Genomic DNA, 1153433 nt, shown 5'->3' with positions numbered 1-1153433 from the left:
GGGCTGTGCATGGGGGCCCCTGCATGGTCCATGCCCAGTGCATGGGCAGTGCAGGGGGCCCCCGAGGCACTCATTCTGCCAGCCTTTCCCTGGCGGGGTAAACCGCAGCGCTGCCCTGTCGGATATGAGACTACGCCATCGCTAGGCTGCTTGGTGGCGGAAGCCTGGCTGTGACGGAGTTACAAAAGTGGTGGTTCTGCCATGTTCATTATATGCCCAGACCGCCATGTTCGTAATAAGGGCCTAAATTTGGTGTAATTCTGTCCAGTGGTTTCGGCGCTATCGCTGTTCAAATCCCTATAGAAAAATGAATGGGGAACACTTGTTTTGGGAACCTATGCTCCCACCCCACCCCCCTTTTTCTCGGCCCTCGCCTGACAGATCACCCCAAATCTTTCCAGACATCAACTGAAGTGACGTGCGTTGTTTTTTGGAAATTTTTGTGAAGATTCATGAAATGGCACCAAAGCTATTAGCAAAACAAACAAAAATTCTATAGAAACTAGGTCCTAACTATAACTACCTATTGCCTGTCTCCACTAGGTAATATATATATATATATATGTGTGTGTGTGTGTGTGTGTATAGACATCTTAGTCCAGCTATATTTTTGGCAATTACTTGGATAATGAAAAGTGACTAACAGTATCCTATATATCTACGTCTCCAGGTCATATTACACTAATGATTCGTGCATGATGTAATGCTTAATCCTTATGTTCAGCAATATTCTTGTGTTTATGTTCTCATCAGTATTCTCATTAGAATTATTTAAATTGTTTTTTTTATGTTTGTGGTTGTATGACCTGTTGTTATTTCCTAGGAGACAGTTTCTCAATCCTTGTTTGGGGCGTTAATGAGTAGGAAGTTGGCTTGTATACGTTACTTATGAAATGCATATGTCCATAATATACAAATGATTATTGACATCTGTTAATTCATACTATCTAAATCCCACAAGGACACATGATCAATTCCAGAGGTCTCTACTCCTACACGTAGAGGTTTTGCCATATTGCATAACCCTTACTCTGCACAGACAGGAGAGGGGAATTGCTAAAAGCGTGTGTTGGACCTGGCCCTTTTTGCATGGGTATCCCCAAACCGTTGCCTGCTTCCTCCTATTTTGTCCTACCTTTTTTTGTTGGCTTTAGGACTCTGGGCACTTTACCACTGCTAACCAGTGCTAAAGTCCATATGCTCTGTTTCTAAATTGTGTTGGTGATTGGTTTGTCCATGATTGACATATTTCATTTACTAATAAGTCCCTAATATAGTGCCTGGGCCTGTTAATCAAATGCTACTAGTGGGCTTACAGCACTGATTGTGCCACCCACATGAGAAGCCTTGCAAACATGTCTCAGGGTTCCCATTGCAGTGTGTGTGTGAAGTTTTAAACTGCCATTTTGACCTGGCAAGTGCACCCACTTGTCAGGCCCAAACCTTCCCTTTTCATACATGTAAGTAACCCCTAGGACATGTACTGGTGTGTTTTACATGTCTGATAGTAAACTACTGCAAATTTAGTTTTCACAATTAAAAGGCTTGTCTCTCCCATAGGGTAACATGGGGATTGCTTTGAAATATCTTTTAAGTCTAACTTCCCATTGGGAGCAGATAGATATTTGGAGTTTGGGGTATCTGAGCTCACAATTTAAAAATACATCTTTTTGTGATTTTTTTTTTGATCTGTGACTTTGAAAATGCCACTTTTCGAAAGTAGGCATTTTCTTGCTTAACCATTCTGTACCTCTAGCCGTCTGCTGAATGCATGTCTGGGTCAGAGTGACAGTTGGGCTATTTGTACATTCATTCTAGACAGTCACAAAGGGAGCTGAGGTTTGCCCTGCATATGCTGTTGGATCTTCCTGAGCTAGAGTGGTGGGAGGAACTGAACCTTGCACCTGAATAGGGCTGTGATTGTCCTCAAACAAAGCAGTCTCCAACCCCCTGGATTATGCCTGGGGCCAGGGCAGGGAAAGGCAGGGTCTTGTGCACTACAATGACTTCTCTCTGAAACTCAACCTACTTCAAAGGCAGAAATGGATATAAGTACTGGACCTCTGACCCCACATAGAACACTTCTGGACTGAGGACACTCTGCCAGGAAGAAAACTGGATGCTGTAGGAGGGACTGCCACTCTGCCTGTCGCTTTGCTATGCTGGCCTGCTGTATGCCGCTTCTGTCTTGGGAGTGAAGGGGCTGCACTTTGCTTTCTGCTTTCCAAGGTTCTCCAAGGGCTTGAACTGAGCTTGCTCCTGTTAAGAAGTCTCAGGGCCATCAAAGACTTCACCTGCCAGCACCTGGGCGCTCTTGCTGAGAGCCCTGATTTGCCAAGTGGTGCCAAATCCAGTTCCTGGGCCTTTGGAAGTGAGCTCTGGTTCACCCAAAAAGAAACTAAGCACATTGACTATAGAGTGACTTCGGAACCAGCACTGCTGTCTGACTCTGCACCGCCACCTGCACTGGAGCCACGGTCTCTGCTGAGTGCAATAGCTACGACCTGCCATACAGGCCCTATGCTGCTGCCGCACCTCAGAAGTCTTGTCACAGCCTGAATCCTGAGAGCCATGTCCGAAGGGCCGGGACACCCAACTCCATCACAGCACCAGTGGTGAGATTGCGACAGCGCAAAGTTGACGCCTTGCATCTTGACCTGCTAGATTCATCGACCCTGTCTTGTTGTAAGGAACCAACGCTTCGCCACCAACTTCGCATGCCCTCCCCTGCAACGGTAAGGAACCAACGTCTCACCTCCCCTGTCTAGCAGTAAGGAACCAACGCCTCATCTCCCCGGTAAGGAACCACTGCTGCACCAGCACCAACGACACCTCACCTCCCCGACTCTGTGCAACATCTTTGTTTCCTCATCGTTTTCCAAGGTACTGTACCCAGGGTCTGTGCGACTCTGTGATCGTCTCGCACTCCCTCACAAGTGGTGTCAGACTGTTGGAAACGACTGCGTCAGGACACTGTGATAGTCCTAGTTGGAGCTATTGTGTTCCTAAGCGCTATACTAGATTTAATCTTTGAAAATTCATATCTTCGCTTGTGTATGTTGGGTTTTTGTTGTTTATGACTTGTTTTACTCAGATAAGTATTGTCTATTGTTCTAAACGGGTGTGGAGTACATTTGTGGTGTTTTGACTGTGTTACTATGTTTGTACCAATACTTTACACATTGTCACTGAGATAACCCTGACTGCTTGTGCCAAGCTACCAAGGGGTGAACAGGGGTTATCCTAGGTGTGTGACTTTCTTACCATCACTATAGTGAGGGTCCCTACTTAGACAGGGTGCAAACCACTACCAACTAGAGACCCCATTTCTATCAGCATGTAATTAGAATCTAGTTATAATTTCCTTCATTTATGTTTCAGGTACTGAGTATGGAAACCACTAACGAATAGCAGACGTCCCTCAAGAATTTGCCATCTACTTAAGCAGTGTTGTTTCTCTACCCGTTCCCCTCTTCCCTGGTGGACGGGAGTGGCTTTGACTGTAGTTGGGCCCTATTGTGTTTTTAGTAAGTTGGGACCTGTCCTCGCTTCGTCCACTCTCTCCTGCAGAAATCCACATGAGAGCCTAACAATCTCAAAGTCATTATTTTTCATGGCATCCCAGAAGTCAGGGATGGAGCAGGCTTACCATATCCAATGGTTGGAGGCAGTGGAGCCTCTCCCGGGCCCAGGTAATATGTTTCTTCTCCTGCCTAGGTGATCTCGGGTAGCTGAGGCACTCATGGTCTATCAACCTCTCCCATACAGGTGCCATCAGTGAGTTTGGCTGCGTCAGTTATTTGAGGAGCACATCACTCCCTCATGACAAACGCACCTGTAGGTGTTTGTACTAGGAGGTAAGTTCTCTACACCTTGCAGCGAGGCATCTCCTAAGATCTTCCCAGACATAGGGGGTCATTCTGACCCTGGCGGCCGGTGGCCGCCAGGGCCACCGACCACGGGAGCACCGCCAACAGGCTGGCGGTGCTCCCACGAGCATTCTGACCGCGGCGGTTCAGCCGCGGTCAGAAGCGGCAAGTCGCTGCTCGGGGGAATCCTTCATGGCGGCGGAGCGCGCTCCGCAGCCATGAGGATTCTGACCCCCCCTACCGCCATCCTGTTCATGGCGGGAAAGCTGCCATGAACAGGATGGCGGTAGGGGGGGTCGCGGGGCCCCGTAAGAGGGCCCCGCAAAGTATTTCAGTGTCTGCCTTGCAGACACTGAAATACGCGACGGGTGCCACTGCACCCGTCGCACCTTCCCACTCCGCCGGCTCGATTACGAGCCGGCATCCTCGTGGGAAGGGAGTTTTTCCCTGGGCTGGCGGTCTTTTGGAGACCGCCCGCCAGCCCAGGGAAAAACTCATAACACCCTCCGCGGTCTTCTGACCGCGGAGCGGTATAATGGGGGCGGAATTCTGCCGCCCGCCAGAATCAGAATCACCCCCATAGTCCCACTCCATACCAAGGGAGGCAACCATGCCACCTTTAGACTTCTGTATCTTGTTGATGTCTCCTGGTCTGGTGCATAGGACATCCTTGGTTCTTGAGTCTTAGAGAAGGAACTAAATACTGGCTAGAATCTTACAGTGCGAACAAAGTACTGGCTAGAGAGACCAGTACTTATCTTCCCCTTTATGATTAGTCTTGCATCCTTTGAATTTCTGGGTGCTTTATTATTTTGGTCTCATCATGCTGGCATTGAGAGGGAACTTCATGATGTTGAATTATGGTATACCATGTCTAAAAAGAAATCTTTCATGAGTGATCTAACTGCTAAGTTGACCAAGTTGCTGAATTTCTTGGCATGCATGCAGTAGCGAGTAGGATGGCAAGGTGAGAGCCTTGAATGCTCTCTAGCTTGTTTATTGAGGAGACCCTAGATGGGTCATACAGTTGATGCTATTAAAAATAAATATAGTGAATGGGTTTACTACACAGATAAGATGTACATTCTACGAAGAGTTGTATTCTTCTACATCTTCTGAGTTAAAGCCAAATACTCCAAATTGTTAAATCCAAATATATGTCTTTAGGACTCCACGTTAACCTGCCTAGATGAAACCAACAGGGAACTTAGAGTGGAATCAATTTGATATTGTTATGGTTGCTTATAGAGCGCAATAAATCATCCTCCAGCGGGTCTCTCACCTCTTTTACAGCCTTACAGGACCTGGGCAAGGATTTTTGAAAGATTAAATTGGAAATTGGAATAAGCAGAGATTGAAAAGCCATATTTTGAGGGATATTTGAACCACTTGAAGTCCAAAAATGAATGTAAACTTAATAGCAGCTGATTCCAATGCTGGGGGGACAGATGTGAGAACGTGCGGCCCCCATACTTCATGGTGCGAATGTGCCGAAGATGTACCAGGAGTTTCCTACTAGATCTAAGACTGTGAGTGTGGGCATACAGCTGCAATTTGCCCTGTAGACAGAGTCCCGCTTCCATGTAGGGATTTATGCACCAGACAAAGGAGCTTAACGAGCAAGCATTTTTTAATGGGCGGCCAATAAAGGGTTCGAAGAGTGGGTTCTAAAGGAGTTTGAGGTGGCAGATTGCAGATCAAGCGTGCCGCCGTATTTTGTACCACCTGAAGTTTGGATAAATGGCCTTCATTCTTGGCTACCATTGAGGCTTTGTCATAATCCAACCTACTAACTATGAGGGCCTGGATAAGGGACTTCCTAGACTGGAGAGGTAGCCACTAGAATGCTTTCCTAAGGAGGTGCATGATTAAGAAGCAAGATCCCGCAATGGTATTTACGTGTCCCCTCATGGAAAGATTTTCATCTACAATGATACGCGGGTTTCTCAGGGCAATTTTCGGAGTAGGGGCAGAATTGCATTCTGGTGCAATGGCAGGTCACTTCTGTCTGCAGCCCGGGGACCGTGGCGCTCTGGAAAAGTATGTTGTTATGAGAGTATTCTATGGGTTGCTCTCCCACTTTCTATGGCAGGACGTGTTGTTGCCGTCATGAAGATGTTAGTGCTATCCAAACTTCTGTATCTGTTTTGAAGTATCCTCCATACTTTGGCGCATGATTTCTTCAAGTCTTTGAGAACACTTATTTTAAAATTGACTTGTGGTAATAAACAAACGTGTATTATCTGGAAGAAGCTGATGTCCTTTAGGAGGGGAGGCTTTTTCTTCCCTAATTGTATATTTTACTTTCATGCTGTTCAGGCCCACTTCGCCTTGTCCTCTAAATAAGATACTGTTGTCACCTAAGCCAACAACTTCTGTTCATATAGACTTGGTCGCATGTGCGAGCTGGGTGTGTAAACAATAGCTTAGCATAGCAGACGCTGCTCCACTATAATCATCACAGTGCTTTCCATTAGATAACCCGCAAGTCCCATCACACCAGAACCCAAGCTTCACTCACAGCTATCCAGGCTGGGTCTAATGTGAATGTCTTCCCAGAGGGTAGTCTTTTAAAGTTAACACAGTCGAAGGGCAGAGCAAACATCCTCAGACAATGTTCTATACTTCCTCCTTTGGCATAAGATCTAGACCAGTTATACCTTCTTCACTATGGAGCCCGACTCTCACACCTGACCCCTGTCTCACATCCTCAACATTTAGTTTCAGGTGTACACTGTACCACGCTTAATGCTAACATGGAGGGACTGGAGAGAACAAGGAGACACGTATCATGACTTACATTTTACTCTGACCAGGAAAGGTAGGTTTGCACCCAAACCAGAGACGTCAATGAAGAATAAGCATAGATTGCTCCATTTCAGATTTCTTGATAGCACATATTACACCCAGCTAGGATGGATATCTATTGAGTTGTAGGTATGAGAGGTGTCAACATCTGATGCAGACTTCATGCATCTGTACAGGGGAATCTTCAGTAACTCTACCTAATGACTGAAGGTCACTTTAGCCCCTTCTCTTTTTTAGCCTTTTGGGCTCCATCTGTGACATCCCTTTCTCGCGCTAAAGGTTTGTGGCTGTCACTCTACTAATGGCCAAGCCAAGGGGGGGCTATAAGAAGGGGCGAGAGGCCGCCCGCATTTGCGCTGTATTGATCCAGTGACTTGGCTTGTAGTAATGAGATGTCTGGTTCCGATGGCTCATTACTCCACTCCCAGTCTCCTTTAGACTCATGGGACACAGGGAGGCCTCTTTACACATACCTGTCTTGGAATGACGCTTGGGCAAGGACCAAACGCCTCCAGCTGAGCTTCCGCCCCTCCTGCCCGTGAGGTGTTTGTTGTTTGATGGCTGTCCTGGGGATTTCAATCAGTAATCTTAAATTCTGCTCACTGGGGCGTCGTTTCAATGGTCCTGCCAGGGCCCAATACATAATTGTTGATAGCTGGGCTGTGAAGTCATTCGAATATCTGTGATTGTTAGTGTCCGTTATTGCTATCTTTTGTGCAAAAACTATGGGCCACGTTCACGCTCTATACAACTGCATTAATACATAGATGAACACAAATGTAAAACAAAAGTAACAGACTGTGGAGGCACACAGAGGCATCACTGGCATCCCCCACAGGCCTGTTTCATCTCCTTGTAGAGCTGCCACATAGAAGGAAAGTCAGAAGCCCCCAAGTTTTAGATATACACAATATTCATGTTCCTATGGTATTTTCACTAAGCCACTGTACTCAGGGTGAACACAAGTCTTATCCTTTTCCTAAAAATAAACCAGTGACTGGGCATTACTTTTATTGTGTGTTATCATTGTGCTTCCTCACTCCTTCTTGAAGGTCACAGCCCAAAAAGGAGGATGTTGGTGCGTCATTGATCGATGCTGAGCAGTCCCACTAGCAACAATCATTACAGTGAGATGAAGATTGCCATCAGTGGCTTTCTAAGAATATAGATTCTGCTCCACTTTATTACAGACCAAGCTACATGTGCAGTCAGAACATAAATGCATGTATATAGTGCTTACAATTGGTGAGCAATCTGTTTTCCAAGATCTCACAATTTCAGTAGACAATAGAATTGCGGCTTGTGAACAAACCCTGTGCGCATGTGGAAAATATGGAATTAAAACTTAGGCACTAGGTCTTGGTATATCTACTTCACCCTAATGAGGCCAGTATGTAGCAGAGGTCTACCATATGCATGCTTAGTTAAGTTACTACTTCACCTCCTAGGTGACTGCATGACATAGCAAATACATTGATTTCGCTTTTCGGGATCTAACTTTTTTAACAAAACATACACTGAGCTGGTGTGCAGAACTATCAGACCCCATTCGGAAGGCCACGGTTCATTTGCCAATGGTGCCCTGGATCTGTCCTACTGTAGTTCTGCAAACTGGGCCAAGCGTACCGTTGCCTCTCTAGACTCTCAGGATAGATAGGGTGAGCAGTCAAAGGCTTCTCAGGCAGTCAGTGTGGAGGGCAAGCACTTAGACCTCATTGGTCAACAAACAGACACAGTATAGAATTGTCCAACCCAGCGCTTATCTTTAGTTAAATGAAAGTACATAAAAAAAATAGTATATATTCTAAAGATGGTTCAGTTAGAGGGTTTCAACCTCACCATTGAGCGCTAACGAAGCATGTCATCCTCTATGGTACCCTCTCTTCCCTCTGCGAAGTCCCCAATGTCCATGATATTTAGGAATTTTATAGGTATTGATTAGGCACAGGTGTAACTCACTATTGAATTGATTGCCCCAATGGATAGTTTGTAACTCATTACATTAGTTTTCATGCCCCCGCAGAGTACGTACTGGAAAAGATTCTAGGAGCAGGTTTCAACTTTGGGCAACTTGGGCAACAGTCTCTTAGTTCATGTTGTGACTTGCGTTACCTGTTCTACAAAACTATAGATGGATGACAGTAATTCTAGCGGTCAGCGACATTACACCCTCAGGCGGCAGCCTCACTCCTCCCATGGCCATCGATGTTGCATGACAGGTCTGCACCGTGGGCACTTGCCTTTGCCAGTTGCAGCCTCGTGGCCGGGCAAGTGGGTACTCATTGGAAGTTGCAGCTTCCAGGTCAGTGCAGATGGTTTTTCTCTTCGTCAGCTGCAGCCTCTCGGACAATGTACAAAGGTGCTCAGTTGTGCCCTCAGGCCAAAGCAGAGAGAGGCTTGCAGGTTAACACCATGGGCAGGAAGCATCAATACCAGCCTTTCGGGGCCTGCTGTGAAAATACTAGAGAGCATGATGACATTTTGAAGATTAACTTATTGAAGAAACTAACATGAACTGCACAAGGAGATAGGAAACTCCTCAGAACTCTAGTGGACACAGGCTTTGCTCTCTGAAGCCAGTTGGCTACATCTGGACATGCCACATGGCAGAAACACGCTTGGCATCTCCTCCTGGGCTATGCACAATCCTACCATCTCTGAAAATGCATGCAGGCAGGCTTCTAATCACTAGGCTGACCCTGAGCATCTCCAGGAAGTTTCAGACTTTAGGTGATGTCCGCTCAGCACCTGGAGACTGGCCGTCATGCAGACACCAGCCCTAGTCAGACAGCAGTCCAGTGAGTACTCACTCCCCTCATCAAGAAGAACTGGAACAAAGTGGGGCGGTCTAGGGCCTACTTTAAACGCATTTCCAGTTAGGAGATGTGGATCACTGAGGTTCTGGAAACAGTCTGAGGTGGCTCCTTTTTAAATGTCATTTTCTGTAGTACAGATACAGCCTTTCTGCAAGATGATGGCTCTCACCGCAGGTATAGTGGTGCTGGCTCCAAGCACAAGTTTCCATAAGAAGGCCATGATGAATAGTGAGATCTCTGCATCTGGATGTGATCAGTCCAAACCAGTAATCCGGGACAGACAAAAAGGCAGGCCCAGCATAGAAGCTTCCTGACCTTTAACAACAGAAGCTACTGACAGGCTTCTCACCCCTACTGTCTACCAAATGGCATTGGTCAGGAAAAACTAAGTGGTAGCCCTTTGCTTACAAGGACCTTATTGAATTTCTAAAGGTAGTCGTGTCTCCAATCTCCATCAACTCGCTGCCTGAGTCTTCAACCTCTAACCACAGGAATGCAGTCAATACACTTCCACTGTCTGGGAAAGTTGTGTTTTATGCCATGATACAACAGGAGCTATTAAAACTAGATTCATCTGTTCCCATTACTCAAACTCCTACCATTCACAGTTTTACTACCACACATGTTACACATCTGCCACACATACAGGCACTCAGCGTACACACAGAATGCCAACTTTAAGGTCTTTGTAGTAACACTAGAGTAGAACTTTATACAAGCAGGATCAGTAGACCTTGCTCCCTCTTGATACTGAAGAAAGGTCTGGTCAAGGCTACCACAGCTGCTTCATGTGATCAAACAAGGGTATGAATAATAGTTCCATGCTGGCTATGAGGGCACACTTGCAACACCCCTCCGGGTAATACAACAGGCTCTGGACTTTGTGTTACTGTGGAAAGGCATATAGGCCTCAGCGCACAAGCTAGATTAGTGTGAATGTTTGGCCAAAAAAAGAAGTCAGGATACTGGTTTCTCGTGCGGTCAGACTCTCAGGGGAATGGCCCCATATATCATACAGGAAACATGCCTGTTAGAAAAGATGGATCTCCCAGATTAGACTACCCGGAGCTTTAGTCCACCATTGGAAAATTCCCATTGTTGCATTAGCTGAACAGGCAGGAAAGTCCATCTGCACTACCATGTTGCATTCCAGCTTTGTGCTCGATAGGCCTTGTAGTGAGATAGATCACCTTAACAACTACAGATTTTCAACCTTGTCATCAACTACTTACAAGGTTTGTGATTGGTGTGCACCACAAGGTTGATACAAACAAGTAAGGCTGGAACCGCCTTAAGGCCCACACTATCGCAAAGCATTCATTTATTTTCCTTTTTGAATTGCTAAAATTATCATTATTCTCCAGGTAGGAATACTGCAATGACAGAGAGGCAAAGAATCATGGCAGAGGCATTCCTGAACCCAAAAAGGCATATCCCTAAACCAGTACTAACCACCTGGTGTAAAGAATGGAATCTTCACCCCGGCACTAAGCACCAGTTCAATCAAGAAATAGCCACTGGTAGGGTCCAAGATATTCAAGAAGCAAACAGCATCCTGCGAATCCACCAGCTCATCATCTAAGCAAATCAGGTGTAGTCCCCTTCCACACCCCCATGACGTCTGATGATGTCAGCACGCGATCGCCTACTGACCTCATCAGAGATTGCCTCCCATTGCGCTGGAATCATGCTTCCAGAGCAACCAGGAAGAGAAATGCTAAGCATTTCTCTTCCGCTAGGGAGGAAGGGGCAGGCAGAGACATCAAAAGAAAGGAAAGGCTTTTTCTTTCCTTTGATGTCATTCTGAGCATTTCTGCAGTCCGATCGTAAAGTGATCGGGCTGCGGAAATGTCCACTGGACAACAGGGATTTTTTTGTTTTGTTATTGGCATGAAAGGGGAGCGACTCCTTGGGCAAGGGTCGCTCCCCTGGGGGGCATTTTTTCTAAGACCATTTCTGCCCCCCCTGGGGGCAGATCGGCCTATATTGATTAGGACGATGGGGCAGAAGCCACTAGACACCAGGGATTATTTTTTCGTGTTTATTTTGTTTTCTTAGGGGAGCGACCCATTAGTCAAGGGTCGCTCCCCAGGGGGAAATAATTTTATTAGGCCTTTTCTGTCCCTCCCCCGGGTGCAGACTGGCCTATACAGATCAAGCTGATCTGGCCCCAGGGGAGTAGAAGCCACTAGACACCACAGATTTTTTTTCCTAATGAAAATGGCATAAGGGGAGCGACCCCTTTGGCAAGGGCCGTTCACCAGGGGGGAAATTTGTTTATTAGGCCTTTTCTGCCTCCCCTGGGGGGCAGATCGGCCTATATTGATTCTGCCGATCTGCCCCCGGGGGGGGGCGGGGAAGCCACTAGACACCAGAGCTTTCTTTTTTTCATATTTGTTTTGTTTTATAAGGGGAGCTACCCCTTAGGCAAGGGTCGCTCCCCAGGAGGAATCATTTTATTAGGCCTTTTCTGCCCCCCCTGGGGGCAGATCAGCCTATATTGATTAGGCCGATCTGGCCCCAGGGCGGGGAGGGGGCAGAAACCACTAGACACCAGGGATTTGTTTTTTAGGTCAGTTTCGCACAAGGGGAGCGACCCCTTAGGCAAGGGTCACTCCCCTTGGGGGCAAGTGGGGCAGAAACCACTAGGCACCAGGGATCTTTTTTTTTACAGATGGGGAGCGAACCATTAGGCAAGGGTTGTTCCCCTGGGGGGGCAAATTTATTTTAGGCCATTTTGATCGGCCTACTTTTGTAAGGCTCATATGCCCCCCAGGGGGGCAGAAACCCCACCAGACACCAGGGAAGAATTTTCTTTAAAAAAAAGAGGGTGGGGGTATGGCCATACCCCCACCCTAAATAAATAGGGACAAAGTTCTTCTGCCCACTGGTGGGCATATGGGGCAATTACCCCCAATCCACTCCTGGGGCTGGGGGGAGAAAGCCTACTAGATGCAAGGCAATTAAAAAAAAATTCTGGAGTGGTGGCTACCAACCAGTATGGGCATGGTTATGCCCCCACCCCAACTGAAGGGGCTAACAGTCTCTCAGCTCTCCCCCGCACACAAAAACCTCTTATCCCACGGCAAGCAAGAGGACATTTGATTATTTTGGGTTTTGGTTTTCCATTTGGGCCATGAGAGCTTGCCTAACTCTCAAAATCGCTCCACTTGGAATGGTGAGGGATGCACTTTTTGGACATCTACAAGACCTAGACACATCTGAAAACTAAACATCTGGGTGAGTCCAGGGTGGTGTGCTTCACATGCACCCCACACCATTTTCTTACCCACAATACCCTGCAAACCTCCAACTTTGCTGGAAATCACACATTTTTCCCACATTTTTGTGATGGAACCTTCCGGAATCTGCAGGAATCCACAAAATTCCTACCACCCAGCATTGTCGCATCTATACAGATAAAAATTCTGCCCCACTTGTCAGTCTAAAAAGATTTTTTTTCAAACTGCCCTTTTGGACCCGCTTGGATTCCCCCTCATTTTCAACCTGTGTTTGGCTATTCTCTGTCACAGGCACTTGGCCCTCCTACACAAGTGAGGCATCATTTTTACTGAGAGACTGAGTGGAACGTTGGGTGGTAGGATTTTTGTGCCGATGCGGTGATCCCACACAGAAATCTGGGACGAATGTGATTTTTTTTTTAGGGAAATTTGAGGTTTGATGAGGATTCTGGGTAAGAAAACACTGGGAGATCCACGCAAGTCATATTTCCCTGGTCTCTCTCTGGTGTCTAGTTTTCAGAAATGTTTGGGTTTGGTAGGTTTCCCTATGTGGCTGCTGAGCCCAGGGCCAAAAACGCAAGTGCCCCAGCAAAAATATGTAGTTTTGTATTTGATAACTTTGATGTGTCCACATAGTGTTTTGGGGCATTTACTTTTGCAGGCACTAGACCTATCCACACAAGTGAGGTATCATTTTTATCAGGAGACTTGAAGAAATGCTGGGTGGAAGGAAATTTGTGGCTCGTCTCAGATTACAGAACTTTCTGTCACCGAAATGTGAGGAAAAAGTGTTTTTTGGCCAAACGTTTGAGGTTTGCAAAGGATTCTGGGTAACAGAGAGAGAGAGACCCACAAGTCACCCCATCTTGTATTCCCCTAGGTGTCTAGTTTTAAAAAATGCACAGGTTTTGTGGGTTTCCCTAGGTGCCGGCTGAGCTAGAGGCCAAAATCCACAGCTAGGCACTTTGCAAAAAACACGTCAGATTTCAATGTAAAAATGTGATGTTTCCATGTTGCGTTTCCTGCTGCGGGCATTAGGCCTACCCACGCAAGTGAGGTACCATTTTTATCTGAAGACTTGGGGTAAACACAGAATAGAAGAACTAGTGTTATTGCCCCTTTTCTTTCTCTACATTTTTGCCTTCCAAATGTAAGACCGTGTGTAAAAAAGACGTCTATTTGAGAAATGCACTGTAATTCACATGCTAGTATGTGGACCTCGGAATTCAGAGATGTGCAAATAACCACTGCTTTTCAACACCTTATCTTGTGCCCATTTTGGAAATACAAAGGTTTCCTTAATACCTATTTTTCATTCTTTAGATTTCCGCAAATTAATTGCTGTAAACCCGGTATAGAATGAAAACCCATTGCAAGGTGCAGCTCATTTATTGGATCTGGGTACCTAGGGTTATTGATGAACCCACAAGCCATATATATATCCCTGCAACCAGAAGAGTCCAGCAGACGTAACGGTATATTGCTTTAAAAATCCCGACATTGCAGGAAAAAGTTACAGAGTGAAATGTAGAGAGAAATTACTGTTTTTTTCACGTCAATTTCATTTTTTTTGTATTTTAGCTGTTATTTTCTGTAGGAAAACCTTGTAGGATCTACACAAATGACCCCTTGCTAAATTCAGAATTTTGTCTACTTTTCTGAAATGTTTAGCTCTCCGGGATCCAGCATTGGTTTCACACCCATTTCTGTCACTAACTGGAAGGAGGCTAAAAGCACAAAAAATATAAAAAATGGGGTATGTTTCAGTACAATGCCAAAATTGTGTTGAAAATGTGGTTTCGGTTCCTGAAAGCTCGGAAGATGGTGATTTTAGCACCGCCACCCCTTTGTTGATGCCATTTTCAGGGAAAGAACCACAGGCCTTCTTCTGCAGCCCTTTTTTCCCATTTTGTTTTTAAATGAAGATTTCGCTGTATTTTGGCTAATTTCTTGGTCTCCTTCAGGGCAACCCACAAACTCTGGGTAACTCTAGAATCCCTAGGCTGTTGGAAAAAAAGGACGCAAATTTGGTGTGGGTAGCTTATGTGGACAAAAAGTTATGAGGGCCTAAGCTCGAACTGCCCCAAATAGCCAAAAAAAGACTCGCCACAGAAGGGGAAAAGGCCTGGCAGCGAAGGGGTTAATGGTAGCCTTGAAGTCAGCAGGGTTGGAAGGTCTCAGAGAGACCATGGAATACACATTTGGGGACACATCTGAGATGTGTCTCCAGATTTGCCCCTGTGCTCCCTCCCTGGGTTCCTCTCACTGTACCATCCACAGAGCCTATCACAGATTTTTCCCTATTTTCTAGATTAACTGCCCCTGAAGAAGACCTAAAAATATCTCCATGTGCTGGGAGCCCTCCACCCCATCTCAAAACACAGATGTTTAATCAGATCCAAGGACAGGATGACAGGCTCTACCTCCCCTATCCTTATAGCTGCCATTGTAATACACATGTAGTGTTGTGTTCATGCTGAATTTATTGTTCTGTTCAAGACAATTAAAACTGGCACTAGCACAGTGTACATTTCTTGCAGCCAATTGTCAGACCCTAGTCAGACGATGTTTGGGATGGGGAAAGGGGAAGCACATATTACAACTGTGGTTTTAGAAGATTTGTTACCTTTGCAAAGACTTGTAGCACTTTTTCCCTCCTCTCCATCTTATGATGGGTGCACCAACCTCTTGCCACTTTGTTATGTTAGTTCTGATGTGGCTTCTGTTTTAAATTCCATTTCCTTGCACCCTGCTGCAGTACCTGACCCAGTATCTTTATTTGGTGTTCCCTGAAGTATGGAGGTAGGAATCTCAGCAGTACCAAGTATTGTGGATACAATATTGAAGGGCAAAATATTGAAGGGTTACGATGGAGTTTTGTTTGATTTGTCTTGTTTGGTGGCATGTATAAAAGCTTGACACAGATACTTCAGGGAGAGGGTCCTGGTGTTAGAATGAAATAGACAAAAAGAGGCTCGAACAGGAGCCTTTAGGTAATCCCCTCAAAGTGAGAGGAGGAGAAAAGGTCAGCTCAAATGTTATTGGTGAAGATAAAAGTTTGGAGATCTGTTCTAAAGTATCTCAAATTTTATATTCCTAACTCCACACATATATATGTTGAAGATGCATAGATCTTCAAGGTGCATAAATGTTGAGTTAAGGATAGTAAACTTATACTTCCTCTATATGCACTTACCCTTCGATATTTTGTACCTCGATGTTCTGTCCATGGTATTAGTGTATCTTGATATACTGTAGTACAATCCTTAGTTGCGTTTATCATTATGTTAGGTCTTATTTAAGTTAGGAATATATTTTCCTTAGGCCATTTAATCTGCCTGGTTATGGGAGCAATTTATGGTGTCTTCAGACAACAGCTGCAGGCATGGCAGCCTATATGCTGCTCAGTCCCGTGTAGTGTCTATGATAAAGGCATGCCTAAAGCAGCCCTTCTGCACCCATCCTATAACACAAAGTACCACCATGCTAGAGAAAAATACATGTTGTACTCTAGCCAATCACTTTAAGCATTGTTTTCTCCTTCGATCATGCTAAGTGAAGCCACTCTCAGGCCCTGCGCCATGGGAATGTATTCTATTAAGGGGGTTATTACAACTTTGGAGGAGGTGTTAATCCGTCCCAAATGTGACGGATATACCACCAGCCGTATTACGAGTTCCATAGGATATAATGGACTCGTAATACGGCTGGTGGTATATCCGTCACTTTACCGTCACTTTTGGGACGGATTAACACCTCCTCCAAAGTTGTAATAACCCCCTATATTCCTTTAAGGCCAGTAAAATGTGTTGCAATGCCCAGTATGGCTTCACATGAATCTTCAGTTCCGCCGATGGCTGCCAGCTCGATACATTTTCTCTCAATGGTGAAGGATGAACAGCTATACATAGCCGTACGCTTTTAAGTGTTACAAAAACATGGTGGAAGGCTGATTGCATAATCGTGATTTAGGATGTTATTTAGAGATAGTTCGATAAACCGATAGTCTGTCTGCTTTATTTAGAGTCATGTTTCCGCCAGTGGTGCTTCAGCTGGCCTCACTGGCGGGAACATTAGACCAATGGCCCGATGGACTTCAGGCTGTCAATTGTATTTTGTAAGTTTGCTCCGCTTTAGCGCCAAAAAATTATGCAAATGCTGTGCTAAAAATGTATAAATAAGGGTCTCAGTCCCTTAAAATGTCCACCTCTTAGGGCAGATGTTCTGACATATTTTTGGAAAATTCGGGCCCTCCTAAACAGAAAACACACCCTGGGAGAAAACCTTGGGGTGTCAGAGCTAATTGTTTTTTTTGTTTTTTTCCAAAAGCAAACTTTTCCCGTTGGGAGTATTTTTTTGAAGATCAAAAACGTCTCCTGAGAGGCTGCATGAAACATGGCATTCTGAGGATCCACCATAATAGCACTTCATCTTAAGGCTCAGAAACCTCTGCAGCCTGGTGGAGAACTTCAAATGTGGTAGCATGTAGTCTGCCTGGGCAGCGGAGTACACACCTCCACTGTCCTGGTGGAATTGAGACCGCCAAACTCTAAATAGCCCTTGATTCCACATACTTAGTCAAGGCTGAATGGGTAAGAAAATCAGACTTATTTTTGCAGCATCCATTATCTCCCATGTTAGCATTTTAGAGGAACAGCATCTGCCATTTTCTTGTTAAAGTTGTACAGTGAATTGAGATTGGAAATCTGTTTGTTCTAATGATCTCCAGATATTTCCTTAGAGTTTTGGCACAAATCTCACCATTGCGCCTCCTCTTTGGACTAAAGTTAGAGCTGCTGTTCCGATTCTGTGGTCTAACACTTAATACTTGGTGAGCCTTTGGTTGCACAGACATGGGTAGCAGAATGAGAACAAAGCCAATGGAACTTCTACTCACTTTTGGAAAGTGCCGTCTCAGGTATACCTGTCGGGCAGTAAACATTCTGTGGGCATGTTTCTTAAAGCAATTAATAACATCTTTGTTTTGTCCCTAGATGAGATAGCCCCGGTACTGGTAATAGCTATTTGGTTGAAGCCTAAAATCAATAGCTCCAAATGGTGCACCTCTTACTGAAAAAGAAAGAAGTGCTCTATGTAAATTAGACCCATGTGAAGGAAAAACTATTATGATCATGGGAAACTCCTATATCATCAAAGGCTTGGGAAATATACTCACCTGGTCACGTGTACTAATGACTTTATTCTCTTAGGATCACTGTAGCTACAGTTCATCCAGTGTACCTTTAAAATGTGTCTAAACAGTAGTGGAGCAAAGATGAACCTTCTTCTGAATTAGAAGAGCACCTTTTCTTATTTTCATTATAAAGTAGACTTGATTAGGAACAATATTACAGCAGAATACATGACCCTACCTTCTAAGGTTACAGTAACATCTATTCAATTGCCCCTTTTCCAGTTTTGGATTTTCTTCAATCTTTGTTTCAGCTTGAAATGAGAGTTATTATTTTGAAAAAGACATCTTTAAATGCTGATTACTAGCAAAAGGGTGACTAATGTATCTTCACTGTCTGGCAAACGTTTTAGAGAAAGCAAAAAAAATATGTTTGTGATTTCTTTAGTGCTTAGCTGCCTACTTTGGTCTTTAATACTATATAAAAACAATAGTGATTTTTCTGAACTGTTGCAAATTGTGAACTGTTGCGGCATCAGTGCTCTGAATATTTAGCTTCACTACGACAGCCTACGGCACAGTCGCAGCTCCTCCGTTTGGGTGGAGGAGTGTTGGCCTCCTGCCAGCAGCGGGAGCTGCAAAACCTTTTAAAGAAAACGATAATAAACTATCCACAGGCGTGACGTGCTCTGGGAGGAGTCCCCGCCCCTTCCGCGGCCCTCGAGGTGCTACTGCTACAACAATCATTTTCTCTTGCAATGGCTCTCAGATTGTCACACTGGGAGGAACATGCTGGCTTAGGTGGCATCTTTCCTTTAGTAAAACACCGCCCTACTGGGCATCACAGCTAATAGTAATCAATGATTGGACATTTGGAGACCAAGATGATGGCCTAAAGCACACCTCCTTACAGGCCGGGGTCCTGGAAGAAATTTTGCATGGCGTATCAACACCCAAGTGGATACTGGAACCCACCCAAGCTCCAATGACTTGCTGGTGCAATGCCCATGGCTATAAATAGCATTACCTATGAAACACCTCTATGGTGTGGATCCTGGCTATCCCAGGTCTCTAGATTGCAGGGATTTGGGACATCATCAGTATCTCCAAAATAGGAGACGTGTGGCCCAGTGACCAGATGACTTCATCGAAGAATAAACTGCAGAATTTTAATTACACAAAACTCAATTCTTTCATTACCTGCACCTCTGGCATGCCCTAACACATCACACCCCACTCTTATAACTGGTACAAGAATTTAATCCTTTTGAACCCAATATCACAATGGAAGGACTGGGGTAAAAGGAAATCTCCTGCATATACTGGTCATCGGTATTCAATGCCCCAGACTTCTACACACAACTCAGGACCCACTGGCACCAGGACCTTGGCACACTGACAGATGAAGAATGGCAAGAGTAAAATTGTTGGCTATGAACTCACTCCAAATCCCAATCATGCCATATTGGGGTTTGAAGAGTTTGAGGTGGACAGAGTGTGCCTTAAGGACTTTATTGCTATAGGTTTGTTTATGACAAAATGGGACATTGTACCATACTGGATCACGCCTAACAACCCAATGATCACAGAATGGACAAAGGAAATGCATGCATGTGCAGCAGCTGAAAAATCAGTCTATGTAGCTTGTGGATGTCCACGAAGGTATTACACAATTTGGAATGTGTGGTGGGATCACACTGACTAAAGACACAGGCCCTCATTCCAACCCTGGCGGTCATAGACCGCCAAGGTGGCTGATGACGGAAGCACCGCCAACAGGCTGGCGGTGCTTCAATCATCATTCCGACCGTGGCGGTACAGCCGCGGTCGCCCAGCCGGGTCCGGCGGTTTCCTGCCGGATTAACCCCGGCTGGGAGAATCCTCCATGGCGGCGCTGCAAGCAGTGCCCCCATGGGGATTCTGACTCCCTTCCTGCCAGCCTGTTTCTGGTGGTTTTCACCGCCAGGAACAGGATGACGGGAACGGGTGTCCTGGGGCCCCTGGGGGCCCCTGCACTGCCCATGCCAGTGGCATGGGCAGTGCAGGGGCCCCCTAACAGGGCCCCATGAAGGTGAAAAGCGCGACAGGTGCAACTGCACCCGTCGCACACCTGCAACACCGCCGGCTCCATTCGGAGCCGGCTTCAGTGTTGCAGGCCTCTTTCCCGCTGGGCCGGCGGGCGCTATATTGGCTAGCGCCCGCCGGCCCAGCGGGAAAGTCAGAATGGCCCCAGCGGTCTTTTGACCACGGACGGCCAAGTGGCGGTTCCCTCCAGGCGGGCGGCGACCGCCGCCCCCCTGGTTTGGAATGACCCCCACAATCTTCTACTGTGAACTTTCTTACCTTACCAATATATACTGCTTACTGCAAAATGTCATGGTGTGTTGACTTGTATGTGGGTGATATCTGCTTACCAGATTTCTGTTGTATAACCAAATAAAAAGATTTCTAAAAAATAAAGAGTTCCATGAGGAATGCCACACGAATCTGGGCTCTCCACCTGCTATTCAAATATTTACTTGGCGCTGCCAGTTCATCTAACGAAAGGACTGACCATCACCCTGTTCAGATATGACGCTAATGGGCCTAGATGATCTATGGTCATCAGTGCATCACTTAGCCTTAGAGATTACACAGTGGTAGATGAATTTCAACTGCCTCAGACTAACTCCTAAGTCTCGAAAATCCTTGGCAAAGACAAGGTTGACCTTTGGGGTTACTTTCCGTTACCTCGCAGTTTGAGCCCGTTTTTATCATTTAGGATGACTTAGGAGAATTTGAGCGGTCTTAAATGCAACATTTAAGATTATGGTAATCAATGCCTTGGTCCACTCTCGACTCAACTTCTGCAATTTGATTTACACTGCAGGTAGGATTTTCTTTGGCCTCAAGATATTCAAGCAAGGTGCTGCTCATAATCAAATCTTTGCACGCCTCCCGGTCTGGAGAGAATTTGGTATTAAGCTGCAAGTTTTGTTCCCCTGATTTTTACTTGAACGCCCCCATCGTTTTGGTAAATACATCTCATTACTACTCTTCAACAGTCAATCTCCGTTCTAACACTATGGCGCTATTTGGCATTCTATGTTTACGGCTGTTTAGATGTGGTGAAACAGGTCAGTCTTAGCAAGGGCTCTAGATTGTGGAACTCTCTCCTACTTCAACTTCAAAATGAAGGAAATCTCACGTTTTTTTCCAGATGACCTTCAAAACATGACTGTCACACCCTTTGTGGGACGGCAAGTTACAAGTCAGGCATAGGGGCTACTAGCTATGGAAGTTGGGATCTTTTGCATTTTGTGTCCCATGGTCCATCCTACTACGGCTCTGCAAACTGAGTCAAGTACAGCCCATGCATACTTGACTGTCAAAGTAGCAAGGGAGAGCAAATGCTTCTGGGCAGAAATCAGCACAGGTGCAAGTTCACAAATTGTCTGGTGCCGGCAGTTACCAAGTTTGGTATCCCATAGGTAATTTCAGTTCTGATCTTGAAAATGCATTCCATTTTTTTAATCCTTCTAACATGCAGATGTATATTTTGAGTTCAAGACAGCCTCTGAGTCTTTCATTAAAAGCCTTGTGTTCAGTGCTTAATTTGTGCTTGCTGTTTCCGGTGCTGAGCACCAGCACTTATTTCTGAGGGCCAGCGCTTATTTTTCTGTCTCAAGCATTTACTGTGAGAAAAAGACACATATGGGAAAGACGGAGGAAGAGAAAAACGAAAAAGCGTCAGAAAGGGGAAAATCAGAAAGCTGTAAGAATGAGCTGAAGGGGCAGGGAGTGGCTGTAAATGGATTGAAGAGGCCCGAGATGGCTTCAGAATGACGCTGCCTCAGTATTCTGTGTTCGCACTTTTAATTGCAGCAGCCGCGGGTTTAAAGGGAGAGCTTTGAGCACTGGCACCTTTTTATTTACAAATTAAGCACTGCTTGTGTTACCTGTTTGCAAGATGAAATGTGGCACAATCCACGCCTCAGCCAGCAGGTGAGGGATCGTGGGCAGCGGCCTGCCTCTCAGATCTCACCAGCACTGCAGCCTCGATTGCTTGTCTTTGACAGTTAAGGCCGCCTGGCAGGTGGAGGTCATCTAAGATGACAGATACTTTTGGGCCTCGCTGGACTTGTAGTACATTGGTCAGTGGGAGAACAGGTCCCTCTGTTCATGTGACAATTATACTAGACAGCGCACAGTTGCTCATGGGCTGTCAATTCTTCATACAGTGCATCACACGAACCACAGAAGAATGCCGGTTCACCACTTGCAACTCGGGTCGATGCCTTTCTCCTTCTGGACAGTCTCTTCTTCTGCATGGCCAGGCAACTCCTTCCCTCTCTGAAGGCAGGCTGGCTTCAAGGCGCTAGGCAAACTCACAGATCTCCAGCAAGTTATGTAGACTTCAGGTGATGTCCCCTCTCCTCTGGGAGATTGGCTGTCAGACAAATACCCGCCCAGGATCACAGCAGCTGCTCGAGTACTCTACATGGTATACCCTTCCTTGGTCAACAAGAATTTGGAACTTGAACAAAGCGCGGTGATTTGCGTCCCACCATTAATACTGATTTTCCAGTTAAGTGAAGTTGATCCATCTCTAAAGTTGAGTTAACTGTTTGGGGTGTTTCCTTTTCAGTTTTCATTTCTGGCTTTATCAGCAGGTAGTGACAATGCTGGATCCACACTGGTGTATACAAACCACGAACACCACAAGCTGTGAAGATGCTACACCAGGCTGTCTTCCTTAAGTAGCACTGATGGAAAAACAAAAGAGCTGGCCCTGCCTAGAGACATCCCCACTCCTAAAAACTGAAGTGCATATCTGGGTGGGTAAAGATTTACTATTCCTAACCCCACATCTATCTACCTTGAAGATAAATGTACTATTTAGGTACATATACGTGGAGTTGAGTATAGAAAATCTGGACTTGCTTACCTGTCTATTTAAAAAAAAATATTGCTGTTGATATTTAGTACGCTCAATATTCTGCCTTCGATATTTAGTATGCACTCAAGATAAATGCATGCAATTCATCAGGTTACAGTCCAATCTACCTTAAACTACCACTGATAAACCCCTAGAAACAACAAATTACTAGGCACAAAGAGATCTGTAAACATTCTCTTCATGACATTGAAGTTTTGTTAAACTACTGCAGCTATCTAGCACGGATTGGCAAAGAGAACAAATTGCCCACTCCCAGATCTCAGACGCCATCCAGACGTAGTTTAGATTTCATATATTTAAGTGAAACAGGTCATCGAGGCCACTCAATCATTCACAAGTGTACAGCTGCTCCTAGACTACTCGATCAAGTGCCTAGTCTGAGAGGTGGTGGGTAGTGGACATTTGCAGAAATTCCATTCAAATCAAAATCTTGCAAGAGGAAAATTATAAGACATTCCAATGTCTGGGAGTAGAAATCAAGATGACAAATACAACTAAACCAAAATACACTATATCACCTGCGTGGAGATAATCATGTATTCATAGAACAACTATTAGAACTGCCAAATGGGAGTCCAGTGATTAATTTGTCGCTCAAGTGAGTGCTTTTCTAAGCAACAATGAACTGGCACCGCTCTGTATGATGCCATGTCATGTCAATGGGTCTATCTTGGACATTCTTATGGAAAAAATTGAATTCTGAGGATAGGCCCCCCGTAGTCATCTACTCTCTTTCTCCCTCATTTAATTGAAAGTACTTTGTACTTACTTTGTAAAGAACAAAAGGCACAAACAATGATCAGAGACTCCAAAATATCAATATCTCCACCCTGGCTACAAATGTATTGAAAGTACAATGACACCATGACATATAATTTGGTGAAACTAGCTTCTTGGAAATTAAAAAGACATAAAGCAAATAAATTGGCAACATAGTTCTTTAAAGAGCTGCTTGAAGACGAGATGAAGCTCAGACTGGTGGAACGTACATATAGCAGCAAGTCATCAACCAGGAAAGTGTCCACTTGTCAAAATGAGAGATAAAAGTAAAATAATATAATATTACAGACACAAAGATCCCCCTTAAACCAGGCGAGTAACTGCCCTAAAAATATTTTTGATGTTATAAAACATCCTACAAAACTACTTCCAACGCTAGATGTAATAAATTCCAAAGAAAGGTGTGACTGATTCTCCGCATTCTTTAAGAAACAGATTCCAAAGATTAAAGTCTGTATGCCCACACCAACTGACAAAATGTCCAACACTCCAGCAAAAAAAGAAAACAACAAATTGGTCTGGAGCAGCTTCAGTAAAATTATCAAAGGTCAACCCATTAAAACTATAAGAAACATTATATCATCATCTTGCTTCCCTGACCCATTGCCAGCCACTTTATGAAAAGAGATCAGACCACCCCCTGGCCCTTCTCTGATCTACTGCTCATTGTTTCGGTGTGAGATTACCAGGTCTCTCAAAATAAACCAGCTTATCTCGCTCTTAAAAAAGGAAAAGAGGATATTTTTTTGAAGACTTAAAAAATGTACATTCTGTAGCCAACCTCCCATTCCTACCTAAAATTCTAGACTCTCCATTTAAGTATTTTATTAAACATTGGGGTTTATTTGGCTCATCTACAGTTCAGATTTAGAGTTGGATGTGTCACAGAAACAACTATCTCCTAATTTGTTACTGATGTTGTTCGCATTTTGGATACTGGTGGCTTGTATCTACTCATCCTCTGTGGCTTATCAGCTGAGCTTGGCACAGTGAACCCCCAACGCCCTACTTAGCACATTTAAGGGAGGAATGAGTATGAACGGTACAGTACTGAGCCGGCTATCATGCTGTTTGGACCACACTTGTCAGTCACTCCAAAAGAATTCCTTCTTATCTCCTCAATGCAAAGCTCGATCACAGTCCATCATGGTTGGACCCAATGTACTGGACTTCAAACCCTACAACACTGAATGGATATCCCTAGGTTTCACAGTCAGTGTGAATTAGAGACTTCGCTCACATATAAAAACCGCATCAAGGATACGCTCATTTCTAACTAAAACGTCCTTAAGAAGTCAAACCTTCATTCCAGAGTGAGACTTAATAAGAAGTAGTACAAACATAGGTAATGTTGAAAATGCTCTTTGGAGTGAAATGCTTCACCCATTGCTCTCAAATGTGTTCCTAATGAAGCACAATCTACATTTAAACTTTGACACAAAAACTAACCACTTTTCGGGGTTGATCCTCTGTACTAAGCTCAGAATTCATGCTCCTGGAACCACCCGATTTAAAAAAAAAAAAAAAGCAACATATTCCAGTCTTTCTCAGAAAGTGAACCGAGAATTGTAAACCCACAATACGAACTAGCCCCTCTCTCGAGATAATCAAAGAAGGAACTAAAACGTGTACTGCTCCAACCCTACACCAAAGGATGACTTTGTACATTCCCCAGCCCAATAGTCCTTATTTCATACCACCTAATCTCGATCCAAATGTATTGTGATCTTCTATGCTTTACTTCCGTGTATAATCTGTTCTAAATATTATTTCAACTCTTTATCTCCTGCTGTGGATAATTATTTGGAACCTTTATGCCTAGGAACTGTTTACCAGATGGGTAGTTACAAGTTAAGATTTGGGTGTTATTTTCCTCCTGTGTAGCCATTCGATGCCCTGGGGTCTGGTGTGTGCTATAAATAACTACAAATAAATAAAAGGTCCTGATCTCAAAATGTTAGTTTAGGGAGCGCTGTGACACCCTTTGGAGTTGCTGGAGTCATGTAACATTGAGGTTAGGGTTAATGTAGCAACTCTAGAGGTGGTAAGAACTATGCTATATTATACCCTTGAGCTTCTATTTCTATCTTAAGCTCTTTTCCAAGTACACTAGAGACCTTTCCACCTGCAGCCTCCTCTTTTGGGATAACCTGACACTTTACAGTTTTCTCAAAAGGCTCTGAAAACTCACTTATTTTAGGTCCCTTCAGTTTTCAAAACATGTTTTAAGAGGCCTTTATAGAAGGATTATTATGGGTGCAATCACATGACTGAAGGAACGGGTTCACCATTTCAAAGTAATGTTAGTTTTCGTCCTGGATTTTTGTAATTTGTGGTGACAGGAGAGGCAGGTTTGGTTGTGAGATGCCCCAACATCTCAATAAACAGTAGCTGTCTTTACTTTAATGTTACGTTTTTCGGTCAAAGCCTACCAGTCAGCGCAGCTGTCTGGCTTGCTAACAACATCTTGAGGACATTCTAAAAGCTTCCCTGAGAATGTATTGCGCCCACTCCTTACCATGCACTTTGTGTTTTGTAACTCACATTTGCTAGCTTGCTATTTGCTGACTTTGTTTCTGGCTATCCGGCTTGAGGTTGTCCCTACCTTGGAGCATAGCTTATTTACTGGATTCTTTCACAGTGCTCGCTGTCTGTAAATAGGCCTTTAAATCGTGTTCTTATCTTGTCACTTTTGCTGTGCATTCATTCAAAGACAGAGGCCAAATGTCAGGCTCTGTCTTTCGAGGTAGCTTGGTGTTTACTTTTCTTTTTCTGTTCGAGAGAATTTATGTGAAAATGTTGCTGTGAAAGATAAGGCTTTTTTCTAGCACAGAACAAAATGTAAATGTCTGTAAATAAACTACAGATATTTCAGAATATATCAGAATTAGGAAAGCACAAATGAAGCACATTTTTTGTAATTCTGAGGTGTGGTGAATACAAATATTTCAAAACGATCAAAACAAACCAATACACTTGATTATGACATTTCCACACATTATTGTTTGTGTGCTGTACACGTTTATTAGTAAAACTGTATGTCTCTACAAATGTAAGCCATTTCAGTTGGAAATGTGTTGTCTGTAATGGCAGCATGCCACCACATCATGCACACTATGCCACTCCAGTCTACACCACTCCACTCTACAGCACTGTACTCCACTCTATGCCTATGCTCTACAACATGTCATTCCACCCTACAGCACACCACTCCACTGTACGCCACTCCACTCTACACCACTCTACAACATGCCACTCCAATCTTTGACAACCACTCCCCTCTATGGCATGCCCCTCCACTCTACCCCTCCACTCGAAGGCACACCACTCTTCGACATGCCACTCCACTCTATGCCACTTCACTCCATTCTGTACCACTCGACAACATGGCCCTCCACTCTATGCCCTCCGACTCTATGCCCCTCCACTCTACACATCACCGCTCTACACCACTCCACTCTACTACACTCTATGAAACTTTTCTCCACTCTACTCCATTCCACTCTAAGACACTTTACTCCACTTTGCCACTCCACTCTACAAACCTCTATTCCACTCTGTGACACTCTACAACACTCTACGCAACTCCTGCTATGCCACTCCATGCTACATTACTCCACTCTACACTATGACGCACTACTCCACTCTACTCAGCTATGCCACTCCACTCTACAACACTCTTGTCCACTCTGTGCCACTCCATTCTACTCCACAGCTCTCCAGTCTACAACATTCCCCTATACCACACTCCTATCCACCTTATGCCACTCCACTCTGACACTCTACTCCACTCTATGCCCACTTCTCTCTATGACAGTCTATTCCACTGTACTCCACTCTACTCATCTCCCTCCATGCCACTTTACTCCACTCTACACCACACCACTCTTCTCCACTCTATGACACTCTAATCCACTCTACAAAACTTTGTGTGACTCCACTGTACTCCACTCTACAGCCCTCCACTCTGTGCCTCCCCACTCTAGGACCCTCTACACCCTCCACGACACTCTATATGACTCCAGTCTACACCACTCCACACTATGACACTCTATGCCACTCCACTCTATGCCACTCTATTTGACTCTGCACTAATGTACTCCACTCTGCGCCCCTCCACTACACTCTAGTCCACTTCATGCCACTCTACGCCACTCCACTCTATGGGACCCTGTATCACTCCACGACACTGCCCGCTCCATGATTCTCTACTCCACTCCTCTCTACTTTACTCAACTGTAGTCCACTGTGCTGCATTCCACCCCACTCTGACAATCTACTGCACTCTACGCTACACCACTCTACTCCACTGTACGCAACTCCTTCTATGCCACGGCACATCACTTTACTCTACTGTGAGCCACTCTAGTTCAGTCTATAACACTCTACTCCACTCTATGACATTCTAAAACACTCTGCCCACTCTATGACACTGTTTTCCACTCTACACCACTTCACTGTATGACACTCTATGCCCCTCCACTTTATGCCCTTCCACTGTACTCCACTCTACTCTTCCATGACACTCCACAACATTCTACACCATTTCACTCTGTGACACACCCATGACACTCCACGCCACTCCAGGACACTCTGATCCACTCCACTCTACTATACTGTACGTCACTCTGCGACACTCCACAATACTCTACACCATCCACGCCACTCCATTCTATGCCACTCCATTCTACCATGCTCCGTTCCACTCAATGCCACTCTTCTCTACGCCATTACCTCTTAGCCATGCTGAACAGCAGCCACGCTAGCATGGCTAGCTAAATCACATTGGCAAAACTAATAGCTGTTGCATAGACGAGGCCTATTGGCTTTGCCAGTGCTTGTTTGTGCTTTCTTCATACCCTCCATTGTCTTCCGGACTCATTTGCCTCTGTCGATATTACTTGATTCAGTGTCAGGCAGGGGCACACGATCTGTAATTCAGGTACGCTTCAGTAAACTGGATTCAAGAATGAGTTTTTCTCCAGTCCATCGCTGATATTGTGAAAGGGATTAAAGTCCGCAAAGGTAACAATAGTTACCTGCCAGAGGCCACTTAACACACAGTAATAATATGGGTATGGAAAGCGTTATAATAATGCCAATACAATAGAGTACACCAGTAATTACAGTCTGATTCAACGTACCAGAGCACTACTGTCACACAATACCGCCCGAAGCACATACTGCCACCCACCAGTGCTTTGTGATGTGCCCCGGTCTGTTATGGTTCTTTCAGGTTATCATCAGGCATGGTGGGGGAGACTGGGTGATCCTTTTAGGAATATGAAGGTTTTTGAACTGTTTTCTTTGTATTCTACAGAGTCTTCCTCACGGTGACACCTCCATCTCAGGGAGAAACCAGGAGGTCCCGGCTACAGACCAGCAGGACACGGACAGGTACGGATGGGTGCTTACAAGCGATGAAACAGAAAACGTATGAGATTTGCTACAGGTGCCAAGGTAACCTTTGCACAGGTAGGCTGAGATGGGGTACCTTGTCTCTCTACTAGTAAAACTCCGATGAGTCTTTAGGCCTACCTTGACACAAATGTAAATACAGTGCCACGTGTGCACAAACTGAACACTTGACAAGTGTGGTACTGATGCAGTACACATGATGCATTGCTGGTGCTACCCAAATTCAGACTTCCTGGATCCAGGAGGCGTCGCAGGACCATTTCACAATTGTGGTCAATGTTACAGATTTCACATACTTACGCATGGCCAATTGGCCACTCTATTTCCTCCCAAGAGTCTGTGAGGAAGAAACTCACACACTGCCACTCGCTAAGTAGACTTTGGATCTGCGAAAGCTTTCACCTAGTGAACTCACAAATACACCCCTGCTCTAATGAGTACCCCCAAACACTAATTGAATCTCACCCTCCTACATTTCTGGTAAATAGTTTTTAATGTGTACCAAGGTTTACTCAAGGCCTGCCTAGATATAATAAAGCAACTGGTCTCATTTCCATTAACACTTAATATTGTCACAGAATGGCTGAAAGAAAAACTTTGGCTGCAGCTCCAAATCTTACAAAATGCTGACCAAGGTTGTCTATGGCTTCATATGCTTTCAAATGTACCACTGCCACTATATCTACTCCAGAACCTTCATTCTACCCAACCCCTTATGCAGAACAGCACAATGCTTCTAGTAATACTTGGGGCCCCTGGATCTAATCTCAATTTGGGATTTTTTCAGAATGCTTGTCAATTTGAGCAAAGCATTATTACTCCATGTGGATAAAGCTGCAAACAAAACTGGACAGTTTGCAGTCACTTACAGCCCCAGTTGCATGTCCTTGACCATTCCTTCTGCATGTTATTTGTTATGTTGTCTAATTACTGATATTGCTAGAGATCTATAGCATCCCATAACAAAATGTGTGTCTATGAATTTTCTCGAGGTTTTGTTATCATTTACTTGTACAAGTGCTCAGTAGATTTCTACTTCTGCCTAGTCCCACAGACCGGAGTACCTTATGGCCTTGACAAATGTCATACCTACCAGGCACTGGGTTTAAAGACTGGCCTTTATTCACCTTTTGCTCTGTCCTCCTGCTGCCCACAGCATGGCATCATTGAGTGTGTCTCCTTACTTATGAACAAGTCTCACTTTCCATAGAAAACACATTTTTTTCGCTTTGCTGATAATTTTAGCATACTTTGGAGAATTTGCAGACAATGTAGAACATTGAATCGAGCTAGGTTTTGGTATGTCAGATTTCATGCAGATCCATCCAGGGTGAGAAAAGTTAATGAGTTGGTCAAAAAAACTGCATTTTTGTATTTTATCTCCCAGAAAAGCTTTGCTCCTTGGTGCAGCAAAAATTGCTCAAATAATACCACCAAACTAGGACTTTTTACTCAGTCTAGCACTGTTTTGTCATAAATGTGGGCTGTAGATTTTAAGATATTTGTGTTACAAAAAGGTGTTGGCGGACCTGGGAGGGTTAATGTTATGTTCTTGTCACAGCTGCAAAAGTGTTTTTGATTTGCTTATGACATAAATACTATTTTACAAATCTGCACAAAAGTTGTCAGCTCCTTATCCTCTTTTTGCTATTTTTTGAATGTCACACTTAGGAGTCAAGAGAAGGGAGTCAACAATTATTATTTTTCTAATAACTTTGACACTGTTTGTCAAATATACATGAACTTTTGTTGACAGATATAAAAGAGAATCTTCAATTTTTGCACTTTCCTAGATTCACATGCTTGAATCGTCCCTGTTGTTGATCTGGGAGACCTATGGTACTCATGGAGACCGATGTTAAACACAGGCAACTAATTTTGATGCATTCATATATGTTGGCTATTCAAATCATTTTAAATTAATCCAAAGCTCATGCAATTAGCATTTAGCACACATTTCACCATTCCCCACCCACGTCGCCAGTTTCAGATTTCTACCGCACATCGTATGTGCAGGGAGTCCCTTTGAGCTTTGCTCAGTTGGTCAGATAAGTAGAAATGTTACTGCTTTTTTCCTGAACTTCTAAGAGGAAATTAATTCTCTTTTTATCTCCAAATGGTTTAATCTTTTAAAAAAGGTATTTTTAGACCATGTGGAACATGGCAGGGAAAGACTACATCCAGAAGCCCCCCACAAGGACTGCATATATTGCATATAACCTGACACTAATCCAAATAACTGTAAAATATGCCATACTTTTTGCACAAAAATCCTTACAGATCCCGAGGGTAGACTTTTATGAAGGCTCCAGAGAACCAAATCAGGAGAAACCCATACCTCAGAGGATGAGTATGAATGTGCCTAAAAATCATCAGTTAAAAAACATCCTTCCCCTGAGCACTCTTCAAAACATATATTTAAATCAAAATCTTCAACTTATGATCAACCTCTAAGAAAAGCCACAAAAAATCGGGGAGACACAGTGAGGTATATCCCGTTTCTGTGGTACTGACAGAAAAAAAAATCCATCCTAAATCTGTCAACAAACTATCTTCAGAGCCATCTACTCCAAAGAGACCCACTGAAGGGTCGCTTCTAAATCCAAGACAATTTCTTCATTGTTGATGAGACCAGCATCATCATTCCCCTTTCAAAAGTTGTCGTTGATGAAACCGCAGTCAAACAAAAAATCTTCATTGTCATTGACAACACCATTGGCAAAGCTGCCGTCGCCAGCAACACCACTTATGTTGAAGATTCCATCGACAAAGACTACTGACGATGACTACGACATTGACAACAGTGATAAGACACCATTGACAGCAACACTGTTGACAATACAATCAACAACTCTGATGACTGTTGTTTCGACTATGTGCATTTCAACACTATCGACCACGATGGAACCGGCAACGATAGTCCAAACACCAGGATCACTCTTACCTCAGTGCCACTCATGCCAGAACAGACCTCACGTAGCAAGGCATCTCCATGCTCACCGCACAGATTTGTGGATACTGAAAGTTCCAATGATGAGGATAAAGATGACGATTATGGACCATTTGGCTCTGCATATAGCCCAACACAGCTAGAAGTTCAATATTAAGGCCCAGATGAGGACAAATATAATCAAACTGAAGAACTGCGTATGGCAGAACTCTCTCATTCACAGGGTCCAGACAACAGAAGATCTTACCAGTAAAGATGATCAGTAATGACCCCTGGCAATATGATTATGACCAATGTACACAGGTTTCACAAACATCACAGGAAGTTATGATACAAGTTCCTACACCTCATCCTTATGGACTACTATAAACTATTTCCTCAGTCTTCACCTCGGTCAAGACCTCACGTGAATCCTTCAACTCCACACAGCCCCATGTGTTCTCCTTCAAGGCTGTCACCATCAATGCCTTTCATATAAATTTCACCTTTGGTGGCCCACTCTGATTCATCAGTTAGAGTTGACAATATAACTCTTATACAGATGATGACTAGGACGATAAATGCAGCCAGTTTTTCCTCATTCCACTGGCCCAGAATGGGGTGAGAATCAAGCTGATGATCCAGGAATATTAGTCCCTGAGCAGCAGATTCACCACCAGATTATCAGGGATTTTCACACTCTCATTGAGAGAGCCTCAAAAAGATTCACCTTCACAATATCAACAAAACACGACTGCTTCTTCTATGACTTTAAAGTGCCTTCAAGAAAATAAACTAAAACAATTCCAATCATTGATCACATTTGGTATGAAGGTTTAAAGTGTATGAAGAATCCAGCCACAGTGGCTGTGGAAATGTATAGGCTGCACAAAAATCTAAAGCACCCATCATCACCCCAGCTTTTCTCCTTGGTCACCTCTAGCAGATTCAGTGGTGATACAAGCAGCCCAACAACGATCAAGGAATCCAGGATCTGCCTGCTCTGCCCCACCCAACAGAGAAGGAAAAAGGCTCAATAACAGTGGCAAACATTTTTCAGCTACGGCGGCCACCCGGGTCCAGGCAACTAACACACTGGCAATTCTTGCAAGAAATGACCACCTGATGTAGTAAGACATTGGGCCAAACCTACTACCTGATGATAAAAAAAGCCAAACCGAGAGCAATTTTGTCAGAAGGAGAAAAAACTTCCTCAGCTATGATAGTTACTACAATGGATATTGCTTTAACTGATTTCAATTTGCTGGTGCTTCAGTATTATGTAGGCGGCAAATATGGCTTCTTTCTACCTCTTTTAGACCTGAAGTACAAAGTAGAATAGACATGCCTTATTATGGGCAATCACTTTTTGGTTGGGATGTCAATGAAGTCCTCCAATCAATTAAAATTGAAATGGACACAGCACAATCCTTGAGAATACTTCAACAGAGACAGTCACAGCTCTTTCATCAAGGCTAGATGCAACAATATAGACTGTCATCACTGCCAAGCAGGCCCCTCGAAAAAGATCTACAAACCAATCTTGAGGAAATGAGCATTCAAAAAGACAAGGACATCGTAGAAGCCACGGTCACAATAAATCCTGGAATACTTGTGGGAGGAAGAATCTCAGGGTTTATATTTTTACAGACAATGGATGGCTAAAATATCCATCCGCTGGGTATTGGACCATACATACTTTGGACACATGCTAGAGCTGAAATTCCATCAAGAGGCCTCCACCAACATCTTCACCTGTTACAAGCATAGAGTCATCTAATGTTGAAAAAAGGTGTAATAGAGGAAGTCCCCAATTACCAGAGAAATGTAGGAATCTATCCTAGCTTTTTCCTTAAAAAAACAATCTAAGAATGGAGATCAATTTTGGATTTACAAAATCTGAACAAGTTTCTCAAAAAATAATAATTTCACATGGTCACTTTGCAAGAAGCCCTTCAACTGCTTCAACAAAATTACATGACATCCCTAGATTTGCAGGATGCATATTTTCACAAATAAATTAATCGATTTACTGCAAGTACCTCTGATTCAAATTGGCTGGTCAGCAGGTTAGTTAAAGGTGTTGGACTCAAGTGAGCCCCGAGAATAATCACAAAGTGCATGGTGCCTGTACCAGATCAGCTAAGTAAACAAGGCCATCACATTTTTCCATACCTAGACGAATGGTTAGTCAAAAGAAATGCATACAATGAACTCGACAAGAGACTGCTTCTGGCTATTTAACGAATTAGAGTTCACCTTAAATTAAAGAAAAGCTTGCCTAACTTCTTTAAAAAAGATACAGTTTTCTAGGAGCAGTTTTATATATAGTGCACACAAGACCGCTACGTCAACAGAAAGAGTAGATTGTTTAACTGCAGTGCATTAGATGGCTAGGCATTACAAAAGAAGAAAACAAGTCACCATCAGAAACCTTAAGGTCCTTTTAGAGATGATATCATCCTTCATCCCTTTGATCCCTCATTGCCACCTTCACGTGAGGCCCTTTCAAGATTGGGCAATCTCACAAAAGTGAGACGACAGATGAAGCAAGCTTTGCCATAGTGGACTCAACATGAAAGTGTGTATGGCCTCGTCCTTTCTGCAAGAAAATCCTCAGTTTATTAAGACCACAGACACTTCCTTAGAAGGCTGGGGGGGGGGTCACACTTGCAGGAATTAGCAATCAGCAATAAATGGTCTCTGAAGGAGAGACAACTGCTTATGAACATACTAGAGTTGAAGGCAGTGGACCAGGGAGCCTTTCTTCCAAGGATAAATAATTCCTCTGTATTGATTTGAATAGACAATACTACAAGTATGTTTTATATCAACAAGCAAGGGGGGATCATGTTCCTGACAGCTCTCCATGGAAGCATAGAAAATGTGAGACTGGGTTATTCAAAACTGTATCCAAAAGAAAGCAGAACTTGTACCAGGAATAACTAACTCCCGGGCTAATAGGCTCTGCAGAACTCTTCAAGAGTTGCAGCAACAAATCAATAAAAGGTTTTCCTGCCGGGGCAAACCAAGTCTAGACCTATTTACAACCAACATGAACTGCAAATCACAATATTACTCCAGTAGGTACAACCTTCTTGGATCACGTGGGAATGTCTTCTCAGTCAGTCAGGAACTTATGCGTATGCCTTTCCAACCCTTCCATTGATTCTGAGGGTCTTGGCAAAGATGAGAGAACAGTGTAGTCTCATTCTAATAACTCATTAGTACCCTAAGCAATATTGGTATCAAAGTTATTTTTCCTCTCAGAACAAACCAGAATTCTCTTGAAACTATTGCAGAACCAACTTACACAATAACACGGCCAAGTACTTCACCTGAACCCAAGTGTCAGGGAGCGACGGCAGGGACGTATGATTCTAGGGGTACTATTTAGCAAGTTGACAGGACATGGTAAATACCAGGCTACTTAAAGTATAACTACAGTGGACAGGCAATGGCTGTAAGCAGGGACAAGGAGGAAAACAAGAACAAGGTTTGATCAAAATAAGTGACGTACTGGTATATGACAAGAGGGTTGTTAGTCGCTTAGGGAAAACCCTTTGGATTGACACCAGCAGGCTGCTCTTAAAAATAGTCATACAGCAACGTCATACTTTGGCTCTACTGGTATAGAGACTGTTATACTCAGTGCAAGATGGATAGAGACTGACTACAACACTGAGATAGATAAGACTCCAAAGAACCTGGGTGCAACAACTGAAGTTTTTCCACAACATTATCAGAAATGACACCAAGCCAGAGGTCACACTATAAAGGGAAGAAGAACTGCAGCAGAGAGTTGACTGAATCTGGAGTGGAACAGAAAACCAGAGTGGAAAGACTAACCAGAATACAGGACAAACAAGACAGCAAGGGAACAGGGAGAAATCAAGAAAAGGAATTATGAACAGGGCTTCAGAAATCAAGAACAATATTCCTGAGTCTAGGAGCAGGCTGTACCCAACAGGCACTGGGACAAGTAATGCCCAGTTGATATAGGGAAACTGGAATTAGGAATCTGAACATGAATTCAAGAATGCACCCAACAGGCACTGAAACACGTAATGCCCTGTGGATACAAGAAATAACACAGGAATTTAGGACAGGGTCAGAACAGTAAATCAGAACAAGGAAGCAAAGGGAACCGCTGACAACTCAAGGAATACATGGTCAGACGTCCAGCAGGGAAAACACAAAATTCAAGACACACGGATTGAAAAGATGAGACTGTGAAGCAAGGAAAACACATAAAACAATGTTACACAGGGCATCAACAGGAAGGCAGGACACTGGAAAAAGCAGTAGCAGGAAACAGGACTCATCTCATGATTTCAAAAGTTCATTAGTGCATGCAGCTGGAGAGGAAAGCAGTAACAGCAGTTGAGGCACAAATTCTGAATGGAAATGCCAGTCTTAAAACCCTACTCGCAACTCGTAGGCACACAAGGTGATTAGAACTCAGAACAGGTGTGAGCTAGCTGCAGCACCATGCAGGTGTGAGAAGTTAAAGTCCTTCTTCCAGCTCTCTGAAGGATTGCAATGAAATTCCAGGAAGCAAACAGAGGGCAGAATTAAACTACGGAGTGGAATATGTATTGGATCTTGTTTAGAAACATGGCAGAAATTCATGCAAGGGAGCACATGAGCATGCTGGAAGTGGTAACAGAGTTTAAAGTACAATATGACTTGGCAAAAGCTCCTCTTCAGCTTTCAGACTTGAGTAAAGCATACAAATATTATCATTCATTATGAGTTGATACATTAACCCTGGAAGAGATTCTGCAGCGGATCTGACTTCCAAGAGAATTTGTAACGCCTGTGAATGAACAGCACAGTTTCCTAACTAGTGTTAGTGATGGAAACAGGCTCACAGAAGGACTTAACATAGTGCCACCTGATGGCACGAGATAAGGATCAGGACACCAAGCTCTATGAGTTTGACAGCTTTGCTCCTAACTTAATGAATTTCACCTAGATATACCAGAAGATTGCAAGAGGGTATTATCTAATACTAGAGCTCCGCCAACCAACAAAATTATAGCGCCAAATGGGAACAACTCTGTTCATGGTGCACTGATCATAGTTTACACCCAATATCATCTTTGCCACACCAAATATTACCGTACGTGTTTCACTTGTCTCAGTCTGGGCCGAGTCTTGCATCTATCAGGGTCCATCCAGCGTCCATTTCTCACTACAGAAGAACATTCAATCGACCATCAGTATGGTCTGTTAGAATAATTAAAGAATTTCTTAAAAGCCTTTTTAGACTTTTCCCACCATTAAGTACTCCACGGCCCAGTGGCATTTCAATATACTCTTAGCCCAACTAATGAAGACTCCTTTTGAACCAGTCTACACATCAGAACGATAATTTCTTTCTTGGAAAATGGCTCTTTTATTAGTGTTTACTTCAGTCAGGAGAGATAGCGAAAGGCAGACCTTTACAATTAAGGAGCCTTTTCTCTAGTTAAAAGATGAAAAAGTGAAGAACAGATCCTCATTTTATACCTAAGGTGGCCACTGAGTTCCCTTTGAACGGTTCAATGAAATGAAAAATGATTTCCAAAATCCAACCAATTCAGTAAAAAGAGCACTTCATACCTTGGATGTTAAAAGGTGTCTAAAGTTCTATATTGACATAACTAAATCTTTCCGACTATTTGATCAGTTATTAGTGTCCTATGAATATCTCCGAAGAGGACAGTCGCAGTTAAACAAGAGATAGTTTGCTGCATATCTGCAACCTTAATATATTGCCATAATTAAGCAGGATATCCGCTCCAAGGAAATGTCAAAGCACAGTCCACAAGAATAGTGTCTACCTCTACAGCCTTATTCGCTGGAGTTCCATTAGTGAGCATTTGCAGAAGAGTCACACCGAAGAACAGACACACCTTTACTCATCAGTATTGTCTAGACTTGACAGATAACAGGGATACAGCGGTCGGACAAGTGCTGCTTCATCTCTTTCGTTAAGATGAGCCCCTTTTTCTCCCTTGTTTTTGTTCCACTATGCACTATTATCTGTTTAAGATATCAATAACTGCATACTACTCAAAGTCAAGCATATGAATCTATGAAAGATCCAAAACTGGAGAAAGAAATGTTCCTACCTGTAAATGTAGTTCTCCAGTATAGGTATCTTTCAGAGTCACATGTCCTAACGTCAGGTTCACCTATGTTACATTAAATCTGCAAACACTTGTGCTACAAAATGTTAGCGTGGTGACCTGGGTGGGTAAGGATGAAGTGTGTGCTGTATGCTAATTGCAGGAGCTTTGGATCATTTTAAAACGAGAATAGTAGGCTACTTCTGTGACTGTGTCAAAGTTTTAAGGCTTTATTTCACAATGTACTGCTCTCTATGTGCACCGTGGGACACCCAGCTTGATGACGGAGATGATTCAAGCATGTGAATCTATGAAAGATACAGATACTGGAGAACTAACGTTACATTTAAATAACATTTTCTTTAGGTCAAGTGGAAGCATCTCAAGTTTGAAGGAAGTTGTGGTTAAAGGAATGTTTACTTGCTAATAGCACTTGCTCTGTCAAAGTGACATTTTACAAACTGTTATTACTTCAAAGAGCATTGTGGTTGGTGGATAGGCTACAAAGAGGTGCAATCCCATGTGTACCACAGAAATTATTCTTCATAAAACAGTTCCAGTATATAGTGCTGTATGGAGGGCCACCATACACTACGCATGGAAGCACAAGTCTTCCAATACAACAAAATAATATCCTCCTGAGCAACCGCAATCATAATAATCCATATGGTCTGTAAGACCTTTACTTGTGATCTTCACATAATTTGTTTATTGTAGCTCTGATGAAGTCGTCAACAAAATTGCCACTGCGACGAAACACGCATTGGCTACATGACCTCTTTGAACATGCTAACTACATGACATGTTTGAATACTTTGGAAATTGTGAATATCACGAATTAAAGTCTTAAAGACCACATAGACTAATATAATTGCGGTTGCTCAGGAGGATATCATTTTGTTACTACTTCAATCCCACTGTTGGCTTCTCAAGTTTAGTATAGGTCTGTCATTGAGGAGGAAAGTTAGGGGAGAGGAGGTAAAGTGGTAAACTTCTGATAACACTGATGTTGTTTGATGTATTTGCATGGCATTTGGTAAACAGTTACCAAGGTAAGCCTGATGATGGCATCTATCTTCAGATTCCTCTTGATCCTTCTGGGCCAAAGTTAAAAAGGAGTTTAAAAAAAGCATTAACTTGTTAATAAATTTGTTACCATATGATGAATCTGCATGACATTTGGCAGACAACTATCACATGAATCTTAAGTTTCATGCAGATCTGCCAGTATAGGGTGGGGGGGGTTAAACGGGAGGGTTTTAAATGCTTTGATTTGCCAACAAGTTAGTGCCACTAGGAAAACCTGCATGAAATGTAGCATATAGTTACCAAGTTAATCCCATTTCAAGCATGTGAAGGTTCGCAGATCTATCTAGGGGAGATTAAAGGCTGGTCATAAAAGCTTGATTTGCTTTAACTTTGGCATTGTTTGAGAAATATGCATTAGAATTGTCAGTCAGTTAAGCTTAGTGTTAAAGTCTCACGTTTAGTGCAAATCAATCACCATGTTAAGCCCGGTGCTAGAATCATCTAATGTTTAGTGCACATAAAATTAGGAGCAAGAGAGATCCATACCTGTAATGCTGTTTGACAGATTGGTGTGACATTTGAGATGCCAAAACTGTTTAGCCCTGCAGACTATAGTTCAGGCTTCATGCAGATTTTCTAAACTGTGCCAAAGTTATTAGCAGATTAATGTTTAACCCCAGCTCTTTAACTTTGTAGTGGGCTAGGCCCTGTGTCTCTAGGCAGCATTACATGGCCAAAGGTGATGCACAGCTGGTTTGTGTGGAACGGAGCTTGGGAAAGTGGATGACTGTAGGTTAGAACCTGGGGCCATAGGCCACTGCTTATGGCTGAAGACCGGTGTGGGTGAGGTGGAGGGGGTCTGCTGTACATGGCCAAAGGCCACCTTTAAATGTTTTGGGTGGAAATTGACCAACTACGGGTCTGACTATAAGCTAGGTCCTGCATCCAAATGGGTCAAAGGTCGAGTGCAAGTAGTTTTAGTGGGGCGGTTTTGGGCACCAGGCCTAGAACTGGACAGGTCCCATGCAACAGGTCGTGTGCACCTGATTGTGATTTGAGTTGACTAGCAGAAGGGTGTATGGCCTGGCTCAACACCAGGCCATCCACCAAACCCTGTTGCATCTAGCAAAAGGCTATGCATAACTAGTTTGGGTGAGATGGCATTGGGTTCCGTATATCATTTAAAAAGATTACCGAAAAACAATTAAAGGACAGTTATGGTAATGTAATTGCAAGGCAACAACAGTTGTTAAAAAACATAGAAGTGAAATTTGCCAGTTATCATCAGCACAAACATCATTCAGCCCTAATGCACTGCACATGACCTGATACAGGATGTCACAGATTATGTCATAAATGGCCTAATGAATGGCATTAGCAAAATCACACATTATGTTAACACTAGCATCATCGATTACATCCCTATGGATGGCTAAGACAGTGCAATACCATACCAAGAGAAACTGAGCAACAAAAGGCAGCCTCCCTGGGCACTGCACGTTTCATTTCCGCTAACTCTACGCTAAAGGTAAAACATTCATTGAACAAGAAATCATTATAGCTGACATTGATTAAAAATGGGAAGTGCGTTTTCCAGCTTCCAGAAAGAAATGCAGATGTAATTCTATTTTGGCCATGTTGAATGAGGCCTGTCTACACACTAGGTGTGGGTGCGGGGCCTGGTTGACGGCTGTACCCCGCTCTCAACTCCCTCAGTGTACAGCTGAAAGCCATGTGCATTAGTGATGTCCATATGTATTCTCAGTGCAAGCTCTGCATTCATTCCCTACTGTGTCCGACCATGCATGGGTTATGTCCACACAGAGGCTGGATGGAGGGATGGTTGTTTTAGGTGCAGTGACTGGAAATAAAATGATTTTGTTTACCTTTTATGAATAGAACATTGAATAAACAATGGACAAAGCTGTGCAGGGTGGTCTAGAGCTCTCATTACAATGACAAAACCCATGTTTCCTTGGGACCTGTGAAATATTTTCTATATTTCATAGAGCTTGTGTGATAGAATATCAAGAACAACATTGTGATGCCAGAATATTATGTCGCAATATTGTCTACAAAAATATCCAGTTTACATACTTGGGCCTCATTACGAGGCTGGCCTTCTTGAGACTGCCAGCCTCACGGTGGCGGTCGGACTGCCGCACTCCAGGCAGTCCGACCACCACATAACGACCCTGGCGGTCGGGTCGCTAGAGGACCGCTGACTCCGCCAGGAACATTGTTTCCGACGGGCTGACAGCATTTGGACTCATGGTCAGCTACGGTGGCGCTGAATTCAGCACTGCCACGCTGATCACGAGTCTCCTTTTCACCAGTCTTTTCATGGAGGTTTAACCGTCATGAAAAGACTGGCGGAAAGGAAGTGCTGGGGGCCACATGACATGCTTATGGGCAGTACAGAAGTCCCCTTGCCCAGCACCCTCAGAATGAGCACTATCTGCTTTGTCTGCAGTGCGCTTTCCGAGGGGGCTGTTGTGCTATGGTATTGGACGAGACCAATTCCGTTCCACTGTTCCTGCTGGCCATCCCAGTGGGAACATCATAGTACGACTGGGAGGGAGGCTGCCGGATTGATGGCGGTCTCATCTCCGCGAGTTTGGCGGTCAGCTTGTCCGACTGTCAAACTCCTAAAGAGGCCCTTTGTATGTAAATTAGCAAAATATTGAGTGAAAAATAGAGTGGAGTAGAATATTGTCATAACAGGTAAGTGTATCAAATTATTCATACTGTATTCATTTCTTTAAAATGTGATTACACAAAATACTTATATAATTAAGAACTTAATTTGTAATGTAAGCTAAATATATATATATATGTACATATATATATATATATAAACACACATATATTTCTTTAAAAAGTACAAAAAATATTTAAGCGTTACAAACCATATTTAGATCTTAACAATTACTTTACAATTAACAAACAAAACCATATAAAATATTTATTAGAAGAAATTAAAATGTGCATAAACATTTTCTTTTAATAAATAATATAAACATTAAATAAAAAAATAATTAATATACAACAACAATCCAACATAAATAGCACTTGTATGATTGGTGGACTTTAAAGGGGTCAGATTTAACCAAAATAAGGAAATTGTAGGACTTTAGAGGGCTTAAATTTATTATCCCTACTCCAGAGTAAGCAAAACGATTTAGATTGGTTAAGATTTACCATTACCAGTCCAATGTAAGCACCAGTAGGGAAAGTGCTGGACTTTGAACAGGTTAGATTTACTATTCCCACTGTAATCTAGGCAACAGTAGGGAAAGTGCTGGACTTTGAACGGGTTAGATTTACTATTCCCACTGCAATCTAGGCAACAGTAGGGAAAGTGTTGGACTTTGGAGGGGTTAAATTTGCTATTCTAACTCAAAATGTAACCATAAAGTAAGGAACATATCTACAACTTTGGAAAGGTTAGATTTACTATTATCCTTCCAGTTTAAGCAAAAGAAGGGAAAGTGTTGGACAGCAGGGGGGGTTAGATTTAATATTCCCTTATCAATCTAGGCAACAGTACGGAAATTGTTGGACTTTGGAGGGGTTACATTTACTATTCAAACTAAAATTGTACACAACAGTGGGGAAAATGTTGCACTTTGGAGTGGTTAGCTGTACTATCCTCACTTCAATCAGAGCAAACAGTAGGGAAAGTGGTAGACCTATGTAAGCAAAATGATAGAAAGTGTTGTACTTTGGAGGGGTTTGAGTTACTATTAACACTCCATTGTAAGCACAATTAGGGAAAGTGTTGACATTTGGAGGAGATGGATATACCATTCCAATTCTTAATAATTAAAAAAAAGAAATTACATGTCTAACAACATAAAAACATTAAAGCATATTTAAAAAAAAGAAATGTTTACATTCTAAATATATATAATTAAATGTAATAGAAAATAACAATGTTTAATAGTCCAAAATAATTGAACAAATATAAAACAAAATAAATACATTTAAAAGAAACACACTCCTTACTACCCCAAAAAAACACCAACAAATAAATAATAAATGCATTATAAATAAAACATTAGTAACATTAAAATAGTAATTAAATTAAACAAGTACAATTAAAACAAATAATAAGTACATTATTCAATTATTCATTTAAAAAAAGTTAATTATTAAATACATTTATCAATTAATTACCAATTAATTAAAACACAGCAAATAATTGACATTATAAATAAGCAATTAAATAGTTTACGTAACTAATTATCAATTATATTTTAATCACATGCTAAGAGAAATTGGCCTGTGTTGGTTTGTTAGGGCGGATCCCAGTTAGCAAGAAACAAAAAGAAAAGTAAATTATGTAGGAAGTTCCAATTGTTGGGGCTCACTTTAACCAAGAGACGTCTGGCTATATGTTGGTTGCCGCCTGGCTCCCACTATACTGGAGTGCAGGAGAGACATGATTGAATGGGTGAATGCTGAAGTGTGCCATATGCGTAAGATGTGCAGGGACACAAAGGTGGGACTCGACTTACAGACTTGGGCAGCTGTGCTGACTGATTTGCTTGACCCTCCAGCTACAGATCGGATGCGTGAGGAAGATTCAACTAATGTGAGTGCTGTTAGAAGTACGACGGGCGCTATCGATATGCTTTCAGGAAAGACTGGCCCTACCACAGTCACCACTGCCACGCCAGTATACACCCCTGAGATGTATACACCATGAATACATAAGTGTTGTGAGGGGGGTCGTGGGAGAGTTCACTGAGACCTACACTTGTTGAATTTATATGAATCAGTTGCCCTATAGGTACTGCCACACGTAATATACCAAAATACTGTCTGCTACTGTTATATTGCAAAATGCCAATAAAAACCTATATTTAAAAAAATAGCTTTTAATCAATATAAGGATTAATTACGAATAAAAACAATAGTTAATATTTTCAGTAAGTTTCCACCCAAATCCCTACAAACTCAACAACCCACCACTAAATTACATATTAGTAATTAAACTTAATGTAAATTGCACTTAAAAAACCACAAAATACACTTAATTAAAATTACAACAAATTAAATAATTAACATATTTTATTACCAACTAAATATTTAATGTAAAAATATAAAGTACATTAGAAAATAATGTATAATTTAAATAACCACACATGATTGCCCTATAAACTCAGATGCCCAATACTAAATTAGTAAACAACTGTAGAAACCTTAAATTTCACATTAAAAATAACAAAATACACTTACATAATTAAAATAACAATTAATTAAATAGAATTTAAAGAATTACTAAACAAATATTTAATTAACATAAAAATTCATATAACATAAAAAGCAATACCTAACAGTTTAAATAACTTTCCATCCTAGTCCCCTACATACCTAACAACCTGGTACTAAATTATAAATTACTAACTAACCTTTTTAAACAAATATTAAATCTTACAGACTACACTAAAAATAAATTAAACAATATTGTAATACTAACACCTAAAATAATACAATGACTAATATATCTAAATTAATTAAATTAAACTGATATTTAATACTATATTAAAGTAAATATTATATGCAACAATATTTTTTAAAAAGATTATATACTTACAAATTATATTATTACCTTTTATACTCTGTCCCTTTATATTTTTGACTCAATGGCATTTTTGAAATGGTATTGCAGCACAATATTTTTTGAAGTGACATTTTGGTCATTCACCTTTACTGAAATCCATGAAATATTTTCTCTGGTTCATATGTTTAACTCACAGTTTAGAGGAGTTTGATGTGATAGTCTTTCATCGCCTAAGGCAACAAATCAACTAAGCAATTTTAGCTTGCTACAGTAGGAATATGGAGATGCTACCTGAAGAAAAAACATCTGAGGCAAAAGCCATTTTGCATGAAGATGAAAGAACTTCCTCTGTAGTTATTGATGCCTCAATGGACACTGCCACAACCGGTTGAAGGCAATTGGCTGGTGCTGCGGTATTAAGAAGGCAAGGGTGATTAAAACCAACATTATTACAGAGTGCAAAGTAGAACTGTAAGCATGCTTTATGATGACAACTCTGCTATAATTGCTTGAAGTGCTTTATAAGCATGCTTGCCAAACACAGACACAGAAAAGCACGATTTTTAGGATCTCTACAACAGTGATGAAACCAGCCCTTTCAAGGAGCTAAAGGCAGATGTCAGCTCACTTCCAGAAGTGGATATGGGTACTAACCAGATCAGGCTAATCAACAGCCCTGCTACCAACAGTGCAACCAACAGTATAGACCACCACCAGCCTTTCCCCCAAGAGAACCTCCTCACTGAAGACCCAGACATCAGGGTGAAAGTGAAGAAGCTTCCAGATGTTAGTGACAGGTGTTTGGTGACCACCACATCATGTATCTGATCTCCTGCTGGTGGAAAAATCTCTTCTTATATCATCTACTGGAAAATGCTAACCAACCAATGGGTCCTTGATCTCATAAATCTGGAGCACACATTGGAATTCACAAAACACCTCCCCTCCTTTGTTACTATCCAAGAAACCACATCAACATATGTGGCTATTGAAAGCAAAAATATCCATAAGGATAAAGACAGGGGCCATAGAACCTGCATCCAAATCCAAATTGCAGCAAATTGCTTCTCTTTAATAAAGAACAAATCAGCTGGGTGGAGACCAATATTAGATCTCTGCGTATTGAACACATTTCATACAAAGCAATCATTTTCCATGCTGCAACCTATAACAGCACACACACTGGTTCAGGTGTATTGCTTGAAGTCAACAGTGAAAAGAGATGCTGAGGTTGGGCAAGCAGTTCTGCATCATCTTTTCACTGAGGTGAGCCCTCTTCTGTTCATGTATTTGTGCTATCTTTTGTGACAGCTTGCTGTTCTGATTCAAGCATGTAAATCTATGAAAGAGCCGGTTCTGGAGCAGAAAAATCCTGTAGCCGTTACAGAATGGCTGATCTTATGCCCACCCTAGACCTACAGGATGCTTACTTCCGTAACTCTGTCAAACCATAGCTCTCAGAACGTTCTCAGATTCAAAATGCCAGACCACCAATATCAATTCAAAGTACTTGCATTCAGCATCAAATCAGCCTCACGAATCTTCACAAAGTGTATGGTTGCAGTTGCAGCTTCCTTCAGGAAACTGGGACATCAAGTTTTTCCCTTCCTCAATGACTGATTAGTGAAAGGAAAAATCTTTCAAGGTGACAAAGAACTTCATGAAGGCCACCCTGAATGTTTTTGAGGAATACCCTGCTGAGGGTTCTGGAGGTGCTGCAAATCTTTGGGCAGTTAACATGCATGCCCAACAATTGGGGGAAATCTAGAATATTTCCACTGTCCTCATGGACACCCCGGAGCGTGTGGCACGGAATAGATGACCCTCCTGGAGCCACCCGCCTTGGAGATCAGGACCTGAAGATGTGTGACACGGAAAATGGGTTGCAGGGGTCATCTGACATTGGAGTTGCAGTTGTGGGACTCAAGAAAGCTAGTGTCAGGCTACCATCTCTGGGATAGAATTTAGGTCCCCAAGGTGGGTGACCTACGAGAGGAAACGGAGTTGTTGATGTTTGCAGGATTGCAGAGTCAATATGACATGATGGGGGGGCCAGTTCTTGCACTATCTGCAGGTCCAATCCATTCTCAACCGTTGAATCCTCGGCACTCAGGACTTTGAGGATGAGAGGCCCCTGGAGTATCGGGCTCCACACACACTTCATATCCCAGTTGCATTACACACTCTTGTGCAATTGTCAGGCCCCATTGCAGAAGCTGAGGGAGACGTGGGAGCGAGACTTGTTAAGGATTGGAAATGATGAGTGGGGGACAGCCTGCAGGTACCCGGGAGACGTTGCCATCAGGGCCAAATTCTGGCTTATACAACTGAAATTGTTGCAGCAAGTACATTTCACAAGTACAAGACTCCACGCCATGGTTCATAGTGGCACCGATCATTATCTGAGGGGATGTGGCCAAAGGTGGACGTTAATTCACACACCATGGAACCGCCCGAAAGAAAGCATTTTGAACAGGGGTGCAATGGATGTCTTCTGGGATGCGGGGGGAGGCTCTAGAGCTCACCCTGGCTGACCCTGCTGTGTAACACAGCACTGGCGGTGGCACGATGGGATATGATACGATATTGGGGGAGCACTCAGATCCTGACTTTGAGAGACTGATTATCCAATATGGAATGGTGCAAACAGGCAGCAGAACCGATAAACTGAGCTAGAGGATGCAAATGGAAACTTCCTAATATATGGGACCCATGTTTGAAAGGTGGGGGGATGGGTGAAGGTGAGGGCTCCTATAACAGAAATTTCAGAAGGAGTGGAAACTGGTGGCCTCATACAACCTGGGGGTGGGGTAGGCCCCCAGGGTTCTGGCTTCGGAGGCCTAGGGACCCATGATGAGACTTGCAGTTCCACAGAGCATTGCTTCATTAATATTAAACTGCCACTTGCTATATCCTGTAGATTGGTACGCTGCAGCGACCGGGGGGTTGGTTACTTAATTTTACGTTGCATATGTTTAATGTTTGTGGAACAGCAAAATAAATAAAAAATAATTTAAAAAAGAATCCAGGACTATGGCCTAGCGCTCAACAAGGACAAATCAGTATTAATGCCCAGCAAGGAAATCCAATTCCTGGAGCAATCACTGATACAGACATTGGCAGAGCTTTTTCATCTAAAGAGAGAACAACCGTTGTAACACAACAATTTCAGAAAGAAAACAAAATCACCTTGAAAACATAAAAGTCTCTTTTGGGAATTCTGTTGCCCTGCATTCATTTAGTCCCAAAATGCAGCCTGTATATGCCTCCATTCCAGTAGGAGTTGGACAAACAGTGATTACAAATTTAGTAGTCATTCAATTACTTCATCACCCCATTACACAGGATAAAACAAACAGTGCCATAGTAGTTCCAACACAAAATCACCACAGTTGGATTGACCTTCCTTCAGCAAAGGTGCAGATTTGTCATGAAAGCAGATCTATTCCTGGACTGTTGGAGGGACACATATTCAAGATCTGGCAATGAGTAAGCATGTGGTCAGCGAACAAAACCCACTTCGATATCAACATTCTGGAGATAAGAGCCATTGCCCTGAGTCTGCAATATTCAAAGAATAAAAGGAAGCTACGTGTTGATCCACCCAGAAAATACAACATAATTGTATTTTCCGAAGAATGCAATGGGGACATCTATCTCTCCTCTAACCAAAGAAGACCCAAGGAAATTGAATTGGGCCATCAAACTTGGCATTTAATTGACAATTGAAAATGTTCAGAGAGTTGAAAACGCATGAGCAGGTGCACTAAGCAGAACATACAATGAATGCCACAAGTGCGAACTACATCAGATCCAGTTCAACTATACCTTCAAGCCCTGGAGGAACTGAATTTGAACCTGTTTGCTGTTACTATGCCAGCAGGCATGCGGTACCGGGATCGTAGGGGAATACATTTTCATTAGCTTGACCAGGGAACTTTTCTTCCGGTAAAAATAAAGAAGGAACCAAGCTGGAAAGCACTAATAGCCATGTGATTGCCAAGACATTATTGGTTCATAGAGCTTCTTCTCCTAGTAAAGCAATCATGCATACTGTTGCTGCCACTTTATGGATCATCTTTCTTGCAAAAATATCCAAATACTACATCCAATCCCAGTACCTCTAGGCTTATTATTATCCTAAATACAATGAGTTTCAGCACTTAGATATTCCAGATGACTGTAGACAATTTTCTAGTTAAATCTAGAGCAAATCTCCTCGACCTCATATCAGATCCTTCTGTTAACCTTTCAGGTGTTACTCATGCATCATTGAGAGATATCCCATGGTACAGAAGGACACAAAATCAATCTTCTCTCTTGTCAACTAGAAGAGTAAAATAATTCCTTAAAAGACTCTTTAGAGTTTTCCCACTGGTTAAACAACCACCAATACCTTGGAAGCTTATTACAGTGATTTCTCATCTTATGAAATGGTCATTTGAACCAGTACATAAAGTGGATATAACATTTATATCATGGAAACTTGCTTTTATTAGTCATAATCTCTGCTAGAAGAGTAAGTGAAAATAAAGCCTTTCAGTGAGAGAACCTTACCTTCAATTCTGTGAGACAGATTCATTTTAAGGCCTAATCTTTGCTTAATACCCAAAGTACCATTGGATGTTTATTTAAATGAGCCTATAATCCTTAAAAAAAAATTCAAGACTGCAACACTGCAGTAGAAAGGGTGGTTCATACCCTAGATGCTAGATGATGTCTAAAATGTTATATAGGCAGACCAAACAGATGCAGAAAATATGATCAACTACGTATGGCTTACAGTGCCCCTAAAAGAGGACAATCTCTAGCAAAACAAACTAGCTTGCTAAGTGTCTGCTCCCATTATAAACTGGTGCAATAAGGCTGGTCACACTTTACTAGCAAGAGTTTCAGCGTAGTCAACCAGAAGTCCATTAGCATCAACGGCTTTGCTTGCTGTGGTTATCATTAGCAGACATTTTCCATGCAGTAGCCAGTAACAACACATACATTTGTTCAGCTTCATTGCTTGAAGTCAACAGCGAAAAGAGATGCTGAGGTTGGGCAAGCAGTTCTATGTCTTCTTTTCCGTGAGGTGAGCCCTCTTTAAAGGGCTTCCTCACCTTCCACTCATATATTGGTACTATCTTTTGTGACAGCTTGCTGTTCTGATTCAAGCATGTAAATCTATGAAAGATCCAATTCTGGAGAATAAAAATGTTACCAACCTGTAATTATAGTTTGCACATTTGGTATCTGTCATAGTTTCACATGCAACCCACTCACCGCCCCTTCAAAGGCTCGGCTAATGCTATTATTACTTCACACTAGTGCTAAACAAAATCTGAAGGATGGTGGCCTTTCAGGGTACGATCTTCAGTCTGAGTGTCTCAGAGTGGTTGAAGTTTGGTTCTTTTCAAATGAAGGAACTAGGTTTCAAACCTGTCTTTATTTCAGCCTTAAGATTACAATTACATGGAACTTGCTTTTTTGATGTTGCAGTGGGATTCCCACATGAACACAGGGATGATACAAGCACTTGAATATATGAAAGATACCAATGCTGCAGATCTACAGTTACAGATAAGTCATATTTTGTTTAATTTCCAGGAGTAAAACATGCTTAGTCACTGAAACAAACCTTTTTTGAGAATAAGCATTTTACCTCAACCATGGTTTCGGTCTGACTTACTCCTTACATGGGTAAATCAACCTAAACCAAGATTAAAACAACAAGTACACATAGAAAATGCTTTATGACTCAGGACTGGATACTGCAGCATAATTCAAGTCTGAAACAAGAGTAGAGTACATTTACTCATTGAAAACTCTTTGTCAAATGAAGTTTGTTAGAAATCGGGTGTCTAGTTGACAGAGTTTTGCACTCTGTCCAGGTAGGGACCATAGTCCTAGTCAGGGCAAGTAAGATACGCACTAAAAGTTTACCTGTGTTCACCTTTGGTAGCTTGGCACAGGACTAAACTAAAGAGGAAATGTGTAAAGTATTTTTGCACACACACAGTAACACAATGAAAACACCACAAAAGGACTCCACACCAGAACAATAGCTAATATTTATCTGAATCAATCAAGACCAAAACGACAAAAGTCGGACATTCACAAGCCAAGTTCTGAACTCTCAAAGCTTAAATCAAAATTCAGTGCTTAGAAGACAATAGCTCCAACCGGGGTTATCTGGTCGCGCTGCACCAGGACAAATCTAAAAGTGCAGTCCGACTGAGATGCAGTGCAGGCCAGGTACACGAGTCGCGCAGACCTGCTGACTGTACCTTTATGACGTCGATGCTTGGGGGCGATGAGTTGATCCAGACGAGCGTTGCAGGCAAAGCGTAATTTCCTGCTCAGGCAACGTGATTTATGTGTCAGTGTCCAGAAGCGATGAGTACTGGTTCTGATGCATCGGCGAAACCGGGGCTGCATTGTAAGTCTGGGTTGTTGCATCGAGCAGTTGGCCAGCGGTGTCTGGGGCTTCAGTGCAGGTAGCAGCAAAGCAGCGTTTCTGCAGCAGGATGCACCGGTTCCAAATGTTGTTGCGTCAGTTCTTGTGTTGTAGCACCACACTCAACTCCAAGGGCCCAGGATTGGATTTGACGCCACTTGGCAGAGGAAGACCCAACAGCAGAGGAGCCAGTTTTGCTGGTATCAAGATGCAGGTGAAGGGTTTCATAGCCCTGCGACTTCCGAAACAGGAAGCACGCTCAGTCAGGCCCTTGGAGAAACTTTAGATTGCAGGATGTAGAGAGTTAGATCCAGTCCTCTCACTCCCAGGCAAGAAGTAGGAGGCAGCAGGCCAACACAGCAGAGCAAACAGCAAAGTGGCATCCCCTCCTGACAGCACAGTGTCCTTCTTCTTGGTAAAATGTACTCAGTCTAGTGTTCCAAGTATCTGTCAATGATCAATCAATACTTGTAAAGCGCAACTACTCACCTGTTATGGTCTCAAGGCACTGGGGGGAAAGTGTAGCGTTCACCTATGGTTGTTAAAAAAGTCATGTCTTCAGTTCCTTCATGAAGCTGAGGAGGGAGGTGGTTTGTCTGACGTGAAGAGGAAGGGCGTTCCAGGTGGTGGCTGCGAGGTAAGAAGAGGAGCGTCCTCCTGTTCTGGTTTGTGGCGTATAAGGTGTCAGAGGCCCAGCACTTATACCCAAAATGGCCTTTGATGTTGAGGTGACTTCAAAAGAACTCTTTGAAGTGCACAAGGATCCCTTTCAACCCAGCCCTGGCTCCAGACTACCAGTGGGGGGTAATCGGCCCTTTGCGTGAGGGCAGGACACAATCTATTCAGATGTAAGTGCGAACTGCCTCTCCCTTCCTAGAATGACTATCAGCATGCAGATGAATGCAGATGTATCTCCTTTCACACCCCCTTCCTGTTTGTGGCTGTCTGGAGAGAATGCACAAATGTAGCTGTCACTTAAACCCGTACGTGGATTCAGAGACAGGCTCAGGCACAGTATGGTTAAAGTAAGAAACTGCCAACTTTCTAAAAGTGGCATTTTCAGACCTGCAATTTAAAAAACAACTTTGCCAAAAGATGTATTTTTAAATTGTGAGTCCAGAGACACCAAACTCCATTTTTCTCTCTTTTCCCAAATTGAATTTACACTTCATAGATGTTTCAAGTAAACCCCAATGTTAGCCTATGGGAGAGTCACACCTTGTAATTGCAAAAAACGTACTCAAACGTTTTTCACTATCTGGACATGTTCAAATTGAAAAGGACATGTCCAACCTTTTAAATACACTGCACCCTGCCCTTGGGGATAACTAGGGCCTACCTTTGGGGTGACTTACATGTTATAAAAAGAAAGTTCTGGGCCTGGCAAATGGGTACCCTTGCCAAGTCGAAGTTACAGTTAAAACTGCACTCACAGGCTCTGCAATGGCAGGCTTAAGACATGTTTGAAAGGATACTGTAGTGGGTGGCACGACCAGTGCTGAAGGCCCACTAGTAGCATTTGACTTGCAGGCCCTGGGCACACATAGGACACTCTACTAGGGACATACCAGTAATTCAAATATGCCAGTCGTAGAGACGCCAATGTTACCATGTTTTAGACACTGAGCACATGCACTTTAGCACTGGATAGAAGTGGAAAAGTGCCAAGAGTCCAACAGCCAAAAAAAACAAGGTCAGTAAAAGAGGAGAAGGAATGCAAAAAGTTTGGAGATGACCCTGCGGAAAGGGCTATTTCCCACAGGGCTTAAGTGTTATACCTACTGCTGGAGGAGAGTGAGAGACAAAATGCCCTTTCATTTGAAAATCGGTCTCACAGGAGGCCGGATCATTCTGCCCTTTCACAAGGAGTTTCCTTGAGTGCCAAATTGAGGATTACCCAGTAGGTTCCCTAACAAATAAAGTTTGCAAAAACCATTACAAAGAGAACATTGAGAAAGCCAAAAGGTTAGTGACCTATGCCTGACCTATTGGTTTTGCCAGTTCTTGTACACATGGCTGTTTCATAAACAGTGAGATTAGTGGCAGTCACTTGCTTAATTGTCCACTCTGATGGGATTACCAGGAGTCCCTGCCTGTATGTTGACCTGCTATTGCATTAAGTAGTTAGTTTGGGAGGATTGTTACTGATCTCACATGAGATTATAATTAGGTAATCGCCTCCTGCTGAGTGCTGCTCATCCAGCCTTGGGAGCCGTAGGGTCTGGAGGTGCTTATTGTCAGGTAAATACGTATTTGTGGCAGACAGAACCCAATGTAAATGATTTAGTTCATTCAATGTATAAAATGTTCGGTACATGCAACTTTACTATGCTATAACATACAACTCAGGGCATTAAAACCATCACAGTGGCAAAACAATAGTTTATTAGCACGAGGACTCTGAACACCTACCTGTGCCATAACAGTGTCACAGATGTTCCAGAAACTAAGGGCTTTGGGCTAGATGTATCTACAACTGGTCGCAAAATACTGGTCACAATTTGCAAAAGTATTTTTGCGACGAGCCTGGTAATTTGCAAAGCAACCTACGTGCTTATAGGTCGTTTTACTTAGTACGTTGCAATGCGACCTACCTCTTGAATATTATTGAGGGAGGTTGCAATTTATGACACACTATGATTCGCTGCCATCACAGGGATGGTTGCCTGCTGGGGTTTGGAGACCACCATGTCAGTGACTTCTTGAAATAAAGCGATCATTTTTCAATGCAGCCCGTTTCCCTTAAAGGAAAACGGGATGCGTTTGTCTAAAAAAAAGATTTTTTTAAATGATTCATTTTCATTTTTTAAGAGTAACGAACCACCTCCTGCTCTTAAAAGTATTTTTAAACATTTTCAAAGGAGAATGGGTCCCAAGAGGACCTCTTCCCATTTATGAATGGGTTAACTTTCAGTTGGTAGTAAAGTATGATTGTTTTGCGACTGCATTTCGGTTGCAAAACATTAGTATGTACCACTACGATTTGGTATTTGGAAGGGATGCCCTATACACGCCACTTCCAAATACGGAGTCGTTATTAGTTCGCAAATCCAAATTGCAATTCTGTAATGTATTACTAATTAACAAGTTGGGCTTGATACATTAGAAAAAAGCCTTTTTGCGTTCACAAACGGCCTGATCCTGCAAATCAGGCTTGTTATGACTGTAAAAAAACACTTCATACAGCTAGCCCTTAATTCCGACATGGATGCAAAAATTTGGCACAAACAGTTTTTCCACCCAGTTTTCGCTTTATGCCTATTTCAAAATGAATACAAGCCCTTCCCCATCCACCCCGACCACCCCACCCCCCCCCTGTGATGTCAGCGCACATCGCGCACTAACAATCACAGAGGGCCGCTGCCCATCGCGATCGAAAGAGAAATGCAAAGCATTTCTCTTTCGATTACGTGGGGGAGGCCCAGAGAGGCTTCAAAGGGAAGGAAAGGAATTTCCTTCCCTTTGAAGTCTCTCTGAGCGTTTCAAAAGCCGGTTTGCAAAGCAATCTGGCTTTTGAAATGCCCACTAGACACCAGGGATTTTGTTAGTTTTTTTAAATTGTCATAAGGGAGCGACCCGGGGGGGGCATTTTTTTGGAAGGCCTTTTCTGCCCCCCCGGGGGCAGAAACCTCTAGGCACCAGGGATCTTTTTTTCTTTTTTTTTTTTTGGGAGGTGGGGAGCGACCGCTTAGGCAAGGGTCGCTCCCCTGGGGGGAAAATTTATTTTAGGCCATTTCTGCCCCCCTGGGGGCAGATCAGCCTATTTTGATTAGGCTGACCTGCCCCCAAGGGGGGCAGAAACCACTAGGCTGCGGGGATTTTTTTGTTTTTTTTTGTTTTACAGATTGGGAGGGTCGCTCTCCTGGGGGGCAAATTGTATTTAGACCATTTCTGCCCCCCTTGGGGGCAGATCGGCCGATTTTAGGTCAATCTGCCCCCAAGGGGGCAGAAACCACTAGGCACCAGGGATTTTTTTTTGCGCCAATGTCACGCAGGGGGAGCGACCCCGTAGGCAAGGGTCGCTCTCAGGGGGGGTTGGGGGGGCAAATTTATTTTAGGCCATTTCTGCCCCCCCTGGGGCAGATCGGCCTATTGTTATTAGGCCGATCTGTCCCCAAGGGGGGCAGAACCCTCTAGGCACCAGGGCAATTTTTTTTTTGTGTGTTTTTTTTTGTTTGTTTGTTTTTTTAGAGATGGGGAGCGACCCATTAGGCAAGGGTCGCTTCCCTGGGGGGCAAAATTATTTTAGGCCATTTCTGCCCCCCCGGGCCGGCTGAGCTAAAGGCCAAAATCCACAGGAGGCACTTTGCAAAAAACACCTCAGTTTTCTGTGAAAAAATGTGATGTGTCCACGTTGTGTTTTGGGCCATTTCCTTTCGTGGGCGCTAGCCCTACCCAGACAAGTGAGGTACCATTTTTATCAGGGAGACTTGGGGGAACGCTGGGTGGAAGGAAATTTGTGGCTCCTCTCAGATTCCAGAACTTTGGGTCACCGAAATGAGTGGAAAACGTGTTTTTTTTACCAATTTTGAGGTTTGCAAAGGATTCTGGGTAACAGAACCTGGTCAGAGCCCCACAAGTCACCCCATCTTGGATTTCCCTAGGTCTCTAGGTTTAAAAAATGCACAGGTTTGGTAGGTTTCCCTAGGTGCCGGCTGAGCTAGAGGCCAAAATCTACAGGTAGGCACTTTGCAAAAAACACCTCTGTTTTCTGTCAAAAAATGTGATGTGTCCACGTTGTGTTTTGGGGCATTTCCTGTCGCGGGCGCTAGGCCCACCCACACAAGTGAGGTATCATTTTTATCGGGAGACTTGGGGGAACATAGAATAGCAAAACAAGTGTTATTGCCCCTTGTCTTTCTCTACATTTTTTCCTTCCAAATACAAGAGTGTGTAAAAAAGACGTCTATTTGAGAAATGCCCTGTAATTCACATGCTAGTATAATCACCCCGGAATTCAGAGATGTGCAAATAACCACTGCTCCTCAACACATTATCTTGTGCCCATTTTGGAAATACAAAGGTTTTCTTGATAGCTATTTTTCACTCTTTATATTTCAGCAAATGAATTGCTGTATACCCGGTATAGAATGAAAACCCACTGCAGGGTGCAGCTCATTTATTGGCTCTGGGTACCTAAGGTTCTTGATGAACCTACAAGCCCTATATATCCCCACAACCAGAAGAGTCCAGCAGACGTAACGGTATATTGCTTTAAAAAATCTGACATTGCAGGAAAGAGTTACAGAGTAAAAGGTAGAGAAATATTGCTGTTTATTTCACCTCAATTTCAATATTTTTCTTTTTCAGTTGTTCAGGAAACCCTTGTAGGATCTACACAAATTACCCCTTGCTGAATTCAGAATTTTGTCTACTTTTCAGAAATGTTTAGGTTTCTGGGATCCAGCATTGGTTTCACGCCCATTTCTGTCACTGACTGGAAGGAGGCTGAAAGCACAAAAAATCGTAAAAATGGGTTATGTCCCAGTAAAATGCCAAATTTGTGTTGAAAAATTGGGTTTTCTGATTCAAGTCTGCCTGTTCCTGAAAGCTGGGAAGCTGGTGATTTTAGCACCGCAAACCCTTTGTTGATGCCATTTTCAGGGGAAAAACTACAAGCCTTCTTCTGCAGCCACTTTTTCCCATTTTTTTAAAAAAAACTAAATTTTCACTGTATTTTGGCAAATTTCTTGGCCTCCTTCAGGGGAACCCACAAAGTCTTGGTACCACTAGAATCCCTAGGATGTTGGAAAAAAAGGACGCAAATTTGGCTTGGCTAGTTTATGTGGACAAAAAGTTATGAGGGCTTAAGCACGAACTGCCCCAAATAGCCAAAAAAAGGCCTGGCACAGGAGGGGGAAAAGGCCTGGCAGCGAAGTGGTTAAGGAAAATGGGCTGCATTTAAAAAACAAAAAGATTGCTTTATTGAAAAGCATTCACAGACATGGTGGTCTGCTGAGCCTAGCAGGCCACCATCCCTGTGATTGTAGCCATTTGCAATGGCTCTCAAATTGCGATCTACCTCATGAATATTGATGAGGTAGGTCCATTTGCGAGCCCTTGCAAATCACAGTATGAAACTCCTGGAGTTTCATACATTCCAAGATTACTTAATTGCGATTCGCAAAAAAACGCAATTAGGTAATCGCTATTGGATAAAATTATACATCTGGCCCTTAGACGGCAAAACTTAGCCACAAGCCCAACAGCTATAAAATGGCATAGACCAACACTGGAGACCAGCCACCGCAAGGGGGCATGAAGAAACCGACCTGCCAGAAGGGAAATGGCAAGAAAACAGCAAGGTCTGCTACTGAAGGCAGGGGCCATGCTACCAGAAGAGCAGGCTGCTGCAGACTCCAACAGGATACACAAGAGCAATTCAATCAGAGAGAACCCCGACACCCAGAGCCCAGGACTGAAGGATGCTGCATTAAACTCTGCTACTATGTAGTCCTATTTCTCACGGATTAGTCATTGCGGGGCTACGTATGGGTCCCCTCGACGGCCTGTGTGAGCTTTACGAAGCCACAAGCAGGGGGTTGCAGCTGACCATGCTCATCATCGGGAAATAATTCAGTGACAGCTGTTTTAGTGTAAAAGGTCATTTATTAGGACAGGATTGCATAAGCAACATAACCATTAACTTTCAAACGTAGCCGTAACTTTAATAACGCCTTCCCATTAACATCTCCTCGCTCATCCTTCTCCTTCAAACCCTTATCTCGTTTCCATTCCCCTACGCACTCCCCTTTTCCTTTCATGCCCCATTGGGTTCGTGCGTACCCCCACTCAGAGCCTTCACCTGCTTGTTTATTCCCTGGAAGGGTGGCCAAGCCCGCATCTGACTCACCACCCTCCCCCATCTACTGCTCGCTCACCCCTGCAACCTGCCCTAACTGACAACTTCCCTCCCCCCCTTGCTATTCGACTCTAACTTCCGCCCTTCCAATCGCCGGGTGGGTGGGAAGCCAAATTAAAACGCGCAATGGGAGCGCGGAAAGAGGCCGGTCCCTCCACCCTCAACCCCTTTTATTCCCTCCCCCTAGACCCGCCCCCACTTACCTTTTCCCCAATCCCTGTCCCTCGCCGTCACTTCCTTCCCGAAATGACCCGTGGGAAGACTAGAGCGTTGCTCTTGCTTCCCGCGGGCCCCCCCATCGGGAAATAATTCAGTGACAGCTGTTTTAGTGTAAAAGGTCATTTATTAGGACAGGATTGCATAAGTAACATAACCATTAACTTTCAAACGTAACCGTAACTTTAATAATAACGCCCTCCCATTAACATCTCCTCGCTCATCCTTCTCCTTCAAACCCTTATCTCGTTTCCATTCCCCTACGCACTCCCCTTTTCCTTTCATGCCCCATTTGGTTCGTGCGTACCCCCACTCAGAGCCTTCATCTGCTTGTTTATTCCCTGGAAGGGTGGCCAAGCCTGCATCTGACTCACCACCCTCCCCCATCTACTGCCAACCAGCACAAACCCATTTGGCGTTTTGCTGCCCCACCCCCCCAAAGGCCACGCTACTGCGACCAGTACTTCTCATTTCTTGTTTGTAATCCACAAATTTTCTCCCCACAAATCCTCCACCAGCAGTCTCAGATCTGTCAGATATTATGCGTTTCCCAGTGTGGACAGGTGAACACCATCGTTTCTGAACAGTGCAACCTCCTGCTCTGTAATGTTCTTGTGTTTCAGTATTTTTATCCCTTGCGCCCAGCAAAAACCCTTATCCCTTCGAGCCCGCTCCATGGCTCCATACTTAACTGCCCCTCTCCACACTCTACGTGGAACAAATTCTCTCCACACCAAGTATGTACCATGCAGTTTTTGCTTGAGAATCTCCAAATTCCTCTGCATGTGTTGCAGTAGCGTTAGTTCAGACAATTTCACAAGACCATTCTCTCCCAAATGTATGATTAACAAATCCGCAACATCCCCAGTTCAATAAGTTAGCAGTGATGAAAGGAAGCAGGTTACCCCACCGCCTTCTGCTCTTTTCCCACCATAGCACCTCGTGCCGCCTGCTGGATAGTCCCAGGGCCCGACCATATATCTGTTTTCTCCACGAACTTCGCTGCCCAGTGGACAAATGAATGGCCGACCAGCCATGTAACCATCTTGCCCTGCGATGGACCAAACGCATCTCCTGCAATGGAAAAATAACTGTAACCTGTTTTTTTTTTTACATAACAACCCCCCCCTTCTAAAACCCCCTCCAACTGTATCGCCCCACCTTTCAGGGTCTTAACTTAACGTTCACAACACCTTGATCGCTAGCGGACTTTCGCCCTGATCTTTGCCCAGTCCCCACCCAAATGTGCCGCGGCCGTAGCTGCCCCAATCCTAAACGAATGTGTGCCGAAAAACCATGACACGGCGGCCCACACGTCCCAACGCCATCCTTAACACTTGTAAGAGCTGAAAACTAGTGAGCTTGGACCTTGATCTGTGCACAAAAAACCCTGGCTTCTTTATTTGACATCCGTGAGGATTGACTAAAAGCTCCAAAAACATCCACCATGCATAAGCGGAAAAAGTGCTAGCTCGTATTCGTCTGCGCAACATACCGGCAGTTCGTGTAACAACTCAAAATCAATGGGTTCCCTGGCCGTTGTACCCCCCACCGCTCTGGTTCTGCCCCAACCTTTTAACATTCTTCCCAACAGATCCTTTCTTGCTGGGTCGTGATCAAAAACAATTGCCATAAAAAGATCCACCTGCCAGTTTACCCCCAATAGTGGCCGCTGATAAACCTCTCTGAATCATGCACAGTACAAAAACTCAACACCTGATGCTCTAGCTGTTTGTCACTCTGCCCCCCAAAATTTCCTGTAACCGCTCAAAAACTGAAAAAACCCAACCAGACCAGCCGGTAACTTCGCCGAGTGGAGTCCGCTAAAGACATCTCCACCCACCCCTGATCATCATACCCCCCATTCCCAATTGTCTACCGGGACCGCTGTCTTGGTCTGTTCTGCTCTGGTGCCAGGTTGCGGAAACGCTGCTACTGTGAACGGGACAGGGAAACAGCAATCTCGTTGAAAACTCCTGGTATATGGACAGCTTTAAAGATCACAATTCAGAGATAAGCACTGCAACATGAATCGGCGCAACCAGCGCAAAAACCTTCACATCCCTCGCTTTCTGTCTGTTCCTAACTCCACGACAGCCATGTTGTTGGTTCTGAAGAAGACTGTCCTATTTGCTAACTCATGTCCCCATACTGCCATGGCCACCAGAAAGGGAAAATAATTTCCAGAAAAGCAATGCTCCTCCTTAGTTGTCACCAAAATGCTGGCCACGCCTCCGCGCACCATCTGCCATCCCAGAAAATCCCAAAAACCATGCGCTCCTGCCACATCTGAAAATATCTGCACCTGCCATACTGTCTCTTCTTCCCAGAACCACATGGATACCCCATTGAATTGTTTCAGAAATGTTTCCCACACCTTAACATCTTCTCCGAGTCCCCTTGACACTCTTATTCTGTGGTGTGGCAAAACTGCGCCTGACATGGACAACCCTAGTCACCTGCAAAACGTCTTCCCCCTTTAACTGCCCTACAAGCAAAGTTAAGGTACCCCAACAGCTTCTGGGCTGTCTCGAATCGATTTTTCGTGCCTCCTATCACCGTGACCAAGAAAACCAGCATCTCCGTTACTGTCTGTGCCGGTAATCTGGCCGTCATTATACTGGAGTCTTAACTCCATACCCAGAAAGGTGAGAACCGATGAGGGGCCTTCGGTCTTTTCAGGTGCCAACGGCACTCCCATCTGCTGTGCCATGTCCTGAAAATCTTCCAGAGCCGTCCGGCACTCCCCCGAACCCTTCCTTCCTTCCTACAAAGGAAGTCATCGAAATAATGGGTCACCGCATAATGCCCACTACTCTTGACAAAGACCCACTGCATGAAGGTGCTAAAAGCTTTGAAACAAGCGCATGAAATCGCGCAACCCATGGGCAGGACCCTGTCCACATAGATTGCCCCTTCAAACTGCATCCCCAGCAAATCAAAAATCCCTTGGGTGTATCAGCAATAACCTGAAAGCTGATTGTATATCGCATTTTTCCAGTTCTGCCCCATGGCCGCACGCCCTGACCAATTTTACATCATCATCCACATATGCATACACCAGTCTGGTGTCTTCCGCTGCCATGAAATCGTTAACAGATGTGCCCTCCGGCCATGAGAGGTGATGTATCAACCTGATTTCACCCGGGGCCTTCTTCGGCACGACTCCCAGTGGGGATATCATCAAAATCTGACTTGGCCACTCATAAAAACGGGCCCGCAATTCTGCCCAATGACAGTTCCTTGTCCAGCTTTTTCCTTACCACCTGTGGTAATTCCTTTGCAGACCGCAAGTTGTCTGCCCAGTGTCTCACCCGTGGGCTTGGTAACTGACCCTGAAACCTTCTTGAAATCCTTCTGCTAACTCAAAGCAGCTGCCCAATCCGTGTATATACGCAGCCCTGGTAAGATAAAGACTAACCTAACTGGCGTAGGCCCCCTTTGGAGCAGTAGCGCCCTGTGTCCCTCTGCCTTTTGCCGCCCTCCGTTGTTCGGAGGGACTGGAGAGTGAAAACATTGTGTAACCTGGTGACGGCCCCCGCACTTGGAGCATTCATGTTTAAATTTACAAGGATGTCTGGAGCGGAAACCCTTGTTGAAATTCCAGCACGCTCCTGTTGTGTTAAATGTTGTTCTTTGTCCCGCCCCTCCCCCCCCCCGGGGCGGGACGTGCCTGACACGGCTTATATACCACTGGTAACCCAGTGGCCGTATGTGTCGCTGCTGCGGATTGTGATGATGCCATCCACTGCATCCATAATTCTGGGTCTACATCCCCCCCATGGCTTATCTGGGTTAATGCTCACTCGAGCTCTGAAAAAACCTCATCGTAACTCAGCCGGCAAAAACCCCCAACATGCATCTGTGCTTTCTTAATGATGTCCACGTATTTAAATAGCGCTATAGCCTATGTCAGGGTATTTCTCGCAATAAATGCTTGCAAAATTAAAAACGCTGACGTCCATATTAATTGGCACCCTCAGCCTACGGGCCAACTCCCACTCCTCTTCCTTAGACCCTCCTTTGGCTTGTATGTCCTTATGTAACAGTTTAAAAAACGTCTACATACTCTGGTCTCCATATTCTGGTCTTTGCTTTCTCCACTACGTGTGAGCACAATGGCATAGCCAGACCCATATAGGGTAGCCTCATCTTGTGTTCTCCCCCTTCCTTCTCTTCTGTGCCTGACTTCTCTCCTGCTGTCTTGTCCCCGCCCTCGCCCTCAGTTGTAGCTCTGGCTCGCAGCAGTGTGTCAACTGTCGAAACTTCCCCTACCCTAACGGACTTGTACGTTGAAATGACATTCCCTTTTTCGCCGTCCCCCAAGCCAACCACCATTGCCCTTTACCTCTTCCATGTGTAGCCACAGGCCGCGAAACCTTCCGGGCCCCTCGGCCCCGTGCTTGGTCCTGCCTTCTTTCATGTGGACCCATGCTGTTGTCCCGCTCCTGAAAAATGGAGAGAGGGGTTGCGCCGCTCCTGCGTCCTCTTCCCCTCCCCCTTATGCTGTGTACCTCTGTTTCCCAGATCTCCCCCTCTTCCCATTCTTCCAGAAACCTCTTCATAGACAAGTTCCCAGCACTTCCTATTCGCACACATCCATCCGTTTTTCAAACACTCCCACTCATCATCATGTATTTATTAGACATGTCATCTTGACCCACATGGCGTCCGCCATTCTGTGTTGTCCCCGATCCTGCGGAGTAGAGAAGGCCGCCGGAGGCCCCTCTAGCGCTTCTGACCAACGTGCCGAGGCCGTATTGCGCCCCGTTGGTATTGCCTTCTTTCTACCAACCTCTTGCGTTGGCATTGACCTTCCGCGCGCCGCATGGCCATATGCGCCACTGGCTTCCCATCGCGCTGCCTAAACCACTATCCTCCCCGACTTCCTGTCCCCTTCCGCTCGGGACCCATACCCAGCTGCCCCTTCCGCTGTCTTGCGGCATGGTTCCTACGTTGCCTGTACTGTCCACTGGCCTCTCCGGCTGCCGGCCATATGGCACGGACATGTCCGGGGCGGGGGTCCCTCTTAAACTTGCCTGCCTGTGCCCCCTTGCTGCGGCCCACCAAGGGAGTGTTGAGAAGGGATACGTGGGCCCTGCGTAACATGACGCCTCCCCGGGTCTTGACGTGGGGCCTGGCCAGAGGGGAGGGGGCCTGTTAGCGCGTTAATTTTTTCTTGCGTAATAGCCTCCCTGTACAAAATTGTATCTATTTATTTTAATAATTTTAATATTTTTTTTTTGGGGGGGGGGGGCAGTTTTGTATTGGCCCTAACTCGCTTAATTGGGCCCTAAAGGCCTGTGGCGAGGGCCCCACACCGTAATGTGTGATCTCCCCCACCTATTTAATTATAATTAACCAGCCTATGCCTAAAACTTAATGCTCTAATTTAACTTTCCATTATCTTATTACTAATATTATTATTATTATTTTTTTAGCCCCACGCGGTCGGAGCCAGTACAATCTGGACCGCCGCTGAATGTCTTGAACATGTTGGGCCCCACGAAAAAAAGGAAGGGGGGCCTGCTGTCGGGCCCCCAGGGGGCCGCGGTGGCTCAAAACAGCCACCTGTTACCGCGGCGGAGCCGCGAGTGCAGGCCGGCCGGCTAGCAAACACGTGTCTTGTTCCTGAAAGGAGGGGAGAGGGGAGCGGCCGCTCGAAAGGAGCGTATGGCCGCCCCCAGTAATTGTGAAGGGGGCAGCGCGGACTGAAAGCGTGCCCCGGCCCCCTAGTATTAAAAACCAAAGGCAGAAGCCCGTATACCCCTTCCCTGCCCTAAACCCCAGCCTACCTGCACCACAAAAACTCCCACCGTGAAAGATCCCCAGGGACCGGCCAACTCCAAATTAAAACACGCGATGGGAGCACGGAAAGAGGCCGGTCCCTCCACCCCCAACCCCTTTTATTCCCTCCCCCTAGACCCACCTCCACTTACCTTTTCCCCAATCCCTGTCCCTCGCCGTCACTTCCTTCCCGAAATGACCCGCGGGAAGACTAGAGCGTTGCTATTGCTTCCCGCGGGCCCCTCCATTCTTCACGTCAGCGAAGGAGAAGCCTTTTTGAGTCCCTTATGATTGAGACCTCTTGGTTGGCCATAAGGTTCCCTGGGACTGTGACGGCATGGCCTCATATTGTCCCCTGCGGCTTACGGAAGGTGGGTTCCCCTGCCAGGGGTCCTAACAAATCCATTAGGCACTTAAATAGTCATCTAAAGAGGCTGCTTAATACGGTCATGCTGAAGTCAGTTCCCCGTGGTTATCTTAGACATCAGGTCCAGTTCTAGCTGGTGGGCCAGGCCCACCCTCACATGACCTTTGGCCGCGCCCATTTAAGCAGAAGTCACAAAGAAAACACCTGATAAGTGCTTCTGAGTCGATGGTCGAACAATTGTGATGTTTTTTTCACTTTGTTTACTTTAATTGTCTAGAACACATTTTAAAGTGCACTGTTTTAATAATTACTGTTATAGTTATGTACTGATAAAGTAGAAAATACATGCTTTACATTATTTTCCCTAATTTTCTACTGGCTGAGAAATTAAAACACTGATCACGCCGGTAAAAAAACAGCAGTCTGGTGGCAACTCTGACTTGTGTCCGAGGTGAGCTGCAATGGGGCGATGAGTGTTGGGACAGAGGGGGCAGGGGTTTACCTGCCAGTGATGCAGCAGGTGCAGTGGCACCAGGGCACAGGGCTGGGTGTGGCCTGCTGCTCCTCAGTTGTGGCTGCTTCTCTGTGGGGGCGCACAGTAATATACTGTAGGGTGGGGCATGCATTATACAGTTCAGATAGTGGCAGCGCGTGCCTCATTAGATGAACATCCAGGAATGAATCATAAATGTCTTACCTAAGAATTGATGTGGTATTACAGTGCCTACCGGAGTATATGCATCTGTTCACTGCCAGATGCTGTGGAAAAGTAAATAACTCTGTTATCTTAAGTGAGAAAGCCTGAATGTATTCTCACCAAGGTGACAGACTTTCTGATGTGAACATTTCATATTCTGATATTTTCTTACAGTACAGTGCATATTCCTAGGTTATAGTTGGGGCCAATATGATGGTTGTTCCATATAATTATGGTTTTGCCACATAACCCATCATCTACTGCATAATCTGCAGATTTAAGAGATTTAAGAAAAAAAATGTTTCTAGCTCAAACTGATCAAAAGTACTGCAACATGTAATGCAACGCAGTTGAAGGCCGTTTGCACGAGTTGACTGGTCACCTTTCTTTTGCTTATTGCTATACTGGGATGATAAACTTGGTAAACGTGTATTAATGAGGTGCAACCTATACTCAGACAGTGTTTGCAAGTGTACAAAACTAACAAAATGTTGAAGTAATACTATCACAAAATGTACTGCATTACACTGTACAATGTTCCTGTTCTTGCTGCAAAACTTTATCAACACTGCCGCATAATTTGGTGCTCCTCTGCCATATAATTTCAGTACTCCTGTTTATATTGATCTTATCCTTTGGCTAATCACATCTACTAGCACCGGCACTGATCACAATTCAATTCATTAAAGGGGTACCAAGAGTTATGCCATGTGACATGATATAGGTACAATATGCTCATTATCCAAACTTACCTCAGAACTAAATAATTCATTCAACAGGTATATTTTAAAATTGATATCGCTAACGTTTTGCCACTAACAAAATATGATTTTGAGATACCTGGATAGTCTCTGCATACATCAAAGGATATACTTTATACAGCTATAATAAAACCAAAGATGTACAATTTTTAAGGCAAAATTTTATATGTACTATTTAATCATGTTTCTAAATTGCGTTTGTTGACTTTTTACTATTCGCTGCATTGCACTGTGTTTGCTAAGGCTCACTGTTACAGCGAGAGGTCGCACAGCTGATCCACAGAAGCTGCAGAGCATGAGGTCCTTCAACCTCCCGGGCCCAAAGCTGCATCACACGCACACTCAGAAAATACATGCTGCCTGCTTGCCTCAAATAACTTATTGTGTCATTTTATCAATATCATTTTGCACACTCATCCAGTGTTTAATGAACGCAAAACACACCACAGACAGGCACCTACCACATGCATAAATAACATTTTACACACAACACATAAGCACATTCACACCAGGCCCAAAAGAATGCTGCACACAGGAAAGCCCACACAAGAATGGCCATTCCACGCACACATGCAAAAAAACACCACAAGCACGCACATACACTCAAACTGCACATGTGCATATTTTTTATCCCACATACAAGAGATACACAAGCACAGACTTTCATAATTTAAAAGAAAGGGCCTTAAAAACTGAGAAGGCCCACAAGTGCTCGGTGCTTCTCTCCCCTTAGCTGAATCTGCTGTGAATACTCACACACACCCACACACCCCCACCAAGTATCTTCAGGGTTTGGAAGGATGAGCTGACTTAGGCTGCCGTGTCGAGTTTGCAGTCAATGGTGATCCTGAGGTCCTGAGCTCCCCTCAAGGAGCAACACGGGTGCAGATGTTGCCACCATTTCTCAACTGGTGAATGATTATGCTGAAGCTTTCCCAGTACTTCATGAAATGTATGATGGCAATTGGGCACACATTGGCCCACCTGAACACACCCTTGGCACATCCAGATAATAATTCCTAGAACCAGGCTTGTTAGGCATGCTGAATATTTCCACATGCATTTATCCTCGTTGGGTAATGAGTTATTCTTTGAGTCCCTGCTGACTTTTGCGGAGAAGCACTTTTCCACAATGGAGTAATTCTGCCTTGTGGTTAATGGTGAGGAATGCTTCGATGGGCAGTTAAGCATCTGGGCCAGTGACTGGGTAGAGTCGTAGATAGTCACAAAGCAGGTAGACACCTTGGCTTCAGGCATCAAAAGTCAGGCAAATTCTGGATTGATTTGGCTTTAAAGCATACCTCAAGCAATAATAGTAGCACTGCAGTGTTCAGGGTGTGGCTGGTGGGAGTGCTACAGCCACTGGCCCTAGCCCTTCGTGTGTACCTATAGCACTGCCCTGGGGATGTTCGGTGCTGGTGCTAGCACCACAGGACTAAGCTGTGGCTCGACTGCCCCTGCCCTCTCCTAAAAGGTGCCAGTGGGGATCCCTCTTTTGGCTTGGGTCTAGCAAGGTTGGTTAGAGGGTCAGCTCACACTATGGGGGTCATTACGACCCTTGCGGCTGGCGGTAAGTTGGCGGTAACACCGCCAACAGGCTGGCGGTGTTCCGCCAGCAATTATGACCGTGGCGCAATTGCCACGGCCATATTGCCGGTCCCTCCAATATACCGCCAGGATTCCGCCTGGCGGTCATAATCCCCAGGGCAGCGGTGCAAGCACCGCTGCCCTGGGGATTATGAGTCCCCGACCGCCAGCCTGTCCGTGGCGGTAAACACCGCCATTGGAAGGCTGCCAGTAAGGGGACTTGGGTTGCCCCTGGGGGCCCCTGCACTGCCCATGCACTTGGCATGGGCAGTGCAGGGGCCCCCAGGCATAGCCCCGTCGCGCATTTCACTGCCCGAATTTCGGGCAGTGAAATGCGCGACGGGTGCTACTGCACCCGCTGCACATCAGCATTGCCGCCGGCTCGATTACGAGCCGGCTGCAATGTTGATGTGACATTTCTGCTGGGCCAGCGGACGGTAACACTGTTAATAATAATAGGGAGACAGGAATACCGCCGGCAATGGCGGTATTCTCTCTCCCGCGGCCTCGGCGGTCTTTTTCCAAGACCGCCGAGTTCGTAATGACCCCCTATGTCCCGAGCTCCTGTGGTATGAGAGCAGGTGAGTTCGTCCTGTGAGACATCTAGGTGCCTAAGTCAATTTCTAATGCTATAAGGGCCAGCTAGGTAGAATACAACGTTTTAGCTTGTTTTTTTCTACTTGTTTTTCTTGTTTAATAAATACAGCCTGAGAAATGGCCATTCTCAAACACAACATTTGAAGAGTCTCAGGCTGTTTTTTCCCATGTAGGCTAAAAAGATGTGAAGTATTGATTTTACAAGTAAGCCATCCACTTGCGACCCCCCCCTCACCAAGGTATATATGGTCCCTCACCTGTGCAAATGCCAATCAAGCCTACCTCATTTCACCAGATTCAAGCCACTCTTCTGCTGATGTAGCACGGCATCACTCCAAGTCTTCACATTCCATTTCTTAGCATCTGTAAAGGTAAAATCTACCTTTTGTAGGGAACCTTCTGTGCTGTAGTGCCTTCCTCCTAGTCACCTTGTTAGAAAATGCAGGCCTCTCGCAACACCTTGTCACATCTCATGTTCTTAGTGTGCAACTTTATTCAAGGGCAACCACCTCTCACTCTCAAAGTCTAACCACCCCACACTTCTGAAGACAGCTCAGTTCCCTCACCTCCACCAGTTGCATATAAATGCAGTGCCCAGGTAAGCATTCAAGAAATTTAATGAACTAATGTAAAGTTGCCCCTTGTTCTAAAGAATCACTCACAGTCAATAAATCTAGCTTTCTGATTGTGAAAAAAAAATCTGTTTTGAGGATAACAAGTCTCTACATCTGATGCTACAATAACATTTTACCATGTTACTGATGGGCTGATATATTCATTTATGATGTCTTTGGAATTACCATAGATAGAAAACATACACATTCACTATATTCAGGTCCACTGGGATTATGTGATTGGGCGACCGCTGCATTTTTTGCACAATTGTAGAATTGCCGCATTTGACACATAATCCATCATCTGCTGCATAACCTGCAGATTTTAACAACAAAAAAATTTTCTAGCTCAAGCAGTTCAAATGTTACTAAACACACAGTGATGTGTGTTGCCACACAATGGAAGGCACTTTGCAAAGGTTGATTAGTCATCTTTCTGTTACTTATTTCTATATTTTGGTGTTAAACTGGGACTAATGAGGTGTAACCAATGCCCAAACAGTGTTGACAAGTGCAAAAAAAATAGAAAATAATAAAGTAATAGCACCAAATGTACCACATTGTGCCACATAATTAGTCTTTTCTTGCCACATATTTTACTCAACCCGGCTGCATAATTTGGCCTTACCCTGCTGCATAATTCTAATGACCCTGAGTACAATAAGTCTCCTCATAAGGGGGAAAACATAAAGGATCTGAGGATCCACTTTTGCAGACCTACATTATGTAGTTAATCAGAAAGGCAGTTCTCAGCAAGGGAGATGTATTGTTAATGGGACTGTAAATTCCCTTCTTCGACTATATTATAAATCAGCTCGGGCTGCACACCTGTGTAACAGCTCCAAGCAAGCTTGCCACTTACAATGCTGTCCCCAACATATCACCTGCTACTTTCCAGAACATTATTCGAATCCAGCAAATATACAGTGTTGTCCCAGTCCAGGCCCACCTAATTACATAGTAGTGTGCCAAGATCAAATAGCAATGGGGCAGTATTTCACAATGCAGACCCAGTACAGTGGTGTAACAAAGGCCCCTGCAGCCCCGCAACGCAAGGGCCCCCCGAGCTCCAGGTGGCCCCTTAGCACAGTCCTCATGCTTGAGAGCTCCTGAGTGATTTTAGAGTGGGTTCCGCAATGCACTTTGCAGGGGGGCCTCCTCAAGTTTTGTTACGCCACTGACCCAGTATGACACAGCACAGGCCCGGTATAGTGTCACATAGCACTGGTGCAATAGCCCAGCTTCACAGAGCATACCCCCCTGGCCCAACATTCCACCGTGCTGGCTCATTATCAGATAATGCTGGCTTACAGCAATACTGCGCATGACTTACATTAATTACACATGGATGATGAATATGCATAGTTCTGCATCTAGGATTCTCACTGACAGTAATAAACACAGAATATTCCCATGCATCCGCTGGGATCCCAGAACACTTTGGGCCTGATTTAGATCCTGACGGAGGGATTACTCCGTCAGAAGCGTGACAGATATCCTGTCCGCCATATTACGATCTCCATAGGCTATTATGGGATAGCAATACAGCAGATGGGATATCCGTCATGTTTGTAACGGAGCAATTCCCCCCGCCAGGATCTCAATCATATCCTTCATCTCCAAATCTTGAGAAAGACATTTTCAGTTGGAGGTAACACCTCAGTTCTCATATTGTAGAGTTACCTCCAATAAGGCAGGGCAGGCCTGCTTTCTGACTGAGATTTGTTGTCTTATAAAAGTATTGAACAATGTAAAAATACCTCATTGCAGCACCTGACTACAAGACAACCATGAGTTTAAATAGAAACATTTCCTTTGAGTACCAGCAGAGACAGAAAATTAAGTCAAAATAAACAGGCTGTCAAGTCAAGAGTTCACTGAGTTCGAGAAAAAATACAGTGTTACTGGGAGGAGCCGGAAGCTTCCCTTCCCAGCATGCACTGTGCTGGCAGTTTGCCTCACAGCATCAAATCTTTTTTCAAGCTTATGCTCAGAGGATGTCAGGAACACCCTCTGGGTTACTTTACCCAGTTTATTCTTTAGATTTTCAGTCTCAAAGTTACAATTTCATATCTCATTCGACATATTTGAGATTTTATGATATTTTTCACAATTTTTCAACCAAGGATGCCTTCACTCTTTAGGAAGTGCCCTGCCTGTGGGTGAAAAAAGGCCTCTTCAGTCCCACATTCAGTGTGTGTTGCCTGCCTGCCTCTCACTCTGTTAGGTAGTGTGAATTCTGTCAAAAATGTCATAAGAGAGCCTTGAAATATTGAGAGAGCAGCCGCTTGAGAGACAAACTTGAGAACCTACGCCAGGAGGATATAAGAAAAAGCAAAGAAAAAAGGACAGAGAAAGGGCTTCTTCTGAAACAAGAACCTCTCACTCTAAAGACACCCATAGAGGAAGATTCAGGGAAAGAAAACATAAAAAAAGCCATTATCATCATCCTGCTCACTCTCATCATTCTAGACGCCGGCCGACATAGAGGTAGCTGTCGGCACCGACTTGCTTACCGCTGTGGAGCACGACAAAAGCACCCCCGCCACGACTCCTCCAGTACCACTAATTTTACCTTCGCACTCCTTACCTGTTCTGGTGCCACAGTCATCAAAGGCACAATTGTTGACGGTGGAGCATTTGACGCAGCACCATTCGATGTTGAGAAGATCAGTTTCCAGGATGTCGATGTCAAGATTGCCGTTGAGACACTCAACATCGGGAAGATCGATGTTGAGCCAATCAGATATGTTTATTTTATCATTTTTTGACTCTCTCCAACTAGATAATGACAGAGAGACTAGACCAACCTCGATATTCCTCAGGATGATTTTGTTCTGGAACACCGTCCTCCACTCGATTTGCCTCCAAGACCTATTTTACATATTAATACGGTAACTCATCTTGTAGCTCCAGAACCAAGGCTTACACCAATAGGTTTTCCTCCTACGGAAGACCATCTGCAATTTTCTACCCCAAGACATTCAACACCAAGAAGACGTAAAAGACGAAGAGCTCCTTCTCAGTCTCTGTCTCCATTTAGACGTTTTTCCTTTGATTCCTACTTCCCCTACACTCCCTTTTCTCTGGCAGAGTCAACCTCAAGAACATCTCCAATAGATGCTGTTTTGACTTTTCAGGATGTTTTGGTCAGAGGTGCTAACATACAATTACAGATGCTACAGATCTCAGTTTCTGTTATTGTGGAAGCACTACAACCAAGGGCTTTGCCAGGACCTACTTTACCCTTGGTCTTGGGGTTTGTGGAGCTTGCGTAAGAAAAATGTATTTCTCCATTTACCATTAAAGTGGCAACTCCTCTGCTTTATAAGAAATACAAAGCTGCAGAACAAGACCCTGTATACCTAAGACAAGACCCCAAGCCTGATGCCTTCATTGTTCCTGCAGTTAGGAAGAAACACCCTTCGGCTCCAAAGACTTCAGGCCCTCCTAAAAAAGCAAGCAAATGATTAGTTGCAGTGGGGAGAAAAATGTGTAACTTTGCAGCGATTACTTTTAAAAACTCGAATGCGTCTGCACTATTGGCCAGATAGGATCGGGCCTTATGGGAGTCATTGACTGCGTTTGTAGAAGATCTACCAAAAGACAGGAGTCAGGATTTCATGGAAATCATACAAGAAGGTCAAGCTGTTCCAAACCAATCCATCAGTGCAGCCATAGATGAGGCAGACTTGGAAGTTACTGAATTCTATAACAGAATATCTCTCCATAGATTATCATGGCTCAGACTTACTTCTCTTAAACTAGACACAACAAAAATTATGAACCTGTCTTTCACTGGTGCTGTTCTTTTTGGTCTGATGAGGAACTACGAAGAATGAAAAAGGAAGCAGAAATGCTAGTAGCAGTGGGCTTGTGTAGGAAGCTGCCTCTTTATATGGTATATAAAAATGAGATATATCGTGCAAAGAGTCCAGGGGTTCCCTTACTAGTGGACAGGGCAATCCTGAGATGCTCTTTTTAGGGGGGGTAGTGTGGTGGAGCAGCCTTAGGCTTATCAGAGAGGAGTGTTAGACCTCTGCAAATACACACATCGTCAAAAAATGAGGCACACAACTCAAGAAGGAGATCCACATCAATTTACAAAAATAACAAGTATCTTTACATATGTTTAGGCACCAGAATCAATACGATCAGGTAAGTACGTTTTGCAAGAAAAATCTTCAGTTTTGAAAAGCAATTTTTGGAAGCTGCAATGTTATCCTATGACGGAGAAACAAATAGGGCAAACAGATACAGTACAGCGACTTACGGGACCAATCTCCTGGACTTGATGTAAGTACTGGGCAAGGGTCAGGACCACACCAACAGGTCACACCAGGTGGCAGTGGGGCGACCGGGTGCAGAGGTATAGTACAGCTTCGGGCGCCCAATGTTAGTCAATGGGGGATCAGTCTGGTAGAAAAGAGGCTCCAGGCTCAGACAGGGAGTCCAGTCAAAGAGAACCAACAGATGGGTTCAAGTCTTGAGATGCTCGGGAAGGAGGAACAACAATGGTCCTCTTCTCAACGGGCCGAGGGCGATGGGTGCAGAGGTGTACTGAGGCGCCAGGTTTTCTCCCCACTCTAATCTTATAGAGACATCTAACCCCTAGATTCCTTACCTTTGAATTTCACAGGCGTCAAATTGGATCCGGAAGTTTTTTTGTGAGCTGTACCCTTGCGAGCCAATAGGTTGAATCGATCGGCTCCGTGTGGCATCGTCCATGCCAGAAGTGATGTCACGGTCACCTATATCGCTGCTACCTCCGCATGCTGATCTCAGTTCTTTTCTTTACGCGCCAGTTGACTCTGATCCAGAGAAAAGTTACCTGCCTGTCATTTTTTGACAGGCTTTTTTTGACATTTTGTCGAATTTGTTTTTTCAGGAATTTTCCTCTTGGTGATGTTGAGGATGTCTTTGAGGGACCATGTGGGGCCTGTTAATGCGCCATGTTTGGTTACAGACCAACACCTCATGTGTGTGTAGTGTCTCGAGTGTGACCGTGACTCCAAGTCGTGCTCGGACTACAGGGCCATGGCACCAAAGTCTTTCAGGGAGTGGTCCCTGAAGCTGCTAGCGGCCTGGCAGGCAAAGCCCCACCGCATGACTCATAGGAGGTCCCGATCGAGGGAAACGTTGCAGGACCGCTCCAGGAGCCCCAAGTCCTCTTCTACCTATACCAGGCCCTGAGGACATTTGGGAAAGAGGCATAAGGAAGTCCAAGTGTTCTTCGACATCTCCTCGTCCGTCAGCCAACGCGATGACAGAACATCGGCGATCAAGGCACAGTTCTGTGGAGCCATCACCAGGTTCGAATTCACTCCTCCCTGCTTTTCCGGGAGCTGGAGCAACCCCTGCTCAGATAAAAGATTTTTATGAGGCAATGTGCCGTGTATTTAAGCGGGCCGACCCCTCTGGCGTGCCTTCAGGCCCCGTGGTGTCAGATGGGACTCCATCAGATTCCCTACGGTAGCTTTGGCCTCTGCTCCATTGGGCCCCCGTGAATCCAATCTCAGATCCGGACTGCACCCGTCGTGCTACCATGACCTTCCAAGACGCTAGTCCCAACACCTATACTCCCAGTGCCGCCAGACCCATTTGGATCCCTGAATTTGACACAGACCTGAAAGAGAGTCAACTGACTCTGATTCTGGTGCCGATAGCACCCACGTGTTTTAGATCGGGCCTGAAGTCTACTCCGAAGGGCTAGGCATTGGTGAAGAATGGAAGGGGTTGCTGAACCCTTTAGTGTACCAGCTAGAAGGACAAAGCATGGCCTGGTGTGAGGAACTGGGTTATGCCAGAGGACTGGCTACATCTCCACGTGCTGGCATGCTTTCTTTCTCTACTGTGGCTATGGAGGAAGGCGCAACAAATGAGATGGTGGTGAAGAGCGTGGCTGGGGTCCTGGATCTTGAACTGCCCTTGTGGCTGTCAAGATGAATATCTTGATTGAAGTGCTACAACCGGGAGCTTCCTCTTCCGAACCCTTACTCCCTTTTGATGAAGCACTAACTGATGTCCTGCTGGGAACCTGGTTCAAGCCCAGCACAGGAGCTCCTGTGAACAGGACAGTTGCTCACCATCATCGCCCTGCCCCAGGGGACCCATCTTTCCTCACGCAAAACCCCAACCCGGAAAGCTTGTTGGTACAAACTTCCACTTCCCATGGCGCATGCCTTGCTGCACCCCCGGACAGAGAATCCAAAAGGCTGGATAGCTTAGAAAAGAAAATGTTTTCTTCCACCAGCCTTGCGATGCAGTCGGTGAACACCGCAAGCTTATTGGGCCACTATTCCCACACTTTGTGGGACATGGTTGCGCAAGTGCTGCCACAGGTCCCGGAGGAGGCCTGGGCCGTCCTCTCCCAAGCTGTCAAAGACACAAGAGATGCAGCAAAGTTCACCATCAGGTGTGGTTTAGACGCGTTCAACTTGCTTGAAGAGCTGTTTCCTCGATAGTGGCTCTTCGATGCTACGCCTGGCTGAGAACATCTGGCTTTTCAGGGGATGACCAGACTTCCCTTATGGCTTCCCTTGTGCCCATGACCTTTGATGCCAATTGTCTCTTTGAAGACAAGGCAGACTCAGCGCTAGAGCATTTTCAGGACTCACGGGCAACAGCCAAATCCTTGGGCCTCTCAGATGCCCTGCGTCACTCCCAGTCTGCCTTTTGCCCTTTTCGTGGCTTATGAAGGGGCTTTCAACTGTGCCAGCCTTAATCCAGCCACCATCTCTCTCAAGCTACCCAGCATCTGCGTAGACGAGGGCACGGTTCATACGGACCCTCTGGGTCAGGTAGCTAGAGGTCTGCTACAACCACTGCCCCCCCCCCTCCAGCTACAGCCCCTAAGCCATCCTAATTGTGCCCTAAAAGATTATTGGCAAGCAGTTGGTGGCAGAACCAGATATCCTCTCCACCACTGGCAGTCCATAACATTGAACAAACAGGTGGGTCTTACAGATTATTCGGAGGGGCTGCTCCCTCCCCTTCCAATTCTCCCCTCCTCATATACCTCCTTCTCACGAACGGCTGATGGAGGATCATTTGTCCTTGCTCTGTGAGGAAATCATGGCTCTCTTTGCCAAGGGGGTTACAGAAAGGGTTACAATGTCAGAAGTAAGCCATGGTTGTTATTCCGGCTCCTTTCTGATACCCAAAAAGAACAAAGGTCTTCAGCCTATCTCAGATCTGCGAACCCTCAATATCTTCTTCAAGAAGGAGAACTTCAAGATAATCTCTTTGGCTCAGGTCTTGTCTGCCCTGGACCCAGGAGACTGGATGGTAACATTGGACTTACAGGACGCTTACTTTCATATCTCTATTCTGCCTGCCCCACAGGACACTACCTGAGGTTTACAGTTGACCATGAGCACTTTCAGTTCACTGTGCTTCACTTTTGCCCTCACCAGTGCCCGTAGATCAGGGGTGCCAGTCTTCCCCTATCTCGACAACTGGCTGTTGAAGGCAGGCTCGCCCCAGGCTGTCTTCTCCCACCTCCAGACTACAGCAAGCCTCCTGCATCACTGGAGTTCACTATAAACATGCTGAAGTTACACCTGACTCCCTCTCAGACACACCCTTTCATCTGAGCTGTTTTGGACGCAGTGCAGTTTTGGGCGTATCCTCACGAGCAGCGAGTCCAGGATATTCAGGCGATGATACAGATTTTTCAGCCTCTATCCTGGATTTCGATGAGATTGACTCTGAGGCTGCATAGAGTCCCAGTCCTGGACATCTGCTAGACAGCAACAGGGGCGTCTCTGCACTCGTTTCACAAACACTGCTGTCTGGACAGTCAGGTCTGCAGGCATGGATATTTCAGCTGTTCGGTCCTGCAGGACTTCTTAATTTAGAATTTGTCCACAGACCACCGCTTGGGATGGTATTGCTTGGGTATCTATTTAAAGGGAAGGGATCTGCAGTTAAATTTCTCTATCAGATGAATAAGTTACTTACCTTTGGTAACGCATTATCTGGTAGAGACAATATCTAGCTGCAGATTCCTTACTGACCCATCCATCTTCCCCACTCTGTCGACAGATTTCTAGGGCTGGGTATATACCTTTCAGGGCCCTAATTTGGACACACCAGTCTCAGTACACTTCATGGATCCGTGCTACTGGTGTGGAAAGTCTTGAAAAGTAACTTGTGTCAGTGTGGCACCTATATAGGTGACGCCCAATGTCATTTTCAGGACTGACTATGCCACGCGGAGCTGATCAACGCCACCTACTGACACGTAGGGGCACTGTTCACAAAAAACTTCCAGATCCAGTCTGACGCCTGCGAAATTCAAAAGTAAGGAATCTGCAACTAGATTTTGTCTCTACCAAATGATGCGTTACCGAAGGCAAGTAACTTATTCCTCTATGCCACTCTACTCTACACCACTCTACTCTAAGCCACTTCACTCCGCACAAATCCACTCTAAGCTACTCCACTCTACACACTCAACTATATGTCACTCTATGCCACTCTACTGTACGCCACTCCACTCTATGCCACTGTACTCCATGCCACTGTACTCCACCCCACTCTATGCCACTCTGCTCTATGCCATTCTACTTTACACCACTCTACTTTATGCCACTGAATACCAATGTAACCTGCGCTACTCCACACCACTCCACTCCATTTTACTCCACAGTCTACACCACCCCACTGTACGACACTCCACACCACTCTATGCCACTATACTCTACGCTTCTCTACACCACTCTACTCTAAGCCACTTCACTCCGCACAAATCCACTCTAAGCTACTCCACTCTACACACTCAACTATATGTCACTCTATGCCACTCTACTGTACGCCACTCCACTCTATGCCACTGTACTCCATGCCACTGTACTCCACCCCACTCTATGCCACTCTGCTGTATGCCATTCTACTTTACACCACTCTACTTTATGCCACTGAATACCAATGTAACCTGCGCTACTCCACACCACTCCACTCCATTTTACTCCACAGTCTACACCACCCCACTGTACGACACTCCACACCACTCTATGCCACTATACTCTACGCTTCTCTACATCACTCTACTCTGCATCATCCCACACCACTCCACTCTATGCCACTTTGCTCTAAGCTACTCCAGTCTATGCCCCTCTAGTCTGCACCATTCTACTCTACTCTACAATATGCCACTTTATACATGCCGCTCTACTCCTCTATGCCACGCTACTGTACGGTACTGTACTGTATGACACTCCACTGTGTGTCACTCCACTGTACACCACTCTACACTACCCTATGCCACTTCACTTTGTGCCACTTCTCCCTACACCATCTACTCAGGGCCACTCCCCTCCACGCCACGCTACTCTAGGTCACCACTCCGTGCACTCTATGCCACTCCACTCTACGCCATGCTGCTGTACAACATGACTAAAAGACATTGGCAAAGCCAGTAGCTCTCTCACATAGGTGAGACCTTTTGGCTTTGCCAATGCTGTTTTTGTTTGTTTTTCTAAGTGGAAGTTGACTAGCATGTCCAAAAAGGAAGCTTACTAAATGTAATTCCACAGGTGTTAAGGTGATGTCTGAAAATAGTGGTGACAAAAAAATGTAAACAAAACCTGTCCAGTTTTGGCCATTGACATCAAATTAGATATATTTGCATTTTTGAATCAATGCAAAGATGTCACCTAGTTGGTTCTTGAGCAGCATAAATACATCAGTTAGTTGGTAACAATGGAGAAGTCATCGAAAATGTGCAGATGACTCATCTGCCAACCTCTTTTAAACCCTCGCGGGATAGCAGATCTCAGATAGGAGAGGAGCCACCGGCTCTGCCACTGGGATCTCCCCGGCAGGGCTGGCGTTGGGCCACAGAGAGCATTGTAGCGCTTTGAGGACTCAACAGTCGATGTTCCCCACGGGCTGACAGAAAACTCCGAGCGCATCAGCCATAGTTTACCTCTCACAATCACAACCCCCTGCACAGAGCTGAAGAACGTCAGGGTGGGGCCCGGGTGCAAATGTTGAAATTCAAACCCACTGTAACTCATCCTCGTGTTCACAAATATTGTGCTAAAACCCACGGCGCTCTGAACTTGGAGAAAAGCAACTGAGTGCTCTTTGAAAACTACTGCATTCATTAAATACATGAGTCGGCAGTCAGTCAAATCCTAGTTGATCCATGGGCTGCCATAGACCCCCTTCCAGTTGGTGCAGGTGTTATTTTATCCTCGTCGCCAGATGCATTAAATTTGTATCCCCGTACTTCATACTAAAAATCCACTGGCAGCCTCAAATCGGAAGCCGGGCTAGCCCAAAGAGAGACATAAAATAGAAAGCATGAGTGAATGCAAATAGTAATAAACACACATTTACATAAGTCCAGCCAACCAACTTGGGTGCCTTCGGGATACAGAGTGCGCTTTAACGGAGGAGACCCCCATATGTCTGCCTTGTTTAATCCATAGGTTTTTGTGAAAAGTCAGATTACCCGTGCAAGAGTCCAGCAGGAGGCGCTCCCTCTGCGTCTTTATTTCTGTATCGGTGAGTGTACTCAGGTGGTCTCTTGTACCCATTGGCTAACACCCCCTTATTCCACGAGGCGCTAGAAAAATTCAAATGATCCACTAGGGGGTGCTCTGAGACAAGTCAGTGGGGATAGTATGACACTTTAAGCTTGACATGGACCAGAAGGCCTGATGAATTTTGAAACACCGCGAGAACTGCGCAGCATTGGGCTATATAGTGCCCACAGAACCTAGATGCTGCCAGTTACCACACCTGTTCTTTATTCAACCATTGGTCCAGCAAGCAGATCTCTGGACGTGGCAGAGTCGGGCACTTCAAGAGGGCACCCGGCTGGGTCTGGAAGTCCACAAGACGGTGGGCCGGCTTTCGCCTGCTACGTTTAACGTTTACTGCAGCATATTGCGCGTTAGGGGCAGCACCTTAAACGGTCTCTAAATGGCAGTCAATGTAAGTCCAGCACATTCCGTATGGCGCATCCTTAACAGTTCAAGCCTCTGGTCTTGCAAGCGTCCAGCCTTTCTCTTAGGTTAAATTACGTTGGATGCATATTTAAAAATAAAAAAGCACACAAGCATTTGAAGCACATACAATACAACAACATGGTTGTCTGATAACAATGCAACTGGGCAGCAGGCATGATTGGAAGGGGCCGCTTTCAATGGCCCTCCTTGCTCCAAAGCTGGTAAACATTAGATAGCAAGTCAATGAATTCCACAACACGCCGTGTTTTCACACCGTCAGCCAAACTCCAGTTCACAAACACAAATAAACTTCCCTGGTGTATACTGGTTTTCCACCTCCCTTGAGAGCAGATGGGCCTAAACATATGGCAGATATATTCCCAGGCGGGGGGGGGGGGGGGGGGGGGGGGGGGCAGAAAATGGCCAAAATATTAATGTAATAATAATAATAATAATATTAATATTAATGGGGAGCGAACCTTGCCCAAGGGACCACTCCCCGACATATACATAAATTAATCCTTGGTGTCTAGTGGTCTTAAAATATGGCTGATCTGCCCCCAGTAGGGGCAGAAAATGGCCAAAAAAAGTGTCCCAATAAAGAGGAGTGACCTTTGCCCAAGGGACCCCTCACCACAAGAAAAGAAAATCTCTGTCACTAGTGGTATCATTCCTGCTGCGCAATTACGTCCCCCCCTGTGACCCCCCAGCAGGAATGCATTACAGAGAGACACCAGGGTTAAGGAAAAACTCTATCCTTTTCCCCGGTACCTCTCTGCCCTCCCCAATCCCTCCCTAGATAAACAACGTACTTGTTTCCTTCTACGCAGTGGAAGCAAATGGGTTCCAGCGCTTCCCCGTGTCTTTTGATGACGCCGGCACGTGGCATGTGTGCTGAGAACATCAGATTGCCAAGGAGGGGTCGGAGTGGTAACAGATGTGTTTCTGCTGCCACCCCAATAATCACTTCCCATTCCACCCCTGCCCCCCCACCCCAATCCCCCCAGTGACGTCTGATGACGTCAGCGCGCAATCGCATGCTAACCTCTTCAGAGGTCGCTCCATCACGATCCGAGGAGAAACTAGAAACGGATTAGTTTCTCCTCGGTTCAGGGGCAGGGGAGGTCAGGGAGGCATGAAAAGTAAAGGAACAGCTTTATTCCTGCAGCCCAATTGCATAGCAAGCCGACTAGACACCAGGGATTTTTTTGTTTTTGTTTACATTGATAAGGGGAGCGATCCCTTAGGCTAGGGTCACTCCCCAGTGGGGACATTTTTTTATTAGTCCTGGGCAGCTCGGCCTAGTTTAATTAGGCCAATCTGCCCCAGAGGGGGACAGAAGCCACTAGACACCAGAGATACTTTAAAAAAAAACTTTTTTACACGTGGGGAGCAACCCCTTAGGCAAGAGTCGCTCCACTGGGAGGGGGGGGGCAAATTGTTTTAGGCCTTTTCTGCCCCCCCTTGAGGGCAGTTCGGCCTATTTTAATTAGACCGATCTGCCCCAAAGGGTGGCACAAACCACTAGGCACCAGGGATTTTTTGTTGTTGTTTTGTACAGTTGGGAAGCGACCCGTGAGGCAAGGGTCGTTTTAGGCCATTTTGGCCTATTTTTATTAGGACAATCTGCAGTAGACACCAGGGATATTTTTTGCGCCAATTTCACGCAAGGGGAACGACCCCTTAGTCAAGGGTCGCTCCCCTGTGATTAGCTTATTTTAATTAGAAACCACTAGGCACCAGGGATTTTTTTTTTTTTTTTTTACAGATGGAGAGCGACCCCTTAGGCAAGGGTCACTCCCCTAGCGGACAAATTCATTTTAGGCCATTTCTGCCCCCCTCGGGGCAGATCAGCCTATTTCTATTAGGGTGATCTGCCCCCAGGGGGGGCAGAAACCACTTAGGCACCAGGGATCGGTGTGTGTGTTTTGTTTGGGTGGGCAGCCCCTTGGGAAAGGGTCGCTCCCCATGGGGGGACATTATTGTTGGCCATTTCTGCCCCCTTTGGGGGCAGATCGGCCTATTTTTGTAAGGCCGTTCTGCGCTAAAGGGGGGGGGGGGCAGAAAGCCCAGCAGAGACCAGGGAAGAATTTTTTTCAAAAAAAGAGGGTGGGGATATGGCCATACACCCACCCCAAATAAATGGGGACAAAGTTGTTTGCCAGCCGGTGGACAGATGAGGCAATTACCCCCAATCCACTCCCCGGGGGCGGGGGCGCAGAATGCCTACTAGATGCCAGGGAATTATTTTAAAAAAAGTGGGGTGGTGGTTACCAACCAGTATGGCCTGGTTATGCCCCCACCACAACTGAAGGGGGTAACAGTCTTTCAGCTCTCACCTCGCAAACTAAAAGATATTTTCCCAACGGCAAGCCAGAGGGCATTTGATTATTTTGTGTTTTGAATTTACATTTCAGCCATGAGATCTTGTCTAACTCTCAAAATCGTCCCTCTTGGAATGGTGAGGGTTGCTCTTGTTGGACTTGGGGATGCTGCCATGTAGAATAAGGTACGAGACCTAGACACATATGAAAACTAAACATCTGGAGAGTTCAGGGTGGTGTGCTACACATGCACCCGCACCATTTTCTTACCCACAATGCCCTGCAAACCAACTTTGCATGAAATCACACATTTTCCCCACATTTTTGTGATGGAACCTTCCGGAATCTGCAGGAATCCACAAAATTCCTCCCACCTAGCATTGTTGCATCCATGCGGACAAAACATTCTGCCCCACTTGTCAACCTAAAAACAATTTTTTTTTTAACTGCCCTTTTGGACCCTCTTTGGTTCCCCCTCAATTTCGACATGTTTTTTGCTCTTCCCTGTCACAGGCACTTGGCCCACCCACACAAGTGAGGTATAATTTTTTACTGGGAGACTGAGGGGAACGTTGGGTGGTAGGAAATTTGTGCCAGTGCAGTGATCCCACACAGAAATGTAGGGAAAATGGGATTTTTTAGCTACATTTGAGGTTTGCTGAGGAATCTGGGTAAGAAAAAACTGGGGGATCCACACAAGTCACACCTCCCTGGACTCCCTCAGGTGTCTAGTTTTCAGAAATGTCTGGGTTTGGTAGGTTTCCCTAGATGGCTGTTGAGCCCAGGACCAAAAAGGAAGGTGCCCTTCCCCCGCAAAAACAGGTAGTTTGTATTTGATCATTTTGATGTGTCCACGTTGTGTTTTGGGGCATTTCCTGTCGCAGGCACTAGGCCTACCCACACAAGTGAGGTACCATTTTTATCGAGAGATGTGGGGAACGCTGAGTAGAAGGAACTCAGATTTCAGAACTGTCTATCACAGAAATGTGAGGAAAAAGTGTTTTTTTGCCAAATGTTGAGGTTTGCTAAGGATTCTGGGTAACAGAACCTGGTAAGAGTGCCACAAGCTACCCCATCCTGGGTTCCCCTAGGTGTCTAGTTTTCAGAAATGTCCAGGTTTGCTGGTTTTCCTAGGTGCTGGATGAGCTAGAGGCCAAAATCCAAAGCTAGGCACTTTACAAAAAACAGGTCAGTTTTCTTTGGGAAAATGTAATGTGTCCATGTTGTGTTTTGGGGCATTTCCTGTGGCGGGCACTAGGCCTACCCACACAAGTGAGGTACCATTTTTATCGGGAGACTTGGGGGAACGCTGGGTGGAAGGAAATTTGTGGCTCCTCTCAGATTCCAGAACTTTCTATCACCGAAATGTGAGGAAAAAGTTTTTTTTTGGCCAAATTGTGAGGTTTGCAAAGAATTCTGGGTAACAGGACCTGGTGAGGACGCCACAAGTTACCCCATCCTGGGTTCCCCTCGGTGTCTAGTTTAAAAAAATGCACAGGTTTCGTAGGTTTTCCTAGGTGCCGGCTGAGCTAAAGACCAAATTCCACAGCTAGGCACTTTCCAAAAAACACGTCAGTTGTCAATGTAAAAATCTGATGTGTCCATGTTGCGTTTTGGGGCGTGTCCTGTCGTGGGCGCTAGGCCTACCAACATAAGTGAGGTACCATTTTTATCGGGAGACTGGGGGAATACTGAGTGGAAGGAAATTTGTGGCTCCTTTCAGATTCCAGAACTTTCTATCACCTAAATGTGAGGAAAAAGTGTTTTTTGCCAAATTGTGAGATCTGCAAAGGATTCTGAGTAACATAACCTAGTGAGAGCCCCACAAGTCACCCCATTCCGGGTTCCCTTAAGTGTCTAGTATTCAAAAATGCTAGAGGTCAAAATCCACAGCTAGGCACTTTGCAAAAAACAGGTCAGTTTTCTTTGGGAAAATGTGATGTTTCCAGGTTGCGTTTTGGGGCATTTCCTGTTGCGGGCACTAGACCTACCCACACAAGTGAGGTACCATTTTATTTGGGAGATGTGGGGGAGTGCTGGGTGGAAGGAAATTTGGGGCTCCTCTCAGATTCCAGAACTTTCTATCATCGAAATGTGATGAAAAGGTGTTTGTTTGCCAAATTTTGAGGTTTGCAAAGGATTCCGTGTAACAGAACCTGGTGAGAGTCCCACAAGTCACCCCATCCTGGATTCCCCTAGGTGTCTAGTTTTAAAAAATGCACAGGTTTGGTAGGCTTCCCTACCTGAGCTAGAGGCCAAAATCCACAGCAAGGCACTTTCCAAAAAACACGTCATATTTCAATGTAAAAATGTGATGTGTCCATGTTGTGTTTCCTGTCGCAGGCATTAGGCCTACCCACGCAAGTGTGGTACCATTTTTATGGGGAGACTTGGGGAACACATAATAGAATAACAAGTGTTTCCTTGTCTTTCTCTACATTTTTTCCTTCCAAATGTAAGACAGTGTGTAAAAAAACACGAATATATAAGAAATGCCCTGTAATTCACATGCTAGTATGGCGACCTCCAGAATTCAGAGATGTGCAAATAACCACTGCTTCTCAACACCTTATCTTGTGCTCATTTTGGAAATACAAAGGTTTCCTTGATACCTATTTTTCACTCTTTATATTTCACCATGTGAATTGCTGTATATCCGGTATACAATGAAAACCAATTGCAAGGTTCAGCTCATTTATTGGCTCTGAGTACCTAGGGTTCTTGATGAACCTACAAGCCCTGTAATGTTTAACTGTCCAGGATCCAGCATTGGTTTCACACAGATTCCTGTCACTAACTGGAAGGAGGCTGAAAGCACAAAAATTAGTAAAAATGGGGTATGTCCCAGTAAAATGCCAAAATTATGTTGAAAAATGTGGTTTTCTGATTCAAGTCTGCCTGTTCTTGAAGGCGGCTGGGAAGCTGGTGATTTTAGCACCCAAAACCCTTTGTTGATGCCATTTTCAGGGAAAAAAACCACAAGCTTTCTTCTGCAGCACTTTTTTCCCGTTTAAAAAACAAAACAAAATTGTAGCTGTATTTTGGCTAATTTCTTGGTCTCCTCCGGGGGAACCCACAAACTCTGGGTACCTATAGATTCCCTAGGATGTAGGAAAAAAAGTACGCAAATTTGGCGTGGGTAGCTTATGTGGACAAAAAGTTATGAGGGCCTAAGCACGAACTGCCCCAAATAGCCAAAAAAAGGATAGCACAGGAGGGAAAAAGGCCTGGTAGCGAAGGGGTTAAGGTTGTATTTCTTGCATCAAAGCACACAGGTTGAGGTTGCCATGTTTAAAATGTTTGCTTCTGTGGTATTTCCATACATTTAAACAAGTACAAACTACAGTTTATTTTGACGCAAAAAACGTCTGTTTAAGATTAATTGGGTCACTGTGTTCAGGTGACTGTGTGCCAGCTCTGGGGCACAAGTATTTTGTTTATTTCTTTTTTGTTCATGGTGCACTTTTGGGTCACATGATACTAATTAACCTGAGGGCAGAGGCACTTGTTGCAAGTTCACGTTAGAAGATGCATGGTGAGGCTACGCGATGGGGGTCAGATTCTACTGACCTAAGTGCTTCCAGGGTGATTTGTTGTTTTAAAATGGTTTCAGCAGCTACTTCAACTGGCTGGTTCTAAAGGAATGGCACCCCGGTTCTTTCTGGCCCTTAGATGATTTCACTTTTCATGGTGCACATGTTGTAAGTCTACAGTTTATTTTGACGCGCACAAGAGTATAATTTATGCAAAAAAGTCTGTGTAAGATTAGTTGGTTCACCGTGTTGCGGTACATGATTGTGTCATGGTTCTGTTGGCGGCTTCATTCGCCGGCTCCAGGGCACAAGTATTTCGTCTCTTTTTAGGGTCGAGCCTGCGTTGCATGAGCTCGCGCATGCGTATCGCAGCAAGATGCTTTAGTATTTAGAAAAGGGCTCGGAGCCCTGTCAACTTCACATCAGTGTTTTTTATTGGTTCATGGGCTTGCCTAATAAAATCTGCTTGCTTTCATTAGTCGAAGGCACGCATACGTCATGCCTTTTCCGGTTGCTAGCCCTCCTCGAGCACAGGGACCAAGTACAAAAAACATGCGAGGCTCGCTGTTTTCCATCGGGCTCGTGGACTTCTTTTTCTCTAATTTACGAGCGCGATCTCGCTTGGCAGAAGTCGAGCGCTTTACATAGTTAATTTAACTTTTTCGGGTTGTGTACATAAATGCACTTTTGCCCGATAGGTGAATAGTCGGGTTAGGAGTTTACAACCTGATCAGCTCTAACATGAGCAAACGCGAGACCCGTTGCATTGTAAATGCTTGTTTGTTCATGGTGCAATTTTGGGTCACGTGGTCACATCTCATCTTAACCAGTAGATCTCATCACCTTCCCATCTTATCTAACCTCCAGCTCCTTTTTGAAAACCTTGACTCGAACAATGCTAAAATTCAAAAGAAACTTTATTTAGCGCTCTCTACTGCCAGGAGGAAGATTGACCTGCTGCCCTCTCTGTTTATGGCTTGTTTGCCTTTGTCATTTATCTGTGACCTTTCACGCACTTTTCTCTCTTCTTCTCAGTCTTCTCTTGCCCTTCCCCATCTTTTTACATCTTAATAGTCCCCTTGATGGTGGCCGTGTCACGGGGACACAATGAATCCTTTCATAAGCCATTATTTTCGATGCAACAGAGATGCTGAAGCAGTAATTTCCTGTACTGTTTCCAAGGCGGTCATTTACCTGGGTTGTGAAATTACCTTGTTGTTGTAAGTCATCCCCAGTGGAGTGAATAATAACATGGGACATCTGTGTTACTGCACCGTTGTCAGAATGCAATTTCCAACTGCTGCACCTTGTTGAAGGGGGCTTTTCAATCTTGAGCCTTGCCAAGACAGCCTCAAAATCACCTACGGTAATTTAACACGTGATAATGCTGCATAGAAAATACCCCCATTCTCCAAATGAGGACAGCACCCCGTGGTTCTACTCGTCTCTTTTAGTGGTACTTTTAGCACAGGCTTTAGACATTCTTTTAACCACATTGTAATGTGGCTCTTCAGTTATGGACCTGAAATAAACTACAACTCCCAGAAATTAAGAGTCTGCTAAATGATGGCCTGGTACAGGAACCAGTGCCTTTTAGTGTTAAATCATCTGGCATCGCTGGCACAGCACACATCTTAATGAAGGATGTGCATCTGAGCTAGACATAGCAGGCAAGTGATGGAGTGGGACAAACTAAACCAGAGTACCACCCAATGGGCCATTTGCAGCAGTGCCCGCAACAACAGCTACCTAGTGGACGTTAAGCCAACATGCATGCACCATCCCAGTAAATTCCCCAGCATAAGGCACTTTTACTGCAATCTCCATATATCAAGTTGGTGCCACCAGATAAGATGGCTCCCTTGGCCTCTGGAGAGGAGAAATGCCAGGGATTTGTGGGACTATTTCTTCATAATTTGAGATGTAGTACTGTTTTAGCAAGTGGCGAAAAGCAGATTTTGGTACCACAGACCTAACACTTTTATTAGGCTTCAACCATTATAGACCAGGGTATGTGAAAGGCTCATCCCTGACGTGCGGAAACACGCCAAGCTTTCAGTAAATCTGTAGGCTGGATGTTGTCGATCCCAGCAAACATTCATTCCTCCTCAAGAACAGATTATTTAGTCCTGAGCCCCCCTCTAAATCCGCCCACCTGCGAAACACTGAGTTGTACTTCACTTTCTTGGTGTTATTTCCTGCAACCTGTCTGGCTGTTTAAAAAAATGAGGCACACTTGCTTTACCTAGTAATTGTTAATAACTAATCTGTACCATATAATCACTTAAGTAATTCTATGGGCGTGTAATACATAATCTGCTTTTTAAATCAAACCTATTAGGCATTCATTGGAAAATACTGAGTGTTGTATAATGGTGAGGATGACAGGACTGGGGGCATTGTGACATCATAAATAGGGCCTCTGGAATTATGCAGCAGTAGAGGACCAAGGTACCAACCATGGTTGAAAGAATGATGATGTAAGAAAAGGCAAATTATGCAGCATAATGCAGCTTAATCTGTAGCAGTATTGTTTCACTATTTTGTCATTTTAACATCAACTAGTATTATCTGGGCAAGTTACACCTTTTTAGTACCAGTTTAACACCTGAAAACAGCAATTATCAACAGAAATAAAGGATCTGTTAACCTTGGCAAAGGTGCACGTGGCATTCTTTTTATGGCTTCTTTATCCCTAGCTGCTGTCTTTAGCACCCTTTAGTAACTTACACCCACAACGGTACTACTTGATGCCACTCCACTCCATTCTATGCCACTCCAGTCTCCGCCCTTCTATGCCACTCCAGTCTCCGCCCTTCTATGCCACTCCAGTCTCCGCTCCTCTATGCCACTCCAGTCTCCGCTCCTCTATGCCAGTCCGCTGTACACCACTCTCCTCTACTCCACTCCACACAATGGCACTCTACATCACTCCACACTACTCTGCACCGCTCTATGCTACTCTACTCTGTGCTACTGCATTCCACTCTTCTTCACTCTACTCTATGACATTCCATGCCACTGTATGCCACTCCACTCTACCCCACTATTCTCTACGCCACTCCACGCACTCTACTCCATTGCACTATATGCCATTCTACTCTATGCCACTGCGCTATATCACTCTACTCCGCCTCACTCCACTCTAATTCACACTACTTCACTCTACTCTATGCCCCTTCACCCAATGCCACTCTACGCACGATGTGCCACTCTACACCACTCCACTCTAATCCACCTCACTCTACTCTACATCACTCTATGCACTTGACCCTACTTTGTGGCACCCTACTCTATGCCACTACACTGTAAGCCACTCCATTCTATAGCACTCCACTGTATGCCGCTCCACTCTAGTCCACTTTCATCTATGCCACTTTACTGTATGTCACACCACTAACAACATGGCTAAAAGACATTGGCAAAGCCTCATAGGCAAAACTGATCAGCTTTGCCAATGCTTGTCATAATATATCTTCTTTCTTTGGGAAGGCCTGCAGAGTCACTAAGAGAGAAATATATTATGCCAGCTATAGGAGTGGGCTACAATGGCCCATTTCTTCATCTTGTATTTAAAAAGGGGGCCAGGAGAGTTATATATTCATATAATTTCATTATGTTTTCGTAAAACATCATAAATGTCTTTTACAAACCCTTTTTAGATAGAGTATAGAGATGAAGTAAAGCAGGATAGTGTAGCCCCATAGGCTGTCATTATATGAGTTAAAAAGGGAGACTGTGCCTTTAAGATTCCAGAGACCACCAGTATCCCATCATGCTTAGCAGGTGGGAATTGCTTCAGTTCTTTTTGAGGGGATGTTTGTATGTATGTTTTGCTCATATTTACCTCTGCCCTTTCCACCAGGGTGGAAGGAGGGTTGCTTATGACTTCAATGGAGATTCCCCCATGAGAGAACTGGAGTTACAGGTAAGAAACTGTCTCATCTCTCGTAGGGAATCCCCATTGATAGCCATAAGTACTGAATAGAGTAGCAAGCCCATCCCTATTAAGAGCAGCGGAGAAGACGGAGGAATGAGTAAGATAGCCATTAAGCAGATTTCTGAGTAAAGCTTGTCCTACTTGAGCATGCATCTGCTCTAGCATCCAAGTCCAGGGAGTTGTACTTGGTGAATGTGTGAACAGATCTCCATGTGGCCGCCTTGCAAATATCTGCTTTAGAGAAATTCCTCATTAAAGCCGTAATAGCCGCTTTACCCCTAGTGGAGTGAGCTTTTGGTCTACCTGTTAGTGTCTTGTTAACTTTTTGATAGCAAACAGGATACAGGAAAATATCCATGAGTACAGAAAGCATATGTATAGTCAGGTTTCTTTGGCTTCAACAGTCTCCATGGCTTTATCAGAGACTTGTTTTGAGTGATGCCCCTTAATATGCATCTGTCCCTCTTGTGTTATAAGTCTGCCTTGCCTGATCTGTCAAGAATGGGGTCGATCAACATGTTCCAATCCCCTACCATGAAGACCGTAGTCCTACCAAAGGAAATTAGGAGAAATGCCAGCTTACTTAGGAAAGCTGATTTGCCCCGACTGATGCGTAGACTAATCCCACAATGTGCGTATATCATGTGGTTTGAATTTCACAAAATACCTCTTTCATCTGACCATGTGTTCAATATCCGAACAGAGAGTGTTTTATATATGAATATTGCCACTCCACCTTTCCTATGACCCAATGGTGATTCTTTGGCGAGTGTCATCCCCAGGGTAGTACAGGTGTGGATTACTTTTTCCACCCATTCACTTTTCAGTTTTGCTCCTTCTTCAGATATTACATGAGTATCCTGCAATAATGCTGTGTGAGCGCATCTAGATCCCAAAAAAGTAAGGACTTTTTACTTTTTTATATAATGAATCACTCTGTTGACATTTAATGGGGAACTGATAACAATTTCTTGGGTATATTGATCATGGTACCAGGCAATCACCCTATGTCATTCTAGCTGGGGCCTGTCGAAGAACTAGGTATAGTACGCATGATTCCATTAAATCACGACCCAGGAGATTCCTGGTTCTCATGTTTGATGTTGAGTTCTTGTGCATTTTGTTTGTATTATATGTGGTCTAAATTGCAGGTACCTCAGGGGAGTTTCTTCATGTGCTGTAGAGAGGGGCCACAAAATGCACTATATGTTAATGAGTTCTCCCCTCGAATCCCTCTCCCGTTCTTCCAAGAATGGTGTGTATAAAATAGGAAGGCTGGTTCTTGGACTAGTTATAGTAATCTAACATGACAAACTTAACTCAATAAACTCTGAACCCGAGGTGGGCGACGTTTGAATGTGAAGTTGCAGTTCCTAGACTAGGTTGTGAAAAGAAAATGGTCCAGCATAAACCTAAAATGGATGCAAACAAAATGGAATTAAAGACAACTTTGGGCAAAGCAACATTAGTATTCCTTTTTTACTCCCTTGATAGGGTCAATTCTGCCCTTTTATCAAGTAGAATATAAACAACTGCTTAATAACTCCCTACCACTTTGTCTAATCGTGATAGAATTGGGGAATTGATTGTCAAATATCACAACACAATCTTTGTGCAAGGGATCTGAAGCTTTTGTGGGGACGCACAATTCTAAGAAGTTGAGTATCTTCTACTTGTGATCAAGTGAGAACTCCACCTCCCTCCATCCTGTGGCCTTCTTGCCGGTTTCTACCTTCATGTTTTTTCCCTTGCCTCATCCCTGTCCCATTCACCTTGCCCTTCCTTGCAGACATGCTGAATTTAGTTCAAGGTTACAGGAGAACATCCCCCCTTTCCTACTGTCCAAGCTGTTTCAAGCTTTGATTGGTGATCGGGATTTATCTTGAGGTGCGGAGGGTTTCCATTGTCTCAGTCTTTTCCCTCTGACTATCATTGCCTGACTTTCTCCCCGTAAGTCTCTCTTCCTGGTCTTCACTGTGGTTTTTATTTGTACCACCATTGTTGTGATCTTGTATATAACCTCTCACTGTGGAGGTGTCCATGTCCTTTCCCTCTCTGGAATCAAGGAACTTTTCTAAGTCCTCTGGTTCATCATATTCTGTTGTCCCTCCATCTACTGTTGTTATCTGGGTGGATTCCAGTAAGTCACATTTAAATTCTCTTTCCCATAAACGTGGTCTGAGTGCTAAGAATCTTCTTCTCCTAGCGTTAGTGTTGTAAGAATAATTTGCTGTGAAGTACATTTGATCATTTCCATGCTACGCGCTATGTTTCTGTGTTGAATTAATTATTTGCCACACCTGTTGAGGACACAACCAACCAACCAGTATCTGGTGTGGTCAGTTTGTTTCCTAGTCTCAGTGCGATTTCATCCTGTGTGCTCTCTGGAACTCCGGGAATGTAGTGTCAAATGTTTTCTGCAGAAATGTTGGGATGAACTTGCTTAAAAAGTACATTATGAGGGTCATTACGACCCTTGCGGTAATATGGCGGGAAGTACTGCCAACAGGATGAAGCCAACCCGCCAATGTACCACTCCGACCACCACGGCGGGAACAGACGCTGGGCTGGAGATATCCATCTCCAGCCCGGTGGCCGTCACTGCACCGCCTGCGGGGATGTGACCCTGCCTACCGCCATTGTTTTCGTGGCTTCCTTACCGGCACGAACACCATGGCGGTAGGCACTATCAGTGACAGGGAATCCCTTCCCTGTCACTGATAGGGGTCTCCGCCTCCTCCATTTACCCCCCTCACCCTCCTGCTTCTCCAAAGCCCCCCCACCCTCCTTACATTCACTCCCCCTTCCCACACACACACATTCACACACCTTGTTTCCACAAACATCCACGCATGCATACATCCACTCACACACACCAGCACACACTTCCAAAAATACACGCAGTCACAAAACACAACATACACGCACTCACACCTCGATGCATGCACACTCGCATCCAACACGCAACACACACCCGCATCCACGCACACACAAACATACACATACACCCCCACAACACCCCCCATCCCCCTCCCCTGTAGGAGACCCGACTTACCTGCGTCCAGGGGATCCTCTGGCAGGAGACGGGACGGGGCGCTGCTGCCACCAGCAGCGTCCAGCAGCAGAACACCGCCAGGCCGTATTATGGGTCATAATACGGCTGGCGGCGGTCTACTAGCATGGCGCTGCTGGTGGCGGAAATCCAGCTGTGGTCATAATACAGCAGACGGCTGGTAGCCGCGGCGACGGTCTTTTGGCAGCCGTCGCCGCGGCGGTAGGTGGTTTTTACCGCCATTGTCGAAATGAGGGCCTATGTCTTCTTTTTCAGCTTGTTCCGGGACCCCTGAAATAAGCATGTTGTCTCTGCGGCTTTTGTCCTCTAAGTCGATAGTCTTCTTGTGTAGCTTCCACATTTCTGGTCCCCATTCTGTTAGACTGTCAACTCTGTGTTCCAGGTCAGAAAGTCTGGTTTCTGCCACACTCATCTGTTTATGAAATGAAGTAACTTCAACCCTGAGTAATTATACCTCTGCCGTTGTGGTTGCTACTGCTAACTTTGATGACTGTATGGAGATCCTTATGTCTGCTAGCTCCTTCATGAGTACACTCAGTGCTGCATCTGATACTGTAGAGGTATCTGACAATTGGCATCTGAAGCCTTCTCCTTCGGTTTGTTAGGAACTGTGTCAGAAAACAGTAGTTGTTTAGACTGTTTTTCTTTGACATGTGTGGAAGGAGTAGCAGTGGTGCTGCCTGCTATGATTTTGTGCTTTGTAACATGGGGCTGCTCAGTTGTTTAATCTTAGAGATGAGAGAATGCTCACCGCTGCCGTCCGGCACCACCCAAGGGCACTGCTGCAGCCCTGGCCATGTCGCAGAGCCCATGGGGGTGGACGGGGGTGGCGAGTTCCGCTTGTAACTGCAGGAGCAGGCATTCTCTTGTTTTGCGGGCTCTGCTCTGGGCTGCTGGTCAGCAAAGCTGGCGGTATTTGCTTTGAAGTTGCATCTGTGAAGTTTTTTTGTTGTTGTCTGTAAGTGACCCCGGCTCCATCCGTCACCTCTGTTGAGATTGTATTCCTTTGGATACTGCTGTACGTAGCCAAGGCCTACGTTCACTCCAGGAGCTTCAAGGGTCTACCACAATGCTCACTGGGGTCAAGCCCACCTCCCACATAGCAGTATTTCAGTTCAGCAGTTTACATTGAAAACAAATAGAAAACATAGTTTACCACATCTTCCTGGTAGGACGTCGAGCAAACGCTGCCTTTCTTCTGTATCATATATTTAGAACAAAGTTAAAAAGGGCAATCTGAGGAAAAGATGAGCAGAACTTAGATGACTCCTTGTTGTCTGATACTAAGTGGTACAGACGGTGACAGCTGGAGCCTTTGAGGTGGATTGTAACTCTGGGCCCCTCCTCCTGATTGGCTGGACTGCAGGTCATAAAAAGAGGTGCTTTGGCTACTTGTGACCTTTGAATGTTGTCCATGTGTTTTCAATGTTAATTGAAATATTAAAATACTGCTATGCTAACATTTACAACTGAGGGTTCCTGACCTGATGTTGGGGAATAATTCAAGCATGTGAATCTATGGTAGATACCAGTGCTGGAGAACTGTGGGTACAGCCAAGTAATGCTTTCTTAGCCTATGTAGAGATTAAAATACAGTTTTGGAGAATGCATGTAGCTTGAGGGTACATGACAGGTCACTATCACAAGGAGCACCCAACTTGGGTACTATTTCCATCATTCCATACATCCCTCTTCCATTTACCTTGGCACGGTGGAAATAATGTCTAAGTTAGGTATGCATTTCTCCAAAACTGCATTTCACCGCTATGTATGCTAAGAAACAATTTCATTTTCATCACCATGAAAGCAGAACCAGTGAAAGGTCATGTGATAAGGAGTGGGGGTTTCCAGATTAACCATGTGGAGGTGCAGCTATCTATCATCCAAGTACAAGTGATCACCTATCTTGTGGGGTCTAGAATGCCAGCAAGAGAGACATGTAATGTTGAGTAACACTGGTGACAAGTCAGAACTCTAGCGAGTGCTTCTCTTGAAGTTGTCAAAGGCAGCTGAGTTGTCCACTAGGTTCAGTATGCAGGGTTGGTCCTGTTAGCATGAGTTAAGTACCTTTTCCCTGTTGGTTAAGAGCATGGTGTTCACACCTCGCAGTGGTCAGACCGTTCACTTGAAGTTACTCAAGAGATTGCGTTGCATTCAGGCGAAAGAACAATTGATTGTTGACAAGGTAGGCCTTAACATTGGCCTGTAGTTGAAAAAGTTGTCATGGCCCGCAATGAGTTTCTTTAGTATTGTGATGATAACTGTGTGTTAATGTCCAAGAGGTATATCTTCACAAAAGAGGGAGAAATTAACAAACTAGTCATGATCGTTGTTAGAACCTTGCGGCCCATGTGGATGGCTTTGGCATTTCAGGTGTTCCAATAAGGAGGGAGATGGTTTCTTAAAGAGATCATTTTATTGCTAATGTTGTTTTCAGAGACTGTGATACCTCGCAGATTAGAGAGTTGTAGGACGGTGTGGGCAGGCATTGGCTGGACTCCTCAGCATTTGTAATGGCAGTGGTGATGTGAGCATTCACGATACCAGTTTTGTTGATGAAGAATCACAGGAAATGATCACCTAGCTCATTGGAGGCGATAGCATACTGAGTGATGATCTGGGAGACACCATCGAAAAGATGTGGAATAGCTTTCTGGTCAAGGCTGATGATTCATCACTGCAAGATAGACCCATGCCAGCCTGTTTTTTACTGACTTCTGCTAATGCTTCTGTATTTCTCTGTCCTTACAGTGTCCAAAGGTGCTCTAAGTATCTAAATATTTTAAATCTGTACTAAGTTATCTTGCCTGCATTTCAAATGAGAAAGACCTCCACGTGCTAGAAACATAGCCTTTTCAAAATCCTGTGCTAGTACTTCCTGCTTTAATGATACATGTTGGTTGAGTAATGCCACCGCCTTGTGTGGTATTTATTTCTGTATTGCTCCCTACTGTACACCGTCACCTTACCTTGTGTTAGAATGTGATGACATCACATAGAATGGAGAGGATGAAATGTTGAGAAGAGAGATAAAGCAGGAGGCAGCGGAAGTGGTAGGGTGGGATCTCCTTTTTTCTAAGAATAAATCTACGTGTTTCTCACTTCTTGATTTATGGTGATTATTGCAAAGCTCCTGCTTTTAAACTGGCAACAATGATGGGATGAGGGAGATCCCAACAGCATGTCTTATTTGAGATTTGCCCGTCAATATCCTGGCGAGAGTGACGCAACACATATATTACGGATAGCTGTGGGATGTGACTTTGTTTAATTCTGCTGCAACCATCTAGTCAGCACAGGGCAGATATCTGCTTGCTAAAAGTTTTATTTGGGCTGATCAGTTTGAGGGGGCTGCGACCGCAGCTTTGACACACAACGGGAGGTCACAATAGTCGTGCAGCGAGAGGCCAAGGTAGGAGGCAGTGACAGGCACATAGCTGCAAGCTGTGATTGCAACTTGGAACCCAACTGGAGGCTACAGGCATTGTGCGGCAGGAGAATCTATGGGATGTGCTTCTGCACACACTCTAACACGGGGACGCTGTAGCAAGGAGTCGGCTTACATGAGGTGTCAGCAGTCAAAGTTAATTTTTGCCTGCAGTTCGTAGCTTTCACCTCGTGTGCTGTCCGCTAACGCATCTGTCATTGCTGTGTGCTCCTATCTAATGAATGCTTCCTGTTGGGCATGCGCATTCATGTCAATTCTTTGTACAGGGTCTTTTCTTCATTCATTCATCGGATTAGATGAAAGACCCTCAATCAATCAGTCAATCAGTAATTTCTGAAGTGATGCTAATCACCCGTAGTGTCTCACTGAGCTGTCTGCGGGTGTGCTGCTCAATCGAAAAGCCAGCTCTTGAGGTCCTTCCTGAACTGCTTCAGTGATGCGGTCTGCCTGAGTTTGAGAGGTAGGTGTTCCATGTTCGGGCTGCGAGGTAGGAGAAGGATCTTCCTCCTACTGTGCTTTTTCAGATCTTGGGAATGGCTGCGAGGGAGAGCTAGGAAGAACGGAGTTGTCTGTTGGGTACGTAGAGGTTGAGATGGTGGTTGAGGTATGCCGGCCCTATGTTGTGTAGTGCCTTGTAGGTGTAGATCAGAAGTTTGTATGTCATGCGCTTGTTGACTGGGAGCCAGTGTAGGTCTCTGAGAAAGGAGGAGATGTGGCTGTCGGAGATGTCCAGGATGAGCCTGGCTGCTGCATTCTGGATTCTGTGTAACTTTTATTGCAGTTTCTTGTTGATGTCGGCATAGAGTGTGTTTTCGTACTCCAGTTTGCTAGTGACGAGTGCTTGGGTGACTGTCTTCCTCATGTCGGAGGGGATCCATTTGAAGATCTTTTGAAGGAGTCTGAGGGTGTGGAAACATGACTGTTGTTCCTGGTCAGATTAGAAAAAGGATCCTAACACTGCTTTATATTACCTGTTGACTAGAAGCATTATATTTTTATTTGTCTGCTGATTTGTGTTTTTTCCTGTAGTGATCTGGGCATGGTTTTAGACTAATTCTCCTAGATGTTTTGTGGTGTATGTTTGTTGTGTAGAAGACATTTAACCATTTTTTTACACAAAGGAGTTTGGACACATTATCATGTGTCAGTGACAATCTCATCGTGTAGTGCTGGTTACTATAAAACTGTTTAGGTATTTGTGTGGCAGCATTTTTTATATCAATGCAAAATATAACTCCTCTACATTTTTTTCTTGACAAGTCCTGGGTTGCCACCCAGAAGGTGGCATAAATGGAAGATGGTATTCAAGAGATATGCTAGAGTTTGTGGCACATCTATTAGTGCAGAAAGAAAAACGGCTCTTTCACTACAGTTTTTGGGTTCCGAGGGACAAGAGGTTTTCAATCACCTTCCAGAAGTTTCAGATAGTGATTCTATAAACTTAAATGAGTGTGAAACATGCATAGGAAAATTGGATAACCACCATTTGCCGAAAGAAGCACAATTCTGGAGAGGTATAATTTCAGAAGAAGAATTCAGAATGAAGGGGTGGAAAATTACGTTACTGATCTAGGACGGCTTGCATCTTCTTGTAAATGATGTAGTCAAAAAGTGTTATAGGTGTGATAGAATTGGACATTTTGCACATGACGAGATTGGTCCTGCTCCAAAGGCTACATGAAAGTCTTGTAAAAAAAGGGGGCTTTTTGCATCTGCATGCAAGATGAGAAAACCTAACCAGAAAGTCAGAAAAATGGATGTAAGTGATGGAGTCGGTCAGGACAAAGATTATATTGATTTCAAATCTGGGCAGATTGTACTACAGATTGGGAATTAAGCCCTGTTAAACTTCATATTGATAGAAGGTGAAAAAACAAAAGTCCTTTTTGACTCAGGAGAGAGAGTTGTGATTAACTCTAGCATGTTTTTAAAAGAAAAACATAAGAGAAAGATAATGTTATTGAAACCAGATATCAAGCCCTAGGCGTATGCTGGGGAACCGATTACACTATGTGGATATTTTTTTGGTTTGATTGAGTATGAAAAATGTTACATATTTGGGAAGGTGTATGTTACCAAGATTTAGTGATAGCAATATAAGATTGTCCCACCAGAGAGACTTGGGTGATGTTAGACCCCAAGTTAGTTGAAGGAAATCATAGGGTGAGATAGGGGTTCCAGCACAATCTAAGAGGAAGTTCCTAGAGGAATTGAAAATGGAATTTCCTCTGGTTTTTAGGAACAGTCTGGATGTATGGAACATTACAGACACACAATATGTTTGGTTCCAGGGACTAAACCCATCTGCAGTAAAGTAAGGAATGTTCCCATAGCCATAAGAGAAGAAATGTGCACTTAACTAGAGAAATTGAAGGCTCATGGAATCATTGAGGAGGTTCAGGGAACTGAATGGCTGGCACCAGCTGCTGCAGCTAGGAAGACAAATGGGAGTTAGAGGTTGTGCATGGATTTAAGGCATTTAAATAAGAACATGATCATAGACAGATATCCACTTCCTAACATTTTGGAGTTGCTGACGTTGCTGGGTGGAGCAAATGTATTCAGCACTATTGACCTCATCTTTGCATACCGTCAGATCAGGTTGGAGGAGACATCTAAAGATCTAAAGGCATTCATAACGCCTTTTAGAACATTTAGATATGCCAGATTACCTTTTGGGTCTTCCAACGAGCCATGGAAAAGGTGTTGGATGGTGCAGAAGGGGTAAGCATTTACTAAGATATTCTGGAGTATGATTAAGATATTGATGAACACAATGTCAGAGGGAAGCATGTGTTAGGGAAATTGCATGTTTTTAATCTCCCCATCAAACTGGAAAAATGGAAAAATGTAAATTTTGGACAGCTGCCACAGCCTATTTGGGACATACCATCACTGGTAATGGGATGGTTCCCAAGGCAGAATTGTCAGTGCAATCCAGAGCATGGTTTCGCCTGCCACTAAAGAGGATTTTATGCATTTTTTGGCATGGCTGAATATTATAAAAAGTTTATTCAGAAGTTCGCTGAGATGGATGCCAGTATGAGGTATATACTTAAAAAGGGGTTGAATTTGTTTGAAGTATTGCATCTCAAAGAGAGTTTGTGGAATTAAAGCACATATTGTGTCAGACACCCTAATTAAAGAACTTTGATCCCATGAAAAAAATCTATCATTAGAACAAATGCCAGCTTAAAAGGTTTGGGAACTGTACTGCAGCAGGGTGGCCATGGTGTAGAGGGCACTGTTATGTTCATCTCCCGTAGTTTCAAAGGGGCAAAGACAAGGTATTTGATTATATCTTACCGGGCTGTAAGAATTTTTTTTTAAACTATGGGGTGGTGTTTTTGAATTAACCGATCATAAGCCCCTGTGTGAAATATTAAAAAAGAAAGGCATAGATAGAGTGTCTGGCAGGATCACAAAGTGGGTGGTAGCCTTACAGGAATACATTTTTTAGGTGAATTATATTCCGGGAGTAGAGAACAAAGCAGCTGATACATTGTCCAGGTTGGTACCTAAACAAGAAAGTGAGAAACAGGAAGAAGCAGAATTTGGTGATGAGACTAAATTTGTTTGTGAAGTGGGGAATTAAATCATCTGAGAGATAGTATGAAGAACTAAGATCAGATGAGGAGTTGTGCGGAGTGATGGGTTTGATATGTTCTGTTTGGAAGAACAAAGACCAAAATAGTGCTGGTTGCAAGAACTTTTGGTGGGTCAAAGATGAGCTGATTACGAGTCTGTTGTTCAAGGGAATAAGATTATTCCCTCCAAGAAGAGTTAGGGAAGAATTAATTAATCTAGGTAACAGTTGTCATCAAGGAATATCCAAGACAAAAGAGAGGCTGCGTTCCTCGTATTGGTGGCCAGGCACGGGTCTTCAAGTCAAGAGGTTGATAAGGGAATGCATGCAGTGTGCAGTGAGTGAAAAGGCAATGAAACCCAGGATACAGCCTATAGTGATTAGTAATTGCCCTACAGTTCATTGGAAGGATACTGTGTTGTACATTTTGGGGCCCATTCATGTTGATGGTCAGGAAATGTATGTTGTAGCAGTGATAGACAAGCACTGTAGATAGCCGGGGTAATGCTTCACCAGGGGCATAGAAACATGACACAATAAAGTTCTTGAAGGAGCTCATAGGAAGGGAGGGGCTCCCAGAGATGCTACTCACTGATATCGGGTACAACTTGTCTCTAGAGATAGAACAATTCCTACGTGAGTGTGGTATAAGCATAAAAAAGTGCCCTTTATCATCCCGAAACTAATGGGATGGTGGAGAGGTTTAAACGAGTCTTAAAAGAAACAATATTATTGTCCAAAGACAATGGCTTAAACTGGAGAGAGGAGGTGAACAAAAGAGTTAAGGTATATAGAGTAACGCCGCACACCTTCACTGGCAGATCTCCATTTGAGTTATCCTAACACGATCCTAACACGATTGTAGAATCAACGTGGGTGAATGAATATGAATTTAAATTGGGTAAAAACTCCACTTCAGATGATTGGAGATTGAAAGAAGATAGGAAGATAAGTGACAGAAAATAACAATTAGGGTGTTGGTAAAGAGACCAGTGTGCATGGAAGGCAGAGGTAGATTTTCAAAACCTTTCACGGTCATAAACGTTTTCACAAATGCAGTTAAAATGGAGGATCATTGCATATGGAACCTAAATAGAATTGTTGTATATAAGGGGAAAGCGGTGGAATTTGGTGAGGGAAGTGACGGGGAAGTTGCAAAGAATGACCTCAAGAAAGTCAAGCAGAATGGTGCGAACCCCTAGGTACTTAGGTGATTATATAATGTGAATTACAATTTTGCTGATTTATCTCATGTGAATTACAGTGTTGCTGTTTTAGCTATGACAGTGTCATTTTTGTAAAGAATATGTATATATCGGAGTCTTTATTTATTGTATGAGTTACCCTATTTTATTGGTTAAGTTTCATATTGTTATAAGAGTAGAGATGTGTTGTTAGTGGTGGCCGCCATATATATCAAGGGGGTGGCGGGGATGGGGGCAGGGAGGACAATAAAATAAAAAATAAATATAAAAAAACGTACCTATCCGCCGCCGGCTGCCTTGCTCCTCTCTTGATGATGTTGGTGTCCCAGCAGTCCCTGGGACACAGCACAGGCCCTCCCATGCAATCCTGGTGCTGCTCTCATGCTATACCTAGCATAAGAGCTGTGTCAGGATTGGTCTGAGCAGCTTGGTCTGCCACTCAGACAGTGCACTGGAGTCTGTGCTGTGTCTCCAACCCGGCTTAAAATAGCCGGCCAAACTAACATGCGCACTTAGGTGCCTCCACTCCTCCCCCCCAATGTCAATGGCCCAGCCCCACCCCTCCCTACACATGCTGGCTCAGAGCCAGCAGCTGAAAAATAAAATGATAATGAAATATTGTTTTATTTTTCAGCTGCTGGCTCTGAGCCAGTGGGGCAACGCTCCTTTGCCATTGCGGAGGAATTGCCCCTGTCTGTGATATTGGTTCACCTTAACTTGTGTCATAATGTGATAAGATCATATAGCATGGGTGGGAGGGACTGTTGAGAAGAGAGCGAAAACTGGAGGCTCTAAGAATAAATCTAAGCGTTTCTCACTTAATGATCTATAGCGATTATTATACACCTCCCACTTTTACAATTTGTCTTTCAGTGAATGGAAAAGAGCATCCTGGAAGCAGTGGAGGACGGAGGTGCGAGGCCAGCTCCGCTCATTGCGGCATTGGATCCACATGTTGGAGAAGACCCTTCCTGCCCTTGACGAAGAGCGTTCCCCTTTGGAGGTAGGCGCATGAACTGAGACTAGAGGGATGCTTTGCGCAGAGTGGCCAGAGATGTTGGAGTATTCATACAATTGATTTTAAGGCAGCTAGTTCTCGTTGTGTATGTGGACTGCTGCATCCTTCTGCTCAGGTCAACGTAATCAGAGTATTTGAACTTGTAGGTTTTTTTATTGTGTTTAATGTTTTGAATCTGCCCTTGAGCGATAATCCTCGAGTGATAATCAGAAGCTCTACAAGACACCACTCTGCTGACAACCCCTCCAGTTATATATATTCCTCTATCTGAACTCACTTGACTCCTATGCTCATGATAACACACTCATAGTATCTGAACTTGAATGTTTTAATGCTTTTAAACTTCCAGAAAACAGATGAATTTGCTGTTTTACTTGAGAAATTGTTGTTGATCACTGTATTGAACAGTAGCCCTCAAATGTCATTACCACCAAAGGGTCAGGAGTGATAGTTATCCAGCTGTGTTAAGAAACCATGGGTAAATGTAAAGCCACAGAGGGAACAATGGGTCAACAAAATGCGTAAGCATGTGGCCTCTAATTACACATTGGCTGATATAGACTCGCTAATAAAGGAGATTGAGTCTCCTAACCAAGGGAATACTGTGGTTGCGCACACATGGAAGAAGGGTAAACAAAAAATTAATCCCTTCTTCAATCCAAAAGATAAACCTATTGGAACAGGTGCATCTAGCTCAATGGACTCAACAGTTTCACAAGGACCTGATAAAATGGCTAAATATGGTACAAGGCAGGGTTCATGTTCTGTTGATATCCCACTTAGCCCAGAGATTGTGATTGTACCAAATATCACTTGCTTCAATAGATATCCAGCCCTCTCAGATATTAGTGATACAGCCAATAGGGCAATCAAGAGACTCTTGAAGAATGAGTCTCCCCACCCACGAGTAATATTTTAAATGGGGCTTCAGGTGATTCAATGCTAATGGTACCAGTTAGCATGTTGAGGGAGAACTTAAGTGATATTAGGAAACTACTGTCAGCCTTGACAATTTACCTTCAGACCTGTCTAAAAACATGTAGTCTTGATGTTTTCTCCTAAGATCCGCCATATCAGGTGCCAACTGAAGAAGTACAAAAGTTAGAGCCGCTAAAATCTATTCCAGCTTTTAATAACAGCAATGACCCATCCAACCCAGGCCCAAGAGCTAATGCAATCAGGAGAGCAGCAACAGTGATGGGCACATATAATGAACTAATTAACAGGAAAAGCATGGATGGATCTAGAATTAGTGTGAATCCTAAATCCTATTCGCAATTTTCAGCCGTTTCTAAGGTCCTTATGGGAGTGGGAGTGGGAGTATTAAAGGGCAGAGTATTAAAGGGCAGAAAGTGTATTGCAGAAAGTGTATTGCAGACTGACCAGTCGTGCACATCTACATTTCTTCCAGGCAGCAGAAATTGTATTTAACACTGGTACCCAAGTTACCAAAAAGGAAAGTTAGACGTCTGGGAATCCCTAAAAAATAGTCATTCACCTTTTTTCCTGTGAATCGTTGCCTGATTGTCCATTTCAGGGATTCCCCTGTGTGAAACTGTCATTTCCACTGTTTTAGTGTGCCAGTGACATAAAAGAATGATCTATTTGGATGATGGGTACCTGTGCCTGTTTGTACAATACTGAAGCCCTTATCTCATCACTACCAAGTTTGACTTATAACTTGATGGCTTACAAATCAAAAGTTTTTACTCAAGGTTCTTGCTTTTCCTAAATAGTCAGAGGAGGGGGTCACAAGCGTTCATTTGCATGCTGGCCATTTTCAGTGTTCTCACTTGCTTCCCTTCACCTGATCATGCCGGAGTGGTTGGTGCTTTCAGTGAGCCCAGGTCTTTGTCTTTAGTTTGTCACCAGATATCGACTTCATTCACTGAACAAACTCCATTCATTGTAAACTCATGGAGCATGGTCTGGGCCAGTAGATCGTGGGGTTTGGTTGTGCTGATGGTAGTTGTGTTTGGTTGAAGTTGAGCACGCCTTGGTGGGTAGGGATCCAGATATAGATGGGAGATTGACAACTTTCGAGTCAATGGGCATGTGCCAATGTTAAGATTTTAGTTAGTGTTGGTGGTCATGTGCACTTTGGAGTATATAAACATCCACCTATCAAGCAAGGGTCAGTGATTCTATATGGTGCTTGAATACCAAATGCTCAAGGATAGAGACCTTGTGGCCTCTGGGACAGTCACAACCTTCATCTTCTGATGTACCTGTCCCCTGTGGTCGCTCGAGGTCTACTGGTGTTAAATGGACACCCTGGTAATTAGGATGTGGTCTCACTTGCATACAACAAACTTCAGAGGGGTCTAGACATCAGACCTGGTGGAAACTTCAGGAGTGTACATGGTCATTGTGTCCTGCAGTTCACACTAATACTTGCAGGTGTTTGAACTCTTCGTAAAGGTGAACACCAAGTGGTGAAATCGAGATTTCAGGTAATTAGCTTTGCCCTTACTTCCCCCTCTAAAAAAAGCAGGGGAGAATGCTTGTTCTCACACCAGACCTTTCTGTTTTACCAGTCAGTTGGAGGGCGGCGAGTGGAGCCTGAACACTGGGAATGACAAGACGCGCCACAAACAATAACTGACAGGAAAAGGATAAGGATGGTAAACATCTTGTGAGTGCACATCCTCACCTCTCAAGATTCAATTAACGCTCCATACTCCACCCAGTACCCTCATGTTCTCAATAGTGCAGTTTATGTGCTTGCGTGCAAGCTTTTGGGCATACACACGGTCAATTTGACCAGATCATGTTCGATTACTCGCACACACAAATGGATTTGTGTATACATGTATACACAAATACAAATATTCATTATAACACACACTTGAAACTCAAACATTATATGCAAGTACTCGTGTTTTATTCTAGGGCTTTACTGGATTATGGTGCGCACACCATAATTGTTTTTCTAGCATTATAGCCTGCTGCCGAGGGATACAGTGGTTGTTAAAGACCCTTTTTTGTGAGGTGTAGTCCTAAGCCACAGGTGAGGGACTGTAACAAGGCAGAGAGCCTTTTACAGCGGGCGTAGCCTGAAGCAGAAGGGCTATTATACTGTTAAAGATTTCGAGCCATGGAGGGAAGAATGTTCTAAAATAGAGAAAAAGACACGCAGAAGCAAGCATTGGTGTGAAGTGGGAGGGATCCGAGGGGGGCGATGTGCCCATGCTCCTGGAACGGTTAATGCCGACAGTTGAAATGCTTAAGTGTGAAGCAGGGAGTCTCCTGTGCTGAGAAACCAGAAAGCAGCAGACAGCCATACAAGCCTGCTTGCCAGGGTGCCTGCTGCCTGGAAGAAATGTAGATGTGCACGACTGGTCAGTCTGCAAACGTAAAGGGTATGCTGGCTTTAATTGATGGTATCACTTGAAGCTTCCTGATGGCACAGATTTATTATTTTTGAGTGGTATTGTAAGGGAGTTACCAGCTGAGCTATGAAGTGTGTACTTTTTTCTTTTTTAAACTGTTATAAATTGAACTATGTATGGTCTGGGTATTACTAAATCTATATTTTGGACGCACTTATTTATCTTAAACTTGTTTGCACATTTTATAGCGGCTTATCTTATGCTATGTATAATGCAAGTATAAAATATTGACTTACATATATATTCACAGTGCTTTCTATTTTGACTTTTACCTTGTTGCGCTAAACATACACAAGTCACTATTCCACTGCTCCAACCATGACTCCTTTCTGTGGCTCTCTGGTTACAGACACAGGCCTCTGCAGTGCATTAGCACTCTTTACACCTCACCACGTTTAAGGGAAGAAACCGCAGCAACAACTCTAGCTCGCTTGCTTCAGAAGGCGGTATCTCTGTTGCCGGGGTCGGACTGGGAATCTAAAGCAGCCCTGGCAATTTTGTCAGAGCAGCCCCCAGGTCGGGATGTTACAAAACCGACCCCCAGTAACAAAACCTGCTCCCACTGCAGAAAAACCAGCCCCTACCCTTCCAGCCTACTGGGAAAACGCCCGATGCCTGCTGCGGCCAATCCAGCACTTCTGCTGCACTGTCTACCCCTCCACTTCCTTCACTAAAGGGGGAGACGTTTCTGTCCCCGTGGACCCACGTAATTTGACATTCAGTAGTCAAGATCCAAGGAATGCTTCCTGAGTGGACCTATAATGGTAGTGAAAGCCAGCAAAGGGAGAATTCCGATTAGCTGTCCAGCTCCCAAAAGCCAATAGTGGGTGCTGACACTATTATGTACAATTCAAGGCATCTGGTCAGTGGCAAACTGCATGGAATGTTCAGATTGGAGCAGCCAATCCGAAGTCTTAGAATGGTCACTCTTACTACTGCAGCATCCCCCAGGCTGAGCTCAGTAAGATTGTGAGGCAGGCAATGACAGTAGGCATTGTAGTGTCGGGCCTTATGCCATGAGGGCCGACAGGCGGAGTGCAGGTAAATACTCACAGAGACACTTAAAACATTTCTAGCTATCATATAAACTTTTTTAGGTTCTATTAAGGACATGGAGGGGAGGATTATGCTTCCCTTTCTTTACTGATGTAACATACAGCAGCCAATCACATCATGAAAAACTTTAAACTACATATCCCATGAGCATAAGCCCCCTTATTTGTCCTGCCACATAGCGTCTCAGCTGTATATATGCCTCTGACACTATCGTCCTTCCTCTTTCTTTGCCAATAATAATCAAATCTAATCAGAACAAAAGTCCAAACTCTCTGGAACACCAAAATGTCCCCCTGTAAGATGAACTGCATCGCTGAAGACAGAATTACTTGGAACCATAACCAAGCACTTCACTCTTCAATCCTGACAGATTCATGTAGCTTTGCTGTCAGAAGCTAATATAACAGAAAACTGTAATTATATCAACAAAACCACCAACGTCATATCAACAGGGTGGGTAAATAATCACAACATAATATCATAGGTATTGACTTGACTACAAACAAAAGTCAAACCATATGAGTTACATATGACTTTGCGTGGGTGAGATAATCCTCGCCTCTGTGTCCTTAATAGAATCTAAAATTCATGATGCGATAGCTAGAAAAATGTTTATTCTATGGCAGGACCGGAGACTTTGGAATATGCTAGTTTAAAGTTGCTCCATAACTCTTGTTGCTACATCTACAATTGGTTTATGATAAAACACTTTAAAGGTAGAATCAGAAGACCAATCCGCCGCAGCCATAATCTCTTCCAGAGAATAGGTCTTGGATGCCATAGCTCCCTGCACAGAAGGGGCACCAAACAGCCTGACATCTATACCAGCTTCCCCAAGCAACAATTTAACCCAACAGGTTTCTGTAAAGAAATAAACAATTGGTCTGCTGCATCTCTTCGATGCTCACAAGTACAATCCTCATATGCTTTCTGTAGGAGGCTGGACTGGCTTGTAGTGAGTACCAAGGGGTACTTACACCTTGCACCAGGCCCAGGTATCCCTTATTAGTGTATAGGGGTGTCTAGCAGCTTAGGCTGATAGAAAAGGTAGCTTAGCAGAGCAGCTTAGGCTGAACTAGGAGACGAGTGAAGCTCCTACAGTACCACTAGTGTCATATGCACAATATCATAAGAAAACACAATACACAGATATACTAAAAATAAAGGTACTTTATTTTTATGACAATATGCCAAAGTATCTCAGTGAGTACCCTCAGTATGAGGATAGCAAATATACACAAGATATATGTACACAATACCAAAAATATGCAGTATAGTAATAGAAAACAGTGCAAACAATGTATAGTTACAATAGGATGCAATGGGGACACATAGGGATAGGGGCAACAGAAACCATATACTCCAAAAGTGGAATGCGAACCACGAATGGACCCCAAACCTATGTGACCTTGTAGAGGGTCGCTGGGACTGAAAGAAAACAGTGAGGGTTAGAAAAATAGCCCACCCCAAGACCCTGAAAAGTGAGTGCAAAGTGCACTAAAGTTCCCCAAAGAGCACAGAAGTCGTGATAGGGGAATTCTGCAGGAAAGACCAAAACCAGCAATGCAACAACAATGGATTTCCAGATGAGGGTACCTGTGGAACAAGGGGACCAAGTCCAAAAGTCACGATCAAGTCGAGAGTGGGCAGATGCCCAGGAAATGCCAGCTGTGGGTGCAAAGAAGCTGCTACTGGACAGTAGAAGCTGAGGATTCTGCAAGAACGACAAGGGCTAGAAACTTCCCCTTTGGAGGATAGATGTCCCACATCGTGAAGAGTCGTGCAGAAGTGTTTTCCCGCAGAAAGACCTCAAACAAGCCTTGCTAGCTGCAAAGCTTGCGGTTAGGGTTTTTGGGTGCTGCTGTGGCCCAGGAGGGACCAGGATGTCGCCAAGTGTGTCAGGGGACAGAGGGGGCGCCCAGCAAGACAAGGAGCCCTCTCAGAAGCAGGCAGCACCCGCAGGAGTGCCAGAATAGGCACTACAAAGTGGAGTGAAACGGTGCTCACCCGAAGTTGCACAAGAGAGTCCCACGCCGCCGGAGGACAACTCAGGAGGTCGTGCAATGCAGGTTAGAGTGCCGTGGACCCAGGCTTGGCTGTGCACAAAGTAAATCTTCGTGGAGTGCACAGGAGCCGGAGTAGCTGCAAAACACGCAGTTCCCAGCAATGCAGTCTGGCGTGGGGAGGCAAGGACTTACCTCCACCAAACTCGGACTGAAGAGTCACTGGATTGTGGGAGTCACTTGGACAGAGTTGCTGAGTTCAAGGGACTTCGCTCGTCGTGCTGAGAGGAGACCCAGAGGACCGGTGATGCAGTTCTTTGGTGCCTGCGGTTGCAGGGGGAAGATTCCGTCGACCCACGGGAGATTTCTTCGGAGCTTCTAGTGCAGAGAGGAGGCAGACTACCCCCACTGCATGCACCACCAGGAAAACAGTTGAGAAGGCGGCTGGCTCAGCGTTACAGTGTCGCAGTAGTCATCGTTGCTACTTTGTTGCAGTTTTGCAGGCTTCCAGCGCGGTCAGCAGTCAATTCCTTGGCAGAAGGTGAAGAGAGAGATGCAGAGGAACTCTGATGAGCTCTTGCATTCGTTATCTAAGGAATTCCCCAAAGCAGAGACCCTAAATAGCCAGAAAAGAGGGTTTGGCTACTTAGGAGAGAGGATAGGCTAGCAACACCTGAAGGAGCCTATCAGAAGGAGTCTCTGACGTCACCTGCTGGCCCTGGCCACTCAGAGCAGTCCAGTGTGCCAGCAGCACCTCTGTTTCCAAGATGGCAGAGGTCTGGAGCACACTGGAGGAGCTCTGGGCACCTCCCAGGGGAGGTGCAGGTCAGGGGAGTGGTCACTCCCCTTTCCTTTGTCCAGTTTCGCACCAGAGCAGGGCTGAGGGATCCCTGAACCGGTGTAGACTGGCTTATGCAGAGATGGGCACCATTTGTGCCCATCAAAGCATTTCCAGAGGCTGGGGGAGGCTACTCCTCCCCAGCCCTGACACCTTTTTCCAAAGGGACAGGGTGTAACACCCTCTCTCTGAGGAAGTCCTTTGTTCTGCCTTCCTGGGCCAAGCCTGGCTGGACCCCAGGAGGGCAGAAACCTGTCTGAGGGGTTGGCAGCAGCAGCAGCTGCAGTGAAACCCCGGGAAAGGCAGTTTGGCAGTACCCGGGTCTGTGCTAGAGACCCGTGGGATCATGGGATTGTGCCAACAATGCCAGGATGGCATAGAGGGGGCAATTCCATGATCATAGGCATGTTACATGGCCATATTCGGAGTTACCATTGTGAAGCTACACATAGGTAGTGACCTATGTGTAGTGCACGCGTGTAATGGTGTCCCCGCACTCAAAGTCCGGGGAATTGGCCCTGAACAATGTGGGGGCACCTTGGCTAGTGCCAGGGTGCCCACACACTAAGTAACTTAGCACCCAACCTTTACCAGGTAAAGGTTAGACATATAGGTGACTTATAAGTTACTTAAGTGCAGTGTAAAATGGCTGTGAAATAACGTGGACGTTATTTCACTCAGGCTGCAGTGGCAGGCCTGTGTAAGAATTGTCAGAGCTCCCTATGGGTGGCAAAAGAAATGCTGCAGCCCATAGGGATCTCCTGGAACCCCAATACCCTGGGTACCTCAGTACCATATACTAGGGAATTATAAGGGTGTTCCAGTATGCCAATGTAAATTGGTAAAATTGGTCACTAGCCTGTTAGTGACAATTTGGAAAGAAATGAGAGAGCATAACCACTGAGGTTCTGATTAGCAGAGCCTCAGTGAGACAGTTAGTCATAACACAGGTAACACATACAGGGCACACTTATGAGCACTGGGGCCCTGGCTGGCAGGGTCCCAGTGACACATACAACTAAAACAACATATATACAGTGAAATATGGGGGTAACATGCCAGGCAAGATGGTACTTTCCTACACAACCCCCCCCCCCCCCCCAACGAAGGACAATAAGACTAGCCATGACCTGATGAGTCTTCATTGTTTAAGTGGAAATATCTGGAGAGTCCATCTGCATTGGAGTGGGTACTCCCAGGTCTATGTTCCACTGTATAATCCATTCCCTGTAGGGATATGGACCACCTCAATAATTTAGGGTTTTCACCTTTCATTTGTTTAAGCCAAAGTAGAGGTTTGTGGTCTGTCTGAACAATGAAGTGAGTGCCAAACAGGTATGGCCTCAACTTCTTCAGTGCCCAGACCACAGCAAAGGCCTCCCTCTCTATGGCAGACCAACGCTTTTCTCTAGGGGTCGACCTCCTGCTGATAAACGCAACAGGTTGATCCTGGCCCTCAGAATTAAGTTGTGATAAGACTGCCCCTACCCCTAATTCAGATGCATCAGTTTGGACAATGAATTTTTTGGAGTAACAGGGGCTTTTCAGGACAGGTGCAAAGCACATGGCCTGCTTCAGCTCCTCAAAAGCTTTCTGACAGCTAGCTGTCCACAATACCTTTTTAGGCATTTTCTTTGAGGTGAGGTCATTAAGAGGGGCTGCAATGGAGCCATAGTTCTTTATGAACCTCCTGTAATACCCAGTGAGGCCTAAGAAGGCTCTCACCTGGGTCTGAGTTGTAGGGGGAACCCAATCTATAATAGTTTGGATTTCCCCCTGAAGTGGTGCAATCTGTTCTCCACCTACCAGGTGTCCCAGATAAACCACCTTCCCCTGCCCTATCTGGCACTTTGAACCCTTGATAGTGAGGCCTGCCTTTTGCAGGGCCTCCAAAACTTTCCATAGGTGGACCAGTTGATCATCCCAGTTGGAGCTAAAGATAGCTATATCATCTAGATATGCTGCACTAAAAGCTTCCAGCCCTTGCAGGACTGTATTCACCAACCTCTGAAAAGTGGCAGGTGCATTTTTCAATCCAAAAGGCATTACTGTGAATTGGTAATGGCCTCCAATGGTTGAAAATGCAGTTTTTGCTTTTGCATCTTCTGATAATTTGATCTGCCAATACCCTGCAGTCAAATCAAAAGTGCTTAGATACTTGGCAGATGCCAGTGTATCTATTAGCTCATCTGCCCTGGGTATAGGGTGAGCATCAGTTTTGGTTACCTGGTTGAGACCTCTGTAGTCGACACAAAACCGCATTTCCTTCTTTCCATCTTTGGAATGAGGTTTTGGTACAAGTACCACAGGAGAGGCCCATGGACTTTCAGAGTGCTCAACCACTCCCAGTTCAAGCATTTTCTGTACTTCTTGCTTTATGCAGTCTCTGACATGGTCAGGCTGCCTATAGATCTTACTTTTGACAGGCAAGCTGTCTCCAGTATCTATAGTGTGCTCACACCAAGAAGTGGTGCCTGGCACAGTAGAGAAGAGTTCAGAAAACTGACCCAGGAGATTTATGCAGTGGTCTTTCTGCTCAGCAGTAAGACAATCTGCCAAAACTACACCTTCCACTAGAGCATCTTGTTCTGTGGAAGAGAAGAGATCAGGGAGAGGGTCACTCTCTTCTTCCTGTCCCTCATCTGTTGCCATGAGCAGGGTGAGATCAGCCCTGTCATAGTAGGGTTTCAGGCGATTGACATGGAGCACCCTAAGGGGACTCCTGGCAGTGCCTAAGTCAACTAAGTAGGTGACTTCACCCTTCTTCTCAACAATTATGTGGGGTCCACTCCATTTATCTTGGAGTGCTCTTGGGGCCACAGGCTCCAAGACCCACACTTTCTGCCCTGGTTGGTACTGAACCAAAACAGCCTTCTGGTCATGCCATTGCTTTTGGAGCTCTTGGCTGGCCTGAAGGTTTTTACTGGCCTTTTTCATGTACTCAGCCATCCTTGATCTGAGGCCAAGTACATAGTCCACTATGTCTTGCTTTGGAGCTTTTAAAGGTTGTTCCCAACCATCCTTAACAAGTGTTAGAGGACCTCTCACAGGGTGTCCAAACAGGAGTTCAAAGGGGCTGAAGCCCACTCCTTTTTGGGGTACCTCCCTGTAAGCAAAAAGGAGGCAAGGTAACAGGATATCCCATCTCCTGCGGAGTTTTTCAGGGAGTCCCATAATCATGCCTTTGAGAGTTTTGTTAAATCTCTCCACCAGTCCATTTGTTTGTGGATGATAGGGTGTGGTGAACTTGTATGTAACACCACACTCCTTCCACATGGCCTTTAAGTAAGCAGACATGAAATTGCTTCCCCTGTCTGATACCACCACTTTTGGGAAGCCCACCCTGGAAAAGATTCCCAGGAGGGCCTTTGCCACTGCAGGAGCTGTAGTGGTCCTTAGAGGAATTGCTTCAGGATATCTGGTGACATGGTCCACTACCACCAAGATAAACCTATTGCCTGAAGCAGTAGGAGGGTCAAGGGGGCCAACTATGTCAACCCCTACCCTTTCAAAGGGAACCCCAACCACAGGCAGTGGGATAAGGGGTGCCTTTGGAGTGCCACCTGTCTTGCCACTGGCTTGACAGGTTTCACAGGACTTACAAAATTCCTTTATGTCCTCTGACATTCTAGGCCAATGAAACAAGGGGACAAGCCTGTCCCAAGTTTTCATTTGCCCCAAATGTCCAGCTAAGGGAATGTTGTGGGCTAGAGTTAGGAGGAACTTTCTGTACTCCTGAGGAATCACCAATCTCCTGGCAGTTCCAGGTTTTGGATCCCTTGCCTCAGTGTACAAGAGGTTGTCCTCCCAGTAAACTCTGTGAGAGTCACTGACATCCCCATTTGCTTGTTTGACAGCTTGCTGCCTTAGACCCTCTAGTGTGGGACAGGTATGCTGTGCCACACTCAGCTCCTCCCTGGCAGGCCCCCCTTCACCCAAAAGCTCAGCAGTGTCTGCTTCCAGCTCCTCTGGTGTAGGTTCTGCACAGGGTGGAAATTCTTCTTCCTCAGAAGTAGAATCCACTGTAGAGGGAGGGATAGTAGGTAGTGATTTACTTCTACTAGCCCTAGCTTTAGGGAGCACTTGGTCCATTCTTCCAGGATCCAAGTCACCTTGTCCTTTTTGCTTTTTGGCCTGAGCCCTGGTTAAAGCAAAAATATGCCCTGGAATGCCCAGCATTGCTGCATGGGCCTCCAACTCCACATCTGACCAAGCTGATGTCCCTAAATCATTCCCTAGTAGACAGTCTACAGGTAAATCTGAGGCAACCACAACTTTCTTTGGACCAGTAACCCCTCCCCCAGTTGAGATTTACAACAGCCATGGGGTGGCTAAGTGTGTTGTTATGAGCATCGGTTACTTGGTAGTGGTGACCAAGTAGGTGTTGTTCATGGTGGACCAGTTTCTCTATTACCATTGTAACACTGGCACCTGTGTCCCTGTAGGCCTGACCCTCAACACCATTTATTAGGTGTAGTTGCTTGTACTTATCCATGTTAAGGGGACAAGCAACTAAGGTGGCTAAATCAATAGCCCCCTCAGAGACTAACACAGCCTCTGTGGTCTCCCTAACAAGACCAACCCCAACTAAGTTACCAAAAGTGAGCCCAGCTACTCCCTTGGATTGGCTATTAGTAGGTTTGCTTCCACCACCACTGCTATTACTAGGGGCACTAGGTGTAGCAGCAGGGGTTGTAGTAGTAGAAGGCGTGGTGCTTTTCTTTGGACAACTGGGATCTGTTGTCCAATGGTCTTTTATTTTACATAAATAGCACCATGGTTTCTTTTCTTTGTTTTGATTTGAAGAGGATTTGGGCCCACCACCCCCACCAGAGTGTTTTTGTGGGCCTGATGAAGACTCATTTTTAGATTTGTCCCCACCCTTGTCAGAAGACTTACCATCCTTCTTCTTGCCATCTTTGTCACCCCCTGTATGAACTTTTCTGTTCACCCTTGTTCTGACTCATTTGCCTGCCTTCTTTCCCAATTCTTGGGGAGAGGTCAGATCAGAGTCCACCAGGTACTGGTGCAACAAATCAGACACACAATTATTAAGAATATGCTCTCTCAGGATTAAGTTATACAGGCTTTCATAATCAGTAACTTTACTGCCATGTAACCACCCCTCCAAGGCCTTCACTGAATGGTCAGCAAAGTCTACCCAGTCTTGTGAAGACTCCTTTTTGGTTTCTCTGAACTTCATCCTGTACTGTTCAGTGGTTAAGCCATAACCATCCAGGAGTGCATTCTTAAGAACTTTGAAATCATTGGCATCACTTTCTTTTACAGTAAGGAGCCTATCCCTACCCTTTCCACTAAATGATAGCCATAGGATAGCAGCCCACTGCCTTTGAGGGACATCCTGTACAACACAGGCCCTCTCAAGTGCAGCAAACCACTTGTTAATGTCATCCCTCTCCTTATAAGGGGGAACTATCTTATGCAGATTCCTAGAATCATGCTCTCTTGAAGGATGACTATTGGCAATACTGCTGCTGCCACCATGGGTTTCTAACCCAATTTTCTGTCTTTCTCTTTCTATTTCTAAGGACTGTCTATCTAAATCCAGCTGTTGCTTCTTGAGCTTCAGTCTGGATTGTTCCACTCTCAATCTATTGAGCTCCCTTTCTAACACTCTGTGTAGGAAGTTGGCTCTGTATGTGCTATTTCAAAGTAAGGAATAGCATGCACAGAGTCCAAGGGTTCCCCTTAGAGGTAAAATAGTGGTAAAAATAGATAATACTAATGCTCTATTTTGTGGTAGTGTGGTCGAGCAGTAGGCTTATCCAAGGAGTAGTGTTAAGCATTTGTTGTACATACACATAGACAATAAATGAGGTACACACACTCAGAGACAAATCCAGCCAATAGGTTTTTATATAGAAAAATATCTTTTCTTAGTTTATTTTAAGAACCACAGGTTCAAATTCTACATGTAATATCTCATTCGAAAGGTATTGCAGGTAAGTACTTTAGGAACTTCAAATCATCAAAATTGCATGTATACTTTTCAAGTTATTCACAAATAGCTGTTTTAAAAGTGGACACTTAGTGCAATTTTCACAGTTCCTAGGGGAGGTAAGTATTTGTTAGGTTAACCAGGTAAGTAAGGCACTTACAGGGCTTAGTTCTTGGTCCAAGGTAGCCCACCGTTGGGGGTTCAGAGCAACCCCAAAGTCACCACACCAGCAGCTCAGGGCCGGTCAGGTGCAGAGTTCAAAGTGGTGCCCAAAACACATAGGCTAGAATGGAGAGAAGGGGGTGCCCCGGTTCCGGTCTGCTTGCAGGTAAGTACCCGCGTCTTCGGAGGGCAGACCAGGGGGGTTTTGTAGGGCACCGGGGGGGACACAAGTCCACACAGAAATTTCACCCTCAGCAGCGCGGGGGCGGCCGGGTGCAGTGTAGAAACAAGCGTCGGGTTTGTAATGTTAGTCTATGAGAGATCTCGGGATCTCTTCAGCGCTGCAGGCAGGCAAGGGGGGGATTCCTCGGGGAAACCTCCACTTGGGCAAGGGAGAGGGACTCCTGGGGGTCACTTCTCCAGTGAAAGTCCGGTCCTTCAGGTCCTGGGGGCTGCGGGTGCAGGGTCTCTCCCAGGCGTCGGGACTTTAGGTTCAAAGAGTCGCGGTCAGGGGAAGCCTCGGGATTCCCTCTGCAGGCGGCGCTGTGGGGGCTCAGGGGGGACAGGTTTTGGTACTCACAGTATCAGAGTAGTCCTGGGGTCCCTCCTGAGGTGTTGGATCGCCACCAGCCGAGTCGGGGTCGCCGGGTGCAGTGTTGCAAGTCTCACGCTTCTTGCGGGGAGCTTGCAGGGTTCTTTAAAGCTGCTGGAAACAAAGTTGCAGCTTTTCTTGGAGCAGGTCCGCTGTCCTCGGGAGTTTCTTGTCTTTTCGAAGCAGGGGCAGTCCTCAGAGGATGTCGAGGTCGCTGGTCCCTTCGGAAGGCGTCGCTGGAGCAGGATCTTTGGAAGGCAGGAGACAGGCCGGTGAGTTTCTGGAGCCAAGGCAGTTGTCGTCTTCTGGTCTTCCGCTGCAGGGGTTTTCAGCTGGGCAGTCCTTCTTCTTGTTGCAGGAATCTAATTTTCTAGGGTTCAGGGTAGCCCTTAAATACTAAATTTAAGGGCGTGTTTAGGTCTGGGGGGTTAGTAGCCAATGGCTACTAGCCCTGAGGGTGGGTACACCCTCTTTGTGCCTCCTCCCAAGGGGAGGGGGTCACAATCCTAACCCTATTGGGGGAATCCTCCATCTGCAAGATGGAGGATTTCTAAAAGTTAGAGTCACCTCAGCTCAGGACACCTTAGGGGCTGTCCTGACTGGCCAGTGACTCCTCCTTGTTATTCTCATTATTTTCTCCGGCCTTGCCGCCAAAAGTGGGGGCCGGGCCGGAGGGGGCGGGCAACTCCACTAGCTGGAGTGTCCTGCTGGGTTGGCACAAAGGAGGTGAGCCTTTGAGGCTCACCGCCAGGTGTGACAATTCCTGCCTGGGAGAGGTGTTAGCATCTCCACCCAGTGCAGGCTTTGTTACTGGCCTCAGAGTGACAAAGGCATTCTCCCCATGGGGCCAGCAACATGTCTCGGTTTGTGGCAGGCTGCTAAAACTAGTCAGCCTACACAGATAGTCGGTTAGGTTTCAGGGGGCACCTCTAAGGTGCCCTCTGTGGTGTGTTTTACAATAAAATGTACACTGGCATCAGTGTGCATTTATTGTGCTGAGAAGTTTGATACCAAACTTCCCAGCTTTCAGTGTAGCCATTATGGTGCTGTGGAGTTCGTGTTTGACAGACTCCCAGACCATATACTCTTATGGCTACCCTGCACTTACAATGTCTAAGGTTTTGTTTAGACACTGTAGGGGTACCATGCTCATGCACTGGTACCCTCACCTATGGTATAGTGCACCCTGCCTTAGGGCTGTAAGGCCTGCTAGAGGGGTGTCTTACCTATACTGCATAGGCAGTGAGAGGCTGGCATGGCACCCTGAGGGGAGTGCCATGTCGACTTACTCATTTTGTTCTCACTAGCACACACAGGCTTGTAAGCAGTGTGTCTGTGCTGAGTGAGGGGTCTCTAGGGTGGCATAAGACATGCTGCAGCCCTTAGAGACCTTCCTTGGCATCAGGGCCCTTGGTACTAGAAGTACCAGTTACAAGGGACTTATCTGAATGCCAGGGTGTGCCAATTGTGGATACAATGGTACATTTTAGGTGAAGGAACACTGGTGCTGGGGCCTGGTTAGCAGGGTCCCAGCACACTTCTCAGTCAAGTCAGCATCAGTATCAGGCAAAAAGTGGGGGGTAACTGCAACAGGGAGCCATTTCTTTACACAAGCCCCCCCCAGCCCACAGGCCAGGAGACTCAGCCCAAGCTGGGAGAGTCTTCCTAGTCTGTCAGGCGAGGAAGAGTAGGAGAAATAGGCTGGTTAGTTGCAGGGCCTACTCTGCCTTACATCCTTCTGTTCAGGTCATTCCCTTTGGGGAACTGACCTACTTCCACAGTGATAGGACCTAGTCTGAATTGCCTCTTGTCTGCCTCTTCAATGTCTCCACCCATTCTTTCTATTTTGGTCTTAGAGGTATCCACCTCTGCTAACCTTATCTTGGCCAGGGTTACCCCTAGCTTACCCAGAGAGGTTACCCAGAGCTGGAGTAACCCCACCATGACCAATAGGGTCAGGGGGCCTAACTTGCTATTTGGCATGGGGTCAGACCACCATGCTAAGGATAGTGCAGCCATAAAGGCTAACACCCAGCAGAGGCCACTGACAGCTGTCAGTGCCCAGAACCACACCTTTAGCTCTTCACCTAAAAGGGAAGGGGCTAAGTTACAGGCTTCTTTGGGTTCAGGTTGCCTGTCTGCTGTATTAGAGTGGGGGGTTACCACATCTTGTAGTAAACACCCTTCTTCCACTCTTTCTTCTGTTAGCTGAGGAGCCACCCACTCAGGTTTAACAGTTGCCTGACTAGCCAGGACTTCTTGTGGGTCAGGTTGGACTTTATCAGGGCCATTTTTGGAGTTCTCCCCTACTGGAGCAGAATCTCCTTGGCTTGCTGTAACCTTGGCTAAAGGTTGTCCACCCTTCCTACTCTGTTTTCTTTTCTTCTTCTTCTGGGGCCTGTTTGCATTTACTGCAGAGGCAGGACTTCCAGAATCCTTGGGAGAGGACTGGCACTGGACCAGTTCCTCTCTTGGGCTCTGACTAACCTCTGGGTAGTCATTTCCAAGGAGACAATCAAGGGGGAGGTCTGTACTGACTACTACCCTTCTCCAGCTAAGAGTGCCACCCACTTCTATGGGCACTAAAGCCACAGGCCTCTTAGTGACCCTGTCTAGGCTAACTCTTACCCTGGCAGTCTCACCTGGGATGTACTGGTTCGAGAGCACCAGCCTGTCATGCACAATAGTGTGACTGGCACAAGTGTCTCTCAGGGCAGTGGTTGGGATTCCATTCACCAGTAGGTGGTGGAAGTGTCTACTTCCCTCTGGAATCTCCAACTCACCTGTTGGGCCCTGTTTCCAGTTGAAGGCTATGAAGACCTCCTCATCTGAGGAGTCATCTCCCATGGCTACACTGGTTACCCCTGGAATTTTGTTCTGGGGTTTGTTTTTGGGACAAGAAGTGTCCTTGGTGTGGTGCCCAGACTGTTTACAGTTGTGGCACCATGCCTTAGTGGCATCCCAGTGCTTACCCTGGTACCCACCTTTGTTTTGGGTTGTGTCTTGGGGCCCACCCACCTGTTCTGGTTTTTGGGGGCCTACAGAGGACTCTTTTTCTTTGTTTCTAGTGTCACCCACTTTCTCCTGGGGAGTTTTTGTAACCCCTTTCTTTTGGTCACCCCCAGTGGAAGTTTTGGTTACCCTAGTCTTGACCCAGTGGTCTGCCTTCTTTCCCAATTCTTGGGGAGAAATTGGACCTAGGTCTACCAGATACTGATGCAACTTTTCATTGAAGCAGTTACTTAAAATGTGTTCTTTCATAAACAAATTATAAAGCCCAACATAGTCACACACTTCATTTCCAGTTAACCAACCATCTAGTGTTTTTACTGAGTAGTCTACAAAATCAACCCAGGTCTGGCTCGAGGATTTTTGAGCCCCCCTGAATCTAATTCTATACTCCTCAGTGGAGAATCCAAAGCCCTCAATCAGGGTACCCTTCATGAGGTCATAAGATTCTGCATCTTTTCCAGAGAGTGTGAGGAGTCTATCCCTACACTTTCCAGTGAACATTTCCCAAAGGAGAGCACCCCAGTGAGATCTGTTTACTTTTCTGGTTACACAAGCCCTCTCAAAAGCTGTGAACCATTTGGTGATGTCATCACCATCTTCATATTTTGTTACAATCCCTTTGGGGATTTTTAGGATGTCAGGAGAATCTCTGACCCTATTTAAGTTGCTGCCACCATCGATGGGACCTAGGCCCATCTCTTTTCTTTCCCTTTCTATGGCTAGGAGCTGCTTTTCCAAAGCCAATCTTTTGACCATCCTGGCTAACAGGGGGTCATCTTCACTGGAGTTATCCTCAGTGATTTCAGAGGTGTTGGTCTCTCCTGTGAGGGAACCAGCATCTCTGACTATTATTTTTGGAGTCAGGGTTTGAGGGACCCTGTTCTCCCTAGATAGGACTGGTAGGGGGGAATTTTCCTCCAAGTCACTATCCTCTTCCTCTGAGTTGCCACCCTCAGAGGGGTTGGCCTTTTCAAACTCTGCCAAAAGCTCCTGGAGCTGTATTTTGGTAGGTTTGGGGCCCATTGTTATTTTCTTTATTTTACAGAGTGACCTTAGCTCCCTCATCTTAAGATGGAGGTAAGGTGTGGTGTCGAGTTCCACCACAGTCACATCTGTGCTAGACATTTTGCTTCTAAAAGTTGGAATACTTTTTAAGAATCTACAACTGGTTCTAGAATCTAATTCAAACTTTTACAAACTTTTAAACTCTAAAAGAAATGCTAAACAGGATCTAACACAAGGCCCTAGCAGGTCTTTTAAGAATTTAGAAAACTTTTCAAATTGCAAAAATCAATTTCTAATGACAATTTTGGAATTTGTCGTGTGATCAGGTATTGGCTGAGTAGTCCAGCAAATGCAAAGTCTTGTACCCCACCGCTGATCCACCAATGTAGGAAGTTGGCTCTGTATGTGCTATTTCAAAGTAAGGAATAGCATGCACAGAGTCCAAGGGTTCCCCTTAGAGGTAAAATAGTGGTAAAAATAGATAATACTAATGCTCTATTTTGTGGTAGTGTGGTCGAGCAGTAGGCTTATCCAAGGAGTAGTGTTAAGCATTTGTTGTACATACACATAGACAATAAATGAGGTACACACACTCAGAGACAAATCCAGCCAATAGGTTTTTATATAGAAAAATATCTTTTCTTAGTTTATTTTAAGAACCACAGGTTCAAATTCTACATGTAATATCTCATTCGAAAGGTATTGCAGGTAAGTACTTTATGAACTTCAAATCATCAAAATTGCATGTATACTTTTCAAGTTATTCACAAATAGCTGTTTTAAAAGTGGACACAGTGCAATTTTCACAGTTCCTAGGGGAGGTAAGTATTTGTTAGGTTAACCAGGTAAGTAAGGCACTTACAGGGCTTAGTTCTTGGTCCAAGGTAGCCCACCGTTGGGGGTTCAGAGCAACCCCAAAGTCACCACACCAGCAGCTCAGGGCCGGTCAGGTGCAGAGTTCAAAGTGGTGCCCAAAACACATAGGCTAGAATGGAGAGAAGGGGGTGCCCCGGTTCCGGTCTGCTTGCAGGTAAGTACCCGCGTCTTCGGAGGGCAGACCAGGGGGGTTTTGTAGGGCACCGGGGGGGACACAAGTCCACACAGAAATTTCACCCTCAGCAGCGCGGGGGCGGCCGGGTGCAGTGTAGAAACAAGCGTCGGGTTTGTAATGTTAGTCTATGAGAGATCTCGGGATCTCTTCAGCGCTGCAGGCAGGCAAGGGGGGGATTCCTCGGGGAAACCTCCACTTGGGCAAGGGAGAGGGACTCCTGGGGGTCACTTCTCCAGTGAAAGTCCGGTCCTTCAGGTCCTGGGGGCTGCGGGTGCAGGGTCTCTCCCAGGCGTCGGGACTTTAGGTTCAAAGAGTCGCGGTCAGGGGAAGCCTCGGGATTCCCTCTGCAGGCGGCGCTGTGGGGGCTCAGGGGGGACAGGTTTTGGTACTCACAGTATCAGAGTAGTCCTGGGGTCCCTCCTGAGGTGTTGGATCGCCACCAGCCGAGTCGGGGTCGCCGGGTGCAGTGTTGCAAGTCTCACGCTTCTTGCGGGGAGCTTGCAGGGTTCTTTAAAGCTGCTGGAAACAAAGTTGCAGCTTTTCTTGGAGCAGGTCCGCTGTCCTCGGGAGTTTCTTGTCTTTTCGAAGCAGGGGCAGTCCTCAGAGGATGTCGAGGTCGCTGGTCCCTTCGGAAGGCGTCGCTGGAGCAGGATCTTTGGAAGGCAGGAGACAGGCCGGTGAGTTTCTGGAGCCAAGGCAGTTGTCGTCTTCTGGTCTTCCGCTGCAGGGGTTTTCAGCTGGGCAGTCCTTCTTCTTGTTGCAGGAATCTAATTTTCTAGGGTTCAGGGTAGCCCTTAAATACTAAATTTAAGGGCGTGTTTAGGTCTGGGGGGTTAGTAGCCAATGGCTACTAGCCCTGAGGGTGGGTACACCCTCTTTGTGCCTCCTCCCAAGGGGAGGGGGTCACAATCCTAACCCTATTGGGGGAATCCTCCATCTGCAAGATGGAGGATTTCTAAAAGTTAGAGTCACCTCAGCTCAGGACACCTTAGGGGCTGTCCTGACTGGCCAGTGACTCCTCCTTGTTATTCTCATTATTTTCTCCGGCCTTGCCGCCAAAAGTGGGGGGCCGGGCCGGAGGGGGCGGGCAACTCCACTAGCTGGAGTGTCCTGCTGGGTTGGCACAAAGGAGGTGAGCCTTTGAGGCTCACCGCCAGGTGTGACAATTCCTGCCTGGGAGAGGTGTTAGCATCTCCACCCAGTGCAGGCTTTGTTACTGGCCTCAGAGTGACAAAGGCACTCTCCCCATGGGGCCAGCAACATGTCTCGGTTTGTGGCAGGCTGCTAAAACTAGTCAGCCTACACAGATAGTCGGTTAGGTTTCAGGGGGCACCTCTAAGGTGCCCTCTGTGGTGTGTTTTACAATAAAATGTACACTGGCATCAGTGTGCATTTATTGTGCTGAGAAGTTTGATACCAAACTTCCCAGCTTTCAGTGTAGCCATTATGGTGCTGTGGAGTTCGTGTTTGACAGACTCCCAGACCATATACTCTTATGGCTACCCTGCACTTACAATGTCTAAGGTTTTGTTTAGACACTGTAGGGGTACCATGCTCATGCACTGGTACCCTCACCTATGGTATAGTGCACCCTGCCTTAGGGCTGTAAGGCCTGCTAGAGGGGTGTCTTACCTATACTGCATAGGCAGTGAGAGGCTGGCATGGCACCCTGAGGGGAGTGCCATGTCGACTTACTCATTTTGTTCTCACTAGCACACACAGGCTTGTAAGCAGTGTGTCTGTGCTGAGTGAGGGGTCTCTAGGGTGGCATAAGACATGCTGCAGCCCTTAGAGACCTTCCTTGGCATCAGGGCCCTTGGTACTAGAAGTACCAGTTACAAGGGACTTATCTGAATGCCAGGGTGTGCCAATTGTGGATACAATGGTACATTTTAGGTGAAGGAACACTGGTGCTGGGGCCTGGTTAGCAGGGTCCCAGCACACTTCTCAGTCAAGTCAGCATCAGTATCAGGCAAAAAGTGGGGGGTAACTGCAACAGGGAGCCATTTCTTTACACTCTGTCATCAGGGTGGGTGGGTGGGACATGCCTTCAAACAGAAGTATGGTGAGAATGAACAGAAGGAGACCTGTCCCTAACAGATGGCACTCTAACAGCCTGGCTAACAGAAACAGCACTTCTACTGTGATGAGAAGGAATACTCTTACTGTGATGTGAGGCAACACTATTACTGTGATGTGACTCTACATCAGTACCAGCTATGCTAGGTGGTCTGCTAATGGGCAGGCTAGGAAGTTTCCATTCTAAATCTTTTGCTAGGGGTGCCCCAGGGTCAGATTGGGAACCATCAGCTAATTTCTCAACAGAAGTGCCAACTCTGGTCTTATCTTGTTCAATGAGCATATTAACCAACAGTTCTCTACAGGGATTCTTCCCTACCCCTAAACCTCTTTCAATGCAGAGACTCCTTGCTCCTTTCCAGCTAAGGTGATCATAAGCAAGTTTGGACAGATCAACAGTTTGGCCTGTGCCAGACATTTTAGAAAGTGTTTAAGGGATAGAAAAAGTGAGAAAAAAGTTTTTCAGAACTTTTTGAAAAGACAGAAAAAAACTTTTAAAACTTTTTAAGAACTTTTTAGAAAGTTTAGAGGTACTTTTCAGCACTTAGAAAAGAAGTGAGAGAAGAAAAGCAAAACTTTTTGGTTAGGTGTACATACACTGAACTTGTTTTGTATATTTTTCTCTTATGAAAAGTACAATGACAAAAGTGGTAAGTAGTTGCAAAGTACTTATCCCACCGCTGCACAACCAATGTAGGAGGCTGGACTGGCTTGTAGTGAGTACCAAGGGGTACTTACACCTTGCACCAGGCCCAGGTATCCCTTATTAGTGTATAGGGGTGTCTAGCAGCTTAGGCTGATAGAAAAGGTAGCTTAGCAGAGCAGCTTAGGCTGAACTAGGAGACAAGTGAAGCTCATACAGAACCACTAGTGTCATATGCACAATATCATAAGAAAACACAATACACAGATATACTAAAAATAAAGGTACTTTATTTTTATGACAATATGCCAAAGTATCTCAGTGAGTACCCTCAGTATGAGGATAGCAAATATACACAAGATATATGTACACAATACCAAAAATATTCAGTATAGTAATAGAAAACAGTGCAAACAATGTATAGTTACAATAGGATGCAATGGGGACACATAGGGATAGGGGCAACACAAACCATATACTCCAAAAGTGGAATGCGAACCACGAATGGACCCCAAACCTATGTGACCTTGTAGAGGGTCGCTGGGACTGTAAGAAAACAGTGAGGGTTAGAAAAATAGCCCAACCCAAGACCCTGAAAAGTGAGTGCAAAGTGCACTAAAGTTCCCCAAAGAGCACAGAAGTCGTGATAGGAGAATTCTGCAGGAAAGACCAAAACCAGCAATGCAACAACAATGGATTTCCAGACGAGGGTACCTGTGGAACAAGGGGACCAAGTCCAAAAGTCACGATCAAGTCGAGAGTGGGCAGATGCCCAGGAAATGCCAGCTGTGGGTGCAAAGAAGCTGCTACTGGACAGTAGAAGCTGAGGATTCTGCAAGAACGACAAGGGCTAGAAACTTCCCCTTTGGAGGATAGATGTCCCACATTGTGAAGAGTCGTGCAGAAGTGTTTTCCCGCAGAAAGACCGCAATCAAGCCTTGCTAGCTGCAAAGCTCTCGGTTAGGGTTTTTGGGTGCTGCTGTGGCCCAGGAGGGACCAGGATGTCGCCAATTGCGTCAGGGGACAGAGGGGGCGCCCAGCAAGACAAGGAGCCCTCTCAGAAGCAGGCAGCACCCGCAGAAGTGCCGGAACAGGCACTACAAAGTGGAGTGAAACAGTACTCACCCGAAGTTGCACAAGAGAGTCCCACACCGCCGGAGGACAACTCAGGAGGTCGTGCAATGCAGGTTAGAGTGCCATGGACCCAGGCTTGGCTGTGCACAAAGTAAATCTTCGTGGAGTGCACAGGAGCCGGAGTAGCTGCAAAACACGCGGTTCCCAGCAATGCAGTCTGGCGTGGGGAGGCAAGGACTTACCTCCACCAAACTCGGACTGAAGAGTCACTGGACTGTGGGAGTCACTTGGACAGAGTTGCTGAGTTCAAGTGACCTCGCTCGTCGTGCTGAGAGGAGACCCAGAGGACCGGTGATGCAGTTCTTTGGTGCCTGCGGTTGCAGGGGGAAGATTCCGTCGACTCACGGGAGATTTCTTTGGAGCTTCTAGTGCAGAGAGGAGGCAGACTACCCCCACAGCATGCACCACCAGGAAAACAGTCGAGAAGGCGGCTGGATCAGCGTTACAGTGTCGCAGTAGTCGTCGTTGCTACTTTGTTGCAGTTTTGCAGGCTTCCAGCGCGGTCAGCAGTCGATTCCTTGGCAGAAGGTGAAGATGAGCTCTAGCATTCGTTATCTAAGGAATTCCCCAAAGCAGAGACCCTAAATAGCCAGAAAAGAGGGATTGGCTACTTAGGAGAGAGGATAGGCTAGCAACACCTGAAGGAGCCTATCAGAAGGAGTCTCTGACGTCACCTGCTGGCCCTGGCCACTCAGAGCAGTCCAGTGTGCCAGCAGCACCTCTGTTTTCAAGATGGCAGATGTCTGGAGCACACTGGAGGAGCTCTGGGCACCTCCCAGGGGAGGTGCAGGTCAGGGGAGTGGTCACTCCCCTTTCCTTTGTCCAGTTTCGCGCCAGAGCAGGGCTGAGGGATCCCTGAACCGGTGTAGACTGGCTTATGCAGAGATGGGCACCATCTGTGCCCATCAAAGCATTTCCAGAGGCTGGGGGAGGCTACTCCTCCCCAGCCCTGACACCTTTTTCCAAAGGGAGAGGGTGTAACACCCTCTCTCTGAGGAAGTCCTTTGTTCTGCCTTCCTGGGCCAAGCCTGGCTGGACCCCAGGAGGGCAGAAACCTGTCTGAGGGGTTGGCAGCAGCAGCAGCTGCAGTGAAACCCGGGGAAAGGCAGTTTGGCAGTACCCGGGTCTGTGCTAGAGACCCGTGGGATCATGGGATTGTGCCAACAATGCCAGGATGGCATAGAGGGGGCAATTCTACGATCATAGACATGTTACATGGCCATATTCGGAGTTACCATTGTGAAGCTACACATAGGTAGTGACCTATGTGTAGTGCACGCGTGTAATGGTGTCCCCGCACTCGCAAAGTCCGGGGAATTGGCCCTGAACAATGTGGGGGCACCTTGGCTAGTGCCAGGGTTCCCACACACTAAGTAACTTAGCACCCAACCTTTACCAGGTAAAGGTTAGACATATAGGTGACTTATAAGTTACTTAAGTGCAGTGTAAAATGGCTGTGAAATAACGTGGACGTTAGTTCACTCAGGCTGCAGTGGCAGGCCTGTGTAAGAATTGTCAGAGCTCCCTATGGGTGGCAAAAGAAATGCTGCAGCCCATAGGGATCCCCTGGAACCCCAATACCCTGGGTACCTCAGTACCATATACTAGGGAATTATAAGGGTGTTCCAGTATGCCAATGTAAATTGGTAAAATTGGTCACTAGCCTGTTAGTGACAATTTGGAAAGAAATGAGAGAGCATAACCACTGAGGTTCTGATTAGCAGAGCCTCAGTGAGACAGTTAGTCATAACACAGGTAACACATACAGGGCACACTTATGAGCACTGGGGCCCTGGCTGGCAGGGTCCCAGTGACACATACAACTAAAACAACATATATACAGTGAAATATGGGGGTAACATGCCAGGCAAGATGGTACTTTCCTACACTTTCAAACACTTAACTACACACAATTTCTGATTATGAGGAAACGCAGGATAAAAAACACAACATGAGTCAGTCTTTGTATGCTTGGAAATAGTGGAAGATACCCCTGAGGGTGTGAATACTCTACCTGCAATATCTAGTTGTTATAAATGGGGTCTCTGTTTGGGAATCAGTTTGCACTCTGTCAAAGCAGGGACCCTCACTCTAGTCAGGGCAATGGAGATACACACTTAAGATAACCCCTGCTCACCACCGTGGTAGCTTGGCACAAGCAGTCGGGCCTATCTCAAAGGCAATGTGTAAAGTATTTATACCAACACACACAGTAATACAGTGAAAACACTACAAAATGGACACCACACCAGTTTAGAAAAATAGCCAACGTTTATCTAAATCAAACAAGACCAAAAGGACAAAAATCCATCATACTTCATAGAGAACAATGGAAACGTTGATTTTAAAGTACCTGGTTAGCGTAAAAAATAAAGCCACACGAGTGAGCGCGTGTCGGAAAAGTCACAGATGCATCGATTCCTTACTCGCAAGTGCGGCCGTGCGTCGTTTCTTCTCCGGTCAGGTAGGCGATGCGTCGTTTTTCTCTCCCACAACAGAGCGATGCGTCCTTTTCTGGATGAGCACCTCGGACTTGGGCAGGTTCACGTTGATGCCCAGCGAAGCTGTGTGCGAAATCCGGGCACAGGATGACGAGGAACCGCACTGCATGGAGTTCACATTGTTTTCAGCAGCAGCAAGCAGTTGTTGCCTCATTTCTCCAGCCTTTATGCAGGTGATGCGTCGATTTCCCAGCCATGATGCAGGGGATGCGTCAAAATTTTCCCTGCACAGCTCCTGTGCGTTGATTTCAGTCTTGGTTCCACCAGCTTCACCTCTCAAGGGCCCAGGGACTGGAGAGGGCACCACTTGGCAGGGTCACAGGCAAAGGGGCAGTACTCCTCCTCCAGCTCTTCTCCTTGGCAAACGTTCCTATTTGGTCCAGAAGTAATCTAAAAATCTGGGGTTTTGGGTCCACTGCTTATACCCCCTTGTGCCTTTGAAAGGAAAGTCTCTGGTGTTCACAAGATCCTGCTTTGCCATGGCCTGGCTCCAGACTCACACCAGGGGGTTGGAGATTGCATTGTTTGATGGCAGGTACAGCCCTTTCAGGTGTGTCAACTCCTCCCTCCACTCTAGCTCGGATGGCCCATCAGAATATGCAGGCTGCACCCCAGCTCCTTTTGTGTCACTGTCTAGTAGAGATTCAAAAATCCCCCAGCTGTCAGTCTGACCCAGACAGGGAATACACAAGCAGGCAGAGTCACAGAATGGTTTAAGCAAGAAAATGTCCACTTTCTAAAAGTGGCATTTTCAAACTGACAATTTAACCAAAAAAAACTTTACCAAAAGATGTATTTTTAAATTGTGAGTTCAGAGACCCCAAACTCCACATCTCTATCTGCTCTGAAAGGGAAACCGCAATTAAAAGTTATTTAAAGGTAGCCCCCATGTTAACGTATGAGAGAGATAGCCTTTGCAACAGTGAAGCCCACATTGGGCAGTATTTCACTCTCAGGACATGTACAGTACATGTCCTACCTTTAACATACACTGCACCCTGCCATGGGGCTTAGGGGTGCCTTACATGTATGAAAAGGGAAGGCTTGGGCCTAGCAAGTGGGTACATTTGCCAGGTCAAATTGACAATTTCAAACTGCACACAAAGACACTGCAGTGGCAGGTGTGAGCCATGTTTAGAGTGCTGGCTACTCATGTGGGTGGCTCAATCAGTGCTGCAGGCCCACTAGTAGCATTTGATTTACAGGCCCTGGGCACCTCTAGTGCACTTTACTAGGGAATTACTAGTAAATCAAATATGCCCATCATGGAAAAGCCAATTGCACATACAATTTACACAGAGAGCACTTACACTTTAGCAATGGCCGGCAGTGATAAAGTGCCCAGTGTACCAAAACCAGCAAACACAAAGGGGGTCATTATGACCCTGGCGAAAGGCTGAGAAGCGGCGGTAAGACCGCCAACAGGCTGGCGGTCTTTTTTTTTGTATTATGGCCATGGCGGCTACCGCCATGGTCATCCGCCGGTTTTCCGTTCCACCCTCCGGGCTGGAGACCTGGGTCTCCAGCCCGGCGGCCGTCACTATACCGCCGGCGGTATTTTGACCTGGCTTACCGCCGTGGATTTCCTGCGGTTTGAACCGCCATGAAATCCATGGCAGTAAGCACTATCAGTGCCAGGGAATTCCTTCCCTGGCACTGATAGGGGTCTCCCCCACCCCCACCCCCAACTCCCTCCCCTACACCCCCCTCCCCACCCTGACCCCCAACATCACATTGCCCATACTCACACGACACGCACGCAGGCACCACCTACACACTTACACGCACACACGCCGACATACATGCCTACATCCACACACACAGTCAGACACGCACACCCACATACAAACATACACGCACACATCCATACAGACATACCCACAGACATACACGCACTCATTCCCAAAACACGCAACACCCCTGCAAGCATACACGCACTCACACCCCCCTCTACATACACAGACGCACACCCCCATGCACCCACACAACACCCCCACCCCCCTCCCCTCACGGACGATCGACTTACCTGTTCCGTCGATCCGCCGGGAGGGGACGGGAGCCATGGGGGCTGCTCCGCCGACACCACACCGCCAACAGAACACCGCCACGGCGAATCACAGGACGTGATTCGCTGGGCGGTGTTCTGTTGGTTTGGCAGTGGAGGTGGAGCAACCTCCTCTTCCCTGCCTCCCGCCAGTATGGCTGTTGGCGGCTCTCTGTCCGTAAAAGGACGGAGAGCTGGCAACGGTCATAATAGACCGAGCGGCAAACCGCCACCACTGGCGGTCTTCCGCATGGCGGTCCCTCAGCGGTCTTGGAAATAGACCGCCGAGGCTGTAATGACCACCAAAGTCTAACACATAGTCAAAACATAGGAAGCAGAGGCAAAAAAGACAGGGGAGACCACTCCAAGGATGCCAGGTCTAACACTAGTGCTGTTACGTCCGAGACCCGGCTACAGGATATCAAACATAAAAGGAATGTTAATTTTGCAGATAATTGTTTGCAAGAAAGATCTTCGTTAGAAGGACAATTCCTAAGAAATGTTAGTACCACATTGACATCCCATAACACTGAATATTTGGGTTGAGGAGAACGTACCATTGTAACGCCCTTCAAAAGTCTACAGACTATGGGATGTTCCCCTGCAGGCTCACCATCAACATGAGGATGTCCCGCCAAGATGGCTGATCTAAAGTTATTCATTGTCCTGTAAGCTAAGCCTTGACTGGCTAGTTCCGATAGAAAGTTCACAATCACCTGAATTCCAGCCCCCACGGGAACCACACCCTGTTCACTGCACAAACTGATTCAGGGTTGCCAAGCTGATATAGTTTCATTTGTAAGTAGAGGGATCCCAAGACTGTGAGAGGAAGAACATTGTCTCTTTTGATTCTCTAGACATTTGACACCACAATCTCCCGGAAGCCTCCATGCCATGAGAGACAGAAGGCCCTGTTGAATCAGCGGATGCGGCAGACCTGACGGGTCTGGTAGTGAGGTCGGAAAAAGTCAAATAGGGGCCCGAAGGTCGCACGACAATGTCACTGCCTCCGGAAACCAAGGCTGGGCTTCCAACAGGGAGTTACCAGCACTACCTCCACTTTCTGTCATCAGATCTGTACCGAAACTCTTTGGACCATGCAAAATGGGGGAAACGCATAAAGGTTCCCCGATGACCTTGACTGTAGAAACGCAGGGGGTCTGGCCTGCAGCTGAAGAAAATCAGGAGTTGAGCGTTCAGTCTCGAAGCAAAAAGATCTATCTGGCATGGGCCCCATCGGTGATTTATGGCTTGAAATATCCCGGGGTGCAGTTTCCAATTGCTGGAATCGGGAAGAAATTGCAAGTTCCAGTCCCCCCTCACATTGGACATGCCCAGAATGTATTCCGCCATTACCACAATCTGGCGTTCCAGGCAGTAGTGCCAAAAGTCCTTGGCAATCTCAGCCACAAGTTCAGACTTCGTACCCCCTAGGTGATTTATGTAATGGACAGGCAAAATGTTGTCCATTTTCAGGAGGATGCAACATTTAGCTGTGAGAGGGGATTGAGACCTGATCGCAAATGCTCCCCCTAGCAATTCTAGACAATTGATGTAGTACTGGAGTTCCTCCGGTGACCATCTGCCTCCAGTTTCCACCAGACCGCAACGTGCCCCTCTAGTCCCAATGGCTAGCATCCGATTCTATGATCACTTCCAGTTGTGATGCAAAAATGGCTTTGCCGTTCCATACATCCATGTGATCCAACCACCAGGAAATCTCCGTCCTGGCTTCCTCTGAAAGCATTATCTGCTCCAACTATGCTAACCCCCTTCGAAGATGTAAAATCTTCAGGTGTTAAAGAGCCCGATAGTGGAGGGGTCCCAGAAATATGGCCTGGATTGACGATGCTAGTAGGCCCACTGGGCGAGCCAAAATCTTCAGTGATATAGTGGGAGAGACATGGGCTCTCCTCAACTTTTTCTTGATGGAATTCCGTTTGGGGAATGGCAATTTTAGCTGAGCATTGATTGAGTCTACCTGAAAACCTAAGAACACGATGGTCTGGGAGGGACACATACTTGACTTTTTGTGATTGATAGCAAAACCTAGATCCTGAAGCAATTGGATTGCCCAAGAGAGATGACCACATCTGTGCTCTGCCCTAAGATCAGAATATTGTCCAGGTAAAGAATCATTCTTACCCTTCTTTCACTGAGGTATTCAACGACTGGACGAAGCAACTTAGTGAAACACCAAGGGGCCGAGGAAGGACCAAAGGAAAGGGCTGTGAATACGTAATATATCTGGCCCCATTGATACTGGAGAAACCATTGATGGGGAGGGAAAATCGGAATTGACAGGCATCCTTGAGGTTGAGGCGCCCCATCCAGTCTCCTTCTTGTAAAAGATCTCTGAGCAAATGGATACCCTCTATCTTGAAATGGTGGTATATTATCCAAGAATTGAAATATTTCAGATTTAATGTAGGAGGCTGGACTGGCTTGTAGTGAGTACCAAGGGGTACTTGCACCTTGCACCAGGCCCAGTTATCCCTTATTAGTGTATAGGGTGTCTAGCAGCATAGGCTGATAGATAATGGTAGCTTAGCAGAGCAGCTTAGGCTGAACTAGGAGACGAGTGAAGCTCCTACAGTACCACTAGTGTCATATGCACAATATCATAAGAAAACACCATACACAGATATACTAAAAATAAAGGTACTTTATTTTTATGACAATATGCCAAAAGTATCTCAGTGAGTACCCTCAGTATGAGGATAGCAAATATACACAAGATATATGTACACAATACCAAAATATGCAGTAATAGTATTAGAAAACAGTGCAAACAATGTATAGTTACAATAGGATGCAATGGAGACACATAGGGATAGGGGCAACACAAACCATATACTCCAAAAGTGGAATGCGAACCACGAATGGACCCCAAACCTATGTGACCTTGTAGAGGGTCGCTGGGACTATTAGAAAATAGTAAGGGTTAGAAAAATAGCCCACCCCAAGACCCTGAAAAGTGAGTGCAAAGTGCACTAAAGTTCCCCAAAGGACATAGAAGTTGTGATAGGGGAATTCTGCAGGAAAGACACAAACCAGCAATGCAACAACGATGGATTTCCAGTTGTGGGTACCTGTGGAACAAGGGGACCAAGTCCAAAAGTCACAAGCAAGTCGAGATGGGCAGATGCCCAGGAAATGCCAGCTGTGGGTGCAAAGAAGCTGCTACTGGACAGTAGAAGCTTAGGTTTCTGCAGGAACGACAAGGGCTAGAGACTTCCCCTTTGGAGAACGGATCCCTCACGCCGTGGAGAGTCGTGCAGAAGTGTTTTCCCTCCGAAAGACTGCCAACAAGCCTTGCTAGCTGCAAATCGTGCGGTTAGTGTTTTTGGATGCTGCTGTGGCCCCGGAGGGACCAGGATGTCGCCAATTGCGTCAGGGGACAGAGGGGGCGTCGAGCAAGACAAGGAGCCCTCTCAGCAGCAGGCAGCACCCGCAGAAGTGCCAGAAACAGGCACTACAAGGATGCGTGAAACGGTGCTCACCCGAAGTCGCACAAAGGAGTCCCACGTCGCCGGAGGACAACTTAGGAGGTCGTGCAATGCAGGTTAGAGTGCCGTGGATCCAGGCTGGATTGTGCACAAAGGATTTCCGCGGGAAGTGCACGGAGGCCGGAGTAGCTGCAAAAGTCGCGGTTCCCAGCAATGCAGTCTGGCGTGGGGAGGCAAGGACTTACCTCCACCAAACTTGGATTGAAGAGTCACTGGACTGTGGGAGTCACTTGGACAGAGTTGCTGGATTCAAGGGACCTCGCTCGTCGTGCTGAGAGGAGACCCAAGGTACCGGTGATGCAGTTCTTTGGTGCCTGCGGTTGCAGGGGGACGATTCCGTCGACCCACGGGAGATTTCTTCGGAGCTTCTAGTGCAGAGAGGAGGCAGACTACCCCCACAGCATGCACCACCAGGAAAACAGTCGAGAAGGCGGCAGGATCAGCGTTACAGAGTTGCAGTAGTCGTCTTCGCTACTATGTTGCAGTTTTGCAGGCTTCCAGCGCGGTCAGCAGTCGATTCCTTGGCAGAAGGTGAAGAGAGAGATGCAGAGGAACTCGGATGAGCTCTTGCATTCGTTATCTAAGGAATCCCAAGACACCCTAAATAGCCAGAAAAGAGGGTTTGGCTACCTAGGAGAGAGGATAGGCTAGCAACACCTGAAGGAGCCTATCAGAAGGAGTCTCTGACGTCACCTGATGGCACTGGCCACTCAGAGCAGTCCAGTGTGCCAGCAGCACCTCTGTTTCCAAGATGGCAGAGGTCTGTAGCACACTGGAGGAGCTCTGGGCACCTCCCAGGGGAGGTACAGGTCAGGGGAGTGGTCACTCCCCTTCCCTTTGTCCAGTTTCGCGCCAGAGCAGGGCTAAGGGGTCCCTGAACCGGTGTAGACTGGCTTATGCAGAAATGGGCACCATGTGTGCCCATGAAAGCATTTCCAGAGGCTGGGGGAGGCTACTCCTCCCCTGCCTTCACACCATTTTCCAAAGGGAGAGGGTGTAACACCCTCTCTCAGAGGAAGTCCTTTGTTCTGCCATCCTGGGCCAGGCCTGGCTGGACCCCAGGAGGGCAGAAGCCTGTCTGAGGGGTTGGCAGCAGCAGCAGCTGCAGTGAAACCCCGGGAAAGGCAGTTTGGCAGTACCAGGGTCTGTGCTACAGACCACTGGGATCATGGGATTGTGCCAACTATGCCATGATGGTATAGAGGGGGCAATTCCATGATCATAGACATGTTACATGGCCATATTCGGAGTTACCATTGTGAAGCTACATATAGGTAGTGACCTATTTGTAGTGCACGCGTGTGATGGTGTCCCCGCACTCACAAAGTCCGGGGAATTGGCCCTGAACAATGTGGGGGCACCTTGGCTAGTGCCAGGGTGCCCACATATAGGTGACTTATAAGTTACTTAAGTGCAGTGTAAAATGGCTGTGAAATAACGTGGACGTTATTTCACTCAGGCTGCAGTAGCAGGCCTGTGTAAGAATTGTCAGAGCTCCCTATAGGTGGCAAAAGAAATGCTGCAGCCCATAGGGATCTCCTGGAACCCCAATACCCTGGGTACCTCAGTGCCATATACTAGGGAATTATAAGGGTGTTCCAGTAAGCAAATGTAAATTGGTGAAATTGGTCACTAGCCTGTTAGTGACAATTTGTACAGAGAGAGCATAACCACTGAGGTTCTGGTTAGCAGAGCCTCAGTGAGACAGTTAGGCACCACACAGGGAACACATACATATAGGCCACAAACTTATGAGCACTGGGGTCCTGACTAGCAGGGTCCCAGTGACACATAACAAACATACTGAAAACATAGGGTTTTCACTATGAGCACTGGGCCCTGGCTAGCAGGATCCCAGTGAGACAGTGAAAACTCCCTGACATACACTCACAAACAGGCCAAAAGTGGGGGTAACAAGGCTAGAAAGAGGCTACTTTCTCACACAACCCCGCCCCCCAAACGAAGGACAATAAGGCTAACCTTGGCCAGTTGAGACTTTATTGTCTAAGTGGTGATAAGTAGAGAGTAGCTCTGCAATAGACTGGTTACTCCCTTTATCATCCACTATATGGTTACTTCCCTGTGGGGATGTAAACCACCCTGTTTGAAGTTTTTTAGCTAAGCAACAATGTGAAGATGTATTTTCAGAGTTTCTATCAGTAAGTTTTAGTTTAGAGCAGTGGGAATTGTCCACTGAACCTATTTGTAGTGATGGAAATGCCAGACAGCGATGCTGTCTCAGAAAAGCCATAGCTGGGCAAAAACTTTGTCCATATGGCTGGAAGAGAGAACAGGGATGCTGTTTCTCTTGAGTTGGAGCAGGGCAGGGATGCTGTCCTATGAGCTCCACACTAGGGCAGGGATGCTGTCCTAAGTGTTGTGAGGCAGTGCAGGGTTTCTGCACTAAAGTTTCTCTGGGAGGGTTGGAGGGATGCTCCATGTTAACTAAAATGGTGCTCTTTTTCTCACCAATGTTAGTTATCCTACAGAGAGGTACTTCTACCTCAGGGAGTCCAGCTTTGCCAGCTGATGATTCCCTTGGAACAAGTGCCACCCCAGGAGAGGTTTCTCCCACCACAGGAATGGTATCCTGAATGGTAGGGTGGTTAGGGGATACTGTGATACCCTTTTTACCTGTTGATGGAGAGGGATCCTGAGTTTTCAGGCCTTCTCTCCTTTGCTTTTTCATTTCAGTAGAAATGAGAGGGAACAATTCCTCAGGGATGCCCAGCATGGCTGCATGGGCATAAAACTCTACATCAGCCCAACCTGAGGCCTCTAGGTCATTACCTAAGAGACAGTCTACAGGTAAGCTAGGTGATACCACCACCTGCTTAGGGCCAGTAACTCCACCCCAAGTAAACTGAATTATAGCTAAGGGAAGAAACTTAGTGGAGTTATGGACATCAATAATCTTATTCTGTTGTCCAATGATGTGTTGATCAGGGTGCACTAGGTTTTCAGTCACCAAAGTGATACTGGCACCTGTGTCCCTGTAGGCTAAGGCCTCAACACCATTTATTGAAACTGTCTGCCTGTACTTATCCATTGTAAGGGGACAAGCAGCCAGTGTGGCAAGGCCAATGCCACTAAGTGTGACAGAAACTGTCTTGGGAGTGACTACCCCAGTTTCTACTATGGACCCATAAGTGAACCCAACTACACCTTTAACTTGACTGTTGCCAGCAGTCCCACCACTAGTACCACTACTGCTAGGGGCACTAGAGCTTGATGTATTAGTGGTGGTAGGCTCAGGGGGTTTACCTGGACAGGACTTATCCCCTGGCCTATGGCCTCTATTTTTACACACAAAGCACCAAGGCTTTTTAAATTGTGTAGGTTGAGAAGAAGAGGAAGAATTTGTTGTATCCCCACCCCCTGAAGAGTGTTTAAGATTTGAAGTGGGATCTTTGGTTTTACCCTTATCCCCATGCTTATCTTGAGATTTTTCACCATCTTTCTTCTTATTGTTCTCTTTGTCACCCCCTGTATGAACCTTTCTGTTCACCCTTGTTCTGACCCATTTGTCTGCCTTCTTTCCCAATTCTTGGGGAGAGGTCAGATCAGAGTCCACCAAGTACTGGTGCAACAAATCAGACACACAATTATTAAGAATATGCTCTCTCAGGATCAAGTTATACAGGCTGTCATAATCAGTAACTTTACTGCCATGTAACCACCCCTCCAAGGCCTTCACTGAATGGTCAATGAAATCAACCCAGTCTTGTGAAGACTCCTTTTTGGTCTCTCTGAACATTATCCTGTATTGTTCAGTGGTTAAGCCATAACCATCCAGGAGTGCATTCTTAAGAACTTTGTAATCATTGGCTTCACTTTCTTTCACAGTAAGGAGCCTATCCCTACCTTTTCCACTAAATGATAGCCATAGGATAGCAGCCCACTGCCTTTGAGGGACATCCTGTACAGCACAGGCCCTCTCAAGTGCAGCAAACCACTTGTTAATGTCATCCCCCTCCTTATAAGGGGGAACTATCTTGTGCAGATTCCTGGAATCATGCTCCTTTGCAGGATGACTATGGGGAATACTGCTGCTGCCACCATGGGTTTATAAACCCAACTTCTGTCTCTCCTTTTCTACTTCTAAGGTCTGTCTATCCAAATCCAGCTGTTGCTTCTTGAGCTTCAGTCTGGTTTGTTCCACTCTCAATCTATTGAGCTCCCTTTCTAACAATCTGTCATCAGGGTGGGTGGGAGGGACATGCCTTGAAACAGAAGTATGATGAGAATGGACAGAAGGAGACCTGTCCCTTACAGAAGGCACCCTAACAGCTTGGTTAACAGAAACATCACTTCTACTGTGGTGAGAATGAATGCTCTTGCTATGATGTGAGACAACACTATCTGTATGGTGTGACTCAACCTCAGTACCAACTATGCTAGACTGTCTAGTAATGGGAAGGCTATGAAGTTTCTTTCCTGAATCTTTTCCTAGGGGGTCCCTGGATCAGATTGGGAACCATTAGCTACTTTTTCAACAGATGGGGCCCTTTTGGCCTTATCTTGTTCTCTAAGCATGTTAAGCAATAATTCCAAGGAAGGATTCTTCCCTACACTCAAACCTCTTTCTATACAGAGACTCCTTGCTCCTTTCCAGCTAAGGTGGTCATATGCAAGTTTGGACAGATCAACATTTTGGCCTGTGCCAGACATTTTTAGAAAGAGTTTAAGTGATAGAAAAAGAGAAAAAAGTTTTCAGAACTTTTGGAAGGACAGAAAAAAACTTTTAAAACTTTTAAGAACTTTTTAGATAGTTTAGAGGTACTTTTCAGCACTTTTAGAAAAGAGGTGAGAAAAGAAATGCAAAACTTTTTGGTTAGGTGTACATACACTGAACTTGTTTTCTATATTTTTCTCTTATGAAAAGTACAATGACAAAAGTGGTAAGTAGTCTCAAAGCACTTATCCCACCGCTGCACAACCAATGTAGGAGGCTGGACTGGCTTGTAGTGAGTACCAAGGGGTACTTGCACCTTGCACCAGGCCCAGGTATCCCTTATTAGTGTATAGGGTGTCTAGCAGCATAGGCTGATAGATAATGGTAGCTTAGCAGAGCAGCTTAGGCTGAACTAGGAGACGAGTGAAGCACCTACAGTACCACTAGTGTCATATGCACAATATCATAAGAAAACACAATACACAGATATACTACAAATAAAGGTACTTTATTTTTATGACAATATGCCAAAAGTATCTCAGTGAGTACCCTCAGTATGAGGATAGCAAATATACACAAGATATATGTACACAATACCAAAATATGCAGTAATAGTATTAGAAAACAGTGCAAACAATGTATAGTTACAATAGGATGCAATGGAGACACATAGGGATAGGGGCAACACAAACCATATACTCCAAAAGTGGAATGCGAACCACGAATGGACCCCAAACCTATGTGACCTTGTAGAGGGTCGCTGGGACTATTAGAAAATAGTAAGGGTTCGAAAAATAGCCCACCCCAAGACCCTGAAAAGTGAGTGCAAAGTGCACTAAAGTTCCCCAAAGGACATAGAAGTCGTGATAGGGGAATTCTGCAGGAAAGACACAAACCAGCAATGCAACAACGATGGATTTCCAGTCGTGGGTACCTGTGGAACAATGGGACCAAGTCCAAAAGTCACAAGCAAGTCGGAGATGGGCAGATGCCCAGGAAATGCCAGCTGTGGGTGCAAAGAAGCTGCTACTGGACAGTAGAAGCTTAGGTTTCTGCAGGAACGACAAGGGCTAGAGACTTCCCCTTTGGAGGACGGATCCCTCACGCCGTGGAGAGTCGTGCAAAAGTGTTTTCCCGCCAAAAGACCACCAACAAGCCTTGCTAGCTGCAAATCGTGCGGTTAGTGTTTTTGGATGCTGCTGTGGCCCAGGAGGGACCAGGATGTCGCCAATTGCGTCAGGGGCAGAGGGGGCGTCGAGCAAGACAAGGAGCCCTCTCAGCAGCAGGCAGCACCCGCAGAAGTGCCAGAAACAGGCACTACGAGGATGAGTGAAACAGTGCTCACCCGAAGTCGCACAAAGGAGTCCCACGTCGCCGGAGGACAACTTAGGAGGTCGTGCAATGCAGGTTAGAGTGCCGTGGACCCAGGCTGGACTGTGCACAAAGGATTTCCACCGGAAGTGCACGGAGGCCGGAGTAGCTGCAAAAGTCGCGGTTCCCAGCAATGCAGTCTGGCGTGGGGAGGCAAGGACTTACCTCCACCAAACTTGGACTGAAGAGTCACTGGACTGTGGGAGTCACTTGGACAGAGTTGCTGGATTCAAGGGACCTCGCTCGTCGTGCTGAGAGGAGACCCAAGGTACCGGTGATGCAGTTCTTTGGTGCCTGCGGTTGCAGGGGGACGATTCCGTCGACCCACGGGAGATTTCTTCGGAGCTTCTAGTGCAGAGAGGAGGCAGACTACCCCCACAGCATGCACCACCAGGAGAACAGTCGAGAAGGCGCCAGGATCAGCGTTACAGAGTTGCAGTAGTCGTCTTCGCTACTATGTTGCAGTTTTGCAGGCTTCCAGCGCGGTCAGCAGTCGATTCCTTGGCAGAAGGTGAAGAGAGAGATGCAGAGGAACTCAGATGAGCTCTTGCATTCGTTATCTAAGGAATCCCAAGAGACAGAGACCCTAAATAGCCAGAAAAGAGGGTTTGGCTACCTAGGAGAGAGGATAGGCTAGCAACGCCTGAAGGAGCCTATCAGAAGGAGTCTCTGACGTCACCTGATGGCACTGGCCACTCAGGGCAGTCCAGTGTGCCAGCAGCACCTCTGTTTCCAAGATGGCAGAGGTCTGGAGCACACTGGAGGAGCTCTGGGCACCTCCCAGGGGAGGTACAGGTCAGGGGAGTGGTCACTCCCCTTCCCTTTGTCCAGTTTCACACCAGAGCAGGGCTAAGGGGTCCCTGAACTGGTGTAGACTGGCTTATGCAGAAATGGGCACCATGTGTGCCCATGAAAGCATTTCCAGAGGCTGGGGGAGGCTACTCCTCCCCTGCCTTCACACCATTTTCCAAAGGGAGAGGGTGTAACACCCTCTCTCAGAGGAAGTCCTTTGTTCTGCCATCCTGGGCCAGGCCTGGCTGGACCCCAGGAGGGCAGAAGCCTGTCTGAGGGGTTGGCAGCAGCAGCAGCTGCAGTGAAACCCCGGGAAAGGCAGTTTGGCAGTACCAGGGTCTGTGCTACAGACCACTGGGATCATGGGATTGTGCCAACTATGCCAGGATGGTATAGAGGGGGCAATTCCATGATCATAGACATGTTACATGGCCATATTCGGAGTTACCATTGTGAAGCTACATATAGGTAGTGACCTATATGTAGTGCACGCGTGTGATGGTGTCCCCGCACTCACAAAGTCCGGGGAATTGGCCCTGAACAATGTGGGGGCTCCTTGGCTAGTGCCAGGGTGCCCACACACTAAGTAACTTAGCACCCAACCTTTACCAGGTAAAGGTTAGACATATAGGTGACTTATAAGTTACTTAAGTGCAGTGTAAAATGGCTGTGAAATAACGTGGACGTTATTTCACTCAGGCTGCAGTGGCAGGCCTGTGTAAGAATTGTCAGAGCTCCCTATAGGTGGCAAAAGACATGCTGCAGCCCATAGGGATCTCCTGGAACCCCAATACCCTGGGTACCTCAGTACCATATACTAGGGAATTATAAGGGTGTTCCAGTAAGCCAATGTAAATTGGTGAAATTGGTCACTAGCCTGTTAGTGACAATTTGTACAGAGAGAGCATAACCACTGAGGTTCTGGTTAGCAGAGCCTCAGTGAGACAGTTAGGCACCACACAGGGAACACATACATATAGGCCACAAACTTATGAGCACTGGGGTCCTGACTAGCAGGGTCCCAGTGACACATAACAAACATACTGAAAACATGGGGTTTTCACTATGAGCACTGGGCCCTGGCTAGCAGGATCCCAGTGAGACAGTGAAAACTCCCTGACATACACTCACAAACAGGCCAAAAGTGGGGGTAACAAGGCTAGAAAGAGGCTACTTTCTCACATTTAATATGAGGCAAGATCCCCCGCCTTTCTTGTTTACAGAGAATACTGTGCTGAGAAAACTCTGGGGATGGAGAAAAGTCTCTACTATGGCCCCTTTTCGAATCAGAGCATTAACTTCTTTGGTTATGAACTTGCTCTCTGTCAGGGGAAAAAAGGAGAGGAGTTGGAGGAATTGCTGTATCGGGGAGGAGTAAATCTCTAGGTGAAAACCCTGTGTTGTCTGCAATACCCAAGGGTCTTGTGTAACGGTAGCCCATTTGTCTACAAAATGCTGATTCCAAAATGACATCTGATTCGGGAATGAGTTTTACCTGCAAAAGTGGCATCCACTGTGTTGGGTCTACCGCGATATCCGCCTCTGTGGTATTGTTGAAAACCTTCTTGATTGACGTTTCGGGCTTGTCTAGGGCTGAAAAGATGGCTACGTATTTGCCAAGATCCTTGACAAACTTGTCACCCAATAATAGACCATTAGCCAATGGTCCTGCTTCCTTGGGTGCTAGGTCTGCAAGTTTAGGGTAAATTCTCACGAGGAAGGGTTTCCGAGCATATACATAGCTCTCTGAGCCCATTCCAAGATTTCCTCAGGATCTAAATGGGAATGATTATCCTTCGCTTGAACTGCAAGCTCAAGGATTTTAATCAGGGGACCAGATAGGTCTAAGAGTTTGTCCTGACATCAGTGCCAGGCTCGGATGAGAACTTTCTTAGGATCTTTAGCGAACCGGGTCTAGCTCTGACATTTCTGCCACTTTACCTAGGAGTGATGGTTGAGGACACTCCGATAGTAGGGTATTACGACCATCGTGCTATAAGCTTTTGCATAGTTTATTTTCAACATAATGTGCTACTTCTGCACAAGGAACCCACTCAGTAGATCGTGGATGGATGATATTTTTGGGTTCAAATAGCAAATTGCTCCCAACCAGTTCTGATACCTTAGTAGAGGAGGGATGAGTTTTGTGTTTCTTTTTCTGAGGAGTTTGGGAATCGTCTTGTGACTTTTCAGAGTCTGTGGCATGATCTGAGATGTCATATGATGTATCTTGTGAATGAGGGGTGGACAGAATCCCCAAAGGGCCTTGGAGGTTAGATCCCTCATACTCGTGGTCTCGGAGCAAAGAGGCAGCCATTTGCGCCACAATATCGGCTGAAGAGGAACCCCCTGCTGAGGATCTCGGGTGTGAGTCGGATTCATGGAATGGGAGTTGAGGAGGTAAATTAGTTTGGTGAGAGCCTCCCATTAGTTGTCTGTTGCCACATCTCACCAGAGGCTGCGTAAATGGTTGAGGGTCTTTATTAATGCCCAGTTCACCAAATCCTGCACACTGTACCCCAGTGCTTCCACCAGGAACTATTCCATTTGGTGTTCATCCTGATTGCCGTGTAGATCCAACTGGGGATCCTCCTCATCAACATAGAACGCCATGGTAATATCTTGTATGAGGAGAGGAAGAGGTTCGGGGGGGAGGGGCCCCAAGAAGGTAATTTAACATGAGTTTGGTAAATATGCTGAGCAACACAGAACGTATATTGTAAAGCAGTTTTTCAAATGTGGAGGGAGTCCCTGCTTACTTCCCTAGGCAGAGACTTATTTAGTTTATTTTGCCCCGTCGAGTATTCGGGGGGACCGATACTGAGCCGGTGTAGCAGGGCACGCATTTCTGACCTTCAAAATGGAAAGAGGACAACGTCCTCTAAGGAAGGTAAAGACCTCCCGGTCCTGCTCCCTCTCTGTCAGTTATTTTTAGCAGGAAAGCACTATAAATGCACATATAACAGTATGCTGCGGCGTGTGGGCCCGTGCAAGCTGATTGTAACGTGCTAGTCAAAACAAAAAAATAGATAGGTTGAATGAAAGAGTTGTGACACTTATCTCGGGCTGCAGCAGCAAAGAAAGAGGAAGGACGCTAGGGTCAGAAGCATATATACAGTGGAGGCGCTATGTGATTGGACAAATATAGGGGCTTATGCTCATGGGATATGTAGTTTAAAGTTTTTTATAATGTGATTGGCTGCTATATTTTACTTTTACTTTCAATTCTATTAATATATTATTGATAACAGCAAGTTCAAAGTTCAAACACATTAAACTACAACTCCCATTATGCCCAAAAAATCATGACAACAAGTAACCAATCCCAAGTCCATAACAGTGTATATATAAATAACTGGCGGGCGCAGTCCTTCCTCTTCTTCACTGAAGAAAGTTAAGGAACTCGCGACTTCAATCTCCTTTTGAATCACCTCCTACAAGACAAGGAAGAAATTAGACCTAGCAAGAGACCAAACTCAAAGAAATAAAACTCCAAAGAGAGCTAACAAGTATTACTTAAAATATATACATAAGTAAATATATATCTCAGAAGTATAGCCATAACAAAGCATAAGAAATGCTTCCAATATTTAATCAACACCAAGAAAAAATACCAGGCACATGCCAAGAGGACTCCTACATCACCAAACCGGCAGTTCAATCCCGGGTGGGTAATACTAAAAAATAGTATATGGGTGGGATAATCCTCGCCTCCGTGTCCTTAATAGAATTGAAAGTTTCCTTCACGATAGCTAGGAAATTTTTCATTCTATAGCAGGACCGGAGGCGAGGATTATGCAGGTTCAAAGCTTACTTACCACCAACGAGGCGGCCTCATGGAGTGGTTTAAAATAAAACTTCTTGAAAACCGACTCCGAAGACCAATCAGCCGAACTCATAATATCCTCCAATCGCCCACCGACCAAAATGGCCTTGGAAGCCATGGCCCCTCTAGTAGAGTGAGCCCCAAAACATCCAATGTCAATGCCAGATTCTGACATAATCCAACGAACCCACCTAGCAATGGTAGGCGAAGACACTGCCTTAAACGGTTTCTTGACAGCAATCAAAAGCTGCCTCTCCCCAGGAGGTCTAACCTCCTCCGTGACCACTTCATATGTCTGAAGACATCTCACCACGCATAACCTAGGATGAGAATAAAAATTGGGGTAAGATACAAACCTGGTACCTGTTTTCGTCCGTCGAGAAACAGTGAAAGTAACCCCGGTTGGGGTGAAGACCCTGGCGGACACATCCAAAGCCCGCACATCGGAAACACGCTTGTAAGAGACCAGGCACAAGAGCATCGCCAACTTTGCGGAAAGCTGTTTCCTGGATAAGAGACAATTATCCGGTCAAGCAGATAAAAAATGAAGAACTTGGTTCACGTCCCATAACCCCGAATAACGAGGCTCGGGAGGACGAGACAAATGAACCCCTTTCAAGAGTTTACTCACCCAGGTGTGCTCCCCCAGTAGAACATCACTGATAGTACTATGGCCCGCCGAAATCCGCAAACTAAAAGAATTAATAGTACAATAGGACAGACCAGAAGAAAAAAGTTCAGCCAAAAAATTGACTATAAATTCAATGGGGGCCCCCACGGGATCCACAGCCCTCTCCATACACCAACTGGCCCATCTGTTCCAAGCCGATCTATATCGCTTGATGGTACCTGGGGCCCATGCCTGTCTAATAAGGGCTGTAGCTTCCAGTGAAAGGCAGATGTTTTCCCAACGTCCCCTGAAATCCTCCATGCCATGAGATCGAGTTGACCCTGAAGCACCAGAGGATGATGGCGACCCTGAGGGTCCTGGAGGACTCCCGGAACACAGGGGAGTCTGATAGGAGCCATCCAACACAGCTCCAGGAGAGTGGGGAACCACGGCTGAGCCTTCCAGATCGGAGATATCAGTACCAGGGATGCTCGCTGGCGACGCACCTGGGCCACCACTCTGGGGATCAACAGGAACGGAGGGAACGCATAGCCCTGATCGTTCGACCAATCCTGGAAGAAGGCATCCACTGCTCTCGCCCCCGGATCGGGTTTCCAACTGAAGTAAGTCAGAAGTTGAGCATTCCATCGGGATGCAAACAAATCCACTGCACAAGGACCCCAACGGTCCATCAGGGATCGAAATATCTCCGGATCCAGACGACAATCGCTGGAATCCTTGAGGTACCAGGAATTCCAATCCGCCACCTGATTTTGAGTTTCCGGGAGATATTCCGCTGTGACTGAAATCTGCCTCTGAAGACTATAATTCCAGAAATCCTTCGCCAAGTCCGCTAGAACCTTGGAGCGAGTGCCCCCCAGTCTGTTGATATACTGGACAGCTCATATATTGTCCATCCGAAGAAGGACACAACAGGAAACCCTGTCTCAAGTAAAAGATCGGATCACAAATGACCCCGCCAGAAGCTCCAAGCAATTGATGTGGAGGTTCAACTCCTCCAAGGTCCACGGACCTCCCATGGAAATCTGACCACATCTGGCTCCCCAGTCCAATCTGCTGGCATCCGACTCGATCACCAGGTCAGGGAGAGAGCCGAAATGGCCTTGCCATTCCATGCCTCCATGTGGTCCAACCACCACTGCATCTCCAGACGAGCCTCCGAAGAGAGCTCTACCGAGGCTGAATAAGAATGCCCTTTCGGGAGATGAGAAGCCTTCAGCCGCTGCAGGGCCCTGTAATGAAGAGGACCCGGGAATATAGCCTGGATCGACGACGACAGGAATCCCACAATCCTGGCGATCTGCCGGAGGGAAGTCCTGTCCCTGCGGAGCACCCTGGTGATCTCCTTCTTTATCTTGGAGATGTTGTGCCCCGGATGGTGCAATGTTGCTGACGTTGTGTCCACCACAAACCCCAGAAACGTTGTGGATTGGGATGGGCACAGAGATGACTTCTCCAAATTGATCACGAAGCCCAGGTCTTGTAGTAATGCAATAGTCATGTTCGTGTAAGACAGTAGTTGTGCTTTGGACTGGTCCATCAGAAGGATGTTGTAAGGAAATGCCTCCTTGGCATGGTTGCCCCCTGACTTTTTGCCTTTGCTGATGCTATGTTTACAATTGAAAGTGTGCTGAGGCCTGCTAACCAGGCCCCAGCACCAGTGTTCTTTCCCTAACCTGTACTTTTGTATCCACAATTGGCAGACCCTGGCATCCAGATAAGTCCCTTGTAACTGGTACTTCTAGTACCAAGGGCCCTGATGCCAAGGAAGGTCTCTAAGGGCTGCAGCATGTCTTATGCCACCCTGGAGACCTCTCACTCAGCACAGACACACTGCTTGCCAGCTTGTGTGTGCTAGTGAGGACAAAACGAGTAAGTCGACATGGCACTCCCCTCAGGGTGCCATGCCAGCCTCTCACTGCCTATGCAGTATAGGTAAGACACCCCTCTAGCAGGCCTTACAGCCCTAAGGCAGGGTGCACTATACCATAGGTGAGGGTACCAGTGCATGAGCATGGTACCCCTACAGTGTCTAAACAAAACCTTAGACATTGTAAGTGCAGGGTAGCCATAAGAGTATATGGTCTGGGAGTTTGTCAAACACGAACTCCACAGCACCATAATGGCTACACTGAAAACTGGGAAGTTTGGTATCAAACTTCTCAGCACAATAAATGCACACTGATGCCAGTGTACATTTTATTGCAAAATACACCCCAGAGGGCACCTTAGAGGTGCCCCCTGAAACTTAACCGACTGTCTGTGTAGGCTGACTAGTTCCAGCAGCCTGCCACACCAGAGACATGTTGCTGGCCCCATGGGGAGAGTGCCTTTGTCACTCTGAGTCCAGTAACAAAGCCTGCACTGGGTGGAGATGCTAACACCTCCCCCAGGCAGGAGCTGTGACACCTGGCGGTGAGCCTCAAAGGCTCACCCCTTTGTCACAGCCCAGCAGGGCACTCCAGCTTAGTGGAGTTGCCCGCCCCCTCCGGCCACGGCCCCCACTTTTGGCGGCAAGGCTGGAGGGAACAAAGAAAGCAACAAGGAGGAGTCACTGGCCAGTCAGGACAGCCACTAAGGTGTCCTGAGCTGAGGTGACTCTGACTTTTAGAAATCCTCCATCTTGCAGATGGAGGATTCCCCCAATAGGGTTAGGATTGTGACCCCCTCCCCTTGGGAGGAGGCACAAAGAGGGTGTACCCACCCTCAGGGCTAGTAGCCATTGGCTACTAACCCCCCAGACCTAAACACGCCCTTAAATTTAGTATTTAAGGGCTACCCTGAACCCTAGAAAATTAGATTCCTGCAACTACAAGAAGAAGGACTGCCTAGCTGAAAAACCCCTGCAGAGGAAGACCAGAAGACGACAACTGCCTTGGCTCCAGAAACTCACCGGCCTGTCTCCTGCCTTCCAAAGATCATGCTCCAGCGACGCCTTCCAAAGGGACCAGCGACCTCGACATCCTCTGAGGACTGCCCCTGCTTCGAAAAGACAAGAAACTCCCGAGGACAGCGGACCTGCTCCAAGAAAGGCTGCAACTTTGTTTCCAGCAACCTTGAAAGAACCCTGCAAGCTCCCCGCAAGAAGCGTGAGACTTGCAACACTGCACCCGGCGACCCCGACTCGGCTGGTGGAGATCCAACACCTCAGGAGGGACCCCAGGACTACTCTGATACTGTGAGTACCAAAACCTGTCCCCCCTGAGCTCCCACAGCGCCGCCTGCAGAGGGAATCCCGAGGCTTCCCCTGACCGCGACTCTTTGAATCCTAAGTCCCGACGCCTGGGAGAGACCCTGCACCCGCAGCCCCCAGGACCTGAAGGACCGGACTTTCACTGGAGAAGTGACCCCCAGGAGTCCCTCTCCCTTGCCCAAGTGGAGGTTTCCCCGAGGAACCCCCCCCTTGCCTGCCTGCAGCGCTGAAGAGATCCCGAGATCTCTCATAGACTAACATTGCGAACCCGACGCTTGTTTCTACACTGCACCCGGCCGCCCCCGCGCTGCTGAGGGTGAAATTTCTGTGTGGGCTTGTGTCCCCCCCGGTGCCCTACAAAACCCCCCTGGTCTGCCCTCCGAAGACGCGGGTACTTACCTGCAAGCAGACCGGAACCGGGGCACCCCCTTCTCTCCATTCTAGCCTATGTGTTTTGGGCACCACTTTGAACTCTGCACCTGACCGGCCCTGAGCTGCTGGTGTGGTGACATTGGGGTTGCTCTGAACCCCCAACGGTGGGCTACCTTGGACCAAGAACTGAACCCTGTAAGTGTCTTACTTACCTGGTAAAACTAACAAAAACTTACCTCCCCCAGGAACTGTGAAAATTGCACTAAGTGTCCACTTTTAAAACAGCTATTTGTCAATAACTTGAAAAGTATACATGCAATTTTTATGATTTAAAGTTCCTAAAGTACTTACCTGCAATACCTTTCGGATGAGATATTACATGTAGAATTTGAACCTGTGGTTCTTAAAATAAACTAAGAAAAGATATTTTTCTATAACAAAACCTATTGGCTGGATTTGTCTCTGAGTGTGTGTACCTCATTTATTGTCTATGTGTATGTACAAACAAATGCTTTACACTTCTCCTTGGATAAGCCTACTGCTCGACCACACTACCACAAAATAGAGCATTAGTATTATCTATTTTTACCACTATTTTACCTCTAAGGGGAACCCTTGGACTCTGTCATTGCTATTCCTTACTTTGAAATAGCACATACAGAGCCAACTTCCTACATTGGTGGATCAGCGGTGGGGTACAAGACTTTGCATTTGCTGGACTACTCAGCCAATACCTGATCACACGACAAATTCCAAAATTGTCATTAGAAATTGATTTTTGCAATTTGAAAAGTTTTCTAAATTCTTAAAAGACCTGCTAGGGCCTTGTGTTAGATCCTGTTTAGCATTTCTTTTAGAGTTTAAAAGTTTGTAAAAGTTTGAATTAGATTCTAGAACCAGTTGTAGATTCTTAAAAAGTATTCCAACTTTTAGAAGCAAAATGTCTAGCACAGATGTGACTGTGGTGGAACTCGACACCACACCTTACCTCCATCTTAAGATGAGGGAGCTAAGGTCACTCTGTAAAATAAAGAAAATAACAATGGTCCCCAAACCTACCAAAATACAGCTCCAGGAGCTTTTGGCAGAGTTTGAAAAGGCCAACCCCTCTGAGGGTGGCAACTCAGAGGAAGAGGATAGTGACTTGGAGGAAAATTCCCCCCTACCAGTCCTATCTAGGGAGAACAGGGTCCCTCAAACCCTGACTCCAAAAATAATAGTCAGAGATGCTGGTTCCCTCACAGGAGAGACCAACACCTCTGAAATCAGAGGATAACTCCAGTGAAGAGGACATCCAGTTAGCCAGGATGGCCAAAAGATTGGCTTTGGAAAGACAGATCCTAGCCATAGAGAGGGAAAGACAAGAGATGGGCCTAGGACCCATCAATGGTGGCAGCAACATAAATAGGGTCAGAGATTCTCCTGACATGTTGAAAATCCCTAAAGGGATTGTAACTAAATATGAAGATGGTGATGACATCACCAAATGGTTCACAGCTTTTGAGAGGGCTTGTGTAACCAGAAAAGTGAACAGATCTCACTGGGGTGCTCTCCTTTGGGAAATGTTCACAGGAAAGTGTAGGGATAGACTCCTCACACTCTCTGGACAAGATGCAGAATCTTATGACCTCATGAAGGGTACCCTGATTGAGGGCTTTGGATTCTCCACTGAGGAGTATAGGATTAGATTCAGGGGGGCTCAAAAATCCTCGAGCCAGACCTGGGTTGACTTTGTAGACTACTCAGTGAAAACACTAGATGGTTGGATTCAAGGCAGTGGTGTAAGTAATTATGATGGGCTGTACAATTTATTTGTGAAAGAACACCTGTTAAGTAATTGTTTCAATGATAAACTGCATCAGCATCTGGTAGACCTAGGACCAATTTCTCCCCAAGAATTGGGAAAGAAGGCGGACCATTGGGTCAAGACAAGGGTGTCCAAGACTTCAACAGGGGGTGACCAAAAGAAAGGGGTCACAAAGACTCCCCAGGGGAAGGGTGATGAGACAACCAAAACTAAAACTAGTAAAGAGTCTTCTACAGGCCCCCAAAAACCTGCACAGGAGGGTGGGCCCAGAGCCTCTTCACAAAACAATGGGTACAAGGGTAAAAACTTTGATCCCAAAAAGGCCTGGTGTCATAGCTGTAAACAGCATGGACACCAAACTGGAGACAAGGCCTGTCCCAAGAAAGGTTCCACTCCAAACTCCCATCCAGGTAACACTGGTATGGCTAGTCTCCAAGTGGGATCAACAGTGTGCCCAGAGCAAATCAGGGTCCACACTGAAGCTACTCTAGTTTCTGAGGGTGGGGTGGATTTAGCCACACTAGCTGTCTGGCCGCCTAACATGCAAAAATACAGACAGCAACTCTTAATTAATGGGACTAGAATAGAGGGCCTGAGGGATACAGGTGCCAGTGTCACCATGGTGACAGAGAAACTGGTTTCCCCTGGCCAATACCTGACTGGAAAAACTTACACAGTCACCAACGCTGACAATCAGAGAAAAGTACATCCCATGGCAATGGTTACTTTAGAATGGGGAGGGGTCAATGGCCTGAAACAGGTGGTGGTCTCCTCAAATATCCCAGTGGACTGTCTGCTTGGAAATGACCTGGAGTCCTCAGCATGGGCTGAGGTAGAACTAAAAACCCATGCAGCAATGCTGGGTATCCCTGAACTGGTGTGTGTGAAAACAAGAGCACAATGCAAGGCACAGGGTGAACAAGTAGAGCTGGAGTCTGGAAGAATGGCCCAGCCTACCAAGAGGAAAGGAAAGTCAGTTGGGAAACCAACTGCAACACAGCAAAAGAAAGGGAACCTCTCTTCTCAGGAAGAAGTTCTGCCATCTGAGGGAACTGAGCCTTTGGAGCTTGAACCTTATCAGGTTGAGCTCTTAGGCCCAGGGGGACCCTCAAGGGAGGAGCTGTGTAAGGGACAAGAAACCTGTCCCTCTCTTGAAGGCCTTAGGCAGCAAGCTGCTGAAGAGTCCAAGGGCAAGAAAAATGGAACACATAGGGTCTATTGGGAAGATGGACTCCTGTACACTGAGGCCAGAGACCCCAAACCTGGTGCCACTAGGAGAGTGGTAGTGCCTCAGATGTTCAGAGAGTTCATCCTAACATTGGCCCATGACATTCCCCTTGCTGGACATTTGGGACAAACCAAGACGTGGGAGAGGCTAGTCAACCACTTCTACTGGCCCAATATGTCCAACATGGTTAAGGAGTTTTGCCTCTCCTGCCCCACCTGTCAAGCCAGTGGTAAGACAGGTGGGCATCCAAAGGCCCCCCTCATTCCACTTCCAGTGGTGGGGGTTCCCTTTGAAAGAGTGGGTGTGGACATAGTTGGTCCACTAGAACCTCCCACAGCCTCAGGAAATATGTATATCCTGGTAGTAGTGGATCATGCTACCAGATATCCTGAAGCTATTCCCCTTAGGTCGACTACTGCCCCTGCAGTAGCCAAGGCCCTCATTGGTATCTTTACCAGAGTGGGTTTTCCTAAGGAGGTGGTGTCTGACAGAGGTACCAACTTCATGTCAGCATACCTGAAACATATGTGGAATGAGTGTGGAGTGACTTATAAATTCACTACACCTTACCATCCACAAACTAATGGCTTGGTTGAGAGATTCAACAAGACATTAAAGGGCATGATCATGGGGCTCCCAGAAAAACTCAAAAGGAGATGGGATGTCCTCTTGCCATGTCTGCTTTTCGCTTACAGAGAGGTGCCACAGAAGGGAGTAGGATTCTCACCCTTTGAACTTCTGTTTGGTCATCCTGTAAGGGGACCACTTGCTCTTGTTAAAGAAGGCTGGGAGAGACCTCTTCATGAGCCTAAACAAGACATAGTGGACTATGTACTTGGCCTTCACTCTAGAATGGCAGAGTACATGGAAAAGGCAACCAAAAACCTTGAGGCCAGCCAACAGCTCCAGAAGTTTTGGTATGACCAAAAGGCTGCACTGGTTGAGTTCCAACCAGGGCAGAAAGTCTGGGTTCTGGAGCCTGTGGCTCCCAGGGCACTCCAGGACAAATGGAGTGGCCCTTACCCAGTGCTAGAAAGGAAGAGTCAGGTCACCTACCCGGTGGACCTGGGCACAAGCAGGAGCCCCAAGAGGGTGATCCATGTGAACCGCCTTAAGCTCTTCCATGACAGGGCTGATGTGAATCTGTTGATGGTAACAGATGAGGATCAGGAGGCAGAGAGTGAACCTCTCCCTGATCTTCTGTCATCAGACCCAAAAGATGGCACAGTAGATGGAGTGATCTACTCAGACACCCTCTCTGGCCAACAGCAAGCTGATTGTAGGAGAGTCCTACAACAGTTTCCTGAACTCTTCTCCTTAACCCCTGGTCAGACACACCTGTGTACCCATGATGTGGACACAGGAGACAGCATGCTTGTCAAAAACAAAATCTTTAGACAGTCTGACCATGTTAAGGAAAGCATCAAGGTGGAAGTCCACAAGATGCTGGAATTGGGAGTAATTGAGCGCTCTGACAGCCCCTGGGCTAGCCCAGTGGTCTTAGTCCCCAAACCTCACACCAAAGATGGAAAGAAAGAGATGAGGTTTTGTGTGGACTACAGAGGGCTCAATTCTGTCACCAAGACAGATGCTCATCCAATTCCAAGAGCTGATGAGCTCATAGATAAATTAGGTGCTGCCAAATTCTTAAGTACCTTTGACTTGACAGCAGGGTACTGGCAAATAAAAATGGCACCTGGAGCAAAAGAGAAAACAGCATTCTCCACACCTGATGGGCATTATCAGTTTACTGTTATGCCCTTTGGTTTAAAGAATGCCCCTGCCACCTTCCAAAGGTTGGTGAATCAAGTCCTTGCTGGCTTGGAGTCCTTTAGCACAGCTTATCTTGATGATATTGCTGTCTTTAGCTCCACCTGGCAGGATCACCTGGTCCACCTGAAGAAGGTTTTGAAGGCTCTGCAATCTGCAGGCCTCTCTATCAAGGCATCCAAATGCCAGATAGGGCAGGGAACTGTGGTTTACTTGGGCCACCTTGTAGGTGGAGGCCAAGTTCAGCCACTCCAACCCAAGATCCAGACTATTCTGGACTGGGTAGCTCCAAAAACCCAGACTCAAGTCAGGGCATTCCTTGGCTTGACTGGGTATTACAGGAGGTTTGTGAAGGGATATGGATCCATTGTGACAGCCCTCACTGAACTCACCTCCAAGAAAATGCCCAAGAAAGTGAACTGGACTGTGGAATGCCAACAGGCCTTTGACACCCTGAAACAAGCAATGTGCTCAGCACCAGTTCTAAAAGCTCCAGATTATTCTAAGCAGTTCATTGTGCAGACTGATGCCTCTGAACACGGGATAGGGGCAGTTTTGTCCCAAACAAATGATGATGGCCTTGACCAGCCTGTTGCTTTCATTAGCAGGAGGTTATTCCCCAGGGAGCAGCGTTGGAGTGCCATTGAGAGGGAGGCCTTTGCTGTGGTTTGGTCCCTGAAGAAGCTGAGACCATACCTCTTTGGGACTCACTTCCTAGTTCAAACTGACCACAGACCTCTCAAATGGCTGATGCAAATGAAAGGTGAAAATCCTAAACTGTTGAGGTGGTCCATCTCCCTACAGGGAATGGACTTTATAGTGGAACACAGACCTGGCACTGCCCATGCCAATGCAGATGGCCTTTCCAGGTTCTTCCACTTAGAAAATGAAGACTCTCTTGGGAAAGGTTAGTCTCATCCTCTTTCGTTTGGGGGGGGTTGTGTAAGGAAATGCCTCCTTGGCATGGTTGCCCCCTGACTTTTTGCCTTTGCTGATGCTATGTTTACAATTGAAAGTGTGCTGAGGCCTGCTAACCAGGCCCCAGCACCAGTGTTCTTTCCCTAACCTGTACTTTTGTATCCACAATTGGCAGACCCTGGCATCCAGATAAGTCCCTTGTAACTGGTACTTCTAGTACCAAGGGCCCTGATGCCAAGGAAGGTCTCTAAGGGCTGCAGCATGTCTTATGCCACCCTGGAGACCTCTCACTCAGCACAGACACACTGCTTGCCAGCTTGTGTGTGCTAGTGAGGACAAAACGAGTAAGTCGACATGGCACTCCCCTCAGGGTGCCATGCCAGCCTCTCACTGCCTATGCAGTATAGGTAAGACACCCCTCTAGCAGGCCTTACAGCCCTAAGGCAGGGTGCACTATACCATAGGTGAGGGTACCAGTGCATGAGCATGGTACCCCTACAGTGTCTAAACAAAACCTTAGACATTGTAAGTGCAGGGTAGCCATAAGAGTATATGGTCTGGGAGTTTGTCAAACACGAACTCCACAGCACCATAATGGCTACACTGAAAACTGGGAAGTTTGGTATCAAACTTCTCAGCACAATAAATGCACACTGATGCCAGTGTACATGTTATTGCAAAATACACCCCAGAGGGCACCTTAGAGGTGCCCCCTGAAACTTAACCGACTGTCTGTGTAGGCTGACTAGTTCCAGCAGCCTGCCACACCAGAGACATGTTGCTGGCCCCATGGGGAGAGTGCCTTTGTCACTCTGAGGCCAGTAACAAAGCCTGCACTGGGTGGAGATGCTAACACCTCCCCCAGGCAGGAGCTGTGACACCTGGCGGTGAGCCTCAAAGGCTCACCCCTTTGTCACAGCCCAGCAGGGCACTCCAGCTTAGTGGAGTTGCCCGCCCCCTCCGGCCACGGCCCCCACTTTTGGCGGCAAGGCTGGAGGGAACAAAGAAAGCAACAAGGAGGAGTCACTGGCCAGTCAGGACAGCCCCTAAGGTGTCCTGAGCTGAGGTGACTCTGACTTTTAGAAATCCTCCATCTTGCAGATGGAGGATTCCCCCAATAGGGTTAGGATTGTGACCCCCTCCCCTTGGGAGGAGGCACAAAGAGGGTGTACCCACCCTCAGGGCTAGTAGCCATTGGCTACTAACCCCCCAGACCTAAACACGCCCTTAAATTTAGTATTTAAGGGCTACCCTGAACCCTAGAAAATTAGATTCCTGCAACTACAAGAAGAAGGACTGCCTAGCTGAAAAACCCCTGCAGCGGAAGACCAGAAGACGACAACTGCCTTGGCTCCAGAAACTCACCGGCCTGTCTCCTGCCTTCCAAAGATCCTGCTCCAGCGACGCCTTCCAAAGGGACCAGCGACCTCGACATCCTCTGAGGATTGCCCCTGCTTCGAAAAGACAAGAAACTCCAGAGGACAGCGGACCTGCTCCAAGAAAGGCTGCAACTTTGTTTCCAGCAACCTTGAAAGAACCCTGCAAGCTCCCCGCAAGAAGCGTGAGACTTGCAACACTGCACCCGGCGACCCCGACTCGGCTGGTGGAGATCCAACACCTCAGGAGGGACCCCAGGACTACTCTGATACTGTGAGTACCAAAACCTGTCCCCCCTGAGCCCCCACAGCGCCGCCTGCAGAGGGAATCCCGAGGCTTCCCCTGACCGCGACTCTTTGAATCCTAAGTCCCGACGCCTGGGAGAGACCCTGCACCCGCAGCCCCCAGGACCTGAAGGACCGGACTTTCACTGGAGAAGTGACCCCCAGGAGTCCCTCTCCCTTGCCCAAGTGGAGGTTTCCCCGAGGAACCCCCCCCTTGCCTGCCTGCAGCGCTGAAGAGATCCCGAGATCTCTCATAGACTAACATTGCGAACCCGACGCTTGTTTCTACACTGCACCAGGCCGCCCCCGCGCTGCTGAGGGTGAAATTTCTGTGTGGGCTTGTGTCCCCCCCGGTGCCCTACAAAACCCCCCTGGTCTGCCCTCCGAAGACGCGGGTACTTACCTGCAAGCAGACCGGAACCGGGGCACCCCCTTCTCTCCATTCTAGCCTATGTGTTTTGGGCACCACTTTGAACTCTGCACCTGACCGGCCCTGAGCTGCTGGTGTGGTGACTTTGGGGTTGCTCTGAACCCCCAACGGTGGGCTACCTTGGACCAAGAACTGAACCCTGTAAGTTTCTTACTTACCTGGTAAAACTAACAAAAACTTACCTCCCCCAGGAACTGTGAAAATTGCACTGTGTCCACTTTTAAAACAGCTATTTGTCAATAACTTGAAAAGTATACATGCAATTTTTATGATTTAAAGTTCCTAAAGTACTTACCTGCAATACCTTTCGGATGAGATATTACATGTAGAATTTGAACCTGTGGTTCTTAAAATAAACTAAGAAAAGATATTTTTCTATAACAAAACCTATTGGCTGGATTTGTCTCTGAGTGTGTGTACCTCATTTATTGTCTATGTGTATGTACAAACAAATGCTTAACACTACTCCTTGGATAAGCCTACTGCTCGACCACACTACCACAAAATAGAGCATTAGTATTATCTATTTTTACCACTATTTTACCTCTAAGGGGAACCCTTGGACTCTGTGCATGCTATTCCTTACTTTGAAATAGCACATACAGAGCCAACTTCCTACAGATGTCGTCCAAGTAAATAATCAGTCTTGCGCCCTGAGTCCGCAAGAACTCGATCACCGGTCTCAGCCGTTTCGTGAAGCACAAAGGTGCTGACGAAAGACCGAAGGGAAGACACGTGAACTCGAAGACCTGACCCCGCCATTGAAACTGCAGAAACCTGCGGTGAGGGAGGTAAATGGGGACCGTAAGATACGCGTCCTTGAGATCCAAACGTATCAACCAATCCCCTTGACATAAAAGGTCCCTGAGAAGATGGATACCCTCCATCTTGAAATGACGATAAGCCTCCCATTCGTTGAACGCCCTGAGATTTATCACTGGGCGAAACCCTTTGTCTTACTTCTCGACCAGAACAATATTGCTCAGAAACCCCCTCGGATGAAGAGAGGGCTGAGCAATGGCTCCCTTGCCCAGAAGAAGGCAGACTTCCGCATCGATCAGCAGTGAATCCTGTACGCTGAATCGAATGGGAGGAGGACGAACCGGTTGAAGAGGTGTCCCAAAGAACTCTATGCGAAAACCTGTGACCGCCTGTAGAACCCAAGGGTTGGACGTAAGCCGGGCCCAATTGTTTGCGAAGAGCGCAATCCTGCCTCCCAGCTCTAGAGGGGAAGAAAGAGAGGTGCTCACCTGTACTTCCTCCTTGGGAACTGGAATTTCCCCGTTGGAAACGCGAGGAGCGTCCTCGGCCGGAACCCTTGTTGGGGAAAAAGGTCCCCTGACGGCCATCACTCCAGCTGTTGTTGCGCCTGCCCTGGATCCTGGAGGGGCCTGACTGTTGAGAGCGGCCGGAGGAGCGACCCCTTTCTCTTCCGGCCCCGCCAAAAACCTTCCCGGGAAAAATCTTGCGCATCGAGGATTGCGCCTTATCCAAAGCGGAGAAAGTAGAGACGAATCGTCCAAGCTCCTTCACAAAGTGGTTCCCGAAGAGATTGCCCTGGGCTATTGCGCCAGCCTCCGATGTTGCCAGCTCCCCCAACTTAGGATCGATTTTTATCAGGAGAGAGCGGTGTCTCTCCGTGGAAATGGCACAATTGGCGTTGCCTAATAGACAAACTGCCCTTTGCGCCCATCCGGCTACTAGATCTGCCTGCAAGGGTTCCCCTGTGGTCTTGGCTGCATCCGCCAATTCAATAATCTTCGTTAGGGGGCCCAACACATCCAAGACTTTGTCTTGGCATGACCACCAAGAACGATCTATCCCCTTTTTGGGATCGCGTATGTACTTCGAAAAGAAAGTACATAATTTTGGGTCTAACACAGGTGTCACAGCCACCTTGTCCCCCAGCGTCGGCCGAGGACACTCCGCTCGTAAGCGGGCCCGGACCCCTTGCTCCAAGGGGTGTCGGATAGTTTTAGCCACATAAGCCGACACTTTAGAACTGGGGACCCATTCAGAGGACCGAGGATGATAAATGTCCTCAGGGTCGAACATATCAGAATTGTCACCTTCTTCCTCTACACTAGAGGACGCAGATGGTCGCCAAGGCCTCCCCACAATGCGACCCTCATCCGATGAGCCCTCATCAACGGAGTCACCCCCCCCCCGAATAGGGTGATCCCACGAAGGGATCTAGTGCCAGAGCAGCAGCGCTGCCATGCTCTCCGGGTGGGCCATCCTCCTCGCAGGGTACAGGGTCTAGCGTTCGCGCACTCTTGGCAAAGGCCTCCCGCAACCGGGCGAAACCCTCCAGGTGCCCCACGTCACACTTCGTAGAGGAAGAAGGAACTTTAGATGTACTGGCCCTAGGGTCCGAATCCCCCAAAACGCTCGCTGACTGGGACACCTTCTGCATAAGCCTGTCCACCCTATCCTGCAGAGGCGCTAAGGCTTTCGCCACCGCTTGCCACACAAGTTTGTCCATCCCCTCATGAACGTTACTCTGAGGTGGCCAAATCTCCTCCGACCCCAATGATGGGGCGTAGGCGTGATCCAAAAAGGAATCCACTGAGGGGGAAGAACAATTCATCGCACACGACGAAACCAACACAGCGCCAAAAAATATGGGAAGGACCCAGAGGAACCAGCAGCAAATCGCCACTTACCCCACCAAGGGGCGTCAATAAGAGGGGTGAGAGCACAATAAATAACACCCAACCTAAATACAATGGGTAGCCCCCTTGCCGTGCTCCAAGAAAAAAAACTTGTGACACCACCAAGGAAAATGCGTGCACAAAAAGCAGAATAGAGAGGTCCCCAAAGGGAAATCTGAATGGAGGCTGGCCTGCTCTTACCGCTATGCGTTGTTGTCAAGGGTTGGGGGCCAAAGCGGCAAGCAACCCTGAGGGCGGGTGCTCGCCAGGCCCAGAAAGCGATCGGGGAATCAGCGCACGAAGCGCTGCCTTCCCTAGATCAGGAGCGCGATGAACGCCCCTGGCGGTGACAGGCCGTCACCGCACCACGCGCTCGGGCAAAAAAGCCTGCTGCGCAAGATGACAGACCGGGAATGCGAGGAATGCAGCTACCGCGCACCCGGCACGCACACGACCAAGCGCTGCAAACAAACAAGGCTAAACCAGCAAATCTGTCAGCAAAAAACGCTAAGCACAAGGCAAATCCCCGAACCCCCAAAAGCGAGAAGGAGCGAGGACTTAACTGACGGGCAGCAGTGAAGAAAGAGAGGAAGGACTGCGCCCGCCAGTTATTTATATATACACTGTTATGGACTTGGGATTGGTTACTCATTGTCATGATTTTGTTGGCATCATGGGAGTTGTAGTTTAATGTGTTTGAACTTTGAACTTGCTGTTATCAATAAAGTGAAGAAAGAACTGCATAATCCTCGCCTCTGGTCCTGCTATAGAATTCTTAGCTTACATGCAGGCGCGCGAATAAGGACCCCAGCCATGCCCATGCCCTTTTATTCGTCAGCGCGCCGTGCGCAGGATTCAAACAAAACCCGCGTGCATGCAGGCGGCAACAACTAGACTGCCCCACATGTGTTCCATGAAATCCGGGGTGCTTGGTACGCTCCCTCGCCGCCATAATTGAGGAGTGGGTGATTCCAATGGTTAACAACCCGGCTTAATTCATTTTTACTCCATGTATTTGCAGCACGGGCAGCATCTGAATATAGGGAGAAATGGGCATCATTTGCATCGGATTCTGACAGGCGTAAATATTTGCATGAATTTGTGCGCAGAACAGGTAATTTCACATAGCACAATTTATATCTAAACCTCTCGTGCACTTCCCCACCTCCAAATAAATAGAGCTCTCATGCGCTGGGAGGCGTGCAGAGGATGCCATGGGGTCAACTTGCCACCCAGGCAGCCCTCAGCTAGTTTGCCCCGTCTTCACATATGGAAAGTGTGTGTCTATTTAGGGCACTTGTTGCTTTCGAGAAGTGCTGCGGCTATTGTGAGGGCTGGGGGTGCGCTCAGCTGCGCAGAGAGCCTCTCCCCCACACAGAATGCCCAGCCCCTCCCCGCCAGGCCTTTTGTGGTGAGAGGGGGAAGCTGGGAACCAAAAGGCTTGGAGTTTCACTCTGTATACATGAGAGCACAGCCTGAATGGGGATTGGGGATTGCAGACGGCGGAGAGGGCCATTGTAGAATGGTGTGGAGGGGGAGGAGGGAGAGAGGTGAGGGGAGGGGTTGGCAGTAAAAAGAGACAGCACCAGGAACAAATCACAAAAAAAGCAGAAATAAGAGACAGCACCAGGAACAAATCACAAAAAACAGAATTAAGAGACAGCACCAGGAGCAAATCACAAAAAAGCAGAAATACGAGACAGCACCAGGAACAAATCACAAAAAGCAGAAATACGAGACAGCACCAGGAACAAATCACAAAAAAAGCAGAAATACGAGACAGCACCAGGAACAAATCACACAAAAAACAGAAATAAGAGAAATCACCAGGAACAAAGCACACAGAAAATAAAGAGTATTAGGCGAGTATGGACTCATTGAAAAATAATAACAGCGAGAGATTAAAATTAAAAGTAGCAGGACATAAGCTGTAATATGAATTAAAAAATAAGAGTTAAGGAACAGGGGCATAAAGAAAAAGCTTGAAAAAAACAAGAACATAAATAGAAAAAGACGAAATGCATCAATAATTAAGATAGACAAAAAGACACAGAGGAGGGAAAACACTCTATAGAAAATATAGGGAGAGAATGTTATGTAACAACCAGAGCTGCCGACTTTGGAGCTGGGGAAACAGGTTCGAGTCTCGGCGTCGGCTCAGCAGCCTGTGATTCTTGGCAAATCCCTTCATTTTCCCCGTGCCTACCAAAAAGGAATGTGTCCTTGTGTAATGCAGCTGGTGCTCATGGAAGAGGTGTGATGTCCAAACCCCTATACTGAGTGCATCACAGCCAGTGCCGTTGGCACCAAGCCGGCCAGTGTCAGGACACGTCCCACAGGGGCAGCTATACTGTTAAACTGTAAGGTTATGCACTTGGAATTTGTATAGGACACATTCTAGCATGGTTGTGTACTTAGAGCGTTTGGCCTTGGCACGCCTTTCCACAGGGTTCATTGTACACCGAAGGCTGCACCGGGTTGTGATTATGTGTTAGGGTATGGTGTGCAGGCCCTGTTCTTGGTTAGGTGACCATGCCTTATTCATTATACTGCTGGTGTATGATTGAGGCTCGCGCGCTTTGCCAGTTGCACATGCATATTCTAGGCTGATAGCTCTGCGCATTGTTGCTTTCTGTGCGCTATTTATTGTTCCTTTCTGTGTGCTATTTATTAATGACGTGTACTGTTGAGTACCGCGACCGCTGACCTCATTGTTTATCTTGGCCCTAGAAGGTTGGGGTTTCTGTATAGGCGTTACTGTTGGTTGTTTGCATATCATGGTGGGAATAGTTGTTGCAGGCGCGGTGACAGCCTACCACTTGGCACATTTTTGCTATGTGGAATTTATATTTTGTCTAGTGTGTTTTGCTAGACATTCGTGCTTCTTGTTTCACAGAGGTCAGTGCTGTTGTTAGGCACGTCTAAATGGCTGTGTGGCACAACTGGAGAAGGTTGGTTTCAGCGTAAGACTTCAGTTCAGTGTATTCTGGCGGATACTAGCGGTGGCTTCTCGTTGTCAGTTGTGCAGTCGTGAGCACAGTCTTAGCCAACTAAATAGCATAAGTGGGCTCTGAAGGGTGCATGGAAGGTGTTCTGTCTTATGGCATCCTTTGGTAGTGTGTGTTTGCTGGCATCAGGGCAGTAAGATTCATTGCTGTTTCATGACATACATGTGGGTTTCTTGCATGTTCATAGGCATCTACGCACCCCAAACATAGCAGGGCGGCAAGCAGAGCACTTTATATAAGACTGTAAAGCATGACCGAACCAGGGAGTCCAGTAAAGCTACACTGCTGCCCTGTGGCTTTGATTTCATGCTCAATACCAGCACTGGCACTAAAAGTGATCGGGCATACTAGGGTCTTTGGGGTACAATGTAGTCAAATCTGGAACTACTGTGCTGCTGCTCAATCCTGAATGTCTACTTCATATGTGGCATATTCAAACAAAGATGCATACCCCAACTGCAGGACAACTGCAAACAAAATAAGAGCTCTGATTGAAGGTCAGGCAAGCTACCCAGCTGCCGCACCAAGTCTTCTCTACCTAAGGACCACGGATACTGGCGAATCTGCCATCTTCAAGCTACTCGACATACCTGGAAAGTGGTGCATGGAGAACCACGCCATCCTTCTTCATGGTCCGCTGCCTTACTTGGTAGTCATCTTTGAGACCGCCTGAAATTGGCAAGATCCTTCTTTTATCAAAAGGATCCATCAGAGTCTCATTGGAGAATTTAGAATGAAGAATGTCTCCAAACCCTGCAGGGTCCTCAGGCGTCTTCATCATCCCCATTTCTTCTTCGTTAGACCCAAAATAACAACCAGCCACTTGTGCAGAAGACACCAGGTCCACTCAACAGTCGAGAAGGGACCAGCATGCCCCAACAACCAGTCCAGATCTTGGTGATGCAATCTGGTGGTTGTGCTGCTGAGCCTGAATCAGGAGAGAATCACTCTAACCCTGGTTCCCCTCTTGACCGAATTATGCGACTTTGAGCATATTACTTAATCTCACTCTACCCCTCATCCGTAATCCTCCCCAAAAAAGCAGAACTTTGACATAAATAATTGCTGATATAAAGACTAAATAAAAATACAGCTGGGCAGGCAATCCAAGCCCACACTGTGAAATATTAATGCCTGCCCCAGTTGCATCCTCTGATCAAGTGTAGTTCAACTCCTTTAGGGTACTTTGGATGGCAGGTGCTATGCCAGGTAGGTTTTTGGGGTGCCAGAACAGTTGCTCAGGGTGATTGAAGTTGCTTTTATACCCCCTAACATTACACATTTTACATGATTGAACTTACCCCTGCCTCTCCAGTGGTGGATGACAGCTGTGTTCGTCAGCTCTATTGCTAGTACCATTAGGGCTGAATCCTCCTCCCCTGGCAGCCTAGGTAAGTTTGTCTGCTCAGACCGTGAGACCAGGCTGCTCAGTCGGTGGGGGTGGGAGCCAGGCTGTGGATTGGTCAGGAGGATTGCTCCTTCGCAGCTTTATGCTTCAGTAACCCTCGTCATTTGATTCTACTATGTTCGACTGCAGTTTCACCAGAGGTCTGATGAACATCTAGAGCACAGACATTTTTATTGAAGACAAAAGTAAGGAACTACTGACTCCATGCTGTTGGCATCGTATCTGTTGGGTTTACAGCATTTGCTATGAAGCAAGCTGCAAACAATAATAAGGGGTTTAATGTTAATGTTTTTATTGTATATTATAAACAAGCATTTGCAATGCAATGGGTCTCGCATTTGCTCGAGCTAGATCATTTAGCATTGTAAACTCCTAACCGGACTTTTCTTGCCACATAAATTGAAATTGAAAAGTAAAAGAGCTTCACATAACTAACTGGACTTTTCTTGCATTATAAACTGAAAAGTAAAAGTTTCACATAAGCGAGCTGATGGCTGCCATCAGGGCAAAGCAGACACACAAAGGGAAATAAAAGTTTGCTCGTAGTGAAACCTATCGGCAAAAATGCAATTATCCATGTAACCGACAAAAGTGCAATTATCTACGTAACCAGTAAAAGTGCAATTAACTATGTAACAGGGTCGATGTCATGCAAAGCGCTCGACTTCTGCCAAGCGAGATCACGCTGCGAAAAAAGAGAAAAAGTAGTCCACAAACCGGATGGAAAACAGCGAGCCTCGTATGTTTTCAGTACTTGGTCTCTGCGCTCAAGGAGGGCTAAACCCCAGAGAGGGCATGACGTATGCGTGCCTTCCACTAACGAAACCAAGCAGATTTTAAAAGGCAAGCCCATGAACCAATGAAAGAGAGTGATGTGGCATGGGCCTGGTTTGAAGCCCAAAGGGGGCTTTGTGCTCACCCCTAAAAAGAGCATTCTGGAAGCCAAAGATGACCTTTCCAGAATTCACTATAATGCATTGGAATAGATTTTTAGATGAGTGGGAATCTGTCATTTAGTATTTGTCAGAGTACTCCACCACAAACATGGTGGAGTACATTGTGCCACCTGCTTGTATTGTATTCATTGAGCCCTTGGTCTAAGTACCTCAGACCGGGCCTGGCATCCTGTTTTTTCCCCTGTTCGGGAATGACAGGAAAAGACTGGTGCCTGAACAAAGAAACCTCCCAGAGTGCGAGGGCCATTCGTTTTTTGTTTTTCAAAAGCAAACTCCTGCTTTGGGAGTTTGCTTTTGAAAAACAAAAGTTTTCTGGGCAGCTGCGTGATACATGGCAGCCACTCAGGAAACTTACAGGGCCTCGAGAGGCGTCGCCATGGCAGCGGCTCATCTTAAGATACAGGAATCTCCGCTAGGGAGGAGATCTCTAAGTGGGGCTGGCTGTAAACCACCAGTACGTGCCTTTGCAAAACGCTAAATAACCCATGTAGTCTTCAGATTACTTTTTACCACTATGCAAATCTATTAAATATTCAGACTAGCAGATATAAACATTGTTTAATAATAAATAATCAAATTCTGGTACCCACAGCCTTTTTACGTGTTTGCTTGCAGCAACGGAAGCTAAAATAAAACCTCCGATTGCCTAGTTAAAAACATTTTTCTAGAGTAATTCAAAGTGCACTTATTTGACTAATATATGAAAGGATAACGTTTTTTGCTTCTTTCTGGAGTTTCCAGCAGCACAAACAAGAACTATTAATTTACACATGCAATGCACATTCAGTCTGATGCATCTGAAAGAGATAAGCTGAAGTTGTTTTGTTCAGAAGCATGTCTCAGGTTCTTTATTAGACGTGATTGCTCGCAGAAAAGTGCTGACACATATCCTTTCCTGGCTATAATCATCCCTGGTTAGCACTCACCAGATGGGAGCCAATCAAAGCCTAGAGAGCTGGTATTATCCATCTGTCTGGCTTACAATCTCTATTAGTGTCCTTGGTTTGTAAGTGTCTGTGAACACCAGGAATGTTATGTTGCTTCCCATGGCCCCTAATTCTTCTCTTTCCTAGGCTAGAGGTAAGGGGCACAAAGAAGGCTGGCCTCCCGGGGTCACCAGAGGTCAACCAAAGGAAAAAGGCTCAGCTCATGCAGACAGAGTGTGGGGAAAAACAAGAAAATCAAAGATAGAGTGAGGGTCGTGTGACTGCAAAGTTCAATCTTTATCAGCCATTGCAAACAAACTCTAATAGCCTCCCAGGACTGTCCACGACTATGCCAGAGCCTAAATACACAGGCAGAACCAGGATTTCTCTGAATGACTTGGTTACTTACCCAGTAAGCTTCATTGCCTACCTTGTCCGTCTTCCTCGCCAGTCTTTACAAATTGAGCGTATACCAAAGCAAAACAGAACCAAAGGAAATTGATGACTGAGCCACAAATCTGCAATTTCAGGTGATTTATTCACTCAAAATACAACAATCACTCATATATCATGCTCCTGCTGACAGAATAGTGGACCCAAAAGAAGTCGAAAACTAATCCGTTGTTCTTACATTGTAGGACCATAATTATACTTTTTTAGCGCCGCATTTGCATAATTTTTTGATGCAAAAGCTGCGCAAATTGACCAAATACAATTGTATTTTGTAAGTTTGCGCCGATTTTGCGTTAAAAAAAAAACCAACGCAAATGCGGCGCTAAAAAAGTATAAATATGGGTCATAATGTCAAATAAAGGTGTGGGGACTAGACCATGTTGCAGCTGCACATATGGCCTTCAAATAGGCCCAAGAAGAAGGGATTCCCCTCGTGCACCACCAGTCTTCTCAGATGAAAACTACACAGCAATCTAGAAGCTAGGGAATAGAATCCAACATTGAAGGACCTCTAATGGCTTTATTAGTGTCCCAATAGCTCCACGGTGCGAATACTGATAAGCACAAAGAAACCGATCTCCAGTGCTTGAAATGGAAAAATTAAAGTGCAGGTACTCTGTACCAGAGTACCTGCTTGTTTCTGGGAAGTGCCGGTACTCTCCAATTAAAAGTATTACGTTTTTCTTGAGATGTGCCGGTACTCTCCCTCTCAAAATAAAAAAGTGCCGGTACTCAGTACCGGACAGTACCGGCCCATTTAAAGCACTGCCGATCTCTCAGAAATTAAAAAAAGGTACCACCCTCAAATGTAGCTGGGAGAGAATTTCTGGACAGACACAATTTTGAAAAATTACCGCAAAGACGCTTGCAAACCTTCAATGTGCTGGATTTTCTGGAAGTTTGAATAAGGGGTGCAATATCAGATCAGCAACCTAATGACTTCAAGCTCCTCCTCTCAATTTCCAAACCCCCAAGAAAAAGTTGACGTGAGGTCTCTGGCAGAGTTAGAAATCAGAGAGGAGACTGAACCAAGAAGAAGATCTAGGCTAGCTGGGTTGTCAGATGTAGAAAAAAGGGAAACTATGATTCCCCCCCCGCCCCCCCCCCCCCGCCCAAGGTGGAACTACTAGCAGGACCTCAGTATTTTCCCTCTGAATTTTAGCCAGAATTCTGCATATCAGGGAGAAGAGGGAAAGGCATATAAAAGACCCCAGAACCAAGGAAAACGAATTGCATCCCCCCCCAGGATTCCTGACAAGTAGCCCTGTAAACATATCTCAGGCCTGCCACTGTAGATTCTGTGTCTGCAGTTCCACTGACACCCGACTTAGCATTCAAAACCTCTTGCAAAGCCTAAAATTCCCCTTTTCTTGCATACAAGTCACCCCTAAGGTAGGCCCTGGGCAGCCCATAGGGCAGGGTGCCATGTAAGTAAAAGGCAGGACATGTGCTTGTTTGTTTTACATGTTTGGAAATGTAAAACTCCCAAAGTCATTTTTCATTACTGTGCGGCCTGCCCCTCTCATAGGCCAGTATTGGGAGTACCTTAAAATACCTTTAAGCTGTAATTCCTGATCTGAGAGGGGTAGCGGCTCCATGTTTAGTACCATTGGAATGGTCAAGATAAATCCTCTTTACTGGTAAAGTCGGTTTTATCATAACTATGTTTGAGATGCTGCTTTTGGAAAGTGGGCATTTCTTTGGCCTCAATGTCCTGCGTGTCCACAGCCCATCTCCAGTACACACCCGGCTTGGTCTCAGTGACAGCTACACTTCTACATGCCCTTCAGACACCAACAACATAGGATACTCAGCTGCATCTGCATTCATCTGCATACTGATGGGTCTTCCTGGGGAGGAGGTTGGGAAGGGCTCCCACTTCCATCTCAAAGGGTAGTGGCCGGGGCCCTCACAAAGGACCTTTGCTCTTCATAGAAACCTTTTGGAGTCACCCCCCACACCAGAGGCACTTTTTAGTATAAGTACTGGGCCTCTGACACACTAAAAGCAGTACACTGCTGGACTCAAGGAACCCATGCTGGAGTAAAGACTGCTGTGTGCCAGGATAGCCTCTCTGCCAGATTTGACTGTTCCCATGAACTGCTGCTCTGCCCTGTTGTGCTGCTTGCTGATCTTTTCCCTGCACCCCAAGGACTAGAAACAACTTCCAGAGTGTCTCCAAGGGCTTGCTGCCTTGCCCCTGTTCTTCCCCGAGGTCTCAAGGACAAAAAAAGACCTTATCAGTCCGTAGGATCACCATCCGGACTTGACGCTGCTGGGAGACAAAGAGCAGTGCTCCTCCCTGTGATCCCTGCCAGTGTGAGCCGTGCTTGGGCCATGTCTGCAGTGCTGACGTGAGACACCACTGGTGTTGTGGGGGCTGCATCTCACTGATTTGACTCAGACCGACATGCTGAGCGCGCACTGCTGGGGCTATTCCCCAGGGCTGAGGGACTGCCTGACTGGACCGACACTGTTGCACCACCTGCCTACTTCAGAGGGAGCCGTGCTTCGCCGCGACTTTGTCTGGCAGCGCGGGTTCTGGGTGCGAAGCTGCTGACAAACCAGACTCGAGTCTCCTGCTCTGCTTGCACTCAGGAAGCCGTGCAGCAGCTTGGCTCAGCCCGAGTGGGCGAAGTCACCGCTGTAGAATTTGTGTAGGAGTGCATCGGCGCTTATTCTATTGCAGAGCAGCCGAACACTGAAACCTGCCCGCACTCCTAATTTTCTGTCAGATATTAAATCATCGGGGCACATTACCTTACACTGTGTAACGGGGAACTCAGCCAAGATGATTTCTCCAATTGCTACGACACAGTTGACATTCATTGTATCTATCGGGAAGTCATTACCATGAAATCTTTGACGCAACCCGTAAAGTTTCAAAGCACTGCTTTTGCATCAATTACTAAAACTATCACATCTCTTGAATTATTGATTGGATTTTTGTCTTTCTGGTCTCGATTTACACAGATAAACAACATCTATTGTTCTATGCCTTTGTGGAGTCTTTTTGTGGTGTGTTCACTGTGGTTACTGTGTGTGTGTTGCACAAGTACTTTACTCATTGCCTTCTAAGTTAACCCTGCCTTCTCTGTGCCAAGCCACAAGAGGGTGAGCACAAGTTAATTTAGGTTGTGTATCTGACTTACCCTGGCTAGGATTGTGGTCCTTACCTGGACAGGGTGCATACCTCTGCTAACTAGAGACCTAATTTCTAACACCAACAATAAAGGTACTCATCATATCAAATGTCCACAATACCACCAAGATTATGCGCCACTTCAGCAACAGTCAGATTCATAAAGGCAGCTGCAGCAAATCCTGCCTAAGACATCCACAGACACGTAGACCCAAACCAAAAGGTCAGGACACTAGATGCCACTGACAATCTCCAGGTGCTGGATAACAGGGAAGGTTGAATCCGTATCTCAGGCCCTGTAGCAAGGAGAATATCTGCTTCTGTGGCAACTGGGAGGCACAGTCACACCCTGGAGTTTATTCAGCATCCTATGACAACCCCTCCTCTCAAAACAAAATAGAAGCATCTGCATTTGTTGAAGACAAAAATGTGATCCATGCTAATGAAAAGGCGATTGAAATAGTCACAAAATAATATTGAAATGCTGGGTTGTACTCCATATATTTCCTGGTAAAAAAGAATCCCACAAAAGAGTGGGGAACCATCCTGGATTTACCCCAATTCAGTCCTTACTTGTGGAAACCAGTGTTCAGGGTGGACACAGCTGCAGAAGGTTCTACCCCTTCTGATGAGAAACAAATGCATGGCATCCTTGGATGCTAAGGATGCATATTTCTACATACCAGTCCAGGAGAAGCATTGCAAATTTCTTTGATTCGAAGTGGCTGGTTGCCATTATCAGTTTCAAGTAATTCTCTTTGGCCTACGATGCACCCCAAGAATTTTCACCACATTTATGGTTTCAGTTGCCAGCCACCTTCAAAGATTAGGCCATCAGCTATATCTTTATCTGGACGACTGGATAATCGAAGGTTCATCTATACCATCTACCAACAACTCAATAAACTCCTGTACAGATCTGTTCAGGTCCTTAGGTCTTCTAGTAAACAAAAACAAGTTGCTCTTGACATCATCAAGAAAAATTCACTTTCTGCGAGCTGTAATAAATACCAGGACCGTGTAAGCACATCCTTCACAAGAGAGGCGAACAATACTCTCAGCATTGGCAAAGCAGACACTGAATCAATGAGCGACATTAGTAGGTCTCCTAAAAAGACTACTAGGAATGACAACCTCTTATATAGTGCTAATATCATTCTGCAGTCTGCCTATAAGACATATAAAGGAAGAATTAGACAACTAACGAACACAGATATCGGGGTCCTTCGAAGACAAAGTAATGATGACATGAAAGATGAAGAAAGCTGTTCCCTGGAGGACAATGTGAGATAACTTGGGATCACGTCTAACGTTCCTTCCACCAACAAGTCACCTAGTCATCACCATGGATGCCTCAGTGGAGGTCTGGGAAACTGTTGAGACGGTACTTCTGCATGGCTCTAGAAAGCGTGCATCCCTGCCCTATGTTGATCTCCTGGCAAGTCACTTGAAAGTATTATAGGTTTTTTAATCTCTACCTCAGAGAACATGTCTATCCTGCATGTCCACTGAGGGTCTTCCTGCTCTATATGGATTGAAACCCTAGAGTGTGGTTCTGAGGTCTAGGGGCATGTATAGTGCACTCCTCTTTTACAGAGAGTGGCTACTGCCCTCTCTGCCCAGGGTGTGGTAGACTGACAGTGGTGGCAGCAATAATCCATACTCAATGGTACCTGTACCCCTTATCCTGAAGGAAGGGTAGCCTACCAGCTCCCTCCTGTTATAGTCTGTGTCGTCTACCTTACCTGGGTTCTTTTTGCCTTTCTATATGGGATGTCTGTACTAGAGCCAGTGAGTTCATTGGGTGAGTCACTGTGTTTAATGTGAGCCGAGCTTGTATCTGTTCTGCTGGTCATTCTAGATACCTGTGTCCCTCTTTATTCATTGTAGAAGCTTGGTGAGGTAGGCTCTAGCTCTTACCAGTGTTTAGCTAAGACTCCCTCTGCTGGGACGACCTCTTCTCTTTCTGCTGGGTGATGGTCAGGGCCTCTTGGTCTGGAGTTCATTAAAATTTCTCTCTGGGTGGTAAGCCAAACAGATACCAAGTGACTAGGGAGCACTCCTCACACAGACTGACCACACAGTAAACGTGCATGAAATATGCCCCATGATTGGAAGGGCATCCAGGATGCAAAAGTTGCAGACCTGATTGTATTAGCCTGTCACTCATGCAATGATAGCAGTCTGGCGTCATCAGCCAGTTGGTTGTTCAAGGTTGTACTCCTTTTCTGAAAAGGCACACACGAGGAGTCGTTGAGGAAGCTGAATTTCAGGAGTTGAGTCCAGGATTTGGATTGCTATTCTCCTTTCAGGATTTGATTTTGAGAAGGTTAAAGGAATTTTCCTATTTGATGGAAAGAGGTGAGTTTTTACTCATGCAGCATCCCAGCAGACCACAAGCTATCTGAGACCTGTGGAGGTTGTTCGTGCTTTGGAACACAAAGAGGCTTCAGACGGCTGCTGAAGATAAGGAAACTTGTTTCACATAAACATCCAGGGAGATGGGGGAAGCTCCATGTTGTCAATGAAGGTGAGACTGCTTAGTTCCTGTTAATATGTGGGGGCTACAACAGCAGCACACATGGTCTTCATGTGAGATTGAATAAAATACTATGCTCAAGGACTCTGTGTCAGCCCACCCTCATACCCACAGATGAGACAAAAGAGGTGAGGGGCTGTACCACAGAGCCCACTGGTCACAATCTAGATTTCTGATAGCACGGCACACACAGAGACGGGGCTACCTGTTAGAGCAGGACAAGAAAGGACAACGGAGAAGGCTATACAAGTCCTGGAGCAAGGACCAAGGGTTCTAATGTTAAGTTCTTCAACAGGGCACTCCACCCTCAGCTACACATGGTAACTGGAAGAACCCACAAGCTCCTACAGCACAGGGGCCATGTGTAGCCCCCACATATTGACCAGGCCCAAGTCTTCAATTCAGTTAGTAAAGCTGTGGGCTATTTTAATGTACTGAGCTCCCTGAAGCAGGGGCTTGGAGCACAGCTATAATGTCCACATAGTAGCATCGGGCCACCATACATCTTATTTAGTTGCAATGACAGTGAGGTAAAGCGCGACGACTGGTCTTCTTGGGTGCGTCTATGCTACCCAATAGTATCTCTTGGCCATTCAGCTGATGAGCCACCAATACATACCTCCCCTTTTTATCAACCTGGGTAAGAGTGGCAGAAAAAGACCCCCCGGTCTGATCTGTATAGAAGCCCCTCTAGCAAATGAGGCATACCCTATTGCAAGTACTTGTCCCCTCTCAATGTTGTAGTCTGATGGCCTTTATTTTAGTAAGATGGGTGTCCGGAATGAATGCTGTGTGTGCCCGCCTCCTCTTCAAGTATTCACTGACCTTATGTCATTTAGCTGCCGAACCCAACCTCTTACATTCCCTGTAATAAAAAAAATGGTATTACTCAGTGATGATATAGTGTTTGGTTAAGGTAAGCAGATCATTTTTTTTTCTGAAGGGCCTCTCCTAAGAGTAGTATGATGTCACTCTCAGGGATATATACAAATGTGTATCCTTTCTCCCAGCTCTGCTGCACAATAATAGCACATCTAAACGCTCGTGAACAAACATTGTATACCAACACTAGAACCCAGCTCTCACATCCCAAAGAGGAGTGTCAACGGCTTGCTGCACAACTGATTAACATTGACTGACATCTATGATTTATCACATATTATATGTAATCAAGGATATCTAGAGGAGACGTATTGTCACCCTGCCCCATATTAAGTTTCTATTATTGATCCAGGCATCTTCTCAACGCCACGTTAATGATCATCAGTGCCATTGATGCCTGTGGCCAGCATGAGAGCAAGGAGAATGTGTCTCTTGGATGGTTCTGTCTGCTGAGGTGACCTCCGTGGAGGTCTTCAGTCAGATCAGTCTTGTACATGGCTTCATGCCAGCCAGGAGTTGACTCCTCTCTCCTCTGGGCTGTTCATCTTCCTTTCTTCCAGTTGGTCCGAGCAGCATTGTTTTTCCAAAATCTTAGGCTTCGTTCCAGCCTTTATTGAGGATATCCACCAGCAAAGATTCTACCCCCATGAAATATCTTTGATATCACACCTTTATGGAGTCAATTTGAAGTCCCGAAGAAGTATGAGTCGCCGGCACAGGAGTGCTACTATTTATCCCACTTTGTGGGGCACAGGTGGAAAGCCTGAAACAAAAATGTAGCTTGAATTTTTCTCTAATCACAAGGAAGTGCATGTTGGACCTTTCATTAACTTGACAGGCTTATCCAGGCATTGATTGGTTTATTGATGCCAGGCTGGTCGAGCCATTGATCAACACAGGAACTGAGGCGGGGAGGGTGGCCCCTCTGCTCTCCGGACACCTGTTAAAATGAAGGAAAGGATAAGGATTACCCCTACGTCACTTGTCCTCGTCCCAGTCATTACAAAGCAATGTATTGCTACCTCACAACAGAGCAAAAAACAGGAGGATCTGTACCTGCCAGCCCACGCACTCACCTGGATGCCATAAAGGAGGCTGGCACTCCAGGCTCCTCCCCTTTATTGTTCCTGTCAACTGCAGCGAGGACACTGAGGTCCCTGTTGGGCTTGGGCAGGGTTGGGGCATTGGTTCTTCCGTAGACGGGTATGGGGAGCACGCACCTCCTTCGCTGGACCACCTACCCGTTGAAGGATTGAATTTGTCTCCTGCTCATGGAGGGATGGCCAGTTGCCCATTCCGCCCCCCTCCTACTCTCTGATGGTGGGGGGATGTTGCCATCATTTGCTCCTTCGTTGGCTGCTCGGAGAGAGCGAGACCGGCTGGCCTTTCCACAGATGACAAGTGAAAGCCTGCAGGGAAAACACAATTTTGTTCAGGTATATGCTTTCATGTTATGGTGATTGGTCAGATCTGCACAGGGGAGGGTCAGTAGGCAACATTACCACCAGGAGTACAGGTAAAAGGCATGTACCACCTGCACCATCTCAGCATTTCCTCAAATGAGAAGGTGTGACAAACCTCACCATGGGTGGAGGTACGCTGTGGGTGTGTCTGCTTTCAGGAGAACTAGGGCTATGCTGGCCAGAACCTCTTGAGTCCATTGTTGGCAAAATCTTGAAACAGGTCAGAAAAATGCATCAGGCAGGGAGACATACTCTTAACAAAGCCATAGACGTTACTGCTGTCCTAATCATACAGAATTTGTTTCAAAAGCAATAGTGTGATGAATATATACTTATGTAATCGGGTGTGAAAATACATTCTGCACGTGGTTAAACAAAAATCTTCTACGCTATCAACCCCATTCCCCTCTGGAGACCCAGCTTTTGCACAAACACCAAATCGCAGATACGAGCCTGCCCACGAGAATGGAAAGTGTTATGGGTGAAGTAGTTGTTGATCGCTTCCCTACAAACCGCATAACATAACTTAACCTCAACCAATCATTTATAACGCGTGCTGATAACTGAGGGGAGTGCATGCAAAACATGTGCCAATCACACTCATGGAATGCTTACTTTTCAGGTCAAGCGCGCAGCCCACCACACGCCCATCACTATCACTCATTCATGGGCTTGCCTTTCAAAAATCCTTTGTTATCATTGGTAAATGCTTTACGTATGTCCCTCCTTGGGGCGGTTTTGTTACCACCTTGTAGACTGACCCTGTTACATGGATAATTGCAATATTGCCAATATGTTTGCCTGCGATTAAACTTATTTTTTCTTTTGTGTCTCTCCTTCACGCTCATGCTCATGGCGGCCGTGGCGCTTTGAAACGGCTCGCTGATGTCAACTGTTTTACTTTTCATTTTCAATTTAATTGGCAAGAAAAGTCCAGTTAGGAATTTACAACGCTAATAGCTCTAACTAGAGCAAATGCGAGACCCGTTGATTTGCAAATGCTTGTTTGTATGGCTTCTACTGGGGAATGTTTTATGATTTTTTTGTTCCTGAAACCACCGAGGCTCCTTTTTGTCTCAGTAGCGCACTTTATCCACCTGTTGTATTATGTTCCTGTGGGAAGCCCCCAGTCTTCAGTTAAGCCAAAGAAAAGGCTGTGGCCTGTGAAGAAGCCCAAGGGGGGTCTGGGGTGGCTGTGAGGAGGAGGAGGAGGGGTGTTGTTGAATGGAGAGATAGAGAAGCACAATTTTATAGCTTTGACCTGAAACAAACCCCCAAAAGTGTTCCTGGAAGCACCCCTCGAGCTGAAAGGGAGCCCCTTCGTTCCCCAGACCAGCTGACAAATCAGAAAAGACTCCCCTCTCCCCCTCCATTCACTCTCACAGAGAGACGCACCTCAAAGAACCCGCCATTTCATTTTATTTCGAAAGGATGGCATAATGGTGGCGAAGGCGTGGGGGCCTTTTGTGCACTCCCTCTGTGCCTCTGCTTTGTGGGGCGAATTAGCATAGTGCTGGGCATTTGTTTGTGTATACGAGGGCGCGCCAGACCCAGATGAGGACCCCCTCGATTTACACATTTATTTTACAATCTCCAGGCTGGCGAGGCATTTCAGTCCTGGCTTTGGAGGTCCGTGCTCAAGGCGGGGACTGCAAAGGGAGAACCTTCAAAGGAGAATCCCTGTAAACGGGAATTACTTCAAAACAATAGCATCTGTAGCGGCTGCTGCCTTCGTAGCACTGTACAAAAACGTGTTTTCTCTATCCGGCGCGTTGGCGCATGTTTTATCCACCATAGAGAGATAAAAATGACTGTCAGCTCTGGGGGGATGTTACCCTTCCCATCACAGGTTGCCGCAGAGGTCTGTGGGGCGCCCATTGGCACCTGCAATCATAGAACATACTTCTCGAAGTGTAGCGCGGGACGGGTCACCAGACGGGCAGGGGTGTTTGCTCCCACTGATGTCTGCTGGTGGAGGCCCCCCAGCATCAGTGGAGTGCGGAAGGCGGGGCGGGGACAGGCAGTACCTGGCGCAACGGTGCCTTGTAATCATATTAATGTATACCAAGGAACAGGTCTTCTATTTTTCGATTATTTGGTACCTTTGACGTAACCCACCTGTCACGCTCTTTTACACAAAAACACAAACTACAAGATAAATTACCACATTTACGACTTTAATGGTGCAGATATAAGGTTGACTTTACACTTATGTGACATTTTGGGAAAATAAAACTAGATAAGGGTTGCGGGCGGATGGACGGCGCTTTGTTAAAGATGCACCTCGCCAGCGGGTGGTTTCGGATGTGTAACAACAAGTTGTGTGCTTGTCACGTTAGCGTGCGGGGTGCACCGGGGTGTGATCGGAGGTCTCGGGAGCAGAAGCCATCACTTTCTGGTGGGCTTTAGTACAACATCGAGGCATCGCCACCGCCTCCTCGTCATTGCACTTCGAGGCATCAGACCTCAAATACAATAAAAAGGTGCGGAAGGAAAGATGGCTCGTGACCTTGTATCAGAGCAGCCTGGGCCTCGTGACGCCCGAGCTGCCCGTGACCTGGGGTCCGGCTGGACTGTGCTCCCGTGGGAGACCCCCTGCCCCCTGCCTGACCGTACGTTGCAGGTGAGGGGAGCGGTCCAGGATGAGGCCGAGAAGCCTTCACCGAGAGGTTCCTGCGGGCAGCTTTGAAATGCCAGGTCCTTGCTCTAAAGATGTGCCCCCTGCAGCTCCGCTCGCCTGCTCTATTTCGGCCTCGGAGGTACTCGGGCATCATAATTCACCTGCTCAACAAGAGGTTTTAGCCAGCCTCCCCCTTACAGTAATTTGTGGTGCTAGCCTTGCGTGCTTTTCTGCCCCCTCCTTGCATTATAACGTTTTCTTTTACGCGATGCATGGTTTATCTTTAGCTTACGTTTGCCATGTAATGGAGTTATTGGAACTGGCAAGTGTCTCACTCGAGGTGTAGTGTTGTGTGCAGGTAAGCTGTTACTTCTCCTGCGGAGAGGGAGTCTCCCTTACGTTGGATAAGTAATGCTTCGATCAGGGACACTGATTTTTAGTCCAGGCTATTCCTTTAGGAAGAGTGCATTCTGGTAGATGTAGTCACATCATCAAACTAATTGGTGTAAAGAACAAACGTGTAATGTTTGCAGTAAAAGAAAACCCTGAACTATGTTTTCCATGATGACATCGAGTCAGCTTGTAAACTTTGAGTGGGTCTTGCTACTTTCTCACCCACCTGTGTAAATATTCAGTAGTGAGTGATTTAGTCCACATAGCTCTGGAGGTACCTGATTCCATGTCTCACAATCTCATACAGGAAAGTGTTTCCCTTTGGGCACTTTTAGTTTTTTTTATATATATACATATATATCCCCCTCTGGGTAACTATAACTCGCACCTTCGCCATGCACAGCTAAGTACTCCACATAATATATCACTAATGCAAACTTGTATGGTGTCTTTGATATCTCTGCAGCATTTGCAATAAAATTATTGATAAGAAAAGTGTACATGGCAAGGACGCGAGTTATAGTTACCCTAGGAGGCAAGTTATAGTTACTTGAAAAACTCTGCTGAATTTCAATGGTATTGTATGAATAAATTCAGAACCTAAATATAACCTTCCAGTAACCTTTGTTTTCTTCAGTGTGTGTGTGTGTATATATATATATATATATATATATGTGTGTGTGTGTGTATATATATGTGTGTGTGTGTATATATAATATAAAATCATGGAATTGATGAGTTACTCATTCAGGTAACTGAAGAAACTTCACTTGAGAGCACCAAGACTAGTGTTCAGCCAGAATTCAGCAGCCAAACTCTCTTCAACCTCCCTCTGCAATCTCGTTTATGTCCTCACCTGAAGGCACTCCATTAGCTTCTAATTAAAAAAAGGATCCTATTCAAATCTTTAGTCCTTTTCCACAAAGCATTGCCTACCACAGGAACAGGCTATCTTAGGGAGAGGATTGAAGATTATGTCCCTTCCAGAAATCTTCAGCCCACTTACAGTCAGTTGGCCAGACATCCCAAAATCCACCAAGCAAGAATTGGTGGCAGGTCCTTCTCCTATCTAGGGCCAGTTGACTGGAATAAACATCCTTTGGAGTTACGCACCACAACTGAGCTATTGAGCTTTAAGAAAAAATTAAAATCATGGCTTTTCCAACAAAAGTAATCTGACGGTCCTTGCTATGTAGTTAGTCTTGAAGGCAGCACCAGGATATTCTTTGGAATATCTGTGCGCTCTGTAAATCCCACATCATCTCCATCATCATTTGGTGATGTGTTTAGTTTGGTGATTTGTGTGGCACAATCGTACATAATACACAGCCATCCTGGTCACATATACCGGAATTATTTTTTTTCCCAGGGAATTGGGAAACAATTGCACCTATTTTATGGGGAGTTGTGGTTGATGTTGTTCTGAATCATATTTCTAAATTGTAGGAATTTTCAGAATCTTTAGTCTCTTGTATGAGGGTTGTCATATGAATGGATTACATGACACCCTGTTTCCATTAATTTACCATATCAGTGCATTCTGGTACTTGTATTTTTTTTCCAGATTCAATTGACCCCTCACCCACTGGGCAATCACACAAGAAAATTGTATATAAAAAGGAAATCTTGGGCTGGAAAAGTTCTCTCTGAAGTCAAGTTATACATCTTTATTTGAAGTAATTCCTCTTTGTTTCACACAGAAAAGATATGTCCCAGGACTTTTGAGTTTCCGCAGTCTGTAAATGAGTACCTTATCCAGAGTGGTGTTTTTTGTGCATTTTGGTACTTATAGAGATGGATTTCTAATGGAATAAACAGGACTACCTTTCAATGCAGTAACAATCCAAACACCAGCTACCTTTCCTATTATTGCTTGACTGCATGTTTCCCATTGACCCCATAGAGTTCTCAGCTGCCTTTTAGACTAGGTGTGCACTATAAGTACCGCATACATACATGAACCTGGGACAGAAGCGCTATGCATACATGCAACTGAGAAATATTTTAGTTACTTATTGTCCTTTTTGATCTGCATTACATCTAAGGCATTAATTTTACCATTTAGTGGATTCTGATAATTGTAGCATTGTCACTTTAATTAGACTAGGCTTACTTCTTAAAATGATTTGTAAAATGAGGCTCCTTATTAAAATGATTTGTAAAAGGAGAAACCTTGGACTTCGCACCGTTTCCATTCAGACACAAGGTCATTCCTCTTTGAAAAACAACCTTTTTTTCTTAAAAATCTCATACCTTTCTCTTTCCCTAAGGCTTTTTGCATTGTAAATTGTTTTGCTGAGTCTCAACTTTTAGGCTGACTTATGGTATTTTCCAGCCAAAGACTTGTAAATTAACCTGCAAGCTATTTACTAAAGCTTTAGTGCTCCTGCTGCAACAAACTGTTGCTAATAAAATCCCTTCTTAATGACCAACCGGTAGTGTGCTTTAGGAGCTCTGCTTGTCTAAGAGTAACTGGGGCTAGCTGTGTACTGCCATAGCTATAAAAAGGTCATTTCACATGTGACAATCAATCAATCAGAAAATTGTAAAGTGCACTACTCACCCACGAGGGTCTCAAGGCGCTGAGGAGGGGTGAGAGGGAGGAGATGCTGCTACTGCTCGAACAGCCAGGTCTTGAGAAGTTTCCTGAAGGTAAGGAGGTCTTTGGTCTGGCCCAGGTGGGTAGGAAGAGTGTTCCACGTTTTGGCAGCGAGGTGCGAGAATGATCTACTGCCGGTTGTAGCTCTGCGGATGCGTGGGACGGTTGCAAAGGGGGAGGTCGGCGGAGCGGAGATGCCGGGTCAGGGTGTAGAAGGAGAGCCATCTGTTAAGTTATTCTGGTCCGGTATTGTGCAGTGTTAGGTGAGTGAGGGTGAGGAGTTTGAAGGTGATTCTCTTGTTGACTGGGAGCCAGTGCAGGTTTCTCAGGTGGTCTGTGATGTGGTGGGGGATGTCCAGGGTGAGGCTTGCAGAGGCATTCTGGATGCATTGAAGTCTCTTCTGGAGTTTGGCTGTGGTTCCTGCGTAGAGGGCATTGCTGTAGTCCAGTTTGCTGCTCACGAGGGCTTGGGTGACTGTTCTTCTGGTTTCGGTGGGTATCTATTTGTTGATCTTTCAGAGCATGTGGAGAGTGTTGAAGCAGGAGGAGGAGATGGCATTGACTTGCTGGGTCATGGATAATGGGGAGTCCAAGATGAATCCTAGGTTGCGTGCGTGGTCAGTGGGAGTCGGAGTGGCTCCGAGAGTGGCAGGCCACCAGGAGTCACCCCATGCAGAGGGGGTGAAGCCAAAGATGAGGACTTCCGTCTTGTCGTAATTGAGTTTGAGACCCTCAGCCAGTCCTTGATTTTTAATTTTAATATATATATATTTTTTTATAACCAACAGTACTTCTCATTGTGGGACTTGTATTGTAGCTTTTGACATTGAAACCTATGGGCTCAAAACACCCAGCATGTACAATTCTGTTGACATAAACAGCAGGGCTTCACATGAAATTCTCACACGGGGCATTGAAAAGCAGGACTTTGTGAAGGTGTCACATGTGATATCTGGCAACCCAGTAGTGCTGGATTGCATTTTATGATTTTTTTAAAATTAGTTTTTGTTTAGCATTAATAGCACTTTGCCTCTTTAGTGAAATTGCAGTTGATGCTTCTGGTCAGTTACTAGTAATCTTCATTACTTCAAGTCAGTGTCTTCCTCGCCACAGTCTCTATGTGAGCAACAGCCCTTGTTAACAGAACAATCGAAGCTAGAAACTCCAGCAGTCTAGTTTCCCATCCCCTCAAGATGGCCGACGTCCTCTGTCTAACCAATGACATAAAAAGGAAGTTGCCCCTTGAACATGGATGTCAGTTCACCAAAATGCCAAGGGTAGTACTTTTACTTTCGCTTTCGCTTTCGCTCAGTACATTTATGCATACACACACTCACACGTACACACACTGTCTTGCATAAAAACGATTTAATCCGCAAGCATGCACACAACATCAATTTTAAAAGCGTTTTTTTTTACTTGCCTCGGGTGCCAGGGATGGTCATATTCTAGCTAATTGTACTCCATTTTAATGCACTAATAGTGAATGATATAATATTATTGTAGAGTAATTTATTATTCACTATTGGTGTAATAAAATACAATAATGACAGAAAACAAATAAGTGGAGCCTCAACCAGCGTCCATAAAGACAAGTTGTCCCTGTGTTCCTGGGACTGATTTTACCACCTTTAATGCCAGCAGTCACAAAGACAGTGCCAGGGGTTGCAATGGGCAAGCCAGGGGTCACTGCTGCGACCCCTAAATGACGTCCATGCTCTTGAAACTTCCTGTATTAACAAGCCTCAAACCAAGTTTGAAGTCAAACCCCGATTGGGTTGAGAGGGATGGCAAACCCTGACAGTAGCGCGGAAGCCCTGGACCCCTAGCATTGAAGAATACCAGTACTTACCCATCATATTACCTCCTCCTCAGTCTTCCTCTCCACAGTCGCTACTATGTGAGCTGATACCAAAGCCTGGATCAGCTTCATAACCTTATACAAAAATACCTCAAAATCATACAGTGCAGTTATAAACATCAATATTTAATTAGCATTATACTTGTTCAGAAAACTTACAATTAACGTTATTTTACAGGATAGGTTTCTGAAACTGCACCTAAAACTGAAACTGCAAAAGCTATAGATGTGTTGCGTCCCAGCTATAATCTGTTATGGTCCATAAATGCAAGAGGAGAGGCCCAGGCAGCAGCATAACAACAAATAATCTGAATTGATGCACTCTTGAAAGATGCCCAAAAGGCAGCCGTAACCCTTGTCAATCTTCCTGAAATTGCCCACTCATCTCTCTACCATGGGCATCATAAACTAGCAGAATAGCCTACTTGATCCACCCGCTCGAATGAGAGTTTGACAATTTTAAACCATTCCCATAGGACCAAGTGTCACAAACAGGTTCTTGACAAATAAATGAGAAGGGTTCTCTTAACATCTAGAAATGCATTAGGGATTCCTCTGCGTGACTGAGGACCTGGTGCTAACACTGAGAGAATCTCCTACTTGGAACAATGAAATCGAGAAGGGAACTTGGTTAAAAACGCCAGGTTGAACCTCAACACCACTATGCCTGGAAAAAAACATTAAGAAGGGCCCCCTTACTGTCCTAGCTGAGGTACTTGTCTCCAGAAACACCCCCTTAAGGGTCAGAAACTTGAATTTGAAGGCCAATTCATCCTATGGTTCAAAAGGAGGACATTAGGGAGCCCTTAAGACCAACCGAAGATCTCAAGAAGGAAAAGAAGAATTAAACATTGTTCTCTTGACAAATAAACATATCATAAGTCTAGACACAGATGGCTCTAGATTCTGCAACTGAGGGTCTCTGAATGCTCTCACTGCCACCCGTTGGACTCTTAGAATCAAGGTAGCTAAACCTAAGAGAATGCCACCTCTTCGGAAGTCCAAGACCCTCACAGAATCAACTGAACTAGAAGACAAACCTCTATCCCCACACCACTTCTCTAATGTTCTTTAATGTTGAGAATAGGCCTTTGGAGTAGCTGGACGTTTGAATGTTGAGTCATCTCTAACATTCCAGATGAACAACTTTTAGACAGATTTATCTTCTCGAGCTAAGTCTGAAGAGCATTTGTCTCTGCATGTTTAGTGGAAGGGGGCAGCCTACTAGAGGTTGAGGGCCTATCAGAATTACCTAATTAGACTGAATTGCTAACTGTAGCAAGAGGTATACACGTCTCCTCTCCTGATGCTATCAGAAAGATAAGAGCCCTGTCCTCCCTGATCTTCTGGAGTGCATTCAGAGTCACTGGAATGGGAGGAAATGCATAAAGTAGTTCTATTGGCCATGTGAATGACATTGCATCTATTCGCCACATTTCCTGACCAGGAATAATTCTGCAGAAACAGGTGTGGAGGACATTCTATCTTGAGGCGTAGAGATTGATCTTCAACTACCCAAACTACCTCTGCAGCTAAAGGAATATTTCTTTAATAACAGACAATGAACTCATTGGGGGAAACACCCTGCTCAAACTCTACTGCCCAGTTCTCCTTCCCCTAGAAGTGAATTGCTCATAAAGGACTTCAGATAAGGCCCCGCCAATGTACAAAACTTTGAGCTAATAGGCTGAAACTTTACCACTTAACTCCTCTGATGGTTTACACATCCTATCACCACCCTGTTGTCGGTCCTGTTCTGTGGATGACAATTAGGAAGCAAACGGTGTCATGGCAAGCTGGACTGCTGTGAGCTCTCGCCATCTGGAGGAATTGGCAGACTGTAGAATTGTCCATTTTATTTGGACAGGGGAACTGTTAGAAATGGAGTCTCTAGTTGGATGTCGGTTTGCACCCTGTCCAAGTAGGGACCCTCACGCTAGTCAGGATAAGGAAGGTACCTGTTCAGATAACCCCTGCTCACCCCCTTGGTAGCTTGGCGCAAGCAGTCAGGCTTATCTCAAAAGCAATGTGTAAAGCATTTGCACATAACACACAGGAATAAGTGAAAACACTACAAAAGGACACCACACCAGTTTTAGAAAAATAGCCATTATTTATCTGTGTAAAACAAGACCAAAACGATAAAAATCGAACATACAGTGCTAAAGATATGAATTTTGTAAGATTTATCTTAAAAGTACAGTTCTTTGAAGTCGATAGCTCCACCTGGGGCTATCACAGCGTCGTGATCAACAAAACCAACCGTTCAGGCTGGCCGCGGCGTCGCGGACCACATATGGTGTCGGGAAGACCCAAAACAGTACCTCGCGGTGAGCTCCGGAGAGTGCGACGTTGGTGCAGGAGTCGTCGGTCCCTTGAAGTCACACGTGTGCGGATCGAACTCTGGGTTGATGAAGTCAGGAGCACTGGCGTGGATGGCGTTGGGGCTGCGGTGTGAAGTGTAACGATGCGACGTGCAGTGCCCACAGGTAACGGTACAGGCAGCGGCTCAGTGACAGCGTCCAGCGGTGTCGGTGAGACCAGGGCTGCGGTGTGAATCGGGGCGGTGCAATGTGCCGTGTCCACAGGTCACGGTGCAGGCAGCCTCGTCGTTGTGGAAGCGCTGCCGTCGGTAGGTCCAAGCCACCGGTGTGGGACGGTGCTTTGTGACCCTCATGAGCAGTGTTCATAGGCCACGGTGATGACACTGGAGTCGATGGTGCTGGCGGCGGTGGTCCGGGGGTGCGGTGTGGGATGGGACGGTGCTTTGTGTTCCTCACGAGCTGTGTCGACCGGCCACGGTGCAGGCAGCGGCACTGGTGTCAGTAAGAGCGACGTCGTCGGGGAGGCCCAGGCTTCGATGTGAGCAGGCGATGCCAGAGTGCGGGGCCCACAGGTCGCAGTGCGAGCAGCGGATCGGTGAAGTCTTCTAATGACAGCATCGGCGAGACTAGGGTTGCGGTGCAAAGCGGAGCAATGCGACTCCGTGCGGTGTCGGCAGGTCACGGTGCGGCCAGCGGCTTAGTTGGCGGAGTCGCAGTGGTTTCTCCTCTTGAACAACACAAAACACACCGTTTCCAGTGCTGCAGGTCGAGGAAATTGAAGTCTTTGGTGTCCCTGAGACTTCCAACAGGAGGCAAGCTCTACTCCAAGCCCTTGGGGAACTTTCTCAAACAGGACACACAGCAAAACACCCTTTGCACTCTTTTCAGGCAGAAGCAGCAACTGCAGGCCAGTTCAGCAAAGCAACACAGCAAAGGGAAAGTACTCACCCTTCAGCTCTTCTCCTGGGCAGAGGTTCCTCTTGATTCCAGAAAGATTCAACAAGTTGGGGTTTTGGGTCTTCTTATACCCTGTTCTGCCTTTGAAGTTGGCGCACTTCAAAGCAAAGTCTCAAGTGTTTGCAAGATCCTTCCTTGGCCAGGCCCCAGACACTCACCAGGGGGTTGGAGACTCATTGTGTGAGGGCAGGCACAGTCCTTTCAGGTGTGAACGGCCACTCCTCCCTCCCCTCTGGCTCAGATGGCTCATCAGGATATGCAGGCTACACCCTGCCCCCTTTTGTGTCACTGTCTAGAGAAGAGGTGTGAATAGCCCAACTGACCCAGATGGGGAATGCACAAACAGGCAGAGTCACAGAATGGTTTAAGCAAGAAAATGCCTACTTTCTAAAAGTGGCATTTTCAAACAGACCATTTAAGAAACAACTTCAATAAAAGATGTATTTTTACGTTGTGAGTTCAGAGACCATAAACTCCATATTTTTATCTGCTCTCGAGGAGAATCTGCGCTTTAAGGATATTTAAAGGCAGCCCTCATGTTAACCTATGAGAGGGATTGACCTTGCACAATGAAAACCGAATTTGGCAGTATTTCACTGTTAGGACATATAAAACACACTAGAGTATGTCCTGTCTTAAACATACACTGCACCCTGCCCCTGGGGCTACCTAGGGCCTACCTTAGGGGTGCCTGACATGTAGTAAAAGGGAAGGTTTAGGCCTGGCAAGTGGGTACACTTGCAAAGTCAAATTGGCAGTTTGAAACTGCACACACAGACATTGCAGTGGCAGGTCTGAGCCATGGTTACAGCACTACTAATGTGGCTGGCACAACCAGTGCTGCAGGCCCACTAGTAGCATTTGATTTACAGGCCCTTGGCACCTATAGTGCACTTTACTAGGGACATACCAGTAAATCAAATATGCCAATCATGGATAAACCAATCAACAGTTCAATTTCTATAGGGAGCGCTTGCACTTTAGCACTGATTAGCAGTGTTAAAGTACACAGAGACAATAAACCAGCAAAAACAGACCTGACAAATTAGGAGGAAGAAGGCAAAAAGATTGGGGAAAACCCTGCAAAAAGGGCAATTTCCAACAGGAGCTGTCTAGAGTGGCCCACACTTTAGCGTGCTGGCATCTGTGGAGACAATCCTTGTTGGAGCTAAATGAAAGGGATGACCTTTGACTAAGCCCAAACACCAGCCCAGCAGTTCCTTCACCTGATAGTTGACTGGCACCCTCTGACAGTTGACTGATACCCTCTGCTTGAAGTCCCATGAACGAGGAAACCAGTGTTCCAGCAAATGTTTTAATAATGGATACAAGTGACGATGTTCCCAAGGAAGGACCGTGGAAGTTGATGCAATGAGAGCTTGTGGTTTTAACCATTCTCACTGGTGGAGTCTTGTGTGTCAGTGTGTTCAGAATCTCAGCTGTCAGTTCCTGGCTTCTCACCAGGGGTAGGAACACATCTCCTACATTAGTTCTGAAATGGGCTCAAAAGAAGTGTAAGTCCTGCATGGGTGTCAGACAAACATTTGAGGGTTAGGCAAACTCTGTCCTCTTGGACCAACTTGCACACCTCTTGGACGTGATAAAGAGCTTTGGGAAGAAGAGAAAAAGAAATGAAGCAGTCCTCTACATAAGGGAATACTTGAATACATCTACTGTGAATGACTCACACTAATGGTGGCAGCATTTTAGTAAGCATATTATGTGAAGAGGAAAGGACAAAGGGCCAGATGTAGGAAAAATCTGGATTGTGACTCGCAAATTGCAAGTCAGACCGACTCGCAATATGCGAGTCGCAATCCAGAATGTAGGACGGTGTCCTTGACACCATCTGCGACTCGCAAGGGGGTCGCAAAGGCCCACCTCATTAATATTAATGAGGTGGGTCGCAGTTAGCGACCCCCTTGCGAGTGGAGGCACTCACAGGGATGGTGGCCTGCTGTAGAAAGCAGACCACCATGTCTGTGACTGCTTTTAAATAAAGCAATTATTTTTTGTTGTAATGCAGGCGTTTTCCTTAAACGAAAAAATTAAACGTTTCCGTTCATTTTTTCATGCCGTTCACAAAGGGGAAGGGGTCCCCTGGGGACCCCTTCCCTTTTGCGAATGGGTTACCACCAGTGTGACACTGGTGGTAACTGTGTTTGCTTTGCGACCTCATTTGCAGTCACAAAACAATACAGCATCGCGCTGCGACTCGCTATTAGGAAGGGGAACACCCCTTCCGAATTGCGACTCGCAGTCCCGTTTTGTGAGTTGGTAACCAGGTTACCGACTCGCAAAACGGGGATTGGGCATCGTGATGTGCTTTTTGCAATGTCGCAACGTGCAAAAAGGATTGTACATCTGGCCCAAAGGGTAGTACCTGAAACTGGTAATGTTGGTCCTATATATAGAAATATCCGCTAGGTGGGATGCATATGTTCATTGAGATAAGCATTTTACAAGTTCAGTGGTGCTAGGAAATCTTCCTTATTGATTAATGGAAGGGCTTCTTGGAGAGGCATCATTCTGAATTTCACATGCGATATGTACGCTTCTTTATAGTTGCGACCATGTGTAAACACATACGTCCATATCATCCAGCAAATATAAAAATGCTCAAAAGTGGGGGGCATAGCCTGGCTGCAGTGAAGATGGCTGGCATCTGCTGAAGGTCCTGCTAGCCCTGGCGCCCCAAAGTATGTACTAAGGCCTGTTGGGCAGCCTCAGTGGCGGAAACCAGGCGGCCTTGTTCCAGGAGGGCCCACGGAAAATGTTGGTCCTCTGCACCAGTGGCTGCCAGAGCCCTAGGGCTCCTGCCGCGACCCGCCTAGCAACAGCACCTGTGGGAGGGACAGGCCTCGGCTACAAGTACTCAGCTGTGGTTGCTGAGGACACAGCTATTTGAGGGGCGGAGCCTAGCTGAACGCAGACTGCTGGCATCTAGCGCCCCTCGTGACCACGCCCAACAGAGACAAACCTTGGCCATGGCCTTGAATGCTTAGCTGCAGCTGCTGAGAACATTGTTCTGAAGCCCAGCACAGGCGGCATGCCAGGGGTTGCACTTCACCCCACAAGAGTTCTTCTTTCCACCGCAACACTGGGGTGAGCTCCAGTGCACCCCTGCCAATATAATGCCGGTGGCGGACTCATTTGAGCACTGCAGTGCCCGTGAGCCTCGTCCTTAGTGTCAGAGCTCTGCACCCCCTTCAGACCTCAGGCCTTGACAAAGTCCTCCAAACGCTGGGGTGCCCCCCCAATGTCCTGTAACCAGGGTTCGGGGCTTAGTCCATAACCTCGGATCCCTCCTCCACCCCTACAGACTGCGGTTTGAACACAGCGCCTATGTAGGGCACGCTCCTGCTGGCCTAACTTCCTCCATTTGCCCCGCATTGGATCTCAAGGACAGTGGACAAGGAACTGGTTCTCTCCCCTCCCCAACCCCCCCCCACAAACTTTAATGTGTAAACTGATCTTTTGGAGAGCTGATCCCTGACATGTACCAGCCACACCTTGCCGGGAGTATCCGAGGTGACTGCATCTGGGGCTTTGAACCTCTGATCATCGGTTGGCCTGCTTTGCACCTCTTCAACTTGACTTGGGCATTGATGTGCCGTTATGCACAGCTGACTGGATTGTTCTTAGGGGAGGGTGGAACTTGCGGAATTTGACTGCAGAATTCTGCAGTGTCGCATAAAAACTCAGCGGAGTGCCACCAACTTGCAACAATAACTATGTTGCACTACTTATGCTGTGATTTAGCGCCAGTAGCGTGTTCCCTGCTAAAAATGTAGGGCGAACAGCACCACAGTGTGCGACATAAGGCACAATTACTCAAGTTAATTTTGCTGCAGCTTTAGTAGATTTTCCACTTGAGCGGCAGCCTTCTGACCACAAACGGTTGTGACTGCCTGCGCTAGAAAACTCTTACCTGATGTCCTGATAGCAACCACAAATCATACTAGGGGACACCAAATCTTGCTTGCGCTCGCCAACTTACTGTTCTGGAGCCTCGCTTGAGGAAAAAATTCTGCCATGCGGTGATTGGCAGAATTTGACTGTAAGTTTGCATTACAAGAGTAATGCAAAGTTTAGAATATTCTGCCCACCCCTAGTCGTTAGCCCATACCCTCCTGGGCGCTACCATGTCAGCTGTTCATTGATCCCTGCTGCAGGGCCCTTCATCTGCTGCTGCCGCCTTTGCCTTCCCGTGTGACATCACAACCGTGCCGGTCTCTGAATACTTGGAAATAATCTTGCACTGTCCAGGGATGTTCAAGGCCCAGTAACTGTTCTCGGAAGCAGTGGGTGGCAAACTGACCCCACACCACGACAACATGGCTAAAATCACACTGGGAACCCTAATGAGGGAACCGGCAGTGATGATAAACTACAATGAACTCGGTCAAAGAAGACACAAGGTTGACGCCTACTGAACTCAAAACAGTAAGGGCAGATCTGACTACATTACAAACTCAGCTAGAGACACTTTACTGGGTGACTGCCTATTGCCACTGGAAAAGGAGCTGGATGTGTGGCAGGAATTGTGGCATCTACAGTGGAAGCTGGTGGATGTGGAGGATTGCAGCCACTGCAACAATCTACACTTCCTAGGGATACCAGAGGGTCTAGAGGCAGAGAACTTTCTGGTGTCCTTTTTCCTCAACTTAATGTCCTGACATTTTCTCCTCCTTTGGAAGTTCAGAGGGTCCCCAGGATCTGCTCACAACTGCCAGACCTAGTACTACACAACTGCCCATAATTGTCTGTCTGCTTCATTGTCTGCCTATTTATTTATAAGGACTGAAAGATACACATTGCTGCCGACTTCTTGCAGAGTTCCTAGTATTGTGATCGCCCCTTCTGAAGCTGGATATTACGTATGGCCTCTTAGAGCCTGCTACAATGCTGATTCTGATCAGCGATACTCGCAGGGAATTCATGGTGTTGGATGAACTCGAACAACTCTGGACCACCTTATACTAAGGAGATGGACATGTTGAGCTTCACACTACTGTTGCGATGCGTTGGCCAGGGGCATGGATGGTGAGGGTGACACAGGGGAACAGGAGTTGTCTGGGACAGAAAGTTGTGGACTGGCGTTTAGTTCTCTGATGATGGGAAGAGAAGGGCAGCAAAGGTTCTTCCACCAATGCTGGTAGAGACCGAGATAAATCATGCGCCTATGGGCGGTTTACTCCAGGGAGGAGCTGTAGGTGGACTGGATACTGTGGCCTACCTTTCACCGTTGTTGTGGGTAAAACCTAACTGGTTACGTTGTGGAAGGGACACAGGGATAGGTGACTGGGACTGTGAACTCTTTACTAAACTCTTCATGGAGGATATCCCAACCTCCACCTTAACTGTGCCCCTTCTCCCCTGAATCTTTTCCTTACTTTCAAGTGGGTGTAGAGGGAGTTCTTATGTTATTTGGGATACTTATGTTAATATTTGTACCCGGCTAGTGGGTGCTTGGGGGGACTCAGTTGGAAAGGAACTCGCTTGTTTAAAGTTGGGCAAAGGAAGATGGACAGACCGAGGTAGCTCTGGGACTGTGACTGAAGTACTCTTGTCTAGCATTGGCCTCAGTTTCATGTATTTGTTTGTGTTTTTCTATTCCTCGCTTCTTTTTTTGTCTTTTTTTCGCAGCGGTTGGTGCACGTTTTCTTTGACAGTCCAGACACATGCTCACTGATAGCATTCTGACAATGTTTAGACTGGACTTAACCCTCCCCCTGGCCTCCTTCAGTCTCCTATTGCTTTTGGACCAGTGGTTCTCTCACATACCCGGCCATCCCCTTTTCCCACCACCTTTGTTGCCCTGCCACTGACTCCGCTCTGGTTGTGGTGGTCCTCTTGTTGGAGGTCAGATGGCTCATTTCAGGCTCAGGACACTGTGACTGCTGTCGTTTAATGTGAACGGACTTACTCATTTTGTTAAAACCAGAAGGTTCTGGCATTAATGGCCATTAAATCTCCTGACATTGCGCTTGTACAGGAGACACACCTATCCCAATTGAAATCGGGCAAACTGATGCAGGACTGGGTTGGGGAGGAGCAATATGAATTCGCAAAACTCAGGACCATGCGTACCAAGATGGTGGTGGGACCGATATATGCACCAAATACCAACAGTGCCAACTTCCTGTATACTCTCTCCCGACTGTTTGTGGAATTCAGACACTCCCGACTGGTGGTGGGTGGGGACTGGAACCTGGCCTTAGATCCGAACATAGACCAAAGTCTATGATAAAGCAAATGTGAGAGACCGTGCACTCGTGATGAATGTAATCTCTGACTATGACCTCCCAGATCCCTGGCGACTTGCACAGCCTCGAGACAGGGAATACACTTTCATGTCCGACATACACGGTTCAAGGAATGACTATTTTGTTGTGTACCATCCCACTCTGACGGTCCTGTAGGATTGCACTATCCGGGAAGGAAGAATTGCACAACTGTATTGGATTTAGGGCCAGATGTAGCAAGCAGTTTTGCCCATTCTGTGTCTATGGGAAAATGTGTTCGTACATATGGCCCTTAGCTCTTGCACATATTGCCACAGTTGCGAAGCAATGGCGCCTCATTGTTTCCTTTTACAAACAACCTCTGGAAAAACAGAGGCTAGTAAACCACCCGTGCAGGTATCGACTTAAGAACGAGAGAACAGTATGGTACGCTCAAACACTTTGGGCAGCAGGAAAATCTGTCCTGCAGGGCCATTTGATTTGATGCACGACTCCGCAATCCATAAACTGCAATGTTCCGATCGACAACAGTATCTAGAGCAGACATTGCAAACTTTAACTGCCCAATATATGCAACACCCTTCCCACCCCCTTCTCCTCCAGCTGGAAAGGGCAAAGATGGACTTGAACACGCTCTTTACATCTAAGGCGAAGTATGCCCTCTTGTGACTGAGAATGCGGCTTTAAGAGTAAGCAGGGAAGGTGGACAGGCTTCTTCCTGCACAGTTTCACCAGCTGCAGGCCGACCTGGCCATACAAGCGAAAGGAATGCGTAAAATAGGCTCCTTACACACCCAATTTAAGGTAGCGGAAGCTTTCGCCCAGTATCTGAGCACCTTATATAGAGCAGAGGCGCATCCTGATCTATGGGACTGAATGCATTTATGGCCAACGTCAATCTTCTAACCTTGTCACAGATAGGCAGACAACAGCTTGATGGGGACATAACAGAGGAAGAGATTGTGACAGCTAATTTGGAAATGCCATGTAACAGAACCCCGGAAGACAATGGTTTTCCTACTGAGTTTTACAAGCAAAATGCACAATTGGTGGCCCCACTCTTATGTCGAGTCTTCAAGGAGGCTGATGAATGTGGTAGCTTCCCCGTGAATTACAATTCAGCCATTGTCTGCCTCATACTGAAAGCAAACAAGAACCCCACTGATTGTGCTAGCTATATCGCTCCTCATCACGGATATGAAAATTCAGACGAAGGTGCTCACGACCCGGCTTAAAAGGTTTTGCCTAGTCTGACACATCATTCGCAGGTGGGATTTGTTGTGGGACGGTCCTTATGCACACGTTAACACATGTACTGTGGCAAGTGCGCGCTGATAGGGATGAGAAGATGCTGCTCTCGCTCGACGCCGAAAGGAGTTTGATAGCGTGGAATGGGGACATATTTTTCCATATGCTGGAGAGAGCTGGACCAGGACCAGTTTTCATGTCTAAAATTTGTTGAATACACTTGAACCTCTCCGGTTAAATAAACTGTGGGGGATTGAGGTCCTCAACATTCACTATACACAGGAGGACCCAACAGGGCTGCTCGCTGTCCCTACTTGTCTTCCTCCTAGCCCTGGAACCTTTTGCAGCACCCATTAGACAGTGTGATAAGAGTACAGGGTATAGTGACACCAGCAGGGGAAACAAAGATCCTATTATGTGCGGATGATATCCTCCTTAAGCTTTCGGACCTGGATAATTCTGTCCTTGGGCTGATGTCCCTTATTTCCCCCCCCCGCCCCCCCCCCCTCCGTTTTGTCCATTTTCTTGGGGTACAGGATCAGCCGAGTTAAGAGTGATGCTCTTTCCATCACAACCCACCAGCCCAAATGGGCCCAATTAGATGGTAGATTAGGATCCGGGGGGCATGGCCATGATCAGTGACCTATATAAAGAGGGTGTGTTCAAGTCCTTTCAGGTCCTTTGTGCAGGAGTTTCCTTCCTTGAATCACAGATCTGGAAATATAGACAGCTCCAACACTGTTTAAGAGCCACACTTAAACTCGAGCAGACGTCACTGTATTTTTATTTGCATTTGTATTTGAAGTATTTATAAAGTGCACCGTCACCCACTAAGGGATATCACGGTGCTGGACCAAAATGGCAACTCCTCATGCTCCATACCAACTAAAGGGGAAATACCCAGGTCTTGAAGTGTTTCTGAAATACGAGGAGATAATCTGTGAGACAAATTTCCTAAGGCAGAGAATTCCAGTGGAGTGCCACTAGATGATTAAAAGAGTGATTGTCTATTATGGCTTTCTTAATTCGTCTGCTGCAAATCCAGACTTGACAGGAGGAACAAAGTGCTCTTATAGGTTTGTAAAAAGCCACTCTGACACGCAATATTGTTTTGTTAGACTTTTTATCCTTGGCGTGGTCTCCCTTAACCTTTTGCCTATGTTCCCCTGGTTGTTGATGTGTGCTGGACTCTGATTTTGCTGTTTTTGTTACTCTGGGCACTTTACCACTGATAACCAATGCTAAAGTGCAAGTGCTCCTTTACAAAATGTGTATGTGATTGGTTTATCCATGATTGCCAAATTTGATTTATTAGTAAGTCCCTAGTAAAGGGCACTGGAGGTGCCCAGGGCCTGTAAATCAAATGCTACTAGTGGGCCTGCAGCACTGGTTGTGCCAGCCATATGAGTAGCCCTGTAAACATGGCTCAGACCTGCCACTGCTGTGTCTGTGAATGCAGTTTTAACTGTAACTTTGACTTGACAAGCGTCCCCACTAGCCAGGCCTAAACCTTCCCTTTTCTTACATGTCAGTCACCCCTAAGGTAGGCCCTAGGTAGCCCCAAGAGCAGGGTGCAGTGTATGGTTAAGGTAGGACATATAGTAATGTGGTTTATATGTCCTGACAGAGATCTATTGCTAAATTTGTTTTGCACTGTTGCAAGGCCTGTCCCTCTCATAGGTTAACATGGGGGCTACCTTTAAATCTGATTAAAGTGTAGATTCCCTTTGGGAGCGGATGGACATGTGGAGTTTGGGGTCTCTGAGCTCACAATTTAAAAATACATATTTTTGTAAAGTTGATTTTGAGATTGTGTGTTTGAAAATGCCACTTTTAGAAAGTGGGCATTTTCTTGCCTATACCATTTTTGTGACTCTGCCTGTTTGTGGATTCCCTGTCTGGGTCAGTTTGACAGTTGGGCTGGTTGCACCTCACACTAGACAGTGACACAAAGGGAGCTGGGGTGTAGCCTGCATTTCCTGATGAGCCATCTGTGCCAGGAGCGAGGGGAGGAGTGGTCACTCGCACCTGAAAGGGCTGTGCCTGCCCTCACACAATGCAGTCTAGTAATTGTATTTTGTAAGTTTGCGCCGCTTTTGCGTCAAAAAGCGGCGCTAATGCAGCGCTAAAAAAGTATAAATATGGGCCTAAGTGCGAAACTTTTACTCCTGGGTGGAGCCAAAGCTCACCCCTTATGTACATTAGTGATATGAGGGGTGTGTGTAGGGTGTTACACCCTCTTAATATATATATTTTCTGGAAAATAGTTGAGTATAGCTGCTTTCAGTTGGGTATGGTGAGGTGTCTGTCGGATTTTATTAGAACTTTTACATGCACACAGTCAAAAACGCAGACACGCTCTCCCTCTCTATTGAAAGTCTTAAAAAATGATGGTTATTTTACAAAATATTGTGTTTTCTTTCCCTTAGTACCCCTACCAATCCGCATTCGTTTCCCTTTCCACTGCCCCTTTAGCCCCTGTCATGTTCTTTGCTTGTTGTATAATGTATGGTGACATTATGGGGGTTATTACAACTTTGGAGGAGGTGTTAATCCGTCCCAAAAGTGACGGTAAAGTGACGGATTTACCACCAGCCGTATTACGAGTCCATTATATCCTATGGACCTCGTAATACGGCTGGTGGTATATCCGTCACATTTGGGACGGATTAACACCTCCTCCAAAGTTGTAATAACCCCCTATATGCCATGTGATGGTTGGAAAATGTGAAGCTCACATCCCCCGATTTTATTGGTCGAGCTACGTCCTTTGTAATGTTAGGTCAGGCAAACAGGCGATCTGTGAAGCTAGACCTAAAATCCCTGTATGTAAACTGCTGGTGGCTACAAAGCCAAGGCGCCTCAGCCCCTCCATGGCTGTCTTCCATTTTCAATGTAGTGACTGGTCACTTCTCCTCGTGGTCGCTCGAATATAGGCAATGGAAAAAAAATCCCGAAGTTGTTGAAGTAGTTTCTTGGGCTCCTCTTAAGGAATGCAGATACCCCCGTACGGTGCATCCGTTCCCGGGGGGGTTGGGGCTGCGCGCTGTTCGCTCTTTCCTCGTGGAAATCTTAACACTTTCTTCAGTTAACCACTGTTTTACTTGTTTCTCTCAGTTTGTGCCTCAACGCTTGGAAAACCCGTTCCATTTTTTGGGGGGGTTGAGGGGGGTGAATTCGAATGTGAGGGAGTTTTTCTGTTAGTTCGCTTTAAAAAAAAAGAAGAAAGAAAAACAAAGGATATAGGCATACATTTATTTTTTAAACATAAAAGCACGGCATATATTGTCCCATGAGAAGAGACAGTCGTAGAATGAAAGAAGAAGAATAAAATATTTTGTCTGGCGACTGCTGCCTCTAAAGCAAAAAAAAGATGTGCCCAGTGCAAGAAGTTTGCGGTATTCCCCGATGCTGTCTCGAGTGTGTGAGGTCGAGCACAGAACTGTAAAATTGCCACTATACTGTGTAACCTCTGATGCATGGCGCGCCGTTGGGCATCATTCCTCGGGGGCAGTTTGACTCATAGACATCTTCACCAACTTCCCATTCCCGCTCTTCTGACGAGGAGGCCCCTGTTGGCTGGGAAATGGTCCTCTCATTCTACCAACTACCGAGCAAGCACTTCCAGTCCGCACTGCCCCCTCCCCCTCCGTTGTCCCGTCACCACCACAGGATACTTCGGAAAGCCCACCGAGTTTCCTCGGCAACGCGTTGTCTCCGGCGAGCCAGGGGTTAAGCTGGAGAGGCTTATTGTATTACTGGGGGTCTGCGGCGTGGGTCCTCCCTGTCCTCCTGTCGTGCGGGAGTTTGGACAGGGGGGCGAGCGAGAAAGAGGCATGAAAGCCCCGAAGCATCCCAAGGCCGAGGGGTACCACGGGCCCGCATCCTGCACCTGTCTCCAGGGCAACCGGGACTTCTTGCGGGAGCGCTAAACTTGGTGCCTTTTGAGCCCACTGCCCGGGGGCGGCAGAGGACGGCTCCAAAACTGGTCTGGAGTTAGAAGCTCACGCCAGGCCCTTCCTTCCGTCCAGAACTCCATTCCTACACAGCATGGACCCGCAGCCCCCACTGAATATCAACCAGGACGAACAAACAGGACCTGGCCTTTTCCAGGGACTCCCCACCTGTCTCTGTAAGTAGAAAATCCGATTTGTGACAGGCCAGCGGCTTCCGAGCCCAGCGGAAGGGATTTGACGCCGACGAGGCCGTTGTGATGACCCCCTGAAGTTTCTGCTGCGGTTTCATTTTTGTAGCAGCGCGGATGGCTTGAACCTTTTTTGCTCTTTTTGTTTCAAACTTGTGGTTCGGAGTCTTTGAGGAGTCGTGGAGTTGGCAAGCGCGCCTTGCGTTTTCATCCGGACGCGCGCTTTTCAGCAGCCGTTCAACTACTGGTCACCGAGGTGGGCGCACTGACCGGGCCTGCCCTGGACTCATCTACTGGTCACCGAGGTGCGCACTGACCGGGCCTGCCCTGGACTCATCTACTGGCCACCTAGGTGGGCGCACTGACCGGGCCTGCCCTGGACTCATCTACTGGCCACCTAGGTGGGCACTGACCGGGCCTGCCCTGGACTCATCTACTGGCCACCTAGGTGGGCGCACTGACCGGGCCTGCCCTGGACTCATCTACTGGCCACCTAGGTGGGCGCACTGACCGGGCCTGCCCTGGACTCATCTACTGGCCACCGAGGTGCGCACTGACCGGGCCTGCCCTGGACTCATCTACTGGTCACCGAGGTGCGCACTGACCGGGCCTGCCCTGGACTCATCTACTGGCCACCTAGGTGGGCACTGACCGGGCCTGCCCTGGACTCATCTACTGGCCACCTAGGTGGGCGCACTGACCGGGCCTGCCCTGGACTCATCTACTGGCCACCTAGGTGGGCGCACTGACCGGGCCTGCCCTGGACTCATCTACTGGCCACCGAGGTGGGCGCACTGACCGGGCCTGCCCTGGACTCATCTACTGGCCACCTAGGTGGGCGCACTGACCGGGCCTGCCCTGGACTCATCTACTGGCCACCGAGGTGCGCACTGACCGGGCCTGCCCTGGACTCATCGGGGGTCTTGGTGGTAGGTGGCCCCCCGCGGATTCATCGTGCCTTGGAGTCTCGAGACTGCAGTTGGGAGTGTTGGCTTCTCCGCTGGGATGGTATATTGAAAATATAGTTGCATTTATAGTGCGTTTCTATAGTCTTCAACTGACCACCAGATGCGAATTTGGGAGCGAGATGCAGGCTCGATGCAGCCCGGATAAATCCAAGGACGCACGCGGTCCAACCAACGCCCTGAGCAGGTGGAGCGCATGCAGTCGCCGGGGTCTGTGCACTGAGTTTGCTTGTAATGGCTTACATTGCGCACAGGTGTGATGCTCGTTTCTTAGGTGGTCTGATGGGCCCTTTATGGGCTCCTCTAGTTTTTGATGAGGGGGATGTTATGGCGCTGGTTGCGCTTGGTCATACTAATGTGGGAGGAAATGAGGAACGCCTGGTGTGAAACAGTTTGTGGACTGCATAGACGGAGATGGCGTTGGTATGTCGATATGTATTCGTTCTGTTAGAATCTCTAGCAGAAAAGGTGCACAGAGCTTGCAGCAAACACTGAGTGGTGAATGAACAGTGGATAGTGAAAGAGATTGGTATCTCACAGCCTCGTGCAAGAGGTTTACGTGGTCTATGGGTTGTTCATTGTGGTGGGGTGGTGTATACGGTTGCACGGTTTGGAATAAGAAACCGACTAGAAGGTTATTAGCTATGTGGTGGTGGTGCATGTCAGACTGTTGTCTGTGATGGGATTTTGCCTGTGATGACTTTGCCAGGGTTATGTCTTGGGCGTGCACTGAGCTGGAAGAGTGTCGGTGAGATTGCCATCCGTGCTGTGATATTGCATATGAAGATGTCGACTGTGCTTGAACGATGGCTTTAAGGTTGCTGGTTTTGCTTCGATGGTTGTGAGGTAGTTGTGAAGGTGGATTTGAGCTAGGTGAGCTGTGCTGACGTAGGTTGTTGCGTGCATCCTTTGGATGGTACTTGTGAGGCTCTTGACTTTGCTGAGGTGGGGGTGGTGCCTGTAAGGCTTGCACCTGTCCTGGCATATTAAGTTGTTGGCTGTGTGTTAGGGGTGTTTCTGACATTGTAACTGAGCCGTGGTGGTTGCTAAGTTATTTCAGATGGTTTCTCTTAGGTGCCTGGTTTTCCTTTAATCGTCTCCGTGAATTTCGTATTTAAACTGAGAAAATGCCTCAAGGTTGTTGGCTGTGTAAATAAATGGCGCCCTTGTCTTTGCGACCATGCTGACTTATTGCTTCTGATGTTGTTGAATATGCTGGAATGGTGTCCATGAACTTGCTTGTTGCACCAGCATGGTGTCTGTAACTTTGGAGGATTTGTCAAGATTATGCCTGTGAGACTGTTGGCTTTGCTATACTTGTGTTTAGTTGGCTGTGCTGGGAAGGTGTTTGTGAGGTTCTTGGCTGTGCTCGGACTGTGAGATTTGAGGATTTTTTGTTTGCGAGCAGGTGATTAGACCAGTGATAGTTTTCAGATGTAACCATTGAGGTGTTTGCTTTGTAAGTGCTTGCGAGGTTGTTAGTCTTGTGTGAGCTACAGTGAAAATATGACTGAGGTTGGTAGTTATGCTGCAGTGGTGTCTGAAGTTGTTGGCTGTCCTGGGTATCGTATGTTTATGTTTAAGCATGTTAGGTTTTTAAGTATGGCTGAGGTTGGTAGTTGTGTTGCAGTGGTGTTTATGAAGTTGTTGGCTGTCCTGGGTATCGTATGTTTATGTTTAAGCATGTTAGGTTTTTAAGTATGGCTGAGGTTGGTAGTTGTGTTGCAGTGGTGTCTGAAGTTGTTGGCTGTCCTGGGTATCGTATGTTTATGTTTAAGCATGTTAGGTTTTTAAGTATGGCTGAGGTTGGTAGTTGTGTTGCAGTGGTGTTTAGGAAGTTGTTGGCTGCCCTGGGCAGTGCATGTTAGGTTTTGGTTTGTACTGACGAATACATATGAGATAACTGACGAATGGCCCATACCATGCTTGATATTTACAACTTGTCCTGGCTTTTTACAGTGTTGTGCACTCTAGGACTTTAGTTTTATATTTTTCATTCAAATTGGGTTTATAAGTCTCAGCAGGTAAAAGAGTGTTCTTTAAACATCAGGACTGGCTGAGGGTGTCACACATGGCATTGGGTCACTTAGCAGCTACACTTGTGTGAAGTTTTCGTTGTGATGATATGGTGCTTTTGAAGATGCTCCTGGTTGTGTTAGAATGGTGCTGCTGTTGTTGATTTTGCTTTGATTCTTTTTGTGAGGTTGCTATGTTTTCCTTGATTGTGCTAATTGGATTATTGACCTGTGACTGTTCTTGGCTTTTCCGGGACTGTGCCTGTCAGGCTGGTGGTTGTGCTGACACTGTGCCCGCAAAATTGCTGGTTTTGCTTTGATCATGGCTTTTAGGTGATTGGTTATGCAGGTGTGGTGCCAATAAGGAGATTGACTCTGCTTGGATGATGCATGTGAGGTGGTTGACTGTGCTGGGTTGTCACCTGTGGGATTGTTGGATGTGCTAGGGTGACACATTTAAGATTGTTTAGTATGCCAACATGGTGTCTGCAAAACTTTGCGTGAACTGATGCCTTTAGAAGTTTTGACAAAGTTGAAATCCTGGTTTTGATTCCTTAGTCACGCTGGTCATGGAATGGTGTAGCAATATATTTGGGGCGATGATAGGCTGCATGTGAATCCTTTGGTCATGCGAGGTGGATACCTGTAAGTTGCTGACACTGCAAAGATGCTATGAAATTGTTGACTAAGTATTGGGTGTTTTTTTCGTTCTTTTTGTTTGATATACCTGCTGTGATTAGGTGGCAACAAGGATGGCCTGTCTATGCTGTGATGAGCCGGTGAGATTATTTACTGTGCTGGGATGTTGAGTTTAGTTTCACTTTGATGGTGTTGCTGAGGTATTCTTGTGTTGTACAGTTGTAAGCTGTGACTGGTATTTTTTGGTAGTTGTTGAATGTGCTAAATTGTGCCTTTAAAATGTTTAACTGTGCTATGGTATTGCATGACAAATTGTCAGCCAGAGTTTAATCATGCCTGCGGGTTGTTTTGGTGCATTGGTGCCTATGCAGTTTTCAGGCTTATTTTGTGCTTGTTAGGGAATTGTTTGATTGAATGATGTCTATGATGTTGTAAGGAGATAGTGTTTTGTTGCTTGTTCTAGAACAGTGTATTGAGAGTCGTCGGCTATCCTGGGATTATGTGTCGGATCCCAGTGCTTCCAGTAAGAATGCCTGTTCGGTTGTTGCTACCAGTGTTGTGCCAGTCCCTGTAAGGGTTTTGACAGTGCTAGGGTGATGCTTGTGAGGTTATTGATTCTGCTTGGATAACTCAAGGTTGTTTGTTCTCATCAAATCGTTCCTCTGTGGTTGTTGCTTGTGCTGGGACGACACATATGAGGAGAATTTGTTTTGTACTTGGTACTTTGTACCTGTAAATTTGTACCAGTAAATATCCAATCACCTTTATTTTGCTCAGTCTTGCATTTCAACTGCTTACAAGGGCTGATACTTTTTTTTGGTCAAATAGAGCTATCGTTGAACAAATAGATGTTGTGTTTCGAGCACAGTAAGGGACCCACGGTTAGATTCCCGGTCTCCCTGATCCAAAATCAGCAGTCTTGATACAAGATAACCTCTCTTGTTTGGCAATGGAAAGTTTGTGACCATTAGATTTTCTAGAATTGATTGTGCCACTAACGTTGTTGATTTGTGCTGAAACAGTGCATATCATGATTCCTTGAAGGGATGCTGTCTGGGATTTTCAAGGAATGCTCTGAATTCTGCCTGGGAAGTTGCATGCAACGCCCAGGGCTTTTGACGCTGAGGTTGTATGCAGCCTTGAGGTTTAATGTGAGTTATCAGGATGGTAACTTCGAGGTTGTATGCAGTTTATTAGGATGGTGAGCTTGTAATTCATCTACTTGGATGGTGCACTTGGGTTTGTTCGCTGTAGTGATATTAGCTTTTTGTGCACGAAATTGGCAGCTGTGCTACAAGTAGGCCAAATCCCCAGCACTATAAAGGCTTTGGCCAACAGTTTTACAGTACAGCAGTATGGATCTGTGAACGAGAATTGTCTGCATCTAAGGCCAAGTTTATATCCATGTATATAAGTTGCTCAAACTTGTATATATGCTTCATTAATGCAAAACATTTATTGATTGGGTAAGAGCTTGCATGAAATGCTGTAAGATGTAAACTCAGCTTGTATTACTGACTGTGGTTCAGTGTTCATAATTTGCAAAATCCAAACATTTGAGGCTACTTATAATCTCCTCAGAATGGTTCTTAATTATTAGCAAATACATGCAGAAACCTGAAAGCAAGATTGGCGATTGCTTGCTTTCAAAATAAACTGTGTACAAAAATTTGCAGCTTGAAAAAATATTTTGCTGATCTATTAGAACAACTTTGGATACCGTTTCTTTAAGGCATCATTTAGTGAAGCATGTTTGACACATGCCAATAATAAAATAAAAAAGGTTGGTAATGGAGAATAATTTCTATTTGTACTTTGGTGATTGGTGTAGGTGTATTTGCTCTCTTGCCCTGGGTGGTCGGATTATGGATATTTCCTGTTTGTCCACACAAAGCTGCTCCTGCCGTGGACACTTATTTGTGCTTTGATGTTACGATTGCGTGTGCTTTGTGTTTGCTCTTGGCTCTAGCAATGTGCGCATTTACTGTTATCTGTACCATGTTATTTATCCCCCGCCATCAAGGTAGCTACTAGCTGCTTGTGCCTTGCCGATGACACACTTTGCTGTTAATGCCTGTGGTATGTCATTTGTGCCTAAATGCTAGTGATGTGCCCGTTCATGTATGACTGTGCCCTCGTTATGTGCACCATAATAAATCCCAAATAAATGTATGCACGTGTTGACTACACATGGGAGGAATGGCTGTGTACATTTAGTAATGATACCTGGTGCTTGGAATGTGTGCATTTACAGTCTGTGGGGCAGTGCGTGCTATTGCTTTTTATGCATGGATGCTGGGTGTGTGTGGACATGCCCTTCAGTGTTTATTCCTGTTTGTCCCTTGGTGTTAGCAGTGGGTGCATCTAATCTGTGGCCTAGGGCTAGGGATGTGTGCATTTACAGTCTGTAGGGCAGTGCGTGCTATTGCTTTTTATGCATGGATGCTGGGTGTGTGTGGACATGCCCTTCAGTGTTTATTCCTGTTTGTCCCTTATGCCCTTCAGTGTTTATTCCTGTTTGTCCCTCGGTGTTAGCAGTGGGTGCATCTAATCTGTGGCCTAGGGCTAGGGATGTGTGCATTTACAGTCTGTAGGGCAGTGCGTGCTATTGCTTTTTATGCATGGATGCTGGGTGTGTGTGGACATGCCCTTCAGTGTTTATTCCTGTTTGTCCCTCGGTGTTAGCAGTGGGTGCATCTAATCTGTGGCCTAGGGCTAGGGATGTGTGCATTTACAGTCTGTGGGGCAGTGCGTGCTATTGCTTTTTATGCATGGGAGCTGGGTGTGTGTGGACATGCCCTTCAGTGTTTATTCCTGTTTGTCCCTTATGCCCTTCAGTGTTTATTCCTGTTTGTCCCTCGGTGTTAGCAGTGGGTGCATCTAATCTGTGGCCTAGGGCTAGGGATGTGTGCATTTACAGTCTGTAGGGCAGTGCGTGCTATTGCTTTTTATGCATGGATGCTGGGTGTGTGTGGACATGCCCTTCAGTGTTTATTCCTGTTTGTCCCTTATGCCCTTCAGTGTTTATTCCTGTTTGTCCCTCGGTGTTAGCAGTGGGTGCATCTAATCTGTGGCCTAGGGATGTGTGCATTTACAGTCTGTAGGGCAGTGCGTGCTATTGCTTTTTATGCATGGATGCTGGGTGTGTGTGGACATGCCCTTCAGTGTTTATTCCTGTTTGTCCCTCGGTGTTAGCAGTGGGTGCATCTAATCTGTGGCCTAGGGCTAGGGATGTGTGCATTTACAGTCTGTGGGGCAGTGCGTGCTATTGCTTTTTATGCATGGGAGCTGGGTGTGTGTGGACATGCCCTTCAGTGTTTATTCCTGTTTGTCCCTTATGCCCTTCAGTGTTTATTCCTGTTTGTCCCTCGGTGTTAGCAGTGGGTGCATCTAATCTGTGGCCTAGGGCTAGGGATGTGTGCATTTACAGTCTGTGGGGCAGTGCGTGCTATTGCTTTTTATGCATGGGAGCTGGGTGTGTGTGGACATGCCCTTCAGTGTTTAGTTTCTGTTTGTCCCTTGGTGTTAGCAGTAGGTGCATCTAATCTGTGCCCTAGGGCTAGGGATGTGTGCATTACTGCTTGGGTCCCAGAGCTAGTGCCTACGCGTAACTTTAGGCCTGGGTTCTAATATTGTGTACGTTTGCAGGTTGAATCTGGGCATTTATAATGCCTGCATTTGTGAATTGTGCGTAGTAAAGAAACAATGGAATTTGTCATTAATACCTGATCCCCAGTGTGGACTTTTGCTGGTTTTGCTTAAATAATAGCAACGTATCCCTTTATTTTGCCTTTGTTTTTCTCCAATGTTACTGTGTTCTTGAAATTTTCAAATCAGACGTGTGCCTGGTTGCAAGGAATGCATGCATCCTGAGTGCTGGTGGTGTGTACCTCTGTTATGTGTGCCTGCTTGCAAGGAATGCATGCATCCTGAGTGCTGGTGGTGTGTACCTCTGTTATGTGTGCCTGGTTGCAAGGAATGCATGCATCCTGAGTGCTGGCGGTGTGTACCTCTGTTATGTGTGCGTGGTTGCAAGGAATGCATGCATCCTGAGTGCTGGCGGTGTGTACCTCTGTTATGTGTGCCTGGTCGCAAGGAATGCATGCATCCTGAGTGCTAATGGTGTGTACCTCTGTTATTTGTGCCTGGTCGCAAGGAATGCATGCATCCTGAGTGCTATTTGTGCCTGGTCGCAAGGAATGCATGCATCCTGAGTGCTGGTGGTGTGTGCCTCTGTTATGTGTGCCTGGTCGCAAGGAATGCATGCATCCTGAGTGCTGGTGGTGTGTGCCTCTGTTATGTGTGCCTGGTCGCAAGGAATGCATGCATCCTAGTGCTGGTGGTGTGTGCCTCTGTTATGTGTGCCTGGTCGCAAGGAATGCATGCATCCTGAGTGCTGGTGGTGTGTGCCTCTGTTATGTGTGCCTGTTCGCAAGGAATGCATGCATCCTGAGTGCTGGTGGTGTGTGCCTCTGTTATGTGTGCCTGTTCGCAAGGAATGCATGCATCCTGAATGCTGGTGGTGTGTGCCTCTGTTATTTGTGCCTGTTCGCAAGGAATGCATGCATCCTGAGTGCTGGTGGTGTGTGCCTCTGTTATTTGTGCCTGTTCGCAAGGAATGCATGCATCCTGAGTGCTGGTGGTGTGTGCCTCTGTTATGTGTGCCTGTTCGCAAGGAATGCATGCATCCTGAGTGCTGGTGGTGTGTGCCTCTGTTATGTGTGCCTGTTCGCAAGGAATGCATGCATCCTGAGTGCTGGTGGTGTGTACCTCTGTTATTTGTGCCTGTTCGCAAGGAATGCATACCTCTGTTATTTGTGCCTGCTTGCAAGGAGTGATGCAAGTTTCTGTTTACAGCTATGTTGTAGGATAATGTGCAGTAGCCGCTTGTGCCTGGTTGCGAGTAGCATTGCACTTCTCTTTCTGCTTGGGTTCCATCCTTACACTAGACACGAGCACACATATGGTTGGTTGCAAGAATGTCTGAGGGTGCCAAAGGGTTGAGAGTGCGCACCAATGCTATTTGTGCCTGGTGTGAAAGAAAGCTTGATATACTTATGTCTTAGTACTAGAGTGTCCTTGGATATTTGTGACTGAGTGTTAGGATTATGTTAATTCGGGATTTGTGTATGAGTGTTCATTTCTATTTGTGCTGGTGTTAGCTTTACTACTTGCATAATGTTGGTAAGCAGATGTATGTTTGCTTTCTGTGCCTGGTTGTAATTGCAGCCACATCTATATATATGTGCTTGGGTGCTAGGAATATCTGCCTGTGCCAGAATATCTAATTGCAATGACACTATTTGTGTCTGTGTGCAGCCGTGGCCGCTTGACATTGCAGCTTCGCGCTAGCAGGACGTTTGCACCTGAATACCGACAATGAGTGCTATTTTCATATGTGCCTTGGGGTTGGGAATGCGTGTTTAACTATGTCTTTGTATTAGTGTGTTCTGTATTTATTCATTCTTGGGTGCTAGGAATCTCTATGTTTGCAAAGTTTGCCGCAAGTATTGCACAACATTGGCTGCTTATGCACATGCACGTGATTTGAGCATATTTGCTGTATGTGTTTGGTTGCTAGATTTGGCATTTGCTGTGGTAGCCAGGATACGTCCTAAAATTGAACCAATACAGTGCCCGTCTGGTCACCTGCCTGGGAATTTGTCGATTCACAAATGTGCCCATGCATCATCTTCCTACGCTGCCTTCCCTGCCCAATGCCCTAGCAGTTTTGCACTTCCAGGATTCGAAGCACCTGATCGAGGTTGAGTGTAGGACGTGCCCATCGTTTCTGTCTGCACTGAATAGTCAGTATTGGACTTGGCCCTTTCTGCAGGGTCATCCCAGACATTTTGCCTTCACTCTTCTGTTTTCTGAACCCGCTTTTGTTGGCTTCTAGGATTCTGCACACTTAAGCACTGGTTAGCAGTGCTAAAAAGTGTTTGTTTCTGTCTCTCTTTTAAACATGGTAACACTGGCTTAAACCCCACTGCTATATATATTTACCTGTGAGTCCCTAGTAAAGTGATACTCCATGTACCCAGGGCTTGCAAATTAAATGCTATGAGTGGAACTGGAGCACTTATTGTGCCACCCATGTAGGTAGCCCTTTTAAGCATGTCTCAGGCCTGACATTGCAGTTTGTGTGTTGTTTCAAACTCGACAAAGGAAGCCTTTTGCCGGGCCTAAACCTTCCTTTTTAATACATGTAAGTCACCCATAAGGTAGGGCCTAACCAGCCCAGAGTATAGGACACATTGTATTTAAAAGTTGGACATGTACTTGTAAGTTTTACTTGTCTTGGTACTGAAAAACCCCAAAATTAGTTTTTCACTATTCTGAGGCCTACCTTTTCCATAGGATAACAATGGGTTTCCTTATTACATTTGATAAGTAGTAACTTTCATTTGGAAGCAGATCGGAATTTCAAGTTTGGAGTCTAAAGAATTGCACTTTAAAGCTCTCTTTAATGGTAAAGTCAGATTTTAAGTCACAGTTCTGGACATGCCACCTCTAGAAAGCTGGCATTCTCTCGTCCCAGCCAATGGGTGTATACTGGGTCACATGACTAGGTGACGCTGGCAGTTGGAATTTGGGTATTAATCCCAAACAGTGAGACAAAGGGCAATAAGTGTTGGCAGGATGGCCCATTTGATAAAGTGGAGGAGCTGTCACCACACTTGCACATTGAATGAATAAATAGTTTGACTCAATTATTTAAAATTGTTACAATAAGTACATGTCATACAATAAAACATTACATTTGTAGATTACAGTTTGTAAAATTTCTTAATTATGGAAACACAATATTACTGATACTAATAATCTTCTGCGGTTTATTAAATTAATGAAAGTTGTCGGTTCATTGATTATAGTTTTAAAATGTTGCCATTCTGTTATTGTGGAACTGTGTGAGACTCTTTAGTCTTCATTTTATTGCTTACAATGTTTATAAATTTACCAAATCATGCATGTTCCGTGGTGGTGTTCATGATAAAACAAAATAATAATGCCCTTTTGCAAGTAGTAATGGCATTATTTAAAAGCATTGCCCTAAGAAAATCATAGCGTGCATACATACATACTCGGCAGCAGCAAAGCATATGTGCCATTGTTTCTTTTGCGTTGTTCCAAAACCTACAGCCTGCTCTGTACTGATTGATTGGGAGGACCATAACCCTTGCTCCCATGATTTGGGTTATGCAATGTCTGCTCAGTGTATTTTTCCAAATATGGCTTTATCCAGTCTTTCTCATATGATTTGCAAATTGATTCAAATCAGCCCAAGCCCCTGGTTTGTAATTTCATTAGGTCTGCTTCCCTGGATATGCTGCACAGTTGCTTTTTTAATATTGTTTTCAGTAACACACGAGTAGTACAAAGACAGGAATATGAAAAAAGGTTCAAGTACTTCATAGCTACAGATAAGTAATTTGACCAAGGATTGTTCTTTTGTTTAAATATTGCTTGGATTACCATCTTAAGTGTGTCTGATTGTGCATTTATGGTGTGGTGGTAATATTTAGTAAAACCCCATCTCAAAAGGCTGCATTCTAGACATATCTGTGCTTGAGCAATGTGTTGAAGTACGCCAAAGATATGTCTGAATTTTATCTATAGGGTGTGAGAGTTTTGAAGGAAATTTCAGGTGGCCGTAAGCAACCACTGGAATAAGCTTAGCTTTTATTACTCTAAGTATTTCTTCAGCCGTTGGAGTATATAGCTGTGAATTTAGTTTACAAAGGGCAAATGTTAGATTGCCAGATTTGTCCTCCATATGTTCCCTTTGGATAATCGGTGTTCCAGTTCCTGAAAGCCATACGCACATATCCAGTTTTAAGGTGCCCTAGATTCTAATACTGAGTTGGCTTAGTCTTTTATTTTCCAAATATCAACACCCTGGTTTTACCTATATTCACTTATAGTTTATTATCTTGGTTGTATTTATGTAATTTATCCAGGGTACATTGCAGTCCTATTGTGATTTGATCAAAAATAACAGAGTCATCTGTGTACTGAATAAGTTGAATAATATGTGTTTCTAATCTCGGGTGTAAACTGTTCAATTTTGATAAAACACTTCCCATATCGGTTGTTCAGAGGTTGAATAAAATTGGGGCCAGGACACAGCCCTGTTTCAGGCCTTAAATAATATGAGTTGTTTTGGATACTGTAACACCTACCCTTAAGTTAACATGATCCCATTTGTCCAAGTACAAAGAAAGTATTGCTTTTAATGGAACTTGTGAGATACCCCAACTGGTCAGCTTTGTCCATAGTTGGTCATGATCCACCAAAGACAGTGGAGTAATCCACAAAGCAGACAAACAGAGGTGGTCCAGAGTGCAGCATGGAGTAGAGGATCATATATGATAGTGCTTCAATATTATGTTGATGTAACAAAGTGCTATCTACGTCTCGTTGATGAAGAGATGCCTTTATTGTAAGCTACGTCTTACACCCAAGCCACCTTCATTCCGCTCCTCCGTCTCTCCCACTCAACCATTTTCACATTTGAACAATAACATCCCATCCCACTGTACAGGTTCTAGGAGTAGAAAACTCTACAAAGGAGAGTTCTAACACTAAAAGCAGGATCAGGATGCTACACATCTCCCTCCTAACAGTGACTAAACTATGCAACCCTAGAATTTATAAATGTATCCATTACTGCATTTAACTTGAAGATTGACATCTAACTGAGCATTGACGAATGTACAAGTGCTACAATTCAAATTACATCATTGCATTGGTATTTACCTAACATCAACATAAACCCAATTTAGTATGTTGAAGTATTTGAATGTACATTGGTACCTCACATTGAATATACAATTTATTCATCACGATAACTGTTGACCTCTTAAACGTAATCACTCAAATATCCAGGATTGATTCGGCACCTCTCACTTCTCCTGGTACATCCACCATTCTGATTGGTACCCACAACTTCACCTGTTTTAATTCTTGCAAAGCATGGTACTATATTGAGGTTCCACACTCTATGCTCTTCCGTTTTTGATTGCGTTACTAAACACTTTAATTACTTTCATGGGAGGTAAAAACTTGGAGCTTAAGGTAGCAGACCCTTTGGGAGAATACCTTATTCTCACCATGTCACCAACCTATACCTTCATCTTCTTGACAGCTTTTCCCACAACAAATATCTTTAGCTGCAAGCATCTTTTTCAATTCAACCTCATTGTTCTCTTTTTCTTCCTCTTCACACCACTTGTGGTTCTGGTGTACCTCCAGGAGGGATACACCAATGTACATGCCTTCCTTTTACAAAGCAATTTAAAAGGGGTTTTCCCTGTCATTGTGTGTGGGGTAACTCCTTAATTTTTAATCTTATTGAAAATCTCATTCTTCCAACTCAACTTGTTAGCCATTGCCCTATTGATAGTTTCTTTCAAGACGTGGTTGAACCTTTCTATCATTCCCTTTGCCTCTGGGCGGTACAGGCTGTTCTCCTCTGTGTAATGCCTTTGTCATCATGAAACTTCTCCATGTCTTTAGACAGAAATTGAACCCCATTGTCTGATAACAGAGTGGAGGGAAGGCCTCCTTGCCAAAAATCCGTTCCAGAAACTCAGTGACATCGCTAGTCTCTATAGAGTTGGTGATTTCCACCTCAGACCACCTTGAATACATATCAATCAACACAATAATGTACTTATCACTGGTGGCCTGCCTAATGGGACCTAAATCTATGGCAGCTTTCTCCCATGGTTCTTTAAGGAGTTTTCTTAGGACCATGGGTTGTACTCTTGACATGAACGCTTTATCACGCTTTGCACATTCAATGCACTCCCTTACAGTCCTTTCGATTTGAATGTCCATCCCTGGTCACCATTGCTTCTGTCTTAACCTTTCTTTCGTTTCTGAGAAACCCGGATGACTGTCATGGGCAAAATCAACTACATATCCTCTCACACTATTTTTTTTAAATTTGTTTTTATTGTTATCAACTACTTGCTGTTTTTACAAGTGTAATTCTTCTTACAGTAACGTATTGTCGTGATTATACATTTCTGCTAATTATACCATTTCCGGGCTTTGCGGTCCATGCAGTACGTTACGCATTTGGTTAGCCTTTACCATGCATTTACTTAACTTATCAACAGTTATTTCTTCGCCCAATTGAAACTTTATAATGGCATTCACATTTTCATTATCCTACGTTACTGTTGTATTCTGTGACCTGTTAACAGACTTAACTCAACTTCAAACTGTATATGAACTTTTAGGCCTATGTGGGAGGAACTGTTTAATTGCTGAATTACTAAAAAGGGAGATAGCTTGCCCGGGTATTGCTTGTCGTGTTTTATTGCCCTGCGTTCCGTCATTACCCTCCCTTATCCTTTTTATTATACAATCCCGCTCTCCCCCTCACACTCATACCGCATCCGGATCAAACTGATTCTTAGTAGTCATTCAGTCTTAGTTACAGTGAACTTCCCCTATGTTGGGATCTTCTGACCGTGTCCATTAGCTCATCCCACTCCCTCAGGCTCCATCGGACTCTTTGTTAAGTCTTCCCAGTTAGACACTAGGTTTTCCCACTCCGCCGCGATTGGGGTCTGAAGGACCCCCCTCGCCTCCTCAGCCCTAAGGACCTGAAGCTCTGCCCTGGACCACCTTGTGACATCGTTCCTCCATTCTGTTAGTGATGAGTGGGTTGGGGACTTCCATCCCTTCGTGATCAGTCTTTTAAATAGAGCCAGAGACAGGTCAAGGAAACGATTCCCAACCTTGCCCCACCTAATCCCGGTTCGAAGACCCAGTAGGCACAAATCGGGGGTTGGCCGGAGCTCCAAGCCGAATAACTTCGTGAGGGTAGCCATCATCTCGAACCAACCCACCTGGATTCTCGGGCATACCCACATCATGTGGTCAAAGTCAGCTTCCCCGCCCTCACATCTGGGGCATACCTTGGGAGCCCCCCCATATATGCGGTGCAACCGATGTGGGGTGAGGTAAGTTCTGTGTAAGTAATTGTATTGAATATATCTGAGCCTCGTGTTGCGTGAGATCGTTCTAGGATAAGCTAGAGCCCTGGCCCATTCCGACTCGGACAGGTCTCGCCCGGCTGTCTTCTCCCATTTTTCTCTTAGGGAGTGCAGGGGGTCCACAGCTGACTCTATTTGGGCACGGTATATTTTTGTGATCATGTGAGGTTCCTCTCCTGCCGTCAACAAGAGGTGCAGCACCCCATGGATTGTGGGTTCTGCATTAATTGTACTCCAGTGCTCTTTTAGGGTGTGCATCAGCTTCCTGAAGAATAGGAATTGACCTTGCGGTACACCTCCTACTACTAAGTCATCGAAGCTCTTCAGCAACCCCTCCTTGAATAGTTCCCCCACTGCCCCCAGCCCAGCTCCCACCCATGGCCCCAAGCCTAGCCCCCCTCGCTCACGCCCCCGTAGTTCTAGGGCGACTACCTCCAGTGGTAAAGCGGGAGAGTATGGCGGCCCGACCCCGGTCCTTTTCACGCTACGCTTCCAGCATTTCAACGCCACGTTACACATTATGCTGTCACCTATGAGGGCGACCTTCCTACCCGCCATATTTGCCGCTATACGAGCTGTGTCTGTTGTTCCTTGCGCTGTTGCCAGGTCTAGCTGTCCCCTGCCCGCCATCCAGCCGGCCACCCATTGGAGCTGAGATGCCAAATAATACGCCTCGAAGTCAGGGGCACCCAGTCCCCCCAGACGCGCCGGTCTACAGACGGTTGTTAGCGCCGTTCTCCTGCGACCCACATCCCATATCAACTCTCTAATCAGTGCATTTAACTCTCGGAACCATGTAGGAGGGACCTGCACTGGCAGGTTCGCAAAGTAATAGAGTAGGCGTGGCAGCATGACCATTTTGGAGAGCGCCACTCTGGCCATTATTGATAGTTTCAATGACCTCCAGAACTCCACCGAGGTGCGCAGGGATCTAAGTGTCCTGCCGAGATTGCCGTCCCTAAGATCGCTCAGTTCGTGAAATATTTGTATGCCCAAATATTTAAAAGTCCGCGGGGCCCAGTTTACGTCCGCAGGGCACGAGTCCGGACGAGCGCAGCCTGCCAGAACAGGGAATACAAATGTTTTTCTCCTGTTAAGTCTGAGTCCAGATAAACTCCCGAATTCCTCCAGAATCCCCAGCGCCCACCCGACACCTCCCGCCCCGTCCCTCAGGTAAAGGAGTATATCGTCGGCATATAGAGAAACGATATGCTCAGCCGGACCCCAGATAATTCCCTTGCCCACTCCTTCTCGCCGCAACTGTGCCGCCAGGGGCTCAATTGCCAGGGCAAACAACATCGGTGATAGGGGGCAGCCCTGCCTAGTTCCGCGGTATATTGGGTATGCACTGGAGATCGACTTTCCGGTCTTAACTCTAGCCAGGGGGGAAGCGTACAGTAGGTCCACCCACTTCACCCATTCCTCCCCTAGTCCCATTTTGAGCATCACCTTCCTTAAGTAATCCCACCTGATTGAGTCGAAGGCCTTCTCGAAGTCCACCGCCAACAAAACCCCAGCTGGCGGTCTCAAAGCCCTGGGCATATGCAGCACCGAGAAAACCCGTCTTAAATTCAACGAGGTGCTTCGGGCAGGAATAAAGCCATTCTGATCAGTATGCACTAGCTTGGTCATATGGGGCAGCAATCGAGCAGCCATGATCTTGCTAAGAATTTTGAAATCACTGTTTAGCATTGATAAAGGCCTAAACTCCGTCACCCGTGCTTCCCTGTCTTTAGTTTTGGGGAGAGGGACCACCACAGCCTCCCGCAACGTTTGTGGCAGTTCACCCTGTCGCCGTGCCTCCGCGTACATCTCAGTCAGTTGGGGAGCCAGCAGTGACCTATATTTTTTGTAAAAGTCCATGGGGAGCCCGTCTGTTCCCGGAGTCTTCCCTGGCGCTAGCTGTGCTATGGCTTTGTTTACTTCCTCCACTGACACTGGGCCCCCCAGGGCCTCTTTATCCACTGCGTTCAGAGTTGGTAGCGGGATTTGCTGTAGGTACTCGTCGAAGGACTCTGTCCGCAGATCACTGGGTTGCCCGTACAACTGCATATAATATTCCCTGAATGCATTGTTTATTTGGGCCGGGCTGAGCTTGCGTGAACCCTCCCCATCTAGTACACATGTGATAGGCTCACCCTGCCCCCCGGAGCGGACCAACCACGCCAACATTCTCCCCGATCTACCCTCCTCCGCCTGCAGGGATGCTGTGTACTTTTGTCTATCATGGCATCTAAGCTGCTCTTCAATGCGGGAGTGTTCCCTGCGGGCTCGACTGTAATCCTCCTTCTCCTGTGCAGTTCTCCCCTGTCCCAACTCCCCTTCGTGTATGTCTTTCTCCAGAGCATTTAGCTCCCTTTCAAGTGTACGTCTAACCCCCGACGACTGCCCCAAGCAAAAGCCCCTCGTCACCACCTTAAGTGCCTCCCATTCCAGGGCCCTAGTGGGGGTGGACCCGTTGTTTGTCTCGATGTATTCTGTCAAATGACAGCGTAAGGCTTCTCTGTACGACTGGTCCTCAAGTGTTGAGGGGGACATCCTCCAAGACGGTATGGGGGGTCTGTCCTCCGGCACCCTCATCGTTATTAACAAGGGATTGTGGTCAGACAAGGTGCGGGCCAAGTATTCCGAGCGTGTCATGTTAATTAACAGGCCTGCAGTGCATACTACTCTATCGATTCTTGTATGTACCTGGTGAAGACCCGAGTAATAAGAATAATCTCTGTCAGTTGGGTGATGCACTCGCCAGACATCCGATAGCCCCCACCCGTCCAACCACTCCCCTACCCTTTTGGCTGTTTTTATTGCCGCAGCCCCCTGTATAGGAGGGGTAGACCTGTCCAGTTCAGTGTCTAGCACCGCATTAAAATCCCCACCTACTAATAGCTCTCCGGTGCATTGGCGTGTAAGGTGACTCGATAACCCTGACATGAAGGCTACCTGGTCTTGGTTAGGGGCATAGATGCAACTCAAGACTATCGGTACACCATGCAGCCTCCCCTCCAGTATCACAAATCTACCCTCCTTGTCAATATTGGAAGAGATCGTCGTGAAGGGGACCCCCGCCCTGATCCATACCAATACACCTCTAGCGTAGGCAGAGTATTCCGTTGCGAATACCTGCCCCCTCCACCTACGTCTCAACTTCTCTCCCTCTCCAGGCGCCAGGTGAGTTTCCTGCAATAGAGCCACCTGTACACCCCTTCTCTTTAGATAGGAGAGTATCTTGTGCCTTTTAGCCGGAGTGCCCATCCCTCTAACATTCCAGGTCATGAGATTGTAATCTGCCATTGCCCATTTTCGGTTTGGTGGCTCTGTCCCGGCCCTCCCAAGCCTCGGAGCCTCCTCTCCCTTTATCTATAACTTTGTCACATTCCAATTCCAATTCCCACATTGCCTTATTAACTTTTAACTGTATGACCCAACTCCCAGTCCCCAGAGCGCCTCCGGACTTGTAGGTCGCCCAGCAAATTGTGCAACAGTGCAACTTGTTCAGTCTCTGATTAGCAGTACCCGCCATTATTGTCAAACGGCAGAGTACTGGTCTGGGGGGGTGGCCTTGCCCGGAGGGGCCGGTCGATCCCAATACGCGCCCTGTCTCCAGGGCCTTCCGTGCGTCCAGGCTAGCCAAGTTCGTCAGCTGTTTGCGGGGTTACTTTCGGGGCTCGGGTTGAATGATCCGCTTCACCTGCAGATGAAACCATCGTGTCGTCAGACTCGTTCCCGGATTCTTCCTGGGGTGACGCCTCTCCGCTCATGCGTGCCGCTGCCTCCAATGCCTCCTTCCTTCCTTTCTCTTTCTGTGTTTGGGTAGGTACCATACGTCTGCGGTTTCTGGGCTTCCTTCCCTTCAGCGCTCGGCGCGCCCCGTTCCCAAGCGCGACCCTTCCTGTGGACCCTCCTGCCCGGGAGCTGTGTGACTCTAGCCATTCCCAGGCTTCCTCAGGTGACTGAAGGAACGATGTCTTCCCTTCCAGAATCACTCTCAATCTGGCTGGGTAGAGTAGCGAATATTGGATTCCCTCCTCCCTTAGGGCTCTCTTGACTGCCAGAAACGAAGCTCGCTTGTTTTGTACCTCCAGAGTGTAATCCGGGAATAATGTCACCTCCCCGTTTCTGACTTTAAAAGGGCCCGATTCCCTGGCCCTCTGCAGGAGGGTGTCCCTGTCACTATAATGTAACAGTTTAGCTATCACGGCCCGGGGGGGCCCGCCCGGGGCCAGCGGCCTCGCCGGTACCCGATGCACCCGCTCCAACGTGTAGAAGGGGGTCAGGCGCCCCGGAGCCACCGTCTCACCGAACCACTTCTCCAAAAATTCAACCATGTTCATACCCTCGGTCCCCTCCGGGAGACCCACCACACGTACGTTATTCCTTCTGTTCCTCCCCTCTGCGTCTTCAACTCTCCTTTCGAGGCGCGTCACTCTGTCAACCAGGGAGGACACTTCAGCTGTCAGGTTTTCCTGCTTCGGTGCTATGTCCGCCAGGGCAGTTTCTGTTTCTTTGACTCTATCTACCAATTTGTGGTGTTCCGCTCTCAGCAAGCTCACCTCAACCGCAACCTGGCTGATCTCTCGCTGCAGCGTTGTTTTGGTGTCCTCTATCGCTCCAAGAATTTTATCTAGCGTGTCCTGGACCTTGACCTGTGTGTGGTCCTGCGCGCCCGACTCTTCGCACTCGGCCTGAGCCTTGGACTCCATATTTCTGGCCTTGGGGCGAGCCTTGGAGGGCATCAGCGCGGCCGCAGGCCCCGCCCCAGGGACCCCTGACAGCAGCCTCGGCGGTGTTTGTCTATCTTCTCCAAGACGTCACTCCCTCCCCTCCATGAGCCGCTGCCTTGCCCCAGGCTTTTCCTCAGCCGGGTCCCCGTACCCTTCAGGGTCCACTGTTTCTGAGTCTCTCCGTTGGGTGCTCTGCGCCTTTGCTCCCCTATTGCAGTCCAGACAAATGGGTCCCCCCGTCCCAGGGATCAGATCAGCCCCCCAGGGGCCCCACGTTGGTGCGGGTCCAGATCGTTCTTTTTCAACTTTTGCCCCAAACAGCCTACCAGTCCCACGCAGGCTCGTCAATGTCCACAGCAGTCCTCAAGGGACCGATTTTACTGCACGTTACGCCGCCATAGGGAATGTCAGGGCCCCGGGTTCCGTCTCCGTTCCAGTGACCTCTCCATGTGTTCCCTTATCACTCCGGCCTTTCGCTGCACTGGTCCCCTCTTACAGCCTCCCGATAACTCTTCGCCGCTGGGCGCTCTTCGGCTGCACCGTCGCGATGGAGGAGAACTCCTCCGTTGTCCCCTGGGGTCCAATGACCAGACGCTTGATCACAGCCCCGGCCTGCAGCCCTACCCGGGTCTCAATCACCGCCTCGAGCAGGTCTCCGAGTCCACCCGTGGCCGCTCGCCTCCCGGGGCGCTGCCCCGCCGCACCCGTTCCGGTGCGGGAGCTCATGGGCTCTCAGGCCCCTCCAGCACCTGTGCCGCTATGAGGAGGGGACTCCATACTATCCCCCCTCGCGCCTCGCATTGCCCGCTCCTACCGCAGGATGGTGCCGCCGTCTTCCGCTGGAGCCGCCCGCTTCTGGGCACGCCGGCCGGTCAGCTCCGCCACCCGACACCCTCAAGGGCCGCTGTAGGGGCCGCAGTCTCTCGCCCGGGTCGGCGCCCGTCTGCTCCCGGGGCCGCCCGCGTTCAGCCACTCCGTCCTGCAACGCCCCGACTGGGCGCGACTTCTCCCGCGGGCACGGCCGCCCCCTGCTCTCTCACCGTCTGATAAGGCCACGCCCAGGGCCCCGCACCTTCACGTCCCGTCGCCTCCTTCCCTCTCCGGCGGGCCCGGCCACAGCCCAGCGCGAGGCCGCGGATGCAGTCGTGCGCCCAGGCCTCTCGTCCCCCGAGCCGTCCAGGAGGCCGATTTCGGCACCGGGCTCACTTCGCCGTCACCAGAGGGGCACTCTCTCGCCTAGCCCCCTCCTGTGAGTCTACCCCTCAGTCCGGACTTCGGTCGGCCCGGCAGAGGCGCTTTTTCGCTCAATTATTCACCGGCCCCTCCGGAGCTCGGAATTTAGGCGTGCGCCATCTCCGAGACCTTGGCCACGCCCCCAACATATCCTCTCACACTACTAAGGGAATCAAGTACGAGATGAGAAAGGGTTAGTATCCCAGAGGTGCCAGCATTGATAAGTGGGTCAATTTTGGATTACTTGGATATCCTCAATAATGGGGAACCCCTTACCCATTAGGGCATTAGTTAAGAAAGGGTTAGAGGATACATTGAGTGACAAGTTGTATTGTTGATTAAACAATATATGTAGATTGATGCAATCAATTCTTAGAGTTGAAAGATACTTTTTATTATATGAATCAACAGGATGCTCCAGGTTGAGAGCAAAAACTAGTGAACGGTAAGCAGCCAACACGTGTTTCCCTCCCTTGAGGTGTGCAGGCCTGGGGCCACCTTCCACAAGACCACAGTTGACCTTCCATGAACGGATGCCCATTTAGGACTGCATGTGACTCTCCCAAACCTTGTTTTTGGCTTCCTGGTACCCATGCCTTCCTGATTAGCATTAGCATTAGCATTAGCCCAGGACCGTTATATACCTAACCCCTGTCCTACAAGGCTTGTTTACTGCACTGACACCCTATAAAGTCATAGCCTTGTCGCCTTGATAATGCCATTTGTCAGATGCTATAGGTCTGATCTGTAGTTATGACAATTTCAGTTGGCCTGACTTATTTATTGTGAAAATCATTTGTTTAATTAAATAGTCCTGTAAAGGTGGATTGTTAGGGCACTGTAGTAAAGCCTTTACACAAGTATTTTGTTACATGGAATCTCACAGAGTACAAATGCATGATTTTAGGCAAAGTTTGAGGTTTCAGGGCATTGTGTGTATAAGATTGTCAGGGTATCCAAGCAAAGCACTCCACCCAGGATACACCCGAGAGTCTAGTTTTAAAAATGTCTGGATTTAGAAGGTTTCCTGGGGGTGGCCAGCGAGCCCGGGCTAAGTACCGTAGCTATCACCAAAACAGGTAATTTTTGACAGGAAATGCTGCTGTCTCTGTCACATTTTTGGGCTTTTTGTGTAGTGGGAGCTAGGCCCAGCTGTACAAGAGGGCTAGTGTTCTTAACAGGAGACGGGTGGGAACACAGAATAGTATAATGTTTGTTATAATAAATGGCGATTCCTGGTTTTCAAATGCAAGCAGGTGTGCAGTAATTATCACATTTTGCAATTTGCCCCCTGAATTACATGATAGTATGGGTTACCCCAAATTTAGAGGTGTACGAATACCCACAGTTTCTTGACTTTGTATCATGTGCACATGTAAAAAAGACATTGGTTTCCTTCATACCCATTTTCCTTCAAGTACATTTTCCCATATAAATTTCTGCATGGTCAGCACAAAATGAAAACTAATTATAGCCTGCAATTCAGTTGTTTGCTGTGGATATTGCATGTTTTTGGACAACCAACAACCACTACATATAACTCTGAGACCAGAAGGTTCTGACATTAGTAACTGTATGGTACTTTTGCTATTTTTCCGCATTTGTTATTATTTTTATTTCATTTATTACCATGAGCCATCTACACAAACCACATCTTGCTGAATTTAAAGTTTTGTCTAGTTTATGCATAGCTTTCTGGGTTCACCCATAGATTTCACACGTTTCCACCACACACTCCACATAAGTTACAACTCTAATTGTTCCTGAAAGCTGAGAAGATGTTACAGTTTTGTTTTTGTATAGCCTACAACTCACGCTGGAGGGTACCTGGCACTGAAGCAGGAGCTGTAAAGGCCAAGCCAGGGACCGGGCCGGGGCTAGGTGACGAGCCCGGTCTTCAGTTTCTTGTGGAATTCAAGAACTGAGGAGGCAGCTGGGATGTGCAGGAGCAGGTCAGTCCAGGCTTAGGAGCAGGGTAGGAGAAGGCAACAATGCCGGCGGTGTTTCTGCGTATGCAGGGTTGGAGGGGGTGGATGGGTGTGAGTTTCAGTCTGGCTGAGCTGAGGTGTCTGGTAGGTTTGTGGAAGTTTATGCAGCTTCTGAGGTACTGCGAGCCAATGTTGTGTAAGGCTTTGTATGTATGCGTGAGGAGTTTAAAGAGTTTTTGTTGGTAGATTGCGAGCCATTGGAGCTCTTTGAGGTGTTGTTAATGTGAGTGTGTGGTGAGAGGTTAAGGTGAACCTGGCAGCTGAGTTTTGTATGGGATGAAGTCTTCTAGTTAGTTCAAGGTTGATTCTGGCATAGAGTGTGTTACTGTAGTTCAGTTTTCTGGTGATGAGGGTTTGGGTGACGGCTCTGCAACTGTTGGTGGAAAACCATTTAAAGAGATTCTTGTGTTTGTGGAAGCAGGAGATGGGGACTGCGTTCCCTTGGCTGGTCATGGAGAATTTGTTGCCGATTACTATTCCAAAGTCTTTGCATAGGTTAATGGGAGGGGGTGGATCTGAGTTCAGCAGGCCAGTGGATTGAGCCCCAGAGCGTGATGTGTTTGCCGAAGATTGCTACTTCTGTCTTGTGTGCGCTGAGCTTGAGGCTTTTGTTTTTCACCCACCTGGCGACTTCGGTCATGTAGGCTGTGAAATTTGTCTGAGTGTTTGGTATCTTGTTGGAGACCGAGAGCATGAGCTGTGTGTTACCATTGTAGAGTATGATGTTGAGTCCATAGGCGCTAATGATTCTGGTGAGTGGGGTCATGTAAATGATGAATAGGTTGGGACTGAGTGAGGATCCTTGTGGAACTCTGCAGATGAGGTTGACGTTGTCAGAGGTGAAGAGGGGGGTGACCAATTGGGTGCGACCAGTCAGGAAGAGAAACATCCAGCAAAGTGCGAGTCTTTGGATGCTGGCTTTGTGCACAGTTTTTGGACAAGTATAGGGTGGGAGACGATGTCCAGTAGGATGAGAACTGAGGTGTCCCCTCTGTCAATGATCATCTGGATGTCATCCTTGGCAGCAATGAGTGTGGTCTCTGTACTGTGAGTTTGGTTAGAATGGTGTCAAAGAGGTGGTTGCCATTAAAGTGGGTTTCTAGCGTGTATCATCTTTTCCATTACTTTGCAGGGCAGCATGGAGTTAGCCAGTATAGTTGGCTAGCGTCTTTGTGTCTGCTAGGTAGGATAGCAGGGAGCTAGGCCAGTAGTTCTTTGGGTCTGCTGGGGGTTTCTAGAGGAAGGAGAGTAGTGTGGTGGGTTTCTAGGCATCCGTGTAGGTGACTGTGATGATTGAGTTATTCAGGATCGAGTTGAGTGCTGTGCTGATTGGGTGCAATTCTTTGAAGATGTTATAGAGGCAGAGGTCAAAGGGTGCTCCGGAACGTATGGACTGCATGGTTGTTGATATTTCTTGAGTGGTGATGGTGGGCCAAGTCGCAAGAGTGGTCTATTGGTGTTGTTTGTGAAAAAAAGGAGGCCTGCGAGGGTGGGAGAGTCTGGGTAGGGCTATTATAGTTGATGCTAGTGGTCATGTTGCTGAAGAATAAGGACAGCCGGGTGCAGAAGTCCTGAACGGGGGTTGCGCTGGTGAAGCTTGTTGCTGGAGAGGTGAATTTTTTCACTATGGCAGAGATTTCCTTGGTGCTGTTGGTCCTCCTTTCGATGCAGTCAGTGAGCGAGGAGCATTTAGTGGCTCTGATTTGCTAATGGGAGTGTCTGTTGGCAATGATCCTAGCACCGCAAGCCTTTTATTGATGTTATTTTTCAGAAAAGCACACGATTTTTTTTGCATACATTTGTTTTCCAATTTGTAAGAAAAAGCTAAATGTTGCTTTATTTTGGCTATTTTCTCATTCCCTTCAGGGGAATCCATTAACCCTGGGGACCTTCAGAATCCCCAAGATGTGGTGTAAAAAAAGACACATTTGGCCTGGACACCTTTTGTGTAAAAAACATTATTAAGGCCTAAGTGCAGAGCGCCCCATACACTAAAAATTGACTCAGCACTGAGAGTGGAAAAGCCCCTGCAGCTGCGGAGATAAAGCCAATAGGCCTTTAAGCATGGATCAGTATTATGCTGTTTAAATCCTGTAAACAATTATTTTGTTACATGGAATTTCACACCTCACTGTAAAGGGTTTGTTGCTAGTTACCCTTGTGACAACCCTGAGGGTAGAAGCTTTGCATTGTGATAATCCTTGTTAGGCCCTTTTAGGAGGATTAGTGTGTTTTTTGCCATGTGTAATTTGTCATAATTGTAGTTTTATGACTGTTGCCTTGTAGGAAAGAACTTACTCCATAAAGTAGGCCTGATTTGCCTATTTTGACAAGCCAATAACAAAGGCTATTGGTCATTTTTGGTTAAAGTTATGTCCAGGAACACTGGAATTATGTAGCACGGGAGCACTAAATTATGTGGCAGTGTTGACTAAATTATGCAGTACGAAAAGGAAAACTACGCAGCACCTTTTTTTATAGTATTACTTCATTATTTAGTAATCTTTACACGTGGTAATATTGTCTGGGCAAATGTTTCACCTCATTAGCACCAGTTTAACAACCTCATACATAAATATGTAATTGAAAGATTACCAGTTAACCTTTGTAAAGGACCCTCCACTGTGCACGCACACACACACACACGTGGCCACATTTTTAGTAACTTTTAATTCGTTTTAGCTGGTAACAATTTTTTTGTTAAACTCTATAGATTATACATCAGATGATAGGTTATGTGGCAAATGCATCACATCCAGAATTATGCTTAAAACGCCGCAGAATCTCACAATCACAAGGGGTGGGGGCTGGGGGGACACTCCTCCGCCCTAGCAGAGAAGCCGCCACTGGGTTACCGTAGGGGCAAAAGGCCCGAATTAAGTTTTGGGAAAAGCGAGTATTAAAGCCGATATGCCATTAACGATGGAATGATACAGCAGGAGTGAAAGCCTTGGAGACTATTGTAGTAAGCAGCGATTTTTGGTTGCCTTCCACCCATAACGCATACTATAGGTGGAAAACGTTATGATGATCCTTCGTTATGGCCTTTTAGAAGGGGTTAAATATTTTTTGCAAACTTCCATTTTGTATACCTTATGGTTTCTTTGTGGGAAAACGCAGGCTAAATACAGTGGAACTGAGTATGCCTTATGTTGATGAGCCGCTGATAAATTATGTTGGCCTAATTAGCTCATTGGAAACATTTTTTCACATTCCATACATCTGACCTGCTTATTAGGAAGCGTTGCAACAAAGACAGTAGGCCTGACTTTTTTTAATTATGAAAAAGCATATGTGAAAATCAATAGGCCTTTAAGGGGTGATTGTTATACTGTAGTAAAGTCATTACACATGCAATTTGTTGCGTGTAATTTCACAGATTATCATGCGAAGTTAGGGTTTTGCTTTTGGTTACTCCCCTCTCAACTCCTACCTGTAGACTATATCCACTGTGTACATTCTTGTTAGGCCCTCTGAGGAGTTGTGTATTGTTTTGCCCACTGCAGTTTTTAACATATTTGTAATTGTATGCATGTATGTCTAGCGGTTGCTTTGTTGCAAAGCTTATGCACAATAATAGCACGCCAGTGTTGGTTATGCTGACAATCCAATATTAACGGCTGCAGGCTTGATTGTTTAATTGGAAAACATTATGTCACATGTCTTATGCCTGGTCTTTTTATTACAAAAAACTATGACAATGGCAGTAGGGTTCGCTTAGTTATAATGAAAAATGTTTGTTAAAGGCAATAAGCCTTTCAGGATGGATTTTTATTAGATTAGGCCTGGATGAAATTTAAATTCACACAATTTTGGGAATTTCATGTTTCGCTTGTTATGTGAAATTCTCAAAATTAAATACCAGTAATTTAAAACTAGTGGTAGGCCTCTGACAATGCCAGGCGGTACAAGAAACCTCTATTCCTTGCATTCTTCAACACCCAGAACAAGGAATTCTCGTTTCGCCTCTATTCCCCCTTTTCCAAGTCTGAGGCAGGCGGATATGTAAATGCCGATATTGCCTGCCGCTTTGCATCCACTTATCGCATATGGGAAGATAAATCTATCTCCCACCTCCTAATTCTCACCCAGCCTCCTTCTAGCAACCAGGTATTGTTTTCTATGAAATGACTCCAAGATCACCTTTGTAGGGTGTAATATCTCCCTTTGATGGGTCTACCAGGACCTCTGCTTGACGACTGATTAGCATCTGAACAATCACATGAAGTTGTTTAACAGTACTAAACCGAAGGTTGTACCCGGCATCGCCCAATGAGACCGTTATGTAGAAAGTCAATAAGTAAATTAATTAAGTCATGAATAATCATGACCCTATCAGACAGGTATTATACCAGTAATCCTCTGTCACATATACCATATCAATACTCAAGCCCCATCTGAAACCTCTCATACCAGTAGTCAGGCCCACCCCATCATTACATCATATTAGATATCAAGCCCACACGAAGCAGTTATACAAGTTATCATGACCGCAGACCAGTAATTACCTCTATCACATTTACCATAAAAATATCCAGGAGCCCATTAGGAAGTTTTTACTCTAGTTGTCATCGCCATCAGACACACACTGTACCTGTAACGATGCCCACCCATGCAAGATACGATCGTCACAACACGATTGCCACGTTAGATATGGAATAAAATACATCATCCTGCCAGACATACTGCAAGGCACAAGGAGTTCCAGGACCAAATAGAGGAAGGAGGCCGCAGGCTGAGCACCTTTATAAGATTATGGAAGTCTGAGGTGCAATGTGACTTGCAGGATCCTCATCACATAGGCTAGGCAGTACTTTATTCTGGTCACACCATCACCTTTCCCACCACCCCCTTAAATCTTTGGTGTGTAGCTCTTTCATGTGAACGAGAGAGTGTGTTTGCACACATAACAATAAAGATAGAATCTCTAGTGCAACATTAAACACACCAAAAAGAATCGGTTTAATACAAGTCAGTTTTCGTTGGAATAAGATGCAGTAGAGAGTGTGTCGAAACATGCAGGAAGATCCTAACTTTTCTGAAATTACCCGAGGAGTGCAAAAAAACATAAGCAGGTTGCTATAAATATCTACTAGAAAAACAGAAGAAAGAACGAAGAAAAGCAAGGTTTTGCTTTGCTCCTTAACCCCTCGCTTTAATTGTGCTCCTTGAACTGACCGGTCTTCCGGCTCGGCTGCTGGCTCTATTACTTTCGAGCAGCCACATCATTTCTTTATAACAGGCGTATGGATGTGCCACAGGCGCCTTCTATAAAGAAATTAGAGACCATTTTTTATACAGGGATTGCAACTATTGTTAAGCACAGGTTCCCATTTTCCTTCTTGCAAATAAATGTACACAGATGCCCAGTCGTGTTTCTTCGGGCTTTTATGTCATTAGGTTCAATTAGCAGAGAACTGTCAAGCTTAATTGCATTTCAGTTTTAGTTGCTTGTTATTTGTTTTGTGGTATGAGACAGCACAAACAAACCCAGAGACATCAGCGGGCTGGGCAAAGTAATAGGTACAAACAAGAAGGGTGGCAGTAAACTGACAATTTACCACTGGTTAATGTTTAAAAATGGTCACCGATTTTAGGGCCTGATTCTAATGTTGGCGGGCGGCGGGAGCCGCCCGCCAAGCTACCGCCGCTGAATGACCGCACCGCGGTCAAAAGACCGTGGCGGCCATTTAGACATTTCCTCTGGGCCGGCGGGCGCTCTCTAAAAGAGCACCCGCCGGCCCAGAGGAAATGCCCCTGCAACGAGGACGCCGGCTCAGAATTGAGCCGGCGTAGTTGCAGGGGTGCGACGGGTGCAGTTTGCACCCGTCGCGTATTTCAGTGTCTGCTTAGCAGACACTGAAATACTTTTCGGGGCCCTCTTACGGGGGGCCGTGCCCATGCCATTGGCATGGGCACGGCAGGGGCCCCCAGGGGCCCCGCGGCACCCCCTACCGCCATCCTGTTCCTGACGGGCGAACCGCCAGGAACAGGATGGCGGTAGGGGGTGTCAGAATCCCCCATGGCGGCGCAGCAAGCTGCGCCGCCATGGGGGATTCTAAGGGCAGCGGTAAACCGGCGGGAGACCGCCGGTTTGCCTCTTCTGACCGCGGCCGAAGCGCCGCGGTCAGAATGCCCTGCGGGGCACCGCCGGCCTGTCGGCGGTGCTCCCGCCGACCCTGGCCCCGGCGGTCTTAGACCGCCGGGGTCAGAATGACCCCCTTAGTCACTAAATACACAAGACATTGCCAAAATGACATAAAGTGATGGACTGAGGCTCTGTGGGATGTGTGAGATCTTTTCATAGTTTCTGAGACTGAATCCTGAGAGAATGTCTAATCTGAAATGCAGTGGTTCTAGATATGAGTCTGTGTAGCGTGAGATGGCAAACTCCAGAAGTATGAGGTGAGAAACAGTGACACTGCAAAAAAAATCAAAATAATCGAATACCATTATTTCTGAAATTGAAAGGTGAAAACCGGAAACAGCTGACATTAGAGTTAGTTGTAATTTGCAATACAGTTATCTTTGAGAGGGAGTGTACCTGGACAAGAAAGTGACATAGGTGCAGTTACGTTTTACAGTATTTAGTTGTACTTCTCCTCCCTTTCCATTCCACCTTGTTTTCATTCTGCCATGTGCTTTTTTCTTCCCCTTCATTTCATCTTCCCATCTCTGCCCCAGTGTGTCTTTACACCCCCACCTTCCTATACATGTTTTGCCTGTCTCCTCATTCATTTATTATCTGCACCCATATTTATCTCTACGCAAACCTTCACTTTGCCCTGAAAGAGTGATCCTGTAAGTCCACCTTGCTGATCACCTCTCTATACTCTCTGCCCTATATGAAACCTTTTAAGCTTTCCAGTTCGTGTGATGGTGATGTCTGTTCTATTTTGCTAGTTTCTGATAGAGACTTCTGTCCACAGGTTCTTTACCTTAAAATATCCTCAGGTGTCAGACTGGATCCAGAAGATGTTTTGAGCCCCCTGTGTGCCAGTAGGTAGCGTCGTTCGGCTCGGCAGGATCCACGCTGGAAGTGACATCCGCTGTACCTAGATAGATTCCACCCAAGTGTGCTGACATCAGTTCTTTCCTTTCCTCACCAGTTAGCACTGGTCCAGTCTGAGCTACCATGATGTCATTTTTTGACTAGCTTTTTTGCCAACATTTGTCAACTCTATATGAGAGATTTCTCTCCTGTTATGAGGATGTCACCTAAGAAACTGGCTGGTTTCAATTCATGTGGCACCTTTCACAGACAGATGTCGGTGACAGACCCCCAATTTGGTGTGTTTGTGGTGCTTGGCGTGTGACCATAACTCCAAAGCTTGAGCACTGCTGTGCCATGCTTCAGAAGGTGCTGAAGGAGTGATCTCTCAAGCTCCTTGAAACCTGATGATGAATGACCAAGCAACGCTCAAGATCCTGGGCTGGGGAAGGTCCTGCAATCGTTTGTGGAGCCTGGTCGTCAGGTAAATCAGATAAGTCCCACAAACACAAAATTTCCAAAAAGTCTAAGAGGTCTTTGATTTCCCCTCGCCTGGTAATGAAGTCTGATCAGCTGCGAAGCATTGGCATTCCAGGCCTCGCGTTTCGGCAGAGACTGAGTCCGTTTCTGTTCAGCTCTTCCCTGACTTTTCTGGGAGCAATCACTGCTCAGCTTAAAGACTTTTATGAGGCCATGCACCTCATACTGCAGTCTCGCCCCTCTGGAGTGCCTTCGGGTCCTACGGGTTCCGGAGGGGCACCCACTTAATTCCCACCGGTGGGTTCACCCTCACTGCCATTCGGGCCCCATGGCTCCCTTGCTGGATCCAGCACGAAGCTGTCATTGGAACCTTCCACACCACCCTCTCCAGTGCAGACACCCCAAGGTGGCACCATCCCGACTCCAAAACTGAGCCACAAGGGTGACCTCCAACACCAGTTCTGGCTCCTACTGGGACCATGCACTCCGGAGCGAAGCTGGTGCCTTTTACTCTGGACAGGCCTGGAGAGGGAGAGGAATGGGATTGGGAGGGGCCTGAGGACCCTTATGGTTACCAGCATCCCTTAGATGAGGAAGCCAACTGGTATGAGGAACTGGCAGATGCTAGTGGGAAGGACACTTCGCCTGACACTGGCTTGGTCCCTCCTCCTACTGTGGCTAAAGAGGAGGGAGTATTTTATGTTATGGTGGTGCATAGGGTGGCTGAGGTCTTGGACCTTCAGCTGTCCTCAGTCGCAGTCGAGACAATTGTCTTGACAGAAATGCTTCCGCTGAGAGTCGCCCCCTCCGAACTCTTAATCCCATTTAATGAAGCTGTTACTGACGTCCTACTCTGGGCCTGGTCCAAGCCCTGCACAGTGGCTTCTCTGCAAAGGATGATTGCCCGCCGCCATCGCCTTGCTCCTGGGGACCCCAGTTTCCTTACCAAGCACCCCACTCTGGAGAGCTTGGTGGTCCAAGCCTCCACTTATAGGATCAACCCAGGCATGTTTCCTCTCACTTCACCACATAGGGAATCCAAGAGGTTGGATACCTTTGTAAAGATAACATTCACTTCTGATAGCCTTGCTCTTCGGTCGCTGAACACCATGTACCTTGTGGGACGATATTCCTATATATTCTGGGATACGGTTGTGGAAGTGCTGCCCATGGTCTCGGGGGATGCCGGAGCCATACTCTCCTAAGCTATTGCTGAAGGGAGAGAGACGCAGCAAAGTTCATCATACAATGTGGACCTGGCCTGACTGACTCCCTCTGTAGAGTTCCTTCATTGTTGGTGGCCTTGCTGCACCACGCCTTGTGGAGAACAACAGTTTTTTCAGGGGATGTCTAAGCCTCTCTTATGGACATGCCCTTTGATTGTACTAGTTTTTTTGGAGAGAAGGCTAACTCAGTGCTGAAGCGCGTTAAGGACAACAGCGCAGTGCCAGGTCCTTGGGTTTGTCTATGGCCCCTCGCCCTCCCCAGTCTGCCTTCTGCCCTTGTTGTGGCCTTGAAAGGGTCTACAACCGAGTCCATACCCTCCCAGCCACCATGAACAACAGGCGTCCCAGCCGTTTCCTGGCAGAGTACGCAGATCCCTTAAATCATGTGGGTTAGGTAGCCATGGGTCGGGTCAGTCCACCCCCATCCCCACCCTGCAGCTGCAGTCTCCAAACTCTTTTAGTTTGCCCTTCGACCATCACTGGCATCCAGTGGAAGGCAGGATATGCCATCCACTGCACCACTGGCAGTTAGTAACATCAGACGCTTGGGGTTTGCAAATATTCTAAAGGGGCTACTCCCCTGGTTGTGACTACTCCTCCACCCATGCCACCCACTTACGACTGGCTGATTGTCCTTGCTCCATTAGGAAGTGCTGGCCCTCTTGGCCAAAGGAGCCATTGAGAGAGTTCCGGCATCAGAAGTAGCTTGTGGTTGCTGTTCCTGCTACTTTCTTGTGCCCAATAAGGACTGAGGCCTTTGTCCTATCCTAGACCTGCACCTTCTCAATCTCTTCCTGAAAAAGGAGAAATTTAAGATGCTCATGCTCGCACAAGTTCTGTCTGCTCTGGACTCTGGAGACTGGATGGTAGCATTGGAATTGCAGGGTGCATATTTCCATATCCTGGTCCTGCCTGCCCAAAGATGTTGCCTACAGTTCATGGTGGGCCAAGGGCACTTTGCTTACCATGCTCCCCTTCAGCTTTGCCAGCCCCCCTCGGGTGTTCACAGACATAATGGTGGAGGTTGTAGCTAATCTGTGGAGGTTGAAGGTTTCAATCTTCCCTTACCACGACCATCGGCTGTTGAAGTTGGATTCTCCCCAGGTAGTCGTCTCCCACCTCCAGGTTATGGGGAACCTTCTGCACTCGTTGGGATTCACTGTCAACATGCGGAAGTCATGCCTGCCTCCATCTCAGACTCTTCCTTTCATCAGAGCTATTCTGGACTCAGTACAGCTTTGGGCCTATCCTTCCGAGTGGTGAGTCCAGGATATTCAGGCTTTGATACCGATGTTTCAACCTATATCCTGAATTTCTTTGACAATGCCCCTGAGGCTGTTGGGCCTTATGGCCTCCTGCATCCTACATCCTGCTTGTGACTCACTTCCAATGGCATATCCAGGCTCTGCCATGGGACCTGAAGTCTCAGTAGGCACAGCATCAGGATAATCTCTCTAACATGGTCTGGATCTCAGAGGGAACTGCAAAAGATCTGTAGTGGTGGCTGATGAACTGCGGTTGGATCAATGGCAGAACACTCTCCCTTCCCCCAACCAGAGTTGACTGCTGTGACAGATGCGTCACTTCCAGGATGGGGTGGCCATCTGGGAGAGCTAGAGATCAGAGGGCTCTGGTCTCTGGCGGACTCCGAGCTCCAAAGCAACCTGTTGGAGCTTCAGTTGATTTGTTTGGCATTGAATTCCTTTCTTCCCCCAGTCAGGGGAGGTCTGGTGCAGGTGTTCATGGATAACACCACTGCCATGTGGTCCTGCAACAAACAGGGGGGGATGGAGTCGTGGACCCTTTGTCAAGAGGCTTTACGTCTTTGGACATGGCTGGAACACCAAGGCATTTCCTTGGTGGTTCAACACCTGGTGGGCTCTCTGAACACCAGGGAGGACAAACTCATCTGAGATGTCTAGCGGATCACAAATAGCATCTCCACTTGGAGGTGGTGCAAGGACTCTGTCAGGAGTAGAGAGCACCTTTGTTAGATCTGTTCACCACCACCGGGAACAGGCAATGACAGCAGTTTTGTGCACTGCGTTCGGAGCTCTGGCCTCCTGTACGCCTTCCTGCCCATACCATTCGTGCCCAGAGTTCTCAAGAACATCGGAAACAACGAGTAATTCTTGTGGCTCTGGATTGGACACAGCGGGGGTTATTACGAACCTGGCGGTCTCATGACTGCCAGGTTCAATGATGGCGGTCGGACCGTCGCCAATTTGACGGTCTGACTGCCATATTTTAACTGTGGAGGTCGGACCACAGTGGGACTGCCAGGATCAGCAGTTTGGCAGTTGCGACAGACCTTATCTGCGAGGGCAGCGCTGCCTTGGCGCTTACGACCTCGTTCTCTGGCAGCGATTTCATGGCAATAACACCGCCTTGAAAAGGCTGGCGGAGAATGGGTGCACTTGGGCTGGGCAGTGCAGGGGTCCCCCCGGCCTGCTTTGCAGATAGTGAACATTGCGAGGGTGCTGGTGCACCCTGCATCTTACAGCATTGCCGCCGGGACAATGCTATAAGGTGTTTCCCGCTAGGCCAGCGGGTGGAAACTCAGGTTTCCGCCCGCTGACCTAGAGGGAAACTCTTAGTGGGCCCGGCGAGGAGGTAGCCACTATGGCGGCAACCTCCCCATCTGAAGTTCGGCGGACTGGCAATACCATCCGCCAAATTCATAATGAGGCCCAGAGAGTCTGGTATCCTGCGCTGTTGCCCCTTCGAGAGGATCTTCTGTCGCAGCACACGGAAGGGTTCAGCACCCAAACATGTGCATCTGTCACGTCATGCATGGAGATAGAGTGGCGACAGTTGACAGCTTTCGACTTTTCTCCGATGTCCGTGATGTTATTCTGGCAGCCAGGCATGCCTCCACCAAATCGGTATATGCCTGCCATTGGGATACGTTTTTGACATGGTGGGATTCCCACAACATCGACCCACTTTCTGCACCTCTATCCAAGGTTCTTTTACTTGCTCTTTCATTGGCCGAGGAAGGCCCTGCTCTGGGCACAGTTAATGGCTATCTTTCGACCATTTTGGCTTTTTTTGTGGTTGCCGGACCAACCTTCTTCATTTGTTACCTGTTTTTTATTAGGTTCTTAAATGCTTGCAGCACATTTCCACTCCAATTCCAGGCCATTATTCATGCCTCAGTGGGATCTGAATCTTGTTCTCACGTTCTTGACGTGTGCACCCCTTGAGCCTCTGCACAATTGCCCTCTTAGGCTCCTGATCATCAAAACTGTCTTTCTAGTGGCCATAAGATCAGCCAGGAGAGTTACAGGCACTCTCGGTGCTCCACCTCATCCCTCAAAAGAAGAGGAGAGACTCCCCCATTTGGACCAAAAAAGAGTGTTATTAATCTAAGTAGACGTACAAAAGACTTCCAGGTGGACGATCAACTCTTTGTGGGGTATGTTGGCACTAAAAAGGGGAAAGCTGTGCAGAAATGGACCATCTCAAGATGGATAGTGCTCTGTGTCAAAATCTGCTTCCCATTGGCCAAGAAGCCATTCCAGCAGAGCTGAGGAAGGGATCACAACTTTACCTGTGGAGTCCTTGTACTGGATATCTGTCAGGCAACAACGTGGGCCTCTCTGCACAAGTTTACCAAACAGTACTGTCTGGACAGTCTGGTCAACGCAACAGGTATTTCCTCAGTAGCTCCTTATCCAGTAGAGACTCTATCTAGCTGCATATTCTAACTGACCCTTCTATCTTCCCTACTCTGCGAATCGATTCTGGCATAAGGGACACCCTTTTCCGAGCCTTAGTTTTTTCATACCAGTGGTCAGTTATCATGGCTCCGTGCTCTCGGTGTGGAAAGTCGCGAAAGTAACTGATGTCAGTGTGCCGGGGTGGCACCTATATAATGACCACGCATGTCCCTTCCAGCGGGGCCAACCCAGAATGGAATGACTCCACCAAGTAGCGCGTAAGGATACTGATCAAAAAATCTTCCAGATCCAGTCTGACTCATGGAAATATTATAAGGTAAGAAATTTACAGCTAGATAGTCTGTACCAGATAAGGCATTATCGAAGACAAGTAACTTGTTCAACGGGCATTGACACAATGGTAGTAATAGAAAAGTTTGGCGACAAATAGGAAATCTACCACATTTGGTGGGTGCGTTGGTTGGGTCAGTTATACCAACATATTGGGCACATATTTTGTGAGGGTCTTTAGCAGTTGATAAGTTAAAACAATGTTAACATTGTGCCTTGGTTGGTCAGGTAAGAATGTTAAATGATGCATTGAGCTGTGAATTATACAACTGAATACTGTACTAGGAAGGTTCTGTTGTACTTTATCATTTGTAAAGTAGTCCCTTACAATGTCCTAGGATGCTACCCAGTTTCTTAAGCATGAGCGACCGAGCATATGGTTCATATCGTGATCTATGTTTGAAGTATTTTATTTTCATTTGTGAGACCCATAGTTGTGCTACTGGCTTGCTCCACTTAAGCATAGAGGGGTAAAAGAAATATAGGGTAGAGATAGAGTTGTATTTCCATATGTTCTTAACCACATTATTTTTATGTTGACTTTGGAGAGAGCCGTCAGTGTGATAGTACTTCGTTTGTAACTGTGGGTTTAATCATAGTCTATGGAAGGCTGTGTCAAACTGGCATTATTCTTACATATGTCTGCAGAATGTACAGGAGGAGAAGTGTTGTCATTAAGATTACTAGACACTATTTTCATATGCACCAACATGGAATGTTTGAGTGAGTTATGTTGCCACTTTTTGGGGTGGCTAGGGGTCATGCAGATGCCATGGGTAAGTGCACACTACATATTATGTCATTGCTGTGGGTGAGCATGTTGGGTGCCTGATTTATAGGTTTTTCATTTACACTAGGAGGAATGGCTGGTTTGAGGGGCTATTCTAGAACTTGTGACGTCATTTGTTGGAAACAAAATGCCAGCATGCTTGAAGAGTTGGGGAAATTGGGAGTTGAGTGGCAGAGATATGCAGTTGTAAAGTATGTAAGTGAGTAAATCACAATGAAGATATGCACAATACTTTTTCTAAATAACTGATTATCAAATGTTATGTTGTCTTTTCTATAACTCCCCCAACTTCAGATAGTGAGGACTTTGTTTGCCGGACAGAGACTGAGGTAAAATATACCAAAATGTGCCTGTTTCGTTTTGAGGCTTAGGTTTTGTCTTACCTGAATTTAGAGATATTTCATTGAGACTTGGTTTCTTGTTGGAGTAATTTGCAGAATTTTGAACTCTCGACACAAAGGAACCTTGCTTACTACCATGTGTTTCCTGATCACTGGTCAGTGCTTTTTGTAGGTGTGTCACAGTTTTCTGCACATTGTATGACCACTGAAACCTTTTTTTGTCACATCATGTAAGTTTTATTGATCTGAATGCATTGGACAATTCTTGTGGTTGCAAAGTGAACTTTGGACAGTTGATGACTAATATAGTTTTCTACAGATTTAGCCTTTTAATTTTATCTCCTGTGATAATTTGGGATATCACAGTGTAGATTTGTAAAAGTTTGTCATTTTGGGAGACGGCCAGAGATGGGATTACTAACTGTTATTTGGTATATTACTGATAGTGATATGTTTTCTATGTTGTTCTAGAATCTAAGAAGTTGGTTTTATAGGTGCCCTAGCACTAAAGACTCAGGGCCTCATTTGAACCTCAACGGTCTTTAAGCAAGATCGCCGAGGTACCGCCGCGCTGAAGACCGCCAGTGCAGGTGGTTTTCCGCACAGCGTATCATGACTGCTGGCAGCCCCCGCCTTTTTTCGGATGGAGACCCGCCAGCAGCCATACTGGCGGTCGGCGGGGAAGTGGAGGATGCTCCACTGTCATGTCAACAGAGCACCGCCCACCGAATCACATCCCATGATTCGGTGTGGCGGTGTTCTGGTGACAGGGAGCTGGCGGCGGAGCAGCCCCCATGGATCCCGTTCCCCCCGGAGGATCACCGGACCAGGTAAAGTGGTCGTCCGTTAGGGGGGTGGGGGGGTGGGGAGGTGTTGTTTGTTGTTTGCGTGCATGGGGGTGTGAGTGTGTAGAGGGGTTGTGTGAGTGCGTGTATGCATGCAGGGGTGTATTGCATGTTTGGAAAATGTGTGAATGTCTGTCTGTGTGTATGTGTGCGTGTATGTGTAGTTGTAGTGTAAGTGTGCGTGTAGGGGGGGTGTGTGTGTCAATGTTAGGGGGGTGGGGAGGGGGGCCCTACCACCTTTGGGGGGCGGTAGGGGGGTTGTGGGTTTGGGGGAGGACTCTGGGGAGGTGGAGAGGGGTGGGGGAGACCTCTATCAGTGCCAGGGAACAAATTCCCTGGCACTGATAGTGCCTACCGCCATGGATTTCGTGGCGGCACAGGACACCACGAAATCCATGGCGGTATGCGGGGTCGTGATGCTGCCGGCGGTGTAGTAACGGCCGCCGGGCTGGAGACTGAAGTCTCCAGCCCAGCGGTCTTTACCACTCTGGCAGTCAGAGTGGAGAAGTGGCGGTTTTGCATGGCGGTCACCGCCATGCTTGTAATTCAATTTTTTTTACCGCCGGCTTGTTTGTGGTATTACCGCCACTTCTCCACTGACCGCCAGGGTTGTAATGAGGGCCTCCGTGTCCTAGAGACAGAAAACCAGTTGGACTGCACCTGTTTCACAACTTACTGAGCAGTATTTGAGTGAGAAGGGTTTCTGGTAGCGATCAATCCCAGGAGATGTTACAGGAATAGTGGAACCCCAAACCCTAATTTATTAATAAAACAACATTCTCAAGAACAATACAAAAATGAGGAATAGATTTTAAATACTTATTTTAAAATTAAAACCTTAATCTTGTCCACACAATATGAATTGTAATCACATTATAGACCAATAAAATGGCAGAGGCAACATCTACTAAAGGTGTAAACAAAACGAAGTCTAGCTTAATTGCAGGTGTACATTTATAGCAATTCTACCCCACTTTAGTACTTCTAAACACTAATCTAGTTCTAGCACAGCAGAGAATAAAAACCTATTTTGAGTTTCAGAGATGATTCACACCTGCATGCCTGTTTGAACAATAGGGCTTTATGTTCAGTAAAATAGCAAAGCCTGCAATTCTTGTCGTACGAGACTTGTTGCACTGATAGGTTCAGTGAGGCAAGGCAAAGTGCTTCCCTTCTCGGTAGTCTTCAGTTAAGATCATTGATATGATTCTCAACTGCCTGTCTTGTCGTCTGGTGTGAATGTCTCCTCAAACCCCTCACTCTTTGCGTTTAGATATTATGACATTATTTCGCAGTTGTTGAAACTCTCAGAATAAAGAATAAACAGAGAGTCGTTTGGGGCCCTTTCACTTATTTTCACTCTAAGGGACTGTGCTTCTTTTGAACAACAAAAAACATGACAGTAGTTATTAACCTTCTCGAAACGCTTCAGAAATCAATCGTCACAAAACAGTGTAAAACAGAACAGTCAGCACTTAGATTAAATACTTTGAGTATATTCCATTGCCATTATAGTAGCTCTTGCTATAGCCAAAACCGAGTGAATTTGGGGGAAGGTTTGTTTTGGGCAAAGTAGTCTGTTTTAGAACAAAAATGTTGCTAATGATTTAATTGATGTGACCATTAATGTTTACAAGTTCATAAAATACGGTAGGAAGTGACCTTCTTTAAGATTTTCTGCCTTAGCTGCTTTTGCTGAAGAACTGTGTATTTTAACCCTGCGAAACAGTAGTAAAGCGCCTGTGTGCCTCCTTTCCACGTGATGAAATTGATAAATCCCTAATTGGCATGCTTAACTTACCTATAAGTCCCTAGTATATGGTATGATGTGTACCCAGAGTCTATAGGTTAAATGTCACTAATGGAATGCAGAACTCATTATACCATATACTAAGATGACAGTGTAAAACATTGCTTCAGGTCTACCATTATAGCCTGATTAAAGCAAAGTTTAAGCCGCAAATAGACCTGTCAAAATAAACCTTTTTGACAGGTCAACACCTTCCTTTTAAATATTAATAATTCACCCCAATACAAGCCTAGCCTGGTGTTTAATTGTAGGATATGTAGAAATATAATGTTAAACATGTCCTTGCAGTGAAAAATCCCCCAAAACTATTTTCAAGGAAGGTTGTTCTATAGAAAAACAATGGGATGCAATTTTAAATTTAACAACTCTAGCTCCTGTTAGGAAACACCTAAAACAAATCTTGTTCTTGGACTCTTTGTTATATTTATTAAAAGTCCAATTCACTGGTATAGCCAGAATGTTAATATATATTTAGAAAATGCCGTTTTTTTAAAGTTACTTTTTCCCTACCTAGAGCTTTGGAGACTATTATGGATTAGCCTCCCGCTGTAGCCTCTACGCTCTGAGTGTTTATTCTGGGATGAGGTGTGAAACTGCTCCTAGAGCAAGAGACAAAGGCTTGGGTGTAGGGCGGTGTTTCTATTCTTGTGACATGGTGCCATTTGAGCAGTGCCCAGAAATGTATTATCTTCAAAGGGGGCTCCCCTGACACAGGACAAATGCCATATGAGACCTGCACAGGCCTCTTCTTTGCTCCCTCTGCAAACCACGTTTCAATCACAGTGGGGAGGGGCTTCTCCCAGAATAGGTGAGAGTGACCACTGAGGAGGGATATCTCATTTCCTTGGCCTCAAGTTTGGGGTGGGCACACAGATTCTGAACAAGGGGAGAAGGGTTTCACCCCTTAGAATTTAAGGAGAGAGGGGCACTGTGGAATTATTATTTATAGGGCACACAGGAAATGCTGCAAAAGGGGGGAGGATTACCCCAGGAAATGTTTACCCTGTTGATTAGGGAGGTGCCAGGAGTCACCCACACACCCAAGCCTTACCCAGAACACTTTTGGAACCGTGGAAAATCAGAAGAGAAATGAACTTGATATCTGAAACCTGAGAAGAGCCCTAAAGCACTAGACCTGCTTTCCCTCTTGTACGTAGGACAAAAAATTATAGAGACTGCAAGTGATAAGGCTGACATCCTGTTCCCGCTACAGGGACACAACGAGTTACAAGAGGCCTTTCCTGGAACTGGCCCTGGACACTGCTGGTGGCTTCAGCTGGAGTGAGCCTTGATCTGCAAGTGCTGTTTGTGAAGCCCTGCTGTGTCAAAGTGTAGGAAGCTGGCTCTCTATATAGTGCACTAAAATGAAGTACACTGTGCAGAGAGTCCAGTGGATCCCTAATTGGTATTGCAGAGGCAAAAGTAGATAGGACCAATGCTCTATTAGTGGTACTGTGGGCGAGCAGTTAGGGTTATCAGAGTGTAGTGCTAAGCATTTGTTGTACTCACAGAGGCAATAAATGAGACACACGCTGAAAGAATAAATCAGAGACCAATTTAGAAAAATAACATACTTTTTTAGATATGTTTCCAACCCAAGAACTTCGTAGTCCCGTAAGTAGATTTACAAGCATAAACACTTTGCAGTTTCAGAAGTCAACACTTACTGGATTTGTTCAGTTCAGCAATGTTAACCTATGGGAGGAAAACAAAAATGCAGTTTTGCAGGTAAGTACACAACTTACAAACCCAGTCTTCGCGGTTTTAGGTCAACACCAGGCAGGGTTCAAATCAGTACCAAGAGTTCACCCACAGTGGTGGCTCTGTGCAGAGGTCAAATTCGGAGTCAGGTGTGCAATGCTAACCAATGGAGCCCAGGAGTGAATGAAGATATGCTGCTCACGGGTGAATAAAGCGGTGTCAGGGGTTAATCTCCTGGGGTTGAGGTAAGCACGGGGCCACAAGGCAGCACCACACTTACCCCCTCAGCGGGCTGGGTGCAGAGTGCCAACACAGCGTTGGGCACCCAATGCGAATCATTGGGGGGGATCAGTTTTGGAAAAAGGCTGCAGGCTCAGGCCAGGAGGCTGAACGAAGAAAACCCACAACTGCCCAGGTAAGTTCTGATGCTAGGGGACCTAGGAACATCAACAGTCTGGCTACCAAAGGCCCGGGTGCCCCGGGTGCATGGGTGTCCTTTGGCGTCGGGAACAGCTTACTGGGCAGGTTGCGGTCAGGGGGAGTCTTCAGTTTGAGGCTGCAGGCTTTGAGGCAGAGTCTGGCAAGGGTCAGCCCTCTGTGGACTCCGACTCAGAATCACTGGGGAACCTTCACAGGACTGGTGGGCCACTTGGACTCGGGCCGTGGGCGTCGAGTACAGAGGTGGTTCCAGAGGCCGTTTTGTAGTTTCTCAGGGCAGAGTTCCTTTTCTTTTAAAATTGGTTTCTTCTTGAAAAGGTCTGCTGTTCTCAGAAGATATTGCTCTTTGTCGAAGGCAGGCAGTCCTCCAAAAGCTTTGGACGTTGCTGGGCTGCAGAACAGGTCGTCTTTTGGCACAGGATCGTCGAGGGCTGCAGGCAGGCTGCTAGCACTAGGGCCAAGTCAATTGGTGTCTGCTGTCTTCTCTGCTGGTGTGACTCTGTAGTGTCTGGCTCTTCTTAGGTTGTCAGGAATCTGAGTTCTAGAGTTCAGGGTGCCACCTAAATACTGAATTTAGGGGCATTACAGGGAGTGCCAGGTGTTAGCCAATTGGCTACTCACCTTTAGGGTGACTGCTCCCGTTTTATGACCACTTCTGTTGGGAAGTGGGCATAAGTCTAACCCTAGTGGCCTGAATTACTGCCAAACAAGATGGAGGAATTTAAAATGTAGAGTCCGCTTCATCTAATCCACCTTAGGGGTGGGGCTGACATGAAATAGGTACATCTCCTATTCTGCCTTATTGTCTCACCAGTCCTGCCACCAAAAGTGGGGTCAGAAACTTGGGGTTGGCCTTCCATATCATTTGGAGAGGCCTGGGTCACATTACAAAGGTGGCAAGGCCTTTGAAGCTTCTCGTCCTGAATGTCCACCCTGCCTGGACCAGGTCTTAGCACACCCGCCCAGAGCAGGCCTTTGTTGTGAGCTCTCAAGAGCATTGGCTTTCACCTCAGGGGACCAGAACTCTGTCTAAGGTGGCTGGAGGTTCTTAGGTTTTCAGGGAACATTTCTACGGTGCCCTTTGTGTGCAGTTTTTAATAAATCCATCACTGGGGTCAGTCAGGGTTTTTTATTCTGAGATGTTTGATACCAAACATTCCAGGATGTAGAGAAGCTATCGTGTTGCCGAGGAATTCATAATGACCAGTGTCCAGCACACGTATTTAAAATGGCTTTCCTGGACACTTACTATGTCTGAGAATCGACAAAGACGTAGCAGGAGCATATCTGCTCATGCAGATATGCCCTCACATGTAAAATAATGCAGTTTGCATTAGCGCTGTAAGGTCTGCTAGAGGGGTGAATTTAATATATTGCATGCAATATTTAGGGGACATGGCACACAGGTTGTGTGCCATGTTGTGTTTTCATTTTAGTTCTGCACAAAGACATGCAGCCTGCAAAAGCAGCACTGTGTGCACTTAGGGAGAGGGTCCATGAGGGTGGCACAATTTGTGCTGCTGCCCTCAGGGGCCTTCCTTTAGTACTGCACACACTAGGTACCAGGGGTACCATTTACTAGGGACTTACAGTGACATCCAAAGGTTTTGCCAATTGTACAAAATGACTGCAGTTTGAGGGAGAAATATCTGGCACTGGGGACCTGGTTAGCAGGACTCAGTGCACTAACAGTCAAAATCACACCAGAAACCAGGCAAAAAGTGGGAGTGGCTGCGTCAAAAGAGGCACTTTCCTACACAAAGCATACATCTTAAGAAACCTGGGTCTGAGAAATATTTGTCTCCAAAGCCTCCCCAGGAGGATCAAGACAATTCTGCCATGCTGAACTGATGATGGTGCATAGCTGCTGGGCTGAAAATTCCAGTTTCCCTGGCTAGAAGAATTTCCATATCAGCAAATCCTACTCAGTGGTACCACTTGGACAAGTTATCTGACCTCTTGGAGCCCTCTTTGGGCTCCAAGAGGTCAGATAGCTGCCTGGCTGCCACCCCTCCCCCGGACGATTTTAAACTTCTATTTCAGAGACTAAGGCCCTCATTCTGACCTTGGCGGGCGGCGGAGGCCGCCTGCCAAAGTCCCGCCGTCAGGTTACCGTTCCGCGGTCGAAAGACCGCGGCGGTAATTCTGACTTTCCCGCTGGGCTGGCGGGCGGTCGCCTTCAGGCCGCCCGCCAGCCCAGCGGGAAAGAGGCTTCCACGATGAAGCCGGCTCGGAATCGAGCCGGCGGAGTGGAAGCTGTGCGACGGGTGCAGTTGCACCCGTCGCGTATTTCACTGTCTGCGCAGCAGACAGTGAAATACATTTAGGGGCCCTCTTACGGGGGCCCCTGCAATGCCCATGCCAGTGGCATGGGCACTGCAGGGGCCCCCAGGGGCCCCGCGACCCCCCCTACTGCCATCCGGATCCCGGCGGTCGGACCGCCGGGATCTGGATGGCGGTAGGGGGGGTCGGAATCCCCTCGGCGGCGCAGCAAGCTGCGCCGCCTTGGAGGATTCAATGGGGCGGCGGTACACTGGCGGGAGCCCGCCAGTGTTGCCGGTCCGACCGCGGCTTTACCGCCGCGGTCGGAATCCCCATTGGAGCACCGCCGGCCTGTCGGCGGTGCTCCCGCGGTCCTCCGCCCTGGCGGTCTTTGACCGCCAGGGTCAGAATGACCGCCTAAGTCTGAAGGTAAAACTTTTAACCTAATTTCTGTAGGTGACCATTGATCTATTATGGTCGGCCTCAAATAGCTCATTAGTCACAGTCTACCACAATGGTTGTCCACAGTAGGCTCAACATTTTTTGGCTGTATTTTTATTTAAAACGTTTAAAAAAATCCTGACTGGATTATTAATATTTTGGTGCCATTTTATTTATTAACATTTGCTCTATTTTTCTAATTTGGTTTTGGATATTTCTGGTGTTGCATTTTGGTTTTATTATCATTGTTGCTGGAGTACTGCATAGGTAGCTTGCACATTGCCAGCCTGTGTGTTCTGTGCCATAGCTATCAGGGGTTTGAGCTCAGGGTAACTTTGTGAGTTTAGTGACTCACCTGAGTACGGATTGTGATTATTACTTGAGGTTGGTGGTTATCCCCCATCTCCAACTCCGACGTTTTACAAAGACATAAATATCTTGGAAACCTTAACAAATATTGATATGCACATTTTTATAATTGTAGTTCTTTGACGACTTCTTAAATGTGTGGGGGGACTATGGAGTAACTGGACATGTGAAATGTATGCAAGCATAAATAATATCTCCCATCCAGTTTTTTACATAATTCATATTTTGTACATTTTTCACATAATGGATGTGTCTGGAAGAAAGATTTGCAGAATGACTGAGAGAAACGTATGTATATCTGTTGTTCAAAAATCGAGGCTGGCAGGTGACTTTAGGAAGAGTTTGGGTTTCACAGTTGCTGCGACCTCAAGCCGCTTCATGGGGGAAGAGGTGTTTGGGATTGGCCAAGTGATGGGAGAAAAGAGTCACAGTGTGTGGGAGAAATCCCAGAGCTTCTGTTTGTTGTGTGTTTGTGAATGTGGTGATTGCTGTGTGGCTGTGGTTTGCAGTGTCATTGAGTATTTCAGTGGAGAGCGAGTCTTTGCTGCCAATGTTGGGCTTCAGTAGATGATGAGAATTATGATTATGGAATGAGTGAATGAGGTGGTTCTTGGTTTTGGTGTGGCCTTGTTGGTGGCATGTAGTGTCCAATATTGAAGGTGAAATATTTAAGCAGCTTGTCCCAACATCCTACATTCCAGGTGCAATTTGTACAGCCTTTTCCTACAGTAATTGCTTTCTCTTCACATCTCTTTGCCCCTTTATGTTTTGTATTAGACATTTTATTAAACAGTGAGGAAAAAGTTACGTGTTCAAGTACATTGACATTTCGGCCTGCAAGACAAGCAGGTACACGAGTCTGATAGCTCTAACAATGATGGTGACAATGACAGTTTATCCCTTACTCTTCCATCATTGACATCTAATGAAGATCAGGGTGGAGTCACCAGTGTCCCTATGTTTTCATAAATGTCCTTGGAGATCCTGTCAGGGGCGCAGCTTGGTCAGTAAGATTGGGGCCTCAGATTTTCCGACAACCAGGCTGGAATATAATGTTTAAATACATTATTCGGAAAGCAGGGTGCATGGGAGGGGTCTGGGGGTAGTGAAAATGGAGAGGAGTGTGGATTCGTAGAAGTACCAAAGGAGAAAACACAATATTTTGTGAATAACCAATATTTTTAAGGACTTTCAAAACAGAGACGCATAATGTGTTTGTGTGTTTGTCTGTGTCTATGCAAAAATTCCTGGTGAAACCCAAGACACCTTACCATACCCTACTGAATGCATCTGTACCCAAATATTTATCAGAAAATTCATTTATTGGGGGTGCAACACCCCAAACACCCCCTGAAGCTATGCCCCTTGATCTTTTATTTTACATGAGCATCTTTTCATTGGTGTCATCTATAATCCATTCTCCCCAGCCATCTCTCCCTACCTCGCCAGGATGCTGTTTTCTGTTCGCAGTACTCTGTCCCTCCTTTCTCATACTTGACCCAGTACTAATACTCCTGTTATGAATAGTTCCTCAAAGATGTTTAGCAGCACCATTGCTGGTTCCAGTGCTATCTCCCAACACAAAACCCTCGCCAACACTCCCTCTATTCCTCTGTAGAATTGGTTCACCTCGGGGCAGACCCAGAACGTGCGCAGTAATGTCTGCTCAGCTGTAAACATTTTGATATTCATGTTATAGTTGTGAGCACAACTTTGTTTTATTAGAAGTAAAGTGTCTTTGATAGCCAAATCCCTGGGGCATAGAACCATCTCCACGTTGATTGTTGCCCAAATTGCCGAGGCCTAGCTCCCATTGCCTTCTTAATCTACCTAATGTCTGGAATGATACTGGAGAGTGTTCTATGCTGCCTGAAGGCGCTACATCACCTGGATCTGTAAGTGAGTTGTGAGCTGATATTACCTCTTCTTGGGATGTTCGATTGCCCATTATAGCGCGTTGTGGCTTCAGGTGTTTACTGAATTCCAGCCATGTAGTTTGTATTCTTGAATGCTGCATGCTGCCAGAAGACATCCCTCATTTGGAGATTCCTGTTGTTCCATTTTCTAAAGCCATTTTCAGTGACGTCACTTTTTCAGCACTCTTTATGTCACCAACAGTTTTCTCTGTTGGGTTATTTCCGTAAAGGTGTAATGGCCGTGGCTTTTACGCAGACCTTCTTACTGCCTTTGTCACCCCTGGCTTTTTTCTTGCAGCAGTCTCCCATTCTGTATCATGGGAATACATGAGCTGTCCGTGTATTTGTTCCTCCTCCCCCTACTCCGTATCTGTAAAAAAACAAAACTAAAACATAAACCCAGGCATTACTTGCAGGATGGATGGTTGGACTGTTAAGTTAATTAGATTTGTTATGGTCGCTGTGGGGATAGATTTATTAGGTGGAGCATAGCAGCGCGCAAGCCCTGCTTTTCCGACGTGTTGGTATGTATCTGGGCTTTTAACAAAGCCCACCGCAGGCCCATCACTACCACTGTTGGTGGGCGTGCCCTTCAAAAATCCTTTGTTGACATTGGCAAATGCTTTATGTTTGTCCCTCCTGGGGCGGTTTTGTTACCGCCTTGGCCCTTGCCCCTGTTACATGGATAATTTCACTTTTGCCCATACGTTTGACTGCGAGCGAACTTCTTTTTCCCTTTGTCTCTTCTTTGCGCTCACAGCGGTGGCGCTTTGAAGCGGCTCGCTTATGTCAACTGTTGTACTTTTCATTTTCAGTTTATGTGGCATGAAAAGTCCGTTTAGGAGTTTACAACGCTAATAGCTCTAACTCGAGCAAACGCGAGACCCGTTGCATTGCAAATGCTTGTTGCACTGCCTGAAAGCAGAATAGTGCTTAGTTGGGTTGGTGATAGTGAGACTGGGGTGTAACATGTGTGTGACTTTTCATTCGTCTGTGGGCGTGAATGACCAGCAAAGTAGTTTGCTTTACTGAACAAGTATGAGAGTCTCTGTTTGGTAACTTGATATCTGAATAGATGTGTGTGTGTGTGTGTGTCATTTATATATAGACCCACACACACACGTTTCTCTCTCTCTCTGATTCGAGTTTTATCTTGCGATATGTGAGGCTTGCTCACGGAGACCGTATGTTAATGGTTAACAATGCTTCAGTTGGTGATGATGAATTGACACAACTGACTTATTTATGTAATTTTTATTGGTGATAATATAGAGCATGTTCATTGTGCGTACCTTTATTTACCTTTTTTTACATAGAGATCGGTCCATGGCCTGGCCTAGTTCTTTATTGGTGAGCTTTAAGTGATAGTTTACCTTCCCTTACCTGGACTGATGACTTTTGAGAATCTTTTTACCTTGATGGCTGGAAAAGCTGCATTTCTGGATCTCATATTAAACCGTTGAGTGTGAGTAGTTGGTGGGGTTAATGTGCCAGCAGTCATTGTTACTGTGACGGTCTTTGCAAGGCTGAAGGGTCACAATTGTTGGTATCAACATGAATTGGGTGCACTGGTTTCCATCTTACCTTGATGAGCATTTCATAAGTTGTAGTCTTTGCGGGTACATTTGTGTGTATGGGCACTGCCTGCGTGGTTTGAGTTTTAGGCTCGTGAGATCCTAATAATTGTAATTTTGATGGCGTAATGCATTGTTCTGACTACTTGTCCCTTCACGTGGGTTGTGACGTGGGATGCTGTGAGTGTCTCCGTTGGGTGGTAGCCGGACGTGCCCACCCTTTGTCATTTCTCGGTGGTTGTACTTCTGCCAGCAGGCCGCGCTCCTGTTAGCGTGACATCTGTGCACAGATGGCGTCTCCTTCACAAGTTGTGCGTGGACACGTGTTAAGCTAATGGTGCAGTTCGTGCACAAAGAAGACACCGGCCGGAACCAGCTGTCAGTCTGCGCTGCGCATTCACGGCCCTCATTTTGCCCACTTGTCACGCGGCGTTAATGAGGGAATTAATCGTAATAATGCGATCGCACGCGCCGGGGCATCCCGACCAGACGGGGACTCATCCGATAAAGCGCCCCACTTATCGTGTATTGTCAGATCGGATGAGCAGGTTATATTGTGACTCGTGTGTGTTGTAAATAAATGTGTTGGATGTGAGTATTTATCAGATCCCTGCAATGCAGATTGTGTACTTATGCACACATTAGACAGATGCAATAGAGATGCTGTTCTTGCAGCATAGTGCTTTATGCATCAGACTCGGCGCTCGACGCCCTTCGTGTCATTGTTAGAGGTCAGACCGAGGCCACGGAGAGCCGTCCCTCGGCCTGCAGCATCCCTGCGGGGACAGAGGCCCTTGCACGGTGAGGTGGTCGGCAGTGATGGGGCCACTGGAGGGCTCCGTGGTTGGCACACGTGGCTCTGCGGCGGTCCCTCTCCGGCCAGCCGTGGGCACCCGCGGACCGAGTCCAGCCGCGGGGGCGTTTACTTGCCCTCCGGTGCGGGGGCAGCCACTGCCCCCAGGATGCAATGCTCGGCTCCTGCACCTGGGAAGCAGCGCTTTACACGGATATGCACGAGTGCAGGCGCTCACTCTGTACTGCCTGCTGGCCCCGAGAAGCGCCGGGACCCCCCAATGAAATGTACTCCAGCAGCGCTTAGAAGTGCGGGCACTCGCCCTTTCAGACTGAAGAAGTGCAGGTCCTCGGTTCCCAGAGTACCTGCCCATCTAAAGCTGCTGTTAAGTGCACCTCGCCACGAGCAGATACATGTGTAATGTGTTGTTTTTCAACTGCTGGAGGGCAAATGTTTTTTGTTTTTTTAAATAGGTGTTTTATGCAAAATCCATTTAGGAACTGGAAAACGATCCAGTTCTTTCATTCTAAAAATGCATAATGCCCAAAGCATGTGAATAGAAATGTAAAAGCAGCCCCCCTAAGAAGCCCACCGAGCCTTGTCTGCAAGCCTGTAGCACTGGAGGGTGTGAGCCTGCGCGTGACCCCGAGACCCCGTTACTTTGGGACTCTCTCCGGCCAGTGCTCTGATCTCCCCCCGCTCCTGCTGCCGAGGCTCCCCGAGATGCAGTCTCGGGGAGCAGCGTTGCAGGGCCCCCCTCGCTGTGAGATGCTGTGGCTTTCGGCCACTGCCTGGTTTCAACGCTGCGTCCTACCAGGGGTTGCTGGGGCTGAACGGATGGGCCCCACCCTCGGTGTAAACATACACCCGAGAGAGCCCCCCAAGAGCCTTTTATTTCCTCCTGCAGGGGTGGATCTCGCTTCTGCTGGTGCGGGGTCTTTGTAGGACTGGCTGTGCACGGCCACAGCGTGGTGCCCCCCCCGTGACTTCCCCACACGGTTTGGGCGTTTCCCCGCAAAGTTCATCCCAACCTCTGACGCAGTGCGGGGCCAAGCGGAAACTATTCCATATCTGATGGGGCTCCCATGAGCTGAGCCCCTTGGAAGACCGTTTCACAGACCCCTCGCCGCCCCTCCGAGGCTTTGCGTGGGTGATGGTGGAGGGTCCTGGTGTGCAGGTCGTGCTACTGGGATACTTCTATACCTCGCAGCTTTGTGGAGTCGCTTACCAGTTTGAGGGATGTGAGCTCCTGCTCGAGCTTTAAGAACCCAACAAGTCAGACAACATCACGTATGACCGGGCCTGGGGCACTGAACCGATCCCACCCACCATCAGGTAGGATCTGTTCGCGTCACTCGGCCAAAAACAACCCGTGATCCCTGGACTGTTTATACTGTGCGATACTGGAGGCCGTCAGATCCGGATTGAATGGGCAGGGTCTCTGGTGAGGCCTGGTATGGGGTTAGTACTTTTCAAACTGGATCCATTTGATCCCGTTAGAGACACCCCCTGTAGCCAAATCCCTTCTCCTTTGAGCAGCTTGTATGTGGGGCCCCAAATGAGTCCCTTATCTCTCCATAACCCCCCTTCATATACATTCATCTGTTTTAAAGCGCTTCTAAGGCTGGCTTTACTAATCCACTCAGCTATCCACATAAAATATAGTTGTGTCCTTTGCAGCAGGCACATTAACCCTCTGCGCTACTGTCTGGCGAGTCAAAGCTGCCGCTGAACAACAAACATCCGAGATCCCTAGCAGGACCATTAATCACAAGAGGTATCTTCACATTTTAATTGTTTCCTGAAGGCTGGACGCACAAATAACTTTTTCAGAAGGTGCTTTTGAATCACACATTTCGTAACTTATTGCTAAACACAGCGTCCCCCAATCCAGGTCAGCGCCTGGTGCGGCTGCACCGCTCGCACCGCTCTAACGCCGGCCGTGATCTCAAGTCACCTCTGGTGGAATACCACGTTTAAAACTAATCTTTTCTAGAATATTTAAAGCACGTCTGTGTCAGAACGGTGTTTTATGAGGCTAAAAACATGCCCGTTCCAGCTCTTCATTGTAGGTTTACAGGCGGCTGTGGAAGTCAGTGGACATTTATAATCCCTTTCTCAGTCCTCCGCGCTCAGACACCCCTGCAAGTGCGGGCTGTGATACTCTGTACTATCTTGGGTGGGTCCTGCCTGGCTGAGCCCCTCCTCTCATAGGCAGAGCGCTCAGATTCTCGTGTTTGGAAGGGCTGTGGCCATGGAGACCTGCCTCCAGTAGGGCCGCGCATCTGGTGTTCCAGTGAAGTATCTATTAAAGGGCCCGCCAGACGCGACCATTCCAGTGTAGCTGCCCCACTGGGCCTGAATACTGCCCCCTCCCTCCAACCAGAGCCCCCCTCCGAGCTGCCGTGAGAATAAAAGCGGCTCTCGAGAGAACCCTTAAACTTGAAAATACTGGAGCTTTCTCACTAATCAGAAAGGAACTGATCAGGAGGAGATTTCACGTGTATTGCCCCTTTGCTAATACACCAGCACAAACTACACTCTACAGGGAGTGGGGTGCTGCCGTGCATAGTGGGGCGCTGCAGTGCACGTCTACAGTGGTGCATTATTATCCAATGCATAAGGGCCTCCTTTGTTGAGACCAGCACAAATTACACTCTACAGGGTGTGGGGCACTGCAGTGCACAGTGGGGTGCTGCAGTGCACAGTGGGGTGCTGCAGTGCACGTCTACAGTTGTGCATTATTATCCACTGGAGAAAGGGCACGGGGTGCATCCTTCGTTGGGACCAGCACTAATGACACTCTTCGCGTGGTGGGGTGCTGCAGTGCATAGTGGGGTGCTGCAGTGCACGTTGAGGGTTGTGCATGATTACCCACTGGAGAAAGGGCACCGGGTGCACCCTTTGTTGAGGCCAGCACTAATTGCACTCTTCGCGTGGTAGGGGGGCTGCAGTGCATAGTGGGGCGCTGCAGTGCACGTTGAGGGTTGTGCATGATTACCCATTGCAGAAAGGGCACGGGGTGCACCCTTTGTTGAGGCCAGCACTAATTGCACTCTTCGCGTGGCGGGGTGCTGCAGTGCATAGTGGGGTGCTGCGGTGCATAGTGGGGTGCTGCGGTGCACGCGTATGCTTGTGCAGGGTGCCGCCTCAGCACCTCTCAGCTGGGCTTTGGGCATGCGCAGATGGCAGGACACCTGGCGCGAGGCTGGTTTGGGGGCGGCAGGATAGAAGATGCCAAGTACAGATGTGCGCTTTAATGTTTGGAGTCTCCCAGTGAATGCAGCTGTACTGTACAGACCAATGCCCGTCAATTAAATACCGAGTTTCATGTCGGGAGTCTCCCCACGCACTTCCCTGTGCCCAGCGGCACTTCCCGCTCTTTCGTAGGCATTAAACTTTTTTTTTTACTTCTTTCCTTGCAAAATGGTGGGAAAAGACCCCGCCCCTAAACATCTCGTTTCCTGTGCCCCACACCATGCCCCACTGCACCCACATATGTATAACACTCCCATACCCGTGGGACATCATATGTCCTGAAATAGTCTAATAATTGTGTTTATTTTCTTTGCCCTCTCAACAAACAACAAAGGGTGCATTATTTCTTCTTCATTATTTCCCTTTTTAACCCAGTTCCCGGTATCAGAAGCGGAGATTCCTGGCTGGAGTCTGGGACCACAAGGAGAGATGTGGGACCCGAGGCGCGCTCGACCACCGGGAGATCTCCACGACCCTCTCTTGGGTAATCCGACAGGGTGCCAGCCTTCGTCCCGGGCACTGGGGGCTGGCTCCTGGGCACGCTTCGCCACGACCTGCCACTCCAGCTAATCCGGGCTGGAATGATGCCCGCGGCCGCTGGTGCCCAACTGCATCACTTCCAAAACCTGTCCCGCCGGAGTGCGAGCAGATGCGGGGAACAAAAGAGCCAGCTCGGGTGGCACTGGAGTGGAAAATCACCCAGACAGCAGCGCACCCCCCCCAGTTACCCTCTCAGCACAGAGTTAACCCTGCCATGTCCGCCCAGCCCCGTGCTCTCGACGGAGACTTCACTGAGAACCAAGGCCTGCGCGGGGCTCGTCTCGGGTCTCATGCCCCTAGGATCGATGCCAGCATCGCTCGAGGAAAACGGATATGTTTTTGCAGAAGTGCTGCGCACACACTGATAAAAAGCCACTTGTCAGGTCTTCTGTGGGCATTTCCTGACCCCGCTGGGAGGCAGTCCGAGACCCCCGCTGTACCTTGCCTCGTTGGCGCTCTCCCCTCGTTTGTCTACCAGACTGTGGGTGGTAGAGTTCAAAGTGGTGTTTACATTGGTTACAGAGTAAGACCTGCCAGTGCTGAATGTTTAATCGGAAATATCTACAGAACGACACACCTGAACCCAAAATGTACACCAGTACCAGATGCACACCAGTACCAGATGCACACCAGCACAGAAGCACCGTGAGGCCCGTACTCCAGGCAGGGCGAGCTGGGCCCGCGCCCAGGGCGCCGTTCAACAGGGAGGTTCATGGAGCCGTCTGCAGACAACATCCCCCCTTAATTAAAATGATTCAAACTAATCTGCTTTTAATCATATTTACTTGTCGCAGATGCCGTATTACACCTGCTTAACCCTCCCCCTCAAGTCTCATCTTCAGCCCCTCCCCACACAACACCACCGCCATTCACTCCCCCAGCAACTAGTGGGGTCGAGCAAAGCTATGAGTGAATCTTCTGAGTACCTGTTTGATCTTGAGAAGTGCTGGTGCTCTCCCATTAAATGTATTGCACCAGTGCTGAGAAGTGCAGGTGCTCTACACATTAAATGTATTGCATCAGTGCTGAGAAGTGCAGGCACTCTCCCATTAAATGTATTGCATCAGTGCTGAGAAGTGCAGGCGCTCTCCCATTAAATGTATTGCATCAGTGCTGAGAAGTGCTGGTACTCTCCCATTAAATGTATTGCACCAGTGCTGAGAAGTGCAGGTACTCTCCCATTAAATGTATTGCACCAGTGCTTAGAAGTGCAGGTACTCTCCCATTAAATGTATTGCACCAGTGCTGAGAAGTGCCGGTACTCTACCATTAAATGTATTGCACCAGTGCTGAGAAGTGCAGGTACTCTACCCATTAAATGTATTGCACCAGTGCTTAGAAGTGCCAGCGCTCTACCCATTAAATGTACTGAAGCAGTGCTGAGAAGTGCTGGTACTCTCCCATTAAATGTATTGCACCAGTGCTGAGAAGTGCAGGTACTCTCCCATTAAATGTATTGCATCAGTGCTGAGAAGTGCAGGTGCTCTACCCAATAAATGTATAGCATCAGTGCTGAGAAGTGCAATTGCTCTCCCATTAAATGTATTGCATCAGTGTCGAGAAGTGCAGGCAGCCTTCCATTAAATGTATTGCACCAGTGCTGAGAAGTACAGGTACTCTACCCATTAAATGTATTGCATCAGTGCTGAAAAGTGCCGGTACTCTCCCATCATTAAATGTATTGCACCAGTGCAGTGAAGTGCAGGTACTCTATCCATTAAATGTATTGCACCAGTGCTGAGAAGTGCAGGTTCTCTACCCATTAAATGTATTGCAGCATTGCTGAGAAGTGCCGGTACTCTCCCATTAAATGTATTGCATCAGTGCTGAGAAGTGCAGGTGCTCTACGCATTAAATGTATTGCACCAGTGCTGAGAAGTGCAGGTACTCTACCCATTAAATGTATTGCATCAGTGCTGAGAAGTGCAGGTGCTCTACGCATTAAATGTATTGCATCAGTGCTTAGAAGTGCAGGTGCTCTACCCAATAAATGTATTGCATCAGTGCTGAGAAGTGCAGGCACTCTCCCATTAAATGTATTGCACCAGTGCTGAGAAATGCCGGTACACTCATTAAATGGATTGCAACAGTGCTGAGAAGTGCAGGCAGCCTTCCATTAAATATATTGCATCAGTGCTGAGAAGTGCCGGTACTCTCCCATTAAATGTATTGCACCAGTGCTGAGAAGTTCAGGTGCTCTACCCAATAAATGTATTGCATCAGTGCTGAGAAGTGCCAGCGCTCTACCCATTAAATGTATTGCACCAGTGCTGAGAAGTGCCGGTACTTTCCCATTAAATGTATTGCATAAGTGCTGAGAAGTGCAGGCAGCCTTCCATTAAATGTATTGCACCAGTGCTGAGAAGTACAGGTACTCTACCCATTAAATGTATTGCATCAGTGCTGAGAAGTGCCGGTACTCTCCCATTAAATGTATTGCACCAGTGCTGAGAAGTGCAGGTACTCTATCCATTAAATGTATTGCACCAGTGCTGAGAAGTGCAGGTTCTCTACCCATTAAATGTATTGCAGCATTGCTGAGAAGTGCTGGTACTCTCCCATTAAATGTATTGCATCAGTGCTGAGAAGTGCAGGTGCTTTACGCATTAAATGTATTGCACCAGTGCTAGGAAGTGCAGGTACTTTACCCATTAAATGTATTGCATCAGTGCTGAGAAGTGCAGGTGCTCTACGCATTAAATGTATTGCATCAGTGCTTAGAAGTGCAGGTGCTCTACCCAATAAATGTATTGCATCAGTGCTGAGAAGTGCAGGGACTCTCCCATTAAATGTATTGCATCAGTGCTGAGAAGTGCCGGTACTCTCCCATTAAATGTATTGCACCAGTGCTGAGCAGTGCCGGTGCTCTCCCATTAAATGTATTGCACCAGTGCTGAGAAGTGCACTTACTCTCCCATTAAATGTATTGCATCAGTGCTGAGAAGTGCAGGTGCTCTACCCAATAAATGTATTGCATCAGTGCTGAGAAGTGCAGGCACTCTCCCATTAAATGTACTGCATCAGTGCTGAGAAGTGCTGGTACTCTCCCATTAAATGTATTGCACCAGTGCTGAGCAGTGCTGGTGCTCTCCCATTAAATGTATTGCATCAGTGGTTAGAAGTGCCGGTACTCTCCCATTAAATGTATTGCATCAGTGGTTAGAAGTGCCGGTACTCTCCCATTAAATGTATTGCAGCATTGCTGAGAAGTGCAGGTACTCTCCCATTAAATGTATTGCACCAGTGCTGAGAAGTGCCGGTACTCTACCCATTAAATATATTGCACCAGTACTGAGAAGTGCCGGTACTCTACCCATTAAATGAATTGCATCAGTGCTGAGAAGTGCAGGCAGCCTTCCATTAAATGTATTGCACCAGAGCTGAGAAGTGCCGGTACTCTACCCATTAAATGTATTGCAACAGTGCTGAGAAGTGCCGGTACTCTACCCATTAAATGTATTGCATCAGTGCTGAGAAGTGCATGCGCTCTACCCATTAAATGTATTGCATCAGTGCTGAGAAGTGCAGGTACTCTACCCATTAAATGTATTGCAGCATTGCTGAGAAGTGCAGGTACTCTCCCATTAAATGTATTGCACCAGTGCTGAGAAGTGCCGGTACTCTACCCATTAAATGTATTGCATCAGTGCTGAGAAGTGCAAGTACTCTACCCATTAAATGTATTGCACCAGTGCTGAGAAGTGCAGGTACTCTCCCATTAAATGTATTGCACCAGTGCTTAGAAGTGCTGGTACTCTCCCATTAAATGTTTTGCAGCAGTGCTGAGAAGTGCAGGTGCTCTACCCATTAAATGTATTGCAGCAGTGCTGAGAAGTGCAGGTTCTCTCCCATTAAATGTATTGCAGCATTGCTGAGAAGTGCAGGTACTCTCCCATTAAATGTATTGCATCAGTGCTGAGAAGTGCAGGTGCTCTACGCATTAAATGTATTGCACCAGTGCTGAGAAGTGCAGGTACTCTACCCATTAAATGTATTGCATCAGTGCTTAGAAGTACAGGTGCTCTACCCAATAAATGTATTGCATCAGTGCTGAGAAGTGCAGGCACTCTCCCATTAAATGTATTGCACCAGTGCTGAGAAGTACAGGTACTCTACCCATTAAATGTATTGCATCAGTGCTGAGAAGTGCCGGTACTCTCCCATTAAATGTATTGCACCAGTGCTGAGAAGTGCAGGTACTCTACCCATTAAATGTATTGCACCAGTTCTGAGAAGTACAAGTTCTCTACCCATTAAATGTATTGCAGCATTGCTGAGAAGTGCTGGTACTCTCCCATTAAATGTATTGCATCAGTGCTGAGAAGTGCAGGTGCTCTACGCATTAAATGTATTGCACCAGTGCTGAGAAGTGCAGGTACTCTACCCATTAAATGTATTCCATCAGTGCTGAGAAGTGCAGGTGCTCTATGCATTAAGTGTATTGCATCAGTGCTTAGAAGTGCAGGTGCTCTACCCAATAAATGTATTGCATCAGTGCTGAGAAGTGCAGGCACTCTCCCATTAAATGTATTGCATCAGTGCTGAGAAGTGCCGGTACTCTCCCATTAAATGTATTGCATCAGTGCTGAGCAGTGCCGGTGCTCTCCCATTAAATGTAGTGCACCAGTGCTGAGAAGTGCAGGTACTCTCCCATTAAATGTATTGCATCAGTGCTGAGAAGTTCAGGTGCTCTACCCAATAAATGTATTGCATCAGTGCTGAGAAGTGCCGGCGCTCTACCCATTAAATGTATTGCACCAGTGCTGAGAAGTGCTGGTACTCTACCCATTAAATGTATTGCATCAGTGCTGAGAAGTGCAGGCAGCCTTCCATTAAATGTATTGCATCAGTGCTGAGAAGTGCAGGTACTCTCCCATTAAATGTATTACATCAGTGCTTAGAAGTGCAGGTACTCTACCCATTGAATGTATTGCATCAGTGGTGAGAAGTGCATGCGCTCTACCCATTAAATGTATTGCATCAGTGCTGAGAAGTGCAGGTACTCTACCCATTAAATGTATTGCAGCATTGCTGAGAAGTGCAGGTACTCTCCCATTAAATGTATTGCACCAGTGCTGAGAAGTGCCGGTACTCTACCCATTAAATGTATTACATCAGTGCTGAGAAGTGCAGGTACTCTACCCATTAAATGTCTTGCACCAGTGCTGAGAAGTGCAGGTACTCTCCCATTAAATGTATTGCACCAGTGCTTAGAAGTGCCGGTACTCTCCCATTAAATGTTTTGCAGCAGTGCTGAGAAGTGCAGGTGCTCTACCTATTAAATGTATTGCAGCATTGCTGAGAAGTGCTGGTACTCTCCCATTAAATGTATTGCAGCATTGCTGAGAAGTGCCAGTACACTCCCATTGAATGTATTGCACCAGTGCTTAGAAGTGCCGGTACTCTCCGTTCCAAATAAAAGTGCAGGTGCGCAGTACCGGACAGTACCTGCCCATTTACAGCACTGTGTCTGCCTCATTTTATTCACCAGCTGTTGTGAGGGTGCCAAATTTATTACCGCCCAGGGCGCTACCGGAGAAAGGGCTATCTCTGACTCTGGGAGCAGAAAAGTCAGTCAGACCGAGCGGTATCTTTGGCGTGTGCTGCCATTTAGCACTGGTTAGAAGCCCAAAGGGTCATTTACTCAGTTTACGTCGCAGGGCGTTTGTAAAGACTTTGTATAACTGACTCTCTCTCCAACGGTAGCGCAGACCAGCAGCCAATGCGGAAGCATAGTTTGGGGCCTTGATACGTTTCAAACTTTAAACATGCATTGCAGGCAGGCCCCCTGGAATTATTCGGCAGAGAAGGGCCAAATTATGCGGCAGGGTTGAGTAAATTATGAAGCAGAAAAGGCAAATTATGCAGCGCAATGCGGCACATTTTGTAACCGTATTACTTCATTATTTTGCATTTTTTACACTTGTTAACACCTCCTGGGCATTGCGTGCGCCTTATTAGCGGCGGTTTAACAGCCAGATACAGCCACGAGCAGCAGAAAGGTGACCAATCAGCCTTTGCAAAGAGCAAACAAGTTGCTGCATTTTCAGTAACTTTTGAACCGATTGAGCCAGAAACAATTTTTTTTTTAATCTGCAGAATATGTAGCAGATCATGGATTGTGTGGCAGTGCAGCAAATATATAATTATTATGTGGAAAACGCCGCAGCTGCACTACCGCAGAATTCCACTGGCCCTGATTACAGATCACTGTCCCATCTGTTTAGTTTTAGGTCTGGCCTTAAAGCCATCTTTAGTGGTCTCATCCGATTTATTTTTACAGAAAAAAAATCATAAATAAAAAAAACTTGGGTCAGTAGTCTTCTCCATTGGTCTGTTCAGATGGCATCTAAAAGGTTGCTCCCGCCCACTGTAGAATAGGGCATGGGCCATTGATCCATTGGACCCTCTCACTGTGAGTGACTGCGTTTTGCTTCTGCACCTGCACTTCAGTGGCCGGGTTTGTGACCGAACGTCTCCTTTCATTTGTTGTGCTGTTTTTATTTACTAACTCCCGACAATTACCGGCCCATCAATTCCGATCGCTTACCCTTGTGACCCAAATAACGAGCGGCAGGTATCTCTTTAATACGCAGTACCAATGTGAATAGATTTGCACAGGAATAAGCAATAGCGCACAATTGTTCATTTGCCTTGGAAATTATACGGTGTTCCATGTTCGAGTCGCTCCAAAGAGGAGAATATCCACGCTTGGTCCTCTGGTGCCCTTTACAGGCCGTCGCCAGCTGCTGTTCGCGTTACTTCCGCCCTCTCCACAGTGTCCGGGGGCTGGCGGGCTGCAGCTGACCCTTCATACAAATAATGACAGCAGATGCCTCTGATAGCAGCAGCTACACTGCAGGGGTCAGTCTTCTGCCTTTCAAACTGTTAGCCTCGCATGTTCCAATCCCATTCAATTGATTTGCTGTTTTATATTACGGAAAAACACTTACAATTGAAAACATTTAGTAACTTTGAAGGATTTATGCTCTGCTTTAGGAGCCCCTTTGAAACCAAAAATATATATATATAGTTTGCAGAACCCACAACTGTAGAGAACATCAAGACACCTCCCGCAACTTCGCACAGCCCTGCCTTCGTTTGATTGCTCCTTCTAAAGTGCAGACATTTGTCCGAGTTGGTGTTTGCCCTGCAGACAGCCAGTGCTTAATTTGAACCGGTGGTTTCTGGTGCAGACCACCTGCACTTGTTTTTCTCCTTCAAGCATTTACTGCGAGCAAAAGACACATATGGGAAAGACGGAGGAAAAGAAAAACGAAAAAGCGTCACAATGGGAGAAAGCTGCAAGAGTGAGCTGAAGGGGAAGAGAGTGGCTGTAAATGGATTGAAGAGGCCCGGGATGGCTTCAGGATTACACTGCTAAGTATTCCATGTTTGCACATTTAATTGCAGCAGCCGCGTGTTTCAGAGAAGCGCTTTGGGCACCGGCAAGTTTTTATTTACAAATTAAGCACTGCAGACAGCACAGCTCGAACCACTAAGCAGTGGTTTCCTCTCGTTTTCGGAGACATGTTGTCTGCACCACTTATTCATTTCAAAAATTCCAAATGACATTTATGCACTGTAGAAAGTACACTTGCATAAACTAAGCACACAGCTGTGTCATACGTGACCACAGAGGTTCAAGATATAGTCCCTGGCAGTGGTGTCTGTGAACAACCTAAAACTAAACTAAAGCGATGCCTGTTTCTACATTGCTAATATTGGCTGTAGATTGGCTGTTGGTTCGATTATTTCATTGGGCGTGTTGCAGAAGGCTCTTGACATAAACTAAATGGTGACTACGTCTTTGGAACTTGTGCTGTGCTAAGCAACCCAAGGAATGGCTTTTGAAACAGCCTTTGCAAATAGTGGATGTATTTGATAGTGAATTCTAGATGCAGAGTCCTTACCTTAGAATATTCCCCAGGCGTCAGACTGGATCTGGAACCCTTTATGCACTTGTGCACTGGTAGGTGGCGTAGTTCAGCAGCTCTGGAAAGAGCTACCCCCACTCTAATGACTGACCCTTTTTAAAACTTTTTATCAAGATTTTGTCAAGAGTCTGTCTCCTGGTGTGTTAATATGTCTGCCACGAAGGGCGATTTCAAACCGCGTGGTGCCGGTCACTGATACTTGTTAATAACAGACCTATATTTGGTTTGCCTCTGATGTTTGGAACGTCATCACAACGCCAAGACCTGCATCGACTGCCTGGTCATGCACCCCAGGGCCTTAAGAGAGCCGTCCCTCAAGCTCCTTGCTGCAACAATCAAGATGTTGGTTGAGAAGAAGATTCTGAGATACATCGCACCTCCTGGTGCTCCTCATCACAGTCGAAGTCATCAGGGTAATCAGATAATCGGATAAGTCCCACAGGTGTAATAAGAGCAAGAAATCCAAGAGATCTTTGACTTCACCACATGCGTCGAATACATCTGACGATACGACGGAGCATCTGTATTCGAGGCCTAGATCTATGGTGGGGCTTGCGCCTGACCATCTCTGTGCTTCCCAGAGTTTCTGGGAGTCCGAGCGAATCCCATACAGTTACAAGAATTCTATGAGGCCATGCACCTCTTATTTGGGTGCCCCCCTCTACTCTAGAGTGCCTTCGAGCGCCACTGGTTCGGGATTGGCCCATATTGATCTTCCTCTGGCGGGTCTGCCCCCGGCACCAGTCAGGTGCCTTGAATCCATTGATAAATCCGGAGCGGTGCAGTTCGAGTCGCCTCAATCTTCCTTGGCACTTGCTGCTATGCCGGCGGTGCCATTCCCATCGTCCTTCCCGACTCTGACATGGAGCCGGATGGGCATCTTCCAACACCGGCACTGACGACCCCTAAAGTCAGAACCATTGCCTTATTCTTTTTATAGGCTTGGTTTTGGGGAGCGGCGAATGGGAGGGGACTGAGGACCCTTGTGATTTACCAGTACCTTGTAGAAGACGCTGAGGACAACTGGCATTGCATTGCCAGTGATTTGGACATCTCCACAGACATTGGCTTGGTCTCTCCCTCTAACCCCCCCAAAGTGGCTACGGAGGAGGGTGCCTAATTTGCTATGGAGGGCGGCAAAGGTCTTGGACCTTCAGTTACCCTTGGTGGTAGTCAAGACAAACTTCTAGCTGCAAGTGCCTCAGCCAGGAGTTACCCAATCTGATCCTTTTCTCCCTTTTAATGAAGCACTTACAGATGTCCTTCTTGGGTCCTGATCCAGCACTCTACCCCGGACAGCCTGGTAGTCCAGGCTTCCATGTGCTTAGAAAACCATGGTGTGTCACCTTCCACTCCACAGACAGGGAATCCAAGAGGCTGGACACCTATAGTAAGAGGGGTTTCTCTTCTGCCAGCATACCATTGTGGTCAGTGAACTGCATACCCTTTGGGCTGATATATCCACACAATCTGGGGTTCGGCTGCGCAAGTGCTGCCAGTGGTCTCAGAGGAGGCCCGAGTCTTACTGTCTGAGGTGATTGCAGATGGCAGCGATGCAGCAAGGTTTACCATCCCATGTGGGCTGGACATGACATGGGTAGAGTGATTTAATCATTGGTGGCATTGAGACACCACGCCTGGCTGAGAACCATTGGTTTTTCAGGGGGATGTCCAGGCTTCTCTCATGGGCATGCCCTTTGATGGCACTTGTCTCTCCAAAGACAAGGCAGACTCAGGGCTGGAGCGCTTCAAGGACAATAGGGCTACGGCCAGGTCCTTGGGCCTTCCCATGGCCCCTCATCAATCTCAGTCCACCTTTCGTGGCCACAAGAAGGGCTTCCAACCACGTCTTTACCCACCCAGCCACCGCTGCCAACAGGCGTCCCAACCTTTTCGTGGCCGAGGATGCCTTCCCCACAGACCACAGATGGGGGGCTTCCAGCCAAAGATCGAGCCAATCCTCCGCCTCCGGCAGCCGCAGCCTCCAAACCCCTTTAGCCTGCCCTTTCAACACCATGGGCACACAGTGGGAGGAAGGATACACCACCTGCACCACTGGCAGTCAGTAACATCCAATTGATAGGTTTTGCAAATTGTCCAAAAGTGCTACTCCCTCCCTTTTCTGGACACTCCCCACCCATGCCACCGACTTACGACAAGATGACAGAGGACCATTTTTCTTTGCATCATCAGGAAGTGTCAGCTGTCTTTGAGCCATAGAGAGGGTGCCGGCAGCAGCAAGTAGGACATGGTTGATATTCCCACTACTTTCTTGTGCCCAAAACGGATGGGGGCCACATACCCTACCTGCAGTTTACGGTTGGCCAAGAGCATTTTCAGTGCAATGTTCTCCCATTTGGTTTTACCAGTGCCCCTCAGATGTTCACCATAGTGATGGTGGTGTTTGCAGCACATCTGCTGAGGTCAGGGGTTCCAGTCTTACCCTACCTCGACAATTGGCTGTTGAAGACAAGCTCACCCCAGGCAGCTGTTTCCCTCTTCCAGACTATGGCAAACCTGCACTCTCTGGGTTTCACTATCAATGTGCTGAAGTCACACCCGGCTCCGCCTCAGACGCTCTCTTTTAGCACAGCTGTTCTGGACAGAGTGCAGTTTTGGGCCTATCCTCCCAAAGGACAAGTCCAATATATTGAGGCTGTGATACGGATGTTTCAGCCTCTATCCTGGATTTTAGTGAGAATGACTTTTAGCTTGTTGGGCTTCATGGCCTCCTCCATCCAGCTGGTGACTCATACCCATTGGCATATGCAGGCTCTGCAGTGGGCCCTGAAGATCCAATGGGCACAGCATCAGAGAACCTCGCTGACATGGCCAAGATTTCGGACTGTGTTGCAAAAGACATGTAGTGGTGGCTAATAAACCGAGATTAATTCAGCTGCGGAATCCTCTCCCTTCCTCAACCAGAGCAGACTGTATTTACTGATGTGTCACTTCTCCGTTAGGGTGGCCACATGCGAGAGGTGGAGATCAGAGGTCCCTGGTCTTTGGTGGAATCTGGGCTCCATATCAGTCTTCTGGAACTTCAGATGATGTGACTAGAATTGAGGGCCTTCCTTCCTTTGTTAAAGAAAAAGCTGGTGCAGGTGTTCACAAACAACACCACTGCCATGTGGTACTGCAACAAACAGGACAGTAAGGGGTTGTCCATCCTTTGTCAAGAGGCGCTGCCTCTGGACTTGGCTGGAAGACCATGGCATATCCTTAGTGGTTCAACACCTGACAGGTGCTCTAAAAGTCAGAGCAGACTAACTCAGCCTTCGATGCCTAGCAAAATACAAATGACTTCTCCATCCGGAGGTGGCACAAGGCATCTTTCAAGAGTAGGAAGAGTCTTGGTCAGGTCTGTTCTCCATCGCATGGAGCATGCAATGTCAAGAGTTTTACTTGCTGGAGTTTCTAAGACAGCTTTCACTTTTGTCTCAAGTGGAGTTCATGTACACCTTTTTGCCGGTACCACTCCTGCCCAGAAGTCTCAAGAAGATCAGGAACGACCATGACCAAATCATTCTTGTGGCTCCAGATTGTTCACGGAGTGTTTGGTACACTGAAGTCCGGAACATGACTTCGGTCCTCCAATCAGGCTACCTCTTCATACGGATCTCATGTCACAGCAACAGGGCAGCTCCTGAACCTGTGACCACTCCACCTTCATGCATGGAGATTGAGCGGTGACAGTTGACAGCTTTTGACCTTCCACCTGAAGTCTGCAATGGTATTCTGGCAGCCAGACTTACATCCAAGACGGTATACGCCTGCTGTTGGGACAAGTTTGTGGCATGGTGAACAGAGAACAACGTTGATCCCTTATCTGCTCCTCTTTCACAAGTTCTTTTGTTTATTCTTTATTTGGCCCTGCAGGGCTCTGCTTTGGGCACCATCAAATGTCACCTCTCTGCCATCTCTGCTTTTTGCAGTTGCCAGACCAGCCATCCCTGTTCAAGTCCCCTATTGTAAAGAGGATTTTGAAAGGCACATTTCCTCCAATACTATTTGTTCAGTGGGACATCAACCTGGTTCTGACATTTCTAATGCACGCTCCCTTTTAGCCTCTACACAAGTGCCCACTCAAGATTCCTCACCGTTAAGACACTATTCCTTGTGGCAATATGTAGGAAAGTACCATCTTGCCTGGCATGTTACCCCCATATTTCACTGTATATATGTTGTTTTAGTTGTATGTGTCACTGGGACCCTGCCAGCCAGGGCCCCAGTGCTCATAAGTGTGCCCTGTATGTGTTCCCTGTGTGATGACTAACTGTCTCACTGAGGCTCTGCTAATCAGAACCTCATTGGTTATGCTCTCTCATTTCTTTCCAAATTGTCACTAACAGGCTAGTGACCAATTTTACCAATTTACATTGGCTTACTGGAACACCCTTATAATTCCCTAGTATATGGTACTGAGGTACCCAGGGTATTGGGGTTCCAGGAGATCCCTATGGGCTGCAGCATTTCTTTTGCCACCCATAGGGAGCTCTGACAATTCTTACACAGGCCTGCCACTGCAGCCTGAGTGAAATAACGTCCACGTTATTTCACAGCCATTTTACACTGCACTTAAGTAACTTATAAGTCACCTATATGTCTAACCTTTACCTGGTAAAGGTTGGGTGCTAAGTTACTTAGTGTGTGGGCACCCTGGCACTAGCCAAGGTGCCCCCACATTGTTCAGGGCAAATTCCTAGGACTTTGTGAGTGCGGGGACACCATTACACGCGTGCGCTTCACAATGGTAACTCCGAACATGGCCATGTAACATGTCTAAGATCATGGAATTGCCCCCCCAATGCCATCCTGGTATTGGGGAGACAATCCCATGATTCCTCAGGTCTCTAGCACAGACCCGGGTACTGCCAAACTGCCTTTTCTGGGGTTTCACTGCAGCTGCTGCTGCTGCCAACCCCTCAGACAGGTTTCTGCCCTCCTGGGGTCCAGCCAGGCTTGGCCCAGGAAGGCAGAACAAAGGACTTCCTCAGAGAGAGGGTGTTACACCCTCTCCCTTTGGAAAAAGGTGTTAGGGCTGGGGAGGAGTAGCCTCCCCCAGCCTCTGGAAATGCTTTCATGGGCACAGATGGTGCCCATTTCTGCATAAGCCAGTCTACACCGGTTCAGGGATCCCCCAGCCCTGCTCTGGCGCGAAGCTGGACAAAGGAAAGGGGAGTGACCACTCCCCTGACCTGCACCTCCCCTGGGAGGTGCCCAGAGCTCCTCCAGTGTGCTCCAGACCTCTGCCATCTTGGAAACAGAGGTGCTGCTGGCACACTGGACTGCTCTGAGTGGCCAGGGCCAGCAGGTGACGTCAGAGACTCCTTCTGATAGGCTCCTCCAGGTATTGCTAGCCTATCCTCTCTCCTAGGTAGCCAAACCTCCTTTTCTGGCTATTTAGGGTCTCTGCTTTGGGGAATTCTTTAGATAACGAATGCAAGAGCTCATCAGAGTTCCTCTGCATCTCTCTCTTCACCTTCTGCCAAGGAATCGACTGCTGACCGCGCTGGAAGCCTGCAAAACTGCAACAAAGTAGCAAAGACGACTACTGCGACCTTGTAACGCTGATCCTGCTGCCTTCTCGACTGTTTTCCTGGTGGTGCATGCTGTGGGGGTAGTCTGTCTCCTCTCTGCACTAGAAGCTCCGAAGAAATCTCCCTTGGGTCGACGGAATCGTCCCCCTGCAACCGCAGGCACCAAAGAACTGCATCACCGGTACCCTGGGTCTCCTCTCAGCACGACGAGCGTGGTCCCTTGAACTCAGCAACTCTGTCCAAGTGACTCCCACAGTGCAGTGTCTCTTCAGTCCAAGTTTGGTGGAGGTAAGTCCTTGCCTCCCCACGCTAGACTGCATTGCTGGGAACAGCGTGTTTTGCAGCTGCTCCGGCTCCTGTGCACTCTTCCAGGATTTCCTTTGTGCACAGCCAAGCCTGGGTCCCCGGCACTCTAACCTGCAGTCCACGACCTCCTGAGTTGTCCTCCGGCGTCGTGGGACCTTCCTTTGTGACTTCGGGTGAGCTCCAGTTCACTCCACTTTGTAGTGCCTGTTCCGGCACTTCTGCGGGTGCTGCTTGCCTCTGAGTGGGCTCTTTGTCTTGCTGGACGCCCCCTCTGTCTCCTCACGCAATTCCTGGGCATCTGCCCACTCCTGACTTGATCGTAACTTTTGGACTTGGTCCCCTTGTTCCACAGGTACTCTCGTCTGGAAATCCATCGTTGTTGCATTGCTGGTGTTGGTCTTTCTTGCAGAATTCCCCTATCACGACTTCTGTGCTCTCTGGGGAACTTAGGTGCACTTTGCACCCACTTTTCAGGGTCTTGGGGTGGGCTATTTTTCTAACCCTCACTGTTTTCTTACAGTCCCAGCGACCCTCTACAAGCTCACATAGGTTTGGGGTCCATTCGTGGGTCGCATTCCACTTCTAGATTATATGGTTTGTGTTGCCCCTATCCCTATGTGCTCCCATTGCATTCCATTGTGACTATACATTGTTTGCACTGTTTTCTATTGCTATTACTGCATATTTTGGTATTGTGTACATATATCTTGTGTATATTTGCTATCCTCATACTGAGGGTACTCACTGAGATACTTTTGGCATATTGTCATAAAAATAAAGTACCTTTATTTTTAGTATATCTGTGTATTGTGTTTTCTTGTGATATTGTGCATATGACACTAGTGGTACTGTAGGAGCTTCACTCGTCTCCTAGTTCAGCCTAAGCTGCTCTGCTAAGCTACCTTCTCTATCAGCCTAAGCTGCTAGACACCCCTCTACACTAATAAGGGATACCTGGGCCTGGTGCAAGGTGTAAGTACCCCTTGGTACCCACTACAAGCCAGGCCAGCCTCCTCAACAATAACATTCCCCAGGAGGGTCAGTGAATTGCAGGCACTGTCGGCTAGCCCTCCATATGTCTTGCTATATCCAGACAAGCTGCTCCTTTGGACTCAAGCATCCTTCTTACCGAAGGTGGTAACTCCATTCCATGTAGGCCAACCCATCACTCTGCGTGCCTTTCATGCCCCACCACACTCACGCCCTAAGGTAACTATAACTCGCGTCCCTGCCATGTACAGTTTTTTGTCTTCATTAATTTGACTGCTAATGCTTCATTTATATTTTTAAACACAATATAGCAGTTGTCATGAGTGCTGTAAAATCTGGGGTAATTAGCAGTGCGTGGGGAGGGCACCAGTTATAGTTACTTGAAATAACTCTATAACTACTCAATTTCTCTGGTTTTGTGCAAGTAAATTTATAACTTAACCTAATTGTTCTGTTAATTTCTATATATTTTTTTTACTTTGATTTCCCAACTATAACCTTCCTGTAACCTTTGGTTTGTTCGGTGAATTTTTATGTTTGAGTGTAAAATAATTTGAATTACTTTACGTTAATACACACCACCGCTGCACATGTCCTTGGGTCGTATGGGGTAGGAGTTGGCCTTGGGCCTGGCCTGTGGCAAGGCCCTGCAGCCAACCCCTATAACCACCCATCCCCATACCACACACGGTCTTTGGGCCTTGTGCGGTGGGGGTTGGCCGCAGGGCCTGGCCTGCGGCCATTCCCTGTGGCCAACCCCACTAACCACCCAATCCCACTCTGCACACTGCCTTTGATCATGTGCGGAGGGAGTTGGCAGCAGGGCCTGTCTGTCTGGGTGTGAGAATAGGTCTGGGTGGGTGTCTCTATGTGCAAGAGAGGGTCTCTGGGGTTGTTGGAGTGGTTGTAAGAGGGAGCACTTTCTACTAGTTACTTAGTAAGTTCTATCTCATTGGGTGAATGGCCAGTGTGGGGGAGGGGTGCCCGCGCGGCACCCCTCCCCCAGACAGTTTCCGCCCGGGGCCCATTACAGTTCAATGGGGAGGCCCCCTCCCCAGTCCAATCCTGTCCCTGGGGACCATATACCTAAGGGCCTGACCTCAGCCCCCCCCCCCAGGTTAATTTTGGCCTAGAGACCCCATCTCCTAGCCTTAACATTTTTTGGGGGGCGGTGTGGGGGATGGAGGCTACGCGTCCCTTCTCCCCAGGCTGATCCTGGCTCTGGGGACCCCCATCTTCCGGGGCCCGACCTTAGCAGTGTTTTTTTTTTTTTGTGAGGAGTGGTGCCACGGAACCCCCTTCCATGGCCAATCTCAGGCCCGGGAACCCCATTCCCTAGGGCCCGGCCATGTCATGTGGGTGCCCCCCCAGGGTACCCAGTCACCGCCATTGGGGATCACTGGGGGAGCCTGATGCCTCGGCAGTCCCAACAGGCTCCCCCCTCCTGCAGGAGCTGGCATTGCTGTCACAGACAGGGAGCTGCTAACCATGCTGCTCCTTTTCTGTGAGAGCAATAGTTTCCTCTTTTTCCCTTACAGCATCTCTGCTGGCAGGGAAGCCTCCGCTTCCAGCAAGTGAGAGCTGTTTGACAACTCTCACTTGCTAGAACCGGAGTGTTTGCTCTGACTGCGTGGGAACTGTCAAAGCTCCTGCCAAGTCAGAACAAACAGCTGTGACCCGAGGGTGGGCACCCTGGGACATAGCAGGAGCCGGCCCGGAGGGATGGGGGGGCTATCCTCAGGGCCATCTATGGCTCCTCGAGGGTGGCTGCTCTGTCCCCCTCCAATGTTGTATTTGTCCCAGGGAGGTAGTGGTCTCCAGGGCTCTGCAACAGACCCCCCTTCATTCTTTTATTTTAGCTTCGGGTGGATGGCAGCCCCCAGAGCTGTGGGGGGCACGGCCCCTGTACGTAATCCAGTATTTGCCCCCAGGAGGTGGCAGTCCCCATGGATGCGGGGGGGAGAGGAACTGCGTGACCCCCGAATGTAATTCAATTTTTGCCCTGGGCAGGTGGAGGTTCCCGGGGCTGTGGTGGGGAGCTGCACAGCCCCCCTGCATGTGATTGTATTTGCCCTGAGGAGGTGGCTGTTCCCAGGGCTGGGGAGGGAGGGAGCACGTCCCTCTGCATATAATAAAAACAGCCCTTGGGAGGTGGCGGTCCCTGGGGCACAGGAGGGTCCTCAGGACCCCCCGTTATAATTTAACTATTTTGCCTTGGGGAGGTGGTGGTCCCTGAGGTGCAGTGTGGTGCACGGCCCCCTGCATTCTATTAAGGTAAAGTCCAGGGGAGGTGGCCTGTGGGCTTTAGTAAAACAAGCACGGGAGACTGTGCTATTTTTAAAAACAAATGTTGCCATGAATTTGCAATGTTGTGAATTTGCAACAATTCTTTTTTTTTAAAGTGCTTTTTTGCCCTGGCAAGGGTCCTCTGGGACCCCAGCACAAAGGCACAGGGATCAGGGTGTCCCTACCCAGACCCCTTTAATTTTTTTTTTGTTGTCACTTTTTTTTTAGGGACTTGGCTTAAGCTGAGTGCCAAGATGGCTGCAAACACTTCCTGGTTGAAATGTTGGCAGCCAATCAGAGCTCTGAGGATCCCTTCACGAGCTCCTATTATTCGTGCAGTCATCGGTGAGGATCTGCAGCTCTAGATATACACATTTGGATTTCCTTTAATTTCTCTTAAACTTCTGAATGTATTTACACAAAATACCAAAAAGCATAATCTGTGTACCGAAAGCTTCCTTTCTGCCAAATTTGGTGTAATTCAGTCCAGCGGTTTGGGCTGTGGTTGTGTTCAGAACTCTTCTGGGAATTAACATTGGAAACCCTTGCTTTTTTCACCCCCTCCCCTTTTTCTTGGCCCCCTGCTTGACGGATCTCCCTGAAAGTTTCAGTGTGCAGCTAGAATCCTGGCACAATAATTTTTGGGGAAAATTTTGTGAAGATTCTTCACACGGCGCCAAAGATATAGGCAAGTCAAACACTTTTTCTATGGAAACATGTTTCTAACTGTAACTATCTACTGGCGACCGCCGGTAGCTTTTATTTATATATATATATAATTTTCTGTATAAATGAAGGGCACTGCTAATGATGAACTAATCACTATACTTTGTGTAAACTATATGATGAATTATTAATTAGCAGTAAAACTTAACGGGATATGTGGAACTAGCATATTATTTTCATTAAACAATTTTGAAACTAACTGTGGGTCAATATTATTGCTGTTTTAGTCTCAATAAACATAGAGATGACTAGAAAGGGGGCATTGTTTCAGACAGTTTGTTGATGAGCTGCTGGCATCTTGTGAGAGCACTTATTGCATACCGTTGTTACCATGGTTGCACTTTAGTAGTGCCCTCTGCACTTGGGCATCTGAACTCTCCAGAACAGTCATTGTTTGGTCTAGCCTAGTCTTAGCTGTGTCATCAGCCTTTTGTAATAAAAAAAAGTCATAAGTAAACAGTACATAGAGGGGCTCTGATTCAGCCCCTTTCATCCACTGATCTGTTCAAATGTCATTCTCAGCTTGCTTCTGCCCACCACAGCAGGGGCCAGCGTCAGTCCACCTCAACCACTGGTTGTATTACATTCTGAGTGGTGGCATTTTGCTGTGCACATTTCAGTGCGAGTCCGGAAGTGTGAGTACGAGAAGGAAAGTACTTTATCCTATTGTCATTTGAGTTTAATAAGAGCTGCCCGGACGAAACCTCCCCGGAAGGCTCTTCTAAATAATGATTTCTGCACGTTGAGCCACCAAAAACATATTTTCCCGCCACCATCCTTCAGTAGATGGTTCTATTAGTGTGGGCACTTCTGTGATGGGCAACTTTCTTTTCTTCGGTGTTATTAAGTAAAAAAGGCAAATTTTTGCAAGCTTCTGTCATACACAAAATGGGAACATGCAGGTTTGAATAGTGCCCGCTTTCCTCACACAGAACGAAGCAATAGTTGAGTCTTCTTTTGCAGACCTGCAGCAGCGTTGCAGACCTCACTCATAGAGAGAACAAGCAGACAGACTGATGTAGCGCTCTCTTCACTGACACACAGCACACAACGCAGCCACGCTACACAGGCAGCGCCTGACCACCAGAGCCCAGCAGCCGTGGACAGCGCTCCCAGGACTGTGCCGTGAAGTGCACGTGGGGTTAGCTGTCGCGTTGTAGTCCTATTTTATTAAAGGCATTTACCTGTCGAGAGATTACCTTTAAGCATAGGGGTGTGGTCAGAAACCTCTTCGCTTTTATTGAAGCAATTGAACGACTGTCACTTTATACATCTCTGCTTTGCCCTGGTTTGGGCTAGTTGAGGCTATTAATGCGTTTGCATCGGATATTAAGCATCCCCGTGACAGTATTTAGTACTTTAGTATTTAGTACTGCACGGCGCGTTCAGTGCTACAGATCCGTTTCGGTAGTGCTGTCAGAAGCTGTGCAGCCCCCTCCTTGTGCTGTAATCGAGATTGTATTTTGTATTATGTAACACACTAGTGCAGGCATTGTTTGCGTGAAATATAAGCGTGCTTGTGAATGTATTGTGGAGTTAAAATCTAAATCCTGTAACGGCCGAGCATCTGCAGACTGCATCCGAGCAGGCCAGTGTTAGCGAATTAAAGCCACACCTACCCCGGATGACAGCTACAGCCAAATACCAGTGTCCAGGGAGAGGCCACGACATTCTGAGCCAGCACATAGGTTTAGTTGCTGCTGCTACTAGGCGAGCATACGCTGTTAAGCATCTAGTCAAAAACTAGTCTCTCTCTTGGAGAAGTCAGCAACATTCTCTTTTTCTTGTGCAGCTTATGATTCTCAGTTAGTGACTATTAAGGCTGGTACCACTAACGTGCCCAAGAATAAGGAGTTGGTGGTGGAGATGCTGAAAATAAGATGTGTTTCTATTATCCACTCTAACAGAGGTCAGTTAATCAACCTCTGGGTATGAAAGCAGAAGTTGGCCCCACCAGACCTGTAGCTAGTGTCTGAAGCTCACACCAGATTATAACAAACATTGGCAATGCTAACTAGCCTGGCCTTCATTGAAGAGCTATTGGCCTTGATCTGCCTGTTTCTTTTCCTTTGCATAAAGCTCAGGTTTTCCACCAAGGGCCTTTTTCAGGGGACAGCAGATGGGGATCTAACAGGGTCAGGGGACAGGACTGTTGTTGGGGGCAGAGGACGGAGAGCAGAGAGATACTACCCACAGGAGGACACATGGGGAAAATCCATCGGAGACATGAACATTACACTTGGTAGGATCACAACCACTACGTGTACCTCCACGCTGCACCCCGGAGATCACTTTGTTTACTGCTGTCTTGGCCCAAAGTGAACGTGCCATCCTGTCCAAAGGCCTAGTTATTATTCCCACTACAATACCCAACACATCCAACATCAAGATGGAACCCCATCAATTCTTCAGAAAAGTCAGCCTTGGATATTATTTTGATAAAATTACTTAATGAACTAAGAATGATACCAGAACTCTTCGATCAGTTAGCTTTTATTTCACCAGCACATTGGATGTCTCATAAAATCTATGCCTTTGAACAAGTCGTTCTCAGAGTTACCACAGTGCTTGATTAAAAAAATTAAATTAAATACAAATTCATATCTAGCCGCAACCTGAGCAAGTTTGAGAGTCTGACTGAACTCAAGAAATATAATAAGATTGTAATCAAACTAGCAGACAAGGCTGATGTTACAGTGGTTCAGGATGTGGAAGACCACAAAGGGGAGTTTGTCATGATTAAGTGTAATGGGTCACTATACCAAAGTGAGAGGGGATCCCATTCAGAAACTCTGTTACTTGAGTGTAGAACTGACCAACAAAGGGCTTGTTGATGGCTAGTTGTGTGATCATGACTTTGAATAATTTAATAATAAGCATCTTAGAATACCAAAGACACACAAGAGGTTAGACGAGTCACCCGGCCCTCCCTTTGTGTCTGGATGCAGATCCATCCTGGAACCTCTGTAAATGCATTGACATATTCATTAAGCCATTTGTGCACAAGACTCATGCCTATATTCGTGCCACCAAGGATGTAATTAAGCAAGTAGAGGATTATCCTCTTACACCCATGAAACAGTTATTAGTCGCCATGGATGTATTGTCTCCACACCAACATTCCCCAACAATTTAAATGCCATCTGGGAAGTTCTAGATGCCAGAGATCAACCCACAATGGTGCCACCTGATTTTCCAGTGGAATTACTAGATATTGCTCTGATATTTATTTTCATGGTGCGTCCTATTTTCAGGCCAAGGGGGTTGCGATGCCACGAATCTGACAACTGTTTTTATGTACAAATATGAACTTGAACATACATATGAAGAGCCCAAGCTTTTTATATGTAACTTCTCCATTTGGAAAATATAGATGACGTCTTTATCGTATGGACAGGTGACAAGACTAGGCTTGATCTCTTTCAAGAATGGCTCTTTGGCAGATCCACTGACATTCAATTCACCACATCTTCTAGCAACAATGACATTAATTTTTTGTACATTACCATTAAAGTTTCAGAGGGTAAATTATACACCGCACTATTCAGGAAACCTACATAACACAACACATTTCTGAGGTAATCTAGCCCTCATCCCAGGGGCCTTCGGGCATTTTACCCATTGGGCAATTCCTTAGAATCAGGCAGAATTGTGCCTGGAGGATAGATTATTTCTTAGAATGTAATACACTGAATTCAAAGTTTCTTGATCGTGGATACCCAGAGGAACTCTTGAAAAGGGCCGGACAGTGAGCTTGGTATTGCCTAAGAGGGAGTCTTTTGGAACCCAAACATGGTAGCAGTACTAAAGATGCTAGACTGATACATTACAACTCAACGCTTTTGTAGCAATGAGATCGAAAAAAGTAATGAATAAACAAACACTGGAATTTGATCCAATATAAAGATTACACCCCCGATAAACCTTTGTTTGTGTTCAAACGAGGAAAAATGTACAAGATCATGTCCTAAGATACCTGTTACCATCAGCAGTCCATTGTCTTGCGTGCACCCTGGAAGGTACCATATATGCAGGGACATCATAAATGTGAGAGATGCAAGGCCTGTGACGTGGCCCTGGAGATCAACGTTTTTCTAATCATACATTACAGCCGAGAGGACTGGCAGTTAACCTCCCAGGAATTCAGATAACCACAAAAAGAAGAAAACTGCTAACATATCCAGAAAATCAGAATAAAATTTACTTTGGTGTCGTGGGAAGCCTTTCCTGTTTAAGGAAGAAGGTCCTCACCCACACGATGGGTGGCATGTTTCATCATCGGCCTAAAGATGCAGTTTAATGACTCCCCTATTGGTAGAATAAAAATGACTGGGCAGATAATTCTTCCATGAGGCCAACTTGTTTCTGGTCGTATTGACCCTCCAAGGAGTTGTCGGTGGCATTTGTGAGAGCTCGAGTCGCCCTCTCTTCTTTCATGATGTGCAAAAACTACTACCCACACCTGTTGAGATTTTGTAAGGTGTCAGGCACCCACCTCAGTATTTCCACCTGTAGGCTGGTGTAATTACCCTATTTTTACTTCATCCTCGAAATTGGAGAAAATGCAGCTCGGACCTGCTTATTGGTGTCACGACTGCGGCATACTTGTGTCTTCCAGCTATTGAGGCAAACCAATTATTCCCAACTGATTTTTGTTCTGCCATTAAGGGATTTATTAAACAGCATGTTTCCACCTAGTAAGTAGTTTTATTCTTTTCCAATTCACTGCTATCCCCCTCTGCACACCCTCCCAGACCAGAGGAGTGGCATAGCTTACCCTTTACGTACTACTCCCTCCAAGTTCCCCTAGACTTTGAAGAGAAGTAGCTTGAATCTACTCCTTCTCAGAGATGCCAAGAGGGGCCCGATGCTGAAGCATGCCACCCATTGGGTGGGTGAGGGTCTACGTCCTTGAACAGGAGGGGTTTCCCATTAAATTGTTGTGCTAATTTTCTGCATATGTTGACAGCTTCATCTTATTGTGATCAAAGATTTTCAACTTGGAAAAAAAACAAATTTACCCTGAGAGATTGCACGAATTGTAATATTCGTACTGATGTCCTTTATATCATCAGATGTCCTTGTAACCCGGCCTATGTGGGTCAAACCAGGCAACATTTTAAAGCCAGGGTCCTACAACACTGTAGTTGCATAGATGCAAAATCAAGTGACCCCCACTGGTGAAACATTTTTCCAGTGTCAGACATACGGCTGGTGAGTTAAGGTGGTTTGTATTGGAAAAGACTGTAAAAAAATCCCTGGTGTGGTGACATCACTGTGATATTGAATCTGAGAGAATGTAAATGACTATAGACTGCCCAATAGATACCATCCATCCATTGCACTGAGCACCATCTCACTGGACATCATCACTGCCTCTCTGGTGACTCTACCTCTGCTGCTATTCCCGCTCGCTGGACGCCATCCCTTACTACCAGGGACACATCCCGCACTTGCTGCTATCCCACCCACTGGATATATCATCCCTGCCTCGCCATTCACCCCTTCCAGCCACGCTTGTATCCCTCCCACCGGATACCAACCGTTCCTAACCCCTTCCTGCCATGCTGCTACCTCCTCCTCCTGGATACCACCCCTTCCTCTCAGTGACCTTCCAGCCATGCTGCTATCTCCTCCTCCTGGATACCACCCCTTCCTCTCAGTGACCTTCCAGCCATGCTGCTATCTCCTCCTCCTTGATACCACCCCTTCCTCTCAGTGACCTTCCAGCCATGCTGCTATCTCCTCCTCCTGGATACCACCCCTTCCTCTCAGTGACCTTCCAGCCATGCTGCTATCTCCTCCTCCTGGATACCACCCCTTCCTCTCAGTGACCTTCCAGCCATGCTGCTATCTCCTCCTCCTTGATACCACCCCTTCCTCTCAGTGACCTTCCAGCCATGCTGCTATCTCCTCCTCCTGGATACCACCCCTTCCTCTCAGTGACCTTCCAGCCATGCTGCTATCTCCTCCTCCTGGATACCACCCCTTCCTCTCAGTGACCTTCCAGCCATGCTGCTATCTCCTCCTCCTTGATACCACCCCTTCCTCTCAGTGACCTTCCAGCCATGCTGCTGTCCTTTAACTGGATACCATCCCTCGCTCGCCTGTGACCCCTTCCATCGCTACTGCTATCCCTCCCATTTGATACCATCCGCCCTCACCAAAGACATCTTCCAGCTCTGCTGCTATCCACCCTCACGAGTGACCCCTTCCAGCCCTCCTGTAATCCTTCCTGCTGAATATGATCCCTCCCTCGCCTTGACCCCATGAAACCGCGCTGCTGTCCGTCCCACTGGATACCACCCCATTAGGGACCATCCCGCCTTGACCCCTTCCAGCCATGCTGATGTATCATCTCTCCCTTGCCCACAAGCCCTTCTACTGGATACCAACCCTCCCTTGCCAGTGACCCTCTTCCAGACTTGATGATGTTTGACTCTTCAAACAGCATTCTCTCTATAAGCTCCTCCAAGCCTACTACCATACCATATCTCCAATATAATATGGTGCCCTTTATCCAAAATTCCTTCCAGCCTTTAGGTTTCTTTCCTAGCCACAGACCATTTTCACCTTTGCTGATGCCACGACTTTCTGCGTGCTACTGCAGGTCCTAGCAGAGGTTCTCTTGTAGGGTGGTCCCGTTTCTCTACCTCTTGAATAACACTCAAGCACTTGGCGTAAATTGCTGCTGGTGCGAGCGCTGTATTCCATCCCCTGTTGAAGCCAATTTCAGGTGGAATCAAATCCATAGCTGCCAATTGCATGTAGGTAAATGTGTACCTGTGCTTTTTTATTTTAATGTACAATTCTGGTTTCTACCAAGATAAGGTACCTGGGCGGTAGGTGACCTGGCCACCGCTTGACATACAAAGCTTTAGGGATGGCTTCCTTGAGGATAGTATGTGTCTCCTAACATTTCTGCACCTGCCATGAAGAAAGCCCATGGTGCACCCTCCGTGAGAGTGTCAGCGCTATACTGCACCCCACGTCCTGCCTAGGTGCTCGTAGTATTTTATTACAAAGGCAACCCACTGAGCTAGAGACCTCTGATCCCGTGCAGTGAACAGGCTCCAGATTTGTTGAACCGCTTCTGAAACTTTGTGCCCCCCAGACCCTTATTCTAGAGCATCGGAGGGCTAGAGCCTCATGCAACCTTGTTGTAAAGATGAGGGAGCAGATGACAAACAATTTTGCATTTGGCTGAATAGGTATTTTATAATTTGATTAACAAAATTGACTGTAAAACTGAATATGTGCGCTGTTTGAGAGATCGTAGGTGACCTGCAGAGAGGTGCTTGTTCATTTCATTAAATACGCATCGCAGGATATTCCAAAGTATAACTGTAGTTTAACTGTGTGTACACACTCGCTGCTTTGGAAGACCAGGGAGATTGGGTGAAGTTCCAGGGCTCACACTTTTTGGTGAAGTTCGAAAGCGAAAATGACAACATTTGTGCACTATTGGGCCAACAAACACGTCTAGGAGTTCTACAGGCTTTGAGAGAAGCGCACAGACTCTGCAACGGTAGTCACATCATCCCATGAAATTAGACAAATCCCCTTAAAATGCCTCAGCAAACCGGATTTTAGATAAGTGGGCTCGGGTTGGTGTAGGGCCCAATTCTGCTCTGTTAGCCACATACACAGCCACATCCTTAGGCCTTGATGTAGCAAACATCAGGCTCCTTGGAGCAGTGGAGGGTTCTATAGGGAACATCTGTGTTTTAGCAGGAGCATCTCGAACTTGAAGCTTATGTGTAGAATGGTTCGTGACTGATGGCATCAGGGAGTAAAATGTGTAACAGGAGCAGTACCACACAGCTGCATATAGATATCTGCATTCATCCTTGCATTACACGCAGGGACAGCATCGGCAGCATGAAGGGAGAGTGATTAATGAAGAAGCAAATAATTGTGGTCTAATGTCGATGAAAGGTTTAGGAACCAGGTTCCTAGCTTAAAGATCAACAACTTGGCTGACAGACCACTCTGAAATGATGCTTAAGATATAATGGACAAGAGTTGTCATATGAGAAATTTACTGTTTATGGAGTGGTGCAGGGACACTTTTTCCATACGTTTCCTATGTGTTTGCGTCCATACTTAGGTGATGGGACGATTGTGATGCGGATTAGTACCCATATGGTTGATTTTATAATTTCACTCTGCTTAATTTGAGCCAGTGGTTGCAGGTGAGTCTCATCTGCACTCACCTTTGGAGATCATGACTTATTTTTCATCTTCATAATTTTATCTAGAACAAGAAAGTGAATGGCAGAAGAAGGAACACGAGAGGGAAGAAAAGTTGGGAAATCTGTGAAAAAGGGAGAAAACAGGGATGAAAAGGACCTACAAGAATCAGGAGCAGGCAGTGTATGGTGGTGGATGGGAGAGGCTTCAGTGAAATCAAAACTAAACAGTGTGAAGCGTTGTAGGCTTCTGCTAATACGTTTAGTGTGGAGGCTAGAGAGATTAGGGGAAATCTGTGCAGAGCATTAAAGGACCACCAGGGGCACCTTACCCATCACTGTTGCAGTGCTAGCCGGAGAGATGGAAGGAGGTCAATGGCTAACTGGTCCTTATCAAAGCTGAGAAGTCTCTATTTCTAACTTCAGCAAATGCCATTGTTTGTAGAGCGCTGAGCATATAACTTGCCGTCTTGGTCTCCGTCTAGGATGGTGGGACTCAGGGTCGCATTTCTGGGGACGTCAGCACAAGGTGCCTTATAAAAGGCTTCATTGACTTCATAATCAAGGTTGTAACTTGCAGATTTCTCCAGGACTTGGCTTTTCACTTGCTAAATTCGGCATTGCCGCTAGACTGCATTATCCAGGGTGAGGTTGACAGATATGCTCAGTTCTGGTGTGTGAGATTGAGTCTCCCTTCATGTGGCTTCCCACGTTCTGGAAACCGCATTCTTGGTCTTTTCTTCTTTCTGTCCCTTTCTTTCAGTACGTGATCCTTTCAGTAAGTGATCCTTTGGGTTTATTAGTGGTGTTTAAGTTGCACTTTTCCTTGTGCAACATACTGATCAGTTACTTGACTTTTGATGCCAGACAGAAGTTTCAGGGTGCATTACTGAAAGCAGCTTATACTCAGCTACACCGCCTTGCCATTTTTATGTTTGTTCACATTTTCTTTTGGGTTTTCGTCTCTGTTAACATAAGTAACTCCTGGTTTATTTTAGGTTGGGAATTTGAGAAGCTGATGTTTGCACGTGGTCTCTGCCGTTCTTTTTTGTAGAGCTTTCTTCTCTGGCCTTAAGCTGCTCTGCGCTCTACCTTTTCTCACTCGCAATGGGTAACTCCATCAGCAGACCCAGCTGCCTGGGGGACAAGAGCCGAAAGTCTGAGGAGTTCTTGAAGGATTGCTACCGTAAGAAGGACCTGATCATTGACTCCGGGATCCAAATTGGGAAAAATAATTCAGAACCAAAGAATGCTCCACCTGATAAATCGCCAAATCCAGTGGTGATCGAAAATGGGTGGAACGTGACCCCGGGGTCGGTAAAAAGTCAACAACCATGCCCCCTTCCTAAACAGAACAACACTGAGCTGGAGCTCCGGAATGGGACTGTCAAGCTAAAGCCAGACCCTGCAATTGCCACATTGACCCCAAAAAGAGGCTCCCTCCAGAGGCATTCTGGGAGCAGCTGGTCTTGGAAGCCCTTTGCCACAAGGGAGGTGACCGAGGTCACAGAGGTTACTGAAACTGTTGTTACAGAAATCGTTGAGGTGACAGAATACCCATCCGGGGACAAAGGAGGAGAGCCCATCATCACCCGGACCGTGAAGGTGCTGACGGAGTGCGCCGGGGAGCTCTCTGAGGTTAATACCTTCTCCATGTACATTCCCTAGTGTGCTGAGTGGTGGCGCTGTAGTAATTCTGGCGACAGTGTGAGATGGTGCTCGATTGGGATGGTGGTGATGTAAGAAGTTGAGATTGGTTTTAGAAGCAAGGGATGCGATTGTGGGAAGGGGCAATTTCCAGGGAAATGGTCTTCCTTTAACATTATGACAAAAATTGGAGCTGGAGATCCAACATCCATTGTAAGTGATCATAATACAATTTTCTTTTAGTAGCAGTCTTCTGTGTTCCTGAGGTTGGTAATCTGAAAAGCAAAGAGTACTTTAAAGTGGTATGTGTCTTTTTTATAAACCAGTTTACCAGGCTCTACACATGACTCCACTTGTTGGATTGATTTCCAATCGGGAGACGTATGCATTTTATTGCTTTAGGTTCTATTGGCCTGGGCATTGTAGTTGAATTGGAGGTGCTTGTTTTAAAAATTAGTACTGAAGAAAGCACTCCCAGAATCCTTTAAAGCAGTACACAGATTTTTGACATCTCATCAACTGGTAACTTGCAAGAAATGCCCAAACAGAAAGGTAACATATTGCAGCAAATATTTGGCTGATCAGAGGCATGCAGAATTATTTTGCCCTTTGTTCCTATCATGGTACAAGACACAAAGGTAAGATGCTTGATATGTTTTTTTAGTAGTCTATAAGACTTGCACTTTGTGATTCGCATTACCCATGAATCCACCCCCATCTGGTGGGTTTTGTGAACATCTGGGTTGCACAGGACCAGTAAATATTCCTATCTCTAGCAAAGCACAGATCCACTCAGACGATCAAAGGCCAAGAGTGGCCGGAACCTCATTCACTATAGAAGAGAGATTCTGTAATCAGCCTGGATCAGGGTACTTCCCAGGGCCAGCATTTCATCATAAATGTCTTGGGATCCCAAATATGTAATTTTTTGTGATATCATCTGATGAAAGACTTTGAATCTCTTTTCTTCAACAGATCCAGAAAAGCAGGGATCAGCAGACAGAAGAGTATTGTCTGGACCAATGGAACCACTTCAACAAGCAGGTGATTACTGAAAGCGCTTCAGATGATAACATCTGGAACACTCTTGACAGGCGCGCAGAGTGGCCCGCTCTTGGCAATTGGGAGGTGCGCAGAGTGACCCACTGTTGGCAGGTGGGAGGCACGCAAACTGGTGCACCTTTGGCAGGTGCACAGAATGAAAGACACGGGGTAAGACCATACATAGATTCACTCATACGAGGAGCACAGAATGACATGCAGCGGGGTGGGGCACAGAACAATGGCACAGTTGGGAGTGAGGCCTAGAGTAACATATATGAGAGAAGTGCATAGAATGGCACTCATGGATAAGGAGCTGAAACCTATACCTTAAAGGTTCCAGAGTGCCGGAAAAAGTCTGCTGAGCATTGATTTCCTCATAGAGCATACACTTTGAAAAACGTTAACTTGTGGAAGAAGTCCTCAACTTCGTGTTGGAGGACAGAAACATGTGGCAATAATATCAAGGGTGGAGAACCGCTTATAATTGGTAGCAGTAGGGGCACCATGCTCATGGCTTTGTTTTATTGTGGAGAGTGCACCTTGAAATAGACGTAACCATATAGGAACGCGGTAATCAGGAGTAGTGAAAGTACGTATCCAGAGAAAAGGATGGCAATGCTGATGGACTTTGAAAGCAGGTGGTATTGAGTTGGCTTGCCATAGGCAGATACAATTGGTTTTTACCAAAGTTCTCCAGCATTGTATCTTTGATAGATTCACATATTTGAATCCTTCCTTATCTCAGGCTGGGAATCTCCAATTAATTTACAATTGCAATAAACAGTGTTAAAATGGCTATGGGCCCAACAGATGTTTGTTCAGTAGTACATCCTCCTCACTTGAAACAATTAAAACATCATCCAGTGAAGTGCTAAGCTCTCTTCTCCCCCTAGTGGCTACCACAGCTCAGAGTTCCACCTCACGCCATGTTTGAGGGAGTCTCTGAGAAGAGTTCTACTCTTTACTATCTCAAGCCTTACTTTGACTGGATTTCCATTTCTAGTTCATCTTCCTTGGGCTTCAGCTAGCCCCAGCTTCAGCTCCAGCCAGCCCTAGCTTCAGATCCAACCAACCATGAGTTGTATCTAGGCTTTTTATGTTTTAACTGGTCAGGGAATATCACCAGCTCTTACCATGGCAGAGAAAGAGAAGCTCAGACCGTGGCTAAAATATGTATACAGATGATCTCACAGTCAGTGATTTTATTCTCTTTGTCTCCAACAAACCACCTCACTGTGACATCTGCAAACATTCCTTTCTAAGGGCCATATGTACGAACACATTTTCCCATTGACACAGAATGGGAAAAAACCTTTGCTACATCTGGCCCTTAATCTTTAAAGGACAGGCCGAGGAGGCTGACCTTAACTTCATGAGAAAAGAATTTGTCCTACTCTGCAGATGATTCAGTGTAATATGCTCCTCCAAGCACTTCTATGAAAGCAGCCCAAAAACTAAACCATGCGGGCTTCCCTCAGCTAGAGTTCTGAACTGAGGTGCCCGCATCCACCTCTACGAAGGAAATAAACAGTCTTTACCAGAGAAGATGTTTACAAGTCAGTCGATCGTCCTGCACACAAAATGACCCAAAAATCCAACTGCTACTTAGTCAACACTCCCACCTAAACTGCCCCCAACAAGTGCCATACTGTTGACAAAGAAGAAACACACATTGTTGACGTCACCCAGTTGCATGCATTGTTAGAATGCTGGGAAGTTCGACCTCCCATGTTATTAGGCGAATAGCCTAATGTCAAAGAAAAAGAGAATGAAACCTGGCCCTAACCTTGATCCTATTTAGAAGACAGAGTTTAAAACTCATGACTTGCACCTGCCACAGTACAGACGGTGATGCTGCAACGGGAAATGAAGCACCTGGCGCCTAATGTTGCACCAGTGTGTTTAACCAGCGGTGGTAAACAGGACTCAATCATAACCAGGGCCACTGCAAATGTACACTGTTTTTACCAGTAGCAAAGCAAGGGCATTCAAAGTAGCATATCAGACCTATCTCCTTTCCCCTCGACCGAGGGGCTGGCATATTGACTGCTTGAGCTAAGGTCACTTCATGGTGGCAACATCCATAAAAGCAGCAAACGCATTGGTCATCCTTAGCCAATACAACCACTGGATGTGGCACAACATCCCGTCCTTGATAGGCTTGATTCCTGAAGATGGAAAGTAGGGGGACAAATTCATCGTACAGAATGCAGCAGCACGTCTGCTGCTGAACATCCCCAGATGCTCATCTTCGGACCCAGCTCTTTCCAAACTTCACTGCTCCCAATTAGCAAGAGAGTATCCTTTACTCTCTACAACAAAGGCCCTTGCTACTTCATGTCTTGATTAAACCTTACCAATCTAGTAGGTCCCTCAGATTTGGGCTCAAGGCAGTCCCAAGGGTTAAAAGAGCATATATGGGCGGTCGCTCTTGTAGTCTCTTGGCTTCCAAACTCTGGAATACTCTTCTGATAGATCTGAGGCAAGTACGCTCAGAACTGATTTTTCCGAAAAAAACTAAGACCTGGCTTTCTAGACAAATGAATTAGCTCTTCTCTGTTTGGACTCTGGTGGTGGTTCTCCTAGCGCAGGGACAGTCTGATGGAGTAACCAGGGGCTCTGTAAATCTCCTTATTTATTATTGTCAAGGAAGGGATCTGCAGTGCTGGATCTCAGTTGCTGCCGCCATCAAGCGACAAGGTTCACTCAGGTCTACTTCTTTCTACCCAGAGCTACGACATGCTCTTTGGGAACCTCACAATACATACATGCTTCTTCTTTTTCCTTTCGTGGTTGCAGACATTCACAGGCCTTCTCCGTGCTGCCACTAACCCGACCCTGTTTCCACCTTAAACCTCGATTCAGTAAATATTTATACTTCTCACTTGTGCTATGAAATCTGCACCAGGGAGGCAACTAGGGGGAGTAAGAGTGGAGAACTCAAATGAGGTGGATGTGCTACTAAACACACTACTGCTGGTCTTTGTAATGCAAGACACTGTCAGCCAGTGTTTATCGCTGATGCTCGTGTGGGTCTACAGAGCGGTGGGGTCTGTAATGGAGAGCATGCAACTTTGTATCGGATGTAACTAACTTTATATAGGCTAAGTGGGTGCCCTGGGAAGGGTACGTACTTGTAGTGTCCATTGTTGAATGGCATTGGTAAGTTATCCAGTAGCCAGAGCAGCAGTGCAATGCATTCGATAAAGAATTGTTTAACAACCTATGACAGGCATGCTGCAGTGCCTCACTAGTGATGTCTTCCATGACAGAGACTGTATGCTACAGACTTTGCACTGTGACATGGACCAGCTATCCTTGACAGTATTTGGGCTAATATTGAATTAATAATGGTTGTATTGAACTTGAATTGTAAGTGTTTGATCAATAAAGGCACACCAATGCGTATCCCAGCTACACACAAAACAGTATCAATAAATATGGAAGCAACAGTTTCCTAGATGCACAAAAAATGCAGAACAGAAAAGAAATTATCTAGAATAGATTGAGATTATTTAACATATTAAGCACCTTCAGTTTATATTCAAACCAGTGGAAAGAAGTTGCATGTGATAGATGGAAAGGTGGTACCTTTTGCTCCTGCTCCATTAAGTATCCTTCATCCAAGCTTGGAGCATCCCTACCTGGGGCTGCTCAGTTTTGGATCCGAAGCACAGTGAAACACCTGGCAATCTTTGGGAAATCAACACACTCTTTCCTTTGCTTAAGGCATTACCTGAAGGGCTATCAGATTAGGTGTAGGCCTCTAAGAAAGGTTGGGTCTCTTACAGGATGCCACCCTAAAGCCACAAGATGACCTGAGACCCAATATAATGTGTATCGTATACTTTATACAGACTATAGTTTGCCAGTGTTATACTGAGACATATTTTACTACTCCAGTGAATAGGACACCAATCCGAAAGGAAAGTCCTTGAACTAACAAGTGCGAACAGAAATGCTCGATAAGGGGGGCGTTTTTCAAATAATGTAATAACAAGGCGCTGAGATAATGACGAAAGCAACTTGTGAGTCAAAGCTCACGAAAGAATTCAAACTAACTCGTACACGCATACTGGATTGGTATGTATCCAAGTACTTAGGCCACACAATGCCATGTGATCACTGGAAAGCAACATTTCCAATTTAGTTGAATTTAACCACTGTCAGTGTCCTTCTAGCAGTGATGGAAGTCATCATTCTTCTAAAACTGCCAGGGGACCATCTTCAACCTTCTAATCTGGCACGGCACACTATTCATGTGGTCAATCGGTGAAGTCACCCATCAGTACACCTCTTTCCAGCTTAGGGTACTATTTAAACAGCATTGCTTATTGCGATATTAAGTCACCGATGGTATCAATACCAATGGCATCAAAATCCCTGGTCCCTGTCTGTCCTCTGGTCTGTTGTAGGAGACTGGTGATTTAATAAGTTGTGATCTAGGTTCACTTTACCCACCATCCAGTCGGATTCAATAATAATGATGCGCATTCTCAATCAACACTTGAAAAGTTGTTCTACTTCAAATAGCCTTAAATAAGGGATCGGTCACTTTGTGTAGTTTATGAATAAATCTGGGTTCACCAACTCGTCGAAAATTATCAGACAGTGTCCATTTTAAATTGGGTTGAGTTATGCTGCGCCTATGTCATGGAATGTCTTAGCTTCTTCATTTCTGTCACTCTAGGAATTATCTGGTTTGGTGTATGTGTTGAGGACCAGTTTCAAGATATATTTGCGTTGTTTCAGGTGGCCCAGCGGGCGATCAGCATGCCAGAGGGCACGCGGCCTGCAGAAGACATTCAGGAAACGCTCGAGGGCCTACTAAGCTGGCTGTCGGATATGGAGGAGTTAGTGGCCAATCAGAAACCACCGTCTTCAGAAATGAAAGTGGCGAAGGCCCAACTCCAGGAGCAGAAGGTAAGTAGTTATTTCTGAATAATGAGTGTTACAAAGTTTTACCCTGTTCCTGTGTATTGACAAAGAGTACTGAGTACAAGTGGAAAGCGATTGTAAGGCAGCGTGAGTGCTATATAATAATAAATGAAAGTGATATTCATTGCTTGTGTTACACCTGGAAACACTGTTGAGCAAATAGAAAAATTACTTTCAGAGTCCTAAGGAATGGAGGTTTGACAATTTAGGGGTTAAAATATAGCAAACCCATAGCACAGCAATTAAGTATGACCCAGGGTGTTTCTTTTCTGGATAAAGTGAGATCTTAGGTCTGTAAGCCATTTTACAAACTTCACCTCAAAATTAAGGTGCAGAGACCTCTATTGAGATGAACAGATCTGCTTGACCATGGACGGATTTCCTAACAAAACCTGTATTACATGGTTTGTCTGGAGAAAGTTGATTCTGGGTAGGCATTCTAAGGCGTCTGATTAGTTTGTGCTGGGCCATCAGCCTAGATAGTTGGGAGCACAACCTGCAAGGCTACTTTCTTGACAGGGCTTTCAACTCGACTGTCTGCTAGAGTATGAGTTGTGTGTTGTTGGCAAAAGAGAGGATGTTGATGTCATGTGTGTGGATTATGTTGGCCATAAGGATCATGTATGCTTTGAAGAGGGTGGGGCTGAGGGACTATCCATGAGGCAATGACAGAGGAGTTTTTGGGCTTCCAAGGAGTAAGGTGGCTCCTTGTATGCCAATCTCATGAAGGCGTCTGATGAGCATGGGGTATGAGACCGTGTAGAATACTGCAGAGAGCTCCAGGAGGATAAGGGTTGTCGTAGCTCCTCTGTCTAGGATCATACAGATGTCATCTGTGGCAGGGATAAGTGCTGTTTCTGTACTGTGGTTGGGCCTGAAGCCAGAGAGTGTGGCATTGAGGAGCTCATAGTTGCTGAGGTGGTTGGTGAGGTGTTGGTTTATGAGCTTTTCTAAGATCTTGGCTGGATATGGTAGGAGGGAGATAGGTCTGAAGATGGGGAGTGTAGCTGGGTCAGCGGATAGTTTCTTAAGCAGGGGAGGGATGGCTTGGTTCCAGGTATCTGGGAAAGTGTTGGAGTCAATGAAGGCATTGAGGATAATGTCTTAGTGCCTCGCTGATCGATCGGAGTCCTTTGGTGAAGGCGTGGTGGGGCAGAGGTAAGATGGGGCGCTTGAGTGGATAGAATTCATGTTGGTTCATGACAGTGACAGCAGGCCACATGGTCAGGGTTCGTTCTTCAGCCGCAGTGGGAAGTGGGAGTTGTGGAAGTGTTGGGGTCCGGTTCAGGGGTGAAGGTGCTGTATGTAGGTGATTTTGTTACAGAAGAATTCTGAGTGTTTGTTGTAGATGTCTTGTGAGGGGCCGATGTTGCTGGAGGTGGCTAGAAGCATGGTGAAATATATGATGATGGCAAAAATGTCCTTTCTGCTGTTTGTGCTGGATTAATGCAGTGTGGGAGAGCTGTGTGGCTTGTTTTCTGGATCTGTTGGTGGTAGCGTTTTAGGGCGGATTTGGAGATTTTTTTTTTTCTGCAGTATCTTGTCCCTTTCTTCTCTTGCGCTCCAGTGACTATCCGTCAGCCCTCTGTGTGCCAACGGGCATGTAATTGGACTCTTGCCATTGAGCTGGCTTTAAGGGAAGCCAGAGCATCTGAGCATGCGGTGATCCAGCTATTGAAATTCTTGATGGCTTTTGGCAAACTGCTGGTGTGCTTGGGCCAAGCCCATTCTTCTGTGATGTTTTCTAGCTGCGGTGGGCAGGTCCAGAGGTGGTAGTTTTGTGGTGGTGCGGGATGGGAATGCTGAAACCGACGAGGGCATGGTTTCTCCAGGTAATTTGTGATTAACTGTGATGTTGCTGGGGAAGGTAAAGGTAGGGTCCAATTTGTGCCCAGCGTTGTGAGTGGGTCTGGTAATGTGCTGTGTAAGGCTGAGGTGTCTGAGGTGTTCTAGGAGGGCTGTAGAGGTTGGATTGGTGTGGTCTTCTAGGCAAAAGTTCAGGTCTCCTCAGAGTCTGAAGGTGCTGGAGTTGATGATGAAGGGTGCGATGAATTTTATGAGGTCGTTGGTGAAGTTGGTACAGGCACCTGTTGGTCTGTAGTGAGGGTTCCGCACAAGGAGAAGTTGTCTGTGATGCTTAACTTGAACGCGAGTTGTTCCATATAACTGGTGAGAGTGTCGTGGAGGCGGTGCAGCTGATGATGTCTTTGAATATGATGATGGTGACTCTGCATCTGATTTTGTGCTAACAGTCTTGCCTACCAATCGTTTAGCCAGCGGAGATGGCCGTAGTGAAGTCTGGTACCGAGGGAGCGTTCAGCCATGTCTCCGTAAGAAAAAGCAGGTCCTTAGCGATGCTCATGCAACAGGACCCATGTCTCCGTGACATGTTTGGCACAGAAGTGGGTGTTGGGAAGTTTACATACAAGTGTGGGGGGCTCTGTAGGTGGTGGTTGGTCTGTGTGAGTGGGTGGGTGCTGGGTGATGTTGGTGCAGGAGTGGTGGGCACTGGGTGTGGGAGCGTGCAAGAGAACTTGCCAGGGGTGCAGGTGAAGGCTCCCTCTGTGTTGTGTGGTACAGCATCAGAGTGATGGGCCGTGTTTAGAGCGCAGAGGAAGGTACTCTTTTGAGGGTGATGGCAGGTACAAATGTATTTTTGATGGTTACATTTATTCTCCAGTACTGGGGCATCTTTCATAGATTCACATGCGTGAATCATTCCCCGTCGTAGTAGCTCTGAGGTAATCATTGGGAGACAGATCTTCCAGTAATATGAATCCAAGGTCATCTTTATTTTCCAGAGCACATTGTGAATAGAAGTTTAAAAGGCTTACCCACCCATATATTAAAATAAAGAGTGTCAGTCGGGAAGGATGCTACGTGTTGTTTCTGCTCAGATTCCATCTTTGAAATCTCAGAAAAGCTAAAAGGGATTTGGGTTCTGTCGATCTCTAGAACTGAAGCTTCAATCATTTTTTAACATATAGACTTATCTTCTTGGTCACCTCCTTCCTTAGGTCCATGGCTGTCATTTTGTAATTGTAAGATTGTTTTTCTTGTAATGCACAATGATCTGGGAGATTGATCAGGGTTAGGGATATACACAGAATCCGCAAAGCTTACAACACAACATCTTCAGTCATCAAAGGATCTGGAGATGTGGTGACCTCTGTGCAGAATACCCCTGATCTTCTGATCCTCAAAGATTTTAGCATCTCACCTGCTGTCCCTAATACTTGAAATCATTTAATTTTATTGTTGAGTATATTGACAAGACTGCAGTTTTCTCTGCTATACCTCAGTGCTGTACGTCAGATTTCCAATAGCCCTTCTCGTCAGCCTGACCTGAATCTACCCACAGTGGTGACAAAGATTTAGAAACTATGGAGTCATCATCTAGCAGCAAATGTTTGCCTTTGTGTCTTGAGCAGAACATTTTTAGAGTCTTTAGAAGTCAGTCACTTCCCAGGTGTTAGGAGCCAGCACCATGTGCCCACTTTGCCTCTGCTGCAAGTAACTTCTCTGCCTCACCTTCTGTCCCTGAAAGCTGCTGCATAGACTTTTAGAGGAACGAAAGCCCAAAGTTGAACGTGTCCTGCTGGGCAAGCGGCCATCTGCAGATACGGACATCCCAGGCGATGAAACAGGCGTGAGCACAGAGATGGCCAGACTCCAGGAAAGATGGGCTGCTTTGATCCGAGCTGCAGAAGCAAGGTAAGGATGGCTAGTGGCTCCCAGAATGCAAATAGTGCCTGGGTTCTGTCTTTTGCAATCAGCGTGCAGAACTGATTTCCTGCTTCTGTTTTTTTAATTTGGTTTTTCGATCCCCATCGTGCACGAGGAACTCCAACCCTACTGTGAAAAACATGGACTTAAATGTTGTGCTTGTGCCAGCGCCAAGATTGAAGTGTTTTTTGTGAATTCACAGATCCAGAAGGGGTTTAAGCAGTTTTCCCACTCAATCACATTTCTATGTGTCTCATTCCTACTTTTTCAGGTTTAGGGCCAGATGTGCGAATTCTTTTTATTTCGGTTGTAAACGGCTCGATTCACAGACCGCAAACGGCCGAACTTGCACACTGCAAAGAGGCCTTTTACTATGTACAAACCATAAACTGTGATTTGGTAACACATTACCGAATCACAACTTGGATTTGCGACCAAAGTCCAAATCGGTATTTGGAATGTGAGTGTTTAGGGTGTCCTTTCCAAAATCAGATTGATATGTATTAATGTTATGAGACAAAAATTCGGTCACAAAATATTAATACTTTACCAACTCCTCAAAGGATAGTGGTAAGGGATTTTCAAACGGTTATGGGTCCACTTCCTTCTCTGAAAAAATGTTGATAATATATATATATTTTTTTGTTAAACTCTGCACTAAAAAAATGTTTTATTTGATAGTAATCACAGACATGGTGGTCTGTTGACCTCCACAAACCACCATCCATGTAATGGCTGCAATTCCTAGTGGGTCGCCATTTGCAACGTACCACATTAACATTCATGAGATAAGTCGAATTGTGACCCACTAAGAATCGGTATTTTGCAAACCTACCTATTAGTACTTAGGTTGGTTCTCAAAATAGCGCTCTGGTCGTGAAATACTGGTCACAATTTGAGACCAGTATTTTGTTACCACTGCTATATATCTCTGGCCCTTATGCACAAAGGAATGAATAGACATTTGTAGAGTGTTCATTCTAAAGGCCTTCAAATGCATCAAATATTGAAAACCTGGTGAATAAGGAGAGATTTGTCTTAGAGCAGGTGAATATTTCGCAATTATCAGAACTTGCAAACACGGTCAAATTGATAGATTATTTCAGAACTGTTTTCAGACCAGTTAATACTAATACTAATATTAGTGATAATAGCTTTTTCTTCAGTGCTTCAAATACACTGTAAATTTTACACTTGCTTTAATGGTATTCAGTTCAAGAACTTTGAAAGGATTGAGGTCTGAGTTAGTTTTGCTGGGATTCAAATCCACCACCTGCAGATCACAGCAACTGTTAGCAGCGAGTGTTTAACTCACTAAGCATCCTGTGGGTTATATAACGAGTAATTAGTACTTATGTGATGCCTCCTGTAATGTATCTTTAATTTCCCAGGGATGAGGGCAGAAGGTTATGTACAACTAGGTATGTCTATCCCATAGGAAGTTATTGTCATCATATGCTAGATTGCTAAAATAATCAATGTTTTCTTTCTGAGGAAGTACCCAAGTGGCTTACAAGGTATGATTTACTCCACCTCCTCAAAAACCGTCACTGCCCATTTACAATCAAAGAAACTTCCATCCACTCGCTACCATTCCTTTTCTAATTACAATCTTTAAAAAGGGGGCCACTCTGCAACTACAAGCCTCCTGAGGAGCCTGCCTGGTTTTAGGGCGAATCGAGGAAGGCAAATAGAATATTTAGATGCTGGAAAATCTCCATCCTGAACATACTTTATTTCGAACGACCAGCCCTCCTCCTGGTACTGGATCTTTCGGTGATCTTTAACACTCCTGACCATCCTATACTTATTCCCAGGTGGGTGGAAGTAGACAGAGTGTCAGGATCAGCTGAGAGTTGGGTTAATTTCTACTTGAAGGACTGACTGCTGCCTCAGTTCACAGCAGATCAACCCGTGACAGCCCCAGAAGCAACAGCACATGCTGCAACGAACAGTTCTCCCGGTCTCCTTTTTAACATTTATGTTAAGGTGCTGCGTGAATTTTTTTTGAACCACTTGACCTTTAATAACTAGGCTCTTGATAACCAAGTGGTTTTTAAGGTAACCTGGGATTTGAAAATTGACAAACCATGCAGATTTTTTTTTAACTAAATACAGAGGGGGATAGGCTGAAATTACCTCAGCCAGAACGAATACAAATCGTGCTTTTGCTCATTAGATTAGGTGCCACCTTGAATTGAACAAGATCAAATATGTTTACCAAAAGATCAATGTGCAGAACAGCTATTTGCCCAATAACTACAGTAAAAGCTTCAGGAGTCCTTTTTGATTAGAGGTTGAGCACGAATTTCTTCAACATATCTGCAGTTACTAAGGATTTAGGGCCAGATGTAGCAAAGGTTTTTCCCCATTCTATGTCTATGGGAAAAAGTGTTCGTACATATGGCCCTTAGAGTCTACTTTCTTGCTTAACATTTCTTCTGTTGCTAGACCAGTAGTTGGCACTATATTAAAGCACTGCAGTGCTCGTAGTGGAGACCGTCAAAATACATATAGGCAGGCTGCAGATCTTGCAAAATGATGCTTCTGGGATAGCAGTTACTATTCAATGGAGCTCAGATCAGACATTTGTGTTGAACAAGATGCAGTTAGTCAGTTCAGGAAACAGTACATTACAACACTTTAACTTTGGATCAAAATTTTGTGAGTGATAAGACAGAAGCAGCTACAAATTTATAAGTTTGGAATACTTGTTCTTAAAATCCATCCATAAGACCCTACGAGAGATGAAGATAAGTGAAAAAGGATTACAGAGAAGGAACGGTGTTTCTAAATCTGGCTAAATAGCTGAGGAACTACCAAGACTTAATCCTTTTTAGAAAGGTGCTACAATCCCTCTGCTGCTTCCCTATCCTCAGCTATTTTCGTGTGATTAATGTGCATACATGACTTAGGGGCTCATTATAACCCTGGCGGCCGGCGGTACACTGGCGCTAACACCGCCAACAGGCTGACGGTGTTCTGCCAGTGTATTATGACCCTGGCGCATTAGCCACGGCCATACCGCCGGCCCCTCCACTTGACCGCCAGGCTTCCGCCAGGCGGTCATAATCCCCAACCGCCAGCCTGTCTATGGCGGTAAACACCGCCATGGAGAGGCTGGTAGTAAGGGGGACTCGGAATGCCCCTGGGGGTCCCCTGCACTGCCCATGCACTTAGTATGGGCAGTGCAGGGGCCCCAAGGCACAGCCCCATCGCGCATTTCACTGCCCGAATTTCGGGCAGTGAAATGCGACCGGTGCTGCTGCACCCGCTGCACATCAACATTGCCGCCGGATCTATTATGAGCCGGCTGCAATGTTGATGTGACTTTTCTGCTGGGCCAGTGGACGGAAATGCTGTTTCCGTCCGCTGGCCCAGCGGAAAAGTCATAATAGGGAACCACCAGTACCGCCAGCATTGGCGGTATAGTGGCGACCGCGGCTTCGGCGGTCTTTTTAAAAGACCGCTGAAGTCGTAATGAGGGCCATAGTGTCATTAATCTAAAACAAAAACACTTGCTTTGATTCTTGACTTTCCTGTGATAGCATTGTTGATCACTTAGTGCTTACTCTGGGGTGGTTTATGTTTGATGCAGATACAGTATGATACAGTGATCATCCACCTGCTGCCTGTAGAAGGACCCCTGATCCATGCTGGTTCCCTACCTATCTAGATAGGCAACACTTAACCTCGCCCTAGCATCCCTCCCTCTTTCATGTTGGGGGTGAGACTCGTGCTACATCAGAGAGCCGGCCCTGGTGTAGTGCAGGCATGCCTCAAGCAAAGACGCGGGTCTTGTGGTTTCTTCCCTCTGCAGTACAAGTACCAGTCTCTTCTACTGAAGTAGAGTCTTTGTCACAAATATTTTCATTGCCTGCTCCTGTAAACTTACCGAAGAGCCAGGCCCTCCCCCAGTAAGTTCATTAGGCTTACATCTTTGGTTATGTTACCTTCAGGTCAGTTCTTTCATCATGCTTGACGTCTTACTCTTGTAGATGGCTTGTTTTATAGGCTCCTATATGTGTCTTTCCATGCATATTAGTCCTCACTCATATTACCTTAACTCTTTGGCTGCAGTATTGAAATATCTGATTTATCCCTGTTGCCCTTCTTCTCAATTTTTTTTTTCTGTTGGTCTACAGAAAGCTAGGTTCTCCAGAATTGGTTTGTTCATTGATTCACATGTTTGAATCATTCCCTGTTGTCAATCTGAAAGTCTTGAGGTAAATCCAGAAATCAGTGCTATACTAAACCTAGCCTGCATAGGCCTCAAAACATTCACTTTATTATCCTATTCACGTAATTTGAAAAGAACTAAACTTCAACCAGACTACTGCACCTTGATTACCTCTCCCCTCGAACGCCGTCAGACCCCAGATTTTCTACTGCAAGTCATGGGAAGGGAGTCTCCCTGAACTTTGCTCAGTTCACTTCATGAAAACCTGAAAATCTTCAACTTGTTTTATTTCTCAACCAAGTTTGATTGCTTCAGAACATGTTTTAACATAATCTATCCTGAAGTCTGACAGAACATCAAGTCACTTTACAATGGTCCCTTCTGGCCTCCTGGTACTTATTGGAAGTTGAGGCTGCTTTCTGAGGATCCACCCAAGGATTGTATTGACTGCCTACATCCCTCTCCCAGAGCAAAGGACTGCAAGATCTGCCAAACCTTTTCCTCAAAGACGTGAAGGACAGAAGGGGTAGACTGTTGGCTTGACTTCAGAAGATTGAGGCAAGGAAACCCCTGCTTCAGGGGACGAGAGTGGAGGTACCTCAGCGATAGTTAAAAAGGCTCATAAAAGCAAAGAGAGTGCTCAGAAGGCCATTCACCAAAACATCGCTCTGGATCAACATCGGACTTTCTTACCAAGTCTCAAAAAATCTTCGGCAAAAGAGTTGACAAAAGTTCCGTTACCGGCGCACAGGGGTGCTGTTCACAAAAAACTTCTGGATCCAGCCTGACGTCTGGGGTTTATTTTGAGGTAAGGAATCGGTGGCTAGAAGTCCCTATCAGATCAGGTTTTGTGAAGTATTTGTTATCTAATCTTTCAACCCCACCCCTCACTCATCCATAACATGTTGGCGTGGAAACATTTAAGTTTTGCACCTGTGTTTTTTCCACCAGCTGGATCAATACCTTTTCACCTAGGCATTTTATCACACTAAGGAAGCATAAAGTGTACGCATCATAGCAAGGCTGTGGATACGTTTAATACGTATGTTCACTTGTATCCTCTGGGTGATATTAATTGACTCCCGCTTAGTACAAACAAAGATCATTGCCCTCCTATGGTTGTTGTGAATAGTATTCTCAGGTATGAAAACCCACTGGTTTCATCAGGTGTAGCCCCTGTTTCAAGTGTTTCATCTTCCCTGATAATGTCCCACGCTACTATAGTTTCATTGATTGTAGCAGGAACTCTGAATAAACCAAAGTCGACATATACCGTTCTGTCAGGAAACCTGGGCATCGGATACTTTTCACATTAATAGTTTCATGTCATTGATTACCCCATCTATCCCCTTCCACTGTGGGTAGAATGAAGGGAGGTCTTGCAACCTTAGTCTCAACTTCATATCCAGCAAAGGACTTAAAGACATTCCTCTTATCAGTTTATTCGGCTAACTTTTAGCAATTGCCCTCATTTATTAATTATATATTTTTATAATAATACATTTGATTCCACTCACTTTGAGGTAGCATTAGCCTTGGCGAAAGACCTGGATTTTTTTTGTAAATCATGGAATAAAGGATTTCTGTTTAATATGGGCCAGTGATTTTAACGCAAGAGGATGCCCTTAGCCTGCTGAGAAGGTATGTGGGGCAGTGAATGCACATGGAGAGGGTCAGGCTAATTTTCAACATAACCATTACCGTGATGCCTTTCATATTTTGTTGGCCAGGCATAATTTAGAAATGGTTGTTCTGTGTCAAAATTGTACTCTAAATCCACTACTGACCTTTATAGAGAGGGACACCACAAGTTCAATCAATCATATAATAACTTCACTTAACCCCTGCATAACAATTGCAAAGGTGGATGTAACGCTTAAAGGTGTAAGTGGTCCTAACCATCCAGATGCATATATGCCCGAGTACACTACGATTAAGTGCAGTAAGACAGAATAGGTTCAGAATAAAATGGGCAGGAGTAGACCCCACAACCTTAACAGCTTCCACAGTAAAAACTTGTAAGACCTGTAAGCAGGATATCTTGCCCTATCTGCATCAGGTAATAGACTATGGCTAATAAAGCAAGCTCATGAAAACATCTTGAGAACAATTGATTCTCTTCTGACTAAAACAGCACAAGGTAAAAACTGACTGCAAAAGGGTTGATTTGATAAATCCTGCACTACTGCTTGCAGAAGCGTAAATGTAGCCCTATACAGGAAATCATTGGATAGTGGTCAAGTTTAACAACGTAGGCTTAGATAGAAACTTGCTTCAGTGACTAGGAAGAAACTACTACAGAATGTGGATTGTGGATTGTTCCAATCTAAATCAAGCAGTGAAAACAATGTCATAATCTTTTTTGGAAAACTATAAATGAGCCTTTCCTTGGTGACAATTTGGCACCTACAGTTGATTGTGTGGGTTCTCCTCAGGATCGGATTAACCATTTTACATTGATATTTAATCCCTGAAAAGATCAAGGTTGCTCTGTGTATGAAGTTACACCAGCTGAATGGGAAAAGTTACCTTCACTCTAAATGAGGTAACACTGACAATAGCTAAAAGCTGTAAAGGGAAGGCTGTGAGCTCCAGTGGTGTCCCAGTAGACGTAAACAAAAACTCAATAAATCTTTGTGCTTCGGTCTTTATAGTGATTTTAAATGTGGCCAGGATAGGTCTTTTTTCCCCTCTACCTGGTTTGTTGGTTTACTTTAAACTAAGAGGAAACGATGCCAAAGAATGCAGCACTCTTAGTCTGAGTAATTAATGTATTAAAGCACTTCCCAGATATCAAATAATGCACACGAAAATATGAACATATGCATTTAACTTGACTGCAGTGAAACGCGTGTAAATGCCAAAATACTCACAGCAGTTAAAAAATGATAGACAGAAAATGTGCAATGCATCAACAAATAATATATGCAGTTAAAATAGGAAGATTGTAGCAATCTTTCTTGCCCTTCGGTTATGAAATAAAAGGGCTGGCTGTACTCAGTCTGCCTCAAACACGCAAAGTAACGGGCCCTGCCCCAATGCGCATTCCAGAGACAGAGGAGCTGTACTTTCCTTAATGAAAACATTCCCAGACTGAGGCTCTCTTATCAGTCTACCGTCCACATTCCCCATGTTGTGTTCCAACATGGTGTAACCCTGTGCTGGTGAGAAATGTGCAAACACGTTCTGTGTGTGTGGAAAAACCCTGCACCGCCACTATGACGGCATCTGAAGCTAAGCACAAAATGGAGTCAGTGGTCTAGATGGAGTCGGTGGTCAAATACACATAGCATTACACCTGGTTGGAAGCAATAATCAGACTAATCTTCAAAAATTGAAATCAGAGTGACCCTGCCTGCTGTTGACCCATAAGTCTCCTGGATTCATCATCCAAATTCATGGGCAGAGTTTTTCTAGATAGGCCTTACATGCTGGGGAGTAGGAAATGTTATCGTAGCCACCTGCCAGTATGGATTCAGAAGGGGTTTGGGTACTATAGTGCAATCTCTGAATTTGAACCTTCTTGTAGGGAAATACACTAGGGCAAAATAAGGTCATTTCTTTCTCAGTTTCATGGACCTGAGTAGCTCAATAGTCCTGGTCAACCCTAGCAAACTGTGGCAAACCTTGACACTATTAGGTGCATCAGAATAAATAGTTACACTGTTAGCTGGGTGTATGCAAACTGTGAGGATGCTCTACGGAACAAGGTGGGGCAATGACATCACCCTTTCAGGTAAAGAGAGGCAGCAGGCAGGGTTGCATTTTAGCTTCCTTCCTCTTTTCTCTTGATATCAATGTGGTACAGGTTCCCCTAGAGTAGGATCTAGGGCTCTCCCAATACTTTTATACCCAGATGTATTATTGTCACAGACAGCAAAGGAGTGACAGATCCTTATTAACACCTTTACAACCTACATGGAAGAAAGGAACCTAAACATCGATCTGAAGTGAAGCTTGACTATATGTGGGAAGGGAAAACCAGAAACTTGCTACTATTATATCAAGGATGCCGAAATAACGTATCATTGTTTTGAGATTTAGGCATTCATTTTACATCCTCCAATATTTGGGATAAGCAAAAACAAAAAAAAACAGACTGACATGATACGAACAATAGAGGGAGTTTTTAAATTTGCCAATAAATTAGCAACTTAACCCCATAAAAGAAATGCTTATCTCTAATAGTAAATGTCTCGCTGGAGGGGTCACATACGGAGTGGTCTTATGTTTTTTTTTTTGCAAGAATGTTAAGATCCAAAAAGCAGGAAAATGAATTTCTCAGACAAATCTGCTGTTCCCCAGTCAATCCCCACTGTATTCATCCACAAGAAATTAGGGATAACCCATATTGAGGACTCTTTGTATATAAAGCCTGTTCTTCTCGGGTACGCTGTCTGGACCAAGCCAGGGACCTTTTTTTACCAGGACCATGTTAAAAGACTGCCTTGCCCTTGATTGTTCTTTTAAACTCCCTTGGCTAAGTAATATTATAGATGTCTGGGATTGCCGCAACTCGTACAAATACCAGAATTGATAAACCATAATTCAAAAAATGAATTAAGGGTTTTACGCTCCGAATTCAGGGAATGTGAAAGATCATCAATAGAGATGCACAAAGAAATCAGACAAATATTAGCAATACACCAGATAGAGGAACTAAAACAGTATGTCCTAAATGTAACAAATAGCATCATAGATGTATCCTAATAGGTTTTTCGTTTAGGTAAAGTCCATCATATGTTGTCATTTGCTGGAATGGGGCGTTGGGAGAACGAAAGGTGCTCGAGCCCTTGAGACGGGAAGTCTGTACAATCAACACTTGACTTGGTTTCATTTTCCAAATGTTATTTGACTATGATGTCGGAATGACGGTCGCAAGTAAGTGTGGGTACTAGGACCACACACACATACCTGCCACCGATTGGGAGGAGTGGGACTGGCCACCGTACACCACTTCCAGTCACGGGGAAGGAATTTATACTGTACTGGACATGCGGAGAGGAAGGACGTCCCTGCATGCACAGGGGACCAAGAAAAGAAATAAAGCAAGTGTGTGCTCCCAACCTTACCGGTCTGTGTGTCCTCCTTTGGGTCTGGGATCGGGAGGACATGACAACTGACGACGGAAAGAACGATGGGTGTCTTGTTACAAGCGATCAAAACAATAATGGAACAACAGAGGTGGAGACATTTGACCCCCAGTAGTCAAGTGGGCGAAGGGGTTAGGAAAGGGGAAATACCAGTGGTCAAGCAGGTGCAGGAGGAGCTGTCAGAAATGAGGCAAGAGGTACTGCTCCGCGGCACCAGAATAATAATACAGATGACACTTCAACAGCAGAATGTCAGCCTTGTAAATGACTCTCACCGAAGCATGGAGGCAACAAAAAAATGCTGAGTGAGAAAGTATGCTTCCCAGTACTTGACCGTACCGTAGAAGACATGGTGATGAACTGCCATCTCTGTCAGATCAGAGGAAGACCACCCAAGCCAGAGCAACTACACATGTCCGACCTCCCTGAGGTGGTAAGGACAATGCTGGCCGCAGACTTCTGTGGGCCTATGGACACTGGCAGATACCTACCGGACGTCATTGACAAATACTCCTGTTTTCACATAGTGCGTCAGGTGTCATCAACATCAGCCACCCTACCGATTCAAGACAACGTCTTTGCGACTTGGGGTGCTCTGTGGACATTAAAGACAGACAATGGACCCCCATTATCAGGTGAAGGATTTAGAAAATTCATGGCATATTTAGGAGGACATCATAAACATGGTCAAGTGTCGGACAGAGGGCTTAAAGCAAAGACAATGGAGGACCAACGGAAATGACTCCACCCACCGGGGAGGGCCCGCTCTGGGCCAAAGACGCAAGAGAAGAAAGGGGCCTTGAAAAGGAGAGATTACTCCCAATGAGAGCAAGCAGGAAGCCCAAAAGACTGATTGAAGAACTATGGTGACGAAATGGTTGACTATGATACCTCCATCGCTCTCTCTCGGTTTCTCTCTCTCTCGGTTTCTCTGTCTCTATGTACATACATATTGGTAGCATTTTGGAGAACATACCGGGTGTCAAAATAAAGACAAACCTGGGGAATGTGTATATTTTGTCAACAAAAGGAGAGATGTCTGCATGATGGGTGCAAGTAAGTGTGGGCACTAGGACCACACACGCACTGCCCACCAACTGAGAGGAGGACATTGGCTACCAGACACCACTTCCGGTCAGGGGGAAGGAATTTACAGTGTACTGAACACACAGAGAGGAAGGACATCCCTTCATGCACGGGGATCAAGAAAAGGGATAAAGCAAGAGCGTGCTCCCACCCTTACCGCTCTCTCTGTGTCCTCCTTTGGCCTGGGATCGGGAGGACACAACATAAATGAGAAGGACTTCTAAGACCAATATTTGTAAAGATCAATTTTATTAACTATAAACCAGCTTTTTTATAGTTGTGTAAATTGCATGTTCTATTAGTCTGCAATGCTGTAGCTTCTTTTATATTACATGCTGTGCAAGAAAATACATGTTTAATGTATTTGCAAAATCTGATTCCTCAATCTCAGGGAAATTGATTTTTTTTCCATTTTATACTTATCTGATGTATTTGTTGTTTGTACTTTTATGGTTTACTTATGTGTAACAGAATAAATAATAATTAATGATACTGTAGACATCCCACAAGATCACCATTATTACATAAAAGGGCATTTCAGTGCATTTGCTGCCTGAACATACGTAGCCACTAACCGTGTCACCTCTGCCACCAAATCAGTTACTAAAAATTGAGGACTCTGAAGATAAAGGGCCCGTTTGGCCCTGCGTCTAGCCCAACAGACCTTAATGTTAAATATGAAGAAAATGAAGAGGAGTATGGTGAATACACATTTCCATCCCAGGCTAGCACAGCTAACAGGTCCCAAAGTAAGGGTGATTGAATACTTTGAGGAACATAAACCTTATGAACAAGAGATGCAAGACCAAGAGGAAATGACGTAAATCCTGAAAGGGTTAGTTAAAGTTTTATTGTTCATGTTGGCTGATTATTATAAACGCTCCCCAGAGCCGTAAAAACAAAATCGCCAAAGCAGCCATCCTTGCCACCCTACTCACCAGTTAGCGTTCATGTTCACCTATTCCTCATACAAACAGCCAAGTAATCAATCAAGGCATGCCTCCGGCCTTTTAAAAAACCTAGGCTTACTCTCCACAGAGACAAATCTTCCCTCCAACCATGCAGAACAATAAGGTTTCTTGGAGCCATTTTGAATAATACAGAAAACAAAACTTACCTAATGCCGGCAGGGTGTACAAAAATAATATATATCACCAGCAGGTTGTCAAAAAGACTTTTGCTAAGTGTATAACAAATTACTTAAATTGTTTACCACAGAGTTGGAGCCATTGTTTCTTGTAATGCCATATTAGTGCCTAGGTTGAATTTTGGAGTTTGATTAGCCTTTTATCCTCTACATTTCCTCTAAATTTGCAGTTGTTCTCTATTTTCTCCAAACACCTGCACTTGACCCTGCTAATCCTAATTTCCATCCTATCCGCCTTCCCCTTTATTTGTCAGACTGCTGATGCTGCAAAGTGGGCAACGATCCCTTTCACTGTCCTCCTGTTGACGACGGACCCATTGATGATTAGCTTGTCTACAGTGGGCAATAGAACTGGAAAACCACCACTTCCATCCACAGTCTTGCCAGGTCCACAAGCAAAATACAGTTTCAGCTACCTGCTAAGGTCCAGCTTCCAAGCCAGTAGAAGAGTGGCATCCAAGCGATTCTTTTACTACACCTTGGAGTCAAAAGTCAAAGAGGAAGAATTAGGTTGTTCATGCATTATAATCTAGACCTTCAACAGTAGCCTCATTATCCTAACTATCCATGATGGAAGGCAAATGGGCGTAAGATTGGGCACATTTTGCCCCTTATTGTAGAGACTATGAAAGATACCAAGACCCACCAATGGTGCAGGGCCCCCTGGATGCACTGAAAACTCTCCAACATATGATGGCAGAATATTCTGCTTGTTTTCTGATTGAGTCATCTTCTCAGCCTTCCACCAGCCTCAGTTAGCCCAGCAAAACATTCTACCTCTGCTACTGGAAACGGCACTGGCCTAGTTGGAGCCTCAGCAACCAGGCAGACAATATCACCAGTACCTATGATGCCTAGGCCTCAACATCAGAGGTTGGCAGCAGATCTGCCACCAAGAAGAATTGAGTGGGATGCATTAGATTATTATCAGTATTCTGATACCTTTAAAGATGAGGAACTTCGGGAAGCTTCTAGACCTCTTGGAAGAGAGTACAGTGATTACATAGCTCCAGTAAAAAATCTGCCCACACCTCCAATAGTACACTCACCACTGGATTACATTGCTAGATTCCATGTTCTTACAGAAAGAGCTTCCAAGTGATTCAAGCCTCCTGTAATGAATAAGGAAACAGACTGTTTCCCATATTGTTTTAGGGAAACAACCACAAAATCCATTAAACGCTTTACCACTCATAGATCATTTCTGGCAAGAAGGATATAGTCTTGGCAATGGCAGCCGTGGTAATCCCAAGTAATCCCAAGACTACATACAAAGTACACGGCACCGGACAACACCTTAGCTTTCCTCATTGGGGATCACAAAGCAGACTTGATGGTAATGCAGGACACCCAGTGGAAGTGAAAACATCCAGGTACTTCCTGTACTCTGCCTCGTGTCAGGGAACTGTGAAAAGTAGACACCTTTAAGTGTGTATCTTCAGTGGCAGCCACATTGATCAGAGCAGTTAACACCATGGCTATCTTAGAAAGGTACAATCACAAGATGTGATCTGATATAGAAAAAAGAAACAACTAATAAGGGTGGAGATGTATAAGGCCCTGCGCCAGCTCAAACCCACTGCATTGGTAACCCAACCCACAGATACATTGCAAAACTCTAATTGTCCCGTGGGGAGCAGAAAAAAAAACTCTTCACATTGGTTTATATTACAGTTTAGCACATTCATAATTCAACATTTTTCTTTATTCAAATTGTTTTTTTAATAGAAGAAAGTGATTCTGCAGCACAATACTGGGAATTTGCATTTTACCAAAATACTCTTGCACAGTGAAAAAATAATTTAAATCTCACTAAGAACAAAATTATAACATAGAAAAATCAAAATCATTAGAGTCCCATGGATAATTATTGCATGGCAATTAAAAACACAGCCATATTACATATAGATGTTAAAGTTCATTGAAGACCCCATGAATAGTTCTTGAAGGACAATGGCAACCAGAGCCAACGCATGTTTCATGATGGTCTGATATAGAACCTGATATTGATCTCTTGCAGGAAGACAAAAAGCAGGAACCTAAGTCAGTTTTTAATGAGAGGAGGAACAATCTGCAGCTACCATTGACTCGTCAATTGATACGGCAAACCTTGGGATGAGCTAGCTCCAGGTACAGCTGGATTGTGCAGATGTGCCTGGCTTTGAATGACTTTCTTTAGACCTGAAGTCCAAAGCTGCATTTTGGATACACCTTTCTACGGAGAAGCATACTTTTGAAAACACATTGACGAAGCCCTCCATAGCATTACGACTGACCCAGATACTGCATGATCCCTTGGAGACTTCCAACAGCAATGGTCACAGCTCTTTTGAAGTGCTAGAAAACATACGTATCATATAGGATGCCCGAACTACCTATACTCAGCATATTTAGACCCTCTCAATCATAATGCTTGCAATATTATGATGAGCTGCCACAACAGAAACCTGAGAGAACACTAAAAGCGACAGCCTACAGAAAACCACAGACCACATGTACAGGAGGAAGGCAGTCAATATTATGAGATGCGATGTTAAAAAGAAATCCTTTTGTAGAGTTGTGTGAGGAAAAAACTGAGTAGAGCTCAGAGGAGACTCCATGGCACGATGTGCGGTATAAAATCTGACGGACTGGAGCTTCTCTCAGGAGGGTTCTACAGGGTGGTGTCACCTGATTGGCTGACTGTTAAGTTTAGTCCTTTTTGATTAACGACTATGATAGAGTACTAAACTAAAAAGCCCAGGACCCCTATGTTTATGTCTAGGTTGACACTACTTTTTAAGGGTACAGAGGACTCCCATCTCGACGACGGGGAATGATTCAAACATGAATGTGTGAAAGTTCCAATACTAGAGTAACTGAGGTTTTAGCCATATCGCTGACAAAATGAGTAGTAAATTCTTCAGGTGGGGTCTTACCGGCCACCTCCTCACATTGCACAATACAAAAGTAAATTACATGAGACAATTTGTTTCCTAACTGTTTGGCCTTTAGTATAACCAGAAGGACATCCAATTTAAACTCAGTAGAGATGGTTTCACCCTCGTAATAATGGAGTACTTAAACCATGTCATGAATGCTGGGAGGGCCAGGAGGACTGAAGAAAATCCAATAAGAGTGAACACTGTTGCAAACAAAATCACTGACCCCTAGTGCACAAAGAATTCAGAAGTGTGAGGCAGTCTATTTTGCCCAAAGTTGCTGAAAAATCCAATAGCAAAACAGACAAACAATTGTTGTGGTATACCTAAGAAAAGGTTACTTGCCTGTAACTAAAGTCCCCCAGCGTTGGTACCTTCCACAGAGGAGTACTCCATTATGACGAGGGTTGCTGATTGTCTACTGATCTTTCAAAAACTTCTCAAAGATTTTCTCTGTATATTGGTATTCTGTGTTTTTGGTGTCCTAAGCTGGCATCTTAATATGTCAGAAACACCTACAAAAGGGTTCTTCAGACCCTGTGTGCGGGAAAAAAAAGAGACTCCACATAGATGACCTTCACAAGGATTGCATTTACTGCCTCTATCTTGATCATAAACCTATGGAATGCAAGGTATGTTGCATTATTATTTAACTGATAAGGCTAGATCTTGTTCCTGTTTTGGACAACCCAGTCATTTAAAAACATAAATCCTCTTCTCTTGCTTCAACGATCTTCAGGGAGGAGCGAGGAAAGATTGAAATCAGCTTCCTGGGACTGTACTTCAGGAGATAAGTAGGTCAGCCTGCAGTCTTAAAGGTACAGAATAAAATGTTCAGACTGAATCAGCCTAAAGGCTCTCTTTTCCCATCTGTCCATTTATCTTTTTATTTCTAATTTTAAAGCCAGTTTTGGTAGGGTTTTAAAACCTTACAGCTAATTCATAAATATTCATATTAGTAATGCACTATTGTGCTTTAGTCCAACAAAGGAATATACTAATGTATTAATACACTGCTGCGGCTCTTCTGGAATTTGCGGGGGGGGGGGAATGTGTTGCCCCACTGGCTCAGAGCCAGCAGCTGAAAAATAAAACAATATTTTATTATTGTTTCATTTTTCAGCTCCTGGCTGAGCCATCGTGTGCAGGGAGGGACGGGGCTGGCAATGGGAGGGGTTGGAGGAGTGGAGTGCACTTAAGTGCGCATGTCAGTTTGGCCAGCCATCTTATGCCGGCCAAACAGACATGCACACTTAGGTTTCTCCAGCCCAGCTGTATTTGACAGCCGGGGTCAAGGAGCATGACAGACTCCCTGTGCCTGAGTGAGCGGTAAACCAGCCTCCTCAGGCCAATCCCTGTGCTGCCCTCATGCTTGGTAATAGCACGAGAGCAGCACGGGAATTGCACAGGGAGTCTCTGAAGCTATCCCATGGACTTCTGGGACCAGGAAGGAGAGGAATGTGAGGCGGCCGGCAGCACCAGGTAAGTGTTTTCTATTTATTATTAAAAGTCCCCCACACCCATCCTGTATGTTTCCCCCGCACACTCATCCCGCACCCTCTCTACCTGCCCCACTACTTTTAAATTGTGTCTGCCACCACTGTTAATACAGGCATAGTTAACTAGTTACAGTTTAAAAACCCTTTTCTCCGGCAAAAGTTTTCTGAGTGCATGAATGCAGCAAACTTAGGACGAAGGACCTGGATAATATTTTTTTTTCTTTGCTCAAAAGTGAATTAAAATTAGCATTGGCAAATGAAGAAATGCAATAAATCCGTAACCAATATGGAAATTGGAAAGTTCAGCTAAAATATTGTCTAGAGTGATATTAGCATGATCTTGAAGAATTTCTTTTATTTGTGTACCAACTAAATCTGTTGGACTTTTAAAAGCAGCATTCAACTATAACTCTTTCATCTCTGGCACTGTAAATACATTTTGGCTGTTATCAATCCTCCAGCAATCCAATATGCATTAACCCCCTAACCTCGCTCCAAATGTCCCTGTTCCCTCTTGACTTAAAATGTGGGTCTCCTGTTCTGTCCAAAAACCTGTCTATTACCAAGTTTTAGTTCACTCCTACCACCCAAGTAATGTTATGGCAATCCGAAGTTTGACAATTTCAGATAAAACTTTGTTCAAACTTGTGAAGAAAGGCCTTGTGGCTTAAGATCGCAGGCATAAACATTTTATTATCTGAGTATTCACCTTTATAATAATCCCTTCTCTTTCATTCCACAGTTCAGTGACTTATACTGTCACAGCTTTCTCTAAGAGGAATATAAGAACCATAACTTCAGAAGACTTCTCTTTGTCCTCCACATATTGTTGTTCCTTTAGTATGAAGCCATTGGCATTTATAGAAATAATCTACAGCTCTCCTGTGAGCAGAGCTGGTAGTATGCTATGTGATGGCCACATTAACAGATGGTCCTGTATGGAGCACTGGATATGTAAAGTTGGTACCTCGCGCATACAGTTTGCATAGATCCCACTCTTCCTGCATGTCCGTATATCTTGCACCATCGACGTTACATTGCATGTGTGTCCCAATTTCCTAGCTTTCTCCTCCTGCCTTATGGTCTTCGATGCCCAACCTCATCAACTGAGGCTTCTCCCTTGTAGCTCATCAATGCCCATTGCCTACAGGCACCACCCCTTCATCTTTATCACCCCAACAATTCCACCTCCCAGTCCTACTTCCTTTACCTCGCATCTTATCTTTCTGTGTACCCTGCCTTACCCAATTCTTGCACCCATTAACCCACGGTTTTTGTTAGAGTACGTTGACGTTAGGTTCCTATTTAGTTCCTAGAGGAACAGGTGTTATATGAAACCTGTGAATGATTTTATGCTACTTTGTGTATTTGTAAAGCACACAACTCACCCGTATTCTTGTGCTGACCTCACCGATTTCCATTTTCAAGCCGGTTACCTGCAATTTGTCCGTTTCCCTTTACCCTCATCTGTCCGATCAGTGTATCCATTGCTACAGGCACAAAGGAATCTTTTTGATCAATCAGTTCAGCAAATTATCTTGTCTTTCAGGATTATCATCCTTGCTGACTCCAGTAGCCACATCTAGTATCTGATTTCTGCAGAATCACTTTTGCTGAACTACAAATTTTGCAAGCCTTGTCTCCTTGGTTTTCAGTTTTTTATCTTCTCTAATATGTCCATAGGATGAAAATAGTTTTAATTAATTGCATAACTGTTTGTGAATTCGGTTTTTGTTCAGAAAATGTCTCATAAACTGATTGAGAAACCTGCATCTTAAATTTCACATTATCAGGAAAAACAGTCATTGTTCACCCCATTAGTCTGGGCCGTAGTTCTTCTTGGGTTGTGGTGTTTGTTTACATTGCCCCTACATGTTCACACATTTTTTCCACACTGATTTCATATATATTGTAGGTATTTATTAGCATCCCATGGGCAAACCGATTTCACGTTAGCCCTGTAATGATGCCTGTGCATGCAGGAATCCCTGAGAGTGGAGCAAAGACCTGTACTTCTTCCATTTAAAGAGGTATTTAACATTTGCCTGAACCAGTGATTTTACCTGTCAGTTCATCTAGTCTATTTTGGATTGCTTGATCCATAAACCCTTCTTCACAGATAAATCTCAGTGTAAAATAGATCAGCAACACTGTATGACCTCTAATTTTTAACATCAAGAAAACAAGGTTAAACAATCTGAGAGATAACATCACAACAGTTGTCAATTCTTGTGCCTGATTCACTCTCTACAACATAGAAGAACTGATATAATAAATACATTGTGAAAATTGAATGAAAAGGGGCTAAAAACAATCAATGAAATGTAAGAATAGTCACAGAGCTAGTATCAATATACACAAAAAGTAGTAAAGCAACTACTTATATATCTTTGACCGTATGATCCTTAGGCGCAGCCAACTGGAATTAATTCTACCTGCGGCGCAAGCATTTCAAGAACATATGGATGCCTTCCAGGACTGGCTGACTGCCACGGAGAGACGTCTTCCTGAGCTGTGGAAAGCTAATGGCTGTGTGATTGAAATCCAGGAAGCCCATCATCATATCCAGGTAGTGTTAAATTTCTAATGTATGCACTACACGGCTGTCCATATAGCCAGCTCGATTGACCGCTAAAAACCTTAATTAGGTGAGACTTTGCTACTTCCTCAAATGTCCACGTATTTTCTTTCTGCCAATTACTAACTCTTGCTGTCAATTTCTTTGTTGATATTAAATACTCCTATGTCAATATTCTGTCTGTTACCCATCCATACCCTATGTGTCAATGCACCTATCCAATATACATTCTCTGCCTTTGTTACTCATTTACATCTTTGAGTTTCATGATGTTCTGTTTCATGTTTCAATGTACGATCTATGTGATTTGTCTAATATATATATATATATATATGAACAGTGTACACTATACATATATTGTCTGTCTGCCTCTTTCATCTGATTCCTTAAGTTTGTTGCTAATCTTGCTGGCCTCCAATCTTTAGGCAGCCCCCAGTCTGCTACCAAATTAAGGCCAGGCTCAGCATCCAGTTAAACTGAAAATGTCTGACCACATATAAAGAGACTATCTGCTCCGCTAAGGAGGACCTTCCTGCTGCCAAGATACATATGACTTTGAATCAACAGAAAGAACTCCTTAAAACTTAGCCCTAATTCCAAGTCAACACATGTACTTGTGCAATCATAATAGGAAATTTTGTGAAAACGTACGCAACCTTTTTTTGTACAGAAAATACAAATTATGACAGACGGAATTGCAGTTTGGGTCCTAGCAAATGACAAGTATTCTGAAACTTCCTCTAACGATACTGCATCTGTGTATAACATGATGTCCATCTGCAGGTCCAGGACCCCAAAATTCTGGAATGCCGAAAACCACAGCTTCAGTTTCAGAGCTGAATTATTTCCATACTGAACTCTTCAGATATTAATTTATCTGATAAACTGTTGACAAGAGCTTTCCGTAGAGTAATACCCAACAGGTGTTCTTCACTCTAGTTTCTCTCCCTGTACCTTTTGTTGGACTCTGTCCTTTTAACACTCTTTAGTGACAAGACTTCGCTCTTTCTCCCTTTACAAAACATGTGAAAAAATAAATGTCCACTGGTGCATCTTATCTATGTGTGCTCATGCTGCCAACTTTGATTACTTTCTAGCATCATTTTCTTATTAGGTGTCCATTTCTGTCTAGGAAGCTGTTCCCTGCACGTATACCCATTTTTTAAGAGAAGGTCTCTTACCACACATTCTTTCTCCTCTCTTAGGTATTGGGCGAGGACATTCGGTCAAAGCAGACAGAGATGGAGGGAGTTTTAGAAAATGGAAATAAATTGTTGGAGTTGATAGAAGGTAATCGGAGGCTGTTCCCTATAAGATTTAGCAGCACAGCATGTCTAGTAGAATTTGCCATTCCAAGACACAGGTGATCCCAAGCAAAGCTGAGGGTCCGAACTGTAGTCAGAAGAGTGAATCTGGCATACGGTGCGATCAGCTACTGATTGGGATGTGGTTGAGCATCTTTACAGAGTACTGCCATCCAGTTTTTCTTTTTCCAAGTTGTTTTTTATTGATCTTTGTATAAGTTTCAAAGTAATGATGAAGTGCATCAACAATATTTGACCTCAGCCAGGGTCATAAGCGATGGGAACTTACAATTACATTTTATTTGTCTATGTAAAAGAGCTGATCCATATTCTAACATGACCTATGATCTATGGTTACCTTCAGTTTCACTTGGTGGAAATACATTGGAAAACCTATGTTTGTGCTTCTTGTTTTTCGAAAGTCTGAAGGAGGCTAGCCAGTCAAGGGCTTTCCTTTTCTTGCACTAAAAATGGGTCAAGATTTCAGTGATGATGCCATTGCCTAGTCTTATATGACCTAATGAGCTTATATAGAGGTATTTGGGAGTAGTGTAGTCAATGTCTTTGAGGATTTTTGTTAGAAATGGGGCCTCTAGTTGGCAGAGGTATACACCCTTATCCAAATAGGGACCACAATCCTAGTCAGGGTAAGTCACAACACAATCCAAATTATCCTGTGCCCACCCTCTAGTAGCTTGGCACTGAGTAGTCAGGCTTAACTTGGAAGGCAATTTGTAAAGTATTTGTGCAATAAATCATACAGTAAACACCACAAAAATAAACCACACAGGTTTAGCAAAATAGATAATATTTACCTGAGTATAGTAAGGTCAAAACGACAAAGATCCAATAAGCACAAGTTGAAATATTACTTTTAAAAGGTTTAAAAGAGTCTCAATCCTTAGAAATCAATAGTTGTTTCTTTGTAACACACAGTACCTGGGATGCATAAAAAATACGGATGCACAGGGACCACAGAGGAGCCAATAGATGGAAAAATAATGTGTTGCATCTACTTTTCTGGCACTGCAAAGACAATGCGTCATTTCTTTCCATGCTGCAAGGGGTTGCATAGTTTTTCTGGCGAGCAGTCTTGGTTTCTCACTGCGATGCGGTGACATTTTGACGCCCAGGGATGATGCGTTGAAAATCCTTGACACACTGGTAGAAGGAGCAGCCACTGCGTCATTCCGGTAGGCAATGCGTTGAATATTCTGTTGCAAGGCAGGTGCTGCGTCTAATTTCCAGTCCCTTAGTCAGTGCTGTGTCGTTCTGGTCAGCAGTGTGGCGATTTCTCAGCTGCGATGCAGGCTTTGCGTCGATTTCTACAGCCTTTGCGTCAATTTTCAAAGCACGAGGATTCTCTTGAAGAGGTGAAGTCTTTTTTGGCCCTGAGTCTTCAGAAACAGGAGGCAAGCTCAATCCAAGCCCTTGAAGAGCACTTCAGAAAGAAGGCAGAGTCCTTCCAGCAGAGTCAGAGGCCAGCAGGACAACAAGCAGGGCAGCCATCCTTCTCAGCAAAGCAGTCCAAATGAGTTCTTTGGGCAGCCAGGCAGTTCCTCTGACAGAGTGCAGGTGTAGGTCCAGAAGTGTCTCATTTGGTGGGGTCAGAGCCCAGTTTATATACCCAAAAATGCCTTTGAAGTCAGGGAAGCTTCAAAGAGTGGTTTTGAAGTGCACAAGTTCCCCTTTCAGCCTAGTCTTGTCTGCCAGGATCCCCGTGGGGGGGGGGGGGGTTATCAGTCTTTTGTGTGAGGGCAGGCTACTGGCATTTGAAATGTAAGTATGAGTCTCTCCACCCTTCCTGCCCAGGAAGGCCCATTCAGTATGCAGATGAATGCAGATGTGGCTAAGTATCCTGTGTTTGTGGTTGTCTGGGTGGAATGCACAAGGGGAGCTGTCAACCAGCACAGGCCAGACTTGGATGATTGAAGACAGGCTGTAAGGCACAGATGGCAGTAAGTGCAGAGAAATGCCCACTTTCTAAAAGTGGCATTTCTCACATAGTAATATTAAATCCAACTTCATTAGTAAGCAGGATTTTCTATTACCATTCTGGCAATAACAAACAAGACATGGCTACTACTTCCAGATCAGAATCTACCACTCAAGAGTGTATGAGGGCAGTTCTAATGCTATTCTATGAGAGGAGCAGGCCTCACAGTAGTGGAAACTAATTTATGTGTTTTTCACTACCAGGACATGTAAAACACATAAGGAATCATCCTGCCTTTTACCTACATAGCGCCCTGCCCTATGGGTTACCTAGGGCCTACCTTAGGGGTGACTTATATGTGGAAAAAGGGGAGTTTAAGGCTTGGCAAGTAGCCTTGAGTGCAGTGTGTTGCAGTGAAACTGCACGCACAGGTCTTGCAATGGCAGGCCTGAGACATGGTTAAGGGGCTACTTATGCGGGTGGCATAATCAGTGCTGCAGGCCCATGAGTACCATTTAATTTACAGGCCCTGGGCACATTTAGTGCACTTTAATAGGGACTTACAGGTAAATTAAATATGTCAATTGGGTATGAACCAAAGTTACCATGTTTAGGGGAGAGAGCATATGCACTTTAGCACTGGACAGCAGTGGTAAAGTGTGCAGAGTCCTAAAACCAGAAGAAACAGTGTTAGAAAAATGAAGGGAGGCAAGCAAAAAGCTGAGGTATGACCACCCTAATGCTGTCAGGCCTAACAATTTTCATTTGTCTGTTCAGGTTTTTGTCTGAACTGGGGGCACACTTGTACATCAGCATCTCATTGTATGGTCTATTTCCAGAGATCGTAATTAGGGTGTTGTGCCCTACGTACACATCCTTAGTCAGGTTAGGCCAGAAAATGGGATGGTTACCCATGATATGAAATCCCCTGTTCAGAGGAAAGAGGAGGGCATCAGGGCATTTGCCGTCAGGGCATTTGCCGTCAGTGCATTTGCCGTCAGTGCATTTGCCGTCAAGACACTTGCCGTCAAGACACTTGCCATTGAGACGTTCAACATCAAGACATTCTACAGCTCTCTCCATCACACTGGGAGAGGAGCCTGAATCTCCAGAGAAGCCTATGCCATCTAAAAGCCCAAGCATGGTCATTCCTGCTGAGGATCATTTACAGGGTCTCCTTCAGCCTTTAGAATTATGGCTGCTCTGTATGCTCCAGATCCTGGAGGGCTTACATGTACAGCGCCTTCATCTCGGCAAGATCTAACATTACCTTTGAATCCGGTGCACCCATCAACAGCACATCCTGTGACCCCTGATAGACGTAAAAGGAAAAGATATTCAACTTATCCAAGCCCATCCTTTCAGGACAGACATGTCACATACACTGACATCTTTTCCCGCTTCTCCTTTTAGAGCTCCAGTTTAAGCAACTTTCAAGGCTGTTGTGGCCCCATCACACCACACAGGGTTATTTATCTTTACATTCCTCAAATGGGGCAGACTCTCTGAGGTCCAAGTGCCTACAGACCTCAGATCACATTATATTGACAATCCTAACATTTGAGAGGGCAACTCCAATATCAAAATATCTTTTCAAGTTTAGTCATCAGTTCATGGATAAAACAGATGGTCAGGAATCACTCCACACACAGTTCATGCAGAATAGAATGTTCTAACCCAGAACTTTTTTCCTCCGACTTCTTTATTCAAATATCTTCCAATTGTTCCCATACTGTGGCTGTAGTTTCCATACAAATGGCCCAGACAATGTGTTTCATCCCTGTTCTGGGACTTCATCAGGGCAATAATTATAGTTCCAATTTCAATGGCAAAATGAGACTCCAAACATTCCTATGGTGTCCATTCATATCTAAACTTGTCTGATGAGGACAAAGACAGAAAACTGGGGTTTCTTTCTCTGTCCTCCTCAGATGAGCTTAAATATGAATGGACACTATAGGAATGTTTGGAGTCTTGTCTTACATCTCCAGTTGATGATGTGTTAACCTTTCAAGATGTACTTATAAGAGGAGCTGCTAAATTAAACATCCAAATAGAAGTTCCTCTCACAACAGATTTTATAATTATGGAAACCTCACTACCAAGAGCTTCTCTGAAACCAGTACTTCTGCTAGTTCCCAGTTTCACTGAACTGGCAGAAGAAAAATGTATAAGTCCACCTACTTTAAAATCAGCACCACCAAGACCTCTCAAGAAGTATAAACCTGCAGAAGAAGGCTCAAGTTTTCTGAAACAATACTCTAATCTATATTCTGTAATTCTGTCTACTATCAGGAAAAAACATCCTTCATCTCTAGAATCTTTGACTGCTCCTGAAAACAGTAAAAGGATGGGTGCCATGGGACGACAAATCTGTGGATTTTCTGCCAAAGCTTTAAAGCCGGCCAGTGATTCTAAATTACTAGGAAGATGTGACAAAGAGTTATGGGAGTCTTTACAGAGTTTTGCTAATGATTTACCTAAGGGACAAAAAGAACAAGACTTGTAGAGGTTTTAAATGAAGGTCATCTGGTCTTGAAACAGATAACAGGCACGGCTGCTGATGCTGCAGACCTGGCAGCAACAAATTACTGTCATGGTATGTCTCTCAGATGGTCTTCCTGGCTTCATCTTACAACCTGAATAACAGATGCCCAGCAAACAAAATTAAATCTTTACAGAATCTGCTCCTTTTGGTCTTTGTGGATGATGAAATGGAAAGGATGAAAAAGGAGTCAGACCCTTAAAACAGTTGACCTAGAAGAGAAAAAGTGATTTTATAGGTCTCGGTTTCATCATAAGGATACCAGACTGTATCCAAGACAAAGACAAAGGGGGTTATTACAACTTTGGAGGAGGTGTTAATCCGTCCCAAAAGTGATGGTAAAGTGACGGATATACCACCAGCCGTATTACGAGTCAATTATATCCTATGGACCTCGTAATACGGCTGGTGGTATATCCGTCACATTTGGGACGGATTAACACCTCCTCCAAAGTTGTAATAACCCCCAAATGGTTTTATCCCCTCAATGCGATCATTACTTATAGCAACATAATTCGCAACAACAACATCAAATTTCAAGACAACTGTATCGAGGCAGACGTCAATAACCTCAACAACCATAAGGAGACACAAATCACTCAAAATCTCGTTCACAGCAGAATAAGCAATGTGATCACATTTCTGCTGGCCGCCATTCCAGTGGGAGGGAGTGTAACAAAACCCGTGGAGGAGTGGAGAAGAATCACAAGGTACAAATGGGTCTTCCAGAGAATACAGACCGGTTACAATTCAAATATTCCCAATCTTTAATTCCTAAGGGCACCACAACATGATCTATCTTAACTAAAAAAGGAGGTGTCAACACTTCTCCAAAAACAAGCACTAGCATCAGTTCCCCATCACAAAGTGGATTGGTATCTACTCAAGATATTTGTTGGTCCTCAAGATGGCCCACTGCTAGAATTTTAGCCAATTTTAGATCTATGAAAGGCTAAAAGATATATCAAACATCCGAAATTTGGGATGTTGGCACTACAACAAATTTATCCCCAACTCGTGAAGGGAGACTGAATGTGACTCTGTGGACTTAAAAGACTCTTATTTTCATATTCCGATTGCTTTAAACCACAGAAGGTTTATCAGACTTCTGGTTGGAACATCACATTAGCAGTACAAGGTTCTTTCTTTTGGTTGCAGATCCGGCCCAAGACATTTTTCGAAATGTCTGGCGGTAGTAGCAGCTTATCTTCACAGGAGAAGAATTTGCTCCTATCCATACTTAGGCGACTGGCTTATAAACGCTTGGTGAGCAACCCAAGCTGAAAAATATTTCAGCTACACTGTTGAATTGTTAAATTGCTTGAGATTGCAAGGAAATCAGGAGAGAGCAACCACAGCACCAGTCCAAGTGCTATCCTACCTATGATAATCTCTAACTGCAATAACAGAAAACGTGTATCCAGAGAAAAGTTATATTCCATTTCTCCAAAATATCTCCAGCTTGTCAGAAATCCAGTAGTAAGGAGAGAGACTTCACTCCTGGGTTCCATGGCATTGTGCATTTTTCTGGTTACTAATGCTCTTCTCTACATGAGACTTCTACAACAATGTCTAGAGGATCAATGTAAAGAACAACATGGAAACTGTGAAGACAGAATACTTTTGAATCAACAAGCTCAACATTCCTTCCATTGTTGGATAAACAAATCGAATCTTCTGAAAGGAATTCGGTTCCTTCCACATCTTCAGTCACAGATCATTATGACAGATGTGTCTCCATTAGGGTGTGGAGCTGATTTAGAACTAACAGTTCAAGAGCAATGGTCGCCTCAACAACATCTCTATCACATCAGTGTTCTCGAGCTCAAAGCAGTCCACCTAGCTCACAGGACTTTCCAATCATCTCTAGTTTCAAACAAAAGTTTAGTACAAACGGACAATACCACAACAATGTATTCCTCGAACAAGTAGGGAGAAGCAAGTTCAAGGACATTGTCTTTAGAAACTCAAACGATTGGCATTGGCTACTGGTGAGAAACCTGTCACTTCACGTAGTTCACCTGCCAGGTTTACAAAATCAGCAAGCAGATTCCCTCAGCAGACTGTTCCACGATAACCATGAATGGGAACTCAATGACAAAGTTTTGAAACCCTTTTTTTATAGATTGGGGGTTTCCAGAAATAAATCTGTTCGCAAACAAACAAAATGACAAAATTACAGATCCTGAATATGAGGTCCCAAATCGTTGGGAATTGCCCATTTGATGAACTGGTCGAACAGATTTCTTTGTGCTTTCTCACCAATACTGGTGATCCCAACACTCATCATCAAGTTCAAATGATCCCCTTCAACCATGGTACTCGTAGCCCCCAGAGTGGCAGAGACAGTAGTGGTATCCAGAGCTACTTCACCTCATAGGGAACTGACATGCAGGAAGAACTTCCTGTCGAGGATGGGAGGCAAAATTATCCATCCCAATGTATGGTCCTTGAATGTGACTGCATGGCTTCTGAGATCATACAATATGGGCATTTGAATTTACTTACAGACTGCATGATGATTCTAAAAGAAGCTAAAAGACCATCTACCAGAAACTTGTATGCCTCTAAATGGTGGAGGTTCGAACTTTGGTGTCTTGAGAAATCATGATCCTTTTGCAAACTGTCATTCTTTCATACTTGCTACATTTGGCAAATGCAAAACTGCAGTTTTCCTCAATAAAGGTGCATCTGGCTTATATAACAGCATGCAGAAAATAACCAAATCAAGTTTTTCTTTAGGATACCTGTCATCAAGGATTTTTGGAAGGATTTAAGAAGGTGTACCCTCCAATCAAAAGTTATGCTCCCTTGTGGGTGTTGAATTTCGTTCATTTCAAAATTATGGCTCTATCTTTTGAGCCAATTTGTAAATCCACATTGCAGCTTCTTTTCTGGAAAGTTGCCTTTTTAGTAGCAATTACTTCCGCTAGGAGTGTCATGAATTACAAGCCTTGTCATCCACTGAACCCTACTTGATTTCCCATCACAACATGGTAGTCTTAAGAACACATCCTTCTTTTCTTCCTAAAGGTGTCTCAGAATTCCATGTAAATCAGACAATTTCTCTTCCTGCTTCTCCAGTGGAGAGATCTCTTCACTATTTAGATTTAGAAAGAGTGTTTAAGCATTATTTAGATAGAACTAAACCTATGAGCAAAACAGTATATCTTTTTTATTAATTATGGTCCTTTATGTGACAGGTCCAGCTTCCTCCAAACAGACGTAGTTTGTTGTGTTGTATCCTGCATTGCCCATTTCTACCAATTAGCAAACAATTCTTTGCCTGGTAAACCAAAACCACATTCTATTATCAGAAAGGTGACATCCACCGCCTGGATTATGATTGTTCAATTTGCCGAAATATGGCAATAAGTTAGCAAATTAGAAATCGTTTCATAATTCACTAGACATTATTTTCTAGATGAAGATTCTCAAACTGATACTCTTGTAGGTCAAGCAACTCTACAACATTTATTTAAATAACCATTTAGATTACTTAATTGTATATGGTTCTTTTCCTACATTGACAGGGTCTAAGTTGGCAAATGTTTGCTACTCTATTCTACGTTCATGACTATCAGTGAGAATCCTACGATGCTGAAGAAAATGTTACTTACATCTAATCTTGGTTCTGCGTCACAGGTATTCTCACTGAAGTCATCAACAACCCTCCCTGACTGTGAGTGTGACACAATGATATACAATAATAATATATGGCCTCTAATGAGATGTTTTAGGCTCCTATTAAAAAAGAACAGAGCCTCTGAGGGAAACTGCCAGTATATAGAGCGCATGCTGGGTAGTAGAAACTGCAGGAGCTCTTAAAGCTACTGTATATATTGTATATTTACTATGGCAGTGCTCTCTACACCGGAGTGTCCCCCCAATAACTTAAAATTCCAGACTCTACAGAACATCGCAGCCAGACTCATCCTCAACCTCCCCAGGAGCTCAGGCATCACCCACACCTCAGGAACCTCCACTGCCTCCTCGTCCAGAAGAGATGCCAATTCAAAATCCTCACACTCGTATACAAGGCTCTCCACCACTACCTAGGGCCGTCCCTCATCAACCATCGACTGAGCTTCTATATACATATATGTGTGTGTGTGTGTGTGTATATATATATATATATATATATATATATGTGTGTGTGTGTATACATATATATATGATATAGAACCAAGATTATACGCAAGTGACATTTTTTGACTGCTGTTGTCACATGCACCTGTGTGACAGCACCACGTTTGGGAAGTTGAGTCGGGTTGGTAGAAGTGGCAAAGCTCTAATATTGCATGGGGATGTTCTGTGATTAGAATAACATTTGTAGCAAGATTAGATGAAACAAACAATGTGATGTTTGCCTAAGAAGGAGTTTGTTGGATGGTGAATCCGAGCTGTTGTGAATTTTATAAAGAGAGGGAGAGGTGGGTATACTCTCCTAGTCCCCACCAGAAGTTCAGTGGTAGGCAAGGGTGGTACTGAGAATTGTCATTGCCAAGATAAGGTTAATTGCATTGGGTGAGAATATTAAGTAGAGTTATGTGTTGCAATCCTACTAATTAGTTGAGAGTTGGACTATTTTAAAGTCTATGGAAAGCATCTTTTAGGATGCAGCATCTCTGATTATGTGTCACATTGTTGCCATGATTGTTTTTGTAAATAAATTTCAGTTCACAAAGATGTTTGTGGTGGAGATTGCACGTGAGGCAGCTTTGAGAGTGACATTCAGCTTTCAGTGCCCTTTGATTTGTTCAGAGGGTGACCTGAGAGGTCATTGTGAAGGTTTTGACTCATGGGGGTTGTGTTCGGGATACAGCACAGGAGGATGGTGTTGATGGCACCCTATTTAGTAGAGAAATCCGTGTCCGCAGCAACGTCCTGTATTCTGGATGAGGGTGTTAGGGATGATCTTCTTGTCTATTATTCGATAAGCCTGAAGATAGTAGGTAGTTAGTATTCCATTAGGCCTGCTAAGGCCTAGTAAGCATGTTGTCTGGTGCGAAATAAAAACCGATAAGAGAGGATGTTGATGGGACTGGGCAGATGCGTGTGGTATCAAAATGTTTGAGTGGGTAGGCAAAATGGGAACTGTATGGCAGTGGAGATACTTGGGTTAGCGGACACTCTGGTATCCTCCAGAAGTGTCTATTTTTCTGTGTAGCGTTTAGTTAAACACCACCTGAAAAAGTAGCTACAATATTTGTAACTGTGGTTTTCTGTCTATTTATTGGAGCCCATTGTAAGAGGGTATATTTCCCTGAATGTTTTTATGTCATCCACACTCGAATTCAAAAGTTTCACCATAACTTTAGGTAGACAAATTAAAAATGTTTAAGGAAGTTTTACTTCACAATTATGGGAGACTGTCATTCTTAAAATGTTTAAGACATCAAGCAATACTTATGGGATTGGTTTGCTTTTTCCACATCCAGAAGATAGTTTATAAGGAAGCATTTATTCCAGTAAAGGAAGATTTGATTACTTTCAAGTAAATAAAATGGGTAGACATGACATTTACTGTAGCCTACAAATACAGTTACATTTGCTTAGTTGAAACACTTGGAACGTTAATACTTTGCAACTTGTGATTCAGGAGATGAAGCTCAGCTCACTCAGGAGAAGATGGACTCCATGCGAGTGAGGTACCTAATTATCATCCAGAGCAGCGGCGACATCCTTCACAGACTGGAGCAGACACTAGAGGCCTCATCCCAGGTGGACCCCAGCCAGGAAGACCTGAGCATCTGGTTAGGGCGCATAGAGAAGGAGTTGGCCTCCATGAGCAGCCATGAGAGTGGCAAAGTGAACGCACTGAGTACCGCTGACTACGACAAGGTAGGTATAAGCCATGCTCAATCAATCAGGGCAGTGACATGGAAGAATGCCAGAGGGTGACTAAAGGATTCAAAGCAATAAGGGGTCACTGCATCTCCTCCCCTGGTTTTCCAGGTTTTGATTATGGTTGTGCATCTGCTTTACTTTGCCTAGTTTAACTCCACCCATCCCCTCACCCCAACACGCAACCACCCATCCTCACATTTACTGTGTGGTAAAGGATTGCCTGGAGCATCATAGGCAGAGCGAACATTAGAGAAAGGAGAACACAACCATGCCAATGGCAAGGTCCTGGTCAACATAGTGGCCTGATTTGGAGGTGGGTGGCAAGAAAAAATGCAACATAAAATCAGCAATAAAGAAGTTTACACTGTGAAAGCAGACTACACTGATTTTAGAGGTATCGAATTAGGCAGAAAATGGCCTTGAAAACTGCAATTTTTACGTCCATTTCTGCCAATGATTTCTGGCAAAAATATGATGGATAGTAAGCTTAATTGAAAGAGGAACATCCACCAACTAACGGGTGGAGTTTGCACTAAATGTTCGCTTTGCAAAAGCATGGCATAAATGTAACACAATGGACTGAAACAATGAAAAAAGTTCTTCTCATGCTGCACATGCAAATAAACACACATTTTACATTTAGTGCAGAAGGATGCGTGCCATAGTTTTGTATTGTCATTTTCATCATGCCACAGATTACATACAAGTACTTCCATCAGAGAAAAGTCATCACAGTTCATTATGGAGAAGGGATACATAGTCATTTGGTGACTAGAGACTGCATACCAATTCTTAGTAGCATATTACAGTTTTTTTTAATGTATGAGAGAAAAGTCTGGGTACCGAATTTTCCCATTGGTGAAAATTGAGCATGCTGATTATCACAACCTCCCCAGACTGGCTGACCTGATTAAATTAATGGATTTTCTGCTGCTGGTCAGACAGAGCTGAAATTTCCCATAGCTACAGAAACATAATTTCTCCATGTCCACCTGTAAATCATGTCCTACAAGTTTTAGAGTTGGTGCCCTAATTAATCACTTTGAAGCCCAAAGTAGGATGATAATGCTGGTTTCTTTCCTTCAGTTTGAGCAGGTTGTGAAAGCTGAACTCGCTCATTTGTCCTGGATTGGAAAACAACTGGATGAACTTGGACACATTAAACTAGATATCAAGAATATCAGGTCACAGCTTGCAGATCACAAGGTATGTAAACAAGCGAACACAATATTGGTCAATGTTGAAAGTACTGATAGCTGAGCGAAGATCCCACGCATACACAGAACCAGATCAGGTAGGACAAACGGTGTCTTACATTGCTCATTAAGCTTGGAATGACCTCCCTCTCCACCTCAGAGCCTCATCGTCTCTTCTTGAATTCCGCAAGAAGCTGAAGGACCTGACTTTCCAATTAACCAACATACCACAGGTAGGGCCAGACACATACACCTACTCAGTGCCAGTATATACTCACTAGTCCTAGTGCGCTTTACAAATACACATAACATACCTTTAGCCCTGTTCTCTGTAGACAGTGACATGTAGATAGATAAAACCCATGACATCAAAGTCTGAATTGCTGTCCTTGTGACATCCAATCAGACAGCAATTCTAGATGACTTTCTTAAGGTCTAGATTTCAAAATTTGTCGTGTAATTTTGGAATTTTTCTATTGTTTGTCCAAATAATCACCATCCTCTCCAGAAACAGTCATAGTTGTACTCTGTTCATAGTTCTTCTCTTGATTACTTTACCTTCCTTCATGAAAAAACGTCTGAAGTAATTGTATTTGTGTATTTATGTGTGTATATATAATAATCACTTAAAAAAACCAAAGGTTACAGGGACATTATATTTAGATCTACATTTCACACGGGCAAAACCATAGAAATTCAGCACTTATAGTTACCAGAGCTAACTATACCTTGCGCCCCCGTAATGCACTGCTTATGACCTCACATATTACATCACTCATGACATGATCAGTTTCATCACTAGTGACATCACTGATGACATCTCAAATTACATCACTGATGACATCATCCACAGAACCACTCTCACATCCACTCATACCCCATACAAAGTCTTGTACAACCACACACACACAAACTACTCACCTACTCATTCACAGACACATAAAACTACTGACACACACCACTCACTCACACAGTGAAATGTGAGCCTAACTAGAACGTCCCTTTAACCTATGGTTTTTAAAAGTGAATTTCTAAGTTTTTTTTAATTCTATTTCCTAACTATAACATCCCTGTAACCTTTGTTTTTTTCATCGAATTTATATGGTATTCTTAATGTAAAGTAATTTGAATGACTATACGTTAATCTAACCATTGCAGCGCACGGCCTTCTACCGGCCTCCGCTCAGTCCCTGCGGCCAATCGTGCTTACCATCCAACCCCCACGCTGCGCATATCGGTTGGCCGTGTTGCGCCAGGAGTTGGCTGCAGCGCCTGTCTCTCTGGGTGTGAGAATAGGTAGGTGTGAGAGGATGTTTCTGGGTGTCAGAGTGGATGTAAGAGGGTCTATGTGGGTGTGAGAGTGGGTGTGAGAGGGAGTAAGTGATACCTCATTGGGTGAATGGGCAGTGTGGGTGAGCTGGGCCCGTGAGCACCCCTCTCCGGGCCAGTCTCTGCTCCGGAGACCCCGTCCCCTGGCCCATCCTTCATTAAATGGAGGAGGCGGAGCCATGCGACCCCTGCCTGCAGAAGGGGGGGCATCTTTGCAGACAGGGCAACAGAGGAAACCTCTGCTCGCAGCAAGTGAGAGCTGCTTTTGAGTGGAGTGTTTGCTCTGACTTGGCAGGAGCTGTCAGCTCCTGCCAATTCAGAGCAAGCAGCTATGTCTCATGGGTGGGCCCCCCGGACATAGCAGGAGCCGGACCTGGGGCATTGCGGTCCCCAGGGCCATCCATGGGTCCTTGAGGGGGGATGCCAATGATGTATTTGCCCTAGGGAGGTGGTGGTCCTCGAGGCCGGGCCTCTGCACTGAACCCCCTTCATTCTTTTATTTTTCCCTTGGGGTGGTGGCGGTCTCCAGGGCTGCGGGGGCCCCACAGGACCCCTCTCTATTTCAGTTAAACCATTTTAACCCAGGAAGGTGGTGGTTCCTGGGGCTTCAGTATGCCTATGAGGTGGGCTCCGTGTGCCCCCTTTTTTATTTTTAACATGCTCCCCTGGACCTGGCCCACCCAGGGGCTTTATAAAAACAAGCATGGGAGACTTTTTTTTGCTGCCGATTCACGCCCCTGTCACGAATTCACAGCTTTTTTTTTTTTTTGTAATGCTTTTTTGCCCTGGGGGGGGGGGGGCCTATAAGAACCCAGCACAATAGCTAAGGGGGTCAGGGTGTCCCTACCCTGCCCCTTTTCTTATTTTTTTAATCTTTTTTTTTTGTGACTTGGCTGAAGCAGAGTCCCAAGATGGCTGCCCACACTTCCTGATTGAAGTGTTGGCAGTCAATCAGATCTTAGCACGAGATAGGGAGGACTCGCGAAGCCTACACGCCTCTATATATCTATATTTCTTTTTCTTTCAATATCTTAAAAACTATTGACCCCTCTTTTTTACGGCCCCCACTGGACGGATAACCCCAAATCTTCCCATGTACAAGATTTTCGGGAACACTTTTTTTGGAAAAATTCGTGAAGATTCATCAAGCAGCGCCAAAGATGTAGGCAAGTCAAAAAACACTTTTCATATGGAAATATGGTCCTAACTTTAACTATCTACTGTTGACCGCCAGAAGGTATTATTATATATAATGTTATAGTTAAGTGAAGGTATAACTTTGTCTAAAACTCGCCTTTGTCTAAAACCTACTTCTCTAACCTTTGTTTTATACGGCTGTTTTCTAAAACAAAAACAGATCTTTTTTATCAGACCTAACTATAATGTTACTTTAACATTTGTTTAGTTCAGTTATTTTTCATGGGTTGTTTTTAAACGTAAAGTAATATTTTATTACCATGTGTCAGATAAACCGTGCCCAGCAGCTGGTTGGCAACAGGCCAGGCCATGTGGCCAAACGCACCCCCGGAGGCAGCCAACCGCACTAGCAGGCAGTCAACCCCCTGCTCTCAGCCAACCCCACTAGTAGGCAGTCAACCCCCCGCAGGCAGCCAACCTCACTCTGCTCACGGCCTTTCGTCACACTCAACGTGGGGTTGGCCGCAGAGCCTGGCTTGCATTTAGGCCCTATGTCTAACTCCCCACAGGCATCCAACCCCAGCTCCACACAGCCCTGCACTGCCTCGGGAAATGGGGTCCCTCAAGCCCTAAATGGCCTCCTCCCCTATTTAATATAAAATGGGAGGCTAGGAGTCTCACAGGATTAAAATGTTGATTTTTAGTTTTGGCCGGGGGAGGGACACTTTGGGTCCCCACTGTCAGGGTCTAGGACGGCAGGGTATCTCTTATAATAGTTTTTGTTTAACTTCAGGACAGGGGACTAAGTCCACGCGTCCTGTAATGGCTGCATGCAATATTTTTCTCATGTTGCTGGCAGCCAGTCACAGCACTCGATCCCACTGGAGCGTGTACCCAATGGGAGCGGAGTGGTCCAGGGGAAAAATGCTCCTTGGGCCAATCAAAACACTTCATTTTTTAAAACTGGGTTTCGAGCCCAGCCGTCCAAATATACAAATATTTTTTAACCTTAATTACTCCAAACCTCCGAGTACACCTAATCACAAAAAGCAAGCTTTCTGGACCAAGATCTAGCTTCCTGCAAAATTTGGTGTAATTCTGTTTAGCAGTTTTGCTATGGAAGTTTACGGAAAAGGCATGAGGGGTTTGCATTTTTGGGCCCCCCTTTTCTTCTCTGCCCCTGATTGACAGATCACCCCAAAACTTTCCAGGAAGGAGCTGAGGTGGATGAACATCTTGTTTTTTAAAGTTTTTAGAAGATTCATCAAACGGGAACCCTTGCTACCCTTTACTGAAGCTATAACAAATTCCTTTCTTGCTGTATGGGGAAAGCCCACCTCTTCTCATGCCGTCAGTGCGGTGGTGGCCAGATGGTATGGGCTGGCACCTAATGACTTCTTCCTTCTTATGAATGCACTTGTTGCTAGAAATCCTTGTCACTCTACCTTTCTACTCCGAAGAACTCTCCTGAGGGACTTTTTCCACTACACTCTCAGACCGTGAGTCTAAGAAAATGTAGCAGTTTGCCAAGATATTTTGAGCTCGAAGCATGGCTGTAACGTCCATTACCGTGACATGTTATACATAATACAATTAGTGATTCCGAGATTGCCAGAACACCTCCAACCCTACTTCACAGAGCTAGTGAAAGATGTGCATACCACTTCGAAACAAGTAATTCAGCCAGGTCTCGACACTGCGTTCTCCGAAGCACGAGCCATGGGCACATTTATGTATCTTCTTCGCTACTCTTGGCTAAGGAACTCAGGATTTTTTTATGACATGCAATCAACTTTGATGGATCTCCCATTTGATGGTCACATCTCTTTGGAATGAAGGCAGACTCTGCTCTCTCAAGGAAAGCAAGGCCACGTGTCTTGCCATGCAGACGCAAGAGTGTGACTATAAGCAGTACCGAAAATAGTGAGGATTTTCAAGACGTTTCTCCTTTGAAGGCAGACAGCAAGCTCAGAGCTTCCAACAGCAATGGTAAACCACCCCACTGTACAAACAGTAGAGGGGACATGGGAAAGGTAAATGCTATCCTTTGCCTCATCGTCCTCTCTGTTCCTCCTCCCTCTCAGCCACTGCAGCAAATCAACCCTAGCTCCCTCCTTTCAGAACACTGGGCTCTTGTTGGGGGGGACAGGTACCCTCTTTTCCATAGGCATAGGGGGACTTAACCTCAAACCAGTGAGTCTTGCAGATTGTTGAAAGGGATTATGTCCTACTGTTCCAGCAGGCGCCTCCACCCATTCCTTCATGGCTCGCACCTCCTCAGTACACCACCTTCCTGTCCTTCAGCAGGAGGTTGAGATTTTACCACATAAAGGGGCAATGAAATTGGTGCCAGTCAAGAGCAAGGCCAGCGGAAGTATTCTTGGTACTTCCTGGTTCTGAATTAGGACAGCCATCTTTGTCTGATCTTAGGCCTCGGGATTCATGACTGATTCCTGCAAAAAGAGTGGTTAAGAATGCTGTGCCTGGCACAGCTATTGCTCGCACTTGAAGCGGAATACTGGATGGTGTCTGCAGTGCACCTATTTTCACACACCAATTCTGCAGTTGCCCAGGAGGTATATAAGTATATAAGTTTGTGGAAGGCAACCTGCTGCAAGGAAGGCTTTTCCAGCCGCTGCAGCAGTGACAATGGTGATATCGGATGCTTACACCCTAAGGTGGGTAGCTCATCTGTAGGACCTGGAGATCAGAGGCCACTGACCTCCAGAAGAGGAGATATTGCATATCAGTCTTCTGTAGCAGTAGGCAATTTTATTTGCACTCAAGGCCTTCCCACAATCCCTTTTTGGCCAGTCTGTCCAGATCTTGATTGACAACACAACCTCAATGTGGTATAACAACAATTGGGGGAGTTTAGGGTTGCATTTTCTCTTTTGAGAAGCACTACTGCTCTGGTCTTTGGTGCAAGAGTACCAAATCTGTCTGGCAGTTGTCCTGTATGTTCGAACAGACTGTCTCAGTTGGCCTCACCTTGCAGACCACAAGTGGATATTTCGTCCAGAGGTGATCTAATACATATTCAATCTTTGGGCCACATGTCAGGTGGACTTTTTCCCCTACTTATAGCAATGCTTAGTGTTCTGGTGGATATTTCTTCCTGCAGATCCCTTACCTGTAGAACAATCCCCAGGTGTCAGACTGGATCTGGAAGCCAAGTCGCCAGTGGGAGGTGCTGGACTCAGTTGACACGTAAATGACACTATGCGGCGTCCCTAAAGTGTCTCCCCCAGCACATCAATGTCCTTCCCTTTTTTTTCTGTGCCTTTGACATGGATCCAGAGCTCCAATCCACGAGTCCATAATGTGCCTGTCCCAGCACATTGATGTCAGTTCCTTCTTTCTGCACCTTCTGAGCTTTGATCTCTGAGTTTTCCTCATATAAAATTAAAAAACTCAGTACCAAGATCTCCTCCAAAGAAATCGTGTTTTAAACCTGCAGGGATTGTGAGCGACAGGTGTCCATCACAGACCCCCATTTGATTTGTTTGTGGCGGTTGTGTTGCGACCACAACACAAAATCTTTTACTTCCTACCTCAGTCTGAACCCCAAGGCCATCAAAGAGCGGGAGTCCCAACTCTTTATGGCTAGGACAACCATTGGCGCCGGAAACGTTCTCAATGCCACTCCTGTTTTCCTCCCTCTTCGTCCATGAAGCGCAGGAGGCACTATAACACTTCGAAAAAGCTCTCCAAATGAAAGTTACCCAGACGATATTCGACTCACCCAGGACATTCATCCTCGGAGCCAGAGTTAGTCTAAATCATGGCTGAGAATACTCCGTGCGGCCCTGCTCCTCCACTAAGATTGGCTCCGGGAAGACCTCCACTGCACCCGGAACCTTCGATGCTGGCTTCCTTGCCTGAGCCTTCGACAATGCAATTCCCTGAATTCCCAATGCCGTGCTCAGATCCAGCGGCATTCCTCAATGCCATGTGCAGCATGTTCGCAAAGGTGTAGATGCTGTACAAAGCCCCCTCTGGCTTGAGAGCTCCTGAAGTTCCTGCTGTTTCAACCAGCAGCATTTGGCGCCGCACCTTCAGATCCGGCAACTTTGCTGCCCTGCTTTGACCCACCTCTTCATTTCTCGATGCCACAACTTTCTCCATGGCTAGCGCTGCTACCTCGCCACCCCCTCCACGGGCTACGAATGCTCAGTCACCGGTGCCGCAGACTGACGTTGCACCCCTGCTTAAATTCTGTGGAAAGGCACGGAGGCTACTGGAAGAAGAGGCTTACCAAGCATGCCTCTGTGAAATCCTGGTACAGACTCGCACCTGGTGAAAGGTCTACTCTATGGGCAGCAAGGACAGGACCCCCTGCAAGATTTCAGGGCCTGTCATCAGCTAGTGGCCTGGATATTTCACCTGAATTAGCCATGAAGTTCCCTGCTTGGACCACCAACACCTGAAGTGTCTCTTCATAGAATCATGTTAAAGGCTGAAGGTGCCTTGAATTTACAATTGCCATCAACAGAAACGAAAACCAATGTCCTCACAGAGGTCTTATTGCCCTCCTTTGCCACGTTGAAACCCCTATTGCCTTTTAAATGAGGTATTGCTGGCCCCTGTCTTGGCAGCTTTGGAGAAGCCGTTATCTATGCTGGCAGTCGACAGGTGCGTGGCCTAATGCTACTGCTCAGCAGTAGACAACCGCCATTCCCTTCTATGCATCCCTTCCCAGAGAGCCTGGTTATACAGACGCCCTTCTCAAGTACGGAGTTAGATGGAGCCTTCTCTACTGTGCGATTGGACAGCCTTTGGATGCCTTTAAAGTCGTTAAACGCCGACTACATTCTTGCCCGGTATACTCTTGGGTTGTAGGATATGGCCCAAATGATTCTGCTGCACGTCTCTCGAGACGTGAAAATCAATGGAACTTAAGCTTCCACTGCCAGCCAAGGACTTTCAGTCCTTTTGCAGCTTTGGGGGAGGTTCTTCCTTTCATTCCAGACGATATCAACTGTTACAGAAGCAACAAAACCCCCTCGTTCACCAGTACGGGTGTTCCAGAGGACGGGGCCTGAATCCACCTTCCAACCCTCCTTCTTTTCCTCCTCGTATTCTTCCCCCATGCCTCAAGGAAAGGCAGCCTAGGTCGTCGCTACATTTTTACACAGCCTGTGGGAGGGCATGTGCCGTTTTCTCCTGGCCTGGAAGACCATTACTTTGGACCAGTGAGTGCTTCAAATTATAGAAAAGGACTACACCCTTCCCTTCCTTTAGGTTCTGCCTTTCAACCCCTCTTACTGCCCTCATCGCCCCCAGATCATTTGGCCCATTTTGCAGCAGGAAGTGGTAGCTCTCCTTCTGAAAGGAGCAATGGAGTTAGTGCCAGACAAGGAAATAGGCCAAGGTTGCTGCGCTTGCTACTTCCTGGTGCGGAAGAAGGATGATGGCCTGCATCCCATTCTAGATCTCAGGAGCCTGAACCTCTTTCTCTAAAGAAGAAGTTCAAGCTGCTGATCCTAGTTAAAATTCTACTGGTGTTGGAGCTTTGAGACTGAATAGTGTCAGGGGACTTACAGGATGTGAACTTCCACAACCCTATCCTGTACTTGTGAGTTGTGATGGGCTTTACGCACTACTAGTTTTGGCTTGACATAGGCGCCTCGAGTATTCACCAAGGTGACGACAGTGGGGACAGCGCATCTCAGACAAGTTGTGCCAATGTTTCTGTACGACTGGCTTCTCAGAGCCAACTTGCCAGAGATGGTGTTGCACCACCTGCGGTTGACAACATCTTTGTTCGACTGGGGCTTTTCAACCAGCAAGCCCAAATCTAGTCTGCTACCTTCCCAGTGACTCCAGTTCGTAGGCTTGATACTGGACACTACCTTTCTTCGTGCCTTCCCTCCTCTACAGAGCATCTCAGACATCCAGGATCTTTCCAGTCAGGTTGCTGTCCTGAGAATCTTGTGATTCTCAGGTCTGCTGGCTTCATGCATCCTCCTAATCATACACACGCGTTGGCACATGGGGGCCCTGAAGTGGTGCCTCCGCAGGCAGTGGCTACAGTACGGGGGAGACCTGCTGGATTACATGGTGAACTCCCCTGGCGCTATGGCGGATGTGGCGAGGTGGGGAACACAGCGATCCTGACATACGGGATGGCCTCTACTCCCCCCCCCCCCCCCCCCCCTCTGGCAGTGATGAGGGAAGTGAGGGATATTTCCACCCTGGGGAGGGGAGCTTATCAGGAGGGTCTGGAGAAAGGGGCCTCCGGAGAGCAGGTTCTTCATACCAGCCAGCTAGAATTGTGGGCAATCTGACTGGCCCTCAAGGCCTTCCTTCCCTCCATTGTAGGTCAGTCTATGTAGACGGATAACGTGACTGCAGCGTGGAATGTGAACAAGTACGGGAAGTAGGGTCTTACCTCCTTTGTGTGGAGGCTTTGAGACTGTGGTCTTGGGCACACAGTCAAGGGTTCTGGCTCCGCACCAAGCATCTAGTGGGGGTCTTTAAACAACAGAACAGACAGCCTGAGCTGGCATTATCTTCCTGATCACAAGTGGTGTCTTCTACTGGAGGTAGTCCAGGACAACTTCGCCCAGAGGGGTACTCCTAAGGTGGACTAAATCGCCTCCTCGGAAAATGCTTAGTACCAGCAATTCTGCACCCTCCAATATGTGCTGAGGGGAGCCTCGGGTGATGCGTTTAGGTTGAAGTGGCACTTTCAGCTACATTGCATCATCCTTCCCATACCCCTGGAGATTAAGCGGAGACAACTGAGTTCCTATTAGTTGCCACCAGAGATGGTAGATGGTATATTGTCTGTGTGTCACCCCCTCCACTAAGTTGGCATACTCCTGCAGATGGAGCAACTTTGTTGGTTGGTGTGTGGACAACAATGTGGATCCTTTGCAGGCCAAACTCTCCCAAGTGCAGCAGTTCACACTTTCCCTAGCTCCAAAGGGATATGCAGTTGACACTGTGAAGGGTTATTTAGTCGGGTTGTCTGCCTTCCTCTGTCTGTCGGATCAGCATCCCTGTTTACCTCACCTATTTTCTTGCTTTTTCTTAACTGCCTGAATAACCTTTTTCCTCCCACTCCATTTGTAGTTCACCAGTGGGACTTAAATTTGTTTATGTTCTTGGTAGGGACTCCATTTGAGCCCCTACACAGTTGTACCCTTTGTATGTTGACTCTTAAAACAGTGTTTTTGGTTGCCATTGTTGTGTAGCCATTTTAGGTATAGCTCCATGCACGTTATTTAGGCACACTAGGCCTGCCGCTGTGCACTTTAACTTAGATATATTTTATGCAGCTTTGTTTATTATTTTAACAATAGCCACATTTGCGGTCTTGTTTTATTTCTCTCTATCTAGCTGTTCTTCGCCTAGGCCAGCACTGCGTTCTTAAACAAGACATTTCTTTCACTCTGTGCTTCTCTCAAGGCTGCAGTAAGATAGGTTGCCGGTAAACGTGGTAACGCTTTGTCTCTGGTATTCATAGAAACATACACATCCTTACGTAGGGACATTTTCTCAGAACATCAGCTGTTTTATTATAAAAACACTTCTCTGTCCCATACACGTTAGAGGGACATTCCAGCCAGATGACCACGACCATATGCTGATTGCTGAACGCTTCGCTACAGCTGCTTATGCAGACTTCAGGCCTTTTGCTCAGGTATGAGGGATGATGTCTTCCCAGGGGAACCTGAAGGGCAGAACTAGAGCTTAACATGCTGTGCTCTAACATAGCCTAGGTAGGAATTATTTTAATGACTCGAGTGACAATATGGTAGCGTTATTTTCATGCTTTACTCTCCTCATCACAATTTTAATCCTGTCATGCTTCATCGTCCTGGTTATTGCAGTAGATGCTTTATTACTTAAGATGCAGTTTCTTCATTAAAACCTTATTGAAACATATTCTGCCTCTGACTGTCCTTGCATATGTGAGACTAATGTAACTGAGAGAAATGGATGCAATCTGAGTGACCACGATTTCCCTGAGGAGTCAATTGTGTCATGCGCTCGGCTGCCTAATCATCCCTACTTTTAGGTGGAGATGAGGCACTGCTAGTTAGCCAGAACAAAACCCGTATTAGGCCGACCGGTGTCACCTATAGTGGGTTAGACTCAGTCCCCCACACCGCAGGTGATTCTGCCGCTCAAATCCAGAACTCTCATTAGAATAATGACAGCCTACGTGACACCATCACCACAGTTAGATGGGTCGGTGAGTTGAAGGCCCTGATCTGTAATCCCCCATTCACTACCTTCTTCCTAGACAAGTTGGTGTTGCAACCAGGGCTGCTTTCCTTCCCAAGGTGATCACTCCTTTTCAATACAGCTACATCGGTTGGATCCTAAGCAAGCAGTTAATTACTTCCTGGACTACACCAAGGAATATTGCATGGATGACTAGCTCTTTGTGGGCTAACGTGGAGCCAAGCAGGAGAAGGCATTTGAGAAGAGGACTCTATCCCGTTGACTTATTCTATGCATTAAAACCTGATAAACCCTCGCCAAGAAGGAGCTGCCTGAAGCAATCAGGGCTAAATCCACCACTTCCTCATTTTCTCAGGGTGTCCCAGTTGTAGAAATGTGTGAGGTCGAGATGTGGGCTTCCTTGCGCACCTTTGCAATGCAGTACTGCCTTACTGCAGCGGTGTGTAGGGTTGGGCACTGCTCTAGGTCATTGTTGCTTGGATTTCCTCGTCTGAATCATACATCAACCCTCTTCCTTGGCAGGATATTGCTGTGCAATATGTTCTACAGATGAGAAATCTCCAAGTAGAAGTAACTTTTTTTCTGGTGGATACTCTACCTGCTGATTCCTCACCAACCCGCCCACCTCCTTATTTTGACGGATGAATCATACGGAAAATTATTAAGATTGCAGTACCAATATATTTACAATATGTAATCTCTCATGATTTTTCGCTCCCTCTTGCTCCCCGGAGACATCTTTGAAGTTTTCCAGATCCAGTCTGATACCTGGGGATTGTTCCACAGCTGAGGAATCTGAAGGCAGATTGAGTATCCACCAGAAAGATAGTTACCGCAAGTAAGCAACGTTTTCTTCTGTGTCCTCCAGTATCTCTTTCCCCCATACCCTCGATTTCTCAGGTGCTGAGGAAGATTGTCCTCATCTTAATAGACCTGGACTTGCCACAAAGGTTGTGGAATGCCGACCTGATGCATCTTTCCTTGTGGCTTTGCAGGGTAAACCTTCTCTGTCAATCACGGGTGCTGGTATTTCACCCCAACTGCTAGAGCCACTACCTTCATGCCTGGAGATTGAGGGGGGAAACTTCAATGCTTTTCCTCTACTTCCTGAAGTGGTGGATGTTATCCATAGTGCCTGCAGACACTCCACCAAGTGTATATTCCGGAAAGGGGATAAATTTGCCAAATGGTGAACGGACAACTCTGTAGACCGCTTTAATGCCCACTTGTCGGACATATATCTCGCTTCATCCTGTTAGCTCAACAGGGGTGCGCAGTTGGTATGGTAAAGGGCTACATATCCACCTTGTCAACCTTTCTCTGTCTCCCATACCAGCCTCCTCTCTTCAGATTTCCAATAGTTATGAGGTTTCTGAAGGGTCTCACCAACATGTTTCCACCTTCTCCTTTCATAGTGCTGCAGTGAGATTTTAATCTTGTTCCTAAATTTTTAATGTGGTCCCTGTTTGAATCCTTCTGCAGTTGCCGCTCGCAACTCCTTACTTTTAAAACTGTTTTTATCGTAGCCAGTACATTGGCAAACTGTCTCACTAAGTTACAGACGCTGAGTATCAAGCCCCCACTTCACAACCCTCTTCTCCAACGAGCTGTTCTTAGAACCAAGGTGTCTTTCCTGGTCAGGTTTGTTACGTCCTTTCCTATGGAACAGTCCAACACCTTACTTGCATTGTTTCCTCGTGCGCGTCCCACTAGAGAGGAAGAGAAGCTTCATAGGCTTGATCCCAAGAGAACAGTTCTTTTTTACACTGACCATTCCAAGGGCGTCCAACTTGACGATCAGCTTTTCATATGCCAAGCTGGCAAGATGAATGTTAAAGCCATTCAGAAGAGGACACTGTTGAGGTGGATAATTTTATGCATTAATATATTTCATGCCTTGCCTCACAAAGAACCCCTGGACAGCATCAGAGTTCACTGTACCAGAGCGAAGTCCTCTACTTCAGTGTATGCAAGGGGAGTCCCTATTGCACACATCTGCAAAGAGGCCACTTGGGCTTCCATCCACCCCTTCTGCATTACTGTTTCAATTCAGAAATGTGGATGTGGAGGGAAGGTCACTTCTCATGCTCTGTCCTTCAGGACTTATTAGTTTATCCAGCCTTAAAAACCCACTACTTGGTTACTCTATTCAAAAGGTGACTAAACTGCTGGTACACATATTCATCAGAAGAACAAGTTGCTTTCCTTCGGTAGCAATCATCCTGGTGGATACTCTATCTACCTGCAGATTCCTTAGTGATTCCCCACTTCTCCCTGTTTGAAGGCTGACTTACTAAGTTAGTTACCATAAACCAACTCTTAAAAACTTCACATAACGCAGAGTTTTCGGTCAAGAGGTTGACAGGTATACATTTTCCAATGAAAGACACCTTCTGCCAGGCCCAATGAACAACCCTCAATAGATCAGTAAAATACACTACATACACATTCCTGAGATGGGCACAATGGCATAAAACCTTAGAGGCATGCTTACAACACCAGTGTGAGATAAATGACCTCCGAGTGGGACACCCCTACATTATCCAACAATTTGTAATGCCTCAAAATATTCAACGAATTTCACGAAATAATATCCACATCTTATAAACATCCTCGCTACATAGAATTTATTTATAGCACTGTATTATAGCTATTTAACTTGGGCAAATGCCCAGATATCCTATGGCGGATAATCTATTGTCAACACAAACAGGATTTCTCTTTCAGCCACACCTACTTTCAAGCATACCTCTGCAACCCACATCAGGTGGTCTCAGCCTTTACCTTGTTTAACATGAAGTAATACTTGCAACCCAAACTTTACTGATTGTAAACATTGTACTATATAGCTTTCAACACACACAATCACATGTGCATCCAAAGCTTATGCTATTTCCATGCTGTTGACCCACACATATATACTCTGTACCTCTGTTCCGTATATGACTGTGGTGTTATCAGTGATGTCATCAATGATGTCATTTAGCATATCATGCGTTATGTAATATGTAAGGTCATAAGCAGTGCATGGTGTGGTCGCAAGTTATAGTAAAGAAAGGAAAGTGCAACGTAGGACCATGAACATTTTTGATGATGGGGTTTTATGTTTACAAAGTATAATTTTTTTTTACTCACTGGGAAGGATTCATTGGTAGATGCTTGTATCAAGGATTACGCTTTTTAGATGTGTTGATTATTACTCAGTGTTTATACCACCACTGGAAGAAAGATTTTAACCTGTGTTAACCTTCCATATAAATTTCTTTAAAGAAGCTAAATATCCTGCAGATGAAATCAGCACTGGGAATTACAGGAAATAATTCAAAATTAAGGCCTCTCTTCTGAGAAAAACCACTTGCAAACATTCAATAAGAAGGCTTATCTATGTAAAAAAAAAAAATGTAACACAATGCCGGTCGCCACTGTGTATGTATGGTTAGGTCAGAGTTTCCATTGGAAGAGCGGTTTTTGTTTTGCTAATAACTTTGGCACCTTTTGAAGAATCTTCACAACTTTCCAAAAAAAAGTTCATCCATCACAGTTACTTTCTAGAAAGTTATGGTGATCTGTCAAGCGTTGAGAAAAAGGAGGGAGTCCCAAAACAACTTTTCCCATGAAGTTTCCGATAGAAATTTTGGAAAGGAATACAGAAACGATTTGGCAGGAAGCTAGATCTTTACTCCTGCGGTACTACAAATTAAAGAAATAAAGCATTCACCTATCGGTCCTTTATGTTCTGCAGGACCAAGTAATCTGATTATCTTGTCAACATGAAATGTTGTGACTGCCATTACAGGATGCAGTGACTCTGTCCCCTTGTCAAAAGTAAAAAAATAAAATAAAAATCACTCGTAAGAGTGGAGGCTAGAGGTACTCTGACCCACTAGCACTTCTGAGGGGCCCAGAGGGACACCCCAATGGCCAATATGTAAAAAAAGAAAATCTCTCATCACAACCCCAGTGAGGCACTGAGGGACTCCTGAGAGAGATTGGTACCACAAGGCTAATGCAAGCTGTGCAAACTGAAGCTTTCATGGTCTTCTGGTACCGGGGGGCTGATGCTTGGTGGTACCACAAGAGTACCATGGTACCCAAAAATCTTTTTTGGAAAAAAACATGAGATGTAGGGTAAAGATGTGTGGGAGTTGGCTGCCTGCGAGGGCTTGGGTGCAGGGCCTGGCCGCAGGCTAGAACATGCACCCAACACCATGCACGGCCAAAATCCATGTGTGGTGGAGGGGAAAGAAGCAGGGTTGGCTAAACGCGGCGTGTTGGTGGAAGGGTCTGACTATAGGCCAGGCCCTGCGACTGGCGCTGGGTAGCTGCCAAACAGGTGGTGGGGGCAAGACTAATTATATTAGCCAATGGAATGCTGTTTTCCTGTCTTTCCTAGGTGCTGTGGTACCAGTTTGTAGGTACTGTGGCACACATAAAAATGCAGAGACTCCATCAAAACATGCAAGACATGTTTGTTAATTAGGGCATGCGAGTTAACCTCTGGGTTTAAAGTTTAAATAAAACTCCTTCTTCATAGTGAACATAACTTTTTTTTTTTTTTTAAACAATTGTGGGACCCAGAATAGGAGGTACAACCCATGTGACTTTCCTACAGGACCCTCTCATTGTTTCTGTGTTGTCCATGGGAGTTCTGCGGTACCTGTAGAAGGTCCAAAAAACATGAAGGCAGCCAATTGGTTGACCACTCAGGAGACACTTCTAAGAAAAGCCCATGCCATTAAGAAACAACCTCAAATGATTTTGTTAACCACCAGTGCTGGGTTGTTGTTAAACAGGGACTTTTAGCAGTAGAAGCAATCCAAAGCCATCAGGGCCTCAGACTGATTGGGAGACCAGCAAATAAAAAGTGCATCAGCCGCCACGCCTGCGCAAGGTTCACTATCGGGAGATGTTGGTATGGTGCGCCTGAGCACTTCCAAAGAACCATAAGAAGCTAAGCCAGCAAAGGAATTACTGGTGTGGCAGTTTTTTGACATTCCAGCTGGTAAAAATAAAATGAATGTACAGGAGGTTACGTGCACTTTAGGCCTGAAGTTACTCCACAGAGATGACACTATGTTCTATAGATGGAGTCATGTAATGCCCAGTGCCCAAATTACTGCTATGCATGGGTGAAGGCTGGGCGAGGCAGAAGGTTCTGGGGTTTGGGAGCAGGGCCTGGCCATAAGCGAAGCCCTGCAGCCATCCTCCCACTGAAAACCCCCGAATGCTGTTTGTGGTGGAGGGGTGACTGTCCGTGCCAGATCGGATGCAGGGACTAGCCCTGTGCCCAACCCCCTGCCATGTATGGCCAAACACTGCACTAAGTAGACGAGTTGTATGATTGATTAAAAACCCCAGAAATTCACTGAAAAAAGAAGGTTAAAGTGAAGTTACAGTTGAGTGTTGTACTAGTGTAATAACTAATGTCTAAAAACCAGAAAAACACTGAAATTAACTAGTTGTAGTTTGGTGACATAATTGTAACTTGTACCCCCACCATGCACTGCTTATGACCTCACATATTACATCACTCATGGCGGTCAGCACTGGGTCGTTTTATTTAGGACCATGGGCCAGATGTATCAAGCGATATTGCATTTGCAAACGGTGCGAATCGCAAAATTCGGCCGTTTGCGAATGCAAAAATGCCTTTCAGAATGTGTGAAAGGCATCTGCAGTGCAATTTTAAGGAATCGCTAAAATAGCGATTCCTTAAAATTGCGACCCCATTTAGAGAATCGATTCTCTAAATAGGAAATCGCAAATAAGGAATCCTTATTTGCGATTTCTTAAGCACATGTATCAAGCATTTCCTAAATGCGAAATGGCATTTAGGAAATGCAATTACCACCAACAAACGTTTGGTGGTAACCATGTGCAAATTTAAAAAATGCATTTTAAATGCATTTTTAAAGTTGACATGTAGCGCACACATGCCCCTAAGATGTGTGTGCTTCACATGTCCGTAAAAATATTTTTGGGGTGCAGCAGAGGGGGCCTTAGGCCCCCAGCACCCTGGGATTTGCATTTCCTAAATTGCGAATTCCTAACTGAAATTCGCAATTTTGGAAATGCAAAACCATTCGCAGCAGGCCCATAGGTGCAAATGGAGTTGTATTCTCTATTTGCGATTCGGTAATAGCATTTGCGAATTTTAAGAAATCGCTATTACCGAATCGCAAAAATCATACATACCATTTTGCATTTCTTAAATAGCGATTTCTTAAAATTCCCTATTTAAGAAATGCAATTTGGTTTTTTGATACATCTGGCCCATTATTTCTATAGGAAATGGATATTTTGGTTTGCTAATAACTTTGGCGCCATTTGACAAATCGTCATTAAACTTTTTTTAAATTCTTTTTTGTTTTTTTTTAGAAAAGTCTTGCCCACCTAAGGTCCTTCCTGAAAAGCTTTGGCGTGATACTTCAAGCTGGGGTCCAAAGGAAAAAAAAAAGTGTGTGTGTGTTGTGTGTGTGTGTGGGGGGGGGGGGTTCCAAACTCATTTTCCCCATTCATTTTTCCATAGGCACCAGCCAAAATGGCTGAACTGAATTACATCACATTTGGCAGAAAGCTAGATCTTGATCCAGAAAGTGTGCTTTTAGGTATTTGTTATAATTCCGTTCATGGTTCAAACAATATAGATATTTCATGCCATAGAAGACCTACGGAGCCTGCAGATCTAGTAATATGATCTGATTGGCTGTCACCACATCAACAAAGATGTGATGGCAGCCATTTTAGGACTTGTGTACTTAGTCCCCTGTCCTGGAAATATTTACAGCAAATTTGCGGTGGACCCACAAATCTGCAGTAAAGTTAAGGGGAAAAAAACAAACAAAACCCTGCGGTGAGCCGGGGGTTGGGGTGTGGGTTGCTGGTTGCATAGTATTTATAAACCCCTCAACTGCTTGAACTTTCCCTGCATAAAGCGGAGCCCTTTTTTGGCTATTTGGGGGCAAAACAGATCAAACCAAGATCAAGATGAGACCTTGTAAGGAGACTCCCATTAACCTTGGTTTGATTTGTTCCTGTGACAGGCACTAGGCCCAGTCACACAAGTGGTGCAGCATTTTATCGGCATAAGTGTGGCAGCGCTGGGTGGTAGTAATTTTGTGGATTCTGGTCGTTTCCATCACAGAAATGTAAGGAGAATGCATGATTTCAGACAACGTTTGAGGTTTGCAGGGCACTATGGCTAAGAACATTGTGTGGGATCCATGTGAAGCACACCACCCTGGACTCCCCGCGATGTCTAGTTTTCAGATCTGTCTGGGTCTGGTAGGTGTTTCTAGGTGGCAGCCTACTCAAGCCCAAAAAGTGCATGCATTCACTATTGTAAGAGGGACGATATTGGGAGTTAGCCACACTCTCCTGGCCCACATGTAAAAAGAAAAACCCAAAGAATCAAATGTGCTCTCACTTGCCATTGAGATTGGATGCCTTAGTCGGCAGGGGAGCAGAAAGACTGTTGAGGCTTTAGGAGTGAGGGTGGGGCCTGGTGTTAGGATGGGCCAGACCCACCCCATTATTTCATGAAAATATACATATGTTCCTTCCATACAGTTGCCTTTCTGCCCCCCCAGAAGCAAATTGGGAAAACACCTCCTGTCTGTCCCTGGGTGCAGGGCGCAGATTAGTTTTCCCCCTTTGGGGTGGGGCCAGGGCCAGTGCCAGAAAGCAGCACCTGCACCACTTTATTTTTCCCCAAAGGCAAAGTCCTTGGTGTCAGATGGATTTTCTACCCCACGGTGTCAAGTTTAAGGCAACCATCCCCTTCACCAGTAATCGCCCCAAAAGGTTGGGAGGGGGGATTGTATGCTTTGGGGATGGGGGCATGGCCATACCCATAATGGGCAGCCACCCCTATTAATAAAAACAAAAAAAAACTTCCCCCTGTATCCAGTGGACTTTCTAACTCTCCCTGGGCAAGCGAGTTTGGAGGTAATCACCCCCGTCTTTCCCTGGGGGCGGCAGGGGGCATGGAGCGACAGAAAGACTGATGCTACATTTAGTTGGGGTGGAGACATGGCCATGCCCATGGTGGGTAACCCCCACCCCTATTTTTAAAAAAACAAAAAACTTTCCCCATCTGCACCCGCGAAGGGGGGGGGGGTCACAAAGACTGAAATATACAAAGGTGCTTGGGGGAGCACATGCCCTTGCCTAAAGGGGCACTCCCCTATCCCTGGTGTCTAGTGGGTGGATCCCAGCTTGGGGATCGACCCATTGTATGGCCGAGTTGACCCCCATTCCCTGGGGCAAGGTCCTGTATAGTGCCCCAGAGACCCTAACTCCCAGGACACCGTTGTTTCCCTGTGTTCTTGCAGGCAGGACGACAAAGAATTACTCCCACCCAGCGGAGGCCTAAAGAAAAACTACTCCCACTAGCTGGGAGAAATGCTGGCCTCTACCGCACCAGGGATAGGAAGTCAGCAGGGCTATGGGGGCCCTAGGGATCCTCCTGTGGCTCCCAATGTAAGAAATTATGTAGAGTTCCTGAGAGGGGCACCCCAGTTAAAAAAATTAAAAAAATTGAAACAAATGTGTTGCTGGCTTCTGCATGGCCCATGGGGCTGCAAGCAGGGAGCAGGACGAGCCGTGGTGGCCTGGGGCTCCTCCCCCTAGCCCTCCAACAAAAATTAAAGATGTGGGTGTCTCTGGTGAGCATTGGAACACCCAGTAAATAAATAAAAGAATGATAAATTAGCGGCAGGAGCCCCATAATGCCCTGCAAGGGCTTTTTACTGTTTTTACTGTTACTGTTACTGTTAACCAAAACCACTGACATTCACCATTTATATTTATCTCAAGGAACTATATCTTGTGCCCTAAAGTAACAATAACTCACCCCACACCATGCACTGCTAATTACCTCACATATTACATCACTCATGACATGTTCTATGACATCATTGATAACATCACTGCAACATTTGAAAGTGCATCATTTAGGACAACACTTTGTGTGGTGGGGGCGTGAGTTATAGTTACTTTAGGGCACAAGTTATAGTTCCAGAAGTAACTATAACGGGTGAGTTTTAGTGAGTTTTGTTCATGTAACACAGTATGTTTTAACAGACATTTTCATCTAACTCTAAGCTGTGATGTCAAGGTGTACTGTGAGGCAGAACATTGCGATGTATAGATAATCACGATGTGATTATCACAATGTAATCTACAATGATGTAATTACACGTGATGAAACAACCAACATTTGTCAGTGGAATGGATAATGGTGGGTACAGTGGCATGGTCAGAGGTGCTCAGAGAGCAATTTGTGTGGAATGAGTGTTTTACACATTTGAATCACAAGTCAGTAGCCAATTAAGTGTGTGGATGATGAATGAGTGGTTAACAAGGAACTGAGCAAATGTGAAAGTCTGGTGGCTTGGTTGAGACTAAAGTCACATAATGATGACTGGTTTAGGGTTTGGTACATTTTCCAGCACGCTGTTAAGATCATCTATTAAGAAACTGATGTTTCCTGGTGGAACCTAAATGGCCGCTTCCTGAACTTCAACTGGGATTATGACTGTAGTAAATGATATCCAAAATTAAGGGAGGACATTTGAAATTGGGGACCCTTCTTCATGCTGGCTTATCCTCAGACTTGCTTTATTCATTTGGAATTTGGCATTGGAGCTTATGGAACACACCCGAGTAAAGGAGCATCAGGGTGCTGGCGCTAAAATCAGGCCATAGGAAAAGATTGGACATCATTTGCATAATTAATGGGAAGCATTGTTTGCTGTTGTAAAGTTATTTTGGAGGGAATTATGGATCACATGGAATTAGGTGTATCTATAGCAATCTTTAAAACAGCTACTTTGATATCCTCTCTGCTGCCCTGGTCAGGTTATGAACATGTTGTGTGACCTTTTAAGTCAGCAGTGTACAGTTAATGAATACAACACCTAAAAACTATACTGCAAGTTGCTGTTCCTAGACATGTGAACTTTCAAAAGATGGAGTATGGTGAAGTTTTTGCCTGAGCTGTTGGCCTGTATTTTTTCCAGCTTCTGGCTGTGGAGATCCTTCAGCACCAAAGTATCATTGACCGACTTCTGGGACTGTCCAAGACACTGCTAGTTTACTGTCCACCAACCATTCAGCAAAGCCTAGAGGTAAGCAACTCCTCAAGCTACCACACACATTGGTCCGACTGTAGGGGGTCAGTGATGTTCAAACAATGATTTTTGGTTGTTTGCCAAACTAAGTGTTACCTCCCTGTCTCTCCATGCTGTCATTCTGTTTATCTATTTTACACCTGCCAAGCACTCTGAAGTAACCAAAGGATAACATTGAGCACTATACCAAATGTCAGGATAAATAAATCAATGCTTGTGAGCCGTTTTACAATTAGTGGCAGTTTTGTAATTGATTGTTTTGCTTATGCCCAGTCTTTCTAAAATCAATTGCTCCCACATAGAAGGTAATTGCCAACAGAGAAAGAAGCTGTTCCACCGAAAAGAGGATCACTGCATTAATTATGTTAAATGAACTTAGCCACTTTCAAACATTGCTACAACTACACCTAACCTTTGGAGCTGAAGTTTTGCTAGCAAGGCATCACTCAGAATCTTTCCTATGAAGAAACTAAAATGTCTTTCAGAGAAATAATGCCTTTAAATTTCAAATGGTTTGCCTAGTACCATCTTCAGCAACTGTGTACTTGATCAGCACAGTGTACTTGATTGGGATGTGTTTGTTTTGACTAGATTAAAAGCACTTTTGACATGTTTAATTAAACTTGACTAACTGCATGTCTACCAAATATTACTTCAAGGTGTATGGATCTTTGTACATTGCACGCCCTTCATTTTAAAGAAGAGGCTATATTAGGGCTGCTATATCCTCATCTTTCAAGCTTACTTTCTCCATCCAGCCACAAGCCCTTTACAAGAACTTTATAGAAGATTGGCCCTCTGCAAAAACATCATACCCACCCATTTCAAAGCTCATCACAGTGTCACAGATGCATATTGATAAGCCACTGAGGTCCATTGGCTATGGGTTTATCTGAGAGAGGCTGGGAAGGACCTAAAAAGTGATTTCCCAGCCCCCAGCACCTAAGGGTAAATTTAGATGCACACATCCTGTATTGCTCCGTTCGGGTTCAAGATTTACAACTGCTATGCACCAGTAAGTCATTTTTAGCAAGGTTCAAGTGAATACCTTTTAAGCCATTGTATTGCTGCTTCATTTATACTTAAACCACACAGAGAGTCTTCCCTTCAGTGGTTCCCAAACTTTTTTGACCCGTGGCTCCCTTAACCTACTGGCAGTGGTCGCTGTTCCCCGTTATGTTATTTATTTTGGTAGGTGGGTCAGGATTACAATAGTAGATGTAATGCTATCCTATCCACTGTAGAGCGTCTTGCAATGTCAACAACTGATTGGAAAGATACAGGGTTATCAAAGTGAACTCTTGCTGCATTTTGATGTAGTGCTCTTTTTTTCTTTAAGGAGGTGTGACTTTAGGTTGTTCCTGAGCAGGGTTGTGAGGCCCTGATAAATACAGGAATGTTGTTTCAGATCCTGGGTTCACTGATAGAGGTCTCCCATCTAGCTTTTTACTTTTTGCACTTTATTTCCTCCAGTCTGATGGTAACATATTGGGCCTCAAAACTACATAGCAGAGTACTGTGCAAAGTCAGTATAAAGATTTCCAAAAAAAAGTACACAATTTTATGTTGCAAGCAAATTTCTTCTTCAGGCAGGCCCATTCGAATCCCTAAAAAAGGTGTGTTCGCTCCAAAATAGTTTGGGCCAAGCCACAGAAGAAATGTGTGTGAATCTGAGTCACTACCAGGGTTGCTGACCTACCTGAAGGGCATGTAGGGGGGCAGAGGTAGGGTCACTACTAAGTTCTCCTTCACAGAGTTGAGTAAACAACAAACTCCTTACTTTCTCTACACACTACCATTCATTTTCCTCCCATGCCCAGTTACTGAACGATAAAAATGTTTACACTTGCATGTCAGGAGACACTGTATATAGTAGAGCTTTTTTCAGTTTCGTGGCTGGCATAGCTGTGACTGGAGTTGCTTTGTCTTTTATCGAGGTTAAGCATCCCTATAAAGTAAGAAAAGGTGAACCCTGAATGGACAATAAGATAAGGACTCATCCTGCCTTGCTTTCTTATTGTCAGTTTAAATAAAAATGAAAATGTCAATTTGTTTGAGAGAATCGCTCTCACAATCAATCATTCAGGTGTTCTAGAAAAAGTTTTATGAGGTTATGAATGGGACAATAGAAGTTTGTACCATACATTTGTTTTGTATTTATCTTTTGCAGTTTGTCATGCCCAAAGTAAGCTGATTACGCCAAATAAATACTTTATTGGTAATTATTGGTGCAAGGACAGGAAATGAGAGATCATCCTCAAGAGAGGGCCAAAGTGAGAGAGGGGGAAAAAAGGGAAAACATTTTTAAATCTACATTCATTCCTAGAAAGTATCCTGTAAAAGACCAGGCACGGCTAGCCCAGGCCAGAAAGTGATGACACTGTCTTTATACGGCTAGCAGGCAGTTCATTGATTGCCTTATAGGAGAAGAAATGCAGCGTCAGCCTCTGAGCACCTTTCAAGAGGGCTGTCTAAGCCCTGCGCCCAGCTTCCATCCCCACATTTCTCACACATCCAATGCTGCAGCAGTTGAGGCTTCCATCTCTCTGCTGAAACGCAGGTCAGAGCAGGAACCGCTGCTGCAGGCTGGAGGGACTAGTAACATTCACTTCTGCACTCTTCAAGAATAATGCACTGCTGCCATCTAGTGGAAAACATTAGCGGTTTTTATGCTCATACTGAAAACCTCAAATTTGTCTAGATGGTAAACATCGATTATTTCTTCAATTCGAAATTGAAACCCCTTGGTGCACGGCGCCCCTGGCTCCTTTTGACGGCGCACTGGGGCGCCCCGGCGCACAGATTGGGAACCACTGCAAGAGTAACCAGAAGCCTACATTAGAGGAATCATATTAGATTTCACGTCAGCAATAAAAAAGAAAAGGCTAGGCAGGAGAAATTGAAGCTACAATTAAAATTCCTGATGGGAGCTATCAATAGGGAGGCAAATGTGACATTTTGAGAGACAGAGGTTGGTTGATTATTAACCTCTATTATGTGATGCCATGTTTATGCAGTGTCCCCCTACCAGTGTAGCAACAAAGAAGTGAATTTCTCCCAGTATTCTGGTAACCTGGTTAAAGGTAAGCCATGTGGTGCCGCCTGAGAAAGCCATCTTCATGATAGACGTGTAGTGTGAACATTTAAAATATGCTAATGTGTCTAATAATTAATGAAGCAAACAGAGCATGTTCTTTAAATCCATAAATTGGTATTCAATTATTTCAACATTGCAGGTTTTTCACTGATAGTCATGAACATGGAATAGTCTCTTACAAATACACACACACACACACACACACACACACACACACACACACACACACACAGAAGGTATATACACATCAATGTTGAAAAATCCTGTGACAGCTCCATAAGTCCTTGGCAGGCCAGTTTTAACTGCATTTTGTTGTAGAAAGTCATAGTAGTGAAGTAACGAAGACGAGTAGAGAAGTAAGTACTTTATTTAAATGAAGAAGTCAGAAGAGAACCTCATCAAGTGTCTCCAGTCTCACCACCAGGGTAGGCTGGCAGACCTCAACATTCTAAATCAACTCCAGTGGAATGTTCCAAGTCAGCAATACAAAGGTGGAGGGAAGCTAAATGTAAGTCACAACACATCTCCCTCCCCAGGAAAGAAGAAAATAATGTATACGCAACTTCATCTCCTGATATACGAAAATTCAAGCAAACCTTGCTAATATACATAACCATAGCTTAAGTACAATTTGCAATGATTATGCAGTGTTTACATAATAAATACATAACAGATAAAGAGGAAATAGGACAGATTCATTTGTAATCTTTCCACCAATTAGGTGGGTTCGTGACCCTGTTGCTTTTTCTAATGTTTGATATGTTAGGGTTATTCGGATCTTGATTTTGTTGTGTGGTAGCTCTCTTGTCGCTTTGCTGGTGCCCTGAAACCTCTGCCTACTATCACCACACTACTGCCCCCGCTGAGAATCTTGCTGGGCAAAATGTAACAATAGCCTGGTTGCCAGCAGATGAACAGGAATAGAATCAAGGTGATGGGCACATACCAGTCAGGCGAAGAGCAGTGAATCTCCAAGGAGGAATGGAGATGATGAGAACAATATCTACAGGGGTGGAGACACTGCTGTCCCCCGCGCAGCATCCCATCCTCGTTGCCAATTTGAAGTAACGAAGTCCACTAGAGAGGGAAGTACTTTCTTTAAATAAAGAAGTCATAAGAGAACCTCAAACAAGTGTCTCCAGTCAGACCACGCAAGCTGGGCAGACCTCAATATTCTAAATCAACTCCAGTGGAATGTTCCAAGTCAGCAAAACAAAGGTGGAGGGAAGGTTCAGGTAAGTCACAACAAGTAGTTTAACTATAATTGTGACCCTTATTGCAGCATTTAATGTGGGAAATGCCGTACAATAAAACACTGACCTAAAATGTGCTGTAGCTGCAAAGAAAGCAAATGAAGGGAAAGTTGCCTGTCCTTTTCAAAATGCACCCGCTACATTCAGCATGCAGTGTAGCTTTGAGTCCCAGCAGCCTCCATTACCCAGCATGCACTCTACTGGCTGTTTGCCTCACAGGCTCAATTCCTTTTTGCTGGTTCAGGCTGACTGGATCTCAGAACACTTCAGAAGTGTTTTACCTCTATTTCGTGAGGATTTTTCTTCAGGAATTAATTATTAACAACTTACTTTGATATTTTTTAAGGTTTAAAGACCTTCCCTGTAATTTGTTTTCATGGTGCCTTCATTGTTTGTGAACTGTCCCAAATGTGGGAGAAAGAAAGCTTTTTCAGAGCCTCCTGATGTGTGCATGTAGTCTTCCCACATTGTGGGAGAGTGTCATCAATGTTAAAATATGTCAAACCGAGCTCTGAAAGACAAGAAAGACATTCGCCTTGGACTACAATTGGGAAACCTCAGAGCTGAAGACGAAAAGAAAAAGCAGAGGAAAAAGGACAATGTCTATTTGGCTGCCAAAGGCTCCTGCCATGAAAAGGATACCCTTAGGGTTAGATCCAGGGAGAAAAAACATCAGAGTCATCACTTTTGCCGTTCCAGACACTCTCACACCTCAGGAGAGCTTTGGTCGATGTCGAAACCATTGTCACTGGCGTGCTTGCTGTTAAGAGACTCTATTGCTCCGGCCGTATCCACTCCGGCGCCTTAGGTGCAAACCATTAAGACATGGATTTCATTGATGTTGGCACCCTCTACTAGGACACCAGCTCTATCAGCAGCGATAGTAACAACGCAGACATCGCATCATCGCTCTTCAGTAGCACAACCTCTACAGCAACACTCAGTATCCATGCATTCTGCAGCTCCATCGTCCACATGGAGAAATCATAGCCAAGAATATTTATGATGTCAGAATCCACCATACTCTCAACCTCTAGAAGGTCAACATCGAGAGAGTTGTTCCCCAGGCACTCTTCAGGGCCAATCCATACCCTTTATTCTGTTTGTTGTGATACTAAGGTACAATTGGATCCTGTTCTACTTCCAAAACTGCGGAGGATCTTTTGCAAGTGCCTTTAAGAGCGTTCACACCGCTCTCTCTACCTGACACTCTGGTTCCATGTCAGCCCATCATCCTACTGGCTTCGTCCACACCACAAAGTGAAACTCCGCAGGATGTTCCAGTTTCTCCATCGCCTCATATATCCAGTGGCGTAGCGTGGGTTGTCAGCACCCGGGGCAAGGCAAGTAATTTGCGCCCCCTAACCCGGGGCAAGGCAAGTAATTTGCGCCCCCTAACCCGTGGATTTAGTCTCTTCCAGGATGTTGCGCCCGGTGCGGCCGGCCCCCCCTGCACCCCCCACGCTACGCCACTGCATATATCACATGCACTTGTAAATATTCGAGATCAACAAAAAAGTTAAATAACGCCCTCAGCTTCCCAGAGTACTTCTAGAGATCACTCTACGGATACATCCTACTCACCAACCTCACTTTCAGGATCTCCTGGTAGAACATCATCAGTTGTGACTCACTCACTTTTCAGGATGTATTAGTGGGAGGTGCAGCAAAATTAAACATACAGACTGCAGTACCACAGATTTCCGTTGCAGTAATTATAGAGATGTTGCAACCCTGAGAAAATATTACTATTGGTCCCACATTTCTCAGAACCTGTAGAAGAAAAATTCTTAACACCAGCTTCTTTTAAATTGGCAAACCACATTCCTAAGGAGGTGCAAACCTGCTCAACAGGGTTCTCTCTATCGCTGACAAAAAAGAAAGCCAGATTCTGTGATTGTTCCTGTAGTCAGGAAGACACATCAGTCTGCACAAGAAATGTTGGTCCGGGCAGAGAGAGAAAAAGTAAAAGGATAATAGATGCTCTGGGTAGCAAAGTCTGTGGATCTGCAGTTGTTACATAGCAAATAATTCTGCTTTTCTGGGCGGATATGATAGAACCTTTATGTGAATCACTACGTCTTTGCTGATGATCTTCCAAAGGATAGATAACAAGATTTTTAGAAATTCTAAACGAGGGACAAATGGTGTCTAAAGAGATCATCAGTGCTGCCGTATGCACTGCAGATTTAGCAGCAACAACATATTTGTATAGTATTGCATTAAGCAGCCACCCCCAAGAATATACTGATTTTGCGATTTGCAAATAATTTCTGAACTCAGCACTTTTGTCCTGCAATTTTTACAAAAGTGCCCACAAAAATGAAAAAATAAACTATTATTTAAAAAAAAAAAAAGTAGGTGAATCCTCATTTCATTGGATTTCATTGGATCAGCGGTACTGCAAATTTTGCTATTTTATCTGCAAAATTTGCCATCCTAGACTGTAAAATCTTTGGGGGGTCTGATTAATGCGTTCTTTTTCTCTTCATCTCACACCTCTTAAAATAGATACTCAATTAAAGATTATGAATTTACCTCTATGAGGACCTGCTCTCTTTGATCCTCACGCTGACAAAGAGATGGTATGGGTGAAGAAGGTGTCTGAAACGTTAAAAACAGTGGGTCTTGAAGAAAATAAATCGTTTTACCATTCTCAGTATAGGCGCAGAGACTCTAGACAGAATCAAAGACAGAGAGTTCTATCCTCTCATTGTTCATATTATCCTCAGCATTAGGGACAACAGGTACAACCCCAACAGATGCAGTATACACAAAGGTCTATTTGTGGCAGACATCAACAACTACAGCAAGCTCACTGACATTCCATTACAGAAAAGTCAAGACCCCAAAACAATAATAGCAGGCAATGAACACAACACTCCATGTCTCTTTTCGCCTCTCTGGTGTTAGGGGGTCTAAGAAAACACCTGGAAGCGTGGAAAAGAAATGCCACTGACAAATGAGTCTTACAGATGATTTGGAAAGGCTGCAACATCCAATTTCAGTCTCTGCCTCCCACTATTCCACCAAAAAAACCCTCAGTGTCAACTACTTTACCTTCAGGTGGGAATACCATATTTGCTCCAAAAATAAGCAATTGAACTGGTTCCTTTCTCACAGAGATGGAAACATATTTATTCAAGGTATGCTCTGGTCCCCAAGAAAGGCCAGAAGAAAGACTTTAGACCCATCCTCACTTTGAGACAAGTCAACAAATCCATCAAACAAGAAAAACTCTGAATGCTTCTCTGAATCAGATTCATCCACCTCTACTGAATTGAGACTCGGTATGCTCCGTAGATCTCCGGGATGCTTACTTTCACACCCCAGTAGTAATAAACACACAAAATGTCTCTGTTTCCTTTTTGGAAAAACCTATTACCAATAGAAAGTACTGCCATTTGGACTCGCAGTTCTACCACAAACTTTCCCCACGTGCATGGCAGAAGTTGAAGCTTTCCTAAGCAGAGACAAGGTTTTCGTCTACCCATACTTAGACAATAAGTTGATAAAGACTGACACTGCAAATCAAGTACAAAGATGTTTTAACTTCACTGTTGAACTCCACAACATTACCAGTACAAATGATAAATTATCTAGGAGCAACTCTAAATACCGTCAAGTCAGAAGTGTTTCCATCGGAGCCCAGAGTGTGTACTATTTCTCAGAAATGTGACAAATTATGAAACAACACAAATCCACCAGTAAGGAAAATAGCTTTTCTGCTGGGATCAGTGTCCTTGTTCATCTTTCTAGTCGTCCTTGCTCGACTCAACATGAGGCCACTACAGCAATGCTTGAAAGACCAGTAATCTCAACACCAAGGGGATTAGCAGGACAAAGTGATCTTAACACTACAAGCTTATCAATCACCTCTGTGGTGGCTCAATAAACAAGACCGGCTCATTTCATCAAGCTTTGTGTACTCAGGCCACTGTGACTGACACCTCTCTCACTGGATGAGGAGCTCAACTGAACAATCCAACATTCAAGGGCAGTGGCCTTCCAAACACCAGCTATACCACATCAACATCCTCAAACTAAAAGCAGTGCACTTAGCTCTCAGGGTGTCGAGTAGACTACTAGTACAAACAGACAATACCACCACCATATGGTGTTTAAACAAACAGAGAAGAAGAAGATCAAAGACTCTATCATTAGAAGCGCGGACGTTTTGCTGTTGACTCATAGCCAGATATGTGTTGTCAACGGTAAGTTGCCGAGCGTGAGCAAGAAAATTCTTACTCGAGACCATCTCTGGCGAAATTTCTCAACGCGAGCAGTCACAGATGGTTGCGACCACTCGCGTTGAGAGACCTTCCGTTTGCGTTGAGGTAGCTGCGGCTAGAGTAGAAAATCAACTCGAGAAAAGATGCAGTGCCCTCTTGCGCTGCGCAGGGAGCCATTTGCGCTGATGTTTCAACGTGGGGACAAACATCTGGCGCTAAAAATCAGTGCGAACAGCGCGACCTAATGCACTCTGCCGCTTGCAGAACTCCGCATAGCACGGCAGAGTTTTTTTTGCACTTCACGGGGCTCAACTCCGTGAACTCCGCCCAGCCTAGTTTCCATGAAGACCAGAGTGGGAACTCAACAACACTGCCTTCCACTTTATCTTCAAAGAATGGAGTTATCTGGAAATGGACGTATTTGCCGCTGCGCAAAATGCCAATACTACTGATTCAGAAGCTCGGATCCCCATAGAAAGGCCAATAAATTATTGTGTACTTTTCCTCCAATACCTCTTATTTCATTAGTGATCATCAAACTCAAACAACCGTGCTTGACCACAATCCTGATGGCTCCGAAGTGGCTACGACAAATACGGTATGCAGAGCTACTTCATCTATCGCTCCAACCTCACAGGAGGTTGCCATGTAATCACAACCTTTTTTGCAGGCAAAATCTTCCATCCCAAGGTACAATCTTTGAATTTGTCAGCATGGCTTCTAAGGTCATACTGTATGGACATTTAGATTTACCGGAGAACTGTATGCGGATATTGAAAGAAGCTAAGAGACCATTCGCAGGAGTTCTTATGGTTTCAAATTGAAGAGATTTGTAATTTGGTGTCTTGCTAAGAATTACAATCCACTCTCATGTTCTTCCTTATTGACTACAATTAATAAACTCTAAGCTTGTAATTTCGTAAAGGCCCAAACCAAAGGTGTTTCTTGTTTATCCCAGTCATCAAAGACTTCCTGGAAGGACTAAAGAAGATTCATTCACCAACCAAAAGGCCTGCTTCTTCATGGGAGCTAAATCTGGTTCTTTCCAAACTTATGGCTCCTCCTTTTGAGCTTCTTCATAAAGACACATTGCAGCATCTCTTGTGGAAAGTTGCCTTTTCAGTTCAATTACATCCACTAGAAGGGTTAGTGACTTGCAGGCCTTATCTTCCACCGAACCTTATTTGACGTTCCCTCACAATGGTTACCTTAGAGCACGAGTTATAGTTACTTGATGTAACTATAACTGGTGAATTTATATGTTTTTGTCTGTTCAAAATGTGAGCCTAAGTATAACGGCCCTGTAACCTTTGGTTTTTTAAAGTGAATTTTTATGGTTTTTTTTATGTTTAGTAATTTTCATTACTATACGTTAATCCAACCACCGCCGCACACTGCCTCTGGCCAGGCCCTGAGGCCAACCCCCTGTAAGCACCCAACCTTGCACCGTGTACGACATTTACCCGTGCGCAGTGGAGGTTGCCCGCAAGACCTGGCCTGCAGCCAAACCCTGCGGCCAACCCCATGCTGTGCACAGCCCTTTGGCCGTGCGCAGCGGGAGTTGTCCACGGCCTCTTTGGTTGTGAGAATAGGTGTGAGAGGGTGTGTCTGGGAGTGCTGGGGGTGAGAGTGTCTGTCAGGGTGTGGGAGTGCATACATCAGTGTTTTAGTGGGTGCATCAGTGTGGGTGCGTGAGGGTGTCAGTGGGTCTGTGAATTGAGAGTCTGAGTGGGTCTGTGAGTGGGTGCGTAACTATCTGAGTGGGTGTGTGAGGGTCTGAATGGGGGTGTGAGTGGGTGCACGAAGGTCAATGGGTCTGTGAGAGGGTGCGTGAGTGTCTGATGAAGTCTGTGAGTGGGTACATAAGTGTCACGAGTGTGTGTGTAAGTGGGAGACAGATTGGAATCATGATGTATTGTGATGGCCAACAAAAATGTTCCCTTAGCAAAATCGCCGGGAGGGAACTCAGCACACAAAGGAGGGACATTTCACATAAGGCACCAATAAAAATGAAGCATTTAAAACAAGCACAATAAAGAATAAATAGCAAGAGTGGGCGTGGTTAAAAGCCCACAGAGAGATTACAACAGTCCAGAGCACTTGCGCGTTCCACCCTAAACAGGATTTAATGTATCAGCAACGCTGGCAGACTTTTGCTTTGGGGAATTCCATGCAAGGTGGTGGGGAGGGGCAGAGTAAGAAAGGCAGGTTCGGTCAGGATGGCGGTATCAGACACTGAGCCCAGAATTTTTCTAGAACCATGACCCTGCTCTGGCTGTCCCACTGGCTGTGCCAGCCACTTCCTCAGCGCTCAGCACTGACAGGCACCGCCAAGCTGCAGTCAGTGCTTAATGCTTAATATGTGTCGGTGTTTGCCTGTGCTTGGTGCCGGCATTTAGTTTAAGAAAGTCTACCAGGTAGTGGCGCTGTTGCCTATTTTGAAGCAGAACGAATCCACAAAATGTTAAATATACTTAAAAAATATAATAATAAAACCAGCAGGCCAAGCCATCCTTACAGATGAACGTGGCCTGTAATCGTCCAGTAATACCTTGGGCCCTAGGACTTTAAAAAAAAAATTAAGCACTGGCTGCGCTCACGGGGTTCCAGGCTTGGAAATGGGCGAAGGCCTGTTTTAAAGGGGTGGGCTCCAGAGCCCAGGTGCACCAGAGTGCGTGTGCTAAGTGCCAGGGGAATGTAATTATGTAAGTGTCTGTTTGCACTGTGCCTGCGAAGGCTGTAATAACTTGAGAGCTCCAATGAAAATGACTTGTGTGTCAGAAGATCCGGCGATGCCATTTCTGCTGCGGTTTAAATGCTATATAATATATATATCCTGACCTCCTTCTCCTCCAGCAAAGTACTATGCTGATGTCAAAGAACATCACGTTAATCTTCATAACACTAAATTTATATAGAGCACACACACAACTCAGTTTATCGACTTTGTAGGGATTAAGGACTGACTCAGCTCTGTCGATTATATGGTTTAAAAATACACCTTCTACAGCAGCCGATCAGCCCGCAAGCTATCTTGCCTGTTCACGTTATGTAAGCTTCTTTGCAACTGTAGACACTTGGGAAGCATAATTCCTGGAAACAAAGGGGGAAGCCAGTCTCTTCCCCCCTCCCGCCCTCACACCTCCTCGCCGGCTCTGCAGATGTGCTGTGCACTGCAATGCAAGCATTGCCCATCTCAGCCTGCTGCAAAATGGCGTCCCACAGAGGACAGGCTAGTGCTGAGGACCACTGTGGGTAACCAGCTAAAATGGCCGCACTAGTAGGGAACGGGCTTTCCTCCCCTTTGACAAAAAAACCCGAATGAGCATCTGCAGAATATCCTACCCTACCATCGCCCCCTGTGATTTACCTGCACAAACGGTCGTGAGAAAGGTGGATTAAATTGATCACAGGACGAAAGATGGGTTAAATATTTTTTTTTGTTCCGTGGTATTCTGCGCAATTTGCCCATGCCTAGTGTAATGTGGGGCCCTAGGCCCTCATGCTTGTAAGGAACGTGACGCAGACACGGTGGTAGGGTGGTACTAGACTGGCCTCAGGCACGTGCGCCCGGCCCCTTTTATTAGCAGGGTCACCTGGCTGGTGACGCCTGTGTTGGGTGGGTGTGTGTTACATCTGTAAGACCAGCCCTCAGCAGAGTGGCTCGCAGAAACACTAGAACGAGTCCAGCTGGACTCTACATCCCTCTCAAACTTTATTGAGGAACCAAACAAAAGTCCAACCTGTAAAAGAAACAATAACAAAGCACCACAATCAGTCTCTCGGCCTCGAAAAGGCAGACTGCAGAATTGCAGTGGACATGGTGCAGCTGGGAGCACCCGGACACCTCCGCACGAGTCCATAATTTAACCAGGTACAGCTGGGCACGAACACGGTGTGGATGAAGTCCAGATACTTCAGTTGCTTGTCCACGACCTCACAGTTCACTGGATATAGTCGATCCGGTCCTGCCTGGGCTCATGTGGTCAAAGTCTATTTACAGTTTCTGATGCGGGTGCATCTGGAGCAGTGGGGAGTCCACTGTATACAGTTCTGGACGGCATTCGGACTCTGGAGATTGTCTACCTCCTAAGACTGCAGATGACGTGACGGCCTGGGGCGCCTGGAAGTCCAGCGGCAGAGCAGCAGCAGTCTTCCCTCTCGTGCCAGACCTCCATCAAGCAGGAGTCTCCTCGAGGCCCTTTCACGGGCTTCCACGGAACTGTGTGGGCTGTGCTTGCCTATCTCAGGCCCAGCAAAGACGTCTCAGAGGAACAGCCTACAGGACCACATCCTAGTCTCGCATGGAGCCACAAGGGTTGTTGATGCAGCGTCTGCTTGCTCGAGCCATCCGGATTCAGGTGCTCTGGCCATAGTGCAAAGTCTTCAGGTGACCAGTCTCTTGATATGAGACCTCCGTGCTTCCGGATGCCTGACGTGGAGCTGTCTCAGATGCATTCTCTCTCAGCGATATACCGCTCTCACAGGAATTTGTTGGAGGCCCTTGTCCCTGGATTGCGGCGGGTCTGCGTGGGCTGTGCGGGCCAACATCGGCCACGCCAAAGGAGTCTCTCTGAACTCCCAACAGGGCCACGTCCTAGTCTTGTGCAACCCCAAGGGTGGATGGTCCAAATGATCTGGTCTGCTCTCACCGGCAGGTGTCTGGTTCACAGAGCTCATGGCAAGTGTTCAGATGATAAGTTTCTACGTTGCCAGACATGCCTTGTCAGCGTCGGTTCTTGTTGCTGACTGTCTCCACTCAGGTGGTGCTGTGCTCCTCCTTCGATGATTGGGCGATGCACCTCATCATGATGATGTTTTTTCATCCATCTGCAGATCAAACAGGTGGCGGCGGCTTCATCAGCGGAAGGACCACTTGATGGACTTAGTGGCCACGGCGGTTCTTGTGTGGCCTGTGCAGTCGGCGTCAGGGATGCCATCACAGCCAAGCAGCCGGTGACAGGTCGGTCGTACTGGGAAGCGTGGGGGACCACCCGCATCGCTGTCTTCAGTGACGTCTGCTCACCCCGGTGACTGTCTTGTACTGATGGGTACCTCCTCATCTGCTCGCACGAGTCCTCAGTTGTGTCACTCTACTTCCTTCCACTTTCACACCTGCGATGGAGTTGATCTGTGGTGTGACCGGTCTGTCACACTCCTGTCCTCATTTCTTGTTGGCATTGTGCCACACTCTCTTCTCCCTGGTGTGGCGTCGTGCCACAGGTCACATGTTGCGGCACATGGACCTATCACTGCACCTTCGCTGGTGCATCTTCCTCGGTCGTCCTCGATGTGGCGTTGTGCCACAGGTCGCATGCTGCTTCACATGGACCTATCACTGCACCTCCTCTGGTGCATCTTGCTCGGTCGCAGCCTCTCACTGGCTGAGTCCTGCGGGTAGGACATGATCTGCTCTTCAGGCAGACCTATCCCGGTCTGGTCCGTTCCCGGATCCTCTTGGTGGACCTCTCTCTGGCAGGAGGGTCCCCGCTCTCTTCCTCCTTCTCTTCACTCGAGGGCGCCATTCTTGCGCCTCGCGGCTGCGCTGTTGTGGCGCTCACTCCTGCCATCTGCTCTGGCAGGGTCGGTCAGTTCAGATGACCTGCTCACTGATGGGCCAACAGTGGCCATCTTCCGTCGCTGCGCGGCCAGCTGACATGGCCTCTTGTCCCGTGCGTTACGTCACGCTCTCGGGTACTCTCTCCATCTTCACGGACTTTACCCATGTCGTCACATTCTCTGACGCAGCTCTCTGTGCTCGCTGCGCATGTGTCAGTCTCTTTTTTTTTTTTCTGGCCGTCCTGTGGCAACGCCTGGCATGTCCCTTTCTTGTCCTGCGGTGATGTCCATCACTGCTGGGGCATGTGGCGTTCTCTCGTCGGTGGCGGCGGACGGCCGCCAGAGGCTGCGCAGACCATGCGCGCTCTCTTCGTACCTCACGTGGCACTTGCGTTCGTTTCTCACTGTTGCAGCTTGGCTGGGACAACTGCAGTTTTCTCCTTCCCTTTTGCAGCGTCGCCCGCGTCGCTTCCTTCTTCTTCGTCGTTTCCGTCTTCTGCGCCGTTTCTGTCCACAGGCGCACTTTTGGTTTGGAGCAGTCACTTTCTGAAGGTGCTGCTGTAAACTTGCCTTCATCCAAGCTTGTTTTCCCTTTAAAACAGAAATAGGGTGCAATACCAACTCTGGCCACTGGATGCCAGTAGTGCACTTTTTTTTCTAGCTTCAAGACAGTCTTTCCTGTTACCAGCCTCGTTTATTTCAGCAGATGCCGGTGAGGAGGGCATGCTGCCGGGAGGACTCCTCATGCTGGTGGGGGCTGCAGGTAAGTTCACTTTTTATTTATCTTTTCTCTTCTCACCCTTTTCTCTTCTTTTTTTTTCTTCTGTCCACTTTTTTTCTTCTAAAACTGCACAGCCTCGTTTGAAGAGGCGTGCAGATGGCACGAATTTTAGTGAGGGGGTTGGGGGCTCCGGGTACTGTTTTTTTTTCCTTTACTGTAGGTGCGTGGCTCGCAGAAACACTAGAACGAGTCCAGCTGGACTCTACACCTAGTATAGAAGAAAAAAAGGCTCACAGACCAAGAACTCTGCGATTAGGGCAGTCCGTGCAGTTCCCTCTAGACCTGGTTTTGCCAGGAAGAACCACTCAGTGTATGCACCACAAAATGCACCTATTTCTCAAGTTCTCCTGTGGAGCAAAACATGGATGTTTTTGTGACGCAATTTTCCTTCACATGCAAATAAAAAAAAATCCTAACTGGACTTTTCTTGCCACACAAACTGAAAATTAAAAGTAAAACAGTTGACATAAGCAAGCCGATTCAAAGCACCATAGCTGCCATGAGCATGAGCGCGAAGGAGAGACACAAAAGGAAAAAGAAGTTCGCTCACAGTCAAAGTTATCGACAAAAGTGCAATTATCCATGTAACAGTGTCAGTCCCCTAGGTGGTAAAAAAACTGCCCCAAGGAGGGACAAACGTAAAACATTTACCAATGATAAAGGATTCTTGAAAGGCAAACCCATGAACGAGTGATAGTGATGGGCGTGCAGTGGGTGGGGTTAAAAGCCCAGATACATACCAACACATCGGAAGGGCAGCGCTTGCGCGCTGCTATGCTCAACCTAATAAGGAGGGAACCTAGTCAGGCTTGACTTGAACCCTCATCGCTCAGTGTGAAGGTCTGTGATTTTACACTGAGCTATTCTATTTTTTTTTTTTTTTAATTTCCATTTCTTTTTTTTAAATTTCTTTTTTTAGCCCTTTATGGGCTATCTCGCTTATGGGCCCCCCAAGGCCTCCCCTACGGTCCCAACATGTTTTTTAAAATTAATTATTTATTTTACACAATGCCCTCAAAGGGCATCTGGAACCGTGGAGGAAGCCTCCAGGCCTCACCTGCAGTCCCACATCTTCAGCAACCAAGAAGCAGCTTTAAGCAGGAGCTCTGTGGTTCCTGATGCAAACCTTTCATCTTTGTTCCCTGCACGCATACCTGCATGCAGGGAACAGTGATGAAAGCTCCACTTTCTGACAGCGGGACCTGCTTGACAGGTCACACTGTCAGAAATGGAGTGTTTGCTGTGGCTTGGCTGCAACTTCAAAGCTGCAGCTAAGCCACAGCAAACAGCTATGTCCCGGGGGTCGGCACCCGGGACATACCAGGAGCTGGCCCTGGGGGGTGGCGATCCCCAGAGCCATCAGTGGCTCCTCGAGGGGGCCCGGGGCTTGAGGATCTAAAACGGACCCCCCTTTACATTATTTAGTATTTGCCCTGGGGAGGTGGTGATCCCTTGGGGCTGCGTGGGGGCCCAAGCACCTCTGCACTCAATTTGTAAAAATCCCCTGTGGGATGGTGGTTCTCAGGGCGTGGAGGGCAGCACGCCCCCTCACACCTATTTAATTAATCGCCCCAGGGAGGTGTGATCCCCGGGGCTGTGGGGGAATCCATAGGACCTCCCCCACATATTAGAAGCATTTTGCCCTGGGGAGGTGGTGGTCCCCACATAATTTAAATAAAGCCCCTGGGAGGTGGTGGTCCCCGGGCACCCCCAGTTAGAAATTAACATTGCCCCCGGGACTTGGCCCACCAGGGGGCTTGAAAACAAGAAGCGTTTTTTAATTTTTGCCGGATACGCAGATTCTCCATGAATCTCGGCGAAAATCTTTTTTTTTTTAAATGCTCTTCAGCCCTCCCCCTGCACATGAATCATTAGCCCTGGGGAGTTGGCAGTCCCCAGGGCAGCGGGAGGGGGCCACTACCTCATGTTACTCTCCGCAGTATCCCCTCCCCTCCCATCAGCCCGCATTTTTAAACAAATGCCCCAGGGACTTGGCCCAACCGGCAGTGGCTTTATAAAAACGAAGAGTGGATCCACCGCAACTCTGTCCGTATTTTTTTTTAAAAAAAGGCTATTTTAGCCCTGACCCCACCACCAGAGCTAAGGGGTCAGGGTGTTTGTACCCTGGCCCCTTTTCTTTATTTTTAACTTTTTTTGTGGGACTCAGCTGAAGCAGAGTCCCAACATGGCTGACAACACTTCCTTGCTGAACTGTTTCTCTAAAACTACTGAACGGATGTACACCAAATAACAAAAACTGTACTTTTTGGACCAAGAGCTACCTTTTTGCCAAATTTGGTGTAATTCCGTGCAGTGGTTTTGGTGCTATTGGTGTTCAATTTTTCCAATGGGAATTAACATGGAAACGCTCTAAATTTCACCCCCCTTTATCTCGGTCCCCGCTTCACAGATCACCCTGAAACTTTCAAGACTGTAGCTCATGTGTCTGTCAAATTGTTTGGGAAATTTTTATGAAGATTCGTCAAGCGGCGGCAATGATATAGGCAAGCAAAAAACAGCTTTTTCTATAGAAACTAGATCCTAACTATGACTACCTAGTGACGACCCGCCACTAGGTAATATATATTTATTGACTGAAAAAAACAAAGGCTACAGGGATGTTATAGTTGGGTTCTGAATTTATACGCACAAAACTATAGAAATTCCGCTGTTAGGTATTCAAGTAATTAGAACTCGTGCCCTAAGGTAGCTATAACTCGCGGACCCACCATGCTCAGTATTCTCTTCAATAATTTGATTACAAATGTTGCAGTGATAATATCAATGATGCCATAGAAGATTTAATTAATGATGTAATAATATGTGGGGTAAGTAGCTGTGCATGGTGAGGGCTTTAAAATAGTTAACGCCCTGAGGAATGGGGTCCCCTGGGCCTAATGAGGCTCGAGGAGAGGTGGGTAGGTGGCTTTATGTGTTGTAATATTGTGTTCAGTGATGTCATCAGTGTTGTTGTTTGAGATGCCATCATAAATTATGTCATTGAACATGTCATGAGTGATGTAATATCATAAGCAGTGCATGGTGTGCCTCAAGTTATGTATTAGCTCTGCTTACTCTAACTGGTGAATTTCTGTGTTTTTAGTTCAAAATGTTAATGTTATCACAGACATATTGACCTCACTATAACTTTACTTTAACCTTTGTTTTTTTCAGTAGCTTATGAGCTGCTCGTTGGAGAAGACTGGTCTAGTGGGTTAATCAGCTCTGCAAACTTCATTAAATTAATAAATGCAAGCAGATTAACTACTTTTCCTTATGTTCATTGGTATATAGTTCCATTTGTTTTACAGCATTGACAGTTACGAAGCAGGGATATGCTTACCACTCTATTCTACGTTCATGACTATCAGTGAGAACCCTGCAATGCAGAAGGAAAATATATTTGTAATTTTAATTGTGCATCGTAGGTATTCTCACTGAAGTCACGAACCATCCTCCTTCCTCCCCTGCTGACAGTGCAATTCATTTATTTATATATAGATAATTCCTTTCCAATGTCAAACACCTGTAACTAAAGATAACTGAGCCTGTGTGGCACACTGCCAGCACAGTGCATGCCGACTCACTGAAGACGCCAGCTGACTTAAAGTTGCATTGTGTGCTGAGTGCAGCTGATGCGTTTTGAACCCAATCAGCACGTTTCCCTTCATTGTTGTCTCTGCAGCAGGGTTTTAGGTCAGCGTTTTTACACTAGCATTTTTTCTAATTAAGTGCTGCAATATGTTACTGTAGCTTTCTACAGAAATAAATGTAGTTAAAGCTGGCCTGTCATTGACTTTTGGTAGTGATGCCAAACTGTTGACGATTGAAGTCGCTACCTCCAACGTCAGAAAAATAGATATATGAACACACAGGCCCTCAGGGCTCTTCGGTTTTCATTGATTCAGTGAGAATACCTATGATGCAGAACTAGAATAACAAGTAAGTGACATTTTCTTTTCCATTTCCCTCTGTTGTTAACCACTGGCTTCTGTTAATTGTTAATAATTGCCTTCTGTAACAATGCATCAGCTTGTGTCTGATCATAGCCACAAGCCCCAGGTTTGAATGCAGTGGAGGGTCAGTGGCAAAAACCTTAACTGAAGTTGATCACTAGTCCAGCAATTAGCAGTTCCCAAATTGCTTTGTATTTTAGCAAAATAACATTTGAGATATCCTTTGAAGGTTTCAATCAAAATATTCCAATACCTTTGCCATAGGAAATACGGTGCAGCTCTGCAGGCATAATTAAATAAAGCTCCATGAACTGTGTCAAGATTTGGCAGAACGTCCGAAAAGTCTCTGTAACTACAACTTGGCTGATGCAAAATATGCACATGTAGCTAACAGTTGTGACAGGGCCTTGCTCTGTTATCTTGTGTCTACACTGCCTTGCAAAAAATGGCAACATTGGCCTTTCCCAAAAGGCCCAATTAATGCATATTCTTTGCATAAACAGATAACTTCCATTTCTTTCCCAGCCAGCCCTAGAGTCCCTGGCAGAGGAGGCTCCGCACATCCATATGAAGAGCTCGTCCACCGCCATGCAGCTGGAGCACGTGCAGTCACTGCTCGCACAGTTCTCCGAGACTCACAGCGAGTTGGCTCCCTGGCTGGAGGAAGCCAGGCTAGAGATTGGTCACTTGTCTCCAAACTCCTTCACTCACGAGTCCTTCAAAGAGCAGCAAGAACTCCTGCAGGTAACCATGACAACTCCGATGTAAACTGGAGAACCAGTGATGTATGCTTTACAAAGGGTATTCACAGGTAGCACTTTAAAACAAGCCTTTCTTCATCTTTAAGACTCTTGTGAGGAATGAGGGATTGTGAGATATTGGAAAGGGTATATTCAGTCATGATATGCTGTGATGTGATGGCTCCAGGCACGTATAGATTCTATGATATTAATAATGGGTACACTGCGCTAGATAAATAATGTACAGTGTAAAGATCTGATGCTGGTACAATGCCATAACTGACACTGTATAAGTAATTGATATTCTGCATCATAGGATCTGCATTCATAGTCACAAATGCTAGGATAATTACAGAGTACTTGCATAGACCCGAGAGCGCTTTACATAGATGTTTTGTTCACTTAATCATAAACACATGGTGTCAGCTGCCATATAAAGAGCAGCAGCCTTTAAGAGTCTATTGGAGGAAACATTTTTCCTGAATAAAGTCTGTTCGACACCAGATAACCTTGCTGCATCGTAAGTGTAAAAATGGGTGAAAGTATATAATAAGATGGAAAAATGTGGCTCGACAAACCTACACTGAAAACTGAGAAAAAGTGTCCTGTCCCTTTAAGATTTCCATGGCTTCCCCTACCCATGATGCACTCTCCTGGCAATTGCCTGAAACAGTCAGTGTTTTCCCAGTTCCTGTGAGTATGGTCTTGGAGCACATGTGGTAAAAATCTATTTTTTCATCAGCTATTTTTAAAACTCCTCAGATTAAACACATTAATGCAACGTCTTCTAAATCTAGTATTGAGTGGAATTAGTTTGTGTCTTCTGTTTGACAGATTGTGTTCATTCAGTTGCCTTCTGTCTTTGAGAAGTGACCGTCCTATGGAAGGGAAGAGGCTTAGACCCCCCACTGTGTTTGCATGGTATGCCTCCTAGCCTCACCCTTCATTAAAGAATGTCCTTTGTCGAAAAATGACCTCCAAAAGGACACTGCTAGACCAGGAAGGCTTAAGACTGAGGAATGCTAGAAGACCAGAGAGCTGAGGAAGAGGAAACAAAAGTGACTTGGAAAAAACATCCTCCCATGGATCCTCTGAGAAGAAGACAGCACCTGAAAAGTACTTTCTGAGGGGAAGATCCAAAGAAAGGAGGCCAACATGTAAAGATAGTCACTTCTCCTGTCAAAACTAACACTGTTGAGAGCATTGGCCCAACCTGCTTTCCATCAAAGGCTTGCTTGACAACACTTTGGTGACAGAGAGAGCATGCTTCAGTGGCGAAACACCTGTCATCTGAGGAGTGTTGGAGAGATCAAAGACATACAATTCTTCAATGTCCACCAAGTCTCCATCACCATAGATGTCGAAAACGAAACTCCATCACCATTGATGAAGAAACAAAAAGCCTAATGGAGAAATTTAAATCTCCTTGGAGGTTAAGAAAATCAACTTTGAAAATGTAACCTACTCTGTTGACTATGATGGATTTAACAGTGACATCATCAGTAGTTGTGGTTGCCTGGATGAGATTGTGACATTTTCCAAGGTTACCACTGCCTCAACAGACTATTACTCCTAGGAACGCAACCCAAGACCCTCCACTGCATCGTTTTTTCCAGCACGAAGAAGAGGAGAATTGCTAAGGTATGTGCTTCAAGTCCCATCATTCCGCATCTGTTATCATTGACTCCATTATGACCCATAATTCCATTTGTGGATCCTTTATCACACCTTTCCATGAGGTCTTGACCAGAGTAACTCCCCAAAACCAACTTTATCGGTCATTTTAGAGACTTTTACTTTCAAGGGCAGCTCCCAAACCACATTTTCTCCTAGTGCCAGAACAACTCATCATTGCAGAGGAGAACGTCCTTGTGCAGCTACAAGTAAGGCAGTGACACCTTGCCTACTGTAAAAATGCGGAGCTCCTCCACAGGATCCTGACTTTAAAACTGATCTTAAACCAAACTCTGTAATAGTGACATCATTAAGATGCAAGCCTGCTTCAGTGTCAGAGACCACTGCTCCTCTTGAGCGAAAACAATTGTTTGAATTCAACAGGGAGAAAGGTAGGTGAGGTGGTTTCTAGGCTGAACAGTTTATCCTGCCTTCAGATGCCAGACATACTGCTTTCTTGGGGAGATAGCAATGTTAGATCTTGGATGGCATGGGATCTTTCATTGACCTGCCAAACATTGTCACCAGGACTTTGTAAAAATGTTGAACGGAAGCTTGCCGATATCCAACCCGGTTATAAGTGCTTCAGGTAATACAATGGTGTTAGCTGTTACAGAACACTGCCAGGGGTCTTCATACCTTAGGTCTTCTTGGGTTTGTTTAACTACCTTACAACCAGAATCCCAATTAAAGATTATAATTATGCCATTTTAGGGTCTTCATTACTAGATCACCAAACCAACTCAGAAATGATTAAAATGAAACTTAGGCATATATTGTAAATATGATAGGATTGGAACAGAAGAAAACTTTTTTAAACACCAGTGTAAGTCTAGAGACAGCAGGTGCTTTTAATGAAGGGTGAAGAACCTCTCTCTGGCCCTGTGAACCCCAACAGTTGTGAGCCAGAGATATCTGGATCAAAGCAGGCACTCTAAGTCCGAAATAACAACAACGCTTTTTTCCTAGAGATACTCCTCTGGAATCAGTGACAATCTAGTAACTTCCCTGTACCAGTTTCTCACTCCAATGCGGGAAGCAGTGTATTTGTATCTGGAAGAGTAGACTTCAGTGACAAGAGGAAAATGGGTGCAAATATTGTATCCCATAAATACTCCAAAATGAACATTGAAGCAGATTTGTATTAGGAGGATCCAAACATCTGTTTTACAAAACATGTGACATAGCTGGTATCATCTTGACAGAAAGGCTAGTATACCTTGATTCAAAAGAAGGGTTCAGAGTGAGATTACAGACTGATTTTTAGACATGTGGTTAAAAAACAAGTTCATCAAGAGAACAATAATACAGGATGCTTGCCCTGCATTATATTATCCTGTAACAAAGGATGTGCAGAGTAAATCTTCAAAATGTGTACTCTAGCATATCCGTAGCGGCACATCTCAAAATATTCCTCAGCAGTTTTAAGAAACAAATGCTATCAATGCAAGGTCCTGCCATTTGTTCTGAAATAGGCTCCGTCATGTTCTGCAAATGTTCTCCATTGGTAGCAGTGCTCCCAATGAAGGGATTCTGTCCCTACTTGGATGACTTGCTGCAGAAAGGGCAGAATCAGTTGTTATGAGTTGGTGCTTCACTGTCAGTTTCCCATCTGCTCAACAAGTAGTGCCTTCAGATGAACCTATAAAAATAAAGTTCAACACTGGTCCAAAGTCTAACTTGCCAAGGTGCAACAATAGACACCATAACAGGAAAAGTGCATACTTCGAAAGAGAGTCTATCTATCGGAGACAAACGCCATCTCTGGAAAACCATTAATTCCACAATCAGACAGCTCTTCCTTCTAGATTGTTTAGTATCTCCCAGTCAGGGCAAATGGTTCTGCACCCCAATCTCTGAGACCACCACCAGCATGCTTATAGATTGAGCCGAACAGCTAAGTTTATAGCTGCCACTTGAGGTGGTTGACATAATCTCATCAGCACTTTGCCCGGCCACCACGTCTGCTTACTTCGTGAGATGAATCACGTTTGTTTCATTGTGCACAGACAAGAATGTAGACCCCTTGCATGCCAAACTGTCTCAGGCTCTGAAATATGTGCTTTCTATTGCTCAGAGGGGTTGCACAATTGGCACGGTGAAGAGGCAGTTTGCTGCTTTGTGTGCATTCCTCGTTCTGCTGGACCAGTTGTCGCTTAATAAGACCCCTGTTATGTGCTTCCTAAAAGGATTGACAAATGTGTTCTCCAACCCCTCAAGTGGTTCCACAGTGAAACTTGAATTAGGATCTCTTCTTTCTGATAGGAATTCTGTTTGAGCCCTTTCATAGTGTCCATTGAGAGTGTTAACTTTCAAAACTCCGTTTTAGTTGCTTTCACTTCTGCAAGATGCGTGAGTGAGCTGCAGGCCCTTAGCTGCTGTTTTCTCTTCACCTATTTCTATCTTGATAAACTGATGTTGCGAACCAGGGCTGCCTTCCATCTTAAGGTGGTGACCCCTTTCCACTGCTGTCAATCCATCACTCTTTCAACCTTTTCTCCTGACCCCGTCCCCCAAATCCTAGTAAAGAGGAGGTGCAGTTGGATCCTAGGTGGATGGTTAATTACTACCTGAACCACACCAAGGACTTTTGACTGGATTACAAGCTCTTTGTTGGATAGTGTGGTTCTAAAAAAAGTAAGAGACTCTTTCACGATGGATCATTCTCTGGTAAGCCTTAGTCAAAAAAGAGCCTCCAGAAGGGATCAGGGCCCATTCCACTAGGGGCAAGTCTACCACTTCTGTCCTTACCATTGGGGTGCCATGCAGAAGTCTGTAAGGCGGCAACGTAAACTTCCTTGCACCCCTTGACCAAGCACTATTGCCTGGACTCTGAGGTGCGCACGAATTGCCATTTTGCGAGATCTTTTTACAGGACTTCCATGTTTAGGAACCTTGGGAACCTGTTCTTAACAGCGATACTCATCTCAGAGGAGATGAATCAGCAGGCTGACTTTGTCAGCCATCATTATGAGGAAAATCATGAGAGGGTCCCGGACAGTAAAGCCATAAGATATCTTCAGAGTGGGGAACACAATCATCAGTCCTCTTTGCAACAACCATAAACAGAAAATGCTGAGACTTCACACCCAGGTTACTTGAAACAGGATCACTGGGCAACACCCTGTTTTATGCCTCTTATAGTCGTTGATAGTGAAACTGCCAAGATCTCCAGCAAGAATTATCTTAATAGCCCACACTAAAAGCCACAGAGGTGGTAGCCGGAACTTCTTCACATGTCCATCAGGTCACATGGACTCCCATGGAAACCAAATCTCTTGTCCAGCCTTCAAGGAATAATTCAACACCCAAGCTTGACATCATTTAATTTCACAGCATGGCTCCTGACGTTAGACTGTATGGCTGTCCAAATCTTCCACCAGCATGTGTGAAGATTTTAAAGGAAACTAATTGCCGGCCCACTTCAGAATCGGACTTTGTCTGTACAGCCATGTAACATATTCTATGCTATTAGGGTGGTTCTGATATCTATATTAAAAAATTGGGTCCTGATTTCATATTAATCAAACTACTACACGACCTGGTTTATAACCTAAACCTTCCACTGCAGAGGACCACCATTGTCTTTCATTAGACATCAGAAGAGTCCTTCATTTCTTGATAACATTTTTTAAAAAGGCATAAGAAAGACTAATCCAACTGTCTGTAAATGAGGTGCATATTAGGCACAGTCTAGCAACATCTAAACAGTCTGTTGATAAATGGATAGTAGCTTTAAACACCTCATGGTGCCAATTGACTAACAACCCCCTTCCGGGGAAACCTTAAGCTCCCTTCACCATAGGAAATGTGAGTACAACAACACGGCTTTGAAATGGACCATTTCCTGGCATCTGCAAAGCAGCAAAATGGAAATCAGTCCATACATTCACAAGACACTATGAATCTAGATTCCAACACACAAGTTTAAACGTGGGTAGGCCAGCAAACGCTGCAAAACCTATGCAGGTAGGAAATACCTTTATCACTTACAGTAATCAATGACACATGTTTTTTCCTTTTTCTGCTGCCCAGGAGTTTTCCAAGACCTTAAATACCATGCTACACTATTCTAGCTTTTCACTCTCAATTACAATTATGTGAAGTAGAAGTTCAGCATTGTAGGAATCTTCATTGAAGTCCTAAATCAACCCACCTGCCTCCCCAGCTGGCTAGAGTTGGGCACTGGAAAAAAGAAGTAGCCTTGTGAGGCAACTGTGAGTACAGTGCATCATTGGTGGCGGAACTCCTGGAATTCTGAAGTGATAGGGTAGGGTACTTGGTCTCAGCTTTCAATGTAAGTCTACTGGGCTGCATTTTTTCCTTCTTATTCTTTCGTAGATTCTCATGCTTGATTAATCAACTTCAACATGCCGGTAAGAGTTCTTACTCTAACGCGGGAAAATTCAAGCATGTGAATTAGCTATAGAAAACACAAATGGGAGGGGCCAAAAGGGTTTAAAGATGAGCTTTAACCTGTAGAAACAAGACACACAAGCTTCACCTCCCTCAGAGTCAATGCCATTGTTAGTCACACTTTCATTCAGCGTCTTGTACAAACCAAGTGTGATGCACAGATGACTGTTCCACAGAGGTAAAAACACAAAAGGCTCAGAGGGGAAACTTGAAATACCACATGTGCATCATTACACAATAACTAAAACAAAACACAAAAAGATTCCCAAGGTCTGTAAAGTCCATCCACTTTGATGGCTTCAGAAATGTTTTGTCTCTGTGCCTGTACACAACAATACTTGTTTAGGGTGCAGACCCTCACCCATCCTCACATGACGTGCTTAATCATAGGGTCCATCCTCACACCCTCAGTGCACATTTCTGATGTGGGCTACAACTCCCTCCCAAACAAGGAGGGTAGAGCTACTTAATTGTTTTTATGTGTAATAATGGGTGTGGTTGAGGCGTGCACAGTGCAGAATTGTGAGTGTGATGCAATAAAACTACCGCTAGGTATGCCTGATGGGTAGATTAAAACTAAGAAGGGAGTGAGTACCTTCAACCCAGTTGTCAAAAAGGGTTTAACTGGTTTTGCCCATCAAGCTACTCTATCAGGAAGTTCTGAGCATGTTTCAGGACCAATCATTCTGGTAGTCACTTTGCTATATTAAAAAATAAAAGTGGGATATAATACCAAAACTTGTATGTATTTTTGTACAAATGACAAAGACCCTCATTTTATGGTGATGGTCCACCGTCGCAGTCACCTGTAAAAACGTTGGAGACCAGAGAGAAAGAAACTTTGTACATTGTATTGCAAACCGGTTAGCATGTCTCGTTCATTAAGTATGATAGGTGAACCAACAGTGAATTCCTGGTAACTATGAAATCAATTGTGTGTCAGAATCACACATAGTGTGATCATTACAAAAACTCATGTAGGTGAAACTATTTAATTAGTGAGATAAAAGCTATGCCCACTCGCAAAAGACAAGTGCAAGGCCTCAATGCTACCCTTTGCTGACAACCCATAGCAGGGCTAAATATGTCCATAGAGTATAGAAAGTGAAGAAAGACTCAGGGTGATTATTAAAACATGGTCACAAATCATAATCAAAAAGACCAGTTTAAAAATATTAGCAATCAAAAGTATTAGATAGCATTGATAGATAAAATTATTGTTGAATTTACAAAATCTCCTCATACATGGTTATAGAAAAATGATAGGAAAGTTTGGTATCTTGCAATCCTTAGTAGTCACTTGTGTATAACAGATAACCCTCGAGGTTAAAACAATTTAGAAAGAAACAGCTAAAAAAAACAACTCTCATATGTAGAATCAACTGCTGGGATAATAAGGCAGAAGCTGCTTACCTCCCATAGTCTGTTATTCACCAAAGTATGGTCATCAGGGTGAGGAGACAGTGTGTCAAAGCACTGGGTATGATTTTATAATTTGAACATGCAAGATCAGGCGCGCACAGATTACAAATCTAATGGGTTCCTGGGAAATATAGTCCTAGCCACAGACTCTGCTAAATAATTTGTACTATTAATTCCTCTGAATGTGTAAGTTAAACAGACAAATTAACATATAACTATATATTTATATTTTGAAGTGAAGTAGATAACGTGAATGACATATACCCTGCACTGCAGGAAAATAGCATTCCTGCAAATTCAACGGATAAAAAATAAATGATATGCTAGTTCGTAAGAAGAATCTATCAGGCGTATAGTTTAAATAAGCAAACAAGGTTACTTTTATGACTATATGTTCTTACTTTGTACTGATAAATGCGTCCTGGAAATTGTCCTAAACTCAAATGCACTCTTGGGTCATAGGGAATTGTAGTCCCTAAGGTGTCCTATGAATTGTAGTCCCTATTATGTCCTGTAATATAGTCATGTTAAAGGTAAACGTAAATTTGTAATTCCTAAGAAAAGTCTATCAGGCCTGCGTATTGAACAAGTAAATTAAAAATGTATATGCCAATATGTTCTTATTTGTATACTAAGCATTGCAATAAAGGATCATGGGTGTTGAACTCCTTACTGTGTCATATGATACTGAGTTTGAGAGTACATCCCAAAGAAAAACATTTTAATACCTTGATGACCCATGTTGAAAACAAACTATCTAAGCTGTCAACAGAGGAAAAACTCTGTGGTCCAATACACCATCAGTTATCCCATGGGATATTAAATCAGGTAGACTATGGGACGATGGAGACAACAAGCCACAGTTCTGACAAAATTACTCAGCTCATGCCAAACTTGGCCACAGGATATCGTTATTTAATCCTGATTAAGGCGTTTGTAATCTGAAGATCTATCTCTGCTCCTTTGCTTCTTTTTGAAAATTAAGTTCTCCAGATTCCTCATCTGGGCTGAGTGATAGTTTGGTTGCATCACACTCAATATTCTGCACTCTGCACACCTCAACCGTTACTCATGTAGGGATCCTGTTTTACTTAAAAAAAATCTCAAGGGCTCAACCCCCCTCTTTTTCCCTTTGTTTGGGAAGGAGTTGTAGCCCACACTAGAAATTTCAATTGATGGTCTAAGGAGGCGCCCTATGATTAAGCTTGCCACTTATGGGTGGGTGAGGGTCTTTGTCCTATACAGGAATGTTTAAACGCACAGAGACAAGCCGTTTCTTAGGACAACAAAGAGCGTAGGCTTTACAGACCTCTTTGCATTTCTTTGTATTTTGGTTTGGTTCCCTGAAAGGGACATAGGCTGCGACCTAATTTTTAAACAAGAAACCATTCAATATTTGCTCACTCCCCCCAACTAATGACCTGGGGTGAATTTAAGGCATGAACCCATTACCTGCATGAATATACCTCCCTCGGTGTGCAGCCAAGACAATCATATGGCCAGTATACAGATGAAAAAATGATTTATTTGTTGGTGCTATTGGTTCTAATGGTGTGTCATCTTCATGTTGATCTTCTTGCTCCACTTGTTTGTACGTCTGATGCCGGTATGTGTACCTTTGGGATACTGCTAGCCAAATGTTTTTTTTAATTTACTTACCTGCTGTGCCCTACTTACCTGTCACTTATACAATCTTACTACTTGTACCTAAACAGCAACTCCGAGAGTCCATCGCTGAGCACAAGCCACTGGTGACCAAGCTACAGCGTGTCTCATTGAAGCTGGTCGACCTTAGCCCCATAGATGGAATCCACTTCCAGGACATGAGCAGAGCATCTGAAGAGGAGTATGGTAGGATCCGTGAAGAGGTGCGCCTCGCAGCCTGTATCCTGGAAGAAGCTGTTCCACGATACAGCCAGGTATGTGTGGGCCATGTCCAGGTGGATGTCAAAAATATGGATCTCAACTGCCCTGATCTTACAGCACCTGATTTATCCAAGTCTACTCTTCTGCATGTAACATGAATGCCTTGAGTGTAGGAGATTAGCAAGTTAACTCGTGCAGTATTCTGAAATTTAAATACGACTAACTTTTACACTAACATGCTCACTCTTACCAGGGAAAAATAGACTTGCAGGGTAAGTCACAGGCATGTTAGTAGCAAACCCAGGGAACCAGATACCCAGCTCTAGTGACTTAACTAAAATGCCAGTGGCTCTCTCTTGTAAAACATAATCCACTGCACATTGTGAGCAACACTGGCATTGATGGTAAGATTTAATCTGAGGCTATAACACTCAACCCTCATGATTTACACAAGCCCATCTAAGGCTAACAGCCCAGCTCTTGTGATGTACATGAAACTCAATCTGAGGTTACAACACACAAGCCTCCATCAAAGCATAACTCCCCAACCAAAGAATGCACATGCAATTCTATTTGAGACCACAACACAACCCTCGTGTTGTGAATAGAACGTATCATGCTTCAACACCCACACTCATAATACAAATAAGGCTCCATCTGATACTTCACTTAAACCTCATGATGTACCCAAGACTCCATCTGCAGCTAATGCACCTTTCACTGTGAGGCTACAAGACTGCAAAACATGATATACAATACACCCCATCCCAGGAGATAACAAGGATCCTGAGGTGTGTATACATAACTGAAGCTGAAGGTACAGTCCTATGATGTACTTTGCACTCTGTCCAAGGCTACCACGTCAAAAACCAGCCATGAACAATATACTGCATTTGAGCCTACATCACCCATCCCTTAAGCACAGAACTATTAACCGAATCAGTCCTTGATGAGTTAACTGGCATAATTGTAAACTCTTGTGTACAATGCTAATGGTTAGAATCCATCTAAAGCACTAATGGTAACTTATAATAGTTGTTGCTTCTTGTATAGGTTTATGTAGCCTTGAACTGAATTTCTAAAATATAATGCTGCTCCCTTTTTTTCTCTCACTTCCTTATGTCTCACTCAGTGAAATCCCCTTCTAATGGCTTCATTATTGTTGTTATGTTCTGTTGATTTGTATAGAGCACTAATCTTCCAAGAGGTTATCCAGGCGCTTGGGCAGCTGTTAGTGTGTGGTCCCCAAAGTGCTTAAGTGAAGAGCCAGGTCTTCTTCTTGCAGAACTCAAGAAGTGAGGAGCAGGCTCTGGTGTGTGGAGGGAGGATGTTCCATGTCTTATGTGCGATATAGGAGGATGAGCGGCCTCCAGCTTTGCTTTTGCCGATGCGGGGAATGTGTGCGAGTGAGAGCGAGCCATATTGTAGGTGTCTGATGGTTGGTGAAAGTGTATGCGGCTGTTCAGGTATTCTGGTCCTGTGTTGTTTAGGATTTGCACATGTGTTTGAAAAGTTTGAATTGCCTGCACTTGTGACTGAGGAGCCAGTGAAGCTTCCTGAGGTGCGGTATGAAGTGGGTGTGGCCTGGGAGGTACATTACGGGTCTTGTGGCTGTTATAGATGGTCTAGAGCCTGTGTAGGAGTTGCTTGGACATTCTAGCATAGAAAGTGTTATTGTAGTCTAGATTACTGGTGATGAGTTCTTGCGTGACAGTCTGTCTGGTGTTTTGAGGCAACCATTTGAAGATCTTTCGAAGCATTCATAGGGTATGGAGGTGCATACTGGATTGACATCAGCCATCATGTTGAGCTTGTTATCTAGGATGATCCCTAGATTTCTTGCATGTTCTGTTGGTCCTAGCTCCGAATGCCACCAGGTGGAGTCCCATGGGTTGGTCTTGTTGCTGAAGACCAGTACTTCATCTTGTTGGAGTTGAGTTTCATGCAGTTGGTTTGCATCTGGTTCTGGTGGCGGTTGTCATGTCCGTCAAGGAGAGGATGAGTTGGGTGTCATCGACATAGAAGATGACTCTGATGTGTTGTGATCGGATGATGTTGGCAAGTGGTGTCATGTACATGTTGAAAAGGGTGGGGCGTAGGATAGATCCCTGTGGGACTCCGCATATCATTTTCTTGGTCTCTGGTGTGAAGGATGGCAATCTAGCTCTTTGGGTTCTGCCCATGAGAAAGTAAGAGATCCATTTGAAAGTGGATCCTTGAATGCCAATCTTGTGAAGACTTCTGATGAGGGTGTTATGGGAGACAGTGTTGAAGACCGCAAGAAGGTTGAGCAGGATGAGGGCTGCTGTTTCTCCTCGGTCCAGGATGATTCAAGTGTTGTTGGTGGCCTGAAGGATTTCTTTTTCAGCTTTGTGGTTCTTTCTGAGTCCTGATTGAGTGTTGTCTAGAAGATGGTGAAGTTCAAAGTGGGTTGTGAGTTGTTTGCAGAGAGAGAGAAATGTTCGGAAGTTGCTCAGTTGATTCGGGTTGGCTGTGGGCTTCTTTGAGGAGAGCTTTAATTTCTACATGTTTCCATTCATCCCGAGAACGTGGCAGACATGATGGAGGTGTTGGTGATGTGGGTTAGGGTGGTGCTGATTGGTGATGTTTGCTCTCACCCATTAATGAACTATCTGTCTCACCGAGTGACACTTGTTTTTCCCTAATCTCACTCACCTAGCTCACTGAGAGGATGGATCTTCTGGCAGAGTGCTTTGAACGGCTGCAGGACAGGCTCCAGAATCCTCCCTCCATCCGGGGTGAATCGGTACGCATCCGTGAACAGATCAAGGATAATGCCCTGCTTTTAGGGGAGCTAGAGAAGTTGCAGCCATCACTGGAGGCCATCCACAAGCAGGCAGCAGAACTCCTTACCAGTACTTGGGCATCAGGTGCTGATTCTACTGCTAAAGGTAATAAACAGGTAGATACACCATGAGGAACTCTGATAGTCCGGTTAGTAATGACACACCTTTTTTCCTGACTGCTGAGATAATTTCCTCATCAAGGCAGCTTCCTTGTTACAGAGTCATATACATAATGACCAATGTCTTCTCTTGGTGTGATAGCTAGCAGGATTTATAACCAATGGTGTGAAAAGAAGAAATGATGAAAGAGAAATGTAATGCAAATCGGTTGCCTGTGTGTTGAGTTACCAAGCCAGGTGTCTTTTCTACAGGAACTAACCCCAGTACTTACACCAATTCTTGTTGCAAAATGTCACTTCAGCAGGGCACGAAGGACATTGAAAGGGGAAATGTTCATACTCGCCCTAAACTAAGATGATGCAATTTAGAATCTTCTTCTCAACAGCCTTTTCTGGGACGAAAAGTACGATCTACATCTGGGGACTGAGGTAGATGAAGACTGCCAGGCACCGATCTTTTATCTGCTTGCTGCTATCGTATGAGGCATTAACATCTTCTGAGTGCTCAGGAGTTATCTTTGCAAGCGCTTCTGTTGGTTGCTTCAGTTCAACATTTATTGTTTCTCCTTTCTTCTCTTGAATTGGATCTTACTTAGATTCACATGCATTAATCATCTTCTTTGTTAAGCTGAAGGTCCCATGGTAACCTCTCAATGGCAGTACTATGTTAATGTAATTCTAGATCCAAAACAAATTGTTTAGTAGCCTAGTCACATAATTTAAAAAGAACCAAACTTCAACTGATTAGAGATAATAAGCTTCATGGCCACATCCTGACAGAGATCATCAACCTTCCGATTTCTCATGTCCTGTGTGAAGGGAGTCCTCTGAGTTTTGCGCTTTATTTCACTGATAAGTAGTTTTATCTCCCAACCTAAATCTTTGATATTCAATGAAGAATTATTTATATTTATATGGGATTAACATCTAAGGCCAAATATTGGCTAAACTTAGACTTTGTGGGACTTTTAGCAAGCAAAGGCTACCCTTTAAAGACTCTGAAGAGTGTATGTATTGTCTATACCCTAACCATAAAGCTAAAGAATGCAGAATATGTTGCACCTTCTCAACTAAGACCTAGATAAGGAAGACTTCTACTTTGGTGCCAGAAGGTCAGATCTGAAGAAGCTCCATGTTTTGAAGAAAATTGTGATGTCCCATGAAAGAAGCCTAAAACAGTAAAAAAAAAAAAGGTACATTCACAGGAGAGAGAGTATGAGACTTCAAAGCAAAATATCTCCACATAAGGGTCAGAGGAAGGTGGGACCAAGGTCTTTTTTGAGTAGATTGTTCACATTGTAAAGCCAGACCTAAACCAGCTTCTGAACCACTGACGCTGAAAGAAAAAACTTCTCAGGTTTTCGCTAAAGACTCGTTAACGACGAGACAGTCATCGTCCGGCCCATCAATGACAACACATTCAATGAACTCGACACCTTCAATTAAGGCGTTGTCAAAGGTGTCATCATCATTGACGAAAAACAGTCAAAAACAACAGGGGTATTGTCATTCACTACAAAGACGACCGCTATCTCCTCGTTGACAACAGTATCTTCTGCTGCACTGTCTAAGTTCGAATATTTTCTTGCATACAATTGGCATTACCACCATCGTCAAAGTCACTGACAAATCTACAAAGCCTTAACCACTGTAGATGATTCCACTGTGAATACCACCATCACCAACCTCATCTTCAACTATTCCACCGCTGGCAGCACCACCGACTTGTCTCCAAAGCTGCAGATTAAACCCAAAATTCTCCTTATGCCTGGCACTGCAGCTCCTGCTTCCAGAACAGGAACTGATCTGCTCCCAGAACAGATATTCACTAGCAAGGTGTCACCAAACCTGGCACAACATCCACTTGAGTCTGAAGAATCAGAAGAGGGCGTTATGTTTGGGTCAAATTATAGCCCTACCCAACCTGATGTGAAATATCAGGACCTAGGTAATGAGTTATGGTGATCGTCATTCTCAATATCTGTACGAGACACAATCAGGAACCACTGCATCTAGAGTTAATTATCAAACTTTTCAGAAAAATTAGGAGCAGGTATCCCATTGAGGCCTAAACCTTTGGACAGTGGCACACAAGTTTCAGCTCAACCTATGACCCAGGTCCCATTACATCTGGTCAAAGACTTAAGATTTATGTTATCTGAGCACTACTCATATTTCCCTGAACATAGATCACCGGTTCAAGGAAAATAATCTCCTCCCTCAGCTTTGCCTCCACCATCTATGTTGGCTCGAACCCAACAGACCACTCCAAAGACACTGCCAGGGTACCACTTAGACTGCCTACTCGAGTTAATTTACCAGCAGCGTCACATGCCACACCCAAGTCAATAGGGCAATTATGATGTATATACAGATGATAGACATCATAGCCTCTTGAGCAGAATGGGCAATTACATTATTTCTGTGGAAGTGGATACAGCACCAACTCCATCGGATTCTCCCGACCCCCTTTCAACAGCCTTATAGAGAGGACTTCTGAAAGATGCTACTTTCCCTTAGCAGTCAAAGAAACTGATCGATTTTTGCATGATTTCAAACAGCCAACTCTGGAAGAAAGTCAGAGCAATTTTGATAATAGACCACATATGGCCCAAGTTCTCAAAACCATGAAAAATCCAGGAACAGTAACCGCTGTACTTCCAAGGCTGGATTTAAAAAAAGAAATGCTCCTGATGACAATGTGATTCGTCTTATCGCTTTGCAATGACACCTGTTCTGCTCCCCCTGACAGGGGAGGGAGAAGATGAGATAATATTGGATAAAGATCCTCCGAAATGTCAGCCACCACTGTAAAAGCATCCAGTGCCTTAACAGTTTTATCTCACTGCGATAGGCAAGTGTAGTCTGATATTGCAGTTCCATAGATGTGCTACCTGAAGATAAGAGACGAGTTAAGGCCATTTTGCATGAAGGTGAAAGAACTTCTGCTGTGATTATTGATACCTTTTTGGACATCCCCACTATTGCCTTTAGGCAGTTGGATGGTGCAGCAGTGTTAAGGTGACAAGGATGACTTAATGCAGCTTCATTTCGATGGGAAATACAGAGCTGCAGTTTTGACATGCTTTGTGATGACAACTAACTTTTTGGCAAACATGTGGATAATGTGCTCCTTGTAATAAAGACAGATAACGAGACAGCAAGATGTCTAAGATGGCTACAGCAGAGAAGAACACAGCCCTTTTGTGGAGGTAGGGTCAGGAACCAATTCTTGTTCACGGGTGGCTGTAAGTAAAAGCCCTGTCAGCCACATCAATAATCGGATTGCTAACCGTACACCTAACAGTATAGACGACAACCTCCAATGTCTTTACAAAGACGGCCTCTGCACCGAAGACTCAGACATTAGGGTAAACACCAAGACTTATCCAGATGTCCTGTGCCCACCTCATCATTTTTCCTTTCTCATGTAGGCGGAAAGAACTCCTTTTATGTACCAGCTGGAAAAAATAACAACAGACAAATGGGTTCTAGATCTCCTAAATCTGAGGCGCACCTAGGAAATCAAACAAAACCCTCCACCTTCTTTTTCATCGAAAAAACAACATCAACATCTTTGGCATTGTTTCCCAAACTGTAAGCCCTGATTCCTGGTGGGTTTCCAAAGAGCAATACATAAAGATTCCTTTACATTTTGTATTTATCTGGTCACATTTGCTGTGCTTCAAAGGCGATGGAGCGGGTGTCATATGGCAACCAAAGCCAGCACCCCCTACAGGTGACTTGAAAGATTTAAAGTTTTCGGATACATGAGGCCTGGGTTGATCAACGGGTGAGTAATCTGCAAATAGATAGATTATCCATCAGAAAGATTGTTACTTACAGGTAAGTAACTTTTTCCTACCTGATGCTTTCTTCCATAACACAGATTCGAAGTGGAAGGCCATCAATATCATTGTAAAATTCTCCCATTTGGCTAAAATCTGCTCCAAGAATCTTCAAAAAGTGTAAGGCTCGAGTTGCAGCACACCTCAGAAAACAAGGGCATCAGGTATTTCCCTCCCTCGACGACTGGTTAGCTAAGGCAAAATCATTCAACGGGACAAAAACCTCTGTGGAGTCGACTTTGTCTGAAATTAGGTGTGACACTCAACAAATACAAATTAAGTCTAACTCCTTCCAAAAAAATTAAATTTCTAGGAACAATCTCAGCTAGAGATTTAAGCAAGTCCCATCCAAAGAAAGAGTCACACGGATGACCGAGCTCAAACAACAAATACAGAAAGTAAACAAAATCACCATCAGAGTGCACATGTCTCTTTTTATCATTGCTGTCATCCTGTCATTGATTTAATCCCAGATTGCTGCCTCCAAATGTGTTTGTTCCAGGAGAAGGTAGACAATCAATGAGTTCAAATTTGGGGTTCGTTCAAAAAAAATTGTAAACCTGATACCAAGGGTAAAAGAAGCTCTGCAACAGAGGTCTTGGCACAAAAACACCACCGTCAAATTAACTTTACTTCAACAAAGTTCTGACTTTATGACAACATATGCAGCCCTGGACTAAAGGGGATGACATTTACAGGATCTGGCTGTGAGTGGGATTTGGTCAGTGGAAGAACCTAATTATTAGTGGAAGAATGCAATCTCCTTATCAACATTCTGGAATTAAAAGCCATTGCAATTGGTATGCAGTCTTTCCTCCCAAGGCTAAGAGGAAGTTCCATTTTGATCTGCACGGGCACACATCAGTTTATTGCCTGAACAAGCAAGGCGGGACGCTGTGTTTTCCCCTATCAGAAAAATGCCAAGAGGTATGTGACTGGACCATCAAACCCATGTTCAAATAACTGCTGAACATGTCCCAGGGGTACAGAGTGCATGGGCGCAAACACCCTAAGCAGGACGTACAAGGAATGCCACAAGTGAGAACTACATGAGATACAATTGAACAAAATCCTTGAACACTAGGGAAGACCAAACATTGGGCCTGATTCCGACCTTGGCGGGGGTATTACTCCGTCACAAATGTGATGGATATCCCGTCCGCTGTATTACAAGTTCCATAGGATATAATGGAACTTGTAATACGGCGGGCAGGATATCCGTCACATTTGGGACAGAGTAATCCCCTCTGCCAAGGTCGTAATTAGGCCCATAGACTTGTTTGAGATGGATTGGATCAGGAAATGCCATTAGTATCCTCTACTGGTATCATGAGAGAATGCATTTTCGATAGCCCGGTCAGGGACTTTCACTTATGCGTTTCCCTTCTTCACTAATCACAAGGTTACTGCACAAGATAAAGGAGGAGCTGTGCCAAATGTTTCTGAAGCCCTGTGGTGTCCAAGACAATATTGGCTCACAGAGCATGTTCTATCAGAACAACCATGTATACAGTTACCACTGCTTCAGAAGCTTCTTTCCCACTACTACGGGGAAGTTCTTCATGGGGACTCAACATGTCTACTATATTCAGCATGGCTCCTCGACACAATGAATTTCCTCCATTCCATATCAACTCTCACCGAACTTTCCACACTTGTCTTGAGCAGGTCTTTCTCATTCATCAGAGTCCATTTGACAACTGTCTTCTGATACATTGGGGCGCAAAATCATCCTTCTCTCTGGCCACCAGAAGTATAAAGGAGCTCCTTAAATGATTCTTCAGAGCTTCCACACTGATCGAACAACCAATGATTCCTTGGCAAATTAATACAGTACTTTCTCAATTTATGAAAAGTCTGTTTGAACCCAAACATAAAGAGGACATAACATTTCTGTTATGTAAACTTGCACTTCTAGTAGCAATAACTTCTTCAAGAAGAGAAAGCTAAATTCAGGCTTTTACAGTGAAGGGACCTTACCTGCAATTCTGTGACGATCTGGTCATTTTAAGGGCTAATCCCCACTTTTATACCTAAAGACAAAAGGATATTCACTTGAATGAACCTATAATCCTTTAAACTTTCTTTAAAACCCCTAACACAACAGTAGAAAGGGCATTTCATCCTTTAGATGTTAAACAATTTCTAAAATGTTATATTGATAGAACAAATAAATTCAGAAAGTCTGATCACTTGCCCATAGCCTATGGAACACCTAGAAAAGGGCAAGTGCTACCAAAACATTCGTTTTCTGGGTATCTGCTGCTCTTACGTACTGTCACAGTAAGGCTGGTTATCGTTTACAAGCAGGAATCTCTGAACACTCAACTTGAAGTGTCAACTTCAACAGCTCTCTTTGCTGGAATATCAATAATGGGCATTTGATGTGCAGCAACTTTGAAGAACACGCACACATTCACTCAGCATTATTGCCTATAGTCGACAGTGCAATGAGCGACTGCAGCTGGACAGGCAGTCCTGCGCCATCTGTTTCAATAAGATGAGCCTCTTTAAATATATATGTTTTAATATATTAAGATTATAAATATAGATATATTTAGAGTACAGAAGGCAAAATGTGTTATTGCTTGCTATACTCATTCTAGCATGTGGCGCTATGAAAGATCCAATCCTGGAGAAAATAAAAGTTACTCGCCTGTAAATCTGGTTCTCTATAATTGGTATCTTTTATAGATTCACATGTGTCTCTGTTCGAAATGGGGCCTCTAGTTGGCAGCCTGGAAGCAGCGGCTCTCACTGTAGTCAGGTTAAGGGAGTCATATACCTAGGATAACCTGTGCTCATCCCCTTGGTAGCTTGGCTCAGGCAGTCAGGCTTATCTCAGAGGCAATGTATAAAGTATTTGTACATGCAGATTAACACAGTGAAAACACCACAAATGTCCTCCAAACCTGTCTAGAAAAATAGCCAATATTTATTTGTGTAAAACAAGACCAAAAAGACAACAATCCAACATACACAAGTAAAGATATCACCTTAAATGAGTCTTAGTCCATAGCAATCAATAGCTGTATCCTTTTAACACAGTACCTGGGATGGGTCATAAACATAGATGATGCGGGCCGCATGGGAAGTGAGGAGCCAGAAAAGCAAAGCAATGCGTCTGTCGTGGGGGGGGGTGATACATCAGTACCTTACTGGTAGGGGAGGTGATGCGTTGATTCTCTCCTCGCAGGAAAGGTGATGTCAGTGCCTTACTGGCAGAGGAGGTGATGTGTCGATTCTCTCCTCGCAGGAGAGACGATGCGTCTATTTCCGGTCACGCAGCCTTGGTTCCTTACTGCAGTGGGGGTAGATGAGAAAGTGACGCCTAGGGATGATGTGTGGAAAATCTAGGTGCGCTGTGATGACGGAGCTGCGGTGGAATAAGCGCTGCATTGATCCAACAGGTGATGCATCGATTCTTTCACTGCAAGACAAGCGTTGCGTCGATTTTCAGCTGTGGTGCGTTGATGTGTGGATATTTTCTTCAGGACACCAGTTTCCATTTCCAAGGGCCCCAGGACTGGATTTGGCACCACTTGGCAAGTCAGAACTCTCAGCAGAAAAGCCCAGACACTGGTAGATGAAGTCTTTGATGTCCTGGAGACTTCTTAACAGGAGGCAAGCTTAGTTCAAGCTCTTGGATAACCTTGGAAATCAGGATGTAGAAAGCAAAGTTCAGCCCTTTCACTCCCAGGACAGAATCAGCAAGCAGCAGGCCAGCCGAGCAAAGCAACAGTCAGTGACAGTCCCCCCTACAGCATCCAGCTCTTCTTCCCAGCAGAATGTCCTCAGAACAACAAAGTTATGGTCTCAGAAGTCCAGTACTTCGACTCATTTCTGGCTTTTGATGAAGGCAAACTTCAAAGATAATTCTTTGTAGTGCACAAGATCCTGGCCCCAGACACACACACTCCAGAGGGTTGGAGACAGTTTTGGGTGAGGACAGGCAAAGCCCTATTCAAGTCCAAGTGTCAGCTCCTCCCACCACTCTAGCTCAGGAAGACCCATCAGCCTGGTAATGGGCCATCAGGATATGCAGGGCACACCTCAGCTCCCTTTGTGTGACTGTCTAGAGTGAATGCACAAGCAGCCCAACTTTCATCCTGACCCAGACGTGTATTCAGCAGATAGGCAGAGGCACAGAATGGTTAAGCAGGAAAATGCCCACTTTCTAAAAGTGCCATTTTCAAACTTACAATTAAAAACCAACTCCACCAAAAGATGTACTTTTAAACTGTGTGTTCAGAGACCCCAAACTACATTTATTTATCGGCTCCCAATGGGAAATTACACTTAAAAGATATTTCAAAGCAATCCCCATGTTATTCTATGGGAGAGATAGGCCTTGCAATATTGAAAACTGTATTTAGCAGTATTTCACTATAAGGATGTGTAAAACGCACCAGTACATTTCCTACCTTTTAAATACACTGCACCCTGCCCATGTGGCTGCCTTGGGCCTACTTTAGGGGTGACTTATATGTAGTAAAAGGGAAGGTTTGGGCTTGGCAAGTGGGTACACTTGCCAGGTCTAACTTGTAGTTTAAAACTGCACATACAGAAACTGCAGTCTCGGGTCTGAGACATGTATTCTTGGCTACTTGTGTGGGCGGTACAATCAGTGCTACAGGCCCGCTAGTAGCATTGGATTTACAGGCCCTGGGCACTCATAGTGCACTTTAATAGGGAATTACTAGTAAATCAGATATGCCAATCATGGAGAAACCAATCACCAATACCATTTACACAGAGAGCACTTGCACTTTAGCACTGGTCAGCAGTGGTAAAGTGCCCAGAGTCCTAAAACCAGCAAAAACGAAATGGCAGCACACAGTCAAAACAGGAGGTCAGAAGCAAAAAGTTTAGGGATAACCTTGCAAAAAGGGGCCATTTTCAACAGTCCCCTTATGAGGCTCACCTGATATTAATTTTAATTCTCACTAGTAACAAAATCTGAAGGAGGATTGTCTCCCAGGGTATGGCCATGAGGCTGATTATCTCTGATTAGTTGAAGTTTGGATCTGATGATGTGATAAAGCTACCTTACGGTGTGTGTTTTCTACCTAGAATTACATTAACATAGTGCTGTATTTGGGAAGACACCATGGCAAGGCAAGGGTGATTCAAGCAGGTGAACCTATGAAGGATGCTGATTCTGCAGAACTACAATCAAAAGTCACTCTTAGCGACACTCAACAGGTCGTGCTGGAAATAGTCTTAGTTGGGCTATTGTAGTGTCATACCAAAATGGATGTGATCTATTTTTTCCAAAAAACAATGTTAAGAAAAATTAATTGGGGAACCAAAAATGCTAGATATTTGAATCCAGTTCAGCAGATGAGTTCCATGTTAAAATGTAAACTTCAGTATCGTAGACTTAAAAACTAAGCATCCAGCAATGTAGATTGTAGCTACAAAGACCATATTAATTAAATATATAATTACAAATATTTCGACCTGTTAAAATGTTCTAAATGCAGTGTCACCAATTCTAGTACTGGGTTAAGTCTCTCTTCAAATTCCTTTCTCACCATGATTGGTAGAAAGTGCCTAATGATGCGATTAGATGCATTTCAATATTGTTTTATATAGATATATTGGTATATTCTTTACTTTTACAGTTTTTGTAGTCCCCGTATTTGTATTTTTGATTCTGCACTGTAGGAATCTTCATTAAAGTAATAAATTACTAATTATGCACTACGTGAGGAGAATCCAAGAGAGAGAGACAGAGAGAGAGAAAAGAGAGAGAATATATGTGTGTGTGTGTGTGTGTATATATAGGTATATGCATACATGTATGTGTATATATATATATGTGTGTGTGTATGTATGCTATAGTTACTTGACACCAGTTATAGTTAACCGTAGCAACTATAACTCATGCTCCCACCATGTACAGTGTTGTCATCAACAATGTTATTTCAGATGTCATCAGTAATGTTATCAATTATGCCATAGAACATGTCATATGGGAGGTCATAAGCAGTGCATGGCGAGGGTGAGAGTTATAGTTACTTCAGTTAATAATAACTGCTGATTTTTTTTTTTTTTTTTTTAAGTTTAAAACATTATGTTTTAACTGACATTTTCACCTAACTATAACTTAACTTTAACCTTTGTGTTGTTTTCAGTGAATAGCTATGGTTTCTAAAGTAAAGTAACAATAAAAAGAAATGTAATTTTAGGTAAGGCAGATCTCCGTGCTTTGTAAAAGGATTGGAACACCAGAATATAAAAGTCTGTTCTATTGGTTTTAACAAGGAGTCAGCACATCAACCTATATAAAGCAGACCTATTGGCTTTATCAAAAATCACAATTTATCAGTAATCCTATTGCAAAGTACTACTCATAAATACACACATGGTAATGCATAATAATAATTGTCTCAAAAATATTTAAAGTAAAGCATTTTTATTCCAATCAAGCATAAATGTGTGCACATTTTTCTTTAACATTCTTCAGGACACTCTATGCAACTATAGAACCGAACACAAGGTGTCCCTGCACTCCACCTGAAGACCATACATCTTCACCCTGGAGTACTTTTTTTTTTATAAAAAAAGAGCTCTCTTGAGGTTATGCATTCAATGAGCCAGGAGACTTACATTTTTTGTTTTCAACTTTCCTGGGAGGCTGCTGTACAAGCACTCACAACTCTTTTTTAATAGTAGTGCCCCTGCCCCTTCTTCAGGGCACCACAGCAAATGGAATGTATAAAGCCCATCCAGAGAATTATGGGCCACTCCCAGGAGGAAGCAGTGAATATGTGATGGCCTACTTGTAGAAGAAAATCACTACCAATACAGAGTGCTGCCTTACAAGCCAGCTTCTCGCACCTTCTCAATCTGTGGCGTTGATAGTGGCTCACCTCAGTAGGAAAGGTATCTTCATTTATCTTTACTTAGATGATTGGCTGCTAAACACCAGTACCCTACTAAAGATAACACAAGGCCTCAAGGCAATTTGCAGTCCACTACAAAAATGAGGTCTTCAAATCAGTTGTCAGACATCAATCCTCTCTCCAGTACAGAGACTGTCCTACCTAGGGGTTACAGTAAACACCATAAGAGTGTGGGTCATCTCCTTGGGAAAAATGTCATTTTCTAGTGAAAGCCAACAATCTGGCAGCCAGACAAATATGTTCACTTCTTGGTGCTATGACATTGTCCCAAAAGCATGCCTACAAATGAGTCCCATGCAGAGGTGTCCGGAGAATCATTAGTGTAAAAAGCTGCACAATGGGAAGACCATCTGATTATGTTTGCTGCATCTATTCGGTCTCTAACATGGAGGTGCAATAGTCAGAACCTTCTTCAAAGGGGCCCTTTCCGGACAGAATCTCCACTACTAACAATAGTAGAGGATGCATCTCTGTCAGGGTGGGGGAATTACTTGAATCATCTATTGGTTCAATGCAGTGGTCAGAGAAAAAAATATGACGTAAATCTATTTTAGCTGAGTGTTGTTTTTTTTCCCTAAAAGCATTCCTTTTGTCTCTTCTCAAGATTTTAATAATGATACAGAGAGGCTGCATCACCTCAGCCGCCAATATGCAGTATATCAGCAAGCAAGGGGGCACCAGCCCTCGCCCATCCTCCAAGGAAGCTCAGTTGATCTGGCACTGGGCCCTAACCGCAATTCACATCCCAGGTGCAATGAACCAACAAGAAGACTTTCTTGGTCACCATTATGAGGAAAACTACAAATGGGTCCCAGACAAAAAAGTTTTAGAAAATCTGTTCAGACATTTAGACCTTTTTGCAACTGCACAAAACTGAAAATGCAGAGAATACATATCCAGGAGACCCGATCAGGGATAGAGGGGCAGTGCTTTTTTGACAACTTGATCATAAGATTTTCTTTATGCATACCCAGAAGTAGTACTGTTGATTCCATCTGTGATGCTGAAAATGAGAAAGTCTACAGAAAAGACCATTCTAATCGCACCAGCCTGGGCATGACAATAGTAGTATCTGGAACTGTTGCAAATGTTCTGAAAACCAAACAGGAGGCTGCCAACCAAACCCAATCTACTAAAAAGACCTAAGGGACAAGTCCAACATCCAAACATAACTTTGCTGAGCAGGGCGCTGAGATCAAAAGGTCAGGACTTTTAAATGCTCCCACTGCCTGCAGGAAGATTTTACAAGAGGGTAAAACCCCTTCGACAAGAACTTCTTCCATGAAATGGAAACATTTCTGTTCATGGTGCTAAAAAAATGGTTGCAATCCTATTGCTTGTCTTAAGGAAGTTAAACTCCCTTAGCTCCTACTTGTGGCACAGTATAAGCTTCAGTTTTCATCCTTTAAAGTATACCTGGCACATGTGGCAGCTGTCATTGTTCATAGCAGACCCCAGATCAAATTTCCTTTTGAAGGTTACAGTACTTGGTGACTTCTTGGACAGGCGCAAAGTATATCCACCGGTCTGTAGACAATCTCTTCCATGGTATCTGAATCTAGTTCTACTGCTATAATTAGTGGGCCCTCCATTTTAACCTATTGGCAAGGCTACTTTGATGGACCTTTCATGGAAAGCAAACTTCAGAGTAACCATCAGTTCAGCTTAAAGAGTGAGTGAGATGCAGGCTCTGTTCACCAGTGTATTGATGAGAACTCATTCTTTTCTCCCAAAGATAATGACTGAGTTGCTGATCGATCGGATCATTATTACCAACGTTCCTCTCATCCTTCAACATCTGCTGCTGTTCAGTCCCTTTCCTCATTAGACATACAAGAGTACTTTGTACCTTGACAAAACTAAAACCTTTACAAAATTGGCTCTTCATGAACTATGGGCATTTTAAACAGGGTTCAGCAACTTCTAAACAGTCTATTTGTGATGGATTCTTGCTTGCTTCACTATCTGCTATCATTTAGCAAACAAACCTCTTCCAGGAAGACCTAAAGCTCACCCCATATGGCTAAGACAGCTATGACAACATGGCTAAGAAAAGTTCCAGTTTCTAACATTTGTGAAGCTGCAATTTGGAACTCTGTGCATATGTTTACCAGACACTATTTCCTAGATGCAGACACTCAGGCAGATGCTAGTGTGGGTCAAGAAATACTTCAACACTTGTTCAAGTGATCTATAATCCCTCAGGCAGTATGCATTTTTTTATTATTATTCTTTTCATAGTCTTCCTTCTGGCCAACAGCCTCTTTCTATGATTTCATTTTGATTGCTACCATAGTCAAGCGTTTATGACCACCAATTCAGTAAAGATCCTGCGATACAAAAGAAAAGATTGGTTACTTGTAGTCCTGGTTCAGCATCATAGGAATTTTAATTTATATCATAAATCACCCGTCCATCTCCCCGGCTTGATAGTTTGGCATTGGGAAATTAGTATTACACATTTGCTTCATTAAAAAAAAGAACTGGCTCTGGATGGCAGCTGCCAGTACAGTGCATGATGGGTAGATCCTGGTATCTTAAAGAGACAGGATGTGTCAGTTTTCAATGTAGGCCTATCTTACTACATATTTTCCTTCCTGGTATTCACTCTCAGATCTTTTGCAACAATGCTGTTGCAATGCAGACATGGAATGATGATTTCTTCAATTCTAAAAATTACATTCAGCAAACCAATCTAATGTGATAGGCCCACAAAGGGTGCGGTTCATCATATGGACATACGGTGACTGGCAGCTGATTTGCATTCATGAGGGGAATAGCCACGCACGCAGTGTGGAATTATTCAAGTGTTGATGACTTCAATGAAGATTCCTGTGATGCAGACCCAGGATCACCGGTAAATAACCTTTTATTCTAGTCTTACGTAGTCTGTTACTGTGATTCGTAGTCTTGGTTTTTGCAATCTATATTTTTGTGGTCCACAATTTTGAGTTTCTGATGTTTTGATTGCCTCTTGTTGTAGTCTATGTCTTAGTGGTTATTTTTGAGTCTCTGTTTTTGTAATTTGTATTTCCCTAGAACATATTTTTGATGATTTTGAGTCAGTTTTTCACGCTTCCTTTTTTCTAGAGGTTATTTCTGTAGTTCATGTTTTTACTTTAGTCCCATATCCTCTCTACTGTATATCACTACTCGAAGAGAAGGCTCAATATGGTGGTTTGTTGATAAAATATATCAGACACTTATTCGGTACATAGAGGCACAAGGCAAGGCTGCCCTTTATCCCCCTTACTATTTGTCTTAGCCATAGAACCACTGGCACAGTTATTAAGACAAGAGGGCGAAACATGGGGCATTGAAATAGATCATGCACAACACGTAGTTTCATTATACGCAGACGAAATTATATTATATATTAAAGATCTGAACCAAAACCCTAACAAAGCAGCGTATATATTTGAAGAATTCATGCCCCTGTCTGGACTGGCCATAAACTATAACAAATCCATAGCTTTCTCATTCTATGAGCCACATAGAGACAGCACGTTACCATTTGGAGATCACCAACTACAAGTTGCAACGGACACTTTCCGATATCTTGGGATTCAAATATATCGCACTCCAGAAGACCTCCTGGAAGGTAACCTGAAAAGAGCCCTCTCCTCACTTAAAACACAGATCCAATTCTGGATTACTTTGCCAATATCAATTGCGGGAAGGTTGGCACTAGCCAAAATGGTGGCACTACCCTGCCTACTATACTACTTCACCAACCTACCAGTGAAAGTTCCAGAATCATATTTTAAACTACTCAACTCTATGTTGCTGGAACTTATATGGGGGAAAGGACGACGCAGAATAAGCCTGGCCAAATTACAGTTGCCGGTAGAGCAGGGAGGGATGAACGCACCATACTTTAAGGCTTACTGCATAGCGGGGCAACTCCAGTGGCTGGCGTGCTGGCTTAGCAGCCGAAACCTACAAGAAATAAACTACAATCAACAGATGCTAGACAGGGGTAATCTGCACTCCTTGTTATGCCCCGGAACCCTGATTCAGGGACACAACCCTCTCTTGTTGAAAATAGCACTTCAATATTGGCAACTGGCACTTCGATACACCTCTGGCACGATCCCCTATTCTCCCAATATCCCACTGTTGGGATTGGCAGTAACCATAGGTAATCTAACCCCTGCACAACTACAACAATGGGCACAGGAAGGCGTAGAGTCCATAGGTGCTCTGTTTAAAGACCAACGTTTACTAACACACACTGACTACATCCATGAACACAACCTATCAACCTCACTTTTCCTCCTGCATGCTAGTATTATACATTACGTCACTAAATACTGGGCCCCGAATAACACAGAACCACCTACACACGCACTGGTACACTCCATATACACTATAGGCCAAGGGACACATATGGCCAAATGGCTGTATAAAGGACTGAAAACTCACCTATCTAAACCTCTGACGGAATTAAAAATCAAATGGGAAACAGACGTAGGAAGAGAGATATCAGAAGAGGAGTGGACTAACATACTAAACTACCCAAGCCAAATATCCTGTAATACAAGATTTAAATTCATTCAATATGCTATACTCCACAGAGCATATCTTACCCCACACAGACTACATACCTTATACCCAGAACTGCCCTCAACGTGCCTTAGATGCAGAGAGGAGGAAGCGGGGCTCACACACACATGCTCTGGAACTGCCATGCCATCTCTGAATACTGGGAAAATATAACCAACTCCCTAAATACACTAGCAGGGAAGATAATATACTGTAAAATGGAGACATGTATACTGGGAATGCTCCCACGTCCCCAAAAAAAGAAAGTTCTCTCTAGATGGATAAACGTAGCACTCCTATTGGCTAAACACCTACTGACTAGGAGATGGAAAGCCACGACAGCACCCACGGTGAGCCAATGGAGGGCGGAGGTAATAGAATGGGGTAAAGCAGAAGGAGTTGCCTTTAGAAGAGAAGAAAATGCCGGACGGAGGAAATACCCAATAGCCCAGGAATGGGATGAATTAGTAGGAAAATTCACATCGTTGGATAAAGATGAACATGACGAGGATGCATCCCAATGATACCCATAAGATAATAATCACTAAGTACATAATAAAATCGACGAAACGCTCCCACCCCCTCAGAAATTTTCTCTCACATATATCAATAATGTATAATAATTGATAACAGTCAAGAATGCAGCGATAGAAAATGTATCCTCAACACCAAGATGTCAGATTAATGGTCAATAGTTGGTAGTTAAGAATAATGTTCGATGTCAAGAACACAAGGTGACATAATAACTTGAAAACGCCAACGCGATAATGCACGTAGTCCACCATATATGACATACTGAACGAGACAGTTTAAGGACAAAAGACTCTATGTAAAGACACACAGAATGTAATAGCATAAAAATTGGTGAAAAATACACATGTTAAACCATATATGCCTTATGTGCTCTCCATTGTTTCTTATGTTTATGAAAACAATAAAATATGTTTAAAAAAAAAAAAAATGGTGGTTTGTTGATTACATGTAAACTAAAGTTAGCTTTGGACTCGGGTGGGTGATTGAAATCTAATTTCAACCTTAGTCTTTCTATTTTAGCTCTATAAACTCTAAATCCATCTTTAAAACACACACTTGTTGACAAACATATTGAAACCCACTAAAGAAGGATGCAAAGAGAGACAATTACTGGCATTGTGTCACAGGGTGTAAATGTTCTAAATCAGTGAAGTCTTCCCTCACACTTTATAAGAACCTTTTTATTCCTTTGGCGATTGAGCTCCATAGTTCCCGATGCAGCTATTTTGTGGAACCTTGAATCTTAAATAATAACTTATACCCCTGAAATTACCAGTATTAAAAACATTATCCTCATTTTCAGGGGTCCAGGATCGGACACAGCAGCTGCAAGATCAGTGGACTAAGCTACACAATCAGGCCAATGAGAGAGAGTGCTTGTTGAAAAGCCTACTGACCTTAGCTGACCGATTCTGGCATGGTCTGGCTGACCTCACCGTCACACTGAGCGACACTCAACAGATCGTGCTGGAAATGGAGGAGCCCGGACCAGATACTGACTCTATCCGTTCAAGGTTGAGCACCATGCAGGTAGGGAGAACATTGGCAATGCACTGAATACTCAGGATGTCACAATGCCATCTGCCTAGGTCAGGATAAGACTTCGAAAATGCATACTTCAAATCAAAGTAGTATGGCTTAAACATCTAAAGATAAGTCACACTAAAGCATTCCCACCAACATTGTTATTCGAGAAGTAGCCATCTCACTTAACCTCATGTGCTGTGCCATGGACAAAAACAAGTGCCCAGAGATATTACAGAATGGCCCTTTGATAATTTCAGACTTGGTTTTGATTTTCTGAATGATTCCCTTTTGTTTGAGCTCAAGTTTGTTATTTGGATTCCAGAATTCCTATTTGTTGATAACCTCCTGTTTGTTAATGGACTCCAGTATGCTTATTATTTTAATGTTTCCAGTAGAGTTTTATTACTTAGTGTGACATTGTTCACTAGATGGCCCATTTGAGAACTTTATAAATGATGCTTCTTCATCTACATTTACAGTTCCTTTGTATTACCACTTTGTCTCAGTTCATGCCCGTTCTCTCAATAAACATGAGATAGCCACCAGTAGCTCCTGCTGAGCATCATACAGTTCGTCTACACTGCATGAGGGGCCGCCCTAGCTCTTTCCTATTCAGTGAAATACTTATACTGTCCTTTTTTCTGTATCTCCTGTAAGGTCCTCCGGGAAGAAATAGATGCTCTTCAGCATGACCTGGACACACTGGGACTTCTTGGAGTGGAGCTGATATCCTTGTGTGGGGACATGGACAAGCCCGATGTGACCAAGAGCATGGATGATGTGAGTATGAAGTGGCAACTGTAGCCTCCGGTGGGCTGGAGGCTTAGTGAATGAGTCCATGTACTCTGACACTTTGTCTAAAGGGCTGGGCTTCATTAAATTAGCTACCTACCTATACCATTCTAAGAAATATAGCAGTTGTAATTTTGATTTATCCAATCGTAGGACAATTTAGAGTAAACAGCATCAAGTAAAAGGAAAAGGCCATGCCTGGAAACCTGAAGCCAGGTGGTATTTTAGACAAGAGCGATGGGAAAAGACAGGATGATTGAGATGGAGTGAAGCTGGTTGAAAGTGCCTGAAAATAGTGGACAAAAAGTATCAGAGGGATGTGTTTAGGGATTCTGATTGTGGATTAGAGGTCAGGCGTAAGATAGAAAGAGAAATTGGTTTAAGTCAAGACACAAAGAAAGAGAAATTGGTGAAGTCTTTTAGAGTATAAGAGGCTGGGGTGAAAATTAGGATGAGGGGTCAGCATCAGATGGTAGAGTTGCATGAAGGCTGAAGAGAGGTCACAGAAGAAGCTGGATGAAAGACTGGAGAACTGGGTACAATAGTGGGTGTTGGACAGAAGAGGAGAGTAAGATACGCAGAGGACAAACCCTCAGAGGGAAACCAAGGGATGTGTGTATAGTGATGATATCAGCTGTCTGCATTTACCCACTCTCTTTGTTCTTAGCTCTACTCGATTTGGAGCAGTTTGAACAAGTTATGGATAGAGAGGTCGGGCAGGCTAGAGGAACAGCTTAACGACACCCTGGGCTACCAGGAGGCCATGCAGGTGGGTAATGCATGACATGTTTACTTCATTGTGTGCTCTCCATAAGTGTGCCCGTTCATTGACTCGTGCTATTTTTATGTTTTGAAGTAGCAGGATCATAAAGTGTACGGCCAGGGGCACCCAGGGTTTTCTTGGCTGAAAACAATGCACATTATGAGGTGTATATTTCTAAAGAGGCGGGGGGAAGCACAACCCCTCCTGCCGTCAGGCTATGCTCCTTCCATACGCCTGCCATTCAACAGCTCGTCAGTGTGCCTCTCCACATCTTAGGAGATGTCTCTTTTGCACAGTGCTCCCTTTGTACATGAACCTTTTCTTAAAGGTGAAGAGGGATGTCCTATCATCTGGTCCTATCATGTGCTAAACTTGAGCATCATAAATACAATCCATAATTCTGTGCCCACTAGTTTGTCTGTGACTCTTGTTTACCATGCCATTGAAAACTGCTTGCTGAAATTCTTCTCATTTCCAGGTGAGTTGTAACAAGGTAAGCAGCAGCCATTTTCATTTGTATCTCCTGGTGAATTGATTGCATCACTAAGGGTGTCCTCAAGGTATGAACAGTTAGTTGGGAGCTTACAATCCAAGGTACCATGTACATGATCTTATACTGAAGTCTATACCAGTGAGAACATCTCTGAATGGCCTTCGAATTCTTCTCGGCATCTGCCTCAAAGAAAGCGTACATTCACACCCATGACATAAATGGTGACCACTGGATAATGCCACTGGAGAAGGGTGGTGTAGGAAACTGGATTTCTATGCAGTGCACCAATGTATGGGGCACTATGCAGATAGTCCAAGCGACCCTTTATTGGTTTACAGGGTTACAAATGGGCGAGCAGTTGGACTTTTCATAGGGTAGTGCTAAGCATTTGTTGTACTCACAGAGGCAATAGATGAGACACACACTCAAGAAGAAACTCAAGACTAGTTGTTTAGAAAAAAGGTTACTTTATAACCTGTTTCAACAGCAGAATACTATTACCAAAATAAATACGGATGCACTTTGCAGAAAACAAGCAAAATGTGTGAAGTGTCTTTTAAGTTGTATTGCAATCCTACGGAGAAAAGCACATATATTGCATATGAGTACTCAACCGTGACTTACAGGGCCAATCTTCAGGTGTTAAGGTAAGAATGGGGCACTGTTCAAGGCAGCACCAACAGGTCACCTCAGGGAGCGCTGGAGCATCTGGGTGGAGAGGTGCTTTACAATGTTGAGTTGCCCATTGGTTTCAGTGGACAATGGTTCTAGGGAAAAGGAGCTGAAGGTGAGGCCGGGGGGGGCAATCCGACTGAACCAACAGGGGGACTCAGGTCTTGCAAAGCTCATGAACATACAGACACCTTTGGTCCTCTTCTCCTCAGTTCGGGATGGCTAGATGTAGAGGTGTCCTGAGGCGTTGAGTCTCTCTCACCGGAGACCATAGAGGTACAAAGTGGCACAAAGAGGCTGCAGGCGGCGTTGGAGAGTCTATAGTTGAGACACTCAAGGTGGACTCCTGTTCTCGAGGGTTTGGGGACCAAACTGGCAGCATTGGCCCACTTTGACTCAGGCAAGGGGGCCTTGGTGCGGTGGTTCTTTGCAGTGTTGGGTTTATGGAAGTCTGGAGGCCTAAGGTTTCTTCTTGGGTGCCTGCAGGGTGCAGGGAAGTAGCTCCGCTACTCCTCTGGAGATCCTAGTGCTTCTTGAAATGCAGGTATTCCACCCAGGCTTCTGGATGCAGGGCAGCTGAGGGTCAAATCATCTATGGCGCATTTGTCGAGGACTGCAGGCAGGCTGACAGGGCTGGGGCCAAGCCAGTAGCTGCTCCTCTGTTCTTGCTTCCTACAGCTCTTTGGTGTCTTCCATCTTTTTAACTCCAGAGAACCTGTCTTCTTGTGTCCAAGAGCTACATAAACACTCAATTGAGGGTGTTTAGGGATGTGTAGTGTGGTAGCCAATGGGCTACCTGCCCCAACTAAAAACAAGATGGTGGAACTCTTCAAGTGTCCATTTCTGGTAGCCCACCTTAGGGGTGTGGTTAGCCCAGAAGTTCTAAATGCGTACTGACTAATTTTCCCACCTGTCCTGGTGGCACATGGGACTCAGGGCACAGAGGCTACACCCAGGTCTGGGGAAGCCTAGGTTTGCATACCAAAGGCGGTGGGCTGTTGAAACCCCTGGCCTTGATATGCAGATCTGCTAGCCATCCTGCTGGAGTCCGTACCAACACTCCTCTCCAGAGAAGACTTTGTTCCTGACCTCTGAGAGTGCAGGCTCTCACCTCCAGTGGTTCAGAAACCTGTCTGTGGTGGCAGACTGGTTGAGGCCAGTCAGCCAACACACTCTAAGACTAGTTGGGTTCAGGGGCACCTCTTAGGTGCCCTCTGGATGCATGTCCTAATAAATCCAAGATTGGCATCAGCCCTGGATATATTAAGACGAGGTGTTTGATACCAAATGTCATAGATTTCAGTGAGGCCATTATGTGACTGGGTCATACGTGATAACGGGTGTTCAGGACATAGTTTAAGATGGCTTGCCTGTTCACTTGCAATGCTCAACAAAGGGGCTGGGCATCACAGAGTCATAGCTGCTTGTGCAGGTAGGACAACGCATTATATATAATGCACCCTGCCTTAGGGCTCCAAGACCTGCTGTAGGGGGAACTTGCATATACTTAGATCCAGTGATAGTGACATGGCACACAATGTGTGTGCCATGTTGTGTTTTTGCTTGGCTTGCACCAGGACATGCAGACTACAATGGCAGCTGTGTGCATCTTGTTTTTAGGGGGGTCCTTTAGTGTGGCACAATACATGCTGCTTCCCTTAGGGACCCTCTTCTCTTCCCATTCCCTAGGTACCAGGGGTACCACTTACTAGGAACTTACACATGTAGAGGAATGTGCCAATTGTACACATTGTTACCTGATTATAGGTAAAGTCCACTGCCACTGGAGACCTGTTTAGTAGGGATCCAGTGCACCTCAGTCAAAAATACCTCAGTACCCTTGGCAAAAAGTGGTGGGTGGCCATGTCAAAAAGGGCAATTTCCTACAAGTGGATAGTCTGTTTCATCATCCATGGTACTGCCACCAGAGAGCGGTTGTTGTCTTGAGAAAAGGAGCCATCCCACATATAAAAAATGTCCTCAACCCCTCGAGCGACAAGTCAGGGGATTAGCTGAGGCATTAGAAACTCACCCTTTGCCCTCCTTCGATGCTCTGCCACCAGACGGGGCTTGCCTGACCTCCAGACATTGGCCCTCATTACGAGCCAGGCGATCTTAAGACTGGCAGACTTGCGGTGGCGGTTGAACCGCTTCAGTCATGGCGGTCCGAGCGCCACATTATGACTGTGGCAGAGCCTCTGCGGTCCGACCGCTGACACTGCCAAGTTGTCGACAGCCTGGCAGACTCAGCGGTTGTAATCCGCCAGGGTAGCGCTGTATGCAACGCTGCCCTGGGAATTATGACTCCCAAATCTGCCAGCCTTTTCATGGTGCTTGGAGCGCCATGGAAAGGCTGGTGGAATGGGGGCATCGGGGGCCCCCATGGACATCCTTGCTGCGCTTTCCACTGTCCGAATTATGGGCAGTGGACAGCACAGCGGGTGCTGCTGTACCTGCCACACTGCCGCTGGCTCAATTATGAGCCGGAGTCAATGTTAAGGTCCTGTTTCCCACTGGCCCAGTGGGAAACTTGTAATAGGGCCGGTGGTATTCTGGCTGCACTGGCAGTCAGATGTTGGTACGAGTTTGGCGGGCGGCCTCCACCACCTGCCAAACTTGTAATGAGGGCCATTGTGTATAAACAACTTCTACTCCCTGGCAGAATAAGTCCTGGATATTTTCTCATCCAACCTTCTGGAAAGCAGCTGCCAAATATAGACTGGCTGTTCTGATGGCCATACGGAATAAAGTTAACCTCCCGGACAAGAGGTTCTGGTCACCAGAGGAATGAGTGCCCCCTGTTCCACCTTTCAGAAAACTTTCTGCCTGTGGCTCGTGTTTCCTGTGTATATTTAGAGGGTAGATATTTTAGGGACTCAGATGTCATTTGCCGCTTCTTTGAGTCCAGTTGGTAAGGAATCACAATGTAAGCCAAGAACACCTGATTGCCTCTAACCTGCTTATCTCCTGGGAATGGGGTTTCTAGAGGAATGGTATGGGCAGATGGGCCAGGCAAATAGTGAGCACTGACTCCTCAGCATGATACTGACCTTCGTAATGAGTACCCTTATGATGCCTTCTTTTAGGAGCTCTTGGTGAAGTTTCAAAGTAGGTCACCTATTATGCCCATTATGGAATTCATGGAGCAGTGGGTTCTGTCAGCCTGGTGTACTGTCCTCTCTGTTTTCCCACCACCAGTATCCATAGTACCGCCCTAGTAGATCACACCAACACTGTACATTATCCTAGTACTTCAGCCTTGTGCAGCCAACACTAGTCCATCACACTAATCCTGTGCAGTACTCTAGTTCTACACACCTGCCTTATGCTCCCACTAGCCCATCACACTGACTCTGTGCCATGCTTGTGTTCTCCACACCTCCTTTGTGCAACTCCTAGAGAGCCACACCTGCCTCTGCGGGCCACCTTCTGTTGAGTCCCCTCCGGAAGATATTGGTCCCTTCTATAACCTTTTGGAGAAAGCTGCCACACGTTTTGAATAACAAATGCCCACAGTCCAGCACGATTGTTTCTTGTATGACTTTAAAGAATCTCACAGAAAAGTCATCGGAGCTATCCCGATAATAGACCATGTGTGGAATCAGGATTTGAAAATAACTCGTAACACTGCTACAGTACCGGGGGTCAAGCCTAAGGCGGATAAAAACTACAAAGCTACGGATGACGCTCCTGCTTGCCTATCAGGTCATCCAAAGCCAGATTCTGTTATTTCCCAAGCGGCACAGAGACGCTCCAGGAACCCTTCTGCACCTCTAACCGCACCTCCGGATAAAGAAGGAAGATGCCTTGATAACATCGGGAAAAGATTCTCCTCAATGTCTGCCATTGTGGTGCGCGCCGCAAATTCCGTAGTGCTCCTTGGCAGGTACGATAGGCAACTATGGTCGGACATCAGTCACTCTCTAGACGAGCTTCCAGAAACTAACAATTCAGAAGCTAGAAAAATTCTTCTGGAAGGACAGCGCTCTTCTTCAGAGATGACAGACTGTGCGCTAGACATTGCCGCTATGGGTTTTAGGCTTTTGGCTGGATCAGCAGTGTTAAGGCATCAAGGATGGCTTAAAGCCACTAACGTTTGGCTCAAAGTCCAAACGAAGATTCTGGACCGTCCTTATGATGGGGAATCCTTTTTCTGCAAACATGTCATCAATGCCCTCCAAACAATTAAAGCAGACACTGATACTGCCAAATCGCTAAGCACTCTACAATATAAGAAAGCACCCTGTTGAGGCGCCAGAGGCCAGTCTTCCTTTCGTGGAGGATACCAATAATACAGGTACTTAGCTTATTCCCATATCTTTCCATCTACCAGACCTCAATATCACCAAAGACAACCGCCTGCAGCGGCATATAGTAGGCCTCCTCACAGAGGAAAGTCTGGGAGACAAGTCAAAGTTCCCTCCCGCAGGCAATGACAACCTCCAGATGCCGGCTACCTCTCCTTCTTCACCTCTGAAACACCACCTTCATCGTTGGCGTCAGATAACAAACGACAAGTGAGTCCTAGGCACAATACGATTTGGTCACCGTCTAGAATTTATACTTATGCCCTTTTGGACACCTTCCTCTCAAGTACATCAAAAACATCTCAATTTACTCAATCTAGAAACTGAGATGATGTTAACCAAAAGAGCAATAGAAATTGTACACTATTCCCAAAAGGGGAAGGGTTTGTATTCTCGCTTCTTCCTAATCAAGAAAAAATCTCGTCTGTGGAGACCCATCCTAGATTTAAGAGAGCTAAACAAGTACCTGAAAAAGCAGACCTTCCGCATGGTGACATTGAAAGACATCTTACAGCCTCTCAACAGAGCGGACTATATGGCTTCCCTAGACCTGCAAGACGCCTACTTCCACACACCCATCCACCCAAAACACAGGAAGTTCCCCGGATTTTTACCAAGTCTCTAGCACCTGTTGGAGCATATCTAAGGCGCAAGTGACATCAAATTTTTCCATACTTAGATGACTGGTTGGTAAAGGCATCCGACATCCAGTCATTACGTAGACCTCTCAAAACGACCTTACTCCTTTTCAAACAATTGGGCCTCACTCTTAACCAAGAAAAGTCCCAGCTCCAGCCATCCACAAAGATCATCTTCCTGGGCACCATACTAGAGACAGTCCAAACTAAAGCTTATCCAAAAGTGGACAGACAACACATGCTAGTCAAGCTAGCGAAAACAATTCAACAAAGAAAGTTTCTTTCAGTTTGACATTACAGATCATTTTGCATAAATCTTCTTCCCCACTGTTGCCTTCATATGCGTTCACTCCAGAAGGAGCTAGACACACAATGGAAACAGATACAAGGCTCCTCCGAGGGCACAATACAGATAACCCTACGTATGACAGCTTCTCTCAATTGGTGAACAGTATCCGAGAACATTTCCAGAGGCCTAGGCTTCTTAACCCAGATCCCTCAGCTAACTATTGCAACAGACACATCAATTGTGGGATGGGGTGCATGTCTGCAGGACCTTCAAGTAAGCGGCAAATGGCACCCCTCTCACACCACTCTTCATATCAACCTCCTCGAACTGAGAGCAGTGTATCTGTCATTGCAAGCCTTCCTTCCAAGAATCCAAGGCTCTTCAGTGCTTGTCCGAACGGAGAATACGACGACCATGCACTACATCAACAAACAAGGTGGGACTCGGTCACATCTACTATCCAAAGAAGCACAGACCATTTGGAGCTGGTGCATTCGACACTCACCGCACATAAAGGCTTAGCATCTTCCAGGATTGCAGAACATCACGGCGGATTCACTGAGCAGGCTTAACACATCATCTCACAAATGGGAATTGAACCAGGAAACGCTGGACAGAATATTCCCCCAGTGGGGAAAACCAAATCTGTACTTGTTTGTGACATCCCAGAATGCCTAATGCCGGTTTTATGCAAGTTGGTATCACCAGCTAGGGCCATGGGTAGATGCCTTTTCGATAGCATGGTCAGGGATTTATGCTTACGCTTTTCCTCCTATTCCTCTCTTACCACGAGTGATCAGCAAGATCAAATCGGAACCCTGCCAAATAATCCTAATTGCTCCAGCCTGGCCACGTCATCCTTGGTACACAGAGCTACTACGGCTGCCTTCGTGTCCACCCATCAGGATAACACTGATTCCGGAGTTGCTAACCATCAACCAAGGTCAGGTGAGACACCCGCATCCCAGATCTCTCAATTTATCCACATGGCTCCTGAATTCAATGAGTTCGGCCACTTAAACATTCCTAACGACTGTAAGGACATCCTTGCTACGTCGCGTGCAGATAGTACAAGTAAAACATACCAATTAAAGTGGAAACGCTTCTGTCTGTGGTGTGTCTCCAACAGCATACACCCCCTTTCTTCCACTCCTGAGGAAGTCTTACCTTACCTACTTCATCTAGCAGGCTCAGGCCTTGCTGATGCGTCCATCAAGGTTCACTTAGCAGCCATTTCTAGCTACAGAAGAATATCTGGTGAACCATCCCTCTGGTCTCACAGGCTTCTAAAACAATTCTTGAAAGATCTTTTTCGGTCTTTTCCTCCAGTTAAAGCCCCTCCTCCAGCTTGGCAACTTAATGCAGTCTTGGGCCAGCTGACGAAAGAACCATTCAAGCCCATCCATAAAAAGGACACAGCTCTAACATCTGCTCGCAGAGTCAGCGAAATACAAGCATTTACAATCCAAGAGCCTTTTCTACAGTTCAGAGGGGATAGAGTTATTTTACGTAACATTCCTAAATTTATCCCCAAAGTACCATCGGACTTTCATATTAATGAACCAGTGCTACTGAAGTTTTTCCTCCCACAACCTCAGATTGGAGCAGAAAGATCTCTCCATTCTCTTGACTTGAAAAGATGCCTAAAATTCTTCTTAGACAGAACAAAGTCAATCAGGAAATCAAACCAGCTCTTCATAGCCTTTAGTGCACCCAGCAGAGGGCATCCAGTTACTGAACAGACTATTTCCAGGTGGATTTCGAACAAGATAGCCTTTTGCCATGAAAAGGCTGGTCGACCTTTGGACACTAGAGTACGTGCACATTCCACTAGAGCGGTTTCCACCTCTTGTGCATTGTTCTCGTGCGTATCCCTTCCAGACATCTGCCGAGCTGCAACGTGGAAGACGACACATCCTTTCACAAAGCACTATTGCTTAGATGCTGAAACGCTCGGAGATGCAGTTGTAGGCCAAGCAGTCCTTAGACATTTGTTCCAATGAAGGTGAGCCATTTCTTTATTCCTGCCATCCGCTCCTACTGTTTCATACCACATTTTCTGTATAATAATAAATTTTCTTTTATACTATAAACAACATGCATGAATTTAACTAAATGCTAATACAATCTTATATATGGTAGAAAGTTGGTATTACAAATACAGAAAATGTGTTAGTCACTGCTTGCTATTCTTATTCAAGCATGTGAATCTATGAAAGTTCCAATACTGGAGTAAGAAATAAGTTACTTACCTGTAACTGTAGTTCTCCAGTATTGGAAACTTTCATAGATTCACATGCGGCCCACCCACCTCCCCCGGGGAGCTCACCTTCTTTTTCTCAGTGTTTTTTTTATTTTTATATTACAGCACTTATGCTCGGAAATCTGAGGGAAGGCAGCTCCTTTCAGGAGGGTTCTAGAGGGTGGTGCAACCTGATTGGTTGAATTTTGAGTTTGGGTCTTTTTTACTAAATGACTGATATGTTACTAAGCTAAAGGTCTAATGCATGTAATGTATGGTATACATTTAAGCATTTTCTGATTGGTTGAATTTTGAGTTCGGGTCTTTTTTTACTAAATGACTATGATATGTTACTAAGCTAGAGGCCTAATGCATGTAATGTATGTATACATTTAAGCATACCTTTTATATTACACGGGGGACTCCCATCTCGACCACGGGGAAGTATTCAAGCATGTGAATCTATGAAAGTTTCCAATACTGGAGAACTACAGTTAAAGGTAAGTAACTTATTTCTTATCAATCAATCAGACATCAATGAACTCGTTAAAGCCCAGATGCTCAAGTGGTGAAGTTTAATTAACAAATCCAGGTCACAGCATTCTGAAAGTACTGGAGCTGCCTGTGTAATTAATAATAGAAGAAGCCTGTGTCTATGAATTTTAAAAACATTTAATGGCTATACAAGCGTATTAAACTGAACATTTTGGGAGAAGTTATTTTGTTTCATATACGTGCTCTGCACAGACAATTGCGTGTAATTCACAGATAGTGATGTAAAAGCATTTTCAGTAAATATTCACAGGTCCATTTGGGATATATATAGCTACACTCCCGCCCACCCGCCAGGAATTGTATGAGGATTGAGGCACTGACACGCTTTTCAAAAGTTAAACAAACCTTTGTTTAGAAAATTGTTAGTGGCAGCCAACCTTATAAAACACCAACTTTTCATGGCAGGGATAACAACATAACGTGAAATGGCTTTGAGTTCAGGGACTGAAAGGAACCCGCATGTCATCATCTGCAGAAACGAAACTTATGAGACCGCAGATGATTTAAAACTTGAAGTTAGTTTTTTGAAAACAGAAGGGAACAATCAATCCGTTTGAAACTTATTTTACCTCCGATTCTTTTTTTTTTTATACCATGGCATAGCATCTCCGAGTGCTGCCTTTCGCTTTCAGCTGCAGGTGAGGTCTGGGAGGAACTTACAAACTTGGAATAAATTTGTCTCTACCACTCCCTCATGCGCAATGCCGTTACTGGCGCTGTGCATGTACAGGGGAAGGGATGGCGACCAAAGGCCAATCGCTGCTACTACCATACCGCATCTCTAAGCCAATCCAGACGCTGCTCATGCTGTTACAGCAGCGCCTGGATTGGCTGGGGCAGACAACCTCCCCAGTCCTTACTGAGACCGGGGCTGCAGCCTAAAGTCTCAGCCCCGGCTTTAGTTTACGCAGGGGTAGAGACCGTGAGTGACCTCCAGTGCGCATGCCGGGTTGGCCAAAGAGAGGCAGCAGTTCAACCCGGCATGCGCACTTGGGCCCCAGGTGCTCTGGCTACTAACTCTCTCTGACAGTGTCTTTCTAATGTTTAGCCCCACCCCCTCAGCAGAGCATTTAACACTTAAACACACTTTTAAGACAATTATAAAACCACGAAGCCCATTCCATCAGTATGGCGCAAGGGTACCAGGAATTGTCCAAAATGACTCACTTGTATGAGTGGAATAGCATTCAAGCAGTGGCACTGGGTGGTGCCAGCCAAGGAGGATACTCCAAAAATTACCTTGGACACAGCATTTTATGTATTAAAAAGGTATTGTATTCATTTCTCTAATCATCTCACCCACGACTATATATATATATATATATATATAATTGAAAATTCCCCATCCTGGTACTCAGGATCAACAGTTGTGGGATTTTACATGCAGAAATTGGATTTACGAATACAGACATTCTGATCATATTATTTTATTTCATGTATTTGCCAATTTAGGTTTATGATCAGGTTGTGAGCAGTCGGGAAAGGCCGCACCTGGGAAAGGAGAATCTCAGAAACTCATTGACATTTGAAGATATTCACAAGAGTTTTCTGTCCTGGAAATGCTTTCAAAATCTCGGACAATGGCATTTTGATCAGCGGGGGAGGGAAAGGGGTTTCTGCCCAGGGAATAATCTTCCGAATGGAGGAACAAAAAAACAAAACGAAATGGCTGCTGTACATTTTCATCACAAATCTGTATGTGCAATTTACCACCTGTAGAAATTCTGCATTCAGAAACATTATGCAAGAGCACAACAGTCGTGGCTTTTGAAGAGTAGTGCTGAGACTCTTTTAGAATTCAACAGCGTTTAAAACGTTCTCCCAATATAGGAGTTATGTTATAAAAGCAATCAAAGACTATGGGGGTTATTCCAACTTTGGAGGAGGTGGTAATCCGTCCCAAATGTGACGGATTTACCACCAGCCGTATTACGAGTTCCATAGGATATAACGGACTCGTAATACGGCTGGTGGTATATCCGTCACTTTACTGTCACTTTTGGGACGGATTACCACTTCCTCCAAAGTTGTAATAACCCCCTTTGTCTCGGATCTCTTGCCCAGTGTCTCCTATTAGGCCCAGTCTATGTTAAATTGGCCTTTTCATTTCTCCAGGCCATTGCGTTGGAGTACTAGGCAGAACTTTGCAACCACTTCCCTCATTGACGTCATTAAACAAAAAGTAACTACTTGTTTTTTAAATTGTTACTGTCCCATTTAAAAGAGATAATCGCTCAAGTTCTTGCTTTGATTTTACCCCAGAAATAAGCACTGTTCTTACCACAAGCTGGTCATACCAGAACACCTCTTTTTAGAGAATTTTCTAGACCAATGCTTGTCAGGCCTTTCAGAACCACGAGACAGTTTTTAGAACAACAAACTGTCTCAACTCACCTAACTTTAATGGACATGAGACGGGCGATCTTTTAATGTAACTAAAGCATCATGGGGTAGTGCACTGTCGTTTACAGACAGCACATTTCCATTGAAATATCCGCTAAAGTTGTACAGACACACTTTTATTGAATCAACTATATCGCACACCAAAGATAATGTGTGGAAACTGGGTTTCAGTGAAAACTTAGCATTTGTGCATCACCAAGTAAATTGTCTTGATTTGTTTTGATCCTTTTGATATCTTTGTTTCCATCACACTTTAGAACTACAAAAAAGTGCTTCATGTTTGTTATCCTAATAGCTGAATGTGTGCAGTTCGCATTGTACACGTATTTACATTTTGTTGTGTTACTAAAGGATACAGCCTTTCCTTTCACTCTCGCTGTACCCCAGAAAGATTATCCCACCATTCACTTTACTTTTCTTTGCTGGTTACAAGGTGAGAGGAGTTTCTAAACACCAATCTTTGTGTCAAAAAAATACAGGAATTCGTCAGAAGACATTGTATGACATTGACCTTTGTTTTTGAAAAGAAGCAAATTAAATAAAGAATTTAAAAGCGTCGTTATTTGATGCTTTGGCTTTTGGGACCCACCAAAAATTAACTAGCGATCCACCAGTGGGTGGCGACCTGAGTTTGTGAAACACTGGCCTAGACTAGTTGAAAAGGAAGCTGAGACTCCCCTCTTCCACCACTTGATGGCGCATTTGTTCCAAACTATCCAGGACAGTTTGTAAATTGTTCCGCCGCGCGAATTTAACCCGGGGTATTTGATTTATTTTGAGAATTTATTAACGTGCGATTACCTCTGCAGAGGCCTGCTGCTTTGCTGGAGCTAGAAGAGACACAGCAACTTTACTAGGAGACGGAAAATGTAAAACTTGAACAAAGAAGACACAAGCTACGTTTTTAACGCTTTTTAGAACAGCGGATCGGGCGGAATTTTCAAAAACCTCCTGCTTGGCGTTTTATTACGGGCGAGCACAAAGCGCTCAGTCCCATGCTGTAATCTCTCTTTGGGCTTCAAACCACGCCCATGCCACGTCAGTCACTTTCATTGGTTCGCGGGCTTGCCTTTTAAAATCCACTTGCGAAAGGCATGCATACGTCATGCCTTTTGCGGTGTTTAGCCCACCTACACAGCACCGGTAAAGTACCAAAAACATAGGAGGCTCGATGTTTTCAGCATGGAGTTCGGACTACTTTATTGGTTTATTTTCCACGCACTGCGATAGCGCTGGATTTTACATAGCGCAATCGCGCTGCAGTTTTTTTTTGCTTTACAATGCTAACAGCTCTAACTCGAACAAATGCGAGACCCGTTGCATTGAAAATGCTTGTTCATGGTGGACCCTCTCACAAGCACAGAGGAGCACATCTTACTGACCCTCTATCAACAGACCTCGTATCTAAAGAACACAGACCTTCAGCTAATACCTGCAGGGCTACCGCAAGAGATACAAGATGTTATATACTTTTTTTTTTTTTTTTTTGCATACAGCAATTCACTCCACAGTCACAGAGCGCTTTGTAGCCTAAAGAGCGTAGATTACATCACTGAATTTGTAGAATGAAAATAGCATGCAGGAGAGCTCTTCCAAAGACTAACATACAAGGTGACACAGAGTAACCGGTACTAGAGGTGGTGTGCCTCTGCACTGTAAGGTCCACAAGATGGAGGAGGGCCATGTTAATGTTTTCATACGTGTGTAGGTATCATGAGTGGCGGCTTACCTTCTGGCTCTCAGGTCAGATGGGAAGGTATGGCAGGCTGACGTATACTTCACAGCTTTTGTTTGTCTTCACTGGATTAAAGTGTTTTAGGCTTGTATTAAAGTCTTAGAGTAAGCCAACAAGGTGGTTGGATATGCTTTGGAAGCAAATTCCAAATCCTGGAAATATTTCCTAAATAATACCCCACCATGATCAAGATTTTGCAGGTTGGACATGAGACCACGTAAGCGTCTGCCACGTTTCTATCCACCAAAAGCAATGGGAAGTCAAATATCCTAGTGTGCCCAAATGTGTGGCCTTATGTCATGCAGGCGGTTTCATTGGTGCCGCGGGTAACGACTGATGGTGATTCTGGGCCTGAAAAAGGTAGCTAGTGGAGGACTGCTTTGAGGAGAGCTAGTTGAGAGTTAGAGACTAACAAATTCCTTATTCAAGTCAAGAGGTAACTGTCTGTTAGACTAAGCACTTTACAACCAATGTGGGGGTGGGGGGGATATGTTTGCTGTTTACTGGGATTCTGGGACGGTAAATGGTGCTTCTGTCTCTGAATTTGATATTGGTGGCTTAGTTGAGTTTGGAGTCCTGTTGAGTTTAGAGTCCAGATTTACTTTTTTAAATTGTATTTTATTGAAGTTTTCAGCTTATGAATGAAGCGCATTTATATATTCATAACCTACAGGTTCTCTCACTGATGGGTCTCCTTCTTCCCATATGCTGAAAATGCAAACTATTTTATTGATATTAACTCAGTGTGCAAAATAAGAGTTTTGTAACTATGTCTATAATATAAACGATAAAACAACCTTAAACAGTTCAGTCTATTTTTTACCTTATTTCTGCCTTCGTGTGCATGCAGTGGGCTGGTATTCCGAATAATATGTCAGTGAATGGCTGATAAAATCATTCCTGGTTGTTAACCGGGAAGGGGAAGGAGGCCCTCCCCGATGAAAAGTCCCGTAATGTGTCAGAGTGTGTCTGGCATAGGCATCTGTGTCAGTGGATTCAGATGAACTGACCATCCATTGGTCACCATATGTTTCTCATGCTGCCCACGGCGCTCCTCAGTGCGCACTGTCGGACCCTTGGCTACTGCCCATTTCTCAATGTCTTTCTTCCATCTACTATCGGGGGAGGAGGGGCTCTGAAGAAGTGCTAATGCATTGCTATAGCTCTCCTAGCAAGTACCAGGGACTGATCTAAGAATCTATTACTAACCTTCCAAAATTTAGAATGAGCATATGGACCTAGGAGACAAATGTCTGCCCTGCTCAATTCCGCTTTTGCGAGTGTTTTTTTCATGTCAGCTGTCACCTTCGTCCAGAAACAAGCAATCACCAAGCAATCCCAGACCATATGAGTGAACTCTGCACCTATCAGGTTGCACCGTGGGCAGCTCTTGTCATCCGCCTCAGCAATTTAATTTAGCCTAAGAGGCGTGTGAGCTATGTGGTGTGTAAATAATTACATTGCATGTATCCAAAGAGAGTGTTCCTACAAAACTTATGTGGATGTTTGAGACCCCGCGCCCATTCTTTCTCTCTGAATGAGCTACCCAACATGTCCGCTCAATGGGCTTTTAAAGAATTCATAGGGTTACTGAGCATTGATGGGTACCCCTTGTACAACCTAGGTATGTTTATAACCTGTGCAGAAGGTAAGTGCAGCCTGCAACGCTTAATTATGTTGTGGTTCAACAAGCTCGCCCTCTCCAAATATGCTGCACTGACCGAACCAGTGTGCCACATATAGGAACTGACACTCCAGTAAGCCATCACCTTCCACCATGGATGTCAGGCTCCAAAACACTCTTTCTCATAACAAGCACCAATATGATCTATCCCCGCATCTGACCGCGCTCTCAGACTTATGGAAATGAATCCCTATTACCCCCTAGAGCTGGGCAGGTCGACAAGTGGCAGCACTGTGGCATTCAGAAGGGGTTGACTAGTATTGTTAACCACCCACTTCCAGCATCTAGTAGCTATTGTGAAGAGTTCAGATTGTTGGTTTGACTTCACTGTGACGCTCAGTAAGGTGTACTCTCATTGCTCCTATGTATTATGATGTGGCAACCTGACACAACTCTTTGCCGTCTACTTTTGGAAGCCAACTTGATAACCCCTGCAGCTGGGCAGCTAAATAGTATGCCTCACAGTTCATAAACACTGTGGTATTCCAAATGGTTGAGGGTATGAGGTCAAAGAGTGAATTACCTATCGTTATTTTTTTTTTTTTTTTGTATCGGTTTCAGATGTACATGTACTATCTTCAAATTACATTTGCTCTATGGGAGTGAGGAACAAGGTGTAGTTGAATGTGTCAAAAGTGGGTTTCATGGTTCAGAGAGCTGGCAGGTGTTGCTTACTAGATAAGGAGGCTTGTTTTCATACTGTATTTGGATATGAAACCTAATTGGAAGGGGCTTTGGAAGTTGCTGTTTAGTGATGTATTTAGTATGAATTGTAGTGCACTTCTGAAATACTGTTGCAAGGTGTGGGAGATCTCTTGTATATCTAAAATTTCTTGTTAATTTTAGAGACTGCTTTTTTGAGGAGAGGCACATATTCCACATTTCTGGGACCCCACACCAGAGCTAAGGGGTCAGGGTGTCCTACCCTGGCCCCTTGTCTTATTTTCGAACTTTTTTTGTAGGACTCGGCTGAAGCAGAGTCCCAAGATGGCTGCCACCACTTCCTGCTTGAAGTGTTGGCAGCCAATCAGAGCTGTGCATTTCTCTGCAGAAGATTGTTATTATTCGTGAATCCTTCACACCTCTAGATATCTATATTTATTTTTCTTTTAATATCTCAAAAACTACTAAGATTTACACCAAACAAGAAAAAGGCTTCTTTCTAGACCAAATGCTACCTTTCTGTCGAATGTGATATAATTACGTTCAGCAGTTCAGGCTGTAGTTGTGTTCAAAATCCGTCTGGGAGTTAAAATAGGAAACTTAACCTTTTTGACCCCAGTCCCCCACCCCTCTCTCCTCTTTTCTCGGCCCCCACTTGACGGAGCACCCCAAAACTTCCCATCTAGATTCTTGGGAACACTTTTTTGCAAACATTTTGTGAAGATTTGTCAAACTACGCCAAAGATATAGGCAAGTCAAAAATGCTTTTTCTATGGTTCTAACTATAACTACCTAGTGGTGACCGCCACTAAACGATATGGAGTTTGCAGTACAGAGGAGTTCTTTGTATGTGCTCCTTTCAGACTGGAGGTGTGTGATGCTTATGTTCTTTGATGTTTCCTGAACATACTAAATGGAATGAGAAGGCATGGTGACAGAATGGTATGCCCCTTGAATGCAACAGGAATGCAGACTGAAGACCAACTATATAGACACAATCCTGAGAGCTATTGCACAGTCCTTTGTTATAAATATTCAACCTTGTGAACCTATGAAAGCTGCCAATACTGGAGGGCTGGAGTTACAGGTAACTGTTTTTTTTCATGTCCATTATAGAAGTGAGCCCTCGAAAGTGCCAGACCATGGAATGACAGTTGTGTTATATGGAATGTAACCAACATTGCCAAACTCACATTTCATGTGTTGTCCTTTATCATCTCTGTTTGATTGCCCCCGCCCTCAGTGTTTTCTCTGTGTTGTTTCCAGTCTCATGTGTAGTTCAGAAAAGTGATACAGAATTGCAAAAGTACCCAGTGATGTGCTTTGTTTACTTTTCTTACACACCAATCAATTCCTTATTCTGATGGCACTTTGATTATTTTGGGCACCAATAAAATGTTTCATTGGGATTCATTAAGTAGTACAGTGCATTGCCACATGACCTGTCTCTCTATTCCTTATTTACTGCCAAGAACAGAACAAGAGATTCAGTGTAGTCCGCTCTACTGGAGATGATTCAGTGGAAGTAATAATTTCTAGTCACCTGATCTGAGTTATGATGTTTGTCAAGTGGACTGTCTACAGCTAAAAAGTATGCATAGTTTCTCTCTAAAATATTCCAAGATAAGGCCCATGGGACGACCCCTGGGTCAGCCTGGAACATGATATGTAATAGTAGTTGGAAGGTGTGGTCCGTATTCAGATCAGGAAACTGTCTTGGCACCCCAAACTGCCATAGTGGGCAGCTAACCATGGTCAGTATTAACTACGTTCTCAGGCAGTGGCAGTCTTGGCAACTGGTTCATTTTCCTTGGGGCTTCTTCAGTGGCTTGATATGGCCTGTGTGGGGCAACGTTATGTCCTTCCTGGGGGCTCTTTGAATAACTGGGCATGACCATGAATAGGTAGATGGTTGTGGCCAGTTGGTGGCTATTTCTTTTTTATACCTGCTATTATGGCTGTCTAGACTTCTGTCCTCTTTAATGGCTCTTGATTTGGGCAGATATAATTACTCTGTTTCCAACAAATGACTGTCTTAGAATTTATCAGTTTTTTCAAGGAGGAACTTTCATTGACTGTTTTGTTTCAGGTCAGTTTTAGTCTCCATTCGTTTGCCAGCTGTTAATAGTCTTGAGCTCTGTGTACCTCTTCTTAGAGATCTTCAATGATAACCATAGCCCAGTCGTCTAGTAACTTACCGGTGTTTCCAGCCAATGGCAATCTGGGCTTCTTCCATCTCTTGAGCCTCTTTTATTGGGTGGATGGTTGGTTACTTCAGCCACATTCTCAGCTAACAGCAATCTTGGCAAATCTGTTTTTTCACTTAGATGTTCTCCACATGGCTTGATTTAACGCACCAGAAGTACCAGCCAATTACAGTCTTGTCCTCTCTCTCCTCTTAGAGATTCTTTGGGTGGCTGGACATGGCTGAGGCACGGCTTTCTGAAGAGTTTCTGATTGGTGGTGACCTGAACATGGTGAGGCAGCAGCTAGAAGAGTTGAAGGTAAGAAACTCTATTATGTGAGGATAGTTCTCTTTTCTTGTAATATTCATTTTATTTTTATTCACTTATGAGAATTGTTGGAATTATGATATTAGGATTATTGTGACAATTATGGTGTTTAATGCAATAGGATATCTTTTAATGATCATTGGATCTGATTGTAAAGCCATTTTTTTTACTATTGTTTTATGGCCATATTTGTTATTTTATTTATCCAGTATTGTGAACTTTCATAGACACACATTAAAAAAATGCATTCTTATTAATGGGGGGAGGTGAATACTCACCTCAAGGAATAATCACACACCATGTTTAACCCTCAAAGTCACAAAATTAACCTGAGCTCAACCCCCTGGTAGCTGTGGCACAGAACAGGCAATGTATATATGCAGTACCAAAATGAGAGTAAAGTTGAAATGGAATACAATAAAATCCTTGTTAGAAAAAAAGAGTATCATTTAATAAACAAAATCACACTCAAATGACACAAAAACCAAGAAGAGGAATGAGAAATATGGATTTTTGTAGTGTTATAAAGGAATAGCACCAAGAAGAATGTGGCGCCAATAATTGATAGTTGCAGTAGAGCGGGACATAGACTCAGTTTGATGGAGTGCAGGGTAGATACACCAACCAGATACATCCTGTTCACATTTTTCACCTTCTGACTTTAGTCCTTTAAGTCCCAATTAACCACAGAAGTACACTTCTACGTCCAGTTGCCACTGATCAGCTGGTCAGTTGCGGAAGTGGCCTCTTGCAGCTTATGTCACCTCAGCTTGAACAGGAAGTCAGCCTTATGACACTTGGAATCCACTTCTGTGTTCTGGGTACAATGGAGAGCTGGTTTAGCCGTTTAGCTTCTCTCAGGTCGCAGATAGCAGGTTCAGTCCTTTTCTGATCTTCCTAGGATTCAGGACTGTTCAAAAGTGGGTGTTTGGAGATGCCACATTTCTATCTCAGGGGATCTCCATTGATAAGTATTGAATAGTCCCACCCACTTGCAGGGACCCCGGCACACTTTTATGTTGTCAATTCAAAAGCACAACAAATACTATGGAATGTGCCCTAGCACTAATGGAGAATTGAATAGGCAGGTCTTCAAGTCTTTCCTAAAATGTAGCAATCTTATGAAGTGTACAAATGAGTTCATTCCAGAGTTTTACAGCCTTAACCAAGAATGCTTTACTTCCTGAACGGGTCCGCTTAATTCTTAGTAAGATAAGCAGCCGGGCCTCAGAGGATCACACAGAATGTGAAGATATGTAGTTGGTCACTTTTTGTGATAAGCAGTCCGGGACAGTATAATGGACTGCTTTGAAAACTTGGCACAAAGACTTAAAAACAAACCATTATCCACTGAAAGGGCCCACAAGCCTGCAGAGTCAGAAGAAAACCACAGCGGCATTCTGGACCCTTTCATCTTCTTTTTAGGCCTATGTTCATACCTAAAATAAGGGTATTACTCTAATCCAGGTGATTCTAAATGATAGCCTAGATAACCACGCAGTATACATTCTTTGGGAGATAGGCCAGAAGTTTCATGAATACCCTCCAGAGTAAGAAACAGGTCTACCCAACATGTTAGACCTGCTAAGCTAGCAAATGTTCCGACTCAAGGAATACTTCCAGGTTTTCAACCATCTTAGCCATGACAGGTAAAATGGACCAAGAATGTGGCCAGAAGTCCCATGGGAAAGGGCTATTACGGTGAGTGTCTTATCCAGAGCACCTCCATCTTGTCAGAGTTAAACATTAGCAAGTTCTGTAGAAGCTGTAGGTAAAACATTGCTCTCTGACTCTGCCGGGTTAATCAGGACTACTGTGTCAGCCTCCCATGGAGATGAAAACTCACCTGGGGGAGTCGAAGAGATAAGAGTAATAGAGATCATATCTTTGAAATTTTTTGAACAAATCACCTTCTAGTTCTGGGGTATTCGCAAGTGTGTTCGCAGCACAAACACATTTAGGAGAGAGGTCACACAGTTGGAACATCTCCTTGGTGGAGTTTTTAGCACCCAGTGTTTTGTTGGTATAGACTTCTGCCTGCAACTTTGATCCTCCTGACCTCTCAGCAGCCTTTGATATAGTCTCCCACAGCACACTCATCACAAGGCTGCACAACTGGTATCCAGGGAGCTGTCCTCAGATGGATTACATCTTTCCTCATCGGGAGAACGCAAAAAGTCCACCTTCCTCCCATCATCTCCAAACTCTAGGAAATGATTTGTGAAGTACCCCAAGGATCCCCCCCTCAGCCCCACCCTCTTCAACACTATATAACACTTCTGGCCAGCAAGGCTAAAACCCAGGGGCTCAACATCATATCCTATGCTGACGACGTACAACTCATCCTAACCCTCTCTGAAGACACCACCAAGACCAACTTCCACAACTGCATGACAGACGTCACCAACTGGATGAAGAACAACTGTCTGAAGCTCGGACAGAGGTACTGATTTTCAGAAATAAAAACTCCCCATGTGGCTCATTCTGGTGGCCCTCAGAACACAGACCTACTCGTACCCCCACTGTCCACGCTAGGAACCTACACATTATTCTGGACAACAGGCTAACCATGATGACTCAGGTCAACTCTGTCTCCTCCTGTTTCTTCATCCTGTGCATGCTTTGTAAGGTATTCAAATGGCTACCCTATGTTCCAGAAGCACCATTACCAAAACCCTCATCTCCAGCCAACTGGGCTATGGCAACACATTCTGTGCAGGGATTGCAGCTCACCTCCTCCGCTGCTACTGACCTTACAGAATGCTGCATCCAGATGCGACCTGGATCTCCATAGATAAACCCACATCACCTCCCACCTCAGGGAACTCCACTGGCTTCCTCTACCGAAAATATGCCGGTTCAAGCTTCTGACCCACACGTACAAGGCCCTACCCAAATGTGGAACCACCTACTTGAACCACTGCCCACCAGACACCTCAGCTCCGCGTCCCTTTCCCTAACCTTCCGACCTAACCTAAGTAACTAGTTTGCTACAGTCCCCAAGAAAGTTAACCCCATCACTCCCGTCGTTCTGAATCTTCAGTGGCTCCCTGTTGAAGCTAGAGGTCAATTTATGACTACTTACATTCAACTCCCTTCTACATGGCTGAAAAACTGACAACCCTTGGTGCTCAATGGGGTTTCAGGCAACAGAGAATCCCTTTCTTTGAACTTCCCACATTGAAGCAAAAGGTTGTTTGAAAGAGGCCTTTTCAGGAAGTCCTGTGTTGATTTCAAACTCTCTTCCACCAACTCTTCGCACTACCTCAGACTTCACCACTTTAAAAAAAGGAACTCAGTTCTATTTCAGAGATACTTTGGCAGAGGCTGTGAATTGCAAGACTCTGAATTACTTCATCTCATTTCCATCCATAAGGGCCATTGCACAGTTTTTCATTGATCTTGACCGTTTTGATCATTAGCTGTTTGTAGATTGCTAACTTTTATTCAACTCCTGGTCTCCTTCAAAGCTCTCGAAGACCCTTTGGCCTAGTTTGCACTATATAAGCACAAAAATAAATAAAATAAGTGGCCTCCTCTCTGATTCCTGCTTAGGTGTTGCCCCCACTATCTCATTCCCTTTTGATTGCTGTCTTACATAGTGAACCAGGAGAATACCTCTCCCCTTTCGTTACATAGTGAACCAGGAGACTAATTCTCCCCTTTCGTCTTAACTGAAGGTGACCAGCTCTGTTGCCAAGCCATCCTCTTTTTTCATCAACACCAAAACCGTGCCACCACAGGTCTCGGGGTACAAATGTGAGCCTTGAGCTTGAATAGTGGCTGAATGTGTTGTGACAGGTCCATTGCCTCTGAGAGTTTAGGCTGTTCTCAGCCCAATGCAGCCTGGTAGTAAATCAAACTCTGGTGGCAACCAGGGCCTACCTTATGTGACATTTTTTCAGCCATCAAGATACCTTGTGCAGGTGAGAGTAAAACCAGAATGAGTTGTGCTTTCCGGTATTGCAGGTAGATTGTTCAATGTCATGGGTTGCACATCTCGTGGACTCCACTGATTCTACAGCACATCCAGTCGTGCAGATGTTTCGCCTGTTGCACACCATTTCATTTGCCATACAGCTTTATCCAGTTTAAAACTAGACTGCTATCCCCGGGTACCACTTTTCCATTATTTATGCACATGTGCATGATTGTTTTTTTGAGGCTCCCCTTCTTCAGAGGGGAAAAGGGTAATCAAGATTTTACATGTTAATGTTGTACATCTCAGGGTCGGTATGTACATACTTATAGAATGATTATGTATCAGATAAAACACTGAGGGTCCACTTAACTACAGCTCCACAGTTTATAACCGAGCTCAGTGGCAACCTGATAATAGGAACTTCTTTAAAGTTAGAACCGCTAAACATAAACCCCAGCGAAAAGCTGTTATCAGCGTGTCATACTCCCTCAACAAAACTACAATGACTAGCCAGTGTCTGGTTGCCTCATGAACGTGGGGTACAAAAGACCTTTCATATTAGATCAAATACTGCTAAACATTTGGTTGGGCAAACCCACCCAGGACGTAGACCAGCCTTTAATCCAAATCCTGGTTATACCCCTTATTCTCTTATGACCATCTCTCAGACTTCTTTGGTCCTCAAAGGTACCTGTGAACTCACTTCTAATGAGACCTTCATCCGAAAGTCCCAGCTGTTTGCTCTGTTCGTGCTGGGGGTTTACGTTCTTCCTTTGTCTTTCCCTTCTCCGCAGGCCTTTAAGCGAGACCTCTACCAGCACAAAGTAGAAGTAGAAAGCCTCCGCCACCGCACGTCTCCCGGGAGCATGGACGAGCCAGGCACCCATTCCCAGATTGAGGACTTTAGGCGACGTTGGGAGCAGCTGGAGGAGGAAGTTGTTGATAGACAGGTATGGTTTTTGATTGACACATAGGGCCATATGTACCAACGCATTTTCCCATAGATACAGAATGGGTAAAACGCTTTGCTACATCTGGCCCATAGACACCTAAGTTACGAGCTGAAATGGTTACCAGTGGGTTAAATCCCATCAGTATATTTTTAATTAATCAGCTGCTTATTAGGTTTTTTGTTTTGGAGGCGCATCCAACCTTGCCTTTCAGTTATTTTTTATTTATTTTGAGGGCTTGCCAGCTGCACATTATCTGGCTAATTGCTTTTTCCAACCCTCCCCTCAACTGCCTTGATTTTTTTAATTTTTATTCTTGTACTTTTTTGCATGATGGCCTGTCAGCTGCACACTGCTGCTGGGCCTTTATTTGTTAAAAAAAAATAATGTCAAAGCCAATATGTTACATGGGAAAGACTTACTGTCTTTACCAATGCGTGTTAGTGTTATGGTGGTAGCTTGCACCTATCTCCTGGTTGGTGTTCTAGTGGAGAGTCAAATAAATCTGTTTATTTATCTATTTAGGAGTTTTGTAGTGTGCAGAATGGTGCCTTGCAGCTACTTCAGCCTGAACTCCTGGTTGGTATCAGGTCATTCTTGGACCTTTGTTCTGGTGGGGAAGTGGGGTGGTCACACGTGTTACTAGTTGGTATATGATGAAAATTAGAAAAATAAAATATGTGGTTCTGATTGGTGTCAGGTGGTTGGAACTACCACAGCTCTTAGGTGTTATCTGGTAGAACATCCTAACTGGCGCTGGTCTGTTTGGATGGCATGCCATACCTACTACTGGATTAGAATGTCATTCCTGTTTCTCACTGGTATATGGTGGAGGTTTTCTTCTGTTTGGTGTTGTGGTAAAGCAGGAGTGTCCAATGCTGGTCTATGAAGTTGGATCCATGACAGATTTTCATATATTTAGGATATCCACATTATATATTTACATTCATTGAAACTAAATCAGAATAATTTACATAGGTGAAAAACCTGGCGTAGCTTGGACCTAATGGCCTAATTTTAAAAACCCCTGTGAAAGAGTCTAACATCTAAACTCGGGCCGATACATGGTAGAGGGTCACATCTGGCTACTGGTTACATCCACTGGAATGTCGCACCTTACGGATATTGATGGAAATCTGAAAGAGGGTCACTCTGGTCTCCAAGATAGATTGTAACTAACTGCTTCTTCTCTTCCAGGGAATCCTCATCATTTGTCATAGGCATGCATAGTCCCGCCCACGCATGGGGATACCAGAGCAGTGTTAATTATTTATATATAAATATATATATGTGTGCATATGTGTTGCACCTTGCTGTTTTTGCTGGGTCATCCCCAAACATTTTTACCTTCCTCCTGCTATTTTTCTGGCCTCATTTTGGTGGCTCTAGGACACTGGGCACTTTATCACTGCTGATCAGTGCTAATGTGCATATGCTCTCCCTTCTCAACTTTGTATGATTGGCTTACAACTGATTGGCACATTTAATTTACCTGTAAGTCCCTTGTACAGTGGTATCCCATATACCCAGGGCCTGTAAATGAAATGCTCCTGGTGGGCCTGCAGCACAGCTTGCACCACCCACTGAAGTACCCTTTCAAACCTGTCTCAGGCCTGCCACTGCGGGGCCTGCCTGTGCATTTTACTGCCACATTGAATTGGCAAGTCAAACTACTTGCCAAGGCCTAAACCCCCTTTGTACTACACCTATGTCACCCCCTAAAGTTGACCTAGATAGCCCTGTGGGCAGGGTGCTGTGTTTGTAAAAGATAGGACATATGTCTTTATGTACTACATGCCCTAGTAGTGACAAACAGCCTATTTAGTTTCTCACTACTCTGAGCGCTGCTCCTGTCATAGGATTGCATTGGGAATACCCTTTCATATGGCGAAGTGATATCTTCTGATCTATGAGGAATGGCGTGGGCATGTTTAGTATATTTGGGATAGTAGTGAGAAATCCTGCTTATTGGTGTAGGTGGATTTTGTTTTACCACTGTAGAAATGCCACTTTTAGAAAATTAGCATTTCTCTGTGCTTATACCTCTGGTGCTTTTGCAACTTGACTTCAATCCATGTCTGGGGTAGAGTGACAGCTGAGCTTTGTGCATACTTTCCAGACAGCCATCACACAGGGAGGGTGGAGGTGTATCAGGAGTACAGCTGCGTACTGAATGGCCTTCCTTGGCTGGGAGAGGGAGAGGTGGGGCACACTTACATTTGTATAGGCTGTGTCCTGCCCTCACAAAAAGGGCTCTTTTACCCCTTACTGATGTCTGCAGCCAGTGCTGGAGGAGAAGGGGGCATTCCTGGAACCGGTTACTGCTGGTTGGAACCACCCTCCCCACCTTTTTGTAAGCTGAACAAAATGAGTATAAGTACAAGGTTGACCCCCATATTTTTAGACACTGTATGGACTTGGAACCAGATGCTGGAAGGACTTACCAGGAACCGCCTTGGGACTGCTCTGCTGTTGTGCTGACCTGTGACCTGCTAGGTCACTAGAAGGACTGCCACTGCTTTCACCAGGACCTTTGTGCTGGCCTACTTACCTGGGCCCTGCAGCCTTGTGCCCCCACAGCTGTCGCCGGGGGCTGTGTGGTGTGACCCCTCCTCCCCACCCCGGATTCTTGTTGCCTTGGTTCTCTTTCCTGAGGGGCACGAGTGGAGTGCCTGCTTTTGCCCTTGTGGAGAGCGCTCTAAGGGCAGCAGCATGTGATGAGTGCTTTATTTCCAATAGGAGTGCGTTCCTTTTATTTGTAATTACCCTGTGCGCAAGGAAGTGCCCTGTGACATTGTGTTCCTGGCCTCCACTCCCCGAGGTAGGAGAGGTAGCGAGGAGCCCGGGGAGTCAGCACGCTCTCCTACATGCCCCTGGGGCACAAGCAGGCCCCTTCCTGAAATGGATCACCGCTACGGACCAGCAGGGGGAAAAAGAGCTGGCCCTTCACTGGAGCATGGGCCGTGGGGTGAGCACCTGTGGACCGCGGCAGGCCTCACCAGAGGGAATTCCTCCATGGGTTCCCTCCAACCGAAAACTGGTGCACCGAGGAAAGGACGCTGATTGCCTACCCCGTGCTCTCTGTGCAAGTCCCTGTTGGGCCGAGCACCCCGATCTTGGTACCTTGTGTGCCCTCACCACCCGATCACGGGGAGGGGGCCAGTGATCATTGTAGTCGGATCTACCAGGCTGCTGGTCACCTACTCATGGGCAGTGGCTGCTATTACAGTGCTATTACTTGAGGAGACCCTGGAGGGCTTCCCTGTCTGCCCATGCCACACCAGGGGCCTTTTTTCATTTATTTTTTATTCACTAGTCCCATGCGGGACAGACAGAAACCTCAACGGAGGCCTCGTCCTTGCTAGGATTGAGGAATTACCACATTACAGGTAATAGAAGCGCAGGCGCGCTGCGTCCTCAAATGTATAAGGCGACCATCGGTGATGGATGTGCCCCCGTGATTTAGGGTAATTTTACCTACTGTATGCATTCCTGGTGACACAGGGAAACTGAGAGATTGTACCCCTATATCATCTGCTGCATTCTATGCCCTGACACGCTGGTGTCTATTGGTATGGGTAATGTTCTAGGACATATGCAAAGGATGCGGATATTTTTGCATTCATGATCGTGTGTTTATTATGATATGTATGTTTTTGGTGATAATGATGATCTGCCGTTATCTTGTGTTCATTATGTTCCACACAAGTTTTTGGTACTGCAGACGTTTCCAGCAGTACAACATACTAAGTATTTTAAGCAGCCTTGACTTATTAGACAGAATCGCCTCAGCATGACAGTTTCTGCTCGGCATAGAAGACTGACTGCATCAGGTTCTAACCTACGTACATGTGCATGTTTTGCATCAGAAGATGAGCTATCTATATGATGACTGCATGTAGTATGATCTTTAGCAGCTTCAGACCTTGTTTTTTTAAGTGAATAGCCGTTCTTTGTACAGGTTTTGCATAGAGTGTACACTGTGGTTAGTAGGTACTTTTAATACTTTTTAATACTCATGTGAGTTTTACTGTCTGCAAAGAGTGTGGTACAGAGTAAACTCTATTCGCAGAGTGAACAGTGTTAACAGTACCCACTTTTCTTCTCATATACACTTCATTTCTCTATGTAGGGTCAGTGACTGTCAGGGGTTTGATACAGGTAAACATTGTCCGTGGTAGGGCAATAGTTATGTTACAGGGCTTGAGTATCTGGAGAAACTTGGTTTCCCCCTGAACACTTGCATACAGATTGAACACCTAGGCAGGATAGGTCACCCTTTCATCTGTGGGTCATAATCAACATAAACTTGGCTACTCGTGAAGTTTATGGAATAGGGTCAATGTTGCAAATAACATAAGCTTGCTTTACCTATGGGGGTTGCATTATGAAAGCAGTAATAACTTTTCATAATATTCTGAGGTATTTTGTACTTGCTTTCATAGCTCTGATGGTATACCCGTTTAAAGCGCAATGTGTACAAAAGTAGCTTGGATGGCGTCATCAGTCATGTCATCAATAAAGTCATTGATGATGTCATAAATTATGTCATAGGTCATGAGTGATGTCATAGGTCAGGTCATAAGCAGTGCATGGTGACGGTGCACGTTATAGTTGGTGCTACTAACTATACAACTAGTAAATTTATGTAGTTTTTTTTTTAGCCCTGCCCCCAACACCACCCATAGGCCATAGGGCCTAGCCCTAGGGACGCCATCCCCCAGGGCCATTCGTTTTTTAATTAATGGGGAAGGGGGCTGGTGAGCCCTCCTCTTCGAGCCTCTTTAGACTCTGGGGAGCCCATCCCCCAGGGCTGTGTATATTGTGTGGTCCCCTTTCCCAGGCCTTGCTAGGCCATGGGTTCCCCATCCCCCGGGGACGCTATATTAAATAAAGAGGAGAGGGTGTGCGTGGCTCCCCTCCCAGGGCCGATTTCAGCCCTGGGGACGCCATCCCCTGGGTCCCGACATCATTGTTTAGGATGGGGCATGGGGCACCTCTGCCCGGGGCCCAGTGTTGTTGTTTAGGGGGAGGGGTCTAGAACATAGCATCTGGGCTTTCCCCGGGGGATGGGGGGCTCTTGGGGCCCGGGGGGAGGGCACATACCCTTCCCTTTACATAATCAGCCCGGGGGGGGGGGTCTTGTTGAAGTAACGTTGGCAGAGGGCTGGGCTCCTTGGGGCCTTTGGAGGCACAGGCAGGGGGCCACGCTGCCTCTCTCCCCATTTTTATACATTTCGGTCTGCGAGTGGGATCCCCTGGAGGCTTGGGGAGGGGGGGCATGCAGCCCCCTCCCCTTTATGAAATCAGCCCCAGGGTAGGCTTCCCTGGGGCATAAGATAATTAAATACGTCCCAGCAGGCATGTTTTTTTTTTTTTTGACAGCGGACTAAGTCCCCGAGTCCTGTAAAGGCCGTCAACAAAATGTTTCTTATGTTGTAGCAGCCATCAGAACGCTCACTCTCGCAGGAGTCTGATTCCCGCTGGAACGAGATGGCCAATGGGAAATATAGCTCCCTGGCCCATTCAGAACTCTCCATTTTTAAATTGGCACTCCTGCAAGAGTCTCTCGTGAATTCAGCCGTCCAGATATACCCTTTATTTCTCAAAGACTGCTGAATGGATCTACATCAATTCACAAAAAGCCCAATCTGCGACCGAGACCTAGCTTCCTGTCGAATTTTGTGTATTTCTGTTCAGTAGTTTTTGAGGTAGCCTATCTTAAAGATGTCTCTAGAAAATGCATGGGGATTTTGCGTTTTAGGACCACTCCCTTTTTTCTCAGCTCCTTCTTGACGGATCACCCTGAAACTTTCCAGGAAGGAGCTGAGGTGGATTAACTTTTTTTTGGAAAGTTTGTGAAGATTCGTCAAATAGGGCAAAAGTTATTAGCAAACCAAAAAACGCTTTTACTATTGAAAAGCAGACCTAACTGTAACTACCTAGAGGTGACTGCCACTAGGTAATAAATATACATTTACACACACACACACACACGCAAAGGAAACAAAGAACTCTGGGTAGTTCCCACATTTAGCTGGAGAACATCTCCTGTAAAGAGCACCCTGTAACCTCTGAATCTGCTCACGTCAAATTTCTGTTTTTCTAGCAAAGTTTTTAGACATAGGATTAGCTAGTGCCATCCATGCTAAGCTGAAAAATGTCAATAGCCTTTTCCCACTCCATGCAACCCCCAACACGTGTTTCGCTTCAGAGAGGTATAGCTTTGTCCGGACACAAGGGATCACCCAGTAGAAGTCAAAACAGTACCCTTTCAGGCTTAGAGTGGTGCATAAATTATGCAAAAATGGAAGCAAGGAACTTTGGGTAGTTTCTATGTTTCAGTGGAGAGCAGTTTCTATATAGAGCACCCTATGACACCAGCCCCACTCTCAATCTTCTCACCTCAAATGTCTGTTTTTCTAGCAAAGTTTTTAGGTCTACGATTAGCACAGTACCATCTGCGCCAATCTAGAAAGTGACAGTCTTTTCCCATTTTTTTTACAGCAAAGCCTTTAAGCATAGGATTAGCTAGTGCTATCCATGCACAGCTAAAATGATTGAATTTTCCCTTTGAAAAAGAAACAAAAAGAAAATAAGTAGCAGGAGATCCAGGTGAAAAGTGCAGACATTTTGAAACCTTTGGCAATGAAGTGTGTGACAGGAGTACTTCAGGACTGACCTCTTGTGAAGATGAATAGGTGTGAGAGTATTGCTAGTCAGATGTATTGGGTACTTTCCTTTTACATAGCTCCTTAAGTCACTGCATAGTAAACACTTATACACTTTTATTATTGACTGATTCATTGAATTGGCTTCCTTTTAAAGTGAAAATGTAAAGATATTCAGTCCTGTTTAGCCTTTGAGATATTGAAAAGTGATCCGGGACTCTGAAATTCCCTCGTGTGGGCGGCACTCTTGACTCCTTATGACTATGATGAGGATCCCCCAGGAAGAGAACTAGTACAGTGTAACGTTTCCATACTGAGCATTTTCTCTTCACTTCACAGCACCAGTTAGAATCTGCCCTCTTGGGTCTCGGCCAGTTTCAGAACCAGTTGGAAGAGCTTCTCCAGTGGCTGTCACACACCGCGGAGCAGCTTCAGGGACAAGGACCCATAAGCATGGATCTGCAGAGCTGTGAGATAGAGCTTGCTAAGCACAAGGTAAGAAATAACACTCAGAGAACAGGAAGGTTCAACAAAAGAGGTTTGTTTTTGGTTGTAATGTAGGTTGTATGTTAATGCTTGGATGGAGTGAGAAATCAGCCTGAATCAGTATTACCCTGTTACCCATCCCACTAAACCATTTTTATATTTTCTGTACTGTCTCTGCTGTATGTCAGCCTTGCCTGATTTCAGGGTTATGGTTGCTTTTGCAGATTGGTGTTAGGACCTACATCAAGCCTCAATAGTAATATCTGGATTCAAAAAAGTGAGAATTGATGATGCTGATATCATGACAACAAATGTTGAAACCCCATCGTAAGGCTCTAGTGTGTCACATTAAAATGGCCATTTAGACTGGTCATCTACAACCATGCTCTAAGATATCAAATTCACACCTAGAGAGTGAGAATTGAGGTATCGGGCACAGGCATGCCATTCTTTCCATAAATGCCAATAATTGTATACTTTGTCGTCAAGAAGCTGAATGTTTTAAGGCCCAAAGGTAGAACTACTCCAGTATGGTTAAGTAGGACTTTTGTATTCACACATAGGTGTTCTGCTCATGTAATGTAATGTCACTTTTAGAACTGAATTCAGCACTCCATCTTATGAATAATTCAGCAATTGTACCTCTGTGGTGTGCACTACAGACATTTTATTTCCATTGAGTATTCATACAGAAGCACACGTGATCAACACATATGCCCTACCTTCAAGGCATATTCTTTTACAGATCAAATGGAAGATTATGATGTGGGACGCAAGGAAGAATGTTTAATGTTTAAATGCTAATGCACAATTAATGTTGCACCTGCAGAATGGCTGCCGCAACTTCATAAACCGTACTGATACCTGTAGCGAGGCAACCTCTAACTCTCTAGGTCTCCTGAACATTGTAAATCCCTAGAAAAAGATATCTCTAGAACAGTCATCATAGCTTTTTATTTTTCCTTCTGATTGAGAAACGTACCTCACTTTCATCGACATTCTAAGCTATCAGACTTATAAAAAGAAACCACACTAGGTATCAATAATGTGCAGGCGCACACCTATAAGCTCTACCATCCTTGGACACCACTGATAAGCATGCATGCTCATCAAAGCAGCGCTGAACCTAAAACTGCAAAACTGCTACCGAATGTAATTCAACATAACTAATGCTTTCGACAATAAGTGCACCCTTGCTACAATCTTCAGAAGTAGCTACTATATGACCAAAGGAAAAACCTGCACATTCTGCCATACCACTGCCACCCTACATACCATCTACGCAACTACCCCAAATGACACAACAGAGAGTAATGCACTTTATCTTGCAATATGGCAGAGCTGAAAGGGAAAGATCACCAAGAGACAAAAAAAGTCGAATCATGCCAAAAAAAGATCAAAATCTGACCCTCCAATCCCTTAGTCACTGATTAAATCAGAAGGTGACCTTAATGCAAACATGTAACTGATCCTCCTCCTTTGCCTTACGGCCCTGAATGACCTAACTCAAGGTATGAAATCTAACACTGATGTAATGTCAAAATCTTGCAGGGCATGAGGAGAGATCTGAAGGATCTTGGCAGTAAACTCACTGAAGCTGAATCGAAGATAAGCACATTCAAAGATGACAAATCAAAGATGTCCAAGCAATCTAACTTCATGTCTCCAAAACTAGCCACACTGACAGCTGATGCCACTGAGCTGGACGACCGCAACCACCAGGGAAATCTTAGAATCTTTGGCTCGCCATAGTGGTCAGAAAAATACTCCGATTCCTGTGCTGAATTCTCCAAAGTATGGAGCTCTAAACTCATACTGTAGCTTTTGATTTGGAAGAGAATTTGAGATTGAAAGACCCCACAAAATACCATCAATCGGACCACCGATTAACTTTCTAAAGGAAAGGAAATGCCCAAGAACCATAATTTTTCAACCTCTCTACTATAGACTCATTGAAGAAATACTAAACTACATGAGGAAAAAAAAAACAAATCCATTGCAATGGGGCCAAAATTGGAATTGCTCAAGACTACTCTTAAGAAACTATAGCTTTCTCTCAGTAAGGGAAAACCTGAAAGATGTGGCCATCCCCTTTTCCTTTTTCAAGCCCCTCAAAATTCCGAATAGCCCACAAAGGGGAGTCCACAATCTTCAATGCTCCAATGGACCTGCAATCTTTTATTACCAACACACTTCAAGCTGAAATAGAAACTTACATTTCCCTCTAGTCAAATCCCCCAACGACAAAGGACAAGTTTCAAAGGGAGACGCCTTTTCATTTGTCTTTTTCATCTGATCCTCCAACTTTGGATTTGGGTATCTGAACAGTGCTTAATATTTTCAGCTCACGATCCTCTTCTGTCACCTTGGTGTCCACATCGTCACAGATTCTGTGCATAAATAGCTTTACAGTATGTTTGCTTGTTTGCTACAAGAATATCCATACTGAGATCATTAGTTGACATCTCCTTATACATTCCCTCTGCGTCACTCTTTCACTAGATAACTCATGATTACTATTGGTACTGCTCTGTTTTATTTTCATGCATTGCCTGTTTTGACCCATCGTTAGTTCCTTGATGCACAGTTACTGCTAGTTGATGGAGACTGAAGTTCTCTAAGAAGATGTAAGGATATGGGTACAATTAGATTTTTTGTTTTTAAATTGGAGACAGCAAATAAGGAGGCCGTTTGACTTTTTACGTTTAGACTGATATAAAGGGTGGGACAGAGAGCTTTTCAGCTCTGGGGATGGGTCAGGTTGGGTGGGTTTATACTGAAGGTTTCAATGTTTGTTTTGCTCTTTATTTTGTTGTTCTGATAGACTTCTAACCACAGATTCCTCACCTTTTGAATACCTCCAGGCATCAGACTGGATTCAGAAATGTTTGCGCCGCAATCCCCTCCAGCACCAGCAGGTGCAGTCGTGTGACGTCATGTCACCTTGTGCCGCTCCATCTTGTACGGGTGTGATGTCGAGACCTACTTGCGCATGTGTCAGTTCCTTTCTTTCTGTGCCAGCCGATTCGGATCCAGAGCTTCAACTGTCATTCGCCCAACATTGTACTATTTGGTGTGCAAGATGTCACCTAAACGATCAGGGATTAAGCTGTATGACCTGTAACTGGCAAAGGCTGGTTACGGATCCATACAATGTCGGTTTGTGGTATCTTGGTTCTGGCCACGATTCAAAGTGATGTTTGTTTTGTGCCAAGCCGAACAAGAAGGCTATCTGTGACTGTGCAACAAAGCCTCAGTTTTGACTTCCGGCGGAGCCAGTGGCGTAGCGTGGGTTGTCAGCACCCGGGGCAAGGCAAGTAATTTGCGCCCCCTAACCCGGGGCAAGGCAAGTAATTTGCGCCCCCTAACCCGTGGATTTTAGCACTCGAGTCTCTTCCAAGATGTTGCGCCCGGTGCAGCCGGCCCCCCCTGCACCCCCCACGCTACGCCACTGGGCGGAGCAGGTTATGACACCAGATCAGCTTCAACAGCTGAAAAAACATATTGACTCAATCTTTCCATATCCGTCTGGTGCACCTTCGTGCTCCACAGATTCAAGGGGACCTCTGGCTGTTCCAACATCAATTGATCCATTCTCTATTCTAGCTCTGCCTCTGGACTTCGTTTCAAGACCTTTAACTATGACCTTGTGTCTATCAAACTTGGATCTGATGATGCATTTGGCTCCATCTTCGATGTTGTGTCGGACACCATGTTAAAGCCTTCGGACATCTTTTGCCCAGTTACCAATGCTGATACCGGCGTCACAGGTGCCCATCACAGATTAGATCATTCTTTCTGATTCTGAGGCCAATGCACCTTCTGCTATAGTTTATGCTGAGTGAGGCTGGGTTTAAGCAGAGAAGAGTATCTTTTTGATGCAGAATATGCCCAATTTTACAAGATTTGCCAGAAATTGATATACCTGCAGATGTTGGATTGTCATCTCCTAATCCGGCTACAGCCACTGAAGTGGCAACATCATTTCTCACCATTATACGATGGGCAGCAGAAACTCTTGTTCTTATTCTACCCACACAGAAGGTCAAGACTAACTTCTTGATGGACCCAATGTATTATTTTCAGAAACCTTTATTGTCCCTCTATGAGGAATTAACAGATGTGTTGATGTTACATGGGCTAAACCTGTATCTTGCCTGCCAATAAATCATCAGATTGCTAGAGGCTCTAACCAGCTCCATGAGATCCAGAAAGCCTCAAAGTACAAGCTTCAACTAGTCGTACTAACTCCAATTCTCTCTTGGGGGATCTCCATTGATAGTCATAAGCATTTGAATAGCTCGGCTCATGTGCGTGACTCACAGAGCACTTCTTAATGTACCTTCTTAAGTGTAGACGTTCGCCTTTCTTCAGGAAGGCCTGCAGAAACACTTAAGAAGGAACATAATATGCAGCCTAGAAAACAGGCTACAGTGGTGACATTCTTCAGACTGTATTTAGAAAAGAGTCACTGTAGCCATATAAATGTATAATTCGAGGTACATGTTTTTACAAAACACCTTAAATCTCTTTCCTAAACCCTTTTCTGTAAAAGTAAGAGATAAAGGATAGTATCACCTCAAGGCAGTTTTCAGAACAGCTGCGCGTTATATTATTAAACAACAGACTGCCCCTAACCAGGTTAGAGGGGAACATTTCAGCCAGTCTGCCATCTCGTGCTGTATCCTGTTGTCGCTGCTCTGACCACCTGGGAGGATTGCTAGCAGACCAACAGGCAACCCCCGGCTTATTATCCAGGTATGTGGATCGGGCTTCCTTGCAGAGACTAAGGGGGTGATTCTGACCCCGGCGGTCAAGGACCTCCGGGGCCAGGGTCGGCGGGAGCACCGCCAACAGGCTGGCGGTGCTCCGCAGGACATTCTGACCGCGGCGGTATGGCCGCGGTCAGAACAGGAAAACCGTCAGTCTCCCGCCGGTTTTCCGCTGCCCCGCTGAATCCTCCATGGCGGCGCAGCTTGCTGCGCCGCCATGGGGATTCTGACACCCCATACCGCCATCCTGTTCCTGGCGGTTCTGCCGCCAGGAACAGGATGGCGGTATGGGGTGTCGTGGGGCCCCTGGGGGCCTCTGCAGTGCCCATGCCAATGGCATGGGCACTGCAGGGGCCCCCGTAAGAGGGCCCCACAAAGAATTTCAGTGTCTGCTTAGCAGACACTGAAATTCGCGACGGGTGCTACTGCACCCGTCGCACATCCTCCACTCCGCCGGCTCCATTCGGAGCCGGCATCCTCATGGAGTGGTGTTTCCCACTGGGCTGGTGGGCGGCCTTTTGGCGGTCGCCCGCCAGCCCAGTGGGAAACCCAGAATACCCGCGGCGGTCTTTTGACCGCGCAGCGGTATTCTGGCGGTTCCCTCCAGGCGGGCGGCTCCCGCCGCCCGCCGGGGTCAGAATGACCCCCTAAGTATGGGCATATTAGGGCAAACACTGCTATTTGCTCTCATGTAGATTTTAGGGATTTTAGATTCATTAGTGTGACATAATGTTGAAACTTTTATCTGTTTCTCATTTTTCGTCAACATCAGTGCTTTAAATGGGCCAGTACTGTCTGGTACAGAGTACTGGCACTTTTTCATTTTGTGTGGGAGAATACCTGCACTTCTCAAGAAAAACATAATACTTTTAATTGGAGAATACTGGCACTTCTCAGAAATAAGTAGGTACTCTGTTACAGAGTACCTGCACTTCTATTTTTCTATTTCAAGAACTGATCACAATGATAATAGTGTTGTGTTTTATTGTCCTAGTAATCACAAATTATACCTCATTACGTAGAATGCAGTTGCTTCAATAAAATATATTGAACAACATCTGCTTCTCTTTGTCTTTTGCATTAATGAGATCTATGTAAGTGAGAGAAAGGGGTAAGATCTGTCCCACCACGACTTCCTTGAGAAGTAATAGTGTCATGCATCAAGCTGCCACAAATCACCTTTATCCTTGGGTTTTGGTGAGGACTGCTAGCTAGCCGAAAGGGTTAGGCCGACAGCTACCAGACGGTGTAGGATAATTCTCAGTCCCCAACACGCAATTGTGCTGGCGTCCGATTCCAGCAGTCTTGTCCTCATGATGAGAGTCCTATGACAGTGGAAGTCCAAAAAGAGGGTGGCAGCTGGAACACAGCAATCTTTTGTGGGTCGATGTCGAGACCAGGTACGGCACCGATTCGCTCACCGTCAAAGAAAAGACACAGATCGATATTGATGCAAGGTAGAACCCAAATGACGTTGACGCGGACAGTATGATCGAGGTAGAGGAGCATATCAACGAGACATCGGAGGAGATCACCATCGAGGAGAAGATCGACGTCAAGTAGTCAAAGTCAAAATCCATCTTGACGTCAAGTACAGAAAAGAAGAGAAAAAGGAGGAGCATCTATTCATCATCGGAGTACTCAAGGGCCTACTCCCCCCTCTTTGTTGATAGTGCTACCGGTCTCGCCTCTTTCACCTCCTCCTCTGTCTCTGCCTCCTCCTTCTCCTTCTTCTCCGCCTCATGGTGTCCAACCAAGTCATCAGCACCACAGTGGACTCCTCTTTGCTAGCTTCACATTTCTTAAATCAGAGTTGCAGCAAAAGATTTTAAATCTTCCTTTTTCGGGGTCTTCCCTCTTCGGCACCCACACAGACGACAAGATGGCTCTCATGAAGTCTGAAATGGAGACTCTCAAGGCTGTCGACCTGGAAAGACCAAAAACACCAGGGAGATTGGTTCTGTTCCAGAAACCTCAACTACGTGTACTTTCATGTACTTATTGCCAAGAAATACTGCAAGTTCTTGAGGTTTGTAGCGTGGAAGGACCACTTTCAATGCCAGGTCCCTCCATTTGGCCTCAAGTCAGCTTCCAGAACTTTCATGAAATGCATTGCAGTGGTTGTTGCTCCTCTCAGGAGGCACTGAATCTTTGTCTGTTCTTATCTAGATGATTGGCTAATCAAGGCTTCAACTTCACAAGAAGCCTAGCGGCATTACAACTGGACATGCGATGTCCTTCAGTGGTTGACTCTTCACATCAGCCACAGCAAGTCAATGTCCACTCCAGTTCAGACTCTGCAGTATTTAGAGGCTACCATCAACACCATGCAGGCAAGAGTGTCTCCTTTGGAGGAGAGAATTTCATCAATCTGTCTGAAAATTCACTCTTTAATTAAAGTCTCTTATCCCACGGTGAGGTCAGTGTCGGCTCCATGGCCTCATGTATCTTCCTTACTCCAAGTGCACGCCTCCACATGCACCTTCTTCAGGAATGTCTCGAGGACCAGTGGGACCAGGCAACTGGGAAGACGAGATCACTCTCTTCCCTCATATGAAGCAATCTCTGACATGGTGGTGCTCTCCAACCAACCCACTTCAAGGGGTACCTTTTCACCTGCAGGCTCCCTCTCAAATCATAGTGACAGATGCATTTTTACTGGGGTGGGGAGCACACATGGATCATCTCCAAATTCAAGGCAGATGGTCTCCGAAGGAAATTACACATCACATCAATCTCCTCACGCTCCAGGCGGTCTACCTAGCACTGAAAACATTTCGCCCGTCATTTAAGACCCAGTCTCTGCTTGTTCAGATGGAAAATACAACCACCATGTACTCCCTCAACAAGCAAGCGGGGTATGAGGTCCGGACCTTTATGCCACGAAGCCCAAACAATTTGGAGATGGCACACAGCCAGAAACTTGCAGATTATGACAACCCACCTCCCATGTGTGCAAAATGTGCAAGCAGACGCCCGCAGCAGGGTTTTGGAAGAAATCCACAAAAGGGTCCTTCATGGAAGACATCTTCAGGCTGTGGAGTTCTCCACACACCGACTTATTTGCCACTGCAGAAAACAAAAAATGCCTTCCAACTTGGGACTCATGGGAACGCCCTGTGGATCAACTGGTCAGAGAAAGTTCGCTACACCTTTCCACCATACCGGCCGATCCCGGCAGTCCTCCACAAGCTGTCCTACTCGACAGCCAGACTCGTCCTCATAGTCCCGTAGTGGCCATGTCAGTGGTGGTTCATGGACCTCGTTCACCGGTCACAGCATCCACATCTCAAGTTGCCATGCCGACCAGACCTGCTAATGAGGTTCGGAGGGCAAATGGTTCATCCTAATCTCTCCTTTTTGAATTTGGCAGCATGGCTCCTTCCTGAGCTAGTGCAGTATGGGCACTTGAACTTGCCACCAGACTGCATGGAAGAGGCTAAGCGGCCCTCGACCCATACAGCATATGCCTTCAAGTGGAAGAGATTTTGCATTTGGTGTTCTTCTTCCAGGAACATAGACCTTACATTTTGCAAGGAAGAAGGCATTCTTCCCTACCACCCTGATTTGGCAGAATCTGGCTTGTAATTCTCTTCCATAAAGGTTCACTTGGCAACTTACTGCCCACAGAGAATGTCCTTCACAAAGCTCTTTTTTTCCTTGAGGGGTTAAAAAAGGTCTTCCCTTCCATCAGGCGTCCTTCCCTTCCCTTCCCTGGGAGCTTAACATAGTCCGTTCTCATCTCCTGCTGGAACCTTTCGAACACATTCATAAGGAATCCTTGACGCATCTCTCATGAAAAACCGCTTTCCTCATAGCAATCACATTGGCTTGTAGGGTTAGAGATATCCAGGCATTATGCTCTAATCAACCCTGTACCGTCTTTCATTCTAATAGGGTAGCTATGAGAACTCACCTGAAATACCTCCCCAAGGTTATTTGGGATTGATCAGACAATCTCATTGCCAACCTTAGTTCATGCTTCAAACCAGATGAAAGAACTCTTCATTTTTTTCGATGTAAGGCGGGCCTTGAAGTTTTATTTAGATAAGACGTGCAACATGCGCAGGTCAGACCAACTCTTTGTCAATTGTGGCCCGGTCCATACAGGTTTAGACACTTCCAAACAATCCATCTCCAGGTGGATGGTTTCATGCATACTTTTATGTTACTAAAAAGCCAACAAAACCTTATAAGCTAGACATAAGGCTCATTCCACTAGGGGCAAAGCAGCTACAGCTGCTTTAATGAGAAATGCACCCATTGCCGAAATTTGTAAAGTGGCCACCTGGAGATCTGTTCAAACATTCACCAAACACTATTGTTTTGGACTCACATGCTAGAGCAGATGCTCAAGTAGGACAAACCTCCCTCAGAAATGTATCTGCTTAATTCAGTTCTTTGCTTTTCTCCTCTATTCTTTTCACCAGTATTGGTAGGGATGGACTTGCTACTCTATTCAAATGCTTATGACTATGGAGATCTCCCAAGAGGAGAAGGTATGGTTTCTGTAATCCTGTTTCTCTCTTGGGGAAATCTCCATTGAAGTCACCCACAACCCTCCCTCCCCCTGGTGGAAATAGCAGAGGAAATTATGGGACTTACCTATCTCTGACAGTTTCCATCAGAAAGAACTGAGGCAACTGCCACCTGCTGAGCATGATGGGATATTGGTGGTCTCTGGATTCTTAAAGGGACAGTCACTGTTTTAAACTTGCATAATAACAGCCTGTGAGGCTACATTGTCCTCCCTCCTTCATCTCTTACTTTAACAGTTTTACTTACCTTTTCAAAGTACAATATGAAGAATTTCACCACTGTAGCCTGTTTTCTAGGCTGCATATTATGTTCTTAATTGTTCCTGCATGCGTTACTGAAGAAAGGTAAACATCTACACTTAAAAAGATATATTAAGACGTGCTCCGGGATTCCCGCATGTGGGCGTGACTATTCAAATGCGTATTACTTCAGTGGCGATTCCCTCAAGAGAAAAACAGGGTTACAGGTAAGAAACAATACCTTCTTTCTGTACTCCTCCTGACAGGGAGTCTAAGAAAATGGCGGCTTATGCGAAAAAGGGATTTTTGTCAGCTAGTTTAGCCTTAAGATCTGTGAATATTTCTGTTTATTAGGAAGATTCTCTGATTCTCTGTGGGATAAAGTATCAGATGTGTTACTGTTCCAGAGAATACTCAAAGTATTTTACAGAGTTTGGTTGCTGATGGCAAGAGACAGCCAAAGTTTCGACTTACTCGGACCTAGACATGACTGACAGTTTTGGTAGAGCACTGGGTACGAGTGTGGTTAGTTGATGCCATGCATGGATATGTTCAACTGATTTTTCCATGAAAATTAAACATTCATTGATGGATATGTCTTTTGATTGTTCCAGACTATGTGAGAGGTTTAAGGAGAGTAAGGTCACAGACCGCGTTCTAGGTTTGGCACCTACAGGTCATCACCTCCCCCAACAACAGCACCCCTTTCAAAGGTTTGGAAGGGTTTTATTTCAGAGACACAGGCAATATTCACCTCCATTGCAGAGCCACCCAGCCTTTTAGAGGCTGTAGTCATGGAGCAACGCTCAGCACCCCAGGGACAACGGACCTCTAACCTCCTCCATCAGCCGCTTGAAAGCCGCTCTCAGTTAAACTTGGCATCCCTTGATCATCCAGTAAGAGGTTGAATCACCTACTACCACCCTGGGTGGAGGAGCATTACATTGGACCAATGGGTGCTCGAGATTGTGGCACAAGGTTATTCGCAAACCTTTCAGTCTTCTTCCCTCAGACATCCCACCACCACCATAACGTCTTCCAGAGTACCACTTGTTGGTTCGCCATGAAAAGGTCAGGTTCTCTTGGCAAAGAAAGAAATTGAGTACCAGTTTAAGAAATTTTAAATGGTTACCACTCTTGTTATTTTCTGATTCCAAAAAAGGATGGAGGGACATCACCCTATTTTATATCTACTTCTCTTAACTTCTCAAGAAAGGACAAGTTCAATATGCTCGCCTCTACCTAAGTTTTGCCTGCCCTGGATCCAGAGAACTGAATCAATCCTACATTCACACAAATGCTATCTGCGGTTATAGGTAGGGCAGGAACATTTTCAGTTTTCTGTACTTCCATTTTGAACGAACCAGTGCACTTCGGGTGTTCACAAAAGTGATTGTGGCAGTCACAGCTCACCTGTGGAGGTTTTGAATACCAGTCTTCCCATAACTCAACAACTGGATACTGAAGGTGGGTTCACCTCAAAACGTTGAAAGCCACCTTCAGACGACGCCCAGTCTGTTAGCAACATTGGGTGTCGCCATCAACTTACTGAGGACACACCTGACTCCTTCACTGAGGCTCCATTTTATCTGAGCCATCCTGGACACAGTGCTGTTTTGAGCCATCCCTTGCCTCAACAAGTCCAGTACATTTGGGCTGTGATCCAGATGTTTCAACGTGCAACCTGGACATCAGTGAGCGTGGCTTTGAGGCTTCTTGGCCCCCTGCGTCCTTCTTCTGGACCATGTCAGGTGGCACATGCAGGCTCTGCAGTGGAATTTGAAGTCTCAGTGTGCTCTGCCTAAGGAAATCTGTCCAGTTTAATCCAGGTATTAGAAGAGACTGCAAAAGACCTGCAGCGATGGCTACTCAACCACAGTTGGACCAGCATCCTTTTCCCACCCTACCCAGAGCTCACGGTTGTATCGTTGCTGGGTTGGGGAGGTCACCTGGGCAAGGTGGAGATCAGAGGTCTCTGGTCTCGGGCGAAATCTTGCCTCCACATCAGTCTGCTGGAGGTAAGGACAATTTGCTTGGCTCTGAAGGCTTTCTTTAGAAAGATCAAAGGGAACCGACTACAGGTACTCAAAGACAACACAACCATTGTTTGTTATTGCCACAAACAGAGTGGCATGGGCTTGTGGGTTCTGTGCTTCCAACCTCTACACCATTGAAATGATCTGGGCATATCTCCAGTCGCCCAACACCAGGACGTACAAACTCAGCCTGAGTTGCCTAGCAGATTACGAATGGCAGCTAAACTCAGAGGTGGCACAGGGCATCTTTCAACAATGGGGAAATCCCTGGCTCTGTCTATTTGCCACTGCAGAGAAGACGCAGTGTCCAGACTTTTGCACGTGAGGAATTCCTTTCTGGGAGACGTCTTTAGCGTACATTGGGGCGCAGGACTACTATATGCCTATCCACCTTTGCCCCTCCTACCCAGAGTATTCATGAAGATCAAGCCATTCCAATCGATCTGGACAGGGAGAGTGTGGTACCTGGAACTTCAGGCCATGAGCATCTGTCTTCCCATTCGGCTACTTCTTTGGGAGTGTTGTCTGTGCAACAGCAGGGCAAGGTTCTTAACCTGAGCCTGCACAACATACTTCTCCATGCCTGGAGATTGAGCGGGAGTTGATGGCATACGATCTCCTTCCTGAAGTGGTTGGTGTAGTCCTGGCAGATGGGTGCCTATCCACAAAAACTGTTAAAACTGGACGCTGGAAGAAGTTTGTGGTGTGGTGTTCCTCCTGTCATATTCAACACTCAAAAGGTTCCCTTTTAAATATCCTCTTGTTTTGTTTATTATTGGCTCAGAAAGACTTTGCTGTGGCCACATAGAAGTTAAATTGCTTAGCAGCTCCTTTGGTCTTTTTTACATTTGCCAGATCAACTATCTATTTTTAAATCACCTATTGCTATGTGTTTCTTGAATGGGATGATCCATATGTTTCCTCCTGTCCCATTTGTGGTGCCACAATGGGATTTGAATGTAGACTTGGCCTACCTACTGTGCTTGCTCTTTGAGCCTATACATCGGTGTCCTTTGCAGTTCTGGCTCTGAAGACAGTGTGCCTCATTGCTATTATATCTGCAAGAGGAATTTGTGAACTTCAGGACTTATCAGCATTGTCTCCTTATGTCTCTTTATTTCCAGACAAGTGAGTTCTTTGTAGAATGGTAGCATTCCTTCCCAATGCTGTCACAGTCTATCACTTAGTCATGCTTTTCTGCACCACCTCACCCCTCAAAGGAGGAAGAACAACTGCACTGCCCTAATCCTAAAAGGGCTCTCAGTTTTTCTATTGAAAGAACCAGGAAACGCCAAAAAGATGAAAAACTTTTTATCGGTTTTTATTGAGCAAAAAAGGGTAAGGCAGTGCAGAAGTTGACCATTTTAAGATCTGTTATGGACTACCTACAAACAGCCCTCCGAGCTTACTCTACCAGAGCAAAGACTGTGACTGGGACGCTTGTATGTGGTGTGCCAGTCTTAGACATCTGTTAGGCTGCTACGTGGGCATCCCTCCAACAATTCGCCAAACTCTGTTGCCTGGATAACCAGGTTTAGCGAGATGGGCTGTTCACCCTTGCGGGCCTACCTAATCTGAGCCATTTCTCAGACCCACAACCTGGGAGGCATTGTTTTGGTATCTATTAAAAGGGCCAGGAATCAGTGGTTAGAAGTCTCTATCAGAACACATTACCTTCTGTAACTCTGCCCTGCCACCTCCCCAGTCTGAAGAGTGGGCTCTTAACAATCTATAAGTTGTATGATTCCAATATTGAAAGTCTGCATACCATTTAAAAAATGGTTTCTTCAATGCTCCATGTCTGTTAGCACAGACGTATTCGAGAAAGAGCCTGACACCAGCCCGGGCAGGTGACATATATGCAGTGATCACGACGTTGCATCCGCATGAGGTGGCACAACTCCATCTGCAGGTGCTGGAAGGCATTGTTATGGGAAAGTTTCTGAATCCAGTCTGACGCCTGAGGTAATTAAAAGGTGAGGAATCTGTGGTTAGATAGAGTCTCTACTAGAAACGTTGTTACCAAAATAAGTAACCAGTTCTTATTGGCACCCCGTCTTCTCTTGTCATCTACTACTATTGTCTTTTCTATACCTCTTTTCATCATTCTTGTCATTCCCTTCTTACCTCTCTGTAACCTGACCATTTTCCCACTGCTAGGGTAAACCCAAGCTCTAGGTGACATGTCTATAGCAAACATAAAGTTAGGAAATACCACACACACACATTACACTTAGGATGCTGCCCAGTATATCAGCATTAACCAGCTACTCTACTCCCTCTCAAAACTTTGTTACTCAAAAGACAATCGTGCTACCTAGTACACGTAATATCAAAGCATTTACACCATATACTACAATTAATACTGATGACTCAGAATTCTTTTAAATGAATCCACAGCTCAAAGTTTGGTGATCCAGCTAGTCTCCAGTCTATGAAGAGCCCGAACCATGTCGCCTCCTCTGGGATGTTCTGCAGCCCCTCCAATGGCGTGGAACCTTATTTTGGCCAATTCGCTGGTTTTGTGCTTGGCAATGAAGTGTTATGCAAGGGGATAGTTTCCATTTCCATTCCTGATGGCATGCATGTGCTCTTGTATTCTTTCCTCTAATGGTCTTATTGTACTTCCTATGTAGATGCGTATAATACGGACACATATCATAATGCCCACGCTTGAAAAAAACAAAGCTTGTGGCTGGAGACACACGGTAGCAACCTGTCTTTTGTCCTGTGCCAAGCAACTGGGGCAGGGTATCTTACGTAATGTTCTGCCACTGCTGTATATTACTTTAGGTTTGTTGACAAACAGATCCTTAAGTGAAGGGTCTAAATTTAAGATGTGCCAGTTTTGATACAGAATCCTGTAAAACACATGGCTCAAGCTGTGGTACGTGGTAATCCGTGGCATTCTGGATGTCTTTTTAGAAACCTTAGGATTGTTCTTAAGAAAGAACGGTTGTTTCACCTTCAATATCCTATATTTAGCTTTGTCAGTTATTGTAACCGGATAACCCCTGGACTGAAACCTGTTCTCCAGATGATTCAGTTTGGTAAAGAACGCAGGGTCCTCACTACAGTTTTGTCTGAGTCTGAATATTTCCCCGTAGGGGACGGAGTATACCAGGGATCCAGGGTGTGAACTATCAGCATGAAAAATTGAATTTCAAGCAGTGGGTTTACAGAATAGTTTTGAAAGGATCTTAGTACCGTCTCTATAGAGCATGAGATCCAAATATGTATTCTGCTTGCGATACAAAAAATATGTGAAGGAGATGTTGAAAGGATTGTCATTCAGAAAGAAGACAGTCACTCAACGCTACCACTCCAAATCATGAGTATTTCATCTATGTATCTCTCCCAGACAACCACATGTCCAGTCAGTCCTGGTGGGCATTTGGGCCAAACATATGTTTTCTCTATCCACCCTATATAGAGGTTAGCAAAAGAGGGAGAGAATTTAGAGCCTATCGCAACACCTTGGAAATATGTATTCTGCTTGCGATACAAAAAATATGTGAAGGAGATGTTGAAAGGATTGTCATTCAGAAAGAAGACAGTCACTCAACGCTACCACTCCAAATCATGAGTATTTCATCTATGTATCTCTCCCAGACAACCACATGTCCAGTCAGTCCTGGTGGGCATTTGGGCCAAACATATGTTTTCTCTATCCACCCTATATAGAGGTTAGCAAAAGAGGGAGAGAATAGAAAACATTGCTGTCCAAAACTAGGGCGATCATGTTTGTCAGCATGTTTGTGTGTTCCAGAAGAGTTTCGTCTTAGCAATACAGAAAACAGTGTACTGCCTGTAAGCCCATGGTCTGTGGAATAGAAGTATTTAGCGAGACAGCCCAGTGCCACAAAAAGGCAGTCCATCAGTTGGGTAAGGATGTCAGTAGTGTCACGAACAAAAGAAGGCAGATTGCATGCGTATGGTTGTAGGAAGATGTCAGTGCATTCGGACAGTTGTTCTGTGGCCGAGTCTATGCCAGAAATTATTGGTCTGCCCGAGGAATATGGTCCTGGTGTGTGAATTTTAGGTAGGATGTACATGCAAGATGCCTTAGGTTGTGGATTGAATATATATCTAAATACCAGATCTGTAATGAGGCACAAATCCCTCAATCCCTTTAAATTCTTCTTTAACAAACAAGTAATGTTTTTAAAAGGATTACCAACAGGTGTAACATATGCGGGAGTATCAGAGAGTAGCCTATCAATTTCTGCAATGTACTTAGACTTATTCATAACAATGTTACCCTCTTTCTTGACCTCTTTAATGACAATGTCAGACATCATAGAAAATGTTGTGCCTGTCTTTCTACTGACGTAAGATTGTCAAACAGAAGTCTGGTGTGTGAACGAGTGTAGTCCTCCCATGACTGCAGATCACTGGTTACTAATCTATAAAACGTTTTGATGGCACTGTCTGCGTTGGTGGGAGAAAGGTAGATTTTGATTTAAGACCACCGTCCAGGCTTAGGTCAGGTGAAATGCCCAGGTCAGTCAGTATATCAGTCAAGGATGGAGTGGAGGTGTCTGATGTATTCAGAGATAGTAATGTCTGTAAGTCCTCAATGTCCCGGATGGTCTTGTGACATGGATTAATAAGTGCTAGAGAAGGAAGCATAGGATGCAGTTTTTTAGTGGCAAAATACTTCTTAAGTTTCAATTTGCGTATGAGCTCAAACAAATCTATATGCTTCTAAGTAAAGTTAGGTTTGGAACTGGGACAAAGGCCAACTCCTCTTGACAAAAGCTTCTTTTGTACAGGACTTAGGAAAACATGTGAAAAATTGACCATATACCTTTCAGTAGCGTTCCACCTCCTTTAAAAAAGTCGAAAAGGTGAAGTGATTCTGTCCTCCCTCAGTATAGGAACTGGTGCTGGATCCATCGTCCTGATCACTTCTAATGCTGGAAATGTCAGACTCAGATCTCACCAGTGTTAGTTTTGGTCAAGGCCTGATTCAGTTGTATGTTATCAAATTCATGTGCAAAAGTGAAATTCTGCCACTTTTGTAATCATTGGCATGTGAATCTATGAAATATACCAGTACCGGAGAGCTACAGTTACAGGTAAGTAACTTATTTTCTTCTTGACTGTTCAGCATTACGATGGGGAGAAACTGACTGACTTTGGCAGGGTCTGTTCAGCCTTACACCTTTCTGCTAAAGTCATTCCCTCTGGGGAGCTGACCTACATCAACTATGGCAGGCCCCAACATAAATCGGGCGTGCTTAGGTCTCTCTCTCTCTGCCAACCTTTCCTCCACCTTCTACTTGGGGTGGTGAGGCACTAACCTCACCTACTGCTTCCTTAGCTAGGGCTACACCTAGCTTTCCCCCAGGGGTTACCTAACACTAGAGCAACCCTACCGTGGCCAGCAGGGTAAGGCTGCCTAACTTACTTCCTAGGACTGGGTCTGATCCTCATGCCAAGGCCAGTGCTGCCACAAAGGCAAGCATACACCAGAGGATACTGACAGCAGTCATTATCTAGAACCACACCCTGAGCTTTCCACTGCCATCTGTGTGGAGCTCAAGTCCAGCCTATGGGCGGCCAAGGAGTCACCCACTAGCTCTGGGGGTTCTTTGAGCCACTCTAGTTTCTAAGAGTGGGGGCTCCCACCTCAGGTGACAGACACCCTGCCTCCACTCCTCCACCTGTCAGCTCAGTTGGGAGTGTTGCCTGACACTCTAGGATTTCTCACTGTTACTGTATACTAGGGACTGGCAAGTAATCCAAGTTATGCCAAGTGGGGGGTAATCTAGTTAAACATTTACCTTTTTAATGGTCAGAGCACATGCACTGAGTCCTGCTTAGCAGGGCTTGGGCATTTCGAAGTCCTTACATCAGTGGCTAGTAGTAAAAAAGGGGGCAAAGCATTGGGCAGACATGAAAAAATCCTGTTTCTTAATAATAGAGTAGCAGTGAAAGTGAAATTGTAAAATGGGATGCCAGTGCTAACTGATGCCTAATAAGAACAGGTTACATTAACGGTTGCACACAGTTGTTAGTGGAAAAAAGTCATCCACTACCCTACCAAATTTTCAGATTGCCCTGAAGAAGCACTTGCCCCCCTAATGGCCAGGTTACAGCTTCTTGATTGGAAGTTGAGTGAAATGTCAACTTCTTCATTTATATTCAATAACTTTTTAAACATAATGTGCCCTGTGAATGATTAAAGAAACATTGCAGATGGACGTCTTCACCTATTGGATGCCTTCCATAGAAATAGGACTTTGCTGTTGATTTGCCTGATTCCTGTTCTCTTTGTCACAGGCTACAGTGATGAGGAATAGACGGGGGTAATGTGAGCTTCAGCATGTCAGCTGCATGAGAAGCAGAACAGGGTGCACAAGTTTGCTTTCATGCGTGAGTGGCATGTCATGAATGAGAAGAGTATTAATGTGACAGGGATCTAGCTAGCGTTCCTCTGTGTGGTATGTGATATACATCTGCAGAGAGAGATCTGGTTGCGCTCTGACATTGTGTGTCCCTCTGTGATGAATGACGAGTAGAATGGCCTGGATTTTCACAGTGGATTTACGCTTCTTGTGTGGATAATGTGCCTGGGACTAAACCCTGATGATGTTCTGGTTTTTTCATGTCAGAAGGCTGCTGTGGGTGGAGAAGAGAATAGCCTAGTAAGGCCCTGTTGTCTATGTTTATGTTGGATATCAGTCTTGGGAATATGCAATTGGCCCATTGTGTCGTAGGTATTGTCTGTAGCTTATTTGGTGAGGCAGGCAGATTACATTGACCTCCTGCCTCTTCTGTGTCACTGTTTTATCTGCACCCGACAGGTGCTGCGGAATGACGTGAAGTCCCATGCCCGCACTGTGGAATCAGTGAACGAGGCTGGCCAGGGACTGCTGCAGTCGGGCCTTGGTGATAACACGGACACACTGCGATCCAGCCTGCAGCAGCTGAACCAGCAATGGGACTTCCTGTGGAGCGAGACTGAGCGGCGGCAGCTGGAACTGGAAAATAACCTCAGCCAGGTAAACCAAGGGAGGCTGTGCTGCCACCTGAGAATGCCCGCCGTGAGCTGGAGATTGCTGGAAAGGCTTTAGAGCAGTGGTCCTTCGCCTTTTGACTTCTGTGGAACTCCATAAAATCATTACTTTAATGCAAGGACACTAGCCTGAAGATTTGAACCTCAAAACAATACACAAAAACAGAAACAAGTATTCATCAAGCCAATGCACAAATGATTAAATATTTTATTTAGTTCACACATAAATATAAAAAAACACAATGTTCATTTTAATAGGAAGGTTGAGACTTTTCTAAATTCAACTGAGGCCACCCATCGTCCATACTATATTTTGTTAATGCATTTACACTGTTTCCACAAATCAATCTGAGGACACAACTTAATTGTTATCCTCCAATTGAAAATTCCTTCACATTTATTTAACCGCTTAAAATTTCCAATTTTATATTTTGCTTCTTGATTTACTAACACTTTATGAACGTGATATTTAATTTTCTAAGCAGTCATGGACCCCCTGATTAGGCATTACAGAACCCGTTGGGTCCCCGTATCACAGGTTAAGAACCACTGCTTTAGGGTGTTCAAACCTGCTAACCGCTGTCTAATGTGTAAGATCTCTATGATGTTTGTAGGTGCAAGATGTGACTTTGGAAATCACAGATCTTGTGCAGTGGTTGGAGAACGTTGAAGCAAGGCTGTCCTTTTGTAAACCTGCCTGGGCCCACCCTGAAACCACAAAGGAGAAACTCTCTATTCACCTGGTAAGTTAAAGCATGGGCGCTTAGCTCTTACACTAGACTAGATATTACAAAGCTCTCAATGGTTTAAAAAACAAAAAAACATTGCGCACTCATCTTTCTGGCGATTCAGATTTGGAGGCCTGAGCACTTTATAAGACATTGCAAAAATGTTAACACATCAAATGCAAGAATCATCCTAGAATTAGAAAAATATTGTTTTGGGCTTTTTTTATTTACTTTTCATCATAAACTATAATGCTGGCATAAAAGCTACTGTGATTTATTTGGTGTAGAAATGCAGAGCTGCACCCCATGGTGGCATGGGCACATTTTTTCCCCTTGTCATCAGGAGCATCTGCAAGGTCCCTTCCCATCTTCCTTGCTTCTAATACCCAAGAAGGGTGGGGGCTTCTTCATTAAATATAGATGTACCCTGGTACCTGTATCTCTCTGTCTTTCCTATCTGGTTGTGAATAACATGCACTGGGAAGAGAGACCAAAAGTGGTGGATTTGGATCTTTGATGCAAGAGCATCCCTCCTACACATTGGTTTCACCATGACCTGTACATTAGCAACCATCACATTCCTTTGTTATTTTCCTCTGTTTCAAGAGGGACACATTGATTTGCCTCTTTGCAGCTACTCCCTTTTTTGGGTAGTATAATAGATTTTTTGTTGCCTCCCATTCCTAAACACACAACTCTCAGTATCTGATAAGGACTTCTAGCCACAGATTCCTTACCTTAGAATTATCCCCAGGCGTCAGAATGGATCTGCAACATTTTCATGAGCAGTACTCCTGCACGCCTGTTGGTGGCGTTGATTGGCACCACTTGATGTCATCTGGGCCGGAAGTGACGTGGGCAGTGCTTGTATAGGCGCCACGCCACCCCAGTGAGCTGACGTCAGCTCTTTTCTTTCCGCACCAGTCAGCACAGTTTCAGAGAAAGCTACCCCCATTCACTTTTTGATTAACTTTGAAACAATTGGAGAGTAATAAAGGCCCTGGAAAGATATATCAGCTAGAATTTTGAAAGGCTTTATTTGTGTACAGATGGCTTACAGAACAGAGACTAACACATAGACTTTTATGGCAAAACCCTCAACATTATAAAAACGGGCCTTTGGGATCCATTCTCCAGCACTGGATCTTTCATATCATCACATGCTTGAATCATTCCCTGCCATCGGGCAGGGAATCCCTGGTTACCTAAAATATCACTAAACAGTGTTAAAATGGCCTCAAAATAATTGTGGAGTAGCACATTCACCTCATTTGAAACCATTCAAACTTAATCACTTCCCTCCCACTCCTCCTAGAGGCCACCATAGCTCAGATTTCAACTGCCCCTCGTGTGAGGGAGTCCCTGAGAAGAACTCTGCTGTAACCTTTCACTGACCTTATTCTAATACTTAGCCATTCCCACCTTCAACGTTTAGTGTGCAGTAAGTTCTATATTTCCGGATATTCTGTGAAATCTCAATTTTTCCAGACCCAGGAGACCTTTTCTTTCACTAGTAGTCATCATGACTGACAGAGAAAAAAGAATATTGTTAAATCCTGCTCTACCTAGGGTTAGAAGAAGATCTACAATGATGACCGCATGAGCGTGTTATATGTCTTTACCAGTGCACATGGCTTCAGGCTACGACATTTGTAAAACCTTTCCTTTAAATACTCTAACGTAGAGGGAAAGGACATTGGCCCTCTATGTACTGGAAATGAAGAAATGCACTCCTCCTATTGGAAATGTCTTTGTGCAAAGTGTTCCTCCAAGCATTTTTGCAAAGGCAGCACAAAGCAGAAATGTGGATTTTCCAGAGCTGGGCTTGCATCAGAAAGCAAAAAGACCAGAGTTTCTTCAGAAAAACCCTCCTGAGAGAACACTAGCCTGTGCAAAAACCTTTGTGAAAATCCAGCTCCCTGGATGTCTTGACAGAACTCCACCCGTCTGGTGACTTCCATCTCATCATCACTGATGTCATAGAATAAGAAACCACTGTTGTTGATGAGACTCCCATCGTCACCTGGAGAAAGGCCTCATAAACTACTCTGAAGCCATTGCCGTCAACGATGACCAGATCCTCTTTGACCATTACTGTGCCTTCGATGGCGAGACCTTTGTCACTTGCGACCACAAGGATGTCTGTCCTCCCAGTGTCGACAGTGACCCTTCTTTCACCATCAGTGATAGCACCTACCACTTCATCACCTACACCGTTGATGTTGCACCCGTCTACATCAGTCACTTTGTGACCTATTAAGGTGACGGCAAGCCTTTCCACCCAAATATAGGACTCTGATTTGGAAGGGGGTTTCAGCAAAGCCTCTGAGACTGTTTATAGGATGAGGCGGAAGCTTACCAGGAGTATGAGTATCAACCACAGACCTTCACAGCTGATAGCCTCCTTAATTCTGTGCAGATTGTCATTGCTATAAAACTGAGTTTATGCAGGTGCCTGTTGCATTTTTGTCAACCCTACAGCAGATGATTGACACCTTTCAAAGACTGCACCCTCAGCAGCTTGCTGGACAACCTGTGTCTGCCCCACAACTGCCTCCAACACCTCCTTCGCCTCCTGTGGACGTGACTCTAAGGACAATCACACCACCACTGATCCTGCCAACTCCTAAGGATATAAGAGACAAGGACTCATCAGAGTTGGTGCATTGTGATTTGGATAAAAAGGGTGAACTACCAGATGATGGAGGTATTGAGGAGTGGGATTATTACATCATACTAAAAGAAGGTGACAGATTGCCTGTTAAACCAGACTTACCTCTCTATGACATAGCCCGTTTCCATGTGCTGATGTGTAGATACCTTCAGACCTTATCTTTCGAAGAACCTATGAAAGTGTCAAATCACCCAGACACTGACTTCAATAAGACACCTAATGCGACATAAGTCCGGGACAAGGGCTTTGTTGTATATTTCAGATGGCAGCAACATAAAATATGAAGCCTGAATTTATGTATTTTTACCCTAATTGTTTATACTAATACCGTTTAATACTAGCATATTGATGCATGCACGTTATGTCAGAAATTCCTCAAAAATTCCTTAAGGAAGATAGGATCTGTGGTCAGCAGTATAGAAGGCTCATTAAGGGGTCACTTAGAGAGGTCTTTTGCCCCATATTACCGCTCAAGATACTGCCAGGGATTCTGACAGAGACCACCAGATTGCCGTACTGCAAGAGCATCTAGTCTAATGCTGAAAGTTGATACCGAGCCAAGTCTAAGGGGAGCTGAGCCCAGCTGATGTTTGTTGAGACAGACTGTTCTCTATCTGAGAAAAGAGAGCACAACAGCTTGAGAGCCGGCCCTCCAATGCCCATGGCATCATGACGGTCAACCAGCTCTGTGCGACTTACTGTGTCAAAGGCTGTGGATAGATCCAACAGAGTCACTCCAGTCTTCTCTCTGTAGTTTACAATTGATCTGACATCTTCAGTAGCGACTATCAGAGCTGACTCAGTACTGTGGTTTCTCCTGAACCCATCTTGTGCGCTGTTCAAGACATCATTTTTATCCAGAAAAGGTTGGCAGTTCACAATTGAGATGTCTTTCCAAGCTTTTTGTTGGCATTGGTAGGCGTGAGATAGAGTGGTAACTTTTAGCTTTGTTGGGTTGAGAGAGGGTTGAAAATGCCTATGCTCCCTGTCTAAACATGAACGAATTTCATATTCCTAGTATATGGCGCAAGATGTACCTAGGGCCTAGAAGTCACATGCCTCTGGCGCAGTGCAGCACCTATTCTGCCATCCACTACAGTGGTAGTGCAAAGATATCGTCACGCCTACCCTGTATAGTCTGCCAGAGGCAGTATCAAATTGCAATTCAACCTGTCAAAATAAACACTTTTGATTAATCAAAACCTCCCATTTAAATATTAATAATTCACCCCTATGTAGGTGTCGCGGGCCACAAGGCAGGGTGCTTGGTATTTGAAAGTAGGGCACATAGAAATGTAATGTTACTATGTCCTTACAGGGACTACCACCCAAAAGATCACTCTGGCGGGCCTAGAAGTCCTACGTAGAAAACCCACTGTACAGATTAAACATGCTAATACTGTACTTCAGGAAGGAGGAAAAATAACCAACTACAAACAATTCTTGTGTATCCACTGCCTGGTTACAGGAAAGCCTTGCTTTGCTGTAGAATATGTCTGTCTCTGGGTTTATCGTGGGTGCAGCGACTGCCCCAAACTAGATTTGTGGGAGGACATTACGATTACCATTATTAGAGCCTCACCCCCCCCAAAACACACACACACACACCACACCACTCTCCCCCTTAGCCCCCTCTCCACCAGCCCGAGTTTAATGTGGCCAAAGACGTTCACCATCTTGAAAATGCCCAAATTAGGTAGAGTTTTCCCCAGGGAACTTTTACCCCTTTGGTTAGTGCCCAGTAGCTGCTGCCAGACATAAATGTGGCACTTCCATGCAGCCACTTCAAAACATTCCAAGGCCTTAAGAACAGAAAAGGGCTGGACCGGCTGTCTGTGACCTCAGAAGAGCTCTAAAGGACTGGACCGGCCCCCTATTATCCCAGGGCAAATAAGTGACCTCCAGCAGACGTAATGCTGACCTCCTGTTGAAGCTACAGGGAGACAACCAGCCACAGGAGGCCTTTTCCTGCAACTGCCCAGCAGACCAGTGGCATCCGGACCTGGACTGGGCCCTGTTGCTTGCCCCCCCCGACACACTGCAAGTCTCTAAGTGCCTCTCCACAGGCCCTTTGGGGGGGGGGACTAGAAGTGTTCTCATGTGGTGGATTGAGATTTACAGGACTAAGTCAGAAAGTAAAATCTTTGATCTGGATGAACCTAATTACTGTATTCTATTGTGCTCATTACAGTCATTGTCAAGCTGTGCCTATGTCCCTGTCTCCTGCAACTATTAACTATCATGGCCACTTTATGCTTCTTGGTTCCATTCCTATTTAAAACGGTAAAAGTTCATATCTCTGGTTCCCTTTAGTAGCCCCTTGTTTCACATGTCATCTTCGGCCTGCACTGTCCTTTGTAACCAACAACACTTTGCATGCTTCGGTTTTTTGAACTCAGGTTCACAAAATTAAAATTGAATCTAAGTGTCTGAAAATGCAAGGTTCAATTGGCTAAAAACCCAGAGCTGTCTGAAAATATTATACAAGATTAGGTCACTTGGCAAATGTGTATACAATTCTGGAAAGACTGAGTTGTTCTCTTCCTCACTGATTTATGTAATCTTTGCTATTGTGTGCACGTCTTCAGCCTATGGCCAGAAAGCTACATTAAGGCAACTCAGTTGTGCATCGTAAGATTTATATTCATAGTCCAAAACACTAGAATAGTTCCCTGCTGCGTGCTCTTTCCCATGAATCCTTTTTTTTGCGTAGTTTTCACCAGAGAATGTCTGTGTCCGTGAATTCATGCTCAGATCTGAGGAATGGAACCCTAACAGTTGACATATATGATCATGAATGTTCAAAGTCACTCTCCAGATTATATTTGTAAAACTGAATTGCAGCACACAGATGCAGAAAAAATGACCATATAAATGTAGCCTGTTAGGCTTACATTGAAGAGACAAAAGGGAGCCTGTCCATTTAGGAACCTGGGAGGCAACCCTTCCCAGAAAGCATTGTACTGCCACTTGCCTGTTGGATCCAGTTTTATTTCCAGCTCCAGGGGGGTGAAGGATCTCAGAACAATTGCTGAGGTTTTTTACCTTAATTTTCCTGACCAGAAAATATTTTTCTGTACCTATCTAGACATTTTTGACCATCTGCTGTTGAGTGAATCATTTTTTTCTCAGTCTGTGATTGAATTTTTGCCTTCAGAATTGCATCTCTTTTCTCCAAGTCCCCTTCTTGTGGGAGAGAGAGGGCTGTAAGTGATGCCCAGAAAGTGCATGTTGTTTGTGTGTCTGCCTCCCTTTCTGTCTTTGAGTATGACATCTGCAAGAAGATATCAAAAAGCACCTTGTAGCACAGACTAAAAGTTATGATAAATGACAGGGCAGAATAAGCGATATCAAATAAAACTATTTAGTTCTGACTCTCAATCTGCCTCACACAAAGGTCTAAAGAGAGAAAATCAAGTGGCAGGGAGAAACAACCTCACTACCGTTGAGGCCTTCAGCTTAGACCTCATTCTGTTCATCGTCGAAAGAAGGATCGACCTCTGCACATTGATGTCTTGAAATATCGACATCAGGTCTTTAAAGACAATGCTGAAAAGACATGGTCACTCATCGCAGATGATGTTGAGGACACACAGATCACCGTTAAGTCAGACAAGGATGCCAGGCTACTCCAGCATAGATGTCAAAAACACCACTTCCTGCCAACATCACCATTGATGTTGAAGAGGCATCGATCACCGTTGACTACATAACCTTTGACATCAGAAAGGTAGAAAATGACTACATCATTATCACAAGTGTAGAAGACGTGGTCATTTTCACCTTGTTCTGTCAATTCTGTTCATTCAAAAGTATCTCAAGTTGTGATATCCTTGCCTTTGAAACAATACTCCTCTCCTAGATCAAGATATGGAGAAGAAACAACCTCCTCTCCTTTTGGCCGTTTACAGTCAGCATCTTCTCTGGTCCCTGGACCCTTGCCATACCAACCAGTCACACCTATAATACCTTTTGTGGAACCATTACAGACACATTGTGGCAATTAGTGCTCTTACCACCTAGGAAGTCCTCAAAAACAGCCTCTGTGTCTCCGTAACTGGCTTGAAGACAATCTTCTCCACAAAGATTGTGAAGGAACAGAGCTCTCCTTCAACCAGAGGTAGCCAATCTTGTTCCTCGTCTTGTGTTCCTTGTTCTAACATGGACCAGGCTTCATACACTCCTTCTCCACCACAGTCTCCGTCAGGAGTCTTACCAGTTGATGGCACAGTGACTTTCCATGAGCTACTGGCATCCCGTTAGATGCCAGTAGCTTAGAGACACCCCAACCATCCGTGCCTGTAATATTGGAGACACTTTAGCCTAGGGCAGCTTCTAAAGCTTTGTCATCTAGTTCCAGGCTTTCTAGAGGTAGCCGAAGAGAAATTGATGACTCTGTCCACAATAACGTCAGTTACACCACGACTACAAGAGAAATATAGTCTGTCTCGGCAAGACCACAAATTCCTCAGAGTAGAGCCTAAACCAGACTCTATCATTGTTACAACAGTGAGGTGAAAAGCACATCGACTGCTGAGTCAGCTTCTCCTCCTAAAGAAGAAAATAAGGCTTAATTTTACTGGCAAAAAAATTGTTGAACATTTTAAGATTGCAAGGGTGACAGAGCTGCTGGGGAAAGAAAGATCACTGAAAATCTGGGGTGGAATGAAATCCTTCATGGCAGATTTGTTGAAACACCAAGAACAGGTTTACTTGGAGATGGTTAACAAAGGTCCTTGTTTTCTAACCAGGTTATTAGTGATGCTGTGGACTCGGAGGAACTCTCTGCCACAGAATACTTTGTTGTTGAGGTTGTCCTCTATTAAACCTGAAGCACAGCTCCAACTATTCAACCCTCCTTTCTCAGGAACAGCTCTCTTTGGGCAGCATACAGAGGAAAGAATGTTTCTTATGGAAAACGTAGCAGAGAGGGATGGACTGAAGGAACACAATACGTTTTTCAAGCTATACAGGTCCAGAGAACATGGTTGTTTTTTCCAGCAGAGATCAAATCTGAGTTGGCTCCTTCAAACACATCATCATCAGAAATCCGGCCAGAAGCATCAATACCAGCCTAGATACCAAAAAGGACAATCAAAGTAGCTTTAGACTTCGCATTCCAGAGGACGGAAGTCCTCCGACACACACCAGTGATGTTCCAACACACCCCTCCATTTAACCACTCCTGTAATGGGAGTGGTAATTTCGGACCTGGAAGAGTGGATGTCTATAACAACAGATAGATGGGTATTGAACTTCAGAAAACTGCGCATATATCATTCGTGACAAGCCAATCCCACCAACTATTTCACCAAAACCAACTTTGAATCACCAACTCTTGTGTGCTCCAGGTACGTCTTAGTGCCTAAAAAGGGTCGATCAAACCAATATCATTCAACATTAGACCTCCCATTCATGTGCAAATATATTCTCAGTCAAAAGTTAAGAATGTTGGCCCCTCATCCAGTTTTTCTTCACTTATTAAAAAATTATTGGCACTATTCCCTAGTTCTGCAGCACACTTGTTTTCGCATTCCAATTGCAGAAAACACCTAAGGATCCTCATATGAGATACTCATTAGCAATATTCTGTCCTTCCAGTCAAACTAAATTCTGCCCCCAGAATCTTCTCAAAGTGCATGGCAGTTCTTGCAGTCCATCTGAGAATGGAGAAGATATTGGTTACTCCTACTTAGATTGGCTCATAAAGGCAGACTGTCACCAAAAGACATCTCAAAACTTTCAGTCCACAGTAAAGCTGCTGAATAGTCTAGATCTGAATATCAACAATGAAAAGTCAACCCCAACACCAGTTTGAAGTATTTTGTACTTAGCAGCAGAAATAGAGACAAAACAAAAAGTGTATACGCCAGAGGGGAGAGTCTTATCTATGCAAAAGAAATGCTTTTATTTGGAAGCGAACCCCATTCTTGCTGCTTGTCATGTTGTTTCCATCCTGTGATCCATGGTATCCTGTGTATATGTAGTCCTAAATGCAAGACCCCTTCTTTGGTTTCTCGAGGATCAATGGTTTCAGAAAAGAGAAAAAATTGAAAGACAATTTGAAGCTAATGATCCAGGCGATACAATTGCTGATGTGCTAGTGTATTGATCATAATCTCCTGAAAGGAGTATTTTTCCAAATGAAAATTCTGGAACAGATGTGGACAGATGCCTGTCTGTCAGGATGAAGATCCCACTTTGAGCTCCTGACAATTCAAAGCATTTTGGTAGCCAAACAAAAGTCTTACCACATCAGTCTGTTGACACTGATTGTGGTTCTATCCACCCTAGAACCAAAAACATCATTATTCAAACAAGGCATTAAAAACCATGCATTTATGCCAACAAGTGAAGAGGAACAAGATCAAGACAATTATCTCTTCTAGCTCAAACGATGTGGGATTAGGCTTTGATCAGATGGCACTCTGGCAGCAATACAAATCCCAGGAAGCCAGAACCAAGAAGCAGATCTCCTCAGTCAACATGACAAGGAAAATCATGAATGGCTTTGGGCATTACCCTTTTGATCTATTGGTCAACACCATTTATCTACGCTTTTCCTCCAATTCCACTCATTCTTGAGGTGATTGTCAAACTATGCAAATTCAAGAACTTGGGGCCAGATGTATCAAAGTACTGTTTCACATTTCCTAAATAGCAAATTTTAAGAAATTGCTATTTGCGAAATGCAAAGTGGTATGTAAGAAAATAGCGATTCCCTAATAGCGATTTCTTAAAATTCGCAATCGCTATTAGGGAATCGCTATTAGGGAATGGGACTCCATTCATCCCTATGGGCCTCAAGGTGGGAATGATTTTGCATTTCCTAATTTGCAAATTCCTTTTAAGAATTTGCAACTTAGGTAGTGCAAATCCAAGGGTGCTTGGGGCCTAAGGCCCCCTTTGATACACCCCCACCCCCAAAAAACAAATGTGCACATATAAAGTGCACGCATGCCCCAGGGACATGTGTACACTACATGTCACTTTTAAAAATGCTTTTTTAATAATTGCAGATGGTTACCACCAACTTGGAGTTGGTGGTAATTGCTTTTCCTAAATGCCCAGTTCACATTTAGGAAATGCATGATACGGTGCATGGGTAATCGCAAATAGGTATTCCCTAGTTGCGTTTTTTATTTAGGGAATCACAATTTGTGATTCGCAAATTTGAGTCGAAGTTTAAGGGGAATCACTTTTTTAGCGATTCCTTAAAATTGCACTGCGAATGCATTCCACAAATCATGCAAGGCTATTTTGCATTCGCAAACTGTGGAATTTTGCGATTCACACAATTTGCAAATGTGAAATAGTTTGATACATCTGGCCCAAAATGTCTTTAAAGTGCCAGACTGGCCGAGTCAGTGGTGGTACTGGGACCATCTAGATCTGTCACTCACATACCAAGAAGACTCCATTGCAGACCAGATCTACTGACCAGACTTAAGGGCCAGATTCAGCACCGAAGTCTGCAGTTCTTGAATTTGGTACATGGCTTCTGAAGTCAAGCTGTATAATCATCTGAATGTTGCTCAAGAATGCATGGTCATACTTAAAGGGATGAAGTATCCTTCTATAAGGTCATGCAGTGCACTATAAGTGAAGATATTCTGCATATGGTGCCACAAAAGGGGCTACAATCCTGTTTCCTGCTAGGAGGACATCCTGCTTCCTTAGTTGCTATATCTAACCAAATCCAAATTACAGATCTCTTTTATAGGAGATCACTTGGCTGCTGTAACTGTAAAACACCCATCTTCACGGGAGCTCAACTTAAAACTTTTAAAGATTGATGAGCACCTACTATTTTTGCTGTCTATAGATCAACATTGCAGCATCGTTCACAATCGCTGTCATCTCAGCTAGAAGAGTCAGTGAGTTGCAAGCTTTATCTGCAGTAAAACTCAACCCTCAAATAGGGTTGTTTCAAGAACCCATCCTTCATTCTTACCCAAAGCCATGTCTGAGTTCAACATCAATCACACTGTGGCCTGACCAACTTTCTCCTTTAAGTCCTTTACACCATCAGAAAGGGCTCTGTCCCCTTGTTAGATATTAAGTGAGTCCTACATTTTTATTTGAACAAACGCAAAGAGATCAGGGAAAAAAAAGCTATTTGTCCATTATGGTTGCATAAAGCAAATGCTGACCACTTCCTAACAGTCCACCTTCACACTAAAATATACCAAAAAATGATAGATGGAATTCTTGAATTAATCTTGGCCACAGGTAATTTTTTGGGCCATATCCATTGTTTGCACACCATGCCACCTCAGTTTGGACCCAGCCATATGCAAATCAGTCTTGACCCGGTTTCAATAGGAACAGTCTTGCCAGAATTGACAACTTTTGTAGGAAACCTATTAGGCAAGAGTTTCCAAATTTGCATTATAATTCCTTATTCCACCTAAGAAAGTGTATTTTTAACACTACATCGCAGCACATACAAAAACACGGTGATACCTAAAGTAATTAGAAGAGTGAAAACATGCACTGTTCCTTTAAGGCTCCATGTGCATCAGCTATGCATGATGCCTTCTACCGGCAGCTGGCATCAAAGTCAGTTCGTTTTGGAGTGATACTGTATTGAATATAATAAATACATGCGCCTATTTAATGCTCAGGGGAATCCTGGGAGGCAGAAGGGTAGTTATGACTTCATGAAAATTCCTTTGATGCAGAACCAGAACTTAAATGTAAGTAACCATTTATTCTGCATTGTAGGATCTTCATTGATAATCATACACTTAGCATAGCTAGTAAAACCCAAACATTAAGCAGCTATCGAGTTTTAAACAGGCCAATTAGAACCACAAGTAAACAGATGTAAATACCTCAGTATGAGCCACAAAAGGCTTGGCACTGATTTCCTTCAATGCATTTGACGACATCCCGCCATACAGAGGAATATTTCAACAATCCAGAACCAGGACTACAAGTAAATAACCATTTTAATCTAGGTTATGGTTGCACTAGTTAGGCTTCTGTGTCCTGACCATGAGTTTAAAAAAACCTTCAGCAAAAGTTCAAGTAAAATAGATCAAGTGCAGCCCATAATAGACCTCCCAAGAGTCCTGGGTATACCACATAACACAAGAACAATAGCTGACGGAGGATGCCATTCATAATATAGTCGGAACACAGTCAAAAGGTTAATGCATAAGCATTCATAGATGCTTCCAAATTACCAGAATTTCAACCCATCTGCATGAGTGCTAGGGTCATCATTGCAACTGAAGGGGTCAGAGAACATGGCATTGTGGAGGATAGATCACAAAGGCGTCGGAAACTAAGCAAAACACTGTGGAAGACAGTATAAATTGCAAGGAGTAAAATATTTTTGGATGCTTGGAGGGTGGGGAACGGTCCTGGTATTGTGAATATGCTGTAAAAGCATCTGGATTGGTCAGGATCTGGAAAATTAAACACTACAACACCAGCAATAGTCAAAGCGGCCGTCACATACAGGATTGACGCATCCTGTACATGAATGGGTCACAGCGCTATTGACTCCAAATGCATGATCTTCAGTTAATAATGTATGCATTTGTATAATTACTCTATGTAACAATCTGACCACTCCACTATTACCATTGACCTAGTTTTGTCTTTGTAAACACACACCACGTTTTTGTCACTCACTGTGTGAGGACTAGAGCAGTGAGCACATTTCAGATGTTGACAGCTTGGAAACATCTATATGAATCATCCATACTATTAAAGTGCCTTATTATTCGTGTGTGATGCTGTGACTGGTACTTTGGAAGCACCTGTTGTTCTGAGTTGTTTATTGCTTAACTTTTTGTCCGGCTAGATTTGAAATAACACTTACTTGAACTTTTCTTTTTGTCCTTCAGCAGGTCTTGAACACACCACTGGGTTTCACCTTCACATGTTTTTGATTGCAGAGTGTGCATTGTGGGGCCTTCTGAATGCTTTATAGGAGTCAGCGGTGTAGTTTCCGCATTATTTCTCCAAGTGCATGTTTATTTCAGGCTAGTTGTGCATGCCTGGAGACAGTCCTTGTTCTAGGAGCCCAAGATCTCCTGACCCTGGTCCTAAGAGGACAGACAGCATTAGATACTTGTTGATCGGTAGGTACTGTAGTCCTGCCTGCTATTCAATGTGATGATTCAACTTCATAATTTTTAGTCTGGAGTGAGACAGTGGTCAAGACTTTCTTTTTGAGAGCGGCAGAGTCCGATTGGAGTTTGGTGACAAATCTTCTGGTCATTCGGGCATTATCATCTATAAAACTCCTCCAGGTGACCCACCTTATTACCCACACACAATGTCTCCTCCTTACTCATTTTCAAGAGGAAGGGAAGAAGATTAACAGGCAGAAGACCTGTAGAGTGCAAACTGAAAAATATGAGAAAAATCATGATCAGAGGAGTAAACGGAGATCAGAACTTGCTCTTCTCCCCTCAGATACCGCCATGCACCTTGCGGTATTTACATAAACTGTGCTGTATGAATGGTTCATATCTGTAGTCACAACTGATGTCTAGAGTCTCTCCATAAACCGATGATGTGCCTGTCCAAATCAGTAACTATCCATCTGCAATCTAAAAGTCAGGTGACTTGTTTTTTACAGTACTAATAATTGATTACAATTAATGCCCTTATAAGTTAAGTGCTTCTCTGACATCAGGGCATTACTTGTTGATAAATAATGGTGCAGCCTGAAAGCTCAAGTCCTCGCCTCCCTTTCTGTCGCCAGGAGCTGTGCAAAGAGATGGATCTCAAGCAGCACACCTACAACAGTGTGAGGGACCGCCTCCAGCGCCTTCTGGCCTCCAGCCGACTCCCGCGGAGCTCCGCCACCGAGCACAGCCTCCGCATCCTCGAGCAGAAGTGGGAGGCGGTGTCCAGCAAGGTCCAGGAAAGGAAGGTGGGTCTCTGCTGCCAGTGTTATCTTGTGGGGCCCCGGGCAAGACGTAGTTTGGGGGTCCCTGCCCAGAACAAAATTGTAATTTTAAAACCGATTTTCTGCAATCTCAAGCCAGCAGGATGCCAAAAAGTACTAAATTCTTTGTTAATCTTTAACAGGATCACACAAAAATTCTTGAAATACATCTTACCCAAGACTCCAGAATCCCTTAAGAAATCCTTAAGATGATACAGAGTAGAGTTAGAGAGCCTGAGATAGAGATGGGCAGAGAGGTTTAGAAAGAGAAATAAAAGAGGCTGAGATCAGAGACAGAGAGTTCACTATCCCAGGGGACCCCTTCGATGGTGGGGACCCTTGGAAATGTCCCACTTTGCCCAGGCCTTAAAATGTCTGGGTCTGCTGCAAAAGAACTGTCAGAAGTAAGAATTGACTCAGAGCCAGAAGTGAGCAGGCCCCAAATAAGAAAACAGTCAAAATGTAATGCCGAGCAATAATGCTGGTCGGCAATAAGACACGGGTAGATAAAAAAACATTTTATTAGTTAATAAAAACCATAAAAACACGTCTGAAAGATACAAAGAAAAATGAGCATTAACCCTAAAAATATGTACAAACAGTGAAATGTGAGCAGAAAAAGAAAGATAAAATGAGACCCTCGTGATTAGGGCAAGGGAAACCCAAATGCAATTCTGAAATGTAAAAACCTGTTGATTTAATGAAACTGACAAAATAATCAAAGACCATCACTATGAGGATGCTTAAGGCCTCGGCATCTTTTTTTTTGGGCAACACAGCCTATTATCTAAAAGATGCTTTCTAGGTATGCAAAACCCCTACATCACCAATAACTAATGTCTATAGGATGCATTCTGATGTTGTAGGACTGGACAGTTACCTTTTTACCTAAGGGGTGCTAGATGAGCTTGCTGGGGCCGCCATGGCAGTAAAGATTTTCAGAAACTGAATTAACTTTGTATTTAACTTTAAATTACTTGGGTCAAGAGCTGTTATGACAGCCGACCTGCAGGACTGAACTCCCAGGATGTTAAATTCTTTTCTCAGCAGTTCCCTCCTCTGGTGTCCCAGAGCTGGGCAAACGCAAACCACATGGATAAGGGTCTCCCTAGTCTGATGACATAGTCTACAAGCCTGTGATTGTCATCCTGCCTCTCTTTTCCATTTCAGGAGGAAATCCAGGGTTGGTCGATCTCCCACGTCATCCGTAAGAGTGTTTGCTTAGTTTTTCGTGGCGGATAGGATACGGGGTTCCTTATCCGGCACATATGAATTTAGAACTAACCATCCATGAGATCGATTCTCCATGTCTTCTAACCGGCTTAAGATCTCGCCGATTTGTTGACTTCTTTTCTGAAGTCTGGCGCCGGTGGTAAGCTGCCCCACAAATCACCCAGTCTAAGCCGGGCTATGCTTTTTTCCCACTAATCCTTAAAAAAGTTGTTACCCCTCTCAAGATTGATTTCATGCCAGACTGGGTTTGCTAAAGTCCCCGTGGGAGCTAAATGGAGTTTGTAGCAGCCGTTGACAAAAGCTGCCGGCCTTGCCAATGATTGCTTTGTTAGTGAAAACTCTAGTCTGATTTGGGCTGGGGAGGCTGATCTGGTAGCTGGTCTTGTTTATAAGATTTTACTAATAGCTTATTCAGCATAACTACCTCCGCCTCCCTCATTATTTCTGACCCATATGTGAGGGTCGGAAGTAATTTTGCTCTCATAATCATGGTCAATAAGACACAGAATAGTTTGTTCCCATTCCCCTTAAATGCGTACTCAGGTTCTCAGTGATCAAACAAGTACGCAAGCAAGTTTATTTCAGTAGATTGGAATATGCATCTCTGCATGGTTTGATAATGTTTGATTGGGGTGCATGTGTTCCGAGACTGGTATATTTCACACACCTGTGTCTGCGCAACAGACCTAACGTAAGATGCGGCTGAGTCATCCCAAAATTGCCACCCTACTTAAGCGACAGATGAGTACAAAGATAAAAGAGAACTGGATGGGGTCACCTGGATTTATAAGCCCTCCCAGACGTCCTCACCTCGGTGTGCAGGTAATCATGAGCCCTTCCCTGCTCTCTGGAGAGCTCTTGAGCTTAGGGTCCACAGGCATGTCAGAAGTTTTTACAGCGCCTGAGTCAAAATGTCATGAGCAAAACACGTCGGAAGAACCTGTTTCTGAGTTTAAAAAAAGATGTTCTCTGTGCAAGATGGCCGGAGTGATGGGAAATGCAGCTGCTTCGGTATCCTGCCCCATCTAGTGATTTTAGTCACCATCAATAAACAGTGTAGCTTTGCTTCCAAATCTATAAGTAGAGTTTGCAGATGGAGCAAGGGACCTTGAAAAAGTGTTGGGTCTGGAGAATATTTCAGCCCTTCCCCGTCCCTTCTGATGGCCACGAGAGACCTAAAAAGTGGTGATCAGACCCTGCAGGGGAAGCCTGGGGACAAGGGACACACTCGCCCAGCGTATTCAGACCTTCAGTGCGATTAAGGCCTTGCATCATTACGCAGGGTTGTGTGGTACAGGTGGTTTTAGAGGTGGCACAGCTTGTGATTCTGGCTTGTATCATCCTATGAAGGTGCGCCTCACAGAAGGGTTGACCGTAACCACTGAGTTCCACAGCACTGTCCAGGAACTGCTGAAGTGGATTGGCCGGACTGAGGAAAGCCTTGGAGCTCTGCCGCCTCCCAGCTACGTGCTCGAGACTGTCACCAATCAGATCCAGGAGCACAAGGTCAGTGTATATGCAGCAACACATTGTAACTTTGGTGTATGATTATCAACGCAACGCTAGATCGGTGTGTACGCAGTAAGGCAAGACTGATGAAGGAACATCAGTGTAACTCAAGGTCAGTGGACGCACAGCATGGAGGTCCGATATTGGTCTAGGGATAAACATGTAATTCAGGGGCGGTGTATGTCCCATGACTGTGCTTAAGGTTAATGAGTGGACTGACATATAATGCAAGATCGATGTAGGATTAGCAATGTAACGCATGGTCGGTGCATGCACAGCAGCGAGGTGCGAGATTGGTGTATGGATAAACATGTGATGCAAGGGCGGTGTATGTCCCATGACTGTGCTTAAGGTTAATGAGTGGGCTGACATATAATGCAAGAACGGTGTAGGATTAGCAATGTATCGCATGGTCGGTGCATGCACAGCAGCGAGGTGCGAGATTGGTGTATGGATAAACATGTGATGCAAGGGCGGTGTATGTCCCATGACTGTGCTTAAGGTTAATGAGTGGGCTGACATATAATGCAAGAACGGTGTAGGATTAGCAATGTATCGCATGGTCGGTGCATGCACAGCAGCGAGGTGCGAGATTGGTGTATGGATAAACATGTGATGCAAGGGCGGTGTATGTCCCATGACTGTGCTTAAGGTTAATGAGTGGGCTGACATATAATGCAAGAACGGTGTAGGATTAGCAATGTAACGCATGTATGCATTGTAAAAGTATGCAAGGTCAGAGTATACACAGCAATGCAGCGCAAGATCGATGAATGAACAACAGTGTGATGTAAGGGTAATTTCTGTACCACAACATTGCAGTAGTTTATTGTAAGTGAGTCAACACAATGCCAGATCAGCAGTGTCACACAAGGTTAGTGATGCACAGTAGCATTGCGTGGTCTGTGTATTTGAAGACCTCAGTGTAACATTGGTGTAAGGACAGGAATGTAACAGAGTACCAGCTCAAACAACCTATATCAAGCTTGCTGCACGTGCAGCACTGCAATACCTGTTCTTGTTGTGTTTAATGCAGTATAGTACAAATTTAACATAGGCTTCCTAGCGCTGTTCATGCACAGTAGTGCATTGCGGTATCAGCATAACCTCAGCAGTGCCACGCAAGATCAGTGTATGCATAGCTATGCAGACTAAAGTCAGTGCTTATGCAACTAGTGCAAGGTAAAGGTATCTTCAGAATCTCAGCACGAGGTCATTGTGTGTGCATCAACACAGCAAGTTCACAGGCACCAGCACAGTAAGGTTGGTTTATCCGCAGCAACAGAAAGCCAGGTCAGTGCAGGTGATGTAATGTGCATCAACATAAAACTCCCATCGGTCGACAGCGCTCTCCTCTCCAATAACAGCAACGTACTGGGATGGCAACACCTTGCAGTAACAAAACCCCCAATGCACCAACACATCAAGCCATAACCAGCACCTCCAAGCACAGCAACATCACACCCTAACATCCGCAGTGTATCAGACACCAACACTGATAAAAACCCGCGAGTCATAGAGCCACCCTATAACCAAACACCCGATGGCTTATTAATAAAACTAGCATAACCAGCAGCTACATGCTTCATGAACAAAATGCCATAACAAATAGCCTCAAAGTATATTCACACCAAACCATAGTCAACACTCTGAGCTCATCAATCTACAACTATACCTAATATAACACAAACAATACTCTCAAACTTTATAAATGTGCCATCAGCTACAAACGTCACAGAAAAAGCTGCACCATATCATAACATACCATACTGTACACCCTATAGACCTGACAGCACTCAATTGAGGTAACACCATCATAGTGCAACGACCAACAAGCTAACACAACATCACAAAAGACTTCAGACCACTGCAGCACAACTTTGTGGTATTAACCTTAAAGAATAACTTGGAACAGTAGAGCTAATAAGGTCCTAACAGCGTCACTACATCATAGGCAACTACACTACGTATACACTCAGAGTTCAGGAAGTGCAACTCAACTATAAGTAGCTTAAGTGACGCATCATTGTATACCAGCAGTGTACCATCATCACCACCACACAGCAAAACCATACCTTCAGCAGTAAATTCTGAGGATGTCGACACCACCACATACCCAAGGATGTTCACATGTAGCTCACAGATGCAGAAACATTCCCACCAACATAACATTGCATTGTAGAAAATTAACAAAGTTGCATGGATGCAGGGTACCAACTGGATGAAAATGCAGTACAGCTACACAACATGAAACGTGAAGAAACGCTTAGTGGCAACATACGGTCTAAAAAAGTGTACTAAACAAACTCAGACTTGCAATTAGGGTCTAGCACTTAAACAATCCACTGTAACAATTCGCAACATACCACCCCATAAAGCGCAGTACATCACTTGTGGCAATCCCTGTAATATTCTTTACATACAGTTTATGGTGTAGGTGTCCAATGGCCTCTGTTTCTCCTTCCATCTTTCTGCGCCTCCCTGTTCTTTTCTCCTCCTTACCTCTTAGGAACTCCTGTGTGCTGGACACTCCATGGCTTAGTCTGCGCCAGTCGCTGGTGTGTACCATGATGCGTGAGGTGCACTCCTGTTACAAAAGTGGCAAAAGAAGGCTTGAACAGTAATGCAGCATGGCAACACAACTCATCCAAGAGCACATCAGCCAGCTTCACAGCCCTTCTTTTTAATGTTGATCCAAAACCTCAAATATTCTGCAAGTACTTTCCAGTTGGACAGAGCAGTTTGGGGCACTCCAGCCACTGCTCCAAAGTAGTACTGAGGTGACTGTAACTTACAGTGTGAGAGGACGGTTCTGACCATCTGGTCCGCCCTGGTTTTTCACTTTTTGACCACCTGGTTTTTGACCTTTTACTGCGAGGAAGCCTGCTAGTCAGGGACTCACTCACAGTAAACTCATGCTAAAATGGACTGCGCATGTTTACCACCGGTGCTGCTGGGCTAAGGAAAGGCTGCTGTGACAAAGCAAGAGTAGGAGGCCTTGGGCTCGCTACACGTGATCATGTGTGCACCCGTGTGTGCACCCATGTGAGGAGTGCGCGGGGAGGATTCCTGGTGTGCGCAGCGCAAGAACAGCACTTAGGTAGCCTGGCGCAGGAGGAACTATGCAGAGTGGATGGTGATGTGGAGTAGACCTCATGAGATGGATGTACACATGTGACAGGTAGTCGATGTGCTTACTATCTTTTTATGGTAGGGACACTTCAGTAAATGTCAACATCAGTGTGCTTACTGTCTTTTCACTGTAGGGACACTCCATTAAATGTAAATGGGAACGAGTGGCCAGGTCCCACAGAGACCAGAGTCACACCAATGTACACTGTAACCTGTATGAAAAGAATGATGTAGTAGGTTACCAAAGCATAGTTGCACAACTTATGGGCCATGCAGGAATGTCATCTTTCTCTGACTCGGCTCTTGATTATGGTCAATTACTGCTCTATCCAGCTGCCTGAGCAGGGCCTTGCATCAATCCGACAGCTGTCAACCCCTGCCAGGAAAAGGGTGGAGAGGCCCTGGAAGGAATGTCAGGGAGGAGGGACTGAGTTTCAGAGCACATATGGCCCTAGGTCCTGGACGACACCACTTTGAGCTATCCCTGAAGACTGTGCAGGAAGGAGGGGACAGTGGCAAGGAAGTGATGTGGCACATCTGGATAGGCCAAGAGTGCAGGCCTGTTTTACACTTCCGCCCCCACTTAAAAGGCCCTGCACAGGGGAGAGCTCTTTCTCTCTTGGCTGTGCTTCACTGCTGGACACTGGGACTGCAGACGGGAGTCATGGGCAACTGGAAGGAAGAACCCCCTGACTGCCCCCGGAGGCAGGGACTCTGGCACTGAAGGAGTTCAGACCCAGTGAGGCGCATACCAGGTGGAGTGTCCCCCATCCCCCTCCCCAAGGGACTAGTTGGGGGAAAGGCTGGGCTGATTCAAGGAGAACGGGCTGCCCAGAAGGAAAGGAGGGCCCCCAGATGAAAGGCTGGTGAAGGGATTCAGTAGGACTGGCTCCCTACAATTTGGAACACTTCTGGGCCCAGACTCCATCCCGGGGCCCGCAAGGAAGTCAAGCCTGGGGACGCCGTCATCCTGGCACACAATGCCTTGTGAAGCCCAAAGTCTCTGAGCCCAGTTCTTGGCTCGTGGTGACCCCAGGAAGATGGGGCCACCACCAACCAAGTGCCCACGGACAGGGGAAGCTGCAGGAGCAGTGCAGTCTCCCCCCCAACTCAAAGTTTGCGCCCCCACCCTAGTTTGGGTGGGACAACAGAATTATAACTCCACAAGGGTTCCAACATAATGTATAGCGCAAGCTTCTTGGAACTTTTATTCTTTGCTTGTGGGGCTGCCCCCTCTAGGGGTGTAGGATGGCATTACACAATGTTAATCAGGAGTAATCTGAAAGTAATCGGATAGTAATCAAAATGCAATCCTCATCTCCAAACTATTCCAACATGCCTCTACATGTTCCTTATTCATGCTTATTTGAGTAATGAGACTGACAGCCACCTCTTATCAAAGTAGATGTACTTTATTGCAAGATTTAGGTGCTCTCACTCCAACTTGCAGTCAAATATTGAGTTGGGATACCAAAAAATGTTTTGCCATGTGGGGTGTTGGATTATATTTTCCCTTGGGGGAGGCCAGCATGATTGCACCATGTCATTCAAGAGTAATTCTATCAATGTGTCTCTATTTGTAAATTGTTGCCTAGTATTGAGCATTGTGTGGTGTAATAATTTTTTTTTTACTTCATCAAAATCATTTATTGAGTGTCATGCTTGTGTGCTCCTGAATGGGGATTACTAGCGCACACCATCTCCCTTGAGTAAGCCTTGGACTGCTCTGCAACGCTACCCTATTCAAGTGCTACACTGGGGTGTTTGGTTCCCACTGGTGGTCATGTGCTGACCCATCACTTGTGCAGGCCACACAACTAATGACCCACCTTCCAACATACAGCATGGCAATTTATCATCCCAGCAAAGCTACCGTCAGCCATATCACTGAATAATATTTTAAAATGTGAATAAGAGAACAAACAGCACTTCAACAGAAGTCCACGAGGGGTGCAAATGCCCTGGTTAAAGTATTCTGTTGCCGAGTGTAGCACTGCTCACCTGCACTACCTCAATTACTTAATTCTTTGTTGGATGATATAAAGCTGTTTTCCATATTATTATTATTATTTCATATAATTGGAACTTTCTCCCATTTCAGGTCTTGGTGAAAGAGGTAGCAGTTTACAGCGAGAAGCTCTCCAGCCTTGAAACCGTGGCGTGCCGACTAAAGGACTTCAGCCGCAAACAGGATTGTGCAGTCATCCAAAATTTAGTGCTGACGGCACAGGAGCGCTTGGGGAAAGTCCAGCACCGCACGAGGGACCGCACGCGAGTGCTTGAAGACTCACGCAAACGTGCCAAACAGGTATATGCCAGATGGAGGCAATCTGAGCTAAGGAATTAATGATTGTGTTGCAAGTGATCTGCAGTTTCCATCCTATGGTCACAAATAACAAGTATGTCGATAAGATGAAAATCCTTTAAATGTTCAAGTAGGTTTTTACTCTGTGAAAAAGCTCATTGCATTTCTTTCTGGTTCTAAAATTGGTGATTAGTAATCAAATGTTCACGAGTTACCAGTGTTGTATATTTGTAGTGGCGTGACAGTACAGAGCTATTCAAGAAGTGGGCAGCTTCAAGTGGATTTTTGTTTAGATTCTGGGTGCCAAAAGGTGTGTCCTAGATATTGAATTTCCCAATGGATCACATCTGATGTTGTACCCTGTGTCTCCTCAGTTCAGCGAGTCCCGCCGCATCCTTCTAGACTGGATGGAAGAGATAGATCAGACTTTGGAGGCACCTACTGAAACTGGAACTAACCAGGAGGACATCAAACGCCAGCTGGCAGACCATAAGGTGAGTCAGCCATACACTCACCTTAGTGAGGGGAGAGCATCAGTGGGGTGGCCATTCTCCTACATGGTTGTATGATGGAACCACGCAAGCCAGAACGCTTGCCTTAACAACGTGGTTAGAACCACGACCGCGTTGTTTCCACGCATGCAAATTCGTTGTAAGCATGCTTATTAAAGGCATGTGTGGAAACGGCATGCAAAACGGCATGCGTGGTTCTTTCATGCAACCTGCCCTTAGGCCCCAAACTACGCCACCCCTAAAACCTAAACTACCCCAACCTCTCCACCCGCTCTGAGCCCTAAAAAAAAAAAAAACTAGCCCACCCTTCCCCTAAAAACTAAAGTACCCCCACCCACACACAACCCTAAAAAAAACTACCTTGACACCCCACCCACCTTGAGTCATAAAAAAAATAAAATCCCGACCCCCACCCTGCCTCTGAAACCTAAACTACCCGACACCACCCACCCATCCCCCACCCATCATGAGCTCTAAAACCTTCCCCAATAAGTAAACTACCCCAACCCCGCCCGCCCGAGCGCAACAAAAAAACCCTAACCCTCCTACCCCTAAAAACTAAACTACCTCGACACCCCATACCCACCCTGAGCCCTAAAACCTTCCCCCTAATAAGTAAACTACCCGACCCCCCACCCACCCAAAGCCCTAAAAAAAAAAAACTATCCTGACCCCCTACCCCTGCCCCTAAAACAAAATTATCCCGACCCTCCCAACCTGCCGTAAGCCCTGAAAAAAGACTACCCCAACCCCCCACCCTTGCTCCTAAAAACTAAAGTTCCCTGACACCCCCTACCTACCCTAAGCCCTAAATCCACCCCACCGCTAAAAACTACCCACCAACCCTGCCCCAACCCCACTTGTCTCACCACATCGTTTCCCGATCCTTCCTGCTCTTCTTTCCTCCCTCCTGACCTTAAACCTTCCCCCACCCCTTTAAAAATAAACTACCCGCCCCCACCCTAAGCCCTCAGTTAAAAAGATAACCCAAGTCCCCCCACTCCCGCCCCTAAAAAAAAAAAACTGCCCAACCCACCACCCTAAGCCCTAAAAAAAAAAAAACCTCAAACCCACCATACCACCTCTTGAAAAAAATAGCCAGCCCCTGAGCCCCCACCCACCCCAACCCCTTAATCCATCCCCTACCCCTGCCCCACTTACCTCACTACATCCTCTGCCAAACAACGCATGGCTCTTTGTGTGCCTTAACCAAGCATATGCATAGTTTAGCACATGCGTGGTTAAGGCACAGAAAAAGCCATGCGTTGTTCCGGCAAGCGTGATTACGCTGGAGTGGGAAATGTCCGCGTTGTTAAGGATGCGTGGTTAAGGACGTTTCCCCTCCTACCTTGCTTTAGCAGGTGAAGTGAAACAGTGAGCCCATTTATCTCTAGACAGGACTTAGCTGGCATATAAGTATAGAGGCTCTCAAACAGTCAACCTTAATCCATTATTATAATCTAACCTTAATTCTGCATAAATATGCATATAATTTAACCACAATTTGAGTGGGCTTCAGTTATGAGTTACTGTTGTTATGATCAATATTAGTTTAATGCTGAAGACAACAAACTGAATTGTGTTTCAGTGCTTACATAGGAATGTTTCTGCCTTGTAGGATCTTCATTGATATTCCGTAACACTAGAGTAATTCTGCCATGCTAGTTGGATCATGGAGCACGTCTTTTATATTTATTGTTTATTTAAAATTCACACAAGGTGTTAAAATCCATGTATCTTCATAGTGAGCCAGACCTTGTGGCGTCCAGCTAGAGCCTGTCTAGAGGCCCAGTTTCTTTTTCTGGGAGAAAATTATACATCTGTATATCAGTTTCAAGAATGCATCAGTCTGATGGTCTTTCATTATAGAATGAAAAAGACAAATCTATCTCTTCAGAAGTCCAAGAGGTTACTCCAGTATTGGAACTTTCATAGATTCACATGCTTGAATCATTCCCTGTTGTTGAGATGGGAGTCCCCGGTACATTATAATAGCAGTGTAATGATGACTATAGTGTATGAAGGCCCAAGGACTCCCACTTTAGTAATCTATCCTTGTCAATTTGAGAAAAGAGATCAAACTTTCAGCCAATCAGGCTGCCCTTCCCTCTAGAACACTCCTGTGAGAAGCTCCAGTCCCTCAGATTTTCTACACATGTCGTGCTAGAGAGTCTCCACTGAGCTTTACTCAGTCACACCATTCAAAAAGTATTTTCTAGTATCTTTTTCCTAAGAATATTGCTTCTACCAGTTGAAAGCTTTGAAACTTCTTTTCTGATCTAGAGGAAATCTATTTTCTCAGTCAATCACTATGTCTGACAAGGAGAAGGAAAGTCTGTTCAGGCTGTAAGACCTGTGGTAAGAAGAGGCTTCATTTTGAGGATCCACACAAGGACTGCATGTATGCAGGACACTTTCTAACAAAGCCCTTAAGGACCGGGAGGGCAGGATGCTCATTTGGCTCCAGAAGTTAAAATCCAGGACTAACCCTGTTTCTGGTTATGATAGTGAGGAGTCATATACATCCTCAAGGAAAACTGATAAAAAGGACAGATCACCTCAAGCTCATTGTTCTGAGGATCAACCTAAGTAAGCTTTAAAAAAGACTAAACAAGGGTCTTATAAAGCTCATAGCCCTTCTCGTTCTCCTCACAGGAGGTCTGCATCCTCCCATTGAGAGAGAAAAGAGTGTTCTACCTCGTCAGAACATCGTAAAACAGCTTCTTCTGCGCCTCCTCCACCACCTCCTACAGTTTGGCATTTATTCAAGAAACCATCTGGCAAAACTACGAAGACATCATCGACGATAGTGTCGAGAAAAGTGTGTACGGCATCGTTGATGACCTCTACAACAACGACAATTTACACGGTATGCACTACTGAAGTACCTGATGGAGGCAACATGAAACTGTGAGATTCCCAGGGGAGGAGGGAGGGCCGCATGTGAATCTATGAAAGATTCCAATACTGGATAATTACAGTTACAGGTAAGTAACTAATTTTCTCACTCCAGTATTGGAACTTTCATAGATTCACATGCTTGAATTAGAATAGCAAGCAGTAGTGATAAACATTACCATATTAACTGATAGAAGCAATAGTCTCAATGGAAGAAGAAAGCTTTAAATGATCAATTGTTATGCAAACAAAAAAATACTACACAGTGGTAAACAACAAACTGTGCATTGTCAAGTGAAGAAAACATTATTATACAGTGTGCACAAAGCATACTGGGTTGGCGGGGAAAAAAGGAAAGTACAACAGCTCACCGTTACTGGAACAAATGTCGCAGCACCGCTTGTCCCACTGCTACATCACCCTGTGACATTTCCTCCAAGCAATAGTGCCTTGCAAAAGTACGCATGCACGTCCAGGTGGCTGCTCTGAAAATGTCCTGGATGGGCACCCCAGCAAAGAGCACCGTGGATGGTGCAACTGCCCTTGTAGAAGGTGCATGTGTCGGTCTGCGCAGATGTTTTCCTGCTGCCTAATGGCAATAATCAATAGCAGAGGATATCCATTTTGCAATCCCCTGCTTGGAAAGCAACTGGCCTTTCCTAGAAGCGCTGAATGCTACAAACGTTTTTAAAGTCTTTCGTCCTGTCCAGATAAAATTTGAGACACCTTTTGACATCCAAGGAATGAAGAGCCTGTTCCGCCAGTGTATAAGAATTGGGAAATATGACTTTAACACTACCGGTTGATTAATATGAAAATCCGAGGGAACTTTGGGTATGAACTTTGGATTTGTTCGCCGGACTACCTTGTCCTCTTTAAACTGCAAGAAAGGGTCTTGAATAGTGAATGCTTGGATTTCGCTAACCCTTCTAGCTGAGATCAGGGCAAGAAGAAGAGCGACTTTCCATGACAGGAATTTTAAGTCCGCCTTGTATATAGGCTTGAATGGATGTTTCATTAAATGGGACAAAACTAAGTTAAGCTGCCAAGACGGCGGTGGTGGTCTGACTGGCGGGAAAGAACAAAAAAGTCCTTTAAGAACCTGTTAGATAAACCTTGTTGACCACAAAGATGGCGAGTTCTCCTTCCGCCTATAATGGGAAATTGCAGCCAAGTGGACTCTAATCAAAGCATTCGCCAAACCTGATCTAGCTAAGTGGAGAAGATAAGGTAATATCTGCTCTGGTGACGAAGAGAACAGGTGCACCTGAGCTTGTTTGCACCATAGGCGAAACCTTATCCATTTAAGGCAATAAGATATGTTGGTACTGTCCGCTGAAGCTCTGGCAAGAATGACTCTACAGTCCGAGGAAATGTTTAAGTGTGTGAATTCATGGAGTTCAGGCGCCAGGCTGTCAAATGAAGCAACGCTGGATGCGGGTGGAGAATTTGACCGTCGCTCATTGTTAACAGGCACAGCGTTACTGGTAGAGAGATGCTGTGGCTCTCTGAAATGAGAAGTAACTCTGTATACCAATGCTGCTGAAGCCATGCCGAGGCAATCAGAAGAAGTTTGCAGCGTTCATTCTTGATCTTCGCTAGAACTCTCGGTCTGAGGGGAATGGGAGGAAAAGCATAAGCATAAATTCCTGACCATGCCATAGAAAACGCTTTACCCCAAGAGCCCGGATGGGGATCCCAAGTTGCAAAGAATTGGCATTTTGAGGAGTGTCAAAAAGGTCCAGGCTTGGCTTGCCCCATTGAGAGAAAATGCACCCTCTGATCCAGTTCCCATTCGTGGTTGGATAATGTCAACCTGCTGATAGAGTCCACTATGACATTCTGAGTGCCCGGTATGTGCTCTGCTTGAAGATGCACTCCTTGTAGGATGGACCAGTTACAAATAAGTTGAGATTCTCACGATAAAAGCAGATATTTGGTCCCCCCTGCTTGTTGATATAGTGCATCGCTGTAGACTTTGAATTGGAAATGCTCTCCGGCTACCATGAATCTGAGATAATTCCTGTGGGATGGATGTATAGGAATGTGGAAATATGCACCCTGGAGATCAAGAGTGGACATATAATTTTCAGGATGGGGAAGGATATTGTTTTAAGTAATCATACGGAATGACTGTTTTTTGAGGTAAGTATTCAGTTCTCTGAGATCCAAGATTGGACGCCATTCCTTCCATTTCTTCTAGACCGGAAAAAAAAAATGTCCAAAAGGACCTTGAGAGGCAGAGAGGGTGTCAGACGAGAGATATGATCATGGAAGACATGAGAACCGAAGAGGGACAGAAGAAAAAGGGAAGACTAGAGAGGTCATCTTCTCATGCCCCCTCCAAGAAGCAGCCTCCAACAATGTTTTGTCTGCCAGTGGTGTTGGAGAAAACAATTGGAAAGACCACTTAATTCTACCCAAAAGCGATCACTGGTAGTGCAGAAGAAACAAATCGCTTGTACGGACGCCCTTTCAGCAAACACCTTAATTTCAATTAGTGACAGATGCCTCCGTTGAGGGATGGGACACTCATCTCCAAGATCTAACAGTTCACATGCAATGATCAAAGAAGGATACTACATAAACTACTTGGAACTCAGAAAAGTCCACATAGATTTCACAGCCTTTCTCCCACCCTTTTAAGCATCATCAACCATTCAGATGCAGACAGCACCACCACCATGCTTTATTTAAATAGGCAAGGAAATGCTAGTTTGAAACCTCTTTTGAAGAATCTGAAATTGGGCTTTGTCCAACAATCTGACCTTAACAGCCATAATCGTTTGCGGAAAAGTTAATAGTTCAAGGCATGTGTGGCTGTAGATACACATGCTATGCATACTTCTGCCATCTAGTGTTGGGCCCAGATGTGTGCAAGTTGTTTTTCCTTGAAGAAGTCTTTGGAGTAACGAGGTGGTGGGATTCCTCATCTTGCTGGTAATGCACATGGTCCATGGTCATCAGCTTCATTGTCAGATTGTTTTCTTTCAGCCATCGGGTTCAGATGTGTACTCTGGATCAATAGACAGTCGGGCACGTCCACTCGAGATGTCAGGTAGGAACAGCAACAACCCCCCAGACCTCTTTGGTCCTGAAGACAATGATGGGGACATCATCCACAACCGTCTGCTACAGATGAAGAGGCTTTTTCCCCTCAAAAAAGCTCAGGCTGCAATCTGGAGATTGAACACCTTCCTCTAACCCAGCAGTCTGTGAGTGCGGCACCTCCTCCCCCTCGACACAGCTCTCAGTTTGAGCAACCTTCTGACAAAGGGCACTCATCCACACTGGAGCACCAGACACAGGCTTTCAGACCACCACTGCCTTTAGGCCATTGTCTGCACTGACAAAGCACTTCAGATGCTCTACCCAGCTCTGGCTTAGCACCGAAGAAGCCTTTGAGATCGGCTACTTCGGCACCGGCTACTTGGACGCCTGCACCAGGTTGATCCTCAGCACTGACCAAAACCTCAAAGCCAAAAACTTCAGCATTGACCAACTAGTCCAACGTCAGCATGGTTGAACCGATTCTCCATAGATTGCAGGAAGAGATTGACTCAAAGCCGAGACACTTGGTCATTCACCCTCATATGGAAAGGATACTTTCCCACCCTTTAGGACCTGCTGTTATACACGCTGTTGGTGGGGGGGAACTCTGGCAAGGAGCTAGTCTGGGGACCAGCAAGGTCCTCAAGAAGTTACCTTCACAGGTGATGACGTCTTTCTGCAGTTCCAGGCACTTTATCTGGATTGCAATGGATTCCTATGCAGTGGTCCTGATGCAAGGGATGATAGATGCTGAAGAAAGATGCTGTAAAGTTGCTGAGGATGTTATGCATTCAATGGGGTTCTTCCTGCAAGGATTTCTCGGTCCACGAAGATGATGATTTGGTGGGTCCTGGTTGCAGGGTCGACATCCTACAATGTCCTGTCCAGTCTGTCTGAAATCTAGTCACCAATGGACTACCAGTTGCCCGTTGTCATGGTCACAACCCAATCCTTCCTGAGTCGATAACTTTCCTTCTGAAGGTCCCAGCAACTCTTTGACAGCACTCTCGGGCTCAACGAACTAGGGTGCAACTCAGTGCATTGGTACTTGGTGCTGCACGGCAGCAGTGATAGCGGCTTGAAGTCTTTGGGCTACCAAGTTACCCCAGCAGGCTTCTTCAGTTGTTGTGTCCCTGTGATGCAAACAGGAGGCCAGTCAGCAGACTTTTGGAGTTCTCTTGGTGTAACTGGACTCTGGGGACAGCTTCTCCCTGGGAAGAACATTGCAGGCACAGTCCCTCTGTTTACTAGCCACCAAGTGCAGCAGGTGCAGTCCTCGTCAGTGCAGCCTCTCTTTGATGGTCCCTCGGTGCAGCAGGGTAGTCCTTCTTTGGTCTACTTCAAAGTCGGTTGAGATCTGATGTCTGGGTGCTAGGGGTGCCCCCTTGCTGATTGGAAAGTGCCCTCAGGGCAGGATGCCGTTGGTAGCCAATGGACTATCGGATTCCCACCCACTTGGTGACCACTTCCTGTGTAATGTGGCATCTGGCTATCCCAGGAAACACCATCTGCCCAATCCCAAGATGGCGAGACCCCTTGTCTGGTGTTCAGACCTCACTAGCCCACCTCTGAGGTGTGGCTACCTTATGGCTCCACCCCCCTGAGGAAAGTAGTTTGGCCACTGGGTTCTCCCTCTCTGCTCCCCTTGGCAGCCAGTCTACCTCAACAATGGGGCAGCCCCCTCCCAGTGTCCCACACCTGCCCTTCAAAAATGGCCTTATCTTTAAAGCCTGCCTTTTGTGGCTTTCTGCAGGATGGAGGTGACACATCCCTAGCCAGCAATCCTTCATTTTTCTCCTTCCTGAGAGTCTTTAGCACGTCTCTCCAGGAGGGCAGAGAGCTGTCTCATGGAGCAGGCTCCATGTGTACCCGGGAGTTTTAAAGGGAACAATGGGCCTTATTTAGGGTTTGGCAAATGAGGTTTCTCCATCACAAACGTGACGGATATCCCGTCTGCTGTATTGCGATTCTATAATATCCTATGGAAATTGTAATATGGTGGACGGGGGATATCCATCTCGTTTGTGATGAAGTAACCCGTTCGCCAAACTCTAATCAGTCCCAAAGTGGCAGCTTTGCTAAAGCTGCACACTGCAACACGTTACATTAATTTTGACTTGAGAAACAAATCTGGCATAATGTAACAATTTGTTTGATACCTTGGAGAGTTAGCACAGATGAGGGGTCTGCGTGTAACCCTTCACCCACCAGTTAGACGACTAAGGGCCTGATTTAGGTCTTGGCCGAGAGGGATACTTCGTCACAAATGTGGCGGATATCTCGTTCACAATATTAGGATCCCTTCTAACTTACATGCACTGGCTACCAGGGTAGCCGATACTATGGACTTAGAGGTAAGTTAGCCATTTCCAGTTGGGTACAGCCAATTTGACGTACACTTTAGGGTCAGGGCACTGGCACTGTGGTCTGGTTAGCAGGCCTCCGTGCACTCTGAGTCGGAAAACCAGTCGAAAAACATGAGGGTGACCATACAAAAAGAGACATTTCCTTTCACAATTCAGTCTTGTTCCTATAGTGCTTTCTCGTTCTGTAAACATTAGTTCCCTCTCAGGGGATGTCCATTGATAATCATATTCGCTGAATAGTCCCTCCCATGTGCGGGAACCCCGGAGCAATTCTTTTAAAGTCACATTCACTTCGCCTTACGTCGGAAAGGCCAGGACACAAATGTGACACAAATGTTAAATTTTTCAGGCCCTTAAAACAGGCTATACTGCCAATGTTAATGCATTACTCCCAAACCTAGAAGGAAAAAGGGCTTAAACCCTTTAAAGCCACTTAAGTAAAATGAAAGGTGACCTTTTAAAAAAAATCCTTCACAAACACTTCTTACTTTTTGTTAAAGTAAGAGTTTGGATAATATATAGCAATGTAGCTGTATAGGTTGCAGCATTGGAAACAATGAGAATAGGACACTGCACCATTAAGGGCTTCTTAACCCCCAGTGTCCCAACATGCCCTGCAGGTGGCTGTTTACTTGGGTCTTTTTGACAAGCTAATTAGCAGTATACAATTATTTGTAGTTTTATCTCTTCCCTAGGTTAGAAGAGAGGGTTGCTTCTGATTTCAAAGGAGATTCTCTTGAGAGGAGGCCTAGGATTACAGGTAAGAAACAAATCCTTCTCACTCTGGTTATCTTCATTGATAATCATAAGCATATAGATCAGCAGGCGCATTCCCAAAAATTCCGCGAGGAAGGAGATATAAAAAGGATATTGCAATTAGGTAAATTCCTCAGAGAGGCTTGTCCTACTTGAGCATCACCTTCCAAATTGAGACAATAATGTCTTGTAGATGTGTGAATCGATCTCCAAGTTGCAGCTTTGCAAATCCCGGGCAGCAGGATGTTTCTAAGTAACGCACCAGTAGCTGTCTTGCCCCAGGTGGAATGGCCTCTAGGTCTACCATACAAGGTTTTGTTAGCCTTCTGAAAACATATGATTGTCCAGTATTGGAGCTTTCATAAATTCACATGCACAAATTATTCTCCGTCGTTGAAGTGGGAGTCCCACAGTACCTTTTGAAGCAGTAGAAAGTGTACACATAGCTCATAATGCTACAAAACATTACTTTGATTAGCTTATCCACATCATTGATAAAGAACCAAACTCCAGCCAGTCAGGTGGCAGCACCCTCTGGAACAAGTGTTTCAAACCAGTCGATCCATCCTTAAGTTCATTTTTAACTAAGAACTGCAATAAATAAGTGTTGCATTTTCCTTTTAAAGTTAAGGAGAGGCTATGTTTACTTTACATTATTATCAAGCTGCAGAAATCAGTGCCTGATAAGGAGCAGTGCGCCTCTTGGACATATAACCCAGGGGGTCTCAGAGGTTCAGAACTGAAACACAAGGTATTTAACTCTTAAATAAAAGTTGTTGTCAACTGAGTATAAGAGCATGTGAACAAAATGATGTTTCTGAATGCTTTTAAATGAGAAAAAATTCAAATGAAGAGGTAAGTTAGTGATTAAGTTAACTTTTCATTTTAAATGTCTCCCTTTACAAAGTGTCATATTTACAAAAGGTATGATGCTCCCAGTGGCATGCAGACATAGTTCCATATTATCACTGAAAAATACAAACATTTTCAAATGGGAAAAATTTAAGGTGAGCAAAAATGTTTCTATGAAACATCATCTTTGTTTTTCTCTACTTTAAATTAAGCATATTAAGTCTTAACGTTTTATGAAGCATGTTTCTTCACTTTAAATTCATCACATTTAAACAAATGGCTGTATTTTCCAGTTATAAATATGGCACCATGTCTACAGACCACTGGGAGTAAAATGCTTACTGTTTGTAAAGACACTCTGACATGGGAGAAAATTAAAATGATGATTTTTTTACAATGCATATAAATATGGCTTTAACTTTTCAATTAAATGTTTTCCCATTTCAAACTGTCACATTTACACACAGTAGACCTCTTGCTCCCAGTGGCTGGTTATAGACGCTGCCATATTTATACTGAAAAATACAGTCTTTTTTTTTTAGATGGAAGAAATCTAAAGCGCAGACAATGTTCCTCATTATGAACATTTTTTCAGAACATTTTTCTGCAGTTTAGATTTCTTCCATTTAAAAAAAAATAATGGATGTATGTTTGTATTGTACATGTAAGAATTCCACATATGGCGAAAGGTGTGTCCTGTGTCACAAGTGCATGCAACACAGGCTCTCAGTCACCCGTACACATATATCACATTCATTCATACACATGTTCATACATCCCACAGATGATGCACTCAATGGTGCATATGGCACCCCTATCATAGAACCCCCAGTCACAGTATTTTATTCAAACAACAGTATCAGGCACCATGGACATTAGGTTTAAATAGTTTTTTAAAGGTGAGACTCACCACAATGGGACATTTATTCTACAACTCAAAACAAGAAGTGTCACAGGTTTGCAAGCATATGGGTTTGGCAGTGATCAGACGGGCTTGCAACAAAGAGAAGGACCGACCCAAATACCCAGACCAGATCCCCGGTCAGCCTATAGGACAAATGCACAATGGTCCTGTGGGTCAAACTTTTGCCGGAGATCTGCCATCCTACTGGTACATGATCTGCTAGGGGTGTGATAGTGTATCAATAAATTTACCAGTAGGCCCAAAATAGAATGCAAACATGATATATCATTTTCACAGTGCCAAGACATCAACGTTGAATAACTGGTGCAGGCGGCACAAGGTGCAGAAAGTGCTCAGTGCAAAAGAACATTTTTACATATATACATATATGCATCAGAATAACACGAGTTATCCACAGGGAGTCCCAACTTCAACATGAACATATCAGTATTTTAAGTACTCCAGACAGGATAGCCCTGTGGGTATGACGACATTTTGATGCAACAGAGAATAAATCCACGATTCTCATCAGGAAAGTGCTGTCTGACTGATATCCTTAAACCAAAGCAGCTATCAAATAGCACAAATGCAAGAAGATAGAGTACTGTCATCATAAAAAGGAGGCTCCGTTCAAACGATATGGACCTCATGACACAGGCACAATGTGTGTTTGGTAGGCACAGTATGTGCAAACACACCTGTTTGCAGATCTTTGGCAAACGTTTGAGCCACTAGACCATTGTGTATTTGTTCTGTCTGTGATTGGACGGGGACATGTTCTCAATCAGTCGGACACAAACAATCCTGTACACTTTCCCTCCAATGTCTTTGCTAACCAGAGTGGTGTGCAACAACAAGAGACAACGGCACAAGATAATCCAGGCAACCCCAGTTTGGGGACAGCAAAATTGGTTCTTTCTTGGAGTTATGGGACATGTTAGTGCAAACTCTGATTCGATTCAGGCCAGATGCTCAACTATTTTCAAGTTGCAAGGAATGGGTACTTCACCACAACACTCAGTCCCTTCAGCTAAAAGAGTGGCTTCTCGGAGTTTAGTTGTTTGCCAATGCCTGAAGATTGGAAAATAATTTTAACTGTAACCAGAGCCCGTTCAATCATAAAAACTGGTAACATGAAGTGAAATGTTTTATTTTCTGGGCAGAAAAAAGAAAGACTGAATCCTCTGAAAATGTCCCCTCACCAATTTCTTTCACACGTTTTACAAATAAGCACGTCTGGCCTATGATTCCTATTTCAGATTGGAAAACATGAGATTACTTACAAGCTTTGCTATCTGATTCCCTTCCACAAGATTAGCCGAAGGGTGATGAGGTCCTGTGTCTAGACTTAGTGCCAGTGCTCGCTGGCTTTGTATCAAAGAGAAAGGAAACCTACACATCATTGATTATTTAGGTAATGTTTTGGACAAGTGTTGTCCATCAAAACCTGTACTTGTTCAGAGCTAAATGAATCATTCTCAGTTGCAGAAGATTGTTATGGAGTCTGGTTTCCTTTTATGACCATGATGTAGTGAAGGGCAAGATGTCAGTCATTTGGTAAGGAAGGAATCTTTCACTAGCAAAGCTCAGGGTAATTAAAAATGAACTACCTCTCCTGTGAACCTAAGTCCCAGTGATGTCTACCAAGCTGAAGAGTGAAATGTTGGTGGTCTAAAGAAAGTCTTTTGATTTGCTGTAGAACTGTTACCACTCCTTGGCCATTGAAATTGCGGTTTATGAAGCGGAGCATGCAGGACAAGAAGACCAAAAAGGCCATGAGATCCAGCAACCTCGGTACCGCTTTACCTGTTTGAGAAATTGAAAACTGAGACACTGTGGCCCTCATTATGACTTTGGCGGTCTTCTAAGAAGTCCCATCAACACCCCCCCCCCCCACCCCCCTCCCCTGTCTTCCGACCACCATATTATGACTGCTAGCGACTCTGCCATAATTTGGGCAGAGAGCCGCCAGCAGCCATACTGGTGGTCGGCAGTGCAGTGGAGATTGCTCCACCGTCACCGCCACGTCATCACAACATCGCCCACCGAATTTCATTACAGTATTCGGCGTAGCAGTGTTGTGGTGACAGTGTGCTGGTGGCGGAGCAGGACCCATGGAACCCGAGACAGGTAAGGTGATCGCCCGACAGGGGAGGGGGTGGGGGGGTATTTTGTGCCTGAATCGGGGGGTGACTGTGTGTGTATAGAGGGTGTGTGTGAGTGCGTGTATGAATGCGGGGGTGTGGTGTGTGTCGGGGGTGTATTGTGTATGTGTGTGTGCACGTGTGTGCGCGTGTGTGTGGTGTGTGCATGCGTGAGTGGGGGGGTGGGGGTATGTATGGGGGGGCCCATGGAGTTGGGGGGGGCGGGAGGGGGCCCTATCAGCTTTAGGGGGTGGTAGGGGGGCCGTGGCTGTTGGGGGGAGGACTGTGGGGAGGGGGAGGGGGGGAAGGGAAGACCCCTATCAGTGCCAGGGAAGGAATTCCCTGGCACTGATAGTGCCTACCGCCATGGTTTGCGTGGCGGCATAGTCGCTATGAAAACCATGGCGGTATGCGGGGTCATTATCCCGCAGGCGGACTAGTGACGGCCGCCGGGCTGGAGACATCAGTCTCCAGCCTGGCGGTCGTTACCGCCGTGGCGGACGGTGTGGTACATTGGCGGTTTGGCATGAGCCAAACCGCCAATGTCATAATTTGGTGGTAGTTACCGCCAGCCTGTTGGCGGTGCTACCGCCAAGTTAACACAGTCCGCCAGGGTTGTAATGAGGGCCTATGTCTGTATAGTACTGGAGGTGAACCTGTTATCTGGCAAGTTTCTGGGACTGTTCCTATTATTGGAGAGACTCAGTGATAGATTGGATTTCTCCTGATTGATGGAGACTCTCAAATCGTGCAAAAGTCTGGTTATACCTTCCAAGTCCTTTACAGGTTCTCAAAAAGACCTTGCCTTCCTCAGTTATCCATTGAGATAGGTATAATCTTGGGTGGCTATGCGGTGTTGATATTTCTTTATCACATCTATCACTATTGTCAATACCCTAACGATTAGCTAAAATGGAAGAACATTGAACTGTATATGTAGGTATCTGATCAGAAATCTGAGTCACATCCTCTTGATGTCCAGTGGGTATGTAGAAATCCTGAGAAACAGCCAGTGAAGCGACTGAACGGTCAGCAGTATACGGAGAACGGCCACCATCTTCTCTTTTTCAGAAATGTAAGAATATAAGATTGTACAAACCCTATTTTGTAATTCGGTAATCTATTTACCGAATCGCAGGATAGGTTTGCAAGTCGCAATTAGGAAGGGGTGTTCCATTCCTAATTGCAAGTCACATTGTGATGTAGGATTGTTTTGTGACCGTGAATGCGGTCACAAACAATCGCAGTTAGCACCGATTTCAAATTGGTGAAAACACATTCGCTATCAGGAAGGGTCCCCCCGGGACCCCTTCCCCTTTGTGAATGGTAGCGAAAATAGCAAAAAAGTGAAAATAGTTTTTCCAGAGAGGGACCACTGCCTACTCTGGAAAAAATTAAACAAAAACATTTCATTTTTGTTTTTCAAATGCATCCTATTTTCTTTTTAGGAAAATGGGCTGCATTTATATAAAATAAAAAAAAACTGCTTTATTTAAAAGCAGTCACAGACATGGTGGTCTGCTGTGTGCCCAGCAGGTCACCATCCCTGTGAGGGCAGCCATTCCCAATGGAGTCGCAAATTGCGACCTACCTCATGAATATTTATGATGTAGGTCATTTGCGACCTCATTGGCAATCACAAACAGTGTCTTTGACACTACTGTACAAGAGGTTTTGCAAGTCGCAAAACCTAGTATTCGTACATGTAGCCCATAGTTAGATTGTGAATTTACTCATACAAAACCATTGAAGTTCAGCAGTTGTAGTTAGTTATTTCAAGTAACTATAACTCGCGCCCTAAGGTAACTATAATTCACGCCCTCTCCATGCAGTTTTCTCATTAATAATTTTATTGCAAATGTTGCAGTGATAATATCAAAGATGCCATAGAAGGTGTCATCAATTATATAATATTTGGAGTAATTAGCCGTACAATTACTATACGTTAATCCAACCACCGCTGCGCACGGCCTTTATCTGTGCACAGCAGGGGTTGGCTTCAGGGCCTGCAGCCAAGCCCTTATAACCAACCAAACCCACCCACAGCCTTTGGCTGTGCTCAGCGGGATTTGACCACAGAGCCTGTCTCTGTCAGTGGATCTGTGAGTGGATGCATAAGTGTCTGAGTGGGTGTGAGTGGGCGCATGAGTCTCTGAGTGCATCTATGAGTGAATAAATTAGTGCATGAATGAGTCTGTGAGTGTTTTTAAAAATGTTTTTTTGCTTATTCAAAAATACTGGTGATCTTGATTAATCGCGAATATTGAGCACAGTGGAAATAATCCTTTTAACCCCATAATTTGACCCTCCAACACCCCTATATCACATCCCCTGGGGTCAGGGTAGCTCCACCCTATCACACTTTTCTATTTCAATTATCAGCCCGGGGACTTTGTCCAGTTGTTATGTTTGTTGTCTCCAGTATTTGCGAAGTCGTTGCAACGTTACACAGGGGGCTATGCTGAACGTCACGACGTATTCGCGAATATTGAGTTTCGTGGACAAAAATTAGGAGGTCATAATTTCACCCTCCAACACCCCTACATCACATCACTGGGATCAGGGTAACTCCACCCTGACCCCGTATCTCACTTTCCATTTCAATCATCAGCCCCGGGGACGTGTCCCGTTACCTAAAATGGCAGCTGCAACTTTCCAGTTAGGTTGTGGCCAGCCAATCACAGCATTCCTATTCGCAACATGCAGTCGCAAAAACGTTGCGATTGTCGCAAAGTGTTCACAACCTCATGTATTTTCCCTTTAATATCTCTAAAGCTACTGAACGGATTTACACCAGACACCCCAAAGCACAATATGCGCACAGACAGCTAGCTTTCTGCCAAATTTGGTGTAATTTTGTCCAGTGGTTCTGGCTGTAGTCATGTTCAAAGGTCCTATGGGAATTAGCATGGGAAACACAACATTTTTGCCTCCCCTCCCACCCCTTTTTTCTCAGCCCCCACTTGACGAATAACCCCAAAGCAGCCATCATCGACAACATCCCCGCCAAGACACTCAGCAGCTCCGTCAATGCCAAAAATGTATCTGCCATCAACGTTGAAGCACCCAGTGACATCACCAAGGTCGCCATTGAGACATTTGCAACAGCTGTCGATGCCAAGACATCACTGGCCATAGAGGTCTGAATACTCAGCACTGCCAAAAGATAAGCTGTCAAAGGATGTACAATGTTCTACGAGACAGCCTTCAAAGATGAGATACGCATAAGGACACGAGGAGTTCATCGAGGTCACACCCATCGACACCGAGACAACCAGAAAAGTTAAGATCAATGTTGAATACTCCATCTAAAAGGCTGTCAAGGTCAAGAAGCAGCTCCCATTCATCAGATCTGCAGATTTTGCCAACGGAGTCTGTGGAGCCAGGGTCTCTCGCACCACTTAGATCCTCTGCTGATCCACCTGTAAATCCTTCACAACGTTGGCTGGAAAGTGGGCGCAAGTACAGTTATCCTCCTCAGAGTCGTGGTTCAGATTATTCACTCTCCATCTAGGGTCACTCGTACCCCATTGCCACAGTGAACTCCTCATCTGGCATTCTCTTCAGAGTTGCCATCCACACTTCCAAGGCGATGTACAGCTACCTTGCAGTCTCCACGCAGATCCAAGACCTTGCAGAGGCGAGGATCGCATAAATCAAGGTCCAGGACTCCGCAAAGGCATCCATCAGGGTCAAAGTTTCCAAGAACCAGGGCTGCCTCCAGATTGAGACGCTCCCATTGATTCAGATCGTGCCATGGTAGGTGCAGAACTCCCTCTTGGCCTATCACGTCACGTTCCTCTGTGAAGATTTACTCACCAACACTTTCAGACACGCCACCTGCAAGGGTGTCTCTTGTGGATGATGTAATTATTTTTAATGATGGGTTAGTGAGAGGTGCAGCAAAACTGACCATTGACTTACCAGCACCTACCACACCGTCCATAGTCATATTTGAGACTCTGCATCAGAGCAGCATCTAGACCACTTCTGCCTCTGGTCCTGGCCCGCCAGAACAGGGATGCAACTTTTCCTGACTCTGGCTTCTTTACGAAATGCGCCATCACAGATCCTGAAAAAGGTATAAGGCACCAGATCCGGGACCCATTATTTGTTAGGACTGATCCACTACCAGGCTCAGTCATTGTAGCTGCAGCTTGAAAGAATCACTCTGCCGCTGACCCATCATCAGTGCCTTGGTTAAAGACAGCATGCAGATGGATGCTATAGGTAAAAAGGTGCGTGGTACTTCTGCCTCTTTTATGAAGGTGGCCAGCACCTCAGCCTTGCTAGAGAGGTGTAATAGGTCACTCTGGGACTTACTTTTCAGGTTCACAGAAAAGCTATCAAAGGAGGACAGGCAGGACTTCCTAGAAATTCTCCATCAGGATGGCTTAGTCTCCAACCACATTAAGTGCAGTCATGGATGCAAAAGACCTGGCGGCACATGGGTACTCCCACGGCATCTGTTCCACAAGGTCATCCTTGCTTCGCCTCACAGTACTGAAACCTGAGGCACAACACATGATTCTCAACCTCCAGTTCACTGGCAACTCACTGGCTCACATGCAGATGACGAAATGGCCAAGATGAAGACTGACCTGGATATGCTCAAGGCTGCGGGCCTCGAGAAACTGAAAGAATTCCGAAGACGATACAGGCCTTATGGTAAGTGACCTTATCAGTAGAGGGGTTAAATCCCTCACTGGTTTATGCACCAGCAACACCAGGCCCGATCGCATTATCATCCCTGCAGACCTTCTCCAGGGAGAGGAGCTCCTCGTCAACCAGCATCCTCTTCTAAAACACCAGTCAAACAATGAGCCCTAGCTGCCCCCTTCTTTGTTACCCGCTCCAGTGGGGGAAAGTATAATCCGGCACCTGGACGAGTGGTGCTCCATCACGAGCGACAAGTGGATCTTGAATATGTTTCAAAATGGCTACTCACTTCTATTCAAGACTCCTCCTCTTGCTGTCCCACCTACAAAAACATCATATCATCAGCGAGTTCTCCTGCAAAACGAAGCCACCAGTCTGCTACAAAAGGAGGCCATAGAGGAGGTCCAATTTTCCCAAAGGGGACGGGGGTGTTTACTTTCACTATTTCCTAGTAAGGAAAAAAGGCCCAAACCGAGAATTCAGACCCATTGTGGACTTGAGGTTCTGAACAAGTTTACATGCAAAGAAAGCCTCAGGATGCTTGCCCTACACCAGCTCTACCCCCAACTCCATCAGGGGGCTCGGATGTGTTCCATTGAGCTACAGGATGCCTACTTACACATTCCGCTCGTCACAGCACACTGGAAGTTTCTACGATTCAAAGTGTCATCCAAACACTACCAATATAAAGTTCTACCATTCGGCCTGAAATCAGCACACCCGCACTTTCTCGAAGTGCATAGCCATCGTGGCAGCATACCTGAGAAGGAAAATAATATTAATCTACCCCTACTTAGATAACTGGCTCATAAAAAGCTCTTACTCATCACAAATGGAAAGACATTGTTGGATCTGCGTTGAGACCCTGCTGAATCTAGGTCTCCAAATAATCTTCAGGAGATCGATGCAAACACCATCCCAACAGGTACACTCCCTGGGAGCAACTCTCAACACAACAGGTGCAAGAGTGTGTCCTTCACAGGAGAGATTATCCTCAATCATTTTGAAGTGTCACAACCTCCTGAACACTCATCAAACATTGGCCAGACAGGTCTCTTCTAGGATTGACGGCCTTTTGCATCTTCATCGTCCCACATGCCAGGTTACATGTGAGACCTCTGCACCAAAATCTAGAGGACCAGTAGACTCTGTTCTCAATCGGCTGAGACAACAAGCTGACCCTCTCACAAGATGCGCTGGAATCGTTACTAAGGTGGTTGCACCATCAGAATGTACTGGTAGGAGTCCTGTTCCACCAGGACCCTCCTACACAGACTCTCATCATTGATGCCTCTCTCTAAAGTTGAGGTGCCCACATGGCTCTCCGACAAACTCAAGGACTGTGGTCTGACAAGAAACAGAAGTATCACATCAACATGCTGGAGCTGAGGGTGGTCCATCATTCCCTTTATGGGTCCCTCCATAAGGTGAAAAGACTTACAGTAGGAGAATAGTGGTAAGCGGAATGGGTTTTTAATCTGAACTGTAATGTGTTCTATGAATGTCATTCTTTACTGTGCATGTAACAACAAACAACGTGTATCAGAATTTTGTCTTAATTCCAACCATGGCAGTTTTCTCCACATTCTAATTCTTCAACCTCATCTGTGCCCTTAGTCTTTTCAGAAAGTCCTGAGGTCCAAGCGTCCTGTGTATGAAGCAACACTGCGGAATGGGAGGTCGCTCCGGGAGAAGGCTCTGCTGACTGAGGATGGACCAAGATTGGAGGAGCTTCTGGGAGCATTGAAGGAGAAGTGGGATTCAATCAGTGGGAGATCTGTGGAAAGGTGACTCGATCCCACTGTTTAATACATCTTGTCATGTCATTCTACGTACATAATGATAAGTCTCAAAAGCACTTATGTTATGTGGTGTCTTGGTGATGGATTGAAATTCCTGTTTGTCATCTTGTAGAATCTGGTTCTTGTGATATTTTTTATGATATGGAGTCCATGATATCTAAATCTGTTGCCAATGACATGTTGCCTTGTATTGTCTTTGTAGCTATAGTTTAACCTAGGGAAGTTGTTAAGGAACCTGGTATTTCTCTTCCCGGGGATCCTCTTCAATAGTAATAAGCACTGAATGTTCCTGTCCATGCACGGGGACCCCAGAGCACTTTATATTTAAAAAAATAATATATATATATATATATATATATATATATGTGTACAGAAAGCATTTTGTAAGTAGTACTTACCATATATATATATATATATATATATATATATATATATATATATATATATATATATATATAGAGAGAGAGAGAGAGAGAGAGAGAAACACACATACACACACACAATTGAAGCCCGTAGAAAAGGGTAAAAATGGTCAGATTACATTTACTTTTTCTTTTAAAATCATGGTAGTCAATACAATTAATATTTTCAAGAAAAAAGGTTGCACTGACAGAACATTTTCTGTCAGAAGATATTTTGTATTCTGCCAAAAATGCCTTCACTCTTTGTGACGTGTCTTTCCTGTGGGAAGAAAAAGACCCAGACTGACCCTCAATCAGTCTGCATTGTCTGCCTCTCAGAGTCCCACCAGCTTCATTCCTAGCCTCACTGTGAGAAACTGTCAAGAGGCAACCTGAAGGACAGAGAAAATATGAGACTTCATGGACTCCAAGAGAGAAGATAATCCATAGGAGGCTTTGGAGAACATCTACCTTTCTCCAAAGAGCCCTCCTCGCATCCAAAAGACCATCAGCAAGGCAGATCCAGATAAAAACGGCGAAAAACAAGGTCCAGATCGACATCAAGAGGTAGCATTTCGAAGAAAATACCTACCTGCTCGCCGTCGAGAACGCCCTTGAAAGCAAAGTCGGTGCACCGCTCGACGTCGGAGCACCCAACGCCGAAAGCCACATCGCCATCAAGAAGACATCACACATCGATGTCAAGATATTCCTCAACACCGAGATGACATTGAATACCACTTGCCTTTGAAGTCAACATTAGCATTACTACAACCATTGACGTCGAAGGCTCATTTGACGTCAAGACATGCCATGCCATTGAGACACAAGTCATCCATGTCGAAACAGCAGCCGACAACGGCATTAAGACCTACTGACATGACGTAGAAGGAGAAACATTCAACATCAACACATCAAAATGTGCCAGAATCTCAGATAATGGCGACACAAATTGTTGGGGTGACCATAACAGTACCCTGAACACCTTCTAGATCTATATCACAGTCACCAGCCAGCATTTCACCACTTTGGCTAGAAAGCTTGAAGAAAACAACGTTACCTGCAACACCTGAATCTGAATATTCACAGGTATATTTTCCATCCAGGAGAGAATACCTCCACCACAGTTCCCTCCAAGTACGTTATCAGTTCCTCCTACAACTCCATGTAGGAATATGCCTCCGTGACATCAGAGATCAAGAAGCCCTCGACGACACCGATCTAACTCTCCCACAAGATCCAGGACCAGATCTAGGCCCGCAAGATCAGAGACTCGCACGGATTACTCCACGCACAGAAGTAGAACAACTTTGTGGTCCACATCTTCCAGATCCTCAATTAAAGACTATTCACCTTCACTGTCCGATACTCCACGAACAAGGGTATCACTTGTGCATGACTTTGTAACTTTTAATCATGTCTTAATCTGTGGTGCAACAAAGTTGAACATGGATATTCCAACTCAATCAACATTGTCTTCTGTGATCTTTGAGACTTTGCATCACATACCAGCTTCAAGACCACTCTTACGTCTGGTACCAGGTCTATTTGAACCGGCAATGCAGATGTTTCTAACACCAGCAGCATTAAGATCCACAACATCTTGAATCCTAAAGAAATATGAAACTCCTGATCAGGACTATTATTCCTTAGAGCTGACCCTCCTCCAAATTTAGTTATTGTGGCAGCTGCACTAAATCCCATTCAGCAGCATCTACCTCATCCTTAGTACAACCGGACAAAGTAAGCAGATGGATTCACTAAGTAAGATGATGTGCAGAACATCGGTATCATTCATGAAGGTGGCTAGTGCATCTGCTTTACTCAGATGTTATGATAGATCCCTCTGAGATTCCTTATTGAGATTCACGGAAAATCTGCCCAAAGAAGACAAACATAATTTCTTAGAGATCCTGAATGAAGGTGGTTTGGTCTCAAACCAAATCATAAGTGCCGCTGCGGATGCATCAGATCTGGCTACACATAGATATGCACTTGCATATGTGCACAGAGATCTTCCTGGCTGCGACTTGCAGGACTAAATCCTGAGGCTCAATGCTGCATAATAACCCTTCCATTTTCGGGCAATACCCTCTTTGGTTCTCATGTGGATGAGGAGATGTCCAGGGTGAAGACTGAACTGAACACACTTTAGGCAGTAGGCCTTGAAAATAAAGAGTTCTGTAGGTGTCACAGGCCCTTCAATTGGAGTCTTTACCAGCAGAATGTTCAAACTCCTCTCTGGAAGCAGCATGAACAGGAGGCACGCTCTCACTGCGATCCTCGTAGTCGATCCAGAGGAAGGGGCGCACAGCAGCAGCAGCAGCTTGCAGCCCCGGGAAAATCTGTTTTAAAACAATGAGATGTTACATCCCCCTTCACTGTTTCCCACTCCAGTGGGGAAAAGTATTGTCCATCACTGGAAAGAGTGACAGAAAGGTCTTGAATATTGTACAGAATGGCTATTCTCTATGCTTCAAGTCCCTCCGTCAAACACTTCCCAGTACTAGTTGGCCCTCTTGCAGTCAGAAGTCTCTACCGTACTGCAAAAAGAGGCCATAGAGGAGGTCCAGTTTCATTGAAGGGATTCTGGAATCTATTCCAGTTACTTTCTAATAAAAAACAAAGGACCAAAGCAAGTATTCAGGCCCATCAAAGACCTTAGAGTACTCAACAATTATTTCTGCTGAGACAAATTCAGGATGCTAGCTCTGCACAAAATCTATCCACAGTTTGAGCAAGGGGATTAGATATGTGGGATTGACCTTCAGGATGCATACTTCCATATTCCAATCTCCTCAAAGCAGCGCTAATTTTTGTGTTTCAAGTGGGGATCTCATCACTACCAGTACAAAGTGCTACCATTCAGCCTCAAATCAGCTCAGCGAACATTCTCAAGTGCATGGCCGTGGTTGTAGTGTTCTTAAGGAGACAGAAGAACTTTGAGTATCTGTATCTCGACAACTGGCTGATAAAAAGCTCCTCCCCATCCCAAACAAAGAATCATTTTCACTTTTGTGTCAAGACTTTCTCAGACCTGGGCCTTCGCATCAACTTTCAAAGATCAACAGGCATTCCAGTTCAAAATCTACAATACTGAGGAGCTATACTTGATACACAATCCGCAAAAGTGTATCCTTTGGAGGAGAGACTGTCATCATTGCCTTAGAAATGTCACACTTTTCTGAGTTCTAATCAACCTTCTGCAAGGCAGATATCGTCCCTGCTAGGCTCCATGGCTTCATGCATCTTCATAGTGCCAAATAGGAGACTCCACATGAGACTCCTTCAACAGTGTTTGGAGGACCAGTGGAGTCAGCTTTCTAACCGTTGGGTGGACACACTCAGAATATCTCAAGATGCATGCCAGTCTCTTCCCATCGCGGTCTCAGAGGAACAGTCTCATAGTGAGGTTACTGTTTGACCAAGAACCACCCTCTCAGACACTGGTTACTGATGCCTTCCTTAAGGGATGGGGAGCTCACATGGCTTCCAACATTCAGACTTTGGTTTTTGGTCGGACAGGGAACAAACATACCACATAAACATGCTGGAACTCAGAGCAGCCCACCTGGCTTTGAAATCTTTCCGTCCAGTTCTCAAGACAAACTGCATTTTTGTTCAAACTGACAACTCGACAACCTTGCATTCCTTGAATAAGCAGGAAGGAACTCACTCTTGCCCTCTATCTCAAGAAGCCCAGACCATCTGGAAATGGCTGCCAGCCAGGAATCTCACAATCATGACAATCCATCTGCCAGGAAATCAAAACGTACAGGAAGAGGATCTCAGCCGCAGTTTCCAAGACAATCACGACTAGGTTCTCAACGACAACGTCTTGGAAGCCATTTTTCAGGAGTGGGGATATCCCCACATAGACTTCTTTGCAGACGCCAACTACAGAAAATGACACACCTACGCGTCCAGGTTCCCCCAACCAGGGTTGCAGGGGAATGCCCTTTTGATAAATTGGTCAGAGAAATATTCTCGTAGCCACAGAGTGGCCTCGCCAGTGGTGGTTCACAGATCTCCTACATCTCTCGGAGGGGCCTCACAAGAGATCTCCTTGCTGACAGGATCTCCTGTCCAGGTTGGGGGGGGCAGATCCCAACCTCTCGTCCCTGAACTTGACAGCATGGCTCCTGAATTCCTTTAATATGGGCATTTAGGACTTCCTAAGGAGTGTATGGATATTCTTAAGGAGGCCCTCCACCAGACGTTCATATGCTTTCAAATGGAAGAGGTTCTATTTGTGTTGTACACAAAATGGTCCCAACCCATTTTACAGGGAGTGCAGAATTATTAGGCAAGTTGTATTTTTGAGGATTAATTTTATTATTGAACAACAACCATGTTCTCAATGAACCCAAAAAACTCATTAATATCAAAGCTGAATATTTTTGGAAGTAGTTTTTAGTTTGTTTTTAGTTTTAGCTATGTTAGGGGGATATCTGTGTGTGCAGGTGACTATTACTGTGCATAATTATTAGGCAACTTAACAAAAAACAAATATATACCCATTTCAATTATTTATTATTACCTGTGAAACCAATATAACATCTCAACATTCACAAATATACATTTCTGACATTCAAAAACAAAACAAAAACAAATCAGTGACCAATATAGCCACCTTTCTTTGCAAGGACACTCAAAAGCCTGCCATCCATGGATTCTGTCAGTGTTTTGATCTGTTCACCATCAACATTGCGTGCAGCAGCAACCACAGCCTCCCAGACACTGTTCAGAGAGGTGTACTGTTTTCCCTCCTTGTAAATCTCACATTTGATGATGGACCACAGGTTCTCAATGGGGTTCAGATCAGGTGAACAAGGAGGCCATGTCATTAGATTTCCTTCTTTTATACCCTTTCTTGCCAGCCACGCTGTGGAGTACTTGGACGCGTGTGATGGAGCATTGTCCTGCATGAAAATCATGTTTTTCTTGAAGGATGCAGACTTCTTCCTGTACCACTGCTTGAAGAAGGTGTCTTCCAGGAACTGGCAGTAGGACTGGGAGTTGAGCTTGACTCCATCCTCAACCCGAAAAGGCCCCACAAGCTCATCTTTGATGATACCAGCCCAAACCAGTACTCCACCTCCACCTTGCTGGCGTCTGAGTCGGACTGGAGCTCTCTGCCCTTTACCAATCCAGCCACGGGCCCATCCATCTGGCCCATCAAGACTCACTCTCATTTCCTCAGTCCATAAAACCTTAGAAAAATCAGTCTTGAGATATTTCTTGGCCCAGTCTTGACGTTTCAGCTTGTGTGTCTTGTTCAGTGGTGGTCGTCTTTCAGCCTTTCTTACCTTGGCCATGTCTCTGAGTATTGCACACCTTGTGCTTTTGGGCACTCCAGTGATGTTGCAGCTCTGAAATATGGCCAAACTGGTGGCAAGTGGCATTGTGGCAGCTGCACGCTTGACTTTTCTCAGTTCATGGGCAGTTATTTTGCGCCTTGGTTTTTCCACACGCTTCTTGCGACCCTGTTGACTATTTTGAATGAAACGCTTCATTGTTCGATGATCACGCTTCAGAAGCTTTGCAATTTTAAGAGTGCTGCATCCCTCTGCAAGATATCTCACTATTTTTGACTTTTCTGAGCCTGTCAAGTCCTTCTTTTGACCCATTTTGCCAAAGGAAAGGAAGTTGCCTAATAATTATGCACACCTGATATAGGGTGTTGATGTCATTAGACCACACCCCTTCTCATTACAGAGATGCACATCACCTAATATGCTTAATTGGTAGTAGGCTTTCAAGCCTATACAGCTTGGAGTAAGACAACATGCATAAAGAGGATGATGTGGTCAAAATACTCATTTGCCTAATAATTCTGCACTCCCTGTAATGTAAAGAAGGTGCACTCATCCTATATCTCCTTCATTCGGCTAAATTAGGGCTACAGTTCTCTTCCTTTAGAGTACACTTATCAGCATTTACAGCGTGCAGGACATCTCACTCTCGAATATCCTTTTTTCAGAATCACAGTGGTAAAATATTTTCTTGAAGGGCTCAAAAAAGTTTTTCCTCCAGTCAGGAATCCTTCTCCTCCATGGGAACAACATTGTCTTTTTCAAATTGATGGGCCCTCCATTTGAGCCAATCCATAAAGACTCTTTACAAAATCTCACATGGAAAGCAGCTTTTTTGGTGGCTATCATTTCTGCCCGTAGAGTAAGTGAAATTCAAGCTCTGTGTTAAAAAATTCCACACACTGTCTTCCTTTCCAACAGAGCGGTCATGAGGACTCATCCCAGTTTCTTTTTTTATCAAAGGTTATTTCGGAGTTCCATAATAATCAGGCTGTCTCACTACCTACATTCTTTCCAAACCCTTCAAATCCAGCTGAAAGGTCTCTACATTCACTGGATGTTAAGAGAGTGTTGAAATTCACCTTAGACAAGACTATCAGGAAAATGGACCACCTGTTGGTAAACTATGGTCCAGTGCAGACAGATTTAGCCTAATCTAAACAGTCAATTTTCAGATGGATCGTGTCATCCATGCTACTGTCTTATCAGTTGGCAAAGAGATCATTACAAGCTAGACCTAGAGTGTCCTCTACTAGAGGAAAAACTGCGACCTCAGCTCTGTTGAGAAAGTTACCAATTTCTGAGATCTGTAAAGCCACTACTTGGAAATCTGCCCACATCTTTACTAGGCATTACTGCCTGATTTTAGATGCTAATGCAGATACTCAAGTAGGAATCTTTTTTATTAAATGTTGGAGCTGTTTTCTGCATTTCCATCTGCCTGTTGGGATGAAGATTCCCTGTAAGAGAAGACTAAATTGCTTACCTGCAATCTTAGTTCTCTTCCAGGGGAATCCTCATCAAAGCCATAACCAACCCACCCACCTCCCCGGACTAAAGCCATTACAGTTCTCAACAATTTTCTTTATACAGAATCCTATGCTTTTCCATAAACATGACCTGACCTGTCACCTGTGTTGTATGATGGGATACAGGGGTGCTGTGAGGTTCTAAAAGGCACAGTGCCACTTTTTATGTGATTACTTTGAATGCAGCCTATTGGCTAACAATGCTTCATATTCCCTTTCCTTTTGAATAAAGGTTTGTGGAAGGCTGCCTATAGTCAGACCTTTTCTTTACATCAAATGTATTGAAGATCATTATTTGAAAAGAAAAAGTAAATGTAATCTGATCTTTTTTAGCCCTTTTCTATAGGCTGCAAGTTGTGTGTGTGTATATGTGTGTGTATATAAGTGTGTGTGTGTATATATATATATATATATATATATATATATATATATATATATATACATGCACAGTAGGTAGTTATAGTTAGGACCTAGTTTCCGAAGGATTCTTTTTTTTTGACTTGCCTATATCTTTGGCACCGTTTGACGGTTCTTCACAAAATTTTCCCAAAAAGTACCCTGGTGATTCTCGTTGCGCATGGAAAGTTTGGAGGTGATCCTTCAAGTGGGGCGGCCGAGAAAAAAAGTGGGGGGAGGGGAAGTTGTGTTTCCCATGTTAATTCCCTTAGGACCTTTAGGCACAACTACAACCCAAACCACTGGACGGAATTACACCAAATTTGGCAAAAAGCTTTCAGTTCGCAGATTACACTTTGGTTTATTTGGTGTTAATCTGTTCAGTAATTTTTTAGATATTAAAGGAAATCCAAATTTGTATATCTGGGCTTGCGAATAATTGGCAAATGTTCGCAAATGCGCTCACGAAAAGAAGCGCTGTAATTGGTTGATTGCAACCTGACGAGAAAGTTGCGGACGCCATTTTCTTTCACCTGACACAGTCCCAGGGGTGAAAATCATAATTGAAAGTGGCATAAGAGGTCAGGGTGGAGGTACCTTGACCCCAGGAGTGTGATATAGGTGTGTTTTAGGGGAAAATTATGGGTTTTAAATAATTTTGCGCCACCATGTGCGTAATTCGCGAATTATTTGCACAATATTTGTGAATATGAAAAAATATGGGAGAGAAACCACAGACTCATTCATACATTAATTCATTCACTTGTACATGCACTCAGTTACTTATGTCCACTCGCCTACCCACTCAGACATTTATGCACCCACTCAGACCCTCATGCACCCACTCAGGCACTGATGCACCCACTCACAGCCCCAGTGAGACACTAATGCACCCACTGAGACACTCATACACCCACTCACAGACCCAGTGAAACCCTCACACATCCTTTTACAGACCCACTCAGACACTGACTCACCCACTCACAGACCATTCAGACCCTCATGCACCAACTTACAGACCCATTCAGACACTGATGCACCCACTCACAGACCCACTGAAGGCTTCACCCATCCACTCACAGATCTACTCAGAAACTGACTCACTGACTCACCCACTCACAGACCATTGAGACCCTCATGCACCCACTCACAGACCCATTCAGACACTGATGCACCCACTCACAGACCCATTCAGACACTGATGCACCCACTCACAGACCCAGTGAGACACTGATGCACCCATACACAGACCAACTGAGACACTCATGCACCCACTGACAGACCACTCGGAGCCTCATGCACCCACTCACAGACCCATTTGGCCACTGACGCACCCACTCACTGACCCTCTCAGACCCTCACACACCCACTCACAGACCTACTCAGATACCCAGTCACAGACCCACTTAGACTGTCATGCTCCCACTTACAGACCCACTCAGACACTGAAGAACCCACCCACTGACCCACTCAGACCCTCATGCACCCACTCACAGACCCACTGAGACCCTCACGCACCCAATCACAAATCCACTCACTCTCATGCACTCAGTCAGTCCTGCAAAGACAAAACGAATCCACTCACAGACCCACTCAGACCCTCATACACTCATTCAGACCCTCACACATCCACTCAGAAATCCACTCAGACCCTCATGCTCCCACTCACAGACCCACTGAGACACTGACACACCCACTCACAGACCCACTCAGACACTAATGCACCCACTCTCAGACCCTCACGCACCCACTTTCAAACCCAGACAGACACCTTCACACCCAGAGAAACCCTGTAACACATATTCTCACACAAAGAGAGACAGACTACTCGGCCCTGTGCAGCCCAGGATTGGGTGGTTATAGGGTTTGGCCTGCTCGGGCCTGGCCACTGCCCAGGCCCTTGGCCTAACCCTTGCAACCGCAGCAGTGCGTGTGGCAGTGGTTGGATTAACGTATAGTAATGAAAATTACTTTACGTTTTTTTAAAAATGTGGAAAATCACTGAAAACAACAAAGGTTACAGGGATGTTATAGTTAGGAAATAGAATTTAAAAAACCTTATAAATTCACTTAAGAACCAAAGGTTACAGAGACGTTATAGTTAGGTTGTGAATTTACTTGTACAAAACCATAGAAATTCAGCAGTTTAAATTACAGTTCTTTCAAGTAACTATAACACACGGCTTAAGATAACTATAACTCGCGCCCTCACCATGCACTGCTAATTACCCCACAAATTTCAGAGCTCATGACATCTTTGATAACATCATTGATAATGACTCTGTAACATCTGCAGTAAAACTATTGATCAGGTTACTGCATGGCAAGGCGTGAGTTATAGTTACCTATGGGCGCGAGATATAGTTAGTTGAAAGAACTCTATAACTGCTGAATTTCTGTGGTTTTGTACTAGAATCCACTACCCTTCAAATCATACATTGACTCTGTTTTTGCCTTTGACCCCGTACAGAGTTTGGTTGCCTTTGTGGTGTTTAACGCATGCGTACATACATAGGACAATGGTAGACATTGGTGCCCATGCACTGAAGCCTATGCTGGATAGTAATGTATGTAGAATTTGAATGCTATAATAGGCCCTCAGAAGGCCATTGTTGCTCATAAGGGGTCGCACTCATTAGGACAAAAGAATTATTTCTCCAGTATTGGAACTTTCATAGATTCACATGCTTGAATCATTCCCCGTCGTCGAGACGGGAGTCCCCGGTACCTTTAATTAAGTAGTACCAACATAGGTTTAAACCTAAAGGCCCTTAGGCCTCCTGGTTTAGCATTATATCAGAGTCATTTTAAGAAAAGGGACCAAACGTTAGGGCCCACCAATCAGACGACACCACCCTCTAGAACCTTCCTGAGAGAAGCTCCAGGTCCTCAGACTTTCTAAGCACAGGTGCATAGCGGATATAATAGAGATAAGAGAGGTGAAGGTGAGCTTCTCCGGGGAGGCGGGTGGGTCGCATGCGAATCCAATACTGGAGAACTAAAGTTACGGGTAAGTAACTCATTTTCTTACTCCAGTATTGGAACTTTCATAGAGTCACGTGCTTGATTCAGAGTAGTAAGCAGTATTAATGCACATTGTATAACATGTGCTGGGGAGTCCCCTCAGAGCTCTGCTCTTCTCAAATTTTGGAATACCCAGAAAGTTATACTCTTCACAGCTAATTCTGACTGGTAGCTGGTAAGCCCTCCGCCATGTCTGACAAGGAGATGAAGGGCCTATTCAGATCCTGCAAGACCTGTGGAAAAAAGAGGTTACACTCTGAAGACCCTCACCTGAACTGCATATATTGCCTTTACCCAGACCACTCTGCCAAAGACTGCAAGGTATGTCGCTCCTTCTCCTCTAAAACCCTGAAGGATAGAGAGGGCAGATTATTGAAATGGCTGCAAAAACTTAAATCTAGAGATAATTCTGAGAGCAATGATTCCTCCACATCTTCCAGGAGATCCCATGAAAGAGCAAGATCTCCTCACTCAAGGTCTTCCTCAGAACAGCCAAGAAAGGCCTATGAAAAGCATGCCTCAAGGTATTACAAAGGTCGCAGCCCTGCTTCATCACCTCACAAATTCTCCGCAAAAGGGGAAAGAGGACATTTCGGCAGGTCAGAAAGGGATAAAAAATCATCTTCTGTGCCTCCTTCTGAGTCAGCTGAACTGTTTAAAAGACTTCCACAGACCACTTGTCAAAACCCAACCATCTACGAGGACGGCAACGAAGCGATCCGTTCCACAGTTGACGATGGTTTCTGTATTAATACCGTCAACGGCCCCTCCGATGATAACGTCGATGAGTCACCCACCGTCGATGAGGACAACGTCGACGACATCATCGTCGACAAAGACCTATACGTCATCATCGTTTACGACGGTAACCATGGCTTCTTTATTACCGTCTTCATCGACCCCATCAACGGTAGCTTCCACCACGAAACCATCAACAGTTAAGATATCCTCAAAATCTGCAGCAACGATTGAAGCATTGACGAGCGCTCCTGTCACGCCGCCGACGAAGGTGTCTACGACGCTGTTGACAAGCTCGTCGACGAGGGAAAAAGTACACAAAACACAAGAAACAACAGCAATTACACTGGAGCATACTTCTCCTAGTAAGATAACCCCTCTATTGCCAGTCCATCTCTTGGAGGGTGATGACAAATCAGATGATGAGGGTCCATTTGGGACAGCGCACAGTCCCTCCCAGTTGAATGTAAAGTACCAGGACGACAATGATGAGTATGGCAAAACTTATGACCCACAATACTACTCAGGTGATCAAGCATATCAAGAGGGTTTTTATATGCCGAACACTTTAATATCTGACTTGCGAGTGATGTTAGACAACCATAGTAGGCACTTTCCTGCTACAGAAGAGGTGCAACCTCAGCCACCATCATCTCCAGTTTCTCAGGTAGCCACCCCATGTCAGAGGCCGACTACTCTACCACTGACGAATGTGGTCACACCGGATATGACCCTCCCACATGAGAATGCCTTATGAGTATATTATTCCAGCTCCACCTTCTCCTTCACCTTCAGAGGTAGATTCACCTCCGGAGGGCATCGGAGGATTCCACAATTTTATGGAAAGGGCTGCTAAGCGTTTTGCACTTCCAATGCCATCCAAGCAAACTGATTGCTTTCTATATGACTTTAAGGAGTCATTCCAAAAATCAGTACGCTCACTGCCACTAGTCAGTTACATATGGGAGGAAGGTTTGAAAGTCATGCAAAACCCAGCGACAGTCACAGCAGTGCTTCCACGCCTGGATAAAAAGTATAAAGCACCTGAAGATGCCCCAGCATGCTTGACTGGTCACCCTCACCCAGATTCGGTGGTAACACAAGCAGCCCAAAAAAGATCAAAAAATCCTTCTACGCCAATTTCCGCACCTCCGGAAAAGGAAGGTAGACGATTGGACAATATTGGGAAAAGATTTTCCTCAGTGTGTAGTCTAACTATAAGAGCGGCTGACTCCCTGGCGGTGTTAGCCAGATATGACAGACAATTATGGGCTGACATCGCCCCATTTCTTGATCAACTGACGGAGGACACTAAGGCAGAAGCTAAAAAGAAATTACATGAGGGAGAACGCACACCATCAGAGATAATAGATTGTGCGATGGACATAGCCACTACTGCGTTTGGTCAGCTTGCAGGGGCTGCCGTCCTCAGAAGGCAAGGTTGGCTGTAGGCCACTTCATTCTGCCCTGAAGTACAGAATAAAATACTAGACCTTCCATTTGATGGCCAAGTGTTTTTGGGCAAACATATTGACGAGGCATTACAGTCGATAAAATCCGACACGGAGACTGCAAAATCTTTGGGAACACTGCAGTTTCGAAAGTCTTCCTTTCGAGCCACGAGAGGACGTAGAATGCCTTCATATAGGGGAGGTTACCAGCACTTCAGATATCCGTCGTTCGCATCCACCTCTCAACAATTTCGACAGCAATACTCCCAAAGACAACCTCCGCAAGCAGCTTACAGTGGGTCTACCTCCAGGGGACGTTTAGCTCGTCTAACTGAAGACACTGCTCGCAGAGCATGATGTATCCAGGGCTCCGGCTACCCCCAAAACACCTACCCCCAAATCTATGTGAAAAAATCTCACTATTTCTCCAGAAATCGCAAATCATAACATCCGACCAGTGGGTCTTACAACTGGTAAAGTGTGGACACACGCTGGAGTTTGTCCAAATACCTCCCCCCAATTCTCCTTGCAAGACATCCCCAAAGTATCTGCAACAACTCAAGAGAGAGATCAACAAAAAGCTCCTCATGGGCGCAATAGAAAAGGACGTCCTTGTTCAGTTGAACTAGGGAGACTTTGTCTACCCTAGACCTGAAGGATGCATATTTCCACATCCCAATTCATCCAGCCCACAGACAGTACCTAAGATTCATGGTAGCCGGAAGCCACTTTCAATTTTGAGTTCTTCCATTCGGTCTAAAATCAGCTCCCAGGATATTCACAAAGTGCCTAGCTCCTGTTTCCGCCTTTCTCAGGAGAAGAAAACATCAAGTATTCCCATACTTAGACGACTGGCTGATAGAAGCAGACACCTTCTCAGCAGCACGCAGGTCAACAAGAAAGTGAATTGCCTTACTCAACAGCTTAGGTGTAACTATAAACTGGGAGAAATCCAAGCCACAACCCAGCATTGCCTGCCCCACTGTAGAAAGACAACAAAAACTGCTATCTCTGGAGAAGTCAGTACAAAGAAAAGAATCAATTTCATTACGCCTTTACAAATCGTTATTGGGGATGATGTCTTCATGCATACCTCTAGTTCCTTTCTGCCGACTCAAAATGCGCCCCCTCCAAGAACAGCTCAGTCTGCAATGGGTCCAGGTCTCAGGAAGCTTTGAAGATCACATCAAGATCACTCTGGCCATCACAAAGGTTCTGGTATGGTGGTCTCAGAAACATCATCTTTCCATCGGCCTGTCTTTTCTTCGTCGCCCAGCCCGGTGGATAATCACCACGGATGCCTCACTAGTGGGTTGGAGAGCAGTTTTGCAGGACCTGCAGATAAGTGGCAAATGGCCACCATCAATTCGAACAATGCACATCAATCTGCTAGAGCTAAAAGCAGTCCGCCTAGCCTTGCAGGCGTTCCTCCCAAAGATAGCCAATTCAGAGGTGTTAATAAGGACAGAGTACCAGTACGATGCATTACTTCAACAAACAGGGAGGCACAAGATCCCTTCCTCTCTCCAAGGAAGCTCAGGTGATATGGAAGGTGGCGATAAAGCATGGACTACTCCTAACAGCATCTCACCTTCCAGGCATTCAGAACAAGATAGCAGACTAAAATCAGTCTGTCACGAATGGGAACTGGACCAGTCCACGGCCAATCACCAATTCTCCCAGTGGGGATCACCGAACCTTGACCTCTTCGCCAGCCGATCAAACACTAAATGCCAATACTACGCAAGCTGGCATCACCAACGGGGATCATGGGGGAATGCGTTTTCCATTGCATGGTCAGGAATCTTTGCCTACGCTCTTCCGCCCATTCCTTTGATTCCGAGAGTCCTAACCAAAATGAAGAGGGAACCATGCATGCTGATACTGATAGCCCCATACTGGCCTCGCCAGCATTTGTTCACGGAGCTTCTTCTCCTGTCAGTGAAGCCTCGCATCCCACTGAAAATATCTCTGCACCTGCTAACAATGAACAACAGACAAGTCTTTCATCTGAATCCTCAATCAATGCAGCTGTCTGAGCACCTTGAGTTCGCACACCTCACATTCCGCAGGGTGCAGAGATATACTGTCAAAAGCCAGGGTAAATAGCACCACAAAGCATATTCATATAAATGGAAGAGATTTTGTTTGTGGTGCTAACGACAACAGATTGATCCTATTTCCTTATCACCGAAACAAATATTGTCTTATTGGCGCACTCGGGTCTTGCCCATTCCTCCATAAAGGTTCACCTGGCGGCAGTTGCGTCTTATAGACGGTCAGATACTTCACCTTCATTATGGTCTTCCAGATTGATTTAACGATTTCTAAAAGGGCTTTTCAGAATTTTTCCACCTTTCCTCCCTCCTGGAATCCAAACATTGTTCATGCGCAACTCATGAAGCAACCATTTGAACCAATCCATAGAGCTTCTACGAGATTCCTTTCCTGAAAAGTAGCTCTCCTTATTGCTCTGACATCAGCCAGGAGAGTCGGTGAGAAACAAGAACTATCTACACAAGATCCCTTTCTACAGATTAAACAAGATAGAATAATCTTACGCACAAACCCACGTTTCATACCAAAAGTTCCCTCGGACTTCCTTTTAAATAAACCCTTAATTTTGAAGACATTCTTTCCAAATCCTACAACTCCAGCCGAGAAGGCTCTACACTCTTTAGACATTAAAAGATGCATTAAATTCTATCTGGACAGGACAAAAGCATTTTGCAAAACCAGCCAACTTATTGTGGCTTTTATCGCACCCAGACTGGGTCAACCGGTCTGCAAACAGAGCATCGCAAGATGGATTTCTTCAGCAATCCGGTTTTGTCATCAAGCAGCGTACAAGCCACTGCAAACCTCTGTTCGTGCTCATTCAACGCGTGCAATATCCTCATCAGCAGCACTATTTGCATTTGGATGCATTGTCTCAAGGAGAAGTAGCGGTGGGCCAGGCAGTCCTCAGGTGAACTATATCTCTCCTCCCATCATCCTAAATTCGGATATGCACATTGCATATATAAAAAAGAATTACAAAAAAAAGGAGTTTGAAATGCAGGGTAAAATTCTCATAAAAGTCTAATATCTAATGTTTAGAACTTTAAGTTATGTATATGTTTATTTATTTAGACATGCAATGAATATATGTATGGAATAAAGATACGTGTTATACAGTGTGCATCAACACTGCTTACTACTCTGATTAAAGCATGGGAATCTATGAAAGTTCCAATACTGGAGTAAGAAAATGAGTTACTTACCTGTAACTTTACTTCTCCAGTATTGGAATCTTTCATAGATTCACATGCGACCCGCCCGCCTCCCCGGACAAGCTCACCTTGATCTCTATTATATCCTCTATGCACTTGTGATTAGAAAATCTGAGGAACTGGAGCTTCTCTCAGGAAGGTTCTAGAGGGTGGTGTCGTCTGATTGGTGGGCCCTTAAGTTTGATCCTTTTTTATTAAAATGACTCTGATAGATTGCTAAACTAAGAGGCCTAAGGGCCTTCAGGTTTAAACCTATGTTAGGACTATTTAATTAAAGGTACCGGGGACTCCCGTCTCGACGACGGGGAATGACTCAATCATGTGAATCTATGAAAGATTCCAATACTGGAGAATTAAAGTTACAAGTAAGTAACTTATTTTCTTGTGTGGATTTACGCTCTGCACTTAAGAGGAATCTGTTATTTGCCTTGGTATTGTGCTAGTAGTAATCATGACAGTGCCTCAGAAAGTCATGAAATTCTAAATTAAGTAGAATTCTCCAGAATCTTTTATAGTAATCCTGGAGCATATTTTGTAGATTACTAACTAGAGACCATGGCATTTCAACGTATTGTTCCTGTTCCAGGAGGCCATAACCAATATATTTCTCCTGATATTGCTCAGTCTGTTTGTCTGATGCATAAAATTGATCTCCATAATACTCCTTATCTCGCCATCCTTCTGGCATTTGACTTGAAACTCAGATGGGCTATAAGCTACTCCAAAGAGGCCATTATCCTCTCACTTGTCATAATCCAGCAAGTGTGCCGGTGGGCAGGGTGAAACCTTGCTCGGCAATGCATGACCAGGTAAAACTGTCTCTGCTGATGCGTTTTCCCTTATGAGAATTCTAGACAATGGCAGAAATGAATTTTTCATCTTCTCATTCTAATAGCTCCCACTTGGGTTTGTCGACCATGGTTCACCACACTACTCAGACTTTTCGTGGTGCCTCAAGAGAAGGTTCTCCTCAACCCAGATCTTCTGTGTCACAACCACGGGGAAATTCAGACACCCAAATCCAAAGGAACTCAAACTTGCGATTTGGCTCCGGAGGTCATAGAGTTTGGTTACCTCAATTTCCTACAAGAATGACCATTCTCAAAGAACCCCGTAAACCCACAACAAGAGCATGTTACGCTGCTAAGTGTAAAAGATTTGCTTTCTACTGTCACAGTAAACACATTGATCCGTTATTGTCTGTTATCTACTTTATTTGCAGACCTCCGGTCTAGCGTACACTTCAACACAATTACCTCTGGCTACAGTTGCCACCTACTTACAACACAGACAGAATTCATCACTGTTCAAAGTACCATTCATTAAAGCATTCATGGAAGGACTTAAGAGTAATTCCATCTAGGGTTACCCCCGCACCTACATGGAATCTTAAAATTGTACTTACCAAACTTATGGGTCCACCATTCTAACCATTGCATAAATGCCCAATCCAATTTCTATCTTGAGAGGTTGCTTTTTTAGTAGCCATCACTTCACTTAGACATGTCAGTGACCTCCAGGCATTAACCTTGGAAGAACCTTTCTTCCAACTACACAGGGGCAAAGTAGTCTTTCGAACTGAACCAAAATTCCTACCAAAGGTAGTCTCTTCTTTCCACCTAAACCAGTCAGTTGAATTACGTTTTTTCTTTCCGCAACCTAATGCAGTTGTAGAAAGAGCCCTTCGTATATTAGATATAAAAAGAGCTTTGTTGTATTATATTGATAGTACTAAAGATTTTCATAAAACCACACAACTTTTTGTAGCCTTTTCACCCCCTCACACTGGGAAACCCATATCCAAATTAGGCAGTTCAGGATGGATAATTAAATGCATTCAAACATGTTAACTCCTAGCACAAATTCTACTCGTAAAATAGGAGCATCTGTGGCTTTCTTGTGCAAAATATCAATAGCTGAAATCTGTAAAGCAGCTACATGGTCAGCTCCACACACCTTCACTAAGCATTACTGTGTGGCTGTATTAGCACACCAACAAGCAAACTTAGTTCAGGCAGTGCTACTTACAATTTTTCAAACAACTGCAACACCCACAGGTTAGCCTTCGCTTTCTAGAGGGCACTGCTTTATAGTCTATGCGCAGCATGTGTATCTACAGCCACACATACCATTGAACGGATTATGTTACTAACCCAGTAAGCATCTGTTCATGGCATGTAGTGCTGTAGATTCACATGCGCCCACCCTCCTCCCCGGACAAGTGTGACTGTTGCAGTGCTTTTATAATATTCTCAGATGCATTGACCTTTCGTTACTAACACTTACTTACACTCCATTTTCACCCGACTGCGGGAAAACAATCAAACAGTGGAGTCGATGCCCATGCGCACTATCACCGAGAGGAGGAGTCACTTTGCCTCTTGACTCGAGAGACTTCTTCGAAATAAAACAACCTGCACACATCCAGATCTGACACTAGCTGGAAGGAGTATACACAGCATGTGAATCTACAGCACTACATGCCACAAACAAATGCATACATGTTAAGTAACATAGGGCCAGATGTAGGAAAAAATCAAATTGCGACTTGCAATTTGCGAGTCTGTGCGACTCGCAAATTGCAAGTCGCAATTTGACATGCAGAAAGGTGTCTCAGACACCTTCTGCAACTCGCAATGGGGTCGCAAAGACCCACCTCATAAATATTTATGAGGTGGGTCGCAGTTTGCGACCCCATTGCGAGTATAGGCACTCGCTAACATGGAGGCCTGCTGACGTCAGCAGGCCTCCATGTTAGCGACCTGCCTTTTAAATAAAGGTTTTTTTTTTTTTTGAAGTGCAGCCCGTTTTCCTCACAGGAAAACGAGCTGCATTTCAAAAACATCCGAAACCTTTTGTTTCGGTTTTTTCAGGGCAGGGAGTGGTCCCTTGGACCACTCCCTGCCCTGAAAAAATAATTTGGGGTCCATTCACAAAGGGGAAGGGGTCCCATGGGGACCCCTTCCCGTTTGCGAGTGGGTTACCATCCACTTCAAGTGGATGGTAACTGCGACTCCATTTGGAGTTGCATACCACTCCGACTCGCAAATAGGAAGGGAACACCCCTTCCTATTTGCGAGTCGCAAATGCATATTGCGAGTCGGTAACGACTCGCAATATGCATTTGTGCATTGCAAACCCACGTTTGCGAGTCGCAAACGGCGATTTTCGCCGTTTGCGACTCGCAAAAGGGTTGCTACATCTGGCCCATAATCCTGATGGAGACTTCTTCTCTGTTAGGGGATCTCCATTGATAGTCATAAACACTGAATAGTCCCACCCACGTGTGGGGACCCAGGAGCACTTGTTCATAGTATAGCTTCTAAAGTGTAGATGTTCGCCTTTCTTCAGGAAGGCCTTCAGAGTCACTTAAGAGAAAAAAACATTATGCAGCCTATAGGAACAGGCTACAATGGCCCAGTTCTTCTAATTGTACTTAAAAAAAGACCAAGAAAATCATGTATATGTATAATTTAAATGTAATCTTTTGCAAAGACAGCATAAATCTCTTTCACAAACCCATTTTTGTAAAAGTAAAGAGATGAAGGATAGAAGGACAGTGTAGCCCCATAGGCTGTCATTATGTGAGTTTAAAACTGAGTCTGTGCCTTTAAGACTCCAGGGACCACCAGTATCCCAGCATGCCCTGCAGGTAGCAGTTGCTTCAGTTCTTTTGTTCTGATTATAGGATTCTGGAGCACTGAGCTCGCCCTTTTTAGGCTTTTTCTCTTCAAAATTCACCAGTGGAATTTTATGAAAACCACTTCATTCAACAATTTCCATCACTACCTGAATTTTTCTACCTTTTTCTGAAAGAAAAGTGAGGTACTTTGTCAAATAAAATGCCATATTTGTATTGCAAGTGTCCCTTCTTGTGGGAGGAAGAAAAATCAGACCCTCACTACGTCTGTATCATCTGCCTTTCAGCAAGCCACTTTCCTGATTATTGTCATCACTGCAGCAACTATTCAAGACGTACCCTGAGAGAAAGGGAGAACATTTGCCTTCATGACACTGAGGAAAGACGGAGGCAGCAGGCACAGGCTGAAGAATGGACCTCAGAGCGAGGAGAAGGTCCCAGCCAATGTCTGGAGGATCAATGTCGAGACAAAGTACGTCTCTGACCTGTTTGCTGTTGAGGACTGGATTGACGTCAAGGAAGAGGCGTAGATCGACTTTGAGACAATGCGGGTCAACGTAAACACCCATACACTGTCAACGCTCAGACAGAGATCGACATCGAGGAGTGTGTTGATGTTAGGAAGGAATGGATCGACGTTGAGGCCTCAAAGGAGGCCAACGTCGAGAAGTCTTTCAATGTCAAGGGCACATCAGGAGACATGGAAGAAAAGGGGATCCGTTTTTTTTATCTCCAGATTCGGATTATATGAGAATATACTCTCCTTTACCCATTGTACAAGATCTTCTCCACCATCATCTCCTCCACTACCATCAGCACCTCCTCCACCACCACCTTCAGCACCCCTTCAACTGGCGCCAATTCTGCCACCTCTGATGGCTCCTCTGACAAGACCTAGGTCACATTCCAGAACTCGCCATCATAGAAGCCACAGTTCCAGGCACTCATCACCATCTTGAAGGTGCTCTCACCATCGTCATCGTTCACACTGATCATGGTCAAGATCCAGATCATACACAAGATCCACCTCTGCGGAAGGGTATTCGCCGACACTTTCTGATTCACCACCACTCCACATCTCTACGGTGGATGATATCACTACCTTCCAGGATGTCCTGGTAAGAGGAGCTGCAAAGCTCAATATACAGATGTTAGTCCTTACCCTTTTTAACTTTTGTGATATTTGAGACTCTTCATACTGGTCAGTGTCAAGACCACTACTGCCTAGAGCCAGCCATGGAAATATTTTTCACCCCAGCCTCAGTTAAAGCTGCTACATTGAGGCTACAGAAAAAATATCGGCCTCCTGAGCAGGATCCTCTCTTCTTCTGCTTTGACCCACATCAGGACTTAGTGGTCGTATTAGCGGCCAAAAAACACCCTGCCACTACTCCTACTTCTTCTATACCACCTGAGAGAGTGAAAAACTGGAATCTGTAGGCCGCAAAGTCTGTAGCAGAGCCGAAACCACCATGAAAGAGGCCAGTGGGACGCCGTCCAATATTTAGCAGTGCATCTTACCATGGACAAGCGGGAAGACTTTATGGAGATTGTCAGTGAGGACTTGATGGCGTCTAGGCAGGTCATCAATGCAGCAGTGGATTCCTCCTTGTTAGCGGCCCACAAATACTTCCCCAGCGTAGCCTTACCAAGGCATTTTTGGCCCAGTTTAACAACTCTAAAACCAGTGTCTCAACAAATAATACTAAACCTCTCATTCTTAGGGTCCACCCTCTTCGGCTGCCACACTGATAACGAAATGGCTTGCATGAAAGTGGAAATGGATACCCACAAGGCATTTGGTTTATAAAGGCCAACACAGCAATGAAGATCTTTCAAGCCCTACCAACATAGGTTTTACCCTCAGAGGGTTCAAACCCCTCAATGGTATAAAGGTCGCCAGCAACCACAACACCAACGACCTTACCAGCAACAGCACATAAGCAGACTAGAGGAAGATCCACCCAGCAGCATGTTCAAGGGTATTACCAGACATCTGGCTCCAAGCCATGAATCTTCCTTTCCCCCCTCTTCGGTTACCCATTCTGGTAGGGGGAAGCATTTCTCATTTTCTGGCAGAGTGGCAAACAATCATGCATGACTCCTGGTTGCTAAATAATGTCCGAAATGGGTATTCTCATATTCACAAGTCCTCCACCGACCAAACCTCCAAAACCGTCAAACTACCATCTGCATTTGCTATGGCCGGAGATCAGCTTCCTGCTACAGAAACAGGTGGTGAAGATCGTTGCTCACAGACAACGGGCAATAGGCATTTATTCCATATATTGTCTGGTGAGGAAGAAAGGCAAGACAGATTCATACCCATTCTCGACTTGAAACCAGCCAACAAACAGACTTGGTGAGTAAAGTTTAGGATGCTGGCATTACATCAGATTTATCCTCTGTTACAACAAGAAGACTGGCTCTGATCCATAGACCTTCAAAATGAGTACTTTCACCCACCAATCACCAAGGAACATTGCAAATTCTTAAGGTTCGTCGTGGGGCACGATCGCCATCAGTACCAAGTACCGTGGCCATGAGTTTAGCTCCCAGAATGTTCTCGAAGTGCATGGCAGTAATAGTTGCCTAGCTCAGAAAACATTGAATCTTTGTCTGCCCATACCCAGGAGATTGGCTTATCAAGGCGTCCACTTCTCCGGAATCCTAACTTCATTACAGCTGAACATGCAATCTCCTTCAGCAGTTGGGGCTTCATAACAACCCCAGCAAGTCAAAATCTACCCTTGTTCAGACTTTGCATTATTTGGAGGCCTCAATCGACACCGTTCAGGCAAGTGTTTCCTTCGGAGGAGAGTCTGTTATCGATCCGTCTGAAGCGTCACTCTCTCATGAAAGTCTCTTATCCCAAGGTAAAGGCAGTGTCATCTCTTTTCGGCTCGATGGCCTCATGTATCTTCCTAACTCCGAATGCCCATCTCCACATGACCCCTCTCCAGGAATGTCTTGAAGACCAGTGGGATCAACTAAGGGGCAACTGGGAAAACAGGATCAAACTATCCCTTCATGCACAACAGTCCCTGAAATGGTGGTGCGCTTCAGCCAGCCTGATTCAAGGGATGCAATTTCATCAACAGGATCCCTTTCAGACCATAGTGATGGATGCCTCACTACTGGGGTAGGGAGCGCACATGGATCACCTTCAAATTCAGGGCACATGGTCTCCGAGAGAGATAACCTACCACATCAGTCTCCTCAAGCTCTGGGTAGTTCATCTAGCGCTAAAAGCCTTTTGCCCATCATTCAAAACCCAGTCATGCTTGTTCAGACGGACAAAATGATCACCATGTACTACCTCAACAAGCAGGGTGCAACGAGGTCCACACCCTTATCCTACGAGGCCCCAAAAATCTAGAAATGGCTCATAGCCAGGTATCTGAGGATTTATGCAACTCACCTTGTAGGTGTGCAAAATGTTCAAGCAGATGCTCTCAGCAGAGATCTACAAGAAAATCATGAATGGATCTTGCATGACAACATCATACAATACATTTTTAATTTGTGGGGCTCTCCAAAGATCGATTTGTTTGCCACAGAGGAAAACAAAAAATGTCAAAACTTCGCCTCGAGATACTTCCGACCAGGGACACTGAGGAAAGCCCTATGGATTGACTGGTCCGGCAAATTTCTCTATGCCTTTCTGCCGATTCCCCTAATCCCGTCAGTCCTCATCAAGCTGTCCCATTCCAGAGCCAGGATGATCTTAATAGTCCCAGAGTAGCCGCATCAACGGTGGTTCACGGACCTTCTTCACTTGTCATAGCATCCACATCTCAAGCTGTCATGCAGACCAGACCTGCTAATGAAATTCGGAGGCCAGATGGTTCACACCCAATCTCTCTTGGAATTTGGCTCTGAGACTCTTGTGCTAGTGCAGTATGGACACTTGAACCTGACACAAGACTGCATGGAAATCCTATAAGGAGGCTAAGCTGCCCTGTCTGCATATGCCTTCAAGTAGAAGAGATTTTGCATTTGGTGTTCTTCCAAGTACGTGGATCTACAACTTGCCAGGAAGATGTCATTCTTCCACACTTACTACATTTGGCAAAATTTGGGTTGCAATTCTCTTCCATAAAAGTTCACCTGGCAGCCTTTACTGCCTACAGAAAATGTCCTTCACAAACCTTTTTTTTAAATCCCTGTAAGCAAGGATTTTCTAGAAGGGTTGAAGAAGGATTTCCCTCCTGCTAGGCTTCCTTTCCCTCCCTGGGAACTCAACATAATCCTTTCACGACTCATGAAGGACCCTCTCAAATCCATTCACAAGGCACCCCTGCAGCATCTCTCATGGAAAATCGCTTTCCTTGTAGCAATGAAATCATTGTGTAGGTTAAGTGAGATCCAAGCATTATGTTCTCACGAACCATACACAATCTTTCTTTCTACCAAAGTTGTCATGAGCACTCACCCTAAATTCCTCCTCAAGGTTACTTCAGATTTCCAGGTCAATCAGAGGATTTCATTACCAACGTTCTTTCACCATCCTTCAACCTAGGGCTGAAAGAACCCTTCATCCCCTAGATGTAATGAGGGTCTTGAAGTTTTAGCTAGATAGAACAGGTGAGATACATAGATCGGAACTATTGTTTATCATAATGGTCCGGTCCGTTAGCCACTTCCTAGCAATCTATCTCCCGATGGATGGTGTCTTGCATCTAGTTATGCTACCAAAAAGCCAACAAGACCTTATCAGCTAAACCGAACACACATTCTGCTAGGAGCAAAGCAGCTACTGCTGCTTTAATGAAAAATGTCCCTAAAGCTGACATTTGCAAGGCAGCTGCATGGAGATCTGTTCACATACTCACCAAGCACTACTACTTGGACTCGGATGCTAAAACAGATGCTCAAGTAGGACAGGCCTCCCCAGAAATGTATTTGCTTAAATAACTAGTTTACTCATTCCTCTATCTTTTCCACCACTCTTGGTGGGGATGGACTTGCAACTCTATTCAGTGCTTATGACTATCAATGGAGAGCCCCTAAGAGAGAAGGAATGGTTTCCTACCTGTAATCCCAATTCTCTCTTAGGGGGATCTCCATTGAAGTCATAAGCAACCCTTCCGCCTCCCCGGCGGAGATGACAGAGACAAATATGAGGCTTACCTATCACACACACATCTTGTCAAAAAGAACTAAAGCAATTGCCTCTTGCAATGCCTGATGGGATACTGGTGGCCCCTCGGCTCTTAAAGGCACAGACTCTGTTTTAAACTCACATAATGTTAGCCTATAGGGTTACACTATCTTGCTATCCTTCATCTCTTTACTGTGAGAGAGATGTAAGCTATTTTTGCAAATGATTTGCTTTGAATTATACATATATATGATTTTCTTGGCCCTTTTTAAAGTACAATTTGAAGAATTGGGCCATTGTAGCCTGTTCCTATAAACTGCATAATTTGTTTTCTCTTAAGTGATTCTGCAGGCCTTTCAGAAGAAAGGCAAACATCTACACTTAAGAACATATACTATGAAAAAGTGCTCTAGGGTCCCCATACATGAGTGAGACTGTTCATTCATTATAACTTCAATGGAGATTCCCCTAAGGGAGAACTTGGGTTACAGGTAAGAACCCTTTCCTTACTGCAGATTAGTCCCCTTGTAAATATTCCCAGGCATCAGATTGGATCCAGAAACTCTCTAACAATTGCGTAGCACTAGTAAGTGGCTTTTTTTGTCCCCCAACGGAATGGAATTAGGGGTCCCTATATATGTGCCATCTCCATGCACTGACATCAGTTCCTTTCTTTCCTCGCATGCCAGCATGGGTCCGGTGGTTTCAAATTCTCTCATTCCTGACAGAGGCTTTTTTCCCTCACAAATTCCTACAGTGTGCAACATGGCACCCCTAAAAATAACTGGGTTTAAACTCTGTAGTGCTTGTAACCAACGGATGTCAGTTACCGCCACCTACAACTATCTCTGATTCCTTGGCACCAAACAAGACTCAAACGTGTGCAACAGCTATGCTGAAATTAATAGGAAGGCCATTTGGTAACAAGAGGTCAAGCTTGTCTTAGCCAAACTCAGTAAGTCAAAGGCACGGTCTTGGTCAAAGTCTCTAGAGGGGACTTGATCGCTCCTGAAGTCACACCACTGACTGGTTGTCGTCAAGGTCACAGGACTCGGGTAAGTCTAAAAATCCACAAAAACAAAAAATCCAAGAATGGATCTCCTTCATTCCACGCCCCTACTTTTCATTTCTATTTTAGCGTCACTCCAGGCACCTTTAGGCCACAAAGTCAGTCTTCACTGCCAGAATCACACTGGTCCCGATCCAGCCCAATCCACAATGGACCGCTATGCTACAGCAACTCCATGAGCTTCATCTGACCATAGACACATTACGTGGTGCCTCACCAGGTCCCTTAGGAGCGCTTTTGGGTCCCCTGGATCCAAGGTGGATGCCAGTTGGGTTCCCGCACCTAGGCACCAATCGCTCTTCTGGACCCCGACCTGGAGCAGGCCGCTCATTTATGACCTAGACTCGGTCTTCAGTGCCGACTCCAGTGGCTTTGAACCCGGCTCTGTGCCTGATGCCGAGACAGATGCCACTGGTTAATATCCCTATGCTGGTCTCAACGTCACCGATGCCGGCCATGGATCCAATATGATTCCCCACCTAGACACCTGCAGTATGTCCATTCTGAACCGGACAACACCACATGATGATGATGATATTGCAGATGATGATCAAGGTGAAGCCTATTGCGATGATGAGACATCCATCAGGCGGCAACATTGGGCATCTCTGGGCACTTTACTGCTGGTAATCAGTGCTAAAGTGAACGTGCTCTCTCCAATAAAATTTAGCATGATTGGCTTTACTACGTATTCAATTTACTTGTAAGTCCCTTGTAAAGTGATATACCATATACCCAGGGCCTGTAAATTAAATGCTACTAGTGGGCCTGCAGCACTGATTGTACCCCCGACAGAAGTAGCCTTTCAAACTTGTCATGCCTGCCCCCACAGTGCCTGCGTGCGCAGTTTACTGCCACATTGACTTGGCTATTCAATCTACTTGCCAAGGCCTAAACTTCCTTGTTACTACACCTTAGGTAGGCCATAGCTATCCCTATAGGCAGGGTGCTATGTATGTAAAAGGTAGTGTACTTTTATGTGTGACTTGTCCTAGTAGTGACAAACAGCCTATTTCGTTTTTCACTACTGTGAGGGCCTCTCTCATAGGTTTGCATTAGGAATACCCTTATATATGTCACAGTAGTAATTTCTGATCTGTGAGGAGTAGCTGGGGCATATTTGGTTTGGAATGGTAGTGAGAAATCTTGCTTACTGGTGTAGGTGGATTTTACATTACTATTATAGAAATGCCACTTTTAGAAAGTGGGCATTTCTTTGTTCCTATAATTCTAGTGCTTTGCAGCCTGACTCCAATCCTTGTCTAGGGCAGAGTGACAGCTACGATTGATGCATAATTTCGAGACAGCCATCACACAGGAGGGCTGGGTGTGACAGAAGAGACATCTGCATACTGATAGTCATCCTGGGCTAGGGAGAGGGGGGGTCGTCACACCCTGCATGTCAGTAGGCTGTGTCTTGCCCTCACACAATGGGTTGATTACCCCAACTGATGTCTGGAGACAGGGCTTGGGGGTACCAGACCTCAAACTGTGCTTTATGGCTGCACAGCGGCAGTGACTCGCAAGAGACGTACTGGGTAAAAAGCTGCTTAATCAGCGACAAGTCAAACAGTATGGGTAAACTAGATGGGCTTCTGAGGCTGTGAACCCTGGCCAGATATGCTGGGAGGCTGGGGCATGTCGCAAAGCTGTGCGGGAAAAGATTCATTTAACCACACCAGAATGCACCCACCTATGCCCACGATATGTGCCCTGCTGGAGATGCATGACTCGGGCCTTGAAGGGAATCTGAGGTGACCTGGGGGACTTGTACACTGATAGGACTCTGCATCCCTTCCAGGACCTGCAAGATGGCAATGGTTAGGGAGCTGGTCAGTTTTTAGCTTACAGTGCTCTCGTCCTGGCGATCAGGGCCACTTGGGGGTGGGGAGAGAGGCCCCAGCCCTCCATCTTGGCTTACAGCGTATACTGACTGACGGTATGGGCGGAAGGGTGATCACAATCCTATACATAGCCCTGCAGACTGCAGGTGCGGATCGCGCACTGCCAGCCAAACCCAGATGGAACAAGTGTCTAGGAACAGCACTGACAAACAGTGGGGGAATGCCCTTGAGCAGGTGAAAACTGCCTGAAGTTCACCTAGTTCAGTTACCTGCACCACACATTTAACGCTGCATCCAGGAGTGTCCTAGATGTGGGCATCATGACGCCACTTTCCTTTACATGGTGTGGGACTGTTCTTCACTTGCTCATGTATGGGGGCAGCTAATGGCACATATTTCAGCAATTGTGGATGTTCAGTTGGCAACGGATCCCCTATTCTGCCTCCTGGGCATTAGAAAGTGCACGAAACACACCTAAAACAATCTGAAGTTCGCTGACTTAGCTATGGCCTTTTTTATGCGCCAAATCACTATGGCCTTGGAGGCAGCACAGCCGCTGTAGATCAGCTGCTGGCTTCGGACCACACTTCGATGGGTGACTGCTGAGACAGACGCTATAGACCATGGCTTGCGCATCAGGGGAGCGGGAGAAGCTGCTGTCATGAGGTACATGTATGTGCCTCTACTGCAAGAGAAAATAGAGGCCATTGCGTGATCAAAGACTGGAGTGCAGCGTGCAGGGGTTGGGCGGCCCTAGTTCGTCATGGAAAAGCTGGCCTTGGGAGACCTGCATCTGACTTCCTAGGGTGCGCCCTACGTGTTGGAACAGGCTATTTCCTTCCCGCTTGCTACGTTGTGATGTCTCACGAATGTTCCCTCCCTAGCAAACCAGCAAGAGTTTTCCTATGTTTCCACTTGCATTCCCCTTTCCCCAGAGACAGATGTATAATGCCTGTAAATTAAGTAACCACCCTCAGCTACCCAGCTGGGTTAAGTACTGTTTTTCATGCATGTTCAATTGATGTGCATGATCATGAGCATGGTTTTCCCCATTGGGCATCCTGTTGAAGATCGTATGTCACCAACCTACTTCCCTTACAGGGACAACTCTATCAAACAGGGGACATCTCTATACTTTTTGCAATATGTTTTACCTGTCATTATACTTGACCCCTTGATGTACTATCATTATATTCAGTCTCTGCCCCAAAGGTTGTTAGGTGTGTCTGTATTTATTCATGATCCTGCCAACTGCAGCCATACTCTGAAAACACCAATAAAGATGTATTTGACATGACTCATGGCCTGCAATGTTTCAGTATCGGCAGCAGGTGTCCTTTTACAGAGCAACAAGCAGAGTGGTATCCTCCTACAGTGGTGGTTTACAACCTTGCCACTTTCCACAACAAATCCCACAGCAATTGTATGATAGGCAGCCATACACCCCCTCCCCCCCAACAGGCTGTCTTCGACCTCCTATTCATGGCAGCAGACAAGAAAGACCTCCCCTCGCCCCATAACCAACAGCATGACCAGTCTACTTTTAAGTGACCTGCTGGTGGCCCCGGCTTCTTCATTTCCACCTTCTTTGCCTCCATCTGGTTATGTGGAGTGGGGGACCATTACTCCAACTGGTGGGTCTTGGACTATATATTGCATGGACACAGATTTGAATTTGTTTAAAGACCCCTGCATGTTTTGCAGGCAGAGATGCTGTCTGTGCCCAAGGAAGAGGTCCTAGTGCCTGTTCACAAATCTGAGCAAGGCAAAAGATGTACTCTAGCTTCTTCTGCAGAAAGGGAAAAAGTTGTAGAATGGCATCCAATTCTGGATCTTCTGCAGCTCAACAAGTATCCTTGTGAATCACAGGTTTGCAAGATGTTTTATAGCTGCTGTACAAATGAAAATATGACTTTTCAAGACCTTCAGTGCATATATTTCCATATTCAAATACATCTAAAGCATCACAACTACCTTAAATTTGAAGTGGCATGTATTTTTAAAAATTTCAATGTCCTGTGCTTTGACCTCATGTTGGTTCCAAGGCTTTTTACAACATGAATGGGCCCAGTAACAACCTCTATGCATGATTGGTTAGCCAAGGGAAAGACCTTTCCCATGGCTGTTGCATCCATGAAAAAGTGCAGAGAGCTGTTCAACCAGTTTGGCTTCTCACTTAATATGACCCAAGCTCATCTACAGCCCAGAGCATCTATCGTGTTCATGGGCACCATCTTGATCATCAAAGCAGGGAAATCTCTTCCATCACAAGAAAGAATTTCATTGCCTACAATCCTTTTGCTGCAAATACAGTCCATCATGTCCCCCTGCATTACCGCTGATCTATTGCAGGTTGTGAGTGCATCCTCTACAAGAGGAGTTGGGTGCTCATGGCAACAAGTGTCAGGATGCTTCAATTGCATTCGGGTTTCAAACAAAATCAAGGTAGGTTTGGCATGGTGGCTAAAATGAACCATCCTACGCAGAAGTGTATTTCCCCCCTCAAACAGTATTTGTTTGAACTACAGATGAATCTCGGTGAACCAGATGCTCAAAGCCAGGCCCTGGAAAAAGGATGTCACTGGTCTCCCCCGAAGAAGGTTCTTCACATCCATATCCTGAAACTCATGGTGGTCAGCTAGGAGCTGCAGTCGTTCCTTGCAATGCTGGAGAAGTTGCCTTTGTTAGGGAGGACAGACAACAGCACCTGTTTGTTTTACATAAACAGAGTGGCACAAAGTCTTTAGTGCTCCCAGAGGAAGTCTGACACATGTGTGGACATGCTTAGCAGAACCTCACCCACCTGCTACTAATTCGAGTTGCATCAAGAACTATTAAACATGAACTTTTGACAGTGTGGGCATCCAGCACCATACCTTTTTGCGACCCCATCGAACAAGGAATTCCGGTACATTGCCAGCAGGCAGTGGCGTCCAGGATAGAGGAGAGATGTGCTTTTGATGTCATGGTCCTGGATTATTGTTTACACTTTTCAATCACTTTTTCCCATCCTAACAGTACTCAGCCAGTTTAAGAGAGAACCCTGCTGGCTGATCCTCACAGCCCCCACCGGGCCCGACCAGTACAGATGAATTGATCTCCTGCATGTGTTGGAAGCTCTTTCCATACCCCTGGACAGATGCCAAGATTAACAGTCTGATTCTTCACCCCAACCTAGCCTCTTACGTGTGTGGCTTCTGAATGCTTGGAGTATGCTCTACTAGTTATTGCTCCAGATTATGGGGAGTTTCTAACACAAGCTAGTGCTCCATAGACCACTAAAACAGACCAAGCCATCTACATCTGTTGTAATGGGAAAGGTCTACGTCTCATCATAGGCTTAGTCATGCCTGAAATCTGCTTCTCTTGATGCCCATTGGCAGCTATATAATTATAGAGATTCCTCTAATTCTTCATCACACTCGCCAACTACGATAATTAACAAGTTCCTTTATGGGCTGTCGAGAGTTTTCCCACTAGTATGCTTTACATCTCCCCAGTGCAAATTTAATACTGTCCTTGGCCAACGTATTGAGTGAATACACACAGCAGACATTAAATTTGGGTAATGGAAGTCTGTGCTACTCTTGGTATACATATTTGCTTGAAGAGTGAGATTCAAGTTTCAGTATTTAAAACTTGTTAGCTTTGTTCTTTCAAAGACAGTGTCTGCTTATGCACCAATGCAGAATTAATTCCAAAAATGTTCCCATTGTTTTTTACCTAAACAAACTGATTTTGCGCAAGGCTTTTTCCAAAAATTCATCAACAGATGTTGAAAGGTAGCTGCACTCCGCAGATGTTCAGAGTTTTATATTTACAGCACTATGTACTTTTTCAACTTTTTGTTGTTTAAAGCGACCTTCGAAAGGCTGACCACTGTCAAAGTGGGGTGCTAGTGAGGTGGATTCAGGTGGTGTTTGCATTTTCTTACACAAGCTATGGTTATCCCTTAAAATCTACAGTGTATTCCACAAGGGTAGTAGCCACACAAGCATCACTATACGCTGGGATCCCTCTACTGGACACACGCAGAAACGCAATGTGAAAAAGATGCCACATATTTACATGACCTTACTGCTTTGATACACTCAACAAGCAAATCAGAAGTAAGCCAAGCAGTGTTACACCATCTTTTATCAAGTTGAGCTAACTTTTGTTTTTACCTCTTCATGTTCAAGTTCACATATTAATTCTTTCTTAAAATAATTACGTGGCTACTGCATGCTGTTCTGATTCAAGCATGTGAATCTATGAAAGATTCAGTGCTGGAGAAAAACAGGTTACTTCTCTGTAACTGCAGGTCTCTAGTATTGGTATCTTTCACATAAGGACCTCTTTGTTTACAGACTGTACTAATGGTATCCTTTTTAACAGTACTATTGAAATCTGAACTATGGAAACCTCTGGGGAAACTGGTGGTTAGGGTGCTCTCATCTAATTGGCTGAAGTTCGGATCTTCTTTGTGATTGGGTTACCAAAATGATTGTATTGCCTTTTTGGAATTTCTTGATACTGCTATTGAAATACCACTGTGTGCTCGACGGGGAATGATTCAAGCATGGGAAAACTATGAAAGATGCCTAAGCTGGAGAACTGTAGTTGCAGGTAAGTACATTGTTTGCTTTTCTACATTAAATTATGAAAATGTGATAGGTTATGAAAAACATTCGGAAGGTTCTCCATTACGACCTACTGCTAGTTTAAGATGAAATTGATTATCAATTGCCTAACAGTTACAGCTAATCTGGTGGTGGCCATGATGTTGGTGAGGGGGGGGGCATGAACCACTGAATAGTATTGATGGAGGCAAGTCTTTGGTAACCCAACACGTCTAATCTGAAGAGGAATTAACCTGCTTTAACATTTCACACTGTGTGAATGCTTTTGCAAGAAGGATACAAACCAAGATAACCCTTTTACAGTAATGCCAGTCTTCTCAAACGCTCCTGACAATTGTCAGTCTAGAAATCAGCTGAAAGGTCTAGTAGGATCAAGGTGCAGTGGATTCCTGAGTGGTATCTATTGTATAGTTCTTCACTGATGTTTAGGGATATAGTTTCCGTGCCTCAGTTAGGTTGAAGGTTTGACTGCAAGTTACTTAATCCACCACTTGACTTCAAAAGTAAGTGCAGTTGGCAGATGACCTTAACCTTTTCTAATGCTTTAGAAACACATTATAGGCCAGAGTTTGGTCTCTAGTGAGAAAGATTATCTGGTCAGTAGAGGGCTTCCATAGGATAGAGATGAGAATGACATCTTTGAGGGCCTGAGGAATGGCTCCACAGGATTGGAAATAGTTAATTACCATGGTGATGAGTGGTGCAAGTGTAGTGAGACTCAAGTTAGTAACATTATCTTTCTAAGCATCCCAGGATAGGGAGACAGTTCTTTAAACGATACATTTTTACTTGTGTTAGACACAGAGATTGCATTGAGCTTCACTATGAACACACAAACGAAGGGGTTGCATTTGTAGATGCTGGTGAGCATGGATGTTTGGACTTAAGAGCACATATTTCTGCCCTGGCATTTCAGTCAGTGGAGACTATCAGTGAACCATTTGTTTTTGTTTTGTGGGATTCAACTGGCAGGGTGGAAAAGGAAGCTAGAGTTTTGAGCAATGTTTACCTCCAATTCCTGGTGCACTAAGATATCTTCTGGCATTTCCATGTTGGAACTGGTTACATCACTACACAATTGTGTACAACTCCTTGGATATTTTTGTATTCCTTCATCACCATGAGCTGCTGTATTCTGGGCAAGAGGACTGTTTAGGCCTGTGGTAGAATTCACTTTCAATAGCTAAGCTGTGGTCTGACCAGGAAAGCTTATCATTAAGGGGCAGCTCCAGTATCAAGAAGGCTGTAATATTTCAAGTGTGTTAGTTCTTTGACCAGTTGGATGAAGCCAAGAGTGGCCATGCCTTCAGTGATGCTATTGTAGGATGAATTGTTTGCACAGATGTTCAGACATCAGGGATAAAGGTTTCATTTTGAGATGGATAGTTTATATGTTGTTTATATTGTGCGAAGTTGTAGAGATCAGAAAGGAAGTTATAATGCATTTTAGGCAAACAGTGAGTTGGCCGTATTAGTGGCCGTTTGGATAATCCCTTTGATAACAGAATTTAAAGGAACAATAGGATGGGTGTTATATCTTTTTGAGAAAGATATGTATGGCAAGTCACAGCAAGCTCTCTGCCCCAGCCTAGCTCCCCATTTTTACTCAGGATTTTATAGTTAGGTTCTAAGGGTTCTGGGATATCCACCTCAGAGGAGACATTGTGCCATGTCTCAGTGATAGGCAGTAAGTGATAAACATGTAATCTGTCACTGGGCATTGTGGGAGCAGAGGTAGGAACACATTGCAATGGCCAAGCAGAAGGGAGGGACTGTCGAGTAGCATCCTTTACAAACAAGACCAAAGAGAGATTGCAAAATATTGGGGATGGTAATGATCCCCTAATTAATTTTTTATCCTGGAATGTGGCAGGTGTGCTATCAAAAACAACCAACCCAGAGTGGTGCAGTTTCATAGATCAACATCATATGTTTCTTTTACAGGAGACATGGGCCCCTTCTAATATTTATAGAGCAGGTTACTGGACCTTCCAGAAGGCTGCGCTCCCATCGCCATCTGGGAGGGCATCAGGGGGCCTGATAACTTGGCTAAAGCACGATCTGTTCCCCAAGGCGAAGGAGCTATTTAGCCCCACTAGGGATATATTAGCTGTGGAGGTGGAATTTAGCAGTTTAAGGGGGCCTACTCGCATAGTATTTGTAAATATATACCTTAGGCCTGGCCTACAAAGCACAAGGATTGCTCTGCTAAATTCGCTTACAGATCTTTTGAACCATCTACTGGGGGGGCAGGGTTTAATCGTTGCAGGGGACTGCAATATGCAACTGAGTTGTAAGGCTGATTACCAGCAAGAAGGAACCCAGCTTGCAGACCCCTGGGACAGATCAAGCCCGGTCCAGGTCGCAACAAAGAATACAGGGGGAGCATTAGGTCTACTCGAGAACTTAATAAAAACTATGGGGCTAAGAATAGTAAATGGAAATACGAAGTCGGATACTCCGGCGTTGCCTACATACAGAAAAGGATCATATTTGAGCCATTTAGATTATATTTTAGTAGACAATATACTCTGGAACTCTCTTATTGATATGGCTGTCTCTCCACAAGACGATAGTGACCACCAAGCTCTCTGTACATCCTTCTTAACTTCCACATTTAATTGTAACACACTGACTAAATGGGTGAAGGGTAACGCTTTAATTCCGACAAATGATTATAAAAACGTGAGATGGGAAATGGTGGCAGAAGATGCAAAGTTCCAGATATTAATATATAAAGTAGTTATATCGACTCTTCCCCCCCTGAAGTACACTGATTTTGTACTGGTCGACCTGATTAATTTGCATGGTACCTTGGTCAACTGCTTAAGACCATATTTTCAGGTAGTAAGGAGGCGGGTAAAAACTAGGGATAGACCACTGATATGGTTCTCTAGCTCCTGCCGACGGGCCAAAATACAGTTATTGGGAGCACTGCATGTAGGGAGTCGCCGAGAGATAAGAGCAACTAGGACTGCATATAAAACAACACTGAAAAATGCTAAAAAAGAGTGGGATACCAAATATTGGAATGCTCTGGTAGATGCTCTCCATGAGAAGGATACAAAACTGTTTTGGAAATTGGTGTCAGAAAAAGGACATTCCTAAAACGTGGAGAGCTATCCAGCAATCCAGCCAGAAATTTGGGTGTCACACTTTGGAAATCTGTACAGAGCGGTTCAGATTAGCTGCATCAATGTTCCTTCACCAATACCAGAGGGGTCTTCTATTTCTTATATACCAACTCCTGGGGCAGCTATTTCATCTAATTTTGACTTGGACCTTTTTTCCCTAAAAGAAACAACCCTGGCTCTTCAAACATTACGCAAAGGAAAGGCTCCTGGGCTAGATGGTATACCAGGTGACTTGTATTTGTCCCGACCCAGAACTTGGTCTCTATATCTAAATGCACTTAGCAATGTGATTCTGAGGGGTGGTGGGCTTCCCCCTACATGGCAAGGAGCAATTATAGTTCCTGTTTTTAAAAAGGGGTCAAGGGAATTACCAACTAACTATAGACCAATAAGTTTAATTGATGTGAGCCAAAAAGTATTTTGTAAGCAGGTCTTGACTAGACTGCAGATATGGATAGAGGACTTTCAGATCCTCTCCAATTTCCAGGCGGGATTCAGGAAAGGAGTGAGTACAATAGACCAGGCATTCAGGTTTAACCTCCTTTGCTGGAAATACCGGATACTCGATAAGAGCAACCTGCATGTGGCCTTTATTGATTTAAAGGCCGCCTTTGATATGATCCCACGGGACTTACTGTGGAATGTCTTGGAGTCTTATCAACTTGATAAAGAACTGCTAAGATTGATAAAATATCTCCATGAGGGAACTTATGCTCAGGTACGCTGGTCTCACGGTGGAGACCTGACAGAAGCCATACCTGTTGATAGGGGAGTCAGACAGGGGTGGGTCTTAGCTCCCACACTGTTTAACCTCTTTATCAACGGTGTGGTAGATCAGCTGATGCATTGTAACCATGATGCCCCAAAGCTATCAGGAGTCCCGGTCCCCATTCTCATGTTTGCGGACGACACTCTACTGATTTAAAGAACCCCAATGGGCCTCCAAAATGAACTTGATGCTTTTTCTATTTTCTGTGCCAAGAGGGGCCTTGAAATAAATCCAACTAAGACCAAGTTCATGGCCTTTAATCCGCATAAGTCATTTAGGGGGAAAATGACCATAGATGGACAACTGGTAGAGTGAGTTAGCCAATTTGATTATTTGGGGATCAGACTAGCGGATGACCAACAGTGGTCGGCACAGATTAGAAAGAGTTTGTCTGTCCTCCGGCAGAGGTCAGCAGTGATAGGGAGGAAAATTGCCAACATCTCGGAAGGGGATATTTCACCTGCCATTACAGTATACAAGACAGCGGCAGTGGCTGCTTCGATTTATGGTGCCGAATTATGGGGGTACTGTAATTCCAGAAGTCTGACAACGGTAGAAAATCGCTTTATGCGTAACTTCTTGCGTTTGATGATCAGTACTCCTCTCACACCCCTTAAATTTGATCTAGCTCTAAACGAGATCCATAATGAAATTGCCCTGAGACCTCTTATGTACTGGGTCCGTCTCTGGACATCTGAACATCTGTCCACCTATCAAGCAGCAGCAGCTGAGCTCTTAGCCGATGGTGGCGCATTAAAAATTCCTTGGTTCAAATACATTAGAGATATGAGTCAATTCATTAAAATAGAGGAGGTGTGGAGAGATCCTTGTAATTTAACCAAGGAAGCAAAAGTACGCATAAGGCGGTGCTAATGGGAGATGATTTTGGTGCAGACCTGGACCAAAAAGGACCAAGGTAGTAGGACACTACAGTTTTTAGATCATAAATGTAGTCCCAAGTTTGAGGCCTATATGGATAATATAAACCCTCCCTACATTAAAAGCCTTTTTATTAAACTCAGGCTAGGGATTTTGCCACTCAAGACATTCACTGTAAGGTGGAGTAAGGAGGATAACAATTTGAGCTTTTGCCATTTTTGTCACGAGCAACCAGAGACACTTGCATACTTTATGTTCTTCTGCCCTAGATATTTGGTTTCTAGGAAGAAGTGGATTATTCCTCTATGTAGATCATTGGGGATAAGTAAATACAATACATCCTTACGAATTTTGGTAAGTGATACAAGCGACAAGGTAGTTTTTGCAGTCGCAAAATATCTCAAAAGTGCATGGGCTATAAGAACTAGAGAAAATCTTGCTGACTGATTGGCAAAACTAAAATTACTCCAGGCAGATGCAGATTATTCAGTGAAATCAAGATAGAAAGGTTTTTAGCTTTTTAAAACGTAATGCCTGTCCCATATTGTTCTTATATTTGTGTGTTTTTATAATCTATTGTAGAATAAATTGTTAGGGTTTTTTAATGTATTATATGGCACCCTTCTTTTCTATTATCAACTATTTATTGTATGATTATGGTATGCTGTCTTATTGGATGCTTTTATGGCTTTTAGCCGAAATAAAGTTATTTATTGATTGATTGAAGTGATAAACATGTTTTACGCTAGATCATTGATGTCCTATGTATTTTTGATAGTAGATCTTGCATTGAAGAGGGTACCAACTAAGATGTTGGCAAGATAATGGATTGGGTTCATTTTCTTAAGAGTCTGCAGGCACTGTGTAGACAGCACTCCGGAGACTGTGCCAAGAATGATATTTAGTCAGAAACTGTGTTCTGGAGTTGGATGCTGGAGTCAAAGTATGATGAGGCCTCTCGTCTACTGGGCTTGATCTGTGAGAGTTGGATTTCAGGGGTCTGGGTGAAGTGTCTGGAGGATAGAGTGTGACTAGGATCTCTGGGGCATGGTTTTGAAGGGAGGATATTGTGAGATGTGAGAGTGCTAATCTTGTAATGTCGGGGACAGAGACTGATCTCAGATAGTTAATGCTCAAGCATTAGGACCAGTTGGAGAAGTTTGTTTTTATCTTGCAGAAGGTATGTCCAACATTCATAAGAATGGCCCAGTTTGTCTTTATCATCATAACTCATTGTTATAGATTTTTATAGTAAACACGTTATTACACTTTTTTAATGATAAAAATGTGTTTCAGGCTGCTAGGAATCATTGATATTGATGAGACTGGTTAAACAAGTTGGAAGGTCTTTTCTCTGTGACAAAGTGTTAGGTGTGGAAAACATGAGGTCTACAGTGAATATGAAATATAAAATGGGCTGAAGTGGTAGCATACAATGAATGTCTCCTGAAGAGCCACAACCATGTTAGATTAGAACTTCTGTTAGTCTTATTTTAATGTTGTAGTTGTGGGGTAGATTATTCCATAGCTGACTGTACCCTATTTGATTTGCAGTTTCCCCTGAATCGCAGTTAATAACATTGTACAGATGTGGATAATTCTGGTCTGTGATTCACAATTAGGTGTTACTCAATGAGGTTTTACTTTGGATATGACCAGTCCACCCTATCTATTTTCTGAAAGGTGTCGCTCGTAGAATGATCTCAAGCACTATGTATCGTAGAGTGTTGGCTAAAAAAGTGCAAACGTACATACTCAGCAGGGCTTTGCTTTAGGTCTTTAATTTAAGGTGTGGAATACAGATTCTCCAAATGTCCTGCTGTGCCAGAGTGCTTTAATGTGAAAGGAATAAGCAAGGATTATGGCGTGGCCATAGCAGGCACACAAGAGCAGGCTAGATCACTTAGATGTGAAAGCCAACATAGTCTGCTCCATCAGGTTGAAAGCTGAAAGTACGCTGATCAGAGTGCTATCAAAAGTGGTTCTTGCATTGGCTACGGCACAGAGAAGACCCACGCAAGAGGAAGATGTTCATTAAATTTGAATAATGCAAGACAAACTCTTATTCATTTAGAGAAAAGTGGCCTACAGTGACAGAGAAACCATTATAAACAGGATACATTTTCCAGTATCACGTGGCATTGCTGAATGATACGTATAATTTTGCTATGACAGACCTACCTTTGCAGCAAACAAGGGATCTTTTGTTAAAAAAATGAACTGACAAATTAGCTACAAAACAGAAACGCAATAGATATTTTGGTTGGCCACTCAGACTATTTTTTCCTTGCAGTGTAAGTTAAAAGAATTTAAAATATAATTAATGGTTGTAGGCAGCACAAATTGGAAGAAGCCTTGCTGTTCTCTGGCAAATTCACCGATGCCCTTCAAGCCCTCATGGACTGGCTGTATGGAGCTGAGCCACAGTTGTCTGAAGAGATGCCTGTTGGAGGGGACCGTGATATGGTGAATGATCTCCTGGATAAACACAAGGTAAGCCTTTCAACTGCAGTACAAATCTGCACTAGTACTATTTTGATGTGAAATATCACTCCCCATTGTGCAAATGTGAGAGGGAACCTTTCCTCCTATTGGGCTAATGTGACAAGAAAGTATACCTCTTAGTTTGGAATATCATACCCAATGTATTAATGTGAGTGAGATGTTCCTCTCTGTTGGAAGTTGATGGTCCTATGAGAGGAAACTATTCTTCAAAGTCTGAAATAGCAGCCCTTTTGTATTGACAAGATACAGGGTCTCTGGATCTTTTAGATGGCCTAAGTGTGGTACTTTGTTACATTCTCCTGAAAGGAACCCATTATCTTGTTGGAGAAAAGAATATGGTCAAGGGCCTGATATCAAAGAGGCAAAAACAGTAACTTTCTGGTGCCCAAAAAAGAGGGAATCTTTAGCTGAAAGAAAGTCCGGTTGTCACAATGGTGCAGTTTCTCCAGGCACTGGAATCTCAAATCTGGGTTTTCTGTTTAAACCCTTTTATGTACCCCTATGCAAATGTCACAGGAGGATTCTACTCTAGGTGAAAGAGAAAACTTTATTTCTTTATTTCTGTCTTTATTGCATTTCCAAGGAAGCCTCAAGTCAGGCCCCAGAGAGTTTATTAACCACTTCGCTGCCAGGCCTTTTCCCCCTCCTGTGCCAGGCCTTTTTTTGCCTATTTGGGGCAGTTCGCGCTTAGGCCCTCATAACTTTTTGTCCACATAAGCTAACCAAGCCAAATTTGCGTCCTTTTTTTCCAACATCCTAGCGATTCTAAAGGTACCCAGACTTTGTGGGTTCCCCTGAAGGAGGCCAAGAAATTGGCCAAAATACAGTGAAAATTTCGTTTTTTTCAAAAAAATTGGAAAAAGGGGCTGCAGAAGAAGGCTTGTGCTTTTTCCCCTGAAAATGGCATCAACAAAGGGTTTGCGGTGCTAAACTCAGCAGCTTCCCAGCTTTCAGGAACAGGCAGACTTGAATCCGAAAACCCAATTTTTCAACACAATTTTGGCATTTTACTGGGGCATACCCCATTTGTGCAATTTTTTGTGCTTTCAGCCTCCTTCCAGTCAGTGACCGGAATGGTCATGAAACCAATGCTGGATCCCAGAAACCTAAACATTTCTGAAAAGTAGACAAAATTCTGAATTCAGCAAGGGGTCATTTGTGTAGATCCTACAAGGGTTTCCTACAGAAAATAACAGCTGAAAAAGAAAAATATTGAAATTGAGGTGAAAAAAACATCAATTTTTCTCTACTTTTTACTCTGTAACTTTTCCCTGCAATGTCAGATTATCGAAAGCAATATACCGTTACGTCTGCTGGACTCCTCTGGTTGCGGGGATATATAGGGTTTGTAGGTTCATCAAGAACCCGAGGAACCCAGAGCCAATAAATGAGCTGCACCCTGCAGTGCGTTTTCATTCTATACCGGGTATACAGTAATTCATTTGCTGAAATATAAGGAGTAAAAAATAGCTATCAAGAAAACCTTTGCATTTCCAAAAAGGGCACAAGATAAGGTGTTGAGGAGCAGTGGTTATTTGCACATCTCTGAATTCCGGGGTGACCATAGTAGCACGTGAATTACATGGAATTTCTCAAATAGATGTCTTTTTTACACACACCCCTATATTTGGAAGGAATAAATGTAGAGAAAGACAAGGGGCAATAACACTTGTTTTGCTATTCTATGTTCCCCCAAGTCTCCCGATAAAAATGATACCTCCCTTGTTTGGGTAGGCCTAGCGCCCGCGACAGGATATGCCCCAAAACACAACGTGGACACATCACAGAAAACAGAGCTGTTTTTAGCAAAGTGACTACCTGTAGATTTTGGCCTCTAGCTCAGCCGGCACCTAGGGAAACCTACCAAACCTGTGCATTTCTGAAAACTAGAGACCTAGGGGAATCCAAGGAGGGGTGACTTGTGTGGCTCGGACCAGGTTCTGTTACCCAGAATCCTTTGCAAACCTCAAAATTTGGCTAAAAAAACACATGTTCCTCACATTTCTGTGGCAGAAAGTTCTGGAATCTGAGAGGAGCGACAAATTTCCTTCCACCCAGCATTCCCCCACGTCTCCCGATAAAAATGATACCTCACTTGTGTGGGTAGGCCTAGCGCCCGCGACAGGATATGCCCCAAAACACAACCTGGACACATCACAGAAAACAGAGCTGTTTTTAGCATAGTGACTACCTGTAGATTTTGGCCTCTAGCTCAGCCGCCACCTAGGGAAACCTACCACACCTGTGCATTTCTGAAAACTAGAGACCTAGGGGAATCCAAGGAGGGGTGACTTGTGTGGCTCGGACCAGGTTCTGTTACCCAGAATCCTTTGCAAACCTCAAAATTTGGCTAAAAAAACACATGTTCCTCACATTTCTGTGGCAGAAAGTTCTGGAATCTGAGAGGAGCCACAAATTTCCTTCCACCCAGCGTTCCCCCACGTCTCCCGATAAAAATGATACCTCACTTGTGTGGGTAGGCCTAGCGCCCGCGACAGGATATGCCCCAAAACACAACGTGGACATATCACAGAAAACAGAGCTGTTTTTAGCAAAGTGACTACCTGTAGATTTTGGCCTCTAGCTCAGCCGCCACCTAGGGAAACCTACCAAACCTATGCATTTCTGAAAACTAGAGACCTAGGGGAATCCAAGGAGGGGTGACTTGTGTGGCTCGGACGAGGTTCTGTTACCCAGAATCCTTTGCAAACCTCAAAATTTGGCTAAAAAAACACATGTTCCTCACATTTCTGTGGCAGAAAGTTCTGGAATCTGAGGGGAGCTACAAATTTCCTTCCACCCAGTGTTCCCCCAAGTCTCCCGATAAAAATGATACCTCACTTGCGTGGGTAGGCCTAGCGCCGGCGACAGGAAACACCCCAAAGCGCAACGTGGACACATCCTAAATTTTGGAAAAAAACAGAGGTGTTTTTTGCGAAGTGCCTACCTGTAGATTTTGGCCTCTAGCTCAGCCGGCACCTAGGGAAACCTACCAAACCTGTGCATTTCTGAAAACTAGAGACCTAGGGGAATCCAAGGAGGGGTGACTTGCGGGGCTCGGACCAGGTTCTGTTACCCAGAATCCTTTGCAAACCTCAAAATTTGGCTAAAAAAACACATGTTCCTCACATTTCTGTGGCAGAAAGTTCTGGAATCTGAGAGGAGCTACAAATTTCCTTCCACCCAGCGTTCCCCCACGTCTCCCGATAAAAATGATACCTCACTTGTGTGGGTAGGCCTAGCGCCCGCGACAGGATATGCCCCAAAACACAACGTGGACATATCATAGAAAACAGAGCTGTTTTTAGCAAAGTGACTACCTGTAGATTTTGGCCTCTAGCTCAGCCGCCACCTAGGGAAACCTACCAAACCTGTGCATTTCTGAAAACTAGAGACCAAGGGGGATCCAAGGAGGGGTGACTTGCGGGGCTCGGACCAGGTTCTGTTACCCAGAATCCTTTGCAAACCTCAAAATTTGGCTAAAAAAACACATGTTCCTCACATTTCTGTGGCAGAAAGTTCTGGAATCTGAGAGGAGCCACAAATTTCCTTCCACCCAGCGTTCCCCCACGTCTCCCGATAAAAATGATACCTCACTTGTGTGGGTAGGCCTAGCGCCCGCGACAGGATATGCCCCAAAACACAACGTGGACATATCACAGAAAACAGAGCTGTTTTTAGCAAAGTGACTACCTGTAGATTTTGGCCTCTAGCTCAGCCGCCACCTAGGGAAACCTACCAAACCTGTGCATTTCTGAAAACTAGAGACCTAGGGGGATCCAAGGAGGGGTGACTTGCGGGGCTCGGACCAGGTTCTGTTACCCAGAATCCTTTGCAAACCTCAAAATTTGGCTAAAAAAACACATGTCCCTCACATTTCTGTGGCAGAAAGTTCTGGAATCTGAGAGGAGCTACAAATTTCCTTCCACCCAGCGTTCCCCCAAGTCTCCCGATAAAAATGATACCTCACTTGCATGGGTAGGCCTAGCGCCGGTGACAGGAAACACCCCAAAGCGCAACGTGGACACATCCTAAATTTTGGAAAAAAACAGAGGTGTTTTTTGCGAAGTGCCTACCTGTAGATTTTGGCCTCTAGCTCAGCCGCCACCTAGGGAAACCTACCAAACCTGTGCATTTCTGAAAACTAGAGACCTAGGGGGATCCAAGGAGGGGTGACTTGCGGGGCTCGGACCAGGTTCTGTTACCCAGAATCCTTTGCAAACCTCAAAATTTGGCTAAAATAACACATGTTCCTCACATTTCTGTGGCAGAAAGTTCTGGAATCTGAGAGGAGCTACAAATTTCCTTCCACCCAGCGTTCCCCCACGTCTCCCGATAAAAATGATACCTCACTTGTGTGGGTAGGCCTACCGCCCGCGACAGGATATGCCCCAAAACACAACGTGGACATATCACAGAAAACAGAGCTGTTTTTAGCAAAGTGACTACCTGTAGATTTTGGCCTCTAGCTCAGCCGCCACCTAAGGAAACCTACCAAACCTGTGCATTTCTGAAAACTAGAGACCTAGGGGGATCCAAGGAGGGGTGACTTGCGGGGCTCGGACCAGGTTCTGTTACCCAGAATCCTTTGCAAACCTCAAAATTTGGCTAAAAAAACACATGTTCCTCACATTTCTGTGGCAGAAAGTTCTGGAATCTGAGAGGAGCCACAAATTTCCTTCCACCCAGCGTTCCCCCACGTCTCCCGATAAAAATGATACCTCACTTGTGTGGGTAGGCCTAGCGCCCGCGACAGGATATGCCCCAAAACACAACGTGGACATATCACAGAAAACAGAGCTGTTTTTAGCAAAGTGACTACCTGTAGATTTTGGCCTCTAGCTCAGCCGCCACCTAGGGAAACCTACCAAACCTGTGCATTTCTGAAAACTAGAGACCTAGGGGGATCCAAGGAGGGGTGACTTGCGGGGCTCGGACCAGGTTCTGTTACCCAGAATCCTTTGCAAACCTCAAAATTTGGCTAAAAAAACACATGTTCCTCACATTTCTGTGGCAGAAAGTTCTGGAATCTGAGAGGAGCCACAAATTTCCTTCCACCCAGCGTTCCCCCACGTCTCCCGATAAAAATGATACCTCACTTGTGTGGGTAGGCCTAGCGCCCGCGACAGGATATGCCCCAAAACACAACGTGGACATATCACAGAAAACAGAGCTGTTTTTAGCAAAGTGACTACCTGTAGATTTTGGCCTCTAGCTCAGCCGCCACCTAGGGAAACCTACCAAACCTGTGCATTTCTGAAAACTAGAGACCTAGGGGGATCCAAGGAGGGGTGACTTGCGGGGCTCGGACCAGGTTCTGTTACCCAGAATCCTTTGCAAACCTCAAAATTTGGCTAAAAAAACACATGTCCCTCACATTTCTGTGGCAGAAAGTTCTGGAATCTGAGAGGAGCTACAAATTTCCTTCCACCCAGCGTTCCCCCAAGTCTCCCGATAAAAATGATACCTCACTTGCATGGGTAGGCCTAGCGCCGGTGACAGGAAACACCCCAAAGCGCAACGTGGACACATCCTAAATTTTGGAAAAAAACAGAGGTGTTTTTTGCGAAGTGCCTACCTGTAGATTTTGGCCTCTAGCTCAGCCGCCACCTAGGGAAACCTACCAAACCTGTGCATTTCTGAAAACTAGAGACCTAGGGGAATCCAAGGAGGGGTGACTTGCAGGGCTCGGACCAGGTTCTGTTACCCAGAATCCTTTGCAAACCTCAAAATTTGGCTAAAATAACACATGTTCCTCACATTTCTGTGGCAGAAAGTTCTGGAATCTGAGAGGAGCTACAAATTTCCTTCCACCCAGCGTTCCCCCACGTCTCCCGATAAAAATGATACCTCACTTGTGTGGGTAGGCCTACCGCCCGCGACAGGATATGCCCCAAAACACAACGTGGACATATCACAGAAAACAGAGCTGTTTTTAGCAAAGTGACTACCTGTAGATTTTGGCCTCTAGCTCAGCCACCACCTAGGGAAACCTACCAAACCTGTGCATTTCTGAAAACTAGAGACCTAGGGGGATCCAAGGAGGGGTGACTTGCGGGGCTCGGACCAGGTTCTGTTACCCAGAATCCTTTGCAAACCTCAAAATTTGGCTAAAAAAACACATGTCCCTCACATTTCTGTGGCAGAAAGTTCTGGAATCTGAGAGGAGCTACAAATTTCCTTCCACCCAGCGTTCCCCCAAGTCTCCCGATAAAAATGATACCTCACTTGCGTGGGTAGGCCTAGCGCCGGCGACAGGAAACACCCCAAAGCGCAACGTGGACACATCCTAAATTTTGGAAAAAAACAGAGGTGTTTTTTGCGAAGTGCCTACCTGTAGATTTTGGCCTCTAGCTCAGCCGCCACCTAGGGAAACCTACCAAACCTGTGCATTTCTGAAAACTAGAGACCTAGGGGAATCCAAGGAGGGGTGACTTGCGGGGCTCGGACCAGGTTCTGTTACCCAGAATCCTTTGCAAACCTCAAAATTTGGCTAAAATAACACATGTCCCTCACATTTCTGTGGCAGAAAGTTCTGGAATCTGAGAGGAGCTACAAATTTCCTTCCACCCAGCGTTCCCCCAAGTCTCCCGATAAAAATGATACCTCACTTGCGTGGGTAGGCCTAGCACCTGCGACAGGAAACACCCCAAAGCGCAACGTGGACACATCCACAATTTTGGGAGAAAACAGTGCCTACCTGCGGATTTTGGCCTGTAGCTCACCCGGCGCCTAGGGAAACCTACCAAACCAGTGCATTTCTGAAAACTAGAGACCTAGGGGAATCCAAGGAGGGGTGACTTGCGGGGCTCGGACCAGGTTCTGTTACCCAGAATCCTTTGCAAACCTCAAAATTTGGCTAAAAAAACACATGTTCCTCACATTTCTGTGGCAGAAAGTTCTGGAATCTGAGGGGAGCTACAAATTTCCTTCCACCCAGTGTTCCCCCAAGTCTCCCGATAAAAATGATACCTCACTTGCGTGGGTAGGCCTAGCGCCGGCGACAGGAAACACCCCAAAGCGCAACGTGGACACATCCTAAATTTTGGAAAAAAACAGAGGTGTTTTTTGCGAAGTGCCTACCTGTAGATTTTGGCCTCTAGCTCAGCCGGCACCTAGGGAAACCTACCAAACCTGTGCATTTCTGAAAACTAGAGACCTAGGGGAATCCAAGGAGGGGTGACTTGCGGGGCTCGGACCAGGTTCTGTTACCCAGAATCCTTTGCAAACCTCAAAATTTGGCTAAAAAAACACATGTTCCTCACATTTCTGTGGCAGAAAGTTCTGGAATCTGAGAGGAGCTACAAATTTCCTTCCACCCAGCGTTCCCCCACGTCTCCCGATAAAAATGATACCTCACTTGTGTGGGTAGGCCTAGCGCCCGCGACAGGATATGCCCCAAAACACAACGTGGACATATCATAGAAAACAGAGCTGTTTTTAGCAAAGTGACTACCTGTAGATTTTGGCCTCTAGCTCAGCCGCCACCTAGGGAAACCTACCAAACCTGTGCATTTCTGAAAACTAGAGACCAAGGGGGATCCAAGGAGGGGTGACTTGCGGGGCTCGGACCAGGTTCTGTTACCCAGAATCCTTTGCAAACCTCAAAATTTGGCTAAAAAAACACATGTTCCTCACATTTCTGTGGCAGAAAGTTCTGGAATCTGAGAGGAGCCACAAATTTCCTTCCACCCAGCGTTCCCCCACGTCTCCCGATAAAAATGATACCTCACTTGTGTGGGTAGGCCTAGCGCCCGCGACAGGATATGCCCCAAAACACAACGTGGACATATCACAGAAAACAGAGCTGTTTTTAGCAAAGTGACTACCTGTAGATTTTGGCCTCTAGCTCAGCCGCCACCTAGGGAAACCTACCAAACCTGTGCATTTCTGAAAACTAGAGACCTAGGGGGATCCAAGGAGGGGTGACTTGCGGGGCTCGGACCAGGTTCTGTTACCCAGAATCCTTTGCAAACCTCAAAATTTGGCTAAAAAAACACATGTCCCTCACATTTCTGTGGCAGAAAGTTCTGGAATCTGAGAGGAGCTACAAATTTCCTTCCACCCAGCGTTCCCCCAAGTCTCCCGATAAAAATGATACCTCACTTGCATGGGTAGGCCTAGCGCCGGTGACAGGAAACACCCCAAAGCGCAACGTGGACACATCCTAAATTTTGGAAAAAAACAGAGGTGTTTTTTGCGAAGTGCCTACCTGTAGATTTTGGCCTCTAGCTCAGCCGCCACCTAGGGAAACCTACCAAACCTGTGCATTTCTGAAAACTAGAGACCTAGGGGAATCCAAGGAGGGGTGACTTGCGGGGCTCGGACCAGGTTCTGTTACCCAGAATCCTTTGCAAACCTCAAAATTTGGCTAAAATAACACATGTTCCTCACATTTCTGTGGCAGAAAGTTCTGGAATCTGAGAGGAGCTACAAATTTCCTTCCACCCAGCGTTCCCCCACGTCTCCCGATAAAAATGATACCTCACTTGTGTGGGTAGGCCTACCGCCCGCGACAGGATATGCCCCAAAACACAACGTGGACATATCACAGAAAACAGAGCTGTTTTTAGCAAAGTGACTACCTGTAGATTTTGGCCTCTAGCTCAGCCGCCACCTAAGGAAACCTACCAAACCTGTGCATTTCTGAAAACTAGAGACCTAGGGGGATCCAAGGAGGGGTGACTTGCGGGGCTCGGACCAGGTTCTGTTACCCAGAATCCTTTGCAAACCTCAAAATTTGGCTAAAAAAACACATGTTCCTCACATTTCTGTGGCAGAAAGTTCTGGAATCTGAGAGGAGCCACAAATTTCCTTCCACCCAGCGTTCCCCCACGTCTCCCGATAAAAATGATACCTCACTTGTGTGGGTAGGCCTAGCGCCCGCGACAGGATATGCCCCAAAACACAACGTGGACATATCACAGAAAACAGAGCTGTTTTTAGCAAAGTGACTACCTGTAGATTTTGGCCTCTAGCTCAGCCGCCACCTAGGGAAACCTACCAAACCTGTGCATTTCTGAAAACTAGAGACCTAGGGGGATCCAAGGAGGGGTGACTTGCGGGGCTCGGACCAGGTTCTGTTACCCAGAATCCTTTGCAAACCTCAAAATTTGGCTAAAAAAACACATGTTCCTCACATTTCTGTGGCAGAAAGTTCTGGAATCTGAGAGGAGCCACAAATTTCCTTCCACCCAGCGTTCCCCCACGTCTCCCGATAAAAATGATACCTCACTTGTGTGGGTAGGCCTAGCGCCCGCGACAGGATATGCCCCAAAACACAACGTGGACATATCACAGAAAACAGAGCTGTTTTTAGCAAAGTGACTACCTGTAGATTTTGGCCTCTAGCTCAGCCGCCACCTAGGGAAACCTACCAAACCTGTGCATTTCTGAAAACTAGAGACCTAGGGGGATCCAAGGAGGGGTGACTTGCGGGGCTCGGACCAGGTTCTGTTACCCAGAATCCTTTGCAAACCTCAAAATTTGGCTAAAAAAACACATGTCCCTCACATTTCTGTGGCAGAAAGTTCTGGAATCTGAGAGGAGCTACAAATTTCCTTCCACCCAGCGTTCCCCCAAGTCTCCCGATAAAAATGATACCTCACTTGCATGGGTAGGCCTAGCGCCGGTGACAGGAAACACCCCAAAGCGCAACGTGGACACATCCTAAATTTTGGAAAAAAACAGAGGTGTTTTTTGCGAAGTGCCTACCTGTAGATTTTGGCCTCTAGCTCAGCCGCCACCTAGGGAAACCTACCAAACCTGTGCATTTCTGAAAACTAGAGACCTAGGGGAATCCAAGGAGGGGTGACTTGCGGGGCTCGGACCAGGTTCTGTTACCCAGAATCCTTTGCAAACCTCAAAATTTGGCTAAAATAACACATGTTCCTCACATTTCTGTGGCAGAAAGTTCTGGAATCTGAGAGGAGCTACAAATTTCCTTCCACCCAGCGTTCCCCCACGTCTCCCGATAAAAATGATACCTCACTTGTGTGGGTAGGCCTACCGCCCGCGACAGGATATGCCCCAAAACACAACGTGGACATATCACAGAAAACAGAGCTGTTTTTAGCAAAGTGACTACCTGTAGATTTTGGCCTCTAGCTCAGCCGCCACCTAGGGAAACCTACCAAACCTGTGCATTTCTGAAAACTAGAGACCTAGGGGGATCCAAGGAGGGGTGACTTGCGGGGCTCGGACCAGGTTCTGTTACCCAGAATCCTTTGCAAACCTCAAAATTTGGCTAAAAAAACACATGTCCCTCACATTTCTGTGGCAGAAAGTTCTGGAATCTGAGAGGAGCTACAAATTTCCTTCCACCCAGCGTTCCCCCAAGTCTCCCGATAAAAATGATACCTCACTTGCGTGGGTAGGCCTAGCGCCGGCGACAGGAAACACCCCAAAGCGCAACGTGGACACATCCTAAATTTTGGAAAAAAACAGAGGTGTTTTTTGCGAAGTGCCTACCTGTAGATTTTGGCCTCTAGCTCAGCCGCCACCTAGGGAAACCTACCAAACCTGTGCATTTCTGAAAACTAGAGACCTAGGGGAATCCAAGGAGGGGTGACTTGCGGGGCTCGGACCAGGTTCTGTTACCCAGAATCCTTTGCAAACCTCAAAATTTGGCTAAAATAACACATGTCCCTCACATTTCTGTGGCAGAAAGTTCTGGAATCTGAGAGGAGCTACAAATTTCCTTCCACCCAGCGTTCCCCCAAGTCTCCCGATAAAAATGATACCTCACTTGCGTGGGTAGGCCTAGCGCCTGCGACAGGAAACACCCCAAAGCGCAACGTGGACACATCCACAATTTTGGGAGAAAACAGTGCCTACCTGCGGATTTTGGCCTGTAGCTCACCCGGCGCCTAGGGAAACCTACCAAACCAGTGCATTTCTGAAAACTAGAGACCTAGGGGAATCCAAGGAGGGGTGACTTGCGGGGCTCGGACCAGGTTCTGTTACCCAGAATCCTTTGCAAACCTCAAAATTTGGCTAAAAAAACACATGTTCCTCACATTTCTGTGGCAGAAAGTTCTGGAATCTGAGGGGAGCTACAAATTTCCTTCCACCCAGTGTTCCCCCAAGTCTCCCGATAAAAATGATACCTCACTTGCGTGGGTAGGCCTAGCGCCGGCGACAGGAAACACCCCAAAGCGCAACGTGGACACATCCTAAATTTTGGAAAAAAACAGAGGTGTTTTTTGCGAAGTGCCTACCTGTAGATTTTGGCCTCTAGCTCAGCCGGCACCTAGGGAAACCTACCAAACCTGTGCATTTCTGAAAACTAGAGACCTAGGGGAATCCAAGGAGGGGTGACTTGCGGGGCTCGGACCAGGTTCTGTTACCCAGAATCCTTTGCAAACCTCAAAATTTGGCTAAAAAAACACATGTCCCTCACATTTCTGTGGCAGAAAGTTCTGGAATCTGAGAGGAGCTACAAATTTCCTTCCACCCAGCGTTCCCCCAAGTCTCCCGATAAAAATGATACCTCACTTGCATGGGTAGGCCTAGCGCCGGTGACAGGAAACACCCCAAAGCGCAACGTGGACACATCCTAAATTTTGGAAAAAAACAGAGGTGTTTTTTGCGAAGTGCCTACCTGTAGATTTTGGCCTCTAGCTCAGCCGCCACCTAGGGAAACCTACCAAACCTGTGCATTTCTGAAAACTAGAGACCTAGGGGAATCCAAGGAGGGGTGACTTGCGGGGCTCGGACCAGGTTCTGTTACCCAGAATCCTTTGCAAACCTCAAAATTTGGCTAAAAAAACACATGTTCCTCACATTTCTGTGGCAGAAAGTTCTGGAATCTGAGGGGAGCTACAAATTTCCTTCCACCCAGTGTTCCCCCAAGTCTCCCGATAAAAATGATACCTCACTTGCGTGGGTAGGCCTAGCGCCGGCGACAGGAAACACCCCAAAGCGCAACGTGGACACATCCTAAATTTTGGAAAAAAACAGAGGTGTTTTTTGCGAAGTGCCTACCTGTAGATTTTGGCCTCTAGCTCAGCCGGCACCTAGGGAAACCTACCAAACCTGTGCATTTCTGAAAACTAGAGACCTAGGGGAATCCAAGGAGGGGTGACTTGCGGGGCTCGGACCAGGTTCTGTTACCCAGAATCCTTTGCAAACCTCAAAATTTGGCTAAAAAAACACATGTCCCTCACATTTCTGTGGCAGAAAGTTCTGGAATCTGAGAGGAGCTACAAATTTCCTTCCACCCAGCGTTCCCCCAAGTCTCCCGATAAAAATGATACCTCACTTGCATGGGTAGGCCTAGCGCCGGTGACAGGAAACACCCCAAAGCGCAACGTGGACACATCCTAAATTTTGGAAAAAAACAGAGGTGTTTTTTGCGAAGTGCCTACCTGTAGATTTTGGCCTCTAGCTCAGCCGCCACCTAGGGAAACCTACCAAACCTGTGCATTTCTGAAAACTAGAGACCTAGGGGAATCCAAGGAGGGGTGACTTGCGGGGCTCGGACCAGGTTCTGTTACCCAGAATCCTTTGCAAACCTCAAAATTTGGCTAAAATAACACATGTTCCTCACATTTCTGTGGCAGAAAGTTCTGGAATCTGAGAGGAGCTACAAATTTCCTTCCACCCAGCGTTCCCCCACGTCTCCCGATAAAAATGATACCTCACTTGTGTGGGTAGGCCTACCGCCCGCGACAGGATATGCCCCAAAACACAACGTGGACATATCACAGAAAACAGAGCTGTTTTTAGCAAAGTGACTACCTGTAGATTTTGGCCTCTAGCTCAGCCGCCACCTAGGGAAACCTACCAAACCTGTGCATTTCTGAAAACTAGAGACCTAGGGGGATCCAAGGAGGGGTGACTTGCGGGGCTCGGACCAGGTTCTGTTACCCAGAATCCTTTGCAAACCTCAAAATTTGGCTAAAAAAACACATGTCCCTCACATTTCTGTGGCAGAAAGTTCTGGAATCTGAGAGGAGCTACAAATTTCCTTCCACCCAGCGTTCCCCCAAGTCTCCCGATAAAAATGATACCTCACTTGCGTGGGTAGGCCTAGCGCCGGCGACAGGAAACACCCCAAAGCGCAACGTGGACACATCCTAAATTTTGGAAAAAAACAGAGGTGTTTTTTGCGAAGTGCCTACCTGTAGATTTTGGCCTCTAGCTCAGCCGCCACCTAGGGAAACCTACCAAACCTGTGCATTTCTGAAAACTAGAGACCTAGGGGAATCCAAGGAGGGGTGACTTGCGGGGCTCGGACCAGGTTCTGTTACCCAGAATCCTTTGCAAACCTCAAAATTTGGCTAAAATAACACATGTCCCTCACATTTCTGTGGCAGAAAGTTCTGGAATCTGAGAGGAGCTACAAATTTCCTTCCACCCAGCGTTCCCCCAAGTCTCCCGATAAAAATGATACCTCACTTGCCTGGGTAGGCCTAGCGCCTGCGACAGGAAACACCCCAAAGCGCAACGTGGACACATCCACAATTTTGGGAGAAAACAGTGCCTACCTGCGGATTTTGGCCTGTAGCTCACCCGGCGCCTAGGGAAACCTACCAAACCAGTGCATTTCTGAAAACTAGAGACCTAGGGGAATCCAAGGAGGGGTGACTTGCGGGGCTCGGACCAGGTTCTGTTACCCAGAATCCTTTGCAAACCTCAAAATTTGGCTAAAAAAACACATGTTCCTCACATTTCTGTGGCAGAAAGTTCTGGAATCTGATAGGAGCCACAAATTTCCTTCCACCCAGCGTTCCCCCAAGTCTCCCGATAAAAATGATACCTCACTTGTGTGGGTGGCCCAGGTGCCTGCAAAATAATAAGGCCCAAAACCTGAAGGGATAGAAGGGATAGCACAGCAAGTTTATAAGGGCATATTCTTTTATACATCTTTAGACGGACTCTGCTTTGGGGACCCACATAAGTGAGGTGTCATTTTACTTGGGAGACTGAGGGGAAAACTGGGGAGTAGGAATTTTGTGCTGGAGCGGTGATCCTACTAAGAAAAATCAGGAAAATATGCTTTTTTATGCAAATTGTGAGGTTTACAGAGGAGTCTGGGTAAGAAAATGTTGGGGGAGCCACACAAGCCACACCTCCCTAGACTCCTTGGGGTGCCTAGTTTTAAAAAGTTTCTGGGTTTTGTAGGTTTCCCTACATGACGGCCGCACCCAGGACCAAAAACATAGGTGGGCCCTCCCCCCCAAACACAGGTATTTTTGGAATATATCACTTTGATGTGTGCACATACGTCCGTGATGTGCCAAACACTAAAATTGTGAAAAGAAACACACTTAGGTTATGTGAAGAAGACCCCTCACCCACCAACCAAGTTGGTGGCATGCTTCATCATCGGGGTCCCACCTGAGGCACCTAGCGTGTCTCAAGTGTGCTGCGACGCCTGATTACAGCGGAGCAGGTTTTGTCATTTGTACCACACATACTGGTTGGATTTGGCACGAGGGTGAGTGATGGTTCAGTAGATCAAATTTTATTAACAAGAGATTTCACAAAAGTGAAATGCACTGGTAATAACTGAAAGGCCAAAAAACTGAACCAATGACTCACAGCTCGTGAGCTGTAAAGCCACGACAAGGCACCAACCGCTTTACAGTCCATTCACACACCTTTCATACATGACATGCACTAGACCATTCACGCCGCCAGCCACGGGCCCAGCACATTACAAGACTCGCATCCACAGACAGCGCCAGTCAAGGGCCCATCACTTTCATACGCCCACATGCCTGATACAGCAATCACACCAGCTGATGAGTGTGTGGACTGGCGTTTGGCCGGCACTGCCAGCCAAGCGCCACCCCACACACACCGCCAGCCCAGCGCCACCCCACACACACCGCCAGCCCAGCGCCACCCCACACACACCGCCAGCCAAGCGCCACCCCACACACACCGCCAGCCAAGCGCCACCCCACACACACCGCCAGCCAAGCGCCACCACACCCACGCCGCCAGCCAAGCGCCACTTTACACATGCCATCCCCTTTTTTTTGTTTTTAAACAACAAAGAAACCACTAATCATAAATTAGTACAAAACTACAAACACAAAAGCTCTAACTGAATACATGACTAATGCCAACCGTGAAACCGAACATATAAAAATATAAAACACCAGTTTACGCTCACGGAATTTCCCAATAATTCTTCTGTGTGTGGTAGCTCCTGAAACAGCCACCCACACACAGCCCAGGCTTTGAAGGACAATCAGGGCAGTACATCCTAGTCTCCTTCCTGATACCTCTTCGAGCACAGACTCTACATCTCTTAGCAGGAAAGTTTTTTTTGGCCGTGGGAGGAATGTGCTCAGCAAAGTGACGATCTTTCAATCTAGCCACATCCTCCACCACTGCTTCTCTAGGAACTCTTGCCTGTTCCAGCACAACAAGGCTAGCTATGATAGACTCCTGAAATTTCACAAATGTCATCCTTGACTCTGGAGAACTATCCTTAAACACAACAAAAGCATTAAAAGTTGCCAAGTGGAACAAGTGAAGCGCTAATTTCTTATACCACACATAAGACTTACGAGCAGCAGTGTAAGGTTCTAACCTCTGATCTACTCTATCAACACCACCCATGTGCTTATTATAGTCTAAGATGCACACAGGTTTGCGCACTTCGGCAACCTGACCCCAAACAGCCACAGGTGAAGTACTCTCATCATGGATGGTGCTTAGCATGTATACATCCCTCTTGTCTACAAATTTCAGAGCTAGCAGCTCATCATTCCGCAAGGCACTGCACTGTCCCTTCTCAAGTTTTTTACAGACAAGCTCTTTTGGATAGCCTTTCCGATTAGAGCGGATTGTGCCACAAGCAACAGTGTCCACTCTGAACAACTCCTTGAACAACCGAACTCCAGTGTAGAAGTTATCTACATATAAATGGTGACCTTTGTTAAACAGTCGTCTACCAAGTTCCCACACAATTTTCTCACTAACTCCAAAAGTGGGAGGACAACCAGGGGGGTCAATATTGGAATCCCTACCAGTGTAGACCCGGAAATTATAAACATATCCTGTACTACTTTCTGACAGCATATACAATTTAATTACATACCGTGCCCTCTTGCTAGGAATGTACTGCCTAAAAACCAAACGACCCTTGAACAGGACCAAAGACTCATCTACAGATATTTCTTTCCCTGGAACATAGATCTCTGAAAACCGATCTACCAAATGATCAAGGACAGGTCTAATCTTAAAAAGACGGTCAGAATCAGGATGATCTCGTGGCAAGGCTAAAGCATTATCTACAAAATGCAACATCCGAAGAAGAAGCTCATACCGGTTACGACTCATGATGGCAGGAAATATAGCAGTTGCCATCAAGGGACTAGTAGACCAATATGAAGACAGCGACGGCTTCCTTATCAGCCCCATCAAAAAAGTTAAACCCAAGAACTTTTTCAACTCTTCCAGATTTGTGGGAATCCACCGGCTAGCTCTAGAGTGTGGCCTAAGTCTGGCAGCGTTGTCCCTCAAAAACTGCTCTGCATACAAATTAGTCTGCTCAACAATCTCTTCCAAAAATATATCGTCCATAAACAACTCAAAAAAGTTGACGGGCAAAAAGTTTTCCGTATTAACTCGACACCCTGGAAAACCAGTAAACGCAGGCAACTGTGGCTGCTCCATGTTTGGTGCAACCCATGCGTCAGGTCTTCCAATGGGAAGCCTTTCAGCCGCTGGCTCCTGCACCATTGGCACATCACTGTCCTCCTCTAAAACAGGCCCTTCATCAGCACTGAGAGTGGCTTCATCATCAGATGATTCATCTCTGACAGAAAATTCACTTCCAGAATCCTGCACTTCCTCCTCTGCCTCAGATGCAGAGTCAGTCTCATATTCATGGTCAGAAGATGACTCAAAAAGCACACTAACAACCTGCTGAGCGGTCATCCTACGGCTGGCCATGATCCTTCCTACTAAAATTAACTGGACAAATACACCACCAACAACCAGCACTGTGTAAGATAAGTAACAAAGTATAGGTTTATCACTAAGAATTATAAACTCAAAAACTATACTGCTCACTTGCCTGAAAAAGCTTGACTCACCAGCAACTACTCTGCACAGCCACAGCAATCACCAACGATATCCCACTAAAAAGAGAAAAAAAAAAGCAAATTAGACATAAGACAACACAATAATCATTGTGCATAACTCTAAGGACAATTTCACACACAATCCTGCATTCAGTACACCACCTACAAACATGTCATTCATGCATTGCAACAATACTCACTTGGAGTAAATTTATTTACTTACCTAAAACATGCAACTACGCAAACCGCAGGACAACTACTGCCAAAACTGCAACAAGCCACAGCAAAGTCAGCAAAAGCTTAGAACTAAAACAAAAAGGAGAAAAACTGTTATTATCATAAAAGTAAATACTTCGCCAGTTGACAAACACTCCGCCACTAACCATTTTTTCATTTTCCCGAGTCTAGTCTTCTCTGCTTGGGGGAAGATGGGCCTAAAAAAAAAATAGGCCAATCTACCCTAAAGGGGAGGGGGCAGAAATCACCCAGATTACATTGCACCCTTTGGGGGGGGGCGACCCTTGCCCAAGGTGCCACACCCCCACACAAAGCACACACACACATACATAGTATCCCTGGCGCTATGGGGATTCTGCCCCCCTTGGGGACAGAAAGGCCTAAAAAATAGGCATATCTGCCCCCTAGGGGGGCAGAACTGCCCAAAAATACATGTGGGACCCTGGGGGCGACCCTTGCCCAAGGGGCCACCCCCCAACACAAAAAATAAAAATCAACAATAAAATCCCTGGTGTCTAGTGGCTTTCTGCCCCCCTTGGGGGCAGATCGGCCTAAAAATAGGGCCAATCTGCCCCCAAGGGGGGCAGAAACGACAATAAATACATTGCGCCCCTGGGGGGAGCGACCCTTGCCCAAGGGGCCACCCCCCAACACAAAGCACACATACATACATACTATTTCTGGCGCTATTGGGATTCTGCCCCCCTTGGGGGCAGAAAGGCCTAAAAAAAATAGGCCTCTCTGCCCCCAAGGGGGGCAGAACTGCCCAAAAATACATGAGGGCCCCTGGGGGCGACCCTTGCCCAAGGGGCCGCCCCCCAACACAAAAAATACACATCAACAATAAAATCCCTGGTGTCTAGTGGCTTTCTGCCCCCCTTGGGGGCAGATCGGCCTAAAAATAGGGCCAATCTGCCCCCAAGGGGGGCAGAAACGACAATAAATACATTGCGCCCCTGGGGGGAGCGACCCTTGCCCAAGGGGCCACCCCCCAACACAAAGCACACATACATACATACTATTTCTGGCGCTATTGGGATTCTGCCCCCCTTGGGGGCAGAAAGGCCTAAAAAAAATAGGCCTCTCTGCCCCCAAGGGGGGCAGAACTGCCCAAAAATACATGAGGGCCCCTGGGGGCGACCCTTGCCCAAGGGGCCGCCCCCCAACACAAAAAATACACATCAACAATAAAATCCCTGGTGTCTAGTGGCTTTCTGCCCCCCTTGGGGGCAGATCGGCCTAAAAATAGGGCTAATCTGCCCCCAAGGGGGGCAGAAACGACAATAAATACATTGCGCCCCTGGGGGGAGCGACCCTTGCCCAAGGGGCCACCCCCCAACACAAAGCACACATACATACATACTATTTCTGGCGCTATTGGGATTCTGCCCCCCTTGGGGGCAGAAAGGCCTAACAAAAATAGGCCTCTCTGCCCCCAAGGGGGGCAGAACTGCCCAAAAATACATGAGGGCCCCTGGGGGCGACCCTTGCCCAAGGGGCCGCCCCCCAACACAAAAAATACACATCAACAATAAAATCCCTGGTGTCTAGTGGCTTTCTGCCCCCCTTGGGGGCAGATCGGCCTAAAAATAGGGCCAATCTGCCCCCAGGGGGGGCAGAAACGACGTAAAATACATTTGCCCCCAAAGGGGAGCGACCCTTGCCAAAGGGGCCGCCCCCCAACACAAAAAATACAAATCAACAATAAAATCCCTGGTGTCTAGTGGCTTTCTGCCCCCCTTGGGGGCAGATCGGCCTAAAAATAGGGCCAATCTGCCCCCAGGGGGGGCAGAAACGACGTAAATTACATGTGCCCCCAAAGGGGAGCGACCCTTGCCCAAGGGGCCGCCCCCCAACACAAAAAATACACAGCAACAATAAAATCCCTGGTGTCTAGTGGCTTTCTGCCCCCCTTGGGGGCAGATCGGCCTAAAAATAGGGCCAATCTGCCCCCAGGGGGGGCAGAAACGACGTAAAAAGCATGTGCCCCCAAAGGGGAGCGACCCTTGCCCAAGGGGTCGCTCCCCTACACTAATATTCACTCACACACACACACATACAGAAATCCCTGGTGTCTAGTGGGCATTCCTGCTGCCCGATCGCATCGCGATCGGGCAGCAGGAATGCTCAAAGAGACATCGAGGGAAAGGAAAACCCTTTCCTTTCCCTCGATGCCTCTCTGAGAGCACCCCCACCCCGCACGAAGGTGAAATACTCACCTTCTCCCTTGACGCGCTGGAAGCAAATGGCTTCCAGCGCGTCATTCCCCGTTTCCATGAAATCAGCGCGCGATCGCGCGCTGACGTCATGGGGGGGCGGGGGGGGGTGGGCGTGAAAGGGGAAGGGATTCCCCTTTCAGCCATGGCCTGGGGGTGTTGGGGGGCGGCCCTCGGGGGAAGCGCTAGCGCTTCCCCCGACTGCCAGTCCCTGGACGTAATGGTTACGTCCATGGCGCCACACGGGCGCTGCCATGGACGTAACCATTACGTCCGTGGCGGGGAAGGGGTTAAAGTGATGGCTATGATTGCAGCTCACCTTTGGAGTCGGCAAATACATGTTCTGCATTGTAAGATCCTCACTGATAGTTGCAAATGTCGCCACAAGCATGCGACAACCCTCAACCTTCTTACAGTACAAAACTTTCGACTGCAGGTAGACATTTCAAAGTAAGATGTTTTATATCACCTCTAAACAGTTCAACTGCAATGCCTTTGCTGAGATTTTCTCTCTGTAATAGCCAATTTAGGTAACCATAAAAGGTTTGATTACAGCATCTACCTGAAAAACATTAGCGTCCCAGAGTAAAAACGTATGCAAACCTTCATTTCTATAGCGAAAAATGAGGATAAAAATACCTGCTAAGCTGCAGTCTACTAGATGGAAAAGAGGACTCTGCTCTTTTATGGTCTCAGCAGCATCATGCTTTCAGCAGCATGCACTATACTAGCAATTTGCCTCCCAGAGTCATTTAATTTCGAATTGGTTCTCAACGTTATTAAAGGAAAACATTGGTATTCATGGAGGAAGGTAGGTTTTTTATGACTTCAGTGAGGATATCTAGGATGCAGAACTGAAATTATAAGTAAGTAACATTTCCTTTGACACCGTAGGATCCTCACTGATAGTCATAAACATAGAATAAAGTAGGAAACATTTTCCTCATTGCAAATAGCAGTATTTTCCTCATACATCTCAAAGATTAAAGACATAGGGGGTTATTACAACTTTGGAGGAGGTGTTAATCCATGCCAAAAGTGACGGTAAAGTGACGGATATACCACCAGCCGTATTACGAGTTCCATAGGATATAATGGACTCGTAATACGGCTGGTGGTATATCCGTCACTTTACCGTCACTTTTGGGACAGATTAACACCTCCTCCAAAGTTGTAATAACCCCCATAATGAGCTATGTGAATCCTTGACCAAAGAGATTCTCTAAACCTGCTTGACCACCTATTGAATCAGCTTTGATGTCCTCATCCAGAGAACAATTGGTTGAATGTGTAGGCCAGTTTTCATGTAGCAGCCTCACAGGTTTCACAAACAAGAACGTTCATCAACTAAGACTAAGGCTGTGGCTGCTTTCTCTCTTGTGGAATATGCTGTGGCCTGTTGGTAACAACATACTTTGTGCAACACTATCCAGCAACGGTTTGCATAGTGGATGCTGCAGTACAAAGGAAACTATATTTTGCAAACTGTTGGGCAGATTTGTGTATATCTTTGGTTTTGTCTAAATAAAACTATAACACACTTCTAACATTTAGTGACTGTAGTGTTTTATCTGCTTGATTGGAGTGATTGTTAAAAAAACACTTGAAGAGAAATATACTGATTAATATGGAAGTCAGAACCAACCTTGGGTAGAAAATTCAGGTGTACTCTTAACACTACCCTTTTTGATGCAAAACTGTACATGATTCAGTCGTAGACAGAGGTGACAATTCACTAACTCTTCAAGCAGAAGTGATTGCGACCTGGAAAGCTACCTTCCAGGAAAGGTGCAGGAATGATGCCTCATGAAGCTGCTCAAAAGTTGGAGCCATTACTTTAGAGAACATTGAGTTAAGTTTCTATGGGGAGAAGGCTGCTATCATGGAGGGTAGTTTTCTTCAGACCTTCCAAAAAGTCATTAACCACTGGGAATGAGAAGAAAGATCTTTGATTTTGTCCTTTTCTGTAAGTTATGATGGCAGATAAGTGTACTTACATCACAGAATATTGCAAGTTTGATTTTGTCAGGTGGAGAACATAAAGTATGATGGCATTTTCTGAGTCGGATCCTGTTTATTCTACAGATAACATATTACAAAATGTTTGACTTACAATTGTAGGATGTTGTTGTGGAAGGTGGTATAGCTTTCCTGAGAATGTACATGCATTCCTGAGGCAGACCCAAGCGTCGCCAGATTCAGTTATTGTATGTTATTGTGATAGACCACCCTTGCATTTTCGACAGCAGATTTGTGTCCTCAGCCTTGTGTGTGGTCTTAATGATAGATGAAGTTCTCTCTTCGGGGAGCTCCATCGATAGTCATAAGCATTTGAATAGTTCTGCCCACGTACAGGCATCCCAGTGCACTTCTTCATAGAAGATCTTCTTAAGTGTAGAGGTTCGCCTTTCTTCAGGAAGGCCTGCAGAAACACTGAAGAAAGAACATAATATGCAGCCTAGGACATAGGCTACAGTGGTGAAATTCTTCAGATTGTACTTAGAAAAGGATCAAAGCACCCATATAAATGTAAAATTTGAGGTAAACGTTTTGCAGAACAGCTCAAATCATTTTTACAAACACTTTTCTGTAAACGTAAGAGATGAAGGATAGGTTGCTAATATGCAAGTTCAAAACAGTGACTTGATCCTTTAAGGACCAAGAGAGCACCAGTATTGCACCATGCCCAGCAGGTGGCAGTTGCCCCAGTTATTTTTTCCAGCTCCTGGAGCACTGATCTCAGGTTTTTAGGTTATTTTCCTTCAAGATTTACCTGTGGAATGTTGATTCCCTCGACGTCTTTCATCATTTCTGCACTATTTTAGGCTTTTATTGACAGAAATTTGAGGCATTTTGTCATTTATTATGCCTTCTCTGTTTGACAAGTGTCCTGTCTGTGGGAGAAAGAAGGCCAACTCAGACCCTCACCACATCTGTATACTCTGCCTTCCATCTATTCACGTTCCAGAGTAGTGCCAACACTGCAAGTCGTTTTCGCATTGCACTCTGAAAGAGAGAAAATTAGCCTTATTGCACGGAGGAGCAGCGCAGACAGCAAGTCCAGTCTCAAGGTGAGACCTCAGAGCAAGGAGAGGGTCAATCCTCTACCAGGGCTCTTACATCTGCCTCTGAGGGACGTGGAAAGTCCAAGAAGAGGGTTCTAGTCCAAAAACGCCATCTTTCCTGGTCGAGGGGGTCAACATCGAGACCAGGTACACCACCGACTTGCTCGTGGCATAGGGCTGGTTAGATGTCACGGCAAGGTAGATCGTCGAGGCGCACTGTAAGATCGATGTCGAGGAGTGTATTGACATGAAGACGGCCAGATCCATCGACGCCGAGGAGCAGTTTGACATTGAGACGTCAGAGGAGATCATCTTTGAGGAGCAGATTGCTGCTGAGTTGATGACAGAGGTCAACATCGAAATACATCTAGATGTCGAGGACAGAAAAAAGGAGAAAAACAAGGCGAATATATAATTTTTTGGATTTGGAGTACTTGAGGGCATACTCCTCCTCTTTGCCGATCGTACTACCCGGCTCTCGAGCACCTCCACCTCCTTCTCCACCACTGCCTCCACCACCTGTGCCTACTCCTTCTGTGCAAAATCCTCCATCTGTGGAACCACCAAGACCTAGAGCCTTTCTTACGCTTCGCAGACATGCTTGTCCTTCTTAGAACAAATCCATGGTTCATTCCAAAGGTTGCTTCCCAGTTTCCCCTCAATGAACCTATCATACTTCGAACTTTCTTACCCAATCCTACTACACCGGCTCCACACTTTAGACATCACACAGTGTCTTAAGTTTTATCTCCACCGTACTAAGCAGATTCGAAAAACGGATTCAACTGCTAGTCTCCTATAGCAAAGGTATCGTGGCACTGCAGTTACGAAAGCCATAATAGCACAGTGAATCTCGGCAACAATTGAGTTTTGTCACTTTAAGGCTGGCAAACCTCTGTCGAACAAACCTAAGGCACATTCCACTAGAGCAGTATCCACTTCAACTGCTCTTTTCACAGACATCGCATTGGGTAAGATATGCAGAGCTGCCACTTGGAAGAGGACCCACTTGTTCACGTAGCACTATTGACTGGACTCAACACAGTACAATGACTCTGCTGTAGGACAGGCTGTGCCATTTATTCCAATAAGTTGAGCCTCTTTAAATAGAGTTATTTATTTATATTAATTCTAATACCTTTCCACTCAGCTGTATATTGCATTTTGTTTTGTTCTATTAACATTTATTCTCTAAGATTTGCATATGATTGCTTAGAAACTTGTATGTTTGTATGTCTATGTCTATATACTTATTGATGGGTATATTGTATGGCTATTATAAATATGTTTTGCTCTACCCACCATTCTCTAGGAGAACTTCACTTGCATACGATACTGCTTGCTATTCTGATTCAAGGATGTGAATCTATGAAAGATACAATATTGGATAAGAAAATGAGTTATGTACCTGTAACTGCAGTTATCCAGTATTGGTATAATTCATAGATTAATATGTGACCCATCCTCCTCCCCTGAGGGGCTCCCCTTATGATACGGGACGTTATTCCCACTTGTGGTCAAAAATCTGAGGTCATCGGCCTCTCTTGGGAGTGTTCTAGAGGATGCTAGCGCCTGATTGGTCATAGTTCAAGTTTGGTCCTTTAAAAAAAGGGCATATATAGGCTATTAAACTGATGGCCTACTGCCATTATAGCCTATTGTAGTTCTTCCATAATGCTTTATTATGCTACTGTGGGACTCCCACTTTTACAATAGGGAATGATTCAAGCATGTGAATCTATGAAAGATACCAATGCTAGATAACTGCAGCTACAGTTCAGTAACTCATTTTCTTCTCCTCAGAGAAGGTACAGCCAGCTGCACTGCAAAAAAAACTCTCCCTGTGCAGCCCCCATCCTTCAGCAATCGCTATGAGCTGCTGGTGGAGGTGTCTCGTTCTCCTTGTCGGAGGTACAGCCAGACAGAGGAGCAGTACCCGGGAGCCGTGCTGCGTGGCACCGGTCATTGCATGTGATTCAACTCCGGTTTCATCTCCATGAACAGTCGCCAAAGCAGCCCCCTGGATGACCCTGTTGCATGGTGCAGCAGGTGCAGTGGCACAGGGGCCAAGAGCTCCAGGGAACCCACTGATGACTGATTATTGCTGTATGTTGCTACCAAACAAGCAGTCACAAATGCAGTTACCTTGCAGGCACCAGGGTCAAGATTTGAACGGTGCAGCAGGTGCAGTGTGACAGGGGCCAAAAGCTCCACAAAAGCTACAGAACACCAATTATTGCTATATTGTACTACTAGCTAGTTGTCAGGAGTGCTTTTTTGGTTCTTTTGTAACTATTGCACCCAAAGTAACACATAACCTAAAGTATCACTGTAGTAAAAGCAGTAACCTATTGGACTTTTCAGTCTACCTACATCTTATGTTACATTCAGCTTATTTATTTGCCACTTTTTTCACAGTTTTTGTATGGTCCTAAAATACTTCTGAATCTGGACACACTAGCACCTTAGCAAAGGCATTCTTCATTCTCTAACATTAGCATTTCATCCATTTTAAACACTATATAAATACTTCTAACTTACCATAAGGCATTCAGTGAAATGTAACTGACAATTTAAAAAAGCATTACAACGCGAACAGCGCTGGCTGTGTCATACAGCTTCTATACATTACTTTCAGCCATTTACAATATAGCTAAAAAACATTAGCAAAGCCAATAAATCTCACACTGTCTTTGCCAATGCCTTTTTTTGTTTGTTTTTACTTAATTTTTTCTTTGTTTTTCACTTAAATTGCTCAATTGCTTACCAAGCTACAACTTACAACAAGAAAACAGCTGAATATTATTCTTATAGGCGAAACCTATTGCATTTACCAATGTGATACCCATCTATTTTGCTCCCTCACACACTATCCCCACCTCACTTATATAGTTATTTTCATAACTTCACGCACTTCTTTCCTGTGCCTTTTCAAAGTTTCCATCCCTCAAACGCATGCTCTCCTCCTCTTCTTAGGGTGTCTTCTGCATACACAAAAGCTCCCTCTTTAGGCATCTGTGGCCTGCTCTCCCCTTCTTTCTCACACACTATTTATGCTGCTCTGTCTCAATGTCAGTAACCACTACCTGCACAAACTACCTATCCCTGGCATTCTTCCTTTGTATCTATTCTCTGCAGCTCTCACCACTATCTTTTCACCGTGCCACATAATTCTACCACACAACACATAATTGTACACCACACAAATAAACAACTAACAATTCCAATACAACGCACATAATTCCACTACACACCACATTCATCCATTACACTACAAAACAAAACACATGGGTAATTTTTTTAATAATTTACAATGCCATTAGCTTTAACTCTCACAAACGTGAGACCTATTGCAAATGCTTGTTGATGCTGCCATCACTTCAGCTCATAGGGTAAGTAAAATTCAAGCCCTAAGTTCTGAACCTCAGAATATGAAGGGTGGGGCTGAGAGTGTCCTTTTTTTAACACTGCAGTGTCGAATCCTGCTTGACAGGTCTACTGGGTTTACACATGACACTGGGGGCTCACTTGAAAGGATGGGAACAGAATGATAAGATAATTCTTGTGTATCCACAGTCTGGTTGCTGGTGAACCTTATTTTGTCCTACGAGACTTTTGTCGCTGTGTTTATTGGGGGTACAGTGACTGCTTCAGTCTGGAGTTTGGTGTTAGATGTGGGAATACACTAGGTTTACCATGGTACACTCCCCACTTGCATCGCTGTCCTTAGAGCCCAAGTATAATATGGCCGACATTTCTCACCATCTTGAAAATGCCCGAAGTGGCCATGGTTGGCATACGTGTGGCACTTCCTGGCACCCACTTCAGAACAATTCTGGACCTGAAGAACAGAAACTCCTGACCCACGCTCACAAGGCACTTCACAACACCGGACCCTCCTACCTCAACACCAGACTCAACTTCTACACTCCAACACGTCAACTCCGATCCGCCAACCTCGACCTCGCCATCGTACCCCGAATCCAGCGCAAGACATCCGGCGGCAGATCCTTCTCCTTCCTCGCCGCCAAGACCTGGAACTCTCTCCCCACATCTCTTCGCCAGACCCAGGACCTCCTTGCATTCAGAAGGCTCCTCAAGACCTGGCTCTTCAACCGCTAAACCAGCAGCGCTCCCCCCCCCCCCCCCCCACCCCCCCCCAAGGCCTCTAAACCCTGACGGGTACATAGCGCGCTTTATAAATACTATGATTGATTGATTGATTGAAGAGGACTGGACCTGCCATCTGTGACCTGAGAGGAGCCCTGAATGGCGAGACTTGCTCCCTCTTGAACCCAGGGCAAAGAAGTGGACCCATAGGGTCATAAAGCTGACCTCCTATTCAAACTACAAGTATACAGCAAGCTACCAGAGGCCTTTCCTGCAACTGCCCAGCTGGACAGTGGCAACCTGGCCTGAACTGGAACCTGCTGTTGGCCTCCGATTGACATTGTGAATCTGTAAGTGTACTCCTGTGGTGGATTGGGACCTAAGGGATTATATCACCAGGTAAAACATTTAACCTGGGCAAACCTGGTTGGTGTATCCAAGCTGTGCTCCATTGTTGTCAGCCTTAAATTGTGCATAGGTTCCTGTCTACAGCAAGCATTGACTATCATCGGCTCTTTCTGCTTCCTTGTGCTATTTCTAAATAAAACTTTGAAAAATCATATCGCCTGTTCTCCTTTATATGGTTTTTGCCATTTTAGTGTCATTTCGTTTAATAAATTGTACTCTATTTTTCTAATTTGGTTTGTCATTTGTATTGTTTTGCATTTTGACTGTATTGCTGTTTTGGCATTGCATGCATACTTTACACATTGCATCAACTTAAGCCTGTCTGCCCTCAGCTGTTAGGGCGTTGAGCTCAACTTAATTTAGCAGCTTTGAGGGTTCACGCTGACAAGGGTTGCAGCTATTCCCTGATAGTCACTCACCTCAAATAATAATCCTGTTTGTTACATGTTGGTTCCCAATGTTCCTATATTTCTCCGCTATACCCTTTTTAGTATGTGACCCGTGAAATGACATTTGAGTGCTAACTTTTTCGCGATTTCGCAGAGCAGGAATCTCGTCTTCAGCTGCCCACCATAATTTTGTAAGTCTGTGTGCTAGCAGTTTGTGTGCGTTGACTTTGAAGCAGTGCTTAATTTGTGCTTGTTGTTTCCGGTGCTGAGCACCGGCACTTATTTGTGAGGGCCGGCGCTTATTCTTCTGCCTCAAGCATTTGCTGCGAGCAAAAGACACAGATGGGAAAGACGGAGGAAGAGAAAAATGAAAAAGCGTCACAAAGGGAGAAAGTAGAAATCTGCAAGAGTGAGCTGGAGGGGGAGGGAAGTGGCTTTATATGGATTGAAGAGGCCCGAGATGGCTTCAGGATTACGCAACCTCAGTATTCCGTCTTCCCACATTTAATTGCAGCAACCGCGTGTTTCATAGGAGGACTCTGGGCACCGGCACATATTTGTTTACAAATTAAGCACTGCCTTGAAGGCTGTTTTCCTGGGGATTTATACATCGTCTCGAACAGAGTAGGAGCTGCTGGCTCTTACAGTGAAGCCACCGTAGCCAGCGTTGTTTTCTGATTAGATTGGTTGGTGGGTTCACCCTCTTATAGCAGCATCCCTGTCATAAAGTGGCCATGAGCTTCTGTGTGGAAGGGTTGAATGCCAGGCCCAGCGTGCTAATGTGAGAGGGTACCTATCTCCCTGCTGTGGCTGTCGGGCCCCGCCTAGTAATGTAAGGGGGAACTGTTTTTCCCTGTGGGGTGGCCTGTACCCTCTCACATTACTGTGCCAGGGACTAGTAGTCCACACCTTGGATTTCAGATCCACTGTACTAATCTGAAACATAATTGTGATTCGAAGTGGGGAATACAGTCCGAAACTCCTTAATTTCATCACGAAGATCCGACCCAGTGTCGTCATTTGATTAAGGAACTATTACTCAGGTTTGGAATATTAGGTCTCAGATCAATAATGGGAGAGTAAATTGTTACTCAAATTCTAGAATACAGGCCCAGTGTTCTGAGGTGAGAGGTAAGGGAACATCCCTCTCTGGCATGGATATCAGGCCCTACCTGTTCCTTGGAATGGAATATCAGCACCGGGTGTGCTGATAATGTGAGAGAGAACTTTGCCTCCTGGTCTGAAACTTTCAGGCCCGTGTTCGAAGGTGAAAGAGAACTGTTCCTCTCAGTCTGCAACATCCTGGATGCGGTGTACTATACTGTAGTGAGAGACAACTGTTCCCCGGGCTTGACATTTCAGGCCCAGTGCACTGGAATATTGCAGAAGAGGTAATACGCCCGATCTGGAATCTACGACCTGAATGTGCTAATGACAGAAGTTTTTTTTTTTTTTTTTTTTTTTTTTACAAAACCTCTACAGAGTACAGACGTAGTACATCGGCAAATTACTGGTTAAAGCATTAAATTATGACTCCTATATTTAAGTCTCATTGCTCTGTACTATCGTGACCCGGCTATTCACTTTACTTATGTCACAACAAGGAAAACTGCTAGAAAAACCAAAGTTTTTCCCATGACTGTGGGGTACCCATGTTCACCCACCATCCTTCACTTAGACAGGAAACAACAAAAAAACAAACAAAAAGAAACCAAACCCAAAGGCCTTTCTTAATTTCATTTTTACAAACGTATCAAAAAGCTAATAAGCCTCTAAGAACCCCTGCATATAGTTCTAAACATACATACCTTAAAACAAACAAACAAACCGAACTATGCTTCTAACATACATACCTTACTTAGAAGCCTGGTTCGGTTTGTATAGGTATGTTTAAAAATATTACACAAAAACAAACAACCCAGGAATCCCAGTTTTCTTAAAGCTGGTTAAAAATATGGTTCCCGTACAGAATATAAAACTGTAGATGAGGCAGTGTGAATAGAGGGTTTTTCAGCGCAGTGCTCTGAGTGACATTATAGAGACAACTCGAGCTTCATTGGCATCAGATGTCACTCAGAACCCCTTGGTGAAAAATGTCCCTTTTCCAGCAGTGAATCTTTCATAGATTCACATGCGTGTTAATAACTCCTCGTTTTCAGAATGGGAACCCTCAGTGGCAGTGTTGATCCAGCAGTGTACCAGCAGTGTACCCTTCACTCTCAATACAATTGGCTTTTTATATATTTCTTTCATTCTAGCCACAACATTATAAATGATCGAAACTACGGTCGATCAGAGACCAACATCCTCAGTTGCTCGCCTGCTAGAGGCTTTTAAGTGCAGATTTTCTACCGTACTTTCAGTGATGAACCATCTATTTCCAAAATAAGTCTTCTTCAACAAGAAATCTTGTTTCATCATGGCTGATTTGGGACACAATAAATCTCGCCTCAAGGCATGCAAGGCTTGTAAAAATAAGAAAAAATATACTTTGATGTTGCACATACAAAATTCCTGTATTATCTTTAACGCAACCATAACTCAAACAAGCATTTGCAATGCAATGGGTCTCGCATTTGCTCGAGTTAGAGACATTAGCGTTGTCAATTCCTAACTGGACTTTTCTTGCCACTTAAATTTAAAATGAACAGTAAAACAGCTGACATAAGTGAGGCGATTCAAAGGGCCATGAGCGCGAAGGACAGACACAAAAGGAAAAAGAAGTTCGCTTGGAGTGAAGCGTATTGGGAATCATGCAATTATCCATGTAACAGGGGCTGTCTGCAAGGCGGTAACAAAACCGCCCCAAGGAGAGTCAAACGTAAAGCATTTACCAATAATAAGAAAGGATTTTTTGAAAGGCAAGCTCACAAACGAGTGAAAGTGATGGGGGTGCGGTGGCCGTCGTTAAAAACCCACAATACTTACAACAGATCAAAGCGCTTGTGCGCTCGACCTAAAAACCTTAAACCAACTGAAAAACAAGATCTACGGTACAGCAAGATGCAAATATCATTCAGCAGGAAGACTATCCCACACTCAAGTGACATGTTGTTAATAAGGAAGATCACCAGAAATAGAAATACCTATTGAAGGAGAAAGAGTTTGCCGTCCTAATACCGTACAGCGAGCATATCGGAAAAGTGGAATTCATAATGTAAATCATAATAATATGTAAATCACAATGTAAATCCACAAGGAAATACTATAGAAAAACTCTTGAGTCTCATTTCAATGCAACTTGATTGTGGAATGAAGGGGAACAACTATAGTTTAATTTACATTCACTGAGTCACTTCTCACAGTGATGTTTTGCACCTGAGCACAGAGATTCAGGAGAGGTTGACACATAGAGGAAAGTAGGGGACAACCAAACACTTTACCAGATCTGCTGAATTCATCCAAGCGATCAATGGGGGAAATTAAGGATGTCACAACCAGATTCCCTCACAGTCATTCAAGGATATAAAAAAAATATTGGTCGTTGGACCAAAGGCACATTGTGCCCGGATAAGAAACTGCTGAGGGAGTAAGGTCTGGTAACAGTCTTCCCTGTAGGCCAACGTCAATGAATGGCACTGCTCCATGCAAGTATAAGCATCCTTGATCGTGCCGGGTGATCTGTTATTATCATATGATTACATGCAGAAGATAATTCCAGTGAAATTTAGCAACATTTGCTGCTGTCTATGATGGAGGAGAAAAGCCCCCTGAATTGAGACCAGAACAGTTTGTGCAACGCGCAGCGAGAACCATGCAAACTGCCCAGTCCATGGGCAGGTTTTCCTATTCTGCCTGGCCCTTGTTAAGTCATAGAGAACCACACAAACTGCACATACTTAATTACCTTGGGTGTCTTTTTGTAGGCCTCTTTTGATCTGCAGGCAAGTTTAAATAAAAGGGACAGGTTTTGCCTGTTTGCAAAAGAGTTGTATCTAGCATTAATCTCTGGCAGAGCATTTTAAGTGAGAAACACGTTAGCAGCTGAAACCGTAGAACATGTGGTCAGCACGCGCACTGATCAAGGCACATACATGACATCATGCCAAGAGTAAAGAACTCTGGAAATCATTAAGTCATGCGTGCCGACCCGCAGAGCTTCAGGCCCTACATACTCACCTGGGTCATACACTATTGTGGACGCACGGATCCATGCTGGCGACACGGATCTGAACATTTCCCTCACTGTGCTAGGAGATGGTAATACACGCTACCACAACATGGACATGTTCAACCGTGCAACCCAAAAGAATAACAGCCGAACATGGTCCGAGAATGCAAGCGCTGTCCTTGCTGGTGTTAACCCGATCTTCCAATATGGGCAATAACCAGTGCTTGAAATGGAAAAATAGAAGTGCAGGTACTTGTTTCTGAGAAGTGCCGATACTCTCCAATTAAAAGTGTTACGTTTTTCTCAAGAAGTGCAGGTACTCTTCTTCTCAAAATAAAAAAAGTGCCAGGAACTCAGTACCGGACGGTACCGGCCCATTTAAAGCACTGGCTATAAAACTACGCATGTCATATCTCTCACCCTCACTGCTTATGAACCCAGCAGCAGCACACTCACCGACGTGCCAGGATATTTGGGGGACGTTCTGGCTCCAGACATCTGCCCCGTTTTCTGAGCGAAGAGGAAACCCGGCTCTTGCTTTGCTGCCTGCGAAAAAAACTTCACAACAGAACAGGTGTTTAACGTTTCAATTTCTTCCTGATACAAGTGCCGTTGAAAGATTCACAAGGAAAAAGTATTCCAAAGAAGCAGGGCTTGGACCAAGCCGAGATGGCCCAGAGCACAGAGCTCTTCTCCCCACCAACACCCCCCACAACACAATGTGACGCCACGCTGTACACCAAAGCTCACTTTGAGATAAATGACGCGCTAATACATCGCCGCAATCAAACTGCAGGAGACCAGTGATCGACTGTATCTGACGCGATGCCGAAATCTTGCCCTCTCCGCTGCTGGTAATCCAAGAAGTGTAAACACAGCGAGCTCAAAGGTCTGACTCAGGCAGTAAGAATTAAAAACGAGTTAGAGCTATTAGCTCCCAACCGGACTTTTCTTGCCACATTAAATGGCAAAAAAAGAGCGCGATCGCGCTGCGACAGTTCACTCGTAGTGAAACCTATTGGTAAAAGTGCAATTATCTACGTAACAGGGTCGATGTCATGGAAAGCGCTCGACTTCTGCCAGACGAGATCATGCGGCGGAAAAAAGATAAAAAGTAGTCCACAAACCGGACAGAAAACAGCGAGCCGCGCATATTTTCAGTACTTGGTCGCTGCACTCGAGGAGGGCTAGCCACCGGAAAAGGCATGACGTATGTGTGCCTTCCACTAATGAAAGCAAGCAGATTTTAAAAGGCAAGCGCACGAACCAATGAAAGACACTGACGTGACATGGACGGGGCTCCGAGCCCTTTTCTAACGACTAAAGCGTCCCGCAAGTGATACGCATGCGCAAGCGACGCAGGCTGAACCCTAAAAAGTATGAGATCTGCAATACTTTCCCAGCTGACACTTTAAACTTGGCAATTTTTAAAGAGAAAATGGAGGCTATCTCATCAAGACATCAAGTAAGCTTTCTATGGCTCTCTCTGGGAAGTCTTTGGCAAAGACTTCAAAGCAGGCTTCAGAACAGCCTGCCCCTGCCCCTAGGGGTCAGGCTACGAGTCAGCTACTGACCACTGCCTCTACACAAAAAGATAAAGAGATGTAAAAAAACATTCTCTCAAGTCATAGAGCAAGGCACATTCTACTGAGGAAGATCACATGAAGGGGTCTTAGTTCCCTGATGCCAGCTCTTCCAGTATCCTTCTATTGATGAAGAGACCAATGGAGATGGCTTGAGAACAGGTAAGACTGCCAGATGTCCCAGCGACAGGACATACGACTATGAAAAAACAACCAGTGTCGAAGATAACCACACCATTGTTGGTGAGACAGCCTGTGATGACCCCTTCTGCAGTGTTGATGAGACCACTGTTGAGGACGACTCCATCTTTAGCTGAAAAGGACGACACCAAAAAGGCTCTCTCATTGATAACAGGTACGCCGACGAGGCCACTGTCGACAAAGTTGTTGACACTGTCAGTCATGACCACATCACTGCCACCATCAACGATGGGAATATTAATGGAAGGACTCCCAACGACTGTTCCCACTAATACTCAAACTCAAATGCTTCTGTTTTATTCAGCCTCTGCAATTTCGCCAATACCTGCATTAACGTCTCTGCAATCCATGATGGTGATGCCAGTGCTGTTTCACACGCAAAAACAATTGTTGCAGGACTCTTCTTCAGGTCAAGAAAGGGAGGATGTTGCAAATCTAGATGTACTTGGGGCTTTTTTCAGTGACAGTGGTGATCAGGAAGTTGTGAGAGCAGCAAATAGGCCTGCGGATCTGACTATGCAGTGTACGGTGACTCAGAAGAGTATGAAGAACATAATCCCTTTCCACTCAGGGTGCATTAGTTACGGTCACCTAAGGTGGTACTCCAAAAAGACCAAAGACCACATTGAGGTCTGCCTGTACTCACTATAGTATAAGTACCATTGTATATGTTAAATAACTTAATAGACAAAATTAAAGCCATTTATCAAAGACTGCTGCTGCTTCCAAGCTCTGGCTCTCAACCAAAAGGAGAGTCTACTCAAGGACCAATGCAAGAAAACCTCTCAGAACCTAAGAAATATGCCTCTTCCATAATAGTAAATAGTGTCACTTATGGAGATGTGTCTAGTTTGGATGATGTGGACCGTGAAAGTGTGACGTATTGATGATGGCAATGACTCTAATGGTGCTAAAACACCGCTATTTGATTATGGTGAGGATGATGCTAATGCATCACCAGCCTGAAACTCCTAGTAGGGATTCGTAATGGAATGATTTTATAATTCCCCATGATGTGAGCCCTGACCCAGAGCCAAGGGATTGGACGCCGGGCAGTATTGGGTAATTCCACGCTCCAGTTGCGAAAGTTTCTCACTATTTCAGTCTTTCTGCTACTGCTATTTAGAAAACATGCTTTATATTGGAAAAGATGTCTCACAGATGGTCCAGGTCTGTCCTACTCTTGAGCATTGGTGGGAAGAGGGTCTTTTCACCATGCAAAGCCCAGCAGCTGCAAAGGTCCACTTAACAAGAATTGAAAAGAAATACAAGGTGACAAATTCAGCCCCAACATTTATCAAGTAAAGACTGGAATCAGTGGTGTCAGCTGCTGTACAGTGCAGATCTAAAAACCTTTCCACACCTTGCAGGCTCTCAATGGATAAAGAAGGCAGCAAGTATGATTCTGTTGGCAAACGAGTGAATGTTTTTGCTACTGAGGGTCCCACAGTTGAGGATCCTTTTGTCGTCCTTATAAACAACTTGGATCATATTGGCAGTAGGCAACTCAACAAAAGCCACAGCGAAGCCAGTCAAACAACAAGAGTCAAAGACGCAGTGGAAATCATTCCTTCTAATGTGACCACAAGAAAGGTAGAGCCTGACTTTCACAAAGATAACTGTTCCCTGTCAAATCTGCCAGTGGCGCGTGGGGGGGCGTTCAATGGTACTCTTTCAAGAGAACTGACAGAGAATAACAATGGATACATTGATGTTCGACATTGTCTTTTATTGTCACACCTTAGAATTTGTGGATTATCCATCACTTCCACCAAGAAAACAAAGATGCAAACACCTACAAGAGTTATAACTGGAAGTGTATAAATTAATGAACAAGAAACCCAGAGAGCACAAATTATGGAGAGGTATCAAAGCGTCTACTCAAGATTCTTCCCCATATGAAAAAGATCGGGGGATTGGTGACCAGTGTTGGACCTTAGAAATCTAAACAATTTCCTAAAAAGACAAAGGTTTCACATGGTTCCCTTATAAGAGATCTTAACCCTTTGTAAGAAAAGCCATATTTTTACCATCCAAGCATCTGGAGGATGTGTGCTTCAGCATACTAATTCATATGAAACACAGGCAGTTCCTTCTTTTCGTGGTTTCTATCATTTCACGGCCTGAAATCAGCTCCTTGAGTCTTCATGAAATATCTAGCACCAGTCACTGTATTTATTAGATGAAAGTGCAGGATGGTTTATACAGATCTAGAGAACTGGCTGATAGGGGCAACAACTCAACAGGTTCAGGAGATGTCAAACTTACCATTGAATTTCCTGTCAAACATAGGCTTTTTTCGCAACAAAAGCAAATCGCTTATGGTCCCAAGCAGAGAATGGTATTTCTGAGAGCCGGAATTTGCACACAAGAGGGATCAATGTATTAGTCACAGGAGAGAGGCATCAAGCAGCATCCTTGATATCAAAAGAAGAAGCTACAGTGGGAATGACAAAGGAAATGCTAGCAGCAATGTCCTTGTGCCTGTTGCCTCATTGTTGACTGCGCACGAGGATAATCCAGGAACTGAGTGGTGAGTGATAGCGGATCTCAGGACTAGGACGATGTGGTTGCCATCACAACGCTCATTGAATGGTGGATCAGGAAGGAGAATATTTTCAAGGAGCAACCACTGAATGCTATTAAGGCCCAGCATTTCTTAACAATGGACACTTGGCTTACAAGAAGGGTTGCACACTTTCAAGGTAGGCAAACAAATGGTTTGTGGACAGTGGAAGACTGCCAGTTGCACATTAGTATTTTGGAACTTGGAGCAGCCAGATTGACATTAAAGGCATTCCTTCCTAGAGTTCAAGTCTCTTGTGTCATCGCACATACCCACAATACCACCAGGAACCCGGATCAGTACCTCTGTTGCAAGCTGTCCACACAAGTTATGGAGCTAGGCAATTCATAACAATGTAGAGCTATCTGTGGAACATGTCCCAGGGATCCACAATGATGTGGCAGATGTTCTAAACAGACATTACTGGAACATGTGCTGGGAAATAGATGACAATCAACTGCATTTGGTGCTTCTAGGATGGGGTACTCCTCACTGGGACATGTTCACAACAGCCTAAAACAACAAGTGCCAAATTATGCCAACTGATGGTTTTGTCCGGACTTGAAAATGAACAGCTTTGCAAGAAAGTGGAAAAGGAAATTTATTTTCACATTGCCTTTTAATTCCCAGGTGCTATGCAAGATAAGGGAGACGTGTACACTGATACTGTTAGCATTGTTAGGCAGAGCTGTAGAATATGCAGCCAGATGCTTAACTGCTTTCGAGGTGCGGGGACGAATACTCCAGTCCACATTTGTTAAATGATCGAATGAATGGCTCTTCAATGTTAGGAGTTTGGAAATTTGCAAAGCCCCAAAATCTGCAAACAAGTGCTGGAAGTAACCATGGTATATTCAACAAAGAAAGTGTGTAATTTAAAATTGAACTGCTTTCTGTATTGGTCAAAAAAGACAAATATACTCCATTAGAGATGTTACCACGCACATTTGTATCTTACTTAATTCTAGCAAAAACTATACTTTGATTTGGGTCCATTAGAGTGCATCTAACTGCAATGCCACATTTTTTAAGAGCACAATAAAATGTCATACTCACAAGGAGTAATAAAGGATTTACGAAAGGGCTATTTAGAGTTTCCTCCTGGTCCAAAGCTGATGCCAGAATGTCTACTGACTACAGTACTAGTGGCTTTGATGCAACCACCTTCCAGCTTGTTCATAAAGTGTCCATCAGCATATTCCATGGCAGACCACTTCTCTTCTAGCCATCATTAAAGCAAGACAGGTTAGTGAATTACAAGCACTGTCATGGAAGAAACTTTTCATACAGTTTGATAGAAGTAACTCTGACATGCACCCAAAGATTCATTCCCAATATTCCTTTGTCATTTCATATAAGGCAGAGAATTGCGTTACCTTCATTCTTTCTGATTTCAACCACAGCATTTGAAAGGCCAGTGCTTTCATTGGATATTATTCTGTTTGAGCAGTACAAGAGAATTGACTAAATCAAAGTGGTTATTTGTAGCCTGAAAAGAACATTGATAAGAAAAGTTCAAGAGTGTGCCACGACGGCTATGGCAGCCTTAACAGCCTTCTGGGGTGGGCTTTCTTTGAGAGAAATTTGTAAGGAAGCAATATGGAGGTAAACCCATGCATTCGCTACACACTACTGCATTGTTGTGGATGCTAGCAGAGATACTGCTGTAAGCTGAGCAGTGCTCAGTCACCTTTAGCCTCATGCCCACCTACTGCTTTCCTTTACACTGATTGTGGTAATCTTTATTCAAGCACCTGACTATATGAAAGATCAAGTGCTGAAAAAGGAAACAAGTTACCCCAGTTCTCCGGCACTGGCTTCTTTCATAGATTTGCTTGCAGCCCACCCTTCTTCTTTTCTATTACATATTGACATATAAACACTTTATGGGCTAGAAATCTGCCAGTTTGAAGCCTAGGCAATGGAGCAACTGAGGGTCCTGATCTTTGCTAAGTTGTGGTTTGGGTCGTATACAATGATATGAATCAGGTGCAGATGCTTTGTAAAAACTTTTCCAGTGTACAGACCAGTTTTACAACGTACGGACCCAGGGTCTGATTTAGAGTGGAGTGTACTGGAAAACCCTCCTGTTTTTAGTGGAAATGTTATATCTGGATGACAGCCCACCAGAGGAATCTCCCACACATTCATCTGGTGCCTTCTCTCTGGAATTAGTTTTTCCTCCAGAAACCGGAGAATGTTCTCTTACAACCTGAGTCTATCTCGTGCCCCTAGACCTCAGCAGATTAAAATCAGACCCTGTAGATGTCAAACATAAGGGTTATATTTAGACTCAACACAAAGGATATCCATAAAGACACCAGCACCATCTCTAGATTACAGACTCAAAGGCTATTTTCAGACTATCTGTCCAAGGGCTGTGCAAATTAGACCCATGCTCTGTGGATGTCTGACGCAGAGGCTATCTGCAGATTACAGACAAACATATTCTGCTGAATACAGGTAATTATAGTTTCCATCCCTACAGGAAATACTTTTTTCCTTGCTCTTGTCCCTTCAAGTTATACAATGTGATAGATTCCTTGGAAAATCCAATCATTAGCATGTACTTTGCTTTCCTCCCTCTTCCTCAGGTGTTTCAGAAAGAACTGGGAAAACGGGCCAGCTGCATCAAAACCCTTAAGCGGTCAGTGAGAGACCTGACACGTGGAAGCATCAGTGCCGACTCCCAGTGGCTGCAGAATCAGATGGAGGAACTGAATCACCGCTGGGAGCTTGTGTGCAAGCTGTCTCTGGCCAAGCAGGCACGCCTGGAGGCCTCATTGTCACAGGTGAGCGCATCGGAGCAGGAATCCTGACCTCTGCAGATGAGTGGCTGTCTCCAGTTTGGAAGCCTCACCATCACAGATGTAAGGTGTAGGACATTCATTTGTTGCTGTCTTTTCAGTTTGAATATCCAGTACTTTTTTACTTTTGCTGTGGTCCGTGCCTGTTGTCCAGTTTTAAACACATGTTCTTCTTCACTATTGGTGCAGCCATTTTAAATGGTAAGTCTTTCGTAATGCTGTGCTCTGAAATTAGGATAATGCTGTGGAATGAAGATGGGATGAGACTCTTCTAAGCTGGCTGTCCTGAGAGCATTTACTGACTTGGGTATGGAGATTAAACTTCGGGTAAGGGGTCAGTCCCACCTGTAAAGCCAGGAAGACATGGAACTCCCCTTGGCAAGCATGGGGATTCGCCACATGGCACCCCTCCTGTAGCAGCTAGTGCATCACTGAGCGCCTCCCTGAGAGTAAGATTGCAGGCCTTGTTCAGTTCATTAGTTGCTTAAAACCTGAGAGTAGGCCTACAGTGAAGATCATAGGACCACTGTTCCTCTCAGAACTAGCGGGGAAGAGTAGAACATTCCTGAATCAAGGAGGGAACATTGAAGCAGGTGCCAGCAGCCAGAAGGAATTCCCTCATTGCAGGTGGTGTTTAGAGCCAACTAGAACTGGGGCTCTATTGTCTTAAATATGAGAGGTGAACCTGAAAAAGAATGAATCTCTGTCTTCCTTTGCCACATATATTGACAGTGCTCAAAATTAAATAAAACAAGTGGGAGACATCCTGTTGACAAAGAAACCTTCTTCGAAAACTGTCTTCTAGAACCAGCCTCAACCAGCTACAGCTCAGAAAAACTCGTGGTTGGCTTTTGGCAACCTTGAACTCTCCCCCTCCCGACCTAAGACCGACTCAATATTCCACTGTTTGTTCAAGGTCCACCTTTTAAGACAATTCTTAGAGTAATCCCATACTGATCCTATATACTCACAACTACAAATATTTTTGAAAGTGTTATCCATAATTTTGTATTAGTTTCCTGAACTATCCTAGGGTTTCTGGTCTACGTAACACACTGTTTACTTGATGCATGCTAAGCCTTGGTTTCCAAATTTTCTTCCTCTTCAAAGTAATGAATTTTTTTTTTAACTTGTATGGTAAAGCACCTCCATATTAACCAGTCCAAGTGTGCTATGTATATGAAAAAATAATCCTGTATTGGCAGCTAGTCAAGCCAACAATTGGTTCACCAAAAGCTTTTAAAAGGCAGTCCAGCCAAGCCTCCTCCCACCAAGCATTGGCGTTTCTGGATTACAAAATTGTCCTTATATCTTGTTGCCTGAGTTCAGGACAATAGGCATGCCACTAGCTGTAACATAGGTGGAATCTGCTCATGAATGGTATGAAGGATTACATACCGTAACTCCTTTGTTTTCTGCTGCATGTATGAACTCCAGAACACTTCTACCAGCTTACCTCTCCTTAGATTGACAGATGAGGTGCAAATGTCCATATGGTGTGCACCACCCTTTATGAGACTATCAAAGGAAACATTTTTCTGAACTTCAGGCTGCCTCCTATTGAATACTTGTCCAGGCTGGGCTGGGGCCAGAAAATCTTTACCAGCACCCCTGTATGCCTTTAGGTGGCACAAATAGATCCGTACTGATGTCTTTAAATGCCAGGTGTGACATGCACAAGCCTACGTAGGCACCACCTATGCGCGCTGACATCAGTTCCGTTCTTTCTGTGTTAACAGATGCAATTCGGAGTACTCCCTATCTTTTCGTGGTTTTTCTCATTTTAGATAGTTAAAAAAAACAGCGTCCAAGAGAACTATGTCACCTCCTAAATCTACAGGGTTGAACTCTGTGAGGAGTGCCGTGAATGAATGTCTGTGACTGATACATGGCTTTCCTGTGGTCAAATCATGACTCCAAGGCCTGCAGTGATTGCACCTTGATGCACCCCAAGGACATTGGGGATCGAGAAGCTAAACTTTGCATGGCAGAGCTCCACAAGACCCGACACCAGGATCAGTTGAGGTCTTCTTCAAACGCCGGGTCCTCATGGAAAGCAAGAAAGAAGCACAAGAAGTCTAAAATGTGTCTTGCCACTCTCAGTCCCCCGAGAAGGCAGGGTGGTGTCATTGTGCCACCAGGTCGGAGTTCCAAATTCAATAGACTTTCAGAGTTGATTCCAACCTTGGTCCCAAAACAACTGTATTTTCCAGGGTCCATTGGTGACCCCATAGCAGATTGAGGAATGTATTTGATGCATTGCAGTGCCGTTGGCACACCACTGGTTCCCTCCGGCATGCCTTTGGGCCCCAAGGAGCTGAGAGCACCTCCCGACAGTGCTTCTGTCGGTGGGTCTGCCCTGAGCGCTGATTGGAACCTCTGAATCTGCTGAGAGCCCCAGACCAACTTTGGTACCAGTTCCTTCCCAAGCACCATGGCCATGCCAGAACGCCATCCACTGATTCTGGTGCCATAGGCTCCGGATGGAAATGGCCAAACCATAGTGCTGTCCGTCCAACACTGAGACTGCGCCACCTTGACCTCGACCGAGGTCGCATGATACTTCACCTGAGTTTCGACTCCTCTACCATCCAGCTGACTCAGACATAGGGCCTGATTCTAACTTTGGAGGACGGTGTTAAACCGTCCCAAAAGTGGCGGATATACCACCTACCGTATTACGAGTTCCATAGGATATAATGGACTCGTAATACGGTAGGTGGTATATCCGCCACTTTTGGGACGGTTTAACACCGTCCTCCAAAGTTAGAATCAGGCCCATAATGTCTTTACCCTCCTGCAAGACTAAGGTGTTTCATGAACTTTTTGGTGCCATTGCAAACAACGGGAGCTATGATGTTGGGGATGAGATTGCCCAACTGTACCGGGATGAAAACTGGTACAAAGATATCCAGCATTCGAGTGGCCTGTATACCTACAGAGGTGTTGCAACTGTACAGGACAAACTAAGAGTCTCTGTTACCAGTTAATTGAGGCCCTTACAGATATGCTTTTGGATAACACCTGGGCCAAGCCTTGCTTTGGCCTACCTGTACACCGCCAGATCACCAGACATCATTGGTTTGCTCCAGGCAAGCCCTCTTTTCTCACCCAGCACCCCACCCATGACAGCACTGTAGTTCAGGCTTCAGCCAGTAGAGTGAACTCGAGCTCTTTTCTTTCTAATTCCCATGACAGGGAATCTAAAATGATATAAATCTTTGGCCAGCAAGATTCTAGCTCCACAATTCTGGCACGTCACTCAGTAATAACCAGCTGCCTTTTAGGCCATTACTTCCATGCATTATGGGACTCCGAATGATTGCCCATGGTCCCAGAGGACACCAAGGCCATCGTGTCCCAGGCGGTGCAAGATGCCTGCGATGCGGCCAAGTTAACAATTTGCTGTGGACTGTATGCGACTGACTCCCTTTGTAGGGCTGTTGACACTAATGTGGCCATCCAATTATACGCTTGGATACAGTCCGCTGTCTTTTTGGGAGACTTTCAATTCAGTCTTACTAACATGCGATTCAATGGCTCCTGATAATTTGGTGGTATAACAGATTTGGGCACTGGAGTACTTTAAAGACAGCAGGGCTACAGCACACTCCTTGGGCTTTTTTTGCTCCTCCTCGCTAGCCACACCAGTTGTTTTGTCACTTAATGGCCTTGAGAGGCACTTCCAATACCTCCATCAGTCCAACAAGTGCATCAATCGCTTCAACCCTTTCGTGTTTGTGGTACCCCTTGGAGAGGGCAACAGGAAAAGCAGGCAGTTCAGTCTTCCACAACCCCAGCTGTGCCCACCCACAAGCCTCTTTAGGATGCCTTTAGCGGCAAAAAAATCACCCTGTCTGCTGCAGGATGCAACATTTCCTGTTAGGGTGGCATGGGATAACTTGGGTTAAGTGTGTCCTGCAAATTGTTTGGCAGCATTATGTTTTACCATCCCCCAAAACTTAGCTGCACCTTCCACTAACTTTGGAGTGGCTGAATGAGGATCATGTGTCTCTCTTGCAGCAGGAACTGCAGGCTTTTTTGGCCAAAGGAGCCATAGAGAGGGTTCCAGCATTTGAAGTCATTCCTCCTGCTACTTCCTTGTGCTGGAAAAAGATGAAGGTCTCCGTCCCATTTTATACTTTAGCCCTCTCAATTGCTTCCTGAAAAAAGACCCACCCTCAAACCTGGAGACTGGAAGGTGGCACTGGACCTGCCGGTTACTTATTTTTATAATCCTGTTCTGCAGCCCCACATGCATTACCTGTAGTTCATGGAAAGCCACAAGCATTTTCAGTTTGCTGTGCTCCCCTTTGGCCTTAAAAGTGCCCCTCGGCTGTTCAAGAAAGGGATGGCAGCATTTGCAGCACATCTTTGGAGGTTGGGGGGGGGTTCCACTCTCCCCACCTCCACCTTCACGACTTGCTGCACAAGGGAGGCCTGTGCCAGTCAGTGTTGTCACTCACCTCCAGACTTTCTGCAAGCTCCTGACTTCATTGAGCTTCTCCATCAACATGCTGAAGTCACAATTGACTCCTTCACAGTGGGTCCTCATGGTGCTGAAAAAGATCAAGAAAAAACAGACTTAGGCCCTCATTCGGCGCTGGCGGTCAACAAAAGACCTCCAGCACGCAAAAGCCCCCGCCGGCCGCATTATGAACATTCAGCTGGGCCGATGGGCGGAAACAGTGTTTCCGCCAGCCGGCCCAGCTGAATGCAGGGCCTGAACATTGACGCCGGCTCCACATGGAGCCGGCAGCACTGTAGCAGTGCGGCGGGTGCAGCAGCACCCGTCGTGCATTTCACTGCCCGTAAATCGGGCAGTGAAATGCACAATGGGGCTGTGCGAGGGGGCCCCTGCACTGCCCATGCCAAATGCATGGGCAGTGCAGGTGCCCCCAGGGGTGCCCCGAGGCACCCATTCTGCCAGCTTTTGAAAGGCTGGTGTAAAATGGTACATTATTCGGCTGGCAGCGCTGCCTTGTTGGATTTGTAACTCCGCCATCGCCAGGCTGCCTTGCGGCGGAAGCCTGGCGGTGGCGGAGTTACGATAGTGGGGGTTCTGCCACGTATATTATATGGCGGTCTGGTCCGCCATGCCGGTGGTGGTAATTACGGCCACCGCCGGCATGGTGGCCCAGACTGCCATGTTCATAATGAGGGCATAAGTCACCCTGGTGGCTCTGGTCTGAGTGAGTAAATGTTAGTATCTGGACCTTTTGGCTATGTGCACGTCCTTTGATTTGGCTGCCTCTTCTGGACAACCTCCTGTCACAGCAGCAGAGTAGAGTTTTGCATCTGAGCCTCCACAACCTGCACCCCCAAGCATGGAAATTGAGCGGCGGCAGTTGAAGGCTTTTGATCTCCTTCCCGAAGTGATATCCTGGCAGCCTGGCATTCATCTACCAGATCAATTTGTGCAGGTGGGAGAAGTTTGACACCAGTTTTTTTTTAACCATAACATTCCACCCCTGAATGCACTTAATCAAGTGTTATTCTGGTTTGTTTCTCGTTAGCCCAGCAAAGTCTAAAGGTTATCTTTCAGCTTTGTTGGCATTCATGCCGTCACTGGATCAGCTATGTCTCTTCAAGTTACCCTTTGTGGTGCATTTTTGAAGGGTGTGACCCAAATGTTTTCTCCATCACCTTTTGTGATGCCGCAGTGGGAACTTAATTTGGTTCTTACCTACCTGATGTGCACGCCCTTCAAACTTATGTATAGTTGTCCCCTTAGCCTACTTACCATCAAGACTGCATTCTTCATCGCCATACCATTAGCCAGGCAAGTGAGTGAACTCCAGGCATTGTCCTTGGTACCACCATACACTTCGTTCTTCCCAGGTAAAGTAGTCCTCCAAACGAAAGCAGCATTCCTCCTTAGGGTACTCACGCCTTTCCACACAGGGCAATCCATCACTGTGCCTGCTTTCTTTGTGCCGCCTCACCCCTCCAAAGAAGAGGAATGGCTCCGCTGACTTGACACTAAAAGGGTGCTCAGTTTCTCTGCTGATCGAATGACCAACTTATCAATTTCTCTGGAGTGAAAAAGTGTAAAGCAGTGAAAAAGAGAACTATTGCCTGATGGGTTTGTGATAATATCAAGATCTGCTATGGGTTAGTCAAGAAGCAGCCTGAAGGTTTGTGCGCTCATTCCACCAAGCCGAAGGCTGCTACTACTACTGTACATGGCATGCAATGTGCCAGTTATGGACATTTGCCAGCTAGCTACACGGGTGCCCCTCCACACGTTACCAAAGTACTATTGCCTGGATGGTCAGATGTGTGGGAGGAGCACAATCGGTCCTTCAGGATTTTCTGCTCTGAGCCACTCCACAGCCCCACCACGTGAGGAGGCATTGGTTTGGTATCTATTCACAAGGTGAGGAATTTGCTGTTAGAAGCCTCTATTAAGTTATTTATTTACAGTAATGCCTTTTCTGGTAGAGACTCTAACTGCAGATGCCTCACCGACCCACCCTCCTCCTGGTACTGTGGAATGAACTCAATGCAGCCATCAATAAGAACCAATCAGGAAGTCTGCACACTCACATTCCGATTACAATGACTCTGCCTCCAATGTCGCGGACAGAGATGCAAAAGAAAATGACGTCCGCGCCCGGAGGTGATATGTAAGGGACCTCACGTCACATCAGGAGCAGGATGGACCATACATGGAGCTGCACAAAGCCACCTATCGAAGATGTGCGGAAATTGCTACAGAACATTTCCCTGATCCATTCTGGAGCCTAGAGAAATGCACAAGGTGAGGAATCTGTGGTTAGGTAGAGTCTGTACTAGAAAGGTGCTATCGAAGATAAGTAACTTGTTCCTTTTGTTTTTGCTTACGGATATTACATGAGTTGCTTTCTAGTCTTTCCCCCCAGGAGCTGATGTGAAGTTTGGTTTCTGTTTCTGTATGGATCTTACATGGACTTCCTTTTGCTTCCTTCACCTGGCTCCGATTTAAAGAAGTGTTAGTTTGTCTTTTGTTTTGTGTATGTGTGTTTTTAAGAGCTTTGTGTAGCCCTCCACTATGATTATTTCTTTTTTTCCCTCCCTCTCTCTCTCTCTTACACTTTGCCAGGCGGAAGAATTTCATAACTTGGTGCATTCATTCCTTGAACGATTGTCAGATTCTGAGAGGACACTGAAGTTTGGGGTTATACCCGAAGAGGAGAAGGCTCTCCAGGAATGTCAAAAACAGCAGCAGGTGAGTGATCTCAAGAACATACATATATTTCTTGCTTAAGGGGATCTCCATTGAAAATCATAAGCACTGAATAGTCCTGCCCATGTGCAGTATTCCCTGCATAGGTGAGACTTCATTTTTTTTTCGTAGGATCTTCATTGATTGTCATATGTGCATGACTAGTTTTATGCTGCCTGTGTGGACCTTGGAGCACTTTTCCATATGTATTAATTGTCCATGAATATAAAAGTATGGGGTACCAGTATCTGTATGTCATGAAATAAACAGCACCATACACTGGACTAACAGAAGTAAAAAATGTTTCTGCATGTATTCCCTAATGTTGAAACACCCATTATAATACTCTATTGCTGCATCTTATTTGTGAAAATAGACTTGAAAATACCTAACCTGAAGCACAAAATGTAGCCTGAAAGACCTCTGTTGAGAGCTTCAGAAAAAGCACCCTGTCTCTTTAAGATTCCAGGAGCTTTCCCTAGCCATGATGCTCTGTTCTGCCAGTTGCCTCGCATAGCCTGTTCTTTCTTTGTGGCTTCTGTGAGTAGGATGTCAGAGCACAGGTGTGGTTTCACAGCTCCGTTTTTGTTAGTTGTTTCTATTGTTTTCATCAGAAATTTCACTTTGAGTGTCTTAAGTCCATCTACTGGATGAAGTGTGTTTTACCATCAACTGTCAGATTTGTTTCAGCCAAAATGTCTTCTTTTTGAGCAATGCTCTCCTGTGGGAGGAAGAAAGCAGTCTCTGACCCACTGAAAGTTTGTATGGGTTGCCTACCATCTTCACATTCTGATTTTTCAGAAAAAGTCGAAAAGGGTTTTAAACAACAAGCAAATAATAAAACTCAGAGGAATGCTTCAAGATTTAAGAGGTGAAGAGAAAAAGGTAAGGTGGCATGAAGAAATATCCTCTTGTGCATCATCCGAGAACAGTGCTTCTGTAAAGGATGCGCAAGTAATCTAAGGTGAGAAGGCAAAGTGGCAAGGATCGTCATCACTACCACTCTTGATATTTCTCAAAATAGATGTCAAAATGAAATAGATGTCAAAATTAACGATGTTAACATTGAGAACATAGGCGCCAAGCTACTCGCTGTCTAAAACCCGTTCAGTGTCCTCTGCACGTTGGCGCCATGGAGAACATGCCTCAGTCACAATATCTGCCCCTTAAAGCTGCATTACTGTTGAAGAGTCCTCGTACAGTGGTGTCAGTATCAACGTTGAAGAGACTTCCATTGATGCATATACAGCCAAATCTCCCTTTGACATTGGAAAAGCCCTCAACGTCATAGAGACATGGTCGACTGGAATCACACCATTCACCAACGAGCGAATGTGGGAACCAGATTGGCATTGTCACCATGTCACAGTCATCAATGCATTTGATGATGACAAAGTCTCCTATATTATTAGCATCAGTGAGATCACTACATTGTCCTAGAATGTCTTCACCTCATTTGACCTCTTCTTTGAAGATTGACACCAGAGGTTTTTTGCTTCTTCACTCTCACCAACTCCCAAGAAAAAGTGAAATGCACCAGCATCTGTTGTAGGACATCCTCAGGCATCCCTGATTGCAGTCACACTGGATCCTTATGAGCCCTGCATCATAGTGATCCAGTGTGAAATCTGAGGCCATGCGCATCATATTTGGGCAGCCCGTTCCCTCTGGCGCTCTTTCTGGCCTCAATGGTTTGAAAGAGGCCCTTTCTGGTTCTGTGCCCATAGCTTGGGCTTTAATGCCAACTGGGCCCCTTGGATCCATTCCTGGATCCGGACTGACGCCTGTCGTGCCATGTCGACCTTTACCGGCACCGGTCCCAGTGCCGACACTCTAGCACTGCCCCAATCCTCATTCCCGACTCCAACACGTATCCAGAAGGGCATCGACCAACTCTTCCTATTGCGCAGACAGAAGCCACATCTTCCAGGCTGGAGCCTCAGCCCTATTCCTACGGCTCGTCAGGTTGTCTGAAGTTTTGTTGTTGGTTTTGCCTCAAGCCCTGCAAAGACTTGCTTTGGACACTGGGATATACTCTCTTGACTTTCTTGCAGTTGCCAGATCACCCTTCTTTATTTTAATCACCTGTTCTGATTAGAGATTTGGAAGGTCCTCAGCTCTTATTTTTCATCCAAAACCCTTTGTGATGCCTCATTGGAACTTGAATTTAGTTCTAATTTTTTTGATATGCACCTGTTTTGAGCGACTACAAAGTTGTCTCTTAAGGCTTCTGACATTGAAAACAGGCTTTCTTATGTCCCGCAACATCTGCTAGGTTTGTGAGTGAGCAACATTCTCTTTCTGTCAACTAGACCTTATGTGACCTTTTTTGCAGATACGTTGGTCTTGACCCAATCTGTCGAAAGCAGTCACTCCTTATCTGGCAGGATGTCATCCTCCTTTCATTCCTTGCTCCACCTCTTCCCTCTAAGGAGGAGGAAAGACTCCATTGTTTGGACCCTAGTGGGGCACCTAGCTTTTAAATAGATCACTTAAAGGAACATCGGTTGGGCAATCAGCTCGTTGTGGGGTTCTCTGGGACAAAGAAGGGCAAGGCATTGCAAAAAACTGACCATCTCCCAATGCATTGTTCTCTGTGTTAAAAGCAAGTTCACAGACCCATCAACTGGGAAGATACTGCTATGGTATCTTTTTTCAAGGTAAGGAATCTGCGTTTAGAAATATCCATCAGAAGAAGTTACTTACCTTCTGGTGGATGCTCTATCTAACTGCACATTTCTCACCGACCCTCCCGCTTCCCCATTCTGTGAACTGGACTGTTTTTCATCTAAATACAACCTAGTGTAGAGATTTGCACAGTGGTCATGCCAGTTTGCTGATGAGCTCTGTATCAGAGGGCACGGACCGCACAGAAAGCAACTGATGCCAATGTGCATGGGTGATGCTTGTATTCGGCTCCACTTGCCACCTCTGGAGAGGAAAGACTTTGGTGCAGAGTCGCACACCATCACTTAATGGACTGAAGGATTACTGCTTTAAATATCTGTGGATCCAGCCCTGACACGTGGGAAATATTCACCAAGTGATCAACCTGCAGTTAGAAAGTCAACCAGAAAGAGCATTACCAAAAATAAGTAACTGGTTCTTCATTAACGATCTGCTGAAACACCTCCAACAAGACTTCTTGGAGAATCTCAATGAAGTTCTTTAGTGGCCAATTAAGTAATACTCGTGGCTGTAAGTTCAGCAGAAGTGGCTGCCAATAGCTACTGCCTTTGTCTTTATATTGGAAAATCCTCCAGGCTTTGCCGCACCACCCAGAAGACTAACTAAATGTAATTAATCTCTCTTTCTTGTGTTCTGCATTATTTGGTCAGCACTCCAACAATGAGATGCTGAAAATGAAAATGTGAAGCAGGAATTCTATAGACAATAGATTTATAAGAGAAGAAGAAAGTCTTAAGGTAATACAAACCAAGAAAATGGTGGTATTACCAATGGGGAGGGTTCAACCTTCTCACGGACCCTAGCTGCCACAAAAGCGTTCTCAGGGCCAGAGGTATCCATACCAAAAAAGGGTATTTAGATCCACGGCAACCTTGAAACAACTTCCAGAGGCAGACATTTATCAAGAGGCAAACAGTGGTACTCTAATACCCCCCACCACCATCTATCTGTTACTCACTTAAGTGTGTGGAGTGGGTATTATGCATCTAGCAGAGTGGACAGCAAATACAAAATACAACTGGGTGCTAACGTTTCACAGTGATTGCTGCCTATAGAAAATATCCAAACTAAGGCGGTCATTCTGACCCTGGCGGTCAAAGACCGCCAGGGCGGAGGACCGCGGGAGCACCGCCGACAGGCCGGCGGTGCTCCAATGGGGATTCCGACCGCGGCGGTAAAGCCGCGGTCGGACCGGCAACACTGGCGGTCTCCCGCCAGTGTACCGCCGCCCCATTGAATCCTCCAAGGCGGCGCAGCTTGCTGCGCCGCCGAGGGGATTCCGACCCCCCCGACCGCCGGGAACCGGATGGCGGTAGGGGGGGTCGCGGGGCCCCTGGGGGCCCCTGCAGTGCCCATGCCACTGGCATGGGCATTGCAGGGGCCCCCGTAAGAGGGCCCCTACAAGTATTTCACTGTCTGCTTGGCAGACAGTGAAATACGCGACGGGTGCCACTGCACCCGTCGCACAGCTTCCACTCCGCCGGCTCGATTCCGAGCCGGCTTCATCGTGGAAGCATCTTTCCCGCTGGGCTGGCGGGCGGCCTGAAGGCGGCCGCCCGCCAGCCCAGCGGGAAAGTCAGAATTACCGCGGCGGTCTTTTGACCGCGCTGCGGTATTCTGGCGGCCCCCGACAGGCCGGCGGCGACCGCCGCCGGTCAAAGTCGGAATGAGGGCCTAAATGTCCTTTTTCAAATTCTGTGTTATCTGATAGAGACTTTCAGCTGCAGAATATTCCCCAGGTGTCAGACTGGATTTGGAAGTTTTTGAGCAGTACCCCTGTGTGTGCAGGTAGGTGGTGTTGTTGGACTCCGCCTCGTCCCTGCTCAAAATGTTGTTTGCGGTACCTATATAGGCACCACCCATGCACGCTGACGTAAGTTGTTTCCTTTCTGCGCCAGATAGTGCTGATCTGATCAGAGCTACCCTCAGTCGTTTTTTGACTTTTTTTGTTTCTCTGACATTTGTTTGAGAAATGTTCTCTCCTGGTGTTACAGGCTATCCCCTAAGAAAACAGCTGGTTTCAAACCATGTTGTGCCTGTCACAAACACATGTCTGTGACAGACCCATACTTGGTGTGTTTATGGTGCTTGGAGAGGGACCACGTCTCCAAGGCCTGCGAGGACTGCCGCGCCGTGCATCCAAAGGCACTGAGGGAGCGATCTCTCCAGCTCCTTGCTGCTTGACATTGGATGATCCCATGACGCTCAAAACCCCGGTCACGCTGAATGTCATGGCACCTTTTAAAGAGCCACACCCGTGATTGTTGTCACACACAAAGTTGTCTGGGAAGTCTGGTAAGTCCCAAAAACACGAGAAGTTGAAGTCGAAAAGGTCTTTGACTTCGCTGCACACGTCAAAGTCTTCTGACGAGGCGCAGGAGCATCAACACTCCAGGTCTCACGTTTCCCTGAGGAGTCAAGGTCTGCTGCACGCTTCCCTGACTTTCCCAGTGTGACTCCCGCCCGGAACAAGGAATTTTATGAGGCCATGCACCTCATATTTGGGTGGCTCGGCCCCTCTGGGGGACCTTTAGGTCCCACAGGCTCAGGAGGGACCCCCACTGTATCCTCGCTGGCAGGTTCATCCTCGGTGCCAGTCAGGCCCCATGGACCTTCCTCGTGCCCGCTCCAGTGCAGACGCCGCTGACTCCATGCTCTCTGGGGCAGAGCCAGTGCTGGTAGGGGTCTGAGGATCCTTATGGATACCAGCATCCCCTAGATGTGAATGAGCACAACTGGTATAAGGAACAGGTGGAGGCCACTTACGACTGGCTGACAGAGGACCACCTCTCCTTGTTCCATTTCTCTTCACCAAGAGAGTCATAGACCAGTTGCCAGCATCAGAAATAGTTTGTGGATGCATTTCCACTACTTTCTGATGCCCAAGGATGGAGGCCTTCGTCCTATCCTATACCTGCAACATCTAAATCTTTTCCTGAAAAAGGAGAAATTCAAGATGACTGCAAAAGTCCTGTCTGCCCTGGATCTGGGAGACGAGATGGTAGCGTTGGACTTGCAGGACACATATTTCTACATCCCCGTCCTGTCTGCCTACAGATGTTACCTGCTGTTCACGGTGGACCAAGAGCACTTTCAGTTTGCTGTGCTCCCCTTCGGACTTACCAGCGCCCCTCGGGTGTTCATGAAAACGATGGCAGTGGTTGCAGCTCATCTGCGGAGGTCTGGGGTTTCATTCTTTCCCATCTGTGTTAGACCTGGCATCATTGGCAAGATTTTCCCTGTAACCTTTTGCTTTCAGCCCTCCTATTTTTCTGACTTTGTTTTTGCTGGCTTTAGGACTCTGCACACTTTAAGACTGCTAACCAGTGCTTGTGTTCTCCGCCTAACACATCGTAAGATTGGCTTATACCTAATTGGCATATTTAATTTACTTGTAAGTCCCCAGTAAGGTGTCGCTACCTGTGCCCAGGGCATCTATATTAAATGCTACTAGTGGGCCTGCAAATCTGATTGTGTCACCTATTGAAGCAGCACTTCAAACATGTCTCAGGCCTGCCATTGCTGCTTGCGTGTGCAGTTAAACTGCCATTTTGGCGTAAACCTTCATTGTAAGTATATATGTCACCCCTAGAGAAGGCCCTGGCCAGCCCTGTGGGCAGGGTGCAGTGTGTTTAAAACGTTGGTCATGTACTTTTTAGTTTTATGTGTCCTGCTAGTGAAAAACTCTTACATTCATTTGTCACTACTGCAAGGCGTACCTCTCCCATAATATAGCATTGGAGTTACCTTATTACACCTAATAAGCTGTAATTTCCAAGTTCGAGCAGGTAACCAGTTCATGTTTGGTGTCCTTGGAATTGTGATGAAAAATCCTAACTTTTGATGAATTTGGATTTTAAATTACAATTTTGAAAATAGCACTGTTAGACAGTTGGCATTTTCCTGCCTCAGTCATTTGGTGCCTTGAGCCTGTCCCTATACTGTGACTGGGTATAGTTGACAGTTGGGCTTTGTGTGTTCCTTCTAGATAACTAAACACACTAGAGAGCTTAAATGTGCCTGGATGGCAGGGATTGAGCTGGGCACAGCCCCACTTACTCTTGAATAGGGTCTGTCCTGTCTCCACACAGAGGGCTGCATACCCCCTTGTAGTTAGTCTGGAGCCAAGGCAGGGAAGGCAGTGAGCCTGTGCATAAAGACATGCCTCTAGTAGCTCTCCCCACGTCAACGGCACAACTGGGTATCAATATTTCTGCTCAAAAGACTGCCACTCTGGTGGACTGCTGCTCTGTAGGACTGCTGCCTTGCTGTGCTGTCCTGCTTACCCTCCTGACTCGGTGAGAAGTACTAGGCCTGCAACTGTGGAACCCAGGACCCCAAAGTGCCTGCCTCCATAAGAAAGTTGGGTCGCCTCCTGACTAAAGCCACAGTGACAGAAGGCCCCAACCTTGAACCCAGCACCTGTACCCTGCCATCTGTGCGTTTACCCTGCTACGTGGCGCCACCCCAGTCCTGGACCCATGGAAGTGAGCCATCGTTGATCCAGTGGAACCAACGCATCTCCTCTGCTGCGCAGCGCAACCCCGAGCAGAACTGACTCATGGTTGCTTCTTCGTGGTTCTGTTCCATTGTGAAGGCTCACATCTCATCATAGTCCGTTGCTTAATCGGAACCACTGCTGCGTGACGCATCCTCAGCGCAGGCCCTTGCACCCTCTTCAACTGCAGCCTCGATAACACCAGACCCTGCATCACAGCCTCGCAGCTCCTCGGGACCGATGCTTCATCCCGACTGCGCAACACATCCTCGATGCCAGACATTGCATTACAAGCCCTCTTTGACGGAATCCATGACAACGTCATATGACCTCGCACCACAGCCTCACCACATCTCAGAACCACCAAATTGCTTTGGCTGCGTCACACATCTTCGACACTGACCCTCGCTACACTCTGCAAACCAAGATTTAAGGTACTTTATTCCTCATGCCTATCTGGGTCTCTGTAGCCAGCCCCCACTCTACTGTGGTCAACCTGAACTTGTGACTTTGTCCTAGTTCAGAGCAACTAGAGAACCACAGTTGGAGATTAGTACTTTTTGGCACTATTTTCACCTTACTAATTGCATATCTCCTGTTCTACTGATTGGATTTTTGCTATTTTGGTCGTGTTTTACTTATTAGATATCACTCTATTTTGTTAACTTGGTGTATGATACTTTTTATGTGGAATTTTCACATTATTACTGTTTGAAGTGTTGGACAGATATTTTGAACATTGCCTCCAAGTTAATCCTGATTGCTTTGTGCCAAGCTAAAAGAGTGTTGAGCACAGGGTTGGCTTGTGCCTCACCCTACCAAGGATTGTGATTGCTGATTGGTCAGGGTTCACGCCCAAGTCAACCAATAACCCAACTTCTTACACCTACCTTGATGATTGGCTGTTGAGGGCAGGCCAGCCCCAGGCAGTCGCCTCACAGCTCCAGATTACAGCGAATCTTCTGCACTTGATGGTGTTTACTATCAACATGCCAAAGTCACACCTGACTCCCTTTCAGATGCTCCTTTTCATTTCTTTTTGTTTTAGACACAAGGCAGTTTCAGGCCTATCCTCCTCAGTGGCGAGTCCAGGATATTCAGGATATGATACTGGTGTTTTAGCCTCTATCCTGGATTACAGTGAGAATGGCCCTGAGGTTGTTAGGCCTCAGGACCGCCTGCACACTGCTTGTAACCCATGCCGTAGGCGTATGCGGACTCTGCAGTGGAAATTGAAGTCCCAGTGGGTGCATCAGGGGAATCTCTACTGCATAGTCCACTTCTCGGAGGGAACTGCGAAAGATCTGTAGTGGTGGCTGACATACCATGTTTGGGCAGTGGCAGACACCTCTCCCTTCCTCAAGCAGAGCAGACTGTGGTGACAGATGAGTCACTTCTGGAATGGGGCGCGCATCTGGGAGAGGTGAAGATCAGAAGACTGGTCTGCTACATAGTCCGGGCTCCACATCACCCTATTGGAGCTCCGGACGATTTGCTGAGCATTGAAAGCCTTTCTTCCTTCGATAAAGGAAAGGCTGATGCAGGTGATCACAGACGATACCACCACCATGTGGTACTGCAACAAATAGGACGGGGTGGGGTCTTGGACCATTTCTCAAGAGGCTCTACGTCTTTCGACATGGCTAGAATGCCACGGCATTTCCATGGTGGTTCAAAACCCGGTGGGCTCTCTGAATGTCAGGGCGGACAAACTCAGCTGAAGTTGCCTAGCCGATCACAATTGTACCCAGAGGTTGTGCAAGGCCTCTTTCAGCAGTGGAGAGAGCCTTGGTTAGCTCTGTTTGCCACCTCCGTGAACTCACAATGTCCTCAATCTTGTGCACTGCAAAGCTGTGCATCCTTCACCTTTATGCATGGAGATTGAGAGGCAACAGTCGACAGCTTTTCTCCTTCCTCTTGAAGTCTGTGGTGCAATTGTGGCAGCCAGGCATCCCTTCACCAAGTCAGTATACGCCTGCGGTTGGGAAAGGTATGTGACATAGTGTGATTCCCACAACATAGACTTTCTTTCTGCACTCCTCTCTAAGGTCCTTCTGTTTTCTCCTATTGTTGGATCAGCAGGGCTCTGCTCTGGGCACAGTTAAAGGTTGTCTATCAGCCATTCTGGGTATGCAGGACCAACCTTATTTTAAGTCACCTGTTGTGGATAGGTTTCTGAAAGGCTTGCAGCATGTTTCCATCCATGTCCTTCTTCATGCCCCAGTGGGATCTAAATCTTGTTTTTACCTTCTTGATGTGTGCACACTTTGATCCTCTGCATAATTGCCCTCTTAGGCTAGTGACCTTCAAAACTGGCTTTTCCATTGGCAATAACATCTGCCAGGAGGGTCAGCAAATTGCAAGCACTTTCGGCTCACCCTCCTTGCACCACCTTCAATGTGGACAAGCTGGTCCTCAGGACAGGTGCCTCCTTCCTTCCAAAGGGTTTGACTCCCTTCATGTAGGCCAGAACATCACCCTGCCAATCTTTTTTGTTCTGCCTCACCCCTCCAAAGAGAAGGAGAGACTCCAACATCTGGACCCAAAAATAGCGTTATCGTTTTACCTTGATTGCACAAAAGAGTACCTGGTGGATGATCAAATCTTCATGGAGCTAAGAAAGGGAAGGCTGTCCAGAAACAGACCAACTCAAAATGGATAGTGCTGTGCGTCAAGATCTACTACGCATTGGCCAAGAAGCAACCCCCTAAGAGTTTGCATGCTCATTCCACCAGAGCTAAGTTTGCGACAACTGTGTTAGTCTGCGGAGTCCCTGTCCTAGACATCTCTCAGGCAGCAACGTGGTCATGTTTGCACATGTTTACCAAACACTTCTTTCTGTACAGTCAGACGCGGCGGGCATTTTGTCCATTGGGTGCTGCAGGACTTTCTGGTTTAAATTGGCTTTGCAGACCCACTTCCAGGGAGGCATTGTTTGGGTATCTATTCTGAGGTAAGGAATCTGCAGCTAGAAGTCTCTATCCGATGAACAAGGTACTTACCTTCTGTAACGTCTTATCTGGTACAGACTCTGTCTAGCTGCAGATTCCTTACCAACCCTCCCATTCTCCCCGCTCTGCAAGACGATTACAGCATAAGGGCCATTCTACTTAAGGCCTTAGTATTTAACATCAGTGGTCAGTTCTCATCTTGGCTCTGCGCTCTTGTTGTGGAAAGCCCAGAAAGTAACTGAATTCAGAGCACCAGGATGGTGCCTGTGTAGGTACCATGTACATCATTTCCAGCACAGCCAATGGTGCAGAGCTGAATGACGCCACCTACTGTGCCACTGCGGTACTGCTCAAGAACGTCCATATCCGGTCTGACTCCTGGGGAATATTTTAAGGTAAGGATTCTGCGGCTAGATAGTCTCTACCAGATAAGGCGTTACTCACTAAGGATGTTTTAGGGGGACCTGAAAAAGTTCTCCCGCCAATCAAACAACCTTCTCCTCCATGTAATTGAATCTTGTTTTATCAGAAGTAATGGGCCCATCATTTGAGGCTATCCATTACAACATATGTCCTTGAAAATTATCTTTCTAGTGGCCCTCACCTCTATCAGAAGAGTGAACCAATTATAGGCTTATCTTCTGTAAAACCCTACACACCAATAGAGTAGTGATGAGGACACATCCTTCATTTGTTCTGAAAGTTGTCTCTGATTTTCACAGTAACCATAAGATCACACTTTCCACATTCTTTCCCTATCAGTCCCCTCCATCATAGTGTTTTCTGCATTCCTTGGACACTGGAAGAGCTTTTTGTTTCTATCTAAATAAAACTGAAGAGCAGAAAAAGTTGTGTACCAACCTCCAGTGCTTCATTTGTAAATAAAAATGTGCAGGTGCCCAAAGCTCTCCTCTGAAACATGTGGCTACTGCAATTAAGTGTGTGAGCACAGAATACTGAGGCAGAGTAATCTTAAAACCATCTCGGGCTTCTTTAATCCATTTACAGCCACTCCCTACCCCTCCAGCTCACTGTTGCAGCTTTCTGCTGCTTTTTTTGTTTTTCTCTGTCTCTGTCTTTCCCTTATGTGTCTTTTGCTCGCAGTAAATTCTTGAGGCAGAAAGATAAGTGCTGGCCCTCAAAAATAAGTGTCGGTGCCCTGCACTGGAAACCATTGGCTCATATTAAGCACTGCCAACCTCAAAACAATCCATTGCTTAATGGATAGCGGCTTGTATTACCACGTATTTTCCAACATTGGATCTTTCACATAGTCACATGCCTGAATCATTCCCTGTCATCAGGCTGGAAATCCCTGGTACATTTAAATAGCAGTAGACCACGGTAAAATTACCATAGGCCTGAACAACAGTTTTCATTTAGTAGCATATCCACCTCATTTGAAGCGACCCCAACTTCAGCCTATGAGGTGGAAGTGCCAGCTCTCCTACTCTACTGTCCCTAGAGGCCACTATAGCTTACATGTCATTGCACAAGTGTGAGAAGAGGATATTATACATGAGCCTCCGACCAGGCAGAAGGGAGGGTCGCATGCGAACATAGGAAAGATTTCAATGTTGGAGAACTGGAGTCACAACTAAGCAACTAATTTGTTCTCCAACATTAGATCTTTCACAATCTGAATAGTAAACAGTGTACATTGTGAAATATAACAAAAGCAAGAAGCAGGCTTACCTGTATCGAAACAGGTGTCTGAGAACTGCCTTTCTTGTTGCTTTGTCCACTTCTGCAGCCACATCAAGAGAGGTGTGCTCCATAAACATGTGACTGCAGAGACACACCTGTGTAGAGTGCTGCAGTTGATGCCATGTTCCTGGTGGAATACCCCTTACTCTTCCCTGAAGTGAACCCTTGGCCTTGGTGTGATAGAAGGCAATGCAGGCTGAGGGTCAGTGTGCTGTCCCTTGCTTCAATAGGGGCGACCTCTTCCTGGCTGTCCATCAGAGACTAGCAGCTGATCTGATGAGCCCATAGCTTTTGATATATTGATGTAAAACCTTAGGCATGTATGCAAGTTAATGAAAGCAGTGCTGTTCAAAATTGGTTTGGGAAGAAAGTTCGTAGAACTACTGGATAATTCTAGTGAAAAGAAATAGGATTTTTGGATATGAATTTGGAACTGGTTCTCGAAATAACCATGTCCTTTGTGAACTGGAGGAAAGTGTCCTTTATGTTGAAAGCTTGCATTTCCCCATCTCTCAGTGTTGATGTTAGTGCTAGGAGAAGCAAGGTCTTCCGTGAGATTAACTGTATGTGTGCCTTGTGTGTTGGTTCTGTTAGCGCGTAAGGGGACGCATTTAGGTCGATAAACCTTTGGACCGCGTTTGTAGACTTCCCAGTACAAAATATTTTCTTAGCATCATCAATCAGTAGATAAATAAATAAATCAATAAAGACAATCACTAATCAATAAACAATTAATAGAAACAATAATTGAACACACCATGACCTTTCAGTCATGAATAACCACACCATTTAAGTGTTAGGATATTTATTTCCACATTTGTAACAATCTAATATCATGCCGGTTAATCTCAATAGCAATAAACACATCAAAAGCACCGTCATTTAGAAATCAGAACACAACTTAATCAATTTCGTGGATTATACTCATTCAGAATTTAAGTACATCATTAATATGAATCAACTTAGCAGAGTCTCATTAGTACATGAATCAACAAAGCAAGAACTCAGTCATTTGTCTATTTGCATTAGCTATTAGTGAACACCTTAACTAACCTCAAATTAGCATCAGCATGTTGGGCTTCATGCAAAACATTTTAGTGAACACGAATTTAGAAAACATCTATACTAAGGCCTCTATCAAAATAGCAGTTGGTACCTAGAAAGAAAAGGCAAACAGACAATCACAATTTGCATCGGATTGTTACCAATCCAACAGATCAGCAAGCAGCGTCACACTTCGTCCTCAGGACATCAGTTCATCAGCATCAGGCAAAAGTTAGAATGGTGCAAAGTTTCAAGATAGCATAGTTAAGGAATGGATTACTTCCCTCAGATGGAGGAGAATATAATATCAGGAAAATGGGCAGGGGGTGGTTTGGGTGACAGAACAACTAAACTTACAACTAAAAGTATCCTAAAGTATGGGCTTGGAGTGTCTGGAAGGAAAGCGGCAATGCAATGGAGAATGGAAGAATGGCATGTGTCTGATTTCTTCTTGGGACATGTGGTTAAGTTAAAACTGTCTAGCTATTCCCTAATTCCTCATTGGATAGAATTTGGTGCATCCGTATCTCTGTCCAATAATTAGCAACCACCTTTACTAGAATTTGCCACAGTTCACAGTTTCCATGTCACGGATTGGTCCACGTTATTGACGTCTTCAACGGTTGGAATGTCTGGTAGAAAATGTTACACTTTGCGCTCCAGTCAGTGTCTTCATTGTCTTCTCCTAGGACAGTTATCCTTGCACCTGTTACGAATTACACTGTTGCATCTAGCAAGAACATCGCCTTGAGCAAGCCGGTTCTCATGAGAAAGAATTCACTACAGTTACACACACACACATAACTTCTGGAAAAGTACAGCTTTGTGTCCTTCAGGAAAGCAGCAAGTTATTCATGTTAGAAAATACAATTCAAATATGAGGCCAGACATCTAGGCCCAAGCCCTCGCTAAGTTAAAGCCTATTATTAAATAAAGCAAACTTTTAACACGTAACCTTAATTATGATATACTAATACAAATTCAAACATATTGCATAATACTTCAGAATTAATAAGCCTTTTCATTAGTTTTCGTATACATTGGTAGCCACTCGCCGTGGGCACATTTCAAACGTATACATTATTTTCTGTGTTAACAAATTTTCTATGCAGCTTCATCACACAATATATTGCAAGCTTTTCGTATTAATATTTATTTTAAAACGCACACTCCAACAGTTCAAAGGGAGGTTGCATTCAATGGCTGAGGACAGTTTTGAGTTAAGTCCTTTCATAAATTGATTTCCTACTTCTCTGCATGTATGGCTGGACTCCTCTACATTTTCGGCTTTGGCTGACTCAGTACACTACTGGTAATGCTAGCCTAAAGACTGCATATATGTACTTCGAAAGAATTCTTACTCCAATGGTAAACATTAGCGCCCCCAAGAGCAACGCAGGCAACTACATTTTGAATTGCCACAAGATATCAGGGCAACCTAGGACGTCCACAGACGAATTCCCAGTTGGCCTTTCACCCTCTTGCGCAAAAGGTGCCCCCCTCATTTATATATGGCGCCTGGCCTCCTCTGATCAGTAAGCTAGCTCCGACCTCTGTTCAGCCTCTTGCAGGAGGGAGCCAGGCCTATGTGTGCGCCGCAGGGTTGCACTTTAAGCCGGCCAGCTGAGGACTTGCGCCCCACACAATCTCTTCAATGAACTGCCCCTGTTGATTGAAATGTTTTTCTTCCGGATAGGGGTCCCTGCTATTCGCCAGTTACAACAGCACAGAATGTTGACCCTGGAATTGAAAACTGACCAGTGTGTAAGCAGGTGACGGAGTGTTTGTTGCCCCTCTGCTTTCCACCTCTTTCAAGCAGTTCGCACTGACTTTCACTCACACCTTCTACCTTTGGTAACTGTGAGCAGTGGTCCTTCAAGTCTCTGGAATGGTAGAGCCATGCATTGTGATGGTTTCTTTTAATACAAACATTTAACTCTTGTCCTGTTGAGTCTGCACGGGGTTTAGTGTTTATAGAAGTGAAGCATTCCTGAAATGATGAAGCAGTTTTAAAAGGTGGAAGAATCTCACAATTATGTTTAGTTTGGAAAAAGGGAATCACAACCAATTCACAGTAAACGGTTGGGTCGTCCACTGGAACTCTGCACAGATGGATTGACATACTTTGAAAAGTCTAATTCATGGCTTTGAAGTTCTCCCCCCCCCCCAAATAAAGCGATATCAGCTTTTCCTTCCTTCTTCGTAAGGCCTGTAATTTCATTCACTTAATTGGTGAATATTTTACGTGGTGGGTGGGGGGGGGGTGGGCGCTGCTCACTTAGGAGACACCATTGTCTTGAAAAGAACCTACAGCATACTCGCTCAGATGCTCAGATACTCGCGAGGATCTCGGGCAGAAGCAACACCTTTTGCCAATTGGTATTAATTCTCTAAAAGGACCTGCATCTCAGAATGCTGTCAACCAGTATGACTATAAATCACTTCTTTAAAAGAATCCCCGAGATGCCTGTAGAGTGATACTTACCCACTTTCATTAAGTGCATCTACTGTTTGTACTTTTATTTGTAGAATTTCATTTCAAACTTAATTTTAATTATTTTACAGTCTATATGTTAAATGGAATTATATGAATAAAAATAAATAATTAATATATATTTGTTAATACTTTTTATTTTATTGTTTTAAACATTTTATGATGGTGTGCATTTACTATGAGTTTTGTGTTTTAAGGTGTCTTTCTGATTTTCATCCCTGTAAATGTGCTGCATTGCCTTGTTTTGGATTTAGATTCTTAGATATGTTTGGTCATTGTATACAAAGATGCACTGAAATTAGGTGGAGGTGAGGACCACTGGACCCAACCTGTCCCTGTATTCCCTTTCTGTTGTAACTCTGTAGGCTCCTCTAATCCTTACGTTTTGTTTTTACCCTACGTTTACTCATCTGTGGGCTGTCAGACCTGTCTCTCTTGTGGTGCAGACTAGGCCTCACCATACCTGCTTAACAACCTTTCTGTGGATTTACAGCCCCCTCTGTGATGATCTTCCTGTGTCATCAGCACCTTCTCAGGCTCAAGGTAGCAATAGAGCCAGATCCAGGGTTTGAGCTCACCTTTTTGTTCTTCATGATTCTATTCCACTCACTATATGTTGCTTTTCTTCCCCATTATTAATACAAACACATGTCCCAGGAACTGATGAAGACCCTGCAGTGCCAGCAGTTGGCCCTGGAGTGCATTGTGTCTTTGGGTGAAGAGATCCTGTCCTCCTGCCACCCAGACTCCATCATTACCATAAAGTCTTGGATCAACGTCAGTGACAGCCGCTATCAAGAGGTGAGCACAAGTGGTGGTCCAGCTATCCTTCTAAGCACTTACTGCAACTGTGTCTCCTCACTCAACTATGATTGTTCCTCAAAGCCTACTCTGTGCTCCTTCCAAGACCCCGTTCCATTAACTGTTCTGTAATATGACCATCACCCCACCTCCAGCGACTGATCTTCCTCCACTCTTAGATCTGTCAAAGAGTCCCTTCCTTGCCTCATTTCCCGTTGAAGGGCTGGCATTCCTATAAAATACCAAACATTGCAGAGCTGTAGTTACAGATATATTGGGTTTTTCTTCTCCATGGTTGAAAAAGGTTAGCTCATAATCAGTGTAGAAAATTGAAGATTTGCCAAAAGATTTTATTTATCCCCTTTGAAATAGCACATAAAAGATATAAATCGCGTCAGATGTAGTTTAGAACGCTCTAGGCTATTCCTGTGTGGACATTAAAGCAATCAGACACAGAGTTGCCATGTTAGATACAAATTCACAGGATTTTACGAACATTCAAACCCTTTGATAATCTCCAACCACAAACAATGGCTGATGTTTTTTTCCCATGAGAATGATGCTGCTGCCCCCCTTCTTATCCAGAGATCCAGAAAGTGAAAAACCCCAGCCTCTCTCTTTCATAAAGCTAATGCCTCCAAAAACACAAAACGAACATCCATGCTGCAGCCAGAAACAGTACGATGTTCTTCATCTCGTCCACATCGCTGCAAGTTTTCCACTGGCTCATATGTGAGTGTTTACAGTGTGCTTAGGAGAGACATTTCAATGTCTCAAGCGTGACCCTATGATTGACAGTGTATTGCAAGAACAACAAAGCAGTTATGTCACCAGCATTGAGATAAACCCACATAAATGACATCTTTTGGTACAATATAAGGGTCTAGAAATGGCCATAAACTCATTTAACTTGCTGATGTCACTGCACTACCTCACTTTATTCTCCCAGTAAGGCCAGCCTGCACTTTTTAAAGAGAGGTTCTAATGCAAAAATATAATAGTGTTGTTAAGAGATAAAACTTCGGTTTGTGTCTCTTGACCTTCGAAAATTTTAAAATAATTTGTGCAGTGTGGTGACAAAAAATTAGAGACATGCAATGTACAGTAGGCAAAAGGAAGGCAGTGTTGTTCCTTCTCAAGAGATCACAAGCACTGAATAGTCACACACACATGCAGGGATTCCCAGAGCACCTTTTTACAATGTCTATTCTTAATTGTAGATGTTCACCATTCTAGAGTAAGGCCAGCATAAGCACTTCGGGCCAGATGTACAAAATGCAATGTTGCATTTCTTAAATAGCAACTTCATAGAAATCGCTATTTAAGAAATGCAAAATGCTGTGTGCAGAGATACCGATTTCCTAATAGCGATTCCTACTTTGTAGGAATCGCTATTAGGAAATCGGTATTAAGAAATCCCATTGCATTTTAGTCAATGGGCTGTTTTTGGATTTCCTAAATAGCGATTTCTTATTAAGAAATCGCTATTTAGGAAACAGGAATGGCAAAGGGCAAAAAGGCCCCCCCTTTGGTGCACCCCAAAAATAGGGTTGCACCTGTAGAGGACACATATGCCTAAGGGGCATGTGTGTACTCTATTGCAATTTTAAAAAGCACCCTGGGGTGCTTTTTTTTTGTTTGTTTTTACTTGCACCTGGTTTCCACCGACTTCAATTTGGTGGTAATTGCATCTCCTAAATGCCTAAGTCGCATTTGGGAAATGCTTTGTACATCAGAATAGGAATCGCAAATAGGAGATCCCTATTTGCATTTTCCTTTTCTGGGAATCACAAATTGCAATTTCTACAGGGTAGAAATTGCAATTTGCGATTTCTTAAAGGCCTTTGTACATAAGAAAATAAGGATTCGGACCGTTAAGAAATGCAGAAGGGCTTTGTGCATCTGTCCGAATATTTATTAAAATGTAACCTATAAATGAGGCTGTATTGTCCAATTGCTTTAAATTGTTTTTGAAAAAGAGTTAAGATATAATTGAAAAAAAACAGAAAAAATAAGCAGGAGTTATTGGTCCTTATAAATCTCATTTACAAACCTTTTTTTTATAGGAAAAGGATTGAAAAGGAAGCAGACAATGTAGACTTATAGGCTGCAGCTGTGCAGATATGAAAAGAGTCTGTGCCTTTAATAGCTCACTGCCCACCAATATCCCATCATGCCCAGTAGGTGGCAGTTACCTCAGTTCTTTTTTGTAGCTCCTCGTGATAGGATCTTGGAGCAGAGCTCGGCCTTTTTTGGCTTTTTCTCAGAATTTTTTGTCAACTCCTTCACTCGACAGATTTCAACATTACCAGTGTTTTTCTGTCATTTTTTGACAGAAAAAATTATTTTTCTAGTAAAATAAAATGACATTTGTATTTGAAAAGTACCCTGCCTGTGGCAGAAAGGAGGCCAGATCAAAATATCATGATGTATGTATCATCTGCTTTCCTGACAGCCACATCCCTGACACATAACAACACTGTAGGACCTTTTCCAGGTGTACCCTCATGGATAGGGAGAAGATTCACTTTCTTGGCGTAGAAGAGCGACACAGACGGCAGGAGGTGCAGTATGAAGGTGGAACGCCGCAAGGAGAGAGTCAGTCTTCTACCAGGACTTTTACACCTTCCTCTGACGACTCCATGAGATGAAGATCCAAAAAGAGAGGAAATTCTCAAGAACTACATAATTCCAGGTTGACATCACGGGCATCAAAGTGGAGACAAGGTATGGTGTCTGAGAGCTGGGTCAACGTAGAGTGGGAAACAGCATTCGACATAGAGACACAAAAGGTCGATGTTGAGACACAGGAAATGTTCTACTTAGAAAAGTCTGTTGACGTTGAGACACAAGGAAAAAGCAATGTTGGGAAGGCTGTCGAGGCATTCCAGACCTGCAAGAATAGTCAGGAGATCTAGTCCAAGAAGATTACCATCAGCGTCTGACGCAGAATACTCCAGGGCTTACTCGCCATTGTTGCCCATCCTTCTTCTGTACTCTCCACCACCTCCTCCAACTCTTCCAGCTCCTTCAGCACCTTTTCCACATACTTCACCTCCACTTCTTTCTCAGACAAAGACACCTTTGGAAGCTCCTACTCTGGCGAGGTATCTAACTTCCCCTTAGAGACCATGGTCTCCTCAGTCCAGATCTGGCCATAGATCATGAGCACAAACCCCTTCAAGATATCGTCATCATTTTTGGCATCCTCATCAAGACGCTTGGTGCACTCATAGATATTGTCCGAGGTCCAGATCTAGGTCACAATCAAGACCGAGGTCATTGTTTTTCCACCTCTTCTTCTAGTACTGGAAGATTCTCTCCGACATTGATGGATTCTCCCTAGCCGAGGGTCTCACCAGTTGACAACATCAACACATTTCAAGAGGTGCTTGTAAGAGGGGCTACAAAACTGAACATTTCATTATCTGCTCCATCAACGACTACATCTGTGATTTTTTAGACTCTTCACCAACGTGCAGCATCAAGACCCCTTCTACCGCTACTTCTGGGTTCATTAGAAACAGCCATGTTACTTTGTCTGATGCCAGCAGCAGCCAAAGCAGCTCAACCTAGGCTTCAGAAAAAATATAAGCTGGACCCGTTATTCCTGCGAACAGATCCTCCTCTTGATTCGTTGTTATTTTGGCTGCAAAGAAAGTACATTCTACTACTCCTTCATCCACAGTTCCACCAGACGAAGAACATAGGGAACTGTATTTACTGGGAAGCAAGGTATATGGCACAGCTGCCACAACCCTGAAAGCGGCAAGTGCATCGGCCCTACTAGGCAAGTATGACAGATCCTTATGGGTCTTCGTGCGGCAGTTTGTTGAAGACCTCTCAAGAGACTGCAGAGAAGACTTCATCAAAATCTCAACAGGGAATACTTAATTTTCCAAACACAAAGAGCAGCAAAAGCACCCTAACAAACCTTACAAAAGGTGTTTCTATCCACAGAGCACCGAAACCCCTCAGTGGTTACACGGGCATCACCAACAGCAGCAAAGACATTTCCAGCAGCACCCAAGGCATCAACCTGAGGGAACAGCTGATGATTAACCTGTCTTAGAAAGAAAGTCTCCAAACAATGAACCTCTGCTTCTTCTTCTTCCATTACCCACTTCGGTAGGGGGAGGTATTTCATAATACCTAACAGAGTGGAAATCCATCACAAATGGTTCCTGGGTTCTGAATATTGTACAGAATGATTGTCTCAGATTCACCAGTCCTCCACCAAATATTCAATCAAAATCATTCAATCAACATCAGACAATGCTGAGATCAGAAGTGAACATCCTTCTGCAGAAGCATGCGTTGAAACTTGTAACTCACAAACTACAGGGATTTATTCCCGTTATTTATTTTTTGGTGAAAAAGAAAGGTCCAAAAACAAACTCAGATCCACACTAGATCCGAAAGTCGCAAACAAATGGATACCGAGAGAAATACTCAGAATTTTTGCATTACATCAAATTTATCCTCAACTCCATTGAGTAGACTGGCTCTGTTCTGTAGATCTTCAGGATGGGTACTCTCACATTCCAATTGCCAGGAAACAAGACAATTTCCTGAGATTCATGGTAGGACACAATCACTACCAGTCAGTTGCTTTGGTCCTTCTAGATCTGTCAGCTGCATTCGATACAGTGAACCACAGTATATCCTTGGTCGTCTTCAGGCACCTGGAGTGGGAGGCACCGTTGTCAAATGGTTCAATTCTTTTCTTTCTAATCGCTCCCTGGCAGCGGCTCTGCCTCCTTACAGCTGCGCTTTTAAGAACCCGGAGCATGGAGTGCCCTCAAGGCTCTGCGCTGAGTCCGGTCCTCTTTCACATCTATCTCAGACCTCTAGTGACGCTCATTAAGTCACACAGAATTTAATGCGGTGAATTATGCAGATGACACCCAACTTATTTTATCTTTTGAGATAGATTAGGCAGTGTCGTCTTTGACTTTTCATAACTGCATGAATGATGTTGCCAGCTGGCTCAACCACAATCCCCTTAAGTTTAATGGGGATAAAACAGAGCTTCTTTACTGCTCTGCCAGTAAAGCATTGAGCCCCATCCAGCTAAGTCTGCGGTCTGGTGACCAGTCGCTAATTCCCTCTGACTCTGTGCGTAATCTCGGGGTTGTGCTTGACAACAGGCCATCAATGGAAACCCATGTGAATAGACTTGTAGCTCCCTGCTTTGCTCTGGTATGCAATCTGCAGAAGATTTTGCCTTTGATGCCCTCCACTGAACAAATTCTAATTGTAAGCAGTGTTATTGTGAGTCAGCTGGACCTTTGCAATACCCTTTTATTGAGCACGCCTGACTACCTATTAAATATACTTCACAGAGTGCAGATTGTGGCGGACCAGCAGGCTCTTAGTAGACACAGGAGTTCGTCTACCTCTCTGGCACTGAAAGACCTCCATTGACTGCCGGTGCTGCAGCGTATAATTCTTAAATCTCTCTGCTTTGTGCTTAAAGCTCTCCAGGGCGGCAGCCCTGTGCCTTTGCAAAACAAACTGAAAAGATACTCCCCTGGAGGGTTTCTTCTTTCAGCCTCCGCCAGTCTTTTCTGCCTCCCAAAAGTAGGGAAATCCAGATATGGTGGCCGGGCCTTCTCTGTTTTAGCTGCTCAAATATGGAACCAGCTTCCTGGTCCCATTAGATCCTCGACCAATCTTATGCACTTTAGGAAAGCACTGAAAACTTGGCTGTTCCCATGGTCATAATTGATCCTATGGTAATGCTGCTCTCTATTTCTTTTAATCGTAGTTCTTTTTCCTTCTCTCTTATCTCTGGTCTGTCTGACCTCTCTCACCACCCCCTCTAGCGCTAGGATACCAGTTTTGGTCGCTGGTCACTTTATAAATGCTTAAATAAATACATGTGTGAGAGTCCTGTGACAAAGCTCTGCTCTGGCCAGTGAACCTTAAATCTGTTACTTTCGTGATTTGCCCTTGATTTGAACCATCCTTGTCTTCAGCACGAAAGTACTGTGAGCTGTTTTTAGGGAAATTGTATTAACTTGTGGGCCAGGGAAATATTTTTACTTGACAGCCGTCACCAGCTGTTGCCATGGCTGACATAGAGAAGAAATCTCTTTTCAAAGCTTATTTATTCTGTGGTCTTACGAAAATTTACAATGATGTTGCCCATTTTCAGTTTATGTATTGCCTTCATCCAAACGATAAGTAGTCTAAATATGACATTTGTAGACCTTTTCGAACTAAGACTCTTAGGAACAGAGAAAAGAGGTTGGCATTATATCTGATGGCTAATGAGAATTGTCCTCCTTCTGTAGGAGATGACCCCTCTTCATGGGGGGATTCCAAGAAAAGTGACCTCCAAGCACTTCCCTGAAGGCAGCACAAAAAAGGAGAGTTGTTCAGTTTCCTGAACTGGACTTGTTTGGAACTGCACTTGCAGCCATCTCCTCTGCCTCTAAAGAAGGAAAACATGCATCTAAGGGATCATCTTAGACACAAGCGTCAGAACCCATTGAGAATCTACCTCTTAAAAAGAATAAAACATCTTCAAAATTTCAATCAATTTTGTCGTCTATGACATTCCTGTCAACAACATTGTCTACAAGACTGTCAATGACGAGACCATCAGCGGCGACTCCCCCGTTGACTGTGACCCCGTCGACGGTGACTTTGCTGTCATCAGTGGTGATCATCAAGGCAGAGACTGTGCCATGGACACGTCAGGACTCAAGACAGCGAAACTGTTGACACCATTAAATTCAATTTTGTAAACTCTGCTTTTGCCATTATGGGTTTCAGCATTGCTACCTGCTCTGATTTTACTGTCTGATCAAGAAGAGAAGGCAAGTGTCTGTTTCATAAACTGTGTATACCCCAACACCACTGAATGCAAAATATGCCCAGAGTTTGGGGAGGACATAGATGAAAATGAATATTATTCAGACTTTGATTTCCAACAGGATTATATTCATACTTAAAGGTCTTTCATATTGCCTAGACAACACAGGTAGTCTGAAGTAGTTCAGGTGCCTATGGCCTTTTTATCTACATTACAACAAATGATGAAAACTTTCCAAAATGTATTGCCACAACAACCAGCTAACAATCGACAATGCGTAATCCTTCACCAGCCAATCCTCCTCCACAGCAGTCACCACTACCCCCTCCACCACCTCCACGAGAACCATCACCCAGAGTTGGTCAAAGACCACTGGTTCCGCCAACTCCTGAAGAAATGGGTGATGATGAGTCACTCCATGTGTTCCGATGTGGATGGGGGCAGAGGATGAACTTCCACAAGATGATGGAGGACAAGATGATGTAGCAAACGCAACAGTGGCACCAAGGGAAGGGAATGACACACCTGTTCCACAAGATCGTATGATATTTCAAGATTTCATTCTCTAATGGAAAGAGCTGCAGAGACATTCATTCTACCAATAAAGTCCACAGAACAACGTTTCCTTTATGAGTTTAAGAAGCAGTTATGGAAGCCGGTACAAGAAATCCCTATTTTGGATTTTATTTGGTCAGAAGGCCTGAAGTTAATAAAGATTCCTGCTATGATCCCGAGAGTCATACCCCCACCTGGAGAAGTATAAAGCTCCAGAACCCGCTCCTGCTTGCCTCACTGGACATACTAGGCCAGATTCAGTTAGCTTCTTAGTAGTTCAGAGTAGACCCAAAAATCCAATTGCACCCTTCTCTGGTCCGCCAGACGGAGATTGTACCTGAATAGACAATTTAGGCAAAATAATCTCACCTATGGCAGCGACCTCCAGGACGTCAGACAGTGCTTTGACAATCTTAGGGCGTTATGATCGCCAGATGTGGGATGATATTGCACCATTGCTTGAACTCATCCTGGGAGATGAGAGGGAGACAACAAGGAAGGAGAACTAATTTTATCTTTCATTATTGATGTGGCAATGGATGTCTCCTATACAGGTTCCCGTCAAGTTACAGGAGGAATGTTGTTAAGAAGACTGGGTTGGCCAGAGCCCACAGCCTACTGTCCTGAGATGCAATCAAAGATTTTGGACGTGCCCTTCAAGGGCCTTGCTCTTTTCAGCAAGCATGTGGTGAGAATCTTTAGGTTCTTAAAACAGATACTTCTAAGGCTTTTGCCTCATAAAGATCAGAGGTTTAGTGGAGGATTCAACACATTTTCAAGTCAACAGTAGTATTTTCCTCAAAGACAATCTGGACACTGTCAAGGATACTCCATTAACTGTAGTGAAAGGTAGTCATATGGGAGATCATCGGGAAGAAAGAGAAGTGCTCCTCGGTCATTCACCAGTGACAACAGACGAGAGCTTGACTCTCTGCCTTTTCCCTCTTTTCTACCTCCTACAATGCAGTTTGGGGGGGGGGAGGAATTTCAATGTTAGCTCCCGCTTAGGCGGCTATAACATCGGACAAATGGATGAGGCAAATTGTTCTTTCAGGCGTCGATGGAGTTCATTTAGAGACCTCCTATGAATCCATCCACAAAAGAGTATCATCTACATTTGAAGTAGCTTCAGTGGGAAATTATCTTACTCCTTGTCAAAGGGGCTGGAGAGATTGTCCACAACCCACTGAAAAACTAGGGGTTTACTCCAGGCTTTTTTTGATTAGACAGAAAAGGGGTCAGTGGAGACCAATCCTGGTTCTCAAACAACTGGAAACATTCCTGAATAAACAATCTTTCCAGATGGTTACCCTTCATGAAGTCCTCCTGATGCTGCAGGGAGGAGATTATATGGCCACCCTGGTTAAGGGTGTCAACAGCAATATCAGAAAATATGAAAAGATTGTTGTCAATATCAGGGGATTTTGTTGAAGCCACGTGGGACTATGCACCTGTCTGTTGACACTTAATGGTGGCTTACAGAGCTAAAAACAATTAATCATAAATGTTGTCACAATTATGTTGTGTAGAAGTGGTGCTTCTTTTGTCTGTTACTGTACTGGGAACTTTTAAGAGTTACTGCTTCTGAATGTGGACGATTACTTGTTTTTCTGTTTGAAATGTTTCATTAAAAAATCCAGTCTAACATTGCATCATTATTTCCACCTTTTGGAAATCTTAAACGTTCGATGCCTGAAACGTTTGGAGTAAGTAATTTACATATAGGGCAAACAATAAAAATAGAATAATTTGAGTGTAAAATCGAAGGTGGTGCAGCCAATGGGATTCTAAGCCAAGATAATAGAGTGAATGTACAGACTTTAGCAGATGTAGAGTACAAAAGCCATTGCACATCTGGAATGTTAACACAATTCAATCCATGTCAGCGTTTGACTTCCTGACTCATACTTGTGGTATTTTGTTGGTCCTTAAATGTTTCCAAAAGGGTTTGACTGTGGTACTTTGTTGGGTAGAGAAGCATCTTTTCATTTGTGTGGAAAGCGGACTACAAAGATAGCATTGATAATTTTAAAAAAATCAATTTGGAAACATAGTTTTACATGCCTGTAATTAACACCTCTCAAATTCCCACCTTAAAATATATTTTACTGTCAGTCTCAAAATAGAGGGATCAAATTACTTTCAAAAGACAGTTACATGCCTTCCTAAAAGCCATCCCACTGCTGAACCGTCACACAAATCTTCTCTTCTTGTAAACTCACACTTAACAACTTTTCACCACTTTCTGTAGTAGTAGTAGTAATGTCTACAACTTGTAGACTCAGAGACTTGAAAGGACGGTGACGGTAGCAGCCTCTCTGTGAGGCTCCCGTCCTTCTCTCCCCGTCCCGGGAGATCTTGACCTGCTTGGGCCCTACAAACCAGCTGGCAGTGGGGCCGAAGATACAGAGTGTCCAGCGGCAGCGCTGCGGGAGCGCTTTTAGTCCCAGGGACCGGCTTTTGAGGCTGATATTCTGAACGCTGCAGAGCCGCGAGTGATCCAAGATGGCGGCCGCCATCTTTAACACTGCGCTGATGCCTTGCTGATGCGGCGGAGATCGCCCAGACAACCCGGCTCCGAAGCGGTGAGCACAGGGACCGCTGGAGCCGAAGTATCGGCCGGGGGAGCGATGCGGGGCAGCGGGACGCCCGGGGACTTGCTGAGCCCAAATTTGACGTTCGCAACCAAACCTGAAAAGCCCCTTCTTTGATTTGATCTGAACCCGAATGGAACGAAGGCCAGGGGGACACAAACTGAGATGAACGGAGTGTAAATGCCACATTCCAAGCGGCCCTCAACCGCGGGAACCCTAGCTACAGCATCGACAACCTGGTAAATACTTTAAACTTCCGATAAGTGGCGCACAAAAGACCTCACCCCTTAGGAGTTACGAGGGGACAGTCACTAGAGCTATTAAAACCCGGGGCCAAGCTAAAGAAGGGAGGCTCAAGCGCTACACAACTCCAAATAACAGAACTAACTGTCCGGCTCCTATCCCCGACTGTCAGCTCCGCTCCTCCCCGCCCGGCACCCTCTCACCGGCGCCCCGGCCCCGCCGCCGCCGTCTCTCCCTCCGCCTCGGCCGCGGCTCTTTGTTTCTTTCGCGTTGCGCGAATACTAGCTCGGCGGCGGCCATCTTGGGTAAGGATCTGCGCCATATTGAGTCGGGACGTCAGCTGTGCCCTGCAGTGAAAGCCGCCATTTTAGATGAGGGAGCAGCGAACGCGCCCACTCCGTACCTGGCGTCTGAACGGGTAACCGTAGGAGCCATTTTCCCACAGGGTCACAACCGTCGCCAGTGAGGTCGTACGCCATCTTGGTGATGACACGCTCCCTCTCCAGTGGAGACATCTGCATTAGCGGCCGTCTTGGAAAAGGACGAACCCCGTCTAGAGTGAAGACTGCGCCATCTTGGATAAGGACGTACTCCGTCTAGAGTGAAGACTGCGCCATCTTGGATAAGGACGTACTCCGTCTAGAGTGAAGACTGCGCCATCTTAGATAAGGACGTACTCCGTCTAGAGTGAAGTCTGCGCCATCTTGGAAAAGTACTCCGTCTTCTGTGAGGACTGCACCAGCTTGGATAAGGACGTACCCCGTCTTCTGTGACGACTGCGCCATCTTGGATAAGGACGTACCCCGTCTTCTGTGACGACTGCGCAATCCCGGGGACTACGGAGCCCGTAAAATAGACGAGTCCCCAGGGAGGACCCGAAGCGGCTGGCCCCACTCCGCTGAGCTGAGCCGTGCTTGCCTCTGACACCCTGCGGAGAGAAGGAAAGCGGAACACCGGTGACCTGATCGGGGTCAAGGAACAAAACTGGCGAGGCCCCTTGACTTGGGGCCCCTGGAAAACTAACTCTAGAGACCCCTACTCGGAGGTCCGACAGAGCACCACTGGGGGCACCTGAAGACAAGATTGTACAAACGCAGCATTAAGGTGAGAGCCTCTGGGAATATAATGGAAACACCCCTGGTCCGGGGAATCACCTGGCGAGTTGAATTGAACCAGATCCCAGCAGGGACTATTTCCAAGTCTCTGCACTAAGAGGGGGGTTTCAAGACCAAAGCAAGAGTAAAAGCGATCCACCCAGTTTCTTTCTGACCCCAACTATGGATTGTGGGCTCTGAGAGTAACTCCACACCTTGCCCCATCACTCGAGCAAACTACAACGATCTGTAGGGAAACCACCTTCATTTGGCACATGCACATCACCGCAAAATGGGTAAAACGGGCCAACACCATGCAGTACAGTCCTCTAGACTCTTAGGGCATTTGGAGGTAGTTCTGTCTGAGGTAGGAGTGAGATGCACTCCTTGCACCATTTCTTCACAGCTGTGCAGCACTTAGTGCCAGTTGCAACGTTTAGGTTTGCGCAAGCACGCACGCTGGTCTTTCGCTGTATTGGCAGCAGCCCCAACATTCTGGACACAGGGCATTTGAGCCCCTTTGGGTTGGCCAGCTGACTAGGGGTTCCTGGTGGTTTGTAGGGCGCCAGGCCCCATTATGTATTTGTGGTGCTAGGAAATGTATTTCTGGTAGTTTGATTTTCAGACCCTGTTCTGGCTACCTCTAAATTGTGTTTTATGATTTTGAGGTTCTGGCATACTTTGGGTTATGCTAGTGAAATTATTTTCCACCCTGTGATTTTTGCCCATAATGATGCCGATACTTAGGAGATAAGTATCTATTATTAGACTGTTGAGATTTGGGGCGTACAATGTCTTTGATACCTATTGTGATGCTGTGCTTTATGTGGTTTATATCTCAGGATGATAAGTACAGTGATTTTCCTCTTACACCACTTCATCTCCTATTCCATCTTGTTGAATCAGCCCTGTTCTGAAGTAACAACCTATCCCTAATCGCCTCACTTTCCTGTCTCCACAATAACTCAGGTTCCTTCACCCGATGTCTGGATTACGTGCCCCCTTCTTGCCCTCATACTTCTCCTCACCACCACCGTCCTAGTAACACCCTTCCCTTTTCCCCACCACCCTCCTCCTCCACAATTTCCCAACATGGCCACCGCTCGAATGAAGTCTGGAATTAATTGCTACAAAATCATCTACCCTTCTAACCTGTCTAAAGCTGCAACAAAACGTTTCAAGCATAACACCATTGAATATTTCCCCGATTCCCTTTTTGTCGATCAGTTTTACAATGGTCGATATGGGGGGCTCAAAAATGATCTAATTTTTTTCACGCACGACATACCCTCTTGGTCTACCAGCTTTTACAATTCCTTTAACGTCACCTCCTCCTCCTCTATCCCCCATGGGAAACAGCTAAAAATTTCCCCCTCTGCGTGTTTTAACGGCTCCCTCACTATCTCACTCTATAACAACGGTACTGTTATGATCCAAGCCAAAGACACCTGTCTCTCTCTCTTTGACCGCCTCTTCCCTTCCCTACTCCCCTCCCCTGCTACCGGGCTATCCCTTGACTCTCCATCTAGCTCCACCAATTACTCCCTTTCTCCTCCCCTGACCCCCCCACTCTCCAACAGGCTGCACCCTGGGGAGGCACAGGTTGACCCTCTTCTCTCCCCTCGGACCTCCCCTCGCATTCTTCCCCCCTCACAGTTTGCCCCTCCCCTCTTCACTTCAGCCTTACCTCTAGCTAACACGCTCCTCGTCCATTCCGCACCGTCCCGGCACTCCATTCTCATCTCCTCCCCCCTATCCCTTCCAGCCACCCCCCTCCTTAGACCACCTCTCCTCCAGCCCTCTCCCCCTGTCTATGTTCCCTACGCTCCCCTTGTTCCCTCCTCCGCTCTTCTTTTCCGCCCACTCCTCCCCTCACTATGTACCCCGATTTCCCCGCAAATACATTCCATCTCTCTCCCTCCCCACTCTCCTCCAGCACTGCTGTGCTACCCCCTTTCCTCCCCTGGTAACACCTTCCCTCCCTCGGACCGAGCAGAATCACTTCCTTTCTTCAACTTCCCTTTCTCCCAATCCCCCCCATTCTGCCCGATACCCGCTCCATCACAGCCACCTCACTTAGCTGCCAGGACCTATCCAACTCTATCCAACTCCCCCCCCTTCCTTTCATACCTCCCTAATCCCTATGACTCCTCACACTCCTCCCCTCTCCTATCGCCCCACCGCCCCACTCCTCTACTATCGCCCCATAGTTCTGCCCTTAATTCCTATCCTTCTTGCAACGCCAACAACGACAACTCTCCTCTCACCCCTGGTACACCAACTCCTGCTCTCACCCTAAACCTTTCCCCACCTCTGAACCCTATACCCCCACTCCCCTCCCGTTCCCCCACCTCTTCCTGCCGTACACTGCCTAGTGCACCCCCTCCTGTTTCCATCGAGCCACCCATTACGCCGTGCTCTTCCTTACTCTCTCTGGAAAAAAAGCTAGGCTCTCTAATCACCGCCATCTCCCAACTTGAAGCTACCATTTTAGTTTTAAGCTCCAAGATCTCGACGTTTCCACACACCTCAAGTCCTTTGGCTAACACTCACCCTTCCACGAGATGCACCTCACCACCACACCCCACTATAGCTAAATCTAGCCAGTCGTCTGCAAATCCACACAAGCACTCGAACGCCACTCTTCCTTCACTTCCACTTCCCAGTAACCCTGTAATCTACACTATTCCGACCATCTCCTCTGTCAGAACCACTCGCCCACCTAAATCCTCCCGAGCGCCCTCATATAAGCACAATATCCCTATCACCCCTCATAGCCCAAGTGCCCCCGTCACCAAAACAGTTGCGTCAGAGCTGCGCTGTCTGCTCCACAACTGCAGATCTGCAATAAAACACAAACTTGAAATCTCCGATACCATCAACCAGCACAATATTGACATGATCTTCCTCACAGAGACCTGGTTCAACGATACCTCTCACTCTATGTTTGATCTCCTTGTACCCACAGGCTATTCTATACTTAGAAATGACAGAATTGACAAAGTGGGGGGAGGTGTTGCGGTCATCTTTAGAAACTCCCTTCAACTTAAGGCTCTTCCTAACAGCTCCTGCCACACTTTTGAATGCCTATCACTTGAGCTTCAATTGCACCACCGATCACCTCTCAGATTCCATGCTATTTACCACCCGCCTGGTAGCAGCCCTTCGTTTATGGAGGAACTCACGGACTGCATCAGCGACCAATTCACGCAAAGTGACAATCAGATCTTCGTGGGTGACTTCAATGTCCACTGGGGCTCGCCTCAAGACACAAATGCGAATTTGCTGGCCACCTTCCTCTCTGCAAACGATCTTATCCAACACTGCACAGAAACAACACACTCTAAAGGCTCAATCCTAGACCTTGTCATTTCTAAAGCAGGCTTGCTGACTATCGCTACCCTATTCATGTAGACTGGTCGGACCACCTCCTCATCCCATTCTCTCTTCACCTATCACACTCTATAACTCTGGGCCAGCCTATGAGGGCTACTTCCTGGTTCCGTGACACTAAAAATATTGACCTCAGTACCCTCTGTAATTCTGCCTTGCTATCACTTCCAAGGCTAGACCCGGACCTAGAGGTCAACGAACTCACCTCCCAATGCCTCACAGTCCTTGCAGTCGAAATCAATAATGTCGCTCCTCTCCAAAGCAAAAAGAAAAGGCCCACTCCCTCAGCACCTTGGTTCAACAAATCCCTCTATGAAGAAAGGAAGCTCATAAGAGCCCTTGAGAAACAATGGAGACAAGCACCCTCCACTGAAAATTTGGCCACGCTTCGTTCAGCAAGATCCAAGTACCACAATCTCATCTTCCTTGGAAAAGCGTCGCACTACAAATCCCTCCTTGACTCAGCCAAAAATAGACCCAAAAAACTATTCGACCTCATCAAGAACCCTAACAGCTCTCCCCCAACCTCCAAATTGGAAGATTCCACAAAGAAAGCAGCGGAATTCGCGATATTCTTTGACGAAAAGGTAAAATCACTTGTAGATCAGGTCATTCATCCTACCCCCACAGAGGAGTGCAAATCCTTAACCATTTGGCAAAACTTTGACCCCATCTCTGACGATGCTCTCCTTAAATGCATCCTCGATACAAAGCCCTCTAACCATTCTCTTGACCCCATCCCTAGTGCCATTGCCATTGACTTCTATACTAATTCTCTTTCCTACTGGACCACTCTGGTCAACCTCTCCCTTAGTCAAGGGTCCCTTCCTGTGTCCTTCAAAACTGGGCAGGTCACCCCTCTGCTAAAAAAACCCACTGCTGATGCGAACGACCTCAACAACTACCGTCCCATCACTAACCTACCCTTTCTTGCGAAAATCACAGAAAAATGTGTAGCGAAACAACTCTCTCGCCATATCAAGGAAAATGATCTTCTTGACAATTTCCAGTCTGGCTTCATTCAAAACCGCAGCACTGAAACAGCCCTGCTGCTAGTGATTGATGACGCGCTGCGGATACTCGATTCAGGGGAGTCTTGTCTTCTAATTCTTCTTGACCTTTCTGCAGCCTTTGACACTGTCAATCACAACACTCTCCTTAACACTCTTCAACAGAGAATGGGCATGGAGGGCACTGTGCTCAAATGGTTTGCCTCCTTCCTCTCTGATAGATCCCAAATGGTCAAAATAGCTAACAGTCTTTCAGCTCCTGTAGCAGTCAGTCAAGGTGTTCCTCAAGGCTCCATACTTGCACCCACACTGTTCAATCTCTATTTAGAACCGTTGGGAAATCTGCTGAGTAAATCCGGGATCCACTATCATCTATATGCGGATGACACTCAGATTTACCTTAAGGTGGCCTCCAATCACGATCTCTCCTTCCTTAGCTCTACCCTCGACTCCATTCAAAACTGGATGGTAACTCATCAACTGATCCTGAATCCCTCCAAAACAGAATTCCTCCTCCTTTCCTCCTCCCTTTCTCATCCCCCAGTGCAAACATGGATGGATCAGATCAATCTAATGAACAATAAGCCCATCATTGTCGAGAGCGCAAAATCCCTGGGTGTCATTCTAGACAAAAAACTTAATCTACTCTCCCACATTAACTCCATTGCAAAGTCTGCTCGACACCAACTGCGCCTTCTTTGGGGGATTCGTCGCTTCTTCCCGGAGTACGACCTTAAAACCCTGGTCCAAGCGCTGGTTCTCTCCAGATTGGACTACTGCAACTCTCTTCTTACTGGCCTTCCCAAATCCCACCTTTCCCCCCTGAAGTCTATTCTCCATTCAGCAGCTCGTTTCATATATGGGGCCAAAAGAAGCGACCACATCACACCCATTTTATCCACCCTCCGTTGGCTTCCCATAGAGGCAAGATCTATCTACAAAACTGCATGTATCACCCACAAAGCCTTGCACTCCTCCTCCCCTCGCTACCTGGTGAATAAACTGAAACTCTCTGGGGGCTCCAGACCATCACGTAATGCAGAAAAGTTATTGCTTGAACCTCCCACTTTCAAGAAGGAAAGATTGATGGCCCAATCCTTTTCAGGCAACGCGGTGAGAATCTGGAACTCACTTCCGCCTCAGCTTCGGACCACCACCTCTTCCCAGGCCTTCAAAACTGACCTCAAAGCTCTCCTCCTTCAAAGACACTTCCTAAGTTAATTCAAGCCCTCTGTTTTCAGAAGGAAGTCCTTCCATTATAGGATATTCTGTTCTCCATGCCTATAGAAGTGCCTTCCCAGGGTGTTTTTGTGTTTTGAGTGTCTGCCATTTAGTGCAGTATTTTACCTCTACCTGTATCTTGTACTCGTTTGTAACATGCACACGGCACCTTTCCTTTTCAACGTATCATTTGCTACCTCTTATATCTTGTTTGCTTTTGATACATGCACAACGGCCACCACTGCCTCATGTAACGTAACTATTGTTTTAGTGTTTTGAGTGTCTACCATTGATTGCAACTTTTTTACCTCTATTCGTACTTTATTTACTCTTGTAACCTGCACACGTCACTTTTTCCTCTCATAACGTATCGTTTGCTACCTCGTTTATTTTTTGCTCTTGATACGTGCACAATTATCACGATTGCCTCTTGTAATGTAACGCTTGTTTTTGTAACTGGCTCACTTGTAATTTGTCTCCTCTTGTATCTTTACTTTGCCTATTGTGAAGCGCTCTGACACCTTCGGGTAAAGTCCGCGCTATATAAAAACGCATTAAATAAAATAAAATAAATAAAATACAACCCATCTTTTTAAACTCTTATCCTTAGTCCTCCTCCTCTCCCTAAAACCTTTGTCAGAGCAGGAAAGTGCCACAGATGAATTGTCTCTTATTTCAGGTGCTGACCTGGGCTCAGAAGCAAGGTGAGCGCATCCAGGCTCACAGCCTTTCACTAGCCACAGAGCGGGAGGAGATCACCCGGCTCATCGATTGGATCGCTGCTGCTGAGGAGTCCTTGAGCCTTCGAGACCAGGAGCCCCTGCCAGAGGAGATGGTGGCCCTGGAGGAGCTCATCTCTCAGCACAATGTAAGCAGGAAGAGATCTGCTCATATGCCCGCTACCTACGGATGTATCAAGAGGGTTGATGATCTCAAGGTTCCTAGTGCTGTAATATGGTGGCTTATCCAGTCCAGGTTGTTCTGGGACTTGTTTTGTTGCTCACCCCATTATGAAATATGAGGACTACAAGTAATAAATTGCAAAGAGGAAGCTTGGACTTCATGACCTACAGATGAATCGATGGATGAATAGATGAATAAGTATGGATTGATGGTTGGATTTATTCATAAATATATGGGTTCTTGAATGGAAAAGGTATTGAATGAGTGTATGGACACATGGATAGATATATTTGTAGATAGATGGAGAGATTCCTGGATATATTGATTCATGGATGGATTCCTGAATTTGTGGATGAATTAATGTCTATATAGATCCTCCAACTTTCATAGGTTAATTAATGGATAGATAAATACATGAATGCATGGATAATGTACAGATACATTGATAGGTGATTTTATGGAAGGATTTGTGGGTGGGTGCATTGTGATAACTTTATGTATGGATTTGTGGATGGAGGATTGCTTTGATGGACTAATGCATGGATCCATAGATTGAGAGAGATGCATTAATGGATTTATGAATTCACAGATTGATGGATTTATGAATATATTCATAGATGGATAGATTCATGGTTGATTCGTAGATGGATAGTTGCAAGGATACATGAATGGTTTGGGAGCACGCACCGAAAGATGCATGAATGCACTTATGGTATGATCCATTTATGTGGAGATTCGAGTCGATGCATGGATAGATACATTCATGGATGATTTGTCAATGAATGAATCAATGGATGAGTTATTGGAGGGAGAGATTCATGAATGGATGCATTAATGGCATTACGTATTCACAGATTGATAGAATGTATGCATTACTCAGTGAATATATGTGTCTATCTATTGCTGTACACTGAAACAATGTATCTTATAGAGACTTCTTACTGCAGATTTCCTACCTTTGAATTTTCCTCGGCAGACTGGATCAAGATTTCTTTTTTTTTAGCAGTACCCCTGTGTGCTGGTAGGTGGCATTGATCAGCTCTGTGTGGTGTCGTTGGTGACGGAAGTGACGTGCGCGGTGCCTATACAGATACCATCCCAGCTCACTGACATCAGTACTTTTCTTTCTGCACCAGTCTGCGCGCAGATCTAGAGAGAACAACCGCATCCATTACTTTTTGACTAAGCTTTTTTTTACTTTTGTCAAAGCTTTTTTTAAATGTTTTTCTCCTGGTGTGGCACAAACTCCATCTAGGAAGGCTGGCTTGAAGTCCTGCGGCACCCAGACCCACACCTTGTTTGCCTTTAGTGCCCTGAGCACGATCATGAGTTGAAAACCTGCATCAACTGCTGCACCATGGATCCGAAGGCCTTGAGGAAGTGGTCCATCAACCTCCTGGCAGCTCAACATGCGACTCTATAGTGATCTTGGTCGAGGAGACAGTCCCGGGATTTGTCACATTCAAAGTTGTTGGGCCATTCGGGTAAGTCCCACTGCAAGAAGAAGAAGACGAAGAGGTCTTTGACTTCTCCCCATCCGTTGCTGTCATCCGATGAGGGAGCGTTGTCATTCGAGGCCTGTCTCTGCTGTTGAGCCGGCACCTGGGGCGGCTCCACGCCGGAGCAAACCTTGTCTAATTCTGAGAGTTTTATGAGGCCATGCACCTCAGATTTGGGTGGCCCATTTCCTCCGGCATGCCTTTGTGCCCTGCGAGTTCGGGAGAGGCCCCTACTGGTTCCCCGCTGACACCTCTGGCCTGGGGCCAGTGGGGCCCTTTGGATCCACTGATGGATCCGGACTGGCATCAGTTGTACCACCTCGACCTTTCCCGGTGTCAGTCCTGATGCCAGGATGCTTAGCGATTTCATAGTCGGCGCCACACCTGGCTGAGGACGACTAGATTTTCAGGGGTTGTCCAAGCATCACTTATGGGCATGCCCTTTGATGGCACCTGTCTCTTTGGAGACAAGGCAGACTCAGAGCTGGAGTATTTAACTATAATAGGACTATGGACAGATCCTTTAGCCTATCTATGGCCCCTAACTACCCCCAAGTCGCCTTTCCCACCTTTCGTGCCTACGGAAGGGGATTCCAACTGCATCTTTACACGCCCATCCACCACGGTGTGCAATATTCGAGCCTCTGCATCGCTGAGGACGTGGTACCCACAGACCTGGTGGGTCGGTCAGCCAGAGATCGGGCCAGACATGCAACACTTGTTTACTCCTTCACCCTTCATCATGCCTCAGTCAGACATTAATCTTGTGCTCACTTTCATCATGTGCACTTCCTTTGAGCCTGTGCATAATTATCCCTCAGGCTTCTTACCATCAACATGGCCTTCTTCATGGCAGTAACATCAGCCTGGATGGTCATTGAGCTTCTGGCCTTATCATCAAAGCCTCCATACATGAGCATCTCTCCAGACAAGCTGATGCTGCATACTAGGGCCTCTTTTCTGCCGAAAGTAATCACCCCTTTTCATGTAGGCCAATCCATCACCTTGCCTGCTTTTTATGCTCCACCACATTCTCTCCAAGGAAGAGGAGCGACTTCACCCAAAAGAGTGTTGTCGTTCTACCTTGACCGCACAAAAGAGTTCCTGGTGAATGACCAACTCTTCGTGGGCTATGTCGAAGCGCAGAAGGAAAAGGATGTGCAGACACGGGCCATCTCTTGTTGGATCGTGCTCTGCATAAAGATCTGCTATGCATTGGCCAAAAAGCAACCCTCTAAGTGTTCACATGCTCATTCTACCAGAGCAAAAGTTGAGACTATTGTGTTAGCACTCACAGTTGCAGGCAGCAACCTGGGCCTCATTACACACGTTCACCAAAGACTACTGCTTGGATAGTCCGCTCCGTTGGAATGGGCTCGTTGCCTGTTCGGTCCTGCACAGACCCACCTCCAGGGAGCTATTGCTTGGATATCTATTTAAGGTAAGACATCTGTGACTAGAAGTCTCCATCAAATGAATAGGTTACTTACCTTTGGGAATGCCTTATCTGGTAGAGACTATTTAGCTACAGATTTCTTACCGACCCACCCATCCTCCCCACTCTGTGAGCAGATTCTAGGGTCAGGGCTGTTTCCCTTTCAGGGCCCTAGTTTTCCAAACCAATGGTCAATGTTCTTCGTGGCTCTGCACTCCTGGCGTGGAGAGTCTGGAAAAGAAACTGATGTCCGCATGCTGGGGTGGCACCTATATAAGCACTGCACATGTCACTTCCGGTGTGGATGACGCCGCCGCCATGTGGAGCCGGTCAATGCCACCTACCAGCGTGCAGGGGTACTGCTCAAGAAATATTTCTGGATCCAGTCTGATGCCTGGGGAAAATTCAAAGTTAAGGAACCTTCAGCTAGAGGTATGTAACTTGTTCTTCAGGGTGTTCCTATCTAGGTTTCAGCCAGAACCAGCATCACTGGGCTCAATATGTTAATAAAAAAAAATGTGACCATGTTTTCAGATAGCTCTTAAAAATGACAAGCCCAATCTCAAAGAGGCAGCGGGTGGGTTTGCTCCATCCACACATGGGCAGGACTGCAATACTTCTTAGTAAGAATCATTGACACCAAAATACCCTTAATTTGATTTGTTTTTCTATGTAAGAGTTACCAAACGTTTAATTGTGCCCTTGTGACATGGAGGTAGCCAAACACATCATTTCTGATAAAGATGTCTAACTGCATATTCTTTACCTTTTGAATACCTCAGGCATTAGACTTGATCCGGAAATGTTTGTATAGCAATGTCCTCCAGTGTCGACACGTGACGTTGTGCGACGTCATGGCTCCGCCTGCGATTCCATTTCATGCAACTGTGACGTCGGCTTCCCTACATGTACATTCCCTGCTTCCGTCAGTTCCTTTCTTTGCATGCCAACTGACTTGTGTGCGGAGCTTTGACCATCATTCAACAATTGAGGGTTAACTTCTTCTAGAAATTACTTTTTTTGTGTGGAGGATGTCATCAAAACCTTCAGGTTTTAAACCATGTATGACCTGTAACCAACAGATGTCAGTCACAGATCTACATGATGTCTGTTCGTGGTGTCTTGGTTCCAGCCATGACGTTCCTCTTGTGCTAAGATGAACAAACAGGCGAATCGGGAGCGGAAAACACAACTTGCAGTAGTGGAGTTCAGGAAATCAAAGACTAGGTCCTGTTAGATGTCCATGGCTTGTCGATCTCGGTCCAGGTCAAGAGACTGGTCTCATTCTCCATTGAGAGGTAGTTCAAAAGATAGGACTTCATCAAAGCCAAGTAAGTCATGGAAGAGCCATAAGAAATCGAAGCATAACTTTGCACCACTGTCATCATTTCCACCATTTGCAGTTGTATGCAGTAACAGCGCCTTCCACTTGAAGTTGTTCTCCAGCTAGGGATTCTCCTTCCAGGGATACAACTTCAACATATTTTCCTTTATGACTCCCAGCAGATACGGTAGCAATGCCAGATCACATCCAACAGCTTAAGGAAGCTATGGACTCAGTCTTTGGTGTTAGTCCTTATCTTGTTGCTACGCCTTCGGGCTCCACAGATCTGAGGAGGCCTCCGGTTGGGGAGATGTCAGTGGATCCGCCCTCAGCACCATCTGTTTCATGTTTCGGGTTTGAGGCTGATGATGTCGAGATTAGTTATACTTCTAGTTATATTTATGTTATTAAACTATAACTTGGAGCCTACAGTTACTTTTCGGCACGAGTTATAGTTTCTGCAGATAAGAATAACTATAACTGCTGAATTTTTATGGTTTTGTGTGGATAAAACGTGAACCTAACTATAACATCCCTGTAACCTTTGTTTTTTTTCAGTGAATTTCTATGTTTTTTTTTAGAGAGGTTTTTTCCACTGGGCTTCTTATGTGCAGACCCATTGTGGATTTACACTGGGGGCTGCGCTGTGTGCCGCGGTGGATCTGTGGATCAGCCAAAAAAAGGGCAATTTTTTTGCTCACGAGGGGTCCCTTAGAGACCCGTCTGTGTCCTATGGGGTCAGGATACCTCTATCCTGAACACTTATATGTGTTTTAGTTATGTTTTCTCCTCGGGGGACCAGTCAAGAACCAAAACAGTGACTGCAACTTCCCTTTTAGGTAGCGGCCAGCCAATCAGGGCCTCGCTTTTTGCACGTCCCTAGATAGCATCTTCTGTATAGGATCCACGTCCCTACATATCTATATTTTTCCCCTTTAATAACTTTGAAACTACTGAACAGATTTACACCAAATCACAAAAAGCACGATCTGTAACCAAATATCTGGCCTCCTGCAAAAGTTGGTGTAATTCTGTTCAGTGGTTCGGGCTGTAGCCGTGTGTAAAGACTGCAAAATCCATCGAGACTTAGAATGGGGAAAAAGCAATTCGGGCCCCCCCACCCTTTTTTCTCAGACCCCGCTTAGCGAGTCATCCTGAAACTTTCCAGACAGCAGCTCAAGTAACTGGTACACTACAACTGGTAGTTTTGAAATTTTCGTCAAACGGCACCAAAGCTATTAGCAAAACAAAAATTGCTTCGTCTATGGGAAAGGTTAGCCTAAATATAACTACCTACTGGCTATCATTAGTAGGATATATATATCTATATCTATCAGGCTGCACTGTGGACATCTTTGCACATATTTACCAAGCGTTATTGTTTAGATGGTCGTCAGGAGAGAAGGGCATTTTGCCTGGTCGGTCCTGCAAGTTTTCCTACTGTGAGTCAGTCCACAGACCCACCAACTGAGAGGTACTGCTATGGTATCTATTCAAATGTGAAGAAACTGTGGTTAGAAGTCTTTATCAGAAGAACAAGTTACTGGCCTTTGGTAGACTTTTTTCTGGTAGAGACCCTCTCTGCACAGATTCCCCACCTGCCCTCCCACCTCCCATTCTCTGGATGCATGGTTATGATTTTGGATGTCTGCACATAAATAATGTATACTTATCATACACTTCGCCTTTGGGTTTCTTAAAGCTCCACGTCTGTTGGTACATGCGAAGGGCAGAAAGAAACTAATGTGAGCAGGTGATGTATATGTAGGGAAGTCGACAGCACTGCAGCAGGAAATTACATCTCACGGCAAACCATGACGTTCAACGACAGCACCTGTCAACAATTTGGGACATTGCTTTACAAATGTTTGCAGATCCAGTGTGACACTTGGAGGTTTTCAAAAGGTGAGGAATATGCAGGTAAGATAGTCTCTTCCAGAAAAGGCATTCTCTGAATGACCTCTGTAAAGAAATTGACATGAACCTTATTTGTCTGAGAGGTTAACTTTGCAACAGAGCTGGGTGAAATCCACCAGTGGAGTAGCTTGAAATTCACAGTTTAACCTACTGATGGAGTGCAGTTGTCTTTCATAAAAAAGGAGGTTAGTTGCATTACGTAGTGCAGAGTGGAGACAGTACTTATACTTGGGGTTAAGTCCACCATGGAAGTAAAGCCATCTTAATGGAAAAGATATTTGGAATATTTTTTGAATCACTTTACAGCTTAGGGGATCAGGAATCCTGTTTGATAGTTCCCATTCAGTTTATCACAACACATTGCTATCAGGTACATGTGCTTTGCTTGTGTTTTGTTCTAATTACTTGGATCAACTTCCTTTCCAGGTGTTCATAGAGGAGCTAGAACGAAAACAGCCCGAAGTAGAGAAAGTGACAAAGTGCTGTAAGAAGAAGCTGGGGACCGAGCCTCAAACTGCTGTGGCACGAAAAGTCTCTAGTAGTAAGCATGTGCTCAAACTACCTCGGCTCTTCTCTTATTGTGCTTCCTCCCCACAACATATGCATGTTCCGTATGGAGTTTTAGATAACGTTCACCTTAGACTACCACAGACCATCTACTAATTTCTAATGCTAACAGTTCACAAACTTTATGTAAATCAAATGTTGCTTAGGTATACACAGGACACCTTACCCCAGCCTCTGTAGTGGCATAGCTGCTGACTGTGGAACATAGAGAGCATGATTCTTTATTTTTTTAAATACTTGGGTAATGGAAACTGTGATTCGGGGCCTGGGTACATAATTTTATCGTCCTATGCCTCAAACATCTAAACAAATGTGTAGCTATATGTAATCTCACTATTACATACATCTAACCACATTCCTTCCATCACACTATAGTTTGTCTAATCTGCTCTGAAACGCAGACCCACACTCCGCATTGTTCTTTGTCTAGCACAAGATGCTGTAATTGCTCTAAAATAGTCTCTGCGAAGCACTTACTGCTCATTCATAACTGATGTAAGTTCAGCTTTCTTCTTTCCATTTCTCTTTGAGGACACACATATATACTCAAGCTCCTCTTCTCCCATCTTGTTGCCCATATGTATGCCTAGCCTCTTCTCCCAGTTCATGTTGCCCATTTGTATACCTAGCCTCTCCCCTTCTGTCTCCTGCTGCCCATTCTCTCCTTTCATGCCATCTATTGCACCGTTCTCCACTGGATCTCATGCTTCCCATTGTACTCATAGCCTCTCTTCCTTTCATCTCATGCTCTCTGCATGTACTATTCTTTCCTCCTCCCATCTCATCTGTGTGTACACTGAGCCTGTCCCTCTCTCCCCCACGATGCCAATTTCTACACATGGTTTTTCCTCCTTCATCAATTGCTACCTGTCTGTACAGTTACTCTCCTTCCCTCATGCACACCCGATTTTACATCTACCTTCACCTTCCAACTCAAAGTGAAGATTTCTGTAATAGGACCCTGATGGATTTCTCACACTGGCTTATGCATTACAGAGAGACGCAGTTCTTTGAAGTCTCCTCAACCTCCTCCAGCTGTACCAGTGGTTGATCTTGAACCCCAAGGTCCACACATTGCCCAGCTACTTAACCGCTGGCAACAGCTTTGGTTTCTTTCAATGGACAGACAGTGCCGTCTCCAAGCAGCCCAGCAACGACTGAAAGAGGCGAGTATGGCCTTGAGATGGTTACACTGGACCAGATGATACATTTTTGCAGGAGCACTCAAAGATGCAGTTGACACCAGTTTTCTGTTTCCAGATCGAAAAATATTTGCACCTCAAACAATTTGTTATTGGCAGTTTATTGTCTGTTATGTTTCACACTATAATCCTTGTTTTCTCAGTCAATGTCTAGATGGAGGGGTGGAAAGTTTATAATTCTGATAGCTTTTTTTTCATTAACTATCATCATGTTTCATGTTTAAAAATCGACAAATGCTGATGTATACTTCTAACCGCAGATTCCTCACCTTGTGAATACTCCCAGGTGCCAGACAGGATCCGGAGATTTTTCTCAGCAGTTCCCTCACATGCCAGTAGGGGGAGTCATGTGGCATTGTCCCATCTCAGAAGTGACGTCAGAGCAGCAACACAGTCACCACCTTTGCTAACTGATGTCACTTCCTTTCTTTCTGTACCTTCTGATGTGAATTCGGAGCTTGCTGATTCGAATTCTGTCAGGGATTTCCTACGTTTTCCAGTGTGCCAAGGACATGTTTCCCCCTTAAAATAACAAGGTTCAGGATTGCAACAAACAAATGTGGGCCAGCACTATCTTCTCCATCAGTGAGGTGGCCGACCCTGACTCCAAGGCAACAGATCCCGCACCGCAACATCATCCGCTCAACCAGCGTCGCATTCAACACTACTGGCATGTTTCAGGACCACTGTACCAGAACCAAGGGCACAGCACAAATCCAGAAGAGAGGCCCAAAGGGTTTTAGAGAATGAGGTGTACCGCATTGAAGGTATGTCCTGTATCCAAGTGATCCATGAGCTTTTGTGCTCGGATTTGTATCCGCTCAACTTCATCAGCTGGTTGAATTTGCTGGCATCTCCTCAGGCAATGGTTTGGATACCTCCACAGAAATGGTATGGAGTTCCCTTCAAAGAATCCTCCCTCAGAAGTCATGTTTTCCACACAGTATTGAAGAAAGCTGTGGAGGTTGCTCTACTTACCACTTCCCTCCATGCACATGAAGACTAATGTCCTCAAGGAGGTTCTCCTACACAAACCCTGGAGTTCTTGCTCCCTTTCAGTGATACCTTATTAGAACCAGCATGGGAGAAGCTGCCTTCAGCGCAGGTAGGGAATAAACTAGTGACACTATGATATTGTCACACACCAGACAACCCTCACTTTATGTCCTCTCACCCACCTCCGGAGAGCCTTTAGGATTATTTGTCTTCAGAACAGGTGTTGAGGAGTTTTCCTACTTCACCATCAAACAGTGCATCAAAACGTCTGGAGATTTGGGCAAAAACATGATCTCTGCCAGAAGCATGTCATTAAAATCTCTGAATAACAATTGACTCTTAGCAGAGTATTCTGATGCCCTATGGGAAATGGTTCAGCTTGCCATCCCCCAAGTCTCATATCAAGGTGTGCTTCTCAGAAGTCATCAACGATGGCCAAAAAGCTTTGTGCCACTTCATCAAGTCCCACTGCAACATGGTGCATTTAGTGGCCTACACTATGGGGTCCCCAGTAGTGGTCTGCTGTTATGCTTAGCTTTACATGTTGGGGCTTTCCACGGATGTTCAGGCCACCTCATGGATCTACATTTTTGTGGTACCATCACTGAAGTTGACTCAGCTCTGTTCTGGTTTAAGACTCTCAAGGCTGCAGACAGATCCTTGGGTCTCCAAGACCCTCAACCTCAGCACGATTATAGACCTTTTCATCGCTTTTGAGACTTCTCTTGAGGGTTCAGCGCTCAGCAACTCCATTTTGCCCAGACACAGTCTCAACAGCTTAAAATACTATGGTTAGATAGTCCAGTGGCAGGGCTAGAGTAAAGAGCCACAGATCCCTCCGTCCAGCCTCCTCCTCCCCTACCTTGCTTTCTCTCGTTGCTCATGTTCTTCCCCAGCACCACAAGCAAAGTAGGCCTAGATTGCATCTACCAGCGCACCAGGAGCCTGTGGGAGACCAGATGTCCCCTTTATACCATTCTGAAAGGCAACTACTTCAGACCAGTGGGTCCTTCACATGATAGATAGCGGGTGTTTCCTACCCTTCCTACAGGCCTCTCCTTGCCTCCATCCTACCTTCCTTACAGTTCTAAGACTAATCTTTCTCTTGTCCAACAAGAGATGGCACTACTCCTTTTGAAGAGAGCTGTGAATTTAATGCCAGGCCAGGAGCTTAAGGAAGGATGCTATTCACTGTGACTTCCTTGTTCCCAAGAAGAATTGCTGTATGCATCTGATCCTAGACCCCAGAGTCCTGAATCTCTACCTTAGGACGGAGAATTTCAAGATACTGACCCGAGCTCAGGTCCTATAGGTATTGGAAGCAGGGGACTGGATGGTGTCACTCAACTTGCAGGATATTTACTTTCACATCTCGATTCTGCAATCGCACTGGAAGTATCTGTGTTATGTGGCAGGTTCCACCCATTACTGATATGCAGTGATCCTGCTTGGGTTGATATTGGCACCTCAAGTCTTCACCTAATATTGTTGGCGGTTGAAGCTTATCTTGGACTGTCATATATTCCATTTTCCATGTACCTGGATGATTAGCTGCCTGAGACCGAGTTGACAGAGTTTTTGTTGCTCCATCTGCAGTCAACAACAGCTCTCCTGTTTGACCTTGGCTTTTCAATAACCAGGATTCCATGAGGCAACACAACATATCATGTCTATAGCGTTGGTTCTGGATACCATCTTTTGCTTTGCACCTTTCCTCCTCCTCAGGATCCACGACATCCAGAAGATGATTCCATCCTTCATGGAAGATGGTGTAAGAGTTCCAGCCCTGAAGGTCTTACCCCTGATAGGTTTCGTAGTTTCCTGTATCCTTCTGGTCACTCATCTGCATTGGCATATGAGGGTTCTGAAGTGGTGCCTTTGCAGGCATTGGTTTCAACACTGAAGAGTTCTGTCGGACACCACTGTGGTATCTCAAGACACCCAAGTGGATGTGGTTTGGTGGAGGTACAAAGGGAACCTTCACGGAGGAATGATCTTCAGTCCCCCTCCAACCGTGGCCACAATAGTAATGGATGCCTCCACTCTTGCATTTGTTGCTCATGCTCAAAAAAAGCAAGTACTTCACATCAACCTACTACTATTGCAGGCAATTCTGCTGGTTCTGGATGCTTTCCTCTCATCTTTTCAAGGTTGGTCTATCCAGATCTTGGCAAACAGTACAACTGTGATGTGGTACCTGAACAAACAATGGAGAGTAGCATCTTAACTCTTTTACCTAGATGAATTGAGATTGTGGTTTTGGGCGCACCATCAAGAGATCTGGTTAACAGCCAGTCACCTGGCAGGGTCTCTGAACGTCAGAGCCACAAGCTGGAGAAAGCTTTATCTTGCCAATGACAAGTGGCATTTTCTGCCGGAGGGCAGTCCAGGATATTTTCACCAAGTGGAGCACTCCATTGCCTCCTTAGAAAATGCTCAGTGCCAGCAGTTCTCCTCCGTCCAGTATCGATTGAGGGTACACTTATGGGAACTCTATAAGTTGATGTGGAACGTTCAGCTGCATAGCCTTGGTTGCTCAAGTTCTGAGGAAGATTTTCCAAGACCAGGGCAGAGTCATTCTAAATGCCCCAGAATGGCAGAGGGAGATCTGGTATGCGGACCGTCTGCACTTCTCCTTATGTTAACTGCTCCGACTGCCGTCCAGGGCAGACCCCCCTCTCCCAGTCAGTGGATGGGACTGCTCTATAATTTCCAAGGCCTCAACCTTCATGCCTTGAGATTGAGCCTCTAAGCTCCTTTCAGCTGCCACTGAAGGTGGTGAACATCACCCTGTGAGCTCATCACCCCTTCATAAAATCTCTTTTCTGTGAGATGGAACAGTTTTGTTTCACAGTGCGCAGAAAACAGGGTGGCCCCTTTACAAGCCTAAATATCAGAAGTCTACCACTTTACACTGTTTCTAGCTTAGAGGGTGTGCAGTGGCCTTTGTAAATGGGCTACTGTAAAGGGGTATGTAGCTGTGTTGTCAGCATTCCAGACCACTCTGTTCAGGTCCCCTATTATGATGAGGTTTCGTAAGTGGTTGATCAATCTGTACCCTCCAACTACCTTTGTTATACCCAGTGGGGTAAAATTGTGTTTTAACAGTCTCAGTGGGGTCTCTATCCAAGGCCCTTCAAAGTTGCGGTTATAAACCATAAAAACTGTGTTTTTGGTGGCTATCACCTTGGCAAGTTGGGTCATTAAGTTGCAGGCCCTAAGTCCCTCCCGCTGTCTACAACCTTTTTCCTTGACAAAATGGTGTTGTGTAACTGGGCTCCTTTCGCCTCAAAAGTGGTTACTCCCTTTCACCTGAGTCAAACCATCACCCCTTCAGCCCTCCTCCCCCGTCCTTCTGTCTCCCGGCTCATCCGACAGAAATGGCTGCAGCGCCTGAACAATAGGCATGCGGACATTTCTTTATCTTGAGTGTTCTAGAGACATGAGATTGGATGACCAACTCTTTGTCAGTTACCGTGGCAGTAGAAAAGGAAAAGTGGTACAGTAACAGACGTTATCCCACTAGAATGTGCTTTGCACCAGAGTGTGCTGTGCACTTGCCAACAAGGAGTCACCGGGAGCAGTCAGAGCTCACTCTGCCAGAGCCAAGTCATAATCTTCTGCACGGACCCGGTGCTAAAACGTGCCGGTGCCCACAGCCCTCCTCTTAAACACGCGGCTGCTGCAGTTAAATGTGCGAGCCCGGAATACTGAGACGGCGTAATCCTGAAGCCATCTCGGGCCTCTTCAATCTGTTTACAGCCACTCCCTACCCCTTCAGCTCACTCTTGCAGCTATCTGCTTTCTCCCATTGTGACACTTTTTCGTTTTTCTCTTCCTATGCCTTTGCCATATGTGTCTTTTGCTCGTAGTAAATGATTGAAGCAGAAAATAAGCGCCGGTGCCCTGCACCGGAAACAACAAACACAAAGTAAGCACTGCACAGACCAGAGGCATTCCTATTGCAGAAATCTGCAAGGTAGTGACGTGGGCGTCTCTACTCACTTCGCCAAACATTGCTAGATGGTGCATAGAGGTGGGCACTTTACTAATTCTTTGCTGCAAGATATCATTTTATACCCACCTTTTATCCCTCCTCCCAAAAAAAAAGTATGGCTTGGGAATCCATTCAGCAGGTGAGGAATCAGTAGGTAGAAGTATCCATCAGGAAAAAAAGGTATTTACCTTCTGTAGCGATACTTCTGTCGGATACTCTGTTTACCTGCAGAGCCCTCAGGATCCCCCCTCCCTCCCTGTCTGACTGATGTAAATACAGGAATAGATAAATAAATAAGGTTCCAATTAGACGTTTGGCACTGCACGTTCTCTAATTGATGCTTCTGTGTCTGCTCAATTCAGAAGCTTGGGAAACAAGCATTTGCAATGCAACGGGTCTCGCGTTTGCTCGTGTTAGAGCCGATCGCGTTGTAAACTCCTAACCCGACTTTTCACTTATCGGGCAAAAGTGCATTTATGCACGTAACCCGAAAAAGTGAAATCAAGTAGGTAAAGCGCTCGACTTCTGCCAAGCGAGATCGGGCTCGTAAATTAGTTAAAAAAGAAGTCCACGAGCCCGATGGAAAACAGCGAGCCTCGCATGTTCTCTGTACTTGGTCGCTGCGCTGGAGGAGGGCTAGACACCGGAAAAGGCGTGACGTATGCGTGCCTCGACTAATGAAAGCAAGCCGATTTAATTAGGGAAGCCCACGAACCAATAAAAAGCACTGACGTGAAGTTGACAGGGCTCGGAGCCCTTTACTAAATACTAAAGAGTCTCCCTGCTATACGCATGCGCGAGCGCATGCAAAGCAGGCTCGACCCTAAAAAAATGACAGAATTTAAGTTTTTTTGCCGGGGTGGGCATTATATGGCTTCAGCGACATCCAGTGTCACTTCTGGTTTTGATTCGCTGCCAGCATCCCCAGCGGCGCAAGAACTTTGAAGTTTTTCAGATCCAGTCTGACTACCGGGGTCATTCAACCGGTGAGAAATCTGCAGGCAGATGGAGGATCCACCACAAAGATCTTCACCGAAGGTAAGTAACTTTTTCTTCTGAATCGTAGGAGTTTTAATTTTCATTGAACTCATAAACAACCTTCCACTGCCCTGTCTTGAATGCTCACACAGCACTGCCCAATTTTCATAGGATAATGGTAGCAGTGCCAAATTCAAACACAAAAGGTGAAGGCAGAACATTACTTGTGAGGAAATCACAAATCTGATGTCACACAGGGATATTGCCAAAGTCACTATCTCTCAACAACCCCTTGGGTTTTACAGTGCTGAGTATTCACTCCCTCTAACTACAATTTAGGCTCCTATATTTTATTCAGGATACAGTAAAAAAAAAAAACTAAAGAATGTACCAGCACTTGACGAAATTGTAATGGGCCTTCTATGCGAATATTTAGAAGTGGCAATAACTTCTCCCGCTTTTCGTGGGAGCAATATCTTGCGATGGTATACTCCCCACTCCAGAGTCTCACAAGTAGTTTTAAAGATAACTCGTAATCAAATGTTATCTAGATTTTACGACCATACTGGGGCAGTCCTGTGTGTTGGCGGCCCCATATGTCCAGTCCCATCACCATGTATTTACAAGTGTGTAAAGGCCTGAGACAGATATAAACCAATAAAATGTCAATCACTCTATGGCATTACCCAGTTTTAATTGTTTCGTGTGTGATGGTATACATGAAATCTGACTGGTCACCTCACAGAGCTTGTGTCATTTAGTGACACCCACAAATAGTTGACTAATTTCAGTGCATATTATAGCAAAGTCAAGCGCCTATATTAGCACCTTTAATCAATGTATCATGGTGACTTAAAACACGTACTCGGGCCCCATTGAAAGGATGCTAGAAGACATGTACCTATTTAGACAAAGAACCTCTGTTCATCATTACCGTTGTGCCACTGAAACCATTAAGAAAACTATCAAATGGCAGAAAGATATATCTCAAGTTTAAAATTATATTTGGAGGATGGGTTAGGCTTTTACCCTTAAGCCGTTCTAGGGCTGCCATCAAAAACTAGAGCTCTGCAGCAAATTTCAAAACAAGGCTTGGTGATCTAGAGAAGTTTCTGGCTTCTTTTTTTTTTGTTTTTAAATCTGTTTATTAAACTTTATGCACACACAACAGTACAGTGTACTATTAATGGTTTTGCGATCCGTTTGCACACAATTATGAACTAGTACAGCGCAATTGCGCAATGGAGTACGAAAGATGGAACTTGAAACTATGTAAAAAATAAATAAAGTCACAGCTAAACACCGCTAATATCACTCCTGTTGTTGGCTACGGCCCTTAGAGGGCATGGGGGGGGGGTGAGAAGAAGGATACATCTATTGTGTATAGGGGACGGGGAGACATAATTGAGATATGAGTTGTATGACAGAAAGGGGCTCAGACCCAGGCTGGTAATAAGCAAGGCTAGGCGTGGATTGCGTAAGAGCATAATTGTAGGGGAAGCACACTAAAGTGTTGCGTTGTTGTATTGGGGGAGGGGGAATGAGGAAGTTAATGCAAAGGGTGAGTACAGGTGGGGCAACTGAGAGTAATGTGATATAAGTATTGAGCAAGAAAAATAATACATGCACAATTACTAGTTTAGGGTGGGTATGTGTCATCCCTAGCTTCCATTGCCAACACAAAAGTGTCCCAGACTTCAGGGCCATCCCGCAGCAGGCCTTTGTGTTGTAATGAGCGTAGTGTCTGAGCTTCGGCTTGTGAGCGGCTATGTAAGTCACGGAGCCAAGCGGAGTGGGATGGGACGTGTGGGGCCTTCCAGTGCGTAGCTATTAGACGCTTGAAGACAACAAATGCAAGATCAATGAATCTGTGTATGTGTTTGTCGCTTTTGGTGCAGTGACGTATGCCAAGTAAGCAGGAGTCTGGAGTGGGCCTCAAAGTATGGGATGAGATGTCTGCTGTGGCATCCGTCACGCGATGCCAAGTCGCGTTTATTGAGTAGCAGCTCCAGACCATGTGGTAAAAGTCCGCTGCCGGAATAGCGCATCTGGGGCATGACGGGTTTGTGTTCGGGTATATTCTTTGGATACGGGCCGGGGATAGGTATGAGTGGTGGATGTAATTGAATTGGGTGTACCGCAGGCGAGGATTGCGAGATATTAACTTGATCGTTGTGAGAGCCGCGACCCAAGTTTCTTGTGATAAAGGAGAAGGGAGGACGGAATCCCAGCGTGCTTTAGCAAGCAGCAGGGCAGAGCAGACCTCAGCTAGCAGTTCTTCATATAATTTAGTTATGATGCCTTTTGTGCTACCTATGGTAAGGATAGTGGTAAGTACTTGGGATTCGGGTGGTTCATTCTTACCAGAGCCCCAGAGGTTATTGAGTAACCTTTTGATGGCGCTATACGTCAAGAAGGCACCAGTGTGTAACCCCAGATGCCACTAGTTCCACGAAGGTGCGCATTGTGGAGTTAGAGTAGTAATCGCCTACGTTCAGTATGCTCAAGTCCCGTGTATCATGGTGTGTTGAGAGTATCTGGGTGCCTGGCAGCTGAAGCAATGGTAACAGAGGGGAGTAAGGAAGTATGGGTGCCTTGCTTTGAACGTATCTGCGCCAGCAGAAACAAGCTGCCTCCAACAATATGGGTTTTGAGCATAGGTGATTAGGAGCGGATAAGAGTGAGGACAGTATCGTTTGCGGAGCTGTGTATGCTTGGAGCATTATGCGTTCGGGAGGGGAAGTTTCACTGAGCCATGTGGATAGCCATAATAGCTGGGCAGCTGCATAGTATCTTTCGAAGTTAGGCATGCCCCAACCGCCCGCTTCTTGCGAATATTGTGTTATAGCTAACGCTACTCTGCGTCTGTCTTTGCCCCAGAGCAGGTCGGTTAATAATAAGTGCAGTTTACTGAAGAACGAGCGTGGCAAGCATAATGGAAGGGCAGTGAAATAATATAAGAACCTGGGGAGGATGAGCATTTTGGCTATTGCTACCCGGCCCATAGGGGATAGAGGAAGTGAGCTCCAAAACAATAATGAGCTGCGGGTAGAACTGAGTGCCCTATTGATATTGCCCTCTTTCAAATCGGCAATGGAGTGATAAATTTGTATCCCCAGATATTTAAAGGTAGTGTGTGACCATGGCAATTGATATTGCGTTAGTACCATGTGAAGATCGGTTGGTATGGGGGCAGGGGGGAAAATACTTGACTTGGACCAGTTGACCCGCAGTCCGGAGGTGAGAGCGAAGGAGTCAAGCACTGACAACACCTCTGTCATGGAGGAGGTGTGATTACGTAGGTATATCAGGGCGTCATCTGCATATAAGGATATAATATGGTGTATATTAGACTCAGTGATGCCCCATATGTGTGCATAGCTACGTAGCTTAATTGCTAATGGTTCCATGGCTATGGCAAATAATAAAGGGGATAATGGGCAACCTTGTCTGGTGCCTCTGCCTATGGGGAATGCTTCAGAGATAGCGCGTCCATTTTTAACTCGGGCTGTGGGTTTGGAGTAGAGTGTTTGAATCCAAATGATGAAACCTGGACCAAATCCAAACGCTTTGAGTGTGCGTATAAGGCAATCCCAGCTCAGCGTGTCAAACGCTTTCTCGATATCTAGGGAGAGTGCCACCGCTTCTAATTCTGTTTTACTGTGCATTATATGAAGTAGTCTTCTAATATTTAAAAAAAAGTGCTTCTCCCTGGAATGAAGCCAGACTGATCAGGGTGTATTAAGCTTGATAAGTAAGGGAGTAGTCTGTTTGCCAGTATTTTCCCTAATAGTTTGCAGTCTGTGTTAAGGAGAGAGAGAGGTCTGTATGATTTCACGTCGAGAGGATCACGGCCCGCTTTCGGGAGGACGACTGTTAGCGCTTCGCGCATGGTGTCTGGCAGTTGTAGTACACCGCGCGCTTCATTAAATACCTCTATGAGTGGCTGTAGGAGGTGGGTGGCATGGGAGTTATAATACTCTACCAGTAGGCCATCTGAGCCAGGTGTTTTGCTACGTGCCATTTGTGCCAGAGCGGAACGCAGTTCCTCTATAGTAATGGGACCGTCTAATGTGGCGGCATTGTCAGTGATATGTGGGTTTTGGGAAACGAGAGAAAGTATGTCAGCTAATTGCTGCTCCGATGGGGGGAAAGGGGGCGTATATAAGGTGCAGTAATATGTGGAGAAGGCCTCGTTAATTCCTGCTTTGGTGTTAATAATGATGTCGGAGTTCAAGCGTAACGCACCAATGGGTGATGATTGTGAGGGTTGGCGGGTCAGCCACGCCAACAGCCTGCCTGATCTATCACCCTCGGCTTGTTGTCTTGTCATGTAATGTCTGTAGTCGTGCCTACATAGTCTTGTGTCTGCTTCTTTGTGGGCAGCTCTCAGCAAGTGCAGAGCAGCTAGTGTGGACTCGTTGCTGGAGACCTCAACCTCCGCTTTGCGGAGTTTAACCTCCAGACCTTGTAGTTCTTTGATGAGTGTCCTTCTAACCCCCACTGTGGCCACGAGACAGTGTCCGCGTATCACCGCCTTATGGGCATCCCACTCTGTAGCGCGAGATGAGGTTGTATTTTTACTCAGTGAGAAATAATTAGCCAGCCGCTTGGACATTTCTGCGTGGAAGGGGGGGTCTGAGAGAGCTTCTGTCTGCAGTCGCCATGTTGGTATGCGAATGTGCATGTAGCCCCAGGTCATTATTACGCAGAGCGGATTATGATCTGATATGGTGCGTGCTAGGTATTCGGTTGCACACACTTTTTGAATTACGGCTGCGGATACGAAAACCATGTCTATTCTGGTGTGCAGTTTATGTACGGAGGAGTAGTAAGAGTATTCGCGGTGGGTGGGGTGGCCCACCCTCCAGATGTCGCTCAAGCCGTTATTGGAGGCCCAACTTGCCAGTGCCTGCGAGGTGCGGTTGGAGGGAGCCGAGGCGAGTGGGGGGGAATTAGCGGTCTATTTGGGTATCTAGGACGCTGTTGAAGTCGCCCCCCACATATACACTCTAGCGAGGGGTCACTAAGATTGCCAGTGGAGAGCGTACCTAGGAAATCGCGTTGATTTGAATTTGGGGAGTATAACGCTACGAGCGCTAAGGGGGACCCGTCAAGGACGCCTTCTAGAATCACAAGTCTACCGTTGGGGTCAAATTGTGTGCGCGATATAGTAAACGGAACCCCAGGAGCAATCCAGATCGCCACCCCGCGAGCGAAGGACGAGGAAGTGGTGCCGTGCAATTGACCTTTCCATTTTGTACATGTGCTTTCCAGAGTGGATTTAGAGAGGTGTGTCTCTTGTAGTAGGGCTATGTGTACCTGATGTCTTTTAAGAAATGTGTGAATCCGTTGCCGCTTACTCGGTGTTGCCATACCTTTAATATTCCATGTATCTTATCTTATATTTCAAGATACCTTGCTGAGTTTGGGAGGCCATTCGACGATTTTAGGTATGATAAATTCGGATAAGTATGTGTCCATCGCCCCCATTGTGGAACTGTTATGTCGGTTACCCTCCAGGGCTAGCCAGTTAGTATCCTTAGTGGTGTGAAATGTGAACCTACTAATAAGGTGAACATGACATGTGCCACTGTTGCTATGTTTGCGATTAATTAGCGTGTGACAAAACCTACAGCCAAAGAAAAAGCACTCAATATATAACAATAAAAGAAATAATGAAACAACGAGAAAAGTTCCAGCATTTGCCGGGTTGAAACGACGGTCCATATGGAGCAGCGGGGTGCCAGAAAACATTGAGTCAAAGTTATGGAGTTACCCTGCCCGGGTTGCCAAAGGTGCAAAGAGCACCGGCCAAGACCGCCGGCGGGCAGCGCACCGCGGCAAGGATCCGCGGAGTCATCAAGCCTTTTCCGGGCAGCCGGAGGAGGGGAGTCATATTGTTGTATGTAAGGAGCAGAAGTGAGTAGTGCATAATTGGTTTAGCAAATATCGTCTGCCGTGCGCGGGGTGAATGTGGGACCCCTTGTAGATTCCGCCGAGTCAGAGTTTACGTCGTGATCTGGTTCCCCGTCAGTTTGAGTGGACAAGGCTGTCGGCGATGTGTTAACAAATCTGGACGTGGCCTGCAGGGGAAGGGAACGCTCAGTACGTGACTGTTCAGGTGAGGGTCTACCGCCTTGTTTTTTGCGTTGCCTACGCCTTGACTTGGGAGAGGACCAATTTTCACCGGGAGTGTCTATATCAATCGGGTCAGCAAGGCCCTTGGCATGCAGCCAGGTCCAGGTATCTTCCGGCGTAGTGAAGAAAAGTACGCAAGTGTCATCTTGTACCCGAAGTCTGACTGGGAACATCAGCGCGTATTTGATGTTATGTTTGCGAAGGCATTCTTTAACACAGTAGAAAGAGCTGCGCTTCTTCTGAACCTCTGCCGTGAAGTCTGGGTAAGCTGTGGTCACAGCGTTTTCGAAGCGTACCGGGCCAGATTTGCGAAATAGTTGCAGGATGAGGTCTCTGTCACGGTAGTTGAGGAGTCTTGCTATCAACGGGCGAGGCAGTGCGCCAGGTGGAGGGGGTCTGCCGGGGACCCTGTGGGCACATTCGACGGAGAAGAACTTCAGGATATTGTCTTTAAGAATTGTATCCGTGAGCCATTGTTCTATGAATAATTCTGTGCTGGGGCCTTCGACACGCTCAGGAAACCCCACCAAGCGAATGTTGTTGCGTCGGGACCTGCCCTCTGCATCTTCAGCTCTACGTTTTAAGGAGTCCACCTCTGACGTTAATTGGGACAATTGTGTTTTGAGATCATTCACAGCCCGGGGAGAGTAGCAGCGTCTTTTTCTAGTTCGACCACCCTATCAGCCAGTGCGTGTTGGTCAGTGCGGAGTATGTTGAGGTCTTCTGCCACCGAGCCAATTTTGGCTTCTAGGGTGGATTTGGTGTCTAGGATGGCCTGCAATATCTTTTCGAATTGTGACGTGTGTGATTGTAAGGTAAGTTCCAACTTCTGCAAGGCCAGTTGCATGGTGGTGTGGGCCTCTGAAGAGGAGGGGGTGTCGGGGTCCATTCTACCGGAAGGTGCAAGTGGGGTTTTTGGTTTGACCATTTGATCAGTGCAGTTCTCTGTGGTCGACAACGAGGTGGGATTGGGTGAGGGCAATGCGGGGCGAACGAGCGAAGGGGCCAGATGAGGCGTAGTGAAGTCTCAGTTCCGCAGAGCTGTAAGTAACTATTGAAGGCCAGGAGTGATATACTAGTGTCAGTAAAGTGGTGCGCAAGGTTTGGAAGACCGCTCCACTGCCTCCGGGTCGAGTGTGCAGGTTCGTGATAGAGGGGCGAGCGTCTTAGATCCTGGTAATTTAAGAGAGTGCTGTAGCGCTTGGACGTATATCTGCCACGCCGCACGGCTCCCGACAGCAGAAGAAGCAAGCGTGTTGCACCGCTACCAATGCATAAAACGGCAAAGTCCAATAGCCCTACAGGGGCGACGGAGGGAGCAGCTGAGCGAGAAGTGTCATACGCAGTCGGGACAGGAAACGCACCTCAGCGCAGCCCAACGTGGGCTCCGAATTCAAACAGAGCGATGGAGAGTCGAAGCAGGATAATGGATGATGGCTTAGTGAATTGGCAGTCAGCTGTGCAGCTTAGAGTAGATGGAGTTAGTGGGAAGATATATGTGTAGGGCCCGGAGGGGTGGGGGCGGTACCACGTGTGCCCGGGTTGGGCCAGCAGCTACTCAGAGTAGAATGGACCTGGGGGAGGTGATCAACACAATTGCGCACTGCGACTCGGTAAATGTCGCCGAAGGGCTCACCTCTCCCTTCACTTTGTAGCACCTTCCTCCTGCGCGCTTGACTGTCAGCTTCAGGTCTTCTGCTACACCGCTCCTGTGGTGTAGCTTAGGCAAATGCTAGGCAAGGACGCAGGTCTGTGGGGTCCTTGGTGGTTATTGAGGCCCAGGTGCTTGATTATGTGTTTGCTGCTCGATTTTTGCTGGGTGCTGTGCTGGAAGGCCTCCTCCTGGCAGGTCACAACAGCCCCAAGCCACGGGGTACAGGAAAACAGCAGACGCGCCCCCCTCCCGACAAACGGGGGAGCCGGGGCGCGGTTTCCAGTCTCAAGAACCCCGTTCGGGGGTTAAGGGACACGAAGGCCTGCTCCGGCAGACATTTAAAGAGGAGGTGCGGCGCCGCGACGGGCCAGCCTCGCCCGGCGACGCCACACCGAGATGTTGCCTGAGGCGGATGCACGCCCCCGGCGCCAGCCGAGGGACCGGATCCGCCGTGAAACGGGCTCCGGCACGGCCGTAGGCCCTCTCCTAGGCGCCCAGTCCAGAGAATGGTCGGCGGCCCCGTACGGTGAGTGCGTGGGGCGCCGCCGCGGTCTCGGGCCCAGTGGGCCGATCGTTTCCGCCGGAGCAGCCGCGAGCCCCGGCGCGCGGCCACGGGCGTCAGCACAGGTCCCGGGCAGCTGAATGGGCGACCTGACACCTTAAAGAGGAGGTGCAGGCGCCACTGCAGGATGTTTACACAGGCCAGGGATCGGAGCTGCAGTTTATGCTGCCGCTCCGGTCGCCATGTTGGCCACGCCCCAAGTTGCTGGCTTCTTAAAGAAGAATCAGTCTCCATAGCTCTACAAGGACGCTGTCTATCAGTCAGCATTAATCTTCATTTCCTTAGTTTTTTAGAGTTTGTTTAGTGCAGTAAGTTCATGGTATCCTCTAGGGGCTTGTGAGAAAAGGCCTCTTTTAAACATGGTTAGCCCCCACTTTCTGCCTGATGTTTGATGTAGCCTAGAAGGTGTAGTGCCCAGGGCCCTTGCTAACCAGGTTCCCTGGGACAGAGTTCCCTAAAACCGTTGTGATGCATTGGCACAATTGGATACACCCTTAGCTACCACTATAAGTCCCTAGTAAAAGGGTACTTAGGTACCCAGGGCATGGGGTAGTATGGGTAGGCCCCTGAGGGCAGAAGCACTGATTGTGCCACCCCCTAGGGCCATGCATCCAGATGCACCCAGCACTGCCATTGCAGGCGGAGTGTCCTAGTGCAAACCTAAAACACACTCTCAACATAGCTCACTGTCTGTGTTCCCTGTCCACCATACACTGCATTTACTATGGGTAAGATACCCCTCTGGCAGGCCTTACAGCCCCAAGACAGGGTGCACCATAGTATATGTGAGGGCATAACTGCATGCCCCCACTGTGCCCTTGCCAAACCTGGGACATAGTGAGTGTACAGAGCAGCCATTTTAGTGCATGAGCTGGACACTGGTCAACACAGGTTTTCCAGCTACACGATGGCCCCTCTGAACCCTGGGTTGTGTAGTATAAAAAAAACTCAGAATAATAAATCCAAACTGCTACCATTATTGGATTTATCCCTAAATGTGTTTAGGGGTCACCTTAGAGGTGCCCCCTGCAAAAGCTAACTACCCTGGCATGGTTGCCGACTGGTTCTATCCAGCCTGCTACCTCCAGACACCCGTAGGGCGAGCCCTGTCTCTCTGGTTTGTAAAACAGTGCCCTTCCTGGGTGGAGGAGCTAACATCCCCTCTCTCAGGAATGTGCACTGCTTTGACGGTGAGATTCAAAGGGCTTACCACCTTTGAAACTCGACCCCCAGGCCTGCTGCTAGCAGCACATGGTCATCCCCTTTGTAAACACCAACGTTTGGCAGGAGCAAAGGCGGGAAACTACACAAAAGATAGGAGGAGTGACTCCCCCCGCCACCCCCCAACCCCCTGGCGTGCACCACCCATAAGGTGTTGCCTGCAAGGGGGACAATTTTCTCATTTTTTTTCCATCTTAGATGGAAGGAAAATAGCCATTCGGGGGTAGTGAAGTGACCCTTCCCACAGGGAGTGGTCACTATAGTGGCCTTAGCCACCCTAAGGTAAGTGTCCCATTGGACACTACCAGGTACTCCCTAAAACGCCCACTAAATTCAGTGGGCATCCCTAGACCAAAAAAACACATTCAAGTGACACAAAGAAAGGTACGAGAACTGTGGACCTGCTGCACAAAGGAAAGTTGCCAAACCCTGCCTGCTGCACCCAGGACCCGACAATTACAGCTGAGGAGCTGCTGGACTGACCTCAAGAAACCCAGAGGACCTCCATGCTTCACCAGTCGCCTAAGAACTCCCTCCAGCGTGGAGGTACCACTCTGCAACCAAGAAGGAACTAGCAACCCAATGAGGGTCACTTTACTGACCGGCTGATAACTCCAGAACTGGAAGTTGCAGCTGGACCTAACGACACACGAACAACCACAAGGACAACCCCTGCAAGTGTGCCAAGTCTGGTGGCACTGCGCCCTCCAGTGGCGGATCCGTACTAATACCTTGGGTACTGGTCAGCTGACGTCTGACATCTCCAAGATTGGCCTAACTGCTCGACCAAGCTACCATAAACATTAGAGCATTAGGTGATCTAGTTTTTACCTCTGTAAACCAACGTGTGGTTGCCTGGACCTCTTACACAGTGTGCCTAGTTTTGTACACTAGATAGAGGGCCAGTCTCCTGCAGGGCTGTTATGAGCATTACAGTCAACATACTACAATATTCGCAGGGACGAAAACATGCTCGATAATGCTTTGCAGGGCATTGCTTTTCCAAAACATTTTTGCCCGTAGCTCAGATTGTGGTGGTCCTAGGACAAGGCACCACCTTTAAAATGTTCACACAATGTGCTCTTTCTGTCTACAGTCATCTCTGGATCCCACAATATGTTAGTGGGGACCCCAAAATAATAACCTCTTGCACCATTCAGTGTCTTTTTAAGCACTCTCATGGTTGTAACTTTTGTTTTGTAGCTGGGAATAGGTTGTGTTTTAAAGGCATTGTTTGTAATTTCATTGCAATAGGCATGCTAGCCCTAAAAATGTGTAATGCTTTATGCCCTTTAGGGGCTAAATATATGGTTACGCTGCATTACTTTCTGACATTTTCTTTTCATATAGTTATGCCGTCTGGGGGCTAACTATATGGTTACCTGACCATGTTTCTTACAAATGCCATTTCCACTGTGGTGCCCTCTGTGGGCTGTTCTGAGCATTACTGTCTACTGCCCAAAGTTCATTTCTGATAAAGGTTTTTTATTGGGTTTACATGATAATTGTACATGTTGTATTAATCTCTCCTTAGTGCAGTTATGACCATGATTCAGACAAACTTTTTTTTTTTTGATAAAGATATTTTATTGATTTTGCAGGAGGAAAAAAAAAAAGGTTAAGGAAACATACACTCATTAACTGAGCGCCAACATGGCGCCTAACAGTAGTCGGTCTCAAGTCCCGGATCCCAGGCACCGCAATACAAATAAGAGTCACACATCGCCTAAGTGGTTGCTGCAGCTTCCCACTTCCCCCATATCCTATCATATTTATTTGGACATCCTCTGGCCTCGTATACCAGTTTTTCCCGGAGTGCACACCAGTCCATCCCTCGTCTCCATTTAGTGAGTGCTGGGGCGCATCTGGCTTTCCAGTCCGCCATTATGTCCCTTTTGGCTACCAGGCATGCCATCCCCAGGAATGCTCGGTCAGATCCTCTCAGCCCAGTGTCTCCCATGATCCCCAGTAGGCGTGTCAGTGGTTCCCTTTCTATGTTTTCCTGTAGGACTCCTGAGATCTCTTGTAAGATCGCTCCCCAGTAGGCCATTATAATTGGACATGTCCATACCATGTGAAAAAAATCTGCTGTGGGGTTCATGCATCGCGGGCACTCCGCAGTGGATTGGAGGCCTGCCCGGTGTAGTTTGGTTGGTGTGAGATAGGCTGTGTGGAGGTAAAAGGTCTGTATTAACCGGAAGCGGGTGGCCATTGTCAGGGTACGGGGGCCATCAGTGCTTCCCTCCAGTCCATCCCATCCATAGGGCCCACCCATCCCTCCCATCTCTGGCGGGGCCCCTCTAGGGGGCAAGCAGTATTGGCGATCAGAGCACGGTATATCTGGGAGACACCTCCTCTGCCCAGGCTCCCCATCAATACCTTCGCCTCCATGGGGCTATGTTCGGGTATGTTGTCCCCAGCTTGTACTTGTACTAGTAGGGCGTGGCGGAGCTGGAGATATCTATGAAATTGCGTCTTGTTTAAGGAGAAGAGTTTTTGGAGGTCCTCAAATGATCGCATGTGTGACCCTTCCCATACATCACCCAGGGTAGAGATACCTATGTTATCCCAATTCTGAAAGCCCTCCAGGTTCGCCACCTCCGTTAGGTGCCTCCCGTGCCATAGTGGGGTCTGCTGGGTAAGGCGCCCCCACCACCCCGACAGTCTCTGGGCCACCCGCCAACCCAGTAAAGTCACTTTAGTCACGTCTGGGATGTCCAGAGATATCGGGCCCCCGTACAGGATATCAAAGATCAGCGGGTAGCCCAGTGACCGGAGCTCCAATCAATACGCCGGGTCTGACCACCCGCCCCCCACCCAGTCATTGATCACGAGCAAGTGCATCGCGTGGAGATAATAATGGGTGTTGGACATGCCCAGTCCCCCGTCGTAAACGTCTCTTTGACAGGTTTTGAGCGCGAGTCGTGGACGGGTGTCGTTCCACATAAATTGACGCGCCAGTGAATCCATCTCACCAAACCATTTCTTGGGGATGGGGTGTGGGAAATTTTGCAGTAAATATAGGAGTCTGGGGAGGATCATCATTTTGTAGAGTGCTATTCTGCCAAGCAGGTTTAAGGGGAGAGCCCTCCAGCGCTGTAGGTCAGTTTTGATTCTTCTAGTTAGTGGTGTGATGTTGAGCTCCCATGTCAGCTCAGGTAGTAGTGAGATATATATTCCCAGATATTTAAAGCTGTTCCTTCGCACTGGGATGTTTTGCTGCCAGTCTATACAGTCCCGGGAACGATGTAGGGGGACCAGTAGGGATTTATTAGGGTTTAGGATCAGTCCCGAGGCTTCCACGAAGAGGTTCAGAATTTGTAAGACACGGGGACCGCTTCTGGCCGGGTTGGAAATGTACCTTAGGACATCATCCGCGTATAGGGCTACCCGGTCCTCTGGGCAGTTGGGCCAGGACCAACCCTCGATCAGGGGATCATTTTGCAGCAGTATCGCCAGGGGTTCTATTATTAGTGCAAAGAGCAGCGGGGATAGTAGGCATCCCTGTCGGGTGCCACGGCCAATTGGGAATGAGTCGGAGACCACTCCGTTCACTTGTACCCGGGCCGTCGGGTTAGAATAAAGGAGCTTTACCAGTCTTCGGAATTTAGGCCCGAGTCCATTTTTAAGTAACACCTGATCCAGAAAGGACCAATCTACTGTGTCGAAAGCTTTTTCGAAGTCAAGTAGGAGTAGCGCCAGGGGGGTGTGTGACAAGGTCGTACGATGTGCCAAAGCTAGGTGTAAACGCCTGATGCAGTGTCGGGTACTGCGGGTAGGCATAAAGCCGCACTGGTCGGGGTGTACCAGGGTAGGTATCACCTCCTTTAGTCTAGAGGCAAGGATCGAAGACAGCACTTTGATCTCTGTATTTAGAAGTGAGATGGGCCGGTATGCCGAGCAGTGTCGTGATGGCGGTTGAGCCTTGGGGATCACCACAATTGTGGCTTGGTCAATCTCAGTAGGGAAGCGGCCCTATTTTTCGGCCTCTTCGTACATACTGAGCAAGTGGGGACCCAGAATGTCACCGCACCTGTTATACAGCTCCGCAGGGAATCCGACTGGCCCAGGGGTCTTGCCCGGCGCCAAGCTGGTGATCGCGCTTATGACCTCCGCGAGGTCAATAGGTTCGTCTAGTGTATTCCTTATCGCCAGGGGAACACTGGGAAGAGTAATGTCGTTTAAAAGGGGGGATTCTTTCTCGGCAGTGGGTCGGGAGTGTTCTGCGTATAAGCGCATGTAATAGGAAGCGAATCTTTGCGCAATTTCTATAGGAGTTTTGGAAAGGGAACCCGAATCCTCCATGATCTCAGGTATGACCCTGTTGGCCAGAGGGCGGGTGGCCAGCCAGTGTAGGAGTTTCCCGTTTTTGTCCCCCCAGCCATATATTCGTGCTGCTGAGGCCCTCCAAATATGTTTTGCTGAATCCATTGCTATGTGTTTAATTTCTTCTCTGATCTTAGTAAGCTGTGTCAGAACAGAGGCCGATGCTGAGGTCGTCTGCTGACGCTCTAGGATTAGTGCCTTGGTCTCCAACTCGGACAGCTGTGAGTCCCTGGCACGCTCACGTGAGCGGAGGAGATACTTGGCTTGTCCTCTAAGAGTGGCCTTGCAGGCGGCCCATAGTGTGCCCGGGGATTGGACCGAACCCAGATTCAGCTCGAAATATTGGGTAAGGTGGTTCCTAATTTCTTGGGTGTAGTCATTGTCCTGTAGGTACCATGCGTTCAGGCGCCACATCGGTCGTCTGGTGGGGTCTGTGCCACCCAGCCAGACGCGCACTGGTGCGTGGTCTGAGACTCCGCGGGGCAGCAGTTCCGCACCCGTGACGCTATTAATGTCGAGAGCAGGCATGAATATGAGGTCAATTCTGGACTGTGTCGAGTGGGCAGCCGAAGTGTGCGTGTACCGGCGCTCCCTGGGATGCCAGGTTCTCCATACCTCGCACAGGCCAAGGCTCTCTGCCCAGCTGCTAAGACTCGAAGATCGGGCGGATCTACTAACAGTGATTTCGCCAGATACGTCCAAGCTGGGGTTGAGGACGGCGTTGAAGTCCCCTCCCAGCAGGGTGGTACCCTGGGGGAGACCCGCTGCCACGCGGCGAAGCGAGAGTAAAAATGCGTCTAGTCCCGTCGGGGGTCCATACACACACACAAGGTTTATCGGTGACCCATGAAGGGTCCCCATAACTACTACAAATCTGCCCTGGGGGTCGGATTGTGTGGCTGTAACCACCATGGGTAGTGAGCGGTGGAGCAAAATGGCCACCCCCCTGGATCATCTGGAGAAACCTGCATGATAAACCCTGTCGTATCCTCCTCGTGCGAGCATGGGGCATTTAGTCCCAAGGAGGTGGGTTTCTTGTAATAGGACCACTGAGGGGGAGTATCTGCGGAGGGTATTGAATACTGCGGATCTCTTGATCTTATCTAGTAGGCCATTTACGTTCCATGAGATAATGTGGGTCAATGGGGGCAGGGCGTGGACTGTGTGGGTGTTATGTGGTTTTGATTGCCTGATTGTGGACTCCGGGATGACCGTCTCAAACGTAACATTGGAATATTTAAATAGTAAAGAAGATAAAGAAAACAAGTAAACATTCTACTATCTAAACCTGATTTAAATTCTTTGCCCCCCAACCACCCCCCTCCCCATACTCCCTCCCTGGAAGCATCTGTCGCCCTACTTTTCAACCAAAACTTAACAGCCAGAAGGACTGTCGTTGGGGTGGAGTGATGGACCCCTCCATATAGTCGGATCAATTGCAATTTAGCAGGTCTGGATCAAAATTTACATGATGTGTGCTGAGGGGCAATAACGCCACCCGCGGTATCTCCCCCGGAGTCTGCGGTGTGCACCCGGGTCCCAATTCTGTCGAATGCGTCCCAGTGGGAGCCCACTGGTTCAAGTTACCCAAGCACCCGGGACTGGCTCAAGCGGTTGTCGTCCGCCGCTTGCGTTGTGTCTCGGGGCGCCGAGGGCCCGGCGGGGGCCTCCTCAGTCTGCGTATCGGGTCTCGAGCCGCCTCGTCGTTCGGGGGGATGCATGAGTCTCTCTGCCTTCCTCTACGGGATCTGGTGCGCCTCCGGCTCCTCCGGGGTCCCTCCACGGGGGCCCTCACGAGGGGTCCCCCCAGTTGGTTTCAGGGGCCCCCTCTGGGCCCCGACGCCCTCCTCTGTTAGCCAATCCCACGCACTCTCAGGAGATTTGAAGAAGTAAGCTTTCCCAGCCATGAGTACTTTAAGTCTTGCGGGGAAGAGGAGCATATATGATAGCTGCATTGCTCTGAGCTTTTGCTTCACGTGCTCGTATGATCGGCGGCGGGTCTGGACTTCACGGGTGTAGTCTGGGAAAATTAAGATCTTGTGGTTCTCCCATTGGAGATCCTCAGTGCGTCTGGCTTCTTTAAGGATATTGGGGGTCATTCTGACCCCGGCGGTCTGAGACCGCCGGGGCCAGGGTCGGCGGGAGCACCGCCGACAGACCGGCGGTGCCCCGCAGGGCATTCTGACCGCGGCGGTTCGGCCGCGGTCAGATGCAGGAAACCGGCGGTCTCCCGCCGGTTTCCCGCTGCCCTTGAGAATCCTCCATGGCGGCGGAGCGCGCTCCGCCGCCATGGGGATTCTGACACCCCCTACCGCCATCCTGTTCCTGGCGGGACTCCCGCCAGGAACAGGATGGCGGTAGGGGGTGCCGCGGGGCCCCTGGGGGCCCCTGCAGTGCCTATGCCAATGGCATGGGCACTGCAGGGGCCCCCGTAAGAGGGCCCCACAAAGTATTTCAGTGTCTGCTATGCAGACACTGAAATACGCGACGGGTGCCACTGCACCCGTCGCACCTTCCCACTACGCCGGCTCAATTCTGAGCCGGCGTCCTCGTGGGAAGGTTGATTTGCCCTGGGCTGGCGGGCGGCCTTTTGGCGGCCGCCCGCCAGCCCAGGGCAAATCCCAAAATACCCTCAGCGGTCTTTCGACCGCGGAGCGGTATTTTGGTGGGGGAACTTCGGCGGGCGGCCTCCGCCGCCCGCCGAAGTTAGAATCACCCCCATTGTCTCGGTCTTTGAAATTAAAGAAGCGTGCAATCATCGGGCGTTTAGGGCCACCCGGAGGGGGGCGTGGGGCAAGGGCCCTGTGGGCGCGCTCTACTGCGAACCAAGCCAAGAGGGTTTGATCTGGCATCCAGGTCTTGATCCACTGCTCCAGAAATTTGGAGGCCCTATCTTCTTCCACGCCCTCGGGGAATCCGATAAAGTGCAAGTTGTTACGCCTTGATCGATTTTCGGCATCCTCTGCGCGGCGGTGCAGCTCGCTGGTTCGAGTTTGTAGCTGGGCCACCTTGGTTTTAAGATCGGATAGCTCATCTTCAGTCTGGGAGACGCGGGCTTCCACTTCGGTGATACGACTCACCGCATTTCTGAGGTCTTGTCGAATGAGACGCATGTCCTCTCGTACTTCCCCGATTTTGGTCTCTACGGCTACTTGCGATGATTGGATTGCATGAAGGATGGCATTCACTCCATCCATAGCGGAACCTCCGCCAGCCGCGTCTCCTCCCCCCCGGGGACCTGCCGGTGTCGTGAACTGGTCGATCTTTTGCTGAGAGGCCGGGGGTTGTTTGTTTGCCTTGTCTTTCCCCATCTTAATGCGGGGGACGGGGGTCAGTTGTATAGTTCCTTAGGATGTTCCGGCACGTGTGTCAGGGCGAAAGGCCGTCGACGGGGCTCCCCGTGGCAAGTTTTGGTGGGGAGAACCCCGGGGGCCACCCCAGCACGCCCGGGATTTTGTTGGATGGCCACCAGCCCAGGGTCGCCGGGGTCCTGGACCCGGGGGCACGATGTCCCGGCAGTGGATCCGCCGTCGCTCCGGCCCGGGCACCTGGTCCACGGTTAATGATGGTGGGTATGCATTGGTCGAGTTACAGCCGCGCGGACCAATGGGTGGTTCAAAGGATTTTGCTTCTGCCTGTTCGGCTCGTTTCCACCTCAGAGGATTTTGCGGTGGGTCCCACTTATTCAGGGCCCTGAAGGGCGGTCCAGGATTCTGGGTTCCTCTTACTTGGAGCCTATTTCTTCTATCCTCATTTAGGGGTGTTTCCCAGCATCTGGGCCCCGGCACATCCGCCGCCCTCTCAGTTCACCGTGGGCTCCTGGCACGCCGCACACCCCACCCGGGAGTCCGGGGGGGGGGGCGCGCCACGAGGGACGCCCCTATTATGGCTCCTTGGCCGCCAGGTGGACCCCGGGGAACACCCCCTCGAGGCGACCCAGATCAGGGCGGCCGGCGTTCCTCCCGTGCCTCTCCCTCGCCGTCCGGGCGGACTCCCGGGGGAAATCCCTTCAAGGCACCACAAGCGCTGCGTCGTCCCAGTGCGCGGGCTCCGACACGGCTAACTCCCTCTCGGTCAGCCGCGGGTGCCCCGCACGCCACTCACCTCCCCGGGGAATCCGGAAGGGACTCACCGCGAGGGGATCTCTTTTAGTGGCTCCTTCGCCCGCTCGGGCGGGTCTCAGGAGATCCCTTCTTCTAAGCGGCTCGGACGCCGCAGCTCCCGTGCTGGCGCCACCAGGTATGTGCGCGAAGCAGCCCGGGGCATCAGGAGTCCTGCTCGTGGGTCAGGGCAGCGCCACCCCACCAGTCCACGGGGGCTCGCGCTCCGAGGCCCAGCGTCGGCTCTACTTCGTTCTTTGCGGCGCCCCAGATCAAGGCAGCCGCGTCAGGGGGCAGGCCGCTCAGCATCAACCTCCTCGAGGTGGTCCGGCCCGACGGCCATTTTAGCATCCAGGCCGCGACGTACGAACGGGCCCGATCCCACCACCGCTCATCTCAACGGGACCCCAGTGGGATGGGGATCCGCATGGACAGTCAGCGCAGCACCGCTAAGTCGTTAAATCGTGGTAACATCGGGCGGATGACGGAGGGGTCCAGAGCACTCTCAGAGTGCGACCGCCATCTTGACGCCCGAAGCCACGCCCCCTCAGACCAACTTAACATCCTTGTTACACTCTGACTGTTTGAACACTCTTGATATGTTTGGGTGACCCTTCTAGTTTATTTCTCCCATTACTCCTCCATGGCTGTCTTGTGTCTTTTTTTGGGAATTGCGTTAGCCAGCCTACAACTCTGATGGTGGGGTGGTGGAAGTGGTGTTCAATTGGATTTGGCATGGCAGATTTAAATTAGGATGCTAAATGGCAACATTTTAATTTTTGGCTGTAGATAGAGGAAGAAGGTAAATGGAAGTGCTTTAGCTATATGCAGGGCTACTGGAATTATGGGCCAGGAAAAGACCAAATTGCAGGATTGACCAATTTATTTACAAGAAAAGTCCAGTTATGAATTTACAACTCCATTAGCTCTAACTCGAGCACATGTGAGACCTATTGCATTGGAAATGCCTGTTGTATGTGATGTAACCTCCACCCTGAAGAAATTCAGAGCAAGGGTAGGAAAGTGCACCACCCACTCCCATAGTTGCAAAGGGGTGTAAAGTGGGAGAAGGTATTTCCCTGCAGGAAAGAACAACTTTCCACATGAACAAAAAAGAAAAAACAATAAATGCGTAAATGCTGCATTTACACCCTACTCCTGTGGATTGTCTGCAATGCAAGTGTTCTGTAGGAGAATGGGGGCGCCTAAAATTCAGATTGGTTTGGATTTATAAGATACACTGCTTGGATTTCTATGGACCTTGCAATTGGAAAAACGTGCCTCAAAACCCTAATGAAAATCTAAAATTCCCAGATTTTGGGCCTGATTCTAACTTTGGAGGACGGTGTTAAACCGTCCCAAAAGTGGCGGATATACCACCTACCGTATTACGAGTTCCATAGGATATAATGGACTCGTAATACGGTAGGTGGTATATCCGCCACTTTTGGGACGGTTTAACACCGTCCTCCAAAGTTAGAATCAGGCCCTCTGTCTTTTTACTTCTTGTTCTGTGAATCAGATTTCTTAAGACCACCACCAACAATATGCACCCTGGACCTTTGAGTCTTGAACACTATTGAGAAGGGCTTTTGTAAGGGTACAAAGGGAAGTCTTCCATTGTCAAGAGTTAACGATGGAGAGGTGAACCCAAAAAATGCCTGGTTGTTCATGTTCATAGGTATATTTCAGAGGTGATGCTCTCTCTGCAAATTCTTCCATTTATACACGTGGTAGATTTGTGCTTTGCTGTGCAAAGAAAATCGTAATTGTTTTAAATCTTTGTGTTAAGTGAGTTCTTGAGCAGTCTCAACCTTATAAGATCATTTGAAAGTGTTGGATTAATTTGAGGTAGGCACACGTGTGTCCTCTGACCCATACAATGTTATTAATTTTATTACAATCGTGTATTCCTGCAGGTTGAGGAGTTTTCACGTTTTGATTTTGCCATCTGGAGGAAACGTTACATGCAGTGGATCAGCCACATGAAATCCCGCATCCTGGATGTGTTCCGTGGCATTGACCGGGACCAGGATGGGAGGATCAGCCAGCAGGAATTCGTGGATAGCGTCCTTACCTCCAGTAAGTAACAGCAAGAGCCCACTTATGAGCATCTTTTCATTAACAAATAGGGACTCACTGGGCCAATTGCTCTTTTAAACTAAAAACAAGTTGTACCTGAATGAAAGTAATTTTCAATGTTTGTCAAAGCTGTGTTTCAGGACTCTACAATTTTCTTTTCAGTAAATAACTAGACAATTCTGGGCATCTGGTAAATAAGTGTGTGACTCTTTCTCCATTCTCCAAGTTCAGACCCTCTCAGCTTTACAGTAGTTTGTAATCCTTGAATCTGTTTCTTTCTTAGATGTTGTCAGTAGGACCTTCAGGAGTCTTTTTGATGTGGGATCACATTGAGTCTGTCGAAATGATGGTAGGCAGCAATATAGATGAAGTAATTGTTGGCCACTTTCATTTCTTACTTTTTTTCCTTATTGCAGTATGTTTTGCGATCTTTTGTACACAGCAAAAACAATACATCTTACAGATCTATTTGACATATAGTTTGTCAAAAATAATTAAAATCATTATCTTCACTTGAGGCCTGCATTATTCCAAAAGGATGTTCATATAGTAGGTAACTGATAGCAATTCCACCAGGGGCCTCCTATTTTCTTGTGCTTGTTAGTGCATACTCTGTTTTGGTAAATTGGCTGTTCTAACTTTGAACACCAGTCCATAATCTTGTAATCATTCTTCACATGTTGAGGTGGTCTCTGACAGGCATTGTTTAGCTAGGTCTCCCTTTGCCAGTAATGGGCCAGGCTCACCAAAGTCTGTTCCCTTCTCTCACACTCCGTTCTCTTCTATTATCCCTAGTAAGATTATTTAGGGTGAAAAATCACTGGATCTTCTCAGTAATTCCGATGGGTACTTCTACCTGCAGATTCCTCACCTGTTGAATATCCCAAGTACCAATCTAAATCCAGGAACTTTTCATTAGCTTTCCCATGTAGGGGGGCCGTGGCTCCATCACGGCACTGCACGTGGCACCATGTGATGTCACTGGAGTCATAAATTGTCCCCAGAGGCGTGCTGACGTTAGTTACTATTTTTTGTGCCATTGACGCATTCCAAAGTTGTTCTACTCTCATCAGAAATCTGTCATTTTTCTCTTTTACCCTTTCACATAGATGCAGTTTTCTTTCGCTGCCGAGTTCAAACCCTGCCGACACTGTGAAGGTCAAATGATAATACAGACCCTCATAAAATATGTCTCTGGTGCCTGAAATCCAGCCACAATGTCAGCACATATCAAGATTGCCAGAATATTTATCCCAAACTCTAAAGGAGTGAGAATCCAAAATGTTTATAGCTAGAGCATGAGATGATCGCTGGGTTCTCAGGAAGTCTCAGCCCAGATCTCCTTTTACTCCTTCATCAAAATGAGTCACCTCAAATGGTACATAATAAGGATACGAGACATGAATTCGGTTGATCATTCTTCAAAGGATGAGTCATTGAAGCCTTCCACTCTGTAGATGTCAGAGCAGGAAGAGGTCGAGCCAACGCCAGTGCCATTGACTCCAGTAGTAAGATCGACGCCTGCGACTCCTGCTCACGTGAAGCCAGCTCACATCCAATCCCCCTGTGGTGCAGTCTCCTTGGTTCTTCTGTAGCCACAAAAGGAGTGAAAGGCTGATTGTGGGTGACATGGGCCATAGAAAGGCCCAAGAACGTGGCCATATGGTGACTGTCCTTAAACACTCCAGCGCCGAATCTGCCTGGTCTCTGAACAGACGGGAGCCCTCAAAGGGCATTTCCATCAAAGAGAATTGGCATCCCACAGAAAGTCATTCGTTTTAATTCAGGAATTGTGCCTCATGGCCACTGGCAATTAAACCAATCTGCCCAGTGAGTCGGTTATGTCAAGTCCACAAGATATAATGAACTTTGCTGCATCTTTCCTGTCGACGACAGCCTGGGAGAGCACAGCCCGGGCCTCCTCTGAAACCGTTGGCAGCACCATGCCAGTATCCTCCCACCTACCGTGCGGTGCATGCTTCCTAGCCTCTGAGTGGCTGAGGGCGTGGTACCCACAGACCTCGTGTGTCAGGCAGCCAGCGGTCTGGTCAGTCCACCACCCCACTGGTATCTGCAGCCTCCAAACCCTTCTAATCTGCCCTGATACCATCATGGGCATCCAGTTGGTGACAGGATTCGCCATTACCTGCCCCGCTGGCAGTCCATAATCCTGGACTGATGGGTTTTGCAGATCCTCCAAAGGGGCTACTCCCTCCCCTTCATGACTACCCCTGCCAGCAGGCCACCATCTTAAGACAGACTGACGGAGGATCATCTGCCTCTTCTCCGCCAGGAAGTCATGGCTCTCTAGGCCTAGGGAGCCGTAGAGAGTGCTGATGCCAGAAGTGGGTCGTGGTTGCTATTCCTGCTACTTTCTGGTGCCAAAAAAGGACAAAGGGTTTGTATTATCCTAGAACTATGGCCCATCACCTACTTGCTCAAGAAGACGAAGTTCAAAATACTCACATTAGCTCAGGTGCTGTCTGCCCTGAACCCAGGAGACTGGACAGTGGCGTTGGACTTGCAGGAGGCATATTTACACATTCCTGTCCTGCCTGCCTACAGGGGTTAATTGTGGCTCTCAGTCGGGCAAGAGCATTTTATACCCGTGCTCCCTTTTGGCCTTACCAGCGCCCCTTGGGTTTTCACCAAGAGAGTGAACTGCAAAAGATCTGCAGTGGTGGTTATCAAACCATATTTGGGTCAGCAGCAGACCCCTGTCCCTTCCCCAACCAGATCTCACAGTAGTGGCAGATGCCTAGAATGGAGCAGCCATCTGGGAGAGGTGGATATCAGAGGACACTAGTCCCTGGCGAAATCTACACTTCACATCAATCGGTTGGATCTCTGTGTGATCCGTTTGGCATTGAAAGCCTTTCTACTCTCCATCAAGGGGAAGGCTATTGCAGGTGTTTACGAACAACACTACCGCCATGTGGTACTGCAACAAACAAGGGGGGGGGGGTGGGGTCATGGACGCTTTGTCAAGAGGCCCTGCGTCTCTGGACAAAGCTGGATCACCAAGGCATATTCCTTGTGATTCAACAACTGGCGGGTTCTCTGAATGCCAGGGTGGCCAAACACAGCCGAAGATGCCTAGCAGATCACGAATGGCGTTTCCACCCGGAGGTGGCGCGAGGTCTCTTGCAGCTGTGGGAAGACCCTTGGTTAGATCTGTTCATCTCTGCAGAGAATGCACAGTGCCAGCAGTTTTGTGTGCTAGAGTTTGCAAGTTGGCTCTCGTGCGCAGACGCTTTTCGTCTTGAGCGGATTGTAGACCCCCTGTACACCTTTCTACCCATTACACTCCTACCCAGAGTTCTCAAGAAGATCAATACCGACCAGGCCCAAGTTATCCTTATGGCTCCGTACTGGGAATGGAGAGTCTGGTATCCCGAACTACTGACCATGGCCATCAATCCTCCGATCAGGCTGGCCATTTAGGAGGATCTTCCGTTAGGAGCAGCAGGGGAGGGGCCTCTACCCGCACCTGTCCAGTCTCCACCTTCTTGCATGGAGATCAAGCAGGGGCATTTGACAGCTTTCACCCTTTCTTCCGAAGTTTGTGAAATCATCTTGGCAGCTAGGCGTTCCTCTACTAAGCCCTATACGCCTGCTGTTGGAAATAATTTGAGGCATGGTGTGCAGAAAAATAAGTTGATCTCCTTTCTGCCCCCCGTTCTCAGGTTCTCCTTTTTATTCTTTCTCTTGCCCAATAAGTCTCTGCTCTGAGCACTCTCAAGGGCTATCTTTCTCTATTTTTGATGTTGTCTGACTAGCTCTCCCTCTTCAAATCCCGTATAGTAAATACGTTTCTAAAAGGTCTTGTTCATCTCTTTTCTGCTTCGCCATTTATCCTGCCCCAGTGGGACCTTAACCTTGTTTTGACATTTTTGATGTATCCTCTCCATAATTGTCCCTCTCAGGCTCCTTACAATTAAAACAGCCATCCTCGTGGTGATCACCTCTGCCTCAAGAGTGAGTGAGCTTCAGGTCTTGCCATCCAAACCTCCAACACAATGGCTTGTATGAAACTCAAAATGGAGACCTTGAAAGTTGTTGACTTGGAGAAACTGAAAGAAGAATGGAAACACACCTTTAGACCCTTACAATTGGTGATACTATCCACAGAAGGTTCATAACACTCAGTGGGCACAAACAGCAGCATCACAGGCCTTTCCATCAACAGCAGTGCCAACCGAAAGGGAGAGGAGGTCCCCAATCTTTGGCAGCAAGAAAATCATCTGCAGGGACAAAATATCAAATCTCTACTTCCCCCTATTACGTTACTGACTCTGGTTGGGGAAAGCAGTTCCAGGTCCCAGGAAAAGTGGAGATACATCACAAAAGATGCCAGGGTAGTGAATATTGTACAGAATGGCTACTGTCTAAGATCCAGCCATCTGCCACCAGCAATATCATCAAAGAAGTCGTCCACTTAATAACTGAAAAGGCTTCAACAGGAAGTAAATGTGCCCCTGCAGAAGATAGCCGTAGAGGTTCTAGTTCTTTCGCAAAAAGACATGGAAATTTATTCTTGTTTTTTTAGTAAGAGAGAAAGTTCTAAGGAGTGAATTCTGACCCATTTGCAAGCTAAAACTCGTCTGGGTGCAGACATTACATCAAATTTACCCACATATTATTCAAGGGGCTTGGCTATGCTCCATTTGCGTACTTACATATGCCAGTAGTCAAGAAGCACTGCAGGTTCCTGAGGTTTGTGATCAATAGCAGTCACTACTAGTACAAAGTCCTTCCATTTGGCCTGAAAGTCTGCCCAAAGGACATTCTCAAAGTGCATGGCTGTCTTTGCAGCGAATCTCAGGAAACAGAAGGTTGTCTAGCTGTGTCTGGATGACTGGCTGATCAAGGTATCAGCAAACTCGTCACCATTTCCATGTGACAGTCTCTACTCTCAATCACTTATGGTTGACCATCAGTCACAATAAATCAACATAATGCCTGTGCAGTCTCTTCACGATTTAGGAGCTGTACTGGATACCTTAAAAGCAAGTGTATCTATTGGGGGAAACACTGTTATCCAACAATGAGCCAGAACAACTACACAGGAAACTGCTGTGTAGATCAGACCTTCTCCTCAAGTTTGGAGGCCAGACCTACCATCTTTGATTTTGGCAGGCTGGCTCCTGAACTCACTCAACATAGACGCTTAAGCCTTCCACAGTGTATGGACATTCTAAGAGAAACTAAACATCCATCTACAAGAGCTTCCTCCTTTCTTCTGATAGAATAGAGTTTGTATTTGGTGTTCTGACAACAACTTTGATCCGACCACCTGCCAAGACGTTTTTTGACTTCATTTGGACACAGGAGATTTTACTTACCCTCTCTCTGGCCGTAGGGCATCTGTGGTTCCATTTTGACACAGAAATTTAACGTCTCAGGTCAACAAACTCACCCCCACATGTTTTGCAGTTCTAAAAATGCTTTGGAAAGTCATAACCATTATTCTCTATACATGTGCGACCACTGGTTGTTCAGGTGGTGATTCTAAGTAGATTGGGCTATGGTAACTCCTTATTTTCAAGCTCCTCTGATTCTCTGCGCAAAAGGTTATATAGAATTTAGACTGCCGCAGCTCATTTGGCCTTAGCTCTCCCACATCTCTTGCCAGCCACTGAAGCTTAATACAAATGGCTCCTAGTGCCTAAAAGGGTTGTTTTTAAATTACTCTGCCTGGTGCACAAACCTATTTATGGAATTGGGCCTCCTTCCTTCAGTATTCTCCTGGACGTAGATTTTGTTCTGAGGATGCTAATCTGATGGTGTCAAAATTCACCCGAACAGGAGGTAGATCTTTGTCATTCAGGTATCTCATCTGTGGAATATTCTTCCCTTATCCTTCTGCTCCATCTTGCAATTACTGCATGTTAGACCTGAAAGTCCTTAGGGTGGTCCTCACCCCAAAATGTTTTGCTTTCTCCCCTCCTATTTGCTGAAATTTGTTTTTGTTGGCCTTGGAACTCTGTGCATCTTACCACTGATAACCAGTGCTAAAATACTTGTGATAACTCTTTATATCATGGTAAAATTGGCTAACAGCCCATTGGCACATTCATTTTACTTATAAGTCACTAGTAAAATGGTACAACATTTCCCCAGGGCATGTATATTAAAATGTTACTAGTGGGCCAGCACTTTTAAGTTTTAAATGTCATGTCATTAAAAACCTCCTAACTTCAATCTTCAAGGTCTACTGCTCCCATAGGATAACAGAATGTTACCTTATTACATTTAATAAGTGCTAACCTTTGATTGGGAACAGGTTAGAATGTCATGTTTGGTCTCAAAAGAATTTTAATATAAACCCTCTTTAACGGTAACGTCAGATTTCGTGTCACAATTCTAAAAATGCCACTTACAGAAAGTTGGCATTTCCATGTCCTAACTATTTGGTGTCTGTGTGCTGGGCCATATGTAGACTAGCTGTTGGCAGGATGAGCCATTCTGTCAGGATGTATGAGGGGCGGGGTAGCTGTTCCCTGCCCCTCTTACATTTCAAAGGAGCTGCCACAGCGCACTCACAAAGAACTTCACAAGAGTCTTCTGTCAATCTAGACCTCTTGGAACCTAGGCAGGGGAAGTTTCCAGAAAATGGAGATAGAAGGACCTTGACGTTTTTCCCACTTCAAAGGCTGGCACCAGGTATAAGCATTGGACCCTCAGACCAACTCTTCAGTTCACTCCTGGACCTGTGCAAGACCCCAAGAAGGAATTCATTGTACTTTAGAGGGCTAACCTGCTGCTTGAGGCCTGGTTTGTACCTTCAGATACTGTCCTGCTGCTACCAGAGGCTTGCCCTACTGCTTGAAGCCTGCCTTGTACCTTCAGATACTGTCCTGCTGCTTGAGGCCTGCCTTGCTGTTCGATCCAATGACTACCAAAGTGACTCCAAGTGCTGGTTTGCTGGCCTCTTGTCCTGAGCTTCAGGGACATAAAAGGCTGCAGCAAGCTTGAATCCACACCTGAAGCCTACCTGAAGATAGTCCTGCCCTCCATGTGGTGCCCACCAGTGGGCTGAGAACCAACAGGAGACCAGGACCTATTTGCTCGCCGATCTGCCCAAGGTGCATCGCTGGTCAGCCCGACTTTATGGTAGCTCCCACTATATTCTTCTCCTACTACACCAAGCCCTGTTCAGCGGCTCCTCGCTGGAAGGGTATCCTGCCTCGTTGAGCCTTCAGCAGCTGCCACCTGCAATTTCATCCCACTGGAGATTTTTGACTTCCAAAAAAGTGACCAAGTTCAAACATAGAAATCTTAATTGGCACTTTGTCCATCGGCTCGCCGATGCCCCCTCCTCAGACACCACCGGCCACCTTAACCTACTGAACTTTACTTTCCCAGACATTTTTCCTTGAAATTCCTTCTAAATCCAAAGGTAAGCGGAGACACCAGGCCCAACCCACCTCATTTAGCCTGACCTCGCTCCATTGCGGTCAGCCATAATTTTTTACTTTGCCCTGGTCTTGTGTGACTAGATGCTAGTGGTGGGTGCTTTGATCTTGTAGGTGCTATTTTTCACTAAAAACTTAAAAAATTAATAACTCCGATCAGCTTCCTTGAAAGTATGCAGCTGTCCTTTTGCTGTGGATGCACTTTTAAAGTATTATTCTCCCCTTCCTTGGCTCTTTCTCTTTCTTTTCCTTCAGGTTTTCTGTCTTTCTTGCTTTAGCTCATTGCTTATTCCTTCTATTTCTTCCAATGTCTTTCTTTCATTACTTCTATCCTTCTGCTTTGCCTTTCAGTTTTTCTTTTTTATCTTCCTTTATTTCTCTTATGCTGTTTTAATACTTTTGTCTTTCTTCTCCTTTCATCCTCTACATTTCTCATTTCTTTCTTTGTTCTTTACTTCTGTTTCTTTCTACTTTCTTTTTTCTTTTGCTTCTCTTTTTACTTTGCTCATTCCTTCTTTCTGTTTTCATTTTATTTTATTCCTCACAGCTATTCACACTATTTTGTTTTTCTTTTTTCATTCCTTCTCATTCTATTTTTTGGCTGCTTTCTTTTTCTTTATTTATTTTTATAGTTTTCTTCTTCCTTTTCCTCTTAATCTTTTTCTTCCTTTTTTTGACTTTGCCCTTCCTTCATTTCATGTACTGCTTTATTTCTCTTTCTTCCTTTCTATTTTTCAGTTTATTTATTTTTTCACTCTTCGTTTCTTTTTTTATTTCTATTTTTTCTTTCTTTTTCTTTTATCTTGTCGTTTTTTCTTTCTTTCTTTTTGACCATCATCTCTTCTTTCATCTCTTCTTCCTTTATGCGCTTGTGCCTTCTCTTTCTTTCATTATCCCCTTTCTTTCCTTCCGTTCCCTTTTTCTTTCTTCCTTTCATACCCATCTTCATCCCTTTGTTGTAGCTCTTCCATCTTTTCATTTATTTCTTTACTTAGTCATGCCTAGCTTTTATGGACACCACAGGAGCACAACTGGGGAACCTAAGCTGTGGTGCTTAAGTTGTGTACCTTTTCAGATCCCTGATGTTGGGCAGTAGCTCAGGAAACCTTTCACTAATCAGAAGTAGCTCTCACTATTGAAAAGGTTGGAGACACCCTGAAATAGGCTCTCTAGATCTGTACCCTTTGACTAACTTTTAAAAAAAACAACTGAGGTAACTGCTGCCTACTGGACATGAGAGGGTACTTGGAGGGCTGTGGGCCCACATAGGTGCAGTGTCAGTTTTCATGTTGACATAGCTGCAATCTGCATGTCTACACTGCACTGATTCTTTGAACTCCATTTTTTCTTTAAAAAATAAAAGGTTTGCAAATGAGGTTTTTAAGAAACACTACTCTTTTCTGGTAATGCTCCTATTCTTTATTCTTATTTTGACCTTTTTAAAAATAAATTAAAGGAAATCATATAGAAGCCTCCACCTTGCTCAGAGTGCAAAGTTAAGTGAACTGGACAGCGATTATAAAGATTCTATCTTGGATTCAGAAACCTGTCATGGGGGCCTGACAATTAGGATACAGTTACTCATGACCTGGATGGTCACATATGTGCTAGTGACTATGAAAATGAACAACTTTATGAGCGTCCATTGAGTTATGGTGGTCAACAAGCTTTTTCACAATCTTCTATGCTTCAGATCAGATTTCTTGCTCAGGTCAGATTTTTTAAGGTATTTGAAGGACATCACAAAATTGTTTGTGATTGTCTATTTTCAACCAGCTATTAGGAGAAATCCACAGTTGCGCACTTTGCCACTCCCTGAGCATCCAGCGAGGTGCCTCTGTGCTTCCCCTGAAGAAGAGAAAGCACACATACACACCGACTGATAATTTTAAAACTTGGTCGGGATGACAACAATGGTAATGATTGTGATCATCAGAACATTGTCCTTCAGTGTCCTTCAAGACTAGGCACCGCATTATTATGATGACTCTATTAAGGTAGACCTAAGTCCAGAGCTTCAACATAGAGATATTTTACTCATGACCACATTCACCGCTTTTGCAATCTTATAGTTTTAAAAATTCGATCTACCATTCTAGCAAGTGTAGAAAACTTATTTCCTATTCATTTTTATGAACTTGTTTTATTCAACTTTAGAGAAGGCTGAGGAGATCAGTATGTCTATTCTCTGCCATTTGTGGGAGGAATGACTGAATTAAGATATCGAGGCATAGCTAATATTGCCAAACTTGAGAAATAATGCCATGCAACTGGTTCTGCCCTGCTTGTCCTCTTAATCAGTACAGGAAAGAGACAAGCATTTCAGTTGTCGCCCAGGGCCAGTCTTGCAATCCCTCATTGCCCAGAGTGGTGCTACCAGACAAGGAAGGCAGTTGCCTAAATACTATGATGCAAACAAGTAGAACCTTTGATTCCGTTGCCATTAAGAGTGCAAATGACAGCACTGTTCTAGGTCGTTATGACAGTTAATTGTGGTAGGATCATCTTTGATAGAAAACGTATGTTTTGGCATTGATCGATGTTGTGTTGGACACCCTAATGATGATTTCAGACAAATGGCAACAGGGCCAGTTTTTTACCGTTTTAGAGAAAAGCACATCCTTCTGACCATAAATGCAGTCTAATGTGCTAAATATGCCAACAGCTTTTTGGAACGTATATTGATGACTCATTGTGAGCTATGAACACTCTTAGTGACAGGGCTTGTTCTCTTTGCTCCTTGCAATGGAGATCAGGCTTCCAGTCTAGGAGACATTTCTACTGCCAATGCTGGTACTCATCCTCTAACATTTTTAGATGGCCAGAGTGCTATAACCAACCTCCACCCACTACTATATGGCTCTCAGCAGCAGTGAGGTAGACGTTCTGTACCAAGAGGCAGTAGTTCCTACTCTTCAACCAGCAAGTCAAAAGATCATCCTTGCTGACCCTAACGTCTTGGGCCTCCCACCCACTCAACATTCCTGAAGAGAGGGTGAAAAGTACAGGGACACTCACTAACCTGATGTCTTATAAGATCAGATCACTGTGTTCTAAATATTATCTGGCATGGTCACACCATGGAATTCCTTTCCAACCCATCTCTAACACCAGAGAAAAAGGTCAGCTGTCAACATCTGGAAGCCTTCAAGCGAAGGTAACAAAACGTCTTTCAAAAATACTGAACTAGCAACTACCCAAAGCAAGCATGGATTTTATTCAAGGTTCTTTCTGATGTAAAAAATAATAGGGGAATAGTGTCCAATCTGGACTTGAAGATGGTTAACAAGTTCATCAAGAAGTATTTCTTCAAAATGATCTCCATTTTCTGCTCCCTACGTTTCAATTCTTCCCAAAACACTGTAGGTTCCTTTGGTGCATGATCAATGGACAATACTTTCACTATGGGGCACTTCTTTTTGGCCTTCGTTCTGTTCCCAGGGAGTTAACTAAATGTGTAGCTCCTGTGACGATTCACCTGTGGCAACAGGGGGTAAGGATGTTTCCATGCCTAGATGACTGGCTAATCAAAGGCGCATTAAATGAACGCACAAATCTGGCAGGGAGTTCTACCATACCTCCATTATGGAGGTTGGATCTCAATAGCAACAAGAAAAAACAATGCTCCCGCATTTGCATAAATTAATGCTGTTGTTCCAGGGATTCAACAGACAGTACATCCAGTGAGCAAATACAGGAACTTGCTGGGTTTTATGTTAATCTTGCATCTCTCTTCGCCCTCCTCCGTGCGTTCTGCACATCATTTCTACCCAGATAAATCAGACTTTCAGTAGAAATTACGTCTTTTAAAAAGGCCATGCTGCAGATTTGTGATGCAATTCCTGCACTCTCTGGTGTGCTATGGCTCCAATAAAGCCGCAAGGGGTCTCCAGTCAGACTTCTGTTGATGGCTCTGCCACTATCGCTGGCTGCCCTCTTGGGACCATCTACCAGGCCCCCTCCGACACAGGTCCTGACTTCTACATCTTCACCTAGGTCAACACTGATTCTGTCTGTGCCAGTGCCAACACCGACTCTGCAGGCACAAGCCAATATTTGATCCAATTTCTGACCCTAAACAAATGTCAGCCCGCTCAAGGACCATGTTGCGGTATGACATCACAAAGATACAACAAGTTGTTATCCCACCAGATTCCAACCTAAGATCTCTGTCTCAACATCAGTACTATTAGAGGCTAGGAGCTCTTTTCAATTTCAATTCTGATCTAGTTCAGGGTGTACCGAATGTCCATCAGGACACTGATGATGATGGAGAAATGGACAACTTTCTTCCTCCCCATTATACTCATAATATGTTTTGAATAAACCTACAAAATATAAGTGGCATAGACACATCCTCGGTAATCGAACTATACTCACCAATGGAAGAAAATGCCTAATTTGCAGTGGCGGTTCAGAGGGCAGATAAAGAATTAGACTTAAAATTGCCTACTACTGAGACAAAGACCAATTTATTGACTGAGATTCTTCTAACAGGGAATGCTTCATCTGAGCCATTGCTACTATTCAGTGAAGCCACTACTGATGCTCATGCCCCCTGGTCAGGCGACTGGTGGCCAAGCTGCAGAGATCTTTTCATAGTGCTCAGGATGACTTCTTAACCAATCATCCCACACTGTAAAGTTTTATTATTGATGCATCAACAAGTAAGGTTAACCTGAATTCTTTCCAAGCAGTCCTCCAAACAGAGAATTAAAATGAATTGCCTTTGTAAAGACAGTGTTTTCTTCATCTTGTTTAGCCCTCAAATGCATCAGCACAGTTAGTTTTTTTTGGGAGATACATCCATACACTATGGGACATGGCCGGCCAGCAACATATTGCGAACAGGCCCAAAGACTTCAGGACCTCACTAGCCCAAACTATATGCGATGGCTAGGCAAAATAGATGAGTGAATGTGACGTTAAAATGCTAGGGTGGTAGATATACGCAGCTCCTCTCTGTTACTTCTGAGGTCACGTGGTTTCATCATGGAGCGGCATGATGCGATCTATCTGCCCATGGGATTACTTCTATGTAATATCTCCAGATCCAAACTGCCTCTAAAGTTTATAAATGTACTGTTAGAAAATTATCCACCAGAAAGAGTGTTACCAAAGGTAAGTTACTTGTTTCTTCATTGCAGCGTTGTGATGTCCTTTCCTCTGCTCAATATTCATAGTGTTCTGGATATCCAAATATGCATCATCTTTGAGCAATTTCAGCTTACAGATTTAGCCATACACCAATAGGTGACCACTGCTCATTTCGGGAGCTAAAACTGCATGTCACTGAGATCCTAATATTGATAGGTCACAAAACTATACATTGGTATCAAGGTACTAAGTTTTGAACCTTATTTAAAAAGACATTTTGATTTCCTGTTTGCAGAATTCCCCACCAACTCTCTGGAGATGAACGCAGTGGCCAACATCTTTGACATTAACGGTGATGGCTTTATTGATTATTATGAATTTGTCAGTGCTCTTCACCCAAGCCGGGACCCCTTCAGGAAGACTGGTGATGCTGAGCAGATCCAAGAGGAGGTAAATTAGCATGGGTTACCTCTAACATACAAAATAATAGAGATACACTTTTTAGGCCTTGGTAGACATGGGTTATGAAGGTTCAATGTAGGCAAGATTTGTAGTACTAAATGCCATTGAGTTCGCCAGTCTATGCTTTGCAGTGCTCTCCATCCCTCAGGTACAAGTGACAGGGTGCAATGTGGTATGTTAGCATGTGTAAATCTGTCAAATAAAACTGGTTTAAGAGACATTGCTGAAGGATGTCACATAGGTAAGATGTGTAAATATTGAAGTCCAGTGTGAAAAATATCGGCAGAGGAGCCACTTCATGTTACTGTCAATGAACATATGTAGAAGTATGGGGGAAGTGGTCCAAAGCATTGCCGTGGGTGTTCTGACCAAAGCTGTAGAATGGGATCTGGAGGAGAGTGTGCATGCCTACTAGGTTAGGCAGTTTTGAGAACCATTGAAGACTAATTCACAGAAATAAGCTGTATTAGAACCTCTCGCCATCAGCACGTTACCCAACAAAGATATTGTTGAGGGCAGCAATTCCATACACACGCCTAGCTTGTCACTCTCCTCTTTGAAATTCAGTCTCTTATGCAGGACCTGCCTGAGTGCAGTTATTATTTATTGCTCCCTTCAGCCTAATGCAAAGCCCTTTTGTCTTACCAAGCAAGGTCGCTGTCATTCTGGTTTAGAATGCCCTAACACATATGATGTGCCCTTATTGCAGGTCTTCTCCCTGCTGCAAGGCTGCTGTGCTCTAGGCTCCAAAACCTATTGTCTCTCATTTGGGAAATTTTGTTTACCAGTATTGCTCATAGATTACAGGAGCAAATACCACTACACTAGTATTTACCACCACAGTTTTAGAGAAATGCATGTACTATTGTGTTCTATTTAGGCCTTTTATTTGCCCGTGGAGTTGCATAATTTTAAACTGCATTCCCAGGGTGCCATATTTTGTTCTTCTGTTGCACATCTTATGCTTGTAAGCCGCTGCTTCACTTGTAAAACAGTGAGTGCCGGTGCCCAGCACATTGCTCAGATGCTCGCGGTTGGTGCTATTTAATGCTGGCACACTAAATGCATAGTTTTTAATACATCTCATGTGTCTCTAATACACTGCCATATACCTGCTACCCTTTTATCTCTCCCCTGCAGGTTCCTGCTTTCTCCCTTTCTGATGCTTTTTCCATCTGTCTCTTCCTCCTTCTTTACCTTAGTGTGTTTTTTCCCTCTCCTGCTCTCGATCGATGTCTGATGAGGGAAAAAAAAGTGCTGGTCCCTGTTGGAAAATGGCCCTTTCTGCAGGGTCATTCCAAAACATTTTGCCTTCCTTCTCCTATTTTTTTGCTGAATTCGTTTTTGTCGTCCTTAGGACTCTGACCACTCTACCACTGCTAACCCGTGCTAAGGTGTATGCGCTCTCTCCTTAAAAGATGGTAACGTTGACTTATCATTTGGTTGGCATATTAAAGCAAACTATTAAATTAAATGCTGATAGTGGGTGTGCAGCACTGATTGTGCCGCACACTGAAGTAGGCATTTCAACATGTCACAGGCTTGCCGTTGAAGAGCCTGTGTGTGCAGTTTTAAACTGCCCTTTCGACCTGGCAAATTAACCCTTTTGCCAGGACCAAACCTTCCTTTTTAATAAATATGTCACACCTAAGGTGGCCCTGGACAGACCACGGGGCAAGGTGCAATGAATTAAAAAAGTAGGACATATACTTTTACGTTTTACATGTCCTGGTAGTGAAAAACTCTTAAATTGGTTTTTCACTACAGCATCCAGAGGATAACATTGGAATGGCCTTATTGAGTTCTATAAGTATAATTTTCAAATGGGAAGAGATAATTCCTTCAAGTTAGATGTCTCTTGGAATCACAGTTTACAATCCTAACTTATGGTGAAGTTGGCATTTTCTTGCCTTAGTCATTTGGTGCCTGCGGCCTGTCTCTGGCCACATGACTGGGTGTAGTTGGCAGTTGGGGTGTGTGAATTTCTCCTAGAAAGCCTCACACACTGTGGGCTTAGGTGTGACTTGATGGGCCATCCTGGGAAGTATGTAAGGGGGGCGCTGGAAACAGCCTCACTTACTCCTGAATACACAGTGTCCTGTCCCCACACAGTCCCCTGCAGTTAGTCTGGAGCCAGGACAGGGAGGGCAGAACATCTGTGCACTTGAAAGGCATGTCTTCGAAGTGTTCCCCACTTCAGAGGCACAACAGGGTATAAGAACTGGACCTCAGACACTACCACTTCAGCACACTTCCGGACCTGTGGATACTGTACCAGGAAAGAGACCTGTGCTGCTGAAGGACTGCCACTCTGCTGGACTGCACTCTGCTGGACTCCTGCTGGTCTGCGGCCCTCTTCCCTGGATAAAAAGGACTGGACATTCATCTCTTGGACCCAGAACACAGAGTGACTGCAAGGTCTAGTTGGCTGGCCTCCTGATCTGAAGTCTCAGGGACTTAAAAGACTTCCAGCCACCCTAGACTCTGCCATCTGTGAGTCTACTCTGCCAGGTGGCCCCACCCCCAGTCCTGGATAAATCTCCTCGGTTGAGTGACACTTTCTCGAGCAGAACCGACACATCGCCGCTGCTGCGTGGATTGGACCAGTTGCAAAGAGACTTGCATCACCCCCTTGTCCCGCATCTTGTGTTCGATGCATCACCTTCGGAACTGCCCCTGTGTGATGCTTCTCCAGAGTAGTTCCTCACATCTCTCACTTAAAAGATGGAACTTGTCAAGAAAATATGAAAACATAATCACCATTCCTCAAATAAAACATATTCTTCCTAGAGAGTTTTCTTTTTCATCAGCTTGCGTTCCCCAGAGGTTACCACCCTCTGAGGAGAAGTCTCCTGGGGGCCCACTGTTCAATGGGAAATCCCAGGCAAAATTTCTTGTCTTCATAGATTTGGGTTAGACCTTGCTCTTTTGTGTGCCAATGACATAGGATTGTATAAGACAAGAAAAGCCCTTTTATAGAGACTGGAACCTTGTGACTTGAAGCCAGTGTTTTCAGATGACTTCTATGTTTACAACCATCTTAATAAAGGCAAAGTCCCTAAAATGGATCTAGAGTCTGCTCTTAATGTAAGACTGCACAATGCTGATCAGAGCCAGGCTGTGAAAAATGATTCAGAGTATCCTATATGTTGATAAGATCCATTTGTGCTTCATTGTCATCCACAGTTCCACAACTTTGGTTAAAGAATGCAAAAATGACTATCATTAATATGTCTCCCTCATTGATATTCCTGTAGAACTTTTCCATTGACTACAAGTCCACAAACCCATTGGCTGACTGCAGGTGGACTGCCCTTTAGTCCAACACTATGGCCCTAGTGGTCATCACATTGACTACAACCACGTCAGTGACAATTTAGTCTGCATCTTCCCTGTCAATGAATTGTGTACTTTCAAATCGCTACTTTTACATTGGGACAGGTTGACAGTCTGTGATAGAGCTAAAGCCTCATGCCTACTGTCAAAGAAAACCTGAATCTTCCTCTAATGATCCTGATATGTCTACATTTTATATAGATCAAAATGTGACAATATAAAATGAAGGAAGTGAGGATCTTACCCTCTATAAAGCTAGACACTATCATGAGCCATCCTAGACACAAATGGGCTAGACCACATTTTAATTTCTCAGTCAAGTACACTGTATGGAGGGGCAGTTTTGTAGACAGAGCTTTACATAGAGCCACACACAGGTTATTCCTTTGCTAATTTCTTCCTTGTTTAGAATTCCCTGTGCTGGCAGTCATTGCTTAAGCAGTTAGGAAGGAGGGGGATGCCACTTTAACTCTGCATCTGCCTCTCTGACATTTGCCCTTTATTAGCCCTTTATTAGCAGTGCGTTTGTTAATTGGATATATCCCTTTCCTAGAAGGACCAGGAGTTCATATGACTTAAAAACCAAAAATAACATATTTATATGTAGCACATTCTGTTCACAAGTAGCTTCCAGCACTATTTTAGATGAAGCAAGCAGTTTGTAGACACCACACAAACTGCCCCAACTTTTATGAAATTCAAGAAGAGGCAGAAGATCCACTTCGTGAGAGAACCCTACATAGGCCTTTTTTCAGCACTGCACTGATTGATCTTTAACTAGGTTCATGCTCTATAAATTTTGATGGAGACTTCTAACCACAGATTACCCACCTTTTTAATAGCTCAAGGTGGCAGATAATCCAGAATAGCCACTGGCTGCTAGAACATCCAGGAACCAGCTCCAGAACATTTTCATTATCTAGTATTGGATCTTTCATAGATTCACATGCTTGATTCATTCCCCATTGTCAAAGTGGGAGTTTCACGGTACCATAACATTTCAGTATACATCAGTACCATAGGTCTCAATGGCATTGAACAGTCTCTTTAATAATATATCTATATTCCTATTTAAAAAAGGACCAAATGTGGACTATGACCAGTGAGGCAACAGCACCCTCTAGAATACTCCCAAGAAAGGCTGTTACCCTCAGATGTTCTGCTGCATGTCGTGTGAAGGGAGTCTCCCTGAGGTCTACAAAGTTTTTCACTTCTTCTAACTACAATTCCAACCAAAAAAGTATGAAAACGCAAAAAAAAAAGTACTATTCAGATCCTACAATTCCTGTGGCACATAAATAATGCCTGTACTGCCTCTACCCCAGTCACCAGATAAAGGACTGCAAAATATCTAGAACTGTGGCTACAGAAGTCTAAGATCCAAAAGACGACCACATCTGAAGAGGCTAGCGACACTTCAGAAAGGTCAAGAAAAAGGGTGAGATCCTCTGAGGGAACATCTGAGTAAGGAAAGAAGGCCTTCAGACCTCACCATAAAAACCCTCTGAGAAAGGTGAAAACACTAGGTAGGTCATATTGACCCTGGCAGTCACCAGAACACCAGGGTTACGGTGGTGGTCAGACTGGCGCGGTGGTGGTGGTCCAACCGCCACATTATAACTGTGGCGGAGCCGCCGCGGTCCAACTGCCGACACCGCCAGGCTGTCGCCAGCCAGCAAGCAGCGCTGCCCTGGGGATTATGAGTCCCCATCCGCCAGCCTTTCCATGGTGGTTTACCCCGCCATCGAAAGGCTGGCGGAATGGGGAACCCTGGGGGGCCCCTGCACTGCCCATGCACTTGGCATAGGCAGTGCAGGGGCCCCCATGCACAGCCCCGTTGCACATTCAACTGGGAGGAGGGGATAAAAATTATGAAGAACCCAGCTACAGTAACGGCAGTGCCACCCCGGGTAGACAAGAAGTATAATGCCCCTGAGAATTCCCCTGCATGCCTAACTGGTCATCCCAAACCTGTCTCAGTTATTTCAAAGGCAGCCCAAGAACTCCTTCCACTCCCATCTCCACACCACCAGACACTGAAGGTAGACTTCTGGACAATGTGGACAAAAGATTTATCCTCATGTCTGCCACTGTAGTCAGAGCGGCAAATGCCCGGGCTGTCTTGAGCCGCTATGATAGACAGATGTGGTCGGACATTGGCAATCTAATAGATCTTCAGCCCAGAAGATAAAAAGTAAGAATTGGTCAAGATTTTACAGGAAGGAGAGCACACCTCCTCTGAGGTAATAGATTGCGCACTAGATATCTTCTGGAGCAGCAGTCCTTAAGCTTCCAGGATGGCTGAAAAAAACATCTTCTAGATATGGCTTACGGCGGAGAGACATTATTATGTAAGCACATTGACGATGCACTGTTAGCAATCAAAACCGATATGGATACTGCAAAATCCCTCGGCACCCTCCAATATAAAGAAAAATTCCCTTTCGGGGAGTTTGTGGAAGAGGTTTCTCATCCTACAGAGGTTCATACCATCAGCTACTTGCAGTGGACTACACCAAACAAGGCCCGGTTCGCAAACAGTGACCTACACCAGTTACTGGCTATAGACACCTTTCTTCATCCTGGTGGGTGCGAAGATTTTCAAACACCTATACCATGGGTGTTAGATCTGGTCGAGTATGGTCACACTTTAGAATCTATAAAAACACCACCAAACCATCCCCCAAGGGGAACGCACCCCCCTCATCTTTGCTTATTGAAAAAAGAAGCCCTCACCATGCTTGTGAAGGGAGCAATTGAGAGATTTACGTTTTCTCCAAGAGGCATAGGCTTCTATTCCAGATTCTTCCTGATAATAAAGATAACAGAGGAATGGAGACCCATCCTGGACTTAAGAAAACTAAACAGATTCTTACGCAATCATTTTGGATGGCCACCCTCTCTGATATCCTGAACCTCCTCAACAGTGGAGATTTTATGACAACTCTCAATTTGCGAGATGCATATTTCCACATCTTCATTCATCCCAAGCACAGAAAATATCTTCACTTCACCGTAGCCGGTACCCATTACCAGTTCAACGTTCTCCCATTCGGACTGAAACTGGCACCTCGCATATTTACCAAGTGCCTGGCACCAGTAGCAGCCACTCTCAGGAACCAAGGTCATCAAGTGTTTCCCTACTTGGAAGACTGACTACTCCAGGCCCCAAGAGAGCAACAAGCATCCAAAACCACACAGGCCTGTCTCGATCTATTTCACAAATTAGGTCTCACAAGCAATTTGCAAAAATCAGCTACCATCCCATAACAAAACGTAGGCCCTCATTACGAGACTGGCGGTATTAAGACCGGCAGACTCTCGGTGGTGGTCGGACCGCCAGAGTCATGGCGATCCAACCGCCACATTACGACCGTGGCGGAGCTGCTACGGTCTGTCCGCCGACACCAGCAGGTTGCGGCCAGTCGACAACGTGGCAGTCTCGGCAGTTGTAATCCACCAGGGTGGCACTGCATGCAGCGCCGCCCTGGGGATTATGACTCCCCAATCTGCCAGCCTTTTCATGGTGGTTAGACCACCATGGAAAGGCTGGTGGAATGGGGGCATCGGGGGCCCCTGCACTGCCCATGCACTTTGCATGGGCAGTGCAGGGGCCCCCATGGACAGCAGCATTGCGCTTTGCACTGCCTGAATTACGGGCAGTGGAAAGCGCGGCAGGAGCTGCTGCACCAGCTGCACCGCCACATTGCTGCCGGCTCGATTACGAGCCGGTGTCAATGTTAAGGCCCTGTGTCCCGCTGGGCCGGCAGGCAGAAACGCTGTTTGCGCCCACTGGCCCAGCGGGAGACTCAAAATAGGGCCGGCGGTGTTCTGGGGTCACTGGCGGTCATGTGGCGGTACGAGTTTGGCGGGTAGCCTCTGCCGCCTGCCAAACTCGTAAAGAGGGCCATAGTGTTTCTAGGAGCTCTTCTGGACACAATACACGACAAGGCTTATCTATCCCAAGACAGCCAACACAAATTAGGAGATCTGTCAGTCAAGCTTTCAAAAAGAAGGTCCCCTTCAGTACGTCTGTACAAGTCCTTGCTAGGCATGATGTCTTCTGCAATCAGTATAGTACCTCTGGCACGACTCAAGATGAGACCACTTCTGGAAGAACTATAGAAGCAATGGATCCAGACGGAGGGATCGTTCGACACTGTGACCATCACTCTAAACACGAAGCAAGCCCAAGTGTGGTGGTCCCAGGTTTCCCATTTGTCTTGGGGCTTACCATTTCTTCCCCATGTTCCCAAATTTGTAATGACCACAGACGCCTCTTTGCAGGGCTGGGGTGGCCATCTGCAAGAAATGCAAATGCTGGGAAAATGGTTAAAGCAACAGAAAACCTTGCATATCAGCAGTCTGGAGTTGAAAGCCATCTTTCTCACTTTAAAGGCTTTCCTTCCGAGGATAGCAGGCTCTAAGGTGCTGGTTCCTACAGACAACACGACCAGCATGCTCTACATAAACAAGAAAGGTGACACACAATGGCTAACACATTCCCAAGAGGCTCAAGATCTGTGGAATTGGCTCACTACTAACAGCATACCCCTGAGAGCCGAACATGTGCCCGGAATCAGCAACACTTTGGTGGATAAACTCAGCAGGACAGCAGACTGTTGTCACGAGTGGGAGTTGGATCAGACACAACTAGACAGGATATACTCACGCTGGGGTACACCAGCATTGGATCTTTTTGCGACAGACAAGAACACCAAATGCCAGTTCTACGCCAGTCGGTACACGCTCCCAGGGTCATGGAAGAATGCTCTTTTGATAAGATGGTCAGGAATTTATGCTTACTCCGTTTCCCCCGTTCCTCCTCATACCGAAAGTTCTCAGGAAAATGAGGAGGGAGAATTGTCGCCTGATCCTAATTGCTCCCTGGTGGCCCAGGCAACACTGGTTTACTGAACTCCTCCTGATGTTGGAATGCAAACCTATTCACCTCCCACCACTGCCAACATTATTAACCAGGAACAATGCCCAAATTCTCCATCCAGACCCAACATCTCTCCATTTGTATGCATAGCTCCTGAATTCAATGAGTTTAAACACCTAAACATTCCTCAGGACTGTAGAGATTTCCTGTTCAAGACAAGAGCTGAATCCACTAATAAGACGTACAGATTAAAACGAAAGAGATTCTGTATGTGGTGTCAACAATGTAACCTGCACCCCTTAAAGCATCGCCTGAACAGATTCTGCTGTATCTCCTATCAATAATTAAATTTGGATTGGTACATTCTTCGGTCAAGGTCCACCTTGCAGCAATTCAAGATATACACGGTCATCACATTCTCCTTCCCTTTGCTCTAAAAGATTATTTAAGCAATTTATGAATGGATTATTCAGAGCTTTCCCTCCAGTCAGAGCTCTGCCCCCAGAATGACGTCTCAGTATAGTTCTCTCACAGCTAATGAAACCACCATTTGAACCTATTCACAAAACAGACTTAATTTTTTTACTTGGAAAGTAGCATTGTTACTGCCACTCACCTCAGCTAGCAGGGTCACCGACATACAGGTATTCACTTCACAGGAACCATTCATGCAATTCACCAATGACTACGTTCTCTTAATAATGGATCCTCGATTCATTCCCAAAGTACCAAGTCAATTCCATCTGAATAAAACCATCATTCTCTGCATTTTTTCCCAAATCCAGCCACACCAGCTGAACAATTGCTTCATACTCTAGATGTAAAGAGGTGCCTTAAATTCTATTTGCATCATACTAAGCAGATACGCAAATCTGATCAACTTTCGTATCGTATAGTCAAGCACATCAAGGATCTGCAGTTCCTAAGGCCACAATCGCAAGATGGATGCCCACTGCCATCCATTTTTATCATTCAAAGGCGGGTAAAACGCTTACAGCTAAAACCAGAGCACACTCAACAAGGGCAGTATCCACCTCAGCTGCTCTGTTTGCAGGTGTGCCATTTGAAAAGATTTGCCCTGGTGCAAGGTGGAAGAGCTCCCACACATTTGCGCAGCACTAATGCCTGCAGTCAGCGCACTGTGATTATGCAGCTTTAGGACTGGCGGTGCTGCGGCATTTGTTCCAATAAGGTGAGCCTCTATTTATGGGGGTTTTGTATATTACTAGTTAACTGGTTTACTTGCCGTATTCTTTTATTTGTATGCCTGCCATTCTTTTTTAGCATGTTATGATTGGACAATGTAGCTATGTTGCATTGGTTTTTTATTACCCACCATCCTCAAAAGATATTTATATTGCTTCATAGCATGCTCATAATAACTGCTTGTTATTCTGATTCAAGCATATGAATCTATGAAAGATCCAGTATTCAATAAGAAAATTAGTTACTTACCTCTAAATGTAGTTATCCAGTATTGGTACCTTTTATAGATTTACCTGTGACCCACACTCCTCCCCTGAAAGGCTCCCCTTATAGCTCATATGCAAATGATTGAAATTCTGAGGGAAACAGCCTTTCTTGGGAGTATTCAAGAGGGTGCTGTCGTTTGGTCCATTTAAAAAAAAGAATGTGGATATGTTATTAAAGAGATTGTTCATTGCCATTGAGGCCTATGGTAATGATGCATACTGCTATGTTATGGTACTGTGGGACGCCAACTTTCATGATGGGGGATGATTCAAGCAGGTGAATGTATGAAAGATACAAACACTTGATAACTGCTGTACAGGTAAGTAACTAATTTTCATACCAAATCCCTTGCACTTCAGTACGTGATGATATGTGGCTCTGCGTCGGATCTGTTCCACCCTGGATGAGACCGTCACACGCTAATGTCAGTTCCTTTCTCTTAGCTCCATTTAACCCTGATAACCTAAGAGAATTTCTAATCCCTAGAAATTTCCCAGTGCGCTAGGAATATGTCCCCTCCAAAGACTACAGGGTTCATATCGTTCAGGTACTATAACTGCCAAATGTTGGTGACAGAGCTGTGTAGCCTTCCTCTAGTGTCTCCCAGCACAACTCGGTGTTGTGGGATTGCTGCACAGAAATTAACCAGCCCTCCCAGTGATGCCACAGCAGCTTTGTAAGCAGAAAACTGCCCTGGAAAAAATATTTGGCACTCTTCCGGATCCCTCTGGAGTGCCTTGGGATGCTTCTGATCTGAGGTGGCCTCCAGTTGGATTCGTACCCAAAGCCAGCTGTGCCGCTCGACCCGAGGCCAACCCAATCATCACGATTAGCTCCACTGAATCGGGCCCCATCTCAACGTTCAACTCCGCCAGCCTGAGTCACTGACTTCCCTAATGCCGGAAGTGGAGCTAATAGTTTTATCGGATTCAGAAGCTCTACCAGATCTTCCCCCAAGGTCACAAGCAGCTCACTATTCGTTTTGCACAGAAAGGTGAAAATGTGTGAAGAAGGGAAAAAGAAAATGCAGCTTGTTAGGCTTTCCTTGTAAAGAATGTGAAAAAAGATGCCGCCCCTCTGAGAATCTGAGGGTTCTCTGCTCACGGTGCTCCCTACTGGCAGTTTGCCTCAAAGCGACTGTTGCTTTTTCACAATCATGTGAGTGGGACCTTGAGAGCATGTTAGGTTTCTATAAAATCTAAATTTATTATAGACGTTCATGCTTTACTCCACGTTTTTAAACCTTACCTCTTGAGTAACATTGAAGGATTACTCAGAGAAATTTTCTTCACAATGCCTTGCATTTGCTTGTATCCTATCATATATCCATTAAAGACACTCATCAAATCCAATTATGGTGCTGATTGTATTCACATCTGTTACAAAGGGTCTCAGTTATGAAACTTTATTTTTACATTTTATGATGCATCGTCATTGTGTGCAAACACAAGTTTTTTATTGATAAATTATATCTATTGAGACTTTCTGATTCTGTCTGTGTGAACTAGCTAAAAAATAGGGTACGAACAAAAGAATGCAATAAAAAGTAGTCAGAACTTACAAGAACGCGTCTGATTTTCATGTGTGTCCGTGCATGTTGCTCTTGTGTTGAGAATCTATAACATTGGCTGCCATGTTGACCTTTTTCAAGCATTTCATTAAAAATAGAAATAAAAATGTACCGTCTTGGGCATATTTGTAGAGATAGGACTGGAGCTCTTTTGTGAAATAGTGGCATTGACCGCCATGTTAACGTTTTCAAGCATCTCATTAAACATCGAAATGAGACTGTACTGTCTCATGCATATTTATAGAAATAGGACTGAAACTCTGCTGTGAATGAAATTCATGGTGGCCATGTAATAAATGTTGAATCATGTGGTAACAATATCTGACCTATCTATGGGTTACTTTCACTTCCATGATACTTACAGTGTATTGTCAGTTATCTCATTGCATAAAGAGAAATTAATGTAAAAAGATAAGTGCAAATATATGGTATAGATGCATCCATATAGGGGAATGTCATCTTACGATAAACAAAATATCCAAAGGTGTCCTGAACATGAATGTTTCCAGCTGCTGAATAATTATGCAAGCTGATTGTGAATATTACATTTTTTCGTACGCCAAAACAATGACACAAACAGAAATTCAATTATGAAAAGCATGTATATTCCAAACTATAATTGTGCCTATTAGGAATAACAGAATACAGTCATTTTATCAAATAATCACATCATGAAAGACAGTAACATCTGTATGAAGATGTCAACACATACACTTAATGATAGAGATGGCCTCACGCTAAGGGACTTCATGGAGGAGATGAAAAAAGATGAGCTACAGAAACAGAGAAGACTTGAGAGAGTCTCTCCGAATGCCACCTCTATAAAATTGCCTGTTGACAAAGACTCTCACAGAGGAAGATCTAAAAACAATTATCATGCCAACATCACACAAATGCCGTTGTGTAAAACACAGAGATTGCTGTCGGAAAAAACACTGATTGATGTTGACACACAGATATCAGTTGATGCAGAAGAAAGACTCAACGAAAGCTAGGGCTCCGCCTACTCAGTCAAAGACTTCTCACCATTCGAAGTTGGGGTTTCAACGTTGATCCTCTTTTCCATTGACGTCAAGGGAGCTACAGTTCTCACCAAGCATGTTGGCATCACAGTCCATGTCTGTAGCTTCAGTGCAATCTTTAGTTTCATCACATTTACCATGCTTATTGTCACCACAAATGAGAGAGACCTCTCAGAGAATTTCCACCTCCTCATTTACGGCTATACCTAAAAAAAGAGAGACGTTATCACAGACTATTTTGCTGCCGCCCATCCAGTTATGCCAGATTCATACTTTTGCCATTGAGGCTATTAAAACCAATATTGCCATTTGGGAATCCACTATCAGAACATCACCAGCCTTTGAACCAGTTGCCAAAAATGGTTGCAAGATGAACCTCATTGTCTCCAGTAAGAAAGAGGAGGCCAAGTCCTTCTCCTTCTCGAAGCCATTCTCAAGAAAAAAAGGGAAAGTTGCACATCTCCAACAAGATCAATAACATTGTCCACGACTACAGATGATTCTACATCCTGCACTTCAGCTTCACCAGTGGCTTCTCCAACTAGGTATTTTCTGGTAAAAAACATCACTACCTTCCAAGAGGTATTGGTTAGAGGGGCTACTAAGTTGAATATCTCTCTACATGCCCAGTATCCCACTGTATAGGTGATATTTGACACCTTGCAAAATAGAGTGACTCCTAAGCCTCTTTTACCTTTTGTTTCAGGTCTACTAGAAATAGCAGAGGAAAACGTTATATCATCTGCTCCAATTAAAGCAGCAACACCAAGATTGCATTAAAAATATAAACCGCTGCATCATGATCCTGATTTTTTTAGTCCGACGAAACTGAATTCAATTATAGTAACCTTGTTGAGTAAAAGAAATGCCTCCGCTCTAGAAAGAACAGCTCCTCCAGAACGAGAAAGTTAGTGCATAAACATGTTTTTGTAAAGTAGATGGAGTTTCTGCCTCGCATCTTAAAAATGCATGCGTCACTGCCCTTCTCGGTCGCTATCATCATGGAATGTGCAAAGGGATGCTGTCCTTCATTGAAGATATTCCAAAACACCATCCGCCGAAGTACACTGAATTGCTGCAAGAGAATTTCTTTTGAGCTAACTAAATAACTAGTGCTGCTGTAGATTTGACAGAACTGACAGCAGATGGATATTGCCATGGCATATCCCTAAGGAGATCCTCGTGGCTTCATTTAACTATTGTAACACCTGAAGCACAATTAAAAATCATAAACGTAACTTTTTCTGTAAAATCTGTTTTCGGCCAGCACACAAAGGCAGAAATGCAAAAGATGAAAAATGAGGCAAAGACATTGAAGGCAGTTGGTTTAGAGGAACAGGCAAATGTCTTCTGACCACAATATAGATCAAGATAGTGTAGATACTACCACTGAAAGGTTCAAGCCCCTAGTTGGCCTTTTAGCCAATAATAACAGCAGCTTTCACAGACTCAAACGTATCCATACCCACACCGATCATCTAACAAAGACAACCCTTAAAAAATTTCTGTCTTCTCAAGAAAGTCAGTTTCTGGTACAAGGAGTTGTCAATTTGATACCCCCTCCTCCTTTTCCCACACCAATGGGAGAAGCTGTGTCCTGGGATATGGCAGAGTGGACTCTGATCACAACAGACAAATGAATGCTAAATATTGTAGATCTTGGTCATTTTGTACATTTCAAATCAATCCCTCTTTATGTCCCACCTAAACCAACTGTAAAGCACCAGCTATCTGCACTCAGGAAAGAACATTAATCTTTCCAAAGATAAAATAAAAGAGCCATTTCATCAAGTCAAAAAGGTCTACGAGTATACTACACATATTTTCTCGAAATGAAAAAAGGACCTAAAAGAGAATCCAGACCGATATTGAATCTGAGTTACGCAAGCAAATTAATCAAAAAGGAAAAATTTAGGATGTTGACTCTTAAACATGTTTACTCGCACCTGAGGAAAAAAATGGCCTGTGCAATAGATGTACAAGATGCATATTTCTGCATCCCTAAGCCTGCCTCTACAGAAAATATCTTCTGCTCCTAGTAAGAAGGATTATCAAGACACAGTACTTTCCTTTGGCTTCAAATCTTCACCACCCAGGTTTTCATGCATGGCTGTGGCAACAGCTCACCTACGAAGAAAAGGAATATTGGTCTATCCTTACTTAGGTGATTGGCTGTTGAAAGCTCAAAGTCACCAGCAGGTGAAAAAAGTTTCATAATGACAACGAAACTGCTGAAAAAACAAAGCTACTGAATAGATTAGGTCTTTGAAGCACAAAAATCAATATCCATGCCAGTTCAAAGGCTATCTTATCTACGGACGACATTAGACACCATAAAGGCTAGAGTGTTTCTTTCAGGTGAAAGAGTTTCTTCTATCCAGGACAAATGTCATGTCCTCAGGTCAACTCTTCGACTGTGAGAAAGATAGGCTCACTTCTGGGATCAATGGCCTCTTGTATAACCATTGTCCCCAATGCAAGATTGTGTATGAGACTCCAGCATGCATTGAGGACCAATGGTTTCAAAGAGAAGACAGATTAACTCTGACCTTTACAATAAGGCAATCAGTCACATGGTAGTGCAAAAAAACAGAATTTGTTAGTAAGAACCTATTTCAGAAACAGCTTCCGTCTCAGGTAGTAATACCGGTTGCTTCCCTTACAGGTTAAGGAGGTCATCTGCAGGATCTTGCAATTCAGAGATAGTGGTCAAAAAAAGAAAAATATTACAACATAAATTACCTAGTATTCAAAGCTCCTCCAAACAAGTTTCGGTCTTCAATTTTAAAACAAGAAAACCACAAAATAGCATCCAACGTCAACACATGTTGTACACTGGCAACTTAAGCTTGGGGTACTCCCTGTGCTCATTTGGAGCACTCTGCATAGATACAAATACCTGTGATGTTTTGAGATGGGTGGAATTCTACATTATCTCTACGTTTGACTTAAGGTAGTGACGATTCTTTCACTATTGCCTTGGATAGGCAAGGTTATGGAGCTAGTGCAAGCCCTGATGAAGTCTGCTTTATATTGTCTACGCAGGCGAAACACGTGTTGGCTTTGGATGTTGATTTATGGTTTTCCCGTTTTCAAATTGAAGACTGTGAAACCTGTTTGGAGGATCTTGTTAAACTATTGTGCCAAGTTTTGTAAGACTAAAGAGGAGTTACTTGATTGAAGATGCATCTCAGTACTGCACTGTGATTCACTGTTGGAGTGATTGAAATCTTAGATCATTTGGCAGACTCTTTGACTAAGGAAGTGATGGCTGTCCTGCATTTCGAGCTCCCACTATAATCTTGAGCTGGTCTACTCTCGTTAAGTTAAGAACTTGACACTGTGGGCGTGTGCGCCATACTCCCAGTCACCAATTGTTTTTCTTTTCTTTAGTATTCAAAGCTGTTGAACGAGCACATCTCTGACAATACCGTTGGCCATGCAGATATAGAAAACACTACCACCAAGCATGATATAAACGGGCAATGAGGCAGCAGGTCAAGACCTCTGTTGTTGCAAGCTCCCTCAGTGTGGATTCGGGCTCTGTTGAACAACCTAACATTGTCAGTAATTCACTTTCCATGAAAAATTAATGTTCACACAGGCTTTCTAAACAGACACTATGAAGAGTCTCGCTCATGGGTTTTGGTTGAAAAGGATTTTTTCCAAGAATTGGGAATGCCTTCACTAGATCTATTAGCAACAAAAGAAAACCAAAAATGCAGAGACTTTGCATCCAAACTTCCAGAACGGGGATATCTAGGGGATGCCCTTTTGATCGAGAGGTTGAGGTGATTACGCTTTTCCAGCGATCCAATAAATACCAATGGTAACTTGGAAACTTTAAAGGTTTACTTTGAAGATGAAATTGATAGTTTCAGATCGTCCAAGGCAGTGGCTTTACACTGGTCCACAAAACCACAGAAGTGGCTGCTGTACAAACCCGACCTGCTAACAAGACTGGAAGATCAAATTTGAGACAAAACTCTTCCATCTTTAAATTCGGCTGCATGCCTCCTGAGGTCAGACAATATGATCATCTGATTCTGCGACCAGCATGTATCGAAATCATGAAGGAGGTCAAACGTCCCTCAACAAGAACATGCTTTGTTCTTTTACTAGAAAAGATTCTGTGGCTGGTGCCAGTAGAAAAGGCATAATCCAATCTTGTGCCGCAAAGACATGATTCTACCTTATTTGCTTCACTTGTCTCAATCTAAGCTTTGTTTTTCTTCAATAAAAGTACATCTGGCAGCTGTCGTGGCATACAGAAAGTCTCAAAAGCAAATATATTTTTTCAAAATACCCGCCATCAAAGACTTTTTAGAAAGACAGAGATAAAATATATGTCTTCACCTTGGGAGTTAAATACTGTGCTTTCTGAATTAATGAGTTCACCTTTTGAACCTGCACACAAATCTACATTTCAGCATTTGTCACGGAAAATATAATTTTGATAGCTATTGCTATTAAGTCACCTAGAAGAGTAAGCAAATTGCACACTGGAACCCTACACTGTTTTTCGTTTCAACAGGGTAGTAAGGAGAACTCATTCCTCATTCCTTCCTAAAGTGGTTTTGGATTTTCATGTTAACCAAAAGATGACTCTTCCTGCATTCTTTTCTAATCCTTCAACACCATCAGAGTGAGCCCTACACTCTTTAAATGTTAGAAGGATTTTAAGTTCCTACTTAGACAAAGCAGATTTGAGAAAAACATCCCAACTATTTATTTATTGTGGCCCAATAAGGCAGGGTACAACCACATATAAGAAGTCTGTAGCTAGATTGATAGTTTCTTGTATCATACTATTCTGTCAGTTATCAAACAAAAATTTACCAGGTAAACCTAGACCACTGAAAAAGCAACTACTACAACTTAGCTCAGAAATGTACCTATAGAGGGTGTATGTAAAGTAGCTACTTGGAAGTTACTTCACGCATTCACTAAACTATATTGCTAAGACTGATACACAGGCTGGGTCAAGAAATCACTTTAAATAGAGTATTCTAACCTTTATCTAACTTGCATAATTTTGCACTCTTAGTTAGGAAGTAACTTCCCAAAGGCCACTTTTTAAGGCTTGGATAGGCTTGCTATTCTACTGTGTATGTCTATAAATACAGATCATACAATGCTGAAGAAAAGGTTACTTGCTTGTAGTCCTGGTTCTGCATCATAGTTATCTTCATTGAAGTCATAAACAACCCACCTGCCTCCAAGGCTATTATTGTTATTGTAGCATTGGAAAGTGAATAAGAGCTTACGAAATCAATGCATATACATACATGCCATCATCTGGAAATCAGAAAGAGGAAGATTTAATTAAAAGAAAGGACAAAAAGAAAGAATTTGGGGAAATGTATTCTCCCCACTGACTGGTTTTGAAGTGTGAACAATTTACAGTTATTTTCGCTTTCAAAATTGGGATTCTCCAGCTTGAATCGGGTCTGTTGGAATGTATGCATGGTATTACCACAAAAAGATCTGGCTCTCTGAGGCAGACTGCCAGTATGGTGCACTGTGGTCCGAGAACCCTTGTGGATTCCTAAAGCGACAGCACCTTTTCTTTAATCTCTTTCTAATGAAAGCCAGTGAGGAGGCATATTCTTTTTTTCCCTTCTTCATGCATTTTCCCCTTTCTGTACAAAGTACTGCAGTGCGGGTTTCAAATTGGTATTCGGTCATTATATTCTCCCAGAAAAAGAAATTATGCCTCTGAAATGGTATCATACTGTGTACTTCGTCATGAAGAGGCACCAGGGTGTTTGTCAACAATAGGATGCCTCTCAGTTCTTTTGATGAAGAGATGGGGGTATCAAGCTGACAGTGTCCAGGCCACCATGGGTAACTTGCTAACCAACCCACCCCCACCCTCCTACAGCTGATGCAAAACCGCTATAAATCACCCTGAGTGGCTCATGAACACCCGATGGGAGGATGTATCACCTTCTACATCCCTGGGTGGAGGAGCATCACATTCAAACAATGGATGCTCCAGATTGTGGAACACTGTTACTGCCTACCCTTCCTGTCTGATGCCTTGTATATGCCACCCATACCAAACACCTCCTGGAGGTCATTTTGTCTGTACTTTTAGGAGAAGCTCTGGCTCTCTTGGCCAGTGGAGTGCCAGCTAGAGAGCTGGACTAGCTGTTACTCCTGTACTTGGTGCTGGAAAAGGATGGAAGCCTCGGTCTTATCCTCGAGTGACACACTCTGAACTTTTTTCTCCTGAGTTCAAAATGCTCATACTGGCAGAGGTTGTGTCAGCCCTGGATCCAGGGTCTGGGTGGTGGCCTGTTTTTACTTCCTAGTCCTGCAGGTGTTATCAGCGGTTTCAAGGAAACCAAGAGCACTTTCAGTTCTCCATGCTTCCCTTGGCCTTGCCAGTGCACCTCGGTGTTCACAAAGGTGATGGTGGAAGTCACAGCTTATCTGCGGGGTTCGGAATACCTGTCTTCCTATACCGTGACTGGTTGCTGGTGGCAGGCTCGACTCAAACAGTTTTGAACCACCTCCAGATGATGACCAATTTGTTGACATCATTGGGCTTTTCCATTAAAGTGCTTTAGTCCTGACTCCTTCGCAATGGCTCCTGTTCATTGGGGCCATCCTGGATGCAATGCCCTTCCGCGCCCCAACAAGTGTAGTACCTTTGAGCTATGGCCTGGATCTCTTGAGAGTGGCTCTGAGGCTTCTTGGCTTCTTGGCCTCCTGCATCCTGCTTGTGGCCCATCCCAGGTGGCACATGCTGGCTCTGCAGTGAGATCTAGCAAGGGCTCAGCACCAGTGGAATGTGTCATATTGCATCCAGGTGTAGGGGGAGACTGTTAAAGACATGCAGTGGTGTCTGCTTGACTGCAGTTGGACTGGTGGCAGAACCCCAACCAGTATTAATGGTCATGACGGGTGCTTTGTTGCTGGGTTGGCGGTGTCATCTGGGAGAAGTGGCGGTCAGAAAACTATGGTCTCCTGCTAAGACTTGTCCATCTGGGGAGAAGGGATACAGGTTCTCACGGACATCATGACAGCCATGTGGTATTGCAATAAAGAGGATAGCGTGGGGTTGTGGGTTCTGTACAAGAAAGACCATACATCTCTAGAAGTGGGTGAGAGCTCAGGGCATGTACCCGATTACCAGCACCTGACTGGATCTTTAAATGCCAGGGTGGACAAGCTCAGCAGACGTTGACTAGTGGCACATGAAATTTTCTAGCAATGGGGAGAACCCTTGCCCGATCTATACTTCACTGCAGCGAACACTCAGTGCCCAAACTTTTGTGTGTTGAAGTTCTCAAGGCAGTTGTCAATTGGAGATGCCTTCTGCCCGGATTGGGACTTTTGACTCCTGTATGCATTTCTGCCCCAGCCTCTCCTTCCTAGAGTGCTGAAAAAGATCAGGAAAGACTAAACCCAAGTCATACTGGTGGCTGCGATCTGGGTGAGGAAAGCGTGATAGCCTTTGGCCATGAGCACATGTCCTCCAATAAGAGAACCTCCATTGCAAGAACCTCCTGTCACAACAGCAGGGCCTGGTCCTTCATCCGAACCCGCACAACCTACATCTCCATGCATGGAGATGTGTGTGGAGAGCGGCAACAGTTGATGGCTTCCAATCTTCCTCCAGAACTGGTTTGCAGCCAGGCGTCAGTTCACAAAAACTGTACATGCAGGACGCTGGGAGAAATTTGCTGTCTAGAGTTTTTCTCATGACATTTAAACTTTGCACGCAAAATCTGCCATGATCCTACTGTTTTGTCTTTCCCCGGCTCAGCAAGCCCTTGCTGTGGGAACGGCTAAGGGTTACCTTCCAGCCATTCCAGCTTTTTTACATTTGCCAGATCAACCGTCCATTTTCAAATCACATGTTGAAGTGCGTGTGTTAAAGGGACTGATCCACATATTCCTGCCAACACCTTTCATGGTGATGTAGTGGGACCTTAACTTGATTCTTACCTACCTGATATGCACTTCCTTTGAACCAGTGCACAGTTGCTCCCTAAGTCTTTTGACCATAAAAACAGTGTTCCTCATTGCATTACCTCTGCCCGGCGATTGAGCGAACTCCAGGCCTTGTGTGTGCGCAACAGGCATTTTCTTTCTTTCTGGAAAAGCTGGTCTTCCAAACAAATGCGGCATTCATGTCAAAGGTAATGATGCCCTTCCACATAGGGCAATCCATTACTTTGCCGGCCTTCTACGCTCTGCCTCACCCCTCTAAGAAGGAACGAGTCTATCATCTTGACCCTAAGAGGGCCCTCAGTTTCTACATTGATTGGACAATCAACATTTTCTGGGCTTTTCTGGAGTGGAAAAAAGAGAAATGGAGTGCAATAAAAGAATCATCTCAATTCATAGTTCCGTCATTATGATCTGCTATGGGCTGGCCAAGAAAAAAGCCCCAGAAGTGTGTGCACATTCCGCCAAAGCAAAAGCTACTACCACTGTGCTGGGTGCTAATCTCGGACATCAGCCAGGCTTCTAAGGGGATGTATCTCCACATTCACAAAGCACTGCTGCCTGGATAGCCAAGTGCTGCATAAGGGGATCTTTGCCTGATCAGTCGTGGTCGGAGCCATTCCACAGACCCACCACCTGGGGAGGCACTGATCTTTGGTATCTATTCGTAAGTTGAGGAATCTTCGGTTAGAGGCCTCTATCAGGTGAACATGTTACTTACCTTTGGTAACATCTTTTCTAGTAATGGCATATTCCTCATCAATCGCTCTCCTCTCCATTCTGTGGAGTAGACTCATATGGTCCAATAATAAAATCCCAATCTAAACGTCTGCACACTGGCAAATTCGGATTCCTGAGATCATGTCTGACTGCGCGAATAGAGATCAGAAGGAAACTGGCGTTACTATGTGGAGGTGCAAAGATATAGTGGCCCAGACGTCGCATCCGGAGCTAGATGGATCTAATGCTGAACCACCTACGCCACCTATGGACACCAAAGGGAATTGCTATTTAAAATTCACCTGATGCAGTCTGGCGACTGGTGGTATTCACAAGATGAGGAATTGGCAGTTAGATATTCTCTACCGGAAAAGGTGTTATTGAAGGTATGTAACTTGTTCTTCCTGTGCATACCTTCATAAATACAAATCATGTGCCTCATGTTTGGGTACCTGTATCTGGTGAGTTCTGAGCTGGAATCCACCTGCGGTTGCTGAGGAAGCCTCTCCATTGTCCTGGAGACAAAACCTTGGCTTCATACCGGACCCAAAGCTGACAGTGTGCTTGGAGTGGGAACTTTGTAGTGTACCCTTTTGAGAGTATCTCTCTGTTGGAAACTACCCATTTTAAGTAGACTGGGTCATGTAGTACAGAAAATATTTAATAACCACTTGAAGTTTGAGATGTACCCCCGATGGGTGCTCCTGCTTTGGAAGTCTACCAAACATGATCAACCGGGAAAGACAACGCTTCTAAATCCTAATCCCTCTATTTGAATGTGGAACATGCCTTCTTCGAGACTGGTACCAGTACATGGCTGCACAAGTTACCGGGAACATAGACCAGCATGTAAATAGTCATGAAAACAGCCCATATTCCTCTCAGTTAAGCACATCACAAGGGTATAGAGTTGAACTCCTCTGAAGTCAAATCAGATAAGTTCCAACAACTGACTTGGAAGACACCTATTCTGATGCTGAAAACCTAAGACAGGAGGGTGAAGAAAGAAAAAATAAATCAGTTCCTTATCAATACCAATGATTTCAGATGTTGCTTCTAACAGCATACTTTCTGATGGTTACTTCTAACCGCAAAATCCTCCCCTTTAGTGAGGCGCCCAACTGGATCTGGAAGATTTCACAGCAAGGCGCCCGCGCAGCTAGGTGGTGCTGTGCAGCTTGTCATTGCCTTCATTCTACCCAGGAAGTGATGAAACAGAGCCACATACAAGTGCTACCCGAGTGCACCAACATCATTTCCTTTATTTCCACACCTTCGAACGTGGGTTCAGCTTTCTTTCCTTTTTTTGTTTGTTTTATGAGTTTTTCAAATCTGATTCCTATGTTCAAGGGAAAGAGGTCCCCACCAAAAACTGAAGGGTTTAAACCATGCCGTTACTGTGACTAATCGCTCAAGATGTGCTTTTGGTGCTTGGACTAGAGGCCTGACTTTAAGTTGTTTGATAAATGTCCCCTTAGGCACCTGAAGGTGATCCAGGATTGTGAAGCAAAGCTGTATTTCAGCGAACATCAAAAGAAATTACAAGCCTCATGTAAGTCCTGCTCCAAGTCAAGGGTGTGGACCCTGTCCCATTCTCCAGGTTGATGCTGCGACAGGTCGTCTTTGCGGTTAAAGTCATCTGGTAAGTCAAAGTCCAAATCGAAGAGGAAACAGAAGCCGAAGCAGGGCCTGACCTCATCCCACCATTCTCTATCTAATGAGAAGTTCCAAGGACTTCAAGATGTTACTCTACTTGCTTCCAGCCTCTGATTGAGGAGCCAATCCCACAGTTGATGCCCTGGCAACACCACAGCGAGTTGCGGCCTTTAAGAAAGCCATGCTGCATATTTGTGACACTGTTTGTAGGAGGCTGGACTGGCTTGTAGTGAGTACCAAGGGGTACTTGCACCTTGCACCAGGCCCAGTTATCCCTTATTAGTGTATAGGGTGTCTAGCAGCTTAGGCTGATAGATAATGGTAGCTTAGCAGAGCAGCTTAGGCTGAACTAGGAGACGTGGGAAGCTACTACAGTACCACTTAGTGTCATATGCACAATATCATAAGAAAACACAATACACAGTTATACTAAAAATAAAGGTACTTTATTTTTATGACAATATGCCAAAGTATCTTAGAGTGTACCCTCAGTGAGAGGATAGGAAATATACACAAGATATATATACACAATAGCAAAAATATGCAGTATAGTCTTAGAAAACAGTGCAAACAATGTATAGTTACAATAGGATGCAATGGGGAAACATAGGGATAGGGGCAACACAAACCATATACTCCAAAAGTGGAATGCGAACCACGAATGGACCCCAAACCTATGTGACCTTGTAGAGGGTCGCTGGGACTATTAGAAAATAGTGAGAGTTAGAAAAATAACCCTCCCCAAGACCCTGAAAAGTGAGTGCAAAGTGCACCAAAGTTCCCCTAAGGACAAAATAGTCGTGTTAGAGGGAAAATGCAAGGAAAACACAAATCAGCAATGCAACAACGATGGATTCCTGACTGAGGGTACCTGTGGAACAAGGGGACCAAGTCCAAAAGTCACAAGCAGCTCGGAGATGGGCAGATGCCCAAGAAATGCCAGCGGTTGGTGCAAAGAAGCTCTTACTAGGCTGAAGAACTGTGAATACTGCAGGAACGACAAGGGCTAGAGACTTCCCCTTTGGAGGATGGATCCCCCACGCCTTGGAGAGTCGTGCAGAAGTGTTTTCCCGCCGGATGGACGCCAACAAGCCTTGCTACACGCAAATCGTGCGTTTGGCGTTTTTGGACGCTGCTGGGGCCCAGGAGGGACCAGGAGGTCGCAAATTGGACCTGCAGAGAGAGGGGACGTCGAGCAAGACAAAGAGCCCTCACTGAAGCAGGTAGCACCCGGAGAAGTGCCAGAAACAGGCACTACGAGGATGCGTGAAACGGTGCTCGCCGAAGTTGCACAAAGGAGTCCCACGTCGCCGGAGACCAACTTAGAAAGTCGTGCAATGCAGGTTAGAGTGCCGTGGACCCAGGCTTGGCTGTGCACGAAGGATTTCCGCCGGAAGTGCACAGGGGCCGGAGTAGCTTGCAAAGTCGCGGTTCCCAGCAATGCAGCCCAGCGAGGTGAGGCAAGGACTTACCTCCACCAAACTTGGGCTGAAGAGTCACTGGACTGTGGGGGTCACTTGGACGGTGTCGCTGGATTCGAGGGACCTCGCTCGTCGTGCTGAGAGGAGACCCAAGGGACCGGTAATGCAGCTTTTTGGTGCCTGAGGTTGCAGGGGGAAGATTCCGTCGACCCACGGGAGATTTCTTCGGAGCTTCTGGTGCAGAGAGGAGGCAGACTACCCCCACAGCATGCACAAGCAGGAAAACAGTCGAGAAGGCGGCAGGATCAGCGTTACAGAGTTGCAGTAGTCGTCTTTGCTACTATGTTGCAGGTTTGCAGGCTTCCAGCGCGGTCAGCGGTCGATTCCTTATCAGAAGGTGAAGAGGGAGATGCAGAGGAACTCGGCTGAGCTCATGCATTCGTTATCTAAAGTTTCCCCAGAGACAGAGACCCTAAATAGCCAGAAAAGAGGGTTTGGCTACCTAGGAGAGAGGAAAGGCTACTAACACCTGAAGGAGCCTATCAGCAGGAGTCTCTGACGTCACCTGGTGGCACTGGCCACTCAGAGCAGTCCAGTGTGCCAGCAGCACCTCTGTTTCCAAGATGGCAGAGGTCTGGAGCACACTGGAGGAGCTCTGGACACCTCCCAGGGGAGGTGCAGGTCAGGGGAGTGGTCACTCCCCTTTCCTTTGTCCAGTTTCGCGCCAGAGCAGGGGCTAAGGGGTCCCTGAACCGGTGTAGACTGGCTTATGCAGAATTGGGCACATCTGTGCCCAACAAAGCATTTCCAGAGGCTGGGGGAGGCTACTCCTCCCCTGCCTTCACACCATTTTCCAAAGGGAGAGGGTGTCACACCCTCTCTCAGAGGAAGTTCTTTATTCTGCCATCCTGGGCCAGGCCTGGCTGGACCCCAGGAGGGCAGCTGCCTGTCTGAGGGGTTGGCAGCAGCAGCAGCTGCAGTGAAACCCCAGGAAGGGCAGTCTGGCAGTACCAGGGTCTGTGGTACAGACCACTGGGATCATGGAATTGTACCAACAACGCCAGGATGGCATAGAGGGGGCAATTCCATGATCATAGACATGTTACATGGCCATATTCGGAGTTACCATGGTGAGGCTACATATAGGTAGTGACCTATATGTAGTGCACGCGTGTAATGGTGTCCCCGCACTCACAAAGTTCAGTGAATTGGCTCTGAACAATGTGGGGGCACCTTGGCTAGTGCCAGGGTGCCCTCACACTAAGTAACTTTGCACCTAACCTTTACCAGGTAAAGGTTAGACATATAGGTGACTTATAAGTTACTTAAGTGCAGTGTAAAAATGGCTGTGAAATAACGTGGACGTTATTTCACTCAGGCTGCAGTGGCAGGCCTGTGTAAGATTTGTCAGAGCTCCCTATGGGTGGCAAAAGAAATGCTGCAGCCCATAGGGATCTCCTGGAACCCCAATACCCTGGGTACCTCAGTACCATATACTAGGGAATTATAAGGGTGTTCCAGTAAGCCAATGTAAATTGGTAAAATTGGTCACTAGCCTGTTAGTGACAATTTGAAAGTAATGAGAGAGCATAACCACTGAGGTTCTGGTTAGCAGAGCCTCAGTGAGACAGTTAGGCACCACACAGGGAACATATACATGCACACCTATGAGCACTGGGGCCCTGTGTGACAGGGTCCCAGTGACACATACATATAGGCCACAAACCTATGAGCACTGGGGTCCTGACCAGCAGGATCCCAGTGACACATAACAAACATACTGAAAACATAGTGTTTTCACTATGAGCACTGAGGCCTGGCTATCAGGATCCCAGTGAGACAGTGAAAACAGTGACAAACACCCTGACATACACTCACAAACAGGCCAAAAGTGGGGGTAACAAGGCTAGAAAGAGGCTACCTTCTCACACAACCCCCCCCCAAACGAAGGACAATAAGGCTAACCTTGGCCAGTTGAGACTTTATTGTCTAAGTGGTGATAAGTAGAGAGTAGCTCTGCAATAGACTGGTTACTCCCTTTATCATCCACTATATGGTTACTTCCCTGTGGGGATGTAAACCACCCTGTTTGAAGTTTTTTAGCTAAGCAACAATGTGAAGATGTATTTTCAGAGTTTCTATCAGTAAGTTTTAGTTTAGAGCAGTGGGAATTGTCCACTGAACCTATTTGTAGTGATGGAAATGCCAGACAGGGATGCTGTCTCAATAAAGCCATAGCTGGGCAAAAACTTTGTCCATCTGGCTGGAAGAGAGAACAGGGATGCTGTTTCTCTTGAGTTGGAGCAGGGCAGGGATGCTGTCCTATGAGCTCCACACTAGGGCAGGGATGCTGTCCTAAGTGTTGTGAGGTAGTGCAGGGTTTCTGCACTAAAGTTTCTCTGGGAGGGTTGGAGGGATGCTCCATGTTAACTAAAATGGTGCTCTTTTTCTCACCAATGTTAGTTATCCCACAGAGAGGTACTTCCACCTCAGGGAGTCCAGCTTTGCCAGCTGATGATTCCCTTGGAACAGGTGCCGCCCCAGGAGAGGTTTCTCCCACCACAGGAATGGTATCCTGAATGGTAGGGTGGTTAGGGGATACTGTGATACCCTTTTTACCTGTTGATGGAGAGGGATCCTGAGTTTTCAGGCCTTCTCTCCTTTGCTTTTTCATTTCAGTAGAAATGAGAGGGAACAATTCCTCAGGGATGCCCAGCATGGCTGCATGGGCATAAAACTCTACATCAGCCCAACCTGAGGCCTCTAGGTCATTACCTAAGAGACAGTCTACAGGTAAGCTAGGTGATACCACCACCTGCTTAGGGCCAGTAACTCCACCCCAACTAAACTGAATTATAGCTAAGGGAAGAAACTTAGTGGAGTTATGGACATCAATAATCTTATACTGTTGTCCAATGATGTGTTGTTCAGGAGGCACTAGGTTTTCAGTCACCAAAGTGAAACTGGCACCTGTGTCCCTGTAGGCCAAGGCCTCAACACCATTTATTGAAACTGTCTGCCTGTACTTATCCATTGAAAGGGGACAAGCAGCCAGTGTGGCAAGGCCAATGCCACTAGGTGTGACAGAAACTGTCTTGGGACTGATTACATCAGTTTCCACTATGGACCCATAAGTGAACCCAACTACACCCTTTGCTTGACTGTTGCCAGCAGTCCCACCACTAGTACCACTACTGCTAGGGGCACTAGAGCTTGATGTATTAGTGGTGGTAGGCTCAGGGGGTTTACCTGGACAGGACTTATCCCCTGGCCTATGGCCTCTATTTTTACACACAAAGCACCAAGGCTTTTTAATGTGTGCAGGTTGGGAAGAAGCGGATGAATTTGTTTTATCCCCACCCTCTGAAGAGTGTTTAAGATTTGAAGTGGGATCTTTGGTTTTACCCTTATCCCCATGCTTATCTTGAGATTTTTCACCATCTTTCTTCTTATTGCCATCTTTGTCACCCCCTGTATGAACTTTTCTGTTCACCCTTGTTCTGACCCATTTGTCTGCCTTCTGTCCCAATTCTTGGGGAGAGGTCAGATCAGAGTCTACCAGGTACTGGTGCAACAAATCAGACACACAATTATTAAGTATATGCTCTCTCAGGATTGTGTTATACAGGCTTTCATAATCAGTAACTTTACTGCCATGTAACCACCCCTCCAAGGCCTTCACTGAATGGTCAATGAAATCAACCCAGTCTTGTGAAGACTCCTTTTTGGTCTCTCTGAACTTTATCCTGTACTGTTCAGTGGTTAAGCCATAACCATCCAGGAGTGCATTCTTAAGAACTGTAAAATTATTGGCATCACTTTCTTTCACAGTAAGGAGCCTATCCCTACCTTTTCCACTAAATGATAGCCATAGGATAGCAGCCCACTGCCTTTGAGGGACATCCTGTACAACACAGGCCCTCTCAAGTGCAGCAAACCACTTGTTAATGTCATCCCCCTCCTTATAAGGGGGAACTATCTTGTGCAGATTCCTGGAATCATGCTCTTTTGCAGGATGACTATGGGGAATACTGCTGCTGCCACCATGGGTATCTAAACCCAACTTCTGTCTTTCCCTCTCTATTTCTAAAGACTGTCTATCCAAATCCAGCTGTTGCTTCTTGAGCTTCAGTCTGGTTTGTTCCACTCTCAATCTATTGAGCTCCCTTTCTAACAATCTGTCATCAGGGTGGGTGGGAGGGACATTTCTAGATTCAGAGGTATGATGGGAATGAACAGAAGGAGACCTGTCCCTTACAGAGGGCACCCTAACAGCTTGGCTACCAGTATAATGTGAGAGCACACCATCAGTATGGTGTGATTCAACCTCTGTACCAACTATGCTAGACTGTCTAGTAATGGGCAGGCTGAGAAGTTTCTTTCCTGAACCTTTTCCTGGGGGAGTCCCTGGATCAGATTGAGAACCATTAGCTACTTTTTCTACAGATTGGGCACTTATGGCCTTATCCTGTACTCTAAGCATATAAATTAACAGTTCTAAGGAAGGATTCTTCCCTACACTCAAACCTCTCTCTATGCAGAGACTCCTTGCTCCTTTCCAGCTAAGGTGATCATATGCAAGTTTGGACAGTTCAACATTTTTGCCTGTGCCAGACTTTTTTTAGAGAGAGTTAAAGTGATAGCAAAAGAGAAAAAAGTTTTCAGAACTTTTTGGAAAGACAGAAAAAACTTTTTTAAACTTTTAAGAACTTTTTGAAAGTTTTAGAAGTACTTTTCAGCACTTAGAAAAGAGTGAAAAGAGGAAATGCAAAACTTTTTGGCTATGTGTATATACACTGACCTTGTTTTGTATATTTTTCTCTTATGAAAAGTACAATGACAAGAGTGGTAAGTAGTCTCAAGCACTTATCCCACCACTGCACAACCAATGTAGGAGGCTGGACTGGCTTGTAGTGAGTACCAAGGGGTACTTGCACCTTGCACCAAGCCCAGTTATCCCTTATTAGTGTATAGGGTGTCTAGCAGCTTAGGCTGATAGATAATGGTAGCTTAGCAGAGCAGCTTAGGCTGAACTAGGAGACGTGTGAAGCTACTACAGTACCACTTAGTGTCATATGCACAATATCATAAGAAAACACAATACACAGTTATACTAAAAATAAAGGTACTTTATTTTTATGACAATATGCCAAAGTATCTTAGAGTGTACCCTCAGTGAGAGGATAGGAAATATACACAAGATATATATACACAATAGCAAAAATATGCAGTATAGTCTTAGAAAACAGTGCAAACAATGTATAGTTACAATAGGATGCAATGGGGAAACATAGGGATAGGGGCAACACAAACCATATACTCCAAAAGTGGAATGCGAACCACGAATGGACCCCAAACCTATGTGACCTTGTAGAGGGTCGCTGGGACTATTAGAAAATAGTGAGAGTTAGAAAAATAACCCTCCCCAAGACCCTGAAAAGTGAGTGCAAAGTGCACCAAAGTTCCCCTAAGGACAAAATAGTCGTGTTAGAGGGAAAATGCAAGGAAAACACAAATCAGCAATGCAACAACGATGGATTCCTGACTGAGGGTACCTGTGGAACAAGGGGACCAAGTCCAAAAGTCACAAGCAGCTCGGAGATGGGCAGATGCCCAAGAAATGCCAGCGGTTGGTGCAAAGAAGCTCTTACTAGGCTGAAGAACTGTGAATACTGCAGGAACGACAAGGGCTAGAGACTTCCCCTTTGGAGGATGGATCCCCCACGCCTTGGAGAGTCGTGCAGAAGTGTTTTCCCGCCGGATGGACGCCAACAAGCCTTGCTACACGCAAATCGTGCGTTTGGCGTTTTTGGACGCTGCTGGGGCCCAGGAGGGACCAGGAGGTCGCAAATTGGACCTGCAGAGAGAGGGGACATCGAGCAAGACAAAGAGCCCTCACTGAAGCAGGTAGCACCCGGAGAAGTGCCAGAAACAGGCACTACGAGGATGCGTGAAACGGTGCTCGCCGAAGTTGCACAAAGGAGTCCCACGTCGCCGGAGACCAACTTAGAAAGTCGTGCAATGCAGGTTAGAGTGCCGTGGACCCAGGCTTGGCTGTGCACGAAGGATTTCCGCCGGAAGTGCACAGGGGCCGGAGTAGCTTGCAAAGTCGCGGTTCCCAGCAATGCAGCCCAGCGAGGTGAGGCAAGGACTTACCTCCACCAAACTTGGGCTGAAGAGTCACTGGACTGTGGGGGTCACTTGGACGGTGTCGCTGGATTCGAGGGACCTCGCTCGTCGTGCTGAGAGGAGACCCAAGGGACCGGTAATGCAGCTTTTTGGTGCCTGCGGTTGCAGGGGGAAGATTCCGTCGACCCACTGGAGATTTCTTCGGAGCTTCTGGTGCAGAGAGGAGGCAGACTACCCCCACAGCATGCACAAGCAGGAAAACAGTCGAGAAGGCGGCAGGATCAGCGTTACAGAGTTGCAGTAGTCGTCTTTGCTACTATGTTGCAGGTTTGCAGGCTTCCAGCGCGGTCAGCGGTCGATTCCTTATCAGAAGGTGAAGAGGGAGATGCAGAGGAACTCGGCTGAGCTCATGCATTCGTTATCTAAAGTTTCCCCAGAGACAGAGACCCTAAATAGCCAGAAAAGAGGGTTTGGCTACCTAGGAGAGAGGAAAGGCTACTAACACCTGAAGGAGCCTATCAGCAGGAGTCTCTGACGTCACCTGGTGGCACTGGCCACTCAGAGCAGTCCAGTGTGCCAGCAGCACCTCTGTTTCCAAGATGGCAGAGGTCTGGAGCACACTGGAGGAGCTCTGGACACCTCCCAGGGGAGGTGCAGGTCAGGGGAGTGGTCACTCCCCTTTCCTTTGTCCAGTTTCGCGCCAGAGCAGGGGCTAAGGGGTCCCTGAACCGGTGTAGACTGGCTTATGCAGAATTGGGCACATCTGTGCCCAACAAAGCATTTCCAGAGGCTGGGGGAGGCTACTCCTCCCCTGCCTTCACACCATTTTCCAAAGGGAGAGGGTGTCACACCCTCTCTCAGAGGAAGTTCTTTATTCTGCCATCCTGGGCCAGGCCTGGCTGGACCCCAGGAGGGCAGCTGCCTGTCTGAGGGGTTGGCAGCAGCAGCAGCTGCAGTGAAACCCCAGGAAGGGCAGTCTGGCAGTACCAGGGTCTGTGCTACAGACCACTGGGATCATGGAATTGTACCAACAACGCCAGGATGGCATAGAGGGGGCAATTCCATGATCATAGACATGTTACATGGCCATATTCGGAGTTACCATGGTGGGGCTACATATAGGTAGTGACCTATATGTAGTGCACGCGTGTAATGGTGTCCCCGCACTCACAAAGTTCAGTGAATTGGCTCTGAACAATGTGGGGGCACCTTGGCTAGTGCCAGGGTGCCCTCACACTAAGTAACTTTGCACCTAACCTTTACCAGGTAAAGGTTAGACATATAGGTGACTTATAAGTTACTTAAGTGCAGTGTAAAAATGGCTGTGAAATAACGTGGACGTTATTTCACTCAGGCTGCAGTGGCAGGCCTGTGTAAGATTTGTCAGAGCTCCCTATGGGTGGCAAAAGAAATGCTGCAGCCCATAGGGATCTCCTGGAACCCCAATACCCTGGGTACTTCAGTACCATATACTAGGGAATTATAAGGGTGTTCCAGTAAGCCAATGTAAATTGGTAAAATTGGTCACTAGCCTGTTAGTGACAATTTGAAAGTAATGAGAGAGCATAACCACTGAGGTTCTGGTTAGCAGAGCCTCAGTGAGACAGTTAGGCACCACACAGGGAACATATACATGCACACCTATGAGCACTGGGGCCCTGTGTGACAGGGTCCCAGTGACACATACATATAGGCCACAAACCTATGAGCACTGGGGTCCTGACCAGCAGGATCCCAGTGACACATAACAAACATACTGAAAACATAGTGTTTTCACTATGAGCACTGAGGCCTGGCTATCAGGATCCCAGTGAGACAGTGAAAACAGTGACAAACACCCTGACATACACTCACAAACAGGCCAAAAGTGGGGGTAACAAGGCTAGAAAGAGGCTACCTTCTCACACTGTTCTAGTGTCTTCTTGCATGCTTTCAAGTCTCAAGGACTTGCAGTGGCCTCCAGTTGGGTTAATATTGGCCAAACTATCCTCAGTGCCATCTAAGCCCATGGAATCCACCTCGGGTTCTGCACCAAGTCCAGTGCCAACTCCCACTTCAGCTCCAAGACCTGTGCTGGTCCCTGTTTCATCAACACTAGTCCTAATGCTTCCGGTGCTGGAGTGGAGTCTGCTGCTGACTCCTGTGTCAACCTCATGCAGAATCCATCTCAGCCGAGGTCGTGCTCAGACTACACTCCAGGGCACTTTCCCACCACACAGCCTCATCCAAACAATAGTCTCCCTTTACCATGGAGCCATCCACAGAGGCTTCATCAGCTTTTCAGTTTCATTTATGACACTCGGAGATCAAGGTGGTTATGATGGGGATTAATTTATACATGAATTCACAGGAGGCCATTGAGGTTGATACTTTACCTTACATAGGATTGGTTTTGCCCCATTAGACTGCCAACAGAAGAGAGTGCTTCCTTTTCTATAGTAATCAGATGTTCAGCTGAGATCCTGGACCTGTAACTGCCTTCAGTTGGACTTAAAATAAACATTCTTACTCATGTTTTACAATCTGGACCTGCTTCTTCAGAGTCCTTATTTCCATTCTACAAAGCCCTAACTAAGATAACTAACACACAAGTATGGGCACTTGATCTAAACATTGCTCTTGCCTACCACTGAAGTGGCAGGCGGCCAGATGTTACAGATCAATCAATCAATCAGTCAATGCATTTATAGAGCGCGCTACTCACCCGCAAGGGTCTCAAGGCGCTAGGGAAGGGGGGGAGGGTTACTGCTGCTCAAAAAGCCATGTCTTGAGGCGCTTCCTGAAGGCGAGGTGGTCCTGGGTAGTTCTTAGGTGGACGGGGAGGGAGTTCCATGTTTTGGCTGCCAGGTAGGAGAAGGATTTACCTCCAGCGGTGGTTCTGCGGATACGTGGGACGTTGGCGAGGGCGCGGCTGGCTGAGCGAAGCTGACGGGTGGGCGTGTAGAACGTGAGGCATCCGTTGAGGTATTCGGGGCCCATGTTGAGGAGGGCTTTGTGTGCTTGGGTGAGGAGCCTGAAGGTGATCCTTTTGTTGATGGGGAGCCAGTGCAGGTGTTTCAGGTGGGAAGTTATGTGGCTGTGGCACAGTATGTCGAGGATGAGGCGTACGGAGGCGTTCTGTATGCGTTGAAGACGTTTCTGTAGTTTTGCGGTGGTTCCTGCATATAGGGTGTTTCCGTAGTCCAGACGGCTTGTGACGAGGGCGTGGGTAACTGTTTTTCTGGTTTTGGCGGGGATCCATCTGAAGATTTTTCAGAGCATGCGAAGGGTGTGGAAGCAAGAGGACGAGGACGAGACAGATCTGCATCTCGCGGCCCTACTTTTCTTACACAGAATCCTGTTATTCAGAATTTGGTGGTCCAAGCTTTACCAGCAAGGTGAATCCTAATTCATTCCCTATGCAAACCTCTTCCACCTCCCAACAGGGAGTCTGACACGATTGAGACATTTATAAGACTAACGTTCTCTTTAGCCAGCCTAGCCTTGTGGTCAGGCAAACATGATTTGCCTATTTGGCTGTTAAATGCTGTTATATGGGATATGCTGTTTGTGTTTATTGTTAGTCACATGCCTGCCCTGTGGGACATGGCCAGCAAGATCTTGCCGACAATCTCAGAAGAGTGCAGGGCCTCCTTGACTCAGTCCATCCAAGAGGGTGAGGATGCATCCACGTATGTGATTCGTCCTGGTCTGGATGCTAGCAGTTGCTTGGGGCGTGCAGTCTGCACTAGTGTGGTGCTTCATTGCCATACATGGATGTGATCTACAGGTTTTGCTGGGGTTGCTCAGGCATCTGTTATTGATATGCCTCTTGATGGATCCCTTCTATATTTCCAAGCTGCTTTAGCTTTGCCCTTAGCACTGGCCAAAAACCAGCCTCCAGAGGGACTGAGGGCCACTTCTGCAAGGAACTAGGCTGCCATCACTGTGTTAGCATGCGGCGTGTCTGTTCTTGACATGTGTCAGGCCACATGGTGGGCGTCAGTGCACACATTCACAAAGCACTACTGCCTTGACAGGTCCAACGGGAAGAACATTTTGCCCATTCCATCCTGCAGGACTGTTTGATCTGAGGTCCCTCCACAGACCCTCCACTTCAGGAGGTATTGCTTTAGTATGTATTCTAAAAGTGAGGGATCTGTGATTAGAGGTATCCATCAGAAGAGTGAGTTATGTACCTTTGGTAATGGTCTTTGTCTTCCAGGGGCAATAGTCATAAGCACTGAGTAGTCCCCACCTGTAGGTAGGAACCCCAGAGTACGTCTTAAAAAGTATAAGTGTGTGTGTGTGTGTGTGTGTGTGTGTAGAAAACTTGAACGTAGTTCTTAATATACATATATATATATTCATTATTTCATTTGGCTCCAGCAACCCACTTGGGGCAAAATGAAAAAATTGCAGGACCACCACAACCAGCATGCACTGCTCACTTGAGAGGCCCACTGGGGCGGACTGGTATTTAAAGAGACTAATCAGGTGCCTGTAATTAGACAAGCTGAAGCCATGCCGGTCTTTTCAGTAAGAAAGAAATGCCTAGAACACTTCCAGCACTAGCTGCACCTATGAGGGTGAAACACTTTTATATTTTTCTCTGCTGAAGAAAGGATTGACCTAGAAACACGTGTCCAGAGATGATTTTATAACTTAAGGCCTGGAATAATGAAACTGTTTAAAGAATTCACTGTGAGTTGCTGGCTTTGCCTTTTCTTCCCATTTATATAACCTGTTGGGAGTGCGCTTTCACATGAGGACAACTTCGTTTTTGATATATATATATATATGTATATATATATATGTGTGTGTGCAGCCTATAAAAAGGGTAAAAATGGCCAGATCACATTTGCTTTTCTTAAAAAAAAAAAAAAAAAAATAAGACTCAATACAATTCATGCTAATAATAAAAAGGTCACCATAGGAGCCTTCCACAAACCTTTATTTATTTAAAAGGAAAATGGGACATCGTTAACCAATAGGATGCCAGTAAAATAGTAAGCATAAAACTGGTGCTGTGCTTTTAAGAACCTCACAGTACCCGCTGTATCCTATCATGCCCCACCGGTGACCGTTGGGTCAGTTCATTTTTCTGGCTCCTTCAGGTAGGATCCTGGAGCACTGAGCTCTCTGCTTTTTACTAAATTGTCAGAAAATGTTTTCTAAAACCTTTTCAACCCAGTTTCATTTGGTAGTTGCCAGTATCTACTGTACTGTCAACCTGTTTTCTGACAGAAAATAAGTTTTATTTCTGTCCACAAATGCCTTCACTCTTTGTGAAGTGCCCTTCATGTGGGAAGAAAAAGGCCCAAACTGTTCCTCATGCAGTTTGTATTGTATGCCTTCCAGAGTCTCACAGGCCTGATTCCTTTCCTCACTGCCAGAAGCTATGGAGGTGTTCTTTGAAGGACAGAGAGAGAAGATCAGGCTTCATGGGCTCCAGGAGAGAAGATCATCCAGAAGAGGCCTTCCTCTAAAGAGCCCTCTTGTCGCTCAAGAACACACCACAGAGTAAGATTTCTAGAGAAACACCAGAAAGCGAGGTCCGGTCGACGTCAAGAAGTAGGATGTTGAGAAGAATACCACTCTGTTCATGGTTGACATCAAAGACGCCATCAAAGGTGGGGTTGGCTCATCCCTGCACGTCGGAACACGCTCGAAGCCAGAAGCAACATTACTGGTGAGGAGTCACCACCAGTCAACGTCAAGGCTCTCTTGAACATAGAAGTGGCCTTCGCTGGTAAAGCTGACATCGGCAACTCAATACCATCCCTCTACATCGAGAACACATGTGTCATCGAGGCAATCTGCTTCGGCGAAGCAGCCATCACCTGCGGTGCTACCATCGACGTCACTAGAGCATTCAACGTCAAAACCTAAGGAAATACCTTGCTCGACATCGAAGGAACACCAAATTTCGACATAGACAGGTAGAAAGACTGCAGAAGGATAACAGATAATAGCCCTCATTACAACCCTGGCGGTATGTGATAAAGCGGCGGTAATACCGCCAACAGGCCGGTGGTAAAAAAATTGGAATCATGACCACGGGGGAAACTGCCAACACAAACAGCCACTTTAACACTCCGACCGCCACAGCGGTAGCAACAAACACCGCGGCGGTAACCGCCAACAGCCAGGCGGAAGACAGTGTACTGCCCACAGCATTACAACCGGCCTATCCGCCAGATTTCCCAGGGCGGTACCACCGCCATCAAAAGCACGGCGGAAACAGAACACAGAAGGGAAACAACTCACCTCTGGACACTCAAGGAAGAAACAGGACGCCATGGAGCACTAACTGCAGGTGTTCCCCATGCTGGTGTACCTTCTCATACACCAGGAACACGAACGCCGGCGAAGGCGACCACGGTGAGTACTGCACCTAGCACACAGGGGAGGGGGGGAGGAAAAAGAGAGTGACACACACACACGCATCACCCCCACCACCAACACCATAAACACAAACACATGCAACAACATTACATATACACCCCGTAACCCTCAGGAATAACGCAAGGACAAATGGAATGGAGTAATATGAGTGTAATATTAGACATTTTGAGAAATATGTTCTTAAATCAATAAACCGTATGTACAATATATACAATATATACAAAAGGAGGGACAATGCCCACTCAAAAATGTCCGTGGCCCACTGGGCCAAAACACATAGGCCAAGGCCACACTTGACTCCAATATGGAGAGAACACTGCAGGGGCATGAGGTCGAAAACACACAGGCACCTCAGGGGGACGGGGAATGGGGGGGGCACCTCAGCCGGAAGATGGTATAACGCCACTGGCCTGGAGGGGGCTCCATGCCCACTGCTTGGTCCTGGGGAGTGCAAAGCCACAGTCTCTCAAGTGGGTGGTTTGCCCGCTGCTTGGCCCTGGGGAGTGCAAGGCCACAGTCTCTCAAGTGGCTGGTTTGCCTACTGCTTGGTCCTGGGGAGTGCAAGGCCTCAGTCTCTCAAGTGGATGGTTTGCCCACTGCTTGGTCCTGGGGAGTGCAAGGCCACAGTCTCTCAAGTGGATGCCTTCTTCCACTGGTTCTGGAGGGGGCCTTGTGCCCAGTGTGCTTCATCCTGGCAATGAGGGGCTGAGTGGATGCCTTCTTCCACTGGTTCTGGAGGGGGCCTTGTGCCCAGTGTGCTTCATCCTGGATGGGGCAAGGTCACAGTCTCTCACCTGTGTGTCACACCGACAGGTGTTGCAGGGGCCAGGACGCACTGCAACCCATGTAGTTACCACTACACAATGCTCTCTGGCGGTGACGGCTGCTCAGTGGATGCCAGTTGCGCTGCTGGTGGCAGTGCTGGCAGTGGTGGTGGTAGCCTCCAGGCCTTCACCTGCAGCCTCGGACAGCTGCCCACTGGGGCTGCTGCTGCTGGCAGTGGTGCTGCTGGTGGCGGGGCAGGTGGCGGTGCTGTCCACGGTGCATGTGGTGGTGCTGGCCGCGGTGCAGGTGGCGGTGCTGGCAGTGGTGGTGGTAGCCTCCAGGCCTTCACCTGAAGCCTCGGACGGCTGCCAACTGGGGCTGCTGCTGCTGGCAGTGGTGCTGCTGACGGTGGGGCATGTGGCGGCGCTGCTGACCACGGTGCAGGTGGCGGTGCTGGCAGTGGTGGTGGTAGCCTCCAGGCCTTCACCTGCAGCCTCGGACGGCTGCCCCTGGGGCTGCTGCTGCTGGCCGCGGTGCAGGTGGCGGTGCTGGCCGCTGTGCAGGTGGCGGTGCTGGCCGCAGTGCAGGTGGCAGTGCTGGCAGTGGTAGCCTCCAGGCCTTCACCTGCAGCCTCAGACGGCTGAAGTGCCATGGCTGGTGTTCTGTGCCCATTCCTGCCCTTGGCAGATGGTGGTGTCTCCTTGCTTCTGGTGTCCCCTTCTTGCCCTTGCTAGGTGAGGGACCCTTCTTGGCCTTGGCAGGTGTTGCTGGCACACTGGCTGGGCTGACGGGTGCCTCCTTGGAGCCTCTCCCACCTGCAATAGCTGCAGAAACCACAGTGGCCGTGGACTGGGTGGCTGAGGTGCTGGGCTGGGTTCTGGCCACCCTGGCCTGAGGTGAAGGACGGGGGGGAGGGGTAGGGAATAGGTCACTGTTGTTGAGGAAAAGCTTCTTAGGGACACTGGGGCGAGAAGAGGGTGAAGGTTTGGGAGTGGTTGTAGGAGGTGTCAGTCTGCTGTGTTTGGGTGCAGGTGCATGGGCTGGATGCTGTTGTGAGGTGGATGGCTGTTGGGTGTGTGTGTGCTTGCGTTTGTGTACTTTGGGATGAGGGGTCACATACACAGTGGGAGAGGACACAGGGGACGTGTGCATGGATGTGCGGGTGGTAACTGCCAGTGAGGGGTGTGTAGTGATAGGCGTGCTGGTGATGGAGGTAGTGGATGAGGATGTAGTGCATGCAGGTGTGAGTGGAGACGCTACTGGGAGTGAGGTGGGTGACGAGGAGGAGGGGGACACACTGGAGGCAGTGGATGTTGGTGTGTCTGCATGTGGATGGTGCTTGTGTGAGTGCCTGTGAGAGGAAGTGTGGTGCTTGTGTTTGCCTGAACCACTTCTGTGTGTTGATTTGGGTGATTGCTGTCTGAAGGTGTGCTTGGGATAGGCAGGGGTTGAGGGGATTGTGACTGGGTAGAGGAAGTTGGAAGGTGTGCTGGAGACAGGGACAATGGCTGCCATCGGTGCAGAAGCCAGAGACTGGAATGCTCTCTGTTGGGCAGCCACGCCAGAGTGAATGCCCTCCAGGTATGCATTTGTTTGTTGCAAATGCCATGCTACACCCTGGATGGCATTCAGTATGGTTGACTGCCCAACAGAGAGTGATCTCAGGAGATCAATAGCCTCCTCACTGAGGGCAGCAGGGCTGACTGGAGCAGGGCCTGAGGTGCCTGGGGCGAAGGAGATGCCCACCCTCCTGGGTGAGCGGGCACGGGAAACACGCTGAAGGGCTGCTGGGAGGGCGGTGCTGGTACGGGGGTGGCGGCTGTACCTGTTGTTGGGGTGGGCACAGAGGTTTCCGCCACCGCCAGAGAGCTTCCATCGGAGGAGGAGGTGCTATCGGTAGTGTCCCCTCCTGCCTCCATTGTGGTGTTCCCCTCCCCCTCCGTCCTACTGGTGCCCTCACCGTTGGTGGATTCGGCCTCCAGGCCCATGTGAGATGCAGCTCCCTCTGTCGCCGGTGCCTCTGCTCCTCTGCCAGATGATGCTAATGCACACAAGGACAGGGTGACAAAACAAAAAGGGGGGGAAGAGACAGAGGATACACTTGGTCAGTGCCAGCAACAACACTACCGTTGGCGTACACAACACACAGGGAACAGCCATATGCACTGGGCCATGCACTACCAGTTACACTGCTAGTCACCAGCCCATGGGGTACAATGCCTAACACCATTAGCTGCACACCTGAAACCCACAGGACCCTGCCCAGTAGTAGATGCCCACTAACACTATTTGGGTTGGAGTGCATCTGATCTTGCCCATCATTGAACATACCCTGCCATGTTTGCCCTGGCCTAGGGGCACCCACAGCCCACATCCCCCACCCAGGAAATACCTTAATGCGCGCAGAGTGATAATTCAGAATCTGTACTCACCCCTTTGTGGCTGCTGTGATGCCTACAAGCGCCCATCCAACTCTGGATAGGCCACCGCCAGGATGCGGAACATCACAGGGTCAGGGTACGACGGCCACCTCTTCCTCGTTGGGAGGCCAGCCCCAGCTGGGCCTCCGCCGTCTTCCTTGCCCAGCGGCGCAGGTCCTCCCACCGTTTGCGGCAGTGGGTGCTCCACCTGTCAAAGACCCCCAGGGTCCGCACCTCCTTGGCGATGGCACGCCAAATACCCTTTTTCTGATGGGCGCTGACCTTCAGAAAAAATACAGCAGAAAAGGGATTAGTCATACCGTCTGGACAGTTATACTCATGGCCCACCATATCCCCCCCATCCACTTACGCACATACGTTGCCCAACATATATGCAACACTCTGCCCAGGACCCCTCAGACCCCTACACGGGGCTTACACACACAGCAATCCCTTCATTCATGGCCCACGCATCATGCTCACAGTGTACTCACCTGTTTGTCTGGAGGACCATAGAGTAAAGTATACTGGGGTAGGGCCCCATCCACTAGTCTCTCCAACTCCTCGGAAGTGAAGGCAGGGGCCCTTTCCCCAGACACTCGAGCCATTGTCGCTTCCAGACACAGGTCACAGCAGCACTTGCAGTGTAGGTCCTCACCTGTTGAAGGTCAGGTAGCAAGTGAGTGCACAGATAGAAAATGGCGGTCACAGCGATCAGGGCTGTCTAGGTGGTGAGATGAGTTCTGGAGCCTGACTGGGATGGGCTTCAAAGCCAGCAGTTTGTTTCTTTCCAGGTGGTCGGTGAGTTGGAGGTTGATAGCGTTCTCTAAGACTTTAGCAGGGAATGGAAGGAGGGAAATGGGATGGTAGTTCTGGAGCTCGATAGGGTCGGCCAAAGGCTTCTTAAGTAGGGGTCTCACTTCTGCGTACTTGCATGCGTTGGGAAGGGTGACTGTAGTTATGGAAGTATTGAGGATGGTGGTGAGCTGGTGGATGATCTTGGTGCTTCCAAGGTTGTGGAGTCAATGAGGGCCTGGGTCGGTGAGTGCTGCTGAGTGGATGGAGTTCATTAGGGAGGTAGTTGTTGGTGTACTTAGCTGTTCCCATGTGGTGATCGGGTGGTAGGTGGTGGAGGTTGATGGTTTGCTGAGGAAGTCATAGGGTTAGGGATCAAAGTTTCTGTAGATGGCTCCTATTTTATTGTGGAAGTGGTCGGTAAGGGTGTTGAAGCGCTCTTGTGAGGGAGGGAGTAGTGTGTGGCTGATGGGCAGATGAATTCTGTGACGATGGTGAAGTGTTCTTTGGTTTGGTTGGAACTGTTCTTCGATCCTGTGTATTAGGGCTTCCATCTTTGTGGCTTTGAGCTGGCTGTGGTAGTCACTGAGAGCTGCTTTGTAGGCGGCTTGGTCGGTGTTGATTCTACTAGTTTGCCACCCTCTTTCTAGTCATTTAGATTTGCATTTTGATTCCCTGAGTTCAGGTATGTACCAGCTGGCTTGTTTGGTGGGTCTGTGCATCTTGGGTCATTTGGTGGGGGCAACTTGGTCGGCCGCATTGGTGATCCAGATGTTAAAGTTCTCTACTGTTTGATCTAGGTTGGTGGCTATGTTGGGTTTCGTGGTTCTGAGGACATCGGCCTTTTGCTGCTGAGTTACCCTGGTCCAGCTGCGTTATGGCACGCTGTGTTGGTTGGGAGTGGTGCGCGATGGACCAGTGAGGGTGAAGTGTACGATGGTGTGATCTGTCCATGTGAGTTCCAATGCGTGGTAGTATCTGATTCTGTTGCTAGATGTGAAGATGAGGTCTAGCGTGTATCCTACTTTGTGTATGGGGTCGGTGACTATCTGTTTGAGGCCAACATTGTCTAGTCTTTCCAGGAGGTGGGTGGCATTGTCCAGGTGGAAGTTAAGATCTCCCAGGAACATATAGTGTTCAGATTCGACAACGAGCATGGTGATGAAGTTGGTAACGGCATCACTAAGGCCAGTTCGTGATCCTTGTGGTCTATATGCGAGGGTGTCTTTGATGGTTGTTATGATGTCCACGATGAGCTGGAAATTCATGTGTTTCATATTTGGCACGGTGTCGTTGGTGATGGTGCAAGTGATTGTTTGCTTGTGCATGATGCTGATCCCCCCCGCCCCCGTGTCTGTTGGTGCGGTCGCAGTGCTTCATCTTGTAGCTATTCAGGGTTGCCAGGGCGATGTCTGGGGCTGATGCTGGAGTGAGCCAGGTCTCCGTGATGAAGGTCACATCAGGGTCAAGGATGGTGTCTCAGGTCTCGGTTGTGTGTTTGCAGAGTGATCTGGCGTTGATCAGGAAACATTTGAGTTGGGCCGTGGGATGTCGGCATCTGGGGTTGTTGTGGCATTGTATGCTATAGGGGTGGCGGTGAAGCAGCAATTGAAGCAGGTGAAAGGTCCCGCTGTGGATGCAGAGTAGGTGTGAGAGTGCTGGGGGGCCAGGGTTTCTAGCGCTGGGCGTGGATCGGTTTGCCTTTGACACGCCAGTGGCACTGCCACACTGCAGCATTCATTAAGTAGCCCTGGGAGGTGGGAGGGGCTGTCCTGGAGGGCAGGGGCTTGGGCAGTAGAAAAACTAAGTGGAAAGATCAGCACAATAGAAACAGAAAGATTGGGCACACAACTAGCAGAAGCACAGTAAAACATTAAATAGTTAGGGGGAGAACTCACACCTACTAAGGGAAAGTAAATTACTAAGCACTAAAATACCAGCCAAAAAGACAGTAGATTACATGGGAGGGGGCACCTGGGCTCGAACCGGTACAAGGTAGTTGGAGGACCAGAAGGGTGCCTCTGTGCTATGATATCTGCAGAGTGGAGCAGCGAACAAGACTTAGGAAAGGTTGAGGGCTGCTCTGAATACTCAACCATATTCTCCTTCCAGGCCTATTACACCGTCTTCTAAGAAAACACCTTCACTAAAGTTCTCTCTAAGCACAGTGATGGTACCCCTGACAGCTAGAATGACTGTGCCACTTAGGAGTCCTCATTCACCTAGGAGGTCTAGAAGTCCTGCTTGTCATCATTCTAGATCTCACAGAACATCTAGGTCCAGGTCTAGGTCCAGAAGATCTAGATCTCGCACAAGACAGCGGACACCATCCTGGCCTACAACATCAATCAGAGATGGCACTAAGCTCCAAATTGACATTCCAACAGCGACAACATCCTCTTCTGTGATTTTCAAAACCCTACACCATACAACAGCTTCAAGGGCACTCTTGCCACTAGTACCGAGTCTTCTAGAACGAGCAGTGCAGCTGTTTTTCATTTCAGCATCTTTGAAATCGGTGTCATCTAGGATTCTGAAGAAGTAGAAGGCTCCTTAACAGGATCCACTATTTCTCCACGCTGATACTCCTCCAGACTCTGTGATAGTAGCAGTCCCATTCTGCTTCCTCCTCTTCATCTTTGGTCCCACTGGACAAAGAATGCACGCAAATGGATACGCTGGGGAAAAAGATGTGTGGAAAATCAGCATCTTTTATGAAAGTGGCTAGTTCTTGGGTTCTACTGGGACATTATGACAGATCCCTCTGGGATTCCTTAGCCATATTCGCCAAAAGGCTGCCTAAAGAAGACAGACAGCACTTCTTGGAGGTGCTTAATGAGGGCGGCCTAGTCTCTAACCAAATCATTATTGCAGTTACGGATACCTCAGAACTGACAGCGCATGGGTATGCCCATGGCATAGGTGCAAGAAGATCATTCTGGCTTTGCCTTACGGGGATGAACTCAGAGGCTCAACATCGGATCTTGAACCTTCCATTCTCTGGCAACACCCTTTTTGGTTCCCATGCTGATGAGAAGTTGTCCAGGATGAAGGTGGAGCTGGACACTCTAAAAGCGGTAGGACTGGAGAAAAGGAAGAAATTCTGAAGGGTTACAGGCCCTACAACAGGAGGTGTTTCCAGCAGAGGGTTCAAACCCCATCAAAGGCAGCAACACCAGCAGCAGTCACAGCCCCATTTCTATCCTGACAGACAATCCAGAGAAAGGGTCACTCGGCAACAGCAGCAACTTGCAGCTGTGGGAAAGCTTTCTGCCAGGCATTGAGGAGCTATTTCCCCCTTCAGCCTTCCCAGCTCCTGTGGCAGGGAAGTATCGTAGATCACTGGGAAGAGTGGTAGACTATTACCAAAGACAAATGGGGCTTTAATTTTGTACAGAATGGCTACTCTCTTCGCTTCAAGTCCCCTCTTCTAAATGTTTCACCGACAAAAACATCCCAGTACCAGATAGACGTCTTGCAGCCAGAAGTCAAAACCCTAATGCTAAAAGAGGCTATAGAAGAGGTCCTGTGTAATCAAAAGAAAACAGGAATCTATTCCTGTTAGTTTTTAGTGAAAAAGAAGGGACCAAAGCAAAAATTCAGACACATTCGAGATCTTGGAGTACTCAACAAACACAAGAATAATTCAGGATGCTGGCTCTACACCAAATCTATCCACAGTTGCAGCAAGGAGTTTGCATGTGTGTGATAGACCTTCAAGATGCAACTTTCCATATCCTTCTTCATTAAACATTGCAAGTGTCTCTGCTTCAAAGTAGGATCTCAGTATTATCAGTGCAAGGTACTCCCATTTGGTCTCTTGTCACCCCACGGACATTTTCAAAATGCAGGGCTGTTGTTGCAGCATTCTTCTGGAGGAAAAAAGATCTTTGTGTATCCTTACCTCAATGACTGGCTAGTAAAAAGCTCCTCCACCACAAACAAGGGAGCATTTTAACATAGGTGTATTAACTCTCACATGTTTGGAGCTTTGGATCAAATTCTAAAATTTTACAGTTCATCCAGTACAGAAGCTACACTACTTTGGGGCTACGCTGGATACACAGTCCACAAGAGAGTATCCTTCAGAGGAGACTTATCATCTAGCAGTCTGAAATGTTGCAGCCTTTTGCAGGTTTGTCATCCTTCTCCAAGACAAATAGCGTCCCTGCTGGGGTCAAGGGCCTCTTGCATCTTCATAGTGTTGAATGCGAGGTTGCACGTGAGGCCCCTTTGCAGTGCTTGGAAGACCAGTGGAATCAGCTCTCCAACCGCCGAGAGGACAAGCTGATGCTAGCTCAAGCTACACTTCAGTCTTTTCCATGGTGGACCCAGAAACACAATCTGGTAGGATACCATTTCATCAGAACCCACCCAGTCAGACTCTGATTACTGATGCCTCCCTCCAAGGGTGAGCTCACATGTGTCCTCTTCACATGCAGGGTGTGTAGTCAGAAGAAGGCTTATCATATTGACATGCTAGAACTGAGAGCAATCCCTGTGCTCTGAAGAATTTCTTCCAAGTAATCAAAACCAACTGTGCAACTGTGTCCTTGTCCAGACTGACAGTACAACCCATGCGTAACCCATGTGTTACCTCAACAAACAAGGAGGAGTGTTTTCTCGCTCTCTTTTTCTCTCGGCTCAGACTATCTGAAACTGGCTTCTAGCAAGAAATAACACAATAACGGCCGTCCATCTGACAGGCACTCAAAACATTCTGGCAGAAAATCTCATCTGAAATTTTCAAGATAATTACTATTGGACTCTTAACAACAACGTCTTTGCACAAAATCTTTCATGAATGGGGATATCCTCAAATAGACTTGTTGGTAGACGTCGACAACAGAAAATGCCAAGACTACGTGTCCAGATTCTCCCAGCCAGGGTCCAAGGGTCAGGGAAATTTCACTACAAATTTTCACCAATTCCTCTCATTCCACCAGTGATTCTCAAGCTGCATCAATCTCATTCCAGAATGATACTCATAGCTCCAGAGTGGCCTCGCCAGTGGTGGGTCATAGACCTTCTACACCTCTTGGAGAGGCCCCACAACAGGCTCCCCTGCTGACAGGATCACCTGTTCAAGTTTGGAGGACAGATACTAACACCCCAATCTCTCATCCCTGAATTTGAAGGCATGGCTCTTTAAGACCTCCAATATAGACATTTAGAACTTTCTGAAGAATGTATGAACATTCTGAGGGAAGCTAGGAAACCTTCAACTAGAAGATCATATGCATTCAAATGGAAGTGGTTTTATTTTTGGTGAACACAAAACAATCACAATCCAATTTCATGTCAAGAGGATGTATTAATCTCGGATCTTCTACTCTTGGCTAAATCGGGGTTATAATTCTCCTCAATCAGGGTACACCTTGCAGCCATTACAGTCTACAGGAAATATCCATCATCCTTTTTCCAAATCCCAGTGGTAAAGGACTTTCTCGAAAGGCTCAAAAGGGTGTTTCCCCAAGTCAGAAATCCCTCCCCTCCATGGGAACTAAACATTGTCCTTTCCAAATTGATGGGCCCTTCATTTGAGCCAATCCATAAATCCTTTTTGCAATATCTCACTTGTAAAGCAGCTTGTTTGGTGGCTATCTCTTCCGTCCATAGGGTAAGTGAAAATGAAGCTCAAGGTATGCTCAGATTTTCACATCAATCAGAACATCTCTCTACCTACTTTCTTTCCTAATCCTTCAAATCCAGCTGAGAGGCCACTTGATTCACTGGATTTTATGACTGTTAAAATTCTATTTGGACAAGACCAAGAATATTAGCAAATCAACTCACCTTTTTCTCAACCGTGGTCAAGTGAGAACAGTTTTAGCCTCATCTAAGCTGTCTATTTCCAGATGGATTGTTTCCTGCATTATACTGTTATACTAGCTAGCTAACAAGTCATTACCTGTTAGACCTGGAGCACACTTTACAAGGGGAAAAGCTGCTACTGCAGCTCTTTTAAGAAATGCTCTGATTGCTGAAATTTGTAGTCGCTACCTGGAAATCTGCTCATTCCTTTAACTAGGCATTACTGTCTGTATTCAGATGCTAAAGCAGATACTCAAGCAGGATAGGCTTCTTTGAGGAATCTTTTTGGTTAAATGTTGGGGCTGTTTTCAGCTTCTAAGTTTGCGCTTTATGGGATGGTCTTGTCATTCTATTCAGTGCTTGTGACTATTGTTGAGGATCCCCTGGAAAGGAGGGATAAATTGCTTACCTGTAATCCTAGTTGCCTTCCTCATCAAAGTCATGAGCAGCCCACCCACTTCCCAAACAAAAGCCATTGCAGCTCTCAACAGGTTCTCTATGTAGGAATCCTTTGTTTTTTCCGTAACAATGACCTGACCTGTCACCTGTGGGGCATCATGGCATACAGGGGCACCATGAGGTTCTTAAAGACACTGTACCAGTTTTTATGCTTACTATTTTAATCGTAGTCTGTTGGTTAACAATATCTCATATTCCTTTTCCCTTTGTTCAAATAAAGGTTTGTGGAAGACTTCCTACGGTCAGCTTTTCATTATTAGCATTGTTTTGAGTTGTGTTAGTTATTTATTTATTTATTTTAAAGAAAAACAAATGGAATCAGGCCATTTTTACCCTTTCTATAAGCCGCAGATATATGTGTGTGTGTGTGTGTGTAAGTACTGCATGCAAGGTTTATATATATATATATATATATATATATATATATATATATATATATTTTATTATTTTATATTTTAATATTTAAGAAGTACTATGGGGTACGTGCGCTGGACTAGTCAGTGCTTATGACTTTGATAGGGAGAACTAGGTTTACAGGTAAGCAGTTTATCCTTCTGGTGGATAATCTATCAAACTGCAGATTCCTCACTATCCTTCCACCTCCCCGTTCTATGGAGTAGTCTCTATTTTTACCATCTAAAAAGGTCCCGGTTAAAGATCTGCATACTGGAACCACTAATTATTTTGTGCTTCGCGTCAGAGGGCGTGGAAAGAGTCAAGCAAGAAACTGACATCAGCATGCGGGGGTGCTTATATACAACTCTTCTCTGTCATTTCTGGGGCAGACCAAAGCCAATGCGGAGCCCACAGTGCCATGTGGGAGCTCTGGTGTGACATCTTCCAGATCCACTCTGGCTACTGCGAAAAATTGTAATGGTGCGAGCCTGCAGTTGGAAAGAGTTCTCACCAGAAAGTGCGACACCAGAAGTAAATTGTTCTACCACACCATTTGAAATGCCAGAGGTCATTTCTCAACTTTTAATGCACACTGTATCTGAGTTGATAAATGGTCCTGATTCTTAAGAGGATTTCATTGAATCTTATGTATTTTCTGTGCTACCAGAACAATTATTTGTCACCTCAATGAGGTAGGATATATCTCACCTTCTTCAGTCTTCAGCTGTTTGGGTTCAACTCTAGTTTACCAGGGTCCACATTTTTTTGTGCCTCCCCCCCCCCCCCCCCCCCACAGCAATCTTTAAAAGAGTCCATCTGTATTTTTAACACATGTTGAATGAAGTACTCATGCATGTGTGTGGTGTGCTATCATATATCACAGTACTGCATTTTCAGTACCATTGTTGCTGTCTGCACTTCCTCCTATTGTTGTAGTGATTGCTGCCTCTGCAGTTTTGTCAGAGGAGGAAGTACAGTCTGATTGTACAGGTTATCTGTCAGAAAAGTTTCAAAAGTGTGGTTGCTTTTTAGGTAAACCGGCAGGTGGCTCAGTGCAACTGCGCAAAGCAATTCCAGGTAGAGCAGATCAGCGCCAACCGGTACCGGGTAAGTTCTATACTGCTCAGTGTCCCTTCGTTCTCCACTTTGTACCTCACTGTAGCTTCCTCTCTCCCCACAGTATCATCCTTTCAGTATTTTTACCATTTCTGTCCCGTGCATTGTTTTCCATGGTGCTGTCTTCTGTCAGTTCATTCACCTTACCACAGGGCCACCTTGAGATTTTCCACTGTGTAACCATCTTCTTGCATCCACCCTTTCTTTTCACTGTTCATTGCGTTCATTGTTCATTGTGTTACTCTCTTGGGCTGGCATTAGGTGTCCCTTTTCTCTACTCTACCGACAAGTGACCTGCATCGAACCTTCAGTTGTTTCCTGTTTCCAAAAACACCAAGCTGTCTCATCACTCCCAGAATGCTATTCTGTACTGTCTACCTTCACATCCTACCCTCGACTGGGTTTCCTTTTCTCATCTCCTGATAGATATGTTGTTCCTTTGCACAGTTCGGTGAGTCTCAGCAGCTGCGGATGGTGCGGATACTGAGGAGCACACTGATGGTGCGTGTTGGTGGTGGCTGGATTGCCCTCGATGAGTTCCTGGTAAAGAATGATCCCTGCAGAGGTACGAGACCATTGTACATGCTTGTAGTGCGGCAGCTGTAGACCATGTGACACATTTTACAACAGGCATGGACCCTATATCACAACTATTGTCATTACTATTGGCGGAAAAGTAAACAAACTTCACTCTGCATTATTATGTGGTGTTGACAGATGGAGGATTTTGTATTGGGTATGCTGACCTCGGCTGCCATGTGCCTAAGCACTGTAATTCTGAGATCATATGGGTGTGTCAAGATGCAGCGTTTTCCCTCCACAAACTTAGTTGCACTTCAAAGCTTCACAAATATTACAAAGGTTTTAGTCTTTACATTTTGATTTAAAAAATAATGAATAGTGAGTTTATTGGGACACAAATGTAGCAAAAACTACTTCCAGAGGGAGAATTGTGGTAGGCAGTTTTTTCTCTCATAACATTTTTCTAAAATATTTATTTTTCCCTATTATGTAAATGATGCAATACTCTGTGTGTGAAATTTGATTTGTGATGTATACTCCAACTGCAGATTCCTCACCTTTTGAATGTTCCCCAGGTGTCAGACTAGATCTGGAAATGTTCAAGCAGAACTCCCTCATGCCAGTAGGTGGCGTCGAGTGGTTCGGCATCAATGTTGTGTCGGTCTGTAAGTGACATAAGCCACCTATAAGCACCTTATGTGTACGCTGACGTCAGTTCCATTCTTTCCATGCCACCAGACATAGATTCAGAACTTCCTCTTTTCTCCTTATGAGACAGTTCTCTTCAAAATTATCAGTAGAAATACCAATATGCAAGGGAAATGCCACCCCCTGAAACCCCACCATAGAGGTAAAAACCAGTGTCCTCACAGAGGTGCTTCGATCTGGGCAGACAAATACAGAGCCTCTTTTGCCTTTCAATGCAGCCTTGACGTGTGACCCAGTCTTCCTGACCCAACACAGAAAAATTGGCGGTTCAGGCTTCCACCAGCAAAGTCAACCCTAATGCTTTTCTTTTACTTCACTGGACCGTGAATCTAATATCATTAAAATGTTCATCAAGCAAGTGTTTTCATCCACCAGCCTTCGCATGCGCTCGGTCAGTGTCAGTTGTTTGCATGGCCAATACTCCCATGCACTGTGGGATTCCATTAGCCAGTTTGTAACTGCTGTACCCAAGGAGTAATCTCCTGTCCTCACACAGTCCATTCAGGAAGGCCATGATTAGGCAAAATTCACCACTAGACGGACTGGATGCTACAGACTGCATAGGCCAGGCGTTTGGAACAAGGTGCTCAGGTATCATGCTTGGCTGAGGTCCTAGGGCTTCTCTGTTGACATACGATCTTCACTGATGGAAATGTCCTTTGACAACTCTCACTTATTCTTTGAAAAAAGCAGACTTGATCTTCAAGTGGTTTAAAGAGAGCATGACTGCAGCTCACTCTTAGGGCCTGTCTGCCCCAGTACGACAGTATTAACATCAGTTTCATCCACCTTGGGGCTGCAATGGGGGCTATCAATTCCGCCAGCCCCACCCTCTGCAGCCACTCCATCAAACCCCATAGCCATTTCAAGGCTGAAGCTGTGTATCCCAAAGACAGCGTGGTCTCCAGGGACAGCGTGCTGTCCTTCTCCAGTATTGGATCTTTCATAGATTCACATGCTTGAATATTCCTCGAGGTGGGAGTCCCACAGTACATTAATAAAGCAGTGTGTGTATATATATATATATATATATATATACCTATATCTTAGTAGCATGGGCTACAATAGGAATAACATGTTATCTTAATTAATAGCCTATCTACAGCCTTTTCTTTAAAAAAGAACCAAAGTTCACTTTAACCAATCAGATGAGAGCACCCTCCAGAACCTTCCCAACAGAGGCTGAAGCCCTCAGATTTTTTACTGCAAAGGAGTCTCCTTGAGCTCTGCTCAAACCACTTTTCCTCACAGAGTTAATCCAGAAATAATTTCTTCTGAGGAGGTATTATTTCATTTTTTCTACTTACTCCAGACTGGCAAAGATGTCCCGCACATTTTCACAGAGACATTGAAGTACAGGAAGGTAGACTCCTATTGTGGCTCCAGAAGTTGAAAACAAGAGAGCATCCATTGTCAGACGACAACATTGAAGTTTCCTCTTATACCACTACTTCAAGCAAAAGAAAAAGAAAGGAAACAAAGCGTTCCTCAGAGCCACCATCAAAGGTCAGTAAAAAATTAAAAAATACTGACACTGACTATGAAAGTGTGCATAAGGCTCATCCTTCGACCTCTAAACATGAAGGAACTATCTCTAAAATTAGGTCGGAGCCTACTACTCCTTCACAGAGAGAATTAAAAACAAGCACACAAAAAATACTGTCGACGACGAAACTGTCGACGACTACATCGACGACGATGCCATCGACATTCACAACAGCCAGGTCTCCGTTAATTATAACATTGTCACTATTTTCTACAGCGTTGATAGTCACCACAAACATTTTCAAGCGGCAATCGACGGAGTTTCCATCGACTACAGCTTTCTTGAATTTCCCCTCGTTGGAAAAAACAAGGTCATCATCATCGACAACGCCGCTGACGAAGACACCATCACCGGAAAAGACTCTGTAGACGAAAGCACCGTCGATGACGGCACTGTCGACAAAGGCACCGTCTGCAGAGCAACTGTCGGAGAAGACGCCGCCGACTAAGAAGAAAAACACCTCTTTCGACCGAAAAACATCTAAAGCAAACACATTCCACGGAACAAGAAATTAAAACACATGATATGGAAAGATCCAGTCAGGCTGAAAAAACATTTCCTCCGATATCATTAATAGCCATAAAATCAAAAAATTTACCTGAGCATACTTCCCCAAATAAAATACTGCCTTTCCCACCCTTACACCTCTTGGATGAAGATGAGGAGTCAGACGATGAAGGCCCCTTTGGTGTAGCTAGCAGCCTGTCCCAATTACAGGTAAAATGTCAGGATTATGGAGATGACGACTACGAAGAATATCAGTACTGTACTGCAGATGAACAAGCTGAACCATTCCTTGAAGAACATCAAGAACAGCTTATTCCAATGCCTGCTTCCCTAGTAAAAAAATTTACAGTATATGTTACAGGACTATTATCGTAGATTCCCACCGTCAACACCTGCCACACCTATAAGTCAGATGGCACAATCGGAACGCCTATTTCAAACCCCAGTGCCGGTACCAGATCATGTTCCAGCACTTCCAACACCACTTATCCCTACACAGGGAGAAGTACAACCAATGGAAGCAGACATAATATCATCTGGCGAATATGCAGAGAAAGGAGAAATAAAAGACACTGTAACTGAGCAAGATGAGTGGGACGGCTACCTTATTCCCACCCCATCTCCACCTATGGCGACACCGGTGGACTCCCCTGCAGAAGACATTGAGGGATTCCATAACCCTATGGATAGAGCAGGGAAAAGGTTTGAGCTGCCACTATTAACAAGGAAGGCAGACTGTTTCCTGTATGACTTCAAAGAACCCGTGAAGAAGTCAGTAAGAACGATTCCGATATTAGACTTTATATGGCAAGAAGGGCTCAAAGCCATGAAAAATCCAGCTACTGTATCTCCAGTAATCCCACGTCCTGATAAAAAATATAAAGCTCCTGAAAATCCCCCAGCTTGCCTTATCAGACAAACAAAACCAGATTCGTGGTATTGCAGACAGCACAACGGCGCTCAAAGAACCTCTCAGCACCAATCTCATTGCCCCCTTATAAAGAAGGCCGGAAGTTAGACAGCATTGGAAAGAGATTCTCAACAATGGCAGCCACTACTGTACAGGCAGCAAACTTGCTGGCTATTTTAGCTCGTTATGATCGCCAAGTGTGGTCGGACATGACCCCATACATAGACCTGTTGCCAGAGAACGAGAAATTAGAAGCATGCAAGCTCCTACAGGAAGGGGAGCGCGTCTCGGCAGAAATGATTGACTGTGCACTTGATGTAGCTGCCACCGGATTCAAACAGCTAGCAGGGCCAGCAGTGCTTCACAAACAGGGATGGCTGAAATCCACTTCCTTCCACCCAGAAATACAGACAAAAATCCTAGAAATACAGACAAAAATCCTAGACATGCCGTTTGACCGTGAATCTTTGTTTGGCAAGCATGTAGAAGATGTATTGCAATCTATAAAGACTGAGATCCAGGGGAAGAGGAAATTATTCCTTTTGAGCAGGCTACCAGCCTCATAGGCGCTATCAGCCTGGACAACCGCAGTACCGGCCTCAGTATTCACAGCAACAACAATACAGACAGCCTCCAGCAGGAGCATATAGACACGGATCCAGAGGCAATTTGCCAGCAAGAGGCAGAGATTCTAGGAAACAATGACAAGATAACAACACCATCTGCCTCACCAACATCTTGAGTCGGAGGGAGAATATCACATCATTTCCAACAATGGTCCATAATAACCTCGGACAAGTGGGTCCTAGGTATCATTTCAAAAGGACATTCCTTAGAATTTCTCCAAAAACCTCCATACACTCCACCATCAGGCCCACCTCCACCTCGCCTAAAGCAACTAATGAGAGAAATTTCCTAAATGTTAAGAAAGCGAGCGATAGAGATCATTCCAAAAACTCAAAAGAAAATGGGATTCTACTCTCTCTTTTTTTCTCATAAAAAACTCTCAGGAGATTGGCGTCTGATACTTGCTGCTACTGTTTGGCCTCATATCTGCTCCCAGAATCTTTACAAAGATGTTGGCTCCGGTAGCAGCACATCTCAGACAGCAGGGATTCCAAGTATTCCCATATTTAGACAATTGGCTCATGAAAGTTCCTACATTACAGCAAACGGCAGTGACCACAACCACCTGCCTATCACTATTAAAAAAATGGGGGCTTACAACAAATTACCACAAATCCCAATTAACACCAACCACAAGGATGAAGTTCTTGGGAGCCATCCTAGACACACTAGAGAACAAAGCCTATCCTTCCAAAGACAGACAAGAAAAAAAACAGCGGATGGCAAACAAACTGTCCAGAAAACAGTTGGTTTCAGTTCGGATCTACAAATCTTTCATGGCCATGATCTCCTCGTGCATCCTTCTAGTCCCAAACTGTTGGCTACATCTACGGCCACTGCAAGAGCAAATAGATATTCAATGGTGTCAGACACAAGGCTCATTCGAAGATCTCATTCAAATAACACCAGTTATGAGAACAGCGATAATCTGGTGGACTCAGCCCAAAATGTGTCCAAAGCATTGGGATATCTACAGATGATACCCAGTTTCATAATAACAATGGACGCATCATCATATGGCTGGGGAGCGCATCTCCAGGGCTTACAAATCAGCGGGAGAAGGTCAACAGTGGAGAAAAATCTGCACATCAATCAACTGGAAGTCAGAGCAGTTGACTTAGCGTTAAAGGCTTTCCTTCCCAAAATAACTCACTCAACAGTTCTCATAAGAATGGACAACGCCACCAGTATGTCCTACTTGAACAAGCAGGGAAGAAACCGCTGCTAGGCACTCTCCGCTCAAACTCAATAGATATGGATCTAGGCACTTCACCACCACATAACCATCAGGGCAGAATATATACCAGGGAGGTCCAATCTCCTGTCAGACTCCTTGAGCAGGACCATCATTCCTTATCACGAATGGGAGATAGACCAACAGATCCTGAACTTTCTATTCTGTCGCTGGGGCAAACCACATTTGGATCTGTTTGCAACGAAGGAGAACAAGAAATGCTCGTTCTTCACAAGCTGGCATCCCCAGAAAGGATCGTGGGGGAATGCCTTTTCGATACTCTGGTCATGGATATATGCCTACGCTTTTCCACCAATCCCATTGATCCCAAAAGTAATCAGCAAGAGGGAACCTTGCATAGTACTCCTCATAGTTCCTAGTTGGCCCAGACAGTTCTGGTTCACCAAACGTCTACTCCTCACAGAACAACCTCATCTCCAACTCAAACTAACACTGTCATTGTTGACAATGAACCAGGGCCAGACACAACATCCAGACCCAACATCACTGCACTTGTCAGCATAGAGCCTGAATACAATGAGTTCTCCTCGGTAATCATCCCATCAGAATGCAGAGACATTCTATCAAAGGCAAAAGCGGACGCAACAAACAGAACTTATACGTTCAAATGGAAACGGTCTGCCTTTGGTGTGTATCCTCTAACATCCACCCACTCCCAGCACAACCACATCAAATTCTCCCACATTTGCTACATCTAGCACAATCAGGTTTATCTCATTCCTCAGTTAAAGTGCACCTAGCGGTAATTTCTAGATTTCGGCGAACCAGTAATGCGGTGTCCTTATAGTCTGCTCGCATTATTAAACAATTCCTCAAAGGTCTCTTAGGACTTTTGCACCAGTCAGAGAACCTCCACGTGGTATCTTAACATAGTCCTAGCTCAACTTATGTGACCACCATTTGAGCCAATTCACAAAGTCTGATATCAAGTATCTCACATGGAAAACCGCTATACTACTAGCACTCACATCTGCGAAAAAAGTAAGCAACATACGTTTACCATTCCTGCAATTCACAGCAGAAAGCATTATTTTGAGGACAAACCCAAAATGTATTCCAAAAGTTCCATCGGAGTTTCTCCTAAGTGAACCTGTGGTTTTAAAAACCTTTTTTTACCGAATCCCCAGACGCCAGCTGAAAGATCTTTACACTCCTTAGATGTTAAACGATGTCTAAAATTCGACCTACAAAGAACGCATCACATAAGGAAATTAGACCAATTATTTTTAGCATACGGAGGCATTAGAAAAGGACTTGCAGTAAACAAACAAACCGTTTCCAGATGGATTGTTGCAACTATACAGTTCTGCCACACGCAAGCTAGACAACCCCTTCAGGGCAGAGTTACAGCCCACTCTACTAGAGCTGTAGCAACATTGACAGCTCTGTTTGCTGGGGTACCATTCACCATATCTGCAGAGCAGCAACATGGGCAAACAGGCATACCATCACAAAACATTATTTCCTGGACGAGAGTCATAAAACGAATGCAGCTGTTTTACAGGCAGTGCTACACCATCTCTTTGGACAAGGTAAGTCTATGTTTTTTCTTGTTTTCCCACCATCCACTATTTATCATTGTTATAATGGATATATGGTTACTTAGTATATTGCTTAATAATCTTATTTAAGCATGGGAATATATGAAAGATCCAATACCGGAGACGGAAATTAGTTACTTACCTGTAACTGTAGTTCTCCAGTATTGGCATCTTTCATAGATTCACATGCGACCCACCCTCCTCCCCTCAGAGGCTCCCATTACTCATAAACAGTTAATTTAAATTACACTAGTGCTTAAAAAAATCTGAGGGCTTCAGCCTCTGTTGGGAACGTTCTGTAGGGTGCTGTCATCTCATTAGTTAAAGTGAACTTTGTTTCTTTTTTAAAGAAAAGGATGTAGATAGGCTATTAAGATAACATGTTGATCCTATTGTAGCCTATGCTACTAAGATATAGGGATATAGTAGGAAATGAGTTACTTACCTGTAACTGTAGTTCTCCAGTATTGGTATCCTTCATAGATCCACATGCTTGAATATTCCTTGTCGTCGTGGTGGGAGTTGCACGGTACGTATATATATATATATACTGCTTTATTAATGTACCGTGCAGCTCCCACCACCACGACGAGGAATATTCAAGCATGTGGATCTATGAAGGATACCAATACTGGAGAACTACAGTTACAGGTAAGTAACTAATTTCCTTCCTGTTCCTCCAGCTTCTGCAGCTGCAAAAGGCATTTAATGTGTCCTTCAAGACACACCACCACCCTGATGAAGGCAGGATTCAGAATGTTCTCCCTTTACAGCAAGCAATCACTTCAGGCAAGTGTGTCCTGCAAATTGTCCTGTAGTGCTATGCCCTTCATATCCATTTCTTTCCACCACAGTGCACCATCCTCAGAGGAGCTGATGGAGAACCACCTATCTCCCTTTTACAGCAGGATATGCAGGCCCTTTTGGACAAAGGGGGCCATAGAGATGGCCCCAGCATCAGAAGTAGGAACTGGTTGTTACTCCTGCTGAAGAAGGATGGATGCCTTTGTCCTGTTTTAGACCTTTGCCCTCAATGCCTTTCAGTGGAAAGACAAATTCAGCATGCTCACGCTGTCCCAGGTCTTTTCCAGCCTCGACCTTGGAGACTCCATGGAGCTGTAGGACACTTATTTCCACATCCCCAGCCACCAGGCCTACAGGCACGATCTGTGCTTCACAGTGGGGCAAGAGCACTTTCAGTTTTCAGTGCTCCCTTTTGGCCTCGCTGGTGACCCTTGGTGTTCTTGAAAGTGATAGCGATGAACGCAGCACACCTTTGAAGGCTGGAGTTTCCAGACTTCCCCTACCTTGCAGTTTGGCTGTAAAAGATGGCCTTCTCCCAGGCATTTGTCAACTACTTCCAGATTACAACGAACCTCTTAGCATCGTTGGGGTTCACTATCAACTTGCCGAAGTCACACCTGGATCCTTTGCAGATGGTCCCTTTCATTGGGGATATTCTGGGCATGGTGCAGTTTCCTGCCTTCCCTCTGGAACGAAGAGTCCAAGGCCTTATGGTCTATGATCCCAGTGTTTGAGTATCAGTCCTGAATCACAGTAAGGATAGCTCTGACGGCACTGCGGTTATTGGCCTTCTACATCCTACAGGCTGAGCATGCCAGATAGCGCACACACGCTCTGCAGCAGGATTTGAAGTCTCAGTGGCCACAGCATCAGTTGGACCTGCCCGACTATGTCCAGATTTCAGAGGAGACTGCAAAAGACCTGCAATGGTGGCTGTTTGACTGCAGTTGGGTAAATAGCAGACCTCTCTTCTCACCCCACCCAACGTTAACAGTAGTAACGGATGCATTGCTTCTGGGTTGGGAAGGCCTTCTTAGAGAGGTGGAGATCATATGCACCTGGTCTCTGACTGAGGCCAAGCTCCATATCATCTTGTTGGAGCTGCTGGCTATCCATTTGGTGTTGTAAGGCTGCCTGCCATCCTTCAAAGGGAGGTTGATACAGATGCTCACAGACAGTACCACCACCATGTGGTACTACAACAAACAAGTCCGGGTGGGATTGTGGACCCTGTTTCAGGAGGGGCTACACCTCTGGATGTGGTTGGATTACCAGGGGATTTTCCTGGTGGCACTCTGCCTGGCATATTCTCTAAATGCCAGGGCAGACAAACTTGGCCACTGTCCCCTAGCAGATCACAAATGGCATCTATATCCAGACTCTGCACATAATGTCTTCCGTGAATGGGGAGAACCTGGATCGATGTGCTCACCACTGCCAAGAACATGCAATATCAGCATTTTTGTGCATTGGAGTGCCAAAGATGGCTCTTTCTCAGAGATGCATTCCACGAGAGAGGAGCTCAGTATTTGTGTATGCCTTCCCACTGCTATCTCTCCTGTCCCATTTTCTTAGGAAGATCAGGACCAACCGGGCCAAGTCATCTGAGTAGCACTGGATTGAGCAAGAAGAGTGTGGAACTCCTAGGCTTGAGTGTCTCTCCTCCGATATGGCTGCTGCAAGGGAAGGATCTTCCGTCTCAACAGCAGGCCAGGGTCTTTCACCCATGTCTGCGCGATCTTCATCTCCATGCTTGGAGATTGAGCGGCAGCAGTTGAGTCCATTTGACCTCCATCCCAAAGTCTTTGTTGTCATTACAGCAGACAGGCTTTCCTCCACAAAATCAATATACGTCTGCCACTGGGACGAGTTTGTGGTTTGGTGCAGTACTCCGCAGACTGACCCACTTCGAGCCAAAGTATTTAAACTGTACTTTGAGTACAGTTCTAGGTTATTTGTTGCCTCTTTCTGCTTTTCGCAGCTCCCAAGCCAATTTATTTAACTTATGTGTTGTGATGTCTTTTTGTTTTTTTAAAGGATTTGCAGCATATGTTTCTGCCTACACGTTTCGTCATGCCTCAGTTGGACATGAACGTAGTCTTCACATTCCTAATGTGTACTCCCTTTGAACCACTGCACAGCTGTCTTTTGTGGCTCTGCACACTCCTACGACAGTTCTCCTTATCACCGTAACATCGGCACGGTGGGTGAGTGAGCTACAAGCCCTCTCAGTCACCTGCCGTACACAACGTTCTTTACAGAGGAGCTGTTACTGAGAACCCAGGCCTCCCTTTCCCCAAAAGTGGTAACTTATTTCACGGTAGGCAAAACATTACCCTGCTGGAATTCTTCGCTCCACCTGACCCCTCTAAGGAGGAGGAGAGACTCCATCAGCTGGATCCCAAAACAGCTTTCAGCTTCTAAATTGATCGCTCCAGGGAACATTACGTGGATGATCAACTCTTTGTTGTCTCACTGGAGCGAAAAAGGGCAGAGCAATGCAGAAAAGGGTCATTTGTTTCTGGATCATTCTGTGCATCAAAATATATGATCTGGCACGCAGTGTTTGTGGATTATTCTGTGCATCAAAATATATGATCTGGCACGTGGTGTGTCTGTTCTGGACATTTGCCGGCTGCTGCAAAACACTAGTATCTGTACAACCAAGTCCGGTGAGAGGGGCACTTTGTCTGCTCGGCCCAGTAGGGAACGGCACTTTGCCAGCTCTGTCTAGCAGAACTTTTTAATCTGAGCCATTTCACAGACCCACCATCTGGGAGATACTGCTTTGGTATCTATTCAGAAAGTAAAGAATCAATGGTTAGAAGTGTCCACCAGAAGAACAAGTTACTTGCTTTCAGTAATGCTCTTTCTGGTGTATACTGTATCTCACCGCCGATTCCTCACCAACCCTTCCATCCTCCCTGTTCTGCGAACCGGACTCTTTTTCCACCTAGTAATTTCCCAGGCCTAGAGATCTGCACTGTAGTCAAAGCCAATTTTCTATTGGGCTCTGCATCTAGGGGTGTGGACAACCTAAAAAGCACCTGACGTCAGGGGGCCTGGGTGGTTCATATATGCTGCCCTGTACATCAACTCTGGTGTTGCACAACGTCAACCTGGAACCGACCGGCAGAGGAGGGGTACTGCTTGAAAATTGACATATCCTCTCTGATACATAAGTATAATAAAAAGGTGGGGAATATGTTGTTAGAGAGAGTATTTGCCAGAAAGAACATTACCTAACGTAAGTAATTTGTTCATTTTGCATAGCTCCCAGTTCTTATGCAGTGGCAGACCATTTCGAAATATAACCCATCCCCCATTTGTTGGAAAACTCCTTGACAAGTCAGTCACCAATCAACTATTGGAGCACATCAGCAAGAATGATCTATCTCAAGAAAATTGGGGGTTAAATTACACTGCAGCACCCAAACAGCTACACTTGCAAGTACTCAACACCACCACCTTCCTCAACAATAAAAATGACCCTGGGTCCTGCTTGACCTCTCTGGATCTTGAAACACTACTGACAGTCTATTATTGATCCAGACCTTGAAAACCTGCATTGGTTTCACTGGCAGTATTCTGCAGTGGTTCACATCCTACCTAATCAACGGGCAGCAACACATTCAAATAGGAAATACCATATCTAGGAGTCTCCCCACCACCTGTGCGGTCTGCGAGGCCTTCTGTCACCCATCATTGCCAAGCCTGATATGTACCTCTTGGGAGCCATCCTTCTAGACAGCAGCATCCAAATCCAGCAATATGCTGACGCCGAACACCATCTCAACATGTCTTCAACTGGTGAAGTAAAGAGACTAAAACCTGCCTTGAACGTATTCAAACCTGGATGTTTACAAACTACCTGATGCTACATCCCACTAAGACTGGATTCCTCCTTTTGCCAACCACTCTCTGATTCAGTCAATGCACTCTGGTTAAAGCCTTATTGGCTTCACACCCCAACTGACAGAACAGGGAAAATCTCTCAGATTCACCTCAACTTCTCACTCAAAGACTATATTTCCACGAATGCCAAAATAGTCAATTCTCAAATCTTTTTCCTCAAACGTGCAACCTTTTCTCTCGGGAGAAGACTGAAGAAAGACAGTTCAAACCCAAGTCTTCTTCCACCTCAATTGAGACATCACCCAGCTTAACAGGAATCCCGAGGCCTCCCTCACTCCCCTGAAAGCATCCTTTATGCAGCAATCTGGCTCCTCAAGGAGCTAATGAAATCCAACCCATCACCCTCACTCTAAAAGATTGCTTGCTTCGCTGCAAGCCCAGATTGTGATGATCTGCTACATCACCTACAAGGCCTTCAGCACAAAGACTCATATTTGCCTAGCTAACAAAGTAAAACTTTCTGGAGGTCTATGCAGACCTTCTCAGAACATCACCAACCCTCCTACAGTTCAGGGAGAAACTAAAAGCATTGCTCTCCGAGGAACGCTGCAGCAGCGAGACTGGCTTGTACCTCCCCTCTCACATCTCCCATCTATACCCACTGGCTGCAGTTGTGTGTTCAAGGTCTTTTCCTGGCCCAGGTTTGTCATGATTCATAATCTCCCTGCAGCATGGAGATGATCACGCAACATGATGTGCACAGTCTCTTTGTTGTTCATTGCAGGATTGGTTGTTCCCTACTGGCCTGTGGAAGTTCATGGCATGGTACTACAGTTGTCAAGGTCTTGTTGCAACAAGTAGACCGGCTACGATTCACACTGAGCTGGGGTTGGTTGAACCACTTCTGCATCCCAGAACTCCGCACATCAGGGGCTGATGGATGAAATTGCGTATGAATGTGCATGATTTACCATTCATATCAGGCATTCACCATGGATATGTCATGTAGGTTCAGCACAGCTCAGCGGAAGAGCATTCTGCTTCCATAACTTTTACAACGGGTCAAGGGTCAGAATGTACTAACATTGGCACGGATTCCCCATAGCTAAGTGCTTCACGCACACAGATACCGTAGTGGATGTTGCTGGTCTCTCATTTGCCTTGGGTTGGCTTGTTCCATTTACACAGATGTGCTTTCTGTCTGTGCGTCCGAGGATGTGAAGATCATGCACACCTCCGCACGTCTGACACTTGTGCATGCGAGAGCTGGGGGGAGCATCCTGGAGACATGCTGACCGGAGATGTGAAGGAGCTGCTGTGTGCACTGACCGACATGTTTATCATCATTGAGTGAACCCGATCCTTTGGCACTAACCGCACCCGAGAACAAAACAATAAGCATAAACTCGCATCATTGCATTCCTTGAAATCCAGAGGTGTCTGAAGGTGTTACTTGCTGTAACCTCACTACTGCGTCTTTACTGGTGATCCGCTGTCAGACCTGTGAAGGCAGTGAGGGCGCCTGGGCACGTCCCTGTGTGCGTGCAGTCGGACGTGCTTTGCACGTGTTTTGAACTCGCCCTTCGTGTTTTGCAAGTATTGACAGCCCCTTGGGGCTCGTTAGCACTTCTCGAACTGAAAAATGAAGCGCGTTTTTTCTGTCAATTATCAAAAACATTTAAACTCATTAACAGCAATATTTTGCACAGATTGTGGAGATTTGTCACGCATTGTAACCGAATAGTAACTGGGATTGAATATATTTTGAAAAGTCTTTCATTTTTTAGAGTTAAAACTGTCAAAGAAGTTCTGTTTTATGTCACTTCCGGTCTAAAGATCCCTTAGCGTGATACCGACATTGTCAGCATTTTCTAACTACAATAAAGTGCATTTTTGTAAATGGATGTGCCTCTACTTGGCATGTAATGCGACCTGCTGACCTTCACAGCGCTTTGCCTGTTGAGTGTGGATATTGAATCTCTGTTGCTTTAAGATGCGGAGTTCTCACTTCTGGTTTTCTTCTGAACAGTGAAAGGCAGAACAAACCTGAAAATTAATGAGAAGTACCTGTCTCCCGAGTGCTTTGGCTCCTCCCCCCTCAAGTGCGGCGGTAACGGGTCCAAGATGCCGTCCCCCAGCAGATCCAACTCCAGCCTGAGTCTGTACAGCAGCGCGTCCGCCCCCAGCAGCCCCCTGACGAAGAAGGTAATCCGTGGTGACCCCGCCGCGAGAGGAGGGGTGGGACCCAGCTGGAGCACTGGGCTGAGAAGAGGGGCTATTGTGTGTCTCGGCCACCACCGCACCCCCCTTCAGTGCATCTCTGTTGCACTGGATCTGTGAAGGGCAGCTGTGCGGGGGATACTCAGTGCCTAGCTGTAGGGAATCGGGTTATTAATTGAGGGGTGTAAGTACCCACCTTCAGTAAGAATCACAGTTCTTGTTAGGGTGAATCACTAAAGTCACTACATTAACCTGAGCTCAACCCCCTGGTAGCTATACCATAGACCCAACAGGCTTAGCTTAGAAGCAATGTGTAAAGTATTCATGAAGTACTAAAAAAATAATACATTTGAAATTAAAAGCAATAAAAAAATGAATAATCAAAATTACACTACAATGAAAAAAAACTAAGGGGAACCAGAGGCATGAATTTTTAAAGTTTTAAATTGAAATAGCGCCAAGAAGCACAAAGTGCCAATGATAGTCTATGGTTGTTGAACAGGACCAGGGCGCAGGTCATAGAACAGGACCAAGGTGCAATTTGATGCTGCCCGCAACAGAGCACGGGTCATATACACTAAACAGGTTAGTCATGGTTAAAGTTTTTAATCATCTGAGTTTAGTCCTTTAAGCAATTGACCACAGGAGTACACCTCTATAGCCCCCTCCCCCCCCATGTTCCCAGGCGAGCGCCTTTGGAGACTCAGAGAGTGGCAGGCACAGGCCTACAAGGAGAGTCCAGTCCATTTGTAGCTTTTTGCCCTTCTAGCTTGAACAGAGTGGCAAGCCTCCCCACCACCCCCCACTCCAGCACCAAAAACAAGGCTTCTGAGACTGTCACCATGGTCCCAGAGACGTTTCACACCCCTAATGGACATCGACTCCTAACAGTCTTTATCCTGCTCTATGCACGTTTTTCTATCTAATTGTGCGCACAGTGTTCATATCAGCTTCTCACTGGTTGACTCTAATGGGAGCCGATAACATGTGACAGGTTGGCACTGTGTGAGTTGGAAGGTCTGACCATTATCTGCATCAACCTTGAAGTCTAGCTCACTCACTATCACTTGCCTTCATCCTTGTACCTTTTTTAAATCACCTTCCCTCAAATCATATCAGCTTTCTGAACATGCACACTACTTTGTCAACTTTTTCAAGCAGTTTGTCATGTTATGTTAAAAAAACAAATCACATGTACGCTCAGAATTGCAGAGTATGGCAAATCACCCTTTTTAGGATGGCAAATTAATTAGTTAGTCTGTTCTTTTAATATCCAATAGTTTTTACGGTTCATTTTGCATCGCTGAGTATTTATTCCATAACCAAGATTACCTTGGAACATTGTAATATGTAATACCTACCTTCTATCCCCTCTGATACAGGTAATGAGTTCTGGTAAATAGAATCCTCCGGGTTTGGCAGCTGAAGACTTGTAGCAAATGCAGCTCTTTGGTCGAAGAGACTAATAGATTGAATATTGTTGTGTACTATACTTCTGCATGGATGTTGTCGGTAAAATATAATCCAGATATTAGTCCCATACTGTCTTTCAGATTCTTGCAATACTATGTAATTTAGATCAAGGGCCAGCATTTCTTTTCTTTGTCCCACTGCCTGCCCAAAGGAAATGCAGCTCTACTAGCACTTCTGTCGCTCGAACAGGAAAGGCTGCAATCTTGCCATGTTAAGGCCCCCTTCTTTCTGCTCCCAACAAAGTGTTTTTAAAAGTTTTACATCTGAAATATTTCCCTACTTTTAAGGGAAGCATCCACATATTAATTTACTCATCAGACCGTCCCTGAATTACTCTCCCAGCTTATACTCCATTTTTGGCTTACCTTTATATAGATGATGCACTTTCTTTACATTCTCCTTGGACCTCCCCACTTGCAGTGGAATGCCAGCCTTCTACTGCTTTTGGTCACCTTGCCAGAGCTCAGGCAATCCCAGTAGTGTTATCCATTATACAAAAACTATCCTCAGTGGCCTACAGTTTCCTAAAATGTTCCCTCCACTTTCATTTCATCTTCACTCTGTCCATAATCTGTACATTGTTGGCACTAATTTGCAGTGTCCTCCGAATTCCACTTGCACTCTCCACTGTAGGTTCATTCTTGTGACCCCCTTACACTGATAACTTTTAATCCTATTTTATTTGTTGAGCACAGGCTCTAGATGTTTGGTCCCACTCTACATTTTAACAAGGTCTATCTGGCTTTCTCTTTCAGTCTGTGTTGCGCAGGACACGCTCCGGAGATAGGTGCCACAGGTCAAGAAACTCCCTAGTTACAGATGGAGCCGACCTGAAGTTCACAGCTGCCGAGGACAGCAAAACCAAGACGGTATCCAGGAAGAACTCCTTGGCAGAGACCAGAGTGGGCACCATGACTGATCTGGAAATTGGTGGGCACTCTGCTTTCTCCTGAATCATTTTGAAATGTATAATTTGCTAATTTATCATTTTCAGTATTGTCGAACCGTTTCAAGAGGCTACCTGCTACTTCTGCGTTTCTCAGGTTTGTCATTTGCTTTAATGGACTCACCTAGAGACTTCAAGCTGCAGGTTGTTCATCTTGTAAATTTCCTCAGGTGTCAGACTGGATCTGGAGACCTTTGCTAGCAGTTCCCTTGCATGTCAACAGGTGGCACCGTGCAGCGCCCTGTCTGATCCCTCCGCCCTGCTTATGTTATTGGAGGCCCCCATATATGCACCACCTCTGACCATCAGTTCCTTTCTTTCCGTGCCTTGTGATGTGGATCTCAATCTTTCGAGTCCTGTCATTCTGACAGACTTGTTTACCTCTAAAACTTGTCAGTGTGCAGTGTGTATCCCCCTAAAACAACAAGGTTTAAACTATGTCATGACTGTCATTGTCAGATATTGGTGACAGACACAGCATGTTTCTCTGGTGCCTCGGCTCCAAATACGCCTCAGCCTTATGCAGCAGTTGCTCCAAAATGAACTGTAAGGTTGTCTTTGACTGTAAAGCGAAACTCACTGTTGCTGAACTAAATGATCTCTGGAATTCAAGGGCGCAGGCACACTCTTGCCCCTAAAGCCAATCCCTTCACCGATTGTCACTGCGGTCATGGAGTGCCGGTAAGCCTACGAAGTCTAAGAAACATAAGAAGTCCAGGCATGGGTCTCACTCGTACCACCACTCACACCACTTGAAGTCACGCAACAGCCCTGCACCTCTAGGATGCGGTGTCATTCATCCACATTGGAACAGATTCTAGAGCTTGTTCGGATGCACCGTGAACTCTCTGGTCCATCAGCGATGTCACAACAGCTCCAAGAGCCCTCTGGCACACCTTCGGGCCCCAACTCCTGACGCCTCTGGTTTGGGCATCGACACTGGCAAAGACATCGGAAACAGAACTTGATTGTCTTATCTAACTCGGAGACCCAACGACAATATGCCCAGTCAGACCATGATGATGGGGATAATAATGATGATCAAATCCAATATGACAAAGGTAGTATATTCGATGATCTTCACAATGCCAGTGGTCTGGATACAGGCCTCTCTCCTCCGAGCCATGCCATGGCAACAGAAGAATCACTCTCTTTTGCCTCAGTAATCAGAAGGGCAGCAGACGTTTTAGATCTTATTCTGCCTACCACTGAGGTGAAAACAAACATGCTTATTGAGGTACTCAGCCCTGCACAAACCAACCAAGAAGTACAATTTGATTAGGCCCTGATTGATGTCCTAGTGGGCACCTGGGTGAATCAGGATATTGCCTCAAGTGACTAGGCAGCACCAACCCATTCATGGAGATCCAGATTTTCACCTCCTCCATCCAGAGAGTTTGATGTTCCAGGTGTCCACTAGTCCCCTGAACCCCAGTTCTCTCTCAGGGGATCTCCATTGATAATCATGAACACTGAATAGTTCCACTCACATGCTAGGATCCTGGAACACTTCTTTATAATATATATTCTTAAGTGTAGATGTTCACCTGACTTCAGGAAGGCGATGATTAGCACTTAATTTATTAAAACATTCTGCAGCCTAAATTAGGCTTTATTGGCCAGTTACTTTAATTTACATTTAAAAAAGGTTCAATATCTTTAATTTACATTTAAAAAAGGTTCAATATATAATTTTTTTTTTAAAAACAGGAAAATTACCAAGAGCCGAGTAATTTGTCCTTATAAATCTCATTCACAAATCTTTTTAAAGGAAAATGGAGGAGGAAGAGGACAATGCAGAATTATAGGCTGCAGATATGAAAAGAGGTACTCTGTGCCTTTATGGGCTCACAGCACAGCAATATCCCATCATGCTTAGCAGGTGGAAGTTGCACCAGTTTTTATTTCCGGCTCCTGGTGACAGGATCTTGTAGTACTGAACTCTGCCTTTTTTGTTTTTTTTACTTCAAAAATCGTACTCAGACCTTTTGACAACACTATTACTCAATGATTTTGTTCTTTTACAGCATTTGTCTGTCATTTTCTGCCAAAATTATTTTTCTAGTCAAATGCCATCTTTTTTTGGCAAATGCCCTGCCTGTGCAAAGAAGGCCAAATCAGGTTGCCATGGTCTGTGTATTATCTGCCTTCCTGACAGTCACATTCCTGGCAGGTGTCAGCACTGCAAGACCTTTTCAAGGCATACACCGAGGGACAGGGAGAAGTTGCTCCTTCATGGAACTGAAGAGCAATGCAGACAGCATGAGGTGCAGTCTGAAGGTGGGACTTCACATGAGCGAGGAGAGGGTCAGCCCTCTACCAGGGCTCTTCAACTTATCACTGAGGACTCCAGGTGAGGGAGATCCAGTACGAGAAGAAATCAAAAACTACATCATTCACAGTCGGTGACCAGGACATTGAGATGAGGTACAGTGCCTACATGCTCGTGTCGAGGATACAACGTTCCAAGTAGAGTCACAGGAGGTCGACATTGAGGGATTCCACGATGTCAAGACACAGGAGACACTTGACATCGAGAAATCTGTTGACATCGAGACACAGTAGGCCCTTGCCGTCGAGGCATGCCAGATCTCCGGAATGGGTCAGGAAATCGAGACCAAGAAGTTTGCCATTAACTTTTAACTCATAATATTCCAGGGCATACTGGCCATTGTTGCTAGTCCTTATTCCGGGCTCTCTGCAGCCTTCTCCACCACCTCCACCAGCTCCCTCAGCGCCTACACCACGTTCTTCGCCTCCACCTCTTCCTCAGACACACGCACCTTTGGGAGCTCCTTCACAGGAGAGGCCTCTAGCTTCCCCATGGAGATCAAGTTCTCCTCTGTCCAAGTCCAGCTCTTGCCATAGGTCATGAACAATAGCGACTTCCAGACATTCCCTTCACTCTCGGCACTCATCTATGAACAGACATAGATATCATCTTAGGCCCAGATCCAGAGGGAGGTCTTTTTAGTTTACTGCTTCCTCCTGCACTGGAAGATACTCACCAACACTGACTGATTCTCCTCAGCCAAGTGTCTCACCAGTTGATGACATCAACAAGTTTCAAGAGGTGTTTGTACGAAGCACTACAAAACTGAATATTTCATTGCCTTTCCATCAATGGCTACATCTGTGATATTTGAGAGTCTTCACCTACGTTCAGCTTTAAGAGCCCTTCTATCTCCAGACCCAGGTTTGTTAGAACCAGCCATGGAACTTTTCCATGCATAGGTTTCAGCCAAAGAAGCTTGGCTAGACTTCAGAATAACTATAAGCCTCTGGAGCAGGACCTCTTGGTCCTAGGGTCATACCCTCCTCCTGACTCAGTTGTGATTTTGGTTGCAAAGAAAGTTCACACAACTAATCCTTCCTCCACGGTTCCACCAAACAAGGAAAGCAGGAATCTCGACTTAGTGGAGCTCAAGGTATGCGGCACAGCTCCCACAAACATGAAAATGGCGAGTGCATCTGCCCTTCTCGGTAGGTATGATAGATCCTTATGGGACTCCATACAGCAATTTGTAGATGACCTCCGACAGACTGCAGAGAGTACTTCATAGAAATCACGATGGTTTCTAATCAAGTGATCACTGCTGCTGCTGATTCATCTTTGCTAGCAGCCCCTGGTTACTGCCACGGGTTTGGTCTCAGGCAACATTATTGGCTTAGTCTCATGACTCTCAAGCAGGAATCTCAGCAGAGGATACTTAACCTTCCTTTCTCTGGTAACACTCTGTTTGATAGTCATACAGATGATGAGATGGCATGCATGCAGAGCGACATGGAGACCTTGAAGGTGGTTGGTCTGGAAAAATATAAGAAGCAAAGAAAGCATCCTTACAAACCTTATGAGAGGCATTTTTATCCACAGAGGGCTCAGGCCCCTCAATGGTTGCCAGGACACCACCAACAGCTGCAGCAAAGGTCTTCCCAGCAACATCAAAGGTATCAACTAAAGGGAATAGGCAGCCACTAATCTGCCCAAGCAGGAAAGCCTCCTACATGCTCCAAACAATGAGCCTCTGCTTCCCCTTCTTCCATTACCCACTCCGGTAGAAGAAAGTATTTCAGAATATCTAAGAGTGGAAATCTATCACAAACTATGCCTAGGTTCTGCATATTGTACAGAATTGTTACTGTCTCAGATCTCTAGACCTTCACCAAATATTCCACCAAAATCATCCAAACAACATCTACAGATGCTGAGATCAGAAGTGAATATCTTTCTGCAGATGCATGTGGTGGAGCTCGTACCTCTCAACCAACGTGCCAAATTTGACTTACAATTCACTTCTATTAAGGTCCATTTGGTAACTATTGCTGCCTATAGTAAATGTCCTTCACAAACCCCTTTTTCAAAAGCAGCACTTAATAAAGACTTCATAGAGGGTATCAAGACCGGTTTCCCTCCAATACGCCGTCCTTACCCTTCTTGAGAATTGAACATAGTGCTCTCACGTCTTACTGCACCACCTTTCAAAACCCATTCATAAAGCCTCATTACAACACCTTTCTTAGAAATCGACTTTCTTAGTTGCTATCACATCAGTACATAGAGCCAGTGAGATTCAAGCTCTATGTTCTCATGAACATTATACAGTATTCCATAGCAGTGAGGTGGTTATACGAACTCATCCAAAAGTCTTACCCAAAGTTGTTTTGTATTTTCAGATTAATCAAGCAATTACTTTATCTACTTTCTTATAGTATCCTTCCACTTCAGCACAGAGAATTCTCCACACTTTAGATATTAGATGGAGATTAAAATGTTATCTACACAAAAATAAGCATACACAGGTCTGATTCATTGTTTATAAACTATGGCCCTATACATGCAGGTTTCACTACGTCTAAACAATCTATATCCAGGTGGATAGTTTCTTGCATCGTGTTATGCTACCAGAAAGCAAATAAAGCTTTGTCCAGTAGACCAAAAGCACATTCCACTAGAGGGAAATAAGCTACAGCTGCTTTGATGAGGAATATTCCTGTAGCTGAAATTTGCAAAGCAGCTATGCAAAATCAGTTTATATTTTTACGAGACACTATTGTTTGGACTCAGGTGGTAGAACAGATGCTCAAGTAGGACAGGCTTCCCTGAGGAATCTTTTTGCTTAGCTATTTCCATGGATCGTTTTTTTTCCTCTTCCCCCGCATTTTGTAAGGATGAGCTTGCTACTCTATTAATTTCTTATGATTATAAGTGGAAATCCCCAGAGAGAGAGGGAATGGTTTCTTAACTGTAATCCTAGTTCGTTCTCAGGGGAATCTCCTTTGAAAGCGTTAGCAACCCACGCTCCTCTCCAGTGGGAGAGGCAGAGAGTCTTCAGAAAGTACTTACAATTCAAAGTAGCTGGTCGCCATTAGCAAGTCAGGGTCCCACATTTCTACGTGAAATCGGCTCATGCATTTTCATTAAATGCATGGCCACGATGGCAGCGTACCTCAGAAGGCAGGTCCATCAAATTTTCCTTTACTTGGACGACTGGCTTACAAAGGCCAACGGCCTCATTATGCTGCCAGCCTGCAACCTGGTGATCCCGTGTTTCTAATTCACCAGGGCAGCGCTGCCCTGGGGATTACGAGTCCCCATCCACCAGCCTGTCCATGGTGGTTCCCACCACCATGGAAAATCTGGCGGAAGAAAGGTGTCGGGGGCCTCTGGGAGCCCCTGCACTGCCCCTGCACTTGGCATGAGCAGCGCAGGGGCCCTTATGCGCTGCCCTGTCACGCATTCCACTGCCCGAACTACGGGCAGTGGAATGCGCGATGGGGGCTGCTGCACCCGCCGCACCGCCACATTGCAGCCGGCTCCATTTTGAGGCCCCATAATGAGGCCCCAAGTCTTTACAAGGGGGTAAAAAGTCTACCAAAGTTTGTATTCAACTTTTCAACACCATAGGTTTAATCAACAAGAGGGACAACTTTTATTGACTCCAAGAGAAACACTTTTTAGGATCAATTCTAGACACGAAAAAGAAAGGTAGTAAAAATGTGTACTTTAGCTCACAACCTCAAAGAAGAGAGTCAGTTTCAGGATGCAGGTACAAATCCCATTCCTCCATCAAAGTTCGCCCAGCAGCAATTTCTCATTTCTGAAGAACAAATTACAAGTCTTTATTATGGTCACAAAGAATTATAAAATAATTTGTTAAAGGACTTTTCAGGGCTTTTCCTCCAGTTAGAAAGCCTTCCACTTTATGGTAACTGAGTACTATTTTAGCATACATTAGTGGATATTAAATACTTAACCTGAAAAACAGCCAAACTCCTTGCACTCACTTTTCAAGTTATGGATGTCAGGGTCATACTAAGGTCAAATTATCACTTTATACGAAAGATTCCAAAAGATTTTCATGTAAGTGAATCAGTGGTGTTTAAGTCTTTTTTGGAAGATCCTAATGATAGTGCAGAAATAACACTTCATACTCTGGATTTATGCCACTGCATCAAATTATATATTAAAAGAACAAAATAGTAGAAAGTTGGATCACCTTCTAATAACATATGTGCCCCAAGAAAGGGATATGCTGTCACCAAGCAGGTGATAACAAGATGGATTTCTGCAACCATGGTCTTCTGCATTTAACAGGAGGATGACCCGCCTACAAGGACCTTAAGAGCTCACTCCACAAGGTCAATGCCAACTTCTACTCATTATTTCCAAGTGCCCTTGCCGCAAATTTGCACTTTCTCAATATGGCAGCAACAATAACATTCATGGTGGGGACCATGCTGCGTTAATCCCATCAGCATGTCCGAGCTCTTATCATGGGAGACATTAATGCCATATGACGGGTTCTTTGGGAACCGCACTCACAGCTCAACATTTTAATGAGTTTTATACGGTGACCGTGCCATACGTTGCCACCGTGTGGTCTCACAGAAAATATTCATGGTAATGTAGAGTACTTCTGACGTTCCATTATTTCACACTACTAGCAGTATGTTAAGAAGTCATTACTTACTGGCACTGCCTTTGAATTAATCTGAGGCGTGAGGCCTGCTGCTGCACTCGTTATGCGTCCGACATGCTTCTTGCTTCTTCCATCGTATGCTTGGGTGGAGAAAAGTAGGGAGACAGTCTACATTGTTCCAACTCAGGAGAGTCTCGACACTTGACTTGCCAATTCAACGCCAAGGGAGTGACAGGCTAATTTTATTTTGAAAGTGGTGAGCAGTCATTGGTAACCCACTAGTGCTGTACTCCTATGATTGATGGACCTGTCACCAGGCTGTTATGCTGAGACAGGGATCCAGGCAGTGTCTGGCAGTGTGTGCGCCTCATGATAAGGCGGGCGGCATTGTATTTTTAAAAGTTTACGCACAAGAGAGAACAAGCGATGAGCTAGAATGGTTCTAATAACATTCTTAATGTGGGGATAAACAAAGAAATTTCAGGGTTTTGTTGTCATTATGCGATTCTAAAATGAGAGGCGATCACCGTTTGACTTGGCAGGTATTTCATAGACCAGGACCTGACAAATAAGTGCTGCTAAGCACTGGAAAGCACCTGCACAAATTAAGCACTGAATATGTGGGTAAAAGTCTCTATCAGAAACAACAAATTTCTTACCTTTGGTAATGCCTATACTCGTAGAAACTCTAACTGTAGCTTCCTCACTCACCCTCCCATCTTTTCTGTGGAATGTTCTTATTCAGTCCAATAATAAGATCTAAAATTTTAAAGTGTGCCTACTGCCATATTCTGAGTTCATTGGCCCTGTATCCAACGGCGCAGTCACACACTAGAATGAAACAGACACTAGCGTGCGGAAGTGACGCATAAATGGGGGCCCAACGTCACATTCTGGGGAGATGGATCTGATTTGGAGTTTTCTACCACACCTACCGACAGGTGAGGGAATTGCTAGCAAAAGTTTCCAATTCCACTCTGGTGCCTGAGGAAATTCACAAGGTGAGGAATCTGCAGTTAGGCGAAGTCTCTACCGGAAAACGCATCACCAAGGGTAAGTAACTTGTTATTTTAGACCCTCACTGTATTGTGGGTATTGTGCTTCCATATTCATTATTAGTCAGGCGCATCTGAAGTGTTATGCACTATAACTTTGTAACATGGGTTGTGCCAGGGCAAGTTGTGGGATGTGCTCCAATGTCGTTTGACTTCAGGAGAAAGAGCGAGAGGCATGGTGCCCCCCTTGCTCCTTTTCAGGAGTATGTGAGTGGCGGGAAGGGGCTGAGTCCCACGTGGATTTTCTGTGAGGGGTTTTCTCAATTTACCTGAAGACTTAGAGTGCGAAGACAACCAACGTCGAGAACGACTTCTGGAACAGGACCGGGACAGACCCCTTGACTTTGACTGGTCTCATGGTGGCGTCTTCTGGTGCTTGGCGACAGACCTTTGCCTCACAGTCCCAAATGACTGCCGGGTTCTTCAGTGCACAGCCACTGCAGGCAAATCTGATGAAGATCTGTCTCAGATATTTGTTTGCGACAGTCCTTACAGGATTCGTCATTTTGGGAGGTGACATTTCCTTTGGACACTAGAAGATTTGGGGTGAACAGCTGTCTCAAAGAGTCAAGAGGTGGCTCCTTATCTGTGTCTGATGGCATGGAAATAAAGGAACTGATGTCAGTGCATTGTAGTGGCATCCATATATATATTTTTCCAGAGCAGATTGGCATCAGTGCGGCGCTGCACAGCACCTCCTACCGGTGTACAGCGGTACTGCTCAAAACTTTCTTTATACCTAACCATAACGTCATTTTAACCTTTGTTTTTTTTCCAGTAAATATATAGCAAATAGCTCAGAAAATTGGAGAAGAAAACTGCCAGTAAATATATATATTCATACAGCAACACCAAATACTCCAATGTTTGTTAGTGGTTAAAAAGGGTCTAAAATATTTATCTGTGCGAGTCTATGTTGTGACACTATACTAAGTTGCCACATCCACTTTAATCTCTCAGTGAATAATATAACTATTTATGAAGGGACTCTTTCAAGTGTATCCATCTGTGGTGAGAGCTAAATACTGTCTTGAGTCAAGTGATATTGCTCCCTTTGAACGGATCCACAAATCACATCTCAAGTTCATGTCCTGGTAGCAGCCTGTTTCCAAGCACTTGCATCAGCAAGAAAGGTAGGAGAGATTCACAAGAGAGAAGGTCACCCTGAGGACCAGCCCTACATTTATACCCAAGGATCCTACTGACTTTCCTACTAATTTCCTTTAAGTGGTGACACATTTCCAGCTTCTCATCCAGGATTGTCTGGTCAAGATGCCAGTCTTTCCTTCACTCGCAAGAGGAGGATAGTCCTAGACATCCGGTAATTATTTATCAGGCATCTGGAAGGTCGAAGTGTCTTGGATGTGATCGCTCTGATAAAGTTCCCAACGTGAGAGTAAATGTGAGCCAGAAGATTACCCGCCATATTTATGAATGTTAGTGGTTGAGGTTATCTGGGCTGTTCATCGTGAGGTGTCTGGCTCCAAATGCGGTTTTACCATCTGATATGCTCGGTGTTTCTTTACTTCGTACCATGGAACGGTTATTTGGTGAAACGTTTCATGAGATCCTGGTGGTGCAATATTTTTTTAATGTTTCATTGAAAAGATTTCTTACTGCACCTTACTGCTCAGTGGGAACTTAGCTTGGTATTGCCTCTTCTGATGGCTCCATCTTTTGTACACTTGAACAGTTGTGATGCTGGACCTTCCCTTCAAAACTGTTTTTTAGGTCACAATAACAAATTAGAAGGGTGAGTTCCTGTCCTCATCAGTGCAGTGGAAGCTAAAGCAGTCATTCTTTCTTATGGTGGTAACACAATTCCATCAAACCCAAAGGATAATGGAAGGAATGCTTGAAAATAGTCTAAACCAATAGCAACCTCTGCATTCCAACTCATTATTTTGTGGCCACTCGATAAGGCAGGCTTCAGCTTAGAATGACAAATCATCACCGACCCTGCTACTCAGGGGAACAGTCTATCCCAAGCTGCCAGGTGAGACCCCCTCTAGAAGGGAATTCACACAAGCCCAGACAAGTTTCAGCCTTGCTTGGCCTCCTAAGTAACGAATATCTTGAATCCTGTGCACAGCGAGCTATGGACCCACATTGAGGCATAGAATCGGCCACATAGGGTGTTATGAAATTCCATCTTAAGTAGTCAGTTCCATTATCGGCTATGTTTAAACCTCCATATTCGCAGCGTTGGTTACAGGTAAAATGTTTCCAGCAACAGGAAGTTACGTTTCATATGTAGAAGTGTTATTAATGGTATGGTTGTAATGAAGCAGAGTAGGTGTTGGCCACCGACCCTCTTCAGGTTGCCAGCCAAGAGGACAGCATGAAGGATTTGTTTTACATTAAGTGAGGGGCAGAGTGAGCACTGCTTGTTTTTTTGTGGGGGGCCTTTGCAAGAGGCCTGCACAGCAGCAGTTTTATGTTCTCTCTGCTTGATCCAGATGCCAGAGCTAAAGAATTGTTTGGAAGATCAGTGATACATTTGCAGGTAGGTTGGCTTCTTTTTGCTTCTTCAAAATTAGCTTGGTATTGCTACTTAAACATCAAAGATAAAGATAAAAAATCTGCAGAGATAATAGCACCTATTAGAAGAAAAGGTTACATACTTTCCGTAACAATGAGTCTTTTGGAAGCTCTGATCCTTCTCTAGGTTCATTGTCACAGGCTCACTTACCTTTGTACTGCTCATGTTTCTAATGCCTACTGCACTGAAGAATTCAGGGAACTGACAGGCCTCGGAAAGTGATGTCATTTGTGTGCTTGATATCTGCTTGTCTGGTCAGCATTGCATAAAATCACTGCAACACTTGGGATATAAGTTAAAATTGTTTCACCAGCATTGTATCAATCATATATTTACATGCTTGAATCATCTCCATTGTCGAGCTGGGAGCCGCACAGTAACATTACCATAGCAGTATAATGGTAAACATAGCCACAGAAGTTGCTTAAGTAGCCTACTCACCTCATTGAATAGGAACCAAACTCCAAACGATGAGGTTAAAAGCACAGTGAAGACCACATCCCCTAGAATCCACCATTGCTCAGATTTCCAATGCACATGGTATGTGAAGAGAGTAATTTGAGCTGTACTCTTATCTCTACAGTTAGATGTATTTTGGGCCTTATAATGTTAATGTCCATCCCTTACTCAAGGAGACTCTGTTTTGGAGACTTGCTTCATGTTTAGTTTGAGTTAGGTCTGGATCACCTAAAAACGAAAAGAAAAAAGGATTTTTTCAGAACTTGTGGATCCTGTGCGGAAAAGACAGATCATCCCCCAAGGGATGCATTTACTGCTTATAGCGAGCTCATAGAGCTAAACACTGCAAGATCTGTAGGAATTTTTCCACAAAAACCCAGAGAAGGACAGTTGCTCTGGTGGCTTTAGAAGTCCAAGGTGATAGGACAAAATTTCCTAAGGTGAAGACTCTCATACCCCATCAAATTCACCTAAGAAGACCCCAAAAATGGTTCATTCTGAACATAAAGCAGCATCTGAAACCATTTCTAATTTGGAAGAAACATCAAATGAGTCATCTTGCAAACAGCTCAGAAAATTGGAGAAGAAAACTGCCAGACACCACGGTCCATCTCATTCAGCACCTCATGAGGCAAAAAAGGTACACCACCTGTCAGTGCCTTCTATGCCAAGAGCATCATCTTCTCCATTTATACCTCATTCCCCACAGTCAGAGAGAAAGAAACTGCCTTCCTGTATCGTAGGATCTTCATTGGTAGTCATAAAAGTTTGCATGATCTACTGCCTGTGTGGACCCAAAGCACTGTACCATAGATAAGTTTTTCATAGAATATAATGCAGGGTGTCAAGAACCAGTTTGTCCTTGGGATAAAACAGCATCTTGTGACAGTCTATCAAAAGTGGGATTTTTTCTGGAAACCAAACTGGTTCATCTCGGCAACATTTTAAAACTACATTTTAGCATCTCAGGTGCAAAGACAGATTGAAAATGTGAACACATTAAGAAAAATGTAACTTGATAGCGCTCTAATGTAATCAGAGTGAAAAGAGTTCTTCCCCTTTAAGAACTCCAGGTGATCCCCCTACTCATCATGACTTGTCCTGGCAGTTTGCCTCATCTGAGTGCATGTGTGAGGTTTTGCTTTTCAATTTTTGCTTCAAAAATCAAGTCTTTGAGCCCAACTGTCCAATTTTTTAACAACTGTCGTGTGAGATTTGTTTCCCCACATTTAGAGAATTTTTCCTCTCAAAATGCCTTTGTTTGACAAGTGTCTGTTGCAGAACAAAACCAGTTATAGACACTCACAAGCTCTGTGTAGTGTATCTTCATCCATCTCTCAATGTGAAAGACTGCAATATCTGCCAAAAGATGTGCAGAAGGCATGGAGGGCATTAGACTTTGAGGAATGCTTCAAAGTATGAAGACTAAATAGAGGAAGAAGAGGAAGCGGCTGCAAGGCACAACCTCTCAAAGCATTTATACCAAAAAACATTGCACTCTGATAAGAAAGCAAACATGTTCACAATCGACATTGTCGCTCCAGACATCATTCAAAATCAATGCCAAGACTGTTACCCTCAAGGACGAGAGCCGCAGCCCCAGCGTGCTTGCTGTCTAAGATGGGTTCTTCCCACTGCAGGCATAGAGACAAAGATCATCGGTCTCCACGACATACCACTTTTTTGACATCTAAGACAACTGTGTCAGAGACATGACGATTAACATCATTGTCAAAGCACCATCCTCAATCCCCGTTGCCATCACGTCATCATGGAAGAACTATCGTATCAATGCTGTCGAAGCATCACCATTCGATAGCAACAATGCTGGAGTCACTCTCAAAACTTTGACTCTCACTGTCAAAATTACCATCCACTATTTCGATGAAATGACATTGAGGGGATTCAGCAGAGATCACAGTGGGTTCTCATTCGAGAGCAGTGAGATCACGATTCCCCAGAATAGTTGCCATCTATAGTGTGTTTTTCTCTTTCATCTAGGCAATCTTCTGTAGGCGCTCCGATGGCAGGTTTGCCACCATCTCCATCCTCATCTCTGATGAGAAACCCAAGTTCTGGTGTACACACTGGCATAACAATAGCCCCCCTCATCCCCCATGCTGCGGGTGGGGTGCTCGAGCTCCAGGGGGTCCCTACAGCACAGTGCACTGTGCACGGGTGGCAGGCCCTGGTCTGAGAACTTCTGGCTGGGTGGGAGAGGGGGGCCCTCAATGTACTTTGCCCGGGAGACCGCTCACGTTTTGTTACACCACTGGGTGTACAATCTACAAACAAACCTCCCCGGAACATGAGACCTCCTTTCACACCAGACCCTCATCCTTTACTTTTTAAATCTATCACATCTATTATAAGATTCATTGATCCAGTTTAGGAACATCTTTGTCCTCTGCAGTTATCTCCTCCAAAGATAGTCTTGAAGATGTCTACAGTGACTTCTTCCATGCAGGTTCACTCCTGAAAGAAGGGATGATAGATCTCTGTTGCGGTTGAGATTTTCCTTTTCCGGCACAGACAATACCCATTCATCACTCATGGCCACATCACCGGCAGCATTCCTTCTCATGCATCCCCTTTGGATGATCTGAATCCTTTCAACTGCACTATCAAGAAGAACACAACAAAACATGCATCTGCTTCAAGCCGAAATTCTATTCTAGGATGCAAAGGGAAGTTATAGAATGGATTCCAGATTCCCATCAAAATCTAGAATTCTATTTTGTTTTTCTTATGAAAAATAAGTTAACGAATACTCCAATAAATCAACATTTCATTTCAAACTGTCATTGCAGCCGTGAGGGTATTTGCGTTCACGTCTCCATTCATGCCAAACATTGAAAATGTGCGTTTCAAAGAGGACGACTGCCATTGGCAATTGAAGGTAATCCCATTCTGACATAAGTTGGCTCCAAGTATTTTCACGAAGTGCATGGTACCAGTGGCAGCCTACCTCAGGCACCATGATCATCAGGTCGTCCCCTACTTGACAACTGGTTAAGAAACGGAAATTCAAACCACTCTGCCACAGCATCTACTCAGCCTTGCCTATAGCTCTTCAAAGAGCTGGGCCTTTCCATCAACCAAGGAGAATCATTGTTGATTCAAGACAGGGAAATAGACAGGCTGCGGTGATTACACAATTTGGCCGATCAAGTACAAGGGAAGCACAGTGTGACAGTTCACCATTCCACATGCCGACTAGGATTGATGTCCTCTTGCATCCCTTTGGTACCATTTTGTCACCTGCTTATGAAACTATTGTAACAGGAACTAAACAACTAATGGGCACAGGTGGAACGCTCATTTGACGAGATCACCATCAATCAAAACATGATAGCAGCATCACCTTGATGGACCTTGAGATAAACATAAGATTCGTGTTCCATCAGGACTCTCTAAACTTTGTGATGAACACCGATGCATCCATGAAGGGTTGAGTAGCACATCTCCAGGACTTAACTATCAGTGGTAGTTAACAACGCCCCCACATGAATGCAAGAAATCTGAGCCATCAGACAGGTCATAGTCATTCCTAGAAAGAATAAAGGCTTCCTTGGTTGTGGTTCCAACAGATACCAGTACCTCAGTGTTTTATATTACCAGAGGGAGGAAAGGAGTCACATGTTCTCTTAATGGAAGCCCAGAGTATGAAGGAAGTGGGCAGTTCAGAACCAAGTTTCATTAACTGCAGAACACCAGATGCAGGCAACGACTTGACAGACGCGCTCGGCCAGTGTGCAGGAGTATTACATAAATAGGACTTGAACCTAGATCATTTGAACAAGATCTTCCACTGCTGGAGTAAGCCCAACCTTGATCTCTTCTCCACCATCAGCTGCAGATGCCAGTACTGGGTCAGCAGGCACTGTCAGAGATTTTCAGGAATACATTTTGGATAGCAAGGTCAGGCACCTTTACCTGCCCTTTTTTCTGCTTCACTTCCCCCTCATGGACTGATCAAAGAGTTCTCCAAGGTTCACTTCAGAGTTTTCCCCCGTTTAAAGCATCCTCCAGTTTCATTGCAGCTAAAGCCTTCCTCTCTCAACTGGTGAGATGACATTTGAGCTGACCCACAATTCCTAAATAAAGTACATCTCAGAAGATTGCTCTTCAGCTACCATTACCATCAGCAAGAACAGTTAGTGAAATACAGGCTTTCACAATAAACAAACAATTTCTCAAAGTTCGCAAAGCTTGACTCGCATGGAGAAAGAACGCCTGCTGTTATTGTTTGGTATTTTTAGGGTCGAGCCTACGCTAACATGCGCTTGCGCATGCGTATCGCTTGCGAGACGCTTTAGGAGTTAGAAAAGGGCTCGGAGCCCTGTTGACGTCACGTCAGTGTCTTTCATCACTTATGTGGGTAGCAGTGTTTACAAACTGTTTTGCTGTGTTTAACATTATGCTTCTATGGTGATGTTACTTTGGGACTCCCAGCTCAACGATGGTGATGATTGAAGCATATGGTCTTTACAAAATACCAAAGCTTGAGCAATATTTTTTACAAATACATAACTGTTTTCTTTTGTGGTCCAAATCGTCGACTTTGCTATGTCACATATATAAAATCTGCTGTTGATACAAAATATCAGTTATAGCCAGAGTTTCCAAAGGTTCATAATGTTTTCTTTAGTTTGATCTTGCAGATGGTGGTGACTTAGGTAAAGCTTTATTATTAAAAGGAGTGCACATGGTTTTACTTGCATTATTGTATTGTAGAGACATTGGTGGGTTTCTATGCTGATTGCTGGCCAAAGTTGACTTATGTGAAAACACTGTTTACTATATTTACGTTAGTTCTTCTATATTTTATTGGTGTAAGATAGATTTAAGTGAAAACTGGACAGTGTATAAGCCGAACCATGTGTCACTTTGATTTTTATTTACAGAGAAAACCGAGAGACCTCCAACCACATGATCGCAGCCACCCTGGCTTCTGAGGGAGTCATCCGCTAACCGGAGACACTGGAAAGGACCAATGCTAACCAAGCACATCAGGGATTTTGGTAATCGGCAACATCTGGACGGGTACAGCCCTCTGGATCTTGGGCATCAGCTGGTGCCGGCCATAGTGCCCAGGGCACTGTGTACCATTTGGCGCAGGTCGCCTCAGGACACCATCCTTCAGGAAAGGACATGCTCTTGGGTTAACACAGCCTCACGACTGGTCTTGTGCCCTCCAGGGGTTTCATTGCTACTTCACAGAGACTGGCAGGGTGAGGGAATGTAGCAGGCCCTGTGAAGGTGTGTGCGGCACACAGGTGTGAGTGTTGCAGAATGAGGGGGGGAGAGCATGCATGAGTAAGCATGTTAGGTCATGTATGAGAGGACATGCGATCGAGCATGCACAAACGTTTGAGACACCATAGTACACAAAGACTGCTCGGTGTTATCCAGCGGATGAGTATGAGCACTGAGAAAAGGGCATAAACAGAAACGACCCTTTTTCAGAACATGTGCCTTGATTCTGAGATGACAAAACCCTTAGAAAGCTCTGTGGGAAATGTGTGGGAATGACTGGAGAGTGATTCTGCTCTGTTGCGTGTCACTTGGTAGCTCATTACATTTCGTTTCCACACCTCATCATTGAAATGATGTGCAGTGAAAGCAGAGTGCATGAATAAGGATGGACACATGGCTGTCCAACGAGACGACAGATTTGTGTGGTGTGATGGCGATAGACCGGGATAAATGCGCACCTGAACTGCGTTAAATAGAGAGAGGGGTGGGGTGATGGGGTGAGGGATGAAAATGTAGCTTGCAGGACGGACAATGAAAGGGAAGGTTACAACGAGAGCAGGAGTGGAAGAGGAAAATACTGGGTACCTTGGAGGAGAAACTAAAATGAGAGCAGAAGGCAAGTAGAGATGAGCCATCTGCAGGGACTTTATGGGGCTCTGCTCAACAGAGATTGCGTTTAGTGGATGTTGTAGTTATATTTTCTGTGTGTGTGGAATTCATTTGTCGCTGTGGTGTATGACGTACATGTTTGAGTGTGTGCTGGTGTACAGGTGTGATTGTGTGTGTTCTGCTTCCTTCTACCCTTGTTGGATGGTTAATCTGAGCCCATTGGAGGGCAGGACAGTGATCTTCTCCATGAGGACATTCTTCAGACATTTTTGCAAGCAGCTGTCAGTGGCCGCCAGGCTGTTTCTCGAGCAGGCACTATAGCCGACAAGATGGTCTGTGCCCACATCACCAAGACTCACTGTGAATAGCGGCACCTGATGAAGAGCTGTTTTCTGTGGCTATGGTCAGTGAGTGGCCAAAAAAATCCCCTTTTCCTCTCCCTTCTCCAGCTTCCAAGGTGCTCAGGAGTGATGCACACTAGTGTAAAACTACACCACCTGTCTTTGGTTTCTAGGGGCTTGTCAGAAGACCCTGTCCCGGTTAGAGGTTAGATCCACAGGCATGAACAACCACATCAGTTTGCATATGAACAGTTGTGGGGAGACTAGACTTTTACTCCTCAGGCATTAAATGTGCTCAGCAATATAATAGTAAGAAATGGTCTTCTTCTGACAGATAGGCGAGGACCCTCTTCAGACTTCTACATGAGATGAGGACCCTTAAAAGACTTAATAAAGCAGTTTTTAAGCATTGGATGATCACCACTTGCAGATTTGTATGCGAAAGACTGTTCCAGTGGATGGATCAATTCTTGTTCACTCAACAGATAAGGGTCTTTGTCAAGCAGGGGCATACTGCTTATCTTCATACTTCAAGCAAGTGCCTTTCTGCAGGGAGGATGGACTATTCTAGGCATGGGAAGTATGGGTCTGTATCAGGCAGGAGGAACAGTTATCCATTGATACATGAGGAAGGGGGGCCTGTGAGGAAAAAGGAGAGACTGTCCATGACCCCCTGAAGTGGGAGCCCTTGTCAGGCAGGGGAAAGTTCTGTTCTCACCACAAAGGCAAGGAGGTTTGTCAAGCTTGGTGTTTGGCAGATCTTTGCACATGCAAGTGAAACCCTCATCTAGCACATGGATAGAGCACCATTTTGAGACAATATCAAGTACGCAGAACTTGAAATTCACTTTGCCCGTTGCCATGGTTGCAAAACCAATGTGGACAGGGAAATTATTATAGAATGACTCGGTATCAATTACTTCAGTACTCTGAATGCACCTAATCCTGTGCTAGATTTAAGAGTAACTTAATTCCTGGGGAGCAGCACTCCTGCAAAATACTTCCTCTTTTACTGGGCATTAATGGTTCAGCTTCACCTGAAAGGGTTATTCCATTCTTTGAACAGTGAGATCCCTTTGAGGTCATGTTGGACACGCACATTGTGCTGGAAAAGGTGAAACGGCAAAGCTGGTAATTATGCAATAGTCGACGCGAGACTAGGAGACACTGAGGACATTTTTAATGCATTCATTGGTTTTTACCCACGAGGTGTGTATGCTGGAACTGCAGCTCGTATCCTCAAACGTTCACTCAAATGTGTTTGGCTCTTGGCCTACCTCCTACTTGGGGTATTAAACCCTGGAGAGAGTGCGTCTGCAATTGTCAACAGAAAGTATGACGTCATGGCATGAAGTTTGACGCATTTAATTTACTTTTATCTCCACCACAGCTTTCATCACCCCACCAAAGTACCTACTAGCCCAAGTCCAAAAACAACTCATTAACGCCGAGGCTACTGCATCTCCAAGGAACACAACTATTTATTGCCCCATGGCTGTTTCTACCACTTATCCCCCAGCCAGCAATAGTCCTCAGCTGGGTGGATCAGTGGGCTCTGCAAACCTCCTAGCTCTCTCTGTATCTTCCCACCTCTGCACTTCTGGGTCCCTAATATTGGGCCCATGCCTACAAAGCAATGCAAACACCCACTCAGCTCGTCCCCATTCACTTCTGTATGCACCTATCCGTACTGTATGACACGCTAACGCCATGCTAGATCCTGTATTTTACCAGAATGTAGCAGAATGTACTGTAATTAAACAATGTTTATACAATGTGCTATGTACAATAAAGTTTAGGATTTTTTTACACTCACCACCTGTCCCTATATTTATTGACTTTTATTGTAAAGGCTTCCCAGTACCTTCAGGCCTCTGCTTGCAATACCTTACTCCACTTGTCTCAGTTATTATCTGTTTTTCCTTTCTATTGCTTTCCATTCACTCCACAGTTATCCTATAGGCAGAGGAACCATAATACCCCATCTCCAACCCATGCTTATTCACTTAATAAAATTATGTGATCCTTGTTTATCGTTTGTGTTTTTTGATAGAGCCTTCTAACTGCAAATTCCTGACTTTTTCAATAGCCCCAGGCATTAGATTGGATCCAGAAACTTTTGCATAGCAATATCCTCTAGCGTCAGCAGGTGTCGTTGTGCAACGTCATGTTCCCTCGTATCGCTCTCTCTTTTGTGTGGATGTGATGTCAGCCACTATATATTTATATATATATATATATATATATATATATCTGATAGAGACTTCTAGTTGCAGATTTCTTACCTTACAATTTACCCAGGCGTCAGACTGGTTCTGGAGAATTTTTCTTCCAGCAGTACCCCTGCACGCCATTAGGTGGCGTCGGTCGACTCCGTTGGCGTCGTGGTTGCCGTGATGACATTGCGGTCGTATATAGGTGCCAACCCGCGCACTGACGTCAGTTCTTTTCCTTCCCCACCAGCCTACAAGCAGATCCAGAGAACAGCTACCCCAGTCATTTTTTGACTAACTGCGACATTTTGTCTAATTTGTTTTTGACAAGTTTTGATGTGTCGAGGGATGCCTCGTAAGACCGGGTTTAAGCCCTGTTACTCCTGTCACTGCATGATGTCGGTGATGGATCTGCACCTTGTGTGCCTTTTTGGAGCACGACCACGACCCGAAGTCGTGCTCCGAGTGTCAGGCCATGAACCTGAAACCTTTGAGGCCCTGAAGCTCATGGCTGCCAGACACTCAACTCTGCGTCGTTCGCGGTCGAGAGGAAGGTCAGTAGATCGATCTCAGAGTCACCACCATTCTTCTTCGTCCAAGTCATATGGACATTCGGGTAAGAAGAAGAAGAAGTCGAAGAAGGTGAAGCATTCTTCGACTTCGCCCCGTCGCTCACATGGCGCAATGCGGGAAGAGCGTTGACGCTCTAGGCCTCCATCTTCGAGCCTCAGTCTGGGTTCGCTCTGTGCCTCCCCGAATTCCCGGGAGCCGGGGCTACCCCTGCCCAACTAAAGGAGTTCTGTGAGGTCATGCGCCTCATATTTGGGCAGCTCGACCCATCCTCGGCGCCTTCGGGCCCAGGGGAGTCAATGAGGGCTCCCTCGGGTTCAAAGTTGGCGACTTCGGTCCCGACTCCGGAGGGCACCCCAGGATCTGCTTCCGGATCCGTCCCAACGCCTGTCATGCCAACGAGACCTTCCCCGGCGTCGGGTCAGATTTTGATGCTCCCCGCGCCGATTGGGCCCTCAATCGACGTTGACCCTATACTCATTCTCGACAACCCGTAGCTGGAACGATGTCGCTCGACAACTATTCCTTTTTCCATGGGCTCTACGGTGCCCAGGATTGATTCTGAACCCTATTACTATGGGTACGGATACGGGGATAGTGTAGAGGGGTCGCTGGACCCTTTAGAAGACCAGCTTGAGCCTGAACTGGACTGGGTACAGGATTTGGGTTGCCAGTGGGTTGGACACCTCGCCTGACACTGGCATGCTCTCTTCCCGTACCATGGCTATGGAGGAGGGAGCGTCTTATTCTATGGTGGTGAGAAGGGCGGCTGAGGTTTTGAACCTCGGGCTTCCTTTTGTAGAGGTCAGGTCTAACTTCCTGACCGAAGTGCTTCAGCCTGGGGCCTCCAACTCAAAACCCCTTCTTCCTTTCAACGAAGCGCTTACGGCCATCCTACTGGGGACCTGGTCCAAACCCAGCACAGGGGCTCCTGTGAATAGGACGATTGCCCGCCGCCATCGGCCTGCGCCGAATGATCCAAATTTCCTTACCCAACACCCTATGCCTGAGAGCCTTGTAATCCAGGCTTCTTCATCCTCTGGTGCATTCCCTACCACTCCCCCGGACAGGGAATCAAAAAGACTGGACAACTTAGGGAAGAAGATGTTTTCTTTTGACAGTCTAGCGCTGCGGTCTGTGAACACCGCATGCCTTTTGGGCCGCTATTCCCATACTCTCTGGGATACAGTCACGCAAGTGCTGCCCCAAGTTCTGGAAGAGGCCCAGAATGTTCTCTTCCAAGCCATGACCGACGGGAGAGACGCAGTCAAGTTCATGATCCGTGTGGACTGGATACGACCGACTCACTAGGCAGATCAGTTGCATTGACAGTGGCACTGTGACGCCACGCCTGGTTGAGGACGTCTGGCTTTTCAGGGGATGTCCAGCAATCTTTCATGGACATGCCCTTTGATGGCACTCGTCTCTTTGGAGACAAGGTGGACTCAGTGCTCGAGCGCTTTAAGGATTCCTGGGCTTCGGGTCGGTCCCTTGACCTCGCAGTTGCTCCTCGCCCCCCCTTGGTCTACCTCTCGTGCCTTTCATGGCTACGGAAGGGGCACCCAACCATGTCCATTTCCACCGGGCCACCGACCCACGCATGCTGCACAGCCCCTGTGTGGTCGCGGGATCCACCGAGCTCATGGATCAGGGAGTCAGCGGGCTGCCCAGTCCACCCCTGCCCCCTACTCTGCCTCAAAATCTTCCTAGTCCGTTGGGACATCCGGGTCCAGTTGGCAGCAGAATTCACCATCATCTGCCCCACTGGGAAACCATTACCATGGACAGGTGGGTTTTACAGATCGTCCGAAGGGCCTACTCCCTCCCCTTTGAGACTTCTCCTACAGCCATGCCACCATCATTCGATCACCTGTCGGAGGATCATTTGGCACTTCTCAGCAAGGAAGTCAAGGCTCTTCTGGCCAAGGGAGCCATAGAGAGGGTCCCTGTGCCAGAAGTAGGTTGTGATTGCTATTTCTGCTACTTTCTGGTGCCCAAAAAGGGCAAGGGCCTTTGCCCTATCCTAGATCTCCAGTCCCTCAATCTCTTCCTCAAGAAGGAGAAGTTCAAGATGTTAACCTTGGCTCAGGCCCTTTCTGCCCTGGACCCTGGAGAGTGGATGGTTGTGTTGGACTTGCAGGACACCTATTTCCATATTCCCATCCTGCTGGCCCGTGATTCGTGATAGGTCAGGAGCACTTTCAGTTCACAGTGCTTCCCTTTAGCATTACCAGTGCCCTTCTGGTGTTCACGAAAGTGATGGTAGTGGTTGCAGCTCATCTGCGTAGGTTAGGGACCCAGTCTTCCCCTACCTCGACGACTGGCTGTTGAAGGCGGACACGGCCCAGAAAGTTGTCTCCCACCTCCAGACTACGTCGAACCTCCTGCATTCGTTGGGGTTCACTATCAACGTGCCGAAGTCACACCTGACTCCCTCTCAGATGCTACCTTTCATCTGAGCAGTTCTGGACACAATGCATTTGCGGGCTTATCCTCCCGAAAAGCAAGTCCAGGCTATGATACCGATGTTTCAGCCTCTATCCTGGATTTTGGTGAGAACGACTCTGAGGCTGCTGGGCCTCATGGCCTCCTGCATCCTGCTGGTCCAACATGCCAGATGGCATATGCAGGCTTTGCAGTGGGACCTGAAGTTCCAGTGGGCGCAGCATAAGAGGAATCTCTCCGAAATGGTTCAGATCTCAGAGGGAACTGTGAAAGACCTGCAGTGGTGGTTGTCGAATCCAGATTGGGTCAATGGCAGATGCCTCCCCCTTCCCCAACCAGATCTCACAGTAGTGACAGATGCATCACTCCTGGAATGGGGCGGACACATGGGAGGGGCAGAGATCAGAGGCCTCCGGTCTCCGGCGGAGTCGGGCTCCACATCAACCTTATGGAGCTCCGTGCAATCCAACTTGCATTGAAAACATTCCTTACCTCTCAAAGCGAAAGTGGTGCAGGTGTTCAACAACAACACCACCACCATGTGGTACTGCAGCAAGCAGGGCGGAGTTGGGTTGTGGACCCTTTGTCAAGAGGCTCTTCACTTCTGGACATGTCTGGAACACAAGGGCATCTCCCTGGTGGTTCAACCTCTGGCGGGCTCTCTGGACGCCAGAGCAGATTAACTCAGCCGTCGATGCGTAGTCGAACACGAATGGCATCCCCATCCAGAGGTAGCGCAAGGTCTCTTTCAGCAGTGGTGAGAGCCTTGGTTAGATCTGTTCACCTCTGCAGAGAGCGCGCAATGTCAGCTGTTTTGTGTGTTGAAGTTTCCAAGGGGGCACTCTCTCGGCTACGCTTTTCGTCATGAGTGGAACTCAGGCCTCCTGTACGCCTTCCTGCCAATACCACTTCTGCCCAGAGTTCTGAAGAAGATCAGGCAAGACCGGGCCCAAGTTATCTTGGTGGCTCCGGACTGGGCACAAAGAGTCTGGTATCCCGAGCTCTTGAGCATGGCTATCGATCCTCCGATCAGACTGCCCCATCGGGAGGATCTTCTGTCGCAGCAGCAGGGAACGGTTATCCACCCAAACATGTCCAGTTTCCGCCTCCTTGCATGGAGATTGAGCAGCACACTGAGGCGCCTGCTTGGCTGATACGGTTCTCCCCTTCAATTAAGCCCTCACCAGCATTCTCCTGGGTCAAACCCCGCACAGGGGCTCCTGTACATCGCATGATTATCCTACACCATTGGCCTGCCCTAGGAGATACAGCCTTCCTTCCCAGCGCCCCTGCGCTGAGAGCCTGTGTGCAGGCCTCAACAGCTAAGGTTAACCCAAATGTGTTTTCATGCACTCCACTAGAAAGGGAGTCCAAGAGGCAAGATACCTTTAAGAATCACTTTTTCCTTTTCCATCAGCCTAGCCATATTAGTGAACACTGCAATGCATTCAGCTACTTTCCATCCTTTCCAAGGAGCGCTGAGCCATCCTCAACCAAACCTTCAGGGTGCATTTCTGCAGTTCCCCATCAAGTGTGGCCTGGATACCAAGGACTTCCTGGGTAGGTCTATAGCCTCTACAGTGGCACTCGGTCGCCAAAACTGGTTGCAGTCCACAGGTTTCTCGGGGGATGTCCAATCGTATTTGATTGACATGCTCTTCATTTGCCCTGGCTTATTTGGTGACAAAGCTGAGCGCTTTAAGGAGAGCTGGGTCACCACCTGGTCACTCTGGCTTTCTCTAACTGCCTGGTCCCAGCAGCAGTCCTGTCGCCCCTACCAGTGATGTGATTGAGGCACTTATGGGTGCCCACAATACCAACTATACCCTGCAGTCCAGCAGACTAGCCAGTCCTTTTGTGGATGGGGTTGTGGATCCCAGAGAGGATGCTGGAGCCAGACGCAGTGTTCTGTGCAGTCCTCTATGCCTCTGGCTGCTGCAGCCTCTAAGCCTCTTTTAGTGCACCTTCATCCAGCACAGCCATTCCATTGGTGACAGGAGCAGACACCACCTACCCTAATGGTCTGCAATTACCTCTGACAAGTGGTGCTTCACATTGTGAAGAAGGGGTATTTCATTCCATTTGTGGAAACTTCTCTGCCTTTTCCACAATTCTAAGGGCAACTGATGGCGGACCACCTCTTCTTGCTTTGGCAGGAAGGACAAACTCTTCTGACCAAAGGAGTCATCGGAAGGGTGCCTGCACCAGAAATAGTGTGTTTTTGTTCTTCTGCTACTTTCCGGTGTTCAAAAAGGATATAAGCCTCTGACCTCAATTAAATCTGAACCCTTTTTACTGCCTTCTGAGGGACGAGAAATTCAAGGTGTTCACTTTGGCTTAGGTTCTGTCTGACATGGAGCATGGATGGTAACGCTGGACTTGCAGGATGTGTAATTCCACATCCCAGCCCTGCCGGCCCACAGGCAAGCAGTTCACGGTGGGCCACAGCATTTCCAATTGGTTGTGCTCCCTTTTTCCTTACTAGTTTCCCTTTGAGTGACCACAAGAGTGATGGCAGTGGTTGCAGCCCATCTGTAGAGATTGGAGATTCCAGTCTTTCACTACCTGAACAGCTGGTTGCTGAAGACGGGCTTGCCCCAGGCAGTTGTCACCCACCTTCAGCTCCACGTATCTGCCTTACAAATTTCAGCGATTGGTATATTCCTTATTAAAGCATCTATAGCCGCTTTCCCTCTAGTGGAATGAGCTTTAGGTCTACCGTACAGAAGTTTATTAGCTTTCTGGTAGCATTACAGAATGCAAGACACTATCCATCTGGATATACTGTGTTCAGATGTGGCTAAACGTGTACATTCCCTGCCATAGTTAACAAACAATTGGTCTGACTTGTGGATATTTTTTGTATTGTGCAGATAAAATGTTAAGACTCCCTTGACATCTAGAATATAGAGAGTACTTTCAGCTGGTGTAAAAAGGTGCTGAAAAAAAGCAGGCAAAATCTTTTTTTCTGATTAATGTGGAAATCCAAAGTCACTTTCAGTAAGATTTTCTTATGAGTCTTTATAACCACCTTATTACTTTGGAACACTGTGTGTGGTTCGTGAGAACATACCGTCTAAATCTCGCTAACCCTAAGAGCTGACGAGATAGTTAAAAGGAAAGCAGCTTTCCAAGAGAGGTGCTCCGTATTGGAGAGAACTTTTTTCAAGCTTTCTAACAAGTCCTTATGTCATAAGGACTCTTTCATAGCAACAAGACTGCTGGATTTGGGATGGCAGCACCTCTGCATTGAAGGCGATTGAGTCACTCCCACACCAGTTGGCAGCTGTCGGTCCAACCCTCCCAGCTCATTAGCAGCACCTTACCAAAACCCAACCGGTAAAGCTGATTTGTGGTAGCCTTGCATGGAACTCTGAAGACCCCTCAGGGAAATCGTGACGGATACAAGACTTACCCTTTTCTCTCCACGTACAAGTCTCTTACACACACATAGGCAAGAGAAGAGATGCAGGGCAGTTTCCAACACATCTAATGAAAAGATTGAAATTTATGAAAAAATGCATGAGCTGCAATGATTAAGATAAGGGAGGATAACAAAATCTGGATTGTGAAAATTAGAGATGCAAATATAAACAACCCCAACATATTGTCATAACTTGAGTATACAATTCCTACCTAAAAGCCTAATCTCTAGCTCCTAAGCAAGAGCATAGCAATGTAAGCCAAATCTGTCCATACAGTGTCCATGAGAAGCACACCCCACCCGTTACCTTGGTAGAAGGTCAGGCCACCAGTCTCCAGATCAGGATCCGTGGAGACACAAAGGCTGAGGTCAGCCAAAACCGGCATGCAGCATGGATGGAAATTCTGGCTGGAACCCCCCCCTCTAATGTCCTTTGTCCTATAAGATGTTTTTTTACGGGACATGTTTATGTTCATGCACAGAAGCCTAAAAGGTATATACCTAAGCACTGGACTGTTTATGCAGGCTTGGGGCCGGCAATACAAAATAGTATTCTGTTTGCCTTGCATTCCATTCTTTTGATTCTGAGGAAAAGAAAATGATGCAAAATATCCCCTCCATAGCACTGAAAATGACGCTTTCACAAAATACCAGCTGATAATGAAATTAAAACAATATCACTAAAGGTATTAGAAAAATAAAAGAAATAAAAACAACAGAGCATGGTAACTGTAAAAGGGCACAGACTGCAAGCCTAAGCTAAGCTATCACTGTGCCCAAGAAACTAACTAAAATGGACCCACAAGACCCTTCCCTATTGCCGTAACAAGGCTGCGAAAGTTCAAGCCCCAACGTTAAACATGCTTTAATAAAAGCATAAAAAACTCTAAAAGCATAGCTAAAAACATACATAAGAGACACATTTTGAAATCGACAAGTCAAGCAGGCCAACAGACAGGCCTGATTAAAAGGCAATTTGGTGTCACATTTTACTTTTTTTTAAAAGCCAATGGTCTTATTCGAACCGTAATCATGCTCTTGCAGGAAAATCTCAGAGTTCATCAAGGGAGATGAGACCAAATAAGATTCCACTTTGGCAGGTGACAAGTTGATCACTGTGTTGGCAGAAGGATCCACGGAACAGAAGTGTGCGTTAGCCTCCGGTGCAGAGTGAACTGCATAGGTAGCACTGTTCCTTGTGCCAGATGTCTTTGTAATCAGCAAATCCACAAGCAGTGGCTCACAGGATGCCTCACAAAACAACTGGAGTCTATAGGGGCCTATCCGTGAATGAACCCTTATCGAGAACATCAACCTATCTGTGTCCACAGGAGGTGCATGCTGCATGGCAAGACACACTATTGGTACACATTCAAAGCGGCATCATATGCAATGGAAGACTGGCTGGACACATGTCAAGACCGGTCTGAATGTCAAAGACCGAATTAGCTCCAGCTCTCCAAGCACGGAAGCTCCAAAATACCTCATCATACGTTCACGACACAGCTGGGCTGGTTGTAGCCCCATTACTTTGTTTCGCTGAGAGAGAACAGCCACTGCGTATCAAAAGTAGCAGCAGCAGAATTCCGCCAATTAATGCCAAAGTTGTAGGGATTGCCAAAGACACTCAAAAAGAGTGAGTGTATGACTGCAGGTATTACTCCAAACACGGTCCGGAAGGTGTTGACAAATCCCGAACCGGCAGCCTTAAAAAAGTGAGCAATCCCCACAGTATTCGATGCATTGAATATTCTGCTCACCAATTCTCCAGAATGCTTTGGGAAGTTGGTATTTAATAGGGATTGTATCCCGGCCGATGATCTTGCTATCTGGAGATTGTACATCTCTCTGGCTGATGTCAGGGCCTCATGTTTTTGGAACAATAGCGCCTTTAGGGCCTGATTACAACTTTGGAGGAAGGTGTTAATCCGTCCCAAAAGTGACGGATATACCACCAGCCGTATTACAAGTCCATTATATCCTATGGAACTCGTAATACGGCTGGTGGTATATCCGTCACATTTGGGACGGATTAACACCTCCTCCAAAGTTGTAATCAGGCCCTTAGTCTGCTGAGCTTGCTAAAATTTGCATTAGTAGTAGCAATGTGGGGTCCCAAGTCTGCCACTTTTATCTCTTGTGTGGGGGAGAATCGAACAAGTTACCATTTGAGTAACTGAAATCACTTAAGCGATTCCTGGCTTCATTCCGCAGCAGCTTTGATCGTTCAGAACCATATAACTTCAATTGAAAAGTATGTGAAATACTGGACGAATCAAAGAGATGGGAGTACCCTTAGGTAGCATGCCAAAGTTGCGACCTCCGCATTGCAAAGGCCGTACAAAGACACCTGCTTACAAATCATGGAATGACCAACAGTAGTCTCACATTCACTTCCACTAAGAAAGACCTATGTTTCACCATTCATACATTTGTAATCGAAAGGCAACTCACACACCTCGTGTATGTGACTGTCTCCAAGCCCCTCAAACCTGCCTACTGCAAAATGCTTTAAGCATTTTGTGAAAGGAAAGGTGGAAATGGGCAGATTTATTACTCCATGTATAAGACATACTGGTGAGGGGATTTCAGCTACAGTTAAATGCAACTTTTCTATTTTCTCAGTTTTAAGCATGATGTAACTTGCTTCTTTTTTAGCCATTATCTGTTGTTGTCTGGACAAATTAAAAGCAGCAAATAATTGAGTAACGTTAACATGCTTCAAAGTCACTTTTGAGAACCAGCAGTGTCCAACTTACCTGCATCATAGAACGCAGCTGGCTTTGTCCATGTTGTAAAAAAGATACATCATTCCGAGTGATATCAATTGCAGATGACACCATATTATTTAAGGTGTAAATTCTGTTGGACAAAGTGTTCATGCCATTTTCGACAACAGGTAAAGCCTTTTCCATGTTTTCCTTATCAGTCTGCCTTAAACATGCAGCAGCTTCCATCTGGGAAAGTTTCCTGATCTCGTTGAATACGGCATGTAGGAAATGCTTTGAGCGTGGCTTCCTGGGTCCTAACAGGAAATCTTGTAGAATGACTTCCTCAGACAGGAGGCTAAGGTGTTCTTTTACAGATCTTAGAGTGGAGGAAAATAGCCACTGTTGGCACAGTTTTCCCACACCATATGTAGTAATGGTACCTGAGTGTTGAGCCGAGACAAAGTGAGGATCTGGCCGGCTTGCTCTGAAACCCCCAGAGGAATTAACAAAACGTACCCGACACTCAATTGTGTCCATTGGCCACTGTAACCATCTGCAGGGACTCGAAACTGAGGAATTAAAGGTACCATTCTGAACCCAAGCAGTTAGTTGTTATTCTGCAAAAATGTTTGCCAATTGTGAAATTTAGCAGGAGAAGGGATAGTGGGTGCATTCAATTATTTTATCTTTGCTAACCCCAAACAGGATGTTTGCTGGATGGTGTCATTTAAAAATATAATTTGTAAAGGAATAAGGCATGCTATAAACAAAGCTTCCGTACCCTGCATTTGCCAATCTTTTGTTTCCCATACACTTTTTCGGTTCAAAAGTATTTTTCCAATACTCCTAGCCTTCCAAAGCAAGACGGGAAGCAAAGGAATCTGAGTAGATTAATTTTGTGTCAGTGAGCAATAATTTTCTCATTCTGGAAGGCAACAATTTAAAATAATAGGCAGCATTGCTGGTGCAATGCCCAGTAAAATACATAAACTTATTTACATATGTTTTGGGACTTCCCACAGGAGGTGTCGAACAAGGTTCCCACTGTGTGTAATAATAAACTGATCTTGGAGCACTGGTTCCGTGCAGAAAGGAATGTCTGTAACGGTGATAACAAAACATTTCCCCATAACTCACTGTGTTCATATACACATATTCAGTTTCATATACAGTGTAATATTGAAGCTCAGACAGTTGTTTTAACATCCCAGACACCAGAAACAATACGAGATGTAATTACATCACTCACTGAAACTTTTAACAGATATATAAACTGCATGACCTCAGTAGGACCGTATATGTCAAATGGTACTTTATCCCACACAATCCTATCTGGAATAGGAACTGCTGAAATGTTCACAAGGGACAAGTCTCTTCAGATGTTGTGGAGAGATAGGTAAGGTGTCAAAACCTCATCCACCAGCTCAACGGTAGACCATTCAGGAAGATAATGACCATTTATCAGAAAGAAAAGGACAATAAAGAAACCAATCCAAAGCAGAAAGGCAAGCAATGTCAACAGTAACCACAGATAGTACCATGGATGAGTCAGAAGAAAAGGCATCCATGTCAATGAAATATCCAGAAGCAATCTGTGCAAACACAGGAGCTGGTGCAGAGCTGGTGCAGAGCTGGTGAATGGAACCATTTGTGGTGATTCATAGCCGACATTTGAGTCGACTTGGAATTGGAATAATAGCATTCCATATCTCGGACTGTGTTCACTAATGAAGTGGTGACAGTAATCAGCAGAAGCTCACTCCCCACCCTCCCCATGTTCAAGGAGGTAATTGTAGCATCTGTGTTGGCAGAAATGTTATTTACTACTTGTACAGGTATATCCTGTTGGGTAGTAAGAGGGGAGTGGGTGCTACCCGAAGACCTCTAGGTCTACTGTGTAGTATCGGTCACATGGTGTAATTTGACATTGTCAATACAAACAAATTTGTTCTCCCTGGGACCAGGCAGCGGTGGTATGATAACAGTTCTTGTAACGTGTATTCCCAGGATTGGAACCGATGCTCATTAGGATGGGCCAAATTCAAATTGCTGTAGCTCCTGTAAAATAGCGACGCTTTCATTTATTCCAAATGGTGTGTCTGCTGCCACTGCACAGAACCATCAAGATCAGGGACATACATAGGTATCCCAAAAAGGACCTTGTATGGGGTGTGGCCTCCCAAGGAACCTCTGGGCCGATTATTTAGTGCTCTCTGGACCCCATTTAGGTAATGATGCCAACTACGGCCTGAACCTATAACTCTTACTGTTCGGGACTGCTTACAGTCTTGGTTCTTTCCCTCCACAAGGCTGTTTCCCTCAGGGTGATAGGGGAGGAATAATGGAGTTGAACACCTATTGTTCCCATGGTTTCCTTGAATGCTCCAGAGGCAAAGGCAGGGCCTGGTCTGAGTAGAATGCTGCAACCACATTTGCACAGATAAAGACTAGCAAGTCTTTAATAATAGTCCAAGAGTTTGCTGACCATTGTGGCCATACCCACAGGAATCTAGAAAAAGAATCAACAGTGACTAACATGTATTTGTATGCACCATCAGGCTGTGTGTGTGGAAAGTGGTCCATGTACAAAGCTTTGTAGTGGTTTGTTGGAAATAAGGAGGGATGTCTGTGATGGCCGTTTAATGGTGGACCATTTAATTTGCTGGCAAATTTCACAGCAAAGGACTGTACCCTCTTTCTGGCATGGTTACCCCCACTTTTTGCCTGTTGTCAATTTGTTTGACTGTGTTCACTGGGATCCTGCTAACCAGGACCCCTGTGACTGTGCTCTATCCCTTTAAATGTGGTTGTTTGAACCACACACCCCCCACATTTGGCATACTGATGCCCCCTTGTAAGTCGCTAGTATATGGTACCCAGGGCATTGGGGCACCAGGGGTCCCCCATGGGCTGCAGCATGTATTGTGCCACGCATGGGAAGCCTATGCAGAGTGTATCTGCAGACCTGCCATTGCAGCCTGCTTGAAAGGGTTCATGCACTCTTTTCACTACAGGTCACTGCACCAGGTCACTGTAAGTCACCCCTATGGTAGGCCCTCCTAGCCCAGAGGGCAGGGTGCAAGTACCTGTGTGTGAGGGCACCCCTGCAGGAGCAGAGGTGCCCCCACAAGCTGCAGCTCCATTCTCATGGACTTCGTGAGTGCTGGTATGCCATTTTATGCTTTAACTGGACATAGGTCACTACCTATATCTAGCTACATAATGGTAACTCCGAACCAAGTCATGTTTGGTATAAAACATGTCGGAATCATACCCCAATACTGTTGCCAGTATTGGAATTATGATCCCATGAACTATGGGGGCTCCTTAGAGGACCCCCCCAGCATTGCTCCCAACCAGCCCTCTGGGGTTTTCTGGGCAGCCCAAGTAGCTGCCACCTCAGACAGTTTTCTGCCCTCCTGCTGCTTGATCAGGTCAAGCCCAGGAAGGCAGAACAAAGGATTTCCTTTGGGAGAGGGGGTAACACCCTCTCCCTTCTAAAATAGGTGTTGCATGGCTTGGGAGGGGTAGCCTCCCCAAGCCACTGGTATGCTTTGAAGGGCACATTTCGTGCCCTCTTTGCATAAACCAGTCTGCGCCTGCTCTGGAGTGAAACTGGACAATGGAAAAGGGAGTGACCACTCCTATGTCCATCCCCACCCAAGGAGGGGTGCCCAGAGCTTCTCCAGAGGGTCCCTTGAATCTGCCATCTTGAATCCAAGGTGGGCAGAGGCCTGTTGGAGCATCAGAGTGGCCAGGTCAGGCAGGTAACGTCAGAGCCCCTTCCTGATAAGTGGTCACCCCTGGCTAGGTGACAAATCCCCCTTTCAGGGCTATTTAGGGTCTCCCTCATGGGTGGGTCCTCAGATTTGGCTTGCAAGATTCCAGCAGGACTCCCCTGCAACCTCTACTTTGACTTCTGGCCACTGGAACTGCGACTGAAACCTCCAGGAACCGACAATCTGCATCCACAACGAAGACTCTGCTTGCAGCATTGTTTCCACAGCTCCTTCCAGCTTCTGAAACATTTCCCCAGCTGTGAATCCTCGGAGGACAGCAATTCTTCAGTCTGCACGAGAAGGAAGAAGGAATCTCCCTTGGAGTGAAGGAGTGACTCCCCTGCATCCGCAGGCACCAGCAGCAAAGACGATTGGCTGTGTGGATCTCCTCTCATCCTGAGCTGCGTGGATCCTGCATCATGGGTGGTGATCTGGAGTGGTCCCCTTGGTCCTCTCTACCAGATTTCCAACTTTGGTGAAGGTAAGCCCTTGCCTTCCCAAGCAGGACAGTACCCCAGTGAACCGTGTCTCCTGCAGCTACCAAGGCTTGTTGGCATCTCCTCCAAGGGATCTTCAGGCTTCGTGTAGCCCTAGCCCCTAGCACTTTTCCCTGCGACACACATCCCTCTGCGTGCTTCTCCTGCAGCGTGGGACCCTTCTCCAGTTGTGCTGCGTGGGCTCCTCTGTGACTCCTGGATCCTCTTCCAGTGGGTCTCCTGTGGCGGCTGCCTTTTCTTCTGTGGACTCTGCCTTGCTGAGCGTCTTCCCAGGACTCCCCCCATGGGTTGAGTACTCCTTGATCTTGCTGGTCCCCGGTAGCTCCACTTTTCGTCCACTGCAACGTCTGCCTTTGCCAAGGCTTGTTAGTGGCTTTTCCACACCACAGACAGACTGCATTCCTCCATCCGGTGTGGGACATCAACTGCATCCTCCAGGAACTCTTCACCGACTCCAGGGCTGCATTGCTGACCGTCTTCATCCTACTGTCAACCAACTCCTGCAGCGACAGACGGGTGGGTAGTGGCTCCTGCCACCACAGGACACTCCTGCGACTTCTGGACTTGGTCCCCTTCTTTTTCAGGTATTCCTCTTCAGGGATCCACCACTGGTTTCTTGCAGTCTTGTCTGGGTGTTGCATTATCTTCATTTTAGTCATTTTGGGTGGTGTGGGGAAAATCCAGTAACTTACTTCTTTCTTCCTGGTCACTGGGGGACACTGTGTTACTTACCTTTGGGGTTTCCTAGTTCCCCCAGCTCCACTCTACACATTCCACTTGCCTAGGTGGGGGTCCGGCATTCGCATTTAATTTTTTTAGTATATGGTTTGGGCTCCCCCTATGGTCACTATTGTCTGTTGCCATTTGCACTCTTTTCTATTGCTATTTATGCCTATTTCTGACTACTATTGTACATATCTAGTGTGTTACTTACCTCCTATTGGAGAGTTGCCTCTCTATTGCTTTTTGGTAATTTTGTCACTAAAATAAAGTACCTTTATTTTTGTAACACTGAGGCCCTCATTACAAGTTTGGCGGTCAGTGGACCTCCGCGGGGAGATGGCGGTCGCACCGCTGCGGGCCTGGTGGCTTAGACCGACAGATTACGAGTACTGTGAAGGCACCTGCAGAACACAGTTAAGTTTCCGTCCCGGCTGCCATTGTGGATGGAGTGCTGTTGCTGGCGGAAGGCCTCTTCAGGCCGGCGGTCAGACAGTTTCCACCCACCGTATTATGAGCTTGCACACCGCCAGGACTTCAGGGGCAGTGCAACCACTGTGAAAACGAACAACATAAAAGGAAGCACCCACCTTCTGGAACACAGGCACATCCGCAGGCACGTCCGCAGGCACCATGGCAGGCGAATTGCAACTATTTCCAATGCTCCTGCTGGCCATTTACATCCAGGACAACAACGCCGACATAGACACCAGCCGTAAGTACCCCAGCCTAGCACACAGTGGAGGGAAGAACATTAGTACACACACACACATCCACACCCACAAACGCACACTCACCATACATACATGTGCAAGGAAACCCAGGACAAGCAATGTAGCACCGACACCAACGGTGCCATTGTAGAAAAATATTATTGGAAATAACAAATATGTTATGACAATAACTATATGCCAAATGCCACAAGGGCCACTGCATCAGTGTCCAAATGTCCCGGGCACACTGGGCATGTGAGGACTGCCCAACTTGACTCCTGACTGCAATGTGCAGACCTCCACAGGGCAGGGGCATCAATGAGGAAAGCAGGCACCTCAGGGATGGGAGGTTTGGGAGGGGTGGGGTGATCAGGGTTTGTATGGTGGGTCCTTCCGATTCTTATTAGGGTTTTCCCCCCCTTACTGTCCTGCTTTCGGAGGGACGCCTTAGCCTTGCCCCTCTTTCCTGCTTTCTTAGGTGGCACGGCGGTGGAGGCCACCATAGCAGGGGACCCAGATGGAGTGCTATCAGGGCTGGAGGTATGAGGGGCAGGTGTGCCTGTTGTGGCAGACTGCTGACTTCGGGGCATGGCCGAGCCCAGAGGAGAACAGGGAGGTGGAAGGCAGGGCACTGGGAAAGCTAGCAGAGCATTTGGGGGGGGGGGGCAGGGACTGGACTAGGGAATAGGGAAAACTCATGCAGGAATCTTTTCTTAGGTGCAGCGGGTAGGTCATGGGTAAGGCGTTTGGGAGTGGAGGGAGAGGGGATGGTTGACAGGTGTGTACGTGGATGTGGTTTGGGTGCTGGTGCGTGGGTGTATGATATGTGTGTGCTGGGTGCGTGTTGGGTGGATGAGTGTGGGTGTAAAGGTGTACTGGGAGGAGGAGTGGAGAAGACACAGGGAGATGGCGGGGATGTGTGAGTGAATATTGGGGTGATGTGTGCAGGTAGGGTGGATGTGCGGCATATGGTTGTGTTAACTGTTGCGATGCGTGCAGATGTGGTGCATGGGGTGCTTGAAAGGGGTCTGCTGTTGGGGTGACGGTGGCAGTGACGGCACATGTGCCTGGACCTGGGACTGATGATGTGGTGTCTGCACGTGTGAGTGGCGATGTGACTGTGAGGGGGGAGGAGGTTGGGAAGTCATGGTAGGTAGTGGATGTTGTTGAGTGTGCATCTGAATGGTGGGTGTGTGCATGGCGGTGGTGGCGTTTGTGGTGCATGTGAATGTCCTTGCACTCTGGGTCTGTTGGAGGGGATGCATGCTGGCATGAAAGTGTGCTGTGGATGGAAAATGGGAAAGGGATGTGGGAGTGGGAACAGGTAGTTGGAGGGGGGATGGAAGAAGAAGGAACACTGGCTGCCATCAATGAGGAGGCCAAAGCCTGAAACGATCTCTGAAGGGCAGAGAGGGCACCGTGAATGCCTTCCAGGAACGCATTGGACTGTTGCATCTGGGATGCCAGTCCCTGGATGGCATTCACGATGGTTGTCTGCCCAACAGAGATGGACCTCAGGAGGTCAATAGCTTCCTCATTGAGGGCAGCAGGGCTGACTGGGGCAGGAGCAAAGGTGCCTGGGTGAAGGAGATGCCCACCATCCTGGTGAGCAGGCATGGGCAACTGGGTGGGGAGATACAAGGAGGGCGGTGCTGGTATGGGGGTGGCGGACAAGGATGGTACAGGCAAAGGGCCTGAAGGTTCCGCCACCACCAGGGAGTCACCATCGCAGCAAGAATCAGTTGATGGTGTAAATGTTCCTGTCTCCCCTGTGGTGCTCCACTCGCCCTCCGTCCGACTGGTCTCCTCGGCTCCGCTGGTATCAGCCTCCTGGGTCCCGTGGGATGCAGCTTCCCCACTCACTGGTGCCCCTTCTCCTTTGCCAGATGATGCTGTTGCACACAAAGACCGAGAAGGAGAGGGAGGGAGCGCGGGACAGTGAGAGACAGGGTGGGAGAAAGAGAAACAGGGAGCAAGTGGTCAATGCCAGCACAACAGTCACACACAAGTCACTACAACATACTCTAGTGCAATGTCATTATATGCCATGCCTTCACACATGCCACTGCAATGACAGCCCATACGTGCCACCTCAGTCATGCACATGAGTTTCACTCATGCTGACACAGTGTATCCTGTACAGGATAAAAGCCATACCCTCAAAACCTGCCTGACCCACCCCTTTGGCCCATGGCTCTATAAGATCACTAGACACAAATTTAATACTCTATGGTCATTTGGAGGCATACTTGCACAGCCACATAACCCAAGCACATATGGCTGTATGATGTGAAACCTCAGACTTCGCAGACTACACATACACTACATGACAGCAGATAGGGATATGGCCCCAGGAACACTGAGTGGATAGTTGGGAGTACAATGTGTGTGAACTCCAGAAGCAGGTACCCTGCCCACATCTTAGACCATGCTCATGTACTACACAGTTGCCCTGTCATCGATGCTGTAGGAAGTTGGCTCTGTATGCACTATTTCAAAGTAAGGAATAGTATGCACAGAGTCCAAGGGTTCCCCTTAGAGGTAAGATAGTGGCAAAAAGAGATAATACTAATGCTCTATTTTGTGGTAGTGTGGTCGAGCAGTAGGCTTATCAAAGGAGTAGTGTTAAGCATTTGTTGTACATACACACAGGCAATAAATGAGGACCACACACTCAGAGACAAATCCAGCCAATAGGTTTTGTTATAGAAAAATATCTTTTCTTAGTTTATTTTAAGAACCACAGGTTCAATTTCTACATGTAATATCTCATTTGAAAGGTATTGCAGGTAAGTACTTTAGGAACTTTGAATCATTACATTAGCATGTATACTTTTTACATAAAACACAATAAGCTGTTTTAAAAGTGGACACAGTGCAATTTTCACAGTTCCTGGGGGAGGTAAGTTTTTGTTAGTTTTGTCAGGTAAGTAAATCACTTACAAGTCTCAGGTTTGGGTCCAAGGTAGCCCACCGTTGGGGGTTCAGAGCAACCTCAAAGTTACCACACCAGCAGCTCAGGGCCGGTCAGGTGCAGAGGTCAAAGAGGTGCCCAAAACACATAGGCTTCAATGGAGAGAAGGGGGTGCCCCGGTTCCGGTCTGCCAGCAGGTAAGTACCCGCGTCTTCGGAGGGCAGACCAGGGGGGTTTTGTAGGGCACCGGGGGGGACACAAGTCAGCACAAAAATTACACCCTCAGCAGCGCGGGGGCGGCCGGGTGCAGTGTGCAAACACGCGTCGGGTTTTCAATGGTTTTCAATGAGAGACCAAGGGATCTCTTCAGCAGTGCAGGCAGGCAAGGGGGGGGCTCCTCGGGGTAGCCACCACCTGGGCAAGGGAGAGGGCCTCCTGGGGGTCACTCCTGCACAGGAGTTCCGTTCCTTTAGGTGCTGGGGGCTGCGGGTGCAGGGTCTTTTCCAGCCGTCGGGAAATGGAGTTCAGGCAGTCGCGGTCAGGGGGAGCCTCGGGATTCCCTCTGCAGGCGTCGCTGTGGGGGCTCAGGGGGGACAACTTTGGTTACTCACGGTCTCGGAGTCGCCGGAGGGTCCTCCCTGAGGTGTTGGTTCTCCACCAGTCGAGTCGGGGTCGCCGGGTGCAGTGTTGCAAGTCTCACGCTTCTTGCGGGGAGTTGCAGGGGTCTTTAAGTCTGCTCCTTGAAACAAAGTTGCAGTTCTTTTGGAGCAGTGCCGCTGTCCTCGGGAGTTTCTTGTCTTTCTTGAAGCAGGGCAGTCCTCAGAGGATTCAGAGGTCGCTGGTCCCTTGGAAAGCGTCGCTGGAGCAGGGTTCTTTGGAAGGCAGGAGACAGGCCGGTAGGACTGGGGCCAAAGCAGTTGGTGTCTTCTGTTCTTCCTCTGCAGGGGTTTTTCAGCTCAGCAGTCTTCTTCTTCTTGTAGTTTCAGGAAATCCCCATTCTTAGGTTCAGGGGAGCCCTTAAATACTAAATTTAAGGGCGTGTTTAGGTCTGGGGGGTTAGTAGCCAATGGCTACTAGCCCTGAGGGTGGGTACACCCTCTTTGTGCCTCCTCCCAAGGGGAGGGGGTCACATTCCTATCCCTATTGGGGGAATCCTCCTTCTACAAGATGGAGGATTTCTAAAAGTCAGAGTCACCTCAGCTCAGGACACCTTAGGGGCTGTCCTGACTGGCCAGTGACTCCTCCTTGTTTTTCTCATTATCTCTCCTGGACTTGCCGCCAAAAGTGGAGGCTGTGTCCAGGGGGCGGGCATCTCCACTAGCTGGAGTGCCCTGGGGCATTGTAACACGAAGCTTGAGCCTTTGAAGCTCACTGCTAGGTGTTACAGTTCCTGCAGGGGGGAGGTGTGAAGCACCTCCACCCAGAGCAGGCTTTGTTTCTGTCCTCAGAGGGCACAAAGGCTCTCACCGCATGAGGTCAGAAACTCGTCTCTCTGCAGCAGGCTGGCACAGACCAGTCAGTCCTGCACTGAACAATTGGGTAAAATACAGGGGGCATCTCTAAGATGCTCTCTGTGTGCATTTTTTAATAAATCCAACACTGGCATCAGTGTGGGTTTATTATTCTGAGAAGTTTGATACTAAACTTCCCAGTATTCAGTGTAGCCATTATGGAGCTGTGGAGTTCGTTTTTGACAGACTCCCAGCCCATATACCCTTATGGCTACCCTGCACTTACAATGTCTAAGGTTTTGCTTAGACACTGTAGGGGCATAGTGCTCATGCACATATGCCCTCACCTGTGGTATAGTGCACCCTGCCTTAGGGCTGTAAGGCCTACTAGAGGGGTGACTTACCTATGCCACAGGCAGTGGGAGGTTGGCATGGCACCCTGAGGGGAGTGCCATGTCGACTTAGTCATTTTCTCCCCACCAGCACACACAAGCTGGCAAGCAGTGTGTCTGTGCTGAGTGAGGGGTCCCTAGGGTGGCATAAGACATGCTGCAGCCCTTAGAGACCTTCCCTGGCATCAGGGCCCTTGGTACCAGGGGTACCAGTTACAAGGGACTTACCTAGGTGCCAGGGTTGTGCCAATTGTGGAAACAATGGTACATTTTAGGTGAAAGAACACTGGTGCTGGGGCCTGGTTAGCAGGGTCCCAGCACACTTCTCAGTCAAGTCAGCATCAGTATCAGGCAAAAAGTGGGGGGTAACTGCAACAGGGAGCCATTTCTTTACACAAGCCTCCTCCCCAGCCCACAGGCCAGGAGACTCAGCCAAAGCTGGGAGAGTCTTCCTAGTCTGTCAGGCGAGGAAGAGTAGAGGAAATAGGCTGGTTTGTTGCAGGGCCTACTCTGCCTTACATCCTCCTGTTCAGGTCATTCCCTCTGGGGAACTGACCCACTTCCACAGTGATAGGACCTAGTCTGAATTGCCTCTTGTCTGTACTTTTTACGTCTCCACCCATTCTCTCTATTTTGGGGTTAGAGGTATCCACCTCTGCTAATCTGATTTTAGCCAGGGTCACCCCTAGCTTACCCAAAGAGGTTACCCAGAGCTGGAGTAACCCCACCATGACCAACAGGGTCAGGGGGCCTAACTTGCTATTTGGCATGGGGTCAGACCACCATGCCAAGGATAGTGCAGCCATAAAGGCTAACACCCAGCAGAGGCCACTGACAGCTGTCAGTGCCCAGAACCACACCTTTAGCTCTTCACCTACAAGGGAGGGGGCTAAGTTGCAGGCTTCTTTGGGTTCAGGGAGCCTGTCTGCTGTATTAGAGTGGGGGGTTACCACATCTTGTAGTAAACACCCTTCTTCCACTCTTTCTTCTGTTAGCTGAGGAGCCACCCACTCAGGCTTAACAGTTGCCTGACTAGCCAGGACTTCTTGTGGGTCAGGTTGGACTTTAACAGTGCAATTTATGGAGTTCTCCCCTACTGGAGCAGAATCTCCCTGGCTTGCTGGAACCTTGGCTAAAGGTTGTCCACCTTTCCTACTCTGTTTTCCTTTCTTTTTCTTATGGGGCCTACTTGCAGTTACTGCAGGGGTAGCACCTCCAGAGTCCTTGGGAGAGGACTGGCACTGGACCAGTTCCTCTCTTGGGCTCTGACTAACCTCTGGGTAGTCATTTCCAAGGAGACAATCAAGGGGGAGGTCTGTACTGACTACCACCCTTCTCCAGCTAAAAGTCCCACCCACTTCTATGGGCACAAAAGCCACAGGCCTATCAGTGACCCTGTCTGGGCTAACTCTTACTCTGGCCATCTCACCTGGGATGTACTGGTTTGAGAACACCAGCCTGTCATGCACAATAGTGTGACTGGCACAAGTGTCTCTCAGGGCAGTGGCTGGGATTCCATTCACCAGTAGGTGGTGGAAGTGTCTACTTCCCTCTGGAATCTCCAACTCACCTGTTGGGCCCTTTTTCCAGTTGAAGGCTATGAAGACCTCCTCATCTGAGGAGTCATCCCCAATGGCTACACTGGTCACCCCTGGGATTTTGCTAGGGGGTTTGTTTTTGGGACAAGAAGTGTCCTTGGTGTGGTGCCCTGTCTGTCTACAGTTATGGCACCATGCCTTAGTAGCATCCCAGTTCTTACCCTGGTACCCACCTTTGTTTTGGGTTGTGTCCCGGGGCCCACCCACCTGGTCTGGTTTTTGGGGGCCTACAGAGGACTCTTTTTCTTTGTTTCTAGTGTCACCCACTTTCTCCTGAGGAGGTTTTGTAACCCCTTTCTTTTGGTCACCCCCAGTGGAAGTTTTGGTTACCCTAGTCTTGACCCAATGGTCCGCCTTCTTTCCCAATTCTTGAGGAGAAATTGGTCCTAGGTCTACCAGATACTGATGCAACTTTTCATTGAAGCAGTTACTTAAAATGTGTTCTTTCATAAACAAATTATAAAGCCCAACATAGTCATGCACTTCATTTCCAGTTACCCAACCATCCAGTGTTTTCACTGAGTAGTCTACAAAATCAACCCAGGTCTGGCTCGAGGATTTTTGAGCCCCCCTGAATCTAATTCTATACTCCTCAGTGGAGAATCCAAAGCCCTCAATCAGGGTACCCTTCATGAGGTCATAAGATTCTGCATCTTTTCCAGAGAGTGTGAGGAGTGTATCCCTGCACTTTCCAGTGAACATTTCCCAAAGGAGAGCACCCCAGTGAGATTTGTTCACTTTTCTGGTTACACAAGCCCTCTCAAAAGCTGTGAACCATTTGGTGATGTCATCACCATCTTCATATTTAGTTACAATCCCTTTAGGGATTTTCAACATGTCAGGAGAACTCTGACCCTAGTTATGTTGCTGCCACCATTGATGGGTCCTTGTCTTTCCCTTTCTATGGCTAGGATCTGTCTTTCCAAAGCCAATCTTTTGGCCATCCTGGCTAACTGGATGTCCTCTTCACTGAAGTTATCCTCAGTGATTTCAGAGAGGTTGGTCCCTCCTGTGAGGGAGCCAGCATCTCTGACTATTATGCTTGGAGTCAGGGCTTGAGAGGCCCTGTCCTCCCTAGATAGGACTGGTAGGGGGGAATCACCCTCCAAGTCACTATCATCATCCTCTGAGTTGCCATCCTCAGAGGGGTTGGCCTTTTCAAACTCTGCCAACAGCTCCTGGAGCTGTAGTTTGGAAGGTCTGGGGCCCATTGTTATTTTCTTTATTTTACAGAGTGACCTAAGCTCCCTCATCTCAAGATGGAGGTAAGGTGTGGTGTCGAGTTCCACCACATTCATCTCTGCACTAGACATTATGCTTCTAAAAGTTGGAATACTTTTTAAGAATCTAAAAACTAGTTCTAGAATCTAATTCAAACTTTTACCAAACTTTTAAACTCTAAAAGAAATGCTAAACAGGAGCTAACACAAGGCCCTAGCAGGTCTTTTAAGAATTTAGAAAAATTTCAAATTGCAAAAACAATTTCTAATGACAATTTTTGGAATTTGTCGTGTGATCAGGCATTGGCTGAGTAGTCCAGCAAATGCAAAGTCTTGTACCCCACCGCTGATCCACCAATGTAGGAAGTTGGCTCTGTATGCACTATTTCAAAGTAAGGAATAGTATGCACAGAGTCCAAGGGTTCCCCTTAGAGGTAAGATAGTGGCAAAAAGAGATAATACTAATGCTCTATTTTGTGGTAGTGTGGTCGAGCAGTAGGCTTATCAAAGGAGTAGTATTAAGCATTTGTTGTACATACACACAGGCAATAAATGAGGACCACACACTCAGAGACAAATCCAGCCAATAGGTTTTGTTATAGAAAAAATATCTTTTCTTAGTTTATTTTAAGAACCACAGGTTCAATTTCTACATGTAATATCTCATTTGAAAGGTATTGCAGGTAAGTACTTTAGGAACTTTGAATCATTACATTAGCATGTATACTTTTTACATAAAACACAATAAGCTGTTTTAAAAGTGGACACTACAATTTTCACAGTTCCTGGGGGAGGTAAGTTTTTGTTAGTTTTGTCAGGTAAGTAAATCACTTACAAGTCTCAGGTTTGGGTCCAAGGTAGCCCACCGTTGGAGGTTCAGAGCAACCCCAAAGTTACCACACCAGCAGCTCAGGGCCGGTCAGGTGCAGAGGTCAAAGAGGTGCCCAAAACACATAGGCTTCAATGGAGAGAAGGGGGTGCCCCGGTTCCGGTCTGCCAGCAGGTAAGTACCTGCGTCTTCGGAGGGCAGACCAGGGGGGTTTTGTAGGGCACCGGGGGGGACACAAGTCAGCACAAAAAGTACACCCTCAGCAGCGCGGGGGCGGCCGGGTGCAGTGTGCAAACATGCGTCGGGTTTTCAATGGTTTTCAATGAAAGACCAAGGGATCTCTTCAGCGGTGCAGGCAGGCAAGGGGGGGGCTCCTCGGGGTAGCCACCACCTGGGCAAGGGAGAGGGCCTCCTGGGGGTCACTCCTGCACAGGAGTTCCGTTCCTTTAGGTGCTGGGGGCTGCGGGTGCAGGGTCTTTTCCAGCCGTCGGGAAATGGAGTTCAGGCAGTCGCGGTCAGGGGGAGCCTCGGGATTCCCTCTGCAGGCGTCGCTGTGAGGGCTCAGGGGGGACAACTTTGGTTACTCACGGTCTCGGAGTCGCCGGAGGGTCCTCCCTGAGGTGTTGGTTCTCCACCAGTCGAGTCGGGGTCGCCGGGTGCAGAGTTGCAAGTCTCACGCTTCTTGCGGGGAGTTGCAGGGGTCTTTAAGTCTGCTCCTTGAAACAAAGTTGCAGTTCTTTTGGAGCAGTGCCGCTGTCCTCGGGAGTTTCTTGTCTTTCTTGAAGCAGGGCAGTCCTCAGAGGATTCAGAGGTCGCTGGTCCCTTGGAAAGCGTCGCTGGAGCAGGGTTCTTTGGAAGGCAGGAGACAGGCCGGTAGGACTGGGGCCAAAGCAGTTGGTGTCTTCTGTTCTTCCTCTGCAGGGGTTTTTCAGCTCAGCAGTCTTCTTCTTCTTGTAGTTTCAGGAAATCCCCATTCTTAGGTTCAGGGGAGCCCTTAAATACTAAATTTAAGGGCGTGTTTAGGTCTGGGGGGTTAGTAGCCAATGGCTACTAGCCCTGAGGGTGGGTACACCCTCTTTGTGCCTCCTCCCAAGGGGAGGGGGTCACATTCCTATCCCTATTGGGGGAATCCTCCTTCTACAAGATGGAGGATTTCTAAAAGTCAGAGTCACCTCAGCTCAGGACACCTTAGGGGCTGTCCTGACTGGCCAGTGACTCCTCCTTGTTTTTCTCATTATCTCTCCTGGACTTGCCGCCAAAAGTGGAGGCTGTGTCCAGGGGGCGGGCATCTCCACTAGCTGGAGTGCCCTGGGGCATTGTAACACGAAGCTTGAGCCTTTGAAGCTCACTGCTAGGTGTTACAGTTCCTGCAGGGGGGAGGTGTGAAGCACCTCCACCCAGAGCAGGCTTTGTTTCTGTCCTCAGAGGGCACAAAGGCTCTCACCGCATGAGGTCAGAAACTCGTCTCTCAGCAGCAGGCTGGCACAGACCAGTCAGTCCTGCACTGAACAATTGGGTAAAATACAGGGGGCATCTCTAAGATGCTCTCTGTGTGCATTTTTTAATAAATCCAACTCTGGCATCAGTGTGGGTTTATTATTCTGAGAAGTTTGATACTAAACTTCCCAGTATTCAGTGTAGCCATTATGGAGCTGTGGAGTTCGTTTTTGACAGACTCCCAGCCCATATACTCTTATGGCTACCCTGCACTTACAATGTCTAAGGTTTTGCTTAGACACTGTAGGGGCATAGTGCTCATGCACCTATGCCCTCACCTGTGGTATAGTGCACCCTGCCTTAGGGCTGTAAGGCCTGCTAGAGGGGTGACTTACCTATGCCACAGGCAGTGTGAGGTTGGCATGGCACCCTGAGGGGAGTGCCATGTCGACTTAGTCATTTTCTCCCCACCAGCACACACAAGCTGGCAAGCAGTGTGTCTGTGCTGAGTGAGGGGTCCCTAGGGTGGCATAAGACATGCTGCAGCCCTTAGAGACCTTCCCTGGCATCAGGGCCCTTGGTACCAGGGGTACCAGTTACAAGGGACTTACCTAGGTGCCAGGGTTGTGCCAATTGTGGAAACAATGGTACATTTTAGGTGAAAGAACACTGGTGCTGGGGCCTGGTTAGCAGGGTCCCAGCACACTTCTCAGTCAAGTCAGCATCAGTATCAGGCAAAAAGTGGGGGGTAACTGCAACAGGGAGCCATTTCTTTACAGATGCCACTTAGCAGTAAAGTCAACATCAGCTCACATCCTGCACGGCATATGAACACTTGTATGTAGCACATCCGGCCTCTCTGTGTCCCAATCCTAGTCCGACAGTAGCTACCCAGCGCACATTTCTCAGCCTTCACACACTGCACAGGCTGCACCTATCACTCACCACATAACCTAAGTACGAATGTGAACTCACCCCCTTGTGGCTGCTGTGCTGCCCTCAAGCGCCCATCCACCTCAAGGTACGCCACCGCCAAAATGCAGGACAAAAGTGGGGGTCAGGGTCCGACGGGCACCCCTCCCTCATTGGGAGGACATCCCCAGCTTGGCCTCGCCCAGCGTCTCAGGTCCTCCCACTGTTCCTGCAGTGGGTGCTCTGCCGGGCATGGACCCCCAGAGTCCGCACTTGCTTGGTGATGGCACACCTGATTCCCTTCTTCTGATGGGCGCTCACCTGCATGGATGACACAGAGAAAAGGACAGTCATGTAGCGTGGCGTCTTAGGGCCAGCATTGGACACAGCACATCCCCTGAATAGACGCACATTTCAACCTTCCAGTTGTCCTCATAGCCCTCAGCCAGGTCCTTCCACAAGTCACTCATCCTCATCCAAGGCCCCCATCCATATTCGTACCACTCACAGACAGTACAATAATAGTGCACTCACCTGCTGTCCTGGTGCTCCATACAACTGGGCATACAGGGGTAGAACACCCTCAACAAGCTTCTCAAGCACTTCCTGTGAGAAGGCTGGGACCCTATCCCCTGCAGCACGTGGCATCTTGGTTACCAGTGGCAGAATACAGCAGCAAACGCAGTGGAGGTCTCAGCACGAGTGCCAGGAGTAAAGTGTACATGAGCACATGAAATGGCGGTCACGGCTGCTGCGGACATCACCGTGATCGCCACTGGCTCATGTCTCCCATAGGCAACCATGTTAACCAATGAGGAGTTGCACGGCGGTAGCGACCGCCTGCCGCCATGACGTCTTACGCTGGCGGGATTCGCTCACTTCCATCTGTCCTTTGAATGCAGGATAGGCGGCTGCCATTTTACTTCTACAGTGTGTACAGAGGGGGTTAATGAGGTGCGTCATGGATGTTAAATAGTGACCGGTGCACAGCTCCACTGCGTCCACACAGTCCTTTATGCACATAATGATTGCCACTCCCTCCTATTCCCAGGCACGGTGGAAGAATGATAGTGAGGAATGCTCCAGTCTACAGGCCCCTGGTAGATTTTGACACCCTTGAAGAGCAGCACGTCATCCAGTGCTATCGGCTGAACCGTCAGACCATCATGGAGCTTGTGAGGCTGTTGGAGCCGGATCTGCAGCCTGGTATTCGTCATCCCAATGCCATCACACCCACAGTACAGGTGTTGCCAGTCCTCCACTTCCTTGCGTCAGGGTCCTTCCAAATAACAGTGGGCTGGGCTGGGCTGCCGGAATGTCCCAGCCTATGTTCAGTAATGTCTTGAAGAACGTCCTATGTGCCAAACTCAAACATATTGGCAGCTATATCAGGTTCCACCAATGTGACGATCTGCCCACTGTGAAAGCAGCCTTCTACGCTGTAGCACATGTGCCACATGTGCTCGGGCTATTGATGGGACCCACATTGCCCTGGTGCCACCCAGGAGGAGTGAACAGGTGTTTAGGAACCGTATAAACTTCTACTCAACCAACGTTCAGATGGTATGTCTCGCAGACCTCTACATCACTCAAGTTACTGCCCGGTTCCCAGGGTCAGTGCATGATGCCTACATACTGCGGAATAGCAGCATCCCACACCTGATGGCACCACTGCAAAGGGATCATGCCTGGCTCATCGGTATGTATTGTGTCATATGTGTGCCTCTGTATACTACCCACTCTACACCACCTTCCAGATTTACCTATAGTGTTCGATATATCTATTACCCTTGTGCACACAGGTGACTCTGGTTATCCCAACCTGCCATGGCTACTGACACCTCTCAGGCATCCGACTACAGCAGCAGAAAACCATTCCAATGAGGCCCATGGTAGGACTCGACGGGTAATAGAACGCACCTTTGGAGTGCTGAAAGCCAGATTCAGGTGTCTGTACCTTACTGGAGGGGTCCTACTGTACAGACCAGCTCAGATCATTGTAGCGTGCTGCATGTTGCACAATTTGGCTCTCAGACGTCACATCCCATTACTGGATGTTGAGGAGGGTGCAGCTGTGCCAGTGGCTGATGAAGAAGGGGACATGGGGAGTGATGAGAAGGATGACGAGGATGCAGCTGATTCCAGAGCAGAGCTGATACAGCGATACTTCCTCTGCCATACAGGTATGTGTCAAAGCCACACCAGTAGCAATGTGTGCTGTGTGCAGGGCTGCTACCAGGGTTGTGTGTTCGATGTGGGTATAGGGTGAACCCATTACTTTAGATGTGGTGCTGTTAAATGTATTACAGAACGTGTAAATGATTGTTTCCCCTTCTGGCACTGTCACATAAATTGGTAGGTCAATGGTCTTCCTATTACATATGTAATGGATGTATATTTTGTACTCATGATAGATAAAGACGTGGACAGAAGCTGTGCTCAAAGGTGTTTATTTTAATGATACAAGTGCAAGGGCTTATGAGTGCGGTCATGGCGAGTGGGATCATCAGAGTACTTAGCCCACCTGTAGGAAGTCGAAGTCCAGTATGATGTGAAAACGGAGTTATGACAGTGGACATATGTTCAGAAGTGGCTCATTTCCTGGCGGTGGTTTTGGTCTTGGCATCAGTGGAGGCTGGGTGTCTGGTTGGACGTCCTCACTTGGGTGGGGGCTCCTCATCCACAAGGGAAGGGGTGCTGGTGTCCTGTGGCAGAGCCTCACTTCCACTGGTTGTGGCTGACGTGGAGGGCTCAGATGTGATCTGGCTAATGGTAGGGGCCTACTGGTGGGAGGTGGACTGACGCAGGATGGAGGTAAGTTCCATCAGCATCCCTGCTATGGAGGCCAGGGTGGCATTGTGGGTTTGCCACTGCTGCATGGCCTCCTGATGGTTCTCGCTGTGTAGCCTCTGGGTCTTCTGCAGGGTAGTGAGGATCGGGGCCCTGGTGTCCTGGGTTTGGTGGTATTGTATTGTATTGTAATAGTATTTATATAGCGCTTACTACCCCTGATGAGGCGTCGATCCAGGACGTGGGTGAGGGCCTCCTGGTCAGTCTGATGTAGTTGCTGCCCCCTCCTTTGGACCACAGATCCGCTCCCACTATCCCTGGACCCCTGTGCCCCTGGCACAGTGTGCCCACTCCCAGTAGCACCAAGGCCTTCATTGGCTGGTGCAGAGGCCCTTGACTCAGGCCCCTGTACTGTGGGGCACACCTCTAATTGAGTGGTCCCTGAGACACAGGTTTGGGGAGGAGGGACTAGCTGTGGTGGTGTAGCCACACAGGAGGGTGAGTCGGGGGTGTCTAGGTTGGAGATGCTGCGGGTGGACTGGCCAGTCGCCCCAGATGGCCCAGGTAATTCGTCATTCTCCAGACATCCACTGGGGCCTTAATCCTGGGAGGGCTGTCTGACCCTGGCATCCTCTGCTGGATGGCAGTAGCAGGGTTAGGTGTGGATGGAAAGGGTGAGAGTTAGTACATGGAAATGTCATTGTAGTGTCATGGTGTGCCGCTTGCAGTGGGTGGAATTGTCACCCAGGGATGGCAATGACATTTGCAGCAATGCTGACACTGCATGCTGAATGGCCTTTGGGCCATGCTTGTCATATCAGTTGTAGTTGTGGATTTGCTGTTTGACATTGCTGTAATTGGCATAGGTAGTGAGGTAGTGTTGTCTAGCAGTCTGGGTTGGCTGTGAGATGAATGTCCATGCAGGTGCACCACTGTGAGGTGTGTGTGACTCGGATCCGGCATGCCTAGTGATGGATTGTGGGAGTGGTAGTTGAGGAGATAGAGAAGGTTTAGCGTGCATTGCCCAGGGTGGATGTGTGGATGGTGGGAGAGGGGTGGTGTGGAATGCTGAGGTGGAAGGTGGGGTGATAGTGGGGGGTACATTCTTGTGATTTGTGATATGATGGGGAGTGATAGGTGCTTGGGAGGCATACAGGACTGGAGTGGTTAGTGCTCAGGGGTGGTGCAAGTTCCTTACCAGTATCAATCCCTCCATTGAATCCAGTCAGACCTTCAGAATGCATGATGTCCAGGACCTTCTCCTCCCAGGCTGTCAAGTCAAGGGGAGGATGTGGAGTCCGCCGCCAGTCTTGTTGAGGACGATGTTGTGCCTGGTCCCTATGGAACGGATCTTCCCCTGAGGTCGTTCCACCTCTTTCTGATGTCCCCCCTTGTGCGTGGGTAGCTGCTGACTGCGTTCACCCTGTCGACGATCCTCTGCCATAGCTCGTTTTTCCTGGCCATTGATGTTTGCTGGACTTGTGCTCCCATCAGTTGTGGCTCAACTCTGACGATCTCGTCCACCATGACCCGCAACTCATTTTCGGTGAAGCATGGGTGCTTGTGGCATGACATGTTGTGGGGGTGCGTGCACTGTGTCTATTCAGTGGTCAATGTTCAGTGGTTTGTGGGTCGTGGAAGTTTTCACAAGGGTTTGAGGGGGTAAGAGGGGTGTTTTTTATTATGGTGCAGTGAACAGGTGTGTGTAGTGTGTGTGTGTGTTTCAGCTGTGAGGTATTCAAACTGTCCAATCTGGTGTTGCCTTCTATTGGCAGTGATTTTCTAGCCCGCCGCCATGCGCCGCCAATGGTTTACCGCCGTGCATGTTCCACTGTGCTGTGTTTGACTCATAATATGGCAGCCAGTATGGTGTCAGCGTGGAGGGCCCGGTGGCCAGACAGTCCCTCTTTCGTCATCAGTGGCACTGGCGGTGTTGGATTTGTATCTGTTTCATCAGCTTGGTGCTTGTAACTGGTAATATGGCGGTCGCTGGCGGGATGGTGGTGGGATTTTCCATGGCGGTCTTGCCCGAAGACCGCTAAACTCATAATGAGGGCCTGAGTGTTTTCTTTCATATATGTAAGTGCTGTGTGAGTTCAGTGTTATTGCATGAGCTTTGTCATGGTCACCTAGATAAGCCTTGGCTGCTCATCCACAGCTACCTCAAGAGAGCTCGGCTTCTAGACACTGCCTACACTACGCTAATGGGGGATAGCTGGACCTGGTATAAGGTGTAAGTACCTTAGGTACCCACCACACACCAGGCCAGTTTCCTACAAGGACATTTGCTTGGTCTGTTTGTAAAGACCTAGCCACCAAAAGCGTTTTTGTGATAGTGATATTTTAGCCTCCACACCTGCGTGAGTAGAAGCGACACCCTCATGTGCTGCTTTGATGAGATCTGTAATATTTGTTGGGGATCATGCGATCTTCTACCCCTGGAATGGTTACATATGCAATGTTCTGGGCACTGAGATGGTAGGAACATTTTGCAGGGAATGCTTTTGGTAAAGGCTGGTTGTCAGCCGACGCTTTCACAGCAGCCTGCATCTCATTATCCAACCAAGCGAGTTATTGCAGCAACAGAAGGTGTAGCTACTGCAAACTTGGCAGCTTTGTCAACCAAGGTGTTTCCTACAACATGTACTAATCATTGATTGCCCAATGTATGTTCTACATGAGCTTTAGGTAGTCTGTCCCGTAGGTCAGCTCTACCTTCCCCCACAAGTTTCTATGTTTGATGATTTTCCCTTTGGAATCTCTGAAGCCATTCAGGAACCAGTGATTTAAGTAGTCGCTATAGAAGTGGACACAATAATACAAATCCGAACAATCGGTTGGTCAGGATCTGTATGTTCCAGTGCCGGGACAAAAGCCTTAAGCTCGGCCAACTGTGCAGTGCAGTCCCCTAGGAACTGCATGTAGGTATTCTGAGGGTGGAATGTCCCATCACTCCACTCACGACAGAGCAAGCGGCTGAGTAGTGATGTTTAGTACCTGCAGCTGGTTGTGCTGAACCATCAATGTAAATGACAGGTTGGTATTGGTCTAACAGTAATATATTAGTAGGTGCGGGGTACTTCTATTCATATTGGAGGAATTCCTGGGTCTGACGTTTTGGGGCATAGATGTAATCAACATCAGTGGCATTCAGGGAGGTTGCCCATTGAATCCAACGTGGATGTAATGTTTTTTGGTGACCGCCTCAAGGTATGGCACTGGGGAAACAACAATAATGCATTTCCCTTGGACAAGTGGCCTCTCCTTGATGGCGGCCTTCTGAACAGCAGTCAGTATTTTTTCTGTTGGTGCAAAAAGTTCTGCATTGGAATACAAATGTGATTTGAATGCTGTGGGTACCGTGTTACCTTCATTGAATGTGCCATAGGTGAAGCTGATGGCACCACAATGCTTCTGATGGCCAAGTTAATTTTGTTGTCACGTGTGTGTAAATGTTTTGCATCAAGCATGTCTTGCTGCAGTTCTCTGAAGAATGTGCGTTCTATTTTCCAGTGTTTGCTTGAAAACTCTGAAAAATTAAATCATAAAGTGGTTTTATGCATTGTGCATAATCCAGTATGTATTTTCTGCCAAAGTTAAAGAAACCCAGCAATGACTGCAGTTTCTCAATTGTATTTGGAGGTTGAAGTTGAGCACATTTTTCTAGAAAGTGTGGGGCCAGGCTCTTGCCTTTGGCTGCTAGTTTGTATCCCAGACATAGGACACTTAAGAAAGCAATTTTAGATTTCCTGAAAGTGAATTTGTAGCCCTTGGCAGCGAATCCTAAGACAAGTCGATCCACCCTGGCCAGATGTATGTTGAGGTCATCATCTATGAGATAAATATCATCCACATAAGACAACGCCTCAGGATCGTTCTCATGTAGTATTGATGTTACTCGGGCTGAAAACAACCCAGGGCTGATTACCTCATACCCTTGAGGTAATCAGCAAAAGCGATGCTGCAAACCTAATGAGCTAAAAGCACTTAGATCCTGACTTTCAGGCACTAGATTGTGGCAGAAAAACCTGTTGGAAATATCCTAGGTTGTTTTATATTTTTGTCGCACTATATTGTTAACTAGTCCTATGCTGTGTGCGTTTTGTATTGCATAGGTGCATTTGTGACCGTTTGTGTCTATAGTCTAAGACTACTCTATATGAATGATTTGGCTTCGCAACACGGAATAACGGGTTATTTATTGCAGAGACATAGGGCTCAGCTACTCCCTGGTACTCAAGTTGTGTGAGAGTCTCTCTTGCTGGAGCTTTAGCGTCATGTTTAATAAGATATTGTGGTTGAGTCTGTAGTGAGGATCTAATTGCTATTACATGGTAGAGAGATTCTTTACCCCACACGTCTTTATGGTACAGCGTAGGAGCCTGCGCCAGAGCCCAATCGGCGGCATAAGCTTACGTTACCACGTCTGGAACCAGGACTGAGAAAGAAGGCAAAATAACATCTTTCCCATGTGGGAGCTTGCGGGCAAAATCAGGTGGCCAGTCTTTTTCTGCCAACAGAATATCACAGTTTAAATTTTCCCAAATTATTATTACAGTAGTGCGCTCTATGTCTCACTCTATTTGGATATTTAATTCATAAACTCTGTCGGAAGGAGAAACACACCTGTCCGCTGGCTCGATGACAAGAAAATTGTTAGTTGCTGTCATATCCAGATGATCTATAAGATTCTGGCAACTAGTCATGACTTCCGTCGTGCTGTTTAGCAGAGTCAATTCCCACATCCTGCTCTTCAACAGTGTTCTCAGCGTAGCTGGCCTATTTGATTGAAATTGCAATGACCTTTTTCTTTTTAAATTGGGGTTTTTGTTGAGGGGGTTTGTCCTCTTTTTTTAACGTTAGCTTCTGAGGAATGTTGTAAGTCATTCTTCGGCTTTGTGTAGTCACTTCGTGTTTCAGACCGTCCCACTCTCACACTCCGTTGGTTTGGTGTGTTCTGAAAGGAACAAGAGAGACATCTATCAGTATATTGGTATCTATCAGGAGTTTTTCAATTTTCTCTATTTCTGAGATTAAATCTTCTCACAGAGGTCTCCGGATGCAGGGATTCTCCTCTCTGATTTCTTATGTCTTTATTTTGTTTTTGTTTATCCCAGTGTTTTTTTTTTAGAATCCTCTTGTGCTTGTTTAGTACCTTCCTTAGGGGTGGTACTTTGTAGTTGTGATTTTGTTGGTCTGGCTCCCAGAATATCCCGTCTTATAATGGTATAGGTGTTGGAAATAATCTTTGCCAGTTTACGCTCCTGTTTCTGCTGAGGAGCCTCTCGAAGCCGTTGGTGAATGGCCAGTGCTGCTGCTGCCCCTTTAATGTCACTTAAAATTATTGAGGACACTGTGTCAAATTGCGTGTCAGTTTCATCCCTAAATCCAGAGCCGGGCGGCCTGTGTTCATCTTCGATTTGTTTTAACACTTCCAGTAAATTGGCAAGTGTCGGGGTACCATGAGAGGTAGTGTAGATTGTGGCAAAGACTGAACCCCAAGTGTTACAGTCTTCTATTGAGGGGACCATGCCAAACGGCAAGCACATTGTGAAAATTCTCTGTTTGTCTTGGGGTCCCTGTGGGGAAAAACTGCTTCCAGCTGATTTGTTTTTTGTGCAATCCAGAACAGAATCTTCTCCTGCTCTGTGGGTGCTTTTCCCATTATTGAGTAGACTGTTTGTGGATTAATTCCCCGAATGGCCAATTGATGAGCACCTGGAGCAGCCCTTTCTGGGGTGGTGTTCAAAGTCTGCATCATGAATTGTATCACTCATCTAAATATTTCTGCTAGCTCATTGTAAAGTGTGCATACATCAGCTACTTGCATAGCATGCACATTGGGATGTTATGTGCTAAGTGTTGGCCACGTTGGTCCATCATTGCTTAAAGAACCTAATCTCACGGGTTGTATTACATGTGGAAGGGTGCCATTGAACAGGTTTTGATATTCTCCATAAGAGAGAGGTATCTCTAAGTATTGGTATGATCGGTAGTGCTGTGGTACGTTTGCTGTTCTCTATGCATGAATTTTATGTGTATCTGAGTCTATTTCAGGAAAGTTGACCCAGGAGTAGAATATTTCTGTCCTGTATGCGTCCTGGGCTTCCACAAGGAATGTGACATCCCCGCCGTCTTCTATTACGCCATGGGCTAAAAGAAACTGAGGGAGCCGATGTCTGCAGTTATCCCTGATGTTTACAGGATTTGCCATATTTGAGAAGAGGTGTTAGGGTTGGTAACACCAACGGGGAAAAAAAACCTTTTTATGGCTCAAGCTTGAGCAACCTACAGCCTAGATAGGTACTCCCTATTTAGCTGAGGAGAATTGTCACTAAGACCACAGACATCTCCTTGTGATAGTACTTAGGGTACCTTCAGTGTGTGTGAGACAGAGATACTTATTAGACTCGTACAATTAGTACATACACCATCATTGGTGCCGCCATGTCATAAGGACTCTCACACAGCAACAAGATTGCTGGATTTGGGGTGGCAGCACCTCTGCTTTGTAGGTGACTGAGTCACTCCCACACCAGTTGGCAGCTGTCAGCTCAATCCTCCCAGCTCACTAGGAGCACCTCACCAAAACTCAACCAGTAATGGTGATTTTTGGCAGCCCTGCATGGAATTCTGAAGACCCCCTCTGGGAAATCGTGGTGGAAACAAGCCTTACCATTTTCTCGCCACACACAAGTCACTTGCCGACACATAGGTAAGAAAAGAGATGCAGGACAATTTTGAATACAGTTATTGAAAATACTGCAATCTATGATAAAATGCATGAGCTGCAATGATTAGGATAATGAAGAATAACAAAATCAGGATTGTGAAAATTAGAGATGTAAATATAAACAACCCCAACATAGGCCCTCATTACAACATTGGCGGTAAATCCCGCTTACCGCCGTGCAGAAGACCGCCAACACACCGCCGAGGCCGTGGAATTCCGCCACAACTATTATGACCCACAGTTCGGAATCCGCCAAAATCTAGACACCCACACAAGTCCGCCACACCAAAGGTCAGTGATAAACTGGCAAAAACAAAACCTCCACCATCACGCCAACAGAAATACGCCCACAGTATCATGACCCACGAATCCAGGCAGCGGTCTTTCAACCGTGGCATTCCATTGGCGGTACACACCGCCGCGCTCAAAATACACACACATCTCCAAAACACAGCCACATTGGACAATGCCAAATACACACACCTGATATACATACACACACCACTCTCACACACCCAATACAATATAAAACACACACCCACATCACCCACAAACCCTTACGACAACAATTCACGAACGAAAGCCAGAGAAAGACAGCACCAGCAAGAACACTAGCATCCACAGGTACACAACACCATCACCCACGGAACTTCCACGCACCTCACACAACACACCACTACATATCAGCACACAAATCACCACACACTCCACCCCACACATCATCTACACCACCCCATGGCACGGCAAAGACACCCCAGGTTCTTGGAGGAGGAGCCCAGGGTCATGGTAGAGGAAATCGTCTGGGTAGAGCCACAGCTATTCGGATCACAGGTGCAGCACACCTCCATTGCTAGGAAGATGGAGCTATGGCGAACAATAGTGGACAGGGTCAACGTAGTGGGACAACACCCAAGAAATCGGGAGGACATCAGGAAGAGGTGGAACGACCTACGGGGGAAGGTGCGTTCCGTGGTCTCAAGACACCACCTGGCGGTTCAGCAGACTGGCGGCGGACCCCCACCTCCTCCCCCACAACTAACAACATGGGAGGAGTAGGTCTTGGCGATTCTGCATCCTGAGGGCCTCGCAGGAGTAGGTGGAGGAATGGACTCTGGTAAGACAAATCTTAACTATTACATCCCCCACCCTACCTGCATGCCAGCACATACCCCCACCCTCACCCTCACCCCCAGCACTCCTACTCCTCACAAATGTCCCAACATCACAAATCACACATCCCAACACCAAGCCCTGCATGCAACAACAAAGCATGGACACCCATCACTAAAGCATGCCCACTGGACATACCCAAACACCCCCCTAAACCATCATCACACAAGCCCCCACACAGGAATGCAAGCACTGGGGTACACGGTCACCCACCCATTGCGCACCATGCCACACACAGATGTAATAACCATCCTTTTATACCCCTGCAGGACCCCTACCCAACGTCACCAGACAGGAGGGTCCACACCACCAACAGAAGAGGCCCACAGTGATGACAGCACCTCTGTCCAACTGGATCTAGATGACCAGCCCGGCCCATCGGGGACCTCGGGACAGTCGGTTCCCCTGACACAGTCACAGGCCACTACAGAGCTTCCCCCCTCTGGAAACACCAGCACAGCACCCACCCAGCGGGCCCATACCTCCGTCCCCAGGACACATCAATCAGCTGTGTGTCCACCACTACAGGGAACCCAGGCAAACACACCACCCCAACAACAACAGGGACCTGGGGGCAGTGGTAGTGGGCACACGGTCCAGGGGACGGAGGCCCAGGAACACAGGGGAGCTGGGAGGGCTGCTGTGCGACAGGGGGCGGACAGGCCCAGGGAACCCACTCTCCACGAGGCCCTCTCCTCCATCATGGGAGCCTACCACCACTCCCAGGAGACGATGGCAGCGGTACTGGCCAGGTTTCAGGAGAACCAGCGCCTGTAGGAGGAACAGTATATGGGCTTCAGGGAGGAACTCAGAACCATCAACTCCACCCTGGGCACCATAGTAGGGGTGCTGAAGGAACTCGTGAACACCAGGAGGGACACTGTGGCACAACAAGGGGCCCCTGACACTAGCCTGGACGATGAACTGCCCACCACCTCCGCCGGTGCTAGTGGACAGGACGCCCGCCACAGGACCACCACACCAGCACCCCACCCCCTGCAGAGGGAGAACCACCTCGCAAACTGTCCCTGAGATCCAGGAACAAGACAGAGAACGATGCCAAGACCCCCGCCAAGAAATGAGACCACCCTGATTGTCATCCTACTGTCCCACTTTGTCACCCTGTCCATACTTAAACTGCCCCAGCTCCACTTCCTATGCCCCTTTGGACAATGCACCTGTGAGACTAATAGACTGGACTCTGCCATGGACATTCCTCCACCATCACCCCTCACCATTTTACTACCCCCTCCAATATTGAGCACTTAAATAAACACACTTAAAGCACAAAACAATCTGGAGTCTGTCTGTGATTTTGAAATAGTGTATTAGCAATTACAGTGGCAAAATGTTCATTCAAATGTAATGTCAACATACCTATGTCACACAGCTCTAGTCCATGAGGAATCAAAGCAGATGTCACACAGTGGGACCCACATCTGTGAAATCGTAAGGGAAAGTGACAACTCAGTGACCACACACTGGGTGAAAACGACAGACAGTAGAGAGGCAGTAGTGTTTAAGTACATGTAGTAGGCAGGTCTCTACTCTTACCTGTGTCTCACTGGAAATATTGCTGGATCACTGAGTCCCTGTTGTTCATGGCTTCTTCCTCTGCTTCCTCGTCTTCACTGTCCACAGGCTCCACACCTGCCACAACACCGCCATCTGGACCATCCTCCTGCAGAAAAGGCACCTGTCGTCGCAAAGCCAAGTTGTGAAGCATACAGCAGGCCACGATGATCTGGCACACCTTCTTTGGTGAGTAGAATAGGGATCCACCTGTCATATGGAGGCACCGGAACCTGGCCTTCAGGAGGCTGAAGGTCCGCTCGATCACCCTCCTAGTTCGCCCATGGGCCTCATTGTAGCGTTCCTCTGCCCTTGTCCTGGGATTCCTCACTGGGGTCAGTAGCCATGACAGGTTGGGGTAACCAGAGTCACCTGCAAATGGCGAGGGACAACTGTTAGACACACACTAACCTGGAGGGATATCCCCAGACCCAGACAACCATTCCCACTGACTAGCTTCCAGGTGCTCACCTAATAGCCACACACTGTGCCTCTGGAGTTGACCCATCACATAAGGGATGCTGCTATTCCGCAGTATGTATGCGTCATGCACTGAGCCAGGGAACATGGCATTCACATGGGATATGTACTGGTCTGCCAAACATACCATCTGTACATTCATCGAATTATAACTCTTCCGGTTTCTGTACACCTGTTCACTCCTGTGGGGGGGGACCAAAGCCACATGGGTCCCATCAATGGCACCTATGATGTTGGGGATATGTCCCAGGGCATAGAAATCACCTTTCACTGTAGGCAAATCCTCCACCTGAGTGAAAACGATGTAGCTCTGCACGTGTTTCAGAAGGGCAGACAACACTCTGGACAACACGTTGGAAAACATAGGCTGGGACATCCCTGATGCTATGGCCACTGTTATTGAAATGACCCACTTGCAAGGAAATGGAGCACTGACAGCACCTGCACTTGAGGGGGGATTCCTATGGGATGGCGGATAGCTGACATCAGGTCTGGCTCCAACTGGGTACACAGTTCCTGGATTGTGGCACGATCAAGCCTGTATGTTATAATCACATGTCTTTCCTCCATTGTCGACAGGTCCACCAACAGTCGGTACACCGGAGGATGCCGCCATCTCCTCACATGTCCCAGCGGACGGTGCCTATGAAGGACCACAGCGAGCACAGAGTCAAACAACTCAGATGTACGTACCCACAGCTTACACAGAACACCATTCATACTCAAAAAGTGGCCAGTATGTGTGTTGAGTCTAGGCCTAGGTATGTGTGATGCAGTTGAAAATGAAGCCATGTGGGCCCCTGAAATGGCGGCTGCCTGACCTCTAAAGTGGGACAATGGGATGTGAGGTAACTGCGCTTGCGTTGAACACCGTTGCGGTAGGTGGCCGAAGACCGCGGTGCAAGGCTGCATTGGTTAACATTGGACCCTATGGGTCCCAGGAGCCAATGACGATGTACGCCGGCGGTGACGGTACGCACCGCCGCGACCGCCATTTTCTATCTGTGCAATCACCCGATACCTGATCTTCGACAGGAGAGGACCTACACTGCAAGTGCTGCTATGACCTCGGTCTGGAAGAGACAATGGCTCGAGTGTCTGGGGAAAGGGCCCCTGCCTTCACATCGGAGGAGTTGGAGAAACTCGTGGGCGGGGTCCTCCCCCAGTACACGCTACTCTACGGTCCTCCAGACAAACAGGTAAGTACACTGGGAGCATGCTGTATGGGCTATGCCTGTGTGGAGAGGGCTGGATGTAAGAAGGAAGGGGAGAGAGTGCGGCATGCATGAAACGACGGTGAATGCATGTGCCACATGGCAAGGGTAGGGATGGGGGCCAATCACTTTGACGGTGCAGTTGGTAATAACTTTCTCTTCCCCCTGTACAATTCATGTAGGTCAGCGCCCACCAGAAAAAAGATATTTGGCGTGTCATCGCCAAGGACGTCCGGACCCTGGGGGTCTACCACAGACAGAGCACCCACTGCCGGAAAAGATGGGAGGACATTCGCCGCTGGAGCAAGAAGACGGCGGAGGCTCAGCTGGGGATGGCCTCCCAACGTGGGAGGGGTGCCTGTCGCACCATGACCCCCCTGATGTTCAGGATCCTGGCGGTGGCCTACCCGGAGTTGGATGGGCGCTTGAGGGCATCACAGCAGCCACAAGGGGGTGAGTACACTCTCATTCTGCTGACTTTGCACGCAGTGGAGGGGTCTGGGTGGGGTAGGTGGGCTGTGGGTTTCCCTAGGCCAGGGCGAGTTCCGTAGGCAAGGTCCCTCCGTTAGGCAGCCAATGTGGCACCCCACCTCTGTAGAGTGCCATGTACACCTAGTCATGCCCCTGTGCCCCTGTGTCATGCAGATGTCGTCCATAGCCTTGTAGGCCATTTCCCAGGGATTGAAGAGTGGACCCCAAGTGCGCGGCGTAGTGCAGGGGGCTTCTGTGTCTGTCATGTCCGCCAACGGTAGTGGTAATGCATGCACTCAACATGTTTTTCTTCTGTAATCCCCCCCCCCTTTTTGTGGTCTCCCTGTTCTTGTGTGCATTAGCATCATCAGGCGGAGGAGCAGTGGCACCGGAGCACCAGGGGGCTGCATCCCACATGGCCATGGAGGGCCACACTACGGACTCGGAGTTCACCAGTGGGACGGAGGGCGAGGGAAGCTCCACTGTGGGGACCGGAGCTGAGACCAGTGGCACAGACTCGTCCTCTGATGGGAGCTCCCTGGTGGTGGTGGCAACATCTGTGCAACCCCCATCTACAGGTACAGCCGCCACCCCCCCTTCCAGCACCGCCCTCCCAGCAGCCCCTCAGCCTTCACCCCGTGCCGGCTCACCCGGGTGGGTGGGCATCACCTTTGCCCCAGGCACCTCAGGCCCTGCCCTGCCACCCCTGCTGCCCTCAGTGAGGAGGCCATTGACCTTCTCAGGTCCCTCACTGTTGGGCAGTCTACCATTTTGAATGCCATCCAGGGTGTAGAAAGGCAGTTGCAACAAACCAATGCATTCCTGGAGGGCATTCATTCTGGTCAGGCGGCCCTTCAGCGAGCTTTTCAGACTGTGGCCTCAGAACTGATGGCAGCCATTGTCCCTGTGTCTAGCCTCCCCCCTCCAACTTCCTCCACCCAGACCCAATCCCCTGTACCTCAGCCTATCCCAAGCACACCTACAGACCAGCATGCACACAAGGGAAGCTCAGGCAAACATAAGCACCACACATCCCACAGGCACTCACGCAAGCATCACACACATGCAGACACACCAACATCCACTGCCTCCACTATGTCCCCCTCCTCCTCGTCTCCCTCCTCCCTCCCTGTCTCGTCTACACTCACACCTGCATGCACTACCTCTACAGCCACTACGTCCCTCTCCAGCACACCCACCACCACACCCCGCTCACGTGCAGTCACCACCCCCACTACCATTCACACGTCCCCTGTGTCCTCTCCCAGTGTGTCTGTGACGCCCCCTTCGAAGATACACAAACGCAGGCACACACCCACCCAACAGCCATCCACCTCACAACAGCCTTCAGCGCATCCACCTTCACCCAAAGTCAGCAAACGAACACCTCCTACAACCACCACCTCTTCCTCCACTCCCAAACCCCCTCCAGCTACCCGTCCCAGTGTGTCAAAAAGACTTTTCCTGTCCAACCTTAGCCTCTTTCCCACACCTCCACTACCCCCTCCGTCTCCTAGGTCCCGAACTAGCACCTCAGCCACAACATCTCCGGGACCAGTGGTGCCTGTAGTCACCAGAATCTGGAGTGCACCGGCCACCAGGGCAGCCAGTGTGGCACAGAGCCACAGCACAGACAGTCGCCCACCTGTGAAGCATCAGAAGTTGGCCAGTGCCCGGCGGGAGAGGGGGAAGACTCCAGCCACCAAAGCCGCTCCCAGGGGTCCCGGTGGGAGTGTGGAGTCAGCTGTGACACCTTCTAAGGTGTGGAAGGGCCACAAGAAACCCGGCAAGTCTGGGAAGAGCAGCACGGCGGAGAAGACCGCCATCATCCCCGCTGCCCAGGAGGCCAGCACCAGCCTAGCTGCCCAGGAGGCCACCGCCAGCACCAGCCCAACTGCCCAGGAGGCCACCGCCAGCACCAGCCCAGCTGCCCAGGAGGCCACCACCAGCCCAGCTGCCCAGGAGGCCACTGCCAGCACAAGCCCCGCTGGGCCACGAAGGACCGCCAGCACAAGCCCCGCTGGGCCACGAAGGACTGCCAGCAAAAGCCCCGCTGGGCCGAAAGCTCCGCTGAACAGGGCACCGCCGCCTCAAGCACCGCTGAACCGGACACCGCCGCCTCAAGCACCGCTGAACAGGGCACCGCCGTCTCAAGCACCGCTGGCCCATGAGCGGCAAGGGCACTGACGCTACTGAGTCCGTCACAGGGTGAATGAAGCACTCTGGGCACCATGCCCCCTCCAGAACCAGTGGAGACTGTCATCCACTACCTCTGTCCTTAGCAGAATGAAGCACTCTGGGCACCATGCCCCCTCCAGAACCAGTGGAGACTGTCATCCACTACCTCTGTCCTTAGCAGGATGAAGCACTCTGGGCACAAGAACCGGGCACAAGGCCCCCTCCAGAACCAATGGAGACTGTCATCCACTACCTCTGTCCTTAGCAGGATGAGGCACTCTGGGCACCATGCCCCCTCCAGAACCAGTGAAGACTGTCATCCACTACCTCTGTCCTTAGCAGGATGAAGCACTCTGGGCACAAGGCCCCCTCCAGAACCAGTGGAGAATGTCATCCACTACCTCTGTCTTTAGCAGGATGAAGCACTCTGGGCACAAGGCCCCCTCCAGAACCAGTGGAGACTTTCATCCACTTGAGAGACTGTGGCTTTGCACTCCCCAGGATGTAACAGTGGGCAAACCACCCACTGTAGAGACTTGAGAGACTGTGGCTTTGCACTCCCCAGGATGTACCAGTGGGCAACCCACCCACTTGTGAGACTTGAGAGACTGTGGCTGTGCCCTCTCCAGGATGTAACAGTGGGCAACCCACCCACTTGTGAGACTTGAGAGACTGTGGCTTTGCACACCCCAGGATGGAACAGTGGGCAACCCACCCACTGTAGAGACTTGAAAGACTGTGGCTTTGCACTCCCCAGGATGTGACAGTGGGCATGTGGCCCCCTCGTGGATTTGGCGTCGTGCACTCAAGCGGCTGAGGTGCCCCCCCTTTCCCTCCCCCTGAGGTGCCTGTTTAGTTGCTATCTGATGCCCCTGCAGTGTTCTCTCCATCATGGTCGGGGATCTTGTGTGGGCTTCGCCCATACCGTGTGGTCCCAGTGTTCCACAGACTTAATTGGAGCACTATCTGGACTACTATGCTTGGTATATATTTTGTAAATGGTCTATATATATATTTCTACCTACTTGATTTTAATATATTACAATGGTTACATTCATTTTCTATTGTCTTTGCATTCTTCCGAGGGGTTTGAGGGGTGTAACTGTGATGTATTAATATGCATTAGTGTGTGTGTTGTAGTGGGTGGGGGTGTTGCATGTGTGTGTGTCTGTTTTTTCCCTCCCCCCTCCCCTGTGTCGTAGGTGCCGTACTCACCGTGGTCTCCGCCGCCGGCGTTCGTGCTCCTGGTAGAGGAGCAGGAAGACTATCGCAGGTAGAATTTGGAGTTCCGGGTCCATGGTGTCCTCGTTCCTCATGGAGTGTGTAGAGGTGAACGTTTTTACTTCGGAATTCCTGTTTCCGCCGTGTTTTTATCCGCGGTGAATCCGCCCTGGAAAAGGTGGCGGATTGGCCTGTCATAATAGTGTGGGCGGTACATTGTCCTCCGCTTGTCTGTTGGCGGTGACCGCCGCGCTGTTTGTTTGTACCGCCGTGGCGGTCGGAGTGTTAAAGTGGCTGTCTTTGTTGGCGGTTTCCGCCACGGTCGTAATTTCATTTTTTTTTCCACCGGCCTGTTGGCGGTCTTACCGCCGCTTTATCACCATCCGCCAGGGTTGTAATGACCACCATATTGTCATAACATGAATATACAAATCCTACCTAAAAGCCTAATTTCTAGCTCCTAAGCAAGACCATAGCGATGTAAGCCAAATCTGTCCATACAGCGTCTATGAGAAGCACGCCCCACCCCTGTCACCTTGGTACAAGGTCAGGCCGCCTGTCTCCAGACTGGGGTTGGCTAAAAACTGGCATGCAACATTGTTGAAAATTCTGGCTGGATTCCCCTCTAATGCGCTTTGTCCTACAAGACGTTTCTATAGGGGAAATGTTTATGTTCATGCACAGAAACCTGCGCGGGTGTGTACCTAAGTGCTGGACTGTTTACGCTTGGGGCCAGAAATACAAAATATTATTCTGTGTGCTTCGCATTCGGTTCTTGTGATTTTGAGGAAAAAAACATGATGCTAACTATGTCATCCATACTACTGATAATAACACTAGCAGAATAGCATCTGATAATAAAATTAAAACAATACCGCTAAAGGTATTAGAAAAATTTTAAAAACATAAAAACGACAGAGCATGGTAACTGGTTAAAAGGGCACAGGCTGCAAGCCTAAGCTAAGCTATCACTATGCCCAAGTGACTAACTAAATGGACCCAGGACTCTTGATAACCGGAATTTTGAAAGGACATTTTCTGTAGGCACTAACTGCCGCCAAATGGACATTGATAGAAGAGAACTGAAAGTTTGATCTGGCCAGGAATTGCTTTGTAGGATCTAAGTTCTTGTCAGAATTCCAGATTCATAATCTCTTCCATTTAAATGCGTAGGCTGAACGTGTTGAAGGACGCTTAGCCTCTTTGAGAATGCTCATGCAGTCTTGTGGAAGATTCAAATGTCCAAATGATCCGTCAGGTATGTTTTTCAGGCTCCAGCTGTTCAGAAGTCACCAGATTCATCCATGATGCCAGCTGTGCCTCTAGGCCTAATCTTGAGGTCGCTACCCAAGCCAGTTGCGGGCCAGTCGAATACACAGGCCTGTTGATGCCTTCAATACCTCTGGCACTGCATCTGATGCCACAGCATGCTCGACCAAAGTCTCTGGCTTGATTATTGACGTCACAATGCTGATTGCACATCTGATTGCTCCTTTGGATACTGAGGCCAATGTACCATCTATTGTTGTTTATGCTCAGTCCGAACCAGAAATCTTTTTGATGTTCAATACGCTCATGATGATATTTTGCAAGATACAGATGGATTTGATTCATCTCCAGATGTTGGTTTATCTTCTACTCCAGCAACAGCCACTGAAGAGCCAGTATCATTTGCCACTGTTATATGTAAGCCAGCTGAGACTCTTGATCTTATTCTGCTCACACAGGAAAGAGAAGACTAATTTATTGACAGAGATTTTGCTTGTGCTTCACAAGAGCCTTACTTACCTTTTAATGAAACTTTACCAGATGATGTAATGGGTAGCTTTGCTACGCCAGGATCTTGCCCTTAAATAAATCATCAGCTTTCTAGAAGACAACATCTGGCCCCAGAGAGCTGGATTTTCTACTTCTACACCAAAGTCTAGAAAGCCTAAACGTAGAAGCTTCAACCAGTCATATTACTCTAAATGCCTCCTCTACTACTCTTCCTGTTAGATAATCTAAAAAGATGGAGGCTTATGCTAAGAAGGTATTCACTTTGACTAGTTCGGCTTTAAAATCAGTCAATACTTCCTGTCTTTTAGGGAGATATTCCCATGCTTTATGGGACAGAGTATAAGAGTTGCCAGTGGTTCTGGAGGATACTTGTAAAATATTGTAAAGTTTAGTTGCTGATGGACAAGATACAGCAAAATTCTCTATTAAGTCGGGGCTCGATACAACACATTTTTTGGCAAGAGCATTGGGAACGAGTTTGGTTATTAGGCGCTATGCGTAGATCTGCTCAACTGGATTTTCTTTGGATATTCTGTACTTGTTAATGTACATGCTGTAAAATGGCTCTAGGTTATTTGGATAGAAGACAGACACAGCCCTTCAAAGGCTTAAGGCCACTGCCCGCTCCTTTGGTTTAGCACTTCCATTTTGCCAGCTTACACAGCAGCAATGTACTTTTCTCAGTTTTGAAAAAGGCTACTTTCAAAAACAGAGGCGCTACATGCCTCAGTTTCAGTAGACCCTGCAGTCTTTTAGGGGGCGTTGACATGAAGCAAGTACACAACTTTCAGGATCCCAGGGGCTACGTTTTGTCCGAACACAAGTCCTCTCCTTCTGCAGACACTTCAAAGCCTCTCTAAGTTAACCTTGGTGTCCCACAATCACCCAGTTGGAGGTCAAATCACCTACTACTTCCCGGAATGGAGAAGCATAACATCAAATCAATGGGTGCTCCAAATCGTGGCACAGGGTTATTCTCTAACCTTTCAATCCTTCCATCCCGACATCCTGCCGCCACCACAGCAACTTTGAGGACTACTTGTCAATGTCTTCACTTTCTGCAACAGTTCTGATGTGCAGAAAGTGAATTTTTCATCTGCTGATTTGCGTGCAGGGAAACAAATGAAAACATTGCTCCCACAAGCTTTTTAAAGCAGCTCCCTATATGTGGGAGCAATGCTGGCTCCCGCAGGACATGGGGAACTGGGTAGGACCGCGGGGACCTTCAGGCTCCGCCATGGTCCTGTCACTTTCTCTCTCTCTTCCATCCCATAATGGGATGGAAGAGAGTGGCAGATTTATGGGATGGAAGAGAGAGAGAGATTGTCATTGCAATAATCTGTCCATACAATGACTTCAAAGAGTCAGACTAGCAAGATGTTTGTTACGAATAATATAGTTATGTTTGGATGCAGAGCACAACAGAGTCACTTCTGGGCTAATGGTCAAGGTCTTGTGCTGTCACTCAGTAGACTGGAGGTTCAAATCCTAGTTTCGCTTGGCAGTGTGTCTGTTTATTTTCCAGTGTTTTCACTGTTAAACATTTCTAATAATGGAACATTGAACTCTTTTTACCCTCAAAATCTGTGGATTGAAGGTCATAGCTATGTCGGGACAATGCACAGTAAGAAGTGTCACCTCTGGCCTATTGGTTAAGGCCTCAGACATGCACACTAAAGGTTAAGGGTTCTAGTCTAGGTGAGCCTGTGGTCATTTCCTGCTTTAGTGTTTTCAACTATAAATATTTAAGTTACATATTAAAAGGTGATCTCACTCTTTTTAATTGAGAAAATCATTTTTCTTTTCAATTTTCCCAGAAATATCTCATTCTAAGTATATCATTCATCAAAGCATAAATCTCTCTCTTTCTGTCTCTTTCTCTCTCTCGCTGGGTTTGGTGACTATAGGGTTGCCAGCCCCTGTGGCCAACCCCACCGCACAAGGGTGAAGGCCTTGTGCGGCACAAGGTTGGGTGGGTATAGGGTGTTGGCCCGGCCCTACTGCCAACCACCTCTGTGCATGGCTGAATGCCGTGCGCAGTAGTGGTCGGATTAACTTATAGTGATGAAAATTACTATACGTTAAAAAAAAAACACAGAAATTCACCGAACAAAACAATGGTAATAGGGATGTTATAGTTAGGAAATAGAATTTTAAATAAAAACAGAAATTCACTTAAAAAAGCAAAGGTTTACAGGGACGTTATAGTTAGGCTCACATTTTAAATGTACAAAACCACAGAAATGTTATAGTTAGGTATCTCAGGTAACTATACCTCATGCCCTAAGGTAATTATAACTCGCTCCCTCGCCATGCACTGCTTAGTACCCCACAAATTACGGCACTCATGACATCCTTGCTAACATCATTGATAATAACAATGTGATATTTGCAGTAAAACTTTTGATGAAAAAAACTGCATTGCGGGGGCGCAAGGTATAGTTATCTTAGGGCACGAGTTATTTCGGCAGGACGCACCCTCCATCACACACACATACACGTCATCACTTTCATGGGACATTTTGAGGATAAGACCCAGAAAGTAGCATCTACACCGAAAAGGTCACCTTTCCCAGTGGAGGACAGGGTACAGTAGTGGAAACTTGTTTGTCATTGAAAGTTTGAATGCTCTGAGATGTTTGACATCAATACATCCTTGGAAGACTGTTTCAAGACCAGATTTGATGTCAAGGCACAAAGGGCATTCACCGTTGATACAACTATTGATGTCAAGGCCTCTCTCATTTGAGGAAGCCATCACATTGCGAAGATTGCTGCAGCCGTCATTTATATGGCTTCATCATTTGACAAAAAGAAAGCTATAGCACACCTATTTGGAATACTCCAGGGCTTACCCCACTTAATAACAGGTAACCCAAGTGTTTGATCTCTCTGCTAATCTGTCACTGAGAAAGTCTGTTTCTCCTGGGTTTTTTTCTCCATTGCCTTTAAATTCTTCCATGCATTGATGTCTCTTAATGGACTCAACTCAACAGGCTTAATCACACTCTGTCACCTGAAAGCCTCTGAACTCCTTCAAAGAGGAGAAGTCCCACAAGAACTCAATATAGCTTCCTAGAAATCAATCCAGAATGCGGTCACAATGTTATTCGAGACATTCCTGAAGGGGATCACATTCTCATTGATGTTCCCATTCTTAGACATCTACTTCTTCATATTTCTGATGGAAACATTTAACTGGAGATTCTTAACCTTGTGAATACTCTTAGGTGCCAGACTGGATCCGGAAAAGTTTCTCAGCAATCCCCTCAGTAGGTTGCATCATGCAGCTCAGCGAATATGTTGTCGGACCCGTACGTATCTGCCACCTCTGCGCATCAATATCAGTTCCTTTCTTTCTGTGCCTTCCGATGTAGATCTGGAGCTCAGTTTCTCGATTCTGTCAGAGCCTGATAAAATGTTTTCTTAAAATTGTGCAAAGGATATGTTCCCTCCGAAAATGACAGATTTCAAACTGTGTAAGGTCTGACCAACAGTTGTACGACATAAACCCTCACCAGGTCTGTATCTGGTGTATGGGCTCCAAAGATGATTTGACTTTGTGCAACAAGTGTGCAAACTCAAAGGCTATCCGACATTGTGGAGCCAAGTTATATGTTACAGAACACCATCAGAAATTGAAGAAGCCTGGGTCGAAGTCAAGGGTGCAGCACATTCTCACTCCTGAGGTAGATATTGTAATCAATCATCTCAGAGGTCAAAACCTTTAGGTAGTGCAATAAGAAGAAACCCAGGAAGTCGAAGCGTGGCTCCCCTTCATCTTACCACAAGGAGTCGCTTGACGTCCAGAGCGTCTCTAGGCTGCAAACTTGGCCCCACCTTAGGAACCGATTCTGGCTTCCGCCCCAATGAGCCACAGCTTTACTGGTCCGTCAGTGATGCCAGAACAACTCAGAGAGTTCAAAGAAGCCATCGATAGGACTTGACTTTTGGTACCCGATTAGATTCCTCTGCAGTGTCTACAGGTCCTTAAGTGCCAAGGTGGCCTCTAGTTGGTTTACTGCCATCTGACTTCATCCTTAATCATCCTATGCCAAAGAGCTGGTAGTAAAGACCCCCACAAGCAGGCTCAATCGAAATAAGCCTCCGATCACCCTGCCAGACTGAGTCAAAATGCAGATAGGCATTGACAAAACATATGTTCTCCTCAGCCAGCCCTTCCTTCATATCGGGGAACACCAGCTGCCTCCAAGGGAGATGCTCATGTATGCTATGGGACACGGTAGGGGACATCTTGCCAAACATCTTGGATCTGCTCTATTGAATTGCTTAGTACACTTTGAGGAGAAATTCAGGTTCTCTTGACCAAGGAAGCCATAAAGAGGGTCCAGGCATCAAAAGTTGGGACTGGTTGTTAGTCCCTGTACTTTTTTGGTGTGAAAAAATATAGGAGACCTGCACACTATCCTCAATCTTCAAACGTGGGACTTCTTCCTCCAAAAGAGAAAAAATGCTTACCCTGGCCCAAGTTTTGTCTGCCCTTGACCCAGGAGCGTGTATGGTAGTGCTGGATCTGCAAGACGCTTCCACATTTCTGTCCTACAGTCCCACAAGCACTGCCTCTGATTGCAGGTAGGCCATGAGTACTTTCAGTTGGCAGTGCTACCATTCAGCATTACCAATGCATCTCTCATGATCACGAAAATGATGGTTGTGGTCGCTGCACATGAGCAGAGTTTGGGAATACCAGTCTTCAGCCATCCTGTTGACATAGATGGGTTTTCTTATAAACTGGCCTAATTTACACCTGACTCCTTCACAATGGCTCCCCTTCATTGGATCCATCCTGGACATTGTGCTCTTCCAGGCCATCTCTCTGCTTCAACGAGTCCAGGATTTTTGGCTATGATATTTCACAATCTCAGTGAGAGGGACTCTGAGGCTTCTTGGCTCTGCATCCTGCTTGTGCTCCATGCCAGGTGGCACATGCAAGCTCTATAGTGGGATTTGAAGTGAGTGTGCTCAGCGCCAAGAACACTTTTTGGATTCTCTCCAGGTGTTGAAGAAGACTGCGAAACATCAATAGTGGTGATGCTAGACCACAATTGGACTGGTAGCAAAACCCTCTCCCTACCGCACACAGAGTTAACGATCATGACAAATGCATTGTTGCTGGGTTGGGGAGGTCATTGGGGAGAGGTGGAGATCAGAGAAGTCTAGTCTCTGGCAGAAGCTTACCTTCACATCAACCTGTAGGAGTTCCAAGTGATTCGCTGCGCACTAGAAGCATTCCTCCCATCTATCAAGAGGGAACGGGTGCAGGTGTTTTCAGACAACACCACTGCCATATAGTACATGGTATAGAGCATTGGTTCCCAACCTGTGGTCCAGGGACCCCTGGGGGTCCTCGAAGCTGCTTCAGGGAGGTCAGTGACTGTTTAGAACTGCAGGACTTTCTGGTGTGATTTTAGTTCTCAGACCCACCTCCTGAGATGTTATTGCTTGGGTATCTATTGTAAGGTAAGGAATCTGCAACTAGGTCTCTCTATCAGATGGACAAGTTACTAACCTTCGGTAATGCCTTATCGGGTAGAGACAATATCTAGTTGCAGATTCCTTACCAACCCACCCATCCTCCCTACTCTGCTAACTTAATTCCAGGAACAGGGACTGCCCTTTCTGGGCCCTAGTTTTGACGCACAGGTGGTCAGTGTTCTTCATGGCTCTGGGCTTCTGGCATGGAAAGTTGTGAAAAGAAACGGACTTCAGCTCACAGGGTTGGCACCTACAAAGGACCTGCAACATAATTTCCAGCTCGGACGATGGATGCGGAGCTGATCAACGCCATCTAACATCGCTCAAGGGTACTGCTTGAGAAAAATCTCTGAATCCTGACTGACCCTTGTGGAAATTCTAAGGTAAGGAATCTATTACTAGATATTGTCTCTACCAGATAAGGCGTTACTGAAGGTTAGTAGCTTGTCCAACACGTCTAGACTGCAACTCATGCTTCCCCAGATTTATGCTTGGTTTGTCCATCCGTTAACTGAAGAAGTTTGTGTGGGATGCAGAGTGGGAGAATACCAAACACAGTTGAATTGTGGAGCAACTGTTCTCTTCACTGTCTGTACTCTACTTCATAGGGAAAGTTGAAGAATCCCCCATTTACAAAAGTCCTCTGCATGTGATGAATCAATAATAACATATTATCATGCACCAACCCTCTGGTATCTCTACTGACCAGCAGCCCAGGTACTGAAGCCCTCTTGGCACCCACTTAAAGGGGAACCCCGACAGACAGCTGTTGTAGTCATTGATATAACTTCCCTTTTCATCAAATTGATTTTGTAACCCGAAAAGGAGAACAACGGTGTGATCGTGTCCATAAGTTCAGCAATTGACTTACCTGTGGACGAAAGAGTCTGCAAAACATCATCTGCTTGCAACAATATTTTAAGTCACCAGAAGTTGATTTTATCCTTTCTATTGCTGCATTTGTCTGAACGGAAATTTGCTAGAGGTTCCAGCGCTATCCGGAACAAGAGAGGAGACAGCAGACAGCCCTGCCTCGTACCCCTTCCTATGTGGAGGTGCTCACCAGGTAGTTCTAATTACGTGAGCTGCCACTCAACTCTCCCGAATGTGCTCCTGCTGTCTTCCCACCACCCGGCTCCTCCAATGGTCTCAGCCCTGTACTATAGGTGGCTTGACGAGCTTTGAACATCAGCCTCTGCAGCACTGACACCCCTCCCCCGCAGTCCAGTGGAGGAAGGTAAGTGATCTCGGCCGTCATCTACTCCTGCCACCGGATTGCGCCATTGGTGACTCTAGTGCTCACCGGCCACCTAGTTTCAATCACCTACTATCCACCATAGGCGTTGGAAGTAGGAGGGTAATTAATGTCGCAGCACCCCCAAAAATATCCATGCTAGAGTTCAGGTGAATGAGCAATAAGGATGCCTTTATATTTTGTGTTTATCTTGTCACATTTGCTGTGTGTTCACAGACAGGTCAAATCACAGGCTATGTCTACTGACAAATTGCTACTTTTTTGGAAACAGATGTTCACTTTTTTCTCTCTGACTGCAAAGTGAGAGGGTTTTGTAAAAGTGCCCTAGATGAGAATCTTGGTGGGGTACAGAAAATTAAAGGAAAGGCGGTAGGATGCCAGTTTTTTAACACTCAGTATTTAATTAAATGTAAATGAGTTATAGACAAATTTCAAATTATATCAACAATTAAGAATGCTCAAATGAAGCACATTTTTTGTAATTCTGAAGTGTGATGGAAACAAGGATTTTAATAGAAATCAAAAAAAATCAAGACACTATAGTTGGTGATGTGCAAATGATAAATATTTGCTGAAAACCAATTACTACAAATTGTGTGCTGTATAGTTTTACCAGTAAAACTGCAAGTCTATGCTAATTTTATTGCCATTTCAACAAAAAATGGACTGTCTGCGAATGACAGTGCGCTGCCTCACCAGGGATCCAAAATGCACCACCAGCTACCAGGGCGGCTTTAGAGGGGTGCGACTGGTGCAGCCACACACGCGCTGACCTGGAGGGGGGTGCTGAACTCAGGAGAGGGGGAGCTGTGTTTAGCAATAACTTACACTTTAAGAGCACCCCAAGCAAAGTTCCATGTGCACCAGCTGTCAGGCAACAATAAAATAACTTGTGGTTAATGTTCCTGACCGAGAGAGATCGGAGTTTTGTCCAGTGGCAGTTTTGACTCGTCCTAATGTAGTGCAGAGGGTTAATATGCCTGCTGCAAAGAACAAATCTGTATTTACTGTGGATAGCTGAGTGCTTCTAGTGAAGCCAGGCTTTACCAGAGCTTTAAAACAAGTGAAATGTATGTGAGGGAGGGGCTATGGAGAGATGAGGGGCACCTTTGTCAGGTGGTAGTGCGGGAATCCAAAGAGGAGGTCATAGGGGTGGGGAGGCATCAAAAAAGATTGTTGCACAGGGCGCCACCCTCACCACTCATGTTGCACAGGGCGCCACCAGTGCTAAAGCACGCCCTGCCAGCTACATACCCCACCCTCACCACCCATGTTGCACAGGGCGCAACGAGTACTAAAGCATGCCCTGCTAGCTACATACCACACCCTCACCACCCATGTTGCACAGGGCACCACCAGTGCTAAAGCACGCCCTGCCAGCTACATACCCCACCCTCACCACCCATGTTGCACAGGGCGCAACGAGTGCTAAAGCATGCCCTGCTAGCTACATACCACACCCTCACCACCCATGTTGCACAGGGCCCCACCAGTGCTAAAGCATGCCCTGCTAGCTACATACCACACCCTCACCACCCATGTTGCACAGGGCGCAAAGAGTGCTAAAGCATGCCCTGCCAGCTACATACCCCACCCTCACCACCCATGTTGCACAGAGTGCCACCAGTGCTAAAGCATGCCCTGCCAGCTACATACCCCACCCTCACCACCCATGTTGCACAGGGTGCCACCAGTGCTAAAGCATGCCCTGCCAGCAACATACCACACCCTCACCACCCATGTTGCACAGGGCGCAACGAGTGCTAAAGCATGCCCTGCCAGCTACATACCCCACCCTCACCACCCATGTTGCACAGGGCGCAAAGAGTGCTAAAGCATGCCCTGACAGCTACATACCACACCCTCACCACCCATGTTGCACAGGGCGCCACCAGTGCTAAAGCATGTCCTGCCAGCTACATACCCCACCCTCACCACCCATGTTGCACAGGGCGCAACGAGAGCTAAAGCATGCCCTGCCAGCTACATACCCCACCCTCACCACCCATGTTGCACAGGGTGCAACGAGTGCTAAAGCACGCCCTGACAGCTACATACCACACCCTCACCACCCATGTTGCACAGGGCGCAAAGAGTGCTAAAGCATGCCCTGCCAGCTACATACCACACCCTCACCACCCATGTTGCACAGGGCGCAAAGAGTGCTAAAGCACGCCCTGCCAGCTACATACCCCACCCTCACCACCCATGTTGCACAGGGCGCCACCAATGCTAAAGCATGCCCTGCCAGCTACATACCCCACCCTCACCACCCATGTTGCACAGGGTGCAACGAGTGCTAAAGCATGCCCTGCCAGCTACATACCACACCCTCACCACCCATGTTGCACAGGGTGCCACCAGTGCTAAAGCATGCCCTGCCAGCTACATACCCCACCCTCACCACCCATGTTGCACAGGGTGCAACGAGTGCTAAAGCACGCCCTGCCAGCTACATACCCCACCCTCACCACCCATGTTGCACAGGGTGCAACGAGTGCTAAAGCATGCCCTGCCAGCTACGTACCACACCCTCACCACCCATGTTGCACAGGGTGCAACGAGTGCTAAAGCACGCCCTGCCAGCTACATACCCCACCCTCACCACCCATGTTGCACAGGGCGCCACCAGTGCTAAAGCATGCCCTGACAGCTACATACCACACCCTCACCACCCATGTTGCACAGGGTGCCACCAGTGCTAAAGCATGCCCTGCCAGCTACATACCACACCCTCACCACCCATGTTGCACAGGGCGCAAAGAGTGCTAAAGCACGCCCTGCCAGCTACATACCCCAACCTCACCACCCATGTTACACAGGGCGCAACGAGTGCTAAAGGATGCCCTGCCAGCTACGTACCACACCCTCACCACCCATGTTGCACAGGGCGCAAAGAGTGCTAAAGCACGCCCTGCCAGCTACATACCCCACCCTCACCACCCATGTTGCACAGGGCGCCACCAGTGCTAAAGCATGCCCTGCCAGCTACATACCCCACCCTCACCACCCATGTTGCACAGGGCGCAAAGAGTGCTAATGCATGCCCTGACAGCTACATACCACACCCTCACCACCCATGTTGCACAGGGCGCAAAGAGTGCTAAAGCACGCCCTGCCAGCTACATACCACACCCTCACCACCCATGTTGCACAGGGTGCAACGAGTGCTAAAGCATGCCCTGACAGCTACATACCACACCCTCACCACCCATGTTGCACAGGGCACAAAGAGTGCTAAAGCACGCCCTGACAGCTACATACCACACCCTCACCACCCATGTTGCACAGGGTGCAACGAGTGCTAAAGCACGCCCTGCCAGCTACATACCACACCCTCACCACCCATGTTACACAAGGCGCAACGAGTGCTAAAGCATGCCCTGCCAGCTACATACCACACCCTCACCACCCATGTTGCACAGGGCGCAAAGAGTGCTAAAGCATGCCCTGCCAGCTACATACCACACCCTCACCACCCATGTTACACAGGGCGCCACCAGTGCTAAAGCATGCCCTGCCAGCTACATACCCCAACCTCACCACCCATGTTGCACAGGGCGCAAAGAGTGCTAAAGCACGCCCTGCCAGCTACATACCCCACCCTCACCACCCATGCTGCACAGGGTGCCACCAGGGCTAAAGCATGCCCTGCCAGCTACGTACCACACCCTCACCACCCATGTTGCACAGGGCGCAACGAGTGCTAAAGCATGCCCTGACAGCTACATACCACACCCTCACCACCCATGTTGCACAGGGTGCAACGAGTGCTAAAGCATGCCCTGCCAGCTACATACCCCACCCTCACCACCCATGTTGCACAGGGCGCAACGAGTGCTAAAGCATGCCCTGCCAGCTACATACCCCACCCTCACCACCCAAGTTGCACAGGGTGCCACCAGTGCTAAAGCATGCCCTGCCAGCTACATACCCCACCCTCACCACCCATGTTGCACAGGGTGCAACGAGTGCTAAAGCATGCCTTGCCAGCTACATACCACACCCTCACCACCCATGTTGCACAGGGCGCCACCAGTGCTAAAGCATGCCCTGCCAGCTACATACCCCACCCTCACCACCCATGTTGCACAGGGCGCCACCACTGCTAAAGCATGCCCTGCCAGCTACATACCCCACCCTCACCACCCATGTTGCACAGGGCGCCAACCCTGCTAAAGCATGTCCTGCCAGCTACATACCACACCCTCACCACCCATGTTGCACAGGGCGCCACCAGTGCTAAAGCATGCCCTGCCAGCTACATACCCCACCCTCACCATCCATGTTGCACAGGGCGCCACCAGTGCTAAAGCATGCCCTGACAGCTACATACCACACCCTCACCATCCATGTTGCACAGGGTGCAACGAGTGCTAAAGCACGCCCTGCCAGCTACATACCACACCCTCACCACCCATGTTGCACAGGGCGCCACCAGTGCTAAAGCATGCCCTGCCAGCTACATACCCCCCCCTCACCACCCATGTTGCACAGGGCGCCACCACTGCTAAAGAATGCCCTGCCAGCTACATACCCCACCCTCACCACCCATGTTGCACAGGGCGCCACCAGTGCTAAAGCATGCCCTGACAGCTACATACCACACCCTCACCACCCATGTTGCACAGGGTGCAACGAGTGCTAAAGCACGCCCTGCCAGCTACATACCCCACCCTCACCACCCATGTTGCACAGGGCGCCACCACTGCTAAAGCATGCCCTGCCAGCTACATACCCCACCCTCACCACCCATGTTGCAGAGGGTGCAACGAGTGCTAAAGCATGCCCTGCCAGCTACATACTACACCCTCACCACCCATGTTGCACAGGGTGCCACCAGTGCTAAACCATGCCCTGCCAGCTACATACCACACCCTCACCACCCATGTTGCACAGGGTGCAACGAGTGCTAAAGCATGCCCTGACAGCTACATACCACTCCCTCACCACCCATGTTGCACAGGGCGCAAAGAGTGCTAAAGCATGCCCTGCAAGCTACATACCACACCCTCACCACCCATGTTGCACAGGGCGCCACCAGTGCTAAAGCATGTCCTGCCAGCTACATACCCCACCCTCACCACCCATGTTGCACAGGGTGCAACGAGTGCTAAAGCACGCCCTGCCAGGTATATACCCCACCCTCACCACCCATGTTGCACAGGGTGCAACGAGTGCTAAAGCACGCCCTGACAGCTACATACCACACCCTCACCACCCATGTTGCACAGGGTGCAACGAGTGCTAAAGCACGCCCTGACAGCTACATACCCCACCCTCACCACCCATCTTGCACAGGGCGCAACGAGTGCTAAAGCACGCCCTGCCAGCTACATACCCCACCCTCACCACCCATCTTGCACAGGGCGCAAAGAGTGCTAAAGCACGCCCTGCCAGCTACATACCCCACCCTCACCACCCATGTTGCACAGGGCGCCACCAGTACTAAAGCATGCCCTGCCAGCTACATACCCCACCCTCACAACCCATGTTGCACAGGGCGCCACCCGTGCTAAAGCATGCCCTGCCAGCTACATACCCCACCCTCACCACCCATGTTGCACAGGGTGCCACCAGTGCTAAAGCATGCCCTGCCAGCTACATACCACACCCTCACCACCCATGTTGCACAGGGTGCAACGAGTGCTAAAGCATGCCCTGCCAGCTACATACCACACCCTCACCACCCATGTTGCACAGGGTGCAACGAGTGCTAAAGCATGCCCCGCTAGATACATACCACACCCTCACAACCCATGTTGCACAAGGCGCCACCAGTGCTAAAGCATGCCCTGCCAGCTACATACCCCACCCTCACCACCCATGTTGCACAGGGTGCAACGAGTGCTAAAGCACGCCCTGCCAGCTACATACCACACCCTCACCACTCATGTTCCACAGGGCGCAACGAGTGCTAAAGCATGCCCTGCCAGCTACATACCCCACCCTCACCACCCATGTTGCACAGGGTGCCACCAGTGCTAAAGCACGCCCTGCCAGCTACATACCCCACCCTCACCTCCCATGTTGCACAGGGCGCCACCAGTGCTAAAGCATGCCCTGCCAGCTACATACCACACCCTCACCACCCATGTTGCACAGGGTGCAACGAGTGCTAAAGCACGCCCTGCCAGCTACATACCACACCCTCACCACTCATGTTCCACAGGGCGCAAGGAGTGCTAAAGCACGCCCTGCCAGCTACATACCCCACCCTCACCACCCATGTTGCACAGGGTGCCACCAGTGCTAAAGCATGCCCTGCCAGCTACATACCCCAACCTCACCACCCATGTTGCACAGGGCGCAAAGATTGCTAAAGCACGCCCTGCCAGCTACATACCCCACCCTCACCACCCATGCTGCACAGGGTGCCACCAGTGCTAAAGCATGCCCTGCCAGCTACGTACCACACCCTCACCACCCATGTTGCACAGGGCGCAACGAGTGCTAAAGCATGCCCTGACAGCTACATACCACACCCTCACCACCCATGTTGCACAGGGTGCAACGAGTGCTAAAGCATGCCCTGCCAGCTACATACCCCACCCTCACCACCCATGTTGCACAGGGCGCAACGAGTGCTAAAGCATGCCCTGCCAGCTACATACCCCACCCTCACCAACCAAGTTGCACAGGGTGCCACCAGTGCTAAAGCATGCCCTGCCAGCTACATACCCCACCCTCACCACCCATGTTGCACAGGGTGCAACGAGTGCTAAAGCACGCCCTGCCAGCTACATACCACACCCTCACCACCCATGTTGCACAGGGCGCCACCAGTGCTAAAGCATGCCCTGCCAGCTACATACCCCAACCTCACCACCCACGTTGCACAGGGCGCCACCACTGCTAAAGCATGCCCTGCCAGCTACATACCCCACCCTCTCCACCCATGTTGCACAGGGCGCCACCACTGCTAAAGCATGTCCTGCCAGCTACATACCACACCCTCACCACCCATGTTGCACAGGGCGCCACCAGTGCTAAAGCATGCCCTGCCAGCTACATACCCCACCCTCACCACCCATGTTGCACAGGGCGCCACCAGTGCTAAAGCATGCCCTGACAGCTACATACCACACCCTCACCATCCATGTTGCACAGGGTGCAACGAGTGCTAAAGCACGCCCTGCCAGCTACATACCACACCCTCACCACCCATGTTGCACAGGGCGCCACCAGTGCTAAAGCATGCCCTGCCAGCTACATACCCCACCCTCACCACCCATGTTGCACAGGGCGCCACCACTGCTAAAGAATGCCCTGCCAGCTACATACCCCACCCTCACCACCCATGTTGCACAGGGCGCCACCAGTGCTAAAGCATGCCCTGACAGCTACATACCACACCCTCACCACCCATGTTGCACAGGGTGCAACGAGTGCTAAAGCACGCCCTGCCAGCTACATACCCCACCCTCACCACCCATGTTGCACAGGGCGCCACCACTGCTAAAGCATGCCCTGCCAGCTACATACCCCACCCTCACCACCCATGTTGCAGAGGGTGCAACGAGTGCTAAAGCATGCCCTGCCAGCTACATACCACACCCTCACCACCCATGTTGCACAGGGTGCCACCAGTGCTAAACCATGCCCTGCCAGCTACATACCACACCCTCACCACCCATGTTGCACAGGGTGCAACGAGTGCTAAAGCATGCCCTGACAGCTACATACCACACCCTCACCACCCATGTTGCACAGGGCGCAAAGAGTGCTAAAGCATGCCCTGCAAGCTACATACCACACCCTCACCACCCATGTTGCACAGGGCGCCACCAGTGCTAAAGCATGTCCTGCCAGCTACATACCCCACCCTCACCACCCATGTTGCACAGGGTGCAACGAGTGCTAAAGCACGCCCTGCCAGCTACATACCCCACCCTCACCACCCATGTTGCACAGGGTGCAACGAGTGCTAAAGCACGCCCTGACAGCTACATACCACACCCTCACCACCCATGTTGCACAGGGTGCAACGAGTGCTAAAGCACGCCCTGACAGCTACATACCCCACCCTCACCACCCATGTTGCACAGGGCGCAACGAGTGCTAAAGCACGCCCTGCCAGCTACATACCCCACCCTCACCACCCATCTTGCACAGGGCGCAAAGAGTGCTAAAGCACGCCCTGCCAGCTACATACCCCACCCTCACCACCCATGTTGCACAGGGCGCCACCAGTGCTAAAGCATGCCCTGCCAGCTACATACCCCACCCTCACAACCCATGTTGCACAGGGCGCCACCCGTGCTAAAGCATGCCCTGCCAGCTACATACCCCACCCTCACCACCCATGTTGCACAGGGTGCCACCAGTGCTAAAGCATGCCCTGCCAGCTACATACCACACCCTCACCACCCATGTTGCACAGGGTGCAACGAGTGCTAAAGCATGCCCTGCCAGCTACATACCACACCCTCACCACCCATGTTGCACAGGGTGCAACGAGTGCTAAAGCATGCCCTGCTAGCTACATACCACACCCTCACCACCCATGTTGCACAAGGCGCCACCAGTGCTAAAGCATGCCCTGCCAGCTACATACCCCACCCTCACCACCCATGTTGCACAGGGTGCAACGAGTGCTAAAGCACGCCCTGCCAGCTACATACCACACCCTCACCACTCATGTTCCACAGGGCGCAACGAGTGCTAAAGCATGCCCTGCCAGCTACATACCCCACCCTCACCACCCATGTTGCACAGGGTGCCACCAGTGCTAAAGCACGCCCTGCCAGCTACATACCCCACCCTCACCTCCCATGTTGCACAGGGCGCCACCAGTGCTAAAGCATGCCCTGCCAGCTACATACCACACCCTCACCACCCATGTTGCACAGGGTGCAACGAGTGCTAAAGCACGCCCTGCCAGCTACATACCACACCCTCACCACTCATGTTCCACAGGGCGCAAGGAGTGTTAAAGCACGCCCTGCCAGCTACATACCCCACCCTCACCACCCATGTTGCACAGGGTGCCACCAGTGCTAAAGCACGCCCTGCCAGCTACATACCACACCCTCACCACCCATGTTGCACAGGGCGCCACCAGTGCTAAATCATGCCCTGCCAGCTACATGCCACACCCTCACCACCCATGTTGCACAGGGCGCAACGAGTGCTAAAGCATGCCCTGCCAGCTACATATCCCACCCTCACCACCCATGTTGCACAGGGTGCCACCAGTGCTAAAGCATGCCCTGCCAGCTACATACCCCACCCTCACCACCCATGTTGCACAGGGTGCAATGAGTGCTAAAGCACGCCCTGCCAGCTACATACCACACCCTCACCACCCATGTTGCACAGGGTGCCACCAGTGCTAAAGCATGCCCTGACAGCTACATACCCCACCCTCACCACCCATGTTGCACAGGGCGCCACCAGTGCTAAAGCATGCCCTGACAGCTACATACCCCACCCTCACCACCCATGTTGCACAGGGCGCCACCAGTGCTAAAGCACGCCCTGACAGCTACATACCCCACCCTCACCTCCCATGTTGCACAGGGCGCCACCAGTGCTAAAGCACGCCCTGACAGCTACATACCCCACCCTCACCACCCATGTTGCACAGGGTGCAACGAGTGCTAAAGCACGCCCTGCCAGCTACATACCACACCCTCACCACTCATGTTCCACAGGGCGCAACGAGTGCTAAAGCATGCCATGCCAGCTACATACCCCACCCTCACCACCCATGTTGCACAGGGTGCCACCAGTGCTAAAGCACGCCCTGCCAGCTACATACCCCACCCTCACCTCCCATGTTGCACAGGGCGTCACCAGTGCTAAAGCATGCCCTGCCAGCTACATACCCCACCCTCACCACCCATGTTGCACAGGGTGCAACGAGTGCTAAAGCACGCCCTGCAAGCTACATACCACACCCTCACCACTCATGTTCCACAGGGCGCAACGAGTGCTAAAGCATGCCCTGCCAGCTACATACCCCACCCTCACCACCCATGTTGCACAGGGTGCCACCAGTGCTAAAGCACGCCCTGCCAGCTACATACCCCACCCTCACCTCCCATGTTGCACAGGGCGCCACCAGTGCTAAAGCATGCCCTGCCAGCTACATACCACACCCTCACCACCCATGTTGCACAGGGCGCAACGAGTGCTAAAGCATGCCCTGCCAGCTACATATCCCACCCTCACCACCCATGTTGCACAGGGTGCCACCAGTGCTAAAGCATGCCCTGCCAGCTACATACCCCACCCTCACCACCCATGTTGCACAGGGTGCAACGAGTGCTAAAGCACGCCCTGCCAGCTACATACCACACCCTCACCACCCATGTTGCACAGGGCGCCACCAGTGCTAAAGCGTGCCCTGCCAGCTACATACCACACCCTCACCACCCATGTTGCACAGGGCCCCACCAGTGCTAAAGCATGCCCTGCCAGCTACATACCACACCCTCACCACCCATGTTGCACAGGGCGCAAAGAGTGCTAAAGCATGCCCTGCCAGCTACATACCCCACCCTCACCACCCATGTTGCACAGGGTGCCACCAGTGCTAAAGCATGCCCTGACAGCTACATACCCCACCCTCACCACCCATGTTGCACAGGGCGCCACCAGTGCTAAAGCACGCCCTGACAGCTACATACCCCACCCTCACCTCCCATGTTGCACAGGGCGCCACCAGTGCTAAAGCACGCCCTGACAGCTACATACCCCACCCTCACCACCCATGTTGCACAGGGCGCCACCAGTGCTAAAGCACGCCCTAACAGCTACATACCCCACCCTCACCACCCATGTTGCACAGGGCGCCACCAGTGCTAAAGCACGCCCTGCCAGCTACATACCCCACCCTCACCACCCATGTTGCACAGGGCGCCACCAGTGCTAAAGCACGCCCTGCCAGCTACATACCCCACCCTCACCACCCATGTTGCACAGGGTGCAACGAGTGCTAAAGCACGCCCTGCCAGCTACATACCCCACCCTCACCACCCATGTTGCACAGGGTGCAACGAGGGCTAAAGCACGCCCTGCCAGCTACATACCCCACCCTCACCACCCATGTTGCACAGGGCGCAAAGAGTGCTAAAGCATGCCCTGACAGCTACATACCACACCCTCACCACCCATGTTGCACAGGGCGCAACGAGTGCTAAAGCATGCCCTGCTAGCTACATATCCCACCCTCACCACCCATGTTGCACAGGGTGCCACCAGTGCTAAAGCATGCCCTGACAGCTACATACCACACCCTCACCACTGATGTTGCACAGGGCGCAAAGAGTGCTAAAGCACGACCTGCCAGCTACATACCCCACCCTCACCACCCATGTTGCACAGGGCTCAACGAGTGCTAAAGCATGCCCTGCCAGCTACATACCCCACCCTCACCACCCATGTTGCACAGGGTCCCACCAGTGCTAAAGCATGCCCTGCCAGCTACATATCCCACCCTCACCACCCATGTTGCACAGGGTGCAACGAGTGCTAAAGCACGCCCTGCCAGCTACATACCACACCCTCACCACCCATGTTGCACAGGGCGCCACCAGTGCTAAAGCACGCCCTGCCAGCTACATACCCCACCCTCACCACCCATGTTGCACAGGGCGCCACCAGTGCTAAAGCACGCCCTGCCAGCTACATACCCCACCCTCACCACCCATGTTGCACAGGGCGCAACGAGTGCTAAAGCACGCCCTGCCAGCTACATACCCCACCCTCACCACCCATGTTGCACAGGGCGCAACGAGTGCTAAAGCACGCCCTGCCAGCTACATACCCCACCCTCACCACCCATGTTGCACAGGGCGCAACGAGTGCTAAAGCACGCGCTGCCAGCTACATACCCCACCCTCACCACCCATGTTGCACAGGGCGCAAAGGGTGCTAAAACACGCCCTGCCAGCTACATACCACACCCTCACCACCCATGTTGCACAGGGCGCAACGAGTGCTAAAGCATGCCCTGCTAGCTACATATCCCACCCTCACCACCCATGTTGCACACGGTGCCACCAGTGCTAAAGCATGCCCTGACAGCTACATACCACACCCTCACCACTGATGTTGCACAGGGCGCAAAGAGTGCTAAAGCACGACCTGCCAGCTACATACCCCACCCTCACCACCCATGTTGCACAGGGCGCAACGAGTGCTAAAGCATGCCCTGCCAGCTACATACCCCACCCTCACCACCCATGTTGCACAGGGTGCCACCAGTGCTAAAGCATGCCCTGCCAGCTACATATCCCACCCTCACCACCCATGTTGCACAGGGTGCAATGAGTGCTAAAGCACGCCCTGCCAGCTACATACCACACCCTCACCACCCATGTTGCACAGGGCGCCACAGTGCTAAAGCACGCCCTGCCAGCTACATACCACACCCTCACCACCCATGTTGCACAGGGTGCAACGAGTGCTAAAGCATGTCCTGCTAGCTACATACCCCACCCTCACCTCCCATGTTGCACAGGGCGCAAAGAGTGCTAAAGCATGCCCTGCCAGCTACATACCACACCCTCACCACCCATGTTGCACAGGGCGCCACCAGTGCTAAAGCACGCCCTGCCAGCTACATACCACACCCTCACCACCCATGTTGCACAGGGCGCAACAAGTGCTAAAGCATGCCCTACCAGCTACATACCACACCCTCACCACCCATGTTGCACAGGGTGCCACCAGTGCTAAAGCATGCCCTGACAGCGACATACCCCAGCCTCACCACCCATGTTGCACAGGGTGCAACGAGTGCTAAAGCATGCCCTGCCAGCTACATACCCCACCCTCACCACCCATGTTGCACAGGGCGCAACGAGTGCTAAAGCATGCCCTGCCAGCTACATACCCCACCCTCACCACCCATGTTGCACAGGGCGCCACCAGTGCTAAAGCATGCCCTGCCAGCTACATACCCCACCCTCACCACCCATGTTGCACAGGGCCCCACCAGTGCTAAAGCATGCCCTGCCAGCTACATACCACACCCTCACCACCCATGTTGCACAGGGCGCAAAGAGTGCTAAAGCATGCCCTGCCAGCTACATACCCCACCCTCACCACCCATGTTGCACAGGGTGCCACCAGTGCTAAAGCATGCCCTGACAGCTACATACACCACCCTCACCACCCATGTTGCACAGGGCGCCACCAGTGCTAAAGCACGCCCTGCCAGCTACATACCACACCCTCACCACCCATGTTGCACAGGGCGCCACCAGTGCTAAAGCACGCCCTGACAGCTACATACCCCACCCTCACCACCCATGTTGCACAGGGCGCCACCAGTGCTAAAGCATGCCCTGCCAGCTACATATCCCACCCTCACCACCCATGTTGCACAGGGTGCAACGAGTGCTAAAGCACGCCCTGCCAGCTACATACCCCACCCTCACCACCCATGTTGCACAGGGCGCCACCAGTGCTAAAGCATGCCCTGCCAGCTACATACCACACCCTCACCACCCACCTGCTGAATGGGTGTGATACAGATTTGCTACACTTGCTTTTTTGTGTGACTTGGATTTTTCAATATCCCTACAGCTTCAGTGATTATTCACAGCACCTCACTCTAAAAATTGTTCCCACACCACTGGTATCAGTGGATCAGTTCAGGGTCTCCTGTTTCTCTACATGCAGTAGGCAGCACAGCTGTGCAAGACGATGCTAACAACTGGCTAAAGTTAAAAGTTAGGCAGCTGGCATGGAGAGCTTTTCAAAAGACAACCATCTTGGTCATGTCTTAGCTTCGTCTCCCTTTTTGTTAATTTTTATAAAGTGCAGTTCTGTTGCCAGCTAGTGCGTGTGGTGCACAGAGGAGTACACGTGCCGCTCCTTTAAATGTTGCATTTTGCTTGGTATGTTTAGCAATTTTAGACTTGATGTCAATGACATGACCAAAACTGTTGTGCGGTCTTCCTTTGTGCAATTCAGCTATACATGCAGGGAAGGCGCAAACTGTTTTGGAACTGATAAAACTCCGGGTAAATGTGATTTGTCTTTGAGCCAAAGTTCCTTCCTGACTCCGTCACTGATGCACCATAACATCAATTGGTCCCTGGTCCTTTTTAAATGATGTGTCCTAAATTGCACGCGAAGGCAGGTTTGCAAGCAGCATTTACATAATCTTCTACCTTCTCCGTTTCCCTTCACACGCAACTGCCAACAATTATATTTCTCTAAAACTATAGATATATTTAGAAGATGTTTGTCCAAGTTTTTAAGACACGCCTCATAATCATTACGATTCGTGGAAACGTTTTCCTCCTCGCCATCAGTGAGGACAAGTTCTCAAATGAGTCTTGTCCCTCTTAACCAATAGAAGCCTTTTCACCTCACACTCATAGACATCATTTAGGGAGTCGCCCGGGGGTCTCAGCTGTGACCCCTGACTTGGCCCTTGCGACCCAGCGTCCTGCTTTTGTGACCTCTGGCCTCTGGGGTAGCGAAATCACTGCAAGGAACACAGTGGCAGCTGTGGACGTCGGTTGGGGCTCCACCCGGTTCACTATGAATGTTTTATTACACTAATAGTGAATAAGACATTATTCACTATTAGTGCTTAATTTGTAAATAAAAACGTGCCGTGCCCAAAGACATCATCTTCAACACGCGGCTGCTGCAATTAAATGTGCAAACACAGAATACTGAGGCAGTAATCCTGAAGCCATCTCAAGACTCTTCAATCCCTTTAAAGCCACTCCCTGCCCCTTCACCTCACTCTTGCAGCTTTCTGCGTTCTCCCTTTGTGAAGCTCTTTCGTTTTTTGCTTCCTCAGTCTTTCCCAAAACTGTCTTTTGTTCGCAGTAAATGCTTGAGGCAGAAGAATAAGTGCCGGCCCTCAAAAATAAGTGCCGGTGCTCCGCACCGGAAACAATAAGCACAAATTAAGCACTGTAGTTAGTGTAATTAAAAAGGAGCATAATTAGATGGAATATGACCCTCCCTGGCAGCTGAAGTCACTAAATAAATGCTTTTAAATGTGTATTGTGTGCGTGCTGGGGTGTGTGTGTGTTTTTACACGAGACAGTGTGTGCAGGGTGAATGTATGTGGAAACGTGTATATGTGAGTGAAGGTCAAAGGGCGTGTGATGTCACTTCCGCTACCCCTGGCATTTCAGTGAGTTGACGTCCATGCCCACACTCGTAATTCGTATGAAGCGAGTTTCCATTGTTGCCACCTATGGACAGGTTCTCCTGGGAAAGGTAAGAAAGGAGTGAGGAAAAATATAAAAAATTAAACGTACAATCCGAAGTGATTCACGATAACTCCCTGCTGTGTATAAGAGTTGTGTGTGTTAATGGTTAATTCTAATACCGCTATAAAATGGCACTGCGCAATACTACTAATGGTCAGAAGATGGCAATGTAACACCAATAACACTTGAAGAGGTATGCAGGGTATATCAAGCTCCTGCTCGTGATGATAGCACGAAGAGAGGACCAGTTAAGAAATGTGATATTCTAGCTGGTAGACGCTTTCATGAATGAAGAGAGTCCGGTGGAACCCAGGGACGGATTCTGGATGTGGAGGACCTGTAAGGGAAAGGAACAGAGTCCATAAGTTGGAGGTGTCCAGGTGGTGCAGGTGGTTCCTGCAAGTTGGTGGAGGAAGAAGTCCAGCTACGGGGTCCAGGAGCTGCAAAAGATCCCAGGAGTCACCTACCAGCTGTTGTCACTTACGAGCTGTTCCTCAATTGTCGCTGGATTGCAGAAGGGTCAGTGACCAACGAGGCCACCAACAAGCACTGGCAAGTACAAGCAGGAGCTGAAGTGGAGTTTGTGGAGTTTTGGGGACCAGTAAGGTCTAGAGGACTCAACCCTTGATGGGGAGTCAGGGATGGTCCACAGCACATGGGAAGGCTTGCAGAAGTTGTTGGAGCCCCCACCAGCCACCAACAGGCAATGGATACAGGGAGTCACAGGGAGGCCTCAGCAGCACAACAAAACAGAAGTCCCATGTCGCAGGAGTAGCAGGACAAGGGTTGATCTTCGAGTTTCAGAGTGCTGGAAGCCGGGGCTTCTTAGCTCCTGAAGATCTCCTGGAGGAAGAGTCAACAAGCCTTGGCAAGAGCAACAGTCATCGTGCACATGGGTTCCAGTCCAGTGGCGGGAGCAGGGGCACACAGTCTCGTAAGTTGGTCAGAAGGCAAGTAGGACCCAGAGGAGGCCGCAGACCCACCACCTATGATGCACCATAGGGCCGCAGACCCACCAGCTGGTCGAAGTTGTCTTGAGGTGCCTGTGGATGCAGAGGAATGACTCCTTCACTCCAAGGGAGAGTCCTTCGTGCTTCCAGGTGCAGAGACCTTGTAACCCTGGGGGATGCACAGCATTGGATGTTGTAGAATTCTTGCAGGATCCTGAGAAACAATGTTCAATGGGAGCCTTCCCACCAGAAGCGGACATGTTCTGTTCCAAAGCAGAGAAGCAGCGGTTCCAGGGGCCAGGAGCAGAAGATGTCTTGGAGAGAGTTTCTTGTAGAGTCTTGCTCGATGAACCTGAGGACTCACCCTCGGGGGAGCCCATAAGTAACCTTAAGAGGGGGGTTGGTCACTCTGAAGTGATCCACTGTAGGAAAGTACCCTCTTTTTAGCACGTTACCCCCAATTTCTGCCTGATGTTGGTGTGTTTGACTGTGTCACTGGGATCCTGCTAACCAGGACCCCAGTGCTTATGCTCTCTCTCTCCTCTAAATGTTGTCACTGCATCCTGATAACCCAGTATTTCATCCCAAATTGGCATGCTGGTCACCCCTTATAAGTCCCCAGTATATGGTACTTAGGTATCCAGGGCACTGGGGTTCCCGGGGATCCCTATGGGCTGCAGCATTACTTTTGCCACCCATAGGAGGCCCATGCAAAAGCTTCTACAGGACTGCATTGCAGCCTGTGCGAAATGGTGCATACACCCTTTTACTGCCATTTACACTGCACCAGGTCACTTATAAGTCACCTATATGTCAGGCCTTCCAACCCTAAAGGCTGGGTGCAAAGTACCTGGGTGTGAGGGTACTCCTGCACTAGCAGAGGTGCCCCCACATCATCCAGGACCACTTTCCCAGACTTCGTGAGTGTGGGGATGACATGTTACGCTTGCACTGGACATAGGTCAATACCTATGTCCAGCTTCACAATGGTAACTCCGAACATGGCCATGGAAGGTGTCTAACATCTTGGTATTATACCCCAGTGTTGATGCTAGCATTGATTGTATAATTCCATGCACTCTGGGGACTCCACAGTGGACCCCCCAGTACTGCCATACCAGCCTTCTGAGGCTTGCCAGGCAACCCCAGCTGCTGCCACCTCACAGACAGGTTTCTGCCCTCCTGTTGCTCAACCAGCTTGAACCCAGAAAGGTAGAACAAACGATTTCCTTTGGGAGAGGGGTGTTACACCCTCTCCCTTTGGAAATAGGTATTACAGGCATGGGAGGGGTAGCCTCCCAGAGCCTCTGGAAATGCTTTGAAGGGCACAGATGGTGCCCTCCTTGCATAATCCAGTCTACACCAGTTCAGGGACACCCAGTGCCTGCTCTGGAGCGACACTGGACAAAGGAAAGGGGAGTGACCACTCCCCTGTCCATCACCTACCCAGGGGTGATGCCCAGAGTTCCTCCAGAGTGCCCAAGGGTTTTGCCATCTTGGATTCCAAGAGGGTGGGGCACTCTGGGAGCATCTGAATGGCCAGTGCCAGCAGGTGACGTCAGAGCCCTTCTTGGATAGGTGCTTACCTGTGTAGCTGACCAATCCCCCTTTAAGGGCTATTTAGGGTCTCTCCTCTGGGTGTTTCCTCAGATTCAGATTGCAAGACTCCTGCAGGAATCCTCTGCATCCTTCAATTCACCTTCTTACCGGTGAAACTGCATTTGGACCCACCATCAATCAATCAATCATTCGCATTTATAAAGCGCGCTACTCACCCTTAAAGGGTCTCAAGGCGCTGGGGCTGGGGGTGGGGGTCAGTGCTCATAGAGCCAGGTCTTGAGCTGCCTTCTGAAGGAGAGGTGATCGGGTATGCTGCGAAGGTGGCTGAGTAGAGAGTTCCAGGTCTTCGCTGCCAGGAAAGAGAATGATCTTCCTCCGGCGGTGGCTTTGCGGATGCGGGGTACGGCTGCCAGGGCTTGTCCGGTTGAGCGTAGAGTGCGCGGAGGAGTGTAGAAGGAGACGCGGTTGTTGATGAGTTTAGGTCCGAGGTTGTGCAGGGCTTTGTGTGCGTGGGAGAGGAGTCTAAAGGTGATTCTTTTGTTGACTGGGAGCCAATGAAGTTTCCTCATGTGTCCGGAGATGTGGTGGTGGCGGGGTATGTCCAGGATGAGTCGTGCGGCAGCGTTATGGATCCGTTGCAGTTTCCTCTGCAGCTTGGTGGTGATGCCGGCGTACAGAGTGTTCCCATAGTCCAAGCGACTGGTGACGAGGGCGTGAGTGACGGTCTTCCTGGTGTCGGTGGGGATCCAGCGGAAGATCATGCGGAGGGTGTTGAAGCATGCTGAGGTCACCGAGTTAACCTGTCTGGCCATGGAGAGGGATGAGTCCAGGATGAAGCCGAGGTTCCGTGCGTGGTCGGTGGGTTGGGGAGTGCTGCCTAGGGCGGGAGGCCACCAGGAGTCGTCCCATGCATTGGGAGTAGGGCCGAGGATGAGGACCTCCGTTTTATCTGTGTTCAGTTTCAGCCGGCTGTCTGTCATCCAGTTCGCTACTTCCTTCATGCCTTCGTGTAGTCTGGTCCTTGCTGAGGTGGGGTTGTTGGTGAGGGATAAGATGAGCTGGGTGTCGTCGGCGTAGGATATGAGGTTGAGTCCGTGTTTGCGTGCGATGTTCGCCAGGGGGGTCATGTAGACGTTGAAGAGAGTGGGGCTGAGGGAGGATCCTTGGGGTATGCCGCAGATGATCTCCGTGGCTGTAGATCTGAAGGGGGGCAGGCGGACTCTCTGAGTTCTTCCGGAGAGGAACGAGACGATCCATTCCAGGGCCTTGCCTCTGATGCCGGTGTTGCTGAGGCGGTGTATCAGGGTACGGTGGCAGACCGTGTCGAAGGCTGCAGAGAGGTCCAGGAGTATGAGGGCCACGGTTTCTCCCTTGTCGGTCAGGGATCTGATGTCGTCCGTGGCTGCGATGAGGGCGGTTTCGGTGCTGTGGTTAGCCCTGAAGCCGAACTGTGTGGGGTCGAGGGAGTCGTTGGATTCCAGGGCGGTGGTGAGTTGAGCGTTGATGATTTTCTCAATCACTTTGGCGGGGAACCCACCAGGAACTCTACAACTGCAATAAAGAAGCAAAAATGACTTCTGCAACATTGTATCTTCAGCTCCTGCCAGCAACTGCAACTGTTTCCCGGTCGTGCATCCTCAGAGGACAGCCAGTCTTCAGCCTGCACCAGAAGAATGAAGGAATCTCCCTTGAAGTGAAGGAGTCACTGCCCTGCTTCAGCATGCAACCCTCTGCAGCGACGACCAGTGGCTTAGGTCCCCTCTCCTGAAGAAGTGCATGGATCCAGCAATACGGGTGGTGGACTGAAGTGGTCACGACAGTCGTATGGTCCAGCTGTCTAACTTTGGTGGAAGTAAGAGCTTGCCTTCCCACGCAAGACAGTACCCCTGTGCACCGCGTATTTTGCAGTTGCCAAGGCTTGTTGGCACCCTTCCACAAAGTTCTTCATGCACTGTGCAGGTACGGCCCCCAGCACTTCTTCTTGCGACGCACAGCCTCCTGTGTGGTTCTCCGGCGACGTGGGAGTCCTTTGTGTAGTGCTGCGTGGGCCTCCTTTTGCACCTTCTCTGTCCCCGTGTTGTGGGACTGCTGTGCACGCTGCCTGGTCTTCTGCAGACTCTCTGAGTTGCTGAGAGCCCCCTCTGTCTCCCTGTCCTGGGTAGAGGCCACCAGGTCCCGGGCAGCGTCATTTTCTGCTAACCGTGAGCTTTGCGTGTGCCAAGGCTTGTTGACGGAATCCAGCGATGCAAACCAGACTGCAATCATCCATCCGGCGTGGGACATCTGCACCAACCAGGAACCCGCATCAGTCTTCTTGGGTGCAGTACTGACTGTTCTTCACCGGTGGTTCTTTTTTTGCATCTTTATCTGGGTTAGCAGGTGCTCCTGTTCTCCCAGGACTCTTCAGTGCTTCTTGGACTTGGTCCCCTTCTTCCACTGGCCTTCAGCTTTAAGAATCCATAGTTGGGGTCTTGCAGTCTCTTATGGTTCTTGCAAAATCTTCTATCACGTGTTCTTGTGTGTTCTAGGAAAGTTACTGTGATTTACCCCTGCCTTCCTGGGCTCTGAGGTGGGTCCTATTACTTACCTTTGGTGTTTCTTACATTCCCAGCGCCCCTCTACACACTACACTTGCCTAAGTGGGAAACCGACTTTCGCATTCCACTATTTTAGTATATGGTTTGTGTTCCCCCTAGGCCCATTTCTTACTATGGTGATTTTCACAATTAGCACTGTTTTCTGTTTTTCCAGCTGTTACTGCATTCTAGTGTATATACTCTGTATATTACTTACCTCCTAAGGGAGTATAGTTCCTAAGGTATTTTTGGCATTTGTGTCACCAAAATAAAGTACCTTTATTTTTGTAACACTGAGTATTGTCTTTCATGTGTGTGAGTACTGTGTGACTACTGTGGTATTGCATGAGCTTTGCATGTCTCCTAGTTAGGCCTTGGCTGTTCATCCACACTACCCCTAGAGAGCCTGGCTTCTAGACACTGACTACATTTCACTAATAAGGGATAAATGGACCTGGTAAAAGGTGTAAGTACCTTAGGTACCCACTACAAACCAGGCCAGCCTCCTACACCCACCTATTCGAGGGGGTCAGGAACATCATCTACCTGGCCTAACCAGTCAGATGCTCCAGGGTCCTCTGCACTTCTTATTTTCAAGATGGCAGAATCAAGTGGCCACCTGGCAGAGCTCTCTGCTCCTCCCTAGGGGAGGAGCTGGACAGGGGGGTGGTCACTTCCCTGTTATTTGTGCAGTTTTGTGCCAGAGCGGGAACCGGGGGTTCCTGAACTAGTTCAAACCTGATTGTGCAAGGAGGGCACCAAATACGCTCTTCAAAGCAGTCTGGTGGTGCTCAGAGGCCACCCTGCCCCTTAGACACCTAATACACATTGGGGTGGTCACACCTCTCCCTTGCAGGAAATCCTTTGTTTTGCCTTCCTCTGCTTAAGCCAGTCCCACCAGCAGGAGGGCAGAACAGTGTCTGAGGTCGGCAGCAGTGTGAGCTGGCAGCCAGACCCTTTAAGGCTGCACAGGCAGAACTGGGGTATCCCCTAAGGGACCCCAGAGTACAGGGGTCATGCAACTAGCACTGGAATCAGTGTAGCTGCATGACTCCAACATGTTTGCTATCAAACATGCCTAGGTTCGGAACAGCCATTATATAGTTGGACCAGTCGTGTGGACTGGTGTCCACTACATTTGTTAAGATGGTTTCCCGCACTTACAAAGCCTAGGGAATGGAGTCTGAGGTTTGTACAGTCACCCCGCTCATGCAAGGGTACCCGCACACTGAGGGACATGCACCCTGCCCTTGGGCTGTAGGGCCTACCAGAGGGGTGACTTTTAGTGTCTAAATGCAGTGACCCGGATATAAGGTAAGCTTTATATCGGAGGTGAAAGGGTGCATGCACCATTTTACACAGGCTGCAGTGGCAGGTCTGCAGACACAGTTTGCATGGGCTCTCACGGGTGGCACAATACATGGTGCAGCCCATGGGAGACCCCTGGTTTGCCAATGCCCTGAGCACCTAAGTACCATATATAAGGGACTTACATGGGTACACCTGTATGCCAATTGTGGGATGTAGAGATACCAGCAACCAAATTTAGAGGAGAGAGCAGGCACTGGGGTCCTGGTTAGCAGGATCCCAGTGCACTACAGTCAAAACATTCGGACCAGGCAAACAAACTTGTGGAGGTACTACAACCAGAACCCAGCTTACTATAGGGAGACAGTGTCTTAACACTACGTCAATAGTTATATCAGTAGTTTTATGTAGAGAGAGTGGAGTCCTAGAGAGGTCCTACATATAGCTTGAAACGTTCAGATTCTGCTGCTACTATGCCAAATTGTAGCAGGGTATGACTTCAAAAAAAGGCCAACCGGGTATAATCCAGTTTTATTTATCCTCCTTATTAAAGGACTCCATCCATCTAAACATCTCAGCAGAGCAACAACAAACACTTTGTTTTAGAATGCTGCAGACCTTGAACCATACACATTCTAGGAACCCTCATTGACATAGTACAAGAAACAACTAAAGTGCTACCTGCTATACCAAGGGTATCACAAGTTCCTCAATGGCAGAGTGAGACAAAGCATCTTTCAGGATTTAGGCTTCCACAGCTAGATATGTTTGTAGATGCAGGAAATGAGAAATGCCCAGGCTACACCTCCTCGTACTATCAAAGGGGATGCCCTATTGGTTGACTGGTGTGGGAGGTTTCTTTACACATTTCCTCAGATTCCATTTATCCAAACTGTGTTGGCTAACATGTCCCTCTGCAAAGACAGGATAATTCTGAAAGCTCCATAGTGACCAGATGATGGTGATTCAGAGACCGCCTGCACCTATCTGAGAAGCCACATTAGAGACTGGATCTCATTTACTAGTTCCAGGCTCCAGATCCTGAATCAGAACCTTGAATCGTTGAATGTTGCGACCTGACTCCTGTAGTTTTGCAATAGGCACATTAAAATTTGATATAAGACTCTATGGAGATTTTGAAAGAAGCAAAGTGTTTTTTTACTAGAACATAGTACGTTTTCAAATGGAAGAGGTTCTGCCCCTGGTGTATCCCAAATGATCTCTTTATATGTCAAGAAGAAGTGGCAGTTCTGATTGAAACTTTTAACCACAGATTTCTCGCCTTAGAATTTCCCCAGGCCCAGACTGGATCTGAAAGCAGATGTAGGTGATGACCTCGCAAGAAGTGTGCTTTTGGTGCCTGGGCTCCGCACGAAACTTGAACTTGAAATTGTATGATAAATGCACCTGACGGTGATTCAAGACTGGGAGGCAAAGTTGTAGGTGGTCTTCCCATAGGTCCCACTCCAAGTCAAAGGATTGGCCGTGGTAATAGGCCATCCACACAAAGCTATACTTCCTGTCCAAAGTTGTCAGGTAAGTCAAAATCTGAGTCCAAGCGTGTGCCTTAGGAAAGCAAAATGAGATTCAATCCAATCCCACCACTCTGACTCCAAAGAAAATGTGCAAAGGCATCCAGATGTATGTGCACTGGGCAGAGTCTGGCTGCCGACCAACATGGCTGCCTCATCGTGAAGCTCCTCCAGCCCGCAGGGAGATCTGCCACACACTTGTCTTTTCCAGCATGTCCTGATGCCCCTATCAGAGGCTACTGCCCGTGGGGAGGTAGGGAGCACATGCCCCAGTTACAGGACTGTGAGAGACATCAGCCCTGAGAGCCGAATGCACTCTGCACCCTGCTGAGACCTGTGCGAACGGATGCAGCTGGCCGCTGGAGTGTGCATCGGTGGCCTGGGAGCTACGCGGCCTACCGGCTACTCTTATTTTGAGCCTCAGTGGTTCCCGGCAGCGCACTTTTTATTTCCTGTTGCGTGCCCCCCACAACAAGTGGGGCCAATTTGGGATTCTCTCCTCCTACATGCCCATGCTTACAACAAGTCATCCCTGTCCAGGCACCCTGCCATGTTTAGGCATTTCTAGAACCACTGGGGACTGGAGCTGCTCTCTTGCTGTTGGGCCCTCTGCCCCCACCTGCTTATCTCCATCTCCCACCCCGCCTGGCTCTTATAGGGGGAGATCTCTGTGCTGGCGCGCTTGTCCCCCCAGCCCTTTTTCTGGCCTCTCGGAGATCATGATGGGGCCCAGGGGTTCATGCTGTGCCAATACTCTTACCGACTGCTCTAGGGGCTATAGAAAGCACCCCCAACTCTCTGTGTATCACTGCCTCACCATTCTGAGGACTACACCCCCATCCATCCTGATTGGGACCCTGCTCTCATTGGTACCCTGCAGGACTTGATTCTCCCTCCTTGCACCTCGTAGTCTTTCTCACTGAGCCTGCGCCCCTAATATGGCAAATCTGGCTCACCCCATCTGCTAACTCCTTTAGACACTCATTGGCAGGGACTGTAGTGCCCCGTCCCCCACATCATTGACCGGTCATCAAGGCCAGTGGAAAGGCCACTTGCTAACTGTTATTTACTGAGGTGGTGGTGGGGGTGGCTCAAAACAGTCTTCAGGAAGCACCCTGCCCCACACCTTGGAGGCCTCCATGGAAATCATCCTGAAAGAAATATTGTCTGTTGATCCACAATTGGGGACAACGATGCAAAACTCTCTGATCTCAACTTTAAAAAGAAGTCCCTATGGATGGACATTGCCTCTCTTCACTCTAAGGCATCAAAGAGTGACTGGACAATGCAGGTTCCTGGGGCCCGGACATCTGGCACCCTAAACCGAAGATGATTGATGTGAAGGACAGGGCAGGATGGAATAATGTCTGATTCTACGGCATCCCTGAAAAGCTGGAGACAAAAAATTATGATGGAGAGCTTCTGATATAACTGTTACCATGTCTGCTTGGTCTGACTTTCGCTCCTCCTGTGGAGATACAGAGGGTACACAGAATCCCATCTTGCAACCCACCTCCGGACAACCTGACTAGACCTGACTGATTATTGCATGCCTCGTTTCATCACGAGCCGGTCCTCCTGATTCTCTTGGCAGCCAGAGCCCATGGCCCTTACGACTTGGACGGCCACAAAGTGTACATAGCTGTGGATTTCTCCATGGAAACAAATGGCAAATGAAAAGTCTTCTTATAACTCTGGCTGCAGAACTATGAATGGGACATTGAGTACATACTCCTGGAACCTGCCAAGATGTGGACAACAATGGATGGCAAATCCAAAGACTATACTGAACCGGATGGCTTGGCCCGCTTCCTGGGCTGTCTGGAGGACCAGTGTATGAACTTAACTCGCCTCCGCCCCAGCCCGAGCCTCCGCTGCAGCGGGACAGGCAGCTGGCACAGCGGGCTGGAAGATTCCTTGACAGGCCCTTCAAAAGTCCTCCGATAAGGAGCTATGTGGAGGAACTCACACACAAATCTGCCATAGACTAATAAAGATAGCCCCTGGAACCATTGCCACCAACTGCATGCAGACGAGTATCATTTGATAGACTCTGCATTTTTGTTCTGAGCTTTTGCTCTCTCCCTGTTGCCCATGCTGGGCTTTCTTACTGGGGTCCTGGAGGCCCTTTCGTCCATTCATTGTCCCTCCCCATGACAGTTACCTCTTCTGCGTCCCCCTTTCCCTGCCTCCCATTCCACTCATCTCCATCTTCCTTGCTGTTCCTACCCCTCCAGTGTCCCACCTTTGCCCTCCTGTGCACCCACAAAGACATGTCCATACACTGCCCTTTCACTAGAGATGCTGTTATTAGGCCCACACCTCTCTCTCCTCTAACCCCTCCACCCCCCACACACACCTTCAGTGTCACCTACTTAAGGGCACTCTCTGACTCATCTGGAGCTTGGCCTTGGGCCTGAGTTTTAGACTAACCAACAAAAGAATTCCCATTTGCACACCTTGGTATTGCACTGCCGGTTACCCGGGTCTTGTCTGTTGCTATTAATTTCCCCCTTATCCATCCCACCCTAGAAGTGCTACGTTCTTCTTTTACTTCTCTGTCCCCATGGTGGGGGTGGATCCGCCTTCCCCTCACTGCCAGACACTCCCTTTCACTCACGCCCCTACTCCTGCGATGGCCACTGCCCCCTTATAGAGTGTCTCATTCAATCTGAATGACCTGACGAGTTAGGTTACGAGAAAGAAAATATTCTCTTACCTGGGGTCCAAGTGGGCATAAGGCCTACTCCATAAGGCTCACCAATCACAGGTTGAATCCAGCAAACTTAAGAGACCTTGGGTGGGACAGGTCTTACACAGTAACTATTCTCTCCCGCAATCACAAGAGGAGTCAATTGCATGCTTCAGCTCCTAGAGTTGTGGGGTGGCCATATCGTACACTCCAAGATGGTCACAGATTGCTTTTCGTAGTGGCCAAACTGAAAATCGTTGGCAGGGTCCTCAGGTGGGTTCGAGCTATGCACCTATGGGGAATAAATAGCTTCTCCTCAATCACAAATTGACAGAACTGGGAATCTCCCACGCGATCTTGGGGTGACTGGAACCCAGCTCCTGATGTGATCCTGGACAGGACAGCCCCCCCAGACACAACACATGGCCATGATAGGACTCTACTGCAGGACCTACGACACAACCATGGCTTAACTGACATATGGCGCCTCCTTCACCCAGGACAGATACTTTAATTTTCACTCACATGTTCATGACTCCCAGTCCTACATAGACTATTTTTTGGTGACCCGCATGGTGATCGCGCGCACCCACAACAGTGTCATCTTGTGTCCTTTTGACCCTGCACTTGCAGATCATGCCCCCATAGGTATCATTATTGACTATAACTTACGCCGCCTCCACAGGAAGCAGTGGCACCTTAACACTTTTTTTTCATAACAAATTGTATTAGGTTTAGTACACATACATGGCCAAGTGGGCCAAAAGGAGCTATCAAGTAATGAGCCTCGGATCTCAAGTGTGTGAATAAGGAAAACACATTTAACAAAAGAAGAAAATAAGCAACCCACACAGACCAGCCAACCCACCCCCGCTGAACCCGACCAATAATAGGCACATCCACCAGTGATCAATTCCTTGTAGTTGGGGTCCAGCACCCATCCCCCAAACCATATGCCCGGAGGTCCTTGACAGGCCCAGGGTCATAAGGGCATATTGGTTCCAATATGATCCCTCTGTAGTCTGCCCACCTTTGCCAAATCTTGAAGTGCTTCTGAGGGGTATCCCCTGCCCTGATATTCAGCCCCATACAGTGGTCCATGCTCCGCTTCTATACTGCCAGTTAGGGTGGAGTTTCTGCCTTCCAGGTCCAGGTAATATCCTGTTTGGCGAGAGTTGGGCACAGGAAGAGGAGTTCATATTTGTACCTATTTTCCTCGATGCTCTCCATGATTTGGAGAAGGATAATTTTAGGATCTCTTGGTATAACCCAGGAGAGGACCTCACTCAGATAGGAGAGAACATTTCGCCAGAACCTATCCAGTGCCGTACAATCCCACACCGAATGGAAGAATTTACCCTCCGCCACCCAGCTGCGGAGACAGTAGGGGGAAGCCATGAGCCCCATGCACCACAATCTGTGTTGCGTATAGTAAGACGTATACGTATTTAAATTGAATGAGTTGGAGGCGACCGAGACTGCAGCTTCCCTGGGTGTCCCCAGGGTCTCTGTCCAGTCATCGTTGTCTAATGTGTCTAGGTCTCCTTTCGAGGACACCCAGAGGACGGGTAGTGTATTGGTGGTGTTAGTAACCAGGGTCTGATAGATTCTGGTAATGTTATGAGACACGAGGTCACCAGAAGGAGTCTGCCCTCAAGGAGATTAAATTCAGGCAGGGTGGTGTTGTGCCAAATGTAGGGGGTGAGGGCATGTTGAAGCTGGAGCTAGTGATGAAAGTGGCTAGGGTACAGTTGGTATGCTACTTGCAGGTCTTGGTAGGATTTCAACACTGTACCTTGCATTACATCACCCAGTGGGGAGATTCCAATGTCGTCCCATGACCAAAAACCTTCCAGCCGGGACCCCTGATACAGCAGCCAGCCCTGTTAGAGTGGTATCTGCTCCATCAGCCACCCTCACCACCCCATTCCTCATAGAGCACTACTCCAGAGTCCCAGAACCACCCGGGTAGCAGGTAAAAGGGGCCCTACTCCACCCCATTATAAAGATGGACGAGTATGGGCGTGTAGTGTTCCTTGCCCATTTCTCCAGTGTGTAAGCAGGGTCATTTGGGGGCTGTACCACCAGTCATTGATTACAGATAGATGTGATGTGGTAGGAGAGAATGTTGGCCGCAACAATGCCCCCACACTGCATAGATTCAAAGCATGTCTTAAGGGCTACACCCCCAACCCCAGGAAGCCTCTCTGTTTGGAGTTGATCTGTCTGAGCCAAGACCGGTGGATGTCGGATGGGTGGTTTTATAGTTGGCATAGTAATCTGGGGAGGAATCACATTTTGAAAATGGACAATCTGCTTGTCAAGGACAGGGGGAAAAGGAACCAAGTTCTAACCTTGTCCCTTACCTGGGCAATCACAGGGGACAGCTTCCTATCCCAGGACAAGGTTGAGTTTGGGGACACAAATATTCCCAGGTACCTAAACCTGCTGGATACCAAATTTCATATATTTCAGTGGATCTGTCGTAATCGATTGGAAAAACCTTAGATTTGGCTGCATTCATGTAGAGGCCTGATGTTTCCCGAACTCCCACATGATTTGTATGAGACAGGGCCCATAGTCTCTCAAACAGAAGCGGGGAAAGGGGGCGACCCAATCTCGTCCCCCTGCAGATCAGGAAGGGATCAGACACTGCTCCTGCCACCCGAACTGTCACCCACAAGTCTGTATACAAGAGCTGCACGTACAAGAGGAACGTGGGACCAAAGTTCAGCCTCTGCAGTAGGGCGAAGAGGTAGCCCCAGTGGACTGAGTCAAAGGCTCTGGCCATATCTACTAACTGTATGGCTGCCGGCTGCCCAAGGTGGCTCGCCATGGCCAGGGCATTGTGAACTCGATTAATATTATGCCGCGTGACTCAGCTTGGCATAAAGCATGACTGGTCTGGATGGACCAAGTCTTGGATGTGCTTCACCAGTCTACGTGTTAGCATCTTGGCAGGGAGCTTTACCTCTGTGTTGAGAAGGGAGATCGTGTGATAGGACATCGGCTCCTCATGGGGTTGGCCTGGTATAAAGAATACCACAATCTCAGCCTGTCACCAAACCCATGAGAGAGGCTCCCCCCATAGTGCTGCACAAATGAGGCCAAGCAAACAAATGCTCAGTTGTGCCATGAATGCCTTGATGAACTGAAATGCGAGTCCATTGGGTCCCTGAGTCTGCCACATCTGCATCTCCGACAAGGCAGAGGCAAGTTCCTTGGCCGTGATGTCCTCCTCTAAGTGGGCTTGTGCCGTGTCACAGAGAAGGAGATTCCCGTCAAACTCCAACATCTGGTCAAGGGACAAGGACAGTCTATCGGGCATACATGACTTTATAATAGGAGGCAAAACTCTGTGCCACCTCTCGTGGGTCACTCAGCACCAGACCCCGGGCATCCCTGATTGCTGGTGCTACAGGGGGGCTGCGAGTTGATTGGCACACTCTATGAAGCATCTTGCTGGACTTATCTCCCCATTGGTACAGGCAGCTCTGTGCCAACCCCTATGTCAGTTCAGTCTCATCTAGAAGTAGACCTTGATGTTGCTGTTGAGCCCACCCCTATTGTCACACTACATGTCCATCAGCCATTCAGCCCAGAGAGTCTCTTTGTTGCTCGACAGCAGCTATGTCATGTTCTTGTCTGCGGTGTTTTCCTGCACAGTAGCTAATGTCAACACCACATTGTGATGCCTTGAAGGCCTCCCGTAGTGCTATCGCCGAGGAGACCGTGTCTAAATTGAGGATGAAGTATACTTTAATAGATTGTGAGGTGTGCAGGCAATAAGATGGATTTTGTAGGCGCCATGGGGAAAGACGGCATTGGAATTTCGGTCTCTCAGGTGCCACCCAAATGTAGAGTGATCAGACAGACCCGCACCAGAATGTCCGCTTTCATCACCCTATGAGTGTATGTGTAGGGGACGGAAAAAAAAATTGAGGTGGGGAAGCAAGCTGTGGGTCGCCGAAAGTATTTGTAGGCCATGTCCAGGGGGTGATGTGCCCGCCATATATCTGTTAGGCCTAGGGCCTCTGTTAGGGATTTAAGTTTGGATCTTTCCGTTTCTAGGGTGCCACCTCCCTCCCACCATCTATCCTTCTGTGGGTTCATGAGAGCATTCCAGTCCCCCCCAAAAACAGGCAGACCCACAGGAAGATCACCCCATAAGTGCACCACTTGGTCTACAAAGGACTCACCCAATGGAGGGGGGGGGCGTAGAAGCATCCCACAGTGAAATGTTTCCCATAGATTGCCAGTAACTACTACATATGCTGATCTGCCCAGGTCCCAGTGAGACGGAAGGGTATCCTCTTCTGTATTAAAATGTGTTAGACTTGGCATCCTTTGGTGTGTTTCCCCTGTCTTTTTGCCTTCTGACCTCCTGTTTTTATGGTATGCTGGACTCCGTTTTTGCTGGTTTATCGTCTCTGCGCACTTTACTACTGCGCTAAAGTACTTGCACAGTGCTAAAGTGCAAGTGCTCCCTATGTAAATGGTACTGGTGATTATTTAACCATGATTAGCATATCTGATTTACTGGTAAGTCCCTACTAAAGTGCACTATGTCTGCCCAGAACCTGTAAATCAAATGTTACTAGTGGGCCTGCAGCACTGGTTGTGCCACCCACATGAGTAGCCCTGTAAACATGTCTCAGACCTGCCACTGCAGTGTCTGTGTTCGCAGTCTTGCACTGCTAATTCGACCTGGCAGGTGTACTCACATGCCAGGCCCAATCCTTCCCTTTTACTACATGTAAGGCATCCCTAAGGTAGGCACTAGGTACCAACATGGGCAGGATGCAGTGTATGTTCACGGTAGGACATGTACTGATGTGTTTTACATGTCCTGACAGTGAAATACTGCCAAATTTGGTTTTCACTGTTGCGAGGCCTACCTCTCTCATAGGTTAACATAGGGACTGCCTTTAAATATCTTTTAAGTGCAGTTTCCCATTGGGAGCAGATTGAGAAATTGAGTTTGGGGTCTCTGAACTCACAGTTTAAAAATACATATTTTGGTAAAGTTATTTTTTAGATTGTAAGTTTGAAAATGCCACTTTTATAAAGTGGGTTTTTTTTTTTGCTTAAAACATTCTGTGCATCTGCCTGCTTGTGTATTCCATGTCTGGGTCAGACTGACAGTTTGGCTGTTGTGAATTCCCTCTAGACAGTAACACAAAGGGAGCTGGGGTGTAGCCTGCATATCCTGATGAGTCTCCTGGGCTAGAGTGGGGAGGGAGGAGCTGACACAAACCTGAAGGGGCTGTTCCTGTCCTCACACAATGCAGTCTCCAACTCCCTGGTGTATGTCTGGGGCCAGGCCTGGGCAAGGCAGGATCTTGTGAACAACATAGACTTTCCTTTGAAGTTTGCCTACTTTAAAGGCAGAAAGGGGTATAAGGAGTGGACCCAGACTTTTAGAACACTTCTGGATCAAGAGGAACCTCTGCCAAGGAGAAGAGTGGAAGAGCTGGAGGAGGAGTACTGCCCCTGTGCTACGTGTGCTTTGCTGGGTTGGCCTGGAGTTGGTGCTTCTGCCTTGAAGAGAACCTCGATGGGTAGTACTTTTGCCCCTAGCTTAGCATGTTTGTACATGTACGACTTTGAGAAACGTTTCATCCTACCTGAGTCCAACCCCTTTTCCGCCAATATCAAGTTGTGGCGTCGCTATATAGACGACATCCTTGTCATTTGGCATGGCCCTATTGATGTAGTAGATGCGTTCTCGGCTTGGGTAAATAGTCTCGACCCCTTCCTCAACTTCACTTCCTCTGTATCTACTACAGAGATCCCCTTCCTAGATTTATTAATCAGCATAGAGGAAGGTTGATTGAGGACCCGCACCTTTCACAAAACCACTGATCGGAACAGCCTATTATTATACGAGAGTCACCATCCTAAAGCACTGAGAGAGAATTTACCCTTTGGACAGTTTTTACGCCTCAGACGAAACTGTAGTGATGTACGACTATTTAATACTCAAGCCTCTGAACTACAGGTTAAACTACACGACCGCCATTACCCTGAGAGAGTCATTAAAACAGCTTACAAACGAGCTAAGTATAGTAATAGGGATTCACTATTACAACTTACCCCTAAATCTACGGACAACAAGCTTACCTGTGTATCGACATTTACTCCACTTTCTAACACAGTTAAGAAGATAATCAATAAAAGATGGCCGGTCCTCTGCAGTGGGGGCGAAAATATTCCCAAGCCTGTGTTTGCATTTAAAAGGACCGCAAACATAAAAGACATGCTGGTACACACCCGACCCAGACCCACCACCACCTCAAACAGACAGAAATCTCTATGGGATCTCCCCCCAGTTAAAGGTCATTTTCCATGTGGGAATTGCAACGTCTGCGCTCTCACTATACGCACAGACATCTTAAAGTTAGAGCCATTTTTAACATGGCATCTGACGAAACATACTAACTGCAACACCCGCAATTGTGTTTACCTTATCACCTGTCCATGCAATCTTAGATACGTAGGGATGACCACACGACCTGTAAAGATTAGGGTAAATGAACACCGTAGTAACATTCGGTGTGGACGTATTACTACCAAACTTAGTATACATTTTATTGAACTTAACCACACACCAGACGACATCCGATGGGTGGTATTACAGACTTGCGACACACCAGGTACCCGACCGTTATTTGAGCTTGAACAACGCTGGGTATATAGACTCCATACCCACCAACAGGGACTAAACGATGACATCCCCTGGTTCCACCTCTCCAAATAGGAACCAACTTGGTTTTCTGTTTTTTGTTTTTTATTTATTTCACATATACACTTCTCTGCCCTTCTTACAACCACTTTCAGAAGGTTCTGCCTGTTGGTCATCTTCTTTTTACTCCTACTGGTTGAGATTTGAATTAGCCTCCCTGGACAAATGATATTAGTACGACTAATCTGATCCACAACTGTTTTTTGGTATCTCCTGATAGTCGTAACCAAGCTATTTTCAATCCCTATATCACTTTAAGATGGCCGCCGCACATAGAGTGCTCTCATCGCGTCCCGATTTTAAAGTCCTTCTTCGATTTCCATAGAGGCCTGCCAGTGACGAGGACGTTACTTGGCAACTGATTCCCTAATTGATGGACACGCGCTCTACGCATGTATTATTTATACCGGCAGCCTTCCGTTCCGCATATGTTCGGGAACACGACCCCCGGGTAGGTGCTGCAGACGAAACCGGCAACCGCGCAAGTAAGTGTTCCACTTTTCTTGCAGAAACTTTACCACGGCATCTTTTTCGAACGCTACAATGTATTCAGGCCGGGGGACCCCATGCTCTACACCTAATGATACGGCCGCAGTCTAACAGATTGTACTCCTTCGGTCCTAGTCTTTGTTTCTCTTCAAATTGACTACGGTGTGTTATATAAAGGTATGATCACTCCTGGGCCACGACATACCCCCATATCTTTAGTCCTCTCATGTGCCACTCTACTTTTGACCTTTGACACATCTCTTAGTGTGTTTTAGGATGAAGTATCTCTTTACTCAACGAAACTGGCTACATGCCCTATAATATACGTGATATTGGGGAGATTTATGAACATTCACACAGAATTGATGACTGTTTTTTCTCTGTTTTTTGCTGCTTCTATGATGTATGTGTATAAGACTTGAAGTGAGTCATATGTAAATACAACTTTTGAATTCCTCTTTTACTGTCAGTCCTACATTTCCCCAACTTGGTTGGCTTATCTCTAGCCATTTGTGCCTCGGACTTTTATGACGAGTATATAAGTATAATATGATGCCCCCCCTTTTTCTTTTTGGCACATGTTCTCTTACCATCAGATTTACTGTGTACCGGGTGATGGGCCAGCGATATCCCATGAAGCCTATTCTCTAAATTGAGATGGTAAGCCACTTTATATGTTACCAGCATGGTGTGCCTACAACCACTTGATCACTGAGTGTTGCACTATTTTGTCACTCCCCTTTTTCTGCATTAACCTGTACTCGTCGCCCTTGAATACTGGTGAAGCGATGATATACTGAGCTAATTTTAGCCCTCTTTTTTGTTTCCCATACTTAGGGCGACTGATAGGAAAGGAACCCCAGTCTGCTTTAGTCCTGTTAAGTGACTGATGACGTCTTGACTGTGAACGTTAGTCAACAGAAGTATAAGTATTCTGTTTTGGTTTTTTCTTGTGGAGAAAATCTATAATTAAATTAGGTCCTGAAGAAGCGTCACGGGATCCTGTTGGACCAGCAACGACGCGAAACATGTCGACCGCATATTAAGGAGTGTCGGACCTTTTCCGTCCTCCTCAATTACTTTGATTGATCTAGTGTGAGTGTTCAAGCATTGTCTCTAGTTTCACTCCCTTGATTTCTTTTTAATCTTGACCATTTCCCAACAGCAAATAATAAACTATTAGGTGAGGGATCTGAGCCAATTTTATTATTCCTTTTTTTGTACATTTTCTCCTCTCTCGGACCCATATTTTGGCTCCGTGGCATCATCGAGTATATTCAAAAAGATCTCCGGCAAAGAGCCCCTCCTAGGGGGGTGCCCGTCAGACATTGCAGCGCCGGTCTGACGAGGAGCTGTCCGATGATGAAGCATGACACCAGATATGGTGTGTGAGGACCATTGCTCCTGATTAACAGGACTCTTTCTCTTTTTCCTCTCCTTTCGATTTCGGTACAGTGTACCATATCATATTAGTACTGGATTGGGAGGACGTACACTGGACCGACCAATCCTCCTCTTACCCCCCTTTTTTTCGAAGTATTTAGCACAGCGGGTTCGCTGTGGGGTTGTTTATTTGCTAGTTTCTCTGAGATCATTAATATGGATAATTTTCAAGGTCTCAGCTTTGACGATGACATCGTGTCTGCTATTTTGCAGACTCCCTCCATTTTGGTTAATGATGGTGCAGGACCTTCTGGTCCCACCAAAGAAGAATGGGATAAACTGTCTTCACTCAAACGTGACCTGGTCAAAACAGTCCTGCATGGGACTATTATGACCGAATACTTGAGAGCTAATATAGCTCCAAATGGACTACTGGTATCAAATATGCCCAGGATCTTCCTACAAGACCTTGCCTTTAGGAAGGACTGGGCTCAGATAGCATGGAAATGCACCCGGGACTGGCTGGTCCTCATTATCAATACATCTAGACGACTAGCAGAGTCTATAGCGATTCAGATCACTTTCATAGAGAATACACTCAAAACCTCAATCTCTATAGCAGCATTTAAGAGCCGATTAGCAGAAATCAACACTGACCTTAACGAAACCAAAGAGTTCTTGACTCAACAGAAGATCACCAAGTTACAAAAAGATATCAACAGGTTTAATAGAGAGAAGATCTACCCATACATTAGAGATGATTACACGATGGAGACCCCTTCAGTCTCATCAGATGACTCCTCCACCTCTGGTAGGAAACCCCGTAAATATAGCCACAGCTCATCCTCTGATGGATGGAGCACGGATGATGACAGACCCCAACCTTATTTTAATTATCCACAATATCATCCTGGTCACCCGATGACATGGCAACAACCTTTCCCTTTTTATCAACCCCGTCCAATGCCACCTTATATGCCTTTTTTAGGCCGAGGCAGGGGCAGAGGAAGAGGCAGAAGACGAGGAAGAGGAAGACGAGTCCACTGGTCTCAGGAGGAACCACAGATGGTCACGAGGAGCCAGGGCAAGACCCCCTCAACAAAGACCTAGTGGTTAATTTGTCCTCCAGACTCCTCTCCCCTGATGAAACCAAGGTATTGAACAAAGGACTGGGGTATGTCCCCACTCCAAAGGACGATTCTTTTCGTTTACAATGCGAACTGTCTCGGTTCTTCAGGAAAATACGCCTCCAATTTTTCTTTAAAGACAAACCTACTGTCGATTCTCCATTGGACTCGGGCCTCAAAAAGCCTTCCCAATTCATACCTCCACTCTCCACCATGCCTTGCGAGGTTCAGGCTTTCGAGAAATCGGTCACTTCCGATATCGAAAACCTACGACCACAACATAAATTTACTAACCTGTCCAGAATCGAGAATGAGGCACTCCGAGCTCTAGCAGCTGATTCCAATATTACTATCAAACCAGCTGACAAAGGAGGCGCCATTGTTGTGATGAATACTGAAGATTACAGACAGGAATGCCTTCGCCTTCTTGGCGACTCTACCTATTATGCCCATGTTGATCAGGATCCAACGGGATCGTTGCAAACTGAGATACGTGGGATGATAGAGGAAGCCGTTAACAACGCTTGGATATCCCAAAAGGAAGCAGAATTTTTGGATACAGAGGACCCTCGTATCCCTTATTTCTACTGCCTCCCCAAAATTCACAAGGGCATTTCTCCTCCACCAGGACGCCCTATAGTCTCAGGGATTGGGTCCATCCTTGAACCACTCTCGATATTCTGTGACCATTTCCTACGACCTCTTGTACAACAATAAACCACTTACCTGAGAGACACTACAGACGTTCTTAATCTGGTTGAAACTATAAATTCCACAGTGCGTGTTGATGCCCTGATCACTCTTGATGTTGAGGCTTTATACACAAACATCCCCCAAGTGGCTACACTGGAGGTAGTTGAGTCATCCCTCTTATCTACCAGCTCAGAATTCACAACACCTGTTCATTTTATCATGCACTGTGCTAGTTTGGCTATGACTCGTAACTTTTTCCAGTTTGAGGATAAACTTTTCCATCAAATCCGCGGAACCTCGATGGGTAGTACTTTTGCCCCTAGCTTAGCATGTTTGTACATGTACGACTTTGAGAAACGTTTCATCCTACCTGAGTCCAACCCCTTTTCCGACAATATCAAGTTGTGGCGTCGCTATATAGACGACATCCTTGTCATTTGGCATGGCCCTATTGATGTAGTAGATGCGTTCTCGGCTTGGGTAAATAGTCTCGACCCCTTCCTCAACTTCACTTCCTCTGTATCTACTATAGAGATCCCCTTCCTAGATTTATTAATCAGCATAGAGGAAGGTCGATTGAGGACCCGCACCTTTCACAAAACCACTGATCGGAACAGCCTATTATTATACGAGAGTCACCATCCTAAAGCACTGAGAGAGAATTTACCCTTTGGACAGTTTTTACGCCTCAGACGAAACTGTAGTGATGTACGACTATTTAATACTCAAGCCTCTGAACTACAGGTTAAACTACACGACCGCCATTACCCTGAGAGAGTCATTAAAACAGCTTACAAACGAGCTAAGTATAGTAATAGGGACTCACTATTACAACTTACCCCTAAATCTACGGACAACAAGCTTACCTGTGTATCGACATTTACTCCACTTTCTAACACAGTTAAGAAGATAATCAATAAAAGATGGCCGGTCCTCTGCAGTGGGGGCGAAAATATTCCCAAGCCTGTGTTTGTATTTAAAAGGACCGCAAACATAAAAGACATGCTGGTACACACCAGACCCAGACCCACCACCACCTCAAACAGACAGAAATCTCTATGGGATCTCCCCCCAGTTAAAGGTCATTTTCCATGTGGGAATTGCAACGTCTGCGCTCTCACTATACGCACAGACATCTTAAAGTTAGAGCCATTTTTAACATGGCATCTGATGAAACATACTAACTGCAACACCCACAATTGTGTTTACCTTATCACCTGTCCATGCAATCTTAGATACGTAGGGATGACCACACGACCTGTAAAGATTAGGGTAAATGAACACCGTAGTAACATTCGGTGTGGACGTATTACTACCAAACTTAGTATACATTTTATTGAACTTAACCACACACCAGACGACATCCGATGGGTGGTATTACAGACTTGCGACACACCAGGTACCCAACCGTTATTTGAGCTTGAACAACGCTGGGTATATAGACTCCATACCCACCAACAGGGACTAAACGATGACATCCCCTGGTTCCACCTCTCCAAATAGGAACCAACTTGGTTTTCTGTTTTTTGTTTTTTATTTATTTCACATATACACTTCTCTGCCCTTCTTACAACCACTTTCAGAAGGTTCTGCCTGTTGGTCATCTTCTTTTTACTCCTACTGGATGAGATTTGAATTAGCCTCTCTGGACAAATGATATTAGTACGACTAATCTGATCCACAACTGTTTTTTGGTATCTCCTGATAGTCGTAACCAAGCTATTTTCAATCCCTATATCACTTTAAGATGGCCGCCGCACATAGAGTGCTCTCATCGCGTCCCGATTGTAAAGTCCTTCTTCGATTTCCATAGAGGCCTGCCAGTGACGAGGACGTTACTTGGCAACTGATTCCCTAATTGATGGACACGCGCTCTACGCGCGTATTATTTATACCGGCAGCCTTCCGTTCCGCATATGTTCGGGAACGCGACCCCCGGGTAGGTGCTGCAGACGAAACCGGCAACCGCGCAAGTAAGTGTTCCACTTTTCTTGCAGAAACTTTACCACGGCATCTTTTTCGAACGCTACAATGTATTCAGGCCGGGGGACCCCATGCTCTACACCTAATGATACGGCCGCAGTCTAACAGATTGTACTCCTTCGGTCCTAGTCTTTGTTTCTCTTCAAATTGACTACGGTGTGTTATATAAAGGTATGATCACTCCTGGGCCACGACATACCCCCATATCTTTATTCCTCTCATGTGCCACTCTACTTTTGACCTTTGACACATCTCTTAGTGTGTTTTAGGATGAAGTATCTCTTTACTCAACGAAACTGGCTACATGCCCTATAATATACGTGATATTGGGGAGATTTATGAACATTCACACAGAATTGATGACTGTTTTTTCTCTGTTTTTTGCTGCTTCTATGATGTATGTGTATAAGACTTGAAGTGAGTCATATGTAAATACAACTTTTGAATTCCACTTTTACTGTCAGTCCTACATTTCCCCAACTTGGTTGGCTTATCTCTAGCCATTTGTGCCTCAGACTTTTATGATGAGTATATAACTATAATATGATGCCCCCCCTTTTCTTTTTGGCACATGTTCTCTTACCATCAGGTTTACTGTGTACCGGGTGATGGGCCAGCGATATCCCATGAAGCCTATTCTCTAAATTGAGATGGTAAGCCACTTTATATGTTACCAGCATGGTGTGCCTACAACCACTTGATCACTGAGTGTTGCACTATTTTGTCACTCCCCTTTTTCTGCATTAACCTGTACTCGTCGCCCTTGAATACTGGTGAAGCAATGATATACTGAGCTAATTTTAGCCCTCTTTTTTGTTTCCCATACTTAGGGCGACTGATAGGAAAGGAAACCCAGTCTGCTTTAGTCCTGTTAAGTGACTGATGACGTCTTGACTGTGAACGTTAGTCAACAGAAGTATAAGTATTCTGTTTTGGTTTTTTCTTGTGGAGAAAATCTATAATTAAATTAGGTCCTGAAGAAGCGTCACGGGATCCTGTTGGACCAGCAACGACGCGAAACATGTCGACCGCATATTAAGGAGTGTCGGACCTTTTCCGTCCTCCTCAATTACTTTGATTGATCTAGTGTGAGTGTTCAAGCATTGTCTCTAGTTTCACTCCCTTGATTTCTTTTTAATCTTGACCATTTCCCAACAGCAAATAATAAACTATTAGGTGAGGGATCTGAGCCAATTTTATTATTCCTTTTTTTGTACATTTTCTCCTCTCTCGGACCCATATTTTGGCTCCGTGGCATCATCGAGTATATTCAAAAAGATCTCCGGCAAAGAGCCCCCCCTAGGGGGGTGCCCGTCAGACATTGCAGCGCCGGTCTGACGAGGAGCTGTCCGATGATGAAGCATGACACCAGATATGGTGTGTGAGGACCATTGCTCCTGATTAACAGGACTCTTTCTCTTTTTCCTCTCCTTTCGATTTCGGAACAGTGTACCATATCATATTAGTACTGGATTGGGAGGACGTACACTGGACCGACCAATCCTCCTCTTACCCCCCTTTTTTTCGAAGTTGAAGAGGACAAAGACTGGACTTTGCTGTGTATCCTACTTGTGAATTTTCTCTAAGGGCTTAAAGTAGAGCTTGACTCCTGTTGGAAGCATCAGGGATATTAAAGACTTCAGCTTCATCTGCCTACAGCACTGGTAACCATGTGTTTTGTGCTGCAACAGAAGAAAAACCACTGAAACTCTGTCAACGACGCTGCTGCCTGTGTCGTGACCTAACGCGCCACACTGAGCCATGCCACACGTCGCACAGCAACCTCTGTCTCACAGACACCGCCACCTGATGCCATCACCGAGCCTCTGCTTGCACTGTGATCTGTGGGCCCTGCACTCCGCATCGCCTTGCTCACACCGCAGCCTGGCATCCCCAACGATGCCGCTCCGCGCTGACACCAACGCTACTGCCTGCACTGTGGCCTGTTGACACCGCTTGTGAGGTACATGAAGCACCGTCCCGGCCCACACCGCAGCCCCGGTCCACTGACACCAGGGCCATCGACTCCAGCATCGTCAACGGACATTCCCGTCTGCATTGCAATCCTTGGGGGCCGCACGGAGTCCGCCCCGCGTCGTACCGCCGCCTTGGGCCTACTGACGACAGCACTTCAGCAACAACGACGCCGCTGCCTGTACCGTAGCCTGGAGACACAGCAAGTTGCACCTCTCTGCTTCACATTACAGCCCTGGTCTCACCGACTGCCAACTAGAGACCCCATTTCTAACAAGATGCATGTGCCCCTGTAATCCCTAGCAAACCGTAAGAAGATAAAACCCACCTCCTATATCGGTTCCAACAAGAATCCAAGAAATTATTTAGTTGAGCCAGAAAAATATACCAATGTACATATTGTATAGAAACAATATCTCTTTATTGTAATAACTCATAAATATCTGACACACACACACATATATATATATATATATATATACACACATATAAACCGACGCTCTCAGGACAAACTAGGAAACTCTCTCTCAGTCATCATTCATACTCAGATATACCACACACAACCATGAATAGTAAAAAATAAATAAGACAAATTGCTAAAACAGTACGTGTCAACCCATATTCTCATTCTTGTAAATATTCTGTTCAACATATCATTATTACATGAAATCAGTTACTTATAGTTCAATATCCTGTAATGGCCAAAGTGCATCTCTAATTCGAGCAGTTCCTCAAATAATTTTTATGTTATCTCTTCCTTAAATAGTCTTTTGTTGTATAGGATGTAGACATCTAGTACTTCAAATTCACCGTCCAGACATTTCTAGACTCTTCACAATCGCCTAATGTGCCTAGCAAACCGTGAATGGTAAATCTGGTCCTAGTCATACTGTGCAAGGCAGGGAACCTTACTACCCAGGAGATGTGGCTCCTGCAACAGTAGTATGTCCACACCCATCCTTTTTGCCTGTTTTAGATCAGTTCCTCATTGGATTTTATCCAGCAGATCCTGAACATCCCATGACAGCAGTCAGAGAAGACCCAGTGGTACCTCAGTAATCATGTCATGCATTTTGAGACTGAAAAAGAAGGTGAACCTGTGGGGTCGGAGTGTAGGATTGGACGGCAAGCAGGTCTGTGCATAGCATGAAAATAAACTAATAAACAATCCCAAGTAAATGCGCAAACAAATCGTCCCACAATACTTCAGAAAACATGAAGCATCTATTGTGGTACGTGGAAACCAGAAACCCAAACAGCAGGTTTCCGGGAACCACATCCAATGTATCCCCATCCCAACAAATAATACCACTAGCGAGCTGGAGCTAGCTGTCTTTGTGGCAGGAGGTTTGTACTCTGCATAGCCTCACTGCAACTTGTAGATAATAGTCTAAGCAATGAATCATCGGTCCCCCAACCCATGTAACATAGTAAGCCATAAAAGAGAGACCCCGAGGGATAACAGCTAAGTGTACTAGGGACGCCCCATCTTTACGTGTGTTCCTCCAAGAGGATCTGGATCTATGCCGGCGTTTCGATGATGCCTTCGTTGGATGAACTCTCCCCTCTCCCTGGGATGAATCTAAGTGCAGACATGGTGGTGTACCCAGCTTTAGTGAAACTTTTTCATCTGTCCAACAAAACACTCCTTCCAGGAAATCAAAGAAGTGGGTTTGGGAGTTGAACACCACCTGTAGGCGTGTTGGGTAGTGTAGCATATATTGAAGCTTGAGCTCTCAAAGGTGCTGTTGGCTGCTGTGAATGATTGGCATTGTTGCTGCACCAACCATGTGTACTCCGGGAAGATCATTATTTGATGTGATTGAAACAGGAGTTTGTCTTGGGATCTGGCAACCTTGAGGATGACATCCCTGTCCATGTAGTTAAGTATTTTGGCAGTTACTGGCCTGGGCCCCACCCCAGGATGGGCTTTCTGGCCAGTGTGCAAAGGGCTTGTTCTACCACAAAACATATGGAAAGAGCGTCTGTGAGCAGTAAGGATCGGAGTCATTGTGCCAGGAACGTATCCATAGATGTGCTCTTTCATCCCTCTGGAGAGCCAACAAATCTTAGATTATTGCGGCATGCACATCTTCCGTGTCCTCCACCCGCGCCGCTATCTCTTTGTAGATCACCATCAGCATGGTCACCTTTTGCTGCAGGGTCGCAACTGAGTCCTCGACCCCTGATACTCTAGCTTCTGTCTCCGTGATCCTCTGCACAGCCTGTCGGAGGTCTTGGCAGAGTAGGGTGACATTGGATCTCACAGCGCTGATCTTAGCGTCCTGAGTATCGTGTGATTTAGTTATTGCCGCAAGGAGAGCTGCATCGTCTGGCACCTCTCCAGTTGGGGTGACCATGGCCATCGCCGGTGCTTGCATACCGCCGCTCTACTAGGCAAATGTATCCATCGTTCTCTGTTTGGCCTCGGAAGACGCCTGTTTTTTTGTCATGGTGGCAACTGATTTCTGGGTGGTCTTTGAACCCTGCACCTCACCGAAGGGCCAACGACCTGCCAGGCCCCCACAGGGGTTGTGTGGGGTGGCACAAGCAGTCGATCCAGGGCAGAAGCATCTGTGTAGGGCCCAGAATTACTGACTCCTGCGCTGCCGAAGCGTAAGCGCCGCAATAGGGACAGAAGAGGGTGAATCCACCAACCTCTGAGGGAGAAACCGGGTTGCCACTGGCACAAATTATGGGGATCCCACAGGGCCCATAGGTCACACCATCAAAGACCTAAGCTCACTTCAATATAGGGCGAGGGGTGAGAGCCACTCGGCCCCTCTAATATCAGGTGTGGCAGTGGGAGACTGGCCACCAGCCTCGACCGGTACCTCCCAGGCTGGTCCGAGGCCACTGGAATGCAGACACTCACCAGGTCAGGCAGGGACAGAAATCAACACGAGCAGCAGCAAGGGTTCCTGCCCTGCCTGTACCATCCTCAGGAGGCGACCACCTACCAGCAGTCTCTAGTTCAGACAGGAAGCACCCGCTGCGTGCTCAGCGCTGTGGCGCCCTAATGTCCAACACGGGCCTCCCCCCGGGCGAGCAAGGTCCACTGCTCACCTGTCCACACGGCACCCACGCGTCGCGAGGGAGGCAGCTCACCTGTCCGCACGGCACCCACGCGTCCCAGGAGCACCACAGCCAGCCCCAGGGAGGGAGGCAGCTCACCTGTCCGCAAGGCACCCACGCGTCCCAGGAGCACCACAGCCAGCCCCAGGGAGGGAGGCAGCTCACCTGTCCACACGGCACCCACGCGTCCCAGGAGCACCACAGCCAGCCCCAGGGAGGGAGGCAGCTCACCTGTCCGCAAGGCACCCACGCATCCCAGGAGCACCACAGCCAGCCCCAGGGAGGGAGGCAGCTCACCTGTCCGCACGGCACCCACGCATCCCAGGAGCACCACAGCCAGCCCCAGGGAGGGAGGCAGCTCACCTGTCCACACGGCACCCACGCGTCCCAGGAGCACCACAGCCAGCCCCAGGGAGGGAGGCAGCTCACCTGTCCGCAAGGCACCCACGCGTCCCAGGAGCACCACAGCCAGCCCCAGGGAGGGAGGCAGCTCACCTGTCCACACGGCACCCACGCGTCCCAGGAGCACCACAGCCAGCCCCAGGGAGGGAGGCAGCTCACCTGTCCGCAAGGCACCCACGCGTCCCAGGAGCACCACAGCCAGCCCCAGGGAGGGAGGCAGCTCACCTGTCCGCACGGCACCCACGCGTCCCAGGAGCACCACAGCCAGCCCCAGGGAGGGAGGCAGCTCACCTGTCCGCACGGCACCCACGCGTCCCAGGAGCACCACAGCCAGCCCCAGGGAGGGAGGCAGCTCACCTGTCCGCACGGCACCCACGCGTCCCAGGAGCACCACAGCCAGCCCCAGGGAGGGAGGCAGCTCACCTGTCCGCACGGCACCCACGCGTCCCAGGAGCACCACAGCCAGCCCCAGGGAGGGAGGCAGCTCACCTGTCCGCACGGCACCCACGCGTCCCAGGAGCACCACAGCCAGCCCCAGGGAGGGAGGCAGCTCACCTGTCCGCACGGCACCCACGCGTCCCAGGAGCACCACAGCCAGCCCCAGGGAGGGAGGCAGCTCACCTGTCCGCACGGCACCCACGCGTCCCAGGAGCACCACAGCCAGCCCCAGGGAGGGAGGCAGCTCACCTGTCCGCAAGGCACCCACGCGTCCCAGGAGCACCACAGCCAGCCCCAGGGAGGGAGGCAGCTCACCTGTCCGCACGGCACCCACGCGTCCCAGGAGCACCACAGCCAGCCCCAGGGAGGGAGGCAGCTCACCTGTCCGCAAGGCACCCACGCGTCCCAGGAGCACCACAGCCAGCCCCAGGGAGGGAGGCAGCTCACCTGTCCGCAAGGCACCCACGCGTCCCAGGAGCACCACAGCCAGCCCCAGGGAGGGAGGCAGCTCACCTGTCCACACGGCACCCACGCGTCCCAGGAGCACCACAGCCAGCCCCAGGGAGGGAGGCAGCTCACCTTTGTCTGGCACTTCTTAGATCAGGGCTGACCGGCTTCACCGTCAGCCACCACAGGCCCCACCGTGCGTCGGGGACGCTGATGCAGTGGTGCTGCTTTCCGGAGTGTTCAGGTTAAGCCAAGGATTGGGATATCCTTGCAGGAGGCAGATCGAGACTATCAACATCCCCGACTCCAGGAGCTCCTCGCTCTCCAGGCTCCGATCGGGCCGACTCTGCACCGGTTGGCGCATCCCGCATAAATCACCTGGGCGCGCCGGCCCACAGCGCCGCCGGGGCTTCCAGATCTCGCGACCCCTCACATGTGGGCCGCCCCTCCAGCTGTCATTCAGCACACCGCTCCGCAGTCATCCAGGGCATCCACGGGTCACTGTAGGCCACCTGCGTGCCCCAACTCGGCTTGCTCCTGGTCCCCACGGATCTCTGCGCTGCATAGTGAGCAGCCGTCAAAAGAAGCGACCTCGGGGGGCTCAGGGTGAGGCCGCTACCTGGGGGAACCGCAGGATGTAGATTGGGGTGCAGTGAAGTATAGGTTGTGGGAGGACATCCGGGAGCGCAGGCAGAATGCGGCTGCCATGTCAGACAGTCAGGCCACACCCCAGCACCTTAACATTTCACATTATACAATACCGGCTTAGCGGGCACATTTCAAATCCCACCTATCTACCTACTTGATGGAAAATAAAGGCTTGGTTACCCCCCCCCCAGATAATGTGGGCCACTGCAAAAGTTACTCTTGATGGGCAAGTCATGAGGGACTCTGCTATGGGCAATACAAAAAAGATTAGAACAACAAGCCAAGCAGCCCTAGAGAGGGACGTTGCGTCCACAATCAGGACCCACCTTGCACACCCCACTGCAACCTCGAGACCGAACCTGGTGCGGGCAAAAATGGAACTGAACTCCTTGTTCACTTCCAAATCGGAATATATGTCCCACCATCCCTAAACCCGGCACTATGAACAAGGTGAAAAGGCGGGCTGCCTGCTGGCCACCACGATGTGACCATGGGAGGCCATGATGGCCATCCCGGCCATCTGCAGGCATGGAGGTCTGTTGGTCATAGCCCCGCAGGGCATTGCCACTACCTTGCTGGCTTACTTCATCGAGCTGAATAGCGCAGAGTCCGGGGACGATACAGCTTCTTCAAAGGACCGCAACTCCCATCCCCCAACAACCAGGGCCAGGCCCTCTTAGTGGGTGAAATACCAAAAGGAAAAATAACACAGGCCGCTACTAACCTCTCTTATAAAGCATAATGGTTAGAGGGCAGACCCTGATGCAGAGATCTGGCCCAGGACCAGGGTTCAATTCCCGCCTCGGAGGCTCTTGGGCTCAATTTCCCTGGACAGGATATTTCTGCCTCGGTGCCTAATCTAATTCAAAGGTCCCACTCTGCAACTCTGGGCAATAGCTTGCTTAATCTCCACAATGGCCCCAACAGCACTGGGATGCCTGGCTTCACCCTGGGGGTTGCCCAGGAGTGGGCACCTCACAGGGAAAAGCCAGGAGGGGTTCCACAGGGTATGCGTTCAGCGCCTCGATACCTTAGGGTCGGAGTGCGCTTTCCAAGTACGAAGTTTACATACTTACTTACTTTTTACTTTACTAAAGCCCCTGGGAAAGATGGATTCCTGGGCGAATTCTACAGATGGGTATAACCAGATGTGGTAGATCCCCTTTACAATGCTTTTAGGGTAGCTGATAAATGAGGGAGTCTAGCAAATATCTCCAACGGGGCATTTATCATGTTCCTCCCCAAACCTGGGAAAGACCCACTACAAGGCAGCAGTTACTGCCCCATTGCCCCACCTAATACAGATGTAAAGCTGCTGGCAGGGGTATTAGCTGCTTGCCTCAAACGGGTAATTGCCACCTTAATACAGCGCTCTGAGGCGGGATGTGTGATGGGCAGGATATTCCACAATCATCTTTGTACCCTCTTCCACATATTGTGCCTAGCTAAGGATCCTGAAGAGGAGGAAGTTGCCCTTTCTCTAGATGCAGAGAAGACATTGACCACATGAAATGGCCCTATCTCTTCCAGATACTCCTGAGGCTGGGACTTGGCAACAACGTTATTGTAGTGTCCTGCTGGACACGTTCTAGTGTTTTGCCAGCCACTCTGCGGAGGGCTGGCCTCCCACATGCACCCCACACCCACCCAACACAGGTGTCACCGGTCAGGTGACCCTGGCAATAAAAAGGGTGATCGGCCCGACCCCAATTTGGCACCTTCGCTCTCCTTCTCCTCACGGCGCGCGACAGCGCCAATTTAAAGGAAAGAGGGGGACACGGTCCCCGGTCGTCTTCTTTTTTTTTTTTGCGAGCTGTTCGGAGCACAATCCAGGCTGGTGTGGTCAGCGTACCTTTGTATCGCTTACCCCCTCTCCGCCAGGCGGATTCTAGCCCTCCCTCACTTGGGTTGCTTTACTCAGGGGCACTGCTCCTACCTTTTACCGCCGGGCTCGATGGCAGCATGCAGGGCGGCAGGAGCCTGGCTGCAGTGCCTCACTGTGCGGCATATTCTTCCTCCCATAGGAACAGCAAAACTCAAGGCGCAACACAAGTGGGGTCCGACCCACTCGTCTCCAAAATCAAATGGCTATATGAAGCACCCACGGCACAAGCTAACTGTGGAGGATTTCTTTTGGATTCCTTCGAGATTAAGATGGGGACCTGCCAAGGATGACTTGTCTCTCCTCTGCTGTTCCTGCTTGCTCTGCCATCCAGCAGAATCCTCCGATTGTAGAGATTTCCACCCCAGTGAGTGCCTCAAAAATTCTATTCTACACCTATTATATGCTGATGTCCCTGCCAACCCTTAAGTCTACTATCCCAGACTTCTCACAGTTTGCAGGATATCGGATCCATTTTCCATGATCACCACAAAGTCAGCTAAAACTTCCAACAGAAAGCGAGCTGCCTGAAATATCTGGGGATGGGGGAGGAGGCTATATTAGCCAAGCCCTGGAGGGGATGATAGCACACAACCTGGAACTGATTATCACTAAAACTAAACTGGGATATGCAAAATGGATGCACCTTAACTTATCCCTCTGGGGGGGCGTGCAGGTGGTTAAAATGGACATAGTGCCACGCTTCACATACGTTCTGGGTACATTATCATTGGTGATCTGGACCTCTATGCTGCAATATATTAGCAAAGGCATTAAAATGACATCATATGGGAGACTATGAGGCCTAGGCTGACCATTTTGAAACTATTTGCCCATAGGTGGTGTTGGACTTACCCCACAGAGCGTGCAGTACTATCATACTTAATCTTTCCCAACTAGTTTACCTCTCGCTAACTAGGCCAGAAGCCCATCTCTGGGTCCACACAGAGCACCAAGTCATAAATGCCGTCCCGGGTCTCAACATGCTACATAACCATGGCCCTCTACCCTCTGCGCCGCTAGCCCATTACACAGGTAATGTTTAAGATATGAAACCACCCACATACAATTCTCAAAAGCGATGTGTGATTACATAAGGGGGCACCTATATGGCATAATTGCAGCACCTCTGTAGGTAACTGGCCCATCTTATGGACTCTCTGGAAACAGGCTGGCATTATTACCATTAACCACCTCTGGGCTGGCAATCAGCTCAAACCCTTTTAGGCCTGTGGGAAGAACTCCACTTACCCAGTTCCCAGCTGTGGTGATATTGGTAGCTAACACAAAAGGATGATGGATGGAGTGCTGACACTTTTCAAACACTCACCCCCAGTCACAGATCTGGGTTAAATCCATTGTTCTTTTGCTCACCATGCCACCCCAGTTTGGACCCAGCCATATGCAAATCAGTCTTGACCCTGTTCCTCATGGGAACAGTCCAGCCCGAACTGCCAGGCCAGGTCCTCCCTGGACCGTAAACAAACATCCTGGGACCAGTTTCGGGGTAGCACCCTTCATCAGCCAGGCTAGCTTGAGTCTAGTGGCACAGTGAGCAAGGAACCCACGTCCAGGCATACCCTGGCCACTCAGGGCAACTTTAGCAACACAATTATTGATATTGGCAGCTAAAACATTCCCTATCTGTCTGTCTTGGTTCGCCTCCATAACCAAGGTCCCTGATTCTGCACTATCTAACCCTCCGGGTGCAGTTTAAGAGGGGTAGTCTCTGGATTTTATAATCTTTTAGTGTGGCAATTTCACTCGCGGCCCCTCCTACAACAGCTATGTGCCACCTGGCAATGACTACTTAATGCTGACTATTCTGAGGAGGACTGGCCTGGAATAGGTGTAAACCTGGACAAGGGTGTTTGGGAATCCACTATGAAATATACACTTTTCAGTACACTTCAGTACTGGTATTGGCCCCCCTGGAAATTGAAACGAGCACAATTGCTGCATCACATGACCTGTTGGGGGTGCCCCACGATCAGTGACATGCCCCACATACTCTATCAATACTCAGAGCACTCCACATATTGGACCTCCATGCGGACTTCACTTACTGAGAATTTACAGATCCCTACCACCCTAACGAGGCCACTAGTCCTCCTTCATGACACAAGTTACTTCCCGTCAGGCCCAGTTGCAGAAATGTTGATCTGGATGGGCCAAGAGTGCGTTCAGTGGGGCCAATGAAGGCCCAAGTTATATCAGTTCTGGAGGTCACCTACAAGCCCTAGATTTACACACATGACGTTGACTCACCAAAATGGCAAGGGTAGCGGAAATGACATCACACATCCTTAACCCTAATAACATCACATGAAGTGATATCGTATGACCTTTGACCCTTAGTCTTCCTACGAAGTGATGTCATATGACCTTAACCCTGATGACATCAGAATAATTGACATTGCATGTTATAATAAAAGCCATAATAAAAGCATGATTAATATAATAATACAATAAGGAGAAAGTTCTGTTTTAGATACCACCTGTATTAGGTTGCTGACGTGATGTGCAAGGAGATCATTATTCGTGTCCCTTAGTATTACATGAAAAACTATGTGTTCATCTGTAGCGGGCAGAGTAGCGTTTTATGCCACAAACATTCAGCCCAGCACAATATCTTAAGTAAGATGAACCAGGTATTCAGTTTACCACATTATCTGGCAGAGAACCGGCAGACACACACACTGTAGTAGGCATTGTCCACATTTACTTCCCCCTTGGCTGCTCATGTGATGAGGGATGCACTGCCACTATCCAATAGTATACTGTTTGCCCTATTCTACGGTGTACTACTGCACACATCATACACAGACTAAAATACATGAGCACTCTCAGAACCCCCACACGAAAAACAGACATAATTGAGGTTGAGAAGGACACTTATAGCCCTGGGCCCATGTGCCACTGCACCTGTTGCATCATTGCGGGGTGACACCCTGTCCTCGGTCCTCCAATACATACCACTCCCCTGCAGCTTGCCTCAGAGAGAATAATTTAATGTCTCAGCCAGTACAACAATAGAGTATATCACCCACAGCTGGCATTTTTCCCCTTTTCGGTGCATACTTCGAACAATATTTATTAAAACAATGCAGGTGAAAATGTGCTCTAGAGGTTCCTTGATGACCCCTGACTAGGGTTGTCACCTGGCCGGTTTTAAGCACAATTACCTAAAGATGGTATTTGTAGCCCTTATTTACACATATTTCAAACAGCAAACATCAACAGAAAAACCCTTTTAAATGTGTTCTAGACCTGCACAAATTCCTGACTTATGAAGTAAATACAGACAGAAGAGTCATGTTACAAAGGAATACATTACATTTCATTCAGAGTCCTGTTTAAAATCATGCCCATGCCTTTGCACTGTCTTAAAACTAGAACAAAAGGCCAGCATCTTTTTTTTTTTTTGGAACAGTGGCACCCTACCCCTGACTGCTAATTAATGTAAACAATGTGAAAAAAACACCACAAGGGTTAGCAGTCTGCCGGAAGGGAGAAAGTCTCAGGTGCATTTCTTCAAGCCTCTTCTGCCGGCTTGCCGGGACAGATGTCATGTTTGGGGGGGCCTGGCCCACCCCCTAGAACCGGGTCTGCTTCCCGTGATGGACGATCCACATGTGACGTCTCGTGGCCATAGACCTTACAGTGGCAAAGACCTGCATCCTGCGCCGTTGGCGAGCACCTCATGATGAGTGACTAGCTGACATGTGCATGACGGTCTTGTATGAGCGACTCATATAGACACTTTTACACGTCTGGGAATCCCTTCTGGATGGAAGGGCTCCTTCTGTTGGAGTGTACGTTTTAAAAGAAATATTAATACGAAGGCTTGTATATATTGTGTGACAAAGCGGCATAGAAAATGTGTTTAACATAGAAAAATAATGCACGTGTTCGAAATGTGCCCACGGGGAGTGGTTACCAATGTATACGAAAACTAATGAAAAGGCTTATTTACTCTGAATTATTATGCAAAATGTTAAAATTTGTATTAGTATATCATAATTAAGGTTACGTGTTAAGAGTTTGCTTCATTTTAATAAAGGCTTTAACTTAGCAAGGGCTTGGGCTAGCTACCTGGCCTCATACTTGAAATTGTATTTTCTAACGTGTAGACTGTGCGCTGTTTTCCTGAAGGACACGGAGCTGCACTTTTCCAGAAGTTATGTGTCTGTAAACGTAGTAAATTCTTTCTCACGTGAACCGGCTTGCTCAAGGTGATGTTCTTGCTAAATGCAACAGTGTAATTCTTAACAGGTGCAAGGATAACTCTCCTAGGAGAAGACAATGAAGACACTGACTGGAGTGCGAACTGTTACATTTGTTACCCGACATTCCAACTGTTGAAGACGTCAATAAAATGGACCAATCCGTGACATGGGAACTGTGAATTGTGGAAAATTCTAGTAAGGTGTTTGCAAATTATTGGACAGAGATACGGATGCACCAAACCTTATTCAATAGGGAATTAGGGAATAGTTAGGCGGTTTTGACTTAACCGCATGACCCAAGGAGAGATCAAGCATTCCATTGCATTGCCGCTTCTTTCTTCCAGACACTCCAAGCCCATACTTTAGGTTACTTTCAGTTATTATGTCTTTTAGTCGTTCTGTCATCCAAACCATCCTCTGCCCACTTTTCCTGATATTATCTTCTCCTCCATCTGAGGGAAGTACTCCATTCCTTAGCTATGCTATCTTGAGACTTTGCCCCGTTCTAACTTTGCCTGATGCTGATCAACTGATGTCCTGAGGACGAAGACTGACGCTGCTTGCTGATCTGTTGGATTGGTAACAATCCGATGCAAATTGTGATTGTCTGTTTGCCTTTTCTTTCTAGGTACCAACTGCTATTTTGATAGAGACCTTAGTTTAGATGTTTTCCTAAATTCGTGTTCACTAAAATGTTTTGCATGAAGCCCGACATGCTGATGCTAATTTGAGGTTTGTTAAAGTGTACACTAATATCTTATGCAAATAGACAAATGACTCAGTTCTTGATTTGTTGATTCATGTACTAATGAAACTCTGCCAAGTTGATTCATATTAATGATGTGCTTAAAAATTGAATGAGTATATTCCATGCATTGATTAAGTTGTGCTCTGATTGCTAAATAATAGTGTTTTCTGATATGTTTTATTACTATTGAGATTAACCGACATGATATCAGATCGTTACAAATAGGGAAATAAATATCCTAACACTTAATTAAACTGGTGTGGTTATTCATGACTGAAGAGTCATGGTGTGTTCAATTATTGATTCTTATTGATTGTTTATTGATTAATGATTAATGATGATAAAAAAATATTTCGTACTGGGAAGTCTCCAAACGCGGTCCAAAGGTTTATCGACCTAATTGCGTCTCCTTCTAAGTTTACTTATTAAGGCTCTGACGCGCTAACACTTCCCCCTGGACTGCTGGTGACGGAGGGTACGGACAAGAGAGCGTAAAGTGCAGTGCTTAATTTGAGGTGGTAGGGGGGGCACCAGCACTAATTTTTGAGGGCCAGCGCTTATTCTTCTCCATCAGGCATTTGCTGCGAGCAAAAGACACATATGGGAAAGATGGAGGAAGATAAAAATGAAGAAGCGTCACAAAGGGAGAAAGCAGAAAGCTGCAAGAGTGAGCTGAAGGGGCAGGGAGTGGCTGTAAATGGATTAAAGAGGCCCGAGATGGCTTTAGCATTTTGCTGCCTCAGTATTCTGTGTTCGCACATTTAATTGGGTCAGCCAGCGTGTTTCAAAGGAGAGCTTTGGGCACATTTTTATTTGCAAATTAAGCACTAAGTAAATTGTATGTACCTGTATGTCGAGGAGGTGATCACAAACCATCTGCACAGGTGGCCCTGCTCGATAAGCTTTCTAGTGGTCCCAGAGTGCCACAAGTTTTTACTATTGTTCTTGTTGATGGTGCTTTTGTTGTAGACTGTGAATTTTGTCTGTGAACTTTGCACCCTAGAATCGATTGTTTTCTGAAAATGCCCCTCCCTTCCTCACTGTAGGAGTTGTACCACTTACTGTGCTTTGTTTTCTTAGGTCTTTTTATCTAATTGAAACAGCAGATGTGAATGGAATGGTGACTCGATAAAGAATTGCCACAAAAAAGGTTTAGATTGCACTCATTGGAGCTCATCAGCAATGGAATGGACTCCTCAGCGGGTCACACCCTGCCTGAGTACCCTGGGCCATCATCGACCCCACAGAAGATTGAGGCCTACAAAGAAGCCATGCTTCACATCTTGTGTGCGCTTCTGACTTTCTCTGGCATGCTTTTGGTCACTGCAGAACTGCAGGGGCCTCTGGTCAGGTTACCACCTGCGAGCCATTCGCCGGCCCCGTCTATGCACTTGGAGTCATTTACCGGCTCGTACAGACTGTGGACCAGTCTACCACTCTGACTCCCAGATCTATACCAGTTCTTGCTGCCACGATGTCTGTACCGACTGTTGGAACAGAAAAGTCCCTTGCATGGTAGTGGATGTGCACCTTAGCCCAGAGTGCCCCAGCCGTATGTGGATCTGGAACCCTGGCTATGAAACTGTCATGCAACATGCACCAACTGTGCACGCATGTCATAACCTAGGCCTATCTTGATGTACTGAAGTCTATCATAGGCCCGCAGGGGCAATCAAGGAGCTTTCCAAGGGCAGAATGGGTTGAGCTACTGCTCTCACTTAGAGTTGCGGAATACGAGTGTGGTGGTGGCAGCAGACTGGATTGGTGAACAGTAGAATGGCCGGGCAGAGTCCTGTGTCATAGGAGTGGAGCCTACCAGTCCACTCAGTTAAAGTTCTGCTGCTGTATTCGCAACCCGCTTGGCGTACGTGAGAGGAATGTAGCTCTGACGCTTGCTCGTGTTCTGATGACTTGCATCTGTGTGTGCCTGTGAGTGTACATAGCATGGAGGCCTGTGGCTTCCATTTTGGGAAGCCCAGAGCTTAGAAAATCCTATGCTGGAGGTGTGGACTGCAGACCCAGACATGAGATGTGGACTGCTGACATTCTTGGGGCTGTGGTGAGTGCCACACTGCTGGGGGAGCATAGCACCCCCTGTGCATGTCAAAGACATCTTGTGAAGGGTGCAGAACAGGGAGGCCAGAGTACAGTGTTTATGGTGGAACTGATAAGGTACACACTACAGAAACACAGAATCATAAAAGATGGGAAGCTCAATCCCTTGAACATTTGTGAGACATATGTTGCTGGGGTTTGACACCCAGGTGTAACCCCTTTGTGTATTTGTGACCTGGTTGTGGCTCTGGTGCCACACCTGCTGGAGAAGACAGGTCCTTCGAGAAAGAACAGAACTTCAAAGAGCCCGACACACACAACACACATTTCTAAGGCACTCAATCACATTTGGTTTTGGGGAGACTGTATAAACGGGGAAGCTGAAAACCCACTTGTTGTTCAGAGCTTTGGCAAGATCACGACTTGAGCTACTGCATCCAGGACCAGTGGTTGGTCTGCTGGCCTCCTAGCTGGGTGGGGGGACACTGACAAGGATGCTGAGGACATTTGCACTGATCCTGGAGTGCCAGCCTGCCTGCTTGCCTGCCAAGACCAGTGTGCCCTGTGAAGAGGAGGAGAGCATGGAGTAGAGAGGCCCAACTCGTTGTGGGACCACTGCAGTGCATAGAGGGTTGTTTGTCTGCGTGTTGTGGACCTTCACACAAGGACATTGTTGGGGCCATCACCCTTTAGCATTGATTAAGGGCTGTCACCCAAGGAACCCAGTGAACTTGTGAGAGATCTTCCCTACCTCTCCCCCATCTTCCAGGAGAAGGGGTCCTAGTTGACTCCAGGGCTGCCATCCTCAACCCCATGTGTGTACCATCAAGTCCAATGAGCCCATTGTGACTAGCATGTAAGTAAGACACATCGAGCATGGGCTCATTAAGATCTAAGGACTAAGGTGCAAGCATCACATGAGAGAACTATGCAAGAAACGTGCACACACTTGTTGCAAACTTCGTGTACAGAAGCCTAGGGCAGAAGTGGGTCCCAGTGGGAGAGTTGCCTCAAATACAACCTAGACACTTCTGAATAGATGAGTGCACCTAAGTGTGAACTCACCCAAAGTGTTAGATTTTGCTTTGCAAGTGATTTTCACTGTGGAATATTTCACTGTGATAAATTTGAACTGTTGTGTTTAAAAATACTTGTTTTCCATAAAACTCAGCATCGGGCTGGGCCTGATTTATTAGGATTGCTGGAGTGTGCATTGAGTTTTGTGTTTACGCCTACACTACCTCACACTACGCTACCTCACACTCGTGCTACCACTGAGAGTCAAGTGCTTGCAGAGTAGTACTTGGCCCAGTTGTGCAGAGCTCTTGTTAGGTTGAGCCCCAGGACAGCAGGAGTCAAACCCTCATGGGGCCCAAGAACCCGTGCCTACCCTGTGACCCGCCAACCGTACCGGTACCTGTTGATTATCCAGTCCTTGTGCCCATTTGGACCCCAAACAGATGTCAGTTCGAGAGATTTCGCTCTACAAATTCCAAAACTGCAACCAGTTCTCATGCACCCTGACTGTAACTCAGTGCCTCAGAGTGTCATAACTATCCAGAGGTTCCAGTTTCTTCTTTGGCCCTGACTTTGATCCTGTGCTAGTGCATGGTGCACTTCCAGATACTGGTGGGGATGGTGAGAGAGATGGCTTGCTCCCCCCTCATCATACTGATGATGCCTTACATCTTGATTCACAAAATGCTTTTGACCTTGATACCCCCCTGAGACAGAGCTGGGCTCCACACATGGGCCATAAACAGAAGAAGGTGCCTCATTTGCAGTGGTGACTCGGAGGACAGCCGAAGTACTAGAATCACAGCTGCCCCCCTTTGAGACTAAAACAAATATTTTTCCAGAATTTCTGCATCCTGGTATAGCACAATCGAAGCCTGTGCTCCCATTTAATGATGCCCTCAGAGATAATCTGATGAGTACCCGGCAAAACCATGTAGTTGCCCGCCCGTTAGCTGTCTACTTTCTACATGACATAGGCTGGCACTTGGTGACCCGGATTTTCTCACCAGGATCCCTACTCTGGAGAGTCTCTGTTCATGTCTCAACCAGTAAGGTGAATTAATTTCTGAACACTGCACCGGATGGAGAATCTAAAATGATTGATGCCTTTGGCAAACATATGTTTCTTCTGCCAGCTTGGCACAGATGTCCTTAAACACGGACTTTCAAGTACAATAACATCCTTTGGGACACGGCCAGTGAAACCCTGTCAGCGGTCCCATAGACCTTTCAAGCCTCGTTAGCTCGGACAATTCATGGCAGGGTGGACACAGCCATGGACTGCGCTGGTAGGGCAGTCAGTACTAATGTGGCCCTTCATAGGCATGCCTGGGTGAGGTTAACCAGAGTTTCCAATCTCTTTGTGACTTAGAAAGAAGGCACAATCTTCTGGAGTACTTTAAAGATAGCAGAGCTACACTATGTTCCTTGGGGCTGCTGACCCCTGTAAAGCTATTTCTTTGATAGTTCCCAAGACTCATTGTAGGAAGCTGGCCTGGTGTTTGGTGGGTACCTAAGGTACTTACACCTTATACCAGGTCCAGGTAGCCCCTATTAGTGTAGTATAGGCAGTGTCTAGAAGCCAGACTCTAGAGGTAGCTGTGGATGAGCAGCCAATGTTTATCTAGGAGACATGCAAAGCTTATGCAATACCACTGTAGTCACACAACACTCACACGCATGAAAGAAAACATTCAGTGTTATGAAAATAAATGTTCTTTATTACAGTAACACAGTACCAAAACACTAAATATGTAATACTCCAATAGGAGGCAAGTAAACACATCAAATATGTACACTCGAAATCAGTAATAGGCATAAAAAGTGATAGAAAACAGTGCAAATAGCAATAGACAATAGTGACCCTAGGGGGAGCCCAAACCATATACTAAAAAAATAGAATGCAAATGCCGGACCCCCACCTAGGTAAGTGGAATGTGTAGCTGGGGGAACTAGGAAAGCCCAAAGGTACCACAGTACACCCCAGCGACCAGGAAGAAAGGAGTAAGTTACTGGATTTTCCCCAAACTACCCAAAAGGACTAAAAAGAAGATAATGCCCAGACAAGACTGCAAGAAACCAGTAGTAGTGGATTCCTGAAGAGGAAGACCTGTGGAAGAAGGGGACCAAGTCCAAAAGTCGCAGGAGTGTCCGGTGGTGGCAGGAGCCACTACCCACCTGTCTGTGGTTGCAAGAATTGGTCGACGGTAGAATGAAGATGGTCAGCAATGCAGCCCTGGAGTCTGTGAAGAGGTCCTGGAGGATACAGTCGACGTCCCACACCAGATGGAAGATTCAGTCTGTCTGTGGCGTGGAAAAGCCACCAACAAGCCTTGGCAAAGGCAGAAGTTGCAATGAAGCAAAAGTGGAGCTGCCAGGGACCAGCAAGGTCTAGGAGGACTCATCCCACAGGGGGGAGTCCTTGGGGGACCCTCAGCAAGGCAGAGAGTCCACAGAAGAAAAGGCAGCCCTCACAGGAGACCGACTGGAAGTGGAACCAGGAGTCGCAGAGGAGCCCACGCAGCACAACTGAAGAAGGCTCCCACGCCGCAGGAGAAGCACACAGAGGGCTGTGCATCACAGGGAAGAGTGCTGAGGGCTGGGGCAACACAGATCCTGAAGATCCCTTGGATGAGATGCCAACAAGCCTTGGAAGCCACAAAAGACGCGGTGCCAGGGGGTACTGTCCTGCGGGGGAGGGCAAGGGCTTACCTCCACCAAAGTTGGACAGCTGGTAAAGAGGACCGAGGGGACCACTCCAGACCACCAACTGTGATGCAGGATCTACACAGCTCAGGATGAGAGGAGATCCACGCAGCCGGTCGTCGTTGCAGTTGGTGCCTGCGGATGCAGAGAAGTGACTCCTTCACTCCACAGGAGATTCCTTCTTCCTTCTCATACAGACTGAAGACTTGCTGTCTTCTGAGGATGCACAGCCGGGGAAATGCTGCAGAAGCTGGAAGGAACTATTGAAACAATGTTGCAAGCAGAGCCTTTGTCGTGGATACAGATTGTCGGTTCCTGGAGGGTACAGCCACAGTTCCAATGGCTAGAGGTCGAAATGGAGGTTGCAGAGGAGTTCTGCTGGAATCTTGCAAGCCAAATCTGAGGACCCACCCAAAAGGGAGACCCTAAGTAGCCCTGAAAGGGGGGACTGGTCACCTAGCCACGTGACACCAACCAGGAGGGGGCTCTCACGTGACCTGGCCACTCAGATGCTCCCAGAGGCCTCTCCCCTCCTTGAATTCAAGTTGGCAGAATCGAGGAACCCTCTGGAGGAGCTCTGGGCACCACCCCTGGGGTGGTGACGGACAGGGGAGTGGTCACTCCCCTTTCCATTGTCCAGTTTCATGCCAGAGCAGGGACTGGAGGTCCCTGAACCGGTGCAGACTGGTTTATGCAAGGAGGGCCCCAAATGTGCCCTTCAGACCATACCAGTGGCTTGGGGAGGCTACCCCTCCCAAGCCATGCAACACCTATTTCCAAAGGGAGAGGGTGTTACCCCCTCCCCCCCCAAAGGAAATCCTTTGTTCTGACTTCCTGGGCTTGAGCTGATCAAGTAGCAGGAGGGCAGAAACCTGTCTGAGGGTTGGCAGCAGCTTGGGCTGCCTGGAAACCCCCAGAAGGCTGGTAGGAGAAATGCTGGGGTTCCTCTAAGGAGCCCCCAGAGTGCATGGAATCATACTTCCAATACAGGCAACAGTATTGTGGTATGATTCTGACATGTTTGATACCAAACATGCCTAGGTTCAGAGTTACCTTTATGTAGGTGGACATAGGTAGTGACCTATGTCCAGTACACACATAAAATGGCGTCCCTGCACTCACGAAGTCCATGAGAATGGAGCTGAAGTTTGTGGGGGACCTCTGCTCCTGCAGGGGTGCCCTCACACAGGTACTCGAACCCTGCCCTCTAGGTTAAGAGGGCCTACCATAGGGGTGACTTACAGTGACCTGCTGCAGTGACCTGGAGTGAAAAAGGGTGCATGCATTCTTTCACGCAGGCTGCATTGGCAGGCCTGCAGATACACTTTGCATGGGGTCCCTATGGGTGGCATAATACATGCTGCAGCCCAGGAGGACCCCCTGGTGCCCCAATGCTCTGGGTACCATACACTAGGGACTTACAAGGGGGCACCAGTATGCCAAATGTGTGGTGTGTGTGGTCCAAGCAACCAAATTTAGAGGGTGAGAGCACAGTCACTGGGGTTCTGGTTAGCAGGATCCCAGTGAACCCAGTTAAACACACTGACAAACAGGCACAAAATGGGGGTAACCATGCTAAAAAGAGGCTACGTTGCTACATAACCCCCCAAACCAAGGACAATAAGGCTAACCTTGGCCAGATGAGCCTTTATTGTCTAAGTGGGGTAGCTGGAGAGTAGCTCTGCATTAGAGTGGTTACTCCCAGTATCATCCACTCTGTGGCCCCTTCCCAGTGGGAAGGTGGACCACCCTATCAGTTTGAGATTTTCCCCTGCCATGTGGTTAAACTGTGGGTCCTCTAGTTCTATATGTAGAGGTTGTGGACTAAATGGTATCAGAGAAGGGCAGGATTGCTGCCCCTGTGGCTCTGTGGTTAGACAGGATTGCTGTCCAAAGGGTTTTAGAGCAGGATAGGGGCGCTGCCCTATAGGCTCTAGAGGTGGACAGGTTTGCTGCCCTAACAGGTGTAGAGCAGGACAGGGTTGCTGTCCTAAAGGCTCTAAAGGAGGACAGTGTTGCTGTCCTATGTTCTCTGGGGTGGGGCAGAGGTGCCACCCCAAAGTTTCCATGGGAGGACAGCATGGCTGTTCCAAGCTTTCTAAGGTAGGGCAGGATTGCTGTTCTACCTTAGTGTTCTCCTGGATGGATTGGTTTACCCCTAGGAGCTCAGCTGCTATAGCTTTAGGCTCCTTTGGTGAGGTTTCCACCCAGGCAGTGGGTGCTTCTCTTAGAGGAGTGGGATCCTCAGTGGGAGTTTGGATAGGAGGTAACTCTGTAGCCTGCCTGTCTTGGATGTTAGGGGTGTCCTGGGCCATTATTTCAGACTCCAGGGTTCCTTGCCCTCTTTGTGCTTTAGCCTGTTTTGAGGTTAAGTCAAAGAAGTACTTAGAGATGCCCAGCATGGCTGCATGGGCTTGAAACTCTACTTCAGCCCACGCTGAGATCTCCAGGTCATTCCCTAGGAGGCACTCTACAGGTACGTTAGAGGAGACTACTACCTGTTTAGGGCCAGTAACCCCACCCCAGCTAAAGTCTACCATAGCTATAGGGAGGCACTGAGTGGAGTTATTCACATCAGTGGCTTGGTACTTGTGACCAAGTAGGCGTTGTTCAGGTGACACTAGTTTTTGAGTTACTATAATGACGCTGGCACCTGTGTCCCTGCAGGCCTCAGCCTCAACACCATTTACCAGGATATGCTGCTTGTACTTATCCATGTTAAGAGGACAAGCAGCTAGGGTGGCAAGGCCAGTGCTGCCCTGAGAGACAAAAGTTGTCTCAGGGTTTCTATATCTACCCCAGGACCCACTACAGTCCCAAAGGTGAACCCAACTGCACTTTTGGGCTGATGACTGTTACCACTGTTGCGGCTACTACTAGGGGTCTAGTAGTAATAGTGGTGGTAGTAGGGGTAGTAGGGCTGGTGCTTTTTTTAGGGCAAGGGCTGTCACTTGCCCTATGGCCTGTGTGCTTACTTTTAGCACCAAGGTTTCTTGTTGTTAGAGGAGGAAGAGGACCTAGACCCAACCCCAGAAGAGTTTTTTGGGCCTGAGGAGGATTCTTTGTTTGTCTTTGTCCCCTTCCTTGTCCTGATACTTAACTGTATATTTTTTCTTGTCGTCACCCCCTGTTGAGCTTTTCTGCTCACCCTGGTGCAGATCCATTTGTCTGCATTCTTTCCCATTCCTTGGGGAGAGGTCAGATCAGAGTCCACCAGGTACTGGTGTAACAAATCAGACACACAATTGTTCAAAATGTGCTCTCTCAAGAGGAGATTGTACAAGCTCTGATACTCACTGACTTTTCTTCCATGCAATCAGCTTTCCAGAGATTTAACAGAACAGTTCACAAAATCTACCCAATCTTGTGAGGACTCTTTCTTGGCCTCCCAGAACTTAATCCTGTATTGTTCAGTGATGATACCAAACCCATCTAGGAGTGCAACTTTTAAAACTGAATAGTTGTCTGCATCTTCCTCCAGGACAGTGAGGAGTCTATCCCTCCCCTTGTCAGAGAAGGAGAGCCAGAAGATAGCAGCCCACTGTCTCTGAGGGATCCTTCATACCTTACAGACCCTCTCCAAATCTGTGAACCACTTGTATATGTCATCCCCCACATTGTAGGGGGGAACAACCTTGTTGAGGTTTCTGGAGTCAAACGAGTCCTCCCTGACCCTAGGCTCCCTGAAACTAAAGCTGCTGTCACCATGGGGTGATAACCCCAAACCCTGTCTCTCTCTCTCTCTCCACTACCAAGGCCTCCCTATCTAGGGGTAGCTGCTGCTGTTGCAGCCTAAGCTTGGCCTCCTCCAGTCTCTGCTGTCTGAGTTCCCTCTCTAGGGAATCTTCCCCTGGGGATGAGCAGGGTGTCCCCTCAGAGACTGAGGAGACATGAGAGTGAGCAGAGGGGGATCTGTCCCTATTTATGGCCAACCTCTCAACTAACCCCAGGGCACAAAGGGGGGCCTGCTGGTATAGCGTTTCTTCCCACTGCTGAAGTGCTCCCAGCTAGGCTAGGGTGTTTATTAGGTACCCTGCTGACCCTCCGTAGTGTCCTGAACCTGTCTTTCTAACACTGGGGGGGCTATAGTCTGCATCTTCCTCATCCTCCTCCTGGCTACCAACATGGTCCTGATCATCCTGGAGGACCAGGCCCAGAAGCAGACTATTGTTACGATTCCTGCCTGTCTTCAGTTTCCTATCTGAGCACATCTCCCTCAACTCTTGGAAAATGAGGCCCACATATTGTGAGTCCGTGACCTGAGATGTGCTCTGCTCTGAAGACATGGTGTTGTGTTAGAGTGGTGTAGCTGTTCCTAACTACTCTAACCCTTAGTCTCACTACAGAAGTTTGGAGCAAGGGGTGTGCCTAAACCCCTAGCTTACCTAAACTTAAGAGACTAGCACCCTGACACGAAGTACAGTGTACCCCTAGTCAGTAAGTGGTCTTTCCTGTGGAACGTTACCAGGTGACAGAGTGGTAAGGCAATTGCAAGTGCTTATCCCACCGCTGCCACCAATGTAGGGAGCTGGCCTGGTGTGTGGTGGCACCTGTGGTACTTGCACATTATACCAGGTCCAGGTATCCCCTACTAGTGTAGTGTAGGCAGTGTCTAGAGGCCAGGCTCTCTAGAGGGAGCTGTGGATGAGCAGCCAAGGCTTATCCAGAAGACATGCAAAGCTCATGCAACACCACTGTGGTCACACAGTACTCACACACATGAAAGAAAACACAATGTTGCAAAAATAAAGGTTCTTTATTACAGTAATACAGTACCACAACACAAGATAGGTAATATTCCAATAGGAGATAAGTAAACAGACCAAAGATGTACACTAGTAATCAGTAATAGGCATAAAAGGTGATAGAAAAACAGTGCAAATAGCAATAGATAATAGTGACCCGAGGGGGAGCCCAAACGATATACTAAAAAACATGGAATGCGAATGCAAGACCCCCACCTAGGTAAATGGAATGTGTAGAGGGGAGCTGGGGGAACTAGGAAGCCCCAAAGGTAAGTACCACAGTGCCCCCCAGCGACCAGGAAGAAAGGAGTAAGTTACTGGATTTTTCTCAAACCGCCTAAAAATAAGATAATGCAACACCCAGACAAGACTGCAAGAAACCAAAAGTGGATTCCTGAAGACAAAGACCTGTGGAAGAAGGGGACCAGGTCCAAAAGTTGCACCTGTCTGTGGTTGCGGGAGTTGGTCGAAGGTAGGACAAAGACAGTCAGCAATGCAGCCCTGGAGTTGGTGAAGAGTTCCTGGAGGATGCAGTCAACATCTCACGCCGGATGGAAGATTGCAGTCTGTCTGTGGTGTGGAAAAGCCACCAACAAGCCTTGGCAAGGGCAGAAGTCGGGATGAAACAAAAGTGGAGTTGCCGGGGACCAGCCAGGTCCGGGAGGACTCAACCCTCAGGGGGAGTCCTGGTGGGACCCTCAGCAGGGCAGAGAGTCCACAGAAGAAAAGGCAGCCCCAACAGGAGACCAACTGGAAGTGGAACGAAGAGTCGTAGAGGAGCCCATGCAGCATAACTGAAGAAGGGTCCCACGCAGCAGGAGAAGCACGCAGAGGGCTGTGCATCACAGGGAAAAGTGCTGGGGGCTGGGTCTACACGGAGCGTGAAGATCCCTTGGAGGAGATTCCAACAAGCCTTGGTAGCTGCAAGAGACATGGTGCACAGGGGGTACTGTCCTGCGTGGGAAGGCAAGGGCTACCTCCACCAAAGTTGGACAGCTGGTAGAGAGGACCAAGTGGACCACTCCAGACTACCACCCATGATACAGGATCCACACAGCTCAGGATGAGAGGAGATCCACGCAGCCGGTCGTCGTTGCAGTTGGTGCCTGCGGATGCAGGGAAGTGACTCCTTCACTCCAAGGGAGATTCCTTCTTCCTTCTCATGCAGACTGAAGACTTGCCATCCTCAGAGGATGAACAGCCGGAGAAATGTTGCAGAAGCTGGAAGGAGCTGTGCAAACAATGTTGCAAGTAGATTCTTTGTCGTGGATGCAGATTGTTGGTTCCTGGAGAGTCCAGTTGAGGTTCCACTGGCTAGAAGTTGAAGTAGAGGTTGCAGAGAAGTCCTGCTGGAATCTTGCAAGCAGAATCTGAGGACCCACTCAAAAGGGAGACCCAAAATAGCCCTGAATGGGGGATTGGCCACCTAGCCAGGTGACCATCTATCAGGAGGGGGCTCTGATGTCTCCTGCCTGACCTGGCCACTGAGATGCTCCCAGAGGCCTCTTCCCACCTTGGATTCAAGATGGCAGAATCAAGGGACCCTCTGGAGGAGCTCTGGGCACCACCCCTGGGGTGGTGATGGACAGGGGAGTGGTCACTCCCCTTTCGACTGTCCAGTTTCACACCAGAGCAAGGACTGGAGGTCCCTGAACAGGTGCAGACTAGTTTAGGCGAAGAGGGCACCAAATGTGCCCTTCAAAGCATACCAGTGGCTTGGGGAGTCTACCCCTCCCAAGCCATGCAACACCTATTTCCAAAGGGAGAGGGTGTTACCCCCCTCTTCCAAAGGAAATCCTTTATTCTTCTTTGCCTGGAATCATACTTCCAGTACTGGCAACAGTATTGGGGTATGATTCTGACATGCTTGATACCAAACATGCCTAGGTTCGTAGTTACCATTATGTAGCTGGACATAGGTGACCTGTGTGCAGTGCACACACAAACTGGCGTCCCCGCACTCACGAAGTTCATAAAAATGGAGCTGAAGTTCGTGGGGGGCCCCTGCTCATGCAGGGGTGCCCTCACACACAGGTACTTGCACCCTGCCCTCTGGGCTAGGAGGGCCTACCATAGGGGTGACTTACAGTGACCTGGTGCAGTGACCTGTAGTGAAAAAGGGTGCATGCATCCTTTCACGCAGGCTGCAGTATCAGGACTTACAAGGGGACACCAGTATGCCAAATCTGGGGTGTGTGTGGTCCAAGCAACCAAATTTAAAGGGAAAGCAGGATCCCAGTGAACACAGTCAAACACACTGACAAACAGGCAAAACAGGCTGCCTATGTTGTCCATGTTGTTTGTGGGTACCACAGCCTCAAAGAGGCTGTAGGGTCTGCTCAGCTGGTTGCACAGAGGGCTGCAGGTGCTATTCAAAGCCTCTACCATAGCCAAGGAGAGGGGGAAACTGAAGCGCCAGGATAGACAGGCCTAAGGAACACACAAGAGTCTGCCTGTTCATTAATGAAGATTGGACATTCTCAGAAAGGCTGTAGATTTCATCCAGGTGTATATCAAGTGTCATGCTGATGCCAATTGCCCAATCACCCAATCAAGGCAATTTGTAGCATCTAACCCACACTGAATCATAGGTTTGCTGTGTCACAGCCATTCTGAATGGCTTGTGTGAGGGTGGTGTGCAAGTCATCAGGTATACCAGATAGGACCTCAGTGAAGGAAACCTAAAGAGCATGATTATAGCCGCCCAGTAGGCAACTGCCATTAATGGATGGGAAGACCAGGCTGCTTGAGAACATGTGCTTCCCAAAGGCTTTAAATTACGTATACTTGTGGCTGCTGGACCACAATTGGGTCTGCAGCAAACCCCTCTCCTTAACCTACACAGAGCTGACTGTGGTGACCAATGTAAAGCTTTTGGTTTGAGAGGGCCATCTCGGAGAGGTGGCGATCAGAGGCATCTGGTTTCCAGTGGAGGCCCGGCTCCTCATCAGTTTCCTGGATTTGCAGACCATCTGCTTAGTGTTGAAAGCCTTTCTGCCATCCATCAAAGTGAGGATGGTGGAGTTGCATAAACCCCAAGCTCTGAAGAAGATAAGGGATGACTGGGTCCAAGTCATTGTGGTACCGGATTGAGCCAGGAGAACTCCTGGGCATGAGCAGCTGATTTGGCTGATGGTTTGGGAGGATCTTCTGTAGTCACAGCAGGGCACTGTCTTGCACATTACCTGCACAATCATCACCTCCATGCTTGCAGATTGAGTGGCAGCAGTTGACTCCATTCAATCTCCCTCCTGATGTTGTTGATCTTATCTTGGCAAACAGGCGCCCGTCCAACAAACTGGTATATGCCTGCCATTGAGACAAATTTGTGCGTGGGTGTATCTCATCAGACTGACCCACTTCAGGGCAAACTCTCTATAGTTGGAAATGTAGAAGCAAGGTTAACGGGTAGATATCCCAGGAATCACTGTCCTTGTTCACTGGGCAAATTCCAAGTACTCAGCAGTGCCCAAGAAATGTGAAACCCCTGACTTATTGCAGCAAAGTCAATAGAGAGGTCAATAGCTGCACTCAATAGAGATCAGAAAGAGAGCTAAACCCCGTTTAACAGACCCTTAACATCCTGACGCATACAATAGACCCACCTCTCACTTCTGCCACCCAACAAATGGCAGTCTCAAGAAGACATATCAGCTGCCCTTTATACAAGAAAGGATGCAAGCAAATGTTTAAGGGAAGCTTGTGTTCTCTTTCCCCACTCAATCTGAGTTGTCTCCCGCCAGTCTAAGGAATGTCAATAATACACTTCAACTATCTGCGATAACCACCTCACTGCAATCTTGGGTACCAAACAGTCCAAGGGATTACAAAATGGAACCCACAAGCCTGCGTCACTCTGCTCACTCAGGCACTCATGCAATGGATACCAAAACTAGCACCATATGAGGGAGTGTTTTAAAGATTTATATATTTGTGCATCATTAATAATGTGTAATATGCATTTTCACACAAGTTTACCTTTACAGACTGATGTAGTGTAATTGCCTTTCACAAGAATTCTGTTATGATGCGTAGAAGTGCATTTTATAACATGTTTTAGTTAAGCCGCATTCCTGTGCAAACCTCATCTTGCATCAGCAAGATAGAAGCCATATTCTGTCACTCACTCATGCTACCTTTCCCACCCCTCCACCCCCGACTCCCCCCCTTTTAAAACTCCCCCCACAGGCTCCGCAGCATACAGTCAAGCTGAGGTTAAGGTAAGTTTATTTTCATTGCTGTATTGTTTTGCTTACGATTAACTTTCCATGGTGCAGGTGTAAAGTTGTCACTTGAAACTACCTTTTCTTTTTCAACGCTGGACTTATTTACATGAAGAAAGTCTTATTGTCAATGTTTCATATTTCATTTGAGCATCTCCAGGTGACAGCTTAGAGGGTGCTGAATTATTATGCATAAATTAGTTAGTGCTTAGATGCTAAGGCAATCTGACTTTTTTCCTATGTGCTTTGATTTGCTGAAGAAATATTACATTTGCTCACACCACAATGAAATTGCAGAAATGTTGATTTAATATGCAAGAATTGTCCTTAATAACTTCTTGATTTTGGGGGTGAGCCAGAGATTTTATGAAGACTTTCCTATTCTACTAGGAATGCTGTGCAATTTCTTTTTGATTTTGCTGCCCATTGAGACTTAACATATTTTCTAACTTAGTTGTGTTCTGTATAATTTTGCATATGAGAGCCGTCATGACATTGACTCTGTATCGCTTGTTTTTGAATTTTTGTAATAAAACTCAAAACTTTTAATTGATCTAGAATTCAGTTGAGTCAACCCCATTACTTAATGTATTGTATTAATCTGCTAATTTGATGTCTGGGGAGGTGCCTTAATGCAGGGACACATTGTTTATGCATGTTAGTGATTTCACTGCACAACACTGTACGTGTGATCGTTTCACCTCAGACGTCACGTAGCGTGATGCCATTTTGCAAATCAGCATCACTTCACAACAGACGCGTCAATGAAGCACATTTGGGTACAAGTGACAATTTGTGTTTTGTGCGGCTTGACTAGTTTATAAACTGTGTCCATCTAGACAACTTAAGCCACATTGGCAGCTCTGATTAAGAATTTGTTTTTCTTTAATTACTAGAGGAAGTTGCTCCAGGCCAGGTTTTTTCCTTTGAATTCTTGAACTTGTAGTCCTGTTTTATAATTAAGTAAATAAAACTACAAGTCCCAGAATTCAAAGTAAAAACCTGAGCAGCACATCACGCATGCACTTAGGAAACTTGACAGGGCTGGGATGTCAGGATGCACTTAGGCAAGCATAGAAGACTTCGACCAGTGGTACGTGCGACTGTAGATTGATATAAATGTTTCCAAATAAAGCAAGGAAAAGTTGAAGGTGCAGATGACTATGTTTCTGCTACTAGAAACCTTGCCCCTGTTTGTCGGTTCGAAACACTACATAATGAGTTGATAGAGGACAAGACAATTATGCATGCCAGTAACCCAAACATATCAGACGAATTATGGGTCACGGGTGAGGCACCATTAAAAGATATAGCTGCTCTAGTAAAAAAAAACAGAAGTATCAACTGGCAGGTGTACGAAGGTTGCAACTGATGAGATTCATAGTACCAAAACAATTAACAAAGTTACAGTCTCTAAAAATAAGAAAATTGATAATTTCAAAACATGAATGAACACATGGTAATGATGGTAAAACAAAAAATACTTCAGAGGAAAAACATTGTTCCACAGAGACTAGAAAATGTTGTAGAAGCAATAGCCTCCAAAACTAGGCAAACCATGAGAATGTTCTCTATGTGGCATTTTGGGACACTTTCTGGAGGAAGAAAATTCAGGGTCAGATGAGGGAGAAGATACAGGTCTTGATTGTGTTTTTTGTATTGAGTATGATATCTTGAGTGTAGAATATACTACCAGAAAGAAGCCAATATGTGAATTGAGTGTAGGCGGTATAAGGTAAACACAGACCTGCCAACTAACATGGTGCCTCCGTGTGAGACACGATATTGGCTCGCCTCACACGGTCTTCTGATGAGGAGCCAATATCACACAGTGGCAGGGAAAAAGAGCTAAAAACGACTGTAAACAGTGGTTATCAGCTTGTTTTGCAGAGGCTTTTAACTGCTGATGTCCATTAATGGGTGCGAAAATAACCCAGGGCATTGGCAGCAACCTCAGCAAGCTTTTATTTTTTTGTTAGAAGGGGAAGTTTGGGGCTGGGCAAAAGTGCCTCTTAGGTACTTCTCAGTAAGAGGCCACACCCCCTCCAAGGCCAGCCCCCTCCTCACACTGTGAGATGTTTGGTTACGTTGGCAGGTCTGTAAACATTGTAGCTGATTCCGGGGTACCGTTTACCATCATCAATGAGGATGTGTGGAACGATGTATTTGTAAATGAATTGGGGGAGCACGTAGATGTGAAAGTCAAAAGTCACACCAGTTATATTATTGATTTAAGTAGTTTTAGACAATTGTAATTTCAGTTTAAGGATAGAAGGGCTGAGTGCAATCTCTATGTGACAAAGAAGGGACCTTTAGTTCTAGGTTGGGCTGATCAGGGTGATTTGGGAATAATTTAAGACCCCCAGCAGTCTTGAACCGGTTCTAACAGTAAACAATAAAGATAATATTGGAAAAAACATTTAAAATAGTCTACCAAAGTATTTTCAGGTAAAGTTGGGCTATTTAATGACTTTATTGATATAATTGAATTGAAATCCACGGCCAAACCATGTGTACATAAAGCCAGACACATTCCATTTTCCATTAGAGAAGAGGTTTCGCAGGAGTAGAGGAACATAGTTAAAATGGTATTATCTAACAGGTTGAATCTGCTGAGTGGACTTCTCTCTTAGTGGTGGTGCGACATCCTAATGGAAAAGTAAGATTATGCATAGATCTGAGGGATTTAAATATAAAAATACTTATATACCCTGCCCAGAATAAATTAGATGTTTGCTGCTACAAAAGATTACATTGGTTTTCCATAGTACAGTTTAAATCCACATACCAAGAGGTGCCATTGCATCCTGACTTTTAAAAAATAACAACATTTATCACACCAATCGGATGCCTTTAATTTGTGAGATTATGTTTTGGTCTGGCTTCTGTCGGATTGATGTTCCAAAGGTTTATGAGTAATCTGAAGGTATTAATGGGGTAATGTTTTTCCACTATGACATCCTTGTAATGAAATAAAACAGGAGTGAACATGATAAAAAATCAAAATAGTTTTTGAGAATATTAGACAGCAAAAGACAAACAGTAGAATACAGGAAATTTAAATTTGCTAAAGAGGAAGTTACCTAACTGGGACATATCAGCAAGAATGGTATTAAACCTAAGTAAAAGTTAGTGGATGCTTATCAGAACTGTCCCCCACAGAAAATATGATGTAAGAGCATTTCTTGGATTAGTAAAATTTTACTTGAATTTTGCACAAAATATTTCTGAAATAACACATGCCATTCACCAATTGCTCAAACACAGAATTTAATTTGTGAGGTCTGAAGAATGTTAGAAAGCATTTATAAAATTGAAGGAAGAGGTAAAGCACCGTTGCTTCTAGAAGGGTTTGATCCCTCCGTAAAATAATTGTGACAACTGATGCAAGTAAAAAGGGTCTTAGTGCGGTGTCATCTCAATGTGATGAAAATGAGAATGAATGTGTGGTAGCTGTTGCTTCACGAGTGTTATCTCCAACTAAGGAAACCTATTCAGTATTTGAAAAAGAGACTTTGCCATGTGCATAGAGCCTCAATCATTTTCAGCATTTTGTATGGGGATATTCCATATAATGAAGATCTGATCACAAGCCTTTAACAAAGGTACTTACATCAGTGGGTTTAGAAAATGTGCTTCATGCAGACTAGTGAGAAGGTCTATGAAATTGTTGGACTTCAATTATAAAATAGTTTGTATACATGCATTAGGAACAGAGATGCAGATTTCCTTTGTAGGATGCAGTTACCATTAAAAGCTAATAGTGAATTGTTTTTGGATGAGAGGTTTTGTTGCTGGAATATTTTATGGAGGAAAAGACTGTAGTGATGTTAGTGAACGGAGGGGATATTTGACCAAAGAATTTACGAAGTCTTGATTTTTGTGAATAAGAGTTGAACTGAAAAGAGAGATCTGAATAAGATTTTGAGAAGTGAGAAACAATTTGAGTGAAGAAAAAGATATGTTATTAAGATGTGGAAAGGTTATGCCACCTGAAGCTTTAAGGGATTAAACTTTTTGAGCTGTGCCATGAGGGGCATTTAGGCATATCAACGACCAAACAAAGGATAACGTGTATTGGTGGCCATGTTTAGATGGCGATATAGAAAGAAAAATAAGGGAGTGTGTAGAATGCAACAATTCGGACAAGAATCAGAAAACTTTTCATCCTCCTCTGTCTCCAATTTTATGTCTCAATATGTCTTGGGAGAGAATTGGTGTGATGTTATGGGAGCAGTGGACTGTGAAAATAAGTACATCTCATTGTTAATATATCGCTTTTCTAAATGACCAGACGTGCAAATTGTAAGAAAAGCTGATTGTGAAAAACTGAGCACTTCTCAGGCAAAATATTTGAGAGAAGGATCACCGAAGCATATTATATGCGATAATGAGCCACAATTTGTGTCAAATACTTTTTGTAAATTTATGAAAAGAAATGGCATGATTCATAAAAGGGAAATCATTTAGTTAAATGCTTTCATAGAATGATTATAGGCATTAAAAACAGCTATGAATAAGAGGTTAAAGTGGGAAAATAAAGTTATGAAAAGGGTTTGTGTATATAAAGTCACTCCAAGCAGCATTACTGATCAAAGTCCATTTATTTCCATTTATTTTGATGAGAGGACGCAAACCATAGTCCCCTGAAACTGTAAAGAAAAAATTGTTTTTAGCACAAGAAGCGGACAAGAGTTGGTATGACAATAAACAAGGAACCAAGTTTATATCATTCGAGATTGGGTGAGAGTAAAGAGAGAAAGGAAAGTGTGCAAAGGAGAAAGTAGGTTTTCCGAACCTGTGAAAATATGCAAAATGTTTCACAACTCTGCACTGTTGAGTGGTGGAAAAGCGTGGCATGAGTAGGTTCTCTAAGTGTAGAGGTGAAATTAGAGGGGGAATTGCTAAAGAACATAGGCCCTCATTACAACCTCAGCTGTCTTTTTGCAAGACCGCCGAGGTACCACCGTGCTGAAGACCGCCAGTGCTGGTGGTTTTACGTGCAGCGTATTATGGCCGCTGGCAGCCCTCCGTCCTTTTCCAGACGGAAAGCCGCCAGCAGCCATACTGGCGGTCGGCGGGAAAGTGGAGGCTGCTCCACCTCCACCGCCCGTCAACAGAACACCGCCCACCGAATCACGTCCCATGATTCGGTGTGGCGGAGTTCTGGTGACGGGGTGCTGGCGGCGGAGCTGCCCCCATGGATCCCGTCCCCTTCCGGAGGATCAACAGACAAGGTAAGTTGATCGTCCGTTAGGGGAGGGGGGCTGGGGGATGTTGTGTGTTGTGTGCGTGCATGGGGGTGTGCGTGTGAGTATGTAGAGGGGGTGTGTGGGTGCGTGTATGCATGCGGGGGTGTGGTGTGTGTATGGGAAATGTGTGCGGTCGGTCGGTGTGCATGTCTGTTTGTATGTGTGCAAGTATGTGTTGTTGTGGTGTATGTGTGCGTGTAGGGGTGCGTGTATGTGCATGTTGGGGGTGTGTGCGTGTAGGGGTGTGTGTATGTGTATGTTGGGGGTGGGGAGGGGGGTCTTGCCACCTTTTGGGGGTGGCAGGGGGGTGGGAGGTGTGGGGGGAGGACTCAGGGGGGGGTGGAGACCCCTATCAGTGCCAGGGAACGAATTCCCTGGCACTGATAGTGCCTACCGCCATGGATTTCGTGGCGGTTCCAAACCCACGAAGTCCATGGCAGTATGCAGGGTCCTGATACCGTCAGCGGTCTTGTGACGGCCGCCGGGCTGGAGACCGAAATCTCCAGCCCAGCGGTCGGCACCACCATGGCGGTCGGAATGGTGAAGTGGCGGATTACCATGGCGGTAACCGCCGTGGTAATGATTCTATTTTTTTTTCTGCCGGCCTGTTTGCGGTATTACCGCCGCTTTAACACCGACCGCCAGGGTTGTAATGAGGGCCATAATATAGCCTTAGAACCCGCCATAGCGGGCTCTACCGGCTATTAAAGGCCCGCTCCCCGCGTTAAATGCCCGAGCCGAAGGCGAGGGCATTTAACAAGGGAGAGGGACTTTAATAGCCGGTAGAGCCCGCTACGGCGGGTTCTAAGGCTATTAGAACATTCTGCCACTCAGGGCAGAATGTTCTATTAAAAAAAAAAATGTTCACGGAGCCCGAGGGGATTAAAATCCCCTCGGGCTCCGTGAGGCTTTGTTCACAGCTGTTGCTGTGAACAAAGCGAACATTGGAATGTTGGCGCTGCAGGCTTTTACCGGCCAGTAAAAGCCTGCAGCACTCCATTGTTTTCAATGGAGCCCCCAGCATTCCAATGTTCTAATTATGATTAGATGGACAGTGATGAAGAATCAAATATGAGCTTGTGGTAAAAGACACTCGCCCTGAATGAAGTTGGGGAAGATAACGTGTGTCAACTTGCATCTGAACATAAGATCATCCGTGGGAGATATGGAAGAGTCATAACCAAACCAAACAAATTTACAGACTATATATATGTGTATATAGTTATTCAGAAAGGTTTTGTTCCCCTTTATTCCATTTAGTTTTTTTATTATTCACAGGGTAGATGTGTTGTAATGTCAAAGTATAGTTAGTCTTTCAATGTCTTTCATTTCTATAAATCCTAGAATACTAGAGTAGAATATGTGGTAGAGTTCTAGGAGTGTGAGTTCTAAAGCTGCTGTTTGTGAAGGGGTATATTTGAAAAAAGATGAAGTTTTACAAAGTCTTTATTTTGTGAATAAGAGTTGGACTCTCACGTATCTAGGGCTGTAATAAATATTACTCTTCATCTTATCTCCTGAATTCCTGGATTTATTTACTACAGCCACATGTCAGATTAGCTTGAAGATATGGCCACATCTGAAAACCATGATACCAGATACATCCATTCGGGGATGCAGGGCAGGGTCCGCCACTGAACACCATACAGGGGACTTTCCCATCCCAACAATCATGTCAGTTGTTAAATGAGTAGAGGAGAGACGTCGCCCCACTAGCCTCACTTGGGCAGGGGCCACCCAGTAAATTATGTCACAATACATCTCCACATCCCAGCAGACATCATCAAGGAAAATTGTAGAATACTTATTGTTAGAGCTGCAGGACTGTGTAAATAGAACGGTTTTATCTCTACCTGGATGATCCCTTGAATAACAGGAAGGAAGATGATTTGTATGTGTGGCCGCTTCCTTTAACGAGTTGGTAGGTAAATTCTGTGGTTTGCATAAACCCCTGTTTACGCACAGGTTGGAATTACCAGTTGTTATGTATTATAAGCATCTGATAGTTAACAGATGTGTTAAAAAACTCAACCATCATTAAAATTCAGCAGGTCAAACCTGCTGAAATTCAGCAGGGGAAAACCATACAGTGTCTACCATTTCATTTGGGTTTTGGGGCATTAAACACCAAAATCTGCATGTTATTCCCCAAAAACTCGTAATAGTTTGTATTTATGGCACTTGATAAATAATGTATCCCGTGGTATCATTACTGATCATGTGCAATAAATACCACCTATACTCGTAATAAGGCCCAGGGTCTCCTGCCAGTTAGTGGTCTTTGTTCTTACTAAGAACCCCAGCTCCCTCTACTTCTCCACTTACTACTGCAAAATGCATCTTGCAGAAGACAACAAATGGAGGTTCTTATGTCCAGTGCCACAACACGCCAAGAGCCACCCCCTTGGATGATTGGTCGACAAAGTGATTGTTACATATTCTACAATTCAGTGACCTGGGTGCCCATGATTCAAGGGAGAGAACACAATCCTGGATTGCTGTGATCTTAGTAAAGAAGCCCTGACTTTCATAGGATCTATTGTCCTGGACAACAAGAGACCACCTCCTTCAATAGATTCACCACAGTCTGCGTTATAGGCCCACATACATTCTTTGTTACACCACTGCATCATTGTCCATGGTGGTGTGCTCATTCTGGAGGCTCCAGCCTATGGTGCTCAATTTGAGCCTGTGGTCTCCGGTACTCAGCACCGGCCCTTAATTGCCAACACCGGAGTTTGTGTAATTTAGAGATGAGCACAATAACAGTTGCTAATTAATTCAATCCACATTACTGTTACCGACCGCCCAAGCCATTTTCATAGCTTAGGGGGCCTTCAATAGTCTGCAAAGTCACACTTTTCGGAGTGTGTCTGTTAGGTGTTGTGCTTCTATTATCATTGGCAGCACTTCCGGGGTCAAAGTGTGGTGCAATCTACAGCGGCCTCCGATGAGAGCTCCTGGCACGCATTTTCTTTTCCTTTTTAAAAAAACAAATTAAGCACTGCATAATACTGGTCTTTAAAGGCCCTGGGGAGACAAGTAAGCAGGTGAAGAATAAATACAAGTTAGGTTAAAGTTAAGCGACTAGTTGAAGGTGGTTAATTTGGCAGGGGGCCACCTGAGTCCAAGGCCAGCGGCAGTGAATGGCGCATTGATCCGCTCCCCCAGGCCGGGTAACGTGAGCCGCTGGTGACTCCGGGTTAGTTCCTTGGAAACATGTTTTACCAGCACAGGACGGGGCGCTGTAGCCTCTTATCGGAAACAATGGCCTCTTTCATGGGAGTGATGCGGGGTGATAACGGGTAAGGCAGTTCCAGAGAACCGCTCTTGGCCGTGTTCCCTTTGCTCGTTGCCGGATGTGAGCGCCTACTCGCTACCGGTAATGCAGGATGGAGGGGGGAGTTTCATGGCTGGTGTCTGTGATAAGGATTTCCACCTTCAAACCATCATGAATCATCATACGCCGAATATCCCCCGACCGGGCAATTATTGGTGGGCACGATGCACAGAGCCGCCAATCTCCCATTCACAAAATCACAGTGTGTGCTGCTTCAAAGGGCCTTTTCACTAATTGCTAAACAACTTTTGCGATTTGCAAAATATTTTCGCCTCAAAGGGAGTTTTGTGACTCATTAAAATGTGCAAATACCGGGTGCCATGAAAGGGGGTCTGTCTTGAATTTGGAAGTTGCACTGGGAGGTAGAACTGGTTTGTGACCCCAAATGTGGCTACAAACATTGCTTAGATACCCAAACCCCAGTCGGGAGGGTATCTGATTTGCAGTAGCAAAGCTATTTGCGTTGGACAGTTTTCTCTTTAGGCATCGTGCCGAATTACCCCACGGTGTGTTCTCAAACAGGAATCTTTTTTTAAAGCAGCACATTTACCTTTAATGACCAAGGATGCTTTAAAAATGGTTCCCGTTTAGGAAAGCAGATTTAGATATGGTGATCTGCTCCCTTGTACGCCACCATCCCTGCACTTGGCCAAATGTATCCTGCCCAACAAATATTCACTAGGAAGGTCGAATGGGATACTTGTGATGTGATGCAACTATTAGTACATAGGTTGCAATGCAAAAGACCCGTCCCCGCTCCCCCGTTCGCAAGGCAGTAACTGTGCAATTTACACATCCCTGGTTTGTGAACGTGGATAGTACAAAAGGCCTTTTATTTTAACTTCTGTATCATTCTGCGTTGTGTGGTTTCTGGATATCTGTACATACATGAATAGTCCCAGAGTGGGTTTATGGCCGACTGGGCTCAGTGCGGACTATTCCACTGCACCGAGCTAAGATGAACACTCTTAATGTAATGAGACATGTGTAATTCAAAGTGTCATAGATAGCATCAAAAGTCTCCCACTCGTCAACTTTCACATAAAATATATAGTTTATAAACAGATTAGATCAAATACATCAAACCCAATGTTACTCCTGCCAGAAGATAGATTGCTATTTATACATATACATTATTCTCCTCCATGTAAGGACATGAAGTATAGCCACACAACAAATACATGGCTGATCAAATAAGTCACCATAAATTCACAAGCACAGGTGAGTGGAGTCTCTGCTCCTTCAAGGCCCAAAACCAATCTGAGTACCTCCCCAGCCAGGTAAAGCGAAATCACAGGAACAATTTAATATATTTTCATAGGTAGAAAACACCTCTAAAATACTGGCTACACCATCCCTAGCTTTGTGCTTACACGTAAGTATCACGTGCGGTAACATCTAAATCATCACAGATGTAAGATGGAATGTATGTTGGATGATGCCCTTAGGGAAGGTACTCCATCCCTCAGGCTCACACACCCTCCACACTTCCTTCAGAAACCTAACATTCGGAAAAGAATTGCAGCAGCGCTTCCTGAACACAGTACTTTGCTGCTTAAACAATACATCTTGGACCACACTATAATATAATGTAGTGCAAGTCTCCAACAGTACTAGGCTGATCCATCCTATCATGGTCGTGAGAGGTCCTTCTGTGCACCACTGCTCCGCCCCAGGGTCTCCCATGATGTGTAGTGGGCATTTTTACATCATCCTTTGGACTGTGTGGCAGAGGTGCACATCTGTTTTGTCCATGTTAACACTACATGGATCTGAGCTTCTTGTCAGGGCTCAGACTAAAAGGTGTTTAGACACTTTGATCCCTGCAGCATATACCCTAGTAAGGCTTGTCATGTCTATGTGCACCATGAACACATATGCATTCACTGTCTAACTCCATGGCTGACATGGCATTGAAAAGGGCATCACTACCCTTAGGGCAGTGCCAATGCTGGCAGGCCTGCTTTGGTAAGGACCTCCATTTGGTACACATTGTGGGCTCTAGGCTTTCTGACATTTCTTTCCTTTCTCTTTTCTGTGGTGACCCTGCAATGGTCATAGAAACGCAGGGGCAAATTTATCAAATGTTCATGCAGCGCAACGCAGCAAGCCACCTTGCTGCACTGCGGAAAGGGGAGGGCAGGAATGTGCCGCATGTAACATTATACAATGCATGTTTGCTTTCTGCCTGTGCTGGTGCACAGTGTGCTATCTAGCAGCAATAGGCCCCTTGCATCATCGTGCAAGGGTGCCTGCATTGTAGGCAGGATTGTGTCTGTGCAGGAAGGGGCACCTTCCTGCACAAAAACAACCCTCAGTGGCATTTACTCATCCCAAGCCTCATCCTATTACTATAAACTCAATTAACACTTCTGGATTCTTCCCTCCTCAATCCCTCATTACTCCAGTCAATCCAAGTAACAAACTCACACATCCTCTGCTCAAATTAACTCATAATAATACTAAAACTGTACTCATATTTCCCTATACTAGTCCACCACTAATTCCTTTTGGGTTCCGGAGTAGCGTGCTACTTGCTGAAAAGAGTTTCGACACCTCGTAGGGTAGTAAGCGCTATATAAATACAATTACAATTATCCTCTTTCTATGTGTGCTTCAGAATGCAGCACACGTAGAAAGAGGAAAACACAAGAAGAAATAAACATATTTCTCCTTATTACGCCTCCCCTGTGGAGGTGTAGAATTTTGATGCATTCACAGGTCTACCACTATTGGTAAATCTGGAAATAAGCCAAAATACTTAGGTGTATGTGTGGGAACACCCACACTGCACCTATGTAACGTCACCTGTGCAGTGCTTAATTTGTAAATAAAAATGTGCCGGCGCCCAGAGCTCTCCTCTGAAACACACGGCTGCTGGAATTAAATGTGGGAACACGGAATACTGAGGCAGCGTAATCCTGAAGCCATCTCGGGCCTCTTCAATCTATTTAAAGCCACTCCCTGCCCCTTCAGCTCACTATTGTAGCTTTCTGCTTTTCCCCTTTCTGACGCTTTTTCGTTTTTCTCTTCCTCCGTCTTTTGCTCGCAGTAAATCCTTGAGGTAGAAAAATAAGTGCCAGCCCTAAAAAATAAGTGCTGGTGCTCCGCACTGGAAACACCAAGCACAAATTAAGCACTGCGCCTCTGTAACGTCTCCATGGGCCAGAGTAATGCAAGGCAGCGACTTGCCCTACCTTGCGTTTACTCCACATTTACCAAGCCATGCAGGGCCACTCAAGAGCTGTGTGCTTGGTATTCCATATCTGCTGGTGGTAGCATTTTATGGTTTATTTGAAGATGTCTTGATCTATAGTGTCTTGACTTGTTCTCAGTTTGCACTCCAGTTGCTTGCAGTAGTGCCTAGTCAGTCTGAGCTACTCTGTGTAACAAATGGCCTGTGGTTTGGCTCTTGCCGTTGGGTTACGCTTGAGGGGTGCTAGGATGTCGGCGCATGTGGTGATCCAGCTGTTGAGGTTCTTGATGGCTTTTGGCAACTTGCTGGTGTGCTCAGACTGGTATGCTGAGCGGACGGAAGCTCACTCTTCTGTGATGCTTTTCCAGCTGCAGTGTGCAGTTTAGGTGGCTGTAGATCTGTGGTGGTGCGGGATGGGAATGATGAAACTGGCAAGCATGTGGTCTGTCCAGATCATAGTTGCAGGCTTGTCAACTGGGATGTTGCTGATTTAGGAGAAAATTGGGTCCAATAGCTGTCCTGTGCTGTGGGTGGGTTCTTGGCTAGGTTCAGTAACATGCTGGGTGAGAGCAAGGTTTTCTGAAAGGGTCATAGAGTTTAGGTCGGTGCCGTCTTCTAGGTAAAAGTTAAGGTCTCCTAGGAGGATGAAGCTTTTAGCTTTGATGTTGAGGGGTGTGACGAAGTCCATGATGTCACTGGGGAAATTAGTGAAAGGTCCTGGTGGTCTGGGTACAAGGTTTTCACCAAGGGGAAGTTGGCTGTTATACGTCTCTTGAAAGTGAGGAGTCCCATGTAGCTGGTGGGGTTGTCTGAGTAGGTGGAGCAGCTGATGGCATCTTTGAATATGATCGAGACTCCACCTTCTGGATTGTGCTGGCAACTTGCATGGCAATCTTGTAGCTGGTGGGGATGGCTGTGGTGATATCTGGTGAATAGGTTGGGTTTAGTCATGTTTCAATAAGGAAGAGCAGGTCTGGAGTTTGGTTGTGCTGTGGGGTTTTTGATGAGTGAGCAGGTGTTGAGAAGCATGCATGTGTGAGAGTGGCGTGTTCTGTAGGTTGCGTTTGGTGTGTGTGATCGGGTGGCTGGTTTGTGTGAGTGTGAACGAGTGGGATGCTGGGTGCTGTTGGCGTTAGAGTGGTGGTTCTGGGACGTAGGAGACTCCATGAGAACTTGCAGATGGCACATGTGAATGCTCCTTCAGTGTTGTGTGCGCAGTGTAGCAGCAGGGCGGCGAGCTGGTGCCAGAGTTGAGAGCACAGAGGAGTACGGCAAAGCAGTGGTGGAAAGGGGGACAACCTAGGGCTCCTGATGCTTGGCACGGTCCAGGTATGGACGGGCGTAGACGGGTTTCCTTTGGCCAGCTGTGTCCACATTGTTGGATGCTTTGACACATGTGGAGATTGTTTGAAGTAAACTACCAGTTGTAAAGGGTTGTGCAGCACCCTGGTTATTGTATAGGTTCTACACCTTTACAGGTTGTAGGTACCCAGTAAAGGAATCTGTAGTTTGGAAGAGATTGTGCTGTGCTTAGATTGTGTGTTTCTCAGTTATGAGTGTTAATGGATCATGCTGAATTTGATTGGTGAGTTGACCAGTGATGTTATGAATTGAATGTGAATGGTACAGGGTGTGTTATTTCCATATGAGAAATATCGGTAGATATTGCCCTTTGTCTGTTATTTGGAGGTTTGTTTTCTGTGCCTTGGGGTTGTGTGACACTGATGTCTTATTCTTGTTGCATTGCCTGTACTATTGAAGAAAGGTGTCTTGTACCTTGTTTGTTTTGTTTGTAGAGTTTTTGCAACACTCAGTGCTATCTATCCAGCTAGGTGTGTGCTCCACAAATATCACCAAATACATAGACCACAAACATGTGGACTTCACTGTGTTATATAAGGAGATAGATGTGTTTTATTATTTTCTGTCAACCCACGAGTGATGATGTAATAAGATGTGATGCTGTAGAATGTTGTGCATATGAGTGTTCTCTGTACCCTACTATTTAGGGTGAATGTCACCAGACAGCACAGCTGTCTGGTTTGCTAACGACATCTTAGGGACATTTGGAAACCTTCCCTGAGAATGCATTTCGTCCATTGCTTACCATTGGCTTTTTGGTTTGTAACTCACATTTTCTGGCTTTCTGTTTGCCGGCTTTATTTGCTTTAGGCTGTCCAGCTTGAGTTTGTCCCTTCTCTTTCATAGAGCTTACTTACAGTATCCATCAGAGTGCTCCTTCCTGCAACCAGACCTTTAACTTATCTTGTCACATTTGTTGTGTATTCAAAGACAGAAGTCAGATGTCAGGCTCTGTCTGCAGGGAGCTTGGTGTTTTTCTTTTTCTTTCCCTGTATTCAGAGTGAGAGGATTTATGTGACAATCATTTCTGGTTGCCGAGGGTATGCTTGAGGAAGGCTGTACAAGGTTATTTTTTTTCTATCACACTACAAAATATAAATATCTATAAATGAACTGTGCTGACAATCACAACAAATCAATACACTAGGTAATAACATTTCCACACATTATCATTTGTGCGCTATATACTTTTTTGAGTAAGACTGAATGTCTTTGGAAATGTAATAGTCATTTCAATTGAGGAGGTGGTGTCTGTATTGGCAGTGTGCTACCACACTGTGCATACTCCACTTTGCCCCACTTCACTCTACTCTGCACCTCTACATGCCACTGCGCTCTGCTCTACACCACTCCACACTGCACTACTGCACTCTATTCTGCATAACTCCACTCTACGCCACTTCACCCTACATCTCTCTACTCTGCACCACTCTACTCTATGCCAATGCACTGTACCACACACTACTCTACTGTGCACCACTGCACTCTTCGCCACTCCACTCTATGCCAATCCACTCTACGCCACTCCACACCACTCCTCTCTGCGCCACTCCACTCTGCAATACTGCACTCCACACCAATGCACTCTACTCTGTACCACTCCACTCTAAGCCAGTGCACTCTGTCAAGCCACTATACGCCACTCTAGTCTACTCTGCACCACTGCACTCTATGCCACTCCACTTCATTGTACTCTACCGTGCACCACTGCACTCTACTCTGAAACAATCTACTCATCATCACTGCACTCGGCGCCACTGCAGTCAGTGCCACTTCACTCTACTCTGCACCACTCTGCTCTGCATCACTCTACTTAATCCCACTCTACGCCACTTTACTCTGCATCATTCCACTCTATGCCACTGCACTCTACCCTGCACCACTTCACTCCACTCCACTCTACTCTGCAACAGTGCTCTCTCCACCACTGCACTCTCCACCACTCTACACTGCATTGCTCCACTGTACACAACTGCACTCTACGCCAGTCCATTCTAAGCCACTCTATACTCTGACACTATACTCTACACCACTCTGCTTCATGCCACTGCACTCTACGCCACTTCACTCTATCCTGAAACTATCTACTCTACCCCACTGCACTTTAAACCACTCTAATCCACTCTGGCATTCCTCTCTACACCACTTTATTGTACGCCACTGCAGTCTACCCTGCTCCAATCCATTCCACTCTGTTCTTTGCTGCTGCACTCTAGGCCACTGATTCAATGCCGCTGCGCTCTACACCACTGAATTCTATACCAGTCTACTCTGTACCACTGAACTGTACGCCACTATACTCTACTCTGCAACACTCTACACCACTGCACTTTACATGACTCTGCTCTACACCGTTGCACTCTACGTCACTTTACTCTGCACCACTGCATTCTACTCTGCAACACAGCACTCTGAGCCACTCTACTCTGCGTCACTCTACTCTGTGCCACTGCACTCTATGCTACTGCACTCTGCTCTACACCACTCTACCCTATGCCACTGTCACTGCACTTTATGCCAATGCACTCTACACCACCATACTTTACGTCACTACACTCTCTGCCTCTCTAGTCTACTGTACACCACTGCACTCTGACACACCACTCTACGCCTCTCTACTCTGCACCGCTCAACTCTATGCCAGTGCACTCTACTGTTTGCCACTGCACTATGCGCCACTCCAGTCTAGGCCACTGCATTCTACTCTGCACCACTGAACTGTACGCCACTATACTCTACTCTGCAACACTCTACACCACTGCACTATACATGACTCTGCTCTACACCATTGCACTCTACGTCACTTTACTCTGCACCACTACATTCTACTCTGCAACACAGCACTCTGAGCCACTCTACTCTGCGTCACTCTACTCTTTGCCACTGCACTCTATGCTACTGCACTCTGCTCTACACCACTGTACCCTATGCCACTGTCACTGCGCTTTATGCCAATGCACTCTACACCACCATACTTTACGTCACTACACTCTCTGCCTCTCTAGTCTACTGTGCACCACTGCACTCTGACACACCACTCTATGCCTCTCTACTCTGCACCGCTCAACTCTATGCCAGTGCACTCTACTGTTTGCCACTGCACTATGCGCCACTCCAGTCTAGGCCACTGCATTTTACTCTGCACCACTCCACTGTATGCCTCTCCACTCTATGCCACTCCACTCTACTCCACTCCACTTACTGCCACTCTGTTCAGCAGCACTGCACTCTATACCACTGCACTCTACTCTGAAACAATACGCTCTACGCCGCTGCACTCTACCACTGAACTCTATGCCACTCTACCCCACTCTCCGCCACTGGTTGGAGGGAGCATCACGAAAAAGCTGTGTTCATTCACTTGTTCATCGCTTCCTTCACTTGCTGATCCTGACTTTTCACTCTTGAAACTTCCTGTCCTGGATTCTTGAAGTAGATATTTTGGTTGTCGATGTTGTGATAATATTTGTGTACTGCAGTTTGTGAAGACTTCATCACCAAGAAGGTTTTTTTCACCTTTGGCTTTTTCCTCCTGAGCAGGTGGCAGCTTCTCGAGGGCAGTTGCCTGCCATATATTCCAGTGTATGATGACATTGTGACTTTTCAGAAACAGTCAACCTTATCTTAGACAGCAGAAAACCCAGAATCAGCTTACGTGTAGGTATCCAGCCACAAACAGGTGTGTTGGGGTTTGCATGATTAGTGTTGTTTTTAAATTCCATATTAATTCTTGTTAACTGTTTTAGGTTTTAAATATGTAATGTATGACATTGTTCTTGTTGTTGGCAGGTCACGAATAAAGAAAGACAGGATTCAGTTTGGCAATTAATATGAGCCTTTATGAATAACGGCCGGGAGGACAGCACAGCTCTAAGTCTGAAACTGCTCTCAAATTCATCAACTCAAGCAGCCCTTTTTATATACTTTTGCTACCTTGAATGCATCTTATCACTTGTCATGCATTTTGATTTAAGCGCTCACGTGGTACATTGTGTCACTGCTTACGTCAGCATAAAGCCGCATTTCTCATGAGAAAGCATCTAATTACACATTTGCAGAAAAGCGAAGGTTACATATCTGTCACGTGCACATTTATTGCTAAACAGCAATACCTTTTATCTCACGTTCTAAAGTCTGTCTGTAGCTCCTCCTTTCCTAACTCCAGGCTTGGAGCCCTCCCCGACTGTCTGGCCTCCCTCACACAGCTGCTGACCTTCAAGCATCAAAGCTTATTATGCTCCTGTCCAGAAACTCCCTTTCCTCATTAACGTGGATTTGAAATGCGTGCCTTTCCTGTAACTATATTATCGAGTTATGATTCAAGCTTCTAGGCCTTTCTACGTGTAGCTGCTTTGTGGATAGCTATGCCTTTGTCTCTCTTCTCTGTCTCCTGCACTGACCTTTTACTTGGATGCCATGAGCACTCGGGCCTGTATTCCTCTCTGAGCATATACGACTCTGCACGTTTTCCTCCCAACTCATGCATTAGCAAAAATGGGCCCTCTCTTTCTATATTTTCAGTAACATTCCCCCCTTTAGTTGAACTTTCAACTACTATTCCACCCTCTCTACTACATTCATTCATTTGGATATATACGTGATCCTCATCCTCCTTTACATCCCTGGCTACCCTACTAGTGAACATCCCACCTAACTTCTGGCTAACCTTCTTGCAGCATCCTACCACTAACTGAAAGGTACAGAACATTAATAACATCACCACAAGTATCGGGAATAACCCCTTAATCAGTCCTGATAACCAGGATGGTATCCATACAAACCATCCTGAAAACCATTCATTGGTGGCACCCCCTTCGTCTGCCATCTTCTTCCGCAAGTTATGTAGAGTATGTATGGCCTCTGTGATTGTTCCATTGGCTGCATCGTTGGCATGTAAAACAGGCAGTTCCGATCTTGGCACAGACCCCACCCTCCATGGCCGTCATCAAGTCTAGCACATACCTATGTTGCATAAGCATCACTCTCACAGCCCGCATCTCTTCCTTGACTGCATTGAATCCATCTTCAGTTGCATTGATTGTCTTCATCAGTTCCCATCGTGTTATCTGCAGCCAGCGGGCCGTGGCCTTTGTTTGAACAAAGGGAAAGATGTTCCCAAAGAACAATTGGGCAAAATTAAACAACCTGTGCTCTTGTGGAAAGTCTTCCCAGGTTGTAGTACCCATGTACTCTGCATATCTCTTTTTCCGATGACGCAATAAAGTTGTTGGACGGCTCATGGGGTGATCATATAACTTTGAGATGTCCACCCCTGGAATCACCAGGGAGGGGGTGTGCACAGTTACTAAGGAACAGAGACCTTTCCATCCGGAAGGAAGTCGCCAATGCAGCCATTCTCCGCATTGCCAATAATAGTCAATCAGACTGGAGGTGCCCCATTGCATATCAGCATTGTACTCTGTGGTGATGCAATTGATGTTCCTTCCCACGGGGACTGTCCATTCCCTCTGAAACATAAAAGTAAACAATTGGTGTTCTGCCCGCTCGGAGAGTTGTTGGTGTTTCCACCCAAGTTAATCTAGATATATTTTCATCCCATATTGCCTGACACTTCTTCAGGGTGCTATTATCAGTTTGATTTCCCTTCCAGAGAGAGAGAGCTCTACATCCAAATGTTGCACTGTGGAACCACTGACCATGAACATACACTGATCGATTTACTCGAAAATATGGTCTTTCCTGACAATCTTGGGGCATGGGTGAAGCTGAATAATTCTTACAGAAAAGTGTAGATCTTGATATTCCCAGGAATTCCTGTTCTATTATTTTGTTCTTCCAATTTCTACTTTTATATTTCATTATTCCCGTCTCAGCCATCCTCCCTAATTTCACCACTAATTCCTTGTGATCTGTCAGGACATCTGTTATATCGGCTAATTCCTCTTCATATTGTGTGGTGTTTACTAGAAATGCTCCCTGTCTTATCTGTAAGGGCTGCATTCGTGCTCTCATCCTGCAAAGGTACAAGTGCAATAAACATCGAGTAATATTTGGAAATACTTCTTTTGATGAATGTAGCCTATCTGTGTCACTAGCATGTGGAATCAAAGAACAAACTAAACATGATTCATTAGTAGTCTGCATGCCTATCTCTGTCATGTGCTGATACCATACATTGTCTAATAAGCTAGTATGAATATTGTGAGATATATTTTCATATTTATATACTTCTCTCTGTAAGCGCTTAGTATACTGACACATTGCCATGCGTGGACTAAGATACCATTGAAAGGTAATTGCTAACATAACAAAGCATGAACAGAAAAACAAAATCGAAATACATAACTGTCCACTAGTAGTGTCGAGTAGAAGTTCTGCTGGCCTCTTTAGGAAGGACGCTGTCCTTCGTCTTTGTCTTTGTCTTGCTGTAAATGTTCCTGTGAAGATGGTGATGTATGACATGAAGCCGGGGACAATCGAACGTCTGATAGGTGTATCCATGGCTTCCTGCCCTCCACCTTCACCGCTGTGGGGGTGCTCTGGGTCACTAAGTAAGGGCCCTCGAACTTGCTGTCTTTCCATCGTCGCACAAAATTGCGGATGTACACTTGCTGGCCCACGGATATTGGACTGATCTGCTGGGCTGCGTTGGTGCACTTCTCTTGTCGTGCCACCTGTTTAGAGAAGAACTTGACAGACTTCAATAACTGAGATAGATAGCTACTCATTTCCTGTCCTAGGACCTCAGCTGTCTTTTGAGCATCTGTTCGGTGTCGAGCTAATGTTAAGGGAGTTGGCATAGGCCGTCCTTTTCGTAATCATTTCAGATAACTGCGGAATGAACCAGTCTGTCTGTAATGTGGCAAGAAGGTATTCTTTGGCAGTGTGTGCAGGGAGGTGTAGTTGTTCAAGGGCAATATACAGCAGGGCTTGAGGCATCACTGGCTTGCCTGTACTTTCTTGCCTATAGATAAAATCTGTTGGTAACTGTATACACCCTCGCTGCTCCCACAGCTCCCTTTCATAAGGTAGTTCTTGTTCTTGCAATTCGCGTAAATGCAATCGTGCCCCATAGATGTCTTTTGAGTCAGTACTGCTGTCATTGTTATTCCATTACAATGACAAAAGAGGTAGAAAGGTTTTTTGTAATCAGGTGTAGCTACCACTGGAGCATTTGTAATTGCTTCTTTTAGCTCCAGGAAGGCTGTTTCCCTGTCATCGGTCCAGTCTACTTTATTTGCGTTTGCGGGGGACTCTTTTAAGGCAATGAGAAGTGGTGCAGTTAGGGTGGCATAATCAAATAGCCACTGTCTCACATAATTGCAGAGTCCTAAAAACTTCTGCATCTGTTTAGTGGTTGTGGGCTTAGACATATTCCTAATACTCTGTACTCTGTCTGGTGTCATCCTCCTCCCTGTCCTTTCTTTATGTCACTTACTGGTTGTCCCCCTGGTGTCTGCACCTGTACTGGCATGGTGACGGACATTGGTGGTGCAGTCACGAGTGCTCCTTCTGTACTTGGCTTCTTAAGCTTCTGTTGCACCAACTTCGCTGCGGCCCTTTCTGCTTGCTCTGTCCTCTCCTTGTCTTTTTCTTGTTTTCGCTTAAAATAATGTATTATGTGGGCCTGTATTTCAGGCCACGGCTTAGCTTCTATTCCCACCACTCCATCTAAATTTGCTTGAATGTCAGTGGGAAGGCCTCACTTTAATACATTATAAAACAAAATTGCATTTCCTCCCGTATTTTCCCAGTTACATCCTACCTCCTGAACCCATCGCTCTTTCATTCTGCTGATAAAATCTGCAATATCCTCAGTCGGCTTTATACTTTCTGCCATAAGGGCTCCAATGTCTGGCCTGTCTGGGTACGTCCGTCGGAGTGCATCCCAAACATGTTGGCGGACATTGTTAAAAGATGACCCATCAAACTGTGTATTTATCAATGTTACCTGCGGGAACCCTGCTCTTACAAATATGGTATTTACTTCATCTCCCACTAATGAGCTGAGCAGGCTTTTGACATCTCCTAAGGCAAGGTTGACCCCGGCAGTATGTTTTTCAAAACTTCCTATCCATTTCCCTGCACCTTCAGACAACGGAGGCAATGCTCTCTTTACATTTTCTTTGTCCATTTGTGGCCATGGTACATATGTGGACACTTGCCCTCCCTTAAAGATAAGGGGCAACTGAGTTATTGGTTGAGGGCTCCCTGATCTGCGGCTTAATCTTGGATCTGGTCTAGTACTACATATCACTTGAGTGGGTTTGCCCTCAGCATACTTTTCCCAGACTGCAAGGCATTCTTGCATGTAAGGGTAATTCCAACTTGGGTCACCCTGTCCATGTCGTATGCAATCTTCTGCAATTGCTAAATAAAAGGGTTGAAAAGACCCTTGTTGGGGCCACGGCTTCCTTCCTTTTCTTTTAGTCCACTTTGCCAAATCATTTGAGAAGGGGTAACAATAATGACTACCCTCCTCTTGCTCTATTATCTCTATAGGTGTCAGTTCTGCCCTCGTTTTGACTGTTGACGGTCTTTTTGTGACTGAGACACCTCTGGCTGTCATTACTAATTCTCGTTGAGGGCGCGGATGAAAATTATATAACCTTCTATTAACTCCTTGCTCATGTGCACCCCTATTAAACCCATTGTCCCATTCCTCATCCTCTTCTGCCCCCCCTATGCCTTGTGAGCCTTCTGGGGGCTCCTCGTATGATGGTGTGTGTACACCTCCTCCCCGCTCCTCTTCTTCCTCCATCCAATCCTCTGCTGCCTCTCTTAGTGTCTCTGCAGACGTGTCACCAAGCCTGAGAATAACATGCCCTGTAGTCCATTGTCCCCGAAGGGGTTGCTCTGCCTGTCTCAGTGTGTGTTGCAATTCACTTACTAGCCTGTCTCTCCCACTCAACTATGGGTCAGCTCGAGGGGCCGAAGGGACAGGAGCAGGGGTTGCTTCAGCTCCTTGTGCCTCTAACCTCTCCTCCTTAGGCTCAACCCGGACGGGATCTTGGTACCCTGCAGCTGGCAGGATAGGGTACAACCCATAAGGTGGGGGTTCCCCTAGTGAATTCCCTGGGGACTCTGTTTGAGTTTGTGCCACTTCTTGTATGGGTGTCACTGCCTCTTCAGGTGTGGTAGACTTGTCTCTTTCTTTCTCATGACAGAATACTCGCCATAGTGATAGAATAGCTTCCCTCTTCTGCCTTTTCTTTTTCTTGTATGTTGAACGAATGTAAGTCAATGTGTGTTCAACTATATCGTGGTCAAATGTCCCATCTTTTGGCCATGGTTGAGCGTGGCCCTCAGTGCCTTTATGCCACTGTTTGCAATATTTTAGTATTCTTCCCATGTCTGAAGGGAAAGTTTTCATCATATGGTCCAAAGGGGTATCCATGATCCCCATAGGACGAATTTTTTCCTATTCGTACCCCTAGCAGCGTAACTGATGCGCTCTTTTTTCCCTGTCTGTTATCTTGTGCTTATTTTAACTATGCCACTGTCACTAACTCACAACAGTATTGTGTAAAGTCAGTCCTACTCAGTATTACCAGACTTCACATATATTGTTGTAAGACCGTATCGGTGGACATCAGCCATGCTTATCGCTAGTCTGTGTAACACTTCTTCTATGGTGATGTCTGGGGCAGGTGAATTTATGGGGGGTCTAAGTGGATTGGTAGCTGAAGCAATGCGTGTTATCACGTTGTCATGTATGTAGATGAGTATTTGTGGTGCTCGGGGGTGCGTTGAGCCATTCATTATTTAAAGTAGTGAAGGTACGAATATCTGTGAGGAACGCATCAAGAAGAGCCTCTAATATAAGGGGTGATTGCGTTATTATTTCAAACCTAGGGGTGTTGCATGGGCATGGGGGTTGACCGTGAGCCCACTTAAATACTAATTTTAGCTCAAGTGTATCTGTTTCTTGCCACAGAGAATTATTAGCCTCACTCATAGGGATTTATTATCCACTTTTACTTGCTTTGGTGTTATTTATTCGGGCCTCCTGCGTTTTTATTTTCACTAATTACTGCCCCTTCACAGAACTCTTTAAGGGTGTCTGTTGGGATGTCAAAAATATGGCAGAGATCTCGCACCCTCTCCTCTTCACTTATATCTGACTGCGTGACAACTGGAGGGGACACCTGCCACTTCTCTATAACCTGACCTTTATGATTGTAAAACACAGTATTATTTTTATTCTCTTTTTTACTCATTACTCATGAAACGCATTCACTGGTCCCTATTGCGCTTTGCAGGTTTGCAACCAGGGGTCTGACTGTACTCAGACTCTCACTAATATCTCAGTCCTGGTCGCTTCTCCTCAAAGACGCCTTCCAGAGGTTAATAAATCTGGGAATCTGGTGAACCGGGCGTGTGACTCAATCAGAGCAAAATGTTCACACTTGTTACTTGGTCCACTTCACTATTTCCTACTCTAACCCCTCAGTTCTAACCGGAATATCTGTTAGGTATTCCCAAATGAATGTCTCTTCCAGGGGCTGCCCCCTAGGAAATGCACTACTGTCGTACAGGGCTGCCCCCTGGGTAATACACTGTTGTCATCAGGGGCTGCCCCCTGGGTAATGCACTGTAGTCGTCCAGGGACTACCCCCTGGGTAATGCACTGTTGTCGTCCAGGGGCTACCCCCCGGGTAATACTCTGGTGTCGTCCAGGGGCTACCCCCTGGGTAATACACTGGTGTCATCCAGGGGCTACCCCCCTGGGTAATACACTACTGCAGTGGTTCCCAATCTGTGCGCCGCGGCTCGCTGGTGCGCCATCAAAACTAGCCAGGGGCGCCGCACACAGTTTGGGAACCACTGAGCTATTTATAGCCCTTGGGCCAGTTCGTACAAAATAAAACTACTTAGTTGTAGCAGCTCTTTTTTAATTTTGTCCTTGAGCGCCCTCAGGTGGTTAAACACAACTAAAGTGATTCTACATTTCACACTATTTAAACAGTTACGTTATAACTACATGAAAATGAGACCTGCCCATTTTACTAGGGTTACCGTCAACCAATATTTTCCCCTTACTAAAAAACCCTATGCATGCTGTAATTAAACAACTGTTACATTTTTATTTTTTACAGTTATATATAGAATTACAATACCTTCATTGGCGTCATCCCAATTCTTTTCAGGGAGAAAAATGGATGTACTCCCTAGGCCAGGCTTACATCCCCCACCCGCCAACAAAAAGTAACATAATGGGGAGCCGCAGCCAGTGGCCAATAGATCAAGGGAGCCGTGGGTCGAAAATGTTTGGGAACCACTGCACTACTGTCATCCAGGGGCTACCCCCCTGGGTAATACCCTGGTGTCGTCCAGGGGCTACCCCCCTGGGTAAAACTCTGATGCCGTCAAGGGGCTACCCCCCTGGGTAATACTCTGATGCCGCCCAGGGGCTACCCCCCTGGGTAATACACTGATGCCGTTCAGGGGCTACCCCCCTGGGTAATACACTGATGCCGTCCAGGGGCTACCCCCCTGGGTGATACTTTGATACCTTCCAGGGGCTACCCCCCTGGGTAATACTTTGATGCCTTCCAGGGGCTACCCCCCTGGGTAATACTTTGATGCTGTCCAGGGGCTACCCCCCTGGGTAATACACTGATACCGTCCAGGGGCTACCCCCCTGGGTAATACTTTGATACCTTCCAGGGGCTACCCCCCTGGGTAATACTTTGATGCCGTCCAGGGGCTACCCCCCTGGGTAATACTTTGATGCCGTCCAGGGGCTACCCCCCTGGGTAATACACAGCTATCATCCAGGGGCTGCCCCCCTGGGTAATACACAGATGTCGTCCAGGGGCTACCCCCTTGGGTAATACACAGCTATCATCCAGGAGCTGCCCCCTGGGTAATGCACAACTATTGTCCAGGGGCTGCCCCCTGGGTAATGCACTGCTGTCTATTACACCAGCTAGTCTTCTGGTCTGACCAGGGAATCACAGTGTAATAATACCATACCATCAAAACATTGCTTTAACCCCCGGGCTAGTCTTCCGGTCTAACCGGGAAATCACAATTTATTATTATTTATTTTTAACATAACAGCATAACATTACATTAAAACATTTAAACCCCACATAAATCATGCATGCATTTTGTCATATTATAGTTGCCAAAAAGAATCATGTAATTAAAAATAATAAGGTACAAGCCCGACCTCTCTCCACCCTTTAGGACAGCAACATTTGGAATCCCCAACTGCCTGGTTGAATAGGCAGGTGTAATCTCACCTGTTTATGTTGCGCGCAGTGTTCTATTCAAGCAGTACAGACGGCTTTTCCTTCAGCTGCGTCCGGAGAAGAGAAGGAGGGCTCCTGGCTGGCTCGCCAGATGTTGTTGGCAGGTCACGAATAAAGAAAGACAGGATTCAGTTTGGCAATTAATATGAGCCTTTATGAATAACGCCCGGGAGGACAGCACAGCTCTAAGTCTGAAACTGCTCTCAAATTCATCAACTCAAGCAGCCCTTTTTATATACTTTTGCTACCTTGAATGCATCTTATCACTTGTCATGCATTTTGATTTAAGCGCTCACGTGGTACATTGTGTCACTGCTTACGTCAGCATAAAGCCGCATTTCTCATGAGAAAGTATCTAATTACACATTTGCAGAAAAGCGAAGGTTACATATCTGTCACGTGCACATTTATTGATAAACAGCAATACCTTTTATCTCACGTTCTAAAGGCTGTCTGTAGCTCCTCCTTTCCTAACTCCAGGCTTGGAACCCTCCCCAGACTGTCTAGCCTCCCTCACACAGCTGCTGACCTTCAAGCATCAAAGCTTATTATGCTCCTGTCCAGAAACTCCCTTTCCTCATTAACGTGGATTTGAAATGCGTGCCTTTCCTGTAACTATATTATCGAGTTATGATTCAAGCTTCTAGGCCTTTCTACGTGTAGCTGCTTTGTGGATAACTATGCCTTTGTCTCTCTTCTCTGTCTCCTGCACTGACCTTTTACTTGGATGCCATGAGCACTCGGGGCCTGTATTCCTCTCTGAGCATATACGACTCTGCACGTTTTCCTCCCAACTCATGCATTAGCAAAAATGGGCCCTCTCTTTCTATATTTTCAGTAACATTCTTTATTTACATAATTTGCAATTATTTATTTGTAATTTCTAGGACATGCGATGTATTGGGGAATTTGTGGGTAGTCTTTAAGCTCAAATGTAAATTAATAATATACAAGAATTTATTTAAATCTGTTAGTTTTTATTTTTTTATTTAACCTGTTTCTTAACTTACTGGATGATGTGAATATAAGATTTGAGGCCTGCTTACGATCTTTGCAGATGGAATACTCCGTCACAAACATGACGGATATTCTGGCTGCCATATTCCGATCTCCATAGGATATAATGGAATCGTAATAGGGCAGACAGGATATTTGTCACATTTGTGACAGAGTAACCCCATCCGTCAAGGTCGTAATTAGGCCCTAATTTCTATAAAAATATATTTTTACATTTCTATAACAGCTCGCAGCACATATACTTGGGGAATGGGTGAATAATTTTAAAAAGGATTATTAAATAAAAAAGTGATTAAAATGTTAAATATGTAAAATTTCTAGCTTGTATATTTCTTTTGTTTTGAAGATTTGTTTAATTGGTATAAAAGTGTTTTTGGTTTGTCTGTTCTATGTGTGAGTTTAGGGAGTAACTTTTAAAAAAATGTTTTATTTAACAGTTTCAATAATTTTTAATATATTTGTATATGTGTAAAAATATATTTTTAAAACCTTAAATTTTGTATTGGACTTATTATTGGAATATTGTATTTGAATTGGTATTATTGGCCCATTTTTGATATTGTGACATGGAGTTAGGTTACTAATACATATCTGTCCATCCTGGGCTTTTTTAGATGATAAGAGTATATTTTATTGAAAAAAATATATTTTTTAATGGATTTCCTGTCATTCTTTCTATTGTGCTGTATTTGTCACATTTCTCTATTTGTTGTGTTTTAGTTTTTTAAAATCTTCAAATGTATTATTCACTATATTGGTTTAATAAAATTAAACATTATAAATTTTTTATGGTAATACTTGTTCATATTGTGTTTTTCTATAAATGACTATTATAGTTTTGTTTAGAAAATATTTATATAATACATGTATTGCAATGCATAATTTAGTATTCGTTTTATATTGATTTGTAACATTTGAAGTTATTTTTTAAAACATTTTTTCATAGTTAATAAATTTATGTTTATAGTTTATCTTTTTAGGTATTTTGTCATTTAATGTTTTTAAAATAACTTAATTCCTCTTTTAAGTTACAATAATGTCAATTTCAATTAAATAGATAAACCTACTAGTATAATGTTGATATTTTGGACTGCACTATTTTAGTAATCGACATTTTTTTTTACTTTAAACGGTGTGTATGTAAAGTCGATGTTTTGATAATATTTGTGTACCACAATATTTTTATGACCAATATTCTTTTATACAACCTTTTACAGCCCTTTGAAGGAGAAAATCTCTGACTATTTACAGAATGGGAAAGGGTCAGTGAGGGGTTTGTGAATGCCCATAAATGAACAAGTTTGTGGGCATTCAGAAACTTGCAAAGCAAACATCTCCTATATCTGACTACTCACATCCCCTTGTGTTGGGTTTACTACAGCAGAATATTGTGTAGCTGTAGCATACTGTTACACTGTAGTAAATGCATTTACACCTCCAAGGTACCTTTTTGGGGTCATCTGATATGGTAAAGAGAGTCATTTTCAGCTGCCAACGTACGTTAGTGGCCTAAATGCGCTTTATGATTTTGGCCTGCAATCTGTAAGGAATGATACACTTTGATGTTGACACTTTTAATACTTTTGGTTTGTGGCCATTTGCTGAATCAGTACATTGTCATAACAACATATATGAGTTACTGATCACGTGAACCCCAGCCCCTTTTTACAAGTACACTTGGGTCTCCCTGCCGGTGAAAACAATGGCTTCTGTAGTGTGTGGGTCCTGGCGTTGCTTAAACACTCCATACAATCTCTGACAACTTTTTTATCCTTTTGGATGAATTCTGTGCCCTCTAAAGACTCTCCTAGGTCGTGCTCTCATGAGGCTACCCCTGAAGGTACCTCATGTGCAATACTGGCTGGGAAGATACGCAGTATCACTGGGCTCGATCTCTACTAGAGAAGTATTAAAGTTGTGTGATCCTGGCCCTATCACCACACACCTCTAAGCCTCGTTTCTCTTTTCTTTCAAACAAAGGAGCACTAATATTACACACTATGTACAAACAAGATATTTTTTTCCTTTTGCCTTTTTAATGATTTCAGTTTACAATTATCAACAAAACAGTTAGAAGGGATAGGGGGTGATTCTGAGCTTGGCGGGCGGCGGGAGCCGCCCGCCAAGCGGGAACCGCCAGAAGACCGTACCGCGGTCAAAAGACCGCGGCGGTCATTCTGGGTTTCCCACTGGGCTGGCGGGCGACCGCCAAAAGGCCGCCCGCCAGCCCAGCGGGAAACACCCTTCCACGAGGAAGCCGGATCCGAATGGAGCCGGCGGAGTGGAAGGGGTGCGATGGGTGCAGTTGCACCCGTCGCGAATTTCAGTGTCTGCTAAGCAGACACTGAAATTCTAAGTGGGGCCCTCTTAAAGGGGCCCCTGCAGTGCCCATGCCATTGGCATGGGCACTGCAGGGGCCCCCAGGGGCCCCACGACACCCCATACCGCCATCCTGTTCCTGGCGGCCGAAACCGCCAGGAACAAGATGGCGGTATGGGGGTCGGAATCCCCATGGCGGCGCAGCAAGCTGCGCCGCCATGGAGGATTCCCCTGGGCAGCGGAAAGCTGGCGGGAGACCGCCGACTTTCTGTTTCTGGCCGCGGCTGTACCGCCGCGGTCAGAATGCCCAAAGGAGCACCGCCAGCCTGTTGGCGGTGCTCCCGCGGACCACGGCCCTGGCGGTTTTTACCGCCAGGGTCAGAATGACCGCCATAGTCTGTACTATTTTTCTTTTCACATTTGCTTTCTCTCTCAGGACTTCAGTTTTAACTGACTTTCGTAACACATTTACACCTCCAGGCATTTTAGAAGTCTTCGGGTCAGGTAAAATATTTCATGCTGGACCCAATATAGCACAAGCATCTGTGTAAGGAAAAAACACCTGTATGTGTGTGTGTGTATATGTATGTATATATATATATATATCCTTAGTGAAAAGAAAACAAGGCCACCCTCTAGTTGTGTAATTGCCTTATCATTAATCAATAGGAGAGGTGTGCTGCCCTCAAAATCTAACTGCATGCTTCAGCAGGAGTGCAGTGTCCTAAAACGCCCAGCCTGTTGAATAATGCCCCGCCTTCTCTCCACCTCTCCCCCTTCTGAAGGCCGTACACACATCCCACAGCCGATGTCCCCCCAGTTCCGTCCTGTCCTCGTGGTTGTTTCGCATGTTGAACATGTCGGGACAGACAGCCTGCGTCCTTGAGTTCCCTGCTGGTGCAGTGCAATGGAGCTTCCTGGAGGTGGAATTAATACATGCTGTCATCAGACAGTTTTTATGGCAAATTTAATCTCATGCAAACAGCCTTTCTAAGTTTCTTTTTTCTTAGGTAAAGTCTGTCTTTCAACAGGTTATATTATGTCATGTTTGATGCTGGAGGGCTGATGCTTTGGCAGAGATCCAGGAAAAAAAGAAAATAAGGCGACTTCTCCAAAGCGGCAGAAATAAAGTGGCGGCAGCATTGATTGTCCAAAGTTATGGTATGTTGTGTCACATTAGCACAAGTTTTGATGATTTTATTTTTTTCAAAGCATCCTTGAAAAATACTCTAACCTGAGCGCAGTGAGATGCTGCACGGAGAACAGTGAAAAAATACACTCATTTTAAAACAGATTACACATTGAAGGAAATGGAAAACATTTAATAGAAATACAGTGCAGTGGAAGGCGAAATAATTACTCAGAAATGGTTCAGCCATAAATAAGTCCGGTTATTTAGCACAGGCTGAGATCAATGAATATGATTCCCTCCACTTTGCTCCATGAACCATACTCGCAAGGTGCACAGGAAAAATAACTTGGTTTTATACAGTATAGCGCTTCATACTACAGTTTTGCAGTTTCTAAGCGCTGTAAATAACAGGTGTAACTGTTACCCAATCAATGGAACTCAGTTTTCGAGATCGGAAAGATGGAAGACAGGCTTGACTTTGCTGGGATTCAAACTCCTGCTAGCAGGTCTCAGCAGGTGTCACCTATAAATGAAAACCCTTGTTTCAGGGGTCAGTAAATAAGCCATGCTCCGCACCAGCGAGAGTAGCAGCCTCTTTTCAGTCTCACTATATAAGGACCAATGATTAATGTCCTTTTACTTACTGGTAATCCTCATTACTTCTGGTCCTGTTGTCCTCGTTCCATTTATCACGATATGGAGATAACTATCTCCACGACAGAAAAAAAGAACATGAGGAATGCTGGGTCCTCCAACCCACCCCCCACCCTCTGGTGGTACATAAACCGTACTTACCCAGCATTCCGCCTGGACTACCAAGCCCCAGAACAGAAGGCCGGCCGTACGGGAGGGAGGGAGGGGTGTGAAGAATGGGACAAGGGCCACAGGGCCAGGAGTAATGAAGATTACCGGTAAGTACCAGTAAGGACATTACCCGCTGGTCCCTCCAGTCATCGTCCCATTCATCATGATATGGAGAATACCCAAGCAGTCAGAGCTGGCCTTCTGAGAACCAGACACCACTGAGAACACAACAAATGCAGTAACCCAAAACCGTGCTTTATTAACAAGAGAAAAAACCACAAATAAAGTCAAGAACAGACACTCTCAGACCCCGTAGGCCAAAGTTAGTGTCAGTGCCCAAAATATTCTGCAACCGATAGTGCCTGACAAAAGTATTAGAGAAAGCCCAGGTAGCAGCCCGACAAATCTCATGAATGGACACCCTCCGTAGTTCAGCCCAGGAGGCTGCCACCCCCGTGAGGACCTGCCCTGGACCCCAGTTGGAGGAGGAACACCTGACACAGAATAGGCCAGCTCAGTAGTCTGCTTGATCCACCGGCCAATAGAAACAGAGGCCTTCCCACCCAGAGAGGCAGCCCCAAAAGAAACAGAGACTCTGATTTGTGGAAAACCTGAGTACAATCCAGATATAATGGTAAATCCTTCTTCACGTCCAGCAAAGACCAATCCAACTCAGTTGCCTCCCCAACCTCTGATTCCAAGGCAGATAAAACAGCTTCCTGTGAACGATGAAACTAGGAAGGAACCTTAGGAACAAAGGAAGAGTCCTGATGCAAAACCACCCCATCTTCTGTGAAGGACAAGAAAGGTTCTCTAGCCATGAGCGCACTCAACTCTCCAAGATGCCGGGCCAAAGTCACGACCACCAAAAAACACAACTTTAAAACCCATATTACACTTAACATGGGGCACCAGCGCAGGCAGCAGATCATTAGAAATTTATTTTCCCGTAAGGTCCTCAGGGCCCATACCCTCTTCATCCGAACACGAAGAAGAAGACACAGCTGCAGGAAGAACTTTTACGCTTACCTTCTGCCCCCATTTCCAGCAGTGTCTTCCCTAATGAGGAGCTTAATGCGGGCCGCCACCTCCCCATGTTTGCCCAGTCTTTAAGGGGATGAGACCGGGGCAGAAAAAAAGAAGAGGAGGACAAGGAAGACACCTCCAAGTGCTTCCTTTTATGTGCATGCTTCCCCATAGCAGGCAAGTACTGCAGCAGTCCCACTGGAGACACCCCAAGACACAGCACAGAAGAAATCAGAAAAAACACCAATGCCACTGAGCCGTACTCACCCCAGGGGTCCCCGCCACCTTAATATAGAAGCAGATGTCAAGGAAAGACATGCCATGACTTGGGCTGCAAATCGCGTCTCCCGCACACGCCCAGAACACCATCTGTCCCTTAGAGAGAGTCAAGCAAGCCCCAGGCTTCTTGCTTCTGCTGCGCGTCTCCCAGTAGCCCAGCCAGTCGAGAGACGCACTCGTGTGCCGTCACAATGCCCATTGCCTCCTTGGGTCTCCAGGTGAATGGCCCGACCAGCGGCCACATCAGGGCACATAACGGCGCTTCCCCAGTAAGCCTGGTAGACTGTGTGGAAGCACGACAACCGCACGAGCAGCCGCCCAAGCCCAGCAGGGACGACTCCATCAAGTCCTCAGTTCCCATTCGTCAGAAGACAGAAACAAAGAACAGGAGGAATGCTAGGTAAGTACCCTTTATGTACTACCAGAGGGAGCGGGTGGGTTGGAGGACCCAGCATTCCTCGTGTTTTCTTTCTGTTGTGGAGATAGTTATCTACATATTGCGATGAATGGAACGAGGACTCAAGGGACCAGCGGGTAAGGTCCATTTGCTATCCTCTGCAGTAGCTAACTCCAGTGAAGAAGGTACCAAACATGCAAAGCGACATATCCTGCATCATGACTGGACCGCATCCTCAAACTACAGTCAACATTACAACCAACTTACAGCCAACACCTGATCAACCATTTACAAATCAGAGTGCATTGCTACCTCCTCAAGGGTATGAAGCGCTATACAAATGATACAAATTAAGTAGCTACTTATTCAAGCTCCCAGAAAGCATTATTTGCTCCATAAAGGTAGCAAAGCACTATACAAATGTCAATACAATGAAACTGGTGGATGAAGGAGAAACGTGGCTGGTCAGAAGAGAGTATGCAAGGGAGGCCGGTGTGTCATAGAGAGACTTTTCAGGCTTGAAAACAAAAAATGCTGATCTCTCCAGAAGATAGTGCATTATAAAAGAAATACAAAACAAAAAAAACGGAGATATTATCTTACATAAGAGTCAAGATGCACTCTCATTGTATAGACTGTGAATAAACCATCATGTATCAGAAACATCATCATTTCTTACTGTGAACATATCCTTGAATATCAACTTGAACTTGTACTCACCTCCATGTGTTGGTAATAGAATTTGAACTTTGCTGTATAAAATCTGAAAATAGAAAATCTGTGTTGTACAGCAAAGGCCAGATCCTATTTGTTATGAGTAACTCTAATGTAAATTGTAGTGGTAAAAACACTACTGTTTTCACCACCACTACAGAAAAGATAGTGACTGTGGCTTTCAGAAGATCTGAGAAGGCAAGAAGGAAAAGCATAAAAATAACATCTATGGAAGTTATTTACTAAGGCTTATTTACTAAGGGTCGCATGGGCACTTGCATGGCGCCAAGTGATTTTGCGATATGCTTGTAGGCTTTTAATATGGTAAGTAAACTGGTGCATCCTTTGTGTTGCTAGTATCTGGTAAACGCTTAGTAAATAACCTCCTTTGATTTACTAAAGATTCAACTGTTATTACAGTAGGACAGTACGTCTTTAAAGTGCTGCAAACACATAAAATATGTTATGTTATGTTTATTTGCAGAGCACACAATCACCTGGGAGGGTATCCTGGAGCTGAGCAGGTGGGCTAGCCTCACCAAAGGTGGGGCAGGGTGGTTATTAGAAAAGCTAGTTCTTCAGCCTTTTGCAGAGCTCAGGAAGTGAGGAGGTGGTTCGGATGTGTAGTAGGAAGTCATTCCACGCTCCAGATGCGATTTAGGGGAAGGCCAATTCTCCGATCTGGTTCTGTGTATGTGTGGGATGTGTACATGTGTGTGCAAGGAGTTCGGCTGAGCAGAGGCGTGTGGTGGGTTTGTGAAAGGAGATGCTAATGTTAAGGTAGTCCGGGCCTATGTAATTGTAGTGCTTCTAAGGTGTGTGTGAGGAGTTTGAACCGTGTGCACTTGAGTATCGAGAGCCAGATGAGGTCCTTGAGCTGTGGTGTGATGTGAACGCTGCGTGGAAGGTTGAGGGTGATTCTGGCTGCCGAGCTCTAGTTTGTAGTCTTCTGGTGAGTAGCTTGCTGATTTCGGGATAGAGCTTGTTCCTGTGATCCAGCTTCCTGGTGACGAGGGCCTCAGTGACAGTTTTGCGGGTGTGGCTCAGGACCCATTTGAAGATTTTCACTAACATCTTCAGGGTGTGGAAGTAAAATGCAGAGACTGCGTTGACTTATGTGGTCATGTCCAGTTTGTTCTCTCTGACTTTGCCAATGTTCTTGGTACAATTTCTGGGGGTGGTTTCCAATTCAGCTGGCCACCAGTTGGAGTCCCATAAAGGAGTTCTTGCCAAAAATTGGCTTCTCGGTGTTGAACTTGAGACAGTTAGTCTCCATCCAGTCTTCGACTTTGGAAAGTCGATGACATGTTTCATAGGTCTTATCCATTGTTGTGTGTCGTCGGCCTAGGAGAAGATGTCAATGTTGTGGGCATGGATGACAATGGCTAGCGGGATCATATACAAGTTGAAGAGGTTTGGACTGGGAAATGAGCCTTGCAGCACTCCACAGATGAGGTTGAGGGCTTCTGAAGAGGATGGGGCCAGGCTGCTTAATTCCTGCCAGTCAGGAAGGAACATATCCAGAGAAGAGCAGGTCCTTGGATCCCAGTCTTATGTAGGTGTCAGATGAGGATGGGGTGGGAGTCTGTGTCGAATGTTGCAGATAGTTCCAGTAGGACGGTGTTGAGTAGTTGGAGAAGATGAGGTGTGTGGTAGGGCATCTGTTTATGGGTTTCTCAAGGACTTTAGCCATCTACGGCAGTAAGGAGATTGGTCAATAGATGGTGAGTGTGGGTGGACCTGCAGACAGTTTCATAACCAGTGGAAGGACTATGGCATATTCCCATGTGTCAGGGAAAGTAGCTGTAGTGATGAATGCACTGAGGATAGGTGTGACCGCTTCACTGATGGGTTAGAGTTCTCTGATGAACGCATAGCGGGTGCAGGTTCAGTTGGGGGACCAGAGTGGATAAACTTCATGGTGGTGGTGGTTTTGTCGTTGTTGATGGTAGGTCATATGATTGCGATCTCTTCTCTGGTAGAAATGCGAAGTTGTGCTGTGAGGGCAATGGAGTCCTGTTGAGGGTCGAAGTTGCTGTACATGGAGGTCATCCTGCTGCAGAAGAATTCAGAGGGTTTATTGCAGAGGTCCTGCAAGGAGTGATGCTGTTGGAGGTGACTGCTGTGGAGGTGAAATCTTTTATGATGGCGAACCTCTCTTTACTGTTATTGGCACTGGCATCGATGTGGTCTGCAAGTGTGGTATGCTTAGTGTTCCAGGTATGTTGGTGGTAGAATCTCAGGGCAGAGTTGAAGTTGTTTTTGTCCTTGATGTATGGCTTATTCTCCATCTACACTGCTTTTGCTTGTGGTGTTGCTTCATCATGCTGAGTTCCTCTGTGTACCAGATGGCTTGTGGTCGGGATCTTGTGGTCTTGCTGCGGTTGAGGGGGTCAGGGCACTGGCACAGGTAGCTATCTTGCTGCTGAAGTGGCTGATTGCTTCTGGCATCTGCTGATGTTTTCAGGTCTGTATGCTAAGAGAGCAGTGATCCAGTCTTTTACTGGGATGTTCTGGTGGGCAGCTCTGGCAGGACGGAGATGCTAACCTTGACAAGGGCGTAGGCTATCCAGTTAATGGGTGAGGGCTAGTCAAGTGCAGTGTTGTTGAAGGAGGTACAAATTGGGTCAGGCATTGCATGAGATTAGGGTATTCTAGGAGAGCTGGTGTGTTTGGGTTGGCTCAGTTTTCCAGGTGAAAGTTCAGGTCTCCGAGGAGGATAGAGGCGCTGTAGTCAAGAATGAGTGGCGCAACAAAGTCCATGATGGTGCTGGCAAAGTTGGTGCAAGTCCTGGTGGTTTTGTAAACAAAGAGTCTGCTCAGGGTGAAGTTTGCTCTGATATGCAGTTGATGTGTTCCATGCTGCTGGTGAGTGTGACTAGGGCAGTGGTACTGCGGATTGTATCCTTGAAGATGATACCAATGCCACCTCAAGGCTTGTGCTGGTGTTTCTGCCACTTAATCTTGTAGCCAGAGGGGATGGCTGGGGTGATGTTAGAGGGTGATGTATGGTTCAGCCAGGTTTCAGAGAGAAACAGGTGGTCCGGGCATGGTCATGCAGCAAGTCCCAGATCTCCATGGCATGTTTGGTGAGTATGCGCTGTTGAGGGGCATGCATCAGAGTGTGGAATGTTGTGTGGGAGGTGGCTGGTTCCTGTGAGGGGGAGGTTTGTGGGATGCTGTAGGAGTGAGAGCTATGGGTGGTGACTGGGAGGTTGCATGATTACTTGCACATTTTGAGCACCCACTCTTACAGGTAGTACAAAGCCCCAAAATGAACACAAACTTCTCAGAGCAATTTTAGGGTCTTCAACCAGACCACACAGGGCAAAACAGGCTCTTTACAAACTGCCTTTTACTTGGATGCCCAGACTTAAATGCCAAGGGTATGACCAAATAACGGATGAAGCAAAACAGCTTGTGCACTCACATGACCACCAAGGTAGTAGTAATTTAGTTTATTAGTTATTTAAAACACTAAACTGAAGCAATCAACAATTTTAAAATCATACCTTCAGGTTTAAAATCATACATTCAATTTAAAAAACAAATACCCATGACAATAGGCATACATGTTCCCCGTTGTACTCTTTTTTAAGGGCTAAACAGAATTTAGCAGAAGAAGAATGGTGACCAGGCCTTCCATGACCTGTCTGAGCACAGTAAATCCTATGAAAGTGCATAGTGCAATTGTAGATAGCAAACAAGCAGAATAAGGCATGAAAACAGTGCATTATTCAACTTCCCTAGACAAGGGGCCTTATGACATGCTTGGATATAATGCATGCTATGACCTGTCTAAGCACAGCGGATCCTATGAAGGTACATAATGCAAACATAGAGAGCAACCAAAGTTGCCCATGATACATCACATTATACAAACCAAGCAGCAATAATCAAAATCCAGCCTCTTCCCTAGACCAGGGCAGCATGATATGCTTAGATACCCCGGACTAAACTGGCGGTGAAGAAAAATGTCCTTCACAATCCACCCCCACACATTATGCTTTCCAGTAAAAACATTTAAAAGGTGCATGTGCAAACATAAAAGACTGGGCAATATACTTAAAAATCGGGATCGTCTCAAAAGTGGGGACCATCTAACATACACAGGTGCCCAAGGCTAAAATCTGCCTACATTATCGAGATAGGAGTAAATATCCTTCATGACCTACACCTAGCAGCCTGTTCCCCTTACCCAGTGGATGGGGTAGTGGTCAGTTCCTTGTACTTTGCCCCTAGCAACCCAGCCTGGTCAATAAATCGTAGTGGCATTAGTGGCCCAAGCAACCCTACCCACTATGTTGAGGGTTGGGTTTTTCATTTCCCACCATTCAATACCCTACCTAGATCACAAACACTGCTTTTATCTGGTTGTTAAAAATTGTTAAGTACTTCACCAATCGAGCGTTCAACACAGGGTTTTGGGGCTTTAACACCTCAATGGCCGCTGACGTGCATGTTCTTACTCCAAGGGGTAAAAACTCTTTACATAACAGGGCCCTACGGTATGCCAGCAACTTAGGACATAAACAGACTATGGCCCTCATTATAACATTGGCGGTATTGACCGCCTACCGCTGTGGCGACGGACACCAAAACACCGTCGCCTTGGCTACCTACTGTCTGCCACATTATGACTGTACTCTGGCTGCAGTCATGGCGGTGGATGGCAGTAAGGTGGCACTGCTGCCAGCACTAGCGCCACGCCAGTAGACCGCCACAGACTGAATCATGACACATGATACGGCCTGGCGGTGTTCTGCTGGCGGACGCTGGTGCTAGCAGCAGCGCCCCATCCTGTCTCCTGCTGAAGGACCCCCTCACAAAAGGTAAGTCGGGTGCCACCGACAGGGGAGGGGGGTGGGGGGTGTTGTATGTGTGTGGAGGGGTGTGGGTGTATGTGTGTGCATGCATACAGTTGTTTGGTGTGTGGAATGCGTGTGTTCATGCATGGTTGTGAGTGTGCGTGTATGTAGTGTTGTGTGAATGCGTGGGTGCGTGTACGTATGTCAGTGTGTGTGGATGTGTGTGTGAATGGATGTATGCATGCGTGGGTGAATGTGGGTATGTGTGTGTGCATGCATGTGTATGATGGTGTGTAAATGTGCGTGTATGTCGTGGGGGGGTCTGGAGTGGGAGGGGGAGGGTGTGGGAGGACTCTGGGGAAGGGAAGGGGGGCAGGGGAGACCCCTTTCAGTGACAGGGAAGGGATTCCCTGTAACTGATAGTGCCTACCTCCATGGTTTTTGTGGCGGTATGGGAAGCCACGAAAACCATGGCGGTAGGTGGGGTCATAATCCCACGGGTGGGACAGTGATGGCTGCCTGGCTGGAGACTGGAGTCTCCAGCCCGGCAGCTGTTACCGCCCTGGTGGGCGGAGTGGTACATTGGTGGTTTGGCTTGAGCCAAACCGCCATTGTCATATTTTGGGGAAGAGTACCGCCAGCCTGTTGGCAGTACTCTTCTCCAAAATACCGCTGTCCGCCAGGGTCATAATGAGGGCCTATATGCATAAATGTCTTGTTCATTTGCTGGCAGAAGCAGCACCGTCTTTTCTCCCATTGTCCATCCATCTGCCATTTGGGGATGAAATCTAAGGAGGTAAGGAGACCGAACCGTATTTTCATAAATTCCTTCTTGGTGCTGCCTCAAAGTAGGGTTGTTCCTTGCTGGTTTATACAAGTTGCAAACAAGATGTGCTAGTGTCTCTCCAGGAGCACTCCTGAGGCTTTGGTAACATCTAACAAAGGCCCCTTGTCTGACTAGCAATTGTTTTACCAAGGAGAACTCGAGCCCTAGTTGAGCAAAGAGATGGACTTTGGGAGCTGAAACACTTGCTTATATGTTCGCAATGTGAGTTTATCCAAGATGGCCAGGTCTTCCCCTAGCATTCTCTCTCCTCCGTAAGTAAAAGGGACCTTGATGAAGCGGAAAAAGAAAGACTAACAAATTTATATATATCATGCAACAACACCGTATAGACAATGGGCCTGATTCTGACCCTGGCGGCCGGTGACCGCCAGGGTCACCGGCCACGGGAGCACCGCCGACAGACCGGCGGTGCTCCGAAGGGCATTCTGACCGCGGCGGTTCAGCCGCGGTCAGAAAGGGTAAACCGGCGGTCACCCGCCGGTTTACCGCTGCCCTTCTGAATCCTCCATGGCGGCGGAGCGCGCTCCGCCGCCATGGGGATTCAGACACCCCTTACCGCCATCCTGTTCATGGCGGGAAACCCGCCATGAACAGGATGGCGGTAGGGGGTGCCGCGGGGCCCCTGGGGACCCCTGCAGTGCCCATGCCAATGGCATGGGCACTGCAGGGGCCCCCGTAAGAGGGCCCCGCAAAGTATTTCAGTGTCTGCTATGCAGACACTGAAATACGCGACGGGTGCCACTGCACCCGTCGCACCTTCCCACTACGCCGGCTCAATTCTGAGCCGGCGTCCTCGTGGGAAGGTTGATTTGCCCTGGGCTGGCGGGTGGCCTTTTGGCGGCCGCCCGCCAGCCCAGGGCAAATCTCAGAATCACCGCAGCGGTCTTTCGACCGCGGTGCGGTGTTCTGACGGGGTTACTTTGGCGGGCGGCCTCCGCCGCCCGCCAAAGTAAGAATGACCCCCAATGTGTTTTAGCAAAGAAAAAGAAAAATGTGTAGAAAATGTGCCCACGAAGTAGGTCATCATTAGTTTAAACAAGCTTAATTAATCATGAAAACCGACAAAAAGTACTAATATGTCATATTTGAAGTTATACTTTATGATTTTCTCATTAAAACTGTTACATGCTTAGCTTAAATTTAGCAGAGGCTTTGGCCTAGTTGCCCGGTCTCAATTTTAACTGCGTAGTTCATTTATAATAACAAAGACGTGTTTGACTCCTTTAAAAGCTGTATTTTTCCAGTAGATGACTAATACTTTTATCTCAAAAGTTGTGTGTTAAGCAACTTTCATACCCTTTGAAGCTCAAGGTCAGTTTCTGCAGGTGCAGATAATGAAGACACTGATGCAGAATTAATTGGCAACTTTGTTGCTACTTATGTTCCAAAACTCCAAGGACACCTTATACGTAGATGAGTATTAAGAGAAAAGACACTATTCATTGGTCAAAGAGAAATCACCCCATGGACCCACCAATGGAAGAACCTGAAGAATTTGGAACTTTTCTTACTTAATCCCATCCAAAGAGAAGACACCCCATGTTGAAGCCATATTATTATTTTGACGCCATTTTGAACCCATTTTGATGCCATTTTGGAGCTAATATTGACGCCATTTTATGCCATTATTCTTTTGCCATTACCACTCTTACCCTGATGACACCTTGATGCCTTCTCTCTATCCCAGAGAGAGAGACTTTAAAGAATTCTCACCCTGGAGACTTTAACTTTAACTTTACCCTTTCTTGCCCATACAATAAACTTTTGCCCCCCCCATTTTCCTTGCTGCTGCAAGGAAAACTTGACTTAAACTTTGCCCCCTTTGGAGAAGCCCCATGCTGATCTAACCGGTACCTGAAGGACGAAGACTTATCTTGAATGCTGATTGTATTTGGTAATTATAAAAGGATAAATGTACTATTCATTGTGTTTTCCTTCTTAGGTACCAACTGCTTATTTTGACAGAACCTAAGCTAGAAGTTTTCTAAATTTATGTTGACTAAATTCATTTTGCATGAAGCCCCACATGCCAATGCTAATCAGAGGCTAGTTGAGGTATTCATTTAATGCACCGTGCTGAACTGAAATCTTGTTATGCTGATCAAATGTATGCAATTAGTCAACCTCAGTTGCTTTTATTAGTGATTTGCACTGCTCTATCTGAGTGCATTATTATCCAAGTTTTGCATAGATTGCGTTTCTTCCGCCGTTATGGACAGCCAGTAATGTTCGTATATATGTATCATTTGATTTTGAGACTTTCTTACATTGTGTTAGCTTTGTTAATATAGGGAAATAAACCCATTAACTTTTAATAAACAGGTGTGGTTATTCATGACTGGAAGGTCATGGTGTGTCAAATTACTGTTTTCTATTAATCTAAATTGTTGTTTGATTACTAATTGAGTATTGGTTGTTGATTATAAATGATTATTGATTTACTGATTTGAGGGATCTGACGATTTCTTTGGATGAGGAGAACTCAATCCGGTCAAAAGGTTCACCGACCTCCAGCGTGTCCATGTATAAGTAATCTACAAGGACTGGATGCCCTACCAACCTCCCATGTGATTTGATACTATCCAAATAAAGCAGAATTCAAGGGCAGTCTCTCAAAGCGGGGGCGTGGCTGCTGATTAGAAACAACCTCAGAGATTGCTGGGAATGAGGAATAGTGTGCATATGTTCTCAGGGACATAGCTTCGGGGGTGGGGAGGGGTTTGGGCGGTGCTTGGGGTGTTACACCCCCCTAATAAATGTATTTTCTGATAGATATTTGGGTACAAGTGCTTTCAGTCGGATTTCACCAGGAATTTTACATACAAATGTTATAATTAGCATTGTTATGTTTTATCTTCTTTCAGTTTAATACCACTTCATTATACAATATAATGGTTCAACCCCTTCTCACCTCTCCTGTAATCTATTATAGACCATTCCTTCCCTTTAGGGAGGAGTCTGTATTGGAATGTTGTGGTGCGAGGATTCTAACCTGTCAAAGTGGAGAGTGGACTGAGGTGGAGAGAGGAGACACTGAATAAACATTACTACTACGTTTACTTATCTTCATCCTGTGCCTTGCTTTAACAACAGACAAAAACGCACACTGTTTTGAAAGTCCTCGAAAATATTGGTTATTTTACAAAATATTGTATTTTCTCTCTTAGTACTCCTTCCAATAGGCATTCCTCTCCCTTTAAGCTCCCCCATAGGAACCTCACATGCACTCTGCGTGTCCTATGAGGATGCATTTAAACATTATGGGGGTCATTACGACCTCGGCGGTCTTGCAAAAAGACCGCCGAGGCCGCGGGAGACAGAATACCGCCATTGCCGGCGGTATTCCTAGCTCCCTATTATGACATTTCCGCTGGGACAGCGGACGGTAACAGTGTTACCGTCCGCTGGCCCAGCGGAAATGTCACATCAACATTGCTGCCGGCTCGTAATAGAGCCGGCGGCAATGCTGATGTGCAGCGGGTGCAGTAGCACCCGTCGCACATTTCACTGCCCGAAATTCGGGCAGTGAAATGCGCGACAGGGCTATGCCTGGGGGCCCCTGCACTGCCCATGCCAAGTGCATGGGCAGTGCAGGGGCCCCCAGGGGCACCCCAAGTGCCCTTTCCGCCAGCCTTTCAATGGTGGTGTTTACCGCCACGGACAGGCTGGCGTTCGGGGACTCATAATCCCCAGGGCAGCGGTGCTTGCACCGCTGCCCTGGGGATTATGACCGCCAGGCGGAATCCTGGCGGGATATTGGAGGGGCCGGCGGTATGGCCGTGGCAATTCCGCCACAGTCATAATTGCTGGCGGAACACCGCCAGCCTGTTGGCGGTATTACCGCCAACTTACCGCCGGCTGCCAGGGTCGTAATGACTCCCTATATGTCAGCCTGATTATCGGAAAATATGAAGGTCACCCCCAGTGTTACTGACAAGGCTACACCCCTGTATGTTCTGCATGTCCTCAGTCTGGGAACAACAAATCACCCCGGAATGCCTGGGGCCGGGTGCATAAGGCCTCCTTTGGCAATGAGGAAACACTTGTACCCGTTAAGACTCAATTTGCCACTAAGTATTAATGTTAGCAGTCATTCCCTGTGCAGCAGAGGAGGCCACTATGGCTCCGCAAGGAAAGGGTCAGTGCCACCTGTTCAGAATATCCACATAGGATAAAAGTAAAGACAAACACAATAACAGGATCTGATTTATGAAGGGAGGGGTTGTCCCCAAATGCTGGCTTGTGCAGGCCCTCATGGGCCTACTTTGGACATCCATGCTATACAGGCCTGCAGTACTATTAAGCCGACATTGCAAAGCTGTCACTTTGGTGTGCCGAGTGTGCTATATTAGCACTGCGTTGTGCATTTGACCCTCGTGTTTTCACTTGCACACTTTCCTGGAATCTCCGGAGAGATGAAAGCATTCCAGACAACACCGCGCGAGAAGGCCAGACAAATTGCTATAATTGGTCTTGTTTGACAATTTGCCAGTTGCATAGATGCACAGTGGTAGCCTAGAACTCTCAGCATCACCTTGCCCGCAGGCCACTTCAACAGCCTTGATCTTGCTACAGTGACCGTTCCATGGCAGGCGGCCATCTTGTGTAAAAAGCAATTATTGCACGCGTGAAATGAATGGAGGTACCAAATGCAGGGTCCCCCTTAACCCCTCCTGGATTTCCCCATCGTATTCTGGGAGTGTCAGATCTTATGACTAAGAGCAGGGCCTCTGGAATTATGAGGCAGGGGAGGACCAATGCAGTTTGGGTTGACTAAATTATGTGGCAAGAAATAGCAAATTATGCGGTGTAATGCAACATATCTTGTAATAGTGTTAATTCATTTTTTTTTTTTTTTTTTTCATATGTTAACACTGGGCAAATTTTTCAGGTCATTAGTACTAGTTTAACACTCAAATACAGCAATAAGCAACAGAACAAGGACCAGTCAACTTTTACAAAGGGGCTTCCACTGTGCAGAGAAACGTGTTGCATTTTTAGTAACTTTTGATCCATTTGAGCATAAAGCATTTTTTTGTTGAAAAACTCTGCTGATTATAATGCAGATTGTCGGGTTTTTCCTAGCATTTTAGCTTCTGACCTCCTGTTTTGATCCTGTGCTGATTTTCGTTTTTGCTTGCTTTAAGACTCTGGGCACTTTACCACCGCTGACCAGTGCTAAAGTGCAAGTGTTCTCTGTCTAAATTGTATTTGTGATTGGTGTCTTCATGATTGGCATATCTGGTTTACTAGTAAGTCCCTAGCACAGTGCACAGTGTGTGCCCAGGGCCTGTAAATCAAATGCTACTAGTGAGCCAGCAACACTGATTGTGCCACCCACATGTGTAGACTTGTAAACATGTCCCAGACCTGCCACTGCAGTGTCTGTGTGTGTAGTTTTAACTGCCAGTTCGACCCGGCAAGTGCGCCCACTTGCCAGGCCCAAACCTTCCTTTTTACTACATGTAAGTCACCCCTAAGGTAGGCCCAAGGCAGCCCCATGGGCAGGGTGCAGTGTATTTAAAAGATAGAAGCTGTACTGGTGTGTTTTACATGTCCTGATAGTGAAATACTGCTAAATTTGTTTTTCACTATTGCAAGGCCTATCTCTCCCATAGGGTAACATAGGGATTGCCTTGAAATATCTTTTAAGGATAATTTCCCATTGGGAGCAGATAGAGATATGGAATTTGGAGGCTCCGAACTCACAATTTAAAAATACATCTTTTGGTGAAGTTGATTTTTAAATTGTAAGTTTGTAAATGTCCTTTTAGAAAGTGGGCATTTTCTTGCTTAACCATTCTGTGCCTTTGTCTGGCTGTGGAATACATGTCTGGGTCGGGATGACAGTTGTACTGTTTGTGAATTCACTCAAAGGGAGCTGAGGTGTGCCCTGCATATCCTGATGGATCTTCTTGGGCTAGAGTGGTAGGCCACCTTAATAGGGCTGTGCCTGTTCTTACACAAAGCAGTCTCCCACCCCCAAGGAGTGTGTCTGGGGAAAGGGCAGGAAACACAGGGTCTTGTGCACTACAAAGACTTTCTTTTGAAGTTTGCCTACTTCAAACGCAGAAATGAGTATAGGTATTGGGCTTCTGAGACCACAACTTCAGGACACTTCTGGACTGAGGACATTCTACCAGTAAGAGGAGCTGGGTGCTGTAGGAGGAACTGGCACTCTGCCTGTTGCTTTGCTGGGCTGCCCTGCTGCTTGCTGCTTCTGTCCTGGGAGTGAAAGGACTGGACTTTGCTTTCTACATCCTGCTTTTCAAGGTTCTCTAAGGGCTTGAACGGAGCTTGGCTCCTGTTAAGAAGTCTCAGGGACATCAAAGACTTTACCTGCCAGTGCCTGGACTCTTCTGCTGAGAAGATGAAAGCCAAGTGGTGCCAAATCCAGTCCCTGGGCCACTGGTGTCCTGAGGAAGAAAATCCATGCATCAGATCGCCGAGGCTGAAAACCGACGCATTGCCTGAGTTCCGGCAAAAGAATTGATGCAGCACCTGCCTTGTGGCTGAGGAAATGATGCAGTGCCTGCCTTGCGGTGAAAGGATCGGCGAAGCAGCTGGAGGAGCGATGCAGCACCTGTTCCACTCAGTGCAGTTGGATTTTCCCACACATCGTCCCTGGGCGTCATTTTCACATCGACCCCACACTGCAGCAAGGAACCAAGGCTGCATGACAGGAAACCAATGCATGCCCTTTCCTGCGGGGAGAGAACTGACGCATCACCTTCCCTGCCAGTAAGGAACTGATGCATCACCTCCCCTGCCAGTAAGGAAATGACGCATCACCCCTCCAGCGAGGAGAGAATCGATGCATCTCCTCCCCTGTCAGTAAGCAACTGATGCATTGCCTCCCCTGCACAGTAAGAAACAAACGCATCGCTTTGTTTTCTGGTACCTCACCTCCTCTGAGGCCCACATCGTCTTTGTTTTTGACGCATCCTAGGTACTGTGTAACAAAAAAAGACAACCATTGATTCCTCTGGAATAAGACTCTGTGCATCTTTTTAAAAGTGATATCTTTGTGTATATTGGATTTTGTCGTTTTGGTCTTGATTTATTCAGCTAAATATTGGCTATTTTTCTAAACTGGTGTGGAGTCCTTTTGTACTGTTTTCACTGTGTTACTCTGTGTGTGTGTGTGTGTGTGTGTATACAGATACTTTACACATTGCCTCTGAGATATGCCTGACTGCTTGTGCCAAACTACCAAGGGGGTGAGCAGGGATTATTTTAGCTGTGTGTCTTCCTTACCTTGACTAGAGTGAGGGTCCCTACTTGGACAGGGTGAAAACCACTTCTAGGTAGAGACCCCATTTCTAACACAGATGATGGATTATATGGCTAATGGAGTAAACCAATAATTATGAGGAAGACAACACAGTCACAAAATTTCATAATTCCAGGGGCCCTGACTGTAATCTGTAAACTCACCTACAAGTACCAGAGGAAGCCCGCAACTAAAGACCAGTTTGAGTAAGTCTGAAACTTGCATAACTATAGGACAATATATATGTACCAGCAACAACTCTCAGAACAGTGCCTCCCTAAGATGACATGGCCGATTTACATGTGTATTCCAATACAGCTGCATAGCACAGTAACACAGACCACGAGTCTTTGCAAATGACCCCAGAATTCAGGGAGCAGTGTGAACCCTAGCTCAAGAAAAATGTGTCTCAACCCTGACAATACGTTCACAAAGAGAGCTTCAAGCTAATATACCTGATCCATGAAATTATTGGCACAGTTGCAAATAGTGCAAGAAGTGTTATGCTTCACACTTAGCAAATTATGGCATGAACTAATCGAAGCTTTATTGTCAATCAGTAAATGCTGCTCTGTGTGTTCATATATTGAGATGCTGTGAGTTTTAAACCGCATCCATGGGAGTAGTTGAAGGAAATGGTCTTCTTTGGGGGGATTGTTAGATAAATTGAAAGTTTTCAAGATGTTACAGACAAAAAGATATTGGCGAAAGATTGGGCTGACCTAAGCCTCTTGGCTTTCGGTAATGCACTGGCCGTCAGGTGATTCTTGGAGATTCTATCTAGAGCCTTTTGGTGACTTCAGAAGTGAACAGTGACAACCACTTGAGTGATTACTCTTCTGATGCTCATCTGTATTAGCAGAGAGTGTAGGTAGCAACATCCCCTTCTCAGGGTTGTTGAATCCAACTGAGGGGTCCTTCGGGACAAAAGGTAACAATCTCCACTGATGGACATGGGGACAGCATCGCTGAGCACCTGATGAGTGGTTTTCTCTGCGTTGTACCAAGGTCAAAGCCAGACTGTAAGAAAGGGGAAGATTACATGAAACTTAGCGCAAAATATACTTAGCTTGATGACAAAGCAATAGTCAATGTGTGTGCAAATTGATATTGAAATCTCAATAACTGATAAGATGAAGATTTCGTATTGTACAACAGTGTCAGAAAGTTTAGAGGGTTGATATTGATGATGGTTGATCATTCAGGTACAGATGGGTAGAAACAAAAGTTATTAACTTTGATCTTTCTCTATCTAAAAACAATGACAAAAAGTATATCAAAGAAGCAAGGGACTGAAGAAAATCCATGGCTATATCGGCTGAGTTAATGAATTATGTTGTATTATCAGGAAATGTATGGGCATAGTTAATTCCCCTGGATTTATTGTGATTCGCACATCTGGTATTATTTTATAATTTTCTGGTGTGACTGTGGACAGGCCGCAGATACATGAATAGAATAGGAACCTATCCTGACTCTATGCGCTGACACCAGGATGGAACTAGGAGACTTACAAATATTACTAACTAGATGACTGCCTGGCAACTGCAAGGGTACCGGTTCCCTGCTCTGTTACATGTGGATCAGTTATGAAGCTGTGGACGAAAGATACTTTTGCAGCAGCTTAAAATGAATGTCATGAAGCCGAAACAGACCTTTGTTGACAGCAAACCTCTCTGTGATGATCCTGTTTTATTTAAGACATTAGGGCCCATAGTTATACTTTTTAGAGCGCCGCATTTGCGTCATTATTTGATGCAAAAGCAGCGCAAACTAGTTTGCGCAGCTTTTGCGTCAAAAAACTGAAGTAAATGCGGCGCTAAAAAAGTATAACTATGGGCCTAGGATCTTAAACCTACGCAGACCTTTGAAAATTACCAAATATATTTGCAGTCGTATGAAAAAGATACCAATTAGTCATCAATGAGAAAAACAATAACTGATGGTTATAAGCAGCATTAATGTTTTCTTACACTTTCAATCAACAGTTTGTGACCATCTTAGATGGTGCATAAATGAGAATCTTCCATTATGTCAAAGAATTACGGGTCTGAGGGATATCTTCTTGAAGAAGCTCTCTGCGTCCTGAAGAGTATATCCCTCAGACCTGTAATTCGTTGACATAAGTGAAGATTATCATTTATGCACCATCTAGGAAGCCTAACCTTTTTGACTGAAAGTCGTAGTTTTGGGAGGATGTGTGATGGACCCATAAAATCTTCTCGCTCCTTTTCTCTTCTGGTATAAATGTTTTCTTCCACAAAGGGTATGGTGCCAGAATATCATTGTCAGGACATCGTCTGATATAAATACTGTGTCCTAAAAACAGTTTGCCAACGTATTATTATGTTGGAGTAAGAAACAGCAAATATACACACAAGGGGACAATATTTTTGTAAACTGTATTTAGAGTACATTTCTCAGGCTATATTTCTGTCGATGAGAGTAAGAGTATTGTCCCATGTTCTGTTTTTTTATACCAAATATAATATAAACTCAATATATTATCTAGGTCAGTGGTTCTCAACCTTTTGACCCCTCTGGACCCCCACGTAATCATTACTGGAAGCCAGGGTCCCCAGTGAATCACTATTGGAATACGGGGACCCCCACTGAGTCATTACTTGAAGCGGGTGACCCCAGACTAAGCATTTTTGATGATCTGAACCACAAAACAATACACCAGGAGGTGTGGGGCTAAAGGGGATGCATATTCCTAATAAAAGGCTGTAGTGAGTCCATCCAGACCTGGGGCCAGATGTATCAAAAATCCGATTTGCCTTTATTAAATAGCGAATTTTAAGAAATCACTATTTAAGAAATGCAAAATGGTATGTATGACATTTGCGATTCTGTAATAGCGATTTCTTAAAATTCGCAAACGCTATTACCGAATCGCAAATAGAGAATGCGACTCCATTCATCCCTATGGGCCTATAGGCCCATAGGTGGGAATGGTTTTGCATTTCCCAAATTGCGAATTCCAGTTAGGAATTCGCAAATTAGGTAATGCCAACCCCAGGGTGCTGGGGGCCTAAGGCCCCTTTTGATGCACCCCAAAAAATATTTACGGACATGTGAAGCACACACATGCCCTAGGGGCATGTGTACGCTACATGTCATTTTTAATAATGCATTTATAATGCATTTTAAAAAATTGCACATGCTTACCACCAAATTGGATTTGGTGGTAATTGCATTTCCTAAATGCCCATTTCGCATTTAGGAAATGCTTGATACATGTGCTTTGGAAATCGCAAATAGGGATTCCTTATTTGCGATTTCCTATTTAGAGAATTGCAATTTGTGATTCTCTAAATGGGGTCGCAATTTTAAGGAATCGCTGTTTTTGCGATTCCTTAAAATTGCACTGCGAATGCCTGTCATACATTGTGAAAGTCATTTTTGCATTCGCAAACGGACGAATTATTCGATTTGCACCATTTGCGAATGCAAAAACGTTTGATACATCTGGCCCCTGGTGCCTTGTCTCCAGCCAGACTGCTGCTAATCACCTGGTCTATTTCTTTGGTAGTAATGGGGAATCTAAGTAGGCGCAATGGGCGTGATCAAGCCATATCAGTTGTATGGTATCCAGGTATTCCGTGAGCTCAGCCCTGCCGAGTACCGGGGTGGCTATGTATAATTGAGCATAAAAGGTGGACATTACTTTTAGTATTTTCGGTGTGGTAGTCATGAGATTCGAATCAGAGTCCTGGAGTTGAGCAATAGAGCAGGAGGCCTATGTGTTGCAGAGTAGTCCGGCAAGTGTGTTGCCCGGCCTGTCCCCTTCGCCATACCGTTGGGCTTGTGATTCATGATATAGATAGCTGGTTTACCAAAGGGCCTCCTCCTGTAATTCCGAGAGTTTATCTTGGATGCTGGCCATGATAACTGTGTCCTTGGATTGGAAGTATTGTGCCTCTAGGCTGCGGACTTCTTGTTCAAGTCTGGTCAGGGACCCACGGATCGCCTTTAGGACCCTGTATTGTTTTGCGATACAGGAGCTCTTAATTACTACCTAAAGGCTTCCCAGGGCATGGAGGGCGATTTTACTGAGTCTATGTTATGGGTGAAGTAATCGATAATTTCAGTGCTTAGTTCCTCTCAGAACACAGCATCCCGTAGCGCTGCTGGTGGTAAACATCATGTGAAGGCTCAGGGACCATCTGAGGTACTTGAATCACCAGTAGGGTGGAAGTGTGGCCCAAGAGAGTGCATGGGAGGTGAGTTACCCTGATCGTCCAGGTCAGGATATCCTTGGATAACAACCAGAAAACTATCCTGGACCAGGAATTGTGAAAGGAGGACAGGCGGGTACCCTCGCAGACACGGGAATGAAAGTGCCACCAGACATCTTGGAGGGAACTGTCACATACTAATGTATTGAGCATCAGTGCTGAGTGTGGGTGTAGGCTCCTGGAAGAGCTATTCTGTCCCAATGGTCATTCAACACCACTTTGCAATTACCTCCCTATAAGAGAGTGCAAGGACCAACACCGGATATTTCAGTCCAGATGTCAACAAAATACTCGTGGTCATCGGTATTAAGGCTGTATATCACGGCCAGGGTCACGGGATGTCTGAAAAGTGTGCCTGCTAAGATGACGTAGCGACCATCGAAGTCAATGTAAGAGTGGGAAAGTTGCCAAGGGAGACCTCTATGTAGCATGTTTGATATGCCCGAGCATGCGTAGAGTAAATGAAGGAGTAGGTCTCTCCACACCGGCTGGCGTGTAAACCTGGCGCTGAAGGGGAGGCTATGTGGGCTTCTTGGAGGAATAATACGTCTAGTTTATGTCTATTGAAGTAGGAGTGTACCAGTTGCGTCTTGCTTTGGTCGTTTATACCCCAGGTGTTCCCTGTGATGCAGTTTAGGTTTGCCATAGTATTAGGGGGTCAGGGCAGCGTGGTAGATGGGTATGTGCTATGTGGCCCTTTGATGGCTTGCTTGGCGTTTAAGACCACCACGTTGTGTCAGAAATCTTAACTAATTGCAGAAAAATAGCACAAGTATTAAAAATGTCCACAGTTACACAAACTATGCATAAGGCAAAACAGGAGAGCACAGTTTCCTAGTTTCAACACCAAATCTAACCTAAAGATATTAGAAATTACATTTTGAATGTGATGCCCTCACTGTAGAAGATACTACCAAGCTGAAGGGGGGGTCGCCATTACTTATAAAACTCAGAACACTCACAGCTGGACTCAGGCTCCCTAACCAGACCTTGAAAGGCCAAAGCTAGCTCTCTATGAGTCTGTCCATCGCCCGAATGCCCAGGCTCAACTACCCAGGGATTGGCCAAATGATACCATGAAACCATCTGCCACTCTCTTGATCACCCATGCAGATAGATTCTGGCCAATCCCACATGGCACCAGGGCTGTCCCCTGAAGCCAGGATGCTGCTGTGGCCAGGCAGTCAGTCAGTTATTGGCATCAGATATTTTAGGTGCACTGTCAGTCCTCACCTCAGCCTGGAATTAGTCCAGCAGCCCACAAACTCAATTACACAATGCGAGGAACCTTGTGCCACAGTGTGCATAAGATGTCCTTGCACAGAGAGAAAAGTTCCTTAAACATTGAAACTTCATCTGATATATGCTGCTAGCTATCAAGCATTCGCCATGCAGGAGCAGTTCTTGGAGGGCAGCATCCATGCCAGGTTTTCAGGATAGTCACTCACGCTAAATATACATACAATGCATAAAAATGAAACCCACTATCACTATGAAGAGCTAGCCTGAAAATGAGACCTGAATCAGACCTATAGTGGACACCCCTGAATGTGGTGAGGTTTTGCTTTGCTCCACTCAGCAGAGTAAGAGTGATCCACCAATACGCAGGTGTGCGTCAGTCCTTAGTGTTTGCACTTCTACCACCTTTCTGGTATTGCAGGACACGTGAAAGTATCTCAGATCACACCTGATGAACAAGCAATCCAAATTGCTGAAACGGGTCTGGTTTGAAGGTGTTCCAATTATACACTCAAGCTATGAGGGAGATTTGAAGTCTTAGTGTCACTCTGTCCTGGGATCTGCAACACCACCCATCTCGCTTACAGTGAGCAGTGATGGCAGGCGGCCATCTTGTGCGATGGCAGGCGACCATCTTGTGCGATGGCAGCAGCCATCTTATGCAATCACACTTGTATTACACATGTGAAATGAGGCCATATTGGGGCTGACACCTGAAGAAGGAACCTCATCAATCACTCCCAGATTTCCTGAGACTGGAGGGGTGCACACACCCAGAAGAAATGTACCAAAGGACTCCCTGAAGACAGCCTGATATTAGCACAGCATGAACAATTACAATCTGGCAGCAGAAGTTCCGATAACACTGAGGTGCAGGTGCATGCTGGAACTGGAGGTATTTAAATGGCAAATGTTAGTCTGGAGGGTGACAAACGATCGCCTCTGTTATCATTTGGACGCCTACAAAAATACTTTTCTCCTAAAGTTGTGAAAATAAGACCCTGATTGCTCGCTCCTGTTTTCACTGAGGACTGGTGGGTGCAGCAGACCTGCAAAAAAAGTGAATTAAATGAAGGTATGAATCGAATGTATGCATGAATGAATGTATGAATGTAAAAATGAACCATCAAACAGAGCTAGCAGTTGGAGAGTTTCACTGGCTTTGCAGAGAGTATCAAGGAGAGCAAGTGACAACCTTCCAGCAAGTGGTGTTTTTTAGAGTTGGGTTCATTACATGACATACGCCACATAGGGCCTGATTACAAGTTTGGCGGTCTTACTGCCATCCCGCCACGGTGACGGCACCAAGTACGCTTTGAGTCAACGGTCTCTTGCCTGTTGTATTTAGATGTCGCTGTAGGCCCAGCGGACATGTTGCTGACAGCGGGGGACTGGCGCAGGACGTGGTTTGCAATTTAAGAAATATTTTTTCATATGTGTTGATGCAGGTTCGTACATTTTGACTAATTAAGTGTAAAATATACACATATGACAACACATAAAAATACCTTGTACAAGTATTTTTCCATTGCTGAAGTCCGGAAGGTATGTGCCCAGTCAAGTCAATGGGAGAAAAGTGAGAAATGTACTTGCCTGGTTTCTGCCCCCACAGGGTTGTTTTCTTCAGGTTCAAGTGGCTGCTGTGAAGGGGGGCACTGAACGAGGGAATCCACTTTGGAGACTGATGGGAAAAGAAGGAAATGGGTGAACTTGTACCCAAGGACATAGCGTCAAGGGGTGTTTGTGGTGTTACACCCCACTAATAAATGTATTGTCTGATAAACAGTTGTGTACAGGTGCTTTCAGTCGTGTGATGTGAGGTGTCAGATTTCAGCAGGAATTTTCACACACAGACAAAAACACACACACTCACTCTCTGCTTTGAAAGTCCTGGAAAATATTGGTTATTTTACAAAATATTGTGTTTTCTCTCTTGGTACTCCTACCAATCCGTATTCATGTCCGTTTCTACGACGCCTTAGGCCCTTCTCATGCACCCTGCTTGTTGTATAATGTATTTAAACATTATATTCCTGCCTGATTGTCTTAAAATCTGAAGCTCACACTCTTACTGAACAAGCTACGCCCCTGCTTGCACCCCATTTACTTCTATTCCACTGAACCGAAGCAGGTGGCCTCCCCGCCACAGTCGGCTCAGCGGACAGGCACTTCCTAATCTAGACGGCGGGAACCTTGTCTGTACTGTCGTCTGACAGCTGATTTCCCCCATGCTGCAGATGAGGCGGTCAGCGAATGGCTGGTTGAGTTGGCTGGACTCCGGCGGTCTCTCATTCAGCAACCTGCCAACATCGTGATACAGAGGGAGGACCTCCAACTAGGCGGACGGGGAATCCGACGCTGTTTCGACGTGAGGACCCCTTCCGCCAATTTCGTAATCAGGCCTTTAAGTGGTAGCTGTCTCATGCGCTGTAGAGTGCCACATGTCTCGGGAAATGTCTGATGAGTACAAATGAATGTCGGTGGCGCCTACCCCCGGCTCAAATTAAGCACTGAAGCTTTGCCAGGTGCCAGTACATTAAAAGTGCACAGACTTGACGGGTGATGGCACCCATCACGGACCTCGGCAGTGACCTCTCTTGCCCTCTTACACGCGGCCCCGGGAGATGGTTTGAATGGCCGATGTCTATAATCTGCACCGTGTACAAACTATTCTGTTGGCATTTATACTCTGGCAGAGCACGGAGCACGCAGCTCTGCACGGCAGGGAGAGTTACCTTGGACTTTTTTTTTATTTTCACCGCGAAGAGGGAAACTCTTCTCAAATGTTTTTCTGTATAATGTGCATTTCTCACAGAACGCGTCATTATTTGAAATGCACTTGTAAATGCATAACACTTGCTAGTTAGGGGTTCCAATTGCAGTGCCAGGAGTAGGGAAAGGCCTATCTGGGAGGCAGGGTGGTACCGAAGGGCATTATGGGTAAGTGGCTGAACTCAAACCCACGCGAGGTGCATGATCCCAGCCCAGTTGGGGGGGGGGGGGGGGGGGCGGGGGGAAGGTGCGCCGCTCCTGAGTGACCCTGCATCACCGCCCCAGTGTCAGAGGCTGATGAGTGATACCTGGTACCGCCAGTGGTAACCTGACCCTCCCCATTCCTTGGGATGAATTTATCACCATGGTCACCGGTGATGGCTCCTGGCCAGCCCTGCTCGGGTTCCCGGGTCCATGCATGGGAGCTGCTCTAGTCCAGGTTTTCTTCTTGGCACTCTGCGACTTGTGGCCTTGTACCCCATTATAAAACCACGGCTGCCAGTCCCACGATGCAAAGAAAAGTTGTGGCCTGGATCACCCAGTCATGCAGGGGCGTGGAACCCTTCGCGTGACCGGTTCTGTGTTTTTAGCATCAGTGCACCAACACTGCACGGACACGTCCGTCGCTCACCGGGTTCTTGGGGTGGGTCAGCATGCACCCCAACTCCTCAATCCCTCTGACAGGCAGATGTATACATACAGATTTGGATGCTGTTTGGCAGGAAGTATTCAATATACTTCCCCTCGAAAGAAACGCATGTGGACAATTCTACAGGAAACTACATCCTTTCTCCAAGTTTGAATCTAGTCTCCAAATATGAAAATATTATTGGACAAAGGAGTAACTGGACAAGCCATGCAGTAGCCAATCTCATAACAAGGTGCTGCAGACACCTGCATCAACAGGCAATCAGGGACCAGTGTCTCCCTTGGTAGATGACCTTTAACCTCTCAAATTCTGCCACCATATTCCAGAATTCACTGGTTAAAGAGAAGTGTGGAACTTATTTTTATTTAGAAAAAAAGTCATTAAAACTCTGCACTGCGCGACAGCCTGTGCCAGAAATACCGTCTGTTCACGTCACATTTGTATTGTATTGTATTGTAATAGTATTTATATAGCGCTTACTACCCCTGGCGAGGCATCAAAGCGCTTTTTGGCAGTAGCACACTACTCCGGAAGCCAACAAGAATTAGTGGTGGATTAGTATAGGGAAATATGAGTACAGTTTCAGTATTATTATGAGTTAATTTGAGCCGTGGATATGAGAGTTTGTTAGTTAGATTGGCTGGAGTAATGGAGGGGTGGAGGAGGAAAGAATCCAGAAGCGTTCATTGGGAGTTTATGGTAATAGGATTTAGCCTTGGGATGGGTAAAGGGAGGATGGAGGAGGGAAGAGTCTGTGGAACGCGTTAGGGAGATCATAGTAGCAGGGTGAGAATAATGAGGGAGATTATAGTAGGGTTGTTTGGGAGATCATGGTAGTAAAGTGAGCTTTGGGTGAGTTAGATGTGGAAGTGGAGGCAAGAGCTCAGGCAGACTTATTTAGGAGATGAAAGTAGTAGAATGGATTTGGGATGAGTCAGAGTAGGAATGGAGGATAGATTGATAGAGACATGACATATGGTGATGGGTAGATAAGTGTGATATAAGATGAGAGCAGGTGATTGAAATGTTTAAGCTTTTCCGTGATCAAGGATGTTGAAAGCCGACAGATCTCAGTACTGGCTTTTAATAGAAATTAGAACATTGCAAGTTGGCAGCTCCATTGAAAACAATGGAAAGCCTTCGGCTCGGGCATTTAACTCGGGAGCGGGCCTTTAATAGCCGGTAGAGCCCGCTACGGCGGGTTCTAAGGCTATATTAGGTCATTTTCACCCCTTGCTGAATGCTCCTTTAGTAACCATCACTAAGTGGGTTCTTATAAGATTTTTTTTTAGAACTAAGTTAGAGAACTAGGGGACCAGATGCACAAAACCATTTTGAGGTTGCAAACACTGCAATTTACAAAAACACAGGGGTTAATACCACAGAATGGCGTATGACCATGTCAAAAGTCCTTTTATGACTTGGAAAACACTTTCTGTATCATAAAAGGGCTTTTGAAAGTGTACGTAGCACTGCCTGACCTACATTAGCGTGTTGGTGTGCTAGAACACCCACACAGTAATGTTTTGTGAAAGTAAGTTGTGTAGACCATGTAGCTACTTTGTATGTGTCAGCTAATAGAATGTTTCTTAGGGAAGCCAAGGACGCTCATTTCTTTCAAGTACAGTGTGCTCTAGGAGCTGCAGGTAAGAGTTAATTTGGCTTCAGCGAAACATGTTTGAATGCATTTAGCTATCCATCTGGCAACACCTGATTTGGATATAGACTTTCCTTTGAGGTGGTGAAAAAGCAACAAATAGTTGTTTAGTGTCTCTAAAACGTTTTGTTTTGTAGAACATAAGGGCTCTTTTGACATTACATGTGTGGAGAGCACTCTCCACAATCAATTCTGGTTGAGAGAAAAAAATGTAACTTGACTGATTGAGGTGAAAGTCAGAAACAACTTTTGTTAGAAATTTAAGTTTGGTGCATAGGACCACCCCGTCTCCTTGGAGATGGAAGACAGTTTGTTCCAAGGTATATGCCTAAAGCCTGCTAACGCATCCAAGTGAGGTAATAGCAATTAAAAATGACAGTTTCCAATAAAGATATTGAAGGAGACAGGTATGCAGGGGTTCAAATGGTAATCTAATGTATATTTTTACCAAAATAATAGTGTCTTCAGCAGCCTTTATATAACCCTGAGTCCCTTGTTTCTATTACTGTGGCCAATATAATGCCCGGCTCCCTTCTCCTCCGCAGACTCCATGGTTGATTTGTGACCACACAAGACAACCAGGTGAGACGTCACCTACGGTGGGGGTGAGCCTCTGACTCCCAGGGGAGCACATGCTTATCTAATCTCTTTGTATTCATATTTTCAGGTCATCAGCTGTATTTCTCCACTTCTCTTGTGTTTCTGTCAACTGGTTATTACACCGGAACAGGCTGTTTTCTTGTATTCAGAAATGCACGTTTTCAAAGACTCTTTCTGCAAACTCACAGCCCTGCCACCGACGCATTATTTCCTCTGCTGCACTTCACAGATTTTTAAAGGCTGGCACAACGTGTTTGAGAGTTTTCTATGGTAAGATTGTGCCAGATTTGCTACAGGTACCAAAATGTAGCACGTAAATTCTCTAGTACAACGCCCCCAAATCCCTCCTGAGTATGGCCCATGTCTGTACCCAGAAAGTATTGCGCACAAGGTTTAGCCTTCGCTGGTCCCTTGCCCCCAGCTGTCCATCCCCAGTGCCAGCTGGGCACCGACATCTTATAGTTAGGTACAGTATGCCCTGGTCTCAGGATGTCGCTCTGGGCCCTGAGCCTTGCCCTGGGCCAAGAACCAGTGGCACAGAGCTAGACCCTCAGTCTGTACACTGCACCCCTGCCACAAGTGACTGCTGGGCACAGCCTAGGGGCATGCCTAGTGCTTGCTGGTGACAGGGCATGCCCTTCAGCCATACTTTTTTGCCCCCTAATGCAGTCTCTGTCACTACCGTGCTTAAGTCATGCCTACTAGCATACCTTGTGCCCTGCACCGCTGGCCCCATTGCTTGCTGGAAAGTGCTGACAGTCAAACCCCAGTATATAATCAGGTGCCAGAGTGTCGCTTAGGGCCGCGCCCTGCGCGTTGGTACCACAGTGTCCAGTCTCACTTCCTAAAGAGACGGCCATTGGTCAGGCCCTGCCACAGAGCACATCGTCCAGCCATGCCCAGTGTGGGTTAGCCTTCATCCACAGCGTTTATCCAGCACTACAGCCCTCACACCCACTGGGTAGAGGTCATTACCCCTGGCTATAGCTTGTGCCCTGCACCTCAGTCCCCAAAGTAAGGAGGGAAGGGCCTGTTAATAATACCTGTTACCATTGTCCTGTACCCTCTCTGCAAGTTCGGCATCTGAACTGTTCTCAACTCCTTGTTAATAAGTCCTACTGGCACAACCATAGAAAGTGCCCCGCAGCCCATGGCACAGGGAGTGGCCTTTGGCACTGACGCCCCCTGATATAAAGTCCACTAAATTAAGTTTTAGGAGATTATTGTTTGGTTTAGCAATGAGACACATTTACAGCTCCATTGAAATTCCCGATCTTGTATTTATTTACCTTGTATTCTTGGCACCCTGTGACCCTGATTTATACCTTTTTAGCGCCGCTTTTGACGCAAAAGCAGCGCAAACTTACAAAATACAACTGTATTTTGTAAGTTTGCGCCACTTTTGCGTCAAAAAATTTATAAATATGGGCCTAGTATCTTAAGGCCCATATTTATACTTTTTGACGCAAACCAGCGCCGGCGCTGGTTTGCTTCAAAAATGTTACCGCCGGCTAACGCCATTCCTACGTGCCATGCGGGCGCCTTATTTAAGGAATGACGTTAGCCGGCGCTGCGGACTGGTCAGAGTAAAAAAAATGACTCAAACCAGGCAGCGCTGATGTAGGGGAAAATGTGGGTTGTGCGTCAAAAAATGGTGCAAGTCAGGTTTGAGGCAAAAATCATGGCTCAAACCGGACTAGCGTCATTTTTTGACGCACAACCCCCATTGAAATGACTCCTGTCTTAGGAAGACAGAAGTCATGCCCCCTTGCCCAATGGCCATGCCCAGGGGACACCTGTCCCCTGGGCATGGTCATTGGGCACAGTGGCATGTAGGGGGGCCCAAATTAGGACCCCCTATACCACTTAAAAAAAAATTAAAAAAATACTAAACTCAACTTACCTGTACTTACCTGGGATGGGTCCCCCCATCCATGGGTGCCCTCCAGGGGTGGGCGAGGGTGGCAGGGGGTGTCCCTGGGGGCAGGGAAGGGCACCTCTGGACTCCTTCCATGGTCAGAGACCATGGAAGTGAGCCCACAGGTCCCTTAACGCCTGCCCTCACCCAGGCGTTAAAAAATGTCACACATCAGGCTGTGCGCCGTTTTTTAAAGCCTGCCCCCTCGTGTGCGTCAAAATGACACAGAAGTATAAATAAGGCGCACAGGCCTTAAAGTCATTTTTTGGGCGGGAACGTCTACCTTGCATGTCATTAACGCAAGGCAGTTTCCCGCATCCAAAAAATTACTCACACGGAGGAATTTTGACGTCCTCGGGTGTCAAAGTTTAAATATGGTGCACGGTTTGCGCTGAATGTGCGTCAAAAGTTTTGACGCACATTCGGCGCAAAAAGAGTGTAAATATGTCCCTAAGTGTTTTCCAGTTCGTTAACTGGCGACCTGCATTTTTCAGAAAAAGGTAATTTTGCACTCCCCGGGTTTTGACCTCATTCTCCATTATGGTAAGGTGTAATCCTCTTTCACCCACATGACCCTAAATGATTACTTTTGGGTGTAGTGGGTTTTTAAATCAGGTTGTCCGTTCGCCGAGTCTTGAAACGGTCGTTGAAGCAACATTGTTCAATCTTTCTCGAATAATCCGCACCCTTCCATAGTGCTAACTTTTACTAACCAGTGCATGGACCTTAAGCTGAAAGATGATATATTAAATCATGTTTGATTTAAGAATCACTATTGCGATTCACTGTTCTGTAGCGCCCGGACTGGCACCATGCCCAATGCTGCAAACAGAATTGTTGACCAACTTTTATACACAAAATATTTTTGGGGCCATAAAGTTGACGTACGCGCACCACAAACTGGCTTTGTCTGTTGTATTGCCTCGCCCCTGTTAACACAGACAAAGTGGGCGTGGCCGGATTTAAACAACACAAAGGCCTGAGGATGGCACCAAAGCCCAACCTACTACATCACTTGAGCTGGCTTTGGGTGGAATCCTAGTGTCAAATGGAAGCTGTCACCAGCCACGGCCAGAGGTTAAATCGTGCGAATTCCTGTCTGCATTACCTATAATCTCTGAGAAAATACACATATTATGGGCGTTGCTCCTGGGCAGGTGTCTGAGCATGGAAGTATGAACTGGAGGGGTCATTCGAGTACAAATCTCACGCAAGACGACGCTCGCTCACCTTCGCACGTGACACAATGCTAAGTGCTGCAGAAAAACGAGTTCTTGGGCGAGCTCTGAAGATGGAATGCGGGTAGGGACATTTTTCTTGTGGCGTTGCACAGAATTTGGAAAATCTGGGCGTTGCTGGAAACCTGTACAGCAGTTTTTGCTGCAGTGAGAGCAAACATTCATCCCCACCTGTCATTTGGGACCTCCCACCCATAACCCCTCTCTAAACTTTCCCTCGACCCCAATCTGCAAGAAACCCTCAGAACCAAAGTTATGGCCCAAGTTTTATAAGTTTCCCGTAGAGTCGGCGAGGAGTATCATGGTTATAAAATTCTGAGTTGATTTGTAAAAGGACCGAGTGCCTATACGTGTCGTATTGGATGCACCAGCTGCCTTTGATACAGTGGGTCACTAAATCTTGCTGCCCCGTGGCCAAACAGTGGGTATAAAGGGCCCTCCCCTTTTTAGGTGAAATTGTATCCAAAGGATCAGACACAAGCAGTCAATTGTCCAATTTTCTGCAGGAAGTGTGCCAGTGAGATGTGGAGTACCCCGAGGATCTGTGTTGTCCCCTCATCTCTTTAGTATCTATGTTAGACCATTTATAAGAAAGAGGGCCACGATTGGTTGTCGAGTACATCATTATTCCGAGGACTCACAGATGCTGCTCTATCTAGATGGACCTACTACTTCTCAACAAGACTTCCAAAATACTATACATTTCCTCTGTGGACGGATGAGAAATGATCAGCTAGAATTGAACTCAGGTAAAACAGAAGTAGAAATGAAGAACAGCAATACAGATGGCTGGCCCCACTGTTACCGGCCCTCTGAGATGGGTCTGCTTCTCCTGGCCAAGAAATGGGGAAGCAAAGGGAAGACTGGGGGTTGTGCGCCATTTTTTGATGCACAACCCCCATGGAAATGACTCCTGTCTTAGCAAAGACAGGAGTCATGCCCCCCTGCCTAATGGCCATGCCCAGGGGACTTCTGTCCCCTGGGCATGGCCATTGGGCACAGTGGCATGTAAGGGGGCCCAAGTTAGGCCCCCATGCCATTAAAAAAAAATACAATTATACTTACCTGCACTCACCATGGTCCCTCCATCCATGGGTGTCCTCCAGGGGTGGGCGAGGGTGGCAGGGCGTGTCCCTGGGTGCACGGAAGGGCACCTGTGGACTGCTTCCATGGTCTCCCACCATGGAAATGAGCCCACAGGTCCCTTAACGCCTGCCCTGACCCAGGCATTAAAAAACAGCGCAAATCCGGCTGGGCGCCATGTTTTAGGGCCTGCCTCCTCCTGTGCGTCATTGTGGAGGGAAGCCCAAGACAGCCACCTCCATTTTGTGAGCTCAGCATTTTCCCTGCGCCCTAATACAGCCCAGTGTTCAAGGATTGCTAAAAGACCTAGGTAAGGAGCCCCAGACTTTTCTGGGAAATAGTATTATTTGTTTAAAAGTATTTTTTACTGCTACACATGCCTGTTTACTGCAGACTCTCTGTGTTTCAGGCAGCTTGACCTTTTAAAGTGGTGATTTTTTGCCGTGACTGTGTGAATTTCCCTTCTAGTTTGTGGCACAAGACTGCATAAACCCCCCCCCCCCCAACTCTTTTCTAAGTAAAAAGGCTACAAACATCTTGCAGAGTGTGTTTAGGAGACTGCTTAATCTTTTTCTCTGATTTAAATTGTGTTTAGAAAATGTCTGCATCCCCTGTCTTTTTCCTTAAAAAAGCCACATTTCAGAGTGTGCGACAAGCAGTATTTCAGTGTTTTTTAAACAATCTCTCCCTTACCTGGAAAGTAGACTCTGCTAGCTTGGAAGTGTGGATTCAGCCTGTCTGTATCCAAGGAGATTCTGAATAGAGCAGCAGCTGCCTCCTCCCTGCCCACAGGGGCTGGACTTCAGTTAACTTGCCCCTTATGTAAGTTCATATTGGTTCTTGCATATGGGATTGTGATAGGTTGTTCAGGGCTGGTCTTTTTATTGGTTTAGGGATTAGAGTTGGGCTTGTGATTGGTGGTAGGGCAGATATTCTGATTGGTTCCTGGTTCTAGGGCCGTGCTTGTGATTGGTGGTAGGGCTGAGATTCTGATTGGTTCCTGGTTCTAGGGCTGGGCTTGTGATTGGTGGTAGGGCTGAGATTCTGATTGGTTCCTGGTTCTAGGGCTGGGGTTGTGATTGGTGGTGGGGCTGAGATTCTGATTGGCCCCTGGTTCTAGGGCTGGGGTTGTGATTAGTTGTCAGGTTCAGGGGTATGATTGGTGATTAGGGCTGGGTCTCCCATTGGTTGTTTGAATCAGGGTTACAAATCTGATTGGTTAGTGTTAGGGCTAGGTGTCTGTTGGCAAGTAGGGCTATTTAAGCCTAGGACTCAGGGCGTCTCAGCCCAGGCGTCGAGGTTAAGGGCGGAGAGAACAAGGGAAGTTAGAGGACAAGGGCAGTTGCCTGTTTGGGCCTCTTCGGGACTGGTAGGGCCTAGGGCCAGAAATGCTGCCCAATTCTCTATTGACCAGAAAGGACTTTATTCCCTACACATAAATCAACATGCAAATACATTATCTGCAAAGACATCCAACTCCTGCATCACAAACTGACTGCAGACAGATTGTAGTGTCCCATCATCCAACACATACCTCTTATACAACACATATACACATATCCTCCACAACTACAACAGTCAAACCCCTGCATTCTCACAGCAAACACTACTCTGTCCACTCCCACTAACACAACCTGCCATCACCCACACAACACAAAACCACACTATACATTACTTTCAGCTTTCCAGATACACACTCCCTGTTCATACAAACCCAACAACACTATCCTCTGTTTGCTCCACACAGACCACCTTTCATCATAACAATTCCTAAACCCAGCCTTCCACACACCATCTACAAACACCCTTCCCCTCTCTTCACCAATTACACACAACCATACAATCCTCACACTCCACTCCACCACAGTTATTACCTCTTCCAGCCATCACATAAACTCCCCTGACACACATCCATCCCCTCTTACACACCTCATACATTCATCTCCAAAACACATCAACACCCCCTGTAAGACTCTAATTCTACTCACAGCACCAACTCACATACAAATGCCTCACCAAAAACAAATACATCAATATTCCCTCTCACTTTTCCACAAAACAATACAGACCACACACACCAGCACATCAAATCAACACAAACTTTCATTATACATATCGTCATACCCACTCCCACCCTCATGAGTACACAAAGAATACAAGTCCCATCCTATCGTTACCCCTATATTCGCACTCTTTACAAACACCTAGCCTCTCCTCCATTTCACAATTTAGAGCCTTACATCATGATCCACATGCTCCTCTACCACTCCTAACCCATACTCCTTCCACACTAAACAGACACAAACAAAATAAACAACATGCCAATCTTAACAACCTCGCATCCCCTTGTCTATTACATAATAAGGCTGCCCTACAAAAAAAACAGTACACTCTTCATGTCTCTCTCAGCCACCAAGTCCACCACCCACACACAAAGACCCATCAAAATGCCTCCTAAACCTACTGGAAGAGGAACACTACATTGAAAAACAAGACTACTGTGGCCCTCACACAGTTATCACAACTAACAACACACCTGCTTCAAGCTCAAATTATACTGCTTACCCTTCTCCTAAGCAAAACAACACCACCACTAACACACTTTTTCTAAACTGCCAGCTCATAAATGCTCGGTCACTCTCAAAAAACATGCAGCACATCTACGACCTGCTCACAGACACACAACCTGGCTTACTATTCATAACAGAATCATGGATGGGAGATGACATGGTCCCAGTGTTGCACGAAGCCCTTCCTCCAGACTGTCAAACCATCACACAAAACCGTATAGGCAAGAGAGGAGGTGGAGTAGCTATTACATTCAAACAGGCAATAAATCTCAGTAAAACAGACAACATTTCCATACAAGCTTGTGAAGCCCTCCTCACCAGATGCCACCCTACTCCAACTTCCTCCTGTAACTTTCTCCTCCTTTACAGACTTCCACCTAACAACTCAACATTCCGAGACGCTTTTCTAGATATAGGCCCTAATTCTGAGTCTGACGGGCGGCGGAGGCCGCCCGCCAGACTTCCCCCCTCCGAAATACCGCTCCGCGGTCGAAAGACCGCGGAGGGTATTCCGAGTTTTCCCCTGGGCTGGCGGGCGGTCTTCGCAAGACCGCCCGCCAGCCCAGGGGAAAACTCCCTTCCCACGATGACGCCGGCTCGTAATAGAGCCGGCGGAGTGGGAAGGTGCGACGGGTGCAGTTGCACCCGTCGCGTATTTCAGTGTCTGCTTTGCAGACACTGAAATACTTTTAGGGGCCCTCTTACGGGGGCCCCTGCCGTGCCCATGCCATAGGCATGGGCACGGCAGGGGCCCCCAGGGGCCCCGCGACTCCCCCTCCCGCCATCCGGTTCCCGGCGGGAGAACCGCCAGGAACTGGATGGCGGGAGGGGGAGTCGGAATCCTCCATGGCTGCGGAGCGCGCTCCGCAGCCATGGAGGATTCCTACGAGCGGCGGAAAGTCAGCGGGAGACCGCTGGCTTTCCGCGTCTGACCGCGGCTAAACCGCCGCGGTCAGAATACTCGTAGGAGCACCGCCAGCCTGTTGGCGGTGCTCCCGTGGTCGGTGGCCCTGGCGGCCACCGACCGCCAGGGTCGGAATGACCCGCATAGTCTCAAACCTTATTACACTATACTCCAACCTATGCATTCTTGGGGTTCTAAACATTTGGTTTGACAAACCCAATATACCCCATCCAAAAGCTATCACCACTAGCCTAGTCGCATTGAACCTACATCGGATTGTACACAATCCCACACACAACGCTGGACACATCCTAGATGTCATTTTTGCTAAGCCTGAACTAGTTACCGTTCATAGCATCACGCCGATCACACGGTAAGACCACAATTTGATAACTTTCCAACATAAAACTCCAGAAATAAACACACCCCACAACTACTTACATACATGCACATATCGACCTTGGAGCAAACTCAGTTTGGATGACTTAGGGCTAGATGTAGGTAAAAAATAGCGACTCGCAAATTGCGAGTATGTGCGACTCACAATTTGCGAGTCGCTAACTGCAATGCAGGTAGAAAGTGCGAGGACAATTTGCGACTCGCACACGGAGTCGCACCGCAGATAGCGAGTCTGCTGTTTGCGAGGTCGCTTTTTGCGACCGCTCAAAAAACGGACTCGCAATTTGCGAGTGGGTGTCGCAAATAGCGACTTTGCTGAAAATTGAAAGCAGGTTGTAGGAAGTTGGCTCTGTATGTGCTATTTCAAAGTAAGGAATAGCATGCACAGAGTCCAAGGGTTCCCCTTAGAGGTAAAATAGTGGTAAAAATAGATAATACTAATGCTCTATTTTGTGGTAGTGTGGTCGAGCAGTAGGCTTATCCAAGGAGTAGTGTTAAGCATTTGTTGTACATACACATAGACAATAAATGAGGTACACACACTCAGAGACAAATCCAGCCAATAGGTTTTGTATAGAAAAATATCTTTTCTTAGTTTATTTTAAGAACCACAGGTTCAAATTTAACATGTAATATCTTGTTTGAAAGGTATTGCAGGTAAGTACATTAGGAACTTTGAATCATTTCAATTGCATGTATACTTTTCAAGTTATTGACAAATAGCTATTTCAAAAGTGGACACTTAGTGCAATTTTCACAGTTCCTGGGGGAGGTAAGTTTTTGTTAGTTTTACCCGGTAAGTAAGACACTTACAGGGTTCAGTTCTTGGTCCAAGGTAGCCCACCGTTGGGGGTTCAGAGCAACCCCAAAGTCACCACACCAGCAGCTCAGGGCCGGTCAGGTGCAGAGTTCAAAGTGGTGCCCAAAACGCATAGGCTAGAATGGAGAGAAAGGGGTGCCCCGGTTCCGGTCTGCTTGCAGGTAAGTACCCGCGTCTTCGGAGGGCAGACCAGGGGGGTTTTGTAGGGCACCGGGGGGGACACAAGCCCACACAGAAATTTCACCCTCAGCAGCGCGGGGGCGGCCGGGTGCAGTGTAGAAACAAGCGTCGGGTTCGCAATGTTAGTCTATGAGAGATCAACAGATCTCTTCAGCGCTGCAGGCAGGCAAGGGGGGGCTTCCTCGGGGAAACCTCCACTTGGGCAAGGGAGAGGGACTCCTGGGGGTCACTTCTCCAGTGAAAGTCCGGTCCTTCAGGTCCTGGGGGCTGCGGGTGCAGGGTCTTTTCCAGGCGTCGGGACTTAGGTTTCAGAGAGTCGCGGTCAGGGGAAGCCTCGGGATTCCCTCTGCAGGCGGCGCTGTGGGGGCTCAGGGGGGACAGGTTTTGGTACTCACAGTCGGAGAGTAGTCCGGGGGTCCTCCCTGAGGTGTTGGTTCTCCACCAGCCGAGTCGGGGTCGCCGGGTGCAGTGTTGCAAGTCTCACGCTTCTTGCGGGGAGATTGCAGGGTCTTTAAAGCTGCTCCTTGAAACAAAGTTGCAGTCTTTTTGGAGCAGGTCCGCTGTCCTCGGGAGTTTCTTGTCTTTTTCGAAGCAGGGCAGTCCTCAGAGGATTCAGAGGTCGCTGGTCCCTTGGAAGGCGTCGCTGGAGCAGAGTTCTTTGGAAGGCAGGAGACAGGCCGGTGAGTTTCTGGAGCCAAGGCAGTTGTCGTCTTCTGGTCTTCCTCTGCAGGGGTTTTCAGCTAGGCAGTCCTTCTTCTTGTAGTTTGCAGGAATCTAATTTTCTAGGGTTCAGGGTAGCCCTTAAATACTAAATTTAAGGGCGTGTTTAGGTCTGGGGGGTTAGTAGCCAATGGCTACTAGCCCTGAGGGTGGGTACACCCTCTTTGTGCCTCCTCCCAAGGGGAGGGGGTCACAATCCTAACCCTATTGGGGGAATCCTCCATCTGCAAGATGGAGGATTTCTAAAAGTTAGAGTCACCTCAGCTCAGGACACCTTAGGGGCCGTCCTGACTGGCCAGTGACTCCTCCTTGTTGCTTTCTTTGTTCCCTCCAGCCTTGCCGCCAAAAGTGGGGGCCGTGGCCGGAGGGGGCGGGCAACTCCACTAAGCTGGAGTGCCCTGCTGGGCGGTGACAAAGGGGTGAGCCTTTGAGGCTCACCGCCAGGTGTCACAGCTCCTGCCTGGGGGAGGTGTTAGCATCTCCACCCAGTGCAGGCTTTGTTACTGGCCTCAGAGTGACAAAGGCACTCTCCCCATGGGGCCAGCAACATGTCTCTGGTGTGGCAGGCTGCTGGAACTAGTCAGCCTACACAGACAGTCGGTTAGGTTTCAGGGGGCACCTCTAAGGTGCCCTCTGTGGTGTATTTTACAATAAAATGTACACTGGCATCAGTGTGCATTTATTGTGCTGAGAAGTTTGATACCAAACTTCCCAGTTTTCAGTGTAGCCATTATGGTGCTGTGGAGTTCGTGTTTGACAGACTCCCAGACCATATACTCTTATGGCTACCCTGCACTTACAATGTCTAAGGTTTTGTTTAGACACTGTAGGGGTACCATGCTCATGCACTGGTACCCTCACCTATGGTATAGTGCACCCTGCCTTAGGGCTGTAAGGCCTGCTAGAGGGGTGACTGACCTATACTTGCATAGGCAGTGAGAGGCTGGCATGGCACCCTGAGGGGAGTGCCATGTTGACTTACTCGTTTTGTTCTCACTAGCACACACAAGCTGGCAAGCAGTGTGTCTGTGCTGAGTGAGAGGTCTCCAGGGTGGCATAAGACATGCTGCAGCCCTTAGAGACCTTCCTTGGCATCAGGGCCCTTGGTACTAGAAGTACCAGTTACAAGGGACTTATCTGGATGCCAGGGTCTGCCAATTGTGGATACAAAAGTACAGGTTAGGGAAAGAACACTGGTGCTGGGGCCTGGTTAGCAGGCCTCAGCACACTTTCAATTGTAAACATAGCATCAGCAAAGGCAAAAAGTCAGGGGGCAACCATGCCAAGGAGGCATTTCCTTACACAGGTGCTGCAGAACACTCTGGAAATCACTTCAGAACACTCAGGAAAACACTTCCTGGCACATGATGATGACATCACAGCCAGGAAGTTTACAAATACACCTGGGAGGAGGGAGGACCACACCCTTTTCAACTGCAGCACAGCTAACAAACAGAGCTCCTGCAACCATGGCTGACACTCCTAGGAAAAGGAAGCTAAAGTTTGCAGAGAAGGAGTTGGAGGTGCTAACAGATGAGTGCTGTCAGCACCATGACGAGCTGTTTGGCAGGGCAGCCCTCACTGTGCCAGACACAGAAAAGAAAATAATTTGGCAGGAGATACAGGACAAGGTCAACTCCCTGGGGTCAGCCACCGGAGTGTGGAAGAACTTAAGAAAAGGTGGTATGACCTGCGCTCCCGGACCAAGGAGAGGGTGGCAGAGTGGCTCCGGGAGATGAGAGGCACAGGAGGGGGACCATCGACGGTACCACCACCCACACCCCTGGAGGAAAGGGTAGAGGAGACCCTTGAGCCTGAGACTGTCAGTGGAATGGGAGATCTGGACACCTCTGAGCCAGGACCATCAACCGGTGAGTACCATGTGACATGCATGTACCCCCCTCAATGCCATACCCCCACCCACCTTGTACACAGGGGCATGCACAACCAAGATAGCTCCATTTCAGAGTAGCAAACACCAGAATGATGCATTATGGGCAACGTAGTCAAGTAGGCAGTTCATAGGCAATAGTTTATTAGGAAGTTTTTAACAGATAGTATACACTGACAGTGTGTTCCCTATGTCCCACAGGTCTCCCACAAGACACCCCCACCAGCCCAAGCAGCCAGGGGCCAATGGTCAGCCAGCACACACAGGAGAGAACAGGCCCAGCCACCACTGCTACCTGCACCACCAACACCATGCCCTCTCTGGAAACACCGGTTGCAACAGTGGTGTGCGAGCCTGCACCAGGTACAAGCCAGAGTGCCACGGCAGGCAATACAGGGCCTCCACCGCTGCGCAGGCGACGCAGGATGGCAACAGCAGAGCAGCAGGCAGAGTCAGGGCTTCCCTCCACAACACCAACGGAGGCCCAACTGCTACGGGGTCAGCGCCTGCAAAATCAACAATTAAGGAGGATTAGTGGGGTATTGCAGCGCTTTGAAAGGAACCATGCCAACAGCATGCAGCAGGTACATTCAGAACTGCAGGTCATTGGTAACAACACAGGTGACCTTGCACTGTCTATGCGCGAACTGGTGGCAGGACTGCTAACGCAGAGTGACAGTGCACGGTGCAGGGACCGCCAGCTGCTGCAATGCCTGGACAGGATGGCCTCCTCTATAGTTAGACTGGCTGTCAGCACAACTGGGCTGTCTAGGCGCACAGTCAGCCTCAAGGTGGACATGGGCCACTTTGCGGGTGATGTGGCATGGGGACTGGGCCGGATCAACCATGCAATAGACCTCACGGAGGCACGGCAGGTGGCCAGGGGCACAGGCGACACGCCACAGGACAGTGAGGAGGGCTCCACTGTCAGCAGTGTCTCTGCCATTGACACCAGGGTGCTACGTAGTGGAAGCACAAGGCAGAGCACTGCAGACCCACCTAGTACCAGCCAGGCTGGCCGAGGCCGCCGTAGGGTGTGAGCTCCACACTGTCCCGGGGGTTGGGGCACATGATGCCAATGTGTCCCATGCCAGGTGGACTATTGAAGCCCCTGAACTGTTTCTCATGTACATAGTTTGGTTATTTGCACTTATTAAATCATTTGTTCTTTCCACCTAACACATGGACTCTTTGTTATATTGGTGAGTATGGTAGAAGTTGGCACGTACCTTCCAAAGTATTGGTTTGCAATGTGTTCCCGTCTCAGTCTGCCTTGATTTGCGATGCTCCTATCCCCTTGATGGCGATGTGGTTGCTCTTGCTCTTCATCCTCAGAATCTGGGTCTTCAGGGGTGAGAGGTAGCCCACGTCTGGTGGCAATGTTGTGCAGGATAGCACATGCAACAACTATTTTGAATGCCGTTATTGGGGTATACTGGAGGGCACCTCCACTTCGGTGGAGGCATCTGAACCTTGCTTTCAGCAGTCCGAAGGTGCGTTCGATGATGTTTCTGGTCCTCTTATGTGCACTGTTGTATCGCCTCTCGCAATCATTGCTGGGTGTTAAGTACGGAGTCAGTATCCATGGACGTAGTGCATATGCACTGTCACCTGTTGGGCACAAAATGTACAATGTTAGCAAGGCATGGGTGGTTTGCACATTGACCTGTGTGTATGTCTTCAAGGTGTATTCAGCTCTACCTGGGAGGTATCCGTCTCCAAACTCCCCACATTCCAGGCATTGGTGTATCCCACTGTGCCTAAAAATGTAGGAGTCATGGGTACTGCCTGGAAATTTGGCAACCATGTCAGTGATGATATAATGAGCGTCACATACCACCTGAATATTGAGTGAGTGGGTACACTTTCTATTGCGGAACAGATATTCCAGGTTTGCAGGAGGGCATATCTGAATATGTGTCCCATCTACACACCCTATGACATGGGGGAAGTTGGCAATCCGGTAAAATTCCAACTTGGTACTGTTGATTTCTGCCTCATTCCTGGGTAGGTATATGTATCGGGACATGTGTGTGAGTATGGCGTCTAGGAATGCCCTAAAGAACCGTGATAGTGCACTTTGGGATACTCCACCTGCCACAGCAATGACCCCCTGATAGCTACCTGAGGCCAAGAGGTGCAGTGAGCATAGCACTTGCACATGCGTAGGGATGGCGCAGCCGCGCACAGTCTGGCGTTCTAGCTGTGGTTTGAGTAAATCTATTAAATCTAGTACAGCTGCGCTGCTAAGTCTATATTCGTCATAAATTTCCTCCTCAGTTTGCTGGAAGAGTGTCTGCCTTGTTCTGTATATCTTCTCCTGTCTCTGGCTCCTCCCCCTCCTCTGCTGGGCTGCGTAGACTCTCCTCCTCACTGCTATCAGATATATCTCCGCCATCTTGAGTAACCCAGATGCCTTCTGGGTGCTCCTTTTATACTTTGGTTCTGGTTACCACCTGCTCTGAGTTAGTGGTAAATTGGAAGTGCAAAATGGGCTTTTTGCGACTAGTCGCAATTTGCGAGTTGCTATTGCATATGGTTTGCGACTCGCAAATTGCGACTTCCTATTTGCGAGTTGCAAAATGGGGTCGCAAATTTTGCGAGTCTGTAACGGCTCGCATCGCATTTTGCGAGTCGGAAATAGGATTTTTGCATCCCATTTCCGATTTTGCGGAGTCGCAAATAGCGAATCGGGCCATTTGCGACTCGCAAAAGTTTGCTACATCTGGCCCCTAGAAACACAACTAACAGCCAACACAGATCTAGATACAATTAATTCTGTTCCAAAACTTTATGAGTGGCTTTAGGAAGCTTTTGATATCCTAATACCACTCAGAAAAACGAAACACGGCAAAAGAAAACCAACACATTGGAGAAACACAGAACTTAAAAAGATAAAGCAACAAATCAGAAAGTTGCAGTGGACCTGGCTCAAAACAAACAACAGTCAAGACAAACTGCAGCTACACAAACGTAAGAGAATATACAAATCATCAATCAAAAAAGCTAAAAAAAAAAGCTACTACTCAGACAGAATTCAAAATGCTAAATCTGCAACCAAAGAATTTTATAAAATTCTCTATGAATTTCGAAAACCTACATGCATGGAAGGAAGGCATCCCACTACTGAAGATTTCACAAACAAACTGGCAACTCATTACACAACCAAAGCAGACACATTGGACTCCTGTTTAAAACAGAAGAAAACCATCAGCACCAACCCTTTTCCAAAAATACCCTCTAAGAATAAACCAACCCAGCCTCTACAGTCCTTCCAACAAATATCCCAAGGTGAATTTATGGATTTGGTCAAAGCAAGCAGACCTTCCGGTTGCCCTTCTGACCCTTGCCCACCACACATCTTTAAGAACATTCTTTTATCTACTTCTGCTGCCACACCTTTAAGAAGAATCATCAATAACTCTTTAGCTACAGGAACTTTTACTGTTGACCTGAAAAAGGCATACATACGACCGTTATTAAAGAAAACAAACCTAGGCCCGCAAGACCCCAACAACTACAGACCAATCACAAATGGACGTTTCCTGGGCAAACTGATAGAAAGAGCAGCATTCGCCCAGATGTTACAATTCATTGAAGACAATTCTATACTTTCAGACTTCCAAACTGGATTCCGCCCAGAAAGAGGCACAGAATTGGCACTCATAGCAATCTGGGATGATCTTAAAAACACAGTAGACCACAATGGAGTTGCTGCACTACTTCTCTTGGACCTTTCGGCTGCCTTTGATACGGTTGACCATAACACCCTAATTCAAAGACTGCACGAAGTCGGTATAGAAGGGACTGCTCTTGACTGGATTACATCCTACCTTCGCGTCCAAACCCTACCTCACAAAAGCAGGGTTCACCCAAGGATCAATCATCTCACCTTTGCTTTTCAACATCTACATGATATCATTACCAGAACTGATCAATGATTTTCATCTCACATGCTACAACTATGCAGATGACACACAAATACTTCTTAAATTGGAATGCCCCAAAAACATTGAAAACTCAGAAATCTTCAGTTGCCTCAGAGCCGTTGATCAGTGGATGACCTGGAGCCATCTCAAACTAAATGCCTCCAAAACAGAAAAATACTCATATGTGGTGACTGGAAAAGTTATGACCCACTGTGTGCCTGGCCTGACGATCTTGGACCACCTCCTCAATTATCCAAGGAAGTTAAAAACCTTGAAATCACCATTGACTCCAAGTTAACTATGAATGCCAAAGTGGACAAATTAGCACAAACAAGCTTCATCACCTGGAAGCCTCTACGACGCATCTTCCCCCACCTTGGATTTCCACCCAAGCCCAAGGTGCAAGCTACTATCTTGCTTGTACTATCCAAACTGGATTATGCCAATGGCATCTACCATGGATCATCTCTATCTATTATGAAAAAACAACAACGTATTCAGAACTCCGCAGCCAGGCTACTATTACATGTAAAGCCACAAGCCCACATCTCCCCTGCCTTGAGCGCACTATACTGGTTACCCGTTGCCAGAAGATGCACCTTCAAGCTGCTTTGTATCACCCTCAACGCTATACATGGAACATAACCGCTTTTTATCAGAAACAAAATAACCAAATACATTCAACAAAGAAACCTCCGCTCAAGATTGGCGCCCTGCCTTAGAACACCACCATACAAGAAAAAGACTATAGGTGGCACATCCTTCTCCGTTCAAGCACCCACACTATGGAATTCATTACCCCCAACTATAAGAGCTACAGATAACTATCTTGTCTTCAGAAAACTACGCAAGAGTTGGCTCTTTCCTTCATAACCAAATTATTCAAACAACTATGGACTGCATATGCCTATGTTGATAAATATTTTTTTCTGATTATGTGTATATTCTAGTTATATATAGTTCTTTAGAAAATATGTATCGCTACTATGTCATAATAATAAACTACACACACACTCTTTAAACCTGTTTAACTAAGTATATTTACTCATGGTTTAAATATGTATATGTATGTACATATATGTGTGCATATGTGTGTGTATTCAGAAGTGTATGTATGTGTGTGTGTGTATATATATATATATATATATATATATATATATATATATATATATATATATATATATATATATGTATATATGTACACATATACATATATATATACATGTGTATGTTATTCTATGCTTAACATGTTCATAGGTCATTGCATAACTCCTAGATAAGTTGTTATACTAGATACTTATGATTCCCTGCTCTCATCTTATATCACACTTATCTACCCATCACCATATGTCATGTCATGTCTCTATCGATCTATCCTCCATTCTCACTCTGACTCATCCCAAATCCATTGTACAACTTTCATCTCCTAAATAACTCTGCCTACGCTCTTCCCTCCACTTCCACATCTAACTCACCCAAACCTCACTTTACTACCTACTATATTCTCCCTCATTTATCTCGCCCTGCTACTATGATCTCTCTAACCCTTTACACAGATTCTTCCCTCCTTCGTCCCCCTTTTACTCATCCCAAGCCTAAATCCTATTACCACTCCCAATTAACAATTCTGGATTCTTCCCTCCTCCACCCCTCCATTACTCCAGTCAATCTAACTAACAAACTCTCATGTCCGCGGCTCAAATGAACTCATGATAATACTAAAACTGTACTCCTATTTCCTTATACTAATCCACCACTAATTCTTTTTGGGTTCCGGAGCAGCGTGCTACTCGCCGAAAAGCGCTTCAACGCCTCGTCAGGGGTAGTAAGCGCTATATAAATACTATCACAATACAATACAATTACAATACAATTTTGATGCCGGAGGATAAATAAGGCGCACATGCCTTAGAGTAATTTTTTGCACGGGAACGCCTACCTTGCATGTCATTAGCACAAGGTAGGTTTCCACGTACAAAAAGTGACTCAAACTCCATAACTTTGGCGCTAGACGGGTCTAGTGCCGAAGTATAAATATGGAGTTAAGTTTGTGCCGAATTTGCGTAAAAAAAAATGACGCTAATCCGGTGCAAACAGAGTATAAATATGGGCCATAATGTTTTAGACACTGATTTATACTTTGTTTGCGCCGCATTGCCTTCATTTTTTTGACGCAAAAGCGGCACAAACTTACAAAATTCAATTGTACGTTTGCACTGCTTTTGCGTCAATAAATGACGGTAATGCAGTGCAAACAAAGTATAAATCAGGGCCTCAGTATTCTATGGAGGCACTGATAACAATAATGGTAGCCATTACTGGCTCCAGAGTTGATTTACTCGAATGCCACCAATTTAAGACTTCACAAGAATGATCTGCAAACATTGCAATTGCTGCAGCAAGACTCATCTTTAAAGCGTCCAAGAAACCAGTTCTGACACTTCTTTCCAAACAGCTTCATTGGCTGCCAGTAAACAGAGGACTCAGTTTAACGCTTGTCTGGTTTTTAGGGCTTTATATGGTATGGCACCGTCTTCTGTAGTGAAATGTATCAAAGGCTATGTACCTTCATGCGTTACTCGCACATACTAGGTGTTAGAAATGGGGTTTTTGGTTGGCAGTCAGGTTACCCCCTGTCCAAGCAAAAGCCCTCACTCTAGTCAGGGTAAGTCACACACAATCCAAGATTATCCTGTGCCCACCCTCTGGTAGCTTGGCACGAGCAGTCAGGCTTAACTTAGAAGGCAATGTGTAAAGTATTTGTGCAATAAATCATACAATACCACCATATAGCACCACAAAAACTACACCACACAGTGTTTAGAAAAATATATATAATATTTATCAGGATAATTGTAGGTCAAAAAGAATAAAGTTGCAATGGGAAATTGTAGAGATATCACTGAAAAGTGATATATAGGGCCTGATTCTAACTTTGGAGGACGGTGTTAAACCGTCCCAAAAGTGGCGGATATACCACCTACCGTATTACGAGTCCATTATATCCTATGGAACTCGTAATACGGTAGGTGGTATATCCGCCACTTTTGGGACGGTTTAACACCGTCCTCCAAAGTTAGAATCAGGCCCATAGGGGGTCATTCTGACCTCGGCGGTAAAAGGCGCCTACCGCCGGTCAGAAATCCTCCATAATCCCGCCGCGGTCGCGGAAACCCGCCACGGTCATTCTGACCCGCAGAAGGCAAACCTCAGAAAATCCGACCGCCACAACAGACCGCCAGACCAGCGGTCGGCGGAAAGGTGGAGGTGACCAAACCTCCACCGCCACGCCAACAGAAATACGCCCATCCCATTACGACCCACGAATCCACGCGGCGGTCATTCAAACGCGGTATTCCATTGGCGGGACACACCGCCGCGGTCAGAATACACACAAACGAACAAAACTCAGCCACATTGGACGATTTGAATCCCACACACCTGATACACATACACACACCACTCCCACACACACAATACAATATAAAACACACACCCACATCACCCACAAACCCCTACGCTAAAAAATTCGTCAAGAAGGCAAGAGCGAGACACCAGCATCCAAAAAATAACAGCCACAGCCACTCAACACCATCACCCACACACTATCCACACACAAAACAACACACACCACCACACTCAACTCACTTAAATACACATACTCCACCCCACACATCATACACACCACCCCATGGCACCCCAAAGACAACCCCGCTTCACAGACGAAGAACTCAGGGTCATGGTGGAGGAAATCGTTCGGGTAGAGCCCCAGCTGTTCGGCACACAGATACAATACACCAGCATTGCCCGGAGGACGGAGCTATGGCAGAGGATTGTCGACAGGGTGAACGCAGTGGGACAGCACCCCAGAAATCGGGAAGACATCAGGAAGCGATGGAACGACCTACGGGGGAAGGTGCGTTCCATGGTATCCAGGCACAACATCGCCGTGCAGAAGACTGGCGGAGGACCCCCACCTCAACCCCCACAATTCACATCATGGGAGGAGGAAGTCTTGAACATCCTGCATCCTGACGGCCTCGCAGGAGTCAGCGGAGGAATGGATACTGGTAAGTTGAAGCTTCACTACTGCTTCCCCCCCACCTGCATGCCAAATCATACCCCAACCCTCACCCCCATCCTCGAACCCCACCCTCACCCCCACCCCCACCCCCATCCTCACCCCCACCCTCACCCTCACCCCCACCACCATCCTCACCCCCACCACCATCCTCACCCCCACCACCATCCTCACCCCCACCCCCAGCACACCTATTCCCCGCCAATGTCTCACCATCACAACCCACACATCCCAAAACCTAGGCCTGCATGCGTCCACTAAGCATGGACACCCATCACCAAAGCATGCCCAATGCATATACACATCCCCCCCACAAGCCACCCTCACCAAAGCCCCCACACACGAATGCCAGCACTTGGGGACACGAAAACCCACAGATACACCCATATGCCACTCATTGAAACTATAACCATACCTCTATACCCCTGCAGGACCCGACCGTCAACACACCGCGGCGGAGGGGCCAGAATTCTCCACACCCCCCACCCAAGAGGCCGTCAGCGATGACAGCAGCTCTGTCGACCTGGACACCGATGACCAGCCCGGACCATCGGGGACCTCTGGACAGTCGGTTCCCCTCACACAGGCACAGGCCACTACAGACCCTAACCCCCCTGGGAACACCAGCACAGCTCCCACCCAGCGGGCCCATGCCTCTGTCTCCAGGGCGCGTCAATCTGCGGTGTGTCTACCACTACAGGGCACCCAGGATAACCCACCACCCCAACAACAACAGGGACCTGGGGGCAGTGGTAGTGGGCACACCGGCCAGGGGGCAGAGGCCCAGGGAAACAGGGGAACTCGGAGGGCAGCTGTGCGACAGGGGGGGGAGGAGAGGCCCAGGGAACCCACTCTCCACGAGGTCCTCACCACCATCATGGGAGCATACAACCGCTCCCAGGAGACGATGGCGACGGTACTGGCCCGGTTCCAGGAGATCCAGGCACTGCAGGAGGAAGACTATCGGGGGTACAGGGAGGACATCAGAGCCATCAACACCACCCTGGTTACCATGGTAGGGCTGCTGCAGGACCTCGTAAACACCAGGGCGGACACTGAACAACACCCAAGGGCCCCTGCCACTAGCCTGGACCAAGAACAGCCAACCACCTCCGCCGGCGCTAGTAGACAGGAGGCCCCCGCACAGCAGCAGCTCACCAGAACCCCACCTCCTGCAGGAGAAGAACCACCCCGCAAGAGGGCCCTGAGATCTCGCAAGAAGACAGAGTAGGATGTCAAGACCCCCGCCAGCAATGGATACCACCTGATGTCATCCCACTGTCCCACATTGTCACCCTGTCCATCCTTGAACTGCCCATGCTCCATCTCTCCACAGGCCTCTGGACAATGCACCTGTGTGACTGTTACTCTGGACTCTGCCATGGACATTCCTTCACCATAGCCCCCACCCACTTGAAACCACCCATCCCATTTTGAGCACTTAAATAAACACCTATTTTGCACCAAAATATCAGGAGTCTGGCTGTGATTTCAATAGATTGTAATTGACATGACAGTGCAAATATGTCCTTGTACATGGTGAAGTCAACAAACAGCTGCCACAAAGCTGTAGTCCATGGGGAAACGAAGCACAGGACTCGTAGTGGGGACCCCAGATCTGAAATAGGGAGGGAAAAGCCAAAACTCAGTCATCATACACTGGGGCAAATAGACAGGCAGCAGAGATGCTGGAGAGTAGTTAGCATTTACTAAATTATCTTTGAAATGTTACCTGTGTCCTATTGGAAGTACTGTTCAATGATTCTGTCCCTATTGTCTGTTTCAGCCCCGTCATCTTCCTCCTCGTCACTCTCCTCAGGTTCCACCGCTTCCACAACACCACCATCTGGACCATCCTCCTGCAGGAAAGGCACCTGGCGGCGCAAAGCCAGGTTGTGAAGCATGCAGCAGGCCACGATGATGTGACACACCTTCTTAGGTGAGTACATTAGGGATCCACCTGTCATATGCAGGCACCTAAACCTGGCCTTTAGGAGGCCAAAGGTGCGTTCGATCACCCTCCTAGTACGCCCATGGGCCTCATTGTACCGTTCCTCTGCCCTGGTCCGGGGATTCCTTACTGGGGTCAGTAGCCACGACAGGTTGGGGTACCCAGAGTCCCCCACTAGCCATACACGGTGTCTCTGTAGCTGTTCCATCACGTAAGGGACGCTGCTATTCCTGAGGATGTAGGCGTCATGCACTGACCCTGGGAATTTGGCATTTACATGCGAGATGTACTGGTCAGCCAAACACACCACCTGGATGTTCATTGAATGGTAATTTTTTCTGTTCCTGTACACCTGCTCCCTGTCTCTTGGGGGAACCAAAGCCACATGGGTCCCATCAATGGCACCAATTACGTTGGGAATATGTCCAAGGGCGTAGAAATCACCCTTCACTGTAGCCAATTCGCCCACCTCAGGGAAAATGATGTAGTTCCTCACGGATTTCATCAGGGCAGACAACACTCTGGATAACACCTTCGAAAACATGGGCTGAGACATCCCAGAAGCAATTCCCACGGTTGTCTGAAATGACCCACTTGCCAAGAAATGGAGTACTGACAGGACCTGCACCAGAGGGGGAATCCCTGTGGGTTGGCGGATGGGGGACATCAGGTCGGGCTCCAGCTGGGCACACAGTTCATGGATAGTGGCACGGTTAAGACGGTAGGTCAGGATAATGTGGCGTTCTTCCATTGTCGACAGGTCCACCAGCGGTCGGTACACGGGAGGATTCATCCGTCTCCTCGCCCAACCCAGCGGACGGTGCCTAGGAAGGACAACATGGAGCACAGAGTCAAGCAACCCACAGGTACGTACTCACAGCTAGCACAGTATACGATTCTCTATGCAGTGAATGGCGTGTCTGAGTGGCTATGCAAGGCCTAGGCCTGTGTGACGCAGTTGAAATTGAGCCATGTGGGCCCTGGAAATGGCGGCTGCCTGACCTGTGAAGTGTGACAATGGGATGTGAGGTCAATGCGCTGGCGTGGCACACCGCGGCGGGCGGCGGGCGAAGACCGCGGCGCGAAGCCGCATTGGTTAACATTGAAGCCTATGGGTTTCAGGAGCCAATGGCGAAGGGCGCCGGCGGTGGCGGGACGCACCGCCGCGGTACGCACCGCCGCGGACGTGACCACCATTTTCTATCTACTTATCCACTTGCGACTTGAACTTTCACAGGAGAGGACCTATACTGCAAGTGTTGCTGTGACCTCGGTCTGGAAGGGACAATGGCTGCTGCGCCTGGGGAAAGGGCCCCTGCCTTCACTGGAGAGGAGTTGGAGAAACTTGTGGATGGGGTCCTCCCCCAGTATGCGCTACTCTACGGTCCTCCAGACCAACAAGTGAGTTTAATTCAATATGGATTTGGGGCCACTGGCTGGCTCGGGGGCCTGGCGGGGGGCCTGGCGGGGGGCCTGGCGGGGATGGGGGGCATGTTGGGCCTGGCGGGGGGCCTGGCGGGGATGGGGGGCATGTTGGGCCTGGCGGGGGGCCTGGCGGGGATGGGGGGCATGTTGGGCCTGGCGGGGGGCCTGGCGGGGGGCCTGGCGGGGATGGGGGGCATGTTGGGCCTGGCGGGGGGCATGGCGGGGGGCCTGGCGGGGATGGGGGGCATGTTGGGCATGGCGGGGGGCCTGGCGGGGATGGGGGGCGTTGGGCCACTGGAAAGGAAAATGCTGAGAAACTTGAACGTGGTATTTCTCCCTCCCTGTACGTGTCACATAGGTCCGCGCCCATGAGAAGATCGGGATTTGGCGTGCCATCGCCAAGGAAGTCCGGACCCTGGGGGTCCACCATCGACGGGGCACCCACTGCCGCAAGAGGTGGGAGGACATCCGCCGCGGGACCAAGAAGATCGCCGAGTCTCTGCTGGGGATGGCCTCCCAACGTAGGCGGGGTGCCTGCCGTCAACTGAGCCCCCTGATGTTCCGGATCCTGGCGGTGGCCTACTCTGAATTGGATGGGCGCGTGAGGGCAGCACAGCAGACACAAGGGGGTGAGTACAAGCATTATCTACTCTGTTGTCGCGCAGTGGAGGTGTCTGGGTGGGGGAGGAGGGCTGGGGGTTCCCCTAGGCCAGGGTGATATCTGTAGGCTGGGCACCCCCGTAAGCCCCTGTGTCCCCAGCCACCACCCTCAGTAGTTTGTCAGTACAGCCATCCCTGGGCCGTGTCATCCATGGGTGCAGTTGTCAACTCTAGGCGTGTAGGGCATGTTCCACGGAATGCGTAGCGGACCCCAAGTGCGCAACTTAGTGCAGGGGGCATCTGTGTCTGTCATGTCCGCTAACTGTACCGGAGATCCATGTAATCAATATCCCTTTATTTCTCTCTCCCCTCCCCTTTTTGTTTGTCTTTCTGTGCTTGTGTGCATCAGCATCATCAGGCGGAGGAGAAGTGGCATCGGGGCAGGAGGGAGCTGCATCTCACATGGCCCAGGAGGGCCATGCCACAGAGTCAGACTGGACCAGTGAGACGGAGGGCGAGGGGAGCTCCACGACGGGGACGACTGGACCCTGCAGCGACACGGACACGTCCTCGGAAGGGGGCTCCCTTGCGGGGGTGGCACCATCCGTGCCCCCCGCCATTACAGGTACAGCCGCCACCCAGCGCACCATCTCCGCCCTCCCAGCAGCCCCTCAGCGTTCGCCCCGTGCCCGCTCTGCCAGGAAGCCGGGCATCTCCTTCGCCCCAGGCACCTCAGGCCCTGCCCCTGTTACCCCCGCTGCCCTCAGTGAGGAGGTCATTGACCTCCTCCGAACGCTCATTGTTGGGCAGACTACCCTTTTGAATGCCATCCAGGGGGTGGAGAGGGAGGTTCATCGCAGCAATGCGTACCTGGAGGGCATTCATTCGGGTCAGGCTGCCCATCAGCGATCGTTCCAGGCTCTGGCCTCAGCACTGACGGCAGCCATTGTCCCTGTCTCCTGCCTGCCTCTACTAACTCCCTCCTCCCAGTCTCCTGTTCCTCTGCCTGTCCCACCCACACCATCAGACCAGCCTGCACACACCTCAACACCCAAGAGAAGCTCATCCAAACATAAGCACCACAGATCACGCAGACATTCACACACGCAACATTCCGATGCAGACATGCCAACAGTCACTACCACCTCTGTGACCCCCACCTCCTCGTCTCCCTCCTCCCTCCCTGTGACGTCTACACTCACACCTCCATTCACCTCACCATCAGCCAGTGTTTCCATCACCAGCACACCCTCCAGTACAGTCCGCACACGTGCAGTCACCACCCCCACTGCCATTTACACGTCCCCTGTGTCCTCTCCCACTGTGTCTGTCACCCCCTCTTCCACACCACACAAACGCAGCCACCCACCCACCCAACAGCCATCCACCTCACGACAGCCTATCCCTCCTGCACCTGCACCCAAAGACAGCAAACGTGACTCACCTACAACCACATCCTCTCCCTCCACTCCCATTCCCACTGTACCTACCACTCTCCATTGTCCCAAGAAGCTCTTCCTCGCCACTACTAACTTCTTTCCTGACCCTGAGCCCCCCCCTCCTTCTCGTCGGGGTAAGAAGAGCACCTCAGCCACCACCAGCCCTGCAGCCCCCTTGACAAGGGTGCAGGGGTATTGGAGCCCGCCAGCCCGCATGTCTGGATCTTCGCCCAGCAGCAAGGGGACAGCCAGCCCACCCCCTGGGAAGAGGAGCAGAAGGCGGAAGGGTCGCCGCAGGAGCCCGCCTTCTACATTTCCCCCCCGGACACCACCCAGAGACAGTCACCAGCCACAGCTCCAAAGGGAGGAAAGGGCCACAGGCCCACGACTAAGGAGGGCAAGGGCAGCAAGTCGGAGAGGTCAGGCAGCAGGCCTGCTGCCCAGGAGGAGCCCACAACCCCCATAGCCGCTGCCCCGGGAGGAACCGGCACAGCTGCCCCGGGAGAGCCCACCACCCCCATAGCCGCTGCCCAGGGAGGACCCAGCCCAGCTGGCCAGGAGGGCCCCACCACCCACAGCCCAGGTGGGCAGTGAAGGAGCACCATCCCAGCTGCCCAGGAGGGCACCACCAGGCAATTAGCAGTTGGCCATAGACCGGCCGCCGTCTCACGCACCGCTCCGCTGGGCCCCGCCGTCTCAAGAACCGCTGAACTGGGCCCTTCAAGGCATGGAGCGCTGAACTGGGCCCCGCCGTCTCAAGAACCGCTGAACTGGGCCCCGCCGTCTCACGCACCGCTCCGCTGGGCCCCGCCGTCTCAAGAACCGCTGAACTGGGCCCTTCAAGGCAAGGAGCGCTGAACTGGGCCCCGCCGTCTCAAGAACCGCTGAACTGGGCCCCGCCGTCTCAAGAACCGCTGAACTGGGCCCCGCCGTCTCAAGAACCGCTGAACTGGGCCCCGCCTTCTCACGCACCGCTCCGCTGGGCCCCGCCGTCTCAAGAACCGCTGAACTGGGCCCTTCAAGGCAAGGAGCGCTGAACTGGGCCCCGCCGTCTCAAGAACCGCTGAACTGGGCCCGCCGTCTCAAGAACCGCTGAACTGGGCCCCGCCGTCTCAAGAACCGCTGAACTGGGCCCCGCCGTCTCAAAAACCGCTGAACTGGGCCCCGCCGTCTCACGCACCGCTCCGCTGGGCCCCGCCGTCTCAAGAACCGCTGAACTGGGCCCTTCAAGGCAAGGAGCGCTGAACTGGGCCCCGCCGTCTCACGCACCGCTCCGCTGGGCCCCGCCGTCTCAAGAACCGCTGAACTGGGCCCTTCAAGGCAAGGAGCGCTGAACTGGGCCCCGCCGTCTCAAGAACCGCTCCGCTGGGCCCCGCCGTCTCAAGAACCGCTGAACTGGGCCCTTCAAGGCATGGAGCGCTGAACTGGGCCCCGCCGTCTCAAGAACCGCTGAACTGGGCCCCGCCGTCTCAAGAACCGCTGAACTGGGCCCCGCCGTCTCAAGAACCGCTGAACTGGGCCCTTCAGGGCAAGAACCGCTGGCCCTTTGGCAGACGTGGCAGGGCAGGATCTATCTCGGGCAGGGCTGCAGGATGTCCTCTGGCCAACTTGCCTCCTCCAGTGGCAGTGGGGTCTGTTATGGACTGTATGGACCGTGGCTTTGCACTCCCCAGGATGGCCCAGTGGGCAGGCCACCCACTGTATGGACTGTATGGACCGTGGCTTTGCACTCCCCAGGATGGCCCAGTGGGCAGGCCACCCACTGTATGGACTGTATGGACCGTGGCTTTGCACTCCCCAGGATGGCCCAGTGGGCAGGCCACCCACTGTATGGACTGTATGGACCGTGGCTTTGCTCTCCCCAGGATGGCCCAGTGGGCAGGCCACCCACTGTATGGACTGTATGGACCGTGGCTTTGCACTCCCCAGGATGGCCCAGTGGGCAGGCCACCCACTGTATGGACTGTATGGACCGTGGCTTTGCTCTCCCCAGGATGGCCCAGTGGGCAGGCCACCCACTGTATGGACTGTATGGACCGTGGCTTTGCTCTCCCCAGGATGGCCCAGTGGGCAGGCCACCCACTGTATGGACTGTATGGACCGTGGCTTTGCACTCCCCAGGATGGCCCAGTGGGCAGGCCACCCACTGTATGGACTGTATGGACTGTGGCTTTGCTCTCCCCAGGATGGCCCAGTGGGCAGGCCACCCACTGTATGGACTGTATGGACTGTGGCTTTGCTCTCCCCAGGATGGGCCAGTGGGCAGGCCACCCACTGTATGGACTGTATGGACTGTGGCTTTGCTCTCCCCAGGATGGCCCAGTGGGCAGGCCACCCACTGTATGGACTGTATGGACTGTGGCTTTGCACTCCCCAGGATGGCCCAGTGGGCAGGCCACCCACTGTATGGACTGTATGGACTGTGGCTTTGCACTCCCCAGGATGGCCCAGTGGGCAGGCCACCCACTGTATGGACTGTATGGACTGTGGCTTTGCTCTCCCCAGGATGGCCCAGTGGGCAGGCCACCCACTGTATGGACTGTATGGACTGTGGCTTTGCACTCCCCAGGATGGCCCAGTGGGCAGGCCACCCACTGTATGGACTGTATGGACTGTGGCTTTGCACTCCCCAGGATGGCCCAGTGGGCAGGCCACCCACTGTATGGACTGTATGGACTGTGGCTTTGCTCTCCCCAGGATGGCCCAGTGGTCATGGAGTCCCCTCGTGGATCTGGCGTCGTGTACTCAAGTGGCTGAGGTGCCCCCCATTCCCTTCCCCCTGAGGTGCCTGTCCTATTTTCTTTCTGATGCCCCTGCAGTGTTCTCTCCGTGGAGTTCTTGTCGTGGGACTGGGCCTTGCCCCTTTGCACAGGACCCCTGTGATCCACGGACAGTGGTTGGACTACATTTCGTAGCTGTATATATTTTGTACATAGTTTATTTATTTATTGGGATTACTGGTGTCCATATTTCAATATATCTGCCCGTTTATGATCTCTTCTTTTGGTCTTTGCATTATTTCGGAGGGGGGTGGTTTGTGGGTTGTGACAGTGATCTGTGGGAATGCATTGATGTGTGTGTTGTAGTGGGTGTGGGTGGGTGGGTGTGTGCCGGTAATCTTTTCCCTCCCCTGTGTCGTAGGTGCAGTACTCACCGATGTCTTCCGCGCCGCCGGGTGTGCTCCTGGTATATGAGCAGGAATAGGAGTGCGGGGATGACCTGCAACTCTGGCTCCATACTGCCGGAATCTCGCGTGGAGTGCGTAGAGGTGAGCGTTTTCCCGTTCGTAGTCTGTTTCCGCCGTGTTCTTATCGGCGGTGCTCCCGCCCCGGAAAAGGTGGCAGATTGGTGGGTCGTAATAGGGTGGGCGGTACTTTGTCTGCCGCCGGGCTGTTGGCGGGAACCGCCGCGCTGTTTGTTTGTACCGCTGTGGCGGTCGGAGTGTTAAGTTGGCGGGCTGTGTTGGCGGTTCCCGCCAGGGTCAGAATTGCATATTTTAGACCGCCGGCCTGTTGGCGGCTTGGCCGCCGCTTTATCACCGACCGCCAGGGTCAGAATGAGGGCCATAGTGTCTTAAGTCTTTAGAATATAAACAAAGTCTCTTTCAAGCACAAGTACCTGGTTTGGAGTGGAAAAATCTCCTCAGAGGGCCACAAAGGAAGAGGTGCGTGGAAAAAGGGTGTGTGCGTCGATTTCTCCCCAGCACACACGGACTTGCGTCGTTATTTTCCACGCAGGGAAGTCGTGCGTCATTTTCCGGCGCGCGGACAGTCTCTTTCTGTGGATCGCGGGGATTACCAGATGTCCCGGGTCTGTGCGTGGATTTTCCTGCTTGTTCTCCGGCTGCGCGTCGGTCTGCGGGGCTGCGCGTCGAAATTACGATCTCACGGCAGGCGTTGCGTCGATTTCTCCTATAGACGTCGGTCTGCGGGGCTGCGCGTTGAAATTACGATCTCACGGCAGGCGTCGCGTTGATTTCTCCTCTAGAGGTCAGGCGGCGTTGTCCTTGCGAAGCCGTGCGTCGGATTTTCGGTCGTCCCAAGAGCGTCGCGTCGATCAGCGTCGGTGTGCGGCGTTTTTCTCGCTGCAGAACAAGCTGTGCATCGAAATATTCGGCGCACGGTGCGTCCAAGTGAAAAAGAGAAGTCTTTTTGGTCCTGAGACTTCAGGGAACAGGAGGCAAGCTCTATCCAAGCCCTTGGAGAGCACTTTCACAGCCAGACAAGAGTTCAGCAAGGCAGCAGGGCAACAGCAAGGCAGCAGTCCTTTGTAGAAAGCAGGCAGGTGAGTCCTTTGAGCAGCCAGGCAGTTCTTCTTGGCAGGATGTAGTTTCTGGTTCAGGTTTCTTCTCCAGCAAGTGTCTGATGAGGTAGGGCAGAGGCCCTGTTTTATACCCAAATGTGCCTTTGAAGTGGGGGAGACTTCAAAGAGCGGCTAAGAAGTGTACCAGGTCCCCTTTCAGTTCAATCCTGTCTGCCAGGGTCCCAGTAGGGGGTGTGGCAGTCCTTTGTGTGAGAGCAGGCCCTCCACCCTCCCAGCCCAGGAAGACCCATTCAAAATGCAGATGTATGCAAGTGAGGCTGAGTACCCCGTGTTTGGGGTTTGTCTGAGTGAAAGCACAAGGAGCTGTCAACCAAGCCCAGCCAGACGTGGATTGTAAGACACAGAAAGATTTAAGTGCAAAGAAATGCTCACTTTCTAAAAGTGGCATTTCTAGAATAGTAATATTAAATCCGACTTCACCAGTCAGCAGGATTTTGTATTACCATTCTGGCATACTAAATATGACCTTCCTGCTCCTTTCAGATCAGCAGCTGCCACTTCAACAGTGTATGAGGGCAGCCCCAATGTTAGCCTATGAAGGGAGCAGGCCTCACAGTAGTGTAAAAACGAATTTAGGAGTTTTACACTACCAGGACATATAGCTACATAGGTACATGTCCTGCCTTTTACCTACACAGCACCCTGCTCTAGGGGTTACCTAGGGCACACATTAGGGGTGACTTATATGTAGAAAAAGGGGAGTTCTAGGCTTGGCAAGTACTTTTAAATGCCAAGTCAGGGTGGCAGTGAAACTGCACACACAGGTCTTGCAATGGCAAGCCTGAGACAAGGTTAAGGGAGCTACTTGAGTGGGTGGCACAACCAATGCTGCAGATCCACTAGTAGCATTTAATCTACAGGCCCTAGGCACCTGTAGTGCACATTACTAGGGTCTTATAAGTAGATTAAATAGTTCAATCAGGTATGATCCAAAGTTACCATGTTTAAAGGGAGAGAGCATATGCACTTTAGCACTGGTTAGCAGTGGTAAAGTGTGAAGAGTCTAAAAACCAGCAAAAACAGTATCCAAAAAGTGGAGGGAGGCAGGCAAAAAGTTAGGGGTGACTACCCTAAGGCTGTCAGGTCTAACATGTGTCCCCCCCAGCTGAAAGTGGGGAGAGCTACCCGACCTCCTGGGAGCTCTCATCGCTAAGGCGGAAGTACCTGGAGAGACCATCAGCATTGGCGTGGTCAACCCCTGGGCGATGTTCCACCATAAAGTCCATCCCCTGTAGGGAAATGGACCACCTCAAGAGTTTTGGATTCTCACCCCTCATCTGCATGAGCCATCTGAGGGGCCTGTGGTCTGTCTGAACCCGGAAGTGAGTCCCAAACAGGTAGGGTCTTAGCTTCTTCAGTGCCCAGACCACAGCAAAAGCTTCTCTCTCAATAGCACTCCACCTCTGTTCCCGTGGTAATAGCCTTCTGCTAATAAAGACTACCGGTTGGTCTAGGCCCTCCTCATTTAGCTGTGCTAGAACTGCCCCTATGCCATGCTCTGAAGCGTCCGTCTGCACGATAAATTCCTGGGAGTAGTCAGGGGCCTTGAGCACGGGGGCCGTGCACATGGCTTCCTTCAGGGCGTCAAAGGCTTTCTGACAAGCCTCTGTCCAATTCACCAACCTAGGTTGTTTCTTGGACGTGAGTTCTGTCAAGGGTGACACAATGGTACCATAGCCCTTGACAAACCTGCGGTAATATCCTGTGAGGCCTAAAAAGGCTCTCACCTCAGTCTGCGTTCGAGGTGGTTGCCAGGCCTTGATAGTTTCACTCTTGGCCTGGAGTGGCCGCACCTTGCCACCACCCACTAGGTGTCCCAAGTACACCACGGAACCCTGCCCAATCTGGCACTTACTAGCCTTGATGGTCAGGCCTGCCTGTTGCAGGGCCTGAAGCACCTCCTTGAGGTGAAGCAGGTGTTCCTCCCAGCTGGAACTGTAGACAGCTATGTCATCCAGGTAGGCTGCACAGAAGGCATCCTTGCCAGCTAGGACCCCGTTAACCAACCGTTGGAAGGTAGAGGGGGCATTTTTCAATCCAAACGGCATCACCCGGAACTGGTAATGGCCATCAGGGGTTGAAAATGCGGATCTTTCCTTAGCCCCCTCAGTCAGGGCGATCTGCCAGTACCCTGAAGTAAGATCAAATGTACTCAGGAACTTGGCAGCGCCCAACCTGTCAACGAGCTCATCAGCTCGGAGGATGGGGTGAGCATCAGTCCGTGTGACTGAGTTGAGACCCCGGTAGTCCACACAGAACCGGAGTTCTGGCTTTGCACCTGGGGCAGTAGCCTTAGGGACCAACACCACTGGGCTGGCCCAGGGACTTCTGGATTTCTCGATAACCCCTAGAGTCAACATCTTGGAGACCTCCTCCTTGATGCTGGCCTTCACCTTATCCGACAACCTGTAAATTTTGTTCTTCACAGGGAGACTGTCACAGGTGTCAATATCATGAACACAGAGGTGGGTCAGTCCAGGTAAGGGAGAACAGGGGGGGAGAACTGCTCCAACAGCTCATAGCAGTCTCCTTTCTGGTTTAGAGTCAGGGAGTCAGACAGAATGACCCCGCTTACTGACCCATCACCTTCTAGGGCAGAGAGCAGGTCGGGGAGAGGTTCACTCTCCTCTTCCATTCCTTCATCTGTGACCAGAAGCATGTTGATCTCCGACCTCTCAAAATGAGCTTTTAGTCGGTTCACATGGAGCATCCTTAGGGGATTCCTAGGGGTTTGGAGGTCCACTAGGTAAGTGGCCTCCCCTTTCCGCTCCTTTATTTCAAATGGGCCAGACCAGCGGTCCTGGAGAGCTCTGGGCTCTACTGGCTCCATTACCCACACCTTGTCTCCAGGTTGAAACTCTACCAGGGTGGCCTTCTGGTCATACCAGTGTTTCATTACCTCTTGACTGGCCTCAAAGTTACTTTAGGCCTCTTTCCAGAAGCGGGTCATCTGGTTGCGGAGGGCCAACATGTAGCTGACCACGTCCTGAGGGGGTGTCTTTGGAGCTTTCTCCAATCCCTCCTTGACAATGCTTAAGGGTCCCCTGACAGGGTACCCATAGAGAAGCTCAAAGGGACTGAACCCTACCCCCCTCTGGGGGACCTCTCTGTAAGCAAAGAGAAGGCATGGTAAGAGGACGTCCCACTTACGCCTCATGGCCTCAGGGAGGCCACCAATCATGCCTTTCAGGGTCTTGTTGAATCTCTCCACAAGACCATTAGACTGGGGGTGATAGGGTGTGGTGAACTTGTAGGTTACACCACACGCATCCCACAGAGACTTCATGTATGCAGACATGAAGTTAGTGCCTCTGTCAGACACTATCTCCTTGGGGAATCCCACACGGGTAAATATCCCCATCAGAGTTCTGGTCACCACCGGTGCAGTTACGGTCCTCAGAGGGATTGCCTCTGGGTAACGGGTGGCATGGTCCCAGGATGAACCTGTTGCCTAAGGCAGTTTTGGGGTCCAAGGGACCAACAATGTCGATGCCCACCCTTTCAAAGGGGGTGCCAATGACAGGAAATGGAATCAGGGGGGTTTTAACCCTTTTTCCTGCTTTACCACTGGCCTGGCAGGTAGGACAAGATCTGCAGAACTTATCTGAGTGTGTCCTCATTTTGGGCCAATAAAAGTGGGTGACAAGCCTGTTAAAGGTCTTGCCTTGCCCCAAATGTCCTGCCAGGGGAATGTCGTGAGCCAGACCCAGTAGGAAGGTTCGGTAACATTGGGGGACCACCAGCGTACGTGCTGCCCCAAAGGCCGGAACCTTAAGCTCACTGTAGAGGAGATCATTCTCCCAATATAGGTGGTGATCGCCAGAGGCGTCGCCTGCTGCCTGGTTTGAGGCTTGTTTCCTCAAACCTTCCAGAGTGGGACATTCTTTCTGTGCCTTGCAGAATTCCTCCCTGGTGGGTCCACCCTCAACTTGCCAGCCAGCAAGCTCAGGTAAGTCACCTAGGGTGGCAATGTCTTCCCCAGTTGGCTCGAGAGCCTCCTCCTCAGGAGCCACGTCAGCCACTGCGGGAACTTCCGGGGCCGGTTTCCCACGCCCCTTGTCCCTCCTCTTGGCAGCTCTCTGGGCCATCGTTCCAGGCTCCAGACGCCCTTGACTTCCCTCTCGGTCAGCCATGGACCGTGTGGTCATGCAGACCCACTCAGGTAACCCTAACATCTCCAGGTGAGACTTGAGCTCCACTTCTTTCCAAGCAGTATGCTCAAGATCATTGCCTAACAGACAATCTACAGGCATGGCAGGACTCACAGCTACTTTCAGAGTACCAGAGACCCCCCCCCACTCAAAGGGAACCAGAGCCAGCGGTAGGTGACTCTTGCGATTGTCAGTGACTATGACCTGGTGGAATGTATTAGGGACTATCTGCTCTGTTGACACCAGCTGACTCTTGATAGTAGTCATACTGGCTCCTGTGTCACGCAGAGCCTCCACCTTCTGCCCATCAATGGTGACCCACTGCCGGTACTTGGAAGTATTTTTGGGCATGTGGGCCTTGGGCACCATTTCTCCTTCTCCCAGGGACACTAGGGAAATCTCTACCTGTTCCCCAAAGCTATCTGGGTCCATCTCCCCCCCGAGCGCTACACTAGTCAACCCAGGTGCCTGTCCGGTAGTGGACGGTGCCCTCTTGGGGCACTGGGGATCGCCTTTATAATGACCATACTGGTAACACTCCATGCATTTGGGGTTAGATTCCCCTGACTTGTCATATGTCCCTGGCTTTTTCCCAAATCTGGAAAAGGAAGGGTTGCCACCCCCTCCCTGGGAATTCTTTTGGGGGCCTTAGGAGAGTTCCTTATCTGCAAGTTTATCTCCCCCCTCTTTCTTCTGTTGGGAACCCTGACCACCTTTGTGGGAGTCCCCCCCCAGGTACCTTCTTGGACACTCTGGTGCTAACCCAGATATCCGCCTCCTCAGCAAGCTTCCTGGGATCAGTCAGCTTACTATCCACTAAGTGCTGGCGCAACTCTGTATAAGTAGTATTAAGCATATGCTCTCTCAGAATCAAGTCATATAAACCTTTATAATCAGCTACTTTGTTGCCCGCACCCATCCATTCAGTGCCTTACTGGAGACTGCGTCGTTTTCCGGCGCGCGGACAGTCTCTTTCTGTGGATCGCGGGGATTACCAGATGTACCGGGTCTGTGCGTGGATTTTCCTGCTTGTTCTCCGGCTGCGCGTCGGTCTGCGGGGCTGCGCGTCGAAATTACGATCTCACGGCAGGCGTCGCGTCGATTTCTCCTCTAGACGTCGGTCTGCGGGGCTGCGCGTTGAAATTACGATCTCACAGCAGGCGTCGCGTCGATTTCTCCTCTAGAGGTCGGGCGGCGTTGTCCTTGCGAAGCCGTGCGTCGGATTTTCGGTCGTCCCAAGAGCGTTGCATCGATCAGCGTCGGTGTGCGCCGTTTTTCTCGCCGCGGAACAAGCTGTGCGTTGAAATTTTCGGCGCACAGAGCGTCCAAGTGAAAAAGAGAAGTCTTTTTGGTCCTGAGACTTCAGGGAACAGGAGGCAAGCTCTATCCAAGCCCTTGGAGAGCACTTTCACAGCCAGACAAGAGTTCAGCAAGGCAGCAGGGCAACAGCAAGGCAGCAGTCTTTTGTAGAAAGCAGGCAGGTGAGTCCTTTGAGCAGCCAGGCAGTTCTTCTTGGCAGGATGTAGTTTCTGGTTCAGGTTTCTTCTCCAGCAAGTGTCTGATGAGGTAGGGCAGAGGCCCTGTTTTATACCCAAATGTGCCTTTGAAGTGGGGGAGACTTCAAAGAGTGGCTAAGAAGTGTACCAGGTCCCCTTTCAGTTCAATCCTGTCTGCCAGGGTCCCAGTAGGGGGTGTGGCAGTCCTTTGTGTGAGAGCAGCCCCTCCATCTTCCCAGCCCAGGAAGACCCATTCAAAATGTAGATGTATGCAAGTGAGGCTGAGTACCCTGTGTTTGGGGTGTGTCTGAGTGAATGCACAAGGAGCTGTCAACCAAGCCCAGCCAGACGTGGATTGTAAGGCACAGAAAGATTTAAGTGCAAAGAAATGCTCACTTTCTAAAAGTGGCATTTCTAGAATAGTAATATTAAATCCGACTTCACCAGTCAGCAGGATTTTGTATTACGATTCTGGCCATACTAAATATGACCTTCCTGCTCCTTTCAGATCAGCAGCTGCCACTTCAACAGTGTATGAGGGCAGCCCCAATGTTAGCCTATGAAGGGAGCAGGCCTCACAGTAGTGTAAAAATGAATTTAGGAGTTTTACACTACCAGGACATATAGCTACATAGGTACATGTCCTGCCTTTTACCTACACAGCATCCTGCTCTAGGGGTTACCTAGGGCACACATTAGGGGTGACTTATATGTAGAAAAAGGGGAGTTCTAGGCTTGGCAAGTACTTTTAAATGCCAAGTCGGGGTGGCAGTGAAACTGCACACACAGGTCTTGCAATGGCAAGCCTGAGACAAGGTTAAGGGGGCTACTTGAGTGGGTGGCACAACCAGTGCTGCAGATCCACTAGTAGCATTTAATCTACAGGCCCTAGGCACCTGTAGTGCACATTACTAGGGTCTTATAAGTAGATTAAATAGTTCAATCAGGTATGATCCAAAGTTACCATGTTTAAAGGGAGAGAGCATATGCACTTTAGCACTGGTTAGCAGTGGTAAAGTGCGCAGAGTCTAAAAACCAGCAAAAACAGTATCCAAAAAGTGGAGGGAGGCAGGCAAAAAGTTAGGGGTGACTACCCTAAGACTGTCAGGTCTAACACTAGGCAAACTATTTACTCGTGCCTAAATGTTTACAAAATAAGCTTGGAGGATGGAGCTTTTCTGTATTATAGAATTCTCTTCTTGCTTATTTACAAGCTGAAACGTAACATAACATATGACCACCAGGGACAGACTTCCCGCAAACTGCTGCTCAGCAATGAGATGGAAGGAGATGGCTGGGCAAGGGAAATTACAGATGGAACTTAGGGCCAGATGTAGCAAAGGATTTTACCCATTCTGTGTCTATGGGAAAAAGTGTTCGTACATATGGCCCTCATGTACTACCAGGAAGGAAAATAATAGAATGAAAAAATGAGATAAAGAGAGAAATAGTTGACAGGTCTCCTTCATCTGCACTCCTGCCAGATAGATCAACACCCTTCTCATCGTGGGAACTGCCCAACCCTCCTGCAATTCTGAAAGGAGCTAAATAAACATTAGAGGAACCTCCACCCAGGAATACTCTCTCTTATTGTAAAGGATCCCGAGTCCTTTCTCGCGGCTCCCACCCATGTTCAGCACTCACCTGCTCTCTAGGTGGAGATGGTTGTTCAAATACCTATAGCAACATCCATGGAAGAGCATGCTCCTGCATCCTTGTGTGGTCCTGCTTTACAGCTAAATGTGTTGACAATTGGTTATCACTGTGTGATACTGGAGATAAGGCAATTTGTAAACATTGTTTGCTTAAGTGTTCAAACAAGTTTTTTTACTGTCAGCGAAACACAGATCCATGACAATCACACCTACCTGCAGGTTACCCAGTAATTATACTTAATGCTGTAAGTAGAGAAAAGTGGGTGTTCCCTGAATGAGAGCGTGCTCCAGGCCAAGCGGTTTATTTTAACATCGTTAACATTCATGCAGGATGGATGGGTGGAGATGTCAGACAGGCGTATCCTGTCGGGAAAGTTGTTAATGTTTCTTAGTTAGTGTCTCTCTGCTGCTTGCGCTGCGTTTCAGGTACTATTTCTGTCCTATGCCATTCTATGCCACTCTGATCCACTCTGCGCCATACTGTTCCACTCCACTCAATGCCACTCCATGCCACTCTCTGCTACTCAACGCCACTCTACCCCACTTCACGCCACTCTACTCCACTCTGCTGTAGGCCACGCCACTCTACACCACTACACTGTACTATACACCACTCCAGTCCATGCCACTCCAGTCTACTTTACAGCTCTCTACCCCACTCTACTCTGTGCTACTCTATTCCACTCTACACCACTCCACTCTACGCCACCTCACTCTGCGCCACTCTACTCTAAGCCACTCCACTCTACTTTATGCAACTATACAGCTCTCTACCCCACTTTACTCTGTGCTACTCTACTCCACTCTATGCCACTCCACTCTATGCCACTCCACTCTATGCCACTCCACTCTACGCCACTCTACTCTATGCCACTCTACTCTACACCACTTCACTCTACGCCACTCTACTCTATGCCACTCTACACTATACCACTCCACTCTACTTTATGCAACTATACAGCTCTCTACCCCACTCTACTCTGTGCTACTCTATTCCACTCCACACCACTACACTCTACGCCACTTCACTCTACTTTACGCAACTATACAGCTCTCTACCCCACTCTACTCTGTGCTACTCTACTCCACTCTATGCCACTCCACTCTATGCCACTTCACTCTATGCCACTCTACTCTACGCCACTGTACTCTATGCCACTGTACTTCATTCTACTGTATGCCACTCCACTCTAATGTACACCACTCCACTCAACTCTTTGCTGCTCCGCTCTACTCTGTGGCACTCTATGGGGCTCTACACTACTCTAACCTATGCTGCTCTTTTCCACTCTATGTGGCTCCACCCTACCCCACTCCACTCCACTCAATGTCACTCCACTGTATGCCACTCTTCTATGCCATGCCACTCCATGCCACACCACAATATGCCACTCTACTCTACGCCACTAGAATCTACCCAACCATACTCAACACCACTCTACGCCACTCCAGTCTACGTGACTCTATTGCACTTCCTGCCACTCCACTCCACTCTTCACCACTCCATTCTATGCCACTATATTCTGTCACTATACAACACTCTACGCCACCCTACTCTGTCATGCCACTGCAATCTACACTATTCTACACCAATCAACTCCATGCCACTGTATGCCACTCCACTCTACACACCTCCACTCTAAGATCTCAACATACCCCCCTGCTCTGTGCAGTCCACCCCAATCTACGCTACTCTCTGCCACTCTACACCACACCACTCCATGCCATGACACTAACATTTACACATTCTGGACAGCAGCCATGCCGCTGTACAACACAGCTAAAAGACACTGGCAGAGCCAATAGGTCTCGGCGAGACCTATTGGCTTTGCTAGTGCTTGTTTATTCCTTTGTCCGTGTTTTAAAAGGAAAAAGAAAACGACTTGGAAAGCCACCGTGAGACAGTGAATCGCATACTGTGGCTGAAGGCTGTTTATTTTAAATCTTGTGCCGATCAACCAGTCACTGTCTCTGTGGGTAATTATATTCAAAAATATATGTATAAAAGCATTTGTGTAGTGACTGTTCTTTTTGACCTTGTTTTATGTTATCTGTAATGTTAATAAAAACGTACATTTTGTTACCACTGCCGTCTGCTCCAGCATTCTAATGCTTGGCATTCGGTTTCTCCCTTTTTTTAATGTCGTTCATTCTCCGCTCGCTGGGTGAGTGTTATCCTTCTAGGCCTTGTGCCTCAGTCCTACCGGTCCTTAAAAGCGCCTTCCCTCGTTATAGGCACTTAGGCCACTAACTCGAGTCCAGGGCCTTTAACAATTGTTATATCCCTTGGTAGTATATGATATAGCAATATAGCTAGAATTCTAATGTATATGATCTGTAACATACATTACTATAGGTAATAATTATTAGAATTACAATTACTGTTATTACTAATACTATTATATTGGTATTATAACTAAGATAATTACCGACATTATTATCAACATTTATAATACTACTAATTATACCAATAATAATGACAATAATACAAGTAGTAATTTTAATAATACTAGCATTCATGCTAGTATTACCAGCATAAGGAGGAGTAGCAGCATATTTTTTACTGAAAGAGGCTATAATTTTAGACACTATTGAGAATTGAAACATGTAAGGTGGAAAAGAGCATGTGAGATTTGGATGAATACTCAGTAGTAGAGGAAGGAGAGATGATGGTCGAACAGGTGGGCCTGAGCAGACGTGACACAGATCAGGTGACCCCTGGAGGCAGAGAGCTCAGCAGCCTGAGGGCAGGAACTGTGCCTGTTTGGGGGGTGCTTTCAGCTTTCTTGAACCGAGCGACATTCTATGCTGATGCTTTAAAAGACTCCGCTGGAGAAAGAAGCAATAGATGTGAAATAGCAAGGGGTATGTCACTGCTTGATTTGAACCGGTGGTTTCCGGGGCGGGGCACCAGCACTTATTTTTGGAGGCCGGCTCTTATTTTTCTGCCTCAAGCATTTACTGCTTAAAGACGAGGAAGAGAAGGACAGAAAAGCGCAACAAAGGGAGAAAGCAGAAAGCTGCAAGAGTGAGCTGAAGGGGCAGGAGTAGCTTTAAATGGATTAAAGAGGCCCGAGATGGCTTCAGGATTACGCTGCCTCAGTATTCTGTGCTCCATTTAATTCCAGCAGGCAAGAGTTTCAGAGGAGAGTTTTGGGCACCAGCAGGTTGTTATGTACAAATTAAGCACTGGGGTACGTAGACAGAATATCGGAAACGAAAATATTGTGGGACAAAATATCATGTCAAGAATATTGAGGACAAAAATATTGTGAAGGTAAGTTTCTATGGGTAAGTAAACATTCACATCTCAGCACAGCATATTGTGTTAAAATGGATGAATTTGCTAATGAGTTGGGAGCAGACGTGCGCACCTATTGTGTATGTGGTTCTGGCATGTAGGCCACTGAGAGTGTCGGTGAGCTGGTATCTCCTCATGTCAGATGAAGGTTTAGCAGCATCCGAGAGGACAGAGGGTTGGGTGGGGATGCACAATAGTGAACAAGCAACACATCTGGTGCTGGAAGGGAGTGTCCTTGCCAGCAGTCACTGCTCAGCTCACTGGCGCTTGTATATGGAGTTTGGCAAGACTCCCTTGGTTTCTGTTGTGATTTAGGAGAGGCTTCTTGGCACTGTGTACCTGTCTCTATTGACTCTTTGTGCTGACTAAGGGCCTTCCGTGCAGCACCAGACTGGGAACCCAAAGCATCCCTGAACAATTTGTCAGACCAGCCCGACAAAAACAGCAGCTAAGTGCGTGTGGCCCAAGGAGGCTGGAGACGAGAGTGAGTGGACAATGCTGGCTTGCTGCTTTTGTTACAGGGCGGTGATATTGCAGCACCATTGCAAAACTGTCCCTCAATAACAAAACCGGCCCGCACCCTTCCAGCCTATTGGGGAGACGGGCGATGCCCGGTGAATCCAGTCCGGCCCTGCTTCCACATAAGCATTGGCATATACAGGAGTACAGGAGAGCAGAGCTTCAGCAAGGGTCTGGCAGAGGCTGAGACTTGGGGATCATTTGGGAATGTAGTCCCCACAAAGTCAGCCTAAGAAGAAAAACACAGATGCACTGGGATGGGTCAGGTGGGACAGTCAGCCAGAAAGCATCTGTAGACCTGAACTTCTATGCAGCCTGAACTCAAGGCACGACTCCTACTGCCTTCGAGGTCAGGTTCACATGTAAGTCATTGTGCACATTCCTATCTTCTACATATCTCATGTCTTGCCAGAGAAAACAACCTTACATTGTTACCACCAAGAGTAATGTTAGTTCAACCCGGATTGTATAATTGTGGATTACATCCATTTCTTGTCCTATACTTCTACAAAGGAAGGGAAGTGGGGTCTTCCTCTTTAGACCACAAAACACAAGTACCTGGGTCTGTCCAGCCGTATGGCAAGGTGATGCCATCCTAGAAGATGGTGAACTAACTGTGTTGTTCTTGAAGCAGGTGTCTGTTGAGGATGGAACCTCTCAACCATCCTTAGGTTGCTTGCTTCCTCATAAGGTTCCTCCTCCCACCACAGCCAATGGTGTGGGTACAACTCTTGTGAGAGGGAGCAGCTCTTTGGAAGGAGATTTCTTCTGTGAGTTGGAGTTGTGTTTTGCGACGCAGGGAGCAAAGGAAAGTAGGGGAGTGGGAATGAAAATGACCTGCTGGTGGAACTCAATTACTTAATTGCGTCCCAAAGAGATAGAATTAAAAGTGAAATAAAAGCGGGGGGAACGTCACCCCTAATGTGAGAGTGATCAACATGTTTCTGCCCTTCCACCCTATAGAAGGTGCAGGGGCATTCATCTGGACCTTTATTTAGTACCTTTCCCAACAGTTAGGAGGAGATATGTAAAAGCAGAAAAAACACAACTGATGGTTCAGCAAAATTGGGTGTAAATCCATAGTAGTCTTTACGCACAGTAACCCCAACTAAAGGCTTCCTGGCAGGAAAAGAACAGGGCTGAGACTGAAGGGTCTGCTGCTAAAAAATGTTCCTGCCAGTTCAAGGCCCCTTTAGGCCATGAAGATGAGAGGCTGGTTACTTTCCGGGTGTAGCCAGATGAATGGGGGGTCTGCCTACACTTACACACAAATGGCACCCAAAGCTGTAATTTATTGGTCTTGCATGGATAACCTTTTCTGTGCCACTTGCTCTTTTAGAAGTGTCTATCCATCCTATCGCTCATTGATGCATGCTTGGCCCTGTACAATGCTGCACTGACTTTTGACTTGGTTTAAGCTATACACATACCACATACATCTATACATCCAAGTACCTTGAGTGTTCTTATGTTTACCTCAAAGGCACCTGCTTGATAGGCAGAGATCACATGACCATAGCAGGTCCATGAACATGGATGCTCTCAAACGCTGCTCCCTAGGCCAAATTACAGTGAATGTGTATAAATGTTATTATTATTAAAATGTATCAATTTTATATAATGCAGGAACACCAAAAAGCATAGTTGTACTTTACATAGTAACAAGAAAAGTAACCCGAAAGTCGTACCTTAAACAAGGAATTAGACAACAAGAGGAGGGATGAGGAAAAGATTAGAGAAAGAGGGAGAAGACAGATTGGGAAGGAAATAAGAATGAAAAGAAGATCGGTGAAGAAAGCAATAGAGAGCGGCAAACAACAAAGGCAAGGAGGAAGGAGTAACAATGGGGACGGCGAAGAAGGATGGGGAGGGGACTGTGAGGGAACGAGGGTGGGTAAAGGCTGAAAAGCTTAAGAGATGGGGACTGGAAGGGCTGGAAGGTCTAACAGTAGCCAGGTTAGGCCAGATGTACTAGACAGAAGTGCACAGAAGGTGTGGAAAAGAGGGGGTGGGGAACAGAGAGAGAGGACCAGCACTGGTAAGGAGAGAGAATACAGGGATAAGGAACAAAGAAATACAGGGGTTGTGGGAGGGACTATATTCACACATGTAGAGTATGAACACCACTCAGCAATTGGTCTCACTACAAACTTCTGTAAAGGATTAGGGGCCTATTCAGAAAACTATCTTGAAGATGTAAATTTGGGTTAAAAAATGCAATTTACAAATGTCTGACTGGAGATCACCGCCTCTCCCATTTTTTCTATGTGGAGATCTCCGTCCCAAAGGTGGAGATATCTGTATGCAAAGGTATTCGACTTAGTAGTAAATGTGGGAGAGCCAATGGGAGGTGGTTGGAAAATGGGTGATACTTACTCTCATATGGGTGGGATTAAGGGAAATTGAAGGAGGGGTTAAAGGAGGGAAATGCAAATACCAAACTCAATAGCATATATGAATAAGACAATTGCAGTTCACAAAATACATGTTTAAATCTACTACAATATCAGTCTTGACAAACAGGCTGAAATATTTTCCAAGAATAAGTCAAGCACCACAGACTGGCAACCACTGCAAGATACTCCCATAGAAATCAGTGGAGGCAAGGAAAACACGAACACATAGGGAAACCTATAAGATACATTCAGTTAAACGTCAATTTAAAAACATTTCATTTTTGAATACATTATACATTGAATGTATACATCGAATACATTTTAATCAGATATATTGTAAATGCTAACTTACTTTTTTTAAAGACTAAAATAATATATAGCATGCATCTAAGATTATGACCCATTTGACACAAATGATACTGCTTGGCTTGAGGAAAATGAACATGTAATTTAATTTAATTTAAGAATAACTAACCAAAATACAAATCAAAACATTAACCCCATGCTCCTGTTCTCCACCAGCCTTTTCATGGCAGTAAAAGGCTGGTGGAGAATGAGGTCGTAATACCAGGGCAGCACTGCTTGCAGATTAGGACCACCACCAACCTCCAGACAGCCGGATCTGTGATCCTGGCGGAACTGGCAGTTCCCTGGCCGCCTGACTGCCGGGGTTGTAATGTGTGTGGCGGTCTAGAGACCGCCACACTCATAATGAGGACCATAGTCATTCAACCAACCAGGAGCTGTCTTATGCCTTTCTAACAAACAACATTTCTCCATCCTCAAATCTGGCAAAACCAGCTCAGCACCGGGATTAGTGCTTCCCCTAGTAGAATAACCACTAACACAAACAATGCTTTTAGAGTCAGTGTTCCCTCCTACCACCTGATTCACTCTCAGAACACCTCTCATCAACTAAGCATCTGACATCAACATAGTACCACAACAGTACCTCTCAATGATCTCCTCCATCAATATGGGACATTCTCCAGCCCTATGGTAAAAAGCTACTCTCTGCCTGTTCCATCTTGACTATTCTCTAAGACCACAAACTCGTTACCCACCAGCCGATCTTGTGCAGGACCCCTGAAGTTTGAAAGACCCTCTGTTATCCTACCTTGTCAACATTTACCCATTCTCTTTAGGTTCTAAACTTCGAAAAATCAAGTGTTATCTTATCTGATATAACTTTCACAAAATCTCCCTACATTCAACAGTTCCCACCAATTTTTTCAGCAGTACTGGAGTCAAGTTAGTGTTAGCTTCCGTTCCCCTCATGGAACAAAATGAAGAAAGACCAATAACAACATGAGTCATGGTATGGTGAGCCCAAACCACATCAACCACCACTCTCTGAGCAAACAAATTGCTTTTCATAGCCATAGTATCTTTAACCAATCTGTTAGCTTTCTCCACAAACCCATTCACCTGGGGATTGTAAAGGGAAACATGAAAATGTTCAATGCACATACTTCAAGGAAGTGCTCCGTCTCTTCAGAAACCAGATGGGCACTGGTGTCCGTGGCAATATAACTCAGAATATTCTCTCATGGAAATTCTCTCCTTAGCCACCCCTTCAAAAACTGATGAAACGCAAACTATCCGGTAATCCATAAAAGGGTTCCATGACCGCTCAACAGATCTTTTCATACAGTTTACCAGGATCATCTTTGTGCCCAACTAAAGCTCCACCCACCTTCAGCCTCTTCTCTCCTTTCCATTAAACCACACACCCCATACACCTCCCTGATCTTCCAAACCCGACTACCCAAATCTAGACTTCAATCTAAGTTTCGTTTTCATATGCCCCAAATGTACACTATGGGGTAGGATAATCAACTTATTTCTTAAAACTGTGGGGGGGAACTAATCTACCATCTCTTATTGCCACTTCACTGCTACAAAGCGACTTCTCATTTTTAACGTTCTCTTTTGTCACCCCTGATCATCTTTACAGCCTGCTTGAGAATCAAATCCTCCTTAAAAATCTCAACCACTCTTGCTTCTTAATACCACCCTCACAACATCCCATCATGTCACTCACAGTCGCTACCACCTCCTTGGTGCTAAACATATTGTCAACTTGTTGAAGCTCCAAAGGAGGCCTGGAGTGACAGCCTGTAACCCCACTCCTTCACCCTGAAACATACCCTTATGCTGTGGATGCGGATACTGAAATAGTCCATAGTTCAGGCTGCTGCTAAAGCCGCCTGCTCTATCACAGAGTAATTGGACTCAGACTTCATTAAAGAGCGGGATGCAAAACCTATGGTTTTCTCAGTGGACCTCAGGTTTTGGGATAGTATCACATCAGTGTCCTTGGCACTATCATGGTAAAAAATAATTTTCTTAAGAATTTTCTCTAAAAAGTGTAAGAATGGGAACAATGGTGATTAAGCCCTTGATGTCCCAAAATGTTGGCCTGTTGTTCATCCCCTACAAACAAAATCATTTCTTCAATAAAACCTGTAAGTCATCATTTCTGCCGGTGAAACCCTTAACAAATTTCAAGCAGTAATCTGAGACCCATGAATGAATGTAAGTTGGTTACTGGGTATGGGCGCCTCTCTAATACCTTTAACTAAATTTACCTTCGACCAAACCACTTCTGCATAGATGAAGCACCCCATGTACTTTACTTTCTGAACACAAAAGTTGCATTCTATGAAGAATTATATCTGCTCTTTCAAATTTATTAAGAACATGCTTGAAGGTGGCATTGTGTTCTTTAATCAAGCTCCTGTAAGCAAAAATGTTGTCTTGGAAATAAATTGCACGCTTTTGGCCCGAAAAAATCTCCTGAAAGATGCTGTCAAGCAAAGTTATGCCAATGAAGGCCATCAAAAGCTTAGAGTCCTCATGGAGTTTAATTTGGCGGTACACACTTCTCAACAGTAATTTGGAGAAGGATGTAGCATCTTTTAAAATGAGAACCACCCCACCCCCCAAATTTGGACAAAGGAAAACAATTTCTCACAATGTTTTTTAATCATGCTTGATTATGCCCTCCTGGACCATATTGTTTAATATGTACTTGACTTCCTCCCTTACTACCAATGGCACTTGTCTGGCCTTGTGGTTAATGGACACCACTCTATTTTCAAGATTCATTTTATAGACATACTCTTTGAATGTACCTGGCTTCCATTAAAATCTGCCATTCATCAGAAGCTTCTCCACACTAGTGTCTTCCACCACCAGTGCTTGCCCAGAGGCCCTCGGGTTGATGAGAATATGAAGGTCAAACTGACAAATCCATCCCAGGAAGGAGGTCAATCTTTGGCCACATACATCTTCTCTCTGATGTTTTTCTTTTGGAAGCAGATAACTCCCAGACAAACCCAACACCCTCTTTATTCAATCCCTGATAGCCCCTGGCATTAATGTCCCTTGGTAAAATGGTAGCACTCAGCCACTTCTTTCTGAACATACTTTCAGGAGTCGACCATCAATTGCACCCAATCACAATTACCCAAAACAATAGCTTCTTGTCTGTTGTTCCTACCTTAAATATCTGAATTGTTCTCAACATGCAACACCCTGTTCAGAATGTGTTCTGCTTCACCTCCAACTCCCATCCTGGTCTTTGAACTATCTTTGCACATATGATGAAAATGACCCTTCCTGCCACAACGTCTAAACACTTTATCCGGCACAAACAAAGTTTTGGAATTCGAGAAGTGGTAACTACTACCATACCTGATACAGCTCTTGAAATTTTTCCTTTCTCCTTGGCATGAGTGGTCCACAAGGTAAGACATGCACAGCACAGTAAAACCCAGGTAAGCTAAGTACCACAGAAGGCATGCGCAGCCAGTGGCAGCTCCTCAGCTATGGCGGAGGATCATCGCCTCCCCGCCAGCAGCAGCTGCACAACTTGAAGAATAAAACGATAATAAACCATGTTTATTATTGTTTTATTTTTCAATGTGGCAGGGAAGTGGGGATGACAGCCATGGATGGGAAGTGGTGTGAACTCTCCTCAGTGCGCATGTGTGTTTGGCCGGCCGTCTCAGGACGGCCAAACTGACATGCACACTGTGCTGTCTCCAACACGAGCTGCATTACTGGGTTGGAGACTGTAGGCATAGGCTCCCAGTCTGCCTGGGAGTGCAAAGCCAGGGTGCTCAGGCCAATCCTGACACTGCTCTCATGCTGATAGCAGCATGAGAGCAACGTTGGTACCGGCCGCAGGGCAGGCTGGGAGCCTGTGCCTTCAGTAGAGCCCGAAGACCGGCGTTGCGGCGATGCAGCATGCAAGCATTGCTTTTTCCCATTTTTGTTTTGTTTCCCCCATCCCCTGGCCACACCTGCCCAACCACCTTGCCCCAAAACCAGCTGCAACTGTACGTAGCTACTTGCAAAAAAATATTGGTATGCACCTAAACACTCTAACCACGTAGGTGCCAGGACTGGAGTTCTTTAACTCAGTCCTACAATGGTTAGAAGATCCTGTATAAGTCAATCTTCCTAGCAATGAAAGATGCTGGTCCTGGAATTCTATTAAAATTCAAGCAGCCAGAAAGTTGGACATATTTGCTTATTTTGGTTCACTTATATCTATAAACTGTGGTGTGTTCTATAATTGACAAATCACTCTGATTCAGAGAATAAAATAGGTACAGGGATTAAAAAGGTGGCACCCTGAAGTTACACATCAGACCCTGTCTCTGAGTATAACCCTGAGGTTGGGGTGTTGCTATTTGAACATGAGAGGAACATACAGACTATGACAATCTCGTCTTTCACTAAACAAGGCCTCATTCCTGTATATAATTTACCAGAATATTCACTCTCAAAGATTGAAAACCAGATATTGAGTAAAGGTCTATGTATCTGCTGACTAAATATCAGCAACTATCAGAAACTAAGACAGAAATTATGGAGTTTTTTCTTAAAATACGTCTACGAGTCTTCTTCGCAAATCAGGAACAGTCTTGAGATAGAATACAGGCGGCATATTATGTCAGTGGATTAAGACCTAAATCCACTTTTTGTCCAGAGAACAACACTATTACTCCTGAAGTATTAATTTTTGAGAAAATAGTCTTGGGGGAACTTGAGAAATTGAATAATACAAAATTCTATTGTAAATATAATTGTTCACAAGGGGAAATGTCAGCCTTACAAACCTTGGCCCAAAATAATAAAATTATGATCAAACCAGCTGATAAGGGTGGAGCCATAGAAATGCTAGATAGGGACAAATATGATAACGTAGCATGTCATTTTCTATGTTAGCTTAAATTTAAATGCAAATTCTTAACGCATCATAAATGTAACAATGTTAGTAATAAATACAGCTTTCTCAGTAGACATACACGTGTTTAACCCAATCCAGGAAACTCCATCCAAGCTCTATTTTTTGGAATTGTTATGCTATCTGTATTTGTATAGTGCTCTATCATCCGTGATGGTATCTTGGCACTGTGCAACTGTGTGAGGCTAGCCCCAGGGGAAGGGGGAGAGGACTTACTTGAAGAGCTAGGTATCACTTCCTGCACATAAACAATCTAAAATGGCGATATGGCCCTTCTATGTGGCACTTCTATGTGTGCTGCAGAATGCAGCACACATAGCAGTATCAAAGCGTCATTTTTGAATGATTGTTTATGTGCAGGAAGCGACACCTTCCTGCACATAAACGATCATCCATGGCATTTTGCTTCTTTTATGTGTGCTGCAGATTACAGCCCACTTGGAAAAAGCAAACAACGAGGAGGAATACAAATATTCCTCCTTGTTTGCCATGCTAATGCCATCCCTGGGGTGGCATTAGTTTTTGGCGCTGCCACAGATTTACTTTTTCTTGTAAATCTAGGGCAGCCTCAAAAGCAATGTGTGTTGCAGTGCAACGCCCACAGCAACACCCATTGCACGACCCTCTGACTCATAAAACTGCATCAGAGGGGCCCACATTTACCAGGAGGCGTAAATCCACAAAAAGTGGCGTTATACCTCATTGTAAATATGGAGAAGTGGTTAGAACCACAGGAGTGTCGCAAGAAGTGACCCTCCGGTGGCAATAGGGCCTTATGAATCTGTCCCAATGTTTGGAAAGGAATCAGGTGATACAGCAGTGATTCTACAACTAACTCTACCTTAGCTCTGTCAGGCTGCCTGACTACCCTAGCAACACTCTCAATGCAGTCAGGATGTTCTATGGCATGAATCTAATAAGGATTTACCAAGCAGAAATAAGTCTTCAAGACCCGAGGACTGTCAATGAATCTCAAAAAGAGGGACTTTCCCACCTTAGAAATAGGTTTGGTCGCTGATCAATAATTGGTCACCTGGTCTCCACTCCCACCCCCTCTTATTGTCTTTTCATCTCTTTTGCATCTCCTCTATCACCATCACTCACAAAGTGCTGTACAAATCAAATGAACACTGCAATATATCTCAATGTCCTGTTATGGGATATCCAAAAGGATAAATATTTCCAAAATAGAACTGAACTTATTCACAGAAGGTTGCTCTGTTTCAAAATATGGGTATGAGGCAGTTTTCTAGAGAGAACTTCCTTCTCCTGGAGCATATGCAGTCCTTTACTGATATATTTTTAAAATTAGTAGGTTAGTGACTGCCCAGAACAACTGTAAGCATTGGACAATGCAGACAGCCCGTAAAACTGCTATAGTTTTCCTCTGGGCGAGGTTCAGTAGATATGATGTAGACTCTATGTTGCAACATGGACTGCCAGTTCCCAACACACCTTGGCAGACATTCAATCTATCTGAGACAGGATAATTTGTACCAGAACTTAGTCAGTATCCTCTGATGCACATGCAGGGACTCCAAATGAAATTGAATTTTCAAGATTCTGATATTCACAGCAGAGTAGAATCAAAGAATGTGATTGTTCTTTGTTTTTATTCCTCTATGAAATAGAGATAGACATGTGGTGTCAAATGACAGGACAGGAGATGAAATATTTAATTTAACTAAGTTTTGATGTACTGCTCGAATACTGAGCATATTCAGTTATAGAAATTTGAACCTCTTTCTCATAAAACATTTAAGGGACCCTTTTATATCCTGCCTCGTTGCTACGATTTCTCGTTTATTTGTTTATTACTTTACAGTTTTATCTATCAGTCAAACATTTATAAAAGTGCAGCAACTCACCCGTGAGGGTCTTGAGGTGCTGGGTAATTTGGCTGCTGCATGGTGGGATGTCCAGTCGAATAGCCAGGTCTTGAGTTCTTTCCTGAAAAACTGGAGTGAAGGTGCGTTTCTGAGGTGTAGGAGCTTTGACCACAAGGTGCAAGAAGGAGCTTTCTCTGCTGTTGGTCCGGCAGATCAGAGGGGTGTTTGTGAGGGCGGCAGACCAAAGGTGTATGGTTGGTTGGTGGAAGGTCAGGTGTTTGTTGATGTATGCTGGTCCTTCATTGTGTAGGGCCTTGTAGGTGTGGGTCAGCATCTTGAACTGGCATCTCTTCTGGATCAGGAGCTAGTGAAGTTTCTTGAGGTTGTATGTGATGTGGGTCCTTCTGAGAGGTTGAGAATGAGTCTTGCTGCTGAGTTCTGTGTGGTCTGGAGTCTTTTCAGGAGTTGTGCGGTGATTCCGACGTAGAGTGTATTTCCGAAGTCCAGTCTGCTGGTGATGAGGGCCTGTCTGACGGTCCTTCTGGTGTTGACTGGGAGCCATCTAAAAATTTTGCAGAGCAAGCGGGGGATATGAAAGCGGGTGGATGAGACTGCGTTGACTTGTTTCTCCATCGAAAGCTTGCTGTCAAGGATGAGGCCAAGGTTGTGGGTGTGGTCTGTTGGGGCAGGGGAAGGGCCAAGTTCCGTGGGTCACAATGCGTTGTTCCAAGGCAATGTCTGGTTTCCAAAGATGAGGACTTCTGTCTTGTCTGTGTTGAGTTTGACACAGTTGACTTTCATCCTTTTGGCGAAGTCCCTCATGCATCTGTGGAAGTTGGCCCTGGTGGTGGAGGGGTCTTCGAATAGTGAGAGGATGAGTTGAGTGTCATCGGCGTATGGGCTGATTTTGAGTCCACGCAATCTGCCGGTGTCAGCCAGGGAGTCATGTAGGTGTTGAGGATTGTGGGGCTGAGGGACAATCCTGGTGGGACTCTGCAGATGATTTTCTTGGACTCCGAGGTGAACAGTGGGAGACGGATCATCTGGGTTCTACCGGTGAGGTGTGAGGTGATCCACTTGAGGGTATCTCCTTGGATCCAGATTTGGTGAAGTCTGTTGATCAGGATGTGATGGGAGTCAGTGTCAAACATGGCTGTCAAGTACAGGAGGATGAAGGCTGCTGTTTCTCCATGGTCCAGGAGTGCCCTGATGTCATCTGTGGCTGCGATCAGGGCTGTCTCGCTGCTGTGACTGACTCGAAATCCAGATTGGGAGGGGTCCAGGAGGCTGTGGTGTTCTAGGTATCAAATGAGTTGCTGGCTGATTGCTTTCTCGATTACCTTTGAGGATAGGGAAGCAGAGAGATGGGCTGATAATTCTTAGGGTCAGCTGGGTCAGCGGATTACTTCTTCAGGAGGGGTTTCAGTTCAGTGTGTTTCAAGTCACCAGGGAAGGAGACTGCAATGATGGAAGTGTTCAGGACTTTCCTGAGTTTGTTGCCGATTGTCTTGCTTCCCAGGTTGAAGACATGGTGGTGGCAGAGGTCCGTGGGTGCTCCTGAGTGTTTGGCGTTCATGATGGCTATAGGTTCTTGCATGGTAAGGATGTCCCAGTGGGTGAGCAGTTAGTTTTCGGAGTTTATATTCATGGGTGTGAGCTGCTTGATGCTGTCGTCAGCAGGAGGTTGGTGTTCTAAGCTTTCGTAGATGGCCTATATCTTGTGGAAGAGGTCAGCGGGGTCGTCGCACAGTTCCTGGGAGGGTGTGATGTCATTTTCTGTGGCTGCTAGGTTGGAGGTCTTCTTTATGATGATGAAGAGTTTATGGTTGTGGGTTGTGCTAATGTGGTCTGCCAGGGCGTTCTTCTTGGTTCCTTTCGGGAGGTTGCGGTACTGGTTCAGTGTTGTCCTGAAAGCAACATGTTCTTCTGACTGTTTGCTGAGGCGCCACTTTCTTTCTAGTTGTCAGCAGTTACATTTGGTAGCTTGAGTTCCTCAGTGAATGGCTGGCTCTTTTGATTGGTCCTCTGATCTTGGCTGTCTCAATGGGGGTGATTCTGTTGGCTCCTTCTAATATCCACTGGGAGAGGATTTTTGCTGCTTGATCTGGGTCAGGTGTTGAGTCTGAGATGCAGGAGCTACGAGTGCTGTTCCATTGTTCTTCTAGTATCTTTTTTCAGTCTCTGCTTGTGTACCTATGGGGCACGGAGCCAGTGTTGGTGGGTTCTGCAGTGGTGAAGTGGATGCTGTAGTTGTCGGTCCAGGTGAGTTGTGTAGTGTGGGTGCACTCAACTCTGTTGCTGAAAGTAAAGATGGGATCAAGTGTGTGTCCTGCGATGTGGTTTGGGTCAGTGACAAGTTGCTTGAAGCCGATGTTGCTCAAACTTTCCAGGAGGTCAGTGGTGTTGGCGTCGCTGGGGTCATCAAGGTGAAAGTTGAGGTCCCCTAGGAAGATGTAATGCTTGGAGGTGATGAGGATCAGGTCAGTGAGGTCCAGGTCGGCATTGCAGAAGATGCGGCGTGGTCCAGGTGGTCTGTAAGCAAGGTTGGCTCTGATGGTGCTTTTTCTATATAGTATACACCAGTCCCAGAGTGGGTAGCAGAGTGCTTGATTTAGATCCATACGAGGAGAGTGACAACATGTGATAAAAGTATATATATTGAGTAGGAAAGATTTTACTACTGAGTGTCGCCCCCAAAAATATTGTGGTACAAGAATAACGAGGATAGAATATTGAGAGACAAAGTATTGAAAGATAAGTGTTTACAGGGTAGATTTTTTATTCCTAACTCTATGTCTACCTGCCTTTAAGTTGTATGTATTTCCCAAGTGCATATATTAGGTATAGTAAATCTAGACTGATTTATTTTTTATATTTTGTCCTCAATATTGTGTGCCATCAATACTCTGGTGTCGATATTCAAGGTACACCCAAGTAGGAAGCACGTTTGGTAGGAGATGATTGTGACAACAGCATGATAATGTGCACCTGTAAAGAGGCGCTTTGAAAAACCCCAGAAAGGTGAAGAGTGTAAGCAGATACTACAGCAGAACAAGGTGGAAGGTTGAGTGCATCAGCAGGGATGATATACATTTTTAAGGTTAAAGGAAGCAATGCCCTTGAAACAGAAGGCGCTTCAAATGCTTGGTGAATACTTTATAGGAAGGGTTGGTTCTGGTAGCAGGTGGCTTGATGGTCCATTTCCAGGGTGTGCTCCCTGAAGAGGGTCTGCATGCAAGTTCCTTTTTCCTACAGCACAAGGTTTCGGCATCGCTTGAATGATGTGATCAGACCTTTGTGTTCCTGAGACTGTCCTTGCAGCAGCTCGAAGGGTAGGCTTGAGACGCACCATGTGGGGTGTGGGGTTACATGCAGTAGTCACTCTTAACTAGTACTAGAGATTGTACACCAATATAACTTCTCTCTGCAATGTTCAATGTAATTTACTTGAGAGATCTGATCTGGGACCGCGTGCCTTTGGTTTGTAAATCTACACAAGTCTGAAGGTTCAAATGATAGGCTAGAATAATGATGATGGGCTTAAAGTCAAGCATGTTCAGCATGTTGCAACCAGGGTTGCACTAACATGGGGTCACGAGGAAGAAATCAAAAGGAGCCCCCGTATTACAGGATTCAACCTTAAATGTAGGAGAGACACCTATGACTGGATATTTATGAGTTTCTGTGCCAGGGAGGAGATGTGTTCCTGTACTGCTGGGTGTCAGTGTGGGTAAAGTGAGAGATACTGACTGGATAGTCTCAGAAGTGTGCCTAGTGCTTCTATATGTAGGTTACAGTCCGTGGCTTTAGGTCCTTAATGTACTGTCTGAGAAAAAGAAGTGGGGTGGAGAGATGCTTTAAATTCCATCTCTACAAGGGTGGAGGCCAGACAGTGGGTGAGACAGGCATACACGGGCAGGTGCCAAAGGCAACCAGTGACGAGACGCAGCTGTTGTTAGTTTTCATGAGCCTCACCCTATGTAATTGAAATGATGGCATTAGAAAAATATGCATGACATGTTATAACTTTACTGTTTTGCAAGCAAGGGACTACTCACAACCCATGTCAGCCCATGTTGGCTCTGATGCTAGAATGAGGATGATGACGCCTCTTGGCGCATCCGATTGTTGAAGAGGCCTCGTCTCAGTGGTCAACAGGTGGGTAACTGGCCCCTCTTCCCGGACTCCAAAAGTGCAATGGCTTGTGGTCACCACCACACTTCATGTAATTATTGACACAGGTTCCAGTCCTGGGCCTTTGTGTGACAGCCTTGGGGCATATTTATGAGAGGTTTGTGCCGCTGTTGCTTCACTTTTAGTGAAGCAATTGTGGCAGAAGCCTTTTAACAATATGTATAAGGCCATGTAAAGCCACGTTGCTTGGCTTTGCATGGCCTCATAGATGTGGAGCAAGGCAAGGAAGCGCAATCTCTGCGTTGCCTTACTCTGCATTAGGGAGGCGTTCCCTGGGGGTTGCGGTGGGCATTCCCACGCAAAGCCTGTGGATTATGATGCATCCCCAGATTTACAAGGCTATTTAAATCTGGGGATACGTCAAAACCTTACCCCTGCTCATGGGAGGCGGAACGAGGGCTCTGGAGAAATAAAGTCAGGGGCGTAGCTCAGTCAGTAAGACTGTGGGGGTGTGAGCTTCAGATTTTCCAACAATCAGACTGGCATGTAATGTTTAAACATTAAACGACAAGCAGGGTGCATGGGAGGGGCCTAAGGGCAGTGGAAATGGAGAGAGGAATGTGGATTGGTAGGAGTACTAAGTGAGGGTAAACACAATATTATCAATATTTTTGACGACTTTAAAAACTGAGAGGGAGAGAGGGTGTGTGCTTTTTTGTCTGAATGTATATAACAATTCTTGGCGAAACCTGGCAGACATCTCACCATACCCAACTGAAATCATCTGTACCCAAATTTTTATCAGAAAATTCATTTATTAGTGGGGGTGTAGAAACCCTCCCACCAGAAGCTATGCCCCTGAATAAACTGTGCGTCTGCACAAAAGAGCTCTCTCTATTCCTGCGGAGTTCCCCATAATGTAGACTTTTGTACAAGGGAAATAGAAGCCTCTTAAAAAATCCATACAGCATTATAAGAAGTAGGCCTAGAAACCTATGCCAGGTGCAGCCTTACAAGAGTACTTTGGGAATGTTTGTAAATTGGAATAAAAAATCCCCACCTGCACCTTACCACTTTATTTTGTGAATAGGGTCCAAGGAGTACAGATATGCAAACAAGGAAAAAGCCAGAAGACAAGCTAACTCCAGGCCTATGCCCATAATCTAGGTCAGCAAAAGAGCTGAAAACATGATGAAAATGATAAAAAAACAAGTGATTACTTTTGCTCATTCTAATATTACTCAATAAATTTACCGACTTCAGACCTGAGACAGCTCTGCTGGGATTTTAACCTGTGTGTGATAATGTGCTATTATTATATATATAAGTATTTCTGGAGCTAAATTAACATTAATTTCCGACAAAGATTACGAAAAATATTTTAAGGGGGAAGTAGCTCTTAATGCTCCTGATGTTACTCCATACAGGTATGGAGGTAAACCTATAGAATTAGTTGATTATGTTGAAGCTGGGTTTGATTTTCAAGGTAATAGTGGCAAAGGGAAGGTTTATGTACCAGTCAAAGGTGATTCAATTTTAAGCTGGCCTTATTAAACATTATTAGGAATATATTTAGATCCTGATATGAATCCTCCAGTACAAGTAAGAAAGATTGACATTCTAGCTGAAAAGTTACAAAATGATTTTCCACTTGTTTTGTCTGACAAGCTTGGATGGGGTATGTCCATCACATTCGAGTCAAAAAAGGAGCTGTTCCAAAAGTGTGTAAAGTTTGCAACATTCCGAGAAGCATGCATGAAGCGGTGGAAAAAGAACTCAATAGACTGAGGGATGAGGGGATCATTGAACCAGCGGAGGCTTCAGAATGGGTGGCTCCCATGGTAGTAGCCACAAATGCTTCTGGGGAGATTTGTCTGTTTGTTGATCTTCGCAATTTTAATAAAGAGGTGATTGAGGACAAATTTCCCTTGCCGAATGTGACAGAGATAGAAACATTAATGGATAGAGCCAAATATTTCACAACCCTTGATTTGACGTCCGCTTATCATCAGGTCAAATTGAGTGAGGACTCAAAAAATTTGACTGCATTCATTACACCATTTTTGGAGTGTTTCGTTTTAACAGAATGCCATTTGGTTTATGCTCAGCCGCATCAGTTTTATCAGAGTCTTATGACCAACTTATTCAAAAGTATGGTGGGTGTGAAATTGTGTCAAGATGAAATATTAATATTTAGTAAGAATTTGGTTGATCATGTCAATAAGGTCAAAGATGTACTTCACATATTTAAAGAGAGAGGAATGACTCTCAAAATTAGCAAATGCAAATTTGCTAAAAATATATCTAGAACATGTGATCTTGGGAGAAGGGGTGAAACCTAAAACTGATCTTGTTCCGACCATATCTAAATTACCACAACCAACTAAGAAGAAAGAGATTCAGACTTTCTTAGGAATGGCAGAGAACTATTCTTGGTTTATTTCAAATTTTGCAAGGCGTACTGTTGCTTTAAAAAATCTTCTAAAAAAGGGAATTATTTTTTGGGGGACGTACGAATGCCAAAATGAATTTGATGACATTAAAAATGCGTTGATGTCAGTTCCGCACTTAAAGAATTTTGTCCCAGGGTTGCCGTGCATAGTCTTTACAGATGCCAGTAGGAAGGGTCTAGAAGCGGTACTGAAATAAAGGCAAAGAAAGGATGAGGTCACAATAGCTTATGCGTCAAGGTCATTGAGAGGGGAGGAGGCTAGATATTCAACAATTGAAAGGGAAGCCCTGGCAGTGTAGTGGGCATTAAGGAAATTCAGACAGATTTTATGGTGTGTGAAGTTTCTTGTGTGCACAGATCATAAACCTCTACGACATGTCTTTGAGAAAAAGGGTCTTGATAATATTTCGTCTAGAATATGCAAGTGGTTGGTAGCGTTACAAGATTTCAGTTTTGTAGTTTCATATCAGTAGACAACAAAGTTGCTGATTGTCTTTTGAGGCTGTCAATAGAGTCAGGAGAATGTGATGAGGTGAGGTGGATACTTGATGGAAGGAAGATGAAGTTAAACTGTGTAATGTAACAAGTGGTTGCATGACAGAAATTGAATGGAGAAGGGAGTTGGAGAATGGCGAAGTAGTCAGAAAAATGTGTGAGTTTGTAATGAATGGTGATAATATTTGGATGAGAAATGAACATTTTTCAGGTTTTGTGAACATATTTACTTAATTGTCTTTGGAGGATGGAATTTTAAAGAGGTGGAGTAGATTAGTTCCACCACAGTCTATTAAAAGTCAATTAATTCAATTGGCTCATGAACACCGTCTGGGAATATGCAAAACCGAAAAAAGGCTTAGGAGTGTGTATTGGTGGCCTGGTATGGATAAAATGGTGGAAAGAATTGTTCATGAGTGTTGTGAATGTAGGATGAGTGATAAGAATTTTAAAATTCGGACATCACCAATGGTTTGTCAAAATATTCCCATTGATGTCTAGGAGGAGGTTGCTCTGGATATATTGGGACCAATCAATATAGGTAGTGTTTCTAAATATTTGTTGGTTCTGATGGAAATGAGATCAAAATGGCCTGAAGTAGGTTTGAAAATGAAATGTGAACTAAGGGAGGTAATAAGTTATTTTCTGATGTGTTTGCAAGAGAAGGCAATCCCAGGATGATATTAACGGATAATGGATTGCAACTAACTTCCAAGGAAATGGAAACATTTCTGGGAGAGACGGGAACTGCTCATAAGAAATGTGCCCTGTACCATCCAGAAACAAATGGGATAGTAGAGAGATTTAATAAGACTTTGAAAGAAGCCATACAAATTGCCAGAAGTAATGGAGAGGATTGGATCCAGGCTGTGAAATGGCTGGTGGAAGAGTACAGGTTCACCTCTCATTCAACAACAGAAGAAAGCCCTTTTGCTTTACTAAAAAAACATATTCCATATACAGTAATAGATCCACCATGGATAAGAAAATACAAGAAGAGTGAGTTGAATGTGTAGTCAGAGATTAGAGAAAAACAAGTGCAGGATGACAGAAAAAAAGTTATGATTTGCACAAAGCTGTTAAACGTTTACAAATAGAAGTGGGTGACAATGTCAAGGTGAAATTACAAGAAAGGATAAGCAGTAATTCAAGATTCAGTAAAACGTATACTGTGTCTAAATTGTTCAAGGGAGAGGCTAAATTGAATGATGGTCGTTTTTTGGAATTTCAAGCGATTGGGGGGAAGGATTAAGGGCCAGATGTAGCAAGCATTTTGCATGGTGCAAACTGCGAAAATCGCAGTTTGCGCCATGCAAAATGCCGATTGCGATGCTCATTCACGATTTGCGAGTCGGTACCGACTCGCAAATTGTGAATGCGACTCGCAAATAGGAAGGGGTGTTCCCTTCCTATTTGCGACTCGCATCGCTATGCTAAATTGCTATGTGACCGCGAATGTGGTCGCAAAGCAATTCGCAGTTACCACCAGTGTCACACTGGTGGTAACCCATTCGCAAAAGGGAAGGGGTCCCCATGGGACCCCTTCCCCTTTGTGAATGTTGCCAGAAAGGGGTTTTCAGAGCAGGCAGTGGTCCAATGGACCACTGCCTACTCTGAAAAACCAAAACCAAATGGTTTCGGTATTTTTTTTCTTTTGTAACTCGTTTTCCTTTAAGGAAAACGGGCTGCAAAATAAAAAAAAACTGCTTTATTTAAAAAGCAGTCACAGACATGGAGGTCTGCTGTCTTCCGCATGCCACCATCCCTGTGAGTGCAGGGACTCGCTATGGGGTCGAAAAATGCGACCCACCTCATTAATATTAATTAGGTGGGTTTTGCGACCCCATAGTGACTCGCAGATGGTGTCTGAGACACCGTTATGCATCCAATTCGCAAAATCGGAAAATGCTACATCTGGCCCTAAATGTTTCCCGTTATTCAATAAAGGGGGGATGCGTGATAATGTGCTATTAGTTCTATAAAAATACATTTTTAGTTGTGAAGTATTTCTTTTTATTTTATCATTAGTACTTGTTGCTATAGTGATGTTCTTATCATCAGAGAGTTCTTAATGGAATGTTTGCAATTAAACTAAGGAGAGAGACAAGGATACTGGGAGGTGTGCTGGGACTGTGGCTGGAGTTTCTTTTCTAATAAATCCCTTTGGATCATCAACCACGTCTGGAGTATTATTTGGAAAATTACACAACTTGATTGGATTCCACACTGTGCTTTTCAGTTCACTGAACGGAGTGGTTGTCCTGGTGAGAGGAGCATACACTCAAATGTTAATGACTGTGATGAGGAGGTCGCACAAGGGGCTAATGCAGACAAGGATCACCTTGACTGCAAATATATATAGCATATATGTGTATTCAAGGGTTGTTGCAAGCGGTCCTCCCGGAGCCCATGGATTTCCCTAACCCTGTGGAGCATGTTCTTGACTTGTCTTCCAATCTCCTGCTATTTACAGAGCACTCTTGCTCCAAAACTATGGTTAGGTTATGTAAGTCCCAACACAGACATACTTTCTTATTTAATGGCCTGAGGACTTTGTGTATGCTTCTCCACCCAGTGCATGTGTCTACATAAAGCAGAGAGGCCTCCAGGGCGGCGTTTGAACACTGACACCTACACTGCTTGTGGCTATGTCTGCCTCTGTAAATCACTGGTGCAAGATGTCCCTGTGTAGAGTGTGTGTTTCATCAGATCTTATCTGGGATTCAGTTTGTACATCACACACCCTGTCATTACCTGCTTACAAAGCTCCTGCCCAGTCATAAGTCAATGTCATGTCTGCTTTCGGTATTTAGACAAAATATCGGAGACAAAAATATAATGGGACAAAATATTGTACCAAGAATATTGAGGATGAAAATATTGTGAAGGTAAGTTTCGATAGGTAAGCAAAGCTTTACTATATATCACTCAAAATATATGTCCCCTAATGATATATATATATATATATATATATATATATATATATATATATATATAGCATCAAGGTACGTTGGTGTGGAGTTAAGAATAGTAAATCTATACCTACCTATTTGCACTTATCTTCTCGATATTTGGTCCTTGATATTTTTGACACAATAGCACTCATGTGTTGCGTGTGACATTCTTTTACCACAGCATGTGTGTGGGCATTCAAGTAGTTTTTCTGTTTTTTCTTTGCATGTCCTACAAAGGTGTTCTTTATCTGAGGGAGAGACACATGTTAGGTGGGTAACCCTCTCCAAGCCCTTATAGCCATGAGCAAACACAGGTATAGAGCCAGATGCAACTAGGGGTGCTCTTTAGTCCTTTATGCCATATTGTTGAGGGCTAGGCTTCAAGGCACTAGGGAGGGCGCTACCAAACACCCCTCAAAGGCACAAGACTTTACACAGAATGCATGCTTTAAAAAAATATTTCCTCCAACACTCATCACATAAATCTGATAAAGGCATGCCATGGATTTATCTTTCTTCTCTACATACCTACCCTATAATTATACCTTTAGTGAAGGATACAATTCTCCTTGCCCATCATAATATATATAAAAATAAGTCCTATCTTAACTGAGTTGCTTTCACTTGTTAAGTTACTTTCAAACATTTCCTCCAGGGGCTGTCTGTGGTTATGGACAGTTCTCTGTGGGTCACTGCTGTCTACCACCGGAGCCTCTTGATCCTGGACACCTTTGTATTGCTCACAGGATGGCCAGTGTTGTTATTTGGGTGGTGACTTTCTAAAGGGGCACAGGTGGTCATTACAAGTTTGGTGGTCTCAGGACCGCCATGTTGGGGGCAGCGGTTGTACCACCAACGGACCAGCGGTAAGGACCTCCAAATTATGTCCATTGTGGTCTTCTCAACAGAACACAGCCAAACAAACGCCAGTACCGCTAGTCAGGCCGCCACAAATAGCGGTAGGCACCTTCAGACCGGCGGAGACCATGTTTCCGCCAGACACATTACGAGACTGGACACCACCAAGGTGCAACACCACGAAAACCGTAGTGGAAACCAACTCTACAAAAGGAAACACTCCCCTTCAGGTAAACATGCTTGACTGGAGCCGCCATGGAACCTGAACTGGAAGTCCTCCCACTGCTCCTGTTCGCACAACGACTCCGGAACCAGCGACAAAGACAACACCAGTAAGTACACACACCCACCTCACACAGTAGGGTAAGGCATTAGTACCCACGCACACACAACATAGACAGCCAGGATGGCCTGCGACAGCAACACACACACACGTAACCTCACACCCATGTGAACATACACACACCTACATACACATACACACCCATACTAAACACACACACACCCGTACTACACACACACACACACAGCTGTACTACACACACCGTGGCTAACACACCTGTGCCATACACACACCAACCCGCAGACACACAGCACCACCACTGTCTAACACAACCATACACAACACCACTGATTCACACAATGACATCACAACTGCAACTACACAAAAGCTTTGTCAAGCGATTTTAGTACACACCTCCACATGACACGACATACATACTACAAAATGTAACAACACCTGACAACCAATAAGCACAATCACACTGCCATACAACAAAGAATATGTCACACCATGCTAACACCACACACAACGCATATGACATGGCCATAACCGCACACACAGATGCACATACAACAATCACACAAGGGCACACAACACCACCAATACACATGGCAACACAAACAATACACAATTTAGCTATATACATACATGTACTAAACACAAACATACCCTACACACAATACTCAGCAATGACAGCGGGACAAATGGCAGGCCCACACACACATATGCAGCCCAGGCACCACAGTTAGCACAACCAACACACACACAAATGTCACACACCCACAAACCTAAGTCAGCAAATACAAAACAGCCATGTGGAAGGTAAAGGCAGGACATGTATGTTACCATTGAATCCAACAACATGTTGGGCCTGATGTATTAAAATAGTTTTGATCAAATAGATAACTATAAACAAATAGCAGGCCAGTCCGAATGTCAAAGGCACAAATGGCACCTCAGTGTGCCCCTACTTGACTCCTGACTGCAATATGACCTCCACAGGGCAGGGGCATCAAGGGGGCATGCAGGTACCTCAAGGATTAGGGTGGGGTAGAGGGGGTTTTTGGGCTTGGTTGGGGAGTCCTTGGGCTTTGGTTTGTGAGGGGGGTCCTTGGGCCTGGGCTTGGGAGGGGTAGACTTCTTGGTAGGGGGAGGGGCATGGGCCCTTGCAGGGGGGCAGGGGAGGACTTGGAGGTGGAAGGATTGGACTTGGGGAGGGACACAGAGAGCTTGGGGTAGCACGGGGTGGGGGAGGAGCAGGGAACAGGGAACACTCAGAGAGGAAATGCTTCTTAGACGCACTGGGGCGATCATGGCAAAAGGATTTGGGAGGGGAGAGGGAGTGGTTGTAAGATGTGTCTGTGTGGATGTCTTGGGTGCAAGTGCATGCGTGGAACGCTTGTGGGTGCTGGGTGTCTGTTGGGTGGGTGGGCGCGGGCGTTTAGGTGTCTTGGGAGGAGGTGTTAAGGAGGTGCTGGGAGGTGCCATGCTGGATGGGTGAGTGTATGTTGGGGTGGTGTCTGCAGGTATAGTACATGTGCTGCATGTGGGGGTGTCGGGGCTGTGGTGGGTGCGGATGTCGTGACTGGGGTGGATGTCTGCGGGTCTGATATTGTGCTGACTGTGGGTAAGATAGGACTTGTGGCTGGATCTGTGAATGATGGTGTGGTGGTTGCAGGTGTGTCTGGTGTAGTACACCAGGCTCCAACAGGAGAGGTAGAAGTATCAGGTTACCACTTAGCTTCCCAACCAACACTATTTTAATGTCAATAGGAGTGTAAGCACTTGTCCCAGTATTCACCAAGGAGACCTTCACCAGCTATTTTCTACCACAAGTATTTTATTACTCTGGTGTACTCATAGCTAATAGCATCATCATCGGGTCTCCTTCTTCCCCAAACCAAGGGGGTAGTTTCCACATGCGTCCAGGAAACTATTAGGGATCTGTGAACAAAAATACTAAAAAGTGCAATGAATGTGAGAAAGTGATCTAAAAATGCCTCTATCACTCAGCTACAATCCAACGTTGCTATTACTGGGATAGGGTATGCTAAAAAACAAATATAATGTGATAGGAACAAATTACATGTCCTTTACACATATCAGGTCAGGTCGACATGTTTCAGCCCACTCTTGCTCAAAAGATCCAGGGCCAGATGTAGCAAAGGTTTGTGACTCGCAAACGGGCAGAATCGCAATTTGCGACAGTGCAAAATCGGAAATGGGATGCAAAAAGCCCATTTCCGACTCGCAAAAAGCGATGGGACCCGTTTGCGAGTCGCATCCGTTGCGACCCCATTTTGCGACCCGCAAATAGCAAGTCACAATTTGCGAGTCGCAAACCATATGCAATTGCAACTCGCAAATTGCGACTAGTCGCAAAAGCCCAGTTTGCATGTCGCATTTACCACTAACTCAGAGCAGGTGGTAACCATTACCAAAGTATAAAAGGGGACCCAGAAGCCATCTGGGTTACTCAAGATGGCGGAGATATACCTGATAGCAGTGAGGAGGAGAGTCTACACAGCCCAGCAGAGGAGGAGGAGGGGCCACAGACAGGAGAAGATATATAGAACCAGGCAGACTCTTTTTCAGCAAACTGAAGAGGAGATCTATGATAAATACCGCCTTAGCAGCGCAGCCATTCTAGAATTAATAGATTTACTTAAACCACAGCTAGAACACCAGACTCTGCGTGCCTGCGCCATCCCTACGCATGTGCAAGTGCTATGCTCACTGCACCTCTTGGCCTCAGGGAGCTATCAGGGGGTCATTGCTGTGGCAGGTGGGGTATCCCAAAGTGCAGTGTCAAGGTTCCTCCGGGCCTTCCTAGATGCCTTAGTCACGCACATGTCTCACTTCATATACTTACCAAGGAATGAGGCAGAAAGGAACAGCACCAAGCTGGACTTTTACCGCATTGCCCACTTTCCCCATGTCATAGGGTGTGTAGATGGGACACACATTCAAATATGCCCCCTGCAAATCTTGAACACATTTTGCGCAACAGAAAGTGTACCCACTCACTCAATATACAGGTTGTTTGTGATGCCCATTATGTCATCACCGACATTGTAGCTAAGTTTCCAGGCAGTACCCATGACTCATACATTTTTAGGCATAGTGGGATACATCAACGCCTGGAACGTGGGGAATTCGGAGACGGTTACCTCCTAGGTAGAGCCACAGACACTTGCAGACATACACACAGGTCACTGTGCACGACACTCTGGACTTCCTAACCGTGTACTTTTGTGCCCAACAGGTGACAGTGCATATGCTCTCAGGCCTTGGATCATGACTCCGTTTTTAACACCCAGCACTGAATCAGAGAGGCAATACAACAGTGCACATAAGAGGACCAGGAACCTGATAGAGCGCACCTTCGGACTCCTGAAGGCAAGATTCAGATGCCTCCACCGCAGTGGAGGTGCCCTCCAATACACCCCCATTACCGCATTCAAAATTGTGGTCGCATGCGCCATCCTCCACAACATAGCCACCCGACGTGGGCTACCTCTCACCCCTGCAGACCCAGATCCAGATGATGAAGAGCAAGAACAACCACATCGCCATCATGGGGATCGGAGTATAGCTAATCAAGGCAGACTGAGACGGGACCACATTGCAACACAATATTTTGGACGGTACGTGTCAACTCCCACCATACTCACCTGTTAACCAAAAACTCCATTTGTTAAGTGGAACAAAAATAACAGTTTTATTAGTGTAATTAAGAAACTATATACAAGTCAAAATTGTCCATGGGCAGGAAAATGCCAACCAGTCATGTGGCACATTAACGCCATGTGCCACATTTAATGGTCCTGGGTGTTCTCTACGATCTTCTGCCCCTCCTGCCAGCCTGGCTGGTCCCTGCTGCTTCCGTGGTGCTCTGCCTACCACTCCTGAGCACCCTGCTGTCAGTGGCAGAGACACTGCTCACTGTTGAGCCCTCCTCACTGTCTTGGGGTGTTTCCCCGGTGGCCCTCGACATTTCCCGTGTCTCCATCAGTTCGATGATGTGGGTGAGACGTCCCAGGCCCCTAGCAACATCCACAGCGAAATGGCCCATCTCTACTTGCAGCCCAACTGTCCTCCTCGACAGGCCTGTGGTATTCATGGCGAGCCTGCCGATGGATGTGGCCATCCTGTCCAGTCTGTGCATTATCTGCCGATCTCTGCTCCGCCCAGCCTCTGCCTGGGCCAGCAGTCCTCCCGCCAGTTCCCTAATGGCAAGGGCAAGGTCCCCAGTGTTCCGGCAGATCATGTCCATACGTCTGTTGAGGTGCTGCATGCTGGCATGGTTGTTTCGCACAAAGCGGTGCAGCACACCACTAATTCTGCCCAAAATTCTGTTCTGCAGGCGCTGACCACACAGCAGATGTGCTCACTGGTGGTTGGAGGAAGTATCCCGGATGCAGACTGCAGCCCAGATGGACTTGACCTGCGACGCCTGCGCAGCGGTGGCTGCCCTGTGCTCCCACCTGTGTCCTCCCTGCCTGTTGCTGGGGCAGCTTCTGGCGTGATTGTTGCAGCAGGTGTGGCTACTGCAGGGATGCTGCTGACCGTGCAGGTGGGGGTGCTGGCGGGTCCTGGGGTGTCCTCCTGGGCCTGGGTGCTTGGGGTGTTGGGGGTGTCTTGCTGGAGACCTGTGGGACATGGGGAACAGACTGTCAGTGTCTACTATCTATTGCACACTTCCTAATAAACATTTGCCTATGAACTGCCTACTTGACTACATTTCCCATAATGCATCATTCTGGCATTTTCTACCCTGAAATGGAGCTATTTTGGTTGTGCATGCACCTGTGTACATGGTGGGTGGGGGTATGGCATTGATAGGGGTACAGGCATATCACATGGTACTCACTGGTTGATGTGCTGGGCTCTGAGGTGTCCAGGTCCCCAAATCCACACACTGCCAATGTTTCTTCCACCCTTTCTTCCAGGGGTGTGGGTGGTGGCACAGACGATGATCCCCCTCCTGTGCCTCTCATCTCCCGGAGCCTTTCAGCCACCCTCTCCTTGGTCCGGGAGCGGAGGTCATACCACCTCTTCTTGATGTCCTCGATTGTCCTGTGGCTCACCCCCAGGGAATTGATCTTATCCTGAATGTCCTGCCAGAGTTGTTTTTTTGTGGCCTCAGGAACATTGAGGGCTGCTCTCCCAAATAGCTCATCATAGTGCTGACAGCATTCCTCTGTCAGCACCTCCAGCTCCCTCTCAGAAAATTTGAGCTTCCTCTTTCTTGGGGTTCCCTCCATGGCAGCTGCTGTTTGTTCTGTGCGAAAACCGGCAGTTATAAAAGGGTGTGGTCCTCCCTCCTCCCAGGTGTATTTGTAAACTTCCTGGCTGTAATGTCATCATCATGTGCCAGGAAGTGTTTCCAGAGTGTTCTGGTGTGGTTTCTGGAGTGTTCTGCTGCACCTGTAAGCAATTTTCAGGGTAATCGCAATTTGCGACACCTACTCGCTAATTGCGAGTTCGTTTTTTGCACACTCGCAAAAAGCGACCTCGCAATCTGCGGACTCGCACACTGCGTTGCGAGTCCGGCTGCGAGTCGCAAATTCGGATAGTTTTTTTTTCTGGCATTACATATTGCGACTCGCATTTTGCGAGTCGCATCAACTCGCAAAATGCGAGTCGCAATTTTTATTTTTGCTACATCTGGCCCCCGTTGACTTTCTTCAGGACCGAAGAATCAATGGATCCCAAAGTGCCCAGATATGGGTTTTACCTTCTTGGACTTCTCAATCTAGTGCGATGACTTCACAAGCTCCATACTTGTGGTGCCCAACTGCTCCTATGGTGAAGACATAAATATAGAGGTCATATTGTTAATATAATTTCTTTGATATAACAACTTTCACATCTTTTTCTAATCTGGAGGTGTTAACTCATATCTTACTTTGTGCACTACCCTAGATCAACTAACCTATACCACATATTCAAAATGTATTTACATAATCCAAAAGAAAATGGACATAAAAATAAAAACAAAGATACAAATTAGAAAATTCCTCTCTATTTTTGTATGGTAGTCCCCCTGAATTCAAAGATGACCTCCTTTATTTATTCAACACCCACAATTGTCTCCCATTTCACTTACCTTCTTAAGAGAATCACATACTCCTTCTGTTTATTACAGAGTCACATCTCTTAATGTTTACATCACTATAAAGGCAAGCAGATGTGAACATCATTAATCTGCTCATACTTATCATAGCCTTTGCCTAAACCTTCCTCTATTAATCAGCTTTCCATAAAATAATTTGAAATAGATGGACATTATCAGAATGGAGAAACTTTCCTTGCATCGGATGCCCATACAAGCAGCAGGCAACAGAAAAAAGACAGTCAAAAAACAGTCAACAAACGGGGCTTCTGTTGGTTATTCCATGCTCACTTATATGTAATGGCCTTAATGGTCGCATTTGCTTATAAAGATGAGATAAATCTTTCCTTGCACTAAAACACCCTGCCCTTTCTATTCCTAAAGGGCTCCTGGTTGAAACAACCACAATGCAGTCAAATGCTGCTGTTTAAAAGCACCAAAGTTTGGCTTTGAATGTACACAAGCATTAATATGTGGTAAAGTGCCTCCGTGTCATTTCGACAAGTGGGCAAAAACCCACTCATAAAGTTAAGCCTCTCTCCTCTTGGTGCCCTAGTTACGATAATTATAATCACATACATTTTCAAGGTTGCCTCTTACACACACTGGAATATATTTATTTTATCTCCTAAAACTCTAAACTGAACTTCCAAAAATCAGCAATTATATAAAACAGAGAGAAAGCCTTTGTTTTGAAGAGGGCAACACAGTTAAGTTCTTCTGCATTCTAACAACTATTAAAACATGCTCTGAATAGAAAACTAACCATGATTTATGGCTCACCCCTTGTTCTTATCTTACAGAGATCATTTCTTTATTAAATGGTTCTAATGTTATGTGCCCCTCCACTTAGTTGTGTTAATGCCCCTGAATTCACTCCCACAGCAGCTTTTATGGCCAGGTAGTTACAAACTGTGGTCTGTTCCTTTTCTTTTTAAGCTATCACAGTCAGCCTATGATTGCTCGCAGCTGCGGGTAAGACACTTTGATTTATCTGCTGCACGAGAAAGGAACAAAATCCTTCCATAAATTCTATGTTTTTTTTATAATACATATTTTTCAAATATTTCAAAAAAGGGAACAACCTCAAGGCCCTGATGAATAATAAAACAGATTTTTTGGGAAAAGTAAAAAAGTGGGTGAATGCACTTTCCTCTAGTGTATGCTATTATTGAAATCGAGCTGGTAGCTCTCATTCTCACATATGATCCACCAACCTTTTTGAAAACAAATTACCCCACAGCTGATCCTTATCTTATTATCTCCTCTATATCATTGGAACCTTGAAAAAAGTTAACAGGAGTAAAAAATAAAAAATACACAAATATTAACTATTGAACTGGGCATAAGAAGTTATTTGGTTGTCTCTCGTCCAACTATTGGCCCAGCCCACCCCTGCTTAGTTTTCTAACGAAATCCTAAAGAATATCGGTGTAGTTAAGTGTTAGGGCCTTGCTGGTTGTTCTTCCAAAGCCTAGGGACTAGCTACTGTTCTGTTGAGGAACCAGGGCAAAAAGATTATTTTGTTTCCACTTAAAAAAGGCATAAGATAAATCCAGAGTCAAAATCACAATTCTATTATTTTATAGGGTAGAGATGTGTGTATTATTTTAAGTGTGTCATGGTCATTTGTGGATTATTAAAGATTGCCAATTCCAGGGATGTTTTGGATTAAAATCAGGGATGGGGTTATATGTCTTGTTTTAAAAAAAACATATATAACTCCATCCTCAGTCTTTACAAGTTATGATTTTTTTGGGGAAGAATTATTTGGATGCGTCTACTCTAATTCTTTCTTTCATGTCATTGTTCTTCCACCCCATAGCTGGTACTGACTCTACAAATTTGTCAGCAAAAGTCACAGATCTCTACTACATCACTTGGGTCCAAGGGATCACATCATTAAGGCCCTGGTGATGTTGCTTCAAATGGTAACTCCAACATTGTTCTTTTTGTAATAAGTTTCTGTCTGCATGTACATCTACATTGTCAATGGTCTCCAACACCAGCCATTTCAAATTGTCTACTGTATGTTATGCATTCAGAAAATTACTACCTATGCGGGTTGTGATTCATTGGCACCTAATATTGCTCCTATGCGTGTCTTGACCTTCCTGCATGTCATGCCTATGTACCGCAGGCTGTAGGGGCATGTTTTCATGTAAATTACATGTGTTGCATTACAATACGTGTGATTCCTTTAAACCGACTGGAACTTGGTGTAAAATCTATGGTTTTGGTTACTGTGGTTAAATGGCATACAGTGCATGAATCACAGGGGAAGTGACCCCATACTGGAGCTAGGCCCCACATTTTGGTGATGGTATTTATGTGCTGTGGATTATTTTTGGAATGTGTATGTATTAATAGGTCATTTTTGCGAAGGTTCTTTTTTGTAATTTTTAGAGGAGTACTGTCTTTTGGATTATTGTCGAGTTTGGTGTCTTCAGACACAAAACAGTAACTTATGTTTCATTTTATTTTTGAAACAGTGGGAAAAGTTAGTATGTTGCAGTGCTTTATATATGATTGATTATTATCATTGTTCTTATGTGTTATATTTTTTTGCTTTGTATTTTGAATTATGTGTTGTGCTTTTTAAGATTTATTTACATTGTTTAATGTTCATTTTTAATTCATTTTACATTTCAGTCTTTGTAGATTATGCATAATTCCTATTATATATTTCAGAATGATGTGAAAAAATTAATATTTATAAAGAAATATATTTTTTTTTAATAGTTTTCTGTTTTTGAGAGTTATATTTTGTGGTAGATTAATTGGATAGGGTTTTTTGTGTGCATATTATTAGTTCTATGGAGTATAGGTATGGTAGTCCTTGATTGTTAGCATAAAGTCGGACTTTGCTTGCTAAGGTTTTTACGCATTTATTTAAGTGTCAGTTGGGTTATGGATTGTTCTATTCTTGATTTTTGAAAACCTTCATTATTTTTAAAAAAATTCAAAAAATGTGTATAGGTTGATGTGGCTTTCCCTTATGCTCCTTGAAAGGAATTATGCCACCTTTTACCGTGTTATTGGATTTTGCTTGTTGTGCGATAGTATTGTCTTAAACATTGCACAATTGTATTTGATACTTGAGTTGACATCTGTGACCAGAATGGTGCAGTCTACCAACCCAAGTATATTCAATGTGGTTTCTTAGAGGCGTTAATTTGAGTTAATGTGTTTGGTGGTAGAGTGATTCTATTAATAGGTTGTAGTGTTCTGCTATTTTAGCTACCAGTATGTATGCAAGGGTAATTAAGGCCTCATTACGAGTTTGACAGTCGGACCGCAAGACCGCCATGTTGGTGGTCCCAAAAAGACTGCCATGTTGGCAGGCCACCGTATTACGAGTCAAAAAGGTAGGACTGCCGACCCCCAAACAAAAAAGGCAGACTGCCAGCATCACGGAGGCCCGGAAATAGACCGCCCCTCCTCCAGCCTGAACAGCATAGCGACCAACCACTGACTGTATTACAAGTCCAAAGTCGTAGTGGCGGGCACCCATGGAGGTTAGCCAATGGCGATCTGAACCACAGCCCTTCGCGGTCACCACAGTGATATACAACACCACATTGGATGAATTTGAAAACAACACAGCTGAGATACATTGCCACACTCAATACACCTGCAAAGGACACTATCAAACACACCCCTTCACCATGCAAGATAATGAAGCCCGAGCACCTTTTTTTTGTAAATTACATAGATTAGGCACCCCTGTTTCCACCATCACATTGAACACCCTGCACACACTTCTGTCCATTCACACCCTATTGCATTTCTCCTCTTTAGTAAGTCACCCTCACCCATTTCTTGTTTGAAAAATCCCCATTTCTCTGAAAATGAATTAGAAGTCATGGTGGATGAAATCATCGGAGTAGAGCCACAATTGTTTGGAACACAAGTCCAGCATACGCCTCTTAGTAGGAAAATGGAAATGTGGGAGAGGATCGTAAATAGAGTGAATTCTGTAGGCACCGTCCCAGCACAAGGGAGGACATCAGGAAGAGGTGGAACGACCTCATGGGCAAGGTCTGTTTCTTGGCCTCCAGGGTGACAGGATTGCAATTCTCAGGAGGCACTGTTCCTGTAACTCCAAACACCAGCACAGTGTTCACTGCAACAAATACCCTTTTGGTAATCTCTCAAATGAAGTCTTCTCAACACTTGTATAGTGTATGTACTGCAGGGCCTGACAGGACTGCAAAGGCCAGGAAGGCCCTGTGCCTGTGAATCCAAACACCAGCCTAGTGTTCACTGCTACAAATACCCTTGTCTGGCATGTCTCAAATGAAGTCTACTCACCTGGGGATTCCCATATGTACAGTGTGTGCACTGCAGGGACTGGCAAGACTGCACCTCCAAGCAGGCATTGTTTCTGTAACTCCAAACAACAGCTCATTGTACTCTTGTCCAAATAGCCCTGCCTGGCAACTCACAAATGAAGTGTACTCACCTTGGGGGATGGTGTGTCAAGTACCTAGACTTCCAGGACTGCAATTCACAGGAGGCACTGTTACCCTGACCACAAACACCAGAGCAGTGTACATGCGATCAAAGAGCACAGTTTCCCAACTCTCAATATCAAGTTACTCTGATGTGTGGATACCGTTTGTATAGTGTGTGTAGTAGAGGGAGTGACAGGACTGCTAAGGCCAGGAGCCTAGGTAACTCACATTGCACACACAAGCTCAGGGTCCATATGCATAAATAGCCAAGTCTGTGAAATCCCAATTGATGTCTACTCACTTGAATGGATGCCATTTGTGAAATGCTGGGAAATAGTGGAACTGACCGGAACGCTAAGCCCAATAGACCCTGTCTCACAAACTCCAAAATCAGTGTTCACTTGCCCAAACCAATCTAGTAGAGAAGACCCAAATTGTTAAGTGTGTGTAGTGGAGACAGTGACATGAATCTGACTCCCAGGAGACACTGTTTCTCCAAGTGGTCAATTGATCAAATACCCTTGCCTGGTGTGTCATGCCTGATGAAAACATTGAGGACAATCAGGACAGCTTACCCAATGTGCTAAACAATGATCACAAAGGCTGCAAGGGGCATAACCAGATTGGTATTGACAGCACACACATTAGCACTGTACTAACCACATGATGAATTCTGTCACATATACCACAAACTCCTCTGTCTACCTGTATCACATTCAACTAGGCTTGAAAATGGCCAAAAGCCTAACTTGCCTAGCCACTGTGTGGCCTGCAAAGGTGGCAAGTTGACACTCCTACGCCATCCCCCCAAGGGACAATGTACTGCACCTCTCAGCAGCTGTGACAGTCAAGGAGAGCTGGCATGCTCCACAAATGTCATGTCAAAACCACCATTACCATGTGTACCTGTCACAATATGTTTACATGCTAGACAACTATGTACAAGGTCTCTGTGAAATGTCACTGTAAATAATTGGAGGTAGAGTCACAATACAACCAGTAACATGGTATTTTTCACATCAACATGCCATGCTGCCATTAGCCATACAGAGCCACTGAAAAGACTGCCACATGGTTCTGGCCCATCTGGGTAACCTGGTCAGACACCAGCAGTGAGTCTCACTGTGGCCACATCAACACCTCCTAGCCTGGTTGCCTCAACATTACGGGCAACCATGCGCCCCCCAACCTGTGCCCCAGAACGCTGACAACCATCTTGTGCCCCCCAGTGCAGGACCTGAGTAGCAACACAATATATCTGACAATGATGGTCCAGGAACCAGTAGTAGAGGGCACACTGTGGCAAGAGTACAGGCCTCTGGGGGTAGGATGCGTTAGAGGGATGATCCTGGCCAGGACACGATCAGCCACATCATAGGGGTCTGACAGGAGTCCCAAGGTGTGACGGCCAGGTACTAACTGAACTCTGTGAAATGAAGCTGCTGCAGAGGGAAGTTTTGCAGGAAGTGTGTGTACAGTGGGAGGCCCACAAAATCAACATGGCCTCCCTAAGAGAGGTGCTGAGGGACATCAACACCACCCTGAGCAGGGATCAACAGCGAGGCTCCATCCCTTCCCTTGGCATGTCTATACTTGGCACCTCAACATCAGTGCCAGCTACTGGAAGGGGAGCATTGCCAGTGGAATAACCCACCTCAGACACCCCTGCCTCTGTAGCAGCAGATCAACCCCCACGCATGCGGGTACGTCCAGCAAAGTGTCTGGGTGGTGTGGATGGCTAGACACCTACCACTGCCAGCAAGCAACATCTTCCCAAATTACATCAATTGTGTGCCACCTGTTCACTTTGTTGGACTGTTCTTCAACCACCTTCCATTTCCTCTGGGAGGAGTACACTGGACTTTGAACTTACAGTGCAGTGGCATCTACTACAATGATTTCATCCACCATGACTGAACCCTTCAGTATTCTGTTCTGTTATATACTTATTGTTTGTTCTATTCATACATTTACAATAACTACCACCTATCACAAAGTCTGTGTCTGCTTGCTTCTGTTCCAAATTTTGCAATGTTGAGATGTAAGACAATGCGAAGCAAATGATGAAGACACAAGATACTAGTGCTAGGACGGATGTGTTACAGGTACAGTGCCCTGCTATGGATTGCAACCAACACACACAAACACATTGATACAAGTTTCTGGTCACACCAAACATTTTATTCCACAGTACAGAACATAGGCTCTCGAAATGTCTGGACTGTCATAGCCAAGAATGAATGACTCAAATTGTGTGAAGGTACACGGACCAAGGTACAGCCTACCCAGGCCACGGAAGAAAGGGCCTTGTTAGACAATGTCCTGTAGAATAGACAACCCGAAAACTGGATGGTGACACAAGCATGAGCCTTATCACATACCTCACTGAAGCAATACCACATTACATACAGCAAGATACAGACAGAGGGCAGTACAATAGTCACTGATGATAGGTAAATAATAATCCAATGACCATGCATCTGTTGGTATGACACAAACATATGTCAGTGTTGTAGCACAGGCACTGTGGCCTACAATTTTGAACACATATTCAGCTACATACAGGTCGTACAAGAAGAGTGATTAGCCTATGTGAAGGGTGAATGCCCTGCTTGCACACGATGACAACAGATTTCATGCAATTGGCCCACCACAGCACACTAAACAAGTACAATCTGCAATTCAGACCCTCCACCTAAACACTGCCCAAGCTGCCTGGCACAGGTCTCATACACCCCAAATCTGTGACCTACATTATCTGGAACAATCGATGTCTACTTCTAATGTCGGAACAGCATCAGAAACCTCCCAATGTCACAACTCTGAAGTGCCCACTTGAGAATGTCATGGTGAAGGTACCTGGATAAAGACAACATGAGGAGTATGGGCTTTAAAAAATCCTATTACCCATGTCATATGGCAAACATGTGGAAAGGAGCTTACATTTAAATGAGACTGACACAAATGATGTAGCTACATCAAGGTGTGGATATGTCATAGACAAAATCTTCATGCACCCTTTGGCTGAACATTGCAGAGGAATAGCTCCCCAGTTACTATAAAAATACTCTACTACACATATTCTAACAACTACAGTTCTTCGTACAGTCAGAGTCATTATGACACATGACATACTTACACTCAAGGAAAGTAGCTGTTGATGAGATTTTCCCTCAAGTCAGCTCCTTCCTCTTCACCACTGTCATCCTCACTTGGCATTTCATGAGTCTCACCCAGTGGCACTGTGGTCTGCCCCTCCTCTGGGATGTGTGGGACATTCCTCCTCAGTGCGAGGTTGTGGAGCATGCAGCATGCCACGGTGATCTTACACACTTTTTCAGGTAAGTAGAGGAGGGCTCCATCAGTCCGGCCTAGACAGTGAAATCTGGCCTTCAGGAGCTCAAAACCCTGCACCACTACCCACCTTGTTCTTACATGGGCCTCATTGAAGTAGACTTATCCAGGCATAGTTATATTCCTTATTGGCATCCTTAACCATGGACGGTTGGATATGCAGTCTCCTGTGCAACAGTTAGTCCCTCTTATCAGAATTGTGGCACCAGACATTGCACAAACAGGACTGATGTGACTTACCAACCAGCCAGGCCCTCTCTGAGTCAGTCGTGACATCAGCTGGGGGATTGTGCTGTTCCGCATAATGAAGGAATCATGGACTGAACCCGGAAAACTGACACAGACCTGTGAAATGTATAGGTCAGCCAAACATACAACTTAGACGCTGATGGAATGGAAGTTCTTTCGGTTGCGGTATACTTATTCATTGGCAGGCGGTGGGACTTAGCCAACATGTGTGCCATCAATAGCCCCCACCACATGTGGGAGGCATGCAAAACCATAAAAGTCAGCCTTCACATGGGTTAAATCCTCACATCAGGGAAACTGAATGTAGCTGTCAATGTGTTTTAACATCCTTCAACACCAGACTGAACATACTTTGGGACATGCCAGCAGCTAGGGCAACTGTATGTTGAAAGGACCATGGGGCTAGGAAGTACACTACTGACATGACTTGTATAATGGGTGGTATGCTGGTTGGATAACTAATAGCTGGATCCAACTAACAACATAAGTCCACTATCCTTTGCAGATTCAGATGATAAAGGAGTACGATGTGATGTTCTTCCATGCTCTGTAGGTCTGGCAGTGGATGGTAGTCAGGTGGTTAACGCACCCCCCTCACCCTGGGTGCCTATATATGACAAGAAATGAGTTGTGACATTAGTGATTGTGTCCCCAGCTACATACATGATGCATGTCAATGATAACAAGTGACAAGACATTTTAGAAAGGATTGAAATGGGAACAAGTAGAAATCATAGCTGCTAATGACTCATGGTTCACATGTGACCCCCATGGTTTGCAACACATGTGTACACATCATGTATTTTGCCCTAACTAAAAGATGTACATCACAAACGCCCCTGAAAATGTGACTGGGTATTCCGACTGCAAAAATGAACTTTGACGGGGTAGACGGTGCCCCACAGTAAAATGCCATCTGTGCCCTGCAACATTCTACAGTGCTGTTTGAGTAGTAGGACCTACGTGACAAGACAGGATTAGCATGTTTGTGAGGTCAAAACAACAGTTTCCGTGGTGTGACGCAGTTTGTGAAGCCCAGTACTGCATTTCAAGCCTCTAAAATGGCAGATGCCTGACCTACTCCATTGGATATTAGGAACCGCCCACGACCGCTGGCAGAAGTCGTCAAGGCAGTAGATGGTTGCAACTGCAGCAGACACAGCCATAGGCTAATGTGACAGTCGCGGGCCAATGGCTGTGCCCGCTGGCAGTGACGACCGCGTAGGTGGTGGACGTGACCGCCATTTTCCAAAGATTCCCTCACTTGGCTCTTGACACTGCTGTCAGCAAGACCTCCACTACCTGAGCTGCTGTGTACCGCCTCTGGGAGCAGTCATGCCACGTCCAGCAGGTAATAGGGCCCCTGCCTTCTCTCCAGAGAAGCTGGAGAGGCTGTGACTGAGGTCCTACCCCTGTATGAACAGCTTTATGGTGCACCAGAGGAGCAGGTAAGTGCGTCATGTGCACATGTTTCTCTGTACTTCACCATCCTTTCCCTCCTCACAGGCTATATTGCACCCATGTGTGCCAGATTGACTACTCAGGTGCCTGTAGATACAGTCTGGGTAGCATCCATGGCATGTACAATGTGCAGGTACTGGAGGCCAGTAACATAGGTTGAGTTCATTCACATTGTGGTGTGTGTGTTTTTTGTGTTCCTAGATCCACCTTGTGTTGGATGCACATAACTAGGTGAGGTGACATTACAGCCATTCACTAACGTCTTTTTCTTAATTTTTGTATACGTGAGACAACATGTATGCGCATGACAGCATGAGCTGAGTAATGTGAGAAATCTGTATGGTGCCACAGAGATTTCTTCACACATCTGCCCTTGCTAAAACTGTTGTTTCTGACTCACTCTGCCTTTTAGGTTGCCACACACACCACATGCCAAATTGCTGTTGGCTACATGATGAACTGTCATGCATGGAAGCGATGGGAATGGAGTTTCATGTAGGTTCTGTCTGCTCAGCCTGCAGAGACCAGGGCGTGACAAATATATCTCCCAGTCTAGGCTGGAGTGGAGTCATTGTGGCTATGCAACTGTGCCACTGTGCCCACTCTCTGTACCCCAGCAGATCCTGTCACATGGGAAATATGAGGCTGTAGTGTAAAATCCTGCCCATAATGCTTCATTCCTTTGATTAGATTAGGAATGGGTACATAGGTAAGTCTTTCAGCATATGTGCATTTTGCCTCATTGTCAATGTGTGTCTGACTCACGACAGGTCCCTTACTCCCACAACTCTGTTGTCACCTTCCCACAGGTCATATTTGTCCTGTACAGACATATTGCATAACTGACAGTCCCACAGTGCAGACAGTGGGCCTCATTCCGACCCGGACGGGCGGCGGACGCCGCCCGCCGGGCGGAAACCGCCCAAACACCGCCCCGCGGTCAGAAGACCGCGGGGGGCATTTCAACTTTCCCGCTGGGCCGGCGGGCGATCTGCAAAAGATCGCCCGCTGGCCCAGCGGGAAAGCGCCTTCCACGAGGATGCCGGCTCCGAATGGAGCCGGCGGAGTGGAAGGTGTGCGACGGGTGCTGTGGCACCCGTCGCGCTTTTCAGTGTCTGCTAAGCAGACACTGAAACGCAATGTGGGGCCCTGTTAGGGGGCCCCTGCAGTGCCCATGCCATTGGCATGGGCACTGCAGGGGCCCCCAGGGGCCCCACGACACCCGTTCCCGCCAGCCAGGTTCTGGCGGTGTAAACCGCCAGAACCAGGCTGGCGGGAAGGGGGTCGGAATCCCCATGGCGGCGCAGCTTGCTGCGCCGCCATGGAGGATTCCCATGGGCAGCGGGAAACCGGAGGGAGACCGCTGGTTTCCCGTTTCTGACCGCGGCGTTACCGCCGCGGTCAGAATGCCCATGAATGCACCGCCAGCCTGTTGGCGGTGCATTCGCTGCCCTCGGCCCTGGCGGATTCAATCCGCCAGGGTCAGAATGAGGGCCAGTGTGTTGATTCCTGGGAGGCCATGATATGTGACTCAGTAGCTTGGCCATATAGCAGAAACCGTACAATGCATGCCTTTGTTTGCTGGATGCCATCTCTGTAGGATGGACACATATGTCCAAAGGAGAGTTCTGTGGTGTAGCTACATACCACAGAACCCCACCCCCTGAAGTGGCATGAGTATACATTTGTTAGTCCACATGTCCACACATGGACAAGGAAGACACTTAGGCCCTCATTACGACCCTGGCGGTCGGCTGTAATATGGAGGAAAGTATTGCCAACAGGCTGGCGGTACTTTCCTCCATATTATGACCTTGGCGGTTTGGCTAAAGCCAAACTGCCAATGTACCACACCGATCGCCACAGCAGTAATGACCAACGGGCTGGAGACTTCACTCTCCAGCCCGGCGGCCGTCACTTGCCCGCCTGCTGGATTATGACCCCACCTACCACCATGGTCTTCGTGGCAACCTTACCACTACAAAAACCATGGTGGTAGCCACTATCAGTGACAGGGAATCCCTTCCCTGTCACTGATAGGGGTCAGCCCCGCCCCCCTCTCCTTCCACAGACTTCCCCCCACCCCATTCCTCTCTAGACCCCCCACTTCATACACGCACCTTCATTCACACACGAGCACACGCATACACACACTCATTCCCACATTCATCCACACATGCATACATCCATTCACACACACATCCATAAACACAGACATACATACAAGCACACATGCATTCACAGAACACAACATACACACACTCACACATCCATACATGCTCACACATACAACATGCAACACACACCCGCATGCACAGCCATACACCCCCACACACACAACACCCCCCACCCCCCTCCCCTGTCTGAGCACTGACTTACATGTGGTCAGGGGGTCCTCCGGCAGGAGACGGGACGGGGCGCTGCTGCCAGCAGCAGCGTCCGCCAGCAGAACACCGCCAGGCTGTATCATGGGCCATTTGTGATGAAACTTGTGATCATAATCATTTGATTTGTCTTTTGCATCCATGCAGGACAATGCCCATCAAAGGAAGGGGATATGGTGAGCCATCACCAAGACGGTGCGGACCCTGGGGGTCCACAGTCGGCTGAGTGCCCATTGCAGAAAAAGGTGGGAGGACCTGAGAGGATTGCAGAGGCCCCGCTGGGGCCGTCTTCCCAACGTGGGTGGGGTGCCTGTTGGACCATGCCCACCTAATGGCCCGCATCCTGGCGATGGTCTATCTGGAGCTTGATGGGCATTTGAGGGCAGCACAGCAGCCAGAAGGGGGTGAGTACAGGGCATATTCCTCTCTGTCCCATTGCCAAGTGATTGAGTCTGGTTCTGACAACACCCCCTGACAATTAAGGAAGAGCCATGTGTCACACAGTAGATGAGAGACTGTTTGTGTTGACATGTCATGTGTTGTATACTGATGTATTTTGCCTGTTGGACCAGAGACCTAGATCACAACTGGGTGGAATCTACAAACCACTTGCTCTGCCTGCAGGGACCAGATATGGCTGTGTACATTGATCAATCATGTACTGTTTGTTATTGTAGTGAGTGTAATTACTATGCAACAGACCACTACTCCTCAGTGTTCCAGGCTAAAGGTAAGTAGGTGATGGATCACTGTCCTCTGCCATGTATCTGGGTAATTGTGTATGTTGGCATCTGCCACCCAGAAGCTAGTTTTCTTCAGCATATGATGGGTGCTGGTGCCTCACTGCAGGCTGTAATGTGAAGGTGTCCAACATACATGTGACAGGTCTTACATTGTTCTTTGGATGCAGTTATAGGTCACTACTTTCCCTTAGTAAAGGAGGAATGTCCATTGACATGATTTATGTGCCATCACTGTTGCCAACATTCCTTGTGCCTACATGTCAGCATGTGTCCCTTTCTCTTAGAAAACATTTGTAAACTGCAGTTTCATGCATGGTCTACCTATGTTGATGGGATGTCTGTATTCTCTCACACATGTTTGTAGAAAAGTACATTTACAATGGGGGTGCATTTCATTTTGAACCACAGACAGGAGTGCATCACCGTTGTTTATTGGCTGACGCATACCCTCACCCATCATAGCATGTCATTTGGTTTGTACAACTGCAGTAACAATGAGGGACATGACAGGTAGGCCTAGAGTTTATAGCCACCACAATGTGAATATCTATGCCCTTGATGTAGCATCAGGTGGAAAAGTGCACTGCACATGTGTAATGGTTAAGGTTTGTAACCTGACTGTTGGTATACATCATGGAGGGACTTGCAATTATGTTGTAATCACATGTTTAGGTACACCCATTTATCCACAGACAGACATTTGGGTTTGCATGAGAAAAATGTGAACAGTGATGTAGCTTCCCATTGGGCAACATGTTGAGGGCCTTCTACAAGTCCTTGCAAATTTCTGTGATTCTCCAACATGCAATGGACTAATGGCTCCTACTGAAGCGCTCAGAGTATGTCATTGTTTGGGATGCCAGACATTTGTGGTCATAACCCTGGGGTTTGCTGAATCATTTGTGTTGTTTATTTTGGGGACATCTCTCCCTGACATCTTGCACATGATGTCCACATTGTTCATTTCCATGCCACATATGTGGCCTATCTGAGCAATGGTAATACTACCTCCTTGACTCTTTTCGGATAAATATCACTTGATGAAGTGTACAATGTTAATATGTTTCCAGTGTAAAATGGGTATTTCCATGTCACCTTCTCCAGGATAGTGTACTGTTGTCATCAACATGGCATGATTTTGTATCATCAGGCCTCATTGTTGGGTCATCATGTATGTGACGAAGAGATGTGTGCATGACCTTGTGTTGGATCTGTGGAAATGCATTTTGTATTGGCCTACTATCATATATGCCAACAGGTGACTATGGTCTGCTTCATGGAGCAAAGCTTTGAGGGTGATGGTGTCTCCTGATGGTTGAATGGCCATTGTGATTGCCCAACTCCAGCCATGCCATTGTAGTTGTTTGAGATCCTGATTTGCCTGTGGGCAACTGTTCCCACTTCAGATGGCATGCATGCATATGGAATGGACATATATGGGCAACTTAGGTAGAATTTGTTCCTGGGGCCAATTTGACATCATGGTAATGTTTTCTAATCAGAGCTGTTGTTCGAGTGTGATCATATATATATTAATATTTTGTATATATCCAAATTGTTTTCTCACTGCTTGAACTTGCTTAGTTGTCTTTATATTCCATGTGGTTTAATAATGATCTTCTTTTTTGATTTCTTTGGTATGTGGCTCTTTTGGGTATTTTATATGTGAGTTATACAATATTAAAATATTAATTCAATTCTAATAATATTTTTTTTAATATACTTAGTTATACATGTTTCAATTATGGTGGTACCTTTATACTTACAATTTAGATCTCCTGGGACCTTTCAGTGTTTTTTTCTATTTATTGTTAATTTTGAAAAAATATTATTCAGATCTTTGTTCTTTACTGTTGGGAGAAATAGTAGTATTAGTGTTCTATGATTAATTATTTGGTTTTATTTTTGTTTTTGTGGCTATTTGGTTTTAGTTCTAAGATACAACTTGGTTACAGTTTATTTATTATTGTTTTGTGGTATTTTGACTATTTTGTTTTTTGTTGTGGACCTTGGTTTTGGCAAATGATTCTGATTTAAATTTGTATTTGTTAATTTCGAGTTAGATCCATTTTTTATTTTTTTAATACATTTTTTTATGGGCGCGTGGCCAAGATGGCAGCGGAGCGGACGCTTGCTAGAGAGCTCCGGCCCGAAAACAGTCCTCCTGTTCTCCTTGCCCAGACTGCCCTGGTGCCTGCCGCTGTGCTCTGGGTGGTCCCCTGGTGCTGGGGAACATGCGGCCGGAGAGTGGACTGCTTGCCGTGAGAGCTGACGCGGCGGAACATTGAGGCTGGGAGGATTGTGGCGTCGGCCGCAACACAGTGGTGTGGCCGGCGGGGGGAGCGCTCCACTTGAGGACTCTGCAGCGCCCCTGTGCTCGTCCGCGCAGGTCCGGCGTGCTTGCAGGCCCCGCAGCGGGGGCAGGGAGGCGCATTGGCGGACCGCCTTTCTGCCTGGCACGTGGAGGACGAGCGCTGGCCACCTGCCTGCAGCGGCAGTAATTTCCACGTGAGTCGCCCACGCAAGACCCAGAGGCCTATCCAAGAACGACGTCAACAGAATTGCGGTGAGGTCCCCTGCTGACATGCTGTACCCTCTACTGTTGGGGGTCTTACCTTACATAATCAGATGGCTGCCTGAGAGACAATAGCAGCCCACCGCATAATAGACACTGGAAGCGAACGCGTCCCCAGCTGAGGGGAGCGCTGGGGGGCTGGGACAGGTAGCCCTGTCCAGCAAGCAGATTTATTGTCTGGCAGCACACTGATTGAGCCAAGAGTAATGTAAGGTGGGCCTCTTGGGACTCCTGGCACTTTCCAACAGCGCTGGACCCAGTGATTAACACAGTGCCTACGGCAGCAAATGTACCACAAAGAGACACAGCTGTACGTGGCTGGTGTGGTCAGCCGAGCGCACGCGTGCTGCCCGCCCGCGGCTGGGGTGATCTCTGCGAGGGGCACCCATACGGCTCGGGATGGGCCCAAAACGACAGCAGAACAGCGGTGAGGACCACTCCCTGCGTGCTGACCCCTCTACTATCGGAGGGCTCAATGCACTGTCACAGATGACAACCTGACAGAGAATTGTAGCCCTCAACTCGGTGAATATTGGCGACAAATACTCCAGCGGCTGTGGAAGGTAATGGGGGACTGGGCAAGTCACCCTGGGCAGCAAGTGGATCTTACACCAGATGGCATGTTGATTGAGCCAATGAGATCGTGAGAAGGGCTCAGTGCGACTTCTGGTACCTACCAACAGTGCACAACCCTGTGGCTGTCTTGGCTGCCTCGGCAGCATACGCACCACAGTGTGACAGGGTGCATGGCTGACAGTCTGGGCTGCGTGCGTTCAGTGTAACTACTTGATGTGGGATAGAACCACATACAATCATGGTCAAACCGAAGCCACTTAGGCCACCACTGGCCACGGAGGGAGTGATGCCGCCCCCGATGAATGCAGCAGGAGACCACACTGCTGCCCTCCATCAAATGAACGAAACACTGCAGGCTCAATCCACACAATTCTACAAGCTACTACAAGCTGTGATTGACACCTAAGTCACCTTGGAGTGGAAAATAGGCTCAGTGGCACTGGAAGTAAACCTACTTAGTGCGGATCACCGCAAGCTAGCGGACAGAGTTTCTGACAACGAAACCACGCTCATCACAGTTCGGCCCGAAATCAAAGAACTATGGGACCAGTTACAGCGGATGGAAACGGAGGTTACTCTTTTGCAATGTAGAGCGGAGGATGCAGAGGGCCGGTCACGGAGGACCAATGTCAGATTTGTGGGGTTCCTTGAGTGGGTGGAGATGCCAAATGCAGAGGCATTCTTAGAACAATGGTTAAAAGACACGGTATTGTCATATAATGCATCGCCTTCGTTTACGGTTGAACGTGCCCAGCGGATGCCGAGCAGGCCACTGCGCCCGGGGGCTCCGCCTCGACCCCTCATTGCTCTACTCCTTAACTTTCGTGATAGAGACCAGATCCTCCAGAGCTTCAGGTCACAGGGCCCTAGGCAGTTGGACAACAATGTTATTACGGCTTATCCTGACTACACCATGGAGGTGCAACGTAAGCGTGCATCCTTCATGAGAGTTAAACAACTCTTACGCGACAGCAATCTCACCTACTCTTTACTGTTCCTGGCACGCCTTCGGGTGATAGTCGGGGAGAGAACCCACATTTTCCCATCCCCGGAGGACACCTGGACTTGGTTACATGCCAAGGGGCTGGTCAAACCAAACCACACCTCATTCTCGTCGTCGGAAGAAACCCGGAATCAGGACACGTCTCTCCAGATCGTAGGTGGCTGAGAGTCAGGCACAGTCCTTAAAAGACGCTAATCAGTTCACATCTGCGCAGTACGCCACCCATTGCGAGGACAAGAACATGGACTCAAACTCATCGCAGGGCTGCTCCAGTGCCTCCACCTACCCCTCCTTATTCGGCCCAGAACTAACTCTGCGCACAGCAGATGATATTTAAACCTTGCCTAATGCCACTGGCTTTGGGCATACTGCTCCGTCCCCCAGGATCTGGTATGTAGCGCAGCAGACTACTCAGAAGTGATGGTGACTGGCTTTGCAGTAGGGGGCGAGCACAACAAGATCTAGCACTCCTGCACTGCTGTCATCACTCACCGACCTGCTCGGACATCCCCCCAGTGGCAGGTCCCAGCATCATCGATGGAATGAACGGTAGGGTAGCTGTGGCAGAATGGGCGTGAAGATTATCTGGATTGGGCCGTGGCCCATGCAACTCTTGCTTTTCTTACCCACGCCTCCTCATACCCATATGGGTTACCAAAGGGACAATGTTAGGACAGTTGTTACCTGTGGCACCAGTTGTGCCATCACGTTTCGAGTTGGGCGTTGCCCAGTAAGTTCCTATTTTGCTCAAAGTTGCTCTTCTAGTATATTTTTCTTTGTATCTATGGGACGGCAATAGGAGGGGAAGGGGGACCACACACAGGGGTGTGACTGGCTGGCAATGGTGTTCTCTACACTGTCCCCACCCCAACATCAAGCAATGCCAATACATATACTAACACACAACCTCATAATCATATGGGCACTGACACTTACAACATCTTCACGTGGAACGTGAGAGGCATGGCCAGTATCACTAAACGTTGCAGGGTATATTCGTACCTCAAAAGTTACAAAATCCACATAGCGATACTACAGGAAACGTATCTCACAGCAGAGGTCTTACACAGCCTCAAAAGCAAATGGCGGGGACTAGCATATGGCACATCGACGTCAGCATTTGGCAAAGGGGTGTTGGTGTGGTTCGCCTCAGAGATTCCATACACAGTAGAGCATCACAAGACCGATGTAGATGGCCAATACGTCCAATTGGTGGGGGTCATTGGACGGCAAGCCACTAGTCATAGTAGGGCTATATGCTCCTAATTCGAAACAAGGGGACTTTCTCCTGTCAACCACGCCCCAACTCCTCCAGGACCCTACGTCCAACAGTATATGGGGCGGCGACCTAAACTGTGTACCAGACATAGGCCCTCATTCTGACCTTGGCGGGCGGCGTAGGCCGCCCGCCAAAGTCCCGCCGTCAGGTTACCGTTCCGCGGTCGAAAGACCGCGGCGGTAATTCTGACATTCCCGCTGGGCTGGCGGGCGGCCGCCTTCAGGCCGCCCGCCAGCCCAGCGGGAAAGAGGCTTCCACGATGAAGCCGGCTCGGAATCGAGCCGGCGGAGTGGAAGCTGTGCGACGGGTGCAGTTGCACCCGTCGCGTATTTCACTGTCTGCCCAGCAGACAGTGAAATACATTTAGGGGCCCTCTTACGGGGGCCCCTGCAGTGCCCATGCCAGTGGCATGGGCACTGCAGGGGCCCCCAGGGGCCCCGCGACCCCCCCTACCGCCATCCGGTTCCCGGCGGGCGGACCGCCGGGAACTGGATGGCGGTAGGGGGGGTCGGAATCCCCTCGGCGGCGCAGCTAGCTGCGCCGCCTTGGAGGATTCCAATGGGCGGCGGTACACTGGCGGGAGACCGCCAGTGTTGCCGGTCCGAGGTCGGAATGCCCATTGGAGCACCGCCGGCCTGTCGGCGGTGCTCCCGCGGTCCTCCAACCCGGCGGTCATGGACCGCCAGGGTTGGAATGACCACCATAGATATGGACAGATCCCACCCACCACTGGATGGTGCTCCCAGTAGGAAAACTTCCCAGGTGTTGAGGATGTGGATGTTGCAGAGGAGACTCTGTGATGTGTGGCGCCTCCTTCACCCTCTAGACAGAGAATACTCCTTTTATTCCCCCCGGTTCACCGCCTACACTCCTGCATAGACTTGTTGCTCAGCTCAGCTCTACAGGGCTGACCAGTAAAATCACCAGGGCGTCATATTTGGAACAGATCATTGTCCACAGATGGCCTCCATTCAAAGGGGCAGGGCGCGCGCTCGCATTCCCACTTGGCGCTTACAACAGGATCTGCTACTAGATCCTCCATTCCGCCAAGAATTGGCGGGGTGCATCTCCAATCATTTTTAAATTAATGGGAGGGCAGCTGCGTCGCGTGTGGTAAAATGGGATGCCCATAAAGTGGTGGTGAGGGGCCTCTCTTTGTCTGCGGTGGGTGGGGTGCAGTGTACGTTGTCCCGGGTCTGCTACAGATAGAAACAGAGCTTCTGGAAGTGGAGCGCAGGGTGGCGTTGGGCGCTGCAGTTCCGGAAGCCCTACCCGAACCATGCACGCGCAGAAATGAGGTTGACTTGCGCCTGCAGAAATATGATTACCGACATTGCATTGCCAGGACACATTCGGAGGGTGATCGCTCCAGCAAGTTACTGGCATGGTTGGTACATGGTGAGCAACAGCGCACTCCCATAGGGGCCATAAGACTAGATTCCGGGGCAGTGGTTAACACACAAGCGGAAATAAATGATACATTCAAACAATACTACAGCACACTGTACGCGGCGAGGCCCTCCCCATCAGTGGCACAGATGGCAGACTTTTTTCACTCACTCCCCCTAGCTCGCATCTCTCCGACACAGCAGATGGAATTAAAGAAACCCATGGATGCTGATGAGATTCAGTCGGCTTTACGACAATTAGCCCTTAATAAAGCACCGGGTAGCGATGGTCTTCTGGTAGAATACTACCACACATTCTCAGCGCAGATAATTAAACCATACATGGAAATGTTGCATGAAGCACAAAAGAAAGACAGCTCCAGGATTCCCAGCGTGAGGCTTTAATAGTGGTCCTCCCCAAGTCAGGTCGTGATCCTTTGGATGTACGGTCCTATCGACTCCTCTCACTGTTAAATCTGGATTGCAAGTAATTTGGGTAAGGTCCTCGCGAGCTGACTGCTCCCGCTAATGTCGTCTCTGGTACATGAAGACCAATCAGGATTCATACCCGGACGTAACACCTTCCTAAATATCAAATGTCTATTATGGCTCATGTCGAATGCCCCAGTGCTAGAGCACGATCGGGTTGTGGTATCCCTCGATAAAGAGAAGGCTTTCGATACTTTGGGCTGGCCTTAACTAATGGAGGCACTGAAGTGAATGGGGTTCGGGAAGGTATTTCTGAGGTGGATTGGCGCCCTGTATTCTGGCCCTACTGCTAGGGTTAAGACATGTAGGATTATATCAGAAAGTTTCCCTGTCAGGAGGGGTACGAGGCAGGGTTGCCCCTTATCACCGCTGCTATTCGCATTAGAGATTGAATCCCTGGTGGCACAGCTTAGGCAAAGGGCGCAACTGTGGGGCATACCTGATGGTGTTAAGCACCAGATAATTTCCCTCTACTCGGACGACGCGCTGATATATCTACACAATTGCACAGCATCGCTTCCGGACCCACTGCAACTATTGGATCTATTTGGGGACCTTTCTGGCTTACATGTGAACTGGTTGAAATCCTACCTGTTCCCACTGACACCGGTTCCCGAGGGTCTCCGTTCCACTCTCACGACACATAGGCTACTGTGGTGCTATACCACATTCAAATACCTGGGTATTCAAATATATCATAATGGAGTTGACCTCAGAGAAGGCAATTTGGGTTGCGCGGTTAGGCTGATTAGGGGCTCTCTGTCGTTTTGGCACTCGCTTCTGCTATCTCCAATGGGAGGGTGGCGATCGCGAAAATTATAATACTTCCAAGACTGGTATAGCATTTCTCCTCACTACCAATAGTAATCCCCCGTATCTTTTTTACATCGCTGAACAGTCTGATGATTGACTTAATATGGCGCAGCGGACGACGGAGCATAGCACTCGCCGACACACACTTACCGCTCACACAGTGGGGCCTAGGCACACCGAACTACGAACTGTATTACGCAGCTAACAATTATATTGGACATTGCGCTGGATGCAGGACCTCCCGAATACAGAGACAAAGGTGATACATGATACCTTGGGCCACACCAATGTGCTGCAATGGCTATTAGACCACAATAGCTCACCACGTCGACATAACATTCTGCTGGAAGTGGCATGCAAGTGCTGGCGCAGTTACATACTAAATGGGCACCAGGATTCACCATATTCATCTAGGATCCCATTCCTGGGGTGCGGAAACTGGCTGAACACCACAAATTAACATCATGGTCTGAAATGGGCATACAAACAATTGGGGACATATTCAAAGAGAGTCGCATCATGTCCTACACTGAGCTCACATTAGCACATGACGTGAGGCCCAGACGGTTCATAACTTATTGCGCACTAAAACAGCTCACACGCAGAATATGGCGAAGCAGGGACAGCAAACCCCTAACTTCCCCTCTCTTACACGACTTGTTAGCCGGCCTAGATACTAATTGCAGCATATCCCAACGGTATGGTATTCTACTTGTGAGCCCAGACGAGGCTCAAGCAAGAGCGAAGGCTAGATGGGACTGGGTTCTTCCTACGCCGCTTTCACAAAAGGGATGGCACACTGCATTTAGTCTGGCAAGAGAGGTGTTGCGTAACCCAAGAATCCGCTATACACAATTTAATTATTTGGACCAAAGCTACGTATCCCACACCGGCTCCGGCGCATGTTCCCCCAGGCTAGTCACGAATGCCCGCGATGTGGCGAGTCAGACGCCACCTTTTACCACATGATGTGGGACTGTCCGCCAGTCTTACGCTCTTGGCACGACATACCTTCTTTAACTGCTGAACTAGTGGAACACCCATTGTCCCCCAAGCCCGAATCCTGTCAACTAGGTATCCGTTCGAGGTCCAAGGGGGAAAAACAGGTACACAGGTGCATCGAACTGGCATTCGTGTTGATTAAATGCCTTCTGGCAATGCAATGGAAAGCACCAAACATGCCGGATACACACCGTTGGCTGGGCGACATGTTGAAATGGGCAAAGGTGGAGGCACAGGTGCTACACTCACTCCGAGGCAGCGGGACGACGATCAAGGGATTGGACACATGGGATAATCTCATCATCTCACTCGAGAACAAAGATGACACCTGTCCCCCCGAAACCACTAGAGGTGCCACCAGACATGTCTGTCTTACACATCAGCAGCATAGCGTAGTTGAGGTGCCATTAGGGCATACAAATGGGGCAGCTGGACCGGTACAAACACTCCATACATAGGGGTTTTTACACAACTATCTGGGGCGATCTGAGGTCCACAACCTGTGTTAAACATAATCGTTACCCACATTTACACCATCATGTGCACACATAGCAGGTTAGGAAACACCATGTGCCTGCTGTGGCGTCTGCCACCTGGGCCAATAGCACATAGAATAACACTTAGAGTGCTATCAACTGCTGTGACAACACTGATGGGCAGTCTGTGGCTGCCTGCCTCCAACTGCCAATTGTTTATGCCAGTGATTGAATCATTTAACTTGTCAAATATTATGTCGCTATGGGTATGCCCCCCCCTATTTGCTCTACCCCCCTGCTAGAGATTTCTCCCAAACCGTCACTACTTTACCTCTTTCTTCTCGTTTTTCTCTTTCTTTCTTTTTTTTCCTTTTCTCTTTTACTGTCTTCTCTCCTTTATTGTTGATTAATCTGCTTGTACTGGAATGAAGACAGCGTTTTGGCGCTCAATTGTACATGTTGTTGTGTATCATATAGCAATAAAGAGATTTTTTTTAAAAAACATTTGTTTATCTAAATGTTTATAGCTTTATTTTGTTTAGGGTAGTTTTACTTTTAATATTAGTTTACTATCTTTTACTTACTTTGAAATAAACTGTTTGTTTTGTTTGGAGGTATTCTTTTCTTTTGATTTGTCAGCAATTCAGCACAGCTTTGACTTGTTGAAATAACAGTTTATTGTACTTTTTGTGTCTTTTTATACTCTTTTTTAATTAGTAAAGTATTTTAATCAGATAACTATCCTAAAGTTTATTTTCACCTTACTTGGTTTTCTATTTAATCTACAAATTGATCAATTTAAAGTTATTTTTTAATGTTTTGTAAACATTTTTAATGTTTAAGTATTTTACTCTGAACTGCCAAGCCAGGCCCTCTCTGAACTGGAACACAAGCAACTCAAGACCGGTTTTGCCCTGATTGCGGCTCTTCAGTCTGGTATAGCTTGGTTTAAATGGCACAGTGAACAATGGAACCATGTTTGGGCATACCCTTGGACACTGAAGGTGGTTGTCTGTGTTTCAGTTCAGGGTGGATCTGGCCTGGCAGTTCAAGGTAGACTGTTCCTACTGGAGAAGAGTCAAGGGTGATTTACATGTGGCTGGGTCCAAATTGAATTGGCATGGTGAGCAAAAGAACCATGGGTTGGGATGCTACCTCGAGCAAATGCCAGTGGTTAGACAAATTGCAAGCTTGCCTCCGTTCACCTTTTGTGTGTTTGATGTAGGCCGTAAGTGGCAAGGGTATGCCAAGATGTGGATCCTCAATCATTCAATCAGTGTTTATAAAGCTCAGCTACTCACCCGTTAGGGTCTCAAGGTGCTGGGGGGGAGTGTAGCATGTACCAGTGAGGTGGATTAGAAAAGCCATGTCTTCAGTTCCTTTGTGAAGCTGGGGAGGGAGGTGGTTTGTCTGATGTGGATGGGTAGGACGTTCCAGGCGGTGGCTGCGAGGTAGGAAAAGGAGCGACCTCCTGTTCTGGTTTTCCTGATGTGGGGTACTTCTGCAAGAGAGAGCTGGGCTGAGCGTAGGGCACTGTGGGGTACATGGAAGTTGAGTCGCTGGTTCATGCAGGCTGGTCCGGTGTTGTGGAGGGCTTTGTGTGTGTGGGTGAGGATCTTGAAAGTGATTCTTTTCCCTAGGGGGAGCCAGTGCAGTGTTCATAGGTGTTGTGAGATGTGGCAGTGTCGGGGTAGGTCAAGGATCGGTCTGGCAAGGACATTCTGGATGTTTTGCAATTTGCGGGTGAGTTTTTTGTTGATTCCGGCATAGAGTGCGTTGCCGTAGTCCAGTCTGCAGGTGATGAGGGCGTGTGTGATGGTCTTTCTATGTTCGAGGGGGATCCATTTGAAGGTCTTGCGTAGGAGGCAGAGGGTGTGGAAGCAGGTGGAGGTGACTGAGTGACCTGGTGGTTCATGCTGAGGTCGAGGTCCAGGATGATTCCGAGGTTGCGGGCTTAGCTAGCGGGGTGGGTGGGTATACGAGGGTGTGTGGCCACCAGGAGTTGCTCCATGCGTTTGGTTGAGGGTCCATGATAAGTACTTCTGTCTTGTTTGTGAACTGGAGGCAGCTGTCTCTCATCCAGTTGGCAACAGCTTTCATGCCTTTGTGTAAGTTGTGTCTGGCCTTGTCGGGTTCGTTGGAGAGGAAGAGGGTGAGTTGGGTGTCGTTGGCATGGGAGATGATGTTTATTCCGTAGCTTCTGACGATGGTGGCTAGCGGGGTCATGTAGACGTTGAACAGCCTGAGGCTGAGGGAGGATCCCTAGGGCACTCTGCAGGTGGTGGGTGTGGGATCTACAAGGAAGGGGGCAAGTCTCGCTCGTTGCGTTTAGCCGAAGAGGAAGGATTGGATCCAGTCGAGGGCCTTGTCTTGTCGCTGATGCCGGCTTCGTAGAGTCTTCTTATCAGGGTGTGATGGGAGACTGTGTCAATAGCTGCCGAGAGGTCAAGTAGGATGAGTGCCGCCGCCTCTCCCTTGTCCAGTAGGGAGCGGATGTCGTCTGTTGCGACCAGGAGGGCTGTTTCGGTGCTGTGGTTTGACCTGAATCCGGATTGGGAGATGTCGAGGATGTTGTGGTCTTCTAAAAGAGTGGTGATCTGGCTGTTGACTGCTTTTTCAATGACTTTCACAGGAAATGGAAGTAGGGATATGGGCCTGAGGTTTTTGGGGTTGGTGGAGTCTGCAGAGGATTTCTTGAGGAGGTGGTTGATCTCAGGGTGTTTCCAGTCGTCGGGGGAGATGGTGGAATCTAGTGAGCAGTTGATGGTGAGGCGGAGCTTGGGGGCAATGGTTGTTGAAGATGTGATGGGGGCATGGGTCCGTGGGGGCCCTGGAGTGTATGGATTTCATTTTTTCAGGGTATCTTTGGTGGAGAGGGGTGTCCAGGTGGAGATTGTAGGTTTGTTGGTGTCAAGGTTTAGAAGGGGGGCTCTGTGCGTGGGTTGTCCTTGTTGAAACTGTCATAGATGGCCTTGATTTTGTGATGGAAGTAGGTGTTGAGTCTGTTGCATAGATCCTGTGCGGTTGGGATGTCCGTTGTTTCACTGTTGGGTTGGGCGAACTCCTTGATGATGCTGAAGAGTTCCTTGCTGTTGTGTGCTTGCAAGGAGATCCTGTCTTGGATAGCCTTCTTTCTGGTGTTTCTGATGAGTGGGTGGTGTGCGGTGGTGGCAGCTCTGAAGTTGCTGTGGGCTTCTGGGGATTAGGTGTTTCTCCAGATTTTCTCGAGACGGCGATAGGTGCGTCTCGATTTCCAGAGTTCAGGGGTGAACCAGCTGGCTCTCTTTGCATGGTTGGTTGTTGTTGTTCTTTTTGAGGGGGGCTATGGTGTTGGCACAGTCAGTGATCCAGTTGTGGAAGGTGCGTGCTGCGGTGTTAGGGTCATCGTTGCGGGTGGGAATGGCAATGGCGAGGGCGGAAGTGAGCTGATTGTCGGTTATTCTTGTCCAGTTTCTGTGCGATGGCTGGAGTTGGTGTCTGGTGATGGTGGGTGTGTTGAAGGTGCAGTGGATGCATTGGTGATCTGTCCATGGGAGTTCTGTGGTGTGGCTGAAGGTAGCGGAGGTTCCTGTAGTGAAGATGGGATCGAGGGTGTGTCCTACGGAGTGTTCGGAGTGTGCGTTCAGGCAGAGGTTGGACCTGTGGACCATGGCGATTCCCCCCCCCCCAGGGCAGCTAGGGTGGTCTTTCCGGGTGATCTTGTATCCCTGGGGGATGGCGATGGTGATGTCTGGGCCTGAGGTGTTGTTGGTCCAGGCCTTGGTGAGGAATGCGAAGTCCGGTTTGGTGCTGTCTAGGAGGTCCCAGATTTCGGTGGTGTGTTTGTGGAGGGAGCGGACGTTGAGGAGGATGCACTTCAGGGATTTCAGATCCAGAGAGTTGTTGTGGGTGGGTTATGCTGGGTCCTGGTTCTTGGTGGTGGTGCAAGTTTGATGGCAGTGGAGGCAGCTGAAGGGACCGTGTGTGTTGCCTGGAGATGCTTGCTTGCACTTGTTGTAGCGTCCTGGTTTGAGTTTGATGAGGTTTGCTGCTCTGTAGAGGTGGCGGGTGGCAGGACCAAAGGTCCTGGCGCTGGTCGCATTCAGGTCACGGACGGGCAGACGGCCTTACCTTCTGCACGTGGCCGCCATTAAGTAGGGAGGGGGGAGGAGAGGACAGCTGGGAGGCAGGAGTGGGAGCAGAAAATAGTGTGAAAAAAGGGGGCAGCAGCGGTGGGGATAGAGCGTGAGAGAGAGGAGGGGGGCGGGGCCGCAGGGGCAGTGGTTGAGAGAGAGGGAGGAGAGCGAGAGTGAGGAGAGAGAGAGCGGAGTGAGGGGAGAAAAACCAGGAAGTCGGAGTAAACACAGAAAGCGAAAGACACAAAAGGAAACAGAAACATGAAAGGAACAGCAGAAAAAGAGTGAAAAGAGGCAAAAGAGGAAAAAAGACAAGAGTCAAAGGGCAGCCCAGTAGAACAGCAGAGCTCTCCCACTAGACACCAGGGATGAGGTGCAGGCAGAAGCCTTCGGGTGGAGGAGGGCCTCGAACTCCTGACAGAGGTCAGAGGACAGAAGGGCTTCACTTGCCTGTGGAGCTACGAGGTGGCAGAGCAGTTCACTGACTAGGTCCTGTGCTCACTGTGCCACTGGAACCAAGCTATACACGACTGATGACCCCTACTCAGTGCAAAACCAGTCCTGGGTTGTTTGCGTTTCAGTTCAGGACCTGTCCTGGCAGTTCAGGCTAGACTGTTCCTTATAAAGCAGTGTCGAGACTGATTTTGCATATGGCTGAGTCCAAACTGAATTGACATGGTGAGCAAGAGAACTATGGGTTCAGATGCATCCTGAGTGATTGCCAATGGTTAGACTAATTGCAAGCATACCTCCCATCAACTTTTGTGTGCTTGATACAGAATATAACCCACACAATTAAAGAAACCAAAATGCACGCTGCAAAAATATAGATTAAAAAAATATTGGTTGGAAATAGGAAAATGTTGTGAAAGATTCAGGAAGCCGGAGGAACCCAAATAGGAGCTATGTTACAGGCAAAGTCTCCAACAGTGCTTCCCAGCCACGCAGCTTCACTCCAAGAGACATGGAATCCTGGTAGTGAGCCACAGCCAGCATTTTTAACTGAACCTATAAGACCCAGCCATGGTGTTCACAAAGTATGCTATGCACAGGACAGCAAAACACAGGTCAGCTAAGAACGACTCATCTTTTTGCAGTAGTTTCGAGCCCTGTTGCGCATGCAGTCAAATAGTGTTCATGCACGCGCAACGGAGCCCCTCGCACAAGGCGGTTTTTCTGTGTTCAGTTTTCTGCCGCGTGTTGTATGCTAGGAAAACCGAACATCGGAGGAGCGGCAGTTGAGGCAGGGGAGCGAAGGCCTGGTCTGCGCTGGGGTGATTTTGATGGATAATACTAAATGAAATAAACTGTTCTCATCGGATCCCGCGTTCTGGATGTCATTTCACAGCTTACCTTACTTTTCCTCTTTAAATGGATTGGAAATCAAAAACACAGTAACTATAAATGTACAGGAAGGCAATAAAACAAAGGGAAAGACATATAAAAAAAGCAATGTATGCTTACACATAGACACATACAGCCACGGCAGATAAGAGTCACAGCACTGCTGTCAACCAAAGGCAGACACTCCGAGTATCATAGAGGAACTTATGAAACCCACACAGACAGAGATGTGAAACTCACACATATAGCCACTTATCCAACCACAAGCCGTCCTATGTCTTCTCACAAAGCATTTCTCCACCCCTGAAGCAGGCAAAACCAGTTCACCACCAGAATTACTATTTCCCATAGTAGAATGACCACTAACTCCAACAAATGCTTGGGAAGATAGTGCTTCCACCTACCACCAGATCCTCACTGCCAACCCCCCTGTTAACGCAGCAATGGACATCAACACATTACTACATCAATCCCTTTCAATGCCCGCCTGTCTCAGAGTGGGACTTTCTCCAGCCCCAATACTGGATACTCTCTGCCTATTCCATTTTTGACCATTCATCAACTCATTACACACCAACATCACCTTGTAACAACCCCAAAAGGTATGCTGTTATCCTGCCTGGTTTAACTTTGACCCAGTCTCCCTTGGTTCTCAACTTCAAAAGATCAGCTGGCTTAGCTTTGACCAATTCTCCCTACGTTCTACAACTACCACCAATTCTTTCAGCCATACCAATCAAGACAGTGTTAACTTTCCACCCCCTACTAGAGAAAAAAGGAGAATGCCCAATACCAACATTTGTCATGGTACAGGGATCCCAAATCATATCTGCCTACACTCAATACCAGCCATTTCAACACTATCTTTAACCAATCTGTTGGCCATTTCCATCAACTCATTTGCCCGGGGATTGTATAGGGATGTTTGAAAATGTTGAATACCTCACATCTCAAAGAGCTTTGTCCCTTCGGAAACTAGCTAGGCACTGTTGTCCATGGCGATATGACTCAGAATATTTTCTCACAGAAACTCCCTCCTTCCCCACACTTTCAAAAAGTCAACTGCCAGCCATTAGTTGTGAACATCAATACAACAGTGATGAAACACAAACTATTGGGTAATCCATAAAAGGGACCTCATCACATATCTCTTCACACCGTTTACCAGGATCATCCATGTGCCCAACTAGACCTCCACCTTCAGTCTCTTCTCTCCTTTTCAAACAACCACACACCCCATACAGCTCCTTTCACTTGATAATTCAAACCAGACAACCAAAATTTAGACTTTAATCTAAGGGCTTAATTATGGGTTTGTCAGTCTTGAGACCGCCATACTCGTGGTGGCGGTTGGACCACCGCACTCCTAGCGGTCTGACTGCCAGATTATGATCTTGGTGGTCAGACTGCCAGGAGACTGGTGCCACCTGCAGGATCAGGGATCACAACAGGTTGGGGGTAGTCGAAGTCATGGTCAGCCACGTCGGTGCCAAGTTTAGCACTGCCGTGCTGATCACTACTTCCCTTTCCACCAAACTTTTCATGGCGGGGTCCGGGCCATGAAAAGGCTAGCAGAAAAGTAGTGCTGGGTGCCACATGGGGACCTCTCCGCTGCCCACGACCATGTCTTGGGTATTGCATGGCCCCCCTCACCAGCATCCTCCGAATGTGCACTGTCTGCTACGGCAGACAGTGCGCACTCATGAGGGTGCTGGGGCACCCTCTGTGTGACGGCATTGGACATGCTTCCCTAAGGGAGCCGAGGCCAATGCCACCACACTGTTTCTGGTGGAACAGTTGTAATACAGCGTTTCCACTGGCTAGCCTGGTGAAAACATCATAATACTATGGGGTGAGGGGAGGCCCCCGGCTCGACGGCAGCCTCCTTCCCACGGCTCTGGCAGTCCACTTGTTGGGCCGCAAAAGTCATAATCAGGCCCTGAGTTTTGTAATCAGCTGTCCCAACTGTACACTATGTCACCCTCTCTCATAATACTGTAGGGGGAACTAATCTCTCACCTCTCATCACGACTACACTGCTACAAAGGGACAACTCATATTGAACGTTAATATACTTGCAAACCCTGAACGGTAACCAACTTTTTCTTTTGTCACCCCTCCCGATCATCTTTACAGACTCCTTGAAAACTAAATCCTCCTTAAAAGCCTCACCCACAGCACTCTGTTAGCTCCATATTGACAATGTGACGTATTTGGCCAAAAAATTCTGTTTTTTGGGGCCTACATGAAAAAAAACCTGCGCGGAACAGGCTGAGTCACGGATAAATTAATGAATGCAGAGTGGGCATACTCTTGGAAAAACTCACTTGCAACTGATGCAGTGAGATATGCAAGATTTTTCTTGTTTGACACATCTGGCAGATGCACCTCGCAAAGCCTGCGATGCATCAGAATTAAAACTTAGGTTTCCGCCTGCTGACCTAGCAGGAAACCCATAACAGCTCCAGCAGGGAGGTCACCGCGTAGACGGTGGCCACCCTGTTGGGAGTTTGGCAGACAGAGTTTTCCCTCCGCCAGACTCATAATGGGGCCCATAGTCATACTGCTTACACTGCATCCAGGACCAATGTGAGACTGTACAAGGTGCTATCCCACCATTTTACAGTCTTTCACATTGGTTCTAACACATTAGGCTACTTGTGTTGAATAAAACTGACGCAGCATCTCTGAATTTTGACGCATTGCTGAAGTTGCATCAGTTGTGAGGCCAACTTCAGCGATGAGTCACTTTTGGGGCTGAATTGTTATGGCAAAGTTCCCACAGATGCATCAGAATTTCTGAGGTACCTTGGGTCCTTGTGCCATGGTGCCCCGTACATTAAAAACAGCGCATCCATGGCGTTGTAACAGATTTCTGCACATTGTAACTATTTTTGGCGCATTACTGCTGCAACACAGCGATGCATCATTTCTTGTAAATATGTCCCTGCCTGTTAACATGTCTTTATAGTGACTACCACCAAAGACTATTTTTCACTGTGGCAGGCCTAGCTGTCCTATGTAGAAAACAAATTGAAGTCCTAATACTGTATCTTAATACTGTATCTCGGGAACAGGACTAGCTTGAAAAACTCCTCACGAATGTGTTTCAGGGACATTGCTGCAGTCTAGGTATTTAAGAGGCGTCCTTAAGATCAACAAGCAAGGCTACGTTTTCTAGTGACTAGCCTGGCAGTACTGAAACCTCATAAAACACAAAAAAAGACTTTAGACATACAATAAAAACAGGCTGAGTCCCAGTAAAGCGGGACAATAAAATGCAAGAGGGGTCAACGCTTTGAGCAGAAAACAACCGTCCGCCCTAATGTTAATGTAGAGAGATGTCTGTCAGGTTGGTGTCAATATCAGTGAGAACTAAGACCAATCAAGGACTACTGCCTGGTTGCTCCTGTCCACCCCTTCAGGGTCACATCTAGATGTTTCTCTAAGCTCTAAGCCTATTCGTTTCCTTGCCACAGCTTCCACTTCCTGGTGGTCTAGCATGTTATGGGCAGTCATCCTTTGAGAAGCCCACTCAGAAGAACAAATATTCCCAAAATAAAATTGGACCTTTTCACAGTTCTTGCAGAAGCCTTCTCTGCTTCATAATATAATTAGAAGAAAGTTTTCTGGAGAGGGCTTTCTTTTACAGAGGCTTCACAGGTGAGATTTTCAGAAGCATTAGATTAGTGATTGCACAGAACATTTGCAAACGTTTGGACAATGCAGAGAACTCCTAAAACTGCTATCAGTTTCCCTTGATATAATCCAGTAGACTAGGAGATATTTGCTATATGTTGCAACATGGTCAGTTACCAACACACCTGGGCAGACACCCAATGCTATCTGAACCAGCCTAATTTGTAAGATTCCAAATTAAATTGGAATTTCAAGGTTCTGATATTCACAGCAGAGGAGAATTAAGGAAAGTGTTTTTTCCTCCGCTTTTATTTCTGTTTGAATTAGATTTAAATTCAGATAGATAACATCAGTGACAAGATATGGGGTGAAATATTTCCTTTAAGTACGTTTTGATGTCATGCTTGAAGGTGTTCCCCTGGAATATGGGGATAGAAATCGCAACAGCACCACATATCGTGCACACAATATTGAAGGACAAAATATAGAAAGTTAAGTATAGATGTTCTATACCTAACTCCATATCTAACCACCTTGACGATAGCTATATCGCCGAGGTGCGTACAACTCTAGTTAAGAATAGTAAATCTATACCTCCTCTATATGCACTTACCTCTCGATATTTTGTCCCTTGATAAGTAATTGGTAGAGCATGGGTGTTCCCACACATACGCCCACTGGCGCATTCCAAAATATACTAAGACTAGTAAATCTGGAAATGCGTCAAAATGCTACGACTTCCCAGGTGAGGCGAAACGAGGAGACATAGGTTCGGTGCTACTTGTTTTTCCTCTTCTTACTTGTGCTGCATTTCACTGCACATGTAGAAAAAGGAAAATACCTTCAAGGATTGTTTTGTACAGGAAGGTGCCCCTTCCTGTATTAAAACACTCCTGCCTGCAACGCAGGCCCCCTAGCGCTAGGGTGCCTGTGTTGGTGCTAGGCTGCACTCAGTGTGCCAGTGCAGATAGAGAGCAGCGATGCTCCATATGGTGCATTCCTGCCCTCCCTCCGTCTTGCGACACAGCGCAGAAAGTTGTCTTCCTGCATTGCGTTGATTGACTCGTTAGTAAACCTGCCCTCAGATGTTTTAGGTGAAAAGAGGCAAAGCCCTTGAAAGAGAAGGCACTTCAGCTGCTACCAGGGAGGGGTTGTTTCTATTTGTGGGTGTACTGGTCCATGTCCAGTGAGCACTCTCCAAAAAGGGACTGCATGAGAGTTCCTCTTTCCTACAGCACAAGCTTTAAGGAGAAGGGCATCACTTGAGTGATAAGACCTTCTGGTTCCTGAGACTATCTTTGCAGGAGCAAAAAAAGAGTAGGTTTCAGAGACACCAGTTGGAGGTTGAGGTTACCTGCAGTAGTGTTCTGCCACAATCAATCTTAGCTAGTACTAGGGATTGTACCACTAATGTAAAATCTCTCTGGGAGGGGACAGTGTAATCCGCCTGAGAGGTCTGATTTGGAACAATGTGCCTTTGGTTTGTAAATCTATGCAAGTCAGAAGGTTCAAAGTTTAGACCTGAAAAGCTTAGCCCAGCAATGACGACGAGCTTGAAGATGAGCATGTTGAACTAGAGTTACACTAGAATGGGACGGCGAGGGGAGAGCCAGAAGGAGCACCCCACGTCATAGGATTCAATCTTTCATGTAGGAGAGGCACCTATGACTGGATATTTATACTTTTCTGTGCCAGGGAGATGTCCTTGCGAGCAGACTTCCATGTACAGCTGGGTGTCATCAGTGCAGACATAGTAATAAATACTGGAAAGCCTCAGGAGTGTGCCTAGTGGTTCCAAATATAGGTTAGAGAATGTGGGATTTATGTCCTTAATGGACTTTCTGAGAAAGAGATGTGGGGTGGAGAGACTTTAAGTTCCATCTTTCCAAGGGTGGAGGCCAGGCAGTGGGTGAGACGGGCATACGCGGGCAGGCGCCAAAGGCAACCAGTGATGAGACGCCGCTGTTGTTAGTTTTCAGAAGCCTCACCCTATGCCATTGAAGTGATGGCATTACAAAAATATGCATGACGTGTCATAACTTTACTCTTTGCAAGGGAGCGAGTAACTGGCACCCCTGTCGGCTCTGAGCTCTGATGCTAGAATAAGGATCGTGACTCCTAGTGTTATGTTGTGCAGATTTGTAGAGCTCACTATCATCCGAGACAGTGGGGGTTATTACAACTTTGGAGGAGGTGTTAATCCGTCCCAAAAGTGACTGTAATGTGACGGATATACCACCAGCCGTATTACGAGTTCCATAGGATATAATGGACTCGTAATACGGCTGGTGGTATATCCGTCACTTTACCGTCACTTTTGGGACGGATTAACACCTCCTCCAAAGTTGTAATAACCCCCAGTGTCTTGCCACTGAGCAGGTGTGAGTCTAGCCAAAGCTAGGACCCAGTGGCTCAGAAAGCTAGCTCTTGAGTTTCTTGTGGAATTAAAGAAGTGAGGAGGAGGTTTTCATGTGCTCTGGCAGGAGTGCTATAGGAGAATGCTCAAACTCCTGATCTGGTTTGCCGCAATTGTGGGATGTGTGCAAGTCGGAGTCCCTGTTACTACATTAAATCAGTGGTTCCCAACCTGTGGTCTGGGGACCCCTGGGGCTCCGCGAAGCCTCCTCAGGGGGTCCGCGACTGCTTAGAAAATGTAATAATGTTAATAGATTAGGTCCCCAGCTTTCAGTAAGGACCCATGGGGGTGGTCCTTGGATTCAATAATGATTCAGTGGGGGCCCCTGGGTTCCAGTACTGATAAAGTGGGGGTCCACAGAAGTTAATCAAGGTAATGGTTGGAATGCTTTCAAAGTCTCATCAGATTGACCATTAGTTCCACGTATCATTGCCTGGACCATGGACATTACAGAGACCTCCCGCCCAGTCCTAGCAATTCAGGCAATAGAGTTATGGTACCGTCAAAGTAATGTTCATGGTTGAACTTATGAGTATTTGAAGATACACTGACTGAATGCCATTACAACAGATCTGAAATACAAAGCATTAGGACACTTGAGCAGTGTGCATTGTGGTGCCAGCCTATGAATCAGTCCGCCAACAAGTACCATCTCTATCTTCCTGTGATGAGACAAGTTTGGGACCTAAGTTACAACACACAAACTTCCATCTCAGCTAATTGTAATTCTCTTCATGTAGGTTGTTTTCTGTATGTTGTGACACAATGAACCACAAAAGCTTAAGTATTGAACTCTTGTTATTTAAAGCATATTGCCATCCATTTGGGCCTGGTTAGCGCTGTAGTAAACTCCAAAATAATTAATTTTAGGGGTGAATACAACATTAGGTTAAAACATGTCCATGATATCTGCTCTGTCCTAACAGGTGACCATCTACAAGTCCATTCTAGAGTCTGTTTTCTATTTTGTTCATTTGTTTGTTTCCTCTGCATGATTTTTTAGATTTATAGTTTTTGTTAATTAAGCAAGATAAGATATCATTTGGTTTTCTCTTTACAGATATTTTTTTCCTTCTCATAAGAACCATCCCCAACCTCTATGTGATCAAAGCCACATTTCACAGGTTTGCAGTCAGCTGGATGTGAGGGTGAAAATTACTGTCAAGATGACATTGGAATGGCTTCAGGCAGTGGTTCTTAACCTGTGGTCTGTGGAAAATGAAATAATATTAACAGATTAATAAAGAGTACATAAATAAATTGGCAAAATGTAACATTAAAGTGCTAAACTGTTCTGTAAATGTGAAGGTTTTTTTTAAACCTGTATTTTTCAGTTTTGTGAATCAATACAAAGTTAAGTCAGCAGGCAGTAGTGTGTACGGGAAGGGTACACAGAGCTCAGTTATCTCTACACAGTATACATTTCCGACATTGCTAAGTGCACCAGGCCCCACAGTGTTCAACCAGACTCCTTCCCCAGAAACCTTCCACACCCTAGTTCTAACTCGACTGACACATGGTTCTCCCACTAATGTTTCATCTCTTACTTTAGTCAGTACTATTGTTATCTGTCGAGGAGGTTTCTGATTCCAGGTCAAGGAGTAGGTTGCAAAGATCTCTCCATTCCGTCAGTCAAGTTGTCGTCTCGCCTTTTGAGTTTCATGTCGGTTTCCTCCGTAAGAGACCATTCCAATATATCTTTGTGCCATTGCATTATTGTAGGTACCCGTTGACCCATCCATGTAATAGCGACCCTATGCCTGGCCAGCACCAGCATTAGATGTAAGAAATGTAAAACACATCTTCTTGCCTTTTGGTCATTTGACATTGCCTAAAGGCAACACTGAGGAGAAAGGACCATGTTCAGGTGTGTGGTTTGTGTCTTGTCAGCAATGACCTGTCCCTAGCAGTCATGAACCTGAGTGCAGTGACATGCTAATTGTAGAAAATCAGCGCCACTGACTCCACAAGAAGAGCATCCATCCGTGCGGTTTGGGGTTATGCGCCTCATGCCCTTGGGAGTGAGGTAAGTTCTATGGAGTAAGTTGTGATGTATTAGCTGATAGCGGGCATTACACGAGACAGAGTGCATCAGTTCGTTGACCCACGTCCAATCACCATCTAGGGGAGCGTCTAAGTCTAAGGGCCTCATTACGAGTCTGGCGGTGTGAGGACTGCCACACTCATGGTGACGGTCAGACTGCCGCACTCCAGGCAGTCCAACCACCTTATTCCAACCCTGGCGGGCGAACCTGCCAATGGACCACTGTCACCGCCAGGAACATCGTTGTGACTGGCTGACGGCGCTCTGAGTGTAGTCAGACAAGGCAGCGCTGAACTTACCGCCGCCATGCTGATTACAGCTCAGCTTTCCGTCAGCCCTTTCCATGGCGGTCACCCCGCCATGGAAAGCCCGGAGGAAAGCCAGTGCCGGGGGCCACAGGGGGGAACCCTGCACTGCCCATGCACATGGCACGGGCAGTAAAGGGGCCCCCCTGACCTGCTTTGCAGACAGTGCGCATTATGAGGCTGCAGGTGTGTTACATATTGGCCTCGGCTCCCTTAAGGGAGCCGAGGCCAATACCGTAGCATTGTTCCAGCCGGTCAGCCCGACAGGAATGGTGTAATACAATGTTCATGCTGGTCAGCCTGGTGGGATCATTGTAATATGCTCAATAGTGGTGGCTTCCTCCCTGCGAGTTTGGCGGTCGGCTCGTTCGATCGCCAAACTCGTAATTAGGCCCATAGTCCCATGCCATGCGGGCCCAGCTGCGTCAGTTTGCACAGCTCTGTATAGTAGTGTTATCAGGTCGTGCCCTGAGCATCAAGTTAATAAAATCCCAAGCATCTGCGAGGGGGTTGGTGCCGCGGGGTAAGTTGGCCAGGTAACTTTGGCTATGTCGGCTAATCCAGCATAATGTAGGACATGGGCAGGACTGAGAGTAAATTCTTCGCATGCCTCCTCAAAGGAGATGAAAGTCTCACCGGGGTATAAGTCTCCGAGCTGGGTGCATTCACCCTCCTGCCATGCCTAGAGGACATATTGTCCTTTAATGCTCTGATTGGTTTCAGTACCCATACTCCAAGGGCGAGATGTACGGCCTTTTGTTTTGCAATTCGCAATTTGCAATCTGTTTGGGAATCATAAATTGCGAGTCGCAAAACAAAATGTACAACAATGTTAAGTACACTGTTTGCTAACCTTAATGAGGCGGGTCGCAAATGACCTACCTCATCAATATTCATGAGTTAGGTCGCAATTTGCATCCCCCATTGGGAGTGGCCGCACTCACAGGAATGGTGTCCTGCTGGGGACAGCAGACCACCACGTCTGTGACTGCTTTTTAAATAAGGCAGTTTTTTTTTTAAAAGCAGCCCGTTTTCTTAATGGAAAAAGGGATGCATTTCAAACAAAAAAATGAAATCTTTTCTTTTCTTTTTTGCAGAGTAGGCAGTGGTCCATGGGACCACTACCTGCTCTGAAAAAATATTTTTGCTTCCATTCACAAAGGGGAAGGGCTCCCTTGGGAAGCCCTTCCCGTTTGCGAATGGGTTAACACCAATTTTAAATTGGTGTTAGTTGCGATTGTTTTGCGACCGCATTCACGATCCCAAACCAATTTTACATGCCACTGCGACTTGCAATTAGGAAGAGATACCCTTCGAACGCCCAATCCTAATCGCAACTCGCAAACCCTTTTTGTGATTTGGTAAATAGATTACCGAATTGCAAAATTGGGTTTGTACATTGAGAAATGATCTTTTCTTGTCTCAAACGGCCCGATTCTGTGAATCAGGGTATCTGCCGTAAGAAAAAAGCTTTGTACATCTGGCCCCAAATTCCCTATGAAACTGGGCTCGCTTCAGCACAGATTGTACACATCGTTGCCAAATATGTACCGTTTGTTATCTATATATGGAAGGTCTCTTGAGATCCCTATAACATCCGTCAATAATTCTGGTAAACATTCTGCTGCAGCCCCACCCGTTTACAAGAATTCACAAAAAGGCTTATGGCAGACGTAAGTGGATTTACAACTGCAAGTTCAGAGGTCCGCACTTGTAAACCCCACTCAAGGGGTGTGAAGAGGGGGCTCCAAGGTGTGGCCTGCCGCAGAAATTTGGGAATGCCCACAAACACCCTTCCACTCTGAGACAGTTCTGAGATTTACTCCAGCACAAGACTAGAGGAATTCTCCTTACAGGATGGGAAGGAAAACTGGCCACCCACATATTTTGATGGGCGGAGGTAGGAAAAATACAGTGCATTGTGCCCCTGGGCGGAGTTCTCTGCTGTGATAACCTCCCCACAGGGGGAAATGAAACTGCTTAAAAAGTCACATGACATCCCTAGAAGAAGGGCAGAAAATCTGCGCCAGGTGTGGCTTTCCATATGTACTTTTGGGAATGTTTGTGAATTGAAAAAAGTGAAACATCCGCACCCACTCTTTAACACTTTTTTTGTGAAAAGGCCTAAGGAGTCCAGCTACGCAAACAAGGAAAAAAAACGGAGGTCGGCTTACTCCAGCCCTGGACACGTAATAATATGAATGAAAATACAAATGAGTAAATTTGCCAATGTTTATATTACTCAGTTTATAGCCCTTAGACACTCCTGCTGGGATTTGAACCAGTGCTTTTTAGTTCACTGCATGTCTCAGCAGCAAGCGTTTAACTCCTGCTGGTTCTATATGTAGGAAAGGATCAGCTCGTCTGTTACCCTCCTAGCGCCCACCCTGGTCCACCTCAGAGTTGTGGTGCATGTTTTATGTGTCTCCCAACCCCCTGCTATTTACAGAACACTGTCACTTCCCAGCTATAATGTCTAGGAACCAGCACAGGCAGCCCTACCTACCAGGCCCACAAATCTGGAGAACCGTTTATCCTGCGGCCTCAGGACTGCCTGGGTTTGCTCCCTTGCAGGTGATGCTCTGTGCATGTGCCTACAGGAAGCAGAGAGGCCTCCAGGCGGCTTCTGAACAATGACACCTCCACTGCTAGTGGCTACGTCTGCCTCTATGAATCACTGGCGCAAGATGTCCCTGTGTGGAGTGTGTGCTTCACCAGATCTTATCTGGGATTCTGTTTGTACATCACACACCCTGTCATTACCTGCTTACAGAGCTCGCGCCCAGTCATACGTCAATGTCATGTCTGCTTTCCCTTCAGATCACGCAACAACCACTTTTATTGTTTTTACTTTCTGTTATCTGACTGGCTCATAATAGCCTCTTATTGCTCTTACAAGGTTGCGTCAGACATTCTTTTATCAATGGTTTTTCTGGGCGTTCAAGTATGTTTTCTCTTTTTTTCTTTGCATGACCGACATTCTGAATTCTTCTTTCACAATGGGGTCCTTTATTTCAGGGAGAGCAATGTCGGGTGGGAAATCCTCCCAAGCCCTTTCAGCCGCGAGCAAACACAGGTACCGAGCCAGATGCAACTACGGGGGCTCTTTGGTCCTTAACGTCACGTTGTTGAGAGCTGGGTTTCAAGGCGCTAGGGAGCGAGCCACCAAATGGACCCGGAAGTCACAAGATTTCATACAGAATGCATTCCTCTTACAATCAGTTTCCTAAACATTCATCACAGAAGTCTAATGAAGGCATGCCATGGTTTGGCCTGTCTTCTTTAAATAGCTACCATAAACCTTTAGAAAAGGTTTAATTTCTCCTTGTGCATCATGATATATGTCAACAATAAGCAGTCTTGTCCGTGCTGCTGTTACTTGTTAAGTTACTTTCAACCCTTTCCCAGGTGCTGTCTGTGGTTATGGATAGTTCTCTGTAGGTCACTCCTGTCTACCACTGAAGCCCTTGATCCTGGGCACCTTGGCTCTGCTCACAGGATGCCAAGTGCTGTTACTTGGTGCTGACTTTCTAAGAGACACAGGGGCATATTTATATTAATGAGAGGCTTGCGCTGCTGTTGCATCACCCATGAGGCCACGTGAAGTCACCTTTGTGTCTTTTCATGGCCTCCTAGATATGGCGTAAGGCGACGCATTGCAAGTCACTGCATTGCCTTACACTGTGCCAGGGAGGCGTGCCATGGGCATTGCAGTAAGTGTTCCCATGCAACACCCATGGATTCTGATGCATCTCCAGATTTACAAGAGCCTGTTAATCTGGGGATGCGCCAAACGCTTACGCCTCCCCAGCGGAGGCACAACGAGGAGAAATATCTTTATTTCTTCTTGTTTTTTCCTCATTCTATGTGTGCTGCATTCTGCCTCCCAGGATTGTTTCTGTGCAGGAAAGTGCCCCTTTTTGCACAAAAATAATCAGGCCTACAACGCAGACACCCACTGTGCCATGGGTGCTAGGAAACCAAAACAGCGCCAGTGTAGTGGGGCAGGACAAATGTGCTGTATTGCATAAATATGGTGCATTCCTTCCCTTTCCTTTCGAGGCAGGGCTGCTGTGCTCCCCTGCACCAAAAACCCATAAATCTGGGCTACAGGGGTGGGGGGTGTGGCCGGGAGCGTCAAGATGGCGGTTGCACTCTAAAAATGCTCTGGACCTCTCCATCATCTGCTGCCATTAGTACCCCAACAGGACACCCCTGCGCTCAAAAAAAGGGTGCATTAGTGCCCTTAGTCCTGACTTGCACGCCACCTGACTTCATGGCAGAAACAGTGCCCAGCTGTTAGACATGTACTACAGCTCCCGTTTTGCCCAACATGGCGGCCAGCATGAGGCCAGCATCGCAGGGTCACTGTAGCCTCTGAGGATCACGACCTGCTCTGCCGCCCTCATCCCACGGCCACGGATGCTGTCTGGATGACCCGATCGCAGACTGCCAGAGAAGCCTCGCCCCCCACTTACACTGTGGTGTCGGCCTGTCTTGTGCACCAGGACCTGCCCACGCTTCCGGCTAGCCCGACCCCGAAAATGCTGCAGTGGGAATCAATGTGAGAGGAAGATTCATCATCCCAGCTCCGTTGATACCTGGCAACTCACTCTCCACTTGCTCAGGGGGCTGAAAGCGGTGGAGTGGGGGGGAGTCCCCCTGCCTGTGGCACCACTGGAGGGTGGGGGGTAACTTACTGTGATGCCCGGCCTGCCCAACTGCACCTGCTATGGTGGCCTGTACCCACTCCCCAGAATCACTGAGGGCATATCTTAAGTACTGGGCACAGCCTCAGAGAAGCTGATTGACTACCCGAACACCAGGAGCGTTGCCGCCCATAGCCGGGGGCTCGACCAGCCGCACATGTCCTGGGCTCAGGGGGGCAATGGCTGGGGATGCCTCCCGTTGATGGAAGTACCATTGCTCCCTCCCCTGTGGACCGCCCTTTCTCCCAGGGCGGCGGCTGCGCCCTCAACGCTTGTGGGTCTGTTGGCCCAGGTTCTAGGAGCAACTTGGTACAGCTGTGAGGTGAATTCCCATTGGCCTTAACCGCCCTACCTTAGCCGCCCTTTCTGGGCCCTCACACATTCCAACTGAGTACTATTTGAGGATGCCCAAGGTCTTGCTCCTTGCTTGTTCTGCTGTCTATCTACATGTGCTGCTTCCCTACCTGCTGCTTCTTGCATGCGTCATGCTCCATGACTGACTTACTTGAGGCCAGGACTCATGAACTTCCAAGGACCCGGGCCACTCTTTGATGCTCATCTCTATGGGGGCATGGCACTGAGACCCCAGATGTGACGGCTAGAAGAATGGTCTTGAGGGGCGAACCTTGACCCCCCCCCATCAGTGGGTCCTCCTACGTCAGAGTCTAACTGAGCGCTCGTGACCATGATCACTCTGGCACGGCGCCAGAGCCTCGGCACCTTGGCGGCCTATGGTGCCCTTGACTGTTGGAAACTGAACAGATTGACTCTGATCCCTGTCTCTGATCCTGAGAGGACTGCACCATAGCGGAGCTCAGGACCCCACCATAGCTGCTCACCCTGTACTGAGAGACTCCTGGAATCTTCTCTAAGACCAGCATTTATCTACTAAAGACCTTCTATCGCTACCCATCTAACATCTGCCCCCGCAACGACATCTGGCGTTGCTGCCAAAACTGGAGTTACTGATACCAGCAGCTCTAGCGCTGCGTTTGAAGTAGCTGACGCACCCGTCCGGAGTCGGAGACGATTGCTGGTGTCTGAGTGTGTGTGGCGAGGAGAGTCCAAGGAGAGGCAAGAAAGAAAGGAGCAAAATAAGTAAATAAAGAACTTCTTGCACTGTCAGCTTTGGAGCCCTTACAGAAACGAGCATAGTTATTAAGTAGCTGCCTTTTCAGGTGGGCAGCTGCATATTCTCAAGCCTGCTGTAAGGTAATTATCATGTGTGAGCTACTCACTAGTAGCCTGCAAGCCACTGGCAGCCTGCGAGCTACAGGTAGCACTCGAGCAACATGTTGGAGACCGCTCCTCTATGCAAAGGTTGCGTCTATGGATCAGCACAGACAAGACACTTGAAACTTGAACCACCCCAAAATGGTTCTTAAACCACACATCCAGTCTGCTTTGACTGTATTAAAAGTGGGAGCCACTGACCCAGTTGTTCTAGTTCCAAGTTCTCTGTGACAACGTTAGGGAGTGCTCCACAGAATACTTAAACCCTTTGGTGCTCATGACACAATGGTTCCGTCATGAGCACCAGTGGGCGTGTTCTGAGGACGGATCCATTCCGTCCTCGCACCCACCTACAGGGGAAGCGTGGACAGTCCACTTTCACCTCTTCAAAGGGAATAACAACGGAAGCACTTCAGCTTCCACCCCCAAGGCCCCCCCTTGACGATTTGATAACATCAGTGCGCTCGAGACACGCCAACATCACCAGATGGAGCCAGGGACGTGCTGGAAGTCATTTGCTTCAAGCGCGTCTAGGGAGAGGACGGTGCTTTGGTAAGTCCTTCTCCCAGGGGAGGGGGGAGTTGCAGGTTTACTGCCGCAAGGGGAAAGGACTTTCACCCTTCGCCTGGTAACAGTGGATTCCTGCTCCACGATTGTGGGTGATGCTGCAATCGTGGAGCAGGAATCCACACCACTAGGCCACCAGGAATGTTTTTCCTGATTGTTGGGAGAGTGACCCCTTAGGCAAGGGTTGCTCCCCTGGTGGCATTATATGTCCGTGTTTTGGTCCCCCTAGGGGCTGGTTCAGCCACTTTTAGGTCAATCAGCCCCCAGGGGGGAGGAGGGGCTGAAAGCCACTAGAAGCCAGGGATTATTCATTTTGGTGATTATTGTGGGGAGCGACCCCTTGGGCAAATGTCGCTCTCCTTGGATGGCATTTTTTAAAATGTATTACGCCCATCCCAGAGGGCAGATCTCCCGCTTTTAGGTCAACCTGTCATCTGGTGGGGGGGCAGTAGGTTGAGGCCCACTAGACTCCTGGGATTACAATTTCATGTGTTGGGGAGTGGCCCCTTTTTTGGGAAATGCTTTAGCCATTTTCTGTCCCCCTTCCCCCCCGGGAACAGATTGGGCATATGTTCAGGCCCATCTGCCTCCATGGGGGCCAGAAAGCCACTAGACACCAGGGATTCTATTGCTGTATGTTGGGGAGTGGCCCCTTGCGCAAGAGTCACTCCCCTTTATTGGGGAAATGTTTTGGCCATGCTATGCCCCCTCTGGGGGCACATTGGCTATATGTTTAGGCCCATATTCCCCTGGGGGGGGAGCAGAAAGCAACTAGACGCCAGGGATTTTATTTACTTATATGTCGGGGTGCAGTCCTATTGGCAAGGGTTGCTCCCCTTGTTTAGGGTATGTATTGGGGGCAGATTGGCCATATTTTAGGAGGGCAGAAAACCACTAGACCAGGGAAAGTTTCTGTGTGTGTGTGAGAGTGGGAGTTTGGCCGAGTGTGTGGGCTAGTGCATGGACTGGCGGTGAGCGTGGACTAATGTGTGGCTGGCGTTTGAATGGGGATGGGCAGACGTCATATTGTTTTATATTGTTAATTGCTCTATTTCTTGTCACTGTTTTTGATAGTAATTTTTATTTTTCCTTTTTTCTAGTGCAAAGCTTTTCTTATTCTTTGCGGCTTGCAGTTTCATCACCTGTTGATATGCAGTTGCATGTGTTTGGTACAAAATTTTTTTTTGTTCTGTTTACTCCAAATGAGTATCGTTGCTCTGCCTGGATGCGTTTTTTTGTAAATGTTGTAATGCTGTAATAATAGCAGCATATTTAACTTCTGTTTGATTGTGTGTGAAATTATCTTTGGGTTTTGGCTCAATGTGTATTGTATTGTCTTATGTGTAGTTTTCTTTTGTTTTTCCTTTCTAGTGGGATATCGTTGGTGCTTGCTGTGTCTGTGCAGAGTAGGTGCCGGTGAGTCTAGCTGTCTTTGGCAAGTGAGTGGTATTGCTTTTGAGCATATTGGTCTTTGTGATAAAGACACACTTTGTCTATTACTTATTTTGCACAATGTTGGTTGTTGTTGACTTATTTGTCAAGTTACTTTTATTAGTAAGGATCACGGCTAGCCGTAGGATGACCTCTCAGCAGGTTGTTGGTTTGCTTTTTGATTCTTCCTCTGACCATGATTATGAGACTAACTCTGCATCTGAGGCAGAGCAGGAAGTGCAAGATTCTGGCAGTGAATTTTCTATCCAAGAGGAGTCATCTGATGATGTAGCCACTCTCAGTGTGGATGAAGTGCCTGCTTTAGAGGGGAGCGACCTCTGACCCTGTTCACCAGGCAGGTCGCTCCCCTCACCGCCACGCAGCCCCTGTGTGACCTCTGACCGCTGCTCCTTACCTGTGTCCTGTTGCCGCCTTTTTCGCTATCCTCACCTTCTTTTGCCCAGTCTGGTCCTGTTTCTGGGTCCCTGCGCCCAGCGTCTCCCCCTGTTTCCCGCTGCCGTTTCCCGCCGCCGCGTCCCGTAGCTCCGCCCCCCTCGCTCCCCATTGGCCGCCCCGCTCCCACCTCCCAGCTGCTCCTCCCTCCCTCTCCCACTCTTATGGAGGCCGCGCAGCGGTAGAGAGAGCAACCTCTGACCCTGTTCACCAGGCAGGTCGCTCCCCTCACCGCCACGCAGCCCCTGTGTGACCACTGACCGCTGCTCCTTACCTGTGTCCTGTTGCCGCCTTTTTCGCTATCCTCACCTTCTTTTGCCCAGCCTGCTCCTGTTTCTGGGTCCCTGCACCCAGCGTCTCCCCCTGTTTCCCGCCGCCGTTTCCCGCCGCCACATCCCGTAGCTCCGCCCCCCTCGCTCCCCATTGGCCGCCCCGCTCCCACCTCCCAGCTGCTCCTCCCTCCCTCTCCCACTCTTATGGAGGCCGCGCAGCGGTAGAGAGAGCGACCTCTGACCCTGTTCACCAGGCAGGTCGCTCCCCTAACCGCCACGCAGCCCCTGTGTGACCGCTGACCGCTGCTCCTTACCTGTGTCCTGTTGCCGCCTTTTTCGCTATCCTCACCTTCTTTTGCCCAGTCTGGTCCTGTTTCTGGGTCCCTGCGCCCAGCGTCTCCCCCTGTTTCCCGCCGCCGTTTCCCGCCGCCGCGTCCCGTAGCTCCGCCCTCCTCGCTCCCCATTGGCCGCCCCGCTCCCACCTCCCAGCTGCTCCTCCCTCCCTCTCCCACTCTTATGGAGGCCACGCAGCGGGCGCGCCGCTGGCGCGCCGAAGGCGCCCCTAAGGCAAGCCCGTCTGCGCCCGTCCGTGCCTGGCCCGCGCCCAGGGCCAGACCCCCTGGCCCCCACAGAGGCCAGCCTACCCGCAAGACCTACAGCGCCGCCACCCTCCCCGCACTCAACACCGGCCGTATCCCCGGGTGCTGCCGTGCCGCCCCAAGACGCACCCACGGACCCTTCACCTGCCAATCCTGCAAGTTCTCCTGCATCCAGACCCGCACCGCGCCCGCCAAACCAAGCACCAGCAGCAACCACCTGAAGTGCATCCTGCTCAACACCCGCTCCATCCACAGACACGCCGTGGAACTCTGGAACCTGCTCGACACCACATCTCCAGACGTCGCCTTCCTCACAGAAACCTGGATGAACGCCTCCTCAGCGCCCGACATCGCCATCGCCATCCCGGACGGATACAAGATCACCCGGAGGGACCGCGTCAACCAGACAGGAGGAGGCATCGCCATTGTCCACAAGAACACCATCCGCATCACGACCAACTCCGACGACACCCTCACAGCTGCCGAACATCTCCACTTCCAGATTCACACCGACCCCAAGACCACACTCAGAGGCACAATCATCTACAGACCCCCAGGACCCCGCACACAATTCAGCGAAGACATCGCAGACTTCATCAGCCCACACGCCCTCCCCTCCGCTGACTACATCCTCCTAGGGGACCTCAACTTCCACCTGGAGAACAACGACAACAACACCACCACCCTGCTGGACAACCTCGCCAACCTCGGACTCAAGCAACTGGTGAACACCCCCACCCACTACGCCGGACACATGCTTGACCCAGTCTTCTCCTCCAGCAAGTACATCTCCTTCAGCCACTCCACCGGACTCCACTGGACAGACCACAGCTGCGTCCACTTCAGCTTCAGAAAAACCACGACTCACCACCACCCACAACAGGCTCCCCGGTGGAGCTGGAACAAGATCACCACCGACCAGCTCTCCACATCACTGAGCCAGAACCCTCCCGCCAGCTCAGCGGACCCCAACCAAGCAGCCAACAACCTCACACAGTGGATCACCAACTGCGCTGACAACCTCGCACCTCTGAAAACCCATCCCATCAGGCCCAACAGCAAGAAAGCCTCCTGGTTCAACAACGACCTCAAGAACTCCAAGAAGAACTGCCGCACCCTCGAAAAAGCCTGGTGAAAAAACCCGACGACAGACAACATGACCGCCCTCAAGTACGCCTCCCGTAAACACCACCAGCTGATCCACACCACTAAGAAGACAGCATTCAAAGAACGACTAGACAACAACGCACACAACAGCAAGGAACTCTTCAGCATCGTCAAAGAGCTCTCCAACCCCAGCGCCGGAAACAACGACATCACCCCCTCACAAGACCTCCGCGACTCACTCGCCTCGTTCTTTCACCGCAAGATCGCCGACATACACAACAGCTTCGGCGCACAGACCACGCACCCAACCACCAAACCGACGCCCCCCAACACCACCCTCCGCGCCTGGACCCCAGTCAGCACCGAAGACACCATCCATACGATGAACACCATCCATTCCGGATCACCAAACGACCAATGCCCCCACCACGTCTTCAACAAGGCCGACTCCGTCATCGCACCCCATCTCCGGGACATCATCAATTGCTCCTTCAACACCGCCACCTACCCGGAGAGCTGGAAGCATACCGAACTCAGCGCCCTCCTGAAGAAACCATCAGCAGACCCCACCGACCTCAAGAACTACCGCCCCATGTCGCTCCTCCCGTTTCCTGCCAAAGTCATCGAGAAGACCGTCAACAGACAGCTTGCCGCCTTCCTCGAGACTAATGGATCCCTCGACCACTCACAGTCCGGCTTCCGAGCCAACCACAGCACCGAGACCGCCCTCATCGCAGCCACTGACGACATCCGAGCCCTGCTCGACAACGGGGAAACAGCGGCCCTCATCCTCCTGGACCTCTCCGCAGCGTTCGACACTGTCTGCCACCGCACCCTAGTGCAGCGCCTCAGCAACATCAGAATTCAAGAGAAGGCACTAGAGTGGATCATCTCGTTCCTCGCCGGAAGAACCCAGAGAGTCCGCCTCCCCCCGTTCAGATCCGTGGCCACCGAAGTCATCTGCGGCGTACCACAAGGATCATCACTCAGCCCCACCCTCTTCAACGTCTACATGAGCCCCCTCGCAGCCATCGCACGCCATCACAACCTCAACATCATCTCCTACGCCGACGACACCCAGCTGATCCTCTCCCTCACCAACGACCCAGCCACCGCCAGAACCAACCTGCACGAAGGGATGAAAGACGTAGCTGAGTGGATGATGAACAGCCGCCTGAAACTGAACTCAGACAAGACGGAAGTCCTCATCCTTGGATCATCACCCTCTGCCTGGGACGACTCCTGGTGGCCCCCTGCCCTGGGCAGCGCACCCAAACCAACGGACCACGCACGCAACCTGGGCTTCATCCTGGACTCCTCCCTCTCGATGACCAGACAAGTCAACGCCGTCTCATCATCATGCTTCAACATCCTACGCATGCTCCGAAAGATCTTCCGATGGATCCCCACCGAAACCAGGAAGACGGTCACCCAGGCACTCGTCACCAGCCGACTGGACTATGGTAACACCCTCTCCACCGGAACCACGGCCAAACTACAGAAAAGACTCCAACGCATCCAGAACGCCTCCGCACGCCTCATCCTTGACATCCCCCGACACAGCCACATCTCCGGACACCTGAGAGACTTGCACTGGCTTCCCGTCAGCAAGAGAATCACATTCCGCCTCCTCACCCATGCACACAAGGCCCTCCACGACCTGGGCCCCAGGTACCTCAACAACCGCCTGACCTTCTACACTCCCACCCGCCAGCTACGATCGACCAGCCACGCCCTCGCCGCCGTGCCACGCATTAGAAAAGCCACCATGGGAGGAAGATCCTTCTCCTACCTGGCAGCCAAGACTTGGAACTCCCTCCCCATCCACCTCCGTCTGACCCAAGACCACCTCTCCTTCAGGAAGCAACTCAAGACCTGGCTGTTCGAGCAGTAGCGGTCCCCCCTCCCCCAGCGCCTTGAGACCCTCCGGGTGAGTAGCGCGCTATACAAATTTCTTGATTGATTGATTGAGAGGGGGACACTGCCAATAGTGCAACAAGAGGCATCTTGATTGTAGCCTGGGACTGCAAAGCTTCTTACTGGAAGAGCTGAACTCTGGGTTGCCCCAAACATGGTGCAGCTGGCGTTTCCTGCCTTTACTGGTATCGCAGGGTGTAGAGTGAATATTGAGAACTTTTTGCCTATAAATTTATTTCACTTGTGTAGGGATGATGTATTTTTGGTTGAGATTGCTTGAGCAGAATAATTTGTATGCTAAACAGTATATTAGGGACAACAATGCCAGACTTAAGCCCCACTCTAGAGCTACACAGTGGACTCCCACACATCTGGATGAGTTAAAGAAGTTCTTGGGTTTAACTTTTTTGGTGGGCTTGATATGGAAGCCCGTCAATGTCTTCATATTGGTCTACTAGACCCTTGATGGCAACTGTTATATTTCCTGCAACCTTGAGTCGTGATTGGTATTTGCTTTTGCTTCAGATGATGTATTTTGTTGATAATGCTTTAGCGTTGCCTCGAAATCAGCATAATTCTGACTGCCTTTTTAAGATTCAGCCTGTCCTTGATATCTTTATAGATCAGTTTTCAGAGAGCTATGTTCCAGGGAAAGAAGTAGCTGCTGATGAGTCTTTGGTCCTGTTCAAGAGCCGTTTGTTTTTTAGGCAGTACATTCCTAGCAAGTGGGCTCGTTATGGAATTAAGATGTATATGCTATCTGAGAGTAGGACTGGATTTGTCTATAGTTTCAGGGTATACACTGATAGGAATTCCAGTATTGACCCTCTGGTTGTCTGCCAACTTTTGGAGTTTGTGAGAAGATTGTGTGGGAACTTGGTAGAGGACTTTTTAACAAAGGTCACCATTTATAAGTAGATAACTTTGACACTGGTGTGCAATTGTTCAGGGAGTCGGTCAAAGTGGACACTGTAGCTTGTGCTACAAACTGCTCTAACCTTAAAGGTTACTACGCTTTGCATAGTGATGAACGTATAGCTGTGAAATTTGAAGACAGGAGACATGTCTACATGCTGACTACTATCCATGATGAAAGTACTTCACCTGTGACTGTTTGGGATCAGGTTGCTGACGTGCGCAAACCTGTGTGCATTTTAGACTACAATAGGCACATGGGTGGTGTTGATAGACTATGGCCCTCATTCTGACCTTGGCGGGCGGCGGAGGCCGCCCGCCAAAGTCCCGCCGTCAGGTTACCGTTCCGCGGTCGAAAGACCGCGGCGGTAATTCTGACATTCCCGCTGGGCTGGCGGGCGGCCGCCTTCAGGCCGCCCGCCAGCCCAGCGGGAAAGAGGCTTCCACGATGAAGCCGGCTCGGAATCGAGCCGGCGGAGTGGAAGCTGTGCGACGGGTGCAGTTGCACCCGTCGCGTATTTCACTGTCTGCCAAGCAGACAGTGAAATACTTGTAGGGGCCCTCTTACGGGGGCCCCTGCAATGCCCATGCCAGTGGCATGGGCACTGCAGGGGCCCCCAGGGGCCCCGCGACCCCCCCTACCGCCATCCGGTTCCCGGCGGTCGGACCGCCGGGATCTGGATGGCGGTAGGGGGGGTCGGAATCCCCTTGGAGGATTCAATGGGGCGGCGGTACACTGGCGGGAGACCGCCAGTGTTGCCGGTCCGACCGCGGCTTTACCGCCGTGGTCGGAATCCCCATTGGAGCACCGCCGGCCTGTCGGCGGTGCTCCCGCGGTCCTCCGCCCTGGCGGTCTTTGACCGCCAGGGTCAGAATGACCGCCTATGTCAGAGGTTATAACCTTACGCTAGTGTTCATAAGGCTTCCATTTGGAATAAGAAGTTGGCTATCCATTTTTTCTACTTAGCAACCTTTAATGCTTTAGTTGTATGTGAGGAATGTTCTCCAGAGTCCAAGATGACATTTGTACTGTTTCAGGAGTCTGTGATAGGCAGCCTTGTTGTAGTGGAACAGGCATGAGGTCCTGGAGTTGGAGTGGTGGAGGTTGTTGCATGGATTGAAAAATCACTACTTTCTTGATTGCATTCCTTCCACACCCAAAAAAGACTTTCCCAGTAAGAGATGCAGAGTCTGTATGTGAAGAGGTGCGTGGAAGGAGAGTCATATGTACTGCCCCCACTGTCCTTCTAAACCTGGGCTGTGTGTGCCCGTTGTTTCAGAATGTACCACACCCAAAATAATTTTTGGGCGCTACAGTGAGTATTGAAGTGAACTGCTTGTTCTATTTTCTTTTCTATTTTTTTTCAGTTTCAGGGTTGCCAATAGTGTCATGTCTTTAGTTAGAGCTTTTCTGTTTGTAGGTTTGTATTTACTTACAATTAGTTTGTGTTTTCTTTTTTTGTAAAACAATGTGATGGCGATGTGCGTGGACTGGCGCTTGGCTGGCGGTGTGCTTGGACTGACACTTGGCCGATAGTGTGCATCGAGTGGCGCTTGGCTGGTGGTGTGCGTGAAATGGCGCTTGGCTGGGGGTGTGCGTGGAGTGGCACTTGGCTGGCGCTGTGCGTGGAGTGGTCCTTGGCTGGCAGTGTGTGAGTGGTGACTTGCTGCTGGTTACTGCACACACTGCTACCCTAACACCAGTCCACACATTCAGTCAGCCAGTGTGATTGCTATCACAGGCATGTGGACATATGAAGGTGATGGGCCCTTGAATGGCACTGTCTTCTGATGTGAGTGTTGTAATGTACGGGCCTGTGGCTGGCGGCGTGAATGGTCTTGTGTGTGTCATATGAAAGGTGAGTGAATGGACTGTAAAGCGGATGGTGCCTTGATGCGGCTTTACAACTCACAAGCTGTGAGTCATTGGTTTAGTTTTTTGACCTTTCAAATATTAACAGTGCATTTCATTTTTGTGAAATCTCTTGTTAAATTTTTTTTATCTATTGAACCATAACTCGCCCTCGTGCCAAATCCAACCAGCATGTATGAGTAAAAATAATGGTGGGTAGCCGCAAGACGTATTTACTGAACTTCTCTCTGATGGTAATTCAACTCACAAAAAAAAAACCTTCACTGTAATTAGGCATCGAAGCACACCCCTGACAAGCTAGGTTTCTCAGGTGGGACTCCGGTGATGAAGCATGCCACCAACTAGGTTGGTGAGTGAAGGGTCTTTTTAACAAAACCTAAGGGTGTTCTTTTCACAATTTGAGAGTTTGGGACATTACAGAAGTCAGAGGCTTCGTAGTGTGGTTGCTTCTTGTCTATGGAAAACTTACCAACTATGGATATAATCAAAAACTAGAGACCCAGGGGAGTACAGGGTGCTGTGCTGTGGATCCCAACAAGTTTCCTTACCGACAATGCCCTGCAAACCTCGAAATGTGACTAAAATCACACATTTTTCTTGCATTTCTGTGCCATATTTTTCAGAAACAGAAATAAACCACAAACTTCCTACTGCCTAGCATACCCCACAGTCTCCTGATAAAAATTATATCTCACTTGTGCGGGTGCCCAAAGCAGAGTCAGCCTAAAAACATATTTTAAAACTGTGCTTATGAGCACACTTTGTTGCCTCCTCAATCTCTACATGTTTTTGGTCCTTCCCTGTCACAGGCACTAGGCCTTCCCACACAAGTAAGGTATCATTTTGGTCGGGAGACTGAGGGAAACGCTGATTGGCAGATAATTTGTGGCTTCCCTCAGATTCCAGAACTTTAAATCACAGAAATGTGGGGAAAATGTGATTTGTGACACAATTTGAGGTTTGCAGGGGATTCTGGGTTGCAAATTGTGGTAAGAGCAACACAAGTCACCCCTCCCTGGATTTTCCTAGGTGTCTAGTTTTCAAAAATGTACAGGTTTGCTAAGTTTGCCCTAGGTGCTGGCTGAGCTAGGGCCCAAAATCCACAGCTAGGCACATTGCAAAAACACAGTCAGTTTTCAGTAGAAAAATGTGAAAAGTCCACATTGCGTTTCCTGTCCGGCCACTAGGCCTAGCCACACAAGTAAGGTAACGTGTTTATTGGGAGACCTGGAGGAATGCTGGGTGGAAGGAAATTTGTGGCCCCCCTCAGAGTCCAGAACTTTACATCACAGAACTATGGGGAAAATGTGTTTTTTGACACAATTTGACATTTTCAGTGGATTCTGGGTTGAAAAATGTGGTACGAGCAACACAAGTCACCCCATCCTGAATTCCACTAGGTGTCTAGTTTTGAAAAATGTACAGGTTTGCTAAGTTTCCCTAGGCGCCTGCTGAGATGGAGCCCAAAATCCACAGCTAGGCACATTGCAAAAAATGAGTCCGTTTTCAGTGGGAAAATGTGATGTGTCCATGCGTCTTTTCCTGCTGTGGGCACTAGGCCTGTCCACACACCTGAGATACCATTTTTATCGGGAGACTTGGGGAAATTGTGGAAAATTTGCTTTTTTAGACAAATGTTGAGGTTTGCAAGGGATTCTGGGTAAAAACATGTGGTGAAATCCACACAAGTCACCACAACCTGGATTCCCCTAGATGTCTAGTTTTAAAAAATGTCCAGGTTTGCTATTTTTCCCAAGGTGCCTGCTGAGATAGAGCCCAAAATCCACAGCTAGGCACATTGCAAAAAAACAAGTGTCTGCTTTCAGTAGAAAAATGTGATGTGTCCATGTTGTGTTTTGGGGCCTTTCCTGTTGTGGGGATTAGGCCTACTCACACAAGTGAGGTACCATTTTCATTGGGAGACCTTGGGGAATGCTAGGTGGAAGGCAGGTTGTGACTCCCCTCAGATTCCAGAACTTTTCACCACAGAAATGTGAGGAAAATGTGTTTTTTTGACAAATGTTGAGGTATGCAAGGGATTCCTTTAGTAGCTTTCTATGACTGCTGAACAATCCCCGGGTGCAAGATTAATCCTGGAGAGGGAAAGGAGAATATTAAGTCATGGAATTTGTTCAGGGACCTGATTCCAACTCAAGGCACCTAATTACAGGTTGACCAGAGCAGAGTCTTGAGAAAGCGGGGAATTGAAGGGGAGAACACTGCTGATCACAAATTGTCTAGTGTTTCTCCACACAGCACCCGATTCACAAAGGGACTTACGACTCGTAAAGTTACGTGTGCAGATTCTCCGCACTTGGAGCCGTGTCCACTGTCCTGGCAGAATCCCCGCACTGAGCACTACAGTGCGGAGATTCCACCTCGAGTGCAGAGATTCCACCAGAAATGTGGAGAATCTTCACACGTAACGTTACGAGTCATAAGTCACTTGGTTAATAAGGCCATCTACGTTTACTGGGGGAGGGAACATTGGGCCAGATTTTCCTGGGGGGGAATGTATCCAGTAAAATTGAGGGCCAGCCCTGGCACTGCTGTAACCACGAGTACAGTCTGCTCCTGCTTGACCCCCGCTAGAACACCGGGGGGGCATGCAATGTCCCCCAACCAGTCCACAGCCTTTCCTGCCGATGGTGCCCTCTCCACACCCAGCCCCTTGGCCTCCGATGGTCCCCTCTCTCCCATTTACCACTGCTCAATGCAGGCAGAAAATGGGAGTAGACAAGCACCTGTTGTCCTGACCCAAATGGGGAATCGCCATGCAGGGTTTAACCCATTAAACCCACCACTATGTGTTATTCTCCATTCTGGGCGGAATAGCTTATAATTGCATAGTGGAGAGGTACGATCACCAGGTAGAATCTGTGATTCTGGTCCTGATTGTAGGAAGCTGGCCCAGCGTGTGGTGAGTACCTATGGTATTATCACCTTATACCAGGTCCAGGTATCCCCTTATTAGTGAAGTGTAGGCAGTGTCTAGAAAGCCAGGGCTCTCTAGAGTGGATGAGCAGCCAACACATATCCAGGAGACATGAGAAGCTTATGCAATACCACTCAAGTCACACAGATCTTACACACATGAAAGAACCACATAGTGTTACAAAAATAAAGGTACTTTATTTTAGTGACACAAATACTAAAATACTATATAGGCAATACCCCAACTGGAGGTAAGTACAACACACTATTGTACGTACAGTAACAGTCAGGAATTAGCATAGAATGCAATAGAAAACAGTGAAAGCAAGAGGCAATACTGAAGGCCTGGGGGGACCAAACCACATACTAAGAAAGTGGAATGCGAAAGTCGGGCTCCCACCCAAGGAAGTGGAATTGGTGGAGGGGAGCTGGAGGAAGTAGGAAACCCAAAGGGTAAGCACTACAGTGCCCCTCAGCGACCAGGAGAAAAGAGGTAACTGGTTCTCCAAAAACCCACCAAAAGGACTTCAGAGAAGGATATTGCAAGACCCAGACAAGAGTGCAAGAAAGCAAAGGTGGATCCTGGAAGAGGAAGACCTGGAAAAGAAGAAGACCAAGTCCAGTTCATGTTGGAGTGTCTGATGGTGGCAGGAGCCACTACCCACCCATCTGTGAATGAAGGATCTGGTCGACAGTGAGAAGAAGATAATTAGCAATGCAGCCCTGGAGCAGCTGAAGATGAGCCACAGGCAGCAAGCATAGGAGTCAAAGTGAGGCCCACGCAGCACACCTAGAAAAGAGCCCCACGTTGCAGGAGAAGCACGCAGAGGGCAGCGTGTTGCAAGGAAGTGTGCTGGGGGCTGGGGCTATAAGGAGCCTGAAGATCCCTTGGAGGAGATGGCAACAAGCCTTGGTAGCTGCAAGAGATACGGTGCACAGGGGCACTGTCCTGTGTGGAGAGGCAAGAAATTACCGTCTCCAAAGTTGGATCATCATTGCAGTTGGTGCCTGCAAATGCAGGGGAGTGACTCCTTCACTACAAGGGAGATGCCTTCTTGCTTCTTGGTGCAGACTGAAGACTTGCTGCCCTCAGAGGATGCACAGCTGGGGAAACGTTGCAGTTGCTGGAAGGAGCCGGAGAAACAATGTTGCAGAGCAGAGTCATCACTGTAGCTGCAGATTGTAGGTTCCTGTGGAATCCAGTTGCGGTTCCAGTGGCCAGAAGTAAATGCTGCAGAGAAGTTCTGCTGGAGTCTTGCATGTCGAATCTGAGGATCCACCTAAGAGGGAGACCCCAAATAGCCCTGGAAGGGGAATTGGTCACCTAGAAAGGTGACCGCATATCAGGAGGGGGCTGTGACATCACCTGCCTGAGCTGGACACACAGATGCTCCCAGAGGCCTCTGCCCACCTTAGATTCAAGATGGCAGAATCAAGTGGCCACGTGAAGGAGCTGTGGACAGTGGTGATGGACAAGGGAGTGGTTCCTCCCCTTTCCATTGTCCAGTTGCGTGCTAGAGCAGGGACTGGAGGGCCCTGAACGGGTGCAAACTGGTTTATGCAAGGAGGGCACCAAATAAGCCCTTCAAGGCATACTAGTGGCTTGGGGAGGCTACCCCTCCTAAGTCATGTAACACCTTTTTCCAAACCAAATCCTTTGTTCTGCCTTCCTGGGCTAGACTGGTCAAGGTGTGGGAGGGCAGAAACCGGGTAGGGGCAATGCTGGGGGTCCTCTAAGGAGCCCCCAGAGTGCATGGAATCATACAATCAATACTGGCAACAGTATTGGGGTATGGTTCCAACATGTTTGTTACCAAACATGCCCAGGTTCAGAGTTACCAATATGTAGCTGGACATGGAAAGTGACCTATGTCCAGTACACTGGTAAAATGGCATCCCCACACTCACAACGTCCAGGAAAATGGAGCTGAAGTTCGTGGGGGCACCTCTGGTCATGCAGGAGTGCCCTCATACACAGGTACCTGCACCCTGCCCTGAGGGCTAGGAGGTCCTACCATAGGAGTGGCTTACAGTGACCTGGTGCAGTGACCTGAAGTGAAAGAGTGCATGCACCTTTTCACGCAGATTGCAATGAGTGGCATAATAGATACTGCAGCCCATGGGGAACCCCTGATCCCAAAATGCCCTGGGTACCTGGGTACCATATACCAGGGACTTACAGGGGGAACCAGTATTCCAAATGTGGAGTGTGTGAAGTCCAAGCGACAACATTTAGAGGGAGAGAGCACAGTTACTAGGGTCCTGGTTAGCGGGATCCCAGTGAACACAGTCAAAACACACTGACATAAGGCAAAAAGTTGGGATAACCGTGCTAAAAAGAGGCTACTTTCCTACACTATTTTGAGAACCCCTGCACTGTGTACACTCGCAATCAGGGCCTTAATTTTAGGACATTAACTAGACCTTCCCTCAACATTTCCCAAACAGGAATTTCGAAACGATTAACCACTTGGACTGAATCTGAAGCGCATTCCTAACTGGTGACAGATTCGGCCTTCTGGCGACACAGACTGACCTCACATTCTATCACCCCTAGAGGTTCTGCCAGGCAGGGTCAATGCGCCTAAGGTAGGGGACAAGAAGGCCCATGAAGCAATGTTTGGACTCCATGGTTTGTTCACTGAGTCACTAAACCTCACAGTCAAGGGAAGAACCTTTCTGCAGCAGATGGCTGCAAAGGAGTGAAAAACAAAGACTGAATGAATGTATGGATGAATGAAATAAAGTAAAATATTTGTAAAGAAAGAGCTTTTAGTTGTTGAGCTCAGAGATGAGTTTGTGTTGTGATTGCAGGCAGGCTTTATCTGAGAACAGGCTCTCTTTGTAGCTCAAAAGCAACAGCAGCACTTGTTTTAAGTACCTGTGGTGAAAGATATTTTATAATAATAGCCTGATGATTCAAGATGTATTGATAGTTTATAGTGCAGGCGTGACAAGCAGGAGAGGCCGTAGAAAATCCGCAGACAGGGCACTGGGAAGAGTAGATTCAGCCTGATGGGCACTCACTCGTATATATGCCAGGAAGTAACACAAGCCCCTGCAGCACAGGAGGTCCACAACCTTTCATCATGGGCGTAGCTTGGACAGTAAGATCGAGGGGGTGGGATCTTCAAATTTTCCAACAATCACTCCGGCATATAATGTTAAAATACATTATATGATAAGAAGGCAGCTTGAGAGTGGCTTCTGGGGCAGTGGAACGGGAGCGGAATGTGAGTCAGTAAGGGCAGTAAGTGAGTGAAAAAACAATATTTTGTAAAAAAAAATATATATATATATATTTTCAAGGACCTCCAAAACAGAGAGGAAGAAAGTGTTTGTGTGTTTATGTAAAAATTCCTGGTGAAATCCGACAGACACCTCACCATACCCAACTGAAAGCACCTGTACCCAACTATTTATTACAAAATACATTTATTAGGGGATGTAACACCCCAAACATCGCCCGACCCCCGGAAGTTACCCCCTGCCTTTCATAGGACTCACAATCCTTTCAGGGAAAACATATTTATCTCAAGGCCAATGAATATCTGGGAGATATGGGAAACTGAGGGGCCTGTCGTTACAATGTTCGGGGGCCCCATCATTCTGTATTACGCCGCTCACATATGTCTATTTTAGGATTTGAATCACTGCAGAGACTAGCTAGGGGAATTGCAGGATCCTAGCAATGTTAAAAAAGAGAAGAACAGAAGTGGGTTCAGCACCCATGAATTGTGGCAGCAACTTTATAATTAGGGACAGAGTAGGGCATTCTGATCCCAAAATCGCCAAAGGGATTGTCCCTAAATATGAGGATGGTGATAATATCACCAAGTGGTTCACAGCCTTTGAGAGGGACTTTGGGGGTTATTCTAACTTTGGAGGAGGTGTTAATCCGTCCCAAAAGTGACGGAAAAGTGACGGATTTACCACCAGCCGTATTACGAGTCCATTATATCCTATGGAACTCGTAATACGGCTGGTGGTATATCCGTCACTTTATCGTCACTTTTGGGACGGATTAACACTCGTCCAAAGTTAGAATAACCCCCTTTGTGTCCAGACAGCTTGACAGACAGCATTGTGAATCTCTCCACCAGTGGTGACAGTCAAGGAGATCTGTAAAGTTGTTTCACTTGGTATCAGAGATTAAGGACACACCGCTGCCCGCAAACGTTTTGATTTTTGCTTCCTTTTTTGAAGTGGCAAGACGCTCTTCTGTTTCAAAACAGCTGCTGGCTATGTTCTTTCCTACCTGAAGGAGCAAACTACATAACTGTTGTGCCAACCACACACTCCTCCCGGTGTATTGGGCTGCCTGTCCAATAATGAGCTCTGATGCATCACAGCAGGATCTAAAGCGCCATGTAAATGCTACAATATAATACAATACAGTGGCCGTAGCGTGGGTGGTCAGCACCCGGGGCAAGGCAAGTAATTTGTGCCCCCTAACCCGGGGCAAGGCAAGTAATTTGTGCCCCCTAACCCGGGGCAAGGCAAGTAATTTGCGCCCCCTAACCCGTGGATTTAGTCTCTTCCAAGATGTTGCCCCCGGTGCGGCCGGCCCCCCCTGCCCCCCCCCCCCGCACGCTACGCCACTGATACAATATCACGGCACTGGAGAAGCTTTCGTTGGTGCAGAAAGAGCAGTGACACTGGGACCCAGAGGCATAGGGGCCCACTTTACTTGCTTTTATTTTATTTTTGCTGTATTTTATAATTCAAACAGCAACCAGGGAGCCCATTTCCTTCCTTCCAATAGTTCCCCTTGATTAGGGGTGGGCAGAATGTTTCATTCCGCCCGCGGAACTGCAGGAGTTTAGTAATGTGAAGTTCCGCCAAATTTCGCCAATCGCTGAGTGGTGGAATTTGTTTCCGCAAGGCTCCAGAAAAGCGCGATTTTCTAATGCCGGCAGTTGCGGTCAGAGTGCTGTCTATTGAGCAGATTTGCTCCCGCTCCGGTAGATTTCTACTTAAGCGGCAGCAAAATCAACTCCAATAGCCGTTCATTCTTGCACAGTGCACGGTGCCGTTCGCGTCGATTTTTCATTGTAGCTCGTACTACTGGTGCTTTTTGTCAGAGCTACGTGCACATTTTCCTGTTGGTGGAACTCTGTAGAACATCACCTGGCTTACGTGTAGATCCATGAAATTCTGCAGAGTGAAGCTCTGTGAGTTCCACCCATGACACTCTTGGTACCTCCTGTACAACGCAATTACGCGCCTCCACCTGAAGCATGCATGTGCATTTCAGAAACAGTAGCATCTTGACAGTTCTATTTTTATGAAAAGGTAGTTATTGAAAACCAAAGCTCTTTTTTACCAGACTCAAAATGGAGGAAGTGACGTCTTGGCAAGTGGTCACCATTTATACCCCGCCCCCTTCGAAATCCCTTCTGCATCTAGAAGAACAAGGTTATCTTTGCCTTGTTGAAAAGCGGTGTGTTCTGATACACACTGCTTGATCTCCCTAAGCCTTAGATGCTCCAGGAAATTATCTCTGAGTTAATTATCTATAGAATTCAGAAATAAACTCCCAATATAGAACATCTAGTTAATGTCTATTGTTAACACAGAGCCATGGTAATGTAATTAAATATTATTGCTCACTGCTTAGCTCAGTGACAACAGTTATCGCTCTTGGGACTCAGGTTGGCCACTGTTAATTGCCCTCTCCATAGTTTTGGGAACTGATCAAAAGATAATGATGCATAATGAGGGGAAGGGTAATTAATATCAGTGAACGCCTGACAGTATGTAGTGGATAAAGTTATTAGCATCTGTCCCTCCACAATCTCGTTTACACTGTCAGTGACCTCAAGATGATGCAAACTACATTGGCTCCAGTATTTTAAGCCATCTGATTGGCTGAGCCGATCTTAGCATTCCATTCGGGGAATAATGATATAAAAATATCCTTTTAGACAAGGTGCGAGTTTAGGAAATGATTTGGTATGGAACAGTGACAAGAGAAGTTGTTAATTTGGGGGTTCTAGCCAGAGACTTGTAAAATGGTTAACTCTGGAAGGTATTCATGTTGATAAGAAGCTCACATAAGGTCAGCACTGAGATGTGCGACCAGTTTTGTTTTCACTTTTAGTAAATAAACCATGGTAACGGGTTTCAACTTTTGTCTTTTGCGCTATGGATTCAGCCAAAATTCAGGCTGCTTTTTTGGCGAGGTTTGCGACATAGAAATTCCACATACATACCTAGGCCCGAACGCATCTGGCGTGTCCCGGTGGTCTGGCATGGTAGGAGTCGGTTATACTGCTGACCTTTAGGGCGAAGTGTGCTAGGTTTATGCTGTTTCTTGGCTCTGAGAGAAAAGGGTGCACTGGAAAAACAAGCATTGGCAAACCCATTACTTCACACCTTTGGGACCTACTGGCTTTGTCAATAGTTTTAGCTATGCTGTACTCCTCCCGGATGCTGTGCAGCATGGCTAAAAAAAAATGAAGCCTATCACTTCATTTTGTAGGCGCGCTAACTACGCATGTGAACATGACGCATCTGCTTTATAAAAATGTGTTTTATTTGTATTTTTCTAACTCAGATGCCCTTGAAAATCAGGTAAGGGAGAAACAACACAGCAGGAGGCGGGGGCGGTAAGGAGTGCAAAGCGGTTAAGAAAAAGATCGTGGTGGTCGTGGAAGCCAGACTGAGGTCCATGAGTAGCACAGAGGGTGCCAATGGGGGAAGAGACGCAGAGGGCGCGCAGAGGCAAACCGGAAGGAGTGGGAGCAGCATGGAGCGTGGAGGAAGGCAGAGAAAATCAAATGCTGAAGAGAGAGCATTTGGAGCTGGGAAGGGCTTGCAGCAGTTAGGGTGACCACCCGTCCGTAAATTTCACGGACTGTCCGTAATTTCGCCCTGCTGTCCGTTGTCCGTGATGAAAGCTTTAACGGACGGCATTTGTCCGTAATTTTAGCCTTTCACCTTAAGGGCAACGGAGGCAGGGCGAAATTATGGGCAGAGGAGTTTCCCCAGCTGGACTTGAAGGCAGGGGGGTCTCCTGTGCTCTGAGGGAGGGAGGGGCAGACAGATAAGAAAAGGCCTTCTTGCCAGGGGGTCTCCTTCCCTAAAGATATGCAAATGTGGGCAACTGGTAAATCTGCAAATACAAAGGGGCTTGAAAACCTGCATTGACTTTACTAAAAGGAGTCACTTAAAGGTTTCTGATGGCAAAGACATTACCTTTAGAGAGGTATTGTAATGGTGTTCCAAGGTGAGCTGTGGAGTGTGTGGTTTTAATGGAGTGTTATAAAATGTTTTAGTACTAGGTATAAACCATATATTATTCAAATCTGTATTTCAGAAGCACTTTTTTTTTTATTTAACCAAAATGTATTTGTGCTTTTTGTAGCAGCCTTTATTATGATGTAATTGTATTTTTCACAGTTCTTTCAGGTACTTCGGTACCTCATTATACTAACAAACGTTGGCAAAGCCAATAGGTCTCATCTACGAAAGAGTTATTGGCTTTGTTAATGTGTTTTAGCCATTAGCCATGTTATACACCAGAGTAGCTGCTGTTCAGCATGGCTTAAAGCTAGTGGCATAGTTGTGTGGAGTGGAGTAGAGTAGCATAGGAGCAGTGGCGTAGAGCCCAGTGGTGCAAAGTACAGTGCAGTGGGGTACAGTGCAGTTGTTTAGAGTGCGTTAGCGTAGAGTGCAGTGGCATGGAGTGGCATGGGACAGCGTAGAGTGGCAAAAAGTGCAGTGGAGTAGAGTGGCATACAATAGACTAGCAGAGAGAGCAGTAGTGTAGAGTGGTGCAGTGGCATAGATTGCAGAGTAGACTCACATTGCAGGGAGTGCAGTGGTGTAGTGTAGAGTGGTACAGAGTGGGGCAAAGTGCTGTACAGTGGAGTGATGCAGAGTAGAGTGGCAAAGAGTGCAGTGGCATAGAATGCAGTAGTACATAGTACATTGGTGTATAGTACGGTGGTGGAGAGTGCAACACTGCAGAGTAGAGTGTCAGTGCAGTGATGTAGAGTGGAGTAGAGTGGCACAGTGCAGTGGCGTAGAGTACAGTGGTACAGAGTAGAGGGCAGTGGTTTAGAGTGCATTGGCGTAGAGTGCAGTGGCATAGAGTGGCATGGGATAGAGTTACATAGAGTGCAGTGGAGTAGAGTGGCATACAATAGAGTAGCAGGGAGTGCAGTAATGCAGAGTGGTGCAGTGTCCTAGAGTGCAGAGTAGACTCATGTGGCATAGAGTGTAGTGGTGTAGAGTGGTGCAGAGTGGAGTATTGTAGAGTGGTGTAGAGTAGAGTATAGTGCCTAGAGTGCAGTGGCATAGAGTAGAGTGGTGTAGAGAGCAGAGTTGCAGAGTAGAGTGTCAGGGCAGTGCTGTAGAGTGGTACAGAGAACAGTGGCATAGAGTACAGTGGTGCAGAGTAAAGGGCAGTGCAGTTGTTTAGAGTGCACTGGTGTAGAGTGCAGTTGCATAGAGTGGCATTGGGCAGAGTAGAGTGGCATAGAATGCAGTGGAATAGAGTATATTGGTGCAAAATGCAGTAGTACAGGGCAGAGTGGTGTAGAGTATAGTGGCGGCCAGAGCAGTGTTGCAGAGTGTCAGCTTGCAGTGGTGTAGAGTGCATTAAACTAGAGTGCAGTGGTCAGAGTGGTATAGAGTACAGTGGCGTAGAATAGATTGTTTCAGAGTAGAGTGCAGTTGCATAGAGTGGAGAGGTACAGGGTAGAGTGCAGTGGCATAGAATGCAGTGGCACAGAGTGCAGTGCCATAAAGTAGATTATTTCACTGTAGAGTGAGGTGGCTTAGAGTGGAGAAGTGCAGGTTGGAGTGGAGTTGCATAAAATGGCATAGAGTGTGATGGCATAGAGTAAGGTAGTGTAGAGTGCCGTGGCATAGAGTGCAGAGGTGCAGAGTAGATTAGAATGATGTACAGTGTATTGATGTAGAGTGCAGGGGCATAGAGTTGAGTGTTACAGAGTAAAGTGCATTAGCATAGAGTGTATTAGCTTAGAGTGCAGTGGCGTACAGTGCAGCGTTGCAGAGTGGCAGAGAGTGGAGTTGTGCGGATTAGATTGGTGTTGCCTAGACTGGAGTGGTATGGCGTGCAGACGAGCAGAGCGCAGTGGTGTAGAGAGGCGCAAAGTGCGGTGGCTTAGAGTAGAGTAGTACAGAGTAGAGTAGAGAGGCATAGTGTGAAGTAGCATAGAGAGCAGTGCATAATGTGGAGTGGTTCCGAATAGAGAAGAGAACAGTGGCATGGAGTGGCGTAAAGTGGAGTGATACAGAGTAGGGTGCGATTCTGAAATATTCTGAAGTCTATTTAAATGTTGTCATGTGATAGAAAAAACTCTTTCCTAACCCCAGTATCCAGCAAGATTGTTGCATAAATCCTCTCACTTTGAAGTCAGAAAAAGGAAAGTAAACACTAAGATCCCACCGAAGACAGAGCCTGACATTTGACTTTGTTCTTTGAATGCACAGCAAATATGATAAGATAAGAACAAGATTTACAGGCCTATTTACAGAAAGGGAGCACTCGGCAGGATACTGTAAATAAGGTTTTGGCAAGGGAAGGGACGAATTCAAGCTGCATAGCCTAAAACAAATAAAGCCAGCAAATTGAAAGCAACAAATTGTGAGTTACAAACCACAAGGCCAATGGCAAGCAACGGGCAGAATGCATTCACAAGGAAGCACTATGAATTTACTTAAAGTGACAGCTGTGGGATACTTTGTGGGGAAAGTCCAGTATTTTAGTCCATACCTTGCAGAGGTTTGGCTACATCAATCACCCAGGTAGTATGACAAGAAGACCTGGAGTGGTTTCCATGTTGCAGGATAGGTCTGTACACCCATTCTATCAGTTTGCCACCATTTCCTATGGTACAGAGCTTCTGGCACACCTCTTGTAGGGTTAGTGCTAGGTGGCAGATATGAAATATGGCATTTAATGATTATTTAAGGTGGTTATAAGTAAGGAGTTGACCGGGGTGAAGATGGTAGTCTGCCACAAGGGTTTGGAAATTTAGTAGCTCACTGTTCAGAAACAAAGTCCCCAATTTTAAGACACCTGCAACATGCCACTGATGGAGTTGCTCTGAGCACAGCCATCCTGTGCGAGTGGGAAGGCTTAGCAAAGGTAGTGCAGGAGCATAGGGTTTCTTCGTGTCAGTGAGTTTACAGGTTCTGGCAAGGCAAGAGAAAGCCATGCATGATAACCCCGGGTGGTGATCCATAGAATGGCCAGTAGGAAACGATGAGCAGTGCATTAAGCCTTCCTTAAAACTCTTTACTGGTAAACCCCATCTCATGCAGGGAGGTGGGCAGAAAGCCAGTGAGCCACCCATTGGACATCTGCAGCTGAATAAAAGCATTCTAAGTCCAGAAGATCTAATCCACCGCAGTCACAGTTAGCTTTAGAGTGGAAAGAGCTCCCGATGGCACCCCAGCGACCAAATCAGATGTGTGGCCTGCCTGAAGAAGGAATGAAGGACGAGCAGGGGAAGGTTTGCAAAATAATACTATCTTTAGAGTAGCACACCATCTTCACTAGTGCCACGTGGCCTTTACAGAAAGCAGAAGAGAAGACCAAAAAGCAAACTGGGATTGGAGGGACCGTTCGCTCTGCTGAGATTTTCATCCTGGAAATCAGTGTAAGAATGGTAGATATTAATCACTAGGTATCAAAAGGTGATCTGAGATCTAATTGTGTATGAAGGCGAAAACAGTGCCATATGTTAAAGAAACACTAATTACATTTTAAAATTTGTAAATTTTGTTTGTGAAATTTACATCCCAAATATTTTGAAGATTCTATGTGTACTTGACACTTAGGGATAAACCAGATCTCTAGTTTGGCTTTTGCTCAATTTCAAAACCATATAAAGACATGGACTAAGCGGGCAATTGCCTTGCACAACCTTGCAAGGGGTCTGGCCCCTGCTCACCCTTCACAAGCACTAATAGCGAACCATTGCACCAGAAGAGTTTGCCAAGGTGGATGGGTGTTGATTGTTCAACCACTTGACAGTGCCCCCTCTGTTTCGCTCCTGTGTGCAGACAACTCCCCAGGTACCCAATACCTTCAAATGGTCTTGGTGGACCCATCTTGTCTGATTTTAGGAATTGTCCCACCTTGTTCTTCTCTTCTTTATTTATCCAGTTTGATCTCGATTTCATCCTACTCTTTTATTATCTTTGATTGGTAGTCCGGGCTCCCATTTCTGAGATACATGTAGTCCCAAACATACACTCTAGTGCAGTGAGACTACAGACAAGTTATGGGTACATCACATCCTGTCATTAGGTGTGAGACTGTCACCCACACCATCTGCCCTGCCTCTTTAAAAAAAAATAGGTTGAAAGTCCATGGGCGGTTGGGGTAAGCCAGATGTTTTTGTTCAATTTGTTTAAACTAGCATAAGGTTAATTACCTTAATGTTTCCCAAACTGTTTGCCAGGGGTTTTGAAATGTTCAGAAACATAATCAAAATGTTGCTGTTACTTTCTGTTCAGGAAAGATCGGGTAGATTTGGGTATGGGTGATGGCCTTGACGTGAAGGGCATTAATTTACTACTGAACAAGGACGTAATGTGACACCTGTCTGTAGCACACCAGGAGGCAATCACAAAAGGTCCACAGTGAATAAATAGTGCTATGTTGAAAAAGAATACATAAATGCACTGACAACATAGTGAGGCATGGCCTCTCTTGCGTGTGTCTGTAAAACTGACGTTTGTTCTTGAATTTTTGTCCTGAATTTTGACCCTTTGTCCTGAATTTTTGTCCTGAATTTTGACCCTTTGTCCTGAATTTTTGTCCTGAATTTTGACCCTTTGTCCTGAATTTTGCAGCACAGGGAGAGGGAGCAGAGAAGTGCAAGCGCATTACGGAGTGGGTGGGGAGAAGCGCATGGATGAGAGAGAGCAACAGAGAGCATGTTTGTATGTGTTTAAAACTTATAGTGTGCACTAAACGCTAAGGTGTCAAAGTGCTAGTGGAACACACCCAGGAAGATGCAGAGGCTCCCTTGAGGAAGACGGAGGTTAAACAGCCATGTTGTCAATTGCTTTTTAAAAACCGTAAAGGACTCCATATCTACGATGCGGGCCGGCTAGATGTTCCAAAGCCTGGCAGCGGCCACCGAGAGGGCCCTGCCACCTCACCTGACTTTACAAAATCTGTGGACATGCGCCAGTTCCTGGGAGGAGGACCTGAGCAGTCTGCCTGGGGAGTGCCAGTGAAATAAAGAGTTAAACTGGTCCGAACTTTGTGGGTGTAGGGCCAGGAAGACCATATAGAGAGCCTTAAAAACAATCCTCATTTTAACTGGGAGCCAGCGAAGAGAACATATACCTTCTCTGACTGAAACATGCCTTGGGATATTCAGGATGAGGCCAGCAGCTGCATGCTGCACAGCCTGAAGTTTGTTGACACAAGAAACATTGAGGTTGAGCTACAGAGAATTACAATAATCCAAACGTGATGTAATGAGTGCAATAATGACCGTCTGGCGTAGATCCTCCAGGATGTAAGAAAAGATCTTCCTCAATATTCTGATGATGTGGAAGCTCCTACTCGTCGTACGATTGGCCTGGGTATCAAAGCTCAGAGTGTTGTCAAATATGACACCCAAGTTTTTAGCTGATTTGACTGGGGCGTGAAGAGTTCTGCATCCCCCCAGCCACCATATGATAGACCAAACCGATTCCTGGGTGCCCAAAACCAAAACCTCTGTCTTGCTAGCATTACGTTTGAGGGCGTTGTCATTCATACACTTACTAATGCTGGACATACAGTGATTGAACTTCTTGACTATCGAGGTCAGCTCATTAGAAATAGGGACATTAATTTGAGTGCTATCAGTGAGCAGCAGTACTTTGAATCCAAACGAACACACCATAGCAACCAGAGGAGCAACGCACACATCGAAAAGAGTTGGACTGAGAGTCGATCCTGGATGGGCACCACACAGAAGTCTAAAAGCCTCCGCCTTGAAACCCCTGCAGAAAAGAGAAGCACAACTAGTGAGACAGCTGAAAAACACATGCACTCTCCTAGAGCGCTGCCACAACACTCTGAGGGCCATATTTATTAAGGTTTTGCGCACACTTGACCAGGCAAGGGGGCACAAGGGCAATGTAAAACCTAAGTGAGATTTATCAAGCTGTGCAAGGCCACCTTGTTTTGCCCTGCATGGCTTGATAAATCTAGAGTAACGCGAGGCAGAGCAAGTAGCTGCCTTGCATTACTCTGCGGCAGAGAGGTATTCCACGGGTAGAGCATGGGTGTTCCCACAAATCCACCCATGGATTTTCTGTGGTAGATGTGGGAATGCGTAAAAATGCTACGCCTCCCCAGGTGAGTTGTAACAAGAAGAAATATCTTTATTTTCCCTCTTTTTTCCTCTTTCTATGTGTGCAGCACACATAGAAAGAGGAAAATGCCTCTCGGAATTGTTTTTATGCAGGAAGGTGTCTCTTCCTGCAGAATACCAATCCTGCTTACAACACAGGCACCCTTGCACCATGACGGAAGGATGCTTGCGCTGGTGCTAGACAGCCAAAACTGCACCAGCACTAGGAAAAGACTGGAATGCCCATACAGTGGTACGTACAGTGCATTCCTGCCCTCTCACGCAGCGCAACACAGCAAGATGGTTTGCTGCATTGTACTGCGAGAAAGAATGGAGTATCTGCCCTTGCATGTTTATCTCTTTCTTTCTCCCGTTTTACCTCACTGCTTAATGCTTTCTGTTTACTTCGTTGAGCAGCTAAATCAGGTCACTGTGTTAAATACATCCGGGCTCCGCACGTTTCACTGGTCGTGGGCGTGTTTGGGGAGGTTATATTTGATTGCCAAAGCTGTGAAACCCAGAGAACCCACCATTGGACAAAGCATTGAGACCATTTGCTCTACATAACTAAAAGCCTTTAGTCCTTGTCACCCATTCTTGAATTAATTCAGCCATTGTTCCACCTATTCATTCATTTACTGAGCCATGAAGCTCTGCCTACAATTTACTTCTATCCATTGTGTCATATAAGAATTGGGTCTATAATTAAACAATTGGGTCTATGTTTAAAATGTGTGTTGTAAAACCCACCACATTTGTATTTCTTCGAAAAATATTTTCTAGGCTGGACCCCCACCGCCCCTTAAATCGCATTTGCTACCATCAGACTCATTCATTACTTGCAGTATAAGGGCTGGTCTGAACAATATACCCGGGTCTCCTCTTGGTTCCCAGTTCGGCCCTATACATACATACATACATGCATACATACATGCATACATACATACATACATACATACATGCATACATACATACATACATGCATACATACATACAGACATGCATGCATACATACATACATACAGACATGCATGCATACATACATACATACATACATACATACAGACATGCATGCATACATACATACAGACATGCATACATACATACAGACATGCATGCATGCATACATACATGCATATACACATACATGCATACATACATAAATACAGACATGCATATACACATACATGCATACATACATACATACATGCATACATACATGCATACATACAGACATGCATGCATACATACATGCATACATACATACATGCATACATACATAAAAGCTGTGTACTGGTGAATGGTTTAACAGATGATTTCCTTTCAGCTGACCAGGAGAAGTGGTTGAAAACAGAGACTCCTGTTAATGCCACCATGTTCTAGAACGGTTTGCATTCTGCTTCTCTTCTGCCCATGTTTGTTATAACAGAGCAGAGTTTATTTTGCTCTTAATCAGTGCTTATTTTTTTGAAGAGTAAGTTTTGTTCAGAAGCCTGTGCCGGTGCTACCAAAGGTCTGGGTGCTGAATATCTGTGTAGTCTTGTTCCACGTCATGCCTCTCTAATCCATTCCCAGACACTCCCTGCCTCATCTGACTCCTGTAGGTCTTTTTCATCCCTGCTTTCTTCCTTTGTGACTGTCTTTTTTTGTGTGTTTTTCCCTCCCTTGCTCCGGATCAAGGTCTGTGGAGATAAAACAAGTGCAGGTGGCCAGAAAACAGTTCTACTGAGCCTCACTTGCAACCCACAACCAAGTTAAGCACTTCTCCACATCTGATTAGTGTAGTCGCACCTTGCACACTTGCATTTCTTTTGCGTTTGAGATCTTAAAAGTTTCTGAAAAATATGGCACCTCTTATTAACATTTAAAAAAAAATAAAAGGTGAACTATTCTATACCAATAGAAAACTGTCTGGAGACTCTAAAGCCCATATTCATACTTTTCTAGCGCTGCATTTGCGTCATTTTTTGATGCAAAAATGCTGCAAACTTACAAAATATAATTGAATTTTGTAAGTTTGCGCTGCTTTTGCGTCACAAACGGCGCAAACGCAGCGCTAGAAGGTATAAATATGGGCCTAAGTACATGGTATATTTCCCTTTGCTGGCTGAAGCCCAGCAGATTGGGGGTGACAAGAGGGATGCTGGATTTTAGTGCAAAACTTTCCACATGGCTAAATTTCACTCCACCTTCTTTCTATGAGAACATGCCAAGTCTCACTGTGGGCTCCAGAGATTTATGACAAAAGTGTGGAGATGACATTTATGAGAATACAAAAGGTCAGCAGTTCTTCTCACAACAAATGCCTCTTCCAGATACCTCTTAGAACTTTCTGGAATTATCTCTGCTCCCCCTGCTTTGGATCTCAAACGCAGGCCAGTATTACTCACAGCAAAACTGCAGTTTTCTGATCTCACTTGCTCCACATAATGTTTTGTAGCAGGAAAATTGTATTTAAGACCCTAAATAATAATACAAGAGTAAATATCGATATGAAGTATGACAGTAACAAATAAATGTATAATATTATTGTTTTGTATAAATGAGTTCAATCACTATTATACAGAAAAACCTGAAGAGATGATCTAATGTCTAATATCAGATATATAATGAAAATTTAACTGGGACACAACGAGGTGGGGATATTCAAATGTAGCAAAGAGTTACATATGGAACAATAATACAAGAAATGATCATAACCAGAGTAGTAGTGGTCAGATTTCAGTTCGCACATATAATCCCCAAAGAATTACCTCAAATTTGACTGAAGAGTCATTTTCTTCTTCTAATTTGAAATTCAATTTCTCAATATTTGCTAGATTTCACACTCATTTCTATAATGCAATTATCAATTGGCTAGGCATAGGTAGATTTGACTTTTCTTTAGTAAGAGCTGTTGGATGATTTAAGGTCTTGTATCGAAAGCTTTTCAAAAAGACCTTGTGCAGACCATGTAGCATGGTCTTTAAGAAAGAGGCCCTTTGCAGAAACAAGTATTTCAGATTGTGTTACTAGGTGAACTCTGTTGCCATTTACTCCCACCATTACTTGACTCTAGAACATTCCACAAACATATGAGCACATTCACACCTAAGTTTGACAATAACTGCATCTTCCATTGTCTGCTAACCCCCTTTTTCCAATTTGCTAGGGATCCAGCACACTCTGTACACAAATTTGTAGTTAGTATGTACTCTTTGACAGTTAACACTATTGAAATGTTGCTATGATAGCTATTCCTTTTGATCTGATATGGCTGAATCAAGCTCTAACTCCCAGAAGGTAATTTGTTTGTGGTTATGAAAGGCAGTAATTTTCTGTGAAGCGATGCCTGTCGCTTGTTGAGAATGTTCCAATGGTAGAACTCACAAGAAGCAATTTGTTAGCAGTATTTCCACTAGTCCACCTCGGACAGGTCAACTTAGGGTTTCCTTTTACTTTCCACTCAAAAATGTTGCAAACACAGACTCCCACAATTAATCTGTTTCTCATATCAAGGTGACACGTGTACCCCAGGTGTAACGAGTTGCATCTTCCCAAACTAGTCTTTTTGGTACAGCATTATAATGAGAAGATTTGGCCTTATGACTTATGGCCTATGAAACACAAGTCGAGCAAACATAAAGTTGTTTTTAGTATAATACATGAACCAGTTATTCATTTGGAATACAGGGCATTAACAGATTTTATGTCAAGCCACGGAGGCTAACATTGTGCAATATCCTTCTATTGCCCCGCTCACGGCAGCAACAAAGGAAATAATTTAGGACTTTCTTAACATTCTTCTACCATATAAACCCAGGAACACAAGTGCTTAATTTGTGCTTGTTGTTTCCGGTGCTGAGCACCGGCACTTGTTTTTGAGGGCTGGGGCTTATTCTTCTGCCTCAAGCATTTGCTGCGAGCAAAAGACACATATGGTAAAGACGGAGGAAGAATAAAAGGAAAACGCGCCACTAAGGTAGAAAGCAGAAAGCTGCTAGAGTCAGCTGAAGGGGCAGGGAGGGGCTTTTAATGGATTGAAGAGGCCTGAGATGGCTTCAGGATTACGCCGCCTCAGTATTCCGTGCTCGCACATTTAAATGCAGCAGCCGCGTGTTTAAGAGGAGGGTTTGGGGCACCGGCACATTTTTATTGACAAATTAAGCACTGAGGAACACACAGCTCTCTCCCTTCTTTTGTTGCTGCGGCTCACAAGCGAAGTACATAGGACTACCTTGTGTGTTTAGGCTGTTTATGTGCTGAATGTGATAAAGATTAACTGGATTAGAGAATATGGGGGTTATTACAACTTTGGAGGAGGTGTTAATCCGTCCCAAAAGTGACAGTAAAGTGACGGATTTACCACCAGCCGTATTACGAGTCCATTATATCCTATGGAACTCGTAATACGGCTGGTGGTATATCCGTCACATTTGGGATGGATTAACACCTCCTCCAAAGTTGTAATAACCCCCCATATGTTGCTTGTTTCTATGGCAAGGAGCGTTAAAGATATCCTATGTTTATGGACACAATCATAATTAACTCTGTTATGGTGGAGAGAGGTGTTTAAGGTTTAATAGGAGGTTGATTTAAGTGACTGGGCAATTAATTTTTAAGTAATGCAAAGTTCATTTACTTTGGCGCTTGAATTGTTTTAGTCATAAAACAAAGTCCCTGGTGATTGTCTTACCTGTTGTTTAAGGAGTGGAAAAAAGCTATTGAAAAATGCCTGTGCTGCATTTCAGCACAGGGAGGCTCCAGCGTTGTCAGGGCTTCCCATCTTTCAAATCTGGACACAACCTGGGAGGCCAGTGCAGGAAGGATGATGCCCACGTCTTTAAGAGCAAGAGTGGCGCACATGATGTAAAAAGTGTTTGGTGGCCATTTCAGGAGTTTGGGACTCATGTAAAGGATTGTTAAAGACACCCATTTTAAAGTTTATGAAATCACGGATGTCTGGGATGTTGACAGTAAAACCTTCACACCATGAAGAAATTTTGACAATTAAGACTTCACACTGTGAAGGAAATGTCGAATATTGCTTAAGAGGTACATATGGAAGGAAATATTGAAAGTTACTTTAATAAATCTTTAGGAAATCTAATGGGGTCAACTTCTGACTAAATAGACAACAAGCATTTGCAATGCAATAAGTCTCGCATTTACTGGAGTTGGAGATATTGATATTGTAAATGCATAACTGGACTTTTTTGCCACATAAATTGGTCAGCCCTGCTGCATATTTTAGTCATTTCTGCAGCAGCTGTGTCAACACCACAGGTGGCATGCAAAGAATCTTTTTTGGGTGAGAGCGTGTAGGTCCTTCGCACTAAGAAAGGGCAGCAGGCGTCCAAGGGATACAGAAGGCAGGCCGAGTCGGTCTACAACGTTGGTAAAGCAAACAAAGTGAAAAATATAATAAATGTGAACAGAAAAAGAATTTCACCCTTCGGGCCAAGGACAGTGTTTGTATGTTAACAGAATGAAAAGTCTTGCAAGTATGTTTGCCTCCCATTTCAACAAAGCTCTAATGAAGTTAGCAGAGCAGCTTGTGAAGATTTAGGCCCGAATAAAGGAGATAAGCAATGCCCTGTGTAAGATGCCATGAGTGCTGGCAGGGAGGGGCCCTGGAAAAAGAGACACAGATGCGATGCAAAGCTCAGCAAATTTCACATTGTTGCGTCTAGTTTTAGCTACATTCTACAAGAAAAGGCATATTGTGGCTTTTGTGAGCAGTGAGCTAAATGACCGGGTGTAAACGAAGACAGCACTGGAATAAAGCCAAAAGAAATGTCAGCAACAGGGAGGAGATTGGAGGAACGGAGTGCTGCAATAAAACGCAGGCAGCTACCAGCCTAAAACACCCACAGTGAAAGGGAAGCACCAAAGAAATGTAAAAAAATAGTCTGTCACAGCAACAGATAAAGAAACCAAAGTGGAACAATACAGTAGTAGGTCACAGCTCTGAAACAGAAAAACGTGGGAGAAAATGGCAGAACTGACCACTAGTGAACAAGAATTTTTAAAGGACAATGCAAACAACAGTATAAGTATACTTAAGTATACACCAGGTCAAACGCTTACACTCGACCTAAAAAACTATGAAATGCAGATCCCAATTTAAGACAAAAGGGACTAGATGTTAGTATCTCACCAGATATGAGAGTCAATGAAGGGGCAAGCTGTAGTTGATGGGTAGGCAGGGTTGAGCGAATAAGGTCATAAGACTTCAGTTCTCACTCACCAAGCAAAGTGAAAATGATTACTGGGAAAAAATCAGAACACACAATGGATAGGGCAACATGCAATTTAGATGGGCAGACTAAAGGCCAGAATAAAAGTTCACATTAATGGTGTGTCAAGGAAGAATGCAAAATATATAGAAATGTATTGATCATGTCCAATGATTTTGACTCAGATAAAATGATGCAGCTGAAATTTAAAAAAGACAACTTCTGATGAGGCAGACAAGGTCTCAAATGGCAAAAGTGCATTAACCGATCCGTTTGGTAATGAGATGTTTGCTCCATTTCAGATTAAACACCCACCAGCTCCAGAATGGTCTGTTTCTCCTCATGTAGCACAGTATGTGGCACATTGGTTAAGAACAGAAATACCTAAGGAGATGAGGTCTAGACTGAGACCTGAATGCACAAGACCTACATTACCAGACACAATTGCAGTGACGCCTGTAGTGGATGCAAAGGTTTTGGCTTTTGTTGGTAAGAGTAGACAAGATCATCGTAAAGGTCTGGAGGGCCCTTAAAATCTTGCCATCTCCCAAGTTAGAGGTGGAAAAGCATTTTCTTGAAAATAGACCCTGAGTTAATTGAATTGTCAGCTAGAGAAGGAGAACCATCTACTGAAGGTTGCCTCTTGGGGATAGCTTCAACAAGGAGACAGCTAAATATGTGGGTGTAGGTAGCACAATACACATAGCTGGACATTTGGAGCATGCTGACAGACTTATTTCAAAGTCCTAAGCTCTGGAAACAAGGAAGTCATTTAGATTGGCATGGCAGAAATGGGTTTGTTCATGTTTACGAAATAGTGTTATTCCCATTTCAACAATATAGTAAATATAATGAACTACTCAACAGATTTTTTGAGTCAGGCATGCCATACAGAACAATGAATGTATTCATACGATCACTTGCAGCTGGGCATTAATGAATGGAGTTTCTGTGGAACAGAATTAGGTGATAAAGACACTTATGAGAAGTATGAGAGTTTTGAAACCTCCTACGCTAAAGTATTCATAGCTATGGAAATGTTAGAATTGTATTGAACACTGTAGCATACACAATACAAGTGAAATTGGCTCTTTGGTTTTTCGGATAACATTGTAAACATCAACAATCTGTTTCTCATGAGGATTGCTGTAGTTGAAAGGTTGGTGAATTTTAGTAATAAAGATTTTTTAAAGGTTTTTATTGGCATTTCTAAGAGTATGAAGATGAGCAATCCACAGATATTATTACAATCGGAACTGACGTCGTACGAATACAGTCTCACTATCAACTCATTTGTTGCAATACATCATGCGAAGTCAAAAATATCACCAATCGTCTAGAATAGGCTTAACTTAGCAGAATTTGTTTCAGTTGTAAAATAGGAACACACATAAACATCCTAACCCCTCCCCTCCCCACCCAGCGTGCTCGATCCTCCAGACTAAGCAACATGGGCTAGTGGCTCCTCTTTTTATTCAGTGTATTATCTGAGAACAGACATGAGTGGCCAATCCCCTCCACCCCTGTGGCTGCTGTCCAAGGTGCTACCTATACATGCTATAGATCGCATGCCAGGAGCCTTCCATTGGCCTCCGCCATGCCCATCACAGGGGTCTGGGATCAGGAGGATCAGTCAGGGCACGTATCATGGCTCCCCAAGCGAGCAGATCATCAGCGAGTTTCTCATCGCGTCTCACCTTACTCATATGAACCTCCTCTGCTCCCGTCCATTCCAGTAAGTCTCCTTGCCATTATGACAATAGGGGAGGGGAGCGGACTCAGCCATCTGATGGCAATACATCTTTTTGCTAAAAATCAGTCCTAATATCATGGGGTTTCTACTCAATTTCTTTTTTTTTCCCTTTGGGAAGTAGGCCTAGTAGGCACTGTTTAATCGTGAGGGAGACCATCCAGCCCATAGCCCTGTTAAGCTGTTCCAATATCTCTACCCAGAATTTCAGTATAATAGGGCAAATCCACACCACATGAACAAAGTCTGCAATTACAATCTTACATCCCACACACCCCGGCTCTCTCGTCTGATATATCATATGCAGCTGTTTGGGGGAAAGGTAATTAATGTGTATGATTTTGCACTCTATAGGCTTGAAGCGTGCATTGATCAATACCTCTTGCACTCCAACATGTACTCTGGCCCATTCCGCCCCCCACCATAGATAGCATAGTGACCAGTGTTTGCTTGGGTTCAGTGGCCTCAAGGAAGGAGGGCCAGATTTCTCAGGCCGTGACTGCTATTTTCAAGTACGTTAGAAAATGTCTGGGCCCCAGCCCAAAAGCCTCAAATGCATCATGCCTGGTCATAAACCGGTCCATGGGATAGAGATCAGACAGTGTAGTACATCCCCTATCTCGCCAGCGGTCGACGGCCATAGTCTTAGCTATTTGTGCAAAGGGTCTCATAAGCCAGGCACCCTGGTCAGGCGTATATGGCGCCCTCTGTCTCATCCCTTAGACCGCTCACTCCCAGAGCCGGCAGGCCAGTCTAATCACATGCGGCAGGGTATCAGGCACTCTTTTCCCTCTCATCAGAAGGACATGCCAGCAAGCAGTGTCCCTCATCTAGCCAGTGGACCGCATGTTAGTCACAGACATGTTATTGTGCAAAATGAAAGTAAGAAAAAGACAATAAGTGATAATGAGATTGATGTTTTGTTTATTTGTGTAGAAGTTTGGCATAGCGCTTCTCGTTGCCTGCCCTTAAGGTGAGCTTCAATAAACATTTTCTGATCTGACAATGTAAGTGGATCTTTTTATAAACATCTATTTCATGACATTCCTTTCTTCTTACCTGAATGAGAAGAGATATCAGATGTGCTGTGCCTGGGTCCCCTCCACCAATCACACCCCCTGCTGGTACAAGAGCTTGGAACAGTAGCTGCCAGTACCCACCAAAGAATTGAACTCCCACCTCTATTTATTCGAACAATAATAGCTCCTACTTTGTATCAACCTCATAAAGAGCCTGATGCATTTGTGAGCAAATAAAACATTGTTTCCTTGGAGACTGAGTTTGTTGTTTGCATTATTCATTTAGGATCACAAACGTATCTTTCTGCAATGAACTCACTCACAATCTCTAAACCTTCCTTTGTAATCCACTAGGTCTTCCACCAAAATACATGAAAGTATCTTTCGAAGACTTTCATGCCTCAAACAAGAAACAAAGCCTTGAAGATGTACCTCAGTCTTCTGATGAAGGCTCTATTTTTCAAGAAATCCAAACCAAAATGTTCCATTTTTGTCATCACACCTGAAAGGTGCAGTGCTCGCCTTCAACACTTAAGTCTTGACCCTTTGTTTACCATATTCTACAGAAGTCTAAAACCATAATCTAGGTATTTATTCATCTTCAACATGGCCTTTCTGTTGGGTTGTAGATAGAATGTGGTGGGCAGCCATTGCCTAGTAACGCTATGAGGAGTGGTGGAGTGTTGGGACGGGTGGAAGGCACTTGAAAGCAGAACCTGCCAGGGGTGGTTGTATAACTCTTATCTGAATAAAATTACCTAGTTTTCATGGATGAAAGACGTTGGCGTGTCTTTTCACTTTCAGTTCTCTTCACATAATGTTTACTTGAACATCGCAGCTCAATATCATATTTGGAAGTTTTTCCATCACCAGTTTGTTGTCATTCTTGAAAATCATCACTTCCAGTTAGACTATACTCAAAACTGTGTGATATTGATCACTGATACAACTTTATCCTATGGATGTTGCTTGAATCCATCATTACACGCTTGACCCACCCCTAATGATTGTTTTTCTCTGTGACACATGTAAAAGACTTTTATTTTAATTCATCAACTTCAAGTAAAGCTCGCTTTCCCTTTTTTTGTTGAGCTGGATAAAATTCATTATCACACAAAGCCTTTTGACATCTCCCTTCTGGAAGTCACTGTTGAGCTGCACTAATAACTAGCAAATGCATAAAATAGAGAAATACTCCATCCAAGAAGCCTCTAACAAAACATGTGCTATGCTAAAATAATGAGAGTAAACAGGAGGACTTACTATCATAATTTGATAAAATAACCATTCATGATGTAAAGTGAAAGTGTTACGGGAGAGGCATTTTCCACAGGATCAGATGCTGTAAAGGGAAAATGATAGGAATTATCTTTCAGTGCATAATACAAAACAGGACAAGACCTGAATGCACAAGACCTACATTACCAGACACAATTGCAGTGACGCCTGTAGTGGATGCAAAGGTTTTGGGCTTTGTTGGTAAAAGTAGACAAGATCATCGTAAAGGTCTGAATGGCACCTTAAGATCTTGCCAGGACCAGCTTCTGGATACAAAAGGTCAACTTGTCAAGTTTTTTGAGCTGGCAGAGGAGGCATATATTAATGAAAGCAATGTGGATCCGGAGAAATAGTGGCAGTAGATGCAACATGCAATTTCTCTACTGAGTAATTCTAGTACAATTCTCTCAAGTTAGTGATGGAAAAGCATTTTATTGAAAATAGACCTTGAGTTAATTGAATTGTCAGATAGAGAAGGAGAACCATCTACTGCAGGTTGACTCTTGGGGATAGCTTCAACATTGTTATGGGTCCTTTAAGATGCATTATTCTATTTTGTTCAGAAAGTCACATAATATCTCACATATTTGAACATATCTATAGGTGCTTTGAGTTAGAGGCGATATGAAGGAAAATCTCAAAAACCTTTGTGCGAGAGCTATGAGCTTGCAAGACACATTCAGCCTTTGTGTGCACCCTTCTAGTTTGATAATCACCAGAAAGCTCCTAAAGATGCATAATGTGGGTCATCAAATGTGCACCTTTTAAAACTAAAGAGTTCAATTAAAGAATGATATGCAGTGATAAAATACGACATTGTATACTCTTCAATATAAATATTGTATAAAGCTGAATGTCCCCTCAAGAAAAGGCATGTAGGAAATACAAAGAGAAGAAAAATAGATTTTTTGAACCTGTGAAGAAATTATCGACAATGCCCCCTTGGTACAAATATTCACAATAATGAAAATAATACTGGTGAAATTGTTATTTTTTAATAGACAATAATTATGTTCCTGTGCAGAGGGAACTATATCCTAATACTCGGGTAATGTGTTAATAAGAACAAATCGTAAATTAATAAAGCATGTGCATAGTACTGATCAGAAATTTACAGTATATTACTTTAAACAAATTGGGATCAACAATATTATCAATGTGTATGTATTGTGACTGACCTGCCAATTAGAAGCAACCCATCTTGAGCTGTGCACTAAATATGGAGAGTTATAAGCTTGTTTACAAGTAAGATGTGCATGAGATCTGCTCAAAGTGTTGCTCTTACCAATCTGCTTTCTATATTTAGAAATACTTGAGGAGCAAAGAACTATGGATATCCACTGTGTGTTAAAACACGCCTTGAAATAGCTTTAAGGTCAAATAACACGATAAAAAAATCTTAAATTTAGTATAAAATATATTTTTAATAAACTTATTGTCACATAAAAAAATCTCTTAGTGTTTGAAATACGTTTGATTCACACCTTCTTGCGAACAATGAACAATTCTGAATGTTTATCTTGTTTTTTGCAACTTTGAAAAAGCAACCCTAGAGATGCTGTGTTTGAATATTTTAGATGTTAATCCACTGATACTTATTTGTTCCGGCAAGAAATAAAAGAACATATATACATTTTTGCACAATAACAACTGTTTTACACTTCAAATATGGGTTGGGGAGACCTGAAAGACAGTCTGTATATCTTTTCCTCCAATGGCTGTTCAATTTGCCTGGACTTTGAGTGGCCAGTTAAATGGTGATTTATTAACCAGCTCCTTTTTTTGAAGTTGCTGATTTAAAGCTTTTAGGTGACATTGTTACATTGTAAATGCCGGCGATTTTAGCACTTGTCTAGGTGGTGATTCACCCTCGTCTTCTCCACACATAATAACAAACATGATTAAATGCAAGGCACACCTGAAATACTTTTTAAATAAAAAAACACAGCTTTAGTAAAACGGGCAAGTTAGTGACATGTATTTCACACGAATGGTACCTGGGTTTAGCTGGCTGCACGTTTTCTTTCACTTTCTTTTTTGACACATGTTTGCAATAAAAAATAACCCTTGCACCAGTTTTCAGGGGCCAGACTGATTGGCTTTACCAACTCTCGTTAAAAGCCGGGGCTTGATCAAGTAGGATTCCATGCCATCCAGCATACGGTCATATCCTGTAATGTAATACAGAGTCAGTTTCCTGAAGTATTCCAGGCCATATAATTTATCTGGATAAAATTTAGATTTGATTCTGTGCCACACATTCAGGCCTTAATTATGAGTTTGGCAGGCGGAAAAGGCCGCCCGCCAAACTCCTGCAGTCAGGAGACCGCCAGTGCGCCGCTGGCCCTATTATGAGTTTCCCGAGGGCCCAGCGGGAAACACACAACAACATTGACACTGGCTCATAACAGAGCCGGCAGCAATGCTGTTGTGTGTCTGGTGCACCAGCACCCGTCACGCAAATCACTGTCTGCAAAGCCAATTTCATGGGCAGTGCGGGCCCCCTCTGAGGTCCCCAGCACCCGGCTCCGCCAGCCTTTACATAGCGGTGAAACCCCCATGTAAACGCCGGCGGAGAGAGGGGTCGTAATCCCCAGGGCAGCGCTGCCCTGGTGGATTGGGACCGCCAGCACCGCCAGGCCGTCAGGTAGCTGAAAAGTGGCAGTGCCGGCGGTCCGACCTTTACCACCACATAATAAGGGCCTCGGTGGCCAGTGATAGGAGGATCTCCTATTAAAGCTTTTATCTATATGAAAAGCTAGCTACAAATATTAACCAGCACAAGGATACAGTGCCTATGCCCTTACCTGCAAAAACACTTGCCCCCTACTCATTCTGGGGAGTTACTTCTCCACAAATGTAGCCCTTGTAGTTTCTGTGAGACATAAGATACCTCGTCTGTTCCATCCCACAACTATCTGACTTCAAATGACTGTCTCCTCGTATGTCTGTCTAAGGCGCCCTACAGTGAACTTGTGGGATCGTTCCTGACATTCATGCTTGAGGTGTTCAGTGAGGTTGACTTATCTCGTTTCCCTGCTGCCTTTCGGGGAGCCCCATATGGAAGCCCTTAGTATGTTTGTGTTATCTGAAATCCAGGGAGGTACCGTTGTGTTGGAAGGGTGTTGGGTGTGGGCTCTTTGAGCCTACAGCATCTCCTCTGCCTGGTCTGTTCTGACAAACATTGTTGGTATTTCTTGGTTACCCGGACACATGAATAGGATGGGAAAGTGCTTAGCTATGCCCACCAATTATTCTGATGTAGGGGGTCTAGATTATGACTGCAACGATATGACAGATGGCTGTAGCTTCATTCATTGAGTTGTAGCTAGCTAAAAGCCTAGCTCATGGGGAGATGTCAGGTTTGATACTATTACAATCAAACCCTTTTGTCGGCATTAGATCCATGGACAATACAGAGAAAATCAATGGTTTTAGTTGTAACTATTCAACAATAGTGGCCCCACACAGCTTTGGCACAAAGACAATGAAGTATATGGTCCAAAGTTAGCCACTGGCTCTTTGTGAGATTACAGTGATACTGATAACCTCCTGGTCGGGCCCAGTGTTGTCCTATAGCTACACTTATCCAGTGGTTCATTCAGTGCTATTGCTAACTACAGCGCTGTCACTAGTGCTGAGGTTCTTTATATGGAAGTCTCTTGCAAGGACTAAAAGCTTCATTAGCTGAGATTCGGCATGTCAAGGTATAGTATTTAAGTGCCTATATAAACTTCAAAAGGATTCCATCCATGGGTTTGTGAGGGCCATAGACCATGCAGGTTAGCCTATTATGGTTCCGTGGGCTTGTTTTTCTGCCATAACTTCAGAATTCGTGAAATAAACAAATGGTCTCTAGAATAAGTTATCTCTTGATTTTAATTTGAATTCGTTATACCCTGGTCAATTTATTTTGTTGACCATGGGTTCCAAGAGCCTGAGAAGGTCACAGAAATGGTCAGTTGAAGCTTTATCTTCAAACTGAATAGTCACAATTCACTTTTTGATGGCAAAGCGACCCCGTCTTCTGTAATTTCATCGCTGGGTTCAGGATAGATTGCAAGGGAAGTAACAATCCCAGCAGTTGAAGATTGAGCTGATTCAATGTTCTTCAAGGAAAAAGCAATGTCTAGCCTAACATGCTGGGACAGACACCCAGCACAGTATGGAGACAGCTGTGGAAAATGATGTACCTATTCATTCAAAGACGCTCCAAGCACCTACCTTTACCTGTGGACGGTACGCCAAAATTACCTGCAATTGGATTTAACACCAATGTATTCTTGAACCAGAGTGTCATTTCCCACTGCAGATAAAGTCACTTTGTTTGAGAAACCACCACCTCCCTGGTGGACAACTTTATGGTGTTTTTACAACCACCACCTCGGAGTATGTGAGATGCCCGCCATTATGGCAGATGGAAAATCCACTAAACTTTTCTCTTGCATATGGATCAGAATCTTGTATCTAACATATCTGATTCACCGATGCCAGTGATGTGGCCACCTTAACCAATCTTACAAATGACTTTAAAAGATTAACGTTAACAGAGGCTTTATAAAATTCACTATACAAGAAAGCCCAGAAGCTCTCAGGCCCTGATGCTTACTTAATTCAAGTTGATGGATTCCGCTGTAATGTCAGGTTCATTTTCTTCTCTTGGTAGTGCTGTAGCATCCATATCACTTTCTTGCTAATCAAGTCTATATTGTAATAGCACTGTAAAAGACTCTTGGATCATAGCCAGCGGATGCTGTTCTGCAGATCCCTTAGGGGGTTTAAAGGAATGCATATAATTTTGGACATTCCTCACCTTTAAATTATAGGCTGGTAATTGATCCCTTCAGTTAAAATTACTGTCTAGGTCTGAGAAGTGAAAATTATTAAAGGTGCCTCCTGGCCATGACGCCGCCTCCCTAATGCTCTGTAGAGTCTGTCACTGTGCGCGTTCCTTATAGATTCAACATTTCCTATTATAAAGAGTTTTATTCTTTGACCCTTAAATTCTTCAATAAACATCTGGACATAACTCACCCAGTTTTCCTACCTGGTATTGCATCATTGTCAATCATCAGCGGCAAAGATTCCAGAATGTCCCTTTGTATGGTGGTGTCTGGTTGGGTTGTAAATCCTATTGTGACATCAAACCCTGAGTGGCCATTCAATAAACTCTTGTGTCTGTTCCATTTCCTTCTTTGTCGAGAGATCTTTAAGAACCTTGCAAACTGCCTGCAGAGCTTTGGTGTCTCCACCCTGGGGCATGCGATGATATCATTATGCTACCTGTCCAGAAGATGCTCCTGGTGGATTATTGGAAGAGCTAATGCCAGGGTTACCTACCAGTAAAACTCATTACACATTGGACCGCAGGCAATGAGGTTGCACTAGAATGATCTTCTAAAATACCTTTGATAAAATCCCTTTGCCGTACACGTATTATTTGTATTTTTTATGTTTTGTGTTTGTTATACGACAAAGAAACTGACCCCAGCTCTCTTCTTTCTCTCCTCATTCCCTGCCTCCCAGACCACACACCAGTTTTATTTCCTGTTCCCAGGAAGTGATGTCCTTCATCTGTGGTCTGGCACCAGTGCAGCCTCGGCCTGCGGCGTAGGACACTGCAAGCCCCCTTTCTATGTCCACTCATGGAACAGAATGAGTGCTCACAGTCAGACATGGTTGGTCCTGGGCAAGTGAGCCTCATTCAGCACTGGCATGGGGCACCTGTGGCCGTGTTACATGAAGTGTCCTGGGGATGCATGAGCCGTGGGCGCCTGCTTTCTGCACCCCGGGCACTTTGGTATTACAGAAGGGGCCGCAAGCGCTTCCAAAGACTTCTATTATTGAAAATAATAACAAAACTTTTTATATAGCGTTTTATATTTCACCTTATGCTGTTTCTAAGTGCTGCAAATAACATATGTTACTATTAATTGACTGGTGCTGAGTGGACACCCGAATTTGCTTCCAAACACACAGTGAACATTTCACTGACTTTAGCTTACTACTGCGTTTTAATAAATTGTATAATAAAGAAAAATGCCTGTCTCCAGTGGGAGTGCGCATGCCCACGCCTTCTGCAAGTGTCTATATCAAGGGCTCATATTCCTTCATGCAACAGTTGCAGCGATGCCAGAACACAAGGAATCATGGGAAATATGTATTTACCATTGCAAACGATGTTTTGTTTGCATTGAAACTGGTTGGCCTGATCTGTCATGACATGTTCTTTATATAAACCGTGGGACTGTAGAGAAGTGATATTTTAATATCACTTTTGAAGGATGTAATTAGAGGTGTTATACTTCTGTGGAACTGTGGCCGCCCTTTGAGATAAGTCATGCAGACGGAGGAACCTGTCAGCCTCAGGTGATGAATGAAACACATCAGTGCTGGGAACTCCGAGCATCCTCTGGGCAGGAGGATTGTGAGCACACACCCAACAAATCAATGTGTGAGTAAAATGTGAAGAGGCGGACACATCGGCATAGAGCATGCACAATCTATGGAACCTATGGTCTTGTTATGGACTGGATGCACGCAAGGGGGTGTGGCCAGGTCAGAGGTTGCTGGATTTGAAAATAAGAGTTATTCACCCAAACAACAGAAAACCATTCTATCAGACTGACAGTCAATTGGAAAGATACAGGGAGGGAGGTCACAATCTCTATCAATCAATCAAACATTTTTAAAGCACGCTACTCACCCGCTATGGTCTCAAGGCGCTGAGAGAGGGGGGGCGGGAAGGACTGCTACTGCTTGAATAACTAGGTCTTGAGGCATTTCCTGAAGGTCAGGAGGTCCTGGCTCTGTCCAAGGTGGGCGGGGAGGGTGTTCCAGGTCTTGGCGGCAAGGTGGGAGAAGGATCTGCCGCAGATGTGACTGAGCTCCCACCCTGTTCGAACAGAAGCACCGACTATGGGTAACCAGTTTTCTAAAAGGGAATGTATGGCTCACATCTGTGAGCTCGGCCTGAGCAGCAAAGCAACCCTCAAGTGAAACGTGTCCGAGGAGAGTCAGCCAAGCAACACAAAAAAATGAAAGAAACAGTAAATAGGTTCAAGAGAAATTAAAGCTAAAAAATGGGAAAACAACAGTTTAATGTTATCAGGAAATTTGTGAAACGGTCAGAACATGGGTTCACTTCTAGGTCTTAGTGAGATATAGGTGCCAAGCGAGGCCAGCCCGCGGGTGCGGATACAATTATGAAATGGACCAGTTAAGGATTTTACTTTATCTCTCAGTAACTTTCTGGAAGACATGCCAGCTAGATGGTTTTGTGAGGATGTATCGAAGGCTTCACTTTGCAATGAAAACCTCAGCCAAGCAGCATTATTTAGACTCGCTCGTCTTAAAAGTGCCATAGGCTATAATGCACTGCACTGTAATATGGCGGACAGAACATCTGCCATGTCTGTGATGGAGTTTTCCATCCACCAGACTCTAAATAAGGACCATAGTGAAGTATCCCTAAGTGGATTTGATGGAGGTGGGTCACAGCTTCTCTTAATTCTTCCTAGGGAATCCTCATGGTTTAAAGACTCACATGCATAAAGGCGATTTTAGAAAAAACGTTATTTCATCTGAATCATCACAATTGTTTGCATTGAACCCAGTCCATGTCAAGACAGTGTCATGGGCTAGGTCTTCTGATTGGCAGATGGCTCTTCTGTTCCAGGACCTTCTTGACCCCAGGTACTTCCAGGGACAAAAGGCAGGTTCCACAGCAGGTTGTAGCTGCAACAGTAAACAGAGACTTTAGGCTCCTTAAGTATGTATGCATATATGTATGTGGTATTTTGATAGGCAAACCTAGCTGAACAGCAGAAGAGCATCTCAAAGCCAAAGATGCAGTGAGCCAATGCCTGGAGGGCGAGCTTGTGTGTAAGACCTACAGTAGATTGTTACTGCATCATGAGGTTGTGTTCTGTAAGAGGTCTGCCTTGATCTCATACATGCAGGATCTCTTCAGCAGGCCTGAGATAAGTCTTCCCAGACACAATTCATATGCAAGTTAAGGCAGTGATCACTGTATTTTATGTAGCAGGAAATGTTATTCGCTTTCTCATGTTCTTTATTTTGTTTTTCTTTCTTTCCCCATCTTCTTTCTTCTTCTTCCCCACCCAGTCTTTAAAAGAGATGTAATGGATCCACCTTGGGGTGTTAATGACGTGAGGTTTAGACATTTTTCCTTAGTGTGATGGGAATTGCTGCAGCAATCTTCCTGCATTAATATAGAGTGATTAAAAATACACACATAAATACCTATTGACTTTAACATGTGCTTTTCACAATAAATATGCCAGGCCTACTGCCTTTGTCCTAACTTTTAATAATAAACAGACCACCCCTGGCATTTGGCATGATATTTCCATGCACACCAATAATGCCTTTGCTGTTACCATAAAAATACTCAGGCCTTCTGTACTGAGCATAAGCTTTTCCACTTGGCAACCATCAGGCACACAGTCATAAAATTACAAATGTACAAACAATTACAGTTGGCAAAGCCAAATACTATCTCTCCTAAGTAACCTAATAGAGCTTATAATAGTGCATGCCGTCTATCGCTAGGGTTTGTACAGGGAAGGGCCACTAACACTAAAACCCTTGCCTTCTGCGTTATTCTTTGAGATTCTCTGTAACTAAATAGCTGCCTTTAGCAGAGTGTAATGACAATCTATGATTAAAAGCCTATTGCCTTTAACACATGCATTTCACAGTAAGTAGGTCAGGCCTACTGGCTTTGTTAGAATGTTTCATAATAAACAGATCAACGCTTTGGAGTCTGGCTTGAGTTCTCCAACTTAACCAATAAGGGCTTTATTCTTTAATATTGGCTTTACACTTCGGCCAACACAGGCCTATTCAAGTGCACATACAGTTATAAAATTACACATATGAAGAAAAATACAATCTGCTAATCAATATACATCCCCTCTCAATAGGGCCTAACAAGAATTATTACAGTGAAAACCCCAGGGTTTGTGAGAGTAGGTGGCTGACGCCAAAACCCTTGCCTACTTCTGTAATCTATGAGATTAGGTTACAAAGTAATTTCCTGTAGCTTGTAACAACACAGTGTGATAACTAACTGTTGCAGGCTTACTAGTTTTGGCAACTGCTTTTCACAACAAATATGTTCGACCAACTGCCTTTGTCATAATATTGCATAATAAGCAGACCAGATCTATGGCCTTGAACCAATCATGTTTATCGCTTGTCACCAAAACTAACTCAGGCCATCTGTTTTGAGCATAAGCTTTTCCACAAGGCAACCATAAGACACTCACTCAAAAATAAGAAGGGTGTACAAAATTAAAGCTGCAACAGCAAAATACTAACTCTCCTATGAGGGCCTAACAAAGATACTCGCAAAGCAAATTTCCTCTATCTACAGTTTGTCAATGGGGGTAACCAACACCAAAACCCATGCCCACTATAGTAATCTGTGAGATACCATGTTCAAATACCTTTCAGTAGGCTTTAATATATATATATATATTAATAACAATCCACCCTCAAATACCTGTTGAATTTAACATATGCTTTTCACAATAAACAGATCAGGCCTATAGTCATGTTCATTGGTTAGCCACCATAAGCAACTCCTCCTGCTGTATTGAATGTAGGCTTTGACATAAGCCAAAAAGTGCAATAGAAGCACTCTTATAAGTGAAAACGCACATTCATCCCAAACAAATCCTGTACTCGGAGTACCAAAATGTGGGTCGCGCTTAAGCTCCTCTCTCAAACAGTTATTATTTGTTGCTCGCATGTGGTCTGTTCCTGCTGCACTGCCAAGCCAGACCCAAAAATGAATGCAGATTAGAGTGTCCCTGACTATCCCATACTGCTGTCAAACACACAACGGCATTTTGAAGTCTAAAGCTAATGATGAAAGGGTGGGATGCTGGAACTGGAAAACACCCAGCGGAAGTTTCTTCTCGGGGTGAGGGAACATCGCCCCACGGTCCGCTGTGAGCCGCACAGGAAATAGCAATGAAAAGATTTAATTGCCATTTTATTTTTGCTGGCACAGCGGGCGCCAGACCAGATACAATCTGGGTGTGTTCTTGTCCTCTGCTACCAGCAGCAGGGGACTGGAGCAGTGCTTGGACTGGACGCTTCAAAGTGTGCATACCACTTTGGCCGTCTGTTTTGCGGCAGCCAAAGTGACCTGCGCTCTTTGAAGCTCTCCACTCAGCTGTCTTAAGACAGCTGGGTGGAGACCAAGCACAGGCCAATAGGGCCTGAAGAAGCATCCAGTCAGGACGCTCCATCCAATACAGATGCTGCTGTCACGCTAGTTAACAGCATGAGACCAGCGTCTGGATTGGTTAGGGGGGCTTTTCCTATATCAGAGAGCAGAAGAACATGGAGGAGGACGCGCAGCCCATGAGTAAGTGTTCTTTTTTATTTTAAATTTGTAATGTATGTGTGTGTAATGCCCGTAAGTGTGTAATGCATGTAAGTGTAATGGTTGTGTTTATTTTATAGATAGTATTATGGTGTTAATTGGGGTTTTAGCGCGAGGGGTGGTTTACTTTGGGGTTTTGAATGGTGGGGGTGGTTTTCTTTTGCGAAGTGGTGGGGCACTTCATTCGCCCCACCACTTTCACTGAGTACAAGCCGCCACTGAAAACAGCAATACTTTCTTCAAGATTGCTCTCCTCCCATCTTTGCTGCTGCCAATGAAAAGCAAATACTGTAAATTATGTACTTATGTAAGACACTAAGGGGGTCATTACGACTTCGGAGGTCTTTGCTGAAGACCGCTGAAGCCGCGGCGCCACAATACCGCCAGTGCTGGCGGTATGCGTGGTGCGCTATTATGACTTTTCCACTGGGCAGGCGGACGGAAACAGCGTTTCCGCCCGCTGGCCCAGCGGAAAAGTCACATCAACATTGAATCGAGCTCGTTATAGAGCCGGCGGCAATGTTGATGTGCAGCGGGTGCAGCAGCACCAATCGTGCATTTCACTGCCTGTAATTCGGGCAGTGAAATGCGCAATGGGGCTGTGCCTGGGGGCCCCTGCACTGCCCATGCCCAGTGCATGGGCAGTGCAGGGGCCCCCAGGGGCACCCCGAGTCCCCCTTACCGCCAGCCTTTCCATGGTGGTGTTTACCGCCATGGACAGGCTGGCTGATGGGGACTCATAATCCCCAGGGCAGCACTACTTGCAGCGCTGCCCTGTTGGATTACGACCGCCTGGTGGTAGGCTGGCAGTACCGCCGGTATGACCGTGGTGAATACGCCACGGTCATAATACGCCTGGTGGACACCCCCAGCCTGTTGGCGGTACTACTGCCACCGCCGGCGGGGCGGTCCGGGACCACCGAAGTCATAATGACCCCCTATGACTGCATTTCAGAACCGCATGTGCACCTGAAAGTTCAACTGAAGCTGTCTCAGGCAGCTGGATAAACATACCAAATAATCACAGCTATGGGGAACGGAAGTCCTTTTGTGTCACGGAAGCACGTGCCTTGTCAAAACATGTATTCCTGTCCATCGACATGTGGGCGCAGACAAGTCCTCTCTGTAGTACTCCTGACAGTTCTTCTTTAGGATGATCACATGAAGTCTATTGACAGTTGCGTTGTCAAGCCAGATCCAACAAGTCTGACCGACCCAGGATCTGCATGTCTCATTACCCAACAGTATATCTCTTTGATGACAGCTTAATCTAGCAGTGTGAATTACATCAGGTCTAAAATGCAGTTCTGCAGAACTATAACACTCTGATAATTATATATTTGAGATGCCTCAGGCCATTGCGATGTACTAAATGTTCTCCAGTTAAATAAGTTGATATATTCTCTGCAGAGCTTCACAACAAAATAAACATCTGCTTCACAAAGTCTGGTTATAGTAATTTCACATCCTTCAAGCCATCTCTCACACTGCATGTCTTGACAGGGAAGCAGCATCAGGCATAGGGTGGACTTCTGCTTTAGTGAATTGCACCCACGTTATTAGCACATAATTCACCTAGGGAGGGGATGAAGAGTAAAAGACAAGGAAGTCTATGAAGTCCCACGGGAAACATCCTTTACAACGTGGTCTTTACCGCACAATCCATGCAATGCCTTTACCGCGCATCCTTTACCATGCAATGCCTTCAGACCGCATGGCCTTTACCTCACAGGTCTTTAACACACATATGTCTTTACTACACATGTGTGTGTGGGGATATATATATATGTGTACCGGTAGGTATTTATTGTTAGAACTTAGTTTCCAAAGGAAAGTGTTTTTTGACTTGGCTATACCTTTGACACCATTTGACGAATCTTCATGAAACTTTCCAAAAAAAGTATCAAGTTGGGTGTTCTTGTTCATGGAAAGTTTCAGGGTGAGCCATCAAGTAGGGGCCGAGGGGGGAAAGTGTGGTTCCCATGTTAATTCCCATAGAGTTTTTAGAAATGGCTATGGCCCGACCAGCTGGACGGAATTACACCAAAGTTGGCAGAAAGGTAGGTCTTGGTCCTGAAAGCACCCTTTTTTGTTATTTGGTGTAAATCCTTTAAGTAGTTTTTGAGATATTTAAAGAAAACCAAATGTGTATATCTGGGCGGAGCCTAAGCACAAATCGCATGGTGAGATCTGATTGGCTGCCAGCACTTCAACTAGGAAGTGCTGGCAGCCATCTAGGGACCAAAATACATGATAGCACCCACTGAAGTGCATTGTTGTGAATGGCAGGTTTAGAGAATCACAAAAACAAGAACATATAAAGGGTGATAAAGATTTAAGTCAAATATAAATCATTTGTTGATAGTACCATACTAATTTTAAGAATTATGGAGTGTTTTAAGGTGATTTTACCCTGCTCAGATTTCATGAATCATGTTTGAGAGAAAACAGTTTTCTCATTATTTTCCCACAGGGGTTATAGAAGGTGATCCAGAAGCTAAAATGAGAGCATACGTTCTGTAAATTCACACTATCTTTCTCAGCCATATGAGAATGAAGTCTGACATTCTGTGTCAGGACCAGAAGCGAAGATTATGCATTTCTTTTTCACTTTTATTAAACAGCCAGTTCAAAGTTCAACAAAAGAAAAAAAACAGAACACTACCTATCCCATGGTTCATAACACGGTATCGATGGTAAACAATGTCCAATCCTATAATAGTCTGATTGTCCATATATATCCCCCGCTCTCCGAGTCCTTCCTCAGCTTCACTGCAGACGGTTAAGTTCAAGCAGCATCAGTTTGTTGTGGTATTCATTCCTGAAAAAGTCAATCTAATGGTTGAGAAAAAACACCATCTCTGAACTCATTCTACTCAAAGCGACTTGTATTCATAACATTACACAATAATCCCTGTAACACAAACACAAACTTTTTTACAATCTTGATATGACTCAAAAGAAGAAACCTCATCGTAGTCAATCTGATATAGGATCTGAGATAGGATCATCATACAGTGAAGAAAACACATCATAGAATTATTTTAAAACACAATACCACCTCTCACGCTTGTCCTTGGTATGATCTCTGTCTGGGAGAGGGACACGGGTATGCTGTGTCGGGTGGTATAATCCTTGCCTCCTTGTCCTTAATAGAATTGAAACTTTCCTTCTGGATAGCTAGGAAATTTCTCATTCTATGTCAGGCCCAGAGGCAAGGATTATGCATATTCAAATCTTACACACCACCAGAGCAGCCGCTTTGTGGATCGGTTTAAAGTAAAACCGTTTAAAAGTAGATTCAGAAGACCAATCAGGTGTGTTAAGAATATCCTCCAATCTGCCACCTACCTCTATGGCCTAAGAAGCCATGGCTCCTCTAGTGGAGTGTGATCCAAAACACTGAACATTGTATCCTGCCTCTGCCATAATCCACTTTACCAACTTTGCAATAGAAGGGGAGGATAATGATTTAAATGGCTTCTTGATGGAAATTAACAGTTGTCTTTCTCCCGGTGGTAGGCATTCTGCCATTATCTTTTCATAAGCCTTAAAGCATCTGACCACACACAATTTAGGTGAACTCTCAAAAGCTGGCTAAGTTTCTGACCTGGTATTGCATTTGGTTCACCTAGATATAGTAAAGGTGACTCCATCCAGTGAAAACACTCTAGCAGTAATGTCTAGAGCTCTCACATTGGATGCCCTTTTATAGGATATGAGGCATAGTAGCATTGCTAACTTCACCGATAACTCATTCCTCTAGAGGTATTGGTTATCCTGCCATGAAGATAAGAAACATAATACTACGTGAACATCCCTCATACCTGAGTATCGAAGTTCCGGGGATCTAAATATCCTGATGCCCTTGAGCAATTTGCAAACCCAAGGATGTTCTCTCACGGGTGTGCTATGAAAAGGAGAATGACCTGCCGAAATTGCTGACCTAAAGGAATTCATTGTGCAATATGATAAGCCAGAGTCAGCCAATTCTGCCAAAAAAATTAAGATATCTGTAACTTGGACCCCAATGAAATCTAATTGTCTTTCTACACACAAACAAACCCAACATATATATTTTTACAAGTCCCCGGGGCCCAAGCCTGTTGGATGAATCTTTCAGCCCCTTCTGAAAGTCTGATGTCTTCCCATGGATGCCTGAAATTCTCCATGCCATGAGTCTGAGGTGACCCTGAAGAACTAGAGGGTGTGGTTGACCCCGTGGATCGAGCAGTACCTGCAGGAAAACTGGGATCAGAAGCAGGAAGCCGTAAGAGAGTTCAAGCAGTGCCAGGAACCACACCTGTGATCTCTACATGGGGGTTATCAGAACCACTGATGCCCTCTGACAACGCACCTGAGCTGTCACACTCGGTATCAGCATGAAAGGGGGAAAAGCATAAGCTTGCTCCGTTCCCCATTCCTGTAGGAACACATCCACTGCTGCCGCCCCCGGGTCCGGGTGCCAACTGAAGTACTTAGATAGTTGTACGTTCAGTCTGGACACAAAGAGATCCACTTAACACGGACCCCAGCGATCTATGAGGCCCGTAAAGACCCTCCTGTCCAATTGCCAGCTGCTGGCGTCCTCCAAATGTTTGGAGTTCCAGTCTGCTAGGCTATTCTGTGTTCCCAGAAGATATTCCACTGTCATTGAGATTTGGTGCTGGAGGCAGTAATGCCACAAATCCTTCACCAGTTATCCCAACGTCCTCGAGCGGGTGCCACCCAGGCAGATTGGGCTTCAGTGGACTGCGGACACATTGTCCCTCCTCAAGAGAATATAACAAGAGACTCTGTCCCACGTCAGGGACTTGATCGTGAAAGATTCTGCCAGGAGTTCCAGGCAGTTGATAAGCAGATTGAGTTCCTGTTGAGTCCATCGCCCCCCCCATCAAAATCTATCCACATTTGGCCCCTCAACCCTGATGGCTGGCATCCGATTCTATGATAAGGTCCGGAGAGGATACGAAGATTGTTCTGCTCGTCCAAGCGTCCATGTGGTCTATCCACCACTGTAACTCTGTCATGGCCTCCTGGGAGAGGGATGTCAACTCTGAGTATGTTACTCCCCATCTGAGGTGCCATGCCTTCAAATGTTGTAGAGCCCTGTAGTGAAGAGGGCCTAGGAATATGGCCTGGATCGAGGATGATGATAGTCCCACAATCCTGGCCAGCTGTCTCAGGGAGATCCTGTCCAGCCTCGTCAGAACTTTCCCAGTTCTTTCTTGATCTTGGATACCTTTGTGATTGGAAGGCTAAGGGAGGCCCTGGAGACTATCCATCCTCCAACGAATAGACCCGAAGCTGGCAGATCTTGCAAGCACGGAACCAGGGCCCCTTGTTGATGGCCTCTTCTTCTGCAACAAATTTGTAAAAGATTTGGGCAAGTTTGTCCATAGATTTACTGCGCTGGATAAAGCCCAGACCTCGATGAACAAAGTCTTTTGGAATCAGGTTTTTGCCAGGGCCGGCAGACCTCGAGGGCGCCTGTCCGGCTGTGCTGCCTCCAATAGCCCTCAGTCCTCCTACAACACAGCAGGCAGAGGATTCTCAACTCCCCGAGACACCTTTTACCCGGCCAGAGCCCAAGCAGGCCGTGCCCACTTCAACAGAGGTGGCTTCAAGGCCAACTACAACTCCGGCTCCAACACTCAAGGTAAGCTTGATTTCATCTGCTCGGGTAGCCCTAGGGGGAAGGACCAGGTTTTTCCTAAATAACTGGTCGGCACTAACATCGGACCAATGGTTCTAGAGACAGTTGCAGGCTTCCACCTAGAATTCTTTGGGATACCCCAATAGAGGTCCTTGCCGCCTCCTATCCATTTTTCCCAACTAGATCTAATTTTTGTTCGGCAAGAAGTCCAACAATTGTTACTCAAAGACACAATTGCTCAGTGTCAGCCTGACCCTTCAGGCTACTGCAGCAATATTTTTACAGTAAACAAGAGGGTGGAGTGTCACGCCTTGTGATCAGTCTGAAGGAGTTCAATACCTGGGTTCTGTACCAACACTTCAAGATGGAAGGGATCCATCTGCTCAGGGACATTCTCAGGGTAGGCGACTGGATGGTACGCCTCGACCTGAAAGATGCTTATCTCAGAATCGCGATATTTCCTCCTCACAGGAAATATCTGCAATTCCAGTGAGACAACCAATGGTTCCACTTCAAGGTTCTCCCATTCAGCTTTTCCTCCGCACCCTGGTGTTTCACCAAAGTTATGCCTCCCGCAGTAGAAAGTCTTCGAGCCAAAGGGGTCCGGATGATCGTCTATCTGGACAATATGTTGCTGATGGCACAAGATGCTCATCTCCTCATGCAACATTTAAATTGGACCGTACAGTTGCTTCAGGAACTGGGATTCCTGATCAATGTAAAGAAATCCGCTCTGACGCCATCTTGTCAGATGGAATTTCTGGGTTTCCAGATTGACTCTGTTTCTTCTCTCCTATCTCTTCCGGCCCAGAAGTTACAATCAATCTGGAAGGAGATCAGGACCACTCTCCAGAAAGACAAGCTATCCCTAAGGGTTCTGGCCAGGATAGCGGTGCTTTTAGCGTCTTCTATAAAAGCCATATTTCCAGGGCCCCTAAATTACAGGGCGCTACAACGTCTCAAAATTTGTCATCTTCAAAAGGGTCTTTTGTACACAGAACTCATCACTCTCACTCAAGAGACGTGGTGCGAGCTTCAGTGGTGGCTCGACCACATGGCAGCGTGGAACGGCAGGGCCATCTTCGGAATTCGCCCAGATATCATTCTGGAATCAGACGCCAGCAAGTTAGGTTGTGGAGCCAGATGTGATTCCGTTTCCACAGAAGGGCATTGGTCGTGCGAAGAGTCTCAGCTACACATAAATTGCTTGGAGCTCTTGGCAGGCTCTTTTGCCATTAAAACTCTGGCCCCTCTCTCCAACTGTTGCGTTCTCCTGCGCATGGACAGCATCTCAGCAGTATGCTACGTCAACAAGCTAGGCGGGACAAGGTCTCGGGTCCTAGCAGAGATAGCAAAGGCATTTTGGCACTATTGTCTTCAAAGCCAGATCTCAGTAACAGTAGAATACCTGCCAGGTCAGTTCAATACGGTAGCGGACTGGAACTCCAGATTCCTCAGGGATTCCAGCGAGTGGAAACTCCTTCCCTCGGTTTTTCGAGCCCTCCAAAGCAGGTGGGGGCAGTGTCACCTAGACCTCTTTGCATTCCGCCTCTCCCACCAGCTGCAGCGGTTCTATTCTTGGAGACCAGATCCCCTGGCAATGGCCACAGATGCCTTTCTCCAACAGTGGACATGGCCACTCCTGTATGCTTTTCCCCCCTTTGTGATGATACCCAGGGTGGCGTCTCAGTCGGTCAAGCAGAAAGCAGAATTGATTTTGATCACTCCCTTTTGGCGGGCTCAGCCTTGGTTTCCAGTTCTTCTGGAAATGTCCAGGGATTTTCCAGTCCAGATTCCCCCAATCCTGGAATTGTTGCTGGACCCAGCGGGGCAGACACATCCTCTTTTGACCCAAGACAAATTACAACTCATGGCTTGGTGCATTTCAGGCAACGTTGGCTTCTGCCAGGCCTTTCGGAGCAATCTGCTTCTTTCTTATCAGCATCTTGGTTAGACTCCACCCATAGACGTTATGCCTTGGCATGGTGCTGATGGGTGGGTTGGTGCAACCCTCGGAATTTGGATACCTTGGGGGCCCCCAATTGTTACTGTAGTAAATTTTTTGGTGGAACTAGCATCATAATACTGAGTTTCTGCACAGTAAATAATTACAGATCCGCTAACTCAGCGGGTCATGTCTTCCTAGAAGGGAAGCCAGTAGGGGAGCACCCTCTTGTGTCTAGAGTCATGAAAGGTATCCGTTTGGCTAACCCTCCTCAACCGAAGTACGCACACCTGTGGGATGTAAATATCTTCCTACATTTTTTGCAAAACTGGCCTTGTAATGTAGACTTATCCAGAAACCAGTTATCGGCTAAATTGACGATCTTATTGAGTTTAGCATCATGCAGACGGGTGTCTGATGTGAGAGCTTTAGATATTTCGGGTTGTGTGTTCTTTCCAAATGGAGTTACTTTTTCTATTTCCAGGGGAACGAAGACTGGTTCAATGCAAGTAACCTATCCTAGCTATCCAGACGATTCCAAACTATGTGTGGTACAGTGTTTAAAGGAGCATGAGGACCGTACCAGAGAATTTTGTCAATCTCCTGGGGGGCCAATTGTTAATTTCACTTCAAAAACCTTTTCATCTAGTATCTTCTGCAACCTTAGCTTGCTGGGTGAGATGGATTCTGACTGAGGCAGGAATAGATACTTTTGTCTTTGGAACCCACTCTGTGAGAGGTGCCATGGCATCAAATTCCTTTTCTCTCGGCTCTCAGTTACAAGAAATAATGAGGGCAGCAGACTGGTCATTGTACTCTACATTCAAGATGTTTTATTGTAAACTGGTTTTGGATGTAGCCTCGGTTGTCTTACAACAGCTTTAAACAAGCATAATCCGAGCCTCCGGTCCTGCTATAGAATGAAAACTTTTCAGGCATATGTGATAAGAATTTTCAATTCTATTAAGGAAACGGAGGCGAGGATTATCACACCCAATGGATATACCTTACCCACCCAGTTATGCTGTATAAGCTTAGTGTTCAGTTTATTTTTCATGTGATTCAATGCCATTTTGATCTCATGGTCTTGTAACTCATGCTTTATTTATTGCAATGTACATTTCTCTAAGATTGCATGGTGCATTGCATATATTCAGACAATATACAACTACATATTAAGTACACATTTTTTCTTCTATTCCAGCATCCAATCAGAAGACTTTGTGATCCAATTAATGAAGAATGAGTCTTCTTTCGGCTATGTTGGTCTGCCGTTTTGAGGAATCTGCAGATTCGTCATTGGATTCAGTGCCAAATTTTTCTTGAAGACTGTCTGTTTATCATTTTTGAGACTTTATTCCTCACTGCAAAGAAAGAGGAACGACTATGGCGGTTTGAGCAGATATATGGCAGTATGGATGTCCATTGGTAGTGAGGCTTGACGTCATGTTTATGGGATTTGTAGTTTTTGTATACGTTTTATTTTATCGGCTGCTGTGGTTTGCGAATTAATAAACAGCAAAGAAGAAGCATAATCCTCTCCTCCGTATCCTTAATAGCATTGCAAATTCTTATCACGTATGCTCGACAAACTTTCAGTTCCATAACAAATAAGTCTCCTAAGATGGCCACCAGAGAAAAAAAGAGCCCAAATGTAGCACAAATTTCACCCAAATGTAGCCCGAGTATAGCCCAATGACAAAAGTGTGCAAAACACTTCATTATTTTGTTTTTTTGCAATTTTATATAATACATACTTGACCCGAAAGTATTGGTATGTTTACATGAGCATCAGTTACATTGCACAAGGACACATTCATTTTGGTTTTAGGTATGGAGAGATTAAGTGATTTGCTCAGAATCACAGGATGTTGAGCTGACACTGAAACTCAAACCTCGTTCCCCAGTTAAAAAGTCTGCAGCTCTGGCTGTAACGCCACATCCTCTTCCCTAAGTATAACAAATAATTAAGTGAACAACCTGATGAAAAAACATAGTGATAGCGAATAATTTAAAAGTGTTTTGTCGCTATTTGAGAACTCAGAAAATATGTCTTCATTTTAGTTTTTTAGAGCCCTAACCATAATTTCTATAGTAATAAGATACTCTAATTTTTATAATTTCTAATGGAAATGCTTTAGGTATTACAGTTTTAATGACTTCAAAATGATGTCAGGCTTGCTACACATTTGTAATAAATAAAGAATGTTAACAATCTAGTTGTTCATTAAAATACAGTGGGGAAGCAGAGGTCAGGGGCACAGACTCATAATTGAGGGCAGGGAGGAGGGTGCAGAGGCAACAAGTTGACCACGCTGGGCTGGCGTGAGGGGCAGTGGCAGCACAACGGACCATGGAGGGCAGAGCAAAGGGGAGCAGGGGCAGCAAGCCAACCATGCAGGACAGACAAAAGAGGCTGTGGCAATATAATAGACCATCGAGGGCAGAAAGAAGAGACAGTGGCAGTGCAACCATACATCCCAATAGACCTGATTCAGGCAGGAGACTATCGATGTTTTTAAGTCCAAAAGGGCTTTATTTTATATGGCTCCTGCCTAAAATCTCCTCTTTTTCAATGTAGGACAATGAGGAAAATCGATGTCCCAGGTTTTTTTCAAAATCTCCCTCTTGCAAAGCTCACAATGTTGGCAAGTATGGTACATTGGATCACAGAGGGCAGGAGGGATGGACAGGGGCACCAAACTGACCTTACACACAGGCGCCCGGGGTTGGAACAGCACAATACACCACACAGGGCAAGCTGGACGGCAGTGCGGCACAACAGACCATGGAAAGCAATAGGGAGGGGACATGGTCATGCGCATGAACAATAGAAACTAGAGGGGAAAGAGGCAAGGGCAGCAAGCTGAACATACCAGACAGACAGGAGGGACAGTTGCAGCATAACAGACCATGAAAGGCAAGAGGAAGGGGGCAGTGGCAACCTATCGGACCATGCAGGGCAGGAGGGAGGGGGCTGGTGCATGGACTTGGACAACAGAGGGTAGGGAGGAGGTGGATGGGGCAACAGGCCAACTGTTCAGGGCAGGTGGGAAGGGCAGTGGCAGAACAACGGCCACACAGGGCTGTAATGAGGGAGCAGTGGCATGGACTTGGACAATGGATGACAAGGAGGGGGGCAGGAGCAGCAAGCTTGGGTGGGGGCAGCACAATGACAGGCCAGGCCTTGCATCCAACCCCCCACTGTGCATTGCAATGGGCACCTTACTTAATGTTACAAAAAAACTATAAATTCACTAAAAAAACATAGGTTACTGGGACGTTATGATTATGAAATGTTATTAAAAAAAACCTTAGAAATTTACTAAAAAACCAAAGGTTACATGGAGGTTATAGTTAGGTTCAGATTTTACACGCACAAAACCATAGAAATTCAGCTGTTAGGGTTATTTCAAGTAACTATAACTTGTGCCCTAAGGCAACTATAACTAGCACCCTCACCATGCACTTCTAATTACTCCAGATATTACACCACTAATGACATCTTTTTTGACATCATTGATAATATCACTGTAACATTTGCAATAACATTATTGATGAGAAAACTGTGCAGGACAAGGGCACATGTTATAGTTACCATAAGACACAAGTTATAGTTACTTGAAATAGCTTTAACTATAACAGCTGAATTTCTATGGTTTTGTGCATGTAAAATCTGAACCTAACTATAACCTCCTTGAAAAAAGAAAGAAATATATATATATATATATATATATATATATATATATATATATATGTATATAATTCACCAAAAGTATTCACTGCACTCCATGAAGTCCAATTCCTTAGGGAGTTGAAACGCGTTGGTGGTTGTTAATTTGGCATCAATAAATAGGCACTAATTGAACTTCATGGAGTGCAGTGAATACTTTTGGTGAATTATATTTTACGAGATTGGTCCTCTCCGTCACGAGCACCGGCAGTGGAGTGCACCACCCAGCAACCTTTAGACCATCTTTGTTTGAAGATATATATGTATATATATATATATTCACAAAAAAACATAGGTTACAGGAACTTTATAGTTAGGAAACAGAATTGAAAACACCTTACAAATTAACTGGAATCAACAAAGGTTATAAGGACGTTATAGTCAGGCTGACATTTTAAAAGTACAAAACCATATAAATTCAGCAGTCAAGCTACCTCATTTAACTATAACTTACAGCCCGGGGTGCACTGTTTATGACGTAACATATTACATCACCCATGACTCGGTTAATGACATCACTGATGACATGACCCGGACAGCATAAGCGCCTGATAACAATCTAGGAGGGCAGGGTTGCTCCATCACAAACGTGACGGATATCCCGTCTGCCCTATTATGATCCCGTTATATCCTATGGAGATCGTAATACAGCGAACGGAATATCCGTCACATTTGTGATGGAGTATTCCATCCACTAAGATGGTAATCAAGCTGTAAGTGTTTACAAGAATGTTTATGAGACTTAAAGATAGATACTAAGCTACTGCATAACTTAAATTAATATTCTTTTGGTACTGCTGATTAGTGATAATATTTCTGTTGTATGTCATTGGAGTGGATGAGTGAGTGTCATAATGTATTTGTTAATTGTTGTGTGAGCAGCTGTACAAATTGGTCAATAGCTGTGACAGTAGCTGTTTTTAGTAATTGAGTGGTTTTCTGTGTTGCTGAATGAGTAAATAAATTGATGTGTGAGTAGCTATGTGTATAAGTGGTTGTGTGAGTAGCTGTACTGGTGATTGAGTGACTCTGTGCGTGCTTCTATGACTAAGTAAGTGTGTGTGTGTGTGAGTGTCTGGGTGAGTGAGTGGTTGTGTTGCTGGTTGTATGGGTGAGTGAATGGATGTGTGAGTAGCTGTATGGGTGAGTGAGACAGGGTCAGAATGATCATATGTCTGTATGACTTGGTGTTGAGTGGTTGTATTGGTGAGTGAGTGGGTCTATGAGTAAGTGTATAGGTATGTGAGTGGCTGTGCTAGTGACTGTTTTTGGAGCATAAGTGACGGTAATAATAACTGTATGGGCAAGTGTGTGGCTGTGTATATAAGTCAGTATTTCAGTAATAATATGGGTGTGTGAGTGCTTGTGTGACTGTGAGTGAGTGAATGGGTGTGTAAGTGGTTGTAAAAATGAGTGAGTGGGTGGATGAGTACATGCATGGTCTAAGAGTGTGTATGTGAGTAGTTGTATGGGTGTGTGACAGAGTGTATAAAGAGGTTGTATGGGAGTGTGAGTGGGGTGTGAGTGGTTAGGTGGATGGCATCATCACTGATGTCATTTGAGATGTCATGAGTGATGTCACCAACCATGTCATAAGTGATGTAATATGTGAGGTCATAAGCAGTGCATTGCAAGGGCGTAAGTTATAGTCAGGCAAGGTAACTATAACTGCTGAATTTCTATAGTTTTGTACATTTGAAATGTAAGCCTAACTATAAGCTCTTTGTAACCTTTGTTTTTTTCATTGAATTTGTAAGGGTTTTTTTATTCTATTTCCTAACTATAACATTCCTGTAACCTATGTTTTTTTCAGTGAATTTCTAGGGTTTTTTAAGCTCATGTTATGAGTGTGTGCATGGCTGTGTCAGTGTATCAGTGAGTGTTTGTGCTGGTGTGTTACTAGATTGATAAGTGTATATCTTGGTGTCTCAGTCAAGGGTGGCTCCTCCTTAATAGCGCAGGAGCATCGTCCCCCTGCTCAGTCAGGCAGTGACAAATTTGTCACTGCCTGACTGAGCCATAGGAGTTTAGAGCAGGGCAGTGCCATGGCAGGGAGGAGGAGTGGTGGGCACTTGTAAGTGTGCGTGCCAGTTTGGCTGGCCATCTGTTCAGAATATTTATGGGTGGTGTATCAGTTTTAAAGGATGTAATTATTTACATACATTACTGTGGTAAACGGGTCAATTAATGCATGTCAAAAGAAAGAAAATAGAAATAGTACTTACACTTTTATGTCATACAATTACTTCGTAAAGTTTTATATTCTGCAATGAAAAAGCATGTGTTAATAATAAAGCACAACACATTTGTACCACTGTAAAGCAATCATAGTGGAAATAAAGGATATTGCATTGATAAATAGTGAAAAGCTAGTACAAGTGACACAAAAAAAGACTGTTAAAGTTATATGAGAAATCTGAGAGAATTAAAAGAAAAATTGTTTTTTTGGGATCCGCAGGTCCTCCGTGGTACCAAAAGATAGACAGACCATACTCTATGGTTCCTTGTTGCGATCATGTGATCCGGAGGGATTTGTGGATCCGGATCTGCAGATCTGGTAGATTTAAAAAAAATTAAATTCTTCACATATTACCAACAATGGGTGTGGTGGTACTAGTGTACTACTAGTGGTATTTATATAGGATGTAAGTAATATATGTTTTTCTCCACGTTACTGCATTTTAACATATTTCAATGATCCGCAGATCCACCGCAGTGCTCAGCCCGGCCTCCCCCATGTAACTCTGCGGCAGATCCGCAGATCCACGTGGCAGTACAAAATTAGTTTTTACTATCTATTCTAAACCAATGTAATATGTACATCTGTTTCTATTAAAAATATATTTACAGCAAATTAAACTTTAAAAAAAAAAATTCCCATTAGAACTGTGAATAGAAACTCACAGTCTAGTCTTTTGTATACCTTTCTTGCTCCCGTAGCTGTGCTACAATGGTATTATAGTCTGCAACATTCTCCTTCTGCAGTAGGTCACGAGTTCATACTGTTTCTGCTTACTCCTAAAGCATATCTAGCAGGTGTGGTTGAATGTTTAAAAAATTAAACACATCCCAAACACCAATACTTTTTGCAATTTCTCCAAAGCCAATTCAACTTCTGCTTACTTTTTTCTCAATATCACTACCTAGTTTTAAGCACCAACATATTCACAACAACCAATGAAATGTTTAACTGGTAGCCTCCATTTAAACTGCACTCTATTTCAATACTGCCACATTCAAATGCAGCCTTGTCCTGTGTGGTACTCCAGCTTCCTTCCAAAATCCTCAGAGTGTAGATTGTGGATCATAGCTATGTATTTTAGGCCAGAGAGAGTGGTAGAAAAAGTGGCATTGACAGGGACCTGGGTTTCTCTAATGTGGATATTACTTGGGTTAGCCAAAGAGGGTAAAGTGGCATAAATTACTCCCTTTAGTTGAACGCATTAATGATTGCCAACATCCAGACCTCATGATTGTGCACTGTGGTGGCAATGACCTAGGCACAGTTACTGGGGTAGGATTGGAAATCCTAATGAAGGATACCTTTGGGAAATTAATGGCACTGTTCCCACACACTGCCTTTGTTTTTTCTAACATTTTCCAAAAGCAGAAGTAAAAGTGGTCAAGTGAATTCTGTCCACAAACAGCCAACTCCAGGAAACATCTTATTAAAATTGTTTCTGCATTCGTCAGAGACCATAACAAGGGCTTTATATACCACAATAATTTGCCATTTGATGTGGATGGTGTATATATAGAAATGATGGAGTTCACCTAGCAGACAAAGACAACTGGATGTTCCTGCAGATCTTGAAAGATTGCATCCAGTTTCATATGTAGTTATCAAGTACACACTATAATCACAAAGGCTCTTTTCAGTGCCAACCCCTTTACCATAGACATTAATTTTAACTTTTTTATTCCTATTTCTTTTAAATATCAGCCGGATCTGCGAATCCATCTGCTGATCTTGAAAATACCAAATAAATCACATTTTTTTAATTCTACATCCATAATTAACTATTGTGCCACATTGCAACTAAAACCCCTGGGTGAAGGAACTTATAACCTTACCCGTTCATATCCATTCCTGCCCACATTTTAGCTCCTGGACCCTTTCGCAATACAACAAAAAGGCAGCCGCAACTTTCCCTGTCTGGTTACGCCAGCCAAGACTGTGTGAGTATCTGTGTGGTTGTCACTGGTTCTAAAGTGGCTGTGAGGATATCTGCCTTGGTGTGAGAGTGGGTGTGAGAGTGTCAACCTGTGTGTCACAGTGGGTGCAAGAGTGTCTGCCTGGGTGTTAGAGTATGTGCCTGGCCATGAGAGTAGGTGTGAGAATGTGTGACCAGGTGTAAGAGTGGGTGATAGGTTTGTGCCTGGGTGTGACAGCGTGTGTCGGGGCGTGAGAGTGGGTGTGACAGCATCTGTCTAGGTGTGACAGTGAGTGTCAGAATGTCTGCCTGTCTGTCTGTCTGGCTGTGAAAGAGGGTGTTAGACTATCTATCTGGTTGTCACAGTGTGTGCCTGGTTGTGAAAGTGGCTGTTAGAGTGGCTGTCCAAGTGTGTGCGTAGGTGTGAGACTGTCTATCAGGGTGTGTGAGAGTGTGTGAGTGTGTATGAAAGTGTCTCTGGGGGTGTAAGTGGTTGTGAAAGTGTTAGTGTAGTGACAGGATGTGAGAGTATCTGGTGGGTGTGTGAGTAGATGTGAGAGTGTCTGGATGGGTCTGTGAGGGAGTGTGAGAGTGTATACCTGGGTCTGTGAGTGGGTGTGACAGTGTATGTGTGGGTGTGAGAGTGTCTGTATGGGGGTCTTAGTGAGTGTGTAAAAGTCTGTCTTGGTGTCACATTGGGGGTAACAGTGTCTGCCTGGGTGTACGACTGGGTGTGAGAGTGACTGTCTGGGTGTCACAGTGAGTATAAGAGTATCTGTATGGGTATCTGAGTGGCTAAGAGAGTATGTATTTTTATTACGTTTCCCGAAATCCCTGGATTCACCCGCTGATATACACGGGGCCGCCCTGAGCCCCATGGGTGGATCTGTGGATTTCGGGAAACATGAAAAAAACTAATATATAGGCATTTACAGCCCATTATCTATTATTTCACTGCATTTCAATCAACCTCCTGGGGTCAGGGAACCTCTACCCTGACTCAATTATCTACCATCGACCCCATAGTTCAGCCCCGGGGACTGCTGCAGCCGCCATTTTGTTTTTATCAAGGAATGGCCCCTGGGGCTAAAATGTGTGCTGCAATGTACATAAAGGGGTCGGGTTCCCTGACCCCCAGGTGTTGATAGAAATTTGGTGAAATAGTATATATTGTATATATCAGGGTGAACAAAAAGACTTGAGATACTACAGCATTCAACATATTAAACAGAATGATAGAGGTGGAGACCGAGAACAAAGATTGAGGAGGATGGAATCCAAATGGATTATTCTAATTGGAACTGAAATGCCATGGGGGTTGAACATGGATGCAGAGTTAAATAGAGTTACATAGACACCTATAGGAGATAAAGAACAGATAAAAAACAATAAAAAACAGAAAAGATCCAAAAGGGGTCATTTAATAAGAGACATGTTTTGAACTGGATTGTCCATCTTGAACCTTTGTGAAGAGTTAGTTAGACCTTAGAGATGATTACCGAAAGATATCATGGGGTTATCAAATTAATGAAACAAATAAGATCCTCATGGGGAAAAGTATCCCCTTACATGAAGTTACAGAATTTAGCAGCCTTTTTGTTTTGGTTATGCTTCATATTTAGCTCAATATGTTCTAGGTACTTTACCGTGAATAAATAACCCAATGTGAGGAGAGATGTAAAAATGATATACATTGTTTATAGAACAGTCTTTGTTTCAAATGGAATCCCCTAATGTCGATAAATGTGCATTGTTAAACAACATAGAAATGGTACTTTACCTAAAAAGAAAATCTTCGAAGGAAGGGAATAAACATATATATTGATTTAATGAGATACATTTATGTTTAGGGTAAATTTGATCTCCAATTAAGACAAGTGAACTAAATTTGGGTTACAAAATCGATTGGAAATGCCTTTTAGGTGATATCAAATGATCATGGATTTTTATTGGTGAATGTTGGGTGATCACATGATTTAAATACACTGACTTCACAATCTACTCAATGGCCAGTCGAAGGCTCAGGCCGAAACGCTTTGCCATTTTGTGTGGAGAGCACTTTGCACTTTGTACTTCACAGTTGATGGATGGTGCCTGCGTCATTCCTGCTTTGAGAAGCTGGTGAATATTGCCTCTCGGATGCTGTGTAATGATTTATGTTTAAATATATATATACATATATATGTAGATAGATATATATATGTATGTGTGTGTGTGTGTTTATATATATATGTATTCTTTTTTTCACTGCCATTTTGTTTTTATCAGGGAATGGCCTCTGCGGCTGAAATGTGTGCTCCAGTGTACATAAATACATATATATTATATCATGCCTTAGGGTAACTATAACTTGCGCCCCCGCCATGCATATTTTTTTCGTGAATATTTTTACGACTGCTGTAATTTGTGAGGTAATTAGCAGTGCATGGTGAGGGCTCGAGTTATAGTTACCTTAGGGCACGAGTTATAGTTACTTGAGATAACTCTAACAGTAACAGGTGAATTTCTATGGCTTTGTACGTTTAAAATGTGAGCCTAACTATAATGTCCATGTAACCTTTGTTTTTTTGAGGGAATTTCTATGTTTTTTTTACCATGAAGTAATTTTCATTACTATACATTAATCCAACCACCACCGTGCATGCCCTTTGGCTGTGCGTGGAGGTGGTTGGCAGCAGGGCATGGCCTATGGCCAGGCCCTGTGCCCAACCCCCTATAAGCACCCAACCTTGCGCCATGCATGGCCTTCGACCGGTGCGGTGCGGTTGCACCGGTGCGGTTGCCTGAAGGGCCTGGTCTGCTGCCAGTCCCTGCGGCCAACACCCCTAACCACCTAACCTTGAGAGAGAGAGAAAGTGAGTGAGAGAGAGTGATTTAGGCTTTGACGAATGATATACTTAGAATGAGATACTTCCGGACAAATTTAAAAGAAATGTTTTTATGAATAAAAAAGAGTGAGATCACCTTTCAGTATGTACCTTAAATATTTATAGAGGAAAAAAAAATAAGCAGGAAATTACCACAGACTCACCTAGACTAGAACCCTTAAACTTTAGTGTGCATGTCTGAGACCTTAAACATTAGGTCAGAGGTAACTCCTTACTGTGCAGTGCCTAGACTTAGCTATGACATTCACCCCACAGATTGTGAGGGGAAAAAGTCTTCAATGTTCCATCACTAGGAATGTTTAAAAATCAAAATACTAGAAAATAAACAGAAACACTGTCATGATATACTAGGATTTGAACCTTCAACCTACTGACAGTGCAAGAGCTTTACCAGTAGGCCAGAAGTGACCCTTCTCTGCCTCATAATGTAAGTATAACATTGGGCCAGATGTATGAAGTAGTGGGCTATTTGAAACCAGTAAAAGGCTTCTGGACATGTACCTTCCCTATTTTGTGAGTCAGTAACTTGTTACCGACTCACAAAATAGGGATTGTGAGTCTGTTAGAAATTGGGTCTCTAGTTGGCAGAGGTATACATCCTTGGCCAATGAGGGACCACAATCCTAGTTAGGGTAAGTCACAACACAACCCAAATTATCCTGTGCGCACCCTCTGGTAGCTTGGCACAGAGCAGGCAGGCTTAACTTAGAAGGCAATGTGTAAAGTATTTGTACAATAACTCATACAGTAACAGTGAAAACACCATAAAAATACACCACACAGGTTTAGAAAGATAGATATTTATCTGAATAAAATAAGGTAAAAACAACAATAATACAATGAGCACAAGTTGCAATATCACTTTTTAAAGTTTTAAAAGGGTCTCAATCCTTAAGAATCAGTTGTTGTATATTGGTAACACACAGTACCAGGGATGTGTAAAAAATAATGACTCATGGGGACCGCAGAGGAAGAGATGGGTGGAAAAACAAGGTGTTGCATTGGATTGTCGGGCACGGCACAGACGATGCGTCGTTTCTTTCCACACAGCAAGTTGATGCGTTGATTTCCAGGAGCGTAGCCTTGGTTCCTCACTGCGATGCAGGGATATTTTGACGCCCATGGATGATGCGTTGAAAATCCTTGACGTACTGGGAGAAGGAGCAGGCGCTACGTCAATCCGATTGGCAGTGCAGTGAAATTTAAGTAGCGAGGCAAGCGTTGCGTCGGATTTCCAGTTGCAAGTCTGTCGCTGCATTGTTCCAGTTGGTGGTGCAGCGATTTTCAAGCCATGGTGCAGGTGCTGTGTCGATTTCTGCTGGCTTTGTGTTGATTTCCCGACGCACAAGGATTTCCTGAAGGGATGAAGTCTTTGTTGGCCCTGAGACTTCAGAAACAGGAGGGAACCTTAATCCAAGCCCTTGGAGATCACTTTAGGAGGAAGGCAGAGTCCTTCCGGCTGAGTCAGGAGCACCAGGCAGCAGGGCAACAAGCAGGAAAACAGTCCTTCAGCAAAGAAGTCCAGATGAGTCTAGGTATACGTCCAGAAGTGTCTGATTTGGTGGGGTCAGAGACCCAGTTAATATAACCAAAAATGCCTTTGAAGTGAGGGAAACTTCAAAGAGTGGTTTTGAAGTGACCAAGTTCACCTTTCAACCCAGTCCTGTCTGCCAGGATCCCTGTGGAGGGTATCAGTCCTTTGTATGAGGGCGAGCCACTAGCCTTTGAAGTGTAAGAGAGAGCCCCTCCATCCTTCCTGCCCAGAGAGATCCATGCAGTATGCAGATGAATGTAGATGTGTCTGAGTGTCCTATGTTTATGGTTGTCTGGGTGGAATGCACAAGGGGAGCTGCCAACCAGCACGGACCAGAGGTGGATTGGAGCTAAGCTATTAGGCACGGATGGCCGTATGTGCAGAGAAATGCCCACTTTCTCAAAGTGGCATTTCTAAAATAGCAATATTAAATCCAACTTCACCAATAAGCCAGATTTTCTATTACCATTCTGGCCATACTAAACATGACAGGGCCACTCCTCCCAGATCAGAATCTAGCACTCAAAAGTATATGAGGGCAGTTCTAATGCTAGTCTATGAGAGGAGCAGGTTTCACAGTAGTGGAAAACACATTATTTTTCACCACCAGGACAGGTAAAACACATAAGTACATGTCCTGCCTTTTACCTACATGGCACCCTGCCCTATGGGTTACCAAGAGCATACCTTAGGGGTGACATATATGTAGAAAAAGAGGAGTTTAAGGCTTGACAAGTAGTTTTAAATGCCAAGTTGAAGTGGCAGTGAAACTGCACACACAGGCCTTGCAATGGCATCCCTGAGACATGGTGAAAGGGCTACTTATGTGGGTGGCACAATCAGTGCTGCATGCCCACTAGTAGTGTTTAATTTACAGGCCCTGGGCACATGTAGTGCACTTTACTAGCAGGTAAATTAAATATGCCAGTTGTGTAGGAACCAATGTCACCATGTTTAGGGGAAAGAGCAAATGCATCTTAGCACTGATGAGCAGTGGTAAAGTGCGCAGAGTCCTAAAACCAGCCAAACAGGGCCAGAAAAATGGAGGGAGGCAGGCAAAAAGTAGGGGGATGACCACCCTAAGGCTGTCAGGTCTAACAGAGTCACTATCAGGAAGAGGCGTGCCAAAGGCGTCCCTTTCTAATAACGAGTCGTGGGGCCATGTAAGAATGTTTTGCTCAAGTTGGTGGTAACCCATTCCCGAAAGGGAAGAAGTCCCCAAGGTACCCCTTTCTGTGTGCAAATGGGTGTGCAAACATTTTTGAAGAGCAGGCAGTGGTCCAAGAGTTGCCTACTCTTCAAAAATGAAAAGAAAACTTTTTAGTTTTCTTTTTGTAATGCATCCCGTTTTCCTTTAAGGAACATGGGCTGCATTACACAAAAAAGACTGCTTTATTTAAAAGCAATCACAGACATGATTGTCTGCTGCCCCCAGCAGGCCACCATCCCTGTAATTGTGGCCATTTCCCAAATGGGTTGCAAATTGCGACCTGCCTCATGAATATTAATGAGGCAGGTCTCTTGCGACCCATTTGGGAATCACAAACAGTGTCAAACACACTTTACTACATTCCAGTTTGCGATTTCCTAACAGCAGATCCCAAAGATACGCTATTAGGGAATCGCAAACAACTTTTTACATACATCTGGCCCTTTGTTACCAAACATTTTGCTAGTTTAATGCTTTGAAGTTATTGCATGAAATGACCATTACAATACCAATTTCTCTCTCTCTGACTTCCATCCCTTTATGGGACGGAAGAGAGAGAGAGAGAGAGTGTGACAGGACTTGGGGGGAGCCTCAAGCGAGGTGGTGGTCCCCAAGGCTGTGGGGAGGCCGGGCAGCCCCCGCATTTAATTTGTTATTAGTTCTGGGGAGGTGGCGGTTCTTGGGGCTATGGTGGGCCAGGTGGCTGCCCAGGTTACATTTGATTAGAGCCCCAAGAAGGTGGCAGTCCCCAGGCAGTGGGATTTAGTTGAAGCCCCGGGGAGGTGGTGGTCACTGGGTCAGTGAGAGCTCTGGGTGGCCCCTGAATTACATTTTATTGGAGCCCCGGGAAGGTAGCGGTCCCCAGGGCAGCAGGGGGGCTTGGCGCACTGACCCCATATTACATTTGATAAGAGCCCTGGGGAGGTGGTGGTCCCCAGGGCAGTGCGACCCCCTACACTGTATTTAGTTGAATCCCTGGGGAGATGGTGGTCCCCGGGGAAGCAGGGGGCTGCCCGACCCCCACATTACATTTGATTAGAGCCCTGGGGAGGTGGCAGCCCCCAGGACAGCAGGGGGTACAGGCAACATACAGGAGGGGTTGGTCCCCGGGGCTACAGGGATGGGCCGGGCGCCCCCTCCGGCATTCAAAATTCCAATGCCCTAGGGATCTGGCCTGCATTTAAGGGCTGCATTTAAACAAGCATGGGAGTCCGCATTCATTTTTCTTTTACATTTTCAGTGGATCAGTAGATCCACCGCATCTCCTGCAGCAAATTTTAAAAAAATGCTTTTTTGCTCTGGCTTGGTGGGGGGTCCCTCTGGGACACCAGCAGGAGAGCTAAGGGGTTAGGGTGTTCCTGCCCTGGCCCCTTTTCTCTTTTTAGATCTTTTTTTCAGGGACCCAGCTGAAGCCGAGCCCCAACATGGCCGCCAACACTTCCTTGTTGAAGAGATAAGGAGGGTTCGCAGCGCTTTCGCGTCCATATCTATACATTTTTTTTCCTTTATTATTTCAAAACTACTGAATGGATTTACACCAAATAACAAATAGGGCACTTTCTGGAGCAAGAGCAACCTTTTGTCAAATTTGGTGTAATTCTGTCCAGTGGTTCGGGGTGCAGATCTGTTCAAAATCCCTATGGGAATTAAAATTAGAAACTCACCTTTTTTGACCCCCCCCCCCTTTTTTTCTTGGCCCCTGTTTAACAGCTCACCCCAAAACTTTCCAGACAGCAGCTCACGAGAGTGTCAAATTTGTGTGAAAAATGTTGTGAAGATTTGTAAACCTGGGCCAAAGATATAGGCAAGTAAAAAAAAAAAACCATTTTCTATAGAAACGAGGTCATAACTATAACTATCTAATGGCGCTTGCCACTAGGTAATCTATCTATCTATCTATCTATCTATCTATCTATCTATCTATCTATCTATCTATCTATCTATCTAGCTATCTATCTATCTATCAATATACACACACACACACACCTGCACAAGTTAAACACTGGATCCAGCCATATGCATATCACTCTCAACCCTGCTCCAATAGAACAGTCCAGCCTAAGCTGTCAGGTCAGGTCTTCCCTATACCAGAACACAAGCAACCCAAAACTAGTTTCATCACCCTGATTGAGACTCTTCAGGTGAGTAAAGGTTGATTCCAGTGGCACAGTGAGCATGGGACCGCCGTCTGGGCATAATCATCACACTTAATCTCAGACACTGGCAATTACTTGGGGGCCGAATCGTACTCCATCCTTATTTTGCACACCATGTCACTTCCGTTTGAACCCAGCCATATGCACATCTTCACCCTGCTCCAATCGGAAGAGTCAAGCCCGAACTGCTGGGCCAGGTCTTCCCTAAACAGCAATACAAGGAAATCAAGACTGGGTCTTTGTAGATATGGCACTGTACCCTGTGCTGTGCTGCACGATAAAATAGCAAATTGTACCCAGATTTTTTTTCCATATGAAATATCTGCTTCCTTTACACTCCGACCAATTTTTGGAGTGCTCCTTTCCCATTCCCAGCAGGAGTAAATCTGCATGCATTCACTGGGGCAGCCAGTTAATAAGATTGTGGTTGAATGTCCACGAGCACCTGCTTGCTTGCCAACCTTTGAAGATACCTACACAAAGGAAGGTTCATGAACCCTCCCCTAAACATGCATCTTATGTGCAGAATTGCCACCATGCAGCTAGAATTTCCATTTTGGCACATCCCATTTCAGGGGTCAAATTTCTGCCATTCTTACTTCTGTGAATCAGTATAGGAATTTTACTTGTCAAATGTTCTTGTGCAAGTCAGTAAAGCTCATTTGTGCATCACTCTACACACCAGTAGAATTGCCTCTCATCTAACCCCCTCTAGACATGTGTTTGTGTTCCTACAATACTGTGGCTTGTTTGGATTGTAAATACCTTTGTACAGCACTGAGAAGTAGTGGTGTAACAAAAATGCCATAGGGCCAACTGCAAGCAGGGAACATGGCCCCAATGCCCCTCCCCCAATTAGATAGTAAAATATAACTATAATTGAGCTAGACCCCTTTTACACAACCTCAGTGATCATAACTAGAAAACTCTTCTTGTGCCCTCTGGGAACAGAGTCCAGAAGCAAAACAAGCATTAGCAATGCCAATAGATTTATCTTATGAATGAAAGTGCCTTTTGTTACATTGATGGATTTAAGCACTCAATAAATCATCATACATGCACTCTGTCAAACAAGAATAAAACACAAATAAACTCAGTAACATATGTAAGATAAATTAAAACAATACAAGAGGAAAAAAGAAACATGCCGGTGCCCAAACATGACTGGCATGTACTTAAAGTAATAAAAAGAAACATAACAGCAGGTGTCTGTCTTGCAGAGTTACTGGACATAGTATATAATTTAGTTTAAGTTCCAGGATGGACACCACATCTCTAACCAAAATGTTGGCCATTTTTTAATGGTGAATCAATGACACACTATAGACAACAGCATTCCATATTTGTCTCCTGTTTAGAGGAAGTGGCCAGGTGGGATGCGGCTCACTGCAGATGAAATGAACAGGAATCAACCAACCCACTAACACTGTCTGGGGAGTCTTAAAAAAATGAAAATAAAAAAGAGGCAAATTAAAAGGGAGCCTAAACAGGGGGACATTGAAAACTAAAGAACTGTCCGAACAGTCCTGACACTGAAGGACCCTCATTTTCAGGTGAATGTGCACATGTAAATGCCGCCATTCACAGGGCAGCCATGTTTGGAAGCAGAATGTAAATGACACTCAGACAGACCAATGGCATGAGAGAGAACAACCAAAGACCCCTATGTATCTATCTGGACATTTATTTATATATATGGATGTAAGTAGTATTTATTGATTTTTATTACAATATCCTGACAGGCCTTCAGAAGAGAGTCCAGCATGAAGCATAGAGTGAAAATCTTCTACCTCTACGTTTCTCAGCAGTCGTATAAGACCAAAATCCTTCTCTTCAAAGGTAATGTGAGACGTTTAATGTAATACTGAAGTAAACATTGCTTATGGCATACGTGCAGTAATCTTAATTTATGAAAGTATTCAAAACTCTTTTGTGCTGGCCAGGCTGTCCTTCTGTCTGATGTCTGATGGCCTTTAAGTCATATGCAATAAACATTAAGGCCCACTTTTATATTTTCTTAGCGCCGCATTTGCGTAATTTTTTGACGCAAAAATGGCACAAACTTGCAAAATACAATTGTATTTTGTAAGTTTGCACAAATGCGGCGCTAAAAAAGTATAATTATGGGCCTAAATGTCGTGGACAATATAATCCCTGGCTGCTCTGAATATTGTCAGCTGAAGCCTTTCACAATATTTATCACCTACTATGTAATTCAGAAGTCAATTTGTGCTTTAATTTGCTATAACAACATTTATTTCTCATTCGATTATGAGATGAATTCCAAACATTGCTTCATGAACATGGTACTATTTCTTCTCCTTTTATATACAGCCAATAGCAATAGCAAAATTCTATCTCTCCTAAGGGGGCCTAACCAGGATGCAAATCTTCTGTATCCATGGTTTGTCACAGTGTGTAACCAGTACCAAACTCCTTGCCTACCAAGGTAATCTGTCAGAGTCCACGTTACAAAATAATCTGTAGGCCTTAAAATCCATGCTTAAAAGGCTATTGATATTAACATATGATTTTCACAATCAATATGTCAGGCCTACTGCCTATATTGTAACTTTTTGTTATAAACAATCAGTTCTATATAGTATTCAAAGGCACATCGGATAACTAACCCTTGGCCCTGTCAAGTATTTACATCCCAGCATTAACCACATGCTATAATAGAAATCTTTTGCTCCTTCTCTACTTAGCACCAATCACATCTGTAGTATCTCGAGCGCCAACTACAATTATGTATGTTATTCGTCCGGATAGAACAACGCCACAGGGAGTTTACTATGCAGAACTGCTTCCCTCAGGTTTAGTACAGCCAGTAATGTTCCTTCCATTCTCCAGTTCTTCAAGTACACACCAGACTGGACATGTTTTTGAGAATTGCTGTGCTAGGACAGAAGGCCATCAATTCAGAATATTCAGTAGGTAGTAAATCAGACCATAACCCAATACTGCTGACAACAGAATGGAGTATGAAATCCCTACTGTAATCACATGGCAGCTGCATTCCATGGCCTTGCGAGATACAACCTTCATGACCACAATTGATGAAAATATCCATCACTACGTTTGTGAGAAAGAAGGCACGGTGCAGAACATTACCACAGAATGGGATGCATTTAAGGTTGTAATAAGGGTGATAGGTATTACAACCACACAGGGAATTAAACAGGCACTGAAAAGGCAATTTCCTCACAAACCACCAGGCAATTAAAGTAGGAGATTCCAACCAAATTGTAGGCACTGCATCACCTGACAGAAGCAAAGGCCAATTACACCACACTACTAGAGCATTTTAGATGTGTAGATTATAAGGCATACACTATGAAATAACACACCAAGAATGTAAAGGGAATAAGATGCTGGCCTGTCTGGTGGCAGCAGACACCCCCGGATTGTCTATATATGTGATACGCACAGAAGCGAACACTCAGGTGGAAATAAATGTAATTCTACCAGACATTTCACTTAATTGTACACAGCTCCTAGGTCATTGCAATCAGATCAAAACTGTGAATATATGAACACGATCCAGATAGCACACATGACTTGCACACAAGAGCAATAACTGGAAAAAGCCACCGAGGATAAATAAAACAAAAGTTGCCATAGACCATTGGGACTGGACAGGTTACAGCTGGAATTCTACACTATTTAGAAAACATGACTGCTCCCAATTATTTTCAATATACAATGAGGCTCATAGGGATGGCACTCTGCTGCAGTCAATTGCCAACTGCCAGGCCAGGTCCTAGCTGAACTGGAACACAAGCAACCCGGAACCGGTTTCATCCTTGTTATGGGTTCATCAGCCGGGTATAGCTTGGTTCCAGTGACACAGTTGCTCATGTTCTGGTTCAAGGAGGACATTGCTTGGCAGTTTGGGCTAAACTGTTCCCATTGGAGCAGAGTTAAGACTAATGATTTGCATACAGCAGGGTCCAAACTGAGGTGGAATGATGAGCAAAATAATGATGGACTGGAAGTGGTCTTGAGTAATTTCCAGAGGCTGAGATTAATTCAAGAATTCCATCCATCACTTTTTGTATACTTTAGTATGTCACTCTAAGTGGGATGAGTATGCCCAGACCTGGGCCCCGTGCACACTGTGTCACTAGAATCAAGCTATACCCTGCTGATGAGCAATAACAAGGGGAAAAAACGGTCCTGGGCTTCTTGTGTTCCAGGTCAGAGATGATCTGGCTTGGCAGTTCGGGCTGGACTGCTTCCTCTGGAGCAGGGTCAAGACTGAAAGGCATATGTCTGGGTCCACACTGAGGTGGTATGGTGTGCATAATAATGATAGACTGGGATGCAGCCCGAGTAATTACCAGAGGTTGAGATTAATTCAAGCATTCCATCCATCACTTTATGTGTATTTCTTTTAATGTACTATCAGACATGATGGAGGGGCAGGCAGTGACACCAAGAGTAGACCAAACAAGCGGGGAATGCTTTCTGGGTGCTGAACAATGTGGGGAGGTCATCTTAGCACATCACCAGCACCCAGCCGAAGCTGTACCAGAACTGTGTTCTGTCCACACCCTTGAATAGATCAGAATTCTGGTGGATGACAAAACACAACATCACCAAACTGTCAGCCTTCCACACCAGTAACCTGAGAAGCATCTTGTGCATTTTCTGGCCACGAACCATCCCCAACCAGTAACTGCTCATCCATGCAAGCAAGACAGCATGGACATCATCAATATGAGAAGAACATGGAGATGGATAGGAAACACCATCAGAAGAGAACAAGAATCCATCATAAGTACAGTCCTCCAGAGGACCTCAGAAGGAAAGCGGAAGAGATGCAGGCTACAGAACACCTGGAGGCAAACTGTGGAAACAGAAATGAAGTCCCTGAACCTCAGCTGTGGCATTGTTCAGGAACCTGAGCAATACAGGCAGAAATGGAGGTCCTTCGTTGCTGCCCGACCTGCCAGTCGGCAACACAGGCAATAAGTAAGTAAGCTGCTGTTAATGTAGATCTTGCGGCTCTGGTGTCACACATCCCACTATCTTTTTTAAAACAATTATTTTATTAACTACAATGAGAATTAATAGTCAAGCAAAACAATATTAGGGTGAGAACTTAGTATGACAAGAAATCTCGTACAATGTACAAACTGGGCGAGCATAATACATCATGGCGTGTTCCATGAGCAGAATGTAGGAGAGTGGGGAGGATGAGGGGGTGCGGTTGGATAGATGCCTATGGAATGTTACCAAGGAGGTGGCTCCCCCATCGCCTGTGAATGACAATCCGCGTAAGTATCCTCACAACAGTAGCACAACGGACAGACAGGTGCTTGGTCATTAAGGGCCTTATTTAGTGTATTGCAGGTCAGGTACTGCATCAAAACATGGAAGATGTCCCATCTGCTGTATCAGAAGTGCCATTGGCTATAATACACTTGCTTGGTCATTGTTTGCCTATTCAAGTCCTTCTGCAATGGTGCTGATGGAAATTTCCTACTAGGGGTACAAATCTTTGCAGTCGCCAAGGACGTAAAAAACTCACACGTCCTGTGAAGGGGGCATGCAAGGTAATCAAAACACATCAAGGGATGTTGATACTTTAAAATCATACCCTCAAGGGTTCTTCATGGTCTCCCAAATTTGAGACCTTAAGTGTGCCAAATCAGGGCTCAGCCACAAATTATGGCTGATGTCTCAATCAGCTGGCCACACCTCCACAGACGTCGCTTTCAATATTACCCCATCCAAAGCACGCGCAATCTGCCACATCAAAGCACTGATGACATAAGAGTCAATAAACACAGATGTCCTATTCTCTACTCCCGACATCAAAGTATAACTAAGATCTGTTAATCTTAACTTCTCAATTCGTCTTGTATCTATGATTCCCGGTGAGCCGAGGCTATCAGTAAGTTCACCAAACAAGCTCTAATCTTGACCTCCACAAACATCTACAGTAATGTAAAGCTAATGATTAAAGACTTCACGTCAAAGCAGTTCCCACAGTTGTTGAGCAATTTCGACTATCTCAGGCTTACTAAGTGCCTTGTCATTTCATCCTCAAATATAGTTCATTTACCTCACTAATCCCCAGTAGAAATATCACCAATGGTTTTCTGACTTAGTAGGTGTTTCAAATACACTAGGAACAGACATCACTCGCTAACTCATTTGAAACCTTGAATCCAACGAGCAATTAGGTGCCTCGCTCAATATTGATGAGTCATCACTTTCAAACATTAAGGAAGAACGAGTCACCACCAGAAACCAAGGCAATCCTTACGCCTTAATTCCAGTTGACATCTCTGCCACACTCAATACTATTGCCCACAATGTGATAACCTCAGAAGGGATCAGTGGAGCAGCATTCACGTGGCTTCCATGCTTCTAGCTGTGGCTCATCTGTACCGGTGAAGGGGCCACCCCCCACATTTTTCTCGACAAGAAGAGTGTCCATCAGGCTGACCACAGGTCAGCCTGACGGACACTCTTCTTATTCAGATCAGACAGCCAGGGGCTTGACATGTGCTATGTGTGCATGCTCCTGGCTGCTGAGCTGAACTTTGCCAAGCTGAGAAGTTCAGAGCCCTGTGGGTGTGACCACCTCAGCCTGGCAAAAGTGCCTCGAGGCCCTCCTCTCGTGACGAGGAGGGGCATCACTAATTACCTCGGACCTGGGTGCTTCAGTTTTAAGCCCTAAAGTGCCCAGGGCTAAGTGTCAGTCAGTGACACTTCATCACAAAGTGGGGTGGGTCAGCAGTCTCACAGACCCCCTCCCACTCTCTGACCAGTGAGAACTGCTGTCTCTTCTTATTGGCTAAGGTCAGCCAATGAGAAACTGCAGCAGTGCCTACCCTCCTGGGAGCTCGGAGCCTTCTCTCTCCAGGAACTGTAGCTCAGGTAAGTTTTATGTTTTTGAATGTTTGGTGTGTGTGTGTGTGTGAATGTCTGTGTTTGTAGTGTGTGAATGTTGCGAATGGGTGTGTGTGTGCATTTGTGGGTGCATGGCTCTGAGTGAGAGAGGGTATATGTGTGCCTGTGTGGCCTGCCCACCCCTCCTTCCTGCTAAAGTTAATGGCTGCCACGGCATGCTTCTTACAGAATCGCATGTTATTCAGGGACCCTTTCTGTCCAGAGCCTCGTACATCTCATCTGGAGCACCAACCCTCTTCATTTCTTCTGCAGCTTCACTGACCTGTGATTCTTACCTGATGCTCACGAAAACAGCTGCCACAGCTCCTGGGGTTCAGCTCTTGTGTGGGATGAACCCCAATATCTTTCTGAACAATATCTCATAAAACTCAATACTTACTTTACGCAAGTCAACTCCTGAAGCTGTCTCATTGATTTTGCAGAGAATACCCCCATTCAATCCAACAAATGTAGCAGAGTAAAACCACTTTTAACACTGGGACCACTCAAGAACTGAGCTCTTGATCAAAATAAGTTTAAAAGGTTTTATTACAGATTTACAGTAGAGCAATACAGAGGTATGTAAATCTCAATAACAAAGACTCAGGAATACAGACGTACAGCATCATAAATCATGACAGAAGCTACATCAATCAATTAAGCTTCCCTTTAGTCCTATGTGTCACACTCATAAAGAATGCCGACAAATGAGAAGTGAAAATCTCAAAATAATTAGACAGAATCTCGGGAGAAAAACAGAAGTCACCCCGATCTTTCAAAACCAGAGTTTTTATACACATTTTCTATATATTAATTAATAAAACTGCAAATTCGACATAGCATGATCATGGTTAGGTCGCATTGACAAATCACAAAAATTTCAAAAGGTTCTTAACACTAACCCAGTGCTAAATTTGTGCTTGTTGTTTCCGGTGTTGAGCACCGGCACTTGTTTTTAAGGGTCGGAGCTTATTCTTCTGCCTCAAGCATTTGCTTCGAGCAAAAGACACATATGGGAAATACGGAGGAAGAGAAAAACGAAAAAGCGTCAAAAAAGGGAGAAAGTAGAAAGCTGCAGGAGTGAGCTGAAGGGGCAGGGAGTGGCTGTAAATAGAATAAAGAGGCCCGAGATGGGTTCCGATTTACGCTGCCTCAGTATTCCGTGTTCCCACATTTATTTGCAGCAGCCACGTGTTTAATAGGAGGGCTTTGAGCGCCGGTACGTTTTTATTTACAAATTAAGCACTGCACTAGTCCATTTCTTGTGGTAAGAGAAATCTTTTGCTTGCTCGCTCAGTAGCTGTACTCCGGGTATGTACAACTTGATATGAAACAATGTTTAACAATAACACATAGAATCATATTCTTCTGCACACCTGCATAGGAACTTCCTTCAAAATGATACTCTAGGTGCACAATAGAAAGAGTCATTCACAGAACAAGCGTTCTAACACTGCAATCCACTGATGTCATAGTGCTTCTGTCTTCAGTGAAAACAGTGGGGAGAGAACACTTGCGGAGGGTAGCTGATGGGGAGGGGGGCTGTGAGCAACAGCAGCATGAACAAAACACTGGAAATTGGAATCATTTTAATAAAATGATGTTCCATGTTAAATGTGGCATAACCACATTTAATTCAAATTTGGCATGCTGCTTCTTTTGTAAAACTTGAGAAAATTAAATTGTTTTAATTGCAACATCACTATTTTATTGATTGCGGTCATATGCATCATTGAAATTACTAATTTGCGCAATAAATTCATCACCCAAAATTGCACATCGTAAAAATCTTTAGTACTCTGGATGCCCATGCCAATCTACTCTTGGAAGGCAAGTCTGGGCACCTTCCAAACGTGGCTGATTCCCAGTAACTGTTTACAAGTCAGCTTTATTGCGTGTATATGCTAAGTGTGGTCTCGCCCATGCAACCGCTCCCTCATATGAGGGCAATATTTATGGCATAATTATATACTTTTGATTAACATATTTTTTGTATTAAAATCAAGGCAACTTTATTTTCAAACTAAATATATATGACTTTGCTGTAATGGTTCATTGATTAAAATTGAGATAGATGAAAAATTACCAGTGAAAGCAAAACAATGCAGTAACAGTTCAAGAACCTGCCAACTATCCCATCACTCGTTGACAGTCTGCATTTCTTTCACCCTGTACAGCGCTTTGCTGCCCCTTTTCGCTAGATCTCTGCTATAGAAAACACACATACATACATACATGCATACAACCATACATACATTCATGCACACATACATACATACATGCATGCAAACATACAAACATACATATATAAACATACAAGCATACATACATACATACAAACATACAAATATGCATACATACAAGCATACATACATGCATGCATGCATATATACATACAAGCATACATAGCCCTACTTCAGTCACTTTACCTGTGAGGGTTCAAGCACAAGTAGGGCCTTCAGCAAAGAACCCACAGGGAAAATGCTATTTCTTTGCTAAGGGCGCTGTACAGTGGTGTGGGTTCCTGCCCGTAGAGGGCGCTGTTGCACAGCGAGGCATCCGCAGCAGCGAGGCATCCGAAGGGGCATTTTAAGAAAATAAAAGGATGATTTGTGGACGAGGTGTGGCTAAATTCCTCGTGTGGGAAACTTGGGATGTGGGTTCTAACATCTAATTCCAGTTGCAGCACTTGACCAAAATTAAATCGGCTCTGGGCACATCGGTTAGGGCCATATTTAGAAAACAGGTGGATTTTGTGACTCCTGTAAGTGACATTCTAAAGTTCAGCTAGCTAGGGCATTTCCTAACCAAACAGACTAAGTTACAATTGTCTTAAGTGGGTGGAATTTAATAAAGGCCACACTTAGGTCTGCTGTCCTAGTCCCAGGTGTTCTTCCTTTACACACTCAGTAAAAAGGGCAGTCCTAGGTTATGGAAATGTGATCCATTCTTAATCAAATTTAAAAATCTTTTATTTGACATAAAACTATTATTTCATACCTTGTTCTTTTTTTCCACCAACAGCCTTGTTAAAACAGGGATCATTTTCCAGACTTTCTTCAGCAGTTATGCCTGGATCCTGCAGCCGAGTGTGACAAATGCACTTAGAAATGTTCGTAGATACCAAGCAGGATACACTTTCCGTGACCTCTCGTCTGACCCACCAGTGGTAAGAGACAACTGAAGCACGTGAGCTATGCACATGTGTGGAAAACACTTTATTTAACGTATACGATTCCTGCACTCAGGAGAGTATGGGGTTTTATACTCAAGCATACTTTGTTTCAATGTATGGGGCTAGGGGCCAGATGTATGACCCAGAGTTTTGTGAGTTGCAAATTGTGAGCCGCAAAACCATATGTACAAAAGTGTACTTCACGCTGTTTGCGATTCCCAATGAGGCCGCAAATGACCTACCTCATTAATATTCATGAGGTAGGTCGCAATTTGCGACCCCATTGGGAATGGTCCCCCTCACTGGTCCGTGAGACAACTGCCTGCTCTGAAAAAGTATTTTTGCATGCATTCACAAAGAGAAAGGGGTACCTTGGGGACCATTTCCCGTTTGCGAATGGGTTAGCACCATTTTCAAATTGGTGCTAACTGCAATTGTTTTGTGACCGCATTCACAAAACAATCCTACATCGCACTGCAACTCAGAATTAGGAAGGGAACGCCCCTTCCCAATTGAGGCTTCCAAACCATTTTTGCGATTCGGTAAATAGATTACAGATTCGCAAAAAAAGGTCTGTACATTGCAAAATACTTTTTTCTCATCGCAAACGGCCCGATTCTGTGAATTGGGCCGTTTGCAATGAAAAAAAAGCTCTGTACATGTGGATCTAAGGGCTAGATGAATCAAAGTTCGCATTAGCGAATACCAAATGGCGATTTTTACCGAATCGCTAACTGGGATTCGCAAAATGTAATGTAACAACACCATTGCAAATTTTTTTGCGATTACTTAAAATTCACAATCGCAAATAGTGAGTAGCAAATAGCGATTTTGGTAAAATAGTGAATCGGTATTTTGGAATCGCAAATTGTGATTTTTGTATTCCGGAGCAGCTTGATGACATCACGACCAGGAAGTGAGTCAGTGCATGCTGTTTCCAGAAGCATGATCCACAGGAGCAGGTAGAGAGACCCAGCACAGCACCAGGGAGGCACTCAGAAGAGTCAGCCAGAACCAGAAAACACAATGGCCACTGATGGGAATGGGAAGGACAAAGGAGAGAGGAGGCGCAAACTGAAATTCAGTGAGCAGGAATTGGAGGTGCTCACTGAAGAGGTGGTAAAGAACCATGACCAGTTATTTGGAAAACACTCACTACAGGTCCCAGAAAGTGAGAAGAGCAAAATGTGGACTGAAATCCAGACCAAAATATGTGGGGTGGGTGTTGCGCAGCATTCCATTGAGGAGATACGTAAGCGCTGGTACGACTTGCGATCATGTGCCAAAGGAGAGGGTAGCAAACAGGCTGAAGGAGGCAAGGAGCACCGGAGGAGGACCACCCACCCAGACACCATCTACACCCATGGAAGAAAAGGTGGAGTCAACACTGCTGCCGAAAGCTGTTAGTGCCGTCACTGGAATTGACACCTCAGGCACACCCGGCATTAGCAAAGGTAAGGGCAGTAATGAATTGAATCACCATACGTGCATGTACAAATGCCCCTTAGAAAATAGCAATGGCACTACGCACAGTGATAGGTAGCCCATGCAACATATTACATTCAACACAACAATGCCTTATGGGAGTGGTAGTCCATACCCCTAAAGTGCATCTACTACATAAATAGCAAGATAGTGTAAAACCAAACAGATATATAACACAACAGACAATTAGAGAACACTATTCTAGAGGAAATGGTTATCATTAAAGTAAATGTGAGAGTTCAGATCCAAGAATGACATGCTGCGCATTGTTGTTGCAGATGTTCCGGGCCCTAATGCAGCGGAAAGTGGAAATGGGGGGGATGACGAAAGTTGCCACAGTCTGACTCAAACACCAGTTAGTCCATCATACAAGCACCAACTAGATGCAGGGCAAGAGTGCAACCCCTCCCTGAGTTCACTCTGGACTCCAATGAATTGCCGGAAGAAGTACCCACACCACCTCCAGAGGTTAGAAGCACCGACAGAGAGCAGTCCCTGTCCCAGAGTCAGTCCACTCCCCTCAGGAGGCGTCACGAAGAAGGCAGACAGTGCACAGAGGGAGGTGAGGACCCATCACTGTTTGGTGGCCTTGAGGCATCTATGCTGAAAGTGCAGCGCCTGCAATGTAGTCAGTCAGTCAAAGAACTTTATTCGGCAAATGCCATAAAAGTACATACAAAGACACATATTCGAATCTGTAAATGGTATAAAACACAAAAACTGTAAAAACAATTTCTAAAAACACCATATAAACATCCGATCTAAAAACCCCTTGACATGTATCAAATAAGTATACTAAAACATAATTAAAAATCGCTAAATCACAAAATTTACAGATATTATCTCAGAATAGAAATCTCTCACAAACCTATAGAGATTAAAATGGAGTAGACCTTTTCCTAATACTTAGAGAAGCTGTAACAAAATTTAGTACATGGTGACAAGTTTGGATATCTGGCAATCTCTGAAAATATAAGAGAGCTTCCTTGTAATGGATAGGTCTAAGATGACATAAAATGGGTAAATTAAAAGCCTTTCTAGGAACAGCATATAGAGAACAAAAGATAAAAAAATGTGTGGTACTCTGCTTTGATTTGGAATCACAGGGGCAGGGTAGTAAATCCTTTTTCCAGAAACATGGTTTTGGAAAGGCTACCTTAAAATGAATCAAATTAAATCTAAAAAAAATTAAAAGAGAGGTTATTTTAGAACTTGAAAACCAGATCACATAAGGTTCAAGACATGGGGCAGTTACAATCCGGATATAGGGATCGAAAGTTTTCAGTTTCAGGGAGCTATAAAATCTCGACTCTGATATGTGCTCAAAATAAGTTGACTTCAAGACAGACCTAGAGTTTGTGGTTAACAATTAGGGATCTTCAAACATGTACCTGAGCCCTAGCTTCTCAAAGGAGTTTCGCAGGAACACAAGCCAGGGAATCCTGTTTGAGTTGTCCAATTGTAAGCCATCAGAAGTGCAGTCTTGAACAAGTTTCGCCGCAGGATTCAGCCAGCATCTAATCCAGAGCAGTAGAGGAGCAATAGAGACCCTGTCCTCCAAAAAGCGTTGGCCAATTTCCTCATGACTGATGATGTTTGCTACACATTTTGGAACCGTCAGTAGTCTACGCAGGAATTTATTTTCAGCACTTTGGAGAGAGGGTATTTTGTTGTAGCCCCAAACTCCTGCCCCGTATAGGACTGCTGCAGCACACTTGGAGTTATAAAGTGTTTTCATCTGTGCAAGGGGTCTGTGACCTAATCTACTGGTAAAGCGAAAGATCGTAAACACATGAGGTCAATGCACAGGCAGATGGTGTCTCAATCACAACATGGGATCAATGCACAAGCACTTAGGGACATATTTATATTTGTTTTGCGCCGAATTTGCATAATTTTTTTTATGCAAATTTGGTGCAAATCTTCCTCCATATTTATACTTTGGCGCTAGACCCGTCTAGTGCCAAAGTTATGAAGTTAAAGTCATTTTTTGGACGTGGAAACCCACCAATGAGAAATGCAAAAAGTGACTCTATGGCCTTAGCGCCATATTTATCCCACGTGCTAAAATCACGCATGGTGGGAGGAGGGGTCAAATAATGGTGCAAAGCTTGCTTTGCACCATTATTTAATGTCTGGGTCAGGGCAGGTGTTAGGGGACCTGTGGGCCTATTTCCATGGTGGAACACCATGGAATAAGCTCACATGTGCCCTCCCCAGCCCCCAAGGACACCCCCACCCAAACCAGAGGGACAGCGGAGGATGGGGGACCCCATCCCAGGGGAGTAAAGGTAAGTAGAAATAAGTATTTCATTTTATCTTTTAAAGTGCCAGTGGGGGCCCAGAAATGGCCCCCCCTACATGGCACTGGGTGCAATGGCCATGCCCAGGGGACACTGGCCCCTGTGCTGGCCATTGGGGTGGTGGGCATGACTCCTGTCTTTTCTAACACAGGAGTCATGTGGTATGGATGGTTTTGTGTCAGAAAGTGACGCTAGGATGCTTAGAGTTATTTTTTTTTCTCTAACCTGCCTAACATCCTTTTTTCGTGCAAAACCTCCTTCTCCCAATCCGCCACCCCCACCCAGCTAACGTCATTTTTTTTACACTAGCCCACCCTTTGTACCGGCTTGCATCATTCCATAAATACGGTTCCCAGCTGGCGCTCAGGAATGGTGCAAGCCGGTGCAAAACTTTTTGATGCCAAACTGCGTTAGTGCAGTTTTGCACCAAAAAGTATAAATATGCTCTTTAGAGTCTCTCAATAACAACATGTGCAAGCTGCATGAGGGACAGCAAGCTACAGCAGAACACGTAAAGTGAGATGACAAATGCCATTAGGAAACTCTGCACTGTGATGCAGCAGGAGCATGTCACCCACCGTAGGTGCCATCACCAATTGATGGGCAGGTTGGATGGGTTCAGCAGATCTGTCAATCAGCTCACTACCACAACTTTGGTATCACGATGTGCTGTGGGCATGCAAGTGGAGATGGTACATTGTAGTCCGGACGTTGCACAAGGATTGGTGCAAATCACCAATGTATTGGAGACAATGCAGACAGCCCAGAGTGCTGCAAACAGCGATCTGGGTGGTGGGGATAGTGAGAAGTTCTCTAGCCTCAGCAGTCTCACAGCCCGTGTGATGGATCCTAGGCGTTGGAGTTCCAGACACAGTACCGTCTCTGAACCCGCAATAAGAGGTGCCACTGAGAGCACTGAGCGTTCAAGTGGAGTGTGTGGATGTAAAAAGTAATGTGGAGAAGTACGGGGAACTTGCATATCATGTAGCAATGCATTGATACTATGATGTCAATAGTGTCACACTGTAACTGGGACCTGATTGTGTATTCTGTATACCTATGTCATATTCACACATATATTACCTGAAGTCAAGGCAATAAATGTGCTACCTACAGCACTAAATGAAAGTAGACGTGGTGTTGTCATTACTTACATCAGAAATAGTTGCGTGTGATCTCAGCACGTCTTTGTCTGCCCTCTGCTGCTCTGGTTCTGTCTGCTGGGTGAAGGGGTGGCAAGGGATCGTCATCCTCGTCGGTGTCTGGCTCTGTGGGTTCCACTGGTATGCCTCTCATTGTTGCGATGTTGTGCAACATAGCACATGTGGCCATGATTTTGAAGGTGTTTTCGGGACTGTATTGCAGTGCGCCCCTGCTCTTGTGCAGGCATCGGAAACAACTCTTCAGCAGGCCGAAGGTCCTCTCTATCGCGCTACGTGTCCTTCTGTGTGCTACATTGTATCTCCATTCACTTGGGGTGGCAGGAATGAGATAGGTGTCAAGATGAAGGACCGCACTGCATATGCACTGTCTCCTAGAATAGCAGGAGAGTAAAATGAGTTATTGTTATCTGTGACATCACATAGATATTATGCAACATTGTTCACTGTTACATTACCAAGTAGTATCCTTCACCAAACTCCCCAGAAAGAAGTCTTGTCTGTATTCCACTGTGCCTGAAGATGTAGGAATCATGTGTGCTACCTGGGTATCTGGCCACTAGATCCGTTATTACGTTGGAGACATTGCATATGACCTGTATGTTCATGGAATGTGTACTCTTTCTGTTCCGATAAACATACTCTGTGGCAGATGGTGGACAGATTGCAGCCAATTGGTCCCAGCAATGCAGCCAATGACGTGGATTTGGGCTTCCTGGTAGAAATCACATTTTGTTTTCTGCAAATCCTGTGGGGTGTTGGGGAATTTTATGTGCAGATAGATTTTGGTTAACATGGCATTTAGGAATGCATTAAAGAAGCATGGAAGCACACTCTGAGAGACACCTCCAGCTGCTGCTATGACCCCTTTATAGCTATCTGCGGCTAAGAGGTGCAGGGAGCATAATACCTGCACATGAGTGGGTATGGCATTGATTCTGTGTGTTTCACTGCAGTAGGGGTTGTAAATCAGCTATCAAGTCAAGTATTATGGCTGAGTTTAACCTGTACTTAAAAAAAATCTCCTCCTCTGTCTGTTCAAATAGGATAATGTGTACTCTAAAAATGAGCTCCTGTCTCCTCCTTCCTCTCCTCAAACCTGCCAGGACCCCCATCCTCCTCGCCATGACGTAGAGTGCAGCCATTGATGAAAAGGGCTGATGCATTCTGGGCTTCTTTATATAGGTTGCACCTGTTTACCACCTGATTTCAATTTGTCGTAAATTGCACATACAAAAACCCATTTTGCGACTAATCACAATTTGCGAATGCTTGATACACTGAATTGCGATTTGGTATTTCCGAATTGCAGTGTGCGATTCGCATTATCTACTCGCAATTTAAAGGAATCGCAATGTTAGCAATTCCTTAAATTTGCACTGCGAATGCCTTTCATACATCGTGAGAGACGATTTGGCATTCGCAAACGGTGGATTTTACCGATTCACACCGGTTGCGAATGCAAAATCTTTTGATACATCTAGCCCTATGTCACTTATGAGTCAGAAGGTTTACTTTGTGATTCGGACCCTAATCTGCATGTGATTCCAGGGGCTTCAAATAAGTAAAAAATATAAACAATAAACTGTAAACCCACTTGTTGTCCGCAGCCTCGCTGCGCCTCCAGTCCCGGCCTCAACCCCATCCCTTGATACATAGAGCTCTGTCCCTCCCCAGCTCCATTCAGGGTATACAATAAATGTATATAAAGATCATACATCTCTTCAAAGAAAGACAGAAAGCAAAGAAACAGTGCCAGGTCGTGGCACAGCATGTCCTGTAATGTTAAAGTAAAATAAAGAGCGTGTGTTTTGTCTGCAGAAGACAAAAACAGAGGAGTGACAGATGCATTGCGTTCCTGTACTCAGGGCAGGGCGCATACTTCTCAATCAACCTGGAGGCGGAAATAAAATGCATCTATTATGTCTGTTAGGAACTAACTTTTCAAATGTGCAAGATGCACAGATAACATTGGAGACCTTGTTTGAGAGGTAGGATTAAAAGATATAGAGAGTCAAGGATTGATTAATTGGACCAGCGAACATTACTTAATTTTTTTTTTTTTTTTATGACAATGAAAACGCCACCAATTTGACCGCAATATCGTAATATCCACCAGGACCGTCCCAAGACCCGAAAGATATCCCTCTATCCATCAGCAGGATATCCCTGTATCCACCAGGACTGCCCTAGGACCTAAAAGGATATCCCTGTATCCATCATCAGCACCGTCCCAGGACCTGAAAAGATATCCCTCTATCTATCATGAGGGCAAAGCAAGAAAGAGGGAAGGAGAATATGGAAAATAAATAAGGAGAGAGAACAGGAAGGAGAGCCTGAGGAAGAAGAGTTATGGAGACAAGGAGGGAACAAGAGTGGAGGAGATCCTGGGGTAGTCAGGAAGGAGAGCCACGAGAGAGCAGAAAAGAGGGACGGTTGCTGTAGGTAAAGGAGGGAGAGACTTGAGCGAAGGAGGGAGCAAGGGAGAGAGTGAGGATCTAAGGGGGGACACATGAGCAACAAGAAGGGGAAAGAAAGGCAAGTTGAGGGGTTGTTAGGTTGATTGCTTGTGTAGTGCTTATGGTGCACAGAGGCTGCTTCAAAGCACTGAGGTGGACCAGGCGAGAGGAATGAGCATGAGAGCGAAGCAGAGAATGAGGAATTATTTTAGCAGGTTTGTTTTGGCTTTGGGTTGCGTCCAGGAGGGTCACAGCCCCCCACACACTACTGTGGAGAGTGACCGGCTTGTAGAGATTAGCTCACTTGAGCTCCCCGAAATCAGGGAGGAATGGGATGTCCTTCCAGGAAGTGTTGTACAGGCGCCCCGACCTCAAAGAGGTGCTATGGTAGAGAGGGGCCCTCACCCCTTGGGATGCACCTCTAACAACTGATGACACTTGGCTTCAAAATGAAAGATGATGGACCACTTCTGGGGCTCTGGCCAGGCACACCAGTGACAGAGCAGGAAGGCCCTCTGTACCAACACATCCTGCATAGAACCAGTAAAACCTTCTGTACATCAGGCCCTCGGTACTTTGCACCCGAAGGTGCAGAAGATCACAAGACAACTGTCAGAAAGAAAGGCAGAGCCGGAGGCGTGTGAAGCAGCTGTTGTCTGTCTGGCCCTCCTATATTGAGGCCCTGGGGGCCCTCCTGGCAGTGCAGACCTTCCTCTGGGTGAACATGCCTGCAGCATCCCAGCAGGTTCCAGGGAACTAGAGGCTGTCATCTCACATTCTGCACAGAGGGAGGTGCCGTCTGGAGAACTCCAGGTTGAGTTTGTTCCTGCAGTGGTGATGATGCAACTGGCACTAGAGGTCTAACCCAAAGAGCAACTGGGCTGAACTAGTGGAGAGTATGGGAAATTTTTTCAGAGCCTCGAGGGTTATGTACTAAGGGTTGGGACAGTACTTGTGTTCCATTGTGCAAATTTGTGCTGTGGCTTCGGGCTGTTATGATGGTAAGTAAAGTGACACAAATATTTGCATCTTGTGAAAGTGTGGCTAGCCGTTAGTAAATAACCCCTCTAATACCCGCTGCCGAGTGCCATGCCAGTTGTTAAAGGCCCTGCAGCGAGGGCCTTTAACGAGGGAGAGTGCCTTTAACAACCGGTATAGCCTCAGGCAGAAGGTCTATAAGGCTAATAGAACATTCCATTCACTCAGGGTAGAATGTTCTAAATTAAAAAAGGAGAAACAGAAAGGCAAACATAAGAATGTTCCATCTGAAGGCTTGTATCAGCCATTGTTAGCCCCGAGCCATTCCTCGCCATCAATGGCGCGCCCAACATTCCTGTGCTCTAATGTGCCTTTCACTCCAATGTAGAAACAAAACACAGATAACTAAAAGCTCAAAAGCGCACTTGCAAGATTGTTTAATAAAACAACTTGTCAGCCTTGCACAGTCAACCATCACAACTATAAAATGCACTAATGATAGCAGGGGCAGACCTGCCAACTCACACAGTGCCAAGGTTGTCACACAATATGGCTCCTTTCCACGTGGTCGACGGGTGAGAAGGATCTGGAATCCATTGGCACGCATGGATCTCAGCTCACCTTTCGAGGCTTTGACAACTGATGTCCATCAAGGGGTGTGAAAACATGCCAGGACATCCCCACCAGCCTCAGGTCCATTTTTTGTGGAGGAGGGGCTTTGGTGAAGGCACCTTTGCTACCCCTTGGGTATTTCCCGCACGTGGCCCCGCCCGCTGGAAGACTTCGCTCCCTCCTCGCGCACTGAAAGTCTTATTTAGTTGGCATGTGTGCAGATGGATTTACTAATGCATACCTCAGAAGTATTTGCCAGCTTATCTGAGGTATTTGTGCTAGCCTGGCATGTTGGCATGCACAGCCCAGGAAACATCTTGTAATTCTCAGCAAAACCGTCCCCATGAATGCCAGGGTGCTGATGGCAAGGATATGTCTCTTTCCTAGGAGCGTTAACCCTTGAAAGGTCTGAAGAGGCACCTGCTTCAAGTATATCTGGTAGAATGCTTTGTTTATTTTGGCATTTGGGACCTAAAATCCAAGACTGCAGCGCTGTGATGTCCCTGCAGGCAATAAGATGCTACCTGTAGACTGCCTGATTTGCTAAAAAACTGTACAAGTGTAAGTGGCCCAGAACCGTTCTTAGGACCGGGGTAAGGGAAATTTAAGAAGATACTTGGGAAGGGAATGCTGATAAAAAACACACACATCAACAATCAATCAATCAATATTTGTAAAGCGTGGCTACTCACCCGTGAGGGTCTCAAGGCCCTGGGGGGAGGGGAGGTGCCTCATCCGAAGAGCCACGTCTTGAGGTTCTTCCTGAAGATGGTGAGCGACGGGCTTTGTCTGAGGTGCAGGGGGAGGTTGTTCCAGTTCTTTGCTGCAGTGTAGGTGAAAGATTGTCCCCTGGCGGTGGTTTTTCAGATGAGTGGAACGGTGGCCTGGGCCATCTGGGTGGAGCAGAGGGATCTGGCGGGGGTGTGGAAGGAGACGCGGTGGTTATGGCCTTGTATGTGTGGGTGGGAAGCTTGAAGGTGATTCGCTTCTCGACCGGTAGCCAGTGGAGGGTCCTCAGGTGTTGGGAGATGTGCTATCGGCGAGGGAGTCTGGCGGCGGCGTTCTGGAAGAGTTGACGTTTTTTGATGTTCCTAGTTGAGGTGCTGGCGTAGAGGGTGTTGCCGTAGTCGAGCTTGTGACCACGCTGTGGGTGACTGTCAAGCAACAGTCTGCTGGGATCCACCTGTAGATCTACCGAAGTTTGTGAAGTGTGTGCCAGCAGAAGGAGGCAACACAGTTTACCTGGCAGGTCAAGGATAGGGAGGAGTCGAGGATGATTACTAAGTTGCGGACGTGCTCGGTCAGTGCTGGGGGGTGCTGAGGGATGTGGGCCACCAGGAGTTGTCCCCAGCTGAGGTGGCATTTCCGAAGATGATGAGCTCCGTCTTGTCAGAGTTGAGCTTGAGGCAGCTTTCTCTCATCCAGGTGGCGACGGTTTCCATTCCGGCGTGAAAGTTCCTTTTGGCCGTGTCCAGGTCTTCGGTGAGGGAAATGATGAGTTGTGTGTCATCAGCATATGACACGATGTTCATACCTTGGCTTCTGACGATCGCAGCAAGAGGGGCCATGTATACGTTGAACAATGTGGGACTCAGTGAGGATCCTTGGGGTACTCCGCAGTTGACTGCTGTGGGTCTGGAGGTGTAGGGCGGGAGTCTGATCCTCTGCCTCCTCCCAGAGAAGAAGGAGTGGATTCATTCCAGGGCTCTTCCACGGATTCCTGTCATGGAGTCTGGTGCGCAGAGTGCTGTGGGAGAGTGTGTTGAGAGCTGCTGAGAGGTTGAGGAGTATGAGTGCTGTGATGTGGCCGCAGTCTAGGAGTAATCAGATGTCATCGGTGGCTGCCAGGAGTGCTGTCTCCATGCTGTGATTACTGCGGAAGCCAGACTGAGAGCTGTCCAGGGAGTTGTTGGCCTCAATGAAATTCCGTAGTTGTGCATTAATTGCTTTCTCTACTACTGTGGCGGAGTAGCGTAGTAGTGAGAACGGGCAAAAATTCTTTAGTTCTGATGGGTCGGCCTAAGGTTTCTTCAGGAGAGGGTGTATTTTGGCATGTTTCCAGTCCTCAGGGAAGGTGCCCGTGCTGATGGAGCAGTTGATTGTGTTACGAAGCTCGGGCGATGGATGCGCTGGCTCTGATGTATATGTAATACTGACAGCGGTCCGAGGGGGCTCCGGAGTGGGTGCTGTTCATGATGTTGACTGTTTCCTCTGTGTGAGCGTGGACCAGTCGTGGATGGTCTGGGCAGGTTCTGGGGGGTGGGTCAATCACAGGTTCCGGTGCCAGGATTGTCCGGGAGGAAGCTGTCGTAGATGTTCTGGATCATGTGGTGGAAAAAGGAGGCAAGTTTGTCGAGAGGTCCTGTGAAGGGTGGATGCTGGTGGTACAACACAATAGTAAGACCACACAAAATACTTCTAAAGTTTCTACAGCCTTGGGATGGGCTGCACTCCAGCCCAACCTTGGAGTCAGTGAAACACCACACACGGCTAAACACCAATACAACTGATACTGCACTCGTATAGAGACAATGGAGGCAGGGAATTAAGATTTACCCCACAGGTACTAATGTTAAATTAATTACATTAGTTTGACATTTAAATATATATCTATATATATCTATATATATATGAATATATATATATATATATATAAATATATATAAACACATACTTTTATGTGTGTGTGTGTATATATATATATATATAGTTAGTGATTACAAATTCTGTATAATTATTGCTTGATGTTTTTATTTTTAATTGAATGACAAGCAACTTAAAAAAATAAAAATTTCACTTTTTAAACAATTTAAAAAGTAGTTAAATTAATTCAATACATAGCTTTTAACTTAGGGAGGGCAAGTTCCAGGGGGCTTCCTCAGCACAGTACACTTTGCACAGGCAGCAGACCTCTCACTGGGTCCAGAGGGAGGGGCCCCCTCAAGGTACTGTTTAGGGGGGCCCGTCAAGGTTTGTTACGCCACTGTATGTTATGTTATCTAATGTTGATCTGTATAGCGCTGAACTCACCTGGGAGGGTATCCTGGCACTGAGGGTATCCTGACATGCTTTTATAGTTTCACAGATTTTATATTCAATGTCTCCTGATCACATTAGGCTCGTGAGTGATCTGCTTTTAAAAAACATATTTTTTACATTATAAATATTTCTTTATAAACTCTTTATAAATATACTTGTTGGAATTCTATATTACTTTACTTTCCCTTGTCTCGCCCTCATTGTGTTTGTGGGGGGACTGCGAAGCCGTTTAGAAACACATATACAAAGTACCACTATAATTCTGCTCTGAAATCAGTGGAGTTGGATGACAAAATTCCTGCCTGAGTCCAGGCTGTAGTCGGAGGCGCTGTCTGCAGCTGCAGGAAGGCAGCAGCCCCACCTCTCACCTCTCCTTGCAGGGAGCGGAGAAGAGGGAGGGGTGATGGGAGGCGCTGTCTGCAGCTGCAGGAAGGCAGCAGCCCCGCCTCTCACCTCTCCTTGCAGGGAGCGGAGCAGAGGGAGGGGTGATGGGAGGCGCTGTCTGAAGCTGCAGGAAGGTAGCAGCCCCGCCTCTCCTTGCAGGGAGCGGAACAGAGGGTAGGGTTGATGGGAGGCGCTGTCTGCAGCTGCAGGAAGGCAGCAGCCCCGCCTCTCGCCCCTCCTTGCAGGGAGCGAAGCAGAGGAAAGGGTGATGGGAGGCACTGTCTGCAGCTGCAAGAAGGCAGTAGCCCCGCCTCTCGCCTCTCCTTGCAGGGAGTGGAGTGGAGCAGACGGTGATGCCCTTGCAGTCCTTATTTGGTCTTTAATGTTAATAGATAAGGGGATGCGTGTAGGCCGATTAACCTTTTGACCACGCTTGGAGTGATTCCAACATAACACTTTAGTTCACCGCAAATACAACATCACAATTCAGTAAACATCAGGCAATTGCCTCTCTCCAGACTCAATAATTTTCACACACCTTGACCTATTAAGTCATGAATAACCACACCTTAAGTAAAAGTTAATAAGTTTAGTTCCCTATATTAACAATGCTAATATCATGTAAATTAATCTCAAAACCAAATGGTATGCATACACAAACAACAGCGGTAGACCAAATCTTTTAAGGAATCTCAATCTAGCTAGTGCATGTATAATCAAACATTCTAGAATCACAGTACAGATCAATAGCAAGAAAAGCTGCACATTAGAAATAACATACATCGGTTCAGCAAATGAACTACATGCATCCTTTGAGTAATGATTTGTCAGCCTTTTATGTGTCTCCCTACCGACCCCTCAGATCAGAATAGCATGTTTGGGCTTCAATTTGGAAAACATCTAGCTATGCCTCTATCAAAACAGTGGTTGATACCTAGAAACAAACGACAACTTACGACAAGTACATAGCATTTTGTTATACCGCTCCTCGTATAAATCAGCAAGCTGCGATTATCTTCGTCAGTTGGACATCAGTTCGGTCAGCATCCACAATAGGCCATGAAAGGGAATGGTCCAGAAAAGGGTGCTTTAAGCTATCTGAACCATCAGAAAGCAATATCTAATGTATCAGCATTCAGTATCAGAAGTGTAAGCAATAAAGTTAAGGATCGAATCCTCTGAGGAGGAAATCGAAATAGGAATGAGCTCTCCTTGCTCTGTGCAGTTGGTCAAAGAATTGTACGTTTGCAATTAGTCCAATAAGGATTCATTTCTAAATCTAAAATATATCTAAACTATCTTTCACATGTCAATGATTGGCTCCTCTTCTCCTGTTCCCATCGTCAGACTCGTCAGGTAACATTTTTATATCCATCCGTACTCCAGTCAGTGCATCTATTGTTAGCTCCTGGGAACATTGCTGTCTCACACATCAAGTTATACAGTGTAACAACTACTATTGTAAGATTTTCTAGCAAGCAGTTCTCATGAGAAAGATGAAGACATCTGCTAACGTTTGGTCAACTCGGAGAAAACAATACATGAATTGATTTTCTCTAGACATACATTCCCACCCTTGTATTAAACAGTGCACTTAATATGAGGCTGTGCAAGACGAGACCCAAACCTTAAGGCCTATAATTAATAAAGCAAATACATAGCATCAAATCATCAATATGACACACTGCAACATTTTCTTAATGCAAGTATCTTCAATTAATATTAATAAGCAATTTATAAAAACACTTCATGATAAATGACCGCCACTAAAGTGGGCACATTTCCCAAGTCGCACATTATTTTCTATGTTAACTAAATTTTATGCAAATTCAGAACTCGTAATACATAAAAGTAATTAGTAATAAATTCACCGTTCATACCTTCTGATCGAGTTCACGTTATATAAAAACTGCAAAAGTAAAAAATCTTTTTTCTCCACAGCTTACTAAGGGAGGCTGTATTTCCATCAGCAGAATAACTGCATCCTTTGCTACAGAAGAATGTACTATATGACTCGCACTAGTTGAGGCACTAAGAAAGAGCAGCGCCTGAAACTCTTCCGGTCTGTGGCCAGATTTGTTTACTTTTGTGGTGCTATGTGATGTATAACACAACAGTCTCATATTGTCAGCCACTATCTGAGGTTAAGTCATCCTGAACCCTTCACCTTCTGGATTGGTGCAGATCAGAAAATGTCAGGTACGTAATTATGATGTGGGGCACAATTGTACTGTAAACAAGATGGCTTCTATCTGCTTTGCAGTTCTGAGATGGGTTAAAAAGATTACTGGCATGTTACCACTTTCTGCTCAGAAAATGGTGATCCAAGCTCTGATTCTATCTAGAGTTGATGACGGTAATATCCTATACCTGGCAGTGGAGAAGGCTGTTAATCCGGCACCACAAATAGTACAGAACACGACAGCCAGGTTACTTTTTTAGTTACCAAAACATGTGTCAGTATTGCATCTGTTCCGGGAACTTAGGGAGGAAGTAAATGGCATTGATCGCACATCCAGCACGGTGTCCACAGTGGTGAAATTTATTAAATGTGAGAAATGGTTGGTGCATGTGGCCTGGTGCCCTACTACCCAAAAGGCACGATATAGTGTATCAAGTACACAACATAACATGAACAAGAAGAACCACAGCACTCATAGAGCATATTGCTTAGTTAGAAATAAATATGAATCATTGCACGTCGAAGATCCAAAGGAAAGTAATTCAGAGTCCTTCTTAAGTTCCAGTAGATCTTTTAATCGGACTGTTATTCATCTATCCACAGTAAAAATTCAAATGGGTACAGCCAGTAAGATCCAAATAGGTACAGCCAACACGTGTTTCGTCACACCTGTGACTTTATCAAGGCTGAAAATACATACAGTAATGGCTTTTGTGAGATGTACAAGTAAACTGGAACATAGGCATTAAAGAGAACATCAAAGTGTGAGTGTGCAAAAAGACACGGCAAGATTCACACGTGTGCAAACGTGAAAAAAAGTACCAAAATTACTAATTGGATCAAAGAACAAAGCCTGTTGCAATGTAAAATAGGACGTGGAGACCAAAGTGAACCCTAAACGTAATATAAAAGTGTCGGCACCGCTAACATGCGAGAAATAATTAGGTCCTAGTGGAACATAGAGCCATGATGTTAAAAACAGATGGTTGGAAGGCAGGCTACTTTATAATAGTAAAATAAGTGTAGGGAGAAGGAGGAAATGCCTACCCATAGAAGCTGTAAGTAAAGCGGTAAATCCCAGGTCTACGTGTAAACGTATCTGGGGAAGGCTGAGAGAGAAAATAACAAGAGTTATGGTCGGTGAAGCTGGAAAAGGTAAAAAAGGAAAAAACAGGGGGGAATGTAATAGAGTATGTGCAAGAAAGAGCAGCGAAGGGAAAAGGGGGGGAGTGAGATGGGTAAAGCAGGAAGGGAAATACCTGTAATGAATGATGTCAGTGAATATGTAACCCTGGTGGTGTACACAGGCCGTAATCTGTGCAAGCACCCCAGGTTTACGAAGAGGCGCGGACCCTGGTAAGTCCTAAGGAAAGTAAAGGTATGAATGTAGAAGCAGTGATGCCACAAACGGTAACTTAGTGTGAGTGGTTAAAAAGCGTCAGTGAAACCGTCCCGAATACTAGTGGGAATGAGTGTAGCGAAGCGATGTGAAACTCATGTGGTGTGTGACGGTGAAACCTGGTATAAGGCAAGTGAAGGACAGGAAAGTGATGCCTAAGCGCGTAGTTAAGGGTAAAACACGTGCGTGATTCAAAACGGATTCCTGCAGATATAGCGTAAGCAAAATAGAAACAGGGATACAGGTGAAAAGTGATGTGGCGCGATGAAAATCATGAGGTATAATGGTAAAACGGGCATTTAGCAAGTGAAGGACAGGTAAAGGGAAGCCCATGCGTGTAGACATAAGTAAAGCGTGCATGTGATAGAAATGGATTCCTGCAAATATAACGTGGGTATACACAAAGTCAAAGTGGCGATAATTCATGCAACCTGGCCATGCGGCTGGGAGTAGTAACAGTATACGGTGTGAAGGAGGAGGCCAACCGAGGCTTGGGGGCAAAACTGTCAACGCGCTAGGGAATAGTAGCATATTGGTGTTGCTGGTAATGAAACCGAGGCTGGGAAGCAACCGTCATAGCGCTAGCGAAAAACATGTCAGCATTGCCGGCGTTTACCCCACACAAGAAATAGTTGGGGTGGGGGATAAAGGGGTAGCAATTAACGTTATACGGATAAAAGTAAAGAGGAGTGCGGTCCAAACATGTAGAGGAGCAAAGGTCTCACCTGCCAAGGGTGGGGAGTAGTAGTAATTCCATCCGTTCAGTGTAGCATCGGTCCGAGCGTAACACGACCGAAGTTAAATGGAGAAGGATAAGCTCGTAATAAGAGTGGGAGGGGCGCACCTGTAGTTTGGTCAATGGGCTTGCCCGGGAACCCTGACATGTCAAATGTGGAAACAGACGGCAGCCATGTTGGGGGAACGTGGGTATGAATAGTAGAGACCCATGAAGAGAATTGAAACCACCTTTAAGTCAAAAATGTCACTGTGTAAGATCAAAGGGGAAAGAAAAGAGTGTGGAAAAAAAGAAAAGCCAACCTTTCTACTATGTGATATATAACACCCGGAGTTGTGTTTGATAAACTATAAACACGGCCCAATAAAGCGTATAGTGAGTTAAATCAGATGTAGTCATTGATCCACATGTTTTGATCATACAAAGAAATATGGAGATAAAAGTCGTGGGTCCAGAGTGGTCATAAGGTCCATAGAAGAACCAAGTACTACAAACAATAATAATAGGAAGGCAACATATTGTCCAAAGTATGGTAAAACATATATGTAAGTTGAACATGGAAATATGGAAGGTAAAACTTAAGAAACAGCAAACGAGGATGGTGGATCATAACCCATAATTACAGTAACAAAATATAGACAAAATATGTCTGGAGTATAGTACACACAAATCACTGAAGCAATCGTACAAAGAGTGGAGAGTGGCAGTCGAAAAACAGCAGCAACTATATAAACTTGATATGACATATGTACAACAAAGAGAACACCGCAACTCGTCAAAATTCGGACAATGTACAGTGGATGGTGGATTGATTCAGGTAAGGAACACATGTAGTTCATTGTCCGTATTGAGACCCTTCTCAACAGCCCGTAGCTGAAGAATCCATCTGGCCTCACATTTGCGAAGTTCCTTAGTCCTGTTCCCCCCTCTAGGAGATGGGGGTGATGTGTTTGAGGCCGAAAAATCTAATCCTAGGGATATCTGATTCCCCTTGTACAGAGGCAAAATGTGTAGCCAGCAGACAGTTAGGTGTGAGGTTCCTAACGGCCCTGATGTGCTCCTGTATACGTTCCTTCGAGGGGCGTATGGTGCTGCCAACGCATTTAAGACCACATACACATATGATCACATAAACAGTGTACCTTGTGTTACAATTGATAAATTCCTTCACAAAAAATGTAGTTGGAGTGTTAAAAAAAAGGATGTAGTCTTGTTCAGTGCGAATTGGCAGGAGATGCAACCACCACATTTAAAAAAAACAGCCGGTTTGTTAGGTAACCACATTGATGAAGAGGAGGGGGGGAGGTGCTAGGAAGCTAGGACAAAGAATGTTCCTAAGTGTGCGCTCCCTACTATGTGTGATGGATGGTGATTGTCCAATAAGAATCCCCAGTTTGGAGTTCATAAGTAGTAGGTGCCAATGTTTTGTGAGTATTCGGAATTCCGCCCCACTGGCCGGACTGTATTTAGTAATGAAGGATACCCTCTCTCTCGGGGTCCTGGTAGGTTTTTTGCGGCCCCTGATAAGTAAAGTGTCCCGTTGTTTAGAACGTATACGATTCAGTGCTGAGTCAATGGTAGTTTGGAGGTAACCTCGATTAGCAAATCGTTTGGTCAGTAGGTTCAACTCTTGGTTGAAAATGTCATCGTCACTGCAGTTACGTCTAGTCCTGATCATTTCTCCGTAGGGAATAGCCCTAATTTGAGAGTTGGAGTTGTGCACTGTGGGCATGTAAGATGGAATTGCATGCGGTCGGTTTCCTATAAATCCGGGATGAGATCTTATTACCTGAAATGTATAGGAGCAAATCCAGGAATTCAATGTGATCTTTATCTACCTTCGAAGTAAAGGTAAGATTGTAGTCATTAGTGTTCAAGTGTTTGAAAAGTTCGTCTGGATCCTGTCTGTTGCTGGTCCAGATGGCCAGGATGTCGTTGATGTATCTACCCCAGAATAAAATGTGTTGTGTAATGTAGTTAGGGCAATTGAGCCAAAGATGGTATTTTTCAAACTGTCCCATGTAGAGGTTGGCATATGAGGGTGAAAATTTAGAACCCATTGCCACCCCCTGGGATTGCCTGTACCAAACTCCTTCATGCAAAAAAACATTGTTAACCAAGACTAGTTTAGTCAGGTCTATTAGCATTTTCGTATGTTTATATAGGGTGGCAACCGTACACGAGAGGGCTAGAGTCAAGTATTCCAAACCCCGTTCAAGAGGAATAGTAGTATAGAGGGAATTGACATCCAGGGTAACAAAAGAACAGTCCTCTGTCCATTCTATGTCCTGTAACTGACATAATAGATCCCTGGTATCCCTGAAAAAAGAGGGAAGATTGTGAACGAGGGGTTGCAGAAAGTGGTCAATGTATTCCGAGATGTGCTCAGTGGGTGACTCGATGCCTGATATGATAGGTCTACCAGGGGGGAACATACCTGGTTTGTGTGCTTTCGGCAGTATGTAGATACAGGGTGCCCTAGGTGTTACGTTGTTCATATATTTAAATTAAAGGTCCGAGGTGAGGCATAGATCCTTCCACCTGGAAAGTATGTCATGGATGTCTTTGGTTATACTGGTCAGAGGATTGTTTGTAAGGCGTACGTAAGCTTGTGTGTCGCCCAGCTGTCTATTGAGCTCTGATGTATAGTCAGTTCTGTCCATAACCACTATGTTCCCCCCCTTGTCGGCTTCTCTTATAACCAGATCATAGCGATTGGAAAGTTGGTTGAGTGCCCCACGTTCGGAGGTGGTCATGTTTTGTCTACAACTGATGCCTTTGGCTCTGCACTTGTCCTCCAGGCCAAAAAGGTCCATACTGACTGCCCTGTAAAAGGTGTCAATGTTGTTATCTGGTGGAAGACTGGGCATGAATGTGGATGTTGGTTTAAGTCCACAGTCCAAGTTCCAGTTGGACTGTATGTTAAGGTGTTCTAAAAGTGGCTCGAGGTTGGGGGTGGAAGGAGTGGAAGATTCAAGATCCAGGATGGTTTGGATATCCTGGACATCCCTAATGGTTCTGTTACAGTAGGGAATGGGAGTGATGGTACTTTTATCAAATGTAGGTCTATCTAAAAATAATTTTTAAAGTTTTAATCGACGAATGTACTTAAAAATGTCAATGTGAATGTTGTTAAAATCAGGTTTGAAAACAGTACAAAACCCCAAACCCCTTCTCAAAATGTTTATTTCATCATTAGACAAATTTATAACTTGTATGTTGTCATTAACCATGGTGTTATTACAAAGAGTAGTATCAGTCATCAGGGCCTTTGATTCTTGGCCAAGGAACGTGTCGTCACACCCTCTCTTTTGTCCATGTCTATGTTTCCCCCCCCCCCTCCTTGGGGTAGGGGTTGCCTTGTAGGGGTTCGCCTTGTCGAAATTTTGTCGAGTGCCTTTTCGGTAACGTGCCAGTTCCTCTAAAAAAGGGGATGGGTTTGAGCTCATGTTGGTATGTGTGTTCCCTGAGGTCCCTTCTATTGGTGAGCTTCACTTTACCTGTCCTCCACTCGCTAAACACCTGTTTTGCCATTATACCTCATGATTTTCATCGCTCCAAATCAATTTTTCACCCGTATCCCCGTTTCTATTTTGCTTACGTTATCGGTTTTTAATCACAAGCGCGTTTTACCCTTAACTATGCGCTTAGGCATCACTTTCCTGTCCTTCACTAGCCTTCTACCCGGTTTCACCATCACACACCACATGAGTTTCACATCGCTTCGCTACACTCATTCCCACTATTATTTGGGACGGTTTCACTGACGCTTTTTAACCACTCACACTAAGTTACCGTTTGTGGCATCACTGCTTCTACATTCATACCTTTACTTTCCTTAGGACTTACCAGGGTCCGCGCCTCTTCGTAAGCCTGGGGTGCTTGCACTGATTACGGCCTGTGTACACCGCCAGGGTTACATATTCACTGACATCATTCATTACAGGTATTTCCCTTCCTGCTTTACCCATCTCACTCCCCCCCTTTTCCCTTCCCTACTCCTTCTTACACGTACTCTATTACATTCCCCCCCCTGTATTTTCCTTTTTTACCTTTTCCACCTTCACCGACCATAACTCTTGTTATTTTCTCTCTCAGCCTTCCCCAGATACGTTTACACGTACACCTGGGAGTTACCGCTTTACTTACAGCTTCTATGGGTAGGCATTTCCTTCTTCTCCCTACACTTATTTTACTATTATAAAGTAGCCTGCTTTCCAACCATCTGTTTTTAACATCATGGCTCTATGTTCCACTAGGACCTAAATATTTCTCGCATGTTAGCGGTGCCAACACTTTTATATTACGTTTAGGGTTCACTTTGGTCTCCACGTGCTATTTTACATTGCAACAGGCTTTGTTCTTTGATCCAATTTGTACTATTTGTACTTTTTGTCACGTTTGCACACGTGTGAATCTTGCTGTGTTTTTTTGCACACTCACACTTTGATGTTGTTCTCTTTAATGCCTATGTTCCAGTTTACTTGTACATCTCACAAAAGCCATTACTGTATGTATTTTCAGCCTTGAAAAAGTCATAGGTCTGACGAAACACGTGTTGGCTGTACCTATTTGGATCTTACTGGCTGTACCCATTTGAATTTTTACTGTGGATAGATGAATAACAGTCCGATTAAAAGATCTACTGGAACTTAAGAAGGACTCTGAATTACTTTCCTTTGGATCTTCGACGTGCAATGATTCATATTTATTTGTAACTAAGCAATACGCTCTATGAGTACGGTGGTTCTTCTTGTTCATGTTCCGGCAACTTCACTGGCTGCCCGTAGAGAAGTGCATACAGTTTAAAGCTCTTTGCTATATGTACATGGCTCGATCAGGCTCTACACTGCCATACTTACAAGATTTGGTGACTTCGGACTAGCCCACCCACTCACTTCGATCACCTTTGCAATCCCTCCGCAAACTGCCAAGAACTCACCGAGCATGCATTGGGGGGGGGAGGGGCATTTGGTTGCTTACTTAGGTCCCAAGTTGTGGCATGATCTGCCAGAGACCCTGCAGAATTGTCCACCTTTGATGGCATTTTGCAAGGGTTTAAAGACCTGTCACGACTTACGTGCTGCTTTACCCTGGAAGCCACAGAGCGAGTGGCATGGATCCTGTTCTTGAATGTTCGGCCTTGGCCCAAGTAGGGGCGACTCTTTCTGGTAGCCACAGTGCTGCAGGCAATGGGTACGCCAAGAGCAGGCCGTGTACCATGGAAGTAGCGCCAGAGGGAAAAAAAAACAGAAAAGGGGAAAAAACCTCCACAAGGATATGTTCCTAAAACAGGAACAAAAAGGAAGAGATATCACCAAGAGCAAATACAGGAAAAAGTATTCCGAACTGTCGAGAACCAGCACAGGAATACGAGGAAGCAGGACCGAAGACACCATCCAAACAGAAAGTGTTGCAGCGCAAGGAGAGAAAGAATCACAGCCCTTAAATACCAACAAACAGGAAACGACCAACAGGAAGTAAAAGGACACCATCTTAGATAGGGAAAAGTACACATAACAGAATGGACTAGGAACCATAGAGAATAGGGAACAAGGAATGCTGGGAAGAGAAAGGTAACATGGGAAGGGGGAAAAAACATAAAGGAAGATACAACCAGATGTCCCAGAAAGAAGAAAAGAAAAAAGAGAAGAAAAGAACAGGTGAGTGGGGGGCAGAAATGCCTGAAATCACGGTGCACAGAAAAAGAGCGATGCCCCATGCCCAATTTGGGGCCTCGGAAAGCACACACCAGACTGGGGGCGCGCCGCATCTGGGAAACGCGTGTTGCGGCCCGAGCCGAATGTTCGGCTCAGCGGCGCGACAAGACCTGGCTTTTGTAGTGGGTTTAGAGCTGGGGTGCTTTTACCTTACAGGACCCAGCGGGTAGCTGTGCACTTTATAAGATACAAATAATAATAACTACTGCGTCTACTTGGCCTGTTCTTATGATATCACATTGACATTCATAATTACTAATGCAAGGTAGGATAAGGCATAATTGCAAAACACCCTGTACTTGGTGTAGAGTTGTACTTTAATAAACCACTGTCTATTCTATTGTTATACTGCCTTCTAGACATTGTTTTTATTATAATTTTCATCAGGCAACACAAATACAAAAGTCGAGAACTTTACTTGATCCAGGCTCATTTGCAGTTCCTCTTTTTCCGCTCCAAAAATCACACATATGCACCACAGGGATGGCTTACAACTCATTTAATGATTTCTAAAGGTGTGTGGGAAACTCAATCTGACTTCTGCCCATAAATAAACCATTCAGGTAGCCTGCCTCAGAGCTCATGGTGAGAGATTCCCTCATTTCTAATTAAACAACTTTTCAAAGACTTTAGTGAATGGTATTTGGAAATGTGTTCCTGTCATTCCGGAAAAGGTTCAGTATCTCTCCTATCGCCTTTCTGAGCTTTTAGGGGTGCATCTAAAGCCTCTTGGACACAATACTTCCACACTTCAGTCCTCTGAATAAGAAACAATCATGAAACACTGGAAAGGATTCTGTCAGCTCAAAGCTGCTTTACTACAGGACACTGACAGTTCACATGAGCTCTATTTACTCCAGGGTCCACCTCCAAATCAATGGTGATTTGACTGAGCTGGTCACTAAAACACGGTTTGTGGTTAACTCCATCTAAGGTCTCCTCTGGGGTAAGCCTCAAAAAGGCCTCAGGGAACTGTGAATTTATGAGCGACGCTCGGGGTACGGTTATGAAGGAGTTTTCAGGGTCACGTGCAGGGTCGGACTGGCCTATAGGGCAATCAGACAGTGCCCAATGGCCTGACCTGACAGATCCATGTGTGAGCGATTTTTAGGTTTTGCTAGCGACAGCACTCGCACTGCATGCACTTTCACTTGCAATAGATATTGTATAGAATAAGGGACCTGCCCTTTGCTTACCATTAGTTGGTTTCATTGTCATTCTTATTTGGTGCCTTCTAATTGGTGAGCGTGTGCTGGCTTCACTTCCTCTTCTTTCGGCTGGAAGTTGGGGCAAGTACTGTTTGCTTCAGCTTGACTACTGTCCTTCACTGATAGGGCTGCGATTGAAGTACAAATTCTATTTTTCATTCTTCCCTGCCATTCTTGTTGAACCTCTTACTATTTGTACCTATATTTTACTATGACACATGCAATTCTACTAAGCCTTTTTCTGTTTGGAAATGGATGAGCATTGTGACAATAAATGTTTATTAGCCTTTATTGTGACAACCAATGGTATTTGCTTCCAAATGTATTTTCACTAAGACATGGACGCGATTGCTTTGATAGTATGTTTTGAAAAATTTCTTTTTTTTTCTTTTTCATGCATGTGGAGATGAACTGACTTGCTCAGGATCACAGGGGTGTTGTGCAGAGATCTAACAAGTGTTGGCAAAGCCAATAGTCACCTTACAGACTATTGTCTCTGCCACTGCCTATTGTTCATGCTATACAGCATGGGCACTGCAGACTTTGGAAAGATTTGTAGCCATACTCTATTCAGCGTGACTACTGTGCAGCCTGGCTAAAAATAATATTAAAAAAAAATACTATGGTGTATCAAGCGATAATGCACCTTAAAAAAGAGCATTACCCCTGGCTGCATCATAGCACTTTATTGAATTAGTTTTAGCCATCCTGCAAAACATCTGCGCTGCTGTACAGCATGGCTACAGACCATTGCCAATGCCAAAAGCTCTCATAGGGGAGACCTATTGCCTTTGCCAAGCATGTTTGTGTTGTTGGTGGGCTTGATTAATCGTATGCCAGACCGTTTTTTTGTGTTAATTTCTCTGATATTAAAACAAACATTGTCTGCAGCACAAACTCATACAGCTTTCCATACCTTGCAAAACACTTATGCAGCGTGTCTTTACTACTTCAAAACTGCCCCAATTTGCAAACAAAGGTGATTGTTTTAAGCTAACTCACTAATGGGGGCCACTTTTATTTTGGTGCCTGAGCCTATAGTCTGTCCTAGTCTGACCCTGATCACCTGCATCAATTCAGTGGCTCATGGCCTCCCCCTTGTTTCTTCAGTCCACAGCTCCTGACTCAACTTTTAATCAATAAACATTCTTTTCACCATGTGAGGTTACTACTTAGTAGTACATGTGGGATGGACCGGGGAAGTGTCTGGAAAAAGTAGGAATACTTACTACTCAATATGAGGGGTATAGGAAGTGGGAACAGACGCTCACTCATAAAAAAGTAAACCTATTGCTATTCACAAACTGCTCTTCAAAAGTTACTGCAACCATAAATTACCCTACACAGTACTAGATGTACCCCCAGCTCAGACCTGGATGACAACCAGTACCACCCATAGCCAACCACTGGTACTGCAACACTCTCTCATAGGCAAGCACTGGCAATGCCAATTGGTCCGGGCAATCTGGGATGTATTGGCGTTGTTAATGGTATTGTTTTTTAGCCATGATCTCTGAGTACATACATGGTGTCCAGACTCCAGGACCGCTATGGGACTAATACATAGTGGAAGTGCGTTAACTAAATACTGAAGACACAACATAAGGACCTCAGCGGAAACATCAGCTACTTTAATGGCAGCCCATTATGCCCTCTATGTTTTTGCAGATAAAAACAGCAGATGGGAATCTCAGAGTTCTTCCAAACTCTGTCGGATGACCTTGTGGTTCCTGTTCGATGTGTGTTGTTTCTCTGAAAAGCAAATTGAAAAACTTAGGACTCAGAAGTATCAGTGTGCATGACTACATTCTCGATCACAAGTCATTTGCACCTGATGCTGAGCACTCTAGCTGGGCTCTTAGTAAGAGCTGAAGACTAAAGCATTCACTCTGAACTGATGCACAATACGTTTGGTACCTGACAACAGCGGAAGAGTTGAGAACCATATAAAGATTCGGTACGATAGGTGCGCCAAATAACTTACATATAAAGAAATACACAAAATGCATGGCTCAGGCAGTCAAGCTAACCTAAAACAGATGTATTTAAGCACTAATACTTTGAGCCAAGTATCCATTCTGCAATGACTAAGGACATGAACAGGTTGATGTAGCCTCAGTATGTATGAAACTGTGGTAGTGTATCCTGCATGGTCTGTCTCCTCAGTCATGGTCTGAGGACTCTGAGAAGTCATAGGAATATACAGGATGCAGCTCAGCAACCGGAAGACCGTGAGCAAAGCTTGTTCTCTAATGGCATGGAACGAGCCTGTACATCATGGGCCCAGGGGCCTAGGCTCCCATCTGCCACTAGGACAGACCTGAAGGAATGGCGTGACCCTGTGAAGCATTACACCCCATTAAAAATGCATAAAAGTCATCTTGTTTTCAAAAATCAAATGCATACAATTTTGAGCATCAATCTAATGGGTTTGTATAAAAGCTCTGCTCAATTGCCAAGCACCCTTGTGCCAACCATGCAGCAACCATCTGTACCGCAAACAAGGAACACATACAACAGCACTCAACCCTACCTATAGAGCGCTTGTAGACCACGCAGCACCAAGCTTTTAGTAGACGCATGCATAATGATTAAACCACATCTATAGCATCTGAGCATTCAAGCACGAAATACATGATCAGACCAGGAGTTGAATGTTAGGGAAGCAACTACACTACCAGGATTCTGGGACTTGCTCTGCTAGTTATCCAAGAGTGTGCAAGATCTTTAAGCTGAAGAGGAAAAGGCAACTATTAGTGGAGCAAAACGATTTCACAAACAAAAACCTTTGACCAGCCCAAGCAACAATGGGCTATATTACACCAGATGCAACCTCACAGTCTCACTACTACATTGTGAACCCAGCATGGCCTGTCTCCTCAGTCATGATCTGAGGACTCTGAGAAGTTGTAGGAATATACAGGATGCAGTTTAGCAACCCAAAGACTGCAAGCACAGCTTGTTCTTCACAAGCGTGGAACAGGAGTGTACATCATTGGCGCGGGTGCCTACGCTCCCATATGCCACTAGGACAGAGCAGAGAGAGAGAAACCTCCCCCAGGTATCATTCATGCAGAGCGAAAAACATCCAAAATATGCCAGTTCATCCTACTCACTACAATAATTATCAAGGACACATTTAAAAAAAAAGAAAATATCTTGCATAACATCAGGGATACTATTTAAAGACCATAGATAAGGTGGCAGTTAAAGCAATCTGCTTTACATGAACAGTTAGAGCAATGCGAACCACTCTGCTCTTGAGGTGGTGGTTCCGCTCAATCTATGATATCCACTTACATGGAAACATGTTAATTGTAAATCACAAACCCATAGGAACAGGTTATCATTTTAATTCAAAGTTAACGTTGGGCTTGCAGTTGTCTGGCTTGTTCAAACAAGCACTGATACTTAACGGAGCCACCACCTATCTCACTCCTCCGATAAATGTTTATACTTCCTGCACGAAACTGAATTTACTAGCTTACCACCAAATAAAAATCGTAATCGAAGACCTAAAATAAAAGCATGGGGACAATATACCTTCAACTGCATAAATCCACATTAGAAAGTCTTATGACGATTCTAATTATATATAGTAACAAAAATGAAAGACTACTCACACAAAACATTGAACTTTTAAAAAGTATGCTTGTTTTCCCAGCAATCCGATAAAGTACGCAAAAAATCTTTTAAATGAGTGACCCAAGGCCATTTTAAAAAACGCAGTAAAAGCAATTTATACATACAAATACAACATACAACTCTACACCAGACCCACAGATTCCGCTTGCTGCTGATAGTAAGTACACTAGTTGTACACTGACACACACCTCCATCATGGCTTCCAAATTCCCTTTCTTCACAAATCACTCTTACCTCCTACTCTGCACCAAGCACCAACAGAAAAAGAACAATCTATAAACTGCAGTTATTTCTACCACTTGGGTGCTGAAAGTACCCATTCTTCCATATTTCAATTGACTCACAGAGTATATTTCCTTCACAGCTGATATAAAGCAAGAGCCACACCAACAAAAGAGCACTAACAACCACTTTTAATAGAAGAATAGTATGTTTAAGAGATATGGGAACTAAACAATAAGTAAACTACACCAGGCAGTCTCACCTACACACCCTAGTAATATATCCATATTTGTAAGTTTTCGTCAACAGTGTGAAAGCAACATGCATCAAAACATAGTTTGATCCTGGTGCTGTTCCTTTATAAAATACATCCTCAAGAAAGTACATACGCTTCCAACATGGCATTCCCGCTCCTAGAACATAGAGACAAAGGGCGTCTAGAGAGTATGTATCTCAGAAGTTTAAAATAAGTTGAGTGCAATATTGCTCAAATGGCTTCCTGTCTGCTGAGATGAAAAGTGTAGCACATTACTTTTTATAGACGAGATGTCAAGCTTGTAACAGAAAATGAAAAGTGTCTATGTTTCTTTCAGATTTGCAAGTAGGATGGATTCAGAGACAAAAATCTTTATCCTTCATTGGTTAGTGCTAAACACATGAAAGCTGTTTTTAGTTAGAAACTTGTTAATCAGCGAAACTATTCTTTTTTTAATGTGTTTTAAGCAGTTGTCAAACTGCATTTAAAAAATGTATGGGAACTGTGCTAATGAGAAAACAAGCTGCGATGAGGGAGGGGCTGGGAGCACGGAACAGACACCCTCTGAAAAACAGCATCTGGCATTTGATCTTGGTCTTTGAATACATAGCAAATGTGACGAGATAAGAGCAAGCTTTACAGGCGGGGCTCCAAGCAAGTGAAAATAGGACCAATCGTATGAATTGCTTTTCAGGAAAGAAAAAAGTAGTTCCTAAAACCGATGATAAAATGGGGACCAGGGGATTTATATAGTACTTGTCCCTGTTATTGGGGAGGGCTAAACACAGCAAGAGACATGCCAAAAGCATGCCATGGACAAATGGGGAGAAAGAATACGAAAGCAACGATGTAGACAGCAAATGGGAAGTCTATGGGTTGGCTGAAGCCCACAAAGTATATACAACATGTCTTGACGAGAAAGCGGAAGCGATGTCTTGCCGACACTTAAATAAATGGATGCAGGAACTTATAATACACCACTAGAAATGAATGTTAAAATAAATTCAATTATTTACATTTTTTAAAAACAATATACTTTTCATTTAATATTAAAATGTATATATAAATAAATATTATTTTATAAAGAAATATTGTGATAACTTTTTAAATCAAAAAAATAATAAGGTAACTATTTTTAAAAGAAATTAAATTAATTTAAATCAACTGCACATAGCTTTTGTAATTATTATTACATAATAAATAAATATAAACATTTTAGTTTGGATGGGATTTTTTAAAACTTTAAAACATAATTTAATTTAATATATCCTAAATAAATAGTGTTGTAGCATTTTGTTTATTTTGTTCTGCAATTAAAATAAACACACACATTTAATTTACATTAATATTTCAAATACAAATATTTTTACTCTTTTTTAAAAATGTTCAATAAGCTTTTTAAATTGTCCTTATACATTACCATAGAGAGATCCTCAAACTGGTGGCTGAGAGCTCTGCTGAAATGTGGAATGTTACTAGTAGTAACCTTGCACAATTAACTTAATTTTTAAGTTAAATATTTAATTACATGCATAACTTTTGGACATTTCTTTCAGTTGCTTATGGTTAGGTAACCCCACCCTCCTCATGAAAGTCCTACTAAAATGATATTTTTGTTGCCATGTGGGAACTCTGTTCTGATATTCTCCTGTTTTGTTTTTAAAGAACATTAGATTTGGGTTTAATACCATCTCTTTCCTTCTGTTTACAACAGGATAATGCAATGCTTTCATGCTGCAAGAGGAAGAATGCAAACAACTCTTCTAATTTAAAACTTCTTAGTTTCTTGATTGAGAAAATGAGCTTAATTTTCTGTATATCCAAAACTCCTTTGTGTTTTTGTGTCAGTGGGCATGATAATTCACAGAGGGGAACTTGGCTGAGGCCGTCAAACTAATGTCACATTAGTGCATGGACCAACCGCCAACTGAGGTCAGAATTGAACCAGTGGTCCCTGAGGTGAAATGTTCATAACTTGACGCCTATTGGTGTTGAATCACTGTGTATGTGGTTCCTGAATCCCAAGGCCCAACAGATATTTTTATACGCCTCTAGAGGAGGTGCGGACGGGTCTTCTTGTTGAGTAAATTAGCTTGGTCCTAGATGCCAAAGGCTTTTTGGAACTGGAACTGTCAAACTTCTCCTCCACCCCCTCAGCGTTGTGGTTGTGTAGTCAATACATAATTGTATTCCTGTTTTGAATTCCAGTGCAGCATGCTTTTCTCTGCACTGATACTGTCTGATTAAAATTTAAGGCTTTCGTTTTTTAATTTTGTCATAGGGATGGATAGGCTAATGCTTTAATAAGCGTAAATTGAGTGACTCAGATTTTGAAACTTGCTTTTGAAGCATGAGGGGCCACATTCGGTGAAAGTTGTAGCAAAATGTGCAAATTACGTCATACTATGATTTGCTGCCATCAGAGTGATGGTGGCCGCTGAGGTCAGTAGACCACCGTGTTCATGTCTGTGGTTGCTTTAGAATAAAGCTATAATTTTTTCATGCAGCTCGGTGTTTTTAAATTAAAATGGGATGCATTCGAAAAAGAAATGATGAAACTTTTTTTTCAAAATTCACAAAGGGTAAGAGGTCCCTTGGTGACTACTCCCCATTTGCAAATGTGTTGCAACTAAGTGTGATGAGTAGATAAACTATTAATGTCTTGCCGCTGGATTTCAGTCATCAAACACTACTGAATACCATTAAGAATCTGTATTTGGAAGAGACACCCTAACATGCATCTTCCAAATATCGTTCAGTGTGGTTTCCTGGACACTTTTAACGATTCAGAAAACTAAACCTTTCTCAAATGATTAAATGCACTTAGTACAAAAAAGGATTTAGTGTTCGCACAGCCTCTGATTTATCGAAATCAGAGCTCTGCGAATGATAAAACCCTTTGTACATGAGGCCCTGTAATCTTCTATTTATGTGAGATCACATGTACAGAAGTAGCACACCAGTCTGCTGTGACGGTGGTAGCCGGGTTAACTCTTCTAGCTGATCTACTCGATCAGCACAATGATCATTGTTATAACTAGTAACAATTCTTCAATAAATTATTATCACATTTAGTGATTATAGTTGCTACTTTATTGTAATTATTTTTTATTATTAATAATATAATACCAGTAAATAGTATATACTGTTATGGCTACATTATTATTATAATAATTATTATTGTTACTATTATTGTTATTATAATAATTACTATAACCTCTATCCCACATACTAATTATTATTGTTACCATTGTCATTATTATTATTGTTATTATATTATAGAACAATTATTATAATAAAGCAACCATAACGGTATTTTAATAACTGGTATTATATTATTATTAAAAATAACAATAATAGTTGCAATTAATAATTACAAATAATTATTATTATCACTGATAATAGTACTAGTAAGTAATATGAAAATAAGACTCAGAATAATAGTGATAGTATTATTATTGGTATTGTTGTCCCTATTTATTATTATTATTGTTATTATTATTGTTACTACTACTAGTAATAGTAATAATAATAAAAATAACACTAATAATACCTATAATCATAATAATAATAGTGATAATCATAATCATTACCAGTTATCATTTTTTACTTATTTTAGGAGTTTTGTAAAGCATTATGGGGGTTATTCTAACTTTGGAGGAGGTGTTAATCCGTCCCAAAAGTGACGGAAAAGTGACGGATTTACCACCAGCCATGTTACGAGTCCATTATATCCTATGGAACTCGTAATACGGCTGGTGGTATATCCGTCACTTTACCGTCACTTTTGGGACGGATTAACACTCCTCCAAAGTTAGAATAACCCCCTATATTTTGCCTTACTAAGGTTGAGTCACAAAGACAAGTCAGCACTCTCTGAGCTATCAGTGGTAAGTTTTTGTGGAATTAGTGAAAGGGATGCACAATTTCGTATTCTTCAATGCAAAGCCTGGGAAATTTTGGTTTCAAGGCATTCCACCTTCTCAGATCTTGACCTTCCAGAATCATTCCACATCCTCAGATCATGTGCTGCCACGGTCACAACACATCCTCAGACCCTGCGCTCACAGTGCCATTCCACATCCTCAGACCCTGGGCTCTGGGGTCATTCCACATCCTCAGACTCTGCATTCCACATTTCAGACTCTAGGCTCTGGGGTCATTCCACATCCTCAGATCCTGGGCTCCAGGGTCATTCCACATCCTCATACCCTGGGCTTACAGTGTCATTCCATATCTTCAAACCCTGGGCTTCAGGATCATTCCACATCCTCAGACTATGGGCCCCCAGCGTCATTCTACTTCCTCAGACCCTGCCCTCACAGTGTGATTCCACATCCTCACACCCTGGGCTCCAGGGTCTTTCCGCATCCTCAGACCCTGCGCTCACAGTGTCATTCCACATCCTCAGACCCTGGGCTTACAGTTTCATTCCATATCCTCAGACCCTGGGCTCCAGGGTCATTCCACATCCTCAGACCCTGGAGCCCAGGGTCATTCCACATCCTCAAACCTTGTGCTCACAGTGTAATTCCACATCCTCACACCCTGGGCTCCAGGGTCATTCCACATCCTCAGACCCTGCGCTCACAGTGTCATTCCACATCCCCACACTCTGGGCTCCAGGGTCATTCCACATCCTCAGACCCAGGAGCCCAGCGTCATTCCACATCCTCAGACCCTGCGCTCACAGTGTCATTCCACATCCTCACACCCTGGGTTTACAGTGTCATTCAATATCCTCAGTTCCTGGCCTCACAGTGTCATTCCAAATCCTCAGACCCTGTGCTCACAGTTTCAATCCATATCCTCAGACCCTGGGCTCCACGGTCATTCCACATCCTCAGACCCTGGAGCCCAGGGTCATTCCACATCCTCAAACTTTGTGCTCACAGTGTCATCCGCATCCTCAGACCCTGGGCGCCAGGGTCATTTCACAACCTCACACCCTGCGCTCACAGTGTCATTCCACATCCTCACACCCTGGGCTCCAGGATCATTCCACATCCTCAGACCCAGGAGCCCAGCGTCATTCCACATCCTCACACCCTGCGCTCACAGTGTCATGCCACATCCTCAAACCCTGGGTTTACAATGTCATTCCATATCCTCAGTTCCTGGGCTCACAGTGTCATTCCACATCCTCGGACCCTGTGCTCACAGTTGCATTCCATACCCTCAGACCCTGGAGCCCAGGGTCATTCCACATCCTCAAACCTTGTGCTCACAGTGTCATTCCACATCCTCAGACCTTGGGCTTCAGGGTCATTCCACATCCTCAGACTATGGGCCCTCAGGGTCATTCTACATCCTCAGACCCTGCGCTCACAGTGTCATTCCACATCTTCACACCCTGGGCTCCAGGGTCATTCCACATCCTCAGACCCAGGAGCCCAGCCTCATTCCACATCCTCAGACCCTGCCCTCACAGTGTCATTCCACATCCTCACACCCTGGGTTTACAGTGTCATTCCATATCCTCAGTTCCTGGGCTCACAGTGTCATTCCACATCCTCGGACCCTGTGCTCACAGTTTCAATCCATATCCCCAGACCCTGGGTTCCACGGTCATTCCACATCCTCAGACCCTGGAGCCTAGGGTCATTCCACATCCTCAGATCTTGTGCTCACAGTTCATCTGCATCCTCAGACCCTGGGCTCCAGGGTCATTCCATATCCTCAGACTATGGGCCCCCAGGGTCATTCTACATTATCACACCCTGCGCTCACAGTGTCATTCCATATTCTCACACCCTGGGTTCCAGGATCATTCCACATCCTCAGACCCAGGAGCCCAGCGTCATTCCACATCCTCAGATCCTGCACTCACAGTGTCATGCCACATCCTCAAACCCTGGGTTTACAGTGTCATTCCATATCCTCAGTTCCTGAGCTCACAGTGTCATTCCACATCCTCAGACCCTGTGCTCACAGTTTCATTCCATATCCTCAGACCCTGGGCTCCAGGGTCATTTCACATCCTCAGACCCTGGAGCCCAGGGTCATTCCACATCCTCAAACCTTGTGCTCACAGTGTCATTCCACATCCTCAGACCTTGGGCTTCAGGGTCATTCCACTTCCTCAGACTATGGGCCCCCAGGGTCATTCTACATCCTCAGGCCCCGCCCTCACAGTGTCATTCCACATCCTCACACCCTGGGCTCCAGGGTCATTCCACATCCTCAGACCCAGGAGCCCAGCGTCATTCCACATCCTCAGACCCTGCGCTCACAGTGTCATTCCACATCCTCAGACCCTGGGTTCACAGTGTCATTCCACATCCTCAGACCCCGTGCTCCAGGGTCCTGATTCCACATCCTCAGACTATGGGCCCCCAGGGTAATACCACATCCTCAAACCCTGGGCTTACAGTGTCATTTCATATCTTCAAACCCTGGGCTCCAGGATCATTCCACATCCTCAAACCCTGCATTCAAAGTGTCATTCCACTTCCTCAGACGCTGGGCTCCAGGGTCCTGATTCCACATCCTCAGACTATGGGCCCCCAGGGTCATTCCACATCCTCAGACCCTGAGCTCACAGTGTCATTCCAGATCCTCACACCCTGGGCTTACAGTGTCATTCCATTTCCTCAGGCCCTGGGCTCACAGTGTCATTCCACATCCTCGGCCCCTGTGCTCACAGTTTCATTCCATATCCTCAGACCTTGGGCTCTAGGGTCATTCTACATCCTCAGACCCTGCGCTCACAGTGTCATTCCACATCTTCACACCCTGGGCTCCAGGGTCATTCCACATCCTCAGACCCAGGAGCCCAGCCTCATTCCACATCCTCAGACCCTGCCCTCACAGTGTCATTCCACATCCTCACACCCTGGGTTTACAGTGTCATTCCATATCCTCAGTTCCTGGGCTCACAGTGTCATTCCACATCCTCGGACCCTGTGCTCACAGTTTCAATCCATATCCCCAGACCCTGGGTTCCACGGTCATTCCACATCCTCAGACCCTGGAGCCTAGGGTCATTCCACATCCTCAGATCTTGTGCTCACAGTTCATCTGCATCCTCAGACCCTGGGCTCCAGGGTCATTCCATATCCTCAGACTATGGGCCCCCAGGGTCATTCTACATTATCACACCCTGCGCTCACAGTGTCATTCCATATTCTCACACCCTGGGTTCCAGGATCATTCCACATCCTCAGACCCAGGAGCCCAGCGTCATTCCACATCCTCAGATCCTGCACTCACAGTGTCATGCCACATCCTCAAACCCTGGGTTTACAGTGTCATTCCATATCCTCAGTTCCTGAGCTCACAGTGTCATTCCACATCCTCAGACCCTGTGCTCACAGTTTCATTCCATATCCTCAGACCCTGGGCTCCAGGGTCATTTCACATCCTCAGACCCTGGAGCCCAGGGTCATTCCACATCCTCAAACCTTGTGCTCACAGTGTCATTCCACATCCTCAGACCTTGGGCTTCAGGGTCATTCCACTTCCTCAGACTATGGGCCCCCAGGGTCATTCTACATCCTCAGGCCCCGCCCTCACAGTGTCATTCCACATCCTCACACCCTGGGCTCCAGGGTCATTCCACATCCTCAGACCCAGGAGCCCAGCGTCATTCCACATCCTCAGACCCTGCGCTCACAGTGTCATTCCACATCCTCAGACCCTGGGTTCACAGTGTCATTCCACATCCTCAGACCCCGTGCTCCAGGGTCCTGATTCCACATCCTCAGACTATGGGCCCCCAGGGTAATACCACATCCTCAAACCCTGGGCTTACAGTGTCATTTCATATCTTCAAACCCTGGGCTCCAGGATCATTCCACATCCTCAAACCCTGCATTCAAAGTGTCATTCCACTTCCTCAGACGCTGGGCTCCAGGGTCCTGATTCCACATCCTCAGACTATGGGCCCCCAGGGTCATTCCACATCCTCAGACCCTGAGCTCACAGTGTCATTCCAGATCCTCACACCCTGGGCTTACAGTGTCATTCCATTTCCTCAGGCCCTGGGCTCACAGTGTCATTCCACATCCTCGGCCCCTGTGCTCACAGTTTCATTCCATATCCTCAGACCTTGGGCTCTAGGGTCATTCCACATCCTCAGACCCTGGGCTTAGTGTCATTCCATATCTTCAAACCCTGGGCTCCAGGATCATTCCACATCCTCCGATTCTGGAGCCTCGGGTCATTCCACATCCTCAAACCCTGCGCTCACAGTGTCATTCCACATCCTCAGACCCTAGGCTCCAGGGTCCAGATTCCACATCCTCAGACTATGGGCCCCCAGGATCATTCCACATCCTCAGGCCCTGCGCTCACAGTGTCATTCCACATCCTTACACCCTGGGCTTACAGTGTCATTCCATATCCTCATGCCCTGGGCTCACAGTGTCATTCCACATCCTCAGACCTTGTGCTCACAGTTCATCTGCATCCTCAGACCCTGGGCTCCAGGGTCATTCCACATCCTCAGACTCTGGGCCCCCAGGGTCATTCTACATTATCACACCCTGAGCTCACAGTGTCATTCCACATTCTCACACCCTGGGTTCCAGGATCATTCCACATCCTCAGACCCAGGAGCCCAGCGTCATTCCACATCCTCAGATCCTGCGCTCACAGTGTCATGCCACATCCTCAAACCCTGGGTTTACAGTGTCATTCCATATCCTCAGTTCCTGAGCTCACAGTGTCATTCCACATCCTCGGACCCTGTGCTCACAGTTTCATTCCATATCCTCAGACCCTGGGCTCCAGGGTCATTTCACATCCTCAGACCCTGGAGCCCAGGGTCATTCCACATCCTCAAACCTTGTGCTCACAGTGTCATTCCACATCCTCAGACCTTGGGCTTCAGGGTCATTCCACTTCCTCAGACTATGGGCCCCCAGGGTCATTCTACATCCTCAGGCCCCGCCCTCACAGTGTCATTCCACATCCTCACACCCTGGGCTCCAGGGTCATTCCACATCCTCAGACCCAGGAGCCCAGCGTCATTCCACATCCTCAGACCCTGGGCTCACAGTGTCATTCCACATCCTCAGACCTTGTGCTCACAGTTCATCTGCATCCTCAGACCCTGGGCTCCAGGGTCATTCCACATCCTCAGACTCTGGGCCCCCAGGGTCATTCTACATTATCACACCCTGAGCTCACAGTGTCATTCCACATTCTCACACCCTGGGTTCCAGGATCATTCCACATCCTCAGACCCAGGAGCCCAGCGTCATTCCACATCCTCAGATCCTGCGCTCACAGTGTCATGCCACATCCTCAAACCCTGGGTTTACAGTGTCATTCCATATCCTCAGTTCCTGAGCTCACAGTGTCATTCCACATCCTCGGACCCTGTGCTCACAGTTTCATTCCATATCCTCAGACCCTGGGCTCCAGGGTCATTTCACATCCTCAGACCCTGGAGCCCAGGGTCATTCCACATCCTCAAACCTTGTACTCACAGTGTCATTCCACATCCTCAGACCTTGGGCTTCAGGGTCATTCCACTTCCTCAGACTATGGGCCCCCAGGGTCATTCTACATCCTCAGGCCCCGCCCTCACAGTGTCATTCCACATCCTCACACCCTGGGCTCCAGGGTCATTCCACATCCTCAGACCCAAGAGCCCAGCGTCATTCCACATCCTCAGACCCTGCGCTCACAGTGTCATTCCACATCCTCAGACCCTGGGTTCACAGTGTCATTCCACATCCTCAGACCCCGTGCTCCAGGGTCCTGATTCCACATCCTCAGACTATGGGCCCCCAGGGTAATACCACATCCTCAAACCCTGGGCTTACAGTGTAATTCCATATCTTCAAACCCTGGGCTCCAGGATCATTCCAAATCCTCAAACCCTGCGTTCAAAGTGTCATTCCACATCCTCAGACGCTGGGCTCCAGGGTCCTGATTCCACATCCTCAGACTATGGGCCCCCAGGGTCATTCCACATCCTCAGACCCTGAGCTCACAGTGTTATTCCAGATCCTCACACCCTGGGCTTACAGTGTCATTCCATTTCCTCAGGCCCTGGGCTCACAGTGTCATTCCACATCCTCGGCCCCTGTGCTCACAGTTTCATTCCATATCCTCAGACCTTGGGCTCTAGGGTCATTCCACATCCTCAGACCCTGGGCTTACAGTGTCATTCCATATCTTCAAACCCTGGGCTCCAGGATCATCCACATCCTCCGGTTCTGGAGCCTCAGGTCATTCCACATCCTCAAACCCTGCGCTCACAGTCTCATTCCACATCCTCAGACCCGGGGCTCCAGGGTCCCGATTCCACATCCTCAGACTATGGGCCCCCAGGGTCATTCCACATCCTCAGGCCCTGCGCTCACAGTGTCATTCCACATCCTTACACCCTGGGCTTACAGTGTCATTCCATATCCTCATGCCCTGGGCTCACAGTGTCATTCCACATCCTCGGCCCCTGTGCTCACAGTTTCCTTCCATATCCTCAGACCCTGTGCTTCAGGGTCATTCCACATCCTCAGAACCTGGGCTCCAGGGTCATTCCACATCCTCAGACCTTGGGCTCTAGGGTCATTCCACATCCTCAGACCCTGAAGCCCAGGGTCATTCCACATCCTCAGACCTTGGGCACCAGGGTCATTGCACATCCTCAGGCTCTGAGACTCGGACTCAAGCAACTGGTGAACACCCCCACCCACACCGCTGGCCACACGCTCGACCTCATCTTTTCCGCCAGCAACCACATATCCTTCAGCCACTAGTCTGAGCTACACTAGACCGACCACAGATGTGTCCACTTCACCTTCAAACGTGAGACCCACCACCTTCGCACACAACAAATCCCCCGCAGACCCTGGAACAAAATCTCCACAGAGCAGCTAATCTCAACTCTAACCCATAACCAACCAGCCATCACCACCGACGCCAACAACGCAGCCCACAGCCTCACACAGTGGATCACCAACTGTGCCGACAACCTCGCCCCTCTCAGAAGCCACCCAAGAGAAACCAACATCAGGAGACCCCTGTGGTTCACAGACGCCCTCAAAGAATCCAAGAAATCCTGCTGTACCCTCGAAAAAACCTGACGCAAAGAACACACCGCAGAAAACATGTCAGCCCTCAAGATTGCCACCCGTGAACACCACCAGCTGATCCGCTCCACCAAAAGGGCATCTTTCAAAGAGAGACTTGACAACAACACCCACAACAGCAAAGAACTCTTCAACATCGTCAAAGAGCTCTCCAACCCCAACTCCAGCTCCAACACCATCACGCCCTCACAAGAACTCTGCAACGCCCTCGCTACTTTCTTCCATCGAAAGATCACCGACCTACACAACAGCTTCGGACCCCAGACCCTACCGCCCACCACTGAACCAACAGGCCCAGCCACTACCCTCAACGCCTGGACCCCCATCAGCTCCGAAGAGACCAGAACCACCATGAACACCATCCACTCCGGCTCTCCCTCGGACCCATGCCCCCATCATATCTTTAACAAAGCCGACGCCATCATCGCCCCCTATCTCCAGAGCATCATCAACAGATTGTTCACATCTGACACCTTCCCCGAGAGCTGGAAACACGCGGAAGTCAACGCTCTCCTGAAAAAAACCACGGCTGACCCCAACGTCCTGAAGAACTTCCGCCCCATCTCTCGTCTCCCCTTCCCGGCCAAGGTCATCGAGAAGGCTGTCAACAAGCAACTGACCAACTTCCTTGAAGATAACAACCTGCTCGACCCCTCCCAATCTGGTTTTCGTGCCAACCACAGCACGGAAACCGCCCTCATCGCAGTCACCGACGACATCAGAACCCTGATGGACAACAGAGAAACAACCGCCCTCATCCTCCTGGACCTCTCGGCTGCCTTCGACACCGTGTGCCACCGCACCCTAATAACCCGCCTCCGCTCCACTGGAATCCAAGGACAGGCCCTGGACTGGATCAGCTCATTCCTCTCTGACCGAACCCAAATAGTCTACCTCCTGCCCTTCCGCTCAGAACCCATCGAGATAATCTGCGGCGTTCCACAAGGCTCTTCGCTCAGCCCTACCCTCTTCAATATCTACATGAGCCCCCTCGCCAACATCGCTCACAAACACAACATCAACATCATCTCCTACGCCGACGACACCCAGTTGGTACTCTCCCTCACCAAAGACCCAGCCACTGCCAAAGCCAACCTGCAGGATGGAATGAAAGACGTCGCAGAATGGATGAAGCTCAGCCGCCTGAAACTTAACTCAGATAAGACGGAGGTCCTCATCCTCGGACACTCCCCGTCCGCCTGGAACGACTCTTGGTGGCCCACGGCCCTGGGCATCGCACCAACCCCTTCAGACCACGCATGCAACCTCGGTTTCATCCTGGACCCCCTCCTCACCATGATCAAGCAAGTCAACGCCGTCTCGTCTTCTTGCTTCCACACCCTTTGCATGCTCCGAAAAACCTTCCGCTGGATCCCCGCCGAAACTAGAAAAACTGTTACCCACGCCCTCGTCACAAGCCGCCTGGACTACGGAAACACCCTATATGCAGGAACCACCACAAAGCTACAGAAACGTCTTCAGCGCATACAGAACGCATCCGCACGCCTCATCCTCGACATACCGCGCCACAGCCACATGACCGCCCACCTGAAACACCTGCACTGGGTCTCCGTCAACAAAAGGATCACCTTCAGGCTCCTCACCCCGCACACAAATCCCTCCACAAAAAGGGCCCCGAATACCTCAACAGACGCCTCTCGTTCTACACGCCCACCCCTCAGCTTCGCTCAGCAAGCCTCGCTCTCGCCACCATCCCTCGTATCCGCAGAACCACCGCTGGAGGTAAATCCTTCTCCTACCTGGCAGCCAAGAAATGGAACTCCCTTCCGGCTCACCTAAGAACTACCCAGGACCACCTCACCTTCAGGAGGCGCCTCAAAACTTGGCTCTTTGAGCAGCAGTAACCCCCCCCCCCCGCCCCTAGCGCCTTGAGACCCTCACGGGTGAGTAGCGCGCTCTATAAATGCCTTGATTGATTGATTGATTGAGATCACAGGGCTTTCCTCTGTGCTGTCATTGTTGGAGGATTCTTACTGATTGAGTATGTAGCTGATTAGCATAAGGCCCTGAGTGGCTCTTAGTAAGACGGCAGGTCCTGTTGGTTCACAGGGTTAGGTTAAAAAAGGATTCCTGCAAATAATCATGTTGAGTTAGGAGGCTGTGAGTATAGTCTGTGTTTAATTTGTGCTGGCAAATTAACTGCATGTGGTTATTTGAGGATACCACATGGGGCTTTCTTACCCTGTGTTAGGATCACATTTGACTAGTAGACTAGACCCACTTCTTAAAGTTACATCACAGTAAAGAACCCACAATACACCAGTACCCGCAACGGATTCCTTACCGCAGATGGAACAAGGTCACCGAAGACCAACTGATCACTACCCTCTCCCAGAACCCAGCTATTGACACCACTGACACTGACACAGCAGCCCGCAACCTCAGGCAATGGATCGATGACTGTGCCAACACTCTCGCCCCGATCAAGAATCCCTCCAACAAACGCACCGACAGAAAGGCCTTCTGGTTCACCGCCGACCTCCAAGAATCTAAGCAATCATGCCAAAGAATCTAAAAGAAGTGGTGCCAAGATCAGACACTGGACAACAACACAGCCTTTAGGAACGCCATCCGCAGACACCACCAACTCATCCGAACCGTCAGGAGAACCACCTTAAAAGAATGCATCGACGACAACGCACACAGCCAAAAAGTGCTCTTCAACATCGTGAAGGAGCTCTCCAAACCCGGCTCCAACGTCAACGACATCCCGCTATAACAAGACGTCTGCGACTCCCTAGCCACCTTCTACTGCAAGATTGCAGACATCCATGACAGCTTCAGTACTCAGATCCCCCGTCAACCACTGACACCACAGACTCACCACCCATCAGCCTCCTGCTCTCCGGGACCCACGTCAATGACAACAACACCATCAAAATCATGAACACCATCCACTCCGGCTCACCATCCGACCCCTGTCTCACCACATCTTCAACAAAGCAAGCTCCATCATCGCACCCCAACTCCGGAAGATCATCAACAGTTCCTTTGAGACCCCCACCTTCCCAGAGAGCTGGGAACACAGCAATATCAACACCCTCCTCTTGAAACCCAAGGCAGACCCTAAGGACCTCAAGAACGTCCAACCCATCTCCCTGCTCCCCTTCCCGACAAAAGTCATAGAGAAAGTTGTCAACAAACAACTGACCCGTTTCCTCACGTTCCTCAAGGAGAACAACACTATGGACCCATACCAATCAGGATTCCGCAGCAACCACAGCATCGAAACCGCCCTCATCGCCACCACCGATGATATCAGGACCATACTGGACAGCGGTTAAGCCGCTGCCCTCATTCTCCTGGACCTCTCAGCCGCATTCGACACTGTCTGCCACCGCACCCTATGCACACGCCTCAACGACGCAGGAATCTGGACAGAGCCCTGGCCTGGAACACCTCCTTCCTAATCGGCAGAACTCAGAGAGTCTGCTTCCCTCGATTCCGCTGTGAAGTCACCAAAATCATCTGCGGCATACCCCAGGGTTCATCCCTCAGCCCGACCCTCTTTAACTTCTACATGGCTCCGCTCGCTAACATCGCCCGATCTCACAACCTCAACATCATCTCATACGCCGATGACACCCAGCTGATCCTCTCCCTCACCAAGGAACCCGCCAAGACTAACCTCCATGAAGGAATGAAGGCCGTCGCCAAATGAATGAAGAACAGCTGCCTGAAACTGAATTCTGACAAGACTGAGGTCCTCATCTTTGGCTCCACCCCCTCCACATGGGACGACTCCTGGTGGCCTGCCACACTGGGAACCGCACCGACACCCATCGGCCACGCATGCAACCTGGGATTCATCCTGGACTCTTCACTGTCAATGACCCAGCAAGTCAACGCCATCTCCTCCTCCTGCTTCAACACCCTGTGCATGCTTCGGAAGATCTACAAATGGATCCCCATGGAAACCAGAAGAACGGTCACCCAATCCCCTGTGAGCAGCAAGCTGGACTACGGCAATGCCCTCTATGCAGGAACCACAGCCAAATTCCAGAAAAGACTGCAACGCATCCAGAACGCCTCCGCATGCCTCATCCTGGACATCCCCCGCCACTGCCACATCACAGCCCACCTGAGAGACCTACACTGGCTCCCCGTCAACAAGCGAATCACGTTCAAACTCCTCACCCACGCTCACAAGGCACTGCACAACACAGGACCAGAATACCTCAACAGATGGCTCTCCTTCTACACCCGACCCGACAGCTTTATTCCGCCGACCTTGCCCTCACCACCATCCCATGCATCCGCAGAACAACTGCCGGCGGAAGATCGTTTTCCCACCTTGCTGCCAAGACGTGGAACACTCCTCCCACCCACCTGGGTCAGACTAAGCACCTACTCATCTTCAGGAGATATCTCAAGACATGGCTGTTCGAGCAGTAGCACCCCCCCCCACCACCTTCAGCGCCTTGAGACCCTCACGGGTGAGTAGTGCGCTTTACAAATTCTCTGATTGAGTGATTAATTGACTTTATAGAGTGCTCAATGGGTAGATATACTGAATAAAAAACAGACCACTAGGCATGGCCGTTAGTTGGATAGGCTGAACTGATTTTTTTGCCTTCGTGGCCAGAATTTAAGACAATACAACTATACACCTTGTTGTGGGCCTGTAATCTGCACAGCCCTGATAAGTGGATCTGCACTCTGCAGTTGATCATAAGGATGAAAAAATGCCTTTTGAAACATCAGTCCCTTTTATATCAAGTACTTGGAGAAAAACATGACAGCCAGCCCTGGCAGATTGCAACCTCCACCCGCTGTCAACCCATCGGGATCACCGTCAGGGTCTTAATGTGGCAGTCAGACCACCACAGCAGCGGCGGTTATGTGTACCACTGCGAGGCTGGCGGTCTTAAGACCGCCAGTCGAGTAATAAGGCCCATGGTGCTTAATTTAGAAATAAAAATGTGCTGGTGCCCAGCCATTGTGTGTGGCTGCCTCTTAAACACGTGACTGCTGCAATTAAATGTGAAAGCACAGAATACTGAGGCAGTGCAATCATGAAGACATCTCGAGCCTCTTTAATCCATTTACAGCCACTTCCTGCCACTTAACCTCACTCTTGCAGCTTTCTGCTTTGTCGCTTTGTGACGCTTTTTCATTTTTCTCTTCCTCCATCTTTCCACATGTGTCTTTTGCTCATAGTAAATGCTTGAGGTAGAAAAATAAGTGCCAGCACTCAAAAATAAGTGCTAGTGCCCCACACTGGAAACCTCTGGCTCAAATTAAGCACTGCTCAGACACTGTTGTACATTACAGATTGCGACTCCCAATTTGCAACTCACAAAAATATGCAAATTGTGAGTCGCAATCTGTAATGGTCATGAATTGGACCCTAATGCCCCTGAACTATCTGTGTTCTTGTCCTACCATGAACATACTTTGGCCCATCCTGCACCCCATCAAAAGTTTGTGCAATTTAAAGGGCCCATCCAGTGTATAGAAAAAGAGCTCCCTTGCCCCAGTGTTTCATCCCTAGCAGTCGCTCACAATAGATGTTCTAATATGTGTTTGATGACGTCAGCTTGGGTTTTTGCGATATATTGGTGACCCCGTTCATCAGATGGACCCTTTAACAATAGACATCTGGGTCTCCAGACCTTAGCACTCAAGCACTCAGGCTCTTGGCTGTCACAGGTAGCTGGGGTGGGAAATATAGACAGGAAGGGAAAACTGTCCCTTCTTGTTTCTGGAGGAGGCGCACTTTCCTATATGTTCCCAGGGTCTCCTGAGTGTAGAGATGCTGAGATATCCATCATTGTGAACATGTCCACACCTGCCGGGATCTGCCTCACTCAGAACCAGGACATTGCCAGACCTAAAACACAGAAGTGCAACAAACAGAAAACACAGAAAAAGACCTTCTCTGCCTACGCCCCAGTTCAGGAAAAACCACCTGAAAACTCAACTCTTCAAAGAACACTAAGACCCATATTTAAAAAAAGTGGAGCATCAGAGATGAAGCACCACTTTTTCTGCCCCCCCCCACCACCGGTACCTAACAACACTATGGTTGTGCCATATTCATAATACAGTACACCATGGCAGTCGTGGAGCTTTGCTACACTAGTGTCAAAAATGCTGACACTAGTGTAACAAAGTGCAGGTAGGCCCATAGGTTACTATGGGAGCGTCATTTTAACGCCGCTCTGAGCAGACGTTAAAAATGATGCCAAAAACAGCACAGCAAAATCTGTTAAATTTCACTGTGCCATTTTTGCTGTCCTCCGAGCGCCGCAACGCCCCCCGCATATATTATGTCTGGCTCAGGCATAATGTGGTGCAAGGGTTTACAAAGCAGCGCAATGCAAGCATTGCGCCACCTTGTAAATAAGGCGCCGGGAAAAAAGCCACTTCAGGCGCACATTAGCATAAAAAAAATTACGCTATGGCGGCGCTAAGGTGGCGCGAGGGGCTCTTAAATATGCCGCTAAATGTTGATATTTTAGTACTCTCCCCCATACATCTGAATTTTATGACCGGCCCCCCTTCTCTCTATGCAGCTTCACTGCTCCAAGCTAGGTTTGTTCTGCACAAATACACAGTCACACACACATAAGCGAGGCACGTAGGCAGAGGTGTCCATCCCACTGGCTCTTCTGAGGACAGGGACCCTGGAGGTAATGGTTCCTTCTTTTATTTCTTAGGATTGATTTCAAGGAGACCCCTGATATTTGTTTTTATGGGAAATCACCCTAGAGCTTCTTCTCATATAGCAATTCTGTTGTAGTGTGGAATATCGCGTAAGTGAGATACTTTAATCTCTCAGCAAACTACTAAGTACTGAAATATCAAGAAGAGCGCCTGCAAGTAAGCGCAGATTTACCATTCTTAATTTGACATCTACGTACCTTGAAGATATTTACATTGTCAAGGCGCGTGTGTGTAGAGTTAGGTATATAAAGTCTCAGTACACTTACCTGTTTATAAGTTGACTCCCCTGCCCTGTACTCACGAACAACACCGCCCAGCGACCCCAAGATATACCTTATAGCTTGCAGCATCCTAAAATGTATTGTCTGTCATGTTTTCATATGTCCCTAGGTCTGCTCCCTACAGAAACAGAATTGTGGGCGCTATAGAAGAGCGGCGTAAAGCTCCGATTGCGCAGTAAACTCGAGCCCCAAGAGAACACACGGAGTACACCTGTGACAAGGTATACTCACTCCTATGTGAAACAACAGAACATCCACCCTAAAGCGGCATGAAAGACCCTGACACACAGGCGGAAACACCCTGTGTATGGGGGACATTGCTTTTTGCTTTTTCAAAACGCATTTCAGCTTGGGGAACCACACTGCTGCCCAGCCAAAGCATGGCAGCCCAGCCCACAGCGACATTTTCAACAGACATCTATGTTGGTGGGAGCATTTTCGACGACAATAGCCCACCAGGGCCAGGAGAAAATCTCAGGAGCAGATTTAAGAGCCCCTAGCACCTCCCTTCGCCACACCAGCGGGATTTTTTTATGCTAATGTGGCCCAATGAGGGCAAAATCGCTGCAGCAGATTTACAAAGTGGCGCAATGCATGCATGGTCCTCCGTGATGAAGCTGAGGAGCGATGTCATCTTCTGCACAATTCTGCAAAAACTCTGAAAATGTGTATCTTCTGATTGGGGTTCTTCCAGCTTACCAGGGTACGGAATCTGCCACCCACTAGTAGATTCCCATGGGAGCACAAAAATTCGAACTATAACTTAAGATGCTGCTGCGGGTCCGGGAGTAAATATGGAAACCAAGGAAAGGACTCACGGTAATACTTCTGCTTGACTTGATCCATAAGCAATTAGCCGGCAGTGCATCTGGATCCGCCCCTCTGCAAGACCATCAAACCCTTTATAAATCATAGATACCTGGGCCCATATTTATACTTTTTGATGCAAAACTGCGCCAACGCAGTTTTGCGTCAAAAATATTACCGCCGGCTAACGCCATTTCTTTGGGCCGTGCGGGCGTCAAATTTATTCTTTGACATACAGGGGCGCGAACCACAGGTGTGAGTCATTTTTTTTCACTCAAACCAATGCGTCAAGTCGTAAAGGAAAACTACGTTAACGCGGAGAAAATGACTGTGAGCCGGTTTACGACGTCGCAAACCGGATACGGTCTGTTTTTTGACACAATTGCGTCAAAAAGCGGCGCAAACACTGCAAATGTGCTAAGGAGAGCCAAAATGGATCCCAGATGCTTGCACAGACCCCAGTAAGATGACAACAGACCAGGAACCAGCCAGGAGGACCCACACAAGAACCAGGACACTTTTAAGAAGAAAAGAAAGTGTCGCTTTAGTGCAGAGGATCAGGAAATTCTGGTTAAAGAGGTGACGGAACACCAGCACCAACTGTTTGTCACCTCAAAGTTGCCAATCAGTAGGAGAGAGGCAATATGGCAACAAATTGTCAACAAGATTAACAGTGTGGCTGAAGTACGGAGGACAGTCATCGAGTGCAAGAAACGCTGGCATGACTGCAAGCGCAGGACCAAGGAAAAGATGGCCAGGAACAGGAAGGCAGCACTGCAGACTGGAGGTGGGAGTCCAGCACCGCAGGAGGCCCTGGACCACATGGAGGAGATGGTGGCAGCCGTCATCCCTGGGGAGATCATCACAGGGATTCAAGGACAGGACAGTGCAGACTACCAGGATACAACACAGATGCAGGGTAAGTCGCATCGGCAATACAAATGCCCAAATGTTAACTGTAAGCAGGGGGGTGGACATACTTACTACACAATGCATGTAAGTCATGATATTCAGGGAGTGGCATGGGTAAAGGGGCACGGCACTGGGGCATGGGCTGTACAGAGGAAACCTGGGGCACAATACTACGCAACACCAACAACCTTTGCATGGGGGTATGCTGCCATGCCAAGGAGGCTGCAAAGGTAAAGCCAGGCCAGGAGGGCAGGGTACAGTGTAAAACTGGCAGCCCGTCACACGTCAGCCAGTATACTCACTACAGTAACTAAGGCCCAATTAACAACCTCTGGCCATATCTGCAAGTGGAATGTAACATTGACAACAGTTGCCACTACCACCTCTGCTGTGTGTGCAGGTCAAGTAGCTAATGGCAGTAACATTCCCATGGATCAAACGCACCCAAATTAGAGGGTTCAGGAAGACAACGTTATCAATCCCCTTAAATCAATACAAATGTTCCAATCCTGTCAAATGTGATTGTCCAAAGTTGCTACAAACATCAGCCATTGTCATAAACATTAGGAGGTACACAGCACTAGTGCCATACCCATGCTGCATATGTCAGGGTCCACCCTGTGCCTGGGTCACAATAGCTCCAATGACACCATGCAACATCCCAAATGTCATACTGCTCAGACAACAGCATTGAGGGGGAGGACACATGTAACTGGTTACAGAAATACACCTGCACAGTCAGAGGAGGAAATGGAACACTGCTAGGACCATCAGTGCAATCCAATGTACCACACATTTCCCAACAGCAGTACACATTACCAATGCTGACATCCAGATTGTTCCATAACAATGCTATACATAGTATATGCTAGATCTCAACAACATATGGGTGGATGTGAAAGGTCAGAGACTGGGGCAGGTCCAGATTGTTAAGTGTGGTGCTAGTGCCATCAGAGCACCCACAGCCAGTGAAAGGCCTCACCATGAGAATGAAAGTAGGGGGAGGGTTGAGTAGCACAAGAAGGTGGCAATTCACAATTTGGCCTGAAAAAACACCTAGAGGATGTGATGCTGACAAGTCCACAAACTGACCACAATACATGTGACATGCGGGTGGGGCATAGGCCTGGGAGAATGCTAATATGAAAGACAGGAACAAAGAACAGGAACCAAGATCACAATGTGAAAATAATCGGAAGGCAGGCGTGTAACATTACAAATCCCACAACACAGACACACTAATTGTACCATATCTCATTGCAGAGTACTATGGATCTCCTGCGGATATGCCTGTCCTGGACTACCCTGATGACATGTATGACGAGCTGACAAACATCAGCCAGCAGACCCTCCAAGAGGTCCTTGGAACCCTCCCAACCCCACCTTCAGTCGCAAGGAGGAGCACAGAACAAGCAGCCATCACAGAAGACCCACCCACAACACCAATTGTACGACCTGCCAGCTCCAATACAGCTGAGAACTCTGACGCAAAATGTGGCAGCCAGCCTAGAGGGGTTGCGTTCGTCTATGATGTCAACTGAAGAACAGGCAGCAGCTATGCAGGGGCGAACAACAATCTTGCTGGAACTTGAAAAAAGGTTGAAGGAAATCTGCACAGCTGTAATAGAGTTGACCCAACACCTACAACAACAATCCTGTCAGCGCGTGCACCAATGCAATATTGAACCCCTCAGGGCCGACTTGGCTACCTACCACCGCGATGTGGCTGCTATTCTTAAGAACCAGCAGCTCCCCCTTGCTGCAGTACTGCCCTTAAGAGCCCCACAGTTGGCAGCTACTGGGTGTCTGACTCCACGTCTGCAAACACTGAGGTGTGTGTTGCTGTTACGAACTGCGCTTAACTTCTCACCTCTGGATACAGGGTTGGTGAATACACCCGGTCTTCTACAGGTTCTGGATACTCCCAGATAAGGGCAACCCTTTCTAGTAGCCATGGTGCCGCTTGACAGGAAACACCAAAGCAGACCGTACCCTCTAGAAGGAGTCCCAGAGGGAGAAAAAAACCAACACTGGGGTAAAACCTCAAACAGGAACAAAAATTGGCAGAAATAATCCAAGGCAAAAAGCAGGAACAAGAACAGGAGCGAAGAGCACAACCAGAAGGAGGTGTTTGCAACGCAAGGTGGAGCAAGACTGACTGACTTATATACTGAAAAAGGGGAAGTGACATCACAGGAAGAGGAAAGAACACCATCTTGAATTGGGAAAAGCCCATAGACAAGAATAGGAAAAAGAAAGCAGTACATAAGAAAAAGAGAGCATGCTGGGAACACAAACAGGAAGAAGACAAGATGGACACAAGCATGGACAAAGGCAGGAAGAAAAAAGACCATAATAACCCACCACCAACAGAAAAGAAGAAAAAATGCCTACAGGTAAGTGTGGCGCGACTGGGAGCAAAATACATGCTTCCCAGGACGCGCTACCAAAAAACGCAGGGAACGGCGCTCCAGGTGTCAGCAGCACGTTCCTGCTGCGAAGGCAGAAAGAGACACCGTGTCCAAGCGTGGTGTTACAGTAGGTCCCCTCCCCGAGTCCCCAGGTTTGTCAGGATGACGGTCAAAAAATAGACAAACCAAAAAGGGCGCATGGACGGAGGAAGCATCCTCCCAAGAACAGTCACTGAGAGGGTAGCCCTTCCAGTGAACCAAATACTGCAGTCTGTGCCGAAAAATTCTGGAATCACAAATTTCCTGCACTTAATACTCAGGCTGTCCGTTAATGGAAAGAGGAGGAGGACCCTGGAAATGGCAGTGGTAAGGATCAGGAACAAAGGTTTTTAACTGGGACACATGGAAAACTGGATGAACCCTCCAGGAATGAGGTAAGCGGAGATGCACAACTACAGGATTCAGGATTTGCGAAATCCGAAAGGGTCCATAAAAACGTGGGGGTTGAATTTATTGATAGAAAATCGGGAAGGTAGAAATCTGGAAGAAAGCCACACCTTGTGGCCCACTTGATACAAAGGTGCTGTTTGTCGATAATGATCCGCCTTTCGTTTCATTGCTTGTTTCGAAGCTAAGAGAGTTGTATGAAGTAGGCCCTGGATTTGGCGGACCCGACGTGAAAAAGAAGTGACAGCAGGAACAAAAGAGGATGGTTGAGAAACAGTAGTGAAAGTCCTTGGATGAAATCCATAGGTGCAATAAAAGGGTATGGTCTTGGTCGCACTATGAACTGTGTTATTATAGGAGAACTCGGCAAGAGCAAGAAATTCCGACCAATTACTTTGTGTGGCATTACAGTAACATCTCAGTGTAGGAGGCTGGACTGGCTTGTAGTGAGTACCTAGGGGTACTTGCACCTTGCACCAGGCCCAGTTATCCCTTATTAGTGTATAGGGTGTCTAGCAGCATAGGCTCATAGATAATGGTAGCTTAGCAGAGCAGCTTAGGCTGAAATAGGAGACGAGTGAAGCTCCTACAGTACCACTTAGTGTCATATGCACAATATCATAAGAAAACTCAATACACAGATATACTAAAAATAAAGGTACTTTATTTTTATGACAATATGCCAAAAGTATCTCAGTGAGTACCCTCAGTATGAGAATAGCAAATATACACAAGATATATGTACACAATACCAAAATATGCAGTAATAGTATTAGAAAACAGTGCAAACAATGTATAGTTACAATAGGATGCAATGGAGACACATAGGGATAGGGGCAACACAAACCATATACTCCAAAAGTGGAATGCGAACCACAAATGGACCCCAAACCTATGTGACCTTGTAGAGGGTCGCTGGGACTATTAGAAAATAGTAAGGGTTACAAAAATAGCCCACCCCAAGACCCTGAAAAGTGAGTGCAAAGTGCACTAAAGTTCCCCAAAGGACATAGAAGTCGTGATAGGGGAATTCTGCAGGAAAGACACAAACCAACAATGCAACAACAATGGATTTCCAGTCGAGGGTACCTGTGGAACAAGGGGACCAAGTCCAAAAGTCACAAGCAAGTCGGAGATGGGCAGATGCCCAGGAAATGCCAGCTGTGGGTGCAAAGTAGCTGCTACTGGACAGTAGAAGCATAGGTTTCTACAAGAACAACAAGGGCTAGAGACTTCCCCTTTGGAGGAGGGATCCCTCACGCCGTGGAGAGTTGTGCAAAAGTATTTTCCCGCCGAAAGACTGCCAACAAGCCTTGCTAGCTGCAAATCGTGCGGTAAGGGTTTTTGGATGCTGCTGTGGCCCAGGAGGGACCAGGATGTTGCAAATTACGTCAGGAGACAGAGGGGACATCGAGCAAGACAAAGAGCCCTCTCAGCAGCAGGTAGCACCCGGAGAAGTGCCAGAAACAGGCACTACAAGGATGCGTGAAACGGTGCTCACCCGAAGTCACACAAAGGAGTCCCACGTCGCCGGAGAACAACTTAGGAGGTCGTGCAATGCAGGTTAGAGTGCCGTGGACCCAGGCTGGACTGTGCACAAAGGATTTCCACCGGAAGTGCACGGAGGCCGGAGTAGCTGCAAAAGTTGCGGTTTCCAACAATGCAGTCTGGCGTGGGGAGGCAAGGACTTACCTCCACCAAACTTGGACTGAAGAGTCACTGGACTGTGGGAGTCACTTGGACAGAGTTGCTGGATTCAAGGGACCTCGCTCGTTGTGCTGAGAGGAGACCCAAGGTACCGGTGATGCAGTTCTTTGGTGCCTGCGGTTGCAGGGGGACGATTCCGTCGACCCACAGGAGATTTCTTCGGAGCTTCTGGTGCAGAGAGGAGGCAGACTACCCCCACAGCATGCACCACCAGGAAAACAGTCGAGAAGGCGGCAGGATCAGCGTTACAGAGTTGCAGTAGTCGTCTTTGCTACTATGTTGCAGTTTTGCAGGCTTCCAGCGGGGTCAGCAGTCGATTCCTTGGCAGAAGGTGAAGAGAGAGATGCAGAGGAACTCGGATGACCTCTTGCATTCGTTATCTAAGGAATCCCAAGAGACAGAGATCCTAAATAGCCAGAAAAGAGGGTTTGGCTACCTAGGAGAGAGGATAGGCTAGCAACACCTGAAGGAGCCTATCAGGAGGAGTCTCTGACGTCACCTGGTGGCACTGGCCACTCAGAGCAGTCCAGTGTGCCAGCAGCACCTCTGTTTCCAAGATGGCAGAGGTCTGGAGCACACTGGAGGAGCTCTGGGCACCTCCCAGGGGAGGTACAGGTCAGGGGAGTGGTCACTCCCCTTTCCTTTGTCCAGTTTCGCGCCAGAGCAGGGCTAAGGGGTCCCTGAACCGGTGTAGACTGGCTTATGCAGAAATGGGCACCAAATGTGCCCATGAAAGCATTTCCAGAGGCTGGGGGAGGCTACTCCTCCCCTGCCTTCACACCATTTTCCAAAGGGAGAGGGTGTAACACCCTTTCTCAGAGGAAGTCCTTTGTTCTGCCATCCTGGGCCAGGCCTGGCTGGACCCCAGGAGGGCAGATGCCTGTCTGAGGGGTTGGCAGCAGCAGCAGCTGCAGTGAAACCACAGGAAAGGCAGTTTGGCAGTACCAGGGTCTGTGCTACAGACCACTGGGATCATGGGATTGTGACAACTATGCCAGGATGGTATAGAGGGGGCAATTCCATGATAATAGACATATTACATGGCCATATTCGGAGTTACCATGGTGAAGCTACATATAGGTAGTGACCTATATGTAGTGCACGCGTGTAATGGTGTCCCCGCACTCACAAAGTCCAGGGAATTGGCCCTGAACAATGTGGGGGTACCTTGGCTAGTGCCAGGGTGCCCTCACACTAAGTAACTTAGCACCCAACCTTTACCAGGTAAAGGTTAGACATATAGGTGACATATAAGTTACTTCAGTGCAGTGTAAAATGGCTGTGAAATAACGTGGACGTTATTTCACTCAGACTGCAGTGGCAGGCCTGTGTAAGAATTGTCAGAGCTCCCTACGGGTGGCAAAAGAAATGCTGCAGCCCATAGGGATCTCCTGGAACCCCAATACCCTGGGTACCTCAGTACCATATACTAGGGAATTATAAGGGTGTTCCAGTAAGCCAATGTAAATTGGTAAAATTGGTCACTAGCCTGTTAGTGACAATTTGAAAGTAATGAGAGAGCATAACCACTGAGGTTCTGGTTAGCAGAGCCTCAGTGAGACAGTTAGTCATAACACAGGTAACACATTCAGGCACACTTATGAGCACTGGGGCCCTGACTAGCAGGGTCCCAGTGACACATACAACTAAAACAACATATATACAGTGAAAAATGGGGGTAACGTGCCAGGCAAGATGGTACTTTCCTACACAACCCCCCCCCCCCCAAACGAAGGACAATAAGACTAGCCATGACCTGATGAGTCTTCATTGTCTAAGTGGAAATATCTGGAGAGTCCATCTGCATTGGAGTGGCTACTCCCAGGTCATAGTCCATTCCCTGTAGGGATATGGACCACCTCAACAATTTAGGATTTTCACCTTTCATTTGTTTTAGCCAAAGTAGAGGTTTGTGGTCTGTCTGAACAATGAAATGAGTGCCAAACAAGTATGGCCTCAACTTCTTCAGTGCCCAGACCACAGCAAAGGCCTCCCTCTCAATGGCAGACCAACGCTTTTCTCTAGGGGTCAACCTCCTACTAATAAAAGCAACAGGTTGATCCTGGCCCTCAGAATTAAGTTGTGATAGGACTGCCCCTACTCCTAATTCAGATGCATCAGTTTGGACATAGAATTTTTTAGAGTAACAAGGGCTTTTCAGGACAGGTGCAGAGCACATGGCCTGCTTCAGCTCCTCAAAAGCTTTCTGACAGCTAGCTTTCCACAATACCTTTTTAGGCATCTTTTTGGATGTGAGGTCATTAAGAGGGGCTGTAATGGAGCCATAGTTCTTAATGAACCTCCTGTAATACCCAGTGAGGCCTAAGAAGGCTCTCACCTGAGTCTGAGTAGTAGGGGGAACCCAATCTACAATAGTTTGGATTTTCCCCTGTAGTGGTGCAATCTGTTCCCCACCAACAAGGTGTCCCAGATAAACCACCTTCCCCTGCCCTATCTGGCACTTTGAAGCCTTGATAGTGAGGCCTGCCTTTTGCAGGGCCTCTAAAACTTTCCATAGGTGGACCAGGTGATCATCCCAACTGGAGCTAAAGACAGCTATATCGTCCAAATATGCTGCACTAAAAGCTTCCAGCCCTTGCAGGACTGTGTTCACCAACCTTTGAAAAGTGGCAGGTGCATTTTTCAATACAAAAGGCATTACTGTGAATTGGTAATGTCCTCCAATGGTTGAAAATGCAGTTTTAGGTTTAGCATCTTCTGGTAATTTGATCTGCCAATACCCTGCAGTCAAATCAAAAGTGCTTAGATACTTGGCAGATGCCAGTGTATCTATGAGCTCATCTGCCCTGGGTATAGGGTGAGCATCAGTTTTGGTTACCTGGTTGAGACCTCTATAATCTACACAAAACTGCATTTCCTTCTTTCCATCCTTGGAATGAGGTTTTGGTACAAGTACCACAGGAGAGGCCCATGGACTTTCAGAGTGCTCAACCACTCCCAGTTCTAACATTTTCTGCACCTCTTGCTTTATGCAGTCTCTGACATGGTCAGGCTGCCTATAGATCTTACTTTTGACAGGCAAGCTGTCTCCAGTATCTATAGTGTGCTCACACCAAGAAGTGGTACCTGGCACAGTAGAGAAGAGTTCAGAAAACTGACCCAGGAGATTTATGCAATGGTCTTTCTGCTCAGCAGTAAGACAATCAGCCAAAACTACACCTTCCACAAGAGCATCTTGTTCTGTGGAAGAGAAGAGATCAGGTAGAGGATCACTGTCTTCCTCCTGTCCCTCATCAGTTGCCATGAGCAGGGTGAGATCAGCCCTGTCATAGTAGGGTTTCAGGCGATTGACATGGAGCACCCTAAGGGGACTCCTGGCAGTGCCTAAGTCAACTAAGTAGGTGACTTCACCCTTCTTTTCAACAATTATGTGGGGTCCACTCCATTTATCTTGGAGTGCTCTTGGGGCCACAGGCTCCAAGACCCACACTTTCTGCCCTGGTTGGTACTGAACCAAAACAGCCTTCTGATCATGCCATTGCTTCTGGAGCTCTTGGCTGGCCTGAAGGTTTTTACTGGCCTTTTTCATATACTCAGCCATCCTTGATCTGAGGCCAAGTACATAATCCACTATATCTTGCTTTGGAGCTTTTAAAGGTTGTTCCCAACCCTCCTTGACAAGTGTTAGTGGACCCCTAACAGGGTGTCCAAAGAGGAGTTCAAAGGGGCTGAAGCCCACTCCTTTCTGGGGTACCTCCCTGTAGGCAAAAAGGAGGCATGGTAAAAGGATATCCCATCTCCTGCGGAGTTTTTCAGGCAGTCCCATAATCATGCCTTTGAGAGTTTTGTTAAATCTCTCTACCAGTCCATTAGTTTGTGGATGATAGGGTGTAGTGAACTTGTAAGTCACACCACACTCCTTCCACATGGCCTTTAAGTAAGCAGACATGAAATTGCTTCCCCTGTCTGATACTACTTCCTTTGGGAAGCCCACCCTGGAAAATATTCCCAGGAGGGCCTTTGCCACTGCAGGTGCTGTAGTGGTCCTTAAAGGAATTGCTTCAGGATATCTTGTGGCATGGTCCACTACCACCAAGATAAACCTATTGCCTGAAGCAGTGGGAGGGTCAAGGGGGCCAACTATGTCAACCCCTACCCTTTCAAAGGGAACCCCAACCACAGGCAGTGGAATAAGGGGTGCCTTTGGGGTGCCACCTGTCTTGCCACTGGCTTGACAGGTTTCACAGGACTTACAAAATTATTTTGTGTCCTCAGACATTCTAGGCCAATGAAACAAGGGAACAAGCCTGTCCCAAGTTTTCATTTGTCCCAGATGTCCAGCTAGGGGAATGTCGTGGGCTAGAGTTAGGAGGAACTTTCTGTACTCCTGAGGAATCACTAACCTCCTGGCAGTTCCAGGTTTAGGATCCCTTGCTTCAGTGTACAAGAGGTTGTCCTCCCAGTAAACTCTGTGAGAGTCACTGACATCCCCATTAGCTTGTTTGACAGCTTGCTGTCTTAGACCCTCTAGTGTGGGACAGGTATGCTGTGCCACACTCAGCTCCTCCCTGGCAGGCCCCCTTCACCCAAAAGCTCAGCAGTGTCTGCTTCCAGCTCCTCTGGTGTAGGTTCTGCACAGGGTGGAAATTCTTCTTCCTCAGAAGTAGAATCCACTGTAGAGGGAGGGATAGTAGGAAGTGCTTTACTTCTAGTAGCCCTAGCTTTAGGGAGCACTTGGTCCTTTGTTCCAGGATCCAAGCTTCCCTGTCCTTTTTGCTTTTTGGCCTGAGCCCTGGTTAAAGCAAAAATATGCCCTGGGATGCCCAGCATTGCTGCATGGGCCTCCAACTCCACATCTGACCAAGCTGATGTCTCCAAATCATTCCCTAATAGACAGTCTACAGGTAAATCTGAAGCTACCACAACTTTCTTTGGACCAGTAACCCCCCCCCCCCAGTTGAGATTTACAACAGCCATGGGGTGGCTAAGTGTGTTGTTGTGAGCATCGGTTACTTGGTACTGGTGACCAAGTAGGTGTTGTTCAGGGTGGACCAGTTTCTCTATCACCATAGTTACACTGGCTCCAGTGTCCCTGTAGGCCTGAACCTCAACACCATTTATTAGGGGTAGTTGCTTGTACTTATCCATGTTAAGGGGACAAGCAACCAAGGTGGCTAAATCAATAGCCCCCTCAGAGACTAACACAGCCTCTGTGGTCTCCCTAATCAGACCAACCCCAACTAAGTTACCAAAAGTGAGCCCAGCTACTCCCTTGGATTGGCTATTAGTAGGTTTGCTCCCACCACCACTGCTTTTAGTAGGGACACTAGGTGTAGCAGTAGGGGTTGTAGAGGTAGGAGGCTTGGTGCTTTTCTTTGGACAACTGGGATCTGTTGTCCAATGGCCTTTTATTTTACATAAATAGCACCATGGTTTCTTTTCTTTGTTTTGATTAGAAGAGGATTTGGGCCCACCACCCCCACCAGAGTGTTTTTGTGGGCCTGATGAACTCTCTGAACTTTATCCTGTATTGTTCAGTGGTTAAGCCATAACCATCCAGGAGTGCATTCTTAAGAACTGTAAATTTTTTGGCATCACTTTCTTTCACAGTAAGGAGCCTATCCCTACCCTTTCCACTAAATGATAGCCATAGGATAGCAGCCCACTGCCTTTGAGGGACATCCTGTACAACACAGGCCCTCTCAAGTGCAGCAAACCACTTGTTAATGTCATCCCCCTCCTTATAAGGGGGAACTATCTTGTGCAGACTCCTAGAATCATACTCTTTTGCAGGATGACTATTGGGAATACTTCTGCTGCCACCATGGGTTTCTAAACCCAGTTTCTGTCTCTCCTTCTCTACTTCTAAGGACTGTCTATCCAAATCCAGCTGTTGCTTCTTGAGCTTCAGTCTGGTTTGTTCCACTCTCAATCTATTGAGCTCCCTTTCTAACAATCTGTCATCAGGGTGGGTGGGAGGGACATTCCTAGACACAGAAGTATGGTGAGAATGGACAGAAGGAGACCTGTCCCTTACAGAAGGCACCCTAACAGCTTGGCTAACAGTGTAATGTGAGAGCACATCATCTGTATGATGTGACCCAGCATCTGTACCAACTATGCTAGACTGTCTAGTAATGGGCAGGCTAGGAAGTTTCTTTCCTGAATCTTTTCCTGGGGGAGTCCCTGGATCAGATTGGGAACCATTAGCTACTTTTTCAACAGATGGGGCACTTTTAGCCTTATCTTGTTCTCTAAGCATGTTAAGTAACAATTCCAAGGAAGGATTCTTCCCTACACTCAAACCTCTTTCTACACAGAGACTCCTTGCTCCTTTCCAGCTAAGGTGGTCATATGCAAGTTTGGACAGATCAACATTTTGGCCTGTGCCAGACATTTTAGAAAGAGTTTAAGTGACAGAAAAAGTGAGAAAAAGTTTTTTAGAGCTTTTTAGAAAGACAGAAAAAAACCTTTTAAAACTTTTTAAGAACTTTTTGAAAGTTTAGAAGTACTTTTCAGCACTTTAGAAAAGAGTGAAAAGAGGAAATGCAAAACTTTTTAGTTATGTGTACATACACTGAACTTGTTTTGTATATTTTTCTCTTATGAAAAGTACAATGACAAGAGTGGTAAGTAGTCTCAAAGCACTTATCCCACCGCTGCACAACCAATGTAGGAGGCTGGACTGGCTTGTAGTGAGTACCTAGGGGTACTTG

The 1153433-nt window shown here is 46.2% G+C and overlaps 1 protein-coding gene, 1 long non-coding RNA gene and 2 other non-coding genes across 6 annotated transcripts; 1 reads left to right on the top strand and 3 right to left on the bottom strand.

The window, feature by feature from the left end:
- The first annotated feature begins 196027 nt into the window (after window positions 1-196027).
- On the top strand, window positions 196028-729457 carry LOC138282926 (microtubule-actin cross-linking factor 1, isoforms 6/7-like). Of its 3 annotated transcripts, none has more exons than XM_069220983.1 (40): window positions 196028-196151; window positions 274480-275119; window positions 276104-276172; window positions 280925-281095; window positions 284658-284824; window positions 303172-303331; window positions 304546-304630; window positions 314728-314969; window positions 316062-316181; window positions 336859-336966; window positions 356373-356591; window positions 365815-366018; window positions 368646-368877; window positions 385532-385758; window positions 386413-386535; window positions 387215-387316; window positions 405394-405495; window positions 410221-410376; window positions 417387-417542; window positions 435932-436129; window positions 436758-436886; window positions 450272-450442; window positions 453041-453196; window positions 458433-458639; window positions 459011-459130; window positions 478396-478565; window positions 518101-518260; window positions 556801-556998; window positions 564098-564223; window positions 580260-580403; window positions 598016-598204; window positions 604841-604955; window positions 605978-606147; window positions 632078-632240; window positions 645051-645205; window positions 693460-693534; window positions 693991-694108; window positions 707848-708023; window positions 710267-710441; window positions 726341-729457. In XM_069220983.1, the coding sequence occupies exons 2-40, from the start codon at window positions 274589-274591 to the stop codon at window positions 726367-726369; spliced, it is 6318 nt and encodes a 2105-aa protein (XP_069077084.1). In that variant the 5' UTR covers window positions 196028-196151; window positions 274480-274588; the 3' UTR covers window positions 726370-729457. The 3 variants fall into 3 exon arrangements, with proteins under 3 accessions (XP_069077084.1, XP_069077085.1, XP_069077086.1); XM_069220984.1 differs by lacking the exon at window positions 196028-196151 and adding an exon at window positions 196188-196318; XM_069220985.1 differs by lacking the exon at window positions 196028-196151 and adding an exon at window positions 196281-196362.
- Window positions 729458-1063903: 334446 nt separating this feature from the next.
- Window positions 1063904-1111477, bottom strand: LOC138282924 (uncharacterized). The gene is made up of 4 exons (XR_011201024.1): window positions 1111395-1111477; window positions 1099611-1099990; window positions 1074871-1074909; window positions 1063904-1064132 (listed from the first exon to the last, which is right to left on the bottom strand). It is a non-coding gene; the product is annotated as an uncharacterized lncRNA (long non-coding RNA).
- An 8992-nt stretch (window positions 1111478-1120469) lies between these two features.
- On the bottom strand, window positions 1120470-1120696 carry LOC138283109 (small nucleolar RNA SNORA73 family). The gene has a single exon (XR_011201073.1). It is a non-coding gene; the product is annotated as a small nucleolar RNA SNORA73 family (small nucleolar RNA).
- A 490-nt stretch (window positions 1120697-1121186) lies between these two features.
- LOC138283108 (small nucleolar RNA SNORA73 family) lies at window positions 1121187-1121407 on the bottom strand. The gene has a single exon (XR_011201072.1). It is a non-coding gene; the product is annotated as a small nucleolar RNA SNORA73 family (small nucleolar RNA).
- Between the last annotated feature and the right edge of the window lie 32026 nt (window positions 1121408-1153433).

The sequence above is a fragment of the Pleurodeles waltl genome, chromosome 2_2 (assembly GCF_031143425.1).
Source record: "Pleurodeles waltl isolate 20211129_DDA chromosome 2_2, aPleWal1.hap1.20221129, whole genome shotgun sequence".
Taxonomy (NCBI): domain Eukaryota; kingdom Metazoa; phylum Chordata; class Amphibia; order Caudata; family Salamandridae; genus Pleurodeles; species Pleurodeles waltl.
This window is presented reverse-complemented; position numbering and strand designations above follow the sequence as displayed.

What these genes read in the sequence shown, in the direction of transcription:
- LOC138282926 (XM_069220983.1), top strand. Translation starts at nt 274,589, where the DNA reads ATGGGTAACTCCATCAGCAGACCCAGCTGCCTGGGGGACAAGAGCCGA. An exon ending in CTGTTCCACGATACAGCCAG is followed by an intron (nt 366,019 to 368,645) that starts GTATGTGTGGGC and finishes TCACTCACCTAG; the next exon opens with CTCACTGAGAGGATGGATCT. An exon ending in GGCACGAAAAGTCTCTAGTA is followed by an intron (nt 604,956 to 605,977) that starts GTAAGCATGTGC and finishes TATGCATTACAG; the next exon opens with AGAGACGCAGTTCTTTGAAG.